This window comes from Molossus molossus, unplaced genomic scaffold (genome assembly GCF_014108415.1).
Source record: "Molossus molossus isolate mMolMol1 unplaced genomic scaffold, mMolMol1.p scaffold_m16_p_7, whole genome shotgun sequence".
In the NCBI taxonomy this organism is placed as follows: Eukaryota; Metazoa; Chordata; class Mammalia; order Chiroptera; family Molossidae; genus Molossus; species Molossus molossus.
In genome coordinates, this window is record NW_023425401.1 from 111,796,218 (window position 1) to 112,857,815 (window position 1,061,598).

Sequence of the window (1,061,598 nt, forward strand, 5' to 3'; positions counted from 1 at the left end):
CTGGCCGGTGTGGTTCAGCGGTTAGAGCAGCAGCCCTTGGACTGAAGGGTCTTGGGTTCCATTCAGGGTCAGGGGCACATGCCTGGCTGGGGTCACGTGGGAGGCAACCAACTGCTGTGTCTCTCTCACATTGATGTTTCTCTCCCCCCCTCCACTCTCTCTAAACATCCATGGGAAAATATCCTCAGGGATTAACCTAAAAAAAACCAAACAGACAAAAAAAAACCTAAGAAACAAGCAAAAGTTATCTTTGATTCTGTGAGAAGTATGTTCTAGACTCATGTATTTTGGATCCAGATGTCCTGCTAGAAACGACAAATTGGTAAAGCCGAAATTTAACTCACCTGTCTGCGTCCCCTTCCTTGATCCAGAATAATCGGGAATCACGATTCGTGTGACTGGGACAGTCACTGGTCGTCGCCAAACCGAACCCAGAAACAGCACACGACTGGCCAGGGGCCCTGGGCCTTCCCGTCCACACGGCCGGGAGGAGGCAGGTGACCGGAGGCCTAGGGGTCACCTGCTCACCGTCAGTGCTCCAGCCGGAGCTCGGAGTTCTCGACGGGACGGCATCCCCCCTTTTCCAAAGGGGATTATAGAGAAATCCCCACGGAGACAAAAGGGTGACTTTCCATTAGGAACCCACAGCCTGCTCCTTCTCACGCTGAACCGCTTCTAGTGAGCTTCGATCAAGCCTGGCAGGGCAGGAAAGTCCTCGCGCCTCACGGAAAACGTTCTCTCCGCTGCTACCCCCACCCCTGGTCTGTGACACCCCGAGTCCCCTTGGCCTCCTTCCCCGGGACCCGGCCCACTGCCCGTCCACGGAGAGTCGCGGGGCCCACCCCTTCCCTAAGCCCCTCCGCCTTCGGAGAGGCCTGCCCAGGTCCACTGCCCCCTTCCCAGGGACCCTGCGCCTGCCTGTGGCACAGCCTCATCACCGTGCAGTGCTGGCCCCGTGTGTCCCCTCACTGGCCCCTGGGCCGCTGTCATGGAACAACGTCCAGTTGTCCACCTGCGTGTCCTCCTCCTCCCTGTCCCCGTGATTCCCGAGAGCGGGCTCCCTGCTGATTCAACTTACCTGTCTCGGTAGGTTGCAGTGTGCTCCTGTCCTAAAACAGGCGTTTCATAAATGTCTGTGGACGGAATAAATGACTCACGCGTGGATTTAAAGACACGGCCGCCTGCTCTCCTGAACGGGTTGCGCCGAGAATAACACAGACATGGACCGCCACGAAAACGCACCTGAAACTAATACACAGTGATACCGAATGTCCACTGTAGGTGGGAAGAAATGTTGTAATGCACATGAAAACACTCCCAAACCAAGCCACGGAGAGGGTCATGACAAAACAGAACACCACTGGGAAAAGAGAACTGATTTGTGTGTGTGTGTGTGTGTTACGCCTTTATTTCCCCATTTCTTCTGTATCTGCACACCGCTTTCTGTTAGAGGGGAACCTCCGGCAAGTTCCAAGCGGGACATCTGCCCCAGCTTAGTGCCTGGTCCCCGGCGGAGTAAGCTCTCTGGGCGGGACAACACACTGTGGGGCCGTCACAATAGGAGGCAGTCACAGACGAGGCAGCTGGACACTTTCAGCTCATCCTCACGCACCGCGGTGTACACAGGGGTGATGACATCTTCCAAGAGGCACACACCTGCCGCGCCCCCAGGTCCCCCAAACTCCCTCGCTTTATGATTCACTTTGAGGGTAATAAAGAGACAGGGACAGTCATTAGAGGATTTAACATGCATGGAAAGTATAACCAACAGGCGAGACCGTTGCTACCGAAAGCTCCCAGGCTAAGGAAGGAAGCGAAGCAAGGAAAAGTGAACGGGGACTCGGTTCGGGGAACAGGAGGATTTAAGGAAAAGGCGAGAAGACTGTACCCATGACCCAGGACACAACATTGGCTCACAAAAAAGTGTATTCGGTGTTGTGAAAGGAAATACATCTGTGACCTGCAGAAAAGCAGCCGCACGATCTCGTTTTAAACATCTGATCTACGAATTAACGAATCCCGGGCTGGCGGATGACGATCTCATTTAAAAAGCCGTCCCGCTCTAGTACACTGCTGGTGGGAATGCAGACTGGTGCAGCTGCTATGGAAAACCAATCAGGAAGAATATATGTACCCCCATGTTCACAGCAGCACTATTTACAATAGCTAAGATCTGGAAACAGCCCAAGTGTCCACCAGTAGACGAATGGATAAAAAAGCTGTGGTACATATACACAATGGAGTACTATGCAGCTGTAAGAAAGAAAGATCTCTTATCCTTTGAGACGACATGGAGGGACCTGGAAAGTATTATCCTAAGTGAAAGAAGCCAAGCAGAACAAGACAAATACCACATGATCTCACTTATATACGGAATATAATGAACATAACAGTCTGAGGAATACAGTAGACCCAGAAACATGGAAGTAGGGTACAGACTGACATCCCTCAGAAGAGGGGGTGGGGGAGTGGGGGGGGGGGAGAGACAAACCACAGAACTTATATGCATGTATGCATGACCAATGGACATGGACAACTAAGCCGGGGACGGGGTGGAGGGGGGGTGGGGTGGGGGTGCCAATGGGGTAAAAAGGTAAAATATCTGTAACAAAAAAATAAATAAAAATTCATAAAAGAAAAAAAATAAAATAAAAATAAAAAGCCGTCCCGGTACGTTTCACGTGTGAGGACCACCGGACAGCCATCAAGCCCCTTGCTGTCTTATATCCAGCATCTCATGGGGCTGAACACAGCGCACGGTGTGGCCAAGCGCAGGGTCGAGGGGTGGGGCAGACTCAGAGCCGCAGGCAGAAACCGCCATCCGCCACTTCCCCCTGGACCCGTGCGTCGGCCTGGGCCATCTTGCAGGGCCTCCTCTTCCGAGGCTGGGCTCGGCCGCACGACTTGCTTTGACGAACGGCACGTTAACAGACGTGCAGGCGCGGGCTTGGAACAGGCTTGCACAGGGGGCCCGGCCCCCACCTTGCACTCGCTGTCACCACGAAGAACACGCCTGGGCCAGCCAGCTGGAGAAGGAACACTTATGCAGAACAGCCGCGTGGCCCGTGTGGCCCCGGCCAGCCACGGTGAGCCAGCAGCCTCCAGCTCCAGGTGCATGACCGCTCTTCCTGGTGTCTTCTTCTGTAAACGGCCTGTCCGTGCGGTCAGTGATGTCAGCGCCCGCTCCGCCCCGCCCAAGGTGCCCCCCGTAGACTTCCTCATACGTCAGGTGGATTCTGTTGACTGAAACCACGGAGTCTGGGGCACAGCGGGGATTGTACCACTGCATTCTTACGGTGACAGACAAGGGAGTGGACAGACGGATGGATGGAGGCCAGCAGAACTGTGACCACCGCCTCCGCAGCAACCGGCCCCGAATCACAGGCCCCCGGCTGACGACAGCAGCCTCTAGGTCTTACTCCAGCTTTGGGACTCGACAAGCAAGGGAAAGCCAAACGCCCGCCCCAGGCACAGGAGAGGTCCCGCTTCTACTCAGCCCCCATGCCCACAGCCTCCATCAGCACACCCGCGCCCCCTTCTCCACTGTGCAGCCCCCACCTGCTTCCCTCGGAGCCTCTGCTGAACCCGGCGCCGGTGGCCGGCTGCCTGGCTCTCACGAGCTCTCCGTGAGCAGCCTGTGTGCTCTCGTGGGCTGGGCTGCATCTCCGGCCCACGAAGGGAGCAGACAACTGTGGACCCCTCCAGAAGGAGGGGTCACAGGATGCGATGATGGTTACGTGAATAAATGGGGCCAGAGGAAAATCCAGTGGACCCTCCATTCACTCCAACGTTGACCCTGAAGGCACAGTCTTTTTACTCAAATGATCTGAAACCCTGTGGTGCGTCCCCAAGAGCGTCTCCTAACCCTCCAACTGGTAAACCTTGTCTTCCGAAGCTGCTTCCCGGCCGCTGTCCCTGTCCGTTCACCCTTCACCCCCGGACGAACTCTCCCAGGTCCCCCGTCAGCGGTTTTCCCGGAGAGGCCGCCGCGGCCCTTTTTTCAGCTACACTCAACACTGAGCCTTTCACAGGCCCGTCATGTCAGCTTGACCATCCTCCTGCCTTGAACTCTTAACAGTTCCCGGTGCCCTGGGTCTGCAGACTCCCAAAGACGCTGACGGCATGACAGTGAGCCGTGGGAAGAATTAAGGGGGTTTTCCGGTAGCTCCCACTAATACTGAGCCCGTCTAATCGGCCTGCCTAGGTTAGACGCCCACCCCAGTGAGGGCACTGTGGCCAGGGCACTGTGATGCTCTCTAGCTTGGGCTGGTCAGACGTCTCATCCCGGGACTGGAGAATGCCCTGAGCTATTTGCGGAGGAAGTAACAGGTGGCCGCGTTACCTACAAAGAACCCATCATGTAGAAAGATGGGGTGACTGGCTAATATTCAGACACACAGAAGGTCGGTCGAGGCTTGAACTCACGTCCGCCTGTCTGAATCCAAGCTCTCCCATTCCCCCCGCGCCACCCTCACCACAGGAAGTGGGCCATCACAGGCCGCAAACGTGTCTCCAGACCCACCCCCGCTAGAACGCAAACCAAGGTCACGATATGTGTCGGGAAACTCTGAACTGTGATGTGAAAGATTAATAGCTTAAAATTGACGTCATTGTGAATTTAATTCGGCTTATCAAAACGTTAGCTTGTTTCTAGTCTGTTTTTACGAACTTCCAAACAGGAGTGGCCAGGTTGGAAAACTTAATTCCGCAGAGAAAAGAAAAGCATCTCAAGTCATCTTCAAAGCACCTTGTTTCTCGCCTAGAATAATATCCTTTATGCCAAAGTTAGGTCAAACATTTTACCTTTTAGTTCTGTAACGATCAACGATCAAGTTCCAATCACCTTCGTGGGTGACTTCTTTCGGCCTCACTTTCAGGGAAGAAGAGAAGGATACTCACATTTTGGATGTTCTCTTCGGACGTTCAGCTGCAGTGTATTTCGTGTTTACCTGCGATGCGACGGGCGTGTGCCTATGAGGAGACGCCCTGCCACTGGGGATCGAACCACTGCCGGGACCAGAACACCTCGGAGCCCGACAGGCTGGGAACAGCCCCAGCTCCTGACTGACCGCCAGTGTGGAGGCTGCTAACACTTGGAGGGTTTCGCATAGGTCCTGGGAACAAAGTAGCCACAGGCTAAAGGCAACACTGTTTCCAGGTGACTACAGGTGTCCATACAAAGCTCAAAACCACTGAAATGATGCTTCTCAACCTTCCTAATGCCGCCACCCTTTAGTATATCCCTCATGTTGTACGTGGGCGGACCCGCCTGGAGACGGATAGAGGAGCAGTGTCTCGGTTCCTAAGACCATCAGAAATGTGTTTCCCGATAGTCTTAGGCGACCCCTATGAAAGGGTCATTCGACCCCCAGAAGGGTCACGACCCACAGGTTGAGAACCGCTGCACTAAAGGAACATGAAAAAGCCGACAACATAAAATTCACCTTGTCTGGCATCCAATCAAAAATGACCAGGCATGCCCGGCGGTGTGGCTCAGTGGTTGAGTGTCAACCCATTCCAAGAGGTCACTGGTTTGATTCCTGGTCAGGACACATGCCCAGGTATGGGCCCAATCTCCAGTGGGGGGCACGCAGGAGGCGGCCAGTCGATGTTCTCTCTCATCGATGTCTCTATCTCTCTCCCTCTCCCTTCTTCTCTCTCTAAAATCAACTTTAAAATGTGTATTAAAAAAACAACTGCAGCCCTGGCCGGTTTGGCTCAGCGGTTAGAGCATCCGCCTGCAGTCCGGAGAGACCCGGGTTCGGTTCCCGCTAAGGGCACGTACCTCGATTGCAGTTTGTCCCCGGCCCTGGTTGGTCGGGCGGGTGGCAGCCACTCGATGTGTCCCTTTCACATCGATGTTTCTCTCTCTCTCTCTTCCTCTCTCTCCCTCCCACTCTGTCTGTACAAAAAATGGAAAAATGTCCTCGGGTGAGGATAAAAAAAAAAAAAAACAACTGCAGGTGCCTGGTTCTGCCCAGTCCCACTAAACAGGAATATCTGGAGGTGGAGCCAGAGAATCTGTCTTTTTTTTTTTACTGACCAATGAAGCGGAAAATACAGCCCATAATGAGAAGAGAACGGAATCCACAGAAACAGACCCAGACCTGACAGGGATGTTTACACTAAAGACAAGTATCTAATGACGCGAGTATAAATACACTCCACGTTTTCGAGCAGCTGGAGGGGAGCATGTTAGGGACGTGTGGAAGACGTGACAGGGACGCGTGCTGAGCTTCCAGAGATGAAGAGCCAGAGACCTGGGGTGGCCTCAAATGCTGCAGAAGGAAAGATTTGCAAATTTGAAGACTTAGCAATAGAAATCGTCCAAAAATGAAAGGAAAAAAATTAAAATGAACGGGGTATCAGTGAGTATTTATACACACACACACACATATATATATACTCACACATATACACACACACACTCATATATACACATATATACACACATACATACACAGGCACACACATATACCATACATATATACACACATACACACACACACATGTATATACACACATACACATATATACACACACATACACATATATACACACATACACAAACATACACATGCACATATACACGCACATACACATACATCACACACACATATATACACACGCACTCATATATACACACATACATACACACAGGCACACACATATATACATACACGCATATACACACATACACACCGTGCACACACATGCACACATATACACATGCATACACACATATATACACATGCACATACACACATACATACACATATACACACATATACACATACATTCACACACATATACACATACACACATATACACACATACACATATGCACATACATATATACACATACACACATACATACATACACATATACATATATACACATACATTCACACATACACACATACACACATGCACATATACACACATATATACACATACATTCGCACACATATACACATGCACACATATTCACACACATATACACATACACACATACACACATACACATTCACACACATACACATATATACACATGCACACATATACACACATATATACACATGCATTCACACACATATATACACATGCACACATACACACACATATACACACATGCATTCACACACATACACACACGCTCCTTGACTAGGATGGCCCATCCTGACGAACCAGCGCAGTGGAGCCCTGGGGTGGACCGCGCAGGCGCGCATGCAGGGCGCTGGGGTGCGCCCTCTGGTGGAGCGGGGCGCGGAGCGGTGGCCTTGGCCGCTGCCCAGCATCAGACCGAATCTCACGGCACAGCCCTGGCCTGGGAAGAGCTCACATTGGAAATTAGTCGCAAGGCTTCTACCGAGAGCTTGGGCCTCCGCCCCGGAGCCAGGCGGAAGGGCACCCAGGGGCCGCCCTGCCCACAGACGGGGTCCGCTGCGAATGCACCGCAGCAGAGGGGCTGGAGGGGGCCGGAGAGGTGGGAGTGACTGGCTGCCGCCCACCCCGTGGGGCTCGGGGACTGAGCTTCGCCCTGTGCACCTAGAGGTCCCGGTTCGGTCCTGGGTCAGGGCACACGCCCGGGGTGCAGGCATCGTCACCAGCAGGGGGCGTGCAGGAGGCAGCCGATCTGTGTTTCTCTCTCTCCCTCCCTCTCTCTCTAAAATCAGTAAAAACATATTTTTAAAAACATAAAAATAAATGGCTAAAACTTTGTCCGATGTGCTGAACGCTGCAGATCCAAGAAGCTAGGGCACCCCAGCCCAAGGCTCGACAGACAACCCCAGGGCCCCGGATGCCCGGGTGTCAGGCGGCGCAATGCGACGGGCGCGGGCGGGGGCTCGGACCCGGCAGCAGGGCCCCAGCGCCCGCTGCAGGCCGGCCGGAGCATGCGCAGTGCGGCTCTGGCCTGGCGCGCCGGCGGGCATGCGCAGTGCGGCCGTGCCGGGGCGGTAGCGCGGGGGGCTGAACCTCCGGCCGCGTCCGGAACTTGTCACCGTGCGCAAAGCACGACTGGGCCGTTGGGCATGCGTGCTGGCGTGTGGCTGCGGAGGCGGCGGTTGCTAGGCAACGGCAGCGGTCCCAGAGGTCCCGGGCGCAGGCTGTGGTGGGTGCAGGCGGCCTGGGGTGGGTTCCCTGCGCCGGTGCCACCCGCGGAGGGGAGGGGGCGCCCTGGCTCGGGTCGGAGGGGGGCTGAGCCCTGGGTCCCCCCCATGCCCCGGCCGTGTGGGGGCCCCTGCCGCCGTAGGGCCTGCATAGTCAGCAGCTGGATGGGGGACCCCCGGAAGCCCCCCGCTCCTGGGAAGGGAGCGGCCCAAATGGTCGCTTCTGCAGCGAGCCCCGCGATCCGGGTCGCAGCTGCCTGGGTGCTGCGGGGACCCAGGGGCCTCCCGCCAAACATGTGCAAACTGATGCGTTGCCCCCACTGTGCCTTCAAACTGCGCGCGTGTCACCCCGTGTGTGTTTTTCTCTGGACCACAAGCTGACGCTCTAACCGCTGCGCCAAACTGGCCAGGGCACTGTGTGTGTTTAAGTCGCACAGCCTGCTAGCCGAGGGTCACAGGGACACGGTACCCCGGTACCCCGGGCACCACGGCGGCCCTCTGTCCCCAGCCCTACCTCTTCAACCCGTGGACGCGAGCCCTCAGAGGACGTGCCTGTTCCTTCCTGCTCCTAACGGGGGCAAGGTTAAGTTTCTAACCCACCAGGGCCACAAACCAGTTGCATACTCGTTATTGTTTTTTAATCCTCACCCGGGGATATTTTTTCCATTTTATCTTCAGATTGGGCGGGGTGGGAGGGGGAGAGAAACATTGATGTAAGAGAGAGACACCCACTGGCCGCCTCCCCCAGGACCCCAGGCAGGGCCGGGGGACTGAACCGAAACCAAGGTACATGCCCTTTACCGGAATCAAACCCGAGACTCTCTGGTCTGCGGAGGCACTAAGTGTTGAGCCGAACTGGCCAGGACATAGTGACATACCCCCGAAAGGCTCCGAGTCTCTGGCTGTTCCCTCCTGTCTGGGAAGCCCTCAGCTCAGATTGAAGGCTGCTATGTGGCAGGAGATTCCGGCTGTGGTCTCCCGCACTGTCCACGCCTCGGACCACTGCTCCAGCCCCTCACGGTGGGGTCTGGACAAAAACTTCCCTCCTGCAGCCCCTGGGGCCAGGACTGAAAGGAAACCAGTTTTCAGGGACAACCTCTGCCGGGCTGCCGAGGCCCCGGGCAGCCGCTGAGCCCTGGAGACTCAGGCCGAATCCAGTTTTCTCTGCATTCACTCCCTGCTGAGTTCATTCTACTGGACGCATCTAACGGAGGTGTTGATCCTTCGATCCTCATTTTGGATTCATTTCTAGTCCTACAGCCAGGCCCTCAGTACTACTTCCTAGACGGTCTCAGTAACTCCCTCTTTCTCCCCATTCCAGCCCATTTTTGGACTCTTCAGAAAATACAGCTTTGTCTAAAAGAGCCCATTCCAGATTCTTCCAGCAGCCTCGGGGAAGGTTGAGCAATCAAAACCATCTCCAGAGTGTCTTCGGTGTGAAAGGCCCGTGGAAGAAACTTTATAAAGACTGTCTCATCTCATCCTAACAAGAACCCCACAAGGTATGTATGTGTTGTTATACCTGTTTGAAGGTGAGGACACAGACTCGGATATGCAAAGTAATCTGACCGGCAAACAGGCAGAGCAAGACTCCACCCCCAGCTTGTCCCGTGTTCCGCGTGTGTGTGTGGTGGACACACTGAAGTAAGCCAGGGTTCCTCCTCTGTCCAGTGTCTCATCCTCTGTCCTTCAAACCCCAGTGTGCGTTCTCTGTGGAGGACAGGGCACTCGGAGACCCTGGCCTTTTGGGCTGAGGTTTTGACACATGTGTGTAACATTGTCTGTGAGCACTGGGCTGTTCTCATGTTCATGTGCAGCCTAACCCTGGCTCCCTATGGACTCTGTTTACAGTAGAAGAATAAAGGCGGCATGATGATGACATGATTTGATACAGCCGGGCAAGCGACAACACTCCCTGATTGAGCATGTTGAAAAATAAGGTACCCAATTATTTTCAGAAACATACACATGGCTTCAGTGATGAATATGGATTAAGTCAGCTATGTCCGAGTATAAAAACAGTTGGCAAACCTTGCTTGAATGGGGAGCTGTCACCTGAGTACACGCCACAAGCACCTCTTAGCTGCATGGCAATTGTATCTCGTGTAAGTTTCCACCCAAAACAGCATGTACGTGAATGCAGGATTCTCGTGAGTGGAACAGAAGCGAGATTCGCCTGCAGTCTAATTTAATTAGAGCGAAACAGAATGTGTTTGGGCACGCACTCTCTTCACAGGTCATAATGAATTAATTCGCAGTGTAATTAAGGCCTGGTGACTGCATGAAAAGATATTACTGTGTCATTACCATAAACGAGGGGCCTGGCTTTGCTCCCAGCCCGCAACAATGGGTCAACACTCTTCCTGTTCCCTTGGATCTCGTGTGCTTTCAAGGCTGAGTGTTAGAGCCTCGGTCTCCCCTCAGCGACAGTTACGTAACGCTGTGTCTACAGCTCTTTTCCTACCTCCCAGGGCCATCCGTCCAGACGAGATAACTTAGCCGTCACTGCTGTTGCTTTGCAAGATCACATTTTACACGACCTTCAGCTGCGGAATCTTTCAGTGGCTGATCCGTCCAAGACAAGGGCGCCGAAGGGGGAGAACACGTCCAGGTCTCTGAAAAGAAATACGAAAGCTGTAATAGATACAGGACTTCAAAAGACTCCACAAGGCCCCAAAGAGGAAGATCCGGAAAAAGAGTATGTCCTTGACCCAAAGCCGCCACCACTAACTTTAGGTAAGCCGACCTTGCCACTCATGCTTTGGCTTCTTCGCGCTAAACATTTGGTTGAGGTTAGCAGCACAGTTTTCTCTGTGCAGAAGTAACATGCAGTCTTGTAGAAGAAGCTGTGTGTGCTGACGTTGGAAAGTGAGCAGGTAGATAAAGACAGTGATGCCAAGCAGAGGCAGCAAAGGCAGTGGAATAAAATAAATATCCATTCGTCCGCACTGATGCAAACAGATAATGCTGTAAATAAGGGAAAGAAAAAGTGCGTTCTTGCAGTAGAATGACAACTGGTAAACCCAGTAGAGGGGCCAGGACTGGGAAGTCACCATTGGGCAAGCGACACAGTGATGGCACCCCTCCGTGGGGCTGTCACGCTGAGACACAGCCCACAGCACCTCCCCACATGCACGTGTTCCCTGCAGGGGCGGGACTGGAGCGTCACGGGGCACACGGGCAAACAGCACCTGACCAAGTGGTCAGAGCACCCATGCCCACAGCAACACATGCCCGCCAGTGCCTCCTAGCCCGCACTCTGGGGAGGGCACAGCGCCCCACCAAGCGCACACCCAGACTGAATCCCGGGGAGACACGAGACAAACCCGACTGAAGGCCACTCCACACAATTCTGGACAGTACTCTTCAAACGTATCAGGTCCAGAAAAGCAAATAAAGACTGAAGACTGTCCCCGGGCATAGGAGACGCCAAGGACAGGACCACTGAGTGCCATGTGGGTCCCGGTCAGGGACAGGATGAGCAAGACAAGCTCGGGGCCCAACACGGGGCGATGGACTATACCCGGATGCATCCATTTCCGGTGTGACCCTGGCTGGGGTTACAGAAAGGGCGATGGACTGTACCCGGTTGCATCCATCTCCGGTGTGACCCTGGCTGGGGTTACAGAAAGGGCGATGGACTGTACCCGGTTGCATCCATCTCCGGTGTGACCCTGGCTGGGGTTACAGAAAGGGCGATGGACTGTACCCGGTTGCATCCATCTCCGGTGTGACCCTGGCTGGGGTTACAGAAAGGGCGATGGACTGTACCCGGCTGCATCCATCTCCGGTGTGACCCTGGCTGGGGTTACAGAAAGGGCGACGGACCGTACCCGGTTGCATCCATCTCCGGTGTGACCCTGGCTGGGGCCCCGTCAGTGTGGCTCAGTGGATGGAGCGTCATCCCGTGGACTGAGAGGTCCCGGTTCGATTCTGGTCAGGGCACACGCCCGCGTTGTGGGCTCGATCCCCAGTAGGGGGCGTGCGGGGAGGCGTCTCTCTCACATTGATGTTTCTGTGTCTCTAAAAAATCCATTACAAAAAAATGTTAACTTGGGGAAGCTGGGTTCTTCAACTGCTTCTACCTTTTGCAAGTCAGAAATTACTTTCACTGGAAGTTGGGAGCAGAGATGTTAAAAGGACGCTGGGCGTGGACAGCAGTGTGGCTCTGCCCCAGAGCACTAGCGGCGGGGGGTGGGCACACGCGGAGGGGAGCCCGCTGCCCGCCCAGCGGACACCCCTGCCCGACTCTGAGCCGCCCACAGCACTGGCTGTGGCGGCAGCAGACGCCCTCAGTGCGGTGAGAGGGGGTGCGCCCCCGCGCACCCCAGCGCTTAACCCGCGCCCCGTGTGTTCGTCCGCAGCACAGAGGCTGGGCCTGTTCGAGCCTCCGCCGCCGCCCCTCTCGGCAGAGGAGTGGGGGAGCGTGAAGCAGAGGTCCGTCAGCCAGGGGGACTCCATGCAGCCCTGCCCCATCTGCAAGGAAGAGTTCCAGCTGCGCCCCCAGGTGTGTAGGCGGCGGCCGGGCCCTGCGGGGACGCCGAGCCGGCTCGGGAGCCCGTGTCCTTCCGCGCGCCCCGGCGTCGGGCCCGCAGCGCAGAGCCCAGCCCCAGCCCCGGCCCCTGCTCTCCCGTTTCTCCCCCGAGACCTCGGACACTGGGCTTCTCTTCGTTCACGAGCCGCACGCTCGCGAGGGCGGTTCTGTGCGTTTCCCGGCCTTCGTTCTCGTGCGCACCCCGTGCGCAGGGAGCCCCGCCCGGCCGGACGCCCCGCAGAGCCCGGGCACTGGCGCAGAGCAGCTCCCTGCGCCCGGAGGGAGCATGGAAGCCAACGGGGTTTTCACCCTGAACCGACCCAGGAGAGACTAGGCTCGGGTGCGTCTCAATAATGCGTGGAAGGCGCTTTCAAATCTTCCCATCTGTATGCGTGCCGCGTGCTCACGCTCTCGGTGACCCGCAGCCCACCTGCCTCACAGGTCTCCTTGCGCACAGTCCACCCGCCCGGTTCACTGTGGGCCGAGCCGGGGACGCGTCTTCCCGGTCCTTGTCTTCTCTCGGGCTGGCGGCCACCCCACAGCGATTCCGCGCGGGAGCCCCTCTGCGGGGCGGCCCGGCCCGGCCCGGCCGTCTGCTGGACACGCAGCCCACGCAGCCAGGAGCAGGCTTCCGACCCTGCACACCCACCTCCCCACCCCCGCCCCAGCCTGCTGCGCTTTCACAGGCCCTACTGCCAACCCGCTAGTTCACAGGCGGACGTCTGGTCCCTGCTCCCGGGAGTTACAGCCGCTCCCGGGACACTGTTCCGTCCTCCATCAGGGCCTAACCTCACGTCTGAGAGACTCGGGTGTTTCAAAAAGACTTTAACCCCTAGACCACAGGCCCCCCATCTGGGATAATGTAGCATTTTAGTGTCGCGAGAGAGTTAATGAAGCCACAAGGAGTCTTTCTGGCCCTAGCAACCTCTTTTTTTTTTTTTTTTTTTTTAATCATTTTTTATTTTTCAATTACAGCTGACATACAATATTGTATTGGTTTCAGGTGTACATCCCAGTGACTAGACATTATATAGCTTACTAAGTGATCATCTCGATAAATCTCGTACCCATGGGGCACCGTGCATAGTGCACAGTTACCACAATGTTACTGACTCTGTTCCCTGAGCTGGACTTCACATCCCAGGACTGTTCTGTGACGACCACTCTGTACCTCTCAGCCTCTCACCTTCCTCCCCAGCCCTCCCCCCCCCCCAATCTGGCCACTGTCTAAATGTTTTCTGTGTCTCTGAGTCTGCTTTTGTTCCACATGTTCGTTTACTTTGTTCTTTAGATTTAGTTGTTGATAGACATATTTTTATTGTTCATATTTTTTATCTTTTTTTCCTTCTTCACAAAGACCCTTTAACATTTCATGTAATACTGGTTTGGTGGTGATGAACTCCTTTAGCTTTTTCTTGTCTGGGAAGCTCTTTGTCTGTCCTTTGATTCTAAATGACAGCTTTGCTGGGTAGAGTAATCTTGGTTGTAGGTTCTTGCTTTTCATCACTTTGAATATTTCTTGCCACTCCCTTCTGGCCTGCAGAGTTTCTGTTGAGAGATCAGCTGACATTCTTATGGGAGCTCCCTTGTAGGTAACTAATTGCTTTCTTTTTTTTTTTTTCTTTTTATTGAATTTATTGGGGTGACACTGGTTAAAATTATACAGGTTTCAGGTGCACAGTTCTACAGCACATCATCTGTACACTGTATTGTGTGTTCATCACCCCACGTCAAGTCTCCTTCCATCACCATTTATCCCCACTAGACCCTCCTCCACCTCCCCCCACCACCTCCCCACACCCCCCTTCCCCAGGCAATCACCACCGTGTTGTCTGTGTCCATGAGTTGTTTATTCTTTTTTTTCTTTTTTTCCTCAATCCCTCCACCCCACCCACCTAGCCACCCAACTGTGCCCTCCCACAGCTGTCTGCCTGCGTCTCTCTGAGTCTGTCCTTATTTTGCTTATTAGTTCATTTTGTTCATTAGAGTCTACATATGAGGGAAATCATATTGTACTTGTCTTTCTCTGACTGGCTTATTTCACTTAGCACAATACTCTCCAGATCCATTCACAAAGAGTAAAAATGTCTCCTTTTTTACAGCCGAGTAGTATTCCATTGTGTAAATGTACCAAAGCTGTTTTATCCACTTATCCACTGGTGGATACCAGGGCTGCTACAGATCTTGGCTGTTGTAAATAATGCTGCAGTGAACATAGGGGTGCATACATTATTCTTCCAAATTAGTGTTTTGAGTTTCTTCAGATAAATTCCCAGAGGTGGGACCACTAAGTCATAAGGCAGTTCCATTTTTAATTTTTTGAGGTAACTCCATACAGCTTTCCACAGTGGCTGCACCAGTCTGCATTTCTGCCAACAGTGCACTAAGGTTCCCTTTTCCCACATCCTTGCCAGCACTTGTTACTTGTTGATTTATTTATGGTAACCCTTCTGACAGGGGTGAGGTGACATGTCATTGTGGTTTTAATTTGCATTGCTCTTGATTAGTGACCTTGAGTATCTTTTCATATGTCTGTTGGCATCTGTATGTCTTTTGTTTTTCTTGGTACGTGCCCCTAGTGGGAACCGAACCCAGGACTCTCTGGTCCACAGGCCGATGCTCCAACCACGGAACCAAACTGGCCAGGGTGGATGTCTTCTTTGGAGAAGTTTCTGTTCAAGGCTTTTGCCCATGTTTTAATTGGATTGTTGGGGTGGGGTGTTGACTTTTGTTTTTTTCTTTAAAAACCTTAGATAGTAACCCTTATCAGATGTATCAGTGAATATCTTCTCCCAGTCAGTGGGTTCCCTTTTCATCTAATTGATGGTCTCCTTTGCTGTGCAAAAGCTTTTTCGTTTGCTGTGGTCCCGCTTGTTTCTTTTTTCTTTTGTTGCCCTTGCCCAAGCAGATACGTCAGAAAATTATTGCTACAAGACATGTCCGAGACTTCGCTGCCTACATTTTCTTCTAGGACTTTTATGGTTTCAAGTCTGACATTTAAGTCTCTTATCCATTTTGAGTTTATTCTCGTGTACGGTGTAAGAAGGTGGTCTAGTTTCATTTTTTTGCACGTTATCTGTCCAGTTTTACCAACACTGTTTACTGAATAGATTGTCTTTACCCATTGCATGTTTTTGCCTCCTTACCCCGTAAACAGCCTGATCTGTCGTAAAGGGAGGGGTTAGCACACGTCACACTCACCATTTCTTCCATTGTTTATAAATTTCTCACTAAACTCTCTATTTTTGTTCAGTCATGCATGCACACGCTGGTGTTCATTTTGCACTTCTCGCTATTGTTCTCACACTGTGAAGTTTTCCTTGGTTATAAGCAACAGCTGGCATTTTCCTGCCGCGACCGCGGAGGGCTCACACTGCTCCCATGCCCCCGAGGCAGGCGCTGCACCTGCTCATCGTGAGCACCAGGCTGTCCGAGTGCCCTGGTCCGGCTGGGTCTCCTCCTCGCTTCCAGGACGCGGCCCATGCGCTTGCCACCGCCAAGTCAATTATCCGTGTCATCTCAGAGCGTGTTCGCAGTAACATATCCATGGACATTTAAAAGTATACTTTAAATATACAGAAATATGATGTTATTCAGTATAGGTCACCAATATGTTCTGACAGGACACTCTGAAAGATGATTCTATTAAGAATGAATATTGAGCCCTGGCCAGTTTTAGCTCAGTGGTTAGAGCGTCGGCCTGCGGTCCAGAGAGACCCGGGTTCAGTTCCCGCTAGGGGCGCGGACCTCGGTTGCAGTTCGTCCCTGGTCCTGGATGGGTCGTGCGGTGGCAGCCACGCAATGTGTCCCTTTCACATCGATGTTTCTCTCTCTCTCTCTCTTTCTCTCTCTCCCTCCCACTCTATCTGAACAAAAAATGTCCTCGGGTGAGGATTAAAAAAAAAAAAAAATGAATATTGAGTACACAAACTTGTTATTCAGTGAAATGGTGGTGATTTCACAGAACCCACATTACTGGGTTTTCCCAGTTCAGGCTTAGTGTTTCAAGGAGCAGTTTTGGTTTTCTGAGCTGTGTTTACTACAGCACTTCTTCCCATCTAAGAAGAAAAATGTAGACTGAATGGAGGTAGGGGGTGGGCACTTTAAAATGGAGGTAGGTGGCCCGGATGTCTGAGATACCCCCCAGGCTGTGAGAGAAACACCTCTGAGCGGGGAGGGGGGGGTGCTCACTCCCTCTGAGCACAGCCTGTGGGCTCAGCCCAGGGACTGGACCTGGCCTCACCCCTCGCCCTCCCTTCCGGAACCAACGATCATTTCTCTGTTAGGTCTAAGCTTCTACCTTTGGTCACACCCCAGAATGTCACTATTTGTGGGAGTTTGGGTCACAGAAAGGGGGCATTTTCTCATGACTACAATTTCCCTGGTTAAAAAACAAAAAGTGATTCATATGTATCTAGGACTTACTACCATTTAATTGTCAGAATGGTATCTCAGCGAAGCTGTGGTTTTACAATGTACTTGCAGAAAGCCCTGAAAAGGGCATCAGCTCACCTCTCCCTGCCCCCCCCACACACACACACAGGCCTAGGACCTGCCCAGGAAATGCTTCCCATCCCCTTCTTAATTGTTTCATTGTTAAATACACACGCTTTTATTTATTTACTTATTTATTTTTTCATCCCCAGTGCAAAAGAGACATGGATTGGCTGCCCCTAGCTCCACCCACCCAGGGCGGGGATGCCCCTAGCTCCACCCACCCAGGGCGGGGATGCCCCTAGCTCCACCCACCCAGGGCGGGGATGCCCCTAGCTCCGCCCACCCAGGGCGGGGATGCCCCTAGCTCCGCCCACCCAGGGCGGGGATGCCCCTAGCTCCGCCCAACCAGGGCGGGGATGCCCCTAGCTCCGCCCAACCAGGGCGGGGATGCCCCTAGCTCCGCCCAACCAGGGCGGGGATGCCCCTAGCTCCGCCCAACCAGGGCGGGGATGCCCCTAGCTCCGCCCAACCAGGGCGGGGATGCCCCTAGCTCCGCCCACCCAGGGCGGGGATGCCCCTAGCTCCACCCACCCAGGGTGGGGATGGAGCTGCTGCCGGAATGGCACCCCGGGGGACTCTGGTCTGCGGCCGACGCTCTAACCACTGAACAGACTGGCCAGGGCTAAGTACATGCTCCTTTGGTGGCTGCACAGCAAACTTCCAGTGTGTTTGCCGTTTAACTCAGCTCTTCTCGTTGAGATTATACACCTGCGCCTTGCTAAGCTCAAACACTAAACATCATGACTACTGAGATTATTGGTTTGCTTTTTTAATTTTTCAAAAAAACAAGTTCCCCTTCCAAGCGTTCAGAATTTCTTCTGACTAACGCGTGTGCACTGCTTCCCCTTTGAGCCGATCTGAAGCTCCGACGTCTCTGTCTCCCGCAAACAGGTGCTGCTGTCCTGCTCCCACGTGTTCCACAGGGTGAGTGACCTGCGACCCACCCGCCCTGAGCCTCGCGAGCCTGTGGTGTCAGGGGTGGGGCCCGTTGGTTGTACCCACAGTCACCATTTACAGCTAGAAATAGACCCGGGCGACAGTACAATCTGCCCTGTTTGCAAAACCGTGAGTTTTATGGGACAAGAACCCGCGAGGCCTGGGCCGCAGACAGTGGTCCCTGGTTGGGTGACGGCTCGCAGGGTCGCCCTGCCCCCCACGACCTGTTTTCAGACGTTCCGGTGCAGGCGCGTGTAAGCTCTCGGGAAACGTCACTTGGAACAAGTCAGTGAGGAGGGTGTTAACACCTGATGGAACTTCAGGGTCTACACTGGGCCGCGGCTCACAACTGAGAGACAAGAATGCTGTCATCACACCCGAAGTAAAAACGCTGCTTCTGAGCCGCGCTGGTGCGGTTCTCAGCGGCCGTCTCTCTCCAGGCATGCCTTCAGGCCTTCGAGAGGTTCGCGAGTAAAAAGACCTGCCCCCTCTGCAGGAAGAGCCAGTACCAGACCCGCGTGATTCACGACGCGGCCCGGCTGTTCAAGGCCACGTGCGCCACGCGGTGAGCAGGGCCCGCCACCGCTCCGGGCACGGGCTGGGGGTCCCGGCCGACAGCACCGCCCTGAGCCATCCCACCCGTGTCCAGGATCCAGGCCTGCTGGCGCGGACACGTGGTCAGGACGTGGTACCGCGACCTGCGGAGGACACGGCCGCCCACAGACCCCAAGCTCCGGAGAAGGTTCTTCGAAGAAAAGGTACATGCAGCCCTGGTCCCAGAAACCCGTCTCTACCTTCTCTGAGCCGCTTCTACCTTTACGTTCAGGGGCCGGGGGCTCGTCCAAGTGTTTTGTCAGTGACCCCGCACGAAGGGCAGGCCCGGCCGCTGGAGGGAGCCACGGAGCCTGGGTCAGCCCCCGGCGGCGCCCTGTCCCACGAAGTGACGGCGTGGCCCCCAGGGCTGCCCCTCCGCGCTGCTCCGCGGTTCCGGCCCGTGCTCCCCGGCAGGGGGGGCTCCTCCGGCCTCCTCCGCGGTTCCGACCCGTGCTCCCTGGCAGGGGTGCCCCTCCGGCCTCCTCCGCGGTTCCGACCCGTGCTCCCCGGCAGGGGTGCCCCTCCGGCCTCCTCCGCGATTCCGGCCCGGGCTCCCCGGCAGGGGTGCTCCTCCGGGCTCCCCGGCAGGGGTGCTCCTCCGGGCTCCTCTGCGGTTCCGGCCCGGGCTCCCCGGCAGGGGTGCTCCTCCGGGCTCCCCGGCAGGGGTGCCCCTCCGGCCTCCTCCGCGATTCCGGCCCGGGCTCCCCGGCAGGGGTGCTCCTCCGGGCTCCTCTGCGGTTCCGGCCCGGGCTCCCCGGCAGGGGTGCTCCTCCGGGCTCCTCTGCGGTTCCGGCCCGGGCTCCCCGGCAAGGGGGCTCCTCCGCGGTTCCTGCTCGTGCTCCCCGGGAGGGGGGCTCCTCCGGGCTCCCCACACGGCTGCCCCTCTGGTCCGGCCCGTGCTCCCGCACCGGCGTTCTGGCGGAGCCAGCTCAGGCCCGCAGGTGGGACCTTGGGGTCTCTCCCTGATCATCCTGCCAGGCTGGTCGGTCTGCGCAGGGATCGCTCCTTCCTGCCCCTGACGGTCCCGCCGCAGCGGCCCCACCTGCGCTCGGACGAGCAGGTGACGCTCACACACGCCCCCGTGTCCTCAGACGCCCAGCCAGACCTTCTCAGGCCCAGGTGCTGACCCAGAGCCGCACAGGAGCCCCAGGGGACGTGGCCCCGGGCTTCACGCTGGGCAGCTGCCAACAGGCTTCTCCCAGGTCCCTCGAGTCCCTCCGGCCCCCTCAGCGCGGGCCCCAGAACGTGCGGCAGGAAGCAGACTCCCAGCCGGCGGCGGGCAACGGGGAAGGCAGCGAGCCTGGCCCCAGTGCCCTCCCCGGACACACCGCGCGGACCAGGGGGAGATGAGTCCCTGCACGGGCGTCTGCACCAGCCGAGATGCCCCAGTGCCGCCCTGTCCCGGCTCGGGAATGGTCCCCTCTGCGGGGAGGGGTTGGCTCTGGCTGCAGGGACCTTGCCCTGGGAGGAGGGGGAGCCGCAGAGGCCGGGGACGGAGGGGCAGGTCCATCCACATTTTTCTACATTTCTGTGTCCAAGTCAGTCCTGCCCCTTATTTAGGGAAAGGGGCAGAGTCCCAGCAAAAGACCCGCCGGCCCTTTTCTCCAGCACCCGGCTCCTCGGGGGCCCAGCCGAGCTCCTGGTGGCGCCAGAGAAGCTGTCCTGCCACCGCCCCAGCCCCGCCGCCGCCCTCCACCTGCTCAGAGCCCACCGCGCACGCCCCGTCTGGTCTCAGCTCCTGCGCTTGATCCTCTTCTCTGAACCAGTCCTGTCCCTCGACCACAGCGACGCCTCGCCCTACCTGCCCTGCCGCCCGCAGGACAGCTGCTTTCTGGCCAGTGACGTTTCCTCAGCAACGTCGCTCCTCCCCCGGCAGAGCCTGGCCGCCGCGGCTCCTTCGTCCTGGGTCAGGACTGTCCATCCTTCCCTGACTGCTCCCCCGGCAGAGCCTGGCCGCCGCGGCTCCTTCGTCCCGGGTCAGGACTGTCCATCCTTCCCTGACTGCTCCCCCGGCAGAGCCTGGCCGCCGCGGCTCCTTCGTCCTGGGTCAGGACTGTCCATCCTTCCCTGACCCCTCCCTGGCTTCGCTCCGTCGTCGTCCTCGAGGTATCCAGTGATCCCAGGGCGACGGTCCGCTCTGCAGTCAGAAACGATTCCATGCTTTGTTACAAAATCCTAATTACCGCTTTGACAGTGCTTTACCTTACGTGTATAGATGTTTTCTCCATCGGCACACGCTGTCTTATGGCTTCTAAAAACGTAAGCCACACTTCACTCAGAAGCTGTAAGGAGACTCGACAGACGGTCCGTCTGTGGTCTGTGTGCAGCGCTGTGGTCTAGACCCTTCTTCCCAGAGCAGCGGTGAGGTCAGCTGGCTGCTCACACCGGCCTGTGCTGCATCCTGTTTTCTGCTGTTTGTAATGCGCTCCAGAACCCCCACACACACACTCCAGAACCCCCTGCTGGCTCCGGAACATACACACCCCCGCTCGCTCCGGAACCACCACCCCCGCTCGCTCCGGAACCACCACCCCCGTGCTCTCCAGAATCCGCCGCTGGCCCCTGGACCCACCGCTCACTCTGGAACCCCCTGCACGCCCCTGAACCCACCGCTCGCCCCAGAACCACCGCTCGCCCCGGAACCCCCCACCCCGCACGCTCTGGAACCCCCTGCTTGCTCGTTTCTTTCGTCTTCTCTGCAGTCTCAAGACTGCGCCGGTGTCGGACGGTGTGCTGGCGCAGGTGCCCTCTGCCTGGTGCCCAGTCGCCTGACACACTGACCGGCCTGGATGGGCGGCGCCCAGAGGCCGGCTTCAGGCAGAAGCCACTTCTCAGTCGTTACTGGAGCCCTCTTGCAGCTTCATGATTTTTCCTTCCTCGTCCAACTTGAAGGAACTCGCTTCATGGGCTAGGAAATAAAACCTATCACTTTAGCCTGCAACTTTTAAATGCCAGTGTTTTCATGGGACCTCAGAGGTTACTGAGCGAGGATACTGAACGTCGCCTCACTCAGGATCCTACAGATGCGTCAGACTTCATGGGTCGCAAGACGGCAGTTTAGGGGGCTCGTGTTAACAGCTTACTGCCACTGTGGGGGGCACTGCTGAGGAATGGGTGCCCACGCGGCCCCAGGTGCTGCCCGCAGGCCGCCTGGAATTCACAGAGAATGAGACGTCTGCACCTGGGGAAGGCCCAATGGACGTCTAGACGCAGCGAACATGATTGTCAGTGACTAGCAAACTGACGACGTGTGCCCTCGTGGGACAGGGGCTGGGGACAAAACGTGGTCAAAATTCTGCAAAACAGCTGGCTGTGATGATAAAACATCAGTGCCCTAAAAGAAACTTAAAAAGGCTGGGGAATGTTCTAGAATAAAAAAGTTTGGAACTACGAAACAGTCATAAAACAAGAAAATGGCACTAGTAAGCCCTTGCCTACCAGTGATTACTCGTAATGTGAACAGATCAAGTTCTCCCATCTCAAGTCGGAGACCGGCTGGAGGATAAACCCGGCTCCCAGCACGTGCAGCTGCGGGAGGCTGGTCGGTGGCGAGGACACGGGTTCCAGGGGAAGGAAGGGGAAGGCAGCGCACAGTGGGACCACAGGCACACCAGTAGCTACACTTCTATCAAGACAGATCGACCGAACGCAAAGCTGTAACAAGGGACAGCGATCGTTACATAATGATGAAGGGGTCAATTCATCAAAAGGATAGAACAAAAATTAACTCAAAATGGATTAAAAACTGAAAGTTAAGCCCTGAGACTATAAATTTCCAGGAAGAAAATATAGAGGAAAGTCTCCCTGACATTGGTCTTGGCAACGGTTTTTTGGATATAAGATGAAAAGCAAGAGCAAAAATAAATAACGTGGCCCCATCAGACTAAAAAGCTTCTGCAGAGCAAAGAAACAGTCAGTATGAGGAAAAGGGAACCTACTGAAGGGGAGAAAATGTCTGCAAATCATCTATCTGACAAGGGGTTAAGACAAGGAACTGATACAACTTAATGGTATAAAAACAAACAAACATCTGATTAACACTGCGTACCGCACAGAAATCTAAGACACACGCCAGGGACCGCACGTTTTCGGGCAAACTGCACGTTAGGGTCCGAGCTGCACTCATTTGAACCAGCAGATACCCGTTCCCCAGCTACTTCAAGAACATAGAACCGGGTGCTGTTTTTTGAACTTCAACCCTCAGGGCAGAGTCACAAATACAATAATCCTGTATTACCCTGAGTTTCAAAACCTGAAACAGCTGATGCAAGTGCAAACCCGAGTTAACTCGTGCGCGGTCCGCAGCATTTGGGCAGGAAAACCCGAGTTAACTCGTGAGCGGTCAAAAATGTGTTAAGAAATGGGCAGAGGACCTGATCAGACATGTTTGCAAAGAGAACACACAGATGGCCCACAGGTCCATGAAAATATGCTGGACATCACTAGTCACCAGGGACATGCAGATGGAAGCCGCAGGGAGCGAGCACTCCCCCCCCCCCCCGTCAGGATGACGGCCATCGGACAGGGGGTCAGCAGTGCTGGGGAGAAGGAACCTGGTGCTGCTGGAAACAGGAACAGTGTGGATGCTCCTCAGAAATTAAACACGGCACCACCACATGGCCCGGCAAGCCCACCTCTGGGTATTTACCCGAAGGACACGAAATCGAGGCTCCTCGGGGTGGGAGACTAGCTCCGTGACAGTGGGTGACACTCCTGCGGAGGCCTGCCTTCCCGAAGGCCTCTGACAGCTGTGTCCCCCAGGCCGTCACCCCGCCCCTCCCACCACCCGCGTGCACAGCACCACTAGAGAGCTGATGCTTCCAGCCTAGAAGCAGAGCCTGCAAGGGGAGCTGTGCCCCAACCACGAGTGTGGGTGTGGTGAGCCCTGGCTCCTGCGGAGCAGCTGCCGTCTCTGGCCTGGTGACGTGCACCAGGGGCCACATTCCTGAGCTGGAGCTCCGTTCTGGCCATCGGGGGACGGTAGATCCATGCAGACTCACTGTGTTTCACTTGTAGACACAGACTGCTCGCTCCTAGGAGAGCTACCTCACGCGACAGGTCCCAGAGTCAGCCGGTGTGGCGCAGGCTCCACCGCCTCCTCGCCGACAGCGCCGCAGCCCGCTGCCCCCAGACGGCCGGGCTGGAAACAGCTCCCGGGAGAAAGGCTGTCTCAACACCAGAAGAGCGGGAATACTCGGCCACACGCCACAGGTGGCTCCTTGGCAGAGGACATTTATCTGTGTGGTCTCAGTGCAGTGACGTTACTTTCTGCCCTGGCAAGTGGGTAGAAACGTCTTTGTGAACTTGGAACCACCGGGCTAGACCAACAGTAAGTTACCCTCAGGAAAAGAAAGGCCAAGAGAGGCCACCGGGGGTATTTTTAGGCACAGTAAATTAGGGGGGGCTCATTTCCTTTCAAGTTTGGAGAGCCGGAGAAGACAGATATGTTTTTAACACTGCAGATTAGATTAGTGCGGCCGCCCTATCTTTGTAAGTCGATCTGTCTTCTTGTGGAGGGACCGTGGCCTTGCACCTTCGCTCCTGTCGCAGGGGCCTCGCGAAGTCTCCTAACTTCCGTGTTCATGCAACACAGTCGTCTCCACACGGACTGGCCGTCCACACGCAGCTCTCCCCTCCCCCCACACACACTCCCTCGCGGAAGGGGTCACTGGCACACGGCCACCCGGACCACACCAAGCAAAGTGGCGCGTGATGCCTGGGGCGCGGGCCCAGCGGGTCAGGTGCTCATCTGCCCAAGGGCGCGTGGAGGACTGGCCTGCGTTGGGCAGCGCTTGGTCTGAGGGCACAGGGACCTGCGAGGACCGGCCTGGCACGGGGATCTGAGAGGACCGGCCTGGCGCGCGGGCTGCTGCGAGGACCGGCCTGGCGCGCGGGGACCTGCGAGGACCGGCCTGGCGCGCAGAGAGCAGAGCAGGGCCGCAGTCACTGCGCCCAGAGGCCGGGCGGGGCCTTTGATCCTCACCTGGAAACTGCTAGCAGATGTCATGTAACCGAGGCCTGGCCTTTTAGGGCTGCAATTAAACGTTTCAAATGCACGGTATCATCTCCACCCAAGCGGACAGTCCTGACCATTGTGTAGAAAGTTAGTGATTTGTCAGACCCGCGGCTGACTTCAGGGGCTGCCCGCTCCCACACCCTCCCGTGAGATTTCTCCTCCTTTTTCATTTACATCTCGCCAAACAGCGTGATGGTCTGAGAGTTTGTTTAGTCCTTTGAGTCCCTTTATCGCATAGAGATGGCAAACATTCTGTTGCTAACTTGAAATGGCTCCAAGCAGCAAGACCGCAGGGTATTAAACCGGTAAGAGCTTATCAACGGATTCACTGATATGCTGTAAATTCCAGGCTTTTTCATCTTGCTTTTGAGGGTGGCCCTGAGTCAACACATTAGTAAGCAATTTGCTGACATCAAGACGGATCGCTCAGAGAGGCCCCTGGGCAGACAGAGTTCACCTGGCGCTTTTGTGAGCCCACTGTTTTTAATGTTTAGCCAGCACGTTACTTGTAAATGACCAGTAATTGCTTTACATATCAATAACCTGAACTCTTAATTACTCACCAAATATCTGAAATATGAGGCTTGACAGGAGAAATATATGAAGACAGTCATTATTGAAGCTGAAAATTTTGTGCATTTTGTATGTATTTCTGTGGAATTAATCATAGTAACCATTCATTTACAAACTAACACGCAAGGGTCTTTTTCTTTTTTTTTTTTTTTTTTTTGCCAGTCCTGGCCCTTCACTTCCTGAGGCATCGACACCGGGGCAGACCGGTCAGTGGAGGAAAGGGACCCTGAGCCTGTGGGGGTTTGGCAGTTAAACAGTTCATAACAGCTCCAGTTAGGGCGCAGTGAATTGGCCACAGTAAGTAGTCAATAAATACAGGCTGATTTGACTTTCTTAAATAGTTCCCTTGCTGACTGTGATACTTGAAGCTATGAGAATAAAGACGGTCACACTCAGAAATTTGCCCTAAATATACACTGAAGGGTTTTCAGTACTTTCATCAACAAGTTAATGTCAATGTTATGATTATAAGCTAAACACCAATCTTCTATGGAATCTTGAAACTGGTGGTAACTTCAAAATCAGTCCACAGACGTTTTTAACCCCAAAAAGAAAACTGTTCACACCCTTCAGAACACGGACACTGGACATGTGTGTCCTCTTGTCTAACCCACTGCAAACTTCGAGTCAGAATTTTTATCGAGAACAAACTGAACTACCAGGCGAAACAGAGACGGCCTGGGGGAAGGGACGGATTGAGCAAGACGAGACCTCAGGGACGGCGTGTGGTGACCGCGGGGTGGGGTGTGCATGGAGGAGGGAGCGGGCACGGAATTAATGGTGATGGAGAAGAATTGCGTGCTAAGGGCCTTCCGAGCCGCAGGAGGTGCTTCCTCGAACGCAAGGAGCAAGCAGCACAGGAGAGGCCCACGGTCCGGCGGGCGCGTGTCAGAGGAAGGGCAGCGCTCGGTGCCCCGGGGCGGGAGCGGGAACCCACCTCCCGCCCCAGAGGAGGGACGCACAGGCCACGGGCAGACCGAGGCCAGACCCGAAGCTTCACGGAGGAGAGCAGTGGGGGTCGGCTGGCCTGGGGCCCCCGGACTCGGCCTCCAGAGTGTGCAGGGGGGAAGCTGGACCGAGTGAGAGGCTGGGGCGCCCCGCCTGCCCCTCCGCCTCTGGGCCTCCAGCCCCCCCCCCCTGCCTGCTGCGCAGTGGGGCCCCATCGCTGTCGGAGCAGGTGTGCTGGGCCGCACGGAGCTGATCCGGGGCAGGTCCGGGATCCCCTACCGCCGACACCACTGCCTTCGGATTGTCCCACAAGTCTGAAGACTCACCGTGCCACCTCCACGCGGTCAAGTCAGAATTATTCCGCCGAGACAGACCTAACTGCAATTTAATAGTCTGCAGCCGCCACCACCTATGAGGGGAATCGTTATTTTTCTCATTGACAAAATGTCATATAATTGAGAATTAAATGACAGTTTCAGCTAAAGAAGAAAACGTATGCTGTTGGCAAGTGTGAGAGCCGTGCCCGCGTTACGCCAGCTGCGTGGACACGCACGTGTACGTTAAATCTGACCGGCGGACGGGCTCCAGCCAGGTCCTCGCGGCCTGCACTTCGCAGACCTCGGTCCAGAGTGCGGCTCAGGGCGGAGGCGAGGAGTTTGCCCGCGGAGGGAAGGCATCAGACAGGCCCGCGTGGCCAGGCTGGGGGCACAGGCTTCTCCGTGTCAGGACCACGGGAGTTCTGAGCAGGAGATGCGGCCAGCGCCCCGGTGCCGCTGTGGAGGTGCTCACAGCAGGCCGAGACTGGCGGTGAATCGGGTTGAAGTCTGAGGAAAGGGGGGACCAGAGGTGTCTCCCGGGTTTGGGCTCACAGCCGGTGCAGTGACAGGACAGCACGGGCTCTGCTTCTCTCGGAGTCCCAGCTGCCGGGAGGCCTGGAGGAGGGGGCGCCCCCGCAGCGGCAGACAGGCCCGGCGGAGAGCAGGCCTGTGGCCGTGGGGGCGCACGACCTCGTGCAGTTCTGGGCATAGCCGGGGACGAGCCGGTGAGGTTCAGTCCCAGGCCTGGGAGTGGCTGCTGAGACCCGAGGAGGGTGGAGGACGCAGTGTCCCGGGAGAGGAAGTGACCCGTGTGACAGGCTGTGAGCAGCGGCGTGAACCCGGGGCCGGGCTGCCGGACGCCGCAGAGGCCCTCCCTGCACGGCGGGTCTGTGCACCAGGCAGGCTGCCTGGCCGGCCCCTCCGCTGGGCTCCCGCTGCGAGCACGCAGGGCCCTGTGCTCCGTGAGAGCCGGCTCAGAGCCTGCAGGGACACCCACGCGGACACTGGACGTGGGCTTCCTTTGGCAGCAGCCTCGGCGCCACGCTGCCCCGAGGTTTTCACCTGCAGCATCTCCCGTGTCCCTCTCCAGCGACCTCTCCGTCTGAGTGGCTACAGGGCGGGCTGTGCCCGGGCGGGGACAGGAGGCCCCACCGTGACCGGAACTCAGAAGGAAAACAGGACGTGGCACAGCAGCCACAGCTGGAAGCAGAAAGGCTGGAACTGTCCGGGTCAGAAGGAAGCGCAGAGCCGAGTCTCCCACGGACGGCGGCAGCCGAGAGGGGAGAAGGCGGGTCCGGACGCTGCCGGGCACCGGGCCCCAGCCCCAAAGCAGGAGCGCAGAGGGGGTGACGCCCCCTGGAGCAGCCATGACATCGCGGGGCCTTGGCAGGGACAGGACACCGTCCAGCACCGCACACGCAGGTGGAAACCCGGTCAGAAGGCACCGGGAGGCCGTTCCAAAGGGAGCTGGGGGGGGGGGGGTGCCCCGAAATGCCCCGTCGGAGGGAGCTGCAAAGGTGCCTTCCCCACGAGGAGACGCGCAGAGGGCGGCGCCGAGGCCGCGGGGAAGGTGGGCGAACCCCAGACACTGACCCTCAGCGAGGATGACAGCGCCCCGGGGTCCTCGCGGGAGGACGGACCCGGAGCTAATAACCGGAGGGTGTTTCTCGGGGTAACAGCTCAGAGAACAAAATGCAGCCGGGCCCTGGCCGGTGTGGCTCAGCGGTCGGAGCGTCGGCCTGCGGTCCGGAGAGACCCGGGTTCGGTTCCGCTAAGGCGCGGACCTCGGTGCAGTGTGTCCCCGGCCCACGAGCCCGCGGGCAGCCCCGCCCGAGCCCCGGCCCACGAGGCGCTCACCCACCTGCCTGGCGGCCCCGTCCCGGGCGCTGCGCTGTCCTGGCTCCCGCGGCTGTCCCGAGAGCGAACTCGCAGCGCCGACGTGACGTGACGTGACGTGACGTGACGTGACGTCCTCCGCCGGGGCGTGACGTGACGTGACGTGCTCCGCCGGGGCGTGACGTGACGTGACGTGCTCCGCCGGGGCGTGGCGTGCGGAGCCCTGGCGCGCCTGCGCCGCAGACCAGGTGTCCACGTGCCCGCGGCGCCCCGCCCCCCGTCCGCGCGTGAGGCCCGCAGAGCCCTCGCTCCCCGCGCCGGAGGCTGGGGTCGCTCGGCCCGCGCACGTCCCTGGGCCTCAGGCCGGGGCAGCGGCCGTGTCTCCCCGTGTCCCCCTCGCCCAGCCGGCCTGGACCGGCCGAGGGAAGGTGCCCCCGCGGAGAGCTCGGCCGACGGGCAGCGCGCGGTCGGTGGTCCGAGTCCCGAGACGGACGGGCTCGGCTGCCCGGCGTTAGCGGCTGTGTCTGTGCACGTTCCGCGTCCCCCACCCGGGAGCCGGGTCGCGGCAAATCCACGCGCGCCCGCGTGGGCTGCTTCGTGCCGGCCGTTCCGGCGCCGGCCAGCAGGGGGCGCGCGCCCGGCGCCACCCCGACCGCCGTCCAGGTCCGTCCAGGTCCGTCCAGGTCCGTCCAGGTCCGTCCAGGTCCGTCCAGGCACGTCGTCCGCAAGGTGCCCGGGCTGCTCCGAACCTTTCGTTCTTTCTTCCTCTGTTGTTTTTGTTTCCTGTTTTATTTTAATTTTTCTTTATTGATTTCAGAGAGGAAGAGAGACGGGGAGAGAGAGACAGGGACAGGCCGCCTCCTGCGCGACCCCGCCGGGGATCCGGCCCGAATCACACCGGTGACCTCTTGGTGCCGGGCCCGCGCTCAGCCGCTGAGCCACACCGGCCGGACTGAACCTCTTTCTTTACACAAAGAACAGAGCTTGGGGAATACTAGAGACTTTATTTGAGGACACTGCCTTCAAAGCAGACTTTCCTTTTATTAACCCTCACCTGGGGATATTTTTCCATTTATCTTCAGACAGTGGGAGGGAGAGGACATTGACTGGTTGCCTCCCGCACGACCTGGACCAGGGCCAGGGACCAAACGGCAACGGAGGTACAGGCCCTTGAACAGAATCGAACCCAAGACTCTGGTCCGCCCGCCGACGCTCTAAGCACTGAGCAAACCAGCCAGGGCCAAAGAAAACTCTAAGCATTTGAGATGAACTGGAACACGCCGCCCCCGTTTGTGTCGGCCGCGGAGAGAGCCCTGGTCCTGCAGCTGCGTCCTGCAGCCGTGTCCTGCAGCCGTGCACTGAGCAGCAGCCCTGCTGAGCCGTAAGGGCCTCGGGCAACAGGGCCCTCGGGTTCAGCTGCCCCTGCTGGGGGGGGGGGGCAGACCCAACGGCTCTTTCACAGGTGATCATCTTTCTCCTGGTCTCCTCCTTCATGGTCACGCGAAAGTGAGCATTCGTGGTCTGCAGCCACGGCGGGAAGCTGGCGGCCAGCGGAGACGCGGCCGGCTCCGGGCACCAGCTGTCCGCGGCAGCGCGAAGGGTCGGTGCGCTGCGCCGTGGCTGTCTCCTTAACTGAGAGCAGACGGTGCCGGGGCAGGATATGCACCTCAGTTCGTAAAATTCTAGCTCCTTTCTCCTGCCGGCTTTCCATTTCAAATGTATTCCTTGCCGACGACCAGCTGGCCCCCAGCTGACCTACTGGTGCTCTCGGCATAGGTTTCCTGGACGTGCAGTTATTAAGTAGACGGCCCCCAAGAGTTTTATTGGAAGGCAGACCCGAGGCGCGTTGGCGAGGAAAGTGGTTGGGACCCCAGAAGGTGCCCCCCGAATCGGGCTCCGCAGCGAGCTCGCTGCCCTGTCCTCAGTTCACAGCGATCAGCCAGCGCTTGCTGCGCTCCTACCACACGGACATAGACGAGCTCTTCGCAGAGATCGACCACTGCCTGGCCATCAACCGCAGCGTCCTGCAGCAGCTGGGCGGGCAGTGCGGCCGCCAGCTCACCGACGGCGACTGGCAGACGATCCAGGCGCAGGTGAGCCCTCCGGGGTGACGGGCCGGCGGCCACCAGGGTCTGCGGTGACCTTGGAGCGGAAACCGAGGGGCCCTCCCCGTCACCACTGGCCCCGGGGTGACTGCGAGGCCCTTGTGCTTGAAATTCTGCTTTGATGATGCCAGTTTGTGAGCAGGGGGCTACCAAGGGACAGGCTGCCTTCCTCCCTCGGGTCTCTGGGGTCACGGCAGAAAGGTGACTGGGGATCGTGGGGGAAAACTTACTCGAATGGGATAAAAACAGGAAAACTTCTAAAGGTGTTCAGTATCTACAGAGTTTGTTTTCTGAAAAAGACCACTGTTGCTTAGTTAGAAGGAAGTCTACATGATCAATGTTCGGCATTTTATAAAGGATTTTTGTTTTTAAATTTCTCACCGCGGGCGGATTACTATCCCCTTTCATTTTTCACAGGAGAATGTGTATATAGTTAATGTGTGTTCGGTGTAATGTCAACACGGATGAAACTTGTCCACACCGTTCTCACTGAACTCGAGGCCGAAACTAGAACCCGCAGGACAAGCCCCGTGTCTCTGTTGCAGGCCCTGCGCCGGGAGACCTCCGAGTGCTCTATCTGCCTCACGCCGCTGTCCCTGAGCAGCGGCCGCAGCCAGCGCCCCCGGGAGACGGCGCTCCTGTCCTGCTCACACGTGTTCCACCACGCGTGTCTGCGGGCCCTGGAGCAGTTCTCCTGGGGGGACAGCTCTCCCTTCCACGCCTGCCCCCTGTGCCGCTCCTGTTACCAGAAGAAAATCCTCGAGAGCTGACCTCGGCCAGGGGAGCCTGCGTCGTTCCGGGGCGAAGTCCGCCTCCCCTGGGGACCGGCGGTGGGAGCCGGGGGTTCAGGGCTCCAGCGTGATTTGTCCTTCGGCAAGGGAAACCCTTAGCAGTTATACACAGGAGGCCTAACGATGTTCTAAAAGCTGACAGCTTGTCCCTTGTACCCCTTAGTCTATAAAAAGAGCATTTTAAACCCGAGTCGACACAGTTGCAGTAAGCGAGGGACGCATGAGACCTGAGCTGCCGAGGCTCCGGAAGGGCTGGCGCTGGGCGTCCAGGGGACCCAGGGCAGTCTGTTCACCGGGCCATCTCCGCCCAGTGCTGGCTGGTGCCCGCGAGGTGAGGTTTCTGCCTGTGGCTGGTGTCTGACCCACGAGGTCTGGAGGCCCCTCTGCCATCCCCACACGGGCTTGGGACCTGCTCTGCTGTGTACTCAATCCCTCTTGAACGCGTGACAGTGACCACGTGGTGGTATTCGGCCTCCGAAGACGGTCAGTCACATCATCAAGACTCGGGGCCACACTCCAGACAGACAGCCGAGAGCCACACAGGGCTTCTCCCCACGCGCACCGGTGCTGTGGGCCGATCCAGGGCGACCAAGGCCACGGGGTCCCCAAGACCAGGTGTGCACACACCTTGGACACCTGGGGGTCAGAACGGCAGGAAGGGCCTCAGCCCAGCCCTCACCGAGGTACTGGGAGAACACTGGGCGCACGCACACCCGGCAGGTCTGGTTCACGGAGAAGGTGCAGTAAACACCTAAGCAAACATCAACCTAAGGAAACCTTCGAGAAGCATCACAAACGTTATCTAAGTCTTAGAACGTTGAAGTAATTTATTTAAATATGCAGAAGCAATTAATGATGGGAGTTGGCTGTCTCAAGAACCTGTCTCTCCTGTGCCTGATGCCCTCAGAGCAGACGCTGACGGGGGCGGGGGCAGTCGGGGCTCCGGGGGGCACTCCCTCCTGTCCCCCACCCGCAGGGACGAGGCGGCAGCTGCAGCTCCTTCAGAAGCCGGGAAGGGTGCCTGTCCTCACCAGCGCACCTGGTGGGTTCCTGCAGGAGCCCCCCGGACGCCCCTCAGTGTGGTCTCCGTGCCCGCTGTCTGCAGAGCCTTGTGCGGCTGCCCGTCCTGCGGGCACCGTGTGACCTGCCCGGTGCCCAGCTGCCCCCCCGTCCTGCGGGCACCGCGTGACCTGCCCGGTGCCCAGCTGCCCCCCCCCCCCCGGTCCTGCGGGCACCGCGTGTGACCTGCCCGGTGCCCAGCTGCCCCCCCCCGGTCCTACGGGCACCGTGTGACCTGCCCGGTGCCCAGCTGCCCTCCCGTCCTGCGGGCACCGTGTGACCTGCCCGGTGCCCAGCTGCCCTCCCGTCCTGCGGGCACCGCGTGTGACCTGCCCGGTGCCCAGCTGCCCTCCCGTCCTGCGGGCACCGTGTGACCTGCCCGGTGCCCAGCTGCCCTCCCGTCCTGCGGGCACTGCGTGTGACCCTGCCCGGTGCCCAGCTGCCCTCCCGTCCTGCGGGCACCGCGTGTGACCTGCCCGGTGCCCAGCTGCCCTCCTGTCCTGCGGGCACCGCGTGTGACCTGCCCGGTGCCCAGCAGCCCTCCCGGAAGACCAGCCAGGACCAGTGAGGAAGAGACAGTGCATGTCTCTGCCCCTGACCCAGACGGGGCTCAGTCCTCAGAGGGAAGCGGTCACTGAGCAGACCTGACACACTCTGGAAAGGTGAGTATTTCACTCAGACACTTTCAGGAGTCTCGCTAGCGCCAGCACTCGCCCCGTGTGCCCTGAGGTCGGCGTGACCAACGCGACTGTCTCACTGCAAGGACCACCCCCTCCCCGACCTGTCTGCTCCGTGAACACGACCGCCCACAGCTGGTGCTCCGACAGGGACAGAGACCCGTGAGGTCAGAAGGCAGCCGACGTTTATTCCTCCCCCGTTTGGGACCTTGCTGACAGTCAGCGACGCGAGAACACGAGGCTGACCGGAGCTGCCCACGGTCGTGAAGTGGTCTTTGTCCTAAGAGCACGCCGCACCCTCCGGAGGCTCCGGGAAGGCGGGTAAAACCGAAGGGCGGGGGCAGGCCGGGGCGCGTACAAATACAACATCAACTTCTTTTATTCGGCTCAAGTGGACATTTTTTTTACCTCCAATGTATGTGGCCTGGTTTTCATAATTTTCCCCCCCAAAAAAGCTTGCAATGCAACAATTTGAGAAAAAAGTTCTACAGACGTGTGAGGCTGAGCCAGACGGGCGGGCCGGTGGCCTCAGATCCACACGCACGGCCATCAGGACTCAGTCGGCCCCGAGCGGGCACCAGACCAGGACCCTCGGCCAGGCTGCTCCCGGTCGTGAGCGCCGACGCCGTGCGCTCGCTGTGGCCCTGGTCCCTTCCACGGGTCTGAGGTTTGACCTCCAAGGAGCCACAGCCTGAAGAGCGGGGGGAGAAGGGGTCTGCCGGGGCGCTGGGTCTGTCGGGGGCACAGGAGCCCCGGGAGCTGAGGGCTGTTTGGAAAGGGGCCTGGAAGACGAGTGTCCACGTAGCCAGTAAGGCAGAGTCTGTCACGAGTGCGTCCCGCACGGGCAGCCGAGCCGAGAGAGGTAAGACGGACCGACGGGCTCGGGACCGTGGTCAGCACACTGCCGCCCGCACTGGTCACTGCGCAGGGCCACCTAGGCCGGGCTCGCAGGATCCCTGCTTTCCCTTCACGCAAAGTCCCGGAACGTGAGTCACCACTGCGCTTGGTTCCTTCTCTAAGGACGGAAAATGCAGCCGCACCCACGGCGGACCTGGGCACTTCCACGGGCCTCCGGCTCACGTCGCCCCAGCCAAGTGCCTTCCGCAGGCCCGCCTTCTGCACGGAGCAGCGTGGTTTCTGAGAACCCTCAGAGCCCCGAGTTTCTCACGGGCTGTGCCACAGGCTGGCTGTCGACTCGAGCAGGTGCGAGCTTGTGGCTGGAAGCGCAGGGCCCGGCCGAGTAGCAGGAGACCCACGGCAGCCCCGGGATCGGCAGACGATCAGAAACTGTGCACGGCCACAGCCACGGCCACGCCATGACCTGTGACGGCGCCGCGTGGCCAGCAGGTCCGGTCCGGCTGCGAGCGAAGCTGTGTCTCACAGGACCTTCTGGTGCCCGTTGGCGGAAGGCTTGGCTGCGTCTGCCTCCCTGGAGGTGTTGGACAATTGCAGCTTATGGAGCCCTGCAGAGAGAAGGGGCAACGGTGACGCGGGTGCTGTGGCGGTGGGCCAGCGGGGGGCAGGACACCCACGAGGCAGGGTGCACACGGGGGCACCGGCCAGCCCCGTTCAGGGACGGCTCTCTCCCCCCTGGCGCCAGAGTCCTGCCTTCTGCTCGCTCCGTGGCCCTGGGGCCAGCCCTGCAGCACAGCATCCAGGGGGGCAGCCCCCCCCCCCCGCCCCTCGTGCTGACGCGCCTCCCCTGCAAACCGACTCCCGCCCACAGGGTGCTTCCCAAGGCGCCCAGCCCAGACAAGCATGATCCTTCTTTGTTTCAAAATATACACACGTGAAGCACACACAGGAAAACGCACGGACACAGCAAAATGTCTAGCGTGTGTTTACAGAGAAAGGCAGCCCTGGCCCGTGTGGCTCAGCAGTTAGAGTGTCACCCGCAGACCAGAGTCACAGGTTCGATTCCCAGTTCGGTGCTGAGGCAGCCAGTTGGTGTCTCTCTCTCCCTCCCCGCCCCCATCTGAAGATAAATGGATGAGGATTGAAAAATAAAAAGAAAGGCAGTGGAAAATATTACCCAGGAGAAAAAGAGAAAGAAATGGCAGAACAGCTGGTGGAACGTAGATAGCACTTCAGAGAATAAGAGGCGTGGGGGTGCGTTCGGCGCCCTCGCGGGGCCGGGGTTCTGAGGCGCGGACCAAGCACAGCCCGGGGAGGGTCTGTGGGAAGGATCCGTATCCGAGGTCCAGGCCTTCGCCGCCCCTCACACCAGCGAGGTGACGCTCCCCCGAGCCCGGGTGCTGTCTGTGACGGCACAGCACTGCCAGCTGCGCACCTCTGCCCCGCACACCTTGTGAGCGGAAGCTAGACCCGAGCCTGACCCAACAGAGGGGAGAAGTCAGTCCAACACTACACTTCTGGTCCCGGGGGGGTGACGGCTGACCAACAGTCTCCTGCTCATGCGGGCGTGGGGAGGGGGGCGGAGAAGCTGGCTGACCCAGCACCCTTCCTGGGGGCGTATTCAGTCAGTTCCCTCGGAAACGTGGGTGTCCCGTGGGCCGGGTTCTGAGGAGCTACAGCGTCTGCCCTGTGCAGAACCACTGACACCACCATCCGGAGGTGAACCCCAGTGTCCAGCGGGGGCAGCTGTCCCTGGAGGACGCCCAGGACACCGAGCTCAGAGGCCCTCCGGTGCAACCACCCCTTTCAGCGAGTGCGGGGCACTGAGCTGAGATCAGGGCTCGGTGGGCCTGCGGGCTGACTCTGGGCGCCGCCCGAGAGGACCGCCCGACACAGCGCCGCGCGGACAACGCCGCCACATCACACCACCCGCACGGAGTCCTCCTGCACACCATCCTCCTGCACGGAGTCCTCCTGCACACCATCCACCCGCACGGAGTCCTCCTGCACACCATCCTCCTGCACGGAGTCCTCCTGCACACCATCCGCCTGCACGGAGTCCTCCTGCACACCATCCGCCTGCACGGAGTCCTCCTGCACACAATCCTCCTGCACGGAGTCCTCCTGCACACAATCCTCCTGCACGGAGTCCTCCTGCACACAATCCTCCTGCACGGAGTCCTCCTGCACACCATCCACCCGCACGGAGTCCTCCTGCACACCATCCACCCGCACGGAGTCCTCCTGCACACCATCCGCCTGCACGGAGTCCTCCTGCACACCATCCACCCGCACGGAGTCCTCCTGCACACCATCCACCCGCACGGAGTCCACATGCACACCATCCACCCGCACGGAGTCCTCCTGCACACAATCCGCCTGCACGGAGTCCTCCTGCACACAATCCGCCTGCACGGAGTCCTCCTGCACACCATCCACCCGCACGGAGTCCTCCTGCACACCATCCACCCGCACGGAGTCCACATGCACACAATCCACCCGCACGGAGTCCTCCTGCACACAATCCTCCTGCACGGAGTCCTCCTGCACACAATCCTCCTGCACGGAGTCCTCCTGCACACAATCCTCCTGCACGGAGTCCTCCTGCACACAATCCTCCTGCACGGAGTCCTCCTGCACACAATCCTCCTGCACGGAGTCCTCCGCACAGCCACACCACCCGCACGGAGTCCTCCTGCCCACCATCCACCCGCACGGAGTCCTCCTGCACACCATCCACACCCACGGAGTCCTCCTGCACACCAGCCACTCCCTCACGGAGTCCTCCTGCACACCATCCACCCTCCGGAGTCCACATGCACACCATCCACCCGCACGGAGTCCTCCGGAGTCCTCCTGCACACCATCCACCCGCACGGAGTCCACATGCACACCATCCACCCGCACGGAGTCCACATGCACACCATCCACCCGCACGGACTCCTCCTGCCACCATCCACCCGCACGGAGTCCACATGCACACCCATCCACCCGCACGGAGTCCGCCTGCAAACCATCCACCTGCACGGAGTCCACATGCACACACATCCACCTGCACGGAGTCCACATGCACCAGCATCCACTGCACGGAGTCCTCCTGCACACCATCCACCCGCACGGAGTCCACATGCACACCATCCACCCGCACGGAGTCCAACATGCACACCATCCACACCCCACGGAGTCCTCCTGCACACCTCCACCTGCACGGAGTCCACATGCACCACCATCCACCTGCACGGAGTCCACATGCACACCATCCACCCGCACGGAGTCCACATGCACACCATCCACCCGCACGGAGTCCTCCTGCACACCATCCTCCTGCACGGAGTCCTCCTGCACACCATCCTCCTGCACGGAGTCCTCCTGCACACCATCCACCCGCACGGAGTCCTCCTGCACACCATCCTCCTGCACGGAGTCCTCCTGCACACCATCCACCCGCACGGAGTCCACATGCACACCATCCACCTGCACGGAGTCCTCCTGCACACCATCCACCTGCACGGAGTCCACATGCACACCATCCACCCGCACGGAGTCCACATGCACACCATCCACCCGCACGGAGTCCACATGCACACCATCCACCCGCACGGAGTCCTCCTGCACACCATCCACCTGCACGGAGTCCACATGCACACCATCCACCCGCACGGAGTCCACATGCACACCATCCACCCGCACGGAGTCCTCCTGCACACCATCCACCTGCACGGAGTCCACATGCACACCATCCACCTGCACACCATCCTCCTGCACACCATCCTCCTGCACGGAGTCCTCCTGCACACCATCCACCCGCACGGAGTCCACATGCACACCATCCACCTGCACGGAGTCCACATGCACACCATCCACCTGCACGGAGTCCTCCTGCACACCATCCACCCGCACGGAGTCCTCCTGCACACCATCCACCCGCACGGAGTCCTCCTGCACACCATCCACCCGCACGGAGTCCTCCTGCACACCATCCACCCGCACGGAGTCCTCCTGCACACCATCCACCTGCACGGAGTCCACATGCACACATCCCCACCTGCACTGAGTCCTCCCGCACACATCCATCCGCACGGAGTCTCCGCACACCATACCACCCGCACGTAGTCCTCCCGCACGACCATCCAGCCCGCTACGGAGTTCCTCCTGCAACACAATTCCTGCATGCACGGAGTCTCCTGCACACCATCCGCCTGCACGGAGTCTCCTGCAACACGCATCCACCCCGCACGGAGTCCTCCTGCCACCATCTCCACCCGCACGGAGTCCTCCTGCACACATCCACGACCCGCACGGAGGCCTCCTGCACACCATCACCCGCACAGTAGTCCTCCTGCACACCAATCCCTGCATTCAACATCCTCGCACGGAGTCCTCCTGCACACCATCCAGCCTCACTGAGTCTCCTGACACACCATCCACCCGCACGGAGTCCTCCTGCACACCATCCACACCGCACGGAGTCCTCCTGAAACACCAATCGCACCCGCACGGAGTCCTCCTGCACACCATCCACCCGCACGGAGTCCTCCTGCACACCATCCACCCGCACGGAGTCTCCTGCACACCATCCACCCGCACGGAGTCCTCCTGCACACCATCCACCCGCACGGAGTCCTCCTGCACACCATCCACCCGCACGGAGTCCTCCTGCACACCATCCACCCGCACGGAGTCCTCCTGCACACCATCCGCCTGCACGGAGTCCTCCTGCACACCATCCACCCGCACGGAGTCCTCCTGCACACCATCCACCCGCACGGAGTCCTCCTGCACACCATCCACCCGCACGGAGTCCTCCTGCACACCATCCACCCGCACGGAGTCCTCCTGCACACCATCCACCCGCACGGAGTCCTCCTGCACACCATCCACCCGCACGGAGTCCTCCTGCACAGAATCCGTCTATTTTCCGGCTTCTGCTGGAGTGAGGTGTAGCATCTCCCTTTTGGGCCGAATCTCACCAGCCACCTCCTCAGGGTGAATATAAAGCAAAATTCAACTGACTAGACCATCTGAAACCTTTTTTCCTTCCCAAAGGTCACCCTTCCCATCGGCTGGAAGGTGGGGGGAGCGAAGCTTTGCTGACACTCACGAGGCCCAGTGGCCGGCAAGCAGGACCTCAGCCGGTCCACCGTCACGCTGCCCCTGGCAAGAGCTACAATCCACAGGGGCGGCCACTCCAGGTACGTGGGCCAGCGTTGGGATCTCCGCCACAGGTCACGCCATTCCCTCCGTTACCACGGAGCCCGCGGCCCAAACCCTACGGGGCAGATGTCCGTGTCGTCCTGGGTTCCTCGAACCTACAGGCTGGGAGGTCTGAGGCTAGTGCTGAAGTGAGCATGACGGGCGCACGCCCAGGTCACGTGCTCACCGCACACCTGGCTACGCCGGGTTTTCGCACGGTCCCAGCGCGTGGGCCCTCGGACGCTCCGCTACGCAAGCCTGTCTCCTGCTCACGCTGAGGACACCAACCTTTTACCCTGAATTGCTCTTTATTTTCCTGAAGAGAATCATGGGTCGGCCAGACACTTGTCAAATCCAAGCCTCAAAAAAATCCTTAACCGGTGCTCGCTTTGGCAGCACACAGACTAACATTGGACGGTAGAGATTAGCATCGCCCCTGCGCAGATGACACGCAAATTCGTGAAGCATTCCCTATTTTTAGAGAACCCAGAAATGGACCCAAGGCAATATGCTCAATTAATATTTGACAAAGGTGGCAAGAGCATACAGTGGAGTAAAGACAGCCTCTTTAATAAATGGTGTTGGGAAAATTGGACAGCTACATGCAAAAAAATGAAACTAGACCACCAACTTACACCATACACAAGAATAAACTCAAAATGGATAAAAGACTTAAATGTGACTCATGAATCCATAAAAATCCTAGAAGAAAATGTAGGCAACAAAATTTCAGACATCATACGCAGCAGAGTTTTCACTGATATATCACCTAAGGCAACAGAAACAAAGGAGAAAATGAACACATGGGACTACATCAAACTCAAAAGCTTCTGCACAGCAAAAGAAACAACCATCAAAATGGAAAGGCAACCCAGTGTATGGGAGAGCATAATTGCCAATGATATATCAGATAAGGGATTAATTTCCAATGTATATAGAGTGCCCATACAACTCAACAAAAGGAAGACAAAGAACCCAATTAAAAAATGGGCAGAGGTGCTGAATAGACACCTCTCCAAACAGGACATACAAATGGCCAAGAGGCATATGAAGAAATGCTCATCATCACTAATCATCAGAGAGATGCAAAGTAAAACAACAATGAGGTCACCTCACACCTGTCAGAATGGCCGCCAACAACAAATCATCAAACAACAAGTGTTGGCGAGGGTGTGGAGAAAAGGGGACTCTAGTACACTGCTGGTGGGAATGCAGACTGGTGCAGCCACTATGGAAAACACTATGGTGTTACCTCAAAAAATTAAAAATTGAACTTCCATTTGACCCAGTGATCCCCCTTCTAGGAATATACCCTAAGAAGCCTGAAACACCCATCAGAAGGAATATATGTACCCCCACGTTAGTAGCAGCACTATTTACAATAGCTAAGATCTGGAAACAGCCCAAGTGTCCATCAGTAGATGAATGGATAAAAAAGCTGTGGTACATATACACAATGGAGTACTATGCAGCTGTAAAAAAAAGATCTCTTATCCTTTGAGACAACATGGAGGGACCTGGAAAGTATTATCCTAAGCGAAACAAGCCAAACAGAGAAAGACAAGTATCATATGATCTCACTTATTTGTAGAATATAATGAACATAACAGTCTGAGGAATGGGATAGTCCCAGAGACGTGGAGGTGGGGTACAGACTGACAATCCCAGAAGAGGGGATGGTGGGGAAGAGATAAACCACAGAACTTATATGCATGTATGCATGACAATGGACATGGACAACAAAGCTGGGGACCAGGCGGGGAGGGAGGGGGAGAGGGGAATCAGTGGGGGGAAAAGAAACATCTGTAACAAAAATTAATTAATTAACTTTTAAAAAATCCTTAACTGAAAACAGTTAAGAGGTGTCACTGCCAAAATATATGCCTTCAGCACGTCCCCATTCTCACCCCAGGGGCCTTCCATCACCCTAACAACCTAAGAGCTACTGCTTCCCCACTCCCACCAGGGCCAGGATGGCCTCAGGCCCTCGCAGTGGTGTCCACATGCTCCCAGCTGTCCTCACCGTCAGAGGACGGCACCGCTGCCCAGAGGAGGGAGGCCCGGCTTACAGAGGTGACTTCACCCGGCCGGTGTGGCTCAGTGGACTGAGCACCGTCCCATGGACTGAGAGGTCTCAGTTTGATTCCCAGTCAGAGCACATGCCCGGGTTGTGGGCTGGATCCCCAGTGAGGGGCGTGCAGGAGGCGGCCGATGGATGTTTCTCTCACATCCATGTTTCTCTCTCTCTAAAAAATCAATAAAAATGTATTTGTTTTCAAAGGAAGTGATTTCACACGCAGGTCAGGAACATGACCTTGATTCCCACATTTGGGAAAAGTAGTGGAGCCTGACGCGAACCCTGCGTGGCGCTGGCGTTAGCAGAGGGCGCGCCCAGCACGTGGCTCACCCAAAGCCTTGAGGAGCTCCTCGCGCACGGCGGAGGTGAACTTCCTGACCAGGCACAGCGTCGTCACCACGGCGAACAGCAGGTTGTAGGACAGCACGATGTAGAAGTTCCCCAGCCAGTTAAACCTCCCGAAGTCTCCCAGCAGGTCGAACCTCGTGATTCCTGTGAAAACAAACGGCCCTGGTCACGCTGGGTGCGACGTGTTAGTCGACACCACAAGACACGGCGTGCGTCAGACCAGGCTCCGTGGGCCTTCCCATCTCGCTCAGGGATGGCACCTGGGGACCAGTCCTGTCAGCCCTCCTGGCCCCTCACCCACCTTGCTGCTCGTGGGGGGCAGAGGACGGACCCAGGAAACAGTCCTGCTGCAAAAGACACCTGACGACCCCCTCCTGAAGGTCCCATCTCCCCGGTCCTCCACCCAAGTTCTGCTTCTTTCCTTTTTTTTCGTTAATCCTCACCCAAGGATATTTTTTTCCATTGCTTTTTAAAGAGAGGGAGGGAGGGAGAGAAACATTGATGTGACAGAGACACCTTGATTGGCTGCCTTCCTCAGGAGCCCAACTGGGCCAGGGATCGAACCTGAAACCCAGGTACATGCCCTTGACCGGCATTCAAACCCTTGACCTTTGGGTGCATGGCCGACATTCTAACCACTGAGCCACACAGGCCAGGGCAAGTGTTGGTACCTTTTTTTTAATCCTCACCCAAGGATACTTTGCCATTTATCTTCAAATAGAGAGGGAAGGAGAGAGAGAGAGAAACATTGATGTGAGAGAGACACATCGATTGGTTGCCTCCGCATGACCCCGACCAGAGCCGGGGACTGAACCGCAACCGAGGTACGTGCCCTTCACTGGAATCGAACCTGCAGCTCTTTGGTCTGCGGGCCGACGCTCCAACTGCTGAGCCAGACTGGTCAGGGGAAGTACTTTTAGTGACAGGTGCCCTTTACGGTTAACCGCTGCCATGACGCGTACAGAGGGGCCTGCCTGAGGCCCTCACTGTCCAGGCTCACGGCAGATTCTCAGAATGGAAGAGCTGCCTGTCATCCTTCAGCCAGTCAGTCACCATCAGTTCATTTACAAACACTGAATTAGAAACTAGTGCCTCGGTCTGATGTTTGCCTGTGCCTCGGGGGGCCTCGGGGGGCCTCGGGGGGCTGCAGCACCAGGCTCTGGACTCCTGTCTGCGGTCGGCCTGAGACATCGGGGGACCGAATGTCGCCTGAGAGGGTTGCTCTCTGACTGGAACTTCGTCTCAGGTCTCGACCCGACTCCCCAGGCACCAAGCTGAGCCCGTGAGACGCTCTGGTGGGAGCCCTGCCCATGGTGCAGAGCACCCTCCGCCCTCCGCAGACCACCTGCCCCGACTCCGCTCGCTCATCGCAGTGGGGCCCCAGCCTGGCGCTGGCCACGTTCGGGGTGGGTGGTGGCTGCGTGCTCGCAGGTGGACTCTGTGCCCCATGAATTCAGTCAGTCACATCGATGTCTCTCTCTCTCCCTTCCCCACACTCCCTTCCACTCTCTCTCAAAAAATCAGTGTAAAAAATATCCTTGGGTGAGGGTTAACAAAACAAAAACGTCGTGGTCAGGGGTATGCGCTCTGACTTATATTTCTGTTCTGCACTGAGAACTGGGGAGGGAAAGCAGGTGCAGGTGGAGAGTGGCGGATGAAACCCCAAACGGAAACCTCTCCAAAGAGGGACGGACGTTAGACAGGATCCCTTCATCACAGAACAAAGGAGAACAGTATCTCCGGCAAGATGACGGACTGCCCAGGACCTGACGAGATGTGTGCGCATCGTGCGCATCGGTCCGAGCTGACTTACAGGGCGAGCGCTTCCGTGTCCAGGGCACAAGCACGTGTCTCTGAACCTGCGTTTGGGCCCCGCATCACGAGCAGGTCACAGAGAGAACCTCAGAATGAGAAGAGGAAAATAACGAGAATAGTGTTTACACAGAAATGAGTGAAAGTACTGCAAGGTCTGAGAGTTGAGAAAAATTTTGCGGCGAAAGGGGATTACAACGCGAAAAAGAGCCGACCCCTCCACTGCCCCTGGTGAAGCACAATCGAGAACACGCCAGCAGCCACCAGAGAAACCTGTTCTTACAAAGTTCCCTGCTACCGTTAAATACTTGATCACAGAGAAGTCCGGGCACCCAGAGGCCATTTATTAGGCCTGGTCCTGTCCGAATTTCACCCGTTCCGCATGTCCTCTCATCACCATGAGAGTCTACTGTTTACTGAAAATATGGACATCGATCCCCAGGTGCCGAGTCTTCAGAACCAGCGTCACTGCCGGTGTGCTGGATGCGGGCCCCTGGCTGGCGCTCCCCACGGGTAAGGGCTTCACAGGGCTCGAGTGGACTTGTTGCGCACAGATGTTTGTTTCCTGTGAATAAGACACCATCACCTATGTCCACTACATTTGACTAAAAATACATGGTCAACATTTTTCTCTCCGACCTTTGTGGCAAGGGACACGCTTATAAAATCTACTTAGGGGTAACTTTTCAATCAGTGCAAGATCTTCCACATCCGAATATAAGAAGCCACCCCAAAGGAATTCCGTGGAAATGTGGGCTCTCCCACCCGCGAAGGCTAAACCCACGGCTGTGCCTGCCAGGCTGCAGCCGAATCACAGAGCCTCGCAGACGCCGAGTTATCTTTACGCGGGATTCAATATGTTTCCAATTTATGACAAGTTACAATCCTCACTTGAAAACTACTAAACTCAGAACGGCTGCCCGTGGAGGAGAAGGCGACGGGGCTGGCCACACACTGGCCCCCGCACTGACCACGGACTGGCTCTGCACGGGCCCCGCCCTGGCCCCGCCCTGGCTTTGCACTGGCCCCGCCCTGGCTCTGCACTGGCCCCGCCCTGGCCCCGCCCTGGCTCTGCACTGGTTCCGCCCTGGCTCTGCACTGGCCCCGCCCTGGCCCCGCCCTGGCTCTGCACTGGTTCCGCCCTGGCTCTGCACTGGCCCCGCCCTGGCCCCACCCTGGCTCTGCACTGGCCCCGCCCGGGCCCCACCCTGGCTCTGCACGGGCTCCGCCGGGGCGGTGGGCTGCGGCTCGCAGCTGCGGCCTCGCCAGCGCCGGGCTCTCGTCGGGGTGGCCAGCAGGCGTGAGGACGCCGCAGCCTGGCCGGCGGTTAAACGCAGCCCGTCCTGGTGTGAGGAGCTTCTCAGCTGGTCGGGCCAGGCCCGTCCACAGAGGGGTAACGGCCGTGACACTGCCCTGTACTTCATCCGAAAATCAAAGGCGCGCTTCTGAAGCCCGGGCAGGGGACCTGCCAAGTGACTGCCGAGTCCGCGTCCCCATGAGACGGAGATAAAGCTGATTCTTTTCGTCCAGAAAGTTACTTTGTCAACACTGCGAGCAGCCCGTGTGGGTCTGTCTGCCGCGTGTAGCCTCCGCACGTGTTCGGCGCCTCGGGCAGGGCGTGCTGAGCGGGGAAGAGAGCCGAGCGCGTGCAGGGCGCGGAGCGTGCGGGTGCGGGGAGCGTGCGGGTGCGGCAAGTATGTGCGGGTGCGCGGAGTGTGCGGGTGCGGGGAGCGCGTGCGAATGTGCAGAGCGCGCGGGTTGCGGGGAAGTAGTTCGTATTCTGAGCGCGCGGGTGCTGGGAGTATTCGGGTACTCTGTATGTGGAGGGTGCGGGAAGTATGTGCGGAGTGCGTGCAGGGCGCGGAGTGTGCGGGTGCGCTGAGCGTGCGGGTGCGGGGAGTGTGCGGGTGCAGGGCGCGGAGTGGGCGCTGGTGCGCGGAGCGTGCGGGTGCGGGGAGCGCGTGCGAATGTGCAGAGCGCGCGGGTGCGGGAAGTATGTGCGGGTGCGCGGAGTGCGTGCGGGGTGCAGGGTGCGTGCGGTGCCCAGGGCCTGTTTGGACACCTGGTGCAGGCGCTGGCTACCTGCCTTTTCATTGTTCCGTCTTCCCTTCTCTATTTACCTCTGTGGCAAACCACTGAGGAACTCCACGTGCTGATCTTCAAAATGCCAATTTTACCATGAATTTGTTTTCTTTGTATGAAAACTACTCAGCATGTAACTTTCTTCTGTAAACTCGGTGCATGTTGCCATCGAGGCTTTAATAGCAGAGCAGGGGGTTCCATACAGGACCAGGCCGGGAGGCTGAGCCGGCACAGCGATTACTTGTTGGGCTGTCATCATACATACGACAGCATTTAGCGCGAATCACGCTTCACAAGGGCGTGTTTCTGGCATTGTCAGGGTGAGCACACCAGCAGCAGCTGTCGGAACAACAAGCCCTCCAAGCAAGCACGAAAGAAGTAAGACATGAACGAGCTCTGCACCGTCTGGGAAGAGGGTCCAGTTCACGTGCACCCTGAGATGTCACTTGTTATTACAGCGTGAAATTCCTCGCGAGATCACGAGGACGAGGATCGAGGTGTCCTTTCTTGGCACAGCCGGCCTCCCTGCCGGCGGGGCGCCTTGAACAAACAGCGGTGCGATCTGAGAGCGGAAGCAGAAGCAGCTCGCGGTTACTAGTGATTTTTGCCACCAGCACGTTGCTGAGGGCGGAGGATGCGATTTTTCCTGGCGGTCGGTGACCACCCTCCAGTCCAGCCCCAAGTCCAGGAAACCCGACTGCCCTTGCGTACTGGCGGCCGCAGTAACATTTAGCCAAGAACGGTGTCCACAGCCACAACCCCCTCGCGGGCAGGGAGGAGGCCGGGGGGAGATTTCCCAGCTGTTCCTACAACGGAGTGGAAGCACTCTGCTTTGAAAGAGGATCAAAATTCTGTCGGTTGAAAAACTGAGAAAACCCCAAGAACGACAGGAGGGGACATCCTCACCCTGATGCCTTCGAACCGCCTGTGCTCACCCAGAGCTCACTGCCTGCCAGCCGGGTTCATGGACTCAGGCGGCGGGAAATAAGGCTGAGTTTCAAGTCTTTAAACCACCTAATTATAAGTTTTAAAGACATTTCATAGAAGAAAAATTCGTTGAATATTTTCTAAATATTAAACCTTTTTTTTTTCCTTAATAAAAATCAGTTTCCTTACTAGAGACACAAAAGCTTAAGTGGTCAGTGAACAGAAAAGTCCACTGTTTGGAGAAGACATTTTTTTTAGTATTTAAAAAAATGAATAGGCCCTGGCCGGGCTCAGCGGCTGGAGCCTCGGCCCGCAGACCAGAGAGTCCTGGGTTCAGGTCCCGCTAAGGGCACGTACCTCGGTTGCAGTGTGTCCCCTGCCCCAGGTGGAGTCATGTGGGTGGCGGCCACTCCATGTCTCTCTCACATGGATGTTTCTCTCTCTCTTCCCCCTCTCTCCCTCCTGCTCAATCTGAAGAAAAATGCAAAAGTGTCCTCGGGTGAGGATAAAAGAAACGAGTGGCCTTTATCTGAGAAGCACCTTCCGGTGCAGCCGACGTGCGGGTGAAGTCGGCAGGAGGTGATGGAGAGGTGCACCCTCCAGGGAGAGCTCCAGGGACAGGATGCGGGGGCGGAGCTGGCGCAGCGCCCCCGGGACTCACCCAGCGTCCTGGACATCACCGGCAGGGCGGAGCTCAGGACCAGGATGGACACGCAGTTCCCGATGATCTGCGGGGAGACGGGAAGAGCAACAGCGTGGTCAGTGCCCCCCGCACCTCTGGGAGTCACTGTACATTCCGGGTACCGACCGCACTTTGTGAACTTCTTAATCATATTTCCTCCAGAACTTGAAAGTAAGAATAAACTGCCTACGGACACTGGATGACCTGTCTGGTTCCAGAAAGCACGAGCCGGCACCAACGGAAGGTCACGGGACACGCCGTCGCCTCGGCCTCAGGCCCCGCTGCTCGTTCCTCTCCGAGGCCGCCGGCCAGTGACGAGGAACTAACACGTGTACTCTTTCTGACTACTTTTAAAGCCAGCTGCTGCTCACGACATATATGAGATCTACTTCTAGTATGTTTCACTAGTGTAAGATTTTAACACCAAAAAGCTAGAAATCCAACACACATAAATTCTAGCCAATGCATCCTATGCTTATTCTTTCATAAACACAAGAGCTGAACATACGAATACTTGTGATCCCTTAAACTAGACGCTCAGTATCTCAGGAACTCGTGGTGCTTTCGACAGCCACAGCGACGGACAGACACACAGATGAATAGGAAGTAAGCTCTCCCTGAAGCAGGGTGACAGCATGGACTCTCTAAAATCAAAGGTGCCGCAGCTCGGGCTCTTCATTGTCAGCCTGTGGGAACGTCCCAGAGCCGAGGCAGCCGGACCGTTCGAAGCCAAGGACACATTGTGGAAAGTCACACTGGCCTCAGAGGACGCCTGTGTCTGAATAGACCTCTTCCGTCTTGCTTTAATTATTCAGATCTGAACTACTTGGTCTCCGCTACTTGTTGCAACTCGGTGCTTCAGATTCCACCCAAGGCCCTGAAGTGCGGTCAGCAGAGCCTGAGGACTCATTAGCGGGGAAGCGTTTTCCCTGCAGGACGGGCGCCCTTTCAGACCTCTCGCCGGCTAACGAGCCCTGCGTCCCGGGCGTTCACAATGGGTGGACGCCGTCCAAATCCCACGGCAGCCTTTCCCGCCCCGGCGGCGGCTCGAAAACCTTCCCGCCGGTGTTTACGCGGCTGACAAACAAATGCCTGTCACCCGGAGGAAGCGTTCGGGACGGTCACTGAATGAAACCGCCGGTGCGGCTGGGAAGGCAGAAGGGCTACCTTACCTTTGTCATGGTCGTGTCGTCCTTCTTGGGAGTAAAGTCTCCAAAAAACCGGAGGCTATAGAAGCCGACGACAGAGGACACCATCAGATAGCTGTGAGAATCAAGGAAAACCCTCCGAGGAATGCGAGCTGGCCAAGTTCTCAGGAGTCTCCGAGAGTCTTAAGGCCCAAAGGAAACTCAAAACAAAACCAAAAGCCACTTGGAGTGCCTGGGGAAGAAAGGCTTGTTTTTTCTTCCCGGCAAGTGTCTTAGTAAATTACCACTGTCCCAGAAAACGAGGCAGAAAGCTTGTTAACAGACATTCAGAGGAAGAAAGGATACAAAATCAAAATGATTTCGAGTGCAGCTCCCACAAAACCAAAAGCAGAGAGGGAGGCGTCTCCTACCCCAGGCCCCTGGGGGGAAAAACACTGTTCAGAATTCAATGACACTATTATATTTGGTTTCCCTAAAACTGTTGTTTCACAAATACAGGACGGGAGAAATGAGGACTGTTTAATACCTGGAATAGCATCTAGACTTTAAAGGACAATAAAACGTGACATTAGACCGAGTTTGTCAACTAACTCAACCACCTGTTCACAGTTTTAACAAGCTCAAAACATTTCTGATGTGTCTCCAATTTAACTTATCAAAATAATATGATTATGCTTACTGTAAGATCCTGAACATTCTGGGAAGAAATCTTTTAAAAGTATAACAGTATAATATGAATAAAATATAGAATTACCCGAACCCTGAGGCAACATGACAACATTACACCAAGTTTGCCGGAAGTAAGCTAAGGACAGACAGGAAGGGAACGAGCAACCTCACCCTTGGAATTTCCTTCCCCAAATCTTCCTTGGAAATTCAGTTTTTAAATATTATAACTTAATGAACCCAGATTTTAAAAAATGTAATGCTTTAAAATTTTTCCTAAACATTATACCTGTTCTCAAAACCTATCTTTATGTAGGAGTTAACAACAAACAGAAAAGTAGTAGCATTTGTCAGTGAGGACAGACAGGCAGAGAATGATTTCCTCCTCAAGTAGGAACAGTATTTTCGCAACTACTAATTAAAGGAACAGTGTGAACAGGAACGACTTATTCTACCATCAGCTCCTATGACATCTAACAGAAATATCAGGGTCATTGAAAATGTATAGTCACACTAAGGAAAAAATAAACCAGTAAGTAATAAATATTTTACATGCATTCTGATTTGGGCATGAAGAGGTAAGATACCCGTGGAAGGGTCACACATGGTTACAGTCAGGGCAGACGGATGCATCACCCTGTCAGCCTTTTGACAGAGGGCTGAGTCATGCTGACAGACAGGACCCGGGGGGCTCAGGGAGGACGGCCCCAAAGGTGCCAGGGTGCACGTGGATTATTTCAAATTCATTACCTGAGAAATAGCCAGTGTGAGAACACTCTGACCCTGCTCTGCGCCCCTACACCCCAGAAACAAGCTCCCTGTGCCGGAGGGCGGGAGTTCGGGGCAGAGGTCGCTGTACAGACAAACCGTTGCTTCTCATTAAGTCTTTAACCCAAATACAAACCTTTGTTTCGTGCAATCTTCACAGATAACTGTTTCTTTGTCTACAAACGGTATATACACTGCCTGCTTTGATCATTTCTTGAGGTCTCATTTCTGTGGGGCCTCCTTAAATACATATGTAATTAATTTTTATTTTCTCCTGTTTTTCTGACCCCTGTCATTTTAATTCTTAGATCAGCCAAAAGAAACTAGAAGAGGAGCAGAAAACAATTTTCCTCCCCAACAACTGGGATGGAAAGGAAAACATTTTGGAAATATTTCCTGTCTTGAGAGGCCCTCAGGTAGGATTAAGGTGACCTGATTTATTTACACAGTTATGCAAGAAGCCTACCGGGTATACGTGCCTCTCAACTATGCACTGTGGGGGCGACGTCGGGCCCACGGGCCGTGTGAGGTCTGAGAAACCCACAGCAGCTCACGCACAGCCTCACCAATCAGCCTGACCAAATCGAGCAGACTCATGTTTAGGTGGATAACTCTGGCCCTGAATGCTGTTATACGTAGCCAAAGGGCCCCGGGCAGAGAAAAGGCTCCCCAGCCTGTTTCTCCCCATGTTCTAACGGGATGGCACAGAAATGCACCGTGGGCCCTGGCTGGCTGGACTCAGAGGTTAGAGCGTCAGCCTGCAGACCAGAGTCTCAGGTTTGAGTCCGGCCAAGGGCACGTACCTTGGCTGTGGTTTGGTCCCGGCCCTGCTTAGGGACGTGCAGAAGACAACCAATGGATGTGTCTCTCTCACGTCAATGTTTCTCTCTCTCTCCCCACCCTCCCTCCCACTCTGTCTGAAGATAAATGAAAAAATGTCCTTGGGCCCTGGCCGGTTTGGCTCAGCAGTTGGAGCGTTGGCCTGCGGTCTGGAGAGACCCGGGTTCGGTTCCCGCTAAGGGCACGTACCTCGGTTGCAGTTTGTCCCCGGCCCTGGTTGGTCGTGCGGGTGGCAGCCACTCGATGTGTCCCTTCACGTCGATGTTTCCCTCTCTCTCTCTCTTCCGCTCTCTCCCTCCCACTCTATCTGAACAAAAAATGGAAAAATGTCCTCGGGTGAGGATTAAAAAAAATAATAATAATAATAAATGTCCTTGGGTAGGGGTTTAAAAGTAAATAAATAAAAATGCTCCGTAGGTCATGGGTCTGACCTAGTGCTTGGTATATACGAATGGGTTAAACGGTGGATGAAGTCAGCACAGTAGGTGACCTTGTGCCCGTCAGTGGGCTTGGGTCTGAACAACCCAGAGCGGGCTGCAGAGACGGGGCCTGGAGCCCATTGGTGGGCTCGCCTGGTGGACACAGTGGCGGTAACAGACAGCACCAGGCCCGGAAAGGTGCGGAGGGATCTAAACGGGGAATATGGCTAGAAGAATTAGCTCTGGAAAGAACAGGGTCTCTTGTCATGGACCGGAGGGGAGGAATGGAGGCGAGCCATGGCCCTTCTCCACGAGAGCAAGGGCATCGCTGGTCCAGGGAGATGCGCGTCAAAGTCTAACAGCCTTGACGTCATTTCTATGGGATGAGAAGGCGGCCGACTTAGAAAGTATAATAAAATGTCAACACTTAAATGCTACTTTAAGTATCAAAAAGTATACAGAGATTCGGAAAAACTGTGCCAAATATGAATATTTACTGGTCACTACCTTCTTTATGGAGAATATATTCCAATTGGCTCTCTGACTGAATCATCCATTTTTCTTTTTTTTAATCCTCACCCGTGGACATTTTTCCATTTTTTGTTCAGATAGAGTGGGAGGGAGAAAGGGGAAAAGAGAGAGAGAGAGAGAGAGAAACACCGATGTGAAAGGGACACACCGAGTGGCTGCCACCCGCACGACCAACCAGGGCCGGGGACAAACTGCAACCGAGGCACATGCCCTTAGCGGGAACCGAACCCGGGTCTCTCTAGACCGCAGGCTGACGCTCTAACCACTGAAACAAACCAGCCAGGGCGAATCACCCATTTTTAAACAAGAGAGAAAACAGTCAATTCCTAAACAGATGCCCCTGTGACGCTCCCGCGGTAACCGGACATTCTCACTCGTGTCAGACCTGCGTGGTCCCTCTGGAGCGGGCTCCCTTGCCACCCTACGTTCGGTCCCGCGGGAACCCAGTGGATCCCTTTGCCAAACCCTCCGTATGGCGCTATTTCACGGAGCGCACACTTTCTTAAAGAATCGCAAGTCATGGACTTCAGTAAAACAAAGACAGGCTCTGGTGTGAACTGTATCTGATTCCTGAATAAAGGCCCAGCCAATCCACAGTAAGAAAACAGAAACAAAAAATCACGGCCCTGGCCAGTATGGCTCAGCGGTTGGAGCGTCGGCCCACGGACCAGAGAGACCCAGGTTCAGTTCCTGCTAAGGGCATGTACCTCGGTTGCGGTTTGTCCCCTCGGTTGGGGTCGTGTGGTTGGCAACCACTCGATGTGTCCCTTTCACATCGATGTCTCTCTCTCTCTCTCTCTTCCCCCCTCTCTCCCTCCCGCTCTATCTGAAGATACATGCAAAAATGCCCTTGGGTGAGGATAAAAAAAAAATATATATATATATATCATGGTTTGTAAATACATTTCGGAAGGCTCCTTGCACGAGACAGTCACACAGCATGCAGTCCGCGCGTGCAGGAAGGTGGCTGTCCGCGGAGGCCCCCTGGAGACAGTGCTCACGCAGGGTGCGTTGGGAAGACGGACGGGAACACCGGCCTTACCCTCGCTCCCTTGGGCATGGCCGTCTCGTCGACCAGCAGGCGGAGGATGTTGCAGGCCACCAGGAGGACCGAGATGGACTGCAACAGAAAGCCAGGCGTCAGGTCTTCGCTTCCGGGGCGTCTGTCCCCACACGTGTTCAGATCTAAGCGGCCAACCGACTGTCTGTCAGAGGGAGGCCCGGCCGTGCAGACCAACACCTGCACTTAAGCCCAGTCATCAGACTATCCACCAAACCCCAGAATAAGTCCTAAAAAATTCTGCAAATTATCATTGTTGCAAAGCTGGCGACAAACGCTAGGAATACAGACCTGTTTCCTAACTGATCCCACCAATTAGGAACCCAAAGCTGCACAGATTTTTTTAAAAAGGTGGAAACGCTGTCAGATGATTTCCGGGTGTGACTCTCACACGCTCTCCTGGTGTCTGCGGCACCTGCGCCTCCTTCGGCGCCAGTGAGACTGGAGCTCGAGGACCTTTAAGAAACGCCCACTGCTTTCTGCTCCGGCTTCATCAGTTCCCAGAGATGAAGGCACAGAAGGCTTGTACTCTTATTGCTAGAAAACCGGTCTACCTGGGACCACAGGCTGAGGGAGCTGCCACCATCCAAGGTCAAGTAAAGAGCAGGACTTGGCTCCCTACGGCCAGCAGGGCGCTCACCGTCTCAATGAGGAGCAGGACCATGACGGCGGGGTACACCAAGTTCCTTTCCCACGCTGACGCCTTCTTCCGCCGCTCTGGAGGGAAAACCACGCGACAGGAGACTCCCGTGACCCAAGTGTCCAGACTCACACTCCGGTCCTTAACCACACCAGCCAGCATGCGTGACTGTTATATCATTGGTTCTCTCTTAATTATTTTACATTTTCCTCCACAAACTGTAAAAACCAGAGTTTTAAAATCCATTCGCTACATGAACCAGCTCAACCCTGTGTCACTGTTACGTTTTAGCTCTTTGAAGACATCCCCATTGTTCATGAAATCAATTAATGCACAGCTTACTCTGAAAACACAGAGTGTTTGTATCTGACACAGATTCACATGTTGACACGGATCTGACTGGCTAAAGAGACAGGTGTGAAAGTCCCCTCCACTCTGGCGTCCCAAAGACAGACACTCTGCCCCCTGGGGGCCAGCTGCTGACTCTGGGGTCGCCCGACGTCACGCAGTCCTCACGCCATGAACACCTGGAGAAGATGGGCAGGTGGACTCTTGAAAATCGATATGAAGGTGTCCGAGAGTTACCATGACGACCAAAATGGAGGGGCCAGTGTTCTGAGAAATGAACTGGAAGGAGTGGGCACTGCCTCCCCCAACATTTTCCAGTAAGAATCCACATGGACCCACAAGGCAGAGAAATAAGCAGAAAGCAGGGGGTGAAAGGAACCCCACCTTGCTAAGGCAAAGCTTTCCGCAATCTCAGAGGAGCCAAGGAGACAGAAATCGGAGTCTGGGCGACGGAGGTGGCCGGGATCGCAGAGAGGAGCCGAGACAGAGCGCCTGCGCTGCCCAAGGCGTCAGCGGCCAGGCACCGACGGGAGCAGACAGGTGCCGCGCAGAGGCGGAGAGGCCCGGCGAGGCCCCGCCAGGCTCGTGTTTTTCAGAGGTAAAATCTATAGGTCAAGGTCCACAAAGAAGATGGCCTGACAGTCAACAACAAAACAACCAGGCTCTCAGCACCGGGGAAAGCTAGTCTAGGAGCGACGCCAAACAGGAAATACACCAGCCCTGGTAAAGACAAGGCCTGGTCTCAACTGTCTCAGATCCGACGGCCTGTCCCTGCGCTAACCGCCTACCGGGAGCACACGTAAGTCCTCTCAAAAAGAAGAAAATGTCAGCCAGGAGCTGCAGTTACGCATGAGAAATGTCTCGCGTCCAAACAGACATTACCCGGAGATAGGACAAAGGAAGAAGACAACAAACTCTCGGTTGATCCAGACATTGGACTGACCAGAAAGTGGCCTTAAAATACCGGATTAACGAGCTCAATGAGGTAAACGACGAGATGGCAAATGTCACCATTTGGATCGAGAAAAATAACCAAATGGAATCTCTAGAACAAAATAATACGGTAGCTAAAAGGAAGAGGCGATAGTGGGGATGGTGGTTGCACAGTGGAAAAGGCTGTCACGGAGACAGGTCAGGAGAAAGACAGACAAAGGGACACCCGACAGCCCCTCCAAAGGGGACACCCGACAGCCCCTCCAAAGGGCACGCCCGACCTCGAAGCCAACACAGGGGTTGCTGGAACGACATCTCCCGACGCTGAAACTACCCAATAACAACTCAGATTCCGTGTAAATGCCCCAGAGATGAGAAAGAAAGTAAAAACGTTTTCAGATAAAGAAAAACTGAGAGGATTCGTGGCAGCGAATCAGCACGAAATGAAATACGAATGTTTTTTTCAAGGAAACACAAATCAGGGTCATGCAGGCAGACACCAAGCCAGCCCTGGCCAGCTTGGCTCAGCAGCTCCAGTGCCGACCAGCAGATCGAAGGGCTGCGGGTCTGACTCCCAGTCAAGGGTACGTACCTGGGTGTAGGTTCGATCCCCTGCCCCCGTCGGGGGTCATGTGGGAGGCAACCAGATGATGTGTGTATGTCTCTCTCTCCCCATCCTTCCCTTCCACTCTCTCCAAACACCAATGGGAAATATCCTCGGGTGAGGATTAAAAAGAAAAAAAAAGAAACACCACACCAGGTGCACTCCACTGGTGAAAGTTATGAAGTCCAGCACGGCCGATAGTTGGCGAGGACGTGGGGCAACAGGGAGCCTTACTGTGCCCGGCAGGAATGCAAAGTAACACGACTACCCGGGACACAGTGTGACACGTCTGAAAGTAACACAACTGCCCGGGACACAGTGTGACACGTCTGAAAGTAACACAACTACCCGGGACACAGTGTGACACGTCTGAAAGTAACACAACTACCCGGGACACAGTGTGGCACGTCTGAAAGTAACACAACTACCCGGGACACAGTGTGGCGGCATCTGAAAGTAACACAACTACCAGAGAAACAGTGTGGCGGCGTCTGAAAGTAACACAACTACCAGGGAAACAGTGTGGCGGCGTCTGAAAGTAACACAACTACCAGAGAAACAGTGTGGCGGCGTCTGAAAGTAACACAACTACCAGGGAAACAGTGTGACACGTCTGAAAGTAACACAACTACCCGGGACACAGTGTGACACGTCTGAAAGTAACACAACTACCAGAGAAACAGTGTGGCGCCGTCTGAAAGTAACACAACTGCCCGGGACACAGTGTGACACGTCTGAAAGTAACGCAACTACCCGGGACACAGTGTGACATGTCTGAAAGTAACACAACTGCCCGGGACATAGTGTGACACGTCTGAAAGTAACACAACTGCCCGGGACACAGTGTGACACGTCTGAAAGTAACACAACTACCCGGGACACAGTGTGACACGTCTGAAAGTAACACAACTGTGACACGTCTGAAAGTAACACAACTGCCCGGGACACAGTGTGACACGTCTGAAAGTAACACAACTACCCGGGACACAGTGTGACACGTCTGAAAGTAACACAACTACCCGGGACACAGTGTGATACGTCTGAAAGTAACACAACTGCCCGGGACACAGTGTGGCGGCGTCTGAAGATGCTGCATCCGCTCATGCTCAGTCATCCTGTGCTTCCACCTCTACCAGACACAGAGAAGCACGTCCGTCCCAATACCAACCACCACAGCACAAGACTGAAGCTGCCAACGTCCACCGACAGCAGGATGAAGAAAGGAGCTTGCAGCACTATACTGACGTCTGCAAAAATGAAATGATTGAACAGCTTATATGATTCTCAACAACCCGACACTCAACTCGCACTTCTGAAGACAGAGGAACAAACAGGGACCAGAGCTGCGTATGTGAAACAACCATCTTCAAGGCCTTGGGCATCTGCTCGCTGAAGGATGACATCTCTGAAAGCAGGGACACAGACAGGCCAAGCCCTGGGTCTGCCCAGCTCCGTCTTGAGACAGCTTCTGGGCCAGGGTGCAGGCAGGAGGAACCCAGGCAGAGCCCAGCTCACCCCTTGAGCTGAGGACACAGTGGGAGTCTGGGGAGAATGGTCAGTGGGATGTTGCAGAGCCAAGTGCCGTAGAGGTGACTGCTGCACAGAGGAAGAACTCCAAGGCCTGGAGTAGGGTAACAATCAGCTCAGGTGTGTGAACAAACAGCCCATGGCTGATGAAAGAACCACCCAAAACAAGTCCCAGGAACAGTACCCAACAATCACCAAGGGTCGAGAACCATGCTGCTCCTCCGAGACACTGCGGCACGGGGCAGTGCTTAGAAAGTCTTGCCTCAGTAGCAGGGAACCGTTAGCCCTGGACGCAATGGTGGTGTCTTCAAGGCAAGACCTGATGGTATCAAACTGTTTCCAAGAAACTTCACTGCGTCCCAAAACAAAGTTCCTCACTTACAGGAACACAAAAATATCAGCACCAAGCCATGTAAGATTCAGGGTCGAGTAGCCAATCAAAAGTTGCCATGCATACAAAGCAAGCACGAAAATGCAGTAACTCAATTGATTGAAAACTTTTCAAGAACAAACACAGGTGTTAGAACTAGCAGACAAAAACATGAAAAGTATTATTATAATTGTATCCCATGTTTTGAAAAAGGTGAAGTGCACAAGTTGAAGGTGTTAATTAAAAACATATGGAAGATATAAAACAGGCCTAAACAGAACTTCTAGAGATAAAGATTGCAGTGTCCAAGAAAAAAAATACAGTAGGTGGGAATAGAGGCAGATTAGACACTCAGAAGAAAAATTAGTGAGCATGAACATATAGCAATACAAACTATTCAAAATGAAACACACAGAAAAAGAAGAACAAAACAAAACAAAACAAAATGTGAAATAGCATCCCTGAGCTAAGGGGCAACTTCACGGAAGCTCATGTAGATGGAATCAGAGTCCTTGAAAAGCAAAGCACAGATGGAAGAAGAAAAAACTATTTGGAAAAGTAATAACATTTTCCACATTAGATGAAAACTACAAATTGTCCGGTTTAAAAAAAAAAAAATCAATGAACCCAAAGGACAAGAAACAGAAGTAAAATTACTCAAAGGCACATCACAATAATATTGTGCTAAATCGATGATAAAGAGGAGATCTGAAAGACGATACAGGCACGGTGAGCGGTGAGGACGACAGATGACTACTTGTCAGGGATAATACCACCGAAAGGGCAATGGGGCACCACCTTTCAACATCACCGTGTTTTGAGGATTTGTTCTGTGCATGTACGAAACAAACAACGAAAGGAGTCAATACATGCCTATCCTCTCCCCAAGCTAACTCTGGCTGTGGGCAGACTGAAAACATGAACATAAACCAAGTTCATACTTTCATGAACATTTTAGACTACAGGAAAGTCTTTAATAAGAAACCAACACCAATACACAAGTCAAGGGGGAAAAAAATGTACCTAATTTTGTCTTGAGAGTCTTTACATTTTCAAGTTCTTGTTCCAACTCCATTACATTGTATTCCACTGTGGAAGATAGTCCTGTCGAAAACAAAAATATTTTAGCAGTATAACAACAGAACCCCTATGAGTATAGAACAGGTGGCCCTCACACTTAACTAAAATATAAAAATAGCACCTGATCATAGAGAATGAGAACAGATGGTGTGTGATTCACAGAAAAGGACATCCATTTTTTTTTATTTTTTCCTTTATTGATTTTAGAGAGAGAGGAAGGGAGAGGGGGAGAGAGAGAGAGAAACATCGTTGAGCGAGAACACCGACTGGCTGCCTCCTGCACGCCCCCACTGGGGGTCGGCCCACAACTTGGGCCTGTGCCCTGACCGGGAATCGAACCGGCGACCTCCTGGTGCAGGGTCGACGCTCAGTCACTGAACCGCACTGGCCGGGCAGACACCCATTTTTTTACCACTTCAAACTTCCAGGTTCTTGCTGATTAAACACTAGAAATTGTATTACTTTGGTAAAATTCTTACTTGATCTGTTATTCATTTTTTATAAAACTATTATGTGCTTATTATAAAGTAAAAGAAAGCCAAGCTCTCGTCTCCACCCACCTTCCCACGGCAACGACGGGCAGCAGCTCAGTGGGTTCTCCACACCTCCCTCCAGGTCCCGGTTCACTCAGTGGTTTCTCCACACCTCCCTCCAGATCCCGGTTCGTATTCGTATGTTCACATGCATCTCACATGTGGTTTTCATTCCATATTTTATAAGAATGGGTCAAATCGGACGCATTATTTTTTTTTTTTTTTATCCTCACCCAAGGACATTTTTTTCCAATTTTTGTTCAGATAGAGTGGGAGAGAGAGAGAGACAGAGAGAGAGAGAAACATCGACGTGAAAGGGACACATCGAGTGGTCACCACCCGCACGACCCAACCAGGGCTGGGGACAAACTGCAACCGAGGTACATGCCCCTAGCGGGAACCGAACCTGGGTCTCTCTGGTCCGCAGGCCGACGCTCTAACCGCTGAGCCAAACTGCCAGGGCCCGGACGCATTATTTCACCACTTGCTTTCCCAGCCAGCGATGTGTCCATACTGACGGGGACGAGCCCTCAACAACTACATGATATTCCAGCCCTGACCGGTTGGGTCAGCAGTTAGAGCATCGGCCCGTGGACCAATGAGTTGCGGGTTCGATTCCGGTCAAGGGCACATGCCTCGGTTGCGGTTCGTCCCCAGCCCTGGTCGGATCATGAGGGAGGCAACTGGTCGATGTGGCTCTCTCACATTGATGTTTCTGTCTGTCCCTTCCTCCCACTCCATCTGATAATAAGTAGGAAAATACCCTCGAATGGGGAATAAAAAAGAAGCATATTCCAGAGTGTGGACATACTTCAGTTTAGTGAACATTATTCCGACTCTGCCGCAGACCGCGCTGCAGCACACACCTCGACGTGCACACCCAGTGCCTGGCTCTACCGTTGCTGGAGGCCGATTCCCAGGACTCAGCCCTGCGGCACAGGGCGTGAACGCTGGCTGCTGCGGGCACTTCAAGGCTGCTGCCCCCAAATATTACGACTTACTGTGCTGGCTTAAACTGTCCCGTGATTCACGCTGGCACCGCAGCGTTCACAGCTCCTGGTTTCCGGTCTCTTCCCCGCCGCTGGGTGTCGTCACCCCGAAGCTTACAATCTGATTTGTAAACATCTCCTTACTGTTATCCCGACACACGCGTCCCTGACTGTGGTCGAGCACCTTTTCATGTTCACCCAGCGCACGGATCTCCCTGCCCGCGTCTCCTGCCTGCGTCTAGGGGTCCGTGTGGCTCCGCGTCCTCTCCGGATGCCGACGGGACACCGCGATCCCCACCCCGACTGTGCTGTCCCCACTTTCGGCTTTCAGGCCGTGTTTGCGTTGGTCTTCACTTCTTCCCTGGTCCCTTGAAGGCTGTACACTTCCTCACGAGTGGCGCCTCGTACCGGTGCGTAAGGACCCTCTTTGGGGTCCACGCTTTTCAACGTGAGGCTGCTTCGTGGCCCTCAAGTCCCGCTTCCTCTGCGTCCTCACCTGCCCGTGTGCTTACACAGAAGGAAGGATTCCAGTTACAGCCACTTCGAGGGTCAACCTTTACCCGCTGGAGTTCCCTGGTCAGGAGCCCTGGAACAGACTCTGGGGTGTGGAGACAGAAAAGGGGCTCCCGGGGGATGGAGCGCCTCCAGTGAGTGAGCCTCTCCTCGCCCACGGCCACTACTCCCTCACACTGGTCAGGTCACACGGGCCCAGACAGGGACAAACCATCGGGAGGGCCCAACAATTTCTGTTCTTGGGGACAGGGGACGGACTGGACAGAAACGCAGACTCGGGAGGACGGAGCCTCCGTGCTGTGGGGTCTCTCAAGGTGCTGCGGCTCCTTCCCAAAGGGGAGGCTGAAGACGGAGTCAGCCCCGCCCACCACGCAGGCAGCAGGCTCGAGCGCACTAGGGACTTGGGGTCTCTTTCTGGAGCCCACAGCCCGACCCAGGTCCCAGGAGAGCTGCGCACTGAGAGCCCACCCCTCCTGCTGGAGGACCTGAGGTCTTGAACGCCCTGGGGTGCTACACAGTATTCCCAGAACTCAGGAGTTTAATCACTTAACTTGTCAACACAGAACGCATAAGCAAAAGGGGGTGACGATAGTACCGAGATACTCGGGTAGGGTGTCCCAGAACGACTCCATCTGCTACAGATTTGGTTCAGAGTTTCTAGTACCGAAGCAAAGGGGAGAATTAAGTTACAAGGTTAATGGACGTTTCTGTGCAACAAGGAGGCTGACGGTGGCCACAGAGGGAGGGGCTTTTGAGTGTCCCTGAATACAGTAGTCCTGGGGCAGGTGCACCGTGCTTTTGATCCCAGCCTTCCTACATTACACGGTGTGTGTCTGCAGTCGATGCTCATTTAACATCTCCATCTGCGCCCGGCCGGTGTGGCTCAGTGGTTGAGCATCGACCCTGCACCAAGAGGTCGCCGGTTCGATTCCCGGTCAGGGCACATGCCCAGGTTATGGGCTGGATCCCCAGTAGGGGGCATGCAGGAGGTGGCCAGTCAATGTTCTTTCTCATCAATGTTTCTCTCTCTCTCTCTCTCTCTCCCCCTCTCCCTCTCACTAAAAAATAAAATAAAATAAAATAAACAAAATTGTTTAAAAGATGGGGAAATTTGTTCTTAAAAAATAAAGTGCAATAAAAACATCTCTGAGTAATCACAGACACATCCCCTCCCGACACTGGTGAAGAAGGGTCATCCCAGCAGCCAGTTCGGGGTTACAGAAAACCATCCGCTGAGTGTCCAGAATCCGGACGAGGGCCGGGCTTGCAGAACAGACTGCACTGCTGCTGCCCCTTTAAAATTAAGAAAAGAGACAAACTTCAGTTCTGATGCCAGACCACCCAATGCACTACGTTTCAGAGGGAAAGGACGAAAGCAGTGTTCCTGAAACGCTGTGAGCTTGTTTGGGGCAACACCTTCGAGGCACACAGTAGGTGGTTAATAAATACTGACTTGCATGTGAAAATCAAGAAAGCATTCTCACTGTGCTCAAAGAAACCCTGCTTTTACTAAACGGCTAGATTCATCTGGAGTAACACATTCGGATCCATTCCCACCTTGACTGTACACAGCTCACCTACGTGAGAACGGTGAGCCTCGTCTTAGGCAGAATGCACCACTGTGAGCGACAGAGGCTCCGATGGCCAGGGGGACGGGCCATGGCAACCGCAAAGGAGCCCTGGAATGTCACACGGGCTTGTCCTGCAGAACTGTATTATCACCACTTCATTTCAAAACGAATCCAAACGTTCACCGTCAGCATCGTCTAGTCAATAAGTCAAATTGGTAGACAAAACCTGTTTGGACTAGTCAGGAAAAATAAAAAGGGATTCTCCAAGACAACCACAGGCAGCTCACTTAAGGTCAATTTAACGGTATTATTCTGTTTTCCTTCCAGCCTCCACAGAAGGTCTCCCTACCTCAAAGGGAACTGTAAGAGTATCTATTTGCATTCCCCCAGGTGATTGGCAGTTCAACGCCAATTAGTTCAAAATTACACTGTTACCAGTGTGCAATAAAAACAATACCTTTCATCTTCCTTACATCGGTAGGGATGACTTCAGAGCCAATAACTTTGATCAAATAAGTATTTTTGATCCTGCCCCACCCGTCTCTTTGGATTCAGGAAAACTAATAGCTGTAGGCAACTTTTCCCAGCTTTACTCTTAAGCTGAAAAACCAGTGCGCTATTGAAAATGTTTTGATATTTTCCTTCCAAGATAACAGAATTTCCCAAAGTCCAGCACTTCTTTCATCACTGATCTGTCCTTACAGTTTTTCTTAATACAAAGACAGCCCCAACTGGCATTCATCTGTTCAAGGGCAGACACTGTTTAATTTAAAATATACAATGTTGCATTTCTTAAAACAAATACAAGCCTCCAATCTGCTATGTAGACGATTCAAAACCCTGAAACCGAAAGATCTCCCTAAACCACGCAGCACCCTAAACCACAAAGCACCCTAAACTTGTTTCATAATGAATACTATTTGGAACTAGACACCTTCAGTATAAACAAATTATTTTCTCATTTAACATTTTAGCAAATAACTCCCCCCCAAAAAAGTTGATTAGAAAACCTGTTATCTAAGTAATAACTCCTTGAAATTTTATGCTTAGCTTTAAACGGACCAAGGTGACCTCTATCGCCAATATGTGAGGTCCTTCAAGTCCTTGCAATCACTTGGCATTGCTCAGGCAAGCGATGCTGTTTAATCCCGAGACCACTAGTAGCCCACAGTGAAGTCCCTACTCCCGGGCAGCATCCAGACCTGCCCGGCGCAGAGCCCAGCGGAGGAGGCAGACCCCAGACAGCTTGCGGAACCGGAGCCCAGCCCACAAACCCACCTGTCAGCGGGACACACAGACACTGAGGAGACAGGGCTCACCGAGGAGACAGACAACCCATCCACTCAAAGCACGAGTTCTCGGTCTAATCCACGTGCGATGCTGACACTTGCGACAATAAGAGTTTCTATTCACTCCTGACACAGGCACAAACGTGGCTGAGTGCAGAGCCGAGGAGGGAAGCTTGCGATACCCAACACGATTCTGAAAACGCAGGTATACTTTCACTATAAATGACGACAAGCAAGATAGAAAACAGTCAACAGTCGACTTCAGGAGCACCCACAAGCCATGTGCCCTTCAAGTAGCAGTTTGGGCCCTGGCCGGTTTGGCTCAGCGGTTAGAGCGTCGACCTGCGGTCCCGAGAGACCCGGGTTCGGTTCCCGCTAAGGGCATGTACCTCGGTTGCAGTTTGTCCCCGGCCCTGGTTGGTCGTGCGGGTGGCAGCCACTCGATGTGTCCCTTTCACATCGATGTTTCTCTCTCTCTCTCTGTTCCTCTCTCTCCCTCCCACTCTACCTGAACAAAAAAATGGGAAAATGTCCTCGGGTGAGGATTAAAAAAAAAAAGTAGCAGTTTGGCATTTTTTTTCTACTTGAGTTATGTTACTGGTAGATCGGACCCCGGATTATGTTTCAAACTTTGGATACTGATACATGTTACTGTTGACAATACCACTGTCCAAACAGGCTGTGGTTGAGCGGTGGCTTGTGTGCATGAAAAGCATCTTCTGCTAAGACATTTGGACCAATTACCTAGAGCACACTGTCTCTAAATGTCAGAGACTAAATGATACATGACTCAAAATTATTTTATAGTTTGTTATTCCAAAGTGCTTTCCCTCTACTGATATTACACTTTAGTGAACATCTCTTCGGCCACATCGTCTCATCCTGCAACAAACCATCTGTTTGGGCCACATTTCATTGTCTAGAAAGTGACCATGTGACCCAAAAAGCTGAATGAATTGTAACTGTTTCAGACCCTTGGACCCAAATGTTGATATCTTATTAGAAAGAAACCACTTAATTGGTATTACCGGTAGAACTAATATTCTTTTCTGTTAGCTCAGGAAGTCGAGATATTACTAAATACTTTCTTCCAGCGTAGTGTTGCCAAAGAAGGGGTCCTTCACCGTCAACAATCCTTGCTGTGTGTTCTCGGTGAGGCTGACGCCAGCACCCTCCGCCTGTCTAAACCCAAACCTCGCTCGAGGTGGCCCGGAATCTGACACCCGTGATCGCGTCCACTCCGGTGGTACAACCACCAGCAGACAGCGTTAGGGTCACCACGGCCGGACTGCAGAAGAAATAACAGACAGCCCCGGGAAAGTGAGGCGGGGCCAGAAGATGAAATCCGACCTCAGTTTCTTCGTATCGCTCAGGGTGTCGGCCCAAAGACGTCAGCTGACGGCCGGATTAGCCAACGTCTTGTCCATGAAGACGGTGAGGCCCCCCAAAGCCTCGACGTCATCCTAGAACCGCCCGGCAAATCCGACTTCGCTGTGACCAGCAAGACGAGGACCGTGGGGACAGAATGCTCCGCAGCTCACCAAGTTCCCTGAAAGGTCGGCGTGTGGGTTTTTTTAAATCCTTTATTTTTCAGAATACAAAGGTGGCAGCCTGACACTGCGGAAACACACAGAAGCACCTTGTGCGCCCTGCAGGACAGAGAAGCGATCCAGTTCCGGGGAACAAGGCTTGAAGAGAAGATTCGGATCAAGCAGGAGGGTAATTGCTACCCAACGGGATACACTAACTTTTTATCGTGAAGGTAAAAATAGTACCTAACAAAACCGCATTGAATCCATCAGTTCAAAGCTGACAGTATTTTTAAATAAATTACATTAAAAGAACTGTGAAGGTTTTGAACTGAAACAACAAAAACTAATTCCTACTCATTATGGTACTTCTAAGTTAGCCCGCACCCCCATAGGCTACACACACGAGCTAATTATTTCCATTAATGCCTCTGCATTGCCGATGTTTAACATGCTAATGAAATGCGTCTTCTGGTCGGGGCAGGAAGTACAAAGAACTTCCCACCACAACCAATGTCCTGGGAGCTCCCTTGGGCTCCTCTCCAGGGTCTTGGAGGAGAAGGGATCTTGACTGCTCGTTTCTCGGCTTCACGACGGGAAAGTCCCCTTATTCTGCTTCCTGGGGAGCACCCCTTGAGCCCAGCTGTCCTCAGGGGCCTCTGCTGGGGGCGACCCGGACACTGTCCCCAGAGGCTTCCATGCTCTCTTCACACCTGCATCTTCCTCCTTCGCTTCCGTGTCAGACGACCACCCGCCACACGCCGTCACCTGCTCTGCCTGGCTGGTCGCAGGACGGGGGGCAGGGCGGGAACCTCTGCCTGTTCCAGGGCGAAGGTGGGTGTCGGCACAGAAAGCGGCGAGGACACGGCACTCAGGACACCCGCAGGGCGGCTGCGGGAGAGGCGGCCAGCGTGTGCGCAGGGCCCCTGGAAGGACGTGGTAGCTCGATGCTGAGCGACGCAGGCGGTGGGCCCACAGGAAGTGGGCTGGAGCAGCGGGCTGGCTGGAGCGGTGGGCGGGCTGCGGGGGGAGGAGCAGGGGCCCTGCCAGGAGGCAGCGAGCTCTGGGGACAGGTCCCCACGCTGCCATGACGATGGGGACACCAGGGAGGGCTGTCTCACCAGATGGCCGGGCCTCCTGTTCTGGGAACACGACTTCCCCGCGATGCCTTCCTAAAGGGCCTCCGCGCTGGATCGAGTCTCGCAGATCCTCACCCTTTTTCTCTCCTCTTCTGTCAACGAGCCCATGAGCTTGAGACAGTCTGAGTCCACCGGCACCGACCGGCTCAGAGCCAGACACGCAGTGACCAGAAAAAGTGGGGAGCGCGGAGTGGGCGGTAGCGGGCGGCTTCTTTGGGACGACGACTGACAAAGCGCACGCTCAGCTCTATCCCACTAACGCGTCCATGAAGTGAGGACACTATTGACAAGAACAGAACCCCTGGTACCAGCACGTGTCACAAAGGAACAATGGAGAGGCCGCCCCAGGCCAGCGAAGCCATGCAGACTGGAAAAGCCGCGTGAAATTCAACTCCAGTGATGTGACAACTCCCCAAACAAGCCACAGTATCTTCCAGGAAAATGCGGAGCTAGCCCTGCAGTGAAGCACGTGTTGATACTAAGTATCAAGTGTGTTCAGATCGCGGGAGAGCTGGGCTCAGAGCGAACCGCACAGACGTCCCGAGACGCCCACGAGGCTCAGGGCCATCGGCACGGCACCGCCCTGCACGCTAGGGGGGTGGCTGCTGTCATCTGCGTCATTTTTTTAGACATTTTTTACTCTGATCATACCACAGTTGTTTTTATAGCCCAGAGTAAAAAAGTTAAAACTTCAGTTTTTTAAAATGTAACTTATAACACATTCCACATAACACTCGATTACATAAAATCCACGGGGATGATTTCGTCACTGACCCTGTCGCTACATTCCCTCGTGACAGCGGACTGTAAAGGACTGCACGTCGGTGTTCTCGGCGCACGGACAGCACACTGAGGCTCCCAACGCCGTGTCCGTCGCCCCGTGTCCACTCTGCCCTGGGACCGTTCCCGTTACAGCCTGTTTCCACCCGGAACAGTCCGCCTGCAGCGAACAGCAAACACACCGCAGTGGCCCCGGCCGGTTTGGCTCAGAGGTTAGAGTGCAGCCCACAGACCAAAGGGTCACCGGTTCGATTCTGGTCAAGGGCGTGTACCTGGATTGCAGGTTCCGTCCCTGGCCCCAGTTGGGTCCTCCGGGAGGCAACCGAAGGGCAAAATGAGAAAAGACTACGGGTTTGGCTTGGTTGGGTTTTCACTACACCTGACTCAAATCCTTTCATCACGGAGCACTGCGTGCACCCTCCCGGGCGCTAGCCTCCGGCCGCAGGTTCGAATGGCGCAGACCTCAGACATCTGTTCCTTACATTCCGGCGGGGTCACTGCACGGCAGCCTGATTATCTAAGTAAGACGAACTCACCATCGTATTCGCCACTTTAACGAAATGTCATAAAGCTGACGGTACTGCTTGAAGTTATAATTCTGGAATTAAATAGGCTTAAATCTTAAAGTAGCTTCAATAGAGTTAGAAGGATAAAAGGTAAAAGCAGTTCCAGTCTGAAGTTATTGGTATGGAAATGTACAGTTACTGACAAGAGTTCTCCAGAAGAGACACGACCCGAAACGCTTTCGCCCGAGACAAAGCTCTGTGACACCAGCACCCGTAGGTGGGGACATGAACTCACTGCCGGCGGTTACGTGAAGCAGGTGTGTCTCTTCCTGGTCCTCAGTACTTCACACTTAAAGCAACCTTCCACTTTATACCTGCTCTTGGATTAAGATTCCGAAATCCGGTTAGTTATCCATAATCTGATCTTGGTGGCAGGTTTTCAATATTAAAAAATATTTTGCGGGAGGAAGCGCAGAGGGTGAAAACCGTCTAGTAAAATCAGAACAAACTATGTCCTTTCTACTCTGCCATTACTCTTTTCTCCATTGGCTCTTCATTTAAAGCCCAAAGTCATCAGCAATTAGAAACTGAATTTCAAGGCCTGTGCCGTGCCTACCCGGTTGTCCGCTGACAAGGAGCAGCCCCCCACAGCCCGCGGGGTCCCCAAGCACAGCTCAGTCACACTCAGCACCTCGTGTCCAAGAAGCACCCTCCTGTTACCCCGAAGGGCCCGCAGGAGAGAAACGACACGGGACGTGACCATCACTGGGCCCCGCTCTGCACCCGCAGCAGCTGGAGTCCCCACGCTCCCCACGCGAGGACGGGCTGTGGGCACAGCGCGGGGGCCAGGGCCTCGGAGCTGAGCTGACCTTGCTCAGTCACAGCTCATCAGGCAAGGAAACAGGAACTTGGCCAAAACGCCACCGGTCGTCAGCCAACCTTTCCTCGGCCGAAGCTCACGAGACTGAGCCTCGACCCCACGTGGCACGACAGGGTGCCAAGAAGCCGTGTCCCCCCAACCACCCGTCTTCCCTGAATACAGTACCACGTCCTCCGGCCTGGATGTGTAAGAACACGTACCGTTCAGCCGTCTGTGCAGCGCTTCCTCCTCCAGCGTGATCACGTAAATCTGCTCATCCAGGTCTTCGAGAATCTAAATCCAGAGATCAAGCTGTTGAATGAGGCAACACCCGGAGCGATCGCTTACGAGAACACGGAGGCTACCTGCCTCGTGGCTGACGCGTCCACGCAAATGACTAAGAACCTAACATTAAAATGCTCCAACAACTTGATTTAAATAGTAAGTTAAAACATCTCAGTATCTAACTAAGCACATCAACAGCTCATTACCACAAAATCTACACATGTTTGAATTAGATATTTTTTTAAGTGTAAAGGATTCAATGACTCCAGACGTGGAACACAAATGGGTCCATTCTGAACAGCCGGGAAGCTGGACACAGGGCAGCTCTTCATGCCCGGCTCATGTCGGACGTGGAGGGACGTCACCCAGCCCAGCAGCCGTTTCTCATCTTTATTTCTCCACATCAAGTTTAAAACAAGAACTCCACGGGCTGAGTCACCAGCAGTCGGCCCTCTCCCCTGACGCCCTCCTTACCCTCTAACGCCGTCCTTACCCTCTAACGCCGTCCCGCAAACACCCACCACCGGTGTCACTGGAGCCGCCCTGCGGACACAGACCCCGGAGAAGCGGCGGCTGACGTGTGCTCCGCTGTCATGCCACATGGCCGCGGAAGGGACAACAAGCGAAACCACTGATCAATAACCAGTCACGTGGGTGCTCCCGCACTGTCTCGGGAAGCCCGCCCGAACCGGTCTCTTGCAGCTGGGCTGACACGGCCTGGCGATGATCTAAGTGTGTCCCGGCGCTGGGAGACGCTCGGGAAACCCGGAGCGGCTGTCAGTGTTCTGTGTCACTCGAACCCGGCCACGCAAGACCGTGAGGAGCGCGGACGACACAGGGTGGAGGCGGCTGGCCTGCCCGCCCTGCCGAGTGCCCGACCACGCACCCGTCTGCGGGCTGTACAGGAGGCTGATGGACAGCGACCCAGTAATGCCCAGGCTCCCTGTGAACACTGACCCTCTCCCTCGGCCTGGGACTCGTGACAAACAGGAACAGATGGTGAGTGTCAGTAACTACGAAGATTCGCGTCCTGTGAGTGGGGGCGGCGCAGAAAGAGCCCCCCAGGCCGGGACAGGGTGACCCGGGACAGCCTCCGAGGCCCAGGGACCGGCCCTTCTGCCTCCTGTCTGGACCACGAGTGGCCGTCTGTACTTCTGGGAAGGCCTCGCGCTCGAAGGATCCCCTCGCACGGTGCGAGCTGCGGCTGGGGTGCTGGTGAGTGACAACGAGCAGCATCCGGGGGCGAGAGTGCGCTTCCAGGGGTGAGCTGGCGGAACCGAGGTCGTGGAGCCGCCGCAGCCTCGGACCTGCACGTGCTTCCCACACGGCCAGCGCCGGCCTGCGGGGCGCCCCGCATGGCGCTGCCGCCTGCACCGGCCCGATCCTGCCCCAGCTATCGCCCACCTCACACTCACCGAGAAACGGCGATCTGGCAGAGAGCAGTCATCTGCCTTCAGAGCCTACTCCTCACCCATTCTGAAGGGTGGGACCTAGCGCTGGGCCGGACATTGCCCCTGACCTCCCACGGCAGTGGCCCGGCGTCCAGGACAGGATCTGAGTAACCGTCGTAACAAAGGTCAGAGAAAGTGAGACCCCAGCTTCTAGTGGGGCAGGAAAGGTCTCGGCAGGTACGGCTGACGCTGCGTCACCGACCAGTCAGAGATGCCTCAGAAACTACCCCACGCCCAGCAGGGAGCAGGTGCTGAAGGGGGTGGATGGCCCTGGAGCTCCCCGCACACCCAGGAGGTCCAGAGCCCAGGCTCCCACCCGCCCCGCCCTGCCCCGCCCTGCCCCGCCTGTGACCTTCAACAAGGGTGGGAACGGGAGCGCGGGGTGGGCCCTCGGGAACGCAGTCACGCACAGTCGTCCCTGCCACCTCGCGCTTCGACTTCCACGCTTCACTCTATCGCCGTTTTCTCAACTATATTCATTAAAAAGTTGATCAAGACAGTGAAAACGATACAGTGCGCCTCGGTTGTCTGAGTCAATTATACACCCTGTGTTACAATAACAACTAAAATCACTGTCCGTATGGACGTGGGCCTGCGTATTCGAGCACCCGGGGGTCCTTCAGCGCCAGGTGCAACCGCTCGAGTCTGGAACGGATTAACCGCGGTGAACGAGGGACGGCTGTACTCATCGCAAGCACACAACACACCCTCAGTTACTCAGCAGAGACCATTCCCAGTGGAGACTAGGAACAAGGACAGGGACAAAGATCAGGACCATTTTCAGGTGCGGTCAGTCAGGCTGGGAGGACAGCTGGCTGAGCGAGGCAGGGAAGGAGGGTTCGGTGTTCTGTGCTGAGTTCGCACTGCGGGTCTCCAATCACACATGGCAAGTGTCCTGTAGTTTGCCCCCACAGAGGGGTGGGGACACGGCAGAGGTGGCCAGGAGGGCAGAGCATAGCCGCTGAGACCACGCGCAGAGCCTGACATCTCTGCCTCTATGCAGGGCCAGGACATAGAAATGGAGAAAGAGGCCGAAGGAATCAGCAGACCAGAGACCGGAAGGACCCGAGCGTGGGCATCACCACCTGCCCCAGGGGGCGTGGCATTCAGGGCGGACGCATGTGCCCGGCATGTGCCCGGCATGGAGGGGGCGTGCGTTTAGGGAGCACATATGAAGTCCGGTTTTATTTCAAAGGAGATACGAAGACACTGCCGTTTGCTTTTCAAAAGGCTTTCGGAGTCAAGCATTTACTGAAAGAATGTCTATTCCCTCCGTTCTCCCCGAAGGAGAACAAGCTACAGCCGTGAAGATGTGAGAACGACAGCTAGTGAAACACGAAGACGAGCAGGAGACGCGCTGAACAACGAGCGCAATTATTCAGCTTAAAGAAGTGAGGACGTGTTCAGGGCCGGGAGGAGGAGGCCGCGGAGACCAGGCCTTGAGGAGGCCGCCGGGTGGACAGGTGAGGGCCAGACAGCGGGACCCGCCCACCCTGAGCACAGCAGGTCGGCTGAGCCCAGGAGCAGAGGCAGCTGCGGGAGGGGGGGGGTGGGGACGCAGCTACAGGTGAACTCGGGTGCTGGCAGATTGGGGAAGGTCCTGTAACATGTTAGCAGTTTGGACTCGAGTTTGTAAGGGGTGAAGATCCATGAAAGTAAGTTGAGTCATAAATTTCCTAGATACAGCAAAGAACTGTTTTCATATTATGAAATATTTGACAAAATACCTAGAGGCCAAAGAAACTTAGGGACCAATCACTAGACTTACAGCTACTGAAAGTCATTTGCACACGGACAGCTGGCACTTCCGAGATTAAAGGGACAAGATCTAATATGCAGACGGATTTTCCGAAACGTAACTGCTGTATAAATCAAAGCGCTTGTGGTAAATTTTGCAACATGATACTTACTGTTTGATATAAGGTAGCCAACATCTAAAACACCTGTACATTTCTGTAAACCTTGTGTTAAAACCTGCTATAGAATTTTTACCTGAGTGCCTATAGTATTTTAAAAGCAAAAACCAATGTGGTTTCCGAAACTAAAAAAGATGAAAATAAAACCAACAACAACAGTTTGGGTCATCAACCCACAAAGATGCTCTTCAGTTTCTGAGTCCAGTTCACAGCCGAGAGCTGCGGCTGCCACACAGTCACTTCCTGCACAAGGCCCAGCCGTACTCACCGCTGCCACACAGCCCTTCCTGAACAAGGCCCAGCCGTACTCACCGCTGCCACACAGCCCTTCCTGAACAAGGCCCAGCCGTACTCACCGCTGCCACACAGCCCTTCCTGCACAAGGCCCAGCCGTACTCACCGCTGCCACACAGCCCTTCCTGAACAAGGCCCAGCCGTACTCACCGCCGGCTTCACCAGCAGCTGGCCCATGACGGTGAACATGCGGGACAGGCCGACCGGGGTGCACACTGCGGAGAGAGAGGGCGACAGACCACGTCACCTCAGAGTGCGCGCACGGGCACCGCCAGGCCGCGGAGCAGCTAGCTCGGACTCTAACTTTAGGGAGGTTCTGTCTCAGCTTCAGACGCCCTCGGTGTCGTCGGAGGGCCCCTCAGCCTCGTCAACAGGGGGCTGGAGGGGACGCCTTCCTGTGCTTCATGAAGGACAGCTGACAGCTAAAGGCTGGGGACACACAATCCTCCAGCAGCTGAAGGATGACAGTGTCTCCACTCAGACAAAGTTAAAGAAAACCAACTGAGGAAGAGATTGAATTTCAAGCACAAATGAAACCGAGAAGCAGACGAGAATATCTGAACGTGACAACTATAACCCTAAATCCTTCTGACAACATTTATGTGTATAATATCCCTGAGACATGTTGTCACATCTTAGGTAAAACTAGGCAAACTTTGAAATAAAGGCCACAAAGTCATCACACACAGTTCTATCATTACCATTCAAAAGTAGACTCTAGTGCTGTAATGGCAGGGCAGTGTGTGTGCATGTCTGTGTGCATGTGTGTCTGTGTGCATGTGTGTCTGTGTGTGTGTCTATGTGTGTGTCTGTGTGTGCATGTCTGTGTGTGCATGTCTGTGTGCATGTGTCTGTATGTGCATGTCTGTGTATATGTGTCTGTGTATGCATGTCTGTGTGTGCATGTCTGTGTGCATGTGTGTCTGTGTGTGTCTGTGTGTGCATGTCTGTGTGCATGTGTGTCTGTGTGTGCATGTCTGTGTGCATGTGTGTCTGTGTGTGCGTGTCTGTGTGCATGTGTCTGTGTGTGCATGTCGGTGTGCATGTGTGTCTGTATGTGTGTGTGTGCAGGTCTGTGTAAATGTGTGTATGTGTGTGTGTTCATGTGTGTCTGTGCGTGTATGTCTGCATGCATATGTGTGTCTGCATGTGTGTGCACCCCTGCATGCATCTCCTCCCTCCCCCCACACCTTGCCCCCCAGCCCCGTGGAGGAGGCTTTTCTTGGAGAACTACACAAGTGTCTTATTATCTCAAGGTTTCTGTTTATCAAAATTTATCTTGAACATAAAATGAAGTTAAGGAGCAACGTTTTAAAACTCTCCAAGCTGTGAAGGACTGTCATCAGGGAAATTCCCCGTGATTTTGTAGAACACCAAACAACTCTTTTCCACTCAATCTGAAGTCAGAAACATACTTACAGAGAAGTAACAAACATCCCATCAGTGATATACAGGAGTATAAGTAGGGCAGGTAGAACTCCCAGAGATCTATAGGAAACATAAATGTATTTCAGTAAATCCGAAACCCTGCACATTAAAACAAGGGCTGACTATCAACTAATGTACAGTAAACATCAAAATTCCCTGAATCTACCGAACCATATGATTTCTAAACAGTATAATAAAAAGATCTAAAATAGAAGAACAGGAAATAACCCCTTTGCAAAACTTGTTTGGAGGGAGAGGGGGGAAAAAATCCTGCATGGAATTTTCAGAACAGAAACCAATTAACAACAAAAAGAACCACTCTGAGAAGCGGCTCACGTGCCGGCACACACTCGCTTCTTCCCTAGACGCGTCTAAGCGTCTTAACTCCGCGCATCAACAGGCTCGAGGGAAGACCTGCTGGGGTCTGGAAGGTGAGCCTGGGACAGGGTTCCAGGGGGTGAGCGCGGCCGCCCAGCCACCTACCGTACAGAGACTCCGTGCTGGCCGCGTCCTGGTCGATGAGCGCTGAGGCGACCCACACCATCCCGAGCGTCAGCAGCGCCAGGAGCACGAGCATGACGAGCGTCTCTAGGATTCGGGCTCGGATCCCCTGAAACAGAGAGGGGTGACTTTCATGTCGTCCTGCACCTCCGGCCCAGAGAGGGGAAGCACGAGCCCTCGGGACGGGGCGGGAACGGACATTTCCCAGCAGGAAAGGGCGCGGCCGGCGTCCAGTCTGCGATGCCGAGGCTGGCGGCTCGAGCTCGTGTCCAACACCGTCAGCTCTGAAGAACGTACATGCCCAAAAAAGCCTCCGTAAAACATTTTGCAGAATCATCCTAAACAGTTGATGACTTTCCCAACACTTCCCACCAAGGAAGCGGTTAACCGGTCTTCATCCGCGATCCTAATCCGGGGAGCACAGGCCCACTGAGGCCCACAGCCCCAGGGAGCGCCGGCTGCAGGCAGGAGAGGCTGCAGCTCCCAGCCTCCAGCGCCCTCTAGTGCACAGCGAGGGCCCGGCCAGCAGGCAGGAGAGACCCAGAGGCCCGGCAAGGACAGAGGGGCACCCCTCGCCTCAGAGACCTCTCCGCACTCCACGAGGCTGGAGTATCAGAAAGAATCGTTATGCACTCTTTGTTTTAAATATAAAACAAGTCTGGCCTCGGGGCCAAACTAAAGGCAGATTATTTTTTTTAATTCCACACCGAAGGACATTTTTCCATCGATTTTCAGATAGAGTGGGAGGGAGGGAGGGAGGGAAAAGAGGAGGGAGAGGGAGAGAAACATCTGAGAAACACAGCTACTGGTTGCCTCCTGCACGACCAGGGCCAGGGATCAAACCAAAGCCGGGGTACCTGCCCTTGACAGGAATCAAACCCGCAACCCTGGCCGGTGGGGCCAATGCTCTAATCACTGAGCCACTGGCCAGGGCCAGAGGCCAGACTTTTACACTGAAACCAAAAACTTTTTACTAGGCAAAACCAAAAACTTCCTTGGGTTCCAGAAAAGCCACCAAGTGACCGAGTCTGTGGCTAAACTTAAACCCAGGGGCGCTGCGGTGTGTGGTCCGCAGCTCCGAGCGCAGTGCTCATCACAAGGGCGCCCACACTTCTGGTGAACCCTGCGGTCTGTCCACATCAGAACACACAGATGTGAGTTAGAAACAAAGATCCTAAGCACGCACTCACTCCACTCTCGGTATTCTCCGCGGTCTCTGGGTGGAAGGAGCAGGCTGCCGCGGATCACAGCACCCTCGGCCCCGAGACGCAGGGGAGCGCGGCCCTGGGCCTGAACGATGACACGGGGTTGAAGTGGCCTTTCCGACTGGCCCAGTCCCAGCCCACGGCGCAGGCAGGGCAGACGGTGGCTGGAGGGAGCACGTTGGTGCCCCGTGAGTGTCCGCAGCAGGGAGGCGCCGGGCGGAGGGGAGGAAGCCAGTGTCCGTGTGACAGCAGCAGTTCCCCAGAGACATGGAGTGAGCAGCCGCAGACCCCTCGGGGCCTGGACTTCCCAGCTCTCGGGCCGTCCAGGGCACCAAACTCGACCACCGTTAACGTGATCTCTTTCCTCTGGTTTGTTTGTTTGTTTTTCCTTTATTGATTTTAGAGAGAGAGATGGAAACATGGATGAGAGGGAACATCGACTGGCCGCCTCCTGCACGCCCCCCACTGGGGATCGGGCCCACACCCTGGGCATGTGCCCTGACCGGGAATCGAACCGGCGACCTCTTGGTGCAGGGTTGACGCTCAACCACTGAGCCACACCAGCCGGGCCCTTCATTCGTCTTCTATCACACGTGAACACCATGTGGAAAGACTACAGAGGAGACAGGTGGGCAAGTGGGTGCCCGCTGTGTGCTGTCCGCACACCCCCTGCTGACCACCAAGGAGTGTGAGGCTCCCGCAGGAGGACATGCATCGTTGGTGACAGTGTGGGCAGCTGTGAGCCAAGCGGGTCCCTGGAAGCAGCCCGAGGGCCACTGTCCGAACCAAGGGTTTTGAGCACATGTTATAATGATTCTATTAAACACAACACTACCGTGACCATAGGTATAGCGTCACTGTGAAGATGATGAGGATACATGTAGGGAATTAATCTCCATAAGATTTACACACTTCCTCTGATATTTTGTTAAGAAGTATTTCTTGCCCTGGCCAGTTTGGCTCAGCGGTTAGAGTGTCAGCCCGCAGACCAGAGAGTCCTGGGTTCGGTTCCCGCTAAGGGCATGGACCTCGGTTGCAGTTTGTCCTCGACCCCAGTTGGGGTCGTGTGGGTGGCAGCCACCCGATGTGTCTCTCTCACATCGATGTTTCTCTCTCTCTCTTCCTCCCTCTGTCCCTCCCGCTCTATCTCAAAATAAATACAAAAATGTCCTCGGGTGAGGATAAATTTAAAAAAAAAAAAAAAAGAAGTATTTCTTAGCATTGATGTTCGTTTTTCTCTAGTTTGTGTCTGTGCTGAGGGTGAGGTTCCACGGGTCTGTTGGAGGGGGTTTGTGGAGCGCGAGGCCTTGGAAGGTGGAGGCGGAGCCTCTCTGAAGCAGGGCAGGTCTCCACGCCCATCCCGAGAGGGGACGCCCCTGCAGAGCACCGGGGGTCTGTGCGCAGCCCACTTTAAGTAGCGCGGCCCCCACGCTCGGGGCTCCTCGGCTGGGACGGGCCCACTGTGGGAGCACCCCCTGGCCGCGTGCCCCGGGGCTGCAGGTCCGGGGAACTGCCAGGAGCGAGGTCACAGCTGCCGTGCCGAGTCGAAGGTCCTTGGCCTCGGGCAGCACCTGGTGGGCCCGCCTGTCAGCTCGCAGGTGCGGCCGTAACCACCAGAGCCTCTGCACTCTGGACGGCGGGGTGACGGGGTGGAGTGGACAGGTGCTGGAGAACACGCCAGGGCCCACGCAGGGGGGGCGAGGGCCACGAGGGCCCCGGGATCTGGTCGCGAACACTCTCAGCAGGAGAAGGGAGGGTCCCCAGCACCCGCTGACCCACGGGCCCTTGGAGGCAGCCCCCGCCCCCGGGTGAAGCAGGAAGGGGCGTCCGGGTGGTGGGGAGCAGTAGGCACAGCAAGGCCAACCAGGAGCACCCCGTCATGGGACGACAGCCACGAGGGCCTGCTCCTGGGGTGCTTCGTGCTTCTCTGCATCTCCCAGTTTCCGCGCGGATGTGTGACCCGAGGAATATGAGGACAAATTCATTTTTAATTTTCTATTTCTTTCCTAAAAGGATTAACTTCCAGGACGCCGCACCCGCAGAAGGACCTTCAGATACACCCCGTTCTGTTTACCCGACAGGCAGCGAGCTCCAGCAGCCGACAGCGAGGGCTGCTGCCCTGGCTGCACCGCCGACCACGCGCAGCTCTGGGCAGCGCCCACGTGAGGCGGTCAGCGGGCTGGGCGGGTGAGGATCGGGGTCCAGCCCGACCCCAGGATGCGTCAGCGCAAGGCGGCGCGGAGAGAGCAGCAGGGCGGGGTGGGGCCCACGCCGGGCTGGCCCGGCCTCGGGAGTTCACGGGCCACGTGTGTCCTGAGCTAGTTCACACCACCTTCGGACGCTGGCCGACACCCACGCGCATTTCTGTCGCCGGCCCAGCAGACCGTAGGAAACAACCCATCTTCCTACGATATGAGCGCCTGGCGGACAAGTCCTCTCACCACCCCCATCGTCACAGTGACAGACAAGCTCATCGCACTGCCTCCCTGTCCCGCCCCCGGGCCCAGCGACCCTCCAGGCCTTGCTTCCTCGCGGAGCCCAGGCGCACTGGGCTGCTCAGACGAGCCAGCATCAGCACCGCCTCGTGTTCCCCGTCCCTCTGGCGAACACCAGGCCCGCGAGGGCACCGCGGCTCCCTCCTTGACGTCCAGCTGATCGAGAGACGCAGCAAGTCGTGAGAAATGCTCGGACTCCATTCCAGCGTGGCCCTTACACGGGTCTCTGGCTGACCCCCAACTCCCCCGTGGCTTAAATGTTCTCCACCCTCCGTGATCCTAACCTCACCCCACTCTCTCACACGTGCAGCCGAGCTGCATCCTCCCGCACCCCACCTGCCTCCGCCCTCGGAGGCCTCTCAGGCCCTCTGACTCGATGCTGAGACCACGCTCGCCATGCACCCCTCTCCTGCCCCCCTTCAGGCGCACGTGCTCAGGAAACAGCAAACTGTCCACTCGGGGTTTTGCAAGGCACTCTGGGAACACGCCTGCCACCCCCTTCCTGCCGCAGCCGCCCTGCACACACCCAGTCCTTCAGCTCCTACTGAGCAATCTCAGCGCAGATCATCCACATCTCCTCCTCCTGCCACCACACGCCCGCCCAGTGGTCTCCTCGGTGTGACTGTGGTCCTGTCGACACCGATCGCGTCCCTCCGGGTCCCACCTCACACCGGGAAGCAGACGCATGGGTGCAACAACGCTCCGAAAACGTCCCACCTCGTGAGCGCCACTCCCGCCAGCAAGTCTCCGAGGCGGGACCCCTGCTGTTTCAGGGCGCACGACCACCGGGCCCAGAAAACCAGCGGCTCCTGATTGGACAGCGGGGAGCCCCACGCACGGGCCTCTGGGGCCAACACGGCTGCTCTGACCCCGTGTCAAGCACTCAAACCGGGGGGACCGGCGCTTAACTCTGTCTCAATCACTCCGGTGGGTGCGGTCACCATGCCTGACAGACCACGCTGGTCAGAGCCACAGAAGAGCCCGCTTCCCACGAACCACCATCCACACCTGCTCTCAGCACCTTCTGGTCCTTTTTCTGCCTTCAACCTTGATGTAAATTCTCTGAAAACACTTCAGTTAGAGCAATCACCTCATTAACAAGCTACAGCTCCACTCAGAATTTTAAGCAGAACTCATGTCAAAAGGAGGAAGTCTACATCCAAAAACTACGCCCTTGTGTTTATATAAAGAAAAAGTACATTCCCTCCTTGAGAAAATCTGATATTTAAATCAACCTACGGATAACCCTGCCTGAAAGTGATAGTAGGGTTAAATATCCACATGTCTGTCCACAGATATGTACAAACTCAGCCCCCCCCCAAAAAAAAAATCTTGTATGTGTTAAAAAAAAGTATATGTGAACAACAGACCTGCTAAGGAGAAACGAGCTACATGATCCGAGGGGGAACGTTTTCTGTTATAACGTGAATAACACCAAGAGGAGGTGTCTGGAATATATAGTCACATGCTGACGCGGTCAAATAAGAAACATTTAACAAGAAACAAAAAGACCCTCCACAGGCCAATCATATGAACGCTTCAGAAATCTACTTCACGGTGACTGCTGTTCCTTTTGCAAGACCGCAGATAATTCGCAGAAGGAAGCCTGTCTGTTTCCGGCCACCGATCTGAGTTTCAAGGGAGCAAACCAGCACCGACGTCTGCAGCGGCCGCTGCCCAGCGAGCCGCCCGCGGTCTCGGCTGTGGCTGTGCCGTTCGTGAGATACTGAAGACCAGGGTGCTGCGAGGAGAGACTGTAATTCTGACTGTAATTCTGACAATTACGCTTTCCTTTTGTCCGCTCTATTCTCTCTTTGTGATTAAACGAGACACAGTCAGCTCGACTTGACATCAATTAAGTGTCCCATGTGTGAGCGTTAGCTAAACGAAGAGAAAAATATAAACCATTCATTAACTGTAATTTGGCAAATTTTTACCTTCACCAATTTCAGGACAGAGGGAAGGGGCGGAGGAAACCGCAAATCACCAGAAACTCCGAGTGTTAATTCGGCGTCGGCGGGTTCGTTCAAGGACCCAACATATCGACCGTTATCAGTTCCTTTCTCAGAATCAGAAAAAGACCACAAAGCCGACAGAACACGGGCTCTGTGGCGTGCAGCGTGTGAGGTTTTTAAACTTTTGTGTGTGATTCTGTCCGCAAAGTCACGAAAAGCAATTGTGAGGGCTTTTATCACTGCCATTAATCACCAGCAGGGCAGCAGCTAAGCAAAAATATGCCTCCTGCTCATTTTTCCATTAAGAGTCAGAACCGGGAGCGAGGCGGCCCCAAGGGGAAGGTTCCCATCAACTCCCTCCTGACATGCGCTGAGCTAAAAGACGGCCAGATGTCAGAGCAACTTACTGAGACATCCTGCCAATAACAAAGTGGCTGAGCACCGTCGGACAGGAAGGAGGGTTCCCAGGTCCTTCTAAAGAGTGAGCCGCGTCCCCCGAACGTAAGGTCGCAGGACTGCGAGGACCTGCGTTCAAAGCCACAGCTGCGCTCCCTGCGCGGCCGGGGACGCCTCCCTGCGGCTCGTGTCTCTAGGCGTCCACGGACTTCCTAGCGATTTTACCCAGCGTGGATGCCCTCCCTGACCCCTCCCAAACCACCGTAAATCTAGGTCGCTGTAATGAAACTCCATCCCTTTTATTAGAACCACAGTGTAACAAGCACGGCTGTGCCAGTGAAAAGCACCATCGAAACAGAGTCCTTTCTGCCAGCGAAACAATGTATCGTTCTCGGGAGAAACGAGCTACCTTAGCTGCGGACCAGTGCGACTTTGGAAATGGCAACAAGCGCAGCACTAACTGTTTGGATGAGGCTGATGAGCTGGCGAAGGCTAAGTACATGCAGACGCGTACATTTCTCTTCAGATTTAAGTGAGAGCTGAAGGGGCAAAGGTAAAAACACTGACATCGTTAAAACTGGTTCTTGAGGTTGTTGTGCCGGTCCAGCCCGCACTGACCCGCTCCGCGCTGGACGTCGACCGGGCAGAAGTACAATGTCCCGACAAAGGCCCTGACGAGACGCCGATATGTTTCTATGGTGATGGACATTTAAACAAGATTTTGCCTGGACATCTTGACCTTTCGGGAGGTGTGTAAACACCACTTCATACACTGTGTCTCCACCCATCAGGGAAGCCTGGGAAAAGTCTCCACATTCACAGGACATTTAAAATAAATATCAAGCCATTGTTTCCACTTAACAAAAAGGGTCTCTTAGTAACATGAAGATGAGGCTTACTCAGCACGCCACACAGGCCGCACCGAGCACGCATGCGGTGGTCGGGGAAGACGGACCGAAGCGCCCGGGAGAAGGAGGACAAAGGAGGACCAGCTGTCTTCAAGCAGCAGAAGCTCCCACAAGCACCTCCGGCAGGTCCCCCCCCCTGCTCTCAGCGGGGCCGCACGAGCCGGCGCGCAGTGGGGTCCCGGGTCCGAGCAGAGAGCTCCGCAGACTGTGGGGTGCAATGCTCGTTCATGTCGCCGTCTTCCGCAGCTAACAAATACACACGCACTTGATGTGGTCCGTACAAGACACAAAAATTAAAACCAAGAGGCGCTCGAGCGCTCTGGGCCGAGTGAAGACGCCAGCACCGGCCAAAGGCAGGGCAGGAGCTCCTCGTGCGATCAGCAAACAGAAGGCCTCCGGGCGGCCAGCCCGCAATCGGCACGTTTCCGACACGGGAGGAAAGGCTGACGGCAGAGACCTGGGATTCTCAGAAACCTGCGACGTGCCTGAAAGTGGAAGAAAATCCCTCTCAGCACCCAGCATCGCGAGATGCCGTGCCAGCCACCAGAGGGGTCTTCCCCTCCTTCCGTTCTGACAGGGGACACGGGACTGATGTGGGGAGCCTGTGAGCTGCTCCCTACGTCCCCGAATCTTCACGGTCCATCGAAATGTACGTTTTATTAGAAATAAGGACACTCACACCGCAAAAGGCGACCAGCCTGCCCGGACACCCTGTTCAGTGGCAGCCGAACCCACTTTGCACGCGGGCCTGCCAGCTGGGAGCCTGAGCGTCCCCCCGCCCCCCACGGCAGACAGGTCACAAAAGACAAACTGACCTGCACACAGGGAGGACGGGGAAGGCTTGAAACACCCTTAAGACAAACCTACCATTTTAGGGAAGGAACCAAACAACACGCACAAAGGCTGCTTCTGCGAGAACATGAAGTTCCCGTCACCGTGAGATTGCCCTGGAGTCGCAGGCTCAGTCCGACGGGCACTCTGCATGCAGCAGAATGTGGCGCCACCACCTCACCACTGGCCGCGCACACAGGAGGGGTCACGGGTCAGCACTCATCATCCTGCGCCAGACAAGTGCACAAGGTCTCCGGGTGCAGAGCAGACAACAAGGCAAGGCGACACGGCAAGTCACAGAGTCATACTGCTCATGTGCAAAGAGGGCATGTGCACACAAAGCACTGGGACTTGCAAAATACCAGAGTGTGCGTGTACACACACACACAGACATGTGCACATACACACACAGAGAGAACATGCATGCACATGCACAGACGTAAACATATGCACACAAGAGACACATGCACGCACATGCACACACACAGACACAAATACACACACACACAGACACCTTGGGGCCCTCTTCCCTCACTCCACACCCAGCGCTCCAAGCCTGTGCTGGGCCCATCCCCCGCCACACTCCCTCCCATGCTCAGTAACAGCTATTTGGGTTGGGGAGGTGTGCACGCATATATGAGTATTCTATAGTTTTCCACTGAAGACCAGTAAATTGGCATTTTGGTTTTACCTGCCAGCCTGTTTGGGTAGTGTGAGCCCATCACCAGGAAATAAATCACCTTTTTTTCTTTGTACTTTTAAATAATGAAAGCACACTGGTTAGCCTTCTATGTCTGTAAAACACCTGAGGACACACGGGCCAACTTAAAGGAACATCACTCGACCTCGACCTGCGCACCAGCCTGCCCGCAGGCAACCACCAGTTGGAACTGCTGTGTTCATCATTTACATGCGTTTCCTACCGTTCCATCCAGGTGTGCGTGCACGGTCTGGGGCGTTCAGCACACCCACAGAGCTGGGCACCGTCACCATCACCTCCAGAACCTCTCACTGCCCAAACTGAAAGTGCGCCCGTCAGACACCCGCCCCCACCAGGACTCTGTGTCCAGGGACCTCGTGGGAGTGGAGTCATCCAGCGCCCGTCTTCCTGTCTGGCCTGCTTCACTCGCTGTAATGCGCTCGAGACTAGCAGTGCTGGGGCAGGCGCTACGCGGTCCTTCCTACTGGGCCGGATCGGATCCCACGGCACCTGCGGCCACACTGCTGGCCGGTTTGTTCACAACACAGCAACGGACGCCTGGGCTGCTCCCGCCTTCCGGCTGCTGTGAATCAGGCTCCATGAAAATGGGGTGAGAACACCTGTGGGTCCGTGCTTTCCATCCTTTCCGGCACGCGCCCACCAACGGTGCGCATGCCCCCAACAACGGTGCACATGCCCCCAACAACGGTGCGCACGCCCCTAACAATGGTGCACACAGGTTCCAACTTCTCGGCCCTGGCCAGGTGGCACAGTTGATTAGAGTGTCGTCCAGATACATCAAGGTTGCACATGTGATCCCCGGTCGGGGCACATATAAGAAGAAACCAAACAACGCATGAATAAGTGGAACATTAATCGACATTTCTCTCTTTCTCTCTCAAGTCAATAGATAAATAAATAAATTTTGTTTTTTTCACTGATTTTAGAGTAAAAGGAAGGAAGAGGGAGAGAGAGATAGAAACATGGATGAGAGAAAACACTGACTGGCCGCCTCCTGCACGCCCCCCACTGGGGATCGGGCCCACAACCTGGGCATGTGTCCTGACTGGGAATCGAACTGGCAAACTCTTGGTGCAGGGTCAACGCTCAACCACTGAGTAACACTGCCTGGGCAAATAAATAAATGTTTTTAAAAAGAGTTCTGGCCCTGGCAGGTTTGGCTCAGCGGTTAGAGAGTCCACCTGCGGTCCGGAGAGACCCCGGTTCAGTTCCCGCTAAGGGCATGTACCTCGGTTGCAGTTTGTCCCCGGCCCTGGTTGGTCGTGCGGGTGGCAGCCACTCGATGTGTCCCTTCCACATCGATGTTTTCCTCTCTCTCTCTCTCTCTCTCCCTCCCACTCTATCTGTACAAAAAAAAATGGAAAAATGTCCTCGGGTGAGGATTAAAAAAAAAAAAAAAATTAAAAAGAGTTCTGGCCCTGGCAGGTTTGGCTCAGCGGTTAGAGCATCAGCCTAATGACCAAAGAAAGAGTCATGGGTTCAATTTGGTCCCCAGTCCTGGGGCAACCAGTCACTGTGTCTCTCACACCTATGTTTCTCTCTCCCCCTCCCTCTCACTCTACCTGAAGATAAATGGAAAAATATCCTCGGGTGAGGATTTAAAAAAAAGGCTTCTGATTTCTCTACATCCTCACCAGTATCTATTATTTCGGTTGTTGTAGGACTTTGTCTGTCTGGTTTGCTAGCAGCCATTCTAATAACGCAAAGAAGAGTCTCGTGGTTTTGGTTTGCGTCTCCTGATGAGCGGTGACGTCGAGGTCTTTCGTGTGCTCGCCGGCCACACGCACGCCTCTGGGGAACGTCCTTGGCGCCGTTCTCACCACGGTGAGTCCCCTCGCCTGTCCCGTTCCCCACGACTGCTCGGGCCCTGCGCCCTCCGCTCCTCCCGGAGGTCCCGACTCTCTGCCCGTCCCTTCCGTGAGTAACCTCTTGAAACGTTTATTAGAACTGCTCTGACTCTAAAGAAATCATTGCAGAACTGATATTTTCACCATATAAAGAAATCCATAAACACGGAACCACCCACCCACGTACTTAGGTCTCCTTTCACGTCCTCCAGTAAGACTCTGGTTTCCACAGAGTGTTTCCATAAAGGCTTCCCCGGCATGTGTGGGGCTTATTTTAACACCCCTCAGGCTACTATAAAAGGTATTTTTAATTGGATGTTGCTGTTATATATTGATTTTCTATATTAATCCTGCACCCACCTGCTATGTTTTCTTATTCGAATCAACAATTTATCTTTACGTTCTATGGGATTTGTCGATTGGCAATATCACCCGTTAATAATCACTAACTCGTCCTCTTGTTCCGTCTCTTCTCTGACGTACTGGTGAGAAGCCCGCTGCAGCGGCATTTGTTATCAGAAATACAAACATGTGAGCTGGCCTCCCACTTCGAGTGAATACTCTCAAGTTTTCCAGTGGGGTGCCACAGCCCCTGTGGCTTGGGGTGGCACCCCCGCCAGCTGAGGGAACACCCCCAAGCTCTGCCCTTATTTCTCGACCGGGACTGGTGGCCCACGTCACGGAGGGGCCCTGTGCCTCTTCCAAGCTGCTCACCCGTCTTCACTCTCCTAATACAGATTCCCGGGTTTTCTGGCGTTAAGCCGACCTGCACACCTGAAGCACAGCCCACGGGGCTCCTGTCTCAGCGTCTCTGCTTTCAGTATCGAGGCGACAGGGGCCCCTAAAACACAGCTCGTCTCCAAGCCTCCGGGCTCATCCACGAGACTGGGGGCGTCCCTCCCGGAAGGTCTGGTGCAGAGCCCTGGACACTGTCTGCACCTGTCCTCCCCAGGAGGGGCAGAACCTCCATGTCTGGCGATATGGAGGCTGAGCGCGTCCTGACTCCTCCTGCCGGCCGGATGTCAACCCCGAATCCCGCGTGGGCCGACCGACTGACTCTGAGCCCACTACACCTGGTCCCCCTCGGCGCTGCCTCTTCCCGGACGTCTGGCCATCCCCACAGTCCCGCTCATCCTTATGTTTAAGAGCTTTGTCCTGCTTGTTCTGCTCACCAGCTCCCGCCTCTCGGGACAGTGGACCTGGTTCGGCGTGAGGTGTCTCCGTGGCACCCGCCCCGCTGGGCACGGGTGAGTACTGAGCTGTGCTCAAACACCAGGCTCCGCACCCGGCCGTTCCGGGGCTCACCTTCTCCGGCAGCACCGCCACGTGGTGTCCGCTCTCACTGAGACCACGTCAGAGGAGAAGCAGAAAGATGCAGATGCACTCAGACAACCAGAAATGCTGAAATCATTGTGCTAAGACACGCACAGCTGCACAAGACCCAAGGGGGCCACAGAGTGAAGTGCCCGGGGCAGCTCGCGGACACGCGGGGTCAGTCACTTCTCCAGTAGGCGGAGCTCGTCCGCAGGGCTCTGGGTCCCCCGCAAGCTGCTCGCGCCCCGAGGACACGTGAACCGGCCGGGTCAGCGGAACATCAGCCCGAGCTGCCGGGCTCCGCTGCACAGCCCAGGACCCCCGGCGGAGCACCCAGCCTCCCCCGGCTCCTTCCCAAGCCTTGGAGCATTCTCCTGCGCCGGAAGATTTATGTGCCTAGAATGAATTATTAAAGTGAGGGCATAAAACACACGTAACACTGATTACAATCACACAGGGGTCCAAGCACAGATGTCGACAGGTAACTCGGAATGATATGAAATACAGTGTGGGGTTAATTGGTTTTCCCTAAACTTGTTTCAATTAACATTAAACTGTTAATGAAACACTGACAGGAGTCAAGACACACGGGCACACCAGCATCCGGGCAGAGTGCTCCAGGTGGGCCCCGCCGGACGGGCAGCGCAACGCAGAGGGTCCCGGGGTGCAGACGCCGCTGGGCGGCCAGGGCGCGGGCAGAACGCACCTTGGAGTCCCGGGAACGGGCCCTGACACTCGCCTGGACGGGCGCTTCCAGGAGCAACGTGACGGCCACTCGGGGCCGGAGCAGAAGCCGAGAGAAGACGGACCGGTTCTTGTCAACGAGACCAGAGCTCCCTCAAGCAGGGACCACAAAACCCCCAGATCTGGGAAACAGGTCCAAAAAGGCCCCCAATTAACAAGTAACCCAGTGACTACTGTATCCAGTACAGGGTCAGTGAACTGGCGGGGGGACGAGCAACTGGGGAGCTGGTGCACGTGGCCGAACTGAACCGGGCCGGCCGGGCTTCAGCTGCGGGTCAGCAAGCACTTCATAGAGGTCAGAAGACGAACACTGTGACGCGCTGGACACATGAGCTTATGGACAAGTGGCCACGAGCCTTTAGGGTCCAGCGGCAGCCTCCCGGGTGAGCCCGTCCTGCGGGCCTGGGGTGCAGGTCATCATCGCGGGCCAAGTCTGGATTTGACTTCCAAATGAAGTTCTTTCGAGCCAAGGGAGGACAGCTTTCCATCCCCCAAGAGAGTTCTAGAAAAGAGACTCTAGTTAACAATGACGATTTCATTAAACTGCTCCACGGAACTTGGAAGGAGCGGGGCCAGTGTAATGAAAAGTACAATTACTTTAAAATCTAAACCCGGTGATTTTTTATTTCCTCCCTACCAAAACTTTTCCTCATTTAACAAAGAGCCCTGGACTCCGAGACATTTGTTAGTGATTTAATCATCATATAAAATAAAGTTTGAAGTTTAGTTACCTATTAAACATAATGCCTGTTTTTACAGCCCCTACTGGAGAAGACGAAGGCAAATCAAGGACGCGGACTCCGTCTACAACTCCCGTTTCTGACATCGTTTCGCTCCCATAAAAAGTAATCCCACGCAAATCTTCCTGGTGGTTCGCATCGGCCTCACACCTGAGCCGACACACCTGAGCACCCAGCGACCCAGCCGCCCCTCTGGCGGGGTGGGTGCTTTGCAAGCAGACCAGGTGGGGGGACTGCCCCTCCATGGCCTGACGCCCCGGTAAGAAACGCCAGCCCACTTCACGGGTGTGCCCCCCAAGAGACGCACCTAAAGTCCCAGGTCCGCAGGGACCAGAGTGTGGGTTTTGGTCCCGGTCTTCCAAGGTGCCCCCACCTTCCTGAAGGAAGAGCGCCCAGCCTTAGAGGAGGCTCCGCTTTCACACGCGCAGAGGGCAAAGGTGCCCGGAGTCCACCCACAGCGTCAGACCGTCGTCCGGCGCAGGGCCTGGGCGCTGTGAGGGGCACAGCCGGTCCAAGGAGGGTGACAAAGCCAGCGTCACCCCATGAAGGGAATGACGGCTGGACGGAAGTCTCTCCCAGCTCAAACACTTTCTGTGAAACCAGCACCCCCTCCCCGGACACACTTCCTGTCTCCCTCTGGGCTGCTCCGCACCAGGCCCCGTCGGAGACGCCCGCTCGTCCTCACCACCTCGCCTTCCACAGCGGGGTCACGATTCCAACAGGGGCCCGAGGACAACCCCGCCGCCCGGAACCGAACATTTCGAAAATGCTCGTTCTCGCTCAGTCATTTCTCTGCGCAGGGAGACCAGCCCCGGCCGGGGGAGGGCGGAGGAACTCCGCTGATACACTGCTGGATGATTTTTTTCCCTCGAAGGTGTTGGGAAAATCAAATTAACACATAACAATACTTAGTGAGATATGACTCCATTTTCTGTCATAAACACCAAGATCAAAACACGACCCCGGGGGAGTTCCCCTGGAAGGCGCCCCGCAGGGGTTTCCTTTCTGCGCGGACTTCCTCTCGCCAGCAGAGGCCAAACCAAATATGCTCTGTGCCACAAACACTAACCAGCGCTTCCTTAACCACTCATTTCCAACAATTTATGGATGATCAGTGGCAAAAACGAGCAAAAATAATGAAAGCACGCAATGAAAGCCCCCCGAGACCGCGCTGGACTTCCTCCTCGTTTCTGCGTCTCTTGAAGACGGAGATCTGATACAAATTAGCCACTGGGGGGGAAAGTCGTCTGGCCATAAAATACAGTACAAGGTCACTTTTATGTAAGTTTGCCAAAAGGGACATAAACCAGGACAATTTCAAACTGTGACACAGGGTAGAGACATATTAAAGCGACCTCTGGTCCTCGTGCGCGGGGCTGTCATGGTGCTTGGCTTTATAGACCTTCCTGCACCGGCACCCAGCTCCTCACCCCACCTGGTCAGCCTAATTAATTAAGGAAGGAAGTTACCCCAAATTCTGTACTTTTTGCTTTTATTATCAAGCACTCCGTTTGAAGTTACAGGAGTTAACCTCTTAATCCCGCAGACCGCGCGCCCTGCTCTGGACGCGGGGGGATGTCTGCCCGGCCTGGTAATTGGTCAGGATGTTGCCGTCACTTATGTTAAGTTTTATGCCATGACTTGCCGTCGGAGGTGGGCACCAAGGTGAGGCACCGTGCAAAGTCACTCCCAGAAACAGCTTTGGCTCTGAGTTCATCTGTCACGGAGGAGATTTTTTTTTTTTTTCACTTTCATGCGGTTGTTGAATTTTTTTCCGCGTAACATTTTAATTCGAAGTGAGATGTGAAAACACATTGTGGGACCAACACCTTCCTCATTCCCACTCAAACGCTGGACAGGAGCCGACCTTCGGGGCTCCTTGTGGATGGGCAAAGCCCTCGGGACGCCGCCCAGGTAACCCAGAGGCCCGGCGGAGGCGCAGTGGGCAGAGAAGCCCCACAGCTGCCTGCAGGGCAGCCGGGAAACGCACCCTCACACTGTCTGCCTGAGCGACCCAGACAAAAACTGCGGAGAAAGAGCCCCCCCAAACAGGCAAACACCACAGACCAGCCTTGTGTGGGCGCTGAGACGCGCAGGTGCGGGGTCAGCTCAGACACAGGAAGCCCGGCGCGGTGCGGTGCAGGGAGGTGGCGGGGAATCATCTGAAATTGATGAACATTCCACTTCTAACAGGAGTCAGTCCCGAGATGAAAGTTACCTTCGCGCTGAAAGAACCGCTTTATCGAAACCAGTTCCCGCGAGGAGATGGCTCCTAAAATAGAAACATACGCCAGACCCAGCACGGGAAGAAAGGCTACTTGAGGCCCTTGAAAGGCCATGGTCAGCCCCCAGGCCTAAAATGTCCTGTTTGAATTAACACAGTGGTTTAATTAAAAACGAAGTCGAGGATTCTGCTCGGTCTGATTCCAACCCGAGCCCTGCATCGCCCGTGGCGAGTGTCCAATTTCCGCATCTCGGCACCGTAGCATGGGGCCGTTTTAACGTCGGCCGCCCAGGGGGATCGATGGGAGGACGGTGGGGCCCTGTGCGCGCGGGGACTCCGCCAGACAGACGCAGGGAAGGGGCACCAGGAGGGTGGCCGGGGACACGGGCGACGTTAACTCGGCCGGATTACAACCGGTCATCACTCCAATCGCGCGCTGGGTCTGCCCATGACGGGTGTTTTCCAACCCGCTTCGGTCTCGCTGGGAGCCTCCGGCTCACACGTCGCCAGAGCAGAGCGTCAAGGGGACGCGGGGCAGCAGGTACTGCCGGCCAGCTGGGCGGAACCGGCGAGCGGGGAGCGAGGGGCCCGACTGCCCGCACCTGCCGCCCGCGCGGTGCGTCCCAGCCGGCGGTGCGCGTGGTCGGGGCCGGGCTGGGATCACAACTTCGTGCGACTGAGGTGAAACTGGAGAGGCGGAGGCTTTGAAAGAGCACGCGGTGGCCGCCTGGACTCAGCTCTGCGGTCATTCCCCGCGCGGCCCGCGCACCTGGTCTCCAGGCCGCTGCCGCAGCCTCCTCGGCCATTTCAAAACGGGATCCTGCTCCGCGTCTCAGAACCGCCAGAGCTGGGGAGACTCCGGAGCTGGCTGCTCGGCGGCTTTCGGGCGACCCCACACGAGCTGCCCTGCGGGGGACTCGCAGTCAGACGCGCCCAACCCTCGGGTAGGGGCTACAGCCCCTAACACTGACCAGCTGGGTCTTGGCTGTGGGCTCTGCCCTCCACGAACCCCCTCTAGTCCGACCCTCTAAATAATGAGCGAGGGGACGTCATCCTACACCCCGATGGCAGAAACCTGAGGCCGCGCAGTCCGGCTCTGCTCGCACGCTGGCTCTCCCTCCGCGGCCCTTCCCCCGCACGCACATCCACCCCGCACGACGCCCAGCCCGCAGCCCCCAGCACGCACATCCTCCACGCATGTCGTCCAGCCCGCAGCCCCGGCACGTACATCCCCCCCCCCGCATGCATGACATCCAGCCCCCAGCCCGCAGCCCCCGCACACACATCCCCCCCCCCCGCATGCATGACATCCAGCCCGCAGCCCCCGGCACGCACATCCTCCCCGCATGATATCCAGCCCGCAGCCCCCGCACACACATCCTCCCCGCACGATATCCAGCCCGCAGCCCCCGCACGCACATCCCCCCGCACGTCGTCCAGCCCGCAGCCCCCTCCGCCTACCAGCACCAAGGACCAGGCTCCTTCATTTGGCTTCTGCAGCCCCGTCCATTCCACACCTGCGCGTCAGGTCAGTGGTAACCATCCCGGGCAGCCTCACTATGGGACCAAGTGTGAGAAGAATGGACACGAGACTTCCGAGTGGTTTTCCGCACGTAGGCGGATGCACACGAGGCAGAGACCGGAAGAGAACATTCCGCCTATTCACAGGGACGCCAAAGACCGCACAGTCGCAGCAACACGTGCCGTGCGGGGGGCTGGATGACAGGGCCGGGCGGCGACAGGCATACACAGGGCGGCGCCTGCACACAGGACACCTCACCATCCCTCAGGGACACGTGTGCATTGATTTCCAAACGTCTTTAAATAAAACAGAAGATGCAAGATTCCTTTTCAGAAATCCTGTGCGCGCCCCCTGCCATCTCTGCATAAAATCCAAACCACCCGGCGGCCTGGACCGCGCGCCCTTCTCCGCACCGGCCATTCCCGCGGCGCAGCGGGACCCACGCCCCTGCTGGAGCCTGGAACCCACTTGGCAAGGCCTGCAGGCCGTCACGTCCCAGCTCCAGAGCAGGGGTCGCGATGCCACCGCCCAGGGAACCAGGACCTGCACTGGGGCCCTCGGGGCCTCCATGGCGACCTGCACCCCAGTCCTTCTCCCCTGGGGCTGCTCTCCTGCCTGATTTCTTCCTCTGACAACCTCCTGGCAGGAGCCTCCTTTCCTTTCTGCCCCCCGCAAGCTCCTGTAGTAGTGTGGTCCCAGTAAGGACTCAGCACATGCGTAGTAAGACTCTGTCAAGTGAATGACCGTCCATCAAAGGCCCCTACATCCTACAGAATCGGTTTCTCAATGTCGCCGACGACCTCCTTTCTCCTCCCTGTTCACTCTCCCTGGCCCCTCCAGAGCGCTGTGGTTGGCATGCCCGTCTGGCATCCCTGCGGGGTCCAGGAGGCCGCCCCGCCCGTCCTCACGCCGAGCTCAGCGTCGCCCCGGAGGCGGCCGCCACGGCCCTCGCCCCACTCATCCCCGGCCACCTCCCACCTGCGGCCCTCACTGCGCTCTGCACGGTGCTGACGCGCCAACACGGACACTGGGAGCTCAGAGGAACCCTGGTTTGTGCAGCCTGCAGCTGCACGTGTGGTTCATGGCCAGTGATGACAGTTAATATCGTTGGACCTCAGAGTTCTCCTGTAAAAGGGATCTGAACAAAATCCCTTTTAGCAACAACAGTTCCTATCATTCCTCCAAGAAAGTATCAGCAAAGAGCTTGTAAACTGGAACTATGTCACCTGGCTGGTGTGCTCAGTGGCTGAGCGTCGACCCTGCACCAAGAGGTCACCAAACAATTCCTGGTCAGGGCACATGCCCCGGTTGTGGGCCAAATCCCCAGTGGAAGCAAGTAGGAGGCGGCCAGTCGATGTTCTCTCTCATCGATGTTTCTATCTCTCTCCCTCTCCCTTCCTCTCTCTCTAAAATCAATAAAGGGGGGAAAAATTAATAAATAAACTGAAACAATGCCATTTTTCCCATCACATAGATGGCTCAGATAGTTTAGATAAATCGTCATCAAAAAAAAAAAATTTCCCAGGTATAAAAGCCAGTTTTCTCAACACTGGGCTTGACTGCCATCCAGAGCTCGGAGCATTTCCTGAACACGAGGCCAACTCCGAGCGTGAGCTGCAGACTGAAGTGTGGACTGAGAGCGGAACCCAGAGAGGCGAGGCCACGGACACCTCACCCTAACGCCACCCTCGGTGCCCCTTCCCGGGCCCCCCAGGGTGCACGGCCATCGCATGCTCGCCACGCAGCCCCACTCCGAAGAACCCACAGAGAAAGTACACAGAGGTCACCACGTCCAGGCCAGACTTACTTGCGTGACGTCCCAGTTCAACAAGACACAGACAGCTCACTTCACGTGTCACAGTGTGAGCAGAACTGGGCATTAGGAGGCGTGCTGTGTCTGTGAACAAACTGACACGGACCCTCACTTTGTCAACTGTGAAAGTCACCCAAGCCCTGCTTGGTTGGCCTGTCATCCCGCGCACCAGAAGGTCGCGGGTTTGATTCCTGGTCTGAGTTTATACAACCGATCGATGTCTCTCTCGACATCACAGTTTCTCTCTCTCTCTCTCTCTCTCTCTCTCTCTCTCTCTCCCTTCTTCTCTCTCGAAAGTCAATAAAAAATTAAAGTCGCCCTGGCTGGTTTGGCTCAGCGGTTGGAGCACCGGCCTGCAGACCAGAGAGGCCCGGGTTCGGTTCCCACTAAGGGCACGTACCTCGGTTGTAGTTTGTCTCTGGCCCTGGTTGGGGTTGTGTGGGTGGCAACCACTTGATGTGTCGCTTTCACATCGATGTTCCTCTCTCTCTCCCTCCCTCCCTCCTCTTTCTCTCAAGATAAATGCAAAAAAAAAAAAAAAAAAAATGTCCTCAGGTGAGGATAAAAAAATTTAAAAAAATAAAAGTCGCCCCAAAAGTACTAGCTACCTCAATCTTTGCATTATACCCCAAACGTGTATAGCAAAGAGCTCCACAAACTGTAAACAAAAATCCCGTTCCCTTCCCTTTGCAGGACAGGGGACGTGACCACCCACCGGAAAGTCTGACTGACGGAGATGCTCTCGCGAGGCCCCTGTGGGCCCCCCGCCAGCTCGCCCACGGCAGTCGCCCGGGGTCTGTCTGAGGGAGCATGCCGGATGCTGTGAAATGCCCCACCCTGAAACACCGCTGTGACTAACTCACATCCAGGCAGACTTGAGTTCAGAATCCCGTGCCACGCTTGAAACCAGAGGGCAGGAGCCAGCCAGGCGCCCCGTCCACACAGGGTGCTCCCCCAAGTTGGCACAGCCCACGGGAGCCTCCAAAGGTCAGAGACAACCTGGTCCCTGTGGACCGGCACAGTCACTCCACGGGCGATCGTACTGAGGTCACCGTTAACGCTAATGATGATTTTAACAAGACGCTGTTATCAGTTACACTCGTCACATTCCAGGCAAACGGCTGCCGAAGCCCGTCCCTTGGGCTCCGCGTGAAGGGAGGGATCTCCGTGCAGCGGACGTGGCTCCGACGTGGCCACTCACCTTCTTCAGGCCAGCGAAGCCTTCTGACTCCAGGAAGAAGAAGGCGAAGGGCATCAGGACGAACAGGCAGAGGTTGGAGAAGAGCGAGGCGAGGTTCCACAGACCTGCGGGCACAGAGACAGGCTTCAGCATGAGCGCAAACTCCCAGACAGTGGCTAACAAATGACCTCCCCGTAGGAGTCAGAAAGGAGTGCTCTGTTGGCCAACTTAGGAATGGATTCTTCCTCGTGCCCCGAAATAAATTCACGGAAGAGGTGACGTCTGCAGAGACCCAAGGACACAGACGCTTGAGACACATTGGCCCCTGAAGATGTAAACGAGAGTCACCAGCGTTCAGGGAGCACTCGGTAAATGCTGGGTACTCCACTAAACATTTTACATGCGTAATCTCATTTAATTTAAGCCTCATAAAAACCCTGAAAGTAATAATTAGCATTTATTGAGCCCTTATATGCCAAGCACTTTTCTAGTGATTTAAGATATGAAGCAACCTCATCTGCTCGTCACGGGGCCGCCCAACACGACAGCAGCACGGGCGGGTCACGCGGGGGCCTGGGCAGCGCTAACTCGCGGCAGTTTTAAAAAGTGCCACGTCCCAGACGTTCAGTGAGCACCTCCAAGGGGGAGAGAGAAGGGGAGAGGGTGGGCGACTCACACAGCCTCTCCCTCTCGCGCATACTCTGCCCTGGGAGAAAACCCCAGTGAAAAGCAACTAAGAGTAGATTTAGAAAGAGAACTTCGGGTGTGTCCTTGAGACAGCACTTGGCCTGACAGTGCCGACGTTTTAATGGTAAAACACTGACATTGAAAACTGATTTTCAAATTGTTGGCTATGATCTTTATAAAACTGATACGATCCAGAGTCAGACATAAAACGGCGGCATGATTAGAACTCAGTGCTTGGGCAGCGGGCAGGTGCGTTCTCTCCCGGCGGTCTCCCAGGTGCGGGCGGTCCCTGCTGTGGCGACGCAGCAGCCAGCGAGCGAGCAGAACGCAAGCCTCCGCGCTCAGCTCCAGGCACCCGGACGCGCACCGGGCGCTCGGGAACCGACATGGCGCTCACCAATCGACGCACGTCTCAGGCGGCCACTGCCCGTCCGGAACGGCGTGGAAAAACCGACCTCCTCCGGCAGGCAGGGCGACGGGATGAACAGAGTCAACGTGCAGTTTCTTTTTCCAAAATGTAGGCAGATTCAGTGACACGGACAACACACTTGTCTCAGCAGGAAAGGTGGTTTTACAAGCTCTTCTAGAAAACATCTTACATCTTTCCGTGGAAAAACTGTCATTGGAACTTTTTAAAATAAAAATTGTCCTGAAGTACTTTTCGTCTCTCCAGACCTTCAACATCTTGACTCTCTTCTCTGTCCGAAGGGGCTGTGATTACAGTGCGTCGCTTCACTGTGTTGACCGGAGGGGCTCCTGGGTGCTGATGGCACCACCCAGCGTCTCGGAGGCCCGGGGTCCAGCCCGTCTGCGCTCCATGCGGCTGAGCCCCGGCTTCCCTCCTGCACGGCAGGACTGAGACGTGAGTGAAAACACGCAGGGCCATCAGCACACCTGTCACACAGAAAAGCACCTAGTGACTCTGCTTTGGTGACGGCCACATCCACAGGGGGCAGCCACACACGAGGATTAGCTCCTGTACCGAACTTGGCGGGTCCCCGGGGGGTGCTGGGTACAGGCGCCATCAACACACCTGTGCTCAGGTCTGTGGGCCGCACCAAAGCGGTGCCTGCCCGTCAGGCTCACAGACTTCAGTGCCCGGTCTCTGGCCTCAACTTGGCTCAACGGCATCTTCCCTCCGTGAGGCTTCCAAGCAGGTTAGTTCCCGACGGCAGGTGCGACCAGAATCCGTGTGTCCGAGCCACTACACGGCACATCACCGTGCTTTCGAGCTGGAGAACCCTGGTTCTGCTGTGTGCTGCTCCGTCTGGATAAAGAACAGAGGCCGCAGTTTGAAGTCATGTGTGTGGAAAAGATGAAAGTTAGTGTGGTGATGTCCACAAGATAGTTTTATTCCAAAGACACATTTCACAACACTTCAGAAAAGGAAGGAAAACCATCATGCACCACTGACGCCCCTGATGTCCCAGGCACAGTCCAGATGCGTCAGGACACCACCCGGACCCTTCGTGACCAGGCGGCCCTCCAGTTTACAGAAACCGACTCTGGCCCCACAGCTGGGACACAGCAAGGCTGTCGTCCCGACAGGACGCCGTGCTCCAGACCAGGGCCCTGACTCCCGGCGCTTCTGGTCTGCTCTGCGGGTGCCCGCAGACTGAGTCAGACCCCTCGAGCTGAGCCCCACGAAGCTTCTGCAGCGCGGGCTGCAGGGCCGGAGGCCAGTCCGCGCCGCAGGAACAAACACGACCTTCTCAGTCACCAGACGTTAACAAGGAAACCCTCAGTGGACGCTCACGGGCCAAACCCAAGAAGCAGACTCAGCACTGACCGTTGGCCGTCAGGGCAAAAGGGAGGAGACCACGACACAGACAGCGTTAACTAAGCTACCAAGTCACAACTGACACAGACCACGCCAAGTGCAGCATCGCATGGGTTTTGACGCAGGCACCCCCGTGGCAGGGTCACCATAATCCAGGCAATGAACACGCCCACCCGCTTCCTCCTCCCGTTGCGTCATCACTGCCCTCCCCTCACGCTCCCCAGCCCTCCTCCTGTGTCTTTTTAGCAGGTGACTATGACAGATCATTTGTCGTTTTTTTTTCCCAAAAGTCACACGGTCTATTGTCCTTCTTACACACTGCCATGCTTGATCCACTGGAACTTCGCTTGGAAGGCGAGCAACACCGCCCCGGAGGGCCCGGCCGGTACCCCTGTGGGGTCGGGCTCTGGCATCAGGATGGCACCGGCCTCACGGAGTTGGGACGTGCCCCCCATTTTCGATTCTCTGAAGAAGTCTGTGGAATTGATACCGTTTCTTCCTTCGATGTTGAGTAGAACTGATGGTGCACCTCTCGGCCTCGAGTGTCATTTAGGGGGATGTGTGTGGCATTTCCACAATGTCTGAGGGGGCTGGGGAATTCCTGCCGTTCGGGGAGTTTCCCCCCCTCTAAATGGTTGGATTTACTGGGACAACGATGCTCATGATGCCCACCGACCGTCCTTCTGACGCTCTCGGGTGCGGCGATATCACCACCCTTCCCGACACTGACCGTGGCATCTTCTTGCTGCTTGTCCATTATGTGACCTTCTCACGGTTGTTTTTGTTTCCTGTCTCACAATGTCTCCTGTCACCTGTGACTTCCCGTCTTCTCACTCCGGGATCGACTGGCTCTCCTTTTTCTAGTTTCTTTTTTTTTTTTCCTTTATTGATTTTAGAGAGAGGGAGAGAGAAACATTGATGAGAGAGAACACCGACTGGCCGCCTCCTGCACGCCCCCACTGGGGATCAGGCACACAACCTGGGCATGTGCCCTGACTGGGAATCGAACCAGCGACTTCTTGGTGCAGGGTCGACGCTCAACCACTGAGCCACACCGACCAGACATTTTCTTTCTAGTTTCTTTTTTTGGTACGTGCCCCTAGCGGGAACCGAACCCGGGACTCTCTGGTCCGCAGGCCGACGCTCCAACCGCTGAGCCAAACCGGCCAGGGCTCTTTCTAGTTTCTTAAGGAGGAAACTGTGGGAACCAACTCAAGCCCTTTTTTATTTTCTAAAACACGCATTTTAGTGATACGAACATTTTGAAATGATTTTTTCCCATTTTCGTTCAGTTCAAAGTACTTCCCTTTCGCCTCCTCTTCGGCCTCACGGTGAAACGCAGTGCTCGGTTTCCGAGGGCTCGAGGGGTTTCCCAGATAGGCCTCGGTCACAGGTCCCCATTCAAGTGTCATTATCGGAGAGCGCATCTCGGGGGACCTGAGTCCTTCTGAAAGTGAGGAGACGTCCACAGGCCCTGGGCAGGCCCCGAGAAGAAGGTGTGTCCCGCGGTCGCTGGGCAGGTGTCCTAACACACGCGAATGAGGCCACATTGCCCGAGAGTGTCACTCAGCCCTTCCGGATCCGTCGTCTTCTCTCTTCTATGTGTTCTAGCAATTATTGAAACGGGGACACAGATCCCTCTGAATACACTTGTGATTCTGACTATCAGTCCTTCCACTTCTGTAAGTTTCCGCTCCCGTGTCCAAGGTATGCATTAGGCCGGCAGATGGTCCTCATCATGTTCCCGTGATGGGGGAGCCCTTCATCGAGGTGAAGCACCTCTGGCCGTGCCCGAGTCTGACAGTACCGGGCCGCTCTGGCCTCTCTGCTGGAGTCAGCACAGTGCGTCTCTTCCTCCTGCTGCTGTGCACCGAGCACCGTCCTTCTGGCTGGCACGAGCTCCTGGGCAGCGTGCGCTGTGTCTCCGCGCTCAACGGGACCCTCTGGCTCCTCACTGGGGCGTCCGGACCACTGGTGCTCACCGATGTGCTCGGGGGTAAGTCTGTCACCTTGCTGGGCTTTCTCTCCATCACTGCTCTGTCTTCCCGCACCCTTTCCTGCGCTCGGCCGCGTTCACGCTTTGCTGCGGTTCACTTGGCTTCCGCTACTTGCTCGCGGGCCACGCCTCCTCGCTGAGGGCCGCCGGGTCGTCACACCTGAGCCATCACAGGGTGCTTTCCACGGGCCCCTCCGTGGGCAGCACGAGCACCCACACCGCGTGCTCCCCTTCCGTTCCCCCGCGGTCACATGCTTCTCTCACGCGTGTTACGAAACTCACAGGGTCGCTGTTTTTTCTTTAAACAGCCAATCTCCTTTTACGAGGACCTACAGCAAAGGAAACCGTCTCTGTCTATCCCCAAAGGGCGCCGCCGGTGCAGGGAAACCGGGCTCCCCTCTCCTCCCTCCGCTGCCGCCGACAGGACTTGCTCCTCGAGGCGCAGTCTGCTGGAGATGGACCTCTGCCTTTTGTTTCTGACACGGTCTTTATTTCGCCTTTGTCTTGGGGAAATGTTCCCGCTGGATTTAGGACGGCACGTCTTTGTCATCTGGCTGCGTTTTCTTCCCGCAAGAAATCCACTGCGTGCTACCCCTGCTCCTCTGCTCTTACTCGTCTTTTCCTGAGTGCGGCTGAGCTTCTCTCCCTATCGCCCGGGCTGAGCAGCTTCAGGTGCCCGTGGTTTCTCGTACACAGGACTCTCGCCCATGGGGCTGGCTGAGCTTCTGGGATCAGCGGGTTTAGAGCGTCCACCTAATCTTGACATTTTCCTGCCATTAATTTTTTAAATACATTTCTTAACACCCCTTCCTTCCGGAGCATGATATCACCGATGCCTGCTCAGTTTGCCTGTCACTTTTTCCTCTAGGTGTTTCTCTTTCAGTTTCCTCTTGCTGTTTCTATATTGCTATCGCTACGTTTCTACACTGCTGTCGCTATGTTTCTACATTCCTATTGCTGTTTCTACACTGCTGTCGCTATGTTTCTATATTCCTACTGCTACGTTTCTATACTGCTGTCGCTATGTTTCTATATTCCTACTGCTACGTTTCTACACTGCTGTCGCTATGTTTCTATATTCCTATTGCTGTTTCTACATTCCTAGTGGTACGTTTCTACACTGCTATCGCTATGTTTCTATATTCCTATTGCTACGTTTCTACACTGCTGTCGCTATGTTTCTACATTCCTATTGCTACGTTTCTACACTGCTGTCGCTATGTTTCTATATTCCTATTGCTACGTTTCTACACTGCTGTCGCTATGTTTCTATATTCCTATTGCTACGTTTCTACACTGCTGTCGCTATGTTTCTACATTCCTATTGCTACGTTTCTACGCTGCTGTCGCTATGTTTCTATATTCTTATTGCTACGTTTCTACGCTGCTGTCGCTATGTTTCTATATTCCTATTGCTACGTTTCTACACTGCTGTCGCTATGTTTCTATATTCCTATTGCTACGTTTCTACACTGCTATCGCTATGTTTCTACATCCCTATTGCTACGTTTCTACACTGCTGTCGCTATGTTTCTACATTCCTATTGCTACGTTTCTATCCTATTGCTACGTTTCTACACTGCTGTCGCTATGTTTCTATATTCTAACTGCTATGTTTCTATGTCTGTCTGGCCTGGTGCGCACCCAGCTGCTCTGAGCACCTGGAAAGGGATTTCAACTCTGTGGTTGTTTCCTGCTGCATGAAACAGGACGCACCCCTAATTCATGGGTCTGGAGAAGAACACAGAGAAATGGGGTCCCCCAAGCTGTCGGTACCTCCACCGGCCAGCGAGGAGACCCGACCAAGAACACGTTGCCCAACCCTTCAGCTCCCAACCCTTTCCCTAGAGAAGTGTTATCACTAATTACACCAGAAAAGCCTGTGCCGCAGAAACCTGCACACACGGCATCAAACACGCATCGAAACAATGAGCAAACACAGGCGGGGAGAGTAAACTGCCAAGAAGCACCCCGCACGATGAACAGTGTGAACGCAGAAAGGTTCTCCATGATTTTCTATTCCTACTCTTCTGCATATTCTATTTTCTTGAAGGCACACAGGGACCCTTAAATGTCCTATGTTTAACTCAACCCCCTTGTGGGACTTAAGATTCTCCGCGCCCCTGCGCCACAGGGCAGAGGGCGGCAGAGCTGGGCGGGGCTGGACCGCCAGGCCCCTCGCCGCGCCCACGCAGGTCCCGCTCCCGCGGTGCACGGCTCAGGCTCCAGCCTCAGTGAGACCCGAGTGGCCAGGCGGGGGGGCTTCGGGGACGCTGCGAACCGACCCCCTGGAGGCTTCCCGTCCGCTGCACTCTTCATCGGGGCCGGGGTTCTTTTCTCAATTTGACACGATCCACTGTCATTCAGCACAAAGGGGCTTCCGTTGCTGTGATCTGCAAACATACCCACGTCCAGAGCTCACCTTTCCGATCGCGGACCCCTTTCTGCGGTGGAAACTAGGAACTGGACTCCTCCCTGGAAGTCCAGAGCGAAGACAACGCCGCCAAGGCAGCAGCTGGACACCGGTGACGCGCCCCCGTCCCGAGCGCCCCACGCCCCCGCCCCGCCCCGCCGCAGGATGGCACAGTGTGCGGCGCTGGGCGGCAGGGGACACTGAACGACTGCAGTGCCGCTTCAGGTACTCACTGTGCTCCTGTTGTTTTAGGGGTGCTCCCCGACATTTAAGTAAGAGTGCTGCGGACCAGAGGCCACGCGAAGCCCTGCAGCCTCACAGGCTCGTGTCTCCTGGACCTTCCTCCGCGTGCAGCCATCTCGCGCCGGGTCCCAGGGAGGGCGCACAGGCCGGTGACCCGGGGGTGTGAGTGGGGACACCCCACGACTTCGCACACCCGACATCGACCGACGTCGCGCTCTTCCGCACGTGTCCTTAAGCTGCGCGTGGCTGATCTACTTTTGCAAGAAACACTTAACACAAAGAAACTGAGAGTTGATGATTTTCTCCTACCTAATAGGAAAATCATCCGCACACAGCGTTTTTATTTCCCAAAGTCCAAACAATTAAATGCAAAAAGTTAAGTTCATTAACCAGAATAAATAAAGGTGAACGCTTCAGACTTAACTCATGCTAATTTATCACCTTTGCGACAGATAGGGAGTGAAAGCTACCGTGAGCACATCTAATATTCGGAAAAAGAGCAGGTCCCTCACACATTCCCAGGAAGCAATCATGTTCTCAGCCACTAAGACTTAGGAACTTTCTGGCATCTTACAAACATACGTCAGACTTATACACATAAGTGTCCCCACGAATATTCTGTGACTTTGATAAAACTCTCCTAAGTTAAAAACTAAGGCTCGTACACATGACATGCTGACACTGCCTGTACTTATTACATATGAACCTGTAAAATAGGAGAAGTATTAGTCGGATTTCTCCACTTCGGAGCGTTCAGATTACATGCTCCAGTACGGCAGAACCTTAAAAATCCAGTAGCCTTGTAGCTTGTCTAAATCAGCATCGATGACAACTTTTTGAAAGACAGCCAATGCCTCTCCCTGCAAGAAGTATCTGAATTTAAACAAAGATTATTTAATAATCCCCAAATGTTTAGTTTAAAACCAAACTAAACCACACCAGACAGAACGCCAGGTCCCCGCGGGATGCATTGAGCTCTAGCTCCATCTGCTGGCCTCACAGAACACAGCACACAGACGGCCAGCGGATGAGCCGCAGCCTTCCATCACGTGGACAGAAAACGCCACAAGTCTGGATACAAAAATCAACCCAAGTCCAGCATATGCAGTAATTTCCAAAACGACAAAACTAAGTTAAAAACCATGTCTCAGTGGAATTGAGGTTGTGATCTGTCAAAAAACGACTGAGATCATTTTGGAAATTATACTGCGGAAGCATAGGCCTCAGAAGATGTCATGTTTACTTCTGAATAGTCAGCGCCTGCTTATTTACTTAGAAGACTAAATAAATAAATAACAACTTTAGCAATGAGTTGTGAAGTACTGTACATTCATATGTTTTTTCTTATAACAAAAAAAGCAACACAGGCCCACTGTAGAACATTATACAATGTAAATACCAAAATAAATTGTATACTATCATCCTACCACCCAGAGGAAGAGAGGTTCTTCCGAGCCGTTCTGTACCGACGAGACTCGTCTACAGCATCATCTATCCTGGCCAAGAAAGCACTCCCCCATTGGGAGCTACCAAAATTGAATCAAGCAAGTCTCCCACTCTGAACGTTCAAATTGAGTTTTATTGTTATTCTTATAAACATAACCTCAGTAAGTACCCAGGCACCACAGTGATGAACATCCCAGTGATGAATGAACCACCAAGACCAATCAACTAGCAACAGTCAGCAACACGTAACCAACAAAGGTGCATTAAAAGTTACTAATGGCTGGTTTTTAATATTTACACACAAATATAAATAGTATCTAAAAGTGTGTTTAACCTGTGGGACTTGAAGATGGATAAACCGAAGGTGGATTTCACCTTGTTCCTTCATGATGACAAAACAGCATTACTCTCTGCGCCTGCAGAGACGCACAGAAAACGTACAGGTTGTATGTGAGGTCAGAACCGTACCTCGCAAAGACCGGTCACGTTCCCTGTGCTCTCTGGTAACAGACCAAGCCTCGAACCCACGTCGTAAACGTCGGCCTCTGCCGCCCACGGGTCAGTGTGGACCCCGCTGCGGGAAACCCTCCATAACTGCAGAATTATCTCCTGGCTCCAGGGCTGCAATTGCAATTCCATCCTCCTACCTTCCAACATGTGCCTGTTTGGGTTTCATTTCATGTTAAACTCACATCACGTACAGTTACCCCTTTACAGTGAACACCTCAGTGGCTTTCGTGCGCTGACGATGTGCGGCAGCCACCACCTTTATCCAGTCCCAGGCTTCCGTCGCCCCAAGAGGAAAACCCACGAGTAGTCGTATCGTCATTTTTCAGTGCACAGAACAGAGGGGTTTCTTATCTTTCTACTAATTTTTTAACATGCAAGATACAGAACATGAATACAAGTGAGTACTTTCTTTTTCTTCTGTGCATTTTTACTGTTCAATATTTATACCCCTAAAATGGGTAAAGTGTAAATAAATTATACTAGCAAATAGTAGGGACTATCAAACAACATTATTCTGTTCAATAGTACGTAAACAGTACTTTGTCATTTTTTTAAAATAAGATGTCTCTCATGTGTACTCAGAGAGGTGTCTAAAGCAAGTCAAACCCAGACTGAAGGAAAGCGCACACACGCACAGAAAACGCACAGGTTACGTAGGTGGCTTAGATGAGCCTGGTTTAGATGAGCCCGGTTGACAGGGGCAGACTTGTGATGGTTCATCTTATTGTCAATTTGACAGGGCTGCAGGGTACCCGGATCCTTGGTCAAAGGTGACTTCTGAGCCTGCCTGTGAGGGTGTTTCCAGGAGGTCAACATTTGAATCGGTACACTGAGTAAAACAGATTGCCCTCCCCTGTGGGTGGGCCTCGCCCGATCAGTTGAAGGCCTGCTTAGACAGAAAAGGCTGAGGAATAAGGAATTCATCCTCTCTGCCTTTGTTCAAGCTGCAATGCTGGTCTTCTCTAGCCTTTGGACTCAGACCAGGACTCACTCCGTCGGCTCCCCTGGTTGTCAGGTCTTTAAACTCGGAAGGGAACAGCCCCATTGGCTCTCCTCGGTCCGCTTTACAACAGTGTGGCCCCGTTAATGGTTATAATTTCCTAAAAACCGAGAAGCGTGCATGTCTAAGACCGACAATCTTCAACCACCAGACAACCCGGGGCACGGACAAGCACCCCTGTGGGTGTCGTTCACAAGGCCAAGGGGAGCTGTAGGTTCAGAAGACGAAGACGAGCAGGAAGCATCATGGAGCTCACTGCCCGCAGCGAGAACAGATCTGCCCGAGAAGCGGAAGTAGAGACAAGGCTGGGGTCGTAAAGGCCTCCGGAGCGAGTCCCAGGGCCGGCCTCCCAGGCCTCCTGAGACCTGGCCCTGAGAACACACTAAGCAATGACATCACTTAGAAGCTTCTTCCTCTAGCGCCCCGACTTTCGGCTCATGCTGTTTACTGCACGTGAAAGTCACTGTGTCTTCTGCAGTGTATTCGTTCGGCGTAGGCTGACTGGGCCACCGCGATGAGGGAAGCACTGCCCTGGGCCCCGGTTTATAAATGAAACAGCCAGCTGAGCTTACGCTCCTCCGTTACAATGAGACAGACAACACGCGAACAGGTGTGACTTCCGAGGACGCTCTCTGGCCCCAAGTACATGGACGTCATGAGCGGGCAGCGCCTCCAGTCCATGGACAAATGAGGAAGAATTCGCCCCAGCTGAGAGTATTTGAAGGTCATCAGTACAACATGCAATTTCTGTGCAGTAAAATGGGGGGAAGGCAAGCTCACTGGTCACACTGCGCGGTCCAGCCTCAGACACCTGCACCGCTGGGGAAACACCTGGAGCCCAGCGCGCAGAGAGTGAGCACCAGGGTGCCCACGGCCGTACAGAAAGCAGGGCCAGGAGAAGCAGGCCAGTCTCCTCCGGACACGTCAGACGGCAGACACAGGAACCGCCGTACGCTGCGTGTTGTCCGCGTATTTGCTCTTACGAAGAGCACTGTCACCTAGAGATAGCTCACGGGAGAAGGAAGGCCACAGCCTTCCAGAACAACAGGGGACTTTCCAGACTTAACTTCAGTGTCAACTTCAGTAAATACCTTCTTTCCTTACTGGTGTTTTTTCAATTGCTGACCAATTGAAAAATAATTCTTTCCTTCGCGTAATAATCAGTCTTAACTTCACTGACTCATGTGGTCACCACAGCATCAAAGACCCCATTCATTCCTGGCTTCATGCATGACAACCACCACAAGGCCAGATTAAGATACGCGGTTAGACTAAAATGTTGAAATTCTTATGTCAAAAAACAGCTTAAGCAATATTAAAGGACAACTGGGAGAAAAAATGTTTGCAATTAACCTGATAGACAGCTAATAACTTAAAAAACACTGCAAAAATGGGCAAAGAGAACACAGGTAGGCAGTTTACTAAAAAATACATTAAAAATGACCTATAGCCCTGGCCGGTTTGGCTCAGCGGTTAGAGCGTCGGCCTGCGGTCCTGAGAGACCCGGGTTCGGTTCACGCTAAGGGCGCGTACCTCGGTTGCAGTTTGTCCCCGGCCCTGGTCGGTTGTGCGGGTGGCAGCCACTCGATGTGTTCCTTTCACATCGATGTTTCTCTCTCTCTCTCTGTTCCTCTCTCTCCCTCCCACTCTACCTGAACAAAAAATGGAAAAATGTCCTCAGGTGAGAATAAAAAATAAAAAAAAATGACCTATAAACATGCTTTGTAAATGTCCACCTGCACTAGTAACTAAAGAAATGTAAATTTAAAGAGAAAAAATATTCATCTATTGAACTGGTAGGTTTTTATTAACTAACAACCAAAAGCGGTAAAGCTACACCCGTGAGCAGGGACTCTCGCACCCTTCCCAGGAAGGCGAGACTGCCTGAGAAATCCGTGCGGTTTTTCTGAGGAATATATTTTTAAAAACCTGGAACGTATGCGTACCTGGAAAGTACATTGCATAAATATATCCTAAGGACAAATATCTATTTATAAAGATGTAGCTTTCTAGATAAAAACTTGGGAACAATCCATGATTATAATGGCTCTAGGTAATACTGCAACAGTGTAGAAATTAGTGACCTCAGGGAAGCCCCCATCTGTGGAAGGCAAAGGACACAAAGTAACAGTGAGCACAATGGGGAGGACACAAAGTAACAGTGAGCACAATGGGGGGACACAAAGTAACAGTGAGCACAATGAGGGGACACAAAGTAACAGTGAGCACAACAGGGGGAGGACACAAAGTAACAGTGAGCACAATGGGGGGACACAAAGTAACAGTGAGCACAATGGAGGGACACAAAACTAACACAATGAAGGGACACAAAGTAACAGTGAGCACAACAGGGGAGGACACAAAGTAACAGTGAGCACAATGGGGGGACACAAAGTAACAGTGAGCACAATGGGAGGACACAAAGTAACAGTGAGCACAATGGTGAGAACACAAAGTTAACAGTAAGCACAACACGGGGAGGACACAAAGTAACAGTGAGCACAATGGGGGGACACAAAGTAACAGTGAGCACAATGGGGGGACACAAAGTAACAGTGAGCACAATGAGGGGACACAAAGTAACAGTGAGCACATTGGGGGGAACACAAAGTAACAGTGAGCAGACAGGGGGAGGACACAGTATTTAAAGTACTCTCCACATTATATAGGATTGTGAATAATAATAATTTTCTTCCCTATAAACTTTGTTTTCCAAATTTTCTGCAGTAAACATGTATTTCTTTACATACACACAAAGGGATAAGAGAAAGGGTATATGTATAAACTCCAGATGAATTAAATAGTTAAATGTAAATAAAACCATTTTTAAAATATTTTTTAAATCTTCCCCTGAAGACATATCTATTGATTTCAGAAAGAGAAACACTGATGCGAAAGAGAAACATTACCTCCTGTACACGCCCCAACCAGGAATCAAACCCGCAACCCTTTGGTGTATGGGACGGTGCTCCCACCAAATGAGCCACCCAGCTGGGGCAACAAAACCTCTTTTTTTATATAGAGGAAAAAAGGGAATATTTGCCATATCTTAGGAAGGAAAAGGATCTTCCAAACACAGAAACAACTAGAGAAAACAAAGGCAGAGAAAGACTGGACAACAGAAAAATGTAAAACTTCTGCCCTGGCTGGCTCAGCGGTTAGAGCGTCGTCCTACAGACCAAAGAGCTGTGGGTTCGATTCTTGGTCAAGGGCACATACCCAGGTTGCAAATTCGAATCCCAGCCCCAGTCAGGGTTGTGGGGGAGGCAACCAATTGATGTGTCTCTCTCATATTGATATTTCTCTCTCTCCCTCCCTCCCACTCTATCTAAAAATCAATGGAAAAATATCCTTAGGTGACACTTAACAAAAACAAAGTAAAACTTCTACAAATCAAAACAGCAGATAAAATTCAAAAGCAAAGTAACAACTAGAGAAACATATTTTTAAAGATCAGATAAAAAGCTGTGTTTGACACGTAAAGAGATCACATAATTCAATCAATATACAGAAAAGGGAGAGCAAGGGATAAGTTACAATTAAATAAAGATGCCCGACCTCACTGAAAATTTCTAGAAAACAACAGAGCTAAGAGTGGGATCCAGGTCTATTTGGCTTCAAAGCGCGATATCGTAAGGCAATTATATAATATGTCGGTCTTCATTTTTTTCTAAAGCCCACATCAATTTTAAAGTTTGTCCTGACAAGAGAGCCCCCCGCCTCTGTCATGCATTTGGCTACAGAAACTCACAGCAAATGAATGAAAGGAAACTAAGGCCCCTCTTCCAGGTCTTCAGTGGAGGTTGAGTTCAGACATGTTCAGACAAAACAAAACTCTCTTGCTCAGTATTGAAATGAAAACTTACCAGGATCGTGGTCAGGACAAAAACTGCCCCTTGACGCCGTAACACAGAGAAGCCTTTCGCCATTAACAAGGAGAAGGGCTGGTAAGTAAAGGCCGGTTTTCTGATATTATTAAGGACTCGGGGGGTTACTGGAGAAGATGGAAACCGTGGAGACGCTCGCAAAGGGGAGACCCCGCAACCCCGCGGCGCCGAAGGGAGCCCCCGGCTAGGGGCGATGCACTGACCGTGGATGAGGGAGCCGTTCAGCCACTGCATGTAGTAGTTGTGAGGGAAGGCCAGCAGGATCTCGTTGCTGACGATGGAGAAGGGCAGGAGCAGCACGGCGCCCGCGGACACGGCCAGCGTGAAGGTGCACAGGAACAGCCTGCAACAGAGCACGGGGTCACCGCTCGGACAGCAAGGCGCGGGGCCTTTCGCGAGTCAAAACTCTTCGATGTCCTTCTAAAAAACAAGGGTGGAAGACTTGCATGCACGCACGCAGCTGAAACACAAAGGACACATGTGTGATCCCGGACGTTAACCAGCTCAGCCCCAGGACCCCTCCTGCGCGAAGGTCAGTCCCTCTGACCCGGACGCCCGGAAGTCACGTGCAGACACTGCCCCGCACACTGCACGAAGAACGCACGGCCCACACGGCCATCCCTCCTGGCCGGGCGCTATTTCACATCGCCTGGGCCCTCCCTCCTGGCCGGGCGCTATTTCACATCGCCTGGGCCCTCCCTCCTGGCCGGGCGATATTTCACATCGCCTGGGCCCTCCCTCCTGGCTGGGCGCTATTTCACATCACACCGGCCCTCCCTCCTGGCTGGGCGCTATTTCACATCGCCTGGGCCCTCCCTCCTGGCCGGGCGCTATTTCACATCGCCTGGGCCCTCCCTCCTGGCCGGGCGCTATTTCACATCGCCTGGGCCCTCCCTCCTGGCCGGGCGCTATTTCACATCGCCTGGGCCCTCCCTCCTGGCCGGGCGCTATTTCACATCGCCTGGGCCCTCCCTCCTGGCCGGGCGCTATTTCACATCGCCTGGGCCCTCCCTCCTGGCCGGGCGCTATTTCACATCGCCTGGGCCCTCCCTCCTGGCTGGGCGCTATTTCACATCGCCTGGGCCCTCCCTCCTGGCCGGGGCTATATTTCACATCGCCTGGGCCCTCCCTCCTGGCCGGGCGATATTTCACATCGCCTGGGCCCTCCCTCCTGGCTGGGCGCTATTTCACATCGCCTGGCCCTCCCTCCTGGCTGGGAGCTATTTCACATCACACCGGCCCTCCCTCCTGGCCGGGTGCTATTTCACATCGCCTGAGCCCTCCCTCCTGGCTGGGCGCTATTTCACATCACACCGGCCCTCCCTCCTGGCTGGGCGCTATTTCACATCGCCTGGGCCCTCCCTCCTGGCCGGGCGATATTTCACATCGCCTGGGCCCTCCCTCCTGGCTGGGCGCTATTTCACATCGCCTGGGCCCTCCCTCCTGGCTGGGCGCTATTTCACATCACACCGGCCCTCCCTCCTGGCTGGGCGCTATTTCACATCGCACCGGCCCTCCCTCCTGGCTGGGCGCTATTTCACATCGCACAGGCCCTCCCTCCTGGCCGGGCGATATTTCACATCGCCTGGGCCCTCCCTCCTGGCTGGGCGCTATTTCACATCGCCTGGGCCCTCCCTCCTGGCTGGGCGCTATTTCACATCACACCGGCCCTCCCTCCTGGCCGGGCGCTATTTCACATCGCCTGGGCCCTCCCTCCTGGCTGGGCGCTATTTCACATCGCCTGGGCCCTCCCTCCTGCTGGCGCTATTTACATCGCTGGGCCCTCCCTCCTGGCTGGGCGCTATTTCACATCGCCTGGGCCCTCCCTCCTGGCTGGGCGCTATTTCACATCGCCTGGGCCCTCCCTCCTGGCTGGGTGCTATTTCACATCGCCTGGGCCCTCCCTCCTGGCTGGGCGCTATTTCACATCGCACCGGCCCTCCCTCCTGGCCGGGCGATATTTCACATCGCACCGGCCCTCCCTCCTGGCTGGGCGCTATTTCACATCGCACCGGCCCTCCCTCCTGGCTGGGCGCTATTTCACATCACTAGCGGCCCGCCCTCCTGGCGGGGCGCTATGTCACATCGCACCGGCCCTCCCTCCTGGCCGGGGCGCTATTCACATCGCCCGGCCCTCCTGCCTGTCCGGGCCGCTATGTCACATCAGCAACCCGGCCCTCCCTCCTGGCCGGGCCGATTTCACATCAGCCACCCGCCCTCCCTCCTGGCCTTGGGTGCTATTTCACATCACACAACCCCGGCCCTCCTCCTGGCCTGGGCGCTATGTCACATCCGCAACCGGCCCTCCCTCCTGGCCGGAGCGCTATTCAAATCAGCACCGGCCCTCCCTCCTGGCCTGGGCGTATATTTCCATCACCGCCCTCCCTCCTGGGCTAGGGGTGCGATTTCACATCACACAGGCCCAGGCCCTCCTCCTGGCCGGGCGCTATTTCACATCGCACCGGCCCTCCCTCCTGGCCGGGCGCTATTTCACATCACACCGGCCCTCCCTCCTGGCCGGGCGCTATTTCACATCACACGGGCCCTCCCTCCTGGCCGGGCGCTATTTTACATCGCCTGAGCCCTCCCTCCTGGCCAGGCGCTATTTCACATCGCCTGGGCCCTCCCTCCTGGCCGGGCGCTATTTCACATCGCCTGGGCCCTCCCTCCTGGCCGGGCGCTATTTCACATCGCCTGAGCCCTCCCTCCTGGCCGGGTGCTATTTCACATCGCCTGGGCCCTCCCTCCTGGCCAGGCGCTATTTCACATCGCCTGAGCCCTCCCGCCTGGCCAGGCGCTATTTCACATCGCCTGGGCCCTCCCTCCTGGCCAGGCGCTATTTCACATCGCCTGAGCCCTCCCCCCTGGCCAGGCGCTATTTCACATCGCCTGGGCCCTCCCTCCTGGCCGGGCGCTATTTCACATCGCCTGGGCCCTCCCTCCTGGCTGGGCGCTATTTCACATCGCCTGGGCCCTCCCTCCTGGCTGGGCGCTATTTCACAGTGCATTTCATTCGCAGCTTTGGCAGTCGATGCTGGAAGGAGGCAACGACTGTCTGAGGCGGGAACAAGCACTTGGGAAGCAGCATGAAAACCGCATTCCAGAGGAAAGCTTGCGGTCATGGTCTGCTACCCCGTAAAGCAGGTGACGTGTACATAAACTAGACCAGCAAACGCAAGGGACTAGTGAACAACACTATCCTGTTCAACGGTACAGAAAACACTGCTCCGTGCTTTTTTAAATGAGACGTCTCTGATATGTGCTAATTAGAAAGGCCTCTACAGCAAGTCAGACACAGACAAGGACAACACAGACGATGAAATGTTTTAATGTTTACATCCATTGTTCTAAGATTTTCTGGTAAGTGGCAGGGAAAATGGAGTCTCACCAACACTGCAGAGGGAAACAATTTAATATCCATCACATTAAAGTAAATATAGGAAGAATGTGAAAATGGAAGGTGGAAGGGGAAACAAAACCCTACTAAACTCTCAACATCCACATCCAAGGAGTGACTGTGGCGAGCGCCACCTTGTGGCCACCCTCCAAAGTGTTTTCCTACTTAAGCCCAAACCACCAGGAGACAGTCACTGGTGGGTTTTACATGAAGACCATGGGATGCTCACCGAAAACACATCCAGACCAGACACAGGAGACGTTGGTGAAGGCTCTGCTGACCACAAGTGTCTCCTGGTAAAAGCAGGAGCACACTCCTTGTCTGGGTCCGCCGCCCACCTCGGCAGTGACCACGGTGACCTCTTGTGAACGCCGTCAGTCTCATCCTCTCAGTCAAGTGAGGAAGTGTCCTGTGGGCTCCCATCACCTTTCGATGCTAGAGAGCCACACCATGGCCTTCCCACACCTCTCTGGCCCCACAGTCCTACCCGCCCCCCACCTCATTGGGCTCTATGGCTCCGTGCCCAGGCCACCGTCGGCTCTCTCCCTAGGGCTCCATGCACATCCTTCGCCCGTGAATTCCTCGGCACCTCCCTTCTCCCTCCTCTCAGCTCCCACAACACTGACCTCAACCCAGCGGTGACAGCCAACCATAGTTTCCAACCTGTAATCTGACAAAGTCGGAGGCTTCTGAGGACAAATAGAGTTTGAAATCACAAGTGACCCAGATAATCCTGAACCTACAGCCACCGTGACTGTAATGCTGGCTCTTACAGCAAGACTTTTAGCATCAATGGTGTTTTCAGCGTTGGGATTGGCCCTAGACACAAAAGGACAGGACCGTCCTCCCTAACGCCCTGGGGCAGCTGTGAGGACAGGTGCCCCCGGGAAGCTGCTGGCACGGGATCCCTGAGGCCCAGCCCTGGGTCGCCCAGGAAGGGCAGAGAGGTGGCTCCTCATCTAACTACAGAAAATGCCCTCGAGGCTGAAGACAGTTTCAGAAAAGCCACCTCTGGCTCAGAGCGGACTCAGCAGCACCCGCAGCTCTTCCTGCTGTGGAACGGGAGGGCGTCAGGGTGACCAGGTGTTCAGCCTGAGATGTGGATGGTCGAGTTGATGGAGGGTGATGGAGAAGGCGGCAGCTGGAGGGGAGCAAGGGACCCAGCTTTGACATGTGCAGGCCGCCACCTGGTGGGACGAATGTCCCAGAGCCATCGCTGTCCCTCACCGTAGGCTCCAGGGGTCCTTGACTTCCTGTCAGCCCCACACGGGCCATGCGCTCTCTGATCACTGGCCCAGGTGGTGTCCGCGGAGCCCAGCAACCCAGCGTCGCTCTTCCCTTTGTACACGTGGTGCAGGGGGCTGCGTCTGAAACCAGGGAGATCTCCTCCGTGTCCAAGGATCTACTCGTTCAGTGACGCCACCAGCATGGCCTCGGGCTCCCTGTCCCACTGGGTGCGGGACCCATGGCAACCATGACCGTGATGCTCAGGCGGCCCCTGGCTGGCAGGAGAGCCCTCAAAGGCCCAGGTCTTCTGACGCACCCCTTGTTCTTCAAGTGCTCCCTGGCACCACAAGGCAAACAAAATGACCCGGGAGGCTCCGAGCCCAGCCCTGCAGCCCGGTTTCCCGGAGTCGGGTCCTTTCCATGGGACACTGATTCAGAGGGAAGACCTGGGCGCCGATGACACTCGCTGCCCCTGGGTGTCAAGCTCCCGGGCGTCCAGTGGCGGAGGCGCAGGGGTGCGCATGCACGTTGTATGTACATGCGCACACCCACCCACATCTGCAGCGGGTCCGCTCCCGGTACACTGAGCCCCGTTCTATAAGGAGGATCTTGCTGCTCAGGGGACCCCATTTCCCACTGTCCTGCTCTGTGGACACCCACCAAGCTCACACACGGCCAGGCCAACCCTCTTGGGCTCTGCCATCCTGCACAGGCGCCCTCCCTATCCTGCGTGGGCTGACTCCATCACACAGCACCCCTAGGCCATGCGGGAGTCGCCCCCCGGGGTGATATCCCATGCCAGGGTTCCCCCTACAGGGGTACTTCCCCCCCTCTTCTCAAACCCTGAGGCCCACTCCAGGTTGCCCTAGGGGCTCCGACACTGTGCCAGGTCCTCTCCTGCACGGAGACTCTCCTGCTGGCTGGGGCTCACAGCCCTCTGCACAGGCACCCTACTTCACATCAGCACCTCCCTCGGGCCCCAGAACGAGCTGAGAGGGGCTGTCCCCAAGGGCACTGGCGGTTGGGAAGGGCAGGGGGAGTCTGTGGGGATGCAGGGAGACAGAGGGCAGAATGAAGGAGCAAAGGAGAACCTGGGGTGGGCTCTTCAGGGGCAGGGCCCAGAAGGGGTCTCCATGCAGGGGGGGAGTCGGCTCTGGAAGCCTCTCAGGTGCCGGGCGGTGTCGCGGCTCCTACGCTGTAGAACCCGTCTGACTCTCAGAGCCCTGACGACGCCGGGTCTCGTCCTCATTAAGCTCAGCCTCTCTTTCTGTGTCTCCCTCTCCAATGCCCGCCCAACTCCCTTCAGTGGGAGGAACGCAGGAAGAGTTGGAGCGCAAGGGGACGACCGAGACCACCTCACTAGGCAGACGCCAGCTGCCGTGCTGTGTTCTTTCGGCACACCCAGCAGGGGCAGATCCGGACTCAGTCTGCTGGGCTCAGGCTGATGCTGGGCTCAGAGCCCGGAGCCAGGTGCAGTTCTCACTGGTTCCACAGGGGGGAGCCCGGTGCAGTTCTCACTGGTTCCGCAGGGGGGAGCCCGGTGCAGTTCTCACTGGTTCCACAGGGGGAGCCCGGTGCAGTTCTCACTGGTTCCACAGGGGGAGCCCGGTGCAGTTCTCACTGGTTCCACAGGGGGAGCCTGGTGCAGTTCTCACTGGTTCCACAGGGCAAAGTCCAGTGCAGTTCTCACTGGTTCCACAGGGGGAAGTCCAGTGCAGTTCTCACTGGTTCCACAGGGGGAGCCCGGTGCAGTTCTCACTGGTTCCACAGGGGGGAGCCCGGTGCAGTTCTCACTGGTTCCACAGGGGGAGCCCGGTGCAGTTCTCACTGGTTCCACAGGGGGAGCCCGGTGCAGTTCTCACTGGTTCCACAGGGGGAAGTTCTCACTGGTTCCACAGGGGGAGCCCGGTGCAGTTCTCACTGGTTCCACAGGGGGAAGTCCCGGTGCAGTTCTCACTGGTTCCACAGGGGGAGCCCGGTGCAGTTCTCACTGGTTCCACAGGGGGAGCTCGGTGCAGTTCTCACTGGTTCCACAGGGAAAGTCCGAGTGCAGTTCTCATGGTTCCACAGGGGGAAGTCCGGTGCAGTTCTCACTGGTTCCACAGGGGAGCCCGGTGCAGTTCTCACTGGTTCCACAGGGGGGAGCCCGGTGCAGTTCTCACTGGTTCCACAGGGGGGAGCCCGGTGCAGTTCTCACTGGTTCCACAGGGGGAAGTCCGGTGCAGTTCTCACTGGTTCCACAGGGGGGAGCCCGGTGCAGTTCTCACTGGTTCCACAGGGGGAGCCCGGTGCAGTTCTCACTGGTTCCACAGGGGCAAAGTCCGGTGCAGTTCTCACTGGTTCCACAGGGGGAGCCCGGTGCAGTTCTCACTGGTTCCACAGGGGCATAGTCCGGTGCAGTTCTCACTGGTTCCACAGGGGGAGCCCGGTGCAGTTCTCACTGGTTCCACAGGGGGAAGTCCGGTGCAGTTCTCACTGGTTCCACTAGGGGAGACCGGTGCAGTTCTCAAGTTCCCGGGGGACCGTGCAGTTCTCACTGGTTCCACAGGGGGAAGTCCGGTGCAGTTCTCACTGGTTCCACAGGGGCAAAGTCCGGTGCAGTTCTCACTGGTTCCACAGGGGGAGCCCGGTGCAGTTCTCACTGGTTCCACAGGGGGAGCCCGGTGCAGGTCTCACTGGTTCCACAGCGGGGAGCCCGGTGCAGTTCTCACTGGTTCCACAGGGGGAGCCCGGTGCAGTTCTCACTGGTTCCACAGCGGGGAGCCCGGTGCAGTTCTCACTGGTTCCACAGGGGGGAGCCCGGTGCAGTTCTCACTGGTTCCACAGGGGGAGCCCGGTGCAGTTCTCACTGGTTCCACAGGGGAAGGCACTAAAGAGCAACGATGAGGACCCAGGGGCAGACTGCTGGCCTCCTCCTCCGTGCAGCCCTCCTGACGCGAGGGACAGCCATCTCCCTTCAGGAAGGTGCCGTCATCACATGATGCAGAGCATCTGGGGGCCGACCTCTCGGATGTGCCGGGGGCTGACGCAAGTGGAGGGCAGGGCTCCTGACCTCTCCAGGGGAAACAGTTCTGAAACATACTGCAAGGGTGACGGTGCTCTATTTATGAGGCAGCAGAAGCACCGCCGCGGGGCACAGACACGAACGCGGGGAAGGGGGAACCTCACACCGGCGCCTCACCTGGAGGGCTCCACCGGGAGCAGGGCCCGTCCGCCCTCGGTCGGCCTAGGGTCGCGACGCCGGCCCCACTGTGCTTTCAGCAGGCGGTCACTGAGTGTCCCAGACGTCACAGGCAGGGCCAGCGCGTGGGACCCAACCCCGTCCGGCTGAGCCATCAAGGGCGCAGCCTAAGCCACACAGGACGCCCAGCGCAGGGTGACGGCTGCTCTCCTAGGCCGATCGCATGGTTCAGACCCAGACCCAGACCCAGCACGGGGACCGCCCACACGCCTCTCTCTGGGCAAGTCGAACCACCTGTCCAAGTCATTTCTTAGCGGAAGCCCTGCTTTATCAAGGTGGCTTCACATCACGGTAGCCGCTCCGAAGGGAACGAGTCAGGGCATTTGGTGCCCAGGGTGTGCCACCTGAACACTCTCAACACCCCGAAGCGAGGTCCACGCCGTGAAGCACTGCGCCCCATTCAGCCCTCCCCTCGGCCGAGACCCGCCAGTCTGCTTTACTGAACTGCCGGCTCTGGATGTTTCTTGTGAAGGAACCAGACACCACATGACCTGTGGCGACTGGCCGCTCTCTCAGCATCATGCTTTCGGGGTTCATGCGTGTGGGAGCAGGTGCCACTGCTGTGCTGTCTTCAGGGCTGAGCAATGCTCCAGTGTGGGGCAAGTGTGTGTGCATGTGTGTGCATATGTGTGCGTATGAGTGTGTGCTCGTGGGGGGGGTGCACGTGTGTGCGCATGAGTGTGTGCGCGTGTGTGGGTGTGTGCGTGTGTGGGTGCATGTGCGTGCGTGTGTGGGTGTGTGCGTACATGTACGTGGGTGTGTGGGTGTATGCGTGTGCGGGCTCTCCCCTGCTCCCCTTCCTCTCTTCCCCAGCAGCACATCAGCAGAGGCTGTGACCGGGCCCTGATCAAGAAGGGATGAGAAAGCCATGTGCCCGGCCTGCGCCGCAGAAGTGCCCACCAGGTCAGGGAGTCAAGGAGACACTGAGCCACGGTTCAGCCTGCAGGCGGCTGGGGGGACATGGTGCTCCCTGCAGGGTGGGGCTCTGCACTGCACCCTTTTGTTAGCAGGGACACTGCAGGGAGACTAGTGAACTGGGGGGGGTAGCACAGCTGGTACTGTGTCAACACCAGCTTCGCCATTTTGATGGCTGTTTACAGGAATTAGATACAAAGTATCCTGTGGAAATGGAGCATCCGGTCAGCAACTTCCCCAGGGTTCAGTGAAAAGTCTTTGTGTTACATTTCTACCTTTCCTGTACATCTGGGACTATTTCCAAAAAACAGTAAAGCACCAACAACAAGCCTGTGCGCGGGGTGGGGGGACACAGGGGGGCGGTGCCGTGTCCAACTCCCATCAGGCCACACCGAACGGAAAGGAACTCGCTGCTTTCCATCCGGTCTGACTCCGCAAGGTGCCTGCAGCCTGTCCTGCACCGGCAGCGGACGTGAGCAGAGGAAGCGCCCCGGGGACCGGACAGGCCCACCGCCCCGCTCTCAGGAGGGAGGCTGAACAGAGCAGCTGTCCGCCCGCTCTTCCAAAACCTGCACAGTCTTCTCAGCACACCGTTCACACAGCCAGGGGCCTGCATTCCTGTGGCCCACGCCCCGCCGGCCTGCGGCCCACCCCCCCACCCCCAGCCTCCGGCCCACCCCCCCACCCCCAGCCTCCGGCCCACCCCCCCACCCCCGGCCTGCGGCCCACCACCCCCACCCCCAGCCTGCGGCCCACCACCCCCAGCCTGCGGCCCACCACCCCCGGCCTGCGGCCCATGCCCCCCTGGCCTCCAGCCCACCCCCACCCCCCACCCCGCCTGCGGCCCACCACCACCCCCGGCCTGCGGCCCACCACCACCCCAGGCCTGCGGCCCACCACCCCCCGGCCTGCGCCCCCCTCCTGGTTAGATCTGAAAGAGGAAGCTCCCAGCTCATAAGTAAGCTCGTTTAATAGGAGGCAGCCAACCTTCCACTACGCATGCGCATTTGCCTGTGTGCGCTCTGAGGATGGGATTAACACTGATGAAGGTGCTGCAACACTTTAGGTAAATGTCTTCCATCTTTCTGCCCAAAAGGTAGAGTTACATTTTGAGAATTTATGACTCCAGAATTAAAAATAAAACAATTAAACCTTAAAATACATATGAGCCCTGGCTGCTTTGGCTCAGCGGTTAGAGCGTCAGCCCGCGAACCAGAGAGACCCGGGTTCGGTTCCTGCTAAGGGCACGAACCTCGGTTGCAGTTTGTCCCCGGCCTTGGTTGGGGTCATGGGGGTGGCAGCCACTCAATGTGTCTCTTTCACATCGATGTTTCTTTCTCTCTCTCTTCCTCCCTCCCTCCCTCCCGCTCTATCTGAAGACAAATGCAAAAATGTCCTCGGGTGAGGATTAAGTAAATAAATAAACAAATAAAATACATACGAAATCCTGTTGACAACAGCATCTTCATCTTCTTGTTCATCTGCAAAAATATGTAAGGATTAATGTTATTCTACCTTCCAACAAAATGTTTCATTAATTTGTAAAAACAAATATATAAATTTTAAAAAGCAATTATTAAAATGGAACCAATTTTTTAAAAGCATTGTGTTCGCCCTGGCTAGTTTGGCTCAGTGGTTAGAGTGTCGGCCTGAGGACCAAAGAGTCCCTGGTTCGATTCCAGTCAAGGGCACGTACCTCGGTTGCGGTTTGTCCCCGGCCCTGGTCAGGTCGTGCGGGAGCCAACCAGTGGATGAGTCCCTCTCACATCAATGTTTCTCTCTCTCTCTCTCTCCCCGTGTCTCCCTCCCTCCTGCTCTATCTGAAGATAAATGTAAAAAATATCCTCAGGTGGGGATTAAAAGAAATGCACTGTGCTTATTTCAGCACAGACCCTCATTTAAATTTCATTCCGTCAGATAGGACAGGAGATGGTTAGAGAACAGTGCTTTAACTAACCAAAAATCCTTATGAACTCAATGACCACACGTAAATTAAAACGTCCCAAACAGTCAGTGCCCGGGAGAACAGAACTTAGTGGACCACTATCAAGTTTACGACCATACCATGCCAGTGAAATCGCTAATGGAAAAAATGCGCTAGTTGACAACAGCCAAAAATAAAATGTTTACTGTAACATTAAAGTTCAGACTCTTAGACCCCGTGGGCTTCTCGGTCATCTGAGCTTGTCATTGGTAGTGGTGATGAGGACTCTCTGGACCCCTAAACCACGCTGGGGACCTCGGCCATGACACTTCTCTGCCGCTGTCCAAGGTGCAGCCGGAATGTATCCGTTTGCTGGGGCTCTCTCAGCGCCACCCCCACAACTGTCTGCCACATCTCTGTCCTCCCACGAAAACTTACCAGCCAAAGAAACTCTGACCCAATTACAAGGACACCGCACAACACCCAACCCCCGCACCTACCTGGGCGTGTCCTCAAGGCTCTGCGACTCTCAGCCCCCCTGCTTCCCGGCCAACGGGCCCACAAGCGACCCCGGCACCAGCTCTCACACCGCAGAGCCCACTTCCAGCCAACCACAGACTTTCAAGAACGTCTTTTCAATTCTGTCTCAACACTCCGCCAACCAGGTCCAGAGTCCTCATCAGCCCCTCCCTGCGCGTACTCGACAAAACACTTCATGAGCCCTGGCCGGTTTGGCTCAGCGGTTGGAGCGTCGGACTGCGGTCCAGAGAGACCCGGGTTCGGTTCCCGCTAAGGGCATGTACCTCGGTTGCAGTTTGTCCCCGGCCCTGGTTGGTCGTGCGGGTGGCAGCCGCTCGATGTGTCCCTTCACATCGATGTTTCTCTCTCTCTCTCCCTTCCTCTCTCCCTCCCACTCTATCTGAACAAAAAATGGAAAAATGTCCTCGGGTGAGGATAAAAAAAAAAAAAACACTTCATGAATCTCCAATGTTCCTGCTCATCATCCCGACTTCCCCTAAAACAATGCCTCGTGAGCATTCATTCATTCCTGTCTCTCTCTCTCTCCACTTCTGTGTCCCTGATCTATGAAACCTGATGTCAAAACATGTCTTCAACTGGCTAAGAAGCTGTCTCGGATTGGGGTCTGCCAAACTCTGAGCTTACAGGACCCAAGGAGCTTCGGTGCAGTCACAGCGCCGGGTGCCGGCAGCGAGGCTGCTCCCAATGTCTGCAGGGCCACAGAGCACTTTTAAGAAACAAACAGCCCTGGCCGGTTTGGCTCAGCGGTCAGAGCGTCGGCCTGCGGTCCAGAGAGACCCGGGTTCGGTTCCCGCTAAGGGCATGTACCTCGGTTGCAGTTTGTCCCCGGCCCTGGTTGGTCGTGCGGGTGGCAGCCACTCGATGTGTCCCTTTCACGTCGATGTTTCTCTCCCTCCCTCCCTCCCGCTCTATCTGAACAAAACATGGGAAAATGTCCTCAAGTGAAGATAAGAAATAAATAATAATAACAGAATAAAGGTGTAGTGGTCCCTCTGGCAGGACAGGACGGGTGTGAACACTGAGAGGAGACGGGGTCAGGGAGACTGAACTCAGTGTCCCTTCAGAGAGAGGTAATCTGTAGTCAGAGCCAGGACGGGATGGGCTCAGTCAGAGCCGGTCACAAGGACCCAGATGTCCTCACAAGCTCAGGAGTTTCCCAGGTCCTGAGGAGCCCGCACTCTTCTTAGTTGGGCTGGGGTCCAAGAGGGTGACCCTGCAGCCAGGCCCCTGGGGGTATGTCTAGTGCCCTCAGGCCCAGGCAACCGCGCTCCGGCCCGAGCCCAGAGGGTCCACCCAGACATGCTGGGAGCCCACAGACCACCCAGAGCGCCCGGCGTGAGAATGACCGCGTGCATCGGCGCCTCTACTTGCCTGACTTCCTCTTGTATCTTGTGATGATGAAGTAGGAGACGAGGTAGAGAACAGCGAAAAGGAGGAAACAGATCTGAAACAGAACACAGTTTACACGTCACTCACACTTTCTGCGTCTTTTTTTAAAGAACAGAAGGTACAGCCTCGGTATTTATAGGGAAAAAATGGATTTAACCTAGTACGAAGTAAACATTTTAAATACTTTGCTAATATAAACTTTGGATAAAATATTAACTTATATGAACTGGTTTTAATACCATTTCAGAAGAAAGCCTAGTGGAGATTTTTCTTGGTTTGCAAAAGCATGCGGAAATGTACAGACCAGAACGTCGCGGAGGATTCTGGAGAACAATGGTGAGAGGCGACCGTCCCTACGGAAGGCGAAAACGAGCCACGAAGCCTCAGCGACAAAGGAATCACTCAGCAAACAGACCACACGTCAAAGCGAACAGCAGGGGAACAAGAGACGTGAACAATACGTTCTCGTGCGTGTCCATGCGGCACGCGAGGCAGAAAGCATGGGTCCGAACAGGCCTGGTTCCAGTCAGGGAGCAGGGCGCTGGCACGAGGCTCACTGGCGCTGGGGCCGGGACAATGCGCCAGGTGAAGGCACTGCGGCCGAGGACAGGGCCCAGGGAGCACCGTGTGGGTTTCTGAGGAAGGTCTGGTGCGCGTGACTGAGAACGCGGCGACCTGCGTGGCGGACACCACAGAACAGCACCACCTCGGATGACACACTCGGGAGGAGAGGACGACTGTGGGCCTCCTGTCAGCACTGTCCCCACACACGCCGGCCGGGGGCCAGGGACAGGACTGACTGATGGACAGGAGCAGTCTGGACAGCTGCTGGCAGCCCCTGAGGAACCCTGGCAGATAAGAGAAGGTCAACACCATTGCACCTCCTCCCAACACCCTCGAGGGTGGGAGATGGGTCAACAGGACAAGAGCTATCAGTGCAGGAATGTCACCCCACGAGTCAGGGCGCTGCTGACAGCAGACGGAAGTCCCAGAGGCTGGGGGAGCGGGGCAGGGAGCGGGGCAGGGAGCGGGGCAGGAGCGCCGTGAAGTGTCCAGGTCAGAGACCAGACACGTGAACATCCTCGCCGGCTGACAGAATCCATTCCTCCAGCAACAGGCCTGTGCGGGGGGGCCCTCTGCTGAGAACTGAGCGCCCCGCAAGGCACAGCCAGTTCCGGCCTCACGCGCTCCCACCCGAGTGAGAAGACCAGTAACCGACGCCTAGGTCCACGTGAGCGGGCAACCCGGCCGGGGGGCAGGGAGGACCAGCAGGGGAGGGGCACCCCTCGCCAACAAGGGGACCCCTGAGGGAAGTCCTGGGAGGGACGAGCAAGGCCAGCTCTCCAGAGAGGGGCAGGCAGAGTCCTGCCCAAAGCGGAGGAGCAGAGGGCTGGGAACCAAGAAGCAGCCGTCTCCCAGGAGGTCAGCGATGAGGGAAGCGGAGGAAATGGGAGGGTTCTTCAAGATGGGAGAAGTTACAATGGTTAGAGGAAAGGCCAGTCGAGAGAAATCACTGACGACGAGAGAAAACAGAATTGCTGAGGGAAGGGGGCCAAGGCGAGGGTGGGGTAGGAAACCCACCCACAAGGAAAAGGAGGAGGCAGACAGCGACGCCACTGCCTGGGCCAGCAGACTGGCGGCCACGACACCCTCTGAGTGGTTTCCACACCGTCAGCGCACGGACACAGGGTCACGGACAGCGGGAGAGTGGAGGCAGTGGAGAAACACGACGGACAGGAGCCGGGGGTGAGACAAGGCAGCCCATCGAGTCCAGGCCACCCCACCCCAGAACTGCGGGCAGCGAGAGAGGCCGGAGGGCGCCGCCCGGCAACAGGCCTGGTTCTCGGGTGCTGCGGCCCAGGCAGGCCGAGGCCTGGGTCTAACAGATGCCCTCCTCGCTCCTGCCCTTCACAACCTAGACCTTGGGACATCGCTCACCTCCCTCTGCCGACGCCCAACTCGACGTGCCCCGGCCGTGGGCCACAGCAGCCCCGCAGCCACGCTGCGCCCACCTGGCCTTACCAGCACCTCCCAGGCCCGCTGCGCCCCCTGCCAGCCTTGGACGTCGCCCTCCCCCGCCTCCTGGGCCGGGCACAGATCGGTGCCCACCCCACAGCTCTGCACAGGAACCTCACCTGCCCGGGATGTGACCACTGTCTGGGAGAGAGTGAACGGACTGCCACGGGTCCTGAGCACGTCGAGAGACGAGTGAACAAGGACGGGCCCCGGAGGTTCCTGGGAGCAGCCGCCACGCCGAAAGCCCTTGACCAAGAGAGCTGGACGGGTGGGAGGTGGAGCTCAAGGGCTGTTTGGGGAGTTTCTAGATTAGTATTTAGAGGTGGAGCACAGTGGCTTCAGGAATTCTGCGGAGTTCGTGCGGAAGTGGTGGGTGAGAAGGCATGAAAGCTAACGGAGGAAAGGAAATCAAGAAACCAAAATGGGCGGCATGGCCCAGCTGGTGTGGCTCAGAGGACGGAGCACCATCCCAGGGACTGAGAGGTCCGGGTTCGATTCCCAGTCAGGGCGCATGCCCGGGTGGTGGCTCGATCCCCAGTAGGGGGCGTGCAAGAGGCAGCGATCAGTGTTTCTCTCTCACATGGATGTTCCTATCTCTCTCCCTTACTCTTGCTCTAAAAAAATCAATAAAAAAATATTTTAAAAAATGGACAGCATGGCCCTGGCCGGTTTGGCTCAGCGGTTAGAGCGTCGGCCTGCGGTCCGGAGAGACCCGGGTTCGGTTCCCGCTAAGGGCACGTACCTCGGTTGCAGTTTGTCCCTGACCCTGGTTGGTCGTGCGGTGGCAGCCACTCGAGTGACCCTTTCACATCGATGTTTCTCTCTCTCTATCTCTTCCTCTCTCTCCCTCCCACTCTATCTGTACAAAAAATGGAAAAATGTCCTCGGGTGAGGATAAAAAAAAATAAATAAAAAATAAAAATAAAAAAAATAAATAAAAAATAAAAATAAAAAAAATGGACAGCATGGAATGAAAAGACTCCTGGAAAGGAACCCACCCAAGAGCAGAAGTAAGATGAGCCATGACAGAAGCAAATGTACTCCTCACTTGGAAATAAAAGCCACCCACTACAAAAACACAAACACAACTGGAACAGACTGGAACTGGAACAGAAGTCAGGCCCGGCTGGAGTGCTTTCCCAGTCCCCTACGGGAGTGTCTTTCGCAGAGAGACGGACCCACAGGATGAATGAAATGACAGCAAGCCATTAATAACACCTGTTCTCCTTATCTGGTGGGACAAGAGGAAATCCCTAACCGCAGACAGGAGAGAATCCTGCGAAGGGAGAGGAGGGGGAAAAATACATGGTTTAAAGCAAACATCCTTAAATACCAGGGGTAAGACTCGAATCTAAATTCAAACGAGCCAGCTTTCCATTTAAGGTCTCTGGGCGTCAGCAATTTAGGGTGACTGAAAGGACCACGGGACGTGAACATGGAGGGTGCACACGACTCCAGGGCTGCCCACCAACAGGGTCTGACGGGACCCTGAAGAGAAGACAGGCGACCCCTCCACCAAGACCCTGCCCCCTCGGCAGAGAGCCAGTCGGTACGGCTTGATTTTAACGTCGCTAACTCAGAAAGATAGAGATGGTGAATGTCCTTTAAAAGTTTAAGGTAATGCCCTGGCCGGTTTGGCTCAGCGGTCAGAGCATCAGCCTGCGGTCCAGAGAGACCCGGGTTCGGTTCCCGCTAAGGGCATGTACCTCGGTTGCGGTTTGTCCCCGGCCCTGGTTGGGTCGTGCGAGTGGCAACCACTTGATGTGTCCCTTTCACGTCGATGTTTCTCTCTCTCTCTCTCTCCCCCTCCCACTTTATCTGAACAAAAGACAAAAAAATGTCCTCAGGTGAGGATAAAAAAAAAAAGTATAAGCTAACCACTGAAACAACTAAAATTAAAATTATAATTCTTTCAACAAACTCAGAGAGAACAAACTAAGAGTAGCCAGAGGGGAGGTGGGTTGGGGGATGGGGGGAAAGGTGAGGGACTGAGAAGACAGACGGGCAGTCACAGAGCTGGCCTGGGGATGTGGGGTCCCGCACAGGAAACAGTCGATGATATTGCAGTAACTGTGGGTGGTGCCCGGGGGTACCAGGCTTACTGGGGTGAGCACTTCGAAAGGTGTATACCTACCTAACCACTATGCTATACGCCTGAACTAATATAATACTGCATTTGTCACCCGTAATTTTAAAATCAAATTTTTTAAAAAACTATTTAGTTATAATTCTTTCAAATTAGCCTAAGAACCAGGAAAATAAATATAAAAGAAAGAAAAATCTACACAGAGTAGTAAAAGAGAGGAAAACACGAAAACAATCACTGGAGATGGGAAATATTAGAATCATGACTGTGAGACAAGCCGGCGAAAGGCAGACGCGGAGCTAATGGGAGAAAGTTAACCTGTCTGTTCCCTTCTCTCGGGCTGAGCTCGGGCCAAAGGTGTGACGGAGACACAGGCAGACCCCTTGTGAGCAATGGTATAACCCACGGTGCAGAGAGGATCTTCACACACCAAAACATAGTATCAAAATACGTTTTTAAAAACTGAATATGTGCCGGCCAGTGTGGCTCAGTGGTTGAGCATCGACCCTGCACCAAGAGGTCGCTGGTTCGATTCCCGGTCAGGGCACATGCCCAGGTTGTGGGCCCATCCCCAGTGGGGGGCGTGCGGGAGGCGGCCAATCGATGTTCTCTCTCATCCATGTTTCTATCTCTCTCTTTCTCTCCCTTCCTCTCTCACTAAAATCAATTACGAAAAAAATTTTTTAACTGAATGTGCAAAGAAAAATAAAACACTGCTTTAGTTGCGAGACTTTAATTCACCATGAAGAAAAAACTAAACCCTATCCAAACGCATAATAATAATAGATGCATTTTTAAAAGTAACAAGAATGCGCTAGTAAATAAGTGTTTCTCGTGCCTAGTGCCCTAGGCCCATTTATCCCACACCCTGCCACCCCACTGCCCCAGCCCCCCAACAACCACTAATTTGCTTTCTGTTTCTATGGATTTGCCTGTTCTGCATACTTCACATGAATGACTGCTACAGTGTGGCTCTTGGTGTTCAGCTTCTTTCACTCAGCGTCATGGTTTCAAGGATCATCCACGAGGTGACATGTATCAGTATTTCACTGCTCCGTAGTTTTACAAGCCAAATAAACCCACATTTGATTTAAAACACATGGCAGCTGAAGGCATCTTCTTCAGATATAGTTGCATATCCCCACAAGTATGTATAAATAAAGAGGTCCTGTTGATGTGACGGATTACATGAAGAGATTTTCGAATGTTGAGCCCGCTTTGCGTGCCTGGGATACATGCCCCTGGCGTGGGGTGCAATTCCTTTTACACACTGCTGGATTCAGTTTGCCAGTATTTCCTCGCAGAATTGTGCATCTATGCTCACGCGAAGTATGGGTCTGTAGTTTTCCTCTGTTGCAATGTCTTTATCTGGTTCAAGTATCAGCTCTACTAGAAGCGACTCCCTTCAACTTTTGTTTGTCTCAGAAAGTTTGTATTTCCCCTTTCCATTTCAATGATCATTTTGCTAGATACAGAATTCTAGGCTGGTGGATTTGGTTTTTGTTTTTTTCTATTAACATTTCACTCCTCTCTTCTTGCATGGTCCCTAAAGAGAAATCTGATATCATTCTTATTCTTTTGTTTTGTTTTGTTTTGTTTTATCCTCACCCGAGGATATTTTTCCATTTTTTGTACAGATAGAGTGGAAGGGAGAGAGAGAGAGAGAAACATCGATGTGAAGAGACACATCGAGTGGCTGCTACCCGCACGACCAACCAGGGCCGGGGACAAACTGCAACCGAAGTACGTGCCCTTAGCGGGAACCGAACCCAGGTCTCTCCGGACCGCAGGCCGACGCTCTAACCGCTGAGCCAAACCGGACAGGGCTGATATCATTCTTATTCTTGATCCTCTATTTGTAAGGGGCTTTTATTGCCCTGGCTTCTTTTTTTTTTTTTAATTCCTCACCCGAGTATCTTTTTTCATTTATCATTAGATAGAGTGGGAGGGAGGAAGGAAGACAGAGACAGAAAGAAACATCAATGTCATAAAGCAACATTGACTGGCTGCCTCCTGCAGGACCTGACGACCAGGGCCAGAGATGAACCGCAATCGAAGTATGTGCCCTTGACCGGAATCAAACCCGCGATTCACTGATCTGCAGACCAATGCTCTAACTGCTGAGCCAAACTGGCCAGGGCTGCCCTGGCTTCGTTGTCTCTGATTTTCTACAGTCTAAAGATGATATGCCTAGCCCTGGCCGGTTTGGCTCAGCGGTTAGAACGTCGGTCTGCGGACCAGAGAGTCCCAGGTTTGGTTCCCATTAAGGGCACACACTTTGGTTGCAGTTTGTCCACCGCACCAGTTGAGGTCGTGTGGGTGGCAACCACTTGATGCGTCTCTCTCACATCGATGTTTCTCTCTCTCTCTCTTCCTCCCGCTCTATCTGAAGATAAATGCAAAAGTGTCCTCGGGTGAAGATAAAAAAAAATTAGCCCTGGCCAGTTTGGCTCAGCAGTTGGAGCACGGGCTTGCGGACCAGAGAGTCCAGGGTTCAGTTTGCGCTAGGGGCACGTACAAAATATAATAATTAAATCCTGAAGATGATTTGCCTAGATGTAGATTATTTTGGTATTTGTCCTACATCTGCCTTTTCCTAGTTTGTCTCATTTACAATTATGATTTTAATGTTTTCATCTCCAGTGATTATTTTTGTGTTTTCCTGTCTTTTACTACATAGGGTAGATTTTCCTTTCTTTTATATTTATTTTCCTGGTCCTTAAAGTAATTTAAAAGAATAATAACTAAAAATTTTTTTAATTTAACTTTAAAATTATGGGTGACATATGCAGTATTATATTAGTTCAGGTGTACAGCATAGTGGTTAGATATGTATATACCTTACAGAGTGCTCACCCCAATAAGTCTAGTACCCACTGGGCACCACCCATAGTTATTGCTTGTTGGATCTGCAGTTTGGTGTGTGTATTAATTTTGGGAAAATTCTCAGCCATGATTGCTTCAAATATTTCTCCTGTTCTTTCTTGCATTCCCAATACACGTGTGTTGTATCTTCTGTGACTGTCCTACAGTTCGTGGCTGCTCTGTTCCGTTTACTTTGCTTTTCAGTTTGGACCGTTTCTGTCAGAATATCTTACAGCTCACTCACTCCTCCCTTGGTCCCGTGGAGCTAACTGATAAGCCCGTCACAGGCATCCTTCGTTTCTATTACAATGCATGTGCCTTCTACTCTTCCTTCGGCGTTTCCATTTCTTTGCTTGTTGCACACGTCTGTTCTCGCATGCTGTGTGTCTTTTCCATTCGAGTGTTCCACATACTAATCAGTTTTTGTAAGTCCAGCTTTATAAGTCCCAACTCTTTCATACCTGAGTCTGGTTCAGATGCTCGCTTTGTCTACTTAGGCTGTGTGTGTTGCCTTTGCATATGCCTTGTGACACCTCTGTTGAAAGTCAGACATCATGCACAGGGCAAAAACAACTGAGGTACACACACCTGTGTGAGACTGTGGATCTGGCTGTGAGTTACACTGTATTTACTATTTGATGTCACTGTGGGTGTCAGAGGCTGGAATTTCTTCTAGCGTCCTTGGTTTTTTTTGTTGTTGTTGTTTTTTGTTTTTTTATTTGATTTTATTTTTTTTATTTTTTTTTAAGAACAAGAAAGGGAGAGATAGAAACATTGATGTGAGAGAGAAACTGATGGGCTGCCTCCTGCACGCCCCCTACTGTGGATTGTGCCCTGACCGGGAATCCAACCAGGACCTCTCCCTCCATGGAGCGACACTCAATCAATCCACTAAGGACACCAGCCCGGCTAGTGTCCTTGTTTTTGTCTCCCCCACCGCCTTTGGTTTTCTCTAGAGACTCCTTCTTGAACAGAGTCTGACTGTAATCCCTTGTTATTACACAGAAACCTGACCGATGTGGTCGTTAAGAGTGGCAGTGGACAAAGTAATAAAGCTCCTGCCTACTACACCATGAGATCTCAATCCAAATGACAGCTTACCTCATTAATTAAAAACAAAGCCAAAAACAAACAGACCGGTAGAACAGCAGAGTCCAAACGTAAACCCCACAAACATGCAGTCACCTGAGTAGTGACAAAAGTCACAGTGGTGTGTCACCAGTCAGACATCCACCTGAAGAAGCACATACAACTCCCACTTCACCGCACCCACGAGAAATAAACTGCAGGTAGACTAGGATCTCGGTGGGAAGAGCCAATCAATTAAGCATTTAGGGAGAGGCACAGGAGGTCTTCATAACTTTGGATCGAGCAAAGATGTCTTCAATGAGACATCAAACAAAAAGCACTGATCACAAAAGAAAAAAATTTGATAAAGGGAACTATATTAAAATTGAGAAAATATCATTGAGGAGTGAAAAGGCAGCCATACAATGGGATAAAAAGTTGTGTGTGTGTTTCTCTGAACAAAGTGTCATTTTTTTTTTTTTTTAATCCTCACCGGAGGATATTTTTCCATTTATTTTCAGAGGGAGTGGGAGGGAGTGCGAGGGAGGGGGAGAGGGGGAGAGAGAGAGAAAGGAAAAGAAACATTGATGTGAGGGAGACATATCAATTGGTTGCCTCCCGCACAACCCAGACCAGGGCCGAGGACCCAACTGCAACCAAGGCATGTGCCCTTGAGAGGACTCGAACCTGAGACTCTTTGGTCCATAGGCCGATGCGCTAACCTCTGACCCAAACTGGCCAGGGCCCAAGGCATCATATTTTGAATAAAGAACTCTTGCATATCAAGTAAAAAGATACACTAATTTAAAAATGGAGAAAAGTCTTGAAGACAGCTCACGGAAGATTTCCAAATGACCAATCAACATATGAAAAGGTGCTCAAATGCATTAATCATCACAAAAATGCAAGTAAAATATTTTGTGGAATAAATACTATGACACACTCTGGACGGTCCTGCTCAGTGGTTAGAGCGCCAGCCCTCGTACCAAAGGGTCGAGGGTTCAATTCCTGGTCGAGGGCATGTATCTGGGTTGTGGGTTCCATCGCCAGCCCTGGTTAGTGTCGCGCAGGAGGCGACCCATTGATGTGCGTCTCTCACATGGATGTTTTTCTCTCTCTCTCTTCCTCCCTCCCACTCTATCCAAAAATCAATGGAAAATTATCCTCGGGAGAGGGTTAAAAAAAAAAGGGTGCATACGATAAGGTTCCATTTACATTGAAGTGCACACCTGAACAAAACTAACCTATTAAGACGGGGACAGAAGTGACCCTCCAGGAGAGGAGCCAGAGCAACTGGAAGGGGGAAGGGATGGGCCTCTGAGATGCTAACCAGAGTCTCTCCCCTCCTGGGTTCCGGGTCACACTGGAAATGCTTCGTGTGCACACGATTGTACACGCCTCTCAGCACTTCCGCTTCAGTTTAAACGTTAAAATTAAACCCGGTCGGTTTGGCTCAGTGGACTGAGTGTCGGCCCATGGACTGAGAGGTCCCAGTTCAATTCCGGGTCAGGGCACATGCTCGGTTTGTGGGCTTGATTCCCAGTGGAGGGCGTTCAGGGGGCGGCTAATGGATGTTTCTGGAGGTTCCTCTCTCACATCCATGTGGCTCTCTCTAAAAACATAAAAATAAAAAAATCAGTAAAAAAATATATAAAAGTAAACTAGATGCTCTGTATCAAACCCCACCAGTTCAGACTTTGTATCTCCTCTTTAAATTCCAGGGCATGACTTGGCAAATGTTCAAGATCAAGAACTGCACACATTAGGCCATTGTAAACCACAATTTTTCACCTCAAACCAAGAGAGGCTGAATTTGAGAGAAGTTGGAAGGAGGGGGTCACCGCAAACGTCTTTTCCGCCGTTTTGCAAACACGCAGAAGCACCACTGCGCTGTGTTTCTGTGCGTCAGGAAGAAGTGAAGCACCTGAGCAGATTCCCGAGGGCCCGGCGCGGACCCCGAAGGGGGCGAGCACGGCGGACTTCCCGGAGGAGCTGCCTCCAGGGAGCAGCGGCCTCGACCCGGCAGCCGCCGGTCCTCCCACCCAGCAGCGGCTTCGGCGTTCAGGCCAGCGGGCTGGTGCGGGAGGCCGCGGGCTGGGGGCCGGAGCTGGGCTGCGCGCGCCCCCAGCACAGGCGGACCTGCACGCACACCTGCCTACCCGCGAGCCGTGGCCACTGGCCCAGGAGGCACAGAGCCCGCGCAGGTGGCGCCACCTCACTCCCCGTGGGACGACAGGTGACTCGACGGAACCGCGTGCAGGAAGGGTGGGCGTGCGGCGGGGGCGGAGCCGGGGCGGAAAGCGGCGCAGGTGGCCAGGGGGAGGCGGCCGCGGGGTCGAAGGGGCCGAGGGCGCGGAGACAGGCAGGGGGCGCACGGACAAGGTCGGGACGCACCGACAGGTCCGGGGGCGGAAGGGACGGGGACGGAGAGGCCGGGGGCGCAGGAACAGGGCCAGGGGCGCATACACAGGTCGGGAGGCACAGAGACAGGCCGAGGGCGCAGGGACAGGCCAGGGGGGCGGAGGGGCCGGGGGCGCAGTAACAGGTCGAGGGCTCAGGGTCAGGCCGGGGGCGCACGGACAGGTCGGGGGGCAGAGGGGGCGGAGGGGCCGGGGGCGCAGGGACAGGTCGAGGGTTCAGGGTCAGGCCGGGGGCGCACGGACAGGTGGGGGGGCGCAGGGGCCGGGGGCGCAGGGACAGGTCGAGGGCTCAGGATCATGCCGGGGGCGCACAGACAGGTCGAGGAGGCGCAGGGGCCGGGGGCGCAGGGACAGGTCGAGGGTTCAGGGTCAGGCCGGGGGCGCACGGACAGGTGGGGGGGCGCAGGGGCCGGGGGTGCAGGGACAGGCCGAGGGCTCAGGGTCAGGCCGGGGGCGCACGGACAGGTGGGGGGGCGCAGGGACAGGTCGAGGACTCAGGGTCAGGCCGGGGGCGCACGGACAGGTCGGGGGGCGGAGGGGGCGGAGGGGCCGATGGGCCGGGGCTCAGGGACAGGCCCTGGAGGGGGCCGCGGCCGCCCCCCTGCTCACCGTGGACTCCCGCACTTGGCTGTGGAAGTGCTGCTCCCGCGCCGACACCTCGTCCTGCGCTTCCATCCTCCCTCATGCCCGCGTCCGCGCGCCCCTCCGCACCATCACCCGCGCGCCCGAGGGGCTGGGCGGCCGCTGCGCTGACCCGGGACCACGGGGCGACCACCAGCCGGGCAGGGACCGCGACCGCGACCGCGACCGCCGCTTGAGCGCCGCCTCGGGAGGAGCCGCTCGGCAGGAGGGCGGTGCAGCGCGGCCGGGGCGGGGCCGGGGCGGGGCCGACGTCAAAGGACAGCGCCGCGCGTCAGAGGAGCGCGCCGCGGCGCCTGCCGGGCCGACAGCAGGAGGGGCGGGGACGGGGTGGGGCCGGCGGCGGGGGCGTGGTTTGTGGCCACGCCCCCAGGGCCGGGGTCGCGGGGGTCGCCGGGAGGTGCGATTGTGGCCGTTCGCTGTCCCTCCTGCAGGTGTAATGGGTGCGCCGGCGGGCGGTGTGCGCGCTCGGCTCCCACAGGACTTAACCATTTACGGCAGCACCTGTTAGTGCCTGGCGCCGGGCACCTGGCTCCCGGCTCTGTGCTTGGTGCTCAGCACCCAGCACCTGGCTCCCGGCTCTGTGCTTGGCGCTCGGCACCCGGCGCCCGGCTCCCGGCTCTGTGCTTGGCGCTCAGCACCCGGCTCCCGGCTCCCGGCTCTGTGCTTGGCGCTCAGCACCCGGCTCCCGGCTCCCGGCTCTGTGCTTGGCGCTCGGCACCCGGCGCCCGGCTCCCGGCTCTGTGCTCCCGGCTCTGTGCTTGGCGCTCAGCACCCGGCTCCCGGCTCCCGGCTCTGTGCTTGGCGCTCAGCACCCGGCTCCCGGCTCCCGGCTCTGTGCTTGGCGCTCAGCACCCGGCTCCCGCCCGGCTCGCGGCTCTGTGCTTGGCGCTCAGCACCCGGCACCCGGCTCCCGGCTCTGTGCTTGGCGCTCAGCACCCGGCACCCGGCTCCCGGCTCTGTGCTTGGCGCTCAGCACCCGGCACCCGGCTCGCGGCTCTGTGCTTGGCGCTCAGCACCCGGCACCCGGCTCCGGGCTCTGTGCTTGGCGCTCAGCACCCGCTCCCGGCTCTGTGCTTGGCGCTTAGCACCCGGCACACGGCTCCCGGCTCTGTGCTCCCGGCTCTGTGCTTGGCGCTCAGCACCCAACACCCGGCTCTCGGCTCTGTGCTTGGCGCTCAGCACCCGGCTCCCGGCTCCCGGCTCTGTGCTTGGCGCTCAGCACCCAGCACCCGGCTCCCGGCTCTGTGCTTGGCGCTCAGCACCCGGCTCCCGCCCGGCTCGCGGCTCTGTGCTTGGCGCTCAGCACCCGGCTCCCGCCCGGCTCGCGGCTCTGTGCTTGGCGCTCAGCACCCGGCACCCGGCTCCCGGCTCTGTGCTTGGCGCTCAGCACCCGGCACCCGGCTCCCGGCTCTGTGCTTGGCGCTCAGCACCCGGCACCCGGCTCGCGGCTCTGTGCTTGGCGCTCAGCACCCGGCTCCCGGCTCCCGGCTCTGTGCTTGGCGCTCAGCACCCAGCACCCGGCTCCCGGCTCTGTGCGTGGCGCTCAGCACCCGGCTCCCGCCCGGCTCGCGGCTCTGTGCTTGGCGCTCAGCACCCGGCTCCCGCCCGGCTCGCGGCTCTGTGCTTGGCGCTCAGCACCCGGCACCCGGCTCCCGGCTCTGTGCTTGGCGCTCAGCACCCGGCACCCGGCTCCCGGCTCTGTGCTTGGCGCTCAGCACCCGGCACCCGGCTCGCGGCTCTGTGCTTGGCGCTCAGCACCCGGCACCCGGCTCCCGGCTCTGTGCTTGGCGCTCAGCACCCGGCACCCGGCTCCCGGCTCTGTGCTTGGCGCTCAGCACCCGGCACCCGGCTCCCGGCTCTGTGCTTGGCGCTCAGCACCCGGCACCCGGCTCCGGGCTCTGTGCTTGGCGCTCAGCACCCGCTCCCGGCTCTGTGCTTGGCGCTTAGCACCCGGCACCCGGCTCCCGGCTCTGTGCTTGGCGCTCAGCAGCCAGCACCCGGCTCCCGGCTCTGTGCTTGGCGCTCAGCACCCGGCACCCGCTCCCGGCTCTGTGCTTGGCGCTCCGCACCCGCTCCCGGCTCTGTGCTTGGCGCTCAGCACCCGGCACCCGGCTCCCGGCTCTGTGCTTGGCGCTCAGCACCCAGCACCCGGCTCCCGGCTCTGTGCTTGGCGCTCAGCATCCAGCACCCGGCTCCCAGCTCAGCCTGCAGAGCACTGGGGCAGCCAGGCAGCTCTCCCACGGAAACGTTCACTCTGCCAAAGTAAGTAAAGGAAATGGGCTGATTGAGGACACGCCTTAGGAGGAAACCGGCTTCTCTGGGTCTGATAAGGGGCTTGGCTGCCCGAGGTCTGTCTTGGGCTTGCCCACCTGGGCAGCGTCGATAGCCTGAAAGTGAGGCCTTTGCCAAACCGAAGGGGAGCCCAGAGCTGTTTAATGACCCCCTGCAGACCCTCAGCAGCACGTTTATTTGGGGAACCGCCAAACATGCCCAACACAGTAATTCACCCCATTCTGCAATTAAGGATCTTTTATTGTTTTGTGTGGGGTTTTTTTGCTATAAAATTGCATTTGAGCCCTGGCCAGTTTGGCTCAGCGGTTAGAGCATCAGCCTGCGGTCCAGAGAGACCCGGGTTCGGTTCCCGCTAAGGGCGCGTACCTCGGTTACAGTTTGTCCCCGGCCCTGGTTGGTCATGCAGGTGGCAGCCACCCGATGTGTCCCTTTCACGTCGATGTTTCTCTCTCTCTCTTTCTCTCTTCCTCTCTCTCCCTCCCACTCTATCTGAACAAAAAGTGGGAAAATGTCCTCAGGTGAGGATTAAAAAAATAAATAAATAAAACTGCATTTGAAGGAATATTCATCATTTTACTTTTGGATTTATTTGACGATAAGGAAGTCATTTAAATTCCTGTTGGCTATGATTTTTTTTTTTATTGGCACCTCTCGAGAATTATTAGGAAGCGAGAAAATCTACAAACTGCTTTCAAACTATTTTATGGTCTATGTTCATTTAGATTTTGTAGTATCTTTTTGCGATATTGAGTTACATTCTTTCTCACAGCCCAACGATTGTAGGCCCCCAAATACTGTGCGTAGCTGTGACACCGTCTGTGGGAATACATCGGTAGAGGGCGGACCTAGAGAACCTGACGCTTGTGCTGAGTGACGGTTCCTGCTGCCATAAACTGATAAGAAGCCAGCAATGACTGTCAGCTGCTTGAGTTCAGTGTTCACCTTTATTTTTTAAATGTCCGGAGCCCGGAAGAACCAGGGAACGGTGGAGAGGCATCCGAGTCTGTGTTTTCTGGGCGCTGGGGTCTGAGAGCTGGGTAAACACCTGCCTGAATGAGCCGGGATGATTTCTGGGTTAATCTCTCCAAACCAGATCGAAGGCAGATTAGATTTTAAGATGGGTAGCATTCCGTTACCTCTTCCAGAAAGTGGATGCCTGCGCAGTTCTGGTTTTGCTAACCCAACATGCCAACCATCTAGACCTTTTTTTTTTTCTTTTTTTTTTTTATCCTCACCTGAGGACATTTTTCCTTTTTTTTTTTTGTACAGAGTAGATAGAGTGGGAGGGAGAGAGAGGAAGAGAGAGAGAGAGAGAGAGAGAGAGAGACATCGATGTGAAAGGGACACATCGAGTGGCTGCCACCCGCACGACCAACCAGGGCCGGGGACAAACTGCAACCGAGGTACGTGCCCTTAGCGGGAACCGAACCCGGGTCTCTCCGGACCGCAGGCCAACGCTCTAACCGCTGAGCCAAACTGGCCAGGGCCCTTTTTTTTTTTCTTTTATGAAGTTGTTTGCAGAGGTTTCCCCGCCTTGTTCCCCCGCCTAGTTCTCGCACCCTGTCTTGGGTACTTACCTCACTTAGCCCAGGATTTGGCCTAAAATGGCTGCAAGCTCACCCCTTTCGGTATACTCACCCCTTGGCCTAGGGCTTTGCCCTTCCTGGAAGAAGTAGAGTCTACAGCACCACCCCCCTCCCCACCACCCAGTCCCAGTGAGCGCTGAGACAGGGCGGCTGTTCTCACCCTTTCCCATCTCATGGGCCCCTAAACGAAGGACTAAGATTCTGCGGCACACCAAGAACATTATATGGTTCGCCAAGCTGACAAAAAATAGGTATGATTTTTATTCATTTACATCAGACAGCTATTGTTTGGCTGTTGTCTTTTTTTTTTTTTTTGACAATCTAAGGCAGTGATTCTCAACCTTCCTAATGCCACAAACCTTTAATACAGTTCCTCATGTTGTGGTGACCCCCAACCGTAAAATTATTTTCGTTGCTGCTTCATAACTGTAATTTTGCTACTGTCATGAATCGCCATCGGAAATATGTGTTTTCCGATGGTCTTAGGCGACCCCTGTGAAAGGGTCGTTCGACCCCCAAAGAGGCGGCGACGCACAGGTTGAGAACCGCTAGTCTAAGGGCAAAGCAGTCAGAGCTGCTGACTAAAAAGGCAGGAATCGCGTGTTTCAAACATCCTGCACACACCTGTTGACAGTCATTGACTTGGGATAGAGAACTTCCCCTAACTGTTCTTCACACGCACACATGCGCGTGTGCACACACACTTATTTTTAGAGAATAAAACAGACTCTACTCAAAACAGGCCGGGAGGAGGCAGGGCCCGGAGCAAGCCAGGGGAGGGTCTCACAAGGCAGGACAGAGGGTCACTGGGAGCAGGAACCTGTCTGGAACCTGCTTTTTGTTTACTTCCTGAGAAGGGGTGGTCAGGAGCTTTGTAGACAGTGGAATCCAGTGGTGGAAATGGCGAAGGCTCTTTTTAAGCTCATGACTGTCTGATATTCAACTAAGTTTTTGTATTTTTGCTATGAACACCCCCTTTGTGTCTCCACATCTTCAGTAAAGTCTGCCATGTACACATACACACACATACACGCATGCACACACGCACACACAAAGAATAGTCTCTTTCCCACCTCTTTTTTTTTTTTGTCCTCATCCGAGGACATTTTTTTTTCCATTTTTTGCACAGATAGAGTGGGAAGGAGAGAGAGAGAGAGAGAGAAACATCGACGTGAAAGGGACACATCGAGTGGCTGCCACCCGCACGACCAACCAGGGCCGGGGACAAACTGCAACCGAGGTACATGCCCTTAGCGGGAACCGAACCGGGGTCTCTCCGGACCGCAGGCCGATGCTCTAACCGCTGAGCCAAACCGGCCAGGGCTCTTTCCCACCTCTTGAATCTGGGCCTGGACATGTGACTTGATTTGGCCAAAGGGACACTGGAAAATAGGGAATGATGGAGAAGGTCTTGTGTGTTAGGCCTTTCTACAGACCCTGGGCACCTCCAAGTGCCACTGTGTAAATACGCCCCAACCAAGCGGGAGGTGGGTGGCCCGTCATCTCGGTCACCCCAGCGAACACCCTGTTTTCTGCCTTCCTCTAAAGCATGATTCACCCCCAAAATACAGTTTTCTCCTCCGCTCAAAGCACGCAATGCAGTTATCTCGTCAACTGTGGAATACAATCAGACCCTTCCACGTGGCATTCCAGACCTGGGCTTTGGGGCCCACCTGCCCTTCCAGACACTGTCCCCACTTCTTCCCCTCCAGAGCCCTCCCCTGCAGCCCGGCTCCCCCTGTCTCCACCCCCAGCGCCTTCCCCGTGCTGAGGCTCAGCAGCTCCTCCCATTCCACGGCCTCTTCCCTCCAGCTCAGATTCAGGGCCACCGTCCTCCTACACCGTCTCTCCTGACCATCCCAGTCTCTTTCTTCACGCATTCACTCAAAGCTGGGGACACGCCTGGGAGAGGACTGCTTCAGCTCTGCTCTCGTGGAGTCTGGTCCCGGCCGTTCGTTTGACACTTGGCACGTTGCCCTTGCATGTCGTGTACACGTGCGTGAGAGAGAGGGCCACAGCAACTGTCTCTGGGAGAATGACGACTACATGCCAGGTGTCTCCATACATTCCTCCACGTGACCCTCCCAATAACCCTGTGGAGTAGGTGGCGTCAGCTCCATGTTACCGGCGAATCTACCGAGGCTTGGACGGGTCGGTACCTGGCCCGGTTTACACAGCCCACGTGTGAGCCCAGATCTGTCTGACTCACTCACAACTGAGCAGGTGTTCAGACATTCCAGTGAGTGCTAACCCTTCTCTGCGCTTGAGGTCAGGAGTGGCGCATTAGTCAGGGCTCTTCGGAGAGAGAGGAGATAGACAGAGAGGAAATAGACAGATGTGGACAGGTCGATGATGAGATAGATGACAGATAGATAGATAGATAGATAGATAGATAGATAGATAGATGATAGATAAGAGATTAGATAGATAGATAATAGATAAATAGATGATAGATGGTAGATAGATAATAGATTAGATAGATAGATAGATAGTAGATAGATAATAGATTAGATAGATAGATAGATGATAGATAAATAGATGATAGATAGATAGATAGATAGATAGATAGATAGTAGATAGATAATAGATTAGATAGATAGAAGATAGATAAATAGATGATAGATAGATGACAGGATAGATAGATGGTAGATTGTAGATAGATAGATGATAGAGAGAGAGAGAGAGAGAGAGAGATGATAGGTAGGTAGATGGTAGATAGATAAATAGATGATAGATAGATAGATAGATAGATAGATAGATAGATAGATGCTAGAGAGATTGTAGATAGATGATAGATAGATAGATAGATAGATGATAGATAAGAGATTAGATAGATAGATAGATAGAATAGATAGATTAGATGAGATAGATAGATAAGATGATAGGATAGATAGATGGTAGATTGTAGATAGATGATAGATAGAGAGAGAGAGATGATAGGTAGGTAGATGGTAGATAGATAAATAGATAGATAGATAGACAGATGGTAGAGAGATTGTAGATAGATGATAGATAGATAGATAGATAGATAAGTAGATAGATGGTAGATAGATGGTAGATGATAGATAGTAGATAGATAAATAGATGATAGATAGGTAGATAGTAGATAGATTGTAGATAGATAGATAGATAGATAGTAGATAGATGATAGATAGATGATAGATAGCTAATGAGTTGGCTCACGTGGTTATGGAGGCTGACAAGTCCCACAGTCTGAAATCCAAAGGCTGATGGTGTAGTTGCACCTCAAGTTCAGGAAAAGACCAACGTCCCAGCTCAAAAACAGGGCACTCTGTTTTCTCAGTCTGCAGACTCAAATGTTAGTCTCATCTAGAGAAACACCGTCCCAGACACAACCATGCAGTTTCAGACCGAACGTCCGGGTGCCCGTGGCCCGGTCGCGTTGACACAGAATTAACCCTCACAGGCAGGGCCTGATGTCCCTGCTCCACGCGACACTAGGTCCAGGGAGAAATGGGCCTCTTGTGTTTAAGCACCACCCGATCTCCGAGAGCGCCCACCCCGCATCCTCACGTAGGGGCTATGGCACACCTTCCGGGCAATTATGCAAGGTACTGCGTGGGATCAGCGAACTAAGAGACAATTTAGCACAATTTCTAAAGGCGATATCATAAATACACATTAACTTACTACGGGCTGATTTCCATCATTTTTATTGGCTTATAATGAATTCCGTCTTGTACCATCTTTCTTGGCTTTAATTATCCACCTTAACTCTTTTTTTTTTTTCTTCCAACTTTGACACGCAGAATTTAGGAGGGAAATGAGTCAAAGCAGGGACAAGGAACAATCCGTCAAGGGGACCTCCTCCTGCTACTGAGGGAGCAAGGCTGTCTCGGGACCACCAGAAAAGTCACAGGTGTGCAATGCCAGGAGCCAGAATCCTCCTAGATGAACTGCAACCAGGGAAATGTAGGGACTTTTCTAAAGAGACACTGGTTTGGCTCAGCGGTTAGAGCGTCGGCCCGCGGACCAGAGAGTCCCGGGTTCGGTTCCCGCTAAGGCCACGTACCTCCGTTGCAGTTTGTCCCCGGCCCGGTTGGGGTCGTGTGGGTGGCAACCAGTCGAGGTGTCTCTCTCACATCGATGTTTCTCTCTTCTCCTCTCTCCCTCCTGCTCCATCTGAAGATAAATGCAAAAATGTCCTGGAGTGAGGATAAAAAATAAAATAAAAACAAAGAGACACAAGTTAGTGACCAGAAAAGCCAGGCTTGCTGACTCCCATCCAGCATTTTCCCCGGATCCCCATCCCCGCCTCCCCTGGCCCTGACCCTGACCCTGACCCTGACCCCTCCTTCAGCTGAGTCCCTTCTCATCCCGGCTGCACCTGCGCGGAGACACTTCCTAAGTGGCCCTTCCGGAGAGGCCGCCAACGCCCCTGGCCCCGTGGAAATGGCTGGAGCTACAACTTCTCTGCGTCGCGGGGCCTGAAGATGTGTCGGCTGCGTTCCTCAAACACCTCACACCCAGCTTCCCACCCTCCCTAAGACCTTCTTGCTTTCTGAACTTTCATTTGCTTAGTGAAAATAGGAAACAATCCTGAGTTTGCCAGGCACTGCCCTAGTAGCCGTGTATGTATTTCTGAGTTTCACGTTCGCCATCATTCTACTTAACAGGTGCTCACTGTGCCCACGCTACAGTTTAGAAAATAAAGCACAGAGAGGTTAGGAGTTTGCTCGAGGTCACACAGTAAGTCAATGGCAGAGAGCCAGAGTGGAAACTGAGGCAGGCCATTCCCACACTCCTAATCACGTTACACATCGCCTCTTAAAGGCGAATGTCCTCAGAGCAACCATCTGTTGAACCCATTTCCATTTGCCCCGAGAAGATTCACTGACGGGGCCCCCGGCTGCAGCATCTCCATGTCTGTTGCATTCGGAGTAGAGACAGGTTCTGCTTAGAAATAACTCCAAGAACAGCTTGTATGTTTTCTTTTCGCCTTGAAAACCAGCCAGCGTGGCTTCAGCCTCAAAGAGCATGTTTACGTAAAATTACATGAACCCTCGCGAGCTGCACTTTTTCCTTTTTTCTCAGTGGGAAAGGGGTGCAGGTAACCGCAACAGTGTGAGCTAACTCAACAGTGACCCTTCTTGGTATAGATAAAGCGTAACTACCTCCGAATTTTACCAAGGACCTGCGACAGCTTATAAAGAAAAGTAAAAGAAGATAGATAGCCTGGCTGGTGTGGCTCAGTGGTTGGGCATCTTCCCATGGACTGAGAGGTCTCGGTTCGATTCCCAGTCAGGGCACATGCCCGGGTTGCGGGCTCGATCCCCAGTAGGGGGCGTGCAGGAGGCAGCCGATGGATATTTCTCTCTCACATCCATGTTTCTCTCTCTCTCTCTCCCTTTCTCTTTCTCTTTCTCTGAAAAAGCAATAAAAACACATATTTTTTAAAAAGCTGATAGATAAATAGAGAGATGATAGAAAGATAAAGTAAAATTGTTTAACAAATGAGACCCCAGGAACATATGTATTAGAATAGTAAGTGATGGAAGAAATTAAACTTGGTTCAGCAGACTATAAAGCACCCAGTTGCTAGTTCTGAGTTAGAATATTTTTGAGCTTCCAAGCATCAGAAGTGAAAACGAGACTGTGATCCATGACCTCACCCCCACCCCCCCCGAGCTAGGGGAAGGGAGCCGGTCTGCTCCGTGGGAGAAACAGCTTTTCCTAGCACCTTGCTCTGGAAGAAATATTTTTAAATGTGGTAGAAAATATCCTCAAAAATATTTCTCCAGCAAATGAAGTAATAGTTTCATGAAACTGTTTAGTATAGTGTCGCTTGATTTATAAAAAGAAGAAGAAAAAAAAAAGAGTCAAGGTGATAACCCCAAAGCTCAAATTAGCAACAGCAATTCTATACGGGGCTTTATCCATCCGAGTTCTCGGTCGCCAGCAACAAAACTCAGCTCTGATCAGCTTAAGCAGAGAGATCTGTAAAAGAATTTCACGGATGGGATGGCAACAGCAAACATGGCAGAATAAGAACCTCCCCAAATCCGCCACGCACACGGTGAGAACTCAGACGACCGGAATCCACATCGGCAGCACCCCGCAAATTAGCCCGAAGCCACCAACAGTCCAGCAGCCGTGTTCAAGAAAAATGGCCGAGTCCTGGTGAGAACAGCGAGCTTTGTGGTGAAGAAGGAGGAAACATGACCTTGGGTCAGGCGATGGTTTCTTAAATGTCACCCCAGAGACACGTACAGGAACAAAGGTAAGTCAGATTTCATCTAACTGACTTCTGTTCACCAAAGGACGCTGTCAAGAAAGTGGAAAGACTGCCCAGTCGGTGGGACTCGAGTTGAGCCTCAACCCATGCACCAAGAGGTCGCCGGTTCGATTCCCGGTCAGGGCACATGCCTGGTTGTGGGCCTGATCCCCAGTGGGGGCCGTGCAGGAGGCAGCCAATCAATGTTCTCTCTCATCCATGTTTCTGTCTCTCTCTCTCTCCCTTCCTCTCTCTCTAAATCAATAAAGAGGAAAGAAAACTTTTAAGAAAAAGGAAAGTAGAAAGAGAACCCACAGAATGGGGAAAGACATTTGTAAATTATATCTCAGCAGGGTCTAGTGTCCAGAATATATAAAGGACTCCTACAGCTCAACAACAAATAGACAAACAGCCCAGTTTAAAAATGGGCAAAGGACTGCAATAGGTAGTTCCCCAAAGAAAGTATAGACGTGGCCAATGAGCACATAAAAAGACTGTGAACAGCCCTGGCCAGGTGGCTCAGTTTGGAGCATTGTCCTGTACACCAACAGGTTGTGAGTTTGATTTCCAGTCAGGACACATACCTAAGGTTTTGGGTTCAATCCCCGGTCAGGGTGCATATGGGAGGCAACCAATCAGTGTTTCTCTCTCACATTAATGTTTCTTTCTCTCTTCTCTCTTCTCTCTCTCGCTCTCTCTCTCACTCTCACTCTCTCTCTCGCTCTCTCAAAATCAATAAAAAGATATCCTCTGGTGAGGATTAAAAAAAAAAAAAGATGGTGAACAACACTAGACATTAGGGAAATGCAAGTCAGAAACAAGCGACATGCCCCTTCACACCCACTAGGCTGGCTAGAACTTTAAAATATATGTACAAAACAGAAAGTAACTGTTGGCAAGGATTTGGAGAAATTAGAACCCTATACATCGCTGCTGGAAATGTAAAATGGTGCGGCCACTGTGGAAAAGTTTGGCAACTTGACTAATAGTTAAACCGAGTTCCCAGATGACCCAACGATTCCGCTCCCATGTGTGTGCCCAAGAGAATGAAAACCTATGTCCCCTCAGGAAACAAGTATGTTCACAACAGCATTATTCATAATAGCCAGAAAGTGTAAACCAGCTAGCCATCCATCAGCTGATGAATGGAACACAATAGGCAGTGGGTCCATACAAGGGAATATTACTCAGCCATGAAAAGGAGTGAAGTACTGACCCATGCTGTAATGGGGATGGACCTTGAAAGCACGCTCGGTGAAAGAAGACAGGAGATGGGGCCAGTGCTTCTGGGCTCTGTCCATGCAAGTCTTGTGTGGGCTGTGGGGATCCGTGGGCCGTGGGGGTCAGCGGGCCAAAGCTGAGCTGACAGAAAATACTCTGATTGGAGAAGCAGTTTGTAAACTGCTCCAGGAAAGGGAGTGAAGACCTTTGGAAAGCAGGTGCTGAACTCCCCCCTTTAGCACTAGCGTTTTAATTATACTTTCTAAGGAGGAAAAAGATGGAAACGGTGGGAGGTATCAGTCTTCCTTCCCTCCCCTGCAGACCTGTTTTCTGGGAGCACCGAGGGGTAAGAGTTGCTAGCCACCTTTCCAGGATTTTCCGCACACAACCATGTTTACTACGCAACGGAGACTATTTTGCCGTTTGGTATTTTTACTTAATAGATGTTGGCCATCTCGCTGGACCCTGGACAGATCTCCGCCACACCTTCCACGGCCTCATTAGTAGCCCGTGGACTAGCACGTGCCACATTGTTCAGCTGTGTAGACGGACACTTGGGTCGTTTCTACTCGATCGCGTTCCTGTTAGACAGCACTGCGCCGGGCACTCCTGTTACCTGCACACGCCTCGGAGGCTGGTACCACGTGGCAGTTTGCTCCCGAGGAGACTGCAGGTGCCCAGATGCTCGGGGCCCAGCCCACCCCAGCACATGGTCCTGAGAGGGACCTGCAGGGGTGGAGCCAGAGCTGGCTGGGAAGAAGCAGGTCACCTGGTGGGGGAGACTGTGCCTATAGGAACCTCGGGGGTTCACCCCAGGGAAACACAAGACTTAGCTCGGCCTCCTGCTCCCCTAGGCTGCCAGGCTCAGATCCAAGCCCTGAAACAGGCTGATGGGGGAGGGGTGGGATAAAGTCAGCAACACCTGGGGGAGGGCAGTTAGGACTCTTCCCTGGCCACTGAGGGTTAACCCCTGAGGGCCCAGGCCACATGCTGAGAATGGCCCAGAGGAAGGAGGTGGAGGTGGGGTGGGGGGTGGGGGCAGAGGTTGGGGACAGGGGAACCCACTGACAGGGTCCCTTGTCCCCACTAGGGTTAGGGTTAGGATATCGTGGTCACCCTCAAATGTTCATGTTTCCGTTTGTCATTACCTCCCCACTCCCAGCATCCTCTTGGCCTCTGGCTGGAGCTGAGTCGGGGAGGCTTGGCATTTTTACCTCTGAGGCAAAAGGGACGTCTTCCCTCGTATCTGAGTGAACCCACATCATCTCATCAGCTCTCGCGTTGCGAGCCACGCCCGCGGACCCCACCCTTGAAGAGTTTCTCTGGAAACAGGGCTCCTCCCTCTCTAGTCTTCTCTGCCCAGCGAGGGGCAGGTCACGTCCAGGGTGGCAGCCTGGATTCCACGCAGTCAGGTCCAGCTGCCACGGAGCCGCGTGGAGAAGCAGCAGCCGCAGCTGTGGGCTGTGCCTCGGGCGTGGAGAGGTGCCTCCGCCCGCGGTCACTTAGCAGCTGGATCTCGGCAGCTTGTGAACCGGGGCAGAGAGATCTGGTCACCTTTCTGCTCCCTGAGCTGAGGCTCTGCAGACCTCCTGCTGCGAGTGTCCCTCTGTGAGCAGGTCTCACTGGGACGTGGAGAGCCACCCAGAAGTGTGGCCGAGAGGTGCTCACCTGCTGAGGCTGGGGCATGTCAGGTTTGGGGGACCGTGACCTGGGGGCACAAATACGTCAGGTTTGGGGGACTGTGACCTGGGCACACAGAACATCAGGTTTGGGGGACCATGACCTGGGGGCACAAATACGTCAGGTTTGGGGGACCGTGACCTGGGCGCACAGAAACGTCAAGTTCAGGGGACTCCGTGTGCACAGGGCTGGCTGACCTCTGCGAGCTTGCCTTCTGGGAAGGTTTCTATGACTGAAACGTCGAGACAAACACAGAAGGTGAACCAAACAGCCCGAGCCCCTCGCGCTGCTTTGTGCTGCCACGTGTGTCATTCGGTGCGTGCGACGTGTGTGGAAATCCAGGCTGCCGCTGTGGCAGAGAAGACCAGACGGGAGGAACCCTATGCCCGGAAAACCTCTTCAAGGATTTGGTCCTGCTCCTGGGAAAGGGAACGTCCGACGCTGCACGGTGAGCCTGGCCGAGCTAGGGGGCAGCAACGGTCCATGAAACGCCAGACACCCTCAGCACAGCACAGCGGGCAGGACCCACGGAGCTCAGGCGTGTTTCTTCCCGCTCCAGCCGCCGAGCAGTGAGTCCCTGCTCCGGCCGGGCCCCCCGAGATCCCAGCAGTCTGCCCCGAGTCAGAGTGTCGGCTCCTTTTGGACCAAAGGGGATACTATTTATGCTACGTACCCTCCCAGCTAATTCTCCCCTTCCTCGTGGACTTCGCCCCGGGGCGCAGAGCAATGTCTCTTCATGGGGGACGTTACAGAGAGGAAACAGGCTGAGCTGGGTGTGTGCTCAGCAGGTGTCCACCGCACAGCCCCCAGCCCCAGATTCTCCCCAAGAGCAAAGCGTCGCAAACAGCCATTCACTGAGCACGACCCTTCAAAGGAGCCTGGATCCTAACTGATTGCCGCCTCCCGAGCTGGACCTAAACCGGTTATCACTAACGGTGTTTCACCTTTCCGTGGTGTTTCACAGCCCGCAAAGCACATCACCTGTTCGTCAGGTTCACGATAACCCAATGAGGTAAACGGGCTATCATCCCCTTTTAGCGGACGAGCAAACTGAAACATAATGAGGTTAAAGACAGGCCCAGGGTCACACAGCCAATAAATGGTTGAGGCAATTCCAACGTTGAGATCTCTGCTCCGAGTCCAGAACTCTGCAGAGCCATGGGGGGTGGGGGGGCAGCTATAGTTGTAGCTATAGCTATAGAGGTGGAGACGGATGATAGAGAGAGAAACAGAGACAGAGCCCTCTGACCTGGCTGAATTAAAACTCATACGCAGCTAGAAATCCCCAGGTCTAACATCGCCCACTCTGCCCATTCCCTCTGGTCCGCACATGGCCTCCTTTCTGCAAGACGATGCCGCAGAGCAGCCCCTGCCACGCTGGAGAGAGTCCGTGCCTCCTAGTCTCCCTCCCCAAGGACCCAGAAAACACCTTTCTTTTCGTCAAAATCCGCCTTTTATACGCTCAGGAAGTTCCGAAGCTACCTGGGACGGAAGTTTTCAACCAGTCCTTCTTTGTTTCTCCCTGTCTGAGGATAAAAGGTGAAATTCAAAGGAAAGAAAATGAACAGTAAAAATATTTGTGGGGTGGTGGTGTTTTTTTTTACTGCTATAAAATTAAATTATAATTTAAGAGCTCCAATACATTCCTAACTGTGGCAGATTTTAAGGTAATTAAGTGTCTCTTCGGTAATATATTTGCTATCAACTTATTGCATAAAAAGGTTGCTCGTGGGTTCAAGATTATTTTTAGATTTATAGCCCTTTCAGGGGGAAAGGGGGTTTTTCAGGAGTACTTCCGATTTCCAGCGTCTGGCGAGTCTTCCATGTGCCATCAATAACGCCGCCGACAGAAGACACCCGCCGTGTAAATCCCGCCTGGCTGTCCTCACGCACGGCACAAGGCTCTCTGGGCCAGAGGTGCCGTCCACGGAGGACACCAGGGCAGCGTTCGGAGGACGGGCCTCGCGGCCCGTGAATCCCGATGCCCCAGAACATGTCCTGGTTTTCTAGAGACCTGGGTGTTTTCACACATGGGCTGTCTGATCAATGTGTGCCGTGGTCATGATGGAAACTGCTGATTTGAAACAACAGTTTCTGTAATCATTCTTCTGGTGTACCCCTCATGTTTTGTGTGCGTGTGTGTTTAGTTTGTGTTTGTTTTTTTTCTTTATTGATGTTAGAGAGAGAGGAAGGGAGAGGGTGAGAGAAGATGGAAACATCATGAGAGAGAACATCAATTGGCCGCCTCCTGCATGCCCCCCACTGGGGATCGGGCCCACACCCTGGGCATGTGCCCTGACCAGGAATCGAACCAACAACCTCTTGGTGCAGGGTCGACGCTCCACCACTGAGCCACACCGGCCAGGCTACCCCTCATGTTTTTTACATTATCAAAATCGTGTGGCTCGACCGCCCAGTCTCAGGTCAGTTTTGTTGTTGCTTTGTGTTTTTTCCCAGTGTAAAGACTGTCAGTGGTGTGGACTGAGACCTCGGAGCCTGGCTCCCCTGTGGCTGTGCTCGGGGCCCCATGTCACGGACCTGCCCGCTGCTGCCGGGGTTCACTGTCCGGGGAGTGTGGAAGGGACCTGGGAGGCAGCAGAGACGCGGTGGAAGAGGTTGTAGTATTCGAGGTGCCTCTCTGTTACGTCGTTACGTAGTGTCGCGCGTGCCTCCTGGCAGTACAGTGCACTGTGGTGTGCTACACTGTGACGCTGGGTTGGGTTACGCTGTGTTGTACTGTTACAGGCTGAGACTGTAGAGCTGCAGTCGCAATGCAGGCTGGGAATGATTGTGTCTGGACTGAGGATGGAGCGTTTGGGCCCATGGTGCTGCTGTCCCCGCCTCCCCGTCGCGGGCAGCAGCTCTCCTCTCACTTCCTTTCCCACGACTTTGTCACGAGATGTGCATTTTCATTTGTTCATTGGGTTGTTTTAGAAGTTAAAGGCTGAGACTGCAAAACTTACCCAGCCTCCTGCCTTCAGGTGTGTGTGCGTGTGTGTGTGTGCAAGTGTGTGTGCAAGTGTGTGTGTGAGTGTGCAAGAGTGTGTGTGAGTGTGAGAGTGTGTGTATGAGTGAGTATGTGTGTGGTTGTGTTTGAATGTATGAGAGAATGTGTGTGTGTACGTGAGTGAGTGTGTGTATCAGTGTGTGAATGTGTGGGAGTATGTGTGTGGGAGTGTATAAATGTATGAGAGAATGTGTGTGTGAGGGTGTGTATGAGTGCGTGTTGTGTGAGTGTGTATGAATGTGTGAGAGAATGTGTGTGTGAGTGTGTGTGGAGTGTATGGAATGTATGAGAGAATGTCGGGGGAGGGTGTGTATGAGTGCGTGTTGTGGGTGTGTGTATGAAGGTATGAGAGAATGTGTGTTGTGAGGGTGTGTATGGCGGTGTGAGAGAATGTGTGTGTGAGGTGTGTATGAGTGTGTTTGTGTGAGTGGTGTAAAATGGTATGAGAGAATGTGTGTGTGAGGGTGTGTATGAGTGTGTGTTGTGTGAGTGTGTATGAATGTGTGAGAGAATGTGTGTGTGAGGGTGTGTATGAGTGTGTGTTGTGTGAGTGTGTATGAATGTGTGAGAGAATGTGTGTGTGAGGGTGTGTATGAGTGTGTGTTGTGTGAGTGTGTATGAATGTATGAGAGAATGTGTGTGTGAGGGTGTGTATGAGTGTGTGTTGTGTGAGTGTGTATGAATGTGTGAGAGAATGTGTGTGTGAGGGTGAGTATGAGTGTGTTGTGTGAGTGTGTATGAATGTATGAGAGAATGTGTGTGTGAGGGTGTGTATGAGTGTGTGTTGTGTGAGTGTGTATGAATGTATGAGAGAATGTGTGTGTGAGGGTGTGTATGAGTGTGTGTTGTGTGAGTGTGTATGAATGTATGAGAGAATGTGTGTGTGAGGGTGTGTATGAGTGCGTGTTGTGTGTGTATGAATGTGTGAGAGAATGTGTGTATGAGTGTACATGAGTATGTGAGTGTGCATATGAATGTGTGAGTGTGTGTATGAGTGTGTCTGTGAGAGAATGTGTATGAATGTGTGGGAGAATTGTGTGAGTGTATATGAGTGTGAGTGTGTGTGTGAGAGTGTGTGTCCTTGAAGGTCTCAGGGTCCGGGGTTCTACTGTTCCATCTTAGCTCCCAGCTCTAACGTCTCACTCCGGAGTCATTGGCCTTGACTCACCAGCGTGGCAGCTGGCTACCCTCCGGTGGACCGTGATCCTTCCACAGCGATGTCGGCCTCGCTGAGCTCCTGGCCTGTGTCCGGGGTGAAATCCGACCTGTGATTTTAGTAGCGACTACAAGAAAAACACGCGTGGCACTAAGCGAGGGATGCGTTTCGGAAGTGCGTGGCGCCCTGTGCTTGTACTTCAGGAGGGGCACGTGGGATGAACGAGGATACTGGCTGTTGGAGTTGGAAGTTTCAGCTTCGTCTGAAAGGGGAGGCTGTCCGCTGAGCTGACAACCAGAAGCAGAGAGACTGCGGTGTGAGTGAGAGGCCGGGCCAATAGACCCGGGTGGCAGCGGACAGTGGACACGAGAGCCACCCCTGCCGGAGAGCGCTCAACGCTGTGCCCCACTCGGGAGCTGGCATTCTTGTGCCTGGGGTGCCACCCCCAGTTACAGCCATTTCCCCAAGAGCCAGCCTGTGAGGGGACCCTGAGAGGCTGAGTGGTCTCTCAAATGCTCCCGGCAAACGGAGAAATGCCAACCATTGTCCCGCGTGGCCAGAGAGGGGTGGTCCAGGCTCTCTGTGTCCCCTGGTGGGTCCCCGCAGTGTGAGCTGTGTTGCCCCAGGAGGACCTTGGCCCCTGCCAAGTGGAGGAAGGTTCCTGCCACCTGGACCTGGTGTCACACTGTGGACCTGAGCCCACCCGGAGGCCAAGAGCTGCCCTGACGGCCCCCTCCTCAGGACGGACCTCCTCTGCACCCAGGCCTCCCGCGGCGCTTCCCGCCAGCCCTGGTTCTCCCTCGCCAGGCACCTCAGCTTGCTGCCCACGGAGCCTGTCCTGGGACCTCTGGCTCAGCCTCAAGTAGCCGACAGTCTGTTTCCGTCATCACTCTCATGAGCATGGCTACTGCAGTCTGGGCACAGACGGAGCGGCTCCAGGTCTTCTGCTGAAATCGAGTCTCTGGACCTGTGACGCTCAGGGCAGGAGCCCCAACGGCGACACATGTGCCACGTTAATGAATCTGACCCCCGAGGCCCTCCCAGGGTGAGGCTCGCCCTGCCCTGAGCCTCCTGCTCCTGCAGCAGGCCCTGGCCACGTTCAGGGTGACGGGACCCAGCGGGGGGGACGCGAGAAGGACACGCGCTTGGGTTTCAGTGACCGCCCCTTGGATCATCCTCGAGACCTGGGAAACAGTGTCCTACGGAGCCTGGGCCCTGCCTGTCAGCTCACGACCGCCCGGAGCCCAACCCGCCGGCAGCGTGACCCGCGCTTTATTATTTCTTCTTTTCCTTTTCTTTGCTTTAAAGCACGTCGTTGCTCCCTATGACACGCTCCCCGGACCTGTTTGCTCGTGGAGGTGACACCACAAGTGAAGCACTAAAGGGGAGTGTTTCCGAGAGACGGAGCTGGAAGCTGGTTCTCGGAGCCTCTGAGCAGAGGAAGGGGCCCCGTGCCAGCGTCAGCGATCGGGTTGTGTTTCCACCACACTGTCAGGTCAGGTCCGTGTGGCATTGTGAGATGTGCATGAACGGAGGAATTATTATAATTCTATCATAATTTACCACTCGGCCCAGATAAACCAGTAAGATAGATAAAGACCGCCTCGTTTGCCCAGTTGACGAATAGGACCTGAATAGAAATAAAATATTGGATGAGCTGAAGAGGCCACGTGTAAACTGGATTAGCCCCAGAATCTCAGGGTGCTGTTTTGATATAATTAACGTGATGATTTAATGTGTTTTTAGCTCGGAATCGTCGTGAGAGGGTTGTTGTTTTTTTTTTGGTAATAACGTAGAAATGAACACGCACCCCGTCCAAGCTGTGGGGAACGAAAGGTTGTCATATTTTTGAGTCCTCTTGGCAGAGTTATCCATTCTCATCAATCTCGGGCTCCGCGGGGGGACGCGGGGTGTTTTTCTTCCCATCACTCACGGCCGTTATTTAATATGGGGGAGCAGCCACCGACTTCATTAATATATTAACCTATGGCTCAAAAGGGCTTGCAGTAAAACCAGCAGACGAAGACTCCTGACAGGTTTATGTCGTGGGGCCTGGAGATATTAACCACCGGCAATACCGACCTCGGGGACGGGCCTGGCGTTAATAACCGACAGGAAGGCCGGGCGACCGGCCGCGGGGAGGAAGTCGGGCGGCAGCTCGCAGACGCCGCGTCTACGCTGTCCAGCAGGGGCTGGTGGCGACACAGGTGCAGCCTCACCACCGACCGGTTCGGGAGAACGACAGGGTCTGTATGCTGCAGGGTGGAGCTAGGGATCGATAGGTTCCGGGAAACAGTGAACACGCGATAAGCTTCCTCGGCCCTGTGTTCTAGCACGTGGGGCTCCCCGGAGGAGTGGCTGGCTCCTGCCTGGCCCCCTGACAGCAAGCCCGCCCAGGCTCCCTGGCCACACGGCCGGTGTCGTGGCGGCCCGAGCGTGCGGTCCCGGGAAGGAAGTCACAGAGCCTCGGAGAAGGGCAGTCGGACTGCAGCACAGGAGCCTGCGGATGCGGTTTCTGCGTTTCCCCGGAACACGTCCTGCAAAGCCTGTCTCCTGTGAGCCCGTGGGCCTCCCAACCCGTTCACCCTGGGCGCAGCCTGGCCCGGAGGAGCCTTGGTGGGACGCTCAAGGTCCGCTCTCGGCCTGCCGTTGCCGCCTTCTTGGCTTGAAGGTCAGCGAAGAACAGCCAGGCGTTTGGGGAAGCCAGGAACATGAAGGGGAAAGAGCAGCGAGGCAGCCCTCGGTCCCTGCCGTCTCCTATCGGGCAGAAGTACGTGTTCTGGCGGCCACAGGAAGGAAGGGGACATCCGCCCCGCACCTCGTTGCTGCGTTCCCCACTTTCCCATCGCACAAGGGTACAGTGCTTCTGGGACGGTAAGAAATACCCGTTTTCCCGAGAGAGAAGCAAGCGGCAGTGATCTGACGTGGTGCGGGGACAGCACAGGACTTCAGACGAGGCTCCACATAGTGCCTGGGGGATCCAGGGAACCTACCTTTGTAAACCAGGAGCAGAGGGACAGCAAAAGGGGACAATGAGGACAAGACACTTTAAAAAGAATGCTGACATTGACAAAAAACAAACAAACCAAACAAAACCCCCAGGAGAGCTTCAGGATAGCGCCGAGGAAAAAGACAGAGCTGGGAAACATGACCGGCCGGTGTGGCTCAGTGGATGGAGCGTGTCCCAGGGACTGAGAGGTCCCGGTTCTATTCCCGGTCAGGGCACATGCCTGGGTGGTGGGCTCCATCCCCAGTAGGGGGCGTGCGGGAGGCAGCCGATCCATGTTCCTCTCTCACATCGATGTTGCTATCCCTCTCTCCCTAAAACAAATCCATAAAAACATATTTAAAAAAAAGTACATGGGAAACAGTAACAGAGTTAGAACACCAATACCTCCAAAATCCAACATCCAACCAGTAAGTGTCCCAGGAAGAGAGCATACAGACACGGAGGGGTGAGTATTAAAGCAATCATATAAGAAATAATCAGAACCAAGAGACACAAGTCTTCAGATTTAAAGTTCTCGGCACAGTTCCAGAACAGTCACGGGGCGGTCAATTACGGCACAGGGAATATAGTCAATAATATTGTAATAGCTACAGATGGTGTCCGGTGGGCACTTGAATTATCGGAGGGACCACTTGGTAACCTATTAGAATGCCCACCTGTACACCCAAAAGTAATACAAAACAGTGTTACAGGCAAACTGTAACCGAAAAGTACGATACAATAGGGAGAGAATAAAGTGCAAATGTTTACTTAGATGATCAGTGTATACATTGTACTTAACACTGAGAAGTGCAGTTTGAGGAAGACTTACTTGGAGTCAAAGATGCGTTTCTTAAGTACTGAGTGTCTGGCATTGCCAACGAGAGAGAATGCAAACAGGCTGTGCCGAAGAGCCCTCCACTGCGTGGTGTGTGCCAGGGTGCCTTGTGTTCTTTATATGTGGAGGAATCATCCGTACTAGTTATTGGCCATGTTTCTCTCTTCCACAGTGTGACACCAGGTCCGGGTGGCAGGAACCTTCCTCCACGTGGCAGGGGCCAAGGTCCTCCTGGGGCAACACAGCTCACACTGCGAGGACCCACCAGGGGACACAGAGAGCCTGGACCACCCCTCTCTGGCCACGCGGAACTTCTCAATGGTTGGCATTTCTCCTCCACCTGTGCAGCCAGGGCTTTGCCAAGGACAGATGGACACGCCCATGCCTCCCACGGGAGGACGAGGTCAGAGAGGCAGGGCCCCAACTATCCGGCAGCAGCCCCACCACCTCCTCACCCAGCTCCACACAGGGCCAGAGCCCCTTCAGGGACCATCTCCGCAGGGACTGGTCACCAGGGAACCTCAGGCAACCACAGACCCAGTGCTGTGCCAACACTCCACCCAGAGCCTGGCCAGCAAGGGCGACCGAAATTGGTCATCAGTGACATGGTTGGGGTTGGGGGGAAATATGTAAGTTTAAAACAAAAAAAATATCCTCGTCACCGTGACTGCTGAATAATCATTCTCTTCATCTCTACCTGGATGTTTCCGTGTCAGTGTAAGTTCAAATCCAGTGAAAATAGCAAAATAAGAATAACAATAATGTTCTCTCAGCACAATGAATGAAAAGGCCTACACCTCCTCCGAACACAGACAGGGACATGAATCAGATTCGCATCTGATTTTTCATCAACAACACTAGATGCTAGAAAATAACGAAGCAATGCCCAGCTGGTGTGGCTCCGTGGTTGAGCATCGACCCTGCACCAAGAGGTCGCCGGTTCGATTCCCAAGCAGAGCACATGCCCAGTTGTGGGCCCGATCCCCAGTGGGGGGCCTGCAGGAGGCGGCCAATCGCTGTTCTCTCTCACTGATGTTTCCATCTCTCTCCCTCTCCCTTCCTCTCTCTCTAAAATCAATAAAGAAAACATATTTGATAAATCCTAAATTTAAAAAAGAAAAGCGCGAAGCAACGCCTTCAACGTTCTGGGGGAGAACTATGCTGAACCTAGAGTTCTGCACCCCGCCACACCACCACCCCAGTCGGGGGTAGATGATCATCGTTCTCAGATCTGCTTACACGGAGTTTGCCTCCAATTTTTCTCCCTGCACCCCCTTCCTGGGATATTTTTCAAGGAGGTGAACCAGAGACCAGGGAGAGAGGGGCCAAGAGCCACATTTGCTGAGGCTCACCCTCAAGGAGCATCTGGTCAACCCACCTCGGGGCCGCCACAGCACACTCCGTGGCCACCTGCCCAGAAGCACCACGGTGAGCCACGGGCCTCCATCACGGAAATCTACATTCGTGCTGTTAAGTAGAAAGAGTTTGGGGGTGGGGGGAGCAGAGAAAGATGGTCTAAGTATGCAATTTCCTGAAAATAAGTTAATGAAGCTCAAAGGATGTAAAAACTAAATTAATTTTTTAAGCTATTCATCTCCAATAGCCATTGTCTAGTCTAAGCTTTTTTTTTTTTTTTTTTTTTTTCCTTAATGACTTTACCTTTTTAGAGTAGTTCTAGGTTTACCATAAAATTGAGAGGAAGGTACAGGTCCCATACGCGCGCCCCCCCCCCCCCCAATTATCAACATGATTCACACTGCAACCTTTTCAGGATGTTGGAGGATTGGAACAGGCCCTTTAAACATTATTTGTTGGGCTTGTACTAAATTCTTGTACTAACAATACTTAGCACCACGACCTTGAGTAGAGGTTAGTTTTTCTGTGTTAATCATAAGAGGGATCTGTAACATTGATTACGTGTTTGCCACGAGGGAGGCCGAGTTCTAAGTGTGTTGTAAACTATCAACGCATTGGGTGTCCCCCGAAATCCCAGGAGGCGGCAGCGGAAGGGGCGGGGTAGGGGCAGAGTTACAGAGGAGGCCCCCACTTTGCCGAGTGGGGGGACTCGTCTGCCAGGGGCTGAGAGGGAGAATTTGTTGCTCAATGGATGTCAACTTTCAGTTATGAAGATAAATAATTTCTAGACCTCTGCTGTCCCCCGCAGCGCCTGCAGCTAACAGTACAACCTTGTGTACGTAAACAATGGCTGCGTGTAGATCCCATGTTCGGGCACGGGGAAACTTTTGGAGGTGATGGATGAGTCTGTGTGACCTTGACTGTGGTGATGGTATCACAGTGTAAGCGTGTGTCCAAACTCATCAGTGTGTATATATTAAATGTGTGTGTGTTTATATATCAATTGTACTTCAATAAAGCCGTTTATAAAAGCAAAATTAATAAGGTGACTATAATGCACTTATTCCAAGTGATTTTTTAAAATGTTTTATGCATTGATTTGAGAGAGAGAGAAACATCAATTTGTCATTCCACTTTTTAAATTTTTTTTTTTTTATCCTCACCCGAGGACATTTTTTTATTTTTTGTTCAGGTAGAGTGGGAGGGAGAGAGAGGAACAGAGAGAGAGAGAGAGAAACATCGATGTGAAAGGAACACATTGAGTGGCTGCCACCTGCACAACCGACCAGGGCCGGGGACAAACTGCAACCGAGGTACGTGCCCTTAGCGGGAACCGAACCCGGGTCTCTCAGGACCGCAGGCCGACACTCTAACCGCTGAGCCAAACCGGCCAGGGCTAAAATTTTTTCTTTATTGATTTTAGAGAGAGAGGAAGGAAGAGGAAGAAAGAAATAAAAACATTGATGAGAGAGAACATCTGTTAACTGCCTCCTGTACGCCCCCTATTGGGGATTTGGCCCACAACCTGGGCATGTACCCTGATCGGGAATCGAACCAGCGACCTATTGTGCATGGGTTGATGCTCAATCACCGAGCTGGGCTGTCATTCCTCTTACTGATGCATTCATTGGCTGCTTCCTGTATGCGCCCAGGCTGGGGATCAAACTCAAAACCTTGGCGTATCGGGATGATGCTCTAACCAATTGAGCTACCTGGCCAGGGCCTCCAAGTTACTTTTGTAAAAGAGATTCATATGCTTTAGATATCAGCATACCAGGTATTGGTGTTTAGGTAGCACGGGTGAAGTTGTATCTTAAATGATTAGCACCCAAATTTACATTCCTGTCCTCAGGAAGTACAGCTCTGTCTCCCACCGGATAGGGGTGCAAAGGCACCAAAGACGATCGGAAGTATATTTATTTATATTTGTTTGTTTATTTTCATCCTCACCTGGGGACTCTTTTTTGCATTTATCTTCAGATAGAGCAGGAAGAAGAGAGAGAGAGAAACATGGACATGAGAGAGGCATATCGACTGGCTGTCACCCACACGACCTCAACCTGGGCCGGGGACAACGTGCAACCAAGGTACGTGACCTTAGCAGAACCAAACCCGGGTCTCTCTGGTCCATGGGCTGGCGCTCTAACCGCTGAGCCAAACCGGCCAGGGATTGGAAGTCTATTTAGATACCCAACAAGGACCAGGTATCCTTCCGCCCACGAGGAGAACACCAGCCGACGTTTGCTGAGCCCACAGGCTCCAGCCCAGCACTGGACCCTCTTAAGGCTCGATGAGGAATATTTTAAGGGCGTGAGAGAACTGATCGAGGCTTCTGGAAAGGTATACGGATGAGCCCACCCCATCACCAAATAAGTCAGTCCATTAAATACGCGTGCTCAGCGTCATTGAATCAGAGGCCAGCGGCAGCCTGATGACCCTCGACGCTGGAGTGACCGACACCTTCCTGCTGCTCCCGACACTGGTTGACCGGCGGGTTTCGTTGTTTCTCGAGGCCACTGCGAATTCTGCCTTCTCGGGATGGAGACGAACCCCCTGCTGACTTCATCTCAGGCCGTGGGCCCAGGTGGGCAAGAACTGCCCTAAAACCTTCCAGAGGAAGGGCTGTGTGCAACAGAGCCGTCCCCGCATCATTAAACACGGACCCGGGCGTCAGGAGGCCGTCCCTGCCCACTCTGGTTTCCTCAGCGACTTCATGATAAAGGCGAAAGGTGCGTTAAAAGCTTTGGATCTATATTGAGGTCGTAAAACCTCGCCCAGAGACAGTTCCTGTCTAGGGTTTCATGTGCCAGAAACGGATCAATAACCGCTGCGAGGGTCTTCTTGCAGTATTTCCAACAGCAGCTCTCCGAGGCCCAAGCGGGCTTGCTCACCGAGCACCTCGATTCCCGTCAGCCAGCACGGAAGACGCGGTGGACCCAAATACCGGCCTCTGCGCCCCGTGTATTCTCCTGGGGGAAGTAATCGAGAAACATTCGACTTGGGTTGTTTTCCAGGGTCGAGTCCTGAAAGCTACTTGCTGGTCCACACCAACCCCAGATAGATGCCCTTCCCCACACCCCGTGGATGCTGGAGACTTTGAGTTGTTAGGTTGAAACATGATGTCAGGACACCTCAGTGAGGGTCTGGAGTTTGTCATCAGAGAAATGCCTTTTTGTGGCAGAAGCCAGCTCTGGCCAGCTGGCCGGGAAGAAGACAAAGTAGGTAGCTGTGTCTTGGTAACAATGTTCACTCTCGAGAAGCTGCACGTTCACTCCGAGTGGCCGTCTGGTACAGGTTTCTGTGACACTCACGGGGGCGGCAAGCAGGTGGGTCAAACTAGCGCTGACATGTGTCTCCTAGCGAGGGGACTCTCAGATTCTCGCCCCATCTGTCTGCCAGGAAGGGTCACTTTTTTGGCAACGGGAAGATTAATTGCACATTTCACAAAGCAGACGCCAAGTTCGGTGACGTGAGACCTTGACTTACAATGGCCTCCCGGCTGGATGTGTATTTTTAAACCACATTATTTAAAACACAGCTCATTTAAAGCGAGTGTTTACGCGCCATCTGATCCTTGCTGAACGCTAATAAGGAAATCGTCTACGTTCTCCCGATAAGATTGCTTGTTAGGTGGAGAGACTGGTTTTCTTGTGGGGAGCTACTCTTCGTCTTTTTTCCGAATGTAGTTTACATGTTCAGAAGCAACATAAGAAAGGTGGTTTGTAACTGGATGAACACAAATGACAAGTATCTTTCCGGATTAAGCAAGAAAAAAGCTCAGAGACACAGATGACAGTATGGTGATCACCGGAGCGGGGGGGGGGGGGGGGTAGAAGAGGGGGAAGGGGCAATAAATGGTGATGGAAGGAGACATGACTTGAGGTGATGACTACACAATACAATATACAGAGGAGGCGTTTTAGAATTGTACACCTGAAACCTATGTAATTTTATTAACCAGCATCACCCCAATAGATTCAAAAATGTTGTGAAACATAAAATTCAATTTAAAAATAAAGGAGCCCTTTCTACCTGCAATGGCCCATTTAGGTCGTCAGGGAGCCAGCAAGGTAGATACGGCCGATACCCTCCTTTTGTGGGTGACAAACAGACTAGTCCCTCCACTCAGCAAAGTGGGGGCCTCCTCTACAACTCTGCCCCTACCCTACCCCTCCCATCGCTGCCTCCTGGGATTTCTGGGGACACCCAATACATTAATAGTTTACAAAAAACTTAGAACAGGGACTGACTCATAGCAAACACGTAATACATGTTACAGATCCCTCTTGTGATTAACACAGAAAAGCTAACTTCTAGCCAAGGTCACGGTGATCAGTATTGTTATCAAGACTTTAGTACAAGCCCGACAGATAATGTTTAAAGGGCCTGTTCCAACCCTCCAACATCCTGAGAAGGTTGCAGTGTGAGTCATTAAAATGACCGGAAGGATCTTCCAGGCAGCTTCCAGATCCCGTGGCGGGCCAGGGGTTCCCAGCCCTGCTGCCGAGAGACTTCCAGCATCTCCACTCCAAGCCACCAGTGAAGAGGCAGTTTCCAGACCTTCACGCCAGGCCCGGCGCGAACGCAACAGCGCCGGACGGCGGAGCCTTTCACAGAAACAACAGACACCGTCACGGGGGTCAGTGAGAAACCCCGCACACTTGGCATCACTTTTCCCAAGGAGGCAGAGTGGGCCCGTGTCAAAGATGTAACGGCCGACCCTTCCGTCACGGACATTTAGGTCACGTACCCTGCCCGAGGGGACCGCATCTCTGCATAATGGACGGGCACACTGGAAATGGGGGCAGAGAACAGGGAAGGGGTGAACATCAGTAAGGCAGCCGAGCCGGAGCCTGGGAGGGGACTGGCGTTGCTCGGACGCAGGCGAGCTGACCGGCGGGCCGCACCCCGGGACAAAGGTTCTGCAGGGACTTGGGTAATCGGGAAAGAAATTGATAGCCACAACGAAAGCCACGCCATTAATAATAATAAAAAAGAAAAAAGCAAATAAAAGAACGATGACATAGACAAATATATTTACAGATCATTGCCTCAACTTGGGGCCCACAGAGACCCAGACGTATCCCTGCTTTCAACCTTATTTATAGATCAGTGTCTTCATGTGATGAACAATTGGCTTGTAGACTAAAAATACAGAAAAATTGCAACATATAACTATGACTTTCTTTTTTTTTTTACTTGTCTCTACCGGGCAAGAGATGTCAGCACAGGTCTACGACCCGGCGACATCTCCTTAGTCATCTGGTGAACGGAGTCAATGGTGAGCTCCCCCTGCAGGTCCCATCTCATAAACAACAGGCCCCAGGCCCTGGTGACAAGCTCAGCGAAGGGCCAGGTTTCACGGGAAGTGTCTCCCGCAGAAACGTTCTCCGGGTCTCATCCGACAGGTCACTGCAGGTTAGAGCCGCCCTCGCTGTACCTGGTCCCTGCAGCTGGTGGCTCAGCTGCTCCACAGACACTCACATTCCAGAAGGAACAGACGGGGGACGCAGCTCCGAGTCCACCCCTGTCCTAACATGGTCTCAGTCACTCATCGGCTCATTCATTCATGCGCCCTGCAAACGCTTGAGTGCCTACTTCATGCCAGGAATTGGGCCCTGGGGGCAGAAACGCTCTGCAGGAAGCTGAGGAATAGAACTGAGCTCCTCCCTGGGCAGACACAGTTGGAATGGGAGACGGGAGCCCAGCTGGTGTGGCTCAGTGGTTGAGTGTCGACCCTGCACCAAGAGGTCACAGGTTCGATACCCGGGCAGGGCACATGCCCCGGTTGTGGGCCTGATCCCCAGTGGGGGGCATGCAGGAGGCGGCCAATCGATATTCTCTCTCATCAATGTCTTTCTCTCTCTCTCTCTTCCTCTAATATCAATAAAGAAAAAAAAAATTTTTTTTAATGGGAGACAAGTGATCACAGACTTTTAGGCTGACTGCTTCTGCGACACAGGGGAACTGTCTCTGAGCATAGTAGGGGTTGGGCAAGCTGAAGAGGGGACAGCGTTCCAGCAGGGGGGCAGACGAGAAGTCAGGAGGCATGAGCCCCATCTCTCCTGCCGCACCCAGGGTCGGTGGGGCGGGGGACAGACGATGAACGTGGAGGGTCTTTTGTCCCAGGCAAGGCTGTGCACTTGGCTCTGCAGGGGGTCGGTGAGGAGAGGGTTAGGTCGGAGTGAGCACCCTGACCGCAAGTGGGCCGGGGGGACCACTCAGAAGGATGAAAGAAGAGGGACTGGGCAGCACCCGGGTTTGACTGAATTCTCCATCAGAGCTGACTGGGTGGGAAGGCAGCTGGGTTGTGGCTTCTGGCTGGTGACGGAAGCTGAAGGGAGTGTGGGTGACCTTTCTACCCAGGGCTGACCTTTAACCTAGCAGCCAGGCAAAAACGAAAACCTGGACGAGTCCATGGGGGGCGGGGACAGGCACTCACTCCCGATTTGAGTACGAGCTGGCACAGAGGCGGGTTGGAAATTTGTAATGACCTGTTAATTAAAAATATATATTTATACACTTCCCCAAGCAATTTCTCGGATAACAGCCTGTGAAACGCTGACTCGGTTCTGCGCACACACACACACACACACATACACACACACACATACACACACACGGAAGCTGGTGATAGCATGTTTTTGTTTTTGCATTTATCTTCAGACAGAGCGGGAGGGAGAGAGCGGGGAAGACAGAGAGAGAAACATCGATGTGAGAGAGACACATTGACTGGTCGCCACCCACACGACCCCAAATGGGGCCGGTGACAAACTGCAACCAAGGTACGTGCCCTTAGCAGGAACCTAACCCGGGACTCTCTGGTCCGCGGGCCGATGCTCCAACCACTGAGCCAAACTGGCCAGGGTCAATAACATGTCTCTTTTTTTTTTTTTTTTTTTTATCCTCACCCGAGGACATTTTTCCATTTTTTGTACAGATAGAGTGGGAGGGAGAGAGAGAAAGAAACATCGACATGAAGGGACATATCGAGTGGCTGCCACCCGCACAACCAACCAGGGCCGGGGACAAACTGCAACCGAGGTACGTGCCCTTAGCGGGAACTGAACCCGGGTCTCTCCGGACCGCAGGCCGACGCTCTAACCGCTGAGCCAAACTGGCCAGGGCATGTCTTAATAACACAAAAAGCATATATGTTTTTAAAAGGAAACAAATATTCCCTATTAGCAGATTGGTTACATAAATTATGCCCATAAAGACACGGAGAAGAGTGAGGGTCAGAGCGGCGGTGCTCGGACGTCAACAAGCCCAAAGCCTTGGGGAGGCTGTTCCCCGAAGATCCTGACTCAGGGCCCGGGGAGGGCCCGGAATGCCGCCTTCCTCACAGGCCTCCAGCAAGGCTGCTGCAAGACCAGACTAGGATGTGGAACGAGACCTAAGCCCCTCCATCCACAGCAAAAGGGAAACTGCAAATAATGTATCCTATTGTGATAAAAAAAAAAAACAGTAATGAGATTGACCGCATTACATATCCCAGAAGGAAGAGTTTATGGAGGACTTCCGTTCTCTATGCTATACAGATTACCATAATTTTTTTTTATGAGAATTATTTTTGTATCAGAAAAAATTTTTAATAATCAATCAATTGATGCATTGAAACCAAGAAAGTTTGTAAACCCACGTGTTTAGGGCTGATTGCTTGTGCCCCCAAATTCATACACTGGATCTGAAACCCCAAGGTGAAAGCTCCCTCCCCCTTCCGCCACGTGAAGACAGGGCGAGAAGACCCTACTGGGATGAGGGTTCCCACCAGACACGGAATCTGCCGGGGCCTTGATCCCAGCGTTCAGCCTCCAGACAGTGAGAAATGAACGCCTTTGGTTTAAGCCACACAATGTGTAGCGTCTGTTACAGCAGCCGAAGACACTGAGTTAAAGGTTACACTGTAACTTGTATATTATATTACTCTTAATAGATCATTCATGCTATTATTTCTAAAGAGCCGTCAGGGCAAAAGCCCCAAACACTGTTTTTTCCAGGCTGGGGGACAAGCGTGTGATGCAAAAGCTGCGGTCTGCCCGTCAACGCTGACCCGCCTGGGTCAGTTTGCCTGCGACAGGGCGATCCTATCCAAATGCAGACTGATTTAGGTCACCGTCCCCACGCCCTTCCCCACTTGTCCACTTAAAACACTTCACAAGTTCCCAGTGCTTCCAGAATAAACACAGAACAGCCCTGGCCGGTTGCTCAGTGGTTAGAGCATTGGTTCGTGGACCAAGGAGTCATGGGTTCAATTCCGGTCAAGGGCACAGACCTCAGTGGCGGTTCATCCCCGGCCCTGGTCGGGGTCATGTGTGAGGCAACTAGTCTCTGTGTCTCTCTCACCTCGATGTTTCCCTCTCTCCTTCCCTTCCAATCTGAAGATAAATGGAAAAATATCCTCGGGTGAGAATTAAAAAAAAAAAAAAGAAGAAACACAGAACATAGCCCAGTCTCCAGACCTCCCCAGCCCGGCCCTACCCACCTCTCCAACCCAGACACACACACGCACACGCACACTCATGCGTACACACCAGCACTCTGGCCCTACCACTTGCCCTGTTGTACACGCATCAGCCCCTGTGCCGTTTGTTCGGGGACTGTTTTTATGTGTGCAAGCAGCCCTTTCACTGGAACCAAGGAAACAGAACTTCCTGGCCCTGAAGGCCAGGGGAGGGGCCTGGGGAGGGGCCTGGGGAGGGCCCTGGGGAGGGCCCTGGGGAGGGGCCTGGGGAGGGGCCTGGGGAGGGGCCCTGAGGACAGCACTGCCATTTACTGAGCAGCTACTGTGTGGGAATAAACGAATTTAATTCATGTGGCTCCTGTTAAATGGGGTGGCAGCAGGGGTGACTGACCCCCTCTTCCCAGTTAGCACCAGAGAAATCAGTGAATGAGCCAGAGGCGTGGGCTCCAGGGTGTAACCGCGGAAGCGAGACCCTGCAGAGACTTGGGTGTGGGTGGAGGGTGCTGAGTAATGCAGCAGCGCAGGAGGTGGGGACAGATGGGAGCTTTGTGACTCCCGCTCTTGCTGCCTCCTTGCACAGCCCTGCACACGTGTCCCCAGCCCCTCCGGGAGGAAATGAGCCATGGCCTCACCAGTCAGGGCATGGGATGGGGGTACCGAGCGAGGGAGGCAGGGGCGGGCCAGGGCCCCAGGTGCCCCTTCCTCCTGCTCCTCACCCCCAGACTGGGAGTCCCTTCCTCCCCTGTCACTTCTCTCCAGAAGCTTAGGAGACCATGGTCCAGGCCGGTGGGCAGCCACCAGGGCTCCCATCTCAGCCTGTGAAATACTCGATCCCAGAAGTCAAGGTGTGAGCAGGGTTGGTCCTTCTGGGGCTGCAAGAGAAAATCGGTCCAGAGCCTGGTGGTGGCCAGCTCTCCTTGGCTCCTCGCTTGGGATGCATTCCTGTGCCCAGCCCTGTGTCCCAGGTCACCTGGCCTCCCTCTGGGCCCACGTTCCCTCTTACAAGAACACCTGTCATTGCAGATGGGGCCCCGCCAATCCAAGACCTCCTCTGAACCTGACGACCTCTGCAAAGGCCCTATTCCCCAATAAGATGAACCTAGGCATGGACTTGGGGACAGGACCACCCCAGGAGAGGTTTGCACGCACACAGAAACTGAGACTGGAGGCTGAGCGGAAACGGAAGTCTCAGAACAGCAAGCTGAGGATGAAGATTCCCCCAAATACTCGTGTCTACACGCAGGAACAGCGGGACACATGCTCCCACCCAGGTAAATGCACCCACGTATGAAAAGACCCACGCCCTGCCGACAAGCACGGTTCCTGCGGGGGCAAGTCGTGCAGGGGCCTCCCCACGGTAACCCGTGTTCGTGTGTTGGGTGAGAACGTGTCTGCACCCACCGGTCGGTTCCAAACGCCCTGCGAGCGCGGACACGTGCGGAGGTGCGGCCCCTGCGCTGCCGCCCTCCGGCCGAGAGGGGGCGCCGCCGCGCCTCGCGTAGCACGCCGCCACCCGCCCGGAAGTCCCGCCCCTGCCGGAAGTCGGCGTCGCTGCGTCCGGAAGATGGCGGCGTCCACGGGCTCGGGAGCGCCGGGCCGGGGCGGCTGGCGGCGGCGCGGGCGGCGCGGAGGCGGGCGCGGGGCCGGCGGCGCGGGGGCCCTGAAGCGGCTGGCGCTGGCGGTGGAGGACTTCGTGCAGGCGCGCTGCGGGGGCCAGCCCTCCGGCGGCCGCGAGGGGCCCCGGGCGGAGCGGCGCGCGCGCCCCGGCGGCAGGAGGAGCCGCCGGGAAGCGAGGAAGGAGAAGCGGCAGCTGAGGAAGGCGCGCCGGCTGCAGAGGACAGCGGAGGGCGGGCCCCGGGCGGAGGGCGCCGAGAAGCGGGCCGCGCGGGCCCCGCCGCCGCCCCAGGCCCCGGCCAAGGCCGCCCCGGCCCGCGCCCCGCCCCGGGCCCCGGCCAAGGCCGCCCCGGCCCGCGCCCCGCCCCAGGCCCCGGCCAAGGCCGCCCCGGCCCGCGCCCCGCCCCAGGCCCCGGCCAAGGCCGCCCAGGCCCCGGCCAAGGCCGCCCCGGCCCGCGCCCCGCCCGGGCACGGCCCCGGGAGCCCCCGGCCCTCCGCCGCCGCCCGCGCCGCCCGCAAACGCGCGCTGCTGGCGGCCAACGAGGAGGAGGACCGGGAGATCCGCAAGCTGGAGCGCTGCCTGGGCTTGAACAAGCGCCGGAGGAAGGGCGATGCCAGCTCGGTGCCGCTCAGCTTCGCCCGCGACGGGCTCGACTACATCCTGGGGGCCCTGGGGCCGGGGGCCGGGGGCGGCGTGTGCGACAGCAGCAGCGAGGACGAGGAGGACGGACGGACAGCCCGCGAAAGCCACGCGGGGAGCGACGCCGAGGCCGGAAGCCACGCGGGGAGTGAGGCCGAGGCCGGGAGCCACGCGGGGAGTGATTCCGAGGCCGGAAGCCACGCGGGGAGTGAGGCCGAGGCCGGGAGCCACGCGGGGAGTGATTCCGAGGCCGGGAGCCACGCGGGGAGTGAGGCCGAGGCCGGGAGCCACGCGGGGAGTGATTCCGAGGCCGGGAGCCACGCGGGGAGTGACTCCGAGGCCGGGAGCCACGCGGGGAGTGATTCCGAGGCCCGGAGCCACGCGGGGAATGACTCCGAGGCTGGAAGCGGGAAGCAGGAGGCGGGAGCGCAGAGCGAACCCGAGCAGCAGGAGGATGTGCGGGTGGAAAAGCGGGGGAAAGAACACGCAGAAGGGAGAGCGAAAGAGAAAAGGGGGAAAAAGAGAGTCCGTTTTGCAGAGGATGAAGAAAGGAGCGAAAATGCCCCCGACGGTGTTGACGCAGGGTGTCAGGTATGGTGGGAACCATCTCGGCCCTGGGGGGCTCCCCTCAAAATGAGGCGGAGGACAGCGCTGGCGGGAGGGAGTGCTCAGCCGATGTATTCGTGTTTGCGCTGAGTGTGAATAAATAGCTTGCTCTGTCTGCTTTCATGTTTTTGAAGTCCCAAAATGAAGAGTAAGGAGGAAATCCTCTCTAGAGGCCTGTGGTCCCAGGCACATTCCCACCGGTCGTCCTTCAAGGTTTACTGCCTCACTCTCCAAACCTGGCTGTTCCCTGCCCTTCACTGTTCTGGATCCTTTCTTCCCTCCCCCAGGCCTTTTCTGTGCAGCTGCTCCTGGGGTGAGTCTTTCTGAAACACTCACTTGAATAACCTCACGTGGAAAATCAAGTTTCCAGTCCAGAGCACAGCAGTCCAGGCCTGCATGAGCTTTCCCTGTCCGCTAAACCAGCTTGACCCCTACGTGCAGCTTGAAGGCAGCCTGTGGAATTGCGTGTTTCCTTCCCACCACCGTGTTCCCCTCTGTCCACGGCTTTGCTTTCTGTGGATTGTTGCCTGCTGTCAACCATGGTCCAAAGATGATTAAATGAAACTCACAGAGAGAAACAATTCATAAGTTTTAAATAGCACGATGTTCTGAGAAGCGTAATGAAGTTAACGCTGTCCTGCCCGGTCCAGGAATTGTCTCTATCTGCTACCCACCCTTGAGTCACTGAGGAGCCCTGACGTTGAGTTTTCACATTGGTTGCCATAGCAGTGCAGTCCTTGTGTTCACACAACCTGTTTCCCTTCGTGATGGCCCCAAGCGTAAGCGTGGTCATGCCTGCACTTTGGATACGCTAAAAAGAAGCTGTAAAGCCCTGGCTGGTTTGGCTCAGCGGTTAGAGCGTTGGCCCGCGGTCCAGAGAGCCCCGGGTTCAGTTCCCGCTAAGGGCATGTACCTCGGTTGCAGTTTGTCCCCGGCCCTGGTTGGGTTGTGCGGGAGGAGCCACTCGATGTGTCCCTTTCACGTGATGTTTCTCTCTCTCTCTCTCGCTTCCTCTCTCCCTTCTGCTGTATCTAAACATAAAATGGAAAAATGTCCTCCGGTGAGAATAAAAAAAAAAGTAAATAATAATATTAATAAAAAGAAGCTGTAAAGTGCTTCCTTTAAGTGAAAAGGTCTGTATATAAAGTTTAGTACTGTCTGCAGTTTCAGGCATCTGTAGGGGGCTTGAAATGGATCGCCACCAATAAAGGGAACTCCTATAATTCATCATTCTGCCCCTAAATGTGTTACTCCTGCTCACGAGGTCTTTCCTCATTTCCAGGTTGTGGTGTTAGGTGCTGTCAGGCATCCCTGGGACTCCTCCAGTCTTAGGTATTGGAGCTGCCCCGCTTCTCCCCAGCAGTTCCTGAGTGCAGTAGTTCCTCTCTTAGAACATTGTTTTTAACTGTTGCTAGTTTTTCCCACAGCCTGTTCAGGTGTGATTGACATACAGGGTGAACTAAGGTGTCTCCAGAGTAACCGTTTCCATGTGCGTCCGTGCTTTCTCCAGCTGGTTTGAACTCCCTAACTGCAGGGATAGTCCTTACAGGTGCCCTGGAGGCTTGTCACTCAGGTGCACAGGGCGTGTTAGTGGTCAGATTCATAAGCAACTCTCAGATCGACAGTCTAGGAGATAGTGAGCAGTGGATAGGTTCGGAGTCCATGTAAGTTTACATATTGGTTTGCAGCAAGTTTGAAATTACTCTAGCACACTGTCCCTCTAAGCCAGTGGTACGTCTGGTGTTTGTGTGCCACGGTGCTGTGCCCCTGGAAATTAAAGCTGGGCAAAGTGTAGAATATCGGGCTCTGTTGGCAGATCCCGGAGCGGCACAGCCAGGTCAGAGAACTTTGGGGGAAACTGGACAGGAAAGGGATCAACATCGGCGCAGGTGGTGAACCCACAGGTTCTGAGAGGAGCGCTTCTCCAGCGCCCATCTGGGCACTCAGCGAGCTCCCGGTGTTTATTAAGCAGCCGTGGTTAGTAGTTCCAGCTCGGCCATCTCTGGAATGTAACATTTAACTGTGACTGTAGCAAGGGGGCAGTGCAATTTGTTCAGTGTAGACTTTTGTCATTTATTTCTGTCCTTTCCAGCAGAGTCTTTGTGAAAATGGGGGAAAGTACGTCCCCCCTCATGTGCGGCGAGCCGAGGAGACGGTGGACGCCCAGAAGAGGGAAGAGAGAGAAAGGCTAAAGAAGCATGTCCAAGGCCTAATCAACAGGTAACCTTGCAACACTGTTGCATTGTCACTTACAGACATTGTTTTCTAAAAACAGAGAACTACCTGGCCAAAGTGGCTCCGTTGGTTGAGCATAGTCCTGTGCACCAAATAGTTGCTGGTCGATTATCGGTCAGGGCACATACCTGGGTTGTGGATTTGACCACCAGTTGGGGAGGTTACAGAAGGCAAACAGTCAGTGTTTCTCTCTCATATTGATGTTTCTCTCTGTTCCTCTATCTAAGCATGTCGTCGGATCAGGATTAAGAAAATAATAATAAAAAAATAAAATTTAAAAACATAGAAACTATCCCAGGAATTAAAGCACAGTGAGGGGGCAGGGCTGTGGCCACTGGTTGACTCCTTTCTGTTCCCATCTTGATGCAGCCAAACCCAGACCTGGACAAGCAGGACGCCCACCTTTTCTCTTTGGCACACTGAGCCCTTCAGAGCTTGAGAACCACAGGTGCCCACGTGGTGGTTCTGAGGAGTCCCAGGAGCAGGGGCAGCAGGACTGGCCCTCCTCCCTGCAGAGGCAAGGTCATGGCCTAGAGTGGCCCTCCGGTCAGGAGTGTGTCCCTCTGTCCCACAGGTCCATCCCCTTGTCTGTGGGTGTGCAGCTCTGCAGAGCCACCCCACGCTCAAGACAGAACTGGCTGTGTCACCCAGCGCTCCTGTCACCCCTTGAGTCACACACCCCCATTGCTTTTTAAGCCTTTCTTTTCAATAAAAACAACAGTGTCCGTGGTGCAAACGGCACGTTCATGTTCGCTGTGAGCACAGGCGCAGCTCCCAGGGCACACCCTTCCTCCCCACCAGGGCACGGAAAGCTCCCCTGGGTGCTGAGCAGCTGAAGGTTCTTTGTTTTTCTTATCCTCAGCCGAGGGCATCTTTGCATTTATCTTCAGATAGGGCAGGAGGGAGAGAGGGAGGAAGAGAGAGAGAGAAACATCGAGTGGTTGCCACCCACACGACCCTAGCCAGGGCTGGGGACAAACCGCAACCGAGGTACGTGCCCCTAGCGGGAACCGAATCCGGGACTCTCTGGTCCGTGGGCCGATGCTCTAACCACTGAACAAAACCAGCCAGGGCTGAAGGTTCTTTTTTTTTTATCCTCACTCAAGGACATTTTTGCATTTATTTTTAGATAAAGCATGAGGGAGGGGGGAGAAACATCAATGTGAAAGGGACACATCAACTGGTTGCCACCCACACAGCCCCAGTTGGGGACAACCGAGGTACGTGCCCTTAGCAAGAACCAAACCCAGGACTCTCTGGTCCACAGGCCGGCACTCTAACCGCTGAGCCAAACCAGCCAGGGCTGAAGATTCTTGGTTTAATTCTCACCCAATGATATTTTTACATTGACTTTTTTTTCAGATAGAGGGGGGAGGAGGGAGGGAGAGAGGAGGGAAACATCGATGTGACAGAGACACATTGATTGGTTGCATCCCACATGATCCCTACAGGCCAGGGATCAAACCCGCGACTCTGGTTCGAGGGCCAACACTCCAACCACTGAGCCACACCAGCCAGGGCAGGAGCTAAAGATTTTGATGTCGGGAGAAAAGCAGGAAGTTGGAATTTCCCAACAGCGCATACGTGCAGGATGGTTCCCCGGGGCACTGGGCCAGGGCACCCGTGCAGCACACTCTGGTCTAAGGGGTCCTGTGTGCCCGTCACTGCAGCTGCCTGTCAGCTAGAAAGCCGGCGGCTACATTGTAGGGCTCAGGATTGTGTCCTACACAGTGCATGCTAGGTATTGGGCCAGGTAAGAATTGTTCACGAGGTGGTGTGCACATAAAATAGGGCGTGCGGTTGGTGGTATTGATACCTCCTTTTTTTTCATTGATTTGAAAAATAATTCCTAGTTCTAAACACCGCTCTGCTCTGTCTTGACAATGTCTGCAGGTTGAGTGAGCCGAACATGGCCTCCATAAGTGGGCAGTTGGAGGAGCTGTACATGGCCCACAGTAGGAAGGACATGAACGACACGCTCACCAGCGTCCTCATGAGCGCCTGTGCTCCAAGCTCGGCCATGCCCAGCAGGCTGGTGATGGAGCACGTCCTCCTGGTCAGCATTCTGCACCGCACGGTGGGGATCGAGGTAGGGCGGCCGGTGCCTCCGCGGCGCTGCTCCAGTGTCCAGCTGGAGGCAGCTTTGTGTTGTATTCTGACCCGCGGCCAGTGAATACTGACTTTGGTCAACGGTTGCCTTTGTGTGGGGTCAGCTCCAGCGTGTCTGTGTTCCGTGTCAGTGTATCTCCTCTGGCCGACGTCCCGACGTGCCCTCGTTTCCCCGGACGCTGATCCCAGGTGTGGGAGGAACAGTCCAGTTCCAGGGTGTGGACAGGGGAAGCGAGCAGATGGCGAGTCCGCAGTGGTGTTCACGTAGCAGATGGTCTTTCTGTTCGAGGAAGAGCTTGGGGTGCCTTTGGATCTCTACGCGGTGTGGAGCCTCAGTGGTGGGGTTTTGTTTCTTTGCCTTCTGATAGCCCCAGTCCCGAGAACGGGCCTGACCGCCAAGCACGCTGCAGGGCCGGCCCTGGTGTGGTCTGCAGACTCTACGTCCTCCCCACGGTGGTCCTCGTGGGCTTCCAGCCAGTAGGGCCGATGTTGCTTGAACCCCACTTTGCAAGTACAGCAAAGCCAGAGGGGCTGTGTGATGGTCCCCAGACACGGGCTGTGGAAGGCTCGGGAGCGTGTGTTCAGCTGGGCCAGCAGGCCTTCCGCTCCCTGGTCTCCGGCCGCTTCCTTGGTCCAGCCTCAGCTCTCAGCCCCAGTCAGGAGCATCACTGGGGCTTTTACAGAGTAGGGCTCTTTATGCACAAACTCACCAAAATGCATTCTCCTTCGTGGTGTTAGGGCCCCACGGGGACCGCAGTGTGGGGCAGACGCTGCCTGTGTCCAGGGCTCGGCTGGCGGCCTCTGCCGTTGGCCTGGTGAGTTTTACAGTAGCGAGCACCCTCGGGAGCCTGGGTAAGTGCTCCTCAGAGGTCAGTCAGTCAGCTTCTGCCCGAAAGGTGGGAAGTCCAGGACCTGCCGGGCACTGGGGTGGGCACAGAGGAAGGCGCAGGCTCCGGCTCCTCTGGGCCTGCTGGGCACTGGGGTGGGCACAGAGGAAGGCACAGGCTCCGGCTCCTCTGGGCCTGCTGGGCACTGGGGTGGGCACAGAGGAAGGCGCAGGCTCCGGCTCCTCTGGGCTTGCTGGCACTGGGGTGGGCACAGAGGAAGGTGCAGGCTCCGGCTCCTCTGGGCCTGCTGGGCACTGGGGTGGGCACAGAGGAAGGCACAGGCTCCGGCTCCTCTGGGCCTGCTGGGCACTGGGTTGGGCACAGAGGAAGGCGCAGGCTCCGGCTCCTCTGGGCTCTGGGCGTGCCAGCTGCTCAGGGAGTCAGTTCCCCTGAAGCGAGGGCGGTGTCTCCAGGAGCCGTGCTCGGCCTTGCATGGTGCCCATCCGCTCTTCGCTGCGGACTGTGATGAGCCGCCACACCGTTCCTTGTGCCCGGTGTTGCTGCAATTTGGCGCCGTTACAGGGCTTTCCTCGTGCCCCCGTGTCAGAGCCAGGCCCTCCATGACCAGGCGGTTCTGGCTGACGCAGAATTTCACGGAGTTCTAGTGGGAGCCGTGCACCCGACTGCCTACAGCTTGTCGGGAATTGCTGGGTCGGCAGCGCGAGGTGATCGGTCCACTTCTCGCCACCCTCACGGATGGTGTGACAGGCACTGGAGAGGGCTCGCCCCAGGGGAGCCGTACTTCAGCTGAGGCACCGAGACACGTCAGGGCCGTGAGCTCTGGGGGCTGCGCCCGTTGAACTGCAACTCTGGGGACACGAGTGTCCTGCGGAGTCCAGAGTGTTTCACGAGCCCATGGCGTCTGTCTCTGAAATGCCCACGTCACTTAGGATAAAAAACCAGGTCTCTGCAGGTTTGTGTTAAAATCCTGTCAGATTAACGTATGTGCTTAAATAACTTCAGCAACATAATGGTGCTGCCATTTCTAAATACTAAGCTAAGTTATATTTTATTTTGAAGACATTCAATAAATTTAAATTTTGGTAAAATTCCATAATTCCATTCATGTGTTGAAAACATATCTGAGTATATTTTATGTTTGAATTTTTCTTGCTGTCTGCAGAATTCTAATTTCTCTTTTTTAAGTTATAGTAGAATATACTGTAGTGGTCTTACTATACTTTGACCTTTAGTGAGGGGGCTCAGATGGGGAGTTTACACGTTAACTCACTAACCCTCCGTCTTTGGAAAGTAGAGAACACAGACCGTCGGAGCGGCCTGAGGAGCCGCTGCTCCCTCTTGCCCAGCCGTTGCCTTTCGCTGGAGTCCTCTAGCGTCTAGTTTTGTGTTTGGGCAGTGACACGTGTCTGTTACGTTCTGACCTGTCTGGGCGAGCTCACCTGCACCCACGGCTAACCAGCCCTGCTAACCTGCTCTTCGCCCCGGCTTCCTGTTCCCCAGTGTATCATCTTCCGCATCCAGTGGCTGAGTGACTGGTCACACCGGCTCTCTGTCTCTGGGTCGTCCTGGTTAGGTCCGTGGCTGCATTGGCGCAGGTCTCCCTTCCGCCAGCCCGTGGACACCTCTCCAGGCCCGTGTCAGCCTGCGCTTTGGAACGAGCGCTGCTGGGCAGTGCAGCGTTGCAGAGATGCGTCCGGGACGTTTCTGACAGTTTCTTTGCTCCAAGGAACCACATGGCTGCTGGCCAGAAAACACCGCCTTGTGGCGTTGAGACGCGAGGCTGTGTGCACAGGGAGGTTGGGCGCCGCGGCGTTGCTCTGTGCTGTCTGCCGGCGGGTTCTCACGGGCGGGCTCTGAGCACTCAGGCTTGCGTTGGAGGCGTTGCCCTATTGCGGCGTGTACCCTGCGCATGTATACCGATGCGTCAGTGATGGAAGTGCTGGCTCTCAGCATAAACATCCACGTTTGCTGGAGAGGAGGGGCCCCAGAGTGTTGCTGGCACGGCTGCCACGTTTGCGCTGACATCTGTCTGTTTCTCTGTGCAGGTCGGAGCCCACTTCCTGGAGGCCGTGGTGAGGAAGTTTGCTGACGTCCACGAGAAGGGAGGCGAAGGCAAGGAGTGCGACAACCTGTTCACCATCATTGCCCACTTGTACAACTTCCACGTGGTGCACTCGCTCCTCGTCTTCGACATTCTGAGGAAGCTCATTGGAACTTTCACAGAAAAAGATATCGAACTGATCCTGCTAATGTTGAGAAATGTGGGCTTTTCACTGAGGAAAGACGATGCTTTGTCCCTTAAAGAAATGATCGCAGAAACCCAGGCCAAAGCCAGTGGGGCCGGCGGCAGGTTCCAGGACCAGACCAGGGTACGGTGCTTCACTCGACACGCTTCCTAGGGGCCTAAATGCGCAGAAACTGACCAGCACTTAGAAATAAGTGTTTGGGGTAAATATTATGTTTCATTTCTAGTAATCTCGCATCTTCTCATGTGACTTGATGGTTTTCTCTTTAATGTATGAATGAACCTTGTTTCTTTACTAAGAACTAGGTATTTTGTGAGTTTAAGAATGGATTCGTCTGACACTTATCCATTCAGAACTGCTCACAGAGGAAGGCCTTGGGGCTGTGGGCTCAGGTGTCGGCCCCCTGGAGGCTCTGCGCTGGACAGCCATGGGCCCTGAGTCTTCCTGGCCTTGGTTTCCCTTCTAGAAACCAGGCTGATCAGGATAGAGTCGCGATTGGGGGGGCTCGGGAAGCCCCTGGGGCGGTGTGAGGAGCAGGACAGGGTTCGTGTGGGGCCCACGGGGAGCAGGGCAGCAGCCTTTGCCAGGACTTGGGCTTTTGCCCTGGAGACACCTGAAGGGTTCCGAGCAGGGAAGTGACGTAGGAAGCTTTCTAATGGTCACTCTGGCTACCGCATAGAGGTGCTCCGGCAGGGAGTCACCCTGTAGGGGTGGGGGTCGGTGGTGGGAGGATCGGCTCAGATACAGTGGACACGGGCGTGGGAGTTAGGGCTGACCGGTCCTGGTATGGGTGGGAGGGAAGGGTACCGTGGAGGAGGGAGGGACGGGTCAGCCCGTGTGCTCACTTGGGCCTTGCAGGAGATGGCTCCGAGGGAAGACCGGCTTGCATCTGAAATCCCGAGGACAGTCCCTGGTTCACTGGGAGCAGTGTGGTCTCAGCCCTCTGGGGTCCTGGGGCTGTAGGGTGGGGAGTTTCGGGTACGGATTTGGCTGCACGGTCGAGGGAAGGGCAGGGGAGCCAGGCCAGAGTGGTTCAAAGGCGATGTTGCCCAGAGGTCAGCAGAGACGGGGAGTAGCCAGCACTTGCTTGGGGGGTGGGGGGGCAGGGCGGGATTGGGCATGGCTCTCAGTGTGTCTGGAGCTCCCTTTTGGGGGGCAGTGGAGATCTTCTGAAACTGGAGGCAGCCCCGGACACGCTCAGTGCACATTTACGGACACCGGTCAGCACTGGGAGAAGTCTCAGGAAAGGCTGTCTAGGAAGTCTCTATACTGTTCTGGCAGCTTTTCTGTAAGTGTGGCACTATTTCCAATTTAAAAATTAAAGTAAAAAGGCCAGAGTGGGAAAGAGTGGTAACGGGGGAGTGGGTGCTGAGAGCACAGGGCCTGGAGGGAGGAGTTTGCGGGGAGGGGCGCAGAGAGGGAACAGATCTGTGAGCTGTGGTCCGGGTCCCGCCCGGGGTCGGGTGCCGGGTTCACCTTGACACGGTTCTGCACAAGTGCCGCGGCAGCCTGAGGGCGCCCTGCCTGAGACCGCTGGTCTGTCGGCATGATGGCCACATGCGTCGGACTGCTTGTCTCCTACTGAGTGGAAAAGTCAGTTGTTTAGACAGTTTGAAATGATGGTTTTTTCTGTCTTCTTTTTTAAAGATTCGGTTCATGCTGGAAACGATGTTGGCGTTGAAGAACAACGACATGCGGAAGATCCCGGGCTACGACCCTGAGCCTGTCGAGAAGCTGAGGAAACTGCAAAGGGCTCTGGTGAGTCACTTCTGCTTGCGCTGGTTTGAGCCTGTGTCGCCATGAACCCACCCTGCACCCCTGGCAGCGGTTGGAGCTGTGAGTCAGGTGCCTGGTTGCTGAGAGTTCCGAGGGATCGGATGGCAGCTGTTTCTGTGGTGAGACGCAGGAGTGGCTCGTGTGCAGGGGAGTCCCTGTAAGTTAAGTGTCCCCTATACTCAGCCTGTGGTGCTAAACTTAGCTGCACAGCAGAATCACAGTAGAACCTGCTGGTCACTTTGGAAGAGGCCCCACCTGGATGAGGCGTTGGCAGGGGAGGAGAGGGAGCTTGTCCGAGCTCCCAGGTATTTTTCACGTGGGGCCACAGCTGAGAGCCACTGCCCTCCCCAGTCAGGGCCAGTCCTCTGTCCTGTCTTCAGTCAGATCCAGAGTCACTGACGCAGTGGATCCCGGGCCCTCTTGGTTGCTTCCTGTGTGGCCTGGGAGCCGGAGCCTCTTGCCCCGCTGTGACAGCCTTCCACAGACAGCTGGTGGGGTCAGAGCCGCAGACCTCAGCCCAGGTTCCGGGAGCGGGCCTCTCACTCGGCGGCACTCTGAGCAGTGGCCTCTCAGACCGGCCCCACCGAAGCGTTTCACCAACTCCTTTCCTTCCGGCAGGTGCGAGGCGCGGGCTCGGGCACAGAGTCTCAGCTGCGCGTGTCCTGGGACAGCGTCCTGAATGCTGAGCAGACGGGGCGCTGGTGGATCGTGGGGTCCGCCTGGAGCGGGGCCCCGATGATCGACAGCAGTCAGCAGAAGGCCTCGCAGAAGCCGCTCGCAGGCACGGTAGGGGACCTGCTCACCACTACCATGGGCCTCACTGCTGTCCCCGGAGCGGCCACCTCACTCTGCTGGCTGCTACCGAGATGGGCAGATGCGGGCTCACTGAAGACCTTGTAGAACTTGCTACTGTTTTGCGATACAATTTAATTCCATTTCTGTTGTTACTTTTTAAGGGATTTGTTTCAAGTCCCAAAACATGAAAGAGTTACAGGTTGACCGGAAAGGGTGCAGAACATCAGGGCGCTGGCAGGCAGACCAGCTCTGAGACACAGGCATGCTGCCTCCTGGGAGAGGCGGCCGCTGGGCAGTAGCCCGGACCTCAGACTGGCAGAATTCTTTGCACCTCTTTGTATTTTGTTACTAACTGAAGCCCATATGGTATTCAGAGTTTCTTCTTTTCCCCTGACACCCTTTCTGTCCCAGGATCCCACGTCACACTTGGTTGCGCTGGTTCTTCCGGCTTTGACCACTGGCCTGTCTCGTTTCCTTGTTGCTCGGGCAGGCAGGCCGCACCGCCACGTCCAGCGGTGATCTCCGTCTGGGCTTGCTTGTTCCTTCCTGGGTTGTTCTCCTCCTGGGATGTTGCCTGAGAATAAAGATGTGGTGTTTACATACATGATGTTCCTACAACGTGCAGTTACACTTCGGTGACTTCACACAATCCTACATGTTGTTTTTTAGAAGCTTTAGTGACTACAACTAAACCAAAGTAACAGACCTTATTAAAACTTGTGTGACCCATGTCTCAATCACCCCTCTTTCCAGGTTAGCGCCAAGATCCTGGAACTCGCCCGGAAACAGAGGATGAACACTGACGTCAGGAGAAACATATTCTGTACAATTATGACTAGTGAGGATTTCCTGGATGCATTTGAGAAGCTTCTAAAGTGAGCATTTGTGCGAACGCTTGACCCAGTTGAACTGATGTCGAGAGTAAGCAGAGCTGAGGTTGCCCCTGGGGTCAGGCTGCTGGGCCGGCCTGCTCCTACCCTGGACCAGCGTCCGGCTCAGCAGCCTCGCCCCGCCCCCCGGCCGCGAGTACTTCCAGGTTTTTAGTCCATCTTCACTAGCTGGCTAGCTGGCTTTTCTCCAGGTTGTAGGTGTCTTTCTTATTTTAAATTTAAAACTGCTTGGTGTTTAGTTGCAATAAGATTTAAAAGGTACCTGCATACTACTTTGACAAGGTACTACTGAACATATCTGTAGTAGTTTCCTAACTTACTTCGAATTCGGAAAGAAAGACGGAGCTGTCCCAGGACTGGGTCCTGGTGCAGGCCCAGCCCACATGGATGGCGGTGCCAGGGCGGGAGCCTGACTCGGCCACCGTGGTACTGGCCCTGCTTCTGCCCCTCAGGAACCAGTTGCCTTCGTAGGTGGCACAGGACTCACAGATCAACGTCCCCTCCACAGTCACCTCAGTTCACCTCGGTTGGGAACACTGAGGCCAGAGAGGGTGGGGACAGGGACAGAGCCAGGCCTTTGGCTCCTGCCTTGTTACCCCACCTCCTCGGCTCAGCTCCCTTTTAACAGCTGCCAAACGGCGTGAGCCGCCGAAAGATGCCAGCCTTCAGCCCTTCGGGTCTGGAGGCTGAAGCGCTTGCGCTGTTGCAGGCTCGGACTGAAGGGCCAGCAGGAGCGGGAGGCCGTGCACGTCCTCGTGGACTGCTGCCTGCAGGAGGCGGCGTTCAACCCCTTCTACGCCTTCCTGGCCAGCAAGCTCTGTGGCTACGACAGGAGGTTCCAGGTAACTCGTCGGGAGGCCGCAGGTCTCCACGCTCCGCTGTGCTCTCAGCGTGTGGCCGGGCCCCCACCTGTGGTGAGTGTCCCGAGTCGTCCAGGGAGAGCAGCTGGGCACAGCCGTGTCCGCATGTCACCTTCCCGGTCGCGGGTGAGGGGCTGTCCAGCCCAGCCGCCGGCGGAGGCCTGGGGTCTGGCACTGCTGATCGAGGGCAGAGCGCAGCTGCCCGTGTCCCGGAGCCTGGGGGTCAGGCGCCACAGGCGGGCCGAGGAGCGAGTGCCTTCAGGGTCTGGTCTGCGCGGGGTCCAGTGACCCTGACTTCTCCTCCTCCCTCCCCGGCAGGTGACTTTCCAGTTCAGCATGTGGGACAAATTTCGAGAGTTAGAAAATTTGCCAGCCACTAATTTCTCCAATCTGGCTCATCTGGTAGCCCACCTGTTGAAGACAAAATCGCTTCCACTTTCTATCTTAAAGGTCTGTGCAGTCGGTGAAGTTGTTAAAGCAATGGAATGGGTGACACGACACTTATATTTGGTGCCTTAAAGTAGTACATTTCCTGAGATTCTGAAAAGTATGTTTGTTGTTGTATCCGCCACGGAAACCAGCCAGGTTCGCATGGATGTGGTTTCCCAGGCGAATCGAGGCCCAGCGACGGTTCTGCTCCTCGGAGGGAATGTGCCTGACCTCATGGCAGAGCCCGTGTTAGGAGGCCGCCGCTCCCTTAGGGGGGGGAGGGGAGGAGCGGTCTCGGGGCTGCTGCAGGGTGTTGCACAGATGGGACCCACGGTGCACCAGAGCCGGTGCATCGGCCACAGGGCCTGGGCAGTGGGACCGCTGGGCCTGGGTGTCCTGAGACGGGCTGTGAGGAAACTGAGGACAGACAGCAGGGCTGATAAGTTAGGTTCAGTGAGGGCGCAGCGGGCAGTGCTGCAGGCTGCTGTGGGCCTCCGGGCCCTGTGTTCGAGGGGGCCGTCTGCTGCAGGTCATCCTGGGTCAGGGAGCCGCGATGATACCAGTGGTTGGGGCATTTATTATTTCTGGACCTTGGTCAACGGCGGTTAACTGAAACCGTGGAAAGTGAACCCAAGGATGAGGAGGGACTGTTGCAGCACTTTCGGAAACTGGGAGTAACGTGAAACGGAGAGGAGTGCCTTCAGCCCCCTGATTCGGGGGGGGGGGTGCCAGCTGGACACCCGCCAGCAGAGCCGGAGACTTCCCGTGGCCTCGCAGACACGGGTCACTGTGTGAAACTGGACGTAGCCTTTTTTTTTTTTAATTGATTTTTAGAGAGAGAGAGAGGAAGGGAGAGGGAGAGATAGAAACATCGATTGGCCGCCTCCTGCACGCCCCCCACTGGGGATGTGCCCTGACTGGGAATCAAACCAGGACTTCTTGGTCCAGGGGACGACGCTCAGCCCACTGAGCCACACCGGCCGGGCTGGACCTAGCCTTATTTGAAGGGGCAGGTAGTTATTTAGAAATTGCTGGAAAGGTTGGCTACTCTACATAACTTTATTTTCCTTGCACCCTGTCAGGTGATCGAGTTCAGTGAGCTGGATAAGCCCAGAGTCCACTTTCTACGGAAAGTGTTGTACATGCTGCTGATGGAGACCGAAGTGGAAGACCTCGGGCTGCTCTTCACAAGGTGCGTGCAGCCTTCTCCGTGCACTGCGGGAGGCCGGGGAGGGCCGGCCTTGCCCTCGGCGTGCAGCTTGCTCGTCTGGCTTCAGGTGAAGCCAGGATGTTGTGCGTTAGATTCAGGAACAGGACACCTGCCTAAGTAGCAAGCTGATGATTTCTGGCAAATAGGGTGTGTGAACTTTTTCATTGAGAATTCTTTTATTTTGGTTTATTTTTATTTTTATTTATTTATTTTTTTTTATCCTCACCCGAGGACACTTTTTCATTCTTTGTTCAGATAGAGCAGGAGGGGGAGAGAGAGAGAGAGAGAGAGAGAGAGAAACATCGATGTGAAAGGGACACATCGAGTGGCTGCCACCCACACGACCAACCAGGGCCGGGGACAAACTGCAACCGAGGTACATGCCCTTAGCGGGAACCGAACCCGGGTTTCTCCGGACCTCAGGCCAACGCTCCAACCACTGAGCCAAACTGGCCAGGGCTATTTTGGTTTATTTTTAGAGGGGAAGGGAGGAGAGAGAAACATCTGTCAGTTGCTTTCTTCATGTGCCCCAACCAGGGATCGAACCCGCCACCTTTTGGTGTATGGGATGATGCTCCTGCCAGCTGAGCCACTCCGGCCAGGGCAGGAACTGTCTTTTTAAAGGAAATGAGGCTCTGTCTCCCTGTCCGAGGCCTGGAGTGGGACCTCGGTGGACGGCTCATGCCTGACGGTCTGATGGTTCCTCCCCAGGGTGTCCGACAACCCGAAGCTGGGCGTGCTATGCGAAGGCTTGAAGCTCTTCATCAGCCACTTCCTGCTCAAGAGCGCGCAGGCGCGCCACAGTGCTGAGGAGGCCGGACTGCTGCGGGAGAGAGCCGAGCTGGCCACCAAGGCCCTGCAAGGGAGGGCTGTGCTGAGAATGTAGGGCTCGGCTCCGGGCGCCCTTTTGAAACCCAAAGCCTGTCACTCTGCTGACTTAAAGCTGGGAGAGCCCATCATGGTCTGTCGTATTTAAGATACTATATTTTGTCATAATTTTTGATCCCAGGTTATATTGTGTTTGTGTTGTGAACTGTTTGTGCGTGGGCAGGAGGTGTGGGCATGCGTGGCAGGAGGCGTGGGCGTGCGTGGCAGGAGGCGTGGGCAGGAGGCGCGGGCGACTAGACAGTGTACTCTGAGTGCCAACCTGGGCGGTGCGTTCTCGTGTTTCCATGGACGAGATGGGCCACTAGAGGGCGTATGTATAGAAACGGCGCATCTACCTTTATCACATGTTGGTTCAAGTTCAGAAACCACCCGCTAGTTGTGGTGCCTGAACTGTCGTCGGTTATTGTGAGCACTTGCAAGTGTCCTGGGAAAGTCGGCAATGACCGTGAGCTGAGCAGACGTCATGCGACTGGTGTGCAGGGGTCGTGCACCTCAGGCCTCATGCGGCACGTCCTCCTGTGTCGGTAGCTCGCACCCATGGCTTCAGGTGGTGGTGCACTGTCCTAAACACTTGGAGGAGCTTCCCCAGGGGCCGGGCTGAGTCGGGATCTGGGGCAGGGAGCAGGGACCCAGTAGGACCACCCCCTTCCCGACACGCAGGTGCCTGAAACATCAAGCACCCTGTGCCTGCGTCTGCCATGGTGACATGTCGTTGTGTCAGCCCCGGATGTTCTTCACCCTCCTCCGTGCTGCAGACTCGCCCTGAATGTCACCTTCAGTTGTTGCAGTCACCACGACACGTGTGGGCTCATCTCCGCACACCACACACCCGTGACATGGCCGCCTCAGAAAGCTGCCCTGCCGAGAGAGGCCCCTCTCCTTTGTGACCCGCTGCCACTCGTGGGTAGAGATGCAACAGGGTCCTGAGTGTCTCCGTGTCTCTGAACTGAGGGGTGAAGTTTCGAAAGGTGCACGAGATGTGGAGAGTTCAATGCTGGGTTTACCACTTGGACAGCAGGCCGGCCGTGTGCCATGTGCCGACAGCCTGCATCTCGTCGGGGCCTCTCGCAGGAACGTGTGCTGGGCGGGGCAGCGCATCGCAGGGTGCCACAACACCCCACACGCCTTCCGCAGCAGGAAAGACTGTCAGCACCGGCTGTCTCTGGTGCAGGCCCCATCTCCTGCAGACAGAGGTCACCGGCACATGGGATGCTGGCCGCGGTCAGTTAGATGGTCAGAAGTGACCCCACGGGCCAAGAGATTTCCAGAGACGTGCCTGCTGGACGCTCGTCAGAAGGGGGCGCCTGTGAGTGGGCGGGTGGGGGCAAGCAGCTGGGAAGTTTCCGAGGACATGGTGCTTCTGTCCACGTCAGGGTCTGGCTCCGGAGCCTGCGGAGGCCGGGGTCGGGGCGCAGACCTGCCAGCTCCCAGTGTGACCTGGGGACCCTGGAGGAGGGTGAGTTATGTGAGGGGGGGGCAACTCCGACGACAACACAGCAGGGCCCACACGAGGGGCTGGGAACACGTGGACTTGGCTTTGGGGCACGTAGAGTCCACTCCGGGACACACCAGGCACCGCACGCTGGAACGGTGGAGGCAGGTTCCCACCGGGGGCCTCTCGAGGGCCTCATCTCTGACACAGGGTTCGGGGTTCCCGCACAGTGGGCGCGGGTGTCACGGACGCTGGTCCAACCGGGACTTTCTGGGACGTGACCGCGGCCTGGGAGCGGGAGCGTTGCCCTTCCTCACCCTGCCCTGCACCGTGTGCGGCACTCACAGGCCGGCGGGAGGGCCGCGTTCCCACGGTGACATGCACCTTGGAGCTGGACAGATGAGAAATGGGGTTTGCGTGATAAGGTGATGAAAGGGATGTGGGACCCGGAACACCGAGACCACGTGTTCCTAGGAAACAATGCCGGTGTGTCTGGGCTGCCGGAGCCAGGCTCGCTGACCTTGAGCATGTCCAAATGAGCATGTATGGGCCGCCGGCCCCCATGGTTACCAGGTCGACGCTTTCCCAGTCCCCCACGTGTGGAGGGAGGTATCTGAAGAAGACTGCCTGCCCCAGTGTGGTCTGTGCCTTCACTCCTGCTCCAGGGGCCAGCTTGAGACCCCTCTCCTTGCCCCGTGCTCCCGTCTGCCTGGCAGCCGCCTCGCCTAGACCTGCTGCCCCTCCGGCCCTGAGACCAGAGCGTGGGCCAGGGCGGCGTGGAATGCAGACCCAAGAAAGGATTCAGCTCTGGCCCGAGTAAAAGTAGTTGAAGGCGTTTTAAAAACTACTCTCTGTAGAAACATACAACAGACTGCTCATCTCTCGTTATTGCAGCCATTTCCAGAGAGAGGACAAGTTCTTCCTCTTACTTCTTCACGCCAGTTTTTAACACTTGTCACGTTTCTTCTCTGTGCATGCAGACGTGTCTCTGTACATGCAGGCATCTGTGTCTCTGCACACACATCTGTACACGCAGACATGTACATCTGTGCACATCTGTGCACACAGACACACGCGCACACCTGTGGACACGCCTCAGCAGAACTATCGGAAGGTCGTGCCACTCAGCTCTTAAGCCACCAGCCTGCCTCTCCTGAGACAGGACAGCCTCCTGTGCCTGTGGTGCCCTCCAAGCACCAGGCGCCCACACAGCCTCGCCTGGCAGACAGGCCGGAGTCAGTGCCGCCCGTGGTTCCTAAGTCAAGTTTCTAGAGATGCGTCTTCCTGAATAGAACGCTGCCGACTTTGGACCCGCCACTTCCTGTCTGTCTCTCCTTGGGACCAGCACCCCTGTTCCTGACGCTTCCCGTGCAGGTCTCAGGCGAGCTGGGCGGCCCCTGGAGCCCTGGGCTGGGCTGTGAGTGAGCGTCCAGAGGAGCTCGGGTCGCTGGCCAGGTGCTTCCTTCTGTCAGCGCCACCAGATTTGCTGTCCAGGTGTCTGTCTGTCTTTTTCTTGTTAACCCTCACCCGAGGGTTATTTTTCCATTGATTTCCAAATAGAGTAAGAGGGAGAGAGAGAAACATCGATGTGAGAGAAATACAGCGACCGGTTGCCTCCCACTCGCACCCTGACCGGGGCCGGGGATAGAACCTGCGACCCAGGTACGTGCCCTTGACCAGGAATTGAATCCATGACCCTTTAGTCCAAGGGCCAGTGCCCAAACTCTAAGCCAAACCGGTCAGGGCACCTTCGTCATTCTTAAGGGAAATTAATCACCAGAAGTTTGGGACGTTTTACAAGGAGAATAAACGAGGCAGAACACGGGCTTCCTGCTCACTGCATCCCACCTGCTGTTCAGGCAGCCTGGCGATCCCCCCAGACTTGGCCACGGCCTGGGGTCGCACGTGCTTCCTTCTGACCCTGCCATTTCTCCTCTGGGTTAGCTGCATTCTTTTCAAAAACGCCCTTCCTTAACCCCTGTCCACTGTTCCCAGAAAAGACCAAAAGAGCCATGTTTAGACCTCGGTGGCAGCGACGGAGCCGGAATCACGCCACCGGCGGTGGCCCGTGCAGGGCGTGTTCTCAGCAGGACACATCAGGCTGAGGGGGGAGGTCACACAAGCACCACCAGCTCAGCCGGCCAGGTCGGCCGCCCTTGTCCCCGTCGAGGGTACGGTCCTGCTTCCCCATCCTGGCACCTTACAAGCTTCCCTGACTCGGCTGCTCGCCCTGAACCCCACGGTGGTCACCCTGCGTGGCCCAGCGCCCAGCGTCAGGGCAGTTCTTACCATCCCATCAGGACGTCGTTACACTGTCCATGAGCCATTTCTTAGAAGATCAGAGCCTGGCCCTGGCCGGTGTGGCTCAGCGGTTAGAGCATTGGCCTGTGGACCAAAGAGTCGTGGGTTCGATTCTGGTCAAGGACATGGACCTCGGTTGTGGTTTGTCCCCGGCCTTGGTCGGGGTCGTGCGGGAGGCAGCCACTCGATGTGTCCCTTTCACGTCGATGTTTCTCCCTCTCTCCCTCCTGCTCTATGTGAAGATAAATGCAGAGTTGTCCTCAGGTGAGGATAAAAAAAATGAAAACAAAGGCTGGGCATTGCACCTCTGCAGCCGTGTTTCTGCTGGTGAGGAGGACCCCAGTCGGCACGCAGCTGGCCTGTCAGAAGGTGAAGGGGGACCACCCGACCTTCCACCAGCCCAGCTTGGCCGGCCCCTCACGGGCGCCAGCCCAAGCCTTTCGGAAACGCTGCCGGTGAAGTCAGTTCAGCGTCTGCGTCTCCCGTGCGGCGCAGGCTCCTGAGCACCAGGCGGCGGCAGCCTCTCCAGACTCGGCCGCAGTCACAGCGACGTTCAGTCGCGTCTCATTTCTTCACACTGGCCTTGACTTCTGTGCCTCCAAGGACAAGCAAGTGACCAGCTGACGTGGTTTGTCGGGGGGCTTCTCGGGAGGGAGGACTTCCAATGCTCAAACTGGGAATGTCCTAGGAAATGGATTGGTTGGACCCCTGGGAGGCTGCAGAGCCTCAAGGTGCCTGGCGAGCCCTCTGGGCTGGTCACTGCTCTCCTGGCCACGGGGCTGGACGGTCCTGCAGCCCCGCTCTGGCCCCAGCGCTTCTGCCCCCCGTGCTGCTGTCAGTAACTTGGCCAAAGACACGGAAGGGGTGCTGGTCAGCTCTGCTGTCAACCCGACACCGGCGGGAGCAGGGCACTTCGGAGTCTGAGTCCACGACCTCTGACCACTTCTGTGTCCTTCAAAGGACGGAGCACTGTGTTGTTAGTGACCAGGCAGGTTCCCTTCCAGATGTCGGAGAGCAGAGCCGGTCCCCCTCCCCAAAGAACAGGGGGAGGGTCTCCCGTGCCGGCTTCTTCCCCAGCCCGCCCCCCTAGCTGTGCCACTGCTGCAGGCCTGGGTCCACTGCAGGACTCTGGGGAGCTGGGGAGCCCTCTGGGGGGATCCTCAGTGACAGTAAAGCAAGACTTGCAAAATAGTTCAAAAGGAGGCCGGGCCCGTTCAGCCTCTCGGCCTCAGGGAGCCTGGTTCAAAGGGGCTGAGGTTAGGTCTGTTATCCTTAGTGCTTCACTTTGCCCAGACTGGCCAGAGCCCTGTTCTCCTGGAGTCCGCTCTGAGCAGGTGTGGCCGAGGGCGTCGTCTTCAGACGCGATGCAGAGGTAACGTGTTGCACGCAGGCCTCCCCGTAAGCGCTTATCCAGAGCCCACCGAGCGCCGAGAAGCCGGCTCATGTGTTTGGGGCATAAAACACACTTATTTCACTCGTCAAAAATACAATGTGATTATTTGAGATTTATTTGATCCTTGCCCTCCAACTTCTGATTGGCGGAGGAAGTGCATTTCGGGGCGGCCTGGCCGGCCTTCCTGGCTGTGCAGGGATCGTTAGCACCCTCGCGCTTTTTGACGCCAGCGGACCATCAGATCTGAAAGCCCTCTCTGTTTCCTTAATCAGGCTGGGCCGACCTCGTCTGCTTTTCCACTTTAGCAGCTGTGGGCTAATGAGCCGCCCAGGCCTCTCCAGGGACAGCAGGGCCGGCTGGGGAAGGCTGGGGGCGGCCGCCTGGCCTGGCCCCGCTGCCCTGCCTGGGACACGGCGCTCCCTGTGTGGCACCCAGCTCTCCAGGACTGGGAGGCCGGGGTCCTTCACGCAGGACCACTGGGAGCTGCCGGTGTGTGAGTGAGCCTCACCCTGCTGACAGCTCTCCAGGGCAGGAGTGTCCGCCGCCCAGACGAGTGTCCTGGCTGTGGGTCAGGGTGGGCAGAGGGTCCCACTCTGCCGGCCTGGCTCTCTGCGGTAGGCCTGCAGGAGTCTAGCCGCTCCCCCTCCAGGCCTGGGGGACGGGCACTTGCTCAGAGAGCAGTTCCAGCCCTCCAGTGCCCCCCCTTGCTGGCTGCCTGCCTGCACCCCTGAGAAACTCGGGGAGACAAGCCCCCGAGTGTGGGGCAGTGGACCTTGTAGGACAAACAGCAGAGAGCAGGCCGGCTGGGTCACCACGGGCCTCTGACTGTCCCCTGACGGTGGCCAGAGGGCCCATGTCACTGCAGCTCCCAGCAGCCAGACTGGGAAGCCAGGGCCGGGGGGCTGCGGGGCTGCTCCCTGCCCACCCTCCTCCTCAACCAGCCTGCAAGGCGCTGGGCTCTCGGGACCCAAGGGGACGCCTGGCAGGGAGCCCTGTTTTCCGCACCTGCCGCCCGCCCGAGAGTGTCAGCGCTGAGGACGCGCGTGGGAACGGCCCCGGGCCCTGCCCGCCTGGCGGGAATAAAGCCCCGTTGTTACCTGTGAGCGAGAGGCCCGATAACAGCAGAATATTATCAGAATATCAACAGAATATAACAGCCTCTGCGATTAGGAGGCAGCTGGGCCTGGAGCCCTGGTAACATTTATGAGTAAATATAATTTGTTTCTGTTTCTGATTGTGAAGGTCATGGTGGTTTAACCCTGTTAGGAAGGCCTCAGACACATTATCTGCGCAGGTAAGACTGGGAACGAGAACACCGGCACTCATTAAAAGCGAATTACTGTGTTTTATGAAGATAGGAGTGGGAGGCCAGCGGGGCGGGGTGGGGCTGGGTGGCTCCAGGGGCCCCAAGCAGGGGCTGGGACACACGGACCCGCAGCCCCCTGCAGACCGTGTGGGCCACTCTGAGAAATGCAAGAGCCTCTGCAGGGCCAGCAAGGTCCGTCCTCGTCGGACTCGTGATCACGAATCCACCTGCGGGTGGGCACTGGCAGGTCACCGGCTGCTGCCGACGGACTGTTGGCCACAAGATGGGGGTGGCCAGTTAGGAGCATGCTGGACCGTCAGGGGGGGCCCTGGCGGCTGGGGACAGTGGACGGTCCTGGGTGTGCTTGCGGCAGGCTCTGCACCCACCGGACATGAGGGCAGGACTGAGGTGCCGGGTCGTAGGCCTGGCACCTGGGCGGACGTGGTGCGTCTGCTGCAGCGGGGGAGCGGCCCTCTGGTCCTCTTCCTCTGCCCGTCTCTGTGCTGGGCCCCGGGCAGTTCAGGGAGAAGCCAAAGCAGGCTGGAACAGGGCATCGGGAGGTGGCCGGGACCGGGGCGCATCAGCGGACAGCGTGGGCGGGATGAGGCCGAGTGGTGGCGAAAGACAGGGTCGTGAGCATGTGACACCACTGACTGGCACGTGCGGAGGGTTCGGAGGCGCGGTCACGGGCCAGTGCGGGCTGGCGGTCTGTTGGCTCCCAGATCTATGCGGCCCTTCTCAGAACGGACCCCAGTCTTCAGTTATGCCTGTGGCCCCTGGAAACATCCCTTCCCACTGCCCAGTGACGCCTCTGCGGCCGTGGGGAGAGTCAGCTCACTGCGTGGACACGACAAGGTCGCTTCTGGACGGGGAAGGGTGCGCCCTTCTTTGCCTCTGTCCCCGTTAGCGGGATGTGGAGCCCGGCCGCCATCCTGAGCCATGGCGGAGTAGCCAGCCAGCGACCGTGGGGCCCCAGCCCAGCCCAGGGTGGCCTGGGTTTAGAGAGAATGAACCTCTGTCTGGGAAAGCCACTGTGGTCTGGGCTGCCCTGTCCTTGGAGCCATCCTAATCGATGGGCACAGCGCACACAGCCACAGGCACAAAGACTCCATGGCCACCCCCAGGGACCAGAGCTGCGAGACCTCTGCAGGGTGCTGCCCCTTTGGCCACCCTCCCAGGCAATCTGCCCGCAACCTGCCCAACTCGGTGCCTGGGACACAGAACAGGGCCCTGCGCTCCTCTGCCCAGCGCCGTGTCCGGCAGACCGCGTTCCTCAGTAGTCCTTGGCTCGGGAAGGCAGGACTCACTGAGGTTCTCCAGCGGGGAGGCTGAAAGAGGTGGGCCAAGGGGTGCACATGGGACCAGAGCTTTTCCTGTGCCACTCGTCACCCCGGATGCTGTGACCCATGGCAACACTCATTAGCTCCCCATTCTGGGGGCCGCAGGTCAGCTGGCCCATGGTCTCAGCATCCAGCCGGCCAGCCCACATTTCCACGTGACTGCTGCCCATTTTACAGGGCTCCACTCATCCTGCTGTTGAGGGTCCCACTGGTCAAACAGGACACGTGTCCACGTGAGGCACGGAGGGGACAGCAGCAGGCACCACACCCGGGCCAGGAGGCTGGTGCCCAGAGAGGAGACCACAGGTGTGGACACGGGAGCTGGCCTGTTCCATGACATGCACTGGGCAAAGGGCACCAGACTCCTGCGGGCCGCCGGAGGGGCTGCTGTGGGGTCCGTCCCTGTCCAGTGTCCTCGCCTCTCTGCAGCCAGCCCACAGGACAGGCGATGCTAGATGCCCTTGGCGGGGGGCCGTCCTGAGCCCCAGGGAGGCTGAGTCCCTTGCCAAGGCCTCCTCTGCCTCCTGGCTCCTGTCCTGGGAGTCCCAAAGGAATCTACAAAAATCACCCCCACCCACCCCATCTTCTTCCCAGTGCCTGCACCTGGCACATGACAAACATCCGTGTCTAACCCTCATGCACCTGTGAGCCGGTAACGGTGTCCTCATCTTACAGACGGGCCACTTGGGCACAGACAGGCCACGGAACCCTTCCCAGCCGCACACTCGGTGAGGCGGGTGCAGTCTCAGGCGGCCAGGCCCCGCCCGCCCCCTCCACACCCTGTGCTCTAGGCAGGGGGACCCCTGGGTGACAGGCTCGGCCCGCCCCCTCCACAGCCCTGTGCTCTAGGCAGGGGGACCCCTGGGTGACGGGCTCCGCCTGCCCCCTCCACACCCTGTGCTCTAGGCAGGGGGACCCCTGAATGACGGGCTCGGCCCACCCCCTCCACACCCTGTGCTCCAGGCAGGGGGACCCCTGGGTGACGGGCTTGTATCCATCTGGAAGGATGGATAGGACCAGGGAGAGGGGATGACAGATGCTTGGGTGCAGACACACAGCGGGGGACTCTGATGTCACTGGAAGGTCAGAAGTAAGCGCAGTCAGTGCCCTGTGCCGGTGGTGCCCAAGCCCCCTCTTCCGGAGGCCTCCCTGAGTCTAAAATGTACAGGGCATCTTTTGATGGGAAAATTTTGTTTTTCGTTTTTACTTTCCAGAGTGGTCTAGGGGTGTGTATTAATTATTAAAATTAAGAAATCATATACCTAAATACACAATGTTATATCTCAATGCAAAGGGAAAATAGCCCTGTCCAGCCGGTGTGGCTCAGTGGTTGAGCGTTGACCCTGCATCAAGAGGTCGCTGGTTCGATTCCTGGGCAGGGCACATGCCCAGGTTGTGGGCCCGACCCCCAGTGGGGAGCATGCAGGAGGCAGCCAGTCAATGTTCTCTCTCATCAATGTTTCCATCTCTCTCTCCCTCTCCCTTCCTCTCTCTCTCAAATCAATCAAGGGAAAAAACAATTTTTTAAAAAAGGGGAAATAGCCCTGGCTGGTATGGCTCAGCAGTTAGAGCGCTGGCCCAAAGACCAAAGAGTCTCGGGTTCAGTTCCGGTCAAGGGCACGTACCTCTGTTGCAGGTCGATCCCTGGCCCTGGTCAGGGTCATGTGGGAGTCAGCCAATCAATGTGTCTCTCTCGAATCGATCTCTCTCTCTCTCTCTCTCTCTCCCCCTCCCTCCCTCCCTCCTACTCTGAGAAGAATCAATGGAAAAATATACTTGGGTGAGGATTTGAAAGAAGGGGGTAGTAGAATAAATCATACGTGCAATCTACTTCTGTCTCAAAGTTCCCACTCCCACACCCAGACATGCCTGTCTATTCTTTCTTCCGAATGTTTTCCCACAACAATGCTTGGGAACATTTGAGTCAGTAAGTGCACGTTCACTCATTGGCACTCAGGATAAATACTCCCCACAATTCTTAAAGGTCCCCAATGCCTGCCCTGGCTGGGGGGCTCAGTGGGTTGGAGCATCGTCCCATGCACCAAAAGGTTGTGGGTTTGACCCCCAGTTGGAGTGTGTACAGGAGGCAACTGATGGATGTTTCTCTCTCCTCTCTCTAAAATCAATAAAAACATATCCTCTGGTGAGAAATTTTTGTTGATGTGTGGGGAAAAAAAGTCTCCAATTCCTCTCACCCAACCCCTTAAAGACAGGCCTGCGCCATCACCCAGTTCTCATGTCCCTGTCCCCCAGCACAGCGAGAGTCCTGCATGGTGGGGGTCGGCAGCGCTGAGGGCCCCGCCCCCTCTCCCCTCAGCCTTGCCTCACAGTGATGCAGGCAACCTCACCCACCAGGGAACTCAAGCGCTTACTGTTTGCTAGTCACACCTTCTCCTCCCGCTACAATGTAACCCCAGAGGGTGGAGATCCTTGTGTTTTACTCCCGATGTATCCTTGTGCTTAGAACAGTAGCAAGTATTCTGAAAAGACTGGCTGAATGGATGAGAGCTCGGATGGCCTCCTGGGTTAGCTGCTGTGACGGATTTTGTGGGTGGAAAGGCTGCAGGTGACCCTGGCCAGGTGGCTCAGACAGTCGGAGCATCGTCCCGTATACCAAAAAGCTGTGGGTTCAATTCCTGGTCAGGACTCTTACAAGAGGCACCCCACATCAATCTCTCTCTCTCTTTCTCTCCATATACCCTCAGGTGAAGATAAAAAAAAAAGTGGCAAAACCTTGAAAATGTTTAAAAGGTGAGAGGGTCATACAGGTCCCTAATCCCAGGGCAAATAGGAACCTTACAGCTCCCCTGTGGAAAAATTCATCACCAGGGTAAATCCAAGCTAAGAAGTAAGTGTTGCAGACACAGGAAAAAACACCATTGGCATTTATTTCCTTTACAGATTTATCTATTAAAAATGAACCTGCAGGGCCCTGGCCAGTTTGGCTCAGCGGTTAGAGCGTCGGCCTGCGGTCCGGAGAGACCTGGGTTCGGTTCCCGCTAAGGGCATGTACTTCGGTTGCAGTTTGTCCCCGGCCCTGGTTGGTCGTGCGGGTGGCAGCCACTCGATGTGTCCCTTTCACATCGATGTTTCTCTCTCTCTCTCCCTTCCTCTCTCTCCCTCCCACTCTATCTGTACAAAAAATGGAAAAATATCCTCGGGTGAGGATAAAAAAAAAAAAAAAAAAAAAATGAACCTGCAGGGACCTGTGGCAGTGCTGGTCTCTGAGCCTGGCTGGGGGCTTCTCGGGGACAGCCTGGGAGCCACTGTTTGCAGGAGGCAGCTCAGCACCCCCGCCTGCCAGCCTGGCCCCCCAGCCCCTGCCCCAGAACAACCCTTACTCTTCTGTTTTTCCTTCTTCTTCAGGGTGTTATTTCAGCACAGAGGTAGATATTTTATGTTTGGAAGAAAGGATATTATTCATAAGGTGAACTGGAGTATTAAAAAAACACCGAACGCAAAAATCAGAGGGTTAACAGCGACGGGGTAGCTTTGGCCATAACCTCAGGCGCCCTCCTGTGCGCGTGGGGTGCCCCGCACTCCTGGCCACCCCGAGATCCTCGCAGGCTTCGGGCTGGGAGGCGAGGCCCCGCGTGGCGAGGGGACGCGCCTGAGCCGTGGGGAGCTGACAGGTCGCCGCATCCGGGGGCCAGCGGAGGGGCCCCCGCGCAGCGCCCCCAGCCTGACCCCGCGCCCCGCCCGCGCCCAGATAAGGCGGCGGCCTCTGTTCCTCCCCCAGCTGGGTAAACCGCGCCCGCGCCCCTCGCGGCGGCGCCCTTTGTCCCGCCCGAGCCCGGACAATGGCCAGAGAAGCCGCTCGGAGTCGACACCTTGTTTGTGTGCACTTGGGGGGCGGGGCGGCCAGGTGCGCGGGCCGCGGAATGCAGGGTCGACGCGGGGCCGGACGGGGGGTGGGGGTCCCTGCCTTCTCCGGAGGGTGGCCCTGCCCCTCGGGGTGCCAGGGCACAGGGGTGGGGGTCGGCGTTTCCAGAGGTAAGGACCCACCTGGTCCGCCGCCCCCCCGCCCCCCCAAACCCCAGCCAGGGACCCCAGCCTCAGACCCAGGCCCCCCCCCCCCCCCGCTGGAGGGCGGCTCGAGGGGCTGGCGAGGGGCGGGGCTGTTCCCATCCGCTCCAGCCTGCGACACACCTGGCGGCAGCGCGGTGATTTACGAAGTGAAAGTGTTAAACGAGGCCACCAGCTGGAGGCCCGACCGGGCTTTATGGGTTTTATTAGGTGCCCTATTATGGAAAATAAACTTTAATCCGACCATAAAAACCAAATCTGAAAAACATATTTGCCCTTGTGGTCTGGAACACGCAGCATTCCTGGTGGAGGTCACGCCTCCGAGGGGATTAGTTTTATTGGGGAGACACCGTGCGCGCAGGACTTTGATTTGGGGTGGGGACCACGTCCTGTGGGGCACCCCCTCGACGCCAGCGCTCTGACGCCCCGAATGGTTTTCCTCCCCATGGGGCCTGCTGCCCCCACCCAGGGCCCCTCCCAGCACCCCCACCGCAAAGAGCAGTCCTGGCCTGGACTCAGAGCTGCACCCCCAGGGCAGGCGGTGTGGGGGCGCAGGGCAGGCCCCCAGGGTCAGTTAATCCGCAAACCTGGCAGATGCTCCAGGGAATCCCCTGCAGGCCCGGCTAGTGCCCGGGACCCTCGGCTGCCCAGGTCTGGTGGGGCCTGGGGGCCAGGTGCTCCTTCCCGAGCCTTCTCCACGACTGGCTTTCCCAGGCTGGTCTGCCCTACCTTTAGGAGGGAGGGGGAGGAAGGAGGAGGGGGAGGGAGAGAGTCGGGAGAGGAGGTGAGGAAGGGAGGAAGATCTGCCTTTGTTTCAACCATCATTACCATTTTGTCCGGTACAGTAGCGTTAATTAGATACGTTTCCTTGGGCAACAGATCCCTGGAATTGTTCCATCATGCAAAACCAAACTCTGCCCCCTTCAACAACTCCCTTCCCCTCCCTCCAGCCTCTGACAACCGTCTTCGACCTTCAACTGCTGGGAGTTTGACGATTTTAGACCCCACATATAAGTAGAATTATGCCATATTTTTGTGACTGGTTTGTTCTGCCTAGCATACGGTCCTGGAGGTTTATCCGTGTTGTAGCATATAAAAGGGTTCCTTCTTCTTTAAGGCTGAATAATATTCCATTTTCTGTATGAAGACCTCTTTTTTTTTTTTTATCCTTACCCGAGGACATTTTTTTAATTTTTTGTTCAGATAGAGTGGGAAGGAGACAGAAGAGAGACAGGGAGAAACATCGATGTGAAAGGGACACATCGAGTGGCTGCCTCCCGCATGACCCAACCAGGGCCCTTAGCGGGAACCGAACCCGGGTCTCTCTGGACCGCAGGCCGACGCTCTAACCGCTGAGCCAAACCGGCCAGGGCTGAAGCCCATTTTTTTTGGATCCATCCCTCTGTTGACAGACACCTGGCTGCGTCCACCGCTGGGCTGTCCAGGGTGCTGCTGCCGTGAGCACAGGTGAGCAGGGTGCTGCTGCCTTGACACAGGTGAGCACCTCTCTCCCCCGGACCGTGCTCGGCACTTTGGATCAAACCCAGAAGAATTGTTGTTTCCTAAGGTACTTCTGGTTTGCGTTTGGTTTATTTCAAAAACCTCCATCCTGTCTTCCGTAGTGGCTTATGTACTATTTTTAAAAACATGCTTTTATTGATTTGAGGTGGGGGGGAGGGAGAAAAAGAGAGAAACATCAATGTGAGAGAGAGCTTTTGACTGATTGCCTCCCATACGCACCTGGACAGGAAGCAGAACCCACACACTGGGCATGTGCCCTGATCAGGAATCAAACCCGAAACCTTTGGTTCACACTGATGCTGAACCAACAGAGCCACACGGGCCAGGGCTGCGTGTACTCTTTTACGTCCCTACCAACAGTGCACAGAGGTCCTGGCTTCTCTGCGCCCTACCAACACTGATCTTCTGTTTTGTTTTCCTAACTGCCTTCCAGCGGATGCCAGGAGGGTTGACTTGCGTTTCCCTGATGAACGGGGATGCCGAGCACCTTCAGGGCCAGTGGGTGACTTGTGCATCTTCTTAAGAGAGATGTCTACCGAAGTCCTTTGCCTATTTGTCGTTGGACTTTGCCGTTGTTGTTGAGTTGTGTGTGTTCTTTACATGGTGGGCGTCAGCTCCTTATCAGACAGGGTGTGCAGGCATTTTCTCCCATGGCTACGCGGCCTTTTCACTCTGTGGCCGGTCCCTGCTGCGCAGAAGTGTCTGTGTCTCCTGTGATCCGATTCCTCGATTCTTGCTCTTGTCGTCTGTGTGTTTGTTGTCATAGAAAGTGTCTCAAGCTGAGTTTGCCAGGTCACTTCCATCTGGGAGAAGGTGAGGAAAGCCCAGCACAGGAAGGATGGCCCATCGGTCTTAGTTCCGGCCCCTTGTGCACTTAGCAGACTCTGAGGGGCCCTGAACCCTGGGCCACAGCTGCTCCAGGACTGGACAGGAGACCGTAAGCTGGGGATGGGGGGTGTAGACTGCGTTCTTTGTCACCAACGGGCTTCCTTTCCATCTTTTCCCTTCTGCTGGGGACACTGGCACAGGCCGGACACCTGGTTCTGGAAACTGAGGAAAACATCCCTATTTTTTCCACAGGTTCCTGTCATTTAAACTAGGTTCGCCCTGAAAGGGGGAGCCTCCGTTTACAGAGAAGAGCACGCGCCGGAGGGGCTGGGCCAGGATTCCCAGAGGGCGGGCGCCTCTGGAGCGACCCTGGAGAGGGTCAAGCCGCGGGCCCAGGATCCAGGGCTCCAGGCCAGAGTCCCACTCGGTCGCATCCGGGAAGCCTCGGCTTGTCTGAAAACAACGTGTCCTCTCCCTCGGCGCTCCTCCGGCTGTGTGGACGTGGCTCAGGTCCCAGGGACAAGTCCTCGGGGCTACAAAGTCACCCAGCTTGGGGTCAGCGGGCAGAGCCGGGCGGGCTGCGCTCATTACGGGGAATGAATTGTTCGCCGTGCCCGGAGTGGGTGAGGACGAGCCAGTGATTATATTTAAATTTGCTATAATTGATTTGGGGAAGAGCAACTGTGACAAGAACGAATTGATCATTAAATTTATTAGCGAGATAAATTCCACCGCGATTAAGCAGCTGGCTGAAGCCGGTGGGGCCGCAGGCGGTCAGGCCTTCCCCGCGGCCAAGTGCCTGCGCCAAGCCCTGGCTGGTTCGGCTGGGGGTGGGGTGGGTGACAGGGGCCATAATAATTATGTCCCTCTGTGCCCCCTTCCTCCAGTCGCAGAGGAAGCGGGTCTGCCCCCTGGGCGAGGGGACGGAACCTCTCTGAGGCCTGGAGCGGATGCCCCACCCCCACTCCCGCAGGGCCAGGCGTCCCTGGCTGCCCGACGCTGGTGTGGAGGTGGGGGCGCCGACGCTGGGCCTGCGAGCAGGGGTGCGGAGAATAAACCCCAGATGTGGAGCCAGCCCGGGAACTGATCGCTTCAGGCTGAACTCACCAATGTGTTAGAAATTAAAACGAGATATACGCCGATTGCAGATTGCTTTTAACCCAAAGGCACGTCTTTTTCCTCTCCCTCTCCCTCTCCCTCTCCTACCCCTTCCTCGGGGCCCTCCGGCTTTCCCACCAGTTGCAAACCCAGTCCCGTCCCCCAAAGCACCTTTGGACCCCGAGGCGGCCAGGCCCGCGCCCAACAGCTGCTCCCGCCGGGCTCCTTCGGTCGCGCCCCCGGCCTTGGCTGGGGTTGGATTTTATGGAAGGAGCCCGGGGTGATAATGAGCTGCCAGAGAGGATATTAATCTCACCCGGGCCTCGAGGTGGAGGAGCGGCCGCGCTGGCCCGCGCCGTAATCACGCGAATGAAACGCCAGGCCCTTCTGAACTCATTTATCAGCTGGGGGGAGGGGAGAAGGGACAGGGGATCAGCCTGCGTCCAGGCGCCCGGGGAGAGCGGGAAGCGGGAGGAGGAAGGCCCGAAGGAGGGAGAAAGAGCAACGCCCTAGCACCGATTTGCTCCAGGCCCGAGAGGCCCAGCCCCGCGGCCGGGAAGGAGCCGGGCGCGCGCAGCCGGCATGTGTGCAGCACATGGCGCGGACCTCGCTGGCCCGCGGGTGATTGATGGCGCGCGCTGCCGAGGCTTATTAACCCAGAGCCAGGGCAGCCTGGGCGCGAAGCGTTCCTGCCGCCCTCGCTGTCCTCGCGGACATTCGCGCAGATCCGGGAAAACCGTTCCAGCCCCGCGCTCGGCGCTCGGGAGGCTCTGTGCCGGGGAAGGGGAAGCGCCGCGCTCTGCGAGGTGGGAGGGAGACGTGCTCAGGTGGCGCCGTGGCCACGGGGACCCGAAGTGCCAGCCAAGTGCAGCCCGTGGGAGAGACTTTTCTGGCACGTTCAGAGCGAGTTTTCATTTCTGGATCACCAGGGAAGCAAGAAGACCCTCGAGGACACAGGAAAATAAACACGCAGGTCCGGAGTCACTCTCCTGGGGGCGCGGCATCCGGGACAGATGTGAGCCCGGCGCCCGGACACGCGCGCACACCTGGCCTCAGGTGCTTTACCGACACTTCGCACCTGCGATTCCCCAGCCGCGGAACCCAGCTCCCCGCCCGCTCCGGGCTCGGCGGAGGAGGCGGCCCTCACACCCGCTTGCCAGGCGGAGATTCTCACTCTGACCTCCCGCTGTGAATTGCAGGGGGTGGAGGGGTCGCAGGGGAAGACCCTCCCCCCATCGTTTCAACAACAAGAGAGGTGCACGCTCCTCCAGTAAAAAACCAATTTATTTTACACCCCACCGTGGGTGATGGGAGAGGCTAAATAATAATTTAGCATGCATACGTAGACGTTTCTTTTTATATATAAATACAATGTACAAAAATAAAGACAGTACGGTTTTGAGATTCCTAGCAGTGTGAACGCTCATGACATAAATTTTCCCCCCGCTAAGATACATAAGCACACATTTTTTTTTTTTTTCTTTCTCAAGACTCAGCAGAATGGCGTTTCCAGGAAAGGTTTCAAGTTTCGAGGTCGGTTAACACTGTAGGTTTCCGCCTTCTCCAAACTGGAAGGGGGCGCTGGGAGGCCTCCTCTGATGGCGGTCGGCTCTTCTCACAAACACCGCCCCCAACACTACCCAAAACTACATGGATAAGAACAAGAGTTCAAGTGTGAACCCGCTGGGCCCCCCTCTGTCCCCTGAAGAGCAGACAGGAGCTGTGGCCCAAACCAACAGCCCCCAGGACCACGGTGGGACCTGGGGCCCGCGGTGGCTGCGGAGGGCGCGCAGGGCCGAGGCGTCCCTGTTGATGGCCGGAGGTCCTACTGGGGCAGGGGCTGGTGCCCGGGCCTCGGGGGCGGGGAGTCGTCCCCGGAGGAGCAGTCGGAGGAGGCGGCGTGCGTACTGGCGCCGTTGCTGTAGGGGAAATGGTCCTCATCGTCGTCCTCGTCCTCCTCCTCCTCGGGGTCACTGTCCCTCAAGTCCCGCAGGCGCCGTCCGCTGCCCTTGTCCCCGGGCGCGGGCGGCCCCAGCAGGTCCTCGTCGCCCTTGTCCTCAGAGGTGCCGCCTCTACCTGCGCCCCCGCCCCCCCTCTGCTTCTCCGCCTCCTGCGCCGCCTGCTCTTTGGCCTTCTTGCTGCGTTTCCACTTCATCCGCCGGTTCTGGAACCAGATCTTCACCTGAGGGCACCAGGTGGGGGTCAGACACGCCACCTCCATCCCCTCTGTCCCTCTGAGTCCCCGGGCTCCCGCATCTGCCCACCCGGAGTGGGGCTCAGATCGGAGGGCAAGCTCCAGGGGTTGCTGCGCCCCGACCGGAGCTGGGCGGAGGGCACCACGCAAGGGGGACCGGGAGCCCGAGCGCACGGGGCCGCGCCCTTTTCTACCCGCGCCCTGGGCCTGCAAGAAGAACTAGGGCGTCTGTGGGTCTCAACACGTTCCCTCCTCTTTCTGGAACAAAATTTCTCCAATGTGGCTTGGGGGGGTCACCTGCTTCAGAATAGGAGTGGTCGTTAAAATGCAGGTTCCCGGGCCTTACCCCAACCTACGGAATCAGACCGCTAGGCGGGTACAGGAACCCTGGTGGGGGCACGTGAACTGTCCTGCGCACCTAGGGCGACGGCCGAGATGCGTTGGGCTGGGAGGGTGTTGGGCCCGGGGGTGGGGGGGCAGCTCACCTGGGTCTCGGTGAGCATCAGCGAAGTGGCCACCTCGAAGCGCTTGGGCCGCGACAGGTACTTGTTGAGCTTGAACTGGTGCTCCAGCTCCAGCAGCTGCTGGCTGGTGAAGGCGGTGCGCGGCCGGCGGCACTTCCCCAGGAGGCTGGACTGCGCCTGGGCTGCGGGCGGCGGAGAGCGCGTGAGGCGGGCGCGTCCCTCCAACGCGGGGCCTGCAGCGTCGCTGCTCTGCCCTCGGCGTCAGCGACCCCTCCCCAGGAAACGGCCCTGGAGGCCAGGCGGAACCAGGCGGTTTGGGTTTATTGGGACCAAATCTTTTCATCTCAGAGGGGGTCTGGGGGTCTGGTTAGAGACAGCCTATCCCCGAGTGCGCCCTCTCCACCTGGGTGAGCACCGGCAGAGAGAGAGGTGACAAGGGCAGAGGCTGGAGGGACAAGCACCGCACCCCCACCCCCACCCCCACCCGCCTTCCCCAGCTCAGGCCCAGATCCAAACAGGTTCTTCTTCCCACCCAGCCAGGAGCTGTGCAGTCTCCTTAGGTACAAAGGGACAAGGAGAGAAGGAAGGAGGGAAAGGGGGAAGGAAGGAAAAGTGACCCAGTCCTGGGCCTACGCAGCAGTATTCAGCAGAGACCTTCCCCCATTGAACAGGTTTTCTTGACAACGCGCCGCCAGGGCACAGAGGGGCCGCCGGCCTGGGGAGACCGGCCAACTAAGCCTTTTCAGGACAATTCTCCGCACGCAAATGCAAGGCCTGGGCAGAGGGGACTTTGCTTTCTATGCATGCAAGGAGGTCTCTCACTCTATTTACATAATTTCACACGGTTACATCACAGAGAATTTTATGACCTCAAAACGAGACTTCCCTTGATTTCCCAGGAGCCTGACAAGTGTTAGACAATAAAAGAAAGGAAGGAGAAAAGGGACCAGCCCGGCCGGCCGGAGGAGCAGCTCCCCGGGGATGGGCAATTTGCTTTATGGGAGGCCCACGCCCCTTGCTTTAGTTAAACAAGGCCCCGAATTCCCAACTTGACAATACATTAGAACTTTAATTAAAAACCCTGGCTCCAAAGGGACCATTTGGGACATGGCATCTCACAGCAGAGATGACCAATTAAAGAAACCGAATAGGTTTTCCGGACCAGAGGAGGACTCGCATTCCACACCCCGGCCCGGCCCTTCACTGCTGCCCTTTGGGGATCCGCGTTCACAGTCCTTCCTGGACTTCCCGCTGGCTGCCTTTGAAGTCAGCTACCTCGGGGTCACGATTTGGAACCAGAGATGGGCAAAGGGTGTTGGCAAAGAAAAGTGGCTATAATCGGTTTTCTGAGCGACCTTGGGTTCCACCGAGGCCAGAGAAAGCCCCCGGGGGGCTGCAGAACCTGTGGAGGCCGGTGTGGAAACCATCCCCCGCAGTGGGGGCCCAGCACCCGGCTCTGGGAAAGGCAGGTCATAATGGGAATGAATCCATGGGAAGGGCTGTGCTGGGCACGGTGGCCAGGCCAGGAAGGGTGCCCTGGGTTCGCCTGACCCAGGATCGGCCATCTGTAGCGGCAGCCCCCCACCCCCAGCGGTGAGAGCAAGCTCTCCCTCTCCCTGTGGGGGTTCAGGGGGGAGTGACTCCCCCACGGAGAGAGATGGGTGCCCAACTGGGAGCTGAGCCGGGAAAGGCCGCGGTGGCTGCGGGCAAACAGAGCCCGAGCTGGGATTTTCTCACTGGGGTGTGACTCCGGCAGCCCTCCGGGGTCCTAGCCTTCTCTGTTTAGTCACAACCGTGGCTTCTAACAGAGGAATCTGAATTCTGCCAAGTGTTTATTTCTGTTTTCTTTTTGGCGTTTCTCTCTACCCTGCCTGCATCTCCTCAGTCTAAACAAATCCACGCAGACAGAAACAATGGGGTCTCTTTGTTTGGGTGTTGGGCGCTGGGAAGCATAAAGCCTTATGCGTCTTCTCTGAGAGGAGCCTGGTGGGGTCCGCGGAGGGAGACCCAGACCCCCCCCAGGGCAGCCGGGTGCCTCGCACTAGCAAAGCCAGGGCCGGCCCAGGCCTTGGGGAGTTGCCCCATCTGGGTGATGGCGAGAACGGTTCACATGGTCCACTGGCCCTCCCTCTCTCCTACCTAGAGGAGGGGGTTCACTTCTGTGTTGGGCACCCCCACTTCAAAAACGGGTACTTGCTGCTTAGAATCCCTGCGATGGGGTTCCTGGCCGAGGGTGCATCTCCCTGCCCACAGGTGCTGTGCGCCGCCACTCGGCTCAAGTCAGGCCATCTGCCTTCTGGGCTTCACACCCTGGACTTAGCGCCCTTCCAGAGGCAGGCAGAGCCGGGCGAGGGCCAGGAGGTGGCCCAGGACCTGGTCTTTCGGCCCTGGGCCATTTCTCTCTCGCTGCTCCTGGATCTCTCCCTCTCCTGAGACGGGCCAGGGGTCTCTCCAGAACCCAGAATGCGGGACAAAGTCAAGCCTGTTTCCCTGCATATGAGCGCGTGGTTCCTGATCCCCAGGCCGGCCTGTTCAGGGTGCTCCGGGCGCTCCTTCGCCCGCCACTCCCTTCTCCCCTAGCCTGCCGGGTTAATCATTAGATGTTAGCCTCACACCTCCGGCTGCCCCTAACCGTTGGAAGAGAAAGAAGGCAAGGCCCGCGCGTGGCCATTTTAACGATTCGCTGCGGACCCCACACCGCGCAGCCCGCACGAACCTTCGCAGGCCGGGGCGGAGCGGGGCGGCTTCGCGGTGCTTTCATGGCTGTCTCGGAACCGAGCGAGACGGAGCCAAGTGCCCGGTGGCGGCGGTTGGATGCGCGAGAGAACCGTCCGCCGGGAGTCCCCTACCCCACTCTCCCGTTCTTCCCCGGGCCCTAGGGCTGCGCCGTACTCACAGTTGAAGTCAGGCATCTTGGGCAGGATCATGCCCGCGGTGGACGCGCGCAACCACTGGTCCAGCTGGAAGGTGCCAGCGCCCAGCTTGATGGTGTCGACTGGGTGCGCGGGGTGCGCGCCCTGCACCTGCGGGTACGAGTAGGAGAGCGCCGGGTGCTGGCCGGCCAGTGCCGCCGCCGCCGCCGCCGCCGAGTAGCCGTAGACTGGGTGGCCGTAGAGCGCCGCCTGCGCCGGGAGCCCCGCGCCGCCCTGCGCGCCCCCGGGGTGCAGCCCCAGAGCCAGGCTTCCCGCGGCGGCGGCGGCGGCGGCAGCGGCGGCGGCGGCGGCGCCCGGGTGCGCGTGGTGGTGGGGACCACCGGGCCCGCTGCCCGCGCCGCTGCCCGCGCCGCCCGCGCCGCCCGCGCCCAGGAAGCCTGGCTTGGGCAGCAGCGCGCAATGCGCGGCCAGCAGGCGCGGCGGCGACGGGCTCTCGGCGCGCAGGCGGTCGGCAGGCGCCGCGGGCGGTTCCGAGGACGCGGGGCTGCAGCTGCCACTCGCCCCGCTGCTCGCCCCGCCGCCGCCCGGGCCAGAGGCTGCGGCCGCCAGCGACGTGACCAGGGCCAGAGGCGCGGTCTGCGCCGAGGCCGCCCGCGGGGGGTCCACAGCCAGCAGCGCGTCGATGCGGAAATTTTTGGATTTTTCCATCGGCTCGTTAGGGGCTGGCGATCAGGGCCTGGTGGTGAGTGGCGCGGCCGTGTGCAAGCTCGCGGAGTCTGTGCGTGGCGTGGCAAGCCCCACGGTTCGGTATTGTTATGGTGATTATTTGCCAATAATCAAAGTCGCCGCCGGAAACTCAGCCGAGAGTGACCATGTCCCGAGCCTCCTCCGCGCGGGCCCCGCCCCGGGCCGCGCTCACACGCGCTCGCACAAACTCCACGCGAGTGCTGGGGCGCCGGGCGGAGGCCGCTGGCGCCGTGGTGGGGACCCGCGCCTCGGCGCGCACTTGAAGCGCAGCGCGGCCGCCGATTGGCGCGCGCGGCGGGGGCCCGGGGAGGGGCGCCGGACAGGCCATTGGCCGTTGGGCGCACCTGTCACCGTCGCGGCTGCCCGCCGCCCCGCCCCTGCGCCGCGGGGTCCTAAACAGCCTGGGGTGCCAAGTCGCGGTGGCAGGGAGGGGACAGCGACAGGGGTTAGAAAGCTCCGTGGCGCAACCTCGGGTCCCTGCTCGCGCTCCTTGTGCTGAGCAGGGCGGCGGGCGCTGGCGACCCCGGGTCCCCGTGGGACCCACGCGACTGCCCGACACCAGCCCCTAAGACACGCTGTGCCGCTCGGGTTCTCGTCCCCCTGAGCCAGAAAAGCATGTGCTCTCTCGCCTCCTCGTCAGCGCTTCAGTGTGTCCACTTCTGCGTCGGGAGCCCACGCTGCTTCCAGAACCAACCGCTCGGCCTGGTGACCGCAGCACAGAGAAGACCGTTCGGGTCCTCAAGTCCCGCTCCTGGGTCCCCGTGGCCAACGCTCGGCAGGTGGAACCTTCTTCCTCCTCTGGGAAGTGCCGTGCGTTTCAGGAGTTGTGTGTGGGGTGCGTACTTGTGCATGTGTGCGTGAGTGTGCCTTCCACAAATGTCACCGCGAGCCCCCGCCCCGTCACGGCGCAGACGGCTGCGTCTGTGCCTTCGGCCTGCGAACCCCAGCTCGGCTTGGAGACCTGTCTGCCTGCCGTGGAGCAGGTCCTTGGTGACCGCTCTTTCTTCCTCTCTGCCTGGAGATCCCCACGGGCTTGCAGAAGACAGTACCCCCTTGGGGGGCAGTAGTTATCCTGAGGCTGGTCACTCTGACCCTGGCTAGCCGCCAGGCCCCAGGCAGTAAAACGCTGTCCACGTCTCCTCCTGCCTGCGGCCCCCTGGAAAGTCAGACCAAGGCTGAGCAGGGTAGTGGAATGAGAATCCAGACCCCCCCGCCCCCCCCCCCCACATGCCTTAAATATTTACAGTGAAAGCACTTTCAAAGGCTTTTTTAAGCAGAAAACATCAGCAGGAAGGTGGCCCCCTACACCAGGCTTTGTCAATAGCTCCCTTGGACGGAGTTATCTCCCGACAGGTGTGGGAATTCAGGAAGGAGTTTCAGGTTCTGGAGCCTGGCTCCCCCGCAGGTGAGGTGGATCAAGGGCAGAGGGGACAGTGGGAGGGGCAGAGCAGGACAAAATCAGGACCAGGGAAACCTTCACATTAGCAGGTCCGGCCGCTACACGGGGGATTTTATTTTTTTTTTTTTTAAGGTAAATACTGTGTCGGGACCGGGTTGTTTTTGCTCAAAGGCTTTTCACCTGTGTGAGAGCTGACGGCAGGGTTGTTTCTTTGTCATCACAATAGGGTAGTTCTGAGACGCCCAGAACGGGCTGGAGGCTGGCAGCAAACCGCAGTGACGGCCACAGAGCTTCGCAAAAACCAGCGTGAACCCGCAAACAGGGATGGCGGCGTCCCCGTGGTGTGTGTCTCTAGATGACGTCTCTTTTACAAAATGAAAATGCAGCCCTGCCTCTCAGTGGAGAGAGGGGACTCAACTCGATATGCCATGCGCGTTCTAGAATGATCTTCCTTAGTCTTCACTAGGACTCAAGAAGGATCCTGTCCCCTCCCTTTTACAGAGTACAGGCTCCCAGAAGGATCCTGTCCCCTCCTTTTACAGAGTACAGGCTCCCAGAAGGATCCTGTCCCCTCCTTTTACAGAGTACAGGCTCCCAGAGGTTGAGGCTTGTCCTCTGCAGGTAGCTGTTAAGCCTCAGAGTTGCTATCGGGACCAGGTCTGACTGCAAGGACGACATATTCTCACCTCTGCCCTCCCGTGTCCCCTTTGAGATTCTGAGCTACCTGTTCTGAGAGAGAGGAGAGGAGAGAGAGAGCGCCCTGGCCCCCACCTCTGACAAGGCTCAGCTCCAAGGCTGACCACGTTTCCCAGTCTCATCCCCTCCCCCTCCGTGCATCTGCTGAGACAGGTCAGCTGGTCCTGAGGGCAAGGGGTTCAGGAGGCTGGGGGTGGGGAGTGACTGCCAACTCAGTTCCCCCAAGATCGATCCTGGAGAGCTCTCTGCCCTGTCTCCTACCTGAAACTACCGCGGACCAGGGCTGGTTTCCTTGGGGAGGGTGTGCAGTCTCCACTCACCAAACACCCCCTCTTCCTCAACGAAGTCACGGTTTTTTATAACCCACAGGAATTCATTTCACCCTTTTCTGTTCCAGCGGGAGCTCTCGACCCCCTCAGTCCATCCAGCTGAGCCCTTCCTGGAGCCCAGGCGGAAAGCTGCGGCTCGGCTCACCTGGTTTAACGCCAGCCCGCCGCAGTGGGGCCCGGGGAGACGACGGAGCCTGCCCGCCACAGGCCCGGGTCCCAGCCACCCACCTCCTGCAGTGCGACCCGGGACGTCCAAGCTCCTCTGTTTCGGTGAATTTCTGATTCTGTGTCTGGAGAAGTCGGGCTCAGACCCAGTGGACTCTGTGGTGCCAAAGGGCTTTCAGATCACATCCCTGTGAATAGTGTTGGGGTTCTCGGAGCTTCTTTTTAGTAGAGAGAGGGAGTGGTCGGGCCGCTGGGGTTTCTGTTCCCCTGTCCCAGCTGGTTTTGAAGAAGGCCTGGGGAGCCAGGAGCAGGGCTTGGGTTTGGGGAAGGACCAGAGCAGGAGATCAAAGGTCTGGGCCAGCACCCAGCCACCCCCAGTCTCCAGGGACTCCTCTCGCACTTGGGGTGGGGTCAGCCTCCCGCGGAGGCAGCCCAGGCCTGGGGGGCCTCTCACAGGCTGGCTCCCATCGCGCCCTTCTCTTTCAGCTGGTCTCCCTCCAAGGTGCTGAATACTTCCTGCAGGGCCCCTTCTCCAGCAGTGGTGGTTTATACAGCCCCAGAAGAAACCCAGGCTGCCCTAACCCACGCCTGTTCCCGCCTGGAAATGTGTGTGTGTGTGTGTGTGTGTGTGTGTTAAAAGGCCGTGGGGTGCTGCCGAATGTAAATGTGTAAAAACCCAGCACCCTACGGCCTTCTGTTTGGGGACATTTTTTCGATACAGTTACATATATATACATAAGAAGTTGGGAACAAATCGTGTGCGTCGGGGAGCGCAGAGTCCTGGAGGCAGGCGTCCTCCCCACGGGTTGTGGCTGTTCCCTGCCGGCGGCGCAGAGGGGTAACAGGCAGGCCACCTGGAGGGCGCTGGCGCCCCGGCTCCGGGAAAAGGGTCGTTGCCGGCCGCCCCCTTTCCTTGGGCTGCGTTTTCCACAGCTGAAACCCAGGGGATCCCGGTCCTGCAGGAGGGGGGGTGTCATTCCGTTAAACTGCAGTTTAACCTCTCGGGGTTTGCTTGGGGAAACGGGGGGCACAGGGGTGTTCTGGGACCTGCCTGGGGCCAGGGCCCAAGCAAAGCGGTGGTGGGACTCGACCCCAGGCAGAGGGTTACCAGCGAAGACGCTGGCTGAGGGCCTGCGGTCGGAAGTAGCCCTGTCCCCGCGGAGGCCGAGCGCGGGGATCCGCGTGGAGGATGCTCCGCGCCCGAAGCAGGGACCCGCGCAGGGGCCAGGACGCGCGGGCAGGGCCTGAGCTGGGGTCACCGGAAGGCGACGGGGGGGGGGGCGGTGCAGACCCGCGCAGGTGTCCCCACCCCCAGCAGAGCCCCGAGGGCCAAAGGTATCACGTTGTTAACAATGTGCTTTGATCTGCTGACCTCCTCCCTGACCCGGGGCGCTTGGGCCTTTAAAGGGTTTGGGATGGACGGGACCGCGGACCCACCGCTCCAACCCGAGGACCCCTCCCCACTTCCTCCTACCCACGCCACAGGTCTGCTGGGTGCCTTTCTCTGGGCCCCTCCTTGTCTTGTCGGCCTCGCCCTTTACCCTGGGTTGGTGTCTCAGCGAACCCGGTGTCTGGGGCCTGTCCCTCTGTCCCCCGCCCAGCCCTAGCTGCAGATCACCCCAAACGGGGCGCCCTGCTGGGGCTTGTTAAAGGTCAGGGGGTGCTGCAGGATTTAAATGCATAGATCCAGCAACATGCGGGCCTTCTATTTTTTTTCTGGAAAATTCCTCCAGATACAAAGTTTCTGCTCTATGCGCAGACCCTGGGCAGCACGGGGAGCACAGGCCTGGAGGCCTCAGCGCCCCGGCGGGTGCAGGCAGCCCCCACCCGACCCCAGCCTCCTCCTGAGCCGGGAGACCCCAGCGCGTTCCTGGCCACAGATACAAGCCCCCCCCCGTTACAGAAAGAAACGAGTGCCCCAAGAATTTAGGGGGTGCGGGGAAGCGCACTGGGGGTGACTCCTCTCAACGGAGAGATGGAACTCGTGGGGAGATGACAGTCTTGCTGGAGGATTTGCACTGATTTTATGTTATTGCAGGATCAGACTTGTCAGGAACAAAGCTGATGACACCCCCCTGGGGGGGGGCCTCTTCCCCGGCTGCCACCTGTAGGCTCCTCGGGCTCCCTGCAAGCTGACCCACAGTCCCAGGTGAGTCCTGATGGGGGGGGGGGTCTCATCTTAAGACCAAGGATGCTGCTCCCTGACTGTTTGCTCACGGTGGGCTCCCTTTCTAAGGCTCCACCTTGTCGGTTGGGTCGCATTTGCCCCAGGCTGAGTGAACGTGCTTCCCTACCCCCTCAGCCCACACCCCTCACCCCCACGCCCCTCACCCCCACACTCTCACACCTCCTCACCCCAATACCCTTCTCACCCCACACCCCCTCACCCCAACACCCCTCACTCCCTCACCTCATACCCCACACCCTCCTTACCCCTTCACCCCCTCACCCCACACCCTCCTCACCCCTTCACCCCCACACCCCACACCCTCCTCACCCCACACCCCCTCACCCCACATCCTCCTCCCCCCCACACCCTCCTCATCCCTTCACCCCCTCACCCCACACCCTCCTCACCCCTTCACCCCCTCACTCCACACCCCACACCCCACACACTCCTCACCCCCTCACCCCTCACCCCCCACCCCACACCCTGCTCACCCCCACACCCTCCTCACCCCCTCACCCCTCACCCCCTCAACCCCTTACCCTCTCACCCCCTCACCCCTCACTCCTCACCCCTTCACCCCCTCACCCCACACCCCACACCCCAGAGGAGGAGGAGAGGCGCCTGGACCACAGCCCCTCAGCAGCAGGCCGGTGAGAACCCGAGAGAAACACAAACAACCACCACAGACAGGCTCAGACGTCCTAGGCTCAGTGCGTGAACTTTTTAGTGCCTTCTGACTCGAAATTACGGCTGAATAGTCGCACTAATGTGCGGCTCCGCGCGGTAATGGCAGGAAGTCGTTGCTAATTGGTCTATTTAGCAGTTGCTGAGGTTGCAGAAGCTGTGGCTGCTGCAGGGAGGGAGGTGGGGGAGAGGGAGGGAGCGGGGCGGGGAGAGGGAGCCTGAGCCCGGGTCTGGGCCCCAGAGGGCACCTGGTGCCTGAGGTCAAGTTCACCTTCGACCCACTCCTGCCTCTTCTCGCAGGTGCACAGGGAGGGCCTAGGGAGCCGTCTCAGGCTTGGGGTGGCCTGGGGGTTCCTCTATGCAAGTCTTGGCTGCTTTGCCCTGGCCCTCATTCCCGCTGGGGTTGGTGGGGAACGGGGTCTGGGGGGCCGAAGGGGGCAGGGCTGTCAGGAGCCCCCTGCGTGCCCCCATGCGGAATACTTCACCCGAGAGAATTCTGAGACCCTGGCCAACCAGCACACACAGTGAGTAAGTGTGTGTGTGTATGTGGGGGGGGAGCTGCCGGGCCAAGCGGCTGGTCACCTGGTCGGTATGTGTCTGTGGACCTTCCTGGGGGCACCATGCAGGAGTTAGAATTCCTGTGACACACAGGCTGTGTCCCCAGCCCAGAGGGTGACCAGGCTCTGACTTCCAGCTCCACCGCCACCCGTCCTGTCCTGTCCATGCCCTTGGACCCTGCCGGGTCCTTCCTGTGGAACCTCAGGCAGAATCAGGCGGCGGAACCCACTTGGTCTGGGCCCCCCCTCCTGACCCCAGCCAGCAGGGTCCTTTCTCCCTTTTCCCTGCACACAGGCCCCTCTCCGGGTGGCAGGAGGAGGGTGGAAGTGACAAGGTGGGGGTGTCGAAGACCTGGAACCCTCCTGCCCCTTCTCCTAGGGGCCCAGTGCTTCGGGCAAGATCATTTGGCTAATGAACTCGTTAACAGGCCCCTGGTGACCGCCCTGCCTCCCCTCAGCCCATCTGGGAAATCCCACTGAAAGCCCGAGTCAGAAGCCTCACCACCGGCTGTCGCTGCAGGAGGCTCAGACCTGGTGACTTGGGCCCCTTACATTAAACTAATTACCCAGTGGAACAGGTGGCCCACTCCGGGCGGCCGTGTGCATCTGGGCCACAGAACTCCAGCCGCCAGGGGCGGACAGTGGCCCGCCCAGGGGAGGGAAGGTCAGGCCCGCCACCCAGAGAGCCTGGAGAGCGGAGAAGCCTTCTGGTTGGAGGGCTGTCCCTGGGTGCCCAGGAGAGTCCTGAATGATGCTCAGTGAGACCAGGGCTGCGGCCCCGGAGCAGGGGAGCAGACCACACCCCACCACCTGGGCCTTGCCTAAGCTCCTGGGAGGGGGTGCAGGGGCAGAACCTCGAACTTCTACCCTGCCGGCTCTGAAGTTGGAGCAAATGCCGACATTGGGTTTCATGCCAGGTCCACGAGAGAGGGAACTGGGGCACTCGGATGTCACAGAGAGACAGTCCGTGCATGTGTGTTTGTGTGCCCACGTGTGTGTGTGTGGGGGGGTGGATCCCAGCTGTCCCTGCCCACCCAGGCAGAGTCCCCCTGCTCGGGTCCTCGCCCGCCCCGATTTCAAGACTGGGGATGGCAAAGGGGGCAAGGAAGCTCCCGCTGCGATGCTAAAAAGAGCCGCAGCCCAGGCGCCCGGCCAAGCCTATTGCCAAACACACATATTACGCTGCGACATTCTGTAAATGAGATAATGATACATAAACCCAGATGATAGATGTGACATGCCTGGGATGTCTTCTCTAAATTAGCTGCTCACATCGACTGCTAATAATGGTGAGTTTATGAAAGCAATTTCGGTGCGGAATGCGAGAGGGTCTTCTTACTCTAATCAGACTGCCGCGGTTAATGGATGAGGGGGTCAGGCTGAGAATTATTGACACGCCCGTGCCCTTAACCTGTTTCCCAATAAAGCTGATTAGTTTTTGTCAATTCATCAGCTAACCACTCTTGCTGGGACTGCATCAAAGCCTTGTTGGCTCAGGGGAAATCAACAAGTCACAGATCAGCTCCATTAAGGGGCTGCGGGGCCAGGACGTCCTGGGGCCCAGGGGTGCCTGGGGGACCTCGCTCATCCCCCCTCCCGCGCCCAGGCGCCCAGAGCAGCTGACAGCCCCCCCCCCAACTGCTACAGAAATGGACATGGCAGAGTTCCTGGGTCTGAGGACATCCTTCCTCTTTCTCTGAGGACGAGGAGGGGGCCTTGCAGCCCAGACTTGCAGGAGGTGGTCCTGGGCCCTGGTGGTCTCGGTTTGCCCTGGGTCACCTTCAAGGTGACATGGACTCCAGCAGCAGCGGAGTTGATGTGGCAGGGGGCAGGGAGCAGGGGGTTTGAGTGAGGAGTCTGGGGGTCCACCAAGTGTCTGTCTGAGGCGGCACGTCCTCCTGTGTGTCCCCACGAGGCCACAGGAGGGAGAAGAATGCAGGGCCCCTGATTCCCTGGGGCAACTCAGGCCTGTGTGGTGACAACAGAACTGCACCTGCAGCAGGGTGACCTGACCTTGCTTAGTGACCTCAGCGAGTGTGGAGGAGAGGGCACAGGGCCACCTGGAATGCACCTGGGTTGAGGCTCCCGAGTTGCTGCCTCTACTTGCTACAGCAAGGTCTCTGACTCCTGTGGGCAGGCTGGTGGAGGGACCTGGGCTCCCCGCTCTGCGCAGGGGAGGAAAACGAGTTCTGTCCCTTTAAGTCCAGGGCCACCACCACCACCCGGTCCCATCCCCCCTCAATTTAATTTCATTAAAACAGAGCATGAATATTTCTATTAAACCTAAAATGAAATATGGAGCCATTTAGACTCTGCCTGCACCAATCACCCAGATTTATGACTTTTATTCATCACATCAAGAGCTTGGAAAAATGAATTTTCTTCACCCAGGAAGGAAATAAAACCTCAGGCTTGGTCATTTCCAGAAAGCTGTTAATTTGACCATGTGGTAATTACTTTCACAATTAACTAAAATACAAATCAAGTTGACAAATCGGGCTAGTTTATATATTAATTAGCCCACTTAAATTTATTCATTATGAAAAGACAATTTAAGGAGACCTGTGGTGTCTGTTTTATTGCAATAAATTATTGTTAGGAAATGGGTCTAATAAAATATCTTAATATTTAAGGATATTGTATATGCGGAGGGGGGGGAAGCTTTATTGACAATTTCATTTTCCAATTAGTGATTTTGTGGTAATATATCTGTGAACTCGTGACTCCTGGGGCGGGGAGGGGCCGGGTCTGCGCGGCGGGCAGGCAGGGCGTCGGTCCGCGGGACCCTCGGCCCAGGCGCGGGTCAGCGGGTGGAGGAGAAAACCCGCCCCAGGGCCCGGCCAGGACGCCTCCTCCGCCCGGGGCGAGGGGGCTGATTTAATAGCATGTCGATAGAATCATGCGATGCCTTTTAGCTTGTGATCTTTATAAATGTCCCTCTATTAAATTAGAAAATGATTCTGTTCTCGTTTAATTGTATTCTTTCGTTTCTTATTTCCAATTAATTAGTTCTATCGACGTTGCCATATTTTAAGGGAGTCGAGTCCGTTTCCAGTTAGAATATATGGGTCATACCCGACAGAACTATATAATGTGGGTTCTGACGGCTCGTTCCCATCGGTCTTCGGCATCGGGGGACGCGGCTCCGCCGGGCCGCGCTGGCCGGGCGAGCCCCGCGGAGGGCTGTCCGCGTCCCTTCCGCTGCCCGGCCTGTGTTTAGACACATTCTTGCCCTTTAAAATCTGGGCCCCGCAGGGCGAGGAGACCCCGCTGAGGACTCCAGCCCCGGGCTGCCCGCAGAGACCAGGGGCGCGACCCCCATCCCAGCTCCGCCTTCCTGGCCCCCTTCAGGGGGGCGCAGGGGCGCAGGGCGCTGACGAGGCCAGGGCGCGGGGAGGGCCGTCCGCACCGTCTGACCCCTCCGCCTGCCTCCCTCCTCGCGAAGTCGCGTCTCAGTGTCCCGGAGGGGGGTTCCGCGCCCCTCCCCGAAGTGGCCTGTGTTTGGGGCGCCCTGGGGAGGAGCCTCCCTTGAGGACGTGGGCCCGAGAGTGCAGCTTAACTGGGCTGGACCCCTTCCCTCAACGAACTGACAAATTAACTAATTCCTCCCAGGAAGATTTATAGGGCGGCTGCTTTGTGCCGGCGCCCCACCCCCACCCCTGTGCAGGAGCCGCCCCCAGCCTGTGCCCCCTCTCACCCCGCCCCCAGCCGGCTCTGGTCCTGCCCCCGTCCCACCCCCATTCCCCCACCCCCTGCACTCCACAGAGCAACAGGTGGAGACAACAGACCCACCCAGGGGAGGGAAGAGGGGTGTGGGGCAGGGGGGTGGGGTGAGGGCGGGGGTGGGTCCACCCCGTCCCAGCTCCACGGGCCTGTGGGAATGGTGCTTATTTGCCCCCTGACTTGGCCCCCCTGGGAGATGGGGGGTGGTCAGAGCCTGACGGTGACTCACGTCTGACGCTTCCTGCGTTTGGAGGGGTGAGCAGAGACCCGCCTTGCGCCCCGCCGCGCCCCTCGGAAGACCCACCTGGCGCTCACACTCCCCAGGGGCTGCTTCTCTAAGAAGAAGCCGGCGGCCCCTTTCTTCTCTGCCGGAATCCCCAGCCCCCCTCTAAGGGATCGGAGTGATGAACCATTCCGTGTGTTTCCGAGGCACTGACCCTTCTCTCCCCACAGCTCCCGGGAGTGCGAAGATCTCCCCCAGATAGTCCCCTCCCCCAGGACAGCTCTGCCCAGGCCTGTGTCCTCTCCGTGGGGACAGGTGACGGACTGTGAGGCCCCGCCGCTCCACCTTCCACAGACACCCGTCGTCCCGACGGCCCAGATGGGTCGGGTCTTCAGGTCCCCTGGATGACGTGGGGGTGGGGCTGGCGTGGAGGAGGGGGAGACGCTTTGGCATTTTAAGTCTGGACCTTAGGAGCCATAGGAAGCTGGGCAGAGGGTTAGGGTCTGTCCCAGCGTCCTGGGCAGGTGGGGGGCCCGCTGGCCAGCTCCCAGGCAGTGCCCTCGTATAAACGGCCCCTGAGCAGGGAGCGCCTGCTGTGACGCCCCCGCCCCAGACGGCAGCTGGGAAGGCGGGTCTTTCATGCAGAGGCATCCCTCCAGGGGGGTGGGATCCAGGTCAGGAAGCAAGCAGCCCACTCCTTCCCCTGTGCCTGGGAGGGGAGGGAGCACCCTGCAACCCGGGTGACGCTGCCCCACTTCCAAAATTCTCTGACACCAGCCATAACTGCAGGCGACCTCTCCCCAGCAGACAAAATGGGCAGGTAGGCTTCTTACTCCCTCCAGCCCGTCTGCTGGGTGGAATTTAAGTTTGCTTCCCCCTCTCTCTGGTTATCACCTGGGACTGGCTGGTGGCCCTGTCTTGGGGATCCTCTGGCAAGGAGAGTGAGTGCACCCTGCCCGGCTCCCTCAGGCACCCTGTGGTCAGGGCGGGGGGCCGGGGGGAGATGGATATGGATGGGCTTTGTTTCCTTTAAAAAAATGTTTTTATTGATTTTTAGAGAGAGAGACATCAATCAGCTGCCTCCTGCACGCCCCCTACTGGGGATCGAGCCTACAACCCAGGCATGTGCCCTGACTGGGAATCAAACCCAGGACCTATCAGTCCATGGGACATATTCAACCCACTGGGCCACACCGGCCAGGGCTGGATGGACTTTCTTTTCATCTCTGCTGCTCAGTCTGAACATGGTCAGAACAATGGCCTAAGATAGACCGGCCGGGAGCCCATGGTCCCCCGCAGTGGGTCCTCTGCCAGGCTGAAGTGACAGCCCCTGAGACACTGTGTGGGAGCACAGCACCCTGTGGCCGGGGAGGATAATTCCGTGTCCTCTCCCAGCTCGGAGCGACACTCACATGCGTCTTCTGGTTTCTTGGTCCCAAATAGGCTGTTGAACAGGATCCAGCGAATCCTGACTACGCCACTTCGCACGGCCGGCTCAATCCTGAAGGGTCAGGGGGTAGCTTAGAGTCCCTCTTCTGTGCTCAAGGAACTTAATTCCTCTTGGAGGAGAGAAATAAAGAACATGCACACCTGAAGCAGAATACACCATCCCATCGTGTGCACAGGAACGAAGAAGAAAGGATACTTGAGGGGTCAGACTTGCAGCCCGTACTTGTGGTAAGTGGATGGGTCCCAGGTGTCTCTTCCCGATCCCGTCCGAAGGAAAAGCTCTCCGGACTCACAACACAGCATCAGGATCTTGTCTCTCTGACGCACAGCTGAGGATGGGCCCGTCCAGCCCTGTCCTCTTCACTGTCACCAGGCAATCTGATGGCTCTCCGTGGGTCTCCGTCTCATCTTTACCGAGTGATCCTCACGGAGTTATCACAAGGGTCAGAAGATAACCAAACACAAGGGCATTGTATTTTGTTTTTTTCAAGGGTTTTTTAAGAGGAAGGGAGAGGGAGGAGCGAGAAACATCATTGAGAAGGAACATTGACTGGCCGCCTCCTGCAAGCCCCCCACTGGGGATCAGGCCCACAACCTGGGCACGTGCCCTGACCGGGCATCAAACCGGCGACCTCTTGGTGCAGGGTCGATGCTCATCCATTGAGCCACACCGGATGGCCAGGGCATTGTTTTAATTTGTGAGTTTTTAGACGGTGGAAGCTCAGTGGAGAAGGTGTAATTTATTTATTTATTTATTTATTTATTTTTTATCCTCACCCGAGGATATTTTTCCATTTTTTTTTTGTACAGATAGAGTGGGAGGGAGAGAGAGAGAGAAACATCGACGTGAAGGGACACATCGAGTGGCTGCCACCCGCACGACCAACCAGGGCTGGGGACAAACTGCAACCGAGGTACGTGCCCTTAGCGGGAACCGAACTCGGGTCTCTCCAGACCGCAGGCCGACGCTCTAACCGCTGAGCCAAACTGGCCAGGGCATGGAGAAGGTGTAATTTAAACCGCTAGGGAACCGAGTACAGACCAGCTGCAGTCTGTGCCTATTGTACAGCAGAGGAAATAGACTCTTGGGGAGGTTGGTCAATTTGCCCACAAAGCACACATCCAGCAAGTGACAGTCAGGATTTGAACTCAGACCAGTGTGACCCTAGAGTCTCCTTGTCACCGTTCTTCCTGCCATACCCGTGCCTCTCAAGAGAAGTTAGACTTCTGTCCTGAGAACTCAAGGAGGACCACTGGCCATTCGGGCCATTCGGCCGGTCAGAGGGACAGTTTCATGTTTCCGATGAGACCCCAGCACCGCTGCTCCACCGGCCAGTGTCTGGGTCACTCGAGAGCTGCAGTTTGAGCACCGGGCATTCAGAGGCCCCTACCCAGCACCAAGCCCTGGGGGAGGGGGCTGAACACACACAGGGCCACTGATGCAAACCAGGGACAGAGAAACTCAGCCCGGTGCCAGGGCCGCGGGAGGTGCAGGAGGGGAGGACGCAGATGCACGTGGTGGCTGGAGAGGACACAGACAGAGGCCACGAGGAGGAGGATGGACACGTCTCCAAGCCACTCTGGAAACGGTTCCCAGCACCGGCGGACACCTGTGCGCCATATAGACAATTTCAGATAACCTTTAAAGCACCAACATAGCCTGGCTAGTGTGGCTCAGTGGTTGAGCATCGACCCTGCACCAAGAGGTCGCCGGTTCGATTCCCGGTCAGGGCACATGCCCAGGTTGTGGGCCCGATCCCCAGTGGGGGCCCTGCAGGAGGCGGCCAGTCAATGTTCTCTCTCGTCGATGTTTCTCTCTCTCTGTCCCTCTTCCTTCCTCTCTAACATCAGTAATAAAGAAAAAATGTTTTTTAAATAAATAAACAAAATAAAAAGCTGAAATAAAAACTATAGATACAGGGCCAGGAGAATTGCATAGCCAATGGGGGTGGGGGGAGAGAGATGGTGAGACTCTTGGAGTTCCTCCTCTGGCCATGTTTCATGGGGGACCGGGGGCAGGTGGCTGTGGGGTCCAGGCTCTCTATTCCCCACTCAGGGCATCCACCCCCCAGACAGGCCCCTGCAAGCTACGGGGAGGTTGTCCCCAGATGAGAGGGGTAGGCACCCAGGAACCGACTTAGGCAAGAGCGAGTGGAATCTGAGGGGGGCCCTGGTGTCCCGCAGCTGGGGAAAGGGATGGAGTCGGGGCCCAGGGAAGTGTGGAATTCTGCCCGAGGTGTGAGAGGAGCCCCGGTGTTTGTCTGGTGGACATGAACACGCCATGAATCATTGACAAGAAATCAAATAGTGCTGGGTCTTTATGGCAATCTGAGCCCAGATTGCTCCGAGTAAAATCAAATTAGAAGCCTTGCCCCAATTAGATTATGCAAACGCTTGCACAGAGCAGAGCGCGCAGATACGGCCCGGGCCGGGGCTGTGTCAACACCCCTCCCTAGATAATAAATACGCGCCGCGCCGCATTGCTTTTAATTGCATCGATAAACCGGGATTAGCCCCCAAGTCAGGCTTCACTATTGCAATTAAATGTCCTCAAATAAATTGTTTCCTCAATAAACAAATGGAAGGAGCTGTGTTTGCCCTGAATAATAACAGGTGTAATATTTTACTGGCTACAGTTAACTATTAAGGGGACTCACTCTCCGGCCCTGATTTATTCCCTGAGATCGGAAAGTCATTTTTCACCCGTCCTGTGCCGCTTCGAGACTGTATAAACAGCGAATAATGCACCAAGTCAACCTGGCATGACCTTGCGTCTCACCTGACGCACCAGGCCTCAGCCACCTGCTGTGCGGAGTGCTCCAGAGAGCCCGAGATTAGGAGCTACCCTGGCTGGAAGCTTTTAGGATTCAAAATTCAGAATTACGTGAAAGCCTACTGAGCCAGACCAGTCCAGCAGGCACGGATGGGTGCGCATTCTCCGTGGGCGTCTGCTGGTCTGAGAACACGCAGGAAGGTTTATCCTAAGGGAAGGTGATCCCCAGGCCAAAGGCCTTGGCGTCTGTGTGGGGGACCACCTACCACCACCTGGTCCCCTTCGTGGGTGAAACCTCGCAGGAAATTCTTCAAGCCGTTCTCTCTCCTCCACTGCGGGGTGCTCAGCTCCGTTCCCATGTGCTGGTGGACACAGGACAGAGTCTGAAGGCAGATTCAGTCTCTGCGCAGGCTGGGGATGGAATTGTATTGGTTCCGCTGGGTAGGAGCTAGTCTTCTGCAACAGAGTAACATTCTTTTTGTTTGTTAATCCTCAGCCAAGGATATTGTTTCCATTGATCCTTAGGGAGAGTGGAAGGGAGGAAGGGAGGGAGGGGGAGAGAGAGAGAAACATCCATGTGAGAGAGACACACACACCCCAACTCAGGCCAGGAATCGAACCTACAAGCCAGGTGCGTGTCCTTGACCAAGACATGCCAGCCAACACTCTAACCACTGAACCACACCAGCCAGGGCTAGAGTAATATTCTTAAAAAAAAAATTATTTGTATTACTATGGCCGGTTGGGCTCAGCAGTTAGAGCATCAGCCCATGGTCCAGAGACATCGGGTTCAGTTCCCGCTAAGGGCACGCACCTCGGTTGCAGTTTGTTCCCGGCCCCGGTTGGGGACAAACTCACATCTATGTTTCTCTCTCTCTCTCCCTCCCACTCTATCTGAACAAAATATGGAAAAATATCCTCGGATGAGGTTAAAAAAAAACAAACCCTTGGGTGAGGATAAAAAATATTTTATTTTTATTAATTTATTTTTGTTACAGATGTTTCTCTTTTTTCCCTCATTAACACCCTCCTCCCCATCCCCCAACCCCGCCCCGTCCCCAGGTTAGAGTAATATCCTTCTCTGTAATTGTCTATCAGGTGTTCCTCTAATTCGGTACCAGCCTATTGGGTGTGAGGCAGCGTTTTCTGAAAGGTGATTGTTAGAACAGGGACGACTCAAACAGACCAACTACCAGTTGCCAGTCTTTTTTTGTTTGTTTGTTTTGTTTTTATCCTCACCCAAGAACATTTTTCGATATTTGGTTCAGATAGAGTGGGAGGGAGAGAGAGAGAAACATCGACGTGAAAGGGACACATCGAGTGGCTGCCACCTGCACGACCAACTGGGGCCGGGGACAAACTGCAACCGAGGTACGTGCCCTTAGCGGGAACCGAACCCGGGTCTCTCCGGACCACAGGCCGACGGTCCAACCGCTGAGCCAAACTGGCCAGGGCCCGGTCGCCAGTCTTACCTGGTCCTTTTGAATGTGTTACTGCTGTGCCCTGGTTTCACTCCGAATGTCTACTGCTGAGACCCTGCCATCTGGGCCTTTCCGGGGTGCTCACTGGAACCTCCTTTTGTCGGTTTCTCTGTACATGACCTTCCTAGAATGTATCTAGTCTGTTGCTTCTTAAACTTTGCCACAGGAGTGCTCCTTCTCATTTCTCCCCCTAACCCTTATCCTTGCACACCAAACTGCATTTAAAACAACACACTGCCCGGCTGGTGTGGCTCAGTGGTTGAGCGTCGACCCTGCACCAAGAGGTTGCCAGTTCGATTCCCGGTCAGGGCACATGCCCAGGTTGTGGGCCCGATCCCCAGTGGGGGGCGGGCAGGAGGCGGCCAATGTTCTCTCTCATCTATGTTTCTATCTCTCTCTTCCTCTCACTTCCTCTCTCTCTAAAATCAATAAAGAGAAATAAAATAACACACTGCCTGGCCATTGTGGCTTAGCGGTTAGACCGTTGACCTGTGGACCAGAGTTGTGGGTTCAATTCCAGTCAAGGGCACGTACCTCGGTTGCGTTCCCGGCCCTGGTTGGGGTTGTACGGAAGGCAACCAATCAATGTGTCTCTCTCACATCGATGTTTCTCTCTCTCTCTCACACACACACACACACACACACACACACTCTATCTGAGGATAAATGGAAAAATCCTCGGGTGAGTATTAAAAAATAAAATAAAATAACGTCCTGCTTTTTATTCTAAGTCGTCAAGTACTGTGTTAGTTTCCAGTCCACAGGACAGTGATAATGAGCTGAGATCATGTCGGTTCCAGCCAGAGATTGGGAAACCTTTACTGAAGGCCTCAGCGTGGGGCGGAAATAACAGATGTCTGTTCAAGTCTCCCCGTATGGAAATGACCCGAAGACAAGTCCTCCCCGCCCCCGTGACTCCCTCCTGCAGACCTGGGGTTTCTAGGTTGGGATTTACTGGTTTCCTTCTAGAACCTCGCAGGGCTCATTGTGTTAGTGTCTTCATCGTCAGCATCACCATCACCCCAACCTTTTCAGCTCCCCCCCATCCTCCGAAATAATGCCCAAGCACACTCAGTTTTCGTCAGTGACTCCTTCACACTCCGTGAGCACAGAGAAAGTGCTTACCTGGGCCCCCACACGGACAAAACAAAGGCACAGGGGTTATGGCCTGAGATACATCTGAATAACCTTCCTCAGAACCGGGGCCCCATCGCGAAGACGGAAAGGGAGTCCGGCTGCCCCAAACTCTTATAATACCGACTAACTGACGGGGAGGCTGCGGGAATGTGTGTGTGTGTGTGTGAGAAGAAGAAGATGAAATCGTTAGCATTCAGGACCTCACTCCGCGCGTGAATATATCTACGGATAATTGGAAGCTCCTAGGAAGACTTGATGGGAAATATATTGATGATACAATTCTTCTTTTGAAAGGGGTTGTAATGATGGCAACTTTGGTTAAATAATTAAATTAATAAGAGCGATTTGATTCAAGCCCGAGCCTTGTAATGATATACAGAGTCGTAATCTCTGTCTTGCCAGCTAAAGAGGTTTTGAAAGACCGAATCGGGCCACCTGCCGGCCCTGTATTAATGCAGCATTAACCTTTAGATTAAGACGCATTTAAACATCAGCTCTGAAAATATTGGGCAAAAAAAAAACAAATATGAACTTGTTCACGGTGCTGTCCTTATTTTACTGCTGTAGATAACACATGTTATGGGATTGTCCATAAAACAGGGCTTTTTCAGTGTTAGGGAATCCATGGCAAAATAGAGGTACACATCCCAGATCTGTGTTAAAGCACTTTATTTTATTTTATTGATTTGAGAGAGAGAGAGAGAGGAAGGGAGAGGGGGAGAGAGAGAGAAACACCAATGAGAGAGAACATGGATTGGCCGCCTCCTGCACACCCCGCACTGGGGATCAGGCCCACAACCTGGGCATGTGCCCTGACTGGGAATCGAACCGGCGACCTCTTGGTGCAGGGTCGACGCTCGACCATGGAGCCACACCGGCCGGACTGTGGTAACGCATTTCAGAGCAGGTCTCAGCAGCCAGTGACATGGTCGTGTAGAAAGCAGGTAGACGTACTTCACATATGCGGGCGGTGGTTGGTGCCTGGGAGGTGGCGGTACGTGAAGGAGGCTGGCTGTGGGGCGCCCCCTGTGCTGTGTGTCCCAGTGAGCCTGGGGCGTCACTTCATCCTTCTCAGCCACAGTTTCCCTATTGGCAAAGGGGGGGACCATGACATCTGTCCACCGTGTCGGGGACATTAACACGTGACTCGCTCAGAACTTCCGCCACGGCAGAGGGTCACATACGCTGTCCACCGGGACGTGTGACACGATACTGACTAACTGACGAGGAGGCTGCGGGAATGTGTGTGTGTGTGTGTGTGTGTGTGTGTGCACCTGTCATGGACTGAATGATTGTGCCCCCCAGTTCATGTCGAAGCTCTAACCCCAGAGCAGTGATGCACGAAGGGGCCTTTCGGGAGGGGGGGGCTGAAGCCTCACATGGAGCATTCGTCAGAGGGTCGGGCTGACTTTGGAGACGGGGGTCCTTGGGGAGGTCCAGGGGAGTCCAGCTTTCAGAGGCTGAGCCTCCCTTTCCACGGTCTGGCCGCCCGGGTGTGACCGGAAGGGGGTCCTGAGTCGCCCTGCCATCGATCCCTTAGAGGTCTTTGCAGGGAAGCTGGACCTGGGGCAGCGTATCTTCAGGGAGCTGACTGCTCGTCATGACTTTTCGCCCTTTCCAAGGTCAGACAGTGACGGGCAACACCTTCTTCGGAGCGAGGGGCCTGCGGAGCCAGCTTGGCGAGGACACAGAGCTGGTGGGGGCAGAGGCAGGAGGAGGGGGGCGTGTAAGCAGCACCGTCTTCTGGGTGCTGGGCAGAAAGTGGGGTCCCCAGGGCGGCATGAGGAGCAAGAGCTGGACCAGGTGTCTGAGCCCAACCCGAAGGACAGCCGACACCCGGTGCCGCTGCACGAGCCGCTGGGAAGGGCTCGGTGACGGTCGGGCACCCACAGACACGGGGGAGTTGGCATCCTTCGTGTCCCTGCTTTTCGGAAGCACAAACCAAGAAGAGGAAGTTGCCCAGGTCACAGTTTGCAGGTGGCACAGCAGGATCCACACCCAGGGTGGCCCTTGCTGGTGGGCATCTGTGGGCCTGATCACAGCAGATCCAGGCTGGTGCCAGGGATGCGGGGAGGCCGTGCCCTCAGGACCCAGGGTCCAAGGGGGTGCTGGGTTTGGGACAGCAGGACTCATTCCAGATCCCACTGGCCAGAGTGGGACTTCAGATGTCCACGTGCCTGGCCATGTGCGTCAGAGGTTGAGCGCTGACCCGGCACCAAGAGGTCGCCGGTTAGATTCCTGGTCAGGGCACATGCCCAGGTTGTGGGCCTGATCCCCAGTGGGGGGCGTGCAGGAGGCGGCCCGTCAATGTTCTCTCTCCCTCTCCCTTCCTCTCTCTCTAAAATCAATAAAGATCAAAAAAAATATATATATATATATTTTTTTATCCTCACCCGAGGACATTTTTCCATTTTTTTTTGTTCAGGTAGAGTGGGAGGGAGAGAGAGGAAGAGAGAGAGAGAGAGAGAGAGAGAGAGAGAGAAACATCGACGTGAAAGGGACACATGAGTGGCTGCCACCCGCACGACCGACCAGGGCCGGGGACAAACTGCAACCGAGGTACATGCCCTTAGCGGGAACCGAACCCGGGTCTCTCAGGACCGCAGGCCGACGCTCTAACCGCTGAGCCAAACCGGCCAGGGCGAAAAAAAATTGTTTTAAATGTCCCCTCGGTGTCACACTGGCCTGGAGTGGACGGAAGCCTTGGTCTGACAGGCTCTCCACGTGTTAACAAAGAAGGGCCGCTGGGGGCTTTGAGCAGGTGACTCTCCTGCTCACCTGGGGGGTCTCACCCCTCACTCCGCCCCTGCCCACGGTGATCCCAGGTGAGGACAGCCAGTCCTCGGTGCAGTGGCCGTGGACAGCCGGGCAAGGGGGAGGGTTGACAGAGGCTAATGGAGTCAGGAGCTGGGACAGCCACGCTGGGGACAGCACGGGCCTAGTGGCCTGTAGGGTCCGGTTGCTTCTTCCCCATAGCTTCCTGTAACCTGGGCGGGGGCTGGGCGGTCAGGCGCGGTTGGAGCATTTTCTAGGTACCTGCCAAGACATTCGACCTCGACCTCGGGCTGGGATGGGAGAAGCCCTCAGGGTCGTCTGAAGTTGACAACATGTATGTTTTGAGATGGCCAGAGGAGGCTCACTCCAGGGTTAGCGTGGACTCAGGGTGGGGCGGGGGGAGGGCCTCACCGGCGGGCATGATGACCGTCTGTACGAACATGGTGTTGTAGGGCCCATCACCCTTAGAGGACTTTCTAAACACCAAATACAATTTATTTAAAAATGTTTTGCAAAATATTAATTTCCCAAGAGGTGTCTCTATTTTACCCTAATTGCTTTTCCGTGACTGGCTAATTTTTTAAATAGCATTTTTATGAAAAAAAGATCTAAACATCTCCGGACGAGAAGTGTCTCAGTGGGAATACAGAGAGGTTTGTAATCTTTCTCTCTGGCTTTATATATTACCCGTCCGTTGACACGACTTTTTGATTAATATTGTGTATAACATTCCTTAATGCATCGGCAGAATTAATTATGCAGAAACATTCAGGCGCACGGACGTTATATTGATGAAATGACGTTTTATTGACAAAATGACAGTTTAATACTGAGTTTTCCTGAAGCCGGGTAGCAATCGATGGCCTCAATTCTGTGAGTGAACCCGCCGGGGAAGGACCAGGTGCGTCTGTCCTGCCTTCCTCAAGCTCCCTGCGGAGGTCGGCGTGGGGCCGCGTCCTGCCCGGCGCCTTCCTGTGCAACGTGGGATCTGGCTAAGCTTCGCGTCGGCCGTACCCGTCTGTCCCTGGGGTGGAATTCATCTGGACTTTGTGTCTCTTTGATAAAAGTCTGCGCTGTGCACCTTGCAGTCTGTCCCATAGGCGTGCTCTGCTCTGTTCTGTGGTCTGCATTTGTCCCGATAACATGGACATGTTGGAATCCTAACCCCCAGGACCTCAGAGGGTGACTTGACTTGGGAAGCAAGACTTTACAGATGATCAAGTGACGATGAGTCCTGAGGGTACGTCCTGGTCCCGTGCGACTGGTGTCCTTGCAGAGAGAGGACATTGGGACACGGCCACGCGCCCGGGAGGACAGTGAAGGGGCCCCTGGACGCTGGGAGAGAGGCTGGGAGCGGGCTTCCGAGCGCACTGGGGGGCATCGCCCTGCTGACCCCCCGACCTCGGACTTCTGGCCTCGGAACTGTGGGACGATCGATGTTTGTTGTTGAAGCCACTCAGTCTGGGGGAGTTTGTGCAGCAGCCCTAGAAGACAAACATACCCAGTTTCGAAATTGTGAGATTTTGTTTCTCCGTTGGCTTACACCTGGGGCACAGTGTGGGGCTATGCAGAAGGCGTGGCCGTGGGGGCTTTGCTGTGGGTGGGTGTCCTAGGACCCGGGGGGCTCCCGCGTATGTGGGTTTAGGGGGTGGTTAAACGTGGGTGGGGAGGGGCCAGGAGTGAAGAGATATACCCCCCACAGCTCAAGAGACCCTGTCCCCCCATGTCACAGCGAGGCCTGAGGCCGATGAGGCCAGGCCCCTGGGCTCCCCGGAGGTGTCTGCTCCAGCCAGGCAGCACCCCCTTGCACACCTGTGACATGCGTGGGCTGCTCTTTATTTTGGAGGGAGGCTGGGGTGACTGCCCGGTGCCGAAATGCCTTCCCCAGAGCTGCCGTGGCCGGGCCGCGTGGACGCTAGTGGGCAGGCACCATGCAGCCCCGCCTGCCTCGTCTCGGGGATGGAGAGCCAGCGTCCCCAACGCCGCTCCTCTGGGTCAGAAGCAGGTCAGTCGCTGCTCCGCCAGCATCTGGCTGGACATGCTGGTTCCGGGCCGTGTCTCAGCCGACGGCCAAGCACCCGCTGCGAGCACTATGCTAATTGGCAATTTCGGCAGAGAGGTCTCGGAACGAGCGAGGACCGCTGGGGGCAACCATGGTGCCTGCTCGGTGCCACGAGCATTCATCAGAGGGGCCACGCGTGTATTTATCAGCATCAGGACGGCTGCCAACGCTGCCTCCGTCATTTCTCCGTCGGCCGGGTCGATGGCTGTGCTGGCAAGCCGTCCCTGCCGGTTCTCCTGGCCCTCCGGCCGGGCTCACTGCCTGGCACCTGCCTGGGCCGGGCAGGGGACGCGCCAGGAGGGCCCTCGCCGGCCACTGCGCCCCCGGCTCCCATTAGGTGGACACTGGACCCTCCGTGCAAACCAGATCTGCCCCGGGGTTAGTTCTGGTCCTTGAAAAGTCCCTCAGCTGAGCTGGGACCTGGATCAGTGCAACCAAAAACAGTGTCTGTGTCCACGCTGCGGGGAGATGCTGTTTTGGAGAATGTCGTTGCTGCGAGGGAACGTCCTGCTGTCCCTGCCGTCCTCACCGCCTCAGGGACAGGGGCAGAGAAGGTGCTAGAAGGTGGCAACCTTTGGTGACCTTGATGCCAGGCTTGCTTGAGCAAGGGGTACAAAGTCAGGCTGCTGTCCTGATGATTGTTGGGGTTCACGCCAAATGTCCTTGCTCTGTGTCCGGGATTCCCGACCCAACATGGGAGCTCCCAGAGGGTCAGTGACCGGCGGCCTCTCCCTCGCTCCAGGAGCAGCTCCTGGGATGAAGCCCAGCTCTGACCCAGCCAGGAAGGGGCAGCAGACGCTCAGGTCACATGACCCCGCGCCGGGCGCCTGGCGGGCAGTGATCCTCCGCTTGGCGGGCTGGGTGTGGGCTGGGCGTTTCCCACCACGGGGACGCCTGGAGCTCCCGCCTGGAGCTCCCTGGAAGGAGCGCATCAGCCCCTGCACCGGCCTCTGGGAGCCCACGCCGCCCCGACGGGACGGGCTCACGTCTTTGCCAACACGGAGAGACACAAGGAGTCCCTCATCATCTTCTCTTTCTCTAGTGACCAGAGATGCTGAACTTGAAAAAAATATGTACATCGCCCCGGCCAGGTGGCTCAGTTGGTTGAACATCATCCCGTACACCGAAAGGTCCCAGGTTCGATTCCCGGGCAGGGCACATGTCCAGGTTACCGGTGCAATTCCTGGTGGGGGGGGGGTGTATGACAGGCAACCGATCAATGCTTCTCTCTCACATCCTTGTTCCTTCCTCTCTCCCCCTCTCCCTTCCTCTCTCTCTAAAATCAACTGAAAAAATCCTATCCTTGCGAGGATTAACAAAGAATACATGTCCGTCATCAGCTGTTTGTATTTTCTCTTAGAGAATGCCCTGCCCCTCCTTCATCATAAGTGCACATCTTTAAAGTGTCCCATTTGAGCCTGGGCCGGTTTGGCTCAGCGGTTGGAGTGTCGGCCGGCACCGGAGAGTCCTGGGTTCGGTTCCCGCTAAGGGCACGTGCCTCAGTTGCAGTTTGTCCCCGACCCCACTCGGGGTCGCGTGGGTGGCAGCCACTCGATGTGTCTCTCTCATCGATGTTTCTCTCTCTCTCTTCCTCCCTCTCTCCCTCCTGCTCTGTCTGAAAGAAAGAAAAAATAATAATAAAGTGTCCAATTTGACTAGTTTTGACCTAAGTATACATATGCAGTGAAACCATGACCTCAAACAAGATAATGAACATAGATGCCACCCCAGAAGTGTCCTGTGCTCCCCTATGTGCCCCCGTCTCCCCACCTCCTCCCATTTTCAGATCATCACTCACCTGCTTTCTGGCACCGCAGATTCATCGGCATTTTCTGGACTTTGACTTCTTTACTCAGTGTAACTATTTTGAGATTCAACCATGTGTATCATGTATCAAGAATTCACTCTTTCTTAAAGATATTTTTTTATTGATTTTTTGCAGAAAGAGGAAGGGAGAGAGACAGAAACATCGATGTCAGAGAGAAACATCAACCAGCTGCCTCCCTGCACCCCCCCCGCACTGGGGATGGAGCCCGCAACCCCGGCATGTGCCCTGACTGGGAATTGAACTGGGACCTCTCAGTCCCTGGGGCGACACTCCATCCACTGAGCCACACCAACTGGGCGAGAATTCATTCTTTTTTTTTTTTTTTAATCCTCAACCGAGGACATTTTTCCATTTTTTGTACAGATAGAGTGGGAGGGAGAGAGAGGAAGGGAGAGAGAGCGAGAAACATCGACGTGAAGGGACACATCGAGTGGCTGCCACCCACACGACCAACCAGGGCCGGGGACAAACTGCAACCGAAGTACGTGCCCTTAGCGGGAACCGAACCCGGGTCTCTCCGGACCGCAGGCTGACGCTCTAACCGCTGAGCCAAACTGGCCAGGGCGAGAATTCATTCTTTAAAAAAAAAATTGGGGGTGTTTAAAGCATATTCTCAGGTAATATTTATTACTATTTTCCCCCATGGGGTGTTCAACAGTTTCTTATTGATTTGCAAAAAGCTCTTACAGCCCTGGCCAGTGTGGCTCAGCAGTTAGAGTGTCGGCCTGCGGACCAAAGTGTCGTGGGTTCGATTCCAGCCAAGGGCACGTACCTCAGTTGCTGTTCCCAGCCCTGGTTGGGGTCGTAAGGGAGGCAACCAGTCGATGCGTCCCTGTCACATCGATGTCTCTCTCTCTCCCTCCCTCCCACTCTATCTTAAGATAAATGGAAAAAAAATATTCTTAGGTAAGGATTTAAAATATTTTTTTTTTAGAAAAAGCTCTTTATATATGGAAGACCTTACCTTTTCACTATCACATTTGTTGCAAATGTTTTCCCCAGATTTTTATTTGCTGTTTAATTTTGTGATTTTCAAAACATGCATCAGTATTTTAAGAGGAGTCTTGCTGGTTCATTTGTTTACAGAGACTGGTACTCATAGAATTGGTTCAAAGAGAAATAGAACCGATTTTGGGGTCATCTAAGAAAGTCAGAGGGCGGCTGCTTGGGTGACTGATGGTGATGGTGAGCTGTTCTGTGGAAGCGAGAGAGTCCAGCCACGTGACGCACAGGTCAAGAATCCAACACAAGCCTGGCCAGTGTGGCTCAGTGGCTGAGCGCCGACCCTGCACCAAGAGGTTGTTGGTTCGATTCCCGGTCAGGGCACATGCCCCGGTTTCGGGCCTGATCCCCAGTGGGAGGCGTGCAGAAGGCGGTCAATTGATGTTCTCTCTCATCTATGTTTCTATCTCTCTTTCCTTCTCCTTTCCTCTCTCTCTAAAATCAATAAAGAAAAAAATTTTGTTTTTAAAGAACCAAACACAAGCCTTGGCCAGTGTGGTTCGGCAGTTAGAACGTCAGCCCACGGACCGAAGGATTTTGGGTTCGATTCCTGGTCAAGGGCAGGTTTGATCCCCAGCCCTAATTGGGTTGTGCGGGGGGCGACCGTCCGATGTGTCTCTCTCACGTTGATGTTTCTCTCTCTCTCTCTTTCCCTCTCCCTCCCTCCCACTCGGATCTGACATTGTCATTCTCTCTTCCTTCTGCAGGGGCACTTTTTCTTCTTCATTGATTTTAGAGAGAACGAGAGAGCAAGACGTCAATTTTGTTCCGCTTACTGAGGATCCATTGGTGGATTCCCGTGTGTGCTCTGACCGCGGATGGGGACGATGCTCTAACTGGCTGAGGCACCGGCCAGGAAAAGGGGAGCACTTTCTGACTGCAGGGGAGAAGCAGCTGGTGAGTCAGCAGAGGAGAAGCGGCGTGACTTCCGTGGCCGGTCCTCGACCCCCAGGGAAGGGGTCACTCAGGCCGACACGTCCCGTCCCCCAACCACCAACCGGGGCTGAGCCTCTGCAGCCGTGGGCAGTGTAACCGTGGCCTCTGCCTAGAGACCTGAGCACCTCTGGGAGCCGAGCCTGAGCCGAGGGAGGAGCGTGGTGAAGCGGGGGGAGCCGGTGACACTGTGTGTCTGTCCCCGGCCATGCTGGGCTCTCTCTACGCTAATGGAGATGTAACTGATGTAAAGCTGTGATTCTTGCAAAACTGGGAAGGCGGAGAGCTGGCTTGTCATACAGATAAGGGGAGGGAGCCCCAACATCCATCCGCCGCCCCTCTGGGTGAGATGCTGACTTACGGAGGTTCTCCCACCCCAGGTCACTGCACCCCCAGGTCTGGTTAGAATGCAGGTAAATAAATCCATGCCGCTCTCCCAGTGTGTGTGACCCAAGCGCCACTCGGGGTTATTGGTGGGGTGACCGGGGAAGGTCGCGAGGTTCCAGGTCCCTGAACAGAAGGGATGCCATGGATGCTGCCCACCGGTGTGGCAGCTGCAGTTCTGACCAGGTTCTCATCCCTCCCGAGTCTGCGGGGCGAGGGCTCCCCCCCTGGAAGCCAGCCAGGTCCTGACACCCGCTTCCCAGACTGTGCCCAGGCTGGTCCACGCGAGGTCCCCACGCGTGCTGAGCCTCAAAGAGGTGGCCCAGTGGTGAAGGACAGGTCAGGATTCATTCACAGAACAGCCTCCATGCTGGTGGCCAGCGAGCGGCCAGCCTGTCCCTGCCCCCGGCCTAGGCCTGGTCCTGCTGCCCCTTCAGCTTCCCGCCACGTTCTGCGCCCCTGCCGGAGCCCTTCTCCACCCACGAACCATCTGACGTGTTTCCAATACATTCCTGTTTTGCTTCATTAACCGAAGCTCCTGTTTCTTGTAGCCGGAACCCCCAAATCATCGGTATTTAGTGAAGGACCGCTGTGTAGGTGGCGGCTTCACGGTGGCCAGGGCCGGCAGGGAAGTGTGCGGGGGTTTCTAAGGAGCACCGTGACACCAGGTCCTTCGAGCCACGCACGTCCCTGGGCCCAGGCCGGCGGGGGCTCGGGGACCCTGGGGCCCTGGGGTGGTGGCAGCGTTGCTCGGGCCCACCTCATGAGCATAGGCGTCAGGTGCTCCGCAGTCTCTGCTTGGACCCTTGTCCACCTGTCTGATACCCTCGGTGATAAGGCTACATACGCTAAATATTTATCGGCATGTCTTTTTTTTTTAATCCTCACTCGAGGACGTGCTTAGAAAGAGAAAGAGAGAGAGAGACATCAGTGTAAGAGAGACACATCAATCAGTTGCCTTCCGTATGTGCCCTGACCAAGAATCAAACCCAGAACCCAGGTATGTGCCCTGGCCGGGATTTGAACCTGCAACCTCTCAGTACACAGGACAGAGCCACTCCAGCTGGGCTGAGGGCGTGTCTCATGCCAGAGATGAGAGGGGCCCTTGACCAAGACGCTACTAAAAACAGGGTCAGCACCGATAAAGGTGTCTTGGAGCATGTCTACAAGGATATTACAGAGGAGTTCTTGGATTAGAGGGTGTGTTCGTTTAAAACTAGGAGGGATAGCTCGGCCGGTGTGGCGCAGTGGTTGAGCATCGACCCTGCACCAAGAGGTCGCCGGTTCAATTCCCGGTCAGGGCACATGCCCAGGCTGTGGGCCGGATCCCCAGTGGGGGGCGTGCAGGAGGCAGCCAATCGATGTTCCCTCTCATCCATGTTTCTGCGTCTCTCGCCTTCTCACTTCCTCTCTCTCTAAAATCAGTAAAGGAAAAAAATTATTAAAAAAATTATGAGGGTTACACGGGCTGGTGCGGCTCAGTGGATTGAGTGTTGTCCCAGGGACTGAGAGGTCAGTTCCCGGTCAAAGCACAAGCCCAGGTTGCCGGCTCCATCCCCAGTGGAGGGCGCGCAGGAGGCAGCCGATAGATGTTTATCTCTTCCATCGATGTTTCTATCTCTCTCTCCCTTCCTCTTTCTTGAAAAAAAAAAAAAGATGATTAAATCAAAGGGTTGCTTCTGAATAAAGGGGACCGCGGTGCACAGAATCGGCCAGGTTGCTTCTCTCCAGGGGTGGTCAGAGCTGAGTCCTGACTCTCCTCTTCCTCCAGGTGGGCCTCCAGGGAAATTCAGGGGGTGCGCCCTGATTGGATGCAGGAAGACATGGGGGTCACTCCTGAGTGCACTCCCCCTGAGCTTCGCCTTCCTCTCCCGCGCTCTACGGAGGACAGAGCTCTGGGCCTCGCTTCCCTGTGGCTCTGGGCGGCCTGGGCAGCGGAAGGGTCATTAGCAATGTGTCCCGTCCCCAATAAAAGGCTTCCCAGCGTCCATCCGTGGTGTTTGCAGCGGCTCCCCGAAAGCCTTTGATCCAAGGTTGTTTACCTGCCCAGGGACACCAATAACTTCCCTGAACAATGGCACGGCTCCAGGGTGCTATCAGGGGCCGGACCTGCTCCCACCAAGGAACTGCTGCCCGTCTGAGAGACTGTGTACATTAAAACCGCCATAAATCACGGAGACGTACCTGCCAGCCTGCAGAGAAATTCATTACGCGCCCCATTCGCGGGGCTGTTTCTCCAGTGCTGGGCGTGCGCACCTTTGGGGGCGTCAAACCCAGGGGTCACACCCTGTCCACAGAGAACATTGCACATGCGGGGGTGGGGGCCAAGGGAAAGAACCCTAATCGACCCCCAACACCTAAGAGCTTATTGTTGTCAGATTTCTTGGGGCCAACGGTTCAGAAAGGAGAATTTATGAATGTATTTCAACCCTTGGCAGGATTTCAGCATAATTTGCTAGGGCTCCTTAGGTGCGGGGAAATGCACCCCAAGTCTCTGCAGAGTAATAAAAAAGGAAGGAGAGGCTGCTGGGGGCGCATATGAATTCACAGCACCCCTCCCCAAAGCGCTTCGGACTTTGCAACTTTGCAAACAGGGCCGGGGTGCTGGTGAAGCCGGTAGCTCCTGCTGCCCGCCGCCAGCCAGGTACCCAAGGTCAGCTGTCTCTCTGAAACCCTTTGGAAGGGAAAACGCTGATGTAGGGAAGCTGGGTGCTCATTTGATTTCCATTTGCAAATGAACAGGAATGATTCCCTGCACTTACCCTTGGTGATTAACCGCTGGCAGTCAGCACACACAAACAAATGAGCCTGTCCCAGTTTTCGGCTTCATAAATTGGCCGCTTCGGAAATGTCACATCTCGGGTTCCTGGGCCAGGAGGGACAAGACAGGTAGTTCACCTTGAGTCTGTCACGCGGCCGGCTCTGCCTGCTCTGGGTCCTGTCGGGTGGGCGATCCCGTGGACAGTGGCTTTCACCGGGAACACGCTGGCCGGCTGGCCCTGGGGGCAAGGAAGTCGCGGGGTTACGATGTCTGTGGCCTGATCAGGACACCCCCCAGGAGGGATGGGCCAGAAGGGTCAGACGGCGCCCACTGTTCGGGAATCTGCTCTCCCTGCTAACCTCAGAATTCCCAGAACAGTTGCCCGTGTTCCTGGTGGTCCCCAGACCCAGAGGCCCCTCTGACCTTCTCTCGCAGCGGGCCCCCCCACATCCAGAGCTTCCGCAGGCTCTGGCTGAGGACCCAGGACATCTGTCTGTGAAAGAGGAAAGTAAGGTCGCCGCCAGGTCCACGTATTCCACATATGAAGCGGATTTGACCTTGAGACATCCATTAGCAATACTCGGGCTGCAAGAAGCATTTCGTCCTCACCCTGGTCCCCCAAGGGGCAAGGAGAGGGCTTCAGGCAGAGGAGAGGTTAGAGGGAAGTCACCGATGACCTTTGATGGAAAAACCTAAGATCTGGAATTTAATTTAAAAAAAAAATTTTTTTTATTAACTTGAGAGAGAGCGGAAGGGAGAGGGAGAGATGGAAAATCAATGAGAGAGAACATCAACTGGCCGCCTCCTGCATGCCCCCCACTGGGGATTTGGCCCACAACTTGGGCATGTGCCCTGACCGGGAATTGAACCAGCGACCTCCTGGTGCAGGGTCGACGCTCAGCCACTGAGCCACGCCGGCCGGGCTAAGGTCTGAAATTTTTTCTTTTAATCCTCACCCAAAGATATTTTTCTATTTATCTTCAGATAGAGTGGGATGGAGGAAAAGAGAAAGGGAGAGAGAGAGAGAGAGAGAAACATCGATGTGACAGGGACACATCAAATGGTTGCCTCCCGCACAACCCAGATCGGGGCCGGGGACAAACCACAACCGAGATACGTGCCCTTGGCTGGAATCGAACCTGTGACTCATTGGTCCGCAGGCCGATGCTCCAACCGCTGAGCCAAACAGGCCAGGGCTAAGATCTGGGATTTTAAAAGGAGCTACTAAACTATTCCATAGTCGCTGTACGGGTGGGGTGGGGGTGGGGACAGCAGGTGTCGCAGAGGTGTGTGCTCATTGTCCAACCATCCGTGTGTGTGACAAAGAGGTGGCAAATGAGCACGTGGAAAACTGGTCAACACCTCAGCCACTGGAGACACGGAAATGAAAACCCCAGTGAGATTTCCCTGCACTCCTGTCAGAACAGCTGAGGTGAAAACGTACCATCCAGTCCAGGCTGGGCGGCTCAGTGATTAGAGCGTTGGCCCGAGCACCAGAGGGTCACAGGTTTGATTCGCGGTCAAGGGCATGTACCTAGGTTGCAGGTTCTATCCTGTTGCAGGCTCCTGTTGGGGCACCTGTGGGAGACAGACCCTCGATGTGTCTCTCTCACATTGATGTTTTTCTCTCTCTCTTTTCCCCTCCCTCCCTCTCTCCCTTCCACTCTCTCTAAAAATCAATGAAAAAAATATCCGCAGGTGAGGCTTAACAAAAAATGAACGTTGCCATCAGCTCAAATGTTGATGGGGACACTGAGAACCGGGCTCACTCAGACGCTCCTGCTGGGAGTGCTTTTGGGGAATGTGGCTCGGCGGTCCTGGCTGATACCGGACACGGAGCCCAGCACAGGCAAGTCCTCTGGGGAAATGAACGCTTGCTTGCATGTAGAAACTGGTACACAGATATTTATAGCGGCTTCGTTTGTAGTAGCCCCAAACTAGGGACTCCGGGGTGCCCTTCAGCAGGCAAATGGTTACACAACCTGGCCCCTGGGTACCGAGCAACAGGCTTTAGTAAGGAAGAGGAACAGTCATGGATACATTGATACGTCGGGTGGCTTGGACCAACCTCAGGAAATTATGTTGCGTGCAGGCTGCTCACTGTTTGTGAGATAACACATTGGACAGATTAGTGGTTTCCGGGGTTAGGGTGCAGGGAGCGGTGGGGGCAGGGGTGGCAGGAAGGGGTCTGTGGTGATGATCCAGCGAATTACCTTGATGATGGTGGTTACGTGAAGCTACAGGTGTGATAAAATCTCTCTCTCACACACACACACACACTGTCACACACATGCGAAGATGTGGTGTGAAATCTGAGCAAGCCCTGTGGGTTGTACCAACATCCATTTCCTGGTTTTAATATTGAGCTACAGTTACGTAAGGTGTTCACTTTGGGGGAGACTGGGGAAGGGATACACGGGACCCCCCCCGGACATCTCTTTGTGGTCAGTCTTCATGAGGTTGAGCTGCACAGACTCAGCGTTGTGGGCAGTGTGTTGTCACGGGCGGTGAGGGGCAGAGGGGCCGGAGGCCAGCAGACCCAGGGGAGGGAGCAGGAACTCCTTCCTGAGGTCACCGGCCAAGACTGGGCTCTTCTCTCCCCACCGTTAACCCCACCTATGACCTCATTATCATGGTACTAAATCTTTGCCCTGCGTTGGTTTTCCTTCCAAAATTATTCTTCTGTCTGGATGGAGACCCGGTGGCATACAGGGCGGAGATCAGGGGGCCCAGAAAAGCTGGTGAATGAGACCATTCAAGTGCCATCGGAAGGAGTTACTTTTGGGGAAGTCAGTCATTCAGTTTGGGACCTAGGGTATTACTGGGACACCCGAGTGAAAATGTCCACCAGACCCAGAGGTCAAGCCTGGAAAAGTCAGTTTAGAAGTATCCTCAGGTCCTCTCCCTCCACCTTCTTGTCCGTGTGGTCATGCAGCGCTGTCACATGTACCCCTGACAAGCCAGCAGGATCCCCAAACTCCCTCCATGGCCACCACCTGAGGACCAGCTCCGGCACCTCTGGTCCTCTCCACCCCCCAGCGTCAGGTGCACTGGAGCCGCTGCCCGACGGTCGGTGTCATGAGAAGGGGTCGTGTCGGAGCTGTGCCCAGATGGGGGCGTGTTAAGTTGCTGAAATTAGGAGTTGGCAGCATTTTTATACTTTTTTCCCAAACTGGTGGGAAGAGGAAGCTGATGGGTTACACGTGCCTCAGCGGCTGGAGCGTCTTGGCACCTGGAGCGTGCCCAGCTCACGGCGCCCTGCTGTCCACAGGGAGGCGAGGAGCACACGGGGAGACGAGCAGGAGTGGGGGTCATGCGGGGCTTTGACCGGGAGCATCGGCCAGTGTTTGGGGGCCTTGGCGCTATTCTGAGCAGCCACATCCATGTTCTGGGGCTGTCTTTCGGTCTATGGTGACACCCCATGCCCCTCCTCAACCTCCCCAGCTTCCCCACTCATTAACAGTGATCCGTGACCCTTAAATAGCTAGGTAATTGGCTTGGTGTCAAGGAAAGTCTTTGTGGAGTGAGGTACAGGCAGGAGGAGATGGAGGTTCAGAGACCGCAAGTCACATCTTCAGGGCCACACAGCGGGTTGGGGGCGATGTCGGGGAGGCCTCTGCGCTTCCGATCTTTAAGCAGTCGGTGCCCAGCGGCTCGGGGTGTCTGAGCCTCCCACTGCTGGGCTGTCCCGGAACGAATCCCGTCCGTCCCTCCTCAGTACCCCCTCCAGACAAGATTTACTGAAGTCGGTGAACCTTGGTTCAACCTTGTGCGCAGGTTCTAAGTGGTCGTTTCATTTAAGACATTTAACTAAAAGCCCTTTCCACAGAACCAACTCCCGCGGGCACGCCGCCAGCAATTAATGAAAGATGATAAAATAATAAAAGAAGTAATACATTAACTATATTATCCTTGCACACTTGGGCAGTCCTTGTCATTATATCCTCTTTATGGACACCCTCCAGCAGCATCCGAGGAGCTCCTTGATGGCCGTTCTGCCGCCGCGGGCGAGGTGCTGATGCCGCCCACCTCCGCTGGCCTGGCGGGCGCGGCTGCAGACGCCAGGGGCCGGGGCGGGGGCGCGTCCCTGCCTCTTTGCCTCTTTGCTCTGGGAGTGAGCTGAACGAGAACTTGGAATGACGGATTTCACTTTTGGACCCCGAGCCTCTGAAAGAGATTGGTTTGCTAATTAAGAGAAATGATGCAATTGGCCGCCATCGCTAGTTTGCTTAAGGAACAGTGTGATCTAGAAGCGAAACGTCCCCGGGGAGACTTATAATTTCCAGGTCACCGTCCGTCGTGGGCATGACTGAGATTTTTCGTGGGCTGAGCAACAGGCCTGAGGGGCCGGGCTGCCTGTCCTCTGTAATGGTCACCCCGCCTTCCTCACAAGCTTGAACCGGACTCTTCCCCACCAGTCGGATTCAAACACCTAACCCAGGTCCTTCCTTACAAAAGGAGCTTTGGTTCTGAAGGTGAGGAAGGGGGACCATCTGAAACAGCTGCTCTCCACCCGGCCGGTGTGGCTCAGTGGTTGAGCATCGACCCTGCATCAAGAGGTCGTCGGTTCCATTCCCGGTCAGGACACATGCCCAGGCTGTGGGCCTGATTCCCAGTAGGGGGCGTGCAGGAGGCGGCCAGTCGATGTTCTCTCTCATCGATGTTTCTCTCTCTCTCTCCCTCTCCCTTCCTCTCTCTCTAAAATCAATAAAGGAAAAAAAAAAGTTTTTAAACAGCAGCTCTCCAAAGCCCCTCCTGCAGCTGCGGTGGCCACAGGACTCAGTGCTGACCAGCGGGAGTGAGCAGAAGTATGGAGGAGACGCCTGGGAAAGTTCACGTGACCACATGACACCGTTCTGACCAATGAGATGCACGGAGAAGCATGGGTGTCTTTTCTGGGGAAGGTCGACCAGCCTGAAACAGAAAGCACTACCTTCTCCCTTCTCTCCCTTTCTTCTGTCCCCTCCCTCCTCCCTGGACAGGCCGCCTGCTCCGCGAAGCCACTGGGCGACGAGCCCGCGTCGGGACCGCCCCACGTTCGGGCGGAAGGGGCAGGGAGACAGGAGCCGGACTCTGGCAGCATCCTCGAACTGCTGCCTGCGCACGTCCCCGCTCTCGTACCCTGAGACAGAGTCCCAGGTGCTGGAGACTGTCGACTGCTTCTCCGATCAGCACGGGCAGTGACCACCTTGTGAGACTGGCTGGGACGCAGGACCGAGAGTCCGCCAGGAGCCACTGTGGTCTCGGCTTGATTCTCAGGGCCTCCGTGCCTCCTGCCCTGGTCCCTCTTGTCCCAGGCCTCCCTGGCAGTGGCCAACTCTTCTGCTGGGGGCCCCTCTCCTTCCCCAGCACCTCATCCCGTGGTCCTGCCTCAGCCTCCGCGTCCAGCCCTGGCGGGCTTGCTAAGGGCAGTGCAGCCCCCATCGCTGCCTTCCCCAGCAGCTGCCCGCCCGAGGCCAAGCTGGACCCAGAGAAGGAGCTGAAGGCCCGGAGAGCGGCCACCGGTGCCCGTAGTCCGTGCTGCACCCCCGACAGGAGCCCTGCTGCGCCCCCCTGTGGCTTCCCCCTCTCCAAGCCCTCAGTCTGGGAATGGGGCTCGCTTTGCTGAGCTCATCAAAGGAGAGGACCGAGCCCTAGAACACAGAGAGAGCCGTGGGGCAGGGAAGGGCTGCCGGACCCCACAGCCGTGGCGTCGTCCCCCGACGTCTCCATCGAGGCCGTGAGAATGGGAGGAAGGCCGGGCTAACCGAGCGCGCGTTCAAAAATATCTCTCTTCATTTTCTTTCCCTGCTATTTTTAACCAAGAACTTAATTTTCCCTGCAACGGAGTTACTCATCCCTGTGTCTCAGGGCACGTCGGGTTCTCGGAAGCGGAATGTCATTTCGGGGGCGGCTCAATGTGACAGCTTCCTGGGGCCTCGCGGATTTTCGCCCCTTTTCTCCCATCCTGTGCCCTCCCAGGGGTTGGCTGCTCCGGGGTGGCAGCTGTCGCGCCCGCCCACTGTTCTCTTCAGTTCTGGGCCTCGGTTCTTTCCGGTAAAGAGCAGAAGTGAGTCCGGGCTGGGGGTCCTGGGACAGATGATGTGGCCCAGGGGCTCCCAGCACATGTCAAGGTCAGGAGCTGAAGAGACCAGGTCAGCTCCGGAGCCAAGGGTGGCCGGGGACAGGAAGGGAGTCCAGGGGCCAGAGAGCAAAGGTCTTCTCCGAACTCCGGAAGCCCGCTGCAGACGTGTCACCCTCCCCCCAGAGGGAGGCGTGATCTTGTCGGGGCCACTAGAACGTGGTTGTCCTGACCTTGACCCTGCTGTGACTCCAGTAAACACCAAGACAGCTGATCCCGGGGGCTCAGCCGGCCCTGTGAGCCCCTGTGCAAAGCTTTGTTCGCAGAGCAGGGGCTTGTCCCCGAAGGATGGACCAGGACGAACACCGGTCGCAATAAGAATTCCTCGTTGCCACCCGGCTCGAGCCCACTTGCTCGGTGACATTGGTTCCCTTGCGGGTGAAGGGGTGACATGCATTCGTGCATTAAAATGTTGTGAACCGTGATTCCTCCGTCTCCTCTTTCATCCCTTTGTGTTTCGATCTGGGAAGACACCCCCGTCACCTTTCAAGTTGGAGATTTTATACGATTCACTATGGAAACCAAACAGCTTTGCCAGATGGGCACTGGAGTGTCAATTAATTGTCAATTCATCACACTGAGTAATTGATTAATTGGCACCATGTTAATCTCTAAATCAGTGGTAATAAATGACTTGGGTTTTAATCTTGACCTTCAGAGTGCTAAAACTCCTCAAATTGCCACTGTTCTTGCGGGAAAATGACTGATGAAACTACATTCCTCCCATAATTTCTGTTGCTCCTAAAATTTCCACCTCATTGAGAATCACGGGAGTGTGTCTGGAAGCCAGCCTCGCTCAGACAGCAGGTGGAGACACGGGGAACCTGGCTCGGGGCTGGAGCGAGGCCCACACCTCAGCCGCTGGTGTTTTTTGCCTTTGTTTTGTTTTTTGGGGGGTTGTCGCTGCAAACCTGATCGATTCATAGGTCCCCAACGTATCACAACGTGTACAGCTCCTGTTTCGCGGGTGACGGTCCTGCGTGGGTGGGGGCCGCTCGCCCGCCCCATGCCGCCCCTGGGAAGGGCCTACGTTGATTTCACCGGCCGGCATGGGGGCTGCCCTGCTGGTCCCAGAGAAAAGCGAGGCCACACCAGCACAGGACCGCATCCCAAGTCACGCGTGCGGACGACGGGCTCCTGCAAGCAAGGTGCCCCTGACGATGTTCACACCTTCCTTCGCCAGATGCACTCTGGGAGCAGAGAAGGATGGCCTGCCCGACCTCCAGTGTGCAGAGGTGACCCCACAGACGGTCTCGTTTTCTTCCGGGGACATCACGGAGCTGCTTAACACCAGACCCACTGCGCAGGTGGGGGCGGGAGGGGCGTGTCAGGAAGAAGATCGTGCCCGTCTCTGTGCACAGTCTGCGGAGTCTCAGCTCTCCCCTCCCCCTCCCAGAGCACCTCTGGACTGAACCGTTGACCTTGGCTTTAGAGGAGGTGTCCATCAAGGCCATGAACAAAAGCTCAGGGGATGACAAAGCACCTGTTTGTTTGCGAGGGAAAGGGCTTCGTGTCAATTTTGGGGGAGCAGAGGTGAGGGATAGGAACGAGGGAAGTCGCGGGGGAAGCTACAGCTGTAGGAACAGGGCAGGAAGCATTTAAAACGGAATCCCGCTCTTTACACCTAAAAATATAAAGCTGTCAGTGTTCATTAAGGACGGAGCAAATGAGATCTAGACAGTGCCAAATAATTAATGACTTTAATAACCCTAATAAATTTGGATTTCATCAAAACCATGTTGCCCATCACGGACGCTCCCCCGCCAGAACGGGGAGCCGCGGTGGGTGGGCTACCACCTGTGTGGAAGCGGACGCCGCTGTCGTCTCTCACAGGTACATCAATTATCATTAGAGAGCAATAAGAAGGCCGGAATGGACTTCCCCGGCCCTTGGGTACGAGGGCCTCGCCTTGGAAATTAAACCCATTAATTGTAACTGCTCTGCTTTTGTGATCCCACCAGTGATGCACCAAGGAATTCCTCACCCTGGCCTTCATGCCTGTCTGTTCATTAGGGGTCTGGATTTATTCGTGCCCCAAATCGCACCGAGAAAGGGTCCTGCGATCATGGTGCTGCAGACGACAGCTCAGAACCTGACTGTGAAATGTCTGTCTGGAGCCGGGACCAGGGCCGCGGGGTGTTCAACGGCGTCAGCACCCTGCCCCGCATGAGGATGGAGGCATGGTTCTCACCTGCTGCGTGGCGAACATTTATTTTTATTTTATTTTTTATTTTTTTTTAATCCTCATCCGAGGACATTTTTCCATTTTTTGTACAGACAGAGTGGGAGGGAGAGAGAGGAAGAGAGAGAGAGAGAGGGAAACATCGATGTGAAAGGGACACATTGAGTGGCTGCCACCCGCACGACCAACCAGGGCCGGGGACAAACTGCAACCGAGGTACATGCCCTTAGCGGGAACCGAACCCGGGTCTCTCCGGACTGCAGGCGGACGCTCTAACCGCTGAGCCAAACCAGCCAGGGCCGAACATTTATTTTTAAATAAAAGTTTCTTTAATGGCACCTGGCATTTTTTCTGACCATTCCGGGGGGCTGTCATTTGGACTCATTGGTGTTGACCTTGGCTTCCCTCCAGCCCACCGGGTCGGCTGGAGGAGCACAGCTGAGCAATAGTCAACAGGGTTGCTAGGGGAGCAGGCCCTCCGCCGGTGGGTGTGGGCGCGGGCAGCTGGTGCCGGCACCCCGAGACCCGAGGCCTGTGGGACATCCAGCGGGTGGGCAGCTGTGTCTGGAGCTCAGAGACCCCTGAGCTGGACTAGCAGGTGGGGGCTGCCCCGTGTGGAGGAGGGAGAGACAGTGTCCCAGGACATGAGGGGCAGGATCGATGGGGGGGCCCCGAGGGCCACATCTTCCCGCTATTTTTGCTTCTGCCGCCCCTTCCTGGCTGTCCCCCTGTCCAGTGCAGTTCCTGCTGGCCTCACCTCTCAGGCTGGCTGCTTTGTAGTTCTCCGTTGATAGTTCTTGGGGTACTGTGTGACCTTGCACCAGACAGGAAGCTTCCTTAGGACAAGGTGTTCAGATACTGCTCTGCTCGGTGACCTCACCTGCATGACACTGTTCCTGGTCGGAGACCCTGACAGTGTTGTTGGCTCAGCATGGCTGTGAAACATCCCACAGGGGTCTCGGGTGGGGTTAGGGACCTCCCAGTGACGCGACCTTGCACAGCACCACCAGGCATTGACTCTGCTCAGACGCGAATTCTGCCTGCAGAAACCCCTTCGGAAAACTTTCTCCTTCGTCAATATGACAGTCTCCCAAATACTTGAACTAAAAAATACACTTGCGGCAGGCAGACTAACCGCCCCCAAAGATGTCCACGTGACAATCCCCGGGACCTGTGACCACGCCACCCTGCAGGGAGAAGGGGGCTCTGCAGATGCGGTTGTGTTGGGGATGCTGACACGGGGAGATGGTGCGGGACTAGCTGGGTGGGCCGTTCTAACCCAGGGGTCCTTGTGAGAGGGGGCAGGAGGGTCAAGGTCAGAGAAGGAGCTGTGATGACCAAAGTGAGTGGAACTGATGGGACTCCCGAGGAGGCCACCAGGGAGGAGCCAGCCTCGGGAAGCTAGAAGAGGCAAGAGGACAGGTTCTCCCAGAAGGACCAGCCTGCTGACCGCTCACTGCGCCCAGGGAGACTGTGTTGGCAGGCCTTCGAGCTTCAGCGTGGCACCAGAACACCTTCGCGTTGTTTCAAGCCACTACATTTGTGGTCATCTTAGGAAACTGGTATAACACACATTCTCATCTGCAAATGGATGCTCAAGCCTTCCTTGCTCCACAGAGCAAAGTTTAACAGAATTAAGGGAGTGTGCCCAGCCCTGCCGCTGTGGCTCAGCAGTCGAACATCGTCCCATGGACTGAGCAGTCCCAGTTCAATTCCCAGTTGGGGCACATGCCCGGGCTGCAGGCTCGATGCCCAGTAGGGGGCATGCGGGAGGCAGCTGATGATGTTTCTCTCCACATAGATGTTCCTATCTCTCTCTCTCTCAAAAAATCAATAAAAACATATTTAAAAAAAAAAGAAGAGCCCTGGCCGGTTTGGCTCAGCGGTTAGAGCATCGGCCTGCAGTACAGAGAGACCCGGGTTCGGTTCCCGCTAAGGGCATGTATCTCGGTTGCAGTTTGTCCCTGGCCCTGGTTGGTCGTGCGGGTGGCAGCCACTCGATGTGTCCCTTTCACATCGATGTTTCTCTCTCTCTCGTCTCTCTCCCTCCCACTCTATCTGAACAAAAAATGGAAAAATGTTCTCGGGTGAGGATTAAAAAAAAAGAAGAAGAAGAAAGTGTGCCCAGAATTCCTGGGAAGTGGTGACCTCGCTACTCCGGCACCAGCCCCTGCAGGACAGATGGGGTGAGGACCTCGTAGAGGATCCCCACCCCCAACCTGCTCCTGCATGCCCCCCACTGGGGATGGAGCCCCCAACCCCAGGGAATTGAACCTGAGCACTTTTGGTACCTGGAACGACACTCAACCACCTCAGCCACACTGGACGGGGAACCTCTTGGGTTGTTTTTAAGCCACTTCACCAGACTCTGGCGTTGGAGGAAGCCCCTCACTGGCTTCTGTGGTTTATTCAATTGTTTTTCTAAGACTGAAGCAACTCTCGGAAATAACTGACCGCTTATTCAGATGGCGGAGCTGTCTGGGCTGTACCGATGGGACCTTCCCTGCTCTTGGGTTTTTGACATTGTCTATACTTTTTATTTTAAATTCCATATACCATGCCCTGGCTGGTTTGGCTCAGGGATTAGAGAGTCAGCCCGTGGACCAATGAGTCGCAGGTGTGATTTTGGTCAAGGGCATGTACCTCGGTTGCAATTCGTCCCTGGACCTGGTTGGGTTTGTGCGGGAGGCAACCAGTTGATGTGTCCCTCTCACATTGATGTCTCTCTCTCTCTCCTCCTTCCTCCCATTCTATCTGAAGATAACATAGAAAAATATCTTCGGGTGAGGATTAAAAAACAATAATAACAAATAAATAAATTCCATATACCTCTATGATATACTCAGGGTTCTCCCTCGGCCACACAATCTGATGTTCCTACTTTAACTCAAAGAGAGTTCCCATTTTTTGTCATCTTGAGCATTTTTCCAGCTCTTGTTTTCAGACTCTGCCATCCTCGGGATAGATCTGGGTTTCCCATGCTCAGGCCCGGACCCTGTCAGGCATGGATGTCCGGTCATGGTACAGGATGACCGTCACCACACGCCTGATGTATCGGCTGTCACTCACAGCCCCTCTGGACAGGAGAACAGCACCGTGCCGGGCTGGGCCACTCCTGATCAAGATAATGTGTGGACATCTCAAACATGGACTGTTAGAGGTAGGTCTGGGCAAACCCCTGGCATCGGGTACATAAGAGAAGACGGAAATTGCTTTGTAGTGGGACCCATCGTAGTCGTAGGGAGCAGGTGTGTCTCAGAGAGCAGGGACGGTTGAAAGGTGTCAGGGATGGCAATTTCTAGAACGGCGATTGGCAACCTGTGTGGCACAAGAGTTGTTAAAACATCGGTACTTGGCTATTTAGTCAGGGGCATTGACCTCTTTCCCCTTAGGTTGTCAAATAAAAAAATGACACCAGCCAACGCAACAATAGCTGTCCGGTGTGAATGAATCAAAATTATACCTATTTTTTGGTGAGATTGGCTATATATATACACACATATATATACATATGTGTGTATATATATATATATTTTTTTTGGTATGCTGCAGATCATAGTAATTCGTTTATGTGCCATGAGATGAAAAAGGTTGAAAATCACTGCCCTAAAACAAGAAACCAGGCACGGTTGTTATTGGGGTTTATGAATTGCTTGCCCAGAAGCCCAGAGCCCATCTGTGAAGATTACCAGTAACGGTAAAGATTAGGTTTGTCTTGATTTCATTTAATCTCACAGGCTGAGTATATTTTATGGGCTTTCGTGAAAGGCATGATTTATGCTTTGAAGCTCCTGGAAAAGCTCACGGGTTTTAAAAATGATTTCTGAAAATGAAATTCTTTTTAGGGTCAGTGGCTTTACCACATAGTTCAGGAAGACTCAGACCTGGCCCAAAACATGGTTTGAGATGTTTGCTTGTTCCTTCAAAATTCTCTTACTCTTCTGAAATCTTCTCAAAAGTATTTTTAAAAGTATGTTTTGTTGATTTTTTTAGAGAGAGAGCTAGAAACATCGATGTGAGAGAGAAACAGCGATCGGCTGCCTCCTGTACGCCCCTTACTGGGGGTCAAGCCTGAAACCAAGGCATGTGCCCTGACTGTGTTGTGGGTTCGATTCCAGTCAGGGTGCATAGGAGAGGCAACCAATCGATGTTTCTCTCTTACATCAGTGTCTCTCTCTCCCCCCCCCAATTTAAAAATCAATAATAAAAACAAAAACATTTTTATTTATTTATTTTATCCTCACCGCAGGACATTTTTGTATTAATCTTTAGATAGAGTGGGAGGGAGAGAGGGACGAAGAGAGAGAGAGAGAAACATCGACGTGAGAGAGACACATCGAGTGGCTGCCACCCACATGACCCCAACTGGGGCTGGGGACAAACTGCAACCGAGGTACGTGCCCTTAGTGGGAACCCAACCTGGGACTCTCCGGTCCGTGGGCTGACGCTCTAACAGCTGAGCCAAACCAGCCAGGGCTAAAAAAACATTTTAAGAAAAGAAAAAGAAAAAGGGGGGAAATGTCTTAAATCTAGGCAGTGTGTACACAGTATTATATGCCTGAGACCGATGTCTGCAATATTTCATAAGGAAAATGAGAGAGAGAGAGAAACCGCTTATCACCACGGCGCTACGTGCGTCTCCATCAGAATGTGCTCGGGTGGGCTCCGCCAAAACGCAGGCAGGAATCATCAGCGGAGCCTGGAGCACCTGTCATTGCAGGTGGACGACCCGCCGCGATGGCGGAAGTCGCCTCTGGTAGGCCTGGGAGCCCGGCCTCACGGCCTCCCAGTAGCCAAAGCTGGGAAATTTGGGCATCACTAAGAATAGTAATTACAACGGGCTAAAACGTATTCGTATTTGTCTGACAATGACAAGAAGACCTTCACGGGGACCCAATTAGACGCACTTGAGGCGAAGGTCACCACCGTCCTCCACAGGGCTGTCCTCACTTCAGCCACCAACTGGGATCCAGGAACTGGGGTGTAGGACAGGTGCCCTTGCAGGGCGGACTTAGCTGGCATTGCTGAAGCGAAGCAGACGCGGGTGGGGTGGGGAGGCCATGGGGCCTGGGTCGCTGGGCCAGGGCCGGGAGGTCCTGGGAACAGCGGGACCCTGTGAGGGAGGGAGCAGCTGGCGGCCTGGCTGGGCTTTGCTGTCGGTCCTCCTCGTCCCGGAACGGAAAGAAAAAGGCTCTCTCTGGAACATGATTGAGATAATTTTAGGATAATAAACAAGGCATCGTGATATTAATGTAAAAAATGAGAATTGGAAACGGCATCCACTTGGGTAATTTTTGTGACTTCTCCGAGTCCAATTTTGCAATCTGTGAAATGAGAGGTTGGACCGCATCCACGGCTATCCGTCTTGGTCCGCTCAATACTGAGCTATTTCATATCTGTATGTCAGTCTTTGCGGCTCAAAAGTACATAAAATATTCTCCAGTGAGCACGTTCCCGCCAGAAAATATGTAATCATAAACCTACTTACCAAATTTAATTTGAAAGGTGAGCCTCAGGTGGACGGCGGAGGCTCGCTTTCCAGTGTGGCATTCGACACTCAGACATTCATTTATGGCTCTGGATTCATTTATCATTAAACTATGTTTTTCTGGTAGACGTGCTGTGATATTCATCCTTTGTTACTCGGAATTTGCTTGCTTTGAAGTTAGATAATCTTGGCGGGGAGAAGTTAGGATGGAATCCCTTATGTTGAAGGAGGCTCTTGTCTACTAGTTGTCTACTAGCTGTCTGCTAGTTGAGAATGTGTTGTCTCCATTGACTAAGCTCCTGGTTTCACTTGTTAACCAGACAGTCGAGAGCATTTCTTCCACTTTTCAGGGTGCACAGAGGTGAGGAAGGCCCCATGCCCCTGAGGGACGGGACCCTGACAAGAGGAAGGGAGAACACCAAGTTCAGCATGGAGGGCCACGAACAGGCACAGGGCACTAGGGGGGCTGAACAGGCACAGGGCTCTAGGGAGGCTAACAGGAAGAACACAGGGTGGACGGGACCTCCTGGTGGTGGGCCTGCAAGGAGGTGCCACTGGAGCAGGGAAGACACCCCAGATCCCCAACAGCGGGGCCACACCTTCACAGCCCTAACACGTTGCTGCATGAGGTCCAAGGACAGGCAGGTGCCAGGTTTGAACGGTTCTCCGTGGCAGTATCTCCCCTGCAAAGCCACAGCGAGGTCTGTGAGAAACGTTCGTTCGTGGCTCTTGGCCTTGTCCCCGTAACCCGCGGAGACGGGGGAGAAGAAGGATGCTGCTTCTCCAGCAACCGGGAGCAGGTGACGCCCTGGTGGTGCTCTCCTTTCCTGCCTGAAGTCCAGAGGGCACCGGCTATGACGCTGCAGAGCGACGGTTGATCCTACAACTGGACAATGTCTTTTTTTTTTTCTTTATTGATTTGAGAGAGAGAGGAAGGGAGAGGGAGAGATAGATAGAAACATCGATGAGAGAGAACATGGATTGGCTACCTCCTGCATGCCCCCCACTGGGGATCAGGCCCACAACCTGGGCATGTGCCCTGACCGGGAACCAAACCAGTGACCTCTTGGTGCAGGGTCGACGCTCAACCACTGAGCCACACTGGCCGGGCATGAACAATATCTTAAGAGATAAGGCTGACCTCAAAATATGGTACCTATGGCCGTGTCTTAATTTCCAAAGCAAGCAAGACAGCGAAGGGAAGAGAGGAAAAGAGGAGACGGTCAGAGAAAACCTGAGACAGAAGACACCTGAGTGCACCTTAACAGGCCAAGCAGCCCGTGTGGCGTCCACACCCCTGTCACCTTCTCCATGAGCTCCCCCTTGGGCTACTACCCACCCAAAGGCCAGGCCCTCACAACAGGCAGCTCCTTGGCCCCAGAGTCTGATGACATTATTCAAACTAACCAATCCTATCACTCTGCCTGGCCTATTACTTCCTGCAGAAACCACAGTAAAGGGTTTTGCCTGTCTGCCCCACCCCACCTGGTGCTTCCCACGTGCCCCCCACGGTGTGGCTTGGACCCTCCTCTTTTTTTGTTTTTTGTTTTGGTTCATGCCCTTAGCGGGAACCGAACCCGGGACTCTCTGGTCTGCAGGCCAACGCTCCAACCACTGAGCCAAACCGGCCAGGGCCCTCCTCTTGAATCTGTGAGTAACACTGTCTTTTCAGGGACAGTGGTCTCCTGGTCTGTTGACCTCACCACACCAGAATAGTAAGAGCTGCTATGGTAGACCAGATGCCCAGCCTGGCTCTCGCCACCCTACCCATGAGCTGCAGATACTGGTAAGACATTGAGACACTGGCAAAGACACAGCTGAGGCCTCACTGCTTAGATCTTGTCCCCGTTGCGGTGACTGCCACGCGGCCTGGCCATGCCTGAAGAGCTCTGGGGAGCCCTCCACGTGTCTGGGTTTTCTTTCCTGCTGGAACCTTGTCTCTCAAGTGGACAACTTGTATCAGGGGAGATTTACCACCCTAACTATCTCTGTGCAATGAAAATGTTAAGGGTATTTTGGTGGTCTTCGCTGGTGTAATTTTATTGATTTTTAATTTTTTTTTTTTAGATAGAGAGGAAAAGAGAGAGAGAAACATTGATGTGAGAGAGAAACATCAATCAGCTGCCTCCTGCACGCCCCCTACTGGGGATGGAGCCTACAACCCAGGCATGTGCCCTGACCGGGAATTGAACCAGCAACCTCTTGGTCCATGGGACAGTGCTCAATCCACTGAGCCACACCAGCTGGGCTTCGCCAGTATAATTTTAAATAAAATGTCTCCATACTCTGGCAGCAGCCGCTGCCCCGCTGTTTAACTGTCTGGAAGTACTGCGGGTGGGGGGCTCACCCTCCAGCACTAAGTTACTATCAGGTGACTTTGAACAGAAGTGTTGAGCATGTCTTTCCAAAACTCAGTGTACTTGGAGACTGTGCTGGAGCCGAGCTTTGCGAGAGGGGCTGTCTGTCCTTCGTGGGGGGGGCAGCTCATCCGTCCCAGGGCACCTGCGACATTTGCAGTTTGGCCTCCTGCTTCCCACACGCTGGCTGGCAGCCAAACACACTCTTAATTGTTTAACCTTTTTAAATGATTAAAACCGTGATGATGATGATGATGACGCATAAAAATAGTGTCAGCAGAATGTTAGCAGCCTATTTTCAGTACTTGTTTTTTTTTCCATAGTGTTTATTGTTGAACTTTTTTGTGGCCTATGAACTTAGCAAATGCAGCGCTGACACCAACAGACTGAAACGAGCAGGCTTATTCCGATACCTTCGTACAAACGAATACAGTCAAGAGCCACAGGGACAGCCTAGGCCTTCAGCCCAGGGAGGCGTTTTGCCCATGTGGCAGATGGCGTCGAGGAAGTTAAATGACTTATCCACCTTCAGGTAGTTGGGCAGGGTTGGGGAACTTGGGGATGGATGGGGGACTCTGGTTATGGTCCGGGAAGGTCTTGGAGAGAGCTTCCCAGGTGCTGGCAACATTGCTTCTCAACCTGTGTGGTCTTTCCAGGGTGTGTGCTTTGGTGTTGTTCTTTAAAATGTAAACATGTTTGCCCTGGCCGGTTTGGCTCAGCGGTTAGAGCGTCGGCCTGCGGTCCACAGGGGCCCGGGTTCGGTTCCCGCTAAGGGCATGTACTTTGGTTGCAGTTGGTCCCTGGCCCTGGTAGGGTCGTAGGGGTGGCAGCCACTCGATGTGTCCCTTTCACGTCGATGTTTCTCTCTCTCTTCCTCTCTCTCCCTCCCGCTCTATCGGAATAAAAAAGTGGAAAAATGTCCTCGGGTAAGGATAACAAAAAATTGTGATTTACAAACAGTTCCTAATCCCATATGTAAAATACCTTAATAAAGTGATACAACTTTCCTTTAAAAAATAAATAAATAAAATGTAAACATGTTTAATGCACTTTCTGTGTGTATCATTTGAATGATAACTGCGAGGCTTATGAACAACAGACATTTATTTCCTGCAGTTCTAGAAGCTGGAAGATCAAGGTGCTGGCAGGTTCAGTGTCTGGTGAGGACCTACTTTCCAGGTCGTAGCTGGCACCTTCTGGCCATGTCCCCCATGTGGTGGACAGATGGCGGTTCTTCTTGGCCTTGGTCGGGGTCACTCGGGAGGCAACCAGTCTATGTGTCTTTCTCACATTGATGTCTCTTTCCCTCTCTCTTCCTCCCTCCCACTCTATCTGAAGATAAATAGAAAAATATCCTTGGGTGAGGATTAAAAAAATAATATATTGCATATTTTATGTTAGATTCATTTGGAGCAAAGGAATAGGAAGAATGGGTGAGGTATGCATTCCATAAAATTGGCCATTGAAGCTAGCTGATGGGTTTTGGGGACTGATTCCACTATTCTTTCTGAAATTTTCTGTAGGCTTGAAGTTTTCTGTAAAAGAGGTATTTTTGGAAATCTTTCCGTAGGAATCATGCTAGACAAATACATGCTTTTTGGATAAGCCAGTTTTCTCTGCAGCGTGAGGGCAGGTTATTAATTCTTCAGTGGGGTGAGTACCAAGTGAAACGGCATGGACTAAAAGTGCCGAATTAGCACAGGGATGCTCACACCACAGCTCGGGACCCAAGGCCAAATGAGGGGTCAGCACCGCGGGGATTTTCAGAGGCCCAGTAAACAGCACTCTCTTCCCTGCCCAAGTTCCTAGCCAGTTAGAAAATTTGAATACTACCCAGCAGATGGAGACAACACACCTTAATGACAAACCCTGCCAACTAGGAGAGCTGAGCTTGGGGGTTCAGTCAATGGGCTTCCCTGCACCTCACTCCTGGTCTAGACGGCGAAAGAGTTTAAGGCAAAATCTGAGACCTCTGAGCAGAATCAGTTACTGAGCGTACACAATGGACACTGCCAATATTTTTCATCTTTGCCCATCTGACAAGTTAAAAAAGTGTAATATTTTATTTACAAAATCTGTAAGATTTCAAAATTGGGAAGATTTGGACATTTTTTGATGATTCAAGGATTTCTTGACATATTGGTAGATGTGTATAGTCACTGGGAAACAGCACACGAATCCAGTGACTTTCAACGTTTTTTGATCCTGACGTAAAATATACACTATATTGTGACCTAATACTTATATGAATTGTGTGCATGTGTGGGGCAAAGTTTCTCTGAGATTGAAATTCATTCGTGAGTTGTGCAATGTATTCAGTGATTTGCAAGTAGCATTAAAAAAAAGACACCCGTGTATCCCACACAGTAATGCTAAATATTAGTTTTTATTTTATTTTTTTAGGTACGTGCCCCTAGCTGCTAGGGCCTAGCGGGAACTGAACCCGGGACTCTCTGGTCCGCAGGCCAACGCTCCAACTGCTGAGCCAAACCAGCCAGGGCAGTTTTTAACATTTTGGTTTCAGTCGTGTGTACATAATACATATGCATGTGTCTATGACATACATTTGTGTGCATGGATGTGACATCTATGTGTACAATATATTTATGTATATGTACGTTTCCATGAGACATTTTCCATGTGATATATTTAGGTACACATGTGCATGTGACATGTATATTTACGCATACGTGTGTACATAATATACCTTTCGGCATACGTGTATGTATGTAATATATGTGTGTGTGTCCATAAAGTACACAGGCGAACCAGGGCATCATGATGGGATATGTACGCGATCAGAGGCACTAAGTCTCGGATCCTTTTCTGCCCAGATCAGGCGTTTGGGATCATACCGAGACGTCCGGGCCCTCTTCCCAGAAAGGCGCGCACCGGCTCCCACGACCCAGGCCCCGCCCACGAGCCGCCAGGCCCCGCCCACAACCTACGCGCCGGGGCCCCAGACCCAGGTCACCGCGGCACGTTCCCACACTCCGACACGGCGTCGGCGGCGGGCGCGCGCACGCTGGCGGAGCGCCGGGAGGAGCGCCGCGGCGTCGATGGCGGGCACGCGCACGCTGGCGGAGCGCCGGGAGGAGCGCCGCGGCGTCGATGGCGGGCACGCGCACGGCGGCGGCGGCCGGCGGCCATCTTTCCTCCCGGCGGCTGCTCCCGGCGCAAGTGCGGGTCGGCTTCCCTGCGGCGCCCTCGGCCCCGGCCCCGGCCCGAGCAGCGGGGAGGCGTGGATGAGGGGCGAGGTGAGGAGGAGCCGCCCCCCAGTGTCGCCGCGCCCCCGCGCGAGGGCAGGCCCGGCGGGCAGAGCCCCCAGCTGGGCTCGAGGTCGCTCCCCGGCGCGGCCTCGTCCTCCCCGCCGGGACCCTCCCCCGGGCCGCCCCCGCCGCCCGCCCGCCGCTCCCAGGGCCCGGGCCCCTCCCCGATGGGATAGGCTGTCACGATGTTCAGCTTCGAAGGGGAGTTCAAGACGAGGCCCAAGGTGTCCCTCGGAGGCGCCAGCAGGAAGGTAAGGCGCCGGTGCCCGCGGCGTGCGGCCTCCGGGCGGGAGCGGGCGCGGGCGCGGGCGGGGACCGGCCCGGCCTGCGGTGCCACCTGCCGGGGCCGCGCAGGGGCGGCGGGGCCGCGGCGCCGCAGGGGGGCGGGGCCGCAGCGCGGTCTCCGCGGGCGCACGGCGGCTCCAGCGTTTCCCCGGCGCTCGGGCCGCGCTGCCCCGGGGCGCTCGCCGCCCCGCGGGTCCCCCTGTGGCCGGAAGTCCGCGGGGTGCGTGCGTCCGTCCGCCGCCTCTGCGGGCCGGGGCTCTGCACGTCCGTCCTTCTTGACCCGCCTCTGGAAGCCTCTCCGGAGAGAAGCGAGGACTTGCCCCTTCCTTCTGCTACTGCTTCGGTCGTCGTGGGGAAGAAGGGGGACAGACTGTAGTCCCCGGGCGCCTCGCAGGCCGGCGGCCCGGGCTCGCGTGGGGCCTGGTGACGCCCCACGGACAGGTGGGCCCCGCCCTCGCCAGGGGCTGACCCTGGCTTATCGCAGGTAACATCTCTGCTCCGGGCAAAGGAGCCCTGGCACTTGTGCAAACCATTGCCCTTTCCTGCTCCTTTTTACGCAGGCGCTGACCTGACGTCGCTCAGGGTCCCAACGTGCCCCTGCTTGTACAGGTGGACCAGGGGAGGGGCCTTCTCGGGTCTGCACTGAGAACTCTGGAGCGAAGCTGGCCTCCCCGAGGCGGCTCCTCTCGAGGGAGCGAAGGGGCTGGCATCTTGTACCCCATGTTCGTCTTTGGCAGCAGGCTACCCTCGCCCCCGGGGTCGGGGTGTCACCACTCACGCCTCTACTGGGGGCCAGTCTCCTGAGAAGGTAGCAGTGACCTGCATCGCCGGGGGACTAGTGTGCCGGCCCGTGGAGGAATCTGGATCGAGTGGGTTCAGCTCGAAGGGTTTTGCCTGTGGACACACCTGTGTGACCAGCATCCCAGCATTCCTAGGCTCCCCTTCACTGCCCTGCTTTTCCTCGGAGCTGTATCCCCACCGCTCGCCGCAGATTGGTCTTCCCTGCCGGACGTGTCAGTGGGGCCTCGCACAGTTGGTCCTTTTTTGGAGCCCGCGTCTTTGGCTCCCTCCGCTCCTGTCTGAGGCGGAGCCCACCCATCAGGTTTTGTTGTGCTGTGGGAACGCGGGCAGTTGATCCACTCTTCTTTGGGGGCATTTGTGTGTAGGTCTGTGAGTGGGCACACTGAGATGCTGGGCAGGCGCACCCTCCGCCCTCCCTGTGGGCCTGAGGGTGTCGGTGCCCTCACTTCCCGCCAGCACTTAGTACTGTCAGTCTTTCCATTTTGGCATTTCCGGTGGGATGCAGTTTCATTGTAGTTTTGGTTTTGCTTCCTGACAACTGTGCTCTTGAACACCTACACACGCTTATTCCCCTTAATTCTCTTTGGCTGGAGCTTAAGCCCTTCCCCTTATTTAAAAGACACACTTATCTTTTCCCCACGTCTGAAGTTATTTGAAATCTTCCCTTCTTTCTTGAGCTTAGCGGAACACTGAATAGTTGCCACCTTTTGAATCAATACATACTTTTTTTCCTCAGCCTGAATGAATATTTTTAGTGGTTATTTCTAAAGGCTCTGTAACATAAGGAAACATCTGTGCCCTCCTTATAATCTTGTTGGGGACATAAGACTTGTATGGGGATATAAACAGGTGATGGTGAAATTACAGTAGAGAGCGGTTACAACAGCTGGGTCTAGGGAAGGGGAGAGTTGGTTAGGGCTTAGTCTTGAAGGACAGGTGGAATTGGCATAGGTGAGGGACAGGAAGGGCATCCCAGGGATGGAAGGTGTGCACCAGGTTAGTATACACTGGATTCCATTGACTCGCTCACACGGTCCTCCACACTTGAACAGTCCCGAAATCAGGACACACTGTGGTGGCGTGACATAAACCATTGGCAGTCGTTTTTGTTTGTTTTTGTTTTTCCTGTTTTGATAATGTATAGAAGAATATCTCGGGAGTCATTTGATTACAAGTATAGAATCCACTGAAACGGGCTTTGCAGACAAAACAAAAGTGCATGGGAAGGACATGAGGGTATCTCACAGAATGGAAGGACAGAAACATCCAGACAGCAAGCCACCTGCACCAAGGCAGTTGCTCTTCCCCTCGGCCGTGTCCTCTCCTGCCTTCTCGGCTGTCTGCGGACTGGCTCTCTCCTCTCACCTGCGAGTGGTCTCGGCAAGCTTGATTTCCTAGTTAGGTGCCAGCTGAGACCGTTGGATCTCAATTCCAGTTCTTAGGAGAGGGGATCTGATTGGCCTGAGCAGGTTTCCATCTGACTAGGCTGGAAGTCGAGGTCTAAGGAAGGCTTTTGGTTTTTGGGAGAAACTTGAGAAAGTTTATAGGAGGGAGGGTTACAGCCTCTCAGGGTCCTGTTGGAGGCAGCAGTGGGAAGAATCTGGTGAACAGAAGAGGGAAATATTCTGAGATTTAAAGGCAAGAAATGGATGTGGATACAGAAGAGGTTATAGATAGGAAGGAACACTTCTCCAACTTTTTCATAGATAGTTGTTGAGATACAAGGGGTAATAGAATTAATGTTTCTTTAGTGTTTGTTGCTTTTTAATTTTTTGTTATTATTAATCCTCACCTAAGGATATTTTTTCCATTGATTTTTAGAGAGTGGAAAGGAGGGAGAGAGAAGGAACATCGATGTGAGAGAGAGACATCGATTGGTTGCCTCCCACACGAGCTCCAACTGGGGCTGGGGATTGAATCTGCAACCCAGGTACGTGCCCTTGACTGGGAATCGAACCTGAGACTCTTTGGTGTGCAGGCCAACTCTCCAACCACTGAGCCACACCGGCCAGGGCTTCCATTAATTTTTAAAGAAATTAATAGACTTCATTTTTTAGGTTTACAGAAAATCAAGCAGATGGTAACCAAATTCCTTATCCTCCCTTCCTCCACCTCTTGTTCTCCTGTTATTAGCATTTTGCATTAATGGGGTTCATTTGTTACCGTTGATGAACCACTATCGATACATTAAGGTTCACTCTTTGTGTTGTACTTTCTGTGGATTTTGATGAATGTGCAGGACGTGTATCCACTGCTACAGCATGATACAGAGTAGCTCATTGCCCTCAAGTCCTCTGCATCCCCTACATCCTTCCTCTTACCACTACTCCCATTTTCATTAATTCAAAGGGAAGTGTTTTACTCCAGTATTCTTTGAGTTGTGTAGAACGGTTAGTATCATGTCAGTACTTGAGAGTGGGAAATACTAACTTGAAATAGATATGAGACTGATCCTTCTGTTTGTGTTGGTAAGTGGAGTAAATTGCTAACGAAAATAACCCAAAGAGATGAAACTGTGGAAACCTCCACATTTTTGTTTTTGTTTTTTAATCAAGATATCAATAAACATGCTAAAGTTTTTGTTTTTTTTTATAAGAACTTATAAAGTGGTTAGCCATCAATTTGAGTATTTGATTTTATGGAAATTGTCATGTTATATAAATTTACTTTGACATATACTCATTTTTTAGCATATTTTTTTAGTCAGATGATTAATGAAATCTAATTTAAACTATATATGACTTTTTAAAAAATGTTTTGTCACCACTAACTTTATTTGCATGAAGAAAGTATTTTTTCCCATTTTAAAACATCTCTGTTAATGGTATTTGTGAAGTTTGATCGCATTTAATTTTTAGAGGAGATAAGATAATGTGCCTAAAGCTCAGAGATCAAGTACAGAAGTTTGCTGTCATTCGCTGTAGTTTGCGTACTGATGGGCTTAGAGCCAGGGCTGTGGAGGTGGGAGGTCAGCGTGGAAAAGGGCGTGGGCGTGGCGAGAGCAGCAGGTCTGGTTATCCCGGAACACTTGGTCGCGGTGCTTGAGAGGGTCTGCCTGCTGCCTGGAACCTCTGACTCTTCTAGGCTGTAGAATTTAAAAGGTGAGAGATGTTTTCAAGTGTGAACATAATAAACTGAAACCAAAACTGGTTAAGAATCGAATTTGATTGTGCTTTTTGCTGACACCTCATTGTCCTTTTCCTCCCAGCACTTCGTTATCAGCTTATTCTCGGTTACACTGAGATGTTTCTGAAGTTTACGTTTTCATACAGCTCATTAGTTTTTTTATTCAAAAAAAAGTGAGAAAGTATTACATGTCCATGGATGATAATTCAAGCAGTAGAAAATGAAGATTCAAGTGCAATAATAAGAGTCTCCCAGCCTTTCACCCCCACTCACACCCCATTCCCTGATCCTCGTTAGAGGATCTACAGGTCTCACCTGTCCTCGCAGGCTGTTTTCTGCAAACGGAATCACGGGGGGTGCACTCCTCTTGTTCAAACACACGATGGAGCACGCTGGACAGGCTGCTGTTCTGTTCGTCCCCGAACACAACCAGCTGGAGGTCATTCCCGAGCGTAACGTGCATCTGCCGCATTCTTGTAAAGAGCTGTGTGACACTCCATGTTAATGAATGTCCCCCAGCTTACTGAGCTGTCACGTCTTTGATGGCCATTTAGGCAGTGTCAGTGTTTTGCTAATGTAAACAACATTGCAGTGCACACCCTTGTCATGTGCCTGTAGTGTGTGTAGTTTGCGTTTCTGGAAGTGCTAGGTCAGCGCCTGCACATTCGAATGTTCCTAGATGTTTCCAGGCTGCCCTCCCAGGGGTTATGTCTGTGGGTGAAAGTAGCTGCTGTCCTCGGTCCTCACCTCACAGCCTGGCCTGAAAGGGCCGATTGGCCGACTAGATAGGTTACGAAGCCTGTTTTCATGGTGTGTTATGGCATCTGTCCCCTAAGGCGAGTAAAGGTAAAGTCAGCATGTTTAAAAGATACTCTCACTTACTTCACTATGCACTGTTTGTAACTTCCACTAGGTTTTCCATTTGGTTGTGAGTCTTTTAAAATTATTCCTGAGAACTTTTGTCAATGGTTGGTTTTGCAGTGTTACAGATATTTATGGCCACTTTGACACTTAATTTTAAACCTTGGTTATGATATTTTTCTGTGTAGGAAGTTTTAATTATTATGTGATCAAATTTGTCATTCTTAAGTAATTTAAGGGCTTAAATAATCTAATGACAAATAGTAACATAGACTTAATGTGTGATATCTTTCTTGGAAAGTCTTCCCCCTCGTTGAGGTTTACTTTATTCCCCATTGTCTTTGCCTGTGTGTGCAGGGGAGTCTCAGGCTTGTGAGGACCTACTTTGATGTGAAGACTAGGGATACAGTGTCATTTCTCTAGGCCACTCAGCTGTCCAGTACTGTTAATCGAGTAATACACTTTTCTCTGTAGATCCTGTTTCTAGCTGCATCTCCCTGGAGACCTCTGGCATTGCCTTGTCTATTCATGCTTTGGGCTCCTTAGTGTATGTAGGTCATTGTTTGTTCCAGAGTATTGTGTGTGATGGTTTAGGTAGTATATGAAGGAGTGTTTTAAAAATTTAGTAGTATTTATTTCAGTGTCAGTAGAAACGTAACTAGGGTATCATCTGTGATTTCCCTGAGATGCTTGTTCAAGTGAGGTTAGCAAGGGAGCTTCCTGGTGAGGCAGGCGTGCGGGGATGCGTGCATGCCTGGGTCCTGGGTGTAGCCCTGGTCTGCCTCACCAGTGCTGGCCAAGTGCGTGAAGGTTGTGGTGACTAGTGACAAAGCAGGTAGCGGGACTGGCAAGGTTCCTTTGGTAATTTAGTGCCTTGTCCATGTATAGCTAGGCCAGGTATATGGGCAGCTGTTCACCCCCAGGGAAGATGGGCCCACTGCAAACCGAGGAGCCTCCAATATTTTTAATTCGAATAATCCTGTGCTGTTTATCAGCAATGAGGTGAATAAACAGGTCCCTGAGAACGTGTTCTAACTCATAAACTAGAGGAAATCTTTTGAAATCTGTTGATGACTTTGTGACAAACAGTAACATGGACACACGAGGGGTGTCATTGGAGACAGATGGTTCAAAATGCCATGGTGTTCAATAAGGGGGTTTGATCCCGTGTGTTCCAGGACCAGAAATGTGACCTTCTGTGTCCAGAGGCAGCCCTGTAAATCTCACGAGTGCAAGAGTAGTTCAGAGCAGTGCCAGCCAGTGCCTCTGTGCCCCGTTAGAGGCAGCACTTCATCTTCCAGCTCTGAAGATGTGGGCAGGTCCCCCTTGCGGGAAGCTTTAAGGTCTCTTGACTATTATTTCAAGAGGATCATCAGATCTTTGTGGAGTAAACCTTTCACCTGGAGCCATGGGGTTCATACCTTGATTGTGGGGAAAAGGATTGTGAAACACTTGAAAAAAGTATGTGCATACCACGTTTACCAAGTTAAGAATAAGATCTGCATGAGTATGGTGAAGGGATAGACACAAACCCCACCTCCTTTTTTAAATCGCTGAGAATATTACTGAATCAAACGACACATTCAATTTTTTTTTTTTTTTTTTTTATCCTCACCCGAGGACATTTTTCCATTTTTTATTCAGACAGAGTGGGAAGGAGAGAAAGGAAGAGAGAGAGAAAGAGAAACATTGACGTGAAAGGGACACATCGAGTGGCTGCCACCCGCAGGACCCAACCAGGGCCAGGGACAAACTGCAACCGAGGTACGTGCCCTTAGCGGGAACCAAACCTGGGCCTCTCCGGACCACAGGCTGACGCCCTAACCGCTGAGCCAAACCGGCCAGGGCCAAAGGACACATTCAAAATGTCAGACCCTGGATACTTTCTGGAAACAAGTTTGTTGGACCAAAATCGCCCTGGCCGGTTTGCTCAGTGGTTAGAGCGTCGGCCTGCGGTCCAGAGAGACCCGGGTTCGGTTCCCGCTAAGGGCACGTACCTTGGTTGCGGTTTGTCCCCGGCCCTGGTTGGTTGTGTGGGTGGCAGCCACTTGATGTGTCCCTTTCACATCGATGTTTCTCTTTCTCTCTCCCCATCTTGCTCTATCTGAACAAAAAATGGAAAAATGTCCTCGGGTGAGGATAAAAAAAAAAAATTACACGTAGCGTTTTGGTTAGTGATTCATTTTCAGAATCCAGTTGTGTCAGAGAAGGACATTGAATATTATCTGCCTGAGCTCATGGTAACATGTATATTAGCATTCTCTGTTGTTTGATATCAAAAACTAAAAATTATAGCATTTTTCTCTTAAACTTTACATAGCACTTCCCAGTCCTTTGCTTTGAGGAGCTTAGTTTCAGATGGGGCTTTTCAGAAATAAATGTATTAGGTTTTTATTGTAATCAGTGTTTATTTTTAATTGAGTTAATTTGAAATGTAACAGTACACTTTTGTTTTTATTGTTTATTTTCAAGAGTATGCACCTTCTACTTTGTCCACGTTGCAGTTTTTCCGTTTAGTGTAGTGAGTGATACAGGGTTTCCTCTTGAGACAGATGTAAGTTGAAAAGGAGTCTTTTGTCAAGACTGACACCAGTTTGGTATCCTTTGCGTCTGTCTAGCGTCTGTCTAGCGGTGTGGCCTGATGACCTCGGGCCTCATTTCTGCTGAGACTTGGCTGGTGTCTGCTGGGTCCCTATTGTTTTTCCCTCGGTGGATGCTGTGTCTTGAGGGAGATTCTTGGAGACCAGGGAGCTCTTGTTTTTGCTCAGACTTTGGCCACTAGCTTTAGCCAAGGCAGCAGGTCGTGCTGCACGCTTATCTCTGTGCTGTTTGGTGGCTGTCAGCCTCTTTCCTCTGCACTCGGTAACTGAAGAAGTTCTGAGGAAGAGCTTTTCTCTCTTGTTTAAGTGTTTGATTATTTGTGTAACTGGAAGCATGAATGTCTATTTTGCTGTATGATTAAAATCCAGCACTATCATTATTGCATAACCTCTAATTGTGAGAGAGTATTGAAAACCCCCAAATCAAGGGACAGAGTCCAAGATGTGAAAGGCAAAGATGAAGGAACTGTTATGGATTGGTGTGAATTAAGAAGTAGTAATTAAGTCCAGTGAGGATTCTGGCTGTGATCCTAGAACAGGTGAAAGTCACAGCGGGAGACGGGAATTTCTGACAAACTGCAGCGTCGTCGTCACTGCACAGTGCAGTCTCCTGTTCTTGCTGCCTTTACTCCAGTGAGGGGTGGGGTGGGTGAAGGGCGCGGTGAGGGGACTCATGGGATCATCCTGCAACTTTCCTTTGTCTAAAATTCAAAATAAAAGTTTCTCAAGTCAGTTTAAAGAATAGTATTAACTAAATTGTGGTACCAGTGGTATAGGGTTGGTAGACCTTGTGGGGGTGGCAAAGGGACATCTGTGAGGCAGGGGTGTTGGTGGAGGAGCGGGGAGGTCTCCATGCCCGAGGGTCCCCTTCATTTGCTCCCCCTCCCTCCCCAGGCCATTCAGGTAGGTGGTCCTCCCAGAGCAGTCCTTGTAGTAGTCCTGCCACTGCCGAGCTTGGGGCGCTCTCCGTGTGGTCCCCGCTGCAGCTGGCTCTGGGCTTGCACAGGCCACTGGGCTTCACGCTCAAATGCCTGAGGAATGCTCGTATTCAGTTAGAGTCCAATTAAGCTTTTAGATACTTAGCACCTATTTTGATTTTTAAAACACTGCACCTGTTATGGCTACTCCTTCTATTAGATTGCCTTGTTTTACTTAAGGGAAGTGTTCGTTCACTCGCTGTGTGAATGATCATGGAGCGAGGACAGGGACCCAGGGCACAGCAGTGAGACGCGGGTGGGGCCCGGAGCCTGTCAGAGCAACGACGACTGAGCATCTGAGTATGAAGTGCATCCAGCGGGTGTTGGTCCATTTAATTTCAGACATTAAGTGTGTTTTTGTAGTTATGACAGTATGAACTATTTTAGAAAATCTGAGATCCTCAGTTATAACCAAATGATGGAAATATATCAAATCTGGATAAATGGAGATAGAAGGAAAATAAGTTATTGATATAAACATGCCAGTCAGTCTATTCATCAAAGATAAAGACCAGGAATGTGACATTTTTTTTTTTTTTATCCTCACCCGAGGACATTTTTCCATTTTTTTGTTCAGATAGAGTGGGGGGGGGGGGGAGAGAAACATCGATGTGAAAGGGACACATCGAGTGGCTGCCACCTGCACGACCAACCAGGGCCGGGGACAAACTGCAACCGAGGTGTGTGCCCTTAGCGGGAACCGAACCCGGGTCTCTGTACCGCAGGCCGACGCTCCAACCGCTGAGCCAAACCGGCCAGGGCAGAAATATGACAATTTTTATGTGCACGTTTTCCATAGCTCTGAACAGCATAATTATATTTTACTTTAGATTTTCCATTCTCCTCCTCCTTTTTGTTAAAGTTTAAAACAAAATATTTCCTGACTTTGGACATGTATGTGGTAGATGAAGACTTTTATCTGAAATTCAAGAAATGAACTTTTCTACAATGGTAAATATCTGGAGGATTTATTTCTTTGGCTTTAAATTTTGTCAGTGAGTGAGAAGCTTCTCTTCTCCACACTGTGTGTGCTCACATAGTCATGTATGATTTCAAGTTGGTAATTAACTTCCCAACAGTCTTCTTAAGGGGTGTATTTTTTTTAATTTTTATTATTTTTTGTTTTATTTTTATTTTATTTTTGTTACAGATGTTTCTCCTTTTTTACGCCATTGACACCCTCCTCCCCATCCCCCCACCCTGTCCCCGGCTTTGTTGTCCATGTCCATTGGTTATGCGTAGGGGTGTATGTTTTTGTTAAGTTTAAGTATATTAATTTTTGTAATGATTCATCTGTGATGGCTTGGACCTTTGATTTTATTTTGGATTAAATTTATAAGAATAAAATGTTCATACTCTGTATTCTGGAGTAGTTCTGGGGAGGGAAGGCTATTTTTATAAACTAAAATAAAATAAAACTAAATTTATTATTTAGTTTCTACTACGTACCAAGTAACTTTGTTCAAAATTTAGTGTTATTTATGAGGGGGGGGAATTTATTTTTATTATTTTAAGTTTGATAACATTAAATAAATTGCTTTTTCATTGAAATTTTTATTGAGATAGTTGTGGATCCTGTGCAGCTGTTAGAAATAACATAGAAAGCCCCCCATTGGCAACGCTCCCCTGGCGCTGCGCTCGGCGAAACCAGGGCTGTCGCCAGCAGCTTGGCACAGGCACCGTCTCGTTCCCGTCTCCTTTCCCCGGAACTCACTCTGCGCGTAAAGACATCGGTTTTATTCTTAGGAAACTGCTTGAAGTCGTGACTTTAATTAGTTCTATGACCTCCGAAAACCATGTAACCTCTTGTGCCTCAGATTTCTCACTGAGTCAGGTAGTCTGATTGGATGATCTTTAGAATCCTTTTTGGGTCAAAACATTCATTAATTTTTGTGTCTCTTTGTGTTTAGGAAGAAAAGGCTTCTCTTTTACACCGTACTCAGGAAGAAAGAAGAAAGAGAGAGGTAAAACCAGTTTTGTAATAGTTTATAGATAAGATTTTCCCATATCATTTAAGTCTGGGTTTTACTGTTTTGTACATAGATACGTGTGTGTTCAGTGTGGTGGAATACATGTATATTTGTGTGTATGCATTGAGCTGTAGAGACACTTCTGGGTTGTTGGCTTTACAGTAAGGCGTTTACTTGACACCGTGCAGAGCAGGTGTACAAGGGGCAGCCTGCAGGTTAGGCGGCGTCTGGGGAAGGCGTGAAGCAGCACCGCGGGGGGACGGAGTGCAGGCTGTCCTGTCACTCCTCGTCTGAATTCTGGCTCTGGCCACTTTTTGGCATTATTTCATCTTTATGGAAATCTTAGTTTCTGCATCTTTAGAACGCCTGATCCTCAGCCGGAGGGTCACTGTGCAGGTGGACGGGAAGGGTTTCTCAGGGCTGCACACGGCTGCTCTCAGACGTGGCGCCGCCTTGTGTCAGTGATGGTGGAGGAGACGGTTTTGCCAGGTCAGTCTCAAGTCAGTGGAAATTGGAGTTCTCTGCTTTGAAGCAAGGGTGTGACCTTTGTTTTATTGTTTATTTTTATTTTTTATTGATTTTAGAGAGAGAAGGGAGAGGGAGAGAGAGATGGAAACATTGATGAAAGAGAACATCGATTGGCTGCCTCCTGCATGCCCCCCACTGGGGATCGGGCCCACAACCTGGGCACGTGCCCTGACTGGGAATCGAACTGGCGAGCTCTTGGGGCATGGGTCCGCACTCAGCCACTGAGCCACGCTGGCCGGGCAGTGTATGACCTTTAAAATAGATGTTTGTGTTGTCTGCATTCTTGTAATACTCAAAATGAAAAATGTAAAGAACAGTCTTCCTGTGCTGCTGGGACTATAAAATAGTGGGGCCGTTTTGGAGCATAGTCTGGCAGTTCCTCACGTGTTCATTTCACTTCTGTGTTCACACACGAGACGTGAAAACTGGTTCATGAGTGTGGGCAGCGCGGTGCCCTCAGCCGAGAAGCGGGCAGGCACAGTGTGAGGCGCCATGGGTGGAGAGGCCAGCCATGAGAAGGGCTAAGCGCCCAGTGGGACACCGTGGTGAGTCTGGAAGACGGTGTGCCGAGCCTGGCCGGTTTGGCTCAGCAGTAGAGCGTTGGCCTACAGACCAATGTGTCCCAGGTTTGATTCCAGTCAAGTGCACGTACCTCGGTTGAGGTTCGTCCCCAGCCCTGGTCAGGTTTGTGCGGGAGGCAACCAATTGATGTGTCTCTCTCACCTCGATGTTTCTCTCTCCCTCCTTCCCACTCTGAAGATAAATAGAAAAATGTCCTCGGGTGAGGATTTAAAAAATAAAAAATGTCATGCCAAGTGAAAAAAGCCTGACACAAGAAGCCACATACTCTGGATCTGTTACATGAAGTGGCCAGATAGGCAGTTTCCTACAGATGGGTTCAGGTGGTCGGCAGGCACGGGCGTAGGCAGGGAGGGTGACTGCTGATGGGTGTGCAGGTTTGGGGGAGTTCGTGACGAAGTGTTCTAAAATTCGAGAGTGGCCCTAGCCGGTTTGGCTCAGCGGTTAGAGTGTCAGCCTGCGGTCTAGAGAGACCCGGGTTCGGTTCCCGCTAAGGGCATGTACCTCGGTTGCAGTTTGTCCCTGGCCTCGGTTGGGTCGTGTGGGTGGCAGCCACTCGATGTGTCCCTTTCACATCGATGTTTCTCTCTCTCTCCCCCCCTCCCACTCTGTCTGAACAAAAAATGGAAAAATGTCCTTGGGTGAGGACAAAAAAAATAAAAAATAAAAATAATAAAATTCGAGAGTGGCGATGGTTGCACAAGTTTGATGAATATATTAACAATTGGCCATGGTACACTTGAAAGAGTGAGTTCTGTGGTGTGTGAATTATATTGCTGTGATTCTTTCTAAGACATTAGTGATTAAATGTCATTTTCGTGGAGTCTGACTGGTTGTTTCCTCCCTCCCTCTTTTATTCAGGAAGAAAGGCGGAGACTGAAAAATGCAGTAATTATTCAGTCATTTATTCGAGGCTATCGAGACAGAAAACAGCAAGTAAGTCTGTTTATAAACTGAGAAAGAGTCAGAAAGGCAAGTGAAAGCTTATTTTAAATAATGACCCGGGATTCTTAGACATGAAATCCATTTTTGTATACCTGTGTAATGAAAGTTCATGTTAATAATAGTATTTCCCCCAATAGCTAATTTTATTAGTTTAGATTTACATAAAGATCTGTAGGTAAGTGAGGTTTTTGTTGTGTTTTGTTTTAATACTAAAATACAAACAGGCCAAACCACAGGTGAAGACCTAAAGAAGGAAGTGGTGGGAAAGTTAGTGGGCACGGAAGCACCGCGTTGCGTCCCAGGGGCTTGGGCTTGGCAGCCTGCTGCTGACAGCTGCCCGCCAGCTGCGGTGTGGCTGTGTCCCCAGCCTGTGAACGCACTGTGTGCCTTAGACCCTGGCAGTCATGCCTGTGTGCTGACCTGTGTGCTGTTTTGTTTTCAGTATTCCATCCAAAGAGCTGCGTTTGATCGCTGTGCGAACTTGTCCCAGTCTGGGGGCACCTTTTCCTTGGCTAGTGGCCCCAACCTCACCCTCTTAGTGAGGCAGCTTCTGTTCTTTTACAAACAGAATGAAGACTCAAGACGTTTGGTGAGTGTTGACCGTACTGTCACTTATCTGTGCTCACGTGGTCCCCAGCTTTTTAAAACGTGGTCGGATAACCCCTCCGGCATCTCAGCTTCGTGACCTTGTCCTCAGCCAGCTGGAATAGGTTATCTTTATAGTAATGTGTTTTACCTCTTAAAGATCGATTTAAATTTTCATTAGCTGTGTTCATTGTATTATTGTGGAAAACTTAAATATAAGAAAAAGTAGCCCCGGCTGGTTTGGCTCGGTGGTTAGAGCATTGGCCCGTGGACCAGAGAGACCTGGGTTCAGTTCCTGCTAAGGGCATGTACCTCGGTTGCAGTTTGTCCCCGGCCCCGGTTGGGGTCATGTGGGTGGCAGCCACTCAATGTGTCTCTCTCACATTGATATTTCTCTCTCTCTCCTGCTCTATCTGAAGATAAATGCAAAAAATGTCCTCAGGTGAAGATAAAAAAGAAAGAAAAGAAAAGAAAAAGTAGAATATGGTATATAAATAATGAATCCTACTTTGTGGAAATTCATTTATCGTGGTAGAGTCTGGAACTGATTAACTGCCATAAACCAAGGCCGATTGTAACGTGTTGTGCCATCCACGGCATGTGCCCACGGCAGTCATGGGCACCTGGTTTCCCACAGAACCTTCCACTCCTGTGCCTGTGATCACTGTGACGTGACTTGTAAATATCCAAGCCTATTCTCTGCAAACACTTCGGGATAAACCCCAAATTATAGAGTCTCTGTCTTAAAACATCCAAGATGTAATCAGGCTACCGAGGTTGAGTAGGCTTCCAGTGTTACGTGATGAGGAGCCGTGTGGGCTGATGGTGGGAATGACCAGACGCACAGAGGGACAGCCGGGCAGGGGACAAGGAGCCCGCCTGCCCCTCCGTCACTGGGCTCACCCAGAACTGCTGCCTGGGTTAGAGAGGCTGGGCCGCGGGAAGCCGCCCCAACGGGCTGGTCTGGAGAGGCGGTGCCTGTGGCTCCCACACGCTCTGGACCCCGTGTGCGGGCTCCTTCCAGGCTCCTGACGTTCAGCAGAAGCAGCACCAGCAAAGTGCTGCGGCAGGTAGTCTGCTTTCTTGCTGGAACAGTCCGTCCCCAGTTCCCTGTCGTCTGATCTTGTGATGGAAAGAGCTCCATGAGCACAGACAGGCGGGGTGTGGGCTGTCAGCCAGGCGTCTCCAGAGCGCCCTGCTGTTAGAGGACTGCCCCTGCCGTCTCCAGGTGCAAACAAGGTCGCTCGGCTCTCCCCTCGGGGTTCTCCAGGGTGCGGCTGCGCAGTCCTGCGCCCGTAGCCATGTCTGGAGAGCTGGTGGGAATGTGCATAAGGCAGATTCTCGTGTGCAGAGTCTGAAACCTTGAACAGAATTAAATGCCATCAAACCTGGTTAATACAGCCCGGCCGGTGTGGCTCAGTGGTTGAGCGTTGACCCTGAACCAAGAGGTCGCCAGTTCTATTCCCGGTCAGGGCACATGCCCAGGTTGTGGGCCCGATCCCCAATGAGGGGCCCATCAATGTTCTCGCTCATCGATGTTTCCAGCTCTCTCTCCCTCTCTCCTCTCTAAAATCAATAAAGAGAATAATTAAAACAAACCTGGTTAATGTAATGAAAGCAAACTTGAGTATTCGGTTTGCAAACAAAGATGGATGCGCAGGTCATCAGTCGCAGTGGAGGGCGTTCACCGCCCATCCTCAGGGCCCTGGTTTCCACTTGAGCGCGGTGCCACTTCCAGCAGCTTTTCTGAGGTGCTCTGCGCAGAGCTGAGCCTCTGGCTGCCCTGCCCTCTCCTCTCCCCTTTGTTTCCACTTGAGCGCGATGCCACTTCCAGCAGCTTTTCTGAGGTGCTCTGTGCAGAGCTGAGCCTCTGGCTGCCCTGCCCTCTCCTCTCCCCTTTGTTTATTCAGCGACTCTACATGCGACCTCTGCTAAAACACTGTACTGCGATTATATCTCGTTAGTGTACAGTTTTTAAAAAATTATCCTGGAGTTAATAATGGCCTTGCTCTGCCCTGGCTGGTTTGGCTCAGCGGTTAGAGCGTCGGCCTGCGGTCCAGTGAGACCCGGGTTCGGTTCCCGCTAAGGGCACGTACCTCGGTTGCAGTTTGTCCCCGGCCCTGGTTGGTCGTGCGGGTGGCAGCCACTCGATGTGTCCCTTTCACGTCGATGTTTCTCTCTCTCTCTCTCTCTCTCTCTCTCCCTCCCACTCTATCTGAACAAAAAATGGAAAAATGTCCTCGGGTGAGGATAAAAAAAAATAACAATAATGGCCTTGCTCTTACCTAGTTTTCTTGGGATCTCTTGTTAAGCTCTCCTTCCACCAGCACGGTGAAATGCTTCTCAGGACAGTTCCCAGGACTAGAGATGCCGGGTGGTCAGGCTCTGTTTTCCGGAGCTGTTCCCCCGCACCCTGACCTCCTGCACAGGTTGGAGGTTGCTCCTCAGCCCCGTTCTCCAGGGAAGGCCTCTTGCTTTGCCTGTGTCGGGCCCTCCTTCCTGTCTCCTGTCTCCTGCTGTCCTGGTTCACTCCCTGTTCAGTTGGCGCGTGCACTCCGGCGACTTCCTGAGGAGGGGTGAGGGAGGCGGAAGTCTTTAAAACAGACTCATCTACATTGAGGCGGTAACAGGGCTACGTCTGATGGTTAGTGCAGCGACACTGCAACTTTCTGGAGGGCACTGGTGCATTTGTCATGGCTGTATGCACCATCCACGTCCAGTCCAGAGAGCGCGCGAGGCAAGGGTCACCTTGCTGTGGGCTTCCTCTTGGTGTCCTGGACAGCTCAGAACACCACCACTTGACGAGTGTATTTATAACTTCATTCTTGTAGGTCCTGAATTTGTCCTTCAGACATTTACAGTATTTAGTTGTGGTGTGTCCTGTCTTTATTTGTTGATTCACTAGTACGTGTTTACATGTGCGTGCACGTTGGGCAGTGAGGCGCTGTGTGTACCCACTGGCTCCTAGGAGGGGCGAGCCGGGCAGCTGCAGGCTCCCGGGAAGGAATGGCGAGTGCAGGCAGGTGGCTGTTGGAGTGGGCCGCAGCTATCTCGCCCATGGAGGACATGCTTGTCAGTGATGCCAGCACTTTTCCAGTAGGTTTCACTTGTGTGATGACACTGTACGTCAGACAAGTGTTTCTGCCAGAGAAACTCCTTAAAGACAGCAAAGAAAGGTGATGGAGCACATGTACACGGAGCGCATGTACACAGAGCGAATGCACACAGAGCGCACGCACGTGGAGCACGTGCACACGGAGCACATGCACACAGGGCGCGTGCACATGGAGCGCATGCACATAGAACACATGTGCACACGGGGTGCATGTATACAGAGCCCATGCACACAAGCCGCAGTCATGGCTTGAGTTTTGCTGCTGCTGAGCGGTCCTGTGGGTGAGCAGACAGACGTGCCTCCTCGTCAGGCGGTGAGGGTTCAGAGCTGCTCGTGGCGCTGTGTCCACACAAATAGGCCTCCTGAGCGCGGGTCAGACGGAGGTGTGTGGTCTTCACCGAGCCCACTGAGGTGGTCCTGTCCGGGGAGTGGGGAGTCTGGTGGCCTGGACACATACCTGGCCTTTTCCCAACTGCACGAAGGTACAGCTGACAGGTAACATTGTGGGGCGATGACTCTGTGTACATAGACACTGAGCACGTTCTGTCTCCCTGTCAGGCAACACTGCCCTCACTTCAGTGTTGTGCACTTGTCCTTCTAGTCAAGAGCCCTGTGCCTGCCTTTTTTGCCAGCACTGCATGGAGTGTCCAGCAGGGAAGATGTGGGGTGCGGGGCAGGGGAGCATGCCCTTGTGGCCCGTGATCAGTATTGTGTTTCTCCGGTATTCTAGTATGGATTGCTCATTTTGTAAATTAATTATTTCTGTTTCACATTTACATGAATTTTAAGTGTACTTTGTTTTGATAATACATTTAGTAATTTAGCTTAATCCTGGAGTGAATGTGCGGCCACCACCGCTGTGTGAAACCCGAGCTGGAGGATCTGTTGCCCACTATGTCCGAGCAGTGGACCGGGCGCCAGGGCACTTCCGACAGAGATCTGGCTGCAGACTGGTGAGCCACCAGCTGTGTGGATGGAGGGGTAACCTGTGTGTTCTGTGTTTCAGATATGGATGTATCAGAACCTCATTAAGCACAGCTCCCTGTTTGTCCAGCAGTTGGATGGACCCAGCAGACTCACATGCTTATTTCAGATAAAGAGGCTGATGAGCCTCTGCTGCAGGTAAATCCCAGCGTAGTTGGTGCCATAAATGTGGTTTCATCTTCTGAGACGGTGGGGTGTTGTCCATTATAGATGCTGTGGAGTGTTCTATGGGTGATCATTTTTACCCCTGGTGAGTCTGGCCTGTAGAAAGTAACATGAGGTGTAAATACCATCCAGGTGATACTTCCTTCAGGTAGGCCCTGGATAAAGCAGAGGCCTGGTTCCTGGGGATGGTCCTGCTGGGAGCACAGTCCTCCCCCAGGGCCTCTGCCTTGGAGTGGCCCTTTGGCTGGGCTCTCCCTGGGACTCGCACAGGGGCCTGGGGCAGGCCACTCCGTGCCTTTGTGGTTCAGTCTATGGGGCTGCACATCTGGCGACATGAGCCGTTCCTCGTTCCTCAGCGGAGAGCGTTGCCGTCCCGCTGCTGTGTGATCGCTCGTGTCTGCGCAGCAGCGTGTTGGTGATGCTGAGCCCGGCGTAACTTCAGTCAGCTTTCAAGGAGTGCGCGCAGCGCCGTTTATCTGGGCCTGCTGTCGGGACTGGGCCTTGTCATCTGCTTTCCAAGATGTCTCGCTGGTCTAGAAAGTAGAGGCCCCACGACAAGGGAGCCAGAGGTCACACACCTCAGAGCTCCCGCTTCTTCCTGACCCTTTGTTTTTTGGAAAACTTTTACTTTGAAAAACAGTGTACACACCACACCCCAGAGCAGCGATTTCGGAGGGTGTGTACCTGACTGTTTAGCCAGGGCACTGACCTCTTCCCCTCAATGGTCAAGTAAAAACTGACAACCAGCACAGCCGTGCAGTGTGAATGAATCAATCATACCTGTTTATGGCAGACCAGCAAAAAGCATACTTTCTGGTGTGCCACAGAGTGACAGTCTGTGTGCCGTGAGGTGCACCCGCCTCTGACCCCTAGGGAGCACCTCCCCTTGGCCACGAAGCCTGGCCGTGGTGACCCTCGGGTTGCCATCTGCAGAGACCGAACGTGTTTTTGAAAGATGATCATTTAGCAAGTAATTTTAATAGATGATGTATCAAAATGTAATCCCCCCCCCCCCAACTTTTTCTTTTGAAAAATCCCTGACACCACGAACACGGCAAGAGCACCTCTGTGTCTGAGCATTTGAGAGGGGCCCGCAGCCATCAGGACGCTGCCCCCTGCACTCTCCCTGAGAAGAGCACGCTCTGCGTAGCCACACGCTCCTGCCCGTTCTCGGTGTCACCTCACACCCACCCTCAGTGGCCTCAGCATCTTTGCCGTGTGTGACACAGATGCCCTGGGCCCGGCGTGTACTTGCTCCTCCGGGAGCCCCACCTGGCTGCTAGGACGAAGGGGTCAGAGCAGCACCTGCCAGGACGAGGGGGTCAGAGCAGCACCTGCCAGGACGAGGGGGTCAGCAGTACCTGCCAGGACGAGGGGTCAGAGCAGCACCTGCCAGGACGAGGGGGTCAGAGCAGCACCTGCCAGGACGAGGGGGTCAGAGCAGCACCTGCCAGGACGAGGGGGTCAGAGCAGCACCTGCTTGGACGAGGGGTCAGAGCAGCACCTGCCAGGAGGCACACTTCCAGGGTGCAGTGTTGACGGGCACCGGCGCCGTGGCGGGCAGGATCTTGGCCTCAGGTGTTCCAGCAGATCCAGGTGTGTGCCTGCTTCTGCTTCCCAGGGCTTCCTGTCTCTGCAGGGACTTCGAGTGGCTTTGTAAGAGCCAGAGAGGCAGAGTTCTGTGTTTGAAAGATTATATACCTTGCCCGGCCAGTGTGGCTCAGTGGTCGAGCGTCGACCCTGCACCCAGGGGTCACTGGTTTGATTCCCGGTCAGGGCACATGCCCAGGTTGTGGGCCCGATCCCCAGTGGGGGGCATGCAGGAGGCAGTCCATCACTGTTCTCTTTCATCGATGTTTCTCTCTCTCGCTCCCTCTCTAAAATCAATAAAGGGGGAAAAAGTGAAAGGTTATATGCCTCACGATGTATAACACGCGTGAATTAACGGGCAGGTGGAGGTCGATGCTATGTGACTGTAGCACAAGTGGGCTTTGGGTGGGGCGGTGTTGAGGCGAAGGTCAGAAGACCAGGGCTCCAGCACTTTGGGGCTGCAGCTTAGGGGCCGGGTGTGAAGTACTGAGCTCGCAGCCCTTTCTTGTGGAGTGGAGAGTGGCGGATGGGACGGGTCCTTCCAGGCCCAGCAGTTCCAGGTTCTGCTGGCCGAGCCTCTGAGACGGTGGTTTCGTCACCTCGGCCATGAGTGTCTCTTGCTCACCTTGGACATGGCGTGTTCCGGCGTCCTCACGCTATCAGCACCTCTGCACTGCTGGGGCAGGTCAGCGTTGCACCAGCATGCTTCCTGGGCCAAAGCGCGCACCTACTTCCTGCTCACATTCATGTGGAAAATGAGGGTGGTGGTCTAGAAGCTAGTGAACGGCGACGTTCCTCGCGTGTCTGCGGTGAGTCTCCGTCAGGGAAACACGGGGTTGGCTCGGAGTTCCTCGTCTCTCGCAGGCTTCGTGGGCCGCTGCTGGGCCCGTCCTCGCCTGGGCTGGAGGCGGAGCAGGCGGCCTCTCCGGGAGCCGACAGGAGACGCACGCGTGAGGAGTGCTCGGGGGGAGGAAGGGACGGGGACAGTGAGCAGTGAGCTCTGCAGGGGCCGAGCTGGGGCCGCGAGCTGGGGCCGAGGGCTGCAGGGTCTGCGATCAGGAAAGTGACGTGTGCCCGTGGGAGCCGGAGCCCTGCCTCTGCAAGAGGGGCAGCCAGGCGCTGCGGGAGGTTCGGGGCTGGACAGGGGCAAGGACAGCTTGTTCCTGTTTTTAGGAAACAGCCCAGTGAAAATATTGGGTGAAAGATTTGAGCGCTTTTGAAAAGGAGACAGAATGACCAATAAACACTTGGGAAGATGTTCAACACCCTGAGCAGTGAGGGAGATACAGAGTCAGGTCTTACTGACGCACAGCCACATGTCAGAGCAGCTGCGTGTTCCATGTTAAGCCGAGGTGCAGCGCTGGGCTCGGGGACTGCTGTTTCGAGTTCCTTCTGGAGTTAAAGAGTAGCTGCTGGGACCCAGCCATCCCACACCAGGAGTTTGCTCGGGAACTTGAGACACGACCACACAAGGGCTGGTCCTGGCCTGTTCCCAGCAGCTCTGTCTACAGTAGCAGAGGCTGGATGGCCCGATGCCACCAGCATGAGCAGGGCTCCAGGTGCCGTCCGTGCGGTGGGCACTTGACAGATGAGTCTGAGGAAGGAGCTGGGCACGCGCGCTGCACGCACTCTGTGAAGCAGGGAGACGTGCAGCCAGGGCACAGCAGCCGGCGTGGGGCAGTGGAGAGGAAGGGGCGGAGGGGGGACAGCTCCAGGGCAGCCAGGCCCCCTCCACCTGGCAGCCTCAGTTCTCCGCAGTGGTCGCGGGCGACAGGGCAGAGTGCGTGCTGCCTTCTGCGGAGGGCGTGCTGCAGGGACGCAGTCTCGCGGACACCCTTGCAGGAGACCGCAGGCCCTCAGAGAGGAGTCCTCTGCCCGGTGCCAGGGCAGGCCCTGCACCCCAGCACTGGCTGCACTGTGCTCTGGGCCCATCTCTCCGCTGTGGGCGCCTCCGTCCAACAGCCAGGGCCAGCGTGCTGTTTGCGTGTGACAGGAACTCAGCGGCTCTTCTCCCGAGTCAGGCGCGTTTTCGGAGGTGCTCCAATCAGACAGAGTCCCCGCATACTCGCATGGAGGACGGCAGTGATTCGAGGACGTGTGGGTGGCATCTCCCTCCAGGAAGTATGTGAATGCTCCCTGTTTCCACAGGTTGCTGCAGAACTGTGAGGATGACAGTTTGAACGTCGCTCTTCCAATGCGGATGCTCGAGGTGTTTTCGTCTGAGAAGACGTACTCGCCTGTCTTAGAAGATGCTGGCAGTGCGGTGTCAGTGACTGAGCAAGTTTTGTTCTACATGGTTCAGAATGGTGAGTGGTGGGCGGTCCACTGGGCCGAGCTGGTCTGGCCGTGGGGGAGGCACGGCGCTGAGGAGGCTTCTCATTTCCCTGGGTGTCACGTGGGCCCTGGCAGGGAACGCGCGCGTGGCGGGAGCACCTGCTGACCCCTGTGCTCGCCTGCGCCCAGCCTGACACTTGGGAATGTGTTCAGTCTCTTCACTTGCTTCTTCCTATCGCTTGTGAGCGAAACGAGTTGGTGCGCTGCCAGCCGCCGTCCTGGGTGCTCTGGTGCCCCGTCTGCGGGGCAGCCCTCTGGGGCCGGGCAGCACCGGGCAGAGAGGCCGGGCTGGGGCCTGTCTTGCTGACCAGCCATCTGCAGTCACCACTGTAGCCACAGAGGGGAGGAGGACCCCGTGTGTGTCCTTCCCAGCCTTCTCAAAGCTTTTACACACCAGTGCTCTTCTGAAGATGACCACACTGAGGACACATCAGTGACACTGTTTTGGAGAAAGACTATAAAATACACGTGATTTTGAGAGTTTTATAATGAATTAAACAATATAAAATAAAATGAAAAATTTTTTTTTTTTTTTTTTTTTTTTTTTTTTTTTTTCAGGTAGAGTAGGAGGGGGAGAGAGGAACAGAGAGAGAGAGAAACATCGACGTGAAGGGACACATCGAGTGGCTGCCACCCGCACGACTGACCAGAGCCGGGGACAAACTGCAACCGAGGTACATGCCCTTAGCGGGAACCGAACCCGGGTCTCTCGGGACCGCAGGCCGACGCTCTAACCGCTGAGCCAAACCGGCCAGGGCTAAAATGAAAAATTTTTAATTCTGATTTCTAGCCCTGGCCAGTTTGGCCCAGCAGTTGGGGCATCAGCCCGTGGACTAAAGAGTCCTGGGTTCAATTCCAGTCAAGGGCACGTACCTCAGTTGCGGTTCCATCCCCAGCCCTGGTTGGGGCCGTGCAGGAGACAACCAGTCGATGTGTCGCTCTCACGTCGACATTTTTCTCTTTCCCTCTCTTACTCCCTTCCTCACACTATCTGAAGATCAGTGGAAAAGTATCCTCAGGTGAGGAATAAAAAAACACATGTCATGTCCTGGCTGGTTTGGCTCAGCAGTTAGAGTGTCCACCTGAGGGTCATGGGTTTGATTCCGTGTCAAGGGCACGTGCTTGGGTTGCAGGTTCGATCCCTGACCCCAATCATGCAGGAGGCAACCGATTGATGTCTCTCCCTCCTTCCCTTCCACTCTCTCTACGGACCAGTGCACAAGTGTCCTAGGGTGAGGATTTACAAAAAAAAAAAGGTATGTCATTAGTCACAAAGCCAGCTGTGGGCACTTGTGGAAACAGCGGCTGCTGATGAGAGCATAAGTAAGCTCGCTTTTGTTTGCTTAAAGTTACGGACTAATCTAGGCTAAAATCTAGCTAATTTAATCCTCACAGTCAAAACTAAAAATTAAATTAAAGTCTTATACACTGCAACCTTACTGTGGCTTAACTTTTTTTTTTTTTATCCTCACCCGAGGACATTTTTCCATTTTTTTGTTCAGATAGAATGGGAGGGAGGGAGGGAGAGAGAGAGAGAGGCATTGACATGAAAGGGACACATCGAGTGGCTGCCACCCGCACAACCAACCAGGACCAGGGACAAACTGCAACCGAGGTACGTGCCCTTAGTGGGAACTGAACCTGGGTCTCTGGTCCGTGGGCCGACACTCCAACCGCTGAGCCAAACCGGCCAGGGCTTAACTTTCTTCTAAAAAAAGAAACCCTACTTAGTTTGCTGAGATATTAAGGAATTAATTAAAAGTAACTTGAAATTCGTTGAACTTTTTTTTTTTAAACAAATTAGTAATTATTAGAAATGATCCATTGTATTCATTGATGCAGCAAGTATATTGATTTAAGGCTAAGCATTCAATTAGAATTTTTACTTTTTTCATTGTCTGAAAGTATGAAGACAAAACTAAAACGTGCTGGTTTGAACGAACGTATCCTGAAGCTGGAAATGCGTCCCCGTCCTGCCGTGAGCTGCTGCCTCCAGCTCATCTGCGCTGCGGCCGCTCTCGGCTGCCTTGTGAGCCACTTGCTGCGCATCTGTCTGCAGAGTGTTAGGTCCGTGTGTCACAGTTCACCTGTGTCCGCCCTCCGCTGTGCCCCCGAGCTCTGCACAGCTGCGGCGGACGACCCTGTGGCCGCGCTGCTGTGCGACCGCCTCCTGCCCACGTCCCTGTGGACGTCTCCTTGAGATCTGTGTTTTCTGTTCCACTGTGTTCGCATCTTAGAGTTGTAGAGACGAGCGTTCCAGCTCCCCACCCTGCCGGCTGCATCTCGCTGGTCAGCACAGTGTGAGGTTAGAGCTGGGGTCTGACGGTGGCTCTGTGGACATGGCTGGTCCTGGCTCCCACGCGCCATGCAGGGGCTGCAGTAACGAGGCCTTTGCACACTGCACCTGAGGAGTGTTCTCATTCCCTGTTAGAAGGGCAGCTCTTCCTAAGATTCTCTGATTTGGGGCATTGGTGATGCCACCAGCGGTTAGAAAAGACATGTTTCTGCTCACTTGGAAGTTGCCTTTGAAATGGTGAGATTCCTCAGTGCCCGTTTGTGATTCACAGAGATGCAGTTTCTGTCAGTGGAATGTAAGTCCTTGGAGAAAAGGCTGATTGTGGGTCCCGGTGAGGAGCTGAGAGAGTGAGACTGGACTTCGTGTCCCAGCAGCAGGCAGAAACGCTCCCAGTGACCACTGCCCAGGAGCCCCTGCAGCCCGCTGACCAGAGAGAGGGCAGGCTGAGGGTCAGGGAGGATGACCAGTGGGTGGAAGTGCAGCGGTCTGTGCAAGTCCGTGAGTCAGCGAGACGTGTTTTCAAACCACAGACCTACTGGGAGAGCGCTCAGACCACGCAGCACCTGGTGTGCGGCTTCGGGCCTGACGAGCAGACGCACCAGACAGCCCGCGGGAGGCACGTGCGGGCTCGAGCGCTGACGGCGCCTTGGATGCGGCGCCGCTGCTCACTCACTCTGGCTGAGCCGTGTGTGTGTGAGGAGGAGCCCTCATCCCCGGCAGCCAGTGGAGACGGCTTGGCTTCCGCACGCGGGGAGGCCAGGTGCAGTCGTCAGTCGTGCCCGGTGCCGGGGACGTACCTGCCGTTCCAGGAGGCGTGTTTTTACAAAGCTTTTTTTCATAAAAAGTTGAAGAATTCACTTAGGTTTGGACTGATAAGAGTTTTATAAAAGCATTTAAAAACTGACATGTTATTTTCCTCATAAGAAAAGGTACCAAATTTTAAATATATGTTTTCCCTTTCTTTTAGGGTATTATAGATCTCTCTATTTGTTAATCAACAGCAAGCTTCCATCGAGTATTGAGTATTGTGATCTACCTCGAGTCCCTACAGCGAAAGCACTGTTGGAGAACGCTCTGAGACCACTGCGCTGCACCTACACGTCCTGTCCGGATGGCGCAAGGTAAGCGCGGCCACTCTGTGTTCGCTCTCATGGGCCCTGTCCTGACAGTGACCGTGACACAGGTGATGGCGTAAATAACACTCGGAGTCCGATTTCTGCCTTATTGATGTGACTCAGCTTAAAGAAAGATGTGCTTCTCTGTCCGGCCTGTGCCCTAATATGAAGTTACCCTTCTGACAGCCTGGTCATCCCCTGCTCTCGGGTAGCTGTCAGACATGCCAGTCGTGACGGTGTTTTCTCCCAAGGGAAGAACCAGGCGGCGCTCATTGCAGGTGGTCTGGTTGATGCCGAGTGCTCAGCTCCGATCTGTTCGGGAGGCTCGTTCTAAATGATTCCGTGGTTACATCTAACCGTGGGTTTTACAGGTGGTTTGCTCCGATTTTATTAAAAGTGCGCGGTTTCCCTTCAGGCAGCGGGTGTTTGCGGCCTTCACGGAGGAATGCTTGGCGGCGCCCTTCACAGACCAGGTGTTCCACTTTGTCGTCCCGGCTCTGGCGGACGCCCAGACCGCCTTCCCTTTCGAGCCCTTTCTGGATGCGCTGCTGTCGGTGGACGGCAGGGGCTCGAGGGCCCGTGGGAGCGCACCGTGGCTCTTCTACTTCGTCTTAACCGTCGGCGAAAACTACCTGGGTATGAACAAGGTGCTCTCACCTGAGCTCACGTGTCCGCAGGGTGCGGGTGGGGCAAGAGAAGGCAGTACCGGGCGGTGGGACTTTCCTGGAAGGTGCATTGGCTGAAGGACTGTCCTGAACTGTGCCCCTGGGGAAAGTGCTGGGCACAGCCCTTGGTAGAAGCCCCCCAGGTTAGCAGGAGTGCTCGTGCTGAGTGGGAGAACGGTGTGTTCGTGGGATGTCTCCCCGTTCGTGCCAGACTTGCGGCGCTCCATCTAGACTGGTGCGTCTTCCTCTGACACATTTCACACACACTTCTGCGCACGAGCATCCGTTCTCCAGTGCGTGCTGGTCAGCAGTCCCTCTGCGAGTGGGAGGAAAGTGACACCAGTTTCTTTTGAGTGGCCTTCGTGAAACACGGTCGTTCCCACAGGGACGCTGTCTGAGGAGGGCCTGCTGCTGTACCTGCGAGTGCTGCAGACCTTCCTGTCCCAGCTGCCAGCCGCCCCTGCCAGCGCCAGCTGCCCAGACTCCGCCAGCGACTCTGAGGACGAGAGCGCCGAGGCCGACACGAGGAGGAGCACGCCGGTGAGCCGGCCCGCGCTCCTGGAGCGCCTCTGTCACTGCGCCCGTCTGCTTGGGGCACGGGGAAGCACGAGGGTGTTCTTGTTTCAAGCACTCAGACAGCGCACACAGCCTCACCTCCACGGCCTGCACACCCCTGAGATGCCGTCCGTGCGCCAGGGCTTATGGAGGGCAGAGCTCTGTGTTTGGTCTGCGTGCTAAGGAGGTCAGATTGTATATGATCAGCTATTGAAGAAGCGAGATGGTTGGGTGACGTTCTCAGGAGGTGCACTTCCTGTGTTTATAAGAAGAGTTCATAACAGCTGTTTTCAGACACACTCACCATAACATTCACCCTCTTCCGTGATGCACAGTTCAGAGGCTGGGGCCACTGGCTTCGCTCCCCCAGCCCAGCCCCTGAGAGTCAGCCTGTCCCATGAGCGTCAAGTTATGTCTCTTGGTCATTTTGCCAACTTCATAGATGATAAATGTTGGGATTTATTTTAGAGCAAACTCTAAGCGCATTGTCACACTCACCTCCCATTTCTCCCCCAGTGTCGTTCCCTGTGTGTTTCCAAGGGGTGGAAAGCTGTCTGCAACAGGCACACGTCATTTGTGTGTCATGCATGATGTCTGCCGCTGGCCTCTTTCCTCTCAGTCACACAGCGGAAATGGCTGCGGTCTGGCTGGGGTGGGTTTCACAGCTTTTTCTGTTAGGTTGACACAAAGTCCGGTCTCCGGAGGGCACGGGGAGAGTGGGTCAGGGGGAGAGTCTGCAGCGTGGGGACCGAGAGGGCATGGGCACTGTCCCTCTGCGCACAGACTGTGCTGACGGGGGCGGGGCCCAGGCCCGGGCATCTGTCCAGACTTGGAACTCTGCACCAAGACCTGAACTTCAGAGTGTGGTCAGAAAGAACTAGGATATTAGGGTCCTGTAGCGTGTAGATGGACGAAGGTAGAACTTCTGATTTTAGAAGACAGCTTTCAAATACTTAATGAAAGTTCTCCAATATTCTGTTTTGCTTAAGCTGGTCTCAAATAATTTAAAATGGCAATTCTGTCCATGTTAATATATTTTCACAGAAGTGTGCATAGTACAACATGACCTAACAGCATGAAGGGCATTTCTCAGAATGTAAATGCTAAAGAGACTGCCACACCAGTGGCCAGAACAGGGGCCTCACAGTGACCGGGTGTCTGGGGAGCTCAGCTCCCTCTGACCGGCACTGTAGACACTGGTGTGTCCATGGTGATGTAGACGGTTTTCGAATACAGTCGTCCCTCGCCACTTCGCACTTCGACTTCCGCGGCTTCGCTCTATCGCGGTTTTTCCGGGGAAAATGTGAAAAATGAAGCTTGAAGTGGCGAGGGAGGACGGTATAAATAAAGAATTCTACTTCGCGGAAACTCGTTCATCGCGGTCGAGCCTGAACTGATTAGCCGCGATGAACGAGGACGGACTGTGACGCCTGCCCTGTGCTGTGGCCGAAGGGAATCGAGACGCCCTGCTTCTCTGCAGGGCGCGGTGAGTTCTCACAGCACCTCTGACTCGGAGCGACTTCCTGGTGTGTTTCAGGTGAACGGCAGGCTGTCCTTACCGTACATCACGGAGGAGTGTCTCAAGAAGCTGGACACGAAGCAGCAGACCAACACACTGCTCAGCCTGGTGTGGAGGGACTCGGCGAGCGAGGAGGCCTTCACGCTGACGGCCTGCATCTGCCACACGCTCATGGTGCAGCAGCGGATGATGGTGCCCCGAGTCAGGCATGTGTGCCCCGCCTCGTGCCTGCCTGCCCCTGCTCCCTGTAGACACGGTGTAGGGCGTCCAGGTGCGGCAAGTCGGTGTCTCCCTACGTCAGCTCGCACTGTTTGAGTCCTTCCTGGCCTGGGCTCTGGGTCCCCTGGACACATGAGCTGATGAAATCCGCTAGTTTCTGTCTACGAAAGGGCAGTCGTCCTGGCCGCCATGGTGAACAGCTGGGCTCGTGTCCGCAGTTCCAGGCAGCGTGTGACACGCCCTCTCAGGCTCCCTGCGCACGCAGGTGTTCTCGGAGCAACGAGGAGCCGGTGTGGGCTGAGGGCGACTGCTGGACGCCTGTCCTGCTGGTCCTGGGCCATGTCGGGTGCCTCTGTCACTTCTGTGAACGGCTTCCCTGGGGAGGAAGCCGCTCTGAGGCGGGCTGCATGCAGGGCCGCGTCTGCAGGAAGGCCCGGGGGCACTGGGGTGGCCAGCTCCTCGGGAGCCGCCCCGGCTGACTGCTGTTTCTGGCGGGAGGGCGTCGGCTGCCTGGGAGGCTGATAGCACTGGGGCAGGATGCAGATCTGAGGGCACAGCCGCCCCGGGTTCTCACTGCACACAGAGCCCACCGAGGGGCAGTGGTCGCCTGCTCTGGGGGCTAGGGAGCCGCTTTACGAGGGGAGCACCTGTTGCCTCTAAGACACTGCTCGGGAGTCGTAGCTGTGGTTCAAGTATATTGCGTTTTGAGTATTTAGATGTTTTTATAGCTTGTGAAGGAGCAGATAGGCTCACCTTCATGGCTGTAAGATTCTTAACTACTTTCAACTTTTTTTAAACCCTCACCCGAGGATATGTTGATTGATTCTAGAGAGAAAGGAAGGGAGAGAGCGAGCGAGAAACGTCGATTGGTTGCCTCTCGTACGTGCCCCAACCAGGGACCAGACCCACAGTCCAGGCATGTGCCCTGACCAGGAACCGAACCCACGACTTTTCTGTGCACGGGACGATGCTCCAACCAGCTGAGCCACCTGGCCAGGGCTCCCCTTTTTTAAAGGGTGCTTAAAGTGGGGTCAGTAGGTTCCCCGCTGCATGCAGGGCCGCGTCTGCAGGAAGGCCCGGGGCTCTCGAGTCTCCCCAGGCTCGCGCCAGACCCCGTCTCACGGGTTGAGATTTGGATTCTGATTTCCGGTGAAGATCGATCGTCAGGCTGCACGAGAAACGGAGCAGTTTCCAAGGTGCCTGTCCAGGTGACACAGTGGAGCAGAGAGTATGAGCCGCAGCAGCTCCCGGCGTGAGGGAGATGTGGGGTGCTGGCCCGCACTGCTCACCGCTGCGTCCTCCAGTGCAGGCCGCCCACAGCCCCACACCAGCCACCCCGTTCTCCACAGGTCGTGTCTGTCAGTGCCCCATAGGCTGCTGCGTCTGCTCACTTTCTCTTCCCTGCTCAGTGGACCCTCCTCATACAAGTGCCTACGCCCCCTGGAGCTCCAGACCCCTCCAGCTGCTCCCAGGCCTGTGTTCAGACCTGGGCACCCCCACACTAGCTCCGCATCTCTCCCGAGGCGGTCGTGCCGGGCTGCCCTGCAGAGTCACTACGACTGTGGCTGCTGCACTCCGGTCACGGGTGAAGTTCCTCAGCCACACTCGCCACACGCCCAGAGCTCGGCGTGGCGGCGGCCGTGTCCTCACAGACGGGCCCGTGGGCTGAGTCCCACCGCCCTCACTGACCCTCGCGTGCGCCCAGGCTCAGGACGCGCAGCTCTGCGGCCTGCGCAGTGGTTCCCAGACGGAGCTGTCAGCTGGGCCCTGGTGCCGCACACTCTCACTTCAGCGCGGACCGTCGCCCCTGGGCCTCCTCGGCCACTGACGCGGGCCCTTCCTCACGGTCTGCCGCCTCTGACGGCTCCTGGCCACCAGACGCTTCCGCCTCAGCCAGGCGTGCGCTGCGTTCTCGTGGTCCCGTGGTCCCGTGGTCCCGTGCGCTGGCTCCTCTCCTTCCTCCCGCGCTGGTCCGTGCAGGCAGCGCCGTCCCCCTCTCGTCCCCCTCGGCCGAGTCACCTGTGGGTGTGTTCAGGCCGTCGTCCTGCGGGAACCTCCCTGGGTGTCTGGACGGAGGTCCCCTTGCCCTGCCCCAGGGCAGCTCTCAGGCAGCTGCTCCCTGAGCCGCTTCCAGGGCCGGGTGTGCACCTGCAGTGGGTGGATGGCGTGTTCTTTGGGGCTTGGCTCTTTCCTTCTGTGATCCAGAAACTTTGAAACAGAATTTTAAAGGTAGTATTTCAGGAATCAGAGGAGTTGGTGTAATTTGCCTGCAGATTTCTTGTAAATACATCAAATGTTAAGGCATCACAAATCACTTTATTACAACACGTGCTTGATTTCTCTACCAAAAATTAAGAGAACAGGCCAGCTAGCCTGTGCTGTCAGTCACGGTGGCAGATGGGGATGGCCTGGAGACACGTGGCTGCTTCCCGGTGGCTGCCCTGCACCAGGGGTTGGCGTGGAAACGGGCACCCTTCGTTCTCCATACACAAGTTCGTGTCTTCATTCTTTTGGGTTAGAATGATTAGGAAGATGACTTCAGTTCAGAAAAATACAGATTTGTGTTTCCTGTTCATGTTTTTGTAAACAAATTTTTATAATATTTTAGAAGAAGTATTGGAGGCTCTTCCATTGAGAAACAAAGTTGTTTTTTGCCTGTGATGTTGTTCTCTTTTATTATCAGTGACATTCTCAGTATAATTAGTCGATGTAACTGGGTCTCGAAGTCATACCAAGGCACTGGGTGTTAAAATTTGCATCGTGCTGTCAGGTTACAAGTAGAATTCCTGAGTTTCTAACGTTTGCACACACAGCGCTGTCACTGCTGAGCCTGGCGCGACATCACGCGATGGTGAGCCGGCAGGAGCTCCGCGCACCGCATTCTTAGCCGCTCAGAACCCCTGCGCTGCACACGCCATTGCTGTGCAGGAGACGCACACACACCTGGGAGAGGCCTCGTGAAGGCTGCTGGAGCGTTTTGTGTGTTTGTTTGAAAAATCACATGAAGACCGAGTAAGGGAGGATCTCAGGCCAGCACTGGGGCGGCGGGTGCTGCTCCCCTGGCTCACAGGCACCTGGGCAGAGAGAGAGGCCGCCCATCTGAAAGGGGAAGACACGGTTGTCAGGGGAACGGGAGCTGTCAGTCTGGACTGGGAGTGCAGTTAGCACTGGAATGTCCCTTTAACACAGCTGTGTGTCTGAAGCTTATCTTCTGGTCTAGTTCCTAGTTTGTCTGTAAAGGAAAAGGTTTTAGCAAGTTGCCTCTAACTGAAATGTGCCTTAAAGTTTTCCTTACAAGTAAGGTAAATTAGAATTTATGTTTGATCTTGCATGATGTCAGCAGTAAAACGCATTTGATGTTGCTTTTACCGACAAAGCACTCTTGTGGCAGGAGCGTGGCCAGGCTGCGCCTGTGGCTCCGGTGTGCAGGGTCCCTGGGTGACTGGCCATCCCGTTGCTGGGCCTGCGACAGCTTCGCTTGTGGGGGATCGGGATGGGATGCCTTGCCGCCCCACCTTGGCCCCCACGTGCTCCGAAGAGCTCCCCTGGCCCCGCAGACAGCAGCCCGTGCTGCGGCCAGGCTCTCAGTGTCGCCCTGTGCTTGGTGCTCATGGCTGGTCTCAGCCACAGAGCCCCAGGAAACTTTTAACACGCCCCAGGACGTGTGAAGAACCTTCAGAGATTCATATGCGTGTTTCATTGTCTAGTGAGGGCTTAATTCAGGAAATGTCATTGTTTCCAAGTTAAGGTGAAATATAACTTTGGAGATGTGTTCAGATCTGTGTGGAAGGATGTTCATTGTGACAGGATGTGTAGGGACCTGCTCTGTTTACGGGAGTGCAGAGAGGTCCCTGGGCAGCAGTCATACCAAGGCACTGACTCCGATTCCCCCGGGGAGGGTGGATGGAGCTTACTTCTTTGGCCATGTTGTGGTGTTGTTAAAAACAGCAAAGGAGCCCTGGCCTGTTTGGCTCAGTGTCTGAGTGGTTGGCCTGCGGACCAGAGAGTTCCGGGTTCGGTTCCCGCTGGGGGCATGTGCCTCAGTTGCAGTTTGTCCCTGGCCCTGGTTGGGGTTGTGTAGGTGGCAACCATTCGATGTGTCCCTCTCGTGTCGATGTTTCTCTCTCTCTCTCTTCCCCCCTCCCTCCCTCCTGCTCTATCTGAGGATGGGTGCAAAAATGTCGTCGGGTGAGGATTAAAAAAAAAAACAGCAAAGGAAGCACACCTATGGAATATGTGGTTTTTCAGATTTTTGAGGGGCTACATTTTAGTATTTATACTTAGCATAATTTTAAGACATCTCTATCAGTAAAATTACACTGCATAGTACATTTTCTAAAAGAAGCCAGTTTCTTGACTGAAGAGAAATAAGGCAAGGAGATAGGACTTTCTAGAATTCTCTTATGTTGAAAATTCATATTTTTCATGCATTTTTTTCTTATTCTATTTTCTGTGTAGTTGTTGGGTTACCTTCCAAGCATGTAAAATTCCATAAAGGCAGGAAAACAAAGTTGGAACACACTTTCCTTAGGTATTTGGTGTGGTGAGTGTTTTCGGTGTCTCGGAGATGGGGCGTGGTCTCCCCGACGTGGCGTGGGTGGGCAGCCAGACGACTGCAGCGCTCACGGGTCACGGCTTGGCTCACTGATCTCCTGGAGCTGACTGTGTTGTTTGTGATTTTTTTTTTTCATTATTCCAATGAATTAAAAAAAATTTAACCTAATTTTGAGGCTCGCCTGGTTGGCATCCCTGTGGGTTGTCGCACTCTGTCACACTGTGTGCTTGTGACAGACGCACACACTTCACGTAGAATCATCACGGGTCTGAGCTGGGAAGGGCTCAGAGCCGGAGAGGTTCTGCCTCTTTGTTATCTCAGGGAAACATTGCTCCGTGACATCTGAATGGGGTCAGTCAGCTGAGTGGCCCAGGATTTCATGCCGGATCCAGGACAACTGACGTCAGAGCCCATTCCGCTCAGACCACGTCCCCGGCCCTTCCTGCTGTGCTGTCCCGCGGGCTCCTGCCTCCTCAGCACCTGCCGGCCTCCTTCCGGCTGTGCCCTTTGTGCAGAGGACGCACCGCAGGGCTCGCTGAGAGGGGCCCGGGCTGCTCACCCTGAACGAGCTGCTGCTGTGCTGGGGCCTTCTAACCTGCACAATATCGTTTTAGATTTACATTATTTTTCGGGTATTAGTTGACATTAAACAATCATGTGCTGTTTTGAGAGTGGAGCATTAAAAGTCAGTTGCTAAATATTTAAAGTTTTTACAATGTATATTAGTAGTAGTAATAGTAACGCGTGACGCTGTAACATAGTGACATTGTGGCATGTCCTCTGAGGGGAGCACACTCAGCTGTTTGCTTAGGGCCTCTGGGCACAGCTCGGGGTCTCGCTCAGGAGAGCTGTCAGGGTGCCCCGTAGCCTGGTGTGGGTGCAGCATTTGAGCTGTTAGTACAGACGTATTCAGAGAGCACCGTGTCTTCAGCACAGTGTTTTGAAGAAGCACATTGAGCACATGCTGACTCTTGTTTCCCTCCCTTTCAGGCTCCTCTACAGCTTAGCCTTTAACGCCAGGTTCCTGCGGCACCTCTGGGTCCTCATATCTTCCATGACCACACGGATGATCACTGGGTACGTGTCCCTGGGCGGGTAGACTAAGATTAAGGACACAGGCGTCTGGCCGGTGTGCTCAGTGGCTGAGCGTCGACTGTGCACCAAGAGGTCATCGGTTCGATTCCCGGTCAGGGCACATGCCCAGGTTGTGGGCCTGATCCCCAGTGGGGGGCATGCGGGAGGCGGCCAGTCGATGTTCTCTCTCATCCATGTTCTCTCTCTCCCTCTCCCTTATTCTCTCTCCAAAATCAATACAGAAAAACAATTTTTTTTTTATGATTAAGGACCTGGGAAGTGGCAAACTAATAAAAATGTTGCAAGATTTTTAAAAAATCCTCACCCAAGGATATTTTTCCATTTATCTTCAAATAGAGTGGAGGGAGGGGGAGAGAGAGAGAGCAATTGGTTGCCTCCCGCACAACCCCAACGCTTATATCTAGTTTATTCCATATTAGAAGGTAAACTCTAAACGGTCTGAATTTTACACACAGAAAAAAATCAGTGCTAGTTTTACAGTTATCAAGAGTATGGTTTTACCTGAGGTTAATTTGTTTTAAAAATCCTAGTCACTTTTGGAAACGAGAGACTTGAAATTTCTTTGCTCCATATGATTTTCCTATGCTTTTGATGGTGAAAAATATAGATTTGAAGCAAATTTACTGCCATTGCAAACATTAAAAGATATCAACTATTGTAGAAGTTGGTTTTTTAAAAACTTTGTGTTGAAATAATTTGATTGTTCTTATCTGAATCATTGTGTAGCTTGAAGGCAAGAACCTTTACGCATTTTAATTGAATGAGTAATAGGCAGAGAATTGAGCATCCACGGAAACTGCCCTACCTGTTGCCGTGTCGAGTGTCCCCTCTGCCAGAGGTCTAAACTGGCCCCTCCTCACTGTCACAGGGAGAGGAGGCCGTGTGGCCCGGCCCTGGAGCCTGAACTGTGGCGCCCGCGCGGGAGAGCCTGCGCCTCGGGGGCCTTCGCGTGAGCCAGCCCGCGGGAGGGCGGTCAGGTCCCAGGCAGGACTTCGAAGAGTTTCTTTTTGTTTTGTTTTCTTTTTCTTTTGGGGTTTTTTTTTTTAAGGTGGAGAACAAGAAGTACAAAGAAGGACGATTTTGTGGGTGAGGGTGGGTGTCCCACACTCGGACGTTTAGTCGCCGGCAGTGTGGTTGGGGGTGTAGCGTGTCAGGTGGGGCTGGGGTCCGTGCTGTGGCTCTGAGCTCGCGCTTGTCAGTGTGGCTTGTTGAGGAAGGAGGACCCATCTCAGTGCCCAGCATCACGACCGTCGGCCTGAGTGAGAGGAGCTGTGTCCAGGCCTGTCCAGGCTGCTGGTGGTGAGGGTCTGTCTGTTCTCTAGTCCCACCCCTGCAGCCGAGGGGCTCCTAGAGGCGATTGTGCCAAATGACCGTCACAGAGACAGAGGAGGGAAACTAGTGATGTCCTTCCCCTTTCTTCATTTCACGTCGAACAGACGTCTAGGTGGGTTTGTTTTGCTTTGGGAGCATTTTAGCCGCTCATGACTGTGTGGCCTTGGCATTCGTGGTGACGGGTTTGTTTCAGCAGGAGGAGGTTGGGACAGGAAATCGCTGCCCTGTGTGTGTCTGCGCTCGCGCCAGAGGCCCTGCTCCAGCTCTGCCGGGGGCTGGCCGCCTGCTCACGCTGTCCCTGCCAAGAGGGCGTGGTGGGAAGGAGAGATGCAGTCCGCAGAGTGCGTTAGACTCAGCGCTGTTAAAAGGCCATTGTGAGAATTTGAGTTTCTTCTTACTTGTTTAACTTATCAAAATAAAGCCCCTCAAGAAACTTGAGTGTATTCATCCATCCTGATGTGTAGCTCATATTTACTGTTGGAATAAAATGTCTGATTTTTCTGAAAATGACGTTGAGTTGAACTCAAAACCAGTTTTACAGCAGGATGCTCACAGCCGGGTCTGCGGAGCTCAGTGACTGTGAGCTGTCCGGGGCGGTCTCACTGCTCATTGGTTTGTGCCACCCAAGGCTTGGGTTCGGGGCCTGGGTTAGAAGGCCAGGGGCCTGGGCCTCTGGGGTCCTTGGCGACTGGGATGCAGGTGAAGATGAAGGAACCAGGGCCGGCCTGTGTCTGCTCCCCTCAGACGTCCTTCAGCCAGACCGCCTGGCGGGACCACCCCGGAGCTGGTGGGCTCCTGGCGGCCTGACTCAGCAGGACTGCTCTCACCTGCGCTGCCCGCTCTTCTCACGCGTGCCCGCAGTGCGGGCTGGCAGCAGTCTCAGTGGTCGGTGCCCTTGAACTCTCTAGGCAGGAATGCGTTTAGTGGATGCTTCCCCTGGGTGCAAGAGAGGCTCTCTCAGTTGGGGGTGGGAGGGAGAGCCAGGGCCCAGCCTACAACCCCTCATTCAGAGGACATGAACAGAGGCCAGGGACTGTCTGAGGTCTCGTCGGCACTGATGGGCTAGTTACCAGTCCTGTCTGTCCATCACAATAAATTATGGACTTTTTATTTGCACGTAAGTCTTTCAGACTGACCTGTTTTCAGAGGAATATTTGAGTCAGTGTTTCTGGCAGGAAGAGCCATCAGAGAATTGAGAGACACATTCTAGTCATGCCCTCGCTGGACAGGAACCCAGGTGTGCCGGACCTTCTTGCTCATCACACCTCAGCCGTCAGAGTGAGGAGGTTTCTGCTGCCTGCTCCTTAGAACGTCACTGATGCTGGAGAGCTGCCCAGCCTCGTTCTAGGGACCACTGTGGGATGTATTCCTGCTGCAGATGTGCGGGTGACCACCCGGTGGTGGTGGTGGTGGTAGTGATGATGGTGATGGTGGTTATGATAATGGTGCTGGTGGTGGTAGAGATGATAGTGTTTATGGTTGTGGTGGTTGTGGTAGTGATGGTGGTGGTGGTGGTATTTATGGTGATGGTGGTGGTGTTTATGGTGGTGGTGTTTGTGGTGGTGGTAGTGATGGTGGTGTTTATGGTGGTGGTGGTGGTGGTGATTTTGAGTGCAAGGATTACCGACTGCAGCAACAGTGGAAGCTGGTGCACCACTTCTTTAGATTCAGGAAATACTTTCTTCACTTTGCTGTTGGTTAGCTCACCGTGTACCATGTTCCCCTAACTAGGGTTTGTTCTCTGACATCGTCTGTTATGTGTGTGGTTCTGCATGTAGTGGCAATGCAGTAAAAGGTGCAAACCAGCATTTTTACTGATATCAACAAAGCATAACATTGACTTTCTTTTCCCCATATGTCAGCAAAACATTACCGTGTGGATGGCCCAGTGGGCATGGTGGGGAGTAACTGGGGGACAGGACGCGCAGTTTACAGGAAGCTGCCGCTGTGGGTGAAGCACCCCTTTACCCTGCACATACTTGGTCTTTTCTGCCCCCGGCTTTGTCCGTGCAGTGGGAGGTGCGCTCCATCCCCTTCACCACCCTCACTGTTTCTGTTTCGGACCAGTCCCTGTGGTTCCCGGGTCCCTTTGGACTCGAGCTCAGAGCTCAGCTCAGCACTGCTGCACGTGGAGCGAGGCCGCCGAGGCGGGTGGGTGGCGAATGCTCCTTCTTTCCGGAGCAGCGTCCATGTGGTCCCTCGCCTGCCTGCCGCTCGCAGTGCTGTCCCCTGAGCTGTGTCCCGGGGGCCCTGCTGCTCCAGGGCTTCCGCCAAGCTCAGCGAAGCCCCCTGGGAATGACCCGCCTTCCACGGGACCCCATCCTTACTGTGCCCGCTCTGGTGGGGCAGGGGCCATGTTGGCTTCTGACTCCGGACCACCTCTTGCCTGATGTGGTTTTTTGGAAGTAGGTGTTCACGGTGCCCACAGCATCGACTGCCCAGGATGGTGGGACAGCTGTCAGGCCACGGGGCCTTCGAGTGTGGAAAGAGCTTAGGGTGAACCTGTGCTGGCAGAACCAGTAACAGGGGCTGCTCCTGACCGCAGAGACGCACTGGATCGAGGCAGGAAACAGGCTGGGACAGTGCCAGGCCAGGGTGGGGACAGGCCTTTGTCCTGGGCTCCTGGCCTGCTCAGGGTTCACCCGTCTGAATGTCCCTCAATGTTAGGTAGCTAGAGAATTTTCCATGGGACCAAAACGATCTCCTGAGTTGAGCAGAGGGCCAGGGGAGTGACCAGGTGGTTCCTGGGTTCTACTTTGTGAGGATTCGCCTGTGCTGTTGGAAGGGCTTCCGCTCCCTTAGGTGGACTCGTGGCCCGTGGCTGTGCCGTGTCCCCAGTGACACTTGCCTGGTGTCGTGTCTTCACTCCTGCCCACCCAGGTCTGTGGTGCCGTTGCTGCAGGTGATATCGAGGGGCTCTCCCATGTCCGTGGAGGACTCCAGTCGCATCATCCCACTCTTCTACCTGTTCAGCTCCCTGTTCAGCCACTCGCTGATCTCCATACACGACAACGAGTTCTTCGGTGACCCCATAGAAGGTGAGGCTGTGAGGAGCTAGTGTTCCTGTGGGAGAGACACCTTCATCCCTTCACGTCTGCAGCGTGTGGAGAGCTTCTCTGAAATCGTGATGGGAGTCGGGCTGTTTGTCAGTCGTAGGTCAGAGGCCATCGTCCCTGATGCCCTTCAGTCTGGAAGAGCTGGTGGCGCTGTCCCGGAGCCTCCGGGACGCCTGCCTGGGCATCATCAAGCTGGCCTACCCGGAGACGAAGCCGGAGGTCCGCGAGGAGTACCTGACAGCGTTCCAGAGCATCGGGGCGGCCGCCAGCACCGAGGAGCAGCCGTGCGTCCAGACGGGGCAGAAGCGGTGGATCCAGCTGTTCAAGGTGAGGGCCGGGGCGCTGCCCCGAGCAGCAGGTGGGCTCTTGGCACACCCAGCCAGCCGCCCATGCAGCCCTGCCTGGGGCTCGGTGCTTAGAGCGTCCGCCCACGGACAGACGGGCCAAGGGCTTGGTTCCCTGTCTAGGGCACGTGCCTGGGTTGCAGGTTCAATCCTCAGCCCTGGTCAGAGTTGTGCAGGAGGCAGCCAATCAGTGTGTCGCTCACATCGATGCTTCTCTCTCTCTCCCCACTCTCTCCCTCTCTCCCTCTCTCCCTCTGTCTCCCTCCCTACCATTCTAAAAATCCATGGAAAAATGTCCTTGGGTGAAGATATACAAAGGACAACAAAAAACAGTGTACATTTGCCTTGGGTTTGTTTCGTTTTTTCTTTTGCTCTTTTAAATGTTATTAAGTTTTTTTTTTAACCGTGTGTGTCACGGTGCATGGTTGGTGACAGCGTGCAGGTTTTGAGTGCACATCGGTGGTGTGTGATTTGTGTGTCCGTCGTGTGCTTGCCACCCAAGTTCAGGTCGCTGATCCTCCTCCTACCCCACCCCTGACGTCGGCCTCTTTCCAAATCCAGTCTGACACTGTCCATGCATCTGTTGTAAATCGACTGAGGGCTTCTGGTGACGAGGTCAAATACAGACAACGTTTTAATGTTTTTGCTTTTATTTTTTACTAAAAGATCTCTTACAGATTTCATTTTTTTTTAATCTTAAGAAATCGGTTAACACAGATGGAATAAGGTCATCAATTTAATGGAAATTGAATATGAGTTACCCTGAAACAGCCCGTCCCTGACCATGCAGAGGGAGCCGTGGGAGCTCCTGCGGCCGGGTGTTGGCAGGGAACCACCGCCTCTGCGAGCGACTGTGACTGTCGGGGAGAAAAAGAGAAAAGAAAAAGGCTTGACTCCCCGTGACATTTCTGCAGCAAACACATCTCGTCAGCTAAAATCGCTCATTAACGGAGCGAGAGCAGAAGAAACGCATTTTCCAAATTGAATGCTAGATTTACAGTCTGTTTCATACTGGCGACCTCTCGCGCTCTAATGCTCAGTCCGAGTCATCAGCTGTCCCTCCGGGTCTTTTATCACTGCTTTTGTCAAGCTATCTATTTAATTGAAAGAAGTTAATTGAATGAAAATGATCAACTAAGCTTGTATTAATATTGCTAATGGAACTTTCTTCTTGGCCATGTTTGGAGAGAGATGTCAAGCTAGACTTTAGGAAAGGCCCATTAATGCTTGCACTTAACCTGATGGCTAATTAAGGACTGCTTATTCATCCTACGAGTGCACCGCAGTCTCTATCCAGCCCATTCAGCCTGATTTTACAACACATTTCACTTATGAGCACGGGCATTAGTAGCAGAGAGAGTAACTGATAATGTTTTGATCGGGCTGAATACAGTGCTAATGCATCATTGAATTTATAATCTGCGCAGATTGATGGAACGTATGTTTGCACGATTTGTTTTAATTACCTATTTCTGTTCCAAAATAAATTCTAAAGGGCACGTGTTGAGCCCTCAACACATCCTTTCTTAAAGACTGACGATTTTGCAACTTTTCTAAGTTAAAAATAAGCTATCCATCCATTTAAACCCTATAATTCTTATGCAAACTTGCCCGGGATGTGCCTATTGCGGTGGCATGTGCGTCTCCTTTGACTACACCCTGGGGCCTTTGTGAACGAAGCTGCCCATCGGGCACCGGGCGTTGTGTGCAGCCTCCGATCGTCGCTCATCTCATGGCACCTCGAGAGCGTCACCGCTTCCGTGGGACAGGCTTGTCTCCGCCGGGCGTCCTGGCAGGGCTCACGCGGGCCGGGCCCTGCTCTGTGTTGTTTGGCAGTAAGTGAAAGTCGTCCTGAACCTCACGCCTCCGAGTGGCCGGCTCCACTCCGAGACGGTCCAAGGGTTCTGAGGACTGGGGACGGACGTTCATTTTGGGGGAAAGGATTGTTTTAGGTTTGAAATCGGGTTGTTACAAAGACCTTCTGAGTTTAGAACAGAATTGTTTGAAGGCAGTTTTTTAACAGGATTTCTGTTCTTTTTTGTTTGTTTTTTTAATCCTCACCCGAGGACATTTTTCCATTTTTCGTTCAGGTAGAGTGGGAGGGAGAGAGAGGAACAGAGAGAGAGAGAGAGGAACATCGACGTGAAAGGGACACATCGAGTGGCTGCCACCCGCACGACCAACCAGGGCCGGGGACAAACTGCAACCGAGGTACGTGCCCAAGGCAGAGGTTCGGTGGGAACCGAACCCGGGACTCTCTGGACTGCAGGCCAACGCTCTAACCGCTGAGCCAAACTGGCCAGGGCCAGGATTTCTGTTCTTTAGGGAAATTTATGCTGCCTGTGAATTGAACCAAGGCCTGAAAACAGGAAAAAAAAGGCCTAGGGCGTGGTCTTTGAGTAGCAAAGGATTCAGCTGCTGTGAGTTTTTCTTTACAGAGCAGGTGCTCTGTCGTGTGAAATGGGGAGAACCTCCCCCAGTGCTCATGTGTTCCAGACAGCGTTCTGAGAGCTCTGCGCGTAGGAGTCGATTAGCACGGAGCCTCTGAGGACGCCGAGGTACTCCCCCGTGTCACCACTGGGGTCATGCAGGTCGTGGCTGGAAAGGACCGGGGTAGACTGCCAGCGTTTATATGGCAGTGCCAGGTTCAAGGTGAAGAATCCAAGTAGAACCAACTGAGAAGGTACAAGCATTTTGCCAGGGGTTCTCCTGCCTTCCGTTGACCTGACTCCCTCCCTGGCCAGCCAGCCCCCTCTGCAGCCCCACGCCGGCCCTCTGGAACTAATTTCTGGGAGAGGCTGTTGGCTGGTGCAGAGATGACTCTAAGCGGAGACGGCCATCTTCCCTTGTCACCGTGGGAACAGGCCCATTCCGAGGCCGGCACTGACACCGCTCACACAGTCGAGGCCTTGGTATTCGTCCTGCGTAGACTCCTGCTGCGCGGGCTCTGTCCTCGCGGGCCTTGGCCCGGTGCTCCGGGCGTGTGCGCGTGGGCTCCCCACCAGAGGAGACGCGCTGGGGTGGGACGGAGAGGGCTCAGTGTGAGGGGTTGTCGCTGCTTTGGTGGTTGATTTCTTTTTTTTTTTTTTCAATTTCAAAAAGACTTTTTTCAAAGTTAAAACTGAAGACAGTAGCTGTAACTATAACATGCCGCTGTCAGCTGTCTGCCAACCAAGCGGTGCAGAGTAGTGGCCTCGGTCCTGGCAGGGCTGTGCCATGTCCTGCCTGTTTTCGAGGGTCTGCATGCTTTGTTTTTTCTTTATTAAAAAAAATTTTTTTTATTGATATATTAGAGAGGAAGGGAGAGGGAGAGAGAGATGGAAACATCGATAAGAAAAAACATCGATTGGCTGCCTCCTGCATGCCCCCCACTGGGGATTGGACCCACAACTTGGGTATGTGCCCTGACCGGGAATTGAACCGGCAACTTCTTGGCACATGGGTCAACACTCAACCACTGAGCCACACCGGCCGGGCATCTTTGTTTTTTCTATGAAGTAAAATGGAACTATGCTGGAGAATACTGTCGTCTTTAACACACCCAGCGCCAGGCAGCATGGCTCAGTGGATGGAGTGTTGTCCCGTGGACTGAGAGGTCCGGGTTCGATTCCCAGTCAGGGCACATGCCCGGGTTGCAGGTTTGATCCCCAGGAAGGGGTGTGCAGGAGGCAGCTGATCGATGTTTCTCTCTCACATCAGTGTTTCTATCTCTCTCTCCCGTTCTCTCTAAAATATCAATAAAAACATATTTAAATAAATGAAAATAAAAATGCACCTGCTGCAGCAAGTGGTCACTAAGGCCGAGTGAGCTTGCTCAGCCTCTGGGTCAGTCCACGTCCGCGGTGTCACTGCTGCCGTTCTCTGGACCCCAGGAACACCGAGTGGGCCCTGAGCTGGGTCCTCCCGAGGCCCTGGTCTTGAGTGTCATCCAGCTAATTACAGAGAGAGGATACAGCGCAGGAGACGGCCCTGGAGCTCACAGGAGGGGACGGCGTGGTCATTCCCTGGGTTTGATCCACTCCAGGACTCTGGCCCTCTGGCCTCCATAGTCCTGTTCGTGGGGTGGGGCTTTCCAGCTTTTCTCGTGTTTCATCATTATGCATATTTTGTTATGAAATCAACTTTTTTTTTAATTGATATTTTAGAGAGGGGGAAGGGAAAGGGAGAGAGAGAAACATCGATGAAAGAAATATTGATCAGCTGCCTCGTGCACGCCCCCTCCTGGGGATCTATCCCACAACTCCAGCATGTGTCCACACCAGCCGGGCATGAAATCAGTTCTTCAAAAAATGTTTATGTGTTGTATATTTACTATATTACACATATTTGCCACACCCAAGTACCCATAAATTACATGCTGTATCCTTTGCATTGAATTTTTTTCAAGAATTACCAACATTTGAACTTTACTTACCAAATTTACATACCAGATTTAAGGTAAAAAGAGGTTATTATTTCATGTTACAATGGAAATTAGACTTCCAGATGCCTTTAAAAATGTGGACTATGTGTTTTTTTGGTCACATCAGTATAACTAAGTATCAGTGATCTTCATCCAGAAATACACTTTCCCATCAGTAGTCTAAGTCCTGTGTAGACCCACACACGCAGTGCTGGAGAAGACCCCGGTCGGCAGGTGGGCAGTGTCGGTGAGCTTCCCAGGAGCAGCACCCACCCCCTCTCTAACGTGGGGGGCGGGGAGCCTGCTCCCAGGGCACCTAGGGTTGGTTCAGGTCCAGTTCAGGCCGTCAGTGGTGGGGAATGGGTAACAGCTGCACTTTTCCGCGTGCTGAGGCCCTCTCAGCCGCGCCAAGCACTGACTTAACCTGATGTGGAAGGCCGCGAGATGGGACGGGGCACGGGTGCGTGGGATCCTGCCGGGCGTGTGCCCCTGCTGGTCTGCAGAGCTCTGTGGACGGAGCGGGTGCGGCAGCCCTCTGGTGTGTGCCTGCCCTTCTGTTTCGCTCTGGGCCTCAGACCCTTCTCTCCGCCTGGCTGCCCTCGGCCTCCCGCAGCCGGCTGACAGCAGTTCTCCATGGCGTTCCTCGGGGGGGGCTGAAAGGGGGCTGTGGGGGCAGCTGAGTGGGCCTCCAGGGTCGAGGTCTTGCTCACCCCTGAACTCCATCTCCAGCTTGGTGGGTCTTCTGCAGGGGCTGCCTGGGCCAGAACACTTGTGAAAGTACGAGAGAACCGGCTCTGGCCTCAGCACTGGCTGTCTTTTGATCCCGTTTAAAATTGTTACTCCTGCCCTGGCCGGTGTGGCTCAGCGGTTAGAGCGTTGGCCTGCGGTCCAGAGAGACCCGGGTTCGGTTCCCGCTAAGGGCGCGGACCTCAGTTGCAGTTTGTCCCCGGCCCTGGTTGGTCATGTGGGAGGCAGCCACTCGAGTGTCTCTTTCACGTCGATGTTTCTCTCTCCCTCTCCTTCCCACTCTGAACAAAAAAATGGAAAAATGTCCTCGGGTGAGGATTAAAAAAAAAATTGTTACTGCAGTTTTTCTTCCTTCTTACAGTCTTTAGTTGATTCATGTAATTTTTAGTGGTTCTCTGCATAAACTTTGCTATTTTTGGTATCAGATGTGCGTAAAGCAGTTGAGTCTGCGATGCTGGGGATGAACGCACAGAGAAGGGCCGTGCTTGGAGGCGTCGGCAGCGTTAAGGGCCCAGTTAACTTCCATGGTTTCTTAAAATTTGTGCTTTTCTATAAACTTACAAGAAAAATAGTTTACATGAAGAAGGGAATGCTCTCCACTGAATTTATGATGAGGGATTTGACATCTCTACACAAATACTTTGGGCTGGGTCCAGATTTACAAATAAAACGTGCTCCACCTGGCTGAGTTAAATTTCAGATGGCACACGCCTTCCGGATGTCAGCATGTCCTGTGCAGTGCTTTGGCACACTCCTGCTGTGCATGAAGTGACATCTGTGACATACTTACACTAAAAGGGTCATCTGGTGTTTTCTGAAGATCGGACGTAACTCGGAGTGCCGCACACCGGGCCTGCGGTGGACTGGAGCTGCTGACGTGCACTTCTGCACGGGGACTTCTGTCTTGCGTCCCTTCTGGGCCCAGATCACTCTCATCTTCCTTCCTCTCCCCGTTCTCCCTGCTTCTCCTTCCTCTCTTTGGAAAGAGGGCTAGTAATCTGGGACATTTTATAAGTAAAATGGCATTAGTTCTTTTTTATGTTTACAGTGTGAAATATGAAAGGGAAGGCCCTATATTGAAACTTTTCAGTGTTTAATTTCATGACAATCGAGAAGAAAAATGTAAGTCATGGCATGAATTGCCTCACAGATAGTCTAACGATACTTGTGACCCAAGTAGGCTGAAGGCTGTTGTAGACATGATGTGGGTGGAGACGAGCGCGGAGGGGAGGACTTGTCCCCTGCATCAGGGAGCCCTGGTCCTGCCCTGCGTGCCCTTGGGCAGGTGGCCTGTCCTCAGAGATGCGGAGCGTCCTCAGCTGTGTGACGAGGGTGATCAGTTCACGAGGATGCCGGGGTCCAAGGGGATGTTATGTAGAAGCCCGAGCAGTGAATGGGCCAGTGCACAGAAACATTTCTCAGACAGCTTGTCTTTGCTCACAGCTGTGGGGGGTCGTGGGTGAGCTCCAGCACAGTGTTGAATCTGAATGTATAAAATGCCAGTGCGACTGGCTGGGCAGGTGGGAGGTGGGGAGGGAGGACTGTCCCACAGGAGGCCATGCTTTGCCTACACTGTGGGAAGGGCATGAGTTTTTGTGGCTCCTCTGGACTCGCCCCAGAGAAGGTACCTCATGCAGGGCAGCCCACTGAGATCCAGCCTTCTTGGGGGAGCGGAGGAGAGACCTCCACGAATATGTGTGTGGTCAGTGGTCAGACATGGTTCTGACCTAGACCCCCCTTGTCTCTTGGGCCACCTGCGAAAGCAGGGCTCACAAAGCCCTACATCTGTGTGACCTCACCCCTGAGCCACCCCAGCAGTCAGTCCACAGTGAGGGAGCCACCTGACGACCTACCTCAGCTCATTTCTGCTTGTTGAGAAGGGATGTGACCATGGTATGCTGGTAGGCTTTACTGTGCCACCAGTGGTCACAGCTTCACTGGTAGCAAATACCCACCAGTTACAAAGCTGCCTGATAGATCCTGAGAGGTTTCACTGACACAGGTGGGTCTGCGTGGCCAGAGGGGCAGGTGCTGCTCTTTCTGGTCCGCGGGCATGTATGTCATCCACGTGGCGTCCCCAGCATCAGTGGCCAGAGGTGTCCACATGGACCCTCTCTCTCGTCTTTCATGGGACACAGACTGTGGTGTCAGGACCTGCACGTGGTAGGAGGAGCATTTGTGTTTCTTTTGTGTGGATGTTGAACTGTGGGATTTTGAAGGGGAATCTCTGTTAACAACAGATGCAGTCTTGCTTGTCGGATGGGTACATTTGGAAATTTATCCCATTACCCTAATCTTACCATTTCTATCCAAATTATATTTTATCTTAATTCCTTACCCAAATTACCTTTTTTTTTTTTTTGGTGTAATAAGAGGCAGCCCGACTTTTTCAGAAAACACCTTCATACTCTTAACTTTGACTACATAATAGTTGTATGATCAGATCCTGCTGGTAAAGGTTTAAACATATGAATTTATAATTTTATCGTGCTTTATCTTTGTTTATTACAAAACACGTTTCTATTTAATATAGAGCTGCAGGTCTTTTTAAATAGACAGTGGCATTAGATCTTATTAATCAGATGCTATAAAACTTACAATTAATTATTTGTCCCAAGTCAGTCACCGAGCGCCTGCTGGGTCCCAGGGGTCAGTGGCCTGTTCATAGGAGCTGCTGGCAGGGGCGCTGAGCTCGGTGGGGACGGTGCTGGAGGAGAGGCTGGGCGGGGCTGCGGGGAGCGGGCCTCACTGCCCCGAGGGAGACCCCGCGCTGCCTCTCTGCAGTGTCTGCTGGCTCCCCTCTGTGCTGGCAGCCCCTGCGGCTCTGGACCTGAGCTCGCTCTCGTGGGCACAGACACCCTTTCTGCACGCTGACCTGGTGGCCTGGGCGCCGACGGGGCGGTGCCGGCGGGCGTGTGCCATGCGGCCTGTCTCCTTCTGCAGGTCATCACCAACCTAGTGAAGATGCTGAAGTCCAGAGACACGAGGAGGAACTTCTGCCCCCCGAATCACTGGCTGTCGGAGCAGGAGGACATCCGAGCCGATAAGGTACTGGGAGGCCTTTGCTGTCGTCCCTGCGCTGTTTGCAGCTGTGTCTCCGGGAGGAGGAGTCCTTTGCAGTTGCTCAGCCCGTTATCATGCAACTAAGTCCTGAGGGCGAGCTTCCCGTTCGTCTCTGACGCTCAGGTCGAGGGACAGCGCCGACAGCAGGTGTGCCGACTGGAAGGTGCCCCGGGTCCTTAGCTCCCGCTGCTCTCGGGCCGCGCAGTGCTGACCCTGCGGTTCTCGGGTCGGAGACGGCTCTGCTCTACTAGGATCGTCGGTGTAGATTTAGGACTTAAAAACATGGAGCTTTAGTTTTGATTTTTCTAAAGGAACAAATTTGACTGTTACTGACATTTAGCTCTGACGTTTAAAAAAATTAACATTAAAGAAAAAATATTTTTTTTAAAAATTAAGTAACATTGACAAAGGACATGAGATGTTTTTATTTTTGCCAGAAAAGGGCATGATTAGGCTTCTTTCAGAATCTCAGGGGGCAGAGAGGAGGGTATCGTAGGTACGAAGGTGTCCCCGAAACACTGGGGAAACTGCTTCGGGACAATTGTAGAAGCGTTGCTCTGTCCAGGTGACAGTCTGTGAGACGCGGCTCCCGGCCCTGCCCTCTGGCCAGGCCCGGGGTGGGGCTGCCGAACAGCATTCCCACCGAAAAGAGGCCATCGTTGGCGCGGCCATTGGTCTTAGGCCTGGGAGGACGGGGACAGGTGGGTGTGGAGCGTTTGGTCCCCGGAGGGCTAGGAAGTGGGGGTGGTGTGAGAGCCCGGGGCCAGCTGAGGGGCTCCAGCCGGGTGGAGGTGAACAGTGAGCCTCAGTCAGAACAGGTGCAGTGGACCAGACATCAGGTGCGCTTGGTCTGTGCGCTCATGAGCCTGAAGAGAAAGGGCTGCACTGACCGTTGTGGTTGATGCGAAGGCCCAGCCCCATCATTTAGAACACGGTTTGGAGAACTTGTCACGAGGTCAGCCTGCCTTTCCTTCAGGAGCTCGTCCTTGGGCTCCTTCTCCACGTCTCCCAGCCGTCCTCCATGAAGCCCTTTCTGGGCCGGGACCTGGCTGTCTGTGGGCGGTGGGGTGCAGCCCAGAGCTGGGTCTGGGGCCAGAGCACGCGCTGCGCTACCCTTGGCCCCACCCGACCTGCAGCCACCGCAAACCTGCCCGAGGTGCTCTTGCCAAGCCCCTCGCCCGCCTGGAAAAGTCCAGGTGTGACTGGTGTGCGGGAAGCACAGGCGGCACGTGCTCGGCGGGGCACCAGGGCGCACAGGCCGGGAGTCTGGGCAGACTTGGGGGCCGGGCACTGCGCAGCCTTGCTGGGACGCACGTAGTGCACCAAGTTCATTCTTTACCAAAAGACAAGAAAGTGCCTGTGGTCACAGCAGGACACTGATGAATCTGTGAGCGTAGTGTTTGCTCTGTGAGGCAGCCACGTCGGTGATGGTCGCCGTGTCTGGTGTCCCATCAGCGACGGGAAGGTGGCATTTCCCTGGTGTGCAAGGGCACCCCGAGTCGCCCCAGGGGCGTGAGGTCAGAGAGAGACCTAGCTGACTCCAGTAGGCGGAATGCGCACTGCTCGTGTGGGACAGGCGAGCGTGGGCCAGCTCGCAGGCGGCACTGAGCAGAGTGCTGGCCCGCAGGTCACCCAGCTGTACGTGCCGGCCGCCAGACACGTGTGGAGGTTCCGGCGGATGGGGAGGATCGGCCCCCTGCAGTCCACCCTGGACGGTGAGCTCTCCCTAACTCAGACCACGGAGCTCCTTTCCCGTGCCTGCTCTGTGGTTTGTGATGCACGCGCACCACAGACGGCCTGGGCGCCCTCGCAGCCCCCCGCCCCCGCAGCCCCGGCCTGTGGCGTCCCCATGTCTGCCTTTCTGCAGCGTTTGAGCTGCACCGCACAGTGCTTGTCCCTGGGAGTCTGGGAAGGAAGTGTGCCCTCGTCACGAAGGTTTGCAACTGTGTTGCAGTGGGTTTGGAGTCACCGCCACTGTCCGTGTCTGAGGAAAGACAGCTCGCCATCCTGACAGAACTGCCCTTCGTGGTTCCATTCGAGGAGCGGGTGAAGGTATGCCTGTCTTTCTCTGGGGGGCCTGCGGGTGTTACTGTTGCGTGTCATTTCAGCGTCAGAGATCAACACCAATAGAAAGATCTCTGAAGCTGCCTAGTGCCCAGCTACTTAGATCATCTGCATTTTGTTCATTGGATTATAATAGTGAACAGTGCTTTATAAACATGTGATCCAACCAGATACCTCTGTGTACAACCTTGAAATATGTTTTCTTTAGTTGTAACTACTTGAAAGGCCTATTATGCTACTGTTTTATGATGGGAGCCATAAGGTACTTTTCATCAAGTAATGTTGCATTATTTTTTTAAAAAGATACACTTCTGTACATTGTATTAAAGATATTTATACTTTATTAAAAAAAGATGGACGGGTATCTTGATTTCTTGCTGGTTGGTTTTTATCTAATGTGCAGAACTTGGTTTACATTTATCTGTTTCCAAATGTCATTTAAAATGTTTTCTCGCCCTGGCCAGTTTGGCTCAGCGGTTAGAGCGTCGGCCTGCGGTCCAGAGAGACCCGGGTTCGGTTCCCGCTAAGGGCATGTACTTCGGTTGCAGTTTGTCCCCGGCCCTGGTTGGTCGTGCGGGTGGCAGCCACTCGATGTGTCCCTTCACGTCGATGTTTTTCTCTCTCTCTCCCTTCCTCTCTCTCCCTCCCACTCTATCTGTACAAAAAAAAAAATGGAAAAATGTCCTCGGGTGAGGATAAAAAAAAAAAAAAAAAATGTTTTCTCTGTGTTCGCCAACTAGCAGCGGCTCCGGCCCGTCCATCCCTTCTAGAGGGCGAGACAGCGGGTGTTCCCGCAGAAGCTGTCCCCGCTTCTCGCTCAGACACGTGCGCGGCTCCCGGGCTCCCCTGCGGGGCTGCAGCATGGAGCTGTGCTTGCTCGAGCTCACGGCCAGCTGCACAGAGCTTTCCCTCCTCCCAGCCTCCGCCTGGGTCCCTTGGAGGGTCACTGCAGGAAACACCGGACTAGACTACAGGATGGATTTTTATTTTTATTTATTTATTTTTTTATCCTCACCCGAGGACATTTTTCCATTTTTTGTTCAGGTAGAGTGGGAGGGAGAGAGAGAAACAGAGAGAGAGAAACATCGACGTGAAAGGAACACATCGAGTGGCTGCCACCCGCACAACCGACCAGGGCCGGGGACAAACTGCAACCGAGGTACATGCCCTTAGCGGGAACCGAACCCGGGTCTCTCAGGACCACAGGCCGACGCTCTAACCGCTGAACCAAACCGGCCAGGGCCAGGATGGATTTTTAAATTGTTGCGAAGTGGAGAAAGGGAGCAGTGTTACGAGTATGTGATGTTACACATTATAGATGAGGCAGAGTCAGTGTTCGGTGCCTCGGCCTTCAGAATTGGTTTTAGAATTTATGGAGATATGGAAGTTAAGGCTTAGCAGTTTTTTCTCTGGTTGCTTATGTTTATGCAGAGTCTGTGTCGCGTAACTGATGGGTCCCATGTGTGTTGTGTCAGATCTTTCAGAGGCTGATCTATGCAGATAAGCAAGAAGTTCAAGGAGACGGCCCCTTTCTGGATGGAATCAATGTCACAATAAGAAGAAACTATATTTATGAAGATGCTTATGACAAGCTTTCCCCAGAAAATGGTATACATCATTCTCTTCATATGTATGCATGTGGCGGGGTGGGGGCAGGGAGGGAGTTGTTTTTAAAAAGGCAATCATCAAAAAATCAGTGTCCAGCCCTGGCCGGTTTGGCTCAGTGGTTAGAGCGTCGGCCTGTGGTCCTGAGAGACCCGGGTTCGGTTCCCGCTAAGGGCACGTACCTCGGTTGCAGTTTGTCCCCGGCCCTGGTCGGTTGTGCGGGTGGCAGCCACTCGATGTGTCCCTTCACGTCGATGTTTCTCTCTCTCTTTGTTCCTCTTTCTCCCTCCCACTCTACCTGAACAAAAAATGGAAAAATGTCCTCGGGTGAGGATTAAAAAAAATAATAAAAGATCAGTGTCCCTCATCTTGCCCTGTAAGGACTTTGTAGAACTGCGGTACAGCAGGTCAGATGTGGGAGGAGGCCGCGGCATCCAGTGAGATCGCAGGACTGGTGGGTGGTGGTCACAGCACAAGCTCACAGACACGGCGCCAGCCCCGCCCTGCAGCGCTGCCCAGGCCTGTCCCCAGAGCGGAGCCGACAGCGTGTGCCAGCACTGTGGGTGGGCGGCACTCCTGGGCTTCGGACCGGGGGCTCTGCTCTTCCATTGACGTCAGTGTTCTGGGTTGTGAGCTCAGGTAGATGCCCGGGACGGACACTGTTGCAGTCCACTTGCCTGCGGAAAGGCAGCGTTGGTGACGGTGCTGTTAGACAAAAGGAATTACATGGGAACGATCATTTGGGCAGCATCTAGAGGTTGGTGACACATTTTGTCTTAGGTTAGTGTTTGACACCCAGTGCTAAAAGTTTTAGGAGGGATTTATATATTATTAATTGTAGCTTCAGAATGTGGAGTCCGTGATGATGTTGCATTAAATCAGTGTGAAATCAATGCAGGAGATTAAAAAGGAAGCTCGGCGGGATCGGGGTCACAGGTGCAGGAGAGAGAGGCTGTCAGGTGGGAGAGCACAGAGGCCTTTCTTAGAGGAGCCGTTCAGCTTTCTCCCAGGAAGCAAAGTCTTGGATTGTTCTGTTGTTTTCCTGTGGGGACGGGAGGCGGACTCTGGTCCCGGCGCTGTGGGCAGAGTCTCTGCTTGTGCATCACTTTCTCCTTGAGCGGGGCTGCAGCCCCGAAGCTGATACCACAAACAGCGCTGTGAGCCCGCCCTGTGCCTGGGCACTCTCACCTGGGGTTCACGTTTTTAAGATGTTATGTGTGAATGGGGGATTCAGGAATTCTGACTCTTCGTTTAACATACTTTTGGGGGGAATCTCTTCCACCTTTGGGCTCCACGTCTGTCATGAGCCCCTCGTGGTGTGGTCGTGTGTGTGCAGCCCAGGCCTCCCTGTCCTTGGCTCGGCTCAGCTGTGCTCAGTGGTGATGGTTGGATTTGGTTGAGCCTGGGGAAAGCCGCTAGACACAAGGCAGTGATGAGCCCCCGCGACTGGCCTGCTGTCCAGAGCAGAGCTGAGTGTGGAGGGTGTTACGGGCTCTATGAAGAGGTGGGACTTGGCCAGGACTCAGGAGATGAGACCGTCTGCAGGTGAGGTGACAGCCAAGGCCGACAGCCGGGCCGGCCAAGTGCACGTGGTGGGCTTGTGAATTCTCTGGTTCTCATTAGTAAGAGTTTTAAACCATGTGTTAAAATTGTTTTGTATTTTCCCTGGCTGGTTTAGCTCATTGGTTAAAGCATCAGCCCTTGGACCAAAGAGTCACAGGTTTGATTCCAGTCAAGGGCATACCTTGGTTGTGGTTTGGCCCCAGCCCTGGTCAGGGTCATGCGGCAGACAACCAATCAATGTGTCTCTCTCACATCGATGTTTCTCTCTCCCTCTCTCCCTCTGTCTAAAAATAAATGGAAAAATATCCTCGGGTGAGAATTTTTTTAAAAAAATTGTTTTGTATTTTGCTGGGCAAATTAGTAAAGTTAAATACTATCTTACAATGTTTAATTTACTTTCGGGAATTAGTTTGATGTGCTCTGTTGACTGGTCATTTACATATAATCAATTAATGTGATTATTCCATATATCATCCAGTCATTAAAGTAGACCTGTCCTTCATGGATCCTGATTATCTCACACCATCTCAGAACAGTTTCTAAAGTGTGGGTGTCAACACTGTTATTAACGAGTCGCTGCGGGCAGCTCAGAGGGGCGGAGTGACTCCCTCAGAGCAGGGTGGGTGCTGAGCAAACCAACATCAGTCCTGGCCCCAGGGCCTTGTGCCCTTCCCACCGCTCCGAGCCTCACTGCAGCGCTTCTCACAGAGACGGCACGGTCTGGGCCTCGTCCCCGTGGAGACGGGAAGGGACGGCCTCACAGTGGGCCCTGACGCCTTCATTGTCAGGGTGACGGTGGCCGGAGCTGGGGTTGGCTGTGCCAAGGCTTCTCCCAAGAGTCTCCTTGGCCCTGCTGCAGTGTTGTTTCCTTTGTGGGACAGGATTTGTTACATTTTTTCCTGAAGAGCAGTGGTGACAGTGGGGTAAAATCAAAGTGATGGTTCATGGAAGTTTTTCTCCCTGCCACCTTCCCGTGTCTGCAGATGCTCTGCCTGTCCTTAGAAACAAGCAGTGGCCTGGTCGCGGGAAGGCGAGCCTCACTCTGAGCACACCCCCTGCACGCGGCCTGCAGTTCAGAGACACGTGCGGGACCAGGCGCAGTTCCAGCCTGGGGTCCCAGAGACAGCCCTCCTTGGAGACGCCTCGCAGCTGCAGTGCTGGTCCTGCAGGGCTGAGGATGGGCAGGGGCGGGACACTTCCCACGCACAGGATCGCCACACAGAACGTTCACAGACCTGCTGACTGCTGACAGTCGCCTTGGGAAACACTACCTATGAGGAGTGAATGGCTGCCGCTCACCCTTCGAGCTGGTGCCCAGGGGTGTGTGGAGGTGGGCGAGCCCCGGCATCTCTCCCACTCTTGCTCCGTGCCCTCGGCCGCTCCGCTGCCCCAGCTCAGACCGTTCTTCCCTCCTCCCCAGAGCCCGACCTGAGGAAGCGCATCCGCGTCCACCTGCTCAACGCGCACGGCCTGGACGAAGCCGGCATCGATGGCGGCGGCATCTTCAGGGAGTTCCTGAATGAGCTGCTGAAGTCGGGCTTCAACCCCAACCAGGGCTTCTTCAAGACGACGAATGAGGGGCTCCTGTACCCCAACCCAGCTGCGCAGATGCTCGTGGGGGACTCCTTCGCCAGACATTACTACTTCCTGGGCAGAATGCTTGGAAAGGTAGTGCCGCTCGTCTTCACATGCAGGCACATCACCTGCGAGTTACCGGGAGGGTGCGGGAAGCATGAGGAGTGCACGCACGCTGCTTATGGAAGTCCCCACGCGTGTCCATCAGCACAGGGGTCTCCTCACACGTGCTGTTGTCAGTGTGACAGTGGTTCTTGTAAGGTTTTTACCATGTCAGAGTGCTGTGGGGGACTGACTGGATGTGCAGTGTGCTCAGTGTTACATGTATGCAAATTCTCTGAACGCTGGCCACTTAAGACATGTATTGGTGCTCTGGTAGTCAGCATGCTGTACCTGTTGGCTGTCTATGCAAATGCCACTCCTTCATTATCGTCAATGGAGAAAAATTACATAGCCTAGTGGAAAGTTTCTGTTTAATGTTCAAATTCTTAAAACACTTTCTCCCGGTCGGCCCGTGCAGCTCAGTGGTTGAGCCTTGACCCTGCACCAAGAGGTCACCAGTTCGATTCCCGGTCCCGACCCCCAGTGGGGGCGTGCAGGAGGCGGCTAATCGGTGTTCTCTCGCATCGATGTTTCTCTCTCTCCCTCTTTCGTTCTTCTCTCTCTAAAATCAATATAGAAAAAAAAGAAAAACAGCAACAGTCCCTTCCATCAAAGGCGGAACAAGACCAGGATGCCCACTGATGCCGACCTCATCTCAGTGACCTCTGTGGAGGGCTGTTTGCCTGCAGCCGTCTGGGCTGCAGTGACAGTGCTGCAGACTAGGTGGCTCATAGGCAGCAGCGGCTGCTTCCCCAGCTCCAAAGGCTGGGCCTAGAGGAGGGTGTCTGGGGCCGCGTCCCGTGTGCTCACGTGATGGGAGGGGTGTCTGGGGCTGCGTCCTGTGTGCTCGTGTGGTGGGCGGCTCTCTGGGGCCGCGTCCTGTGTGCTCACGTGGTGGGAGGGGCATCTGGGGCCATGTCCTGTGTGCTCACGTGGTGGGGGGGCTCTCTGGGGCCGCATCCTGTGTGCTCACGTGGTGGGAGGGGCATCTGGGGCCATGTCCTGTGTGCTCACGTGGTGGGGGGCTCTCTGGGGCCGCGTCCTGTGTGCTCACGTGGTGGGAGGGGCGTCTGGGGCCATGTCCTGTGTGCTCACGTGGTGGGGGGGCTCTCTGGGTCCGTGTCCTGTGTGCTCATGTGGTGGGGGGGCTCTCTGGGGCCGTGTCCTGTGTGCTCACGTGGGGGGGGGGCTCTCTGGGGTCTCCTTCATTGGGGCACCAGTCCCGTTCCTGAGGCCCCACCTCATGACCTCATCACCTTCCAGAAGCCTCACCTCCTAACACCATCACCCTGGGGGTTCGGATTCAACATACGAATCTGGGGGAACGTCACTCAGACCGCAGCATAGCCTGCGGGTGGGCTGTAGGGGGGAACAGTAGGAGGGGAGGCGTCATTTTAACGGGTGTCTGGCTGCTTCCCACAGGTCCAGTCTAATCCAAAAGAGCAGTTTTGCATTTTTTAATTTTAACTGTTGACTGACATTTTAGTAATGGGAAACATTTACATGCAAACTTGCATTTATGGGTTATTTTGTTTGCTTTTTTGTACTTTAAATAAAGTTAGTGTTGATAATCGCTAATCCTAGCATAATGTGGCAAATACCCAGTAAAATCAGAAATTAGAAGTTCTGCCTAACCTGTTGTAAATGAGGCAGGAAGTCATCTAGGCTATTCCCATGGGGAATCAAATATTAGTGATTCTTGATTTTCTTTTGGATGATCACCCTGAGAGAGAGAGAGGGCGTGGTATGTTTGGGATGTGCGAGGATTCCCCAGGATTCAAGCTCTACTACCAAAAATTCACTATAATGACAGTGAAAACATGAGCCCCAAGTGCACTGTCAGAACCAGAAACCTGCTGTGCTGTCCTGCAGGTCGGGATGGAGCTGGGCAGCGTGTGGAGGCCAAGTCTGCTCCTGCCGCCTGGCCTGGCCCTCCTGGTCCCCGGGCTGTCCACGACTCCCAGCATCGGCCTCTGCCGGGCACCGGGCTGGTTCAGAAGACAGCTTCTCCTTTACTTTCATTACTGAGGAGGTTTCTTGCCATGTAGAGAACAGACGAAACTTACACGTAGATCCGTGAAGGAGCAGTGCATGGTACACACAACATGCTCACTGATGAGATTGCTGTTCAACAGGGTTCGTGTTCTGTGTCATCCAAGCATCCTTGGTGTTTTAGATCGTGGGGTTTTTCATGGTGTTGGGGGAATCTTAGGGTTCCTGGGTGGTCTGAGAAAGTATTTTCATTCCTCCTGTGTAAAATAGTGGGCTCGCAACGCCTGGTACTTAGTGTCTGTTGTCCAGCACATTTGAGAGACTGATGGATTGTGACAAGGGTTAATCAGCGTGGCCTCTGCAAGTCAGGGTGTGACCGAGGTGACAGACACTTGGGAACAGCAATCAGCAAGCTACAGCCACTGGCCAAGCCCACCCCCTAGTTTCCCTGGAGCCCAGCCAGGCCTGGCCAGCAAGACGGTCTGCGGCGGCTGCCCTCGTGTGGCTGAGTCGAGCAGTGCTCCGTGTGCAGCCGGCCCAGCCAGCCTCCCGGCCGTGCTCCACCGCAGAAGGTCGGGTCTCCATCCCACAGGTTGTGACTAAGGTGGCAGACTGAGCACGTTTTTAAGGAGATGGTGGTTCCCGTGGGTACAGACAGGTGTCCAGGTCCCTCATGCGGCCTCCTGGATGGAGACAGTCCTGCAGAGGCCACGTGAGGACCGAGCAGGACCAGGGACCCTGGTCAAGAGCAAGATTGTGTTTCCTTTTTTTATTTTATTTTATTTTTTTTCCTTTATTGATATTAGAGAGAGAGGGAGATAGAAACATGGATGAGAGAGAACATCGATTGGCCGCCTCCTGCATGCCCCTCACTGGGGAGTTGGCCCACAACCTGGGATGTGTCCTGACTGAGAATCGAACTAGCGACCTCCTAGTGCAGGGTTGATGCTCAACCACTGAGCCACACCAGCCGGCCCTGGTGTTTTTTCTTTTTTATCCTCACCCGAGGACATTTTTCCATTTTTTGTTCAGACAGAGCAGGAGGGAGAGAGAGAAACATCGTCGTGAAAGGGACACATCGAGTGGCTGCCACCCGCACAGCCAACCAGGGCCAGGGACAAACTGCAACCGAGGTACATGCCCTTAGCGGGAACCGAACCCGGGTCTCTCTGGACCGCAGGCCGACGCTCTAACCGCTGAGCAAACCGGCTAGGCCTGGTGTTTTCTTATCGCAGCTTTACTGAGACACAGTCCGCACGCCGTGCTGCTCACCCGTCCGTTCCCGGTGGGCACAGACACCCACATGCCACCCAGCCGGGCAGTCAGCCCTGGGCCAGCGCTCAGCCGCCATGTCTGTGGAGCGCACGCCGAGTCCTGCTGCCTGTGCCCTCTGGTGGCTGACTGACTGACTGACTCAGCGTGGTGGTGTCTGGGGCCATGCAGGTCATGTTCCAGTCTGAGACTCGCCGACCACCAGTGTGCATGGGGGTGTCCTTGGGGGGTCTCTAGGGGGCGCAGTGGTAAAAATGTGTTTCCCTTGACGGAGAAAGAGGACGGGAGGGGTAAGGATGGAGAGCAGGTTGGCCCTTCTGGAAGGTGTGGCTGTGGCGGGAGCAGGGGCATCCTAGGACAAGGACGAGTTCCGAGCGAACGGGCAGCTAGGTCGGGTTTCAAGGACGGGGCAGCTCTGAGCAGGTGACAGTTCACGGTGAGGACCAGGTCAGGTGCTGGGGGGATGGGACCCCCTGCGGTAGGGACAGGCCCAGGCTTGCTCTGCAGAGGTCGTCGTCTGGGTGTCGGCAGCCCCTGACCTGGTGGCTGCGGGTCGGCAGCTCTGAGGCACAGGTGGGGTCAGTCTCCAGTGCCAGGACGTGGAGGTGGCCCGCGGCCGGTCTGTGCAGAAGGGTGAGTGAGGAAGGTCGGAGGGTGGGCTGGTCGGCAGGGGTCCTAGCTGATGGCAGAGCTGTCCAGGGATCAGCCCTCAGCCTTTTGGTGGCCAGAAGACTTCAGGCAGTGGCCACATGGGGAGTGCGTCCAAGAAGATGGGGTCTTAGGGGAGGAGATGCACCAGGGCGTGGGGTGAGCGCTGTGATGATGGGCAGAGGGACACCCTGTGCCCACGGGTGACTGCACCCAGGTGGTGGTGGGGAGCCGGCTGTGTTCTAGGGCATGACCGACAAGAGGTCATGTTTGAGTGGTTAAGGAAGTCGTGTTGGTATTGCGGGGACTTTCCAGGAGAGTCACCCAGAACTGCAGTCATCTCGACTCGGACGCCATCCTCGGCCTGACGGCCGACGGCTCTGGGCTTGGTGCCTAGGTCAGACCTGCCGGGCTCCTGCGCAGCAGGTGCCCGGAGCTGCCCGCTTGAGAGACATCGGAATTAAGACTCAGATTATGCTCTTTGCGACTTCTTTTTATAAGTAACAGCTTTTTAAAAATATCTTTTTATTGATCTTTTAGAGAGGGAGAGGAAGAGAGAGAGACAAACATCAATAGGAGGCAGACACCCATCGGCTGCATCTCGCACACCCTCTGCTGGGGACGGAGCCTGAGACCCGGCAGGCGCCTGACTGGGAGTCGGACCAGGACCTCTGCGTCCATGGGATGACACGCCATACACTGAGCCACGCGGGCCGGGCAGTAACAGCTTTTTATTTTATTTTATTTTATTTTTTTATCCTCACCCGGGGATATTTTTCCATTTTTTGTACAGATAGAGTGGGAGGGAGAGAGAGGAAGGGAGAGGGAGAGAGAGAGAAACATCGACGTGAAGGGACACATCGAGTGGCTGCCACCCACACGACCAACCAGGGACGGGGACAAACTGCAACCGAAGTACGTACCCTTAGCGGGAACCGAACCCGGGTCTCTCCGGACCGCAGGCCGACGCTCTAACCGCTGAGCAAAACTGGCCAGGGCAATAACAGCTTTTTAAAAGTGTAGTCCACATTCTATAAAACAGCCTTTCCAAGTGTGTAGTTCAGTCGTTTTGATACAGTCGCTGAGGTGCGGCCACCACCTCTCATTTCAGAAGCCTCGTCACCCCAGAGGGACCCGCGCCCGGTAGCAGCCGCTCCTCCTTCTGCAGCTCCCCGGCCCGGGCAGCTCCGATCCGCTGTCTCCGTGGCTCTGGGCGACAGGCATAAATGGGCCAAACAACATGGGACCTTTGTGGACAGCTGCTGTGACTCAGCAGAGTGTGTTCCACGTCCCTGCTGTCGTGGCGTGGCAGCACGTCCTCCCACGGCTGGGGGCTCCCACGGGCCCCGCCTGCTGCTGCGAGCACTGTGTGCTCAGGTTCCGAGGGAGAGGGTCGCCTCGGAGGCCTGCTGGGCCCCACCTGCAGCCTCCTGTGCTCCCGGGGCTGCGGCGCTGACGGCTGCCTTTGCGCTGCAGCGTCCTAGTGGGCGCGGCTGTGTTCTGATTGGCATTTCCCCGATGACTGGTGATGTCGGACCGTATCTTTTTGTCAGCTTCCTGTTGTGTGGAGAAATGTCTATTCACGTCCATTGCCCATTTCTTTTTTCTTTCTTTATTGATTTGAGAGAGAGAGAAAAACATCAGAGAGAGAGAGAAAAGCATCAGTGAGAGAGAACACTGATTGGCCGCCTCCTGCATGCCCCCACTCGGCATCAGGCCTGGGCAGGTGCCCTGACTGGGAATCGAACCGGTGCCCTGTTGGTGCAGGGTTGACGCTCAACCACTGAGCCACACCGGCCGGGCCCGTTGCCCATGTCTTAAATTGAGTGGCTTGCCTTGAATTAAGTCCTTCCTATGTTCTAGTTTCAAGTCCCTTATCAGCTCTATGATTTACAGAAATTTACTCCCATTCTGTGGGGGTTGTTCCCCTTCTCGATGGTGTCCACAGGAGCACACGTCTTTAATTTTGATGAGTTCTGGTAATTTATTGTTGTGCCTGCGCTTTTGGCATCTCATCTAAGAAACGCTCGCCTGACCCAGGGTCACAGAGATCCACACCCGGGTGCTCCACGCACTTTGTAGTTGCAGCCCTTACACCGGGTCTGTGACCCAGTTTGAGTTCACGTCTGTAGATGGCGTGGGTCCCGCGATCCCTCTGCCGGCGGCACCGCCAGCCCAGCCGCGTTGAGGGGAAGACTGCCCCGTTTCTCCGGCCTTCGGTTCTGTCCGAGGGCTGGTGTCCGCGGCGCCTGCAGCACTCTGGTCACGGCAGGTGGGCGTGAGCCCCGCCCACAAAGCAAGAGGGGTTGTGGGAGGACGTCTGTGTGTCCTGTCTGTCTGTCTGGCTGTGGGCCCAGGGGCGGCAGATGGTCAGAGCCCAGGGTTGCTGTTCGCTGTGCGGGTTCCGTCGTCCTCCGGCTGTCGCAGTGGCTCCAGCTCGACAGCACCGCCGTCCCGCACGCTCCTGCGGGCTCCTGAGGGCCACCTGAGCACTAGAGACAGACGCAGGCGGCTGGGGCGGGCTCCTCAGCAGGAGCTCCCGGCAGGTCGCCCCTCACCGGCAGTCACTGGGCACCGGCACAGCTCTCCTGCTGGGAGAGCTCCCCTGCTGGGAGCTGTGCTGGCCGTGGGGTCTGCTCTCAGCAGGCCATCGCTGCCTGTCCCTCACGCTCACCGTCATCTGCTCCGCAGCTCAGGCGTGAGAACCTTTGAAGCTGGAAGTGCTGTAGCTCTACTGGCAAGGCCCCTGCCGCTGCCCCAGGCGGTGGCTGTCCTGGGCTGGGATGGCAGTGGGGTGTTTGCCCGAGTCTATCCTGTGGGGGTTGGATGTCATGGCCCTTCCTGAGCTTGTCTGTTCCGGTCCTGGCCCCTGTAGCGTCAAGGCAGTGGGATGGCTGCTGGAGACGCCCCGATGGCTGGCGGGCGGCTCGTGCCTGCAGCAGGGACAGGGTGCCGTCGACTGGGGGACAGTGGGTGCCTCTCCTCCCTTTAGGCCAGGTTCCAGGCAGGAGAATTTGGGGTCTCAGCCATTCTTCCAACAATGAAGTTCATATATAAGCTATTTAAAGTAAGACATTTGGACAAAACCAGTAACAAAACTAGAGACCTTCAGGGATGAGTTCACCTATGGCAGCTCCACATATTTGAAACATACGTGATTTTCTGCGTGGAAATCCCTGAGGGAGCACTGGCTTCGGACACGCGTCTGGTGGCCTGAGGGGTGTGACGGCAGCCCAGGTCTTCACGGGAGAAGCTGTGCTGATTGATGATGGTGTTTATTGGGTCATGATGTATTTAAATTTCCCTAATGCATGCGTTAGTGATTGCTCGCAGTGATGGAGAGCATGAGGGCCCGCGCGTCCTGCGGGGAGAGAGCTCCCTGGTGCGCTCCCTCCTCCATTAGCAGCTCCATTAGCTGAGCGGCCTGCCCGCGGGCGGGGCTGCGCTTCCCGCCTGTAAATCACCCAGTCAGGCCCGACGGGAATAAATAAACAGCTCAGCGATGCGGTCATATCACCTCAACTGTGTTCACAGACAGAAGCACCCAGGTCCATTTAAGTCAATTAAGTTCACAATATTTATTGAAGGAAATCTTTTATCATATTTGAATTCTACTCGAAAATGGCTTTTTTTTCCCTTGCTTTAGAATATTGATCTGATTGGAACAGCCTGCGAGTCAGATTGTGTGCAAAACCTCGGTTGTATATCTCAACTCTTCAATTAGCAGGTCATGACGCATCAGTGCAGCTTGGAATTCTGTGTGTTAGTAGAATTCAGTGTCCCTTAACAGTGTGCGGAGTAGTCAGCAGGTGATCCTGAGAGCTCTGAGTGGGGACAGTCTATTCATTGTCATTTGGGTCCTTTTATAAAACGCTCGCTGATTTGCTGAGGCTTCAGGACCGTGAACGAAGGTGGACGTCAGGATGTACGTCTCGGCCCCTCGGTGGCCCAGCTCCCTTCTCGTTCCGACTCAGACGCAGCACGTGTCGGGTGGCCACATGGGGAGCTGCGGTCTGAAGTCCACACCCTGCTCCTCGGTGCTTCGGACATGACATTCAGCAGAGGGTGATGGTCCCGTGCGAAGCACAGCCTTCCCAGCACTGCTGAGACTTGCTCCCTCCGACGTCAGCGGGTTTCACGAGCATGCTCTGATCGAAGCTCATTATTTACAAATGACGACTGTATTTGAATCCAACCCCTTTTGCACATTGTGCCTGGGTTGACAGCGTCCTGATAACTGCACTTGGTGTCCTTTTCCATTACGACACGTAGTCACAGGTCTAGAGGTTATTTTTGTCAGTCAAGGTCATAGTTGTTTTTTTGTAATCCTCACCCAAGGATATGTTTTTTTGTTGATTTTTAAACTGATTTTAGAGAGGAAGGGGTGGGGGGTGAAAAAACAGAGAGAGAGAGAGAGGCATTGATGGACTGCCTCCTGCACACACCCCGACCGGGGATCACACCCACAACTTCCAGTGCATGGGTCAGTGCTGGCCGCCGAGCCACGCCGGCCGGGGCCGACGAGTCTCATCGCTGGCCGTATTCTTGGCCGTGGTGGTGCCCACCTGGACTGGCGTCGTCCCCTGGGTGCCCGCAGAGCAGGGAGAGCTGGCCCTTCTGAGCCCAGCCCTGCTCTCGGGGTTCCTGGCAGACCCTTTGGTCGTGACCTCGTGGACAGGTTTACTGGGCGGGGGGAAGGAGCCAGAGACCATTTCTCCTCTGTGAGGCTCAGCTCTGGCCGGTGGACCGTGTTCTCATCCTGTGGGTCGCTCTCTGGATATGCCATGAGGAGACGGTGTGGCAGGTGTACTCCATCTCCCCAGCACCCCAGGGCTCAGCTCTGGCCGGTGGACCGTGTTCTCATCCTGTGGGTCGCTCTCTGGATATGCCATGAGGAGACGGTGTGACAGGTGTACTCCATCTCCCCCAGCACCCAGGGCTTCCGAACTGAGGGCGCGTTTCAGAAGAAGCTTCAGACCAGATGTGCAGATTTCAGTTGCATTGAACCAGGGAACATCTCGTCCCGGAAGTGCCCCTGCAGTGCTGGTGGTGGGCACGCTGGCAGCCCCTCCGCCCATCCTGTGCGCCTGTCTCAGAGGAGCGCACAGGCACCTCCAGGGGAGAGGAAGCTAGGGAGGGTGTGCCAGCGTCCTGGGGTGCCTCAGCGCCTCCAGTGGTGCCTTTCCCACAAACACCAGGACCCTGGATCCTGCTGTGTCCCCAGTGGACACTGCTGAGTCATGGTAGCAGTGTCTGCTCCGCTCTGTCAGTGTTAAGGAATCACTAGGGTGCCCGAGTGTGCTCAGTGCCTGGCTGAGTCAGGGGCAGAGGGTGTGGCCCAGGCTCTCTGGTCCTGGGGTGTGCACGTGGGCCGTGGAGACAATACTTCCCTGGCACAGGTCTTCCTGCAGAGCAATGCAACAGGTAGGCCATGCACGGAGTGAGCCATTGTGGGGTGTCTGCAGCCAGTGGCAAAGGCAATGAATTGGGACAGACAGGTGGTTTCCGTGACCTGAACTACCCCGCAGAGAACACATGTTTTCTTGCGAACGCAGAAGCCCAGGCTGTGAGGTGGTCCCCAGCACACAGGCGGCAGGCGGTGGTCAGGCACAGGTGCGTCTGCAGGCTCCCGTTAGAGATGGCACGTGTGTCCTGCCCTCTGGGAGCCTGCGGTCAGCCCAGGCGCCCGTCCGTTCCCTCGATCCCTGCGCCAGGCTGAGGTGGTCTGAAGTCAGGTTCACTGCTGCTCAGTTAGGGCCTTAGAAAAGACACCTCCAGTACAGTTCTCAGATTAAGTTATAAACATTCGCTTTGGAACTGCCTGAAGATTGATAAAGATGCATTTGAAAAGCATTATTTTTTTATTGATTCTTAATGTAGTAAATTACCGGCGTTGTTTGGCAGCAACAGAAACGACACGGTGAGGTCCGCATCAGTTCTGAGGGTGCCACCGTTTGCATTAATTGCACTCGGCTGCACTCACTTATATTAAAAGGCTTCTACGATAATTAATCCTTTTTATTTCAGATCATTTTGGCACAATTTCTAGCTATAAACACTCATAAAAGACAGACAGTTGAAAAATCCGTTACAGGTTTTTTCCATATACCTATGGCTACTTTCCGTGACAGGGGTTATTGATGCGCCTCGGGAACCAGCGTGGTCAGCTGGCTGTGATGGAGGCCAAGATGAAAAATGCTAAGTGGATTATTTTGCATAAAAAATAGGCAGTTTTTGAAGTTGTATAATTAACCTGTGTTTAGAAAATACCTTGATTTATGCTACATTTGTATCTCGGTTGCATACATTATGGAAATTTAATTTATAATCCATTTAGCCGATGCAGTCATAGTTTTCAGCACTATCATTTATTAGTGCTTGTATATTAAATGCTCTGAGGTTTAAAGCTGCCGTCTGTAAAAAATTGCACCTAAGCACTTACGTTTATGAGTCACCATGGGATCCTGTTTAAGATGCAGCTCGCTCGGCTCTGCTGTGCGGTTCACTGCTTGTGCACTGTCGCAGAAATGGCGAACATGGCTGTGCATCCTGGCCGCGTGACGGTCACACCTGCACCTCACTCCAGAACCCACGGCACAGGTGAGGCCCTCCGCAGCCCCCGGGGCCGATCTCGTCGTCCCTGCCGAGCCGCCCCTGGTCTGTTCGTGCAGGGGCAGCGGGCGCCTGGCTGCAGATTCCCGGTCTCCGCCCTCGTCGCCGAGCAGGCGGCTTCAACAGCCTCTGCACCGCCAGCGCCACATGACGACTCGGTCTCCCGCAAGGCAGCCCTGAGCCTCCAGGTCAGAAATGAGAGCACGGGACCTCGTCTCCCTGAGGCTCAGGGAGAGCTGTGTGGAGTCCACGTGGACAGAGGGGCATCGCGCAGCCTTTCTCTAGGGAGGTAGTTACCCGCCAGTTCTAGTTTCCTGGGCTCCTGTTCGTGGCGAGACTGTAGCGTGGGCCTCAGGGCATCTGTGAGCACCTCTGGGTGTTCGGGGGTAGGAGACACGCGTGAGTATGTCATTTGTCAACTGCCCCCATGGGACAGCTGCTTCCTGTGCCTGTGTGGGAGCCGCCGTGGAAATGGTTCCGAGACCACGGCGAGCGCAGGCGCTGGCAGACTGCTCCTCTGCCGGGGCTGGGGCCGCGCTGCAGCCTGGAGCTGAGCCCAGTGTCCGTCTCGCTGAGCTCGCCTCGCTGTGTGTGGAAGGAAGAGTGACTTACAATTCAGTCACTTTCGTGACTGGAGGGTGCCCCGGAGAAAGCGCTGGTTTCGTGTTTGGATGCCGTGAGCCACGCGAGAGCACTCATCTTAGAGCAGCAGCTGACGCAGCCACTTCATCACACCGCCTCCCACGGCAGGCCTCACACCTCTCCAGGGCAGGGCTGCTGCAGCCCTCTCCCCACTGTGCTGGGGTCGCCTCAGGCAAGGGTCACAGGCTGTCCCCCCCAGAGAGTTCATGATCACCTGAGCCAAGGCCGAGCCTCTAGCTCCTCCCCGCCTGGGAGGTGGAGCACGTTGGAGGGTGGGGAATTGTAGCAGCAGCAGGAGCTGGAAGAGGAAGGAAAAGCCTTCCTGGGTCTTCAGGGACCAGCCTGGCCCTGAGACACCTGCCTCTGGACCTGTGGCTCTCAGAGCTGGGAGGCAGTAAGTTCCTGTTGCCGAGTGGTGCTTTGTGAGGGCAGCCCTACGAAACCGATACGCCTGCAAAGCCCTCTGCAGAACGCGCCTGCCCGTTTCCTTTGCTGCATGCAGGGTTTGGCTCCTAAAAATCCCCGTTGGTACTAACATCATGACTTCAGCCCTCAGAGTCTCTGACAGTCTGTTTGGGGGTTTCTGACATGCTGGCTGCAGCAAAGGCTTAACGCAGGCCCGGCACGTGGTGGGTAGATGCTCACCACGTACCTGCAGCCCGCTCGAAGGCGCCGGCTGGGACATGCGCTTTCTTCTTGGAAACAAAGGATGCCTGCGAGAGGCTGACCGCTCCCCGTTCCTGTTTCAGGCTCTCTACGAGAACATGCTGGTGGAGCTGCCCTTCGCCGGCTTCTTCCTGTCCAAGCTGCTGGGCACCAGCGCCGACGTGGACATCCACCACCTGGCTTCCCTGGACCCCGAGGTGTACAGGAACCTGCTGTTCCTCAAGAGCTACGGGGGCGACGTGGAGGAGCTGGGGCTGAACTTCACCGTGGTGAACAACGACCTCGGGGAGGCTCAGGTGCGCCGCTTTATGTGGCTGCAACTAAGTTGCTTTTGTTTGGTTTTCTTCCACACCCAGAGCAGGGTTTCCAACAGTGTAACTGAGATGTGTTCTCAGGTGAGATTTGTGAGTCCTGAGATATTTGAACACGGTTTTGCTCCCCCTGGTGGCAACTTAAACAGGGCGTGAAGCTTGGGGCCGGGGGAGCCTTGCTGAAGGGAGTGGCTGTCGTCCCTCCTGGGGTGGGCGGAGCCTTGCTGATGGGAGTGGCTGCCGTCCCTCCTGGGGTGGGCGGAGCCTTGCTGAAGGGAGTGGCTGCCGTCCCTCCTGGGGTGGGCGGAGCCTTGCTGATGGGAGTGGCTGCCGTCCCTCCTGGGGTGGGCGGAGCCTTGCTGATGGGAGTGGCTGTCGTCCCTCCTGGGGTGGGCGGAGCCTTGCTGATGGGAGTGGCTGCCGTCCCTCCTGGGGTGGGCGGAGCCTTGCTGATGAGAGTGGCTGCCGTCCCTCCTGGGGTGGGCGGAGCCGTGAGCTGTCCAGTGTGTGCGAAGACCCCTGCTAGTGCGGCCTCCGCTGAAGGCAGGTGTGAGGCTGATGGTCCAGTCACTCTGGATATTGCCCAAGTACAGGTGGTGCTGCACAAGGATAATTACACTAAGGAGTCTGATTGGAAAACGTGAGGAAGTCACTGGGAAAGCCCCTCCTGGGGATCTCAGATCTCTGCAGCAGTAGGTATGGCCCACAGCCCTCCGAGGCCCAGGGCTGTGGGCTGCCACCACTGAAGGTCTGTGATGTGCTCCCACTCCATCGCGTGGCGGGTTCGGGGTCAGCCTTCCCTCTCAGGACAAGGGTTACTCTAGGTGTGTTTTCTCCAGTGTGATGAGTGTGGTCAGTGTGGCTGTGCGTCCACCTGCTAGTGTGCGCACACACCTCTCCGAGGAGCTGCTCGGGCTCAGGTGGGCCCAGGATGACCGTGCTCTGTGGAGAAGACGGACCTGAGTCGGGGCCACAGTGGGAGTCCTGCTGCTGCTGTGCTGAGTGACCTTGGGTCAGTGTGCAGCCCCTCCACAACCTCGGGGTGCAGCTGCTCCAGGGCGGGGAGAGCCCGTGAGGGTTGTGAGTGGGGGGGGGGGACTGGGCCTCTGAGCCACTTGAAATGCGGGCTCCCTGAGTGCTGTGTGGAGCTGCTCTGCCCGCACTCCAGACGCAGGTGCACCAGACTTCGCGACAGTCAGCTGTGTGAGCCCAGGTAGTTGTTCAGGTGTGTAGTCGAGAGGAGTTTCAGTGACCGAGTGTGGCCATGTTAGAGTCCTAGAAAAGTGTGTGCTGTCTGACGGGGTCTTTAATTGATGCCCAAAGGGTCCTTGGTCTTCTGGGTCACAGGCACATTGGCGGGGAGCACCCCCAGGAACATGCACCAGTGAGAGGCGGTGAGCCCCCAGAGTCTGACTAGGCCGGATCACTTTATTAGGCAGGACGCTCCTGTATCCATCGACTCGGGGTGGCTGTGTTCAGGGAGGCACCCCTGCAGGTTCCAGAGCAGCCCTTCTGTAACGCGGGGACCCGGGCAGAGCTGTCTCCCGAGGGGCTGGTGCTGTCTTGTTACTCGGTCATGGCTCCGGGAGCCCGCCCTGCAGTGTCCCTCCGCTGCTCCCCGAGTGGGGACGCTGGCGCTGCCCCCCCTCAGCGTGGACGGCATTGCTGAGACGCACCAGGAGCGCGTCTTCCGTCCGAGTGCACACAGACATGGTTTGAAAGCAGCTCTGGGGAGCGAGGCGTTGGTGCTCTCGTCCATGGTGTGTGTCAGTCGGCGTCATTCACACGAGCTCACGTGACCACAATCCAGGGCAGGCGGGCAGCGTCACCACTTCACGAACGACAAGGAGCTCGGGGGAGATCACTTGTGTGTGGCCCTGTGGCTGCCCCAGCCCCTTCTCACAGGGCTTCTGACCGGGGGCTGGGGCGCAGGCTCTGCGTGTTCACCGCGATGGACAGTTGTCCTTTCCAACTCTGTTCACATGCAGAGGTGGACAGGTCAGGCCTCTGACTGCTCCTGCTGCCCCTCCACCCACTCCGGCGCCACAGCAGCAACATTGGGGAGACAGAGCAGGGGGGTCGCTTCCCCACGGCCCGTGCTCCAGAGCTGTGCTCTCCCTAAAACGGGTCCCTCTGGCTTCTGTTGATCACTTCGTTCACGTCTTGGCCCAGTGTGACCCCTAATTTTTTGAACGAAAGAGCTGTGATCACTGCTGCCTGGTTCCTTGGTCTGTGGGGAGAGCAGGGTCCGTGGTGCTGACGTTGGCTGAGATGCCGAGCCCGGGAGCTGCCGTCTCAGTGCTGGGGTGCCCCCTCTGCTCGCCCCAGCCGCCCTCGTGCCCATGGACACGGCCCTCTGCTCCCTCTGCCCCGCGGCGGTGCCTCGTGGATTTAATGCCTTTGTCTCCACGTTCCCAGGTAGTTGAGCTCAAGTGTGGTGGGAAGGACATCCCCGTCACCAGCGCGAACCGCATCGCGTACATCCACCTGGTGGCCGACTACAGGCTGAACAGACAGATCCGCCAGCACTGCCTGGCCTTCCGCCAGGGCCTGGCCAACGTGCTCAACCTGGAGTGGCTGCGCATGTTCGACCAGCAGGAGATCCAGGTCCGCCGCCCGCCGGGCCTGGGACGTCGGGCGGGAGCCTTCCTGCCCACCTGCCTCCAGGCTTAGAGGTGCATTTTCTTCCAGGTGCTGATTTCTGGTGCGCAAGTTCCCATAAGTCTAGAGGACCTGAAGTCCTTCACGAACTACTCAGGTATGTCCTCACTGTGCCAAGTGTTCAGGAAAATGTCACCGGTGATCCTGTTTCCGCAGAATCTTCAGTGTAGGTGCAAATTTGACCACGTGGGTCTAGAGCCAGAGTGTAGTGAGGCCCACGGCGCCTCGCCTCCCCTGTGGCCCGTCTGCCCCACCCTGACCATGGCCCTGCTGTGCCTCTGCGTGTTCGTGCAGACAGGTTTCCTCCTCTCCCCACCCCCCTCCCGCACACGGCTCCTCCCCACACGCTCCCTCGGCTGTGTGCTCTGACGGCAGCACTACCCAACCACCTGCAAGAAAAGAGAGGCTAAGAATTGGACCTCACTGAAATCTTTACGTTTCGATTAAATTAAACTTAAGTGTTTCTACTTTTCAAGAAAGTGAAAAATCGAAAAAAAGACACACAGATACAATGAGCACGTAGAGAAACGCTCGTCAACCTTAGTCCTCAGAGAAGCAGCAAACACACTATGATGAGGTGGTTCACAGTGAGAGTCGGTGGCCTTTGGGCATTTGTAAAATTTTTAAAAAGTAGCCCTGGCCAGCCCTGGCCAGTTTGGCTCAGCGGTTAGAGCATCTGCCTGCGGTCCGGAGAGACCCGGGTTCGGTTCCCGCTAAGGGCACGAACTTCGGTTGCAGTTTGTCCCCAGCCCTGGTTGGGTCGTGCAGGTGGCAGCCACTCGGCGTGTCTCTCTCACATCGATGTTTCTCTCTTTCTCTTCCTCTCGCTCTATCTGAAGATGAATGCAAAAGTGTCCTCGGGTGAGGATTTAAGAAAAAAGTAACCTCATGATATACATTTGGGAATGGTGAAAAGAAAAAGAAAAATCATCCCTGAAAAAAACCAGTTTGGTATATTTTTTTAGTCATCTTTAATCATAGTCTATTCCAGTCAAATTCCTATGTAGCTTATGGTGTTTTACAATTTGTAGTATATGTTCTGTTTGGTTAGATCAGAAACAAAATATTCCCCAGCTGTTACTCTTGCAATTAATTTTTGAGATTGAATGAACACATATGATTTAACTTTCCACTATAATAAGCAACTTTGTTTATATTTCTGCCTATGTGTAAAGTCTATTTTTAAAAATATTTTTGCTGATTTTTAGAGAGAGAGGAAGTAAGAGGGAGAGAGAGAAACATTGATGTGAGAGCGGAACATCAACTGCCGCCTCCTGCACGCCCCGAACAGGACCAGGACAGGCCCACACCCGGGCACGTGCCCTGACTGGGAGTCAGACCCTCGACCTTTCTGTGCAGAGGGTGACACCGAACCCACTGAGCCACACCGGCCAGGGCAAGTCTGTTTTTTTTTAATGAGAGAAGCCCAGAAGTTGAATTACTTACTAAAGGATAGGAACAGTTTTGGGGTGAGTCAGCATGAATGTGCTCATTGGAAACAGACACATCCCTGCACATAGTTGAGGGTGCACTTTGCACTTGCAGGCTCTCTTCTCCCGCAGAGAACGGTGCAGAGCCTGCTGCGCTCATAGAGCTGCGCTTGCGAGCTGCCGGGCCGTCTGTGCCGTGCGCACGGACGTCTCAGAGTGTTTCACACCCAGACGCGCCTTCTGTGACCTGTGTCTGTGCCGGCGAAGCTGGATGAGACAGAGTGCGAACAGCTGTGCCTGAGATGCCGGCCCTGCGCCTCCTCAGAGCACTGCTTCCTTTCTCTGCTCTCCCCGTGTGCGCGCTGGGCCGTCTGTGCCGTGCGCACGGACGTCTCAGAGTGTTTCACACCCAGATGCGCCTTCTGTGACCTGTGTCTGTGCCGGCGAAGCTGGATGAGACAGAGTGCGAACAGCTGTGCCTGAGATGCCAGCCCTGCGCTTCCTCAGAGCACTGCTTCCTTTCTCTACTCTCCACGTGTGCGCGCTGGGCGTGATCTGCTTTTACAACCATGAAAACTTTAAATTCCTTTCAGTTTTAAAAAATGGTGCTGGTCATTTACAATTAATGAAATTACAGGTGATTTTTCTTTGTTGTACTTTTTCCTAAATATTTTGAAATGCATATTTTCTTTAGAATGATATTCGGGGCAGCCCAGCCGGTGTGGCTCCGTGGCTGAGCGTCGACCCTGCACCAAGAGGTCGCCAGTTCGATTCCCGGTCAGGGCACATGCCCAGGTTGTGGGCCCAATCCCCAGTGGGGGGCGTGCAGGAGGCGGCCAGTGTTTTCTCTCGTCGATGTTTTTATCTCTCTGTTCCTCTCCTTTCCTCTCTCTCTAAAATCAATGAAGAAATAATTTTTTTAAAAAAAGCATTTGCAGGGCATGAAAGCATACCCTGTGTGGGACGTGGAGCTGTGGCTGAGCGTGGAGGTGTCTCCCCTCAGCCAGTCCCAGCCTGGCACCCGAGGCAAACAAGTGACATAAAGATGGAGATGTGGACTCGAGGCCCTCAGGACACAGGTGCAGAATCCTCGGGCATTTGCAAGCTGAACCAGCAGCACACACGGTTCGGTCACCGAGCCTTTGTCCCGGCTCAGGCTCGTGTAACCTCGGAGCAGGACCAAGGCACCGGGCCAGGGAGGACGGAGCCATGCGATCGGCGCAGCAGACGCGAGCAGAGGGGGAGCCATTGCTGCTTCTCACCACCCAGCCCTCTGAGCGTGCAGCATAAAGGTTCTCAAGAAGGGAGGAACGGCCCTGGCCGGTTTGGCTCAGCGGTTAGAGCGTCGGCCTGCGGTCCAGAGAGACCCGGGTTCAGTTCCCGCTAGGGGCACGTACCTCGGTTGCAGTTTGTCCCCGGCCCTGGTTGGGTCGTGTGGGTGGCAACCACTCGATGTGTCGCTTTCACGTCAATGTTTCTCTCTCTCTCTCTCTCCCTCCCACTCTATCTGAACAAAATATCAAAAAAAAAAAAATGTCCTCAGGTGAGGATAAAAAAAAAAAAGAAAGGAGGAACGGAAGGGCTCTCCCTAACCCTGCTAGCGGACGTCGGGAGATCCCCAGCGGACAGGCCTGGGGTGCAGGCCGTGGCTGTGCCTGCACCACGTGGCGTCCAGCTGCTGCAGAGAGACGATGCCAGTCGGCAGGAGGTGGCGGACGAGAGTGAGGAGGAAGACACCCCTTGGAAAGCAGAAGGTGAAGGAAGTAGGACTTCTCACAGATGACGTGACTGAACACACCGGGCACTAGGGCTGACCAGTCTCACAGGCCGCAGCACGGGCCAGCGTGCAGAGACTGGTCCGCTTCTATACTCAGTAGGAATAGCGTCAGTTCAAACAACTTTATTCAAAGGAGCATCAAAACGAATAAAACGCAAATTTACAAAGTATGTGCGAGACTTGTACGCTGTTTAAATAAACGGAGGACAATCTGTTGTCAGGGATCAGAAGACTCAGTGTTATCGAAATGCGATTGATTCTCCCCAAATTAATCTACAAATGCAGTGCAGTGCCTGTCAAATCTCCGCAGTCCGATGGGGACTCTACAGGCTGGTTTTCAATGTCATATGGAAATGTCAAGAACGTGAAGTGGCTGGACCGTTGGCACCGCAGAGCTGAGGGCCTGGCGCTGGGCAGAGCTTCCACGGTGGCCGATGTCGCACAAGCCCTGCCGGGGACCAGGACTGGAGCCTGGCATTAGGCCCATCTGATGTCCGACTGTTCAGTGATGCAGACAGTGGGAAATCATGAGGCCTGCGGGCCTGTAGGTAAAACTGCTGAAATAACAGCTGGGAGAAGCTGTTCCTGAGCTGCGGGTGAGGCAGAGCTGAGCACCAAAACGTGACCCAAAAGAAAGATACTGATGGGAAATCGGATTTCTTCAAAGTTGAAGCCTTTGTGCTCCAAAAGCTGCGTTAGGGAGACAGGGCAGCCACACTCATGCGGGGAACAACGAGCGTCCGTGAGCACGTGGAGAACGAGCCCATTCATGGCTGCTGGGAGGGCTGGGGGGGGGGCGGTGCCCAGGGGTCTGGACACAGCTGCTGTGAACGCGAGTCCCACTCCCGGCCCCTCCAAAGGGGGGGGAGCAAGGGCCCAGCACTTGAAGAGGTCTGTGCCCACGTCACGGCAGGCAGAGGCCGGAAGTCCGTCAGCAGACAAGAGGACAGACAAACGTGGTCTGTGCTTAGAGTGAGATTACAAAGGCTCAAAGGAAGCTCAAATGCGTGTTCACAGTATGCTGAGTGAATGCGCCTCCCACACACACAAGGACGTGTCGTGGGGTCAGCTCATGGGGAATGTGTGGGACAGGCCACGCCCTGGGCCCTGGGGGCAGGGAGGTGGGGTCATGGTGGGCTGTGGGCGCGGGCTCCTGAAGGGGAGGGCAGGTGCCACGCTGGGCTGGGAAGGGAGGTGACCTGAGCACATTGTCCCCGTCGAGTCGCAGGTCAGAAGGGAGCCCAGCCCGCCTTCCCCGCCAGGTGTGGTCTCGGGCTGGGCGTTGCCGTCCATGCAGAGGCTCACTCGGGGTCGCGGCCACTCCCACAAACGGGGTTCCGTCATCACGTCCGTGTAGGTGCCAGTCTGCACTTAGACGCTGCGGTGCCATTTGCCGTGCGTGAGCGAGGAGGACGGTCGCGCAGTCGGCCGGTGTGCGTGAGCCCTGAGCAGACCAGGCCGAGAGCAGACGCGGACTCAGCACAGCGGGCAAGCTGGCTGCACGCCGGGCCCCCTGTCGGGTGGGCGAGGACGCCGCGGCAGGGCGGGCAGACCGGCTGTGTGATGCTGTCACTGAGGGTCTGCTCCTCAGCGGTCAGCGTGGACCCCAGCACAGCGCCTGAGGCTCAGACCCTTGGCCGCGTTTCAGCCACTGGGTCGCCTTGTGACCCCATGTTGGCCTTCGGCCCGCTGACCCCTCCAGAGGCTCTGTCCCCTCTGAACTTGCCCTCACCCGGAGGGACAGAGCCATCCGTCCTGTGCCTCTGCGCTGATGCCCCGCCCTCGTCCGCGGTCCCCAGGGCTCCGGGAGGGCGCCCTGTGCTCACGGCTCGTTCTGATGAACGTGTTCACTTTGCAGGAGGCTACTCCGCGGACCACCCCGTGATCAGGGTCTTCTGGCGAGTCGTGGAGGGGTTCTCGGACGAGGAGAAGCGCAAGCTGCTCAAGTTCGTCACCAGCTGCTCCCGCCCCCCTCTCCTGGGGTTCAAGGTACCACTTTGCGCACTTGCGACAGAGCCTCGCAGCTGAGAAAGGCAGCGGGACAGCGCGGCTCCTGCGGGGGGCGCTGTGCAGGGACCCGGCGCAGTGCTGGGCTGTGCCGGCCGCGCGGGCGCCGTGACGCCTCTGCCAGGTCCGTCCCCTGCTGCCTGTCTCCTGGTCTGCTCGTTCCCTGTCCTCCCGCGCTCACACGGCACTGTGGGCGGGCGGCGGGCGCTAGACAGCCTGCTGTGGCCCAGCCCACGAGCACCCCAGTCTGCTGCACTGTCAGGCCGACCTCCGCCCGTGCGTCTCTGTGAGGGGGGCAGCGTGTGTGGGGAGAAGGGTGCACAGGAGCATGTGCTTCCTGGCGGTTCCCTGTGGTGCACTCGGCACCTGGCCCGTGTGCCCTTCAGGTCTGCGGAAAGGTGCGGGGGGCGGGCGGAGACGCAGCTCCCTGCTTCTGCTGCGAGCTTCTGTCTCAGCCGTCCGGGTGAGCTGAGGGACCCTCTCTCCCTCCCTGGCTGCAGCGGGCTATCCAAGAGGAGGCGGGTCCTCGCCGTGCAGGGGAGCCCGGTCCGCCCAGAGCCCGCTCCCTGGCTGCTGGCTGTGTCGCTGCAGCTGTCTCCTCAGTTCCCCTGGGCGCAGGCAGGCTTGCTCGACGCTCCCGGAGCGCAAGGAGCGGGCCCCCGACAGCAGTGGGTGGAAGGCGGGATGCCGTGGCTCACAGGGCCACCTGTGGGTGCTCAGAGCGGCATTACGCACAAGAGCACCCACACAGACAGTGCACACACCCGGCACCCAGCGGCCCCCAGAAGCTAAGGGGTGCAGTGCTATTCTTGTCACAGCACCAGCGAGGGGTTGTCACCCCACGTGCACAGCGTGTCCTTGAAGGCCACCCACAGGGACGGCAGCTCGGGTTGCCTAGGGCGGAGGGGAGCCGGGCTTTGGGGCATGGCACCACCCCGAACCCGGACTGCGGGAACGGCGGCTCAGCTTTCTAGCTGTGGTCACGGTCGAGGTGCATGGGCACACGGGCACCTCACGATGCGAGAGCCACAGCACTGGGCAGTGGGAAGGGGGCAGCCGTCGGCACCGGTGGGTTCCGGGAGCAGCACTGTCCAGCGACGCTGGTAGAAGTAGACTCCCGTCCCTGCCCTGTCAGGGCAGGTCACTCGGCTCGAGCACACAGGCGGGTCACAGGGTGGACACATGGGGTCGGCTCAGTGCTGGCTGCAGAGTCAGCTGTCTGCTCCGGAGGCTGGACAAGCAACACCCAAGCCATAAGTCAGGGAGTCAGCGACGCTCCGCCTTGGTTCATGACCCCCATCGATGGGGACCCATGGATGGCTCTGCCTCACTGTCGTGGGGCACGCTCCTCAGGGGCGTGGGGTCTGGAGATGGCGCTGTGCAGGGGCCAGGGGCGCAGGGCAGAGCAGGTGAGATGCACACACAGGACCGTCACCACAGTGGAGTTCTCACCCCTGAGATCTCAGGACAGCAGGGCTTGTATCAGTGAGGTTTACTGGGGCAGACGAGGCTTCTAGTATCTTCCGGCCTCAAAACAACATCAGTACAAAAGTTAAGCAGAGTTTAGGTCTAGAGATTTCTACTGGCCCCTGGTCAGTCATTTAAAGCCAATGATCTTGTTTGGCCGGTGTGGCTCAGTAGTTGAGTGTTGGCCCATGGACGGAGAGGTCCCGGTTCGATTCCCAGTCAGGGCACATGCCCGGGTTGTGAGCTTGATCCCCAGTAGGGGGCGTGCAGGAGCCAGCTGATCCATGTTTCTCTTTCTCCCTTTCTCTCTAAAAATTCAGTAAAAACATTTATTTTAAAAAGAGGGACGGGCCCTGGCCAATTTGGCTCAGCGGTTAGAGCGCCGGCCCACGGTCCAGAAAGACCCTGGTTTGGTTCCCGCTAAGGGCACGTACCTCAGTTGCAGTTTGTCGCCGGCCCACCCAGGGCTTTGTGGGTGGCAGCCAGTCAGTGTGTCTCTCACATCAGTGTCTCTCTCGCCCCCTCGCTCCATCTGAAGATGATGCAGAGAAAAGAAAGAGGACGAGAGGGGCAGGAAAGGCAGGTCCTCGCTGTAGACTTGCAGGCTGGCCCTCCCTGAGCAGCCCCTGGTCCAGTCGATGACCCTGTACACTGACAATTGAGTGTCATATTATGAAAAATTCTGTTTTGGAAGCTATGAAATAATCTTCCTAGTTTAGATTCTTTTCAATGATCTAAAATAGATTAAATGTTTTCAAAGGTTTTTGCAGTTGTCATAAGTTAGACTTCAGTTTGGAAAAATCGCCATAATATGCATGCTTTCCTGTTAGCGGGGTGCCCTGGAGGGGGCGCCTGTCTCGCCGTGGAGCCTGTGAGTAGAGGCGGCTGCGTGATGCGAGCCGGAACTCCTCAGTGCCAGGCTATTGAAGAAGAATAACATCTGCTAAAGCTAATTAAAGTTTAATATGTTTAATGAATGTGATTGTTACAGACAAAAAAATCATTAAAGTGCTGTAGGAAATTGTTAAGTTGCCATCAGGCCACATAATGAATAGAAGACTCTCCTCGCTCTGGACTAATGCAAATCCCTCTGCACTCGCTCAGTTATGCACGAGGTGGGCCGTCCGTGCAGGGCTGCACTTTCAGGCTCCAAGTAGGAAACTCAATTAATACTGTGAAAGGAACACTTAAATGTGGCATTTAGCTGCAAACCACACTCAAGTCTCCTTCACCGGTCACATGGCCCGGGGCTCGCAGACCTGCCGTCACGGGTCCTTTTCTCAAAACCTGGTGCTTCCTTTCACGGGACGCGTCTGAGGGAAGGTCGCCCTGCGTGTCCTCAGACGCAGGCCGTGATGAAGGCAGAGGAGCCTGCTCTGTCTGTTTCCTGCTCTGCGTGTCTGTGAGACGCTCACAGCAGCGTGTAGATGACAGTCAGGGAGATGAGACGTAGTCTTTAGCCCGTGTCACATGCACAGATGTTGTTTAATGAAGTTGATGGAACAGTGGAGAAGCGGACAGAGGTCGACAGTAAGGAGCGTGGAAGTGTCTGTTAGTGTCTTGTGGGCCTTGCGCTTCCTGGATTTGCCGAGGCCCAGAGCAGGGCTGAGCTCCCCCTACGTGCAGCCTGGCAGGGCCTCGGTGCTGCTCGTGGGCCAGGCCCCATCCGAGCAGGGCCGTGGGCCAGGTGCTCTGGCTGCAGCCCTTGTCCGCCAGCGTGGGCCTGTCTGTGCCGACGCGCCCGCCCTCGTGCCGCCCGACCTGCATCCCGTCTCGTCTCGAAGCGCGCTGGCGGCCGTGCTCACGGTGCTGTCTTCCAGGAGCTGCACCCCGCCTTCTGCATCCACAACGGCGGCCCTGACCTGGAGCGGCTGCCCACAGCCAGCACCTGCATGAACCTGCTGAAGCTGCCCGAGTTCCAGGATGAGGCGCTGCTGCGGGGCAAGCTGCTCTACGCCATAGAGGGCGCCGCGGGCTTCGAGCTGAGCTGAGCGAGAGCTGGGACGCGCCCTCCGCAGCACAGGCCGCTGCCCCTCGTGAGTAGCTCCTCCCAGGCCGCCGACGCTCAGGCTGGACGCCCACAGCTCTCCCACACCCCTGTCTGTCACCCCTTGTTTCTACACGATTTCAGTTACGGTCACTCACTCAGAGGGACGTTGCTTTTCAAATAACTTACAATAACAAATGTCATGTGCCACGCGGCTCATTCAGTGATTTTGCCAAGAGCACAGTTTTAGGACTAGTGGCAACTCTGAAATTAACCAAAGATGCAGCTTTGGCTTTGCTGATGGGTTCCAGGCCTTGCTGAGCCGGGTGCCCCTGGGCTGGGCTCCCGGGCTGCTGCTGGGTCAGGCAGGCTCTGGTCTGGGGAGACACAGGGTCTGGGAGGTGGGGTGCTGACCCCAGGGGCACTGCTACTCGTGTGGTCGAACTGCTTACAAGCCTGTTGTTCAAACTGAAGGCATTTTTCCTGCTGCCTTTCCCGAAGTGGGGAGGTTCGGAGACACTGAGAGCGTTTGTCTGTGCTTTTGACGCTGCTTCTCCGAAGGGGCCTGGCCAGCGTCCTTGGTGCACCGGCGCCCACATCGTGGTGGCCTGGGCATCACTGTGTGTGAGGAGTGCGCTTCCTCCTCCCACCTGTCTCTGCTGGGAAAGCTCTCGGGGTCTCTGTCCAGCTCCCCCCACGTGGGCCCCAGTCAGGGACGACCTAGGAGGACGGACACTGACCTCCGTGGTCACCTGAACCAACGTGGCGGCTGCACCTTCACTGTGCGGCCCGGCCCTCGCCCCCGGGCCGGCCGCCCGCCCCTGGATGTCGGGGCAGCTCACCCTCTGCTCCCTCGATGGTGCTGCTCCGGAGGACGGGACGGCCCTCAACTCGTGTCGGGGGGGTGGTTCCCGAGCGATAGCACTTTATCAGGGCCTGACTTGCTGGGTGACTTTGGTCCCTGCAAACGCGTGTCCGCTGTGAGCGTGGGGCCACCACGCCTGCGCCGGCCGGGATCCGCCTGGACCTCGACCCGGACTCCGCCTCAGCGTCTGCAGTCAGGGCTGCGGCCGGCTGTCCCTGGACCAACCCGATGAGCAATACGCTTCTCCGTGCGGCCGATGACAGTTCTCGGACAAGGAACATCGTCGACGTGATCCTCCTTCTTGGAATAATAAATTAAGTGCTAAATGCTATTTGTAGTCTTGATACACAGAAATAAAATAATTAGGGTTTGTCCTTGGTTTTATTTTTATTTCATGTGGTTCTATGTTGAATGTTCTGTTTCTTCATCTGCTAGTTGACTTGTATTTTATTCTCAGTATTTTGGGAATATCCGGGACTGAAGAGAAGTGGGCAGTCACACTTACCTGGTTTTTATTTTTCCTCAGCTCTTCTGAGCTTATTTATTTATCTGTATGTTCTAATGGCTAAACATTTGCATTAAATGTTCCTTTTTTCCCAAGGCCGTGTTGGAGTCATACCCGAATCGTTGTGGTAGTTCTGCTCCGCCCTAGTGGACCTCAGCTTCCGAACCTTGACTGGGCTCATCACAGGTGCTCGCCTGTCACCCGACAGAGTCGGGTCCGTGGCGGTGACGCCTATGGTGTGGGCCTGCAGAGCACTGAGCAGGCTGCCCGTGCTCCAGGGCTGGCGGTCACCCCCTGACAGGCCCCCCGGGCTCGGCGGCGCAGACGATCACCCCAACAAGCCCCATGCTCTCAGCGAGGCCGACAGTCACCCCCTGACAGGCCCCCTGGGCTCGGCGGCGCAGATGATCACCCCGACAGGCCCCATGCTCTCAGCAAGGCCAACAGTCACCCCCTGACAGGCCCCCCGGGCTCGGCGGCGCAGACGATCACCCCAACAGGCCCCGTGCTCTCAGCAAGGCCGACAGTCAGCCCCTCACAGGCTCCCGGGCTCTCGGAGGGGGGCCTCGCAGAGTGAGAAACAGGCCGTGCGCCCTGGCCATTGTGGCTCAGCGGTCAGAGCGTCGGCCTGCGGTCCAGAGAGGCCCAGGCTCGGTTCCCGCTAGGGGCACGTACCGCGGTTGCAGTTTGTCCCCGGCCCTGGTTGGTCGTGCGGGAGGCAGCCACTTGATGTGTCCCCTTCACGTCGATATTTCTCTCTCCCTTCCTCTCTCTCCCTCCCACTCCATCTGAACAAAAAATGGAAAGATGTCCCCGGGGGAGGATAACAAATAGGAGAGGATGGGCCCTCTCGGTCTCCACTCCCTGCACTGCCGCTGAGTCCGTGCTCAGCCCGCGTGCGTGGAGGGAGGCTGCCCAGGTGCCCTCGCGGGCTGTTGTCTGCACGCAGACTTGCTGGGTGTCCTGGGAACGTCCATTCGGACGGCGTCACCTCGCCAGTGCCCGCGCAGCCACTGCCGAGACCAAGGACGGACGGACAGCTCAGGGCGTGTCGGGAGCGGTGCAGAGAGCAGAGCCCTGGGCCGAGGGCAGGCACCCGCGGAAACAGCTCTGAGACTCGTGCTCCGGGGCAGGCGGCATGTCCCTCTCTGGTTTGGGGAAGCGGTTCTCACCCAGCGCCGCAGGCCGGGTCCGGGCACCCGAGATGGCTCGAGCCCGGCCTGGGGGAGGACGGAGACAGCCTGACGGACACCGGCTGCTGGACGGTCGGTTCAGAGCCTCCTGAGGACTGGGCGCCTGTGAGGAGACACCTGTGAAGAGGGACATGCGCAGGAAACCGCTCCTGCTGGACCACAGCAGGGCTTGGCCGGGCTGCAGGCCAGGAGAGTCGGGAGCCCTCCGTGTCCCGGGCGAAGGAGTGCTGGGCCAGCCCCGGGTCAGGCCTGTGGCACACGACCAGTGGGGGCCTGGCCAGAGGGACAGGTGAGCACGCGGCGGCCCAGGTGGTGGGACCAGGCCCGGCCAGCACCCTCCGCTGCGGCTTCACGGGCAGGAGGAGGTGACACAGCTGATGTGGAGCCCGTAGAGACAGCAGGCAAGAACCACAACGTGGGGTGGTGTGGGGCGCTGCGGACAGCTTTCTGCCCAGGAGCTGGAGGGCTCAGAAGGGTGGGAGGTGGACCAGCCCCCGACTTCCAGGATGCAGCCCACACCTGCATCTCGTCCCAGCTGGGAGCCCCTGGGGGCACCCCATAGCTGGGCTCCATTCCAGGGGGTGCTGGCACCCCAGGCTCACCTGCCGAGCAGTCCAGGGAAGGAGGGTCCCCCAGAGGCAGGTGCCTGCAGAGACGGAGCGTGCCGGGCGGCGTTGTTACATGAGACCCCTGTGGACAGTGAAAGCCTGTAGCCCGGACATGCTGTCGCTGGCACGTGTTGCCCTGGGGCCTCCCAAACTGCCTGCACCTGAGACCCGGCCCCCGGCCCCCGGCCCCCGGCCCCCCTGCCCCTGCAGCTGCCTGTGGTCCCTGCAGCTGGCCCAGTGTGCCGCAGTCCCCGGTATGGCCAGCAGAGGGCGCCGGCGCTGCACCTGTGCCCACACCGGGGACTGAGGAGGGGGCGGAGCACACACTGCAGGGTCAGGAGTGAACTGCAGGGCGGCGGGTGCAGTGAGGGAGCCCCTGCCCAGACCTGCAGACCCGGACAGGCGGCAGGTGGAGGCTGGGGGAGGGTTTCATCCTTTGCCCCCAACACACATGGGGGACCAGGTGGGGGCTGTGACTGCAGAGAGTCTGTGGGAGAGACTCAGGTCCCTGGGAGCGCCCACCAGGGGCCCCGTGTGGGGAGAGACAGGACGGGACTCAGAACACGAGGACCCAAGGACCAGGAACGTCCCACGGTGGGGGCGGCAGGCCTTTGGGAGGGAGGTCAGGTCTGTCAGACACCACGGGAGCCCTCCGCCCGGTGCCCAGGGGCTGGCCAAGGGCCGCTGAGTGGGGGTGGATCACAACCCTGTCTACTGCCCGTCCACTGCCCGGAGCCCACAGCGGGGGAGGCAGGTGGGGTCGCGGCCGTGCAGCAGGGGTCCCCAGGCTGCCGCGTCCGAGCCTGGGCCCCACTTCCATGGTGCTGAGACCAGTGTCGAAGATGAGAGCGTCCTCTCTCCTGGAGACCAGAGCTCACCGTGGACGTGGGCTCACCGTGGACATGAGCCCTGCTCCCTCCGGGGGCTCCTGGGAGAATCCAGTCCTCTGCCCCCCCTCCCGGGTCTGCCTGTCCCCTCCGCTTTCTCTCGAAGGGACCCCTGTGCTTGTCTCATCTCCGAACCCTCGACTTCACGCCCGCAGAAGCCTCATAGAAAGTAGCGTCCACAGGTTCCAGGGACGGGGGCCACCCCTTCCAGGGCCGCCCTTCAGGTCACACACCCCTTCGGCCATCCTGGTACCGCTTACAACCCTCTCGGTGGTTTTCATCTCTAAGTCGTTTTTCCAGCACCTCAGGCCCAGCGGGCCTCAGTTTCCCTGACAAAGTGAATCTTTCCGCCGACACGTGGCTCGAAGGTGCTTCCCAAAGCGACCCACCGTTTCTTCTGCAGAGGAGGCCCTGGAGCCCCAAGAAGATGGACAGCTTACTCCCTGACCTGGAGCCAGGTCCCCACCTGGGGTCTCGCGCCCCACTGGGACCCCATGTCCAGGGCCCCTCGCTTCTCGGCGTGTGCGCTGAGCTGAGCAGACACCGGGGTTCAAGCCCACGGAGGGGACAGAAGGGGCAGCCCGGGCTCCTCGCGGGGTCCTGGGGCTGCTGGCTGAAGTCCGAAACCGGGGCGGCAGCCAGAGCTGAGAAGCAAGGACCGAGCTGTCCTGAGACAGGGCTGGGTGGTGCAGAGGTGGCTGGGGGTACTGGGGAGCCACCGAAGGCGTCAGAGGGGGGTGGGGGCTCCCAGGGCCAGATTTGGGTGTCCAGCAACAGGCTGGTGCCTGCCCTGGAGAGGCGGGTGGGGGGACCAGTTGGGAGGTGAGGACCCCACAGTGACGTCCCAGGGGCGTGGGACCCAGGTGCTGCCTTCACGGGGAGCTCGTGGTAACTCCAGGGCATGGGCCTGTCCAGGTCCGTGCGGACAGATGAGCAAACTGCAGCTGAGGTCACCCCGGAACTGGGGTCTGTTTAGTGACCACGCTCAGCAGAGCTCCTGGGCCGTGGGGGGCTGCCCCGCTCACTCAGGGACACCTGTGCTAGGCGGGCACCGGGCTGTGCCGCCTGCCGCGTTCCAGGGGCTGGAGGTGGTCTCCCAGGCGCAGCGGAGGGCTGGCCTGTCAGGACAGTGTCCCTCAGCTTGTTCCCGGTGGTTCTCAGAGGCACCCCGACGGGGCCTCCCCAGACCTCAGTCCCAGCAGCGTCTCCGCTGTCTCAGGCACTGAGCTCGCTGTCCACTCGCCCGTCTCCCTCCACACAGAGGTTCTGACGGGGTGGCCCCCCCGGGGACATCAGGCCCACTGGAGACGTTTTCGGTTGTCACCTTGGAGAGGGGCATAGCCCCCGGCATGCTGTGGGGGCAAGCGGGGTGCTGTCACCCGCGGGCGGGAGCTTTGCTCAGCCCCCTGGCTGCAGGACGGACGGAGGGATGAGGGACACCCGGATCTCCGGCCTCAGCGCCCCTCGCTCCACCCTCGACGCCCGGCGGAGGTGTCCCTCCAGGACGCCAGCAACATCCAGTCTTTATGAACGGGCGCCAAAGGCCCGGCCGTGGAGGGTTGTGAAACAGTTAATCCTCCTGGAAACGTAAGAGGTGGCTTCAGTTTCTACATCTCTAGCAAAGCCGTCGGCCACGCTAAGTAACGTGCCGCCTGGGCAGACAGTTTTGTGGACCAGCCCCGACGGGGCTCATTCTCTCCGCCACGGACTGGGCTCCGAGGGCCCGGCTGTGGGCCCGTGACTTTCTCCAAGGGGCACCGGCCACCGCGGTCGGTCAGGGCCACCCAGGCAGGTGCACAGGAGGGACACCCAGAGTCCCAGCTTGGAGCGTGTGGCCCATCCTGGGGACCAGCACGGGTGACGGCCCAGCTGGGTGGCAGCCGGGGTGACCGACCCCACTGCTGGCCTCTCAGGGCCACATGGTGGCTCGAGGTCCCCCTGTGGGTTTGCCGAGGCCCGGGGCCACAGAGATCGGCCCAACGCAGAGGACCCCGACCGCCAGGGTGGGCAGTCGGTGGCCCAGCCGTCCCCATGGTCCCTGCACAGGAGACACGGGCTGTACGATGTCCAGTCCTGTCCGCGGAGCCCCTTGCCTGGGCCACAGACCCCTCAGAGAGCTGCTGCCCCAGGCCCAAGCGCGGACACCACGGTGGGACACCACGGTGCGGGATGGCTCCTCGCGGAGCCCCAGGGACCCTGGGCTGGGGAGGGCAGTGCTGGGGCTGGACTCTCGTGTCTGAACCTGAGGGGCTGCCGGCTGCACGGGAAACGTTCAGTGAGGACCGACTGGTACACGGTCAAGGTGAGGGCAGGGATGGCCACCTGACGGGGACGCCCGGGACCCCAGGAACTGACCCCACACTGGAGCCCCAGCCCACCCCAGCAGGAGGCAGGAGGCCTTCCTGCAGGAGGGGGAGGACGTGATGGTCTGAGTCGGAGCCCGGGGGCCAGGGGAGCTCTGCTCCTTGAGAGGTCCCGGGCTCCCCCTCCCTGCGTCTGACACAGAGCCCAGCCCCCCGCCGCCCGGGACATCTGTGTTTGAAGGAGCTTGGAGGAGGCGGGGGCGCGTCCAATGGGGGCTGTAGGCCCTGCTCATCCAGACCCCGGGCCTGGTCCCAGCTGTGAGCTCGGCTTATGTGGAGGGTGACCTGCCGACCCTGGAGGACCCAGAACCCAGGAGGCCTGCGGGCAGCAGCTGGGCCAGCCCCGGGGCCCCGGGGGGCAGCCCTCTATGGTCGCGGGGAGCCCGGGGGACATAGGGCAGGGAAGGAAACACCCCTGGGAACAGTCACAGGCGCAGGAGAACGCAGACGTGTTCATTATCTGTGTCCCGGCTGAGGGTCCCTGAACACCCCGAGACCAAGGAGCAGGCCCCCATCTCATAATGGCAGCCACGTGACGCCCGGAGGAAGGACGAAGGAAGGGTGGAGACACCCTGGTAGGTTCTAGAACCTTCCAGGACATTTGTGCCCGGGCTGCTGTCAGAACCCTGTCGCCAGGGTGTGGGCCCCACTCGGGAGGACATGGGGGTGCTGCATTAGAGGTCAAAGGTTCAGCCTCGCCCGCAGTCCCCCCAGGATTGGGGTTCACACAGGGCCAGCAGGAGCACAGAGCCGAGGCCGCAGACTCGATGACCTCACGGTGTTCGCTTCCCGCCCTCTGCCAGCAGACCCGGGCCCCAGGGCTCAGACCCGGGGTCGTCCTTGGAGGCTGTTTGCCGCTGACGCTCCCTGACGGGTGTGGGCCTCTCCGTCCACCCAACCCAGTGTCCCTTCCTGCGCTCTGCACTGGCCCCGTGCCCACGACACCTTCTCTTCCAGGCTGGTGTCCTCGGGCATCTCTTCTGCAGCTCTTGGGGACCCACCTCCCGCTGCGGACACCCCATCCTCACTGCCATGCCTGAGGGAGGGCCCGCTGCCGCTCACCCCGCCCACATTGTCGGAGTTCAAGAAGCGTCTGTTGGATGAACAAGGCCCTGCTGTGGCCGGGGCGGGGCCCACCCCCGATGAGCTGGTGAGCGTGGGCATGTGGGCGGGCCTCCGGCCAGCTCCTGCCGGGAGCCCTCGGGATCCGCACGAGGCGTCAGGATTCCCGAGAGGGGTCGGATTCCTGAACTCGCAGGTCAGTGCGGTGTTCCCGTCCTGCGTGTGTTCAGGCCCTTGGCGTCACGGAACCACCGTCCTGTAACGGCCGCGCTGGCCGCTGGGCCTTCTCTGCTCCACAGAGACGAGAAAACAGACGCGCAGTTCACGGCGACTAAAACGGCTCATGCCGGCCGGTGTGCTCGTGGTTAGAGCGTCGGCCAGAGCACTGACGGGTCACGGGTTCGATTCCTGGTCAAAGCATGTTCCTGCGTTGCCGGTTTTGCCGGTTCCTCCCCGCCCCGGTCAAGGTGCGTGCAGGAGGCAGCCAAGTGATGTCTCTCTCTCACGTCGATGTTTCTCTCTGTCTCCCCCCCCTTCCACTCTGTCTGAAAATCAATGGGAAAATCCTCAGGTGAGGATTAACAACATAATAATACAAAGCAGCTCTGGGCGCAAGTTGTTTGATTTTGTTCATCTTTCTTTTTTTTGTAATCCTCACCCAGGGACATTTTTCCATTTATCTTCACACAGAGAGGGAGGGAGAGAGAGAAAAACATCAACGTGAGAGAGACACATCGACCAGCTGCCACCCACACGACCCCAACCCGGGCCATGGACGAACCGCAACCCGGGTACGTGCCCTTGACCGGGATCGGACCCGCAACTCACTGGTCTGCGGGCCGACGCGCTCACCGCGGAGCCACACCGGCCAGGGCTGGTCCATCTTTCTTAAAATACTCCCAACAGCCCTGGCCAGTGTGGCTCCGCGGTGAGAGCGTCGGCCTGCGGTCCAGAGAGACCCGGGTTCGGTTCCCGTAAGGGCATGTACCTCGGTTGCAGTTTGTCCCTGGCCCTGGTTGGTTGTGTGGGTGGCAGCCACTTGATGTGTCCCTTTCACGTCGATGTTTCTCTCTCTCTCTCTTCCTCTTCCTCCGTCCCACTCTATCTGTGCAAAAAATGGAAAAATGTCCTCGGGTGAGGATAAAAAAATAAAAATAAAAAATAAAATAATAAAATACTCCCAACATCCCTCGAACTCTGTGTTCATCACTGTGAATATCTAAAAAGTTGCTTCATAAGGGAAATTGAGTCTCACTGTGTTTACGAGGATCCTCAGCCCGGGGCGCACGCCTGAGCGTCCCCCGGGCCCCACTCTTGTAACAGGACCTCCACCGGCCAGCTCAGACCCCACCCGCTGACTTCCCCACAGTGTCATTGTGGGCACACCTGTCAGGACCTGCAGGTGCCGGGTGGGTGGCTGACGGCTGCTGGTTTTATGTGCAGAGATGACTCACCAGCCCTGGTAGACAGTCCGTCACCCACTCCCAGCTCCCAGTGAGGTGCCCAGACCCCTGCCAGCCGTCCAACTGCCCGGTTCCCCAAAACGCCCCTCCACCTTCCCCTTTTCTTCTCCAGCTTCCGATGGACATCTGTGGGGGCGTGACCTGGCCAGGGGTGTCTTTTCTCTCAATGATGACGTTCGAACTCTTGCAGGAGAATTATAGTCCTTTTTCCTGTTTTACAATTTCTCAACCCATCTTCCCTCAGGATTCAGGCCAACACACCGTTCTCCCGAGAACGGCTGGACTCATCGTGTCCAGGTGTTCCTCTGGGAAGTCAGGGAGCTCTGTGCCACACCCCATCCCGGCTCCTCTCGGGTCCAAGGATAAGCCTCTTGCCTGAATGGGTCCCTCTGTCTCAGGCAAAGCCGGCTTGTTCTTGCTAAGGTGTAAATGACTGACACCTCCCTCCCCTCCCGTCTGCTGGCCTTGGGGAGGGTTTCCTCCAGGGGCACTTGGGAGACATTTCTCCTGAAGTGGGCTTGGCCGGGGTGGCTGCCCCTCCCGCCCTGGCCAGTTGGAGGCAGGGCCCAGCCGCTCTGGTGTGTGACCCAGAGGGCAGGAACGGAGGGTGGGGCTGGACAGTGGGGTGAGTCAGGGCAGGACGCTGGCAGGTTTGCCTGCCCTGCAGAGGGCAGCGTGGGTACAGTGGGTGTGTCGCTCTGCAGGGCCTCCTGAAAGAGCTTCTGTCCCCAGCTATCGCCCCATCTTTGGGCTCTGGGCCCCGAATCCCCACGGTCAGGCACAGGGACTCCAGGGTTCAGAGGCCTCAGGCGAGATGCAAATGTGTTCTCAGAAGGAAGCACAAGCCAACCTGCCTGGCTGGTTTACCTGGGCCACCAGCAACAGGAGGTCAGGGGGGAGGTCACAGCCTGGCTGGAGGCAGACACGGGGCAGTGGGCACCAAAGCCCCTCTGGGTGAGGGGGCGGGGCAGGTGACAGGCTGGGGCCTGCACCACACGGGCTCACTGTGGGGTGGGGACCCCCCTGCACTTGTCCAGCCAAGGCCTCGACCCCGGGGACTCTGTTTTCTCACCGGAAGTTGCCGGCGCTGTGAGGAGCAGGGGTCATGGCCGCCGAGCCCACGGAGCAGCTGAGTGAGACTCACACGTGTCGTCATGCTCCCTGGCTGCGCTCGGCCAAGTCAGGGAGGGAGGCCGCTGCCCCAGCTGCAGGGTGGGTGTGGGGTGGGTGATGGAGGCAGGAGCCAGAGAAAGCAGGAGTCGGCACAGGATCCCCAGTGCCCTGCCGTGGCGGGGACAGCAGGTGCGAACTCAGTGACTTCAGCTCACAGAAGGACAAACAGTGTGCGCTTGGCTGTTGAGTGAGGTCCCAGAGTCCTCAGACCCAGAGAGACCGAATGTGCGGGGGGGGGGGGTACAGGGCCTGGGGAGCGAGGGAAGTGAGGGGTTCCTGGGGACAGTCTCAGTTTGGGACGGTGGCAAGTTCTGGAGAGGGTGGAGGGGGTGGCGGCACCACGTGATGTGCTCATGCCACGGAGCTGAGCATGTTGACCACGCGTGGTTCACGTGGTCATTGGCTGCGTGCTTGTGGGGCCCTGGGGTGCTGAGGGGGGCTCGTGCCACCTGAGTCGGGTCCCTGGGCCGGCCTGGCCGCAGCAGTCGGGGAAGCTCATGTTTAAGGGGGCAGCTTGGCATCATGGGAGCTAAAGTGCACACCTGCCTTCTCGATCCCCAAATCCCATTTCCAGCCATTTATGGGGCGGACGGCCTTGGGCGTTCGCCCCACGAGCAGGTCGGGCGCCCGGCGCTGACTCCACGGGCTGTGACAGGGCAGGACGGAGGGAGCACCAGTACCAGTTACCAGCGAGTCGGGGAAGCCCCGGTGACCCGAGCTGCGGGCGCCACCCTGCCATCGGCGAGCTCAGAATTCCCCGCTTGTCATTTCTGGGAAGCCGAACAACCCGGAAAAGCCGCGGACAGACCTCGGACGTCTTCCAGCAAAAACCCGCCCAGGCCCGGCTGCCAGCTGAGTCGTCTCTGCCCGGGAAGTTCTCCCCGGAAACTCCACCGCCCGTAGGCAGGGGCCCGCCAGCCGCCCTGTGGGCCAGGACGTGGACATCCTGGGGCAAGAGCCACGGCTCGTGGGCCCTGGCGTCGCCGTGGTCGCTGTCACGGTCTCGGCCCCTGGCCACCTTGCCACGGCGTTTACGGTGTCATGGGGTTACCTTCCTGACCCCGTCAGCCCGGCCTGCCCATGTTCTGGGAGAACCACGTTTAACACCTAAAATGGTCACAGCCCCCTGTAGTATAACCTGCTTATTTACTGACGGAGACCGTTCCAAGGGGCCCGGAAACCACCGTAACGTCAGCAGCGTTGCATCCTCACCCGAGGATGTGTTTTCTTTTTCTTTATTGATTTTAGAGAGAGGAAGGGAGAAGGAGAGAGAGATAGAAACACGGATGAGAGAGAATATCAACTGGCCGCCTCCTGCATGCCCCCCACTGGGGATCAGGCCCACCCCCTGGGCATGTGCCCTGACTGGGAATCGAACAGGCAACCTCCTGGTGCAGGGTCAACGCTCAACCACTGAGCCCCACGGGCCGGGCTGATTTTATTTTATTTATTTATTTTTTTTATCCTCACCCGAGGACATTTTTCCATTTTTTTGTTCAGGTAGAGTGGGGGTGAGAGAGAGGAACAGAGAGAGAGAGAAACATCGACGTGAAGGGACACATCGAGTGGCTGCCACCTGCACAACCGACCAGGGCCGGGGACAACCTGCAACCGAGGTACGTGCCCTTAGCGGGAACCGAACCCGGGTCTCTCAGGACCGCAGGCCGACGCTCTAACCGCTGAGCCAAACCGGCCAGGGCTGATTTTATTTTTAAAATTATTTATTTATTTATTTGTTCATCCTCACCCGAGGATATTTTTCCATTAATTTTTAGGTAGAATGGAAGGGAGCCGGGGTGGGGGGAGAGAAACATCCACGTGAGAGACACATTGCTTGCTTGCCTCCTGCATGACCCACCCTGGGGCCAGGGTCGCGTGGGGGGAATTGAACCTGCAGTCCAGGGACATGCCCCTGACCAGGAATCGAACCAAACCTGTGACCTTGGGTTGACACTCTGGCCGCTGAGCCAAACCAGCCAGGGCTAATGGGACCTTATTCAGAAATAACGTCTTTGCGATGCAATCAAGTTAAGAGGCTCGTACTGGGTTAAGGGGGGCCCTAAATCAGTGCCAGGCGGCCTAATGAGGAGAGGATCATTCAGCCTGGCTGGTTGCTCAGTGGTTAGAGCGTCAGCCCTCCGACCAAAGAGTCCCACGTTCAGTTCCAGCCAAGGGCACGTACCTCGGTTGCGGTTTGTCCCTGGCCCCGGTTGGAGTTGTGTGGGTGGCAACCAGTTGAAGTGTCTCACGTGGATGTCTTCCTCCCTCCCTCCCTCCCACTCTGTCTGAAGATAACTGTAAAAATATCCTGGGGTGAGGATTAAAAAAAAAAAGCGGAACATGTAGACACAGGAGCACACCGAGCGGGCCCGTGACGACGGAGGCAGAGGTTGGCGTGAGGTGGCCACGGATCACGGCCACCCCCAGAATCCAGGGGAGAGGCAGGAGACTTGAGGCAGCACCTTGAGTCTGGCCTCCAGGTCTCTGAGGGAGGAAAGTCCTGTCGTGGAGGACACCCTGGCCCGGGAATGTAGTACCAAGGTTTTGTGGGTTTGGCTTTTTTTACTGAAATAATGATAGGTTCACATGCAGTTGTGGACAGTCACAGAGTCCCTGTACCCTGTGCCCCCGAGTCCCCCAACGGCACGAAATTGTAGCAGTGTCTCCGCCTCCATCGTGTTGGGTCCCCAGCTCCTGTGCATGGGTGTCCCGTGATCACGGCCTATTCAGTGTCACCACCTGCAGGTCTGTGCCTCTGCCACCACAGAAGGTACCAGGCCGGTGCAGCGCCCGTCCCTATCCCTGCACCCCGGTCCTCGCTCCGCTCCCCAGGTGTCATTTCAGACGTGGTAAGTGAATGAGTGCACCGTGTGTAACCTTCGGAGATGGCTTTTTCACTCGCCCAAGTCCCTGAGACTCCCCCAGGTGTTTCTTGGGGCCGCCGAGCTGTCCGAGGCACGGACAGACCGGCCGATGTCTCCACCGCCTGCTGAAGGCTCCAGGCTGGTTCCGGGTTCCGGGCGCCGGCCAGGGGAGCTGCGGTGAGCACCGTGCGCAGGTTTCCCCGGGAACAGCATGTGCACGTCCCTCGGGTGGGTGCCCAGGGTGGTTCTGCCCTGCAGCTCGCCGGGCGAGCGCGGCGTTGGTGAGAGAAGTCAGAACGTGCTCGGGTGCCATCTCCCACACTCCGGTGGCGTCGGCTCCTCCCGCCGCCTTTTCGGTTTCTCTGCCTGGTGTGAGCACCACGGGGTTGGGTGGACACCCTGACCCACCGCTTCCTGCCAGGGGCGCCAGGCCTAGCACTGGGGCAGGACACAGACCACGCCGAGTGAAGAAGGAAGGAGGGCGGACATCTCCCAGCAGAATCGGTCTCTCCTTCGCTCATTTCGTCATTCGACCCTGAGTGCGGGTCCCCAAGACCCTCCAGCTTCGCTGACCGTCCGTGGACAGGACGTCCCACAGGGCCCCCAGCCCCCCACCCCACCGCCGCCACAGAGACAGGTGGGGAGGCGCCGGGACACTTCACACGGTCCCTGACCTCGTTCCTTCCAGGGGCCCGTTCCCTAAGGTGACCCCAGTTGCTCACGCCGTCCTGCAGAGATTAGAGGTCCACCAATCTTGCCCCCAGCAGGGGTGGGGGGGCTGCCAGCTCTGACCCTGGCCAAGTTCAGGACTAACGGATTCCACGTTTTCTCTAAAGGGTTTTACAACACCGACAAGCAAGGAGTGTGTACGACCGAGACCAGGTGTGGGTCCCAAGGGCCCAGACACCGCCTGGCCCTGGGCCGGAGGCCTGGAACCCCGGCCTGTGGTCAGCACCCGGGGCCGTTCCGCAGTCACGCGACGGGCACCCGGGTGGTTCTCGTGAACGTGTGAAATTCGCAAAGGGTGGGAGAGATTCTGAGACGGGGGAACGCCCACACCCGGGCACGTCAGCGAGGCAGAGATGGGCCTGAAGACAAAGACCTGATGGTTTTGGGGTGGCAGGCGGGGAGTTCACAAACCTGAGGGTGAGCAGGAGGAAACACGACCAGTCGCTGACTCACCTCCCTGTTGATTTACGAGCCCAGAGCCTGGCACAGGACCGAGCCGGGCACAGGACCGGGTGGGGGGCAGGTGTCCTGAGATTTCACAGCACCTGGGAGCTAAAAGCACTTTGCCAACCCAGGCAGGGCTGGTTCCCCCTGAGGCTGGGCGGAGAGAGGGGTTCCAGGCCCCTCCCAGGGCTTGTACATGGCCACACACACACACACACACACACACACCCTGTCTTCCCATCAGCTTCCCGGGGAGCCTCTGTGCCCTCATTTCTCACAAGGAAACCAGTGGGCCCAGGGTTTGGGCCACGCTGGAGGCCTAGTGACCCGCTGACTCATCTTGACCAGGTCATCTCTGTGGACCTGTCTCCAAATACAGTCACATCCCAGGTTCAAAGGCATCTAACACAGAACAGTTTGGGGAACAAAGGTCAGTCCCTAGCAGGGCCTCAGGGGGACCGGGAAGGAAAGCGGGGTGTCTCGGAGGCCTGAAGGGGAGTCGGGGAGCAGGCTGCTGAGCTGTCCTCACCCAGAGGCGCTGCTGGCCCCAGAGGAGGTGGGCTCCCTGCGGGGGCGGAAACCACGTCCTGGAGACAAAACCCTGCGGTTCTGAAACCAAACAAACTCACAGTGACAGTCAACAGAGCACAGGTCTGGCGGCCGGAGCGTCTCCCCGGCAACCGGGGCCCCGGGACCAGGACGTGGTGTCGCCCTGCCGGCTCCGGCCGCCCTGCACCCCAACGCCGGGCGCAGCTTCTAGATGAATCTCCATGTGGTTGGCCCTGTTCTTCCGCTTGTGGCCTTCAGTTCTTGGTGTTGGCTTTCAGTTTCTGTTCTCTCTTTCTTTTTTAAAAAATATTATTTAAAAAAATTTTTTTTCTGTATTGATGAGAGGGAGAGAGAGATGGAAACATGGATGAGAGAGAACATGGACTGGCCGTCTCCTGCATGCCCCCCACTGGGGATCAGCCCACAACCTGGGCATGTACCCTGACCGGGAATCGAACCTGCGACCTCTTGGTGCAGGGTCGACGCTCAACCACTGAGCCACACTGGCCTTTATTTTATTTTATTATGTTTTTTTAAATCCTCACCCGAAGATATTTTTCCATTTATCTTCAGATAGAGTGGGAGGGAGAAAGGGAGAGAGAGAGAACTATCGATGTGACAGAGACATATCGACTGGCTGCCTCCCACACGACCCCGCCAGGGCCAGGGACTGAGCTGCAACCAAAGTATGTGTGCCCTTGACTGGAACCGAACCCGAGACTCCTTGGTCCGTGGGCTGACACTCTAACCACCGAGCCACACCGGTCAGGGCTCTTTTTCATGTTTATTGATCACTTATTTCTTACTCTGTGATGAACTAGATCCTGTGAATCTATCAAGTGGGGCTCAGGCCGGGTACTGTGCCCCCGATGTCTTCCGGTCCATCCTACCAGCCCCGCAGAAGCCCCCTTCCTCGGGGGCTGAACCTAGCTTGTCCCAGGCCCTGGCAGACAGGTGGTCGGCTCGAGGATGTTCTCGGCCCCTAACCCTGGGTAGTGTGTCCTAGAACGAGTCTGAGCAGCTACGAGCCATTCCGGACGAGGACAGACCAGACTTCCACAGGATTCTGAGGTAGTGTTGACAGTGTCTTTCAGAAACACACATCATTTCGGTGACAAGATTTCTAGAAACTGTGACATGGATGTCAGAGCAGCACGGGCCGACCCTGAGGGGGGAGAGGGTGTGGCCGACGGGGAGACACCGACCGGGCGTGAATGTCCGCACCGTCCTCCTGGTCCTGGGGCTGTGCGAGGCCTTGCGGCGGACCTGTGTACTCAGGTGGGAAAGCCCGGAGCCAAGGGAGGGGGCAGGCTGCCTTTGTGGGCAGAGTAACCACAGCTACAGACTGAGCTCCAGGTACCTGGCAGAAAGAAGTCAGAGGTCAGCGGCCCTGGGAGCCACACCTCACCTCCACGCCTCAGGCTCGGCCCCCCCAGGCCCTCCTGGCCTCCTTCCCAGTCCAGGGCTGAGTGCTGGGCCTGGGACGCTGCTGGAAGCCAGGTGTGGACCCTCAGGTAGAGGGCGGGCCACGCGCCTGAAGAAGAAGGCCTCAGAGGTGGTCCAATGAGCCTCCATATGGGCGAGAATTCAGCCTCCGAGATCAGGCCCGAGGGCTCAGCCTGACTGCCAGGACCCCCACGCCCCGGCTCCAGGCGCCCCCAGCCTCCAGAAATGCCTGCGCCTCCCAAGTCTTCCACCCACTTTAGCCTCTAAACGGGGTTCAGATTTGGAGACCAGGGGTGACTCCCCGGTCAGCTGGTCCCAGCCACATTAACGGCTCCCTCTGAAGATGTTGCCGCCACCGCAGCGACCCTAGGTGGGAACCCCCTTTCCCGAACTGAGTTCCGGGTGTAGGTTCCTCTGGAGGGTTGTGATCTGACTGGTTGAGGTTCTCCCCAGCTCTGTGGTTTTAGACTGGAATTCACGACTATGAGGTCTGACTCCAGCCCTGGCCGGTTTGGCTCAGCGGTTAGAGCATCGGCCCGCGGTCCAGAGAGACCTGGGTTCGGTTCCCGCTAAGGGCATGTACCTCGGTTGCAGTTTGTCCCCGGCCCTGGTTGGTCGTGCAGGTGGCAGCCACTCGATGTGTCCCTTCACATGGATGTTTCTCTCTCTCCCTCCCACTCTATCTGAACAAAAAATGGAAAAATGTCCTCGGGTGAGGATAAAAAAAAAAAGAAGCAAAGTCTGACTCCAGCCTATAAGTTCAAGTTGGTCTTATTGAAGAAGAAAAAATTTTTCCCACCTGGCAGGTGTGGCTCAGTGGTTGAGTGTTGACCCTGCACCAAGAGGTCACTGATTCAATTCCCGGTCAGGGCACATGCCCAGGTTGTGGGCCAAGTCCCCAGTGGGGGGCACGCAGGAGGCGGACAATGGATGTTCTCTCATTGACGTTTCTGTCTCTCTCTAACATCAATAAAGGAAAACAAATAATTAAAAATTTTTTTCCTCTACCCTCTTAGGTTCCGTCTCTGAGACTCTGCAAATTAAACTGACAACGGACAGAGTAACAGGAGGAAAAGAAACACAGTTTATTACGTGTGTGGAAGAACTCGGTGATGATTCACTCAAAGGGCCGGTTAGAACTGGGGCTGGTATCATGGTGACGGGGACAAGAAAGGCACTTATCAGAAACACAACTTTTTTGTTTGTTTGTTTCTTTTTTTTTTGTTGTTCAGGTAGAGTGGGAGGGAGAGAGAGGAACAGAGAGAGAGAGAGAAACATCGATGTGAAAGGGACACATCGAGTGGGTGCCACCCGCACAACCGACCAGGGCCGGGGACAAACTGCAACTGAGGTACGCGCCCTTAGCGGGAACCGAACTCGGGTCTCTCAGGACCGTAGGCCGACGCTCTAACCGCTGAGCCAAACCGGCCAGGGCAACACAACTTTTTTTAAAAAACATTTTTATTGATATTTTTTAGAGAGGGAGGGAGGGAGGGAGAGAGAGAGAGAAACATCGATGAAAGAGAAGCATCAGTCAGCTGCCTCCTGCATGCCCCGTACTGGGGATCGAGCCTGAAACCCAGGCTTGTGCCCTGACTGGGAATCCTACTGGCGACCTTTTCGTGAAGAGCCACTGAGCCACACGGGCCAGGGCTCTTCTGGTTGGGTTTGCTCCTGTGTCTCCACTGCCCTGACCCGTCGATCCTGCCGATACTAAAAGGTCTGAGCCGGCGGGAGATGACATCACAACGCAAGGCCAGTGTAGAGCAAAATGGCTTTACTGCCTGCACCTGGGGCAGGCGGGCTGCGCCTCGAAGGGGTCAGCCTCGAAGCAGGGTTGGGGTGTCAATTATATACTCTTATTTTTAGCTTCCGGCAGTTCCTGCTGCCGTCCTCTCCCTGGCCCATTGTCCACTTTGCAGGTGGACTGGTTTGGTATCTCGTCCAGCATCTGCTGGGTGATCCATTGCCTTGCGGATGATCCAGATAAACCTTATCCGTCCTCAACAGAAGGCTGAGCGAAGGTCATGCAAGCAACACACTTTCCACAGTTTCCGCCTTTGGCAAACTTTTACCCTTTACCCTTTAAAACTGTAAACATTTGCCAAGTGAGCAGGGAGGGCGGCTGGGGAAGGTACGGCTCCTGGGAAGGCCGTTGAAGTAGGGAAGGAGAGGGATGGGGCCTGAGTCTGGCCAGCGGCCCCGGGGGGCGTCGGGGAGGGCCCGGCCTTGCCCATCAGGTAAGCGTGACGCTGACGGCCTGATCCAGACAGAAGGGCCCCTGTTGTTCCCTTTCCCTTAACAGGACAAGAACCACTCGGCCCCGGGGGCAGCACAACAATGAGGACATTATGATTTCATGTCTCACAAATGCACAATGTAATTGCCCTGCTTTTCCAGCTTTGAAACTATTTTTACTCTGAAGAAAGAAAATTACCTGATGAGGTGGACCGAGCCTCTCCCTGCTCCTGGTCTTGAAGTGCGGCCGTCCGTGTGGGACTTCCCGTCCGTCCAACCCTGTGGGTTTCCCCGGCAGCCAGTCCTGTGGGGTGTCTTCCTGCGCGGCCGGCCGGCCGTACCCTCAGGGAAAGCGGCTGCCAGGAACCAGAACCTGCCGAGACTCTCGCCCTGAGCTGCCGTGGGCCCTGGAGGACTTGTGGTTTCTCCCCATAGTGTGTCAGTCCTCCAGTGGTGGGCGCAGCGCAGAGGGCCTTCCGAGGGCGCCCCTGTCCGATGTCATTTTTTTTTAATCCTCACCCGAGGACATTTTTTGATATTTTGTTCAGATAGAGCGGGAGGGAGAGAGAGAGAGAAACATCGACATGAAAGGGACAAATCGCCCTGGCCGGTTTGGCTCAGCGGTTAGAGCGTCGGCCTGCGGTCCAGAGAGACCCGGGTTCGGTTCCCGCTAAGGGCGCGTACCTTGGTTGCAGTTTGTCCCCGGCCCTGGTCGGTCGTGCGGGTGGCAGCCACTCGATGTGTTCCTTTCACGTCGATGTTTCTCTCTCTCTCTCTCTGTTCCTCTCTCTCCCTCCCACTCTACCTGAACAAAAAAATGGAAAAATGTCCTCGGGTGAGGATAAAAATAAAAAAAAAAAAAAAAAAAAAAAAAAAAGAAAGGGACAAATCGAGTGGCTGCCACCCGCACAACCAACCAGGGCCGGGGACAAACTGCAACCGAGGTACGTGCCCTTAGCAGGAACCGAACCCAGGTCTCTCTGGACCTCAGGCCGACGCTCTAACCGCTGAGCCAAACTGTCCAGGGCTCCGACGTCACTTTGTGTCCTGCAGGTCCCAGCCCAGAGGCAGGCCTCTCTCCTTGCCGTGTGCAGGCCAACTGTTCTAGTGCCTCCTTTCGAAGTTAATTTGGAAACCGTCTCCCCTGATAATCTTTTCACGTCGCTGAAAACTCTAAATTGAGCAAAATCTCATGTTTACCCCTGTCCCCCCCAGCCCGGTCTGTATCCCCTCCCCCCAGCCCACCCCCAGAGTTCCTGGAGCAAACCCAATGTATTGTTACTTCGCCCCCGTGTTACACAAAAGGCAGCGTAAGCACACGGCCCACCTGGGCCCCCAGCAGTGTGCCCGAGGGTGTCTATGGTAGAGTGGTTTCCGAGAGGGTATGTGTGGGCGGGACCGGAACACAGTGCAAGTTTCTGCTTAATGGTTTGACTTATCAGGAATTAGCTGCTGGTTCTAATACGAGTGCTGGGGCAATCGGCTTGTTGGCTTTTAATTTTATTGTGTGATTTATTTATGTATGATTTTCCTTTATGAGTTTTACAGAGAGAGGAAGGGAGAGGGAGAGAGAGATAGAAACATCAATGAGAAAAACATTGATTGGCCGCCTCCTGCACGCCCCCCACTGGGGATGGGCCCACAACCTGGGCATGTGCCCTGACCGGGAACTGAACCGGTGACCTCTTGGTGCAGGGTCAATACTCAACCACTGAGCCACACCGGTCGGACTGTTTTTAATTTTATTTATTGTTTTGAGAGAGAGAGAGAGAGAGAGAGAGAGAAACATCGATTTGCCGTTCCATGTATTGATGCATTCATTGGGTGATTCTTTTTTTTTTTAATCCTCATCCGAGGACATTTTTCGATATTTTGTTCAGATAGAGTGGGAGGGGGAGAGAGAGAGAAACATCGATGTGAGAGGGACACATCGAATGGTTGCCACCCACACGACCCAATCAGGGCCGGGGACAAACTGCAACCGAGGTACGTGCCCTTAGCGGGAACCGAACCCGGGTCTCTCCGGACCACAGGCCAACGCTCTAACCGCTGAGCCAAACTGGCCAGGGCCATTGGCTGACTCTTGTATGTGGCTGATTCAGTTCCTGACTGGGAACTGAACCCGAAACCAGGGGATCTAAGACATAAACTGCTTGTAACGGTAGGGTCCTCAGGTTTCTGATTGACGTGTTCCTCTGAGACGCCGGGGCCAGTGTTTTCAGTGGAGAAACACCTTAGACATTTGTGAAATAGCCCATTTCTCATAGAATATGAGCTTTCACACCTCTATCTGGGGATCTCAAAGGACTAATGACTGTATAAGATGTAATAGCTGCCCGGCTGGTGTGCTCAGTGGGTGAGCGTTGACCCTGCACCACGAGGTCGCTGGTTCGATTCCCGGTCAGGGCCCCCGGTGGGGGGTGTGCAGGAGGCAGCCAGTCGATGTTCTCTCTCATCGATGTTTTAATTCTCTCTAAAATCAATAAAGAAAAAAAATTATTTAAACTCATAAATAAATAAAGAGTACCCCTGCACTGGCCGGTTTGGGCTCTGGTCGGGGTCGTGAAGGAGGCAACCAGTTGATGTGTCTCTCCCACATTGATGTTTCTCTCTCTCTTTTCCTCCCTTCTACTCTCTCTAAAAATGGATGGAAAAATATCCTCGGGTGAAGATCAACAACAACAACAAAATTAAAATAGTACCATTTATCTTTTTCTTTTCTTTTTTTGGGTTGTAGCCATTTTTGGAAATGTTTCCTTTGTCTGGAATTTTCTGCATTCCTGCCGAGCTTCAACTATTAACTCATTATTTTAAATGTTTTTTCTGTATTGGTTTTAGAGAGAGATGAAGGGAGAGGGAGAGAGTAACATTGATGAGGGAGAACATCGACTGGCCGCCTCCTGCACGCCCCTCACTGGGGATCGGGCCCACAACCTGGGCATGTGCCCTGACCGGGAATCGAACCGGTGACCTCTTGGTGCAGGGTCGACGCTCAGCCACTGAGCCACACTGGCTGGGCTTAACTCATTGGCCTCCTCTGGGAAGGTTTCCTTAATCTCTGCCCCCCTCCCATTCTGATTTGGATACACTCCTGTCTTCTCTTACCCGTGCCTGGAGTCCTGCAAGGTGCTGGTACACAGCAGGTGCTCAATACATGTTTAATAACCAGATCAAGGTAAATACACTCCCCATGTCTCAGCCTTGCCCTCATACCACACTGCTGCGAAGTCCTGCAGGGACTGTGTGGCATTCATGGTTCCGACTTTATGAAAGTGGTTTTACTGGCCTTGGAAACTAATAACAGAGAACACGAACATATTTGCTATGCCACGCGGCAGCATAAGAAACATTTGACCCTGCGGAGAACGTGAGTCTGTTTGAGCCCAACTGTCGACAATTGCTGAGAAGCAAGTTCTCAACGCGCTGAGATAACGCCCCGGAGAAGGGCTGTGTCGCACCTTATTTCCTACAGTTACAATCAAAAGAGCGGAGACGCAGGGGGGTTTCCGGAAATCCGCAGGGGACACAGCAGGGAAGCAGGAGAAAGCAAAGCGGTGGAAACCTCTGGGATTGGATAAAAAAAATGATAGCCACATCTTTTACACCGGTGGGTACAGGAGAGTTAGCAGTCAGCAATTAACATGATAAAACTAACAATGGGAGGATTTATGGTGTCGGCCCTGGTGCTTGGGTCGTGCCCTGAGGGTCCAGAAAAAGGAAAATTACCCTGACATTTCCAAAGGTCTGTTATCACACATGCAAAAGACAAAAGACCGGCTCAGTTAAGATAAAGATGGACTGTTGTCAGGGAAGATTAGAGCCTAGGACCCGACTACCTGCCTTATATTCCTTTTAGTTAAAACGTTCATTTCAGACCATCCTTTGAGGTTACTTATGGTCTCTGAGTTTGCAGGGCCACCACGCAGGCCTCCGCTGAGCTGGTCAGGTTAGTACGTGGCCCCCCCCTTTTTTTTTTTATCCTCATTCGAGGACATTTTTCCATTTTCTGTACAGACAGAGTGGGAGGGAGAGAGAGGAAGAGAGAGAGAGGGAAACATCGATGTGAAAGGGACACATCGAGTGGCTGCCACCCGCATGACCAACCAGGGCCGGGGACAAACTGCAACTGAGGTACATGCCCTTAGCAGGAACCGAACCTGGGTCTCTCCGGACCGCAGGTGGACGCTCTAACCGCTGAGCCAAAAGGGCACGTGGCCCCTTTTCATCCACAAACACAGAAGGTGCAAACAACACACAACATCAGGAGGAAGGAGCAGGAAGAACGTGGAACCTGTCTGGCTCTAAGCAACGTCGACCACTTACTGAATATGTCCTCAGCTTTGCGCACAGACGGCAGGCGGTGGAATACGCCTCTCTGGCCCAAGGGTTATTTTGTGTCAATTATTTTTGAGTTGGTGCCGCTCATGGGAAGCTCTGGAAACAGTTTAACCTTTGTGAGGGAAATCTCCATTCCTGAAGTGTCTCCCCCTGTGCTGGGGAGAGGAAAATGCTTCTGAATCCCCGGACACCCTTCTCCATGGAGGAGGCAGCCCGCTGAGACCCGCAGAACCACCTGGCGTTACAACCTGGCGTTGTTACCGGAAGGTCGGAAACGTCCAAACCTGTGCGTCCAAACGTCCAAACCTTAGTTTATTTGAGTCAAACCGGCCATGGCCAGCGAAGCAAAATCTCAAGGGATTGAGAAAATGCTCAGAGAAGGGCAGTTTTGCACCTTTTTTATATACGACGTTCACAGGAGGAGCCGGGAGGGGGGCACAGGGAATCCACAGGTGATAGAGGAGGGAAGTGGGAGCAAGCAACGTGGGGAACCTCTGGGATTGGATGAAAAGGAATAAACACACACATCTTTTATATGGGTGGGTACTGTGCTGGCATGTTTATAACCCCATAACTGATGATTGGTAAATTATTGTGCTGACTTGTTCATAGCTCCACAATTGATGATGGGGGAAGTCACTGTGTGCCCTCTGGCTGAACCTTTTTGTGAAGAAGAAATTGTTGGGAGCCGGCTACGTTTGACAGAGTCCACGGAGCCTGGAGGTCTTAGGTCAGACACTCCACCTCCCCCACAATCTCAAAGACTCAGGCTTGCATTGTGTTTGTGCCGCTCGCTCGGGGCTAAGCGTGACCCAATGTACCTTGAATGCCTAGGTGTGTCTGGGTGTGCCTGGGTGTTCCCGTTATCAGAAAGGCAAACTAATTCTATGCAGCATTGTTGTAGCCCTGGGCATTATGTCAAGAAGATCCTATTTTCTTATATCATTGAACTCTTGCTGTAAGGTATGAAAGGCATGTAATAAAGCATATCGAGGCTGATCTCTGAAGTCTCTGTCACAGGGGTGTTTGGAATCAGACACCGGCTGGCTAATAAATGGCTCTTATTTGGACTTCAATTCTCTGGTGGTCTTTCTTTGACTGTCCCGCCACAACAGTACAGGATAGTTAACAGTCAACAATTAACAGGGTAACAGTAACAATGAGGGGATTTGTGTTTTCTGTGTTGAGTGCATTGGCTGTGCCCTGAGGGGTTGGGGGGCGGGGAGGAAATTACCCTGACATTGCAAAGGTCTGTTATCCTGGATGTAAAATGACAATAGCCCAGTCAGTGTGGCTCCGTGGTTGAGCCTGGACCCATGCACCAAGGGGTTGCCAGTTCCATTCCTGGTCAGGGCACATGCCCAGGTTGTGGGCCCGATCGCCAGTGGTGGGCATGCAGGAGGCGGCCAGTCGATGTTCTCTCTCATCGATGTTTCTCTCTCTCTCTTCCTCTCCCTTCTTCTCTCCCTAAAATCAATAAAGAAAACATATTTAAAAGAAAAAAAAAAGACAATAGATAGGCTCAGTTAAGGTAAAGGTTGACCTTCGTCAGGGAATAAATACATGGGCCTAGGAAGTGACTACCTGCTATGACCTGGTCTTAGCTAGAAAGTTTTACTTTCAGAACATCCTGTGTGGTCACTTTCGGTCTCTAAGTTTGTGAAGCTGTCACGCAGGCCTCCTCTGAGCTTCTCAGGATTAGTACGTGGCCCCTTTTTTGTCCACATTTACCTTGCTTTTCCTGCTAACAGAACCTCCCCACCAGCATCTTTCTTTTGTCTGTCCTGGAAGATGCTATTTCAGGTGGTGGCGAGGGCTGCCTCATGGAGTTTACTGTTTTCCTGGGTGTCTCCTGTGCACAAGGTATTCATGCTAATACACTTGTATGTGATTTTTCTCTTCTATCTCTTTGATTTAGGGAGTCTCAGCCAAGGACTCGGGAGGGCAGAGGGAACATTATTTTCCTCCATTCCGTGTGTATGTGCGTTCCATACACACGTGTATATAATTACCTGCTGAAAGGGTTAGTAACGTTTCAAAGGGTAAAGGTAAAAACTTGCAAAAGGCAGAATCCGTGAGGAAGCATTGCTTGCAGGACCTTCGCTCAGCCTTCTGTTGAGTGAGGATTATCGGATTATTCGCAAGACCATGGATCACCCAGCAGATGCAGGACGAGATACCAGACCAGTCCACCTGCAAAGTGGACAACGGGCCAGGGAGAGGACGTCAGCAGGAACTGCCGGAAGCTATAAGTAGAGTATGTAACCTACACCCCAACTGTTATTCAAAGCTCACCCCTTTTCGGCTCAGCCCGCCTGCACCCAGGCGCATGCAATAACATCGTTTTGCCTATATTGGCCTTGCGGTATGAATGTGATCTCCCGCCAGCTCAGACCTTTTACTTACACACACACATAAGTGGATACAATTTTACAAAACTGGGCTTGGATACAGCTGATGTCAATAAATAGAACTACAACATTGTGCCCTGGCCGGTTTGGCTCAGCGGTTGGAGCGTCGGCCTGCGGTCCAGAGAGACCCGGGTTCGGTTCCTGCTAAGGGCATGTACCTCGGTTGCAGTTTGTCCCCGGCCCTGGTTGGTCGTGCGGGTGGCAGCCACTCGATGTGTCCCTTCACATCAATGTTTCTCTCTCTCTCTCTTCCTCTCTCTCCCTCCCGCTCTATCTGAACAAAAAATGAAAAAATGTCCTCGGGTGAGGATAAAACAAACAAACAAAAAAAAAGAACTACAACATTGTTATAGTCGTGGCCTGCATGATATTTCCTGGGGAGGAGGCACTGATTATCTGCAAAGTTGTGACTGATAACCTTTTAAGTATCTTTTATCGTTTTTTGTTTTTACTTCTGTATTCGTGCTGTGAAAAAGCAAAACTCCATGGAATAAATGCAAAGAAGAGCTAATGGGCTTTGTTTTAAGCAATTCATGAAGAGGGGCAGCATCCCATCTAGCCACTAGGAGGGTGTTCAGAGGGGTGAACAAAATGGAGAGTTTTTATAGGAAGAAGATGAGGGTGAGGGAGCAAATGAAAGGAAAGGTTTGTTTTTAGACCAGGACCTGTGGTTTGGGGAGAAAGAAATGGCCAGGGATTTAGCCATTTAGGGAGATTACCTTTTCTTTCTTTGGGGAGGTAGTGGGGACGGAGAGGGCCCAGAGGACAGATCGTCTCTTTGGGGTTGGCCAGGAAATTCCAGACTGCTTGATTATCTTTCAAGGAGAGGCTGAAACAGCACTCACGTAGGCCAGCCATTCAGTCTAGGTTTATCGTCACGGACTTTAGTGTGTGGGGCCATTATGGGCCTGTGGTTTTCTCCTTAACATTGTATGTATCATCACGGGGCAAATTTCCATAAACGTTATCCTTGGATCAAAGGCAAACGTCACAGTTTGATAGAAATTGTCAAGCTGTCCTTCAGAAAGAACCTTCACCTGAGGTTCCCAGACTCACGGACGGGCTTGCGTGGCAGGGTGTGTGCGTGTGCATGTGCGTGTGCGTGCACGTGCCTCCAGGTTCTTCAGATCACTTGCACATTTTATTGGAGAGAAGCCGGTACCTCCTCTGTTTCCCAAAGGGGCCTGGACACAGAAGAGCTAGTATTTACTGAGTCGATGTGCCAGGCGCCGAGTGAAGCATGTCATTCGCTTTCCCATCGAGCTTTCTCTCCACGTTTTACAGGAAGTCTCCCTACTGTCTACTGTCTGTCCCGCAGACCTCAGATGTGTCAATGCTTGGCTTCCCCTGCCCACCAGATGACAGGCGAAGTCCTTGGCGTCCACACAGGCCCAACCCCCGTCCACCTCTGTCTCTCTCATCATGGTTTGAAAACTGCCACTCCCATCAAACTGACCTGCTCACCTTCCCCATGCAGACTTGGACTGCGCTCCCTTTTTTTACTTTTTTTTATCCTCACCCGAGGATGTTTTTCTATTTATCTTCAGGTAGAGAGAGAGGGAGAAAAAGGGAGAGAGAGAGAAACATCGACGTGAGAGGGACACATGGACTGGTTGCCTCCCGCACCACACTGACCAGGGCCAGGGACGAACCGTAACCGAGGTACGTGCCCTTGGCTGGAATCGAACCCGGGACTCATTGGCCCGCGGGCTGATGCTCTACCGCTGAGCCAAACTGGCCAGGGCTCCCCTTTATTTATTTATTTATATTTTAAATTAATTTTTTTTATCCTCACCCGAGGACATTTTTCCATTTTTTGTTCAGGGAGAGTGGGAGGGAGATAGAGGAAGAGAGAGAGAGAGAGAAACAAAGATTTGAAAGAGACACATCGAGTGTCTGCCACCTGCATGACCAACCAGGGCCGGGGACAAACTGCAACCGAGGTATGCGCCCTTAGCGGACACTGAACCCGGGTCTCTCCGGACTGCAGGCCGACGCTCTAACCACTGAGCCAAACCGGCCAGGGCTCCCCTTTATTTATTAAAACCATTTTTTTCTTTATTGATTTTAGAGACAGAGGAAGGGAGAGTGAGAGGGAGAGAGAAACATAGATGAGAGAGAACATTGATTTGCCACCTCCCGCATGCCCCCCACTGGGGATCAGGCCCATAACCTGGGCATGTGCCCTGACTGGGAATCACCTAAGCGGCAACCCCTTGGTGCATGGGTCAAAGTTCAGTCACTGAGCCACACTGGCCGCCTGCCCTCCCCTTTAAATTCTGCTGTTTCATTTGAATTGATCGTCCCCTGAACTAGAGCTTCTAGTAGCATTCTCTGGGCTGACATGAATTTAGGAATAAATCCTTAATCTTATCTTGAAAGAGCTTGTTTGTTGAGTTCCTTAAATATTTCCCTGTTATTTTTCAGGATATTGGCTCCCCGGCTCTCCCAGGATAACAGGGGTGTTCATCATGGCTGGCGCCTCGGTCTGCCCTGGTTGTTTTCTCTCCTGGTACAGTTCCCTGTACTGACAGATGTTTTAATAAATCTTTTATTTTTTGGAGGGAGGAAGAAGTTATTTGTGGCTAGCCTGCCACTGACTATTTAAAATTCATGTGTCTGCATTTCAAGATTAGCTCACACTTGCCGCAGGGACTTGTTTCAATGCAAAGTGTCACATGATAGTACTGTCAACACTGGAAGGGAAATAAAACTCCATCAACCTGCCGCAGATATGGTTACAAGCGACCGTGCCAAACAGGGCATATATCTGAATGAAATTCCAGCCTCTGCCAGGATTATCTCTGGTTTTATCATGAGATGGCCATGCTAAAACCAGAGACTGTGTTATTCCTTCCTTTGGACGAGGCATTTATCAAACCTCAAAAAACAAAAACCAAACAAAACCCCACCCCCCCAAAAAAATAGAGAATTGATTCAGATTAAAAAAAAAAAGATTTATTTGTTAAGTGTCATCTGCTAAAAAGTAAGTAATACGAGAAGGGTTTGAGAAACATGGGAAGCAAATATACCCACTGTAAGGCAATCTTTTTAAAAATTTATTTTCCAATTACAGGGGACATCCAGTCTGTCAGTTCCAGGTGTGTCGTGAGCGACCTCGTGTTGAGAAGCAGGTGAGACTGGAACCGTGACGCAGGTGCCCTGGCTAGGGCCATGAAGGCTGCTGTCACCTCTGGTGCTGGGCGGAGGGTGAGCACCCACGGGCCCTGTTGGCAGAGGCTGTGGCTGTGAGTCCGGCACTGGCCTTGTCGGTGCCTGGGGTGCAGCGGGCTGGACGCACCAGCCTTTCGCTTCCCAAGGCACCTGGTTAGGCCGCACAAGGGTCTTGGCGTCAAGCAGGAGGTCCTTGGATGCCAGAGCCAGGAGCCTGGTCTGAGACCCTGCTCTGCACCAGGACCACCGCACTGGCTCCCCAGGGGTCAGGGTCACGCTGCCCGTTCCACGCCAGCTCCCCAGGGCCAGGGGTCCTTCTTTTTAAAAAAATTATCATTTTTTATTTTTATTCCTCACCTGAGGGTATTTTTCTACTTATTATCAACAGATTGGAAGGGAGGGAGAGAGAGACAGAAACACTGACATGACAGAGACACATGGAGTGTCTGCCTCCAGCACCACCCGACCGGGCCGGGGACAAACGCAACCAAGACACGTGCCCTTGACTGGAACCGAACCCCAGAGTCCCTGGTCCGCAGGCCGACACTCTACCTGCTGAGCCGAACTGGCCAGAGCTAGCATTGTTAATTTTAAATTTTATTTCCTTTTTGATTTTAGAGAGAGAGGGAGAGAGAGAGAGAAACATCGATGAGGGAGAACATGGACTGGCGTCTCCTGCAGGCCCCCCACTGGGGATCAGGCCCACAGCCTGGGCATGTGCCCCGACCGGGAATCGAACCGGCGACCTCTTGGTGCAGGGTCGACGCTCAACCTCTGAGCCACACCACTGGGCCAGGGGTCCTTCTTTTGTGGGAGCCCAGCTCCCCAGGCTCAGAGGTGACTCGTTAGTGGGACCCCAGGACCCAAGGGTCAGAGGTCATTTAGCCTGACCACAGCTCCCCTGGGTCAGGGATCATCCTTCAGCCTGGCCCCAGCTGCGCATGCTCAGCGCGGTCTCCAGCGAGGTGCGCGTGGTGAGCCTGGAGGCGCGGGGGCGGCGCGACACGCGCGTGGCGGCCCCCTAAAACCCGGCGCGGACCGCGGACCACGGGCCTGCAGCGCGAGCCCGGCCCCGGCGCCCCGGTGTCCCCGGAGCCGCCGCCAGGCCCCGCGGACGCCGCGCGGCCCAGCCGTCCAGAACGTTCGGGAAGGCCGGGGCGGTCAGGGCGCATGCGCGGCGGCCGCCGGCGGAAGTGGACGCGGCACGCCGCCGGCGCGTGACGCACTTCCTGTTTGTTGTTGGAGAAAGGAGAAAGGAAAGCGCGAGGAGCCGCCGCCGCCGTCACCAGCGCCGCCGCGCAGGAGCCGAGGAGCCCGGGCTGCCGCCGCTGCCTTCCCGCCGCCGGGCCCGCGTCCTGGTGAGGGCCGCGCCGGCGCCCGCGGCGGGGCGGGGGGCCGGGCCGGGGTGCGCTGCGGGGCGGTCGGGCGCCGGCCGGGGGCGCCGGCGGGGGGCGCGGCTCCGAGTCCAGGCCGGTCGCCTTCCCCGGGGACGCCGGCGGTTGGGGCGGGGCGGGCGGCGGCGGGACTGTCCTCGCCCCGCGCCCGGCTCCCGGAGTCAGGCTGCCCGAGGGGACGAGGAGGCGCCGGGCCGGCCGGACGCGGGGCGCTTCCACCGCCGTCCCCCGGCGGCCCCGGAGTTCGCGCCGAGCCGCGCGGCCCCACCTGCACGCCCGTGTCCGCCGGTGCGGCCGCCGAGTCGCGCTGCCCGGCGGGAGGGCGGGAGGCGGGCGCCCGCGCGGGGGCTCGGCGGCTCGGGGCCTCGGGCCCGGCGCGCTGCTCGCCGCCCGCAGGCGGAGGCGCCGCGGGAAGGTCACCCCTCCGCCGGGCCGCCCGCGAGGAGGCCGCACGGCGCGCCCCTTGCGGCCCGGCCCCGGGCGAGGAAACTCCGGGGGCCGCGAGGGCTGTGGGCGCGGGGACCGTGCGGACCTGCGGGGCCTTCACGGGTTTGAGGAGCCAAACTGCCCACAGCGTCCGCGAAGCGCGTCCTCCGCGGGCGGGAAGGGGAGGCCGGGACCGGGGCGGTTTCCCAAGAGGAGGCCCGGAGCCCGCCGGTGGGGCGAGGCTGGGGGCCCCCCCCCAGAAGGCGCAGCGGGGAAACCGGGTTCCCCCCAGCGGGGTGCGGGGAGCTCGATAACCATGACAATGGGGATTTGTGGCCTCTGCCCAGTGGGGCGCCGCAGTGAGGGCGGTGGGGGCGGGGAGGCAGTACTTGGTGCGCACAGAGGCTTGCTGTGCGGGGTCTGTTGTCCTAGGTGCGGAGCCCGCGCGGAAGCCTGACCTTTGTTAGGGAAGAGCACAGCCGAGGACGCGACTGCCGCCCGGACTGCTTTTCCTTGAACAGCTCTGACCTGACCTGGCCTGGCCGTCCCGCGTGGTCACCCCGCGTGGTTACCTCGGGCCCTGCGTTTGCGAGGCCCCCACCCCGGCCGCCCCGGCGTGTCCGGTTAGCGTGCGGCCCTTTTCCTCCGCCGGGGAAACACACATCCTTGGTTCGGACTTGTCAGATGATGGCTCTTCAGGTTTAATCACAGATTTTAAAAAAGAATCGTGAGTGTCAGAAGTGTGTAAGGAATTAGGTGTTTCTTTTCTCCCCACCTTCCCCAGGCCACCCCACCCCCTGGTTTTCTGGAAGTTGAATCCTGCTGCTCTTGTTTCCCATGAGAGATTGGGGCCCCGTGGGGTCAGGACACTGCCCCGATGAGCAGGTGAGTGCGCCCCTGTGCACACCACCTGAGGAGCCGGGAGTTTTTGGGTTATGCAGAACATGAATTTGGGGAGGTGTGTATGACTTGACAGGAAGTGGGAGGGGGAAGACATGGGCTTAGTGTGGAGCTGCAGATAGAACTCGGGGGAATTCAGAGTCTTTAAAAAAGAATGTCAGATGAGTTCGAAACTGGATTTGAAAGTGGTAGATTGGGGAGGTGTTTCTGGCTGTAGGACAGGACAGGGAGTGTTGAGTAATACTCTGAACTGGGTTTTGTCTGATGCTTGCAGCTGAGGTGCATACAAGAGCTTTCCTATTTAAGCAAACCCATTATTTTTAGTGGTAGAACCAAGAACATTTTCTCTTGTAACAACTGTTTTGGACAGTTTCAAACATACAATTGTGCCAGGTCACCATTGTCAACTTTTCTGCCTGGGAAACTAAAAATCCACGTTTACACTGGGGTGGCCGCTCTCTTTGTTTGAAAAACAATTTAAAAGGTTACTTTAAAATTTGGCAAATATATACATATTTTTTAAAACATATATTTGTTGTTCAGATAGAGTGGGAGGGAGATGGAGGAAGAGAGAGAGAAACATCGACGTGAAAGGGACACATCGAGTGGCTGCCTCCCGCACAACCAACCAGGGCCAGGGCCAGGGACAAACTGCAACCGAGGTACATGCCCTTAGTGGAACCGAACCCGGGCTCTCTGGACCGCAGGCCAATGCTCTAACCGCTGAGTGAAACTGGCCAGGGCTACACATATTTTTTATTATTTTTTCATTATTGATTTTAGAGCGAGGAAGGGAGAGGGAGAGATAGAAATACTGATAAGAGAGAACATCGACTGGCCCCCTCCTGCACGCACTCGACTGGGGATCAGGCCCACAACCTGGGCGTGTGCCCTGACCTGGAATCAAACCAGTGACCTCTTGGTGCATGAGTTGACGCTCAGCCACTGAGCCACACAGGCTGGACGGATTGATCATGTCACCATAGAGGTGGTGCCTGCTTCTTCCTGGGGGTGAAGGTCAGCTGCTGTGTTGGTCAGTGCTCAAGGGTGATGGTGCAGTGCCTCTGCTGTCTTTGCTGAGGATGTAGTGGACAGGGTCAGCCCTTGTTTTGTGAGTTGATATTTTAACAGGATTTTTAGAAGCTTTCTTTTTGCTTTTTCACTTCCTTGGAAATGAGGGGAGTTTAGGATGGTGGTGTGTTAAAAACCTGGTTGGGTTTAAATTTGTCCAGGACACCACCTCGTGGTGCAAGGCTGGTAACTGCAGGCTCCTTTGTGAACCAGGATGGGGTCAATGGCAAGATTCAACAAGTTCTGCAGTTTCTCTTTGAGTAGAATTTGGGAGAACTTCAAACTCGAAAAAAGGGAAAGAGGTAAATGAGAGCAGCAGAAGTAGCAAAGATAAGAACACTGGAAATGGTGATACAGACACGGAAAGACAATTTTAAAGCCTAATTGGGGAAATGACTTACTGGATAAGTCAGGTAGTAAAAACTTGATGATTTTTTATTATGTTTTTTATTATAAAGTATTCTTTCCAAACTTTGTGTTTTTAGGGGGACTTAAAAAAATCACAACTGACTTCTTTTGTTTTCGTAGCCTACGTAAGAAGTGAGTTTAAAGAATCCTTTTAGCCTGGTTGGTGTGGTTCAGTGGCTGAGCGTCAACCCTGCACCAAGAGGTTGCCGATTTGATTCCTGGGCAGGGCACATGCCCAGGTTGTGGGCCAAATCCTCAGTGGAGGGCGTGCCAATCGATGTTCTCTCTGATCCCTGTTTCTATCTCTCTCTTCCTTTCTCTATAAAGGCAATGAAAGAAAAAATCGTTTTAAAGTGGGGACATTAATTTCTGAAAAAGTAGTTAAATTTCTAAGGTTTACAGTATATGTCAGAACAGAAGTTTTTGTCTTTATATTATAGTTTTGCTCCCTTATTTCAAAAGCTTTATGTTATTTAGATATAGTTATTTAGACATAGTTCACAGTGGTAGCTGTTGTTTATGGCCGGGAGCAGAACTGTCCGTATATCCCAATACTCCAACTAGTAGGGTTCTTTATTTGTCCCCCACCCCTGCCCTCTGACAACCATCCTTTCCTTCTGTATGGGTCTGTTTCTTGTTGATTCATTCGTTTGTATTCAGGTTCTACATGTTGTATCTGTCTGACTTAGTACAATGCCCTCTAGGTCCTCCCGCGTCACAAATGGCAAGATTCCATTCTTTGTGGCTGACTGATAGTCCATTGCATACCTGTCCACTGCACACGTCCGTCCATGGGGGACACCTAGAATGCATCTGTATCTTCCCTAGTGGATTCATAGGCTCAGTTGCAAGTGTCAGTTGTCTTTGGGAGGGTGATTTTCTCAGGAAGAATGTGGTCTTGTGCCCTTTAAAATTCTGCCCCCCCCCCCCCCCCCCCCCGCATTTAGAATTTGTCTCATGTTTGTGTGGTGCTGGGCAACCTGTGCATTCCTCAGGGCAGGCCTTATTGTCCCAGCCAGAGTGCTCAGAAAATGCTGGTTGGATTGGCTCGTGCTACCTGCTTTGTCTGCTTTGATTTCCCTTCTGCAGTTAACAGTGGCCTTCAGAGTTCAGGATAGTTGAGTTCAGAAATACCAGAGACAGTACTTGCTGTCTGTTCTATTTTATTTTATTTTTTTTATCCGCACCCGAGGACATTTTTCCATTCTTTGTTCAGGTAAAGTGGGAGGGAGAGAGGGAGGGAGGGGGAGAGAGGGGAGAGAGGGAGGGGGAGGAGGAGGGAGGGAGGGGGAGAGAGAGAGAGAGAGAGAGAGAGAGAGAGAAATATCAACGTGAAAGGGACACATCAAGTGGCTGCCACCCACACGACCAACCAGGGCCGGGGACAAAACTGCAACCGAGGTACGTGCCCTTAGCGGGAACCGAACCCGGGTCTCTCTGGAACGCAGGCCGACGCTCTAACCGCTGAGCAAAACTGGCCAGGGTGTGTTCTATTTTATTTTAATGAGGGGAATCTAACAGGTGACAGTGGTCGCCATCCTGAGTCATAGAGGGAAAATTTTCCTTGTGTTTCAGGAGTGCTCTAGGGGATATTGGGTAAGAACAGAGTGTTCAGGTGCATGAGCTGGGACGGTGGGTGGCAGCGCTTGGCCATGCTTGCTCTCTGCTTGTGTGTGCTCTGGGCAGTTGCTAGGTGGTGAAAGGGCGCTTGGAAGCTGCTCCAGCTTGTCCTCGTCTTTTTTTGGTCGGTACCGCTAGCGGGAACCAAACCCCGGGACTCTCTGGTCCTCAGGCCGACGCTCCAACCGCTGAGCCAAACTGGCCAGGGCTCTTCTTCTTTTTAAATATGTTTTTATTGCCCTTTTTTTTTTTTTTTAAAGAGAGGGGGGATGGGGGAGAGGGATGGAAACATTGATGTAAAAGACATAGATTGGCTGCCTCCTGCACGCCCCCTACTGGGGATCGAGCCCGCAACCTTGGGCATGTGCCCTGACCCGGAATTGAACCGGGACCTCGCAGTCCATGGGATGACTCTCAGTCCACTGAACCACACCGGCCGGGCCAAGTTTGTCATTTCTTTTTAAACATTTTGCCTACTTTCATTCCAGTAGTATCGTGAGCAATTAGTTAAGATGCCATTATAGGAATTAAACACTGAAAAGATATTTTACTTGAAATGGCCTCTTTCTGGGTTAATAGAAGTGATACTTGTTTTATCAAGCTATTTTTTTTTTTTTTTATCCTCACCCGAGGATATTTTTCCATTTTTTGTACAGATAGAGTGGGAGGGAGAGAGAGGAAGGGAGAGAGAGAGAGAGAGAGAAACATCGATGTGAAGGGACACATCGAGTGGCTGCCACCCGCACGACCAACCAGGGCCGGGGACAAACTGCAACCGAAGTACGTGCCCTTAGTGGGAACCGAACCCGGGTCTCTCTGGACTGCAGACCGACGCTCTAACCGCTGAGCCAAACTGGTCAGGGCTTATCAAGCTATTTTTAAGATAAAGATAGGGAATGTCTTCAATGGGCTTGTGATTCTTTGAATTATGTTAAACTGTACAGTGAGGAAACATCTGTGGGTGGATAGTAGCGACAGGCTTTCCAGAAGAGGGAGCTTTGCCCCCGTTTCGCCTCCAGCCTACAGAGTGGAAAGAGCTAAGGAGTTAGTTTTTTCAAGTGGAGCAAGGTTCCTTTGATTCTAGATGGAGAGAGGTGTGAGAAAGGTCTTGTGGGCTGGAAAGGTGGTTACTTTTGTCCAGTAAGGTCATTTGTGTGAATGATCAAGATTTGTGATATAGAGTAGCAGAAGGCCTCAGAATATGGAGATGCCTCAGTCCCCACACCAAGCTTGGGGAATTTAGGGCTCTGCAAGGCCTTCGAGAGGGATGTATTGGTAACAGTCATGTTGGGCACATACTGGATTCTTTTAAGTTTCATTAAGAACATAGGGGAGCCCTGGCCAGTTTGGCTCAGTGGTTAGAGCGTCAGCCTGTGGTCTAGAGAGACCCGGGTTCGGTTCCCGCTAAGGGCATGTGCCTCGGTTGCGGTTTGTCCCCGGCCCCGGTTGGTCGTGTAGGTGGCGGCCGCTCGATGTGTCCCTTTCACGTCGATGTTTCCCTCTCTCTCTCTCTCTTCCTCTCTCTCCCTTCCACTCTATCTGTACAAAAAATGGAAAAATGTCCTCGGGTGAGGATAAAAAAAACAAACAAACAAACAAACAAACAAAAAAAAGAACATAGGGGAGCCCGGTTGGTTTGGCTCAGTGGTTAGAGTGTCGGCCCACAGACCAGAGTCACGGGTTCAATCCCTGGCCTAGGACACGTATCTCATTTGCAGTTCAACCCCTGGGCCTGGTCAGGGTCCTGCGGGAAGCAACCAATCGATGTGTCTCTCTCACATTGATGTTTCAACACCCCCCCCCCCCAATCTCTCTATCTCTCCCTCCCACTCTGTCTGAAAATAAATGGAAAAATATCCTTGGGTGAGGATTAAAAAAAGAACACGGGGCGTGAAGGTGACCAGGAGGTCTGGGGTCCTGTGCAGGGCTTGTCTAGTCCTTCAGTGATGCACAGATAGAAGTGAGTGTTGGTTTTGTTGGGAGATCTGGGCACTTTTCTTCTCAGATTAGACTGACTTTACCCAGAATTTTACCTTCAAGAACTAGTGATAAAACATTTAAATGCATGTAGTACTATTTCATTCACCCGTAGAGTAGTTGCAGGAGATGTGCTGGCTGATTGCACTCTGCCCCTTAGAGCCCGTGCCCCATGTTGATGGGTGTCCACACCTGTGACAGTGACCGGGCCCAGTGACGGTGCCAGCATCAGGAGTGGCGTGCGCCTGTGGGCTCCTGCCTTCCCCTCACAGACCAAGCATCTTGGGTACTGGGTGTGTGTACCCCGGTTCGTTTTGTATTTATGATTGTGAGACCTATTTAGGGAATGCAAGTGTTGGGTGGGCAGAGAGGGCGGTTGTTGACATGCAGATTGGGAAGAGAAAGTGCTTCCCACGGCTGCATCTGCTGTGAGGACAGACGTCTCTGCTCCAGCAGTGTCTCCAAACAGGAGCAGAGTGGAGTCCTGGCCCCTGCTGCCGAGCTCAGGTGCAACCAGCCCATGCTCACTGTGGGGCCAGTGAACGCTGCAAGCTTCTCCTGGGGGGAGGACTGGATCAGCTGTGTCGAGTCCAGCCGCTGTGGTGTGTGGTCACATTTTAGTACTTTGCTAATTTGGCGTGGTCACTCAGAATGCATCTTGTTAAGTGGATAAGAGGCTTTGGGTTTGCTTCTAGATAAATGTTTGCATTGGTCACCGGAGGTGCTTTGAAGCGCGGGTGCACAGGCTAACATGCTATGGGCGAAATAGCCTCTTTTGGAATGGGTCTAGGGACCCTCACTTGGACAGGTTCCATTTCTCATGCCTACTAATGGGTCGGCTGCCCTCTTGGTAGGTTGTGTTTGCATGAGCGCCTGTGTTCTCCGGAGCTCGCATGCCCACAGATCGGTGCCTGCTCTGCGCTGAGCCTGAGTCTTCAGGGTCCTGAGCTGCTCTCAGTCGTGTGCAGAAGTGTGAGTGGTGCAGAATGGGAGTTGGTGCAGTCTATGGATCACAGGCAGTGTTTTTGTTTTTAAAAAGATGTGTACGTTTTTTCAGAAGACCTAATTTTTTAAAATAATTTTTCTTTATTGATTTTAGAGAGAGGAAGGAAAAAGGAGAAAGAGAGAGAGACATCAGTGAGAGGGAACATCAGTCAGTTACCTCCTGCATGCCCCCCACTGGGGATTGGGCCCACACCCTAGGCATGTGCCCAGGCTGGGAATCAAACTGGTGACCACTTGGTGCATGGGTTAACACTCAACCACTGAGCCCCACTGGCCAGGCCAGAAGACTTTTTTTAAAATGGATTTTTAGAGGGAGGGAGAGGGAGAGAGAAACATTGATGTGAGAGACTATCCTGCACGCCTCCTACTGGGGATCAAGCCTGAAACCCAGGCACAGGATGACACCCAACCAACCCTGGCCAGCTAGGGTGATGTCTACATTATCTGATGCAGAAATTTCTACCCTTTACCTAGAGCGATGAAGAGGCAACTCTCACTGGAGCGCCTGTGTCTGTCTGCCTGAGGGCCTTGCTCCAACAGCAGTGTGTAACCTGAGACCAGATACCCCACTCCTGGGCTTCAGGGTTCCCATTTTCCCAGGGAAAGGAGGACAGACAGCGGTGTCCACCTGGTGTGCAGACTGCTGCTGGACACAGTAAGGGCTTAAGTATTAGCCATGCCGGGACACATAGTTACTATGCCCTCTGCTCCATGGTCATTTTTCATTTTAAAATGAAAAAATGTGAGCCCTGCCTGGTTTGCTTCAGTGGTTAGAGCGTCGGTCCACAGACTGGATAAGGGCACGTACTTGGGTTGCAGGTTCCATTCCTGACCCTGGTCTGGGTCATGTGGGAGGCAACCAGTGTGTCTCTCTCATTGATGTCTCTCTCGGGGGGGGGGGGGGTGTCTCTCCCTCTTTCCTTCCCTTCCACTCTACCTGAAAATCAGTGGAAAAATATCCAAAGGGGGTGCGGGGATTGTGGTCTGTCAGTAGTATTTTTTCTAAAATTGCCCTGCCGGTACCTGGACCATTGAAGTGCTTCTGCAGTGTCAGTTGGTGCACAGGCCTGGTGCCTGCTTTCCAGCCCCCAGTCCTCTCGTCTCCAGTCTCACTTTTTTTTCTGGTTCTTTGTGTGTGGGTGTTTTTTCCTCTTGATAACATACTCGTGCATCTTTTTAAAAAAATTTGTGTGTGCTCGATATACAGCATTGTGGATTGAAGGTGTACAGGGTGTTGGTTTGATGCGTTTATCACAACACGATTACTACAAAAGATCAGCTAATACCTTTATTACATTGCACAGTTATATTTTGTGTATTATGTCATATGTTTATTTGTCCAGTTCAACTCTGCCTGCTGTATGAGTTTAAACAGTAAGAGATACTAATTTTTTTAATTTACTTTTTAATAGTCACCTGAGGATATTTTTTCCATTGATTTTCAGATAGTGTGGGAGGGAGATAGAGAGAAACATTGATGTGAGAGAGACATTGATTGGCTGCCTCCCGCACTACCCCGGCTAGGGCTGGGGATCAACCCCAACCGAGGCACGTGTCCTTGACCAGAATTGAACCTGCGACTCTGTCCGTGGGCTGACACTCCAACCACTGAGCCATACAATACTGATAAGCTTTTCAATGGAAACGGAAGATCTGACTTCTATTTTTACATAACGTGTGGTGTGTGAGCCAACCTGTGCATGAGATGCCACGCTTCAGGGAGTGGCCGCGAGCTTCTGAGCATCACCTCCTTCCTGCTGTCCCTGCTCTGACGCAGACACAGGTCTCGTTTGGACATTTTATTACTGTTACTTCTCCCACGCAGTCGTAGCTTTCCTTCATGTAGAAGGCCACCTGCCTTGTCCTTAAGTGACCTTTTCAGGTGCACCTGTGCATCTATCTACACCACTGCCTGAAAACCCTTCTGCTTACGTGCTCAGATTCTTCTTGGATTGTCTCCTCTGCCTTGAGCCCCTGCAGGTCCGCTTCATACTGAAACCCTGCCGCCCTTCCCTCCCGTGGGCTTCTGCGTAGTTCTGTCTGCACACGCTGCTGCTGTCGCGTGATTTGCCTCATCTGTTCCTGGGAGTGTCTTGGTTTTCAGTCTTTGGGATCACACCAGTGATCTTTTAAACTATGTCTGTTTATGCCCTCTCTCCAACAGTACGTGTTTGTCTTAATTGTGTGTGACTAATTGGCTTACATGTTTGTTTTCTCTTAAACCTGGTGACTTATTTCCAAAGCTAGCATATGGTGGTTATAAAGAGGAAATTTGTATGATTGAATTCATTCAGCATAACATTATTGGTTCTGTTGAGAGTGTATATGTTGCTGGGAGAACTGGCATTAAGATTTTGATGGGTTGGAATAAGGGGCCAACATAACCAAGGGGAAGTTCTGGGGCAGGCTGGGAGGCCGCTCAGCCAGGCTCACGTTCATCGTCGGATCTGGTCTGTTTCCCCGGAGAGGTGACAGGGACTGGTTGAGTTCAGAAGGAGAGATACAGTCAGTCGTCTTACCTGTTGTTGGTGACCATTGGACTGTCCCCAGAGTGCCTCTGTTGGATTCTGGGCACTAAGAATCGCAGCCTTGGAGCTAGCTCAGGGCCAAGCAGGACAGGACCAGGCATTGTTCTTAGGAATGGCCGAGAGAGGTGAGGCGCCCGCTGAGAGTAGAAAGTCAGTGAAGGAGGAGAAACTCGCCTGCCTCGTGTGACTGGACAAGGACCAGGGGGAGAGGGTCCCAGGAGAGCCGCTGGCTGTGGCTGTTCACGTGTCTGGCTGCTCCGGGTGTGCAGCCCGAGAAGGTTGGGTGTGATGAATGTTCTTGCAGTGGGGCTGCTTCATGAAGCAGAGTGTGGGCTGGACTTACCGGCTTCATTTAATAGGGCTGCTCAGGCTGCTGTTCAAGTCTGCACTGTGGGAACCCAAGGTAATCTGTTCCAGCACTTCTGACCTGTCAGCAGGGCGTCTGACGGGAGCACTGGGTCAGGGCTGGTCGCAGGTGCAGTTCCTGCAGGAGGGCGGGGCGGGACCACGTCTCCCTGCTGGTCCGCACGCTCACATTCGCTCCTGCCCGGCAGCTCCGGCAGCTTTCTTCCTGTGGCCTTTTGGCATGACTGTACTTGTTTGATTTACATTAAAAAATATCATTTTAGCCTGGCCGGTTTGGCTCAGCGGTTAGAGCGTCGGCCTGCGGTCCAGAGAGCCCCAAGTTTGGTTCCTGCTAAGGGCATGTGCCTCGGTTGCAGTTTGTCCCCGGCCCTGGTGGTCGTGCGGGTGGCAGCCACTCGACCCTTTTATGTGTCCCTTTCATGTTGATGTTTCTCTCTCTCCCTCCCCACTCTGTCTGAACAAAAAATGGAAAAATGTCCTTGGGTGAGGATAAACACACACACACACACACACACACAATTTTAGACTTACAGAAGAGTTGTAAGGATGGTGCCGTGATCTACCCGTGTGCCTTTCACCCAGCTTTCCTGTTGACTACACCTCCATCTCTCTGGGTCTCTGTGCCCGACCCTTTCTGCTCCAGCAGCCTGGACGGCACTCAGCTGTCTCCCCTCAGTCCCTCCAGGCTGCTGTACTCCGCAGCACTCCTGTGTCTTCACCAGGCCTGTAGTCTTGCAGCTTCTCGCCTGACCCATGTCCTGGTTCATCCTGTACCCTAGACATAATGTGAGCAAGATGGTTGCTTTTACTCTACTTACTCTAACCCAGTAGAGGTGACAGCACGGAGGTGTGGGCTGTCCTGCAGTCCCCACACTTGAATCCGGCGCTCACTGCCGTTGGACTGAGTGTCCTTCACAGCTGGCTTGTCTGTGCTTTTGGTGATCTCTCCCCTAGGCTGGGGGGGGAGGTGCGCTCGAGCCAGCAGGCTCTGCAGGGTGTCAGGGTGGAGATGCAGGTGACATGGAAGACCATGGGGAAAGGGATGGGGTTTGAGATAGTTTGCTGGAGACGAGGCAGAACTGGATTACCTCACTTGGTACGTGGGAGTGGAGCGATGGTGGTGGTGGTGGAATTTGTAATCATGCAGCTTGGGAGCTCAAGGTAGAATTTACTGGAGAAAAACCAGGTAGGAGTGGGGAGGGTCAAGAGTTAGGTTTGTTCATGTCTATTTGGGATGTCTGTCAGGGGTCCAGATGGCTGCGTCAAGGAGCCATCTGTCTGTCCATGTGACGTGCCCAAGAGGGACCTAGGACTGAAGCTTCAGGCTGGGAATCGTTGCTAAATAAATGCTGTTGAGATAATGGGGATGCCTGAGCTTTCCCCGCAGGCCATGAGGGGCGCGAGCTGGCAGGAAGGCAACCAGGGACTGCCCAGCCAGAAAGCCCAGCGTGCTCAGGGCTTTGGGAGTCACACAGCACGAGCCCCCAAAATGTCTGCTGGATACTGATGGGGAAGGCTGGCTCTTGAACTTAAATTAGAGCCTGCTTCAGGTGTTGTGTGGGAGGTGGCCAGGTGGGACAAGGGAGTAGAGAAGGGGTCACATTGGCAAAGGGGCGGTGGGGTGTGATTTTGGACTCTTCCCCAGATGATCAGTTTTAATTCACTGGAATTTTCCTCGTGGGTGGTCTTTGTTGAGAAAGAAGTGAAGCGCCAGCCTTGGAGTGCTGCCTGTCCATTGACCATGTTCACAGGACGCCTTAGGGATAGACTAGTCTCCCAGGGATGTTGGATGGTGGAGCTGTGACGCACTCCCCTCCCGGCAGGTGTGTCTCCTGAGTTAGGCCGTCTCATGGCTGCAACAGCTGCTTGGGGGTTCTGGCTGCCGCATGGCCACCATCATTTGCACAGATGTGGCATGTTACTGCAAATACGAGACAGACTGTGGGGATTTCAGAGAACATGGGCTTGGGCTCTGAATTGGTAGCAGTGATGCCTAAGCGTGGCCTCTGACACACAGGATGACTTCTGGCCCTGTGTGGCCCAGCGGTGGTCCAGCTGTCAGGAAGTGTGAGCCTTGTGCAGAGAGCTCTCCCTTCTGTTGTAGCAGTGGGCTGGCTTCACCCCATTGGTCACTGCCGAGATGGCCCACAGGCCCGGGCAGCAGCCACAGAGCTCTCGAGTGAAAGCAGCCATGTGGCGTTCAATCCCTCTGAGCAGAACCAAAGGGATGCTTGTTGTCTGCTGCTTTCTGGCTGCTGTTGAAAGATGGTGCCGTGCTCTTAGTTCCTGAAGATTCCAGATCACTGTGCCTCTGAGGTCCCAGAACCAGCTGCCTGTCCTGTGGCAGCAGTTTCCAGGCGGAGCCCAGTGCTCCACTGCCGACCAGTGTGCTACCAGTGGGAACCCTTCTGTAACTGTTTGCTCATCCCATGTCTTTTAATTGATTGCATTTATTTAATTTATTTTTTAAATCCTCACTTGAGGATATTTTTACATTTATCTTCAGATAGAGTGATGGGGGGGTTGGAAAGAGAGACAGAGAGAAACATCCACGTGAGAGGGCACATCAGCTGGTTGCCTCCCGCATGACCCCTGACCAGGGCCGAGGATGAACCACAACTGAGGTACATGCTCTTGACCGGAATCGAACCCGTGACACATTGGCCTGCAGACCAACGCTCTAACCACTGAGCCTCACCAGCCGGGCTAACTGATTGCATTTAAAGCAGTCTCCCGAGTGCTTCATGCTGAACATGTTTAAACAATGGGAACACCTGCAGTGCACAGCCACCTGCCCAGGCCCCTCCACCGACTGCTGTGCCCTGTTTGGTGCTTCTCACAGCTGATGGGACCTGACTGTCACGTTGGGCGAGTTATAAGAAAAGAGTGGCCCTATCGTTTCTCCCCTGGTCTGTCATTGAAAGCCGTTCTGACGCTCTACTTGAGACATGCGTCTCGGTGTCTGGATGGCAGATTCGTAGTTCGTTCCGTCACTGAGTTTCCTAACCATCTGACATTTCCACTTCCTCCTAGTGTATTTGAGGCTGTACATTTCTTCTCTGGATTTCACTTTAGTCCGCTGTCAAACTGATAAATAATCCTTAGAGACGACCCTTCTTTTCCTCCCAGGATGTGGGAGGGCGAGGTGTGTGGTTCCATGGGGCGTTTGCTCTGGGCGGGACACTTCTTCTGGTGGCCCCGCCGTTGGTGCCTTGTGCAGGGACCCACTGAGGGAGCGAGGTGACATGGGTCTGAGCTGGCGAGGCAGGAGAGCAGGGTGTTCACCAGGGCCTGTCCGCTGCTGCACCTCTGCCGGAGTTACCTGTTAGTTTTATCTTTTTTTTTTGTCATCCTCATCTGAGGACATTTTTGCTTTATCTTCGGGGTGGGGGGAGAAAAGGAGGAAGAGAGAGGAGAGAGAAACATCGATGTGAGAGAGACACATCGAGTGGTTGCCACCCACATGACCCCAACCGGAGCCGGGGACAAACCAAAAACAAGGTACCTGCCCTTAGTGGGAATTGAACCCGGGACTGTGGTCCACTGGCTGATGCTCTAACCACTGAGCAACCGGCCAGGGTGCGTTTTATCTTTTTTAAGGGAGAGATTTTCCACCGGTGTGGGGTGAGAATTTTTAGAACATTCAATAACTATTTAGTCAGGGGCACTGACCTCTTTTTCCTTAGATTGTCAAATAGTAAAATGACAACAGCTAACACAATAGCCATCCAGTATGAATGAATCAAAGCTGCAACTTTTTTTTGGTCAGATTGGCAAAATACATTTTTTGGTGTGTGGCAGAATTTTAGTTTGTGTTCATTGAGATGGAGAAGGCTGAACATTACTGCTTTAGGTTATTAGCCTTTTCAGAGCTTTTTCCCCTGTATCAAAAAGGGTCTTACGGGCCATGAGTCTTGTATAATCAATTCAGACGAGGAGGTAGCCCAACTGGCTGGTGCTGAGGGGATGGCGCCTCCCCCCTCCGTGCTGCCCCCCCCCCCCCGAGACAACCTGCTGTGCTGTCACCGACCACCCCTCTCTACTTGCAGGACTGTCCCAGCAGCCTGTGAACCATGGTGGACTACTATGAGGTTCTGGGCGTGCAGAGGCACGCCTCCCCCGAGGACATCAAAAAGGCGTAAGTGATCGAGTTTCTGAAATAACCTGGGTGGTGGACACAGGTGATTGGGTAGTATGACTTTGTACTGCTTGTAAAAGTGCACTCAGGGTAGTATAGCAATCTCTGTCTGCATGCCCAGTTTAATTTTAATTTAATAGATTAGCTTTTGTTTTTTCAGACCTCGGCCTTGCCCTGGGTCACATGGCTTCCTCTGTCCCTTGTCTGGGGGCTGTGAATTCTGTATATACTGGAAGTCCATCAGAAACTTGTGAGGATGTGAGACAATCCCAGAGAGCCTGACATTGGGCTTTGGAGTGGAGTTGGCTTTAGCATTCGTGGGGTGAGAGAGGTGCCACAGGATCCTAGGTGGTCACCCACCATTGCTGGAGGGACCCCAGTTTGTACCTCTGATTAGGGCCCTGCCCAGGTGGCCTGGATTAGTTAATTTATTAGATGTTTTTGTTTGTTTAAAATAAATTTTTTTTTTTTTTACTGATTTTTAGACAGAAAGGGGGAGAGAGAGCAGGTGAGCGAGCCAAACATTGATATGATTGGTTGCCTTCTGCACATGCCCCAACTGGGTCTGGCTATTAAACCTGCAACCCAGGTTTGTGCCCTTGACTGGGAAGTGAACCTGTGACCTTTGGTCTCAGACTGGCACTCTAACCACTGAGCACACCGGCCAGGGCTTATACTGTTTTTTGTTTTGTTTTGTTTTGTTTTGTTTTTTAAATCCTCACCCGAGGATATTTTTCCATTTTTTGTACAGATAGAGTGGGAGGGAGAGAGAAGAAGGAGAGAGAGAGAGAGAAACATCGACGTGAAGGGACACATCGAGTGGCTGCCACCCGCACGACCAACCAGGGCCGGGGACAAACTGCAACCGAAGTATGTGCCCTTAGCAGGAACCGAACCTGGGTCTCTCCGGACCGCAGGCCGACGTTCTAACCACTGAGCCAAACTGGCCAGGGCGGCTTATACTGTTTTTGCATAAACATCGTGTGTGCAGCACATAGTGATGAAGGAGAACTTGCCTTCGTTCTGTCAGACTCAGCCAGTGGAGATTCTCGCTGTGAGAGAGTGTGGTCCAGCAGTGTCCCGGCCTGAGGTGCGAGGTCAGAGAGGCTGGTATCTGTGAAAGGGGCGAGGTCCCCGTTGTGTGCTGTGCAGGCGAATGAGTATGCACAGACTTGATGGAGCCTCGTTCACTTCATTTGTCTTTTTAATCCTCACCCGAGGAAATTTTCCATTTATTTTCAGATGGGGGGGCATTGATATGTGAGAGAGAAACCATTGGTTGCCTCCCACATGACCCTTGACTGGATCAGAACCCGAGACTCCTTGGTCCTCGGGCTGACGCTCTAACTGCTGAGGCAGTCTGGCCAGGGCGAAAAGCATGTGATTTTTACATCAATTGGCACCTTGGAACTGACTGACCTTGGTCATAGACTGTTGCATCTAGAATGGGGTGGATTTGAGAAAGACGCGGGACACTTGATGGCTGTGGCCGAGACAGCCCACCTTGGCCATACTGAGCGGGGAAGTCATAGCTGGCGAGGACACGAGGGCAGGGTCAATCCTGTGGGGGTGTCTTCCTGCTCAGTGCCCAGGGTGCCTCTCACACCCTCCTCTCAGCCTCATTGCCTGAGCTCACAACCTGCACACTTTGGTCCTCAGCCACTTAACACTTTCTACCTCTGGAGGTTGGTTTGTATTAAACGTTCTCTGGCTTTTAGAACTTGTCTTTGTTCTGGGGGAAAAGCAGAGTTTACGACTGAAAACATTTATCTCACCAGTTTGTAGCTTTAGAGCCATTGTCTCGCCTCCTTATGTTTCAGAGCCCATTGGATGTTTGGAACTTGGTTGTGATCAAGACTGTGTCACTCCTTTCTAGGTACCGGAAATTGGCTTTGAAGTGGCACCCAGACAAAAACCCCGAGAATAAAGAAGAAGCAGAGAGGAAATTCAAACAAGTAGCCGAGGCGTACGAGGTGCTGTCAGACGGTGAGTGACCGCGGGGCTGGGACCCTTGCCGGACAGTGAGTGTGGCCGTCCGAGAGGAAGCCTGCTGACTTTCCCACTGAGGGTTGACTCTTGTTCCTCGCCGTGAGTTCCAGGAGCACCCCGCTTCCTAGTGGCTTTGGTGGCTAACACACGACTGACACCCCCGTCTGAGGATGGACAGCAGAGGCTACAGGGTGTGGGGGCACTGCATGGTGTGGGGGCACCCTTTGTGGTGTAAGGACACCCATGCTCATGTCCACTGCCCTGCTGAAGGCTATGTGGCTTTTATCACTTAAGAGAACTCTTTTCGTTTGAGGACGTCAGGACTGAGTGTGCAGATGAAATGGGGACTTCTGGGTGTGTGTTTCCCACCCCCCGGGAAGAGCATAGGTACTGAGTGGTGATAAAAGTCAGATCCTTTAGCCTCATTTCCTGAGTCACGGAAAGCTTAGTGTTAGCCAGACCCAGCCCACAGCTCTTTGTGAAGGGGAGGCTGGTTTTGGGGTAGGGAGTGCTGCGTGGGGCTTTGTGACAAAGCTGGGAGACCCCTGGGTCCACCCTGCCGGGGAGCAGCACCTGCTGGCCTGGTGCGAGGAGGTGCGGGCACTGGTAAGGTCAGAGGCTGAGCCACCGGCCATGGGGCAGTTGCTTGCTCCGCGTGTCTGCATAGGTCAGGGTCACCACTGCGAGCGTTTCTGGTTGGAGCAGACTTCATTTGGTCACTCGTGTGGGCAGTCAGCACTGTCGTCGTGTCCATTAAGCACCTTCTGCATTTTAAAGGAAGGCCCAGGCATCTTATTCCACAAATAACTTCTGTTATTTGAAAGCACAGGAGCACAGGTGCCTTCACCTTGTTCCACTTGGGCAGTTAAGGTCTTAAAGTGATGCTGGAGCTTCTGAGCTGGACTAACGTGAACACAGGGGGCCCCAGTGTCCTGAGTGTGCTGACTCAGCACTCCCAGAGCTGTGCGCCCCGCAGACCAGGAACATTAGAGACGGAGGACTGAGCTCAGCCTTGCAATCACAGAAGGAGAAGCTCTAAACTCCATAAAACATTGTCGCCCTTTTTTTTTTTTTTTTATGGAGTGTGTGTTTTTCATTGTCTTTTATGTAGCCTTGGGTGCCAGCTGGGCTGCTTGGGTCATTTTCACAGATAGTTACGTTCTTCCCAGGACTCTGGCTCCCAGACCTGCCTGGGAGGGTTTGCTCCTGGCCCAGTTACCCACAGGCCCTGCGTTTTGCTGCACAGTCTGTGGAACAGGAGTGTGTGTGTGTGTGTGTGGGGGGGGCGGGATGGACGTGGTGCTGTATCAGGAGAACACACTGGTGTAAGCAGGGCTCGGCGGTAGCTCTGGATATTCGGCAGGTCATGAAGGCTCGGCCGGGCTGCTGCCCTGCCAGGGGCCTTGAGCCTGGGTTGGAGCTGGCTCTTTTTCTGGTGTTTAGTTCATGTATTTCCTACCCTCACTTCTAGGAAGGGCTTTGTGACTTGTGATGAGATTTACTGTAACACATGTGGACTCTGGGCAGTGGAGTGAACTATTTCATGTTTATAATCACGTCTCAGACTTCATGATACTTAAGTATTTTTCTGAGTATTTACGGGGAAATGTGCATAGAGCTTTCCCTCCCCCCCTCATTCACAGTGAGCTAGGCCAGCTCTTCACCGTGCTCGTGAGCACTGGGACTGCGTCCGTCTTTGACTTGAAACTTGGGAACACTTGACTGAGCTGGTACGGGAAAGGAACTTGGTCTTGATTGAGTTTTCTTTTTTGAATTTACAGCTAAAAAACGGGACGCCTATGACAAATACGGCAAAGAAGGGTTAAACGGTGGAGGTGGAGGTAGGTCCATGTGGACTTCTTTCTGCAGCAAAGGTCTTCAGAGGGTGGTGTGCCAGCTCTGTCGGACAGGGTGCTGCAGTGAGCACAGGTGCAGCCGAGGGCCTGGGCTGAGTTGGGAGCGGAAGGGCAGGTGTTTGCATAGCTCTTGGGAGTCTTCCGTGAGGCTAGATAGGAAGTAGTATTTATTACTTTGTGAGTTTGTATACCCAGATCAGTACCTGATGTTAGGACAAAGTATCCTTAGGGTTTAAACATAGATTTCACTGGAAAACTAAAATCAACGCCTCTGGTGGTAGTAAGACCTAGACAGGTGTATTTCTTTCTTTCTTTTTTTTTTTTTATCCTTACCAGAGAGAAAGAGAGGAACATCTACGTAGAGAAAATTGATTGGTTGCCTCCTGTATGGGCTCTGACCGGGGATCAACCCTGCCACCTTTTTGGTGTATGGGAGGCCTCTCCAAACAGCTGAGGCACTGGGCCAGGGCTGGACTGGACTGGTTTTGATGAAAGTCCCTGTGATGGTCTGTGGCCCTGCTAGCTCCCCGGTGCGCTTGGAATCGCTGCTCCAAACACCCCGGACAGGTTGTGAGTGTTGACACTCGTGGTTAACGGGCAGTTTCCTCATGAAAAGCAAACACGGTGCTGCTGACATGCTCAGGGTGGACGGAGGCCCAGCGGCTGCTGTGGCGCCCGGAGTGAGCCCAGTCCAGGCACTGCTGCTTCTAGACAGGGCAGGGCTGGGTTGTGGCTGTCAGAGCCTCGGGGTCTAAGTCCTTTTTTAAAAAAATATTTTTATCGAATTTTAGAGCGGGGGGTGGGGGGAGAGAAACATGGATTGGCCGCCTCCTGCACGCCTCCCACTGGGGGTCGGGCCCGCAACCTGGGCATGTGCCCTGTCTGGGAATCAAACCGGTGACCTCCTGGCGCATGGGTCAGTGCTCAACCACTGAGCCACACCGGCTGGGCTTTTCTTTTTTTTTAACTATATTTTCATTGATTTTTAGAGCGAGAGGAAGGGTGGGGGGAGAAAGATCAATGCAAAGTCCTTTTTTTAAGATCGCGATTTATATAATGTTCTCTAGACACACAGTTGCCCCTGGACACAAGAACCAATGAGCTGACATGTTCTGTCTTGTGCAGGTGGAAGTCACTTTGACAGCCCGTTTGAGTTCGGCTTCACATTCCGGAACCCAGATGACGTGTTCAGGGAATTTTTTGGTGGAAGGGACCCATTTTCATTCGACTTCTTTGGTAAGTTGATTGTCTGGGCTGCTGTCTACATGGTGTTTCCATGACTCCGGGCTGGCGAGGCCTATTCTGTTCAGTCGCTGTTGTGTCTTCTCATTCAACTTGGTGTTGAAGCAGCACAGGAGTTCTAAACTCTCTCTTCTCTTCTGCATACTTTTCTGACTTTACACCTCGCACATTACAGTAATGGAAGACCCCGTGTTCTCTCTCCATATGTGGTCCTCACTGACTGCCCTTCGCCACCTGAGCGAGGCAGAGGGTGTGCACGGGTGCTGGGCTTGGGAGTGGGAGCTGAGCTCTGATCCACCACATGGGTTCTGGCGGGAGCCCCACGCCTGTAGCACCCAGTGTGGGAGACTCTTGATCCCAGCCAGCTTGCTTTTTCATTTATTTATTTATTTTTTTAATCCTCACCCGAGGATATTTTTCCATTTTTTGTTCAGGTAGAGTGGGAGGGAGAGAGAGGAAGGGAGAGAGAGAGAGAAACATCGATGTGAAAGGGACACATCGAGTGGCTGCCACCCGCACGACCAACCGGGGCCGGGGACAAACTGCAACCGAGGCACATGCCCTTAGGGGGAACCGAACCCGGGTCTCTCCGGACCGCAGGCCGACGCTCTAACCGCTGAGCCAAACCGGCCAGGGCCAGTTTGCTTTTTTAAAGTGCGGAGTGGGGTGGTGTGTTGCCGTGTGAGCCGGGACTGCCGAATGCAGTTTGTAGAAAGAGCCAGGGCTGCCCAGGCCCTCGATCCATAAACACTTTCTAGAGGGGGCTGTGGTGTGGCCGCCGCTGCCCCACAGTGGCAGGCTGGCTCGTCTTGTCACCTTGGTCTCCGCCAGTGTCTCAGACGAGGTGGTGTTGGTGCCACTTGCCAGCCAGTGTGGCCGGAGCGTCTGTGTTGGGCGACCAGAGGTCAGGGCACCGTGCTGTCACTGTCATGTTTGTCCTGGCCCATCGCGGGGAGCACATCCTCTGTGAACCCGTCCTTCCTGGAGCGTGGCTGAAGGGACTGAACGGCACCTGCAAGCCCTCAGGCGGGACACAAGCAGAACATCCTGTCCGCAGAGCGCACGGGGACCAGTGGACCCTGTCCTCACGGCTCGAGGGACTGACTCTCGGCTGGTGGTGCTAGGTCTTCTCAGCGGTGCCGGCCTGGCTCTGAGCAGGCAGCTACAGAGGGCGGGGTTGGCATCTAATTAATGCTTGTGTATTAGCCTTTCTATGGAACAGTGAAAGCTAAGCAGAAGACTGTTCCCACGGCAGGTGGTCCTTTTGGAGATTCGCTGGGATTGCTGCTGCCCGCAGTGGAGCACACGGCTGACCTGTCCCAGCTGCACAGCCCCAGCACACTCCACTGGTGTGGTCGTGGGTAACGGCAGTGTTGGGCGACATCCTGAGTTAGGAGTAGGCTCGGGGTCTCAGGTATAAGGGGTAGAGACAGGGGAGAAGGAAGCTGAGACCTGTCCAACGTAATCTGTGTCTTTCGATTTATTGGTGTCTATTAAAGAAAAGAGCAGAGGAGGGGCTGCAGTGATCAGTGGGCCAGGTCGTTCTCCAGGGGAATCTGACAGCCCGTCCAGGCTTCTCTTTGACGTGATTTTCCCCGAGCAGCTGTCTGGAGCAGTGGTTCTCAGCCTTCCTGATCCCGTGACCCTTAATATAGCTCCTCATGTGGTGACCCCCAGCCATAAACTTCTTGCTACTTTATAACTGCAATTTTGCTACTGTTAATAATCGCCATCGGAAATACGTGTTTTCTGATGGTCTTAGGCGACCCCTGTGAAAGGTTCGTTTGACTCCCAAAGGGGTCCTGACCCCACAGGTTGAGAACCGCTGGTCTAGAGTAAGGGGTGTAGAAACTGCAAGTAGAGCTGTTGACAAACCTCCTTTCACACCTTCTGTATCGTGAGGAGTGTGTCAAGGTTTCTGGATGTGTCCGCGTGTCTCACTTAGAAGGACTGTAGGCTGTGGGCACTTGGCACATCCCGGCCGTCTCTTCTGTGGCCTCAGAGCCCACTGCCCTCGTGGACTTGGCCCGGGTCAGAGCGGCGATGCCCCTGTTGTCAGCAGGTGCCGCCGTGAGCTGTGAAGACGTGATACCTCCTCACCCGTCCCTGTAGGTGTCCTAGGCGACCTCCACCTTCAGGCCGTCAGGATTCGCACGCAGGAGGAGCTGTTCCACGGCTGTGGCGTGTACAGAGCGACGCTGCAGCCTGCTGGCGGTACGTGCGCCGAGCAGCGAGCCAGTGGTCGGCCGTCAGTGTCCGACTGCCGTGGACTCGGCCCTGCACTCGGCCCTGCCATGTGCCGCGCAGAGCAGCCTGTCGTCCCCACTCAGTGTCTCCACGATCAGCTGCAGTTCTCTCCTGGTGTGTCTGCTTCCAAAGACAGTTCAGAATCTGTCACCAGTCATTCTGAGCTGAAGTTGTTGTTTGTCAGGATGTAAACTCAGGTGTGACTGACACTCCCCAGATAGAACGGAGGGCGGAGCATGTTAGGCAGACTGAGCAGTTCTGTGCCCGAGGGCCAGGCTGTGGGAACCCTCACATCCTGACGGCAGCCTGGGCCTGGGGTCCTGCGACATTGAAGTCTCCTTGAGGGCAGGCGCCCCTGAGACCAGCATGGACGCCTGGAGGAGCCCGGCTGCCGAGGCTGCCGACGTGCAGGTCTACCCAGATGTAGGCACAGAGACGGGCCCTGGCAGGACGCTGAGGGCACGAGGAGCGGGGCTGCGTGGATCTGGAGGAGCACCTCCCTTGCCTGCTGCCCCGGGCACTCAGTGCAAGGACGTGCTCACAGGGAGCCGCAGGACGTGCTGTGCAGGAGAGCTGTCCCGTGTCGCCTGGCATTTCCCTCTCACACTGGGAAGCCAAGACCAAGCTGAAAACCCAGAACCGTTTTTCAGTCTGTTCACGTCAGCATGTTTTTCCTTCATGATGGCACCCATCTCTGAGCCGCGGTGAATGAAAAAGCTGATGGAGGAGTAACACTGCCTGTAAAGCAGACCCGGGAACGCAGCTCGGAGGAAGCTGGTGGTGCTGAGCCCGGGCCCGTGTGCTGTAGTGAGCGTCACTTTGCTCTCCAGGGTTCGAGGAGGTGGACAGTGAGGAGCTGGAGCCCGGGGAGGAGCTGGAGCAGCTTCGTGGGGCCGAGCCAGCGGAGGACGCCCTGAACGAGGGGCACAGTGACACCCTGGAGGTGATCTCCAGTGAGCTCGAGGGCCTCAGTGAGGAGGAGCCGAGCGAGGGCTGCAGCTGGGGCCCGGCCGAGCTCCTGAGCGAGGAGCTGGAGTTCATCTCCAGTGAGGACGAGGAGGCCACCAGTCCCGGGGACGTGGAGGAGCTCAGCGAGGACTGCGAGGAGGTGCTGAGCGAGGACAGCGGCCCAGAGCTCGAGGTGCTGCTGGCACACCTGGACTGGGACAGCTGGCTCCCAGGAGGGCGGCTGCAGGGGCGCATCTAGAATAAAGACTCTGCTCTGCTGCCTGGTGCAGCGCGTCCTTGGTCAGGCGGCTGGTGTGGCAGCAGCTGAAGACGTCCAAGGCCAGCAGGGGTCTGGAAGCAGCTGTTTCTCGGGGTCTTTTCCTGTGCAGGGTCCTGGGGCCAGCACCCCAGCGCCAGCAGCTAGAGGAGTCCAAGATGAGGGCCTGAGGGGTGGCTGTGAGGGAGAGTCCCCTGCAGGTCTCTGTGGCTCCTGGTGACTTCAGGGCCCTCGACATGTGGGTGTCTGTGCATCGTGTTCCCTGGGCTTGTCTCTGTCCAGACCCCTGAACAAGGACGCCAGAGAGAGTGGGTTAGAGCCCATCCTGATGTGCTCTTTCCAGGCACGGTGACCTCGTTGGTCCTGCAATCAGGAGCTGAGCAGCCCATCTGGGCCACAGCTCAGCCCAGAGCGTGGTCTTCCTAACAAAAGTCTGTTCAGCTCAAGAGCAGCGGATTGAAAAGGAGATGGAGGGGACCCTTTACAGCCAGACCTGCTGAGAGGAACCAGGATCCATGCAGAGCCACGTGTGCACTGGGGGGGAGCCAGGAGTGACCTGCGCCTGTGTGGTTTCATCTATGAGAAGGCGCCTGCGCGGGGGTGTGGAGGACAGCGGGGCGCCACTGCGATCCCAGGAGAGAGTGCTGTGCATCGCGGGCAGCCCAGCCTCTGCCCGAAACTGTGTCCTGCCAAGCCCGTGGCCACAAGTCAGGGAGGGGAGCAGTCTTTCCACTGGTGTCCCTGCCTGTTTCCCTGGCTGGTGGGGGAGGGCCAGTGCTCTGGTGAGACGTCCCACAGAACAGAGACGTGGCTGTGCACTGGGAGCGAGTGGCGCTGCCTTGAGAACAGCTCTTTTCATCGGAGATGATGTTGGCGGGTGAGGGTGGACGCTGTGTGGGTGGTGGTCAGCCGCTGCTCAGGTGTTGCCAGGGTAGAGGTAGCAGGGAGAGGGATGGGGTCTGGGAAGGTCATTCGTCCTGAGAATGCAGTGGTTCCTGGGCCTCCACCTGCAGCAGGGGAGCTGGCACTTGCCTCGGGCTGGTCCTTGTTCTTCACGTAGTCTGCAGGCGCCCCGTGGGTCAGAGTGTTCCTGAGTCCCTTGTGGGCTTTGCTCATCTCTGTCTTGTGGAATTCTGCCCCCTGTGGTTGGGGGAGCTGCTTTCTTCTGGACGGCGGCAGAGAAGGTGCCGGTGGCTGCAGGAGCAGAGTGAAGGCAGAGGAGGGGACAGAACGGATATCCACAGGATGAAATACACGGTTTTCCTTCTGGATCCTTCTGTGATGAGGTAATTTCTGTGGGGGTGAATTTATGGAACACGAAACGGGATCGTCGTGGTCCAGCGTGTGCACCTTGGTTCCTTGGAAAGGTGATCGCAAATCTCAGGAAGGACAGTGCTGCAGACAGACCGAGGCTGAGACTAGAAGTCATACTTTGTGACGGTGATTATGGGAAGTTGAAAGTGTGCCTGCTGTTGAGTGCCAGGCACCCCAAGCCCCTTGAGGGGGCTGGTCTCCAATGTAATGGCTACATTCTGAATTGGCTGCCACTTCTGGTTTCTCCCAAATAGGTTTTTTGCTTCTGAATATGTAAGAAATGCTATTTTTAAGATTTGCGTTACCGCCGAGTGTTGTGACGTTGACTTGTCCTGGGTTGGCTGTGCGATCTTGTCCAGGAATCGGGTGTTCTCTGTTCCGAGGGCTGCGGTGCAGCTGAGCTGCGAGACTGCTGTCCAGGCAGTGTCCCTGGGCCGCAGTGCTGCGCTTGTGTGTGTTGTCCTCGGCACCAGAGTCCCTGTGCTCTGGGAGGTCGCAGTGCGGGACTCTGGGCACCTGGGGCCTCGCCTGCAGCCCCTTGTTGTGGGGCCAGAGCTGGATGTAAGCTGGCTTCTCCCAGATACGGAATCTTGGTAAAGCTTAAGAAAATGTAGGTATGGGTTGAAACAGCTTTCACTGAGTGTTTTTGTTTTTTGTTTTTTAATCCCACCCGAGGATATTTTTATATTTATCCTCAGACAGAGTGGGGGAGGGAGGGGGGGAGAGAGAGAGAGAGAGAGAAACATCAGTGTGAGAGAGACACATTGACTGGTTGCCACTTGCATGACCCCAACTGGGGCCTGGGATGAACTGAAACTGAGGTATGTGCCCTTGGCTGCCATCAAACCCGGGACTCTGGTCCACAGGCCAACGTTCTAACCACTGAGCCAAACCGGCCAGGGTTCACTGAGCTATTTGTTTTAAGGCTTTGTGTGTGTGTGTGCTGTGCTTAGCTGTTTCACCACTCAGCTCAAAACATTATTTTTTGTCAGAAGTTTGACTTAGGCTGTCGATGAGTCTGGTGCAGTGACTGCCCCTCTTGTGTGCGGGGAGTGAGCGAGCCCCTCAGCGGTGCCTGAAGCCTGACAGCCCCAGACGAGCCCTGCGTGGGCTGTGCTCGTCCCCACACACGTCCTCGCTGTGCGTGTGGCTCCTTGATGAGTGAGGCGTGTAAGAGATTCATGGTAACTATAGCAGACAACTACAGTAGTGCACTGGGTGTGAGTGTTGGGGATGGTCTCAGTGTCCCGTGTGTTGCATGTGCAACAAAGGGATGATCCGCGTCCACCATGGGGTGAGCGAGATTTTGTTGTTTCTCTGAGTGGGCTTGGGATTTAAAACTTACGAGTTGTTTATTTCTGGGAATTTCCATGAGAATTTTTAGGCTGCAGTTGACTGCAGGAAACCGAAACCTCAAGTAAAGGGGAAATCTCTGTTCTTTGCTAATGTCACGGACCCTGGAATAACACTGCCACTGAGACTTGGGAAATGGTCAAGGAGACTCTTTCATGCTCTGGACTGAGGTTCTCCAGAGACACACCAGGGTCTGGATCTCGGTCTCCATCCTGTCTGTGCCCGAGGCATTCAGTGGACTGTACACGAGTTCAGAACCCGAAGTGCTGATGCCCAGCCCCAGGCCAGAGGCTGCCATGCAGTCTCCTTGGGGAGGGTCAGCCTCTGGTTCTGGGCAGCCGCCTCGGGGAGGGCAGTCTGCTCTGCTCAGTCCACTGACCTACGTGTGAATTTCCTTCAGAGACACACTGAGGCCCCTTCAACCTGATGTGTACAATTACCTCCACAGTCCACCCCTTGTCAGCTTGGCACCGTGCTCACCATTTCCTTAGACTGGACTCACCTCACTGTGAAGAAAGACAACTGTCCTGCCCGCGGCCGAGAACACACTGATATTTCCCCTGTGGGAGGCGTGGGCCCTGCTTCCCCATAGGGGCAGCTGTGACTCTGGGTCTGTGTCACGCCTCACATGGTACGGGGGGGGGGGGCAGGAGACAGATGTCTGCTCACTGTCTGCTGACAGGTTTGCACAGGCCACATTCCCGACACACAGGAGGGTGCTCGTGGCCGTGGCTCGCTCCCCGTGTCTGGGATGCTGCTGTGGGTGCGGCTGGTGTGAGAGTTGCCTCCTGCTTATCACCCACCCCCTTACCCTCTGTGGGTGGCTTGGTGGGCAGGGTGCCCTGTGCCCAGTTGGGGACAAAAGGACTTGTCATGCTTGCTTATTTTCATCTGTCTTATTCATGTTTATGTTTGAAACATCAGTGTATAATGTTTGTCCTTTTTAACCGTAAAAATAACATCAGAAGCGTACCAGTGTGAGAATTTGGGCCATGGCGGCCGGAAGGAGTTGGCCTTTGTCTCGCTCCGGTGCAAAGGCTGAGATGTGGCTCGGACCCCACGGCTGTGACGTGTGCGTTGTGTTCTCCTCCCTCCATCTGAGTTCAGTGCTCGGCCGTGTGAAACCTGCACCGAACACACTTTCTCTGTCTCCACTTTATTTTCAATATAAGCACCACTTTGAACTCTTTTAGTGCAGAGAGTTATATCCATGTTTGAGATAAGTTAGTTATTTTTTTAAGTAGAATTGCTGGGTTGAGGGTTTTTATTTTTCACTTGATTGGTTTTAGAGAGAAAGGGAGAGGGAGAGAGAAAACATTAATGTGAGAGAACATTGATTGGCCGCCTCCTGCACGCCCCCCACTGGACCAGGCCCACAACCTGGGCATGTGCCCTGACTGGGAGTTGAAGCGGCGACCTCTTGGTGCAGGGTTGATGCTCAATCGCTAAGCCACGCCAGCCAGGCTAAACCAACTTTTGAAGTAGTTTCTAAAGAAGGTGGTTTTATAATGATGCAAGTCTTAATTTAGCTGGCGTATCATGTTCCGTGGACACTGGTGTAAGTTGTCCCCCAAAGTGTCCCACACTGCTTAGGGATTTTGTTGCTGTGGGAACCTAAAGACATCATGACCAGCCTCTCTGGCAGTGGGGGCCCAGTGGCCGTGGCAGAGGGACTCCGACTGGGTCTCAGGGTGATGCACTGGGGTGCCTTTCGCTTCCAGGAGTGTTGTCGCGTCTGCAGTCGGACCACAGCAGGGCCCTGTTAGAGCCCAGCAGCCTGCCCGCCGTCATGTCCACTGAGGTCTGCTGTGCCTGGTCCTTTAAAGAGTATTTCTGAGCCTGGCCGGAGCGTTGGCCCAGGCACCAAGGGGTTGCCAGCTCAATTTCCCGTCAGGGCATGTGCCCAGGTTGTGGGCCTGATCCCCAGTGGGGGGCATGCAGGAGGCGGCCAGTCAGTGCTCTCTCTCATCCATGTTTTTCTCTCTCTCTCCCTCTAAAACAAAGAAAAAAATGAAGAAGTTTTCCTAGATGTCAAGTTTACAGAGAAATTGAGCGGAGTTCTTACATCTGAGACTCAGCGTTACCAGTCTCTCCCTATGTGTTGTAGATGAATGTTCGAATAATCCATTTTTGTTTGTATTTCTGACTTTGGGGAAGGCAACCCAGATGTTTTGGAGTGTGAGTGCCCGAGTCCCTGGGTGTGACCTGGTGCAGGGCGTGTCTCAGCCTCGTGGAGGCTGCACGAGGGCAGCACAGAGCCCGTGTCTGTCCCCAGGCCTGGCTCGGGGGGCAGGGACTCGCTGCTCTGTAGACGAGGTGCACGGCTGCTGCTCCCAAGCTTTCCAGTCCTCGTGGGCTAGTGTTTCGAAAGGCGTAACCCTTTTCCCTTTTGCAGCTGTCCCTGAATCTTGAACCAATATTTTTACAGCATCCTTTGTTTGTTTCCAGAAGAACCGTTTGATGGCTTCTTTGGGAATCGGCGGGGCCCCCGTGGGAGCAGGAACCGGGGCACGAACTCCTTCTTCTCAACCTTCACCGGGTTTCCGTCTTTCGGAGGAGGGTTTTCGCCGTTTGATACAGGTACTGAATCCTCAGGTTGATCTCTGGTGTCTGAACCGACAGTAGTGCTGCTGCAGTGAGACCTGGGTTCTCTGGGGAGCAGCCTTGTAGGTGCGACAGAGTTACCCGTGCCTGCAGGTCTCTGCTCGCCGACTCCGTGCTTCTGATCTTCCCAAGAACCTGAAAACCCATTTCTGCTCTTCCTAGTAGATAACGAAGTTCCTAGCTAAGAGGACCGGTGGGTTTGGGCAGTAGGAGTTTAGTGACGCACGTAGGCCGTCTCCCTGAGCCTCGTCTATCCACCTCGGCACTTAGCTCACGGGGGCAGTGCCCAGCAAGTGCACGGGTGAGCCCGGGGGGCGCTAGCACGGCCCGTGCCCGGTGCAGCCGCGGGACGTAGACGTCCAGCCGTGGGCACAGTGCTAGTGCTCGGAAGGGCGGGTCAGCACCACGCACTGCGGCCCTGAGAAGGAGAACCTGTCGTGGGCCTGCTGTCTGTTTGGGTGGCTTGTTTTTTGTTTTAAATGCGCTCTGGTAAGAAATTGTCAATGCTCTGTTAGTCTGCCTGCGTAGTGCAGCTCAGAGACACCCCCCCCCCCCCAAATTGCACCTCAGGGAGGGGCACAGTCCCCACGTGTTGCTCTGCAGCAGGTCCTCAGGTGCCAGCACTGTGTTGACATCAGCGCTGAGGCTCCAGGGAGAGGGCAGCAGAGCTGGTGGACGGCCACCGGGACACGGGACAGTCTGTCTGGGGCTCGTGAGGTGTCATGTGGCTCCAGGCTCCTCTACACCTGTACTGTCCTGGACGGTGGCCACAGCCACGGGAGCTGAGCTCACACCACAGCCCGTCCCCACCTGCACGAGCGCTCGGGCAGCTCTGTTGTGTCGCACACGGTCCTCTTGGGGATAATCTGGGTTAATAGTGTGAGAATCAATCCTGCCAGTTGCTTTATAATTTCTGGTGAGGCTGTCAGAAGATCTAAAATGACAGGTTTGGCTCGCGTTCTGTTTCTGGTGGACGGCCTGGTGCTGGACAGTGTGAGCCCAGATGGCTGAGTCCGGCGCAGGGACTGGGGGCTTCCGTGTGGACAGGAAGCAGCCTTGGGGTGGCCTGTGCGCACTGGGGCTCGATGCCCTGCGACTGAGACTGCTGTCCCCGAGCCACAGGCCTCACGGCTCAGGCTCCTGTGTAGACTTTGTTCTGAGGCTACTTTAGCTTTTTCTTATTCTCACCCGAGGGCATTTTTCCATTTATCTTCAGATAGATGGGGGGGGGGGGGAAGGGAGGGAGAAACATAGGCTGGTTGTCTCCCGCACAGCCTGACCAGTGCCAGGGACAAACTACACCGAGGTCGGTGCCCTTGACCAGAATCGAACCTATGACTCTTTGGTCCACGGGCCGACCCACCCTCTGCTGAGCCAAATGGGCCAGTACTACTTTAGCTGTTTAATAATTCAGGTATTTGTCGCCTGTAGTCACACTGCAGATCGGGGGTGGTAAGAGGGTTGGTGTGCCATCCTGTCTGCAGTGGTGAGGCCGCTCTGTCCTGTGAGGCCCGGATGTGTGCGGCCGTCCCAGGTCCTCCATGAAGCTTGATGCCTAGGGGGTCCCCAGGCCCAGCCAGTGGGTGTGAAGGGCAGGAGGGGAGGTGACAGAGCAGGAGCCGGCTGTCGTGGCCCTGGCCGTGCTGTGGGTCAGCGCCCTGCTCACTGAGGTCTGGTTCGGACACATGGGAGGTTCTGTAATAAATGCTGGTCATGTTAGTCTCTGATCTTGTTTATTTCTTTATTTCCTGTAGGATTTTCTTCGTTTGGGTCCATAGGTCCCGGGGGCCTCACTTCGTTCTCCTCCGCGGCATTCGGTGGTAGTGGGATGGGCAACTTCAAATCCGTGTCGACTTCTACCAAAATGATTAATGGAAGAAAAATCACTACCAAGAGGTACAGCTGTCTCCCGTATTTCATGTGTTTAATAAGGAGGTGCGATGGTGCATGGTGCCCCATTCCCTTCCCTCGCCCCAAGGGAGAGATGGGCCGGACTTGAAACCAGGCACCCGAGAGTCTCCATCTCCCCCCAGGCTTCTCTGGCTTCTGCTTGGTGTCAGGTCGCCAGCATCCTCACGCGGAGCCGTCCTCACGCAGAGCAGTGTGGGCGCGGGTGGGCTTGCAGCACAGCCAGGAGGGTGGAGACACCCTTGGGAGTGAAAGCTTTGCCATTTTATTTGTTGAGTTTTTATGAGTTTATCTGAGCCAGTCTGATGACAGCCGCCCGGGAGCAGGATCCAGGTGCGCCCTGGCCCCGCGCGCTGAGCACTAGTGTCGCAGGTGCGCGGGGCCTGTGCTGCAGGCTGCCCGCCGCTGGGCCGAGTCTGCTGACAGGTGATCACAGGGTGGCCGCAGCTGCATGTTCGCCTCGGTGGCGGCGTTTCGTGTGTGTGTGTGTGTGTGTGTGTGTGTGTGTGTGTAAGTGATGTTCAATATTCATTTATATTCACTCCTATTTACTGCAAACAAAGTGTTTAAAACTGCGTTTTTTCCTTCAGAATTGTCGAGAACGGTCAAGAAAGAGTAGAAGTTGAAGAAGACGGGCAGTTAAAGTCCTTGACGATAAATGGTAAGGAGCAGCTGCTGCGCTTGGATAACAAGTAATTCCACGCCGCGTGTAGCAGGAATGTTAACTGTAACAGCACCGTTTCAGGATTAACAGGAACCTTTTTTTGAAGATTTCAAACGAACTCGACTTTCAGTATAACTGTACCTAATCTAAAGTATTTATACACAGCTCACTGGAGCCTGTCTGTCCTAGACTGTTGAGTTTATTGTTGGGACCACATGATAGGACCATTTTATTTTTGGTCTTTAAAATTGTTGTAAATCTCTGTATGCACTTTGCTTTTTATTGAACGTGATCCAAGGCGGCCGTGCCTTCCGTGCACTAACACCAGCATGGCCTGCTCTCCACTGTGAGCGTGCCCGAGCAGTGCCCGCCTGCTGTGGCGCCAGCAGTGCCAGGACCGGCTTCCACAAGAGTCAGTGTCTGTCAGTGTTGAGTAGTGAAGATGTCAATGCATCCGTGGTAACACATTTCTGCTTAATATAAACTGAGGATGTTCTCTAGCTGTGCATGAGTGCTGGCAACGTAGTGAGTTTGGACAATTGTTTAAATATGTACTGTTAAGCTTAGGTTTAAAAAAGTAAACTGGGTCTTTGTTATTGCTTAAAAAAAAAAAAAAGAAAATAAATGCGATGTGTTTGGTGCATTCTTTCCCGAGTGGGGCCGCAGCCTCCTGTGTCTGTGTGGTTCGGGGCCGGGGCCTCTCGCTCCCTGTCTGCCCTGGGCGTCGAGGGGCGGGCGCCACCTTCGTTGGAAACTGGGTTTGTTTTCTTCAGGTATTTGGGGAGTGGATGCAGACTCCTGTTTCTGTTATATAACGATGAGCAATTTATTGAATGTTTCAATACGGCGACACTCCTATGGGGAGGGAAGAAGCAACCGTCCAGTTTTTGTTCAAAGTGTGTTGTGGTTTCCTGAGTTATGTCTGATGCCAGCTCAACCAAGACACTCGGCACAGTAACATCACGAACGATGTCGTGCGGTGAGATAAGGGCGCTGCACTGTTCTTCAGTCTGAGAGTTGTCCTGGTCACTGGTCGTCAACAGGGCTCAGCCAGAGGGCGCTGAGTCAGGCCTGCATTGGACTTAAACCACCCACGCGGCTTTGTTTCAGAAATAAACAGGATGAAAACTGTTGGAATAAGGGAGTTCCTAAGGGTTCCCATCAGACAGGCTTTGTGGGAGAGCACGTGGAAATTGCCCTTGGTTCCATCCAGCCTGTACAGAATCTGAACGTGCTGTTATTTAAAGCAAGCGGAAGTATTTTAAAATGTAGAAGCTATAGAAACAACGCATCACAGAATTTAATGTAAGTGTTCCAAGGCAATTGAACTCAGGAAAGCCATGGAAAATGCTGTGTGTGGTCTCGGCCCTGAGCACCTCGCACAGGGACATGTGTGCACGTCTCGTGTGGGACAGTCGCAGGGCTGGCTTCCGCACCAGAAAGCCCGCTTGTCACGGCGCTGCTGGAACACGCGGTCTCCGTTGCTAGGAACTCGAGCAAACGCTTGAACTCTCAGTTTTGTGTTTCCCACGCGTGGGTGGGATGAGCACTTAATGGGGAGGCTGGTCAGTCCCTGAGGGGACTTGGGGAAAGTGAAGTGCCGAGTGCCCCGTGTGGTTGGTTTCCCGGGAGGTTGCTGCTGGCCGCTCTGCATCTGAGAGCACCCTGGGGGTCCCCGGGACTGGGGTGCCGCCCAGCTGTGCGCAGACCTCATGGGTCCCAGGGGAAAGGTTTTCATCGCTGGGCACCGTACACACTTTCCCACATTTCTTGCTGTGTTTTCTTTCCTAGTCATTAGTACAGGTGTTAGACTTCTTGTTTCTGGCTTCCCAGGAGGCTGGTTTGCAATAATTCCCACTGAGGGGTTATGCTTTCGGCCGCTTCTGTTCCTTCCTGGAGAGAGAAGTCATCCATGGGGACCTCGTGCAGGCAGGTCAGGCCCGGTGCTCGGTGTGTGTGTTCATTTGGGAGCCTCGAGCTTCCCGCCCCCGTCACCTGGTCTGGGTGCTGCGTCCAGGTACGATGTCTCTGAAAACTGCCCATCAGGACTGACGTGTGGGTTTTTTCTTGGTCACGAGGTTCAGAAGATCTGTTTTCGCCGGAGGTGTGTGTACTGCTGGGACGGGAGGGTCTGGTCAGTCTGGGTGGACTTCGGTCTCGCTCCTGTCCTGTCGGGGCTTCCAGGCGCCTGCCTGTTCTGTGTGGTCCGTTTCCAGACTGCGGTGTCTGACTTCAACCCTGCTTCCCTTTCTTTGTTAACTGTGCTTCTGCAGAATATTTTCAGCCTTTTGTTCGCAAATGCGAATTTACAAAAACACTTCCGAGTTCAACTTACAAAATGGTCTTCATTTCTGCTTTCTAAGTTGTGCCTTTTATTTCCATTCCAAGCACGGCCCATGGAAATCTGTTGTCTGGGGTTCAGGGACCACAGTTTTCACCTCGTCCCTCGTGAAGCTTCCTTCTGCGAGGCCTTCCCGCGGTTAGAAGTGGCTGCTGCTCTATGGAACACCGCGCGGGCTGCGGTTTCTGCAGTTTCTGCGGTTTCTGAGCCAGGCAGCCAGTCATTTCTGTGTGGGCTTGCTCCCCCAAGGATACTTTGTTTCCACTGATTTTTTATTTTTTTTTTAAGAAAGGGGGGGAGCGAGAAACATCAGTGTGAGGAAGAGAGTGATTGGTTGCTTCCTGCACGCACCCTGATGGGCCAGGGATTGAACCTGTGACCCAGGCCTGTGCCCTGGACCGGAACTGAGCCTGAGACCCTTTGGTGCTCAGACCAAATGGTCTAACCACTGGGCCACACCGGCCAAGACTAGAGTCTGATTTTTTTCTTTGTTGATTTTAGAGAGGAAGAAAGGGGAAGGAGAAATGTTGATGAGAGAGGACACGAGTTGGCCGCCTCCTACAGGCTCCACTGGGGACCGGGCCCACAGCCTGGCACGTGCCCTGACGGGAGCCGGATCGGCGGCCTTTTTTTTTTTATTCTCCAGGACATTTTTTCATTTTTTGTTCAGACAGAGTGGGAGGGAGAGAGAAACAGCGACGTGAAGGGACACATCGAGTGGCTGCCACCCACACGACCAACCAGGGCCGGGGACAAGCTGCAACCGAGATACATGCCCTTAGCCGGAACCAAACCCGGGTCTCTCCGGACCGCAGGCCGACGCTCTGACCGCTGAGCCAAGCCCGCCAGGGCAGACCGGCGACCTCTTGGTGCAGGGTTGTCGCTCAACCACTGAGCCACATCGGCTGGGCTAGAGTCTAATTTTTATTCTCCAGTTTGGAAATATTTTGTCCTTGCCCCACTGAAATGTGGTAATTTGTGTACACTGTCAGCTTGCTCAGATTCTCTCTCAGGGAATGAATTAGTTAAGGGCTGACTTTTAAGACAGGGAAAGACGTTTGCCTTACCAGTCAGAGGAAGGTGTGTTCCTTCTGCACCTGAAGGTCTGATGTCAGCAACACAGGTGTGGGCTGTGTCCCCCTGCTACAGGGTGAAAATTGCTTCGTGAGCAGCTGGGGGGGGCAGGGGTGCATGTGAAAGAAGCCCCTCGGCCTAGGGCAGGGCATACAGCATTGCCGAGTGTGAGACCCTTGGTGGTTCATGTAATAGGAAGGTGGCATCTTTCAGGTTTTTTTAAATTTTTTTTATCCTCACCCGAGGACATTTTTCCATTTTTTGCACAGATAGAGCGGGAGGGAGAGAGAGGAAGAGAGAGAGAGGGAAACATCGATGTGAAAGGGACACATCGAGTGGCTGCCACCCGCACGACCAACCAGGGCCGGGGACAAACTGCAACCGAGGTACATGCCCTTAGCGGGAACCGAACCCGGGTCTCTCCGGACCGCAGGCCGACGCTCTAACCGCTGAGCCAAACCGGCCAGGGCGCGTCCTTCAGTTTTGAAGAGAATTTCACAGGAATGTTAGGTGAGTGGCCATTGCTCGAGGGGCTCCCCAGTGCCACTGCCTCTGCTCCTGTGGGCCCATGAGAACGACTACAAGTGTTCCTTGGCACATGTCTTGCTTAGCCAAAGAGGTTTTTAAAAAATGCATGTTTAACAGATGTTAACATTTCAAAGAAGACTGAAGAACTTCAGAAGAAACTAGAAGCACCCGTCATGAAATTGTATTCAGGTTCAGTTGTACGTCTTCAGAACAATCAGATTTTATGGATGTGCGACCCTGCAGAGGTTAGAGGTTCCTTCTGTTCTGAGTGAGACGTGTGTGCCATTTCAAGATGTACTTCGATTGCTTGTTTTGGCAGCCTCGGTCCATCTTGAGCTCGTACCTCATACGCAGTCCCGTCGCTGCAGGCGGCCCTGGACACCCAGCTGGGAGGCGGTGGGGCAGGTGGCTGCCCCGCACAGCAGGTGTGCCGGGGCTCTGGGGCCTGAATTGTGTTAGTTCCCGACGTCTGGGAACTGAGGCCTGCAACAGTCCTCCCCAGGTCCTGGTTGTTGAGAGCCTGAGGCTACAGGGAGGTCCCTGCAGGGAGAGGGTGTGGGTTCGATTCCCAGTGCGCTTCACTGCCCCTCTGCTGCCTGTCGGTGAGCAGGGCCCGCAGCTGGGGCTGCAGACGAAGACGTGGAGGCTGGTGTGGCCATGTGCCTCGATCCATGGTTTCCATGGTTTCCTCATACCTCACCGCCCTCGGGGGGTGGCGACGGCATGCCGGCCGGGCCCGGGGTGCAGCTGCCACCTCAGCTCTCGGGACAGGACAGGCTGCGGGCACAGGGCTGGGGACCCCCCCCCAGCATGTCTGCACCTCATCTCCGGACGGTGCTGCAGAGGAGTCCCCTCCAGCCCGTGTGTGAGCCGCTGCAGGTCGTTGCCAGGTGCCGTCTCGAAACCAACACCTGCCTTCCCAAGAAGGCCTATTGGCTGTCTGAACGCCTGTGACGTCCGGACAGACGGGCGCTGGGACGTGGACGTGGTCACACTGAGGCAGCAGATGCCTGCTGGGGGCCGAGGGAGCTGCCCTGGGTGCTCAGCGCAGTGGCCCTGCTTTATGTGAGCCACAGTAGTGACGGGGCAGCCGAGGCTGCCTCCGTGTGGCCCTTGGGGGCTCCACTGGGGTGTCGCACGTGCACAGGGGCTCGGCCAGGAGAGTTTCCTGTGCTGGTGAGCTCCTCCTCCGTGCTCCTCCCGGGCTGCTCCTGGCACCACCGCACTTCTCCAGGGCCCGGGCGCCGTCCCCACACGGTCTCCCCTTTGAGCCCTTTCCCAGCTGTTCGGGGAACTGGCCTTCCGTCTCCCCGTGAGCGGGTGCTGGTCCTGGTGGCAGGGTGATGGCTGCCTTCACGCCTGACCCTTGCTCTGCCTTCTCCGTCTCGCCTCTGCTCTCCACTTGCTAGAACCAAGTTGCTGTTGGTCATGTGCCTCTGTTGTCTCTTGTCCTGTTTCGTGTTGCTGTGCCCAGGCCTCGGCCCGGCCTGTGCTGGGCCCCTGGTGGCCGCATGCCGGCCTTCTCCCTCTATGACCTTCAGCTGCCGAGCCACAGCCAGCCCGTCTGCAGAGCCCACGGCCCGTGGCACGGCCGCCTCGTGTGGGCCCCGTTTGTGTGCAGTGCTGAGCCCCGGGAGAGCGCGTGTCCCTGGGGACCCGTGGGCCCGCAGTGCTCAAATGCTGCTTCTGATGGGCCCGGGACGCAGTTTTGGACACTTCGAGTAACCTCACGTTGTGTGGGTGGCATTCAGGATCTGAGTGTGGGGTGAACCCTCCTTCCCCCAGGAGAAGGAAGAACCGTCCACAGCCGAGGCCCTTGGACTGTACATATTTGGGAAAAGGGACTGTTTCTCCTCCGGAAGTTGGTGTTCACTTGTGTGTGATCAGCCAGGCCCGGCGTGCGCTCGGACTCCATTTGGGGAGAGAAGGAGCCGTTTGCCGGGCGGCCGAGCGCATGTGACTGCTGCCGGGACATTCCTCACATAGCTTCCCGGTGACTGCAGGCGCCCTGGCCCGGCCTCGGAGACCGTGTCTTTATTTTTAAACTTTATTTAGCTGGTGCACAGGGCAGGATGTTTTCTGGTATATTTAGTTTTCCAGACGAAAGGGCGTTGGCACTGCCGTGACCACTGTCAGCCTGACACGGTTTGGGGGCCGGTTCACGTGCAGAAAGGGGCCAGCAGAAGCTGCTGCAGACCAGGGGCCGGGGCAGGGCTGGTTGCCGGCGCACGGTGCAGAAGGCCGACTGGAGCCGGTCAGCTCACGGCACACTCCACAGAGGACCGACGTGCCGCCAGAGCAGCGTGGAGAGTCTGGAAGGGGCTGCTGAAGGAAGCCCGGCCTGCGGTTGGCTTCCAGAAACGGGTTGGGCGTGGCGGCCCTCAGTGGCTTCAGTTCGTGGGTTCACCTCCTTCAGAGGCTCTGTGGGTCGGGGTGCAGACGATGCCCGGCCGCCGGGCGCGGGTGCGGTGTCAGAACCCCCGCCCTGCCTCTCCTCTGGGCCTGCAGGGCTAGTGGAGGGGGTTTTGCCGGAACGTAGAACATGTCGGATGCATGACATGTGCTCAGAACGCCTGTGCCGCCCCAGGAGCTGGGCAGTGCTTCTGTGTTTCCGGGGACGCCTTCGTGTGGGGCACCGCCAGTGTGTTGGCTTTGATGAGGTTGGCGTCGTTCTTTTCCTTCCTTTGCGAGGCCTGGACCCCCTCCCCCACCCCCCTTGGGCACGCACTGGCCCTCGGATGTGTGTGCAGCATGGGGACCTGGTGCGGCCACACACCTGTGCTCGTCCTCGGGGTGCCCGGCGCCTCCTCAGGCTGGGACCTGTCCGAGGTGCTCTGTGCCGCACACAGGTCCCCACTGCCCGCTGAGCGCAAGGCTGGCGGTTGGCAGCTTCCAGGGAGACTCAGCCGGGCGCGCTGGGTCGGCTTGTCAAGGGTGGGGCTTCTCACAGGGCCCCTCGAAACCTCTCCTTGTGGCTGCAGACTGGCCGACGTGGCTGTCCCTGTCGGGCCTCTGCCCAGGGGCGTCGAGACCTGCGTGCTGGTCGGCCGTGGTGAAGCCTGGACACAACGGGATGTGTGCGTCAGACAGCGGCAGGGCCCCACCCATCGGGGACCTTTCAGGTCGGGGCGCAGAGGGGCGCAGAGTCTTCCTGGAGATGGCGCGGGGCAGGCCCCCTGTCCTGGTTCTCTGGGCGCTGTCCAGGGTCTGTCTGCAGCTCTTGACTGGGCTCTGGCCAGGGCCTGTCCTTGGGCTGTCCAGGGACTCTGTGCGGGCTGTGTTCTGTCCTTAGGAAGTTAGGATTGAGGTGCAGTGACCTCGGTTTCGGTCACCACGAGGCGCAGTGTTTGGAGCTGCCTCCCCAGCATGTCGAATGTGTGACCGAGACACCGCTGCTCGTGACCCCTCCTGTGTGACTCCCCGCCCATGAGTTTCATCACCAAGTCCTCCCTGTTCCCGGCTCGGCCCTCGGCTCTGGGGACGTTCAGATCACTGGACTGGTGTCACTTGTGGTTTGTGTAGTGGACGCCATGAGGGACCACACTGAGCAGAAGCGAAGTCTGTGTAGCGGTGATAGATGCAGATCCATCGTCCACCGGCCCAGGCCCTCCTCACGGGGACGAGCTGTGTGCTCACTGCCCACGGGGCGGGGGCTGTGAAGGGCCCGCAGGGTCACCAGCCTGCCTCTGGGAAGGACCGGTCTCAGGTTGCCGTGACACGAGCACGTCTTCTCCCGAGGGGACCTCCGTGCTCCAGGTGCTCTTCGGGCTCCGAGACGTGGAGCGTGCGCTGGGCTGGGCTCGGCTCTCCTGGGAGAGACGAGGGAGGGGCAGCCGTGGGCGCCGCGGACGGGCCTGGCTGGTCTGTCCCCTGTGGGCAGGACCTGCCCGGGAGACCCTCCTTGCTTACCTGCAGCTCCCAGTCACGGGGACCAACACCACGTGTCCGAGCAGGAACTGCAGTTGGACGTGGGCTTCTGTCCTTGGGCTGTGTGGGAGCCACAGCGGCTCACGCAGGGTGAGCTCCCCTCTCCTCGGAAACGGAGGAACCTGGTCCGGATGTCCTCACTGCCCTCCCGGTCCGGACCGCGGGTCCTTAGGGAACGGGGCCCTGGACCCAGGCCCAGCGTGCAGGGGAAAAGTACGGGGCTTTCTAAATGTGTGGGTGCTCTGCTGGGTGCTGGGGTCGTGGGCAGAAGAACACAAAGGGAGGTGTCAACTCAGGCTCCATTCTGGAAGCTTCCATCGCCACCTGCAGGGCTGGGACGAGCGCGTGGTTTCTCGTAGAGAGCGGATGGCCCCGCTGCCGGGGCCCCTCGTGGTTTCGGGGCATCCCTAGCACGAAAGGACAGGCCGTGTCCTTGGGGCTGCGGCAGACAGCTGTCCCAGCGGGGCAGTGTCGGTCCCCACGAGCCTGCGGGGCGGCGGGGGGCCAAGGACGGCAGTGGGGGGGCAGGCAGGGTTCCGCAGCAGACGCGGGCGGCTGGGAATTCTGCCCGAGGAGGTGGGGGAGGCCGGCGTCTGCTGTGTCCAGACCACTCCGCCGTCCCCGAGGCGTGGCCCTGAGCTGGGGGGTCCTGGCTGGGCGCAGGCTGTCGCTAGGCCCGGGCAGGGGCTTGTCACAGCCCCGGTGCAGTGTCCGCAGCCCCAGCGCCGCCCACGGTGGTCGGACAGGGAGCGGGCAGGGCTGAGCCCTGTGCGGACCCCTCGTGCGGGCGTCCGGCAGCAGCTGGGAGAGTCTGCCAGGCCGTGTCCTGGGCGAGGAGACCAGCCCCTCACGGTGACCCCGGCGCTGTGGGGCAGGCACAACCCCCTCCCCGCGTGCCCGCGTCGTTTTTCCGCGTGGAAGCTGGGAGGTGGGGGTGGCTGGTCCGCGGCTTTGGGCTCACGGTGAGGCCGGGCCCCCAGGCCAGGCTGCCACGGTGGGGGCGTGGCCCGCGGGCACCGGACATGGTGCGTTGTCAGGATGCTCCCCTGCACCCGTGTCACCCGCAGCCCTGTCTCCCTCCGAGGGTGGCGCCCTCCTTTCTGCACACCATCTGCACTCGGCCCCGCACCCGCTGGGCGACGGCGGGCTGGGCTCCCTGCAGAGTGCCCAGCGGGCTCTGGGTGAGGGAGAGGACCCAACCCTCCGTGCTCACTCCCTCCAGGGTTTTCCTGGGCTCGAGACCTTAGCGTTTCCCGGGGACCTTGTGGGGTAGCAGCCGGTTTGGCCGGGGAGGGGGGGTGTCTGGGGTGCGGAGAGGTCACTGTGTCCTCAAGGTTGATCATGCAGGTAAGTCTGTCAGGGCCACGCGGGAGGGGCCCTCCTCTGCTGCTTGGCTCGGGAGGAGTCCAGGCCCCCAGGCCCAGCCCAGGCCACGTGGGGGCTCTGGAAGGGGAGGCTGGGCTGGGTCGGGGCCCCTGGAGCCGCAGCCTCAGACTCTGGCGGCAGTTGGACTGGGAGAGACGGGGCTGCTCCGGGAGGGCTGACCACACCCCTGCCCTCCGCGCCCTGCCTTGGGCTCCCAGGCCTGGGCTCCCGGAGCAGTGCCCGTCGCTCTGGAGGCCGCACGTGGTCAGGGATTGGCCGCCTTGAGCGCTGAGCACACCCAGGCCCCAGAGGAGGGGGCGCGTCGGCGCCTGCGCCCCGTCTCAGGAGGAGGTGGTCTTTCTGGTGTGCTGGGGTGTTTGTCCTCAGAGCATCTAGCTGACCACTGCCCACCACAGTGACTGCTTCTAACACACACGAGTGCTCTGGAAGGATGTCCTGGGCCCGGGAGCAGGTGGCCGAGCAGGGGACACGTGATGCCACCGTGGGCCCCAGGCTGACCCGCGGAACAGCACCACAGAGCGGGCCGCCTGTCCCCGCGGCTCCTGCCCTGGGCGCCGGCCCCTGGGGACGCCGAGGCCCTGATGCCCTCATCCTGCTGCGACCTCACAGGCCGTGCCCAGGGCCTCGCAGACACGGCTCCTGGGAGCGGGTGTGGGAGGTGCCGCCCCTCCCTGGCCCGCGACCGCAGGGCCGTGGGCACGGCTGGGCCCCGCGCTCCCCTGAGGAGCAGCACCCTGCTGGCGAGGTAAGTGGGACCCAGGCCGGGCCCGGGATGGCTGCCATGTCCCGTCGCCGCCGGTGTGCAGCCAGGGCCGTGGCGTGGAGCCAGAGCCAGGTCCAGGACCCCGGTGGTGGTCAGTGCGCAACGGCACTGAGTTCTCTCCAGGGTCACCCTCCGGTGGGCAAGGGCACATGTGAAGGTGCGACTGTCTCAGCTCACCCAGGTGGCCGGCACCCTGCTGTCTGTCCCCCCAGGGTGGACGGGGCTGGATGGGCAACCTGGGTGAGTAGTGTCTGTTTCTCCCAGCGTCTGCCCCCCTTGGGCACCTGGTCGGCCCAGGCACAGGATGCAGCCAGGGCCCCGAGGCTCCAGGGCACCGCATCCCTCCCAGCGTCCCCGCCTTCCACCTCAGACGTGGCCTTGAAGTCGCTGCCCCAGAGGTTCTGGACATGCGCTTCCCTCTGCCCAGGAGCTCCGTGCGCCCTGGAGAGAGGCCTGGGCGGTGGTTGCTTGTTTGCCTCATCGGGCAGCCAGAGGGTTTGAGGTCGAGGACACCCCTGGTCCCGACTCCTGACAGGCGGCAGGTGGGTCCTCAAGGGGAGGGCAGTTGGATTTGGTTCTGAGAACCTGCGGTGGCCGTGGCTGGGGTCCTCGGGTCGGCACGAACCCTGCACGGGCTGTGACGTGTGACCTCTGAGCACGGGAGCAGCAGGCATCCCTCCCAGCTTCCAGTCCGCTGGGCGAGCGGCTCCCAGATAACGCGTTTTCTTCCTGTGCAGAGGTGGGGTGAGGCGGGGCGGGGGCGCCGAGGGCGTCCTCCTGCAGAGCCGGCCCAGGAGCACGGTGGTGGAGTCGGCCCGCCCGGTGCTGAGCAGGGCACGTAGCTGTCGGGAGCATCGCATTATTCAGGAAGGGACGGACCTCTGTGCCTGGCGTGGGTGGAGGAGGGCCCAGCAGGGCCCTTCTTAGCCACCCTTGGTCCCCAGAGGCCAAGACCTGCCTTGGCACCCCGAGGGCCAGGTCCTGAAGGGCTCGGGTGTGCTCACAGCGCAGGTGTGGTCCGAGGCGTGTGATGACGTGCCGCCCGCTCCCCGGGACGGCGCCACCATCCACCCCTTCCCAGCTCTGCCTGGAAGCTCCTCAGGTTCCGTTCGCCGCGGGGGCCTTTGCGGAAAGGCCGGGCCTGGGCTGTGCCGGGGGCGGAGCCTGTGGGCATCGCCGCAGGAGCTTGGAAGGAGCAGCCACTACTAGCTTCCCTCGCTGGCGCCTGGCATCCACCTGGAGCACAGAGCTGCCAGCTTTTTATTCTGTTTTATTATTTGAAATATATTTTTATACGTTTTTTTAGAGAGAGGAGCATCGATGAGAGAGAACATCAGTTGGCCGCCTCATGCACGCCCCCCACTGGGGGTCGATCCCACAGCCTGGGCATGTGCCCCGAGCAGGAGTCCAAGGGGCCTCTCAGGCCACGCAACGGCGCTCCCTCCACTGAGCCACGCGGCCGGGCCACGTTGCTAGCTTTTCAGACCAGTAGACACACGGCTGTGGCGTGACGAGGGCCGTCCGTGTGGGACGCACACCTGACCTGCAGACCTGAGCGTTCGGCGGACGGCCGTGCCCTAGAATCACAGTTGCCTGGGAACAACACCACAGGCGGGACCGCAGCCTCGTCCAGGGCTGTACCGCTTGGTCGGGGCCGAGCCCCCTCCGGAGGCCCGCCCGGGCTCCCTCCTGCTGCGGAACAGGCGGCAGCAGGCTCGTGCGCCCCCCGCGGTGCCCGCTCACACCTGTGTCTCTGCCCTTCCAGGTGTGGCCGATGAGGACGCCTTCCTGGAGGCCTGCAGGCTCCGCGGGCAGCAGGCCCTGCCCGAGCAGCCCGCCAGCACCAGCGCGCGCCCGCCGAGGCCGCCCAAGCCCAGCCCGCCGCCCAGACACGCGTCCCCCCCCTTCGGCGGCGAGGACGAGGACGAGCAGGAGCACGGCCGCCAGCGCCCGGCCAGCGCCTGGGACCCCGCGGCGCTCTCAGCAGGTGTGCAGAGGGAAACCAAGGCCGCGCATGCCCACGGGGCCGCGCCCGTCACACCCCAAGGCCAGCGAGGACAGAGATCACTGCTGTGCTGCTGTGTCCTGACCTGATGGGCGGGGCGGGGCGGGCGGGCTGGCCATGACCAGCCGGGTGGGAGAGGTGCCTCCCACGAGACCCCCCACAATTAAAGCGGGGTACCAGCCTCTCTGACGGTATGGAGTGTGTTGTCTCGGGCACAGGTGCCGGGTGCTGCTTTTTGTTGTCTGAGGATCCTTTTCCGTTGATTCCCAGAGAGAGTGGAAGGGAGGAGGGAGGGAGAGAGACCCAGAGAGAGAGAGACATCGACTGGCCGCTTCCTCAGTGACCCCACGTGGGGCCAGGGATTGAACCTGCTACCCAGGTACCAGCCCTCGACTGGGAACCGAACCCACGACCCTTGGGTCCGAGGGCTGACGCTCTGACCACGGAGCCGGTCCGAGCAGGGCCCACATGCTCCTTGCGACTTGGCGCTGCGGTCTCCTAACTCGGGACCGTGCCCTGGGCCACGCGCCATCCGGGCCAGCGGCCAAGGCTGTACTCCACCCTTCGTGCCGTCATCTGCATTGGTCACACAGACGCAGCGGCCGCCGGCGGGGCCCTCTGTGCGGTGGGGGTGCCAAGCCTGCTGCCCCATGGGCCTGGTGTTGCCCTCGCCCGGCCTCCAGGCGCGTGGTTTGTGACAGGGCCCGAGGTCTCACGCGAGCTCCCAACGGGCATGGCTGTGCTGGGGGGTCATCCTGGGCCCTGTGTCCGGGTGAGGTGAGGCGGACCCCGTGGACTTAGGGCGAAACGGTAGAGTCTCAGAAATAAGTTCACCGTAGAACTTTCTGCCGGAATCAGCCCGTTGAAGTCCCCTCTGGTCCTCTCAGATGAAGCACAGGCTCTGTTAGGACACAGGAAACAGCCGTCCCCCCGAGGGAGTCCCGGGTCTGCGGCCATGGCACAGCCCCACCCGGGACCCACGTGCTCGGCTGCAGACGGGCCGGCGGAGACCGAGCCTGTTCCGTGTCCCTGAGCGAAGAGCAGGGGGAGGCAGTGTGATTCTGGAAGAGTCGCCCGACCAGGACGTGCTGTCTGCTCCCGGCGCCCAGTGCCCTGGGCAGGCTGCTCGAGGGACCTGCCGTCCAGGGCGCGGCCGGGGGCGGCGCTGAGGCCGTTCCCCGAGCAGACGCTTGGACGGTGACTTAAAGGGCTTCATGGTCTGGTTGGAGGGACACCCTGAGCCTCCCAGGCCTGAGGACGTGGCCCGGCCTTCCCGCAGCATCTTGGCTGCGCACAGCGTCCCGCCAGCTGGCCAGGCCTGGAGCTGCCTGAGCCCGAGCGTGGCCCTGCCCCGGACGGAGCCTGTCGAGGGAGCGGCCCGTGCTCGCCCCGGGACCCCAGGAAGGGCAGGAAAAACAGGAAGCAGGTCCCTGCTCACTTCGGTCGGGACCGGGACCGAGTGGGGACAGTGGTTAGGACGCCGGCCGAGGCTGCGTGTTCCCGGGTCCTCGTCCGCGGCCATGGGGTTGGGGGACGCCGGAGCGCCGCTGGGAGCGTTTCTGGTCACCGTTGGAGTCGAGCCATTTTTCTGTTGTTTCCTTTCTTCCAAGCACCTCACAAGAAGACCGCGCAGGCGAAATTGCCCGGGGGTTAAGGATGAGATCCCCCCAAACGCAGGGGGCTGCTCGGAGGGAGACGGGGGGCGGGCAGCGAGGGAAGACGGCGGGAGGAAGAGCCGGGCTCCGCTCTGAGCGGTCGCTGGCAGCGGGTGGGGTGTGAGGCTGGGCCGGCGTCTGTCCTGCCAGCAGGCCGCCCTCCAAGCCACCTCCACCCTGCGTGTCCGCGCGGTCAGGCTCACCTCTGATGCTCCTGCTCCGGCCGGGGGTCTCTCCACTCAGGTGGCCCCGGCGGCCCCGGGGGCCGGGACCGCTCACCTGGTCATCTTCCTGCCACGTTCCGCGTCTCGCGTGACTTTCCTTCAGGAGAAGTGCGTGTGAGGAACAGGGTTACCCGGGAAGTCAGGTGTCTCCGCTCCTGCCCCTGCCAGGCACTGGACACTGCCCCTGGCGCCCAGTCACAGGTGCACGGGCAGCGGGACCGGCCCGGGGAGGGGTTGTTCTCGGCTGGAACTAGGGGACGCGCCCAGATCCTGCCGTCACCGCTGCTGAGCGCATGCGCGGCCGGGGGCTGGGGCTGTGGGGCCGTGTGGGCCCCGGCTCGAGGTTTGGGCCTCTCCGTCCCGCACAGGTGGCAGGTGAAGGGACGTGGGCATCAGTGCTGGCATTCGGTTCCCTAACACCTGTCGCCTTGGTTCTCACCCGTGAAACCCGCTCGCTTTGTTTCCGACGCCACAGGCACGTCTGTGTCCCTGCCGGTCAGAGGACGTGGGGGGAGGGGGCTGGCGCTTGACCTGCAGAGTCACACCTCCCTGCAGGTGACCGTGGGGCTGGAGGTCAGTCCACACGGAAGTTCAGGAATGAAGGATGCTGAGCCTTAAAAACATTTTTTAAAAAAAGGTTTTCTTCATTGATGTCAGAGGGGGGGAGGGAGAGACAGAAACATCGATGAGAGAGAACATCGACTGGCCGCCTCCTGCATGCCCCCCACTGGGGATCACCCCACAACCTGGGCATGTGCCCTGCCCGGGAATCGAACCAGTGACCTCTTGGTGCAGGGTCGACGCTCAGCCATGAGCCACACCGGCCGGGCTTAAAACATGTATTTTAAAGAAAACTTTTTAAAGAGAAAAACGCGAGAGAGCGAGCGGGAGAAACGTCACCCCGTCGCCTCCCACGTGTGCCCCGACTGGGTACCGAACCCGCAGCCCCTCGGGGTGTGGGATGATGTGATCCCCGGGGCCCAGCCAGGACCAGGCTCTCAGTGTGTTTCTGTTTTCACTTGAGACGGCACTTCAGGGTCAGGCCGGCCCTGCCTTCGCTCTGGGGACTGACGTCAGGCGGGTGGACGCTGGGGTGAGGCGGGGAGCTCCCAGGGAGACGCCCCCGCGGGTCTGCGCTGGTGCCGAGGGCCCCCGGCTGCTCTCTGCAGTCTCTGTGCCCCCCTCAGCCTGCTCCCCGGCCTCCGATGGGCTGGGCCACACGCCGGCCGAGGGGCAGAGCGTGTCCCTCACAGGGAGTTCAGGTCAGGACGGCCTACGTATTCTTTCTTTGTTATTATCATTATTTAAAAAAATTTTTTTTGGTATGTGCCCCTAGAGGGAACTGAACCTGGGACTCTGGTCCGCAGGCCGACGCTCCAACCGCTGAGCCAAACTGGCCAGGGCCGTGATTATTATTATTTAAACATCGACCATTTTGAGGAAATAGCACAGTGACTGTTCTACAATGGACCCCGGGTGCCCCTACGCCGTCCCCCGGCCGCCCCGACACGGGGCTCGCCTGCAGGGACAGGGTCTCTGGGGTCCTGCTCCCTGTGCCTCCGCCCTGTGTCTCCGCCGCTCCAGCCTCCGTCACATCCGATGGGACCTGTGCTCCCACAAGCACGTGTCCCTGTTTGGGGCCTTGGAGCAGCTTTGGGGGAAGGGGCGCAGGTCAGGCAGGCGGAGGTGGCCGGGCTCAGGGGGGTTGGTGGGGGCCTGAGCGGCCTCACCCTCGAACCCGAAGCCATCGCATCGGTCACTGCGGAGCCGGTGCTCAGTCAGCTCGCACCCAGACACCAGCTCCTCTCCCTGCGGCCCCTGGGCTTGGGACCTCGGGCAGAAGTGCAGTCGGGCTGGGGCTCGTTGGAACCAGACGGGCCAGACTGCGGCTCTGTCTGCTGCTGCCCCGCTGCCTGGGCTGTGCCGGGGCTCCGTGGTGCCCCAGGTGCAGGGGACGGGCACACCACCCGCCCCGCACCTCTCATCGAATCCTGTGAGGTCGTTTCCTGTGCTCCTAGAACTGGAAATGCCCGTTGAGTGGGCCACCCCCTTTCCCCTGCGTTCATGGGGCGTTGGTGCCCCCAGGAGGCCCCGGGCTCTGGCCTGCCCCTCACAGCCGACCCCGCCTGGTTTCCCGGTTTCTGCACAGAGGAGGGACCTGTGTGCCCGACTGGCCCACCTGCCGTCACCTCCCTGCCCCCTGCTACCTGGAAGGTCATCCCGGGTAGGACACCGCGGTTCCCACGTGACTCTGGTCCTGCTCTTTCCTGGGGGCCTTGTCTGACTGTCACGTCTTCAGCCGCAGCCCCGTCCCCTGGCGTCACCACAGGGCTGGTGCTGGGGGCAGGTCCTCCACCCTCAGCGTCTCGTGCTGTGGCGTCTGCCCCTTTCTCCTCCCACTCAGACTCGAGGGGCCTCCTGAACACGAGGCACAGAGGGCGAGACGTGGGCAGGCGAGACGTGGGCAGGCGAGACGTGGGCAGGCGAGACGTGGCAGGCGAGACGTGGGCAGGCGTGACGTGGGCAGGCGAGACGTGGGCAGGCGAGACGTGGGCAGGTGAGACGTGGGCAGGCGAGACGTGGCAGGCGAGACGTGGGCAGGCGAGTCGGCCTGCACGGTGGTAGTGGGAGGCGGGCCCTCCGAGCCCTTGGGAGCCGGTGTGGCCCGTCCTCTGAGGCGTGAGCGTGGGCGGCAGGGACGAGAGCCGGTCCCCGAGCCTTGCGTCCAGTGCGAGGGGCTCCCCTCGGCCGCTTCCCTGCAGCAGGTGGAGGCGAGCTGGAGCGGATGGTGAGGTCGGCCCGAGGTCACGCTGTGCGCCTCAGTCCTGAGGGGCGGTCAGGTGACCTTCAGGCAGCAGCCTCGGGGCCGCCGTGACCCTGGCCTGGTTCCGTGTCTGGTTCTGGTCCAGTCAGGCCCTTAGACTGAGTTTCTCACCCAAATTCAGCAGCCGCTGGTGTCCCGGCTCGAGCAGCCCTCCCCTGCGGGCCGGACCCGTCTGCCGAGGTGCGTGGGGACCTCCGTCTGTCTGTCCGCGGCCTCCGTCAGGCACCTGCCCGTTAGGTGGGCGGCTGGTCCTTACCGTGGCAGAGTGGACCCTGGTGGAGGCAGCCGGGGGACGGGGCTGTGCCCTCGCCAGGTGGGGCCTGGGCGGGCGCCCGAGGGGCAGGTGACGGCCCTGGTGCCCCGTGAGTCATGTTCTGTGAGCTGCAGGCACGGACCTGAGGGCGTGACGATGCGTGACCGTCTGTGTCGTGGGTTTCGTGGACGTGGGGACAGTGGAGCGTGGTTGGCTCGCGGTGGGGGCAGCTGCCGTGTGGCCCGTGTCTCAGCAGCCGTGTCTCCCTAGGACTCAAAGAAGGCGGCAAGAGGAAGAAGCCAAAGCACAGGGACGAGTCCAAGAAGAAGAAGGCGACCAAGGGCCACCACTAGAGCGCCGGGGCCGCGCCGGGTCGCGGTGGCGTGTGACCGGAGGTAGGGCGTGGCGCCCCGGCCGGAACGCACCTCTCGCGGCACCCTGGACGCCGGCACGGGCGGCGACGGCAGTGGCGTGAGCTTCCCCCGGCATAAGATGGCATTTCCTGCAGAGCAGGTCCGGCTCCCGCTCCTTCTTCGCGGCTTGGCTCTGCCCGCTCGGCACGGCCGGAGCTTTGGGTTGCGGCCCTGAGGCCAGGCCCCCGGGGTCACAGCGGGCACCCTCCTCGCGGCCGCGCGGCGTGGGAATCGGGCAGCCGAGTGCAGGGCCTCCCCGGTGACCGCGCACCTGGCCTCGCACCCGTGGCCTTGGGACCCCCTGAGGCCACCGCTCTTGTTTGTGGTTTGGATCTGACCCTCCCTAGAGCCCTGCTTGCCTCCCGGCCTCTGATTTCTGCTCATGCCCGCTTCCCTCCTGGGCCCCCCGCTCTCCTAGCGCACGGGGCTCCGGGCAACCCTCTGCCCTGAGCTCGGGTGGGACCGGCGGGCGCACACCAGCCGGCGCGGAGCCCGTCCCAGCCGCCTGGGCTCCTTGCCCCGGCCCTGCAGTGGCTGGACCCTCCCCTCCGCTGCCTGGCCTCGCCACCCGCCTCGCCCTCCCTCGAGGGCCCCGGGACGCTCCGGCCCGGCCAGGTGGGGTGTCGGTGGGGTCCCAGGGTGTGATGCTTGTTGTGGGAGCACAGTCGTGACGCCGACCTGAGCACCAGTGTGAATAAAGTGTGAGCGTCACCGTGGCTCTGGTGCCGTCTCCGCCCTCGGCGGTGGTGGGACGTCCGCAGCTCCGGCCTCACAGTCCCGGAGGCCGCCACACGGGCTGCGTTTGGGGGCTGGTGTCGGGCCCGCGTCTTCAGGCCACCACGGGGCAGGTGTCTCAGGACCCGGCAGGGCCAGCTCCTGGGTGAGCGGGAGAGGCCGGGCACGTGCTGGGACCCACCTCCCAGGTGAGCAGGCCGAGCCGCCCAGCAGAGGGCGGACCACACCTGCCCGGCTCAGGTGGGCACCAGGGGCATCTGCTCTGGGGTGGGGCTCGCTGGGCAGCAGGGGGGCTGGCGGGGCATCCCCACTGCTCCCTCTGCCCCAGGAAGCCCCCCGGGGACAGAGCTCGTTACTCCCGTGTCGGGGCTGAAGGGCTGAGACCTCTTCACACGCACGCACTCTGCTGTTGATCCTCACCGGGCGTCCCGTGACTTTCAGAGAGCGGGAGGGAGGGGGGGGGGGAGGGAGGAAAGGGCAGCGATGTTGAGTGACGGCCCCTGAAGGACCCGAGCAGGCCCGGGGCTGGGGCCTGCAGCACAGGTGCGAGCTCCTGACCGGAATCAAACCCGCAGCCCTTCGGTCAGTGGGCCGAGCCTGCCAGGCCAGGCACAGCCCCGGAGGGCTCCCACGTCACAGGGAACTGTCACCAGTCCCGAGACCCCAAGCGCCCTCCCCAGGACCCCCTTGGAACCAGGACACTGACAGGGTCCCCAGGGAACCCCTCGAACACTGCCCACAGCCTTGAGACGGGTCGTCACCTGGGTTCCTTTTTGCCGAAATGAGGTTTCCCTTGGAAAATGGTTTGCACGTGAGGACACCTCCCGGGATTGGATTGGAGCACAAATGATGCCGTCTCCACCCCTGACGGGGCGGGGTCACCCAGGGCCCTGGGGGCGTCCACACGTGTCCCCACACCCAGGCCCCTCACCCTCTCACCACCTGGGTGGGTACACGGTGCCCCGGGGACCGAGCTGTGGGTCACGGCCCACAGGTGACCAGTGGGCTCGGAGCACTGGCCCCCGGCTGATGGTCATCACAGGTCCGGCGAGCCTGAGGGGTGGCCTGGGGACCCAGAATGGACAAGACTGCCTACGGGGGGTCCGCCCCCTCCCTCCACCACCCGTGTGCCCTGGGCTGTCAGGACAGTGACGGTGCGACATCAGCCCAGACTGCGCCCCCACCTGGAAAAGTCCGTCTCTGTGCACAGGGCAGGGCCCCCCGTGTCCTGGGCCCGAGGCGGGGCCCCACAGTTGAGCAGACTCCAGGTCCCTGCCCTTTGGACACTGGCTGGCCTGGAGCCGAGGCCCGGGGCAGGTCAGTCTCCTCTCTGGACGTCCGCTGCCAGCCCCTGCCCGGAGGGCTTGCAAGGGGGCTCTTCCACACCTGCCCCCGTCCATAGGCACCGGGCTCCCTGGGGATGCTTCCCAGAGGAGGACACCCCTGGAAATGCAGGTGACCGGCTCGTGGGGTCACCCACCTGTTTGAGCTGGGAGGGGCCTCCCCCTGCTACCAGGTGGGGGTGACGGTGCCTGTGCCCACCCCCAGTAGGATGGCACCTCGCCATCCTGCTCGGCTCTGAAGACCAACGTGACCAGGACTGAGGGGCGGGCGTGTCGGGGAGGGGTGAGGGCAGGGGTGCCTGGAGGAGGGGCCTCGGGGGACGCTCACCCCCTCGTCCACCCTGTGCGGTCAGTGGTCAGGTGCACTAACCAAGTTCACATGTTCCTGTCATGTACACGCCAAGCGCATGAGCACGGCCCACCATCAGGCAGCCCGTCCGTCAGCACCACGTGTCCCGGATGTTCTCATCGGTGGAGACTGTGTCCCCAAGAAACACTTGTGCCCCCCCCCCCCCCGCCCCGCACTGTGGCCACTGTCCGGCTCTGAACTGCCGGCGGGGCCCTGCCCTCTGGTGCCTGCCTGTTTCCGTGATCTCCCTCCGTGGGGGGTGGGGGGTGGGGGGTGTGTCGTGTCTACTTGTCCCTTCGCCGTCAGCGGACACCTGGCCACCCCCAGACCCACGGCTACCACCCCGAGCAGTCCCGTCCTTGAGGCCCTGCCCCGGGAGCTGGTGCTGTTCCTGCTGCCGAGGTGTCGGGGACGAGAGCAGGAGTGGATGTGGGGGGTCCTCAGACACCAAGCAGGTCGCCCCAGGGTGCCCAGGGTCCCCCTGCCCATTTCGAAGGTGTCGGGGGTGCCAGGCAGGCCGGGAAGGTGCTCCAGCCCCGGCAGGTGGCTGTTGACGGGCGGCCCCAGGTGCCGGGCCCTTCCCCCGCGGCTCAGGTCGGCCCCTGGCTGTCCCTCCACTCTCACCAGGCCCCTGGCTGTCCCTCCACTCTCACCAGGCCCCTGGCTGTCCCTCCACTCTCACCAGGCCCCTGGCACTGCCACCTCGGGGCCCTTTCCTGCCCCTGCTCCGCTGTCCCCAGGCCCCACCAGCGTGTCCCAGCCGACATCGCTGTCCTGGGCAGTGTCTGCAGGACGGCCCCCGGCGCCGTGGTGTTGAGGCATCTGCTGGTGGTCGCCGGCCCGAGCTCACGGTGACCACCGTCACCCAGAGGACGGCCCAGCTCCTTGCTGCTGGACACGGTGGCTGCGCGAGCCAGTGACCAGCGTCCGAGAGAAATGCTAACGTTTAAATCACCGAGCCTTTGTCGGAATCTCCAGCGTCTGCCCGGAGTCAGGAAGCGATGTCCCCGAACGCCCCGCCCCGGGTAGGGGTGTCCCCGGGCACGGGCACCCTGCCTGGAAGCCATGTCCCGTTGTCTGCGTGGGCAGTGGGGACACTGACCAGTCCTGTCTGCCGAGGTCCTGCACCTGCTCTCTTGACATCTGCCGGGAGCTCCGGCCGGGCGGGGACTCTGCCTCTGTCCCCGAGGTGTTAGACGTTTTCACTTGATTGACCTTATTATCCTATAAACAAACAGAATTCATTTTTTTTTAAATCCTCACCTGAGGACATTTTTGCATTTATCTTCAGATAAAGCGGGAGGGAGAGAGGGAGAGAAACATCGACATGAAAGGGACACATCGAGTGGTTGTCACCCTCACGACCAACTGGGGTCGGGGACAAACTGCAACCGAGGTACGTGCCCTTAGCGGGAACCGAACCCGGGACTCTGGTCTGTGGGCCGACACCAACTGCTGAGCCAAACCGGCCAGGGCAGAATTCAGTTTTTATGGCATAAAAAGGATCATTTCTCTGACACTGTGGCGCAGGGTGGCCTCAGGTGCCCCGGGCCATGAACCTGTCCTTCCTGGGACAGTGAACGGGCCGAGGGCGCGGGCCTGGCGTCTGGGTCTGGACCGACGGGGCTGGGCTCTCCGGAGTCCCAGGTCCGGGAGGCCTCCGAGGTGGGCCCCAGACGGGGCGGCAGCGCTGAGCCCCTCGTCCACTGCCTGCTGCTGAGGCCGCTTGTGACCGCTCCCCTCAACCCAGAGACGGGGGGCGGGGTGCAGGCTGTGTGCCCGGGGTGCTGGGGCCTCTGGAGGCCGAGGAGCTGGGGGCAGTGCGACCACCGCTCTCTGTTCCCCGAGCCTGCTGTCCTCCCACCGTCGGGAACGGCCCGGGACCTCCCTGAACCTTGGAGCGAGGAGGGTCTGAGTCCTGGCCCGGCGACGGGAGGTTCTGCCCCACACGCTGGCCCTGCGGTCACTCGGCCACAGCTGGTGCCTACACGACGCTGGTGGGTTCTGCACGAACCCCACGTTTCAGGTGGGCAAGGGGATGGCACTGCCCCCCCCCCCCCATGTCATAGACCGTGGCGCAGCAGGTCCTGGAGCTTGGGCAGCAGGAACCAGGGAGCCCAGCGAGGTGACCGCCCTGCGCTGGCGGAGGAGATGCCACCGTGTCTTTCTATTTAAAAAAATATATTGTTGATTTTTTTTTTAGAGAAAGGAAGGGAGAGAGAGATGGAAGCATCGATGTGAGAGAGACATGGGTTGCCCCCTCCCGCACCGCACCCCGACGGACGCCCGTCCTCGGTGCCCCGGCAGGCCCTGCGGAGGGCCCGGCGCTGAGTGTTCTGCGGGCCGAGTAGCGGCTGCTGGGCACCTGCTCTCTGTGCTCCTGCTCCCACGTCCACGGCGTGTGGCGATTCACGACGGTGCCCCAGACGCCACACTGGATGCCACACCGTCTCGGCCTGCGGAACCTGCTCCCAGAAATCCGCTTTCTGTGCCTTCATCCTTCAGCGCCCCAACTTTTCAAACCCCAAGTCAAATGTTTCCTGGGAATTTTCTATGAAGCTGTCGTGGGATTTCTTTTACCCAAGGCCTCGCGGTAGAGACACAAACAGCAAAGCCCTCGGGGGGACCGCAGGCCAAGGTGCAGTCTTCCCTGCGGCCACAGGAGGGCGCCTCCGCAAAGGAAATCCGACTGTGGCCCGGAGACCCCGCCGCCCCGCCCCACACACGCATGTGCAATACATGTGTGCACACCCCACGCAGGCATGCACACAGACACACGTGCACACGCAGGCAGTAAAGGAAATGAGCCCATCTGTAATTAGCTCAAGTTAATCAAGGCTGGGGGGGCGGGGCCAGAGCATCTCCAAGGCGCCCCCAGAATAAAATGGTTTGTGTTGCTGGCAGTGTGTCTGTCCCCCGTTTGCCGTCCAGTCTCGCAGTCTCACCACCGAGGATTCACGAGAACACGACTCTCAGTAGTAAAATGGGGCCCTGCCGAGCGTTCAGAGTCTGCACGCAGGACATTCCACACCCTTCCTTCCCTGGTAACGTGGGACTCAGGGAGGGGGTGCTTCCAGAGCCAACAGAGAGAGAGGAGCTATTGTTCATCGCTCCGGCACCTCCCAGCTAAAGTAGTCCCATCACCTCGGAACCCTGCACGGCCCCCCTGAGCGTCATGGGGAGCCCTGTGAAGCCCACGGGCCGCGTTGCGGAGCGGGCACGAGTCAGGGGGCCCGCCGCCAGGATAGGGAAGCAGGTCGTCTGTCTGGTTTCTGAGCTTCTGGGAGCTCACGGCTGTTTCGTCCACCCGGACGTTGACGTTGAGCATGTTCTTGGGGGAGCCTTCCCCCCGACACTTCCACATCAGCGTGACCTCTGTGTCCTCCACTGTCCTTGGCTTCCACCAAGTGGCTGCAGAGCCCGAGGGGGGAAATCTCAAGGGGCGGGGGGAGTAGAATAAAGAACAAGCAAAGGTGAAACCCCAATCCGTCCTCACCCTCCGTGTCCCACTCATGTATTATTATTGTAAAATCCTCACCCAAGTATCCTTAGAGAGAAAGGAAGAGAGAGAGCGAGAAACATCAATGTGAGAGAGAAACACTGACCGGTTGCCTCCTGTACGATCCATGGCCGGGAATCAAACCTGCAACCTTTTTGGTGTTTGGGACGATGCCAGCCCACTGAGCACCCGGCCGGGCTCTGCGTCCTGTTTGTTCTGTTAATTCTCACTGGAGGATATTCCCCCCATTGCATTTTAGAGAGAGTGGAAGGGATGGAGGGACGTGGGGAGACACAGGGAGAGAGATCGATTGGTTGCCTCCTGCACGACCCCGACTGGGACTGGGGATCGAACCTGCAACCCAGGTACATGCCCTTGACCGGGAATCAAACCCGAGACTCTTCCGTCTGCAGGCCGATGCTCTAACCGCCGGGCCAAACCAGCCAGGCTCTTGTGTCCTATTTAAAGTGAGGGAGAGGCCCAGCCGGTGTGGCTCAGTGGTTGAGCGTCGACCCTGCACCAGGAGGTCGCCGGTTCGATTCCCGGTCAGGGCACAGGCCCAGGCTGTGGGCCTGATCCCCAGTGGGGGCCGTGCAGGAGGCGGCCAGTCGATGTTCTCTCATCGATGTTTCCATCTCTCTCTCCCTCTCCCCTCCTCTCCTTCTAAAATCAATAAAGAAAATAAATTGAAAAGAAAAAATAAAGCAGGGGAGAGGCCCGAAATGTGACGCCGGCTAGAGCCACTTTCTCTGAAGACAGAGTCTCTCATTCAGACTAGGACAGGCTCTCAGGACCCAGGGGACTCACCGTGGTTTCCAGGCAGGGACGTCCATCCTCCCAAGACTGGTTTGCATCCCGTGCAAGTCGACTGATCTCTGTGACTCGTTTGTTTACATCAGTCTCATACTTAAGGGTCGGCTATTGTAACGGAAAGTAGCCACCTGTGACGGTAACATAGTAACGGGGTGTGTGTGTGTGTGTGTGTGTGTGTTTAGGCTTCATTTGGGAAGACCTCCCCGACATTCCCGACCTCTGTGTCCTGACCAGGAATCAAACTGGGACCTCTCAGTCCCTGGGACGATGCTCCACCCATTGAACCACACCTGCTGGGCTATAAGTCTGTTTTTTAAAAATTAATTTATTTATTGACTTGAGAGAGAAACACTGACTTGCTGTCCCACGTTCTGAGGCAGTCATCGGTTGATTCTCGTGTGCGCCCTGACTGGGGATCAAACCCACAGTCTTTCATCCTGGGACGACGCTCTAGCCCCCTGAGCCAGGCGGCCAGGGCCTATTTGTTTTGCTTTTAGATGAATGGAGAAAGAAATGGTGCACATCTACAACGAAATATTACGCAGCCGTGCAAAGAAGGAAATCCTGCCATTTTCAACACCGTGGGTGACCGAGGGGGAATTGTGTTGACAGAGAAAGACAGATGCCATGTGGTGTCGCTGAGATGTGGGTTCTCGATACTCTTCTTTTACTCTTTAGCTGCATTGACCTGTGCTTGGCTAAAGGCCCGGCATCGTGGGCAAAGATGGGCACGAGCCAGCCCCGCGGCTGGGACACGTCATGAACGCCAGGCAGCCAGGTGCTGGGGCGGGCGTCTGGGGTCTCGTGCCCCGGTCTCTGTGGCTCACGTGGTTACGAACGCACCGTCCGCGGCCGGGTCGGAATAACAGTCCTGCGCTGTGGAGTTGCCAGAAGGGATCTCCTAATACAGGTCGCACGTTGTCACGGCCGGTGTGGGGCAGTGGGGATGCATCGGGGGCTGTCTCACCTGTCGGATCTTTAAACGAAACCGTGGAAAGTGAATTGTCGTCTTGGGCAAGTGTTTCATAAAACCAGGCCCTGGAATGAACCGGCGATGGCTCCGAAATCCGCACTCTTATGACCACATTTGGGGACACAGATGAACCACCTACGTTTTTCTATACGATACAACTAGCAGCGTATTGTAACTGCCACAGGAGACGTGGGAACTGATGTCTAAAATATCACCAAAGACGGCGGAGGAGTCAACTTCAGCAGTGATGTGCTGGCCGGCGTGGCTCAGCGGGTGGAGCGCAGTCCCACGGACTGAGAGGTCCCAGTTCGATTCCTGGTCGGGGTACAGGCCCGGGGTTGTGGGCTCCATCCCCAGTGGGGGGCGTGCAGGAGGCGGCCGATCCACGTCTCTCTCATCCACGTTTCTGTCTCTCCCTCTCTCTCTTTCTAAAACACCAATAAAGACATATTTAAAAAAAGAGCTAAGTGATCCAAACGGTGTGAGGTGACCTCGGGTTGTGACTTGGACCCCGGGCTTCGTGTTTCTCTCCCGCCATCTTCGGTGACTAACGAGGGAGACTCTTGCTGATCATCTCAGAAATGTCCCCAAACCGAGGACCTTGTCTCCTTGTCACACATTGTTCTGATGATACAGAAACAGTCTCTGCCTGGAGGTGCTCACGTTCCCCGCGTTGGACAGGAGCCCGTCTGGGGGCCCGCGGGGGCGCGTGCGGGGTGTCCCCCTCCCCACGCGTCCTCAGTTGAAAGCACTTCTTTGCGTGAGCAGGCGTGTGGAGTGGGCATCCACGTCGCAAGCCCGGAGCCGGAGCTCATCCGCCCCAGCGGTCAGGTGCGTAGCGTCTGCCAGGAGCCTCAGATAAGGCTGCAGGTGACCAGGGCCCGTTGAGAAAGCACCTCCTCGTCACAGAGCCGAGCTTCGTCCCCGGGGGACAGGCGCACAGACTCGTCGACAGGGTCCCACCCGCCTTGGGTCCCCCCTGAGGGCGGCCGACAGCCGGGGCCTCGCTCACCGTGTGTCCGGTGTCCTCAGCCTGGGGACGCGCACTGTGGACCACAGGCCGTCCTCATGGAACTCACTTCGGTCCAAGCCGCTGCGTCCAGGTTGAATTTGGGTCCCTGGGGGAGGTGTCTGCCCAGTGACGCAACCACTGGAAGGTCTTTGGATTAGTACCAGGCGGGCAGTGTGGTCTGGTGGGAGCGTTGACCTTTGAGAACCACCGGGAGCGATTTGGAGGCGAGGGCACCGCCCAGCATCCGGGTCTGGCCTGGCCGTGGGGTGCGGGTTGGTGAGCGCTCCGTGCTCCCAGAGCGTGAGTGGGATGAGCCCCAGGGGCCAGCGTGTGGCCAGCTGCCAGCTGAGGGTCTGCAGAGCTGGGTGCCCGCCCCCCGCAGCCAGTCAGGGCCTGGGAGGGGCTCACGGATGCTCTGGCCGCAGTGGACAAGAAACCATCTAGTTACTACCGCTCGTCCAAGGTGGGGTTGGTGTGATGCGCGAGGTCAGAGCCGCCCGAGCGGCCATCCAGGGAGACGGTGGCCCCAGGAAACCTGGGCGCAGGCGGCAGCGGGCGGCACCGGCCCCCCCAGAAGCTTTTCACCAGCAGGAGCCCCCCCACCCCCCACGACGTCAGTGGCTTTCAGTGGGTGTGAAGGGCGCTCACCTGGCCACACCCGTCAGCGTGACCAGGCGGCTGGTGGGCTCCCCGTCGTGGGGCCGGCACAGGGGGCCCATCGGGGACACTTCCCTGTGGCTCTGCACCAGGTGCAGAGGGAGGGTCCGAGTCCTATTACTACTGTTGTTAATTTTGTGAATCCTCACCTGAGGATGTTTTTCTTTCTTTTTAAAAAAATGTTTTCATTGATTTTTTTAGAGAGAGAGAAATGTTGATGTGAGAGCGAAACGTGGATCGGCTGCCTCCTGCACGCCCCCCACCGGCCATGTGCCCTGGTGGGGATGGGACCTCTCAGTCCACGGACGACGCTCCATCCACTGAGCCACGCCGGCGGGCTGAGGATGTGTATATATATATATTTTTTATATTGATTTTTAGAGAAAGTGGACGGTGGGTGGGCAGCACAGAAAGAGAAACCTCGATGAGAGAGACACAGGACTGGTGGCCTCCTGTGGGCACCCCGACGGGCTGGGGATCAAACCTGCAACCCAGGCACGTGCCCTTGGCAGGGAGTCGAACCCACAACCGTTCACCCTGCGGCCATCACAAGAGCTGCCTCCCTGCTCTAGAGAAGCCGGGGCTCCCCGATTCCAGCACCTGCCGGGCGTCCACCTGCAACACCCCGAGAAGGAGAAGCCGCAGACGTGTGGCCTGAGCCGCACTGGGTCCCTCCCGCGCGCCCCGATTGGCTGCTCCGTTGCCAGGACTCGGTTGCTAGGCCGGCGGCCGGCAGCTCCCTCCCGAGGGGCCGGCTCTGCGATGCAGAGGAGCCTGCGCCCCCCTTTCCTCGTGGCTTCGCGAGAAGCAGCCGCGAGCCTTCCCTCAGACCAGCCTTTCCGGAGCCTGTTGCCAGGACGTCACTTCTCAAGCGAAGCGCAGGCCAGGGGTCAGCACCTGTTATTTGTTCTGGAAAAGCCTGTGCAGTGTTCACAGGACCCTTCGGGGCAGCCGCTTTGTGTGCGAGCAGAGGCGGCCCTTCCTGAGCTGTGGGCGCTTCTGCCGGGGGCCGGGGGCTCGGGTCCCAGCAGTCGGGACCCTCCAGCTCCACTCAGCACCCTGCACCCTGCACCCTGCACCCAGCACCCTCCACCCTGCATCCTCCACCCTGCACCCTCCACCCTGCACCCTCCACCCTGCACCCTCCACCCTGCACCCTCCATCCTGCACCCTGCACCCTCCACCCTCCACCCTGCATCCTCCACCCTGCACCCTCCATCCTGCACCCTGCACCCTCCACCCTGCACCCTCCACCCTGCATCCTCCACCCTGCACCCAGCACCCTCCACCCTGCACCCTCCACCCTGCATCCTCCACCCTGCACCCTCCACCCTGCACCCTCCACCCTGCACCCTCCATCCTGCACCCAGCACCCTCCACCCTGCACCCTCCACCCTGCACCCTCCATCCTGCACCCTGCACCCTCCACCCTGCACCCTCCACCCTGCATCCTCCACCCTGCACCCTCCACCCTGCACCCTCCACCCAGCACCCTGCACCCTCCACCCTCCACCCAGCACCCTCCACCCAGCACCCTCCACCCTGCATCCTCCACCCTGCACCCTCCACCCTGCACCCTCCACCCAGCACCCTGCACCCAGCACCCTGCACCCTCCACCCTGCACCCTGCACCCTCCACCCTGCACCCAGAGGCTGAGGAACACTTGCCCCCCGTGGCCCAGCCAGAGTGCAGGCCGCAGGAGCCCTCGCTGGAGGGGCACGAGGCCATCCGCAGGGAACCAGGGCTCAGAGGGCCTCCCGCCCCTTCCACAGGTGGGGCTCCCCCCCCCAGCACCCGCGGGCACACGTCCACCACGGTGGGGGAGGGGCCTGTGCAGAGACCGTTGGTGGGTCTGCGAGCAGGGGGCGCAGGGGCGTCAGGGCCCCGTGAAGACAGAGGGCTGAGGATCGAGTCCCAGAGTGAAATGCAGGCGGCCTCGTCTGTCCGTCCGTCCATCCGGCCTCCAAGGTTTAAAACCCCACCCCCGCTCCTCTGTCTTAGTTCCTCCTGGACCTGGCGTGAGTCCTGTGGGCCAGGGACCAACCGTGAGCCAGGGGCCGCTCAGGTCAGCGCACGAGGACCGGCCCTGGCTCCCCCCTGAAAACCGCAGCCCCGGTTCCGCAAGGCGGCAGCCACGGAGGACGCCTGCGGGGAGCCGGCCAGTGGGCCTCTCACCCCCCGGAGAGACCGGGCTGAGACAGGAAGGAAGGGGCGGACAGGAACCTCATTTCCAAGACGCGGCGTGGGTGAGAATTGTGTGTCGCCCCCCAGCCGAGTGCTGATGGAGTGGTGGCCGGCAGACGAGGAAGCTCAGGCACAGGACCTGTCCTGACGCGCTGACGGAGGAATAACCTCCCACAGTCCTCCCCGCGCGGTGTGACCCCAGCGCCTGCCCCTCACTGAGGGGATGACACAGCTGCTCTGTCTTCAGGGTCTGGGGACTGTTCTGACGAAGAGCCCAGGGTCACCCGTCCTGCTCGGGGTCACAGTGATCGTCCTGGAGCTTAAAATACAGCAGGACGGCCACCTGGCTGACGTGGCTCAGTGGACGGAGCGCCGTCCCGTGGACTGAGAGGTCCGGGTTCAATTCCTGGTCGGGGCGCATGCCTGGGTTTCGGACTCGATCCCCAGTGGGGGGCGTGCAGGAGGCGGCCGATCGATGTTTCTATCTCTCTCTCCCTTCCTCTCTCTAAAACTCAATAAAAACATATTTTTAAAAATACAGCCAAATAGAAAGCCCAGAGGACCGGACTCCAGCTGTAGGGGGAGGGAAGGAGGCCGTATTGGCTGAAGCAGGAAAATCCTGATGAACTGAGGCAAAGGCAGCAGGCGATGTTCCCCTCGTCGCCCGAGTCCTCGGCCACCGTCCGCAGCAGCAGGCAGACGTGGCGCGATGGCCACGACCACGCACAGAGGTCACCGCGTGACGGGGAGACAGTGATTAGAGGAACGTGAGGTGCTCGGTTAGGACCGTCCAGCACGGACGTGGCTTGCAGGAAAGTGATGTTTGTTTCAACATGTTTTCTTTCTTTTTTAAATGTGTTTTTATTGATTTTTTGAGAGAGAGAAACATCGATCGACCGCCTCCTGCACGCCCCCCCCCCGGGGATGGAGCCTGCAACCTGGGCATGTGCCCTGACCGGGAACCGGTCCGGCGACCTCAGTCCAGGGGACTGTGCTTCATGCGCTGAGCCACACCGTCTGGGCTGGTTTGTGTTTTGATCATAAATTGTTAGTTTCTCCCAGAGGCCCCCGAACCTCCTTCGCAGTCGCCGTGGGCACCTGGGGGTGGGGGTGATGTCTGTGGTCAGCATCACAGCCTCCGGTGGCCGCTGCGCACCCACGTGTCTGGTTCTCGGCCTGAAATTGGGGGTGGGGTGGGCTGTAGCCCAGGGGACAGCGTGCAGCTGGGCAGCCTTCACTGGACGTAGTAACCCGGGAACCCCGAGGGGTATCCAGCGAGTGGCCCACATCGCGACGCGCCCCCGGACCACTGTCCCCAAGGAAAAGCTGTGGCTGCAGCACGACGTGGACGTGTGTCGTGGGAACTGGCCGCCGAGGGAGACGCTGGCGGGACCTGAGGGCTTCGTCCCAGCCCCGAGCGGACACGGCTCCCACGGACCCCGCGGCCGATGGAAAGTGCACAAGCTGCTCCCACGACGTGACTGTCAACTGCCCTTATCGTCCTTAATGACACGAAATGGGGTTTTTCTGAAGCGTGAAGAGTGACGCGATTTCATGTGCAAACAGCAACGTCTCCTGAGCATTCTGTCCGGGTCCACGCCTTGGGGTGCTGTGGACGTCCACCTTGGACTCGCCCCAGGGAGCTCTGGGCCCGGCCGCAGGGCCACCTGTCTGGACCCGCGAGGAAGCGGTGGCCCCACGTGGTGAGGTGGATGCCAGAGGGTGGGGTTGTGGAGACGCACCCCGAAACACCTCCAGCACATGCCAGGGCGGAAAAGGGGGAGACTCAGGCCGTGTCCCCACCCAGGGACGCAGGTGGGGAAGCAGATGCAGGCCCGTGGGGAGGGGCCGGCTCTCGAGTCTCCTCCGGGGAGAAGCAGAAGCCTCCTGGGTCTGGTGCTGGTCATGGGCAGGCTGGGGGGGGGTCTGCCTGCCTCGCTCGCTCTGGGTGTCCAGGGGGCCCCAGCGGCCTTCCCCCCTGAAGCGGGAGGGCGGCTCCCAGGCATTGGCTCGGACGTGGGGAGCAGTGTCCTTGTGAGGAGGAGACAGATCTGGGGACAGTGGTGGTGAGGCTGGGGTGACAAGGCCAAGGGCCAGGGCACATGCAGGGGAGCCGACCCCCAGAGGCCGGGCACAGAGGAAGGACCCTCGCGCTCTGCCCAAGCCTCCCACCTCCTCCCTGCGCCCCGACTGCCGTGCCCGGTGAGACCTCCTTCCCTGGACTCCTGTCCCTTTCGATAAATTTTTACGTCTTGATCCCCTGCCTCATTCTGTCTTGCTAACCCTCGTCCAGGGATCTTCATTCCCTGGACTTTTAGAGAGAGAGGGAGGGAGGGAGAGAGGACGGGGGAGAGACACCACCCCGCCAGGGCTGGGGATCAGACCTGCAACCCAGGTACGCGCCTTCGACTGGAATCAAACCCAAGACCCTTCCGTGCGCAGCCTGACGCCCTAACCATTGAGCAACACCGGCCAGGGCCCTGCCTCAGTTTTTTTTTTTTTAATCCTCACCCGAGGACACTTTCCCATTTTTTGTACAGATAGAGTGGGAGGGAGAGAGGAAGAGAGAGAGAAACATTGACGTGAAAGGGACACATCGAGTGGCTGCCACCCGCACGACCAACCAGGGCCGGGGACAAACCGCAACCGAGGTACATGCCCTTAGCGGGAACCGAACCCGGGTCTCTCTGGACCGCAGGCCGACGCTCTAACTGCTGAGCCAAACCGGCCAGGGCAGTTTTAAAAATGCTTTTGGGGCCCTGGATAGTATTGCTCAGTGGTTAGAGCATCGGTCCGTGAACCAGAGAGTCGCGGGTTCGATTCCTGTCAAGGGCATGTACCTCGGTTGCAGTTTGTCCCCGGCCCTGGTTGGTCGTGCGGGTGGCAGCCACTCGATGTGTCCCCTTCACGTCCGTGCTTCTCCCCCCCTTACTCTGTCTGAAGATCAACAGGAAAGTGTCCTAGAGGGAGGATCAATAAAATAAAACGAAACGCGAGTGGGTGACCCCCTTTCTGTCCTCTGCTGGGCCCTTCCGGAGAGCGCGCTGTGGGCTCCCTCCCCCGACTCTCATGGGCCCACGGGTGACAAGGACTCAGGAGAAAACCCTCCGTGGTCGGAAACTTCCCTCCGGAATGAGACCCGGTCTGACGTCCCAGCCGCTCTCGGGGGGCAGGTCCGCGGTCGTGGGCCGTGTGGCCAGAGAGGACGGTCCAGCCCGCCAGCCCTGCCACCCAGCGTGTCTGTGGCTTCGGGAGATTTGGGGGGTGGGGAGGAACCACAGAGGGAGGCCAGAGGGGCAGGGTTGGGCTGACGGCCCCGCCTTCCTCATGTGTGAGGGGACAGGGGCTTTGGGGGAAGGAGGGACAGACGGAGGTGTGGGGGGACGCCACGCAGCCTGGCACGTTGTGCCCATGTGTGGCAGGGCGGCCGGCAGGCTGGGAGCTCTCCCCGCTCGGGCGCAGCAGCAGCATCCGTCAGCTTCCCAGCGCCCTGCCCTCCCGCGGGCTGGAGCCTGGCACCGGGATGCCCTCGTCCACCGTCGAGGGTGGACACCTGCCCAGGCCCCGGGAGGCGTGGACACGCACCGTCTCCGTGGTCTGACGCCCACGTCCAGGACACAGCGGCTGGGCGGGGACACCTGGGGTCTCGTCCCCCAAATAAAGACCAGCGGCCTGTGAAAGCGGAACTTTAATCTGGCGCAATCACCTTCCCTCTCGCGCTGCGGGGTTGGCCTGGAGACAGGGGTGGGGAATCACACGCACGCACAGCGTCCTAGGTTCGGATGGGTTTCTACTGATTGTTTGGAAGGACCACGGGGGAGGGAACAGCGGTTCACACACGACGCGTCAGCGAGGAAGTGTTTTCATCGTTAAAGACACAGACAGAAGTTTGGCATCTTTCTCCCCACTCAGCAGGTCACTCTCTGCGCAGCGGTGTTGGGGTGTCACATGTATCCGGGAGGCAAGGACGTGTGCAGGGGGGAGGGGCCCGGGGCCCGGTCTGTACCCAACCCCCACGTGAAGCCTTCTTGGACGGGTCTGAGTTTAAGGGAACAGGTTCTTCTCCCTCCGGGGTGGGGGGACGCTCAGGTGTCCTAACCACCTCTCGCTGCGCCCTCTGCAGGATGTCCAGCCGGGGGCCGACCTCAGTGACCTGGGGCCTGGCCCCCGGAGGAGGCCCGGGGTCGTTCTTGCTCCCACTTCCCCCCGGTTGCTAAGATCTCACGTCGCTGAAGGAAAAAGGTGGCTGACCCCGTGGGAAAGCATCCACGGCCTTCTCTGGACGCCCGCAGGGCCCAGGGCACCCCGAGAGGGACGGCGGGCGCCTGAGGGGAGCGAGCTCTCTGGGCCCCTCACGGCACGTCCCGCGGGGAAGCGTCGTGTCTTCACAGTGTGCGGATCCATCTGTCTAAGAACCCGTCCCGAGGGTGGGCTCGCCTACAACCTGGCCAGGGTGACCCGTTGTTCCCCCCCGGGACACCCCTGCCCGTCCTTTGGGGGGGCTGGAGGGTGCCGGGCTGTGAGCAGCCCCCGGGGAGGTGTCAGCAGCCCCCTACGAGCAGAATGGAGCCGCTGTTCCGAGTTTCTCATTACTGGTCAGCCGTTCTGTCCGTCCGGCTCCTGGGTGAGCCGGTGGCTCCTCCCGGGGGTGAACGTCTTAAGCAAATGGCAGGTGTGTTTCTGTGCCCCGCGCCTCCTATGGGCCCTCGGGCCAGCGCCCCAGCCCCAGGGCGTTACCGGTGGCCGATGCCACGACCTCACAGGGGCGGGAGCCACACGCTCACACTGGGATCGCAAACTGAGGACGAGGGTTGAGCTTGAAGGAAAACGGAGTCATTCCCGGGACGGTGAAGACGGATGGACGGGCGGCCCCCAGAACCGGGCGTTCCCACACACCTCTATCGGTACTGGGTTGGACAGAAATACATGTTTGAACTGCTAAGCGGTAGTGACTACGGGGGTTTCAGGGCCCTAGGAGGAGGCAGTTGTGCTGAAGACACGTGGACAGCGCGGTCCCCAGCCGGGCGGCAGGCCGGGCGGCGCTCACTGGGGCAGGGCCTTGAGGATGGCGTTCACCTCCTCCGCCACGGCCGTCAGCGCGAACTCGAACTGCTCCTGCGGGGAGGGAGGGAGGGCGGGCGTGAGTGACCCCGGCCGGGACAGCACAGAGGGACAGGCGGGCGGCCGCATCCTGTGGCCAGGACAGGACGCAACTCCCAGAATTCCCGATGTCCTTTCGTCTCACGTTGGACACAGAGAAGCTGCGATAGAAATGGAGCCGCCGGTGCTGGCGAGGGGGGGTGTCTGGAGGGTGAGAGGAACGGGGAGCCTGGATGGACCGCCAGGGCTCACACGCTCAGACCGACAGGGTGGCGTTACACCTGCTCTGGAAATCAGCCCATTATCCAGCCCAACCCTTGACCCTGCCGGTGAGGACCTGGGCCGTCCCAGGCACGGGGTGCCCACTTCCTGTCCTGTGGGGACCTGGGCCGTCCCGGGCACGGGGTGCCCACTTCCTGTCCTGTGGGGACCTGGGCCGTCCCGGGCACGGGGTGCCCACTTCCTGTCCTGTGGGGACCTGGGCCGTCCCGGGCACGGGGTGCCCACTTCCTGTCCTGTGGGGACCTGGGCCGTCCCGGGCACGGGGTGCCCAGTTCCTGTCCTGTGGGGACCTGGGCCGTCCCGGGCACGGGGTGCCCACTTCCTGTCCTGTGGGGACCTGGGCCGTCCCGGGCACGGGGTGCCCACTTCCTGTCCTGTGGGACCTGGGCCGTCCCGGGCATGGGGTGCCCACTTCCTGTCCTGTGGGACCTGGGCCGTCCCGGACACGGGGTGCCCACTTCCTGTCCTGTGGGACCTGGGCCATCCCGGACACGGGGTGCCCACTTCCTGTCCTGTGGGGACCTGGGCCGTCCCGGGCATGGGGTGCCCACTTCCTGTCCTGTGGGGACCTGAGCCGTCCCGGACACGGGGTGCCCACTTCCTGTCCTGTGGGACCTGGGCCGTCCCGGGCATGGGGTGCCCACTTCCTGTCCTGTGGGACCTGGGCCGTCCCGGACACGGGGTGCCCACTTCCTGTCCTGTGGGACCTGGGCCATCCCGGACACGGGGTGCCCAGTTCCTGTCCTGTGGGGACCTGGGCCGTCCCGGGCACGGGGTGCCCACTTCCTGTCCCAGGGGAATGTTTGAAGGGCACTTGGAAATGATAGGTACTATTTCTGCAATTTTCTTGCAGGTGTGAAATAGTTTTAAAATAAAATTCGTAGCTCAAATAAAACACATGTTTTAAGAAGCACCGCGTGTGCCTTGAACCGCAGCACCTTGGACCATGTACGCTCCGTGAGGTGGGCAGCCTTGGGGCGGAGACAGAGCGGGAGGCGGAGGCGGACCTGCTCCCCTGCCCCCGCCCCCCGCGGGCAGCTGCCGCCCCTCGTCCCAGCCTGGGCCCCGGAGGATGACAGGTGGAGGCACCGCCAGCCGGGAAGGGGAGGTGGCGGCCGAGTCCGGCCAGCAGAGCCTGGGGTTCGGAACAGGGCTGTGCCCCAGGGAGCAGTCGGGGCCTCACATGGTCTGTCGGCGGGGGGCCCACGAGACCTTGGCAGTCAGACGCTCGGCCCCGTGAGTGGGGCTCGGGGGCTTCTCTCCCCTCGAGCTCGAACGCTGCGTCGGGCTGTCATTTCCCCTCAGTCAGTCGGGACGAGTGGGCGGAGAAACCACTCAGCTTGTGGGGGCAGGAGGAGCCCGGGAAGTGGGGGGCGTGCCTGGGGTCCGGGACTCGCCCGCCGGGCTCCCAGCACCACCCCGGCCATTTCGGCAGCTGCCTCAGGAGCACGTTTTATCACAAAGTCCCTGAGCACAAAGCGGTCATTTTGCAGGGGCCTCTAGTGAAGACCGGGTTCTCCGTGGGGCCCACAGCCCGAGGACAGGGCTGCAGCGAGGAAGTGGGGCCTCTGTGCTCCGAGGTGCTGGCGCGGGGCGGGGGCTGCCGCCCTTTTCCCAGCCGCCCTGAGGCCCCGGCGGTCACGGCTGTACCCCGATGTTGCGAACTTGGCCTGTTCATCAGTGTGCACGTGAGCTATTTGGGGGTGCTCAGGGACACCCTGGGGACCCTCCGGTGACCCGTCCTGACGGCCACACAGCAGGGCTCTGGTTGTGCGAGCTGGAAATACAGCAGAATCCAGAGCGTCCCCTGCAGGGTGCTGGGGCAGCGCTGACCCTTCGGTGACAGCCAGGGCCTGCCCCAAACCTGGGAACTGGACCGACCCGGCCCGTGGCCCGGCTGCTGGGCTGCTGTGCAGTGTCGGAACTGCAGGGGTCACCGACCCCCCCAGGCAGGCCGGCGGGGGTGGGGCTGCGCCAAGCCCCTCCTCCCTCCCCTGGAGGGGACAAGCCCAGGCCCTGGGGGTCCGGCCTACCTTCGTCTGGACCATGCCCGGCCTCTGGTCCCTCAGGTGCTCCAGGGTGGCCGCGATGTCAATCTCTTTGGCGCCTGCAACAAACAGATCGGCTGAGCTCAGACAGGTGGCCCAAGCCGCCTCTGTCCTGCGCGGCCCCTCGGGCCCAGAGGCTGGTTGGAAATGACTGTGCCCACCCCTCCGGCCTGGGAGGCAGCCGTGGCCCGGGGTTCACGCAGGAAAACGGCAAGAGGCCCCCGTGGCCAGGACCTGGCTGAACGTGGCATCAGACGCCCACGCACAACTCACCGGCGCCAACCACCACCGGCAACTCATGGTTCAGGCGTCCGAAGGAGCCGGTGTGTAGGATTTAGTTTTGACCGTATAGGGTTTTTAAAAACAAACATGTCTTTATTGAGTTTTGAGAGAGAGAGGAAGGAAGAGAGAGAAATGTCGATGTGAGTGTAAGATTTTTTCTTAAAGAAATGAAAAATTAGACTAGGCGTGCTCATCTTATTATGGGCTTTTTTTTTTTTTTTTGGAAATCCTCACCCGAGGATATTTTTCCATCTATTTCCAGACAGAGTGGAAGAGAGGGAGGGAGGGAGAGACACACACATCGACTGGCTGCCTCCAGCACGAACTGACCAGGGTTGGGGACCGAACTGCAGCTGACGTCCGTGCTCTTGACTGGAATCAAACCCGGCTCTTTGGTCCATGGGCCGGTGCTCTAACCACTGAGCTAAACCGACCAGGGCTTGGCTCTTTAAAAATTCATTTTATTAAAAAAATTTTTTTTTCTTTGTTGACTTTAGAGAGAGAGGGAGAGAGAGAGATGGAAACATCGATGAGAGAGAACACCAACTGGCCGCCTCCTGCAGGCCCCCCACTTGGGATCAGGCCCACAACCTGGGCATGTGCCCCGACCGGGAATGGAACCGGTGACCTCCTGGTGCAGGGTCGACACTCAACCACTGAGCCACACCGGCCGGGTCAGGGCTTGCCTTTATTTTTTATCCTCACCTGAGGACGTGTTTGCATTTAACTTTAGATAGAGCAGAAGGGAGAGAGGGAGGAAGAGAGAGAGAGAAACATCGACGTGAAAGGGACACATCGAGTGGCTGCCATCCACACGACCAACCAGGGCCGGGGACAAACTGCAACCGAGGTCCATGCCCTTAGCGGGAACCGAACCCGGGTCTCTCTGGACCGCAGGCTGATGCTCTAACTGCTGAGCCAAACCGGCCAGGGTGAAATAACACTTTTAAGCTTTATCCTCGTCATGAACTCAGCACCCCCTTTGCTGTCCGTTCGCTCCGTCCTCTGGGAGACCGAGCAGGATGGCTCCCACCCCCAGCGTCCTGCGGCTCAGAGGGGCCCGAAGGGCTGTCGGCAGGATGGCACAGCGGGCGCTGCAGCGGGCGACGCGGCTGCAGTGGGCACGGCCACGGACAAAGCCCCAGACAGTTCAGGTGCAGCGTTTCAGCTCACATCGTGTGAGAACGCGGCACAGCGGTCTCCCCCAGCCCCGCCACCTCGCTCTGGGCTCAGGGTTCAATGCTGAGTGAGAAACGCCACCCGGGAGACCGATGTGGGACCAGCTGCAGCTCACGTCAGGCGCAGCCTCAAGCTGGAGGCCAGTGCGGGGCTCCTTGCGGGGTGCAGTGAGGGTGCGGGGCTCCTTGCGGGGTGCAGTGAGGGCACAGGGCTCTTTGCGGGGCGCAGTGAGGGCGCGGGGGCCTGTTCCGCGATCTCCAGGGAACAGCAGATGCTCAGCTAACCGTCCGCAGAGTCCCCGGGAGGAGCTGGCAGCTGTGTCCTGCGCGTTGGGGACCTGAGTGGGGGCTGCTCAGCTGACCCAGAATATGAACTTCCGGGGAATCAGTGGGGGATAAATAGTCCGATTCAATGGAGAACACCCCAGTCCTTCCAAAGTGAAATACTGCGGGTTCATGTGGGGTACGGACTTAAAAACACACCCCCCCTTTTTAGGTTCCTTAGGGCACCCCTGGCCGGGGCGCTCAGTGGTTAGAGTGTTGGCCGAGGACCAAAGGGTCTCGGGTTCGAGTCCCAGTTGAGGACATGTACCGGGGCTGCAGGTTCGATCCCTGGTCCCGGTTGGGGCGCGTGTGGGAGGCAACCAACCAGCGTCTCTCACGTCGATGTTTCTCTTCCTCTCCCCCTTCCACGCTCTCTAAAAACTACCGCAAAGAAAAAGCACGTGTGCCGTTGGAGAACAACAACGTGTGTGGAGAAACCCGCCCAGACGGCGGGACAGGGACGGCCTTGGAGAAGCTTCCGGTGCTGTCAGCTGGCGGGGCGTCGGGACCACCCGGCCCGGAGACACGAGGTGGAGGGTCCCGGCGGGGTGGAGTCAGGGCCTCCCCTGGGCCCGGGGCTTCCTCCCCCTCCCCCTCCCCGGACGACCCAGCACCGTGCTGCCAGGGGGCCGGTTGGCACAGCCAGACGAGGCCGAGCGGAGGGAGGCTCCGGGCGCATTCGGGGCTCCGCTCCGTAAACACGAATCTTCTCCCCGTTACTTCCTCGCCCGCTCCGGGCCCAGGGTCCCCACGTTCACAGGGGTTAAGTGCCTGTGTGAGCCCACAGAGGCCTTTGGTTCTGGGCGAAACAGCATGAACCACTCGACACGACCCGGAGAAAAACTGTTTTCGTGAGAAAGGGTCCATCGAGGGGAAGGAGACGCCCCCTCATCGGGTCTGTGCCTCTTTCCCTTGGCATCCGCATCCGCGTGCTGGTCAGCACGTCGTGGGGTTCCCCTCACGCCGCGGGGCACCTCTGTCCGTGACCGTGGCCGAGCCCGCTGTCCAGAGCCACCCGGTCCCTCCTCACGCGAGTCAGATGTGACCTCGTAAACGCACACACGTCTGCGGCCGTTTCCGCCCGAGGGGCTCTGGGAGCTGCGGGGCCCAGGCAGCCTTCCCTCTCGTCGTGAACAGGACGGTCCGTGACCTGTGCCCAGGACGGGAAGGCCGGGACCCCGGGAAGAACGAGGCGATTCCCTGTGTGACCGGACAGAGGTGACGGCTGAGAATCCAGACGCAGGTGCGGACGGGCTACTGTCCCAGGGGGCAGCCCGGGCACTTGGCCTGGGACCCAGGCCCTGGTTTCAAACGTCCACGCATCTCGGCCGCCCCGGGCAGAGTGGCCCTGGAGCACCGGTGGGTTTAAACCCCAACAGGCCTCACGGGGTCTCTGAAGGAGGGCGTCCCGACACCGTGGACAGCAGAGGGGACTCGTGACGCACGGTGATGGCGGTTCCGCTCGGCGAGGCTGCGGAACCCGCTCTGCTCGGAGACCCTCGGCTCCCAAAGCTGGGCCCCTGCTCCTCTGGCCGGAGCGCGAGAGTTCACAGCAGGCCCAGGCCGGCTGGGCTCAGCGTTGGCGCGTCGGCGCACGAACCGAAGGGCTTCGTGTTCGATGCCCAGTCAAGGGCACGCATCGGGATTGCAGGTTCTATTCCTGGCCCCAATCGATGTGTCTCTCTCACACCGATGTTTCTCTCTCTCTCTCCCCCTCCCTTCCGTCCACTCTCTCTAAAAATCAACGGAAAAAACATCCTCAGGTGGAGATGAACAACATCAGAAAAGCTAACGTCTAAGAAAACATGAAGGCGATTCTCCCAACGCAGGGTCTGGCGAGCGTCTCAGAGACAATCCCGGGAGCACAGGCAACAGAAGGGAACACGTGTGCACTGGGCTCCGTCAAAACCCGGGCTGCTGTACATCAAAGGAACAGGCCCCGCGGGCGGGGGAAGGAGCCCCTATAACTCAACAACGACCGCAACAGCCCCACTGAAGAAACGCGCCGAGGGCATGAGCAGACACCTCTCCCCAGAAGGCGCCCCAAAGGCCAACAAGCTCGTGAGAAGATGCTCAGCATCACCGGTCCTCGGGAAATGCGAACAGAACACAACGAGATACAGCGTCACACTCCCTGGGATGGTTACTGTGGGGAAACAGAACCACCACCCAGAAGACAACAAACGTGGGAGAGTGGGGAGAAAACGGGGCCTTCGTGCACTTTGTGGGACACGACGCAGCTTCCTCAAAGCTTAAACGTGAGCCCTGGCCGGTCTGGCTCCGCGGTACAGCATCGGCACGCAGACCAGAGTCTCGGGTTCGATTCCGGTCAGGGGCATGCACCTCGCTTGCGGTTCATCCCCGTCCTGGTCAGGGTCGTGTGGGAGGCAACCGGTCAATGTGTCTCTCATGTCGATGCCCCCCCCCCCACTCTATCTGAAGATAAATGGAAAAATATCCTTGAGTGAGGACTTAAATAAATAAATAAACAAACAAATAAATAATAAAATAAAACCAATGTCCTTCTAGGGGGAGCTTATACTTCTAAAACAAACAAACAAACAAAAAACACCCACAAAAAACCTTAAACATGGAATTAGTACATGGCCCAGGAATTCCGCTTTGGGGTAGACGCTGAAAGGAAAATGAAGCAGAACCCTAAAGAGATGCCCGTGTAGCCATGGTCAGAGCAGCCGCAAGACCCAGTGTCTGTGGACAGGTGAATGGGTTCACAGAGCGAGGTCTGCCCCTGCCGTGGACTACGATTCAGCCCTGAAAAGGAACGATGTCCTGTCCCAGGCCTTGAGGACCCCCTCGCATGGGGACCCAGCGCTGTCAGACCCAGAGAGAAAGGGGACAGAGGTCCGCGCGTGTCATACACGGAGATGCTCACACCCCGGGCCGGGACAGGGCGGAGCAGGGCAGACGGCGGAGACGGACCAGGAGCTGGACGGAGCCCCAGCCGCTCACGACCCCCGAGCAGCGGCAGCCCCAGCAACCTGAGCTGAAAAGGCACTTTGGGGGACTCCCAGGTGATTCCTGGGGGCCTCACACTTTAAAGGGAAGCCCCCGCCCTGCCAACAAAAAACCCGCCACCCAAACACACTTGGGCTTTTGGCAACAACAGCGGCTGGGGGGCGGGGGGCGACCCACAAACGTGACCTTTGGGAAGCTCCACCGTCCATGCCTTTCGGACAAGACGAGGGACAGAGCAAAGCAAACCCTGCGTGTGGAGATCCACGGAGAGAGACTGACTGAGAAGCCTTGGGAACACGCCGTCTGCAGAGCCGGTCACCCTGGGCTGTCTGTCCGCGAGGGAGGGGCGTGCTGCCCACACGCTAATTCTGATGCAGAACCTGGGTGACAAGGCAGAGCCCCCTGTTCGCACAAGAAAAAGTCCGGAAGACTCGGGGGTTGAGTGGATTCCCCGCCGCACAGCCTGGGCCGACTGAGGTCTGTTTCCTCGGACTCCGGGCCACGCGGCCGTCGGCTGCTAATAAGGCAGATTTAAGTTATTCCTGGTTTACTTCTCAAAGGCCCTGGAGGAGCCCAAGGCCCTAATCCCCGGAGGCGTGTGAATGCGGCCGGCGGCCGGCCCAGCTGCGCGCTCTGCAGGCCGGGCTGCGGGCCCTGGCGGGCTGGGTGCAGGCAGGCTTTGCAAAGGCCTTTGGTCCTCGAGCGATTCATCCCTTTTAAGAAAAGGAAACGGGAAGAAAGGCTCCGCGTCCAGGCTTTGGGCCTTTGATCCCTGGACGAACGCGGGGTCCGCGGCCTCCTGCTTCTCAGGCCAGACAAAGGCGCCGGCCGCCGAGGCCAGCCCAGCCCGCCCCAGAACAAAACCCCCGGCGGCCGCGCAGTGTGGTGGCCTGGGAAGGGCCCCCTCGCCGCGGAGGGGCCGCCCTGCCCTTTGATCTCTCCCGAGACCACGGCTGCCGGGGGTCAGGGATCTGACACCGCAGGCCCTGGGCGGAGGGGAGCAGGTCAGGCACAGAAAGGGGTGAGGGCTTTCAGAAGAGGCCTGGGGTCTGCCCTCTTGAGGCCGTTCCGCACGGCTCAGCTGGCACTGCGGGGCGCCGGCCTGCACCCCCAGGGCACTGTGACACCGCAGGGCCTGAGCCAGCCAGCTGTGAGGACAGCGGTCAGCCCCACTCCGGGGCGCTGCTCTGTGCAGCAGACCGGAGCCTCCAAATCCCAGGCCCCATCCCACCCGCTGGGTAAACGCCAGGGCGGATGCACAGACACCGAGACTGCGCTGGCTGAGTCCCGCCCCCGGCTCCTTGCCTCCGACAAGCCAGGCTCCGTGGGACGCAGCCAAGGGCCCAGCAGGTCCCCGTGTCCCACATCTGACAAACAGGCCAGGCGACTGCCTCCTTTGGAAGCAGCTGGGCGGAGGGGGCGGGGGGTGGATGCTCGGGGGGGAGACCGTTCCATCGAGGGCTGGCTCCCGGTTCTGCCAGTTCCCAGTGAACAGGTGTGTTTGACGAGACACAGCAGCTTTAACCAACGGAGCGAATGAACTACCGGCTGCGAAAAACGTCAGGGTCGCGTCAGGGTCTAGACGGACACGCTGTCCGGAGCGGGGTCAGAACGCTTGCCCTGTGTGGGCTGTTGGTGTGCGTCGTCAGCGCTGTGCTAACGCAGGGGCTCGGGGTGACCTTCTCGAGCCCCCAGTCCTCGCGCTGCAAACCACAGGCCGGGTTTCATCGCCACACGTCTGTGTCTTTGGGCTCAGAGGTGTTCCGTTTGTTTGTTTGTTTGAACCGGAAAAGAACGGAGTAAGGAAAATGCCTGTGGTACAGGTGCTGTCTGACGAGGTGTAGAAACTCATTTCTGGAATCAGGGTCGGGACGAGGGGCGCAGAGCAGGACGTCTGGAAGGTGGGGGGCTCGACGGAGAAACGTGCGTGTGCTGAGGTAGAACGGCTCACTCACGAGTGGAGACCGCAGGGCACCGTTTCAGTGTCTCCTCCCCGAGCGTGTGGGACAGCGACGGGGGTCAGGAGGGGGCTGGTCACGAGACCAAATCTCCTAACGAAGGCAGGGCCCATCCGAGGGTGGTCCACTGGCACCCGCTCTCACCGTGATCGCGAGCGCCTGGTCCCTAAGCAGGCCCCCTGGGGGCGTCCAGGAGACCCCTGAGAGATGCCGGGCACCGCGCACACTGGGGGACCTGGGGTGCAGGGCGTCACAGGAGGTGCGGTGGCTTCTGTGCCACTCTGGACGGTTCTCAACCGGGGGGTTTGGAACCCCTGCGCTGCGGCAGCACCAGGACCCAGGCCGCCGGTGCCTCCCATGTTACGCGAGTTCCCGGGCCCCCTGCCACGCCCAGGGCCCCCTGCTACGCCCAGGGCCCGCACCCCCAGCGCCCAGCAAGGGCGGAAGCTCAGGCACCGCTGCAAACAGCCTGCGCACGACCCACCGGGAAGAGGGGCGACCGGGCTGATCTTCCCAAAGCCTCTGTGAGCATGGCTCCGGGTTGCCATAGCAACGTCACCACCCGAGCCACCGCCGAGCGGCAGGCGACTCACCTTTGGCCATCTTGTTGAGAACCATGTCGATCAGGATGTAGGTGCCGCTCCTGCCTGCACCGTCGCTGTCAACAGAAGGAGAAAAGTGAAAACGCCGCGGCCCTTCACCCCACGCCCGCCGGGCGACCACAGCGCACGTCTCCTGTCGGGGGTCAGGAGGGCAGGCTGTGGGTGGTGGGGGAGACTGGGGGCTCCGGGGCAAGGGGGGGTTGAGGGGGAGGGGGAGGAAGTGAGAAAGAGGAAAAGGAAGTGGAGGACGAAGAGGAAGAGGAAGAGGACGTGGGAGAGGCGGACGTGGAGGGAGAGGGGCGGGCAGGCCGGGACCCGCCCCAGCGCAGAGCGGAGTGGCCCTGTGCCTGCGCAGATTGTTCCTTTCTTCCTCTGTTCCCCTTCGACCAGGGATGTGGTAAAATGTGTCGCAGACGGAGTCAAGGAACGTGTGGCTGTGTCGGTCGACGGCATCGGCGCTCACAGCGTCTACACGTGCTCTGGGGACCCCTGACCCCAAGGCGGCCCCACCACATGCCTGGCACCCTGCACACCTGTCCCTCGCTCTGCCCCAGCATTTCCTGCATCTCCTCCCCACCCCCAGCTGCGGCCGGGACCAGAGGGTGGACAGGTCCTGAAGGCATCTCAGCAATACACACGGAGGGTCCTTTTCTGGGGGACACAGGCCCCAGCGCCCCCCTTTTCCATACGGACATGTGAGACCGTCAGTCCCCAAGGGGCGAGTCCCTGGGAGGGATTCTTTACTTGGTAGGGCTGTTCTCACCCGGAGGGCTTTACATTTACGCTCCTGGCAAAACCGATTGTGACTTTAAGGACAAAAATGTGTCCACGGGCAGACTTGAGGCGCCAGGCGACTGAGGACAAACCGTGTTTCCAGGTCGAGCTACAAGGGCCGTTGGCCCTGAGAGGTCCTGGAGCCTCGGGCGGCTCTCGTCACGCCCAATGCGTCTGGCTCGGGCGTCTTCTCAAACCAGGGGCTGCAGCTGGGAAGTGGACCCTGCGGCCGGGGCAGCGGAGCAGCCTGCCGCCAGCCCCCCCGGGCCGGGGCCCCCCTGTCACTGCGTCCACTCTCTCCTCCTCCGTGCGACTTCACGCAACCGTTTCACGATCGACCACAACACCTTGCGGCCCTTGTGGGTGAGAATGGTCCCTTCCCGTCTTTGAGGAGCCGAACCGTCTCTCTTCTCTTCTCATAGACAGACACACAGACACACACACACACACACACACACGGAAACACGCACACACACACACACACCTCCTGACTGCGCGGCAGGCCGGTGCTGGTGCTTGGGGACGGGCCCCAGCAGAAAGGAACACTCTACAGGACATTTCCAGGAAATGGATGTGGCTCTTCAGCAAACAGGTGCTCCCGGCCCCCCCGTCTGCTGGGGGGGCTCGTCTGACACGGGAGCAGGAGCCCAGGCTCTGTGCCCCAGGCCCCACCTCAGGCAGTGACCCGAGCGGTCACTCCCGGTGTGGCCACAGGCTCGTCCTGTTCACCGGCTCTGAGTGTCTCACCATCTGCACCGGGTTCAAACCGCAGCGGAGACAGCGCCCCAGATCAGAGGCGCCGTCACCCAGAGTTTGTGCGGTGGCCCCACGGGGGTCAGGGAAGCCAGGGGCAGACACGCACGCTGGGGCCAGACGGCCGAGCGAGCACAGACCATGGAGAAAACAGACCGCGTGCAGGCTCCGTGACGGGAACGCGCGGGGGCCAGGCGTGCGCCTTGGTCCCTCTGCAAGCGCCGGTGCGGGGTGATTACGAAGCCACTAGAAAGTTGTACTTGCCTGCAGTGAACAATTATTGGGCAAGAACGGCCTTTGTAGCACTTGTTTACTTTTCTGAAATGAAAAGAGACACAGAAATTACGGTCACGCACTGCAACGCCTCCGCCGTGTCACCCAAACCACGACTACAGCCTGGACACGCCCACGGCAGCCTGGACACGCTCACGGCAGCCTGGACACGCTTGCAGCAAGAAAGTCAAAACAACACACGTTTTCAAAGCTTTCTCTTTCTTTCCAGGACTACGTTATTAAACAGCTTGCGCCACGATCCTTGCGCCTTCATAACTCCCCTTCCCTTTCCAAGTGTGAACTCGGGGCCTGAGGTCCAGGGGCCAACAGATGCCCCCCTCTCGTGTCCCCACAGCTCACGTCACTTCCAAAAACTGCGATCTGAGCGTCCAGATCCCTCCTTGAACTTTTCCAGTTTTGCGATGTTTGCTCAACGTGCCTTACAATCTAGACGTCACCTTGGAACGTGACGTTAGTAGTGTCTCCAAACGGCACGTTGGGGAGACCCTTCCCGGCCTGTGGGGTTTGAAAGTGCATTTCACTGACGGAGACACCTGGACGGCGTCCCAGCCCAGTCTGGCCACGTTCATAAATTTGGGGGTGTTTGGAAACAACGTCACTGTGCAGGACTTACGTCAGACAATAAGCACAGATTAAGGTTTTCTAGCTACATTGAAACCGAGGCTGCGCTGAGCTTTGCTGTATAGACTCTGAATTTTGTAAAAGTCAGTGGAGCAAGTCAGCCTGCAAAGTCCATGGAGATTCTCAGTAAAATGGTTCTGGATGAAGACAGGAGAGACGGACGTGGGCACTGGGGGGAGGCGCGTGATGGGCGTGCTGCAAACGGGAGCCTGTGCCGGGGGCGTGAGGGAGCAGAGGACAAGCTGGGACCACGTCCCTCACCCGGAATGAGGAAGTGTCATGCTCGTCTGTCTGCTCGGTGAGCGTCGTCCGTGCACTGGGAGGTCCAGTTCGGCTGTGGGCTCATCCCCAGTGGGGGGCGTGCAGGAGGCGGCCCACTGATGTCTCTCTCATGGATGTTTCCATCTCTCTCTCCCTTCTTCTCTCTCCGAAAAAATCAATTAAAAAATTAACTGGCTGCTATGGTACAAACTTGACCAGCCAAGAGGACCGGGTTTGGGGGACAGGCAGGTGACTCGGGTCATGACATAAACTCAGCTGACATGGCGCAGCCTGAGCATCAGTGATGTGCTCCTGCTTCCTCTACAGGGTGGACAGAGTAGTCCTTGGGCTCTTCTCAGGGGAGGTCTACGGCCTTGAACGGATAAGAGGTGCCCACACGGGCCAAGTGCCCAGCCACCCGAAGACGGCTTAAAAGTGAGGACATGCAGGGACGTGGGCCAGCTAGCCGCCCAGGGGCCCACGGCCATGTCTGCTTCTTTCCTTGCTTTTGGAATGCGCTGCGATGTTACGTCCTGTGGGTGGGGGGAGGTCAAAGTGAAACGCGTTACCATCAGCGGCACACGTGAGCCAGGCAGGCGCCTCACAAGTTCTTGGCCCTTTGAGAGTGAAGCAGGTTGGAAAAGAGACCCACTCACTTCTCTTAAAACCTCTTATTTTTAACTCAAGAGATAAAGGCGATGTGAGTGTAACCCTTGATAGAACAGAGGCCAGACCTCGTACCCGAGTGTGGGCACACATGTGTGTTTGTGCATGTGTGCGTTCACCAGGCTTCTGGACATGTTTTTGCACATGTGTGTTTTTGCATGCACGTGCATTTGCACGTGTGTGTATTTGTGCATGTGTGTGCAGTTGTGCATGCAAGTTTGTGCATGTGTGTCTGTGCCTCGTGTGTATTTGTGCATGCATACACACATGTGCATGTGTCTGTGCCTCGTGTGTATTTGTGCATGTGTGTCTGTGCACACGTGTGTATTTGTGCATGCACACACACGTGCATGTGTGCATGCATGTGTTTGTGCCTGTGTGCGTGTTTGTGCCTGTGTGTGTATTCGTGCATGTGTGTATTTGTGCATGTGTGTGTATTCGTGCATGTGTGTGTGCGTGAAGAATCCAGCAAGCTCAATGCTCAGACCACATTATTTCTGCAGGTCTTTCTCTTTCAAACAGAAGATTTTACTGAAAATTTCTCAGTCGCGGGCTCTTTCCAACGTGACCCTGCTCAGCCTCGCGTGTTAGGACTAAACTCAACTTCCCCATGTTCAGGCACTGGTCAGTCAGCAGGTGTTGGCCATTTATCAGATGGGACCAAGCACAAATCTGAACATTAAAAACACTGCGTAGCCATAACCAGATGCCCTCCTGTAACCCGGTGGGCTCAGACAGCTGGGTGTGGGGAGTCTGCATGAGGTCCGTGCATCTTGCCAGCACACGGGCAAGAGCAGCCACACCTGCTCCCGGCCACCATGGCTCAGCCGGCGGCTCCGTTCCTGCCTTGCCCACCTTCGTTTGTGACAGACTTGAGACACTTTTCTCCGCACGTCCTGGCCAGCCGCCTCGGCAGCGCCTGGGAAGGTGTTGCTGAGGTTGTAACGCCCATGCCAGCCCCTGCCCGCGCCCACGCCGGTACAGACACGGGCTGCTGCGGCTTAGAATCTGATCGACAAAGGGTCCCGTGCGTGGCTCATGACGACGTCAAACCCCGCAACAGAAAAGCAACGGCATCCCGTAGTCACCAGACGCGTTCACCTGGCGGGCCCGGGAGAGTGGCAGATCATCCCCAGAGACGAGCAGGGCGGGGCTGCCGCCTTCTACGCTATCAGAGCAAACGGTCGGCAGAGACAGACACAGGAGGCCTTCACTGAGAAAGAAGGTTAGTGATACAAACCAGCCCACGGCCACTGAGCGGCAAGCAAGGTCAGAGGTCGTTAGAGGCTCAGAAAGGGGTCCCCACACTGTCCCCTGCAGTAAAGTCACAGTTTCCAATGATCACTTTTGTGACTATGCAACTGGGCTCATATTACTAGCTGCAACGTCACAAAAATGACACCGGCCACCGCTAATTAGCTGGTAAAGTAAGGGTTTGTCCGTTTTACAGCGTTAGTGAGCGGATCAGAGAGGCAGAGAGAGAGGTTTCTAGAGCGAGGCCCTCACAGGTGATGCTAACGATCTCTGAGCCGAGCAGGTTCTCTTTAGAGTGTGCGTGGGCCCCCCGGGGCTCCAGAGACGGCGGATGACATGCCGCGTGCCTGATGCCGGCGGGAGCGGCGCTACTGTTCACGGGCAGGTGTCGCCTCCGTGGGGTGAGAACCACCAGTGTCCCCAGAGGCAGCCGCGTCCCCGAGCGCTGGGGTTTGGGGGCTTCGCACTAGTCTACACAGAAAACCACACAGCCACGACCCACGTGGGCCTGCCACCCGAGAGTGTCCTGGCTCACACCGCTGTCCAGCTCCTACGGGAACGGCGCCCGCGGTGACCCACCGAGTGGGGACGATGGGCCGGCCAGGGGAGCGTCCCATTCTAACGAGACGTTAAAACGGTGTCTGGGGTTTGCGTTCCCGTCAACGTAACACAGTCCTTCCCAGCGACTCCTAAGACTGGAGGAGGGAACGCGGAGTCCACGCTGTTCCCGAGGACTCGCAGCTGCGGATGGAGAGCCGGTGTTGTTAAGTCCGTATGCGGACACGGATCCTGAACGGTGTCCATGCGCACATAGGAACAAACACGGGTGAGCACGCAGACCGGGTTGGGGTGAACCCCTCTACTTCCGTCTGCCAGCAGCGCCCACTGTCTGAGACCCCCAGGCAGCGCACTCTCAGGGTGCCTTAGGGGTGCGCCGTGTCCCCACCTCTTCCGGAGGGGGGGCGGGGCGGGTCCCTGGCTGCGTCTGTGGCTGTGACGCCCAACGCTTGTCTCTCATCCAGCTCTGGGACCCAGAGAGCTGTTCACAGGAAACAATGTGTCTGTTTTTCAAAGTGGATGAAAAGGCAAGAGAAACAGTATCATCAGAACCTCGGACTCTGTTAACATACAAACTGGGAAATCCTGATGTGTGGCCTCAGGACTGGAAACCGCTCAGACACTGGCCACGGTGGGCGTCCATCCCCGCCTCTGACTCCTGCTCCAAACAGATGTGTGACCCCTCCCAGGGCCGAGTCCACTCGGCCGAGTGTGAGAAGGTGTATAAAACGAGGTGAGCTCAGCCTATCCTGTTGTTGTTTGTTCATGTACCCCGTTAAGCACCCGGCACCCACAAATCCTTGCCACCAGCTTGAATGAACAAGGAAACTTTGTCTTAAACTTTGCTCTTTTTTTTTTTTGGCATCGTTGACATCTTCCTGTGAGTCGGAGGCTAGGATTCGCCCCAACAGGTCAGTAATGCTCTTTACAGCAAGGCGGCCCCCGGGGTGTCTAGAGCGTGAACCAAAGACCGGATGGTTTGAAACCGTCCGTTTGAAAAGGGTGCTGTACAAATACGTGCAGCCACGTGCTGACCAGACCAGGCTGTCGACCCAGATGGTCCATTTGGGGATCGGGGCCCACGCTGGTTCAATCTCAGCATCAAATCGACCAGACAAGGATCCGAACTAGACATCTGGGTTCCGCTGGCCAGCACCCTGTGAAACGCAGACTTCAAGATCCTCCCGCCCTTGGGGAGTCTCACGAAAACGAACGAACGTACCGTCCGGCACGGGGAACAGAGACAGTAACACCCATAACCACAAGGCGCCCGGTGGGCACTTCTTGGGAGGACGGCTTTATGACTTCGGTAATTTTCTGACCGCGATGCTGTACGCGTGAAACTGACACAGAGTAACACCGAATGTCCACTCAGTGAAAGAAGGAGAGTGACCTTTTCCCTACGATTCTAAGAGGCCGGTCCCCACTGAAGTTTCAACTCCTCTGAAACAAGAAAACCTCCTGCAATTAATGTAGTTAGTATAACCCCCTCCTCTCCTGTCCCCTCCCCTGTATAAAACGTACTTATCATCTATACACAGCACACAGCGGACAGCGTCCGAGGCCCCCGGAGACCTGCCCTCCCGTCTCCGTCCGTCTGGACGCGTGACCCCGAGAGCGCGCCCGTGGTCCTACCTGCGGAAGTCCAGCAGAGACCGCGTGGAGGACGGCACCCCCTGGTCATACCAGCTCAGGAAGTGGAACTGGGTCACCGTGCGCGTCTCGCTGGTCTGCAGGTTCTTCAGGTAGAAGCTCCGCACGAGGAAGTCCTCACACCAGATGTGCTCGGAGACCAGGTTGACCTGGGGGGCAGGGGTGGGGCAGACAGGTCGGCGCCTCGGAGGCGTCGGGTGTGCGTCTCGGACGGTGGGCCGCGGGCTCGACACCCACGCATGTCCCGATTCTCACGTGGTTGGTACGGAAGGTACCTTTGTGGGGCCATAACGGTCAGATGATGAGAAAAGTGTCTAACAACCCAGAACCACTTCCCAGGCCATAGGAACCTTCCAGAGAAATCGTCAGGGAAAAGCCACACTTTTGAACAGAAAGGCCAGTGGGTTCCACGCTAGCGTCCGTTCTGTCATAGGTGGCGGCCTGGAAGTGCAGAGGAGCCACGGGCCCCTCGCAGACATGTGCCACGACCCAGGCTCGACTGAAGCCCATTTGGTGGCCAAGAGCCATGACCGGGGACTTAGGAGCATCTGTGAGTGTCCTGACGTGGGGCGAGCGCTCTGACCACACTGAGTGCACAGCAGAGCCCGAGGGGGGTTCTTACGAGCGCCCACGTTTACTGGCTTCACTCTGGACGTGGGTAGGAGATCCAGCAAGAGAAATACGCTTGCCAGCAGGTACTCCTCAAATAAAAAGGTGGGCAGGGCGGTGGGGGACCCTGGCGCAGGCTGAGATCAGTAAGTGAGACCAACGGCAGGTTCTTCCTAGAAACGAACTGGGGACCTGGCTGCACAGACCACCCAGCGAGGGCTCTCTCTGCCCTTTCTGTCGGCCTGTGGATCCCCAAACTAAAACTAAAACCGAGAACCGTGCCGTGACGCCCGGGTCCGAGTCCCAGGGGTGCGGCCGTGGAGCTGGGCGTCACTGATCATGGGGACCCGGCCACGCGTGGGCTCAGGGGCCAGTACCTCGTAGACGTGGTAGAGGTTGGAGCCCTCGTCAGGCCAGTAGTGGCAGCACTGCCGGACGCCGCTCTCCGACACGGGGGTCAGCATGACGATGACCACGCAGCCGCTCTCCCACACCATCTGCGCGAGAGAAGGCCACGGCCACGTGTGACTGGCGGGTTGCCGTGCGGACACGTCCACGCGTGCCGCAGCCACAGGACACACTTCCGCCGGACGCTCACTCTGCACTGGGAGCCCTGCACGGCCCCTGGACTGTTGAATGAACCTGGTGCGTCCGCGCCTTTCGAAGCCTCCTCAGGTCCTGTTCAGCGCTGGACGCCCCAGTTTTGCTCTGTGAAGGAAACTTCCCACAAAGACACAGACAGACCCGCACCGTGTCCACGCCCTCTCCCTCCCCGCCCGCCAGCTCGGTCCCGCTCTCCAGGGTGCCGTTCTGTGTGACGGGGACGCTTCGCTGCGCTGCGTTTCGAAGAGTGTTCCGGAAAGCCACGTCTCGCCATGGGAATGCCACGGACACCCCAAAAGGCAGCAGTGCTGTTCCAACAAGAACACGCCCCAAACCGACGTAATAATTCATAACAGCCACATTCAAGACAACCCTGAGACCCGGCAAACAAATACCCGTGGCACGTGGCAAAAATGGCAAAGTCGTGAAAATCCTCCATCCAACGCTCAAGGCCGGGCTGGCAGCCCGAGCGCGACGCCTGCGCAGAAAGACCCTGGCTGTACGGGGTCCTCCGGGCACCCGACGGTCTGAGCGCCCAGCCCCAGCCAGGGGCCGCTGTTCCCACAGGCCCACGTCAGCTCCCAGAAACACTGGCAGGAAGCAGCACTTAGACGTCAACCGAGCACGACCGCGTCAGCGCCTGAACGCCCACGCGCGGCCCAATTAGGAGCTTGTTATTTAAAAATCCACATCTCAGATACTAAATGCTTTCTCTCTCTATTGCTCCTGCTCCTCCATCCCCCCCCCAAACCATACTTCAAAAATCAGACGCTGCACGACCAGCTTCTCTTTTAATATTGATTTATATTCCCACGCGATGGAGACCGTCCGCCCTCGCGGGCGCCTCGCCGCGCATCATTTGTACTGCAGTTTAATGGGACCCGCTGACATGTTTACGGAAAAGCCCACCAATAAACGTGAGTGATGCTCTCGCCCACACGCTCCTTCCCTGGTGCGGGTGCAGCCGCGGGATGAGAATCCGCAGCCTCGGTCCGACGCTCGTGTCCGGGCTTTGCCGGCGGCCCGCTGATGGGCCCGGTGGCACGCACCACATAATGGGGCCTTTGGAAGGTGGAGGAGCTCGTTGAAGCCATTACGAAAATGAGGAGGAACACAGATTTTATGAGCGTAATAAAAACACAATGATCGAGACCGTAAACTAATCAGCCGGCACTCTGCCGTGCCGCCCCGTGGGCATCGGGGAGCCTCCTCGGGTAGGGACGTGTCCGGGCGGGTGGCAGGCTCCCGTTCAGAGGGTCCCCGGCTCTCCGAAGATCTGGGTGAGATTAAATCCAGATGAAACTTAATTGAAGCCAACAGCCCAAAGGCACTCTCGGGGGTGACATTTCTTTGTAGGTCACTGCGTAAGCGCAGGAAGGGGAACTGACTACAGGAGACAAACAGGCAGCTGCCTGGGCCCCCACGTCAGCGCTGGCAGCGGCCAGAGTCAGGGCCACCGCCTGTCCTGCCCTTTCTGCCTCCACCCAGGGCCCACCGGCTGACCTGCAGACACTGGAGCGTGGATCTTGGCGGGAGCCCAGGACGCCCGTGGAGACCCCAGCTCACCAAGGTCCGTTTGTTTCTAACGGGCGCCGGTCGTGTGTGCCTGTGGCTCCGCAGGGGGGCACGGATCTCAGAGAAATCAGGTTCCTGTCCCAGGAGCTGAGGATCGACCCCGAGTCCCTGCCTGGCCACGTGGACTCCCCTGGGACAGGCGGGTTCCTACCCTCAGACCGGGAACGGCCATTTCTAGCATTTCTGTTTGGTTAGGGGTCAGAGGACAGGTGTCCGTGGCCACCTGCTGGGTCATCGGGCACTTTTTCGAGCTCCTTGTATGTCTGGAGGTGACTCAAGTCCGGCCGTGGGGTCCCGCCCACGGCTCCCTCCATGGGGTGTAAAGAGGGTGACTTTCCCCAACCGGATCAAAACAAAGGCCCCAGCCTGGCTGCTGTGGCTCAGCGGTTAGAGCGTCGGCTGAGGACCAGAGAGACCCGGGTTCGGTTCCCGCTAAGGGCATGTACCCCGGCTGCGGTTTCTCCCCGGCCCTGGTTGGGTCGTGCGGGTGGCAGCCACTCGATGTGTCCCTTTCACATCGATGTTTCTCTCTCTCTCTCTCCCTCCCGCTCTGTCTGAAGATAAATGAAAAAAATGTCCTCGGGTGAGGACTAAAAACAGAACAAAACAAAGCTGCCGGCACAGATTACAAAGGAGCCTTAGGGTGCGGGGTCCTGGCGGGGTCCCGACGTCGGGTGAGTGGGGCATCTGGGGGGCTCGGAGTCGCCCCGTCTGGCTCCTTTTCTAACGCCCAGGACGCCTCTGGGTGACTCCTCGGCTGCCGGAGCGAGGTGCCGCCCTCACGACCTCCTCAGTGGGCAGAACAAACGCCCACCACTGCCCCCGACGCCCGAGCCCTCCGCCGGTCGGTCACTCCGGGCAGCAGCCGACGCGGCTCCGAGGGATCAGCTGCCGGCAGTGGGGACGTGACCGCAAAGTGACTCAGGCCGGCACCCCAGTGACACGAGCACAGACCTTGGCTGCCATCTGGCCCAATGGGGCTGGTTTACTGATTGTAGGGAAAAGGCATGTTGTCTCCCGGAGGGACGGGAGGTGTTGTCTCCCAGAGGGACGGGAGGTGTCCCCTGGAGGGAGGGGGGTGTCGTCCCCTGGAGAGACGGGTTGTGGCCCTCACTGCCGGCACCTGTCACGGGACTGTCTGTGGACACAGAGTCCCTGCGGATGTGACCCAGTTAAAAGGCTGAGTGACATGGGTCCTGACGCGGTAGGACTGCGTCCTCATCGGAACAGGGGGACGGCCCGTGATTGACCAGGGCGCAGAGATGGGCCGCCTGGGCCACTGAGCACTAGAAGAGGGGCCTCCGCTGGCCAATCTCCGGCCCTTGGGCTCCGGCCTCCGCAGCTGGGCGACAAGACGTCTGCTGTTGCTGCTGCCCAGGACCTGGTCCCTGGTGACCAATGACCTGGGCTCCACCTCAAACCATCTGGGCCCTCGGAAACCTCACCTGCTTCCCACGAGGCTGATTAAAGCAGGTGGGGGGGACTGTGGGGTCTCTTCACCCGCAGTCTTGAAACCCCACTGAGCCCGGGGGGAGGAGAGATGGCCCCCCCCACGGACGCTGGGCGCCTCTTGCACAGCACGTGGCTCCCCGACCCGACCGCGATGCGTCCGACCCGCCTCCTGCCGCGTGTTCCTCCCCAGACTGTCCGCTCCTGGGAGTTGTGCTCGGCCGGCCGCTGTCTCCCACGTGGCTCCTGTGTGCTGACCGACCCTGGTGCTTGGTGGGAACCACCCTCGTGTCCCAAGAGGTCATTTGACTGTTTCAGTGAAGAGAGGTGACCCAGAGGAGACCCATCGAGGGCTTGCGGTCCTTCCGCACCTGCTTCCTGCCTGGAGCAGCGTGTCCGGGTCTCAGCTGCCAGACACCTGGTGGGCACCCGGGCGGTGGGCGCGGGGCGAGGGCCGTGGTCGCAGTGAGGCTGTGGCACCGCCACCGTCCAACTCCTTCCGGGGGCGCGACAGGGACAGACCTAAGCCTGACGACAAGGACGCTGAGCTGGACTGAGAAACGGGGGTAGTCACCTCGTCACCGCTGTGCGCTCACTGGTGTCCCTGCGGTCACCACGGGGTCCGAGACAGAAGACGGACAAGCCGCGGCGTCCGCACGCCTCCAGCCGGCGAGACCCGCCCGGCGTGACTGGGGCCCTGAGGACGATGCTGCCACGTTGTCAAGCTCTGTGTCGGTTTCCGTCCCCTGGTCACAGGCCGTGTGGGTCCGCGGGCTTCGAGCTGGTCCCCGACTCCGCGAGGGTGGGGCTCCGAGCTGGTCCCCGACTCCGCGAGGGCGGGGCTTCACCCCGACTGTGGCCCAAGCGCACCTGCCTGGAGCCCCTCAGCGGCCAGGTGCCAGCACGGCTCCTTCAGAGGGAGGGCGCGGAGGGCCGAGGAGGCTGGTTGGGTTCGGCGCCGGGAGCAGCAGAAAATGCTCAGACCAGACCTGAGCCAAACCCGTGCAGCAGCCGCGGCCGGATGTCGACAAGCAGCAGCCTCAGGAGGTTTCCCACCAGCGACAGCGCTTTTGCCCAAAGGGGAGGAAGCATCCAGACAAGACGCCCCGGCCGCTTCCCTGGGCTTGCGAGCTCCTTGGAATGAGAACTAGGTGTCGGGCAGACCCCTGTGCTGGAGTGAGCCCCGCGCCAGGGAGGGGTCCCCACGGCCGACCAGACAACAGTGAGGTGGTACCAGGTGGCGCGGGGCTGGGGGAGGAGGGTCAGGGGGCAGCCAGGTGGTTAGGGGGAGTGCTGGTGCTGGGGGGGGGCCACAGTGCCGTCTCGGGCGACCGTTACAGAACGGCACCCCTGAAACTTATAGGATGTCATCAACCAATGTTTCCCCATAAATGTGATTAAAAAAATCAACCAGTCTGTCAATTACCAGGGCTCCTAAGTGAATGTCCCCTTTATTCTGAGAATCTGTGACGTCTCAGTGCGTCCCCTCCGGCCACTTGCTACCCGGGGTGGACGGGACGAGCACCCGGACCTTCTCTGTGAGCATCAGAGGCGTCTGGGGCCTGGGGAGACCTGGGGAGACTGGGGGAGACCGTGCTGTCACACAGGGGGGCCTCGCAGGTACGCAGGGCCTGAGCCCTGGGCTGACGTGGGCTCAGGAGGAAGGGTCGCTGGGCCGGGTCTCCATGGAGACGGGGGCTGGGATGGCCAGAGCCTGTCACCTCCGGGTGCCCCAGGTGTGGCTCCTGGGGGCTCTGATGACGGTGGTCCCCAGGAAGCGGTCATCTGTTGGCTGCCTGCAGACGGGACTCAGGAGCACCCCATACCTGGGCTGCGTCCGCCCCTCACTGCGTCCCTGGGGTCTCCCTTGGTACTGGGGTCTTCTGACCCCCCCGAGAACGGTGACGGGTGAGTGTTCAAGAGGTGCGTCCGTGAAGTCCAACCGATCGCTTCCGGAGATAATGCGCCTTTCCCAGCTGACTCCACGGCAGACGCGTCCGGACAGCGGGGAACGGACGGGCGGGCGAATGTTTTCGGTCAAGTGTCAACAATTCGCAGGATGTGTTGACAGGCGGGGCTCCTACTGAGCCCTTCGCTCTGCCTTGCGGTCTGTGTCCCTGACCAGCCAGGTGACGCCCTCGGCCTCCAGTCCTGACCGAGCCTGTTCGTTGGGGCTCGAGATTAACCCCCCCTCCCGGAAGAAGCTGCACAGGGTGACGAGGGCACCGTCCCGGGACCCGGGGCCGAGCCCCTGGGCCCAGAGGTGCTCCCCTCATTGGCCCGGAAGCTTGTCCCAGAACCGGCCTAACACGCAGTCCGGTGGCTCTCACCACGGTGACAAGTTCGGTCAACAGAACACGGATGCAGTGGGTTTTATTTCTTCCGGGAGCCTGGAGACAACCAGGCAGAGCAGGGCCTCGAGCCCCGGCCGGGTCTGCTCCACACTCGCAGCTCGGCCATCACTCGCCCAGGGCGGACCCCACACCCTGTGTCAGTGCACAGACAGGGAAGGAGCCGGTGGGCCCACACCCGGGGTCCCTTCCCCTCCTCTGGGTGGACAGTCAGGGCCGCGGGAGAGGGGATGGACAGCAGGGAACAGAAAGAACGGGGTACAGTGAGCTTGTTGACGCGCAGCTGAGGGTCTGCGCCCTCCAGGGGCCCACGCTCCAGCTCTCATGGTCGGCTGCTCGCCGGCTACCCGCACCAGACCCCTCCGCGCCCCTCCACCCGCGCCACCCACCTGAGGGGCACCTCCCTCTCAGCTCCCGGTCCTCCCTGGAGGGGCACCGGTGCCCACACCTAGGGGACTGCTGTGGTCACCGGACCACCAGCCACAGGCACGGGGGAGCCTGACCCCCGGAGCCACCCTGCAAACTCCACCTGCTCGGCCACGCGGGTCGGGCGGGGAAGAGAGCGAGGGGGACGTTGCTGATGTCGGCCAGTGGGGGTTCTTGACGCCCGAGCCCGGCTGCTGTTCGGGGTTACCCCGGGCAAAAGGGGAGCAGCCCGGGTGGCTCAGCTGCTTAGAGCGGCGTCCCGACACACCAAGGCTGCGGGTTCGATCCCCGGTCAGGGCCCACACAGGAACTGACCAACGCATGCGTGAATAAGTGGAAAAACAAATCAGTGTTTCTCTCTCTCTCTCTTTCTAAAATCATGAAAAAATGCGTTTCGGAGAACCCACAGAGAAGAGAAACTATCATCTGGCTTCATATTTACCTTCAGAAGATTAAGCGACAGATAAGAGACACACTTTGATCAAATAAAACATCAATTTCATTTCTTCCAGTTTCAAAAGAATAGAAGTGTCAAGTGGCAAAGAACGTGTCTTTAGAGCATGCAATCTCTTGAGCGGATTTGTTTTTCATACTCAGATTCGGAAAAACAAATCGATCGTGAGATTAACGGCCTCCTGTAGATTCCGGGATCGTGTAACACCGGGTACAGCCTGTAAACACGTTTGCATCGGCCTCGTCCGACCCACGGCCTTGTTCACGATCGACGTAAGACCTTATTTTCAGAAAAACAGATGAGTTAAAAATCACTTGCCTGCCAGAAGTCGGCCACGGTGGCGGGGAGCGGTCCTTGGGTGGCGATGTACGCGGGGTTCCTGGGGTCGTGGTCCATCTGCAGAGACCAGATGCACATGGTGAGCTCAGGAAATGGTCAAAGGCGAGAAGTTAAACGTCTTTGAAGGGGGAGGGCACGCCCTGCTCCGACGCCGCGTGGACACGCCTCCAGACTGCCCCTCACCGCCTCAAACACGGGGCCCCGGAGCCCGGGCGTCATGGCCAAATGTCCTTCTTATACCCGACGTGCAGGTAGCAGGAGCGACATCAGACATGAAGACCAGTCGGCCCAAACCAGGTGCCGAGAAGTGAACCCGCTACCCAGGCAGGGCCAGCTTTCTGCAGACTGGACGGTCCCGGAGCAGGTGCACCCAGGGTGCGGGGCCTCCCCGCTGCCGCAGGCCGTGGGCAGACCCGATTCAAGGAAACGCCCAGCTGTTCGACCCGCGGGCGCTGGGCTGGCGGGAGGTGAGGGCACCGTGCACCGGGCTCCATCTCCCGGCGGGAAGCAGTCATGAACGGCTCCCTGGGCGCTTGTTTTGTCACCACGAAGGGCTCGGGCGCAGCTGAGTCACTCGGTGTCTGGAGCCCCGAGTGGCAGGCGTGTCCTGAGAGAGAAGCCGGCCCCCAGCAGCTGAGCCCAATCGGACGGGGGCTGGACACACAGAGGCGGGCAGCCTGGTTTCCCGGCCAGTCGGTCTGGCCGCCGCCTGCCAGCCTCCATGGGGAAGCTGTGCTCAAAGATCTTAATTATAACGTTTAACGGGAAGACCGACTAAGCGAAAAGAAGAACGTGGGAACAAAGAGGACTGGCACGTTCCCAGGGCTGGCGGGGGCCGAGGCTGCCCCCCAACGCCACGGCCTGGCCATCCAGAGGACAGGGCCACGCAGGCTGGTGTCGGCCGCTCACCCCCTCGCCGTCCTCTCCCAGCCCAGTGGGGCCGCAGAGACGCCCGGCACCGGCGGGGGCTCGGCTCCGTGCGGGCAGCGGTCACTCACCAGACCCACACCCTGCGTGCGGCTGCACCCACCATGGACACCAGGGCTCACTCGGCACCGAAGATGCTGATTTAAAAGGTCACGGTTACAAACACATTTCCCAACCCAGTGAGAGGTGAGAAAGACACCTGTGGACATCAGGTGGGCACCAGTGTCACCTCAGCACCCCGCTGTGCGTGCGGGCCCGGCGAGCCGGGGGGGACCAGGGGGACCACCGCCGCAAGCAGCGGTCTGGAGACCGTGCACAGCCCCCAGCACTGCCCCGTGGCGCTGTCGGCACAAAGCACACACCGAGCGCCTCATGACCGCGCCCCGAAGGGTGGGGACAGGAGGGCAGACGTGTCATTCCAGGGGAACCGCACGGTGGCGCTGGCTGGGGCTCGGGGCAGGAGGCCGCTTCCTGTGCGTGTGATTCGGAATCGACACGGGACCTCATTCTGAACTTCCCCACCGCACGCCCGTACGGGTACAGTCATGTTCCTCTCGCCGAGAGCCCCTTACGACGTGTCCGTGGAAATACGCCGAGCAGGAATGAGGGATGGTTTTCGAGGTGCGTCTGTGCCGGGGAGACAGAGGAGAGTCTGGGCGCCACACGCAAGCACGGCGAGCCCCCGAGTGTGTGCTGGTGGGGCTGACGGTTTCTCAGGGCGATGCTGTTCTTGCACCAGCAGCCTCGTCCACACCGGACTTCAACGGAAGTAGCTCAGGCTTCTGGAACTTGGAACCCGCAGAATAGGGACGAGGGGGGCTTGCCACACTGCCTCGGGGCTTTCAGACCTGGGGTGACTGCTGTGGCTCCCAGGCCCTGTCTCCTGGGCATCCCAGGGACAAGGAGCCGCACAAGGTGACTTGTGCCCAGGTGGGCTTGGTCCACGGTGCAGGGACTGGGTCCAGACCCCTACAGACCTGGCCTCCCGGACACGCTTTCCCCGTCGAGGGGGGACAGCCAGTCAGCGAGGCTTTGGCTTCATTGTTTGAATCAGGACCGAGAAGAAAAGACCACACGCCGTGGCAGTGTGCTGGAGAAAAGACCGAGCGGCTGCGGTGAGACCTCGGCTGGACGGACACAGGCAGGTCGTCCTCACACGGGACCGCAGACCAGCGGTCCGGGCTCAGCTGGGTGCAGACCAGGTACCCCCGGCCGTCCTCACTCTGCGCTGTGCTCGCGCCGGGTGCGTGAGAAGCGTCAGGAAGTGGGTTGTGGCCCCGGGCACGGGGAGCCTTAACTCGCTCTTTCTTATACGACAGGTCCTTTGAAATGAGTGGGACCAGCAAGGTGATCGGCCGCGGTCGTCACGGTCAGCCGTCAGCTGCTCGAACCCACGTGGCCCTGCTCTCGTGGACAGTTCACTGCCGAGGAGCCGTTAGACCCAGGGTGCCTCTCGTGGATCCAGAGACGACCCCGTCCCACCCCAACACCACCATCCACAGCCACTGCCTTGGACGCCCGGGCGGCCCAGCACCCACACCACTGTCCTCGACTGAATGTGAAGGAGGTTTCAGCAAGACGTCTGGATGCCTCCCGGACGCCGCCGTGGGGAAGTGTCTAAGCGCCGCCACGTCAGCCCCACCTCTCTGCTGCTGCTCCAAACGCCCAGAAACGCTCCAGTGCCCCCCCCCCCATGGGCAGTTACGCATCCCCCCCCTCCACAGCTGCAGACCCAGCCTGTCTGTCCCCACGGGGCCAGGAGAAGAGGACCCGAGGCCGTACACAGACAGGAAGACAGATGACACCAGGCAGCGTGGGCTGTGAGGAGCCCCCCGAGCTGGGACGGTGGGCTGGGGGCGGGACACTGAAACCCAGGGGTCGAGGGGCTGGGCTGCGCCCCCAGACACGGGGCACACTGCTCCCTGCCCGACCGGCCCCCACCTCCCTGGGGACAGCTCCCAGCACCCCGGAGAAGCTCAAGCACCAGCAGTCGTGTGGACAAGCCCCGGGTGCGCCTCTGTCTCCCCCCAAATAACAGGGACACAGGTGGGCCTAGAACTGGGCAACGCAACCAACTGTGGTTTTCCCTCAACACCATGGGTTCCGGTCAGTGAGCCTTCAGGTCTCGGTGCCAGTGCTCAGGACACAGCCGCCAGGCTCTCTGGGTAAGGCTGGTGCTGGTTGAGGCTAGTTACCTGGTTAAGGCTGGTGCTGAGGCTAGTTAACTGGTTGAGACTAGTAACCTAATAGACTAGTTACCTGGCTAAGTGTGGTTACTAGTTGAGGCTAGCTTTCTGGTTAAGGCTGGTGATGAGGCTAGTGACCTGGTTGAGACTAGTAACCTGGTACAAACTAGTTACCTGGTAGACACTAGTTATCTGGTTAAGGCTGGTTACTGGTTGAGACTAGTTACCCAGTTAAGGCTGTTTACTGGTTGAAGCTAATTACCTGGTTAAGGCTGGTGATGAGGCTAGTGACCTGGTTGAGACTAGTCACCTTGTTAAGGCTAGTTACTGGTGGAGACTAGTAATCTGGTGAAGGTTGGTTACTGGTGGAGACTAGTTATCTGGCGAAGGCTGGTTACTGGTGGAGGCTAGTTATCTGGCGAAGGCTGGTTACTGGTGGAGGCTAGTTATCTGGCGAAGGCTGGTTACTGGTGGAGACTAGTTACCCAGTTAAGGCTGTTTACTGGTTGAAGCTAATTACCTGGTTAAGGCTGGTGATGAGGCTAGTGACCTGGTTGAGACTAGTCACCTTGTTAAGGCTAGTTACTGGTGGAGACTAGTTATCTGGTGAAGGCTGGTTACTGGTGGAGACTAGTTACCAGCTATCCCCAGGAGCAGGGCAGGGTGTCCCCTGAAAGCCCAGGAGGCTCACCCGGTGCCCCGGGAAGGCAGGGCGGGCACTTACGATGGGGCTGGCGTTGATGTAGTCCGAGTTGCTGTGGCTGTTCTCCGCCTTCAGCAGGATCCTGGAGTGGTCGTCTGCAACAAGCAGAGCAGAGGGTTAGTGTGTGCGCAGCCCGCCCGAGGGGAGTGTGGAGCCACGGCTGTGAGCGCCACGCGGCTGCCCGCTGCCACGCGGCGTCCTCCGGAGCCTGCTCAGCCCTCCTGAGTGGCCTTTCTCCCGCCTTCGTTCCCACCCATCTCCACGGGGAGGGGACAGGCTGTGCGGGCACCTGGCACTCGGTTCACTCGGGACAACCTGGACAGACTCCTGCTTTGCTTTTTTTTATCCTCACTGGAGGACATTTTTCTGTTTATCATCAGACAGAGTGGAAGGGAGGGAGAAGGAGAGAGAGAGACACATCGACTGGCTGCCTCCCGCACGACCCGACCACAACCAGGGACAAACTGCAACTGAGGTACGTGCCTGTAATCGAACCCGTGACACATTGGTTCGTGGGCTGACACTCTACCGCTGAGCCAAACAGGCCAGGGCACAACTTTTTATATAAAGTTTTCCTTTCAATATATTTGGCAACACAGTAAGTAAATGTTTACACGCATATTGAACTACTAGGCCACCATCCAATATACCCAGTTTTGTCGTCTACCAACAGTTAAGCCCTCCAGGTTACAGGAATTTCATTTTAAAAGGCAACTCAGAAAAAAACAAAATGTACAGGGGCCCACGGACACACAAATGTGCCTTAAACAGGCAAAATACTGTGACTCGTGTTGAAACCAGGCACATCCAGGGGGACCAAGGACGTGCGTCTGTCAAATGTGTTGGATACGTGAGTTATTCTTCGTGTTGGCCCAGAGCAACCACCCGCTGCACGGTGACACCCCTCTGCCTGTTTTCAGGAACGTTCAACGTGGGGCCTTGTGGGGTTGGAGGACGGGACGGGGGAGCAGGGTCGCTCACCAGAGTCCTCCCACCCTGTCCTTCAGGCGCCCCTGGTTTGGCAGCCCGTCTGCAGGCGCAGTGGGGAGGGAGCCCCGGGCTCCGCGGGGCGCTGGGCTGCACCTTTGCTGCCCGGACTGCGTGCTGGAGGAGCACACCTGCCTCTTTCTCTGAGGGGGTGGCGGCCACCTGGCGGGAGCCTGGGAAGCCAGGGTTTCCGGTCAGTGAGTGTGTCGCCCCGTCGCCCCGGGTCCCGCTTCCCTGCACTTGAACGGGGTCTCCGCGCAGGAACGGCTGCTGGCCCTGAGATTCTCTGCGTGGGGGTGGGACGGCACCGACACTGCGTGGCCTGCACTTCCTTCCTCCCTCGGGGACAGGTCACTGGCGTGTAAACAATTCCGGAGCTTGGGACACTGGTGAGCCCTGTAACTGATGGAGCTTGGGAAGTGTGTCTGCCAGACCGGACGCCATCCCACGGGTCTTATCACCATCCCAACGTTGGCTCTTCCCGCTGGAGACAAGACAGAACCGTCCGGAGCTGGGGACAGAGCTCACGCACCGCCGGGTGTCACGGGCGCATCCGTGGCACACATGCTGCAGAGTCACGGTGGCGGCCGCCCGGTCACCCACAGCACGAATAACGGTGCAGAACCTGCAGACACGATGGCGTTGGGCTCTGCACACACTTTTTGTTGAGGGTGGAAACAGGCGGTGGCAGGAAATCGAAATAAAATTGACCAAAAAGCCGGTCAATGCTGACCCTACCATGTTATAAACACGACCTTCAAAGTTAAGTTCAAGCGGACTCATCAAGCCTGAGAGGGGACAGTGGCTCAGGGCAGGTGCCCTGGGCGCTGCTCCAGCTGCTCCCCGAGGGCCGCGGGGTCTCCCAGGAGCCCACTAGGGCTTCGACGCTTCCGCGTTCTGCTATCTTCCAGGCATAGGCTGGACTCCGTGGCAACACATTACTTTTATTTTGAATTTTTATTTTTTGGGGGGTGGGTCGTATAGTTTAATTTTTTAAAAATGATCATTTTTTATTGTTGAAAGTATTACAGATGTCCCCCCTTTCCCCATGGACCCCCTCCTTTCCGCTCCCACCTCCAGCCTCATTAGCGTCCACGTCGACTGGTTGTGCGTAAATGCAGACGAGTTCTACGGTTGGTCTCTTCCACCCCCTTCCCGCTGAGGTCTGTCAGTCTGCTCCCTACTTCCGTGATTCTGGGTCTCTTTTGGTCGACAGCTTATTCTGTTCATTATGTTCCACAAATAAGTGAGATCATGTGCTACTTGTCTTTCTCTGACTGGCTTGTTTCGCTTAAGATAATACTTTCCAGCAGTCCCTCCATGTCATCTCAAAGGATAAGAGATCTTTCTTTCTTACAGCTGCATAGTACTTCGTTGTGTACATGTACCACAGCTTTGTTATCCATCCGTCTACTGATGGACACTTGGGCTGTTTCCAGATCTTAGCTATTGTAAATAGTGCTGCTATGAATACAGGGGTACATATATTCTTTCTGATTGGTGTTTCAGGCTTCATAGGGTATATTCCTAGAAGTGAGGTCACTGGGTCAAATAGCAGTCTCATTTTTAATTTTTGAGGTAACACCATAGTGTTTTCCATAGTGGCTGCACCAGTCTGCATTCCCACCAGCAGTGCACTAGAGTCCCCTTTTCTCCACACCCTCGCCAACACTTGTTGTTTGAGGATTTGTTGATGGCGGCCATTCTGACAGGTGTGAGGTGACACCTCATAGTCATTTTAATTTGCATCTCTCTGATGATTAGAGTTGAGCTTTTTTTTTTTCTTTCATGTCTCTTGGCTTTTTGTATGTTCTATTTGGAAGAGTGTCTATTCAGGTCCTCTGCCCATTTTTTTAATTGGGTTGTTTGTCTTCTTTTTGTTGAGTTGTATGAGTATTCTATATATTTTAGACATTAATCCCTTATCCAGTGTGTCATTGGCAAATGTAGTAGGTTCCCATACAGTGGGTTCCCTTTCCATTTTGACACTGGTTTCTTTTGCTGTGCATAAACTTTTAATTTGATGTAGTCTCATGTATTAATTTTTTCCTTTGTTTCTCTTGCCCTAAGGCATTATATCAGTGAAAAATCTACTATGTATGATGTCTAAGATTTTTTTTATATCCTCACCCAAGAATATTTCCTCCATTTATTTTCAGACAGAGTGGGAGGGAGAGAGAGAGAGAGAGAGAGATATCAATGTGAGAGAGACACATCAACTGGTTGCCTCCTCTTGCATGACCCCGACCAGCGCCAGGGAATGAACCACAGCTGAGGTACATGCCCTTGACTGGAATCGAACCTGGGACTCTTTGGTCTGTGGGCTGATGTTCCAACTGCTGAGGCAAACCGGCCAGGGTAGTGTCTAAGATTTTTCTGCCTAAATTTTCTTCTAGGATTTTTATGGTTTCATGAACCTTTAAATCTTTTATCCATTTTGAGTTTATTCTTGTGTAGGGTGTAAGTTGGTGGTCTAGTTTCTTTTTTTGCATGTAGCTGTCCAATTTTCCCAACACCATTTATCGAAGGGATGGTATTTTCTCCATTGTATGCTCTGGCCTCCTTTGTCGAATATTAATTGTGCATATTGTCCTGGGTCAATATCTGAGTTGTCTGTCCTGTTCCATGGATCTATGTGCCTATTCTTGTGCCAGTACCAGGCTGTTTTGATTACAGCGTCTTTGTAGTATAACCTGATATATGGTATTGTGATCCCTCCTACTTTGTTCTTCTTTTTCAAGATTGCTGTGGCAATTTGGGGTATTTTATGGTTCCATATAATCTTTTGGAGTATTTGTTCTAGTTCTGTAAAATAGGCCATTGGTACTTTAATAGGGATTGCATTGAATCTGTAGATTGCTTTGGGTAGTATGGGCATTTTAATGATGTTGATTCTTCCAATCCATGAACATGGTATATGCTTCTACTTTTTATATCTTCCTCTATTTCTTTTTTCAATGTCCTGTAGTTTTCGGAGAACAGGTCTTTTACCTCCTTGGTTAAATTTACTCCTAGGTATTTTGTTGTTGCTGCAATGGTAAATGGGATTGTTTTTTAAATTTCCCTGTGTGTTCATTATTGGTGTATAAGAATGCTATTAATTTCTGGATGTTAGTTTTGTATCCTGCTACTTTGCCAAATTCATTTATTAAATCTAGTAGATTTCTGATGGAGTCTTCAGGGTTTTCTATGTACAGTATCATGTCATCTTTAAATAACGACAGTTTCACTTCCTCCTTTCCAATTTGGATCCCTTTTATTTTTTCTTCTTGTCTAATTGCTGTGGCTAAGACTTCCAGCACTATGTTAAATAAAAGGGGTGAAAGTGGGCATCCCTGTCTTGTTCTTGTTCTTGAGAGAAATTTTAGTTTTTGCCCATTGAGTATGACGTTGGTTGTAGGTTTTTCATATATGGCCTTTATTATGTTGAGATATGATTCCTCTATTCCCACATTGCTGAGCATTTTTAATGAAAATGGATGCTGGATTTTGTCGAATGCTTTTTCAGCATCTATTGATATGATCATTTGCTTTTTATCTTTCATTTTGTTTATGTGGTGTATCACATTTATTGATTGGCGAATATTGTACCAGCCTTGCATCTCTGCAATCAATCCCACTTGGTCATGGTGAATAATTTTTTAATGTATTGTTGGACCCAATTTGCTCATATTTTGTTAAGGATTTTTGCATCTATGTTCATCAGGGATATTGGCCTGTCATCTTTTTTTTTCTTTGTAGGCAACATGTTGATTTTAAAGTTAATAGTGATTTTATTTAGTTTTGATATCGGGCCACCTTGAACCTACCTTTGAAACGCCTGAGCCATGCAGAGTGACGCTGGTCAGGGCTCAGTGAAGGCCACGCAGCAGAGCCTGTCCATGGACGTGCCCCTCAGCCAGGCAGAGCTCCGAACTGTCCTGTGGTCCACTTTTCCTGGTCATCATTCCTGAGGAGAGGTCACGGGAGTCCGTGTGATGACACCGGGTCCGACTACAGCTGCCCTTGTCTCTGCGATGCAGGGGCAGGAGGGTGACTCACTCAGGGTCAACGAGTGAGCCTGAGATGAAGCAGGCTCGTCCTCAGTCTGTCCTGTGCTCCACTGACCGAAAACTGTTCCTTCATATTCCCGGTGCGAACACAAACCTTCTCTGGGAGCAAACACAACACCGGACCCCAACCACAGAGAAGAATTTCTCACCCCCTGGGCGTGGACGGCTCAGGCAGGAAGTGGGAGAGTTCTCCAGGGCTTCTCCAGTCCTCACGCAGAGGCTGAGAGGCGTGGGATTCAGGCAGTTCCTGGCCCTAGGACCGAGTTACGTTCCTCTAACGAGATGTCTTTGTAAAGAATGCTTTTATCTCCTTTAGCTCTTATGTCACAGCTGAGTGTTTAACACCCTGTTGGGAACAAGAGTCGCGACTTCCTGCTTCTGTCATTTTTCATTTTTCTGTCCTTTTGTGCTTTTGCTTCAGGGAGGAGTGCCCCTTCCAGCACGTCCTGTGATGCAGGTGAACGCCCTCGGCTTCTGTATGGGCAGGTCGTTAACCCATGTCACCCAGTAACTTCAGAGAGATCGGCCGTCGCCGGAGCTGTGACGGAGGAAAGAACCCCCATGCAGGAGACAGGTGCGTGAACTCCTGAAGCATGTTCACGCACCACCGCCTGGTCCAAAACAGATTTTCAATCTCTCGAGCATCCCGCGTGTTCTACATATAACCACACACGTCGCCTGCCTCCCTCCCACAGCGCGGCACCGTGGGCAGAACAGAAACGACTCTCCCGTTTTAGGTTGAAAAAAACGAAGTCTCAGAAAGACCAGCGAATGCATGCGGCCACAGCTAAGGGCCCGAGTTTCAGTCCCAATTCTCCACCTACTGGCCAGGTGACATCTGGCCAATTATTCAGGATGTTAAAGTGTAGAACCATGATCGCTAACTTCCAGGGCTGTCGTGATACGAAGCAGACACGGCAATGCCTGGCACTGAGCAAGGAATTTAGGGACGAGTTCAAGATTATAGATAAACACATACCTACCTGGTGAAAGTCAGCTGAACTGACAGAACTTAGTTATGTCACATGGTGCTGTCAGCGAACAGAAGATGATTTTCATAAACACCAACAGACACAGGCTGGATTGTTTCCGCGACAGCGCGTGTTCTCAATAAAACACCTAGGTTCTCTCTTTCGGGTAAGTGTGCGTGTGTCCCCGCCCCACCCGGGGGTGCCACCCTGGCTGACAGTCTGCTCTGTGCTGGGGCTGTGGCACCCAGTGTGGCTTCACCCTAAGGGACGTGGCCCAGAAGCTCCCCGGGTCTTCAGCATTCAGCACGACTTCCTCAGAGAACCCCATCATGCAGACGCAGAACGAAAAACTAGCTGTGCTCTCCGACCCGAGAAGCCATCAGCATCACGTCTGGCTAAGGCGGTCTCTGGGCCGAGAGGCAGCTTCACTTCCACCCCGAGACCAGCGGGCGGCCGTACTCCCCTTGCGGTTCTTCGCTTGGATCCGTTCCGAGCTTCATGGCTGAGCCAGCGGCGTGAGTGGATCCCGGGGGACGCAGCCGTAGCACACACCTTCCCGCCGTGTCCTCGTCCTCTGCACGAGGGTCCCGTGGCTGCTGGAACAAATTTCCCCAAACCTCGTGGCCCAAATAGCCCAGGTTTATCAGGCACAGTGATGCGCTTCAGCGTCTGAAACAGCTTTTACTTTGTATTTATTATTCCTTTGTATCTTTTTAAATGTATCTTTATCGTCGAAAGTATTACAGATGTTCCCTTTTTTGAAACAGTTCTTAACTCAGAGTTGGCGGAGCTGATTCTTCCTGGAGGCTCTGGGGTCAGGGGGGCCCCCTTTCCCGGCTTCAAGGTGCTGTCCAAGCTCCGGGGCCCCGTGGCCTCTCCTCTGCCTTCAGTGGTGAGTCGAGTCCTCACATCGTGTCTGTGTCCCTCTTGCACGGATCAGCTGGTGATAATCCAGGGCGCCTTCCCTGATGGAACTCCAGGTAACAACCCCGATTCTCAGGCTTGGGCTGTAGGTACCTGAAGGGCTGGTATTTTACTGTCACACAGAACAAAATGACAAGGTGCTGCCTGTCAGAGACTGAGGGTCTCACACAGGCAGACTGGGGCTCTATGACCCAGTTCCTGTTGCCCACGGCAGACCACGTGGCCGTGTGGGAGGCGCCTTCCTCATCCACAGTGACGAGGTCCGCTCCGAAGCGATGGGCGACCACCATCGACGTCTCTGGCAGCCACACTCTGCGGCAGACTTGCAGGGAGAGCATCAGAAAGTCCCGAGGGGTGGGTGGTGCCAGTGGACGGGGGTAGCAAGTGTCTTTGTCGTGTGTCTGTTTAACCAAAAGCTCTTACAGGTGTGAACCTCTGAGTATGACAGACGGAATCATTTCAACAGGGGACAGAGAAACAAGCCTTTCCGGTCCGTGGCTTTCACCTCCAGGACAGAGAAGAGGTGGGGGGTTGACAGACGGTGGGGGCAGTGATCACTGTCAAGGTTCTGGTCGCCGGCCAGGTGAACCGGCTGCCACAAGTCTTCCAGGTGCAGCCTGAAGCAGGCGGGGCAGGAAGTGCTGTGCGGATGCACCTGGTCCCCCCACAGTGTCCTTGGGCGTCTGTGCCCGCGAGCGTGACCCCGCAGTGGGAAATAGGTCAGGGAACCAGGCAGCTGAGCCTGCGTGGACCTGACAGGGCGGTCGGACCCCCAGCTGGTGGTCTGTGAGGTTTAGAGAGGGAATCGTGGTCACCGGGAGGCGGCCCCCCTCTGTCAGGCCACTTCAGAAGACAAGGCGGGGGGTCAAAAATAGATGAAAGAAACGTAAAATCCAAAATGCAGCTATGAACCGTGGCTGCGTCCTCTTAAAAAAACACCCAAAACTGTTGTAAGGGACATAGCTAGAATATCGGGGGGACTGAAACTGGATGGGATTAGGAATTATCGTTAACTTTCTTAGTGACAACAATGGGGTTGTCCCCATGCAGAAGGATGACATTTTTAGGAGACACAGGCTAACAGCGTGATGCCTGAAACGCACTTTGAGGAAGTTCAAGCAACCAATAAATAAAGTGCGTGCACATACACACACACTCACACACACTCACTGACACACTCACATAATCACACACACACTCATCACATGCACTCACATTCTCACAATCACACACACTCACACACACAACCACACACTCACACACACTCAGTGACACACTCACACTATGAGAAAATGGCTGAATGCCGAGCGCAGCTGCTGAGGCCAGGCCGTGGGCGTGTAGACACCATCACGTTATCATTTCAGCCCGAGTGTTGTTAAACGTCTACAGAGAAAAGCGTGGGCTGCGCCAAGCCAGCGACATCTCTTCTCCGCCCAGGGCTCCGGGAGGGGATGACACAGGGTCCCTGTGGTCAGGTCCGTGGAGGACAGTCTTCTGCAGGTCAGGAGCACGGCCTGGGTGAGCCACTCCCCTGTGAGCTCTAGGTGTGAGCTCCGTGTGTCCCACGCCTCTCAGAGTTGGGGGGGAGGGACACTCTCTATGGCATTTCCCTCCGTGTCCAGGTGGTCGTGTCTGGCGAGCACCACAGTGTCATTGGGGCCTCAAGGACGCCCTCTCCTGGGCTGTGCAGTCACACAAGGCCTCGCTCGGGGGCGGCCACCAGAATGTTCCTCCCGCTCTGTGTTGGCTGCCTGTATCCACCCTGTCGCACGCTTTCTCAATGACTGGAGGACACGCAAAGAGTTCACAGAATGTGCAGGTGGGACACCTGCGTGGGGAGGAACTGGGATCCAGGACGAACACCTCAGTAACAAGCCTGTACCCCTGAGCCCTGTGGAGGCCGGGCAGGGGCGGGGCAGGGGTCTGGGCCGCCTCGGACCCTACAGACACAAGACCCTGAGTTCACCAAGCCAACCTGTGACTCGCCCACAGCTGTGAACTCGCACTGGGTGGGTGAGAAGGCCCAGGAAACACCCGCCCTTGGAGGGCTGCCACCTTGCCTGGGTCTGTCCGGAGAGGCGGGGCCCAGCGGCTCCGCTGTCGCCAGGCCGGCCCTGTGCACACACTCGAAGGTTCTACAGGTCACGCTGGGGGACGCGCGGTGAGCAGGGCAGACGACCGTGGTGCATGAAGTCAGACATCCTGTGAGACTCGCGGTCCAGCTTCAGGAAGAACCTGAGATCCTGGCAGCCCCGCGGTGCAGACAGTGACGCGGCATCCACCCCTGCTCCGGCCGCCTCGTGTCTCAGGCGCGTCGGGCGGTCCCGGCGGCACCGTCACAGTTCACGGCACCGTGTGCAGGTTCTCTCTACGCCCAGATCCACGAGCGTGAGTCTGCCCCACGACGGCTTTTTCCTTCCGTCTCAGCCGTGCCGGCGGCTTGTCCGTGACGCAGCAGAGGGGAGTCCCCGGGGAGTCTGCTGGGTGTTCGCCACAGCAATAGGCCCGCTGCCACCCCGACCCTGCAGCAGACTCAGCGGAGGCCAGAAAAGGGGGTGGAAGCAGACACCCCAGGATCTGCCTTGATGTGCATCTCACTTGTGAGATTTGAAAGGACTTCCCAGGGGACGGTCTGTCAACATGAGCCAGGGCCCCTTGGAGGTGACTAAACCGGAGCTGTCCTGCATGGGGGTTCTGCTTAGAGTTTGGGAAAACTCTAAACCAAAGGTGGTTTGGAGAGAAAATCCGTTCCGAGTGTTTAGGCACAGTGTGTGTCTCAAATGTTCACCTGTGAGCGTTTGAAGTTTACGTCCACGTCCACCCAAAACCGTCTCAGGTGAGTCACAAGGCCAATGAGGCGGCACCCCGTCAGCACGGAGGACACGGGTGTAACTCCCTGTGTCCCCACCTGTCAGGGAGAGAGGTGACCCCCGGGGTAGAGGTGACGGGTCACCTAGGGGACGGCGTTGGCACAGGGTGCGCTCGGTGTGGGCGGTTGCCGGGTTCACACAGCCTGGTGCCCCCAGGTGCCCTGCGGTCCTGAGTCAGCCCTCACCTGGCCGGGGCCGCAGGGCCGGAAACTGAGCCCAGTCACGTGTCTGGGTCCTTCGCTTTCCAGTCAGTGTTTCTGTTATTGCTCCTGTGTCTCTATCTCTCTCTCTCTCATTATAAACAGAACCAAACATTTTTGTTTAGGGTGATTCACCATTTTCGAGTTCCCAGCAGCCGGCGGGTGAGCAGCCCTCCAGCCTCATCTGGAAGAGCCCAGGGTGGGGAGAGAGGCCTTCCGGAGGGTCTACTTGCCCCAAACAGCCTCCTCTGCCCTCCCTGCCCTCCCCCCGCATCGGGGGCCCTGTGGGCACAGAGGCCTTGCTCGGAGCACCGGTGTCTCTGTCGGGGTCCCTGGACGGTAGGTGCTTCATAACTCACGTTAGCGGGTTGACTGGACTTGCGTGTTGCTTCCCCTCCGGCAGCGCTGAGCTCACCGCAAGGCTGAAGCTGCCAACGTAGCGACCACCATGCACCCCGTGCCCACCGGGCGCTGGCCCCCACACTAACTCCCCCCACCTCACAGCTGGAGCGTTGCCAGGGCAACGGCGTGACTAACGACAGATGAAGAGGCTCAGAGAGGTTGAGAAACAAGCTTCAAGTCACACAGTGAAGCCTCCAGCAGAGCGAGGACAGAGCCCTGGACCCCAAAGGGAGACATGAACCCCGTGTTTTCAGACGGGGGGGGCGCCCAGGGTGATGTCCACACTGCGCTCAGAGTGGGGGCAGGTTGTGGCAGAGAGGGGCACGGTGCAGGGGGAGGCCCCAGCCCTGAGGACAGCAGCAGGGGACAGTGGGGACCGGAGGCGAACCGTCCACCCTCTCCCGGCTGAGCTCCCGGGGGTACGTACAGGTCAGCACGGCCGGGCAGCGGTTCTTGGGCAGGTTCTCCTCCCTCTGGGCCACGAGCGAGCTGTTGGGCTCCGCCTGATAGGCACACAGCGCCTCCCACTCCTTCTCCAACCGGTTCTTGTTCCTCAGGTGGTCCTCCATGTAGGCCTGCAAGGGAGACACGTCAGGGAGCCTCCCAACAGCGAGGCCCCGAGAGGGTCTGGACACAGGCGGCCGGGGAGGTGCAGCCCACATTTCACCTCGTGCGCCAGCTGGGGCGCCGGCCCCACCGGGCTGGCCAGACACCCAGCCACCCCGACTCGGGACATGCGGCAGAGGCTTTGCTCGTGCTCCATGGGTCAGAGGTGTTTGTGCCGTTGACCGCAGGGCCGAGCCTGGGCAGAGAGGACCTCAGGTCACGACATCACCTCCTCAGCTGAGACGTGACAGGAAGGACACGCGGGTGGTAGACCAGATGATTAACCACCAAGCACGGGCCGGAAAGTGCATCCGGCCAGGGGGACCCGGGGAGAAAGCAGGTTCACTAGGAAGGTGACGGGCTGACGCAGGTCAGGACCGGGACCGGCCCCTGAGCAGGTGTGTCTCCGAGGGAACAGTCCTCTCGAAGGACGTGAGGCTCTGAACGTCTGGCTGGGGTGTTGGAGAGGTTTCGGGGACAGAACGCTGCTCTGTGTTGGAGGATGACAGGGCTGCACAGTTCGTGCCACATGGGGGGACTCGGAGGTTGTGGGTAAGGACACGGGGGACACGGGGGCTGTGGGTAAGGACTCGGGGGGACACAAACCACTGACACACCTCCGCCCGGAAGGCGCCTCAGTAAATAATGTTCTGCATTGAAAGTCGTTTTCCTTTTCTGAGCGCGCTGGTCACGAACAGATACTACGTTGCAATTACTGTTTGAAGGTCCCACTGAAACTATGCCACACCAGCCTTTCCCGCTCCCCTTGAAGTCTGTGGAGGCGGTGGATTCAGAAAGCCCCTCAGACAGAGTGGGGCCGACGAGACCCCCAGCAGGGAAGGCCCGTCACCGTCACCTGTCACCTCGTGCAGACAGACGGCTGCTGTTTAACGGAGAGATGCTGTCTCCTCGGGTGCTAACGGCACACAAAGGAAGTGGGGAACACCGGCCCCGATGCTCACACCCACCGGTCCCCACGGACGGCATGTATTTTAACCCCGTGGCCGGGAGCGCCGACCGGTCTCGCTCCGTCTCGGTCGGCACGGAAGTCATTCCCTGCGACCGGCTGCTTTCCTGAGTCCCCCGGTGCGATGCAGCGAGGACCCGAGCCGCCCCGTGTGCACGAAACTGAATAGCTGCTGTGGTAACAGAACCAAGGCAGAACCAACAGACCCAACGCTCTGACCCCTGCCCTGCTGAGCCCTGATTTTTCAGGGCACGCAAAGCCCCCAGCAGCCAGGCGGCAACGGGGCTCGAGCCCGTGTCTGAAATGCCGGCTTCATCGTGTCTGTGTGGCCGGCACCCTGGGCACCTCCCTCGTTCCTTTGCAGGGTGGCCAGTCCCGGGTTCTGGTTCAAAATACCACCTACTCGGGACCACCCGGTGCTAGATGAGCCCTGGCCTTCACCCAGCCTGTGACCGGTCGCCAACCCTCCACCCAGGAAGACCCTCCCCGCCTGGGCCCCGCCCTCCCCCACCCCCACCCTCCCCCACCCCCGCCCTCCCCCACCCCACCCTCCCCCACCCCCACCCTCCCCGCCTGGGCCCGCCCTCCCCGCCTGGGGCGCACGAGCCCTCCTGCCCTGGTCTGTCCCGACCCCAAGTCAGCGCTGGCGCCTGCTCCTCCAACTCTGATCCCCTCCCCACAACCCCGCAGGCCCTCGAAGTCCAGCTCTGCCTCTGACATCAGTCACGTCTCCCCTGTGTGACAGCCGTGGGCGTCAGGGTCCCCCTCTCGGGGGTGCGAGGTCGCCTGTTTGCAGAGTGGGGCTCTGGGCACAGGGTCAATATTTTGGGTTGGCCGCAGCCCGGGAATTTTCGCAAGTAACCGGAATCCCAGACGCGAACGTCATACCCGTGATGGGCATGTGCCTTCGGGTCTACTGGGACTTAGAGGAGCTGCCGGGACAGGAACACGGGGCTCTGGGGTGATCCGTCGTTTCCCTGCTGCCCTGTTCCTTTCTGGGCGACGCAAGCAGCCCCTGGCGTCCTGTACCGGCGAGCAACTTTGGAGGACAGCAAAGTTCAGAGAGGTCCCCCCTCGGCCCCCTGCTTCTCCAAGCCTGAGCCCCCCGGGTCTGCGCTGTGGGCCCAGAAGTCTCAGTCGTCCTGGGAACCCGATGTCAGGAGCTGGGCGTTTCTAGACCCCTCGTCCCAACGGGCTGTGAGCTCCTGGTGCGTGGGGACCCGTCATCCCGATGTGTCTTGTTACGCAGTCCAGCTCCGGGAGCCTCACGGCACGGGCTGTTAACTGTGGGCGGAGCCAGCCCGTGCAGGGTGACCCCACACCTGGTGCACCCCGGAAATGCAAACCACGCAGAGTGGGTGCCCAGAGCAGCCGGGTCGATCTGAAGAGCTAAGTTCACTTGGACGCTGTGGCGGGCTCTTCCTTCACCTTCCCAAGTCGCTCTCCACACTTGGGGTGACGGGTGGGCTGCGGGGGCCCCGGCGCAGCCCGTGTGCATGCTGTTGAAGTCCAGCGGGTTCTGGACGAGTCCTGAGTGGGACGTGTCGAAGCCTTGAATTCTGCTCTTTCCAAGGACCTGGCCTCAGGGGCTTGCAGAAGGGACAACCGCAGCTCAGACGCTCTTGGGGGAAAGTCCTGAGGTTTCGGGAGGTGGGTTTTCCACGCCAGGAGCCCACACGCACCGTGGCCCTCAGACCCCGCGGCGTCAGCATCTACCACAGGCTAAGATGCTCTTGGATTTCTTTGAGCTTTTTTTCTTTTTGCCTGTTGAGAACAACATCAGCTTTCGTGAGCCCTGTTGTGAGCTATTAACCCAATTCCAGGACTTCCGCCTTCCAGCCCCCCCATCTCTCGTCGTCTTCTTCTTCTTCTTGGTTTTCTTTTCTGGACACCAGGACCAGGACCTACGATCACAGCTGCCCAAGTACCATAAAGTCACGCTTCTGAAGTCTCCTGGTGGCGATTCCGCACGCAGACCAACCAGGGTGACCGTGTGCCAGGCAGCAGCCTGTCCTCTCTTGTCCGGCCACACGACCGCCCTCTGCGCAGGAGGCTACGAACCGCCTCTGGGTGACAAGGACCCCGTGCCCCGGGGTCACCTTTCAGAGGACAGTGTCCGTGTCACACGGCACCCCAGGCCGCGGGGACAGACGCGCGGTCGCCACTGCACACGGAGACGTGCCCACGGCGAGTCGATCTGGCCCGAATCGTCCCTGTGCCGTCTCCCGATTGGACTGCTGACCCCCCGAAGACAGGAAAAGCAATTTCTAGGAAAATGGAGCGTCTGGGATGCTCCGGAACATAACAGCGTTTTGTTAATAACCACAAGAACGCGGCGAACCTTCCGGACGACGTGAGCATCCTTCACAGAGCTTTCACGGTGCCCGAGGGGGCTTTTCTGCACAGGGAGGCAACTGGAATACGGGGAGGAGGCGCGGGACTTGGTTCTGAAAGACCTGAGTGCAGTAAACAGAAGGGCTGGTCCCCACCCGGCGCTGCCTCTGCTGTGCCGGGGGTGACCCGCCCCGTCTCACCACCTGCTCACGCGCAGGGGTTGGGGCACGGCGAGTCGGTACAGGGTGTGCATGGCTGAGCGGGTCGCGGCTTTTCACCAGAAACAGAAGCCACCTTCTCAGTTCTCTTCCACGCCCCGAGGCCGAGCTGCATTTCTGGGGACGTTCACCCTCGAGGAGGAAACAGGGCACCTAAGTGCCCCCAGGCGCCCGCCACTGACTACAGCGTGAACGCAGAATTGAAGGGGCGGGAGCACCTTGTACCACGGCCAGACGCTGGCGCGGGACGGCGCCGTTCGTCCCCCGACAGACGAGAACCGGTGGCAGCCCCGGTGCCCAGTGCCCGCGCTGCTCCCTGTTCCGAGGGAGTCTCTCCCCGGCCAGTGTCCTCGTGTGGGAGGCCCGGGCGACCCCGCTGTCACGCGGAGTTGGCTGCCAGCCCCCCGAGGAGTCAGGGCAGGTTCCAGACTGTCCCCGCACCCGTTTCTTTTCTTTGTTACTGTTTGAGAGGCAGGTCTTTCGGGCCAGTCTCGGGCAGTCCTGGGAAGGCCGGTCTGACTCGACGTGAACGTGAGATCCCGACTTACGCCCGAGGTCGCGTCAGTAGCTGACTGTCAGGGGCACTGTTCACTGGTGTCCACACCGGAGGTCCGTCCGGGGTCACTAGGAAAATGACCCCACTGGTGTGTCCCACACACAACACCCTCCCGTCTCTGGACACTGAGTGACGCAGTGCGGACACCGGGAAGGGTCGTCTGAACCCCGCCCACGGAGCAGGTGCCCTTAGCTGCCGAGGTGCCCACGGAATCCATGTGAGCCGGCCAGAGCCTGGGGTGATGCTGCAGTTTTACCTTCATTAAAAGTCACAGAAATTCTGTCTCATTTTAGCATCTCGCCATAAGCCGCGGTGGGCTGAGATACGGGGTGTGTTGTTATCGAGGAGAATAATACACTCCTCATGAGACACGAACACTCAGAGGGACAGTGGCCATTTAAACAAGCAAAGCAGGGCCCTCTCGGCTGTCTCGTCACCCAGAACCCGCCCACGCCGGCGTCTCTGGGGACACCTCGGCTTCGTGGGTCTTCCTACACGAGACAAGCAGAAACGGCCCCAATAACACTTCCTTTCACAGGGACACTGCGGAAATACACTCCTGTCTGTGTGGAACGGCACAGCGACGAAAGTGGGGTTCCAGGAGACCCCGTCATTCCTGGGAAAGCTGTTGGACTCCTCCCTTTACCTCAGGGTCCCCCAACACAGGGCCCCCCAACCCCTGAAGGACACACCCAGCTGCACGTCGGCCTGTGAGGACCGGAGTTTGCGCTGGGAGCCGAGCCACCGGACGAAGGTTAGACGACGTCCCGTCTTCATGAAAACGCCTGTGTTACGTGTGTGTCCCCAAAGTAAGACGTTTGCGTTCCACGCGAGGAAATACGGAGGAGAAACCAGATGGGCTCGCTGTCTAGGCGGAGCACCTGCTGGGTGGGGCAAGCGGATTTACAGCTGCCGAGTGGAAAATAACACCGTTAACAAATAGTAGTGCCAGCCCTGGCGGGTTTGGCTCGGCGGTTCAGGGTGCCGGCCCACAGACCAAGGGTAGTGGGTTTGATTCCCGGTCAAGGGCATGTACCTGGGTTGCAGGTTGAATCCCTGGCCCCAGTCAGGGTCGTGCAGGAGGCAACCAATCGCTGTGTCTCTCGCATCGACGTTTCTCTCTTCCTTCCTCCCTCCCTCCCTTCTATTCTATCTAAAAATCAATGGAAAAATATTCCCTGGTGAGGATTAACAATAAATAAATAAATAAGTAAAATAACGAAAGAAATAATAATACAAGAAAATAAACCGTTTCGCACACCTACAGCATAAACTGACTTGGGCCCACCCGGCGTCCACAGAGCTGGGACAGCGAGCAGCATGATGTTGTCACGCGTGTCCTGCAGTGGGCGTGATCAGGGACTTGGCACACAAAGCTAGAGCTTCAGAGGTATGTGCTCAAATCCTGTGGAGGTGACCCACGGTCAGTGACCAGAGGATAGGTTTACGTAGGAAGGAGTCACTGGAACAGGAAATAAGAACCTCAACTGTATTTACGTTACCACCTGAGGCCAACGCAACATAACCGCTAAGTGACGCTCAGCCCGGAGTGAATCTGCCTATTCCGTGAACACCTGCCCACGGCTCATGCCCACGGCTCACTGTCCACGACTCACTGCCCACGGCTCATGTGCCCACGGCTCACCTGTCCACATCTCTCTGTCCACGACTCGCTGTCCACGGCTCATGTGCCCACGGCTCACCTGTCCACATCTCACTGCCCACGGCTCACCGCCCACGACTCACCGTCCACGGCTCACGTGCCCACGGCTCACCTGTCCACGGCTCACGTGCCCACGGCTCACTGCCCACGGCTCACCTGCCCACGGCTCGCTGCCCACGCCTCACCTGCCACAGGACAGCAGTCTCACTGGGTCACTAAACATATGTCACTTTGCTTGGTTCTTCAAACCAGGAACTTAAAATGCAGATAGACACACTATTTTCTTAAAAGGCAGAGCCCACCGGTGCAGACAAGGCTAACTACTTGTGCACACCTGTGATGTCAACACGGGTTTACTTGGGAAAAGTGAGTATAGTTTGGGAAAACTTAAAGAAATATGGGTAGGACCCTGGGGAACAGGGGGACAACCGAAGGCCAGTGGTCTTTTCATGGACCTTGCTGTGGAGGACGAGGCACGTTTTGCGGGGAGTGGCCGCCTCCCTCACCGAGTCTGGGCAGGTGGCAGAAATGCTGCCTCCTCCACCTTCTCCCTTGAAGCTGGTGTTCAAGCCGAGCGACAACGAGGACCAAGCGGGACGTTTGGAAGCCGGGACCCTGAACACTGCTCTCTGACTGTCTCCACCTGACTGAGAAACGATTTCCCCCAGTGCAGCCAGCTCGAGCACACACGTGGGACGCGAGCACTTCCGAACGACCAGCCTTCGCGGGGGTGTCCCCGCCTCACACCCAGTCTGGGCGGAGAAGGCGACAGAAACGAGGCGCAACGGGGGACGCGGCCGACGCCAGGCTGAGGCTGAGGCCGGGAACACGGGTCGTCTGTGTTATGCCAAGTCCTCTGTGTAGCTGAACAACACAACACACGCAAGGGCTGGGAGAACACAGACGCTCGCAGGCAAACGCTTTCGATCCCCACTGCTGCCTTCGGACGCGCAGGTGGCTCAGGAGGCCGAGAACCAGATGCCAAGGACGTGGAGCCTGCCTGGTCGGGAGCCTCAATGCAGGTGCTTCGGTCATGTGAGGGTCTGGCTCTCCCAGTGCAGTCGAGCAGGACTGCGCGCCACCGCGCTGTGGACGGACCCTGAGCCGGGGCCCGGCGGGCGGCGGCGCTGGCCCAGCCACGTGTCTCGCCGGGTGGACTGCGGAGAGGCTCAGCCCTGAGCTGCATGGGGCGCGAGCTCACGCAGCTCAGCCATTACCGGTGACCTTCACTTACCTCCCCTCTATTGACTTACAGAAAATCACAGTTTCATGGACTCACGCCGGGAACCCGGACGGGAAATGTTAATAAGGCACATTCTGTCCCGGAAACATGTTCATTAATAACTTGAAAAAGTGAGTGATGCCATCCTCGCCACTCTTCCTAAGCAGGACACCTGGTGTGACGTGCGCAGGGCGTGGGGATGGGGGCAGAGGTCTCCGCGGGAAGACGGAGAAACAGCTGCTATCACAGTGACGCTGACAACGGAGGCCCTTTTTCCTGTCTTTCTTTCTGTGAATATCACCCAAGGATATTTTCCCGCTGACTTTGAGAGAGAGAAACATTGATGTGAGAGAGACAATATTGATTAGTTGCCTCCCACCGACCCCAACCTGTGCTGGGGATCGAACCTGAGACTCTTCGGTTCGGGCCAACGCTCACCTGCTGAGCCGCACCGGCCACTCGGCACCTCGGTCTCAGCTGTCACTCCTGAAGAAGCCCAAGACTTCTAGACGAGCACATTTATGAATCTTATTATTGTACAAAACCTCTGAAAAATTAAGGTTAGCCCGGCCGGTGTGGCTCAGAGGACTGAGCCTCACCCACAGACTGAGAGGTCCTGGTGCGATTCCCGGTCAGGGCACGTGCCTGGGTTGTGGGCTCGATCCCCAGTGGGGGGCGTGTAGGAGGCAGCTGATCAATGTCTCTCTCATGATATTTCTATCTTCCTCTCTCTCAAAAAAAAAAATCAATAAAAAAATATTTTAAAAAAGGACAATATCAGACAGCATGATCGGGGAGAAACGCAGACAGGGATGGACAAGGGGGGGCGGCTGATTCCCGAGCTCGTCCGGAGAGATGGGGGTGCTGGTAACTGAAAGGACTTTGGGGGGGCTGCAGAGGGGGGCAGCAGGGGCAAAGACCCTGGGTGGGAAGGGACCCAGCACGTTCCGGAAACAGAGACAACCAGGCTGCTGGAGAAATGTGAAGTTAAAAAAGAAATTAAATGATTGGGGTGACCTTGGTTGAGAACATTACCTTCATTTCAGGTGCCCGGCTTATAGCACGGCATCTGTACCTTGTATTGTGTGCTCGCCTCCAAGCCTGGTCACCTTGGAGGTGACCTTTACTTCCGAGCCACGGGGGGCCAAGGAGAGCTTCCAGGCAAAGAGGCAAAGTGACCATCAGATGCCTTTCAAAGGTCACTGGCTCCAGGCGGGGTGGACGGCCAAGCTGGGACCATCCCCACAGACTCCTGTGGCTGAGGCTGAGGTTCAGGGACAGAGTGGAGGCGGAGGGGACAGGGGATATGGGCAGAGCCGCCGGGGTTGGCTCACAGAACAAATTAGAGGGTTTCCGTGTATTTAATAAGGATTCGGCTCCTTTCATGATCTCGTCTGCTCTTCTTTATTCTCCTAAAGTCCTGCAACCTGCCAGCTTGCAAAATACTCGGTGGCTGTCTCAGCTCTCTGTCCTGCACACACGCACAGTGAGGAGTTACAGTCACACCCGTGACTCACCTGAAGTCGGGAGTCTGTGCAAACCCCTGAAAACCTCCATCGACACCCACCAGCGCCGACGGGACAGAATGTCCGGGTATTTGGACACCGTCACCTTAGCCACCGCACAAATCCTCACGGAAGGCATGTGCTCCCAAAGTACCAGAGAAAACTGACAGCCGAGAGCTTAACTCCAAACAACCCCGTTAACCTGGGTCACGCGATACACTGTTGCCCAACGAGGCGCCCGGGAACAGAGGGGCTAGCCCGAGCGTCTGGTGCGCACACGGCCGTCGCGAGCACGGTGCAGGCGAGACCGGCAGGTGGGCGATGCCGTCAGCCCTGCAGACCTCCGGGGTCCAGTCACAAAGTCACCACCAAGGTCACGAATGGGGTCCCGGGTGCCAGAAGTTTCTGTGACAGGAGCGTACGGGGAGGAAGCCGGTGGGCTCCGTGCACCGATACGTCCACACGGAAACCAGCATGATACCGGGCTTGAGAGAAAAAGACCTTCTGAGGAGTGGAAAGTGCGTATCCGTGCTGCCCGTCGTCCCCGGGTGGCGAGGGGGCGCTCAGACCTTGGGACAGTCCCCCAGGAGAGCTCGAGGGCCCCGTGCGGCCTCCAGCCGGCCTCGGCCTGGCACAGACACGCTGGGTCCCCAGCAGGGCCCGCCCCTTCAGGTCGGGTTCCAGGGCTTCCAGAAGCCCAGACACGGCCCTTCTGTGCCCGTGACACGGGCTCTACCAGCTGCGGCTGTAAACTTAGATTCATCCACGGCTTTAACTCCGTGGGGAAAGTCAGGACACGACATGAAGGCAAGATGTGTTTTCAGGCACAGCCGAGGTGGTGAGCGAGTGAACCAAGGGTAGGGCCACCCCGGGACCCGCCTGGAGAATGGGCCACAGCTCTGTGGTCTCCATGTCGGACACGAGGGTTAGAGACACGTGGAGGAGACACCGAGCCACGGCGGTGACGCCACGGAATGTTGTTGGACAAATGGACATAGTACTTCATTTAACAGTTTTCTTTAACAATATCCACGGTCGCCCTGGCTGGTTTGGCTCAGCAGTTAGAGCGTCAGCCTGCGGTCCACAGAGACCCGGGTTCGGTTCCCGCTAAGGGCATGTACCTTGGCTGCAGTTTGTCCCCGGCCCCGGTTGGGTCGTGTGGGTGGCGGCCACTCGATGTGTCCCTTTCACATCGATGTTTCTCTCTCTTCCTCTCTCTCCTTCCTGCTCTGAGTAAAAAAAAAAAAACCCCATATCCACGGTCTACAGTCTATTTGTTTTATTTTTTGTTGATCCTCACCTGAGGATATTTTTCCATTGATTTTTAGAGAGAGTGGAAGGGAGGGAGAGAGAGAGAGAAACATCAACGTCAGAGAGACACATGGATGCGTTGCCTCCCACACGACCCCAACCAGGGCCGGGGACCGAACTGCGACCCAGGTACGTGACCTTGACCTGGAATTGAACCTGGGACCCTTCAGCCTGTGGGCTGGCGCTCTCACGGTTGAGCCAAACTGGCCAGGACTCCTGTCCACAGTCTTAGATGGAGGCTCAGAAGGGATGAGAGGCAGCCGTCTATGCCAATAAGCAGGTTCTCACCTCTTCTAGAATATTCTCAAGCGTTGCCATTTGTTCAGCGCGGGCTCTCAGACCCTCTCGCCTTCGCCGGGCTTTTGGGTTCTCGCACACTCCTGGGACGCGCGGGCGGCTCTGGCTCCATCAAATGTTCACTCACTTTCGGGAATATCTGTGCTCCGCCGACAGGCGCGGACAGATCCTCACGGAGCATCAGAAACGGCTGTTTCGCACCTTCTTCCACGAAACCTTTTCTCCAGCGCTGTTTTCATTAGGAAGACGAACAATTTCCACATTAGCGGCTAATCCCCTTTCATTTAAAAGTCTGCTGATAAAATTCTTCGCTTGTCATTCAAATGGCGAGGAATAATTACAGATCGGGGGTTTCCATCTCGGCTTCATTAAGGGTGAATTGCACGGACGTCGGAAGCATACGTCAGCTTCGATACATCTCAAAATGCAATTTCCATAGCTTCCCTGGGCCACGTACAATTAATTACACAGTTAATAAGGGGAATATGCTAATGAAGGGACCGGGCCACCTGCCTTTACCAGGGCGCTGTTTGTCGTCCTTCTGTGGTTCAGTCCGCGGACAATAACAACCCACCGTCACCGACAAGGGTGGCCGTCAGCATCAGCCTGCAGAGCAGGTCTGAAGAAGTCATTAGATTCCATGACATTTGTACTGATGCTGCCTCACCTACCGGCATCGCAAACTCCGGAGCTAGCCGTTTTCCAAACAAACGTTACGGGTAATGGTCTGGCTGGTGCGGCTCAGTGGTTAGAGGGCCGGCCCGTGCACCAAAGGGTTTTGGGTTCGATTCCTGGTCAAGGGCACGTACCTGGGTTGCAGGTTTGATCCCCGGCCCCGGTCGGGGTCATGCGGGAGGCCACCCGTCAATGTGTCTCTCTCATATGTGGAAAAATATCCTGGGGTGAGAATTAACAACAAAGATGGAGACCCCTGGAAACAAACAGCGTCACTGGCACGCGGGCACCGGGGGACCCGATGGTGCCACCCAGACAGGGACAAGCCATGTGACGAGGTTGGGGCTCCTCGTTAGCTCCGTCTACACGGGACTCCATGTCCAATGGCCACCCAGCTGGACAGTCCCTGGGGGGACTCCCCTCCAGCACCCACACCTTCACGGTCACCCACGGACAGGAGGGAGCCCCAAGAGACCATCTCAGCTCGGAGGACGACAGCCGTTGCAACGGGGGACCTTTCAGGACGAGGACGGCCCGGGGGCGGTTGCCTAGCGACGCAGACGGCTTCCCGCCCGGGGTAAACGTGATCTTTTCTTAGCAGCAGCCTTTTCTGCTCTGCACCAGCGAGGCGCTCATTACGATGTCCTGGTCAAGTTTTCAGGAGGAAGAGAGGGTTCCCGTGCGTGCAGGGGGTACCCGGGAGAGGGCGGGGACGGGGGTATCTCTCCCGCATCCAGAGGGGAGAGACACTGGGCTCCCCACGTTAGGAAATACCGGCAGACTTTCTCTTTTTTTTTTTTTATCCTCACCCGAGGACATTTTTCCATCTTTTGTTCAGGTAGAGTGGGAGGGAGAGAGAGGAACAGAGAGAGAGAAACATCGACGTGAAAGGGACACATCGAGTGGCTGCCACCCGCACAACCGACCAGGGCCGGGGACAAACTGCAACCGAGGCACGCGCCCTTAGCGGGAATCGAACCCGGGTCTCTCAGGACCGCAGGCCGACGCTCTAACCGCTGAGCCAAACCGGCCAGGGCCCCACAGACTTTCTAAATGTGCTCCATGGAATTAGAGTTATTTTCATTTTTAACTAATTAATTATTTATTATCATTACTTTTAACTCTCACCGAGGAGATGTTTACTGGTTTTAGAGAGGGAGGGACAGGGAGACACTGATTGGTTGCCTTCCACACGTGCCCTGACCGGGGATCGAACCCACAACCTTTCCGTGGATGGCAGGACACCCCAGCCCACTGAGCACCGGCCGGGGCAGAGGACTTTGGATTTTAATTTCCTGAAACCAACAGGCCGCATGCTCATGGGCAATGAGGCAAAGCGAGGAGGGGGCAGAAATGCCTCCAACGCCGGGAGCTCCCACGAGACTCAGCACGTACCTTCTCTTCACCACCTAAGTGGGACCGAAGCCCAGAGGTCTGAGCCCGTCCGCTGCGAAACAGCCAAAATGCCAGAGGAGAAAAAGGGAAGTCAGGGTTCGAGAGCCGGCGGCGAACACGCCTCCACCTGCTGCAGGGGGGGCCCGGGTGGATTCTCTCTCTTCAGCCGCGTCAGAGACAAGACCGACAGTCTTCACCTTGTTCAGCCCAGCTGTCGCTCACGTTGTGGACGGCCCCGGTCACACCCCGACGTGTTTTCGAGGTTTGCGGGTCAAGCAGGGGTGGACCGTGGATCGGAAGACGTCGTCCTCTGTTCGGCTCGCCCAGCACAAGCAGTGACGAAGCCTGGCGCCCACTCCTCCCCGCAGCTGCCTTCACCGTGGGCGTGACCTCTGTGCCAGCGGGGACTGCGCCCGGCCCCTCGCCTGCCCGCCTGTCAGTTCACACCTGCTGGCTCATGTTGACACACAGGAGCTTCCCGGAGCAAGGCCACCCTGGGGAGCCAGCTGGAGAGGGCGCTGTCCGGCCTTCTTCACTAACAGGCCGCCCGCAGGGCGTCTCGATGATGCAGGACGTCCCGCTGGTCCTCAGAGGCGAGTGTGGAGGTGACGTGGCAGCTCGTGGTCTCCACCGTGTTCTCTGTGCGACTGGCACTGACTCATGTTCCCGGAGACCCAAGAACGAGGCACCTGGAGAGGCTGGTCCAGGACGATCCTAGGAATCCGAAACGAGGAGGGACGTGGAGGCCAGAGTGGGAGCCACGTGGGACCCCACGGACTCAGGGCCCTCGGAAGACCACATGCTCGGCGACGGGGTTGGCTCGGGACACCGGGGGGCTTATCTGTCTCCGAATGGACTCCACGTGGGAAGGTGTTTGGGGCGGGGGCCTCATCTAGGACTGAGGCTCAAATTTACACCACAGGCGTGATCTGGGGGTCTCCGGGGAAGAACCGCATTTGTAACGATTGAAGATACTCACGTGGGATCAGAGGCAGGAGAGCCACACAGCAGGTGGATTGAAAAGAATAACTAGAAAGATTGCAAGTGAAAGACATGCCCCCTGCAGTGATCAATCGACGGGTGGACGGCACCCCAAGGCCATGGTCACTGTGGGGGTCAGGTCAGTCCCACTGCATGGACTCCCACAGTGTCGTGGCTCTTCAGTGGGATCCTGGGCCCACAGTGGCCACCCCCAGCCCCAGCGTCAGTGGTCCTCACACTTGCGACCCTGGTTCCACCACCACGTGCAAATGGACTGTGGTCTCAGAGCTTAAAAGATGCGTTGTTTTACGTGTGTGTAGAGGCTGAGAAGTTTTGTAAAAATGCTACACGGGGTTCAGGTTCTGCCACGTTTCCAGGCCTCTCAGATCCCGTGTGAGGGAAAACGCCCGCCGCAAAGACGACACGGGGTGGAGACGGCACCTGGACCGTCTGCAGAGTGGACAGAAGGACACACGTCAGGACTCCCCAGCGAGGACAGACCCTCGAGGCCCAGCCCTTGTGCAGGTCCACGTGGCTGCGTCCACAGAGCACACGCTCCCTCTTCATTGCCCACGGCCGGTGGATCGCATCTGCAAATCCCACTGAGCAGGGGCTCGGAAGAGACCCTCGAGGTTGCACTGCGCACACAGGGCGTCCAGGACATGGCCGAGTGCACACCTCAGGCCTGTGTCGCGGCCGGGGGTCGGAGGTGGTGGTGACCTCAGAAACATGTGCTCGGTGCTGGTGCCCAATTGCAGGGACATCTCCCATCAACGCCGTGGCCACGCGAGGCTCGGTCAGGGCCTGTGTTTGCACATTTCCCTGGAGCATCGACCACTGTGTTTGCTCCTAGGCCGTGGGTGCCAAACTGCGACTTTCTGTGGTGAGCACCACGTTTTCACGTCCCATCTGGACACGAGATGCCATCCCGCCGTCACTCACGTCTTAGGGTATAAAAACACTGGACACAACGGAGCTCTCTGCTCGAACCCCCCGGCCAGCGAGTCAGAGAAACACACTTGGCTCCGATGCAGAGTCTCATGAAAAATCTGACCTTTCGGTTGAGTTTGCTTTTCTAAAAGGGACAAATATTGTCCAAGACGATTCAGTGGATTCACCATCCAGCCACGCAGGGTGGGCCGCTGCGTCCCGGTGACCTCCCGTCCCGGGCGGCTCTGGGTGGGCGCGGAGCCAAGACGCTGTGTCCAGGGGAACTTCTCGGCCCGGCCTCACAGGTCCACCGCCAGCCAGCTGTGGTGCCGCCGTCTCCACGTCTGGGCCGAGCGAGTCTGGCTTCCTGCCCTGTGGCCTCGGGCACCCAGAGACGGATAGCACCCCGGGTGCACCACAGCCCCATCGGGGTCTTCGGGGTGTCTCAGGCTCCAGCTCCAGGCTCTGCAGCCAGATTTTCAGGTGAACATGGGGTTTGCTGGCTGCTACAGGCTGAATGTCTGTGTCCCCCCAAAGTCCTATGTTGAAGCCTAACCCCCAGTGAGGTGATGTCTGACGGTGAGGACTCAGGGGTTCGGTCCTGAGGGGGAGCCTCGTGACAGAATCAGTGCCCTGTGAGAGGGACCCAGAGACCCCCCAACCCTCCACCACGGGAGGCCAGACTCAGGAGGTGCCCTGGCCGGACCCTGGCTCTGCCGGCACCCCGACCCCGGATGTCCAGCCTCCGGAGCTGGGAGACAGACGTCTGTGGTCTTTTTGCAGCAGCCGAACCAAGCGAGCCCCTGGCTGTCTGCGGCTTCATTCCACCGCCTGTGTTATGAAGTACACGGGGCAGGAAAGTTTCCAGAGGGTAAACGCTGGACGGTAACGGACACCTGCAGCCCACCTCACACCGAGTCTGGGGAAATGAACTGTCCGGCGGAAACCCCCCCGGCCCAGAGGGCTGGTGACGTGTGTCCCGGCTTTTCACGCACCGAGCAGGAGGGAGCCTCAGCCTGAGACCCAGACAGCGGGGCCGAGGGCCGGGAGGCGGCGGCAGGGAGGAGGGCTGGGGTCCGAACACCTCTTAATAAACCTCAGCAATTACGCAGCCACAGCACACACGGCCCCCAGGAGGACGTGCGGGGAGGACCGGACGGGACGGGACGGGGGCAGGTCCACCCTGCTGAGCGGCCAGCTGGTGCGTCCTCCCCGCTGGACTCCTGCGCCGGCCCCCGGCCTTCTCCGGGGCCAGGTCTGCGACCTCCCCTGCTCCCGGGGCTTTTACTCACAAGCAGCCCCGAGAAACTTGTTTGCGCAGACGATGCTGAGCCGACTGGGGGAGGGGCGCGCGGCCTGTCCGTCGGAGGGTCAGGAGAGCCGCGCACACTGTAGGTGCTGGTCCACATCCTGCCCTGAGCACGGAGGACCGGGCAGAACCTCCCCGACCGGGGCAGAGCAGGGGGCCCGGGGTTCACACCAGCCGCTCACCCCGCCCAGCAGAGGCGTCTGGCGTCTGGCGTCTGGCTCACAGCCCGCCCCTCACGGCCACGGTCGCTGAGGTTACGGCTGCACAGCTGCGTGTGGGGCAGGGGCCGGCGGCTGGGGCGGCCTTACCAGGACCATGTGGCCGGTGGAGATGTCCATGTTGGGCAGCGCCGGCTCCTCGGACCAGGACGAGGTGCTGCTCCGTGCAGAAGGGCTCGGCATCGGCCCGTCGCTGAACTGTGAGGACACGCTGTTGACGCGGGACACGTGCGGGGCCTCCGGGCGGTCAGACGTGCGCACGGCCATGCGCTGGCGGCACAGTTCCTGCGGACACGGGAGACACGGGGTCAGTGCCCACCGGGGCCGCAGCCGGCACCTCCTCACCACCTGTCCTCAGAGCCATGGCTCGGGCGGGACATTCACCCTGTGACCTGACACCCCCCCCCCCACACCCCACAGACACACCCCGCCAACATACACACACCCCACAGACACATACAGACCAGGAGAAGGGGTCCCGGCCTGACTCTGTGGTCACACCCGAATACCCTCACAACTGTGCGTCCTGCAGACCGAGTTCAGGGCCTCCTTTCTCGTTAGAACACGGGCCGTGGGGTGGGGTTGGGGTTTTACACTGTGCACCGAAACACGGAGACGGGCACCACAGTCGAGTGTTCTGGGAACAAACCCTCTTTTTGATTCTTCCCTTTTCCCCTAAACAACAAACTGAGAACAGCCCGCACCAGAGTGATGGGAGCATGTGAGGGGAGGAAAGTCCATGGCTGACGGAAAGGTTTGCTTTTCCGATTCGAGGACCAGAAACATTTCCAGGTTTAAGGAGAAACCTCAGGGTGATGGCCTGATGAAGCGTCAGGTGACATGCTGAGGCCGGGAGGGCGTGGCAGGGAGGACGTGTCAGAGGAGCACGTGGTGGGGAGAACATGGCCCCGCACAGCACCAGCCTACAGTGCGCAGAGCCGAGGGCCACCTGCACCGACGGTCCCCTCGAGGTTTAGCTGATGCTGCCCAGCTCGTGTCCATAACAACAGCTCTCCGCAGTGTTCGAACAGCCGGTACGAATCCCGTTGGCCCAGGGAACACATCACAGCAACAAGGCCGTTCAAATAAAACTGCCGAGGAAAAGGTGACATGGGAACCGAAGCTCGAGAGGAGGGGGACACGGGAGAGGGAAGCGTCTGAGAGCCGCCCAGGGACGGCCACACCCTGCTGGGGGACCTGCGGGAGGTCTGTCAGCCAGCAGGGTGGCGGCTGAGGACCACGGACAGACCACGGACAGACGGTTTCCTCTCCCAGCTCCCACTTCCCTGGTGTTAAAGACCTCATGACGCCAGCTGATGCCACACAGAAAACATTCGACCGCTCGGTTCTCCTGGGACTCCTGGTGTGACCCCGAGCGTCCTTCTCCAGGGCCCGGTGGCCAGCCCTGCTCCTCTGGTGCTTCTAGCAGGAGCCTGTCTGGGGCCACCTCCTGTACTGACCCTCAGTGGGGGTCACCGGAGGTGTCCAGGGACACAGGTCGAATGGGTGACCTCAGCAGAGTGTCTCAGACAAAAGGGAAAACAGAGAAGAAGAAAGCACCCCTGTATCCCTCCCGCCTCCCAGCCCACCGCCCGCAGGGCTCGGGGCTCACAGATGGTCCGTCCACAAGGAGTCTGCACACAAGTTCACCCCAGGTGTCTTAGGACCTTAAAGACAAAGCAGGTCCAGACACCGTGGGTCCTTCTCATGAGGTGAGTGACCCCAGTCACCGCGCACGTTTCGCATCCATCTCCCCTTCACGACACGGACTGCGGCCCGGTGTTGGAAAAGGCACCCCAAAACACGTTTCTGCAGCTTCATACCGTTGGCCTAGGCGAAAACCATGGCCGCCCGGGGTGGACACACCCTGCTCGGGCCGAGGGCTCAGACCTGCGCCCCAGGCCTGGGGAGATCGCGGAGACGCCAGAGGCTCAGTGGTCACCTGAAACCCCCGGCGGTCCTGTCAGGGATGCAAGACAAGGGGGCGCGAGCTCCTGTCTCCCTGTGACCCCGGGGGCGCCCGGGCCTGTGCGCGGACCGTCCACGGAACGTGGCCAACTCGAGGTGAGCCGCGGGAAGATGGAGGGAGTCCGTGTGGGAAGGGCTCGGCCACAAAGTCCACAAAACCTCCCAGGCCTCCCGCAGGCGGCAGCTTCAGCCCCGGGACCCCACTCCCACCCGACGCCTCACAGAGAAGCTGGACGCGTCCGATGGACGGACGGAACCAGGTGCGCCGAGCTTCTCGGGATCCGCCCGCGAGGGTGTCTGGGCATCTGCGACGGGGACCAGACGGGAGTCTGTCCTCAGACACGCACCACGAGGCCCTCGCCCCGTGTCTGGATAGACCCCTGGGCCTGGGACACACGTGCTTCTCGGGGACCGAGCTGAGAGCCGTCAGCACCTAACCCGGGTCTTCCGCTGGCTCTCAGGGAGCTCGGCGCCCACCCGCAGCCCCGGACACGCAGCCCGTCTGGGCTCCTGGCTGTGAGCTTGGGCAAACCTCCCGCCCTCTCTGTGCAGCAGGTTCCTCGTCGGTGAAACGGTGACACCGGTCCTGACGGCACAGTTCTTGGGAGGGCCGGACACTGTGGTCTGCACCCTGGACGGCCGGATACTGTGGTCGGCACCCTGTGCGCCCGCTGCTGCTCGGCTGGGGCTCGGGGCCGAGTTCCCCGGGGCCACGGAGAGCAAGGTGCTGCCAGGTGACTTAGGGCGCCCACAGGCCGGGCTCTGAGCGCACCTGGGCGGGAACACACGGCGGCCCTGCTCCCTCTGCCGTCCCTGTGAGCCGGCTCCCCGGGCCTCGCGTCCTCCCCTGGGGCGGGGGATGGACAACGCCCGCCCGGCTCAGGTGCGGCCCGAGCATCACACAGACTCTGGGCCCAGTGGGGCCCACTCCCCGTGCTGGCTTCACAGTGATGGGCTGGAGGCGGCTGTGCCCAGGCCGGGCTGGAGCGGCGGCCCCACCTGGGGTGGCCCAGGACGAGAGGACAGAACTCGGATCCCGTGACATCGGAAGCCCCGCTGTGCGGAATGGCGTCGGTGATGGGACGTGGAACTTCCGTGTGTCTTTCCACCCGGCTCATTCTGTCAGCCGCAGACAGAGGCCCTCCACGCGGTTGTGCGGCCGCCGTGCCGGGGACCTGCCACGCTCCCTCATTGGGAAACTTCTCCTTCCCTTCCCCGGACCGTCAGGGCACCTCCGGGTCCCCAGGGGCGCAGGCAGGAGGCAGACAGCCGCACCCCGCGCTCTGCAGACATCTCCCCGTGGCGTCGCTCTGCAGCCTCCCGGCCGGTCCTCGGGCAGCTCTGGTTTGTGGGCTGGTAGCAGGAGGCCCGTGTTTTGCTCGCTCCCTGTACTGTTACTTGAAAGTTACGGCATCGAAGGGAAAGCCAACTTGTCTTCCAGACCGAGGGCACATGCAGGGCAGGACCGACGGTCGGCTGGTGCAGGAGACGGACGCACTGTGGGCTGAGATCCTGGGTTTAGTTCCGTGAAGACATTTCGTTCTGCCTTGTGCACCTCTGATCTCTGGCCGCAGACCGGAGGGAGCTTGTGCGACGGGCCCGCGCCCCGAGACGGGCCGCCGTCATTTCAAAGGGCCAACGCAGCCCCCAGGTGACCGTGCAGGCCGACCCCGCCCACCCCGCCGACCCCGAGCCACCAATGAGCGAGCGGCGGGCGCTCACTGAAGGTGGAAGTAAAGGTCACTACTCGGCCCGTCACCTGGGGGCTGACGGCGAGGAGACGACATGTCCCGCTTCCCGCACCCGGCGTCCGTCATCTGACGGACGTGAGGGCCCAGTGCTGCGCCGCTCGGGACAGGAAGCACACGGGGACATGCAGGGTCATTGCCAAGGCTTGGGGCCTGGGCATGAATCCTGTCGGGCGAGCAAAGGGACAGGGCGCCGGTCCCCGCGGGAGAGCGTCCCGCTGGTGGAAACTGCAGAGTAAGCTGCAGGCCAGAAACGCGGAGACGGGCCGACTGCGTCCAGATTTTCCCGGTTACCATCCTGGCCGCGGGAAGGGTGGAAACACCAGGGTCCTGGGTTCCGGTGCCGGAGACCCGAGAAGGAAACCGCAGGCCCAACTACGGCGCCATCGGACAAGGTGAGCTCAGCGCCCTGACGGCACCGCCCGCCAACAACTGACGCTTCCTCGGCCTCGAACCCTCACCACGGCCTGTCCGGCACGGGGGTGTCTCTGGCCGCTGTGCCCCACCCGCCGGACAGGGGGGTGCAGGGCCTTCCAGACCCTCTGTCTTGTGTGTGGGGTCCAGACGCACGGCGTGAAGTCGGGGCCACATGGGAGCTGAGGCAGGTCCGCGGAGATGAGATGGTGCCGAGCCTGCAGCACGGGGACCTCGAGGTCACACAGACGATGACGACATTCGTGGTACCACGCGTAGGACCCGACGCCGAGAGGGAGTCATTATGAAGCAAGAAGTGGGGATTCGGCCAAGTGACTCCGGTGACAGAGCCACATGGGGGGCCCCAGCCAGCCTGAGCCCTCCGGTGCCTGTGCCGGGCCGTCCTCGGTGCCCCGCGGACCAGACCGCCCCGGGCTGAGGGGTCCGGGCCTGGCCGAGCTGCCCTGGTCCCGAATCACTGCCACCAGCAGGCCGACCGGGTTCGTTTCCTTCTCCCGCCCAAGGCCGCTCCCCAGGGGAAGGAACAGGCCAGCGTGTGTGGATTAGAACACCTCCCCCAGGGCCAAGGGCAGAGCACCGATCTCCGGCCCACGGGGCTGCGTCCACCGCGGCCCTTCTGACGAGGCGGCCCCTCCCTGCACCCACTCTGTCCCTTTCAGGTGCTCGGAAGGTCAGGGTGGACACACGCACCCCAGACCAGGCGCCCGCCGGGAAGGACACGGGCCCCTGGAGCAGCCTCAGCGGCGGGACCCCTCCCGGAGGCAAGTGCTTGGAGCAGCAGCGTCTCCAGAAATGGAAACCCACCGTCCGTGGGGGAGGAAACCAGACAGACCCAGGCCCCCGCTGCCACCCCGCGCCGTGGCTTTGACTCAGTTTCGTGGTCTGTGGAGTGGGAACCGTGTACCTCGACAGCATGGAGGTGGGGTGTTGGGAGAGGGGGTGCGTGGGAAGAGCTGGGCACAGGGATGGGCACTGTGAGCCGGTCCTGGTGCCGGACCGAGGCCTCTGGTGTCTCCTTGTCTGCAGACGGGAGCGACCTGGAGAAGTGGGGACCCCAGGTGAGGTCCCGCCCTGCACACAGGCTCCGAGGCCCGGCTGATGCTCCTGGATCACCGACCTGCCCCCCAGCAGGGGGTGGGGTTTGTAAGAGGAGAGAGCAGCCTGTTCTCACAGCCCCTGGATTAAATGTCAGTCACAGAAGAATCCAGCACACGGAGCTTGTGCCTCATCATCTAAAAATATCCAATTGGCACATTGTTTGTCCAGAAAGGGGAGCCAGGAGGGCCGGCTCCAGGCACATACTCCCCACCAGCAAGCACACACACCCAGCTCTGCCCCACGTCTGCCTCGGGCGTGTGCAGGCCCAGCACGCATAGGCTCCTGCCGCAGCACGCGACCATGTGGGTGCTGCCCCCCGCCGGGCACGGCTCGTACCACCCCCTGCACCAGGCGGCTCCCCGCCGAGCACAGGGTTTGCTTAGGCCCAGACAGCTCACATCTTCAGGGCGAGGCCTTCGGGCCTGGGGATTCAGCCTGAGAAAACGGTCACCCCCCTCGCTGGGTCCCACAGCTGTCACTTCCCACGACACACCTGCCTCTCGGCGGCACCCAGAGCTGGGCCCCGGCCTCCCTCGTGGAACCCGAGTCCCCCATTCTTCTTGGGAAGGCGTCTTGCAGAATGCATTGAATAGGACTCTGGGGGCAGAAATCCATCCACACAAATAATGCAAATGTCTCCCTTCTCCAACCTCCGTCGGCGGGGAACGGTGCGGAGCGGGGCTCCCTCAGAGAAAAGACCAGCCCCCGTTCTGCCGGAGAAAGACCCGGGCCACAAAGGCTTCAGAAACCCTCCGCACCTTTCAAGGAACAATCGGAACGGAGCGGCGACCGCCCGGGTGTGCACACAAAGGGGGGGCCGGGCTGTTTGGGGACCGTAATTAGTGGTCACAGGGCCACACTGAGGACATGCACAAAGACCCGGAGAAAGAGAAATGGTTCATTAGGTGCCGGGAGGGGCGAAGGCCAATTACTGGGTAGACGGGAGGAGACGGGAGGCCCTGAAGAGGTCCGGCCTCTCTGGGGAGGGACCCCTCTCCAGCGGGCACCTCGGAAGCGAGCAAGCCAGCAGAGACCTGGCGCCCACGCTCCGGCAGCCCCGAGGACAGTGTGGCGCGGCTGCGGCACTGGAGAGCGTTGCCACAGGCGCTCGACTCTCAGAGGTAAACACCAGCAGAGCAGGTCTGAGAAGGCGTCAGGCCGACACAGAGGTGGTGCTGCTTTTTCGTGCAAGAGCAGGCGGTGTTTGTTTATTACTTTTTATTTTGCTCGTGTGTATTTTCTAAATGGAGCATGTATTGCTTTTGTGAAAAGAACCATCGATGCCGGGTATGTTTAAAATGGGTAAAAGTCTGCACTGAGCATGACTGAAACGGAGTGAGGTGTTTAGCAGGTAGGCTGGGGGAAAGGTGCCCGAGGTCGGCGTCTGGGGCTCGCCCCGCCTTGTCTGCGGGCTGATTTCCTCGTGAAGGCAGAGTCGAGAAGGAGCCGCTCACATTCTGGGCCTGCGCGGTGGCCGTGAGCAGAGCGGAACGCCCAGCGCGGTCTGGGGGAGCGATTCCACACGCACACCCGCACCGTGAAGTCTGTCTGGTTGGCACCGTCACGGGAGAGGCGAGGCCGAGCCGAGAGGCCCCTCCTGGTCTGGGCCCCGTGGGCATCCTCACCTGAGGCTGGGGGGCGGGCCATGGCCATCCCTGCTCAGGAAATGGGGATCCTCTGTCCTCTGCCCACAGAGCCGAAGCCACACCTGATCCATGGATGACCCTGTGCCTCACACGGGCCAGAGCAGCCCCTGTCCCTGGACGGGGGCTCTGGTCACAGCCCATCTCCTCTGAGCGTCCAGTCACTGCTGCTTCTCCCCCAACGGGCTTCGCAGTGGTGCCCAGGTGACGCCTGAATCTGACTGCAGGACAGCAGCACACACGGACACGCACACATGGACATGCACGCACACACACATGAACGCACATGGACACACATGCACAGACACACATGCACAGACATGCACACACGCAAATGCACACGGACACACACACAGAGACACATGCATGGACATGCACACAGAGACATGCATGCACAGACACACACATGAATGCACAAGAACACGTGCACATGAACACACACAGACACATGCACACGGACATGGATGCACACGGACAGGCACGCACACACAGAGAGACATGCACACACAGGTACACACAGGGACATGCACACACAGGGATATGTACACACATGGACACGCACACACAGATACGTTCACAGATACATACAAACACGCACATGGACATGCACACGCATCCACGTGGAGAAACATTTCCCAGAGTGACTCCTGAGCTGGTGGAAGACGTGTCCAGGACGGTCCCTCATTCTGACCTTTCCTGGAGGCCTGTGTGTGCCTCACCCCCCCCCGACACCCCAATAACCACCTTGGCTCCTGCCCCGGCGCCTCTGCACTCCCACCGTGGATCACGCAGCTGCTTTACGTCAGGTGCCGCGTCCACAACATTCAAAACCTCACTGACCGGCTCCGTGATCAACACTGTTTACCAGCAGTGGTGAGTCATTTTCCCGTTTGCAAGATGTTTTCTCAAAATAAAACGTAACGATATAGACATACGTTAGCTGAAGACGTGCACACAGTTTCCCACTCTTCTGCACCGAGAGCCCGCGGGGTGGGGAGAAGCTGCCTCCCTGCCCTGGCTGCACCGGCGTCCGTCCTGCGGGAGCCCCTCACCCGCCGGCTCTGCTGGTCCGGGCTGCGCCGTCCTGGCTGCGTCCACCTTGGCTGCGCCTCACCACCCGAACCTGGGACAGAGGTCATTTTCGTTTGTTCTCCATCTTCTTAGCGGCTCACTACGGTGCAGGTCAGCGGCAGCCCCGGGTGCCCCCACGCTGGGCAGCGACCACCAGGCCCCTGGCAGGCAGGACGTGCTGCTGGGGGAGCCGGAACCCGGTCCTGCTACCAAAGACTTGGCTTCCTCCTCCAACAGGTGAGGGCTGCTCCCCGCCACTTGGAACCCCCAAGGCGACAGTCTGAAGCGTCGTCATCCCACGCGGGTCTACGGAGCAGAAGCCTGGCACAGTCTCGCCCAATCTGCGGCTGGCATCTGACTCAAGCTGGGCCCGGAAGGAGCATTATTTAGCTCAGCCGCACCCAAAATGCACCCGATGGGCCTCAGCGGAACCCCAGGGACCCACTGGGGACCAAGGACACTCACTCTCTCCGTTCCCGCTGCTCCCCAAGAGCGTGGGGATGAAACTGGACGGAGCTGCTGACAGGAAGGAGCCGCAGCATCTCGATGACCCTCTAACCCACGGTCAACACGGGTCCCTGAGGACCAGGTGCCCGTGGAGGCCGGGTCTGGACGCACAGGGCTGGCTGGTCTGCAGCCCTGGGGAATTCCGGGTGTTCCCTGCAGGTGCCCCCGACTCTGAGACCCAAGTTCCGGGGCTCCTGTGGCTGCTGACTCAACCCCAAAATGAAGCCCCAGAGTTCCCACAAAGGCAGCGACGCTTTCGAAGTTCGGGGATCCGCTCGGTGTCCCCAGCCAGTGCTGCGCCCACGGCAAGCCTTCCTGCCCCGTGTCCCAGCTGCTGAGTCCTCGTCCCTCCTCAGAGGGGCCACGCCCGGCCCGGACCGTGACGAGCAGTTGTTTCTACAAGAACCTCCGTTCGCCTCTGCCTTCCTCACTGACGCGTCCTGTGGTCAACGTCCACAGCGCCCAGGTTCACCTCAGCCTCGGGGCGCCGGAGGCTATGGGCGTGGGAGGCGGATCCCAGAAGGCCCCCCTGCTGGGTGCCGTAACCCGATCTGGTCTTGCAGGGAACTGGGGCGGGGGGGGGCAGGGACAATCCAGGTCCGCCTGGGCCAGGGCTGATGAACAAGTGACTCCACACACGAAGGTGCTGAAGTGGCCCCAGGCTGGACAGGTAGGACAAGGCAGGACGAGGGCCCTGGGGTTTAGAGCTACAGGCCGCCCTGGCTGGCGGGGCACCGTGGAGGGTGTGAGGTCTGCTGGCTGGCGGACGGGGCGCCCAGTACCCAGGTGCGGACACCACGCAGCGTGGGAGGGTCCAGGCCGCCGGGGCCCAGCCAGCAGCGCGGCAGGTGCCCTCAGCTCTCCACCCGGCAGCCGGCGAGTCAAAGCCGGGGGCAGGGCTGGAGTGGGGGTGGCGGAGGTCTGGGCACGCTGGGCGGGGAGGTCCCCAAGCAGCTGCCTCTGTGTTTCCAGAAACTGCCCATCATTTTGGGGTCCAATTATCCCATCGGAAGTGGATCTGAACGGCGACTGAGGCCTGGAGGGTCTGGGGGCCTCGGGAGCCCGGCCGGGGGGACGCAAGCCAGTCCCTCCTCGTCTCTGTCTCTCTGCCGTGAGGCCCTGCAAGGCCGGTCAGTTTCTACCACCCGTCACCCACCACGGAGAAGGACTCGCGCTGAGCGTGGACGGGACTGCCCTGCGTTCTGGGAGCGAGGGCTGTGGCAGGTGGGCTCTGGGGCTGGGAGGGTGGGGTGAGGAGAGGGCCCCGAGGGACCAGAAGGTGGGACACCGCTCACCGGCTGGTGGGGGGCCACAGGACGGCTCCGCTTTGCTGCCTCGCGGAGAATCCGTCTCCTGAAGCTTGGGGGTGGGGTGGGGGGTGCAGGGTCCAGGGTCAGAAGAGAAACAGTTTGAAAGGAACCAACAGAGGTGCTCCCTGGTTCCCCTCCGATTTCGCATCCACACTGACCTGCCCCTGAATTCCCAGTACATTCGTATCCTCGCCCGATATACTTATTGATTGTAGACAGAGAGGAAGAGGGGGAGAGAGGGAAACATCGATTTCCTCCCGTCTGTGCCCCAGTGGGGGGTAGAACCTGAAACTAGGTGTGTGCCCGGACCGGCGGTCGAATCCACACCTTTCGGTGTTCGTGACACGATGACGTTCCAGCCAACAGTCCCCGGCCAGGACTGACCTCCCAGGATTCTCCTTCTCCGAGAATGTGCGGACCAAAGCGGGGGAGGGGAGAGGCGGCCGGAGAGGTTCAGGTTGTTACTGTGAGTTCGCGTCATGAACCTCTGGATTCCCTCCCACACAGGGCCTCCCGCTCCTGGGGGAGTCTGTGCTCCAGGGTCGGCGCAAGGTGTGATCCCCGGTCTGTTCGCTGCCGGCTGTGCGTCCACCTCTCTGTCTTACAGAAAACCAAAGTGACGAAATGCTTCCCTGTAGAGCACATCCGACCCTTTTACATATTATGGGATTTTTTTGTTGGTTGGTTAATCCTCACCCAAGGATATTTTTCTCATTGATTTTTGGAGAGAGGGAGAGGGAGGGCGGGGAGGGAGAAACATCGATGTGAGAGACACATCCACTGGTTGCCTCCTGCACCCGCCCCAACCAGGGCGGGGGATTGATTGAACCTGCAACCCAGGTACGTGCCCTTGGCCAGGAATCGAACCCGAGACCCTTTGGTGTGTGGGCTGACGCTCCAACCACTGAGCCACACCCGCCAGAGCTCAGGAGAGGATTTTCATCCGGCTACGTATTGATACTGACGACCTGTGTGCATGTTAACACTCCTAGAACTTACCCCATAAACTGTTCTCATTGATTTGCGATTAGACATGAAGTCAATCCGAGTGTGACCCTGGGTTTGGAGCCCACAGGCCTCAGACACCACTCAAAACCGAGCATTTCAGAGTAGGCAGCCTGGCTGGGTAATAGGATGGTTGTGAACCTCCCTTTTCCCAGTGACCAGCCTCACAGATGCACCCAGACTCCTCATTCTGCTGGTTGCATTACTGTCTACACTCAAAATCCTTGCGAGAATACTCTTCACACCCGACACCGTCCCAGGGAGAGGATTTGTCTGAATATCTTGCGTTTCTCATAGAGAAGACCAGCTAGGCGACCCTCCTCACCGATGGAGTTCTCCCAAAGCGGAGGCCCGGAGGCAGAGTTCGGTATTTTAGCATCAAAGTCTAAGAACTGTTAATTAGTGGGGAAGAGAAACCTTACCAGGTAGCATTTCTAATGTCACAAAAACGTCGCGACTGTTACGTTCCTGAAGGAGTGACGGTGATGCTCACAAGCCCAGGTGGGCGCAGACGGACCCACAACAGAAACAGCTCAGGCTAGCTCCCGGACTTGGGTGAAAACCCTCCGACCTGGGCTCAGTTTCCCCCGATGCTCCCGTCCTCCCCGGCGTGACCTCGGCTCCAAGACTGCTCTGTGCTTGGCGACACGCATGCTCCTGGCTCCACGCTCTCCTGCCTGACGCCCCCACCTCCGGTTCTTTCTCTTCCTCAGGGCCCTGCTCACCTCCTCCGAGAAGCCCTCCTGGACCACCTCGGGCCCCCTGTGGACCATCACAGGGCTGCTTGTCTCTATCACACACTTATCACAGTGTGAAGTCTCATGTAAAATAAAGTTCTTTCTGTCATTGGAAGAAATAAGCCTTCTGGACAGAGACTTGCTGGGCCGGTGCTGAGTTCGGCCACCAGGCTTCCCGAGGCTCTCCAAGGGGGACCCACACTCCACACAGGCCGACACAGGTACCGGCCCAGCAAGCACCGCGCTGGGGCCCCACACGTGCGCGTCCTCGGGCAGGACTCCACACCCAGAGCCGCGGCCCCGGGGTGGGAAGGGGGCAGCAGGTTTCGGGGCCCAGGGTCGCGGAGAACTCCACACCGATGGGACGTGGGCGTCAAGGTCAAGGGACGTCAGGGTCAGTTTCGTCCCTGGGCAGGAGGTTGGCCAGACCACGGGGCCACTCTGCACCCGGGGTCTCACGTGGGGTCTGCTGGTCCAGCCCCTCATCTTAACGCCCCTCGTCTGACTCCTGGGTCTGACTGTGAATTTGCTTTCTGAGCGGCTTTCGCTCCCTGTAACCGCCCGACGGCTGTGCCCCCCATGACGGAGCCATCACCCCTCATTCCACCCCCGTCGTTTCTCACCACCGTGCTGCCAGGGCGTGCTGTGCTGGGGGCGGCCCCTGTTTCTGACAGGCCCCCGCACGTCACTGCAGACAGCACCCCTGGGCGCGGAGCGCCCCTCAGTGCCCAGCGAGGGCCCGCACTGAAGTGGGCGGCCGGTGTCTTGGGCGCGGGAACCCGTGCACATTGTGGGAGGCTCAGCAGCAGGCTTGGGCCGTCCCTGGACTCCAGGCCCTGGTGCTCGCCCGCCCGCGGACACGGGCCTGCAGTGGCTGCGATGAGCCCCGGACCTGGGGGCCCGTCTCTGGGTCTGCTGCACTCAGAGGAGGCTCTCCCTCCCTCTGGGCCCCCTCAGCCCCAGTGACCTGCCCCCCTGAACCCCTCTCCTCCTACCCCCTCAGTCCGTGTTGAGTTCGCACCTGACACTCGCCCTGCTCTCCTGAGCACCTCCTCCCGGGGCCCTCGTCATTTCGAGCGGCTCAGGTCCCCCCACAGTTGGTCTCGGTCCAACTGCCCGGCACCCACTCCTGTCCCTCCTCCGCCCCGGCTTCGCCCTGTCGGACGTGACACCTGGGCAGGGCCGGGTGTGAGCGATCCTCCCCACAGGTGCCCTCGGCTTCAGCCCTCTGGCCCTCCCCACTGCGGGCACCGGTCCTCGGGGTGACTCATCTGACCTCGTCCCGGAGAGGTGGCCACACAGCCCGGCACACGGTCCCTCCTCCAACACCTGCCTCAGAGCGTCTGCGCTCCCAGGACAGCCGCGGTGTCCGCTCTCCCTGGAAGTCCGTGCCTGCTTTGCAGGTACTTGGTCCTAAGTCTGGTTTGGAATTGGGGCTCCCAGGAGAGAGCCCGTGTGAGGAAGGACGTGGAGAGGGGGGGACAGCAGGACCCACGCCGTCGGGGGAATACGTCTCCTCCGAGCACCCGCGACCACCCAGACACCAGGCCTCGGGTACAGTTTAGATCTGAGATGCCCAGACACCTCCATGACCTTGACTGACCTTCAGGCCTTTCCCTTCCACTTTGGGGGGGCACAAGGAGGAGCTTGGCCCACAACCGGGGCATGTGCCCTGACCGGGAATCGAACCCGGGACCTCTCAGTCCCTGGGCTGGCGCTCCGTCCACTGAGCCACTGGCCAGGAGAAAGGAATGTGAAGAGGGAAGAGCAGGAAGATGGACGACTGGGTGGGATGGGGGGCCCGACACTGGTCCCCACTGGGTTCCTACAGCGACACGGAGAGGGACCCGCCCTGGACCTCAGCCGGGCCTCAGGGCCACCTCCTGCCTCCAGTGTCCACTCTCGCAGCCTCACAGCTCTGGGGGCCCGTCCTCCTCCCACTGGGAGTGTCCTCCCCACGGCCCCCAACTGCGAGGGTCCGTCCTGTGTGAGTCCACGTGGCCTGACCCCCCGTGGGGTCCCACGGCCGCCTTACGATTCCCGCTGAGCTGGGGCCGCTCAGTCATGGGTGACAGTTGTTTCCCGGCCTCACCTGAGGATATTCTTTCCATTTCTCTTTAGACAGAGTTGGAGGGGGGAGAGAAACGTCCTTGTGAGAGACGCAGCAACTGGCTGCCTCCCGCCCGACCCCGACTGGGGCCAGGGACGAACCGCCACCGGGGTACACGACCTTGGCCGGAATCGGACCGGGACTCCCGGGTCCACAGGCCGACGCTCTAACCGCTGACCCACGTGGGCCAGGGCACGGCTGGCGCAGTTTTATGGCCAACGCCTCGCCTAGGAGATGCTATGAACTAAGCGGACACGTGGGACTGTCCTCAAGGCCACCCCAGCCCCTCTGGCCACGCAGAGAGAGACTGGGGGGCCCAGACCCGGGTCAGAGGAGGCTCTGCCCTGCCCGTGGGCGACCCGCCAGCCCAGGTCGGCTCTGTCACCCGCTGCGGCCGGCGCCCGGGGTCGCGGCTCAGGCCCCATCCTGCCTCCCAGACAGCTGGACGGTCTGATGGCCCACGGGGTCCGGCCTGTTCCCGTGCGACGGGGAGGCTGCTGTGCTCAGATCCTGCCGCCCCCTCTGGGAGATGTTCCCACGTCTCGGGAGCTGTCAGGTTGCATGGAAACCGGGGAACAGCCTGTGGCCACTGCTTTCGGAAACGGCACGTTTGAAAACGTAGGAGGCATGAGAAACACACACTACAAACGCACACCTTCCAGAACACTCTGGCTCCCAGCGGAGAGGCGTCCGGAAGACTCCGTGGAGGTCGCCCGGCCAAGCTGCTGGCCCCGAGGTCGGCCCTCTGAGCCCGACTGGGGGGACGCAGGCCCTGGGAATGCTGGGGCACACCTGGTCCCCTCCTCCATGGCGGCCCGGCTGCGGTTCACCCACAGCGACCTCCCCTCTCCGGATCTCGGGGCACAGGAAGACCAGCCAAGCCCCCGCCCTCGGAGCCCGGCTTCCAGTGGACGAAACGAGACGCAGACACTCGCAAAGCCCACTGGCCCTTGAACGTCCGGAGAGACTTCTACGTGCGGACACCCTGCCGTCAGCCGCGCCCACTCTCGGGCCGAGGAGATGTCCCCCCCGGAGGGAGGGGCGCCCCTCCGTTCTCCAAGGTGGAGCCGCTTATGGGATATCGGCCAAAGAAATGATTGGGACCTGAAAGTTTAGACACAAAGCAGCCCTGGCCGGTTTGGCTCAGCGGTTAGAGCGTCCGCCTGAGGACCAAAGAGTGGGGGGTTCGATTCCACCCAAGGGCACGTACCTGGGCTGCGGTTCGTCCCTGGCCCTGGCCGGGGTCGAGCAGGAGGCAACCAGTCGATGTGTCCCTCTCACGTCGATGTTTCTCTCTCCCCCCCCCCCCACTCTGTCTGAAGATAAATGGAAAAATATCCTCGGGTGAGGAATAAAAATAAACAAATCAATCAATACAAAGCCAAGAAAGGCCATTCCGAGATGGCCGCTGGCCAGAGGAGAGAGCGACGTCCCACCTCATGGTGGGGTCTCGAGAACCTCAGGAGACGCCTGTGCTTCCCACCTCAACCGGGGCGTCCATGCGCTCGCCCTCTCTGTCCTAGTGATCACACCAACCCCCGGGGAAGGAGGGTCCCTCCATTCAGGGCCCAGGGGAATAAGCCACTGGTGACCCGTCTGCAGGGCTCAGGGGCCTGGCCGGGAGGTAAGAGGCGGCTCCCAGGGCCCCAGGGGCACCGGCTGAGTCCGACCGCCCACAGGCAGCAGCCCCCATGCACGTCCGCATGACGTTGATGGCCACTCGCTAATGGGACCGGCACCCAGGGGCTGTTACAGGTGGCCCCTCCCCCACCTGCCTGTTTCCCTCTGGGTCCGGACCCACGTAACCAGTAGAGCTGTTGGAGACTCCACAGGTGTCAGTGCCCTGGTGTGGGTGGGGGCGGGGGTGGGGCGGGCTGGCGGGACACCAAACCCGCCACTGCGAGGTGATCAAAGCCACCAAACAGTTGATGCAGAGACTCGGAGAGAAGAAGGAGGAGGATGCCTTCCAGCCACCTGACCACGTCCACACCGTGGGCCCGACCGCGCCACAGCAATGGGACACTCACGCGTTCAAGGTCCCCAAGACCATCATCCCCCGGGGCCTGTGCACATCTCAGAGAGCATGTGTAGGTGGGCACACATGTGCACATGCACAGACAGCCGCCCTCATGCGTGTGTGCACAGACAGCCGACCCGTGAATGCCACGGTTTCCACGGCACATCCACGTCTACGTGGGTTTTTCCAACAAGTGCTGCAAATGCATCTTCTCTTCCTTACAATTTCCCCGACAGCGTCTGCTCTTTAGCTTACGTCATGGAAGGCTACATACGTGATACACGTAACGTACAAAATGTGTGTTATATCAACTGTTTCTGTTATTGGCGAGGCTTCTGGCCAGCGGCAGGCTGTTAGTAGTCAAGGTTTCTGGGAGTCAAAAGTGACAGAGACTTTCATCTACACAGGGTTGGGGAGGCTGCTTGTTCAAGGGTCAGCTGGACTTACAGCTTCGAAATGGCTTTAAGCAGAGGTTTCCTTGGGAACACGCCAAAGCCCCAAACCACACGGGTCTGCACACCTGCCTGTGCCCTCGGAGCAAAGGCTAGGAGATGGGTATTGTAAGGGTGGCACGAGGGCCTCCCCCCAGAAGTGTCTGCCATGTGCTCTTTGTGGGGGCACGTGAGCCCCCTCCCCCCCACCTTTGGCTTTCTAGAAAGAAGGGACCATTCACACGGAGGCCGCCGGTGCCTCTCCTGACCTTCCCTGTCCCTCAGGAGGCCCGCGCTCCTTGTCCCCCTGCAGAAGGGCACCTGGTCTTTCCTTTAAAGACTCGCTCCAGCCTGGCCGTTGTGGTTCAGTGGACTGAGCGTCGTCCATGGACTGAGGGGTCCTGGTTCGAGTCCCGGTCAGGGCACATGCCCCGGTGGGCTCGTCCCCAGTAGGGGGCGTGCAGGAGGCAGCCGATGGATGTTTCTCTCTCACATTGATGTTTCTCTCTTTCTCTCCCCTCCTCTCTCTGGGATCAATAAAAACATTTAAAAATAAAAAAGATTCACCCGTATTCTGATGGTAGCTGACCTACTGTCCTGCCGTTCCTAGGACACTCAGTTCCACCCTAACTCACGCCTTCCTTTTCTCTCTCAGAAACTTCGTGAAATGAGCTGAGTGACTCCACCACCCCATGACACGAAGCAGAGTGTTAAACTGGTCGATTCTCCCTGAACCCCAGTGATGAGGCAGGACAAGGTCTGTCCGTGATCTCATTCGTGTTACAGAATTAGAAAAGCTCAGAAATTCGAAGATTTAAAAACAAAGCGTTGAGGCGGTAAGATGCGTCTTCCTGAAATTATTGTTTTAGGTTTGCGGTATTTTAAAAAAAACTTCTCAGATACATTTTGAAACTTGAAAGGGGGGGGGGGGTCTCAAACAGCAGCGACAGAAACCCCTCACGGGATAGGAATTCTTTTTGTTGTTGTTAATCCTCACCCAAGGATATTTTTTTCCACTGATGTTTTTAGAGGGTGGAAGGGAGGAGAGGAACATTGATGTGAGAGACACATCGACTGTTTGCCTCCCGAATGCATCATGACCTGGGCCTGGGATTGAACCTGCAAACTAGGTAGGTGCCCTTGACCGGGAATCGAACCAAGACCCCCTGGTGCTCGGGCGGACACTCTAACCGCTCTAGCCAGGGCGAGCTATGGATCCTTGGTGAACACTTGCTTCATCTACAAATGCAAATGTCCTCTATTTGTAACGACAGCTGACCCTTGACTATCACGGTCTGAACTGTGCAGGTCACTTATATCCTTGAGGATTTGTACAGCGGACCTTCCTGTTCCCGGGTTTCAGATCCGCAGATAGAACCAACCACAGATGGAAACAGTATCTCTGTAAATCCTCACCCGGGATATGTTTTTATTAGTTGGGGGGGCATCCAACTAATGTGCCCTGACTGGGGATTAAACCCGAAATCTAGGTATGTGCCCTGACTGAGAATCGAACCCACAAACGTTTGGTGTACGGGACAATGCTCCAATCAACTGAGCCATCTGGCCAGGGAGGAAAACAGTATTAATTTTTTTTTCTTTATTGATAATATAGAGAGAGGAAGGGAGAGGGAGGGAGAGATGGAAACATCGATGAGAGAGAACCTCGACTGGCCGCCTCCTGCACGCCCCCCCCCTGGGGATCGGGCCCACAACCTGGGTACGTGCCCTGACCGGGAATCGAACCGGCAACCGCTGGGTGCCTGGGTCCTTGCTCAACCACTGAGCCACACTGGCCGGGTTAAAACATTTTTTATTTACTGATTTGCGCGCGAGAGAGAAAGGGGGAGGCCGGAGAGAAACATGGATGTGCTGCCCCACTTACACCTGTGTTCCCTGGTTGACGCTTGTATGTGCCCTGAGCAGGGATCGAACCGGCAACCTTGGCGAATCAGGACGCTGCTCTAACCCACTGAGCCACACAACCTGGGCCAAAACAGTGTTTCTGATTCGTGTGTGGGAAACCGTGGACGCCGAGGGCTGGCTGCCTGCATTGTCTTCGACCGTCTGAGCGTCTGTGGATACTGGTATTGGGGGCTCGCATCACTCCCCCGTGGATACTGAGGATGGCTGAAGTTTTGGGGAAGCCCAAAACTATGCGTGGAGTTTTGATTGGGTGGGCGTGGCTCAGGGTTGACGGCACACGTCTGTGGGTCCTTGATACATGACTCAGCTAAACTTAGAGCCAAAGGTCACGCCATCGCTGACCTCACCTTCCGACCCGCTCGGCTAAAACCAGTCAAAGGGCGCGGCACCGGCTTCTCCCCCCTGAACAGCCGTGACGGGCAGACCTCCCTTCGTCCAGAGCAGTCCCCGGAAAGGCCTTCTGTGGCGATGTCAGAACCAAGCCCGCCGGAGAAGCCTTTCCAATATTTTCATTTCTAAATTTTTCCTAGATCGTATTTCTTGGGGGGGAAAGTTTTTTTTTTTTCTTTCTTTTTATTAATCTAGATTGAAGAAAAGCACACATTTCATTTATTGTCGGGATTACAGGTTCTTATTAAACAAACCAGAGCTCATTATAAAATCAATATCAACTTAACCACCATGCCCCCAGAGGAACAGCACAAAGGTCACTGGGAGAAACTCAAACAATTTTCCGCTGGAAAGGCTGGATTTTAATTACAGATACTATTCATTAGAGCTGTCACCGGGATGATTTTTTTTTTTTTTCCTGGTTAATTATCACAAATTCAGTTCGTTCTAAGTATGCGTTTTCAACCTGCATGTCTGGCAGAATTAGCCATTTCTGCACACAAGCCCAGGCGTTCCGTCCTATCAATATTTTATATCTGAATTTCAAAGCGTATCAAAGGAAGCTGGGCTCTCTAAAACCGGCCCCTTCCCTCTTGCAGACGAGGGCCAGGTGATGATTTATTTATGTCCTCGCACAGACGTGGCCTGGAGGACCCAGCATCCTCCACGGATGGTCTCCCTCAATAGAATTTCTGGGTAAATTCGACATTCTTTTTTTCCCGGGCTGCTTCTTCAAACCTGATCTTTCTTTTGCTTTCAAGCCAAGCGACGAGACTGAAATGCCAGACCTTTGAAGCTGCCTTTTCTTTGTACGAAAGAGACCGCGGTGACCAGGCTTCTGACCCCCTCTGGAAAAGTAGGGGCTTTCTCCATTCACAGACCAGAGTCTTGAAGTGGGGGGGGGGGCTCTGTCCTAGCCTTTTAAGCGCAGAGGTTTTATAAGTTCATCTTGTTCCTTCTTGGGACGGGGCCAGGGCAGCTCGGAGGACCTCAGAGAGGACCTGCAAGGACCGTTGGGAGCATTTTCCCAAAAAAACTCGAGGGCCCACGCCCGATGTAACTCTGATGGTGGAATAACAGCAGCTAACATATAGAATGTGACCTGTTACCAGACATATTCCGTGTCAGGATCACGTGATTAGAGAAGACACAGGCTAGCCCAATGGGAGGTGACCTCTGACAAGTACCTCCGCTTTTTTGTGGTTAATTTTCATCCAAGGACACTTTTTCCATTGATTCTTTTCGAGGGACTGGAGGGGCGGGAGAGAGAGGGGAACGTCGGATGTGAGAGAGACACATGGGCTGGCTGCCTCCCGCATGGGCCCTGAACAGGGCCCGGAATCCAACCTACAACCCAGGTACGTGCCCTTGACCAGGAATCAAACTCGAGACTCTTTGGTGCTCGGGCCGACGTGCTAACCACTGAGCACACTGGCCAGGGCGGACAAGTATATCTTGATTAGACTTTGAAAACTATGATTCAGTAAATTACTTAACTTTCCCCAGTGGGGAATACACTTGGAGTAAAACGATATTTTATGTTGAAAGAAATCAGATGCCCTAACTTGTCCATGTTCCGGTTTCTTGCTGCTCCTCAAACTGAAGGCTTAGCTCATCACGGGACGTGATGAAACGTGGCCGTGGCCGTGGCCGTGGCGGTGAGGAGCTCTCAAAATGTCTGTGAATCCGTATCCAGTTTGGGCTGAACCCGCCTGCCTCCCTGCTGTTCCTGATGCTTCTGGATCCCCAGCTGCAGGGCCGTTCCCATGGAGACGGCTTCGGCTTAGTTTCCACTTCCAGCGTTAGATTCCGTTTTATCCAAACAGGAGCAGAGGGTGGTGACCGGCCAGGTCAGGGATCTTTCCGCACGAGACACCGAGGAAGCTGGGGATTTGAGGAACATCTTCACGCATCCACACAACCTGTGTATCTCGGACCTCGGACACTTGTCATGAATCGTCGCCCAGTGAAGAAAGGCAGGGGACAATCCTAACGCATCACGTTCCCCCTCGATTCTAATTAGCACCCCCCTTTCGGAGCTCACACGGACTGTCCGGGAACAGCCCTGACAACGCTGGTGGAGAGGTGTTTACGGGAATGCTAAGAAGCTTCAAACTGTGGTCAGAAACGCACGGGGACTGGGAGAATGGACGAGGCGGGGGATGGGAGCAGGCCGGCTACGAGCTACACAGTCGGTCTGTCCAGCTGGAAGCAGCATGTTAACAGAAACGTGTTTTACCTGGTAGTCGGCGGTGGCATCGGGGCCCGGGCCGCCCCCCAGGCCGGAGAGCTTCTCCTTGAGCCGGTGGTGGGAGTCGTGGCGCAGGCAGTAGACCACGGCTGAGGCCAGCAGGATGCCCACGATGGCGGCGATGGACAGCAGGGTGAGCACCATGAACTTGGTGGAGTCCTCCGGCTCGGCCTGCTGAGGCAGGAGCTTGAGTTTGCTTTTCTGCAGAATAGAAGAGAGGGGCCTGTTAGAACCTAACAAACCAGGGGCTCCTAAACACCACCCTTTCCTTTTCTAAAAATATTTTTTCTTTATTGATTTCAGAGAGAGAGGAAAGGAGAGAGAGAGACAGACAGACAGGCAGACATGGATGAGCGGGAACGCCGACTGGCTGCCTTCTGCACCCCCCTTGCGGATCAGGCCCACAGCCTGGGCCTGTGCCCTGACCAGGAATCGAACCTCTTGGTGCAGGGTCGAAGCTCAACCACTGAGCCACACCAGCCTTTTCAAACACAGCTTAAAATGTAACGCTCAACAGGAGACAACACCGTACAACACCGGGAGGGCGTGGGGAGCGGCACCCCTCAAAACAACCAGAAGTGATTTCAAAGCAGCCACAGACTGCAATGCTCTTCAGAAGCAAGTTAGCGGCATGGCGCCCCCCACAGCCCCCCACACGGTGGCCATTTCCACACTGAAAACGCGATCTTTGGTGCCTTAGTAAAGCCAGGCTCTGCTCCTTCTCTGAACAGGTGGGAGGGGAATGCGGCTCCTCCGCGTGGGCGGCACACCTGCTGGGGTGGAAGGACTGGATGGGGAGCCCACAGGCTGCGGGGTGGGGCGCCGTAAAAATCAGGGAAGTCCCAGCCGGCGGGAGGGAGAGTGGCCTGAAGTTCCCTGGGACGGTTCTGGCGTCACCGCTTGGGGGGACAGCCTGGCACTTGTTGGCTGGCCGTCCAAGGCCTCCTCCCTGGGGTCACCCCCAGACTCCACCGTCTGGGGCTCAGGCCCAGCACCAGGCCCCTCGGCACTTTCCCCTGAAGGGCTCATGTCTGTCCCGTGCACAGGGACGAAGGCCACTGAACTGTCCTTGTTTCTGGGGGGGGCGTGGGGTCCTTTCGGTGCATTTCACTGGTCTCCACGCGCCAAACCGGCGGGCGCGCCCTCAGCAGCTTCGCCGTGAAAAAGGCCCCCGGACGCCAGCCCCGCACCCGGTCCCGGTCCCGCCCGGTCCGGGGGCTGCGCCGGGGACTCCGCAGGGCACCTGGCCGGCCTCCCCTCCCCGGAGCGCGGCCGCCCGCTCCGCTCTCCCGAGCGATCCTGGTCCCGTCCCGAGCGCGGGCCTCTGAGGCCGGGTGGCCGTTTCATCTCGTCATCAGAAAGGCCACCAAGGCAATTACCGCCGGTCTGGACGGGGAAAGCTGGTCATTAATTAGCCTCCTTTTGCCTGCGCCGCCGCGGATTAGCCGGGGCCGGGGCTGAGTTAATGAAAACGCGGGTTAAACGAGGAAAGGCGCTGGGTCTTCCTGCCGGGATGCGGCCGGGAGGGCCCGGGGCTCCTGCGGGAGGGGCGGGGGCGGGGCGGGGGAGGGGGGAGAGGAGGGGAGGCGGGGGAGGGGGAGGGGGCGCAGGGGGAGGGGAGGGGAGGGGCGGGAGCGCGAGGCGCGCGGAGCTGAGCTGAGCGGCTGGGCCCGCGCGGAGGGCCCCCCCGGGAGCACGGAGACCCCTCCCCACCGCCCCTCCCTCCCCGCCGCACGGCGCTGGGAGCGGCCACTCGGGGACCCACACGGGAGGCAGCGGCGTTCCCCGCCCTCGCTGCCTCCGCTCCGGTCCCCACCCCGCGAGGCGCAGCTACCACCTCGCGAGTAACCGGACGCGGGGGGCCGCCTCGCCCTGCTTGGCGCGGGTCGTGCCCCTGGGGTGTCGGAAAGGTTCAAGGGGTGCGCCCCCTTCTCTCGAGTCTGGCCGCGCGGTGGGGAGTCGCCCGGCCCCCCCGAGGCTCAGGGCCCGGCGGGTGAGGACCGGCGCGGGGGTCGCGCGTGGACGGGGCGGCCCCGCAGCCCGGGACTGACCGCTGAGCGAGGGGCGAGCTCCAGGCCGAAGCCCGCGCCCCGCACCGCGCAGCGCGCAGCGCCCACGGAGCCTCCGCGGCGGGAGCCGAACGACAACAAAGGCGGCGGCAGCGGACGGAGGGCGCAGCCCTGCCCCGCGGAGGGACCGGCCTTGCCCCTCGTCCCGCGCAGGTGACCGCCGGGCCCTGCGCTCCCACCCGGGCGTCCGGCCCCGGCGTCGGGGGACCCGCGCGCCCACGTGGGCGGCCGTGCCCGGGAACGGGGCGTCCGAGCCCGCCTGCCCGGGACGCGAGGCGCACAGGCGCCGGGTGACCGCCCGGCTCCGAGGGCCGAGCAGGGCCGGGCGTGAGGCCGACGCATCGCGCACCTGACCGGGTCGCAGGCGCGGGAGACAAAGGCCGGGCACAGGGGCGCCTCGCTGTCCCCGCTCTGCTGGAGGCCGGGACCGCGCGGGGCAGCGACCGCCCTGGGCCGGGGCACGGAGGCCGCTTCAGGCGGCCGGTGCTCGTCGTGGGAAAGGGACGGTCACCCTGACCTGCGGGGCACTCGGCCCGCCCGCCGGGAGCTGAGCGGAGCCTGCCCGGCCCGGAGCGCTCGGGATTTACTCAAAGGTCAAAGCAAAATGTCAAGAAGAGAGGCCGCCCAAAGAGCCGGGGCCCTGGCGGGGCCTCCCCTCCCTCCAGCCGCCCATCCCCCGGGTCCGCGTCGCTCCCGCAGGAGAAGGGGGGGGGGGTGGGAAGAGGCCGGGACCTCATCCCATTGAGTCCCGTTTTCTATGGTCTCCCCAGCTCCCCGCTGCGGGGCCTGAGCTGCTCTCGCAGAGAATGGTCCACAATGGTCCCCAGGCTGGGGGGAGTCTCCCCAGGTTTACCTCCCCCCCCCCGCCACCCGTGAGGAGCCCCCTCCTGTAGCCAGGGGAGGGGTCTTCAGGCTGGAGACTTCAGACATTGGGTCTCCGGTGGGCAAGGTGGTCTGGACACTGGGGACAGCAGGGGCCAGTGGCAATGCTGAGGGACAGGAGGGCTCTGCCGGGCTCCTCCAGTCCTAGGCCCTGGCTGGGGACGCTGGAAACTTGCACTGGGTGGTCCAGGGACAACTCAGGGGGAACCCAAAAAGTCAGCCCTGGGGTCCCTCCAGTGGTTCCAATTGCTGCATAGAAGGTCAGGAGGGAGGCCGTGCTGGTGGCCAAAGGTCAAGTCCTAAGAATCCCAGAAGGAACAAAAATTTACAGAAATTCTTAATAATAATAATAATAATAATAATAGAGAGATTGAGGCCCTGGCCGGTTTGGCTCAGCATTAGAGAGGACCAAAGAGTTAATGGTTCGATTCTGGGTCAAGGGCAAGTGCCTGGGTCGTAGGTTCCATCCAGGGCCCTAGGGGTTGTGTGGGAGGCAACCAGTCAATGTTTCTCTCTCCCTCCCTCCCTCCCTCCCTCCCGCTCTACCTAAAAATCAATGGAAAAACATCCTAGGGTGAGGATTAAAAAAAAAATTAAAGAGAGTGAGCTCCCCTCCTTGGCATAGTGACTGAGTTTAAATAATTTTATGATTATTTTATTTCTTTTCATGGAAAAAACCAACCTTCCAGTTCCCACTAACCAGGAGCCTGAGGGGAAAGAAATGAGTCTGCTAATAGCTTAAAAGTGCGTTTGGTCGGCACTCCTGCCCAGGTGTGACGTGGGTGGGCCTCAGGCCCCGCCCCCAAGGGTCCCTGCTCCCCAAGGCTGAGCACCTTGAAATCTAGTCCTGGTGCAGAGCCCTGCAGTGCACTCGACTAATTAGAGGCATCTTGCCAGTCTTGACTTGAAATTGAAAGAAAATAATGTTTAAATATTTATGACTTTGACATTTACAGTCAGGTGTCTTTGAAAAGTGGGACACCTCCTGTACCTCGGAGCAAGGTAGGGGTGAGCAGGAAGAGGCAGTCTCAGGAGAAAAGCCCCACAGGGAGCACGGGGGTGGGACCCCAGGGTGTGGTGGGACCCCAGGAAAGAGGAGACACCCAGACAAGTACTTAACGCTAGATTCCCAGATTCAGGAGAAGCACCGTGTCTACAAGAATCAGGAATAATTAAGTCAACTTTGTCTCAGGTTAGATGTATCTCCAGAGTAAACGGAAGTACAGTTCGCTTCTTCCACTCACCATCTCCACCTGCAGCTTCTTACATTTAGAATGTGAAGTACTGCAAGAGCTGTGATTCAGATAAATGTGACCAGAGAGACAATTTGTGCTCTTGGAAATCAAAATCTACCGATATTGTCCTGACCTATTTAAACCGTTTTGATCTGTACTAAGAGGGAAGGTGCATGAGCTTCCCTTGCATGATCTCCTGCGCCAGTTAGGGCAAAATATCTCCAAAAAATAGTTTTAGCTGTCCATGTGGTAAGTTTCAAAGGAAAGAGCAGAGGCAGAAAAAGAACCTTCTATACACACAAATAGGAAACTATGGCAGCAAATATTTGTTGACAGGTAGCAAAGTGTAGCCTATTCCCAAGGCTGTGCACAGTTAACCAGAGCAATTCCTCAGCTAAGTAACTGGCTCCAATTTTGAAACACACTCCTATCAAAACGCTCACGGACACAGGCATTCAATTGCATTAATATTAAACTTCTAACAGCATCGAATGTTTCATTTGTGTAATTTCTGAGTAATCTGGTTTGCAAACCCAGCCCTATCCTGTGTTCCTCCACACTTTTACATTACCGGAGCTGCAGCGCCCATCTCCTCAGCAAAATTTAGAAATTAGTTTTAGAGACCAGTAATGAGTTGCTGTAACAAGTCTGTTTTTGGTTTCCTGGATGAATCATCCCAGAATTATTTGGGAATTTCATGCTAAATTTACTAAAATATAGTAACTATCACTTTCAAGCTGATCAAAAAAAAAAATTATTTTTTAACAGTTACCAGTCCATGGGGATGACCAACTTAAAAATAGGGAGGGGGGGGGTTGTCTTAAAATATTTTAAAAGTATTTTTAAAAGCTGTTAACTGAACTATTTTTAATTTGGAATTCGCCACAGAATTCTAATAAATGAGAGAAGTCAGGCGGAAATAATCGTGTATTAATTCTCTGCATTACAAAATCTTTTCAGAAGCTATTATCAGAGCAAGAGGCATTGCAGCCTGAATTCGGGGCGGGAGAAACCCTTTGTGGAACTGAAGCTATTGTTCCTCCGCAGATGAAATTGTACTTGCTAATCTGCCATTCAAGTAGTCCAAAAAAAAAAAAAGAAGGCCTATCTGGGCAAAGAAAAGAATCTCCAAGGAATAATTATTCTTAAATATAAACTTTAATGAAAATCGGTGGGATACACTGTTTTAACGTAGGCTATTTATGGAGGTTTTTCAGGCGTGGGCATAGAAGTAAACACACAGAGATAATGAGTGGTCTGTTTGCTCTCCAGACGCTCCTAGAGCATCGGTTTGGGGAACATAATCTTTTAAGGTATCAGGGCAGGGGTAAGATAGCGACGTTTAAAGGGGGGAAAACACCCTCGTGCGCACTAATTGTTAGTGGAGCTTAATAAATAAACAGCGAACTGTCTCGGGGAGAACAGCGCGCGGCCAGCTGGGAACCGCCGGGCCGAAGCCCCGAGAAGGCCCGGCCGCCCGCGGTCCCTCGGATTCACTCGGCGTCTTTGTGGCGCCCGGGCTCCAACGCGGCCGGTGCGCGCGCCCTCCCGACCGTCTGTGATCACCTCGGTGCCCGCGGCCTGCTGCCTCCGCGCACACGCGTCTCCTAGACCGCTCCTGGTCTCCAAGGGGGAGTTCTCCTAGCAACCAAAGGGTTGGGGTTTGCGACCCCCGGCCTCACGGAGCCTCCTGCCCGCTAGGCGGGTCGACCCGCCAGGGCGCTGCTGGGAGCGCGGGCCGGAGCGCAAGGCCCCTGGCGGCCTCCACCCCTCCCCCCGCCCGCGCCCCCGCCCCCAGGCCGCGGGCTCCTGGCCTCCCAGTCCCTGCCCGGGACTGACTTCTAAGATCCCACACAAGACTGAAGATCAGATCGAGGCGTCGGGCACAAAGGGTGGAAGGTTCCAAAGCGCCCGGTCCCCTTCCTCGCGGGGACAAAGCCACAGCCCGGCCTCCCCCGCCACAAAGCACGCCTGCCCGGCACGGATCAATGTCCCCAACGACGTCCTCGTGCCTCCAGGACACCCGGAGCTGCACAGGCCCAGCTGCGCCCACCTCTGCTGCACTGTCCCAGCACGGCAACCCCCTCTCCAGAGCCAAGTGGGGTGCACTGGGCTGGGTAGGGGCATTTCCTCCTGTGTGGATACACCCCTAGCTGCACGCAAACCTTCACCCCCTAGTACTTCGGCTCGAGTCTAAATTCAGGGAAGGTTGGCCGGCGAAGGCTGCTTGGATACGTAATGCCCTTGACCCCAGGCGGGGAGGTTCCCGGGTGAGTAGGGACCGCTGTCTTGGGACTTAGTAACTGGAACCCAAAGGGGACCAGAGAGGGAACAGGATGGTCCGCGCGGCGAGGGTGGGGCTCCTCCTTGCCCTCTGGGTGTGCGTGCGGGGGTGTGTTTCCTGGCGACTGTGACAGAGACCCCCCAGCCGTCAGGCATGGAGCGCCGCCAGCTCAGCGCACCGATGACACAAAAGGGCGGGAGGCTCTCTGGCTCTGAAAGCCGATGCTGCGGAGGGTTCGAGCGGAACTCTGAGGTCTGCCTGACGCCTCCAGCGAGGCTTCCTAAAACCTGAAGCAGGCCACAGTGAGAAACACACAGGTGGTCGCCGAGGGGAAGAAATGAAGTCCCTCCTTCCAACAGCTCCGCTACAGAAGTTTCTCTTTCTAGTAGCGCCAGGCCCCCTCACCTGGGGGGAGGTGGAGAGAAAGTGCAGTTGTTTGGGGGAGTGAAGAGGGCCTCCCCAAGGCATTTCTCCAGCAGGCTGGGGGGCTCAGAGGACCCAGCAATCTCACTCCAAGGCTCTTCGCTGCGGGTCCATCCAGTGTCCACCAACTGAGACACCCAGATGCACAGAGGAGCGCTCCCCACCGAGTCAGGAGGGCAAAGAGCACCCGAAACCGGCCTGGGAGGAAATTGCAGCTCGTTGGCTCCTTATCCCCGTTCTTGCTCCTTTCCCCCCAACTCCTCCCCACCTGCACGCCCCCGCCCCCTCTCCTGCCGGCCTGAAGTGCCCGAGTGGTAGCTACAGGACGCAAGGAGAAAAGCGCAAGAAAAGAGAAGTCGGAGAGGCAACATCCTCAACCTAACCCGGGCTCTCTCCTTAGGGTGCTGGGGCCTCGGGCAGCTGCCACCCCTCTCAATCTCTGCGCCCAGTAAGAGCTGCCACCAACCGGATCACCGGATCACCGTGGGATGCCCATCCAGACCTACTAGTGGAATGACCTCAGACGCAGACCTTCCCTTCCTGCCCACCAGAGCCACTGACAGGCAACTCGCTGCGAGTCAGAGTTAGCCCTGGACTGGGCTCTCTGACGCCAGGTGGCCCATCCAACCCTTGCTCCATGCGCACCCGCTAGCTTCCCAGGCTCCCCTTCTGCACCCTGCCACCTAAGCGCCTGGCAATGCCCTTGGAGGGTCCCTCTGGCCCCCACCCAGCCCTTCTCCCTTCTCTATAGCCCACTCATGCTCTGCACCCGGGCTGGGCGCCCCTGGTTACCTGAAGCGGGGCCGGTGCCGGGCGCCCAAGCCGGAGGAGGGTGGGGTGTGCTCCGGGCCAAGCGGCCTCGGAGCGCGGTGGCCGAGGGAGGCGGCAGCGCCATCACCACGGCCAGCTCGGTCCCTGCGCCGGAGCCAGACATGAGCGGGGCCATCCTGCCTCTGACCACAAACTTCTCGGGCGGCGGTGGAGACAAAGGTGCGGTGCGCCGAGGCTTCAGCAGCCGCGGTGGCGGCGGCGGCAGCACCGGCTCTGAGCCCGCGGGCGCCGGCAGCTCTGCGCGGCCCGTAGCTCTGCGCGCTCCGCCCCGGCCCGGCCCCGGGGCGAGGCACACGGGGCTGGGGCGCAGTAAGGACCGATGCAGGCTGGGCGCGGGACGGTCCCCACAGGGCCACCGGCCGCGCGCGCAGCTCCATCCAGAGCGGCCCGCCGCGCCCCGCCTTATATCCGGCCCGGCGCGCACCCGGCCGGCGGCGGCGCGGCTCGCGGCCCAGCCACCGGTTGCTATAGCGATATCCCCCCCTCCCCCGCCACATGTTGCTGACAGCAATTGGCTAAGGGGCCGTGGCTCTCGGTACACCCTCTCCCGCCCGAGACTATGAATGGACATGGGTTGTGTCAGTCATCTGCACAGCGCGGCAGCCCGGCCTTCGCCTTTCCTTTTTCCCAGCCTTTCTCCCTTTCGCCGTCCGAGCCGCACTTCACATGGGCAAGTTCAGGGCAGCACCGCGGGCGAGGGGCCAGGGCCAGAGACGTCGCCCCGCGCAGCGCCGAGGTTCCTCCGCAGTCGCAGGGGTGGGGGCGTCGCACCTCTTTGCAAGAAAGGACCCCGGGCCACACGGTTCTCGCGAGTTGGGTTTTCCACTTGCGCCGCGACGGCCTTTTGCTCCTTTTCCAAACCCGAGCAGCCAATTACGCCGGCAAATCAGCGAGTAGCCGGCCCCGCTCCCCCCGCCCCACGACTCCCGCTCGAGTTTTCAAGTCTCAGACGCGCGCACAAAGCTCCTGCCAGACGTGGGAACCACTGAGAACTTCGCCTCCGTGTGGCCCGGGCGAGCCGCGGGCCGCAGCCCCTCACGGCGGTCTGGGGCGGTGGTGAACACGGAGGAATCGAGCTGTCTGCGCCTCCACGGCTCCAAGGCCCGGCCCGGCCCGCCGCCCGTGGGCGGAGGAGCGGAGTGGGGCACGGGCCTCGCTCTCTGTCGCTCGCACCTCCCTGCGCCCCGAGCTGCCCCCGCCGGCCTGGGCCGCGAGGCAGGCAGGCGGCAAGCAAGGCCCAGCTGGAGTCTGAGGGGCTACCTGGCCCGGTCGGGCCCTGTGATTGGTTTCCCGCGGCCTCTTTGCCCTGCGCGGTCGCGCCCCCGGCCCTGTCCCCCCACTCTCCCTCCCCAAGCCCTGGACCCCGGGTTGCAGCCACAGGTTGGGGCACCCCTGGTGCGCGACCCCCGCGCCAAGCAGTGGAGAGGGAGAGCTGAAACCCAACATCTGTGCGTACAATGCGCCCTCCGAGGCCCACAGCTGCAGGAACAAGGGGAAGAAAGAAAGGAGGGGAGACCTTGTCACATGCAGACGACAGTCTGCACAGGGCTCTTTAGTTTCTCCTTTTCTGGAAACCTTGGCGCCCTCCTCCCAGCCCCCCTTCCCGCGCCTCCCCATTGTTCCTGCGCTCGGGACAGCTGGAGACGGCGGCCCCTCCCAACCTGACGCCCCTCTGGCCCCACACCCGGCAGCCCCGCGGCCGCTCGGCCCCTGCAGGGCAAACCCCACCCCCAACCACCCCGCCAGCAGCCGGACCGCCGGGCTTGCACCGCGCCTGCCGCTCCCATCTCCTCTGGCCGCTAGTCTCTGCCCCGACCTGCCCTGCACCTAGGTCTCCTGTGCGCTTCTCTTCCAGAGGCTGAGGCCCGGAAATCCGAGTCCAGGGCTCAGTGGAAGGGCGTCGACAGACGTGTGGGGGGCTTGCAAAGTGCTAGCCCGTGTCTCAAGTGTCCTAAGGATTTGCTTCCTCCTGCCCAAGACCTAGGCCAAGTTCTACTTTTAGCTGGTGTCATGGGGGTCAGGGCCTCCGAGGCCCAGCTGCTGGATGGGCCCGAGCAGGAGTCCTGCTGTCACTTTGCCGGGCTTAGAGAAGCCCGAGGGGAAATCCGAGTTTGGGGGAGACCCACGTGGGGGGCTGCGGCTTCTTTCCGGTCATCCATCCATAGAGCACGCCACCCCACACACCAGGTGGTGGGGAGAAAGGAAGGCACCGAGGCTCCCTGAGCCCTGAGCCAAGACAGGGCCTGTTGACCCCCTGCACACTTGCTGGGGCTTCTCGCTGCCCCCCCACCCCAGCCTGCAGGCTGGGCCTACCCGGAGGATCGGGGGCCACTCTCAGAGGAACCTCCTCAGGCAAAGACCCGAGTGGCAGTGATTCTTGTCCCTCCCTGCCGCTCTCTTGGGGCCCTGGAGTGTCCTGGGTGGGGAAACAGGAGAGGAGGGGTAGTGGTGCATGGGCAGGGGCGCAGAGGGGGAAGGACGCAGCCTGGGAGCCCCTGAGAGGCGAAGGGGGCAGACCGGCAGAGAGAGGAGGCAGGGAGGGGAGGGAGGCAGGGAGGGGAGGGAGGCCTGGAGGAGGGGACCTGCCGCCCTCAGCCTCTTTGGTAACCGGCCTCTCCATAGCAACGGCCTGCTTGCTAGCCTGTGTGCCTGTGTGCCTGTGTGTGTGTGTGTGTGTGTGTGTGTGTGTGTGTAGCGCACCAGCAGGGGGGGTCCCTGTACCTCCCCAGCCTTGGGCGGGGGTCGCAGAACCCTGAGGGCAGAGAACAGTGAGGCCCCCTCTAGGACGGGAGGGCCAGCCTCTGAGATGCTGGGGATACTGTGGGGTTCGGGGACACTGTGCTGGCATGAGGCAGTGGTGAGGGTGGGGGACACATCCGGTTCCCCCCCCCACCGCGCTGGGCCACTGGAGCACCAGGAGCCGGCCCTCGCCGGGCCCACCTGCAGTGGCCACAGGGCCCTGGGATGTCAGGGGAGTGGTTCTGGCGGGGCGCTTGGCGCAGCAGGGCAGACTTGGGCTGTGGCGGGTGCAGCCTCTCCATGTGCCCAGGCAGTGGCCAGAACTCCCCTGCCACCTTGGGGAGCGCCCCGCCTGGCCCACTCCTGTAAAGCTCCCAACCACAGCAACCGGCCGATGGGCCTGGGAGCCTGAAAGTGGCCAGGCCCGACCCCAGGAGGCGGCTGCGGGACCCGGGCAGCCTCTCTCCACACCGGCTTGGGCATGCTGCCCCCTTACTTCCTAGACTCCACGCCAGGAGTCACCTCCAGGTGTGAGCACCCGACTCAGCGGGGCAGGGCCAGGTCTGAGGGGTGCCGGGGTTGCCTGTGGCTGCCTGCTTGGCCAGCCTGGCTGTCCAGCCCCTCGGTCACCAAGGTGGCAGGGACCCCAGGAGCCACCCTGGTGGAAGAGGACCTTGACTGTGTAGTCCAGGGGTCCTGGGGCACCCCACAGAAAGCTGGAGCACAGAACAGGGTGTGCAGCTGCAGACGAAAAGACTTTCGCTTTCCTTACAAACATGACATAATAAACAAGTGAATAGAGAAAAAGATGACTTTCGTTTAGCTAATTTTTCAGTTGTTCCTACAGCTTTATCATCTCCAGCACCAAAGCCCCACATCCCGGATTTAATCTAAACCCCTTGACTGACCTGCCCTCGTCGTATGTTCAGGAAGGTGGATTGGGTCACTTTCTAAACAGACCAAGGGCCTTAAGCTCGGATGTGTAGGGAAAGTCCTATCTTGTTAGTAGGCCCGCGGTCACCACACAGTTCTCTGGGGGACGGTGTCTGGTCCCTGGCCCCTGCCCTGGTTTAGACCTGAGGTCTCAGGGTTTGTCCACAAAGACAGCCCAGGGAACCGTCACAAGAACACATTGGTAGGTGCTGATCCTTTTTTTTTAATCCTCACCCGAGGACATTTTTTCACTTTTTTGTTAAGATAGAGTGGGAGGTAGAAAGAGGAAGAGAGAGAGAGAAACATCGACGTGAAAGGGACACATCGGGTGGCTGCCACCCGTACGACCAACCAGGGCCGGGGACAAACTGCAACCAAGGTACGTGCCCTTAGCGGGAACCGAACCCGGGTCTCTCTGGACCGCAGGCCGAAGCTCTAACTGCTGAGCCAAACCGGCCAGGGCGGTGCTGATCCTTTTATTCTCCTGTTTCAGACACTGAGAAATCCAGTCATTAGACTTTCATTCTATTTTTATTTAAAATAATTTTTTATTGATTTTAGAGAAAGGAAGGGAGAGAGAGAGAAACGTCAATGGGTTGCCGCCCACAGGCATCGAAACCTGGGCATGTGCCCCGCACAGGACACGGACAGAACCGGCGAACTCTGTGCACAGGGGGCTCGGCCAGCCGACGGGCCAGGCCCACTTCCCTCAAACCCCTCTCCTATTTCCAGGACAATGTTCTCCACTTCTTTTATTCTTGAAAATACTTCAGAAAAGTATCCTGACAACAATGTAAAGATAGATTCAGCTAGTATCTTGAAGAATGATGTTAGGATTCTTTTTTTGTCACAAGAGCTTAGACGTCACTTAATACATCTCAGTTCATGATTTCAATGACATTTTCAGAGAAAACTTTTAAATGTGACCCAAGCTGCTTTAAAAATATATATGTGTGTGTGTGTGTATTAGAGAGAGAGGGAGATAAAAACATCATTGAGAAAGAACATCGACTGGCTGCCTCCTGCACGCCCCCCACTGGGGATCGGGCCCCCTGACCTGGAATCGAACCAGCGACCTCTTGGTGCAGGGTCGACGCTCAGCCACTGAGCCACACCTGCTGGGTCCAAACTGCTTTTGAGAGGCCTGTTGATAGACGTCATTTCCATGTGGTAAATCAGAATATTATTTATATAAAAGTTAGGGTCATTTGACTAATGAATGGGAAATATAGCATAAGTAAAATTCCCCCAAGATTGGGGGAGGGGGGAATCAATGGGGGAAAAAGGAGAAACATCTGTAACAAAAATAAATTAATTTAAAAAAAATGTTCCCAAGACCTATGAAATAGTGAAACAATATAAACTGTTGAAGATGATGTGATCTTGCTAATAGTTCTTTAAAAGCACAGTCCACATTTGTTTTGTGTAAAAGCTAATGTTCTGCGTTAAGGATCTCATTTCCAACTCAGGGACCACCAAACTGTTATAGATCGCATATTTAAGTGATTAGAATAAATTTCCAATGTACTAAATTATCAAAGAACATGTACCTTTTTTTGTTATTCCTCACCTGAGGATATTTTTTCCATTGGTTTTTAGAGAGAGGGAAAGAGAGAGAAAGAAACATCAGTATGAGACACACTGGTTGCCTCTCGAACGAACCCCAATAGGGGCAGGGCTTGAACCCGAAACCCAGGTACATGCCCTTCAATGGGAATCGAACCCACGACCCTTCAGCTCAAAAGCTGCCGCTCTAACCACGGAGCCACACCGGCCAGGGCAAAGACAATATATTGTTATACAAAATGGAGAAGACCGTCATGGAAACACGATTATTTTAAAGCAGAAGATTATTTCAGGAATTTTAAATGATATGGTAAGAGAAAATGATAACATCAGTTTAGGGATACTTGATTTTAGAAAACCTGAACCAATTGTGTCTTAAAAATAACAGAATCATTTATAATAAGGCACAGTATTAAAAATATTTTGACTAAAATACTTCTGATCAGTAAGCCCATTTAAATGATTTTCAATTCTAAACATAAAATTAGATCCTTTGAACGCTGTAAGCATGTGTATGTTGTATTTTCCTCCATCTATAATGTTCAAGAAAGTAACATTGTATATCAGTGGTGAATTTTGAGAAGCAAGATGTTTCGATTCCCAGCCTCCTTGTGCAACATAGTAACTGGCACCAGATAAATCTAAAAGGGAGACACCTGCCCAGGGCAGGAGACATGTTCTAAATTGAAATCCATCAATGGTCAATAAATAGCTACTTTTTCAAGGACACTATTTGGAAGGTCACTGGGCCCTAACTCCACCCTTATTCATCACTGGGGTTGTGTCTGAGTAGGCTCCTCAGCGGCCCTCAGTTGATCCTGCGGGAAGGGCCAAGGCACAGACTGAGGACCCTCGTTCGGATAAGGTTTGACTGCATTTCATGTTCTACCACCTTGAAGATGCTGCTATAAAATCATCACCTTCACTTTAACTTTTTTTTAGTCCTCACCTGAGGATATTTTTCTATTTATCATCAGACAGAGTGGGAGGGAGGGAGGGAGGGAGAGAGAGAAACATCAATGTGAGAGAAACACATCGACTGGTTGCTTCCCGCACGACCTGACCAGGGCCAGGGACGAACCTCAATTATGTCCATGCCTTTGACCAGAATCGAATCTACGCCTCATTGGCCCGCGGGCCGACGCTCTCACCGCTGAGCCAAGCCGGCCAGGGCATCCCCTTAAATGGCGAGGAATTGAGAAATGGTGAAATTATTGGTTCTATGATGAGACAGAGTGGGTGCCCGTCCAGTGGTAAACATGATCACACAAAACCCTTTTATTAACCACAAAAGATGTATTTCAGCCACAATTTATGCTTGAGGGGTCAGTGCCCATACAGGGAATTCTAGACTCCTCCCCAAACTCTGAAATTACAATCCCTGTAAGGAACAAAAGCCTCAGAGCCTCAGCACCATGACTGGCTGTCCGTCGGAAAACCTGCTGTTTCGGGGTCCCGCCGGCCTCCCCGCGGGGTGTTCTGCTTCGTGTTCTCCAGGTTCCAGAGCCTGAGAAGATGTGTTACTTTCAGTCCACCCCTTTGTAAAGATCTGACCTTTTATTATTTACCAGATAATGCCGTAAAAACACATAGTTAAAAGTTGATGTTCAGCATAGTGTTGACATTGTACGTCCTCGGCGAGACTTTCTTCTTCTTTACAGAACTGAGCTAAAAACCCCTCAGTGTCGATGTTTGTAAGAAAGGCTCATCACCACGTGAATAGATGCTAACTTTTCGGGAAATGGCCACATGATGCCGCTCTCTTCAGATGAAGGGACAATGCTTCTGGGCAAGAATGTTCCCCTGCTTTTCGGTTAAAAGCGCTTTCTTATGTTCTGTCACATAGGAGGGCTCCATTATCATTATTTGGGAATAGTTTTTTTCTCCTTAAATGGCTTTGGAATTAAAAACAACGGAATGTCAGCGTTTGCTGCACAACCATTTAATTCAGCTTCGCAGCGTTTACATGGACTTAAGAAAAGGGCTTGTATGAGGGGAACGGGCTCCGGTTGGATGACAGGGCGGCCAGGGCCCGACGAAGGCTCGTACCCGCAGCCACTGCAGAGGGGCACCATGGGGGCGAACACACGTCCCCATGCTTGGAGCCAAGGGGATGAAGGTGCTGCAGGCAGCCAGGGGTCCCTTGTTTGGCCCCACAGGGGTCCACTCTGTCTCTGAGAAAGTCCGTCCCGGACCTCAGAATTCTGCACAGACCCACGGTCGCTGCCGAACAGGAACGAGAAAGACCAGCAAGTCCGCTCTGCAGAGGTAGCGTGATGTGCTGGGATTTTAGCGACTGCGGTACAAAGTTAGCATATGATCTATCAATTATCGATTATTGATTATAGCCATAACGTATCGAGTGTGCTTTATCAATTCTTATACACCTATCCGCCCCATCCAGCCCGTTAGAGAGATAGGTCCTCTCTTCAGTCTCTCTCCGTTGTCTCCACAAATCCCCTGGAGGTAACCCTCAAACAAAACCAGGACTCGAACCATTTTCCAGTGTCTTTTTTTTTTTTTTTACTTCCGATCCCCCCAAAACCCTCTACTTAACCTGATCACCCCACGCCGCCATCCTCATCTCAAAGGCTCTGGAGCAGTTTAGGGACAAGGAGCTTGAAGAAAGAACCTGCTCACAGGCTTAGCGCCCCGGGCATGAGTCAGGCGGCTGGCGGGAGACGCAGAAGGACAAGCATCACCCGAGGTCCCGGCACGGTCAGAATAGAATCAGTTACTTTTCCTCCGCTGGGTTTCTCGGTTTCCATGGCAATGGCCTCTCTCCTGAATGTCCGTCTCTTGGGTGGGGCGCGAGGCTGTCCGTGACCAGGCCATCTGGTGGTCGGCCCTCCCTGCTGGTCCCCCTGCTCACGACGGCTCGCCTACAGCATCCCGGGACCTGTCCTCCGTGCAGTCCCTCCCCCCACGTCCCCGCCTCGATCCCCACCCCCACTCCATCCTTCCCTCTCCACCAGGTTACCCCGATCCATCCATCAAGGCCTGGAGCCCCTTCCTGCAGCCACAGTTGCGTCGGTGGTCCGGGGCCCCCTGCTTCCAGGCCCCACGGGGAGCTGGGTGTCGGCCCCTGGGGGCTCTGCCCTCATCCAGGCCCCTCGCCCCGGGGCTGCGCCCTGATCTCCAGGACAGCTGCATTCGGATCCGTGGTCCACGTGCACACAGCGTCGCACGCACGGACATGCTTTTGCACACGTGAGCAAGGAGAACCCGTTCCTGGGCACAGCTGCTCACTGTTGCTCTGGGCTCCGCCTCGCGGGCGTCGGGGGCCCAGCCAGGAAAACCCCGAGTGGACCGTCCGCAGCAGGCCGTGCGCTCACGCCAGCCGAGGCCTGCACGCGGCCACCGGGGCAGGAGGCCCCCGTGGGAGTGACCGGCCGTGTCTGCGCGGACCCAGCGGCCTGGGGGAGGCTGGCACTGCACACCCGTCACGGTGGTCTCCGCGCAGGCCGGCGTGACTGAGCCAGCGGCGGTCGGACGGCGTCCCCCCGGTGACCTGAGGGCCGGGCTGCTCTCCGGCGGGCTTCACTGCCGTCCTGTGTGTCGTCTTCCTCCGTTTCTGATGCTGCCCATGGAGAAACGTCTCCTGTTCCACTAACGTCACGGGCCCAGAGCCCCAGGGAGCCCTGGAGGAGAGATTCACACCGGCCCCTCCACTTGCGGACTCTGACCAGGGCGTGGCAAACGGTCCCGTCCCATGGCTCACGAAGGAACTGCGGGCAGCAGAGGCGCGGCGGAGCCCGGCGTCCACACCGGGCCGGCGGTCACTCGTCGTTCCTCCGCTGGGTGTTGTCCACCTTCACTTCCACGGGAGCGAATGGAAACTGTTTCCAGACAAACACGGTCATTGAAGACGATGCAACTCGGTCACAAAACTGTCCCCGTCTCAGGCACACAAGAGAGCTCGGCCAGGTGCTGCCGCCACAGCAGCCACCCCACAGCCGCCCGGACGCAGAGGCCGGATCCTGGGCGTCGCCGGCCTCGGGGGTCCAGGTGCAACACCGGGAACGGAATGTGGACCAGAGGAAGCACAGAACACGGAGACCCAGTAGTGACCAACAGGTGTGTCGTCCACGGATCGTTTGGGGGCATGGCCTTTGTCAAACACCAGTGTTTCCCGGACCCTGAATTTAAAGGGGAAGAGAGGGAAGTCGGCCCCGGGCCCGGATCCGTGTCGAGAGGTGCTCAGGCGCTGAGCCCCTGTCCCAGGACGGTGTCTGCCAGCCCAGGGCTTGGGGGGCTGGACACCAGCCAGAACCCCCCACCTTTGACTCTTCTGTGTTGGAACTTGGTCCCAGAGGGACTGGTGGGAGGAGGGTTTGAGGGCACCTTCCCCGGGGTGATCTCTACGCCCCCAGGACCCACGAGCGGAGACCGTGTGGCTGGACCGGGCACAGCCTGAGTGGGGACGGGCCTCGGCCAGGGCGGTGGTGGCAGCCGTCACCCTCAAATTCACACAGTTTTAACCAGGGCAGGGAGCCGAGCCTGGCCGCTCTGGGTTCTGGGTCTGCAGCCTCCGGAGGCCGGCCCTGTGTCCAGCGTCCCCGGCCCACGGCTGTGGCAGAGAGAATGTCACAGTGGGACAGCCTCAGCCTGGAACCCGGGGCCGGGGCTCAGGGACGCTGCTCTCCCGGGTCCCATATCCTTGGACGGCAGCTGGTGAGACTCGTCGGTGACCGAGCACAAATTCCTGGGACCTGCGATGACTCTTCCGGTTCGGGAAGGACAGAGCCCCCACGGACTACGTGGTAAAACTACGGGGTTACGATGAGCCCCAAGCCCCAGCCTGGGCCTGAAGGCCATGCGGCCGCTCCCTGCCCCCAGCACAGTGGGAACCCAGGGGACCCCCTCCTGCTCTCTGCCGGGTCCCCCACGGCGGCTCAGAACCCGTCCACCTGCTGACACAGGTGCGGGCCGCACACCAGGCGGTCAGGGGACCACTGTGGTCACAGGGACGCGCGGGACAATGAACGGAACGACTGCCTGTGACCTGCCTGGCAGGCAGAGTTGCCCTTCGAATTGCTGCTCCCTGGACGCCCCGGGACCGGCTCCCCACATCCCCTGGGGACACACGGCAGCGCCCACGAGGGTGAGGTGGGCATGGCCCCCGGCCACAGCCACTCCTGTGCCTGGCAGCCCGTCCCTTCCCCGGGAGGGTCCCCTCTCCCTTCCCCTCAGGGCTGGTCCGGATTCCCCCAGACGTCCACTGACCACCAGCGTCTCCTCCTAGCAGGTCACCCGGCTGGTGTCTTCCTCCCCCATCCACCCTGCCTGTGGTCAGGACCCCCCTTCTGTCCCCCGAGCCTGCCCTCCGCCCACGCCGCCTGCTCCCAGACCCACGCTCAGACTTCTGTTCCTGCGGCCCTGATGCTCCCCTCACACACGCACTGGGTATGGCAAACAAGTACAACAAGCCGCAGACCCCCAGGCAAACCTGTCTGGACGCAGCGTCCTCCTGAACATCTTTCTACGACGCGGTGTCAGAGTCGCACCTGCGGGAGGCTCCGCACACCTGGGGGCTCTCCCGCCCTCGGCCAGCTCACTGGGGGACCCGACGGCGCCCACATGGTCCCTCGGCTCAGGGAGACTCACACCCGTCCCCGCTGGACCTATGTCCACTCTGCTTCGCATCCTTCGGGCCTCGCTGCTCGGCGGCTGCAGGACAGCACGCGACCCCCCACCACGAAGATGCCGGCCCACCCGGCGGGTACCTGCACCTGCCGCCCTCCCCGCCCTCGGCCTGAGCCCCGCGCACCCCCTGCGAGTCCACGGCTCAGGTCAGCCCTTCTCTTCATTGGCTGATTCCATCCCTAACTGGCCCCTCATCCCCAGCTCTTCCCCCCTGAAGTTAGTCTCTGTTCCCCCCAAGATGCAAGTCTGTTCACCATTTTTTCCTCTTATTTTTTTCCCTTTATTGATTTTAGAGAGAGAGGAAGGGAGAGGGAGAGAGATAGAAACATGGATGAGAGAGAACATCGCCTGGCCGCCTCCTGCATGCCCCCCACTGGGGATCAGCCCACAACCTGGGCATGTGCCCTGACCGGGAATCCAACCGGCGACCTCCTGGTGCAGGGTCGAAGCTCAGCCACTGAGCCCCCCACCCCCCACCTTCCGCTTTGAGCTAAAACCGCTCTGTGGCTACGTCTCCGCCCTCGACGTGCCCAGGACCCCAGCCGTGAGTGGACCTTTGGGCTGGTCCAGCGCAGTCTCTCCTCTGCATCGGCCCCCCCTCCGAGCTCACCTCCTTTTGGAAGGACAGTGCTGTGGTCACCGGTGCCCTGGCGCAGCCCCGACGGGGCGGCCACCACTGCTGCGCTGACCCTGCCCGGGGCTCTGCCAACAAGGCGCAGCTGCCAGCTCGGTCCGTTCAGGGGCGCGCCCACCCCGCTCCTCTGGCGGCACCGGCCCCTCCCTGAGACCTGCCGCCAGGACGCACTGGGCAGCCCAGTGGGTTGGGGAACAACTGCGCCCGTGAGCGCCCCCTCCTGGGCAGACACTGCGCTGCCGCTCTCGGGGGGCCCTCAGCGGGTGGGAGGCCCCAGCAGCCGATCTGGGTCGATGGGGGGTGTGGGGGCCGAAGGTGCTCTCCAGAGACACACCCCAGGTTCCTGTCCACGGCAAAGGAGGAGGTGTCTCCTACTGAGCTGCCGTTTGATGCCGGTCACGCGGTCGGAATGGCCGGGGAAGTCTCGAGTGTGTCTGCTGGTGGACGGTGACGGAGCCGGGCCCAGGGTGGCCCTCGGGGACCTGGGCCCTGTGCCTCACTCTGAGCGGCCGGCAGAACCGCCCTGAGCTCACCTGCCCTGAGACGACCTCTCTCGGGGCTGCTGCTCGGGGCCCAGCACCCCCTGGCTGGGCGTGGGTGCCGGCGGCTCTGAGCCTCTGTCCAGGCTCCGGTGGTCCAGTGGCTCAGAGCGACCTGACTTCCCGGCGATCGGCACCTTCTCTGGGCTCTGGGTCATCAGGAGCTGTGGCCACAGGAGTGCAGAGTGAGTTGCTTTTGAAAACGAGGCTGCATCTGCCCCTGGGAATCAGGTGTTCAGATCAGAACGAGCTTCTCACAGGAGCAGCTGAGGCCGGAGCAGTTGGGAGCCCGTTTCCAGACACGTGACGGTCAAAGGACACGGACACTCGGAACCACAGGCCCGATTAGCTCCCGGGAGGACTCGGCTCCGCCGGGCACTCGGGTGCATCCGTCTGCCAACCTCAGTGCCTCGAACGTGGAAGATGCTCAGCAGGTGTTGGGGATGCAGGATGCCTGGGCTCATCTGTCCCAGAGTGAGTGCTGAGTGAACCCCCAAATGAGGGGACCACCACCCCGGCGACACGGGCCCAGGACGGTGTTGGTAACACCAGAGCACCACCCACCGTCTGAGAGACAGGATGGGGTGCAGGGCTGGAGTGAGGGGCTGAGTCTCCGGCCTTGACAGGCAGTTGGGACCCTGTGCCTTGGGGGGTGTTCTGGAGAAAGGGGTGATGTTCTGGGTTTGCTGGTCGGGGCCTGGTGCCTGAGCCCCCGCACGGAGGGTGACGGCCCCCTGAACTCTCAGAAGTCCCTCAGGCTGTGTGGTAAACGGCCTGATCCTGCTACAGTACGAAGTGACCGCGTGATCTCACTGAGTGGGAGGGCCCCGGGCCCCCCCTTTGCTGGAGGAAGGGGACCCTCAGCAGAGAGGCCTGCGTGTTCCCGGCTTGACCCTGACAGGTCCAGGCTTTCCATCTGGCCTTGCAGTTTTGGGGGGTATCATGAACCAACGTGTGGCCCTCAAACCTGCACGCGTGACTAACCGCCAAGGTGACTGTGTTTGGAGACAACGAAACCCAGTGTCCAAGGGGGAACCCGGACCGGCTGGGACTGATGTCCTCACTGGAAGAGGGAGACACAGGGACAGGACGGGGCCCCAGGCCTCAGGGGAGCCGCCCTGCTGCCCTGTGGTCTCCAGCCTCCAGTCCTCAGTCCCCGAGACGGCAGAAGCCTCCGAGGGTCAGGCGGGGCACAGGGGCGGGGGCTGGGGCTCCCCCATGCCAGTGGGGTGGGAGGTGACGTTTCCAAAGGGTAGGGTACATCGGCTGTGGCTTCAGCCGCCTTTTGCAGGGGTTGCGGGGGCTGCGGGGGCTCCCAGTGCAGCTCAACGGGAAGCACCCTCGGCAAGCGACACGCCGGCGTCTCGGACAGACACCAGCCCGCGGAGGCCCTGGTCCAGCTGCGTGTACACTGCTCACTCACCAGAAAGCTAATTTGACAGGTAATTTCTGAGTCTTAGCACATTTTATTATTTTATATTTTATTTTTTTATTTTATCTATTTTATTTTAGTACATGCCCCTAGCGGGAACCGAAACTGGGACTTTTTGGTCCGCAGGCTGACGCTCCAACTGCTGAGCCAAACCGGCCAGAGCAGTCTGAGCACATTTTAAATCTCTCTCTGATTTTATTTTATTTATTTATTTATTTTTTTAATCCTCACCCGAGGACATTTTTCCATATTTTGTTCAGATAGAGTAGGAGGGAGAGAGAGAGAGAAACATCGACGTGAAAGGGACACATCAAGTGGCTGCCACCCGCACGACCAACCAGGGCCGGGGACAAACTGCAACCGAGGTACATGCCCTTAGCGGGAACCAAACCCGGGGCTCTCTGGACCGCAGGCCGACGCTCTAACTGCTGAGCCAAACCGACCAGGGCTAAATTTGTCTCTGATTTTAGAAAAATCCTCACCTAAGATATGCTTTTATTGATGAGAGAGAGAGAAACAAACAAACATCGATTGGTTGCCTCGAATATGCACCCCAACCAGGGATTGAACCCTCACCCTAAGGTAGGTGCCCAGACTAAGAATCGAACCCGCAACCTTTTGGATCTGGGACGACGCTCCAACCAGCCGAGCCACATGGCCGAGGCTAAGTCTCTGCGATTCTTCTCTCTGTACCCCTTCACTACAGCCTGGTGAGATGACCCCCTCTGGAAGGGCTCGGAAGCCTGCATCACCCCGATGGTGGCCAGGCGGACCCCACTGCTGGTTACACCCATGGAGGGAAGGTGCCCCGGCAAGTCACAGGCCTCCTGACCCACCTTGGGCTTTGGGGTCCCTGCCCTCGTCCTGAGCTGCAGCGGTGCAGAAGGGACCCCACTTTTCCCCAAGGGCGGTCAGGTTGGCTGGAATGTCCTTGGCGTTACTTTCCAGGTACATTTAGGGTTTCCTGGTGTCCTGGCTGCCACACTGGGTGCCACGCAGCTGCCTGGGGAGGTTCGAACAGAACCTGCTCCGGAACCAAGGACGCTGAGTGTCGACGGACACACCTCCAAGTCCTCCAGAGCGCCTGTGGCTGGGGCCTCGGGCCAAAGCCTGGGGGACGGGGCTGGTGAGGATGCCCAGGTGAGGAAAGAAGGTCGTGCCACCTGCTCCCCCAGAATGCCGGCCTCACTGGGGACCCCGCCCTGCCATTCCCCGGGGAACGCTGGCGACTGGAGGGCGGCGGTCCTGCCTCGTTTGTCGGGAGTGCTCCCAGGGGTCCCCGTTCCTGTGGTGGTTGTAAAGTTTCCCACCACGAGCGCTTTGACCTTGGATCAGGAGGAAGCACCCTCGGCGCTGTGCTGTTCGACATGTGGGTTAGAACAGGGTTCACAGCTCACGCAGACCCGTCTGTGGGTGGTCCCACGTCAGCCACACGTGAACCACGGACACCGGGGTGGTCAATGTGCAGTCGTCACGTCCGAATTCTCCGCGCGCAGCGCTGGGGGACAGCGGAGGCAGCGAGGGTGGAGGTGGGGACAGGGCCCCTCCGCAGGGCAGAGGGCGGGCTTCTGTCTGTGGCTGACCAGGTGCCTGGGCTGAACTGCTCCCTGGGTATCGGTGGGGGAGCAGCAGCTCGAGGGGACTCGGTCTGGAGCCCGGGGCTGCCCACAGGGACGGGTGCGCCAGGGAGGCCCGTCGGCGTCTGGGGCTGCACGGCCCAGGGTGTCGTGGGCAAGTCTCACGTGGGGCTCAAGTCTCACGGAAGGTGACGGTCCAGGCACATCTGTGCATGGGGGCAGGCGGGGTGATGGGCACCCCAGTTCCGGGTGCTGGGGACAAGAGGTCGCAGCCCACGGAGGCAGAGCGCACAGCTCTGAGCCCCTGCGCCCCACAGGCCGGCTGCTGATTGTGGCCGTGTCCTGTGGTCAGGCCAGCTCGACAGACAGAACAGTGAGTTTGGGGAGCAGGAAGACCCCAGCTCCCCTGGTTAACTTGTTGGCTGGCCCTGGTCGCACCGTCCACTCCGGTCTGGGCATCTCCGTGGCCTGGGGCTGGCCACATGGGAGGCAGGTGCTGCTGAGGGCAGAGCCCTGGACAAGCCCGAGGCCCCGCCTTCAAGGACGCTGATGCTCCTGCCCCGCTGATGGGGCCCGAGCGCTGATGGGGCCCGAGCGCTGATGGGGCCCGAGCGCTGATGGGCCCGAGCGCTGATGGGGCCCGAGCGCTGATGGGGCCCGAGCGCTGATGGGGCCCGAGCGCTGATGGGCCCCGAGCGCTGATGGGCCCCGAGCGCTGATGGGGCCCGAGCGCTGATGGGCCCGAGCGCTGATGGGGCCCGAGCGCTGATGGGGCCCGAGCGCGGGGGGAGGTCACACCAGCGCCCACGGGCCAGGGCGTCTGCTCGCATCTGGGCGAGACACACTCCCCCTGAGCAGTCCCCCCACCCCGTGCTCTGGGCCCAGACATCCTTGGTGCCCCCAGCCCAGCCAGGGGATGGTGGGAGGCTGGGGAGCCCAGATGTCACCCTCCCCTTTGGCTAGAATGTACCCCATTTCACAGGGCAGTTATTGGGGTGTCTTTTTTTAAAAAAAATTCACCTGAGGATATTTTTCCACTTATCTTCAGAGACAGTGGAAGGGAAGGAGGGACAGAGAGAGAGAGAAACATCAATGTGAGAGAGAGACATCGATCGGTTGCCTCCTGCATGACACTGACTGGGACCAGGAATCGAACTCGCGACCCTTCCGTGAGCAGGCTGATGATCTAACCGTTGAGCCAGACCAGCCGGGCTATTTCCTCTGAACACGAGTTTTGGCAGCTAAAACAATGCTGACAATATGCAAGTCCAGCGCTGCCCCCCCACCCCGGGCCCCTGAGCGCTGCCCCGAGGGGACTGCCTGAGGCCCAGGTGTAGGAGCCTCAGTGCAGAAACAGCTGGAGCTCGAGGGGTCGACCAGCCTCTGCGAGACCAGACCAAACAGAATGCAATGCAGAGCCGCCCCTGTGTAGGCCGGGGGACTCGGGGTGGGGAGGCTCGGGGTGGGGGACTCAGGGTGGGGGCTCACCCTCAGGCAGAATGCTCTGGCCACGTCTGTGTCTGCAAGGGAAGGGGTTTGGACCAGGGGTTCCCTAAAGACATGACTGGCCAGTAATCACCCCGGCCCCTCTGGGCAGAATCATCGACCAGCCTAGGCTGCCCCTCCCGGTGCCCACACATGTCTGGGGCCACCTGCAGCAACGAGACTTTGATTTCTTTCTCGGTTACAAATTGCAGGTGGAGGCACCCTGACATGCAAAGGGGCCCCCGGGATGGGCGCTGGGGGGGGCTGTGGAGAGAGGCCGAACCCCGTCTGTGTGAGCTGCCTGAAGGGGGCAGGGAGCCAGGGAGGAGGGTCCCGCAGGAGCTGAGGGTGGCGGCGGGTTGTTTCTGAATGGAAGCACCGTGCATTTAAATTAAACGTCAGATACAATTTGGCATCCAGGCATCAGCGAGGAGGGGTGCAGGGGCTCCCGCCGGCCGAGGAGGAGGGCCTGTCAGGGAGGGTCTCCGTGAAGGTGACGACGGCGCAGTTGCTGAACAGATGAGATCCTGTTGGGAAGGTATTTTCCTCCTCTTCTCCCCAATGACTGTCTAATCGAGCGCCGGCGGCTCACACGGAGGGCAGCTCGCCCACTGGGGCGTCAGCAAAGGCGGGGCGCCTGCCTTTGTTTCCAGTCTCACTGCCCCCCCACACCCCTTCACGCCAGGGAGGCCTCGAGAGGAGGCGCCTGTGCCTGTGCCTGTGCGGGGACCCCTGGGGTTTGGGGCCCCTGGATACTCGGCAGTTTCCTGACCAAACAGGTTCAGACTCCAGCTTCCAGGCCACAGGCTGCTGGGTGCTCCCCACAGAGCTGGCTCCTCGGCTGGGGTCCCCCTGTCCCAACCCCCTGCCTGTCAGGGCAGAGACACCGAAGCAGAGGGGAGGCTGGGTGCCCCAGTGAGGCGAGGGACGATGCTGAGGGACCCCAGCTGCTGCTCCCGCAGAACGGCGACTCCCCGAACCTACCTCGCCTGCCTCCCCGGGGAGGAGCCCTGGACACATCTTTCAGGGCCAGAGAGGTGGCTTGTGAGCGGGGTGGGGTGCCCCAGCACCGTGGGGTGAATGTGGTGGTGGGGGCTCTCTGGAGGCGCGTCCCCGCGTGGCCACCGCCCCTCAGACCCTCCTGCGGTGACCACCTCCCCATTGGGGCCCTGGTGGCCCGACCTGCAGTGTCGGAGCCCAGTCCTCCCCAGGTCACTGGTCACCAGCCGGACGAGGCTCAGGGCTACAGGGCAAGGTGTGGAGGGCGGAGCCTTGTCCTGTCACACAGTGTGGCCTGGGTGGGACCAGCCTCTGTCCACCCCCCTTCCCAGCAGAGGAGCACCTATGACGAGCTGGGCACAGAGATCACGGCCGCAGCAGGTACCGGCCCCCAGGGGTTCAGGCTGGAGGTGGACAGTGGCCACTGCGCCCACGGCCCATAGCAGGTCTGGTGCAGGCCCCCCACCCCAAGGCCCCCACCCCAGGGCCCCCCACCCTAGGGGTGTCCGGTCCACCAGATGCCGGCGTTCACACCTGGTGACGGGCCAGGGCTCAGCACAGGGGTCTGAGTCCCTGCCCCGCCCCTGGCGGATGAGGGGCCCTGGGTCGGTGGCAACAGCGGGTTGCTCTGCCCGGGCCTGACCCACAGCAGCTGGCGAGCATCAGGCCACCGCACGGGCCACCCTCCAGCCACACCCAGCGTCGTGGTCCGACCTGCAGTCGAGTCTGCATCCTCAGGGACACTGCCCCATGCCCCCCGACCGCGTTTGCAGAGAGACCCCAGGGAAACCCTCCGCCCCTGACTGACGCCCCGTGGCAGGGACGGCCCTGAACCAGCGGCCCGGCGGGTCCTTCCGGCCAGACTGCCTTCCGCCCCGTTAGCCTCTGCGCAGCCGGTCCGGCTGTCGCCAGGCAGGGACGGAGCTCATGGGTCCCCGAGGTGCAGGTGCAGGGGTGGGGCTCCCCGGGGGCAGGGCTGGCCCCCAGGCTGAGCGGCAGCCTTGAGCCCGAGTCCGGCTGTGGGTTGTGCTCTGGTGGGACATGCAAGGGGCTCATTGGGGGGCACTGAGGACAGGAAGACGGGGCCACAGAAAGCGCGACCCCCAGCCCCTCGCTGCTGAAGCCCAGCACCAGACACACGCATGGCCGAGAGTCACGGGCTGGCGCGTCCTGAACCACCTTCAACCAGGAATGCAGGGGGACCCCTGAGGTGCCTTTGACCAGCCGGCACCCCGAGACTTCCTGACGAGCCCAGAACCTGTGTTTGCCCCTGAATTGTTGGAGCTTCAGGTCCGGACCTGGGAGGTGCCAGCCTAGGTCCAGGGGGTTCACTGCGGCAAATACACTGGCACAGCTCCCCCAAGGGGCTCGTTCCCATCGGTTTGTGCAGCATGAGCCCGAGGCCCATGCAGGACACGTGGGCTCCCAACTGGGCTCTTCTCGGGGCACAGTGACCCCACCACCGGGACAGAACGACGCTGGTCAGGACGCCCACCGTCCCTGTCCACACTGACCACACGCCCCACACGGAGACGGACGGGGGCCAACACACCATGAGGGGTGATCACCCCCCAAATGTCTCCGTCGAGGGAGAAAAGGCATTAAGAAATTCCCGTAGAAATGTCACCCACAAGAAAACATGATTTGGACGGGGAGCGACTTCATTAACAGTTACAGACACTTTCGCCGCCGTCCCCTCTCCGGGGGAAGGTTTCTGCTTTCACTGTGGCGTCTTGTGGTCCCCAAAGGAAGTGACCAGAGACGGGCTGGGGCACCCACGGCGGGTTCGGAGCAGAGCGTTGGGAGACACTGCCCTCAGCCCAGGCGACTCCCAGTCAGACGTTCCCAGGACCCCGCCCTGACCGCTAGCACATGATTACGCCGCTCGTGTGCCGCCGGGCGTGTGGGGCGTGTGCCAGCCAGCGCCCGGGAATGGCTGGGAGGTTGGCATCATTTTTCACGATCGTCTTCATTAACCAGAGCGAGGGGAAGAGTCTGCCCGCGCCTCGGCATCGCCATGACAACGCTTGGAGCGCCGGCTGCCCGCTGTCCACCCGAGAGGAGAGGCTGAATGTCCTCATTATTCCGCCCCGCGGGCCGCGCCCGTGCCAAGGGGGAGATGCGCACGGGCCGGTGATTTATCCCCCGAGATCCCTCTTGACAGCCTGGCATGGTGTCCAGGCGCTCGGCACTGGTCTGATTTCACAGTTTAATTACTGCTAATCTGAAGGGGGCAGAGCTAATGAGCTGCCAGCGACCCTGGAAACAAGGCCCCGCTGCCCCGTTAGCCCCCAGGGGCCCTTTCCTCCAGGCCCCCCACCCCACCCCCGCTCCGTCTGGTTTGAGGGTGTGGTGTGGAGTTTTGGGTGTCATGAGATGACTCAGCAAATGTGGAAACCGAAGGCTGGAGGACTTGCCGGCTGGATGATAAGTATTTGCCCACTGCAATTCCACCATTAGAGATGCATTCCTTTGGGTGTGCCCCTCCTGGAACGGAACGTCCCCGGAGGTTAAACACGTTTTGCTGTTGAGCATTCAGGCTGTGGTATGAAAGACCCTCTGACATTCATCTAAGCAGCGGCTGCACAAACGCCCCACAGAAAAGGCAGTCAGAGGTTCCTTTTGGAAGAGGGGGGACTGGGTGGAGAGAGGTCTCCAGAGTTCAGACACGGAACCTGCTTTTGCACCATCGGTCGACAATCACGGCTGCTCCAGGCTCTCGGTACCCGGGAAACCGCACGCTGCCCTGTATGACTCGCCACCTGCCAGCAATCAGCTCTCCTTTCTGGGGGTCCCGGAGCCTGGCCCCTCACCCCACTTCCCCACACCGGGTTCTCCCCACCCTTGGTCACTGCCCTCCACCAAGCACAGTGCAGCCCGACGCCCGGCTTCTCACACGGGGATGCTTGCAGACCTGGCGGCCTCGGGGTTCTCCCCACGCCGGACCCCCGGTGCCGTCATCCTTCTGCACAAAACTCCCTCTCGCTGAGCCCAGACATGTCCTACTGGACGCACGATACAAGTGTTGGTTTATTACTATAGCATCAAAGTTGACGAACAGCGAAACCCTCCTGACCGGCGTTTCACGAAAGTTCTTGGAATAACAGATGTGAACCCTCTGTATGTCCGTGTTCTGATGTCACCTCTCTTCCGGGGACCCTGTGACGTGAGCTTTTCTGTGTCTAGACCCAGCGCCCGCGGCTGCAGAGCTCGGCCGGGTCTTGGGGCCGTGGCCTCAGAGGTCAGGGTGGGCAGGAGCCCACGTCTCCGTGAAGCCCCAGCACCTCTTGTTTCCCCGTCTTGTTTCTCCCCGGTCATTTCTGACCCTCTGTTAAATCACACTTTTCATCGTCTTCCTCAAAGTCATCTGACTTCATGGTACTGAAAATATTCTGCGCGATTCCAGCCTCAACAACCTGGGCAGGTTCCTGGCCGGGCCTAGATCACATTCCTGGGGGGCACAATCCTGTGACATGTCCTCGTCTCAGCCTGGAGCTGGCTTCTCGGTGCCCACCTGGTGGCCTCGGTGTGGGCATGTGGACCTAGGGCAGCTGCTGCCTTTCAGCTGTTCTCCTCCAGGCCTGTCCCTGGTGGCCCCGGGGTCTGGGCGTGAACGGACACTGGCCAGTGTGTGCACCTCTCATTCACCCCACCGTCCACAGGGAACGCCTTGCTGGCCTCCCAGGGTGCAGGCGGATGTGCCCTGACTGTGGGGCGGTCACTGCTGCTGCAGAGCGTGGGGCAGGGCGGGCCTGGGCGCTGTGGACTGAGCACACTGACTGATTCGTGCAAGAATTAATCTCGTGTCCCCAGACCCCAGCATTCAGGAGTTAAAGGGGGGAGGGGCGGGGGGAGCCAGTTTCAGGAGGGGCCTGGGGTGAATTTGGCACAGAGCTGGACAAGAGGGAGAGGGTCAGCAGGAAGGGGGAAGAGCATCAACGTGCGTCTGACGTGGACCCGAATTTCACAGGGGGCCACCCACGAGGGCAGTCGGTCCGCCCGTGAAATCACACACCCAGGTTGTGTTGTCGACGACCCAACAGAGAGAGCAAGAATGATCTGAGAGAAGCAGTCCAACCACACACAGGATAATACCCTGACCGCTCCCGGGGGTCCCCCAAGGCAGGGACTCTGAGCCTGTCCGGAGAACAACCGCCCGGGAAACCATCACAGCGTCTCGTCTGCGTCCCTAACACAGGATGTCGGCTCGGAGGCTGGCACCAGCCCCGCCCGGGTGGCTCAGCTGTAACGTGCAATTATAACAATTCCGCTGCGAATCCTGGCCGGGGAGCGGTGCGTGAGGGTGAGCATGCTCGCGTGAGGGTGAGCATGCTCGTGTGAGGGTGAGCATGCTCGTGTGAGGGTGAGCATGCTCGTGTGAGGGTGAGTGTGCGCGGGGGGTGTGACTTGATACTTTGGTTCTAAAGCTCGTGTGGATTCAAGCCTGGGAATAAGGTTCAGGAGCCCAGGCAGTTTCCGGTGTGATTATAAAACAGCTGACTGGCCCTGGCCGGTTTGGCGCAGCGGTTAGAGCGTCGGCCTGCGGTCCGGAGAGACCCGGGTTCGGTTCCCGCTAAGGGTACGTACCTCGGTGGCAGTTTGTCCCCGGCCCCAGTCGGGGTCGTGTGGGTGGCAGCCACTCGATGTGTCTCTCTCACGTCAATGTTTCTCTCTCTCTCTCCCTCCCTCCCTCCCGCTCTGTCTGAAGATAAATGCAAAAATGTCCTTGGGTGAGGATAAAAAAAAAAAAGTAAAAAAAAATAAAAATAGCCAACGACGGTCACGGTGGCATCGTGAGGGCCAGCACACGCGGCATTCGGTGTGCCAGGGCCAGGCCAGTGGTGAGGACGGATGGACCAGTAATGGTGGCTGGGGAAGTGGGCACCTTTGTAAGGAAGTGAAGGGAGAAGCCCAGCAGACTCCACACAGAACCAGACGGATCCGACCTCCGCGTAGAAAACAGTGAACCCCAAACGACCAGAAGAAAACAGAAAACACCCGTTTGTCTCGTGACCAGATCATCACAAAACCTAAGCTATTTTTAAACCCAGAACTCTCCCACGGCGAGTGTTTCTGACACACTAATGGCTCCCACACACCAGGAAGGAAAACACAGAAGGAACATGAGCACAGACTCACGTCAGTCACCGGAGACACGCGCGTCGAAACGAGCCCGACTTGGCCACAATTAAAAATAAAAAACGAGACAATAGTTTGCCTGTCACACCGGCAGAAGTAAAAAAAAGCTTGATAATATCTTTTTTTTTTCATAGACGGCTATTACGTGCACAAATTGGTGAGACCCCTTTGGAGGGTAATTTGGTAATAAAAATGCACATATGCTAGGAGCAAAAATCCCCACGTTTTGTAATCTAATTTACAGAAATCATGGCATACATGCACACAGCCCGGCGGAAACAGGCTGTCACCGAGGGTGCTTCCGCGTTTGATGTCACCGAGGAGGAGGAGCGGCGTCCCGGCTGGGAAGGCACCGCACAGTATCACTTGTTGTGAAGTGCTCTTTGTTTTTACCTCAAATGAACAAAGTATTTATTATTATTACTTTTAAACTTTATTTCTATGGTTTAATGTTTTACACCAGCGATGTTCAGCCCCTTCCATCTCGAGGCCCATAAACTCATTACTACTGTTTGGCGGCACATCAAAAATTACATATTTTTTGCCAGTCTGGAAAAAAAAAAAAAAAGAAATGGTTTCAATTTATTCACACCAGACAGCAGGTGTGTTGTCCCTTTGTCACTTGACCTTAGAGTCAGGTGGTGCAAGTTTGGTTTTGTTTTAATCCTCACCGGAGGACGCTTTTGCTTTTATCTTCAGACAGAGCGGGAGGGAGGGAGGAACAGCGACGTGAGAGAGACACGTGGACTGGTCGCCACCCACACGACCCCACCCGGGGTGGAGACAAACTGCAGCTGAGGTACGTGCCCTTGGTGGGAACCGAACCCGGGACTCTCTGGTGCGTGGGCCGACGCTCCAGCCGCGGAGCTGAACCCGCCAGGGCGGTAGTGCAACTTCTAACAACTCTTGCGGCTCACTCGCTGAAAATGACCAGTTTTAAGCGAATCGCAGAACAACAGCCAACTCCCAGTTTCACGCTTGAAGAGACAGCAGAGCAAAGCCCAGCGGGGCCGATGACTGAAGAGACAGGGGTGTGGGAGCAGGTGCCCAGACACGCGGCTTCCGGGGGCGCGAGTGGGTGAGACCCTTGGCCCTTAGCACACGTCTCGGCGCGACCGGAGGTGGTGGAAGCCACGTCTCTGTTTCTGTTTGTGCTTTTCTGAGCTCGCTTGCTTGCCTGGGCCGGAGCAGGGTGGGCTGTGCACGGGATCCGGTGAGAGGAGGAGGGACTGTGGGGATACGGCCCGTCCTCCTGAGGGAGCTGGGGGCACCTGGCAGGGACGGAGGTGGGTGCAGGGCAGGAGGCTCCAGGCACCCGCCCACCAGGGCCCGGCCATGCTTCTGTGGGGGACCTCGGGGACCCACTGTCTCCTCCTCCCTCCACACTCGACTGCACCACTGACCCCAGGAACAGAGTCGAGGAGGATGGAAACCACGCCACGGGCTTTGCTCATTTCCCTAGAACCGTCCTTACACCAAGACTCTCCTCCGGGCTTTTGTGTTAATTCGGTAACACAGAGAGGCTTAGCTAGAACTTCGACAGAACTTCCACAGGTCTTGCTTTTGCCAAACACACAAGTTATTATTACAGGTGTTTCAGCTGCCACCTTTCGTCCTTCAGCAGAAGTGGGGTTTCCAGGGGCTGACGGGGGGGTCCGGCCAGGGCACGGCCCCCCTGCTCCCCATCACATCCAGGCTGCTGATCCGGCTCTGCTCTCCCCAACCTCCCCGCCTGGGCAGGACCTTGGACAGGGCCCGGGCTCCGAGGCGCCCACCCAGCGGCTTTCGAGATGCTGGGCGCGGCCCCGTGGGGTTGCGCTGTGGCCGCCGGGACTGTGGGAACCTCAGCGGCTCTGAGCGTGGGCACTTCTGATTCCCGAGCTTTACATTTTAAAGCTCCGCCGGTCACTTCACACGAGAGATCGATGAAGGCTCCCTTTTAACTTCAGAGTCGGCAGGGACGGATCGATTTCTCTGTCATGCTCACGTGGCCACGGGCGCAGTTTAAAAACCCGTCTCTTTTCTAAAGTAGAGGCTGGGGACCTTGGTTTGGGATTAATCAACAGCAATGAGCTTAAATAAATGAGATAAATTCTCTGTAGATTTCCTAGGGCTGCCCCCCCAAATTAACGGGGTCCTCTGTGGCTGGTGCTGGGTGGGTGCGCCGGGGCTGCCTCTGCACGGACAGTGAATGTCAGGGCTCGCGGAGAAGCTTAGCTGGTGTTCGGTGAGACTGCAGATGGCGATGCCCACATTGAGGACAAGGGTGGAGATGTTTTTTTGGGGAACACGGGCTCCCCACGGTGCCAGCCCCGCAGATGTGTCCGCAGGTGGAATTTCACTTGTGAGCCACCCAAATGGACGACAACCCCAGAAACACAGAATTTGGGGCAGGAAGGGATCCCAGGGGTCGCCAGTCCAACCCCTTTGTTTTGAGTCCCAGTTGGAGTGGGGTTCGGGGGGCTTGTCGCCGGTTCCACGTGAAGTTCTCGTGACCTCCCCTCCGGCGGGAAGAGCAGCAGGTCCCTGTTCCGTGAAACCGGACGGCGCCTCTGTGGCCCTGAAGCATCTGGTGAGCAGCCCGGGCTGGAGGACGCTCCCCAGAGGAGTCCTGGGTCCTGGTGTCGGGGCCCAGCAGCCTCCCCGTGGGGTCAGACCCGTGCTTGTGTCCACGTGGCTCCGTGCGCAGTGGCAGAGCCATCGAAGGTAAAGCCAGCAGCAGTGCCATGCGCGGTGGCCGTGCGACCCCTCGCTGGCAGGACTGTCACCCCCTTTCACGGGAACCTTTCCCAGCGGAGCCTCTTTGAAATCTCACAAACCCCGCATGTTGGCTCGGTGTCTGGCTGCAGCTCGTCACTGCCTCTGTCTCCCCACCAAGGACACCCAGGGTGTCCCCCTGTGTGGTGCGGTCACGCGACCCCACCTGCCCTCACACCGGGTCCCCCGGGTGGCCTGAGCCTCGGCAGCGACCCCGGGAAGGCCGGCTGAGGTGAGACCTTCACTGCTCACTTCTCCCTAAGCCCCGCGCTGCCCGTGCGTGGCCGGCGTCCACGGATCCCTCTGCGTGCAAGGCCTCTGCCCCTCCCCCGCACGCTCTGCATCTCGCCCAGACCGCGTGCCCGGGGCCGACCTCATGTTAGTTCAGGAAGCCTGGTGCTGCGAGCTGCTAACAGACCGATTCCTCCCCAACCAACACGAGGGGAGCTTGCAGAGGACGTGCCGTCGGGATCCCTACAGTGAGTTCCTGGGCCTGCGCGAGGGGTGCTGGGCTCACCGGGTGACACCTCGTGGTACCCACCGCCCGCCGGGCCCGTCTGTGGGCGTTCCCGGCCTCCCAGGGCAGGCGACACACAGTGGGACCAGCAGAGGTCACACACGTCCCCCGTGCCCGAGGCAGAGAGCCTTTCGGGGTGAACCGGGTCACAGGAAAGGAGGGAACTGTTCCCCCCAACTTCCGGGCGTGCATCCGGGATCCCGCTGTTCTCAGGCTCCTGGGGTCAACGTGCCCATCGTCCCCTGGGCCCTCAGGAGTCGGTGCCAAACCCCAGCAGGTGGGGATGTGGGTCATGCAGGGACAAGGACACAGGCTCTCGGCAGGGTCCTTGCTGATGCTCACACCCCTGGGAAGCAGCACAGGGCTTGGGGACAAAGGGTGGCCGCGGGGCCACGGGACAGAAGGACGCCACCCTTTGATTTCCTGAGCTAACGCCCTGAATGGAGAGCAGAAGGGACCGAGGGCAGCTCTTGGCAGGGGCTGAGGGGACGTGCCCAGCTGGCCTGGCGGGAGAAGTGGCCAGCACTGTGCCGGCAACGTGACTGTCCTGGAGGGGAGACAGACCCCACGAGAACCCAAGGGAGCGGCCACGTCCCACCGCCTTACCCGCAGACCCAGGACAGCACGCGCACCAGCCCACGGGCCTGAGGGGTCTGTGCCTTCCCTTCCCTGCGGAACTTTCCCCGATACTGACGCACACGAAGCAGATTGTTCCCCTGGCCACTAACGGCCCACGCATGTGACTAGGCCGGGGACCCCCCCCCCGGGGTGTTCCGGGTCCAGAGGTTCACTCGGTCATGAGCGCAGCTGCCTGTCCACAAGGGAGCACGGACAGGGAGCCGAGCCGACCGGGCACATCGAGAACCCTGCCCTGAAAGGAAAGCAGTCTGCCCGGCCGTGGTCGGGGAGGCTGAGCGACGGCCCAGCACCAGGAGGTCGCCGGTTCGATTCCGGGTCGGGGCACGTGCCCAGGTTGTGGGCCCGACCCCCAGTGGGGGGCGTGCAGGAGGCGGCCCGTCGATGTTCTCTCTCCCTCTCCCTTCCTCTCTCTCTAACATCAATGAAGGAAAAAGAAAGGAAAGCCGTCTAGTTGGAGGGAGGAAACACCTTCAAGCCCGAAGTACCCGAGGTGAGGGTGACGTGCAGACACAGGCCACGGACACCCCAGGAAAGGAGGCCTGTCCCGGGGGTGGGGCTGGAGCGCCCCAATCTCAGCCTTCAGTGCTGTTCACAGCCGCCCCCTTGAGGGTTTATAATGAAAAAAAAAAGAACAAAACCAAGCAAAGGAAGTCGACCCTCAGGTTAGCTGTGGGGTTGATCCCCGGCGGGCAGACTGGGGACCAAAGTGGCTCCTGGGAGCAGACAGGAGGGGGCGCGCCCACGGGTAAGCCCCGACCTGGAGGGCGGAGGCCCTCAGGCTTCAGTTCCGGTTCCTTGACTCACGTCCTGGCTCCGCGGTGGAAACACCTCCCTGCCTCAGTCCCTGGGCGCGCTGGTGGGGGGGGGGTGCCTTCTGTGTCCTCATCTGCCCGAGACGGAACTTAGACGCGCCCGTCCCGAGACGCGGCCACAGTCAAGGCCGAGCACTGAAACTCACACTGACCTGGACGCTGGCCGTTCAACCAGAACCTCAGCCGACTTCACTGTACCCACGACTTGTTTCCCTCAAGAATATAAAAACAAGATCTTGTGTCTTCCAGACACCCAGACGTCCTAGAAACCTGTCCACGATTCCAACCCGCAGCGGTGCCCACGCTCCTGGGAGCTCACCCGCCACTCAGAGCGTCTGCCCGACGGACCTGCCTCGCCCCAGGTCCTAGCTGTAGTCACCGACTCCTTCTTCCTCCGTGAAGTCGACGGCTCCCCGTCTCGTCCTTGGGCACAGACATTCCCTCCAGGTCTAAGAGGTCCTGCCCTGCAGACCGCCGCCGGCTGCTCGGGAGGGAGTGGCTCTGGCCAGGTGCCTTCACCTGCTGTGAGCGGCCACGTCTGTGACCTCTGCTCTGCCCTCTCTGTTCCTGGCAGAAGAAAACAGACAGAGAGGGGCCATTTCTCTGTGCATCTCACTCCCCAAAGAAGTACCTCCTGTCTTTATCTTGCTCTGACCACAACTCTGAAGCTTTCTGGGTCTTCGCACGGGTCTCTCCCAATTTGGGGTCCCACTCACATTTAGGAGGGGGACTGCTAACCATCCCCTCCCAGACCCAGACCCAGGAGGGTCCTTGGAAGGCGGAGAACAGCCTCTTTGGTGAGATAACGCACTGAAGTTATTCACCACAGCCGGCCGGGGGCTCTCTGCCGCTCCCCTTCCACCTCCGCGGGGCGTGATGCCTGCCGTCTCCAGCACAACCCTCCGGGGAACCAGAGGGTCCTGATACCCTGCCCCCTCCGGGTGGGCTGTCGGTGGCCGGACCAGAACCAGGGGGGCGTGCAGCACACCCCACTGCTCGCTCAGCCGTGCTCGGTTGTGCGACTGGGAGGTTTTGTCCAGCAATGACACCTCCCTAACTTCCACCACCGACGGGGTGGCCAAGGGCTGCACTGGACCAAGCTGGGTTATGGGTCCCTATTTGAAGTGTGTTAGGTCCCTGGCTTCTTCTTTTGGGCCCCACTTCTTCTGCCCCAGGACCCCTGTAGCTGTGCCTTCAGAACCATCCCTGAGACCTTCCCAAACCTTCAGAGCTGCCTCAGCCTCCAATCCTGAGAACGTGGGGTGTGCTTCCCTTTTCTGTGGTCCCGCTGTCTTCCCGCTTTGCTTTCAAGAGCGACCGTCCCCTCTCCCGGGATGTGACGTGCCTGCCACAAGCCGGGGGCTCTCAGCCCCGGAGATGCCGAGCGTGTGTCTCTGACCTGTCCCCCGGCCTGAGCGCCAACCGTCAGCACGTGGCTTCTCCTCGGCGCCAGCCCACACGTGCGGCTCTCGTCTGACTGCCGACTGAATGGTCCCCGCGGTGTCTCATCCGCAAACAGGCGGGCACACGCCTGTGCATGCACACAGAGCAGCACACACGCACACACGTGAACACAGGCACACACACAGGCACACACACGTGAACACAGGCAGACACACAGGAATGCAGACACACACGCACACACGTGAACACAGGCACACACACAGGCAGACACAGGCATGCACACGTGGACACATGTGAATGCAGGCACACACACATACACTCACACAGGCAGACACAGGCGCGCACACGTGCGCATGCACACACGTCCCCTCTCCCGGTCTGAGAACCCTGCCTCCTTTCAGTCCTCAAGGAGGTTTCTCGTAATCACACCCACTTCTCCTAACGACACTGAGGAGGTAGCTACACCTGTAATCAGAACGCCGTGTTTATCATTAATTACTCTTCCTGCCTGCGGATGTGAAGAGAATCCGAGGCTCGAGAGCTCTCAGACTCCCCTCCCGCCTGTCTGAGGGGAGCCCTCACGGGTGCCAGTGGGGTCGTCAGTGTGGGTGCACCTTCCTGCCGTTGGTGTCCTGGTCTCTGTCCATCCCACGAACGTAGCCACGGAGCAGAGGGCCCTCAACCCCGTCTCCGCGGCTGGGGCTTGGGTAAGTTTCCAAGTGAGTCCAGGAGGCGACCACACAGCCTGTGACCCCATTCCTTCAGGTCAGGCCCCCATGTGAGGCACCCTCACCCCTGCCAGGACGTCATCCAGGAGCCTGGTTAAGTGTCCACAGCACCCTTCGCCTCACAGGCCCAGTGGCTCGCGGTGGCCACAGACCAGCGATACCCGAGCCCACCTGTCGGCTCCTGGAGCAGCACCACCTCCACCTCAGGAGCAGTGAGGACCAGCCACGGCGGTGCATCTGGGGCTCCGATCCAGGCACCCCAAGTTCCTGCCCTTGGCCTGCAGTGGCATTGATGCACACAACTGTCATGTGTGAGACTCCCATGAAGCTGCACACGTGTCGGCAAGTGTGAGACCCCCAGGAGGTCCTGCACGGCTGGCGGAAGGTCCTGTGATCACATGGGGCATGCGCCAGGTCTGGCTCTGGGCTGGTGGTACTCGGGGGTGGTGGCCAGGAGGCAGGTGGGGCTCTGGGAGGTGGCGGGGGAGCCCGGCTGCCCACAGGTGCGCTCACCGAGCGAATGGGGCCTGTTCCTGCCCAGTAGGAGTGCGGAGGCCAGAGGCTGGGGCAGTGGGGACAGCAGTGCGGCCGTGCAGGGCGGCGGGAGAGGGCACCGCAGGAGGCTCCCCCTCTCTCCAGGGGGCCTGCCCCTCACCAGCCCCGCAGAGCAGCCTGGTCTAGGGGCTGGTGGGACGGTGCAGCCTGTGTGGGCGGTGGGGGCATCACCCTGAGGTGGGGAGGGGACGGCCCAGGGGCTGAGGGGTGCTGGCCCACCAATCCAGGTGGGGACCCTAGGAGCAGAGATGGGCCCACTTGTGCTGCTGGGAGAAGGGGCCCCGCTGGGAGGGCTGAGTTGCGATCACGTGTGCGGACAGAAGGGCCGGAGGCTGCGCTGCCCACGGGTCTCGGGAGCCAGTCCTAAGTTGAGAGGTCTCCAAACCCTCCTCGGGCTCGTCCCGCCGCCTGCTGGCCTGGAGTCTGACCTCCCTCGGCTCTAGGACCACTGGACGCACTTGAGCCCACCTGGACCTCTCGTCCTCGAGTCCTCCAGCCAAGTTCAAGTTTTCGTGCCTCTGGGCCTCCCCCCTGCCAGGGCCGCAATCCCAAGAGCTTCACTGCCCAGCGAGCCCCCGGCCCCTCCCAGCTGGTCCTCGGTCCTCAGCCACACCCAGGCTGGTGCCGACCTGGCCGCTGCATCTTCTCTGCTAGGTCTTTCCCAGGTGGGCTACTCTGATCCCTCCTGGTCTCCCCAGATCGCCTGTCTGAGGTCTCTGCCCCGCCTTTGTCACATCCGTTATATTTTCTTCACATCACGTGTCATCTAAAACTCCCGTCTACTTGCTCATTCAGACCCCAAGCTCCACCGCGAGGTGCCCACAGGTGTGCGCCCCACCTGGCCCCGCCCCTCAGCCGTGCACCTGGAGGCCGCTCGGCACAGCTCCGCAGGGGAGGAAGTATGTCTGGGTGTCCGGACCCCGCGCTGTGCCCACAGGAAGGCCCTGCAGGAGATGCTCTGTGGAAACAGACGGTGGCTTCTCCCCTCTTGTCCCTGGTCCCTCGGGGTTTGACCAACACCTTGCTGAAGAAAGAGAGTTTTTCTAAAAGAACTTAAAGAACATCCGATCGACAGCCTGCAGCGCACAGCGGTGCCCCGGGGCCTCACGATGCGGGCGCACATCTGACCGGACTCCCGGAGCAGGACCTGCGCTCGGGCGTGAGTGAGTGACGGTGCCTCCTGTCCCTTAGACATCCATCCCCTGGTTCTCCGCTCGGAGCGAGAGCTGAGCCTGAGTAAATGCCATCCGTGTTGACGGATGTTTCCCGTCTCCAGGAAGAACCGTGGTGTTTACTGCCGGGTCTCTGCACCTGGGGCGCCCAGGAGTCGCTGGTCTGTCCACTTGAAGGGGATGCTGTGCTCCCTGGGGGCAGAGGCTCGGACTTTTTAAATGTCGACTCCACAGAGAAACCGCGCCAGCCGCACTCTGCCCACCGGGCTGAGAACCCACAGCTCAGGTGCAGGGCTCTCGGGAGGAGGGAGGAGCCGGCGGGCCGGCGGGCGGGGTGTCTGCCGCCCTGCAGTGTGAGGACCCTGTGGACGCCCAGTGCAGGTGACCCGGCCTCACAGGGCCCAGGGGGCCAGGAGGGCAGACACAGTGTCGGCCCCCGGGGCTCCCTCCAGACACCGGACTTGGGGGAAACCAGCGTGACCGCTCCCCGTAGTCCTTCCTGTGCAGAGCTGCAGGGCAGCCCCGCACCCCCTGCCAGCCTTCGGAGCCGGTTCTGGGTTCGAGCTCCTCCTCCGTCTCCAAGCCCTGCCCCTCCTGCCCTATCAGGTGGCAGCAGGTGATGGCAGAGACCACAGCCCAGCATCTGGTCAGAACTGAGGACCTTCCAACTGCTCTGCTCGCAGGGGGCTCTGCAGGCCGCCGTGAGTCCCCTCCCCCAGCCCGCCCCACACAAGTCTCCTTTTCTCCCACCGTCCAGGGGAGGACTCCTTTTGTCCCCTCTGTGCTATTATTTTAAATTTATTGATTTTAGGGAGAGACAGGAGGGGAGGGTGAGGGGAGAGACCGACAGACAGGCAGAGAGAGAAGCATCCTCACTGATGGTTCACCGGCTGCCCCGACGGAGGAACCGGCAACCTTGGGGTACCGGACGGTGCTCTAACCAGCTGAGCTCCCTGTGGTCACTGCTCATCCCGCTTCCCGTCCTGAGCTGTCAGGGGACACGGGTCCTGCTGGGGGGACTGTCACCGAGGTGGGGCAGGGGGAGTGCTAAGCGCCCAGAAGGGTCCTCTCAGCTCCTGGAAAGAACCACCCAGACCGCAGGACAGAGCTGGTGCCACACCAACACCCGACCGCTGTCCACCGAGATCAGAAAACTGCAGATCCAAGAAGAATTAAGGGATGTCATTCCTTCGCTAATAATAATAATGATTAATTCTCTCTCCCTACCGTACTTTTTATATGATGCGTTCGAAACGTCCTTCTTAGACTTTGCTGTTTCTTTAAGAAGAAGAACAACGACAACCCCAAAACAAAACACGTTCCTCAGCAGGTCAACATTTAAGCACAGGGAAGGGGAGTCCGCTTACCGAGGGCGACGGCTCGTTCTCCCCCCTTCTAGTTAAAAGCTCAAAGCACATTTTCCTACAAATCAGGTGAGAGTAAAATTCGGGGTGATGGAAAAGGCAGAAATACATCTTCAAAACATGCAAAGAATTTACACAGAAGCGAGGAGCATGGGCCAAGCCTCAGACCCACACCCCCGGCATTTAACAAGTGCTCGGACCATTTCCTGCGGTCAAGGGGCGGGAGGGGCTGTGTGAACATTTAAGTAGCAGGGACGTTGATTCATTAGCTCAACGATGTAACTGCAGCTCCGCCACTGGTGGCTGAAGACCCAGGGTCAGGAGGGCCCGTCCGTCCGGCACCTGAACCAGGCAGGAGGCTGCTGGCCACGCGGTCAGAACACACTCTGCACGGGGACCCTGCTGGGGTCCTGGGGACGCCCGGCAGACCCTGCGCGGGATGGCCTGAATCCTAGATGAGCAGGACAAGGTGACCCCCTCACCCCCTCCTCCTCCCCCAGCAGAGCAGCCCACGGGCCCAACAGCAGGTGGGTGTTTCTGGAGTCCCAGCTTTTAAAAAAAATCCTCACCCAAGCATATTTTTCCACTGATTTTTAGAGAGAGTGGGAGGAGGGAAGGGAAGGAGAGAGAGAGAGAGACATGTTGATGGGTCGGTTGCCTACCCCACCACCCCAACTGGGGCCAGAGATTGAACTGCAACCAAGGTACGTGTCCTTGACTGGGACTCGAACCCGTGACCCTTCTGTCCATAGGCTGATGCTCTAACCCCTGAACCACACGGCCGGGCTGGAGCCCATCTTTCATCTTGAATCGGGCGTGGACTTTTGCAACCTGCTCTATGTGCCATAACCTGTGTTCACACTGATCTTTCTCCACTGTGACCGTGGGCACAGCCTCCTGACCTCGGGGCCGGACTTCCTCCTGGCCGGCGGCCGAGTCCCCGGGACCTCGGGCCATAATGGTGGGTGTCGAGGGTCAGCGGCGGCCGCCATGCAGGGCGCACCCTGAGGCCGAGGACGCCTGCCCGACGTGAGTGTCCTGAGCTGCGTCTGAACCAGCCACGGGCCCCAGAACGGGCACAGGCGCTCCGGGCTTCCAGCCGGGACCCCCCAGGACTGCTTCCCCAGTGCCCTTGGCAACGGGAAACTGCATCGCACAGCTCGGACGCCATCCACATCCTTGTTCCCCTCCTGCAGGAGGTGAGCTGCCTCCATTAACCCGAGTCAGCGCACCCAACGCCCGTCTGTGAGCCCGAGATGCCAGGCTGCAGGGGGCGCTGGGCAGGAATTTGGGTCACATCTGCTCTTCCGTCGTCAGCCCTCGCCTTCCACTCCCCGTGCCGACAGAGGCTGGACAGACGTGACGTTGGAGCTTTTCCACAGACCCGCGGAACCCCAGACACGTGCTCTCGGGGGAGCCCAGAGAACCGCCCTTAGTCAGTCATCGGCTCCACCAGGCACCGGTCATCCCAGGAAAGCCCCCCTCAAACCCGCCCCAGGCCCGCTGCCCCCCCGGCACAAACAAGCCTCGGGCCCAGGTCCACCAGCCTCAGATCCACCCCTCCAGCGCACCCCTCCTGCCTTCCTGGCTCCAGCCCCCCCCCCCCCCCCGTGCTCAACCAGCTCCCACATTCAGCCTGATGTGCCCACGGGCCCTCAGTCCCCCATCTCCCAAACCTTCCTGCTCTCACAGAGACCCCTCCGCCCTCCCCCGCTCCAGGCAGGTGCCCCGGCTGGTGGTCTGTCCTTGGCCTCCGTGCTGCCGAGAGCAGGGGGCCCCCGAAAGGAAAACACCCCCTCACCACAGACCGCCGACCTCCCCACGCTGCTTCCTGTCCTGAGAACCACCGACTCCCGCTTGGTGGGAGGACTCAGAAAGACGACCCACGTCGGGAGCTCAGCCTATGCCCACGCGTGTCGGTCACGGACATCACTGCACACACTGCGTGTGCTCAGGGTCTGAGCCAGAGGTTCGAAGAGCCTCACACGGCTGCTTAATCTCAGAGACACGGAGATGGAGACTCAGCAGGGTCAACGGCCTCGCTGGCCGCATTCGAACTAGTTTCCGAACCATCAACCAGACCGCGGAGTGTGTGCGTGGAGCAAATTCTACAGGTGACGAGATCAGACGAGGTCAGACGAGCTTGGACACGGGGGTCACTGTGGGCGTCTGGACGAGTCAGATGACCCGGCTATGACTTTCCTCTCCCCCCGTACGACAGCATTAGCAAAGCCCCACCCCGCCTGTCCGTCTGTCTGTCCTCGTCTTCCTCTGTTAATACTTTGTTCGGCTCCTACCAGGTGAGCCTCTCCCATGGAGTGGCAGACAGGACGGACCTGTCCTGAGGTGTGTGCAGTCTTGTGGGGGACACGGGTGTCGGGGTGAGTGTGACGCCAGGCAGTGAACGCCCCGCGTGTACCTGGGGCAGACGGTCACTCAGGCCTCAGGGGCTTCCCCAGACTGTTCTTCTGTGGGCACAGCCCTCCTTGCGACCCGGCTGGACGCCGCACAGGCTTAGACGGGGTCCTTCTTCGGGTACGATGCTGGGCTGTGCTTTAGTGAGCAACTCACGTCAGAGGCTGAGCAGGTTCACGGCCGGTGCGTGAGCGAGCCCTGACGGGAGACCACGCCCGCGGCCACCAGCTCTGCTCCCCTGCCTGGGGTCCACTGCGGCCCGTGCCCAGAGGACGGGTCCGGCAGCTCGTGGGGAGGGTCCGGCAGCTCGTGAGGACCTTGGGGGGGTTCTGCTCACGGCAGGTGAAAGGTACCTGCTCACGAGAAGGGAGACACAGCCGGGCAGACGCACATCCGTGGCCGAGGGCCGGCTTCCCGCGGAGCAGAGGGCACGTTTGGGGGACCTGCTGGGTCGCGGCTCCCGGCTGTGCCGGTTTCGGGAAAAAGGGGTCCAGCAGTAAAAGATGACGTCACAGTTTCTTCAGGTCCCATTTCTCCGCGTGTCCCACTTTGTATGACTCTCTATGGGCGTCGGCTCCGTCCTGTTACATTCAACAGTTTTCATCTCTGTGCACAGAGTGTTCCCCTCGGCGTCACGTTCGCGGACGGAGCCCAGCACAGGGACTCAGACAGCTTCCATCCTGAACCACGTGATACATTTTTAAGGCTACAATTGTTTCCCTTGACAATTTTTAAGGCTACAATTGTTTCCCTTGACACGTGTTTTAAAGAGTCGATAAGATGTTTCCTCTACAAAGAGAAGCTGTTTAAATTCAGGGACCGGATTCCAGGTGACGCAGGAAGCTGGTTGGCGGGTAGACGCCTCTAAACACGACAAACAGGCTTTTGCCTTGGACAGGTCACGATCTGGGGGCCCCTTTTCTGCGGTAATGGTTATCGGGGAGCGTGGACAGGGAGGTGTTAAGAAGGTGGAGTGTTTCTGAGCTGTGTTCACCTGGGCAGACGTCAGCCCCGCAAACATCTGGGCAGATGCTCTGATCCAGCTCCTCTGCCCCAAGGCCGAGAACAGTGACCGAGCGGTGTCCGGAGCCGCCCCCGAGGCTGGAGGGGCCGCCTGAGGCCAGTGTGGTCCCACCCTGGTCCTGCCCTGGCTCCATCACCCACATGCCCATGCTGGACACCCCCCCAAGAGGTCACCAGGTGATGCCCTTTTTGGGGAGGAGCTGAAACTGAGACCTGAGACACAGTGATGGTCAGAGGTGTCAGCCACCAGATCTGTCCACGGGAGGACAGCCCCCCAAGTTCAGGCAGCTGTGCCTGTGGGCAAACTGGGAGGAAAGGGATTCCCGGAGCATCTGCACAAACTGTGGGGGGCTGTGACCCCGACACGGCGGGATTGATGGTGCTCACGGAGCCTGGTGCCTCCGTTCAGTCTCGGGGATGGAAACGGCTCCGTGACCGTGCGGCACCCGGAGAGCCGAGGACCGAAGGGAGCAGCCCAGTGAGCCCTGCTGGGGGGGGGGGGCCTGGGGGCTGGGGCTGCGGCTCGTTCTGTTTAACCAACAGGAGGGGTATTTCAGATCGCTCGGGGCGACCACACTCTGCAAACTACCGTGAGGTGCGGCCTCACACCGCTGGGCTGGGGGCGCAGCAGCTCTGATCTACTCTGACTCTGGGGGCTGCGTCTTGTCCACGGAGACAGAATACTTTTGTTTTATTGTGAACACATCTGAGGCGTGGGTGGGAGGCGAGGGTCTCAGTGCATCTGGACGGTGCCAACGGATCAGCACACTGGCCGCCCCAAGCCCAGGCGTGTCTGGACAGCACATGGCTGCATTAAAGAGAGACGAGGAAATGCACCCCACGGAGGAGATGGGCGGCGTGGGGGGAGGGGAAGACACCACGGTCTGCCGGACGCGCAAGCCGTCTCAGGCAGCAGTCTGGGGTGACTCAGAGGCTGAACGGGTCTTATGTCCCTGGAGGGTTTGGGCCCAGAGATTTCTGTAAATGGACAAACACAGGATGTAGATAGAAACAGGGTGAGGCCCTGGCTGGGCCTGTGGTGGTGAGAGCACTGTCCCCACACCCCAAGGTCGCTTGGTCCCCACACCCCAAGGCTGTGGGTTCCCCGTCAGGCCGCACACGCACCAGGAGGTGGAACACAGTCGAGGTCTCTCTCTCCCTCCTCTCTCTCTCTGTTTCTCTCTCAGATCAATCAACACAATAGAATAGGGCGAAATCAAAACAAAGCAGTCACATAGCTACGAAGACAAAGAGCAGGGCTGGGGGACAGGGGCCGTGAGGACAGGGAGGCGGTTGAGCAGGGTCAGAGTTCACGGGGGGCAGCGAGCGGAGCCCACGGGGATGCCCACGACCCGCCAACTCCTCCAGGACCAGGGCAAAGCCCGGCAGCGACGGGCTCCTGGGGGAAGACACAGGAGCAACGTGGAAACAACACATGTTCACCTGAGAAGACACCCAGAATCTGAGAAGACACCCCGAATCTGAGAAGACGTCTCGAATCTGAGGAAACGCAGTTTGAAAATCACATCCAGATGAATGAAAAGATTAAGAGGAACAACAGGAGCCACAGAAAAACTACAAAGAAACCCCGGTTGCGGGCCTGGTCGCAGGATCATGGAGGCCCTTCCACGCGGCTGCGCAACCAGAGGGGACTTGGCGACACGTGGGCCCAGGGCTGAGGCGGGGACACCGCCCACGTGCGCAGAGCGCGGGCCGCAGGAAGGGGTGGCACCGCTCAGGGACAGGTCACTGCAGAAGTAAAACAGTAACGACCCAGCGCAACGCAGCTTTTCACGGGAAATCAAGACTGCGGACGAAATCAATGGGAAGTTGCCAAAAACCGAGCCGGTGCGATCATGCTCAGCGCGGGACGCGGGTCTGCACTCAGTGCGATGGGTCGGAAGCACCGGGGGTTGGAAGAATCTGCACCGCCTGACGCGGAAACTGCATTTTTAGGAATGCCTCCTGCTGGAAGAACGGGCCCCACAGACAGATTTAGCATCAAGGTAGTAACCGCAGCAAGACTTTAAAAAGTGAAATTCTGGAAACCACCTAAATGGACGAAAACAGCAACAACAGTGTGCAAACTTTGGCGAAACCACAGAGAGCGCGCTGTGTCCCTCAGAACAACATCTTACAGGCCGCTGGACAAGGTCAGACGCACGGAGTAAAAAGCAGTGTGGACTGTACCACGTTCTGAGAGAAACACCACCATCCATCTGTCTATTCATCTAACATCCATTGATCATCCAACTACCAACCCATCAATCATCATCCTTCTGTCCATCTACTAACCCATCCATCATCCATCCATCCATCCATCATCCATCCTCCATTCATCCATCCATCCATCCATCTATCCATCCATCATCCATCCATCCATCCATCATCCATCCATCCATCTATCCATCCATCATCCATCCATCCATCCTCCATCCATCCATCATCCATCCATCCATCCATCCTCCATCCATCCATCCATCCATCCATCATCCATCCATCCATCCATCCATCCATCATCCATCCATCCATCCTCCATCCATCCATCCATCCTCCATCCATCCATCCATCCATCCATCCATCATCCATCCATCCATCCATCCATCCATCATCCATCCATCCATCCCCCATCCATTCATCCACCCAAGTGTCCATCCACCCAGATGAACTTTTATTTGTGGGTACTACAGACTGGACCAGGTTTAAGGATGTACTACTGGGGCTTAGGGTTGGCTAAGAATAATGTGTGTCCTTGGGGGATGTAGAAACTGATGAGGGGGACAGCTGAGGCCAACTGAGATGGCTAAGCAGAGGGAGCTGCAGGAGCTCAGGGCCAGGTGCCAATTCTATGGAGGGTAGTCCACGCTCCCCCCCCCACATTCCATGCCAGACATATTCCCAACACCCACAAACCCTGAGTGAACCAGGGTTTACGCCTCTCTGCTTCTTGCACATCCTTCAGTGCCTGGCCTCATCGGAAAACTGCTACCAACCCCCGAGACCCAGCAGGGAGAGCTCCTGCTCGGGGAGTTGGGTCCCGCACACCGTACACCCCACTGCTGCACCCAAACACGTCGGCAGCTGTGATGTTGGCCCAGCCAGTGGTCACATTTGTCCTGCTGTTCCTGTCCCTCTCGGCTTCCAATGAGTTGCCGACTATGCCTCTCCCTCTGACGGCACCTTCTCCAGAAGCCAGCAGCTCATGCCAGGCCAGTGCCCAGTTGTCTCCGATGACTTAGTGCGTGACTCTGGGTCTGTGGGATGAGTGTGTGTTTGTGTGTGTAGTGGGGTCCACTCTGGGCACAGACTTGCTCTAGTTCAGGAGACAGTGGGTGTCTGCAAATACCCCCTCACCCAGGCAGGGTGGCGCGGATGGGAGGGGCCTTGGGAGACAAAGGGCGTTGGGGGTGGTCTCCAGGGCCTCAGGGGCAGTGCCCGAGTGTGAGGGCTGTTCCACCTGAGGAGGCCACACACGTGCAGACAGATTCCATGACCAGAAGCTGACACCCTGTCTGACCTGCCCTCCCACCCCGGGTCCCGGAGCTCACAAAGGAAGCCTGGCCCCCGGGGACCTCTGCTGGGTCAGCAGTGTGGCCTGGGCAGGGGGGGGGGGGGCATTAGAGCCCCACCCCGGAAGTCAGAAGCGTTTCCTGTCCCTGATGAGGTGAGGGCGTGGAAACCTCTGTTGGGGTGCTCTGCTCCAAGCAAGGCGAGGGGTTGTCCCCATGAAGACAAGGGAGACATGTTGGGGTGCAGCCAGGCTCAGTCTAGGTCTCCTCTCCACATCACTCTCTGTGGGCTCCTTGGGGGTGCTGCTGCTGCCCCCCCAGGGCCTCTTCGCTCCTCGTGCTGCCCGGCCAACTCTGGGGGCGCCACTCACCCCGCAAGGCAGGAAAGTCAGGGCCGACCACGGGAGACTCGCTTCCAGAGACTCTGTCCTCTCGCAGAGAAGCTGGCCCTCCGTTTGCTCCAGCAAACCAGACCAGACCCCAGGGCCCACCCCGCACAGACCCTCTGGGGCCGCTGAGGTGCAGACACCGCTGTGGGCAGGAGGACCAGGCCCCGCACACCCTGCCTTCAGGCGGCCCACAGGATGACCCTCTTTTTCCGACAGATTTCTTTTAACTTATAACATTGTCTTTGGTTTTAAATGACACTCGAGTGAGGGGGTCCTTCCCCACTCCCCACGATGGCTTTTAAATCTCCCCGAAATAAACCCTAAATTAGCCTTAAAAATAGACACGCACGCATCCGGGGTGGGAACAGTCATGACCGGAGGCTGCAGGGTGGGGGGCTCCCTTGGAGGCCGGAGACCCCAGCGCGGGCCCCAGCCTCCTGACGACGTTGGGCTCACACCTTACTCAGGAGCCCGTGGGACAATGAAGGTGAGAAAGAGAGGGAGAGCGTGGTCAGAAAGAGGGGCCGGAAAACTAAAGGCTACTCAAGAAACCCTGCTATTTTTCCTGCCATTTGTGAAAACACGGCGGCGTGGAGGGCACGGGGCGGTGCGGGGGGCGTCCCAGGCGCCTTCCACGCTGCTGCAGGTGCGGCGGCCGCGGGTGGCCCGTGCGGTGGACGAGCGCCTTCCCTTTCTCCCTCCCCCTTTCTCTGCACCATAATGCGCAGCTTTGTTGGCTAATACTCGAAGAATCAACATCAAAATGGGAACTTTCTCTTTCTATAGCTGCATCCAATTAGAAGTATCTTAGACCTCCCCAGGCTTCCCTCAGGCGGCGGCTGTCAGAGCCGGGAGGGTCCCCGGCCCAAACTTCATATTCTAAACGCGCCTTCCCGGCCCCTTTGTGTGCGGAGCTGGGAAATGACGCTCCTGAGTGGCCCCGGCCGCCGGCCCCCTCTTGTCGATTCCCGTTTACGGAGTCATTTGCGTGCCATCCAATTAGGCGTCCTGTCCACCTGACCGTGTGCTGATTACAGATCTATTGGCTCTTATTTTTCCTGGGGGAAGGGAGGAGGTTTCGGAACAAGCGTGGTCTGAGGCTGGAGTGCCGTTTACGGAGCAGCTGCAGGGGCTCGGCCACGGGCTTGCTTGCCCCACCTCACAAGCACACGGTTAGGGGGACCCCGTGAGGTCTGCCTGCTGGGACTCACTGTAAGAACCAGCCCCGGGTTTCACGGCAGAGGGCACAGGCCGCCCGTGGGCGCACCCCACTGCGCCGGGCGGTGAGGGTGTCAGACTCGCCGGGGAGAGGCCTGGCTGCGGCCTCTCCCCAAGCAGGGGTGTGCGGACTCCCGGGGGCCTGCCCTGGTCTCCGCACCTCTCAGGAACCATGCTCTGTGAACATCGTTTTGACAGTGAAAAAACAGGATTTTTCCCCTGCAAAATTAAATGTCACTCTTGATAGCATAATATCTGAAGCATCACCTTCCCGAGTCCACACCAACACTTGACACAGAAAATTGCACTCGCTCTGTTTATTGAGTGGAGAATGTCGCCTTCCGACGACGCGCGGGAGCCCCTGCTAGGTGAGAAATTAAAGACGCCGCGCCGTAAACTCTAATGGCACCTACGAACCACGGAAAGGTAACTTAATGGGTAATCAGAAGGAATCATAAAACTAATCATGCAATTAATGTCTTTGGGAGCGGGCGGAGGAGGTGAGTAATCGGCGGAGGCATCTCGGGGCTGGTTTGGAGCCTCAGGGTGTTCCTGTCCCCAGGGGCTGCAGTTTGGGCTCGGCCCCTGCCCCGTGGCTCTGCCTTCCTCCCCTGCGCCCCAGGCAGCAGCCACCCCCTTGGCAGGTGAGGGGTCACCTGTCGTCAGCCGCTTGAGGAGGGAGCCAGGACGAACCCAGATGCCGGAGGGCAGGTGTCCCAGGAACGCAGGTCCACTCACGCAAACACCTCGCCGCTCCCTGCACGCTGACAAACAGCCTTTGTCTCACACACACAGTTTAAAAAGAAACCTCTGATGGGCACCGGCTGTTTAGGGGCCGAGGTTTAATGCATAGGATGTTAGTTCGTGGACAAAGGGGAGGGGGGCGTGGGGGCAATTGTTGGCTTTGTGTGTCTCCGCATTATGGATTCTTTTGATCTGACGCTGTGTACGGCAGCTGCCGGGCTGAAGGCTCGGTGATCAGTCCCTGAGAGAGGCTGCAGAGCCAGGAGTCTGGACGTCCGGGGTGTAGGCACCGCACCGGCCTGCAGGCTCAGGACTGCGGCTCGGACTCGGGGGCTCTGGAGCAGGGACCTGGCCACGCAGAGATGGGGCGGGACAACCATACGGATTCTGCTGAGTCATCTGGTCTCCAAACCTAGCCTGTCACCACCCAGGGGGGCTCGGTGGTGTCTGGCCCAGGGAAGAGGGGACAGGGCAGGGGGGGTGGAGTACGGCAGGGACGAGGGACACATTTGGGTGGAGGTGTGGCCTGTGCAGAGGCCCCCTGGGCGGCAGGTGGGCAGCGAGGATGACTTCATCGGACGGGTGGACACGAGCCAGACCACAGGGTCCTGGGACCCTTCCGAAGCATTTGTAGTTTTCAGACTCCGGCTCCAACCTGCCGGGCCTGACTTCTGCTCAGGGAAAGGGGTGCAGTCTCACCCTCTCGTCCGTAATGACCCATGTTGAGTGATCCTCCCTCTCCTCACCGCGGGACAGGTTCTGGGGCCTCCCTTCTGTCTCCCCGCTCCTTGCGCCTCCCTGCACGCCCTGGTCGGGAGGCCTGCGGCTGATGGGGGAGAACGGAGGGCGGAGGGCCCTGCTCCCCCTCCAGCCTTCTGGGGGCTGACCACCCGGGCCTCTGCTGGTCCTCAGGAGCAATTACCACCCAGGAGGGGTTCCCGGAGGAGGGTCCCTTCATCAGCCCCTTAATGAGGCCAGTTGGGTTCCCCCTTCCAGGGTGTAGTTCATGCTTAATAAGCACACACGCTATTTAAATAATAAAACAAGTATCAGCTGAGAATTATCCCTTAACTTCTCAAAGTCATTATAACATGCATTTGAAAATCCACAATAATGCAGTTCACGGATGAAAATGCGCTTTGTTTTTTAAATACACATCTACGCGAACAGAAAGTCTCTGACACCCAGCCTGTGGGTCCCCTCCCGACTCCAGGCCGCTCTATGTCCGTCCACAAGGTCCCCCCTGCAGGACCTGCCTGGCCCAGTGTCCTGACTCTCTCTGTGGGGAGGTCTTGGTGGTGATTCCGGTCCTGAGGGGAGGGCCCAGGCCCCCCGCCCTCCAACTCAAGCAAGGATTATTTTTAATTTTGAAAATATTAAAATAAGTTATCTTGCCCTGGTTGGTGTGAGCAGTCAGTGGTTAGAGCATCGGTCTGTACGCCAGAGTCATGGGTTGGATTCCCAGTCAAGGGCACGTACCTGGGTTGCAGGTTTGGTCCCTGGCCCCGGTCGGGGTCGTGTGGGAGGCAGTCAGTGGATGTGTCTCTCGCACATCAATGTTTCTCTCTCTCTCCCTCCCTTCCACTCTAAAAATCAATGAAAAAAAAATATCCTCGGGTGAGGATTAACAAAAGAAAGAGTAATAAAAAATGAAATAAGTTTATGTTAAAAAGCACATTCTACCTGGTTATGGGTGAGGGGTTCAAAAAAGTTGGTTTAGATTTTTTTCTCCCGCTTCCTTAAAATATACGAGCAGCACGGATGGTTTTCAATGACGGACGAACCAGTCAACACGGTGCTTCAGGGCAGCTCACGCCCGTCAGCCGGCGTTGCAAGGCCGAGCACCCCGGCCTCTGGGCCCCTTCCCCACGGGGACACTGGGGGCTCCCTCCTTAAGTCACCCACAGCCCCGTCCTTCCACTCCAGCAAGTGGGGCGCCGAGTCTCTCCAGGTCACAGCCCCTGCTCGTCCCTGTGAGTAAATGACAAGCAACTAACTTCTGAATAACGCTGAAGTCACCCCGAACTTGCTCCTGGGGAGGGGGGAGCAGCTCCCCTCCTGGCTCTTCTGAGGGGCTGTTTGTCCATGAGGGACAAGGAAGATGCCGGCCTGGGTCAGGAGAGTCCCCAGTGCCGCCTGAAGGCTGCTGGTCAGGACCCCTCTGCAGAGAGAGGGCGGCGCGGCCGAGGCGAAGTCCTGGGGGGGCGCGTGCTTGTCTGCCTTCTTCTCCCCCGAACACCTTGACTCTGGGCGTGACCTCTGCTGAGCTGACGTGGGGGACCCTCTCGACCGGCCTGAGCCCGTCCTGGTGCCTGGCAGCCCGTCACAGTGCCCCAGGTGGGCAGGCAGAGGGGACGGGGCAAAGCCAGGACAGAATCGCCAGGAGATGCTTCCCGGAGAAATGGGTGTTTCCATCAATAACCACATGGGCACCTGGGCCACCGTCCAGCCCTGTCGTCGGGGGGAATCGGTGTCTAAGGGGCTGAACTGTGTCCCCAGATCCTGTGCTGAGCCCTGGCCCCGGGATCTCGGGATGTGGCTGCACTGGAGACAGGACTGCAGAGGGGCTCAGGCCACAGCGAGATCACAGGAGGCCCTGGTCCCACTGATGGAGGCCTTGGGGGGAGCCCACCGGCCACACCTGGGCTCCGATGTCCCGCCTCCAGACGGGAGAGAATGAACGTCTGTTGCTCAAGCTGCCCCTCAGCGGTGCTCTGTTAGGGCGGCCGACGGCTTTTCTCTCCCTTCACTGCTCTGCCCACCGAGTCCGGGGCCAGGGCCTGACCCTGTGCTGCCAGGCGACACACGTCCCAGCCTCCCCGCCCTCGGCCGGGCCCACATCCCAGGCAGGTGGGATCAGGTGGGAGCCGGGTGGGGGGGCTGCTCCCTTTCCCACTGGTTCTGGGACAAGCCCCTGTCCCAACCTGCCGGTGTCCGTGCTTCTACAGCTGTGCCATCGACGGTCACATCTGTTCAGGGCGTCCTGGGGCGGGAAGGGCAGCATCACCAGGAAACAGGACAGAGAGCAGGGTCGACTTCCTGCTGGTGCAAAAGTTAGAAAGTGTGTCCCCTTACATCTGCGACACCCTGCAGGTGGATGCGCCAGCTTCAGAAGGAAGAGGTGAGGTGACTGTGGGAGGGGGACTCCCCCCCCCCCGTTCTTAAGTGCCATTTGGGCCTGGCTCAGCTTCACACCACACAGCCGGGCTGCACAGTCAATCTACACACACACAGTCAATCTGCACACAATCTGCACACACACAGTCAATCTGCACACACAGTCAATCTGCACACAATCAGTCAATCTGCACACACACAATCTGCACACACAGTCAATCTGCACACAGTCAATCTGCACACAATCAATCAATCTGCACACACACAATCTGCACACACACAGTCGGGCTGCACATGGTCAAGTTGCACACCACTAGACACAGGAGGCTGCAGCCCTGCCCCCAACCCTCCTGCTCTCTCTCCATCATTTGCAAACAGAACCCCACATCCAGTGTACGGCCCAATACCCCCCGGAGATCCATAACACTGTGTTGTTTAATATAAAAGCAGGGCTTGTATTTTTGGACATATAACGACTTCATCTTTTCTCCTGTAGGGCTGCTTCCAAGCAGGGACCAGACCCTCCTCGGGAGTTCAGCGAATGCCTCTCTGGTTTGGAATTAGATGTCACTCTATGCAAATCTCATCAGTGCTTTGATGATGCCTTTAATATCGAGTCCTCCGCTTTTCCTCTCGCGCTCACTGAGCGTGTGGCGATAATGAGGTGACGGGCCAGACAACCGCCCGTGGGCAGACGGTTCTCACACGTACCTCCACGCGCGGGCTCCGGATGACACACGCCGGCTGCACCGTGGCCCACCCACGCCAGGCGGCGAGAGATCTTTGAATGGCACCGGCTGGTCGATTCCATCAGACGCTGGCTGGTTGGGCTCATTTTTATTTTTTCACGGAACTGACCAGCAATTCAGTCAATAGTTGTCAACACCGGGGTCCAGAACAGGCCCAGCTGGAGCGGCCCGGAGTTAATTACAAGTCAGGAGGAGGACAAATGAGACGGGCTCGTTGGGGAAGCAGCGGGAGGGAAGGGAACACGGGGCTCCTGGTCGTGAAAGGGGGGAGAGGAGCTGAGCGCAGGGAGCCGAGGGCTCTGGGAGGCGACGCGGAGCTCCCGCTCCCGCCTCCGGCCTGTGCTGGCTCCGGAAGGCTGTGCGGCTCCGGCTCCTTGTGACGTTGCCCTGTGAGGTCCAAGAGCAAACTCTCACGCTCCTCAAGTAAGTGGGCTTCGTAAGATGAGCCGTCTGTGGAAGCGTCGAGGGGGCCGGCCAGCAGCGCGATGGCTGACGAGGGCCCACGGTCCTCCCAGCCACCGGCTCTCAGTTCTGGTCGTCACAGGCTCCGCACCGGGTTCCCGGTTTGTAACGTGTGGGTTTCCGGCCTCCAGCCCTCGCTCTGGGCTCGGCTTCCCCGCCAGCCCAGGGAACTGCTTTCCCGCCATCTCTGCCCTCGCCCGGCCCAGCGCTCAGGCAGCCGAGGTCTCCTGGGGCTGCCCTTACGCGTCACCCCAGACCGGGCAGCTGTGACAACGCACACGGCCCTCTCGGAGTCTGCAGGCCCACGTCTGACATCGAGGTGTCGGCAGCGCTGTGCTCCCTCTGAAACCTTGGCTGGCGGTTCAGGTGGCGGAGTGTCACCCCACACACCAGAGGCTGTGGGTCGATCCTCGGTGTGGGGGTATGAGAGGCAACCAACTGATGTCTCTCCCCTCCCTCCTCTTTCTAAACATGCCTGTGGGTGAGGATCAAAGACGGAACAACCACGTTCCGTTCACCGTCTCATCTCCAGTGTCAAGCATAGTTCCCGAGGTTAACAAAATGCTATGAGATGAATGAATGAATGTTTAATAGTCACAAACGAGGGGGAAAAGCCCAGGGTCTCTCATTCAACATGAATTGCTTTTTAAAAATTCATCATTATCCACCTGTCTTTCACCCACTCATCCATCCATCATCCATCCATCATCCATCCATCATCCATCCATCCGTCCATCATCCATCCATCCATCATTCATCCATCCGTCCATCCATCAGTCTGTCCATCCATCCATCATCCATCCATCATCCATCCATCCGTCAGTCTGTCCATCCATCCATCATCCATCCATCCGTCCATCCATCATTCATCCATCCGTCCATCCATCAGTCTGTCCATCCATCCATCCATCCATCCTCCATCCATCCGTCCATCATCCATCCATCCATCATTCATCCATCCGTCCATCCATCAGTCTGTCCATCCATCCATCATCCATCCATCATCCATCCATCCGTCAGTCTGTCCATCCATCCATCATCCATCCATCCGTCCATCCATCATTCATCCATCCGTCCATCCATCAGTCTGTCCATCCATCCATCCATCCATCCTCCATCCATCCTCCATCCATCCATCCATCATCCATCCATCATCCATCCATCATCCATCCATCATCCATCCATCCATCCATCATCCATCCATCCATCATCCATCCATCCATCCATCCATCCATCCATCCATCCATCCATCATTCATCCATCCATCCATCATCCATCCATCATTCATCCATCCATCCATCCATCATCCATCAGTCATCATACATCCATTTTCCATCCATACATTGTTCCATCCACCCATTCATCAGCCCATCCATCCATCCGTCCGTCAGTGTGTCCGTCCATCCATCCATCCATCCAACGGAGATCAATGGAAACCATATTCTGAGCACACACTGTGCTGAATGCTTGAGACACAGAGCCGCCTGAGACAGTCCCCATGCAGGTGGAGTGCGGATGTCCCACCTGGAGGAGTTATTAAGGATCATCCACCCAGTGTTCCCATCTCAGACACGAGGAAACCGAGGCAAGCAGGAGCCAATGGCTAGTTAAAAACTCTCAGGGAGTCAGTGGTGAAGCCAGGCCTCCCAACAACTCACCCACCATTCTTGCCACAACACCGGTCATTTTCAGACTAGGCTCCATGTAAGATCAAGTTAAGATTCATAAAGGTCTTTGAGATCAGATCTCCCAACACCCCCTAGGCACCCGACTGTGTGCAACTAAATATTATAAGTATTGCCTGGTCAGTGTGGCTCAGAGGACTGAGTGTCCTCTCATGGACTAAGAGGTCCAGGATTGATTCCTGCTCAGGACACATGCCCGGGTTGTGAGCTTGATCCCCAGTGTGGGGCACGCAGGAGGTGGCCAATCTGTTTCTCTCTCGTATCAATGTTTGTATCTCTTTTCTCGTCCTCTCTAAGTCATCAATAAAAACATATTAAAATATTGTAAGTATTAAGTTTCAAACTGAGTGTAAGGAGGCCCAAGTCCTGATTTCCTCCTTCATGCCAAGAGGACTTTTAATGGAAATACCAAGTTGTTTTTACAAATGTTTCCTGGTGCCTCCAGTTTGCAGGCCCCCCAGTTAGCACCCAGTGTGTCCGTTGGGCCACCCAGCAGGGCCCTTGGGCAGGCAGGAGGTCGGCCCAGGGCCTCGGAGCGCTGCTGGAGGGCGGCCCTGGCCCATGGACGGCGTCTCTCATGTCCCTTTTCCTACAGAATCCTCTGAAGTACTTCCCGTGACAAGAGAGCCCACAGCTCTACGCTCAGTGTTAGAGCAAGTGCACGAAGTCCACGCTTTGCCTTAGTTGGGAGACGCACGTATCACAAACCTAGACTATGGCTCTGCGTGGGATAAACTCAGAACTGGAACACGGAGAGATGGGGGGGCGGAGACACACTGACGCCTTCCAGCTGGCCTCGCCCTGCCTGCCCGCCCTCCTCCGGTCCTCCGAGCGGCGCCCTCTGCCCACAGCAGAGCCTCTGCGGTGGGCACCTTCTCAGCACACCTCACGGCCGGTCTCTGGGAGGCCCTGCAGATGGACGGTTGTCGCTAATATGGGGACAGGCCACCTGGGCTCTGGGAGGCCCTGAACGTCCCACCTCAGGGCTCTTCTGTGCGAACGGGGGGACGGCACCCCCTGGTGCCACGGCACCCTTCCTGGATCCTCCCAAGTTACCTCTGAACCAGGTTCCAATTCCCTCCTCATCTCACCCAGAAGACCAGGTGCTCAGAGCAGCGATTCTCAAAGTGGGGCTTCTGGCCACAGCATCGCAGGACTGTTGGAAGAGCACATTCTGAGGCCCTGCCTCGGCCCCTCTGCATCGAAAACTCGGGTACTGGAATGGCCCACCGCTGTCTCTAGGCTTCTTCTGTCCCCTCCCTGCCATTCAAGCACATGGGCTCCCGCTCCCCACCCCCAGTTCTCATGACTCCTCCTGCTATGGACACAGCACAGCCCCCCCACAGCTTAGCTCATACACGTGCTCACAGACACACATGCTCACAGGTGCATATATGCTCACGCAAACACATGCTCACACACTCCAGGCTCAACGCGCACGTGCACGCACACACACACACACTCACTCACTCACTGAGGAGCCCTTGATGGTCGTCTCCCCATCGGCTGCAGGTATTCACGGTGGCACGTGGGAAAATGCATGGCCATTTCGGATAACCTTGCTCAAGGTCGCGGTCACCGTTCTGAAGTGGCTGCAGAGAATTCCAGCTCCAGTGTGAGGGACCTGAACCCTGGGCTGGGAGTGCGAGGCTGCAGTGCGGGTCACCCCCGAGACCAGTTGTCTGCTTCTCCATCTCCTCCTCACGTCTTTTCCCGCCCCCCTTTGAATCCTGGTCAATTCCTGCCAAGCCAGTCAGAGGAGACGCCCTGACTTGAGCATCCCGTCAGCTTTGGAGGAGATGTAAGTGTGACCCCTAGTGGCCGTAGCAGACACAGCGATCTCAGTCCTGTGTCCAGCTGCAGGTCAGGAGACCTTGTGGCAGGTTCCCCGGGAGGGGGCAGGGCTACTCCTCCAGCTGTCTAGCGGTCTGGTGTCTGGCTAGGGCGTAGAGCTTGGGTCCGGCTGGGGGCTCTAGTTGGGGGGGCGTCTCAAGGGGTAGGCAGTTGGAAGAAAAGCAACTTTAGGGGGTGTGATGGTTGATTCTGTGTGACCTTGACTGGCTCCGGTCCCCACTCAACTGACAAGCATTCTTTCCGGGTGTGTCTGTGCTGTGCTTCTGGAAGTGATTAGCATTTGAATTTGAGTCCACAGGCTAACGAGGGTCCCCTCGCCATGGTGGGCCTCACCCTCACCCAATGCGCCGAGGTCTGAACAGGCCAGAAAGGCGAGGAGGGAGGTCCGCTCTGCTCCAGCTGGGACACTGGTCTTCCACGTGGTCATCGGTGTGATGAGCTCCTGGTCTTCAGGCTGAGGCTGGGGCACCCTGGCTCCCTGGGTCCCAGGCCTTGGGTTTGAGCGTGAACTTGTACCCGTTTCCCCAGAGCTCCAGCCCACAGAGGGCAGACCTGGGAGTTTTCACCTCCAAGTCGTCATAATGAACCTCTTTCTACCCGTCTCTGGGCTCTGTTGGTTCTGTGTCTCTTGGGAGCCATGGCTGGGCCGGGGTCAGCTCCCTGTCCACCGACCATGCGGAGGGCAGCAGAGGCTGGGGTGAAGGGGGGTGCTGTGCACACGGCAGTTCTTCCCAGGTCTGTGTGCCGGGGCACAGGGCAGCGGCCCGGCCCCAGAGAGGACAGTGGCCAAGGGTCAGGGTCAGGAAACGACCCGTCTCCCATGTTCTTTCTGTCCCCTCTGCACGCGCCCCCCACGGCACATCGGGGATGATGTGTCTCCGGATGCAGCTCAAATGGGAGGGCTTGAGGGTTCAAAGAAGGTGGGCGGGAGGGTGTGGGCCCCGACTCTGGGAGGCCTCAGTGCCAGCCCACAGGGACACACGCCGAGTGTGAACCCCACACAAAAGGAAGGGACGCTGGCCCCAGTCCTCCCCTCCCCCTCCTCCGCTCCCATCACCTCACAAGGAGCCGGGAGAGAGGACTTCTGTCCAGAACCTTCGCCTTCAGAAAGCAAGCAGTCCATGTGCTTTTCCAAAATAACCCGCCATCCCATAGTGAGCCCTCCTGGTCAGGAGGTGGGAGGCACTGGGCAGCAAGGCCACGTTAGGGATGTGAGTCAGCACCTGCTCTCTGGCAAAGCGGCGCACGGAAGGAGTCTGTCTGCGGGCAGGAAGCGTCTCCGCCGCGCGAGGTCGCCGGCTGCTGCACTTGGTCCTTTGCAAAGGCCAGGACAAGCAAGTGTTGTTCTTGCTCTCGAGGAATTTGTAAGCGTAGCTGGCAGAGGTGCTGTGACCCTTGGTGGCCTGTGGTTTAGGGGAGGCCTCTGAGCACTGGGGATTCTCAGTGACCTGGAACTCCATCCACTGAGGACGGTGCTGTGATGGACCAGAGACACGCACCGTGTCTACTAACAAGGAGCTGTTGAACTCAGTGTTTGCAAATGCCTGTTGATCTGAAGGGAAAAGCAGCCTTCAAGAAGCTAGCAGGAACACACGTGCACACACACAGATGCACACACACGTGCACACACACAGATGCACACACACGTGCACACACACAGATGCACACACACAGGCACACATACAGATGCACAGAAGCACACAGATGCACACACGCACATACATACACACATGCAAATGCACACATGCACACACAGATGCATGCAGATGCACACACCCACATACACGCACATACCCACATGTACACACGCGCAAACAGGAACATCCTGCCGTAACCATATTTTTTTTAAAAAAAAATCATACATATTTCATTAAGCTTCATGCAGAGTGTCTTCTGATTTATGGTAATTGTCAACAAAACCAAAACACAGATTATTTTAACCCTGAAGAAGCTAGGAGTTAACTAGGAGCATAAAATTTTGATTTTTTTTTCCTTAAAAAAAAAAAGGAGGGTCTGAAACACTCCACTGGGTGGAATGCTCAGGACAGTGAGCCAAGTCGGGGGGCAGCTTCCTCACTTGGGGGCAGGTGACCTGCAGCCAGGGTGGCGTGTGCGGGGGACACCCCAACGCGCACTCGAGCACGCGGCCTGAGGGCCCGGGAGACTGATCTCCATCTCCAACCCAATTTAGATGAAACATCTTGGGTGAGGGAAAAAAAAAAAAAAGCCAGGGCATCAATAGCCCCTTGATTAGATTTTCATCTCCTGAGCAGACAAATATGAATATTTATCACCATGAAAGCAGACTCTCCTCTTCCCATCACTCTGATCTTGAATATTATCCACTGCTAATTTTTATGAAAATTTGGGCAACATAATGTTTTCACATAAACTGACAGTTCTTGAGATAATCCCGTTATTGTCTGGTTGAAAATGACAGCTTCCGCTTATTCATGTGTTAACGAGGGATTAAAAATATTGTTTTTCATCCCCATAATCTAAGACGAACTGGAAATTAAAAATCGAACATTGCCTATTAGCAGGGCCTGGAGGACCAGAATCTGTTTGCATTCACTTAGAGGAGCTCTGTGAATTAGCAGTTTATCGGTCCCTTTTATGTGGCTGGGGGCCGACGCTTCTCAAATAAATTTGTTCGTCTACCTGCTGCAGACCAAAATGAAAAGGCTTCCACCAGAAAATAAGCCACAAAGAAACAGACAACCCTTCGCCAAAGAGGTAAAACGGCAACGCTGTTTACGTTGTCATGTCAAGAGTTTTTCTGGGGCCACCAGGGTACCGGTCATCACATCCCATTGCCGGAGGACCAGCCCACCGTCCCTGCACAGATGCTCAAGGGGACCGGGCCAGCGGCCATGGCCCACCCTCCCTGCCCCTGGATGCCCGGGACTGTCTACCTGCACATCACCAGTAAGGGCCATGTGTAATTTTTACTTTATTGCAGATCAAACCATGAATGTGATGGGTTTGGGGACAAAACTGTCCCATTATGCTTCTAAAATGACACAGTAAATTTTATTTATTTTTATCTCTGGATGGCTTGGTAGGGTTTTTCGCTTCCCTGTTCATTATCCGACAGTGCAGGAGACAGCTCCGATGTGTTTCTGAGCAGGCAGCTGTCCACTCTGGAACCTGAGCTTAAGGGCACACTGACGGTGTCCCCCCAAATCCATCGGATGGAGTCCACGCCCCCGGAGCTCAGAATACAACTGTCTTTGGAGATGGGTCTTCAAAGAGGCGATTAAGGTAAAATGAGGCCACTGAGGTGGGCCTAGATCCCACAGGACTGGGGTCCTTACAGAGACAGGGGACCAGGACACAGAGGGACGATGACACATGGACACAGGGAGCAGGCGGCCGTCTGCACGCCCTGGAGAGAGGCCCCGGAGAGTCAGTCCTGCCCACACCTGGGCCTCAGACTCCAGCCTCCGGGACGGGTGAGGGTAAAGGTCAGCTGTTCGAGCCCCTGCCCATGGTCCTCACCGGGCTGTTCTCAGAAACAATGCAATTGGCACGGAAACAGCCCCTAGCCAGCGGAACCTCGAACTTAATTAGTTCCAGAGGCTGCCCGAGAAGTGCTTTGTTCGAAAACGGAAGCATTTTTTCCACTAGAAATAACGTAAATGGAGTGAATCCGTTCCAGAGCCCAAATGGTTCTCCGTTCGACTTCTTACATGGGGTACACGTCGAATGCGCTGCGTCATCTACAAATACTTTCAAAACAAAAGGACGTGGAATGTGAGTGAAAATTTAACAAGAAGGAAACACAGTGCACAGTATAAAATGAACATTCTGTCCATACTGGGACTCACTTCCATGCTGAAAGCTACTGATGACCACGTGGGGAGATGCGGGGGGGGGGGGGCCCTGTTCCTGTTTGCTCCCCCGGAACCTGCCGGCTGGCGGGGCCCCGTCTCACTGCGGACCTGTCCAAGGGTGTTTGCTTTGCCTGTATTTCCACACTGGCCTGGAGTGAGACGTGGCCTTGTCCCTGAACTAGCCTATCGTGCGGCTTGCTCCTTCTCTGTCCAGTGCCATTTCTCAGTAAACATCCACGGACCAGTTTCCTGAGATGTTGGCTCGCGGGTCAGCGGTGAACTGGCTCAGACTCACGCACGCCCCCCGGTCACCCGAGACGCGTGACTGAGCACACGGGCGTCCGCAAGACAAGGTTGTCGGGCTGAAGACCAAAGCTTTGTCCGACAACCAAGACCTTTTCTGGGAACCACTTGGTCAAGAACCAAACTGAGCGAGAACTGAGGTCTGACCATGTGCCAGACGCCTGAGGTCGATCCTTTTCTGTATCTCAGGGATGTGCCCACCGTGTGACAGAGGAAAAAATGGGTGTTTTCAGCGAAGCGTTAATTCTAAGGGCCTGTGAAGGGAAGAAAGTTGTTTTTTGAAAATATTCCTTTTGCTTTATGCTTTCAAGACAACTCGATCTGCAATTCAACAGAAGGTCCTCACACACAGAAGCCCAATTAGCCCTTGAACTGGGTCCGTTGTTCCAGACACAAAGGTGACGTCGCGTTTGCAAGCTGATGAGGACCTGCAGGGACTCGGCGTCTGGTGTTCTGCCCTGAGTACCAGGTGCCACCGCCCAGGCAAAGGGGGGCTCCCTGATCCGTGATTACAAAGCGTGTTCTGCAGTTTGGAGGTACAGTCCGGATGCTCTAGGACAGACCCCCTGGTGTGGGCTTGTCCGCGCGCTGTCTCCAGGGAGGTGAGGTCCAGAACACGGACCGGGTTCTCCTAGGGTCCACTGCCCCGCCCCGGGCTGCACTGGCCACGTGCACTCAGTCCAGTTGGGGTGGTTCACACGGGGAGCAGTGGCTTTTTGAGGTGCAGGCCACACTCCCTCGCTGATTTGCCATCACTGTACCGAGGGCAGGTCTGTTGTGATGTGAGATTATTTTAAATTTAGTGTTTGATTCTATTTTATGTTGTAACGATTTCATAGGTATAGACGGCCTTTAATAAAACACTCGTGGGCTACGCGAGAGGAGGCAGGTTCTCAAATGCATGACGTGGAGAAGCGGCCAGGATGTCAGTGGCCAGGGGAGGGTGGGCTGGGCTGTCTTTGGGCCACGTCCCAGAAGCAGGGCCCTGGAGCCGTGACCGGCGAGGACACAGTGTGCCGGGCTGAGCACGGGAGACACCAGCGTGACTAAGACACGCGTGGACTTCACTCTGGAGCTCGCGGGTTAAAAGGACGACAGACGTGGAATCACATGACCGGAGAGCTCGCCCACGGGCGCCCGGCAGAGACGGGACGGGCCCAGCGCCCTTCACTGTGGGGTGGAGGCGGGGAGGGCAGGGCACCCGAGCGGAACACGGGGGCTTCCGTGGGGACAGCGCCTCTCCACGCCCCCACCCTGGGATGAGCTAGGGGAAGAAGAGGGGTTTCTAACAGTCACGTTCTCGATGGGAGGGTGGGGCTGAACTGTGTCCCCAGAAAGATGCCCTGGAGTCCTCACTCCCAGCGCCACGTGTGACCTCGCTGGGCGAGGGGCCTCCACGGAGGCAAGGGAGTCACCATGAGGTTGTTGGGTGGCCCGCCCGACAGGAGTGGTCCTTGGACAGGGGACTGGACACAGGTACAGGGAGAGGGAAAGTGGAGTCTGCCGCCCGCACGCCGGCCCTCACAGCCCCGGAGGAACCAGCCTGCTCACGGCTGGGCCTCGACGTCAGGCCCCAGGACGGGAGGCGACACGTCCCCACGGTTCGAGCTGCTGGTGTGTGGTGCACATGCGCAGCCCCAGCAAAGACACGCGGCGCTGGCCCCGCCCTCGGTGACCTGGGCAGCAGCTGGGGCCCCGGCCAGCCGGGCTGGGGGGTCGTCCGGTGGATGTGGTCTGCCTGCCGGAGCCACCGACGCCACGCGTGGCGGAGCCGCTGGAAGGCAGAGCTCACGGCCTTCTCGATTTCGAAGTCCGTGTGGGCCAGTTTAGGGGCGAGGACAGGCCTCGAGCTGGGCCACCTGCAGGGGAGCCTGACGCCGCCTCATCACTCTGCTCTCTGGTCTGTTTCCCCCCTGGGGACTGCGTCTGCCTCACCGGCACGAGGTCGAGCGCCGCCCCGGCTGAGGGACCGGGGGAGACGCTGCCCCTCGTGCTGCTTCCAGGAAGCTGAGGGGCCGCACACTTCCCCGAACGTGTCTGCTCCTGGGCCGCTCCCTGTCTCCGGCCGGAGAACCGAGGGTTTCTGGGAGACCCTGCCTCGGAGGCTCTGGGCCCTGCTTCGGACACCTGGCCAGGGACAGGGCTGGCGCGGGGTTGAGGGGTCCTCCGTGTCTCACGGGGACGCCGTCGGGCCCCAGACAGACCCCGGTGGCCCGGGGAGGGAAGCCCGTCTGACGTGTGTCTACAAAGAGGCAGTAAGAGGGGGGTAAAGGGCGGGGTGGGGGTGCAGACTTTACTTATTTCACCTACGAGGCTGTTGACTCTGATGCTGACTGGAAAGGGAGTTTGTCGCTATAGCAACGGCCAAGGCCCACGGCGCCCGTCCTGCCCGCCAGTCGCGGAGAAGCCACCAGGGGCACGTGGGCCCCGGGGCGCTGTCCTTCGCAGAGGTCCAGGAGGAGGCTCGTTTCAGAACAAGCTCACCTTCGCCGACCTGTCGGGGGCTGTTCATTGTACCCACGGTTTTCTGTGCGATTTTCTTCACTTTGGCGAAAGGAAAACAGAATCACGCCTGTCCAGCGGTCAGAGGTGACCCTGAGGGGTGGCCCGAGGGCTGTCCAGTGGCCCCGACCTTCCCTCCCCAGTACTTCGGGGAGGCAGCAGGCGACGTGGGACCCCCGGGGCGGCTGCTGTGGATATTCCAACAGCTTCATGCAGAGTCGCCTCTTCAACAACCAGCCAGCGGCTCCCCTCACGGGCACTCTTTGCATTTAGGAGAAAAAAGTTCCATTTTTTTCTGTCAAGAAATGCAGACTAGAAGGAACAGGTGACCGGCACAGAGGACCGCGACGGGGCAGCGGGTCCGTCTGGCATGGCCACGCCCACTGCAGGTGCCACCCATTCCCCAAACTGCGGGCCATCGGGGTGCGTCTAACGCGCCTGCTCCCGCACAGTGGTCCTGTGGTTTCCCGGGGGAGCCAGGGGGCGGTGACGCTGGTGTCCTGGGGCTGCACCAGGGGTGGGACGTGAGGGCCTGGGTGCTGCCCGCTGAGGCGTCCGTCCTGAGCCCCTTTTCTAAAGGTCACTGATGACGTAACAACAGAGGTTTCAGTGAGCAGTGAGACCAGGTCCTGACTGGGGGCGGAAGGAGACGGGCGGGGGCACTGGACACGGGGACACAGACTCCGTTTTTTAAAAGTTTTGCCATGAGGGGAACGGAACTGCTGGGGGTGAGGGGACGATGGGCAGAGGCTGGGGCCTTCTTGCAGGAGGAGGACCAGGGCACAGCTGGATGCGGACAGGGGCAGACAGGTGCAGGAGGAGAAGGGCAGGGCAGGGGGAGACTGGACCCCTGGGGCACCGCCTCTGGCAGTGGGGACCACACCGGGCCCCCCGCACCGGGGAAGCAGAGCGAGGCTAAACCCAGGCCACGCCGTCTGCCCAGGTCCACCTCCTCCTGCCTGAACGGGGCAGAGGCTCCGATCACGAGATGGATCCATGGAGACATAGAGGGTCCAGGAGGCATCAGGGGAAACTGCTCAGAAATCCCCACAGAAACCCACACCTCACGGCAGCGCTCGGCGGTCGCAGGGCACACAGACCCACGAGAAGCAGCACCCCCACGAGGCGGTCGGCAGGTGGGAAAGAGGTGTCGCTTAGACCGGATATTAGGGGCAGGGACGAAGCCTGACGGGGCCCCGAACACGAGTAGTCGGAGGGGACTGAACAGGTAGAAGAAAGTGTCCAAACCGTAACGACTGTGCAGGGCAGAGGGTCGGACCTGCAGGTCGAGGAACCGAACTTCTGGAAGGGACAGAGCAACGGCCGGGTGGCGTGTGCGTTTCACAGCCCCTTGGACACAGCGCGGCAGGCGGTAAAGATGCGGCCCCGGCAGCAGGTGGGGAAGAGGGTCCATGCCAGCGAGTGGGAGGGTAACCACGGCAACAGTGACGGCAGCGAGCGTTGATCGAGAGCCTGCTGCACCGGGCGTTCGTCATCTCTTATCTCAAAAAACCTGCGCCAATGCCAGGTGGGCGCTGTGACTCCCCCTCTGACGACAGGGAAACCGAGTCGGGGTGAGGACGGAGTGGCTGGGAGAGAGGCCGTGCTCAGGGGACAGACAGCAACCTTGAGAACGAAAAGAGGGGTCGAGACAGCGGAGCCACCAGACCTGAACGAGGTTGATGACCGGACCCCTGACGGATGGGCAGCCGCTGGGGTCGCAGGTGCCAGAGGAGGGCCTGGGCGCGGGGCGGGGGACGGAGTGGGCACTTCTACCCAGAGCAGGACTGGTCGAGCCGCTGGGAGACGCAGGAGATGGCCCTGGTGTTTCTCTCGGGGGGTAGGGGGCTGCCCCAGGCTCAGGAGCTGAGCAGAGGGCCTGGGGTCCCTGTGGACGCCGTGCTGAGCACAGCTGGCCAGCGGGCTGGACTGCGGCGTCAGATCCTCCCTAGTGTCCCCGACAAGCCAGAGAGCACGTTCCCACCGGGCGAGGCCCCAGGTGCACGCGCCACACTGAGGCCCCTCACCCATCGCCAGTCCCGCCCCCTCCAGCGCGGCCTCATGTCCGCAGGACACTCCCCAGGCCCGGGGGCAGGAGGGCTCGCAGCCTCAGCTGTCTCTGGTCACACCCGTGGCTTCGACCACGACCACCGGACATCGACGACACCCGTCTGCAGAAACACCCTTCCACAGGTGCAGGTGGGCCACCGTCCGCGCCCTTGGCTGCTGGAGCGACCGCCTGTTAGGGCGGGGACAGCCCAGGATGGCCTCACCGCGGACGCTTCTGAATCCAGCCGAGCAGCTGGCGCCTCGCGGTGCCCCCAGCACCCCCCCAGGGCTGTCGGTCCTGCCGTCCCGCGTCCCAGGAACACGGGTGCACGCAGCCCTGTGCTTCCTGCGTGAGCCGCCCCCGCGCCTGCTCTGGGTGGGCACGGGGCCGCTGCCGGGAAGAGGGCCAGTCCCACAGGCTCGTGTCGAGAGCAGGTCTCGACTGCAGGAGAGATTCCCCCAAGAAGGCGGCGGATCTCTAGGTGGCGGCAGGGAGGACACCTCTGCCATCAGCAAGTCCTCCTCCCAGCGAGCCGCCAGACGGTCAATTACCTGCGATGGTGAGGGCCCTGGAGTCTGCAATCGCTGATGCGAGGGCACAGAGGGGGCTGGGCCTCGCCTACTCAGAGCTGGCACACCCCCCGAGGGCACACACCCTCCTGGTGACACACACCCTCCTGAGAGGCCACAGACGTGACGACACACCTTCCTGAGGGGACACACCGCCTGAGGCGCACTCATGATGACACACAAACTTCTGATGACACCCTCTCTTGAGACGCACTGTCCCAAGGGACATACCCTCCTGAGGACACACCCTCCTGAGAGGGCACACTCATGATGACACACCCTCCTGAGAGAGGCCGCCTGCTGCTCCACAAGCAGCCCCTCCAACTGCCCGGAGTGGGGCCGCCAGCTTCTGGGAGCTGAGTGCCCGCAGCTGTGATTGCCGACGGGCTGTCGGGTCAAGTGCCCCTCCTGACACCCACACCGCAATGCCTGGACTGACCGCTGTCGGACAGACTTAATCCCGTGGAGGAGCCTTCATTCCCTTCCATCGCCGTCCCCCCAGCACATCCACACCTCACTGAGAAGTACGCCCCCTGTGCCCCAGAGGGGAGGACCACTCCTCGGCTGCCCACGTCCAACACGTAACCACGAAACTGGAGACATCGCATCACCTGACGGCTGCACTGTCTTTCTCTTCCACGACCGCTTTTCCCGTGATTTCAAAGACAACCAAACACCAGGTCAACATGTCCAGGTGCCGGCATCGGCACTGCAACCATTGGTGACCAACCTGGCCTCGCCAGCTGGCCCCAAGTCACGGAGCAGTACTGGACCGCCCACACGGACAGACCCCGCCGGCCCAGCGGCCTCCGCGCACAGACCCCGCCGGCCCAGAGGGCCTCCACGGGCACAGACCCCGCCGGCCCAGCGGCCTCCGCGCACAGACCCCGCCGGCCCAGCGGCCTCCGCGCACAGACCCCGCCGGGCGACGTGTCTCTGAGAGCAGCCCCTCCTTACTCACCGACCCCACTCCGGCTTGGAGAATTTTCAGCCCGGATGCTCTCTGCAGGTCGTCCTTGTTGTCGACTGTTGAGAGAATTGAGAAAGCACAGGGTCAGCGTGGGGAGCGGAGGGGTCTCGACACCCTGGCGCCTTCCTCCCCTCAGAGCGCCAACGGAATCCCAGCTGCACAGCGGCGCTGTGAAGGAGCCAGGAGAGGAGACCCCAGGCCCGGCTGCTTCCTGCTGGGAGCTGAGGCAGATGCACCCCACCGGCAGGAGGTTCACAGAACTGTCGGGGAGACACTGCAGGCAGACGGCTGCGGGTCTCCCCGGAGAGCGAAAGGACGATGGTCAACCACGCACTCGTGGGAGATACGTCCATCACCTTCCCTCCCAGGAGGCAGGAGGGGTGCGTCTCCGTCCTGTTCGGCTGCCTGCCTTACTCCCTCGTGTCCCCACAGGAAATACTCTCATAATTTAGCTCCGAGGCAAACCGCGCCCTCGTTTGCTTCTGAGGGGTCAACCCCACCTTAGACTGAGGATGAGGAGCTCTGGACCACGGGCCCAGGTCCCCGAAGACCCCGCCACCCCGAGCTCACCCCGCAAACCCGCCGCCCACTTTGGGAGGAAGGTGTCCCCAGGCAATGGACCTTGGCCACAGATCTGAGGAACAGTCCTCGGGTGACGCTCCTGTCATTTTGGAATTGAAAACAGAAAACGCAGAATTTATTTCAGACCTGAACGAAGTCTCTGCACTGGTGGCCCATGCGGAAGGGGAGGGTGCAGCCACGCCCACCGTGGGCAATGCCGGGGCCTTGGGTGCGGAGGAGGAGGAGGGACCCCGCCCACCCCAGGGCCCCCCCACCCCCCGCGGGGCCTCCAGTCTTGGGAAGGTTTACCCCTCGGAAAGAATGGACGCATTTTTCACCTTTGGTTAGTGCCCGTCACTGAGAGGAGGAGGCCCACACAGCCCCTTTGGTTACAGCAGTGGAACCCCCAGACACCCGGCGCTTCGGAGTGGGGGGCCAGGGCCACGGTGGAGCCCCCGGAATGGAGAGAACGCTCCTCGTTCTGCGGCGAACACAGGCACTTTACCGAACAGCTGCCTTTGGAGGTTGAGAGCAAACTCCAGTGGGCGGAGGAACAGAAAGCACAGAAAAGTGGAATTTTAAAAACACTCCATCTACTGCTCCAGAGCAGCGACGGGTCTGTGGGCCCAGGGCTTGGGCGGCGGCCCGACACGAGGTCAGCAGACTCCTGTGCGGGGTGGGTAGAGGGTCGGCTTGCCCGCAGCGTGAGGACCTCAGGACGAAGCACAGGGGACAGCGAGTGACCGGGCTGTGTGTCTGCTGGGTGAGGCCCAGACTCCTCAGCAGTGCCCCCAAACGCATCCCCCGTGCCTCCCACAAACATGCCTGGCCTGGCCAGCCAGCCCCCACGGTCCAGGCTGGTCTCCTTGCCCCCCCAAAAGCATACCAACGACCTTCTCAGGTCGATGATCTGAGCAGGAGGGTGGCCCTGACCGGGGTCAGACTTTCTCCTGCAGCAGAGTCCGGTCTCGGTCAAGGCCCAGCTGCGGCGGAGCCTCCTCCTGCCGGCCTCTCCGGAGCCCCTTCACAGCGCCTCCCTGCAGGACTCGACAAACCGTGTCTCCTGGACCCTTCGAATCAGAACAAGGGTCTCCCTGCCGTCGCTCAGCGGCAGCTACTTTCTGGGAGAGCATCACCCCCTCCGTCCCTCCCTCCCCCCCTCAGTGCTCTGTGTGCCAGGCTGGGATGAGTGGTGGATGCCATGAGCCGGCTGAGCTGACGTCCAGCAGGGGGCTACGGAGGGGACATGGAGGGTGGACGTGGCTGGAGGGGTGTGTCCACGTCACTGCAGAGGCGGCGTAGCCAGCGTCAGCACAGAGGGACCACCGCCGCTCAGGGTCCAGGGAAGCCCTCCAGGGAGGCGCCTGTCCCGCAGGTGTGAGAGGCTGGACAGGGCAGGTGGTGGACATCACGGTGATCCATCCACCACGTCAGGTCTGTCCTTCCATCCAGAGTCTAGCCCAGAACGCAGGCTGCTAGCCACCCTCCACAGGCAGCCCCGTATCTCCTCCAGGTAACCACACACGCGCGCACAGCCAGGGCAGACCACCGAGCCCTCTGGTCCATCTACTCCCCGCACAGGGCTTTGCACAGGTTTCCACAAGGATGTCAGGAGCGGGCGGGCATTGGGCTGAGGCAGCCCCAGGCCTGGTCCCCCCGGCTCAGACGGGAGTGGGGACCATTTGCAAAGACGCTTACAGAGAGCCTTCCTGGGCCCGAGGGCACCTTCTGTTTCATAGAACTCATCCAGAAATGGGCCAGGCACCCACAACCAGCTCTGGGGGCACCTCGTCAGGTTAAAGAAACGGCTGCCACCCCGAAAGCCCCTGTGCCCAGGGAGGCCTCAGGGAGCGGGCTCCCCGAGAACCAGGTGCGGAGACCCTGTCTCCCGGCTCTTCCCCGAGGGTGTGCCCTGGAGAGGCCGGAGGGCTTCTGGGGCCATCAGCACCCCAGCAGCTGTGGGCTCAGACTGGCGGCTGCGCGGCCCCGTCCCAGCCTCAGCCCCCGCAGCGCGCTCTGGCCTCTGCCCGCGTAGACCTCCGCTTCCCGAAACGCCACACGGGCGGCAGAGGCAAAGGCAGGAGCGTGTGGAAGTCAGTTTACCCTGCGCACGGTGCCTCGTCGTCGGCAGACGTTGGTGACCTCGGCCCATCCGACGTCCTTCCCCAGGGGACTCAAGGTGGTTCTTACACATCCGCCCGCAGCGTTGCCTTTGAGAGCCCTCCCCAGCCACAGGGACTTGTTTCTGCAAACCCTCTGGTGGGTGGAATGGGACACCCACCTTCTCCCACAGACGTGTCCCCTGCGACGTGACCCTCCCTCGGGGGCGGGGACCCACCTCCTGGGCGCCTGCTCCCCGTGTCCCCTGCAGACACGCCTGCTGTCCCGAGAGGCGGGGCGGAGGCTCACATCGCCCCTGGGTGGCCCTGCAGTGACAGTGGCGGTCTCTGCCGAGGCCTTTCTGGAGAAAGGTGACCTCTGCCTCCACAGCCCTGGGGGCAAGGTCGGCTCAGAGTGATTGCCAGGGCCGAGCGCAGAGTCTGAGCTGGGGTGTGAGCTGGCCAGCCGGCGGGCGCGGAGGTGGGGACGCTGCTGGATGACAATGCGCGCGGCCCATTTCCATCTTCGCGGAGACAAAAGGGTTTCCGAACACTCACGAGAAGTCCTTTAGAGTAAATCCGCGAGATGAAGGATATGCAAATCACCCGGAGAAGCGTGGCCCTACCACGTCCTCAGAATTCTGCAACCGTCCATTTAATTAACGTTTTAATTTATCAGAATCCTTCTCTGCACTTGACAATCTATGCAGCCTTCCCTGCAATTAAGCACGTCGCTGTGGTGGAGTGACCCTGCCCTCTCTATCCCCGCCGTCCCCGGAAGTGCCTACGCGGCAGCGGGCACTGCTGAGGGCAGACGCAGGGGGCAGGAGGGGCCAGGAGGGGCACGCGGCTCCTTCCAGACCCGAGGGGAGGCAGAGCCCGGTGCTGGCGGAGCTGAAACCATCTGCTGGCGCAGATCAGATCCACACGTATTTCCACCACAAACACGCATCCTTTCTGCCCTGTCCTCACCCCTAGAGATGCCGGGGGGGATGCAGCGAGCTGTCTGATCACGAGAGGACCTCCAACGGCCCCATGGCCCCCTGCAAGGGGTCAGCCTCGCTGACCGGGGCACGGCCCCGTCTGGACGCCCAGCTCGCTGTGGGAGCCTGCCTCGTCGATGGGCCCTTCCTTCGCGGCTGATTTCTCTGTGGCCCACACGTGATGCTGTCTAACAGCACTTTACCCACCGGATCGTCTTTCAAAACTGGACTCCGTCCTGTCAAGGCCCGCTGACCTTCATCAGCGAAGTCCACGCGACATCCTGCGTCTCTGCTGTCATTTCTATAGTCTCACTGCACCTTGGCCGGGAGGAGATGCCATCTCAAGATACCCCTTTCTCTGCCCATCCCTGAGGCAGCCCCGTCGGGGAGAGAGCTCTCTCGGGCCCGCGGGTCAGTCCCCTTGAGCCCAGTTCTCCCGCTGTTCCCCCACCTGCAGTGACTCCGTCCACCAGTCCTGGCTCCCGTGGCATCCGCTAGGCCGGACACAAGCCCGTGCCTGCCGTTTTCTGCCCACTACTCCTGCATCTCCATCGTCCTTATGGGGCGATTTTCTTTGTGGCACATCTTTTAGAATCAACTTCCATGAGGATCTATTGGTGACAAGCTCATTTTGGGGAAAAGTATCTTTATTCAACTCTTTCTTGCTTTTTTGAGCCCTCAGTCCTTAAAGGCATTTTCTCTCGGGACAATTCTAGGTGCACGACTATCCCCCCTCAGTGATATGAAGACATTTCTCTCCAGTCTCTGGTTTCGTTTTGGCTGCTGGGGATCAGCCTCGAGTCACATTCTCATTCGTTCTGGGCGGCTTTCAGAGTCTCTGTCTGTGGGATGTTCGCAGTCCCTCTGCGGTGAATCTCTGTGCACAACTGTTTTCATTCCAGTAGATGCACCGCATCTGAGAACTGGTATCTTCCATCGGGGACACACACGTTTTAGCTGCTGTGTCTTCAAATATTGCTTTTCCCTCCTGGGACTCCTATTAAATGTGTATAAGACGGTCTTACCTTGTTCCCTAAGATTCCTTCCTTTTTAAACTCATACGTTTCTCTCTCTCTCTAGGCTGCGGTCTGGGTAATTTCTCCAGCTCCCTCTTTCAGTTCACTAATTCCTTCTTCAACTAGATCTAATCTGCCTTTACACTCAGAAAGCTTCAATTTTCTATTATAGCTTTCATTTTACAAATTCTACTGTGTTAAGTGTCTCGGTCATTTTCAAGGCTCTCAATCTTTGGGTGCTATTTTACCCCCTCCTGTGTCCCTTCAAACATACAAAATACCAGGTCTACTGGTCCTGCCACCGAGGTGTATTTTGTCCATTCTCCTGGCCACCCCGCTCGTAGCGCCTCGCTCCCCAGCACGTTCGGAGACAGTCTGCTGTAAATACCCTTTCCTGGGGCTTTAGCTGTGAGGATCCTTTGCAGACAGAGAAACCGGTGGCTTCCTTCAGGGAGAACGTGTGTTTCCTTCTTCACCCGCAACTCCTTGCTGGGAGTTTCAGGGGCCGTGGGGTGGTGCCCACTTGGACGGGAGGGCTGACTTGTGCTCAGGCCCCGAGGGCAAACGCCCCCTCCACCCCACACCCAGTGACAGCTCCCCAGCCCTGTAGGTGGCCATCCTCCGTCAGCCGCGCCCTGGGTCTGGCCTCCTCCCCACAGTCTGCAAGGTCGTAAACACTGATGTTCAAGTCACCCTGGTTTGGGAAATACCCTCACGAGAAGGTCGGTATCTGTGTCCGCGTAGGGGAAAGTGGGGTTCCTGCTTTCCCTCGGTCTGGGACCTCCGAGAACTTCAACACCTCCGAACAACTGATGTGTTTCAGTGGCACCTCTGCACCTTCACAGTCCGGCATTGTGGTGGTTTTCTAAGTGAGAGGCAGCCCCACCATGCACTTCTCCCAGCACAAGGGTGGGGACGGGGGACCCCAGCAGTCCGCCAAGAAGCTCCCCAGCGCCGACTGCTCTCTGCTTCAGGAGGACGGCAGCCAAACCTCACGTGTCAAACGATCGGGCAGCCGTGCGCCACACCGGGAGCAGAGCTGTGAACCAACGTGCGTGAAATTGGCAGATTGTCCGTGTTTTTTGGGCACCGTACTGTCGGACTCCTGTTTGCCGTGGAAGAGACAGGCCTGGAGGCCTTCCCTGAGCAGGCACCTCCTGGAGCGGGCACCCTGGTCTCCTTCTCCCAGGACCTCTTCTGCGGACTCGATGTGCGTCCAAAGCCGGCGGAGAAGTCGGACCTCGGACCTGGACACGGCCCTCGGGCAGAGCCCAGCCGCCTCCCCGAGGCCGTGCTGCTGGCGTGGCCGCGCCCAGGGCGGCTGCAGGAAGTCAAGCCAGGCCCTTCTGACCTTGAGCCACGTTCTGCGTCACGACGGCACAGATCATGGAGGAAACAGTTTCCTCGTGACAAACGCTCCCCTTTCAGTGCCTTTTATCCGTGAAGAGGCGGGAGGACCGTCTGCAGCACACGTGGGAGAGACCGGGAACATCGTGGCTGCCACATCGGCGTCCCGGGAGGGGTGTGGTGCTTCCCTTGCAGGCCCCGCGGTGCCACCCAGGCCGCAGCAGACAGCTCCCAGGACCCTCCGCCCTCACCACCTCCCACGGCAGAGGGGCCCGGGGCCCGGCGTCTGTCCGAGCTCACTGTCCCTGCTGCGGGAAGCATGGCGTTCCTCTCTGGTGCTGCAGACCTGACCCGTCTTCTCTCTGACCCGTGGGAAGGGGGGTGGGGAGCTCGAGCCCCAAACGGTCATGTCCAGGCGCAGAGGGTCTGAGAGGCTCTTCTGTCCTCGGAAGCAGAGAGGTCAGTTCGTCAGACCCACACCCTGGTCCCCAAGGAAGGCCCTTCCGTCCCGTTTTCCAGCCTTAACTGAGTAAATAAATGAGCCTTTTATCTGCCGGGTGTCCTGCAAAGTCCCGGGAGTGGGCAGAGCCTGGCGGGGACGACAGGCGGGAAGTGTCAGCTCGATTTCCAGGCCGTTTTCCAAACTATTTTAATTAGATATTGTTTCAATCTCACTTGCATTAATTTAATACCTGATATCAACACATTTCGGTTTCCAATTTGTGCAGATGATTTTTCCCAGCCCACCTGGTTGCCTGGAGTCATTTAAAACAAGTGTTTGTCTTTAGCCACCGTGGGCGGGGCCTGGCCGGCGGGGGCCTGGGAGGAGAGACTGCAGGGGCCCTGGCGCTTGGGGACACGGAGCCCCGTCTTCTTACCACACGTCTCTGGGCAGCAAGGATAAGGCAGGAGCTCATGACAGTAAGATCTGCCCCCAGCTTCACGATGTAATTGGGTTTCCCAATGCAAACTTCAGTGAGATCTGATGTTTTTTTTAAAAAATTAAAAGGCATCTGAGTAATAGCCATGCTCATCACCCAGACATTTTCTGACAGTTTCCAATGAGGAGGCGTTGAACCAGCCCTAAAGATCCTTCTCCCCACAACGCAGGTTAGGTTCTGCATCTTGTCAGGCTTTGTTTTTGTTTTTCAAATAGGTACAGATTCTGATAAACTCGTATCCTTTATGACGGCCAACATGAGCTTAAAGAGGCCTCCGCAGTGTCAGGGGTGGAACACGTTGGTCGGACACAGGATTTGGGCAGAGGGGTCCTCTGGGTGACAGCTACCTCGGTGGTGGGCACACACCATTCACCCACAGAAGGCACGACCAGGAGTGAAGCCCAAGGTGAAGCCCAGGCCTTGGTGAATAACCGGGTACCTACTGTCACATGTCAGGGGGGCATGTGGGGCGGGGAGGGGGCGGGATATGCCAGCTCCCTGCCTTCTGCTCCATTCTCTGTAAAACTGCTCTAAAAAGAACCCCTATAAAGAATGTAAACAGAAAAGGTTGGGAGTCCGTTGTGTCTGTCTGAGGTGACGGCCCTGGGTGGGTGTTCGGGTGCCGCAGGACTTGGGGTCCCGGGCTCCTACTGCACAGAGATCACTGCAGAAGATGCTCAGAACACTGAAGAGCTGCTCTTACTCCCGCTCCGCTGACTGCTGCTCCGTGTCTAACGTCGCAGTGGGATTTCTGACCCCTAGAAACCAGGAGTGGGGGCCAAGGAGGAGGGTGACCGGCACAGGGCTGCTGGCTCCTCCCCACGGCGCCGCGGGCACGGCACCGCACCCCGACACGTGGCGAAGACGAAATGACATTGGACCGCGGCCCTCGGTGCTGGGCCAGGGGTGGGCCATGCAGCCAACTCTGCAGAACTGGGTCACACAGAAGATCACGGTGGGACCCACGAAACCCGCACCCACGCGATGGCTGGTTTCCAGAGGGGGGCGCTGTCTTGGTCGGGGACGGGCTGGCGAGTGTGGTTCTGCTTCCCCGCCTGAGCCCCTCACTGGGTGGGCGGGGGTGGGGAGGCGGCAGTTGTGTGGAGACCGGGCTCTGCTCCCTCGTCTTGGCCGCTCACGGCAGGGACAACAGTACTGTCCGGCCTGCAATCGGCCTGTGCTGGGCAGACTTCCCGTCACTACACAAATACCACCGCTCGTCCGTAAGGTCACTCGCTACAGAAACCTGTTTGCTCTGCTTCACAGCAAAATGAAAATATACATGACAGGTGATGCCAACAGTGCTACGCCGGCCCCTGGCCGCCACCCCGGGTCCCCTCCACCCGGCGGCCACGCACCCCTCCCTCTCCCAAAAGGCCTTAGAATAAACACCCAGAGACTGTTTACCCAGGCGAACGTGTTTGTCTGTGGCCGGGGTTTCATGTGAAATTTAGCCTGAACTGTGTGTGTTTCAGTACAGGTCTGTACACGAAACATCAGCCTGGGGTTCTCGTCGTTACCCCAACATCACAGCGCACAGTAGGAGAGCACCCCTCAGGGATGTCCTGACCCCACTGTGCACATCAGGCAGGTCACCAGGAGCCTGCCCACCAGCGGGGGGGGGGGGGGCACCACATCTGTGATCATGGGAGGTGGGGGCCAGGTGTGGGGAGCCCTTGGGGGACCGTCCACTCCCTGGGTGGTCCCCACCTCCTGAGCCGCCTGCGGGGAAATCAGCTGCCACTTCTGCAGACGGCTCGGCAGGCAGCACTTCTGACCCAAGAGCCGAGAGGGATTCCTAAGGACAACATGGCATCTGCCTTGAGGGTCACGGGAGCCGTCGCTCTGCCGCGGGGACCCCTGACCTGCGAGGCCCTGGGTTTGGTCCCACGTCAGCACTGGTTGCCTGACGGCCAACAGTATTCATCACCGGTCCGTGCCGGCGATGCTCGCGCCCGAGCCCAAAGAGGACGGGAATGGGAAGTGGGGCTTACACGCCTGTGGAGAGGGCACCTCCACAGTCCTCGGCCGATGCGGGGACAAGCCCCACAGTGGGTCTAAGACACACTGCCTTCCGAGCTCCCCTCACCCCAGCTTCGCATCACGGAGACGCGCGATTCCCACTGTCCTTCGGTGAATGGGGGGCTGCTGAGGTGCCCAGGGCGCCCGCGTCAACCACCTTGCTTTCGGAGAGAACTCTCTCCCGCACCCTGAAGGTCTGACTCCGGCACTGGCTGTGCCCAGGTCGTTGCTGCCAGAGTGGCCGCTGGGCTCCCCCGCGGTGGCCAGAGTCACGCCCTGTCCTGGCCGCACCCCTCAGGCCGCGCGGGGGGCGCCAGGTTCCGGCTCAGGACTGTGACTCTGGGGGGCTGACACCCTCTTTCCAAACACTCCCCTGAAGCTGGGGGTGCTGGTCAAGAGCTGTAGCAGTGAGAAGCCAGCCCTTAGGTCTCAGGCCCTGGAACCACCAAGAGACAGGACAGGACAGTGGACAAGGGAAAGCGAAGGAAGAGGTGGGCCGCTACCCACGGCATTCTGCCGGAAACCACAGACCTCTCCTTTTCTGGGTGATTCTGAAACCTCTCCTCCCAGAAACGAGAGATCATTTCCTGACAAGTACATTTTGTGTGTGTGGTTTTTTTTTGGTAATTTGCAGAATGTTCTGTAGGGACGGTGCAGACTTTGTCCAGCACAGTGAGTGGATTTGGTCACATATATATGTTTGAGTTGTCTATGTGTCCATCACCTGTCCACCCACCCACCCGTCACAGTCCCAGCTGAAGAAGAAAACCAGCTCTCACGACTGCATGTAGGACTTTACAGCATCTCCTGTCCTGAGCCCCACGAGACGGTAGCTGCTCAACAGGACACTGAGCGAGCAGGAAGGGTCTCAGTGGTCACTGTCTCACACAGATTACAGGAGAGGGGAACGGGCCCGTGGCCAGTGGTCATTACACACACACACATACACACACACACACACACACACACACACACACACACCCTTACAGGAGAGGGGAACAGACCCGAGAGGGGAACAGGCCTGTGGCCAGTGGTCATTACACACACACACACACGCACGCGCACACACACACACACACACACACCAGGAGAGGGGAACGGGCCCGTGGCCAGTGGTCATTACACACACACACACACCAGGAAAGGGGAACGGGCCCGTGGCCACAGCTCCCAGTGGCAAAGTGGCGCGGAGCCAGACTCTGGGCACCCTGCAGTGCCCTTTGCTCCCCTAAAAACTGGGCGCCAGGCCTCCTAGCCAACCTGGCAGCCTACGGCTCCGTCCTGGGAGGGACACCTGGCTCACAGGAGTGGCCACGGTTCAAGGATGCCACGCCGTGTCCTCCAGGCTTCCGAGCCTGGTTCCCTGCTCTACCAGCGAGTCTGCGAGCCAGCCAACACCTTCCAACATGGATTCGCTGCTTACACCAGGCTTCTGTTGCGTGTCCATGTGAATTCTGGCTGACGCAGGTGCGTGGGGTGGGGTGAGGCCTCCAGAGGGCAGTGGTCACAACCAAGGCTCCTTCTGAGAAGCTGGGTCCCGGGGACAGCTCTGCGTTTGCTGAGAGGGGCATGCAAGTCGGGGCCCGAGCGGAACTGCCAGGGTAACAGGGGTCGGGCGATTCTCTGCTCCCCCAGCAGCACCCCGTCTTCCCCAGGTAAACATCAAACAGGTGCTTGAAGAAAGGTGGTTTAGTGGGAGCTGGATTGTTGGTCTTCCTCCCTCTCAGGAGGCCTTCGCATTCGCACGGGCTAAGACAACAATTCTTTTCTTTAAATGGAATGTGTTGGGGTGACAAGCCCATACAGGTGTCAAGTGTGCGGCTCAGCGAAGGGCTTGCACCCTGCAGCATGTGCCCAGCCCCAGCGCCTCACGGTCCGCTAACATCCGACAAAGGAGGCGAGCAGACAGCGGGGTGACGACGGTCTCTTCAGTGAATGGTGCGGGAAACTGGACAGCGACACGCGCACAAACGAAACGAGACCACCGACTTACACCACGCACAAGAATAAACTCCGAGTGGACAAAAGACTGAAATGTGAGCACGAAACCATGAAAGTCCTGGAAGAGAAGGGGGCAGTGACGTCTGAGACACCTCTCGGACAGTTTTGTCGCCGATGTATCTCCGCGGTCAAGGGAAACAAAGAAAAAAGTAAACAGATGGACGACATCAGACTATGACGCGGTCGCTCTTAAACCATACTCCCAGCGTGGGGTGGGGCACCGGAGAGGTGTCTCGGTGAGTCACAGATGAACAGAAATGGCAAGTTCTTCTGTAAGATCCTTATGGGCGATTCCACAGACTCTCATCTTCATATGTGGCCAAGGGCCGTCACAGTAAGCCGTTCAAACGTTTAGCTTTCATCGACTAAACTTGGTGACCAGCGCTGACTCGGGCTCTGGTCTGTGCTCTGTTTGTGCTGCTCACTGTGTCCTGTTGCTGAGACGGGACGGTTCCTGCTCATCTGAGCCCGCTTCTGCCGCCTCCAGTCTGAGGTGAGTAATTTTTTTCAATTGTTTTTTTCTTTAATCTTAGAGGGTTGGAGGGAGAAAGAGGGGACGAGAGAGAGAGAAACAACTGGTCGCCTCCCACGTGAGCCCGACAGGGTCAAACCTCCAACCGTCTGGTGTACGGACGATGCTCCAGCCCACTCAGCTGCTCAGGCCAGGACTGTTTAGTCCTTTGGACGGCACGCTGGACAGTTTGATGGGGACCTTGTAGGAATGTACTTATGTCTTATTGCTTTTTAAATTAGAAGTAACTGTGAGTTGTTAGTATGCACGTTTACTAGGATCTGATTTTCTCTCCTTAGAGCTGTCTAGTTACCTCGAGTGGGCGCCCACACGGCTTGGGCAGGGCAGCTCTGCGGCCCCACAGTGACCCTGCCTTGCACCTCTGGCTCAAGCAAAGACGACACATCTCCTGCTTACCTGTCAGCACAGTTCTGGGCCAGGGATGCTTAGCAGTCTTCACTGAATTTCACGGCAGCAACCACCCCGCGACGCTGTGAGTGTGACGTGGCCAGACAAGGTGTTTTGTCTCATCTCGTTTCTAAAGACCCTGACACGCACCGGCCGGGCTGTTTCCCTGAGGGACAGCACATGGGGCTCCAGGCCCTGTGAGCATTGCCCCCAGCCCTGTGACCGCCCTGCTGGACCTGCTGGGCCGCTTCCCTGCCTGCTCTGCACGCCCAGCACCCCCAAACCTGCTGAGCATCTCGCTCATGCTCTCCACTCCCCGCCCCCTCTCCTCCCAAGGGGAACGCTGTGACCTGGACCAGGACCCCGACTCCTCGCGACTCTCCCAACGTCCATCTTTCTCTGTTCCAACAGCCCTTCTCTGAAGCCAGGGTGAAGACCCTAAAATGCAGATCCGGTCGCGCGGCACCCATGGAGGACTCTCCAAAGGCCTCCCATTTCCTTCTGAGGATGTCCAAGTCCCAGCGAGAGGAAGAAGCCCGCTCTCGATCGCCTCCTCTCCGCTGCTCCCCGCCCCCCACTTCCTTACACACGTCCTAGTCTCTCTCACGCTCGTTCTTTCTCACTCCCGTCCCCGGCAGGATGTCTTCTCTCCCCTCACCCTCCCTCCACGGGCTGCTTCCTTTGCGCCTCCGGGGCTTATCCGGATGCCTCCTCCAGGAAGCCCCCCTGGTGCTCCGTGTACCCGAGGACAGAGGTTCAGGGCGGAGACACCTTGACGTTCCTCCATGTCTGCAGAGCTGGGTCCCTGGTGTCAGTACTGCAGGCCCCTGGCACGAGAGACTGGGTCTGGACCTAATCTCGGTCGCTGATTAAACCCTAAAAGGTGCCCTTGGGGGGACTGAGACTCTCACTGAAGAAAGGGAAGGCGACGAGAAGGTGCTAATTCTCGATTGTGCAGCTCGTGTGGCTACAATGAGGTCCCCGCTGCCCAGTGCAGAGCCTCACGGAGGGTTCGAGAGGGGAGTGAGACCTGCCACAGTGTAGCCCCTACTGGCTTCCGGTTCTGAATGACGCTCCAGAGTGACATGGGTTGGGGTGCGTCACACCGAGCTGGCCCGCCTTTTGCGGTGGGGGGGGGGCTGTTTAAGAAGCCAGAGAGGAGCTGGACTCATCCGCGCAAAGGTTTCGTCCCGACTGTCACCAGGTCTGTTCACGGCTGAGCAGGAGGCACCGCCCGAGTTTCCGTGCGAGCCGAGGCCGGGAGGGACCCACCCCCACTCACCCAGAGAACGGGCAGAGGCCAGGACCAGTGGGGACCAGGGAGAGCCGTCTGCCTGGGAACCGCGCCAGCTGAGCTCCGCCTCCGCCCTCCGCCCTCCGCCCCGAGGACAGCCCTGCGCAGCCTGAGCTCGCCGGGACCCGGGAACTGGACCACCACCCGACACACCCCTGTTCCGTCTCGTCTTGTTTTCCGCTGACATTGCCAAGCACAAATCTGGAAATAGTGTGACATACGCATCCTCTCAGATCGGAAGCGAACACCACCCGACACGTGTCTGCGCGTAGCTGGACCACAGCTGCTCGGAGCAAAGAGCCTCCTCCAGTGTGGAGACGGCGCAGCCTCCGCAGGGGGCACGTGTCCTTACGAAAGGCTTCCTTCGCTCTTTCAAAAAAACTGGGCCTCGTTGCCCTGGCTGGATTGGCTCAGCGGTTAGAGCGTCGGCCTGCGGTCCGGAGAGACCCGGGTTCGGTTCCCGCTAGGGGCACGTACCTCGGTTGCAGTTTGTCCCCGGCCCTGGTTGGTTGTGCGGGTGGCAGCCACTCGATGTGTCCCTTTCACGTTGATGTTTCTCTCTCTCTCTCTCCCACTCTATCTGAACAACAACAAAAAACAAACAAAAAACGGGGGCGCCCGCTGAGTTGAAAATCCCGCCTTAACCAGAAAATGGAAATGCCGGGGAGCAGGAGGCCAGGAGTCACTGAGCGGAACAGCGTCATCGGCGAGGTTCTGGGGCACCCGGCTCTGCCCAGGGGATGGCTCAGCCGTGTCAGCCCAGGAGCGGGGCAGACGGGAGGGCCCCACCCGATGTGAGCAGACCACCCAGCACGACGCCTCCCACGTGCCCCTCAGACCCTCCTCCCGCCTGTGGGCTGGAGAAGGGAGGCCAGGATTTCAACCCAAGTCTGTCGGGCACCAGGACATCCATTTGCAGTGTGAGCCCTCCCATATCAAGACATTAGATGTTAGAATTTTAAGTGTCGGGCAGAATTGTGGGTGACTTTTTTTCCTCAAAAGTTATATTTACTATCAAAGACACATCTGATTTCTGATGCATCGAGCGTGATCATTTTAAATGAAAATCACCCGTGTGGGGCGCAGCACCGATGCAGGGTGACCGAACTTCTAGCAGGGAGGTGGGGTTGTTAAACATGCGGAGAGACCGCGTGCTGGGTGTCAGGGCCAAGCGAGGCCAGGACAGCGCCCGCTGCAGGCCCCAGGAGCTCTGCAAAGCCTCATGGCCGCAGCCACAGGGATGCTGAGGGATCAAATCTCCTCAGACAGAAGGCACGTGCCTGAGCCACGCCGGCAACGCGCGAGGGCTCGGCGGCCCCACGTGGCCGTGGCTGTGGACTCGGGAGCCGAGAGTGGGGACGAGCCCGTCATCACGGAACATTCCGGGCAGGGCTGCCCTGGGACTCTCCTGGCCGCTGTGCCTGTGTCATGGGGGGCTCGTCGCGGGCCAGATCCCCCTGTGGCAGAATCGAATCGACAGGGAAGGTCACAGGCGGCGTGAACCTGTTACCTGGACCACGGCCCACACGCCACGCCCAGCGTCCCTACCCCTTGGAGGCAGAGGTGGACGCAGACTCTGACTCCTTGAAACCGGCCCCTAAGTCGTGTATGTGCACCTCGGACCTGTCTGGATGGCTACTGTCCAAAAACCCCAAACAGGACAGCAGTGGTGGCCAGGGCGTGGAGAAGCCAGAGTCCCTGAGCACTCCGGCGGGAATGCAGACTGGGGCCGCCACTCAGAAACAGAACGAAAGGTCCTCCCAAAAGTAAACAGAATGACCACGTGACCTGGCCACCCCACTGCCGGGGGGTCTGTCTCCAGGAGACCTGGGGGCTGGGTCTGGAGGGGTCGGCGGCAGCACCCACGCTCCTGCCGCGACGTCCACTGTGGCGGGACGGGCAGCCGCGTGTGCGCCGGCAGGGGGAGGGATGAGGGGATGTGGGCCGTGCCCACGGCGGGGAGTACCTCAGCCTCACCAGCAGGAGCCTCTGCCACAGGCGGCAACAGGACGGACCAGCGGGTCCGGAGCGTGCAGGCGCCTCGCTGTGCCCCAGAGGTTCCGCCTTCCTCTCGTCGTCCACCCTCCAAGGTCCCACAGCTGAGCCTTGGGGTTGATTTGCGGAGACCTGGGCGGGGCTCCAACGCCCACTCCTGGCCCCACCTGGGCCCGTCTGGAGACGGCTCTCTGCAGAGGGGATGCTCCTTGTGGGGGAGACGCCGTGCGAGACGCCACCTCGCTCCCGCCCTGCCTGCGCCCCTCCCCGCCAACACCCCGCTGGGCTGAGGGTCTCGAAGCTCCAGGGGGTCCACCTGCTCTTGGAGGCTCCTGTCGGGAGAAACCTCCCGAGACACACACGTCGGTGGAGCTGAGCCGAGCTGCCCGCTGCTGTGAGACCCCAGGGACCACCAGGCAGACGGCGCCCGGGGCCCCACAGCCGGGCGGGAGGGCAGCCGCGTGGCCCCTGCAGCGTGCGGCATCCACTCCCGCCCAGGGAGCCCGGCACGTCACGGGCCCTCCGCGGTGCAGGTCAGTTTGAAGAAAAGCACCAGCAAGCCCACCCCACCCTCAGCCTCACCGCCCACCCAGCCACACGCTGCGCCGGCTCCGCTTAGCCAAGGCTCAGGGCGGGACGTGCAGCCCCAGGGGGACAGGAGACACCGATCGGCCCTCCTGGCACCTGCGACCAGTGGCCTGGGAGCCCGAGCAGGGAGCCCGCGGGGAAGGTGGAGGACTCAGGCTGGGTGGAGACCCCCAACCTCCAAAACTCCTTCAGGGGGCCCGGGAGTCTCCTCCTCTGCTCTGGTGGACCAGCCAGAGCCCTAGGCCGTGGTTTCCGCTGCCGCGTGCCTCTCGGGAGTTTGTTTTTTATCCTCACCCGAGGACATTTTCCCATTTTTTGTTCAGATAGAGTGGGAGGGGGAGAGAGGAAGAGAGAGAGAGAGAGAAACATCGACGTGAAAGGGACACATCGAGTGGCTGCCACCCGCACGACCAACCAGGGCCGGGGACAAACTGCAACCGAGGTACATGCCCTTAGTGGGAACCGAACGCAGGTCTCTACGGACTGCAGGCCGACGCTGTAACCACTGACCCAAACTGGCCAGGGCGCCTCTCGGGAGTTTTTATAGATCCTTCTCCCCAGAAGATACTCGAGCGAAAAGGTGAGACCCAGCAGGTCCTCAGAGACGGTGTCTCCAGTCTGGGAAATCCAGCAGGAAAACACTGCTTCTTCCCCAGACGAGGTCACGGAAACACTGTCACTTCCCACACCGGTTCCCACGTGCCCACTTGTCCCGGGGTGAGCACCCAGCACCCGCCACTCTGTGCCGTCTGTGTACCAGTGAGACGCTTTTACTTTCCAACACGAAACCCAGAGGCCGACACCGGCAGCTGATGCTCCCGCCCTGAGGACCAGCCAGACCCCTCCCGGCTGCCCCAGGCGGTGGGTCCAGTACCTGCCGGCAGAGCCCTGCTGGCCAAGGGCACCCCAACCCCACAAGGCACAGGTGCCCGACGTCACCGCGCTGGGACCGATCGCTTTGCAGCAAAAAGGCAGAGGCCGCTGTCTCCACAAACAGACCACGAACCTTATAAGGATGTGGGTGCAAGTGATTCATCTGGGAGGCGATCCCAGGACACAGACGAGGGGTAGGCCCGTGGGGGCTTGCAGGACGTGCCCGGGGTCCTCCGAGGGGCGGGGAAGCGGTGTCTGCGCACCGACAGTCACCCCGACTTGGAGGGTGCTGAGCGGCCGTCGCCCAAGGTGGCCCTTGTCCTTGTTCAGCCAGCACAGCCAGGAGCCGCCCTGTGGAGGGACAGGTGGGCACAGGTGGGCGTGGGGCCGCGGCAGGGCACCTGGGGTCGGGCACAGACTCTCCCCGAGGGGCCGAAGGGCCTTCAGACTGTGGTGCCATGGAGACGACGGAGGTGACTCCTGGGACCTATGGTCTCCCCGAGGCAGCAGAGAGCCTCCTCGGAGCCCAGGAGCGACTCCCACACCCAGGGGTGCGTCCAGACGGAGGTGCATTTCGGTCAGAGTGTCCTGCTGTTCCCACTAACCCACCTGTCCTCCCGCCCCTGCTGGGCCGAGGGCCTGGGGGTGGCGGCATGTGCCCCCCACGGGTGCACCGTGACGACACCGCGCCCAGTGACAGCCCGGGCGCCAGAGGGCACATCCTGCGAGTCACTGGGGAGAGAGACCTGGACCTGCCACACCCACCGAGACGGGCAGCAGGCAGGAAAGGCATTCCGACGCCCGGTGCAGACTTCAGTCAGGACGCCGGCGCCAGGGAGGAGGCTCGGGTTCCACTGAACACAGCCCCGGCGGCCAGGAGCAGAGGGCGGGCGCAGCGCGACAGAAACCCGAGGTGCCAAGGGCAGGGGTTCTTGCTGAAGCAGCCGGGGGCCAGATGCCGAGGTGGGGGGCTAAGCAATCTGATCAGATGTCAAGGGCGGGGGACTCTCTCCAAACTGACTTTGCGGGATTCTTGCTACAACTGGACACAAGGGTGAGACGTGGGGACTGAGGATGAGGCGTCGACGACCTGAGCTCAGCAGACTGGGGTGCGGTGCAGGAGTCTCCGTCACCGCCCAGCGCCCTGAACGGGCTTCACGCCCCTGAGCCGTGCGCCTCAACGTGGTCCAAACAGCCAACTTTACGTGTGTATATTTTACCACCACAACAGAATCGTTGCAAAAGAAACTACGGTAAGTCTGCCACGGCCGGGGACTGTTTTAGACCACAAACCAGTAAACCTTTCTCACAAGAGTTCTTCTCGCATCAGGACGCTTTCGAGTGTGGATGGATTTGCCGCACGTGCCCGCAGTCCTGGGAGGAGCTCTGACCCCGTCTGATTCCGGGACGTCGGCTTTCACGCGGGGAGTCCAGGAATACACAGCGATGGTAGGTTTCAAGGTCAGTCATTAGCAGTTTGACGCTGAACAGTAGGTTTTGTCCTCTGAAATCAGAGGACACACCGATAAAGGCTGAACACCAGGGAGCTCACTCTACACTTCGGACGACACTGAATACGGGGATTTTCACCTGTGCTGAGTGTGCAGGCTCCCAAGGTCGGGGGCGTACCTTTCCCGGGTCTACCCTGCACCGCCCGCACTGGTCAGCTCTGCCCCCGGGGAGGGTCTGGGAGGTGACCCGGGCGTGTGCCTGCTCCTGATGCCCGTCCTCGCTGCGCACGGCGTGGGGAGGGAGCAACTGGCATAGTGCCAGCCCAGCCCAGAGGAGCACACCAAGAACTTAGCACCCAGCCTGGGCACCACGTTGTGTGGACTGTGGAGTCGGATAAACCACAGACCAGTCGTGGCCCCTTTGCTCACTGTTCGAAGGACCAGGGGGCAAATTCGTGTTTGGCCATTGAAACGGTGATAAACAGATGATTTAAATTGCTCATTGCACAGTTTTCCTCCCTCGAGTGGGATGATGTACCCATTTCATAGGACATTACGAGGATGAATGGTTAATGGATGCAAAGCATGATGTGGTGCTCAGCAGACAGTACGCTCTGTGAACAGCACCCTCGCCCCCCACAGCTTCTGCGACAGCAGGTGCGGCCGCGGGGCCCACAAAACGCCACGTCACTGTGGGGGTGACGACGAGAACAGGAAGCAGACACTCCCGTCACCTGGGAGCCGTAAGGTGCAGAATGTCGGAACTAATGACAGATACAAGGTTTCTGAGCGGTCTATGGATTTTATTTATTGGAAGCCTCCCCGTGTTCCAGGACTGAAATAATTAAGAATCGATTCCGTTTTACGATGTGTCTTTACGCACCGTGGCTGTGGCTGAGAGTCAGTTCTTAAAAAGAATTACACAGGTTACGTGTTATAGACATCAGTTCAGTGGCTAAATAGCCCATTAGCTCGGATTTAATTACTTCCCATTTTCTCCGGGAGAGTGTTCCGTGACGCAGGCTGCCCCCGGCACCCACCCAACCATGACGGAGACGGTTCCTACCTGGGGCAGGAGTCCCAACAAGCCAGCTCCTGGGTGAGGCCTCGGTCGTTCCCAGAGCCGGAGACGCAATTCCACAGAAATCCCTAATTCAGCACCACGTCCTCTGGGTCAGCCAAGTCCACGCTCCAAGTGCCACGTGGGTGTGAATTCCAGTCGCCAAGTGATCTCCACTCGCCGTTCCCAGGGAGCAGAAGTGGCCCCCCAGGGACGCAGTCTAATGTTTATTAGTAAATCCTGTTTACGTGACTTTGTCCTGGTCAAGTTCAAACGCTGTATTTTCTTTGATGAAGACTGTCCCCGTGGGTCTTACCCATCATCTGAGAGAGGCTGTTAAGGGAACTGTTCTTGTTCCCAAGAAGCCCCTCCCTGTGGGCTCATTTGCCCCAGCACACTTGGGGGACACCAGCATGAAAGAGTGTGAGCGCTAGCTGGGTCCCCACCACCATGCTCGAGCTCCCTGGCCCTCAGCGCCCTCATTCTGTAAGGACGCCAGGCCCTTCCATGCACAGTGGGGTCACGTGGGGTTTAGGGGTACAGAAGCTGGACCCCATGGCCGGGAGTCTGATTCATTGGTCTGGGTGAGCCCTGGACATGCAGCCTTTAATCACCTTCCCGGGAGACTCCTGGGACATCCTGGTGGATGGTCGGCCCGTGAGGTGCTGAGGGGGCTGCTGGCCCACAGCAGAAATTCCAAAAAGAATCTCTTGAATTCTTCCAGACAGTAAAACCCAGGGAGACTTCAGGTTTGAGAATGAATCGGTCTGGGTTTAAATTGGTCAGATGGGCAGCTTTCTACTCCAACAGTTTGTTCAGTAATGCTGTGCAGGCCACGCCACAGGCCACGGGTGCAGTGTGGCTCTGGGACACGTCACCGTCCAACCTGAGCTCGGTGGGAGCTGCAGAGAAAACGCCAGGCACCTCCCTGCCCGTGAGCAGAGCCAGCCCCTTCCTGCGTGTGCACGTGGAGGTTTGGACACAGGCTCCATCAGTCCGTCCCCCCAAGACCACACACGTGGAAGGGGGTCGGCAGCCTCAGTCCCGTTCGCACTTCCCCTCCCCCAGCCTCTCTCCGATCCTGCAGGGAAGCCCCGTGGGGCAGGTCAGGGTAGGATGGCTGACAGGCCAGCGTGGGGCTGTCTGGGCGTCATCTCCTCCAAGGAGACCTCCAGGGACCTGGTAACCTTGGAAACGAGGGGGCCTGACAGAGGCTCGGAAGGTGGTGGAGGCTCAGAAGGGGCTGACCCCGGGGCTCCGTGTGGACGGAAAGGCACCAGTGCAGGCTGGTGAGGCTGGTTCTGGGCAAACCAGGCCACAGACGGCAGGGAGGCATCCACACGATGGGCCTGGAGCCCGAGTGGGGAGGCCCTGTGCCCCAGGCGTGGGGGTGCAGGACCAGCGAGGGGGGAAGGGGAGCGGGGGGGGGCACACAGAAGCACAGGCCGGAGGAACCAGCAGGGGTGGGCTGGGCCAGGGGGTTCCGGAAGGCGCAGGCACCGCAGGGCCACCGAGGACGTGAGCAGAGCCAGGTCCGAGGCCGCAGAGGCAGGGCCAGGCCTGGGCTCGGACAGCGAAGCACAGGAAACACGAGCCCATACTTTCCGCGGGGTGAAGGCCCGGCCAGCTCAGCTCTTTAGACGACGTGGGGGCACAGCTGCTGGAGATCGGAATTTGAGGGTAACTTCAATACCTGTGCACCTTCGCCCCTGGCACCTCCAAGGGCTGAGCGCACCCCTGAGGGCCCCCGAGCACTTCACCAGCCCCTCTGCTCAGAGGAACCAGAGAGCCGAGTCCTGAGTCACAGTGTCGGCCGTCAGGGAGGTGCCGTAGTCCCAACTCCCGTCCAAGGACGCGGTGCCGAGAAAGCGCGAGAACCGTGGACGCCAGCCGTGGAGGACACCCAGGCCGACCTGAGTCGCCTCCTGTGCAGGCTCTCGGCACCTGGCGGAAAACCTCCCTCCACGCCGACGCTCCGCACGGAGGCTGCTCGCGACGGCTCTGCCCCCACCGTCCAGTCCGGGGAGCGGCCGCGACCACCTCCCTGCCCGCGCTGGTGTGGAGGTGGTGGCTGTGTGGTGCGTCTCTCGTGTCCATTTCTGGTTTTCCGCCCTGGTCCTGAGGACACTTAGCTCTTCATTCTTGGTGGCCATGCTGCCTCTGCAACGTGGGCATCTCCTCCGTTACACCTGTTTGCACTGTGTCCCCACACGCCTGTGTCCCCGTCACATCCAAGGCCATCTCTCTGGGCTCAGACACAGCTTCCAGGACAGACCTCCGCGGCTCAGCGCCTCCCCCTGGGCTCCCCCCGGCTCTCCAGGGACCGTGTATGTCCATCGGTCTCACCCTGAACGCCCCACACAGCCTGGCGTGTCCTGCATACTTCTGTTTGAACTTCATACTTTTTGGGATGAACAAATGAGTGTTCGAACCATTAACTCCACAACTAAAGATTATTTTTTTTAACCCATCATGAACCCAAATTTGAAGACTTCTGGAAGGAAAATGAATGGAAATGCAGATTCACCGGTGAGCGGGGGACCCAGTCCACTCAAGTTCAACACATCGGGACAGAGAAAGTAAAGTTGGGGATGTTTTCAAAGCTCTTGTAATGAGTGAAGATCTCCGAGGGTTTGGCACCACTCGGAGGAACAGCCTCATCATTACTAATTCCTTTGGTATTTCCTGAGATGACATTAATCACAGCAACCACTCGATGTAATTGGAAAGTCAGGAGGCCGCCTGCGCGTTCCCGGGCAATTCCGTGCTGATTAACGGGCCGTCCCGTGACAGCGCCACCCTGCCACCGGTGGAGTGCGCTTCTCACACCCGTTGATGAAGACACAACTCCAGAGCCAATGAAGAAAAAAACACCCAGACCTCACCGGACGCAGCGGGAGCTGGGAGCACTGGCCTGCGGGGCCAAGGTCCCCAGGGAAGGTGTGGGCTGCAACACCCTCCCTGTACGTGGTGTAGTAACTGCCCAGGGAAGATGGGCCCTCGACACTCTAGTGGAACAAGAGGTGAACTACGACGACGCACCCTCAGCGCTCGTGAGTGGGACACAGGAAGGCAGGAGTTACAGGCACACTCACTGCGAGGAACAGAAAACACCTTTTACCACTCAAGGCAAACGTCCAATTTCTAGCGGGTGAACTGCATGCCGGCGGCCCGAGCCCTCCGATGGTTGGCACTCGGATGCGGAGGTGGCAGGCAGGGAGGGCGCCGGGCAGCACGCAGGCGTGAGAGGCACTCATTAGAGCAGGTCCTCCAGCAAACAGCGATGCCCAGGTCTTGACAAAAACCATGTCAAAAGTCACGTCAATCACCACATCTTCTCTCTGCGGGCTCAGACGTGCGCTGTTCTGGGGATGAGGGACGCGTGCCGAGGCACCTGCGATGCAGGGCAGACGCCTCAGGTCTTAAGGATGGACCTGCACACGTGGTGACGTGGTCCAGTCCTGTGGGGCTTCCCCTTGACCCAGAGAGGAGTGTCCAACACTCCAAACAGGGGTCTGGTCCACCGTCAGTTCCCTCAGCGGCTGGAGGAGTGGCCCAAAGCGGGAGTCGAGGAACCTACTTTGAGAGGGGGACACGACGTCACAGTCGGGAGGGAGCCCTCACAGGGCCAGAGAGGCAGCGGTGCCCACGGCTCACTATCCCGACGCTCTTCCGTCCTTAGACAGTCCTGGTTTCGGCCCTAGAGATTTGGCTCATGGACGGGACCTCAGACCTTGGGAGGCATGGGGAGGGCAGAGCTCGAGGGAAGACCCACCAGGCAGGCAGGGCCTCTGGCACGCGGGGAACAGGGGAGTGCCTGACCGGGGTAGAGATGGGGTGTGGGGGTGAAGTTGGCAGATAAGCTGACCACAGAGTGGCACCTTGCAGTGTAGAAGCCTCCCCCATGTCATTCATTTCTGTTTCCTCACGTGCATGCAGCCTGATCATTGAGCGGTGGTGGTGGTGGTGATGGTGATTGTGGTGACGGTAGTGATGGTGATGATGGTGGTGATAATAGTGATGGTGGTGATAATGGTGATGGTGGTGATAATGGTGACGATGGTGATGATGGTGGTGGTGGTGACGGTGGTGATGATAGTGATGGCGATGGTGGTGGTGATGGTGATGGTGTTGGTGGTGATGGTGGTGACAATGGTGATGGTGACTGTGGTGACGGTAGTGGTGGTGATGATGGTGGTGATAATAGTGATGGTGGTGATAATGGTGATGGTGGTGATAATGGTGACGATGGTGATGATGGTGGTGGTGGTGACGGTGGTGATGATAGTGATGGCGATGGTGTTGGTGGTGATGGTGATGGTGGTGATAGTCATGGTGATGGTGACAGCAGTGATGACAATGATGATGTCATCTGAGATTGCTCTACATGAGATGAAACTTGAGGACACTGTGGTCAGGTTGTTCATTTTGTGTGGTGTGGACAAATGGGCGAGGTTGACGTTAAGGATTATCCAGTATGTCTGCCCCGGGATAGGACAATTCTTAAACCATTCACTCTTTATACCAACTTCCAGGGGAAAATATCCAAGTACCTTAGAAATGAAGACAAGCTTTCTGAAGGCCCAGATGCCTGTAGAGGAGGAAGAGGGAGTCCTGGGTCTGAGCAGCTCTCAGGGACCACGTGAGGGTGTCGGCTGAGCCCGCAGTACCTGGGAGACGGGCAGCCTCCCCTCCACCGGTGTGAAGGTCCAGGCCAACCGGCCAACATCCACTTCCCCAATGGGCCTGTCGAGCTTGGTGGTGGGGAGGGGCAGCTCCAGCTCCCACCCCACACCCCAGCCACGGCGCAGGACCGCACGCCACTGTGGTGCTCGTCCGGGGCACCGGGTTCAGATCAGCCTTGTGTAAAGATGTTCCCGGCACCAAGCCTGTGGTCGAACAGGCTGTTGCCCCAGAGCGACCTGAGCTGAAAGAACCCATCCCACTCAGTCTTTGTGCGTGAATTCGGAGCAGAGTCGCAGCCCGTGGCCTGAGGGCGCCCACCGAGACAATGACGTCTGATTAAGACGAGGGGGGGGCTTCCCCGCAGCACTCAGAATTCTGCCCAGTGCAGCTGAAACTCACTTCAGTAGAAGCAGCTGATAAATAAGTGTGACGACGTTCCAAAAAGTGACTGCATCGGAGATAGGAGGCTTTGAGAACAATGATTTATTTCCTGTTCCAAAAAGAACGTTTCCCTTTTCGTTTATTTAACCAGGCAGCTGCTCCCGTTTCTTTTTTTAATAACTCAGCTGACCAAATTAAAAAACATTCAGTGTGCCGAATGCTTTAATGATCCAAGTGTCACAATCCTATTGGCTCGGAACCGTCGGGACGGACGTCCGTGGCTTAAGCCCTGCGTAACACTGCCTTCGGGGAGGAGGAAGGGCCCACTTCCAAGTTAATTAATTAACACTTTCCGATGGCACAGACCTCAAATTAAAATAATTGTAGCTGCCCCATCAAATAAAACATTTTTTCAAGGGTTTCGTGAAGCAATGATTCTCTGAGTGTAGCCCCCAGACCAGGCATTGCCCGGGAATCATTAGAAAGGAAAATTGTGGGGTCCCACCCCAAACCTCCTGATTCGTGGAGGAGGGAGAGGGGGACTGGAATCCCTGGTGTAACAAACTCCGGGGTGAAACCACTATTTTGGAGCATGCGCCATTCATCATTCCGCTACCTTCCAAAGAGCCACGGGCCAGGCTCTGTCCCAGCAAGGAGGGGAGGGAGACAGCCAGCCTCACAGCTTGAGGATGTTCAGCTTGTGTGCATGTGTGTGTGAGCCCATGCATGTGCCCACACGTGTGTGCCTGAGGGCAGAACACAGGCTGATCACTGTGGCTGTCAGCCCCGGGATGGGCTGTGTGTGGGGTTGTGAACGGAAACTGGACATAACGAAGTTCATTAACTCAGTGCTGGTGTGGCCCTCGACGCAATAGCACAGACATTTGGACACAGGACAGTGTTCGGTGCCTCTCCTGCCTCACGGGGACATTGCTCATGAGGCACCAGCTTCTCCCCGGACTCGCAGTCGGGCCTCCGAGGTCAGAGGTGTGCGTGCAGCACTGTGCGTCCAGGGACACAGAGCCTGTGTCCCAGCTCGTCTTGTCTCACTGGGAGGGAGGTCTCCCCAGGGAGGGGACTCTGTCTAGAAGAGCAGCACCTGCCTCGGGTGCTGCTCACCTGAACCCCCTCCAGCACCCGACGCTGCACCCGGACCGGGACTCCCGTCCTGGTGTGAATCGGGGGCCTGGCTGGTGCAAAGCCCCGGGACCGTCCACAAGCGCCGTCACGGGTTCTCCTCCAGGGCGTGGCCCAGGGGACTGGCGTCCGGTCCCCTCCCTGGTGCCTGATTGCGCTCACCATGCGGGGCCCTCTCCGCCTGACTGTTCGGAAGACCAGACTGCCGGGCCCTGAGCAGCCGGACCCAGCACGCGCTGACTCCTCCACTGCCGCTCTGTGCCTGTCACCCCTTCTGAGGGCAGCCCCAGCGCTGGCACCAGCTTCCGGACCCACGGGGCCCTCACTGCCCTCCTGCCCCGCTGCCTCCCACACGGCTTCCGACTCCCCTCTGCGCCACGAACTTTGCTGCCAGCTGCCGGGCAGGGTCCTCTCCGCAACCCGACACATCGCACCTGCTCACGGACACTCCCTTTAGCAGGACGGCCAGGGTGAGCTGCCCACTGCCCCTGCACCGCCAGGAGCCTGAGCGGCCGCGTCCCCCTCGTGGGGGAGGGGAGGGGACTGGAGCTGGCACCAGAGGCTGTCTCGTTACCGGGTCTGCGGCCTGAGCTACAGGCCGCCATTCGTCTCCCGAGGGCTGGAGCAAGGCTGCCGCTCGACAGCCGCGTTCGCGGGGGAAGTTATTCCGAGCACGTGGGCCGCTTTCACAAATAATTTCTATGGAAAACAGCGGCCGGACAGGAACGCAGGCCCAAGGTGACCTCATTACGGCGTCTGTTCCGGCTGTCATCAGACATATCGCACCGTGTCACTCAGGGGGATGGGAACACTGACGCGGAGTGCGGTGATTAGGGCGGAAGAACCGGGTGGGATAAGCACGGGTTCAAGACGCAGCCGAGGCAGCCCCCGCTCCCCCGCTGTGGCCTCGGCCGGCCCTCCTGGTCCTGACTCCCTTCTGTGCGGCTCCGTGTGTCTTCCCTGTGCTGCAGCAGCTCAAGCCAAACCCAGAGCCCGGGCAGAGCTTGGCTGACAACGGAGCAGGGCCGCGAGCCAGACACCCCTCGGTGCACGGGACACTGCGGTCGACGTCCACCGACCTCCTCTGGAAAACGCCCCAAGACGAGGCCCCCACCGAGGGACGCGTGTGGCGGGAATGCGACGAGGGAAAGCCGAGAAGACAGACACGCTGCCCTGGGTGGGTGGTGGGGCCGGACAGGGGGACACGAACCACCTCTCTGCCTCTCTCTGATTCAGTAGCTGTGAGACGGCCACTCCGACCGGCAGGAGCAAAGTCATGGGACAGGCAGGGGCCCTGGTGACTCTGAGCGTCCGAGCCATCTGGATGGAAGACTCGCCGTCCAAGGCAGGACAGACTCTGCGGTGCCGCCTCATCCAGACAGAAGCGCTGGCGAAACCACACATGATGCGAGGTCCCTAATAGTGCGTTAAGATAATACAGGCAGCCCTGGCAGGTTTGGCTCAGCGGCTGGAGTGTCGGCCTGCGGACCAGTGAGTCCCGAGTTTGGTTCCCGCTAGGGGCACATCCCCCCACCCAGAAAGAAAAAGATAATACAGGCGGAAATGAACCATTATGCACAACTTTCCCCCGGGAGACCCCAGCTGGGCCGAGGGCAGAGGCAGCAGAGAGACCAGGCTGGAGCAGGGGCCCCCAGACCCCGGGCGGGTGCATCGGTCTGAGGGGCTCCCAGATGACGCCTAGATACCTCTGGGCACAGACTCCGTACTGCGAACACCCGACGTTAAGGACGGACACGGACTAGAAAGGTGCTCTGGGAAGCATGAGAACACACCTTCTGAAAGAAAATACCTTTGTATCATCCGCTCAGGTGCCCTTGAAAGGGGATAAATAGACCAGGAGACAGCAGTTCCTGGGGGGAGGGGGCGGGCGCTCCCCCGCGGAGCCCTATCTCGTTGGCGGGAGGGGGTCCGTCACAGGCAGCACCGGGGTCCGGCCGCCTCCCCCGCCGCCCGCCCAGCTCTGAGATCATCGCGGGCGGTTTGCTGCGCTGGGCCGTGGTCCGCGGCTCCCATTTCCCGACGCTCACATGCATCTCTCCACAAGAGAAGACGGGCTGCAGGGAAATTGTCTATCGACGTAAACAGGCTCACACTCCTCGGAAGAGGAGGGCGCCCATGTCGGTGTCAAGATCAAGTCCAAGGGCACAGATGGGAAACAGATTTTTCCCTAGGTGGTACGATTTGATGAATTAAAAAAAATAGCATCTAATCAGCACCCAGTACTGCACTCGGCCGGAGCTGACACCCTGTGAGCGCCAACACCCCTTTCCTTTCGGAAAAGCAATTTCCACTTCGTCCCCCAGGACCAGGGAGCGACGGGAGAGCGAGCACAGCAGGGGACCCCAAGGCCCCCGAGAGGCTCAGGGAGGAGCGCAGACACCGTGCATCTCTGCCGGGCTCACAGCGGTCACTGAGCAGGAAGGGCTGCCCTCTGAGTCCCCGGCCCTGCCCTCCCGCCAGGGCCCAGGCCCGGGGCCTGGTCGTTCTCGACGGGAAACAGTTCCGACGGCAGGAGAACTGAAGCGGAGGAGCGGCCGGGAGTCCTGACTGCCCGAGCCGGCCCTGGACCCGCCTCTCACTCTTCACGGGGACGTGCGGCTCCCACTGCGCAGTCCGGGCAGCGCCCCGAGTTCTGCCCTTTCGTCCGACTCTCCGCGGCCTGCCTGCCACTCGGGGCTGTGTCCCCAGTCCAGCCCCCTTTGGGAGACAGGGACGCCCATCTGCACCTGCCAGCCTCAATTTAATCTGCATTTATTAAATGTACCCCATCGTTTGGAACTGTCACCCTACATTCCTGTAGGGGAGCAGCTCCCAAGCTCAAGAACAACGTTTACTCTTCAGCTCCCAGTGTGGTGCTGGTGGTGGTTCCCGGCACGGGTGGGGACTCGGCCTGGGCCCACCCAGCACGCTCTGGGTCCCTCCCTGGCGCAAAGGGGGCTCTGCCTGCCCACCGCCCGACGCCTGTCGGTTCGATCGGGTCGCTTGGACAAGGTCACCTGGTACGCAGACCTTTGTGGAGGTTTGTGTTCTCCCAGAAAACACTCCCCACCCCACAAACTACATACGTCGTCCCCAAATACTGGGGCGTGTGGGTTGTGAGTTGCACACTAAGAAATGACCTTCGGGGCTCTTTCCCTCTGAATCAAGGTCGTGAGCTGTGGAGGGGCACACAGCAGACCCGTGGCCAACGTTTCTGGTCCCCGCCTTTTGGGGGGAATGCTGCAGACGTGGCCCCCCAGGGGCCAGGCTGCCCAGCCCACCGGAGCGGGTGCCCTTGGAGAGCTGCTCGGGTCGGTGCTGAACCGAAACCACCCCTGGGCACAGGCGCCTCGGGCAGAGGGAGCACTATCCTCGGGGAGACCCAGGGCGGGGCACTCGCTCATCTGTTCATTTATTCCTTCGTTTCTTCATTTATTCCTTCACTCGTCTGCTCACTCGTCCTCCGCTCCGGCAGCAGTTCCGGTGGACGGTGCAGGAGCCGGTGCTGGGCGGGGGTAGATCATTGTGCCTGGGTTCTCGCCCTGGCGAGGCGTAGAGGTGGTGAGGACAGACGCTGGACAGGGAGACAGCTCGGGGGACAGTCAGCGCCCTGACCTCCGGCGCGCAGGCGGCACCTGGCAGTGTGGTGGTGACAAGTGACTGAACCACCCGCCACGTGAGCGTGAAGCTCGGACCACGCACATTCGAACTGGGAGGATGGAGGGAAAGTGGGGTCCCCTCGCCCTGCCCCCTTCCGGAGCTCAAGTTCACGTGAGGAGCGAAGAGTCGTAGGGACGATGGGGGAGAGGTCTCTGGGAACTGCAGGTCTGCTCGGCTCACCCAGAGCGAGGGGAACGGTGGGCAGACGGAGACGTCCCCGGGACAGGCCCTCGGAGGCCGCGGCCTGTCAGCCCTCCCGGCTCGTCTCCGACGGGGTCAGCCCTCCCGACGGGGTCAGCGCCTCAGAGGCTCAGCCGTGGGCCACTGGTGCCGACCCTCCCGGCGCCCTGGGCAGCGGGCTGGGCCGGGCCGGGCCTGGCGGACGCCTGGTGGTCCAGAACCATGTCCGCTCCCGTGGACTTTCGGTCAAGGCAGGGCCGTGGAACCAGGCCAGCTCACGAGGAGAAAGGACAGGAGAGCAGGAGGGAACCTGGTCGTCACGGGCTGACGGCATCTACCCCTCCCCCACTACGTCAAAGTCCGACTCTCGGAACTCAGAACCTGACGGTGTTCACGTGGGTGATGGTCCAACGAGGTCCTGTGGACGAACCCGACCCAGCAGGAATCATCTCCTCGTGAGGGGAGGCGGTGAGGACGCAGACAGGAGACCCATCTGCGTGGCCACGGGCCCTCGGGGACGCCTGCCTGCTCCGCGACCTGGGACTTCCCGCCACCGGGACCCGGAGAGAGGAGCCTCTGTGCTCGGGCCCAGGGCCGTGCTGTCCGTGTGGCCACGCTGGGTGGACAGGAGGGAGGCTCCCCTGGTCCTCCGTGGGTCCTGGGGGAGGCCGCTCTCCTTGGCGACAACAGCTTCTAATTTGAGCTTATCAGCCCTCCCTTCCCAGCCCTTCCGAGGTCCCTGATCAAACGGAAGAAAGTCTCTTCTGCTCTCGTTTGTGTAAAGAACAGCGCGCTTGTCTAATTGCTTCGAGAGTATCTATTAATCTCATCACTGCTGCTGACTTCATCAGCCGACTCCATTTGCAAGTCTATGAACTGCAGAAACCAGGGCTCCTGCCACCTCCTTACAGGGGACGTGTCAGCGCCCGGCCGCCCGCTGGCCCGGAAAACCCACGGAGCCAGGGCCAACGGGGTCTGACTCCGCGCGTCTGCGCCGCGGCTCAGTCACCGTTCGTGAGGCCCAGGACTCGCAGCTGTGGAAGAACAAATTGTTCTGATAATGCTCCCAGGTTCCGATTTGGGGGTCAAGAATGGCTTTTATCACCCCCCAAAAGACCGTTGGTGAGTCTCTGGCCGAGAAAAGCAGGCAGGGCTTCCGTGGGCTCTGGGCTGGCTGAACGTCTCCTGGGGGGACACGTCCACGCTGCCCGTCCACCCTCAGGCCTCTGCCCCCTGTGCCCACGGCCTGGGGATGCTCTTCTCGGCAGCAGATGGAAAGTTAACCAACATCCACATTATCCACACCTGAGGACACGTTTATTGGTTTTAGAGGAACAGGAAGGGAGAGAGAGAGAGAGAAACGTGGATCGGTTGCTCCCCCCCACAGATGCTCCCCAACTGGGATTCGAACCTGCAGCCTTTCCGTGCACAGACTCACGCTCCAACCAACCGGGCCACCTGGCCAGGGCACCAGCACGTACATACTTTGAAAGGACTGCTCGCATCCCCGTGGGGAAGGATGCCTGTTTCACCAAAAGAAAAAAAAGAAAAGGGGATTTAAACATTAAACTTGGATTTCACTGAGGTTTGCTGCTGTATTTCTCTGAGATCATAGAAACAGGCGGATCGTGCGCTTTTCTGACAGTTTGATTTCCAGGATCTTAGAATACTCCCCCTCGCAGTCCGCTTTCCCCACGGTTGCTTCCGTTTCTAAAAGCTGACGACGGTATTTGACTCCTAGGTTCTCATACACCGCGTCCTTGAAGCGAACAAATGTAAATGTTGCTCCGGTGACTCGGAGTTCGTGTCCGAAGAACGGCTTTAGCAGGATTACCCTCCATGCTGCCAAGTCTCAGCTTTAAAACGCTTGTTTCTGTTCTTCCAGCGACAACGGCGATGTGCAGGGCGGGTGGAGGGCACAGATCATTAGCGGACAAAGGGAAGGCTCGGCCATGGACGCGGCTTCCTGTGGGACCGGCCGGCGTCCAGGCCCCTGCAGGGCTGGGGCCCAAGGCTGCCCAGGCTGCTCCTGAAGGTCAGCTCAGCTTATGGTAATGGGTGTGGAAAGGTTACTATTGTTGCCTTTTGTTGATTTCTCCTAAAAATGCAGAGAAGAGAAAGGTCACCGAGCAGCGCTTCTGCACTGGCTGGAACCCAGTCGCCCGAGGCTGTCTGATGGGAAGCAGGGGCGATGAAGCCCCTTCGGACAGGAAACAAGACCCCACGCGGTTCTCAGAGGTCAGAGCCGGGGAGCAGGACAGGAAGGGACAGGCCCGGGGAGGGGCCTCCGGGCCCAGAGGACGCCCAGCACGTGACGGGTGGGTCTGAGCGCACACAGGTATCGGGTACACTTGGTCCAAGATTCTCGTACGTGCAGGCGGCACCTGGCACGGCACACGGGGTGTCCCAGGCAGGTCCTCTTCAGCTCCAGGAAGATGAGGGGCAACCGTGCGCGGCTGAGTCCTCCTGGTGCTGGGCTGGAGCCTGAGCGACCGGCCCCCCTCCCCACAAAAGCACTTGCTCATCGTGGGGCAGGAGCCACTGCCCAGAGGGCTTTGGAGGGACCCACCCCGGGCTCCACTCCAGGTCCCACAGGAGCCTGGTGCCCCACAGCCCCTGCCTGGCAGGTCCCAGCCCCGAGCACCGCCCCCAACAGCAGACCCACCGAACTGGTCGGGCTCAGCTCTGGCGGACGTGACACCATCAACCATGTCGCTGTGGATTCACTGCACTCAGTCCCTTCTCCTCTTTGGGGGGGGGGTTCACGAGGAAAACCCCAAAGAGCTGAGCGGGTTTTACAAACTCCTGAGCAAAGCCAGGTCCCAGCCGTCCCGGCTCGGCTCTCGGCAGCACCTGCACCCAGACCTGACCGCACGGGCGTCCCCAGACGGCTAAGTCCCAGGGAGGCTCCGGGCAAAACACAGCGAAGGAAAAAGCTGCCTTTGATGGGACCGTTTCTGTCCTTCCTGCTCCTTTCTAGAATGTTCCTCCGACTCCGTAGGCCTGTGACCCGTAAGAGTCTTGGTTCTCTCTACAATTCTTCATTCGGCTGGCGTTGAGGCCGGGAGGCGGCCTGGGAGCCATGCTGTGGCCTCCGTGGTGCCCAGGGCACGTCACCAGCCTGTGAGGGCGTCTCCCATCCGCAGGGCTAGTCACTCGGGCCACGAGAGAACCTGGACACAGACTGGAGCCCGACCGGCTCTCCCAGGAGCAGACGCCAAGGTTCTCGTGCAGACAGGAAGCTGTCGCTCCGTCTCCGGTACACAGATCTTCCCGCGTCGCTGTCACGAGTGTTCACGGTTGAGCTGAGCGCCAGCGAAGGTGACGACGTCCGGTGTCCGGCGGGCTCTCCACAGGCGCTGAGACCGTGGCTCTTCCAGAGGTGAAGGCGTGGACTTTCTCCTTCCGCCTCGTTTTTGAGATCCTCCCACCGGGCCGTCCCTGGAAGCTGGATGTCACAGACCTCCCGGTGCGCGACGCGCTCTCACACAGCTCCCCACCGCCCCGCCCCAGGGCCTCGGGAGGGTGGCCCCAGCGGTCTCTGCGGAGTGTGCTCACACACAGCGCGGGGTTCAGGCATCCAATCGCTCTCCTCCCAGGCTGGACTTAAAACACCTTCATTTGTCACCAAAACTGTATCTGCCTAATATTTTGTTGTTGTTAACCCTCACCCAAGGATGTTTTTTCCACCGACTTGTTTGTAGAGTAGAGGGAGGGAGTGGGGGCAGGGGGAGAGAGCACCCTGTCGATGACATGCTTGTTACACGTGGGTGAGCCCTGGGCTTCCTGCCTCCCTTGATTATCTGTCCACAGATAAGCTCCCAGGACGCACAGGCCCTGCCCTGCCCCCTGCACCAGCTGGTCCTGCTGTCGAGTGACCCCCACCCGTCCTTCCCAGCTGCCCCTCGGGGAAGTTCCAGTTTTAGAGAAGACAGGGTAGCACCCCGTTAGCACCATCGAAGTTACTCCAAGTACATGTGTTTCCAGGGTGACCGCCGCGGGCCTACGCCAGCACCCACAGAGGGTTCGTTAAACTGCTGCTCATTTCTCTGCGGCCTCGAGCACAGTGAACGAACAGAAACGACTGCTCTTCACGACTCGTCCCCACGTCCACGCTAGCAAGGTGCTCCGCGGGGCCAGCAGGTCTGCCCTTCCATCCAAACGGGCAGGCACAGCCCACGTAACAACACCTCAGAGTCCCACTGGCTTCTGCACACAGACGGGACCACGGGACCCGGCCGTCCAGGTGCACCGGGGGGGTGAACGGAGATGCTCACTGTGGGGTCTCCGCAATGAGAAACCGCACAGCACAGGCTAGGAGATATCAGGGTGCCTGGGCTCAGGAGACGGAGGCAAAGAAAGGCAAGAGAGGGTACTGGGGCCAAAACGAAGGGGGAAGCTCACCCTGTAAACGGTCTGCCCTGTTGTCTACGGAAACTCGTTTCACCAAAGAGCGACCCTGACGCAGGGCCAGGCCAGGGTTTGAACTGACCGCCACCCTTCCCCCCCTTCTGTCCCCAACAAGTCCCACTGGACCCAAGAGAACAGGGAAGACGGCACAGGCAGGACCAAGGCTCGGTTCAGAGAGAGCCACAGTCACCTCATTTGTCTGCAGCTCCCTGAGCCAAGGGTGTGGAGACGGGAGCCCTCGAGCCCAGCAAGGGGGTGACATGGTGCGGCCACGCGGTGTGGAGCTTCCTGAAATAACTAAAAATAGAGCCGCCGGGTGACGCAGCAATTCCACTTCTGGGCGTTTAGCCTCAAGAAATGCAAAGGACACCTGCGCCCCCCCCCCCCTGCAGCAACGCCCACAACAGCTGAGACCTGGAGACCCTCGGAGTTGGTCCTGGGAGCAGGTGAGGAATGCAGACGCACCCGCCCTCCCACACCCGCCCGGGCGGCAGTGGGGCCTGAGGACAGGTGCGGAGCGAGGGCAAGGCTGTCACACGTCCAGCGGCTAGCTGGTCCCGGCAACGTCCTACCTGGGCACAGGTGCCCTCCCGGCCTGCCTCAGTCCACCACGGCACGGGCCCTCCCTCCCACCGCGCCGGGAAAGCGTGAAGGGAGAGGTCCACGCAGCCCGAGGAGGTCAGGCCCCGCCGGGGACGCAGGACAGAAGCTTCTCACTGCGTGTGGAGGACGTCAAGGTCACTGTGAAGATCACCTGACTTGTTCCCTCGATAACTGTCCCTTCCGGGACCTTCCCCAACAGGCTGCAGGCACGGCGGGGGGGGGGGGGGGGCACAGCTCACTCGCTCGTGTCTTTTCCTGTTTCGTGTTTAAGGTACACTTTCCACAGAACCAGGGTTCGAGACTACCCGCCAGGTGGGCGCGAGAACACAGGGAAGACGCGAGGACAGAAGGGCCTGGACGGTGGCAGACGGATGACGCGTCGCTGATTCTACACACGAAGGCCAAGCGCAGACACGAGCCAGCCGCACGATTCAGGCAGCAGGGGTTCGAGGGCAGAGACCGATGGTGTTGAGGGAAGCGCAGCAGAACATCTCGAAGGGGCGACAAGCCGCCGGGAGGAATCACAAAAGGCCCCCACCGCAGACAGACGCTAAGGTGTGTGCAGCACTGACTGGGGGGGGGTCCCATCGGCGCCCACTCCAAGCTCAGACATGCTGCGCGCTTTCTGGAAGTGCTGACTTTGGCCGCAGGGAACAGGAAAGACGCAGTTGGAACAGCTTCCCCACAGGGCAGATTCGTCTTCCGTGGGTGAGCCGGGAAGCGGGCAGCTCCCCCATCCCGTCCCCTCCCTGCGGCTGTGACTGGCCTCAGTTCCAGGCCACCTCGTGGACGACAGTCCAGCGTCACCTCTGCAGCAGAAGCAGGAACAAGGACGAGGTGTGAAGGGCACACGCAGGACATCCCAGCTGAATCGCACTGACCAGGACTCCGTCCAGTGCCCACGCTGGGGTGACAGGGAGGCTGGGACAACGGATTTACACATGGGGGTGCGTGTGCCCAACCACGGGTGCTGCTACAGGGAGAAGAGAACCGACGGGAGGCTGTGGGGGGGGCACACGGCTTTCTCAGTGTGCGGGGGGGAGGCCAGGAGACGGGGCAGAGAGGGACAGGCAAGCCTCGGGCAGCTCGGCGGCCGTGACAGAGTCCCGCAGACCGGGCGGCTCACGTCCAACCTTCTGGAGGCTGCAGGCCCAAGAGCAGGTGGCGGCAGGGCGGGCTCTCAGCGAAGGCCCTTCCTGCGCACCGCTGGCCGTCTGTTCACCGTACCCCGCACGGCGGAGGGAGGAAGGGCGCTCATCTCGTCGGGGGACTCCCCCCACACGACCCGATCACCTCCCAAGGCCACACCTCCTCACATGCAGCATCACGGACCGGGTGCCAGACATTCACCTACAGCCGTCAGTCAGGGCGGCCGGTGCCCGTCTGCTCCCCTGGGCGGCGTGGCGGACACGGCCACGCTCATCGTGCCACGTGGGACTCAGACACCTGAAGAGAAGGCCCAGCCGGTGCTCGCTGCTCTCAGCCCACCTGGTTTCCGACGCGTGGTCAGAGCACGACGCCATGGGCGGAGCTGGGCTCGGACAGGAGAGGTCGGGGGTGGTGGAAGCTGAGCCGCGGAGAAAAGGTCGTGTCACCACCCACGCCCCTGACGTCTGCTCCAGCTCGCCCAGGCTCCCGTCAGCTGGGCGGCACGCTCCTCGAAGAAAACTCTGTTCCCCGAACCCCTACGGCACAGTCACAGCCTGGTCCTTCTCTCCTCAGCCAGTCAGCTCCCTAGCAGGTTACACAAGTTTCCAGGACACCATTAGGCAGGGTTTGTAGGGGTGCTGGCTGCCGCTGAAGATCTCCAACCACCATCCTCCATCCTCCATCCTCCTCCATCCACCCATCATCTTCCATCCATCAATCCATCCTCCATCCATCATCCTCCATCCACCATCCTCCATCCATCCATCCTCCTCCATGCATCCATCATCTTCCATCCATTCATCATCCATCCATCCTCCATCCACCAACTTCCATCCATCCATCCTCCATCCACCATCCTCCATCCATCCATCCTCCTCCATCCATCCATCATCTTCCATCCATCCATCCTCCATCCATCCATCCTCCATCCACCCATCCTCCATCCACCCATCCTCCATCCACCATCCATCCATCCATCCTCCATCCACCATCCATCCATCCATCCTCCATCCACCATCCATTATCTTCCCTCCATCCATCCATCATCTTCCATCCATCCATCCATCCTCCATCCATCCTCCATCCATCCATCATCTTCCATCCATCATCCTCCATCCATCCATCATCTTCCATCCATCATCCTCCATCCATCCATCATCTTCCATCCATCCTCCATCCACCCATCCTCCATCCACCCATCCTCCATCCACCATCCATCCATCCATCCTCCATCCACCATCCATTATCTTCCATCCATCCATCCATCATCTTCCATCCATCCATCCATCCTACATCCATCCTCCATCCATCCATCATCTTCCATCCATCATCCTCCATCCATCCATCATCTTCCATCCATCCTCCATCCACCCATCCTCCATCCATCATCCTCCATCCACCCATCCTCCATCCATCCATCCTCCATCCACCATCCATCCATCCTCCATCCACCATCCATCCTCCATCCTTCCATCCTCCATCCATCCATCATCTTCCATCCATCACCCTCCATCCATCCATCCATCCTCCATCCATCATCCATCCATCCATCCTCCATCCACCATCCATCCATCCATCATCTTCCATCCATCCATCATCTTCCATCCATCCTCCATCTTCCATCCATCCTCCATCCATCCATCATCTTCCATCCATCATCCTCCATCCATCCATCATCTTCCATCCATCCATCCATCCTCCATCCATCCATCCATCATCTTCCATCCATCATCCTCCATCCATCCATCATCTTCCATCCATCATCCTCCATCCATCCATCATCTTCCATCCATCCTCCATCCACCCATCCTCCATCCATCATCCTCCATCCACCCATCCTCCATCCATCCATCCTCCATCCACCATCCATCCTCCATCCTCCATCCACCATCCATCCTCCATCCATCCATCATCTTCCATCCATCACCCTCCATCCATCCATCCATCCTCCATCCATCATCCATCCATCCATCCTCCATCCACCATCCATCCATCCATCATCTTCCATCCATCCATCATCTTCCATCCATCCTCCATCTTCCATCCATCCTCCATCCTTCCATCCTCCATCCATCCATCATCCTCCATCCATCCATCCATCCTCCATCCATCATCCATCCATCCATCCTCCATCCATCCATCCATCATCTTCCATCCATCCATCCATCATCTTCCATCCATCCATCCTCCATCTTCCATCCATCCTCCATCCATCCATCATCTTCCATCCATCATCCTCCATCCATCCATCCTCCATCCACCCATCCTCCATCCATCATCCTCCATCCATCCATCCTCCATCTTCCATCCATCCTCCATCCATCCATCATCTTCCATCCATCATCCTCCATCCATCCATCATCTTCCATCCATCATCCTCCATCCACCCATCCTCCATCCACCCATCCTCCATCCATCCACCATCCATCCTCCATCCATCCATCCTCCATCCACCATCCATCCATCATCTTCCATCCATCCTCCATCTTCCATCCATCCTCCATCCTTCCATCCTCCATCCATCCATCATCTTCCATCCATCATCCTCCATCCATCCATCATCTTCCATCCATCCTCCATCCACCCATCCTCCATCCACCCATCCTCCATCCATCCATCCTCCATCCACCATCCATCCTCCATCCATCCATCCACCATCCATCCATCATCTTCCATCCATCCTCCATCTTCCATCCATCCTCCATCCATCCACCCTCCATCCATTCATCATCTTCCATCATCCTCCATCCATCCATCCATCCATCCATCATCTTCCATCCATCCATCATCTTCCATCCATCCATCCATCATCCATCCATCATCCTCCATCCATCCATCCATCATCCATCCATCATCCTCCATCCATCCATCCTCCATCCATCCGCCATCCATCCATCATCTTCCATCCATCCTCCATCCATCCATCATCTTCCATCCATCCTCCATCCATCCATCATTTCATCTATCTACCTATTCATGTCCTCCCACCTATCTGTCCATCTGTCCGTCCATCCATCCATCATCCATTCACCCGTTCATCATCCATCATTTACCTCTATCCATCTATCTTTCTCTCCCCCCAAAACACTAAAAAGGATTGAAGGCTGTTGTTTTTCATGTGCCAAGTATTTTTTAAATTCAGAAGCTCACTTTCGTTTTCTAATTTTTCAGAGAACATGCATTTCTCTGGAATGTCTTTCTTCCCTTTCATTTGTTTCTGTTTTTTCTTCTCTTTTATCTTGCAATTGCCCTGGAGAAAGTCGATCACTGAAGGGAGGCTGGGCCGGCGCGGAGGTGACAGCACAGGCCCTCTCCTGGGGGGCAGGCTGAGGCCCACAGGGGCCGTCTGTCCCCCGAGCTGTGTCCAGTGTGGGGCTGCCCGTCAGCGTCTCGAAGCTGCGCCCTCCTCAGTCGCCTTTCCTCCTTTTGTTCTCATTGTCTTGTGTGTTCATTTTGTTTGGAACCTAAAATCCTAAAATAAAGTCCTGTCTCCTGACTGAAAACGGACTGAGGTGCGGGCAGCGGGAGCAGGGAGGGGTGAGGGCCGGGCAAGGCCGCAGCTCAGGCGTGACCTTGACCCCGACGCTCTGCTCAGAAGCCCTGTGCTTGGCTCGGAGCCCTGCCCGGACCCCGCGGTGCCCCCCACTGTCTGGCCCTCACCTGTGTCCCTGGCCCCAGCCCCCTCTACGTGTTTGGAATCCACTTTTGGAGGGAGCAGGGCCATTTCCTCTGCCAGCGGCTCGCTTTGTTCATTTTCACCTGAAAAGAGCTGTTTTGTTGCTACCGACGTAGAACACGTGAGGCCTTTCTTCCTTTTTTGGGCTATTTATAAGAGTCCAGAACAAATAAACACGTCTGAGTATTCGGTTGCTGACAGTCCCACGGGAAGCACCGTTGATTCCTCAGAGCCTGGCCGCTGGGCGGACACAGAACCTGGGACCCAGGGGGCGGAGGAGGGAGGAAGCGTCTGGCTCGAACCCCTCGGCCACGGGCCCAGTGAGCCTGGCTCTCCTCACAGGGCACACAGAAGGGCGGAAGGGATGAGCACGCCGCCCACCGGCCCGTCCGGCCGGGGCCCTGGTGGCAGACACTGTGCAGACCTGGCCCTCGCTGGACAAGGGCCCCCAGGGCTTCCTTTTCAGGCCAGCGCGCCCGCTGTGCTCGGAAACGCCATCCTGTCCTCGAGTCCCGGTGAGGAGGGAGGAGCCGAGGCGACGCCAGCACAGGGAACGGGGCCCACCCTTCACCAGCCACGGGGTTCTGCCACCGCCCGGGGGTCGCACACAGGCAGGCTGGGTCCACGTGCTGGGGGCCAGGTTTAAACGCAAAGGGGGTGCAGGACGCCCTTCCTCCAGGCCGCTGCTGACCAGGGCAGGAGTGTCTCCCAAGCCGAGTTCCTCCATGAAGGTCATTAGGACGAATCCCAATAAACACCCCCCCCCATCAGATTAGCAGACAAAACGGTTTCCATGGCAGCGGCCGGTCAAGAGAGTGGCTTCTATTCGGCGTTAATTTAGAATATTCCCTGTCTCCTCGGAGTTGGTTCTGTGAAGCAGGGCTCACAGGCTCTCTAATCTGCACGTCCTTTGAAATCCCATCCAGTGTGTGTTGAAGCCAATTAACGGGAAGAGAATTGGGTGGATCTCGGAGAAACTGGTGAGACTGTTTACCAATTAGTTTTTTTATGATGCAAATGCGGCACAGCTTGGTGCAGGAGTAAAAGCCAGCTACACTGAATATGAAACTGTTAATTGCGTTTTCGGAGACATAGCTACAAGGTGAAACTAATCATATAAATGATAAGGGAGCCTCACCTCCTACAGGGCCCGCCCGACGGCCACGATGGCACTGAAACAGGCCTGCGTCTTCGCGGGAAGGGCAGCAGCACCTCCCTGTCTCAGGTGGGGAAAGTGTGTCTTTGTGGGATGCAAGGTAAAGAGTAATTTTCACTTAAGTCAGATGGATAACGCTACACGCGCTCCGGCCAAGGGCAGGGTGAGCGCTTCCTGAAACACATTTTTATTTAGAGTTGTGGGAGGTGCGTGGGCGAGTGGACGCTGTCCGCTGGGAGGCGCGGCTCCTGCGGAAGGCGCTCCTTGGAGGAGAAGGGCCTGGTGATTGGCCACCGATGATTTTCCCCGACTAGAAACAACAACAGAACGCCGTCCTCCGTCAGGGGAGACCAGGGCTCCGGGCGGGACAGCGGGGACCACCCAGCGGGTCAGGACAAAGGTCCAGGACACGAGGGCTTCTGGCCCGACAGGCTATGCGGGGAGGAAGGGGTGTTGCTCAGTAGTTGAGTCTGGGAGCCCAGGGCTGAGCCCGCAGAGCAGTTTGGGAAGGGGTGGCCATGTGGGGGCAGGTTGGCTTTAAAGTCCCCTAAGCACTCAGCCTCTTTGTTTCTGCATGAGCTGCCCCAGTTCTGCTTGAGCTCATGTTGAAACACAGGCAGTGACGGGCAAGCCAGCAGCCGGGACAGGAGCTGGGTAAGGAGCACAGAGCCCTGCCGCTCAGCCAGGCCGCCGGTCCTGGCGGGAGCCCCTCTGGGGTCCAGGGCGATCCAGGCAGGACTGTCCCCGAGCACCTGTCACTCACCTGGCATTTCAGGTGGGTGGGCTACTCAAGCTGCGGGTGGTCAGTGAGAAGCACAGGGGCCATGCGGGCAGAGGGCGGCCTGGCAGACGGTGTGTGGTGGTGTCTGCACGGGGGTGCCTGACCCCTGCCCCTTGCGCGGACAGTGCCGGGCAGGTGGTGGGTTCCCCGTCCATCCCCTGCCGCCCAGATGGACTGAGGTGTAACTGAGGAATACAGTGTGCAGTGTGACGGCCGGATGCAAGCGACTGTCCAAGGACCCCGAGTCACACGACTAGCACATCCCCCACCCAAAGAGTCACCCCCTTCCCTTTCTCTCAGTGAGAACGGCTGCTCCCCTGGCCAGTCCCCAGGGCTCTGTGACACGCCAGTCCTCAGGGCGCACGGACGCTCGCTCTCGGGAAGGGGTGTGGAGACGGCCATGCGTGGAACTCCCTGGACCCCCGGGAGGGTCCCACAAGGACATGCTGCCCAGCCGAGGGACGGGGCTGCCTGTGGTCTGGGCCTGCAGTGGGGATGAGGCCAGCGGTCAGGGCTGGACCTGACCCCAGAACCACTCTGAAGGTAAAATCATCAGGGTGCGGGGACGGCGGGTGTGGCTCCTGGGGTCCCCACGGCCGCCCGGCCAGTGCTCTGAGGATTATGGCAGAAATCGGGACTTGACGGGAACATGGGACCGAGACAGCTGGAGCTGGACGTGGAAGCCAGGTTTGGGGGGGCCACCGAGGAGCGGAGCGTCGGTGAACACCGGCAGGGCAGAACCTCACCTCAAGCCCGAGGAGCCAGGACCATGGGGCTCCGCTCACGGTGGCAAGTCCCCTCCTCCTTCCCTCCCTGGGCCCAGGGTCACAGGAAGACCTCCTCTGGCCAGGCGGCTCCTGGGCCCAGGACCACCCCCCAGCCCTGGCAGCGCCTGTGCCCACCCATCACCGCTTTGCCAGGACGAACGCACTCGGCTCCTCACAGGGTCCTCACACTCACCCCAGCCTCCGGACCACTCTGGGCGTCCCCGAATGTCCCCCGGCCGCTGACACCCTCTGCGTCCCAGCTCTAAATGCCCGTGTGGGCTTAGCTGGAACACAGCGGGTCCCAGGGAAAGGTGGGATGTGATTCAAGCCACGGTGATTACGGAAATCAAGGTCAAGAGCCCTGAACGAGGACAGCAAGCGTGAGAAGAGAGGCGGTCGGGAGGACGGCAGCAGACAGGCCCCTCGCCGTCCAGGGCGAGACACCAGAGCCTGGGTCGAGGTGCGGGTGAGGGTGGGCACCAGAAAGAGGACGTCGGGACGTCCCGAGAGCAAACAGGAAGGTTCACATCGGAAACTGGCTCTGCCGTGCAGGGTCTCTGCGGTCTGGTGTCCGCACACCCTCAGACGTGGCCGTCGAGCGGCAGAGAGCGCACTGCCGTGTGGACTCAGCTGTCCTGCTCCGATGTGTCAGTGGGCTGTGGGCCAGGCTTGCTGGGCTGGTGGTGGTTGGTGGCTTCGGGGCTGTTCGCCCAGACGCTCTCCAGGGACCGAGCACCTGAGGACCGCCGGCGGGCACCCCCAAGGCTCTGGCAGGAGAAAGTAATGCCCGGGACTGTTTCGGGGAGGGCGTGACCTCTGGTGCAGCTGACTGACGAGAGGCAGAATCGCCCACCCTCCACGTGCTTGGACAAAGCCGTCAGCTGCGGTGAGGGCCTGGACACGTGGGAACAGTCATGCAATGCCCCTCACCTGCCCGGCTGGTTGACATCTAAAGACAGTTCAACATTTAAGAGATGCAGCAAGGACCCCAAAGCACCATGCACTCGGGTTGGCTTCTGCTCTCGGCTACCTCTCGAGAGAGCACCCCCCGGGCCAAGGCCCCTGCACCCGGACACGTCAGTGTCGGTGTCGCCTGTGGGCTGGGCAGTCGGCGGCCCTGCCGGAGCAGTGCTCACACGTGTCAGCGAGCCTCACTTAGGCTAAATGCAGACGCCTCTGGGAGGGAGACGCTCCTGTGTCTGCTGCCTGCTCAGCGGTCGGGAAGACTGAGGCAGAGTCGTAAGACACTGAGCAGACTGGAGCCCTCAGGAAGGAGCTCTGCCGTGAGCTCCAAGGCTGGTGCGGCCACCGACTCGCGGATCAGAGGACGACCCTCAGGCCAGGCCACAGAGCCAGGCACTCGGGCGGACCACCGGACACGTGAGACCCAGGGCAAGCTGCTCTCTCTCGTCTCTGGTCCGCTCCTCTTTCTGCCACCGCTCCCTCTGCCGTGCAGGTGTCAGCGTGTGGACAACACTCGTCCTCTAAGGCTGGGAGGCCAGCAGAGGGCGACTGGGAGGGTGGAGGAGGGTCAGTGGGTGCCCAGGCTCACGCACGGTCGACACTCCGCAGCTTCGTCCAGAGCAAGTGCCGGTTTAGGGCCAGTGACGGAATCCACATCCCAGATACTGGTGCATTTCCCCAAATGTTAGTCCGCAACTAAAATGCCAGGGATGCGGCACTTAGATGTGCACAGAATCCAAGCGGAGGGGCCGGGGCTGACCGAGCGCCCTCGGAAGGCTGTGCGGAGGGGCGGCAGTCAGCGGGGCTCACCGTGGACACGGGGAGCAGAGAGCTGCAGAGTCATGTCCACTCCGTTTGCAGACGTCACGTCTCAGTTGGTTTAAATTCCTAGTGCTCGTCGATGTGAACAGAGGAACCTCGGTTCTCGGGCTTAATTAGTTCCTGAAGGCTGTTTGAAACAGAGTCTTTTTTTCCTATTATGAATCGTGTAAATGGAATTAATCTGTTCCAGGCCCCCCCATGATTCAGCCTTAACCTTTCTGTACACAGTGCATGTCTAATGTACTGCTGAACCTATAAACACACCTTAACAACTTTTCTTTATTGATTTTAGACAGAGAGACGGAAACATCGATGAGAGAGAACACAGACTGGCCGCCTCCTGCACGCCCCCCACTGGGAACAGGCCCACAACCTGGGATGTGTCCTGACTGGGAATCGAACTGGTGATTTCGTGGTGCAGGGTCGATGCTCAACCACTGAGCCACACCGGCCGGGCTAAATAAACATTTTAAAAACAAAAAGGACATGAAACGTAACTAAAAATTTAACAGAAAGGAAATAAAATGTACAGCAAAAAGTGAAAATTTAATAGTAAGCAGCAACAGAAGAAAAAACCACGGACGGACCCACAGCCCAGTGTCCTCCGATGGTCTGTGCGGGAGGCTGAGCGGGACCCACACGCACTCCCCTGTCTGCCCCTGGGGACCTGTGACCCCCCACACGGCGTCCGCGTGGAGGACTGCTGGGTCGGGAGCGGGGAGCTGGGGCCGGGAGACGCCTGAGCGAGGTCTGACTGTGCTTGCGGAGATGTGGTGACGCAGCCTGGGACTGACGGCCGACAGACGGAAGCACGGATCTGCCAGGGGCACATGTGCCGAGGACTCGGTGGGCCGGTCGGAACAAGTCACAGGGAATGCGGTGCCTTTGCTTTAAAGCTGCCCTCCAGCCCGGCCGTGTGGCTCAGTGGCTGAGCGTCGACCCTGCACCAGGAGGTGGCTGGTTGGATTCCCGGTCGGGGCACATCCCAGGGTGTGGGCCCATCCCCAGTGGGGGGCGGGCAGGAGGCGGCCCATCGATGTTCTCTCTCATCGATGTTTCCATCTCTCTCTCCCTCTCCTTTCCTCTTGCTCTGAACAAATCAATAAAGAAAAAAATTAAAAAATAAAGCTGCCCTTATTCAGACTCTGCCAGAGGTTTCAGTCCACTGGACGCACTGCCCCCGAGGGGACGCAGGTGGGCTTCCCATGTGCTCGGAGCCGGCCTGACTCAGCAAAGTCTCCTCACAAACAGGCCCGAGAGCACAGCCGCTGCCCCGGGGCCTGGGATGTGGGGGAGCACAGATGATCAGGGGCGTGCGGGAGGCACTTCTCTGTGAGTGGGGGTTGGTCCCCAGCCCACATCAGCCAGCAACCAACATCTCCAATGACCACCAAGGTCCTTCCGCTCAATCCTTTTATCTTTTTCACTATTATTGATTTTAGAGAGGGAGGCAGGAGTGGGGAGGGAGAGACATCAGTTTGCTGTTCCACTTGGGGATGCATCATTGGTGGCCCTGGCCGGGGATCGGACCTGCAGCCTTGGCATATGGGGGACGATGCTCTAACCCACTGAGCTGCCCGGCAGACTCTCTGGACATGGGTATGGATGAAACCCACAGGACACCTGCCTTCCCAGGACTTCCCTGAGCTCTGGCCGGTCATGGCGACACCCTCTCTCGAATGAGGGGTGCCCGCAGCACCCACACCCTGTCGCAGCCCCGGGGGGGGGGAGCACAGGACCTGGGAAGAGTCCAGAGCAGCTTGAGCTCAGGGCACCGTGGGCCAGCAAGTCTCCTTCCCTGACACCCAGGGCGATGGCTGTCCGGAGAGCGGGACAGACGGCACAGGAGGCCGCGGAAGAACAGCGGACTCGGGAACAGGTGAGAGAGAAGTGAGCGACCGACAGCAACTGGAGAGACCGAAGTTCTGGGAGGAAAAAGCGGTTTTGAGCTGCAGCCCTAGGAGAAGGCCCTGAATTTCCAGAACGCCCATCATGCTCTTCCCGCTGCCTGCGGCCGGACGGGGCGGCTGGAGCCAGCCCAGGAGGACGTGCGGGGAGCACCATGCGGGGAGGAGCCCACAGCAGGAGGGGAGGGCGGCCCGGAGCACGGCAGGAGGCCGGGAGAGCCCAGCTCTGCAGGGAGGACTCGGATCGGCCGGCACAGAAAGCACCTGGCTAGACACTGACCGACCCGGACAGCAGCTGTCTTCACGCCCAGCCACGTGGGCTCCGGTCTCCTGGCCGGACGTCATCCATGAGGAACACTCAAAGATGCCCAGCATCGGGGTGGAAGAACCAGCCAGCCCCGGGACCAGCCAGCAGACAGGTCTGTCCTGTTGTGACAGCCGTCCCACCACCGCTCCGCAGGGCAAACTGTGGGTCCCTACGCCCGTGTCCTCGGGGCCTCCCTCCAACTGTGGGGGTGTCACGTGACCGTCCTCCTGGCCCAGCGCTGTGACCAGCCCTGTTCTGCATCCAGGCCTCCGTGGTCTGAAGGCGCCCCTTGCATCACAGACAGACCCTGGGGCTTTGCTCCCCCTTCCACATGAAGCCCTCACACCCTCCCATTGCCTGGGAGGTAAGGATGAGACAGGCATTTCTGTCCTAAAGGGGTGACTCTTGGTGGATGGGGTGCTCGGGGAAGGAGCCACACCCACGGGTCCTCCTCAGACTGTCACGTGGTCTCCGGGAAGTGTCTCCTCCTTCCACTCTGTGGATGTCACACTGGATCGACACCACCCAGCACTTTGTACCCACGCTGAGGAGGCAGACAGCGTGTCTCCCTCGACAGGCTGCGGTGGGAACATGCCTTCACCCTTTCCCCGGTCTGCCCTGTGCGCGAATTTAACACGGGAAGCAAACGCCTTTCTGGAGGACCTGACGCCCTGGCAGGCGGCGGCGGCGGCGAACCTGCCATGGGGACCGGCAGCGCCGAGGCCGGGACGCCACACGGCCACTGTCCCGAATCCTCCTCGCGCTCCTGCACCCCCGGGTCCCCGCGCCCGACACTGGGGCCTGTGGTGTTTTCGAGGAAGGACGGCTCTCACCTGGGGGCAGAGGAACAACCGAAAAGCCCCGGAAACGCCCGCCCCTGTGCAGGGACGACCCCAGAACGGGACGTGTGCACCAAGGCACGCGGAGATGCCACGGCGTCACGCAGACGGTGCGGAGAAGCCTTTGGAGCCACTTCGTATTTGTTCTCAAAATAAAAAACATAATAGTGATAATGTTCAGGAGCGTAAATTAACGTTTTCTCTGATTAGAAAGTAAATGAAGGACAGAGGGTGTACCCAGGAACCCCTTTCTCAGCGCTGTGAAAAGGTGTTCCCATCTTCCTTGCGTGTTGCTGTCCACTGGATGGACACGAGAGACCGGGAGAAAGGTTCGGAGCCGCTGAGAAGAGCGGCAGTCGGAAAACAACGTAGGCCGCGCAGGAGGGCGGGGAGGTGTTCGCGCCGCAGTTTTAGTGCATTAATTATCGTCAGAGCGACTACAAAAGGGAAGGGCTGCTTTGAAGCAGGAAGCTCTGCAGGCTTTGAAGTTTCCGTTCCCTTTGTTTCTCACTCCTGATGTGGGAGGCGCTGGGGTGGCCAAGCCTCCGCTTTCAAGGGGCCCCTGGCTGTTTTCTCCCGCGAGGAGCAGTGGGACGGCCCACCCTGGGGCCACGGACCCCAGCGGGAAGGCCCCAGGGGACGCGCATCAGTAGTGCCCACACGTCCACGCCCCAGGAGGCCAGCCCTCTGCCAGTTCACGGGAGGACCAGAGGGCCAGGAACTGACGCGGTGACACGTTTGCAGGGGGCGCGCACACTGCCGCTCACGGGAGGTGCGGTGCCCCCCCCCACACACACACCCCGAGCTCGGGCAGGAAGTTCGATTCTGTGTCACATTCATCAGGTCACATGACAGGTGACGGTCCTCAGCTCCCAACGGGGCGGATGAAAAACATAATCCACGTACTTATCTACACACGAAACAGCTGTCACTCCGCTGCCAACAGTCGTCTTACGTCTTCTAAAAAGGCCTCCACTGTCTGTGCTCTAAGACTTCACCAAACAGTCCTTTCTGAACTGCCGTTTGGACACAGAGCACGGCTCAGGGACCGCGGGGAGGCAGGGCCGGCCCGTCCCTCCAGACGGTGGCAAGCCTGCGGCCAAGTCTCCCGGGGTGTCTGGGTGCAGACAGAGCGCTGGAGCAACATCAAGTCCAGGTACGGGTCTCAGGAGCTCAGGTGGCCTCATGTTCACTGCAGAAGCCATGATCATTTCCAGAGGGGACAGTGAAGGGTGTTCAGAAAGTTTCAGTGTTGGGAGGTGCTGGGGAACAGTAGCCATCAGGCCACCGAGTCAGCGTAGCGAGTCTGCAGTGCATGTGTGCTGGGGGGGTGTGTGTGCGCGCTGGGGTGTGTGTGTGTGCACTGAGGGTATGTGTGTGTGCTGAGGGGTGTGCGTGTGCTGGTGTGTGTGTGTGCACTGAGGTGTGCGTGTGTGCGCTGGGGTGTGTGCGTGTGCTGGGGTGTGTGTGTGTGCACACTGGGGTGTGTGTGTGCACTGGGGTGTGTGTTTGTGTGCACGGGGGTGTGCGTGTGTGCGCTGGGGTGTGTGTGTGTGCGCTGGGGTGTGCGTGTGTGCGCTGGGGGTGTGTGCAAATGGGTGTGGGTGTGTGCATTGAGGTGTGCGTGTGCGCACTGGGGTGTGTGTGTGTGCACTGGGGTGTGTGCGCGCACTGGGGTGTGCGTGTGCGTGCACTGGGGTGTGTGTGCTGGGGGGGTGTGTGCACTGGGGTGTGTGTGTGCACTGAGGTGTGCGTGTGTGCACTGGGGTGTGCGTGTGTGCGCGCTGGGGTGTGTGTGCGAGAGTGTGTGTCCCAGAACTGAAATGAAGTCTGAGGACGGCCATGGCGAATCCAGTTAGAGGACGAGAGTCTGGAGAGATGAGGTACAGGACAGGCTGCGAAGGTTCTGAGCCAGGGGTGCAGGGCACCACCCGAGGTGCCCTGCCAACTTGCCACGTGTTGGCACAGAAGCGGACCCGGTGGAGGTCTGACAAGGTAGATGCAGGACAGACGGAGCTCGTCGATGCAAACAGCTTCTAAACATACTCTGACAGACTCCCGGGAACCAGGAGCTCACTCCGTCACTGAGGCTGACCCGTGGGGACTGACTGCCTCAGTGGTGATCGAGCAGAGCCCTGAGCCAGGGGACCAGGTGTCCAGCCTGGTGTGGGGGACAGTGATGACCCCTCCCTCCGAGCTCTTCAAGGAACTGAGCTCCTGCCCGAGGGAGGAAGATGTACGCTCATTCCTATAGGCTGCCGAGATTCCGATACAGCGCTGAACTTGGAGGGAAACCCCAGATGCAGAGACGACAAAGGTAGAGCTGTAGCTCGCACGGAGACGGACAGAGTGGAGACGTGGTGGGACCTGACACAGGTCAGGAGTCCTGACATGCACAGTGGTAGACGCAACAGCCACCGCACAACGCGTTCAGGACAGCCTGCCCACTGCAGGGCGGGGTCTCGGGGCTCACGGGAGAGAAACCCAGCAACTGCGTCACACGGTGTCACTTCAGTGTGATGCAGCCCCTCACTCACAGTCTCACTGGGGTCACCCCAAAACCATCTGGATGAGCATTCCCACAGTGAGGGCTCTTGGGATGCTGGACGATTCTCATAAGAAAGAGGTCACCACACCCCAAAACCTTGTGAACAACAGGAAACAGTCCATGACGAGGAAGTACCAGCAGAGGAGAGAAAGATGCCGAAAAAGAAATCAAGATAACTTGATAATTTCTGCAGTAGCGGAAAGACCACCACCAGAGCTCTGACAAAAACTCACCGGTTATTGGAGAGGTCCCGCAAAATAGGAAAACTCTATCAAGGTTGCCAAGAAAGAAAAGAAAGCAAAAATAAGTGAGGGATGAACAAGGGATGTACCAATGCAGAAAGGACACGCCCTGGCCGGTTTGGCTCAGCCGTTAGAGCGTCGGCCCGCAGACCAGTCTCGGGTTTGATTCTGGCCAAGGGCACGTCCCTCAGTTGCAGTTTGTCCCTGGCCCTGCTTAGGGTCGTGCAGGAGGCAACCACTCGATGTGTCTCTCACATTGATGTTTCTCTCTCCCTCCCTCCCACTCTATCTGAAAATCAATGGAAAAATATCCTCAGGTGAGGATTAGAAAAAAAAAAGCACAGACTTACAAAATCACAAGAGAACAATATGACCAAAATAATTGGAAAATATGATATTAATCAGTTTTAGAAAAAAATACAAAATGCCAAAGTTGAGTTGAAAGGACAGGCCCTGACCACACTCCCGACATTAAACAGTTAAGTCAGTTTGCACGGCCCAGACCCCCAGGGACACACTGGACATGGTCTCCCGGTGATGTGACCGTCCGGTGCAGATTTTCCCCTGGCCGAAGCCACACTGGCTTTGTGAGCGCAGTATCGCCTTGAAACTACAATGGACAGCGCACATACAAGAACAAAAATTAAATGACTCTCAATTCTCAAAAAAAATTAGCAAACTAAATCCAACATAGGAAAACCTACAAAGCTAACTCCGCAACCAGGAAGGGTCTAGCCCTGAAATGCGAAGTCTTCCGATTTCTCAACGCACATCCCTAAGAGGCTAGAGGGGGGAAAACCCAATAATCTCAGAGATTCAAGAATAAGCGTGTCACCCATTCAAAATGTTTTAAGTTTTAAGAAACTAGGAATGTAACTTCCTTGATCCGATAAAGACTTTCTACTGAAATCTTCAGCAAAGATCATCCTTCACCGAGATGAAGAACCGGAAACGTTCTCTTCAAGTCGGGAACAGAGCGGCACCTGCCGTCTCATTGGGACGATCCTAGGGAACTTAATATACAATCAGAAGACACGGGGTTCGAAAGGAAGAAAACATTTTGCAGGGACAGAGGATATGGTTTCCCACATATAAATATATAATCCAGAAAATATAAACTCAAGAATGCAAGACACACATCATTTTGTAAGTTTAAGGTGTACTGATGACTTGATATACACATATTGTGAAATGATTATCACACTCAGATTAGTTGGACACCCATCACCTCATGTAATCACTTGTGTGTGTGTGTTAAAAACACTTATGATCTATACTCTTACGGGCTTTTGAGAACATGGTCCGGACGTACTATAGTCACCAGGCTGTACGTTGGATCCCAGAACTTACATTTTGACCAACATCTCTCCATCTCCCTGACACCCCGCCGCTAGCAACCACCGGTACCCTATTTCTATGAGTTTGGTTTTCTCTCTCATTTCCACTAGCAGTGAGATCACAGTGTTTGTCTTTCTGTATCAGACTTAATTCACTTATCATAAGGCTCTCAAACGTCATTGATGTTGTTGCAAATAGCAGGATTTCTTTCCTTTTTGTGGTTGAGTAATATTCCAGTGTGTGTGTGCACGTGTGTGTACACACATGTGCGTGTGTGTACGTGTGTGCGTGTGTGCACACCTGCTTCTGTTTATTTGTTCACCTGTGGACGAACACCTAGGTTGTCCCCACGTCTTGGCTGTTGGAATGATGCCGTGGAAACAAAGAGATGTGGTATTTCCACGCCTGTGGTTTCATTTCTTTTGGATAAATACCCAGAAATTCTGGATCACATGGTAGTTCTATTTTTAATTTTTTGAGGAACCTCCATACCTTTTCCATAATGGCCAAACAATAAAGTTTTAGATAATTAGAAATTAATTTAAAAACAATTCATTCGCCTGTTAAGGTGCTTTGAAAACGTGAACAGAACTATCTCTAAAGCTTTACCCTGACTGTGAAACCTCACTGACTGGCTGAGTGGAGAGATGCCCAGGTGAAGGATGAGAAGATTCGACGTGTTTCACGGAATTCCAGTTCAAACTCTGGCCACGCTCCCCGTGAATTCGATACGCACGGTGTTGGAAAGGCTGACAAAGAACCAGTGAAATAAAACTAAGGAGCTAGAAGTACAACTGCATGTAGGAACCAGAGCAACACCAATGTGACCGGCAGACCGAAGGGATAGGGATGAACTGTTGAACCAGCGGGGCCAGGACAATGGCTACAGAAGCAGAAAGACACGAAACTATCTCCTTGGTGGGTTAAAGACTAAACTTCTGGAAGAGAACAGGGGCACATATTTTTATGACATTACTGTAGGGAAAGATACCATGACTGAGACCCCCCCCAAATCCAAACTGTAGCAGAAAATATAGATCAACTTGACAAAAGTTTTAGAAATTCTATGCAGTAATAGACACCATATAAAAACATACAAGGGAATCTTAACTTTTGTAACATATAGAATGTACTGAAAAAAATTAATATTCAGATACTTATAATACTTAATAAAATATCAGCTACATAGAACATGGTATTTATTAATAAATATATATATAAATACAAACAATTATATATATATCTATTTAATACTCACTTGAGGATATTTTTCCATTGATATTTTTAGATAGAGTGGGAAGAAGGGAGAGAGAGAAACATCGATGTGAGAGAGACACATTGATTGGTTGCCTCCTGCACGACCCCGACCAGGGCCAGGTATTAAACCCAAAACCAAGGTTCATGCCCTTGACCAGGAATCAAACCCAAGACTCTTTGGTCTGAAGGCAGCTGCTCTAAATGCTGAGCCACATCGGCCAGGGATCATGCTTATGTATTCACGTGAAGTGTCTGTATTTATACAATGTAGACAACAGAGTATTTGGCTACATTGTAAGTGCTACATACAGTCACCGAGCTCCAGCCCCTGAGCTCCAGCCCCTCTCGTTCCTGAGGGAGAAGAAAGCCGGTCACAGGCCCGGAGAAGCTGAGACTGACCGTGGGACCGAAGCGTCCCGCCCCAGCCCTCACCACCAGGTACCTGCACTTCTGTGTGACAGCAGGAAACCACAGGTGGACGTGGACAGGGCAGCAGACCCTATTTAGGAACAGTGTCTAGAAAAAAACCCCAAACCAGGAGCTGAACTGCACACACCAGAACACAGGCCCGGCACTCACAGTGACGTGACATGTGAACATGTGGACAGCCTACTCCCACGGGACAGGGCACCGCACACTGAGGGCACGTGGACAGCCTACTCCCACGGGACAGGGCACCGCACACTGAGGGCACGTGGACAGCCTACTCCCGCGGGACAGGGCACCGCACACTGAGGGCACGTGGACAGCCTACTCCCGCGGGACAGGGCACCGCACACTGAGGGCACGTGGACAGCCTACTCCCACGGGACAGGGCACCGCACACTGAGGGCACGTGGACAGTCTACTCCCATGGGACAGGGCACCGCACACTGAGGGCACGTGGACAGCCTACTCCTGCGGGACAGGGCACCGCACACTGAGGGCACGTGGACAGCCTACTCCCGCGGGACAGGGCACCACACACTGAGGGCACGTGGACAGTCTACTCCTACGGGACAGGGCACCGCACACTGAGGGCACGTGGACAGTCTACTCCCGCGGGACAGGGCACCGCACACTGAGGGCACGTGGACAGTCTACTCCTACGGGACAGGGCACCACACACTGAGGGCACGTGGACAGTCTACTCCCACGGGACAGGGCACCGCACACTGAGGGCCTTATGCACCACATCGGGTTTTCAACCAGAAATCACCGGCATACTAAAAGGCAAAAACAGACAGACAAAGGAGGCACCAGCTCCACACTCGGACCTGACAGACCTCGGAATCCTCAGCTGGGAATTTAGAACCACTGTGACCGACGCGCCAGCAGCGCCAGCAGGACCGTGGGTAACAGCAGCTGGGAGGTGTCGGCAGAGCAGGGAAACGCTAAGCATCAAAACAAACGCCGGGAATGAAGACCACCAGTGACAGGCTCATTGCTAGACGGGAAACGGCTCACCGAGAACCAGGGAGCATGAAGACACGGCCACAGAAATACCCAAACTGCATCGCAGAGAAGACAGGATGGAAACGAGGGGCTGGAAACGAGCCTAGGGGACCGGCTGCAGACAGAGACGGCAGAGAGAGGGACAAATGGCCGTCCATACACGTCCATCAAGCACGAATCCAAACAACACAGCGAACAAGCAGAACAGACACAGACTCGGAACATTCTGACGGTGGCCAGATGGGAGGAGGCTGGGGAGAAGGTGAGGGACTGAGAAGCACAGAGTGGTGGTCACAGAACAGTCCCAGGATGTGAAGTCCAGCTCAGGGAACAGAGTCAATAATATTATAGTAACTGTGCACGGTGCCCGGAGGGTACGAGATTTATCGGGGTGATCACTTAGTGAGCTACACAACGGCCGACCGCTGGTGAACACCTGAAACTAAAACGATATTGTATGTCCACTGTGATTGAAAAACAGAGCCCTGGCTGGTTTGGCTCAGCGGTTAGAGCGTCGGCCTGCGGTCCGTAAAGACCCGGGTTCGGTTCCCGCTAAGGGCACGTACCTCGGTTGCAGTTTGTCCCCGGCCCTGGTTGGTCGTGCGGGTGGCAGCCACTCGATGTGTCCCTTTCACATCGATGTTTCCCTCTCTCCCTCCTACTCTGTCTGTACAAAAAATGGAAAAATGTCCTCGGATGAGGATTAAAAAAAAAAAAAAAAAAAAGAAAAACAGAAAGAAAGAACAATGATGGCTGAAATCTTCCAAGACGCATACAGACACCAAACCACAGATCACATAGCTCAGAGCACCAAGCAGAATAAGTTCCCCCCGGATTTATACCCGGGAACATCGTAAACAAACTGCAGAAACCAGACAGAGACAGAACCTCAGCGCTCCGGAGGAAGAGCCCGACCGCACAGGCACAGGAAGGACGCGCGGGGACCTCGTTCCCGAAGCCTCGCAGGTGAGAAGGGAATGAAACAGATCCTTTAAAGTGTTCACACACACACACACACACACGCACGCACGCACGCACGCACGCCAACCCGGCAACTCCGCATCCAGCGGCGAAGGAGAAATGAGTATTTCAGGTAAACAGAAGGGAGGGGGTTGGTCAACAGCCGGCCTGCCTTGAAGGAAATGCTAGAAGCTCTTCACAGAAGGAAGGTGATGGGGACGGGGACCTGGGGCCTCAGGAGCTGTGCGTACCCCCGGAAACCGGCCTGGCTGCACAACAGCGGCGGCAAAGGCCCCGAGCACGGCTTGGGTGGAAAGTTTGGGGAACGGCAGGAGCCACTGATTACTAAAAGTTGAAAGTAAGAATAAACATACTTTATCTGTATAAAAAAATGTGACTGGTAGTTCTTGATACCATTAATATAAAGAAACAACCAAAAGGTACTGATTCTCTTGGAAACCCTATGGCCGAAGGGGTAACTGGGGACTCTCAGGTCCCCGCCCTCCCCAGGTCTGCCTCCATCCCCCGGGATTAAGGTGGTGTCCGAGCAGACAACCTCCAGCCACCACCCCCTTTCCTGCGTCTACTCTGCGACGCTCTTACTGATCAGCTGCACGGTTTGGGTTCTTTCTGCACAGATCCTGCCTGTTTTAACCCTTCCCCAAGATCAACGTCGAGGACGCGTGTATTAAAAGGCATCATTACAGACACCGGGAGAGCCCGAAGCTGGGTGCCCAGCGGTCCCTACGGGACAGGGTGAGGCTCTGTCCCATGAGGACACGTAATCAGGAGGCCACACGCTCAAACACCTGTGCTGTGGGTGGACCTCAGTCCAGACAAGAAGCCGCCGGGAGGAGAACTTGGACCAGGGTTCAGATCGCAGCTGTGTGCTCAGCTCCCGGTGGCGCCCTGGTTCCTCACACCTTCTAGTCAGAGGTGGGTCACCTCAAAGCACAGAACACGTCAGCACCCGACAGGCTCAGGTGAACCGATGCACGGCCAGGGTCTCTGCTGTTCTTTGTGGCATGTTGGGGGGTGGAGGGCGACACCCCTTCAAAGACGTGAGTCAGCGATTTGGGAAGAAGGGAGAGACCCGTGCACTGAAAAGCAACTGAGTGTAACTACTTCTAGGGACACCTGCTGCTGTTCGTCTGGTCACATCCCTCACCGCGGATGACACACGAGCTCACTTCTCGTAGCCGCTGCTCCCCCGTGAGAACCCCCGAGGACAGGGACCCGCAGGCTCGGCCAGCTCTTCACAAACACCGTGGTTAAGAGTGCCGACCGGAGGAGAAAGAACACACTTCTGGAGGTTGAGCACGTCACACACGGAGAACAGATGAATGACTGACTCAGATACAGCTGTTACACTGTTTGTCGTTACTGAGAGGGAAGTTGGACAGTTTCATCTCAGTTTTAGTTTCCAAACAAAACGAATGTACGAGGCGGAGACAGGATGTGGGCTGGTGGGGCAGGTGGGGGCAGACAGCCCTGTTCTGAGTGCCAGCGCCCGGGCCGACGTCCTCATCTTCTCTGATGACATCCCCGTCCAGTCTCGGGTCCTGGACACAAACACGGCCAGTCCCACATGGCCAGTGACGTGGGGCAGAGGACACAGCAGGACTCCCTGCGCCTGACATTAAAGAGCTGCCGCGATTCTCAGCGAAGGTGCCTCAGCAGACCATCCCCACCCATCCCCACGGCAGCAGACACCAGGGAGGACGGGAGGGTGTGACCTCGCCTCGGGCTGCCTGCAGGGGACGGCCGGGTTCAGAGCACAATGGGGTTCCCAGGGGTGACGCTGCCACCCACAAACTGTGCTAAAGCCCTGGGCACCCAGGAGTGGAGGCTGCCCGGCAACTGGGGGCAATGCCGAAAAGAGCTGCCGCTGCCTCAGAGGTCCCTCGCCGCGAGGCAGACACTGGGCCACCAGGAGGAACCAGGAAGTAACCGCGTCACTGCCCCAGGGTTTACATTCCCTAAACGCAGGAGATGGACACGGTCCCATTCCCTCGGAGCACCCGCGGAGCCTGGCCTCGGGACACTGCGGGGCAGGCGGGGAGGAGGGGGGGCTCCGCGGGCACAGCCACCCACAGAAGCCGCAGTTTCCGTCTCCGCTGGGGACCAGGTGGGGGGCGCTGCTGCCCAGCGTGCGGCAGGGATGGGGGACGCTCCCTTGTCTGCTGAGCTGCTGCAGGCAGGAGCCCCGTCGCACCCAGGTGTCCATTAGGCGAGCTCGTCAGGTGACGGCTGCGTCCCCTGCCCAGGAACGGTCCCGGCGCCCACGCCAGGGCGGTTCGCAGACTGTCCCGGAAGCAGCCAGCGGGGACGCCTCCTCCTACAGGCCCTTAGCCGGGCAGGTGCTGACGCCCCTCGCACCTCGCCCCTGCTCAGCTCTCACCGCAGCGGCCACCTCGGGCTGCTCTCGCTCGCTGCTGGCTCTCAGGAGAGACCCCGAGCGTGGGAATCAGATGAGAAGGTGCAGGAAGAGGGGCCCCCTTAGCTGCGTCCCTCTAAGAGCAGTGGCTACTGGGTTTGTGGGTGACCTGGAGGTGCTTAAAATAATGAAGTGACATGAAGTGGGTTCGGCCACCAGCCACCAGAAACAGAGTCTTGGGAAAGAGCTGAGTCTCTGTCCTCACGAGGTGGGCATCCCCACGTCTCTGCCCACTCGGGGACCCTAGGGGAGCCCCATCTCCGTGGACAGAACCTGCACAGGAGCCCGGGTGGCCGATGGCCCAGTGGCTGCCCCTTTGAGACCATGTTTTCCCGGCTGCAGAGCCACAGACGAAGGGTGTGGGGCCGGGAGCACCCCGTTCCCGCCCCGCCCGGGGCCCTGACCCCACACCCCGCCCGCTCCCTCTCCGCGTCCATCCCACCTCAGCTGTCCTGGCCCCCAGAGCAAACCTCCAGATGGGTCTGGAACCTTCATCGCCAAGGGGCCACTACAGGGAGCCCCCAGTGGGGCACAGGTCAGCTGACAGACGGGCTGCATGGAGGGGGAGGTGGAGGGGGAGGGGCCTCGAGCAGGCTGGACATCAGCTGGCAAAGCCCCTTTTGTTCCACTGACCCATCTGCATTTCACAGCTGCCCCCAGGGCGCTGCCCCCGAGCAGGACCTGCAGCACCGCCCTGAAGGGGTGCTGAGCGCACCGCACTGCACTTACAGCCTCGCTCACTTCTCCCCGCGCAGGGGCGCTAACAGTTTTAGCACAAAGTCAGCGTGTTTCTGTGGCTATCCACCCACACCCCGAGTCCTGGCCGAGGAGGGCGCTGGCCCCAGTTCCTGGCATCCTCTGTGTGCGTGCTGACCGCTGCCTGCATCTCAGTGGGCGCTGAGGCCGTGTAGGTCCTGGGCCCGGGCACCCCTGCACCTCTCTGGATCACACCAGAGCCCGGTGGACCTGCTTATGTGACGAGGCCGCAGACATCAGAGGGAGAAGTGTGCTGCTGGAGCCGACAGGACCCGACAGGACCCGACACCTGCTCACGGGGTCCTGAGACTGTTTCCTCCGTGAATGACTGTGACCCACAGGCCCCTTCGTACGGAAATGGACGCGGCACAGGCACCCTGGAGACCGCCCGCCGTCCGCACCTCGCCCCGAGGCCCATCACGTGTTCCCACATAGGTGACCCTGCAAATGGTGACGCACGAGTCACTTCGAAGCAGGGGTGCAGGATGGGCAGGCGAAGCCCGGGCTCTGGTTACAGGCCGAGGCGCGGGGGCCACCTCCAGCTGGGTGAGCAGCGCAGACCCCTCTGCTGACAGCCCCCAGCTCCACCCCTGCAACACTTGTCAAGACTGCAGCAGTCATTCCGGACTGTGCCCAGCAGTGGTGGGAGGCGGCACCCACCTTGCATCACCCCCCATCAAGCCTCTTCGAAGCCTGTTCTGGGGCCCCAACTACCTCCTCCTTGCTAACCTGCCCGGCCCTGAGGAGCCCCTGTGCCATCTCCCACCCAGCATCTGCAAGACGGGAGGGGTCTGGTCTGCCCCAGGGTTAGACCCTGACACCTACACCCGCCCGCATTTCTCCAGTGCCCCCCAAGTCCACACGGGGCCCCCGTGGGCTGTCCATGCAGCGCAGAGGGTGCTGCAGGTGCCGACGGGACTCTCCATTACCCTCTGGTCAGACCCTCTGGCTCCTGCTCCCTGAGGAAAAGAAGGGCCACGTCCTGCTGTGCCCAGCCCTCGGGGCAGCTCCTGGGAACGCGGGCCGGCCTGCGGCAAGGGGAGCACACTGTGCAGGGCGATTAACCACACCCCCTGAAGCAGAGGAACTGGAAATATACTTGCTGTTCCAGAATAATCGACCCGGGGAACAAAGTAAAGAGAGGACTTTTCTGTTCTGCCCAGTATGACTTGATGACCTGGCCATAAAGATTAAAAGTAGCTGCCCGGCTGGTGTGGCTCACAGGTTGAGCGTTGACCCTGCACCAAGAGGTGGCTGGTTTGGTTCCCGGTCAGGGCACATGCCCAGGCTGTGGGCCTGATCCCCAGTGGGGGGCGTGCAGGAGCCAGCCAAACGATGTTCTCTCTCATCCATGTTTCTTTCTCTCTCCCTCTCCCGTCCTCTCTCTAAAATCAATAAAGGAAAAAAAGGACCTGCCAGTTTTCTACGTGTGGACAAGCCAGTGAGCACCTCACAGCAGCACCCTCACTGCCACGTCCACCAACACTTCACGGTCGCGTCCAAGTCCGCAAGGAGGCGGGTTTGCAGAAAAGAACCCCCTCGAGAACAGAGACCCTGAGCCATGGGGACAGCCACCCCCCATCGCTCAGCATCTGCACCGTGACGTTCGATGGGATTAACAGCTGTGTGCCTATTCATGAAGTTTTGTATCATTTTGTATAAAATTAGCAAACTAAATGCCCCTATTAATTCCATCCGCGGGGTCGTGTCTCCCTCCGTTGGTAATCGCACGAGACACCCACAACGCAGCGTCGTTAAGCCGACGAGGAAACCGAGTGCGCACAGCCGCTGGGTTTGCAGGACACGAGACACTGGTTGCATTTCGGCGGGAGGCTCTGTCCGTCTGTGCGCTGGGGACACCGTGGCCCCCGCACAGCCCACCCACGTGGGTCGGCCCACAAGGCCCCCAGGCAGGCTTCGGTAGCACTGCTGAGATGGAACGTCATCTCCGAAAGTGCGAAACCACAGAGAACTTCCTGTGAGTTCAAAATTCTCCGTTGGCCCTGGCCGGTTTGGCTCAGCGGTCAGAGCGTCGGCCTGCGGTCCTGAGAGACCCGGGTTCGGTTCCCGCTAAGGGCATGTACCTCGGTTGCAGTTTGTCCCCGGCCCTGGTTGGTCGTGCGGGTGGCAGCCACTCGATGTGTCCCTTTCACATCGATGTTCCTCTCTCTCTCTGTTCCTCTCTCTCCCTCCCACTCTACCTGAACAAAAAATGGAAAAATGTCCTCGAGTGAGGATTAAAAAAAAACAAAAAACAAAATTCTCCCTTGTTGACTTGTGAGGACGTCAACGTCACGTGGACACTGCCCTGAGCAAGGTCACTTCTTTCTGTGGCCCCGGACACTCTCAGCAGGCAGGCGTGGTCCCGGTATTTCTACTGCTCCCAAATAAGATCTCTCCATCACACACTTATTTTGCACTGTCATTTCCTTAGACAGCATGACGTACTTCATAACATCTTTAAATTATTCCAGATATAAAAGGAATGCGTTTTTTCACTGTGTGTGTACGTCACCAGTGTTCAAGCGTACGGTGAATGTGTTGGTGTGATAAGCTAGTTCCGTAGCTGGAAGTCGCTGCGGTGACTCATTTTGTATCCATGTCACCCTGGAAGGGCTCTCGGTACACAGCAGGGACCAGCGACAACCAGAGGAACAGGTTTCGAACAACTGACCTCACTTTCCCCAGAAAGCAAAACAATGACGGGCCATCGTCAGTGATACACTGTCATGATTTAAAAAGGGAGGGACTTCTCCCTGGTCAGTGTGGCTCCGTGGTTGGAGCATCGCCCTGGACACCGAAGGGTCTCGGATTCCATCCCCGGTCTGGGGCACATGCGGGAGGCAGCCAGTCTCCCCCCCCCCCCTTCCATCCTCTAGATCAACGGACATGTCCTTGGGTGGGGATTGAAAAGGACGACACTTCCTTCTGTGTTCGTCCATCCACAGCGTCCTATGCAAACCTGACTCCGAGAGCCCTGTGCCCGGCACTGGGACAAACGGCCAACGTGGAGCCACCGTCAGTGCGTTTCCGCTACACCGATGCCTGCGTGGGCCGCGGATGTGCTCGGAGGCCGACCACTCACACCAGGGCCCAGAGGGACACTGGCCGCGGGCGGGGAAGGAGACAGCCTGCGGCCACCAGGGCGGGGCCCCGAACAGTCCCAGAAACAGGCGACCTGTGCCCGCCAGGGCCCCCGAGGGCACTCAGGGCGGGGTCGCCGCTTGGCGGCTTTCCCAGCTGCACCCCGAGCTGCGGGTTATGACCTTGAGAAGAAGGGGGGACAGTCCCTCCAATAAGCCAGGTTTTCTGAGTGAAGTCAACTTGGCCACAAATCCTTGTTTAACCTAAATGCTTGGCCCCCCAAATCCACACTTGCAGCAAATGAGTCGCCGAGGGCACCGCGATTGCCCACCAGCAGAATCCAGCCCCAGCCCCACACACCGGCGCGCAGTTCACCCCACTGACGGGACGAGCCCCCCTCACAGCCCCCCACTTTGGAACACACATACGTCTCAGTAAAGTGTCCGAGCGCTCAGCAGCAGGGGCGCGGCGGAGACGCGTCCCGTCCGCGGGGGCCGGGCCCAGGCCTCAGCCCCGCAGCAGATGGGCCGGGCCGGGCCGGGCCGGGCCGGGCCGCAGGACCAGGGCCCCGGACGCTGTGCGCCTGCGCTGTCCGCCGAGGCGGAAGGACCGCACCGGTCAGCGTTCCGGAGCCGAGCGAGACGGGGAGGGCAGCTCCAAGCGCCCCCAGCACCCTCCCCTGTGCCCCCGGCTTTTCACTCACGGACGGACCGGGTCTCCCCAGCTGTGGGAGGGGACCGGCTCGAGCTGGGCCCAACCACAGAACTGACCAGGTCACTGGTTCTGCTGAGCCTCCCGGGCAGGTCTGGGCTGCGGCGCAGGAAGGCGGTCACGCCCACGCCAGCCGCGCCGCGTCCACGGAGCCCCGCCACCTGACCCGCTGCACCTCCCTCTCCCCACAAGTGTCGGGGTGCCAGAGACGGGCCGTCCTTCCCGCCCCCGCCGGGGTGCGCGTGTCGTTGCGGGAAGAACTCTACCTGCTGCCTTCGCCACATCCACAGTCGTCACGTTCTGGTCGTTGGCTCCCACTCTGAAGGTCACGGCCGGTCCCAGGACACTGGAAGAGACCACACGGAAAGGCGTCAGGACCGCTCAGCACACCGCGCAGCCCGAGAGAGTGGACAGCGTGACACCCTCAGACCCGTGCCCAGGGCCACCGCTCCCCACGCGGGACCCCCACCAGGTCTCCGTGTCCTGCACGTGCCCAGGGCCACCGCTCCCCACGCGGGACCCCCACCAGGTCCCGTGTCCTCCACGTGCCCAGGGCCATCGCGTGGGACCCCCACCGGGTCCCGTGTCCTGCACGTGCCCAGGACCACCGCTCCCCACGCGGGACCCCCACCAGGTCTCCGTGTCCTCCCCACGCAGGACCCCCACCAGGTCCCGTGTCCTGCACATGCCCAGGGCCACCGGGTCCCGTGTCCTGCACGTGCCCAGGGCCACCGCTCCCCACGCGGGACCCCCACCAGGTCCCGTGTCCTCCCTACGCGGGACCCCCACCAGGTCTCCGTGTCTTGCACGTGCCCAGGGCCACTGCTCACCCACACGTGAGTGTGCTCCTGGCACTGTGACTCCTTGTTTCTGTTTTCGGGTGACTCCCTGGCAGGCTCTGCGTTTCTAAGACGCAGGGCGGTGCTCTTAGGAAAAATTCAACCCCAACAACCCAACAATAACAAGCAGATATTCTTGCAAAGGAAAAAATTGTTATGGAAACAGATTTTAGTACTTGGTTCCCAAGGGAGCAGAATGAATCAAAAGCAGAAAGGAAGAGACGAGCATTAAAAAAAAATTTTTTTGACAGCAACTGTTTAAAAAACATATCAAAGTCCTTAAGAAACATTCACTATAAAAATAACTGGCAGGGAGCTGGCTGACAGGAAGAATCCAGAATTTCCAAAGCTTTTAAACTCAATATTGAACGTGATTTTGAAAAACACGTCACTTTTTTCTTAACAATTTGATTCATCTGGAGACCTCGTGTCCCTTAGAAACGTGTATTACACGCTTAGCAATCTCAAAATACGGCAGGATTTCAGGGTCGTCTCAACAGGGTGACCCCACCCAGAGTGGAGAGCTCTTCAGACAACCACTCCTCAAATACCCCCCATGGCAGGAGTTCTCAGCCTCACCCCTTGATACAGCTCCTCATGTGGTGGTGGCCCCCCACCATAAAATTTTCGTTGCTGCTTCATAACTGCAATTTTATACTGTCATGAATCACCACCGGAAATGTGTTTTCCAATGGTCTTAGGCGACCCCCGTGAAAGGGTCGTTCGACCCCCAAAGGGGTCGTGACCCACAGGCTGAGAACCGCTGCTCCGTGGGAAAGTCCCTTGCAGACAGGTGACACAGAGAGGACCCCCTTGGGTGGGAGAAGGCAGCCGAGGGAAAGGACCCCCTCCAGAGAGCCTGCTCCCACTCACTCTCCTTAAACTCTGCCCGAGGCCCCACTCTCCTGCCAAGAAGTACAGGGAAGCGCCTCATTGTTCCTTCAAAGATCAGCTACAATGCTAAGCAGGAGCTGCCTGAGAAATCAGAAACAAACACGTCAGGAGTGGGGGGGGGGGTGCCCAGCCCCCTGCAGGGTCCAGGTGCTGCCCCTCTCTCCTGCGCTTTCCGGCTCCGACGGGACCACTTTAAAGACAAGGACGGACGACGGAGAGCCCACGGAATGATGAGAACACACGCAGCTGGGGTCACAACCCGCAAGAAGAGCCTCCCACCTCCCTCAGCCTATCCTCCCAGGCTCACTGGTCCGGAAACCAGCCCACTGCCGGGGTGCTCTCTGGCCTCAGACCTGCTATGTCCTGTGTACCCCGAAAGTCCTTGTGGGTTCAGATGGCCCCTCCTCGTGACTCTTGGTCTTGGCCTTGCATCTGCTCCTCCCGGAGGTCTGCTCTGGCCCCTGGTCGCCAGCCGCTGTGCAACCTCAGCAGTGGTAGCCGGCCCGTCCCCGTCCCCGCGCACACGGCACCTCGGGTCCTCCGCCCGTCCCCGCGCACACGGCACCACGGGTCCTCCGCCCATCCCCGTGCACAGCGGACTCCTCCGCCCATCCCCGCGCACACGGCACCACGGGTCCTCCGCCCATCCCCGCGCACACGGCACCACGGGTCCTCCGCCCATCCCCGTGCACACGGCACCACGGGTCCTCCGCCCATCCCCGCGCACACGGCACCACGGGTCCTCCGCCCATCCCCGTGCACAGCGGACTCCTCCGCCCATCCCCGCGCACACGGCACCACGGGTCCTCCGCCCATCCCCGTGCACACGGCACCACGGGTCCTCCGCCCATCCCCGTGCACACGGCACCACGGGTCCTCCGCCCATCCCCGTGCACACGGCACCACGGGCTCCTCTGCCATCCCCGTGCACAGCGGGCTCCTCCGCCCATCCCCGTGCACACGGCACCACGGGTCCTCCGCCCATCCCCGTGCACACGGCACCACGGGCTCCTCTGCCATCCCCGTGCACACGGCACAGCGGGCTCCTCCGCCCATCCCCGTGCACACGGCACCACGGGCTCCTCCGCCCATCCCCGTGCACACGGCACAGCGGACCATCCCCGCGCACACAGCACCGCGGGCTCCTCCGCCCATCCGCGTGCACACGGCACAGCGGACTCCTCCGCCCATCACGCACACGGCACAGCGGACTCCTCCGCCCATCCCCGCGCACACGGCACAATGGACTCCTCCACCCATCCCCGTGCACACGCCACCGCGGGCTCCTCCGCCCATCCCCGTGCACACGGCACAATGGACTCCTCCACCCATCCCCGTGCACACGCCACCGCGGGCTCCTCCACCCATCCCCGCGCACACGGCACCACGGACTCCTCCGCCCATCCCCGCGCACACGCCACCGCGGGCTCCTCCGCCCATCCCCGTGCACACGGCACAATGGACTCCTCCACCCATCCCCGCGCACACAGCACCGCGGGCTCCTCCGCCCATCCGCGTGCACACGGCACAGCGGACTCCTCCGCCCATCACGCACACGGCACAGCGGACTCCTCCGCCCATCACGCACACGGCACAGCGGACTCCTCCGCCCATCCCCGCGCACACGGCACAATGGACTCCTCCACCCATCCCCGTGCACACGCCACCGCGGGCTCCTCCGCCCATCCCCGTGCACACGGCACAATGGACTCCTCCACCCATCCCCGCGCACACGGCACAATGGACTCCTCCGCCCATCCCCGCGCACACGGCACAATGGACTCCTCCGCCCATCACGCACACGGCACCGCGGACTCCTCCGCCCATCCCCGCGCACACGCCACCGCGGGCTCCTCCGCCCATCCCCGTGCACACGGCACAGCGGGCTATTCCGCCCATCACGCACACGGCACAATGGGCTTCTCCACCCATCCCCGCGCACACGCCACCGCGGGCTCCTCCCGCGCACATGGCACCGGGGGCTCCTCCGCTCATCCCTGTGCGCACAGCGGACTCCTCTGCCCATCCCCGTGCACAGCCACCACGGGCTCCTCCGCCCATCCCCGCGCACAGCCACCACGGGCTCCTCCGCCCATCCCCGCGCACAGCCACCATGGACTGCTCCGGAGAAGCCTCAGCATCATTCCTGGTCAGTGAGACACCCTGGAGCCAGCTCCTGCCACAGTCTCCACGGCTCTGTTCAGCACAGATGGTCCAGCCTGTGGACAACCCCTTTGCCTTCTTTGCCAGACTGTCCCCAAGTTCTGCCGAGACTCCTTGAAAATGCCACTGGGTCGTTCCTTTCTTGTTCCTGCTGTGATGGTTCCAGCCCATCATGTCCTGGCAGGTCACCTCTGTCCTGCTCTCCTGACTGGAGCCTAGAGGCACTGTCCTCAGGAACCTCTGCTCCGCTGACCGTCCCCCCGACGCAGCCTGCTCCTCGCTCTGCTCACGTCAAGGTCATCCACCCTCCTTGCCCCTGCAGGACCCCGCATCTGAAGTGACCCAGCCAGACCCCGACCCTCCACTCCTACTGCACGCTCTCTGACTGGCGGCGGTCAGCTTCTCCTGGCCCAGGTGTCGTGTACTTCTGCCCTGTGTCCCCTCCCCCCATGGCATTACACCTGCCTGCCTCCCAGAACCCCCTCAGGCTGAGTCCCCACCAGCACTCTGATGAGGGCAGCTCCTCCATGTCTCCAAGATCTAAGCGCCTGATGTTTAGCATTTAAAGTGCAGGTTAATTATTTCACAGACCACTGGAAGTTTCTGGAGTGGGCGATGGGCTCAGAGGGCAGCTCAGTCCTCCCTCCAGGGCCTGACCCTCAGTGGCAGCCGAGTGCAGCACCTCCGGAGGAAGCCCTCACTGGGGAGCAGCCCTCGCCACCACAAGGGCACTGACACCCCAGCAGCAGGACCCGGGCCTCCATCTAGTTTCAGGGCACTTCCCATCCAGACTCCGTCCCCTCAGCTCGACTCCCTCAGGTGCTGGCATCTCTCGGAAGACATGCAGACACCCACCTCGCACACTTGTGTCCTGCAGATGGCCGCTGCCTGCCTGCCAACCCCCCCCCCATGGGACCAGAAGACAGACACACACTGCGGCCTTTCGTGTCAGTGGTTCTCAACCTTCCTGATGCCACAACCCTTTAACACGACCCTGATGACAGTTCCTCATGTTGTGGTGACTCCCAACTGTAAAATTATTTTCATTGCTACTTCATAACTATAATTTTGCTACTGTTATGGCTCGCTATTGGAAATGTGTGTTTTCCAATGGTCTTAGGCGACCCCTGTGAAAGGGTTGTTCGACTCACAAAGGGGCCACGACCCACAGGTTGAGAACCTCTGGCTTAGAGACGCTGGGACAGCCCAGGGAGCCCCTGCTGCAGGGAGTCCTCAGTGTGTCAGGACACCCGCCCTGGGGATGTGCCAGGCGTGGGCACATGCGCTGTTTCTCCGGTCTAGGAGAGGGCAGCACAGGCTCAACCCCCATAACCATGGACATGCTGGCTCCCCATCCCTGCTGCTCCTGCTCCCAGGGGCAACGTTGGGAAAATCTCCACACAGAGGTCTGGACTGCAAGTCTGCAGGCGGCTCACCACGCAGCCTCAGCCCCTGCGCGGTGAGAGGGGAGGGCGGGCTCTCCGCGGACGTGTGAGTTCCCTGCCTGGTGGTGATGCAGACAGGAGGGGAGCGCAGGTGTGCGGAGGCTGAGCAGAAGCCAGAGTCCCAGAAAGGTCGCCCACCTGTCCACCAGCTCTGCGGTCTCAGCACCAATGCACGAGTGTCCTCTCCAGCGTCCACAGGGAGGCACTCCAGGTGGGAACCGTCCAGCCCGTAGGCCCCCGGGAGCTGCAGTGCGTGGACCCACAGGCCCCAAGTGCCAATGCCCAGACTGTAGGAGGCTGAACAACACGCATGAGAGTGCTCAGGGGGGTCTTAGCCCACGGCCACGGAAGCACCTGGCAAGGGTCCGCAGCCCTGCAGCAAGGCAGCTCCGTCCACCGCTGGGCAGCTCCGGCCGCTGGGCATCCGGTGGTTGGTCTTCTTCCCTGGTCCTTGTGGCCTTCGGAGCTAATTCACATGGGGTCCGTGTGTCTTTCTATCGCAATGAACACGGGAGCTTCTGAGCACTGGGTTGTCTGTGCCGAACCCAGCAGGGGCCTCCTGAGAGTCCACAGCTGGTGCCGTGGCCTGACCCCTGCGTCTCACAGGTGGGAACAAGCTCAGGAAGTCTGTGCCCCGATTCCCGCCCTAAGTGGTCGTGTCATCTCTCCACGCAGAGGCTTGGTCACTACTTTAGATACTGACGTCGCTGAGCAAGCACAGGGATTGACGGAGAGCGAGAGGTGGCATCTTTCAGCAAACAGAACTGTTACTTGTGACTGCAGGATGGGGCCTGTCGGCTACCTCATCTCAGTCTGAAGACAGGACTGAGGCAGGGGCCACCCTGACACACAGTGTCTCAAGGACAGTGTGGGCGGGCCTCGTGGTCTGGCAGTGAGCACATGGGCATAGCCAGTGTTCCTACTCCAGGAACAAGGGCCTTCCTTCTCCACCCTGGAGGTGCTGCTGAGCACGCCCTGAAGCAGGTGCAGCCAGGTGGCAGAGCCTGGGGCAGCAGTGTGTTAAGCAGGGCGCCAGTTCCATCCACCATGCCCTCCTGGAGGCTCTTGACTGTGAGCGATGTTCGTGCACCCTGAGCATGATCTCTGCCGCTGTTATTTGCACTGCCCTGGCATGCACCCCAACTTATCTAGGGCTTTGTAATCACTTAGGCTACGGAGCAAGCCACAGGGGTCCACCCAGGCGGCCAAAGGCCAGTCTGAGCCTTCCTCCTGCTTCTGATTCATTTGTCTTCTCAAACCAGGCAACCAGATGAGGAGGCAGATGATCACAATTCTGCCCCGAGAAACCAAGGCGCACTCTCTGGAAGCCTCCAAGCTCCCAGAGATTGTCCTACTTGTGGGGGAGGTGTGGGGTGGGTGAGGGTGTGGGACAGTGGAGGGGGAGATGCAGAGGCACCTCAGCAGCCTGGAGACAGTTTCCAGGTGGAGATCAGAGCGGCAGCCCCGCCCTGTGCCCAGAACTAACCAGGTGCCAGGGCCGAGAATTCCCACCGCTGTCCGGGGAAACACAACATTGTATCTTCATCAACTCGGAAAACCACACAGGTGGAAACTAAACCATCAGAGAGCACGGAAGACTGATAGCAGAAGGAGGATGTCTGAGCCGGCCTCAGTGGAGCCTGGCTGCAGGGCCAATCCGGGGTGCTGGGGGTCCCCACCTCGCTCTGGAGCGGCTGGTCACACCCCCACCCGTGGAGCACTCAGAGCAGCCCCGCATCCATCAGCCATGCGGACAGCCGTGATTAGATTATAAAGTCATAACTGTGGTCGCCGTGCGTCTGCTGGTATAATTACATCAGCATGCTAATGCCGTTTTAATGGTCTCTAATGATGTAATAAGAAATAATGGAATTTACTTGACAGCTACATAACCATGAACAAAGCATATTAGGCATAACTAGTACTTCCATAAAAACACAGACGATCTCTCAAAGTGCCGCGTGGGGGCCTCTCCCTCTGCACAGAGACACGCTCCTCGGAGAGCCACGTGGGGCCTCGTGCGCCCTCCCTGGGACGCCCTGCCCATCCGTGCGCCGTCAGCGCCGGTCCTGGGCGACGCGGGACCTGCAGGGACGGCCAGGAGCGGCGAAGCTGACCCCACACACATGCATGCACATGCACACGCGTGTGTGCTCACGGGCAACAATGAAAGACTCCGGGGTACAGTACAGACGTTAACTGGACAGGACAGGGTGGCGGGGGCTTCAGAGAAGACTTCGGCTCCAAGAGCCCGGCCTTCAGCCCTGAAACACGAACCCAGCTAAGAGCAGGGGGGCTGGGGACACCCCGGCCCGGAGGCCCCCGGGGAAGGACCCTCCCAAGTGTCTGCTCGCAGAAGAGCTGTGGACCAGATTCCCGGGCCTTCAAGAGAGGGTGGTGACGTCAGGTTTGGCTCTGTGGGAAGTAGGAGATACCATGGTCCTGAGCAGGGAAGGGGCTGGTGAGTGAGCTTCACAGAAGCTCTGGTGAGGCCACCGCGCAGCTGGCAAGCTTGGGCTCTCCTGGGGTGGCCCTTCTGCCTGGCTCCGGAGACCGGAGCAAGGAGCTAACCTGAGGAAGTGGCCGGAGGGAGGAGTGCCCGCCAGCTGGGCACTGGAATTAGCCCTAAATTAGTGTGTACCTGGAGCCCCTCCCACCAGAACCCCTCCCATAGGAAGCCCCACCGGCCCACACCCCTCCCAGTGCCCTGGTGGCTGATGGTCCTGCCACTTTTCTGAGTCTCTAAAAGGCTGAGACTTGTCTAGTGGAGATTCGGGCAAAAGCAGCAGTCCTTTCGTGAACCTCAGTCCCGCCGCCCAGGAAGGAGAGGGAGGAAGGCTGCAGGGACACTAGAGAGACGCCTCACGGGCAATGACGCCCGCACACCCGCCTGGGCAGTACTGAGTCTGCTCTGTCCCCAGATGCTTAACGTGCACCTGACTCTGCCTCGTGCCCCGGTCACAGCTTCTCAGGAGGGTGCAGCTGGCACAGACCCTCAGGGTCCCCAGGTCAACACCCTGCCGTACAGCAACACAGCGAGACCCTGAAGGGAAAGTCACTCCCCTGGCCACCTACATGGCACCCAAACCAGGTTCCCTGACCTGGGTCGGTCCCAGCAGCGTGGGAACAGACGAGCTGAGATGCTGGAAGCATCGGAACACGTTTGGGTCTTGGAAGTGAGGGTCACTGCCAACTCTGTGCACAGCCCCGACAGGAAACACTGCGTCCCTGGGGACCCAAAGCAGCGACCACTGCAGCTTCATCTGAGCACGCATGTGAGGAGAGACACCCCCTCTCCTCTCCATTCCCACCACAAACGGGCTCTGCTGCCCACGGCGTTAGGGGTACACACCTCATCATCCACACCCACCCTGGCCACCTGGACAGAGCCTCCTGGAAGTCCTCCTGGGTCCATGCAATCGGAACCCGTCAGGATGCTCCCAGCCGTCTCCCCTCCTAAGTCCCTGGCTCCCTGACGCACCCCGCACGCCCAGCCCCCAGCCAGAGCAAGAGGCCACCCAGGGTTAAAGGAGCATTTCTCTGCTGGGACCGCTGTCCCCATTCCCATTGTCCTCTCGGCCCAGACCTGAGAGGGGAGTGCCTGGCAGCCCGGGGCTCGGGGCTGCTGGCTGGGATCACCCCACCTCTGTTCTCACTGTGGAGGAGGAGCCTGTGGGCAGGTCACTGCAGGCTGTGACTCAGTCCTGCCCTCCCCTGTGCCCTGCATCCAGGCAGCGCCCCCCACATGCCCACTGCAGCCACCTCGCGTCAGGTCCCCGTCCCCGTCACACCTGGATTCTTGCAAACCTCCTCCCTCCGCTCCTGTCCTGCCCGAACCTCGTCACCAGTCTGACCCAGTCCCTCTCCTGGGGTCCCGCCGAGTGTGCACAGTCTGCCTTCCTTCCCTGGCTCAGCACTCCTCACCTGCACAGCCCACACGTGCACAGGTGTGCGCCCAGGTGAGGTGCACACAGGCAGCTCCCCGGCTCACTGTGGCTCTGGGCCCAGCTGTGGATTCTTCTTGCAGAATGCTCCCTGCATGGGCCCCAGCTCCGAGCCGGGCGCGGGATGCGGAGCACAGGGCACGGGGCGGGGTGCACTGTCTGCTGCCTGTCCTTCAGCTTCCTTCCGCAAGCTTCCAGCCCCGGGCTGGGCGAGGTGCTTCCCCATTCATGTCTGCCTTTCCCAGAAAGTGGTGAGGCATTTGTGCAGGGCAGTGCTGCTCCCCAGGACCCCCAGCTCCTAGCACAAGGCCAGGTCACAGCAGGTGCTCAACAAACACCTGCCCTGGGTCCCACAGGGACGCCACGACGGATGCTGTGTCCACGTGCCCGTTGACGGGAGCTCGCTCGGCTCTACTTCTAGTCCTCAGTGCCACTTGCCACCATCAGTTAGCACGGCCCACGCACAGGCCCGCGGGGCCTTGGGGCTGGGCCTGCACTTGGTGACTCCCACTCGCACGCTCCTCCAGGGCTGGGGACCTTTTCTCTGCCCAGGGTCATTTGAATATTCATCACGTCACTCGTGGGCCATACAAAAGTACCCACTTAACAATTAGCCTGCTCTATTTGGTCAGGCCGATTTGGGGAGGCGTGTGATGTGGGCCTTGTATGGCCTGGGGGCCAGAAGTTCCCACCCCTGGGATGCGGGGCTCATCCTCAACGCTCCACACACAGCAGCAGGACGTGGCAGCCCTCATGAGCATGGGCCGCGGCCCCGCCCACCCTTCTTCCCTCATGGAGACATGGCAGGACCTGCACCAGCAGACCCAGCAGGTGCTGACTGAGGCTTTGCCCGTGAGAGCCACCCCTAGGGCAGTGGGGCGGGGTAAGGGCAGCGGAACATTCCAGAGCCTCCCGCTGACTCTAGGAGCCGCGGGGCTGGGAACTATTGCCCGGTGGGCCCCGCGCTTGCTGATTATAATTCTTATAATTACACTCAGGTTACAGCTGTGCTTAAATAACTCCCAACCCCACTGGATTTCCCTTCCAACTCTTCCTGAGACAGTCGCTCGCTGGGTAATTAGCAGTATCCACGGGCATACTGCAAACCGCTTATGGAGGGGCCCTGGCGTGGCCAAGAATACAGCCCCAGCCCTGCGCCCACACTCACTCGGTGTCTGTGACGGCAACTGCTGGCACCTCAAGCAGGCGAGCGATGTCCTTCAGCAGCTCCTTCCCCTGCTCCAGGCTCAGGCGGCTGTAGGAGGACCAGAGAGGGGCAGTCACACAGGGAACTAACCTGTCAATGCCCGAGGAGCCGAGGGCCCCTTGCCTTCCCACCCGGCCTGGGGCTCTGACAGCCGCCCCCTGTGTTCCTGCCACAGGGACCGGCTCTCCGGGCCACTGGCCCCAGGAGCTTCTCAGCCCTTTCCATGCAGAGGGGCCCCGGTGGGAGACGCCTGCCCCACAGCGCAGGGCAGAGACCCCGGCTGCAGGGCTCTGGGGGGCTGGTGCTGACCCCGGGTTGGAAATCGGGTGCAGAGGTGGAGACCAGCGGTGTGTGCACATGGCTCCTGCTCACCGCCCGCACCCTCACATCTCCCCTGAACCTCTGCATGGCCCACGGGCCACCCCACCTCCCGAGAGGTCCCCCGTCCCGCAGTCCTCAGATGGAGATGGAGGGGTCGGGGCCACCGCAGGACAAGACCTGCCGCTCGTGTGACTCCTGGTGCCTCTGCCGCAGGTGCAGGCGGGCCCAGCTCAGGGCCTGGTCAGAACCAGGATGTGCCGGCCCCACCTGCGATCCCGAGACTGAACTGAAGACAGGAACACGCACGTATGTCAAGGTGTGATGACAGGAACACGTGTGTGGCCAGGTGTGATGACAGGAACATGGGCAGGGACTTCCAAGGTGTTACTGGCCTCCCTCGTGGCCTCCCTGCCAACCCTGTGCTCTGGCAGCAGAACCACAGCTGGAGTCCTGGCCCCGCCGGAGGAGGAACAAGGGAAGTTGTTCACACGCCTAGGGAGGGAGGCGTCGGATAGACACCACAGGCTCCCCAGGTGGCACACACCCGCAGGCTCTCTAAGAGGGACTTGCATGTGGGCAGGGGCGTGTACATGTGACAGAGCGGCATGCACACACGTGCACACATGCCATCATGCTCACCAGGATGCGCGCTGGCCCTAAAACCAGTGGTAGTCATGGCGACGACATCCGTTCTTGAATTGGCACAACCTGGACCACCCACTTCCCAGTCTCAGGGACACCTCGGTTTAGCCCTCCCACAGGCCCACAGGCCGAGTTCTGTTCACAGTCCTGACCCTACCTGTCTGGATCTTCCGCCCTAAATCCAGGCCACCCACCAGGCCCCACCCTTCTACCCACAGGGGCCTGCGAGGCTCCCTCCTTTGCCTAATCTCTCACACCTGGATTCAAGACCACTCAGCTCACCACTTATTTTAAATGTCTGTAGTTATTTCATGGGCTTCCATCCTGTCTCCCTCACAGACTGCAGACCGATGAGGACATGAACCATGTCTTACCGTCGTCCCTCCAAAGCCCACAGCCCCACACTGAGCACCTAGCAACTTCCAACCCGGCTTGTCACCAGAGTCCACGAAGTCCGTTCTCTAGTGTGTTGTGAACCCGCAGGGGGAATCCACTGAGCTGGGCATCGAAGGCTCTCTCCTGAGCCCCAGCCACCGTCAGCCCCTGAACATCTCCTACCCGCATTCCTTCACCCACAACACAGAAATGTGACATTCCGCTCCTGACGCGATTACTGAAGGCAGCCTGGAGGAGCATGATGAGGTTCAGCAGCTCAGAACGTTGTTATGCACCTGGCTGCCTCGCAGGGGAAACACCGGTTACACCTGGGCCACAGGGCATGCCTGGCCCCCCCACCGCACCGCTGGGCTGTCAGGGCTCCAGGCAGAAAGCCAGACAAATAGATGGTGCTCCTGGCGCTGAAAATGAGCATGCAGTTATTTCCATTTTATTTCTAAAACACATGGCCATCATCTGTCATTTTGTGGCCTGAACTTCCCGAGGAAGTGGCTGGAGTTAATCTCAAAATCAGCGGACGGATACAGCGCCTGCCTTCACCAGTCTGACTGCAGTGCTGTCACCCGGTCAGCTGGATGCCCAACACTCGTGGAAGGGAGACTGGAGAACTCCGCAGCGGGGTCAGAGCGGGGGAGGGGGCACCTCACGCCGCCGGCGTCACTGGCAGGATTTCCAGAGGCTGGGCCGTCTCCTCTCCGTGCACCTCCGTCCTGAAGCACAGCCTCACGTGAATCCCACTGTTGACTCGCTGTGAACAGGACGCTTCGAGGGGTCTGCCGGCTGAGCAGGACGGAAACTACAAAGGACGCTGGTCGTCGGACGGAAGGCTCACACGCAAGTGGCAGCGGCCGTGTTCCGTGGGAGCTGCCGCAGCCCCAGGCGGCACCAGGCCTCCTCGGGCCCTGAGGCATCGCTGAGTGGGAAATGGGGGACCATGAGGGACAGTGAGCATGTTCGGTGATGAAGGAGCGGTGGAATGCCACCCTTAAAACAGACAAGTGGGAATACTGCGGGATCAGAAATACCGAGTAGCCAGCACCCCTGCAGGTTCCCTTGAGATTCCCGTCACGCTGAGACTCTGCACGTGGTCTCGCTTCATGCTCACGGCGCTCCTGTGAGGAAGGTGGGCTGTGGACCTCATTTCACAGGACGGAAACAGACTGGAGAAATTAAAGTCTCTGCTTGAGGTCATGTGGCTAGTAAAGTCCCTCAAAAACCTCAAAGCTGAATGTCCCCATTAGGTGACCGCCGCGACTGGGCTTTCAGGACTGTGGGGAGCCCGGCAGCTGCTGTGTGCGTGCCTAGACCCAACCTTGACGAGATGGAAGGGCGTCTGAGCCCTGATTTCAGACGTCAAAGGCGTTTCTTCTTTGCTGAGAGGTCAACGGCTGTTCGCTTCAAATTCGCCTCCCAGCCCATGATCCTTTCCCGTCCACTTCACCGGAAATAATTTCTAAATCGTCCTTGGAGATGGGGGGTGGCTGTCCTGTCCTTCATCCCGTCCCGGGTAACCCGTCTGGCTGGTGAAGAGGATGAAGGGCGAACGGTGGAGACCGAAGTGCACCATCCCTCAGAAAGGGAGAGGGGGTGCAGCAGAGCTGAGCCACACGGCCCGCCCCTCTGCACAGCGACGAGCGCATGCGGGGCGAGGACAAGATAACCCTGAGTCGGCAGTCACGTCCCTTCTCCTTCCACGGGACAACCATATACACAAAAGCCTTTTTTTTTTTTAAAGAATAGAATGAGATTCTTGTGAATTAATAGCTGATCTATGAAGACTTAAGCTGAGACCTGGTGCATCTCGCCCCAAAGAATCCCAGATAACCAATGAATCTGATACAGAGTCAGAAGCTGCCATCCCCATCTCTGTCGATGGGGGGAGGAGGCAGGAACTCTCATGTTTGTGCCTGGTGACAGATGGTGAGCATTATGGGTGGAGCTGAGCTACCTGCACCATGTACATTTTCCCTCCAGAAGCAGCAGAGAAGGGTGGGACCAGCCAGGCTACGAGAATGACTTTTTGCTTTAACTCATGCTCAGAGTGCTGTGTTCAAGTCCCGAGGTGATGCCCAGGGTGCACCACAGGAAAATAGACTGAATGCAGAGAAAAGCCCTCCCTCGTAAAGGTGCTTCTCTGCGGGGAGCCGGCCAGGCAGGAGGAGAGCGGCCTAGAGGGGTCTCTGCAGCACAGCACTGGTGCCCACTGAGCTGCCACCTCCCTGCAGCGAAGCAAGGCCCTGGTGCCCACTTCCGCACTAAGGGCGCTGACCAGCCACAGTGGTGTCTCCCTGCCAGAAGTCACCTCATGCCTTGAACCTGCCCTGGGTGTCAGGACAGGAGGGCACAGACCTCCTGGTGGGATGAGAGTTTCCCAGAGCAGCTGTGCAGTAGAGTCTCATCAGTGATCACAAACAACACACACAGTACACACAAACACACACCATGCCCATGCACACGCGTGCACATAGCACACACACATGTGACATGTGCATACGGTACAATAAACACACACCACACATGCACGCAGCGTGACCGTAGCACACACTACACACAAACACGCATGACACATGCACACACATGACAAACACACATGACACATACGGTACACATAAACACACAGCACACATGCGTGCACACTGCACACACGGCACATGAGATATAAATACATGTGTCACACATAGCACATATTATACATAAACACACCACACACATGCACACACAAATTTGCACCGTATGCACAAACACACGGCATATATACACATGGCACACATAAACACAGTACACATCAACACATACTACACATGTACACACAACGCACAGCCATGGCACATGCTGCAGGGATGCACACACACTGCTCGGCAGTGTCTCCTGGGGCAGAGGGAGCCCACACAGGGGGTTCGGCAGTTCAGAGGAAGGACTGGGCTGTGAGAAGGTCCTGCCTCACGTGGCCCCGTGGCTCTCACAGGGCACAGCCCTGCCCTCGGCGGGGACCCCTCAGGTTCCCATTTGCCTGTCTCTGGGTAGCGGGATCTGAAGCCCCCCAGGAAAGGAGAGGAGCACAGAGAGGCCCCATGGAGAGGCCGGCCAGGGGGAGTGGGGGGGAAGGGCCGGCACAACTGAGCAGTCTCCTGGAGGACACACACTGCTCTGGGCCAGCTCGAGCTGTCAGCCGCTGAGGAGCCCCTGGAACAGGGGGAATGTTGTGGACAGCTGGACAGTCCTGGACTCTGACTCACCCTGTGGTCGGTGCTCACAGCTACACCAATTCTCACTGATGAAACCTGCTCTCCCAGCAGCAGCCACTGGGTTTGGAGGGGAGCTATTAGCCCAGGAGAGCTGGCAGGATCAGAGGGAGCCCCATGCCGGGGCAGCCCCCCCACTAAGAACGATCCTGAAACATGACCAGCCCCAACCAGATGCAGAAACACCTGGACGGGTGGACAGCAGGAGGCAAGGTGAGGTTTTATACATGGACACACACCTGCACACGTGCTCACACCTGCACACACCTGCACACGTGCACACACACCTGCACACGTGCTCACACCTGCACACACCTGCATGTACACCTACACGCACATGTGCACACACCTGCACACACATACACACATACACACATCTTCATATGCAGCCACACAGATATTTTTCTCTCTGAAACACCTGTCATCACTTGAAGAAACAACCTGTTTACAAAGCTTAGCGTCATGTGTCAGGTTGATCACTGAGATGACCGGAAAAGGGGCTGACACTGTCGTTAGCTGGGTGCACGGTGCCTGAACGTGGGGCCTTGTGAAGCTCTGGTCAGAATGAGCGCAGGAGAAACCTGACCTGCCTGGAAGGAGGGTTGTGTCTTGGTACCCGGACGACTTTGGTGGGAAGAGGAAATGAGTTGGGCCTTCTAACAGGCACGCAGTCAGCACCCAAGGCAGACCCTGCTCGCCACTCCTGGGCACCTCCCACAGCCCAGGCCTCCTTCTCCCAGGGCCCCCGCCAGCCCCACCCAAAGACAGTGCCCCCAACAGGCCCCTGGCCTAACCAGCAGGTGACAAGGCCAAGGCTGCGGAGAGTCGCCCTCGAGCTTGGGTTTCCCGGGCCGCAGGTCGGCTGCCCTCCATGCCTGAGGCTTCCCCACGCGGCGAGGCGCCAGGACCATGGGCCCCAGGGGCAGACCAGGGCTCCTACTCACTCATTTTCTGTCACGATGTAGCCGTACTCCTCCTCAGGAGACTTGACTTCCAGTCGCAGACCGTTGACGGGGTGTCCCTCAGCTCCTGTTCCCAGGCGCAGGTCCTCCTGCTGCGGTCTGGGGACCCAGTGTGGGAGCTCCCCGAACCCGTCGACCCTGGGCTCCACGTGTGGCGGCCTTGTCAACAGCTCTTTGGAGTAGGTCTGACTCTTCACGTTCTCCACCCCGGCAGTGTCCTCCTCCGAGGACAAGGAGGCCTCGGGGTCCCCCGACTTCTTGCTCTCCACAGGAGGTGGGCCTGCAGCTGGGAGTCGAGACCCAGGATCCTGAAGGGCATCCCCAAGTTGGAGGCTCACAGGGCTGAGCTGGTGGAAAGGAAACGCACATGAGAGGACATGGAGGAGAGACTGTCGACTCACAGCAAAGGGACATTTGTGACGAGGCCACGAGGGTGACCACAGGCCACTAAAGGAGGAGCTGGCGAAGGCATGGCTTTTATTTTTCATTTATTTATTTTTAATCCTCACCTGAGGACATTTTTTGTTCAGACAGAGTGGGAGGGAGAGAGAGAGAGAAACATCGACGTGAGAGGGGCACATTGACTTGTTGCCTCCCGCATGACCCCGATCAGGGCCGGGGACAAGCCGCAACCAAGATACGTGCCCTTGACTGGAATTGAACCCGCCACTCTTTGGTCTGCGGACCAATGCTCTAACCGCTGAGCCAAACCAGCCAGGGTGTGCTTTTATTGATTTTAGAGGGAGAGGAAGGAGGAGAGAGAGAGAGAGATCGATCAGTGTGAGAGAGAAACATCCATCGGTTGTCTCCTGTACACTCCCTGACTGGAGATCAAACCCAAAACCTGGGTATGCGCCCTGACCAGGAATCAAACCCACAGCCTTTTGGCGTATGAGACAATGCTCCAACCAACTGAGCCACCAGGCCGGGGCTCGCCATTTCTGATGGACATTTAAAAGAATGGCTGATTCTACCTGCTAACAGGCATCGAATCAAAACCACCCAAACTGGCCGGAGAAGCACTAGCCACGGTTTCCCACGCTGCAGTTGTTTCGTGAAGCCACGCGAGGTCACTGTCATCGATTAAGAACACACTTTCTGTGCCCTTAAGACGGGTGCTAATGAGCAGAGGCCCTTAGGAAAACCAGCAGCTGCTCAGTGAGCAGGTGTTGTCTGTGGGAGCCTTCCTCAGACGGCCTTCTCGCCCGGCCTGCCCACGCAGCCTCTCATGACAGGGATGCCCTGTGTCTGAGCCACGCAGCCCAACGTCACTCAGGGCCACTTGCAATGTGGTGAGCACAGCTGAGAAATGGAATTTATTTGTTTAGTTTCAATGAGCTTAAGTTCCCGCAGCCACATGTGGCTCGTGGCTCGTGGCTGCCACGCAGAGTGGTACCGATGTCATGATCAGAGCCTGTCAACCTCCCTGTTAAACAAACCTCTGAGACCAGCGCACGGGACCGTCTCACGTAGGATACGGTGGTATCGTGTTATCATCCACAGCCCTGGCTAAGGAAACTAGGGAATGTTAATTTTCCTCTTTGTGGTGACCATTTTTTCATATTTCTACAATCGACCAATATTACTATAAAATCTGAAAATAGATATTAGTACGTATCTAAATATACACAATTTTGGCTGTGCTGTTTACACGTTTCTCAATATTAAGATTGTGAGGGTTTTTCCATCCTTTCTAGAAAAAAAAAAAACCCAGCTAATTTCACGAACATTCCCAGCCATGGACAAAACGCAGACAGCACAGTCCCAGGCTGAGCGCGAGCCGCCGGCAGAGACGCACACTTACCTCGCCGAGCCCTGGAGCACCGCCGTCCCGCAGGCTGCTCCCTGTGGAAGACAGGAGCGTGGTCAGGCCTTGTGGAGAAGGTCGCTGCGAGGTGTGGTCAGGTCGGCGGTACCCAGTGCCCTTGTCTACACGATGCCACAAAGTCCCCTGTCCTGCTCACACCCTTACACTGCACGGAAGAGGGGGCTCCGGCTACATGGCAAACATGACGTTAGTCGTCAAGCACACGCCGGTCCATGGCACTGCGTGTTCTCTGAGCACCAGCTCACAGGAAGCAGCCGCCGTGCCAGGGAAGCCAGTGGGTGTGAAACAGGAAAGTTAAGCATCTGACCCGACAGTCTCACGTTAAGGTGTCTCCTCAAGGCATTGACAGGCTGTGTCTTTGCTGTGGACACTTCTCTAAACCGGCCTCCTTCCCATGATGCCCTAGACTCACAAGGCCCACACCCTCCTGAAACCACAGTGACCCAACCCAGGCACCTTCCGGGGCTGGGGACCTTGCTTCTGCTCAGGGCCATTTGGATATTTAGGACACTGTTTGGGGCCATACGGAATTATCCACTTAAACGTTAGCCTGCTGTTTGGTGAGGCTGTGATGGGGCCTGGTGTGGATTTCATGGGCTTCATGTGGCCCGCGGGCCAGACGCTCCCACCCCTGAAGAGCCTCTCAGCCCTCAGTGTGGGTGTCGATCGCCGGCTGCCTCGCCCACGCCTTGTCCTGCTGGAGTTCCGGTGCCTTTTCGATCTTTCAGCCGAGCCACGTGCCTGCTTCCGGGCCAGCCCGCCCAGCGGCACAAGCTCGTGCGCCTGCTGTGCCAGCACCAAGCTACATGCCTCAGTGCAGCTCCGACGCCTCTGAGGAGCAACCAGGCTCAGAGGAGGCCAGTCCTTGGGGAGCCCACGCCCACCCAAGGGTCCGGCAGCCATGTGTGTGTGTGTGCATGTCTGTGTGTGCATGTCACTATGTGTGCATGCACGTGAAGGTGCACTATGTGCATGTGTGTTGGTGCATGTGCGTGTATGTATGTGTGCATGTGTTGGGGGAGCCAGGGGACCTCTGTTGTCTCCCTGGAGCAGCCTCGCAGGGTGGATGTGAACCTCAGGCAGACATTCAAATGAACCCCTTTCCCTTAGTTAGTCAAGCATTTGACTGTGTTCCCTCCCACACAGAATCCAGACAGACAGCTGCTACCCGTCCTGCTCTCCTCGGACTCTGACCCTCAGCGCAGGACTCAGACAGCAGCTTCATCCAACACGCGTGAGGACCAGCCCCGTCTTCCCTGCAGGAAGGCTGCACCACCGCTTGGGAGGCCGGCCCACTGCTCTGCGCCTGGTCTCGCCCCATCCAGCAGTGTGGACGGCCGGGACCTGGGCGGCTCACCTTGCACACTGTCCCTGCCCACGTCCCCATCCTGGAGGAGCGCTGCTTCCGAGCTGTCTGCCGGCTCCACGGGCTCTCCTCCGGCTCCTCCCCAGGGTCCCCGTTCCTTCTCTGTGCCCACACTGTGCACGGCGTCAGCGATCACCCGGGCCACCTCGTCGAGGTCCGGGGGGCTCCGTGTCTCCATGTCCATCTGGTGCTGTCTCGGGTCCTTCAGGAGATTTGCGGTAAGTGCTCCTAGAGGACACACACAAAGGCAAACGGACTGTGCGGTGTGTCCAGAGCCTCACGTGGCAGCCCTCTCCCCACCAACAGGCACGGGCAGTGCTCACGCTTGTTATGTTTGCTGAAGCTGAATCACACGTGACCCTCTGGCCACAACTATGGCTCAGTGTCTTTACAAAGTGGAGATGGACATGAGGCCAGTAGAGGAACTCTGACCAAACTCATGGACCCGATTAAGAGGATGGAGAGTAGGACCTCAGAGAAAACACCATCATTGTCATCACCATCAAGACCACTACCATCGTTACCGTCACCATCCTCACCATCATCCTCACCATCACCACCACCCTCCTCACCATCACCACCATCATCACCATCACCATCACCACCCTCCTCACCATCACCACCCTCCTCACCATCACCACCATCCTCACCATCATCACCTTCATCATCACCACCATCCTCACCATCACCTTCACCATTATCACCATCTCCATTATCATCACCATCATCTTCATCACCACTGTCATCATCATCACCACCATCACCGTTAACACCACTTCCATCATCATCATCACCTTCATCTTCATCATCATCGCCACCCCCTCCATCACCATCACCATCACCAGGACTTCACTGTGCTCCTTTGTTTAGAGAGCATATAGTTCACTTAATTTCTGGAGACCAACTCTCAGGCATTTGCAAACGATTCAGATAAATTCACGAGGAGCTTATTATTTGAGTCTGTCCTCATCTGGGCCTCTAACCAGGAGATACAGGCATAATCCTATGTCAGCTTCCAGTCTGTTTTCACTGAAAACAACACAAGCACAGAAAAATGTGTTCTCCTTCCAAACTCGAGGGGCTGGGGCCTGACAGCTCAGTGGGGTGCTCCGCTCACTGGCTAAATGAGAGGTGCCGCACGGCCTCCTGGGCGGCGCGGCGCTGCTCCAGCGGCTGCCTGCCTTGTGCTTGGAGAGTTCTGCCCTCCGTCCAGCTCTCCCTCCATCACGCACAACGGTCAGGCTAAGAACAAAAGGTATCAAATCAGTGCTGGCAGCAGTGAGGTGGCAGGCTGGTGGCAGGCAGGTGGCAGGCGTGGCACTCGTCGCGTGGCACTCGTCGCTCTCGGAAGGATGCCCGTGAGGTTTGTGCGACGTGGGCCTGCAGGCTCCAGTGTCTGAGAATGACAAGGGAGCAGCCCAGATGCGTGCTGGGGGCACATGCCAGACGAGCACAGACCGTCTGGGGATGGTCAGCCAGGCAGTGGCGACGTCCGTCCACGTTAACCAAGGGACTGAACCAGCAGGGCCTCTGGACCCGACGCACAGAAACAGCCTCAGCACAGTGAGAGTGGTCGGACAGTGGGCACGGTTCACACACCTGCAGCTAGGAGCTCAATTTATGATCAGGGCCAAACCGTGTGCGTTTTACCCGTTTAAACATTTAGATAGAAAACGTGGGCATAGGACTTTTTGTTACCTAAGAGTGGCCACGTTTGTGGGACTGGTCTGCGTGGTGACCGGCACTGGAGGAGGAACTGGCCCCGCAAGCCCACTGAAGGGACAGGACAGGGGAGGGCCAGCAGCTGATGGCTGCCCCCCATCAGCCCTGCTCGGCCGGAGGCTCCACCGCAGAGAACCCCAGGGACAGGACCCACGCCAGCACTGGTGGTACTCATCTCGGGCGACTGTCTTCTTCTGTCTTCATGTCTAGTGTTCGGGTTTTGCATGGTGACCGTTCATTATGTTTATAACTGGTGAGAAGGACAATGAGTGATGGTTCACAGACTCTAACTCCCACGGCGAGCGGGTCAAATGACAGAATAACCGTCTAGCGGGGAGCGCTCCCCTGGGCAGCCCAGGACGACATCTGGAGCTGGGAGCTGGCAGCTGGACATGACAATGTCTCGGTCGGGCTCTGCCACACCGCATGGTGGCCTCTGATCTCTGCTCGGCCCTCCTTCCCCTGAGCCTCTGGGTTTTGTGCTGCTTTACTCGCAGGGGTGGGGAACCGTCTCCCTGCCCAGGGCCATCTGGACATTTATCACATCATTCAGGGGCCAGACAACACTACCCACTTGAACACGGCCTGCTCTGTGTGGTCAGGCCAGTGTGGGGGCTGTGCTGGGAGCCGGTGCGGATTTCGTGAGCCTTAAGGCTTTGAAAGGCGACAGGGTGCAGGCGATGAAGAAAGGGGGGAAGACAGTCTCTTTTCCATCCTGAGCTTTTACCGAAAGAGCACTCGCCACACGCAGTGAGCCGGGGCCTGCGTGTTGGTTACATCTGGAGCACACAGGGGTGGGTGCTCCTGGAGTCCCGTCTGACGCCGAGCTCTGAAGGTTACGGCTCGTGCACGTCACATGGCGGTTTTCACTGGCTCCTCCCTTCCCGCCCTGGCGGGCAGCCCGTGGGGCATCTAGGATGCCCGGCTCTCCAGGGCCTCGCCACCCCGAGAAGTCAGGACCCACCTGCCCTCCGGCCCGCCCTTCTGGCTCCCCGCCACCTCCCTCGCAGCTACTTTAAAGGGGACAGTGGGTTCCGGGGAGAGGGCTGCCGTGCCCTGTGCCTTCACGGGGGTCTGTGCTGGGGCCCGGCGACTCTGTCTGCACTTCTCACGAGGGCCGGGGCCATGCCGATGCATGAGCACTTCCCAGGGAGCGGTGTGGAATGGAAAAGACCTGGGAGTCTGCTGTTGTGGAGCAGCCATTAAATCCCAGCAGCAAAAGGAGCCAGAGAGGTCATCTTGGGAAGCCCCTGGACTGCAGTTAGGGAGACGTTGGTCTGTTCTTGTCCATTTTCATTAACCATGTCAGGGAGACATATTTACCCCTCCTGCCTGGCTCAGCCCCTGCCCCAGCGATCTTATCTGCGCCTCTGCTCCCCCGACAGGCTCCACGTAAACTTTGCGTACAATGAATAGTTAGAGGAAGCTAGAATTTGGAGCTGAATGGCAATTTAAGACATTCGTGTCCAGGACCAATTACTGAATTGTGTTTGAATCTATACTTTGGACAGTTGGCTCTTAAAAACTGCAACTCGGCCTTGAGTGATCTAACTTTGGGGCCGCCATTCTCTCGTCAGGAAAATGAGGGGAAACAGCACTGGTTTTTAAAAAAAAATGTTTTCATTGATTTTTTTTAGAGAAAGGGGAAGGGAGAAAGAGACAGAAACATCGAAGTGAGAAACGTCGATTGACCGCCTCCTGCACGCCCCCTACTGGGGATCGAGCCCGAAATCCAGGTATGTGCCCTGACTGGGAATCGAACTGGGGCCTCTCAGTTCATGGGTGACGCTCCATCCACTGAGCCATGGCAGCCGGCAACAGCACCGTCTTTTAAGGTTGGTGTGAAGCCAACGGGGCCCTTTATGTGGAAGAACCTCGCTCACTCCCTCCGCACAGGCTGGCCTGGGGACACGAAGGACGAGAGACAGTGGCTGGCTCCCTAAGGCTCCCAGCCACGGGGTCGGGCACTGATCACCGCCAGGCAAGTGAGCCTCTGAGACTGTTGGGCCTGTTCTGGGAAGCACAGGTGCAGCTCACCTTGCTGGGGGACCGAGCGCCTTCCCCGCCGTCAAGGTGAAGTCTGACCAGCAGGCCGAGTGGCCCGCACGGTTGGCACGGTAACATGGGACACGGAGGAAAGCGTCCCCCTCACAGAAGGACATTGCCGTCTCTGAAGCCTTCTCGCTAAACACTGACCGCAGTCGGCCAAGCTTCTGGACGAGACCCTGGTTCTCAGTGAATACGAGCTGCATGTTTTCCCAGGAGGCAGTCGGCAAAATGCAGCGCAAGACTGACAGCCGTGAACTAGTTTCTACGATAAATAAATTAATAACTGCAAGGACGAGCAAAGAAACCATCCGTAGATCAAAGGCAAGGCCTGGCCGGGTGGCTCAGGGGGTTGGAGCGTCGTCCCGATACACCAAGGCTGCGGGTTCGATCCTCAGTCAGGGCACATAGAAGAAGCAACCAATGAGTGTGTCAATCAATGAAACCACAAATCTCTCAAAACAATAAATACAAATTTTAAACAATAAAAATAAAAAAATAGAAGGGGCTTAACAGATATATCTGCCCAAGCAATGGACCTCCTTGTATCCCAATTCAAAAAAAGCAGTTGCGAAGAAAATTATGACAACTGAGAAATCCGAACACTGACTAGCTATTTGGTGCTATGAAGACATCGCTGCTGGTTTGAATTGGGAGGCAGTACTGGGTGCGGCTCAGGCACGAGGCCTTATCTTCCAGGCCGGCCATACCGCAGCGCTGACAGGTGAGATCACCTGACGACGGGGACGGCGGGGACCAGGGGGCACACAGAAGCAGCGAGAGGCCAGGGGCATGTGCGGGCTCATTGCAGTCCCTCCATTTATCTTGTGATGGACGTCTTACGTGACCCCTCTTAGAGCCCACGGGGCAGCTGGGGAGACGCCCCCTATACACGGATAGCCAACTTTGCAACTCTGCCCAGGAAAAAAATGCCAACCAAGTTGTGCAGTTCAGAGGGGTCGTGGGACGTGGGGAGAACACACCCAAAGATGACGCAAAGAGGGCAGGAAGGTGCCAGGTGCTGGGGTGGGGTTCTGGGCAGCGCAGCAGGGGCAGAGGCATGCAGAGCAGGTCATCTCGACCTGACACCAGGTGGACAGCAGCATTGACCTCCTCCAGTAATGAGGATGGGGGACGGCTGAGGAGGAGAAGGGTGGTTCAAGCCAGGACGACCGGCATCACCAGACGTGCAGAAGAAAGGAGCGGGAGGGGTGGTCAGCACCATGGACAGGGCCCGGGTTCCTCCCGGAGGCCTCGGCGTCTGTGGTGAAGGTGACCTTCAGCAGCGTGTTTATGGCAGGCCAGGCGGGAGCTGCGCTGGGGAAGACCAGAACGCCCGAGGGCCCAGGAAGGCCTGCCGAGCAGGTGAAGGCAGCGATGAATGAGGAGGCAGGAGGGGTCCCAGAGCAGCACGTGGTTTAAAACGGAGAAAACTGCCCCCAAAGGGAAAAATGCTGGCGGGACGGTGCTCCTCCCGGGAGTGGCCCCGTGGACATGCCAACCCCTGACAGAGCACGTCCGTGCCGACAGCCCTAGTCAGGTGCGCGACACACACCTCCCCCTGCAGGACATGCACAGGAGAAAGCACCAGCGATGGCCTCCCTCCTTCCCTCATTACAGCCTCATTCCCTCCGCCTGGAGGCACCGGCGCGGCTGCGAGGGAGAGGGAAGGGCAGAGCGCCTCGCGGGGACGCAGCGGCGGGCAGAGCATGGAGACAGTGCTGTGTGGATGCAACCCAGCCCGTGTGCTTACACCTGTTACCCGCTTGATTTTACTGTTTGCATGTCCTCAGAGGAGAAGCTGAGTCACAGACTTTCACTTTGTAAGTCACGGTCTCAGAAAAGCCTGCGAGAGAAAGCTCAGCACCGTCTGCACCTCACAGGAGTGGGGGCCAGTCACCCCCTCCTCTCTCGGACAGAGCTGAGTCAGCCACAAGCGTGCGCGTCGCGTGTGAGCGGCACTCGGCTCAGACTGGGTGCTTCTGGGGACAGGAGAAGCATGAGTCTGTGGTCACAGTCGTGGGGAGGCGTGTGACAAGGCGAACACACTCGAGTCCCCCGTCCAGAGCACCGTGCAGCCCACAGTCCGGGGCCAGGTCTGGCCAGGGCCCCACCCTCTGCATCATCGTCAGTAAAGCCAAGAGACGGTTAGCTGTGCAGAAGGGGTTCAAGCATCACTGGGGCGCGACCCCTCCTCCCCGTCCCAGCTGCTGAGTGCCTCTGGCAGAGACACGACCACCTCCCTGTCTGCGGCTGCAGATCACGCACCTGGAAGGTGCTGTTCTCGCAGTAGCTGGCGTCTGCCCTCCAGAGCCAGTGCTGGGGGGACAGACACAGTTGGAGCCCGCCGCGGAATCTCCAGAGGGGTAGTGAGGCTGACTCACCATCGCCCGGGCCCGGGAGGTCGTTGGCATCTTCTGAGGGTGAGAGCCGTTTCCGTGAGATTCTCCAAGGCATGCGCATGAGCTCGTAGGGCGTGAGGGGCCCGGCCTTGGTGGGGGAGGCAGGCATCATGGCCAAGTAGGCGATCAGCTTCCCGATCAGAGTGCGCTTCTGCACCCTGCCGTCCCCCTTCGGGCCGAGCTCCTGGGGCTGGATCTGGCTGAGGGTCTGCGGGGGGTGGCCCTCGGGGTGCTCGGCCCGGGCGGCGGTGGCGTAGGTCAGCATGCTGTCGGCCTGTGGGTCCTCACCCTGCAAGGGGGAGAAGAAACAGCAGCAGGTGAGCCTCCGGCCACTCACGCGCAGAATGGCACTTGGTCTGGATTTTCAGGGCACTAACCAGCACCAGGTATCTGGGACGTGCACCTGTCATAGGCACCAGGCACGACCGTGGTCCGAATTCCAGTCTACGTTCACGGTTGCTCTGGCCCCCAACAACAGCTTTATTGAGATAATTCACATGCCCTGAAATGGACCCAGTTCAGTTGTTCTTAGTGCAGCCAGAGTTGTGCCAACACCACACACCATTCCACCACCACACGGATCCCAGAACACTGGAATCACCCCAAACAGAAACCTTGGCGCCTCCCCCCATCCCCCCACCCCACCGCCAGCCCTGGGCAACTGCCAATCTACTTTCATCCACGGATCTGCCTGCTTGGTACAGCCCACGAAGTGGAACCCTAAACAGGGGGCCTGTGTGCCTGGCTTCGCTCACGTACACAGTTCTCAGGTGCATCATGTCGTGTCAGGGCTGAGAAACCCCTGTGTGAAGGACACAGCGCATTTTGCTTGTCCACTTGTCAGCAGTTGGACATTTGCGTTGTTTCCACGTTGGGGCCAGTAAGAATAAGGCTGCTATGGACAAGTCTTTTTGCTCATCTTCACCCGAGGGTATTTTTTTCCATTGATTTTTTCAGAGAGAGTGGGAGGGAGTGAGGAAGGGAGAGAGAGAGAGAGAGAGAGAGAGACATCGATGTGAGAGAGACACATCCATTGTTTGCCTCCCGCACTTGCCCCAACCAGGGCCGGGGATGGAACCTGCAACCCACGTCTGTGCCCTTGACTGGATATTGAATCCACAACCCTTCTGTGCACAGGCCAACACTCTAACCTCTGAGCCACACCGGCCAGGGCTCATGGACAAGTTTTTATGTGGACATGTGTTTCCAGTTCTCTGGGGTGGACCCGAGGTTGCAACTGCTGGGTTAACTCACCGAGGAGCTGCCGGCATGTCCCCAGCACGGCCGCACCTTTCACGTCCCACCAGCAACGCGTGCCGGTTCCGATCGTTCCACCCCTCGGCTGCACCTGCCACTTGGCCATCCTCTTACTGCAGCCGTCCGGCCGCTAGGCAGTGGCTTTACTGATGACGCAGACCCCCTTCCGATACTACTCTTCACAGCGATGTTCTGCCCCAGGGACACGGCTTGTGTCTGGTTTCATGATGAAACATGATGTCGCATCCGTGACTGGCCGACACAGCCTCTCTCCGCCTCCCCCCCGTCTCCTCCTCACACACGCCATCGTTTCCCGGGGGCCGGTTCTCACGGGGGAAACCAAGGCTGAGTTGTTCTCACCTCTGGGACAGACACAGAAACAAGATATCTTGGCCTCATACCTCTGACGAAGCCCCATCCAAACTGCACGGACAGATGGTCATTTTGATCGTGAGACTCAGAGAAGGAGCAGCGGCCGCCTCAGGGGCACCCTCAGAGCTGCCTTCTCACTGGGCGCAGGTCCGTGGCCACGCGCTAGAGCCTTGCCCACTGGTGTTCCCCACACTGCCTCCCCGGGGCGCGCGGTCACTGTGGAGTCAACAGGGCCGGAGCCGTGGGATCCGCTCAGCAGCCGTCAGTCGTGGAGACAGGTGTCTCGGTCTGTCTGGCTGTTGTCAAACACATCCGGGTCCAGCCTCCCAGGACAGCTTCTGGTGCAGCCAGCTGGAGGCCGGGAAATGGGGTTGATGTGGGTTCCAGCTTCCATTCTCACACTTGACCCTTTTGAGTCTCAATCTTCTTCTGTCAAAGGAGGAGACTGGACACTATCGTAGGCTTGTCTCATTTCTGAAATGATGCGGTGTTAGCTGTCACCCAAGTGGTTTATTTTGTCTAAGTGCTGAGGTCACTGCTTTTCCTTTGGAGAAGAGAAACTGAGGTTCACGAGAGAGAAATATGAAATGTTTCCTCCACAAACATCCCCTCAAGCGTTCCCACAAATTGGGTGCAGGTGTCAATCTCCGGCTCAGCCTCAACGCCGGTTTAGAAAGGCTGTCTCGGAACGCCTGGTCAGGTCACACGCAGGGCTGGGAGCCGTGTCCAGGCCCCTCATTAACGGGCCCACGGCGACTCTGCCCTTTTCCACAAACCAGGCCCCCAGCAGCTTCTACTCAAGGGCCTGTACTGGAGCCACCTGGAGCTCCGGGCGCGGACAAGCAGGCTGGACGCAGCACCCACACCACGGCAGGACGCAGTCCGTGTGGAGGACAGGGGCAGACTATCTGTTTGGGGCTCATGCTCCGAGCCACATGGAGGTAAAGAGGGGAAAAGAGCCTTTTGGCAGGTGGTACAAACAACAGAGACTTGGAACGAAAGGACACAGCAGTTCCCGCCGGTCACACCTGGCCCTCTGCAAACCGTGCCTGCATGCGGCTTCCTCGAGGAGCTCACGGCAGCCTTTGGGGTGAGCGTGGCCCCCTGACCAAGAGGCCTGGGAGCTGGGAAGGTGAGCGGTGAGGAGAGGGTTCCCATGGCTGCTTCCCCTGTGCGGCTCCCATCTTGAAGGAGAACAGAGAGGATTCTGGGGCAGGGCTGCTGGTGTGAACCCCACCTCGGATGCTGCAAGGCCGGTGCCTGTGCTTTGGGGTGTTTGACGTCCAAGGCCCTGTGAAGTGGGGGTGTTATCTCAGAAGTGCTGGTGGCTACTCCTCCTATTGTAGGTGTTGATCTTTTTACTCCTCATCCGAGGACGTGCTCAGGGAGTGAGAGGAAGAGGGAGAAACATCGGTCAGCTGCCCTCTGTCCATGTCCCAGCCAGGGAACAAACCCGCACCCGGGCATGTGCCTGACCGGGAGTCACACTGGCGACCTCTCGGTGCCTGGATGGCGCTCTGACTGCTGAGCCCCCCGGCCGGGCGTCGCTTCGTTTTCATTCCACCTGCTCACCTCACCCCCTTCGAGCAGCAGGGCGCACAGCCCACCGAGGGCGGCATCCGCTGCGCTTTGACTCCGCTTTCAGTTTGAAATGCGCTGACTCATTTTCAACCCCCCTATTTTGAAAACGGTTTAAAGCCTCAATTCGACAAATCTATGATGTCGGGTTTCCCAAGGTGATGGTGACTAATTGTTACGACAGTAGTGGCCCAAATATGGAAATTAGCAAACCAGACGCATGAAAATTGGCTAATTGCCCGCACGCTTCCGGTACATTAATTCTTCACACTGTGTGTCAGAGGAATCCAGGCGGGCACCGTGGCGTGGTCCGGTGCGTGGGTGCATGGGGATGGCTGCCAAATCTTCCCACTGACACGGAACTGCTCTGGGTACATTCCGCGCCGGCCTGACTCACACAAGACGGGCAGCGTCTGCTCACGCACACGTGCCCTGTTAGCCGAATGAAGGTGTCAGCGAGGGGAAAGGCTTGTTTGGAGATGGCCGATCCCGTCCGCTCAGCTCTGTGTGACCTACACAGCTGGGGCCGCTACTCACCTCTGAGATTCACTTTTACCGCCTGCAAAACTTAGAGAATATTTTTTTTTCTTAAAGCAGTTGTGAGGATTAGGGAGAATATAGATTAAAATGCCCAGTTTAGCACGGGCTCAGAGCAGGTGTTCATCACCTCCGCCAGCATCACCTTCATCACCACCATCATCACATCAGCACCACCACCACCACCACCACCACCACCACCACCTCAGTGGCATCACAACCACTACTGCTGCTGTGTGCCAAGCTCTGGACTATATTCTATGGGGAAAGAACAACTCAAACATGGACCTGTCCTCAAACAGCTTGCAGACGGAAATGCATGTTAAGTCATCAGTAACTGTGATGGGAAGACATGATTAAGGGTCAGGGATGTGGAGTTTGGAAGGAAGTGACCAGACTCAGCTGGGGAATCCAGGCAGCTCCCCAAGGCCAGATGGCACATGTCCCAGAGCTACAACCTGTGCTGGCACCCCTACCCTCCAACAGTGAGACACTCATTGATGTGGGCCCCTGCTCCCAGCTTCGCCAGGGCCAGGGTCCCAGGGCTAAACGTTAGGCCTCCTTCCTCTCCTGGAAACCCACCCTCCCAGTCCCAGGTGCACAAGGACGGATTCAGACAGCCAGGAAGGCCCGGAGGCCCTCGCTGTCCCCATGCCAGCCACCACTGAGTGGATGAGACCTGTCTGCGCGCTGGTCACTCATGCTCATCAGATATTCTTTGGTGCCCAGGATCCAAAACAAATGAGGAGCCCAAACCGGGCCATCTTTCGACCACACAGCAAACATTCTCGTTTGTCTCGCAGCCGGAAGGCAGCGCTGACAAGCACCTTGATCGAGGTGTGCTCGCTGCCGCGTGACATGGCATGTAGCCGTGGGCTGTCTGCGGGCTCCTAATGAGACGGCCGTGATGCCACTGGACGCAGCGAGATCTGGGAGCTGCTGGGGGAGGTCAGAAACCCCCCTCCAGCTCATTACTGCAGAGCCCGGTTACTTCACTGTGCCTCCCTGTGCTCAGCCATAGGGGGCGACGGTGGCAACTTGCTCTCTCTCTCTCTCTCTCTCTCTCTGACTTTCTCTCCCCCTCCACCCACTTCTCTCCCTCTCAACGCAGTGAAAGGTTGTCAGTGCTGAGCAGGGTTCGGGCTCTCAGAGGCCCACCCATGTGCAGGGGAGAAGGCTGGAGGCGTCGTTCTTACTGACAGCGCTGTCACCAGGACAGAGAAACGCATTCAGAGGAGCCTCGCGCTGGTCTATCTTTGTCACCGAGGTGCAGATCTTTAGTTAGAAAAGAGCCCCAGACTGTTTTGTACAGAGTGCACGAAATCTATGAGGCTGCAGAGGTGTTAAGTTCTGAACCACTGGATCGATGAATTTTGCAGAAAGCCGGCCGTCGGACGAGGTGCGATGTTAGATCATGGCCTTCTGCCCAGGACGCTCCATTCCGCAGGCCAGGAATTACTGCAAGATCACTGATGACCCGGAGGGGCTGGTCCTTCTCCTCCCCTCCCTCTCTGCACTCCCTTCCTCCTCACCTGCGCCTCCTGGTTTGTGCCCCGCCCTCTCCGGGAGCTACACCTAGAGCCTCGTCCCACATGTAAGCCAGGGGGAGGGGCCGAAGCAGAGAGCTGCCTCCACCTGTTTGTGCGCCTCGGGAAGCAGGGGCCAGTCCAGCAGCGGTCACAGCGTGGGCCAGGCCTACGGCCGCTGGGCTGGGCTGGGCTGGGCTGGGCTGTGGCCCTGTGTGTTCTCATCCTTGTTGACCCTGAGAACAACCCCACACTGTGGACACACGACCTGGACGAGGTGACAAGATGTCCCTCGAGGAAGGAGCAGAGCTGGACTTGCCCCTGGCGTCTGCCTGGGCTGTGCCACAGGAGCCTTGGACTCTGCTGACATCTGTGACGGAAAACGACACAACTCGGGCTCAGCTGAGTTCCCAGGAGGGTCCTTGGTGACTTGGTGTGGGGCTGAAAACAATAAACATGAAAAAGCTGACCGAGAATTTCTGGGTCCTGCCATTTCTGTAGCCCCGGTCTTCCTGAGACAGGTTGTGTTTCGCCTCCACTTCTGAATGTAGAATTCGAAACTGACGAGCTTTTCCTGAGAACCTAAAGCTGTTCAAGCTGCTGGTCTTCTAACGAGAGCCCACGCTTCCGGCTTCTCCCCAGGAAGTGCGTGTCCCCCTCGCCCCCGGGACGCCGCTCAGCCTTCTCTTTAGCTTTGGTTTTCCCCGGTGAGAGCATCATCTGCCTGAGTTTGGTTTCCTCTGAGTTTATCCCGCTTGACATTTATTAAGCTCCTTAGACCTTTGTGTTGATGACTTTTATCCACGTGGGGAAAAGCTCGGCCAGTATTTCTCCAAATATCTCCTCTGCCCGTCTCCTCTCTCCCTGTAGGACTCCAGCTGCGCACCTGAGGGACTGTTTGATGTCGTCCATAGATCTGTTTTACATTTTCACCACCTCCAGGGTCTCGGTGTTTAATTTTCATCATGTCTACTGACCGACTGAGCATTCACTGATTCTCTTCTCTGCTGTGTCCAGTGCACCACTGAACGCACAGATGACGTCTCTGTTTCTGATCTTATTGCTCCCGTGTCTAGTCTTCCCTTCTGGTTCTCTGTCATTGCTCCCGTGTCCAGCCTTCCCTCCTGGTTCTCTGTCATTGCTCCCGTGTCCAGCCTTCCCTCCTGGTTCTCTGTCATTGCTCCCGTGTGCAGCCTTCCCGCCTGGTTCTCTGTCATTGCTCCCGTGTGCAGCCTTCCCGCCTGGTTCTCTGTCATTGCTCCCATGTGCAGTCTTCCCTTCTGGTTCTCTGTCATTGCTCCCGTGTGCAGCCTTCCCGCCTGGTTCTCTGTCATTGCTCCCGTGTCCAGTCTTCCCTCCTGGTTCTCTGTCATTGCTCCCGTGTCCAGTCTTCCCTCCTGGTTCTCTGTCATTGCTCCCGTGTCCAGTCTTCCCTCCTGGTTCTCTGTCATTGCTCCCGTGTCCAGTCTTCCCGCCTGGTTCTCTGTCATTGCTCCCGTGTGCAGTCTTCCCTCCTGGTTCTCTGTCATTGCTCCCGTGTGCAGCCTTCCCTCCTGGTTCTCTGTCATTGCTCCGTGTCCAGTCTTCCTTCCTGGTTCTCTGTCATTGCTCCCGTGTGCAGCCTTCCCTCCTGGTTCTCTGTCATTGCTCCCATGTCCAGCCTTCCCTTCTGGTCCTCTGTCATTGCTCCCGTGTCCAGTCTTCCCTCCTGGTTCTCTGTCATTGCTCCCGTGTGCAGCCTTCCCTCCTGGTTCTCTGTCATTGCTCCCGTGTCCAGCCTTCCCGCCTGGTTCTCTGTCATTGCTCCCGTGTGCAGTCTTCCCGCCTGGTTCTCTGTCATTGCTCCCGTGTCCAGCCTTCCCGCCTGGTTCTCTGTCATTGCTCCCGTGTCCAGTCTTCCCTCCTGGTTCTCTGTCATTGCTCCCGTGTGCAGCCTTCCCTCCTGGTTCTCTGTCATTGCTCCCGTGTCCAGTCTTCCCTCCTGGTTCTCTGTCATTGCTCCCGTGTGCAGCCTTCCCGCCTGGTTCTCTGTCATTGCTCCCGTGTCCAGTCTTCCCTCCTGGTTCTCTGTCATTGCTCCCGTGTGCAGTCTTCCCTCCTGGTTCTCTGTCATTGCTCCGTGTCCAGTCTTCCCTCCTGGTTCTCTGTCATTGCTCCCGTGTGCAGTCTTCCCGCCTGGTTCTCTGTCATTGCTCCCGTGTCCAGTCTTCCCGCCTGGTTCTCTGTCATTGCTCCCGTCTTCCCACCTCCCTCACTCGGTCCTCTGATCTGTTTGCCTTAGTCCCTGAGATGGCCTTTTCTGCTCATTGTAACCACCGAGCTGCACCTGGGTCTCCTGCTGTTGCCTCCTTCCTTCCCTGACCACGTGTAGCACCTTCTTCTCCTTCTCGTGGCCTCCAATTGTCACCTGCACGTGGGGACTCTGTGTAAAAGTACGATACAGAGCGAAGCAAATCCACTCACCCTGCGGCACTGCGTCCCGCTCTGCCAGTGGCTGAGTGGGCGCCGCCACGCAACTCGGCTGAAGCGATGCTGGTCTTGTTGCCAGGCGGTCAGAGCAGGCACTGCTGGCCACGGGCTGAGGGCAGGCGCAGGGCCTCTTCCTCGGCGGGGCGGGGCCTCGGCTCTGAGGCCCACGGCGCTGTGCAGACCGCTGTTGTCTTCTGACCCACGGGCGCTCTCTCTGACTCAGATGAAACCCAACATGTCCACCTTTCTGCACCCTCACGACAGACCTTTCTGCCCCCCGCCGCCCTGTCCCTTCAGAGGGTCACTGAGGTCGTTCAGAAAGCCCTGCAGTTCCTCGGGAGAACTTCTCTGTGCCCGCCCCTTCTCACACCCTCCCGAGGACTGTCTCGTGGACTCTGCCCCTCGCGTCAGTCTCCACGCGCTGTCAGCAGCTCCTGAGCTGAGGCTGCGCCCCTCCTGTCCGCCCCTCCGTGTGAGAGCAGCCGCGCTCTCCCAGCTCATCGCTGTCTGCATGGCGTTCATCCAGGCTCTTCGTATCCTCAGCTCTGAGCGTGTTTTGTTCCGGCTGTGATCCAGGGACTCACCTGGATTATTCATGTTGTTAGGGTGGCACTGGGTTGTCCCTTGATCATCTGACTTTTAAGTCCCTCTGCACATCTTCACGGGTGACTGCCAGCTGTGTCTGCAGCGCCTCCTGTGAGAGCCCTCGGCGACCCCCACCTCCCTGCAGCCCTGCTCTGCTTTAGCCCCTTGTGTCGCCTGCCTCCCGCCCCCAGGGCAGCGACTAACTTCCATCTTTCTGATCCCGGCACCTGGCACAGGCCCTGCATGTTGAAATGCTGAAAACAGCGTTTCCGAAAGAAATCCGTTCATTCATGGCCAAAGCAGGGGTTTCGGTTCAGCCCTGCTCAGCACTGTGGAGCGAGTGGGGGCTCAGTGTTCTCTCTCACCCCACTGACCCGGCCCCGCGGTGGTCGGCACAAGCAGGGGGCGACCGCACCGACGAGTGGTCGGGGAGCTTGGTGAATGCGGGTGCAGGAGGGGACTGCGTGCGCCCCCTCTCGGTCTGTCCTGATGTGGGTGGTCTGAGAGCCTCCAGACGACATAGTCAGAGCCCTTCTCTGCCTCTGCGAGAGTCAGACTTCTGATGACAGATACACAGAGAAAAGGGATGGATGAAACGATGCGTCAGAAATGGGTGGCCCCTCAGCAGTGCACAGAGCTTAAATTTCCGAGGAAAACAGGTCGTCCAGGAGGTGGGGTCAGAAAGCACAGCCCCCATGCTGCTGGCCGAGGTGGGCAGGGGCCTCATGGCGGCCGCGGTCACATCTGGTGCTACACGTGGTCTGGTCTTCGTGTCTCCAATAGACGGCTGAGAGCGTTCTCTTCACTCGAACACTGGACACGGGACAGATGGGTTCTAGGTTTTCATGCACTTTGCAGTGTTGAGAAGCCTCCCTCCTACACAGAGGAAAACCCCCTAAGCCAAAACGCCGCCACGGGCTCACTCTCTGAACAGCCCTGTGAGCCCCGCGATGAAATGGCCGTGGTTGCTGGAGTGACCGGAGAATCGGCTACTCCAACCGGGACACTTCTGACAGGGACAGGGCGGCTCCTCAGTAACTGTGGGAGGGCAGGTACAAACCACCTGTACCGGGGACGCTGCGCGGCCAGCGCTCCAGGTGCGGGCGTCCGACACCACCGAAGCCAGGCCTGGGAGGAGGTGGCAGGTGGCTGCTGATGGGACCAGCGCCAGCCCCCCTCCCACTCCCTTTCTTGAACTGGAGAGCAGGTCGGGCTGTGGGCAGGGATGGGGCGCTGTTCCCCCAGACGTATCCCAGGGACCCTGGGTGTGTCAGGGCTGTGGACTCGCACCCACGAGCTCAGCCCTTTCAACACCCCAGTCGTAAGCTCCTGAAGGGGTAAAAGGTCCCCGCGGACACCAGTCACACATTTGACATGGCGGGCAGGATCCCAGCGCTGGTGATGTCCGAGGGTCAAACTAGACTCTGCAGGGGGGAGGAGAGAACTCAACCCCCCCCCCCCCAACAGGCACTTGGCAGATGAGACTGTAGCAGAAACACTCACGGGCCTGAGGTTCTCCTCGTGAGAAGCAGCACTCTGTCTCCCAGGGAGCTGCTCACAGCCGCTCACCCGAGACCCACAGCACCGCTCCCGCCCCCACTTGCTTTGAGTGCAAACGGTAGGACACGTGGCAGAGAACCGAGGGCCCCACTCAGTACCCTCCAGGTGAATTTCATGCCATTTCTTGTCCGGGAGCAACTTCTACTCTACATCTGACGTTTTCCTTCGAATATGAGGGTGAAGTTCGAACGATAACCAGACTGAAGAGACGCGTGATGGTGGGTTCAGGGCACGTCCCTGTTTCCGGCCCAGGAAGCCAGCACGACAAGTCGGGTCTGTCGCCGTCCAGTGCAGAAAGGTGCTCAGCTGCCCCACAGAGAAATGTCAGCTCACTTCCTTTTGCTCCTACTGCTGAGTCTAGAACTTTTAACAACTCTCCCCTCCCATCCTTGGTCACCAAAACTGTCCACCAAAGATGGACCGCACACGGGCCGTCTTACCAGTTATTCCTGCCCAGCGCCTGGGGACACGATGCGTCTCCATCACAGGAAAAGGCACAGCAGGAGCTGAGGCCCAGCCTGACGCTTCCTGTCCCTCCTGAGGGAGACACACCAGGGGTGGGGTGGGGGGAGGACGTCTCCTGTCTGTCTGCACCCAAGACGCCAGCGTGCACAGGACCTGCAGGGTGTCGCTTCTCCTCCACGTGCACCATGGGCTGAACAAATGGAGCCTGCCCTGCGCGGCGGCCTGCGCGGCAGCCTGGGTGGCAGCGGTGCATCAGATCAGACCGATGAGTCTGCTCCGTGAGCACACGTGCTCTCCTCGGATTCTCCTGTAGGGTGGAGAACCCCACTAAGGGTGCAGCTGCCGGTTTTCAGGCTCTTGACCTAATTCCCATCTTGTCTTTGAAAGACATCTTGTGAATGACAATGACAATAACGACTGCTAACGACCAACCTCCTGGGGCTCCCCGTGTTTTCTGGCTGGGTCCTCGCAAAGGCTTACTGGCCATTGTCATCCCATTTTGCAACAATGGCCCGATGACCCGGAGGACAGAGAGGCTGAGCAGGGTCCTGGAGCCACACAGCCAGTGGGGAGCTGGTTCTGTGCCCACCCCGGGGTGTACGGCTCCTCTCCCAGGACACGCCCACTGTCCGCCCCACAGCACCGGGGCGGCTGGCTCACAGGAAGTGCTTGGGTGATGTCAGTGAGCACCATTTAGGGCCCCGCCGAGCTACCTCCCGCAGTCCACACAAAAGGCTCTGAAATGCATTTCGGTCTGGCCAACAATCCAGGTTTTGGTGACCTTGACCCTTCCTGCCCGACCTGCGGTCCCCCTTCAGGACCCCAGACCCTGTGCCTGCACGTCTGTGAGGACGGAAGACCCCACCTCCACAGCAGGCTGGATTCTGAGAACCAGGCACAACTCAGGACGCCCAGATGCTCCAGGGAATCCTGTGGCCACTGTCCCTCTCAGTGGGACACGGAGGAGCTAGCGCTGGCCATGCTGCCGGCCGCCTGTCCCGTGTGAGCCGGGGTGAGCTCAGGGGTGCGTTCAGGCCTCGTTATGGAGCCCCTCCATTCACACGGGGCTGATGGACTAGGGGCTCCAGGAGGCAGCGGGACAACAGATGTCTCTTCCCTGGTGCTGCCCCCGAGGTGCGGAAGTGACCCAGCTTCTCACCTCCGCCCACACCTCCCCTGGCGCCACCTGGTGGGGTGCAGCTCTCTGTGGACACGCCGCTGGCCCTGGTGTGTCGCGGGGCTCACTCAGACCCCACATCACGCTGAGGCCTCATCCGCGGTGTGGGCTCTACCAGGAGCCCATGTGGCCCAAACATACCAGCCCAGCACTGGTTTAAATGGTTTCAGCATCTCATAACAGGTGCGTAATTGTAAAGGTGGCCCAGGTGGCTTCCCACGTGTTTCCAAGAGCCACGGCTGTCTGACGGGGCTCCGGGGGAGCCTGAGGGCAAGTGGGACACGGCCAGACGCACCCCCCCCAACAGTCACTCCTGCCGGCCTGACAGAACTGACGTCCAGAAAGGACGTGTAAGCCGCGCTGTCAAGTCCCCCACCACCACCCTCAGGGTGCGGACGGTCCTCTGCCCGAGGACCATGCCCAGCACCCAGCCCTCACCCAGGCAGCTCAATCCGGGGCCCCAGTGAGACGAGCTGTTGCAAAAACCACACTTTCCCACAGGAAGTCCGTTGGGCTGATTCTCTGTGTTCTTGAATGTGCTTCCACCCAGAAACGGCTCTAGAGCAGGTCGGCGCCGACATAAGGGAACCTCCACCGGGGCCGGCACAGGCGGTGCCCGGGCCTGGCGCCCACGCAGATGCCACAAGGGCCAGGCGGCCAGGAGGAGCGGCTTCTGGGACAGGGGCAGCCGGGCACCTAATCCCAGCACAGCAGGGTCTCTGTCATCCTCCCTGGCAGCTGAGGGCCCACTGCTGTCCCAGGTCCCTCCCCAAAGTGGGCCCAACACCCTGCCGCCTCCAGGCGTCTTGTCTGCACAGCGCATGGTGGGCTTTCTGGAGCTCCGGGGCCTGTCCAGTGGAGGAGACCCGAGGACCCCCGCCCGATGGCAGCGGGGAGCACGGAGGGGCTCAGGTGGGTGGGCAGCCCCTGCTGGACCTGGGGACGCCGCTCTGCACATGGCCCACCCCTCACTCTACGGCCCACCAGCCTGGACGGAACACGAGGAACACTGAGGTTCCACTGAAGATACAGGAAACACCCCGCGTGCACCCAGAGTCCCGGTGGACTGGGTGGTGGGCACATGACGCAGTATACAGATCACGTTTCTGAGAAATGTACACTCAGACCCTGCATGATCCGATTACCTAATGTCACCTCAATAAATTTTTTAAAAATCTCAATAAAAAAGAATCCCACGGGTGACACCCAACCCAGACCCCAGAGAGCTGCGAAGGTCACCTGAGCGGCTCGTCTGTCCTGCTTCATCCTGGGGAGCTCATCCGGGGCCGCGGCCTGGGACAGGGCCTCCAGGTACGGCAGGTAGTGCTCAAGGGCCTTGGCCAGCGCGAGGTCGCTCTCCGGACTGTACCCCCTTTCGTCACCGGCACTTGGCTTTGAGCCCCTGAAAGAAAAGAGCCATGAACCAGCCGCGAGGCGTCCGTCAGCTGCCACCCCCGCTGGGCCCGCTGCTGGACCGTGAGAAATGCAGGTGGGGCGGCTTCAGCGGCCCCACGAGGACCGGGCATTGGCCAGGCAGCTCGCCCTGGCTGGGGTTCGAGTGTCTCGCGTGCCCACATCTGTGAGTGGCAGCACCACGTGGTCGATGGGCTGCTGAGCCACAGACCTGTGGACTCGAGGCTGAATCACCACCTCCTGCTGCTCTCGGCCCTTTGCCTGCACATCAGCGCAGCCCCCAGCTTGACCTGAAAGTGTGCCCACTGCACCCGCCCCGGGGTGGACAGTCCCTGCTGCTCCGACCCCACCCACTGGGATCCTTGGAAAAGGTAAACAGAGGGATTGCTAGAAAGGCCAACCATAGGCTAGTTCCCTGTCACTCATGTCTTAGCTGCCTCCCCCGACCACCCAGTCACTGCCCATTAGATGCTCTTAGTTTATTATTTTTAGCGTTTATGACTAGCTGAAATTCCCTCCTTTACGTAAATATGCACTTTTTATTGACAGATACCCTCTGCTGGCATGTAGGCTGCCTGGGAGGAGGAACCACACTTTTCCATAGCTCCCCTATTTGCGGCTCCGACCCCAGAATTCACAGTAGGGCCTGACACCGTAGATGCAGAGAAAGTAGGTGCTGGTGGAATAAACGAACCGAAGTCATCCATGAACTTCTGGGTTCATGGCGTTAGCTCCAAACACTCACATCGGGGACCTGGTAAGGAACACTTATTCTAGCACCAGGGACTGTGCCTCTGATACTGAAAACAGTATCACAGAAAGTGAACTTAGGACAACAGAACTGATCACTGTGGTGTAATGAGAGTGATGCAAATTACGGGCGTATTTGAAAGAAAAGGTCGTATTTCTTTCTTTTAAGGAAATACATTTTTTAAATGATGTGAAAACATAACAGTCTCTGTTCTCTCCGACAACCACAAATGCTGCTTGTGTGGGAAGAACTGGACACATTTCCCCGTCAACCGCACCTAACCTCACGTTGCTCTCGCTAGACCAGGTGTCCAGTGCTGCAGCGATTTTAGAATAATTAATGATAATAATTGCTCCCTGACATTGGCACAGCCCTGCCTGTAGGGGGCGCTGCACACTGAACGCACGGATCTTCACTTCAGCAAATGCTGGGTTTTAAAGTTCGTATTGTTGGTGTCTTCTCCCAGAAGTACCCTGGGTGTCAGACAAGAACATCCGGTGGCCAGAAGGAGGGTACAGGTCAACACGAGGCTCAAGAAAAGGGGTGCGAGCGAAGGACCAGGCGCCTTCACCATCTTCTTCATTTCATTCCATCCTTTCTCTGCTGGTTTGGTATTGAGAAAGAGCTGGTTGATTTTCACTTTTATTTACAACAAAATAATACCAAGCATGACCAAGTTTTATGATAGCTTCAGAAAATGAGGTGTTTTGATGCAGAAATGTTAGTCCTCCAGCTCTCCGCGCACAGGAGGGACTTGGAAAGAGCATGAACTCGAGGAAAGGGGCAGCCAGCCCACTGAGAAGGCGGTGGGACCTCCAAGGTCACGGCCGGCAGCTGGTCTGTCTGGACAGCGCCTGCGTGGGCGCTGCGGGTCCCCTCCGCACATGGCGCTCTGGTCCTCTGTGCGGGTCTTCACCGTGAGGCGGGCTCTCGCGGTGACTCATCGTGGATTTCCCACTTCGGGTCATGGAGAGCAGGCTCCCCGCTGTGTTCACGCGGAGGCTGAGTCTCCAGAGGAGCAGATCGCTGGTGTGAGGTGCGCGGTCTGTACGCATTTCCTGAAAGCTGGGACTCAGAAAAATCTTCATGTTTGTGTTTATTGTCTCCATGGACAGAATTGTTCTGTTTCTTTTTCTCATGACTTTTTAAGTGACCCTGGCTCCCTCTCCATAGGCACATACACAACCAGGAGCCTAGTTCTTCACATCTCAAATGCGACCCTTTCCCTATTTTTTTTTTTTTTTTTAATCCTCACCTGAGGACATTTTTCCATTTTTTGTTCAGATAGAGTGGGAGGGAGAGAAAGAGAGAAAAACATCGACGTGAAAGGGACACATCGAGTGGCTGCCACCCATACAACCCAACCAGGGCTGGGGACAAACTGCAACCAAGATACATGCCCTTAGCGGGAACCGAACCCTGGTTTCTCTGGACCGCAGGCCGACATTCTAACCACTGAGCCAAACCGGCCAGGGCTCCCTATTTTTTTAATGGATAAAATTTCATGTCTTGTGTTGTTTGTCTAATTTAACCAAAGTCAATTTACTCCTCTATTACTGTGTCCATTTTTCTTACTAATTGCTAATGAATGCAGACAGAACCATCCCATAAACCTGCCTTTAAATAGTCTTATTCATCTTCCTGTGCTGGCTGCTTGTTTGTGACACACTGTCCATCACTGTTGAGCTACATTGTAGCAGTTAACTTGCAGGCTGACTTTGCCCTTATTTGTGACACATTGTCCATCACCGTGTTGAGCTACACTGGAGCAGTTAACTTGCAGGCTGACTTGGCCCTGTCATTTGGCAGGAAGTACATCAAACTTTGTAAGTACACATTTTCTACTTCAGTGGCTCCACGTAGGTCTCCACTACTCTTTCCACGTGTGTGCCCTGACCTGCAGGCTCCAGATAATAGGAGATGCTTTAAGCTGTCACCCAAATTGCTGGAGAAAGAAAAAATTCAAATTGTAAACAGAATCTTGGCAAAGCAGACACAGGGAACCTGTTCTCATCCCTTTCTCGGCCACTCTAACCTCACATAGGAATCACTGGGGGCCGGGATTTGCTTGTGGTCCCCGTTCTCCGTGACATTTCTGGTTCGTCATGCCCTGTGGCCTCCAGGTCCTCTCCTCCAGGTCTCAGGAGCTCGCAGGGTCCTGGGTCCTCCGCTCCTTCCACAAGCAGAGCTTTGCCGAGTGTCCACACGGTGCCTCCACCAGTCAGCCTGAAGACTGTTCCAGCTCGCCCCCCAAATGGGTCCCTGCTTTGGGCTTCATCTCCTAACCAGCAGCAGTCTTGTAAGAACAACGCCGAGGACTGTCGCCCTGGCTGGTTGTGGACAATTACAAATGTACTGAGTCCAGGGCGCCCTGGAAATGCCCTGTGGAAGGGAGACGTCGGCTGGACTCCAGTGGGCGTAGCTACTCATCCATATTCAGCCGTGAGAGTGATTACTTGCCTTCCCTCCTCCTTCCCTAACAGACACTGGCCTGGAGAAAGTCACACGCAAGGCGGCAGGGTGACTTCATCACGCTGACTACCTTCCTAAGCACATCAGGAGCTGCTCCTCACTCGGTCTCCCCGATTCTCCTACCCTCTGTTCTTCGACCTTCCGGAGCCACCCAGCCCACCCCTCCCCTGGGTGGTGCTCAAGGCTGCTGGGAGGGTGCACGACCCTCAGGTGAATCCTCATGGAGCGGGAAGAAGTGGCTGGTGCTTCAGCGCCTGGTGCCGTTTACAGACTGGTGTGGAGAGTCTGAGCTCATTCAAGACAGCTTGACTTAGGTTTTGGTGTGTGTGCTTTTAACAGCACCGTCTTACGTACGCTCACAGACTGCAACGGCACACTGTTGTGATGAAGGAGGCCGCTGGGGAGACGTTCTGGGCACAGGAGACACACAGACAAAGCTCCTGCCCTCAGCTCAGTCTGGCCAGCGAGGTCTGGCACGGTGAACGTGTCTTCCGTGAGCACACGCCCTTCACGTGCCACGGGACTTGGAAATAACATCTGGTGGCTCAGGGTACTTCATCGGTCAGACGGACATGAGCACCCATTTTTCTGTTCCTGAGACTTTTCTAACAAAAGGCTGTGGATTTAGAATAATCCCTCGGGGGGAAAATACACTTTCCAAACTCAGTGTTTAGAGAAAGTCCTTTCCCCTCGTTATAAACACGAAGGACACAGCACAGTGGCCCAGCACTGAGGCCGTCCCGGCTGGCCCACCGAGGTCTGTGTCTGCACTCAGCTTTCGACCTCCCTGTGTCTCGACTTCCGCACCCCCCGCAGTGAGCGGTGGGGAGGGAAGGAGATGGTGCAGAATAAAATATTCAGCTCAGTATCAGCTGCTGCATTTGGGAACAGGAAGATTTTATGATTAAATTCTGCTTTTTGTACTAAACTGAACACAATTCTCATGGGAAACGAGAATTCTTGACTTCTCTGCTTTCAACCAAGGTTCCGGAGTCTCAGGACTTTTCCAAGGACCTCGGGGGAGAGGAGGGAGGACCCTTGGTGTGTCCATGGGCGAGAAGGGCATCTCGAAGGAGGGTCACCTGTGCATCCTTCTCCCATGGGCTCGGACACAATGGGGAAAGGAAGCACCCCTCTTCCTCACAGACACCCCAACTTTCTGGAACCTCCACACCAGGAAGACGGTGGTGCTCTGTGTTACATTAGAAGAGAAACAGGTTTGGTGGATGCTGGTTGTGCCGTCAGCAAGGAGACACGACCCAGTCCACGTACCTGGCTTGGTGGGCAGCAAGGAGACACGACCCAGTCCACGTACCTGGCTTGGTGGGCAGCCTCAGGAGGCCGCAGGTGGGTTCTGGGGAGGTGCGGCCGTTCCTGGGCCAGCAGGTGCTGGGCGGGGTCATCCTGCCACGTGAAACCTGTGGGGAAATCGCCAAAACCACGTGTGACTTGGAAGTGAGCCAAAGCTTGTGAGGTGTCACGGGGACCCCCGCCCCCAGCACTGTGGGCGAGCCCGCCCGGGCCCTGCGGCTGACTGACGAGTTGTCTCCCCACAGAAGCTCCGGTTTGCAGAGGCTCGGACCAGGAGTGCAGTGGCGCTCCACTGCATGAGAACCATCAGGCTCAGTATCCCGGTGAGAGGAGAGATTCTGTCCCTGCGAGGGACGTGAACCTTTTTCCCTGGGACGGTTCTGGTCGTGGCAAAGACGGTCTCACCGAGCGCACAACTGCCCCCTCGCCACCACCCTGTGACTTGTTCCCCGCCCCAGCCCACTTCAGAGCCCCACGCTTGGAGTGAAATAAGAGGTATTGTCACTATGAACGCAATTATCATGGGGCTTAATGTACTGTATCTGGGAGCCAATTACATTGTATTTATACTCAAATGTTATGACAAAGAGCCTTATTTATAACAAGGGCGAAGTGGTTATGAAGGCAAAATCCGTGTGATTATGTATTAATTACACGCACTGCAGATCACATGATAATTATGCTCGGAATTACCAAATAACTCCCCAGAATAATTATTATGCAATTTGTACATTTTAGATCTTATGGTAACACTTTAGCACTTAGAACTACCCCATGCAATTATCCATAATTATCTAATCACTAAATATCATGTAATTACAGAGATATATTTTTATGCCCTGTACAGAAACACATTACCAAAATCTCCAACTCAGGACGGCCCGCGCTTGTGCGTGTGAGCGTGTGCGTGCAAGGAGGCCTGGACCTGCTGAGCACCCGCATGCTCGGCAGGACAGAAACCGCGGCTCAGGAGACACAAGGTCCTTCCTGAACACACTTGAATACTTGTTTCAAATGCAAATTTAACATTTTTAAAAACATGTACAAATGGCAATATTCAAACAGCGGGTGCAGTTCTAACCCTGAGAAGGCTCAACGGCATTACCCAAAGTGGGAGCTGCTGGGAAATGTCCCCCTCAGCCGGCCTCCCCAGAAACCTGTTCTGGGCGCTGTTTGGAACACAACATTTAGAGAACCGGCCGCTGCAGGGGGACCCGGCCCCGTGGTCACTGTTATGCCTCTTTCAGGATTAAACGTTCTTAATAATACCCAAGTTGGTTCCATTTGCTAAAAGCAACTAAAAACCACCCGCAGACTCTGTGTGCGTCTGTGGCTCTCACGGTCCCTGCCGAGCGCTGTGGGTTCACAGTGCTCCAGCTTCACCAGCGTCCCCGAGGGACGGCCTGAGCAGCAACATCTACCTGGAAACAGACAATCAACAGCCAAACGGAATGTCCCATGATAAAAAAAAAAAATTTAATTTAAATAAGAGAATTTCAATCTTAGTTTTTTATCTCAGGAGCACAGGAATCTGAGGTGTGTCAGTTCTGGGGACAGTGAGGAGGGCTCGGTCCTTCTAGCACCACCGCTGGCCAAGGATAAAGGGTTCTGTGAGGGCGGTAAGGGACCCTGAAGCCCGGCCCGGACCGCTGCGCTGTCCTGGGAGCAGGCAGGAGCTGGGCCTTGGGATAAAACAACAAACACGCAGACCCAGGGGCTGAGATGTCCCCGCGTACTTCTCTCCACTGAACGTGGAGGAGACGCAGCCCTGGAAGACAGCATCCGCTTCCAGAAATTTGGAGAAGACACACTTCTTCCTGTTCTTTCCACTAAGCACAACTAATGACCCTGGAGGTTATACAAGCAGAAGGCTCTGAAGGGTGGAAAGAAGAGGGAAGCCCAGTCGGAACCTTGGGCCCGAGGAACGGAACGTGCGGGGCTGTCTGACTTGATGCTGAATCAGCCAGCAACCAGGAACAGCCAGGTGCAGGGGAAGCCCACCAAACGGTGTCTCTTGTTGAGGGCCAGGAAGGAGCAACGGGGCAGACTCTACACACAACAGCTCTACTCCCGCCAACCACCACGGGAAACCGCAGACTTGCCTACACATGCCCACCAAGGGCAAGAGGGCACCTGCTAGACTCTTGCCCTTGGTGGGCATGTGGTCTGCTAGACTTTCATCCCTGCTGGGGGAACTACCCACCATCACCATGTTAGTAGAGACCTTGTGCAGAGCTGGGCCCCCATGCACCCCTGCCGAGCAGCAAGGACGAGGACCCTGCCCTCAGGTGTCAGCAGAGGTGAGGGACCCGGACATCTGCCTCCACCTATCAGTAACAGAGTGGCACCCCCAGCCTAGCAGAGCAGTGCCAGGAATAGCCAGTTAAAACACAAGGTTTAATGAGATCCACAGTCTCATAATATAATACAAGAATGCCCAGGTTTCAACCAAAGATCACTTGTCATCCCAAGAACCAGAGAGATCTCAAACTGAATGAAGAAAAACCACAGCAGACACCAACCCTGAGATGACAAGATGTTAGTACTGCCTGAAAAAGACTGCAAAGCAGCTGGACAAAAATCCTTCGATGAACAAGTACAAACTCACCTGTGACGAGTGAAATCAGCAGCCTCAGCAAGTGCGCCTAAACATTTGCCGAGGAAATATATATATATAAACACACACACACACACACACACACACACACACACACACACACATTATCCTCACGTGAGGACATTTTTGCATTTATCTTCAGATAGAGCGGGAGGGAGAAAGGGAAGAAGAGAGAGAGAAACATCGACGTGAGAGAGACACATCAAGTGGCTGCACCCACACGACCCCAACCAGGGCCTGGGACAAACTGCAACCGAGGTACATGCCCTTAGCAGGAACCGAACTCTCTGGTCCACGGGCTGACGCTCCAACCGCTGAGCCAACCTGGCCAGGGCCGAGGAAGTATTTAAATAATTATAATAAATACTGGGGACTGTCACAGAGGGAGGTAAGTATCCTGTATGCACTCGAACGGGTAAAATGACACCACTAGTAAACTGATGTATATTTAATGTAATATCTAGACGGAGCACTAAAAACACTAGCAAGAGAGTCACTCGAAAACACTATACATAGATCAAAATAGATTACTGAAAAGATCAACGTGACCTAAAGGAATGTGGGGGGAGGCAGAGAAAAAACAGGACAACTAGAAAACAAAAAGTAAAATGTGAAATGTAAGCCTCAAGATATAGAAAAACCACCTTAAATGTAAATAGGCGAAATATACCAAGGAAGACAGACATCGACTGAGTGGATTAAAAGTGCTCAACTGTGTGCTGTTTATAGAAAGTTCACTTCAAATACAGCACCATGGCAGGTGGAGGGCAAAAGGGTGGGAACTGCATCAAGAAGGCAGCGTTGCCCGGCCGGTGTGGCTCCGTGGTGGAGCGTCGACCCTGCACAGAGGTCGCCAATTCCATTCGCGGTCAGGGCACAGGCCCAGGTTGTGGGCGTGATTCCCCAGTCGGGGGGCGTGCAGGAGGGGGCCAATCGATGTTCTCTCTCACCGATGTTTCCATCTCTCTCTCCCTCTCCCTTCCTCTCTCTAAAATCAATAAAGAGAAACTATCAAAAGAAAGAAGGCAACGCTGGCGGATAAATCAGTCTCCAGAGGGAACAAAATCACCAAGGACAAAAAGGTCAAACCCCTTCATAACATGCGCCCGGAAGGACACAAGGGCAGGTGTGTGACATTCACCCACAGAGCTCAAGGGGAGTGGCCACACCCACACTTCTGGTCGGGTCTGCAACACCACCTTAACTAACCCTTAACAACTGAACAGTATCATGAGAAAATACGCAGAACTAGAGACAAGTCCAACAGTGTTGTCCATCCACAGTTCTCGCCAGTGTTCACAGGACACTCCATCCAGCAGGGCAGGGCACACGCTCCCGTCAAGGCTCAAGGACGGGGACTCAGGGGACCCTGTCCTGGGCCATCAAACCAACCTGGGCCCAATGAAAAGGATCAAAATCATTCCGAGAACTTGATCTAAGCACAGTGGAGTCCAACTAGAAACTAATAGCATAAATACAACGAGAAAATCTCCCAACTGGAAATCAAACGACACACTTCTGAATAATCCAGGGGTCAGAGGAAATCCAGGGATAAGGTACGTTCAACTGAGTGACAAAGAAAACGCAACAGATCAGATTTGCGGGAACCGTTAAAGCCGCATGGAGTGAAATTTCTACTGCCAAATGCTCACATGGGAAAAGGCTCACATTGATCATCTAAAACCCACGTGAGGAAGCTGGGGAAAGAGCTGGGTAAATCCAGAGCAAGGGGAGGAAGCCAATGATAAAGAGCCGACGTCGATAAAATTGAAATCAGAAGGACAAAAAACAAAGAAAGTCAGTGAAAACGATCGCTGGTTCTCTGAAAAGATTACTACCATCGACACGTCTCTAGCAAGACTGACAAAGAAAAAGAGAGAACAGTCACCAATGACCGATACCAGCAATAAAACAGGGAGATCAATACCGACCCTGCAGACCCATAAGGAACAAACACAAGAACACGGCAGCTCAGGAAAAGGGACCCGTCACCAGAAACGCAAACTGCGGCCACCCACCAGCACGAAGCAGGTCTTCTGATGGCCCCGGACCTATGAGGAATTGAGTTCACAGTTAAAAGCATCCCCCGGAAAGCTCTCTGGTGCTTCACTGTGAGGGCGAAGACCATTCCCAACAACCTGACTGTGGACATCCCGGAAAATGCTGCCATCACTGAAGGACCCCGTTCCTGGGAAGGGTCCCAGACATGCCCCAGAGGGACATCAGCCACATCAACGCTGACCTTAGTCTCCTTGGAAAGGAGAAGACAAGGTGACAAGGGGGCAGCAGAAAGGCCTGGCCCCCGTCTGCACCACCTGCCGTCAGGCGCAGAATGTCATCAAGGGTGTGACGCCGGCTTCCCGCACAAGGCGAGGTCTGTGTACCCTCACCTCCCCACCCACGCCGGCATTCCGGAGAGTGGTTCTCTTGTCGAGATCACAAATTTCTTGGGTGAAAAATATGCCCACAGGGTTGGGATGAGGTCAGGTGTTGCTGGTTCGGTGTCTCAAGCCTAGAAATGAGTTCTTCTCGAAGGAAACGGCCTTGAACGTGTATCACAGTCAGCTGCTCTGACTCAGCGAGCCACAGCAGGGAGAAACACGGGCAGAGACAGTCTGGGGATGGGCTCCAGGTTTCTGAAAAGGAGCCACTCAGCAGGCAGATGGGGAAGATCCTTGTTATCCAGCTGTGGAGACAGCAGGAGCTGAGTGGTTCCTCAGACTTATTTGCGATATTTAAAAGAGGCAATAAAAGCCATGTATTAAAGAAAAAAGCACAACACTCCCCAAAACAAATCTCCAGACCCATATGATGTCACTGGAGAATTCTACCAGACATTTAAGGGAGAATTACCGCGAATTGTGCACACCCCCTTCCAGGAAATAGAAAAGGAAATCCTTTCCAATTAATATTAAGTAGCTAATATTAACCTGATACCAAAAGCAGATAAAAACAGACGCTACCAAAAAAAGAAACCCACAGACCAATATCCCTCTAAAGACAGACATAAAATTCCTCAAGAAAAAATGTGCACATAAAAGCAAGCAATGTGTGAAAATAATTACACGTCATGGGATTTATTCCAAGGATGGAGGACTGGTTCAATATTCTAAAATAAACCGGTGTCGTCCACTGTATTGATAGGCTAAAGAAGGAAAAAATCTCATGATCAGATCAATGCAGGAAAAGTATATGAAAAAATTCGACACCCTTTCACGACGGGAACTCGCAGACACAGGGATTGAGCGGAACTCTGGGGCTTGATAACCAGCATCCACAACGCCCCACAGCTAAGACTCGGTGAGAAACCACTTGAGATCTGGACAAGCCAAGGAGGCCCCCAGAGCCGAAAGCCGTCGCCAGCATCACGGGGAGGCCCAGGAAGTAAAGGGCATGCGGGTGAGAAAGGAGGACCTGAGAAGGCACCTCTTTCCAGCCCTGGCCCCCACAGCCCAAGACTCTCAAAGACGGTGCCACTGTCAGATACCGTCCTCTTTAAAAAATGTTTTCAAAGACAGTTTATAAACCACCCAAGAAGCCAGTCTTCTTAGTACATGTTCACACTTCATTTTCACTTTGAAAACAGCGTGATAAACAACGTGTTTATTGACTGGGTTGTAAATCGCGTATTTATTCCACCTGGTAGCAAACCGCTTGGCACGCTTTCCCACCAACCCGCCCTCCAGGAGCTGCCGCCACCACTCCTGGGACGTTTGGACCTGCTCGTCAGTCGAGGGAGACCTCCCGGAGGAGTTTACATGCTCTTCCCAAGGTGAGCACTTGGAAAAGAAGGTGTTGGTGCTGACTCAGCCCGTGTGCTGAGACCCTTGTTCTGAAACGCCCGGGTGCCCAGCAGCTGTAACATGCGCTTTGCGAGAGCAGGCAGGTGTGGTCGTCCGAAAACCGACCCAGCGTCACACGGAGAGTGAGGTGGACGCGCTCTGGCCTTCCTGGGGGACACTGATCACACACCACCTGCAACTTCGACCATCAGCGAAATAAAGCAGGAACCCACGGAGCCCTCAGAGGGGGCGCCACTCGAGTATCTTCATCTGCGCTGTTTAGTTTGGAGGTGGGAGAACACAAAGGGGGCATAAGATTCACACGGACATCCTGGCGGCTGAGCCAATTCCGCCGTATCGGTCGGTGCTGAGACACACGCCTTATTTAGAAAGGAGACACTGAGACAGCACAGGGCGAGTGCACTCGGCTCCCACCTGGGTGTGGGCAATGCCACACTTTGTACCACGGGGCTCCTCTGCCCCAGAGATGCCCGCGCACCTGCCCTGCGAGTTTCTACGGATGGAAAAGCGTCTGTGGCTGGTCTGACGTCCTTAACTCTGGAGCTGGCTGCTCAGCCTCCTGGACATGCAGACACAGCACTTTACACGTGGTTGGAACTTGCTAAACACTTGAAACAGATGGATCAAGTAGAGGGAATGACAACCACCAGGCTTTCGGGGTTCTGATGGGGGAAGACCTGACTGAAGACAGATCTGGCTTCGCTCTCATCCCAGGGGGCAGACTCGTGAAACTGACACACTATTAAACAAAGAGCAACGAAGCCAGGGTCCAGTGACAAGGGGCCGCAGGACAAGGCTGGCCAGTCAGCCCTGGTCCCCCGGGGCTGCGTTGGGGAGCAGGGGCAGGGAGCCAGGCAGGCTGACACCTGAGCCTCGGTCTGCCTGGCTGACGGGCGATGCCACAGGCCTGACCCCCTTCTCCGAGGTGGGTCACGAAGCAGGTGTTCCTTCCGGGCTCGCCCAACCAGCAGGGTGGTGCAGAGACCTCACAAGGGAAGCGGCTCCCTGAACTGCTGTCCGGACCAGAGGGATGAGCTCGGCAGAGCCGCACAGACTGGGCACTGCGGCGCTCGGGCCTGGATCCAGTCACAGCCCGGAGCTGCGGCCCGGGGCACCCACGCTGCTCTTTCCCTGCCGCCCGACGCTGTGTGTCAGCCTGAGAGCCCCTCGTGCGCTGGCTGCACATTTCCCCGCCCCCCCAGCTGTCAGGATGTGCTGGGGGACGTGATCGCTTTCTTCCCCATTTTCACAGCTGCAGGGTGGACACGGACGTGCTGTCTCCCGGCGCTGCTCACACTCTCCTGCCGCCATGCTCGTTCTCGGCTCAGATCCCGTTTCCAGAGCTCAGGATGGTCGTCTTGGCGCCTGGGCGGTTGCAGCAAGTGAGATCCCTGCTCCCCGCTGCAGGGCCCACCCCTGGGTGCTGCCGAGATAAGGTGCCTGGCGTTTCCTGGTGGGAGGACAGCAGCCCTGGCGTCTCCACGCCCTCGGGATGACGCTGCCAATGACCAGTGGTCCCCGAGGAGGCGTGTGACGGGCATGGTATTCCGTGACAGTGAGGTGCCAGCGCCCAGACGGAGCATCTGTCCAGCTGTGCAGGTCCCTGCAGCTCAAGCGACAGTGGACACAGGGCCCCACGGCCTGAACCTCCGCTTCAACGCGAGACAGGAAACCACCAGCTGAGCAGTCCAGGCTCCGCCGCGAGGCGCTTGGTTCACGCGCACCTTTGGTGGAACTAACAGTGCTGGTTTCTCGAGACACCTTTTCTGTCTGGCGGGTGCGAGGAAGCTGGCTTGGGCGGCTTAGTCTCTCCTGCCTATTCCTAGGCCACAGTAAAGAGACAAGATCCACACAGAACAGGGTGGGGTCACAAGAGCATAACTGCAGCACACCAGTCTCGCAGATCCGTGTGAGGAGGGCGGGAGAGGGGAGAGTGGCATCGATATTATTAAATAAAGACCCAAGGTGTGGCCAGGATGGCCGACGCATCGGGTCAGCGTGACTGAGGCCGAATGTGCGTCTCCATCTCCACTTGCCAGGTTTTATTTTATTTTATTTTTTTATCCTCACCCAAGGATATTTTTCCATTTATCTTCAGACAGAGTAAGAGAAAAGGAGGGGGGGAGAGAGAGAGAGAGAGAGAGAGAGAGAGAAACATCGATGTGAAAGGGACACATCGACTCATTGCCTCCAGCATGAACCTGACCAGGGCCGGGGACGAACTGCAACCGAGGTACGTGCCCTTGACCGGAATTGAACCCGAGGCTCATTGGTCTGCAGGCCGATGTTCTAACCACTGAGCCACCAGTCAGGGCTCCACCCACCAGGCCTTAGCACCTGCTGCACGACTCAGGGGAGGCACCGTTTTCTAACTGCACGGAAGGAAAAGCCATGAAGGGACCGAGATCAGAACCGCCGTGACAGCTGCGGACCTGCAGGCTGCGGCTGGGTGTCACGCGCGGGGTGGTGTGAGTCCCTGTGTCACAGGCAGGCACCCTCGGGCCCAGGGCCCGGAGCAGGGCCTCCATGCAGACAACCAGCTCCCCCAGGGAAGACGTCGGCTCCTCACCAGGCTGACTCTCCCTCCCTGGTTTCGGAGGTTTCCTTTTACAACAGATTTCTTAACAGTCTCCACCTTTGGAGCAAAATCTCCCACATTCCCGACAGACATCAATGAATAAAGCGTCGCACCCAACCTGGCTGCAGCGTTCTGTTTCCTGGCGTTTGACTCACTAGCGTCTGGTGCCCAGGAGGGAGAGAAAACCCCGCAATCCTCTCTTCCTTCCCGGATCTGGAGATCGAGTTAAAATTAGGTGCCAGGGCTCAGGTTCCCCGATGGGACGTCAGAGCTTGTGTCCTCCCCACCCCCACCCAGTGCCCCATTGCTCACCGAGTGAGAAAGTATTTGGGAACATTCTTTTCTTTACGTCCAGGAAACGATACAAAGGCTTCAGCATCCTGGAACCGCAAGGCCACCTGAGGGGAGAGGGGCGTGGCCTGGTGGCAGCGCTAAACCCCGACAGTGTGGTCCCCCAACAGCCCACTGCTGTTGTCGGAGCTCATCTGCTCCCTTCTGTTTGCTTCCAGTCTCGACAGAATCTGACGGCTCCCGACCACCCGGTGTGGACCAGGGAGGCCCAGTCTGGGCACAGTCTCCCTCCCCTGCGTCTCTGGCCCCTCTCCTCCATCCGCCTGCACAGACCCCGCCTCCCTTCAAGGCCCCCAGCTTGGAGGGTGTACACCTTGATGGCGGCCAAACGGAGATTCAGAAAGGACGACTCTCGTGTAAGATTAAAATCCCCAAAGGAGGGTGAAAACCCACCACCTGCCACTCCTTCTAGAGAGCAAAGCAGGGGACCCGGAAAGCTGGTGCCAGACCCCCAGCCACGCGGCGTAGACGTCTTCAATCAGACCACAGCCTCTGGCGGAGCAGAACACGTCAGGGATGTTCGGGGTTTTACATCCAGACCAGAGCTGAGACACAGCAAATAAAGTCCCCTGTTGCTCAGGGCCGGTCCGAAGCGGGAAGAGCACACCCTCCCCCGCTCACAGGGCTGCGTCTCGGTGTGAGGGCCTCCCTGTGAGCGAGGCTGCTGGCTGTCTGGCCTGAGGGGTCCGTCACTGCCGTGGCTGGAGAAGGGTCTGCGCTCGTCTGCCTGGCTTCCTGAGAAGACACACTCAGCTGAGAAATGGTTTCTGGTGTCTTCTAGCCTGTTCTATGGGCACAGAACACGGGCACTGACACACTCTGCCAGGGGCCCAGGGGGCTCTAGGAGGCCGAGCCAGGGGCCACGGACATCCCTCCACACAGGAGCAGGACCCACTTCATTCCAGGACTAAGAGCTGACCATCTCCTAAGGAGCAGCCTCTGCGCTGGGCTAAGGTCACTGAGAACTGAGTTCCTCAAAAGTACTTCAAAGCAAAGCAGTAAATGGAGAGAGAAAGTGGCCCAGGCCGTGGGCTCGGCTGGATGGTGTCGTCCGTGCACTGAAAGTTGCCGGCTCGATTCCTGGTCAGGACACACGCCCGGGCTGTGGGCTGATCCCCGGAGGGGCGTCACCGATGTTTCTCTCTCCCTCTCCTTCTTCTCTCTTTAAAAATCAGTAAATATTCTTTTTTAAAAAATAAGCGCCTGTCATGCTCCCTGGAGCTGAGACCCCTCCCCTGTTCCCGAGGTATCCATGGAGACTAGTGTGTGACGGGAAGTCTGACTGCTTCAAAAGAGCAAGAACAAGTCCGTGGTCCCAGCCACCGTCTCGTGTCCCAGGGCCACGTGCTCGGGCTGTGCGCTGTGGGAACAGCTCGGTGGACGGATGAAGCCATTCATCTGACCAGGAGCACGTGGCCGGGGGTCCCTGATTCGTTTAGGAGGCGTCCTCCTCCAAAGAGAGCATGTGCCCCCGAGTCAAAGCAGAGAAACTTCCATGCGAGCAGATCTTGAGATGGAAATGCATCTCCTGGTAAAGCACAGGACCCGCCCACCTTGTCAGTGAACTGCATCTCCTGGTAAAGCACGGGACCCGCCCACCTTGTCAGTGAACTGCATCTCCTGGTAAAGCACAGGACCCGCCCACCTTGTCAGTGAGCTGCATCTCCTGGTAAAGCACGGGACCCGCCCACCTCGTCAGTGAGCTGGGCTGAGTGAGTTTTCAGCCTGAATTTACTTGGTGGCTGCGAGTGGAACTTTACACAGCCAGGTTCATGATGGCCAGAACTCCGCTAACCCGAGAATTAGGCAGACTGCCACGTGGCTGCTGGGGCGCCGGGCAGCACGAACACGGAACAGCAGCGCCAGGTCACACACACTGGGTCCCCAACGCAGTCACGGTTGTCATCCACCTGCAGCCATGAGCACTAGGCACCCGCCCGGCCCCCCTGTGAAAGGACTTTATTGGAAGCAGTTTCTAATTCACACAATTTCCCGTTACGTCCAAGCACAGCAGGGCACGGTTGGCGACAGTAAGAGGTTCCCAGATGCCACCTCCGCCTGAGACTGTAGATTCTGTGTGACGCTCCCTCCAGTCATGACACAGGGTCTTGGGACATCGAGAACCTCACAAATGGATATTCTGGGCTGGGCTGCATCTGCAGGTTGATTGATTGATTTTTTTTTTTTTTATCCTCACCCGAGGACATTTTTCCATTTTTTGTTCAGGTAGAGTGGGAGGGAGAGAGAGGAACAGAGAGAGCGAAACATCGATGTGAAAGGGACACATCGAGTGGCTGCCACCCGCACGACCTACCAGGGCCAGGGACAAACTGCAACTGAGGTACATGCCCTTAGTGGGAACTGAACCCGGGTCTCTCGGGACCGAAGGCCGACGCTCTAACCGCTGAGCCAAACCGGCCAGGGCTGATTGATTTTTTTAAGACTTATTGAAAGTCTACATTTCCCTGAAGCCCCTGGGCACATGTAGCAAAGTATAAACACAGCACAAAATGACATGGAAGTCAGATCTGGAGGAAAGGGGAGGGCACTGGGGGACTGACAGTGGGGCGCGTGGGGGCTCCTGGTGACCTGCAGGCAGATTCTCCTCGGTGAGAGATGGAGAGACAGCCAGAGGAGGACTCTGTCCCCCAAATCTACAAGTTGGAGGGCTAGCTGCCGGTGGGACGGTGTCAGAGGAGGGGACTTTCAGAGGCAGGGAGGGTCGGCTGAGGCCGGGAGGTGGACCCCAGGATAGGCCCACGAGAGCTCCCTCTCTCCTCCCTGTGCGCACCCTTCAGAGTCCGGTTCTCCACCTGGAAACGAGGAAGCCGGCCACGCTCGCCCAGCTCTGGCTCGTGTGTCGCCCAGAGGAAGGAGGAGCCTCCACCGGGAGGGAGGACCTCTGACCTGCCAGCAGCCGCAGGTGCGTGGATGTCAGAGTGGGATTTGGACGTGCTGTCATTTCACAACTCGCTTTGGGTCGTGATGTCCTTATTCACCTGACTTTTCAAAGAAACACATCTATATTCTAAAAAATTGTTTTTTTCCTTTTGACTTTTTGAAGGACTTACATGGAGACTCATGGCAACCGGAACGGTATGGCTTTATCGGTCGTCAGCCCCCCAGTCACAGGAGGGCGGCTACTATGGACCATGAGAAGGTCGAGCACCGAAGTTCCAGACACACCTGCTCCCAGGGGCCACCGCCTGGGCCGGGACATGGGTGACACCGGGTAAGGAGCTGTTGGAACAAGTGCCTTGGGGTCCACTTCTGGACCTCATCACTGTGGCCCGAGCATCATTCCTGCCTTTCACTGTACAGGACCCCTGGCTGGCCAGCGGCGCATGGAGAGACACACTCTCGGGCAGATGCCAGGGGGGCCGAGCAGCCTCAGAGACCAGTGCTGGGCCTCGTCGGGGCTGAGGTGGGACGGTCGTGCCCAATTCATGGCAAAGCTTTTTGGGGGGGCTATGGATGAGGGCAGGAGGGGGGCAGAGGAGGGAACCCAAGGCCACTGGAAACACCGCTAAGAAAATACAGAAGACGTGCCAGAGGGGTCCGTGGGAAGAGCTGGCCAACTGCTCAGGACACGGACTCCGTCTGACGCGGTCCCACCACACCAGAGCCCACACTTGGCTCAGACCCCCCCATCAGGCATCACCCCCCACACCTCCCAGGGATGAGCAGGGACTGTCCAGATGGGAAACTAGAAGAGACAGTGAGCGACTCGCTGAGAGGTAACCGCTGGTGGCCAGCAGAGGTGGGCCGTGTCCCAAGACGCAGGGTCCCATGTTCTGTCCTTACTACATGCTGCCCAAGGTGCCGAGCTGAGAGGGTGAGCAGGGAAAAGGGCGAGGACTATTTTTATCACCACGATTACTATTATTAGGGAAATAAAAACCCACCTAATAAATTGCAACTCATTATTTCAAAGGGTAGAGAGTCAAGGCTTCCATCGAAAACGTGGGGGGAAGTGATGCCGTAACGTGCTTTTCAGATAAAGTCCTGAACGAGAGCTCAACTCAGCGCCGGCAGAGCCCGCGGGTCCAGGGGAAGTGTGAGCAGGACGCTCTGCTGCCCGGACGAACGTGCTCGATCTGCGTCCAAACTGGACAACTGCTCTTCTACACCCGCCCTCCACTTTCGTCTCGGAACTCACGGCCACACTGCCGGAAGCAGAGTTGAGAGTGTGGTCCAGTCCCCTGCCAGCTGTCCTCTGAGAAGGGACAGTGCACTAGCTCCCTGGCAGCTGGGCACTGACACACACGCCTCCGAGACGCAAGCAGCAGGGAGCGGTGGGGACCGCAGCCTACAGGACACGCCTTCCCGTGGAGGAGCGCAGGCTCAGGGACCAGGCTCCTCGCTCTCCCCAGGGAACCAGATGGGCTTCTATTTGATCCTAATTTTAAATGTTCGCAGTGAAAACACTGTGTAAGACCCAACAAAATAAAACATGCATGTACACCTACATAGTCACGCACGTGTGTTTGCATGGGTGGACACACAGGTGTGTCCATGCATGCACACACAGTCACACATGTGCACACCCTTGTATGTTCACTTGCATGTGTGCATTCAAGTGCACAGGCATGTTTGCATGCACATGTGCAGGTGTTACATACAAACACATTCACACACATGCACTCATGCACCACACAGATAAAGAACAATAGAAAGAGTTGTATAGAAAAAAACAATAATGTTTAAGATAATTTTATTTCTTATGATGAACCCCAAACTAAAGTCTTGGGATTTTTTCCCTCTTGTCTGTTTTTAGATGGGACACAAAACACTTTCTGAGCCACATTCCTAGTGTTTTCTGTTACATTGTATCAACTGGTGTTGAGCACATTGCTTAGCGTTATTTTATGTCATTTTTCAACCAGTTGTAAATTTGTCTCCTCAACTGTGTTGCTACGAAAGACAATTTCAGTTACTTTGCTCTCTAGCAGGAAAAATACTCGCAATTCACTTGTTCTTAAAGTGCTTGTGGGACATTTTTCTAAGAGAAAAAAAGCAAAACCACTGATTGTGACTTAAATACATTTTGACGTGACTAGAACAGGTCAGAGATTGAAGTGCTACTGAAAGGTTGGTGGGAACAGGGAGAAGACAGAGTTAGGGGACAATCCACCTCTGGGCTCGAACGGAAGCTCTAGTGCAGGACAGGGAGTGAGGCAGGTGGGTGTGCTGTGGGGGCCACACCTGTGGGCAGAAACCACGGGCAGCTGGGTGCTGGGCCTCAATCCGCATGTGCGCCTGGGCCTGTGGGCAGCAATGAGCTGGGCAAGCGCTGCCACCTCCCAACATCACCTCCATGTGCAATCAGACACGCGTGAACCCGAGCAGACACGTGTGAATGCTGAGCAGACACACGTGAGCCCGAGCAGACATGTGTGAACACCAAGCAGACATGCGTGAACACCAAGCAGACACGCGTGAACCCGAGCAGACACACGTAAACGCTGAGCAGACATGTGTGAATGCCAAGTAGACACATGTGAACACCAAGCAGACACACGTGAACCTGAGCAGACATGCATTAATGCCAAGCAAACACACATGAACATCGAGCAGACACGCGTGAACCCGGGCAGGCTCAGCACGCAGAGCAAATGGATGGGTGACTCCTGGAATTGGCGCTGCAGCGGGGACCCAGACTTGCTGTTCCTTGTTCGGGCTGCACGCCCAGGACCCCATAACCACCGGTACAGAGTGAGCACCCAGGGGAAGAGTGAGGCGTGAGCCACCCGCAGGAATCACAGTGGCACTGTCCAGGCCACATCGCACCCAACACCTTTCTTGGGCCAGCAGTCTGGCCTTCTGTCCCCTCCCACGACTCTTGTTTCACTAAAAATAAAAGCTTGGTGGGAAGTGAAGGTCTCTGTCATGTGCCGGAGCAGCCTGCCTCTCTGGTTGCCATGGCAACCCAGCATTCCCAGCTCTGGGTGTGGGTGGGAAGCCGTGGCGGAGCCCTCGTGGCCTGACAGCCCCTCAGCTCTGCTGCAGAGTCGGAGCCGGAACTGGGCTCTGTGCTGAGCCACGTGGGCAGGTCTCCTGGTGCCAATTACTTGGAGGAGAAACAAAACCCTCCCAGTGCCCCTGGGTGGTGAGCGGCACACGGGCTGGACAGCTCGGAGACAAGTGGAAACAGGTCTCTGTAGGCAGACCTGAACACACTGCGGGCACCCCCAAAGCCCGGAGCTGCGTTTCCCTCTGCTCCCCACCCTCACGTCTGACCTGGTTATGATAGGCAAACAGGAAACACGTCCCCCAGTGATCTTGGACAGCAAGCCCCCAGGCCGCCGGTCTCCAGGTGCATGGCTGCACAGAAAACACAGGTCTGCCGGTGGGCAGTGCAGCCCAGGACTGGACAGTGAACACAGATAAACCGAGTATTGGATGCAGCACAGCACAGCTGGTTCCCCAAGGAGAAGGGACGCAGTTAACAAGAAAGGACAGGATCGGTCCCTCCTCCCAACGACCCCAGCACCGTCTGGGTGTCCATCGGATGATGGCACAGATTAAAATGCTAGAAAGCAAACCCCATGCCCTTGCCCAGAAGGCATCCTTTTCTTTAGGGAGACCTGCCTATTCTCCCCAAACTTGGCTTGGCTGCGTACGAGTCCATTAAAGCCACAAACGCTTACCATCTTGTGGACCCAGGAACCAGAGATAAAGCAGGTTTCCTGGGACGGAGCTCAACCGCCCAGACCAAACCAGTGCAGAATTGCTCTCTCCCTTGGCACTGTGCGCGGTGTTGCGCGCTCACTGGGAGGGTCAAGGTGAATGTGCACCTTCACGTCCAGTGAATAGCCGGTCACCCAGATCTATCTCCAGCTCATTTTCTAGGTGACTGGGACCCAGACGAGCATCGGAAGCCGCCCCAGACAGAACCCCGGAGCAGACAGGGGCCCAGCCATGACATGCAGCCAGCTGGTTGGTTGGTGAGTTGGTTAGTTTTTAACCTGTTCCTTTCACAGGACAGTAAAACCACAGGGCTCTTATTTAGGCTGAATTTCCTGGAAAGGAGAGAAGGGAGAGGCTGTTCCCATTCATGGCAGGTCCCCGTGGTTACGGTCATGTGTGCGGTGTTCACCAAGGACCCCGCACAAAACCAAGTATCACCCGAGCCTGGGCACATGGGTGAGGCGCCCCTGGTTTCTGGAGCACCCGGTGGACCGCACCCCAGTGAGCACTGGCAGCTGGCCCTGCTCAGTCTGCACCCTCACTGGCGCTGTGGCTGGAGGGTGACCTGCAAAGGGGCAGACAGGTGGGGCGGGATCCGGCTTCACTGGCAACAAGGTGTCCAGTGTGAAAATACTCCCGAGAGCAGGAGGACACTGGAAGAAACGAGCCCCTCTCGTCCTGCGTAGCGTCTGCTGGGCCGTCAGAATCCTGGGGAATGAGCATGTGATTGGGACAGAGGGTGTGGCCATGGGGATAGGGCCTTGGCTTGGGGCAGAGGGTGTGGCCATGGGGATAGGGCCTTGGCTTGGGGCAGAGGGTGTGGCCACGGCGGGGTTAGGGCCTTGGCTTGGGGCAGAGGGTGTGGCCACGGGGTTAGGGCCTTGGCTTGGGGCAGAGGGTGTGGCCACGGGGTTAAGGCCTTGGTTTGGGCAGAGGGTGTGGCCATGTTGCTCCAGGGATCCTGCCACCACTTCCTCAGGCACAGCATTCATTCAGAGAAGAGGTGATCTGGGCTGCTAACCCCACAAGGGTCCAGCCTCTGTCCTCTCCTGGGACACCCCGCTCAGCAGAGGAGCCCTGTGTCTTAGGTTGGGGCATGTATTCAGGACCAATCAATATGCCTCCATCCGCATCCACCTCCCCACCCCCTCCAGCAGCACCATCACATCACCATCATCTCTCCGCTTTTGCTAACCTGGAAAATAGCCCTTTCTCCCTGGACTTGCTCCTAGTGAAGCCCTACTTCCATAGGAGGCCCGGGTCTCTGTTACGTTGTCGTCACAGTTCCAGTTCTGGGAGCCCGTCACAACCCCGGAGAACACAGCCACGGCGTCTCTGGGCCTGCCTCTACCATGTGACCGCACAGACGGCACAGCCTGCCGCCCCGCTTCAAGTGAGGGTCCCCGAGGCGGCTGCTCTCTAGTGTGAACAGAGCACTTGCTCTGACTCCGACACACTGGGTGCGTGCGTGCTGCCTTCCTCCAAGAGGGAGGGACGGCCGCGCACTGTGCCGCAGACCCGTGACTGACTGAACCAGAAGTGCTGTTACAGCGCAAGGGAAAGTATCGACCTCACTCCTGAGAAAGTAGCTCTGGATCAATGACACGGCCACGAAAACCGTTTTTCTCAGCACAGACTTTCCAAACGCAGGACAGCTGTAAGCGATTCCTGAGTGCGGTCGATGTGCATGATTGCGGGGACACCTTCCTCAGGGAGCAGGCACCCAGGGGTTCGGGTCGTGCTAACTGACCTGTGACACCTGCCCTGACAGCATTCCCAGGAAACACCGTTCCTCCCTGGGCACGAAGGCTTGGGCTCCGTTACATAAACCGTTATCCTCACGTGAGAACCCACACGGAGATCTGTCCTGGAGTTGAATGCGGAGAGAAGCGTGTCTGCTGAGGATCTGGCGCATCCCTGCCTCTCAGACGGTGCTCCCTTATCTGATGCTGGTGACCGGCAACCAAACTGGGGGCTGACACCTCCGTCCACTCCTCACTGTTCCATGTTGGCGGTGGGCGGTTCTGTTGCCTCTCCTGGCTTCATGCATGTGGCTGTGGTCAGCCGATGGCTCACGGGGCCAGTGGACCCTCCCCATCACACCTGGTGACCATCTGCCAATGTCGGCTCACGCAGCCACAGGCCGACCCTTCCTCCAAATACAGTCAGTGCCCAGGTCAGGAAGGCTCCAGCTGAGCCACAGAACCACAGAACCACGAGTTAAATCCACTCCTGTTTGAGCCAGGGGTTTGGAGTTTCTGCTGTGTGGCGAGATGCTCTCAGGGGCCGGGCCCTCTTCTACAGGACCACTCACTGAAAATCATGCCTCTGGCCCGCTTCTCAAGCCCAGTGCCCTCCCCTCACCCTCCCACCTCACGTATGATGGTGCCCATGACAAGGACGATGTTGTGGAGCCAGAGCCTGGGGCTCACACCCCTGGTCAGCAGAGGCCTGCCCTCGGCCCTCTACTCAGCATCCCATCTCATCACTGGTAGAAACCTATGCGGGTGTGTGTGTGTGTGTGTGTACCTGTGTGTGCATGTATCTGTGAATGCAGCCACACGTGCATGTGTATGCACCTGTGTGCATGCATGTGCACCTCTGTGTGTATATGTGTGCATGTATCTGTGAATGCAGCCACACGTGCATGTGTGTGCATCTCTGTGTGTGTGTGTGTGCATGTATCTGTGAATGCAGCCACACGTGCCATGTGTGTGCATCTCTGTGTGTGTGTGTGTGTGTGCATGTATCTGTGCATGCGGCCACACATGCATATGTGTACATCCGTGTGTGTGTATCTGTGTGCATCTATGTGTTCATGTCTCTGTGTGTGCATGTGTGTGTATCTGTTCATGTATGCGCATCTGTGTGTGCAGTGTGTGGGGATTCTAGGCTGAACGTGAGAAGCTGGATACCTACATGCCTAACAGATGAGATGCCTGTGTCCGTCTGTGGGGCTTGGAGGTGCACATCAGCACAGGCACCAGACATTCTAAAAGCCAGCAAAGCAAAGCAAAGCAAATGATCAGTGCTGAGCACTCCCGAGCCAGGGAGCTGCCACGGGCTGCCCTCCCGTATCTGCTGCGGGCTTGACAAAGGGTTTCATATCAGTGCCTGCAAGATTGCCTTCTCAGCACACAGCTCAAATTTTATTAAATAATTCCACAGGGAAATAAGATTTTATACATAAAACTTTGCTTTATAAATAATTTGCAGGTAATGTATAGTAATGGGTACATTCATAAATCATGGTTAAGGAAGGCATGATTCAAGCTGGGTGTGACTTTTTCTGAGGCCTAAAGAGTCTCTGAATAGAGCCCAGCAGGGCCATAAAATGCAGCCTGTTTGCCCCACAAGTCCCAAAATAAACAACCATGACACTGTTTCCTATGGACATTCAGATCGCTACAATTAGGTAAAAATCCTTGCAGACACAACACATGCAAATACAAAGTATCTGTTTCTACAGCTTTGCAGCTTGAGGCCAGCTGACCCAGCCAGGCTGCCCCAGAAGCTGTGTAGGCAGATGCGGGTTCTTTCTCCTAAACCTTGAAGCGGAGCAGCACCGTCTGAACTCCATGCTGCCCAGGTTTGGGGCCCCGGTATCTTCCAGTAACTTCTACTGGGTGATTCCTCTACAATGTGGCCTTCTTGGCCAGACCAGTGTCCTGCTCATGTTAAGATCTACTCTGGGCATGTCCCTCAAAATACTGAGAGGTGTTTCTAGGCCCCAAACTCTGCCTCCCTCCATCTCCCTCCATGTGCACAACCCTCTCCTCCGCCTGCTCACCTGCTGGGCAGAGAAGACACAGCCTCCCCCACAGCACCCCTGAAAACCTCGGGCCCCCCGTCTGCACCCACCAGTGTAAGCCCACAAACACCCCTTTAGGGCCCCTCTTCAGTCTGCTCTAACTAGGATGCCCGCCCCCCACCGGGGAGCCACTTCCTGAGAGCAGGGGCTGTTGGTGCCCCTCAGCTCTGGGCGACGCCTCACACACGAGTGAGCAGGGGCTCCGATCACCTCCTGTCACACCCGCACTCAGCCTGCTCTGCCCTGGCAGGTGCCTGAGCCCACGTCTGCCCCTCCCAGGCCCCTGCCCCTCCTCCACGAGCGCCCCTGCACACACTTCTGCACACCTGACGGAGGCGTCCCACCCTCCCGAAATTTCTTGTCCTGACGGCGGGGAGAGTGGCCCTGGCTGCTCCCCCCATGGCCCTGGGAGCAGGCACCCGGCAGCAGAGGTCATGTGAACTCCGCCAAGATCAGCAGAATTAAGTGGTCCAGACACACATCTCCCAGAGGCCTTGGCCACAGGCGCCCAGCTCTCTACAACCAGGTGCTCCAGCCAGGGCCTTTCACCGAGGCCCTGACGCACCCCATGAACCACGGAGCAGGGGTCCTCACTGCGGGGCTGCGTCCCCCCACCCTCTCTCTCCAGCACGCTTGGGACCACACAGCGCCGGGCTGAGGCTCGCTGGCAGTGCCTGTGTGAGCGCAGCTCCCCGTCCGACACGCCAACCACACCCACTCACGACGGAGGGCAGTGCGGCTGTTCTGCCCTTGGGCCGGGCACCACGTAAACACCCCAGGGGCTCCTGCCTGCAGCAGTCCCCACCTCAGAGAAAAGGACAGCAGGCCAGACTCTGGGGCAGGCTCAAACAAGGCAAGAGGAAACAGGAGAAAGCCAGACATTCATCAGGTCAAGTCACCCTCAGAGGACGGCAGGGCACAGAGCCAGCTTGCCCGGGGACTCGGGACAGCACCCATCACCGGTGACATCTGGCACAAGGAAAGCGTGAGTAGCGGGACTACAGGCAGTGCCGAGCTCAGGGAGGCAGGCTGAGGGGGACCCCACAGACTGGGTCCTGGGAGCGGACACCGTCCACTTTCCATCAGTGCGCGGGTGAAGGACTGAATTCATCGTTTCACAACTCAGTGTCCATTGTCTGTCACCGCCGAAGCTGGAGCTCAGGTATGCCCGACTGAAAAGGTGATTCATTGGCTGAGCCGTTAGGAAGAGCGGCGGCATCATTGAAAGGTTGGTGTTAATCACGGTGCTGACGCACAGCGGCCGGAACAGCCACCCTCAGACTGAGGTCAGGCCCCACGCCCACTCCCTCCACCCTCCGAGGCCTGGGCTTCCCATTGGCTTTGCTGCTGAGGGGCAGGGAAGTGAGCGTCCTGCGAACCGCACTTTCAAGCCCTGTTTGTGATGATTTATACATCACACACCTGCGGTAGCTCCCGCCCGCACTCGGAAGCTCTCTAATTGAAGAGGCTTGGAAACGCTTACACCTTGCTGTGTGTTTCAAAGGCGGCTAATCAGGGAGGAGCCGCAGAGAGTGGGGTAGTCCCTGGTGTCCAGCGGAGCTCCCTCGGGGTGGCCATTGTAACGAGCCCCCGGAAGCGAACAGCAGCCTGGTAGGAACATGACTGGTCCTGACACAGGCTGAGCACCAATGTTCTCTCCAAAGAGCGGCCCACTGGTCCGGAGCAAACCTCAGTGTCCCATTGGGCCTCTCCAACAGGGCTGGGAAGTGGGAAGCCCCCTGCACCTGCACCCCGAGCGGAGCCCAGTGCGGCACTGTGGTGTTGGCAAACACCAGCGGGAACAGGACACCGCTGTCCTGTCAGCACCGGTGGAGCCGCTCAGAGCCGTGAGCCCGTCCCAAGGATCTGCAACCGCCTCTTTCCTTCCTTTCGGTTCAGAGTGGAGTCTCCTTGATCTCTGCACTTCACCTTCGCTCTCTGGTTAAATGTGTGGGAAGGGAGCTCCCTGCCCTTTGCTCCCCTCCCCCTAACCTTGGCCTGGAGAGATGTTGGCAGGAACAATCGCTGTCTCCTCTCAGGAAGACCACATCAGCACAGCCGAGAAGGTCAGAGGTGCTCCTGGGCTGCCGCTCAGAACGCCCCTTAACAACGGATCGGGAACGGAGCGCTACACCGCGGCTTCTCCGGGGACGCAGGACCTCCGCCGTCGTCACGTACCAAACACACTTGCTTTTCAGAACGCCCCTTAACAACCGATCGGGAACGGAGCGCTACACCGCGGCTTCTCCGGGGTCGCAGGACCCCCGCCGTCGTCACGTACCAAACACACTTGCTCCGGAAAAGCAGCCACAGGGTCCTGGCCCTCGGGCATCAGGGCTGCTGCCAAGAAGAAGAACAGTCAGCGGAGCAGGGCCCAGGACACTCGCTCCCACGAGAGGGCCCCGCAGCAGACGCCGGAGGACTGGTCTGTGTGGTCTGGTCCCCCTGTCCCTTGTTGACTGGGCAGCTGCTGTAGCTCAGACAGGGCGCAGGCTCAGGCCCCGGCCCCAGGGCAGACACACAGTTCGCACCAGGTTTTGCTGTTCTCTGAGCCGGGCACCTCCTCCGGTCCTGGCAGTGCCCCGCAGGGCGCACATCCAGAGGATGTCACTGTGTCGTCACTCACTCTTCTCCCAACTATCCCTTCTACCACCGCATTCCACTCACTTCTAACATCCTCGTGTGCTGCTGACCTATGATGTATTGAGTTCATTTCAGGGGAGCAAAGGGCATTACAAAACGTGTTCTGAAAAGGGCCTGGTTGGGCAAGGTTGAGACTGGCAGCAACGTTCTGAAGTGTCTGTGGACAGGGCCCCGAGGACTCAGGCAGCGGGGCTGGGACAAGCATCTGGAGGCTGAGCGGCAGGAGAAGGCACAGAGCAGGACGGCGCTGAGCACACGTGGGACCCTGTGGATGACGTCGGTACACTGCCCGGCTGGCGGCCTTGCACCAACGGCCCCGGGACGGCGCTTCCGGGACCCGTCTACCAGACTGAACGTACGCCGTCTCGGAGGTGGGGAGTCACTCTGGTCCCTCTTTGCCTTTTGCCTTTCATGTCTGTGTCTTTGGCTGCTGGTATACACCCTTTCCCACAAAAATAAATATGGAAAGGCAGTTACCACACTGAAGTTTCAATTATGACCCTGGGCGGTGGTAAGAAGCCGCGCATAGTTAAAACGACTAATTTGCAAGGGGAATAAAGCACATTCCCAGATAAACCCAAGTCATTTCATTTCTGAAGAATTTAGGCAGAATATTTATTTGCTACTTGACAAAGGAGATGACAGATTTCATCAGGGATAAGATGCCCTCCTCGGGTAGACAAAGACAGGCTCCGGCTGCTTTTCATATGCAAATCCACTGTGATTAGGTTAACTCTCCACGCAGGAGTGCCTCCAGGTCCTCTCTGCCTCCAGCCCTCCCCCAGGGCCCTACCCACTGAGCGGGGGTTTTCGGAAGGGAAGGAAATAGGGGAGTCAGGACAACCAGAGACCCTTCCCCAGCCCTGTCCCCCACAAGGACCAGTGTCCTGTGACCCAGTGCAGCAGGTGGGAGCAGACATGTCCCCTGGAGTTCTTCACACATTGAGCTCCTTTAAGTGACTAAGCAAACGGAAGAAGGTGACTCATCGGGAAGCCGGTGCCCACAGGCAGGGATACAGTCCTTCCACCCATCTCCTGTCTCCAGTAACAGACCCTCTGCCCGCCTGGACCACTCTGTTTTCACTGCACTTCCAAGAGTTCTGTTATTTTGTTCTCCCCAAATAGCCTGCCTGGCAAATTTTACCGAACAAAGTGCCTGGAAAAAGCACCCAACAATACAACCGGGAGGCGCCCCCTGAATAAAGGCATCGCCCAGAAAATGCACTAAATTAGGATTTAATTGCTAGAAATTACTTTCAATTACTAAAAATTACGACAAATTACTTGTTGAATAGACACATTCTTTCACCACCATTAATAATTTAAAATCGCTAATTGTGTGTAATTGTCAGTAATCTTTGTTCTTCGGTGAGCAGCAAGGTGCTGCGTTACCCAGGCGGCTTTGCCAGCCGTGCCCCACCCCTGCGCCCCTCTGAGCTGCAGGCCTGACCTCCCAGGAGAGGAAAGAGCCGTGGGCCCAGGTGAGGGGGTGAGGTGGCGGACCCATCCCCCTCGGCCACGCCAAGGACAGGGAGACCTTTCCGAAGGACAAGGTTCAGGGGCACCAGTCACCTGCTGTTCTGAGAAAAGTGAGTCTCTGTTTTCAATTAAAAGCAGATTTCTCAGAAAGCATCACCTTGATGGTCAGCGTCTCCATCACCTTAAATTCCTAGAACCAGCCTTCTGGTCCTGTTGCCTTCCAGCTGTAAGAATTAGAGCAGCCCTAACCTGACTCTGCAACAGCAGGCCCTTCCTCTGGGCTCATCCTTTCTCACACACACGCGTGGACACACACGCACACATGTGTACTCACATGCACACGCACATGTGTGCACAGGGACACACTCTCATGCGGACCTCTGCAGCCGCGGGATGATGGGGAAGTGCACCCTCACCTCCCGTGTCTGCTTTAAGAGCTAGGTCTGAGCAGGTGTGGCTTTGCTTTAGAAAGTGCCCCACAGACCTGCTTGATGCCCAGTCAGTTCCTGGAACCACAGCTGAGGAATGACCTGGAGGTGGGAGGGGTCAGCGTCCCTGGTCACTGCCAGCCCCTCGTGAGCCCTGAGTGCACCTGGCCTGTGCCGGGCACTGGCCTCACTGGGCGGGCCTGCACACGCAGGAGCGCACCTCTGGAGCACTCTGGGTGCTCCTGCTGAGGGTGGCCGTCAGCTCTGCGCTCATGGGGCCTCAGTGAACTCTTACTGTGCTGCCCTATTCCAGCGCCCCCAAGGTCACCAATGTCCTCTCTCCGAACTGAGTTGGGGAAGAGAAAAACATCATGTTGTCTCCCCACATCGGGCCCTTGGTGGGCCCTGGGCTCCCAGCGGCACCCACATGTCCTCTCCCTGCTGACCCACCCTCGGGGAAAGGGAAGGGGGGGCTGTGCACCCAGTGCACCCAGGGGCCACGGGGGAGGAGCTGCCACAGCGCAAAGGCTGGCCCGCGGTCAGCTCTCCAGGGCAGGCCAGCGGGGCACAGGAGCCTCCTCTGTCCTGTATCACTGTGCGGAAAGGCTCTCAGCAGCATGAGCCCACACCTCTCAAGGACAATCACCGGTGTGAGGAGCAGGCTTTGCTCCTGGGCCTCCCTAAATGTTCAGCAACATGAAAGGAAGGTTAACTCTTCACCTGGCGTTTCCCAGAGAGACACCTGTCAGGGTCAGAGGCATCACTCTCCCCACGCACCTGGGCGGCTCACGCCTGCTCTTCCAGCTCCCCGTGGATGCCTCCACAAAGACACGGAACCATCTTGCACCCTGCGACTTCTCACGGACGTAGTGGGGACTGAGTGTGGAAACCACCTGTTTCACCCACGGGACCTCCCACCACCCAGAGAGAGGTGTCAAAGTTCAACCCCACCAGTGCTGAACAATCGATGTGCTCAATAACACCCCCATTGCGGACTGGAACTGAGATGTGACTTGACCCTGAGTGCACCTGAAACACAAACCTTGGTGTGACCAGCCTGGTCCACGGCAACTCCTGAGCTGCCCCAAACTCTAAAACAATGTGCTCTCAAGTAGTTAACTTGTTTGAGGCTGTGATTTGTCTTCCAGTCCTTTATCCACAGAATATAAATGCACACCACTCCACAGCTGGACTGTCACAGACCCTAAATCCACAGCCCCCATACTTGGTTGTCCCCCTTGTTACCATCAAGGGGCCCCCACAAGCTGGGGCTCTTTCTACATGGACACCCAAGCTCAGAGTGGTGGTACTCTCAGGGGGAGCTGCAGGGGGAACTGCAGGGGGAGTTGGAGAAGCTAGAGGAGCTGCAGGAAGGAGCTGCAGGAGGAGGTGCAAAAGGAGGTGCAGAAGGAGCTGCAGAGGGAGCTGGAGGAGCTGCAGAGAGAACTGAAGGAGCTGCAGGGGGAGCTGCAGGAAGAAGCTGCAGGGGGAGCTGCAAGGGGAGCTGCAGGGGGGCCTGCAGGAAGAAGCTATAGAGGGAGCTGGAGGAGCTGCAGGAGCTGCAGGAAGGAGGTGCAGGGGGAGCTGCAGGAAGAAGCTGCAGGGGGAGCTGCAAGGGGAGCTGCAGGGGGAGCTGCAGAGGGGCCTGCAGGAAGAAGCTATAGAGGGAGCTGGAGGAGCTGCAGGAGCTGCAGGAAGGAGGTGCAGGGGGAGCTGGAGGAGCTGCAGGGAAAACTGCAGGGGGAGCTGGAGGAGCCGCAGAGGGAGCTGCAGGGGGGCTGCAGGAAGGAGCTCCAGTGGAGCTGCAGGGGGAGTTACAGGGAGATCTGCAGGTGCCTCCCAGCTTCTGCTCCCCACCTGGACTGGCAAGATAATCTCTGGCCCTGAAGTCTCCAATCTTCACACACAAACTGTCTTTATGTATTTAATTGGCCCTCTCTGGGGCTTGTGTTTTGAAACTAGGTCTTTAAAGACCCCTCATTATAGTATTGAGAGAAAGGCAGAAAGAACAGGGGTTTACAGAGAGAAAAGCACAGATGAAAAGAGAAGCAGGAGATGAAAGGGGTGCTGGATGACAGAAGGGGGGACAGCAGGCAAAGGGCACATGGGCCCAGATACAGCCTTTGGGTCCTCCCATCCCACAGGAGACAAGGCACAAACCTCTCTTTCGGATGATGGGATTATCAATTTTTAGATTTCCCCTAACGTTGAACCACGGAAGTGTTTTCTGCAGAGTTTAAATGCTGAGTGGAAATCAGAGAAAGGAAGGCCCCCTGGGGGTGGAATGAAGACAGGTGGGAGGAGTGGGTGGGCCTGGGACCCTAGGTGGCCGGGGCCTGTGGGAGCTCTCAGAGCTGCATGCACCTCGGGCACCTTGGAGCAGAAACTGGCCCAGGCGAGAGCACCAGACACAGCTGAGGGCTGGGTCTCCCTCTTCGTTTCCTCATTTACATGTTCCTGTGGCTGGAAGCACCTGGCATCAGACGGTGCCCGCATCCCCAAGTAACAAGCCCTGGAGGGCCCTGGGCCCATGCCTGACGGCCCTTCACTGACAGCGGGTCACCTGCAGACAGGCTGGGCGGAGCCACGGCCCGGGAAGCACAACCTACAAAGGACCAGCTCCGACCTCCCAGCAGCCCTGCAGGCTTAACACCGGATCTCTGACTAGACGGACGGGGGGACAGATCCAGGCTGGGTCACAGGGAGTGACCTCAAGCCAGCTCCTCTGTCACGAGAGGGCTGGCTCTTCCTTCCACCACCTGCCACTGGAGGACACAGAGCCAAAATGAGCATCGTTGTCCTGGCCACGTCCTGAGGGGCGGCCTCCCCAGTCCTTGATCCACAGAAGCTGGGAATCAATCTCAGATAAAACCAGAGTAAATCCTGCCAGTTTTCTTGATACATAATGGTCTCAGATGCCCTGACCTCGAAAACTCATTTTTGTCGGCAGAAGTGGGATTTACATTTTAAAGGGGGAAAAGGCTCGTGTCTGCACTGAGGCTCCACTCAAAACCCAGTCTTTGCCCCCTCCCCCGCCCCCCGACTTTGTGGCCAGGTGGAAATTCACTTTTTAAGAAAGCTGGACACTTGTCCAGGGTCAGGGTTTTCTCCCTGTGACCGGGTAAGGGGAGCTGCACTCAGGGGGTTCTGGCCTCTGAATAGTGAGGGTTCTCCTTGGAAGGGCCTCCATGTAGGTCCCGCTGGCCCTGGTCGAATCCTGTTATAATAACCCGATCATCTTCAGGATGGAGCAGAAAAAATCAGACATCTGCCGAGGAAAGCTTCCAAGTACCTTTTCTGCTACGTGTGAAGAAACCCTTACCCAGCACAATACACACACAGCACTAAAACAACAGAGCGACAGCCTTGTCCTGTTGTCTTGGGAAAGTGACGTTCCCAATGGGAGAGAAAACAGGTGTTTTGTGTTTGAACTCGGAGGTGAAGCCGATGTTTTGGGGACTGTGACACGGGGCTTCAGAGTGGGTGTAGCAGCGCTTGTCCCTGGGCTGTGGGTGGAGTGTGGGCGGACACGCTGATGGGGAACCTGGTCTGGGCAAGTTCTCAGGCAGCTGTGGAGACGCCCAAGGCTCCCCGGTCGGAGTTGTGAAGCTGGGATCACCCTCCTTCTGTGGGTATGCTGACTGTTACATGAGAAGGCACTGCGGGGACGGGCCCAGCCACTGGAACATAGCTCGCCACCTCCTGTCCCCTTCCCAACCCTCAGGCCTTCAGCCCCTGGGAAGGGCGGAGAGAAGGGGACAGAGAAGGACGCGTAGCCAGGCAGGAGGTGCATTCGACTCTGCACCACAGAAATGGTGCTGGCATGTCGTTGACGGTTTCATGTTCATCAAGGAAGAAACCGCGCATCTCGGCCAATCAGCAGCGGCAGGCAGGGAAAGCACTTCCTACTGAGGGTGATGAAGTCATCTCAGGTCAGCCACCAGACCCAGAGGAGGCGAGAACTGGGCGAGTGGGAAGGTGCCGTCTGCTGTCCACTGTCTTCAATCAGGGCCTCCCTGCCTGTCCAGGGCACCCACAGGCAGGCCAGGGGAGCAAAGCGGGAGGAGAGCGAGCAGCGAGGACACGGGGGCCACGCCCCAGCTGGCAATGGTGGGGTCGGGAGGGCAGGAGGTGAGCTGAGGGCTGGCCTGTCGGTGGGTCAACACGTCCATAAACCCTGGAAGGTCTGTGTTCTGCCCTCAGACCCAGGGCTGGTTGACTAGCTTGCACCCCCTCTTTTCCTGGCACAATACAGCTTGCCCTGGAGGAGGGGGAGTCTGCTGAGCCTGAGCAGGAGGATCTCCAAGATGGGCATCCCCGGAGGTGGGCGCCAGAACCAGGTGACAGGAAGACGGGCTGGCACCCCTCTAGCCGCTCCCGTTCCGGGGCATCGCCAGCTCCCTGCAGGCTCACCGTGCTCACCGTCGGACCCCGCGCCTTCCTTCTGGGTGGACCCAGCTGCCACTCGGCTTATTTAGGATGTCTGATCGGCTTCACGCCGGAAGATTCCAGACACACTCCAGGCGCAGAACTGCCCGCGCAGATCTGAGAGGTACTGAGGCTGTTGCCCATCGTGGTGTTTGTCGCATTTTGTTTCCCACCCGAAGGTCTAAGTGCCTCCCCGTTTGGGTGAATAAACCGGATTTTGGCTCTGATGCTGTACGAAGGGCGTGTCTCTGTCTCCTTGTTGTCTGCAAACTTGGGGTTCGCTGAGTTAAGGAAAGTCTGTGCCGGGCACGTAACCCAAGAGCAGCCACAGAGCCTGGGCAGCACTGGACTTCTGGGACCCGGCTGCCGGCGTCTGGTCTGTAGGATTAATTCTTTAGAGGCTGAACAAGGTGTTTAAAAAATTCTCTTTGTGATTCAGTTCCTGGCTTCAAATAAAGGGGCTTCTTCAGGCAGCTTTTCCATTCACTTCTAGTGCCAGCCAGCGCCCCAGAACCCAACAAGCCAGCAAGAAGGTTTACTGCAGGAAGAGGGAGGTGGAGGAGAGCAGGGGTCACCGCCACCCCCACAGGGAGAGGTCCAGGAGTCAGTGTGTAATTATCTGGCTGCCCGCGTCCAAAAGCTTTTATTTGATAATGCAAGTACCAGACACACCGTAATGTGGATTATTTCAGAGAATAAAAGGCGGATTGTCTCTATGACCGCCGTAGCTTTTAGTGAGGTTTAAGACAAAATTACATCCCGTACAGCCCGTCAGTGGTCCCCGCTCCCCACCTCCCTGCTTCTCCCAGGAAGGCAGGGTTGCCGTGCCATCTGGGAGGCTCCCAGGTTTCTCTAGGTCTCAATTTCCTCCTCTGTTGATATGTCCGATTCTCCGTCGTGTCTGAAATGAGGTCTCTGTGAAACAAAGACGCCCCTGCCCCAAGACGCCCGAAGCAGACGCCCACCCACCTCCCCACGAGGCCGTTCCATTGACGCTAGGAGCACCCCCCATCTAGCTGTCAGCTGCGTTCTGACAGGGATGAAGCCTCCTGACCTCATCCTTCACAACTGAAATCCAAATCTGTCGTTTGCCCCAGGAGGAAAAAAATGCAAGCTTTTAAAGCAGACCAGGCAGGAAACCCAGTTTTAATCGTAAGGGCAGGATGTAGCTTACGAGTATTTCTGGAACCTGCAAAGGTATCTGGGCATGTTCTGAGGGACGAAGTGATCCTCAAACACATAAATAAGGCAGACGTGGGCTTGTCCCCACAGAGCGGGACTGCGTGGGGAGCCCCGGTTTGCATTGCTCGTTCCCCAATTGACGTCGTTCCTGCACACAAGAGGCTGGCTCTGGTGTCGGCTGACTGCATCCAGCTTGGGAGACAGTCTGTTTCCTGCCCTGCTGGGCTTTGAGAGCAAGTCAGGCACTGCCAGCCACTTGCTCCTGAAAGACCCGATGCCACACCAGAAGTGTGTCCACGGAGCCTCTGCCATTCGGATGAACCCCAGGAGGCGCGAGACAAGACAGGACCATGGAGGCGGCAGAGCCAGCAGATGGGAACCCGGGAAGAAGGGCTGGCCGAGGACATCCAGGGAGGGGACCGAGCAGGGAAAGCTGGAGGGACCCCGCGTGGCTACTTCCACGCCCACCCATGCGGCCTGCTCAGCTGCCGGGGACGCAGGATGAGTGGATCTCCTAGAACCTGCCTCGTCAGCGTGCTCACTTCACGATGACCCGTTTGTCCAGGCTTTCACTCCTCACGTGGGCAACATTCTTCGCCACGTTGTCAGACGCCGTGTTTGAGGCCGTGAGACAGTTAGGTGACCAGGAAGGTACATTTCTGTTACTGAGCCAGCCCTCTGGCCATCCTCGTAGGGCACTGTCTTTGGGAGGCTGCAGACACAGCGAAGGGTGTGTTGTGGGCACCAGGGCCCGGCCCCGTAGGGCTCCCTGTGGGAACCTCGGCGCCAGCATGGGGGCCAGCGCTCCAGAAGTCCTTGACATCTCAGAAAACATGAGACCTTTACATCCACAGACATCACTCTTCCTCCTTAAGAGATAGCGTGAGACCTCACTGGACAAGGTGAGACTGGTTTTCTCAGGGCGCTTGGCCCTGGGCCACCCAATCACCACATGGCTCCACCTCGCTGTTGGGAAGGAGGCGCTGCAGGGCCCCAGACATCCTGCAGCCGATACATGTCTCCTCTGCCCACTTGCTCTGATCCCTGCACCTGCCAGTAGCCAGCCCTCCGCCCAGGGCTGCCCTCAGCTGCTCCAGCTCCCCGGGGGGGCCAGCTTCTGCCCCAGGAACAGGCACGAGTCCCCACCCCCTGGTCCTTGACGCCCCACCTCACTCCATCCTGCCTCCCCCACTGCCTGCCCTGCAGACCTCAGGCCCCAGGCGCACAGACCGCAGCCTGGTGGTGACGCTCAGCCGGCTCCCACGCCTGCGGACGGCCAAACCCCACTACAGCTCATGGACATGGTCCTCTAGTGGGTTCGCTTCTGCTGCCCGGCCGCTCAGCACTCCCGGGGCCTCGACAGCCAGCACACACTTGACACCAGAGGCAGGAGCAGAGCCCATTGTTTCCCGCTCACTGGACCACAGATGTTCTCTTCATAGCAGCTCACAGCCCTGTGGGGCCTGTGACCCAGAGAGAACCTGGGGTCCTGGCTGTGCGGTCTCTCACCTCCAGGCCTGGCCCCCGGGCAGGTCCTTCTATGTCCTGACCACGACACGAGGTTCCACCCACGCCGTGTTTGCAGCACGCCTGTCGCCAGGCTCTGAGGGCACAAGGCAAGGGGACTTTATCTCCATAACAGGAGAGGCCACACCCACACTCCCATGAAAAAGTATGCACGTAGGTAAATTATACAGAGTAGTTATGCCCTGGCTGGTTCGGCACAGTGGTTAGAGTGTCAGCCCGTAGACCGAAGGGTCGCAGGTTTGATTCTTGGTCCAGGGCACACACCTGGGTTGCAGGTTTGATCCCAGGCCCTGGTTGGGGCCATGCGGGAGGCGACCAATCGATGTGTCTCTCTCACATCGATGTTTCTCTCTCTCTCTTTCCCCCTCCCTTCCTTCCACTCTCTCTGAAAATTAATGGAAAGATATCCTCAGGTGAAGATTAGGAGAAAAAAATAGTTATAGGTAATAATTTTTGAGCACCCCATGAAGCAAACTGTTGCCAGGACTTTCCTGTGAAAACCTATACAACCGTTTGCATAGCAGAGGTAGGGAGGGGGGACTGATATTCTGGAGATGGATGGGCAGTGGGCCAGATGTGGGTGGCCCGGGGAACACCGCCTGCCTGCCAGAGCGAGCTCTGGGCGCCCGCACACCCTCATAGGCGCTGACGGATGCTTGTGGTTCTGGTGCACACAGCACCCCCTGACCACCTCGCACCCCCAGGGAGGTCCTGCCTGGGGCCTGCGTGGCCAGAGCCGCCCGCTCCCAGACCGCTGCTCTCCACCGCCCAGAGCTGGTTGAGTCCGAGCCTACTTCCCGCTCCCTAGGAGCTTTGGGGTTTGTCAGAAGCAGAGCACTGGCTGAGCACTTGCAGAACAGCGGCCACCAGAACGCCCCCTGGGCACCGGCCGCCACCTACCTCTGTGGGACAGCTCCTGCAAGGTGGCCCTCAGGCGCTGCTGGGCCCCCGGCAGCCCTTCATGGCGGTAGATGTCTGCTATGGGGACCTTCTGGCACCTCCCGAACACTCCGTCTGTGAGAGAAGGGAGGCAGAGAAGGAAAAGGGGTCATTTTCAGAGAGGAGGAAGGTGTCACGCCCACCCTTGCTCTGTGCCTAACCGTGCACCGTGGCGAGGCTTTGGAAACGGCCTCGGAGAGCCTCAGGGAGCCTCAGGGAGCTGTCAGAATCCTGGGGCGCGGGGACTGCCGCGGCCCACTTCAATAAGGGCAGAGTGCCGTGAACACAAAGGCCACGCTGGAGAGGAGAGACTCGGGAACCCAGTGCCATTTGGATGCTTTATTCTGCATTCCCATCCCTTCCTCCTCGGGCCCTCCCCACCCCTCACTTTGTAATTTCCAGGCCGTGACTTTCACATTTTTGACAAAAAGTTAGTAACATCCAGGGCCGGTTTTCCAGACGAGAAGCAGAACACCCAGGAAGATGATGATAACTCGCAGAAGCCTCGAGGACCGTGGAACGTCTCCCACATGGTGGCACGTGGGAGGCGCTGGCATGAGGTGGCTGCGCCCGCCGGCCAGGCGGGTCCGAGGGGCTTCTGAGAGCGCAGCACAGGGGAGGTGCTGGCGGAACAGGGCGCACAAACCGGACAATTCATGCAGCTCCCTCATCTGTCTGAAATGACAGACCCTGCTCATCAGCGTCTTTCCAAACCACACCTTCCAATTAATTTAGGCTGCAGTGAGTCTTTCTTTGTGAATTGCTCACTTTGAGACAAGCTTCCTGTGGGGCTTCACGCATTCAAATGACCGCCTTTCCTGCACACAAAGGCCTAATTCAGGGACCCAGGCTTCACACACAGGCGGCCATCTGCAGCGTCAGGCCTGGGTGGAGGGAGCCGGCTTCCATTGTTCACAACAGTTTCATGGCCCAATGTAGCTGAAGGAAGCCATTCAAATGCAACATGTTTAATTAGCAGATGCGCCTTGGCCCAGTGCAGGCTGGTGTGGTAATTGCCGGTCTGATATGACGCATGTGCTTGGACGGGTGGTGCCGTGATTAGCAGAAAATCATCTGAAGTGTCCCAAGCATCTCGCGAATTTCTATGGGACTTTGTAAGCCCCCGACTCTGGGAGGGCAAGCTGCCAGCTGCTGGGTGCAGGCCACAGAGGCCACCGAGGAGGCCACCAAGGAGGCCACGTGGGCTGTCAGCACTGCCCCGCCCAAGCGGCCTCACCAAAATCCATGCAGCGACCACCTACACCCAGAGGGATTCGGTGACAGTTTTCTGACAGGGAGGGCGTGTCCCCACCCCACCACCCAGCACCACGAGCTGTCTGTGGGGAGTCCCTAGACAATAAGTGTCCCTGTTCTTTGATTTGGTTTTGTGCCAAGAACTCCCTGCCAGCGGGTGGTGTGTTCGTGTGCGGCACGGAACAGGGAGGGAGAAAGGGGGCCAAGGGAGAGAATGAAGAACTCTTTAGAATGTGCCTGAAACTCCTATTACTTTTCAAATGGAAATATCTCGAAAGTAGAATCGTAGTGCGGGGACTAGAAGGAGCCTTAAGAGAGTCCTACCCACATGTCACAGAGGAGGAAACAGAGGCCGGAGCAGGGGGACCGAGGCCACAGAGGGTCAGCAGCCGAATGGGCGGAAGGAAGAGAAGTCAGGTTCCTGGACTCCCCTCACCTCCGTGGTAACCAGGCTGCCAGAGACGGACCCAAGATCCACCCCCTTCAGCCAACGCCCCGGATCACTCAGGTTCTTGGAGAGAAAGATGGCCAGAGACATTTCCTATCTACTTTGGAAGGTTTCCACTAAATTATTTCGCTTCTGAAGTATAATGGCATCATTCCCTACATTTGGTTTGTGGTGCACCATGTGAGAAAGATGTCCTCAGAAAACGTCAGCGCGACGGGGCAGTGGGCGCCTGCCCCTCCAGCCCGGCGAGACGCTGTCACCGTGGAGGAAGCGCCTGTGCACCAGCTGCACCCAGGGGCCTGGCAGCCCCGAGTCCGAGACCGTCAGGTCCTCAGGTGCGCCTGCGCCTGGGCTGTCAAGAAGCCAGGGGTCTGCAACCATGTCTGCAGGGTCCCCAACAGGCCAACGGACCTCCCCGCCCCGCCACCTGCTGGGGCAAGCTCAGGCGCTGGCCAGCCTGTGCTGCGCGGGCCGAGAGTGGGACGGAGGCTCCTCACTGCCCGGCTGCCTGGTGTCTCCCAGTGAGATCAGCCCAGAGGCCAAGCCCATGAACAGTCAGAGAGTGTGACCGATGGTGCCGAGTGTCTGGAGAGAGACCTGTGAGGAACCCTGGATCGTGAGAAACTGACAATCGAGGCAAAGTATCAAGGCAAACATGATTTTTCTCGAAAAGCAAACCATTTAAAAGCAAGTCCCCTGTGCGCGGTTGTGGGGGGATGTAGAATGGTGCAGCCGCCGTGGAGAACAGTCTGGCGGTTCTTCCAAAAACAACACCGAGTTCCCACCTGATCCAGCGATTCCACTTCTGCACTTTCTCCCGACGGAATCGAGAGCAGGGTCTTGAACAGATACTGCATACCCGTGTTCACACAGCATCACCACTCACGACGGACGAGAGGAAGGAGCAACCTACGTGTCCCCCAACAGGCGAGGGGATGAGAAACGGGAGAATATCATGCAGCCTCAGAAAGGAGGGAATGCTGACGCCGGCCGCAATGGGATGCCCCTGGAGGACATGACGCCAAATAAAATAATAGTGCACGACCCCACACTGGATGTGTTCCCTGGGGTCGGCAGACGACAGAGTAGGCGGTGGGGCCAGGGGCTGGGGGAGGGGAGTTGGTGTTTTAACAGGCCTAGAGTTTTGGTTTTGGAAGACGAGAAAGTCCAGAGGGGATGGCCACACAACAGGATAAATGCACGAATGCCACTGAAACCCACCTTTAAAAAGGGTTAACCTGGTACATTTTAAATTATACATGTTTTACCATACTTTAAAAACTGGAAAATACGCAACTCAAAGAAAATGAAAGAATGTGACAAAGCAGGACACTGCTGGAGAGAGAGCAAGGAGGCGTGTGGACAAGAGATGTTCAAGTTTCCGGGGCCGGCTGGGACCGCGAGGCGGGGCCGGGTGTCGCTGCCGCAGCCACTACCACAGCGAGTGGGCGACAGGCTCTCACCGAGGCGTCTGTGTATCTGCAGTAGTGAGGAGTTCAGATCCAGTTCCGTCCGAAGCGGTGAGCACACATGTGGTGCCTGCTTTGTCCACAAGCTACAGCCCAGTAGTCCATGCCTGGGGACACACCACCCCTCACACCTGCACTGGACCCCCGTGGGCATCACGACGTCACCAGGAACAGTGCCTCGGCCGAGGCGGGGGCAGGCCTGGCTCGCTGGAGAGAGGCTGGGCTGATCGAGGAAGGCCTTCTGGAGGAGGTGGGCCCCGTGTGGACCTTGGCCGAGCAGCCGTGGATGGCGAAGCGGCCCCTGCCCCCAGGGTGGAGAGTGACCCGTGCACCGGGGGGCCCGGCTGTCCTTGCACACCATCCTGAGGGCACGCGCAGACCGACTCAGCGACTGGACGTGCAGCTGCCGCACTTACACAGGTGCATTCGCACAAGGACTCCCGGGCCAGGGGCGTCGCTCCCACTGCAGCAGAAGCAGGACTTTCCCATTTGCCCCAACAAGAGGCGTCTCCTCCATCGACGCGGCTGCACGTGCGTTGTCATATGAATCTTGCAACACTTTGCATCTGGGTTTTTTATTAATTTGAGAGAGAGAGAGGTCGATTTGTTCCACCTACTGATGCCTTCATTGGTTGATTCCTGCATGTGCCCTGACCGGGGATCAAACCCCAAACCCTGGTGCAGTGGGACGACGCTCTGACCAGCTGAGCTCGCAGCCAGGACCTGCATCTGGGCTGTAGTGCTGACCACACTCCCTGGAATTTAATTCAAGAGAAGCGCTGCAGCTTGGCTGAAAAGCCAGGTGGGAATGCAGAGCTGCATACTAACGAGGGGAAGCAGGTTCTGCAGCTCTGAGGACTGAAAGTGAGAATCAAAGAGGCCCTGGAAGGAGAATAGGGGGGTTGCACTGCCAGAGGTGATGCTTCCCTGTTAGTTCAACCTGAACCCCCACGGCAAGCTGAGGGCACAGGATTGGGAAGGCGGGAAAAGAGGTGAGCAGCATTCGTGCATGTTTGAGAGACGGAGCCCCGAGGGATCAGAGAACCGCCACGCCCACTTCACGCACCACTGTCACTGGAAATCGTCCTCCCTGGAACCCCCTCTAGTGCACACGTGTCTTTCACGGGATCACGCAGAGTGAGGTGGGAGCCCCCGGCGGAAAGAAGTCCCCACCCCGGTTGGTTCATGCAGCAGGGAGCTCAGGGCTCAGGCCGGCTCTGCGGCCCCCACTCTCGTCCATTTCTCACAGGTCAGAGGGTCAAGGGCATTTGGTGAAGTGCACTGACCTCCCACACCTCCTCGAACGCCTTCCCACTGAGGGCTCCAGCAGTGCATGGTCTGCAGGACGGCAGGAGGTGTGGACAGAGGATGACTGGGCTGCTGACCTCGTGCTGCTCGAGCCAGCCAGACAGAGGCAGTGTTTCCAAAAACGTCTGCGTGGCCATTAGAGCAGCTCCTTCCCCTTCTCATAACAGCCGAAACCCGAAGCCGGATTAGGTCCGTGCAACACGGCCACTCATCCCTGCTGCATCTGGACGTCCACAGGCTCCGGACCCCTGGAGACGGGTCTGGCAGCTCCAGTGTTGGGAGCGCCCAGAGCTTCCCGGGCGGCCACGGTGGGGGGGCTGGCGCTGGCAGTCCTGAGCTCGACATTGATTGGCAAAAACGAATCACACCTGAGCCTCAAAGCACTTAGCCCTTCCTGCAAGAAAACGAGCCTCTCGATATTATCAACCGGGGCTCTCAATCCCTTGAATCTAAATGTTTTAGGTGAGAGCAGTAATAGATTTTCAAATGGAGACGTTAACCTCTCTGAACTGCTTTTCTCCGACTCAGGCAGGGGGGTTCTGACTGTCCCTCTCTATTCCTGAAACGGGCGCATCCTGGCGCGACCACCAGCCGGACATGCGCTGTGCAGACAGCAGGTCAGCAGGTCACACACCCTGTGATTTTTAGAAGAGTGGGTTTTCACGGAGAGCTGGAGACAAAGCAGCCTGCAGACTCCGGCCCTTTCGTGCCACCAAGGAGAAGGCTGAGGTCCTGCGGGACTGAGCGCCCCCACCCTGTGGCCCCAGCTGCAGAGACAGTCTCCCCTCCCCCTCTCCTCCTGCAGTCACCGTCCTGGCTCTAGGCCCAGCTAGGACACTAGCATCCTTGCTTTTCCTTCGAAAGAAAACAATGGAATGAAATGTAAACACATCGCTTTGGGCGCAGCAGTCCTGACGAGACCCTGGCCCCAGCCCCCTCGCTTTGCTCAGTGTGGTGTCCGTAGCTCCACAGCGACTTTATGATGAAAGGACCGCACTGACCACACAGCGAATCAGCTGTTGTCCTCCGAGCTCTACTGAAGGGCGGGGAGAAAACACTGCCAAACGGGCCCAGAGAGACCAGGTTCTGGCCCCAGCTTGGCCATGAGCCTGCCGTGCAGCCCAGAGCAGGTCCCTCCTCCACGCTGAGCTTCCGTGTCCTAAACCCGACAGCTGAATTAGGTATGTTCTAAGATCCGATCCAGTCCAAACGCTCTGGGTTTGTGTGAAAATGCCCAGGCACAATTGTGGCCGGCTCCATACCAGTTTCTCCGAGCTTGAGGACAGCCCACCTTGCTCCACCACGGCTGCCACTGGGCTGGCACCCGCACGGCCCTCGGGCAGAGAAACCGGGCTCGGGCTTCTCCTGGAACCACAGGTGGTCCCTAAAGTGGCAGGTTCTGCAGAGATGCTGGGCACACCCAGGACCCAGCGTCTGCCACCTGAGGCCAGCAGGGCTGCCCGTCCTCCTAGGCCAGCGTGGAGGGGGGCCCAGAGAACGCCAGGCAGCGGGGAGAGCCACGCCTGCGGCCACCTGAAGAGTGGAGGAGAAGCGGGCTCAGAGGACTTCCCAGACTGGCCCCAGGCTGCCCAGGGACCTGCCCCCCAGTCCACCCCCGCAGGGCAGGCTGCGGGCACAGCCATCGAGCCCGAGGCCAACCTTACTCTTTGTTATGGGGAACTCCGCTCCTTCACGTCATGTAGACCAACGCTAATGTCTTTTTGGCTGTGCCTGTGCGGCCTGTGAGCAGATTGTGGGAGTCCTCCCTGTGAGGAGTGGACGGCGAACACAGAAGACGGTCACTTGTGAGCATCAGGACACTAAGGCTGGTTGTCGCTGTCAATAAAGCTCTCCCCAGGGTCTGAGACAGCCAGCCCTGGCTTCCCTTTGTCCAGCCTCACGTGTGGGCTGTTACTCATGCAACAATGTATGAATCCTATAGGCTGACTTGGCCGTCCCCCCCTTCTCCTGCAGCCGGGACGCGGGGCAGTTTGGAGACTCTGTTCCCGCAGTTCGGCCACAGTGGGGGCAAACACGCTGCTCCTTTCTCCTCTTCCAGGATTTCCATTTCAACTTCGAATGTATCAAGTTCACACTACAGCGTTGTTGCTCCCTGAACTTTTTCCTGGAAGAGTCACGCAAACATGATTGAAACAGTAACGGTAAATGCCCAACCCAGTTGCTGCCAGCGCCCCAGCGCACAGCACAGTGCTGGCGGACGCAGGAGGCTCACCCCTGAACCCAGACGCACAGGAGGACTCTGCGTGTGCACACCTTCCAGACGTGTGCCGAGCGCCGGGCACGGAAGGAGATGCAGAGCCCGAAGGGTCGCAGCTCATGTCTGCTAGGGGCTCATATTTTGTTTGAGGAGCCCGATGTGTGGACGACTGATACAATAAGAGCTAAAGAAAGCACAATCTCCAATAACCGAATCTGTCTCAGCATTTGCGGGGAGCCAGACGAGTTGGCCCCAGAGAGAGTGTCCCTGGACCGGCCAAACCCATCCTGGGGCAGAGCACCTTCGCCCGGCAGGAGGGCCGGCTCGGCGGTGTGGCTTCCACCCGCGGCTGAGCCTCTGCTCTCCAGGCCCTCGATGTTTGTCTCCGATAATAACAGTAGAACCAAGTGATCTGAACATCTCTTCAATTCTAAACTCGACTCCACGGGCCTTCACGCACAACCAAACACTGTCGCTCAGGGTTCCAGGGCAGGAGAGGCGAGTGAGGGGGACCCGGGCTCCTCTCCAGGGCAGCAGGCTCCCCAAAGGCAGCGGGCAGGGAGACTGCACCCTCACAAGGAGGTTTACTGGGAGAGAACCTGAACGAAAGGACGAAAGACCACGAAGCAGCCCAGGGTGCGCCCAGGGGGCCGTCGTTGGCCCTTGTCTGCATGGGACGGACACACGTGGCACATCTCAGTAATTTCAGCTGTTTTCTTTCTCCTCCGGAAGGTGACAGGAGCAGCCTCTGTCGCTGATACACAAGCGGGCTCCTTGCCCCTCTCAGGACCCGGTATGGCCAACCCTGACCTCCAGGTCCGGACACTGGAACACCCTGGGAAGCCAGGCTGGTCCATGCCCAGGACACGGGACAGGGACTCGACCAAGGCCAGCTCCAGGGCACTCTGCGAACTTCGTCTGCGGGAGCTCAGACCCCACCCCGTCTCCACGGGTGTCTGGTGCGGGCTGCTGTGGGCCCGGAGATAAGCAGCAGGGAAGGAGGAAGGCGGGTTATCTCCGGCCGCCAATCTCCTCATCAGCAGCCCTCTGCTCCAGCCCGTTGCCAAGTAACCGAGGCCGCTGCTCTTATCAGCCCCAAGCGCTCCATTGACGGCTCAGAGGAGAATAGAAAGGGGCTCTGAGGCCCTGAGCAGCACTGAGCGGAGTGGGCGAGGGAAGAGGGGATCTGTGTGCCTCATCTTATCTGCACGGTGACAGTGACTCAGAAACAGCCGTCCATCACGGCTCTGCGCCCATTCTTATTCCACCGACTGCAGAGCACGCGCCCACCTTCCCGAGACAGAGGGAGGGGGGGAGGGAGAGGAGCCAGACACGGAGGAGGGGCCTTGTTCATAAGCAGGTTTGGGAGGGATCCTGCTCCTCCCCTCCCTCTTTCTCTCCCTGTCTCCCTCTCCCCGCCCAGCCTCCACACTCAGACTTAAGGTGGCTCCTCAGAATGGAAGGCCCCACCTTCTATTACCCAGACCAGGCCTTCCAGCCGGGCAGACACAGCTGAGTCCCCAGCAGGCTGGGTGCACCCACAGCCCTGAGGCCACAGTCTGCAAGAACCTCAGCAGACCCGTCCCCAACCGAGGCCTCTCGCCACCTTGTCTGCAGCTCTGTTCTCAAGCTGGTGGGGGAAGAAACCAGGATGAGCGTGGGCTGGGGGCACAAGGAGAGGCCCTGAGCTGGGGGCGTAAAGGCTCCTTGGACAGGAGCTGGCCTGGTGACAGCCCTGTGAGGGCAGCCCCCAGGCCGGAGCCTTGCTCAGGGTCCGCCCCCACCCACAGGGACCCCAGCCCTCTGCAGGTGGCCTCCTGAGCCCGCCTCTCTCCGGGAGCAGCCAGCCACATGTTCTTGGAGAATGGCACTGGGTCCTGCTGCCACCCAGGAAATGCAGCCCACCAAATCCGGAGGTGCTGCCCTTGCACTGGAGCTCGGGGGTCTGGGAGCCCATGGCCGCTTGCCTGCTTCCTCAGCCCACTGCGAGCCCACCGTGTGCAGGGTGGTGATGGAAGGATGGAAGGCCCACTCCTGACCGCCCCGTCCCCCGCCACACCCTGGGGGCTGCAGGGGATGCTGAAGCAAACCCACACCTTCCTCTCCTGAGACCCACCTCCTGTCCCCTCTGACTGGCTGGTGCCCCTGAGCCCAGCATTCTGGAAGCACCCCTCTGCCCATCTGCCCCCTTCTGGTGGGGAAGGGTAAATCCCACTTCCTGCAACACTTGGCCCATGGAAATAACTAAGACGGTACCAACATCGAAAGCAGGGACTCAAAGGGATGTGTGTACACTCAGGTTCATGCAGCGTCATTCACAGGAGCCAGGAAGCAACCCCAGTGTCCAACGATGGACGGCTGGACAAGCAAAATGTGGTCCCTCCACACACTGGAGTCTGACTGAGCCTTAACAAGAAGGGCCTCTGACACCTGCTGCCACGTGGACAAGCCTGAGGCCACGAGCCTCCGTGCACGGGTCACAAAAGGACTACTCCTGCATCTTCTGCTCATACGGGGTCCCTAGGAGTCATCACAAGGACAGAGCAGAACAAAGGCTGTGGGCTGAGGGGCGGACATCACTGTTGACCAGGCAGAGGCTGTTTGGGAAGATGAGGAAGTTCCGGGATGGATGGAGATGGTGGGCTACTGTGAGCGTACGTATTGCCACCGGACCACACACTTGAACGTGAGCAAGATGGTGAACTTGATGTTATGTGTATTTCACCACAACGGTTCAGGAGCAGTGGGAAATTTAGTGGGCGAATGAGAAATGGAGGGCGCGACAGCTTAGCTCCCAGGTGTGCTATGGGAAGAGCCCTGTGGCCTCTGGGCTGCCGCAGCAGGTGCGGGCCGCTCTCTCGGGCACCGACATGCCTGTGTTCCCTCCCAGTCCAAAGCGACCCATGCCGAAGCTGAAATGCATTACTGATACCCCAGATTGCACGAGAAACGGGCAAATCTAGCGAAAAGCTCACCACTTAACTTTGAAAATGTGTTGGTTCCTAATTTAGATAAGGTCAGCTCTGGGAGAGGGGGGAGTCGTGTTTTTTAAAGAGTTTTTTTTACAGCCCAGGCCGGTTTGGTTCAGTGGTTGGACGTTAGCTGGCAGACCCGAGTGGAGGGTTCGATTCTAGTCAAGGGCACGTACCTCAGCTGCAGTTCAATCCCCGGCCCTGGTCGGGGTCGTGCGGGAGGCAGCCAATCGATGTATCTCTCTCACATCAACGATTCTCTCTTTCTCTCTCTCTCCCTCCCTCCCTTCCACTCTATCTGAAAATCAATGGGAAAATATCCTAGGGTGATGATTTTTAAAAAAGAGTGTTTTTACAAAACCGACTGAATTTGGGTGTGTGCTGGTGAGGCTTTGGTGAGGCTGGCAGTGACCGAGAAGCCTCCAGCCCCTGCCAACCTCAGGCGACCTCTGAGAGAGGACGAGGGGAATCAGGGAGGCCTCCTCCCGGTCGGAGTCAAGGACGGCTGCGGTCCTCAGATGGCCTCGGGTGTTTCCATCAAAAGGACCAATTTCAGCAGCTCTCTAGGTGGTTTCTCAAAGACTAGACAATAATAATCCTGTGAACCAACACGGATCGCCCTTAGTCACCACGCTGCGGCACAGCTGTCTAAACGCCGGCCTCAGTGGAGCGCCGAGGAGCAGTAATGAGCAGAAGGCACACGCAGCCCTGAGAACGGAGTATAATGAAAGCCATTTATTTCGAAATTAAAATGTGATGAAGACTGGCAGCCTGTGCCAGAGCCCGGATGCCGCTGGAAAGCACCTCGGTACACGGCTCTCTTACCCGAGCAGCCGGCGACGTTGCTCTCTTCTCCCCGACAGGTTTGAACACAAAGCAGACTCACTACTAGATGCTCCGTCCTCTCAGACCCCAGGGCTCCAGAGACATTTCCACGTAGACCGTCAAGGGCAGCCCCATCCAGGTGTGGGTCTCATGGACATGACCTCAGCAGAGCATCCATCTGACGGGGGCCATGGACACTGTGTTCACCCACAGCCAGGACGATGGGGACACGGAGAAGTACGGTTAGCCCGGTGGTCTGGGGATGGACTGAATATAATTTAGAAGAGGTGATCTGTCCAAACTGGTTAGTTGAAGAAAAATAGCAATAAAACATTTTTTTTCAATCCTCACCCGAGGATGTTTTTCCATTTATTTTCAGATAGAGTGGGAGGGAGGAGGAGAGAGAGAAACATCGAGATGAGAGAGACACATCGACTGGTTGCCTCCTTCACGACCCGACCAGGGCCGGGGACCGAACCGCAACTGAGGTACGTGCCCTTGACTGGACTCGAACCCCTGACTCTTGGTCCGCAGGCCGGCGCTCTAATCACTGAGAAACCAGCCAGGACAGAAATAAAGCACTGTGTTATGACTTGTGAGTGAGAGGCCTGTGGGGGAGCAAAAGGCTTCCCACCTGCCCTTCCGGCTCAGAGCATCTCGGAGAAGCCGGAAGTCCTGGTTTCCCAGGGGAGACCGCGGAGGGCAGCAGGTGTTTCTTCTCGGGCGCACTGGTGCCCCTGCCCTGACCGAATGGGCAGTTGCCGCTGAGAGCAGGCTCTGCTTACTTTGCATATTGCTTGATAAGTTAACATCATCTTCCTGGCAAATAAACAAAATGAAACATTCAAGCCCATGAGCCCAGCAGTTCCCTTCTAGGAATATGTCCTGAGGAAATACCTGGACGTGGGCAAAAACAGGAAGCTGGCTTCACAGTGTGGAGACGGGGAGCCTGCACTGGCCTGTTCAGTTTCCGTGTTTCCTGGGCAGGAACAGAGACACTGGGTGGGGCTTCCACAGATGCCACTTGAGAGCTCAGGGAAAGGGTGCTGCCACCACGGGGCCCTGAGTGTTAGATGGTCTCTGATGAGACCAGGGAGGGCAACACCCTGCATACACACACACACGCATGCACGCATGCACACACAGACACACAGATGTACACACATACACACAGACACAGGCACACACGTGCATACAGAGACACACACATGCACACACACAGATATGCACACATGCATGCACACAGGCACATGCAGGCACAGACATGCACACACAGACACACACGCACATGTACACACAGACACACAGATGCACACACAGACACACAGACACAGGCACACACGTGCACACAGACACACACATGCACACACACACACACACGTACACACAGACACACAGGCACACATGCACACACACGCAGATATGCACACACAGAGATATGCACGCACATGCACACACACAGGCATGCACACACATGCAGATATGCACACACAGAGACATGCACGCACATACACACACGCAGACATGCACGCATATGCACACACACAGGCACACACACGCACATGCACACACACACACACACACCTTCCTCTCCAGAATGCACTTTCTGTCTGACACGAAGTCCTTCATCCTTGCGAGCACACTGAAAGCTGGAAGTTAACCTGGGCAGTGATATTCTGGTCAATGGGACTTAAAGAGGTGCGTTAGGGAATTAAAGCCAAGAAAAACCTGCTTCCTTAACCATTTCAAGCAATCATGAATCTACCTGCTAAGTGTGAGCGGTTTTTCTTCAATCTCCAACCTTGACTTTATATTCAGTTCAGTCTCAGCTAGAATGTTTCTTTTTCTGGTTTATAATAGCAAATGAATTTTTAAATATGGCCCAAGATCTGAGCCCAGAAGTGAAGAGGCAGAGATTCACATGTAAGTTTAACAGTGATGCTCACATGGAGGCCGGATGAGTGTTCAACTTAACATCAAACTCCACACACTGCAATCTCGCCAGGCAGAATTCTCTGCTCACATGGACCACGGAGCTTGGCTCTCAGCACTGTCGCGCACACCCCTGATGTGTGGGGGCCACAACGCACACGGGATCACCTTTAAACGCACGCCTGCCTGGGGCTCTTGTCTGAGGACTCACAGCTGGGCCCCCGCCAAGGGAAGACACCACAGTCACCACTGCAGCAGACAGACACCTGGGATTTGTGGGGTTCGTGTTTTCCTCGCCACACAACAACGCTCATAAGTAGGTCAATGGTTCACCCTTCACCGGCAGACGTAATCTGCAAAAACCCAGACTCCGAGGCCCAGGGCAGAAACTGCGCAGAATGAGGGCAGCCCCTGGTGCTGCCCTGTGAACCACTCTCAGAACGAAGTCTCCGCTCGTGAGTGCGGTCACCGGAATTGTCCAGAGCGCCCCCAGTCAGAGAGCGGCAAGTACAGGTCATTGGCACTTCTGAAACCGGCGACATTTTAAATTCATTGCAATCAGCAGGGATGGTTTCCCTTCCCTCCCCTCCCTCCCCTCCCTCCCCTCCCACAAGAGGAACCATGTGACAGCTGTCCCCTGATACTCAGATCTCTGAGCCGTCAACCCGAGTGGCAGAGACACGTCTGCTCCAACAGGAAATGGCGACACTCGGGTGGTGCTCGCATAATGCTGAGGACCTGTCTCTGGCGCTGAGCAGAATCACGGCAGTGAATGTCACTGTGTGGGGCCCTGTGCACACACACCTGTGCACACACGCACGTGCACACAGTCATTATTGGAAGCAGCAGCAGGATAAACAAACTGTCAACACCCAGCACAAAGCTCTCTCTGCTCCTTGGCGATAATGAGGAATTACCATGGCAACCCCTGAACAAGCACCCACACCTCTGTTTGTCTGCACACGGTGCCGTAGCAGCATCTCCACTGGCTGGCACCCGCTGTGTGAGCGACAGGCCGTCGTCCCGGTGGTCCTCCTGGCACTTCTGGTGGACACGGCTCAAGGACACTTCCCTTAGAAAGCCGACTGCCATTTGCAGTCGGGTCCTTGATCCCAGATTTTCCTCTTTGCCTCAGGTCACCTGACATCAAACGCTGCTGCCGTCTCGTGGGTTTCTGTGTCCAGGGTGTTACGCGTGGAAACAGAGCAAAGCGATTCCCTCCCTGGTCTCCAGTGGGTCAGTGGGTGTGTCCGCCGCAGAAGCCCATCCCTGCTGGGGAGGTCTCTTCCTTTCACGTTAGCAGCTCAGGGGGAGCTGGCTCTGTTGTCAGAGAGCCCTGGGTCAGCTACCAGGAAGGCGAGTCCATCTGGAAGGGCGATAGACTCATGCTCTGGCCACGGAGGAGCCTGCAGGACTGGTGCTCTGAAGCCAGGGACGCAGCACCAGCAGCTGAACCAGGACACACCGTGCCAGGCAAGGTGCTGGAAGGCCGGCTCTGGTCCAAGCTCAGGCATCGACTTCCTGGGGCCTCAGACTCTTCAATTGTGGCTTCTTCCTCTGGAAAGTGAGGGGGCTGAACTAGATCCTGTTCTCGGTCCTTCTGACGCTGGACTTCAAGTGCACCAGGGTCAGAATGAAGAAGACCACCTGGGCTTTCAGGGCGACAGAGGCTGGAGCTGCCGGCAAACCAGGACAAGGTGGTGTGGGTCTGAACACTTGCTCTGCCGCGCTCTCAGCGCGCAGGAAAGCACCCCCTGAACTCACCGAGTTCGTCATGAGTGGAGGGGAGACACCAGTCTGTGAACGAGCCTAGGTTCTCCCTCCTATGGACACAGCACCAAGAGGTATGAGATCAGCTCCCCCAAGGCTTTTCCCAGAAAATGAAAAGCGACCTCACAGACATGCTCACAGGCATCAGAACAGGAAGAACAGGGGTTAGATCTCCATCACCCGAAGCCCCGAGAGGCTCTAATGCCCCAAGTTCGTTTTCCAAGGCTCAAGTCCATGCTGATTTCTGCAGCACCTGTTCCTGCAGCAACCATGGTAGCAATGTGGCAAGTGCCCGCCCCCCTGGACCTGGTGACCCTCCCACCTGAGCTCTATGACCTCTCTGGACGTTCCCCAGAGCACCAGCACTATGAAATTGAGCTAAACATGAACAACACTTGGCCAACACCAGACGCCGATGGTGAGCATTATAATACAAACTGTATTGACGAGGCTACTGTATGAAGACTGTTTGCTAAGTCACGTAATTTACCGTATGATGCCGTAATGTTAACAGAACGGGTTTCTACAGCACGTGTTGATTCAAGAGGCCAGGTCCTGTGAGGACTTCCCGATATTCAGAGACACACTTAACAGGACCCTCCCCGTCTCTTGCTGAGACACACCATGGTCTCTGTATTGCTGAGGCAGCTTCCTGAGGGTGGCACCCTCTGGTGTCGGCTTGAAATAAGCAGATTTTGGTTTTTCTTGGAATTACTTATACGTAGCTGTTATTTTATCCCAAGCCTTGAAAAACGTTTTCTACCTGCCAGTGTCGATGCCTGGGCTAGTGATGACCTATCAGCAGGCCCGCGGCAGGAGCAGGTTTCTGTGCGGGGCGTCGGACAGCAGGCGCCTCCCAGAAAGCTCCACACAAGAAAGAAGGGGTCAGCTCCTGACCCACCCTCCCAGGAGACACCACCAGGGACGAGCTTCACAGGGGAGGGGAGAAGAGAGCCCAGCCCCCGCCCTCGGGCCGGCTTAACCCCCACTCTGAGTGACCGCCTGTGTTCACACGAGGACTATAATTTAAGGACAGAAACTCTGGGGACAGAGGAGACCAGAGGAGCATGGCTGGAGCCTCGCGTACGTGTCGATGGCATGGGGATAGCTGTGCTCTGACCCCGAGTGTCCAAACTCAGCCTGCAGTGCTCCGTCTGCAGGCCAGGTGGAAGAAGTAGGTCGGCCCAACTCAGCATGGCCAACACTGGGCACTGGACTTGGCCACGCGTGACACCTCACCTGAGAGGGAGTCCTCTCCTCCCCCTGGGCCAGGGAGAACCCGCTCGTCCTGCTCCTGATCAGTGCCTGGCTTGGATACTTTCCCTCACGAGAGGATTAAAGAAACAGCTACAAAGAACCACACGCAGCCCTGGTCGGTTTGGCTCAGTGGTAGAGCACTGGCCCGCAGACCGAAGAGTCGCGGGTTCGATTTCAGTCAAGAGCACGTACCTCGGTTGCGGTTCATCCCTGGCCCTGGTCGGGTCGTGCAGGAGGCAAACAGTCGATGCGTCTCTCTCACGTCGATGTTTCTCCCTCTCCCCCCTCTCTCTTTCCCTTCTTCCCACTCTATCTGAAGATAAATAGAAAAATGTCCTTGAGTGAGGATTAAAAAAAAAAAAAATAACCACAGACAAACTCAGACCCAAAGCCCAGAAGCAACAGGAGACTACACAAAGCTTCTGTGACAACATAGGACGATGAGCAAAAACACTTCTAACTCCGTGTCATTCTAAAAAACATCTGATTTGTGTTTTCAGCAAAGAGGAACTACAAAAACGAGACAGCAGCACCACAGACGTAAAGAGGGTTCAGAGAGAGACAGAAGCACCAAGGACCACGAATGCACCAGAACAAATCTGTCCCCCTGGAAAATTGTGTCAATATTGTGGAAACAAACTAAAAAAACAAAACAAATCCCACAACCACCTCAACAAGCAGACACAGTGGTGGGAACTAGAGAGGACGCAGAGAGGGCCTGGGCCTGGGCCTGGGCCTGGGCGACTGGCTGCCTGCAGGAGGAGGACACAGCAGAGGCAGCGGGAAGGAAGCAAACACCAGAGGCAGAGCACAGGCATCGTGGGGACTACAGATTCCACTCTGAAGAGTCAGAGTTCACTAAATACCTCCAAAGTGAACAATGCTTAAAATGCAAGTTTGTTTTTAATTGTAAAGAATCAAAAGTAATTTGTATGTCCTGTTTGGAGAGGTGTCTATTTAGTTCCTCGGCCCATTTTTTTTAATTGGGTTCTTTGTCTTCCTTTTGTTGAGTTGTATGAATACTCTATATATTTTGGAAATGAATCCCTTATCTGATATATCATTGGCAATTATGCTCTCCCATACAGTGGGTTGCCTTTCCATTTTGATGATTATATCTTTTGCTGTGCAGAAGCTTTTTAGTTTGATGTAGTCCCAAAATAGCTAAGAGACATATGAAGAAATGCTGAACATCACTAATCATCAGAGAGATGCAAAGTAAAACAACAATGAGGTATCACCTCACACCTGTCAGAATGGCCGCCATCAACAAATCATCAAACAACAAGTGTTGGCGAGGGTGTGGGGAAAAGGGGACTCTAATACATTGCTGGTGGGAATGGAGACTGGTGCTGCCACTATGGAAAACAATATGGTGTTACTTCAGAAAATTAAAAATTGAACTGCCATTTGACCCAGTGATCCCACTTCTAGGAATATACCCTAAGAAGCCTGAAACACCCATCAGAAGGAATATATGTACCCCCACGTTAGTAGCAGCACTATTTACAATAGCTAAGATCTGGAAACAGCCCAAATGTCCATTGGTAGACAAATGGATAAAAAAGCTGTGGTACGTGTACACAATGGAGTACTATGCAGCTGTAAGAAAGAAAGATCTCTTATCCTTTGAGACTACATGGAAGGACCTGGAAAGTATTATCTTAAGCGAAACAAGCCAAACAGAGAAAGACAAGTATCATATGATCTCACTTATTTGTGGAATATAACGAACATAACAGTCTGAGGAATGGGGTAGTCCCAGAGACGTGGAAGTGGGGTACAGACTGGCAACCCCCAGAAGATGGGGTGGTGGGGGAGAGATAAACCACAGAACTTATATGCATGTATGCATGAACAATGGACATGGACAACAAAGCTGGGGACAGGGCGGGAATGAAGGCGGAGGGGAAATCAGTGGGGGGAAAAGGAGAAACATCTATAACAAAAATAAATTAATTAATTAAAAAAATAAAAAAAATATTTATATTTAAAAAAAAGAATCAAAAATAAAAAGGTCACAGCAATGCCCATTTAGAAAATGTAACAGGGAACAATAATCTCATTCACAAAAGTAACAAAAGAAATGTTAAATGCCTAGGAATAACCTGGGTAAGAAATGTGACCACCACCCAGAAAGGAAGTGGGGGCCACAGGGGGAATGAGCTCTCAGCTTACCCCGAGAGCAAAACAGACGACTAGCAGCTTAAGTGGATTAAAATACAGCCTTAAAAAAAAATTAGGTGAAGAGTTAAGAGATCTTCGGATAAGGAAACATGTCTAAACAAAAATGAAGACTTCAATTTAAATTCATAAACACTTAACCTATATTTTTTAAAAATGAAACAATGTAACTGATATACAGGATTACATATTTGTAACAACTTTTCACCAATAAAATTCATAGAACAAATAATATACAATATAAGAAACAAACACTGAAACAAGAAGCCTGTTTTTCTGCGCGATGGATATTCCGATGACAAAAGCCCACGGCAGCGAGCACGGACGGAGGAGGCCTCCCTCAGCCGGTGGCCAGATGTGCAGCCTCTGGAGGAAGAGCTGGCGCCTCTCAGGGGTACGCACCTGACGGCTGCTCAGGGCAGGGCCCTCGGAGGGGTCCTCTGGCCCCAGAGTCTGAGCCCCACTCCACCCCTTTCCCTCCACCTGACCCCAGGTGCCGCTCCTGGGGAGCCCGAGTTCAGCACCCTCTCCAATCGCTCTCTCACTGTCTTCCTGAGGAGTCCCGCCGGCTAGCTCTTGTTTTTGATATACAGTTTGTATTATTATTTTTTTTGTTGTTGTTAATCCTCACCTGAGGTTATTTTTTCCAGTTTTTTTTTTTTTTAAGGGAGAGTGGAAGGAAAGGAGGGAGGGGGAGGGGAGAGGGAGAGAGAGACACACACATTGACTGGTTGCCTCTGAAACACACCCTGAGCAGGGATTGAACCTGCAACCCAGGCACGTGCCCTTGACCAGAACTCGAACCCGTGACCCTTTGGTACACAGGCTGATGCTCTAACCACCAAACTACACCAGCCAGGGCCAGTTTATATTATTTTTAAGTGCAGACAAAACATTAAACAAAGAAACCCAGAGAACATGCCCATAGGCAGCGTGCGTGCTCTAACCTGTGCCTCTGAACATCCCTCACCCCGATTCCCTGCTCCTGCTGGCTGCTGAGCGCCCAGGGGTGGTGGGCACACGTGGAGCCCGTCTGGCAGCCCTGTTGGAAATCAAAGCAGAGCTGGGCCAGGGCCACCTACAGGTGCCTGTCGGCCAGTGCCCAGCAGAGGTGGAGCTGCAGAGTGCGGCCCAGGGCCCTGAATCAAGGGGACTCCTGCTGTGGGAGCCGCAGGCGGCTGTCTGTGAGGGGCATGCGTGGCCATCACACAGTGACAGGGCCGCCAACAAGGGCCACCATCAGGCGCGCACGGAGGACGGCATATGGAAACAGTCCCAAACGAAGGCGGCTCTGAGTGAAAGTGCTGCTATGATTCGCTCTGGCTCCTGGAACAGGTTGAAGGCACTTCTGTTCCAGCAGAGGACGAACAACACGGATGATCCAGCATTACCTGGCATGTTCGCAAACACGTTTATCTTCAGCAAGTAACACCATGTTGTTTAAAGGAAAGCAGGCTCTTTTGCGTCAACCGGTGGGCCCGAAGGCGGAGACCCCACTCTGCAGCACTCAGTAGTTCCTACGGGTGCTTCCACTTACTGTCCTCAGAGGAGAAACAACCAGTGACCACGGGGTCAAACAGAGTCCTTCCTGGCAAAGACACGCGCTGTTCTCTGTGGAGCTAACGCGACTCACCCGCCTTGAGGAGAATCACACTGCAGTGCAGCCAGTCCCAGCACATGAGAGCTGAAGAAGGAGCAACACTCGGGAACATTCAGACAAACAGCAACCGTGTTTCAGACCAGTCACCTGAGGTGTAGGGCCGCCTGGCCACAAAGAGAGGAGCGCACTCTTCACCTGGGCAAGCGCCAGGCCCCCGAATCCAGAGCCTGCGCCCCACTGCGACAGCACCGCCACACGCCAGCATTTGGACAGCTCCACCGCCAGCAGGCCGGGCGTGGACTGGAGGGACCAAGCAGGGCAGGTCAGCCAGAGGCTGGTGTAGGGGCAGGAGGTCAGCCTGCTCTGCTCCGGCAGAGCTTCACTGGATGTGGGCGAGGCCGAGCTTGGTTCAGGGACAGGAGCCAGGACAGGGCTCAGCAAACAGTATGTGCTCAGTGAATGTCGGATGGAAGCAGCCAAGGGGGGGAAGGAAAGAAGAGGCAGCGAAGGGGAACAGGGAAGAGAAGAGAACGGCCCTGATTACTGCAGAAGATAAGCCAGGTCCAAACCCCACAGTGCCTGCCGTCAGCAGTGCTGAGATGCCGCAGGTAGATAGTGCTTGTGGCTCCAAAGACAGGTTTGACGGGACCATGACTGACAGGGCCACTGCGGGCTCTCGACCAGCGTTAGGTAGATGCCAGCTGCATCCCTCCCCAGAGGTCCCTGGAGCCACGTCCCACGAGGAAAGACGGCAAGCTGGGCCCAATGTCTGGCCTCTCGGGGTGCACGCATTTGTGGGTGGCTGGTCGTGGCCTCGGGGACTCGGAGGTCCCCCTAGAGCAGCCAGAGGCGTCAGGATGTGGGGGAGGCAAGAGCCCAGGGCCACTGAGCCCTGGAGCTGTGACCTGGACAAGCCACACAACCTCCCCAAGCCTTGAACATAAAGTAGGTGAAACTGTGTGGACTTGTCCCCTGTAGACTCCTCCTTCCTCCACAGCCCCCCGCCTCAGGAATTCACCACATACGAGAAGAAAAGAAGAAAGACACTCATCTCCTTCCGGGGGAAAGATGTTTCCTCTCAGTCAGTTCTCACAGCACCTTCATGAATGATACATGCTCCTTCCACTGCTCGGAGTGTATTCACGCTGATCATCCCTCGCTACCCAGAGAGTAGTGATGAGTATGTTAATAGATCGGGTGTCCTTGAAGACACACCTTCTGCATTGAACATCTGATGAGAGTTCAAAAGACAGACCTAATGTAAAATTCTTATTAAACCGCTTTGAAGAATTATTTTTATAACCCATTTGGGGCAAAAAGTGATCAGAGGCGAAAGTGGCAGATGGATACAGGCATTTCTTCACCTGAACGCAGCTGTTTGACATGATCCACAAAACCAACATTTGCTCAGAACACAGCGAGGATGTAAATAGGATCACTCTGATCAACAAAGCAGGAATAACGGGCACTTAAAACTGCGAAGAGTGGTCTGAAGAAGAACTCAGTCTCAGTCCTGAAGGTGCCAATTTAAGTTGTAGAGTTTTGCCAACGAGCATGCTCTTTCTTCTTAATTACATGGAAGCAAAACATTCAATAGCCTACAGAGGATCCAAGAAGCAATTTTCAAAGTTAACTCGCTGGAGTGTCAGGAATTTAATTTGAAGTTCAAAAGCCAAGGTAGTGCTCTAAGTAGAGCCGTTAAACAGAGGGCAAAGGAAGAACTTTAAATGGCAGGAAAGACAGCATCGATCTGTGCTCAAGTGCCTGAGACTGTGATTTACAGAAATGCCCACGAAAGATGAGGGCTGTGGGACGGGGCACGCGGCCGTGCTCTCTGGGGCGAGTCACCGTCTTGCTCACCACGTGTCTGTCTCAGGAAGAGACGCATATTCTCAGCGGTCATGAACACTGTTTGAATCCTTTGACGCATGAGAACTGTTACCCAGAAAGTCCGAGCAGACCAAATCCTTGGTCTGAAAAGCTCCCTGGTTTGGATTTTACGTTCTGTTAAGAACTGTGACTCTGAGCACTTTCAGAGCAAAGGAGAGTAAACGATTTCACAGTAGCAACATTAAATTCTGTTGGGATCGCTCTAAATGTCCGTCTCCACCACTATCGCCACACACGCCCTACATACATGATCCATGCCTGCCGATGGACTCAAACGTGGCCTTCCTCATTCAACAGTACACGGCACGGATGTGTCCACTGCGATCATACACGGAGCAGCCTTCACAGGTCATCAGGTAAGAGAAAGACCGGCGAGGGTCTGCACCGTCACACGTGTGCAAGCAGAGGAGGCCACTAGTGCTGACTCAGGGCGGTGTGGAGACTGAGAAGGTCCTCTCGTCCAGTCCTACCGTGTCCCCCCAGGGCACAAGCTTACGAGACAGAGAACACCAGGGCATGTTCACGTGTCCGAGCCCGCTGGGCGCAGGCCCTCACTGGCGTGTGGCTGTGCAGTGAAGGGTCTGCTGCCCACAGCACGGCCGGCGCTTCGGCCCCGCAGCGGAGCTCTGTGGAGCGCTTCCATGTGGGCTCCACTGCCACGCGGGGCTTCCACTCCCCACTTGCCAGGGCCCTCCGAACACTGATGGTGCCGATGAGACTCCCTGCACTCTTCCCAGAACACAGAGAGACCCTGAACCCCGGGGAGCCGGCAGGCTGAGCCCCACAGAAACCAAGCTGCTGTGGCAGCTCCAGACATCGGAGTCCCAGCCCATCTGTGTCGTCCGTTTCAACAAAGACAAGGTGTACAGAGAATTTTGTTACTTGCGCCCATGAAAATCTGCTCTGTGGAACTCCAACTTTGAAGGCATTTGAAGAAACACCAAAGGTAAACACAAAACAAGCAGAGCCGAATTGCCTTCTATTTTGATTTCCATGAAAACACCTTATCGCATAGCAACCAAAGACAGCTATTTGGAGGTGATCAAACGGAAAATCACAGATCTGCCAGGGCAAACGAAAAGTCCTAGTCACATAAAAATCAGAGCCACCACCATCGAGACCACGTATTCTTCTCAGTGACTGAGATGCCAAATCGTTTCATCATTAATTTTCAAGTTTCAGAAAATGTTCTTTTCCAAAATGACTGGCCCCGCCATGCAGCAGCGATGTTGGCTCTTGCTTGGGCACGTCTGGGTGTCCCCAACCCCCCAGGCGGTCCCAGACACGCCATCAGAGGTGACTGTCCCCATTCCCTCATGCATGCACCCGAGGCAGGGAGGGGAGGGGAGTCACTGGGAAATGAAGAGAAAATTGAGGCCATGCTCCTGAACACTCATATCTATTTTCTAACAAAAATCTGTTCCCAGAGTTCATCGTGCTTTCAAGTTCTGCCCCAAAGTTGGTAGACGAAGTCCCACCACTTCGCTTGCCTGTACTTGCTGGGCTGAGCTGGGCTGGGTTGGGCTAGGCTGGGGTGGAATGGGGGAGCGGGGTCCTGCTCCACCTGGGTATGGCGACCCAGCAACTTCCTGAAGGCAATGGTGAAATTAATTCTACCCACTTTTGTAGGACTCCCGGGTCGGTAGGAGGGTTGCGATACCAAAAGTGGACACAAGATGGCACCAAAGAGAGGCCTTTGCCCCAAACAGGTAGACGTGCGTGTGGCCCGTAGGTACCCATGGGTCCAGGTGAACCTGCCCCTCAGTCCCCCTTGTCCAGGTGGGAGGAAAGCAGTGAGTGTGGGACACCAAGGGGCTGCTTCCCCCAGGGCCTGGCCACAGGACTACAGGTAGAGGAATTCAGCTCCTGCCTCCGGCCTTTCACAGAGGTGCAGACAGGTCCCCATCACAGACTCACCCTGAGGCAGACCCCCTGGTGATGGGCCCAGGAGGGGACAGTTTCAAGCTGCTCAGATGCTTTCAAGGAGTCCAAGGTGAACACTAAGGGTGGGCAGTTCCCTCCCAGACACCCTTTGCCCTCAGGCTGGCCGTGGCCTCCTGCACCAGGACAGAGCTGCCCAGGTTCTCAGGCAGAAGAGGAGGCCACAGGCTGCCCCTTGACAGCCTAGGGACAGCCTGGGTACCCCCAGGACACTGCTCGGGCCGTGTGCAGGTCACTGGGGCCACAGGGCTGAGAGACGCTGTTCTCTACCAGGGCTAGTTCTCACCATCAGCATCAAAGGTCTTCTGGGCGTTTTCACCACCAAGGAGTTGTCTGGACTGAACAGAAGTCTCCTAACAGTCACTGCATGTATCCCTTCCACCATGCAGAACGGACCTGGACGCAGTCCTTTAGGAATGTCCACGAAGGGTTCCGCACGAGTTGACCGGTGGCTTGAGTGTGCTCCAGAGGCCAGAGACAACCCCAAGCTGCTCAGGGCAGTTCCCCAAACAGCACGTCAGAGTCCCCCAAACGGCCCCAATGAGCTGAGACCCCCGAGAAGAGGGAGAGTAAGGCGGGCGAGAGGCCCCGGGGAAGACAGGGTTCGTGTTCGGGAACCCTCACAGCCCTGCAGGCCCCCAGTCCTCGCCCAGGATCCGGAAAGCCTGTGCCAGGCCTGTACTCTCCAGACACAAACCTTGGCCTCTCCTCCCTCCCTGCGTACTTCTCCCCCCTCCCTGCGTACTTCTCAAGCCCAACGAGATCTAGAATCTCGCTGACTGAGTCCTGGGCCAGAGACACCCCTCAACCTCCAGAGGGAGGGCCTGCCATCAGGACTCAACCCGGCCCTGCGGGGACACCTCGACCTGCCAGTCCTGCTAACAGACGCTGCTGGGCGCCCCTCCACATGTCTGGGAAATGGGCCAGGTGCTCACTAGTGACCCCATGATGTCAGCAGGGCCATCAGCAGGACCCCGCCCCACTGTGCTCCCCCCAACCTGACCTCGGAGGACATGGGAAGTCACTGTGGGGGTCTAGAGCTCAACCCCATGGGAAATGGGCACCACAACTACCACGCACCTCACAGCCACCTGCACAGGGGTGGCTGGCCGGGGTATTCACATGCCATGGTTGGGGCTCCTGTGGGAGAGGGTGGGAGGAGGCTCATCAGTCCCTGGCACTCCCCATCTCACCAGGCAGAGCCAGAGGACCGCAGGGCGAGGTGTCCTGGGGGGTCGGCCCAGGGAGCCACCCGACAACATCCCTGGGTGCTTGGGCAGTGACCTGCATAGTCAAGGCCTCCCACTCAAACCATGTCTTCCTGGAACCTGTCCTGCCCTTCCTGCCAGGGCTTACGTAGAGCAAGGAAGTAGCTCTCTTGTGTGTTAGACGCTTCTATAGAAACAACCCAGGAAACAAAGGGACAAACAGGAGAAAGTTCCCCAAAAACTGCTCTGTCTCATAGCCTGAGACATTGCCTTGCGGCATTCTGCTTAATAATTTAATGGACGAATGTCACCCAAAGAAAAGGCACAGCCGATCCGTATTTCCTTAGAAGCCAACATCTAGATCCCCTTTGGACCGAGCCAGTCACGTGGTTAACAGGCACAGGGACCCATGTGCTAATTGACAGGGACAGAGAGGACGCCTACAAAATAAATCCATGCTTTCTGTTCTCTCCACCGGGGGTCCGTGCAGATGTTTTGGTTTTGCTGTTGTTTTGAATTATTGCTGTACTTTCATCAGACACACGGCTCCTCAAACACCCGAGACACAGGAGAGTCTCTGCATCACAACAAAATAAAGCCATAAAAGTCAGGGGGTCACTGTGATCCATTCAAGTCCACGCGAATCTAATAGAAACAGTGGAGCTGTGTGAACCTCTGGCCTCTGGTTTCCATTAAGACCGAAGTAAAGAGCAGCCGGGAGCTGTGGGCAGCATCTCTCCAGCAGCCAAGACCATGCCTCGAACCATTCGTGAATGCGGACGGGATGCGTTTCCTCATTGCCCCTGAGCGTGTCTCAGAGTTGGGCTCGCACCTCGAAGAGTCCTGCCCACCCTGGACATAGGGCCCACTCCGGCTCTGGAAGCTCCTCAGACACCAACCAATAACGCCCATCCCCCCTTGCGCTCTCCTGCACCCTGGATCTTGGATACTCTGTCTTTCTGAGTAACAGCTGAGCAGGGGTAAACCCGGATCTCCGAACTGCGCTTGGGTCCGAAGGCCCATCACGTAAGGGATTGAGAAGTGGCGCCCCTTCCCACACGCAACGGGCGTGCAAGGCCCCAGGAGACCCGGCGGTGCAGCTCTGAGGAGGGTGGGGATGAGTGTGGGACGCACTTGGCGGCTGTCCAACCCCGTGCTGCCCAGGCCAGCGCAGGAGTTACAGCCGGACTCGCTCCGGCTCCCGTCTTCCATCTAGGGGCCGGGTCTCCCTTCCACTCCCTCACACAGAGGGCCCGCTGCTGCGGTGTGGCAGGCTGCACACAAGGCTCCTCACTGTGAATGTTCACGGAGTCCCATTTCCCACCGAGAAAAGATGGAGGGCTGTTGTCTAAGTGACTTGTCCACCGTCTGATATATATATATTTTAAATTACACACGTTAATGATACACAACTAATGACATCAGTGAGAACATCTCCTAGGACGAGTAAGAAACAGACACATTAACTGGTTTACACAACAAGGCAGTTCCTGGCTCTCGCGGCGATAAGTTCAGGGGAGGGGATCCTTCATGGGGTCCTAAGCACACAGACCCTGAGCGCTTCCCGGCGACAAGAGTCACCAGTACCTGACGACCCTGAGTGGGGCCTGCTCCCCTGAGAGCTGTGGATGGCGTGTAACTGCACAACGGTTCTGTCGGGAAGGAGAGAGGGGAAGGCGAATGCTGGGCCAGCTTCCTACTTCCATGACCGAACTAAAGGCTGGGCCCCTTCCCAGTGGGCCTCCAGACACTCAACATGGTCCTTCCATGCTCGCTCGCTCAATCTGAAAAGCTCACTAAAAAGAAGACACAGCTACGCCCGCCTTTGGGGAGAGGGACGCAGGGGAGTTTAGCTTGCTTCTGAAGCAGGAGTTTGAGAAGCCAGACATGAGACGCTCCAGCAGGGGCGGAGGACATCGGTGTGGGCTGCAGGGACTGTGTGTGCTCGGGTGCACGGCTGGGCATGGCATGTGTGCGTGCACGGGTCAGCAGGCGTTGTGTGTGCAAGTGACGGGTTGTGTGTGCACATAGGCACCTTCCCTTTGTCCTCGAAGATCACTGGAGTCTGGGCCTGTGACCCGGCGCATCAGCTCCATTTACCGACAAGCAGGCTGGCTCTGCTCCGTGGAGCCTCCAATCACCCTACACAAGTCACCAGGAGCTCAGAGCGCACATGTGTGCAGGGCATGCACCTGGTGGTCCCGGGCTCCTTGCCGCAGCCTCCAGGTGGACTGCTGCCGGCACCAGCGCTGAGCCGACCCTCTCGCTCCTGCTCCCGTCTGTCCGTATATCTTTGCCCGTGATGACAGGCCGCTCAAGACTATTAAAGACCATTTCAGCCATGATTCTTGTATCAGTTAAGGGAATAAATCAATTCCTCCCTAATGACTTTGTTGCCTTTGCAATTCATCAAAATCTGTTCTCAAAACCTGAACATCTCAGTACCTGACAGTGCACCACTAATGCTGTTTTTATTGTGTTAAAATATACATGACATAGAGCGGACCATCTTAACCGCTTTCCAGGGCATAGCTCCGTGGTGTGAGACACAGCCACACCACTGGAACTCTGTACTTATTCAACACTAACTTCCCCTCCCTCTCCCCCAGTGCCTGGCCACCACCATCTATTTTCTGTGTCTACAATTTCCACAACTCTAAGTGCCTCATATAAGAGGAATCACAGTATTTTTTTTTGTGTGTGTGACAGGTTTATTGTACTGAGTATAATGTCCTCAAATTTCATCCATGTTGCAGCACATTGTAGAATGTCCCTCCTTTTGAAGGCTGAGTGATATTCCACTGTGTGGATGGGCCACATTCTGCTCACCCACTCATCTCTCTGGGACACCTGGGCGGCTTCCCCACCGTGGCCGCTGTAAACAATGCTGCCATGCACACGGGGGTGCGCACATCTTTTTGAGTTAGCGTGTTCACTTTCTTCAGATACATGCCTAGAAGTGGAATTGCTGGGTCAGATAACAGTTCTATTTCTGATGCTTTGAAGACCCACCGTACTGATTTCCACAGCGGCTGCACCACCTCACACCCCAGCCCACAGTGCACAGGGCCCACTGTCTTCACACCGTCACCAGCACTTGTGCTGTGGTTTCTGGATGGAATGTGAGTTCTCCTCCTGCTTGTGTCTCTGGGTCTCTGTGTCTCCGGTTCAGGGGCAAGGAGGCCGAGAGCTGAGGGTGAGGAAAGGGGTGAGCGTGAGGGCAGAGGTCGGGAGGCCGCTGGGAAGACGTGCGGACTCTGCAGAAGCAAGAAGGTGGAACCGCGTCCCAAACAGACCGGGCAGAGCCCAGCCAGGAGGCAGGGCCTGTTCGGGTTTCTGGTGCTGCCATAACAAGGCCCCTCTCCCCGGCGCTCAGGCAATAGAAACGTACCTGTCCCAGCGCTGGGGGCCAGGAGCAGGGGTGGGCGGGGCTGGCTGTCCCTGAGGCCCCCGTGGCCAGTAGACATTGTTCTTCCTGTGCCCTCACGTGGTGGGCCCTGTGTCTCTCCAAAGTCCTGCTTTTGTCAGGACAGCAGGCACCCCGGACGAGGGCCCACCCTAATGACCTCGTCTTAGCCGATTACATCTGCAACAACCCTATCTGCAAATAAGGTCGTGTTCTTTTTATTTATTTATTTTTATTGACTTTAGAGAGAGAGGAAGCAAGAGGGAGAGAGAGATAGAAACATTGATGAGAGAGAATATCGACTGGCCGCCTCCTGCACGCCCCCCGCTGGGGACTGGGCCCACAACCTGGGCATGTGCACCAACCGGGAATCAAACCGGCGACCTCTTGGTGCAGGGTTGACGCTCAACCCCGAGCCACACCAGCCGGGCAAAGGTCACGTTCTTGACTCCAACGTGTGGCTTTGGGAGGAGGCACATTTGGCCCATAGCAGATGTAGCCCAGAAACTGAAACGGAGCCATGGCTGCTCGTGAGGCTCATGTGTTCTTTGTGTCCTTCTGACTCCAGGCTTCTCAGTCAAACACGTGGGACCCTTTAGATTTCCTGCTGCTCTGCTCCCCACGTCCCAGAATGTCCCACACAGCCCCTTTCCCGCCCCCCAGGCGTCAGGGTGGGCGTCCTGCCCTTTCCAGTAAGGCCATCTGGAGGTAGCTCGAGGTTTTGGTAAAATCTCCCGTTTCCGCGTTGTGATGCCTTCATGATTGTGCACGCGGCTGGCAAGCCAGGCACAATGCACATGCAACTCACAACAGGGCAGACCTGGCCCAGCCTAGGCACCTGGCCCAGCCAAGGCACAGACAGAATCCTTGCTGACGGAAGCCAAGTGAAGCAGCCCCTTAAGCTAAAGAAGAAAATGACTTAGAAACAAGTGTTAGGGAATCTCCCTTTCTGGGCAACTTTTATAACAATTGTTCCAGGGTGGGACCAGAGCAGTACCTCTCCGTCCCGGGCTGGACGTGAGAACAGACTGAGGATGTTACAGGACGTGCAGACCAATTAGACCAGACTGGGAGGGCCCAGGCTGCCATGGTCCTGGGCAGCAGGCCCGGAATCCAGGGGCCTAGAAAGCGCAGGTTTGGCCCAAACTCCGGAGAGTGGGTATTTCGTCACCACAGAGTCACTTAAATGACAGGGATTAATTGGGGTGAGGACAGTGTGGACAGGTCGGGAGCCAGGTGAGACGTCCTCACGTCCTGAAGTCCTGATTCTAGGATAGCACCCTTTGGAAAGACCAACAGGGATCGCAGGCAGGAATGGATAGGTGCTCTACCGATGAGGCTGACGTAGAAATTCACAAACCAAGGCAACAAATTTCACATGCAGGTTAGCATCACCAAGTTCCCCGTGATTTCACTTCTAGGGCCTGTCGTGCACCGAGGACAAGGAATGCCGCAGGCACACACAGGGCAGCGGTGAGACGCTGGGCGGCCAGGTCACAGCGGCCTGTATCTTCTTGTTAATCACTTTGTCCTCTAACCTTCATATAAGGTATGGCTGAGACAAGAAAAACTAATTTTATGAAAATCACTCAATCAGGGTGAACCATCCCCCAGGAATTTTCAGTGTCGCTTGTTCTGGCTCCAGGCGTGCCGCCGGGGAGCCGAGGCAGCAGCACAGCTGAGGAGAGAACGGGTCTCACCGGCAGTCTGGGACTAAGGGTGGGGGGCCGAGACTGAGCAGCGCCGTGGAGGAGAAGGGTTTCATCTCGGATTAAGGGTCCGTGAGCCTCTGGGAAGGAAGCTGTGAGCTCAGCGGTGCAGACAGAAGTCACCACCGGGAGATAGTTTAGCCCGTTAGGATGATGACGGCCCCACAGCAGGCCTGAGAACGAAGCACAGTTCATGACCTTCTGTTCACGTGTGCAGTTCAAAAGGAGGAACAACCCCTCTCTCGTCTGCAGGAATGTGGCCGTCTTTGCCGGTTGTCTCTGGATCAGGAGACGGCTCTGTGGCTACGCAGTGATGGAGCTCTCAGGGGACTCTAGGCTCAAGGTGCTTGGAATCAAGATTTCCGCTAGAGTACATGGTGACAGCCCACTTCTGAGAGGCCTGTCTCAAGACCCCTGCCCTGCACTCACCACCCTGAAGATGGCGCCTCGAGCCCCCACAGTGAGGGCACACATGTCCCGTTCTCCAGGACTCCTGGGCCCCGGCCATGTGGACGCCAGGAGCTGGGGCAGGACGCAGCCCTGGAGGCCCTGCTGGCTACAGGACACCCTCCCTAACATCTTCTGTTTGTCTGCAAACCAGAAGGTCCAGAAGGACCGAGGCTTCCTAATCAAAACCTCGGAGAAGCTCGCCTCTCCAGCACAGGCCTGGAGGAGGGGAACGAGCAATCAGGTTGGAGGGCTTTCCTAATAAATGGTGTTTTGCCTACACCGCCCCTCTGCTGCAGAAGGTGAGCTGCAAGTTCGGTGTGTCCAGTGCTCCCTGGGTGTGTCAGGGTGCGGCTTCTGAGTTTGGCCCCTTGTGGTCTTCCCACGTATAATAGGGGCTGTGTCTGACCATGGAGCCTCTCCAGCAGCAAAGTGAGAGGCAGATGCCAGGAGGGGAAGGCCAGGACTCCGGAGAGACCTGGCTGACACTGGCGTGTGACCCATGAAGGAAGAGGCAGGTGTCCCTGGAGTGCACCAAGGGGCCATTACTGCATCGCCACAGTGACCGCCACAGCGACCGGTAGCAGCTCCCGCTGGACTCCCGCGCAGCTACCGCTGTGTCACTGAGTTATCTGAATGTCTGAGTCTGGGCTCCCGCTCCCAGCACCTGCCCTGTCCATCGCCTTTAAGTGGTCACTTTCTCACCCACGGTCCTGCTGAGCAATCAGCCAGCTGCTTCTGAAGCTCCGTCTTCATGATTTCCTTCCATACTCAAAAAACGCTCCTGAGTTTTGATTTTTGCTTCAGGTCTGCATTATAGCTGGTTTCGTTTCTCTCACCTGATAGCAAACAGAGCCTGGACAACCAGGCTACAGAATCAGATAGAACGGCGACTTTCCTCAACTGTGGCACGGGGGCAATGTCACCACGTGGAATGAACACGGTACAGACCACACACAGGGCCTCGCCCATGGCCAACTCAGCTCCGGCCCCGAGAAGAAAGCACGCTGGGCTGTGAGCACAGGGCCCAGAGTGACAGGAAGAAACCCATCCCGCACCCATGGTCAGACTTCAGACAAGCTCAGCGCTCTGGGTCCTGGGCCCAAAACTCAGACAAAAGACCCCGAGAGTGCAGACAGCACCGCCGCCTGACCTGGGGCCGCCCCTGGGGCTCAGGGAACCACGACAGGGAAGCGTCATACGGCCAGTGCAACAGAGTGTGGATCAGCCAGATGCTTATTTGGAAATCTTCCAGGGAATGAAAGCAAGAGGTTTCCCACACTATTTCACAACTCATGCCTCTGGGGGCACGTCCCCCTGGTTCGGGAGTACGAGCAGGGAAGAAGCAGGTCACTGCAGATCCTGCAACCAAGGCACCCACAAGGCCTGTAGGTCTTATTCGCTGAGTTACACTGACATCTGGTGGTCTTTTGTGTTGGTTCTGCGAGCATGTATTTCATCAAAACACATCTTCACACTTTCTTTGGGATTAAAAGCAAACATGACCAGAGGCAGTATAAAATGCCAATGAAATAATGAAGAAATTGATGAAAACAGACCCCCCCCCCAAATGCATGCCCACTCAGAACCTCAGAATGTGACCTGACTTGGAAGCGAGGCCTTTGCCAATGTGACTGGTTGGGGATCTGGAGATGAAATCATGCTGGGAGGACCCAAAGCCTGGTTTCCTCAGAGCAAGAGACAGCGCCCAGAGAAGGGTGTGACCACCCAGAGTCACTTGGTCCCACCGCACTGGACGTGGAGTGCGAGTGAGGAGCCACCCGGTGTCCTGGGCTGTGCTGACCAAACAGGGCCTTCTTCCCTTTGGGCAGAGTCTCCCCAAGATGGGAACCCCACTTTTCTCCTATTTCCCCAGCACAGCCCTCTCGTGGAGCAGACAGTCAATGACTATCTGGGGAGCTGAAGGTAAATAGCCTCAGAGCGTCCAACCTCTGCAGCCCTCTGCCTGACCGTGGGGTCCCCTGATCTAGTCTTCGGGACTATGTTCCACAGAGAGCCCAGGCTGCTGTGGCGGTGGGGCTCCCCTGAGGACCCAACGGACAGCACCTTCGCTCAGCCTGAAGGGCACCGGGCCCCTTTCTAAAGCACAAAACCATCCTGAGTTGTGTCAGGATCTCTGGCTCCCGAGATGCACCTCAGCTCCTGCTGGGCGGTGCTCTTCCCGGGCAGGACACTTACATGTTCTTCTACTGGGGTTGGCACTCTATTACAAATGAGACAGGTCTCTCACTCAATTTTCTTTTCTTAACTTGCTTATTGAATTAGTGATCATTCTTAAACAGACCACGTCTGTCTCTGAAACTCACCTGAGGAACCAATGGCAATGAGGATCTGCAGCCTTCTGGCTGGCAGGTGCACCTGTGAATGAGACCTGCCTCACACCTTGGTCCAAGCCCCTGGGAGGTTGGGACCCCCGTCCCGACTCCTGAAGTCAGGCTGAGCTCCTGGCAGGTGTGGGAGGAGCAAGGGCTCTGTGCACCCTGGACAGACCGTCTGTCTGACCCTGGGGAAGGCAGTGACCAGCCCCTTGGGCTCAGTCTGGGACCCGGGAGAACCATGTCTGGATCTTGTGAGGGTGCTGCAGGGGCAACATGAGCTCACGTGCGTTCAGACCTGGCGGAGGACCCTGTCAGCACCCACCAGGCCTTTCCCTACAGGGCGAGGACGAGTCTGCTCTCTAACTCCAATCCGACACAGCAAGCAAGCTGGTTGAAGATCGATGAGAAAATCTACAGCATGACACGCTTTAGACTAAAGGTTAGTTCAGGATCAAAACTAACCCTTCGTGTCTTGTTTGTAACACACTGAATGTGGGTGCGAGAAACAAAGATAATTCCATTCCTAGTGTGTGTTCCATTTCCTGTGCAGCCCCTTTGGTGTCTGGACCAAACTCAGACACACACAAAGCCAAGTGCTATCTTTAAACACACAGTGCGACTACACCTGGCATACATCTGGTCTGGTGATTCTCTGCCTGTGCCCCTCTGGACCTACAGCTAATAGACCTCTCCAACCCCCTCCCCAGACCACAGCGCTCTCCAGGCCGTCTCAGCGGCAGGAGAATCCGTCCCGAGAGAAGCGCTATGCATGGGGCGTGCTCCAGGCACCTCCTTGAGCCGGAGGGAGAGGGCTGCCTGTCAGTGCAGGCGAGTTTGCCTGCCCCACAGGCTCAGCACAGTGCTGGTGCCCAAGGACACAGCCAGTGCTGCTCGGCCGGCTACACCTCAGTGTGAAGCCAGGGCCCCACCCTGGGGATTCCGGTCAGGTCAGGCAGGGGGCTTTCCAGTGGATGGAATCAGCTGCTCAGTCCTGAGACCCTGGAGCAGGCCTGCACCGAGGGCCTGCGTGGCGTGAGCGTCCTGGCACACCCTGAATGAGGAGGTTGGCAGTGAACCACAGGGTTAAGACGAAGGAGCTGCAGGACCTGCCCACCTGGGAGAAATTGAAGATCAAATTAAAGGGCTGGAGCAGTAAGCCCAACAGGACAGACCTGGGAGGTAGCGGGGTGTTAACAAAGGCTCTTCACTCCTCCGGAAGGAGAGAAGAAATAACCTTAAAATAGAATCTCATCACATCCTCCTGGACCAAATTTCACTACAGTAATTGCTTCTGTGAGAAAGAGAACTGCAAAAGAAATTAGGCGTTCTCAGGGCTCAGCTGTAAGTAATATATCAGCCACCCACTGAGAATTCCCATTAAGAATAAGCTGGCTCCGGGCTGTGGACGGCCTGGAGGCAGCCCCCCTTAATGGCCCAGAAAACCTTCGCCCAGGTCCTAAATCCAGTACCGTTGTCTACTCGGCACCGCTGACCTGCCCGGTCCATACCACCTGGCTAATTCTTCCAGGTTCCCATTAGCACCCAGAGGCGTGGATGAGGGGGAGGCGGGGAGGGAGGAGAGGAGGGGAAGGCGGGCACCCACGATGCTGGCTGTTCAGTGCAGTCTCCGTCCTCCCAAATCCATCACACTAATTGAACGGCCAGCATGTTGAAAGGAAAACGTTCCTAGTCAGCCCCATTCAAGGGGCGAGAAAGAGACTGTCAGCTGCTGGGGGAGCACGCCCTGAAATTAATGGGGCTGGTCCTGGCGTCATTCTGTTGAATGGATGCCGAGCAGCTCCGTTTACTTTCCCGACCCGTCCCACGGCCGTAAAGCGCACCTTCCGCTGCATGTTTCCAAATCCATTTCCCCCTCCAGTGACCATCCAGTGCTTTGGCAAATAGCTGGAAACCCAATGGATAAAAGCCAGCCAGACAGCCCTCCGGCAGATCATGGCAGGACACGCACCTCCGCTGCCCCAGAGCCACCTGGGACCTTCGCATTCCGGTGCCGGGCCTGCCTGAGAGGTTCTGATGCCATCAGTCTGCGGACAGCTGGGCCTGGGCTTAATTAAAGCCTCCCCAGGTGACTGAGTGGAGAGGGTCGAGAACCCTACTCCTGTTCTGTGGACACAAATGACATGCCATAACTCCCCCACCCCAGAACTACTTCCGATGACTCATTCCCGCCACGCTACAATGACTCGTCACCATCCCCCACTCGAGGCGGAGACCCCTCATCAAAGACCTCAGCAGGGCTCCTTGGCCAAGCACTCATCATCCTTGCTGCATCGTAAGGAGAAAGTTGATTAAGAAAAATAAAGAAGCCCTGGCTGGTTTGGCTCAGCGGTTGGAGCGTCGGCCTGCAATCCCGAGAGACCCAGGTTCGGTTGCCGCTAAGGGCACGTACCTCAGTTGCAGTTTGTCCCCCGGCCCTGGTTGGGTCGTGTGGGTGGCAGCCACGTGATGTGTCCCTTTCTCTCTCTCTCTCTCTTCCTCCCACTCGATCTGAACAAAAAAATGGAAAAATGTCCTCGGGTGAGGATAAAAAAAGAAAAGAAAAAGAAAGCAGATGAGGGTGCTTTGGACCAGACTTCGTCGTGGAGGTGACGGCGAAGCAGTTTCTAGAATGGTCTCCGCCTTGGCTGGCCCTCAGGACCCTGCAGCCGGGAGGCCTGTGTTCCCATGCCTGCCCCTGGTCCCACACGCTGAGCAGCCTTCCTGTGGTTTCCATCTCGGTGGTCGCTCTGGGACCAGCCCCAGCACAGAGCCCCGCTGCCTCCTCCTCCACGTCTGGCTGTGGTCATGGTTTCATGAATCCTACACTCAGCACCTCCCAAGCCTGACCACAGAGTCATCCTGAGACGGTTCACACACGCACACACACGCACCACGCGCACACACACACACACACACTCCCAAACTTAGAAAGGGGGGCGACCTCTCGCCCAGCCGTGGAAGATGCCCGCTCCTGCCTTCAGGAGTGACGTGAGGACAGGGGCAGCGCTGTTCTAACTGCGCTCGGATGCTCCATGGAGCTGGAATGCTCCATGTGGCCAAAGTGTTACGTTGCAGCGTGTCGTCAGTGTCCTTGTTACTGTGTTTTATCTCCCTATACACTTACAACCAGCACGAAGAGAGTTTTTAATGTTTTTACAAACATTTTAAAGGTCCCGAAACCACTGAGATGGTCCCTACAGGTTGTCATGACAGCTGCCCTCTGGAGTCCCACATCCTGGAACCGACCTTCCTGTGATGGGCACCCCAGGGACGTCTCGAGCAGAGTGGGGACACCTGGGGCGGGCTCTGGGATAACTCTGTCCTCCTCCATCTGTGAGGCGTGCGGAGCGCTTCAGCAGCACCCGATGCCGAGTGTCGAGGGAGAGACAGCCCGCACGGCAGCGTGCGCCTTGGGCAGCCTGGTCCCTGTGACCGCCCGCAATGAGCGTGTCCGTGCACAGCCACCGCTCTGAACTACTCCCGGGGAAACAGCACAAGCCTGGTCAATTTTTTTTTTTTTAACATAAAGCACATTTGGCCAAGAAGGCCGGTTTAGGAAACGGCTCTTTAGCAAACACCACACATGCTGTAACAAGCCAGACCCCTTCGCTGCTCTAATTACTAATCACAGACTCAGGAATTCCACAGGAAGTCCATAGCAGGCTTTGGTGGGGGGCGGCCCTTAAGACTCACAAAAATGCACAGCTTCACAAAAACACTGTTTTGTGGAAACTCGGAGAGCATCAGCGCTTTCCTTCCCAATCATTATCCCTAAAGGATAGATACGATCCGCAGACCTTCCTGTTCTGCTTCAGGCCAAGAGGCCAGTCAGCAATGTGCTGCCAACCAGAATTAAAATGATGTATTTGCCCTGAGCACTCGGAGTGAACAGTCCAATTAACAAGCCCACTATTACTTTATTTTGCCAATACTTACCACCAAGAGATTCCTAAGATTGCAAATAACGTTTTCCTGTACCCAGAAGCTTAGCGTTTCATTATTTTACTATCTCCGAATCCAGAAGCAGGTAGGAATCTTTATTTCAAGACCACTCTTGAAAGAGGAGGCCTTTACAGCGCTGCTTTGGAGACAGAAAAGCTCCCTTGCGTAGCCGCTGGCACTGAACTGTACCAGATTTTCAGTATTGCTATAATTTATGCAACAAACATTTTCTGGAAGTCCAATATATTGGTAATTGTTACGCTTTTGTGCACAGGACTTCCTCCATAATGTCTCCGAAACTATGTGGGAATAAGCTGTATATATGGTGATGGTTTCTGCCACGTTTGTGTCTAAGCACTTTGGTAAATGAGCAAAGAACAGAAAAAGCATTTTCTCTCCCAGAACAGGTACTATTTGTTTTCTTCCCAAAGCAGGAAACAAGGAGTTCATCTCAGGGAAGACGGCCTTACCCGGGGCTCAGAACGCAGCCATCAGAGGTAGAGAAGACAAGAGGCTGCCACCCTGGAAGAATGACTGACCAAAAACAGCCCTCCACGCAGTGGTCCTGCCCCTAAGGGCTCCCTTCGAGCTTCCCATCTTTGGCAGTCTTGGGGTTCTTTTCAGAACAGAAGTCTTGAGTCTCTCTTTTTGGAGGCGGGGGCACAGGACTGCACAGCAGAGGGGTCAGCATGTCTTCCCCCCTCTTCCTCACAGCAGATGTCTGCGAGGCTAGCTTCCCTCTTCACAAAAGGGCATTTCCTACAAGGGCAGGTGTCACAACGCTATCCTACTCAGTTCACACGTGCAGACGTTATTTCTGAGTCCTTTCCTTCTCAAAGGCACGGGCCGTCATGAATGTGAGTCAGGAAAATGATGTCTGCACTCTGACCCAATCGGGCTTCCAGAGAACACACCTCGGGCCTCTGGCTTTCACCACCCTTCCCTGCACCCCCATCTGGGAAGCATGCAACACGACGGCCTCTTTCTCGACCACGGACGGTGGGACCCTTCGAGTCACAGTGTCCTCCCGGTCCCGGTTCGTGAGATGTGTCCACGTCCCCAGCATGACCAAGGCACAGGGACCGCAGCCCTCAGGCTGAAGCACCCCAGGCCCCAACAGCGCCACACAGAGCAACACCACCGTGGTCTCCCTGTATTCCCAAGCTGACCCTTCAGAAAGCGAGCACACGCCCAAGCCTGCCGACGTCATCCAATGATAGAATCAGCATTTGAATTCAAGTTCATTTCTGGAGTGACGGGTCTCCTGCCTCGGCTAGCCTGTGTGGCTCAGGTTTTTAATCTCAGGCTTCAGAATAAAAACGATCAGCTGTGCCATTTACCAGTCACCTGACCGGTAACAGTGCGTTAGTTAAGTCTCAAGTCTTCTAATAAGAATCACACTGGGAGGGAGGGATCTGACCTGTTGCATATGACTAACACCCACCTCATGGAGAAATACTGAACATAAGATGTGTTTCTCGGAGTCTTCAAATTTATTTTTTAAATTGGGGAAATAAGCTCTGGGTTTTTAACCCTAAGTGGAGTACTGCTTTTAATTATTTATGCAAAATGCATACACGAAACAGCACCTAAAGTTTCTGACACGCTCTCCTCTGCGGCTTCTCAAGTGTGAGACACCAAGAAGTGGCTCTCCTGCCGATGCCCAGAGCTGCACGGAGGGGAAGGGCGGGGCAGAGGGCGCGGTCACCTCTGAGCAGTGAGGAGCTCTGAGGACAGCTGGCGGATGTACTCTCTGCTCGAAAACATGTTTGATCTGGAACGAAAAACAATCTCGGGTGTCCATGGAAGTGGAAGGAAAGTGAAGCTGAACAGGAGCAATTGCTCATTTTCTCTCCGACCCGCTCTGTGCTGCCCCCACAGCCGGATGTCCTGTTTGATGTCAATGGGATGCGCTGACATTTCAATGTTTTTACACTTGGAAGGAGTGATCAGCCCTGGCCGGGTGGCTCAGTTGGTTGAAACGCCATCCCCGATGCCCCAAGGTTGTGAATTTGATCCCCGGTCAGGGCACATACAAGAATCAACCAATGAATGCATCAGTAAGTGGAAAAATACATCGATGTTTCTCTCTCTAAAATTCAGTAATTAAAAAATTTAATTAAAATAATAAAAACAAAAGTAGTGATCAAATTCTGATGCCACATATTCATCAGTATTTCTGGGAAAAATAAAGGATTACTATCAGCCCTGAGATATGGGGTAAAAAAAATAAAGTTTGCCTTAACCCTAAACCGTCAGACCCTCAGACCCGTGAATGTGACTCTCAAACAGGGCTTGGTCATTAGCCCTCTATCAAGGTGCATCACAGAAGCACTTCAAAAACATTCACTCGTCAAAGAACCCCACAGAAGCACGTCAGCAAAATGCACTTTGCATTTCTCCACTGACCGTCTTGCCTCAGAGACGGGCCCTGTGGCAGAGCTGGAACGGAACCAGCTGCAACCAGGAGGCACTGACAACATGAAAAATGCAGACGAGGATGCCAGCCGCAGGGGCTCGAGCTGCAAAGACAGCCCCTGTCGTCTGGGAAAGCAGACTCGGCTGGGCCTCTGGCTCTCTTGGTTGGGAGACTTGGAACATGTGCAGTGGGAGAGACGGCAGGCCCATCAATGGCAGCCCCCAAACACCATCTGATTTCCTGAATCACCAGTCTGGACGTGGCCGTGCGCCGAGAACTCTGCATCTGCCAGAGCCTCTCGCCACAGGCATGCCGGTTCTCAGGCGTCTCGCAGAAGGAAGCTCAAAGGGAAGTATGGATAAGGGGGAGGAGACCCTGCTGTCCACCCACCCACAGCAGCAAGCGCCACTCAAACACGGCCTCCTCGCACACGGAACGCAGGCCTGAGATGGGAACGCCGGCTCCGGTGACGTCCAGTCAGACCGGTGGCACGGCCGCCCCTGAGTCCACTAGCCAGGAGCAGCTCGGGTCCCCGTGCATCTGAGTCTCCTCAGACACAGGAGCCTTGACCGCTGTCCAGGACAAGTGAGGAGGGGCGAGGCATGCGTGGGAGAAAACCAGTTTCCTGGGGAACCACGTCCACCGAACCGCAGACCCCAGAGCTGCTTTCTCGGTAGCCCGCACAAAACAAGGAAACCCGAGGTGAAGGCCCTGAAAGTGCAAAGTAAGCCCTGGCTGGGTGCTCAGCTGACTGGAGCACTGTCCAGCACACCGAAGAGGTGGCGGGTTCAATCCCTGGTCAGGGCACACACCTAGGTTTCAGGTTCACTCCCCGGTCGGGGTGCGTACAGGAGGAACCGATAAATGTTTCTCTCACGTCCATCTCTCTCTCTCTCTCTCTCTCTCCCCCTTCTTCTTTCTCTAAAAAGCAATAAGCATATCCTCAGGTGAGGATTAAAAAAAATTTTAATGCAAATTTATCTCAAATACTGTCACTTTTTAAAAATATATTTTTATTTATTTTTTTCTAGTGAGGAAGGGAGAGGGGGAGAGAGGTAGAAACATTGATAGGCTGCCTCCTGCACGCCCCCTACTGGGGATCGAGCCTGAAACCTGGGCGTGTGCCCTGACCAGAAATCAAACCCACGACCTCTCAGTGCATGGGACAATGCTCAATCCACTGAGCCACACCTGTCGGGCTCAAATAGTCACATTTTAAGATAACAAAGGAGTGGTCCTGACCGGGTAGCTCAGTTGATTAGAGCATCATCCCAGTACACCACTCAGGGCTCATACAAGAATCAACTAATAATAAAGGGAAAGTCTGCACCGAAAGGGAAGCTTTGGGGATCCTGGAGATGGCGGCTGGCTCCCTGCTCTCCTAGGTGAGGCAAAGACCTGATGGGACTACGAGGACCAGAGAATCAGGGTGAAGCTGGAACTGAACCGTAAGCGTAGCTGCCATGCGCTGAGCTCTGTGCTCCGGAGTCGGCCGCTCCAGTTCATGCTCACACTTCCCTCACTTGCCCTAGGTGGGGAGAGGACCTGGGGCTCACAGCCGCCCTGCTCAGCTTTCCTGCCCCACGATGCCCGGTGTTCACGTGCGGAGACACACACTTACACGTGTCCCAGGGGCGCCCTATGACGCAGAGGCCCGGGGCAGCAGCGTGAGGGGCATCGTCCGTTCTTCTCCCTGGGCAGCCCGTCTCTGCTTGGTTTTATTAAGCAGCTGCCGAAGCGGAAAGAAAGCTGATAAAACAAGACGACGATTGATTCCTCTCAGCTGCAGGGGGATTCAGTCAACGGGCAAAGTGTGGCACCATTTCAGAGACTGTTCCTGAAGTCCATCACCGGAACCTGTTGGCCCCGAAGCGGAGAGGTGGCTTTGACTGCTGGGGATGAAGCTTAATTAAGCAGCGACCCTCTGTAACTCCGGCTTAATTTAAACAATGGTAAGCACACAGAGAATAGACCTGCACACACATCAGCCACCGCAACGCCCCCTGTCAGGATACACTTGTCTAACAGGAGGGCTGATGCACCTGCCAAGATCATTGTCACAGTGGTGTGGACGCGGCCGAGGACACTGGACCCAGCCAGGCTCCCACAGGCTGCATTTACATCACCTGTAAGCGGAATCCCTGGGGCAGCTGGAGGGGCTCACCGGCTGGACCTCTAAGAGTCAGTTTGACTCTGCTTGCCTAGGCTGTGCCCCCATCTCTGTGAACAAACAGCAATCTGGGTGCGGCTGAGAAGGTGTTCTGTAGAGCCATCACCACCTGAACCAGTGGACTGCAAGTAGGGGATATTAGTCATCCAATCTGGTGAGGGTCTGAAGAGCAAAGACAGGTTTCCAGAGAAGAAGGAATTCCCTAACTCGTGAAACTATCAACAGATTCCTCACACCAGGATCTCCGAGAGCAGATTTCAAACCTGCTTTGTGAAAATGGAGTGTGTGTGTCTTCGGGCCCTGTTGAAAGGTGGGTGTGACCTGGAGTAGGGCGCTGGGCCTGACTGTGCCCACCTCTTGCTGGTGAGGGTGATGGTCCCCAAATGCTTGAACCCTCCTCCCACAAAGCTCTTCTGTGTCAGCTAAGACAATCTATCTTAAGGCTTCTAGAATACATTTAAAGTGTTAGGAGAACAAACCACAGTTACAGAAATATTATTTATATCAATGTTTTCTTAAAATATCACATGCATTCCACAAAGGGGAAATTTACAGCCTGATGAATTTTTACAGAATGGACACACTCCTCTGACACAGACCCAAAACCCAGAGGCACTCCCTGCCCCAGTCACTATCCGACGAGGCTCCCCCTGTTCCGTCAGCGGAATCGCCCTGCGTATTCTCCTCCATCAGCTCCGTGCTCGATACAGTGAGATGCGCGACGTGGTTTCTGTAACAACAGTTGTTTTTTCTCTGCAGTATTTCATTGTACGAACATGCCACGATCATACATTTCTTTGTGACAGACGTGTAAGTTATTTCCTGTTTGGGGCTGCTTGCGATAATGCCGCTAGAAAAATTCTTATGCGTGTTTTTTGTATGCTCAAGTATGCATTTCTGTTGGGTATATTATTGGAGTGGCATCACTGGACCATAAGAAATGAATTTGTTCGGCTTCCACAGATGTGAATCACGTTTCTGGGAACATTCTTGTATTTCTAAGTACGCACTTCTGAGTGAAACCGCTGAATCATAAGGAAAAAGTCTATGTACCTGGGTTTGCCACTTCATCTGAACTTGTAAGAAAAAGTTGTCCATAATATTCCTTGACTGCCTTATTGATATCTGTAGGTTCGGTCAATAGTGATGCCTTTTATGCCTGGTGTGGGTGATTTGGTCCTTCCCGCTTTTATTCTTGTTCAGTTTTGCCAGAAATGTGCATTAACATCTTTCTAAGGAACTGATGATGGGCTCTGTTCGTCCTCTCTGCTGACCAGTTGGTTTCTGCTACAGTATTGTTTGCTCTTCATTATTTCCTTCCTTCTCTTTGAGTTCAATTTCCTGTTCTTTTTCTAAATTCTTGAGATGGACACTTGAATTGTTTATTTTCAACTCTTCTTCTTTTCTAAGAAAGCACTGAAGGTCATAATTTCCTTCCAACCGTAGCATTAGCTGTATCTCACAAACTCCATGAGGTCGTATTTTCATGATCACTTACTCAAGGTATTTTCTAATTTTTACTGGGATCTCTTCTTTGACATATGGAGAATTTAGGAGAGCAATTTCCAAAATTCAGAGATTCCTTAGTTTTCTTGCCTTTATTGGTTTCTACCCTAATTCCTTAAGTCACAGAAATACTGTGAATGACTTCAACCTTTAGAAATCATCAATTTGGACAAACAGTCCATTTACATTTGAAGAGTGTGTGATTGGATGCCCACAGTGTTCTGTGTGTCTGTCAGGCAGAGAGTGCTCATCCTGTTCTCCAGATCTTCTGGGCGTTTACTGGTTTGTTTTGGGGTGTTTTGAGGGCGGGGTCTATTTTTCTGTCAATTACTGAGGAAGACATGCTGCATCTTCCACTATGACGGTGGATCGTCCCTGTCTTCCCTTTGGTTCCCTCCGTGCTGCATATACTCCGAGGTTGTATCTCCAGGGGAGTCGGATTTACAAATACTGTGTGTTCCTAGTAGACTGACCTTACGTTTTACTATGATTCTTTTTTTTTATCCTCACCCGAGGACATTTTTCCATTTTTTGCTCAGGTAGAGTGGGAGGGAGAGAGAGGAACAGAGAGAGAGAGAGAAACATCGATGTGAAAAGGACACATCGAGTGGCTGCCACCCGCACAACCGACCAGGGCTGGGGACAAACTGCAACCGAGGTACATGCCCTTAGCAGGAACCGAACCCGGGTCTCTCAGGACCGCAGGCCGACGCTCCAACCGCTGAGCCAAACCGGCCAGGGCTTACTATGATTCTTTTTACCTCTAAACATGCTCCCGCCTTAAACCTACTTATATTGAGGAGTTATGCCAGCTCTCCTTAGGTTCGTTTGGCCACAGCATGCCCTTTGGTCTCTTGTAAGCAACATATAATAGGGTTGTGCTTTTTAATAACAATCTTAATTTTCAATTGGAATGTTTTTCACATTTCTTTTTTTATTGTCGACAGTATTACAGATGTTCCCCACTAACTGCCCCTTGCCTCCTCCACCCTGCCCCAGGCCGTCCCCACACTCTTGTCTGCGTCCATGGGCTGGGCCTATGCCCAGAAGTTCTTTGGTTCACCTCTGCGCTCCCCTCGGAGATCGGAGAGTCTGCTCCCTGTGACCCCTGGTGCACTGGTGTGCGCCTGCCCTCACACGTCGGTTTCTCTTTGTCCTGCCCGCTTTATGTCTACTTTCTTCTCTCCCTTATTGCCTTCTTCTGGAGTATTTTAGTGATTTTTTTCCTTCGTTACCTTGCTAGAGATTGTAACATGACCCCTGACTGCTGACAGTGTGACAGTCGCTGCAGCCCAGGTGACGACCTGAGAGCACGTGCACTCCGCCAGCCTCATCTCTGCTCCTCCCGGCTCTTCCTTCCTTCCCACATCTCCCTGCTTCCACGTGGGTGGTTGTCCATCTGCCAGAAGAGCTCCCTCTCTTCTGTGTATTTCAGTGACACTCTTCTCTTGACAAGAGTCTTGCAAGTTTTGTGTCTGGACCTGTCTTTGTTTCACTTCGTCTTCGAGCAGTCTTCTCAGTGATGTTCCCAGCCTGGCGGTCATCCTCTCGCCACACCAGCAGTGCTTCCCACGGCCTCTGCTCTCCAGTTCCTGTTGAGACAGTGTTCCTGCTGAGCGCAACGCTGCGTTCCAGATTCGCTCTTCAGCTTCGGTTTTACTGTGATGCTCAGAGGTGTGGTTCTTTTCATTCCATTTGTGAACCACACAAAACTGCCAGCATTCAACCTTTCCTACCTACGTAACGGCTATTATTTTTTTAACATCCAGTGATGGGTATCTTGAGTTGTGGAAAGAAATCTCAGACATTGTCTGTTTCTGCACCATTCCCTCCCCGTTCTGGGACCACAGTTACTAGACCTTCCCGCGCATCCCGCAGGCCTCCTACAATCTTCCTACAGTGTTGCCAGCTTTGCTGTTCATCTGCCTGGTTATTTCCTACTGACCTACTTCCAGTTCACGAACCCTCTCTTCTGCCATGTCCAATCTTCTGCTACATCCATCAATAAGTTCCTCAGTTCAGTGCTATTACTTTCATTGGGTTATTTTAATCACAGTCCATTTCTCTATCTTGTCATGTATTTTCTTGGACCTATTAATCACAGTTCTTTTAAAATTTAAGTGTGATGAGTCCAATGACTGTCTGCAGATATACTTTTGTTAGTGACTTTTGTGTCGTGGTCTTGGACGTTCATTCGCAACAGAACGTTGGACATCATGTGTGAAAGTGCAGAAGTTCTGGGGAGTTCTACCTTCTTAGCTTCCTCCTCGGTCAGGTAGACGGACTGGGGGCAGACCGCTGAATCCAATCCAGGCCTGACCCTACGTATTCTCGTGAGGGTCATTCTACCTTGGGTTTACCAACATACCTAGGATACAGCTCATCAGGGATCTCAGTTGAGACCAGGGGGGTGTGCGCTGACCCCTCCTTCTTGGAAGTTCTTGAACTCCAGCTTTGTCCCTTCGGCATCATCAGACTGCCAGAAGTCTCCTCTGCCTTCCCGCACCTTCCTGGTCAGCATCGAGCATGCAACTCAAGAGTTAGGCAAATGCCTCAGGGTCGAAAGCCCCAGGGCTGCGCTCTCTGTACCCATTTCTCTTTGGAATCCAGAGAACGTCCTATTTGTGTGGCCCACTGTATCTCACGTGGTTTCAGTTTCACACTGGGATTTAATCGTTAGTTGAGCACCACCTTAGATACTTCTCAGTCGTTTGGATTTCTTCCTGATACATTTCTGTTAAAATGTTTTGCCATTTTTTTTTCTTGGTTGTCTTTTTCTTAACAATTTGTTGGGATTCTTGATATATTTTGACTATGAGACCTTCTCTAGTTATATGTGTTTAAAATATCTTCTCCCATTCTGTCGCTTGTCTTTTAACTTTCTCCTTAGTGTCCTTTTTATTGAGATGTTTTTTATTTTAACCACAATCTTTTCCTTTGTGGTTAGTGCTTTTAATGTCCTGTTTCAAAATCTTTGTCCACTCTGAGGTCATGAAAAAGTTGTGTTCCCATCTAAAAATCTTTATAGTTTTGCTTTTCTTTTTTTTAATGTTTAGTTACTGATTTGAGAGAGAGAGAAACATTGATTTGATGTTCCACTTATTTATGCATTCATTGGTTGATTCTTGTATGTGCCCTGACCAGGGATTGAACCCACAACCATCAGGACAACACTCTAACCAACTGAGCTACCAACTGAGCGGCCAGGGCTACAGTTTTGCCTTTCAAACATATAGAGGTTGCTGCTTCTGAAGGAAATTAGGTCCAATTTCATTTTCTTCTAACATGGATCCCAGCTGTTCTTCATCTTCATTTTTTCATCTAAAATGTCTCGAGATACTTCTCCATCAGCACATACACAGTTCCATCTTGAGGAAGAACCATAATTTAAAGAATATTTAGAATGTTCATTTTTTTTCTATTGTAATGTGTCAAAGAATCATTTTTCATTTGATTCTTTACACATATACTTAAGCGTATTCGCCATGTAATTGCACAGAAGTGGACCTGGCAAGTTAAAAGTATGTACATTTTACATTTTCTTAGATATTGGGTTTTCCGTCTTGCTTAAAAACATTAATTCCTTCTCAAAATTATTAAAAATTCCCCCCAAGTTTTTCTAGTACTTATAAAATCCATTATACTTTTAAGTTTTTGAGCCATCTGGATTTTATTTTGGGGTAAGGAGTCTGGGAGGGATCCAGCTATATATTTTCCAAATGTCTGGCCAGTTGTCCCCAAATCATTATTGAATAATACATTTTCCCCCACTGATTTAAAATGTCATCATTATCATGTACTAAAAACCCATATGCATTTGGATCTATTTCTAGGCTTTCTATTCTTTCCTTCAATCTGTCTATCTAGTTACGATCACAACCATTTGGGTTTAAATACTCCGTCATCACAAAGCTCCGCAGCCCAGGATGGTCAGGCCACACCCCGCACACAGCTTCTCCAGTCATAACCTTTCTGTTTAGCCTTGTGTTTATTTCTCAGCATAGACTTTAAAGCTAGTTTGTTTAATTTCAAAACAATGTTCATTAATGTTTTGTTGTGATGGTTTCAACACAAAGGTTAATGCAGAGGAGACTGACACTGTTACACTATTAAACCCTCCTACCAGGAACACTCTCTTCCCAATTATTCAGCTTCCCTGTGTCTGTCCTGGGGCCCGGGCTTGCCTGTGTGCTTTCCTTTTCCACTCTCTTCAAGGCCTCTCCGCTGTTTCCATCGACGGTCACAGACGTTCTTCCTTGTAGCATTCGTTTAGTCAGGGCAGTGAGCATAAATTCTCTCATTTTTGATTGCCTGAAAATGTCGTCATTTCCATTTCTGTTTAGAAAGATAATTCCTCTGGGTATAGAATGTTAGGTTGGCAGTTACTTTCTTTCAATTCTTTAAATTTTTTTTTTCTTTATTGATTTTAGAAAGAGGAAGGGAGAGGGAGAGATAGGAACATCGATGAGAGAGAACACCGACTGACCGCCTCCTGCATGCCCCGCACTGGGGATCAGGCCCACAACCTGGGCATGTGCCCTGACTGGGAATCGAACCAGTGACTTCTTGGTGCAGGGTCGACACTCAACTCAACCACTGAGCCACACTGGCCCGGCTCTTTCAGTTCTTTAAAAATGAAATTCCACGATCTTCTACCTGCCCCAAACTCTGTCAGACTCATCTGTCAGCTGCATAAAGAACCACCAGCACCCATGGGTTTAAACTTGTCTCTGAGCAGGCTGGCTCTCCGTGACTCTCCTCTTCCTGCGGGGCCAGGGGGCTGACACCCATCTTCATGACCATGTCAGAGGAGCAGGAGAGGTCCCTAGTGTCGGGACCAGCACCTCTGTCACGCCATCCTCATCCAACTGCCAAGCTAAGTCAGCAGCGGATCGCAGGTAGGCACGGGGAAGCAGCTCACCTATAACAGCTGCGCTGCAGGGGGCCTGGGCGTGGGTTGAGAGAAATGGGGTGGGACATGTAGCCTTCCCTGCAGGCTTATTGCCACCTTTGCTCTCAACCCTTGCAGGCTTTTTTAAAATTTGTATTTTCAACAATTTCACTGTACTGTTCCCAAGTCCCAGGTGTCGGTGTGTTCTTCGTGGGACCCATGGTGCACCCTGAGTTTTGCTTGATTTCTTTCACACATTTGGAAAGTCTTCAACGTTGCTTCTGCCAACCTCTCTCCACCTTGTGGACTTCAGTCAGTGTGCTGTCCCCTGCCGCGCCCACGTGTCCCTCCCTCTCGACTTGTTTCCACCCTTTTTTCTCCCGGAGATGATCTTCTGGTCTATTCTGTCCCCAGGAGTCCCCACATCCACTGGTCTGATCTGCTGTAAACCCACCAGCTGCATTCCTAAACTAGTCTGTGCATTTTCAGTACTAAGATTTCCACGTGGCTCTTTCCTACAGAGTGTACTTCTCGGAATTCTCACGTCCCAGACATTGTTCTGAGGATCCTGATCACCATTCTCAATGTCAGTCTGTTGACTTCAGTGCCTGTACCCTTCAGTGTGTCTCTTATCTGCCTGTTCTGGTTCTGCCACCCACCCTGTTTCTCCAGCAAGATCACCAGCAGCCAGGCTAGGACACAAACAGAATTTTCTGGCTCTGGTGAAATAAAGCAAATGAGCTCTCCCATATATTGTGAAACTCCACAGGTCTCAGCAGTCATCTGTAGCATTTTTATAGTCTTCCTGTGTCTTGGGCTAATACCCTTAATAATGGAGCACGGAGTGCTGTCACTCAATTAGATGAGAGTGATTTACCTGAGACAATTTTGCAGTGCAATCTGCGATTCCTTAAATGGCAAATTAGTCATCTGCACTGATTTGCACCTGCACAGAGAAACATCGTTTGTGCTAATGATGCTCTTGCTGACAGACTGTGGGAGTGGTCACGAGAGGCCGAATCCCCTCCACACCTCTGGCTGCACAGAGCACAGCCGCCTTTCAGAGCAGACGGCGTGGGATTTTCAGGTTGGGAGGCTATTGGAGATCATCTGGTGCTCAACAGCGAGGGCATGCCAGAGTCACTTCAAGGAGCTTTAAAAAAGAAGAAAGGAAGAAAGAGAGAGAAAGCTGGTGCCTAGTTCCCCATCCCCCACCCCGAGATTCTAATTCAAATCAGCCAGGCAGCCCCTGGACACAGACATTTCCAATGGGCAGCCACGATTGGTAACATGGGTGTGGCCACACTCCTCACTTTACAGGTGAGGAACCAGGCACCTTCAATGGAAGGTGACTTCAACAGAAGATTAAGAACACAGTTGCTTCCCATACTGGCCCCCAGTTTCCTGACTCCCAAACCAATATGTTTGTCTGTCACCACAGTGTGTGTATGGAGGTCCACATGCATGCACACACATGTGCACACACATGCATACATGCACACATGCTCACACACACTCACATCCTCCAGATGAACCAATGACATCAGGCTTTCAGATTAATAAAATGAAAACATTAGTCCACAATGAACAGACCAAGAAACTGTTTTGGTCTAGTTGCTCTGTTCATGATTCTTTTAAAGAGCAAAGAACCCAAACATGCGAGTTAATACACCTTCGTTTGTGACGGGAGGGGCCTGCCAGCCCTGCTGAGCAGTGGGCATGAGCAGCTCCTGACCCCCGACCCCGACCCAGTAGGAGACACGTGACTCAGTGGTAAACATCGAAAGGCCAGTCCGAGCTGATCAGATTAACAGATAGAGTCGTGGTCAGGCACTAGACGCTGGAGCCTGGCAATGGCCCTGCCCACCCACCACCTGCAGTTCCCTGGAACACGTAAGAATGAAACCCACCCAGATCATCGGCTGCCAGAGAGCATCTGTCCCTGCCACGCGGCCAGGGAGAGACAAAACCCACCAGGACTGGGGGTGTCTCCCTCCGCCACCAGAGCAGGGTCTGCCGGGCTGGCAATCACAGTTACTGACTGACAGCTGAACCAGGGAGTGGGGATCCCAGCAGCTTCGGCAAGGACCGTGTGGCAGTGACAGGGAGGAGCTGGGGGTCAGAGGACTCAGAACCTCCCTGAGCAGAAGTGCAAGGCCTGCCCCGAGGGAGGGCACACCAGGCTCTAAACCCACGTGACTGCTCGTCAAGGTCTGTGTTCCTCCTGGTTTATTCAGAAGAATGACACACTCGCGTCATCGCTCCAGCATGGGTCATCACAAAGCCACACCGGAAATGTCCAAATCAGGGTGGTGTCGATGATGCCGACGTGGCCCAGAGCACCAAAATGTCCTACACCTGAGAAGGCGCAAAAGTAGTCCTCAGCCTCTTAATCCATCGACAAGGGCCAGCCAGAGGCAGGAAGAGTCAGCCTGTGTCTCCGTGAAAATGCAGGGCCCAGAATGTGCAGAGAGGTGTGTGCCACGTGAAGGGCGAGCCAGGCTGCCTCCGCATGGGGCTCCAGCAAGCCTGGCTCCTGACTTGGTGGGCCCACTGCCCTGTCTGCCTGGGACGCTGCCACCCCCGGGGCTGTGAGAAGTGCAACGTGTGCTCTGACACAGCAGAGCCTAGGAGGCAAGTAAGAGGAGCCAAGGACACGCCAAGCCCAGTGCAGCTGCAGTCAGGCTCACGCGTGTGTGCATGTGCGTGTGCACAAATGGAGCTGAATCATTGTAGCTCGTCTCTACTCACTGACGTGGAGGCTCACTGCCGCATTTCTTTCCCTGTTAAAATGCCAAATTAACTCTGCTTCACACCACTTAACTCAGAAATTAATTTCCCTCCCCTCTTAGGTCTGATTCATTGGAATCTGGAGTGGAACGGCCTCCTTGTCATGCCGAGTGACATAACCCTCATCTCTGGGCTTGGGGTTCGCGGCGAGGTGCCCACTGCCCCTCTGTGAGGACAAGGGGGCCGCCCCGCCCGCAGAGCAGCCTTGGACAACACAGATTGTTCCTGTAATTCATCGCCAAGGATGATGCCAAGGAGGCGAGCCCGTTTAGCGTGCTGCTGGCTCGATCTTTCCATGAACTGGGTATCACAAGGCCAGGCCTGCCAGGCCTCGGTGTGAATGGACGTGAAAACCCGGGTGCAGGGCACACACCACTGCTGCCGCCAGTCCCTCTGGCAGGGGTGCGACCTGCTGGAGTGGAGGGACATGCAGGAGATGTGCCACGTTTTATCTGTGCATTTCCACACTGCTCGTTTTTAATGAGAATCTGTCCATATAGTGTTTGTATAATTCATTCTCGAAGTAAAACATGATAAACCTAAAGAGTGATGAACATTTTCCCTTCTTACAAAATCACCTGCGTTCAGGTCCATTCCCACAGGAGGGGCCACACCATCAGCCAGCCCCTTCTCCCAGGAAAGGGTGGGATGTCGTCAAGAACAAGGTCACGGTTCAGTGAGGTAAGACCTGAATGACAGGACACCACGGGAGAGCCCCGCTTCCTCAGAAAATCTGCTCTGACCGTGGCCAGCGGTTGCACACTGAGCTCAGTGAGGCCCTGAGTGAGAACTGTTTGTTGAGTGAATGAATAAAAGAATGGATGAACGTGCCCTTCCTCATTTCCACAACACAGAATCTTCATGGGAAACTCACCCATGAACATTGTATGCTAACTCCCTAGAGCTGCTCCAGGAACTGCCCAAAAAAGTGGCCTGCATCATTGGTGAAGGTGCGACCACAGATCCAGCTTCTCTGTCCTGCTGATAAAATGTCCCTTGAAGGCCCTGCTGCTCCACATCCTTACCCAGGGCTTCTGTGCCACGAACTTGTGATGTCAGACAAAACTTACCAGACTCTCCCTCATTGGAGCCTAGAGACCTGTCAGATTTGTAGCAGGTAACCAATGCCATGGTGCTTCTTTGTCACCAGAACAGCAGCATCATCCTCCCAAAAAATGGTGAAAATGGTTATCGTAAAGCTGATTTTTTACAGCCTTTGCATAGAAACCCATTGTCAGGTTCCCGGCCGTAAGAGCTGGAGGGTCCAGAAGTCCGAGCCCCTCCTCCCAGGGAAGCCAGGGCCCTCCCCACGAAGCCAGCGCAGCCGCGTCTCAGGGCCACACGCAGCCTCAGAGCAACGCCTCTCGAGCTCTCCGAGTGCTCATGGCTCATACAGCGTAGATTTTATTGCTGCTGCCTAATCTCCTTTTCAAACCAACTGTACTTTTTCCTAGTCTCCCACTTGTCAAATTAAAGCTTCTTATTATTCTATTCTTTCCAGGGCAATAACACAGAATGGCCCTGTTTATCAAATTTGCTGCAGCATGCTGGGTGCCCCAGCAGGTAACACCAGCAGCTGACAGACCCAGCTTGTGATTGCTAAACACAAAAGTGAAAAAAACAACAAAAAAATGTTCTGAGAATTTCCAATAAAAATATTAATTTGGTTTGCTTCATTTAGACCTTAAGAAAGCTTTAATAAAAAAGAAAGGAGAGCGGGGAAGGGAAGGAGAGAGGGAGGGTGGGAGGGGAGAAGGGAAGGAAATCCCCTCACAGGCTGGGGGCGTAGGGTGTGTCCTAGCTGAGGACCCAGAGACACATCACCACTTCCTCCTGAAGGGCCAACAGAGGAGAGGGCAGGACACGGCGGGAGACCTGATCCCCCCTGACTCCCAGACGTGGCATCAGCACCCTCTACACCCAGCCTGGTGGGGCTTGGGCTCCATGACGGTGCTGTCCACTGGGGAAGGAGCAGCATTCTGGAGGGACAGGCTGCCCTCCCCTCCCTCACCCCTGGCACTCCCTTCCCCCATCCGGGCCCCCAGGAGTGTCCGTGGCTGGACCTTCTGAGCTGTGTTGTGCCCAGGCTTTGTCCAGTCACCCGTCCAGCACTAACCCCACCCCGCAGACCACTCTCCAGGTACCATCTGTCCACCTGCCCACCCACTTCAGATGCCCCAGACATTTCCACTGCAAATCTTCCATCTGCGGCTAGAACAGGGGTCTCGTGCCCTCCCCCACAGGGTTGCCCCCTGCATGAGGCCTGGGGGCTTGGCTGGAGCTCTGGCCCATATAGGTCAGGGCCCGAGGCAGCAGGCGCTAACCAGACCTGCCTGTCAGAATCAGCTCAGCAGACTCTCAAGAGTCTTTATCAGATGATTTTTATTACAAAGTAGCACAGGATTGCTTTAAATAAATACTGTAATGCCCAGATGTGTGAACATAAGGTGATAATGCCCCTATATACCCTCCAGATGGCCCCCAAAGATGCTGGTGGTCCTTCTCACATTCTTCTCCCTGGTCATACAGGGAGGGGAAATGTACACACATGTGTGGGCTTCCCCAGAAAACAGAACCACATGGATCCCACTGCCCTGCAACACACTTATCCCACTCACCACGTAACAACCTTCTTCTGGTCAGGAATTAGACATCTAAGTCATTTTTACGTCGCTGCATAATATTCCACACTACAGACCCACCGTGATTTGTGAGCCGTTCTCTGATCGGTGGGCTCCAGGCGTTGTTACAGTTCTTTGCCACCTTGGCTGCTGTACGTGTGAATCCCCAGAATAAATCCAACCATCAGTGTATTTTCCAGTTAATCAGTGTTGCAGATCACATTCCTGAAGACTGTCACCAGCTCTCGTTCTTGCCGGAAAGCACATGTCACTGCCCTGAGCTCTCATCAGCAATGCATGTTAAACACATTTTCATATAATATGTGGCCATTTCCATGTCCTTGTCTCTAAATCACCACTCACGTCTTTGCCCATCTTCCTACAGAATTCTTCACCTTCTTCTTATAACGTGTAGGAGCCTTTTGTAATTAAGAATGAGAACCCTTGGTCTGCCAACATGTTGCTAATGGTTTTTCCAGTTTGTTGATCTTTTGAAAATTGTCGTAGAATATATATAACATAGAATGTGCCATCGTAACCATTCCTGGGTGTACAGGTCGGCGGCAGTGAGCATCTCCACACAGTGTGCGACCGTCACCACCATCATCCCAGAGTCTTCTCCTTCCCAACTGGCCTCGGTCCCCATTAGACATTCAGTCCTCCCCCACCCACTCCCCCAGGCCCTGCCGCCTACTTTCGCTCCACGAATCTGACTACGGGCATACGTGCCTCGGCGACACTGTGGGTTCGAACCAGACCACCATAATGGAGCAAACATCGCCACAGAGCAAGTCGCACACGGTTCCTGGTCTCCCGGTGCATATGGAAGTCACGTTCACACCACACGGAAGCCTACTGAGCATGAAACAGCATTATGTCTGAGAAATGTGCACACCACCCTGGCCTGGTGGCTCAGTTGTTTGGAGCGTCGTCCCGTACACCAAAAGGTTGCAGGTTCGATTCCCAGTCAGGTCATAAACTGAGGTTGCTGGTTTGATCCCTGGTCAGACACATATAGGAGGCAACCAAAAGATGTTTCTCTCTCTTTTTCAAATCAATAAAAACATACCCTCGGGTGAGGATTAAAAAAATGTATGCACCTTAATTAAAAATACTTTATTGCTAAAAAATGCTACCCATCCTCTGAGCCTTTGGCGAGTTGCAACCCTTTTGCGGGTGGCAGGTCTTCCCTTGGGGTTGATGAAAACGTGGCATCTGCAAAGCGCAATCAAGCGAGGGCGGCGTACTCTCTTGGGCTGCATGTAAGTGAAGTCACTCGGTATGTGCCCTCCGTGACAGGCTTGTTTTGCTGATGGCCTTCCTTCGTGAGCCCAGGTGACACCCCGCCGCACGGACAGACCACAGCCTGATGCTTTCGCCTGCCGGTGGACACTGGGCTGCCCGTGTTTCGTGACTGAGAGTGGCGCTGCTATGGATATGGGTGTACAGGCATCTCCGCGTCCCTGATTCCCATTCATCTGAGTGCATACTCAGGATCGCCGCATCTTATGGAAACCTCACGTCTAGTCTTCTGAGAAATTGTCCAACTGCTTTCCACAGTGGCTGCACCACTCTCCATGCCACCCGCAGTGCACAGGGGTCCCCACTACACGCCCTCCACAGTTGTCTCTTCTCTTCTCCTTTGCTATGGTGGCCACCCTCATGGGTGTGCAGTGGTGTGTCTGTCTTTCACTTTTCCTTATTAAGTACAGGTGCCCCTTAAATAACATGGTTTGAACTGCGCGGGTCAACGTATTCTCAACTTTTTTCAATACACAGTCGGCCCTCTGTATCGCTGGGTTTCATATCTGAGTGGTTAACCAGCTGGGGAGCAATCGGGAACAGTATTTTCCTCCTTTGGTTGGGATGCTGGGAGCCTGGGACGCAGAGAGCCGGCTGTATGCTCCACCCCACTTCATGTCAGGGCCTGGAGCATCCTGAGATTTTGGTGTCCACAGGGGTCCTGGAACCAATCCCCTGCAGATACTGAAGAAAAACTATACCTTATCCCACACAACCACTGAATAAGATCTGTTTGGCTTTTGAAAACATATATAAGGTTAACAGAATTATGTATTTCTACCTATATTCCAAGAAAAGGAAGGACAAGGGAAGGGGGAGGGAGAGAGAGAAAGAGACCCTGTGTCTGCCCACAGAACATCCTGGACTGCGCAGTGGCCGGGCCACACCTCTCTGCCTGCCCGCGACAGGCTGAGTCATGCTGTCACCAGTGGCAACCGTAAATCCAGGACAGCACTTTGTTTTCATGCCCCATGAGCTACACACACCGCACATGGTGCTGAGACGGGACGGTGCCTGCTGTCTAGCCCAGCCGGCCCTTGACCGTCCTAGAGAAAATAAACGCTGCCTTTCTCCATGAATCCAGTCCTGTGTGTTTGTATTGACATGTAAATTCCTGTCCTTTTCCCGGGAACCCAAAGCTGTTCCCTGACGTAATGTCAATGCGATTCCAGGGCAGGTGCGGGAAGAAAGCTCAGAGCCTGGCTGTGGCCGCAGGCCTGCTTCCAGTCCAGGACGCGGGGGCCGGCGGGGGGTGGGGGGGAGCAGAGCTGTGGCATCTGTGCTGCCACCATGTCTGCAATCAAATCAAACACACACACCGTTTCCTTCGCAATCACACGTCACTGAGGGCAGATGAGCTATTTTTAAACAAAGTTGTTCTTTCCAAGCTGCTGCCTGTAAGAGCTGCAGGCGCCAGAGCGGAGCCGAGTGAGCGGCCGCCCCTGCGAGAGGGCAGCCTGCCGGAGCCCAGGTGGGCCGGGCCTCCGCGCGGTGAGAGGCCCTGCGGTCACCACTTTCCTGCAGCCTGGTCACTACTGCGCTCACTCTGAACAGAAGTCCCCCCACAGAGGGAGACGCAGAACTGTCCAGCACGGTCAGCCGTTTGAACCCAGGGCCTGCGAGCTGCCAGACAGTCTCGGACCCAGGACTGTTCTCACTGCGAGCTGCTCGGGGCACCTGGTTCTCCTTTCAAACCCTCAAAGGGTCTCAGTTCAGGGGGCTTCCCCGGGACTTGACGAAAGGGTCCCAGCGGCCAAATGTCCTCCGAGAATCAGGCTGTACCCACAGGCACCCAGGTTTCACCGAGAACCAGGATGGGAGTGAGGGCCGCCCGTGCAGGCTGCAAACGCCATGGGCAGGTCCAGGCAGTGACGAAGTCCACCCTCCCCAGACAAGCACCGTACACTGAGGACAGAGGTGGGCAGTGAGTGAGAAGAGAACCCACACTCCCGCTGTCCCCCAGTGCCCCCGGGGTCCCGTGTGCAGACCCAGTTTGACCTTCAGAAAAGCCACCCAGACGGGTGTCCTTTGTGGGTGTCCATGCCCTCCCCTTAGTGTCCGAAGGGCCGCTCTGAAAGCGCAGGCTGCCCCATCCTGGCTAACACACTGTCTTCTTCTTCCAAGAGGCAGCCCTCTGAGCACATCCTTTCTGAGACTCGCAGGGTGGCAGCCTGCTCACCCGCCCACCCAGAGCCCGCTGCTGGGAGGATGCCCTGCTCCGGTGTGTTAGGTCCTGCCTTGCGGACTTTGCCCTCTGCCTGAAAACACGAAGCACCCAACATTTCTTCTTCACCTGCGAGGAGAGGAACACGGAAGCCTGAAGGATGAGACGCTCGCCTACTGGCAGAGAGCAGACCGAGTGGAGTGTGAGGACGTGAGGAGAGCACCTGGGGTCAGAGGGCGGAGGCTCCACGCCAGGGGGTGGATGGTGGGCCACCAGCTCGGCACTGTCAGAGCTCCAGACCCACCACCAGTGTCAAGAAGCTTCTGGTGAAGCCTTAAAACACTGGGACACACACGCATGTAAAGGCAGGTTCCCTCCCCTTCTCAGTAACATCCAACGACGCTCAGGCTATCACATGAAATCACCCTGACCCAGGCCTTCACTCTGCATGGTGGCCTGTCCCTGAAGTTGCCGGGGGGGTGGCCACCTGCTGGCCGAGAGCCTACTCACCATCGACACAGGTCTCGGAGGGTCTGCAAAGGCGATCTTCCAGTAAGCACCCTAGAGGGAGATAGAAAACAGCTGAGTCAGAGCCGCCGAGGAGGGCCCGTCTGCTGGAGGCCGGGCCCCTGCCAACCCCCTGCCAGCCCCCTGCCACACAGGCTCTCTGAGTTCGCTCTTTGAGGTGAACTGGGTCAAGTGGAAGCCAGAACCTGCCCCTGGCTCGAGTCGGTGAGAGGACCGGCTTCTCCATTGGGAGGACACCCACACACATCCTGCCCTCGAACCGTCTGCCTGAGGGACCTTCCAGGTGAGCAGCTGAGGGGCGAGGCGGGCCACCGCCACAGACACCTCCTTGGCGCTGCCAGGGGCCAGACCAGGGGTTCTGTCCGCATCGCCGCCAGGACAGGCCCCGCTGAGCCCACCCCCACTCTGTGACGCCCGGCGTGGACGGCCTGCTCTTGTTACAGAGTAGGAAGGGGATGCAGAACGAGCGCACGGTGAGCATACTGACCCCGTGGAGGCCGGCCGTCAGAGGAGGCAGACACTCTGCTCTGCGTTCTAGTCCACCTTTTTCCCATCAGCGCTCAGCCCCACTATACCCTCTTCCACTTCCACCCACAAGCACCACACTGTTGTCCGTGTCCATGACTTCCTTCTCTTTTTTCTTTCTTGCTCAATCCCACTACCTACCCTCAACATCGCCCCCCAACCACAGCTGCCAGCCAACTTGCATCTACAAGTCTGTCTCTATTTCGCTTGTTAGTTCATTTTGATCATTTGAGTCCACATATAAGTGAAATCATATGGTACTTGTCTTTCTCTGACTGGCTTATTTCACTTAGCATGATAATCTCCAGGTCCATCCATGCTGTCGCAAAGGGTAAAATTTTCTTCTTTTTTATGGCCGAGTAGTATTCCATGGTGTAATGTACCACAGCTTTTTTTATCCACTCGTCTACTGATGGACACTCGGGCTGCGTCCAGATCTTGGCTATTGTAAATAACACTGCAATGAACATAGAGGTGCATATATTCTTTCGAATTGGTGTTTTGGGTTTCTTTGGATAAATTCTCAGAAGTGGAATTGCTGGGTCACAAGGCAGTTCCATTTCTAATTTTTTGAGGAACCTCCATACTGCCTTCCACCGTGTGCACTGAATACAGAGAAAGGACAGAGCACATCCACCCTCGGGAGGGCCAGCCAGCCAGGCAAGTGTGAACTACAGGAGTGCCAGCAACGTTCAGATGAGGGCACTGACCCTGGGCACACCCACCCCAGTGAGGGCTATGAGCCCTCAAAAGCCAGATGTTTCCTGAACACACCTTTAGCAACACCAAGAACCTCCTGCCAAAGCATACTGTTTTCATTCCTGTTTCTCCAACCGACAAACTCCTATTCATCCATGAAGACCCAACTCAAAAGACCCTATGAAATCTCCCCACAAGTCAAAGTGAAGGTTCCATTTTCCTGAAACAACATGCTCTCATGGGAAATAGCATTTCCTCTTTTCATATCCCTTCAACAGCTCAACCTGTCACCCATGTGCACAGCTAAGCATCAGCTCCCTGTCTCTAGGCTCAGCCCACCTCCTCCCCCACATGGTTATTTCTCACTGGAGGACAGAGCCCGACTGGTGATGAAGAGCAGGGCAAACAGCCTGAAGGAAAGCTGTATGGAGGACAGGTGGGGAGACCAACATCCATCTGGTTCCCCCAAAGCAGTAACCTCAAGAAAGTCACTTGCTGGCCTAGTCTCAGCATCAGCATTGAGGGCAGGAGAGTCAGGGTCAAGTTAGCTGACCTCGGAAACTCTACTGAGCCACCCAGGAGACCGCATCTCAGACGACCAGAAGCAAACCCCCAAAGGTCTCCCGCAGGAGCCTGGGGCTCCTGCTGCCACTCCCACGTGCCAGGCTCCCCTCTCAGAGCCCATCATCCCCTCAGAGCGTCTCCATTGCACCAAAGCCCTGGAGGCAGCAAGACGCAGGGACAGGGGCAGCCCCACCGCCCAGGCTGGAGCCTCGCTCACATTCAGAATTCTGTTTGTCACGTGGAAATGGCAGGTGACAGACTCTGCTAGAAAAGGCAGCAGGAAAAAGCCTTTATTCGCTTCCCGGCCTGCTCCAATCGAGGCTGACAATTAGACTCGATGGGAACGAGACTTGCATCGCAATTAACTCTTGAATTCCAACCTTGGAACAACAACCTGTCATCAGCGCACACCCGAAGTCGGTCCACTCCAGAGACCTGGTGAAACTGCATCAGGAAGATCTCCGCCCACGGCTGCCATTTATTTATCACCAGAGCAGCAGGTGCATATTGTCACCCAGCCAGGCATGCACTAATAGCCTGCTACTTTGTGTTGTTATTTGCTCTAAAATTAAGAAAAGGCCATATTTCATCTTCTACATTGGCCACCTACGAATAGTCATTATGACTATAAATCAAAGAGAAAGAAAAAGACATTATGACACTTGGCTCCGCCCCATGCTTGACTCAGACATACTTCCTTTTCCAAGCTGGTACCTCCCTGCCTCCCTGCAGACCAGCTTCAGAACATGCGTGTGCACTCACAGACACATGCAGACGCTCACAGACACATGCAGACACTCACAGACACATGCAGACGCTCACAGACACATGCAGACACTCACAGACACATGCAGACGCTCACAGACACATGCAGACACATGTAGGCACTCACAGACACATGCAGACGCTCACAGACACATGCAGACACTCACAGACACATGTAGTCACTCACAGACACATGCAGACACACCATACACGTTCAGAGACACACACAAACACACTACATACTCAGACACAGGCAGACACACAGACACACGATGCACACTCACAGACACACAATACACACTCACAGACACATGATACACACTCACAGACACACAATACACATTCTCAGACACAGGCAAACACACTATACAAATTCACAGACACACAATACATATTTACAGACACAGGCAGACACACTATACACACTTACAGACACCATACACACACACAGACATAGGCAGAAACATGATACACACTCACAGACACACAATACACACTCACAGACACAGGCAGACACACTATACAGACTCACAGACACAGGATACACACAGAAATACAATACACATTCACAGACACACTATACACACTCACAGACACATGCAGACACATGATACACATTCTCAGACACAGGCAAACACACTATACACATTCACAGACACACAATACATATTCACAGACACAGGCAGACACACTATACACACAGGCACCATACACACACACACATAGGCAGAAACATGATACACATTCACCGACACACAATACACACTCACAGACACATGATACACACTCACAGACATAGGCAGACACATGATACACACTCACAGACATAGGTAGACACATGATACACACTCACAGACACACGATACACACTCACAGACACAGGCAGACACATGATACACACTCACAGACACGGCACATACTCACAGACACAGGCAGACACACGACACACACTCACAGACACAGGCAGACACACGACACACTCACAGACACACGACACACACTCACAGACACAGGCAGACACACGATACACACTTGCAGACACAGGCAGACACAAGATACACACTCACAGACACAGGCAGACACAAGATACACACTCACAGACACAGGCAGACACACACTCACAGACACAGGCAGACACACTGTATTCCCCTTTATTTTCTCTGCACACTGAGCAGCACTCGTCTCCGTCTGGGTGTCTCTCTTCTCATCCTATCTGAATGAAAATGGACCCAGCTCCTCTGTGAGCAGCCAGCCAGCTCTGCTTCTCACTCCCCATCACTCCCCAGGGGCACGTAGAAAGGGTTTTGTACTTTGTGGTGGAAACAGGCAACGTGAGCAGAATCCTTTCTGCCCTGGCTGACTGGTAGCTGCGGGCCCACACCTGTCGTGGACCCTGCCCCAGGACCTTCCATTCCCAGGGTGTCCCCTCCAGGGCGTGATACTGTGCAGAGGCAAAGGTGGCCTGAACATCGAGGGACCCAGCCCACCCAGCCCCCAATCACCAGTTTCCTGCCCAACCACAGGTGAGACAATTACCTTCCGGTCTGGTCTGCTCACCTGGGGAAGGGACTGAATAACTCCCTCCTCAACCCCAGGGTTTTTGCAGAAGTGCTGAGATGGATGCACACACTCACTAACATAATAGAGAGGTTTTGTGCCGGCTTGTGCAGGGAAAAGATCAATGTCAAAGGACTCCTCGCACAGACAGACAGCAGGTCTGTCTCAGACGGACCACTGAGCAGGTGCAGCGACTGCATCTACTACAGAGCAACGGAAAGCTTAGAAACAGGAGGACTGTCACCCAACAGAGCCTCAAAACAGAGTTGATGACACGTCCAAGCCAAGAACAGTTCAGTGTGGTAGCCAAATAAAACTACACAAGCCCACCAGCATGTGGATTGTACCACACACGTTAACAACAGGCATGTTACCATTCTCATGATGGAGACCTTCCATGAAAACCAAAGTCTCTCCGCTTGGATTCACTGTGACTTTACCGTTTTTCTTTGTATGTTCCCCAGAGCAATGACTACCAGCACATGTAATGAATCCCAGTACCTTGCACAGTTTTACTCCCACACTTACACTGAAGCACCATTTGTTGACTGGTGACCATGCACCTTTCATGGGTTAGCTTGAGTCCAACAAACATTCCTGCAAAGCACCCACTGCCATCTTACAGAGGAGGCAATGGGCTCAAAAAGGTTAATGATATGCCCAGAGCCCGCTCAAAGCCTGGTCTGTCTCTTATGTTTCTCCCCAAAACGACCTCCAGCCCACTGTCCCAGGCTGTCCACACAGGGCTCACCTGGGCACAGAGGCGGGGGCCAACCATGAGCAGTTCTTGATGGGGCTGAGAGTCCAGACCCTCAGCCTGTGCTCTCCACCCTTCCTTCCCACCTGCACCTGCAACCCTTCCTCTTCTAGGGGCGTGGCACAGACCTGGGGCGAGGACAGGCCAGCATTCTCACCTGCATGCGCCCTGCAGGTCTCTGCCACCTGGAAGGAGGGAGAGTCACTCCTGTCCTCAGGGAGCCCCTCTGCCTGCACGCTCCTCCTCCTTCTGCACGAGTCTCATTCTCACTACGGCAGACACCCCTGGGCTCCGCCTGCCCGCCTGGCCTCAGCTGCGAGGAGCAGCTTCCAGTCCAGCAGGGAGACAGGAGGCCATGCCTGGACTCAGGCATCTACACCCCTGCAGATGAAGGGAATTATGGGACAGCCGCCTGTCCTGAGGCCCGTCCTACACATGCACCACAAGGAGCACCGCCCCAGGTGCAGCCAACCTGAGGCATGTCCAGAGCACACATGGGGGCCCACGCAGCATCGATGGGAACAGCCCAGGAGCAGGGCCCTGCCTGCTGTGCCTCAGGGAGCCCAGGGTGAGCGGATGTCTTTTTTTTTTTAATCCTTACGCGAGGATATGTTTATTGATTTCAGAGGGAGGGAGAGAGCGAGAGAGAAACATCGATGTGAGAGAGAAACATCAATTGGTTGCTGCTGGCACATTCCACAGCTGAAGACCAAACCCCAAACCTAAGCATGTGTCCTTCGGTGCGCCGGATGGTGCTCCAGCCACACCAGCCAGGGTTGTCTATTGTGATTGGTTTGGTTTTTGGTCGTGGGTCTTGCTTTGGCGCCCAGTCTGTTCTGCACCAACCTGGACCACTGTGCTCTGGGAGCTGCTTCTTGGCTCTCAGGCGTGTGGACAGCTGTGCTGGAGAAGCTGCAGATGGTGCAAGCAGGCACGTTTCATACGAAGGCGCCTGCCTGAACCAGCTGTGACAATGAACAGACTGTCTAACCCAGGGAAGGCCTTCTGCTGAGGCCCCCATGGTGCTCATGGCCATGTGTGGTGACCTGGAGCCAGCTAGCTTCCTGACAGTGCTCACTGCCCCTACCCCCACTGACCCTCACCCCCACCGCCACTTACTGCTCATGCTTTTGTGTGTCTGTTCTGTCTCCTCTAAATTCAGAAACAAGCAGCTGAGCCTGGACTCCAGGAGCCCCAGTCGCTGTGCCCAGAGCAGTCCTTCACCACGACACTGACCCACCAGACTGTTCCATGTCAACCTGGACTCGGTGCCAGAGGTTGCCCGAACAGGGCTGCTCACCAAAGCACTTTGTCTCTCTCCCTGGTGGGAAGAAACATCGAGGCCACAAAGCTGAGGCCTTGGCAAAGCCGCTCAGTCTGCCCAGCTGTGAGCTGTGAGGATGGAGCACCCAGCAGTGCCTGGTGCATGGCATGTTCACGGTGCTCTTACATGGCTGCCGTGAGCTCGGACCCACACTAATGCAAGTCCTGCACCCACTGCCGAGGCCCTGAATGTGTCCATCAGATCAAACACACAGGGCAGGGGTCCAGGCAGAGCAGAAGACCACTTCCACGTGAGAACCCCTTCTCTTGGAAGGAGACGGAACAGCAAATAGGAGGTGAAAGCCCCTCAGCCCAGAGGTGGGGCAGCCTCTAGGGGGCATGTGCTTCGTAGGAGCAGGAGCAACCCCAGGCTGGTGCTCAGACACCCTTCTCTAGAGCAACCGGTGCTGTGGGCAGAACACCCTGTTTCCTTCGCCCGAGATCTCAGATTAAAGCTGCCATTACAACTCCAAGGACAAAAGGAAAAGAGTGGGGAGAGAAAGAGGGTGGGGAGGAGAGAGGGGGAGCCTGCTCGCTCCACCCCAGGCCCTGCCCAGGAGGAGAGGGAGCCTACCACAGATCCCTGTCCACCCCTTTGAGCCGAGGCTGTCACAGCAGGGGAACTCGCAAGAAGAGCTGAGGGAGACCGGCAGGCAGCACACCCCCTGCGTGTGTCCATTTGCACTTCTCACCATGAAAGGGACTGTGCAGAGGCCGAGGTGTGAGCAAACCCTTCTCTGGGTGTGAGAGGGATTCTAATTAAGTGGCAGCCGGCAGCCTGCAGCCCGAGTGACGTCAAACCCTGTCCTACGACACTTGCCCCTCCTCTTCCCTGGTTATTAAATAAGGGGCTCTGTGAGGTACACACAGCCCCTCCACCCCTACTTGCCTGGGACAGCTGTGCTCAGACACCATGGTGTGACTCGGGGACAGCACCTGGCCGAGAAAACCCTAGCCCAGCAACCCTCGCCCTCAAACACTGGACCCTCAAGGCACTTGGGAGGAAAACAGGCTATCACCACCTTCCTGTGTCACTCTGTGTGGATGATCAAGTCCACTCTCGAGTTGGGCAGAGAAAAGAATCATGCAGGTTCCAGGGGGGAGACTGGTCGCAAGGACCACGGAGCCACTCACGCTGGCCACCTGTCACAGAGGGACCTCTGTCTGAGGGTCCCTGTTTCTGACGAGTCACCGACCAGTCGCCATCTGGACGCAGCCCACGCCCTGTGGTTTGACGCTGTGTTCTGGCCGCATCCAGGAGCCGGTGCTCTCCTGGGGGAGCATCACGGCCTCAGACCCAGGGCACGGGGACTAACCCAGGCCGAGGTGAGGAAGGGACTCACACTGGTCGTGAAGAGAGACATGAGCGTGTGGACAACGAAGCAGTAACAATGCAGCAGTAGGGGTGGGCTGGAGAGGGGTCACCTAGGTGACCTGGACTGATTCGATGGGATGCCAGGTCCAGGCCGTGGGTATGAAGCCTGGATCACTGAGAGGAGAAAGATGGCCCTGCAGCCGAGGACCACCCAGCCGCTGAGATCTGAACCCAAACAGTTCCGACCAGAGGTGGGGCTCGTCGTGCGTGTATCCCCTAGGACACCCCTGCCGTCCGTCCACTGCCTGGGATGACTGGGAGCTGACCTCACAGCAAACAGACGTCAGTCTGTTCCACCACGGGCTTCACAGGCTCCGCCCACAGCACACTTCGGGCAAACGCTGTCACTGCGTTCCCTGTGGCGGGCTGCCCCAGGCTCAGTGCCCCTCTGTGCCTTGACTGATTTCCTAACACAGATGTGGCGGAATGCCCACGAACACAAACAAGCCGGTGCCAGGCAAGTCACCAGGTGGTGAGACTGGCCTCCCCTGCCCCCTCCCTGCATCCTGGCTGGGTTGGCTCTGTCCCACTTGGGTGACATTTGTGTGATATTTAAGTTCAGTGGTGAGCCAGTCAGCTTCTCACACGCAGACCTGGGGAGGTGGACCCACCAACCATCAAGTTCTGCAATGTTTTCCTAAAATAAAGAAAAACTAAACTCTCGATTTGAGTTCTAACTGGATGTATTCAACCTCTTAAGAAGAAGAACTGTTCCAGATTCTGGGATCCACCACAATGCTGTGTTTTGTGGTCAAGGCACACAAACTGGTTTTGGGGTCCCCTTGCTCCACCCATTTTGTTGACCTGATCCAGGTGCATCCTGGGTGTCATTTTAATCGGCTCTTTGTTTTTTGTGCTCGATTTCCTGAAATAGAACAGTATCTTCAAAAGAAGGATATTTTCTGAATTATTCTTTTGGATTAAGACAGGATTTCTAGCCTGGCTGGTGTGGTTCAGTGGATTGAATATCATCCTACAGACTGAGCAGTCCTGGTTCGATTCCTGATCAGGGCACATGCCTGGGTTTCAGGCTCGATCCCCAGGGTGGGGCGTGCAGGAGGCAGCCGGTTGATGTTTCTCTCTCACATCAATGTTTCTATCTCTTTTGCCCTTCCTCTCTCTCTCAAGAATCAATAAAAACATTAAAAAAATAAAATAAAACATTTCTAAGCTTGTTTCCATAGATACAAAGTTAAAGAAAATCCTTGGGGAAAATATGTAGGAGAAACCTTGAATGTCACATACCAAGGGTACAAACAGCAGTTATGAGAAAGAAATGGAACCTCTAAGAACCCCTCACTGGTGACCTGCGCTGGACTACAATACAGTACACCCAGGGAGGACAGTGTGCACAGCGAGAAGAGAGCGAAGGAAACTGGCAACAATGAGGACGGCTGAGATATGGGCTGAGATGTGCATCACGAGGCATAAGCTTCTACAAGCACGTACACTTTCTGCAAAGCTGTTAGATACTAAGACTGTCGGCAGTGCTGGGCTGTGCCAACCTCATCTCCCTGATTGCAACACGCCGCGCTGTCGACACCAGTCCTAAGACGCGGTGCACATTTCAGAAGTGACCAGAGAGCTTCAAGAGTGACCCGACCACTGGGTGGGTAGGTCTCTCCTCTCTCTCTCCCAACTCCCTTCTCCTGTCCAAGCTTGAGGCCATCAAGCTGCCTGGGGTCAGAGAGAGGAGCCAATTCCAGCAGCGTCTGGCACAAGAAGGGTTGGCTTTCTCAGGGGCAGTCAAGCCATGGCCACATGTTTTGCAAATAAAGTGTTATTGGAACACAGCTCACCTACCTTTTTACAACTCATCTATGACACTTCTGTCCTGCAAGCCAAGTTCACTAGTGATGGGACCGTGGATATGAAAAGTCTCAATTACTTACAGAAAAACCTACTGACCCCAGTTTCTCGGAGAGCAGGTTGCTCATAGGACCAGAAGGAGGTTAGGAATTTGCTGGGGAAACGGGCAGGAGCCAGGTGGACGGCCTGCATCCCCAGCACGGCTCTCACAGGGGCAGCCTCGCACGCTGAGACCTGGACTCCACTGCCGGGGAGCCGCGGGCCTCTCCAGGGACCCAGCATGCTGTGGACTCTCCCTTCAGGTTAGAACACAGCTGTTTTCTTTTCAGAGTCCCCGCCGAGCCCCCGGCCCCCAACCCGGACCATCCGGCACTGCTCACACCTCTCAGTTCCGAGAACGAGACTGTCATCCAGTGAAAGTTCACACTCACATTTGCTCGCTGCTCAGACCAAATCTCGATCTTACCTGTGCAATTCTCTGCCCTCCCAGGGGTGCGTCCCGTGCACACTTGATAAACGGACCCTTCCTGCCGGCGTCTGGGCCACGGACACTCCCCTCGGGGGCCCTTAGCGGAAGCAGGACAGCAGGGTGCAGAGCTGCCCCTCCCACAGGCTGGCCTTTCCCCAGAAGGAACCATCTCTTCCTTGCGTGTCTCTGAAGATGAGCGAGCTGGGCGCCACGGCGATGAGGAAACGTAGACATAATAGCACCACATACCAAAGACTCTCCCTGGAGTACTGGACAGAGCTCTTGCTCAGGAGTAGAAGGTTCTAGATATTAGTCATGTGACTGTGCACACACTACATCTTCTGTCTGCACTTGTTTGTTGGGGTTTTTCATATTTAAAAGCCTAGAAAATTAATAAAATGTAGAAAATCACAAGGAATAAAAACAATACCAGTTATCTCATCACCCAGAGATAACACCCCTATTAATATTTTGGTTTTCAGTCATTTTTCTTTGCGTATTTAGAAGAACTGGAATCACACGATACATGTTTTTACGCCTGTACTTCTTATTTATAATATTTTGCAAACGACTCCGTTCTTCATATTTCTCGTCACCATGAGCTTGCATCACTGCACGGTAACCCATTCTCATGTGCACAGAATCTACCTAACCAGCTCCCTGCGGACGTCACTTCACACTGTTTCCAGTTTTCCCCGTGAAAAATAACACTGGAATCAGCAATTTTGATTATAAGTCCTCAGGGCTATCTTTGGTTTTTTCCTCTTGGGATACATTCCTACGAAAGACTTTCAGGGTTTGTTTGTTTTTCAATTGAATTTATTAGGGTGACACTGGTTAATACAACTACACAGGTTTCAGGTGTACACTTCTATACTACGTCATCTGCATATTGAACTGTGTGTTCACGTTCAGGTTTGAAAGGGGCATATGTAAGACTTGAGAAGCACGCTCCCCGCTGCCTCTCAGCAACATGGAGTGCCTCGCAGCTCAGCTTCTTGGTTTGATAAAGAAAGAAACATCGCCCCTCCTTGCTCTACAGTTGCCGGGAGAACCCAAGGCCACGGCGGAGAGTCTCAGTGTCATGTCACTCAGGGACACCTTCTCCATCCTTCCCCAGTGTCACTGGGGCACACGTCTGAGCCATCAGGAGTCAAAAACCATAAATAAATAAAATGCAATAAGCCCTTCAGGCACTTCTGGCAGGATAAAGCCTGGACAAGGCCAGGTTTTTGGATCTTTAATGCAATTTTACACTCATCCTGAACCGCCAAGATAGATTAAAAGCTTTGCGTTCATGCGCCACGCAGAATTATCTCCGGCCAGTTCTCGAGCTGCTCTTTCTCTAGAAGTGTGACATCTAATTATGTGCCACGGACACTCAGTGATGTCCACGTCACCCACAGTCTCCTGAAGTTACAAAGACAATAAGAACTAAAAGCAGAAGCCCTAAGCTGAGAAACGAGAGCACATTCAGTAGGAATGTTCTGCCTCTGCACAGAGGACCTCATTTCCGAGCAGGGCGGCGAGACGAGGAACAGGGAGAGCCAGAGAGCGGAGCTGCAAGCAGGGAGCAGGGAGGAGGAAGGGAGCCCTGGTGACCTGGAAGCCTCCCTCAACTCCGGCCTGAAGGACCTCACCTGCAAATGTGCACAGAGTATCTCCGGTGTTGGTGAGGTCCCGAGCGGCCCTGGCAGCCAGGGGGCATGTGATAAACGAGAACCACTGTTCTCAGTGACAGGCCACCGCCTGTGCATCCTCCATGTGTCCAACACTGCACTAGCACAACAGAGAAACAAGGCAGATGCTCAGAGGGATTTTCAGGACTAAACTAAGCACAGCAGGAGCTCCAGAAGAGGTGGGATGAGGGCTGGGTTTTGGAAGTAAGAACTGGTGCTGGGTGGGGGAGCAATTCTCTAAAGACAAGGGGAGGAGAGGAGGGAGCCGCCCAGAAGAGGCTCACAGGCAGCTCTCCCCAGCAGGGCCGAGCGGATGGCCAGGAGAACATGTCTCCTCTCTGTGGCCACGTCCAGGGCTGCTGACAATGTCCTTGGTAAGACACTGCAGGAAGTTCCCCCTAGGAGCCTTCTTTCCTTGGTCACAGCTCTTCATTACAGCTGTTTGCTCCTGGGGTGCAGGCCCAGGTGACCCATGCAGGGCATCCATCGACATGCACATCCTAAGTGTCCCTGAGCACACCCCCCACCCACGGGAGGTGCAGTGGCATCAAGGGAATGAACTCCAGGATGCGGTTCAGGCCCGTCTCCTTTCTGTAACCAGGGTTAAAAGATCACGGCACCACAGACCCAGAGTCCAGTATAGTTGCAGAAAGAGGGATCAGAACAGCACACAAGTGGGGAAATCAACTCCAAATCTCCTCTCCTTTCTTTCTGGTCTCCACAGCCTCGTTTACATCTATATCATGGGTTCTGCTGACAACACACAGTGTCCAGCAGGCAGAGCCCACCCCACAGGCAGCATGCAACGAGGAGGAGGTGATCAGCCCTGTCCTTTGTCTGGGGTTGGCAGGTTGGCCTGAGGCCCAGGGTGGCCACATGTGGCACAGAACGAAGGTGACCTGAGCAGATTTGTCTGCAGGTCTGAGAAAGAGCGGGGGGTGCACGTTCTTCTGCTCCATGCCTGGTGGAGGGCCGTGAGCAATTAGGCGCGTCTTACATTGAAGTCCCAGTCAGCGAGCATTTATTCTAGCTCTTTTACAAGCCTTACTTGAAAGAACAAAGGACAAACACAAGTGAAATACAGAATTCTATTCCCCAGAAGCCTCTACGGTGAGAGCACTTGCAACTCCAGTTGTGGTGAAAACTGGCAAGTGATAGTTCAGGGCCTCCGTTTGCTGAAGTTTGAGAACATGCTGGTAAAGTCGTTCTGTTTGGTGCCCAGGGGCATCTCTCTGGGCCCGACTCTCTGAGGAGCCATATAAAGCTTCTCCCTCTGGAGGAAGTCAACAGGGAAGTGGGGACCCCAGGACGAAATGCAGATTGTGACAGAGCCCCGTGTCACACATGGGGAAGCCACCTCGTGAAGGGGTGGGCAGAGGCTGACCTAGGAACCCTGGAAATGAGGAGGGCCTGTGACAGCAGAGCAACAGGAACTGCACACAGCCCTGTCCTCCAGTTTAGTGTCCCTGGAGCTCGGACCCACAGCTCTGGCTGCGCATGACACTGAAGTGGAACGAGTAGGCAAATGGACGGGAAGTGGGGGAGCCGAGCGCGCACTGTTGGAGGAGGCAAGGAGAGAGCGCAGCTGAGCTCAGCACAGGTGCAGGTGCTCACTGCAGCGACACCTGCAATGTGCACAGTCGCATGTTAGCACCTGCAAGGTGCGCAGCCGCATGTTAGCACCTGCAGGCGCGCAGCCGCATGTTGGCATGAACACTGTCTCCTTGCCCTGGCAGCTGAGGTCTCGGAGCAATGACGCCCCACAGCAAGGAGCACACCTGAGGCTCAGATATTGGTGCCTACTCCCATTCTCAAATCAAAGGAGCTAGGGCTCCTTGGAGAAATGGCAGGAAATACATTGAGCACAGAGCATCTTTCAGCCTCAGAAAGTAAGGAACTGCTCAGAAAAAAAGCCCACGAGGATGGGAGAGTTCAGAGACACACACACTCCCTGGAAGAGCCCTGGCAGGTTTGGCTCAGCAGTTCGAGTGTTGGCCCCTTGATTCCGGTCAAGGGCACGTACCTCGGTTACAGTTCGGTCCCTGGCCCTGGTTGGGTCGGGTGGGAGGCAGCCAGTTGATGTGTCTTTCTCACATTGATGTTTCTCTCTCTCTCCCTCCCACTCTATCTGAAGATGAATGGAAAAATATCTTCGGGTGAAGATTTAAAAAAAAAATTGAGTATTGGATTATAACCCAAAGTATAAAAGAAATTATTGAATAAACAAATGAAGAAAAGAGACATCTCCTGTGCAGAAGAATTCCAACTAATTTGTAGAGATGCCCTCCCCAAGGTGGTGAAGCATGCTACCCACCTCTACACGTGGGCTCTGCATAGGGACCTCCCTCCTAAGAGCAGCATGGAAAGGGGGGAAGAGTAGCTCTGCAGTAGAGGAAGCTGGCAGACAACATCAAAGTTAAAATAAAAAACATCTGAAATCGCCTTTCAGATTTGCTAAAAATCTTCACCGGGGCTCAGGGTGCAGACAGGGCTGGGTGAGCAGAGGCATGAAAGATGCAGGGGGAGGTTTTAGATGTGAGGGTTTCATTGGGGTCATGACGTTGGTGTCATTTTCAAGAAAAAGAGCAAACAATAAGACACTAGCCCTGGCCGGGTGGCTCAGCTGGTTGGAGCATTGTCCTGTACACCAAAATGTTGTGGGCTCAATTCCCACTCAGGGCACATACCTAGGTTGCGGGTTCAGTCCCCAGTTTGGGGGTCATGTGGGAAGCAATCCATCGACGTTTCTCTCTCACATTGATGTGCTCTCTCCCCTCCCCTCTCTCTAAAAATCAATGAAAATGCCTCCGTGAGGATGAAAAGAAAAGAAGAAGCTAAGTAAGCAAGCTGCTTGGGTGGCCTCCACTCTGCCCCAGGTTCGTGTCAGACCAAACTGCACAGTCACCTCGTGATAGACCTCCAGCTCCACCATCACCGCAGACGGAAACTTGAGGCAGAACTGAACAGAAGTCCCACCATCCAGAGATGCAGCGGAGCAGACGGTGCTCTGGGCAGCATGTTTGTGTCTCTGAAAATTCATATGTTGAACCTTGTCCCCGGGTGATGGTGTTAGGAGATGGAGCCTTTGGGAGCTGATTAGCTCATGGGAAAAGCCCACGTGGTGGGATTAGTGCCCTTCCTGGTAAGAGACACAAGAGTGTGCTTCCTCTCTCTCTACACCACCGGAGGGCAGTGCGAGAAGGCGGCTGTGTGCAAGCTGGGAAGGGGGACCACAAGCCGGACATGTGTGGAGGGTATAGGGAACCATGGGGTCTGTACAGAAGCTCCAGGTTGGCAGCAATGGGGCTGCAAGCAATAAAGGCCCCAGAAGATGACCTGGAGCCAAAGACATGGCCAGCTGGAGAGGTCACCCCAGAAAGGAGCCACGGGAAGAAACCCTAGAGGTCCTTCCTCCTCCTCAATGCCTGTGGGAGTCCCATTGCCAGTGGGCCAGGGGCCAGATAACAGGACGCACAGACCAGCCTCGGCATGAGCAGGCTGGAGGAAGGACAGAGAATACCGGGCTACATCCCACCAGCAGAGCAGCCAGCTGCTCAGGGCTCCTCTGCCACACTGTTGCTTGCGTAGAAATCTGAGTGTCAGACTGTATCACCCTACACTGCTGGTCCACCTTGTCAGCACGCTCAGCTCAGCTCTCATTTAGCTCTGATAGGTGAGTGTTCCTTTCCTTGGAATATTTGCTAGTTCCACCGTAATCGCGAAGATTTAATTAGTTTTTTCAGATGCTGGCAGAACTGCTTTTAAAAATGCCGAGAAGCCGTCATTTTATAGCTGGTGAGAGAAAATATTCGTCTTGCTCATAATTTATTTGCCGTGGCTTTGGAAGCAAACTCTGGCTCTCCAAACGCTGCAGTGAGTGAGCACCTCGGGACCACACGCCCGCCCTGGGGTGCTGGAGGGGCTGGACACACGGCACAGGCAGTTCTAGCGCCCGTGTCGATGTCCTGGGGAGCCCCGGCAAGCTGCTTCCTGTGCTGCTTCACAAAGACGCAGCCAGGCCTGTGAGCGGCATCTCATTCTGAAACTATTTCTGAGACTCTTCTTCTGTTTACCAAATAATGGAGAGCACAGTGATAAACATTTATTTCCAGTGGTTTCCCTCCTAGCAACCTGTCCCAGTGCTGGGCTCCGTCAGTCTGTGGAAACCATGCATGGACAGCCTCACATCTGTGTCTGACTGTTCCGTGTGTTTGCGTAACCAGTGAGGGCATAACCACGCATTTCCCGGGAGCAAGCACAGTGTTCCATGTTTTACGGTTCCAGTGTCTTCCAGGTGTCTAGCACAATTCAGTTAACAGATGTGGTTGGTGTTACAGCAGCTTCTGCCATGCTTTGCAGGGTCCTAGAATTCCACAGGAGACAAATCTCACCGTCCCCCACGCTGTGAGGCCAGAGCTGCTGCCCTGCTGTAGCAGCTGGGTTGAGCCCTCTGCTGTTCTGAACCTCTTCCCCACAAGTCCACGGCACGGTCCAAAATGGACGACACAGGGTGGACATTTGTGGACACCAACTATGTGCCTGGCCCTGAGTTCAATGCTTCACATCATCTCATAATCCAAACAATTACGTGAACTGGGCATGTTATTCCCATTTTACAGATGAGCAGACATGAGGCACACCCCGTCCCCTAATCCATTCCCTCCCTCCCCCAGCTTGCTGGGCTGGGGCAGGACTCTCAGGTCTCACAGCTAAACCTGAGCCTGTGACTTGCTGGGAGGGGGGAGGGGGGAGGGAGCTCAGCTTCGACCCCTGCAGGTCAGTCTCTGCAAACACAGCTTGGGGACCAGCACATTTCTCCCTCTCAAAGCTGGGAAGGAGCTAAAATTCAGATTCAAAGTGTTCCAGGAAAATAATGCTCTGGGTGTTAGCTGTCATTCCCCACAGCGAGGCACTGCAAAGACCTATACCAGTCACCAATAAGTGGATTGGAACATTTCCCCATAAACTGCTTCTCCCAATTTCATCTAAAAATATGACAATGAAGTCAAATGAGCCTGAGAATCTTTTGAAATTTATATTCAAATGCACTAAGGTATGGATTTACTACTTATCTTATTCACGTTTAAGATAAGCAACAAGTAATAGTGATATTGGTTGTACACATTTAATTAACATAGATGTACCCCCAAATTGGCAAGGTGACGGCTGCTTGCCTTTCAGTATCCTTGGAGCTGCTCCTTTAAAAGCACAAGTGTTTTTTTCCACAGAGAACTGAATGTGAGCAGCTCATCTCCTGTGTGAGGACACTGACCCCGGCCCAGGCCCCCACCCATCTGCCACATGGTCTCAACAGCAGGCTCTAGGGTGAGTCCCAGAGAGCTCGTCTCCCACTGAGAGTCCAGGTGTGGACTCGGCTCCAACCTGTAGGACAAGCAGAAGGCATCTGCAGGGGCGCCCTAGAAGGAAGAGGGTTTCACTGGATGAGAACGCTCCTTCCGTTCCAGGTGCAGGGCACAGCCATCTCCATCAGTCTGACCCAGCAGAGCCCATCTGTCTGTCTGAGCACCTGGAAAAGCTCATTGCTGAGCCACCAGCTGGGTAAGATACAGACTTGAGCTCGGTGTGGTTGGGACCAGGCCCAGGTGCAGCTGCTGCGCCACAGCCACTTGTGTCCTCCGTGGTCTGGGAATGCTCACGGGCCAGGCGTCTGCCTGCTGTCTGCTTCCTCACTGGTTCTTCACGTTGTAGCACACGGCTCAGTGTCGCCTGCAGTCTCCCTGCGGAGGCCCCTCTATGCCCAAGTCACCGACACCCCCCTCACACCGAACACCTCGGTCCAGGCTTCTGAGCGGAGGAGCTGCTGCAAGCCGATGTGCCGGCACTGAGACGCCGCGGTCCCCCTGCTCCCAGAGCTGGTTGCAGAGTGAGCTTGGCGGGCAGTAGGAGCCTGGCCTGTGTGTCCCTCCTTCATCCAGGGAGCAGAGGGGCTTGTGCCATGACAAGGCTGGATTTCTGAGGAGGGTTCCCCGACACCCAGACCCTCAGGAGGGCTGCCAACCAAAGCACTCAGGGACACCTGGCACATCATCATCCCCCACCCAGGACAGAGTGGCCTCTGAGCTCTGGGACCTTGAGGCAGTGACATGTCACCCCAGGCCCCTCTTCCCAGGCACACTAAGGGTGCACACGCCTGCCTGTCACAGACGCCGCATCCACCCTTACATCCCACGAGCTTTCCCTTCAGCGTGTGCTGGGTCCACATCTACCCGAGGTGCTGCACCTCCAGGTTTGGTCCCCTGACATTTGGTGACAACGTGTTCAATTTATCAGCACTCGCTGAGTTCCAACCACAGGTGCTTTCCATAAGTGACCTCATTTAAGCCTTGCAAGATAGAAATCCCCATCTTACAGATGAGGCAACTGGGACTCAGAGAGGTTAAGTGACCTGTCTGAGGCTGCACAGCCATAATTGGTGTGGGATTCGAATCCAGGTCCGATCCTAATCCTGTGGCCAGGGAATACCTGCACAGGTTTAGTTAGGTACCATATAAATCGGTTTCTCTAGCTTTCCTTTTGAAGATAGAGTGTGAATTTTTTATTATAAATGTCACAGCGAAGTTTCCTGGCCTAGCTGGTGTCATCACCATCCTGAGAACTCAGCTGCCGTGGCAGATGGCCACTGGGTCCGACCTGCCCAGAGCCTGTAACTGGTTTTCTGAAATTCAAGTCCGAAGGCCAGCACAGCAACAGTTATTCCACTGAATACCTGCCCAGTCCTGCCCCAGACATTGCCGCCAGAGGGTGGGAGCGCCCCTCCTCTTGGCGCCCCTCTGTCCTGGGCACCCGCATCACTGACGCAGACGGGAGGGCACGCACGTGGAACACAGTCAGAACAGAAAACCTGCTTCAGTTCCCAGGAGTAAATACTCGGAGTCCACAGCCATCTGGCTGCCATTTTACAAGCTCTGTGCAAAATCAGGCTATAATTCTACCAAGTCATGAGCGTTAGTTAATTCTTTTAAGGTTTAGTTAGGTGGACTGAAGAAAATCAAAATACTTGCTAAAGCTTGCCATAGCCGAGAATCAGAAGAGGGCTGCAGTGCTCAGGGAAGGGGAGGGGAAGGGCAGCCAACTTCCCGGAACACAGGCAGACAGCAAAGCCCACTCATGAGCAGGGGCGCAGCGTAACTGAGAACAGGGGTGAGCTGGGCTCCTTTAATTAGTTCACGAAGCAAACCTGGCTCACCTGCTTGAGACCACAAATACGCTTGTTTACAAGTGTTCATCTACTAACCACCAGTTTACATGCTGATTACTATTATTTACATATAGTTATCAAATAGATCCCTAAGGAAGAATCGGAGACAAAAATGTGTCTGTCTATCTTCAGTTACATTCTTAAAAAAGTAAAACTGGATGTTTTCTAGATTTTTCATCCATTCCAAGAAACCAGTGCCCTCTTCTCTGTATTTCTTATTGATGTCTCACTCTCATGTGGGGCATCAGAAAGCATGCACACTGGCGGGGCAGGTCTCCTGCTCTGTAATGACTCATTACAGGTGAGGACAAACCGAAACATAAAGACAGGACCAACCCACAGCACTTCCTAACGTGGTGACCAGGAACGGCAGCTGTCAGCCCTCCTGTCTTCCAGTCTGATGCTCAACCCAATGATCTCAATCTGTCAGAAATCCTGCAAACCTTTCTTTCTTCTTCTAATGTTATTTTTTCCTCTGATTGTCAAGTATTAAGGATGAAAATCTTTTAAATCATGTTGTATGCAATGCTTACACATGTTGGTAACCCCTTGGCTGGTTATCAGCCGAGAGAGAACAGCCGCGCGCAGGGAGGCCGAAGCTCCCACGGCCCCTCTCCGTGTGCAGACCCAGCACCCTCACGGCCCGCGGAGGCCACGAGGGAAGGGGGTGAAGAAGCAGGCTCCGCTCTCATTGGTGGTTTCATTTCACAAACCCTCGAAGAGGTCTGCATGCACCAAAGCTCAGGTTCGTTTTTTTGTGTGTGTGTGTGGTTTTTTTTTTTCCCATGGTAACTAAAAACTCCTGGTATGTGAGAAAAGACAGGAGTGAGGGTAAATGCATTATCTAAAAAAAAAATTTTTTTTTAATTGTTAACACCGTGGCTGGTTTGGTTCAGCAGTGGCAGTGTGAGGCCCTTGGACCGGGGGGGGGGGGGGGGCTCGGGTTTGATTCCCGGCCAAGGGCAGTACCTGGGTTGCAGCTGGCCCTGCTCGGGATCATGCGGGAGGCAACCAATCAAGGTGTTTCTCTCTCTCTTCCTCCCTCCCTTCCACTCTGAAAATCAATGGAAAAATATTCTCAGAAGAGGACTGACAAAAAAAAATGTAACTCCTGTCAAGATGGCAGAATGTTAAAAATTACAAGTTTTGCACTTTGGGACTTGCAGACGTGAACGAGATCTCTCTGCATTACCCAAAGCCACAGCCTGTCTGTGCGCCATGCCCCTTTCACAGCCGTCTGCACCAGGCCCGGGCAGCCACGGGTGCTGAATCTGTGAGTGACTCCGGCGGGCTCGGCAGGAGAAGCATTTGGAAACCCTCCAGGGCAGGGCTCTGGTGTCCTTCACCTGATCCTCAACTTGAACAGCCAATCTCACTTCCTCACTAACAGCTTCCCAGTCCTGTGCCAAGAGCACAGTCAGATGTGCGGCTGAACCCCTGTTTATCCAGACCCCTCTCTGCCAGAAGCACAGCTTTCCCCCCCACACGGGCACTCGTCACCCGCACCACAGCCCCGCTCATCGCACTCCACGCTCCTTCCCCAGTGCAGCCTCGACTCCTGAGGCCTGCGAGAGGCACCTGCCAGCCAGGGCTGGCGTTTTCTTCAGGTAGAAACAAAAGGAAGACGGGGGCCGCTGTGAGCCTGGCGCTTAAAGGGTGGGGCTGTGCAGAGATGGAACCTGGAGCTCCCTCTGCCCACAAACCTGCCCCACTTCCTCCACTGGCCCCCCAAAGGGGCAGAGCACCCCATGTCCTCAGCCCCTGTCTGCCTGCTGGAGAGAGGAGCCTTTCTCATTATCCACTCAGCTGTTTGGAGAATCCTACCCGCCCGCCCCCCCCCCTTTATAAGCTTTTACTTAATTTTTTATTTATCTTACCATCCTTCCTTTAATAAATAGAAACAGTCAATTAAAAGGAAAACATTTTAAGGCCCTGGAAGGGCAGCTCAGTTGGTTGGAGCATCGCTCAGATCCGCCAAGGTTGCGGGTTTGATACCTGCTCAGGGCACGTACAAGAATCAGTCAACGAGCGCATCAGTAAGTGGGATAGCACATCACGCGCTCTCTCTCAAATCAATAAATTGGCCCTGGCCGGTTTGGCTCAGCAGTTAGAGCATTGGCCTGCAGTCCTGACAGACCCGGGTTCAGTTCCCACTAAGGGCACGAGTACCTCGGTTGCACTTTGTCCCCGGCACTGGTTGGGCCGTGTGGGTGGCAACCACTCAATGTGTCCCTCTCACATTGATGTTTCTCTCTCTCTCCCTCTCCCTCCCACTCTATCTGAACAAAAAATGGAAAAAATGTCCTCGGGTGAGGATAAAAAAAAAATCAATAAATTGTTTTTTTACAACTGGAATAGTTGAGCTCCCCAAATTTCTGTACTTAACCCTCTGTGCATCTGAGCAACATCAAGGGGCAGTTAGACAAGCAAACGTGAATGAACACCATCCTGCCTCCTGCCGGGATCTCGTCCCATTGCAGGGCCTTGCTGAGAGGGCCTTCCAGAAGCTGGGGGCAGGTGCTGCGTGCGGTTCCATTTGACCTCTCGGGCTCCTACCAGCACATGGAGCCACAGTGGTCCAGGGAGGGGGCAGTGCACACACAATCCATGAAGCCCTCTCATTCCCCACGTAAACCCCACTCCCAAGTAAAATGTCATGGTGTCACTTCTTTCTTTTTTCTACACCTTTCCCAGGATCACCTTTCTACCCCAGGGAGACATCTGTGAGGCCTAGGATTAGTGCCATCTCAAAACAGCACCCACGGGACTGCTTACTGACCCTCCGACCAGTTCACAGAGGTGTGGGCGGCGAGTGAGACCCTGGGAATGGCCAGCGAAGCCCTGCTGCTCCAAACTGCTGTCAGCCCAGCATCTGGTCAGGTCCCTTTTCCATTAACACTCCCAAAGTCTACAAGATGTCACGTGGCAGTAATTTCTAGCAAAGGCTGCAGACCAGATGTGGGGCAGACTCCCACACACACCTGAGCCAGGTGAGTGGGGACCACTGGTTGAAGGAGCAAGACCCTGAGGCTGGACCTCGCCCTCCCTGGTGCAGGTGGGCACACCTACCCACACAGGCCTGGCCTGGCCTGAGGCCAGTTTAGTGGATTGTTTATCACATGCCCAGCACCTTGGCCCCAGTACAAAGGCCTGTCCAGATTCTTTGCAATGCTTCCTTTCCGTGTAAACTGACTTTTTCTTTTTGCTTTGGCTGCCAGGAAGCTCAGAGCTATTAAGACAGAGCCTCTGTTAGGGAAGCACATACATTTTAACTGGAACATCTGCCCTCCAGCAGTCTTTGCCAAAATGTTTGACCTTGAGGAGCTGACTAGTGAGCTGAGCACTAAGGCAGTGGTGCCTGGGCCCACTCAGGGCCCCCAGTATGTGATATGTGTGCCTACTCTTCCCAGCCTGTGGGTAGGCACCGCGTTCTCCATTTTACATCTGAGGAAACAGACTCAAAAACGTAGACTTAAAAGGGGGTATGTTAGCCACTCACTCCTATAGGAACCCCAGGTCCTCTCCTTATGTCCAGCAGATCTCGAGAGAGATACCCCAGAGCCCCTCTCCCCGCCCCATGAGAGTCCCTCCAACAAACCGGACAGCAGAGCGGCCAGAGACTCACCTCACGCCTGCTTCATGTTTTAAGACTTGCAGACATCAAAGGAGCACAGTGACAAGAAATCATAGATTTGGAAGCTGGTGGCCAGGGGAGAAAAAGCAACAGGCGTCTCGGTCATTTAATTCACCCTCCTGGGTGAAAGGTACAGGGGAGTCGGCTTCAATTCAACATGAAGAGATCATTCAGCACCCTGAGGTTTACACCTACCCTGAAGATGGGAGGTCCCTGCAGCAGGAGCTTTGACCTTTCGATAAGTCACTGCGGCAACATGTAAATGCCTCTGGAGATGCGTCCAGCTGCCGCCCTCCCTGTGTCACCGTCTGAAAACAGGCGAGCTGTCTCTTTGGTGCTCACAGGGCCCCCAGGGAGGAGGAGACTGGCTGGAGGACCTTGGATAGAAGCCCCGGCAGCTACCCACCCAGAGGCGGTGCCCCAGTGCCAGCGGCCCGGAGGGCGGAGGGCTTGAGAAGGGCTCACATGTGTCTCCTGAGGCCGGGGCCACCATCACCACACTACACTCGCCAGGGTGTGCCCGCAGTGGGTGTGGGTCCTCGCCCAGATGAGGCCACAGCTGCCAGAATTGAGAGCAAGCACAGCGGTCACACAGATGAGCAGCCCGGGAATTTGTGGTGTTGCCATTATACCTGCTCCCTGTCCCCAAGGGCCTCTTCACCCCCTCGCCACACACCTGCACAGGGAGTCCACCCACGGCACTCACTTTTTACAGGAAAGGTCAACCCTTCTTGGCATTGATTTCTTTCCTCTTACTTTTCTGGGAGACCTGAGTCCCTCAGAGTCACTTCCATGAACATCAAATGGGTCCCTCACACTGGCCATGGATCTGTCCTGTTACACCATCTGAGTGGTCAGCCAGACCCCGTGCTCAGCTTGCATAGAGTGAAGGAGGGGCGCGGTGCCAACCTGAGGCTGCACGAGTGTGACCTGTGCTTCAGCAGCACGCGCACGACAGAGACCAAGAGCACCCAGGACACCCAGGCCTCCCTGACAAAGAGCTCCTAGAGTGGGCATTCTCCTTTGTGCATAAGAATCTAGTTTAGAATCACGCGTGCGCTTGGAAGGCAGAGACGCAAAGCGAAACACTTGTTCCTCCTCCCCCAGGAGGTTTCTCTCTGTGGATCCATTTCCTCCGTAAATAATGCAAGGGCGGTAGATTCACAGAGGCCAACAGATCTATAGACTCCAAGCGCAGGAAACCCAGAGGGCACCAAACAGGAGCCAGTATCAGTTACCACTGCACACGGAGCCAAATCCAAGACCGGGAGTGGCCAGGCAGCCACTTCCCTCCTGTCCCCGCAGACAAGCCACTCAGGGCTTGCTGTGCAGGCCAGGAGGGAGGCCCTCTGCCCTTCCTCCAGTCAACGTGGAACCAACCCATAGGCTGTCCAGATTCCAACGAGAACATGGCCACACGGTGGTGATTAACAATGAACAAAATTAAGTGCCTGTTCATGGTCTCTGGCTGCAGGACGCTGTCCTCATTATACCCTAGACTTGGACCACTCCCAACTTCAGCTCCTGTAGACCCCAGGGACCCCCATGAGGTCCCTCTGGCACCAGGTGACCCAGACTGCAGAGCCCACTCCATCCAGCTGGGCCACTGAGGCTCCAATGTCATCCAAGGAGGCTGTACCGCCCCTGGAAAATGCCACTGTGACCCCACACCCTCCATGGAAACTCCTGAAGACGCAGCAGGTGGGCCGAGAGAGCAGCTCTGTCTCCATGGCAATCCAGACAAACCCTCCTGTCCACCTCCTTGTGGACACTGCTACTCTCACTCACATAGAGGGAGGCAGGAAGGAGGACACAGAACCCCCAATATGGGCTGCTTCTGAGCCTGAACCGGAGCACATCCTTACTAAACAAACACCCCTCTGCCCACAGGAAATGAAATCCCAAATAATCCACAAACGGGCTGCTGGGTGAGAAGAGGGTCAGATTCAGCCAGAGGACACGCCTCCATCATGCTGAGCCCCTGGGCACAAGTCAGAATCGGGAGTCATTGCAAGTGGCCCCTTTATTCAGAGCCACTGAGACCAGCAGAAGGGCACCAGCCGGGAGGCCCTGTGAACTGAGGCAGCCCCTGAGCTGGGGAGGGGTGAATGCAGGACAGACGAGGTGCAGGACAGTGAGACCCAGCGGCTTGGCAACACGGGCTCCTGCTAGCTTTGACATCTAGACACCCAGGTGTGCTCAGAATGCGGAAGGGAAGCCTTACATGTGGGGTTTCAGAGACATTTCCTTTCTAAAACCTATGAGGGGTGAGACTGTGGTCTTCTGTCCGCTGAGAATCGGAGCTCAGCCCTGCTTCTCCCTCCCCATGCTCTGCTCCAGCCCCACCAAGCACGGCTGCAGCATGGAGGGTATCCCACTGGGCAGGCAGCTCCGAAAGCCAGGCCGGCCCTGGGCACACACCAGACCTGCTGAAGTTGCTCTGGCGGGCCCTGGGATTGATGCAGCATTCCTGTAAGGACAGCATCTTTCTTTCTGGTCAGCTGCTCTGGCCCAGGCAGGCTGCCGGAAGTGGCCAGCTGGCCCAGGGTGACAGCCTGAACCCCAGCATGTATGGCCACACCTCTGGGTCCTGGGCTTCCAGCAGGTGCCATACCTGCTCTGGGCTTTGTTCCTGGGAAGCCGTCCTTCTGGTCAAGGAAATGCTAAGTGAAACGGCGGATTCTCTGAAGCTCTGTAACAGGTGTGGTCTTGGAGCAGGAAAAACAAAACCACAGATGCCCCTAGCCGGTTTGGCTCAGCAGTTAGAACGTCGACCTGCGGTCCGGAGAGACCCGGGTTCGGTTCCCGATAAGGGCACCTACCACGGTTGCAGTTTGTCCCCGGCCCTGGTTGGGTCGTGCGGGTGGCAACCACTCGATGTGTCCCTTTCATGTCGATGTTTCTCTCTCTCTCTCTCTCTCTCTCTCTCTCTCTCTCTCTCTCTCTCCCTCCCTCACACTCTATCTGAACAAAAAATGGAAAAATGTCCTCGGGTGAGGATAAAAAAAAAAAGAAAGAAAGAAAAACAAAACCACGGAACCGTCCCTGAAATGAGCTGCTTGCCCATCACCAATCTGTTGGCAAAGTGGCCCGTTTCTTTCACGTTTTAGCTCTCTGTCCTCGCAGCTTCGAAGGGACTCCTGTGGTCTGAGAGAACGCCCTCCTTCCCAAGGGAAGCCACCGCACCCATCTGAGTGGCATGGAGTGGGCGCTGTGGGGACCTGCACCCTCCGAGGCACAGGCCAGCCCCCTCAGGCCTGGCAAAATCACTAACGGCACCTCTTTTGCTCCCACAAGCATCCAGATTAGGAAGACAAATTGCATGGTGACCCCACCAGCCAGGCGTCAGAACTGCTTCTGTTCCTGGTTGGCTTTGGGACCTGGTCGCTCTTGCTCATCCCTAAACGAAGGCGTCGTACAGCTTTCAGGGACACCAGAGGCATCGAACAGACAGAAACAGCTGCGGTGAGGAGCACGCAGCCCAGCTGCCTCTGTCCCACCAGCAACCCCGAGGCAGCCTGCAGGGCTCCTCGGGCACAGTTCACCCTCCGCCTGCAGGAACAGCGGTAACATTCCCCTGTGCGTTGGTATCGAAGGCTATACAAGAAGAAGCCTAAAAAGTCTCCACCTTGTTGATGGAGAACAGGACTTAGAGGGAAGCTCAGAGGACCAGTCAGCCAGGGCAGCACCTGCCGTGGGAGGGGGTCTGCCTGTGCAGGGTCTCCCAGGGTCCCTCTGCACCCTGCCCCCATCGCACAGGTGGACACCAGCTCATCAATGGTGGGCAAACAGGTGGTAGAGATTCAAGTAGCAAGACACAGGTCGTGTGAAAGTAATGTGCAGGTGCCCTGAGCCCCACCTGGCTACCCTTGCCGAACTGCAAAGCCCTCTCTGGGCCTATTAGTTCACTTGTGGAAATAGGCACTGAGGGTACTCGCCAACTAGGACAGGCCTCATCGTCATGGTGACCACGGATGCGGGTGTAGCGCTCTTGGGATGATATTCCATCTAATCCTGAGAGTGACCTAGGCTGCAGGGATGTCCGCTCCTCACTTCCGGATGAGGAGGCCTACTATGTGCCCCGACAGAGGACACAGCCCTCCACAGAAAGCCCTCTGAGAACAGAAACCGACTGGCACAGACTGTGACGTCAGAGTCAAAAATAAACTGATTCGCCAAAATGTGAATGGCAAGCTTCACCTGAATCTCCTTCGGAGAAGTCAGCTCCCTAACTTGTGCACCCTCCCGGAGGGCGGGCGACTACCACAGGGCCCCAAACCCACACACAGGGCCCCCAACCTGCAGCTGCTCGGGCATGTGTTCGGAACTCCGTGTCTGTGGCTCGCCGATCCGCGTCGGTAAACTGCACCCAGGCAGCACTGGTAAACGAGAGCTAGTCTGCTGGTGAAGGCCAGGTCTGGGCGCCCTGGGCTCTCATGTTACTGAACTCCCCACCCTCGCAAACTTGACCAAGTAAATAAATCTCAAAAATTCAGAAAGGTTAAGTGGATCAGGGCATTTGTTAAACTATTCTCAGTTTCTGGAAGTCAGAACTTTCCAGTAGTTCTGGAAGTAACAGCTCTAATAATCCTGATGAACATTTAGGATATTTCTCTAAATTTCCTAGTTCAACACCTATTGCTATAGAAAAGCACACAGACTCAGGTCTGCCCCACAACAGTTCTCTAGGGAGAGGCCCAAGCAAAGCCCTTCTCTTGTAACACAGGAAAACGCCTGCTTCGTGGACGACAGGCAACCTCCACTATCTGTACATTTTCTTTGAATACAAGAGAAGTTAAAGAAAAGACTAAATAGTCTCACACATGCACCAGCAGGTTACTTCATTTTCTCTTTTAACGAAGCCAGAACTGCTCCTCACCCCCAGAACTGCTCCTGACCCTCAGAGCTGTTCCTGACCCCCAGAACTGTTCCTGACCCCCAGAATTGTTCCTGACCCCCAACAGGGTTTGCTGCTTCGTCTCTCAGCACCTGTGGATTCAGAACCTGCTGTTGAGTGTGGCCCCAGAAGTACAGAGCCGAGGGTCCGGACCTGACTCTCAAACTGCGTGTTAGCACACACCCGCCACCCCGACTCGGTCACATCTCTACCCCTGTGCAAGACAAGAGCTCCTCGTGGGCAGGCAGCCCTGGGCAGGCAGCCATCCCTGAGATCATGTCGCAGTCCCGCTGCCAACGCTCGGCTGGAATGCCACAGGTTGGGTGAGCGTGGTCACTGAGAAAGGAGCTCAGAGACGGAAGTCCCTTTAGACATTTCAACAGCGGGGAGACCCTCGGCTGAAGATCACCCCCCGCCCGGTGCCGAGTGGCTCAGCACGGAGGCCGATGAACAAGCGTTCCTCGCGCTCTCATGACCTCCAGCACAAGTCTTCTGAGTTGGGCAGAGGGGCTGAGAGCCCCACCTCTGTCTTCCCTTGCCTGAGACGTGGTCATGAAATCAACAGCAACAACCATAGCAAATACGTCACGTCAGTGCAGGGATGCCCAGAGCCTGTCTGTGTTAAGACTCGCTGCTCCGCCTCCCACAAATAAAGTCAGCGTTAAGTTAAAGTTCCCTATTATTAATAGTCCATTTAGCACTTAAAAGCGCACCAATGATCCTCACACGGACGCCCCGCGCACTTGCTCGGGAGGCCCAAAGAAGAAGAATGTGCTGAGTAATATACCGTGAGAGTGAAGCTCTTCAATTACCACCGGCCTTAATAATTCATGAGGCGCGTCCTCTGTTGTACGACCAGCCCACAGTTACAGAGCTGGGAGGCCTGCAGCAGGCCGTTCAGGATCGATGTGACGGATGCTGCTGGGGCCTGTGCCAGAACATAATGGACCTAGCTCAGCCGCTCACATGTGCACAGAAGTGCATTAACTAAATACCAAACTGAAGACGTATAAAGACTTCTTTACACCGAGGACAGGTCCTTCGAAGACACGGCCTGTGTCCTGGTCCACCCCACCATCGGCGGTGGCTGGTAGCTCAGTACTTCCCACAGTAAATGTTCCCTGGGATCGAGTGTCCATCTGGCTGCATGGCATTGTCCACTGTGGCCAAACCACCATGCACAGAGAGCCCCGCTGCCTCCTGCACAGGGCGGCCTGAGAGCAGAAACACCTGCCACCAACGCAAGACAGCAGACTCGCAGCTGAAGACCTAGGGATGGGAGGGGGCTGAATTGCGACTGCGTTAACTATCCAGTTAATTGTCCAGCGTTCACTGTCCACCAAAGGCCTTTGATTGAAGCTCGATGCAGGAAGGACAAACCGAAACATCAGAAAGAACCGAAAGTGTAACAAATGCAAGTCTTACCCACACAGCCGTTTGCAAACTGTCTTCGACGTTTCACAACCTGAAGTTCGGGTGCGGCTGTGCCAGCACCCAGACGGCATGAGCTGGGGAAACTGGCCTCTAAGCCTTGGAAACACGTGTGCTTCATGACAACCGCACTTCTCCCAGATGGAGCTAGTCACTCAGCACTCAGCGCTCCCAGCCGCTCAGACAGGCATCGGATGTGCACTCCTGCCCCCACACTGAGGAGGCGGCAGCTCAGACCCACCCCCTCTGCAAACCATGGCCGAGGCAAGGCCAAGGGCAGCCTGATTCGGGGACAAAAGGGGTCCAAGACGCCCCAGGGGACCCTAGGCCCAGTCGCACCTTCCTTCCTCTTATCCTTTAATAAACTTTGAAAAGATTCCGACTTTCTAATAAATGCTGTTTTCTATTCACAGAACATATGTATATGTTTTAATAACCGGCCAGTAGGGTTGTTCTTTACACGTGCGTGTTTATTACAGTGGTTAAGAGCTTGGGTCCCGACACCACAGGGACATGCTGAGGACTAACAGACCATGTGAATAAGGCCCAGAGAAGTGCCAGGCAGGCGGCTGGCTCTCTGTGCTGTGAATGGGTCTGGGGTTTGTTCCACCTTGTTGTGTAACAGCTGCCAGATCCTACGATATGAACAGAGTGTACAAACAAATACGTTGTTTCTAGTGCTCCGACAAAATAATGCAATAGTGAAGGTTCTTATTTGCACCCGGTGCAAGGTTGTAGGCAAATTCCTAGAAGTAGAATTTCAGGTCTTGGAGTTGTGCATTTTGTGATGGACACAGCCAATCGCCCTGTAAGAGAAGAAGGTGACTCCACCGCCACCAAGAGGGCATGGGAGTGGGGCCACCCCACACCCTCATCAGCCCTCTCAGTGCCCTCGCTGGTCACCCCAGGACTCTGGGAGGCTTGGAGACCAAACATGAACATGAGTGGCACGCAGCCCCTGGGAGGTACATTGGCAGGGAGCCAGGCTCCTGCCCCAGCCCCGTGCCAGCAGTCTTCCTGAGTGCCCCGGGAGCACCTGACCCCTCCTCCACTGCAACCCGTCTCCGTTTAGACCTGTTTGCTTTTGCTTCGCATGGCACATGTTTGTTTACAGGGCAGGTAAGGCCCAGAGAGACTGGCTCGTCCAGCAGGCCATCAACCCTTCAGCCCACAAAAGGCTCCGTGGCCTCAATTAGCCAGGAACATGGAGAAGAATGAAGGCCTTGCTGGAGCGAACCCAGGAGAACCAGGCCCTGGGACAAGCAGGGCCCACACAGTCCCTTTCTTCCTGGGGTCTGCTTTCTGGAGAAACGACAGGGAGGCCCTGTCCCTGGTGCTGCTTTCCTACGGTTCTGCCTGGCCCAGGAACCGAGGCAGCTTGGAAACCACATTATGGGGAAGAGGCACGGGGAAAACAAGCAAGCGTGAGGCTCCGCCTTCACCAGCCACGTGGTTCCCAGGATGGAAAGCACCCCCTGCGTGCAGGTCTGAGGGCGGGTCCAACTCTGCCCTGGAGGTTCGCTTTCAGAGCACGACACAGATCGTCAGAAGAGAGCTAAAGGCAACTTCCAAAGACAGCCATGCAGAAGCAGAGCTTGGGGGGGAGACAGAGCCCCTGCCCCACCCAGCCATCTCCACCCCACTCGGAATCCACCTAGTCTGGAACTAAGTGGCGGTGTCCACAGAAGTGAAGCTTCCCTTGAACCCAGTGCACTGAGGACCCCAAACTCAGATCCCTCTCCTAAGGGACCTGCAGCCTCGGGGCCAGACGCATGGGCGCTGGGGACCAGGATGTCCCTCCACGAGGTCACGACTCCACACAATAAACAGAAGCAATTTGACAGACCTCACCACAACCGCCCGGTCACAGACATGGCAGTGACTTCCCTGTCACGGGGTGAAGCCCCTCATCAACTGCAGGGCCAACTTCAAAGCACCACTGTCCCCTTGGGAGCACCATCCTGCCCCGAGAAACCTCTCCCTGAGATCACGAACAGCTGCGAGGACTTTGACGGTCAACCGAGTTACGTCTGTCCACAGATGTCAGACGGTCCATTAGCTCCAAGAAGGGAGCCTCAGACAGAGGCCAACAGTGACACTCCCCACCTTCCCCACGACCTTCAAAGGGGAGGGGCCCTGGACCAGCAAAACTGGATCCTTTCTGGGCTTCTGGGCTTCCCTTCCTCCTTTAAATGTCTCCAAAGCAGAAAAGGATTTTTCTCCGTCATTTTCTTCTGGTGGGGAAGAAGGTGAAACAGCTCTACATCCTTCTCATTTTAGCTCCTGGTATCACAGGTTACCTGACACCTCTGTTTTTGTGGTGGGCCTGTTAGCAAACAGTAAAACCACGGGAGTGATCAAAAATTAAAGGAACTAAACGGCTTTCATCCCACTGAATGAATGACTGTATCTCACCCTGCACTTCCTCGGGTATTTATGGTGTTTACTCAGATCTTTTCTAGGCCAGAAAATTCCTGAGCTGACGACAGGCTGTCCTGTCACCATGACAAACAGGCGGAGGCTGGGTGATTGCGTTCTCCACCCTCCACACAGAATACATTAGACATCGCGCAGGCAGCATTTATTTTAGGGAGGCTTTTCATTATGGCGACGTGAAATGTCAAGGCTGAGCCGGGCGGCTCTCTGCAGACCTGCAGGCCCACTCATTATCTGATCCACGCACAGGCTCCTGCCCAGCCCCCAGAGCAGGAGCCCAACCTCCAAGTTAATTAACCGATCGGAAGCGCAGGAGGAAGGGAGACCAGCAGGGACGCAGCCCTCCAGGACGGAGGCGAGAGGGGCATCATGCCGGAGGCAGGCAGTGAGAAGCAGGGAAACCAGGGGAGGGGAGACCCTGGAAGAGCCACAGCCCAGGCCTCGGCTGCTGCGCCCACCACCCCGAACACAGAAATGACCGGCGTGCTGCCACTAACGTGCATAAAAGGAGGTGACTTTCATTTATTAAAAACATGTTCATTATGGGGGACAAGGGGTGGGTGGAAGTGGAAGAAGTTCTGGGGGATACATGGTGGTGGGAAAAATTAAAATATAGAAAAGAAACACGTTCATAAACTACATACCTATGAATATGTGTACTTTTTTTATATGGGGGAACTGGGGTCCAGAGAAGTCGATAATTTGGTCCCTCATAATATAATACACCCCTTACTCTTCCCCTGTTACTCCCAGAGATGGCAGGAACATTAAATGATTCCCTCTGGGGTCCTTGCTTTGGGAGAGAAAAACAGCCTTTAGACTAGATTTCCTTTCTCCAACTTTCGGAGGAAACCTGCAGAGGAAGAAGGTCTTCAAACACTGGTGTCGGTCATGCCCAATTTACACTGCACAGGACGGTGAGGTCTCCCAGAGGCCTCCAAACCAGTGCTCCTGGGCAGCCCCCTCATCTGCCAAGCTTCATGGAAATACGCCTCTGCCATGTGGGATACTTGCAAGTTGCCAAGAAAGTTCTCATCACAAGGAAAAAATGTCTCTCTTTTTTGTATCTATATGAGATGATGGATGTTAACTTATGTGGTAATGATTTCCAATATATGTAAGTCAAGTCATTATGTTAATCATATCTCAATAAAACAAAGAAAGAAGAAACATTTCTTAAAATAGTGGTTTCTATTTCTTTTTTTTTTTTTTAATTTCATGGACTAGTAACCTTTTTTTTTTTAACTTGAGGGAACTTATACAAGGTTGCCAAATGTTTGTTTCCAATTAAAAAGCCTTAAAGAAAAAAGAACCTACCACCTGCTATCGTAATCACTCCTTAAAAGAAAAAAAATCACTAACATCAAAAAAATATATATATAATCTCAGAATATAAAAAATGGAAGGATTCAGGAAAAAAAAGAGAGAGAGAGAGAAAGAACTCATGGATATGGACAACAGTGTGGTGACGGTGGAGAGGGGAGCCAAATGAGGGTATGGGGGGGGTAAATGGTGATAAAAAAATAAATGAAATGAAGAAAGAAAAAAACGAATATTGAAAAGTCTTTCCAAGTGAATAAATCTGGCCTGATGAAAAAAGGTCACTTGCCGTCCCTTCTGCGTGGAGGACACCATGTCTGCTCTGCCCTCACCAGCTGACCAGACTCGACAAATGGACCACATGGTCCCTGCCTGGGTGCATGTCCCCTAAGGTGCCTCACGATCTCTGTGAGGAAGTGTGGGCTGACTCCCCAGAACCAGACCATCACTGAGCAATGTGGAAAGAAATCACGCTTGGGCCTCCTCGGAGCTGGGGGCCAGTGCACCTACTCTGCTCCCCTGGATCTGAGGATGTCATGTGACGCTCCTGGCTGCCAGTGGGCACAGCCAGACACAGGGAGGATGAGTGAGCCTGGGCACCTGTGTGTCCACCTAACGTTGCTGCCCACAGGACTGATGCCTGGCCCCCCCTATGAAAGGAGAAGCATCACCATCTGTCCAGAGGAGGAATGGGCAAGGCCATGGGACACAAATGTATCTCCCATTTCCTGCTGGAAGAGTGGCCACCTCACCTTCAAAACCCAACAGGACACAGTGGCCTCAACTCTCTGAAACCACTCTGTTCTCCCCACTCACCAACAGCGGGGCCATCCTACCACCACTGCCTGTATGCTCCCCCTTTGCTCCCGAGCTTCTGAGCTCACTCGCAAGCAAGAACACAGTCAGCCTGACACCCCCCCGCCATCTGCATCAGCAACACAGAGCACCAGGCCAAGACTGGGTCGGGGTTGTGGAGTGAGCCCTGAGGAAGAGGTCAAGCAGCACCTGCTCAGAGTGATGTGTTCTTCCTCCTTCGGGTTAGAAGGTGTGTAGTGGCCCATCTCCAGGGCCTTTGCTCCTCATAAACCAGGTGGCCTGTTTCCTTGACCTACCTCCCCTCTACCCTCACCCATGTCCTGTGTCAGGCTTAAGTCAGGGGCTCTGCCCCTGCCTGGAATCTCATATCAGAAACACCCCTTGAGGCAGTGGACACAGCATGCTCTGAGTGAAAACCGAGTTGCCAAGGAGAGGAGACTCTCAGCTCCAGTCCTCAAATCCAGTGAAGAACCACGTGCTGCCCCTGCAGAGGGACCTCGCTCAGCCTGGCCCGTGGGCCCTGGAGGACTCAGCTCTGTGCAGTCGAGACAAGACAGCTGAAGGCTCACGCCTGCCCACACTGCCCTGAGCCCCAGATGCAGACATGAGCCCTTCCTTCTCACCCTTGTTTCCATTTCCTTTCCACAAACACTTCACTTTCTGTTTTCCCTGGTTGGTAATTTATGACACAACCCCAAGAAACAGATAATGACCTCACAGGCCCTGAACTTGCCTGTCGGCAAGGGTTCCTAAAGATGGTGGGTCACCTGTTAGCTGAGCACTTTATAAATTGGCAGATCGAGGTCAGCTGTAGTTTGCAGCAAAGGAGACAATCCTGAGATGCTGTTCTATCTTTTTAGGGATTTACGGAGGCGCTTTCTTCCTTTACCAAGTAGCTTCCCGAGACAGCAAAGTCACAGCCACCATGGAGGAGGAGGGGGAGTGGAGGAAGGCCCCAGAGAGCAAAGTCACAGCCACTGTGGAGGAGGAGGAGGAGGGGAGGAAGGCCAGACAAGCCCCTGACTTCCCAGCTGCTACCACCAGGGCCCCCATGCACACAGACGATTTGTGTGGTGCGTTTTCAAGCTGGACCGAGCATTCTAGTTCCCTATTTCATTCTGTTTCATTCTATCTGTGGCAGGGTTTGGAATCTTTTTAACAAGGCCCATGTTTGTCAGCACATCTAATGAAAAGCATCTATTTCTTAAGGGTCCCAAAGGTAAGAGCCGAGTTCACAGGCGCAGCTTCCATTTCCTGGCTAGAATTAGAAAACACAACAAAATAAATACCCATGGAATAAGAAATGCAGTACTTACTCACCAAAGTCTTCTCGTGCAGAGACATTGGAGAGCTTCCCGAACCAAGAACAGTACATGTGGCGTGGAAAATAGTTCTCTAGAGTCATTAAGTGAATTAACTTAATACAATTCCATTATAGGCCCCAGCCAGTGTGGCTCAGCGGTTAGCACATTGGCCTGCAGAACGAACGGTTGTGTGTTTGATTCCAGAGCAAGGCCACGTACCTGGGTTGCAGGTTTGGTCCTCAGCCCAGGTCGGGGTTGCACAGATGACAACCCATTGATGTGTCTCTCTCAAATCAATGTTTCTCTCTCTTTTCCTTCCACTCTATCTAAAATTCAATGGAAAAATATCCTCGGGTATGGATTAACAAATAATAATGATGATAATAAATAAATAAACAAACAAAATTCCATTATAGGAAGAGCACTAGGAACACAGGAAAAAGAAAGGCAGGGAAGGTTCTGGAAAGCAGGAAAGGTTCCAGAGACTGGGAAGGTTCTGGAGGACAGAGAAGGTTCTGGAAGGTAGGGAGGTTCCAGAGGCTGGGAAGGTTCTGGAGGACAGGGAAGGTTCTGGAAGGCAGGAAAGGTTCTGGAAGGCAGGGAGGTTCCAGAGGCTGGGAAGGTTCTGGAAGGCAGGAAAAGTTCTGGAAGGCAGGGAGGTTCCAGAGGCTGGGAAGGTTCTGGAAGGCAGGAAAAGTTCTGGAAGGCAGGGAGGTTCCAGAGGCTGGAAAGGTTCTGGAAGGCAGGAAAAGTTCTGGAAGGCAGGGAGGTTCCAGAGGCTGGAAAGGTTCTGGAGGACAGAGAAGGTTCTGGAAGGCAGGGAGGTTCCAGAGGCTGGGAAGGTTCTGGAAGGCAGGAAAGGTTCTGGAAGGCAGGGAGGTTCCAGAGGCTGGGAAGGTTCTGGAAGGCAGGAAAGGTTCTGGAAGGCAGGGAGGTTCCAGAGGCTGGAAAGGTTCTGGAAGGCAGGAAAAGTTCTGGAAGGCAGGGAGGTTCCAGAGGCTGGAAAGGTTCTGGAGGACAGAGAAGGTTCTGGAAGGTAGGGAGGTTCCAGAGGCTGGGAAGGTTCTGGAGGACAGGGAAGGTTCTGGAAGGCAGGGAGGTTCCAGAGGCTGGGAAGGTTCTGGAAGGCAGGAAAGGTTCTGGAAGGCAGGGAGGTTCCAGAGGCTGGGAAGGTTCTGGAGGACAGGGAGGCTCCAGAGTCAGGGACCCTGTCTTATTTGTGTTTGCATGTCCAGTGCCTGGCGCAGAGCCTGGTGCACAACAGGTGCTCAGTCCCTTGTCCTGACCAGAGCTCTCACCTGGCTAGTTGCATGGGTCAGTGTAAACACTTTGTTCACAGTGAGAACAGGGAGAGCTGACAAAGGGTGAATACCTGAATTTCCCTCATAATGTCATTTTGTTTGGTCCTGGTCAGCGATGTGAACTGCGAAGCCACTTGGTGCTATAACGATGGTGCCCTTCTCCAGGAGACAGCGCTTGCTCCTGTCTGGTGTCCAAGGGCCCAGTGACCCCGCCAGCCTTGTGCAAACAGGATGAGACTGCTCACAGCTGAGCCTCTGTTCCCATGGGATGTCCTGTCTCTGCTGGACCATTTCTCTCACATCTGCTGATATGGAGGAACCAGACTAACATCTGGAATGTGGTGACCACACACCCACACCCGAGCAGACTCTTTCAGAATGAGGCTTTGATTTGGGGATTGGTATCCATTTAATATACAGTCTTTGTGAGATGCTATTTTATGTAAGATCAGCTCGAAAGGTCTCGAACATTCTTTTTTCCACAGCACTTTACTTATTTATTTATTTTTTTAATCCTCACCCGAGGACATTTTTGCATTTATCTTCAGACAGAGCAGGAGGGAGAGAGGAAGAGAGAGAGAGAAACATTGACATGAGACATCGAGTGGCTGCCACCCACACGACCCCAACCAGGGCCGGGAACAAACTGCAACCAAGGTACATGCCCTTAGCAGGAACCGAACCCAGGACTCTCTGTTCCATGAGCTGACGCTCTAACCACTGAGCAAAACCAGGCAGGTCACAGCACTTTACTTTAAATTTACCCTAGATATCTACCGTTGTTTCAGATTTCCTAAGGAAAACATTTAACCATTAAACAAATGCTATATATTCTTTAGCAGTATCAATTTAGACTGAACATATCACTTCTCACATTACTAATAGACTTCTTAATTAATGTACTGATATGTCAATAATGTAGTTTACAACTGCCCAAAAGTGGATCTGACATCTACATCACTACCTCAGAATCTCTGGAGAATAAGAACAGGCATATCTACATAAACATCCAAATTCTCAGCGCGACTGCACATTTTTATCTTCCCAGAATAGCACTAAATCAAGATGTTCTTTGAGAATTACATCTTACTTCCCAAAGATACAGCATAGAAATAATCAAGCAGAATCTAATTTCATTACTAAAGATTGATATTCTTTTTGTCCCTTCACACCTACCATATATTTTACTAACACATTTTTCATTCCCAAACTGTCATTTTGATATTGCCTTGGTCGTACCAGCAAAGTAATTTAACATTTCTAGTTATTTGATCTGTATGTATGTACCCACATCCTCTATGATGAGGATAAATTAAAATCTGAGTTCATTATATGTTAGGAATAGACAACTATTGGAGGTTGTCATAAAAATGAGAAAATAAGTTGATCTTGCTTCTTAGGGGACTAAACTAAGAATCTAATCTGTATTCTGAAAAATATTTTTTCCATTTATAAAATGCTTTCTCCTGCTTAGACTCCCCGCGATGAAAGACCCCTGTAAAACAGAATTCTCTGGGCTTCCACCATCCTCACTTGATGTGCCCCTTAAAGTACTTGCTTCTTGCCCCAAACAATGCAAAAGCAAACAGGAGCCCCAAGGCCTGGTGTGGTCACTGAAACGGAGACGTGTGCACAGTAACTCATGCAAATCACCAGCAGGCCGGGTATGGCCTGGGCATGGGGCCACCCTGCACAGGGACCCTGCAAGGCTCTTGCCAGAAGAGGAATTTCAGTCCAAAGCGGTTTCTGCAAGAAATGAGTGTCTGCGAAGTTTTGCTTCTGACATCAGTTTCTCTGTTTTACTCAACTCTGACACAAGCCTTTGTTTAGGGCTGGGAATGTGGAGTCCTCGCTGGGCAAGCCCCAGAGCATGCTCCTCACAGCACAAGAGCTTCACGTGGGGACCCCCAATGCCCCTACTCCTCCTTCACAGACACCCTGTAGGGTTTTCTGAGGAGTGACCTGCTGCGTGAGTCATGCTTCACACCAACAGCAGCAGAACGGGGACCCGGGACGTAACAGCTAGTGGTCATGGCAACAAGGCAGTGCACACATCTCAGCTCCTAACCCTCCCCACTTTCCACAAATGGTAAGGGGTTCTCCAGGAACCTCACAAAAGCCAGGAGGGAGCAAGCTGAGTGCTTCTCCTTGTCTTTCTGCCTTTCTCTGAGAGAAAGGCTGTTGGGAAGAAGCAGGTGACCTACAGGAGTAAACACAGAAATTGGCATCGACTCCAAGCCCACAGCTGCCCCCTTAGGAACCTGACACAGCCCCAAGGAGGCCAAGGAACACCCAGGATACTCATGGACCCGGACTTGCCTTCCCCACACTGGCCCACAAGAACCATCTTCACATTGCAGTTCGGAGGGCTCGAGTTGGGAGTACAGTGAGGCCCCCAGCGCTGTGCAGACAAGCAGGAAGGGACAGACTGTAGTGACATCTGGACACCAGTGAGGTGTGGCCTGGAGGTCAGAGCCCTCCCCTGCAGAGGGGGGCTGGGTCCTGTTGGGCCCACACACCCTGAGCCCCAGATCAGAGAGTGTGAGCCCAGGGTCCACACTGAGAGATGCTGCAGGAGTCACTCAGACCTTTGGGGACAGCAAGACGCAGCATCAGCAGCACAGTCGACTTTTCTAAAAGAGCATGGTGGCATGTGGCATGCAGTGTCCTACACCTCAGGTCCCCAGGGAAGAGGAACAGAAAGTGGTAGGTGTAGGAGCCCTGTGTGCGGGTGGGTGGTTCCCTGGCTCTGCAGGGCTTGGGGTGGAGGGTGCTGTCTGTGTGGCAGCCTCGCAGCGAGGGGAGCTGTGATTGGTGCAGTGGGGCCCCAATGTTTCCACACTAGTGTTCAAGTCCTTCAGTCTCCATCACCAAATGTTTTCCATGCTTTGGTGACAAAGCAAAAATCCAGACACTTCAACACTGTGCAACCCAGACATGTCAGATGTCCTTAGAAGCATGCTCTGGCTTCTGTATTCGTCAAATATTACATATTTTAAAAGAAAGTGATTAATGTGTCTGAAAAAGGGTATACACTATCCTCTTTTTATTACACTTTCCACTCAAACATGTAAGAATCTGTAGGACTATTTCTTCTTTTTTTTTTTTAAATCGTCACCCAAGGATATTTTTTCATTGATTTTTTTTTAGACAGAGAGGAAAGGAGAGAGAGACAAATCATTGGGAGAGAGAAACATTCATCGGTTGCCTCCCACACATGCCCTAACTGGGGACTGAAGCCACAGCCTGGGTTTGTGCCCTGAAAGGAATTCCAACCTGGAACCTTTTGGTGTAGGGAGCGATGCTCCAGCCAACTGAGCCACCCAGCCAGGGATAAGCCCTATTTTTTTATTCAATGGTTTTTATCTCTTCAGAAGGGTGATATGAAATAAATTTAACAGTGTCATCACCATTAATTATTCTCATTATTACAATATGATCTGCCTGCATCATAGTTGAGTGTGACTATTTTTCAAATATGCTTATTGAAAGCATAAATCAGCCCTGGCCGGTGTGGCTTAGTTGGTTGGAGCATCATCCCATACACCAAAAGGTGGCAGGTTTGATCCCCAGACGGGTGCATGCAGGAGGCAACCAGTCGATGTTTCTCCCCCACATGATGTTTCTTTCTCTCTCTCTAAAAAAATAAATTATCTCTTACTGGTTTGGTTCAGCATTTAGAGTGTTGGTCGGAGGACCAAAGGGTTTCAGGTTCAATTTCTGGTCAAGGGCATGTACCTGGGTTGCAGGTTTGATCCCCGGCCTGGTCAGGGTCGAGTGGGAGGCCACCAACCAATGTGTTTCTCTCTCACATTGATGTTTCTCTCTCTCTCTCCCTCCCTCCCTTCCATTCTATCTAAAAATAAATAGAAAAATATCCTCAGTGAGGATTAACCAAAAAAAAAAAAAAATCAATTAAAAAAAGTAAATGAATTACTATTTAAAATCTAATGGTATTACTTTTGCAAAAATCTCAATAGTCAATTCAGCCAAGACTTGAAGCCACCGAAGTAGTATTATTTGCAATAATAACAGTGTTCCACCCTGTCTGGCCATCAACCTCCAACATTAAATGCAGAAACTTGGAGCTTCTGGGAATAATAATTAGGACTCTCTCGCCATCTCACATGATCAATCCTCCCCAAACCTCCAAGATCTTGGCTCTCTGCTCTGGGGTAAACTTAGAGAGATGACAGGTGAAGCCTTTTCATTTCTCTTGACTTCTAATGAGCGAACTGTAAAGATGACTGAACTGGAAGGAACAGGCAACCTCCCAAACTGTCAACAAGCGCAAACGGCAGCTTTGTCATTTACTTTCTGTGCCGGACCCACAGCCACTCATTCCCACCACGTTTTTGGAAATCGCCTGCAGTTTCCGGCTATGCCCGAATCCTCTTTTTGTCTGTTGACAATTTCATAGAATCTAGGACCAGAATACCCTGGCGAAGCAGACAGGTACAAGGCCACTGGAAGGCCAGGTCCCAAGGATGGGCGCACGCCCTCGGAGCTGAGCCCCATGTTCCCATGGGGCTTTAATCACATCTGCATCTGCTCATGCAACAGTTGCATCCAGCGGAAGCTTGTGGATCACAGCCTCCCGTCTCCAGGTGGAAGCAGAGGAAGAGGCTGAAGAAGCCCTGCAGTGCATTTTGGCCAAAGCAGACGGGCCTCTGAAGGGCAGAGGGGCCTTGCAGTGGGAAGACAGGTAGAGGGCGACTCTCACTGCTTCTTCACCAGGCTCCACTGCCCGCCAGCCACCAAGAAGCCGCACTTTCCCTGGTCGGCCTCGTCTGGTGCACGGCAACACCAGCTACTTCAGAGAACATGCACATCGCTGAACTGTCTTCAAGCTGTACCACAGGTTAATTACTGCTTTCAGCTGGATTAAAGCCACAGCCCTAAATGGAAAAAGCCTTGGCCTCCAAAGCCAGTTTTATTGGCTGCTCTGTCCATTTGCAAGTTGACTATATTTTGCTGTTGGAGTCAGACTTGATTTGCACCATTAATATAAAGTCCTTTTCCCTTTGGAAACCAGGTCAGCCTTTCTCCTGAAAATTTCTTTCATCAAACAAACCATTTCCAAACGCATCCTTTATACTGTATGTAGGACACTGCATCCGAAGCTGGAATGGGCTTTCAGAACCACATGGTGACGAGAATGCCCATTTCATAGGACAGTTCCATTCTCTCCCCGCCTGGCATGCATCATGAAAGGACGAGTGACTGAAATGAGCCATCCTTGGCCTATTTGCCACTACTCTTTTTTTTTTTTTTTTTAATTCTTTTTTCTTTATTGATTTTAGAGAGAGAAGAAGGGAGAGGGAGAGAGAGATAGAAACATTGATGAGAGAGAACATTGACTGGCCGCCTCCTGCACGCCCCCCACTGGGGATCAGGCCCACAACCTGGGCATGTGCCCTGACTGGGAATCGAACCGGCCACCTCTTGGTGCAGGGTCGACACTCAACCACTGAGCCACACCAGCCAGTATTTGCCACTACTCTTAAAATTTTCTTATGAAAGTCATCCCTCCTTCATCCCTTACCTTTTTTTTTTGTTGTTTTTTAATTCTCACCTGAGGACGTTTAGAGAGAGAGGGGGGAATCGAACTGGCAAACTTTTTGCGCACAGGATAATGCTCAACCAACTAAGCCACTCACACTGGGCCTTCATCCCTTACTCTGAAGTGTGCTTTTTGTTCTGACAAGTCTGAAATGATTGGTATTAATGCATTTTAAAAATCTGATGCAAATAAACAAGTGGGGCTACTTCAAACTAAAACGTTTTTACACAGTGAAGGAAACAATCAACAAAACAAAAAGACAATCTCCTTAATGGAGAATCCATTCACGAATGATACATTTGATAAGGGGTTAATATCCAAAATATTTAAGGAACTCATACAACTTAAAACCAAAAAACCAAATAATCCAATTTAAGAATGGGCGGAGGACATATATGCGTATCCCATGGACACAAGCAACAGTGCGGTGAAAGCCAGGGGAGGGGTGTCGGGGGCTGGGTGGAGGTGGGCAAAGAGTGAGGAACAACCTGTAATAGTGTCAACAGTAAAAAAGTATACAACATAAATACATAATAAAAATGGGCAAAAGACACACAGATGGCCAACAGACATCAGAAAAGATGCTCAACATCACTAATCATCAGAGAAGTTCAAATTAAAGCCACAGTGAGACATCACTGCATACCTGTCAGAGTGGTTGTCATCAATAAATCAGCAAACAACAAGTGCTGCCGAGGACGTGGGGAAAGGGAGTCTCATGCACTGTTGGTGGGATTGTACATTATTTCAGCCACTGTGGAAGACAGTATGGGAATTCCTCGCAAAAGTAAAAACAGAGCGGCCATACAACCCAGTAATTGCACTCCTGGGTATTTACCCCCCACCCCCAAAAAAACAAAAACATGAATTAAAAAAGACATATACACTGCTGTGTTTATTGCAGCATTATTTATAATAGCCAAGATGTGGAAGCAACCCAGGTGCCCATCATTAGATGAATGGATAAAGATGTGGTACATCTATACAAGGGAGTATTAGTTAGCCATAAAAAAAAAACTACATCTTACCATTTGCAACAACATAGATGGACCTAGCGGGTATTATGCTCAGTGAAATAAATCAGACAGAGAAAGACAAACACCATATGATTTCACTTATATGTGGAATGTAAAATACAAAATAAATGAATAAACACAGCAAAACAGAAAGAGACCCATAGAGAATGGATGGGGGGGGAGGGGGCAAATGCACAGAAGCCCAGCAGCCTCTGAGCGGAGAGGGTGGGGCACGTCGAGCACAGGCTTCTACAGCAGCACCTGTGTTCCTGCCCCAGGTAGGCTCAAGGTGCCCCAAACAAGTCATCCTTTTCCAAACATCAAAATTCCCTCAGAGAGGCAAACCAAATAATTGAATCTGACACCCAGAACAAGCCCAAGTCGGGGAAATCACCCTCCTCTACCCGGTCAAAGAGCATTTTAAAATTTTCTTAAAATAGGTCCAAAGAGCCTAGAGGTTCTTAGAAGTTCTGAATCTCCGTAGAGAAAGGCAGTTTGACAAGTGGAAATAGCTTCTGTCCATATAAGAGCAAGAGTCAGACAGCCCTGCTCCTGTGCAGAACCTTCTGCTGAGACCGGTATCTTACAGAGCCAACCCTTCCCGATTCTGGGGTCACCCACCGGAAAAGGAAGGAAGACTCTGAAGGCAGGAGACCTAGGGCCCAATCCCAGCCCTGGGGTCCTGCCATGTATTTCTGAGCCGTTCCGAGCTTCAGTCTCTCCATACTCTGGGAGGATGTGGAACCATAGGTAGAAGCTCCCGGGGTGGCCAGGGCTCAGGCAACAGGGAAGAGGAAGAGTATGAGCTGTGCTGGGTGATGGGACTTCTGCCCTGTCACCAGAATCCATACGTGGATCAGCACACACACACAAAATCATTTCACTGCATGATAATTTTAATTCAACTAAAAAAAGGAAGCTCCCCAATCTGTTTTATAGTATCAGCTCGCCCCCTCCCTTCGGGTGCCCTGAACCCCCCTCCCAGGACCCACAGGCTGACAGCATGTATCCCTTCGTTTTCTGAATCACAATCAATATGATTGGAGGGAAGAGATAAACACAAAATACATCAAACACCTCTTATCCACCTCCACACACAGAGAGTCAACACCAAGTGATCATCGAAAACCCGGAACAGCTTACTTATCTGCCCACATCACACGCAGGTTTGAGAGACAGATGGACCTTGAGCATCGCACATCTGCACCTCAGTCCAAAGTCCACTTCTTTAGGCTAGGTTTGGAGTCACCCACGAGTCCACACAGAAGCAGACTAACAAACAAAGAACTCACTCACTATGTGAACATAAGTGTTTCTAGGAGGACCACACCCCTTCTTGTTTGCTGCCCTGGATATTTAAATAGTGGTTGTGGCAGAGCTGCGAGAGACAGCACAAATTAAAAGAAGAAATTTCCTTCTGCTTTCAACTAACTCTGTTTCCAGGTAGCAGCAAAATGCATTGACTATTTTCTGCTTCCCCGGTTTTCTGGCCTCCTATCAACCAAGATTAAAAAAAATAAGTCCAGCTGGGTCTACATTTATAAAGGTCAATTTAGACTAGTGTGAAAACAGCTGCCAGGTGCTTTTGTGTGGCACAGAGGGTATCTGCCCTGAATTCAGCTGTTTGCTTTCTCAGGAAATGGAACATCTTGTCAGAAGAGATAAGATAGGTTCTTAGTTAGCTGAGCCTCACTGGGCCGTCCAGGATACATCTGAATAAAAACCCTTTCTGCCCATTTCTTAAGCCCCCCCCCCTTTTCCACACACAAACAATCTTTAAACAAGCAATATTTGCACATATCCAGGCATACCTTAAATACCCGCCACCCAAGCTCAAAGGGTTATTTTTAGTTTGGGCCACATTTAGTTACAAACACTTTTTCATAAGGGAGTTTAAAATTCTAATGTAATGCTCCAAGAGGTCACATTAATGGAAACCGTGCTCAATAAGACCGTGTGTAATGACAGCTCGACGGGCTCCCATCTCTCCTGCATATTTCACCCCACACTCCTAGCTTCAAAAATCCACAGAAAAGTGGGTGAATAACTACATTCACAAACTGGGAGATACTGCGTGTAAAAAGCACTACAAAATAAACAGAATGTAGAAATCATCACAAAAAACGATCAGCGGTTGCCACAGAGCTCACCAAAACACATGCCCTGGGGTGACAAGCCTGGAGTTGCCCTTCTCAGTCCAAACTAAAGGTTTACCTGCTGCTGCCCTTCTTCACCAGGACCCAACAGATCCTGACATTTCACAGCCCACAGGAGTTCCTAGAGCATGTGCCGAGGTGGTGGGGCCCAACACCCCCACAGAGGAAAGTAGAAGGCACCCTCCCCACATCTGCTGGTGGACACTGAGGGTGATCTTGGTGACCAGGAGTAAAACAGATGGGCCTTTAGAAGAAGAACTGCCAGATGCTGAGCCTCAGCTGAGCTTGACAGAGACAGGAAACCCTCTGGAAGCCTGTCTTCTTCCCCACACATTCCTCCTGAGTCTGACACATTTAACTGCCATCTTTGGACACAGGAGATGGTCACGCTAGTTCCATCCAATGCATCTGGTTTTGTGAGTGAGCCCACTGTCCGGCCCCTCCCTTTCCTGAAAGCACAGGGTTTCCCATGTTTCCCAATCCTTCCGCACAGGAACATCGGCACCTGGGTGAAGGAGCCGAGCAGGAGGAGACAACAGGCAGAGGAAGGGTCGGGCTTCTGGAAGGCAGCAGGGCCCTCGCTCTGGGGGAGGGGCAGGCTTCTTACTCCTTACAACCAACGAGAAAGATCAAGGGCTCAGCATCCCAAGAAGCGAAGATGGATCTGTGCTTCGGTGGCAGGAGGAAGGATGCTCTGACTTAAAAATAAACATCACGCCATCTAGTTCACAAAGGAAGCCGACTCCTGCTCCTCCTCTCTCCTTCTTAGCTCTGTGTGGGCTTGCTGGTGAATGAAAAATATGTGTGGGCAAATCGGGAGGCAAAAAACAAAGACAGAAAATAAACACTGGGTCGTCTTCAAAGACAGGTGCATGAGTGAGGTTTGACTTCAGATTCTCTAAGCAAAATATGCGAGAAAGGTTGACTATGACCTTTGGCAAAGGAAAATCGTCTCTCTAGCAAAAGGAGGGGGGTCTTTTATGTGACTGTGGGGTTGCCTGAGCAGGCTCACAAACTGGCCTCCCTGTAACCAAAGACTGGCTTAAAGACAAAGGGCTGACACGCAAGTCAGATTTATGAAAAAAGTACTGAGCGCCAAACAAAAGGATGTCCTGAAATCATAGAGAAGGACAGAGGGAGGGGGCAAAGGAAAACCCAGAGAGGGGAGTAAATGAAGAGAAGAGAAAACAGTGTCACAGATAACGGTACACTAGGTGCCCTGAGGGAGGCTTCTGCACCAGGAAAACAGGGGCCCATGGTGGTGCAAAGGCAGGAAGCTGACGTGATTACAGGGGAAAGGGCACCCTTGAAGAAAGGGAGAAAGTGGGGTGCCCACTGGCCCTGAGATCAAGAAAGGAGCACAGACGTGGGCCTCTGAGGGCTGGTGTGTTCCGCAGGCCTCCACCTGAGGCTGAGAGTTGACAGCTACATAAACAGGCTACAGGTGACGTAGCTGAGGCTGCATCTAAGGGGCACCTTTTGTCTGCATGGTTATTTGGATCATGAAGCTGGTGACCGCGATCAGACAAGATCCAGATGGCAGGGAGAGAGAAATGGAAGCACATGCCTTTCGTGGGTGACCATGGTTCCTGCACTTTCTGGAGTCCGTGTATGTGAATTCTGAGGACATGGCAGCAGCACCCTGGGTGAGGAGGGTGCAGGGGAGAGGTCGGGGTGGGCAGGTGCAGGGAGCTTGCATTAGGTAGGCCAGGCTACCCCAGGTTGGGTCCCAAAATGGGAGGACCACTCTTACATCCTGCTGTCTGCATCTACTGTCAGGCATTTCCGATCTGGGCGCCTGGCACTGACCCCACAAAGGTTGTGTCCAGGAGGCTCCCCGGGGCACACGGCGAGGGAACAGGGCACCCATTCCGGGGCTGATTCCACCGCGGCACCCAGCACAGCACCGGTGTCCTCTTCACATCCTCCAGCTCCAGCTCCGTTGCTGCCCCCCTCTCCCCTTCTCCGAGACTTCGGCCAAGGCCAGGGGCGCGCAGTGACCGGGATGGAGCCCCCGGGAGCGGCTCCCCTCACCCGCGGGAGGCCCTCCCTGCAACACCCAGGGCTGACGTCAGCGCCCCTGCTTCTCCCTGACCTGTGTGTACGTGGAGGGTGGCGTCCGGCCAGCTGAACAAACAGCTCCCGCAGGAGGTGGCACGAGCCGGAGGAAGGAGGGAACTGGGCGCAGGGGCTGGTGCACAGCGGGCCGGCCGGGGCCCAGGAGCCCAGGTGGGGGCTGAGCGGGGAGCCCCCGCCCCAGCAGGCCCCTGGGCGGTGGGCGGGCGGCCTCGACCCCGGGCACGCGGCGACTCTGCCGGCACCGGGGTGTGGGCACAGGACACGCCGCGCACCCCGGGCCCGCACCCCGGGGGGGCCCTCGGCGCCCTGCCTCCGTCTCGCCGAGCCACGTGGCCACCAGGGAGAACCGGGAAACGCCCGAGCCGGCGGCCGCGCTGGCCGGTCCCCTTCGCCCCGGAGCGGGCGGCGGGGGTGAGCCTCCGCCAGGGGCCCCGCGGGAGGGGCGTGGGCGCGGCCCGGCGCCGCGCAGGGCCGGGGACCCAGGCCCCCTCCCCCCGCACGCGGCACGGACACGCGGGGCGCACCCACGCCAGCCAACAGGGCAGAGCACGGGGCGGACCCAGGGGGACTGAGGCGGACATGCTGGGACTCGCCACCACCTCGCGCCTGCGGGAGCCCCGTCCGCGCACTCACCCGGCGCACGGCGCACCCCCTCATCTCCTCAGGCGCCCCTCCCCCAACCCCCACTCCTCAGACCCCCTCGTCCTCCCGCAGGGGGCGCTTCTCCCCCAAAACCCCCATTTCCTCAGGTGCCCCTCCCCCAACCCCCACTCCCTCAGACCCCCTCGCCCTCACGCAGGGGCGCTCCTCCCCCAACACCTCATCTCCTTAGGCGCCCTTCCCCCAAGCCCCTCATTCAGAGACACCGCATCCCCGCCCCTCTTTCCCTCAGGCCCCCTCCGCACCCCGCCCACCCCCACTCACCGAGGAGCCCCGGGTGCGGCCGGGCGAGGGGCGCGGGCGCGGCTGGCGGGCGCGGCGGCAGAAGCAGCAGCAGCAGCAGCAGCGCGAGCGGCGGCCCCATGTCGGCGGCGCTCAGTCCATGGCGGCCTCTCCTCTCTGCGCTCCGCGCCGCCGCGGCTTCAGCACCGGACAGCGCTGCCGGCCCCGCCCCGAGCCCGCCCCCGACACGCCCCTGCTGCTCCAGGGCACGCCTCTGCCGCGCGGCCCCCCGCAGGCCCCGCCCCGGCCCCGCCCCCGACTCGCCCCTGATGCTAGAGGGCTCGCCTCTACCGCGCGTCTGCCCGCAGGCCCCGCCCCTGTGCCGCCCCCATGCCGCCCCACCCTCCAGGGCAGCCTGCCGCGCGTCAGCCCGCAGGCCCCGCCCCCAGCACGCCCCAACGCGCGTCCGCCCGCAGGCCCCGCCCCCAGCACGCCCCAAGCGGCCAGGAGGTCGTCGCGAGCACTGCTCTCAGTCCCCTCCAGGCCCGCGGCCCTTCCGGCCCATGACCCCGGCTCCCCCCGCGCCCCCGGCTCCCTTCCACCTGCGGACACTCAGCCTCCCTCGCGGTACCTCCTTCATTCCCTGAGCCCCCAGCCCTTCCTCCTACCTCTACCCCTGCCTCTCCTGCCCCGCCGAATTCTCCAGACCTTCGCGCAACCCCGTCACCCTCCGTGGACCCCATTCCCACCCACACGCCCCAGTGGACCCCTGTGGAACCCCAGGGGTCCAGTTTGGGGGTGGAAGTCACTGCCTGCCCTGGTTGCGCCCAAAGCTCGGCGGGAGTCAGCGGCACCTTTGTGCTGGGATGGGAAGTGGAACCTCTGCCCCGACGGACCCTCCACCGGCACTACCCTCGCGGAGCCAGCCGGGGCTGGTGGGCAGAGGTGGGGCTGGTGCTGCAGGAACACCGAACTCCTGCTCACTTTTATTCCGATGTGCTGGCCACAGACCTGGGTCGGAACCACACCTGAAGCAGGAGCTCCAGCTGTGCAGGGTCAGAGTGTGTGTGTGGCTGCCGCGGGCGGGAGTGGGGGGTCCTCAACCTGGAAAGGAGAGCTAGAGAGTGGAAGACCCTCCTGAGCTCTCAACTTGTCAGGGGGCAGGATTCCCAGTGAGGGTGGGCTCAGAGGTGGGGTCTGCCTGGAGTCCTCCCCTCCTCCAGGTAGCCTGGCCCTACGTTGACCACTGTCCCAGGGTCAGTGAGGGCACTAAGGCTGAGGACCTGTGAACCCCCCAGGAGACTACTTCCTAAAGGCCTGGGTGCAACTGTGGGGGTATGTGTGCAAGTGCCACAGAGAGCAAGTGTGAATGGGTGTGTTGAGAGAACACACCTAGCTGGGCTCTGCAAGAGGAAGACAAGGCAGCAAGCTTAGGAACTCCTGCCAGGAAGGCACAGGAAGTCTGGAGAGCCATGTGAGCAGGAAAGGTCGGAGGAAGGCGCAGAATCCCTAACAGGGTTGCTGGTTACTAACCGATCCTGGGATTTCTAGGACCAAACTAGACAATTAGCCTATGAAATTCTTACTTGGCTTATTTAACCTAGGTCTGGTAAACAGACCAACCTCCATGTGAGGTTATGGCCTCTCACAATCCACTTCAGGGGTTCGGGCAGTCAGCACGTGTCCCATTAACTATCCTTTCCTCTCCTGAAGGGCTTACCCATCACCGGTCCCAGTCCTGGGCCTGGAAAGGCAGGTGTTGACACGTCAGGGACTGCAGAACAGTGACGTGGCTGGTTGTAACCCAGGATGCCACCTGGTCTACCAAGGTGGGCCCCCAAACCCGCCCACACCACTTACCTAGTTTGTGTGTGTACGACTACAGATTAGTACCCACGGAACAAGAAAACTGCTGAAAAGAGTGTCTGAGGTCCCTTCCCTACAGAAATATTAAAACAATCAATGCCATGAAGGAGCATAAACTTGACATGTCAACAAACAGGAAGCAAGAACTACAAGCCTGCAGTTGTGAGAAGCCAGAGACATGTCACCAGGTCCAAGGACAGGTGTCACTATCCTGTGGTGATGGACATGTTCTGATCTCAATTGGAGTGTGGGGTATGTGATTGGATATATTTAACCCATCAAACCCTTCACTTAAGCTCAGTGGTTTTCACTGCAGAGAAAGTATTAATTTTGTTTTTAAAATACCTGTTTCTCTGGAACTTCAGAGATCTGTACTTTGTCAGAGATTTGAACAATACCAGGCAGGGATTCCCATCATGACTCTACCCCAACTTGGCATGTAGAGGGCAGAGGGTCTTGGCATGCGTGAATGTCCTCACCTGCACAGGAGACTCAGCTTGCACTCAGCAGCCTCACACCCACCTTAAGCCAAGGCCAGAGCACATCACACGGCCAACCGACACCAGCCAGTGAGACTCCGAAGTGGCAAGGCCTCCATGTCGCTTGGTGGGGCATGTGGACATATGGAAGCTGGCCCGCCCACCTGAAGACGAGCAATCCCCAGGAACCCTTGGGACTTGAAGGTGTGCCACTGACCACTTCCTGGGTGGATCTAAAACCTGCCAATTTTGTGAGGCCCAAATCCAAAGGAGCTTTCCCACCTATAGGACAAACTGGTTTGTCATTTGCCTTAAACCAGTGGTTCTCAACCTTCCTAATGCCACGACCCTATAATACAGTTCCTCATGTTGTGGTGACCCCCAACCATAAAATTATTTTCGTTGCTACTTCATAACTGTAATTTTGCTACTGTTATGAATCACCATTAGAAATATATGTTTTCCGATGGTCTTAGGCGACCCGTGAAAGGGTCGTTTGACCCCTCAAAGGGGCCGCGACTCACAGGTTGACAACTGCTGCAAGCATGTCCAAGGTGTCTGTGCAGACCGCCGCAGCCTGTGGACGATGGCATGGATCAAGTACAAGCTCGAAGCGTGAGCAGGCACTTTGCAGCATGTGATTCTTTTCTTCTGCAAAGACGTCTTGGCTTGCTATGGACACTCATGAATGAACATTTGGGTTACCCCGGCAGTCACTGGGTCAAGCCTGGCCCTAAAGCCCTAACTGCAGTGAGCAGTCCATTCCTATGCATCTTAGGGAAACAAAGGCCCTGAAACCTGGCATTTCTTTACTCTTTTGCCAGGGGGCTGAGGACAGAATGGGCATGTGACTGAGGAACTCCCTTCCCACCTGTCAAGGTGGAGGACGTCCATGTCCCAGGGTGCTGACCGGCCACAACTTAGGGCCATGCCAACAGGGATCAGCAATGAATGTGGAGACTTCCTGGTAACCAGGGTGGGCGCGATGGAGTCAAGAACGATGTAGCCAGGAAGACAGGGAACCAGTTGTCCATGGGCTCTCGTGAAAAAAAGATAAAATAACAGTTCAGCCTCAGACTGAATGACTCTCATTTACAACCGCAGGGCCCATCTCAACCTCAGGGAGGCAGCTCCATGCCCCTTCATGTGGCCATCCCTTGCATGGCCATAGCCTCCACTGCAGTGCCTTCTCCTGGTGGCAGACAGACTCCCCCAGAACTCAACACCTGTCCTTAGGGGGAGAACTCAGACTAGTATTTTAAAGTATACAGACCCATATGCTGGTTTCTCTTCAGATCGCATAAATCTTTCACCTTTTAAAGTATACAGACCAATGTCTTCATTGCTTTATTACAGTTTGCAATATTATACATACATACATATATATAGAGATATATAAATAAGTCATTTTTAAAACCACGTTTGCAAGAAATGTCTTTTTCTTTGCCCCATGGGTTTCTGGAGTCCTTTACATTAAATATATTATTTTGCAGGCACCGGGCAAACATTTAAGAACCTTTAAGCTTCCTACTCACACTTTCCCCAAATAAATCCCACCTGCTCTATTATCTGGGGTGTTAACATTAAAAACACTAGAATACAGACTCATTTCATTTTCTCTAAGTCCCTTTTCTCTATTTTTACATAACCAAAGATGTTGGCTTGGTTATGAATTCAAAAATGCTCCCAAAGTTCTCGATGATGATTCATAGAGAAATCTGAAACACAAAGAAAAAATAACTTATTAGCTACAGAAATAACTGACCAAATTACCTGAATGTACATTTTCACAAAGTAAATCTAAAAATGGTTTGTAACCAAATACACTTGAAACAACCAGTCACTGTCTCACCAACTAGCCACCCCACTGTCTCAGCGGATACACAGCACATGGACAAGCTGTCGGTAAATGCAGCGGTCATCACTGTCCCTACGCATCAGCTCAGGGGTCCCCCAAGGAACCCTCCACAGATCAAATACTGCTATCCAGCAGCAGGTGCTCACTGCCACGGTTACGACAGGTGGGCCTTCTCACAGACAGTGCTCTCCGTCAGGAGGCTCTGAGCCAGGATGTGTGCATATACCCCTCCAGCACCCACACCAGGAGCTTCTCCCTTCCACATGGAACACAGGCAGGAGGATGCGCTATTACCATGACACTCAGCCACTGGCTCAATCACCTGAGACCTTCAGACAAACCTTACTTTTCCACCCCTATCCTGCACGCCTGTCCCCCAGGTAACACGCCTCTCCTCTGCCTGCCCCGCTGAGCCAGGTATGGGCAGGCCCACTGAGTTTTCCTTTCTAGGACCTCATCCTAACTCCGTGGAGGAGTCTACTCCACATCAAGAGCCTCACTGGGCAAGCGGGTGCATCTCCCTCCTTGAGACTTAAAGACATATTTACATGCTCAGGTCCACCCTACTCCTGTTCTTCTAATCGCCCAAAACTCCGAAAGGGTCCCCAGCACTCCCTGCAAAGGGTACACAGGCCAGCTAAGCTCTCAATTCCTGTCTAGACACAAACACCAATTTTTACCCTAAATGACATCTCCTCAGCCAGTGCCCCTACATCCTGCTCCCCGTGGAGATGGCCCAACCACGGCCCACAGCAGCCCTGTCTAGTTTCAGCACAAGCACACATGTAACTGTGCTTTCTACAGTAGATCAAAAGAATCAGGTGAAATTCAACTTAATATTTTTTATTTAGCCCAGTATACCCAAAATACAGCGACCTGTAATCAATACAAAAGCACAGCTGACAAGCTCCATAATCATTTCTTGCTGTCTCCAGAACCTGGTTTTCAGGCCATGCTCTGGCCGCAGCCCATGCACTCATATCCACAGAGGGTGAGCGGCCAGCGCAGGGGCTGGCACAGATCTAGAAACATTTTAAAATGTTCTCTTTATCCCTGGAATTCAGAGATTTTACTGACACTCAGGTGTGATTTCTCCCTATCAATCCATCCAAAATTTAATGAAAGAAACAACAACAAAATCTTTAAAATCACACATTTCTTCAGCTCTGGGAAATTTTCTCGTTATTAAGTCAATGCCTGTCTCGGGTCTGTTTTTCTGGTCTTTGTCCCCATCCCTTCTCTCCATCAGCATCTGTTCTGAGAATGTTCCTCGGACTCGGCCCTTCAGACCACCTGGAATCTCTCTCCACAGTGACAGCTCCTGCATGGGGCTGACATTTCCATTCAAGGGGTTTAGTGGACCACACTTTGGGCTACAAGTGATTTCTTCTTTTGACTCATCATCAACCATCCGCTGGTCCCACTGCACCTTCATTACGGTTGTCCTGACTGCTCCTCTCTAACTGCTGGGTCACCCTGTGTGTGGCTGTTCTGGTCTGTGCCCAGTAGACACTCAGGTGGAAGCAGAGGTGGTGGACAGTGAGGGGTACAAGTCCCATGGAAGCTGCTGCCACATCAGCAAGCAAGGCCTCTGAACCCTGAGGAAACTCCAACACTCCCCATGCTCCCAAAGCGTTCGAGGACCCCAGCCACAGTGACAGAGAAGACATTGCCCGCCTGGGCCCGCCGTTTAGGGACTAGAGAGACCAGAATGGTCACGAGGGCCAGTGTGAGCCAGACTCGAGCTCCCTGGTGGCCAGAGAGAAGAAAACACCCTCTGTCACACCCAGGAGCTGAGACAGGGACACAGGACACACCAAGTCACCAACACCCCAGTTACTCAACTTAAAATACTTAAGAGGAAAATATTTAGGTTACCTTGGCTAAAGTGCTTATTAACTCTCGAGTAATCAGCCACTCAAGTTGATCTCAGTCTGGACTAGTAAAGACATAGCTATCGTCCCTCTGGACCAAGCACAGAGCCAGCACACACGGGCCTCTGGGGATCACACATGCTCCTTTCATAAGCAAAGTATCCGGGCCGACTTGCCCGAGACCAAACCAGTGTTAAGAGTTTGGTCTGAACCAGGGCTATCTATCTTCTGATTACTCTAAGAGCCTTGGACTAAGAACACTGGGGGAAAGGGTGACATACATTATTTAGACCAAAGAAATAATTATTATTAAAGGACAAAAAGAATGAAATGTGGAACTGTAGAGCTGGAGGAAACAGCAACCAATTCAGACAAACCTGACACAGGCTTCTACTTCTGTGTGAGACATTTGAACTTGGCGACGTGCTCATCCACCTGAGTCTGAGGGTCTCTAGGCTCACACCAGAGCCAGCCCTCACAGCCGCCCCTGCACACGCCCTGGGCTGTGTCCACGTGCGGAGGGCACTGCCACAGCCAGCGGGAGGCAGGCACTCAATTCTTTGAGAAAACAACATCAGATGAGCAATGTGTGTCTTTGTTAAAGATTGTCTTATTTACGCAGTTTTCATTCATCCACATTATTGGTGATGACAGAAGCAAGCTTTAACAGCTGAAAACCAATTAATGTCATCCATCCCATCAATAGGCTAAAGAAGAAAGATCACACTTCTGGTCAAGATGGCGGCATAGGTAAATGTGGTATCGTGTCCTCCCACAACCACATCAAAGTTACAACTAACTACAGAACCAACGTTCAGAACCGCCTGACATCGAGCTGAATGGAAGTCCTACAACTACGGAATTAAAGAAGCAGCCACATCGAGACTGGTAGGAGGGGCGGACGGGCTGCTCCCACACCCATGTGTGGCGGATAAAAATCAGGAGGACACCTCGGCTGGGAAGGTCCTCCCTAAGGACTGAGGGGTCCTAGTCCCACACCAGGTGGCCCGCTCAGGGTTCCAGTGCCAGGAAGAAAAGTCCCCATAACTTCTGGATGGAAAAACCAGCAGGAACTGAGGCTCAGGGAGGCTGAGGCACCTGGAGCCCCAGGCAGCTCCTCTTAAAGGGCCCGCGCATGGACTTATTGGACTCTTTCCCTCTAAGCTCAGAGGGGAGGCAGCTCGAGGGGCGCCAGAGACATAAGGGAAGAACTGAGCTGTTTGGCACTGGAGCAAGGGCTGGAGAGGGGGCCTTCTCCAGGACAGATGAGCTGTCGGAGGCCTTTGGGACTCCAGCACCTGGCTCACACTGTTTTCTCTGCCCTGGTAATTCCCTGAGGCCCCGTCCCACCGGACTTTCAAGCCCACCCAAGCTGTTGCCAGTTGCTTTACCATAGGATTGGCCTATCTTGATCCTGCTTCAGGTTTTCCTAAATTCTTTCAAACAAGCAGCATCTGGTTTCAGCTAGCCCCATACAGCGTGTAAAGTAACACATAAAAAGAAACACAGGGAGGCAGACAAAATGAGGAGACAAAGAAACAGGTCTCAAATGAAAGAACAGAACAAAACCCCAGGAAAAGAACTAAATAAAATGGAGATAAGCAACCTAACAGATGCTGAGTTCAAAATACGGCTTATAAGGATGCTCAATGGACTTAATGAGAACCTCAGTAAACTTAGTGAGGGCCTCAAGAGCATAAAATTGGACCAGTCAGAAATGAAGGAGGCACTAACTGAAATAAAGAATAATTTACACAGATTCAATAGTAAAGTAGGTAAAGCCAATAAGCAAACCATCGATTTGGAATATAAGGAAGCAAAAACACCCAGACAGAACAGCAAAAAGAAAAAAGAATCCCCAAAAATGAGGGTAGTGTAAGGAGCCTCTGCGACAACTTCAAGCGTGCCAATACTCGCATCTTGGGGGTGCCAGAAGGAGAAGAGAAAGAACAAGAAATCGAAAACCTATTTGAAACAATAATGGCAGAAAACTTCCCTAACTTGGTGAAGAAAACAGACATACAAGTCCAGGAAGCACAGAGAGTCCCAAACAAGATGAACACCAAGAGACCCACACCAAGACACATCATCATCAAAACATAAAAGATTAAAGACAAAGAGAGAAAAGCAGCAAGAGAAAAGCAGTTAGTTACCTACAAGGGAGTTCCCATAAGCTGTCAGCTGACTTCTCAAAAGAAACTTTGCAGGTCAGAAGGGAGTGGCAAGAAATATTCAGAATGATGAAATGCAAGAACCTACAACCAAGATTACTCTATCCTGCAAAGCTGTCATTTAGAATCGATGGACAGATGAAGAGTTTCCCAGACAAGGAAAAGCTAAAAAAGTTCATCACCACCAAACCATTATTATATGAAATGTTGAAGGGTCTTCTTGAAGAAAAAGATAAATATGAACAAACAAAATGGCAATGAATATATATCTATCGACAATTGAATCTACAAACAAAATGAACAAGCAGAACAGAAACATTCTCACAGATACAGAGAACATTTTGTTGGCTGCCAGATGGGAGGGGGGTTGGGGGAATGGGTGAAAAAGGTGAAGGGATTAAGAAGTAGAAATTGGTTGCTAGACTGACAAACCTCAAAGGGAAGGGAGGCTGGGGGTGGGAAGAAATAAACCAAAGAACTTATATGCATATATGCACAACCAATGGACACAGACAACAGTGTGAGGAAAGGCAGGAGGGGGACGGGAGTAGGGTGGAGGGGGTCAATGGGGGAAAAATGAGGAACATGTGTAATACTTTCAACAATCAAGATAAAAATAAATAAATAAATAAAAACTACCAAAAAAAAAAAAAAGATCTTAGTATAAAAAATGTTTAACAGAAATCAGTAATACTAATAGCAGTGGTAGAAGTGGAAGTATTAGCTCACTTGGTTTTAATTGTCCTCTTACTACCAGATTAAAGTTTCCTTACTAAATTGTAATTTTTCTTCAAGAAGTTTAAATCATATATGAACATTCAAATGCATACATTTTAAAAAATCTGGTAACTGCCTTATATCTACTTCCCACCTTAGGAGCTACAGATATGAGGATTTTTTAAAAAATTGACTTTAGAGCCCGCCCAGTGTGGCTCAGTGGTTGAGTGTCAACCCATGCACCAAGAGGTCACTGGTTTGATGCCTGCCCGGTCAGGGCACATGCTCAAGTTGTGGATCAAATACCCAGTGTGGGGCATGCAGGAGGTGGCCAATCGATGTTCTCTCTCATTGATGTTTCTATCTCTCCCTAAAATAAAAAATAAATAAAAAAAAAAGATCACATCAATAGATGCAAAACAAGCTACTGATAAAATCCAGCAGCCATCATCCATAACAAAAACTGATGAACTTGGGATGAACTGAAACTCATCAACTTGATGAGAACATGCACACAATCTCCCACCACACCAAGAACAAGGCCGTGCCCTCTCGCCACCCTCTTCAGCATTGTACTGGAGTCCTAGTGATGTAATAGGCAGGAAAGGGAAGAAAAGGTATAGACTGCTAAGGAAGAAAAAAATACTGCCTTCGTTCATTAGTTAGCAATTTAGGATTCTGAAAGCCTTTCTCCAAAGGAGAAAGTGGCTAGTCTCCTAGGAATGTATAAAACTGATTACCTAGAGCTCTGTAAACTTAAGTTGACAAAACAGTAGGAAAAAACACTTTCTGTGGCTGATCGAAGAGTCAAACACAACTGTGAGCATCTGCAGGACACTGCACAGCAGCAAACAGAGGCTGCAGAGGGAGCCCAGTGAACACGCCCCATGGCAGCAGGCCCCATGGCAGCAACGGGCCACCCGACAGGAGAAATGATCTGTATTCCTGCAGTCCCTGGAGGGACTTCCCATCCCCAGTGTGAACGCCTGTGGAAGGGCTCGTGGTTTCAAAAACATCACAAACCATGAAAAATAACTTAAAAAGTAAGTTCATATGCCCTTACTTTTCTAGATAATATTTTACAAACATAAGTTTTGTTTTTGTATTTGAAGACAGACATAGAAGTAAATTAAACATATGTCCAAGGCCCTGGCCAGTTTTGCTCAGTGGTTAGAGTGTCAGCCTGCGTTCCAGAGAGACCTGGGTTTGGTTCCTGCTACGGGCCCTGGTCAGGTCATGCGGGTGGCAGCCACTTGATGTGTCCCTTTCACGTCAATGTTTCTCCTCTCCCTCTCTCTCCTTCCCACTCTATCTGAACAAAAAATGGAAAAGTGTCCTTGGGTGAGGATAAAAAAACAAACAAAAACATATGTCCAAGGGGTGTTGCCAACACACGTTTCCATCCTTACTATCCTCAGTGTTCTAACTACCTGGCCGCAAGGAGAAGTGAGCACGTGGTGTGAGAGCCCCCTAAGAATACCTGGGACCTTTCAGACAATTACCCCTGCAGTGTGACCAGCGCTTTACCTTTCCATGCTGTCCTCTTCCAGAGTGATCTCCATGAACGTCTTTAGTTTTCTGTGAACAGCGGCTGCAACATCCTTCACTTTTGAACTTTTATGTTTACCTGTAAGTGTAATAAAGACAGAAAAAAGACTTGAACACGACCATAGGAGACAGACATCTCTGCCATCAATGCAGACACAATTTCAACGCGACTGAACACCCCCAGTCCCTTTGAGCTAACCCACTTATTGACCACAACAGCAGTTGCCACCCCCCTGGGAAGTGAGGGTGGAATGTCAATGAAGCTCCTGGCAGCTGAGGCAGACAGTGCCCAGACGAAGAGGCCAGCAGCCTACTCAGAGTGCACGCTCACCTGTGCCCGTCAGAATGACAACTAGCACATTTCAGAGTCCCCCCATTTACGAGGCGTTCATCAGCAACCCAACCTCCACTTTCACACCCTCCACATGGAGAAGGTCCCCTCACCGGCAGATCTCTACTTGGGATACTCCCTTAGGGGAGCTTTTCTGATAGCTGGCCTGGGGCAAACCAATTACAAAGTATTATACGACTGCAAACGTACACACAGTCACAGTCAGGCTTATGGGGGGAGCTCATTTCCATAGGTGCCCTCTCTAAGTGTAACATATTAGCTCAGAAAATAATTTCAACATTATGGAAACTAAAGTCAGCGGCAATCTATCTGCAGGAAGTCCCTGCATGTGCACTGAAGGAAGCAGGCTACGGGCTCTCCAGATGCTGTCCCAGTGCTATTTCAGTAGCTGGGAAAGTCATAACAGGCAAGGTTAATCAAGGCTTAAGCAAATCAGAAGACACATTATACATTAACACCAAAACACACCATCGTTAGCAAAAACATATTCGGATTTTTAAGCACAGGTAATAAATGACAAATCCATAGAAATTCCATTCTGAGGCACAGGCGGGATACGGAATGGGCCCAGTAGAGAAAGGTGATGGGGACAGAAACTGCATTAATACGCTCAGGCTGCCTTGGCTGGTTTGGCTCAGTGGCTAGAGCGTCAGCCTGCAGACCGAAGGGTTGCAGCTTCGATCCCCAGTCATGTACCTGGGTTGTAGGGTTGATCCCCAGCCCTGGTTGGGGTCGTGTGGGAGGCAACCAATCAATGCGTCTCTTTCACATCGATGTTTCGCCCCCCACCCTCCCTCCCTACCATTCTATCTAAAAATCAATGGAAAAATATCCTCGGGTGAGGAAAAACAAACAAAAAAAAGCTCAGGCTATGGGGCTGTGGCAGGCGCAGGCTCAGAGAGTGGAGGGAGCCAGGCAGACAGGTGTCAGAGCAGCAGGTCACTGAACATGGGAGCTGAGTCCCCAGACGCTCCACAGCAGTTCTGACTAAAGCAGAGCCAGCAATAGCCCACACATGAGAGCAATTTAACCAACCTTTGTTAATAACCAAAATAATATGCATAACAGCCGTGAGACACACAATTCCTTCAATATCGTCAGAAGTAACACACGCCTTTAACTCATCTAAAAATGACCTGCAAAAAAACGAACATCTGAAATTACTCAATAGTACACAGCCTAACACTTGACAGATAAACATAGGGAAGATTCATTAACCCCTGTGAATTCCAGTTTCCACACTTTGCAGTATCTGCAAAACTGCTCTTTCTTTAACCCACCGTCCTGTATGTGCCACAGTCCAGGACCGTGGGCAGGTGGCATGAGTGAGAACTTCGTGGAGAGCGTGTGCAGAATGCCATGGCGGTGTCTCCCCGAGGCAAGTTGTGGGAGCACACACAGTACCAAGGCTTTTATACGTGGACATTTTGAAAGTTTCCCTACAGTTGCCCCTCGCCACTTCACACTTCGACTTTTCGCGGCTTCACTCTATCGCGGTCTTTTCAAATAAATTAATTAAAAAGTTGATCGAGACAGTGTGCACTCGGTTGTCTGAGTCAATTATACACCCGTGTATTACAATTAAAATTAAAACTACTGTACATATGAACTGTAGGCCTATGTATTTGAGCACCCCAGGAATCCTTCAACACCAGGTGCAACTGTAGAGTCTGAAATGGATTAACCGCGATAAACAAGGGACAACTGTAGTTGAATTTCAGTTATAAGAAGCAAACGAGACTATTTGGTGAATGTATTTTACCGAAAGTTAGAGTAACTCCACTTTGTATCCACTTACACAGCCCCAGGAAGGCTCTACAAGTAGAACAGCTGTTGCATGTGATGTTTACAATGTATTAGCATACTGTGGCATACAGTAAAATGTAGGTATTTCACATTATAAGTACACGTCTAGAATAATGTGAATATTTTAAATCACTGATAAAAGGAGGAAATTCTATGGAATGTCTTTGTCAGAGCAGGCGGCCGCGCTGCAGCCACAGTACAAGTATCAGGACAGCGACAATAATTACCTGACCACACTTGGAGACTTCATGATTATTCCTATTAAACACCTTGAAAACGGGGGCAGATCTGAAAGGCCCTCTGGGGGGCCAAGCTCTTCTACATCAGAAACCTAAAAAAAAACTTCAAGTCAGTGATTTATCAGCTGAGACTAACATAGAACTTATACTACATGGCTTTGGGTTTCCTTCAACACTTGAGCAAGGCTTTCCAGAAACTCAGAAGAATGACTTTATTAACTGTTGAAGTTTCTACAGTAACTTTGATTTGTTATCATATAGAAGGTAGGTAGTTAGAGCAAAGGAAAAAGATGTCACTCAACAAGCCCTTTGTCAGACGTCTAATTTGAAATCACTTTCTGTAAATAATGTTTTATACTAAGCAAACTTAACTCGTGTTTTTATTCGTCCAGATCCAGTTTGTTCCATTTCAAAATCAGACATTTTGGACCAGAGAATTCCTTGTGGGTGCACACTGTACCCCACAGAATCGTGGAGTAGCACCCCGGCCTCTACCAGGCAGCTCCCTCCTTGGCTGTGAATGAAAATGGTGCAGAGATGGCCAATGTCCTCTGGGGGAGCAGTGAGGACCACTGGTATAGATCCACAAAGGGGCCCGGCCGGGACCTCTGTCCTCTATCGCCACCTTAGGTTGTCCATTACCAGGGATGTACTCCATGTGCATGCGGTCCCGTGAAAGTGTTAGCCAGAGCCCCTACGGTGGAGGTATAACATGCTGGCCCACCCTCCTGCTGCTCACTACTGCCTTCTGCCTGTTTCGTGGCTGCCTCAGGCACGTTCCCTCGGGCACAACCAGACAGCAGTCCTGATAAGACTGCCATGTTCCTTTGTGGGACTCTTACATATAACATAGCACTGTTTCCCATGAAACTGCTTTATATCTGGACTGTTGTAAACACATTTCTGCTGCAATGACAGAGATGACCCTGACAGTTAACACAGACATGGTCTGGGGGTTCTGAGCACATGCCGAAGTGCGAGGACTAGCCGGTCGAAGGACACCGCGGAGGCACTGGGACAGCACTCTGCAGGGGACTGAGTAGCTACACTCTCATAGTGACTTCCAGAGAAACTACAGTCACACAAACCCAGTGTAAACTCAGCAGAGGAGGCAGACCTGCACAAATTCTCATCAAAAAATAGAAGAAAAAGAGGAAACATAGGGGGACTAATAAACATCAAAATGGTCAACTTAAACCCAAGCCTATCAATAATTCCATTAAAATCAATGAATTAAGCACCCCAATGTAAAGGCAGAGATTCTAAGACTGGATAAGAAAGACTTCCAGGTGGTGTTTACTGTGCAGGATGAGAAAAGCCAGGGAACAGACAGGGTGATGCTGCGCTACAGAAACAGAGATGAACCCCCAAGCCTCAGGGTGCAGGTGCCTCAAGACAGAGCTCCCAGTGCACAGAGGGAATTCCCCAGTGCTGAGCAGCACTGGGAAAGGCAGATGGACGAAATCGGTGCGGATGCCGCAGGGCAGAGGTCTGCAACTTCTTCTCTAAAGTAGCAGGTGCACAGTCAATATTCTCAGCTTTGCGGGCAAAACAATTTTCACACCTACTCACCTCTGCCCTAGTGGCACCAAGCAGCCACAAAAAATACATGGAATGGAGTGGCTATTCTCCAAAATAACTTCATTAACAAAAGCAGAGGCCCACAGGCCATTCAGATTCATCACTGTCAGCTATTTAATATTGGAGGAAATAGGATCTAGTTCTTATTCTATGTATAATCTAGTAATTACTTTCTTTTTTAATTCTCACTGGAGGATACTCTTCCAGAGAGAAATATCAATGTGAGAGACACATCGATTGGTTGCCTCCCACACGACTCCAACCAGGGCCAGGGATTGAAATGCAACTGAGGCACCGGTCCCTTGACTGGACTTGAACCCACGACTCTTTGGTCCACAGGCCGACACTCTAACCATTGAGCCAACCCAGCCAGGGCTAGTACTTTCTTAAACAAAATGAACTCCCTTCAAGTTTCATGGAGGGCCTTAATTTTTATTGTTTTTAAACTTAGTTAACTTTTTAAAATTCATGATCTTATAACTCAGAATTCATATTAACACAGACCTACATTGATAGACTTCAATGATGTTCTCTGTCAGGTCCTGTTGTCTGTTGGTGAGAAAACCTATCTTCTCAACTCCCTGCTCTGTGCCCTCCCTCACACCACTGATTCCATGTGGAAAACGGAACTTTTTGTTCTGAGTGACATTATCACCGCACCTGTGTCCCTCTCTCAGCACACAGGGTAACTGTGTAAAATAGGCTACTGCGAGGCAAGCGTCCGTGCCCTGAAGTAGGGATGAACATGGGGTGTGTTCAGGCTGCTGCCAGAGCTGGCATTTGCTGTGCTTAGGCAAGAAGAGTCAGCCTTGTGCCCCCAGAGGCCGAGGCACACATGCACCGCTCCAACACTGTGCCAGGCATCCTGCATCCGCTTATCACAGACTGTGACTTTTGCCTCATCAGCAGAAAGGAATCTTAAGAAATGTATCAGCGCATTTAAATCTCTAAAATATGGCAAAAAGAAATGTTCACAGAAGAAGGACCAGTTTGGTTTTAATCAAGAATGAAAACATCCTTCGCCTGTTTTCCCATAGTTACATGACTCTAAAATACAGACTACCTGTGAGGTCCAGTGGCTGGAAAAGCAAACCCCCCACTAAACTGAGTTCTTACAAATACTTATTAAAACAGAAAACGCGCCCTGGCCGGTTTGGCTCAGTGGTTAGAGCGTCGGCCTATGGACCAGGAGTCCCAGGTTCGATTCCGGCCAAGGGCATGTACCTCGGTTGCGGTTTGCCCCGGCTCCGGTTGGTTGGGGTCATGCGGGTGGCAACCAGTCGATGTGTCTCTCTCACATCGACGTTTCTCTCTCTCTCTCTCCCCCCACCACTCTGGCTGAAGATAAATGTAAAAAAATCCTCGGGTGAGGATTAAAAAATAATAATAATAAATATAAATAAAACATAAAAAATATGCTGCTGGCAGAAAAGAGCACCCGATAGAGTCAAAAAGAAACAGAAATCTCAGAACCATGAACTTCACCTTTCGCAGTCGGTGACTTATCTCGACGACAGAGGCCGCTATCAGAGTGGAGAGCACGCTGCGGTGAACGGGTGTGTCCACATGCCAAGACTGCACGGCCGTTATAAACTCCTGCAGAGGGGTCTGGACTGAGTACAGGAGCTACGAGAAAGCACATCAGCCATCAGTGGTGAGAAAATAGCCCTTTGAAGTGAGTGAGCCTGACGAGCTCCCGTCTGCCCTTGGTTGACGCCCGCCTCTCCTTCCTGCTGCTGCCCAAAGATGACAGGCGGGCAGAAGCCCACCTGAAACTGCCTGACTGCCACTGTTTCCCCAAAGGCAGAGAAGAAACCCCACAAACAAGAGTATCAATGATACCAACAGAGAGGAAGAGGCAGAAGCAGCAGCGACACTGAAACACCACCAGCACCACGCTCTGACCCGCGGCTCAGCCAGCGGGAACAGACTTGGAGACAGTGAAGGTCTTGGCACAAATTACATGACAGATACTCACACTCGACCCAACTCATCAAAAACACATCTCACATTAATTCAAATATAACTAGGCTAGAGAAAAGATGGCCAACTTTCAACTACCTGTCAGCTAGGAACAGAGCAAAGTTGAGTTTTCAACATTTCATAAACACCCTCCCATGTAAGCATTTAAAAAAATCTTCATTGACCTACACTTTTCATTTAGATTCTTGCAACTGTATTATATGTAATAGTATCACTTTTTCTACATTTTGGTCAAATAAATTTTTACATAAACTTAAAAAAAAATCTTAATTGAAAAGCAGCCAATTCCTGTTTTTAACCACTACTTAGAAAAACAGTAACACTCTCCAATGACAACATGGTTCTAGGAGTAAAGCAAATCGAGCAACGGTCACTCCACATCCAACCAGCAAAGGGAACACGGGCTGCCCGCGCTGTTCCTCTCACTTACAACCTGTGGAGCTCGGCATGTGAATAGAGGGTAAGCCAGAATGGACATGACCTTTTCATTAGGGAGTCTTGTCATCCACACATCATCAAACTAGCATTCTCAAAAATATATTTCATGTGGAAAATTCTAACAGCAATTGAGCACTGAGGATCCTACTGCAATGAGTTCTCTACTTCTTGTCCGCTTGCAGGTGAGCCTCACTGCTGGTCTGTGACCTCAACGCATGAACACTTGTTCCCAGGCTGACAGTCAAACCCGGACTCCCCTCCCGCCCAGGTGTGGCTATTACTGTCTTGCACACCAAGTGTGCCCCACCATGCTATGAAGGCTGGTGAGCACAGCTGAAGGATGGCCCGTGCAGTGCTAACAATCAGCACGCGGGCAGACACACTGCACGTGCCCCGCCCGTCTGATGTCTGACCCCACCCTGGGAAGACAGGAGTACCCGCAGGCCTTCATCCGGGTGCTTCTTAAAGCTCCAAGCCATACACTCCAGCATTTTCTGAAAGACTTTCTGGACCATATCAAACAGAGCTGCGATTTCTTCATCTGAATCTGTTTTCTGCTTCATGGAACTTCCAGTTACCTCTTTCAGAATGCCAAGGAGTAATGAAACATAGAAGAATCCCTTCACTAGAAAGAAAATTGGAAAAATCAGTTATCTAATCACATAATTCAGTTGAAATTATTACATATTTTCAGTTAACACATGTGTTTTATGGTAACTTCACAGAGGTTAGAGGTTATACTCGTAAGCCTACAGCAAGTTGATCAGATTAACATAAATTATAACATAAATAAAATCTGTTCCTTTAAATATAAAGCCAATCCCTTCATCAACAGCATCCCTGACTCAGGCCCTGAAAACCACGCCCCAGATGATGGCCCATGAGCTTTCAGACCACAACGAGCGCTCCCACTAGTGATGGTCGGGCTCCAACACTGCCCTGTGCTCTCTCTCTTCGGAATGCCCACCTTCCCTGCGTTGTTAATTTGGGAAAATGTTCTCCAAGTGTGAGCCTGATCTTACAGCTCATCCTAGAGATCTGGAATTCATCTCTGTTTCAGGTACTGTGAGCTCTACCTGAGATAGGGAAGAAGCTCACCCCAAACCCAAGTTTATCTGCTAACGTCAATAAAATAAGCAGTGGTGTTCCAGTGGTTTACCCTTCAAGTCTGGCACTACCAGAACCAACAAAGTGGCTGATACCTTTTATTTAAAGGAAGGCAAGGACACACCCTCTGCACAGAGGCGTCACTTCAGTGGGGCAGGGGAGGGAGCACTGCGCCCGAGGAAGCACAAGCAGCTCAGAGCAGCCGATGTGCGAGATGACAGGCCCTGAAGACAGGAGGTCATCCTTGCAGCCACCGCAGGCGTGGGAGACAGCCACACCCTTAACTCATACCTCCAATTACTGACAAAACTGAAAAGTTACATTTTTCATTCAAAGTGATTTCATTATATTCAAGTAGTATGTGCCTCAGAACCAAACACATACAGACAGCGGTTCAGGAACATAAACAAGTTCCTGGAGCCATGTCAAAAGTCACCACTGCGGAAACAAGACGGACAAAGTCCTGCTTCTCGGGAGGCACTGCTCACAGGCAGCCACTGAGGCTCCCCGGTCCTCCTGGAGTGGCCATGCTCACCATCGAGACACAGTCATGTACCTGCCGTAACCTTTATCAGAAAGGTAACCTTCCTTTCCAACTGTGCTATTCTTGCGAGGACTGTCCTTTCTCGGAGCTATCACACAGCCCGCTAGCCAGTCAGCCCAGGTTGCCTGCCGCACAGCCCATCCCTGCTTCTGAACACACATACTGTGTTGCCGCAGCAAGTCCCACAGTCCTGTGAGCTCAGATGTCTGTAGTTATGTGTGTCCAAGGACATCTCTTCTGGAGCACACACTCCAGCCTGGAGAAGGCTGTGCTTAATTATTAATGATATATGGGAGATTGGTGTTTTAATTAAGATGTTTCATTAGTCCACTGAACAGCAGACTCTGGGTCTACCTGGCTGAACTGCTCAGCACAACCCCATCTGACAGGACTGCAAGAATGACCACTCAGTCGATTCTCTCCTGGGAAGACCTAATAAATACAAACCTTTGCACAAGCACAAATAGTTCATTTTGCTCAGAGATCCCATCTGTAGCTTAGGGCAGTGATTTTCGACCTTTTTTATCTCATGGCTCGCACACACTAATTACTAAAATTCTGCCACCAAAAAACGGTATTGACACACAAAAAAGGAGTAATTTTGATTCATTCACACTAGGCGGCTATTGTGTTGGCTGCTGTCATTGTTTTATTTAACAATATAAGGGGAAAGAGGTCAATGCCCGAGTCGGTAGTCAGGTATTGCATGTTCTAAAAATTCTTGCAGCACACCAGCTGAAAATTGCTAAACTAGGTTCTTGTTTGGGGGAACAGACACCTCTACGTAGTGAAAGTGGCAACACTGAGGATCTAAAATTCTAGTTAGCACCTCAATAAAGTAAATTTTATAAATACTAAAAAAGATTCAGTGCTTGGGGAAAATAATTCCTAAGTGAAAAATAAAGTTGAAAAAAATGCAAATCATTTTTAGTGTTTCAACAATTAAGCTTAAGATTCTGTTTTCACAATATAAAGTAAGAGTTAAAAAGGGTTAAACAAAGAAAAGAAAAACCCAAACTTCAAAAGCAATATTTGGCCCTGGCCAGGTGGCTCAATTGGTTGGAGTAGTGTCCCCTCACACCAAAAGCAGACAGGTCTGATTCCAGTCAGGGTACTGGCCCAGACTGCCAGTTCGATCCTGGGAGAAGTGCAGGTGGCAGCCAATCGACGTTTCTTCCTCACGTTGATGTTTCTCTCTCTCTCCCCCCACCCCCCGCCCCCTCTAAAATCAATAAAAGAACTTTTTAAATTTAACAGCAATATTTTTTCTATTTAACATTTAGTCTTGAACTGTGGATATGTTAAATAAACAACGTGTAACCTGTAGTTGAGGTGAATTTCAGGAAACACACTCTGAACAGCAGAGTGGCCATGCAGCCCGAGTGTCGACCTCGGGGGCAGAGGAACGAACACAAAGGCCCTGCAGGACAGGGTCCACGGAGGGGTCCGCATGCTGGGAGCAGGGCCACACGTGCTAACCTCAGCAGTGCTGGACTCCCGGAACCTATTTTCCAAAGCTCGGCGCTGGCTTGCTCCACGATGACCTCTCCTCCACCCTGGGAGGACCGGGCGAGCACCAGCACAGGGAACAGCTCAGCCCCTCCACACAACACGTGCCCCCAGGGCGGGGGCACAGCCGGCAGCACTCCCTGAACCTGACTGTGACCACAGCCCCACTCCTCCTGTTACCAGGTGATGGGCCGTGAGAATGCAGACCAATGATCCAGACCATCGCTGGGCCCAGGTGGCTGGCCCCCCCTCACTCACTGAACACATTTCACTGAGCACCAGTGCACAGCCGGCGTGGAAGGAGGGTATTTGTTCTTAGGTGACCCTGTCCTTGGGGTAATGGCAACTTCCTTCCCAGTGGTTTTGGGGGCATGAAACAACCCAACTCACAGCCCCTGTGGCTGGGCAGACAAGGAGCACCCTCTGTGACCCTTGCCCTTGAGAGCAGGGAGGAGCCACACCTGGCAAAGCAAATGAGGAGCAAACACAGTGGGAAGACCCTGAGGCCTCGCCAGGAACTGTGGACTTACTGATGTCTGATGCCAGACACACCTTTGATCTTCCAGGCTGCATCAGCCTGTAAATCCCTTTTTTGGTATGAGCTAGTTTGTGTTCCATTATCTGTCACTAAAGCGACAGTCATGACCAGCTGTGAGGAGGGAGGGAGGGACTAGTTTTGATTGTCAACTGCCCTAACCTGTCCTTTAAGGAATGGCGCGTACCCGTGTGCATGATCTCAAGACTCCAGTGTAAAAGCTGTATCTGAAACTTGCAATCGCCAAGGCCGACCATAACCACGTCCTTGCCCACAGTCAGGTACGTCTGTAAGAAAGACAAGTGCAGATGTGACGCACCAGCAAGGGCCAGAGGACAAGAAAGGGAGGGAGTCTAGCTGGTAATGCTTCTAACAGCTTGATGGACCGACTATCTGTTAGCCCATGCAGTAGGTATGCACAAAGATGTTCTGAAAAAAAATTCCATAAAGATACTTTAATTCTCATTTTGTTTCCATAAGAAATCTATTACGTTTTTATGTAATTCCATAAACATTACTGAATACCTATCACAATGCAATGTATAAAAATCACATTAAAAATATGCAAAGTTGCCCTGGCCGGTTTGGCTCAGCGGTTAGAGCGTCGGCCTGCGGTCCTGAGAGACCCGGGTTCGGTTCCCGCTAAGGGCACGTACCTCGGTTGCAGTTTGTCCCCGGCCCTGGTTGGTTGTGCGGGTGGCGACCACTCAATGTGTCCCTTCACGTCGATGTTTCCCTCTCTCTCTCTCTGTTCCTCTCTCTCCCTCCCACTCTACCTGAACAAAAAATGGAAAAATGTCCTCGGGTGAGGATAAAAAAAAAAAAAATATGCAAAGTTTATGCTTTAGAAAGAATAAATTCTAGATATTCAAATGCCACTGTAAGTATTCAGGAGAGCAACACTGCTGTCTAAAGCCACAACTTTAAAACAGAAAGCGGTCTTGAAACACCCGACAGACCCCATAAGGAAGGTCACTGTGGTAAGAATTCTCACCTGGATAATCTGCTGATAAACAACCCTATGCCGCTTTAGATACTCTTCCTCTTGATCTTGAATAAGAGATAAAACTTTGCTTTCCAACCAAAACCCGGTGTCTTCCAAAATGGACAGGTAAACTTTTCCTTCTGAGCAGAACTGTGCAACGACAGAAAGACAACTCAGTGATGGAACTGGCTTTGGCAGGTGCTTCTTTCCCTGGTACCAGGCAGAGGGACCCACCTTGTGCTGCAAGTGGATGCCCAGCCGACAGTGCAGGCTGAAGGCTCGCAGGGCTGTCGCTTCACTAAAGTGCTCAGCTTTCCCACCCGGTGACTGCAGGACTGATTCCAGGTCCACCTGTAACGAAACACCCGTGGCCATGGCCCCACTGACACACGGCGAGGACAATGGGCGCACCTGACACAGCTGCACCAGGGCAAGTGATTCCATCACACAGCCAAGCTCAAGACATGCACCATCTTCCCTTCCTTTGCCCCTGCAGACTCTCCCACTAACGGACAAGAAATCACTTTTAAGTTCTGCTTCAGGAGGCTGAGGAGCAAGCATGTTAAAGCCTTTGCCCCTGGGGTAAATTCTGACCTGCCCTCAGGGACGGGCAAAGACAGCCGTCAGGATAGGAGAGAGGCAGCTCCTGGGAACAGGTCTCTCCTCATACAGCCTGGCTCCCTGACTGCACGCCTAACAGGAGCAGTGCCATGTCTGGCTGTGGGAACGCAGAGGGAGGGTCGTCCCTCCTGCATGTCACAGGAGGCAGGGCCAGGGGACACCGTCCCCTTCCTAGAGCCCACAGGCAGCCCTACTTCCTACACCTTTCAGTCACTTGAATCTCATGTCCTCGTCTGAAAATTGAGGAAGGGGACTAGACAGCTCTCCACTCCTTTCCAGCTGGGAAAACTTTCACGATAAATGTCAACAATTCAGACCTTACTTTGTCACTGCTACTATTACATGGTGTCGCTAACTCTCACCATGTCTGCATCTGCTCTATGAAGTTACCTTGGACATTTCAAGTGCTTTCAAAAGGTGGTTCAGTTTCTTCCGGGGAGCAGAGAGCAGGCATTCCCGGTTCTTCGGATGGGTCAGCAGATACTCTATGTAAACCAACGCCAACTCCGGCTTCGCGGGGCGAGGGTCATGGATCTGCACTTTCCGCTTAGATGCCGAGTTGGTCTGAGAAGAAGAGCAGCCAATGACACACGGGCCCGGGAGAGCGCGCCCTGACAGTCACCCTGCCGGCAGACACAGAAATGCGACGCAAGCACACCTTTCTCTGGGGCGGCTCCTCTGGCAGCCAGTCACAGACGAGCTCCAGAATGTGTCCCACCTGTCCCCAAGAACAGAGACAGTCCAACAGCGTGCAGTAGCTCCTGTCCACAGCTCCCTCCTCTTGGTTTCTCAATGTGGAAATCACACTGCAGCTGAATATGCAAACACAAGGTCAGACCAAACATTTCAGCAGCGATTCCCATTGTTCGAGAAGGCGAGGAAGACGGAGGAGCTAAGAACTAAGGGCACACAGTCCTTCCTGTCACAGGACCCTCTCCATGGCCAGAAAAAATGTCAATAACATTCTCATTTAACCCAATCTACCCACAAGATAATTTCTGTAAGTGAAGTAAACCACCGAGGAGACGTCTTACATTCTCCCTGCCATGCCAAGCCCCCCGAGTCCATGTGCACGCTGCGCTCACAGCCCTCTCCACCCCGACGGCCATGCTCTACGTGTCATGGCCACATGGCCAATGCACCATGGTGGACAGCGGCACAGCCCTAGTGTCTCAGTGTGTCGGGCTTGAGCTTAATGTTCATGGAGCTCTAGCCCCATGCACGCAGTGCCCATGGGGTTCCAGGGCAGCTCCAGAGCCCAGGGAAATCGCACCCTGCTCTCCCCTGCATAGCGAGAGGGAGGGAGGCGCAGGAAGGAGCAGCTGAGAAGTCAAAGCTACAGCGGGACAGTCTGCTGAGAGTCGGAGCGACAAGTACAACTGTGGCAGGGCTCCCGCTTTACTGCTGCCGGAAGAGCACCTGAACGCAGGCACGGCGGCAGGCGGCATGAATGACATCAGCATGAATAAAGGGGTCTTGCAGCGGTCATCCTGAAAGAAGACAAAACGAGAGTGTTTCAACACTATGACATTCTGAACGCCTCCCCATATAGCTTCCTGCTTTCAGAGTGGCTCAGCAGGGGCTGCGGTGAGTAACCCTGGCCATGCTCAATGGAGAACTGACACCTACTGGAGAGCCTCACATTTGACAGCTCCTCTCAGTCCACAATAACACTGCTCTGTGTGATGTATTAACTTGTGCAGGTATTTATTAAGTACCTACTGTGTACCAGGCACCAATCAAGAGCCTGGGGCTACATTAGTAACCAGAATACACGAGATTTCTTATTGTCGAGGCTCTGACATTTTATTGTAAAAACAATACTGACAAAAGGGAAAAAACTTGGTGCACTTGGTATCCTGAACATAAAGCTCAGGAGAATGAAGCTTGTCAGAGCAAAATTTTTCAGTAAAGTAACCCAAGTATCTTTAGGCAGATGGGACAGTTTGATGGGAAACGTGAAAGATGGTCTGTGGCGCTGCGTCCAGTCAGACTCCACAAGCGCATGGGCTGGAACAGTTCCCTCCTCCGCCCAGTGGGAAAGGCCGTGGGAAGAACTGTGCGCACCGAGCACAGCAGACCTGGCAGCACAGCACACCTGGTGCTCAATGAACTGTAGCTACACTACTGATCTTTGCGTTACAGCAGCAGAACACAAGTATCCTTGGTAGGTTGGGAGAATGAGGAACTGTGGATCCCAAATAAAAAAAAACCCACTTTCCTAAAAATACACTTGAAATAGCAACATCAAAATATGATCTGTAATAATCTACAGTCCGTTACATGAACTCACCCCTTCCCCAATAAAGAAAGGAGATACTTTCTCAATGTTACAAAAGTGAACCGATCACTACTGCTGGTCCCACTCAGAGGCAGGAGTCCACTCCATAAACTGTTCGTTCCCTTACAGGTGGCCACGTGGCTCTCTGAGCTCCCGCAGGTAGAGAAGCTCCCTTGCCAGAATCATTTGGAATTAAGGGAATTAATTAACTGCTTCTCCCTTGGGTTCCCAGATACTCCCAGCCACACTGCTCTGTCACCTCACCCAGTGCCCCATGGGCGTCAACGTTTATCTTCTGAGATCCTTGAGATAGTGCTGGTTTCTCAGTGCAACGGAATCATGAGAGCGTTTACATGTGCTAGTGGCTTCGGTGGCCCAGGTCACTGACTCCGTGGACAGGCAGTGTGCACCTCAGAGGCGGAGTACAGCTCAGAGGCGTGTCAGTCACAAAAACACAGCTCACAGAACCGAGAGTAAATTTTCTAAGGGAAGGGGTTCCTAGGTCCTATATCTTTCCTTAGTCACACCATTCTCTCCTTATAATTGGGAGTAATTTGCATTTTAAACTCTTAGTCTAGTTCTCATTTGTTTTTGAAATACAAACTTCCTTCAGAAGTAAAGTAAAAAAGTCGAGGAGGGAGAAGGCTCCTCCGTCCAAAGAGAAACAGCTGCACACGGTTCTCTGCCTGGGTAACAGACAGCTTTAACCCTCAGAAACACTCGCTCGCAGTGTGACATCCATACTGCGACTGCCCACAGACCTCCCGTTCTCGATTCCCAGCAAAGCCACTGGATTCTGAAACAGTGTCACAGAGCACCAGAGACAAAAAACACCGAGTGCTTGCCCTTGACGTTCCCCTGGGTGCTGGGGACATGGAGGGGACATGGCCTGTGCCCTCGAGAAGCCCAGAGGCCAGCCTCCCTGTCAGTCTCACCTGGAACACCTTCAGGTATTCGGGAAGCACAGAGGCAAACTTGTCAATGGTATAGAGTCTGGCCTCTTTGTTCTTCTCCATACTCCTGTGAATGCTCTTCCAGAGAATCACGACGATCTCTAACAAACCTGCCATGGATGCAACATCACTGATGGACAGGGTTTTGTCCAGAACCTAAGATGCAAATGACTTTATTGAGAAAGAATCAAATCATAACAACTACTAAGATAACAGCACTATCTTTAAAAGCACTTCTCAGAATTCTAGACCTGAAGCAGAAATGTAGACTATCAAGCTTATTTTCACATCAGAGGTCTACTCTGTATTTGAGAATTTCTAAGAGGTAAATCTGTTTTTAAAAGCCCACCCAAGAAATAACACATTCTAAATTAACCTTATATCCTTTCAACAAACAATTAAAAATCCTCTAAACATCAAAATGCATCAACTGTTACCATCTGGGGTTATGATACACTAGTAGAAAGCACGCTTCTTCTTTCATTATGCCTTCTGACTGGTCAAAGGATGTCCCCTCTCACCACACACCTCGATGTGAACACTGATTCGCTCACGGTGATCACTACGGCAAGACACCCATTCCACGGGCTGGGAAGCACGACACCAGACCCTGCTGTAGTGACTGGTGACAACCAACCCACTCACCATGGGCTTCCTGGGCTTGTTTCTAAATTCTATCCATTCACGCTTCCCAACGTATGCTGAGCAAGCAACATCACTGCTGTTTATCACCTGAATGTTTGGCCTGAACCACTAAGGCACTCGTACAACCCTCTTCTGCCATCACTGAAAGCTGCACAGGTACGTGCCCCGCCCCCACCCAGACACACTGCCAAAGCCCGTGGTGACTACAGCAGACAGTTTGAGAACCTGCAAGTAGCTGACACCATGTCCTGACAGGGCATCGGCTGGAGATGCACAGGATAACTCATTTCAGGCGCATCTGCTCAAATGTAACAGTAAGCCTCACTAACGAGGGTACACAGGAGGAGCAAAAGCAGTTTCTATATAGTTGTATTTTTCAACAGGCACTTAATATTCTGAATGCGGTTTGGCCAAATATAAAGCAATGAACCTAACAAAGTCTTACTGTAAGACGATAAAAATAACAGATTAACAAGATTTCATTTTATATTTCGTTCTCCCTTTTACTGCTCCAATATTCAGCATAGCAGCCTTGTCATGAAAGTCTCATAGAAGCCATCACTTTGTACAAAAATGTGCTAAGTTCCTAAGTGAGATCTCATTAAAGAGGAAGCCAACTTTGTATTTTAGCAGAAACAGATTTAATTTTTCAGATAGCAATGAGAAAAAGTAAAAGAACACTTCAAAAACTTTTCCTTTTAGCCTTATAGTCTTAGAATATCTATATGACAAACTGTATTTCTTTTCTAGCATAGTTTACAACAAAACTACATAATTCTAAACCCATGTGTTTTCTAATGGTACAGAAAATTACCTAGTATGTTATAAAATGCAAACTTTCTCATTAGCGTCTAGATTTTTAATAATGAGACTGGAGGATTCCTTCAATATTTAAGAAACATAACAGTCTCAATTATTATTACTGAATAACATATGCTTTTGCTCTTTGGCAAAACCATTCCCACCATCAGCACATGTCTGCAAGGCCCAGACAGGCTCTGCTCGCTCTGCCGTCACCATGCCCACAGCCACACTGCAGCCCCTCGCACTGTGGATGGGGGTGTCACCATGCTGGCATCTTCAGCTGAAGTTTCTGAAGATGTATTAGCAATGGGGTCACTTCCCTGAGGCATCCTGCCCCCTCAATCCATATATGGAGGGAAATGCCCTGAATAGAGGAACTCAAATCCCACCGGAATGGAAAGCAGGACCAGCTCAAATGCTCTAGCTAAGGTTTCCCCATCCAGGCTGAAGAAGCCTGTGAGCTGATGCACCACTGCTGAGGGCAACTGCTCAGAGAAAGTGCAGACCCACTCTTTTTATGCTCTCTTCTCTCTCTGTCCAAAATCTGTAGCCCCTGACTGCACAGAGAAAAGGCCGGTGGGAGGTGGCCACAGAAGATGTGAGTCCAAGGGCACACGTGTGAGCAGCACTTTCCTCCTGACATGCAGCCATGCAGGAAGAAAGGGGATACTACCTGAGACCAATGAACAAGCAAAGCCACACTGGAGCCCTGAGCAACCTGTCAGCCTGTCAGAGGTGGTGGACACAGGGCAGGAGCGGGGTGGGACAGATCTGTGCCAGGGCTCGCCTGGGCCGAGGCGCACACCATGTTCCAGCAGTGTAAGCTGCCTGGGGGCCTTTCTTCTCCAGGCCAGTTCCTAACCTAGGTGAGCACCACAGAACTAGCCCAAGAGCCTGCTGTCAGTGTAAGCAAGCACGTAGCTGGAACACAAGACTGAGACAGTGCTAACAAATAACACGTGTGTGTAAGCCCTGAACACGCTCTTCTTATGCTCTGACTTTGGATTCTGAAGAAATAGCAGCCAAACAATCCCTTTGACAAATTGCTTTTTAAAAGAGAATTCTGAATAGAAGTCAGTCCTAGAAATTCAATCCCAGGATATTTCTAGTAGAATCTCACCCCAGTGGTTACCCCACCACCTAACTAAAATGCAGTAATGTCCCAAATCCAATCCAGGCGTGGCACCCCCAGACAGAAGTAAACTATACAGGGGAGCTTAAGGCAAAAAAAATTTGGGGTAGGGTGTTATCAATCATATATCTCCTCTGTATAACTCCTACCCAAACTCTATAGTGAACTATTAAAGATATAAAAAATTCTTTCACTAAATTACTTATGATTCTCCAAAATAATTAGTTGAAGTGTCAGTATTAAAAGAATAAATTTTAAAAATGCCCGAGGTTGGGGTGGGAAGAACCCCCACCTCCGTACTAGCTGACACGTGAGCACGGCGGAGCCCGCGAGGAGAGCAGCAGTTTCCACCCCATGCCAGCAGATCTGCAGAGAACTGACAGGACAGACACTTAGGTCTGGGTGCTAATTAGTAAGAAAACAAACACGTTTGGACTTGGGTGGTAAACTGATAAAGGGTAATATGGTTTGTTTATAAAGGCTTTTAGCCCTGGGTTCCTTAACTCTAGCCATGTGGGATCTTTTGAGGCAGCCTGCCCTGTGCCCCAACATTCACACCACAGTCTGTGGGAGCGATGGGTAACGTGGCCCAGGGCTTGAGCCCCGTGTCCTACTCACACTCACATTCTCCTTCTCCCTCTCCGCGTCCTCCGGGCTCCCTTCCTGGTACTCTCGTATGGCCTTCCGGACGCAGGCATTTAAGCACTGGCGAATCACATGAATCAGCTTTGCTAAAATGGTTAAGATAATCAATAGTTAAGTTACATGTTTCTTCAAAAAAACTACCTGTTAATAATAAAATTACATTTCCAACTAATTACAAGTCTCATGTCGGGGAATCATGAAGCGATGCATTAAAGCACGAACTTGAGAACGACCCACACTGAGCAGGTGGACACGAGCCAGGCTTCACAGAGAACACAGCTGGGTGGCCGGTGTGCAGTACCTATGTTGGTGCAGGCGGTGTGCTCGTGGGCGTGCTGGTAGAACCTCCGGGCAGCGGCGTGGTTCATCTGCAGCAGCGTGACACAGCGCTCACACCACACCTCCTCCGGCAGGTTCACAGGCAGGAAAGAGTTAAAGATGAGGCTCACCAGGCGCCGACACACAGGCCTGGAATCTGATTCCAGCCGGACCAAGATATGCTCCATGGGGCAAATTTTCCAAAACTGTGTAAAACATGCGGAAGGAGCCTATCAATTGTTCCTGTGATCTCCAAATCACTTTAACAAAATTTCCAGGGCATAATAAAAAAGAAATTAACTTGTACATTCAAGAAAATTCACTACAAAATACTGTCGGGGATGTAAAATATAGGGAATATAATCAATAATATTGTAATATCAACGTATGGTGCCAGGTGGGCACTGGACTTATGGGGGTGATTGCTTTCTAGGCTTGTGACTCTCCAACCACGGTGCTGTACACCTCATATAATACATACAATTGGAAATAAAATTTTTAAATTGAGCTGTATAATCTTGAAGAAATAGAAAATTTCAAATGACTATAGGATCTGTGACACTCTTTGGAGTACTTCAATTAATAAGTCCATATTTTATAAAGCACTGATGTATAAGGTACCTGAGTATAAGGCTGTTGGGAGGGTTAATTATAATTAATTAGCACCATGCTTGAGGCATAGTAAACTTAAATGATAGCTGTGCTTATCAATCTAATCACTTCAAATAACCTAAAATACGGTAACCTTTGGCCCATTAAGGTGAAAACTAAATTTAAAAATGTACAACAGGCTGCCCTGGCCAGTTTGGCTCAGTGGTTCGAGCATCTGCCTGTAGATCAATGAGTCACAAGTTTGATTCCGATCAAGGGCACGTACATCAGTTGCAGTTCATCCCAGGCCCTGGTCAGGTCATGCAGGAGGCAACCAGTTGATGAGTCTCTCGCATCAGTGTTTCTCTCTCTCTCCCTCCCTCCCACTCTATCTGAAGATAAATAGAAAAATATCCTTGAACCCAGCCAGTGTGGCTCAGCAGTTGAGCATCGACCCATGCACCAACAGGTCACCAGTTCAATTCCCAGTCAAGGCACATTCCCATGTTGTGGGCCAAATCACCAGAGAGGGGCATGCAGGAGGTAGCCAATTGATGTTGTCTCTTATCGATATTCCTATCTTTCTCTCCCTCTCCCATCATCTCTCTCTAAAATCAATGAAGAAAAAAAATTAAAAAAAAGGAAAATATCCTCAAGTGAGGATTAAAAAAAAAGAACTACAACAGGCCCAGCTGGTGTGGCTCAGCAGACTGAGTATCATCCCATGGACTGAGAGGTCCCAGTTCAATTCCCAGCTGAGGCACATGCCCAGGTTGCAGGCTCAGTCCCCAGTGGGGGACATGTGGGAGGCAGCCAACTGACATTTCTCTCTCGTCAATGTTTCTATCTCTCTCTCTCTCTAAAAATATTAATAAAAACATATTTTTACAAAAATGTACAACAGTTTTGACATAAAAAGCTTAAGTGGAAACTTAAGAAAGAAATAGCCAGGGCTGCTGGAACATCTACATGGTTTGTGAGGCCCCTCTCACATGGCACCCCCCCCCAACCCGCCCCAGCTTGCCCAGGGAACCACAGCTGCACATATCAGAAATGACCTAACTGCCGTCTGCTCACAAGTACCAAACCTGCCACTGCCCACAGAGAAGGGCCAGACTTCTAAGCAAGAAATTCAAGGCAAGAGGAAAATATCACAGAACAGAAGGAAAATGGATTTCAATGGTGAAATATTCAAATCCTATTTCCGGTACTTATCAGTTGGTAATCCTGTGCCAACACGCAGAAACAGTTTCTCATCTGCATACCAGGAATGCCATCACAGACAGACAAGCTCCTTTCTCAAGGACCTGGCTCCAAGGACCACTCCTTCTTTCCAGAATTTACAAAAACCCTGAATTCCCTGCCCCCTTCCAGGCCCACCTCCACTCGCGAGCCTTTCATTCTCCACCATGGTCAGTCCTTCTCTCCAGGGCTTGGAGAGTAAGACGAGGCTCTGATCTCTCTGCGCTCAGCCCTGTGTCTCACAATGGAAGTAAAGAGAAAGGGGAACTCTCAATCCTCCAATGCTGGATGCAGGAGACCCTCACTGTGTGGATACGTCCACAAGCGCTGCAAGCATGACTGGGTGTCGGATGGCAGCAGGCTGCCCACATTCCAACCTGGTGACAATCAGCCACCCATTCCTGCTAGCTGCCTCTCCACAGGCCCATCAACCTCTGATCTTGACTTTCAAGAAAAACCTCTGCAGAGACCTCACCCGCAGACCACTCTGCCTTGCCTCTGCAGAGCTGAGATCGAGATGAAAAAAGTACCTCATTAAGACAAAACCCAAACCCAAACTGTCTGTGTCACAGTTCCTTCTGTCTCACCAGTCTCTCCCACTCTCTTGGGCAGACCCACTAATGAAGTGAAAACAACTGCCCTCTCCATTTCCTCATCAGCCATCACCTCCATAATCCTTTCAGACAGAGTTACAGTTCAAAGGGAACAACACTAAGCCAAGCACCTCCCTTTGAGACTCAGAATCTAGTTTTTAATAGGCTGTTAGAACAAATTCAATCACAATTACAGCCAGCTTTGCTGTTGAAACGGACATGCTGATTCTAAAATTTATATGGGAATACAAAGGACCCAAGCAGCAAAGAACTCTGGAGGCGGGGCTGGGGATGTACACACCAGACTCAGGAGCTGCAGCGCCCAGGTGCAGGGGTGCAGCCCTGGCCCCGGATGGACAACAGGTGAGCCAGACAGAACAAGTCCAGAAACAGACTGCGCCATCCACTGATTTGCAACAAAAGTACCAAAGTAGTGAGATTGGTGAAGATATGGGTATTCTTACTCTGCAGGTCACACAAAATACACTTTTTTAAAAAAACATTCAGTTTGAAATTCGAAAAGCATAAAGCAATATACACCCTCTGCAGTGATAAGGCTGCCCCAGAATCCCATCCCTAGACATCCCATCCCCACACTCAGGGGTGTCTGGTGCACATCCGAGTGAACTCCATCTTGGAGGTGCTGCCATGTGCCGTGACAAAATCATTTGTTGAAAGTCAATTTCAGAGAACCATTTTGTGGAGGGGAAAAACTCACAGATAACAGCACATGATAATGGAATTAAGACCCTTATAAGTAACACTTAGCCAAAGTGGAACAGTGTGGAGCTGAAGAACAATGCATGTACATTATAATAAAACCAGTCTCTTCCCTTCCTTCTGTCAAGTGTGGGGGGAGGGAAATCTTATCCCAGCATTTTCCCAAGTAATGTTGAAGTGCTTACTATGTGCCAAGTATTTCAACAAAAACTTTCATGTACGTGATAAAAATATAATTTAGGGTACGGGCTGCTTACATGGATGTTTTTAAACAAGAAAACACACTGATAATATTTCTAAAATCTTCAATAAAAATCACAAGACAAATAAAATTTTATAATTAACAATTGGTAGACCATACCAGACATCAATTAGTTTAAAATGTAATTACTAAAATTTTGAAATTAAATCTGCTTTTCCTTCTTGTGGATGAAACAAATGTACTTGTGTCACGTCTGAGGCGAGAAACCTATTCACGCACCTTGGCAGCCCTCACGGCTTTAACTTTCAGCAGCATCTCCACAAAAGCCACTCGCACTTTCTCCGAACTGTCATGGAGACTGTACTTTAGTGCTGGCAAAAGCTGCTCTAGTAACGGGTGGCTCAATCTGTTATCCAAAATCATCGGCAGGCACTGCAAGAAGGGGGAGGTAAGACTAAGATCAGAGTGCAAACTAGCACGGTTCAGGCAAGAAAACATCCGGGTTCACATTTACTAGAACTGCTGGTGAAGTGAGCAAGACCTGCAGAAAGTAACACTCTTCTAAAATGATTGCACATGAACACACTTTCAATGAATTAGTACGGTTTCAATGGCTGACAATCACTCATCCACTGTTTCACTCAAAGAAGACTAGAGCAGCTATAAAATAATTTCTAGAGTGGAAAGAAACAGAACCACCGCTGGTGGAGCGGCTCCAAAGCCAGTTGTGGCCAAAGCTTAGGCCCACGGTCCTTTATATCCATGGCAACAGTCCTTTTCCACACGTTCTCTGCATCTCCTGACTCCATCCTGTATGAAACCCAGAGGGCAGGCCTGTCTGCTGGACTCGCACCCCCGGGCGTGCCTGCGATCCCCAGATAGACAGTTGAGTGACCTGCCCAAGCTCAGTCCAGGCACCAACTTGTCGGAAGACTGATACGCCCTGTCCCTTCTCTTTCCAGGTATTAGGAAAAAGGTCTTTTAATTTTAAAAGACACCTGTATTTTAAAGATCATACATAACTATTTGCAGATGAGATGATATAATGTCTGGGGCTATAGATGAAACAAGATGAGACATGTCCTGATAACCACTGAGACTGGATGCTGGGAGGAAGGATATTTTTGTAGGTTCTTATGAAAAGTACTGATAGTATATCAAAAACGTACATATGGTATATTTTAACATATACTAACTTAAACATTTTTAAGTACATACAGCTCCTATTCTAAAATGCTGTCCCCCTGCCCGCCCCATACCCATTCACCCACTGAAGACTATTTCAAGTAGATAATTTTTGTAAAAACAAATCCGCCCAGCCGGTATGGCTCAGTGGTTGAGCATCGACCCATGCACCAAGAGGTTACTGGTTTAATTACCAGTCACGGCACATGCCCAGGTTGTGGGCCCAATCCCCAGTAGGGGGCGTGCAGGAGGCGGCCAATTGATGTTTCTCTCTTATCGATGTTTCTAGCTCTCCTTCTCCCTTCCTCTCTCTTTAAAATCAAAAAAGAAAAAGAATTTTAAAAAAACAACACTTAATTTGGTTGATAATAACTTACTTTGGAGGACATACAACAGAAATGTCAATAGTGCTATATCTATGTAGGATTATGGGTGATTTTTAAGTTTTTCTTTTTCTGTATTTTCTAATAATTCTACAACAAATAAACAATGCTTATATAACTTGAAATTTCACCTTAAAGACAGAACAGCGCACATCAGCCGAGCTGGTATCAAACGCCAGCTCCCCAGTCACTTTCTTGAGGAGATCAACAAGGATGGTTGGAGGCATCATCTCCCAGTATTTGGAAGTTATTTTACAAACACCAAGTATCCCTGCAGAACGAACCATCGGATAAGGATCTTCTAAAAGGCTCTGTAAGGAGGAGGGGAAAGACACTTAAAACTCTTAAATCAGTTCCCTTTATATCAACATTTGCTTTACACATAAGCACTTTGGACACGCACAACTCATCAGATATTTCAGGTTACAGAAATACAGGTCATGCAGACCCGTGATCTCTGATCACCTGTCATTCCACAGCTGAGGACTGAAAGAAGACCTCCAGACCTGCATGGAGCCCCGTTTGCCAGTCCCACCCACAGGACTGGCCCCAGCGTTCGAGGCTGTGCAGAGATGCTGGTGCTGTCCGGGCAGACCATCCCGTGAGACCAACTGCTCCAGCTCCCCAAGTGCTGGAACACACGGAGCCCAGAATCAAGTCGCTCTGCTCCTGATGCTTCAGCCCAGGCAATGGTCGCGTGCGCCCCGATGGGAGCAACGACAGCACCCGGAGCATCGGACACAACAAACAAAACCCCACAAAAACACGAGTCTCATCAACTTGACTGCCGATTCACAGGAAAGACAAAGGGCAGAGGAACAAATCGATGACTCTGTTGGGAAAAGGTCTGTAAAACCTGGACTGTGGGAAACCAAAGGATAATTTGGCTTCAACAACAGAAATTGCAAAGAAAAGGAGAGAGAAAAGGACAGATTGCTGGAGAGGGACATCATACTATAATTTCAACTTTTTGCACGTCTGAGACTTTCCATAATCAGTCAGAAAACAAACAGCGTGGACATCTAAGTGTGGCAGCCATCGCTACCAGGCACGCAGACGCGGGCAGAGGGCGGCACTCCCCAGCACGCTGAGGCAGACCCACAACACCCTAGGAAACCAGTGTTCACCCTAACATCCCAAATCTCATCTGAAAAAACAGCTGCAACAGGTATTATTTGTGCACTTGCCTGGAACGTGCCCAGTGTGTCCCACTTCATACGACCCACGACTTCACAGCAGACGGTATCAACATCCCCAATTCACAGGTGAAGAGACAGGGAAGTGACTTGCCCCAAGTTACACAGCTATTAAGTGAGAGGCGGAGTCAAACCTAGGGGTGTTTTAACCCGTTATACTACCTCTCTGCTGGAGAGACAAGAATACACTTAAAACGTTTTAAAACTACACCCTGGCTGGCTTGGCTCAGCAATTAGAGTGTCTTACTCCTAGTCCAGGGCATGTATCTGGGTTGCAGGTTTGATCCCTGGCCCTGGCTGGGGTCATACAGGAGGCAACCAATCAATGTATCTCTCACATCATGTCCTACCCCAACCCCTTCCTTCCACTCTCTCTAAAAATCAATGGAAAAAATATCCTCGGGTGAGGATTTAAAAAAACTCTATGAAGCTATAATTAGATGTTTCAAAGGAGGTGAAGAAGAGAAGGACACTCTGGGCTCATGCTGTCACAGAAGGCACCAGGGAGAGGACAGATCTTGAAGAATGTCAGCATAAGGAAAGCCTGCACCTGAGGGGCAGGGCACACGCAGATGCAGGGGGACAGCCAGGACGCACACCAGGGAAGACAGTGTTGAAGTTACAAAGAGTTCGACTACATGAATACGTACATAAAGTTCTTCAAACTGTTTCTGAATCTCGCTATCCATGTCAACAGCATTGAAGTTTGGATCCCTAATAGGAAATGCCTCGACAAACAGCAGTGCAGCATTTGAGCGAACTTCAGAGTTCCTGGCCTGGAATAATGAAGGGGAGTGAGTCAGGATCCAAGGAGACGGCATCCAAACAACAGCCTATACTTTAAGTGAACTTGAATCAACTTCACCCTGAAAGAACTAGTCAGTGTAGAGCTCCTAGAGTGAAGCTCCCAGTATCTCAACATAGACTTCCTTATGAATTAAAGACAATGGCGACACTGAACAGACACACTGTGACTTTCCTTAGGTTCAGCTCAGTTCAACTCAGTGTCAACAGACATAGACGTTTCCTTGTTCAAAGCCCACCTTGTGTCATTAAGACACACTGATCACCACATCTCACCCTGACACCAGTCACCTGTGTTGAATCCTCCTGTGTTGACTTGAACACTCCTTAGTGTTTTATCCTGGCTCCCAGTCACAGCAGGGGGTCTTGAGGGACTAGGAAACACAGCCCAGCTCTGCAGAACCCCCCCATCTCAGCTGGTTTACTGAGGACGACTACTCCCCTTCCAACTGTCTAGTCGCACTGAACCAACTCAGACTCCCAGTTTGACGAGTCTGAGAAATGCTTTTAATATAAGAATAAAGCATTCATCCCAAAATGTCACAAAACCCCCAGCCTCCAGCCCTGTGCCGCCCACTACAATTCTGGACCAGTGCTGTCCAAACAGGACGGCTGCCTACACGGGCACCTTTAATCCTCTCCAGAGGATGGGCTGGTACAGTCTGTAGAGCATCTCCTCCACACCCTGCCGGACTCTCTTCTGATGGTGAAAGTAACTCAGCACCTAGAGCCAAGAGAAGAAAACAAAGGTAAAAACAAGCATCTAAGATCCTATTTGGAACCAACATAGACGGAGGGTTCCCTCCACCAGGATAGGCAGCTGTGCCTCATAAGCCTGACGACTCAGACAGTGTAGACTCACTGACTGAACCAACACGACCTATGGTGCAAGTAAAGATCAAGGCCCCACCAACAGCCACGTAACCTCATAACCTTCAGTGTAAAATGGAAAAGGAGTCAGGCGAAGTGGTCTCCACAGCCTGTTCTGGCTCTAAAACGAGCTGGCTACACCTGTTTGAGTCTAAGAGCCTGTGATGGACATCTGGAAAAGGCACACACTATCTCAAAATGAGTGTCACTGCTCAGTGGTCCTTCACCATATAAGCTTAACTTAGACACCAGGTACTTTACAGGCCGTCTGGAAACAGACTACCCTCTGCGCTCTGACTCCTTTGTTCTTTTTTCCTTTCTTTCTTTCCAGCCAGAATCTTCCTGCCACTCTTTTCTTTTTAAAACCTCACCCGAGGACATGTTTATTGATTTTAGAGAGAGGGAGAGAGAGAGAGAAACATCGATTAGTTGCCTCCCGTATGTGACCTGATGGGGCGAGGATCGAACCCCCAGCCTAGGTATGTGACCTGAGGGGGGAATCAAACCTGCCACCTTTTGGTGGTGGGATGATGCTCCGACCGAGCCACTGGCCAGGGCGTCCTGCCACTAAGAAGCAAGCCTACCTCAACTTCTTTAAGGCACAGCTCTAGGGGCTAAGATTATACAAGTAGAAAGTGGAAAATAAAATGAACAGGCTATAAAACAACAGTCTATACTTTAAGTGAACTTGAATCAACTGTACCCTGAAAGAATTATTGTCTAAGATTTTTTTCCTGACTGTTCATCTTTATTTAGGAGTTTTTATTGATGTGATAAGTGGTATGAGTCTATAGTTTGTTTTTTGTGTACAATATCAAGTTTTGGTATCAATGTATATATATTGTATGTTTATCCAAAAGTGTTTGAAGAAGAAACTGTGCTATAAGCAGTAAGAACAATTGTTTAGAGTCCAGTGATGCTTTCATTTGAAAAGTAAAATCCAGTATTCTTCCTTTTAATTCTTTCTGTGCATTTTCCCATAAATTTACCAAACAATGATATCTACACTTATGTCTTAATTACTCAGAGACCACAGCAGAGAAAACAGACATGAAGTCTTCAGTCATTTGGTACCAAGAGCGAAGCACCCGTCAGAACTCTACAGTTCTGCAGGATGCACTCCTGTGACCGCACACAGTCCGAGACACCACACCACATGTGGCCACAGATGAATGAACCACACTGGTTTGGGCATGGGAGGGGAGTATCTCTGGGCTCTTTATCTTCAGATAACTCAAACTAAATTATCAGTAAAGAAATGGCCTCTTATCCATTCAAACATTATATATAATTAGTGTATTTACATTCTACAAATAATTGCAATTTCATTATTCAAAAAAAGGAAAGGGGGTCAGTATGGGGCCAGTGGCTGGAGTGTCAGCCTGCACACCAAAGAGTCCTGGGTTCAATTCCGGTCAAGGGCACGTACCTAGGTTGCAAGTTCACACCCAGCCCTGGTTGGGGTTGTGCAGGAGGCAACCAATCAATAGGTGTCTCTCTCTCTCCCTTTCACTCTCTCTAAAAATCAATGGAAAAAATATCCTCAGGTGAGGATTAACGAAAAAAAAGGGGGAAAAGTAGCCTTTGTCCACTTAGCTTCTTGCCACTCAGCTGCCAAAAGGAATAGCTGATCAGCATAACCAAGAGGACTTGTCCACCCCCTGCCAGTCCTCACCATGACCAGACTCCGGCCAGGGGGACAAGGGCACTGACAACAGAGCCTTTAGTCAGACCATCTACAATGCAACGGTGAAGTCCAGATCTAAACTCTGAGACAACCTTTTAAAAAACCTTACCGAGAGCAACTAACAAAACATTATCCTAGTTGGTTGCAGATTCCAAAATGAAAACGTAATGTGTAAAAGTAATAATAATAATCTCAGCTATCGCCCTTTTTTCAGAAAAGCAGCAGTGGAAGTTAGAAAGTGATGATTCTGGATATTTTTATGTCAAAGAATTTAATTAAGGTGGTTTAATTAAGTTCTGATGTTGTAACAGTATTCCTTTGCTTCCCTAATTAGAGGTTTGGCGGCAGGACACCACTGCCAGACAGCGATATCGATTCTGGAAAACCCCCAGCACCGATGCACATGACGGCTTAACTGCACTTTTAAATTTAACAGAACAGTTATCTGAAAACGAGAAAGAGGAGACACGGTGTGAAGGCTCACCTCACGCACACGGCTGTGCACCGGAGACCGCCGTGGAAGGTGGATGCCGTGGTACATGAAGTCCTGGATGCAATCGCTTTCAATCGTCTGGAACAACAAGCGCAATAAACACTTGGAGGGTGTGCTCCCCAGACTCACAGGACAGGCGAAGGGTGTGCTCCCCAGACTCATACGACAGGTGGAGGGTGTGCTCCCCAGACACACAGGACAGGTGGAGGGTATGCGCTCCCCAGACTCCAGGACAGACTCACAAGACAAACTCTCAGGACAGACACACAACAACGGGACAAATTCACAGGACAGACACACAGGACACACAGCACAGGCGGAGCAGCAATGTGAGCACAAGGGGTCTCATCTGTTCTTCTACCGCACGAGAAAGAAACCCGTCTCCTTACATCTGTGTGTGTTCCAAGTGTACACCTCTAATTTTTACCAAAGAGAACGCTTAGCGTCCTCTATCTTATTTGGTAAGACACTCATTTTTGATAAATGCTGGTTTAGGCCAGCAGGGCTCAGAGACTGAGTGAGTCTGGGAGCCCTCGTCAATGTCGCCACGATAGCCTCAGGGGACTGGGTCTTTTCCAAGAGACCTCCCCAGAACTACACTGACCTACCTGTAAGGTGTGGGCAGGAGTCCAAACCGATTGAAACAAGGACTTTCAGGGCTGCCAGAGGGGTGGGCAGGGTGGGCGTGGGAATCATGGGTAAGTCAGGGCACTACGGTCCTCCAGTGGGGAGACAGGCAGGGCCAGTTGCAGCCCAAACCCCCAAGGGACTATCTAGTCTGTACATCCAGATGCCATGGATTTAGGAAAGATATAAGAAAGTTTTCCTACTAAGATTAACTTCTCCATTATCTTTGAAACTTATCTCCTCACCTGAAGCCACTGATAAATGTCAGCATCACCACCGTGGGGAACACACACTGCTGACATGTGGAGTAGGGGACTCACGGCTCTCCCTCTCAGGATCTGAGCACGAGCTGAGCCTTTGGAGCAGCAACCAGAACATGACCTGGTTTATTCAATGCACCAATGACACAGGTTTGAAAGATGAGGGAGGGAAGGAGACCGCTCTGAGAGAAGCGACACACGCAAATGCCACTGGGAGACTTGCTGGGAAGAAAAAAACTGTATAGATATTTTTGGGCCGTGGTTGGGTTGCTCAGTGGGTTGGGGGGCATCCTGTACACCAGAAGGTCTCGGGTTCGATTCCCAGTCAGGGCATGTGCTTGGGCTGCAGGTCTGAGCCTCACTGGGGCACATGTGGGAGACAACCAACTGATGTTTCTCTCTCACGTCAATGTTTTTCTCTCACTCCGTCCCCCCCTTCTTCTCTAAAATAAACAATAAAAAATATATATATAGTTTTAAAACAGGACATTTTTTTAAACAAAGCTGAGAAATTTAAATATGGCTTAATTATTTTTTAAACTGCCCAAGAGTTATTCCCCTTGTTGCGTGCGACAATGGCACAAGACAGCGGTCTAGAGGGCAACTGAAGTGCAGACACGTGACGGGATGTCTAGAATCTGCTGCAGAAACTTGGAGGGAGAGGGAAGAAAGAAATCGGAGAACTGCAGTTGCTGGCACTAACTTGGCACAGACCCAGTCAAACATTAGGTTATTAATTATATGTCTCTATGTTTTAAGTCACTAGTGGAGAAAAGGGGGACACACATTCCTTCCTGTGAACAGGTTTCATAGAGTAATAAAACAACGCAAAAAAATGCATAATAATGCCCTGGTTTTGCCCTTTCTCCCCAAAAAGTATGCACTATAAAACTACTCTAGACGTTGATAATCTTTTGTTCTAGAAGCAGAAGTCAGTGATGAGCATGGTCACATAAACCGAGCTTCTGCAGCAGGAGAGCAGAGTGGAAAGAGACCAACTCCAGGGATCAGGCGCCCCTTCCTTCCCCCTGCAAATCAGCCCCAGCCACTAGCTCAGGGTCCACTCCTCAAAAGGAAAGACCTCTTCTTGACTTAAAATAAAAATTTTACTCTCAGAGGAAAAAAAATACATTTGAGAACCTAGTATGAGAAAAACGTACAGGATATCAAAGATCATTTATTTTTGAGTATTTAATTGACTAAAATATATGGCTACATCTCCTTAGTACAGACACTGTACAGTCACTAAAGGTCTGCCGTGTCACAGCTCCGAATTCCCAAAAGTCATGTGATGAAAGGAGCGGCCTAAGCCCCACACAGCACTGTCCCATAGACAGGTGAGCCACACGTACAAGTTTGTTCTCCAGTGGTTGCATTGAAAACAGAAACAGGCAAATCAAGCCAATGGTCTGTGTGGCCCCGATACTCCACCCCGTCAATGTGGACAGGGCCCAGCACAAGTCCTGAAGCACTCTTCCATGACTACTCGGGAGAACATAATAAGTGTTAATGCTTCACTTATTTTAAAGTGGAAATACCTCCAATATTTTCCCAGAAGCCTTTCTCCAAGCTCTGAAATAAACTTCTGCGATGTGTACCATCAATGATCTAGGGGGAAAAAAAAAAGATTTAAAAAAATTTAATGCAAAGAGCCCTGGCTGGTTTAGTTCAGCGGTTAGAGCGTCGACCTGTGGACCAAAGAGTCCCAGGTTTGGTTCCCGCTAAGGGCATGGACCTCGGTTGCAGTTTGTTCCCGGCCCCGGTTGGGGTCATGTGGGTGGCAACCAGTTGATGTGTCTTTCTCACATCGATGTCTCCCTCTCTCTCTCTCTCTCCCCCGCCTCCCGCTCTGTCTGAAGATAAATGCAAAAATGTCCTTGAATGAGGATTAAAAAAAAAATTAATGCAAAGAATCACACTTTCAGCATGCACCAGTCAGGCCAGGGAAGAAGACCTCACTGCACAGTAACTGTAGAGACTGCTAGTTCCCGAACATCAGCAGAAAAAGGAGAAAGCTGTGAGAAGGGAACTGCAACATCAAACCATTTTCTTCCTTTTCAGTCATGGCTTCTCCAGAACTTTATTATTTTTTGTGAAATTATGAGAACATAAGCCTAAACCAAATTCTTAAGTAAAAATCATTTAAATCTAAATAAAATTTTCAAAACTTTGCAAGCTAGCAATTCCCTAAAATACCACAGTTGACTTTAGAATAATAGTTAGAATAATTTTGGTTCAACCCAAACTTCTGCACATGCTGACAGAATGTGCCCTGTGAATTGCCCCGTTGTAACTGGAGACTCAGGATGATCCCCACTCGGCACCCGCACAGCTGCCAGGAAGGAGACACGGCACCAAGCCCACCTCCAGAGCGTGAGGCTTCCATCCTGAAGGGCAGCCTAAGCCCAGCCCCAGAGCAGACCCAGCACTGCCCTGCAGTGGGTGGACAAGCCCTCGCCATGGGCCCACACTCCAGGTGGGTCCTGGGCTGGGTATGTGTCTGCAATGTCCCTGCAGGATGCCATCCATGCCACACGGCTCAGTGCTGGGCAGCGGGGAGCAGCTGTGCCAGAGCGACAGGCTTTGCTGTGGCAGAGGCTAAGATGTAATTGGTGACTAAGGTGACTAAAGAACGACCACAACTTGACATCTCAGTTTTAATGTTGCTACTGAAAAAGAATGATTTCTTACACATGGGAAACAATATCCAGTTACAAAACAGACCGTAACAAATAACATAAGAGGTCATTTCTAAAGCTTCCAAAAGATTAATATAACTTTTTTATTTTTATAATCCTCACCTGAGAACATTTTCTATTTATCTTCAGATAGAATGGGAGGGAGGCAGAGAGAGAGAGAGAGAGAGAGAGAGAGAGAAAGAGAGGGAGAAACATCGATGTAAGAAAGACACATCGACTGGTTGCCTCCCGCACAACCTCGACCAGGGCCGGGGACAAACTGCAACTGAGGTACATGCCCTTGACTGGAATTGAACCTGCGACTCTTTGGTCCATAGGCCGACATTCTAACTGCTGAGCCAAACTGGCCAGTGCAGATTAATATAACTTTCAAAAGTTGGGTCAGTCCAGCCAGTGCGGCTCAGTGGTTGAGCATTGACCCATGCACCAAGAGGTCGCTGGTTCAATTCCCAGTTAGGGCACATGCCTAGGTTGTGGGCCCAATCCCCAGTGAGGGGTATGCAGAAGGCGGCCAATCGGTGTTCTCTCTCATTGATATTCCTATCTCTCTCTTCCTCTCCCGTCCCTTCTCTCTAAAATCAAGAAATAAAAAATATTAAAAATAAATAAATAAAAGTTGGGTCAAATAGAATCTTTCCAAACCAGATTAGGACAGCACAAAATATTGCCTTTAATACTTACTTCTGTAATCCTTGTAACTGGTTTTTAATGGTCCCATGGATCATTTTAATAAAATTTGTATTCCAATTGAAGAGAGAACTAAGAAATCTTCTTCCCTAAAAATTAAGAAAATAGGATATAATAAAATTAAAATCAAATAAAAAGTTCCCAATAAGTGAAAAGCAAACGATTCTTTGAGTGCTTGGTAACACTAAAGTTTGCCCTTTCCCACAAGGAAAGGACATATGATCACAACTTGGCATCTAGACTGAAGCTGTGCTGGGGAGCCCTGCAGCAGCAGCAGCGGGTCAGCAGGACAGGGGGTGGCAGCAGGCCCCATGGAGCCCTTCTTGTTCAACTACAGGGTCACAGACAGGCAGTAACCACACAACCTAAAATGAGAATGCTTTAAATCTCACATTACAGGGTGGGAATGGAATTGAACATTAGTTCATTTCATCTTTAATAAAGGAGAAAACTGAAGACTTAGAAATTGAAGAGGCGAAGTAGTTGCCAAGCTATAATTTTTAAATACATACATTCCCCAAGTTACCAATGGCATGCACATACCATGTAGTAATTTATATTCATGCTACTCGATTACACATATGAACCTAAGAAGCGAGAACATTTACCCCTGTAGAGTACATGAAGTATACCAAGAATCTCCCCGGGAACAGCACCTCCTCACTGCTCCCAGCACTGTCTACAGAACACCATGGAGATGCAATGCACTCTCACGGAAACAGCAGGGGAATGGGCTAGTTCTGAAAAAAGGGTCTACTGGAAATCACTTGTCAGTTGAGATATTTTTGTTTACCCAGAATGACTGAAAACTGACCTAACCAAAATGATGATTGATTAGGAAACTAAGTTGAGATATCTTAAATTCAAAAGCGCACGTCAGTAAAACAAGGTTGTGACACTCACTGGTGTACACTGTGTCTGGGCCACACCTGCACCTGGTACACATAAGGAGGACAAGTGCAAGCCATCAGCTGTTACGTGTGAGCCAATGGGAAGCAGCGCTAATGTGTCTGAATCCACTCTCCCCCAAACTTCCTAACAATCCCGGGGATGAAGGCCCAGGCCACGTGCACGGAGCCCTTTCCGAGGAGGACGCTGTGATAGCAGCATAAGCACAATCGGAGCATTTCATGCAAGCGCGGCACCTGCCGGGTGCTGTGCCAAGGGCTCTAAATCATCCCCTCCTGTGCTCCTCACAGCTGCTATTACTACTTTACAGAAGGAAATACAGAGATGGAAAGCAGCCTGATCTGCCCGGCTGGTGTGGCTCAGTGGCTGAGCATCAACCCTGCACCAAGAGGTCACTGGTTCAGTTCTCAGTCAGGGCACATGCCCAGGTTGTGGGCCTGATCCCCAGTGAGGGGTGTGCAGGAGGCAGCCAATCTATGTTATCTCTCATCGATGTTTCTCTCTCTCTCTCTCTCCCTCCCTCACTTCCTCTCTCTATATAATAAAGGGGAAAAAAATTTAAAAAGCAAGCAAGCAGTCTGATCAAGGCCTGCCCTCATGAAGTGCACGAGCAAGGTTCTGAACATAGCCCTCTGACCCTGGAAGCCAGTCTTGGTCAGTGTGGCAGCAATCACGCACGGCCCTTGCACTTGGCTGGGACGGCGCACTGAAGTGGGGTGCAGACCGGGTCAAACCCTGTCTCTACCACCGACTGGCTGCGAGGCCTCGAGCAGATTCTCCATGTAGGAGCTTCCAACTGGAAGCCTGGGGACTCCTCCCCCAGAGGTCTGTCACCACCTCACTCAGGGAGGAGTGACAGCTTCCTCCTTTGCCTCAAATATATGCCTGCCGGCCACAAGCAATCAAACAAAAAGGCTGCATTCTAAAGACCAGCAAGTCTTCTTTGCACCCCAGTATGGGAACACAGTCAAAGCTCAATAAACAAAGACAGACCCCGAGACAGCAGCACCATCCCACAGAACTATGCAGGCCGCTCTGTAATTTTAAGTCTCTAGTAACTACCTCAATAAAAGTGAAAATGGCCCTGGCCGGTTTGGCTCAGCGGTTAGAGCATCGGCCAGCAGACCAGAGTCCTGGGTTCGGTGTCCACTAAGGGCATGTGCCTCGGTTGCAGTTTGTCCCTGGCCCTGGTTGGGGTCGTGTAGGTGGCAACCAGTCGATGTGTCTCTCTCACACTGATGTTTCTCTCTCTCTGTTCCTCCTTCTCTCCCTCCTGCTTTATCTGAAGATAAATGCAAAAATGTCCTTGGATGAGGATTAAAAAAAAAAAAAAAAAGGGGAAATGAATAAATTAATTTTAATATATTTATGTATGCCAATATAGCCAAAATATTATCATTCAAATATAATAAGTAAAATTATTAGTGAAACAGTTTACATTTTTTATACTGTTTTTTTTTTTTTTAAGATTGAGCAATTTGTGAATGTCACCTTGCAGCTCCCTTGTTTCCTCTAACAGTGGTTCTCAACCTTCCTAATGCCGCAACCCTTTAATATAGCTCCTCATGTTGTGGTGACCCCCAACCATAAAATTATTTTCGTCGCTACTTCATAACTAATTTTCCTACTGTTATGAATCTCCATCGGAAATATGTGTGTTCCAATGGCCTTAGGCGACCCCTGTGAAAGGGTCATTCAACCACCAAAGGGGTCGCAACCCACAGGTTGAGAACCGCTGTTCTAACTGAAACCCGCACCTACAGAGACAATGATCTCAGAGCCACCTTTCTGCCCCCCATCCTTCCCATGTCTCTGTCTGTGTCCAACAGTGCGGTCAGCGCAAGTGACTCCGCCAGCCCAGGAGGGACGAGGGACAGCACCAAATAGAAGCACCAGCAGGCCCTTCCCCTCCCTGCTTCCTCCTGCTCGAGGTTCAGGCTGGAGCATGAGAGCCACAGTGAACGGAGCGTGGGCAGGGAGAGCAGATGGGCCCACAAGGCCACACAGCTGTGGCCCTCCATTCAGGAGCCCAAAGGGCAGGAAGAGCCAGCATGTCACAGTGCTTTCAATCAAAGCTTTCCACGAGATCACCATTCACAGAAGCCAAGTCAGTCCCAACCCCACCCCTTAAAAACTCCATTCAAAATGATGTCTGGGATTTGCTTCAGAACAATCCCAGAGTGGGGTGGGGTGGCAGAAATACAGAAAAAACAAGATGGGGCATGTATTGGTATAATTCATACAAGTTTTGAATCTGTGTGTATTTTAGCTTTAAGGCTACAATGAGCCACGTTTCACATGTGCAGTAGCCACATGAGGGTGTGACCACCAGAATGGACAATGCAACTCAGGGCCGGAACCTCTCTTTGTATTTGCTGGATGGGCAGAAAAAAGAAATAAAAAATATTGTGATGACAGTTCTGAGTATATGCCAATTAGGAATTAAGTCAGAGGGTCAGACCTAATCCACGGGGAAGTGCGTTCTCAAGCTTATTTTTAATCATTCTTAATTTTAAAAGCAATCACAGTTTCTCCAGGATCTGTACAGCCTCCCCCGCCCACCATCTGATTTAATGAGATAAGCAATGACTTGTGAAATGTTTGCCTAGTACTGCCATGCAGTAAAAACATGGTGCAATAAATAGCTCTCGATGGCTAAGACACTCATCACAACACTGAGCACAGTGCTAACAGCAACCACGCGAACTTAGAGAAAACATTCATTGAAAAGCAGTTCACAAATATACCAAAAAAGAAAAACCTATTTACCTCTTCTTTCTTGATATAATTAATGCTTATGAAGCACTCAAGTAGCATATTTTTAATTTCTCTACTTTCTTCCAAATCATAATCGAAGCAATATAAAGCTTGATGAACATGCCAAAGTCGCCTTATGTCTGCACCCTGGGAATGACAAAAAAGAGAAATGTTCAAGTTTTCCAATATATAGTAAGGTCATATTTCAAATTAACTACAAGGAAATTTATATCACAAATAATTACAATTCTAGATTATTTATCAAAAAGGAGAACGATGCTCTGGTCGATATGCTTAGTGGTTAGAGATCCAGCCTGCACACCAGAGTCTCTGGTTCGATTCTCAGTTGAGGGCACATACCTGGGTTACAGGTTTGATCACCGACCCCAGGCAGGGTCCTGCAGGAGGCAACTGATCAAAGTGTCTCTCTCACATCAATGTTTCTCTCTCTGTCTCTCCCCCTCCTTCCCTTCCGTTCTCTCTAAAAATCAAAGGAAAAACACCCTCGGGTGAGGATTAACAACTAGAACAAAGGAAGAATGACAAGAGAAAACAGACTTAAAACTTTGCAAATATCACTTGCGAGTCGAGAGAACACTTTTTTTAACTCTCACCCAAAGATATGTTTTTATTTATTTATTTTTTAGAGAAAGAGGAAGGGGAGAGAGAAACGGTTAGTTGCCTTCTGTACATGCCCTGACTGGGGATTGAAAAGACAGTCTTTTTGGTGCATGGGACGACACTCTGACCAACTGAGCCACCCATCCAGGGAGAGAGAACACTTTTTTTTTTTTATCCTCACCCAAGGATATTTTTCCATTTTTTGTACAGATAGAATGGGAGGGAAAGAGAGGAAGGGAGAGAGAGTGAGAAACATCGACGTGAAGGGACACATCGAGTGGCTGCCACCCGCACGACCAACCAGGGCCGGGGACAAACTGCAACCGAAGTACGTGCCCTTAGCAGGAACCGAACCCGGGTCTCTCCAGACCGCAGGCCGACGCTCTAACCGCTGAGCCAAACTGGCCAGGGCGAGAGAACACTTTTTTTAAATGGGCAAAGCAAGCAGAGACCAAGATACCCAGTGCTGTCCAGCAGTTTCCTGCAAATGTCTGCGTGTGGCAGTCATTAGTCCATCAGGCTATGGAGCAACTGAAAGGTAACAGGTCCACCTGAAGCACCGGTTTCCCTTTGCTTCACTTTAAATTAAATTTGAAGGTAAACAGCTCCACGTGACAACGGGTCGGCTGAGGACCACACGTGCACAGGCAGCTACCCAGCCTGCTGTCTCAGGACGGTGGCCTCTCTGCTCCGTTCTCCTGTCTGACCTCGCATGAGAAGGTAGAACTGTAGTTACCTTGTGACCAGGAACTGACACGAAGGAGGACAGGGCCACACATACGAGGAAGATGGAGAAGCCACTGTGTTCAGGCCACTCACGAGGAAACACATTTCCTAACTGGTATAAACACGCTCACTTTTTAAGTCAAGTACATATTTAACAAGCAAACGTACTGTTTTCGTCTGGAGACTCTTCCTCAGCAACAAGGTGAAAGCAGTCTTCCCCATATCCTCCTTGGCAGGCAGACCTTTCTCCCACCATGTCACACACAGACCCTGGATGGAGCTCTGCAGCTTCCGCTCAGACTCAGGTAGTGCGTACAAGATGCCTGAGAAAGAGCCCAGAAACGGTTCCATTGGTAATGAGAATCAGCATCGATTCAGACTCGCTAGTACCGGGCAGCAATTTTCAACATTTCCATTGCACAACACACACAAACTACTGCAATTCTGTGGCACCGAAAAATGTATTATATTTTTTTGCCAATCGGACAAAAATAAGTAGGTATAATTTTGATTCATTCACACCGAATAGCTTTTGTATTGGCTGTTATTTATTATTATTTTTTGACAGTCTAAGGGAAAAGAGGTCAGTGCCCCTGACTAAGTAGTCAGGTACTGCAGGTTTTTATTTTTGTGGCACACCGCATGGAAATCACTGGATGACTTATAAAGATTTGCTAAGCAAATATTAGTTTGTGTTTGACTTGCCAAAGGCTTATTATATACAGTATTTATAGGATACAAATTATGTCAATTAAAAAACTGTTTTACTACTCTTATAAAAGCAGAGCCACTAGAAAAGAGAATTTCAGAACAGGAAGACTCAGAGAGGTCACGCTACCTAAACCCCTAACCTAAGAGGCAGGCAGACACTGAGGCCATCCAGGTCGAAGTGCGACAGCACCACGTTACACTTCACCCAGAGCAGGCCAGGCTCCGCTCCGACACCCTTCAGTGGGCTGGCCTCCAATTCTGGCTCATTGGTAAAAAATACTAGAAGCAACTATTATAATGAATATAAAAAGTACAGTGCTTTTATCAACAGAAAAGCTCGATAATTAAAATACTAATAATGCACCCCTAATTATAACCCACAAACATCTGAATGCCATCATACTAATGTAAAATTCCTGAATTCATGCAAAGTTGAGAGAAACTACAATATCAGCACCAATCACTTTATAAAACAGTTATTTGGAGACAGTGCAAATAAGCAAACTGGTGGTAGTGTTCACAAAGCACTTGGGGGCTGCTTTTATCTTGATTTGGGATGATTTATTTATTTTTTTTAAATGTGTTTTTATTAATTTTTTAGAGAGAGAGGAAGGAAGAGATAGAAACATCAACATGAGAGAGAACATGGATTGGCTGCCTCTTGCATGCCCCCTACTGTGGATTGCACCCACAACCCGAGCATGTGCCCTGACAGGGAATTGAACCGGGACCTGTCAGTCTAAGGGACGCTCGGTCCACTGAGCCACACTGGCCAGGCAGGATGACTTCTTAATAAGACACAGTGGCAATGCAAGAACTCTGCCTACAGCGGGGCACTCCCGATGTAGGACTCCCTGGTGCCGGGAAGGAAGAGCTGGTCGAGAGAAGGCAGCACCTGGAGCTCTTAGTCTGAGTGGGGGCAAGGGCGCATGGGAAAGTTTTCTTAAACATCGTTACTTAAAATGACATATCTATAAAATAATGTTATATAATATTTTATAATCACATCATCTCATTAATGCAGCCTAGTGTTCCCCCTAAACTAATAACTACAGTTTTACAGTTTAGCTAAAACTTGAAAAGTGCCACAACATAAACGTTAGTGCAGGAATACGCCAAGCATCCACGATTATTCCTGCGGTCATAATGTATTTAAAGAAGACAGTCCAGCGTCACTGTGCTTGGAGATGTAAACTGTCTGGCAGTGCTCCCGGCCGAGAAGCTCAGAATCAGATCTTCCCCCTAACGAGCTCTTATTGGTCCCGCAGGCCCCGGGGGACACTCCTGAAAGACCTGCACATGGCGGTCAGCTGCTCAGGGGTGTGTGTCTTCGCCATTTGAAACGTTCACATGCGGCTTAAATTCAAGCGACTCCCAGGGCAGCCCTTGAAGAACACCCTGCTCCTTTCCTGGCTGCAGAGAAAGAGCCTGATCGCAGCGCTGTCAGTGCCACTTCCCACCGACAGCACCGGGGCCCTGGCAGGGAGGTCTAGACCCGCTCCTGAGCGTGCGGCATGTGGACTCACCGTTCAGCATCACAGCACACTCCAGCAGGGCCTCATAGTTCTCACTCTCGTTTAGCACAGACACAGAAGCAAGGATCACAGATGTCACTGCGTGGATTATCTCTAGGGATTTTTTCTATAAAGATGACAAAAAACAAGTCAATCAAAATCAATGTAAAATTCCATTTTTAAAAGAAATGTAAAAGTCACTAAACTTACAAAAATCAGGCTACACTTCTAGCTTATTCTAAAAAGTGAACGAAGTTGAACACAAACAAGTCGGTTGTCCAGAAAGCATAGCGACGCTGACGACTAGATTGGGGTACAGCTACAGTAAACAGACTTCTAACACTCTTGGCGTCTAAGTTTTAATTTAAAATTCTACTATTCACAATAAACAACTATCTTTTAGCAAAGAAAAGGGGCAATATTTTGTTTTGAAAGACCAGCACTACCATTTTTGGACCGTGGTCTGTTTCCATGCTGTCTCCGCCCTGGGCGTGCACAGCTAGCCAGCCCTCCACTGGGCTCTCCAGCAACACATCTGTGAGTAACTTCTTGAGCCTCTGCCATAGCTCTTCCTTCTGTTTCCTTGATAATTCATCTAGTAATTCATGTAGGTTGAAAGGGTCAGAAGTATCTTCCTATAAAATAAACAGCAAGTGTTATATTTCAAACACAAAATATTAGCTCTATCCTTTGCATAACGGCATCAAAGGAAAAGTCTAAGGCTTAGTTACAAGAAGTTCCAGAGTGTGGTTCAGTTCTCAGAGCCCACCCCACAGCAGGAGTCCAGGCTACCGGACAGAAAGCAGATTCCCCCTCCACCTAACCTGCTCCAGCACCCCAATCTCTGGAGTTTAAAATTTCACCCACTTAGCAAAATCCTCCCGAAAACCAACCCGTCCAGATGTCCACCTTCTCCAGGTCTGCAGTAGGTTACAGAAGTGTGCTGGAGCTACAGTGATAGCACAGCCGGGACGACTGAGTGCGCTTTAAGTTTCTGGTCTCCACCCCAGCTTTAGCCCTCAACACCCACCTTCTTATCGTCTGTAAACATCATTCTCTCCCATTAGCCAATGAGACTGTTTCAGAGCCTCTCAACTAACCCTTAAAACCAGGGATCCGATCCAGCCAGCGTGGCTCAGTGGCTGAGCGCTGACCCAGCACCAAGAGGTCGCCAGTTCAATTCCTGTTCAGGGCACATGCCCAGGTTATGGGCCCGATCCCCAGTGGGGGAAGCATGCAGGAGGCGGCTAATTGATGTTCTTTCTCATCGATGTCTCTCTCTCTCCCTTCCTTTCTCTAAAGTCAATAAAGAAAAAAAAAGTGACAGCAAAATGAAAAAAAAAACAGCGATCCAACCACTACTTCCTCTCACTCTGAGCAGATGACCTCACCTCCTCTTTGACATAGCAAATACAGGCCATTATCAGAGGGCAGCGAATCCAGCTTAGAGGGAATCCCTATGGCCACACCCTGACCACCAAAATGGTGACAGAAGTGTTACAGCCCCGCAGAGTAAGAGTCAACGGGTACACCGATAATGCACACCTACAAATAACCAGCAGCACTGGCACTCTGCAGAATGCCAGTGGATAAATAAAGCAGGAACATGGGGTTGGAAAATCACCATTTTAGAGCCATTACAGTAACAAATGACTCACGAAAGAATCGTCAATGGATACTAGAACCAGTGTGTGCAAGTAAGATGAGGAGAAGGGTGGTTACCTAGTCTCAACTTACTTCCCCACAGGTTACTCATTATGAAGCTTCTGTGGAGAAATCTGGTAGACACCCACTCTAAGCAACAATAAAAATTACAGCACCAACAATGGGGCCTCCACAGCATGTTCCTGCCAAAACGCATACAATGAATTTAATCAGATCATCAAGCAAGTGGACTGAAGGCCAGGCCACCAAGCACCCTGGCGCTCTCCAGGCTCTCCGCACCTCTGAGGATGCTTCATCATCATGGCACCAGGGTGCCTGTGCCGACCAGCTACTCACATGTGGCCTTCAGATTTTAAATTAATATGGAGTTAGCTTCATCATCACAATTTAGTTTGTGATTTTATTTAACACTATGGAACTGTTTGTGGCAACAATTTTGGACTTAAAACCACTCACATACTGCACGTCTCAAAGCACCTACACTCCTGCTAATCCAGACACCTAGCATCTGCATATCTGCCGTCATCGACACCTCCGTGGTGATGAGCTGCCTCCAGTTTCTGACGGTTATTTTTAAGTTTATAGGATACCATTTTATAGCACAAAATCATATTTCTCTCATAAAGGAAAATGATTTCACACATGTTGCTAGCAACAACGTTATCAGCGTCCTCTCTAATTCCGAGCTGTCACTAACTTGACTTCCAGTGTATGACCGCAACGAGCCAAGCTGCCTCTTCTGCCCAAGACCACAGTATTTGTAGTCAGTGCCTTAAATGCTGGGGCTCCTCGGAGTCCTGTGCTCGACTCCTTCTTATTCCACTGCAGACAGCCCTACCCACTCCCGTGACTAAGCTTCCACTGGAGCCAATGAAACCTGAATTTGTCTCTAGCCCAGACCTTTCCTTGGCTGCAGACCCATCTGCCTACAGGACACGTCCTGGGCACGCCCCCTGGCAGTCATTCCACACGTCTATCATTGAGCCATCTTCTCCCCCAAACCTGTCTCTGCCCACATTCATGACCTCACTGAATGGCTCTCCAAGTCAAAAAACAGGAACCCTTCCAGGCCCTCTCCCGGCCCGTGCCCAGTCAATCCATAGTGCCGGCACCCACCCCAACAGCTCACGGGACACTCATACCTTCCTCTTCCTGTCCCAACTCAGCCACCTTTAGGAAAGGCACAGCCTCCTCACTGCTCTCCGGCCCCCTAGTCCTCTCTCCCTTCTGTTCTCCTGCACCCAGGTCACTCTTGGCACCAGGCCCCCATGCCTCTCAGGACCAAGTCTCAACTCCTTCACATGGCAAAGACAGACGGCTCAGCTCCTGCCCTCCCTCTCATGCTGGATTTCTGCACTTTTTTTTTTTTACATTGTAAAATAGTTTATTTTCTATTATGTGAATTGTACCTCAACAGAAAGGAAAAAATGGACAGGGAATGACGTACAGGTCCCCCAGAGAGGAAGGCGTTGTCTGTCCTGTGTTTCTAGCCCAAGGGCTTCTCTGTTTTCCTCACCAAAGATCTCGCTGAGTGGCTACAGCTGTGTGGGGTACATGGAAGCTGAGAAACTCTGTGTCACTGGCTTCCAGGCAGCTGCACCCTGAGACTTGCACTCTCCCTTCACATCTGATGACAGCTTCTGCCCTCAGCTGCTCTTCTCAGGGAGGCTTAGCCATTACCCATGAGCTGGTGTTGGTGAGGCCCCTGGGGTGCTGCCTTTATATGAGGACCACAGACTCATCCAGTTTGCCTCGGCAACTTCCAAGAGATCAGGAAGTTATAGGTCGAGGAGGATTTTAATGTGTCCTTCTTGTTGCCAGAACCTTCTGATTTATAAACAGGTGGTTTTGCAAAAACAAGAAAGCACTTACATGTTTAAGGTAATGAAAATTAGATTGTTGTCCTAGTTTGAATATCCTGGGAGACAGAGCCTGAGACAAATGTATGTACACGCAGGGAGTTTATCTGGAAACTAATACCAGTGGATTTCTGCACTTTACTGCTACTAACCCTTCAAGCTCAAACACCATGTGTCTTGACCGGCTAACTTCTTCGTACCTTCCAGAGCTGAGCTTCCACAGCCTTCACGCCAGGATGGGAAGCTGCCCACAGTGGGATCACCCTCCCCCTCCCTGCCCTTACTTCGTGTGAACGCCTGGGTCCACAGCACCAGCACTGGACTAACATGAGAACAAAGAAGCATCTTGTCTTCCTCACCATGCACGGAGAAAAGAGCGATAGATAGTTAAGTGAGTAACAGAGCACAGCGCAGTATTACCTCTCTTAGCACCCTTCAGCACCCTTCTCTTAAAAGAAAGCAGGAAATGCAATTTGTGAGTAGCTGTCCATCGACAGGTATTAGTACACTTGGCTTTTATTTTTTTAAATAAACCTTGGTCCCTAAGGATTCACTGAGATGACTATTTCATTTATGGATATAATTTTAGAAAAATGTTTTACATTAACAGTCAAAATCACAATAAAGCTTAACATAAAACTTACGTCAAGTTGAATGAACTGCAAAAATTCTCCAATCAGCTCCTTAGACACCGCTTGAACAAATATTTCTCGTTTTTCCATGACACATGAAACTGCGTCTCATCCGGCATTTACTATGCAACCCTAGTGGGAAACATAAGCACACGGAAACTTGCACTTGCAAATGTATCTCCTCCTACAAGATGTAACTTGGTACTAACATCCCAAAGTGCAAGGAAGCCCCTCTACCTTTCCAAAGGGCATCAATGAAATCCCGGTCACAGCTGCTTGTTTTTCAGCACGGCACAGGGTCACCTGGGAGCTAGTTAGTGTGAGCATCAGGTGTGCTCAAGCCCAGCACGTGCTTGCTTCCAACCCCTGGGGAACCAAAGGTCAGGGGACTGGGGCTGTGCTAGCTCCTTCCCAACCTGTGTCCCCTAATAAACCCATTTTCCACCGACATCCCCTGAACTAGATGGGCCCTGTCTGAAAGACACCAACCAAAGATGAAGTGGTACAGGAATGGGCAAAAGTAGGTTTACAGTTGTTTGTATGGGACAGACAGGCAGGTTATGCTTACAATCACTTGATTAACTCACAGGAATTTCACAATGGCACAGCAAACCTACTTTTCCTCACCCCTTATATGAACAGGACCCCTCACTTTAAAAATAAATGAAAAGTGCCCCCATGGGTGTGACTCAGTGGATTGGGCACCAGCCCATGACTGAGAGGTCCGGGTTTGATTTCGATTCCGGGTCAGGGCACATGCCGGGATTCCGGGCTTGGTCCCCAGTCGGGGGAGTGCAGGAGGCAGCAGATGGATGTTTCTCTCTCTCTCCCTTCCTCTCTCTAAAAATTAAATAAAATAAAAAATAAATGAAAATTTGCACCCTTATATAAACAATATGAAAAATTAATGGTACCAACGGCAACAATTATGGGGACAAAGAGCCAAGTTACACAGAGGATCCCACATCTGAGGGTCTAAAGTAAACCAACAAAAGTAGGAAACAACTTCCCCACTAAGTAGCCACCGCCTTCAACTCCGGACAGCTGTGAGCTGGGCCCGGCAGGGCCGCAGCTGGACGACCCATGAAGGCTGGTACCAACTTTAAAAATAAGCGACGTTCCGAAAAAGTGTAACCCGAGCGGGAACCACGTCGTCCACGGGCGGTCTGGGCAACGGCGGCCGTAGCTGCGACCCCGTCGCTCCTGCCTGCAGTGCGCGCGGCCCCCTCCCACCGCCGCGCAGCCGGCGAGGTCCCGATGGAGGGGGACCCGCCGGCCAGCCGCTCCCGGCCCCGCACGAGCCTGGCTCTGGCGGTCGGCGGCGCTCGGCCCTCCCAGGAACAGAGCCCTCACCCGGGGCAAACCCTTCCTCTAGGCCAGGAGCTGCTCCCTAGCAGGCCCCCCGCGCACAGGCCGGGCTGGGGGTGCCCGGTGGGGTCGGGGCCGGGCTGGGGGTGCCCGGTGGGGTCAGTCCCGGGGCCCGGGCTGGGGGTGCCCGGTGGGGTCAGTCCCGGGGCCCGGCTGGGGGTGCCCGGTGGGGTCGGGGCCCGGGCTGGGGGTGCCCGGTGGGGTCAGTCCCCGGCCCGGGCTGGGGGTGCCCGGTGGGGTCAGTCCCGGGGCCCGGGCGGGGGGTGCCCGGTGGGGTCAGTCCCGGGGCCCGGACTGGGGGTGCCCGGTGGGGTCAGTCCCGGGGCCCGGCTGGGGGTGCCCGGTGGGGTCGGGGCCCGGGCTGGGGGTGCCCGGTGGGGTCAGTCCCGGGGCCCGGGCTGGGGGTGCCCGGTGGGGTCGGGCCCGGGGCCCGGCTGGGGGTGCCCGGTGGGGTCAGTCCCCGGCCAGGGCTGGGGGTGCCCGGTGGGGTCGGGCCCGGGGCCCGGCTGGGGGTGCCCGGTGGGGTCGGGGCCGGGCTGGGGGGGCCCGGTGGGGTCAATACCCGGCCAGGGCTGGGGGTGCCCGGTGGGGTCAGTCCCCGGGCTGGGGGTGCCCGGTGGGGTCAGTCCGGGGGCCAGGGCTGGGGGTGCCCGGTGGGGTCAGTCCCCGGCCAGGGCTGGGGGTGCCCGGTGGGGTCAGTCCCGGGGCCCGGCTGGGGGTGCCCGGTGGGGTCAGTCCCGGGGCCCGGGCTGGGGGTGCCCGGTGGGGCCGTCCCCGGCCCGGGGGTGCCCGGTGGGGTCCGTCCCGGGGCCCGGGCTGGGGGTGCCCGGTGGGGTCAGTCCCGGGGCCCGGCTGGGGGTGCCCGGTGGGGTCCGTCTGGGAGGGAGGCCCGGGCCCCGGTGCCCGCCTCTGACGCGCCTCCTCAGAGACGCCGGCCGGGCGGTGGGTTCGGACGCGGCCCACGCGGAGGATGCGGTGCTGGGGGCTCACCCGCTCGACCCCCGCGGTTTCCCGGCCCCTTGCCCCGAGCCCTTGGAGGTCGGGCACTCCCGGCGCTCACCTCGTCCTCGGGAACCGCCGTTTCCCGCGCTCGGACCAGATTCAAAACCGCCCGCCCGCGCCCCCGACGCGATCTTCCCGCCCGCGCGTCACCACGCGTCGCTCTCGCGAGAGCTGGGCGCACCTGGGTGGGGCCCTGGAGGGCGTGCCCCTGCCGCCCGCGCCCCGGGCCCCGCCCACACGCCCGCCCGCCCGCCACGTTCCGGCCCCGCCTTTTCCACGCGAGCTCGGATCCTGGCATTTTCCAGTCTGAGATAAAGTTAGTTTTCCCGCTGAGCTGAACGGACGCCGTCTTTGGTATAATTATAAAGGTGGACGCTCCAAAGACACCGTGACGTCTGTATGTTTGGATGGCATCGGGGACTCGCAGGGGGCGGCGGTCCCCCTCTGAACGCACTCCTCGTGCAGCGTCCGCTCCCCGTGCAGTCTCAGCCACGTCGCCAACGACCTTGTTACACATGCTGTGGGCATGACGCTCTGGAGTGTACGACTTCCACGTGTGAGGGATAAAAACATCGAAACCACACAACTAAAATTTAAGTATTGATCAGATTTGAAACTCAAATTTTGTGGAAACCCAACTGTTATTTATTTATTTAATCCTCACCTCAGGATATTTTCCCATTTTGTTGTTCAGATAGAGTGGGAGGGAGGGAGAGAGAGAAACATCGACGTGAAAGGGACACATTGAGCGAGTGACTGCCACCCGCACGACCCAACCAGGGCCGGGGACAAACTGCAACCGAGGTACGTGCCCTTAGCGGAACCGAACCCGGGTCCCTCCAGACCGCAGGCCGTCGCTCTAACCGCTGAGCAAACCGGCCAGGGTGGAAACAACTTTGAATGCTATGCTTAAGGCTATTTTTTAACTCCATTTATGTTTCCAAGGATGAATATTCTATTCTGATTTTTCGTGTTTGTAGGTGTAAACACTGAAAAACTTGTTCACATAAATAAGGGCATAATATGAAAAATTAATAGCAATGTCACACAATTCCGTGAGTATACTTGCCGCATCCTCTTCCAACCATATTGTCTGACAAAGTCAGGATATGGAGAAGAAAGCTTCAAGGATGCATCTTCTAGGAGGAGGACGTTGCATGGGGGTGGGATTAATCGGTATTATGGGAGTTATAATATTGGGAATTATTATTCCTCTATATGACTAACCTGGGAATAAAGAAGATATCTGAAATCATGCCTCTTCAAATAAATTCTGAAGAAACTCCAGCTTCCCCTGAAACACTCACCACTGCATGTCCAGACTGTCTTAATAATTTACTAATTCAATTAGGTAAAAATTTTTCCCCGAAAGTCCCTAATAAACAATTCATGGATGAATTGCAACAGGTAGAACTAATGGAGGCACCTTATACTCCTGTGCCTCCTCCCCAGACAGAGAGTCTTTCAAGAGAATAAAAGAAAATTGTATCGACCCCTACCCACTGGCTCAAGAGTTTCCTTATATAGCTTATTGAATAAAAGGAAAACTGTGGTACCCACCTAGAGGGGCTAGAAGTATACAAAGGATTCCTGACCCTCCCTTGCCCTTTGCAGGAGCATATAATAAAGATAGAATAAGAATAGTTAACAAAGACGGACTCCATGGTCCTTATGGGAGCTTGCCTTCATGGAAGGATTGGAACGCCAAGGTCCCCCTTGGTGCTTACGCACAAGGGAACAAAAGAAATGTCAATCATTGCAATTGAATAGGTTTTATAAGAAATGCTGTCCTGAGTTAGTTAGGGAGGTAAATCAAAAACTAGCTGATCTAAAAACCCAGAACTAGATCAACTATTAATCTCAGACAAGGAGCCTATAGAAAACTCTGTCTCACCTTACAGGTTGCTCTACTCCCTTCTTTGTATCTATAAACACAAAAAGTTATAAATTAATTCTGACAAAAATGAAACTAACATCCTGGTACTATGGAATGTAACTCCCTGCTTCTTTAACCTCAAAAGTTAAATTTATGCCCAAAAGGAAAGTGTATAAGCACATAGAAACTTGTAATAAATCGGAACAGTGTCACACTGCCTCTGAGTCGTGTAGTCATCTGTCTCCCAGCGCCGACGCCTCACCACCTTCGGGACCCCCTGGACCCTGCTGCAGCTGGACTGCGGCAATACTTTAGTTAAATCCCAAAACCACACACTGATTATCATCAATTTGTTAATTCAGTTTGCATCACCTAATAACTTGACTGGGCTTTCCTTCAGTTTTTGTTGAAAGCGAAAACTTGGCCCTGGCCGGTTTGGCTCAGCGGTTAGAGTGTCGGCCTGCGGTCCACAGAGACCCGGGTTCGGTTCCCGCTAAGGGCATGTATCTTGGCTGCAGTTTGTCCCCGGCCCTGGTTGGGTTGTGCTGGTGGCGGCCGCTCGATGTGCCCCTTTCACATTGATGTTTCTCTCTCTTCCTCTCTCTCCTTCCCACTCTATCTGAGTAGAAAATGGAAAAGTGTCTTCGGGTGAGGATTAAAAAAAAAAAAAAAAAAGAAAGCGAAAACTTGGAAACAACCTGAATTTCTAAAATACTTTTTATCCAGTCACTTGAAATCATTTACTTTGTCAGATTCTAGGAAGTTTACCAAAAAACCTTTACCCAGATACATTAAATTACTATTAACCATATCGGTTATACTTCCATTTCAAGGCACTTTTGTCAACACAACTTACTTTTTTTTAAATAAAAGTTTTTATTGTTTGCTTTACATACGTTTTACCCACACCTTGGAGAGCTGCAGATTTAAATCAGTTTACAGAGAATGTCTTCCAAATAGTTCAGGCCTCACTGTCAACCAGTCAACCAAAGCAGAACTAACTGCAGGAAAAGTGTGGAAGAGTATTATCAACTACAGAGAAACAGAGTGGCCTCCAGATCTGCTCTGACCCTCAGGGGGACCAAGGCTGCCTGTCCTTCCCCTAGTCCTCCTTCCTGCAGCTGAATCAGGACCTGGAAGGGTCCAGGACTGTCACCAGGGGTCCAGCATGACTGGTCTGGGCTAAGACCCCCATCTCATGAGGCTTTCTCTCTCCTCGTGAAAGGGGAGGGGAGCCCCAGAAACCCAAGTCCCAGGTCTGTCTGGACCCTCCCTGTCCTCCCTGCCCTGTTCAAGTTGGTCACCACACGAAGCCCATATTCCCAGGCCACCCTTATCTCCCCACATGCTCTACCACACCCCTTCTCCACTCACCCCAAAGCCTGAAAACCTCAGTGTCCATTAACAGCAAAGTCCTGTGTGCTCAACCTGTTACCTGCACACACCCCACCTCCATACCTCAACAGCCGTTCTGAGGTCAGGCCCCCCACCCCACCCCGTGGCCAAATGTTTCATTCTTGGAACGCCCAGTGTGGACTCTGTCCCTGACTGAGCCCAAACCAGGGGGAGGTCCCAGGAGGTTGGTAGGCGACAAGGCTGTCCAGTGGAAATACAGTGGGAGTCACAGATGCATTGTGGACCTCTAATAACCACACAGAAAAGTGAAAACACTTAATCATGTCCCCTATTAAACCAAATAGATAAAAATTGTCATTTCAACAATACAAAGTCACAGCCTTTGGGGTGGAGGCACCGGTCTGTTAGAAGTCTCTCCCACTGAGGCAAGCAGGGGAGCCACAAAGAGCATGGGGGCCCCAACCCTGTCACAGGCGGAGTGCAGCCCCTTACCCACTTCACACCGCTCCCTCCGCCTTCTCTCCTCTGCCCTCGCTGCGCAGCACCCCTTTCCCTGCACCCCTGAATGCTGATGGCCCCAGTCCGACCCACTCTCCACTCCGGACTCTTCCTTGAGTGCTGTCCCCCCAACCTAGGTGTCTGCTCCCACTTTCAGTCGCCCCTCTGGCCTGCTCAATCCTGCCCCTTCCACTCTTCTTTCTATCTCACCTCACTCAGTTCTCTCTCCCCGCTGTCTGCTCCTAAGAAGCTGATTAAACAAGGTGGGTTCTGAAGCCACACTGCTTGAGCAACCCGGCTGCCCTGCAACCTTACACAGGCCCCTCGGTGACTCTGAACCTCACCTCCCTCAAAGCGTAAAATGAAGAGCTTGGAAGTTGCTGCAGGTCCCCAAACGCACCTGTCTTTCCCAGCCTCCTCCAACCCCCTCACCACCACCCTCCCAGGAGCATTTCCAACCCTGGGCCTCACGCAGTCCTTTCTTCAGCCGAACTGTGGCTGATGGAACATGAACGAGGTATGAGACAAGCTCTTCTTAAACCTTGCGATGTGGTCATGAGAAACAGTTTATAGAATAAAAGTGGACTCCATGGCAAGGCAACATAAAATAAGGCTGAAGCTCTTTGCAACATGTAGTCTGAAGGGGCTAAAATAATATCTTTGATAATGGACCAAGTGTAAAATTGGTTTGTAAAAATTCAGTTTATTTTGTATTGGGCAAATAACATAGTCACATGGCTCAAATGAAAAGGACGCCCAGACGGTGTGGCTCAGTGGTTGAGTGTCACCCCATGCACCAAGAGGTCGCCGGTTCAATTCCCAGTCAGGGCGCATACCAGGTTGTGGGCCCGATCCCGTGGGGAGCATGCAGGAGGCGGCCAATCGAGGTTCTCTCTCATCGATGTTTCTCTCTCTCCCTCCCTTCCTCTCTCTCTCAAATCAATAAAGAAAAAAAAATTAAAAGGAAAAGGAAACCAGTTGTCTGTTCCCTGCATATCAAATTTGTCATCTAATTACAATAGTAACCAGGAAAGTGACTAAAATCACTGGCTAGGAACTTTAAAACCTAACATAGGGCTGATTAGAAAGAGTATTTCTCAGGCATTCTGGGGAAAATGCACAGGGTGGGGCAGTGAAGGCAGGCGGGCCCCCAGCGCTCACAGAGCTGCCAGGGCTTGAGTCACAGGTTCCGAGAAGGGAGAGGCTCCAGGACAATCAGGCGGCAGCTGTAGAGACACTTCCTTTCTGTGGTTTCACACTGTGTTGTCTCTCAATTTGAACTTGGGACATGCGGACATATGTGATCAATTAAAGAAAAAGCAGAAGTAACTGGAAGCTCGAGGCCACACCTGCTCCCTACCCCTGGGAACGGGCCATGCAGAAACCCTGGTGCCGCAGACGGCGACTCCTGCAGGGAAACACTGAGGGTGCGAGGGTGAAAGCTGGGCGTCCTCTGTAGGCGCACCTGCTCAGATGAACAGACACGGGGAGGGTGAAATGACAGGTGAACTGGGTCACAGAGCAAAGCCCTTCGAAGTTGAACCTTTGCCCTCCTGCGTGTATTTCCTTAACACCATTCCCAGCCTTTCCTGACAGGGATCTGCGTGCATCTCCTGACATGATGACCTTGAAAAGACAGAAGGGGGACAGTGAGCTATCCACCTCGCTTTTCCTCCCGGGTCCTTGGGAGGGGCTGCACCTTCTGGGGAGACCACCAAAGAGCAGGGTAACACAAGGAGAGAGACAGGTGATGGGGGCAACGCATTTTCAACCATGGCCCAATAGAGCTTGAGCTGCTTATAAGAACAGAAGCCTAGACCTTTTCCAGGCCAATTAGGTCAGACGGCTGAGGGACAGCCGGGAGTCGGTATTTTCTAATTAGTAGTAGGCTGTCCATGTGGCCCATGTAAAGGTCAAAAGAAAATCTCGGAAATAAAGGAGGAGGAGACTTAGTGGCACGCGAAACTGATGAGCCCTGGTCATGCTGAACCAGCGACTGAGCACTGAGCTGCAGGGTAAGGAGCCTGGCCAGCATTCTTCTGAGCCAACACCCAACACAGGATATGGTCGCTGTCCTCCAAAAGGTGGACACAACCCAATGTCCACCAACAGACAGATGACAAACATGAGGAGGTCCTTCCATACCCTGGAGTATTACTCAGCCGTGAAAAGGAACAAGGCTCAGACTCACACTACATAGATGGTGGGGAAGGAGCCCAGGGCAGGACTGCAGCACCCACTCCAGCTGAAACCCACAGAAAACCCTAAAAGACTAGGTAGACTAGAATGTAGCTTTTAGTTAAAATGACCCTTCTTAGCTGTACTGGAATGTAGTCGTGTCCTGGAGCCTAGAGGCCGGCCAGTAGAACAAGCCTCAGGGAAAATACAAAGGCACACGTGGCTTAACGTACCACTGTGACCTGTAAGCATGAGCCGTGTAGCTCTGCTTTTCCTGCTGTGATAACAGCACTTACCATTCCAAGATGTCCTGCAGAACTCTGTAAGGAGGAAGACCACCTGGCCAGTCACAAGACCCTGGACAGAATGACGCCCAGAGCTAAATAAGTCAGAGGGAGCTATTGAAGCTGGACAGGAACGGACCAATCAGCAGAGCCCAAGACCCTGAGCCCCTTACTTATGGATCTTAGCTTTCAGAACTCCCAAGAAAAGACATTTGGGAGTCTGGGTGTTTTAGACGATGAATTCCGTTTTCCTCGTGTGGCGCCTGTGACAAAGGGACTCGAGTTCCTCCACTGCAGTTCTCAGGGCTCAGGAAGGGCTCCACTGAGGGCTGGGCAGACAGAGGTGACAGCCCCCCAACCTCAACCGCAGACACCAGCGTTTCCCTCCGTTCTTCAGAGCAGCCTTCGTCTCATGATTTGTAAGCGCTCTGGTTATAAAGCACATTGAAAGACTGTATTTTTACTCAATTATCTTTCAGAAGAGTGATTTTCTTTTTTTTAACCAACCTTTTATCAAATAAGGCTAATCCTCTTTCTTTTTTCTCTTTATTGATTTTAGAGAGAGGAAGGGAAAGGAGAAACATCTGTGAGCAAGAACACAGACTGGCCGCCTCCTGCATGCCCTCCACTAGGGATCAGGCCCACAACCTGGGCATGTGCCCTGACTGGGAATCAAACCAGCCACCTCTCGGTGCAGGGTCAATGCTCAACCACTGAGCCACACCAGCCGGGCAGAGGAAGAGTGGTTTTCAAAACCCATAGTCTGAAGTGGGCAGATGAGGGTCCAATTAGGATGGAAAAAGAGAAGTAACACCAGCGATTGAATGCAGTATTTCTGAAAATGGAAGAGCTCACAAAGAGCAAATATAAACAGTCCTACATTTACTTTTCGGATCATCTGGTCCCACACTGGGACTTTCAAAGACAAAGAACCAACCACAGTGAGCTCATGTAGAAGTTTTATTGGATGAATACATGCAGTGTCGTGTAACCTTAGCTGAACACAAGGGCCTTCCCTGTAACACCCTCTGCAGTCTCCCATTCGCTGTGGTGAGCCGCTGGAAGTGGACTCAGGGTGACAGCCGCAGTTTGAACGCAGACACTGATCTACACTTGGCTGAGGTTCTTGGAAAAGCAGGGCCAAGCTCCGGAGGAAGAGTATTTGGAGGAGGAGTTCTCGCAGTGCCGAATGTCGATTCTACAAGGCTTCTGTTTTCATCTGAAGCTTGCAAACAACCTTTACACCCGTATTTTAAGGCAGAGGACAAGCAACCCACATATACAGACTGTCAGAATTCAACTTCAGTTATTAAGCGAACTTCTCCCCTCTGGTTTGGCTCACTGTAGAAAAGCTCAAGTTTCCCTTTCCTAGATGAGTTGATTGTAAAGAACTAGAAATGAAAATTTTGGGGACTCTGTGTCCTCCACTGCCAGGACCCTGGGGGGCTAAGCCTGGCCTCAAGGGTGATTCTTATGCTTTCCCACAGAATGAGAGCTTCCCTCTGAATACAAGGTCGCCGCAAGCAGTCAGAATCGCACCTGGGAGGTGCTGCAGTGTCCCTGGAACCTGCAGGTGGGTTGCTGCATCATGAGGGCATCGTGCGGCCAACGGGCTCTGCACAGCCTTTTGGCTTTCCATTGTAGTTACTTTGCCTAATTGCTTAAACAAAGTGTTTCATCAAGTAAAACAAACATCGAATAGGTAAAGCACATGGCTGCAAAAGCCGAAAGTTTAGGACGTTGGTGGAAATGACTGGCGTGCTAAATTTCAGCAAGTGCGTCTTCTCTGTTGTAGATGATGCCAGAAGCCCCTCAACGGACTTCATTTAAAAATATACTGAATTAATCTAATATCGCGGGCAGGCAACTAGATTTAGTTGCAATCCTGTCTTTCTCACGCTACTAAGATGCCACAGTTGTGTCCTGCGACCCTCCTTACCTGTGCACGTGTTCACCATCAGAGTCCTGCACTTCCAGCAGTCAGGGGACAGCAGACCAGGCCAGCAGGATGCCGGGACGTGGCGGGAGGCTGCCGGCTGCATCCTGGAGAATGCCCTGGTCAGCGTGCGGTCTGCATGGGCGTGACCGTCAGCCTCTACCACAGGCACTTCGGTGTTGGGGCACGAGGGCCATCCAGAGCCCGTAGAACTTCACGGTGAGGTCCCCCATTTCAACCACAAAGCGCTATCCTCGACATCTTCATGCTTAGTTCTCAAAGGCTCTCGTGGCTGAGGAAGCCCCGCCTGCGCCAGCACACGGCGTTCACTCGGCCCGTCCGCATCCTTCGTGGGCAGCACAGCTCAGGACACTCTTTGGGCTATAAAACATGCTTCCAATATTCCAAGAAGAAAAATACCTTCCAAAAACAACTGTGCAATATTGAGGTCGGTCATGGCATGAAGTAAGGAGACCCAGGAAAGGTGGTTCGCACCCAGACGCCGCTGTGCAGATGCCCTGGGCGTGGTGGCCTCTGCGTACAGCAGAATGGTGCCAGGGCCAGCTCCGGCCATCTGTCCTGTCCATGGCCCGCTGACGAGGGGCTGAGTCAGCAATCGATTTTCACCACAACTCCCGACCTCCTTTCCCCGTGCACCCCACGACCTCTGTGGTGACCACACGCGCTCGTCTCTCACACTTGATCTCAGCCAAAAAGCCGAGAAGCGACCGCGCTTGTCTTTCCTCACAGGCTGGAAAACACGCAAAATCAACAGAGCTCAGGTCAGCTGCTCCGCAACAGCCTGACTGCTGATGCTGAAACGTGTGTTACATTTTAGAAAAAGTGTCACTGTGTGTCTGCACTATTTCATGAATAAGTTATAACAAGCAACTCAAAAGAACTGACATTTTCATTTTATGTAAGACATTTCAAATTAGTACAATGTGACTTATGAACCATGATAATTCTCTTAATGTTCTATGAACTTAGCTATATAACCTTTTTCCTTATAAGCACTTCAGTCAACTTCTCAATAATACATCTTTATAGTTATAAAAGTGTTAATATTTTGAATACTTCTTTCATTGATAATGGGCAGAGATATACTAATATTTAATAATCTTTCACCTTTTCTTTTTAAAAAGAAACAGCGTAAAATATCACTGAGAACTTTTTCCTGCAAAGACAAAAATGATTACTTGTCATAAGAATTTAATAAGTTTTAGAAGAAAAATATATATATTTCCTTAAACCATTTTCTTCTGAATTCCAACCGGCATGTAGAGATTATAAAAAATAGAGTCTATTTACATGGCACGGTGTGCCTCAGTGATATTCAAAATAAGGCAACAACAAGCACAGACACATACCTGCCTCCCGACAGCGCGGCACAGCAGTGCCTCTGCCCTGCTGTGCACGGTCCTGACGGTGCACACAGAGGCAGTCAAACACACAACACTCACAATAACATCGGCCAAATACGCCTAAAATGTCCACGTTTTATAAAACCATTAAGGTATGTCTAGGGAAGAACATGGAGTATAAAAATAGCCTTGGTACAGGGGGCAGGGCGTCTTGTGAGCTCGCGGAGCAGGGTAGACACAGGAGCCCTCAGGCCAGCTCGTCCTATGTCACCACGTGTGGTCTCGTCCCATCTTCTGTGAGGTCGTACCTGAGCACAGGAAGGGGATGGCAGGGTCAGTGTGGACAGTGGCAGTAAATGAACACGTGGGTCTGTCATCTGCGGAGGACACTCACCACTGGGTCCAGCCTTTGGCGAGTTCTTCAGATGCCAGAGCAACCAGCACCTGCGGGTGGAGAGTGTGTGAGGGTGAGGCCTCCCTGGCCCTCACCTCTGCTCTCTGCTCTCCCCTGTCTCGGTCTGCACTGTGGCCTCTCCTTTACTGTGAGTCTCCCACTTGTCAACGTGTTCTACCCTGGGACCCGCTGAGGAGCGACATGGCTGGTCCACCAGTCTGAAAGCCGGGCTACTATGAACCCTCGTGGGGATGGCCTGTAGGGACAGTGACTTGGGCTGATGGCAGCAGGTGTGTGGAGGCAGGTCCACAGAGGCACCCACAATCCAGACCCCCTCTTCCCTGACTTAACTTTTGTAGACGCTGCTAAGAACGCGCATCCTTATGCAAAAGCTAAATGTGGACACAGACAAAGACTAAAAGAAATTCAGAGAAATGAAGCCAATGGCTTGTTAGGAAAAAAAAAAAAAGTTGGTTAGTTGAGAAAGAATTATAAGAGAATATGTTCCCTTTGGGTTTTCTTTCATTGTGACACTCAAATAAATATTTTATTTAAAAATAACCTTTTCTTCAACTATAAGTTCATGGACTCATGGTATTAGTAGGACTAATATGCCAATAACACAAATATGGAAAAACAATGAAATGACTTAAACCGTCTTCACAGTGTGTGGGTGCTGTGGCTGATACAGTCCATGAACCACAGAGTGAGTCCTCCCCTTTCTATGCTGTGGAAATGGTCTACAGCACAAACTTGGGGCACTTGTGGTAGGTAGGTGCTGAATTTCTTTTTTTAATGTTTTTTCTTTTCCCTTTATTGATTTGAGAGAGAGAGGAAGTGAAAGGAAGAGATAAAAACATCGATGAGAGAGAACATCGACTGGTCGCCTCCTGCATGCCCCCCACTGGGGATCAGGCCCACAACCTATGCATGTGTCCTGACCAGGAATTGAACCGGCGACCACTTGGTGCAGGGTCGACGCTCAACCACTGAGCCACACCAGCTGGACTCTTAATGTTTCGGACTCTTAAAGTTTTTTTATTGATTTTTTAGAGAGAGAGAGAGAGAGAGAGAGAAACATTGATTCTGCCTTCTGCACACCCCCATTGGGGATCAAGCCCACAACCTGGCATGTAACCTGATCGGGAATCGAACTGGGACCTATCAGTCCACGGACACGCTCCATCCACTGAGCCACACCGGCCGGGCATTTATTAGGATCCTTTCACACTTACTTTTCCAAGAAGCCCTTTGTCTTTGGACAGGAAGCCACCACTGTTCTTCACGGCGACGTCCAGCGTTCTCCTCTGCACTTCTGGTAACGAGACGCTGAAATCAAAGCTGAGAGAGGGGACCTTCCCTAAATTTCTCCATCATCTTGCTGTAGTTTATCATAACTAAACGTGACATTTCTGCCTATGAGACCACTCCAAATGTTATGTTTGCTACTGTAAATGGGGTTCCTGTGCTAGATGTTTGGGGCTGGCATTTCATAAAGATGCAAACTCAAAGTATTTTGCAGTGTTTTCAAAAGTAAGAGAAGACTCTGGCGTGTGCCACCGCCCACGTATGGGGTGGGGCAGCTAGAATGTGGGATTGTGGATGTTACACATGACTCAACAGGCAAGTCCAGACTGGCTCCCTCACCCTGAAGGCTAAAGCAGAGCAATGTCACCGCCTGGGTGAGGGAGCTGGTAAGAAGTGTCCTGTGATCTGGCATTACGAAGGAACACCGTCTGCACCGCACTTTTTAGTGGCTAAAGCCAGATGCCACAAACTAAATGCCTTCGGGGAAGCAAGTCCTCGAAGCTGGCTGGTGTGTGGTTCCCATGAGACACGGCCTCTGCAAACCAGAGGACAGAGGGCCTGCGGCCTGGGAAGGACGAGGCTGGGAGGTGGCCAGCCCTCTGATGGAGCTGGGGCACCTGAGATCGGCACGTGGGGCCCAAACCCTTCAGTGCTGCACTGAGCAAGAACACTAACGCCAAGACTTGGTGGACACAGCTAGGACCATTAAAGACAAAGTATAAGCTGAGTTAGTGCATACTGATATCATGCAACTTTTATTTCCCAAAATGCTGGTGGCTTTTGAACTACAGAGGACTGCAAGTGAGACATCGCATCTACACACACTGAGGCTCAGATGTGTGGCCTGAGCACCTCTCAGGAGGCTGTCACCTCCGACCGACTGCAGAAGCAGTTGGAGCCTCTATTAAGCCAGACCATTACAGAGACTTGCAAAAATCTAAAACAATGACCACATTCTTTTCACTAAGTTTTAAAATTGTTTTGGAAACCAGCTGTGTTCATAAGAATGTCGTATTTTCAGATGTTATAGGTTTATTATTTTAAAAAAATATATGTATTTTAACATTCTCAGTTTTGATTTATAACCCAGTTCTTCAGGGTCATCAAGCATTTGGTCTTTATCTAGTCACACTGGTCTCACCGTCCATGTTTACATGTCACCTCTGTGTGAAATCCAAAGTGCTCACTTATCTTACAGGCTCACTGCCATTTGGAGGTTTTCACCTGACGTCTCCGTACTGTGCTGGCTTCAATGCTTTAGCCACTGGCCGGCACTGGCCGGCTCCTGACGTGACCCAGCAGTCTGGCCCAGCTGAGCCAAGTCCATACCTCTGATCAAACACGGGGTTCAGTGTTTTCTTCGACACGTGTGTTTTTCTCCTTCCTGACCTCCTCTTGTCTGGTAACAGATACATGCGGACGTAGGGGTCGGAGCCGTCCTCAGAGAAGGCAATGAGATTTCTTCAACACAAAGCAGAGAACAGCAGTTATGAGAATCTAAAAAATGGCACTCAGCATCACATTCAAATTTACCACAGGAGGTCCTCGAGAAATGTCGTTTTGGTATACTGTTCATGAGAAAAAAAAGGTCGAAGTTAGCATGTTCTCCCGTGTCTTACAGCTTTTCGCAGGGGTCTCGGTTCCCCTCACATCCCAGACGGGCACGCGAGAACGGCGGCTAAACTGTCCGAGTGACTGCGGGTGCAGGCCCGAGTGGCCCCAGAGGGAAGGATGTCCCGTCCAGGGCTGTTCCCACCTTGTGCCCTGAGCTGCCAGGAGGACATCTGGTCACTTGTGATCTGAAACCGGAATCACCGGGTTGGAAAATTAACAATCACACTTGTTTTTATTCATCTTTCTTAAATGTATGGAGAGCTCACATTTATCCCAATGTTCTTTATTAGAAGTGTTTTGGGTCTTTGTTTAGAAGTCTGGTGGTGTCTTTAAGTCCAGCAATGTGCCCTAGAAACTCACCTGTTGTTTAAGTCAACTATATGTGACCACTTACTGGCCGAACCGAGACCCGTCAGAGACTGTTTGGCTGGAGCCCCTGAGCAGCTTCCACTCCTGTGTCTCCCACAAGACGGTTCAGCACCAGGAACACAGGTGCTCAGCGCACTGCACTGCCCTCTGCCCTCATGGCTCCGTCTCTAACGTCACTGCACTGCCCTCTGCCCTCATGGCTCCGTCTCTAACGTCACTGCACTGCCCTCTGCCCTCATGGCTCCGTCTCTAATGTCACTGCACTGCCCTCTGCCCTCATGGCTCCGTCTCTAACGTCACTGCACTGCCCCCTGCCCTCATGGCTCCGTCTCTAACGTCACTGCACTGCCCTCTGCCCTCATGGCTCCGTCTCTAACGTCACTGCACTGCCCTCTGCCCTCATGGCTCCGTCTCTAACGTCACTGCACTGCCCTCTGCCCTCATGGCTCCGTCTCTAACGTCACTGCACTGCCCTCTGCCCTCATGGCTCCGTCTCTAACGTCACTGCACTGCCCTCTGCCCTCATGGCTCCGTCTCTAACGTCACTGCACTGCCCTCTGCCCTCATGGCTCCGTCTCTAACGTCACTGCACTGCCCCCTGCCCTCATGGCTCTGTCTCTAACGTCACTCATTTTACTTTCTGTCACCAACAGCTTTCAAGAGCCAAGTACCTATATGAATGCACACATCACAACTGCTGCGGAGACAGACAGTCACGTAAAGAAAGGCAGCTCCACAGACCGTCACTGTTCATCACGCCCATGGAAGCACACTGCCACCTCACGCACACTCGCTGGATCAAGACAGATGCCAGGACTGACCCTCCCTCCCTGACGACGGGGACAGGCAAGCCCGGCCCCTCGGTGCTGACGTCAACTGAACACTTGCTTCGTTAAAGACTACAGCAAGCCTATCGTGACTCATCAACTTCTGGATCCTCTCAATTTATATAAATTTACTCCTAGAAAGGTAATCGCCCAAACACTTCATTCAATAAAAGGAAGCATGTCCACTGTCGAGTTACATTAACAGCCTCTGGAAATCCCCAGCAGGAACTGGTACCTGAACCACAGTTCAGGGGAGTGTGGCGGAGCACCAGATGGTTACAGGTGCTTAGAAACAACGCTGAGAACGAAGGAGGGGCACAGACCGAAGACGAGCACTGCAGTGGATCCAACTGCTTGGCTCTGTAAAGACGAAACCGAGGGACCCGCCTGCAGAGGCAGAGCCGCGGGGAGCCCTCACCTGCAGGCGTGCACGACCACCACCAGCTTGTTCCTCTGCGAGCTGTGCCGGATCGTCAGCTGGATCTGCCCCAGGGGCGACTGTCCCAGCGTCGTCCCACTGAGGAAACAAGCAGAAAGTCAGTCTCCCAGGCCTTTCGCAGGCCCGTCACCGGAAGGTCGCCCCCTTCATGTGGACAAGGAGTCCAATGGCCCAGGAACTAGGACACAGCCAGACCTCTGAGCACAAACCGCCAGCCCAATACCCATTTCAGTGGAAGGTTCATGTAACTTCATTTTTCAAAACTGACAGTTTTGTCATTTGGGGCCCAAAGTAAAAGGAGACACAGCGGTCTCCTAGTTAGAAACCTCAACCCTGTGAGACTTTGGGCCTGTAATTGCCTGAATCTACGTACCCTTTCTCAAACCCCACACCAGCCCTGGCTATGATGTTCACCAACAGGGCCTGTGATAACATCGCGACACCCCCCACGATTTCTGTGTCTCTAAGTCAAAAACTCTAAGACAACCAACAACTGCCAGGCTCAGTCTCCCCAAGACCCTCTCGGCTGCTCCCCAAAGTTTTCTCCTGAGAAAAAGTGGTTTCTTGTTTAAAATTCTATTTCCTTAAGAGCAAGAAGGGAGGGGAGAGCTGATTTCTTTTTTCCAAAATGGTGGACGTGAGAGGGTGCAGAGGAGACTGCCCGGAGTGTGGTGACGAGAGGACCACTCATGTGCCTGCGTCCCGGCGCCAGGAACACACGTTTCGGCTCTGCCCCACGGCACTGCTCACAGCTCTTAGAGCCCAGAGGAAGGACTGTCTCAAAAGCAACTCTTTTCCTTCCACTGAGAGGAAAAGTTACCATCTGAAGCTGGTAGAGCCTGAAGACTGCTTTTTCCTCCTTATCTAGGAATCACTGGGCTTAAGAAATCAACAAAAACATCCAGAGACAGACAAAAAGCGACTGGGGACCCGCAGTGGGGTGCTGAACAAACAAGAGGAACAGGCCCCAGTCCTGCACAGCAGACTCCAGGCCCCACAGGCGGGTGCGGCAGCTCGGCCAAGGACTCGGCCTTCACGGGCTGAGGGCAGGCACACGGAAGCACCGGAGCCTCTGCTGCGCGTGTGACCTGTTACCCACCGTGTTCTAACCCTCAAAGAGCGAATGTCAGGCCCTAGAAAACGGCAGGCTTCACTGTGACAGGGAGCCTCCCCAGGTCCCTTCACTACCACAGACTGCACCCCCAGTACGTGGGGAGCGCGCTGTTCGGCAAGAGCAAAAACACGTCTAGTTACTTCTCCAGCTGCCGCAGCCTCTGCCGAAGCTCCTGCGTGGCGATGGGCAGCGATATGTCCGAGGCTATGCTGGGGGTGGGCTCCTTGACGAAGATGTGGCTGGGGGAGTAGGTGGCACCGGTCTGGAGGCTGGAGGAGCTTCTGCCCAGATCTCGAGGCCCCTGAGGACTGGCCTCTCCGGGCTGGGCTCTCTCTTCCACACCAGGCTTCGCACCGCCCCCAGTGACTGGGGTGGATGGGGCTGGGCTGCTGTCACCAGCGCCTGGAGAAGCGGACATCTGAGACTTCACAGACACTTTTCTCCCTCCTTTGGAAACGGAGGGTCGCTTTACTTGTGCTGAGTGTTGGTGGTCTGGAGATCTTTCCTGCTTTTCGAGGTGAAGTACCTAGAGGTGGAAACAAACACAAAGTTGGAAGCGATGGCACTGGGAATAGTCTGGTGCATGAAGCTTTAATCTACACACTTGCAAATGTTTCTCTAAAGCTTGGCTTCAAACATTATAAACCATCAGGTCTATCTGTTCATCTGTTCTATTATTTAAGTAATACAATGTTACAGAAAGTTTTAGATAAGGAAAGTTTAAATAGAAAGTACTAGGTAAGGAAAGTTTAAGTAACCAAAGAATCACTACTATGATGTAGATGTCACTTCCGTGTATTCTCTTCAGCCTCTTCCATTTCCATGGATTTCAGTGCAGTTGTGGGAACTGTTACTCCCAGAAGAACCTGAGCTGCTGCCCTGCACAAGCCTAGTCGCTCCTCCCACCCAGGTGGACTAGTCCCTCATCCTTCACAGGTGGTCTAGTTCCTCATCCTTCACAGGTGGTCTGGTCCCTCATCCTTCACAGGTGGTCTGGTCCTTCCTCCCACCCTTGTCCTGAGCCCTGTGGCTGCCCCATGACCACCACCCACTGTGTCCCTGCCGTCTACCACTGTGGAGCAGCCTGCGACCTTTGCTACTGCAGCTGCGCCTGTCCACCCTGTGCGTCCCGTGGGAGACTACAGTACCCGCAGGGCGATCTTCATCTTCAGAGTGCTGTTTGGACCTGAATTACTGAGTTGGAATCGTTGGTTCACAGTCATGTCATCACTACTGAGCAGCCGACTGAGAGGGATCTTCAGACTTCCCAGGGAACACTGATGCTGTTCATCTTTGACCTGCAAGACACACCACAGAACACACTGAGCTCCAAGGATAAAGACAGAAAATGCTGAAAGGTCCAAATCCAGTCCTTAAAAAGCATACTTCCGCCATCTCTTTCTAGGCAGTATTCCCTTAAATGATTAACACAGAAGGAAGCCTCCTTGGAAAAACACAGAACATCATAAGGAGTGAAGCTACAGTGGACCCATGTCACGTGTAGCTGTCATTTCCTTGTTACACTGTTATGAGCACAGAAAGAACACCATGGCTATGAATCCATTAGGAGAGCCCTGAGTTAAGAGGCAACAGTCTATACAAACCTGAAGAATAGAAAGAAACATCTTAACCCACAGAAAATGATGATAATGCTCATTCCTAGTGACATGACAGTTTCTACTGGTGATACTTGTTCATGGAGAAAAAAATTTTTAAGTGTCGTTTAAGCCTTCTCTATTCAAAATCTACATGGTTATTTAAAAACTTTACAGTGGCATGACAATTCCTGTCTCCTGAACAATATCCTGCGGCATTACTTATGTAATCGGCATCGTTCTTGTTGGATTGTTGTAACACAAAATAGTTTATAACCAGAGTTAGACCAGTCGTACGAAAATGGCCAAAGATACCTACACATGAAATCCTAAGAGCCTGACTGCTAATTTCTTTATAAACTGCAATCCAAAAGCATTGTTATTTTCATTTCTTAAAATGACTTTATTGACTTTTTTTTAGAAAGAGAGGGAAGGAAAGGGAGAGAGAGAAACACTAACCATTTGCCTCCCCAACACATACCCCGACCAAGGATTGAACCCAAAACCTGGGTCTGTTCCCTGACCAGAAATTGAACTGGCAATCTTCCAGTGCATGGGACGACACTCAACCAACTGAGCAATGCTGGCCAAAGCTAAAAGCATTTTTAAAAGAAATAACTGCAACAATGTTTACTGAACTTTGAAAGCTGCTTTTTAAAATTCAAGATCCAGTAAGTATAGATTATTTTAAAAATAGTGCAACTTATGAAAGAAAAATTAATTAAACAAATACAAAAATTTAGCGAGACAGATACATTTTGTATAAAAAAGAATGTGAAAATATAAAACAAGCAGAGAACGATGGACCGGCTGCCATGACCGACATTGGCCCAGTGCTCTGAGCAGACCTGAGCCCTCCACAGCAGGACCTCCCCTCAGGACCTCAAGGGCTGAGCAACCAAGTCAGAGCTGTACAGCTAAAGAGCAGAGGCCCTTTAACTTCTCAGACTGACAGGAGGCGATGCAGAAAACAAATACGGGTACTAGAATATTTAGACTGGCATGTGTCATATGCCCGCCCCTGGGATGACCGTGAAAACTGTGCGATCCACTTGGAACAGCCCCATCCTTGAGCTAAGATGACATGAGAGGAGGACAGAACACACAGCCCCTGGGACTGTAGGCGTACATCCAAGAAGCGCCTCCAACTCCTTCTGAGGATGTAATTCACATGTAGTGTACATGTCAAAACATGCAAACACAGGATTTTTGCTTTTGGCCATGATGAAGTATTAGGAACAGAATTTAACATCTCACCTTCACTTAAAAACAAGTGAGGTGAGCCCAGCCAGTGTGGCTCAGTGGATGAGCATTGACCCTGCACCAAGAGGTCGCTGGTTCAATTCCTGGTCAGGGCACATGCCCAGGTTGTAGGCCTGATCCCCAGTGGGGGGCATGCAGGAGGGAGCTAATCAATGTTCTCTCTCACCGATGTTTCTATCTCTCTCTCCCTCTCCCTTCTTCTCTCTCTAAAAATCAATAAAGAAACAAAAAATTTAAAAAACAAAAAACAAAAAAAAACCCAGAAACAAGTGAGGTGAGCCTGACAACTGATCTGGTCACTGCCTTGAGTATCCAGGCCATGGTGCTGGGATGAGGACCCCAGACAGAGGCTAGGGGTCCCCCTGCATTGATGACACAGGGTAAAGAAATCAAGGAGCAGAAAGTGACAGAGAAGAGGGAGCTCCACAGAGAGCTGGAAGCCCCGAGGACCCGTCTTCAGTTGATCAGCACATGCGAGGGAATGAACCACACAAGGACCCATGCCCAGGAGGAGCAGGGAGACAATTACCAGAGCACAAAGGGCTACAGGAAATCTGGTAACATGTGGGGCATCTGACGAGGGCCACATGGTCCTAAGACCAGAGGCTATCGGGCTGCTTAACAAAGCTTAAATCAAGCAGCGAAAGGCTCAAACTTACCTGGGTAAGTTGCCCAGGTAACTTACCTCTAAATGAGAACAAAGCTCCAAAATACTTAAAGAAATACAAACCCAGCACTCAATACTGTAAAATTCACAATGGAAAATTACCAGGCAACCAAAGAAGTAGAAATATATAATCCACAATGAAGGTAAAAATCACTGGTAGAAGCAGATCCAGCAACTATACAAACAACAGAATTGGTAACAGCATAAGCAGCTATCATGCACAGACTGCATACACACAGGAAGGCAAAGAAAAGACATGGAAGACAAAAGATCCAAACTCAAATTCTAAGATGAAAAAAGAGAACATCCAAGATACAAATACACAGGCTGGGATCAATAGCAGATTAGACACTTGAGGCGGGAAAAAATGGAGGAAGTAATGGTCATAACAGCAGACTTCTCATCAGAAACAATGCAAGAGGGAAGAAAGTGAAAGAAAAAAAACCAGTTAGCCAAAATTTTATATCTTGTGAAAATATCTTTCAAACATGAAGGTGAAACAGACTTTTCAGACACACGTGGGTTGGAAGAATTCATCGCCAGCAGATGAGCCCTGCAGGAATGTTCAAGGAGGCCTTTGGGCAGAAGGAAATTTGCTTCTGCTAGAAATGGAGTGAAGAATACCAGAGTGGTAAGTATGCAGTTAAATAGGAAAAACTACTTTCCCTATTTTTTAAAAAGCTCTTTAAAATATAATTGACTGTTTAGAGCAAAAATAATAAAATATATTGTGGGAGAGAGGAAACAGAAACATGCCACAGAAGGTTCTTGTACCTCTGGTGACCACATAGGGGGAGATCAGTGTGCGTAACAGAGGATACCATAAACCCTAGTGCAACAGTCAACATAAAACAAGGAGCTATAGTTAACAAGCCAGAAGAGAAATTAAAATGCAATTATACAAAATGCTCAATCCAAAAGAAGTCACATTAAAAAAGAGACGGAGAGAGAGAGAGAGAGAAAGAACAAAGAAAAAATGGGGCAAATAGCACAGTGGCAGATTTAAACCCAACCACATCAACAATCACACTAAATACAAATGGCCTAAATGCCCAAATTAAAAGAAAGATTGGATAAAAACACAAGATTCAACTGTATATTGTCTAGAAGAAGTCAACTTTAAATATAAACTTACAAATAGGTTAAAAAAAAGGATGAAAAAAAATTAAACCACGCTAACTTCAATAAAAAGAAAGATATGACAATTATATTAATATCAGTCAATTACAGAATAAAGAATATCATTTAAATGTAATTGTAAAAGGAATTTTTACAATGATAAAGGAATTGACTAATCAGGTGGGCAAGCATTACAATTCTATACAGACTCTTGGAAAAATGAAGAGAAGAGAAAAATTCCCCTCATTCTACAAGGCTAACGTCACCCTGATAAACAAGTTGTAGAAAAATTGTGGGTCAGTGTCCTTTGGGAATCAGATATAAACATTCAACAAAATTTTGGCAAATTAAATTGAATACATAAGAAGGATACATCATGACCAAGTGTGCTTATCCCCTAATGAAGATTTGCTTGTGAGGTTCTCTAATGTCAAATCTTGAAAACCACATACAGGTTTGTAATGTTCAACACCTAAAAATCAAAAATGTGTTCCACTATATTTACAAACTCAGGAAAACCAGATGATCGTCTCAACAGTTGCAGAAAAGCCTGTGATAAAATCCCACATCCACTGATGACAAAACTCTCAGCAAACTAGTAGCAGGAGAAGGAGAAAATGTCCTCAAACTTCAGGCTGAAGGGCGATGCCCTAAGGCTCCCCTCCAAGACCCGAGGAAGCAAGGTTTACTCCACGTGGAGGCCCGAAGCTGGGCAGGGTGCACGGCGAGATGAGGAAGTCAGGCACCAGGTTGCAAACACGGAAGCAGCAGTGCTTTATGATTAGCAGACAACACGACTGCCTGTGTGGAAGACAATCCTGAAATAGCCTAAAAAATGCTACCAGAACCAATAAGTAAGTTCAGCAGGGTTGACAATATGATGCCAACATACAAAATCAACTCCATTTCTAGATATCAGTAACATTCAATCAAAAGTTTAAAATTAAAAAACAAAACAAAACACATTTACTGTATCATAGAGTCTGAAACGTCTAGGGATAAGATTGACAAAAGTACTGATTATGGTGATAGGTCTGTGAGAAGTCTGTTCAAATACGTGCAGCTCGTTCGTTGTACGTTGATTATATTTCATAAATATATTAAGAATGCAAATAAAATACCTCGACTTCAAGGTCCTGTTGCTTGGGATTGTGAATGAAGAAAGTGAAGTTTTCCTCCCACACAGGTTCATTGGTTTTGTACCGAATCTGAAAGAAATACCCGAAAATCAGCCCCGTGGATACTTACTTTCTGTGTTTATTCATTCACGGGTTTGGAAGCTTAGGGTGACTTTCATTAAATTCCAAGACATACTTTTACTGAGCATGTACCATTATGTACTAATTGTGGAAAGTGTACAAAAGACAGGGTCCAAAGCTTCTGGAGTGTGCCAGGGAGCTGTTACAGAATCCCAGCCTGCGTGCCCATCCCGGGGACTGAGGTTTCATCTGCTCAGCGTGGCCTTCCTCGGTACCTCCCCATGACCCACACAGGGCTGCATTCAGGAGGCTTCTCACACTAACTGTGAGAAAGTGAACAAAGGCCTGTGACTTTTTTTCCTTTATTGATTTCAGAGACAGAGGAAGGGAGAGGGAGAGAAAGAAACTTTGATGAGAGAGAACATCGACTGGCCATCTCCTGCATGACCCTGCTGGGGATCGGGCCCACAACCTGGGCATCTGCCCTGACCAGGAATCGAACTGGTGTCCTCTTGGTGCATGGGTCGACACTCAGCCACTGAGCCAGTCACACTGGCCGGACAAGGTCTGTAACTTTAAACAATTCCTGAAATCCTTGCTCTCAAATCAGGAAAGGAGAATGAATACACTGTAGCAATGGCAATGTTCTCTCTCAATTCCTGACAAAACTGCATTTGTTGAATTTTAAGCATCATTGGTTATCTTTTAAACAAAATATTTACAGAGCAGTCAAAGAAAACTTCCATCTACCCATGAAATCAAGCAAAAGCACATTCATGTTATTGTTCAATGTTATTTTAAGAAAGCTGTGGAAATCAGTGGTCTCGAGGCTACACCATTCCCTGACTGACAGGCCCTACCTGACTGGCGAGAGTAACAGTGTTGCCATCGGAAACTGGCATGTGGCCTTACCTTGCTCTCCTGGGCCTTGTGCCCAACTGACATCCGCACAAGAGGGTTGGGGTTGCTGTTTATTTTCTTCCCGGACTACCCAAAAACAAAAAACAGACAAAATAAACAAACATCCTGAGATGGGCTTGTTAAAAATGAAATTGTTGACTATATTAAAAGTCATTTCTATTTACTTCTGAGACTGCAGTTACAGGGACTATCTGGGAACAATTTAATTGGGGAAGGACTGCTAAGCACACCCCAAACCATAATTGTAGCTACCAAGAAAGACACTTGGAAAACTTCTATTTACACAATTTTTAAATGTTGAGTTCTTTTATTTTTAGAGCAAGCTACTTTGGAAAAAAGAAATCTTCTGAATATCTTTAATGTTAATTCCAGCTCTAAAAACATATTTTACCAGGGTAACAAAATAAATAAAGTGCAATGAATGAACAGAAAGACATGAGCAAGGACAAATAAAGAGTATATGATTCAGAACAGCCCTCTGGTTGGAATAATAAAAATACTACAAAGAGTCAGAAATGTTTTTACATTTTTAACTTAGTATCTTCTGTTCAAACATGTAGCTATCAGATATCAAATCTTGCTGGCCAGCGGCTAAGTAATTTTGACTGGAAGAATGAACATTAGTCTAGAATTGCATTACATTAAGCAGACAGATATAATTTTTAAAATGGTAAGAAGCATACTTTAGCACAGAGAGCTGATAGAAGAAAACAGTAAAACACAACATATTGAGACATGAGGTTTATTTATAACTTAGCCCCACAGAAGATGCAATTAAGTATGTCTGTTAGTGGAAATTAATTAGATCACAAAAATGTTTTTTAGTTAAACAATTTTAAAGTCAATCCATACTTCAGCAATGACAAAAATAAGCATCAAATTCATGATTATTGGAATAAAATATTACTAGCCCAAACCTACTGCGATAATCTATTTTCTGGTTCATCTTTTTGATGTGAATGAATTCTGCAAAATGAAATAAATACTGTTAAAAAATTCAAAGGCTACAGACTACTGTGGCAGAAAATACTACTTCCCCCCTAAGTCCACTTTCTCCTTCTTCCCTGACCATTAGAACCCTGGAGTGTTAGCTGAGCCAAGTCCTCTGTAAATAAAGTTTCTATTTCTGACCCTTCCTTGTAGTTGGGTGTGGCCAGGTGACAGTTTGGCCTTAAAAGGAGAGGTGTTCATCCTGCTCCTTCCTGGTGACCCCTTTTGGAGGAAGGCAGTGAGCAGAGCAGGGCAGAGCCCTGAGCCACAATCTGTGCCACTCGAGGGGGTTAACTTCTGTCTGGCTGGAGCTACAACTACTTCTGAATCTGATTCAGAAGCTGAGTGTGTATTTTAACTAATATACTTCTCATGTCTGAAAAAGTAGCCGTTCATTCCTAGAAACTTACTATATTTGTCAACTTTAAGACACGATTTTTTTGTTAAGCTTGAACTCTGAAAACAAAGAGACTCAGTTGCTGACCTGCCGCGTCTGCTCCCGAGAAGGTGCAGCAGTGAGATGAGCTCTGCTCCTTCTCCCACCACTGTGCTCACACTGACTTCTGTGTGCACGTGAGACACAGTGAACCTGCCGTCCTAAGTCTGAAATCCTTCCAGAAAGTATGGAATAAACACTATCACCCTGACACATTTTCTTTCTTCGTGGTACATAAAATAATGATGTACCTTAAAATAGATGATGTTTCAGATTCCAAACCACTGAGTTTTCTACCATTTGTCCACATTCAAATCACATGAGCACAACCAGAGACACAAGGTCTCATGAAAACGAGTCATCACTGTCCAGACTTGTATCTCAGCTCCTTACACTAGACTAAGGCCCCTCAGCCGAGCTAGCTGAGCCTCAGTTTTCATGTCTATAAAATGAGATGGTACCATTTCCAGAACCCGGTTGTTAGGTTACAGGAGGCTGAAATGAACACACTGTACTGGCTGCATGGAGCACTTCCCATGTACGATCTTGTTCAATTCCCTCACTACTACAGTCCAGAAGACACTGCCACTTCCGTTCCATAAATGCCGAGGATTAACTCTGCACAGGCCTCCTGAGGAGTGGTCACGCTGGAGCTGTGACCCGGGTATTCTCGGCCACAGCCTGCTCTGGGCATGACATGGACATGGGGAGGGAAGCCTGTGGGTACAGTTCCTTCCAGAGTTTCAGTGGGAACAGCTATTTCAAGACTTAGCCACACCTCGTCTCCTCGGTGCAGGGAGCAGGGAGGGCTCTACTAGTCTTCCTCACTTTTGACATGTAACATCATTCTAGAAGAAACAGATTTAAAAACATTCCTGATTCCTTTCTATGGAATTTTCTTAAAATAATTACATTTAAATCTTCCCCTCAAATATTTAAGCCTAGAATGTTCGAAGAAACCATAATAAAACATTGTAAGTCTCAGAAAACTTTAACAATTTAGCCAGAAAATACATGCTCATGGTGTTTTAGAGAGTGGAGCTTAGTTTTCAATACACCTCACTGAACGGAACTGAAGCTTCTCGACAGATCTGCTCCCGCACCCAGCAGCGCCGGCAGCTCTGAGCTCGCCTGAGCAGAGACGGCCTGGCTCGGCATATTGGAAGAGGTGATGTTTAAACAGACAGTCATGGTGTGCAAGGTGTGCCTTCCAAACGGAATCTGAAGACTGGTTAAGACTCTAAAGAGAACCTCCAGTTCACAATTTTTACAAAAGCAAATCCAATTAAAACACAGATGATTTAAAACCACCTTAGATACTGCTGCCTAAGGTCAACAGGGCAGACTAATTTATTACATTGGGACTTGATAAAATGTATCTTCAAAGTTGACTTAAATTCTGTAACTACTAGTTCTTGGGTAACAAAAGCAGGCTCTCTTCAATGACAACTACTACTAATCAATAATAAACCCATGTGGATTAAAGCATCATCTCTTTCAATATGTCTTAACGAACTCTGCGAAGGGAAAACCGTTGGTTTACCTTTAAGGCTTTCTGAACCGCGGTCTTCTTCAAGACATCGGGGTTAAATTCTAATGGGTTACTCTTTCAAGTCAGAAGAAAACGAATACACCAAGGGTTAATAAAACATGCAATGAGGAGTTGATGTAAGGTTAATGACATGAACATTTATGCAAAAATCTTTAAATAAAAAACTTTTAAATAAAAACCACCAACACGAATTACACAAAACAGTAAAAAAAATCATTTGTAAAATTTTTCTTTACACTCACAATTTTATCTTAGAAGGAACCTTTAATTTATAAATATCAAAACACAAGTCCTTCTCTGTGGTTACTATTCCTCTTATTTTCAGAATTTGAAAAATCCAATAGTGATAATTGAAGAAGGGATTCTATTTACTATCCTTTGCTTAAATAAACCTCTAAAACACCTATAATTACACTAAAGGTTCCATCTGCAGTCATCGAAGGGGCCAAGATGCCCAAATGACTCTCAAAGCCACATTACATCCTGTAATCGCAGACGTCACTTTTCTTCCTTCAGAAATTCACTCTTCGTGCAAAACCGCAGCAGAACTGGGCCTTGTCTACTTTGTCTCCCATTCTTTCCCAAGAACAAACAGGTTGAAGCTGATGAACTCAAGTTTCTCTGGCTTTAAGGTTCTATTATTATGGGTCATATGTCCTACTTCTATTGAATCTGTAAGTTCACTACTTTCTGGCCCTCAAAAGGGCAAGACCAAGTTTTTTGCAAGCTCCTTCAAAGACCAACATGTAAGATTAAAGATTTTATCATTTTCAAATTGAATTCTATTATATATTTTTTTACAAACAACAGATTTTATCATGAAGAAAGGGGGACTGTGGCAGGCTGGGCCAGAAGAGGGGATGTAGCGTCTGGCCAAGAGGAACAAATGGGATGTGAGAGCAGGCTCAGCCCAGGCTGCTGCACCCACCTGCTCAGCTCTAGAGCACCAGGCCCACTGGGTGCATCTCTGGGGGAAGCCTGGACAGGTGAGGCTGGGAACCGCTGCCTGAGGTGTGAGGACTGATAAACCTTTCGGAAGCCTCTCTGAACAGGTGGGCTGTGTGCTAAATGCATCAGTGACAGAAAAGCAGGGCCAGAGGCAGTGGCGGGGCGGGGGGGGGGAGGGGTGAGAGTGCAGGGGGGCCATGTGAGGTTGTGAAAGCTGCACAGGCCTGGAGGTGACACAGACCAGATCATCCAGGTGCACTAGGGAAGGGCCCAGTGCAAGGCCTCCACCTTCCACCTGGGCCACTCTCCATAAATGAGCAGCAATGCCACTGCACCTTGTAGTGAGAAAGCGCTCACCAGGGTCTCCACACTACCCAGCTGCCTTTTCCTACAAGGGGACATGAGTGTGAACACCGCCCACCTCGCATAAATCCCCTCCACAGCATCAGAAACGTTAATAGTAACAGAGTCATTTCATACTGGGATGGAGTGGACAGGGAGGGTCAAAACTGTGGACTCTGGGTCAATGCTGAGCTCAAACCGCAGCTCTGCAACTCACTAGCGATGACCCTGGGTCTCTCCTCCCAGTGCCTTGTGCTTCCTGTCATCTCCCTATCTGAGAAGTGATCATGAATGCCTGGGACTACGTGAGCTGTACGCGTAACACCCCTAGACAGTGCTCTACAAATACAAGTTATCATGGAAGGCAAAGGTCCAAGCTGGCCCGAGTCAGAGGGCACCGCCAGCATCCCTCCGGAATTCCAGCCCAGGATTTGGTCACAGGGAGGAGAACCGCACTGTAAAGGGGCACTTCCAGCTTAGGGTAAAGTTGCGGTGCACTCGTCCCCGCACTGGGACCTGTCTGAAGCCTTCCCTAGAGACAGGAAAAGGCTCAGGCTGGGGGTGAGAAGGCACAGATCTGATGCCGTGTGAAAACCAGCGGGCTTAAAGGAGCAGCCCCTCTGTTCACATTTAGTTTACAGAACATTCTGTGGATGCCAATATTCGAATCACAAAGCAGAGCATGTGACGTTGATGATCGAGGAGGAAGGGCAGATCTGATAAACAAGCAATGTCACAGAAGAACATTACACAGCAGGGAACAGAGCCCTGACACAGGTTAGAAGTGTTCAGAGTGGAAAGATGTGACTAGGAGGACACTGGCAGAGGAGGACGCTGCCGTAGCAGCTGGCCATGCAACTGTCCATCAGAAACACCACAACAGAAAACCATTTTATTTATATTATTACTTAAGTAGGTTTTTATTGAGTTTTTATAGAGAGAGAGAGGAAGGGAGAGAGACAGAAACATCAATTGGCTGCCTCTTGCACACTCCCTACTGGGGATTAAGCCTGCAACCCAGGCATGTGCCCTGACCGGGAATTGAACTGGAACCTCTTAGTCCATGGGATGACACTTAGTTATCTGAGCCACACCAGCCAGACAAAAATTATTTTATTAAAAAGTGGTGCAGGCCCTGGCCAGTTTGGCTCAGTAGTTAGAGCGTCGGCTGAGCACCACAGGGTCAAGGGTTCGATTCCAAGTCAAGGGCATGTACGTGGGTTGCAGGTTCCATCCCCAGCCCCAATCAGGGCATATGCAGGAAGAAACCAATATGCATATGCAAGAAAACATCACGTTGATGTTTTGCTCTCTACCCGCTCTCCCTCCCTCCCTTCCACTCTCTAAAAATAATGGAAAAAATATCTTCAGGTGAAGATTAAGAAAAAAAGTGGTGCAAAATAGATGCCAACATGCACCACTGGGGGTCATACAGGTGCGAGGGGGGGGGCTGTTGACTGCTGGGGTGACCAAACACCTCGTCCAACCCTTAGGTCCTGACTCTCCTCTTCTATAAACTGGGACAATACACCTACTATTGATGCTTTGCCTGCCCACCTTGTCCATGTGGAAACAGAAATGAGAGCTCTTCACAAATGCAAAGCCCCGCCTCTGTTAGAGTCAAGGACCAATGAACTGGAAGACCCTCACTAGTTACTGAGTTAAATCAGTAATTAGTCAAGAAAGGGCGACCCTCTGAACTAATGACTAAAAGCCATTGGTGGCTTCCTTCCCTCCCAAAGTAAGAGAACTGCTTGGTAAAGGGACCAAGAACAGGGCCAGGAGTCCGGTGCCACAGCCAGATCCTGGGAAACAGGTATGACGAGACCAGAGGCTTCCCCAGCAAGGTCAGAGATGCAGTTATGCCCTCCAGGGAAATCTTTAAGTTCCTCAAACGAACCTGATTCACAAACTGTCATTTTTGCTCCCTTGGGGACTCTGGTTAAACAGTGAGGGAGAAGCCACGAGCACAGGGTAAGGACTGATCTCTGTCTTCACTGGCCCTCCCCTGGGCACAGCGGGACTTCTCAGGAAAGCCTAGTTCTAACACTTCTGTTTGGTCAGGAGGAGAAAGCAGATTTGAGGGAGGTTTCTGAAAGCCTGCAAAGAAATATTTACATCCCACACTGAGATGAACCAGGAGGAAATCAAGTGCATCACTGTGGCATCGCTTTTTCCACGGAAGGATCTTGTGTGTGGGCTTCCTCATGACTCACCAGTTTGTCATCTCCTCATCAGATGTGGTCCCCATGTTAGTTACAACAGTGGTGCATTTCACAAAACAGCACAAAACAAGCACACAGGGTAACTGAAACCATGCAGAGAAGTGAAGGGCATGCCACGTCATTCCACCACGGAGCAGACGCATCAGAAGCTCCAGTCCACATTCTCGCAGACTCCATTACACACAAGGCAGAAAACACTGGAGAACTCACAAATAGTGCTCTATAGACTGAGGCAGTGTTTTCACAAAACACTAGTCCCGACGCTCGCCTCTCTTTTAAGTAGCCACACCCAAAGTTTCCCTCGTAGATACTCTTAAGAAAGTGGAAATGGGAGGAGAAAGCAAAGAATGGTGGATTGTGGTCAATGCACACAGGAAGCACAGTGAACAGTGCGAAGGGCAGTCAAAGAACCCACAGCACTCGAGGGCTGGCAGCAAATGCTCCGTGTGCAGTAACACCCAGCAGGCAGCGGTGCTGCGGAGGGCCTCTGCCTCGGGTGGGCAGAGCACACGTCATGCGCAAAGTGCCCTTTAACAAAAGGTTGATAAATTCACTTTTTTTTGTTTATGTGACGTCATTCAAATGTCAATTTAATGTGATACAACACAGGGTTCGAAGAGCTGCCTAGTCCCTTCTGGCCAACTCACCAATACTATTCTGTACATCCTCAAACACACCAGGTCCGTGTCCATCAAGCATGATAAGAGACTTGATGACAAATGTTATTACGGTCAAAGACAGTAAGTTCTACTATACAAATAAGTTCTACTGTAGAAAGGTTAAATAACAATGGGACAACTTCCCCCAAATTGAAACGATAACAGATAAAGCCACAGACTTCTCACTAGAAGATGGGCCAAAAGGTGAAGGTAACACTCTAAGGGAAAGAAGGTGAGTCAGTGAAGAAACTGTGACCAAGGAGTACAGGCAGCCGAACCTTGAGCAGCATGTGTTCCGTGGCCCCGCAAAGCTCACCTGTGTTGTTCAGGGGCAGCTGTATTTCTGATCAGGGCTGGGAATCCCGTAAACAGAGGATTAGGCTATATGTGGATGTCTGACCGGGGCTGGCAGCCCTAACCCACACGTTGTTTAAGGGCCAACTACACATACAATTACATACAAAGAGTTCAATTATACATTCCCAGTAGGAAAATAAATAGATGATCGATCAGATTTTAATTGTTAAAAAGTTTAAATACATGCCCTGGCCAGTTTTGCTCAGTGGTTAGAGCGTCGGCCCTTGGACTGGGAGTCCAGGGTTCGGTTCCCGCTAAGGGCACGTATCTTGGTTGCAGTTTGTCCCCGGCCCCAGTTGGGTTGTGCAGGTGGCAACCAATCAATGTGTTTCTCTCACGTTGATGTTTCTCTCTCTCTCTCTCTCTCTTCTTCCCTCTCTCCTTCCCGCTATATCTGAAGATAAATGCAAAAAAAATATCCTCTGGTGAAGACAAAAAAATAAAAAAATGAATAAATAAATACAGTGTGCCGATATACAAAGTGTATGCACACTACGCTGTTGAGCAAAGCCCAAGTGATGCACACCTTGAAAGGGGCGGAGATAAGGTGTGTATTTCATGAAATAAAGGAGACACCACCCAGCCACAGTGAGGTGAGACCAGAATGGAGGCCCTGGGAACGCTGAGGTGGCCACGAAGGGCTGAGCTAGGCTCTACTTCCCTGTGCATCTATCTCCACGGGGAGAAGGGACTCTGGGGACAAGCACACGACTGGATAACCGAACATTTATATCACCTCAGGAGCAAACATCGCACCTAGGAGCGGTCATCTTTCCATTGTGTCTTTGACACAATGAAATAAAACAAGAATGACCACCTGCTGAACAGTGGGTGCTCAAAAATTATCAAAATAACAGAACATTTATAAAGAATGGGGTTAAAATATGGTGGTGGGGAATCAGAGGCCTCCCACAATGGAAAATGTCTGATGTTTCTTCTCCAAGTTACCATCGGTACCTATAAAAACTGCCCTTTGTGGGTTTTTTTCTAGGAACAAAACAATTCTGATGCAAATGAGGGGCACCGCTCTGGGCTGCAGGGGCCATAGGTGTCTGCTGGCCACGCAGTAGGTCCGCACACCCAAGGCTCCGCTCAGCACCCCAGCCCCACCTGCCCTCCGGCTGGGCTGCAGCCAGGGTGAGCTCTGGGTTTGTCATCAGAGCTGCTTCCTTTATTCTCATGCCAAGTAGAGAACAAAATGTTAATATTCAGTGACTTTCCACAGAATATCTTTTTCCCGAACAGCTGGGGGACTGTAAGAATCCCCTCTGCACTGGAGATGTCCTCATGAAACACTGCGGAGTGAAGAGACCCTGAACATCCTGGAGGACAACCGATCTGACACAGGGACGCCAGCCCACTCCCCTGGGGCTCTCGGCTAAAACAAAGAGAATGCCCAGCAGCTCCCGCAGCACCACCTACCGGGAGGTTCCTCGCTGAATCCAAATACAAGATCAGCAAGGAGGAGGACAGGCCATCGTTGGCTTGGTCTTTGTCAGCTCTGATGTCTGTTAGCACCTACGAGGAAGGAAAAAGCCTCAGCAAGCGTGTTTCCACACGGTGTTAGCCTCTTGCTACCCAATCATGCCTGTGATACTCAAGAAAATAGGAAAGTGGAAAAATAAGCCCCCCAGTTCACACAAGCAGAGAGGAAACAGACAACCCGCCCAGTACGCACAAGCAGAGAGGAAACAGACAACCCGCCCAGTACGCACAAGCAGAGAGGAAACAGACAACCCGCCCAGTACGCACAAGCAGAGAGGAAACAGACAACCCGCCCAGTACGCACAAGCAGAGTGGAAAGAGGAAAGGCTCTCTGGAACTCAAAGGAAGGACGAGTGACCAGTGGCCCTCCAAAACCCCTGGCCGGTATCAAGTACGAGATCTGAACACCTCATAGAAGAGGTGTGAATGAACTGCAAATCTCTTTTTAAAAATCCCGTTATCTTTCATTTATCTGAGGCACCGCAGTGCCTTGTAGCTCAACGACAGCAACACCACTGGAAGGAACTGATCTCAGCTGTCAGGAAAGTACGTCACGCACCTGGTCCAGGTGGGCCGCGTGTGGCATCAGTGTGAGCCACTCCAGTTTCAGGTGCAGCTTCCCTCTGGGGACCTCGTCCAGGGTGAACCACTGAAGACAAAATGTGCAGGTTCAGCAGTTCTCCTGAATCAACATTCACACTAAACAGTCTGCATAATATCAAGGTTGCTCACTACCTGTGACGCCGACACTGCGCATGGACTCCAAGGATGTGACCCCAACCAGCCCTGAGTGCTCTCAGTGAGCACATGGTCCATGCCAATGAGTGCAAACATCCCTGCCTGCTGTTGGGGCCATCGTAACGCTCCCCAAACGCTAACTCGTCTCACCCCTAAATTACACATATGGATTCAAATGTCTCCCTGCTCCTCAGCTTCTATGTATGGCCAAGAGATAATATAATATGGAGCCCAAATGATAATTTCAGTATCAAACATGTTAACGTGTTTGGTTTTATTCATCACTACATACTAATAACAGAAGAGTACAGTTATTTCACCTTAAAAATCACAAAGCAATTGGTCAGACAGTCCCAAACCCTGTGTGAGGACGACTGACCGTGACCAGGACCTGCGACAACAGGCTCGTGCTCACTGGGTGGGCGCTGACGGTCACGGGGGCACGGCTACTCTGACAACAGCTGACCACATGCTGGCTTGGTTCACTGTGCTCTACTTGTCACATCTTATACATCTTTTGCCAGCCCACAGACTTGCCCTTTTCTGTACTTTCACTCTGAGAGCAATACCCTGCTGGAAGTGGTGTCTGCTTGCCGCTAGCCCCTGCCGTTCACAGGTAACAGTCCATGTGACAATGCCGCCTGCTGTGCACCCAGCATCCTGACAGGGCTCACTCATCAGACAGCCCCTCACAGGCCGCCCCGCCTCCCGCCCCGCCCAAAACAGTGGGCCTGTGTCTTCACAAAAACGTCGAGCATGTGGTAGGTGCCCAACACACATGCTACGATTTGGCTCTTATATTCTTCACTTTGTTATTCCTGAAAGGCCAGAGCACTCCGTATCTGGGAGACAGATGTTAAGGTTTAAGGACACTGGTGTTGGGGGGCAGTAAAAAGTCAGCGCTCAGCACACAGAACACGACTGTCAGAAAACTCACTTCGTCTAGGAGGCGCTCCTTTTCCACTTCGGTCAGGTCGATCATGAGACTAGAGAAACAACACAACAACTTCAGGGCGCAGAAACACACTTCTCACAGCTGCAAGTCGGGCGTTTGCTGTGAAAAGGCTCCAGAAAAGCCGCAGAATGGTCCAGTTCAACAAGAAACAGACTTCCTCCAAGAGCATGCTACAGCACACAGCAGGTCTGCAGAGGTCCGGGAGGGATCAGGCAGCGTCCCCAGGAGCCCAACACACTCAGCGGGCGGAGCTGAGGTTAGAGCTGCACAGGAGCTGGCCTTCCCTGCAGCGCAGCCATGTACCTCGTGCTCCAGACACTCAAGAACACCAACCCTTTCAACGTGCTCCCTGTGGCTCACTTACTGGGACCTGAACCAGCCCTCGGCCCCTTCCCCACCTCACTCCTCTCTCCAGACCACCGTGCATCTGGAGCTGCACAGAGGTCTTGCTCAGCTCGTCTAGACAGCCTGTTCCATGTTCGAGGAATAACCCAGCTCCACCGCAAAGACTGGAGCCCCCGCCCCACCCGGAGCAACTGTGACTCGGATGGGTGGTCCTGCGCGGTTTCCTGCTCTCTGCCCTGACATAGTCTCAGCTAAGGCCTCGAGTCTCTCTCCTGGCCTGTTGTAAGTCTCCGAGCAGGCTGACACTCTGCACTCTCAATCATGACAATCCGATCTACGCAGTGGTTTTACTAAAATGCAAACCGAATCTGCTCATGCTCTGCTTAAAACCCTTCGGCAGCTCCTTGTTAAACCGTTTCATGAGCGAATTCTGAAGTCTCAGCATGACACACGAGGCCATTCTTGGTAAGGCCGAACCTCTTTCATGTCCTCTATTTTTCTGTGTCTTCTTTCAGCTGTACTGATTACTTCAGTTGAACAAATAAACCAGTATTAATGTTTTCAGTGTAAATTACTACACCCCCCCCAACAAAACTCAACAAATCGATACTATTTAAAAACCCCTTTCTACAAGCCAGAGCGAGGCTGCCTGCATGTGCCGAGGCTGGGAGCTGCCCTGGCCTGCGGAGCCACAAGCCACGCTGGCTGCCGAGCACCCGGAACGGGGCTGGGAGCTCGCCTTCCCCCCCTCACCGTGCAACGTGTTCGGAATGAAATGTGTTAGGAAGCCTAAAGGGAGACAATTGTTATATGACAGCCACTTAAAAACACATATAACATGTACATACATCTATTTTAAAGTTCTAGTTTTGAGAGATTATTAAAAACAAAGAGTAATCCCAGGCTCTGCTCTGTTCGGTCACGAAGGATTTACCTTCCTAGAAAGTCGTCCTTGTCTGGATCTTCATCAAAGAGCTCAATCTCTAATTCCTGTCCAGGATGTTCATACACCAAGGCCTAAAAAATTAATGACCAGTGTTAGTGTACATTTCTACTGATAGCGTCATCTACTGGGCATGAAGATCAGCCAGTGTCACCATGTGTCGTCCTCCAGCGGCGAGTCCTCCGCGGCACTCACCTTCCCCGGTGTTGATCGCACACCTCACCTGGAAACATCTGCTGTGTGTGTTTCATGGGGTTAGGTCTCAGGAGCCGAGCTCAGTGCTCCAGAATAGGACAGGCCCACAGCCTGGTGCAGGCTCTGCTCAGATGCTGTCCTTGAGTAACCACTGCCACAAACACCCCGCAGAGACTAGGGAACGTGGCCACAGACGAGATGGGGCTGAGTAGCTGTTGGGGCGTAACCTGCACTCATTCTGGGGGACGCTCTGCCTTCAAGGTAACTTTTGGGGCAGCAACTCCACACTGCGGAGCTTTATCTGGGGACAGGCTGTCCACGTAAAGAAAACCCATTCACCTCACACCTGCACAGTGCCGGTTAGTCATCATGCTGAACCGACAGCGAGCTTTTGGGTGAAGAAAGGATGGTATCTGTTCAGCGAATGCCTACTATAAATCAGCTCCGCCTGATTCACTGACAGGCATGATGCCCAGGTGTGTCAAACGGTAATTCATAAGACAGTACATCATCTCATACTTGCACGTTTATGTGTGTTAATCACAACATAAAACATTTACATTATGAAAAACTTTTGCCGATCACTGATAGCTTCATGTAATTAAGTCTGAAACGGTGTGTTGGCAGGACAAGAATGGTGTGAGGCAGGCAGACAGAGCGCAACACTCCTGAAAGCAGGAGAGTTAAAGCAGAGAGAATTCAAACTGCCACCTCATGAACCACAGGCTGGGAGACAGGAGTGCAGGGTGATGGGATGAAGCAGGTGGCAGCTGAGAGGCGCCTACCTCGTACACCTCGTTCCACCTGGGACTCAGGTTCTCTTTGATGACCTTGCTTTGGAAGATCTGGTTGCCAACTCGAATTACTCCATAGGGGTCTGACTTCCCCTTGACAAGTCCCTTAAGGTAAGTGTCCTTCCCTTGGAGGTCCTGGGCTTCAATAAAGTGTATCCTGAGAACACCCTGAAAAAGACAAGAGCGTCGACTGCTCACTGATTCGTCTGACGGACAGGAACACTGCAGGATGCTGTCCATCCGTCCTAGGAGTGAGGTGTGGAGGGAATAGATGTGTGAAACATCAGGAAAACCAGAGCAGGGCAGGAGGCAGGGTCCGCGAGGGTCTGTTCAGACAGGAGGCCAGAGACGGGAGGGGTGGGTGAGTGGCGGGCAGAGGTCCCAGAGCGACACTGCTCTGGCAGCAGGAGCAGTCGGATCGGACAGGCCTCCCGGGTCACAGACCCGTCCTGCTTGGGTCTACAGTAAGGGACAGAAACACTGCTGGGAGCGCTGCCCTGCCCGGGGTCTGCACCAATTACTTTGCTCAATTTTTAGAAAAATCCCATGAAATACTGTCATTAAACCTATTTTATAGGTAGGAAACTGAAACTGAGAAATACATACTACTCACAGACTCTAAACATAGCTCTCTCTGCCTAAAATGTCTAATTGATAAAAAAAAAATATATATATATATATATTTTCACTCATTTCTTTCAAGGCAAACAAGGATGGTAAGGTTACTGCTTGGTAGGGTACTCTTCTCCCTGACAAACCCTGTGTTAAAAACTCCAGGGTAATGTTCTTGACCAGTCAGCACAGGAAGGTATGCATTTTTATATTCTACCACGCTGCTCATTAAACTCTCATGCCAAGAGAGTGCCCGTCGCTGAGACAAAGCTGTTGGGATTCGGAAGCACGAACAGTATGGCTTCCTGAGGTTAACTAGGCTCTCACAGCTTCTGGCTGATGTCCAGACGCACACCAGCCGCCTCCCACGGCGTGTGGCGGACACACGACTGCTGCACCACGAGCATGTGTGGGGCTGCTGGAGGCAAACAGGAAGTCATAGAAAGCTACACCACCAGGGCTGTGAGCCCTCCCTCGTCTACGTGTAAGTGTAACAGGCCAGGACATGCTTACCTTTGGTATCGGAAACCGCAACTGGGCTATTTGAACATCGCTGACGAGAGGAACAGTGATTCGATTGGGAAGCACCAGATAGTTTGATATCATATCCGAAATGATAGTATCTGATAAACCACTGTTAGGTGTGAAGAAAAAAAGAGCAAAGCGTGATCAGACACATCCAGGCTCACTATCGCCTTCAACAGCACACTATCCACAACATGCCACAACGACCCATTTACAGGGTGGGAGTGGGTGCTCCCCGACCCGAGCTAAAGCCGCAGGTGATGCTGCCACAGTGCCTGCTACATAGGACCTATGCTGAGAACATTCCACAACGTCCCAGATCACATTTCCTCATTCCTAACTTTATCATTGCTTCAATACTGAGTAACTAATGTATGTTTCATACAATTTCTTTTGCTAACATAAAATATTTCAAACATCCATGAAAGTTCAGGGAATACTATAACACCCATTTCCTCATCCCATGTTTGTTACATTAAGTTTCTCTCTTGTTTCTCTCTAAGTTTCTCCCAGGGAAGTAAAGGAAGTTACGGTTACTCACACTGCACTAAGCACTGTGACACACCACCGCAGAGGCTCAGGGGTGTGAACAAAACTGGCGGGAGTAAGTCAGGTGCCGTGCGTGCATACCCGGGACAGCTGCGTGCATGCAGTGTGCTTGCTGCAGAAGAGTGCCCTGCATGCTCAGTCCCCAAGGAACCCACTTCTCTGGTGTGAAGCAACTACGTATAAGAGTTCCAGGAGAGAGTGAAAGGCACTGTCACTCAGTGGGTAATAGCCCAGCACTCACTGCAGGCGGGGGTCCAGGTGCAAGGATGAGACCTGGGCCTCATCTCAGGACCATATGTAACTTTAACCAACAAATACTGCATTTTTAACCTTCAAATGGTGTCCCCCGATAGTAAAACCAGCAAAAGCAGGCTTGAGGCTGTGATCTCAGAACATCCCGCTTGGCAGAGACTGAAAGGTTGGCTGCAGTCGCCTTCCACCAGGTAGGAAGGATGGACTGTGACACAGCCAGGAAGTTGTCACTCCTCTCCCAGGAGGAATGCGAGACTGACGGACTCACTGCTCACATAGAAAACCTTGAGGTTAAGACACTGGGTTGCTAGAGACCAGCGAAGGGACTCGGCTGGTGCAGGACTCTGGGCTTCTCCCCTTCGGGTCCCAGGTCCAGGACTGACATCCACCCTGCATGGAGGAGTGGCTACAGCTCGGAAAGAACCTTAAAGGGCTAGTTTTGAACCATGTTAGCTTTGTACATTTTCTTCATTTTTCTGGGAAAATGAAAACCAAATTTAAAAATTAATGTGTAGGACAATAAAAGGCTGCCACTATTCTGAAACAGCTATCCCGAACGCTGCTTTGTGATGGACAGAAAGTAAAGGGGGAGTAACTCCGTCTGAAGCCCTGAAACACTCTGCCCAGCAGTCCCAGGAGGACAGAGCCCAGCTGTCGCGAAGGCACGGAGTCTGCCTGGAAGAGACGGGCACATTACACCACCACCAAGCTAACCATAGCTCACGACGTCATACTTACTTCAATCCAGGGACATCAAGGAGATTAGTCAGTCCTGTCCAGTTGATTTCTAAAAGCTGTTTTTAAAATTTAAAAAAAGGGTAAAAATATTATCCAAGTTACTTCCAATTATCAAATCAAATCACACAGATTTCTTTTCAACAGAACACTGTCCTACACCTTGTGTCTCACTGTGAGACCCATAGCCATCGTCCCCGTGGGTGCAGAGAGCTGCCTGCCGCTCTGCTTTCTGATGATGTCACGGTTTCCTCCAGTAAGATCATATAATAATTCATACACCCATCCTCCTATCTCGGGCACTTAGAATATTCATAACTTCTCTTTTGTTAAGTCAAGATTCAGTGACTACCTTTCTACATGCATGATCTGGTGTGTGCGTGCAAACTGGCATTCAGAAATAGACGCTCCGGTTGGATACATGTCCATCATTACGTTTACAGTGCTACGTAGTAATTACTGTACAAAGTACTGTACCGATTTATATTCCACCAAAAGTGTATGAAAATGTCCCTTCTTTATACCTTCACTAAAGAGAGATATTTTAAAAAACCAGTCCATTTGGCAGTTAAAAAAAATGGTACTTCATCACTGCTTCAATTTGCATTTTCCTGATATTAGTGGAACACATTCCATCCATTCATTCAACATTTGGGAGTTTTGCTCATTTTTCTAGTGGGTATTTACCTTACAGTAATTCCCACACAGCTGGCTATGATCCATTAAGTGGACGTGAATGGGTAAAAACTGATTAGAAACCCTGCCTTTCCTATCGAAACTGACACTGCACATAATAAACTGACTAGTGCTGTGCACTGTGGAAGAAACTCTAAGTGACACTGCATGGCCTCGTCACCCTTATAGCTGGGTTAACAGTCCGGCTCAAATCCCTTTGGGAAGCGGTTGCTTATAAATAAGCATGGATTAGAGGAGTCCGGGTTCTCTTGGAAAGATCAAAACTTACAAGCAACCAGTCTTAAAAGTCCCGAAAGACACATTTTCAGCAAAGAGAATGAGGTGTGCACTGGCATGGCTGTAGCAGCCAGGGCCCTGCCTCCCCTCCCCCGCTTTAACACAGCAGGCCCAGAAGCAAGACAGCCCAGGGCAACCCCCCTTCCCAGTCATCTCCACACTCCTTCCCCACTGAGTACAGCAGACTCCAGCTGGGGCAGGCTGCAGACTCAGGAAGCCTGAGGCAACTTTCCAGGACGAAGGAGAGGCTCTGTCAAAGGCCAGGTCACCAGAAAGGCTGTAACTCATCAGGCCACAGAGGGCCTGGCTCACATGACCCTTGTCAAAATGATGAGATACGTGTGTTTCAATGTTACCCAAGTTCAGAGAAACTAAATGCCAAAGAGGCGAGTACAGGGTTCATGGAAGAACAGGACTCAGCTGAGTTTGAGAAGAGAAATTTGAATGCAAAACAGAAGGCCCCATGTCCAAGGCCTCACAGAGGGAGCTGACATGTCTGAGCACAGGGGAAGCTGGGGGACAGGAGGCACCCAGAGTGGATAAAGGAGGGAGTGAGTGAGGATGACTGAGTGTATGAGAACCAGTGTGAGTGAGCGAGACTGCGTGTGTGAGAGCAGTTTGAAAACTGAGTCTGGAAATTCCACACAGGGACACAGGGAGGAGCCCATGAGGAGGGACAAGCAACTAAAATTAGTGTCCCCGTCCCCCCTGCGTCTGGATGACTCAGATCTGTTTCTGGAAACTGAAGAGCCAGGGAGTCGAGTTTCCAAAGGCAGGAAACCGCCTGGGCTGCTGTGGCCCTTCTGCGAGAAGCAGAACAAGCAGCCAGCAGGTCACGTTCACCTGGAACAAGACAACCCTGCGTACATTTCACGCAGCGCAGACACGCCTCTCCTCTCTGCTCTTCCATGACACTGCCTGACGGACGTTGTCGCGTTTACCGTTGGACAACAGCAAATGTCTGTCTCGGTTCTCACTACACCCCAGGAGTCCTAAGTGTGTTAACTCGGCTGCACAGAAGGCCAATCACCTGGGAAGTCCGTTAAAAATACAGGCCAGTGGCTCCATCCTTCTCCAGTGTTTCTGAATTGATCAATTTGTGCTGGTGGTAAAGGTCAAGAATATTTTTCTTATGTTTTAAAGCTCCTGGGACTTCCAGCTTCCACCTGGGATGCAGAAAACTGGAAAGAGCATGGCTCTTGCATGCACAGGAGAGCTCAGGTGACAGGGCCACCAGCCAGCTGACACTGTTCCTTAGAGGCAGCTCTGAGGGGAGCATGAGGTCCCACAGGGCAGGTGACACGACTCCAGTTAGATCCCTGTTGCTAAAGGCAAAGTGTGGGTAAGCCAGTATAAACCCTCTGAAACCCACAGATACAGGGCATGTGCAACCCACTTGGTGGGCTGGCAGAGGGTGCTGGCTGCAAAGCCTGGGGACCGGGGAGAATACTTCCTGTAGGGCTAAGGTGGGGAGGGAGAAGCTGCTATGGAAACACACAAAACTGGCTTTCCACGTAAGGAATGGAAGACACTGGGGAAGGGACACACAGGTAGAGGCCCCCGGCAGCTGGGGGACAGAGAAAGACAAGACGCCTGTATGCCTCGGGGAGGTAGGACCCCATCCCAGGCCTGACCATCAAAGACTCCGTGCTGCTGGATCAGTATGTGAACCCACCGGGCACAAGACCCACCACAGACACAAAGAGGGGCGGAGTCACTAAAGAACACCAGCCCTGAGGGCCAGCATGGGCCAGGACAACGTGGGGCTCCCTTCTCCCCTCCACTGGGATGGGGTAAGATTGTCCAAACTAATGAAAGCGATCAAGCCACAGATCCAAGAAACTGAGAGAACAGCTGGCAGAATGAACATGCCCATGCTCCTGGTGACTCATGGGAGGGTGCGGTGGGGCCCTCCTGGCCAGTGCACTCCGTGGGCCTGTCTCTCCACCTCACTGCTGCCTCCTCAGAGGGCTGCGGGATTGGCTTCTGGGAGCCTTATTCCAACACTACAACCCTCCTACTCCCGCAGGCCAGGGCCCATGTCTGACCCACTGGACAGGGAAGGAAGGCGGGAGCACTGGCAGCCGTCACTCTGACGCGTGAATGGGGACCAGAGGAAGCTGGCCTCAGCGGGAAGACAGCCCCACGGCTGTCAGGACCCCACCAGAATGCACACCTACATGCAGAACACTTAGTCTCTTAGGAATCAAGGATGTGTGCGTGCCAGCACCACATTGTGTTTCACAACCCAACATTTATTTAATCTTCCCGTGTAATCTTGTGAGGTGGGCATCACTATGCCCTGTCACAGACGGGAAAACCGAGGCTTAGAGGAAGGAAATGAGTGTTCAAAGCACAGAGTGGGCAGAGAACAGGAGGGGAGAGCCAGGGAAGCACGCCCGGCTCCATGACCAGCAGCACACAGCTCCGCCCGGTCTGTGGAACAAGCAGCTCACCGCCAGTACTAATCCACGAAGTCCACAAGTAGGGGCTGTGCGCAGCTCCGCAAGGGCCTCGGACACCACGCTCCCAAATCAACTGGACGATCAAAGAATCCCAAGTCTCTCCAGCTGTGCTTTTCACTGGGGTGAGAAGGACTGCTTGGCAGCCAGCAGTGAATTCTGTTCCCATATTTTTCAGTTGAAAGAAACTGAAAAAACTCCCTCCTCTCTGTAGCACACGTGTGGTGCACTCACCATGTAAGGAAATGAGTGAGCCGGACCTTCCAGCCTCACCCTTCCTGAGCACCGAAACCTCGCCTGGAAGGTAGTATCATGGTTATTTTTAAGGTAAATACGCCTAGAGGATCCATACTAAGGAAAGAGTATCACTCAGTTTTGAGGAAGATGTAAAGATGTGGATTCTGAACTAAAAAAACAAAAGGAGGCCTTCCATTAAATTGTTGAAATTTTCTTGTAAATTGTAAATACTCAACAACTTGCTGAAGATTGTTTTTTTACACTTATGAAAGAAGTTTCTTAAATATACTGACTTTTATACAACTTGTATGTGAAAAACCCATGGATTTAAAATTCTTATGGATCTCTTCATTTCTCAAAATTTTTAAAAGTTAAAATTTAACACAAAGGTTCCTTAATAGCGTTGGTGGTATAGTGGTGAGCATAGCTGCCTTCCAAAGGTTCCTTAATAAATTTTGAATTTTACCATGTTCTGTGTATAGCAGTCCCCCTAATCTGAGGGGAGTATGTTCCAAAACCCCCAGTAGATGCCTAAAAGTACAGAGAGCATAGAGCCCTGTCTATACTGTTTTCCTGTGGGTAAACACCCACAAGCCCGCCAGGTGGCTCAGCTGGTTGGAGCATCGTCCATGCACTGAAAGGTCGCGGGTTCGATTCCCAGTCAGGGCACATACCTGGTCTTCGGGCTCAATTCCCAGTCGGGGAGGCAACCAAACAATGTTTCTCTCTCACGCTGATGTCTCTCTCTCTTCCTCCCTTCCTTTCTCTAAGCATGTCCTCAGGCGAGGAGGAGCCCAGACAGGGATGATCTTTTTGTTGTCTTATTTTTGTGCACAGTATTGACTACTTATAACAAAAAATGGGATCAATATGCATATCTAACCATGTGAAATGATGACATTTTACTCTCGTCCATCCAAGTGTCAGAACAGAATCCAGCAGCAAGAACGTGACTACTCTGGAGAGCCCAGTGCACCCTCGCTGCTGTTCACAAGCACGCAGTCAAAGCGGGCAGCGCAGGGGACGGTGGCACCTCTGTCTGGGGGCAGGAGCAGGACGCGGTGAGGACAGCAGCCCTGTTGGACGCGGCTGGGCTGGGTGCCTGCTCCCAGACTTACTGGTTTTGTGACTTGGAAAGATTAGACTCTCAATTCCTGGTCAGTAAAGGAGACCTATGCAGGTATTTCACTACAAAGTATGCACATTCAATGAGCAAACATCTATAAATCATACTCAGCGACGTGCCAAGTGTTCATTACAAACCTACACTGAAAAAAAGTCTATGTGTTCACATTTCACATAGTCAGGAAACAAAGCTGTGTATTGGGAGAGATGAAGCCTCACTACGGTACAAAGAGGTTAACTCACAGGATCCCTGCATCAGAGGCAAGTGAGCTACGGAGAGGGTGTTTCTCCCCTTGAGACAGAGCTTGAGGTGTCCTTGGCAGTGAGCGGGAAGACAGACGAAATAAACATTGACTTACTGGCTTCCTGAGGAAGAAAATGGACAGGGCTCCCACCAAGGGCATGTCTCCAATCAGTGGTTCCAGGATCACCCGCATGGTGCCATGAATCTAAGTGCAAACGGAAACCGAAACGTGTCACAGCGAGCGAGCGTGTCCACCGCCCACTGCCGACGAAGACAGACGCCTGTCCCAGCGACACCGCAGGCAGAACCTACAAAGAAACTCACTTCACAGAATTCCTCGCTTAATCCCAAAGTCACCATTTTCTTGTTGAAGAGAGCACATGGAAGTTAAGAATACCATGAAAACAATAAAATAAAAAAACCTTACCTGTATACTTTGCACACCGGCTCTACAAAAATATCGCTTGATCTCCAAATCAATCTCACAATTTCCTACAAAACTAGCAAAGAAAAGTTCTGTATTACATTCTCTGCATCACCAAAGACTTACAAGGCACATAATCTGGATAATAATAAACAGTAAAGCAACCCACACAGGCTGTAGGCAGAGTCACCCACGGCCGCATCACTGCCCAGGATGCCCTGTCCCTGCTCCGACCCGACAGTGAGGCCTGCCTGTTATAGATGTCACTTCCCACGGTGCGGCCCGGAACTCTGCCTTGATGGATGTAGCGTTCACGCGTTTTGTAAAGAACTATGTTTGCTTAAACAATAAAGTTTACATTACATTTCTCCACAAGCGGAAGTGATGCCCAGACACCCCAGTCCTGAGAAAACTAGCAGAGCTCAAGGGCTCTGGTGTCACGGTCAGAAACAGTGTCTGAGGCATCATTTTACTCAGTGGTCAAGTCACTTTGATCATTAATATGAAACAAACAGGAACAAGTGTGATGTGCAGTGTAAACCTGGCATTTGTGTTTAATACAAACATGAAACGTCAATGACCTTATGGGTGAAATCTGTGTGACTTGAGCCCCATTCCCGACTCCAGACACAGGACATCACGCTCCTGCCTGAGAATGGAACACTGGGTAGAGGGTCTGGGATGAAATCCTTCAATATGTGTTGTCCTGGTGCTAAACCAGTGCCTACAGATTCTTCTCACTGAGCGTGATTCTCCAGTTGGTAAAATCTCCAGCAACCTGTTCCCAAACCATCTTGAAACTTTCCTCTTCTTCACCCTAAGACTTGATCATTTTATTTCCAAATACCTCTCAACATTCCTTCCCCATCGCTGCTGCCAATAATCTAGTTAGGGTCCTTGTCTGGAATACACAGAAAACAGAAGGCAAGTGCTTTAGACATGAGCATCTGAGCACATTGTTTGCATGTTGTCATGACTGCTCAACCAAGCAAGTCAGACGGCAATGTCAAGTTGGCTCCAAGAGGTGGCCCATTCAAATGTTCATTTAATGAGTCCGCAGGAAGTCCTGCTTTGGTGCTGAAAGGAGAGCAGGTTTCCATCCTCAGGAAGCTCACACCAACCTAGTGGACAGTCCCTCCAGGGACAGCCGAACTGAAGAAGCTCCTACTCTGTCCCACTGACCACAACAGCGTTTGCAAATGTGCCAGGTATTTTAACAACACAGACTTTCCACATTAGATTGAAGACCTTCTATTGTCCTTTCTAAAATAAAGGGAATTAGCACCAGTTCTGTACATTTACTAAGTTAATATACTTTAGAAACTCAAAGATGGTGTTATAAAATAAAATGATCCTCAGTGAAGGATCAAAAAAAGGGAACAAAACTGTGCCATGTCCACCAGTCCACACGCTTCAGCAGTGGCCCGAGGCACACAACGGTGCTGCTAGGCTTCCTGAGATGCAGGAAGCCAGGAGCAAGTTCACGAAGAATGAGGACAGGAACCAAAGAAGACCACCTTCATTGTGTCAGGTGTGGTGTTCAGCAGACCCTCAGTTTACTTTTTCCCAATTATTTTTTGTGATAAAATATACATGACACAAAATTTACCAATTTAGCCACTGTTGTGTGTACAGTGTGCTCTTCAAGCACATCCGCACGTTGTATGTACAGCGTGCTCATCAAGCACGTCCGCACGTTGTGTGTACAGCGTGCTCATCAAGCACGTCCACACCATTGTGTGTACAGCGTGCTCATCAAGCACGTCCGCACGTTGTGTGTACAGCGTGCTCATCAAGCACGTCCGCACCATTGTGTGTACAGCGTGCTCATCAAGCACGTCCGCACGTTGTGTGTACAGTGTCCTCATCAAGCACATCCACACATTGTGTGTACAGTGTCCTCATCAAGCACGTCCGCACGTTGTGTGTACAGCGTGCTCATCAAGCACATCCACACGTTGTGTGTACAGAGTGCTCATCAAGCACGTCCGCACCATTGTGTGTACAGCGTGCTCATCAAGCACGCCTGCACGTTGTGTGTACAGTGTCCTCATCAAGCACATCCACACGTTGTGTGTATAGTGTCCTCATCAAGCACGCCCGCACGTTGTGTGTACAGTGTCCTCATCAAGCACGTCCACACGTTGTATGTACAGTGTCCTCATCAAGCACATTCACACTGTTGTGTGACCATCACCACCACCATCTCCAGAGCCTTTGTCTTCCAAACCGAAACCCAGTCCCCATGAAACACTCACTCCCACTCCTCTCGTCCCAGCCCGTGGCACCTGCTGTTTTCTGCTTTGTTTTTCTTATAGTAACCATGGTAATGGGTGTGAGGTGGTGTTTCATCATAGTTTTGATTTGCAGTTCCCAGATTTTTAGTAAGGTTGGGCATCTTTTCAGATGTCTATTATCTATTTGTATATCGCCTCTGGAGAAAGGTCTATTCAAGTCCTTAGACATTTCAGAATCAGGTTGTTTTGTTGCTGAGCTGCAGTTCTCTGTCCTTCTGGAGATCAGCCCCTCACCAGGTCTATGATTACACAGACTGTACTGGTTCTATAGGTTGCTTTCAGTGCTGACATTTAACAGCATTAACTCTTCCAAACCATGAACACGAACATGGGATATCCTTCCACTGCATTTTATTCCTTTTGATTCTATTGTAAAGAAAATTGCTTTCCTCATTTCCTTTTTGGATTGTTCATTGTTAGTGTCTAAAATGTAGCTCAGTTTTGTGTGTGTTGATTTTGTATCCTGCTACTCTGCTTAATTTGTTTATTAGTTTTAAGAGTTTTTGTGGAACCTTTATAGTTTTCTACATAGATCATATCATCCATGAACACAGGCAATTTTACTTCTTCCTTTCCAAGCTGAATGCCTTTTCTTTCTTTTTTCTTGCCTGACTGCCTTCCAGTGCTGTGTTACACAGGAGTGGTGAGGGTGGGCATCCTTGTCTTGTTCCTGCTCTTAGAGGACAATATTTCAGTCTTTCACCATTGAGGAGGATGTCGCTGTCTCATTTATGCCTTTTATTGTGCTGAAGTAACTTTATCTTCCCTAGTTTGTTAAGTGCTTTTATTGTGAAACAGTGGGTTTTGTCAAATGTTTTTCTGCATCAACAGAGATGATCATGTGGTTTTCTTCCTTCAAACTGTTAATACATCACACTGATTGATTTTCATATGTCACACCATCCTTGCATCCCAGGAGTAAGTCCCACTTGGTCATGGTGTGTGATCCTTTTAATATGTTGCTGAATTGAGTATGCTAGTCTTTTGTTAAGGATTTTGTCATCAGTGATCACAAGGAATATGACCTGTAGCTTTTCTGTAGTGCCTCTAATTTCTTTTATGTAACATGTTTTATGAATGGCAATTATCTAGGCTATTAGGTAGGAACTGAGACCCAGAAAGTAAATAAAGTTGGGTCTTCATCAAGAATTCAATCAAATCCCACCAAACATCAGGTAAAAAGTGTGCTCACTGTATCCTCCACCTTATGGGTATAGCTAACAGACATTAGTCATTAACTAGGATACAAAAGAACACAAGTAAAAACTCACCTGATCTGAAGGTCCAAAATAATCTGCCTTTTGTCCACATTTTCAGTGTACACCTTGACACCATTGATCCTGAGGGGCTGGGGAACAGGAAGAAGCTTGTTTTAAATGCAGGGACGGTAACAACACAAAAACAACAATGAAGCAACCAAACCTCGAGATACGGCATAGAGCCGCAGAGCAGACGACACAGTAAAACCACAGGACACGAGGAGCATGAGGCGCATGGTGCTGCCAGCTGGTGGGGTTGTCAGCCACGGGTTCTGCTCCTCTCCAAGCCCCTCAGCCCCGTCTCTTCCGATGTACTTGCCCTCTACTCTATCCTGTCTACACTGTTTCAAACTTCATTTTTTTTTATGTCCTGTAATTTTTCAAGGGCCCAGTTATAATATAATTTCAAATTGAGATCCCTTCTGAGAAAGTTCTCAGCACCACATCTGAGCACTAAACCTTCAAGCTGAAGAAACACCTTACCTTTCGAGTAGAACTGCTTACTCGGATGGGTGTCCTGAGATCTTAGCCCTCAGCGAGCTCTAGCTTTAAGCTCTAAATCTTCACTGAGAGTCCACATTCCCTCCTACCCTAGGTTCCTGGGCCTTCCCCTGAGGACACCAGCTCAGACATATACAGACTGACAAATCACAAAGAACACAGTCGATGCACTGTGTGGACAAGTGAAAATGGGCATAGGACTTACTACCTTTGGTTTAAATGTTTGCCTTGGATAATGCATCCTTCCACCACTTAAATTACAGATTAAAAGCAGGGAGGCCAAACCCACTCCAGATGACTGAGCATTAGCTAAGGAAGGACAGATACCTGCAGGCCCTCAAGGACTTAGCTTGGACATCTAGTGCGGATAAAGCGCCCTGCTCGGGGCTCTGCACGTCCTTTTCTGCCTTCATCGGATGGCGCAGTCACCTCACTTGCAAGAAGCCAGTGCTTCAACAATGCTGTCTTTACTGAACCGCACTGCTCTTAATATCCCGACTCTTCTCCAGTGATGATCTCATTCAGTTAGAGCACAGGCCATGCCACATGAGCACGATTCTTCCTAAACAGATCCGGCTGCAGTCAGAATTCTGCACCTCCACACAGTGTACCTCACGTTAGGGAAGAGCTACAGTCTGCAGGCTAACGTTGGCCTTCGGGGAAGAACGGTTCTTATATTTTTAAAGGGTTGTAAAACAAGGCGGGGGCAGGAAAAGAATATGCCTCAAAGACGTCGTGTGTCTGTCACAAATTGAAACAGTGCCCTGGCTGGTTTTGCTCAGTGGTTAGAGCATCAGCCTACGGTCCAGAGAGACCCAGGTTCGGTTCCTGCTAAGGGCACGTATCTTGGTTGCAGTTTGTCCCCGGCCCTGGTTGGTCGTGCAGACACAACCACTCGATGTGTCCCTTTCACGTCGATGTTTCTCTTTCTTCCTCCCTCCCACTCTATCTGAACAAAAAAATGGAAAAATGTCCTCAGGTGAGGATATAAATAAATAAATAAATAAATACCTGACAGGTTGGAGCAAAGATATGAGAACCACAGTGTGTCATCTGGCTCTGCTGTATGTGAATGTGTGTAAACTGCATGGGTGAGTGTGTTTAACAGGACTACTGAATTCTGAATATTTAAGTTACATAAAACAATGTTGCCTGGAAATGAATATAATGTCATATGTCAATTACACCTCAATTAAAAAAGTTATCTTACAATGTTGCTAATTACTATAAATAGTGACAAAAAAGTGAATGAGGAAGCTTGCCATGATTAACTAATTTTGATGCAGTCTTGAGACTCTCAGTAGAAGTAATATTAGGAATCAGCAGATTTCATTTGTACATAAAGCTACACCTCAGAGACACTGCGGGTTCGATTCCAGGCCACTCAGTAAGGCAATGTCGCAGTGAAGTGAGCCACGTAAAATTTCTGGTGTCCCAGTGCACAGAAACATTATGTTTACACTATGTTGTAGTCCATGAAGTGTGCAATAGCATTTGTCTAAAAAAAACAATGTACATACCTTAATTTAAAAATACTTTATTGTTGCCCTGGCCGGTTTGGCTCAGCAGTTAGAGCATCGGCCTTCGGTCCCGAGAGACCCGGGTTCGGTTCCCGCTAAGGGCATGTACCTCAGTTGCAGTTTGTCCCCGGTCCTGGTTGGGTCGTGCGGGTGGCAGCTATTCAATGTGTCCCTTTCACATCGATGTTTTTCTCTCTCTTCCTCTCTTTCCCTCCCACTCTATCTGAACAACAACAACAGAAAAAAATGGAAAAATGTCCTTGGGTGAGGATAAAAAAAAAAAGTAATTAAAAAAAAATACTTTGTTTAAAAAATGCTGTCATCTAAGCCTGTTTGAAAAATGGCGCTGACTTGCTCAATTCAGAACTGACACTATCCGCAAAGCGCAATGAAACGAAGAGCAATGTAGTGAGGTACGCCTGCGATATTATTCCAACCTGGCCTCACTTATGAGACGAAGGCAAAGCCCGTGGGACCGCCCCTGGAGTCCTCACTCATTGCTTCAAACGACCTGAGGGTTAACACCTTATACATGTTCTCAATGACCACGGCTTTGAGTTCATACATCAAACTCCTTTCCAACAGAACCGCCTGCTGAAAACTGTGCAAAGGCAATTCTGACAGAGAGTGTGGGGTAGAAGGATGCTGGAACTAAGGGGAATCCCCTCCAATGGACCTGAACTGGCCGAAAGACTAGTGGACAGATGAGGGCAGGTGAGGACCCCCACTGACCAGCTGGGGCTCTGCATACGGGCAGAACCTGGAGAAGCTGCACACACCCCGCCACACCTGCCCAGGGAGCAGTGTTCTCTAGAAAATAATATGCCACAGTTTAACGATTTTTTTTTAGATTTCACAGCAATCTTACCATGGACACAAGTAAGGACGTGTAAGAAGAAACTGACCTGCTGACCCATGTCGACTCTTGTGAAACTAAAGGTGCTAAGGTGGGTGTTTGCTCCCCGCACAGCTGGCTCTATGGTTTCTCGAAACAACTTCTCTATAAATTGGCAAATAAAAGGCCACATGTGTTTTACAGTCTGAAAAGGAAAAGGAACTCATGTAAAACAAAACATTTTAATACACAGTGTATTTACTTCATGAGGGAAAATGATGCCCCCTATAGTTTACCAGAATTTCTGAAAATTAAAGAGAGGGCCTTTCTGTTATACAAAAATCAACACGATTTTAACTTTTAAAATGTATCACAACAACAAACTACTGAGTAACCACATGTTGCAGGAATTAGTTATTCTGGTTTAAGGATTCTATTTAAGCAACACATGTAATGATTGCTAAAAAAAAAAATCCTGTGTGGTTTCAAATCATTGCTAAAAACCTTGTAAAACTATAGAGATTTTAATAAACATAAATGAGTTTTCTTTGATGACGGACTAACTTCAACTATCACATTACTTTTTACTCCACAGCTCTAAGAGCATAGAAAACATGGAGATACCAGAGATCCACTGCAAACTACACTGATCTAAAGAGAGAAGCTTTTAAAAAAATTACATAATTATCTACTACTAGGATTCTTGGGAGTTATTTCCCTCTTCCAATGTTTTCAAAATTTTTGCTGTGACTATTATAAAATAGATCTGAGCAGTAGATGATCAGAAAAGAAGACAGAAGGAAAAGGTACAATTATGACTGTCTCATTTTTCTCACGTCAAGGACAGTTTTCCCTGTTTAGAAATGGAAAGTAACGTATCATTTATGACTGAGCTCTTTCGGAAGCAGAAGCCAAGTCCACATGACTTCACACAGTGTCTCTATCCCAACTCCCAAATATGGAAGGATGGCATCTCATCCCCTAATTCCCACGGGGAATGGTATTTGGGATACTGTTCTTTTACCTTATTTAGCCATTCTGCTCTTTCTGTGTCTGGAAAGTGAACCTAGGAGGAAAACACACACATGTGACTGATGGACTCCATCACGCAGGCCACCCATGTGCTCATCGCAGGTCTACTGTTTACACAGAGCTTCTCTAAACACCCTGCCCTGAAGCGTGTGTGGAAAATGCTGAGGAGAACCTAAACCTGGGACACTTTGGCTTCAGTCTAAGAACACTCTGCAGCGCAGGAGTCGAATGTCAACAATGCCTGTGCCTTCTTGACATCCCTGCTGTCCAGAGGAATGTGCACTGGTATCTGGACCATCCTAACAAGGGTTTCAAATGGATCCGTTTCTCAGGGAACCGCTTTCCCATGGGTCCTAGCACTGCCCCGTATTCCAGAGATCTAGATGCAAAGCCTTCAAAATCCCCATTCTCCCCCAGCATCCCTCTTTGGCCCAACCCAGCCACAGACGCTTTTCCATCTCCCACGCTCTCCCGAACAACCACTGCATTCGAGTTCTCCATGGGTCCAGCCTGTGTGCTGGAAAAGATAGGTGTTTGCAGAGGCAGAAATAAACCTGCTTAGAAAAGAGGTGAAACAGTTTTCATTGCTGTTAAAATATAACCCCTTGCAGAGGAAGGCTGAGGCTGTCTGGTGGGGAGCTCCCCTGAGAAATACCATGTCCTCCTCACTCCATGGTTCTGAAAGCACATTTCTGGTTCAGAAGCATGAGGGATCCCAGCAGCTCTGTACTGGTGACCGTTCTGCACACTTTCCTAGTAGCACATGGACCACAGCCAGGGAACAGTATCGTGGGGGAGACCTCCAGGAGGATGGTTCTTTGAGAACCAAGCCCACCTCTCACACTCTCACACTGGGCCTGGAAGCAGCCAGTACCTGGTCAGAGACAGGCCACCACCATCACGTCTATACAGCCATGTGGCCCCATGGGGAGACCACCTGCTCCCCTGTACCCATGCCTGAGCAGGCCTACATCTTTACCCCACAGGACATGCCACCTTTAATTTGCTTGAGCCATGAGGGTGGGCTAGAGTGAACTGAAATATGTTTTTCTAAATTGAGTTAGCTGGAATCTATCTGGGGACAAGACCAAAGGAATGGCAACCTACCAGAATTAAGAAAAAGGCTCAGGAACTTTTAAGGGAAAGATAATGCTCCAGAAGGCAGATCAGGAAGAAACAGCAGGCCAAGGCCCTTCCATCCGGAGGGTCTGCCGCCGTGGAGGCCTGTTTTGACCCGAGTGGAACTGGAGCACTACAAGGACCTCACATTCCCCAACAACAGGTGACATCTGGGCTCGGGACAGGGTGAGTGGGAGGGCTTCAAATGAGGTCACCACATAAGCACTGCAGGCTGTATTCTGCCTTCTTCACATTGTAACAAAGCAGTTCAACTCCAAAAGTCAGAGCTGGGGTTCGTAAGCCGTAGTGCAGGTGTTAAGCTGTGGCCTGTGTAGCAATTTACTGTGAGGTCGTCTCTCCTCCTGCCCTGTACTCTGAATCCAACCAGCCACGGGCAGTGACAGAAAGGACCCAGGGCAGACATGGCGCACCTTCTAATTGGGGCAGGCCGGAACTCCTTCACTGTGGATTGTTCCTCCATTTATAATTTCACAGCAAACAGCAGAGCCAAGGATTCTCTGCAGGCTTCTCCCTGAGCACCTGCACACGCCTGGCCTCCCTGGTGATGCTGTGACTAGCAACACCTGCTTCCCAGCTACACTAAATCCCTCCCTTCAGTACCTCATCAAGACCAAAACGCCTGTGTGTCTCTCACGTGGCTCCACCTCCTCATCCAGATCAGAGGACCTGCACAGACTCTTGCACTCTCCTCTCCTCCCGTGCGCCTTTCCTGCTTCCCCTCTCGCCGCTTCTCCTCAGTCAGCTCCACGCAGTGCTGGGCCTCCCCAACACACTACCATCCACCATCACTGCACCCAGCGCCCTGCGCTCAGGCGCTCTTCCACACCACGCCATCACTGGGGATGCTCCTCAGCTGCTCTGTGCCCAGGTGCCCCCTCGCCCCACGCACTCACAGCTGTAGGAGAATGAGTCACCTTGCAGAGCTGCTGTAAGATCCTGCTCAGAGCTGACGGCATGCTCCACACTCAGCCTAACAATGCTCCTCCTGACTCTTTGCATGTCCTCTGCTTTTCTAAAGCTGGCATTTGTGACCATGTTTCAATCGTTCATGTAGAGTATTACTACAACCACTGTAAGTGTTTAGGTACTGGTGTACGTTGTCCCCAGTCTACAACCTCCGTGCAGCGTCTGAGTTAGTTTGAATGCTGCGTCTCTGCACATTGAGCCGACAGTGAGAACAGTGACATTAGATGAGAGGGACCGAAAGGCGTCCGACATCAGGTCTACAGAACATAAGCTGCTACTCTGGGATAATGAAATATTCCAAGTGTCAAGTGTCCTTTGATAAAATTACAAGATGAGTTTAATCTGCCTCTTAAACCTTCCTTTTACCTGTTTTCAGATCCTTTCTTCTCTGCAAATATTATGAAACAACAGGATGTGTCCATTTCTACTTTATCCCCAGTAAACAAATGAAAAACCATGTGCAAAAATAATTACTATTCTCGGTCTGTGACACAGCACAGAGGAAGCAGACCTCCAGGGCCCCCTGAGAACACAACTGGCTCTCGGGCTGCACCAGCACCTCTGCGAGGGACATCCCTACCCCCCCAGCACCCAAGCATCCAGACCATCTCAGATCCTGCCAGACAGGCTGCATCTCTGTCCAGTGAGCAGGGGGAAGTGGTGGGAAGGTCTATGAATCCCATGTACCTCAGGAAAACTGTTTCTCTGCATAAGAATTTCCTTCTTCTACAGAGGGCAATATGTGTTTGTAGTGGTTTTCTTTTTTAAGATTCTTTGGTTGGTTAGTTTTTATTAAATACCAGTTTATTGATTTTTAGAGAGAAATGGAAGGAGGGAGAGAGAGAGAGAAACATCAATGGGCTGCCTACTGCACAGCCCCTACCAGGGATTTAGCCTACAACCTGGGCATGTGTCCTGACTGGGAATTGAATGGTGACTTTCTGGTGCAAGGGACGATGCCCAACAGAGCCACACCGGGCAGGGATTTTGTCTGTTTGTTTTTATGTTATGTTATGGTCAGGAAGCATTTTATTGCTCCTCTAAGGGAAAACCTCCTGCACAACCTTGCTTGGCTGCCTGGTTTTTGCAGACATAACATTTCTCTCCTCCCATGACTGACGGATCCATCTTAACTTCCAACCTCAATAGCTGACTTTTATTCAGGAAGCTCTTCAGGACCACTTTAAATTCAGAATGAGTGGCTTCTTCCTCCAGAGATGCAATGGTCACTGGGCCCGGTACTGTTCCGGGAGACTCATCATGGTAGAAGAGGCAGAAATGGCTTCAGGGGTATTGGTCAGCGATCTTTTTCAGCCAGCAAACTGATCAGGTTGGACAGGAGGGGTGCAGTCATGTCACTCCCTGCAATAGGACACTTTACATAGGGACTCATACTGGAGCAGCCGGTTTCGGTTCTTTCGAAACTGTGTTCCTCTCACCAATTCCTCTTCTACTTGCTGCAGTTTATGCTGTTTGATGCAGCAGAATCAAGAGCAGTGGCACAGTGCCCTTTGATACCACATGTCTGAACAGGTGGCCTCACGAGCCTGGCAAGTGGCCTGACCACAGATGTGCTGAAGCATCACGCCTGCCAGGGGAGTCTGGACACTGCCAGGGAAGCCCAGATACTGCCAGAGGGCCATCTCCTCCCAGTGGTGTAGGTCACACCCAAGATGGAAGGGAGGCCTTGGTTTTTCTGAAGAACGGAGCTCTTGTTCAGCTCTGAAAGACTGTTACCAGGTATCAGACAGAGAAAGCTTTGACTAATGCAGATTTCCTACCCATTTCGAATCTAAGGGAGGCGCAAAGGCAAGGGTCTTGTCTGAGAATCCACACGCAGGAAACTGGGTGCGCAAACCTGCTTGGAGACCCTCATTAGATTTTTCAACAGGGTCCAGAAACCATAAAGGTTAAGATCGTGGAATATGGTGGTCAATAAGGCTAAGCTCTCTTCAAAGCCTCCCATGTGAAAGGTGCAGGAGAAGTGAGGGAAGCCGGCACTGAAGACCTGGTGCTCACATGGACAGGGACAGATAACAAATCTCCCAGACCAGGTTCTGTAAGACTAGTGAAGGCAACGAGTCTCCAAACCCAACACTACTTTTCTGAAACAACGAAAATAACGACACTACCGAGCACACACTGCACGTACGTGCTGGACTGTTCACATGCACTGAGTTCATTCTCGCAACATCTACTAAGAGGAACTAATAGTGTCCCAAATTTACAGGACACCGACTAAGTGGCATAACGGGGATGAAGACCAGACTCGTCTGCCCATACTCTTGGCCACCTTGTCACTGAGGGACGTGGCAAGTTCTGGGAGACAGACAATGCACAGAGCCCACCAAGTCTTCGGCAGGGCACACACCGACTGAGAAGTGAAGCCTGAGACTCAGACGACAAGCCTTAAAGTGTACAAGGTGCTGCTATCAGCCAGAAGTGGGAAATTTTGTTTAAGTGTTCTACTTATGTAGACTCTAGCAGTGGTTCTCGTTCTTCCTAATGCCATGGCCAACCCTTTAACACAGTTCCTCATGTTGTGGTGACCCCCAACCACACAATTATTTTTGTTGCTATTTCATAACTGTAATTTTGCTGGTTATGTCTTAGGCAACCCCCATGAAAGGGTCGTTCCACCCCCAAAGGGGTTGCGACCCACAGGTTGAGAACCACTGCTCTACAGGTTAAGTATAGCAGAAGTCTGGGAACAACTGATCAAGTCCAGCAAACATGATAGCAATTCACACTAACACACTGTTATCAGACCCAGTATTTCACCTGAGACTACCTGAGACTAAGAGGAGGAGGCCTTAAAGACCGGTTTCACTTAATATTCACTTCTTCACACGAAAGGGCTGTGATAATTAGGTAGTGATATCAAAATTTCTTATGCATTCACCTTGTGACCCAAAAATCTCACTTCTAAGAAGCTATCCTAAAAAAAAAGACTGTCAAAAATATGAAATGACATGTGTGCAGCACCATCTATAATAGCAAAGACCAGAAACAACCCGACAGCCACCTCCAGTGGACCAGCTGAATGGCTACCACGTGCACACGATGAGGTACTATGCAGCAATGAAGGGACTGAGGCTGAGCTCCTCAGTACTGACTTCTGGACTCACTGGGACAATACTATGGAATAATTTCCAGGGTCTGTTTTAAAATGAAAAAAGATGGAGAAAATCATGTACAGTTGGCTACTACCATTCATCTCAAAAGAGAGGAGAGGGGGTGCGTGTGTATATTAATATATGCTTGACATTTTTTAAAAATTAATTTTGTTTTTTCTTTTTTGACTTTAGACAGAGAGAAAGGGAAAAGGAGAGAGTGAGAGAGAAACATCGATGAGAAAGAACATCGACTGGCCGTCTCCTGCATGCCTCCCACTGGGGATCGGGCCCACAACCTGGGCATGTGCCCTGACCGGGAATTGAACCAGCAGCCTCTTGGTGCATGGGTCGATGCTCAACCACTGAGCCACACGGGCCGGGCTTGACATTTTTTTTTTTTTTAAATAAAAAATTAACACTGTTTAAGTTTTAGAGAATGAAATCCAGTCGATCCTCCGCTCACATGGTTTCAAAGTGCCAAAGAAAAAGAGTATGGCAAACTGAAGCGAGTCAATCTGTTACCAACTTTTATTCTGACCACTAAATTTAAAATCTGCTTCTCACTAATACATATTCATAAACACTTGCTTCTGTTCCACAAACCAGAATTTAAAGTAGCAAAAACATCATAGAGAAAGACTGGGATATACAGGAAAACAGAAAATCTGTTTCTAGATCATATAGAAATCATGAACACATGTGATTTGGTTTCAGATCTTAATCTTTCAACTAAAAAAACAAACAACCCCCTCCCCACTAAATCTCCTTTGTAAGTCCAATTATAACATAAGTTTTCATATTTATTTATATTGTCTCCGCACACTGGAAATACTCATTGTATGATTGTTCAGGTTTTGATTATATTTAAGAGCTGACACTACCTAAGAAATCTTTTTAATCTTTAAAAAGAACAAAGGCATACTTGGGATTCTAGTATGTTGATATCACCAAAGTTGATTTGTTTAGAAAACCATTAAAGTAAACACAAAGACAGAACATAACTGTGTGCCAGGAACTCTACACACATCTTTATCCTCACAACAACCCTTTTTACCCTTAATGGCCACCTCATACATAATGAACTCGGTTTGCTCAGGCCCCAGGGGAAGTGAGTGGACTAGACCTCTGGGACTAGTGTGAGGCTCTCCCTGGTAAGCCTTGCTGAAGTACAAAGGATGGGACAAATTTACACAGAGCTAAAATTTCCTTTTAAAAAAAATTAAAAAATAAAATTTTTAGAGAGGGAGAAAGGGAGAGGGAGAAAAAGATAGAAACATTGATGAGAGAGAACATCGACTGGCCGCCTCCTGCATGCTCCCCACTGGGGGTCTGGCCCACAACCTGGGCATGTGCCCTGACCAGGAATCGAACCGGCGACCTCTTGGTGCATGGGTTGATGCTCAACCACTGAGCCACAACGGCCAGGCCCCAGAGCTAAAATTTTCTAATTAAATCATGTTTCCCATTTCTGAATATTAAAAAATAACATGGGCCCAGCCAGTGTGGCTCAGTGGTTGAACGTCGACCCATGCACCAAGAGGTTGCCGGTACGATTCCCGGTCAGGACACATGCGCAGGTTGTGGGCCAAATCCCCAGTGGGGGGCATGCAGGAGGCGGCCAATCGATGTTCTTTCTCATCGATGTTTCTCTCTCTCTCTCCCCCCTCTCTCTAAATCAATCAATAAAAAAGTTTACAAATAAATAAATAACACGGGATGACATTTAAAATTAAAGAAAGGACCTGTCTTTCCTCACACAGGACCCCTGGAAGACCGAGTAGCAGCACTTGTGTGGGACTTGAACCGAGCCCCTGCAACCGCACCAAGACAAGCAGGGCAGTACCAGGGGGTGCGGGAGCCTCTGAAGTCCACGAGGTCTGGCAGCACTGAAACCTGCAATACAATTACTGCTGTCCACACAGTCCCTTTCCAACAACATCCAGAATAAGCTGATCAATGTGCGGGAAAATAACTAGGTTTCTGTTTCAAGTCTACATAAAATAGGCAATCAATTCACACAGTAAATAAGGCAATGAATCTTCAAAATCCACAGTTATCATTTCCTCAACGGTGTGTGTCAGCCTCCTGTGAACTCTGATTACTGTGTAATTGTGACTCAACACAGCACCAAGGACAAGGGAAGACGAAGATGTTCAATATGACAGTGCTGCAAAATCCACCTGTATAAGGTGTGCTCCTAACAGGAGACACACTCACATCTCTTTCCCGGGTGCTTTTTATGTGAGAAAAAATAAGAAAGTTCACGAGGGAATCTGAAGGAGCACTAATATCCCCAAGACCACAGGTAGTGACCACGATCCCTTCCTCACCTGTCTGGATTATCTGAAAAGCAATGATTATTTGTAGTTCTCTAAAAGGATGTAGTCTTCTAAGGGACTTTACTGAGGCCTTCTGTCATTTCATATACTCTGCCCCCTAGGTTGGATGTACCTGCACCCATCCATGTATTTCTCAAGAAAGGAGGAGAGTGAGTTTAAGCCAGGACCAACATTCAATGGCACAGTACGCACAGGGACACATCCTAACTTCACCCAAGAGGACAACCAGACATCCCTTTATCACAGTACTAGTGTCAAGAGATTTACTACCTTACGAAAGATGCGTGTCTACAGGTATTTTTCAAAGACCTGAAGCATATTTTTAAAAATTTTAAAGTCCTGAAGACATTCTTTGGCTGCTAAAAGAAAGAAAAATCATACAATTATTTGACAATCTTGATTTAAAGTTGAGGTTCTGGCAAGAGTTCCATCAATCTCACAAACTAAACTGAGTCCAAGAATAGGAAACCTGTCTTCTGGTCTCCTTCACTAAAACACTTAAGTCAATCTGGTTGTTTTTAATTTTAAATCCAAATCAAATGATACTATTCACAAATTGACATGATTATGTTTTAACTGGAATGGACCAGGGCAGCAATCTTTTAACCTCTGACACACATAAGTTAATTACTACAATTCTGTAGCACACCAAAATATCTATTTTCTGCCAATCTGTCAAAAAAAAAAAAAAGTAGGTATACTTTGATTGGTTTACAAAATAATAGTAATTACCTACCCTTTTTGCTCCAAAAAAATCAGGTGCCTCTGCCCGGCCAGTGTGGCTCAGTGGTTGAGCATCTACCCAGGCACCAAGAGGTCGCCGGTTTGATTCCCAATCAGGACACTTGCCCAGGTTGTGGGCCAGATCCCCAGTGGGGGACGTGCAGGAGGTGTTCTCTCTCATCAATGTTTCTATCTCTTTCTCCCTCTCCCTTCCTCTCTCACTAAAATCAAGAAAGAAAAAAAATATATCAGGTTCCTTAACTTGTATAAGGATTTCTGGTACCAAGAATTAACCAATCTGGTACAACTTTATTACGTGACGTGACCAATAAGATGCAACTCTATTATATGACCTATATATTTATGGTTCAAGACAGGGCATTCACAACGAATGGCCATAATTGTGTTGGCTGTTGTCACTTTTTTATTTGACACAACCTAAGGGAAAAGGGTTAGTATCCCAGACTAAATAGTCAGGTAAGCATGTTTTAAAAATTCTTGCAGCACACGGGTTGGAAGTCGCTGGACTAGATGATAGATGTGTAATTGTAGTGCTGAAGTAATTAGACACTTCGTATATTGTGTGAAATCAATCCAGCTTTGTTCTGCTATAAAGAAAAGAAACTACAGAAGATTGGGAAGTCAGAGTTAAAATCCCCTAGAATTACAGAACCAAGATAAATACCAAACACCTACAAGGGATTCAGAAGTCACATGTGAGATTTTACTGTGAATTTTTTATTTTCAAGAAATCAGTTTATATATTTCTAAGAGTTTAATATTTATTCTCCCACACAGATAATAAATATCTCAAGAATTATAAGAATTAAGTCAGAGAAATTTGCCAATTTAAAATATACTTTTTTCTCCTTTTATTTGTATACGATGAAGAACAGCAGGTAACCAGGCACTTGAAAACATTAGGACTTTTTCCTGAATATAATCATCTATCTTTGCTGGATTTTGAAAACAAGATTTTGGTACATGCCCCTTTATGTTGGTTTGTCATTAACTGTGATCATACAAGACATCATAGCCTGGAGACCACCCTCATCCACCTGCCTGTCATCTAGTCTCTCAAGGTCTGTCATACATCTCTATCTTCTACTGATCACACAAGCAGTCCAAGTCACAAAGACCACACATCCTCTGCCTCGTTTATATGGCACTTCCAGAACAGTGAAGTCTATGAAACAGAAAGTGAATCAGTGGTCGCCCAGGGCTGTTGTGAGAACTGTGGAGCAGATGAAAGAGTGAGTGTAGCAGGGATGGATGCAGTCTTCATTTGAGGATAAAAACGTCCTGAAATTAGATTCTGGTAATAATTACTGTGGCATGAATATACTGAAAACAATGAGCACAACCCTGCAGACCCCTTGGCTTAGCCCATGGCAGCTGCTTTCAGACTTCTGGCCTCCAGAGCTGTAGCAGGTGAATGTGTGTTGTTTCAAGTACCAGGCTTGTGGTATTTTGTGCAGTGGTCCTAGCGCAGGCAGCAAGCCAAGACAGGTTGTAACCTTCCCCTCGCTCCACTCACTGTGAAATTACAATCTACAGATCCTTCCGCTTAAAACCATCCTTCGCACACACAGCAACGTCCACCCCTTTCTTTTCCCCAATACAAAACCAAAATCTGAGGTCAACTGGTTGGAGCGTTGTCCCACACACAAAAAAGGTTGCGGGTTTGATTCCCGATCAGGGCACACATGGGAGGCGCTGATGGATGTTTCCCTCTCATGATGTTTTTTTTCTTTCTCTAAAATCAATAAACATCCTCAGGTGAGGATTAAAAGTAATTAATTTTTTAAAAAAGCTGACTCAACTATTAAGTAACAATCAACACTTTCTATTAGCTACTGGATAGATTTCAAAATCTTTATGTATGTGAAAAGTAACTAGAAATGGGTTTGTCATTTTTGTTTCAGATTATACTTGGGTTTCTGGTTTTATAACCCAGTGCTCAGACTAGGCATTTCAACCTGAACAGCACCAATGTGACTTCAGGAAGCAGTTCACTTCAAATGTGTGTAATAACAGCAACAGGGACAGAGGCGGTGAGGCAGAGAGCAGCAGCACCCGGGCAGCAGGAAGCTGGCAGCGACACCGGGAAACGGTGGGAGCACCAGCCGCGCAAGCACTACCCAAGGCACCACTCCCACAGCTGCTGCCCAGCAGCGGCATGTCCCTTGCCTTTCCCCATTCCAGCCTCATAAGCTCACCTGGGCAGGCTCTTTTCCATGCCTGTCTAATGAGGAGGAAACCAAGGGTCTAACCAGTGTGACTGACTGACACACATACATGGGGCCAGGGAGGGGCTCTCGACAGGAACCTACACCTACCAGGTGCAGGGCCTGCTTCCCCAGTGTGCGCCTGTGCAGCGGAGCCCTCAGCCCCAGTGAGGCTGGTACCACAAGGGTAGCCCCTTCATGTGCCAGTGGCTCCAATACTAGCCACATGGCCGGTGACTCTCTTCTAGGGGCATCTCCAAAGTAGTCTTCAGGACACTGTGCTCCTTCAGTTTACAGCATTTTTCCTGTTGATAAACCTCAGTATCCCAGCTCAGCACAGAGGAAGAAAAGCTATTAAAGCAGCGAATCCCCTGGGAGGAATGCTGTTCCTCTAAAGGTGATTTACGGAACAGGAGGGCTGGATAAATCTACCCTGCATTTCAACAGCAGACCATTCAAAAGCAAACTGCCCTCCAAATGCTGTCCTACATCCTGGACAGACCTGAAAACCAGCTCAAACAAAAAATCTTTCATAACTTGGGAAGAGCAGAATATTAAACATCTCAAACTCTATAGTTTCACCTTTTCTCAGTATGTGACATCTAACAATCTCGTTCTTGGAATTTGTCCATCAGACATCATTTAAATAAAGCATGGTCTCCCATAAGGTGGATAACATTGCAACGGCCAAAGTCACATTTCTGAAGCATAACAATGTTCACAACGTAACACTTAATGAAGGGGGATATAACACATACACGAATATCCATATACCTGAAAGAGTCAGAAAGTCACCAAGATGTTAGTAATGGTTATCACTAATTAGTAGGATTGCAGGTGACTTTTCCCCTCTATTCTTCTCCTAAGTTTGAAACATTCTACAATGAGCATACATTCTTTTCATACCAGAACAAATTATGTTTTTAAACCTGTCTAGCGCCCAGCTGGTGTGGCTCAGTGGTTGAGCATCGACCCTGCACCAAGAGGTCGCTGGTTCGATTCCCGGTCAGGGCAAATGCCCAGGTTGTGGGCCTGATCCCCAGTAGGGGGCATGCAAGAGGCAGCCAATCGATGTTCTCTCTCATTGATGTTTCTATCTCTCTCTCCCTCTCTCTAAAACCAATAAAGAAAAAACAATTTTAAATAAGTAATATCTGTCTAGCTATAACATAAGAAATAAAGAAAAACCCTACTGCACATCCGTTAAAAACAGAAAGATACGGGGACCTTCACTAAGGGACTGAACAGACCAGACCTTAGATTCTATGACAACTTTACAATAACCAGAGAAAGCACAAAAAACTGTCAGTATTTCCACGTCTGCCCTCTGAGTGGCTATCACGCGGACTGTGGTCCCAGCACAAACATGAGCGCTTTTAAAAAGGAAATGACCGTTGCTGGCACACAGGGTGCACTTAGGACATGCTGCTATCAGACATCCTGCTGTGTGATTCACTCAAAACACACCCGACAGGGAACCTGGGTTTGAGCTGCCCGCAGGAGCGGTCATAAAACTGTCTTTCACAAGGCTGGCAAAGACGGCAGAGCATGAAACAACTTTTATGCATACCTAGATCTACAAGCCCTAGAAAAGTTTTAATCCTCATCAATGAAATCTTTTTTTTTTTTTTTAAATCCTCACCCAAGGACATTTTTCCATTTCTTGTTCAGATAGAGTGGGAGGGGAAGAAAGAGAGAGAGAGAAACATCGACGTGAAAGAGAAACATCGAGTGGCTGCCTCCTGCACGCATGACCCAACCAGGGCAGGGGACAAACTGCGACCGAGGTACATGCCCTTAGCAGGAACTGTACCCGGGTCTCTCGGGAACGCAGGCTGACGCTCCAACCGCTGAGCCAAACCGGCCAGGGCGAAATCTTTTTTTAAAATAGATTGATTTAAAGAGTTGGGCTATTACGTTTGTAAGTGTACAAAATGCTCTAAATGTCACAAATTGTTTTTCAAATGAACATACCACTACATCAACAGAAAGGCCTAAGAAAGGTCTACCTTTTCTGTTTCCATATGTAGTTAAGAGTCTAGAAAACTTTTAAATCTTAAGCCACATGGTCCTGAACAAATGATCTTCCTGGATTTTTAAAAAAAGTATTATTTTCATTTTTTTTTTAACTATCAATGTATATACTATTACTAAAATGAGTACTATACATAGGTTTGTGCTATTACTGACTAGTAAATTCTTGAGTTTAACATCTTGTCTTACTCATGTTTGTGTCTCTAGCACCTATCACGATACCTGGAACATAGCAAGTGTCTAAAAAGTATTGGCTGAGTGAAAGATGAATCAATAAAGGCTAATTTCTAATCCCACACATAAACTGGGCTTGTTTCTCAAACATGTGATTTACTCTAGGAAACATTCACCAAATTAAGTGGTTATCTTTTAAAAATTACAGGATTTCTGTATCAGTTAAGAAAAATAAATGAAGAAAAAAAAATCAGTGACAGAGAGAAAACCTGTAAATAAAGCATATTAAGTGGAAAGATATTTCCATCAAAAAGACAACTACTCACATTATTTATGTATGCCCCACCCAATTCCAAAAGAATAGGAGGTGACTCAGTGTTTAAGGCACAATAAGATCACTAAGGGTCAAAGAGAACAGTGTGTTGGCAGGAAGGTAGATGGTCCTTCCAACTGCCTCTATGGTAGACAGCCCAGCAATCCAGCAACAACCTTGGCAGCACAGATTTTGGCAACTGAAGCAAGATGAGAACGAGACTGCATTGCACAGGAGTTTCCACTTTGAGTTCACAAGCTTAGCTCTGAATACGTCACTCTCTCCCTCCTCCAGTGCCCAGACACTGCACAACACAAGAGTAGTCTCTGTACTGGTGCCCAGGACAGGCTCCCTGTGAACTGGGAGGGCTGCCCTGAGCCCCCGTCTGAGCAAGTCTCCTCCTCACCCTGGGTCTGGAGTAAGTATCAAACATCCTGTAACCTTCCATCACCCTCCTTACAGCTCCCTCCAAGTGGGACGCTGCCGCCCTACTGGGACATGCCCCTGATCTCCCCGTCCTAGGCCTTTACCTGCTGCTCCCACCAACTATAACGTCATACCCTTCTAGTCTTTAATGTCCGAAAATGTGTCTCTATACACTCCTCACACCGACCACCTCCCACCCTCTCTCTGATCCACCAGGATGCGCTTTGGGAGCGCAGTGATCACACCCTGCCTCCGTCCACCTGGAAGAGTACACCTGTGAGGGCAGGATGACCTCTTATACTTCCTCAGACCACTTTTTAAAAAAATCCTTACCCGAGGATACTTTTCCATTTATCTTCAGATAGTGTGGGAGGGAGAGAGGGAGAGAGAGAGACATCAATTGGTTGCCTCCTGCACAACCCTAACCAGAACCGACCAGGACAGGGACAGAACCACAACCGAGGTACATGCCCTTGACCGGAACCAAACCCGAGACTCTTTGGTCCTCAGGCCTATGCTTACACCACTGAGCCAACCCAACCAGGGCTCTTCCTCAGATCTTTAACTGCAGGAAGAAAATTAATCTGAGGCAGCAAAGTTGTGGAAACTAAGAAAACATAACAATTTAACAAAACCTAATACAACGCAAAAGACCACAAACAGTGCATTCTAAAATCATGCCATATTATAATGTATCTAATATAAAAAAACTAATCTACAAGCTAAATTTCTCAGATATTAAGTATGTACTGATAAGCGTGAATTAAAGGTAAGAGTTTAGAATAAATCATTTAGGCTATTCATATCTATGAAGCATGATTTCTATTGTTATTCAATTAGAATTTGTTTGTTTAGCCAACATAATATCAATGCTTAAAGTAACGTTGGGTGTAAAGTAAAAATATTTCCTTATTTATTTATTAATTGTTCTCATTAAATATTCTCTAAAATGTAAATGTCTCCAAATTTAAGTTGGAGCAATATTTTTTTTTTTTTTTTACTTTTTAGAGAGAGAGAGAGAAACATGGATTTGTTGTTCCACTTATTGATACAGTCATTGGTTGATTCTTATATGTGCCCTGACCAGGGATTGAACCTGCAACCTTGGTGTATTGGAACAATGTTCTAACCAACGGAACTACCCGGCCAGGGCTGAACAATAATTTTTTAATGTTTCGACGGTTTTAGCTGAAATTCTACAAGAAGGTTTGTATGACTTACTTTGAACTAGAGCTGGTCACTCTTTCCTCTTTATTTTTAAAAGAACTCTGATGTTTATAGTATTTTTAACAGTGCTACTGAGATACAATTCAAATACCATACAATTCACTCGTTTAAAGTATACAATTCAGCCTGGCTGGTGTGGCTCAGAGGTTGAGTGTGGACCCATGCACCAAGAGGTTGCCAGTTCGATTCCTGGTCAGGGCACATGCCCAGGTTGTGGGCCTAATCCCCAGTGGGGGGCCTGCAGGATATAGCCAATCAATGTTCTCTTTCATCAATGTTTCTATTTCTCCCTCTCCCTTCCACTCTCTAAAAATCAATAAAAAGAAAAAATAAATAAATAAATAAAATTAAAATCTTCTAAAAAAAATAAAGTATACAGTTCAATAGCTTTTAGTGTATTCACAATGTCTGTGATATTATTTAAGGTTTAGTGTTGCCACCAACGTAGAAATCATGAAAACTTACACAAACATTAAATTACTATCAGCTTTTCATTTTGGTTCTTCACAGGATTGATATCTATATTTTGTAAATATATAATTAGTAATAACACGCTAATTGAATATAATTATATATATTTTCAATTCATATATTTATTTGAGTTATTTATATTTTAGTCCTAGCTCTATATTCTCCCATATTGTAAAGTGAGGCTAATATTCAAATGAAACAGAAGCATTACTAAAACCAGAGTATACAAGCTGATGGATACATACATCCTCAATTTAAACCCATTTTTTTAAGTTTAAACCAAAAAAAAAAAAAAAAAAGAACAGATATTTATGCTTTGTCTAGAAACCGTGTGACATTGTTTTCTAACTTAGTGAAGCATTTAGACCACATAACACAAGCAACGCACCACTCACATTCATTCCCTCCCATGTGTATCAACAAGAAACCCCAACAACAGCAGCAGCATTCCCTTCTCAGCCATGAGGACTCCAACCTTTACTCAAAGCACATTGTTGCTCAGGATCTAAGTGGTGAAGTTGTGACCACAGTTTAAAATAGCTAAACTGTTGCTCCTGATTTAGCTACACCAACTATTTTGTTACAAGTCTTCGTAAAATTTCCATAAAGTGTAAGTCAAAGATTAACACCGAGAATAAAAGCAAATATTTGCTCTTCGTTTACATGAACCCAAAGTGTTCTGAAGGGCCAGACTTCACCCCACCAAGGTCTAATTTTCAATGGAAGTTTGTTCTTATGTATCTCTATAAAAACTCTTCAAGGATATTTTTCACCCATAGCGTTAATTTTACAGGGCCCAGTTAACACAGGGTGGACACTGGTACAACAAAAAAGGCCAGTCATCAACCCATCAACCCAAACCTGCCAGGCCTTGTTCATTTGTGAAGGAAGAAAAAGTGAAGAATGAATAACAAGGCAGTTTACATTAAAGCTGTAGGACCAAAGTCTTACAGAATTATTATGGTGAGAGGTATTTTTCATATCCTAATAGCCTTAATTAAAAACAATACATATTTTTTTCTCAAAGTATTAGTATCCTTTAATTATCTCATTTTTCATATTCAGTGTAGATTTTTACTTAACTAAATAAACAGAAGAAAAACTGTAAGTGAACATACCCCAAAGCAGGGTTGGAAGTGGGTGTCACATCAGTTCACATTTTCCTCTGCTCCCAACCATACTATGGATCATAACTGTGAATGACATACTATGAAAATGTTTACAACTGTATCTCATTCAAAGCCCAAAGTGCAGAACCCCAAGAACCTAAGTATGTACTGTAAAAATCAAAATACCACGAACACAGAAACCTTAACATTTCTTACAGATAGGTTCTTCTATTGTTGATTTGCAGTCTATAGCAAAATAGCAGACACCCTTCTAGACACTGTAATCCACTGGTTTTATTATAACACCTGGGTATTATAATAAAAAAGATATAAAAATTGTACATCCACTAGAATTAAAAATAAAAAATTTAAAAAGTTATTAAAAAAAAATCTTTCTCAAACTCTACATTCCTAATGCTTTTTTTGGATATGATCACTGTCCAGTTGCATATGAATCCTTCCAGGAGTTTTCTAAGCAATGCAGACATGTTTAAGTGTGTGCGTGCGTGCGTGCGTGTGTGTGTGTGTGTGTGTGTATGATATGAGTGCGAATACAAATTTGGAACAAACAAGTAAAAAATTTTGGAGAAAATATAAATTCCTTACTCTACAAGACAAACACCACAGTTCAATTTAAGCCACACACAGGAAAAAGCCAAGGAAAGAATCTTTGGCTAATCACCCTTTTATTGTTTTTTTTTTGTTTGTTTGGTTTTGTCCTGCCTCCAGCATAGTACCAACTGTATTTGCTAATTCAGTATGTAAAAATAGTGTGCATTTCATAAGTAAACTGGTATTAGTCAACAGCTCAATGACCAAATGCCTGTGAAATAACCAACGGTTCCAGTGAACTTCAGCCTGGATTAGGCCGGCCGGCTGTTGTGACTGACCTCCTCTGTCTTTAGCTGCTTTCTGGCATCATTTAACTGGGTGTGACACAGACACGAGATGCCACCTGAAAGCCCTTCTGCATTTCCAAAGTGCACCTATGCTCTGGGCTTTTCCCACCCTGGTTATGCTGGCTTCCTGTTTTATGTACCTGCCTCCTTCCTGCTTCTAGTGACTTGATTCTCCAAAATACTGGGCCACATGCCCACCTCCTACTGGCAGTTTTCGACCTGGAGGGCCCTGACTGTTGGATTCTTCCTGCAGTTCTGGTCTGTCATCACCAGGTAGCACGGGTTAGGTGCATCTCAGCCCTGGACACTGTTGCTTCCGGACCTTTCTCTGCCTCTTGCTCACTCTCGTGTCTCCAAGCCCCTTCTCCTTCCTCCAAGAGGAAACGACCCTTCTGAAACTCACTGGCTGGCCATTTTGACCCGAAGTTTACACCAAGCCTGATGTAAGCATTAGGTATCTTAAAATAATGCTATTTCTGGTAAGTCTGAAACTGTGATGCCTACTCATGGTTAGGAAAGCCTTGGGGAGCAGGAGAAAAGGAAGCCAACCCCATTAGTTTCCATTCTGCATGAACAGATTACTCAGAGAACCGCCTGAGGTAAACATTAAAGGATCAATACCTTGACCCTTCCATTAGATCAACTCTCCTGAAACTTTCCACCCCCATCACACTGGATTCAGTTCATCCTACATAAAAGTGCGGTCTGACGTTACTTCCAAAAGAACTAAACTGTCCATCTGAACATCAGCAACTTATGGGAGGGGACACTCACTGCTCCTCAGTTGTGTCAGAAACAACCAAGAAATGAGTCTCCTGGGGAAGGAGAAAAATCGACTTCTCCTGCGCCACCGGCGGCCACTCCCTTTCCTCTCGGCGGCTTCCAGGCCCCGCGGCGGAGGTGTGGCCCGCGCAGCCACCTGGCGTCCCCGCCACCCCGGGAGGGCCTCCTTCCCCCGAGTCGAGGGCAGCAGCCGTGGTCCTGCGACATGGCGGGGGCAGGAGGAAGGAGTGAGGGAAGGCGACAGCGGGGTCACCGGGCCCGGCGGGCCCGCGCCACCCAGGAGAGGACTCGGGCTGAGACAAGCGGGGTGCGCTGACAGCGATCCGGATCGACGCCACCCCCAGGCGGACTGGGGTCTGGGAGGCTGGCGGCGGTAAGGACAACCCGGTGTGGGCGGGGGAGGGTGACAGCACCCGACCTGGACAGGTAGGCAGGGAGGGGCAGGGAGATGCGCACACTGAGCCTGGCGAGGTAGGGTCGTGGCGGGGCTGCACACCTGACCGCACAGGTAAGCACGGCGGGGCAGGGCGCTGCGCACAAGGGCCCAGCAGGTAAGCCGGGTCTAGAGGTGGGTTAGGGGCGGGGCCCGCGTCCCGCGCTCACCCTGGCCCGCAGGTCGCAGGAGCGCACCTCTGACCGTGCAGGAAGGGCGTGGGAGCAGGGTCGGGGTCCGGGGCGGTGACGGCGGTGGGAGCAGGGAGGCGTTTCGGGAGGGGGAGTGGGGGCGGGGCGGGGCAGGTTGGCGGGGTCTCGGGCGGGGCGGGGGCCCGCACTCACCCAGGCCGGCAGGTCGCTGGCGCGCACCCCCAGGCGCACCGTGCGCTCCTCGTCCTCCAGCAGCGCCAGCGCGCGGCACAGGCGGGTGGCCTTGAGGCCGCGGCTCCGCCGGCACCACAGGAGCAGCGCGAGCGCCACCAGCACCCAGCTGAAGCTCAGACCCAGGTAGCCGAGCGCGTACACCGGCAGCAGCAGCGCGAAGCTGCGAGCCAGCTGCGCCAGCAGCCCCACCACGTCCACGCTCAGCGCCGCGCCGGCCGGCTCGGCCCGCGCAGTGCCGGCCTCCGGGCCCGGGACCCCGGCGTCGCTCATCGCCAGCCGCCCAGCCGCGCTGCGAGCGCGTCCCGTCCCGTCCCGGCCGAGGCGCCTCCACCGCGCGCCAGCGCCCCTCTGAGGGGAGGGCGCTGCCGCTGCAGCTCGCCCGCGCTTCCGCCCGCGGGCGGCGTGCTACGTCCGTGCGCAGAACGCTCAGTGCGTCGGGCGGGCGCGGCGGCGCCGCGGGCGGGAGGGGTCCGGGCGCAGCCAGGGCTAGGGGCGCGTCACTCCTCGGGGTGGGCGGGGCTTGTGTGACGTCGTTGGGCGGGGCGGTGGTGATGTCATCGCGCGGGCGCGGCCCTGGGCTTGAGGCTGGTCCTCCCGCTGGGCAGGCGGGGCTGACCGGCTCTGTCGTCACGGTGGGTGGGCCACCCTCCGGGAGTGGGCGGAGCCTAGCACGGGACAGCGCCACGCGCGGGGCGAGGCCGGGTAGGGCGTGGCGGCGGCCTCTTCGGCCTGGCTGCGGAGCGCCGCGGGGCTTGGGGCGGCTCTGTCGCACGCCTGTGGGCGTCGGGGCGAAGGGTGGGTCCGGCAGAGGCGCGGCTCCCGGAGGGCCGGTGGGACGAGAAGCGCGCGCTCCTGCGTGTTCCTTCCACCTCCGGGGCTGGGAAGTGGCTGTCTCGTGCGCTTTCAACTTGTTAAACTCACACGCTCCTGAGTGGCTGACAGCGCGGCGCCAGAGGGCGGCGCCCTTACCGTCCGGTCGTGCGGACGCCCAGGTGTGTTGAGTGTTGGGAAGCGCGCCGTCTCACACGTGGGAAAAACACCGACGAGTCCCGTTTACGGGTACGTGAAATGCTGGGGTTTCGGCCGGGCGAACGTGGCCGAGGCGACGCGGGCAGGAAACGGGGGACTCGGACCCTGGGCAGCACGCTGCTCAGCTTCTCGGAAAGGCGCTCGCGTCCGGCCGACTCGGTGCTGCAAGTACCGGGCCTCGACTTGCACGTGGTTTCTGAGAAGCACGACCGCCCTTGATCACTTCATTTTCCGGAAAATTCCAAGTTCACTGTTTTTTAGCATATTCGGTGACTTCCAAGGAAATTTTAGTTAAATGTATGTCGATAGGGCTAGTTCCACCCCATCCCCCTTCCTCTTCGAACCTCGTTACTGGTAGCCTTGGATTACCACCTTTGGGCAGGGACTATCGGAGAGAAATACAGCACACTTACATGTTTTTAAGTTCTTGGCTGACATGTGCTCTTCCCTGCCATGTTGCAGGGTTTCAGGAATGACAACTTGATACCTACGCATTAGCTACAGGGACAAAGCCTGGCGTCGTCAGGACAGAGCAGTGACAGCCCACAGACCACTTTGCTGACTCAGCTGCAGTCGGCCCTGTTAGACTGGAGGAATCACACTTCCTGACGTGGACTTTGGGGTGGGGGAAGCACTGACATGCATTGGTAACTTTGCCAAAGTCTCATTAGTACTTCCACTAGGTTTTCAGTTCCTTGAGGGCAAGAATCATTTTTATTACGTTTATCAGCATATCCTCAGGCTGGATGAATAAACATAACCTCCCTCCTTCCCTCATCTGTGAGTCTATGTAATTATGTATGCATATATGTGTGTTGATAGACATAAATACCTATCTCATAACAACCTGGCTTTGGGCAGCGGTTCTCAACCTGTGGGTCGTGACCCCTTTGGGGGTCGAATGACCCTTTCACAGGGATCGATAAGACCATCGGAAAACATATTTCCGATGTTCTTAGGAACCGACACCGCTCCTCTTATCTGTCTCCAGGGAGGTCCGCCCACATGAAGTTAGGCCCACATACAACATGAGGAACTGTACTAAAGGGTCGAGGCATTAGGAAGGTTGAGAACCACTGCTCTAGGGTGTAGAACACTCAACTTGGGTAGAGCTCACTAAATATCAGACAAAGGAAGTGGTTTTACCTTTCTTCACCAAATTACATTATGTAAACTGCAAATACAGGTTGCGGGGGTGGGGGGGGCAAAAGTAGATTTGCAGTTGTGAGTATGCGAAACAGAGTTTATTCTTGTACTATTTATTAATTATTGTATTATTGTCCATATTAACTACTATAAACCTACTTTTGCCCACTGCTGTAATATAAAATGGTGAGTCAAAACCCTCTTCCTATGCAGCAGCTTAATGTTCAAATGCCACCCTCCACTCATGACTAAGTTACTACCTCATGACTAAGTTACTACCTCACAACAAGTAATTGCTTTGATAACCCAGGAAGGAAAATGAGCCTTTCCTCTAAGAAGTTGTAGAATCACATCCTACAGATAAAGACTTGTATGAGCACAAGCCACAAGAAATCCTGCATGTCTGTGATAAAGTATTTGACCTGGACATTGAAGAGAAGTGTCCATGTTGTACACCAATCAGCCTCTGGCCTCAGCTGCCATTGTGAGCCCACTTCCCTGTATTTGGTCATACCAGCAAGGTAGAACATCTCTCTGCACCAAGTCTAACAACAGGCCCAGTTCTGTTCTTAGGTTCTTACTAGTATTTTATTCTTTATACCCCTCAATGTCCTGTGACCGCTTCATATTACCTCTTTCCTTCCCTTCTGTGCAGACAGTTCTCCAATGAAAGGCTCTGCTTTCTCAGAGGAAAAGAAGAGCGTCATTGTGCGTGTTCTAGAATAACACTGAAGTTTCAGCCTCTGCTCTCATCCTTTCTGATTTCAGAGAAAAGTGCTGCCTCCTCTTTCAGTTTATTCCTTTCTGCTTTGTTTTAGATCCCCTCCTACCTAGGTCTGGGCCTTAACTGTCCTGTCCACCCATTCCATCTCTCCCTGTCCCAGCTGCATCCCCAACACTGCTTCAGAGGTTTCATTGTAGAGGCGGAAGCCACGCTGACTCTCATTTAGATTATTTAATAGTTGTCTGCATATTTCTTTCTCCTAGCAATTATGAGCTACTGGAGGTCCAGACTGTATTAGCTTTCCATCTCTAGCACTCTACAGTGTCCATGTCATCAAATGAACTCTGTAAGCCATGTGTTGAATGAAGATAACAGAGTATTACAAGATAAAATGTAATTGCATGTCAATGAGTTATTTAGAAAATAATTTTTAAGAAGTCTGAGGGCCCTGTCAGTTTTCCTCAGTGGTTAGAGTGTCGGCCCGTGAACCAAAGAGTCACAAGTTTGATTCCCCTCAAGGGCACCTACCTCAGTTGTGGTTCGGTCCCTGCCCTGGTCGGGGTCATGCAGGAGGCAACCAGTCGATGTGTCCCTCTCACATCAATGTTTCTCTCTCCTTCCCCCCCACTCTATCTGAAGATAATAGAAAAATATCCTCGGGTGAGGATTAAAAAGAAAAAAGTCCAAGGAAAGATTATTTTAGCTTCCTCTATAGCCATTTGTTTGGCATATATGGGGGAGACAGTGAGTAAGAGGGAATAGCATTTGCAAAGCCTGTGATCATGATTGGACAACACAAACACAACCTGCTTGGTGGTGAAAGAGATGGAAGCAGGGAGTGACATGAGATTCATGTGCTAGATGATTGGCTACAATGCAGGATGGATTGGTAGGGCTGGTATGAAAGAATAGAGTCAAGACAGAATTATCTTGACAGGAATTAGTGATTGCTCTCTGGGCAAGGGAGAAGGGTCATTCATGCAGTATGCCTGTGGGTGACTGTTTTCTCAGTTAACAGAAGAATGATACAGAGGTTAAGAGAATACTTGGCATCAGATCATCCACCACCCTGCTGTGTGACCGCAGGCAAGCAAATTAATCTTTCTGGTCCCCAGTCTCCTCATCTGAAGAACTGTAACATGCCTACCTCATTCGGGATGCTATGAGAATTAAATGAATTACCAAATTCATTTTGAAAAACCAAATGCAGTTTTAGTTTGGTGCTTCATTTAGAGCAGTCCCTAAATAAAACATAGCTATCACTGATGTTTCCTTTCCTAACTTCCTTTTATGTTTTTCATAAGTGCTCATAAGTGGAAATGAAAAAGGTAGGAGTGATATGTTCAAAACCAGAGTATAATTAAATATAAAAGGCGTACTGGATCTGTTAATTCCATGGACAAGGAGCTGAGTAAATGGCCTTTGTCTCTGGAACATATAGATGGATCCATAAAACTGTAAACTGGTTCATAGTAGCATGTGACTCAAAAATACAATGTCTGAAAAATAAATTTTGTATCTACAGAAAAACTGACATCAAAAGTACAGACTATTAGTGATATGCTCACTGATGTATTGCTTAACTCTGTGTGTGAAAACAGTGTGATCTTTTCTAAGCATTATTTGCATACTAAACAAATGCAAAACAGCTGAGTGTGAGTTACAGGGTGCCTCACTGGAAAGGGACCTGCACCACTCCGTTCTGCACGTGCTAAAATACACCTGAGACGCACAACATTTGTCTTACTGATTCATCTCTGGTCTGTTGTGTCACCTGGAAAGCCATCCTTTCAACGGCCGCCTTTTCAAATGCATTGATTCCGACTGTCTCATAGGTGTGTTTTATCAAATGACAACAAACGGGGAAATGATCTGTAACGTGCAAAGCCTTATACAGACGAAAAAGCCGTTCCTTCCCTGATGGCAAATCTGCGAAGTCGGACGCTGTTTCAGGACTTGATATGTACACCGCCTTTCCAAGGGCCAGGTCGGAGCCTCTGCGGGTCCAGGTGCCATCAGGCTAAGTGGAGCCGGTTACGCGGCAGCGGACGCGGCAGCCAAGCCTCATTTTTTTCTTTTTGCCCCGCTTCTGCCGGCCCCACAGAGGAGTCAGCCCAGCTTCGTTCCCGCACCAAGAGCTGCACCGCCCAACACCCGACAAGGCGGGAGACCACAGGCTTCGCCAGCCTCTCCCGGCGCCACCTGCCTTTGAGCGCAGGTAAGTCCCAGGCCAGCGATCGCTCGGCCCTCTGCTGCTCATGCCTGTCGGTTGCTAGGAGTCGGAACGCGCAGACGCGTTGTTGGTGGCCGCGGGGCATGCTGGGCCCGAGATAGCGGGGCTCTCAGCTGCTCTCGCTTCCTGGTTGCTAGGCGTCGAGCACACGCAGGCGTGCTAGGGGAGGCCGCGGAGCAGGTCGGGCCAATGGTAGCTCGGCTCTCCGCTGCTTAGGCCTGCCGGTTGCTAGGAGTCGGCGACGCCGGCTGGGCGGAGGATACAGCGTAGCTGCGCGGCCTCCTTGGCCTGCGAGCGGCATGGAGCCCGGCAAGGTGAGTGCGCACGGGCTGCGCGTCGTGCCGGGTGAACCGCGGAGTCTCTGGGAAGTTTTTAAACTTGGGGAATTGGTTCAGTCGCCCCACCAGTCACCGGGCGGTCCTAGGCCCGGGCCGGACTCCGGTCCGTGACGCAACGAGGTCAGAGGTCGCGACCTCGCGTTACCGCTCAGCTTCTGGACGCGGGCCGTGTGTGCGGTTTTCAAGGCCGTGCGCGGTTTACCGCTCCGCCGCCGCCGCACGGAACGTCCGCAGACCCGACCCTGTCTTCTATCCCTGCCCCTCCGGCTTTCATAGGTTGTCGCGTAGCGTAAGTGCCCAGTGATTTGTTAGCGGGTGTGTTTGTGAAGTGAAAACCGGACTCTGGGAGGGCTGCCGAGCCTGCTCCCCGCGCCGGGCGGGGCGGTCGCGCCGGGAGCGGCCTGGTGCGGGGCATTAGATCGTCGCGTTCAGAACGAAAACTCGAGGTTCCTTCCCTTCGAGGAAGAGTGTGTGACTGTGTGTGTCTGTCTGTTGTGTGTGTGTCTCTCTGTGTCTGCCACTCTGCTCTCTCCATCCTCTCTTTCTGGAACTCGGATTCAGTCTCTCATTAGATGTCCTGGAGGCTTGTATTTTCCATCTCTTTGCCTTTTTTTTTCTTATTATTTTTTTTTTTTTGTATGCATATATATTCTGGGAGATTTCTCCAACTTTACTGTTAGCTTTGTCTACTTAAATGTTTTACTTTGTTTAAGTTAATATTAACAACTTTTGGTCTCACAGTGCCCGTTTTTATAGCATATGTTTTAACTTGTGCCTATAATTTTTTTTTTAATCTTCCTGAGGTTGTAACTTTTATGCCTTTTTTAAATAAAATAAATATTTTTCTACTTTGGGGGGTCATTTTCTCTATTTGTTTATCTTGATTCTTCTCTCTTTTATTTTTTTATTTTTTTATCATCCTCACCCGAGGACATTTTTCCATTTTTTGTTTAGGTAGAGTGGGAGGGAGAGAGAGGAAGAGAGAAAGAGAAACATCGATGTGAAAGGGACACATCGAGTGGTCGCCACCCGCACAACCAACCAGGGCCGGGGACAAACTGCAACCGAGGTACATGCCCTTAGCGGGAACTGAACCCTGGTCTCTCCGGACTCCAGGCCAATGCTCTAACCGCTGAGCCAAACCGGCCAGGGCTTCTCTCTTTTTTTTTAAACACCCTTGCCTGAGGATAGTTTTCCATTTATCTTCAGATAGAGTGGGAGGGAGAGAGAGAGAGACACATTGATTGGTTGCCTCCCTCACGACTCCGACTCCGACCAGAGCTGGGGACCAAACCACAACCGAGATACGGATACGTGCCCTTGATCAGAATCGAACCACTGAGCAAAACTGGCCAGGGCTCTCTCTTCTTTTTCATCCTCACCTGAGGATATGCTTTTATTGACTTTTGAGAGAGAGGAAGGGAGAAGGAGAACATTGATGTGAGAAACATCGGTCTGTTGCCATGTCCAGACTGGGGAATCAAACCCGAAACCTAGGTATGTGCCCTGACCAGGAATTGAACTGGAAACCTTTTGGTGTACTGGATGGTGCTCCAACCAAACAAGCCACCCCACCAGGGCGATTCTTTTCTTTCTTCTGTTGGTTTTTCTCAAACACCTGATGGACATTTCATATTTATGAATGAAGCCCTGGATTAATTAAAGTAAGTTTCTGAGTGTCAAGGGACTGGCGCTCACAGGCCGCAGAGTGACATGGAAAAGGTGAGGACTGCGTGGTACCTACGCTCGGCCCAAGCCTTGAAGCAACACGGACATTGCATTATAAAGTAGCCGAAGGAACATATTTTGTAATAATTTATAGGTAATTCTAGACTAGTGAATAATTTTTAAGAATTTGTATTTCTGTTAACTTTTATTCTGATAGAGTCAGAAAATTCTTGCGTATTAAGGACTAATTGTCACTGTCTAAAATGGCCAAAATTTTAAACTTGGAAAATTATAAGTTTCTACTTTCCTTTTTAGAAAAGAACCAAAGATGATACATGGAAAGCAGATGACCTCAGAAAACACCTTGGGGTAAAGTATTTAAAAGATTTGAGCTGGGGTCCGATTGGACAGTTTTTCCTGGTGTGGCTCATTGCAGGGGTGTTTTTGACTCAGAGGCAAAGGCATGTGGTTAGTAGCTCTGGGTCTGTGGCGGGAAAGGGTTTCCTAGCCCAGGCTGCATCTCACCAGCTCTGTCGGGTTTCTGTCATGTTCAGAACCCAGGTGTGTGTGGACGTGTGTGGTACGCATGTGTGTATGTGGATGGAGGCTTGGAGGTTGAGATAGAGACCCCCTGAGTGCTGTGTAACCCTGGTGGCCCCTGTCTCGGAGACTATGACACTGCTGCAGTATCCCGTTCTTTTTCTTCCTGATCCATGTAGTGTTTTAGATTTGACTTGACGGCAAACGCAAATGTGTGTCTGTCTCATAAGTGGACACTGGTCTTCAGTCATAGAAATGCTAAGTGTGACACCACCTACGTGGTTGTGGAGATTTCTCCTGACCTTCCTGGGTGGAGGGATGGGACACAGGGGCAGCCAGTGTGTTTTCAGGCCTTTCACTGAGTGTAGCTGTCATGTCAGAAACCCCTTCCTCCTTCTTGCTCTAGGCTGCACATTTGGGTACTCCCAGGGAAGATAAGAAACACAAGGAAAAGAAGCTACATAAGGACTTGGAAACTGACCTCCCAGAGTCCAAGGAGCGGAAGCCCAGAGACCCAGACCGGGACACCAAGCACAGAGAGAGGGTGGTGGACAGAGATGACCACAGCTCCAGGGAGCGTCCTCGTGAGGACAGAGACAAGGAGAGGCCACGGGAGAGGAGAAGGGATGCCCGGGACCCTGATGGAGAGAAATTGAGGGACAAGGCCCGAGAGCGCGACACAGAGAAGCACCAGAGCAGAGTCAAGGACCCTGAAAGGGACTGCCGAGAGCACCGTGTGCGGAGGGAGGAGCCCAAGCCCGCCGCTGCGCACCACAATCTGCCTGAGCACAGGGCGCGGTCAGGTGTGTGTGCTGGGCTGTGGTTTCTGTGCTGGGCCTGTCCTGGGGGGTGAGTGCCTCTGAAACGCTCCTTCCCATGTCACCCTCTCTCTTGGTTTCAGATGGTTCAGCCTTGCGTTTGGCTGTGTCCTGCTGAACTGTGCACTTTGCAAGGTGGTTTCCTTTTGGTATTTTAAAACTCATTTCAGTGAATGAAAGGAATAACAATTGGTGGGGGGGGTGGATGGCAGCAATGGGCTGCAAATGGTGCCTTCATCTGTCACAGGGGCCTCTTGCCTCCGCAGAGCCCTCAGGAGTGAAGTCCCCCGGTCACCCCAAGGTGGCATTGACTCCTTTGCAGCTGAGTACTTGGCGGAAATGTCTGCCCCACGGGGCCCTTTTTTTCTGGGCCGGCTGTGGTGCCCTGAGCACCTCTGTCGGAAACACAGGACCCTGGAGGGACCTCTGAGTTTCCAGCAGTGAGTCTTACATTTGCCCAGTTGCCCCGGCAGCAGTTGCCACCGTCACCTCCTGTATTCCACTTTTAGTTTGGATTCTAGGACTCTCCATTCTTGAGACTGTAGAATGTGTTCTAATCGAAGAATATGGTTTCATGTGCTAATACATAATTTTGTAATGCAGTGTGTACAGTAAAGATTGCAGCAAGATGTAAGGAGACCTTCTTGATATCTGAAGTTCGGGAATGTTAAAAATAAGTTTTCTTTTTGTAGTAAGTAAAGTAAGAACTGAAGAGAAGGAGAGGAGAGATAAGGACTCTGAAAGAAGAGATGAAGAGAGAGAAAGAAGGTACCGAGAAAGGAAGGTACGCAGACCAGACCCCAAAACACTGCAGGTAGATGATACACTATTAGAGGCATTGTGGGAAACCCTGTAACAGACTTCAAGGCCTGAGAAGATATTGGGGTAAGCTGCGTTTAGTTATAAGTTATGAAGTGTTGAGGCGTAGAGCCCCTTCACCACACAACATTACACAAGTAGTCACCTGTGCTGTGTTCTGGGTGGTCCTCATTTTTTTTTAGCATTTAAATCTTTAAGCCCCATAGAAATTATTCTGGTGGTGGGTGTGCAGTCAATGAAACTGAGTTTTGTCTGAGGCTTGTTGGCATTTCTTGGAACGTGTCCTACAGAGATGAGCAGGGTGGGGGCATGGAAACTCTTAGGGGCCACCGGAACAGAGAAGCATGGGGGACGGACATGAGGAGCATGCGGTCAGAACCCTGACCGTGGAGCAGTGACCAGGGAGTGCTGATCTGTGTGAATAGAGGCTTAGTTCTGGGTTCCGTGGGGACATGAAGCTCCCAGAGCTGGTAGTCTGAGCACAAGCATCACACACCAACTGCCTGGCCTGCACACCAGCACCCACCACCAGTGATGGGCGTCATGTTATCACTGAGCATCCACAGTGGTCTGGGGTACAGTGATGACTCATCCACAGTGCCCGGTCCTCAGCGTGTCCCTGTGCAGGGAAGGCAGGTGTGTGAACTGCCACAGAGAAGCCTGTGGGGCAGCCCATGCATAGAGGGGTCACAGAAGTGCTTGTGTGTTGTGCAGCTGGGGATGTGTCGGAGTTGGGGGGAGGGTGACAAGTGTGACAAGGACGGGCTGTGGAGGAGACCTGGACTCTACAGGGATTTGGCCATGGTTCCCACATCAGGGTGAGGACACTGAGCTGCAGGGTCTCGTCCCCTGGGTGGGTGGGGCAGGGGCTTTCCTTTCTGGAGGGGTCATCAGAGCGGATGTGTGGGAAGGCCCCTGGCGCAGGATGGAGGGCTGGAGGGCAGTGGTGGTTCGGCCTTCCTTGCTTTTGTGGTAACCAAGACAGCGAGCTCGTCTCCACACGCTGCGTTTCACTGTCCCTTCGTAGTTGCAGTATGGTGACAGCAAGGACAACCCCCTGAAATACTGGCTGTACAAAGAGGAGGGAGAAAGAAGACACCGGAGGCCCAAAGAGCCCGATCGAGGAAAGAAGGTTCTAGAGAAAAGCAACACAAGAGAACGAAGAGAGAAGTATTCAAAGGAGAAAAGCAGTTCACTCTCTGAAAATGACAGGGACAAGAGACTCAGAGAAAAACAACACAAAGGTGCTCGCATGGAGGAGGAGAGGCACCGAGGCAGCATGGGCAGAAAAGAGAGGTCTTCGAAAGAGGAGCACAGGAAACGGGAGCCCAAGGTTTGTGTTCTGGTGCCGGTTGCCCTGGGACCGCCCCAGGAGGCACCCCTACAGCTGGAGCCACCTCTGAGTGCAGCCAGGGCTGAGACCTGTGGGCTAAGAGGCATCGCCTTGTAAGACGTGATTCATGTCTGTTGTGTGGTCAGTACATAGAGATTCCTGACCTGGGACATAGGAAGCACTTTTAACACATATTCAGAAAACTATCATAACATTTTGAAATTTAATAAGCTGATGTTTTTAAAAGTGAAAATTAAGTGAATAACTTAGCAACATGTTTCAACCAGACTTGATAGTCTGTCTGCAAACAAAACAGAACACACAAAAAACTGTTGATCGTAAGGGTCCAGTCTTCCTCCTGTGTATGTTAAGACGATTACTGTAGTTGCTTAACGTTTTCCTGCATTCCCTTTAGCATCTTTTGTTTTCACGTATACGCTTTTGCTGCGTGGCTCCCAGACTCTGAGGCGAATGTGACTTCATGTGTTTCTTGGTGGTGATCCCTCCAAGAGGATGCAGCGGGTTAGTCTGGTTGTGGTGAATCCCAGGCCTGTGCTCTCCTGAGCCCTGAGGACACCGCGGCCTCTGGGTCACCATCCGGCAGTGCTTTCTACCAGCATCCTCACCCTTTCTCAACAGCCCACCTATATGTCCATTTCTTCACTGGAATATTTTTAAAATTGTACTAATGTAAGAAGATTGTTTAAATGTTTCTCTACAGGTACCTAGGTCTGTGAAAAGCCACATTTGAAAGTTTAATTTTAAGCTCTGAAGAGAATATGAAATTGCTCAGTATAACTTTCTCTTACTGAGCTAATACATAGTCACCTTTTAGTACATCTACCTTTATTCATCCCCTTGCACAATTACCTAACTGACTAAAAATACTGGTAACAACAGCTATCTTATGAGATACCTGTTGTTAAATTTTGAGTCCCTGTTTGTTTACAGAGTTTATTTTATTTTACTTTATTTTTTTAAATCTTTACTCAAGGATACTTTTCCGTTTATTTTCAGGTAGAGTGGGAGGAAGAGAAGGGGAGAGAGAGAGAAACATTAACATGAGAGGGACACATCGAGTGGTTGCCTCCACACAACCCCGACCAGGGCCATGGACCGAACCACAACCGAGCTACGTGCCTTTGACCAGACCTGAACCCGCAACTCTTTGATCTGTAGGCCAACACTCTAACCACTGAGCCAAACCAGCCAGGGCTTTTTTTTTTTTAATATATTTTTTTATTGATTTGTATTTTAGAAAGATGTGAAGGGAGAGAGCGATAGAATTATCGATTGAGACAAACCCGATCAGCTGCCTCCTGCAGGCCCCCCACTAGGGATCGAGCCGGCAACCCGGACACGTTCCCTGACTGAGAATCAAACTGGGACCTCTCAGTCCATGGGACGATGCTCAGTCCACTGAGCCAGTGGCCGGGCTTACAGTTTATTTATTATGCTTAACTGTTATGATTTACTGGCTGATGGCTTGGCATTTGTTTTCTTTTATAGAATGGTGAACACAGAAACCGAGGTGGAAGTTCAAAGAGAGACGGGACTGGTGGCCAGTAAGGAATACGCGTCCTTTGGTCGATTGTTATGTATAACACACAGAATGCTTTGAACTGGATTGTTCTTATTGGGCCTAGTTATAGCCAGTAAATGGCAATAAACCATGGATGTACTTCACTTACCCCTGCAAATTATATCTCAGGGGCACTAGAGGAATTTGGAAACTTCTTGCCAATTATTGATCCAATTATGCCTTTTTTATATGTGCTTATACAAAATTAGAAAATCAGAACTCACTTTGGGGGAGTAACTCGTTTGGAAGATGGCCCCTCCACGTAGGACTGTCCAGCCTGGGAGGGCAGAGTGTCTGCAGGGGGCTGTTGGTCCACATCCAATAGACATTTGACACACCCATTTTGTATATAAACTCTACATTTTAGTGTATTTGGTGGCCATGTGCTTCTTTTTCAGAGATGAGGAAAACACAGGCTAAATGCCTTGCCCGGATTCTTACAAGTGTGAGTGAGCTAGCACTTACCCTGGGGGCAAATTCCTAATCTTTGTCCTGCCAGCCTGCTGGGGTGCCCAGAGGAGCTGTGCTCAGCTCCCGCCTCCCAGCCCACATGCACATTGAACTGGTATGAATGGACATTCCAAAAATTGAGAATCAATTTGAAATTTTGAAAGCCTTAATTTTAGGTCCCAACTAACATAGAGCATATGATTAAAAAATAGGACATTCAAGATAAATCTTTGGAATCCTAATATTATATTTAACATAAAATAACATTTGGGATTGACTAATAAAATTACAGGAATTTTCTAGAACTTGTATAAGGATGTAGATTCATACACAAGTTTGTTAAAACAGTTTCTTCATTGAAGATACTTTGTGTCTCGGATCACTGTTGAAACAGTAGAAGTGCTAGGAAGACTTTCGAACTTACAGCTCTAATAAAGCACACTTTGGGAAGTTGCCAACTTACAGCAGTTCTTAATCTTTTCAAATATTGAGAAGAGCCTTTGCTGACATACAAAATGTTTTATTTTTAAATTATTTTGGTTTTGACCATATTTTCTTTCTAGGCATCCAGAGACTGTAGTGAGGAACAATGAAAAAGATAAAGACTCGAGAAGGAAGGTAAGAACCTCACGTTGATCTTACTGTGCAGTAAGGTCAACTGGCACCTCCGTCTGCCTTATGGCTCATTGGAGTGGAGATTCCTGGAGGCAGATAGGAGACACTTGGACAGAGGACTCAGATTGAAGGTGAAAAGATGGACCAGAAACCATCCAACAACAACTGTCGCAGAGCAGGGGCACCATCAGCTGTTCCCATGCTGGGCAGAGTCACTGTGCCCCCTCTCTCATTGGTACTAGGCAGGAGGTGCCATAATCTCCCCATTTCTGAGAGGAGAGACTGAGGCACAGAGAGTCACCCCATCGGTACAGTTCAGAGCTGGGACCCGATTCCCTAACTCCTGATGGCAGCACCTATAGGGAGGAGGGGTGGGCGGTCTGTGGGTGTCCTGGAGACCCTCTCTCGACTGCTGACCTGGCCGTGCTCTGTCCCCCAGCACAGCCTCGACGAGGGCCCTGCCACATGGACACTGTCTCCCAGGCTGGAAAGTGAAGATACTGGGGTAAGGGGTGTCCTGCGATGTGTAGGCAGGGGGCGGGGGTGCGTCCTGTGCAGACACAAGCCTCTCTCATGATGGCTTGCTCCCATAGCACCTTGGACTGGGGGGCAAGTACTCCTGGACCACAGAGAAAAGGAAGGGGAAGAGGTTTTAATGTGACGTTTGTGTTCACACTGGTTTGACAGTCTTCCATCGTGTCACAGGCTGTCTCGGTTCAGGGCTGCAGGGGGACTGGCTGCCCAGGCCCGGTACCTCCCTCCATGTGGATGAGGTTGGAAGACTGTGCACTGCATTTTGCAGGGAACAGGCTCAGGTCGAGTGAGCAGCCAGCCTTCTCCTCCGTGCTATGCATTTACATTCAATAGTTTGGGGAGAATTGAAGAAACTGAATAGAGATGTTGCAAAAGACGAGGCTCAGGCTGTTGTCAGTGAGAGCTGTTGCAGTCACAGATCATTTTTGGAAATGTGTGCTGCTCAGAGAGGAAGGCAGTGACAGGTTCTCTTATGAGCGAGGACCGCTGATGACTGAGGAGCTCTTTCCCAACCGGACGGGGAAGCACAGGACGCTCTGCTCGCTGCCGCCACAGAAGGTGGCTGAGCTGGGATGGCGTCGTCCTGTCACTGTCCTCACTGGGCTCTGGATGTGCAGAGACAGGAGAGGTCACCTGCCCTCCCTGGCGGAGAGCCTGGCACTCTGCGGGGTGCTGTGCGTGTTTGCCGAGGGGACGACTGTCGGATGTTTTGCGGTCACGGGTGGCAGTGAGCTGGAGCACAGGTCAGTGGGGCGGTGCTGTGACTGGTTTAAACCCCTGCACTACATTTGCTCTGGTTTCTCTTACCAGTCAACAGGTTGTGCCATAAAGGCTGTGTGTGTCATCACCATACCCTGGTGACTTTATATGATGATGTGCCAAGAGCGCCTCTTCCTGGGGCAGTTTTCCTATAAAGTTTTATTTGCTCAAAATAGTTCTCCCCCTGCCCTGGCCGGTTTGGCTCAGTGGTTGGAGTGTCGGTCTGCGGACCAGAGAGTCCTGGGTTCGGTTTCCACTAGGGGCATGTACCAAAAAAAAAAAAAAAAAAAATAGCTCTCCCCAAACCTCAGGCAATGAAGGATTCCTGGCAACCCTTACTCATCCTTAAGACCCAGACCAGGTGGCCTTATGGTGACCTGTGCAATGTCCCCAGGCCTCCAGAACATGACTGAGCACACCTGCTACCACAGGACTCTGGACCCTCTATGTATCCCCAGATTGCAGGGGGTGAAGTTGGTACTGAGGGGCAGCCTGTCTCCCCCTGACGGAACGGATGGGGAGGTGCTGAGTACGAGCTCCACACCTGAGACCTCATCACTGATATTTAAGTCACTGGAGCACCTGACAGTTCTGACAGGTGGGGGGGGGGGGGGCGTGCGTGTGTGTGTTCCTGACTATGCAGACGTAGGGATGTATTCACGGACAGGACACAGACCAGGGAGAGGCAGTGGTTAAGTTTGGAATTTATTTGTATAACACTTTTTTTTCTTTAGCCACCAGAATTACTGAAGTTTCTCAAAAAGGATGTGTTTATTAACTGTTTTCTCTTTTTGGTCATACTAATAAGTTAGCAAATTCCTAAAGACTTTGAAGGTAGGTTGTTAGATTTATAAATATCAACACTTTTAAGTTAGCAACTTCAAACGAATCTCAGAAAACATGTATTTTCCCAACCTATTTGCAAGATTCAAATTTATAATTGAGTACTTTTGTTATGTGTTTGGTTTTTACCTCTAGGAAATTGAAAAGGATGACATCAACTTAGAAAATGTTGGCGCTGATGACTACACAGCCAGTTTTGAAGATGATTTTGAAGTATGTGTAAACATTAAAGTTTTTCTCGGCTTAAAATAACGTGTTCCTAACTTACAGTCATTTACAGCTTTTCTCTTTTACTACTCTTAAGGACATATCTGTTTGGTTTAGGTCTGTTATCTATAAAACGTTTGCTATACCACTACCAATGCTTACCAGTTGATGTAATGATAGTATAATATAATCCATTGTTAAATGAGCTGCAAATACAGATATGTGTGTACACAGAGCATGTACAACACACCCACAGTCTCAGCACAGCGACAGCTGCACATCACTCATAAGAGTGCTTCATGTGTGTAGTTCTGTAGGGTTGGTCCATTCATCAAGAAGCAAATGCAATATTTCATACCAATTTGTGATTCAGCGACTGAAGTTGGTGACCTCCCAACATCTTTCCTAGCCACAAGGAGGACTGTCTATTTATATTACTATTTTAAAACAACTTTTAGATTGAATTTTTTGAGGTGATACTGGGTAGTAACACTGTACGAATTTCAGGAGTGGAAGAGGATAATCTGACCTCTGAGTTTCCAGTGTGTGCTCGTGTCGTCTCCTGCCACCGTGTATTCAAGACCCCTTGACCCAGTTCACCCTCCCCATTTGCAGGAGGGCCATCTTCTACCCCGTCACTAGCGCCCATGTTGTCTTTGGAGCTGAGAGCGGTCTTACAGGCAGCACAGCTGGGTCTTGTTTTCAGTCCGTGAGTGGAGCCATTTACCTTTAGGGCGATTTCTGAGAGATGAGGACTCACTGTTTCCTGCACTCTGTCTCCATTGTTTCTTTCCTCTGTAGTTTGTCTGCTGTTTCAGTGCAATGGTTTTCTGTGATGTTTTTCTTCATTTTCTCTTTTTTAATGTTTTGGTCCCTGCTCTGGATTGTTTTTTGGTTCGTGAGGTTTGTCTCACGGATACAGTTGTCCTTTTCCCTCTGACAGTGCCTTCCTTCACTGATACAAGTTCAGCCCTTTTCCCCCCGTCCTGTTTGTTTTGTTGTCACAAACTATCCTTTTTATGTGTTATGTTCAGTAACAAATGGCAGTGGTTTAGTAATTTTTAGTGCTTCTTTTTGTTACCTTCATGTTACAATTGTTTGATAACCTGTCCTGAAGTAGAGTCAACTCCGGCCTCTGCCTGTCCGTCGTCTCACTCGGCTCTGTGCACCTGTCTGTGCTCAGTGCAGGGCCCCCCCCCCCCCCCCCCGCACTCGCCACACAGGCCCCCGCTGGTGAGCACCCTCAGCTTCCTTTGTCTGGGAGCCTTCATTTCCCCATCGCATCGACAAGGTGACTGTTGCTGGACTTATTATTCTTGGCCAGTGGCTTCTCTCTCTCTGTGTTTTTTGAGTCCGTCATTTCACTCTCTTCCAGCCTGTAGATCTCTGTTGAGAAATAAGACGATAATCTGATGGGGTTTTCTTTGCTGATTTATCTTTTTTCCCTGGCTGCCTTGAGAATTCTTTATCATTGACTTTTGACAGTTTTTTTCTTTTATCTTGATTGTTGAAAGTATTACTCCCCTTTTTCTCCCATTGACCCTCTCTTCCCCACTCTACCCCCTCCTGCCTTTCCCACACTATTGTTTGTGTCCATTGGTTATACATAAATGCATATAAATTCTTTGTTTTATCTCTTCCCTCCCCCCGCCTTCCCTCCGAGGTTTGTCAATCTGTTTCCTATTTCCATGTCACTGGATCTATTTTGATCATCAGCCAGTTTTGTTTATTATAGTCCATAAATAAGTGAGACCATGTGGTACTTGTCTTTCTCTGACTGGCTTATTTCACTTAGTATGATACTCTCCAGGTCCCTCCATGTCATCTCAAAGGATAAGAGATCTTTCTTTCTTACAGCTGTGTAGTATTTCATTGTGTACATGTACCACAGCTTTTTTATCCATGCATCTACTGATGGACACTTGGGCTGTTTCCAGATTTTGGCAGTTGTAAATAGTGCTGCTATGAACATAGGAGTACATCTGATTAGTGTTTCATGCTTCTTAGGATATATTCCTAGTAGTGGGATCACTGAGTCAAATGGTAGATCAATTTTTAACTTTTTGAGGAAACACCACAGTGTTTTTTACAGAGGCTGCACCAGTCTGCATTCCCACCAGCAGTGTACCAGAGTCCCCTTTTCTCCACACCCTTGCCAGCACTTGTTTACTTTTGACAGTTTTAACATAAAATGTTTTTGCATTGAGATAACTAGATATTCTGATAATTCTTGTACTGGGATATCCCTTTCCTTCCCTAGGTTTTGGAAGTCCTTATCAGTTATTTCTTTGAATAGGCTCCCTGTTCCCTCTTCTCTCTCCTGGGATACTCATCATCCTTATGTTCTTTCAAATGGTGTCAGATATTTCTTGTAGAGTTCTTTATTTTTTATATCATAGTTCTCGCTCTTCCTCCACCTGAATCTTTTCTAGATTTCTGTCTTTGATCTCACTACCTCTCTTCCATAGAGTCTGCTCCATTTCCAGTGCACTCTGATCATTCTGTCTCATTTTTTGAGTTTTTAAGCTGCAGAATTTGTTTGGTTCTTTTTTATATTTTCAGTCTCTTTGGTAAGTACTCCTTTTGCTCATTAATTTTTATTTCTGAGCTCATTGAGCTTCCTTTCTGAGTTTCTTGCACCTCATTGAGTTTCTCCATGGCAGCAACCTGGAATTCTCTGTCATCTACAGCACAGTCTTCCGTGGCTTTGAGTTGGGTTGGGAGACGTGTCCTATTTCTCTGTGTTGCTGCCTTTGTTGTCCCTGGTTGTCTGGTGGTCCGTGGGCTGTTCCTCTGCTGGTGCCAGTGAAGTCTGAGCCGCTCCTGCAGGTGTGAGTCTGAGGATTGAGCAGCTTGACGATTGCGGCATGGTTCTCCAGTAGATGGTGCTGTCGTGCAAGTTGTGGTTTTCTCTTCTGGGCTAAGTAGACAAACCTCAGGGTTGGGGAGGGTCACTGTGGCCATAAAAATGACCACCTGGGTGACCAGGTTGGTGGGTGCCCTTGCTGTATCCTGATTGCTTCTGTCTTGGGTGCTACCACTGTGGTAGGGGGATGTGGTGGTGGGGGATAGCTGGGTTCACAAGCCTGCTGCATTGCTCCCTTGTTCCTTATGGCCACTGACATCACGAACTGAGTCCAGGAGGCCTCAGGTGTATCTCCACTGCTGTGAGGGGGAGACAGCCGGATTCTTGAGCAACAAGGCTGCTTCTGCCCCTCTTAGCCTCTGCTAGACCATAGTGTGGAGGCCGCTGCAGCATTAGCTGGGGCCACGGTGGCCACTGAACTGCGTCTGCAGAGATCATCCTTGTTCTTCTCTGTCCCACCCGCCCTGTGCATTCCAATGTGCCCACCTGCAGAGGTTCTGATGCGTGAATCTCTCGGGTGCATTTGTGAGTGGAGCAGAGGAGCCTTGGTTGGAGGACAGGTGTCCGACTTACACATTTAAGGGGAGTTGCATAGGGTCTTCTTACTCCATCATGATGCCGATGTCGACTTAAATGATCAGTTGTATGTTTTGCTTTGTAGAAGTGTTCTTCAAAGTCTGTTTGTCTTAGTTTCCAAAAACATTATCATTGTTTGTAGGACTATGAAGATGACTTTGAGGTCTGTGATGGAGATGATGATAATAGCACTAATGAACCGGAGTCCAGAGAGAAAACTGAAGAACTTTCTCCAGCCAGGAAAAAGGAGATACAAGAAATTCAAAATGCCATTAATGCAGAAAATGAGAGGATTGGCAAGTTGTCTTCGAAGCTGTTTCAGAAGCAAGGCCGAATGGAGCATGAGAAGGACCCAGGGACAGGTGCGTGTGAAAGCCATGTTTGCGCTCACAGGAGACTGGGCCCCAGTCCCTCCTGCTGCAACCAGGCGGCAGGCACGCTGGCACCTCACGCCCTGCTGGGCTCTGGGAGACATCACTACCTGGTGTGCTGAGGATCATCCCCAGAGGGAGCGCAGGTCGCCTCTGTGCCCTAGCCTGTGATGGGGGGGCGGGGGGGGGGGCTGTGCCCTGGCCTGCAGCGGGAGGGGGCATAGGGTGGCTGTGGGCACTGTCGGTGCAGGGGCGCTCGCGGGCCACACCTGCTTGTCTCCCCTCTGCTGTCCGCCTGCCAGCTACAGCACATGCTCTTGTTTGTTCGTTCTTTCTCTCTCTCTCTCTCTCTCTCGTTCTTTTGATACCACTGTTCCTGAGTTTCCGGAAAGGCCTCTCAGAAGCATCAGCAGAACCCAGGGCCATCATGGTGGGGAAGATGCAGGAACATGGCCCACCAGTCATGTTTCAAGGGGTTGTCTTTATGAAAATAGAGATGTTTGGCTCAAATTTTTGGCATCTTGTTAGAATAGGAGAGGATGTTTTTAAATCACTTAAAGGGAAAAACTATGACATTTTGATTTTAAAAATTAGCTCTAAAATAGCACAGAAGGTCAACTAGGACAATATTAAAATTATTATTGGATAATATGCTACTTTAAATTGTCTATGAAATAAGTCGTAAGGAATACAGTTAAGTATGTCTAGTACTTTATACGCTGTGATAATCTAGTGAAGGTCAGGCAGAACGGCTATGACTGTCATATTTGTGCCTTTTGTAGAGGGAGAAAAACTGAGCTGGAGTGTGCCCATTTAGACAACAGTCTCTAAATGTATAGCCAGGAGTAGCTGTCCTGGTGGCGGTGGTGTCCAGCAGGGTCCCCTTCGTGACCTATCACTGTGGAGCAGCAGGTACTAGAGTGGGGGCAAGGGGGTGTGAGACGGCCTTCACTGCCTGCCTGCCGTGCCATGGCTGAGAAGTTGCAAGATCTCATCCTCAAGTTAATGGTTTTCTGAACAGATCTACATTGTTCTGGGTATTGTGGCCTTGGTTAGCTTGATCTATAAAAATTGAGAACCCACTTTAAGGCATTATTTTTTGTTATATTTTTTATTTGAAAGAAGCACTCACTCTGATCACACTGCTCTCCAGACCAAGTTGGAGCTGCCTTCCAGGCTCCACTTAACGCTGAGTGGGCCTGACCGAGCAGAGCCTGGTCCTCCTGCTGCAGGAGCAGCAGCATGGCCTCGGTAGCACCGACTCTGCCATTTTCTGGCTGTGTGACCATGGGCAGGCACTGAGCCTCTCTGTGCTTCAATTTCCTTTCTGTAAAACAAGGGCAAGGCATTCTTTACGGCTGTGAGGATTAATTAATAAGCTAATACATATAAAGTGCTTAAAAGAGTATCAGGCACGTCTCAGCACAGTTACTGTCAGTGGCATTGCTGTTCCGTTACTGGGGCTGCGAGCATTTGTCTGTGTCTGCTGTCCAGCCCCAGCTGCCACAGCACCATTTTCACGCAGTGCCCGCTGCACCCTGTGCTGACTGTCCATGTGCTCATAGACTGCACACCTGACCCTTTTTCAGGGCCATAGGAAACCATTTGATAAATTACTGTCCAGGGCACTGAGGTATTTGAAGGAGTCTGCACACCTCCAAAGGTAAGCTGTTTACTTGGTTGGCGAGCAAGTATTTCCTGAGTGTTGGCATTTACGTTTGCAAGCTGAGCGAGGGGCATCTTTATTCCAGTCTTCATCTGAGTCTTAGTCCTGTGACTTTAAACGTAGTCCCCTCCTTTTTTAAAAAAAGTTTTTCTTGCTCTGGCTGATTAGGTTCAGCGGTTAGAGTGTCAGCCCGCAGACCGGGGAGTCCCGGGTTCGGTTCTCGCTAAGGGCACGTACCTCAGTTGCAGTTTGTCCCTGGCCCCGGTTGGGGTCATGTGGGTGGCAACCATTTAATGTGTCTCTCTCACGTCGATGTTTCTCTCTCTCCCTCCTGCTCTATCTGAAGATAAATGCACAAATGTCCTTGGGTGAGGATTAAAAAAAATTAAAAAACAATTTTTTTTTTTATTGATTTAAAGAGAGAGGAAGGGAGAGGGAGGAAACTTCAATGAGCGAGAACATCGACTGGCTGCCTCCCGCATGCCCCACACGGGGAACGGGCCCACAACCTGGGCATGTGCCCTGACTAGGAATTGAACCAGCCACTCTTGGTACAGGGGTCGACGCTCAACCACTGAGCCACACTGGCCAGGCTCAGTCCCTTCCTTTTTGAGGCTGGGATAATATTGAATAGCTGTCTTGTAGTGACCATGTGGTGCACACAGCTGAGAGCTCCCCTCATCGCCACGGCCTGCTCCCCTCCTTGTGCCAGTGCTGCCCTGTGGTCCATTTGCTGACATGTGAGAAGTGGACATGAGCAACCTGCTCACAGTCACATAGCAGGTGGTGACTGAGCTGCCAGCTTGGGTCCCACGCCTTAGCTGTCCACTGGCCTTGGGTTTGATAAAACGGCAAGAGGTCATGAGAAAGAAGTGAAATAAACGTAAATAAACGTGTGAGGGGAATCCATACAGGAAACCCTAGAAATCCTTGGAGGGCAGAGGCAAATGAGGCTCTTCCTGTGCACAGGAGGGCAGTGGGCAGAGCCGTCCACCATGACTGGAGCCATTGAGCCCCTGCAGTCACTAGTTTGTCTGAGCACTGACACCTGCACCTGTGGAGGAGCAGCAGTGACTTGCGTCTGTCTCCGTGTCTCAGCTGTTTGTGTCTGCATGTCCAGCTCCCTCACTGGAGCTTTCACTTTGGGGAACGGGGAGAGAGGTGGGAGTGTAGGGCAGCACCGCACAGGGACTCAATCTCTCCGAGTGACAGGTGCATGCACAACAAATTCTGCTCTGCTGCCTGAGAGCTGTGAATGGAAATGGCAGAGGCCTCTTAAATGCTTGAGGACGATGTTTATCATTGTTATTGTCCATCGTGGACTGGAATTATTAAATATGCTTCTAGCCCTGGCTAGTTTGCTCAACGGTTGGAGTGTTGGCCCGCGGACCAGAGAGACCCAGATTTGGTTCCCGCTAAGGGCATGTACTTTGGTTGCAGTTTGTCCCCAGTTGGGGTCATGTGGGTGGCAGCCACTCGATGTGTCTCTCTCACATCGATGTTTCTCTCTCTCTCCTCCTCCCTCTCTTCCTCCTGCTCTATCTGAAGATAAGTACAAAAATGTCTTCGGATGAGGATAAAAAAATAAAATATGCTTCAGTTGTTTTACTCGCAACTGTTTTTGCTTGAAATATTTCACAAAAATAGTTACTGGGTTTTTTTTCTCTTTCTATACAGATGCAACCAATTCACCTTCCAGAGCCCATGTTTGTGGAATTTTTGTGGATTTTGCAACTGCCTCTCACCGTCAAAAGAATCGGACGCTGACCCTCAAGCAAAAGTAGGTATGCCGGGAAACAGGCAGGAGGGATCGTGGGGTGTCTGTGTACCCCTCTCCAGCAGGCTTTGCAGCGTGGGGCTTTTCGTTTTGTCTCATTGCTGACTGCAGCCTTTGGTTGGCACCGCATCGCTCTGCGTCCGCTGTCACGGGAGAGCAGGTGTGTGCCGCATGCAGATGCTTGGTACCGGTGCCACCAGATTCTTGACTTATCTGGTAGGCTCCTGTGATGGCTGCGACAGAATCCGCTCACGCCCTCGCGGAGCTGGCCGTGGGAAACCACACCGGCAGCAAGTGAACCGGGCCCTCCGGCCTCAGCGCCACTCCTGCCTGAGACACAGGGAAGGCCACATGGTGCTGGGGTGGCCGCGTGCTCCCCACTGGGTGCAGCCGAGGAGGTTGCGGGGTATAGTGCCCCAGTGCTGTGACCCACGTGTGAGCTATTTCATTGGGTCCTCGCGGCCCACCTTATGGATGGAAGAGGCTGAAGGCCACCTCTGGCGTAGCTGAGTTCTGAGTCCAGGACTCCCAGATGTCCAAGTCTAATCCAGGCTCCTAATGACTAAGCCTGGAGAGTTGTAAGATGTATATATTTAGGAAACTCAGAGTATGTATGTAGTCTCAAGTCAAAGTCCCACGGCATTAAACTGACGTATGATGTAGGAGTAAGTGTAAAAATTAAATCTGTTTTAAGTGGGTTTAAAATCCTTTCTGTCATCCAGCTCAGTGCCTGGCCTTAGTCAGTGCTTAGTACATTTTGCTAAATGGGCAGATAAATCATCAATCATAAAATTAATAAGTTTCCACCACATTTTTGTTGTCCTTAATTTTGGGCCTCTTATCAAGGTAATGAGACCAATTTCTACCTTTATGGCTGGGTTTTCTTTTGTTTATTTGTTTTTTTACTCAGTTCAAGTCTTGGAAACTAAATTTAGTTTAACACAATTTTTACAAACTCAAACAATCAGGATGATGGTGTGTTGTTTAGGCATATATAAATACGAGATAAGCCCTGGCCGGTTTGGCTCAGCGGTTGGAGCGTCGACCTGCGGTCCAGAGAGACCCCGGTTTGGTTCCCACTAAGGGCACGTATCTTGGTTGCAGTTTGTCCCCGGCCCTGGTTGATTGTGTGGGTGGCAGCCACTCGATGTTTCACGTCAATGTTTCTCTCTCTTTCTCTTCCTCTCTCTCCTTCTCACTTTATCTGAACAAAAAATGGAAAAATGTCCTCGGGTGAGAGAAAAAAAAAAGATAAAATTGTATCTAAAAGGCAGAAAAACGACAGCCACCACATTCCATGCAGCGATCACTGTGGGCTCAGGCCATCAGAACTTGGTTCTGTGTTGGGCCTTCGGTCCTAGGATGTCAATTGTGTTGTGATATATAATGTGTAAGCATATCACATGGATTATTTTGGATCAGAAATTAAAGACCTAGAAAAATTTTAAAAACCAACGGCTGAAATGCAAATGGGTTGATGATAATAATTTTAAAATTGAGGAAAATATAGGGATATGTATAGGTATATGGACGGGTTCTGGTTTTGTGTCTGTGTTGTGAGGAAATAAAGGAACAGAGGAGAAAAATATAAACCACAGAGCACTGATACCAGATGTAAATTCAGTCTGACCCAAGGGAAAAAGAGCGAAAGCCAGATACGAAACTTCAGGAGCAAGGATGAAAAGGTCGTCACAGACATCCACATGGAAGTGGTGGGCTCATGTCGGGTGCCGTGTGGCTGAGGACTTGGAGATGACAGACTGGAGTTGTAAGGTGGAGGACGGGTGTTGGCCAGAGAGGAAGGTCATGGGCAGGTGGCAGCTCTGGGTGAGGCCCCGAGGGAGTGGGGAGGGCCCCTGTCCATAGAGCACCAGTGGTGTGGAAGTAGAGCTGTGTTGCAGTGAGCTGACCTGAGCCTCGGCACACCAGCCCTGGGGCACCTAGAAGAAAAGGGTCCAGCTCGGGTGCCTGGACAGGAGTCTGCGAGCAGAGGAAACCAAGTGTGCGTGGGGTCGGGGAGCTTGTGAGGAGGATTTGTTTGTCGGATGCACTGTCAAGTCCTGTGAGTCTCTGGTCTGCGCCTCAGGGCAGTGGGTGGCATGCACCTCAGGCCACAGCACAGGCGACATCCCAGAACGGGAAGCTGACCCAGGCACATCAGGTCGTGAAGTGCAAGTCTAGGAACTTATTCCCTGAGGTGTCGTGTTGACTCGGGAGCCCTGAGTCAGAGCAGCTGGAGATGTGCTTCCTGGTGTTCCCTCAGCACCGGTCCACCTAGGCCGCTGATTACCTGGGACAGACTGGTGAGGGCGGTCCTGACCCAGCTCCATTCGCCCCGAAGCGCTGCGCACTCTCCCACGCTCCCCTGCTCATCACTCAGTTTAACTTTTGTCTCATCTCCAATTTATTTTCAAGGACGCGCAGCACCAAGCTGCTTCGGCTTATAGACCTGGACTTTTCACTCACATTCTCACTCCTGGATCTGCCACCAGTGAATGAATATGACATGTACATCAGAAACTTCGGGAAGAAAAATACCAAGCAGGTTAGTGCAAGAGGTATTGACCAAGTGACAAAAAGGGAGTAAAGCGCAAGGAAGGTTTGTGCTGTCCTGTGTCTTGTTCTGGACTGTGAGGGCTTGGGAATGTGCACAGGACATGGACGTGAGGGAGAGGGCCCTCGTCACACCATCTCGTGAGCCTGGACAGTATGTGCAGGTGTCCACAGAGGCCCACGCACAGCAGGCTGCTCCCACACTCTGACTGCAGTGGCGTGGCGACAGAGGTCACCTGGATCCCTAGCTTGGGGTCCCAGTGAGGATGTGACTGTCACCATGCAGAGTCTAAAGTGCAGGGCACTGAGTGATTCCAAAGCTCACTGGTATGATTCACCCTCGTCCCATCATTTCTGTTCTATTGCACCTCTCCCTGTGTGTCTAGCCCTGTCACCTACCTGTGGATTTTCTGTCCCCGTGCCCGGCCCCCGCCACCTACCTGTGCATTCCCTGTTCCCGTGCCCGGCCCCCGCCACCTACCTGTGCATTCCCTGTTCCTGTGCCCGGCCCCCGCCACCTACCTGTGCATTCCCTGTCCCTGTGCCCGGCCCCCGCCACCTACCTGTGCATTCCCTGTCCCCGTGCCCAGCCCCCGCCATCTACCTGTGCATATTCTGTGCCCAGGGCCTGTCTTGAGGTGAATCCTTCCCTCATGACTTACACTGAATTCTCTTATTTCAGAGTTGCTACAGCCCATCCCTCACAGTTTTGGACTCCCCTGCAGTGCTTCTAGTCATTAATTTTGTGATAGGTCAACTTCTCGAAGTGGGAAGCCAGGGGTCATCTCTCACATTTTCGTGTATCCCCGTTATTGCCATTAGACACATGCTCGTGGGTCCATTTGGTCCGTAACAGTCTTTCAGCAGGATGGAGGTCACAGGATAGACCCAGAGAATCTGCTGGGTTCACCCTGCGGACTCACTCTCACCTCGAGTGGTCTGCCTCACTCCTCTTCTCGTTCTCCTCACCTCAAGGTGTCAGTGACAGAACCTTTTCACTGAAGCATGCACGTCTTTGAAATCAAAGATTGCCTTTGGTTTTGCAAAGTCAGTATGTTCTTTAAAAAAAGCTGTTGGTGGGCCACCTGGTAGTTTTTTAAAACCAAGCTGCAGTGTTTGATGTGACTTTTCAAAGCACACTTAGAAGGCCAGGCCTGTCACATCGAGCAGACGTCGAAGACACAGCAGTCTTTGCTTGACGGTCGTTCATGCCGTGACCCTTGTTTGACAAAAGCAAGAAGACGACCATTAATCACTTTAAAAATTTTAATTTTTCTCTTTAGTAAGAGACATTGCTTTGAAGTTGAGACCCAGTGTAACTCCAGCACCTTTGTTTTTAAGGCATATGTTCAGTGTAATGACGACGATGTGGAACGAGACATTCAGACGGAGGAGATAGAGACCAGGGATGTCTGGACCCAGCACCCAGGGGAAGGCCCGGCAGTTTCTGGAGGTAAATAGCTCTGTGCTCCTGACCCCCGAGAGCCAGGTTTCTTTACGTTATTTTTGGTGTTGTGTTCATTTCATGTATTGTTCTTTCTTCTTCTTTCTTTTGGGAGTGAGTGTTAGTACCTGACCGTAGAAATACCAAGCATTCTCTGTAGAGCAAACCAGGCTTGTGAACCACTGGTCTGAGCACTGAGCTTGGGGCCATTCTGGGCCCGGACCGGGGTTCATCTCCCTGACACTGGGACTGGGGTTTGTTGTCCTGATGCTGGGACCGGGGTTCATCACTCTGACGTTGGGACCAGGGTTTATCGCCCTGACACTGGGACCGGGGTTCGTCTCTCTGACTCCTTGACAGCGGAAAGAGTCCGTGTCCCACACACAGCTTCACAATGGCTTCCGAACACTCTTTGCCTTTAACTGAGGCATAGTCTATTCTCATTAATAGCGATTTTCATACACGAAGTGCAGTTGCCAGATACGCTGCATCCGTGCGGACAGCAGGTCCCAGACAACGTCTGTGAGCACGGGCTCTCTCCAGCCGCGTGCATGTCGATGTCTCATGCACGTCGCAGCTGACGCTGAGGAATGTCTGTGTTGCTCTCCGTGGAGGAGCCTCACCGTGAGAAATCACAGAGACAAGCACGTACAAGACAGCTGGTGCCTTAAACTGCAGGGGCAGAGTAGGCTCACAGTTGCGAGTGTGCAGAACAGAGTTTATTCTCGGATTGTTGACTAACTTGTAGCATTTGTATCATGACTGTAAACCTACTTTTGCCTTCATGTCTTTAAGTGGGATTCTTGTCACAGACTTTATACAAAACAAGATGTATTGGTGTGGGTGACATGGGTTCACGAGATGACAGGAATTTCACGTGCGCAGAGCGAGGGTGCGCACACCTGGGTGCTTGCTGCCCCCACCTGCTGCTGCCGGGACGCCATTGCTCTGAGGAAACGGAGATCCAGAGATGAATGCGGGAGCTTGGGTGTGGGGTGAGCGGCTGTTCAGAGCCCACCTGTTGGCTCTTTGTGACTTTCCCAGGGAGCAAGAGCAGAGACTCCTGTGATGCTGCGGTTGTACCCAAGGTGGACACCCCGAGACTGTCCAGCTTCCTCCGGGCGGCCTGCCAGGTAGGCGCTGCGCTGTTCTTAGTTCTTGCAGTTGGTGATGTTCTAAAGGAAGCAGACTGGGGACACAGGAGAGGCTGGCAGGGCACACACACGTCTGGGCATTGCGAGCTAAATTCATGGCTTTAAACTGGCCACGGGAATTTCAGACAGCACGCGGAGATAAGGGGACAGACTTCGTGTGCTTCCGCAGTTATCAGGTCCTGGCCAACTGTCTCAGTTGAACCCCCACCAGCCCACCACCCACCCCTCAGTCACGTGAAATAAGTGGCAGTCCTCGTGCCGTCCCCGTGAATATTCCGGGCGAATCTCTGGATAGCGCCCAGTGGACTGGGTGTTTGTGATCCCACAGGGCTCTCGGTTTGTGTAAAACAGCTGACATGTGGGTCAGTCTGGACAGGCCGCCCTGTGCTTCTCCCCTGCCACGGTGAAACCCCCCGTTCACACCCTTTCAGTGAATTACTTCTCCATGTAAGCTCCAGGGGGCGAAGGGGCAGCTCACAGGTGCAGGGGAGGGTCAGGCAGACGCCGGGATGAAAGGTGGGGAGGACAGGGCCTGACCCCACTGGTCCATCAGTGCTGCAGGGCGTTGCCTGGGTCCAGTGTCCTCAGCCGTCCTGCCGAGCGGGACCCTGTCCGAGCAGGGACTGGTCCGCTGCTCTTCCTGGGTTGTCAGCAGCACAGTAAGAACAGCAGCGGTAGCCTATGCTCGGCATTTGTCTACACCCCATGTTTTGTCAAGAAAAGGCTGGATGGTCAGCTGGTTTCCTCCTGTTACTGTAGCAGAGACTTTAGCATAAAAAATGGCCTGTGGCCCTGGCTGGTTTGGCTCAGCGGTTAGAGCGTTGACCTGTGGTCCAGAGAGACGCGGGTTCGGTTCCCGCTAGGGGTGTGTACCTCGGTTGCAGTTTGTCCCTGGCCCTGGTTGGTTGTGCGGGTGGCAGCCACTCGATGTGTCCCTTTCACATTGATGTTTCTCTCCCCCCCGCCACTAAAAAAAAAAAAAAATGGCATGTGCCATTCAATGCTGGCTCTCCTGAAGAGCTTGTTGTAAAAGAGTGTCACTGTCCGTTTCTGCTGCTATGGCAGGACAGTGTGACTCCATTCCATCGCTGCCGTGGTGGCTTGGAGTTACCAGCTTTTCAAGACATGGATGAAGTGGCTGGGTAATGATTTGGGTCTGTTTTCCTGTGGAGTGTTGATCACGAGCTGCTCACTGTCTTTGAAAGGTGGTGGCGGTTCTGCTGGAAGAGGATCGCGTGGCAGCTGCACCCAGCTGGGACCCCGGGGCGCAGGACAGCACCCTGCCCCTCAGCGACAGCTCCTCTCAGCTGAACACCAGCCTGCCCTTCCTTCAGCGTAAGAGCCGTCCTGCATGTGCTCAGTGTGATACCAAATGTGACCTGAGGTCGTGTTCTCTGCTTCTGCCCCACGTGACGTGAGGTTCAGCCTGTGCAGAGTCTGATGGCCGCTCAGCTCCTTGAGTGTGCATGTTGGGGTGTCGGGGTGCCCCTGGGAGGACTGGGGGGCTGCCATGTGCAATGAGGTGGTGCATGTTTGCTCTGACCCACTCCCTTCGCAGGCCAGTTCCACAGGGGGCAGGTGGGTGCCGAGAGGAGCTGAGCTGTGGACTTGGCTCAGTCTGAGCAGCTCAGCATTGCCCTTAGGTCTTCTGCTTGGACCCAGAGTTAGCCTGTGCCCTCAGGACATAGAGTGCCACGTTGTCAGACACGAAGCTGGTCACATGTAATCTTCAGATAGGTTCAGACAGCCAGTGCTTGCATGGCCCAACCCAGTCTCGGGATGGTCGCCACTCTGCTTTAAAAGGGTGGCTCCAGCCCTGGTCGGTTTGGCTCAGCGGTTAGAGCGTCAACCCATGGACCAAAGAGTCTCAGGTTCAGTTCCAGTCAAGGGCGTTACCTCGGTTGCAGTTCGGTCCCCAGCCCTGGTCGGGGTTGTGCAGGAGGCAACCACTTGATGCATCTCTTTCATGTTCAGGTTTCTCTCTCTCTCTCCTTCCCTCCCTCTCCCCCTCCTCCTCCCACTCTGTCTGAAGATAAATGGAAAAATAGCCTCAGGTGAGGATTTAAAAATAAATTAAAAAATAAAAATGGTGGCTGTGAGGTCCTGGCTTGTGAAGGAGGGGCCGCGGTGAGGCCGTCCTGGAGGTTTCGTCTGTCCAGCTCTGGACATTTAACATGAACTAAAATGGCATTGTTAGTTTAAAAAGGCTTGCGTTTCTTTGGAGTGTTTTTATCTTTGAAAGACAAGAGTTATCCTCTTAGGAGAAGAGTGAATCACTCGTCTGTAGACTCCGAAGCACCACACCCACCTCTTCTCCCAGCTGCCCAGTGACAGAGCCTGGCAGGCCTGCAGGTGCTGGAACAGGGGACACAGGCTCCACAAGACCCTCGCAAGGGGCCAGTCACGTCCTCACAGGACTGGCCTCTGGGACGTGTGAGGTCCGCAGGGGAATGGGAGAGTTTCCTTGTTTACATTTGTGTTTGGGTAAAATTAACTCTGAGGTGACAGAAGGCAGTGAGATCGGATGATGGGTCTGATGGAGCCATGCGTCTTGCCTGTGAATGAGGCCTTGGCAGGAGTGAGGCTCCTGCCACATGCTCACGCCCACGCAGAGGGCCGAGTAGGCCCGCCCCTGATCTGGCAGACAGCGCGTGTCCCCGCTGTCCCAGGCGGTGTTGGGGTTCAGCAGTGGACAGACAAATCCTTGTGTCACACAGACTGGACGTGCCAAACGAGGGCAGTGTGCCCTAGACTGAATAGGGCAAGTTCTCAGGAGCAAAACAAAGTGGGCAGGGTCCTTGGTGGAGAAGCTTCGTGGCGTGAAAACCTCAGGAAACTGAAGGGCTCCAGACTGTGTTGTACCGAGTTTGAAGGATCACTTTTTAGCAAAACCATGAGACAATTTGGACAGTTTTCTGGTCAGGCTAAGGCCATTTGTGAGTCCAGACTTTAGGTGCGTGGCTCTTCGAAAGCACCAGGTCTATTTCTTCATTAAGCTGAAATTTCTTTACATATTTTTAAGTGTTTTAAAAATATTACATATTTTTAAGTGTTTTAACGTGGGTTCTGGCAGATCACTAAAATGCAGGAAGATTTTTCTAATTTTATTCCCAGATCGGAGAGTGTCCTGCTTGCACGCCTCTCAGGCCCAGAGGGAGACGGTGGTGTCTGTTCATGGTCTGCCTGGAAAGGCCGCTGTGCCCCCGCTGGACAGCAGATGCCTGCTCTGTGTGTGGGACATCCGCCAGCCCTCCGGACCTCAGAAGGTCCTGGTCTGTGAGTCACAGGTACACCTCAGGAGAGCCGTGCGCTACAGGAGGAAGGGAGGCGGTGTGGGGCGCGATGTGGGGCGTGAGGACCAGGGGGTGGAACCTAGAAGCTCCTTTCTCTCTCCTCCCAGCTCCCCTCAGCTCTCTGTGCGACTGTGACAGGACACACAAACTTGTCTGTTTTGACTCTAGAATAATTATTCGTTCAAAGGACCGACTCACACTGTGAAGCCTGGTTCGCACAGCCTCTTAGGTCCCCTGGGAGCTGGGTGTCAGCTGGCTCCCCACTGCGTGGGTACACTGGCCGCTGGGCGGGGCTCTGGGCCCAGAAGTGTGCTTGTTGCCTGCACTTTTTGGGTCCCAGACAAGCTAGAGGTTTCTTAGTTGCTTGGGATTTAAGCTCGTAGTCCCATGTGTTTCCTGGCCCCTGGTTCACAGGCCGTGGTCTGGTGACCATGCCAGTCACCCTATGTATATGCTCCTTGACCTCAAATGATTGATTTCCACCCAAACTGTAGAACACGATTTCCTTTACAGGTGTCTGTTTTCAGAGCTTGAAAATAAGTTTTGGCGATCCAGGTTATAAATAGAGAGACAGGGTGGCTTTGCTGATGGGCCGAATGGAGGTTGTGGTCCACACTGTGTGCCCGGCTCTGTGTTAGTCGCCAGCTGCGGGGCCAGCCCATCGCCCCGCTTTCCTCCCGAGAGAGCTGACAGACGAGGCCCGCTCAGTGTGTCCTCAGCTTCTGGTGGGAGTGTCGGGTACCGTGGGAACAGCTTTCTGCGTGTCTCTAGGCCACGTGCTGCTGCTTGAGCCCCTTCAAGGCCTTCCTGCTGTTCGCTGGCACTGTGCACGGCTCGGTCGTCGTGTGGGACCTAAGAGAAGACTCACGGATACATCGCTACGTGACACTGAGCGACTGCTTTTGGACGTTCAGGACAGCGACGTTTTCCACTGGTCAGTGAGATCCACCTGCCCGTCGGGCGTCTTTAGACAAGCGTCGCAGATTTGAGGAATATCTGAAATTTTTTGGCATTTATTGTTCAGGGTGCCCCAGATGATGGGGTCCGGCCTATGAGCAAAAGAGGTGCCTGGGAAATAGAAAAACAAAAATACATCCAGGTTACACTTAGCCAGTAGCTAGCAGATTGCAGTGTCCTTTCTTGTTAAATTTGTGGATCCCAAATCCTCTGTGGAATGATGTTTACTTTTAAATTAGCTTAAGGTGTGTCCGTATATGTGCTCCCGGCTCAGCTAACTCCACCCAAGCAAGCAAGAGAGACCAGAAAAACTGGACTGTCAGGGCCCTGATTGGACCATGAATGCTTCATGCCAGGCAGTTGTAGCCGCGACCACAACCACAGGCATAGGCATGACCAACCACAAGCAGACAACCACAACCAAACAGCCACAATCAACCGCCACAGCCACACCCAATTACAACCAGACAGCAACAACCAACCATCCACAGACACAACCAGACACAACCACAACCAAACCAAATCACAACCAGCAGCCACACCCCCACCACTTGTAGGTGCTCATATTCTGGGGCTTTTGTCAGTGCTTCCTAGACATCGTTTGTTCAGTGCCCATCTCGCCCTCCAACCCTGCTGCTCAGGGACATGATGGGCTTGTCCAGTCACACTGACCTCCCCCAGTGGTCTTCATCCCGTCTTTCTCTCTCCCCACCAACAGCTGGTTCTGTGTCTTCCCATTCCCACCACCCCTGGTTGGTTTTCTGTTTCTGTGTCTCACTTTTTCTGTCAGGTACAGGGACTCATAGGGACCCAGACCGTCAAGTCTGCCCTCCTCCCTCGTGTAGCCATCTGTGGCTCACCTGCGCTCTGGCACGTTCACAGTTCGCTCCTCTCTGTGGAGCGGTCTTTCCGTTCAGAAGACACCCAAGGGGCTTAGTTCCTGCTGCTGGGCTGTGGGCTGTGTCCACGTGCTGCACCGTCTGTGTTCCCCGCGAGGCGCTCTGGGTGTCTGCACAGGGTCACATCGGCATTGTAGCTGTTCTGACGGGCGTGTGGTGGTATCACGTGTGGTTCTCATCCGTGGTTCCCTGGTGACAGGTGTGGTGCGTGCACCCCTGGTGCTTGTTTGCTTTCTGTGTGTCTTCTGGGTGGCTTGTCTGTTCAGGCCTTCTGTGTGTTTTTAAGTGGATTCATCGCTTTCTTGTTGAGCTTGAGGGTTCTCGGTGCGGTTTGGCAGCAGCCTTCAGATGTGTCTACAAGTGCGTCCTCTCACCCGGGCGCGCCCTGTCACTCTCTCGGCCTTCCTTTCCTGGCCAGCATCCAGGAGTGTCCCTACCTCCCATACGTGTGTGGCGTAGCTGCATGTCTGTGTGCACGTGTTTTATCCATAGAAGAGCCAGTGGTTTTTTTGCCTCCCAGCAACCAGTCTTTGCCCTGTTTGGGATGATATTGCCATGAGTTAGAATGTGAGTCCATGGGAACCTCATGGGTTTGATGCTGCTGGAAAACATACCTTTTCCAGTGTGCTGCCCGTGCTCCTGAGGAGCCTTTGGCTCACCACCACGCCGTCCCTCAGACCTGCCAGGTGTCCGTGGGCTCCCAGGAGTGAGGGAACCACGGGGCTTCAGGCGCAGCTGACCCCACCCCGAGCACCGCCTCCGCCGGGCCCATAGCGCCAAAGCCGCGTGCACTTCATTCCTGAGCAGGTTCCCTCTCCTCCCTGTGTCTTTCCTGAGTTCAACCCCAACTCTCACTTTATTTCTTGCTGGGTTTTTTCCCCCCTAATTTCTGTTCTGAGTCTGATTCCAGGCGTCTCGCTGTGTTTGCTTCGCGTGCACTCAGTGCTCTTCGCGGAGGAGAGGCGCAGGATGGCAGCGGAGCTCGTTTCCGCTCGCGCCTGTGTTTAGGGGAGAATGTTGAGGCTGAAGTGTGTGGTCTGCATTTCGACAGGAGCTGCTGAGCCTTGTCTGGTTGCTTCTACAGCCCTTGGCCCTGCATGTCTTTGCAGCCCCGTCATCGTGTGGCTGCCAAGACGCCCCAGGGACCTGCCCTGGGAGTTAGATGGTCCCTGCAGTCTCGGAGTCCTCCCGCCCTCCCACCGCAGGTGGTTTGGGGTCTGTGGTCTCCGCTTGGCGGTGATGCTGAGAGCGATGGGCACACGGTCCACACTGGGGAGCGTGTCCCCCAGAAGCACCATGGTCATTCCTACGGAACAGCGCTGTGTTTCTGTGGCTACTGCTCACCGTGCGGCTGTGCCTTCCCCAGATGGCGTCCTCACCTCCGTGAGCCACCGCAGCCCTCTGAGAGCCGTGGAGCCTGTCTCTGCGTCCGGCTGCAAGAAGCAGAGCTCTGTCCTCTCACCCTTTTCCACTCAGGAAGGTGCGTGGCCTTCATGCCGTGAACCCTGAACTCAGGCTGCGAGACGTGTGCTCTGTCTCACCAGCGTTCTTCTCTCTCTTCCTGTTTTTGTTAGAAATGTCGGGCTTGTCATTCCACATTGCCTCCTTGGACGAGAGTGGGGTTCTGAACGTGTGGGTGAGTGGGACACGTGGCTGCAGCGCCCCCTGCAGTCGTGGGCTCCGGGAGTGGCACGCATGGCCGTGCGGCAGGGACAGTGCGGCAGGGTGTGTGACAGCACGTCGGGGTGGCGTGGGTGTCCCAGAGCATGCAGGTCCTGTGGGACGGGCGGGAGTGGCCCAGACAGGGGTGCACGGGGCGAGGCGCAGGGCACAGATGCTCCGAGGCGCTGACCGCCGACCCCTCCCTGAAGACGGGGGAGGAGAGAGGCGCCGGCCGCCTGTGAGGGTTCCTTCAGAACTTGGAAATCATTCTGTGCTGGAGCAGCCTGATTCTGGCTCCGGAGCAGACTGCTGTCTTAACTAGACCACTGCTGTGCTCAGGCTGTCTCCCGACCGTACAGTGTGCTCATTCCACGCTCCATTTCCAGGTGGTTGTCGAGTTACCGAAAGCAGATGCTGCAGGCTCAGTAAGTGACTTAGGTAATTATTCAGTGAGAAAACCAACTTCCGTCAACGTTTGCTGAAACGAATAGATTAAAGGTACCATTAGCCACTTTGAGAAATAATAGTTAGAACGTCAAGGTTTGTATTTTCTGTTACCGGCCACTGAATGAATGAGCACCTCAGCTACGAGACTAGATGGTGTTCCGGCCGAGTGTCCTCTGAGGCCTCCTCAGCTCTGTTGTGTCTGTGTGTCACTGTGTCCCCTCGGCTGTGCTCCGGGGATGCCTGGGTGGTCCCAGCTCTGCTGCACGTGCATTTGACCAGTGGCTGGTCGGAGAGCCCACACTGAGTCCGAACCGGTCACTCCCTGATGAGTTCTCTGCGCAGCCTGGTCCCACCCCGGGTACCAGGAGACCAGGGTGCATGCACGGGGGGTGCCCTGCGTGGACATGGCCTCACGGGGTCGGCAGGCACACGCTCAGCAGTGCACTTCTGTGAGGGTGTAGGTGTGCTAGACACTGATGTTTCTCCTTGGTGTGCTGCCCTTATTTTATTTCATCAAATCTAAAATGTAAGGCTTTCTTGTCCTCGGTTCCACCAGCCCTTTCCCAGAGGTTCCGAATGGCAGATTCTTGTTCCTCACACTGAGCACTGAGGGTTTCAGCAGTTGCACCTGCACTGGGGGGCCCCCTGCCTTCTGATTTAGATGCACCCCCAGCACAGACGTCAGAGCAGTTACCCTGATTCCAGGCGCTGCAACTGGCCTTGGGCTGGGCTTGTGCTAAGAGGAGCGTTTGCTTCTCGTTTCCCCATTTCAGGGCTGATACCCGGAGGGAGGATAAAACTGGTGCACAGCTCTGTGACTCGGCTGAGTGACAGGTAAGTGCGCCCCAGGTGGAGGCGGCCCCCCCAGCCACGGAACCTGTGTCCCGCACACGGAGGTGACGTGGTGGTGGACAGTTGATCATACATGAGTTAGTGTGAAACCACGTCGCAGGTGGAGAGCCCATCACTTTTCTTTGGCTAAGATCATGTCCATCATATGACTGGTGCTACGGACTGTTTTTCATGCGGTTTAGTACAACCACGGAGTTGAGTAGAACCAGAAACACGGACATGGACGCTTAGTTGAGAAGTTAGATTTCCGCTGTTACTCTGTAACTTAACGTGACACAGACGTTCCTACTGAAGATGCAGATGTCTTCTGTGGTGTTTATGTTGCATGTTGACCTATGTTTGGAAGAAATCTTTTCTCCATTGACTGCTGTCAGGGTCACCAGACAGCACGGGGTTCACCCTTCAGGGGTGCCGATGTTGGCCTGAGCCCTGGTCACCAGGCAGCACACCCGTGGCCGCAGGGCCGCCCAGGCTCCAGAGTGTCAGTGCAGTGGGGGCATCGGTCAGGGTTAAGAACGTCCTCAATGTGTTAAGAGCCACCCACAGGTGACCCGGGGTTCGTGGCAGACTCTGTCCTTCGTGCACACAGGTGACCCTGGGCGAGTAGGGACCCCGGCTCCTGAGGGATGCAGACAGTGCAGGAGGAGGGGCTCGGTGGGAGGGCTCTTCCTGGCGGTCCCTGGGGACCCGTGCCTGCAAAGGGGGCAGGCACAGACATGGCCGTGAGGAGGACGTGGCTGCACAAGGCCCCCGAGCCCTGGGAGGTCCAGAGTGTCCTCGCCAGGCCTGTGCTGTCTCCCATCCGGCACTGAGCTCGGGAGTCAGGAGGGAAGCACCCTGGGTGGGGGTCTCCTCGTCCTCCCTGGTAAGGCACACGTGTGAATCGCTCTGTTAGGACATGTGACGGCGTGTAGGAGCGCAGAGGGGTGACAGGTGGGGGATGGAGTGCATATGACTTCTTGGGGAGGGGCTCAGACCAGGACCTAGGGCACAGAAACAGGTGGGAGCAGTGGGTGAGAGTCACAGGACGTGTGAAATGGCCATGACAGATGCCGCGTCGTCCTCACGCTCAGCCTGAGCACTCGGTCTGTCCTTCTCTGTGTTCCAGCCTGTCCCACAGCGGTGATGAGCACTGGGGAGCCCCACAGACGCTGAATGTTAAGTTTCTGCCTTCAGACCCCAATCACTTCGTCGTCGGCACCAGCATGGTGAGGGACATTCTGAACTCCGTTCAGGAGCTCGTTCCTCTTCCCGAGAGCGGGCTGGACAAGCGCCGGCTGGGAGACGGGCCCGCTGTCTGCGTCCACGTGGTTTCCAGAGCGCGAGCTGTGTGCAGCCTGTACCCAGTCCTTCATGCTGACTCTTCATTACAGGGTCTCGTCAGCCACGGCACCAGGCAGGACCTGCGAGTCTGTCCCAGAGCCTTCAGACCCCAGCAGCCCGGCGCAAGGCCGGTGCAGGTGAATGTGCTCGACTGCTCGCCCTTCGGAGAACCACTGTTCTTGGTGAGGAGGTGTCTTCAGTGCACCAGCTCTGTGTGGGCAGCCAAGCCCTTGGGGGGACGAGTGGGCTGTCGCCGGCCCTCCTTTACCAGGGCCAGCGCCACATGGTGACTGCAGGTCCCAGCTCTGCAGGTCATTCCGTGGCTGTTGCAGACATTCTTAAAACGTTTTATTTTGACCACCCTGGCCGGTTGCCTCAGCAGTTAGAGCGTTGGCCTGCGGACCTAAGAGTCTCAGGTTCGATTCTGGTCAAGGGCACGTACCTCGGTTGTGATTCAATCCCCACCCTGGTTGGGTCGTGCAGGAGACAGCCAGTCCATATGTCTCTCTCACATCGGTCTTCCTCCCTCCCTCCCTCCCTCCACTCTATCTAAGAATCAATGGAAGAATATCCTCAGGCGAGGATTTAAAAAAAAACTTATTTTGAACTAATTTCTCCTACTGGAGGAGTTACAGGAACACGGAGGGTCCCTGCCTGCCCCTCACGTAGGTGCCCCACACGTCACACAGGAGCCCTCTCGGCCCTGCCCTCCCCTGCGTGTGGCCTTTGTGACTGTCTGAGGTTGCAGGCAGCCCCCCCGTAGCTGTGAGGAGGTTTCTCCTGTAGCCCAGTGTCTCCATAGTCATCAGGAAGCCAGTGCAGGTGCAGCCCCTCGCCTGACCTGGAGGTGTGGCTGAAATGTCTGTCATCCCAGTGATGTCCTTATAAGCAAAGTAACCTCCCGGGTCATGCGTCTCATCAGTTATTATGTCTCTTCAATCTCAAACAGTTCCTCAGTTTCTCATGACCTTGACATCTGTGAAGGGCGTAGAGTGCTCCTCAGTTTGAGTGTGTGACGCTTCCTCCTGGTCAGATTCAGGTTTTGCATCCTCACCTCTCTGACAGCTCTCTGGGTAGGGTAGAAAGCAACACAGGAGTCACCGTCTTTCCTTTCTGATTAATGACTTCCTGTGGGGGGGACAGGTGGATGCTTCACTCATCACATCCTGACCTGCGCCCTCTCCTCACCTGCGATCCCTTGTCCTCACCTCTTGTCCTCACCTGCGTCCATCACCTGCATCCATTTGTGATCCTTGCTGTCATCTGCTGTCGGTGCTGCAGATGGTGGCTTTGCATCAATTCCATCTTTACTAGTTGGCTGTCTGTCTTCTCCCCCGTGTAGGAGTGTATGCAGGTGTGTGTGTGAGGTGCGTATGTAGACGTGCGTGTAGGCATGTTTGCAGCATGTATGTGCTGTCAGTGTTGACGCTGCTCCCTGCTCCCCTCGGTGCCTACAACCATTTGCTGCCTCTGGTCTGCTGCTCAGATTGTCCCAGTGACATCATTCTGTGAGCCTCTTTTGCTTTTTGGTGTAATAAACCCCGGAATCAGCCATTTCTCCAAGGAGTCCTGGCTCCGGTTAGGGAAAAACTCGTGGAAACCAAGATCTAGGCAGTAAGACGTGCCCACCATGCAGGACACAGTGACCAGAGGCCGGCGTTCGGTCATGTCTAGTTCTGGCCCTGGAGGGGCCTGGCTCTGTTCCCAGGATGTTCATTCGTCCGTCATCTCTCGAGGACGCAGGGCCTTTCGTGACGACTGGCTTGTGCCTCTGCCTCGTTGGGTATGTGACGGACTATGAGTGTAGAGCAAACAGGCTCCTCTTTGTAGCTAAAAACTTGGTCTTTTACTAAGTTTTGTTCTATGCAAATTTCCACCCAAGCAGCTATATAACTATATCATTAGCGCAAGTGTAAGTTGTTTTTTTTTTTAAGGAGGCTTATGTATTGTCATGGAGGCAGTCTTAATGCCCTATGCTTGGATCATCGAGATTCAACTTTGCTAAAAATAACTTTGCTGTTCATACATTCACTGAGCCCACTGACTACCAGCCATTTGGGAAGGGGAAGGGGTGCACAGTGTACCAGACTCTCCGAGGAGAATGCTCGTCTGCAGGGTTTGTCAGGGCAGCTTTAATGTTACATTTGTTTCAAAAACAAAACATAAATACAATTATTGTGCTTTTCAAACTCAAAAAGCTAATGCTTTGAAAAGTTTCCCTGGCCGCTGAGATGGGTGAGAGGAAGCAGAGCGTGACCTCCTGTCCCCCGCCAGGCCGGCTGCAGTGACGGGAGCATCAGGCTGCACCAGCTGGCGTCCGAGCAGCCCCTCCTGCAGTGGGACCAGAGCACCGAGGGTCGCGCCGTCACCGGCCTGCAGTGGTCCCCGGCCAGGCCTGCTGTGTTCTTCGTCCAGGACGAGGCTTCCTGCATTCACATCTGGGACCTGCTGGAGAGCGATCTGGGCCCCGTCGCCAAACAGCTCGTCTCCCCAGACAGGTGGGTCCCACGGGCCCCGCGCCGGCCTGTCACAGGTCGTCCCCGCGGAAGCGTCCGGTGGCTTTCACCTACGCACAAGGCTGCGACCTTAAAACCTGGCTACTTCTATTTACATTTAACTGTTATTTTTATATTTACAAATTTAAGTAATATTTTAAAAAACCACTTAGTGTGTTTATTTCAGCCTAGTCCAGAGCAGTCTGTGGGTGAAGGAATTCACGCAATGCTGTGTCCCGTCCTTGTACCCTGACAAGGTGAAGAAGAAACTGAGCCCCTTCGTGGTGCTCACTTGCTGGTCACGGGTTCAGTGTACACCTGAGTCTAGTTTCCGAACCAGGCTGCTACATGGGGCTCAGAAGTCACTTGATTGCACATCGGTGCGCCCCTCTGCCCAGAGTGAGGTCACAGTCATGCCTCCGCGTGGCCTCTGCGTGGATTCAGTGAATGTGGGGTGTGGGAAGGGCCACTGGGACGCTTCTGACCTTCCCTGTCTTGCTTTATTCATTGAAGCTTGAACTATTTATAAAGCTTTACTGTGACGGCTTCTCTCCCGATCCCCTTTGTCTGTTCACCTGTCTTTTCCTGAGCTGATCTATTTTGTGTCAGTGACCCCCCTGCTGCGAGGGCTCCAGCAGCCTGGGGAGGATGGGCCATTAGCTGGGCAGGTGGTCAAACAAGTTGTCTGACAGAGTGTCAGGGACATGCTGACAAGATGTGAAAAGAAATGAGAAGTATGTTTATTTAGGTCACATACTAGGCATATACGTTATTCTGATTATCAGCCCTGGCCGGTGGTTCAGTGGTTACAGCGTTGGGCTGCGGACCAAAGAGTCGCAGATTCGATTCCAGTCAAGGGCATGTACCTCGGTTGCGGTTCATTCCACAGCCCTGGTCCGGGTCGTGCAGGAGGCAACCAATCAACATGTTTCTCTCACATCAATGTTTCTCTGTCTGTCTGTCTGTCTCTCTCCCTCCCACTCTAGTTGAAGATAAATGGAAAAATATCCTCAGGTGAGGATTAAAAAAAAAAGTCATCAAAACACAGACTGTGATTGACATATAAACACATAACATACATGCAGTTTATTCCAAAAGAGTCTGTCCATTCCTTAACACGACAGATATTTACTGAGCACCTGCTATGTGCCTGGTGCGGCTCCAGGCCCCAGGATGGGCTCTCGTCCTTGTGGGGTGAGATGGGTGAGAAACACGTAAAGAAAATCTGTGGGTTCCACAGGGTGATGGGGGAAACAAGGAGGGCGGGGTCCCAAGTGTGGGCCCCAGCGAGTCAGGACTTTCCGTGGGCAGAGAAGGAGGTTCTGGCTGTGTTGGGGCAGAGGCTTGGGAGGTGGGGTCTGGGGACCGGCAGGTCCAGCAGTGCTGAGGAGACTGCCGCGTGGGGGCTGTGTCTGCCCCCCACACACCGTGGTCGGTCAGTGGTCAGTGCTGGGATCTCAGGAGAGGCAGCAGGCCTCAGCCGCACAGCAGGGAGCAGACAGAAGGCAGCCGTGGTCCGGAACCTCCTCTCAGACCTCCTGCGGCAGCATCTCAGCTGAAGCAGCAGCTGCTCAGGTTGTGCTCAGGCACTTTCTTCAGCTGGGACAGAGGCTCAAAGGCAGGAGTGCAGGTCGAAGGAGGAACTTGCTCCTTTAGAGTTAAATTGAGCCCTGGCCAGTTTGGCTCAGCGGTTAGAGCGTCGGCCTGCGGTCCGGAGAGACCCGGGTTCGGTTCCCGCTAAGGGCACGTACTTCGGTTGCAGTTTGTCCCCGGCCCTGGTTGGTCGTGCGGGTGGCAGCCACTCGATGTGTTCCTTTCACATCGTTGTTTCTCTCTCTCTCTCCCTTCCTCTCTCTCCCTCCCACTCTATCTGTACAAAAAATGGAAAAATATCCTCGGGTGAGGATAAAAAAAAAAAAAAAAAAAAAAAAGGAGTTAAATTGAAATGATGACAACCTGCTCCCTGTGGCCTGGGGGGCGCGGGCAGCAGACCAGTGTCAGACCGACATTGTTTTGTTTTGTATTCTGCCCTCTTTGCTTGGATTCTGTTCATATCGCAAATCTGAAGCACATTTTAAATTGGCCCTGATAGTACTGACTGGTGTTTCTGCACCAATTTTAATGCTTTTTAAACCTGCAGTTTAGGGAGGAGCTAGCTCTGTTTTCGGGCTTTTCTCAGTTGGTCCCCTTTTCTTCCCTTCCTGCTGCTGCAGCTGGAGTTCCTGGTTTGTGGTGATGCCTGGGACCAGTGGTGGTCAAGTGTTCCGTGGGTTTTAAAATTCTCACAGCTTGTAATTTTTAAAAATATTTTTCTTTATTGATTTCAGAGAGGAAGGGAGAGGGAGAGAGACAGAGATAATTGATGAGAGAGAAGATTGATTGGCCGCCTCGTGCATGTCCCCCACTGGGGGTCGGGCCCACAACCTGGGCGTGTGCCCGGACCGGGAATCAAACTCGTGACCGCTTGGTGCACGGTCAGTACTCAACCATGGAGCCACACCAACCAGGCTCACAGCTAGTAATTTTTCAAGTTTTGCCCTTTTGTGGTCTCACTAGGGTTGAACTCTCTCCTGCCCCTCCCCCCAGTGATGCTGTGGGTTCCCAAAGCCAGGGCCCAGGAGGTGGGACCAGATGCATCAGAGGGGCCTAGAGAGAGAGGTGGGGACATGCGGGCACGGGGCCCGATCGGGCTGTTGGGATGGCTGCAGGTCTCGATGGGCAGGCCTGGTCCTCAGGGCACTTGGCCTGCAAGACCCAGGTTGGCGAGTTTGCCTTCGTCCTTACCAGTGACAGGCACAAGCAGTCGGTCCAGTAGACCTCTAGTTCAGAGACAGGTTTTCTAAGTGGTTTTCATAGACTTTTTGTGTTTATTTCTGTTCTAACCTTTGGTCATACTGAAATGTTTAGACTTTCCCTTCCTGTCCACCCCCCTTGCATGTGAGAGACTTGCAGTCACACACACGTGCTTCTCGCTTTCAGGCTGGTGACCATGACAGTCGTGGGCGAACCAGAGAAAACCAGTGGCGGCTTCCTGGCCCTGGTGCTGGCCAGAGCCTCGGGCCGAGTGGACGTCCAGCACTTGAAGAGGGCGTGGGCGGCTCCAGTGGCCGAGGAGCAGAGGAGACTGTGGCAGCTTCTGCAGGGAGCGCTTTAGGCAGGATGGACAGCTGGTTATTCTGGGGGGGGCGCTGTGGGGGGGCAGTGCTATGGCGGGGACCTGGCTATGAGGGCTGCCACCCGAGGGGGGCCTGTCCCCCCATTGCATGTATATTATGTAGCTAGAACACATATATTCTGTACATACTCTATTTTACAGAATGTCACATCAATATTCCCAGTAAATAAATGACTATTTATTTTTAATGGAAATAACATTTTTTGTGTGTCCTGAATTTCAAAGGAAACAGTCATGTCTAGCACACTCTTTTCTGAGGACATTTCTACTTATATTTAGAGCAGCCTTAAAACACTGTCCCATTTACTACTAGATTTAAAACACGCGTGTTTGCACCTAGAAAACACAGCTTAGGAGATCCGTTTTGAATTGGGCTGTGGGTTCTGTTGCTGGGTTGTGGGAGTTCCTCGTGTATTACTGAGGCTTATTCTTGTGGGCCCATAATCTACCGCGCGGGCACTGAGGAGCTGGTCCTAGTCACTGGCAGGGTAAACGTCCCCACGTCTGGGCTTCGCCACCTTTCTCGGTTCATTAACTTGGATTCATCTTTTTAAATGACAGAACATTTATTTTGCTCTTTACAACAGAAGGTCAAAGACCCAGTGGCACGTCTGGCCCTGTGTTTCCGGTTGCAGAACTGAAAGCTGAGGGCCTGCGGGTGCCGGGCAGCTCCCAGGCCTGTCGTCTCGGTGACAAGGCCCCAGGCAGCCGCCGGGAGCCAGGGAGTGCCGCCCTGAGGACAAGATGCATCAACAGCGCGCCCTCGGGTCGTGGCTGACAGGGCAGGAGGGACCCGGCACAAGCTGCCCTGAGACCCACCGAGGCCCGAGCGCCTCCAGTAGGGGTCCCACATCCGAGGAAGGAGGGCCAGTCAAGGTTCATGCTCACATCCCGTCAGAGGGCCTTTCCCTTGTCACAAAGCTTCCGTGGACAGTTTCCCTTGGGGTTCCCAGGCGGGCAGCGGGAATCCACTCTCCCTTCTGCCGCCTCGGCGCCCTCCACTCCTCCTCCAGGTGTGCTGTGCACCTGCACCAGCGCCCTGACCGTCAGGCACACCGGGCTCCATGCCCCAGTCCCAGAACCACCACCGCCGCCTCCCGGAAGGACCCAGACAGGCTGCACCGAGGGGCAGGGGTCCTCGCAGGCTGACGTCCCTCGACGGGCAGCTGGGTTCCTTACTCAGCTTGTCTCTTAGGCAAGCCGGGGCCACACGCCTGACCTGTGCCCACCTCAGCCCATGGGGCCCAGTGAGCTGCAGGGGTCAGACCACCAAATCTTCCCAGGGATTTAAGGTGTTGAAACATAGACTGTGCCTTCAGCTGTCATCCCTGCACCCCCCGTCATCCCTGCACCCCCACTGCAATCCCTGCACCCCCACTGTCATCCCTGCACCCCCGCTGTCACCCCTGCACCCCCTGCTGTCATCCCTGCACCCCCTGTCATCCCTGCACCCCCTTGTCATCCCTCAACACACTGCCATCCCTGCACCCCCACTGTCATCCCTGCACCCCCGTCACCCCTGCACCCCCACTGCAATCCCTGCACCCCCCCTGTCATCCCTGCACCCCCTTGTCATCCCTCAACACACTGCCATCCCTGCACCCCCACTGTCATCCCTGCACCCCCGTCATCCCTGCACCCCCACTGCAATCCCTGCACCCCCACTGTCATCCCTGCACCCTCGCTGTCACCCCTGCACCCCCTGCTGTCATCCCTGCACCCCCTGTCATCCCTGCACCCCCTTGTCATCCCTCAACACACTGCCATCCCTGCACCCCCACTGTCATCCCTGCACCCCCGTCACCCCTGCACCCCCCGCTGTCACCCCTGTGCCCCCACTGTCATCCCTGCGCCCCCACTGTCACCCCTGCACCCCCACTGTCACCCCTGCACCCCCGCTGTCATCCCTGCACCCCCCCTGTCATCCCTGCACCCCCGCTGTCATCCCTGCACCCCCTGCTGTCATCCCTGTGCCCCCACTGTCACCCCTGCACCCCCTGTCATCCCTGCACCCCCGCTGTCACCCCTGCACCCCCACTGTCATCCCTGCACCCCCACTGTCATCCCTGCACCCCCCTGTCATCCCTGTACCCCCACTGTCATCCCTGCACCCCCACTGTCATCCCTGGACCCCCACTGTCACCCCTGCACCCCCACTGTCACCCCTGCAACCCCCACTGTCATCCCTGCACCCCCCGCTGTCATCCCTGTGCCCCCCCGCCCCAGGAAGTCACTGGCTCACTGGTCAGCAGGACAGCATTTCCCCTCACCTGCCCTGGATGCTGGGCATCCCTCTGTGACACGTTCCCTCCCTGATGGCAGCTCTAATTCCGTGTCATCGAGATGCGGATACAGCAGGAAGAGGCAGGAGCGTGGACAGCCCCTGACAGAAGCTGGGTTTGTTCAGAAAACTGGGAAGGGCCAGCCCCACCGGAGCAGCTCCCAGGTCCAAGGCAGGGAGCAGCTCTTGCCAGACACAGGAAGGTCCCTGGTCCCTGGAAGCAGGCACGGTCTCAGGGTCGTCCTGACCTGTCCTGTTCATCGGGCAGCTCTCAGATTCATGGGTCCTGGAAAATGAAACCTGAATTTTAGTTGCTCAGGAAATATGTCCACACTATGCCCAGGCAGCCGAAGCGTCAATGTGCTCCTCTAATTAAAAATTAACGTGGGCCCTGGCCAGTTCGGCAGCTAGAGCGTCAGCCCGAAGACCCTTGAGTCTCGGGTCCAATTCCAGTCAAGGGCATGTACCTCGGTCGCAGTTCAACCCCTGGTCCTAGTTGGGGTCGTGGAGGAGGCAACCAATTGATGTCTCTCTTCCTCTCTCTGTCTCTCTCTCTCTCTCTCTCTCCCGTTCGCGCTCTCTCTCTCTCTCTCTCTCTCTCTCTCTCCCCCGCTTTCTCTCTCTCTCTCTCTCTCTTCCTCCCACTCTATCGGAAGATAAATAGAAAAATATCCTCAGGTGAGGATTATAAAAACAACCAACTGATGTTGTGAGTTTAATGACAGGTTCACAATGAACGCACCCTTAGGGGTGCCCACTGTGACTCCGGCTTTCCCTCCGGGAGCCGGGAGGCGGGTCACTGGGGGTTCAGGGCCCCGTCTGGCATTTTTCCAGGGGTCCAGGAGCGGCATCCTGCTATTTATTCGACAAGTATGTGCTGAGTTTTCTCAAGAATAAATATAATTGCAATTGGGCGATGATCTCTGTCGAGTGTGACGAGGCTCAAACCCCGCAGATGGTGGTCAAGAGGCTGTGATGTTCCGAGCTGTGTGGACTGTGCCGGGACGCGACCTCGCCTGGAGTACAGGCGGCTTGGAGTGTGCACAGCTCCCTGGAGTCTGACTCGTCCACTCCGAGCAGGGCCAGAGCCAGAGGGCGAGGACTTGGACATGAGTTCAAACAGAATCCTTGAGTTCGGGGTCCCCGCCCCTGCTCTCCACCCTCCAGTCACCAGTTCCTCCCACTCAGGAAGACGCCCAGGGAGAGCCCGGGATCAGAGGCTGCAGGTCTGCCCTGCCCCCGCTCGTGTCTGTAATGTCTAACACCGGAACCCCTCTGCCCCACAGGCCTTAGGGCTTCGGTGAAGCCCTCCCTGAGGCCTCTGCCCTGAAGATTGTTCCGTGTTCCTGCCCAAGGGAAGATGCTGTGCCCTGCGCTTTCTCACGTTCCAGTGGAAGACGTGAGCCCTGACCCTTGGCTTTCTGCCAAGAACAGAGCGAGTCCGCGGGGATTTCGAGGGGATTTTGAGGGGTTTCCAGGATTGTCGTCTGAAATGGATGGTCTCACATACAAGCAAGAGCAAGTAGGGATGGCTGCGGGGTGAAGGCTGTCCTCTGCCCGCGGCCGCCCACGCGGAGCACCCACAAGCGTTGGGGGTGTCCGTGCACCGTGCTGCGTGTGTAGCGTCCTGAGGTGAAAGTCTGCCCCCAGGAGTTTGCAGTCTGTTTCCAGGTAGACATGTGACCTCCATCTCTGTTTCTAGGCCAAGCACCGCAGTGGGTGCTCATCGACATGGAAACCACTGTGGAATTGAACATCTGGCCACCCTGGTGCAGCATGCTTGGGCTTTTTTTTATCCTCACCCGAGGACATTTTTGCGCTTATTTTCAGACAGAGCGGGAGAGAGAGAGAGAGAGAAACATCGACGTGAGAGACGCATCGAGTGGCTGCCACCCACACAACCCCAACTGGGCCAGGGACAAACTGCAACCAAGGTGCGTGCCCTTAGCGGGAACTGAACCTGGGACTTTCTGGTTTGCAGGCTGATGCTCTAACTGCTGAGCCAAACCGGCCAGGGCCATGCTTGGGCTTTTATAACAAATGTAGGCTGGGGTATTGGAACCAACAGAAATGTGTTGCTCACAGTTCTGTCAGCAGGGAGGCTGAGATTGGGGTGCCGCGTGGTCAGGTTCCGGTTGCGGACTTCAGGCTTCTTGCTGTGTCCTCACGTGGTGGAAAGAGTCCGGTGGCCCCCAGGGTCCCTCTCACAGGGCACTGATCTCATTTGTGGGGGCTCCACCCTCACGACCTCATCACCTCCCTAACGCCCACCTCCAAATACCATCACCTTGGGGGTTACAGTTTCAACACAAGAATTCTGAGGGGCACACGTATCACCCTGATTCTGGGTTCCAGGACTGAAAGCTTGCATTTCGCTGCCTCTGAGCCTTTGGTGATGGTTCCAAGACACAGCTGGCCCAGGTGCGACCCACCAGGGGCTGTCCGGGGCTTCTGCAGAGTCTTGTGATTTGAATTTTTTAAAAAATGTTTTTGTTGAATTTTTAGAGAGAGAGGAAGGGGGAGAGAGAGAGAAACATCGATGTGAGAGAGAAATATAGATCGGCTGCCTCCTGCACGCCCCCTACTGGGGATCGAGCCCACAACCCGGGCATGTGCCCTGACCGGGAATGGAACCGGGACCTCTCAGTCCATGGGCAACACTCAACCACTGAGCCTCACCAGCCAGGCTTGTGATTTGAATTTAAACTTGGGCCTACATCCCTACATATATCAAAATAGAGTCAATGTTGACCACAGGTCCCAGTACAAACGGCGAGAAATAATTAGTAGAAGAACACAGTTTCCTGTGTGTGGTGAATCATTTCGAATGATGGCAGAAGCCCTGAGCTCTTGGAAGAGAAGATGAACTCACTGGTGAAAACAGACAACTTTGCACAACAAAAATGCCACAAATAACATCACCAGACAAAGCATAAGATGAGAAATAGTCGCAACGTGTGAGTTAGAAATTGTACTTTTCTTCAATGTGAAGAGTATATCCAAGTCTATGAGAAAAGATGAGCAAGCTACTCTGAAATCTGCAAAGACGCAGGCAAGAGGCCAGGAGGAGAAACACCGGTTAGAACTCAGGAATGTTTGTCAGAGGGATAGCCGGGCACCTTCATCCCTCTGATCCAAGAGGCTGGAGCGCACGACATGGACTGTGGGAAACACGTTGCTTATTTTATAGCCAGGGTGAGTGTTAGACATTTGGGTTGATATATATATATATTTTATCCTCACTCGAGGACATTTTTTGTTCAGATAGAGTAGGAGGGGGAGAGAGAGAGAAACATCAACATGAAAGGGACACATTGAGTGGCTGCCACCCGCATGACCCAACCAGGGCCAGGGACAAACTGCAACCGAGGTACATGCCCTTAGTGGGAACCGAACCTGGGTCTCTCTGGACCGCAGGCCAACGCTTTAACCACTAAGCCAAATCAGCCAGGGCTATTTATTTATTTATTGATATTAGAGAGAGAGGAAGGGAGATAGAGACATCGATGAGAGAGAACATAGATTGGCCGCCTCCTGCACGCCCCCCACTGGGGATCAGGCCCACAACCTGGGCCTGTGCCCTGACTGGGAATCGAACTGGTGACCTCCCAGTGCAGGGTCAACACTCAACTACTGAGCCACACTGGCCGGGCAAGTTTATGGGTGTTTCGCTAGGTTAGTTCTCCGAGCTCCTGCTCTTTCCATGTGGCTGACTTCCTTGAGCCGTGGAGCCTGCTCCTGGGGGGAGAAGACGTGTCCCCAGAAGGCATGTGGGCCTCGGGGGAGGAGTCATCGATCTGGCTGAGCCTTCCCTCGTCTGCTCTCGGAGAGACCATCTTACACAGGAAGTGCCGTAGCACCCCGTAGGGTGCACGAAGAGTCGGCCAGGGCAGCAAGCCGCAAAGCGTCCGCATGCGCTGGTGTCCTGGACTCCTTAGGTCTTTCATCAGCCTCGCAGCCGCTGACGCATCCTGGGGACGGTTTTGGTTTGATTGGAAGGGCTTTGCAGTTCCAAGTTGCTGGCCCAGAATTCACTTCTGCTGAGTATGGAATTGCCCTTTTGATTTAATTACAGATGGCTTGCCTCTTAGAAAATTAAGAACACTGCTCATCCAAATGGTCTGACAAGGCTGGCGAGGCCCCTGCAGAGGGTCATCCAAGTGCACTGGGCAGAGGGCCACTGACACCACCTCTCGGGGACAGGGGCTGAGGCCCGACACCAGACCAGGGTGGCCCTGGGCGCGGGCGCCGCCGAACCACAAGTCCTGTAGGAAAGTCCTTCATCTGTTCTCACTCTGATGAGACGACTCAGAAGACGTCTGCCGCTCCCCTTCGGCTGGGGGTCCCCGGAGTCTGCGGGGCCTGCTGGCTGTGCTTTAGAAGTCACCGCCCTGGGCCCTGCCTGAGCCGCCGGAGGGTGGTCATCGCTCTGGCCAGGAAGTGTCTGTTGCTCTGAGTGGGCCGAGTGCACCCTAAGTACGAAGACCAGATGGGGTATCACCGGCAACCCAGAAACACAGATGAGAAGTGACAGCCCTGGACTCGTAAGAAATGGGCCGTCTCACCAAAACCTCTGTCCTCTGCAACAGTGAGGCCCCACCTGGCTCAGAGGGCAGCACCCCTGAACCCTGTCTTCCAGGACGGAGCCCGAGGGCCAGGCAGGTGAGGAGACAGGTGTGGCACTGGGTCAGGGGTATCCCTACCTCAAAGCAAAGCCCTTTGACCCGGTACCTGCTTCTCAGGCGAAGCCGAATTCTCTTTCTCAGCTCAGTTCACCCTCTCAGCCACGGGAGGTGCCTGTGGGTTCAGTTTCTGCGGAAGTGCGCTGGCTGGGCCCTTGCGGACGTGTGGCTGACCCTCTGCGGCCGTGATTACTTGGTAAAACAGGCCTAACGAAAGCACCCTCCGCACTGCTGTGGGTGACTGGAGCAGGGACCGTGTTCCTGTGTTTCCTGGTACGTAGACGCTGCTGTCACCAACGCTGGGTATCCTGGAGCAACTGCTGGTGGACGGTGGGCACGGAGCCAGTGGTCCCTCAGGCATCAGGCTGTACAGGGCCAGTGAGGGAACAAGTCTGTATCTGTTCACTTGCCTGCTCAGCAAACCCTGGACAGAGGGTCTGCTGTTTGCAAGGCTCCCCGGGCTGGATTTCGGGGAGCGGGGCAGCTCAGGCAGCCACCCCGTATTCATACATTCGATGTGTCCCCCTTGGCCCAGAGCAGAGGTCCCGGGCAGCCCACCTCAGGCCCAGAATTCAGAGAACAATGCAGCCCTGGGCCACCCTCCATTTCTCCGAGCCGTTCATGATTTCTCCCAAGAAGATGCAGGCATTTCTTTAGATGGTCACAGCTCTGTGCTCTCTCGGCAAGAATCCCAGCACAAGACAAGTCCTTCTGTAGTTGCTGTTTCCTCCTGACGCACGGTCTGGGCCCGCAGGGTACCACAGGCCCCCTTGACGAGCAAACCCTGGCTCTCGGCTACTGTAAACAGCAGTCAGAATCCGCGGGGCAGCCGCCGCCCTGGTTCCTGAGTCCAGCAACCGCACAGGCCTCTCCGAAGGAGCTTGACTGGGGGGACACACAGGCTACACCGGAGGGCAGGTCACGGAGGCTAAGAGATGCAGCCACAGACAGGGCAGGGAAGGCTGGCTGGAGGGGAGGGAGGCCGAGATGGCTGAGCAAAGCCACAGCCGCTGGGGGTCCCGAGCGCCCCTCACACGCTGCACGTACCAGGAGCCACACCGGGGCCCCCAAACATCCTGGCTGGTGGCTGTTGAGGTTACTGCCCTTCATCTCCCTGTCGGGTCAGTAACCCTTGACGAGGCCTGAGTGGTCTCTGTCCTCACCCATGAGACAGTGCCCACCTGAGAAATGGGCGGAATCTTCTCAGGCTGCCTGCCCTGCCCCCGGCCTCCTGACAAACCCCGGCACCAGGTGTCTGACTCGGGCTGGGCTCTAAAGACACATGAGGTCAGAGACCCAGGCCAGCGACAGGCTGCAACCCAACCGGAGGAACAAAACCCAGGCCCACAGCAGCCTCAGTGCGAATCCCCTCCCCAGCAATCACTCCTCCAGCGTGAAATTGCAAACAGCGGAATTGTTTGCTTCAAACACCTCCTGAAAATCCATTTACCTGAACAATGGCTCCCTGGGCTAATCCTATTACAGTAAACACCCTTCTCAGAACAACAGCCAGCCAGGCAGGGGAGAGTCTGAGGAGGTCGCCTGGGCTCACCTGCCAGCCCACCGCTCTGGCCCACGTGAGGCCCTTCGTTACAGCGCTTCAGTGTATTTTTTATAAAACATTTTTTTTTCTTTATTGATTTTAGAGAGAGAAGAAGGGAGAAGGAGAGAGAGATAGAAACATCGATGAGAAAGAACATCAACTGGCGGCCTCCTGCACGCCCCCCACTGGGGATCAGCCCACAACCTGGGCATGTGCCCTGACCGGGAATCGAACCAGGGTCGACGCTCACCCACTGAGCCACACCAGCCCGGCTAGTGTATGTTGTTTTTTGGCTGAGAGGATTGTAATGACGTTATTTGAAAATCACAACCTTGTATATTCTAGATTCACAATTGTAATTATTTAAACCACGAAAGCTTGCGTTGGTGTGCTATTTTCTTAGACGTAATCACCTGAGCCTGCGGCCCACGAGCTGAACCCCCTAAATCTCAACAAGGGAGGCTGGCCTACTTGGTCTCACAATGTCTGACGACATTGCAGCAGCTTATTTTCCCTGTTGTCGCTCCAGTTCCCAGTGTTGAATGTAAGTCTGGAAATGAGCCCGATAATTGCCTGGGTGTCCACGCTGAGGCCTGCTGTGCCGGCTCTGGGTCCCTGTTTTCATGAGCCGGGCGACCACCCCCACCACCTCTACCCACGCACTGTCCCCACTAAACCTTCAGAGAAGATAAAGGAAGCGAGCGTCCTTTCTGTTCCTCTTCCAAAGGACATTTCTCCGTATAAAAGGTGCCCTAAATCCTTTGTAACGTCCGCTCTATGAGTGCGGCGAGGCCTCCCGACGGGCCGGGTGGTCGATGAGGACGTGCATGGCGACGGTTTCTGCTGAGCCGTGTCCCCGTTTCCCGGGGGGAGAGAAGCTAATTTTTAAAATTGCACAGAACCTGCGTCCAGGTGGGGCTCACTCTAAACCAGAACTGGAGAAACAGCCTCCGTGGGGAGCTCGCCGGCCCTCAGATGTGCAGGCAGGCGGACTGTGCGGGGGCAGGGACGTGGTGTCAGAGGGCGAGGTGCCCCCTGCAGCCTTTGGGGTGGCCGCACCTGCCAGGGGCTCAGCATTGGTGCCCAGCTGACGTGCCCACCTCTGGGGTTTGCTCTGTGGAAACACCTGCCAACGCAAAGTGTAGAACCACCTGGCACTTCGTCAGCGGGGGTGGGGCGGACGGGACGCACTACCCACAGCCTGTGCAGGACCCACACTGTCCGTCCGCACGGAGAAGCACGTTGCAGAAACTTCTCTGCAGGACGACCCAACCTCCATGAAGATAAAAGAGAGAGTGGGCCAGAGAGAGAGCTCTGCAGACACAGGGGAAAACGCTGGGAACAGCACCGGTCACTCACGGTGTCCACCTCCAGAGAGGAGCCGGGCAGCCAGGCTGCAATGCAGTTTCCCACGTTCTCCGTAACAGCTGAGGTTGGGGAACTGCTCTGTGTGACATCAGCCACCTGGAAACGGAGCCACCGAGCTGCCGACCTGGACGGGAAGGGATGTGCAGCGCCTCTGCCCGCCCGCCAGGTGCGTCTCCCTCGAGGCGTCTGCAGCGAGCTCCCCCGGCCGACAGTGCTGCCCAAGGGCCGCAGGAGGCTGGATCCAGCCGTCTCCTTGCTTCTGCCTGCTTTGCTCTTAGGAAATTCGCCACAGTCTGCCCGTCCTCTCATTTCTGACTTCGTCATCTTGAGTTTACATTTCAGGCGTGGGCTCTACTCTTGAAACGACGCAGTGAGGGTGAGCATGGGGTTTATGATAAGTGGATTTCACCTGCTTGTGGCATAAATGAGGTTGGGGCCACTCCGAGGTGCACACACAACATGCACACACAGACGTGTTCGCCCGCCTCCGGTGAGCAGGTCCTCAGGGCCTACGGAGCTGGGGTGGCCGCAGGCAGACCCCGCGCTGGGACTGGGGGAGCGTGGCCGCTGCCCACCACCGCTCTCAGGAGGATGTCCCCCGGCCAGGCGCCTGGGAGGGTGGCTGTCTCCCTCCTCATCCCAGCGCTGACCATGAGGGCACTCGGCTCAGCAGCATGAGCCGTCCTCAGTGTGGGACCCCAGCCTCCAGTGACTGCTGACACAGTGCAGGGTACGAAATCAGGTTTATTGACGTGTTCGCACGTGGCCGCGGACACTTTTACGACATGTTAAAAGGACACGTGGACTCTGGTCACCTGCTCCGGTGGGCAGTGATATTCACTTTCCAGCTCCCTCTCGGGTCCTGGGCAGGTGCCCGGTGCCGGCTCCTTGGGCTGGGCGACTGCTTGCGGAGGGAGACAGCACCCCCGGCACAGGACGCCAGGCGCAGGCAGGGCGCCAGGTGAACGCGGTCTGGCTGTCCAGCTGGGTTCACCAGGCCCTCTGAGGGGGCCCCAGCTCCGGGGTGTCTGGACACAGCCGAGGTGCTGGCCCACATCCCCCTTTGCCCAGACAGGACGGCCCGCTGTCCCGGATCTGCTCCGGCCACCATCCCAGTCACCAGCACCGTGCCCAGGGACTGACGTCACAGGAAGAAGACTATCGCCTCCACTTTAAGGGGGACCAGTGTGGTAAATGGGGTGAAGAAGCGGGTGCAGCAGGTGAGGCACTTGGGCTGAGTGTGGGCCGAGAGTATGTCGGTGCCACCAGGGCCTGGACACGTGTGGGCGCTTCGTCCTCTGTCCGCCCTCCGCCCCGCTGTGGCCGCAGCCACCCAGACCTGCCCCAAGTCTGCCAGGACCGCTGTCTGCCAACACTGGACCGAAGAGCTCAGGACATTTTTAGGGTGTTAATTCTCCACTTAGGCAACCAGTCGATGTTTCTCCCTTCCCCCTCCCTCCCTCCCTCCCTCCCTCCCACTCCCTCTAAACACTCAATGGGAAAAATACCCTCAAATGAGGATTAACAACAGCAACAAAAAAATTCTCCGTTTCAACAGAAATGACTTTACAATTATTTTCATTAAAAAGGGAATCGGGCCGGCCAGTGTGGCTCAGCGGTTGGAGCGTTGGCCTGAGGACCAGAGAGTCGCAGGTTCTATTCTGGTCAAGGGCACGTCCCTGTGCTGGAGGCAACCAATCGATGTTTCTCTCTCTGTCTCGCTCCCTTCCACTCTGAGAATCAACAGACAGACATCCTCAGGCAAGGGTTGGAGAAGAAGAGAGAACAGGTTTGTTCCCACCAGATAAAATGCCGTTTCCGGCGTTGCCCTGACGACCAGGGGCCTATTGGGTAAAGGGGCCTGAAGTGACCCCCTGGGGTGTTGCTCAGTGGTAGAGGCCCCCCCGAAGCACAGATCCCTCAGTGGGGACATGCTGCTCCCAGCTGCTGTGGCCTTGGAAGCGGGGAGAAGGAGGCCCAGGATGGGGAACCCGCCTCGCTCGCGGGACGACGTTGCAGAGTGGGCTTCTCTGTCCCGCAGACCAGCGTCCGCCCTGTGGGCCCCAGGCGGGGGCCGTGAAGGGGCCATGCACCGGGGACCCGGCTCCCCGCCAAGGACAGGCATCCAGGTTAGAAAGGCATCGTTTTCCTTCCGCAGCGGCTGGACTCAGGTCTGGGCCAGTGCATCTCGTCTCGGGGGTCACTCGGTGTCCCCTATTCTCTTCGGGACAGGCCCATCCACACAGCCCAACATCATGAACAAAATCGCCTACGTGTGTAAATGTAGCGATAACCAGATCCGGGTCCTCGTCGCGTTACGAGGCCCAGCTCCATGGAAAGGTCAGGGGAGACCGGAGTGCTGAGCTGGCGTGGACCCCCGGCACTCGGGCCCACGCCCCACTTCGGCTCCAGCACGCGGGCGGGCTGGGCAGGCGCTAGATGATCGAGGTCTCCGTCTGCAGGAAGGACGGGGCGCGGGAGCCGCGGTGGAAATGCAGGGTGCTGTCCGAGCCGTTCCTGGAGATGGACAGGCTCTGGAGCCTGTCGCCCCGGCTGGAGGGCTGGCTCGGGCACAGGACTCCCCACTTTCTCCGCAGCTCACTCTGCACCTGGGCCGGGGAAGCAAGCGGAGTGGGGTCAGGCGGGTGCTCGGGCTGTGCCCTCGGGCCTGGGCAGACAACTGCTCCCTTCTGCCTCCTGCTGCCCCCTCCTGTCCCGTCAGACCGGCAGCCGGGAATGGGCCTGGGCGGAGGCAGGACAGGGGAGGGACGCAGATGAGGCCGAACAAAGCGTCCGGGCTGTGGAACCCGAGGCCAGGAGCTGGTTTGGGCCCCTTCAGTCCGCAGGACAGCGGTGGACACACCAGAGCCCAGGAGACAGTGGGGAGAATGAGGACAGGCAGATGGAGGAGCGGCTGAGGCCAGCGTGGGGGCTCGGGCCGAGCAGGCCGATGCTGTGTGGGGACCGTCCATGCCCAGCAGGAGAAAGCGGGGAGCAGGATGGGCTGGGCGAGGGAAGACAGAGCGGCTGGGACCAGCACCCCGGGCTGTGAGTGCTGCCTGTGCGTGTCCTCCCCGCCCCCCCCCCCCCCCGCCCCTGCCCACAGCCCCTGCTCTCAGCCTGGGGCTCTGCTCTTCGTGGGACACGAGCCCAGAGGGGCCACAGCAGCAGCCAGCGGGGGTGAGGGGCAGATTCAGGAGCAGGACCTGGGGACGGCCTGGCCTGACACCCCGTCACCCCTCCTGCTGAGGCCAGGCGGGGCAGGACTTGAGGCTTCGCAGAAAGAGGCGGAAAAGCACTGGGGGGGGAGGGGAGGAGCCCAGGCAGGACGTGCACGAAGGGCAGTCAGGGGGCAGGGCCCTGGGGGGCTGCCAAGGTGACTGCAGCCCAGGTGTCAGGATGGCCTACAGGAAGCGGACGCCAGAGGGCAGGGCCAGCAGGGGGCGCTCTGCACACGCTCCCGACATGCGCCAGGTGGGCGCTCAGGGAGCAAGGTTCCTATGGGTGTGTCTGCCCCCTGCCACTCTGGGCTCACATCTGGGGTCAAAGAGCAAGAGAGCGACTGTGGACAGAGGCAGGGTCCCCCGACCTCCCTGAGCGGGCCTGCCCGGCACTGGGCCACGGCGACGCGAGGTGCGGAGGGGCTTGGCGGCCACAGCTGGCGCGTCACAGAGGGGCCCCGGGGGTGCGGGAGGGAGTGTGGCCCTGGCTGTTGGCGCCTCGAGACCACAGGCTGCAGGTGGGACCTTCGGTGCGTGGGTCTGGGTCCGGTCGGGAGCACTTTGGGAAGTCCCTCAGGACCCACCTACCTGTCGGGAGGACTCACCTCACTGTTGAGGAAGCAGTAGAGCACGGCCACCGCCAGGCCCTGCGGGCGAGAAGGGCGTCAGCAGCGGGCTCACTGCGGCCCGGGCGCCAGCCCCCCATACGCACCTGGAAGGATCCCATGCACAACTCGAACAGGATCTGGTATTTGGAGGAGATGCCCATGGGAAACACAGCGAACACCATGTAGTGGACGCCGAAGAGCGGGATGAGCAGCAGGGTGGACTTGGTCAGCCTCCTGCAGAGAGAAGGACCCTGAGCCGGGCGACAGGGTGCACGCGCGACCCCTGGCTGTCTGACTGAGCCGACAGAGAGGGGCTCCTCGGCTTCTGTCCAGCCGGTCGTGTACAGTCGTCCCTCGTTCACCGCGGTTAATCCGTTCCGGACTCGAGCGGTTGCACCTGGTGCTGAAGGACTCCCGGGTGCTCGAATACACAGGCCCACGTCCATACGTGCAGTAACTTTAGTTGTTATTGTAACACAGGGTGTGTAATTGACTCAGACAACTGAGCGCACACCGTTATCTTTTCCACTGTCTGGATGAACTTCATAATGAATGTGTTTGAAAACACGTGATAGAGCGAAGCGGCAGGGACCACTCTGCTCACCACAGCACTTGCCAGCGCACGGCCCTGAATGTCTTTGTGACACTGACTCGATGGTCCACACACCTAGTGAGGGTCAGTGTGATCACCACCACCTCACTGATGAGGACACGGAGGTGCAGCCGCTCCCCAGGCCTCCCGCTGGTGTGCGCCCCGCCTCTGACTCCCGACCCCCAAGACGCTCGGCTGTCTCCTCAGGTGGGGAGGACACGGGTGAGTGGGCCACCACGGGCCGTCAGGCGCCTGCCCTGGCTCCCACCCTGGTCTGTCTGAGCCCGCAGCTCTGGCGCCGGACCAACCCCCGCACGCTGCACGTGTGGTTACTCCGTGCACCCGGTGTGGGCTTTATTTCTCCTTGCACATTCCTCATTATTAAGTACAAGGCCCGACACAGTGTGGTCTGAGGAGAAGGAAGAATCACACATAGACTACAAATAAGATGTGACCAAGCGGCAACGGCAGATGACAAAGCAGGACAGAGGGCAAGACGCCCTGATGCACAGGCTCCCGGAGGAGTCCACGCTGAGATGCGGTGGGGCTCACCTGGCGCAGGTCCCCGGGCCCCTGCAACCAGCCACTGAAGGGGGCCTCGGGCCAGTCGTCAGTGCCCTGGGGCTGGTGCCCCGGGGCCCGCACACCTGCTCTGTCCCCTGGTGCTCGGTTTCCAGGCTGAGCCCCTGAGGGCAGCTCGGCCGGACAGACACAACACTCACTTATACTGTGACTGCTCTCTGCCTCCAACATCTGGGGACGTCAGCTTCTGTAGTAAAATTCGTAAGATGCTCACGAAAAGGATAAAATTGACCTGCACAAAAGAGACAAACATTTGTTCCTGATTCCCTGCAAGGGAGGCCAGCGTGGCCTGGGCGTCTGAGAGAGCCCACTGGGCCCCTTCTCACTGGGGTGGGGCCTGGGCTGCATTTACAAAGGGCCGGAGCCCTGCCCAGCCTGGAGGGGCCCCTGGTTGAGCTGGACATTGTCTGCCCGTGCACCACAAATGACGGCCCAGCTGCGGTGACGTGCGTGAATTAATGTCGAGACTTGAGAAGGACAAGCTGAAATGCGGCTCCACTCAGACATGTCCTCCTTGGTCAGCCTCACGGTGAATCCCCAGAGGTCCCTCCCCACCGGGAAGACACCTGAGCTTTCTCTCTGCTCTGCCCCCGCTCTGAGACCTCCTCCTGAGGATGCAGAGTCCATTCCTCGAGGGGTGCGCCCCCCGTGACGGCCAGGGCCATGCATGTGTCACGCAGGACACAGCCCCTCTCTGCCCACGTGTGTGCCCCGACGGTGACCCCTGTCTCCCTGTAGAAGAAACTACTTACTACGATAGAGATTAAAATCGGTGCTCGTATGACCCACCAGGGACCACTGTGCTCGTTGGTATCCCAGCAGCTGTAGGGAGGAGAGACGGAGAACCGTCACCACGATTCTGTGGGGCGGCGGTGAGGACAGGTGGGCATCAGTGAGGACAGGTGGGCGGTGGTGAGGACAGGTGGGCATCGGTGAGGACAGGTGGGCGGCGGTGAGGACAGGTGGGCATCAGTGAGGACAGGTGGGCATCAGTGAGGACAGGTGGGCATCGGTGAGGACAGGTGGGCGGCGGTGAGGACAGGTGGGCATCAGTGAGGACAGGTGGGCATCGGTGAGGACAGGTGGGCGGCGGTGAGGACAGGTGGGCATCGGTGAGGACAGGTGGGCGGCGGTGAGGACAGGTGAGCGGCGTGAGGACAGGTGGGCAGCCTGTGGACTCAGCTTCCCCAGGTCCTGCCCCTGAAGACGCCACCTCCCTGGCCTGTGCTAGGTCCCTCCTGGCGCCCACACGCCCACTCGAAAGGCACATGTGTGTTCAGAGAACCCGACGGGACCCGCCCCTTGGCAGTGATTTTGTTTTTTTTAACACGATGGTCCGCTGATGGGGAGGTGACAGCAGCGTGGAACCCCGAAGCCTGGAGAGGGGCAGGTCAAGTCCAGTGGACCCGCAGCGTGTGGGTCTAGCGGGGGTGGGCGCTCCCTGTCCAGCAGCATCACAAGGTGGCGGAACCAGGAGCAGTCAGTGTGACTGCTGCTCACACGAGGGCCCGGCACTCACCCCGTGTCTTCCAGAGAGAGCCTGGCCGCGGTCCACGCGCCCGTGCACACGGTGGGGATGCCTGCAGAGACACACCGGTCACCCACAAGCCCACGCTCGCTGGCCGGGAGCAGCGCCGGAGCCAGGGCCGCCAAGGACCCGGCTTTCTGACGAGAGGAGGCGGAAGCTGTTCGCACACTCGGGCCTGTGCTCCTGCCTCGTAAACTGTGTCGGGAACTGAGCGTGTCTGCGAGCCGACCTGCAGGGGCCCGACCCTCAGGACTGTGCTCGGTGAGTGTTGTTGCTGAAGTGTGGAAGGGGTGTGCCCCCGACTGGTGGAGGGTGCCCCTCGCTGAGTGGGTGTCCCACAGCGCTGCCCCTGTCCGAGTCTGGGACCTCCTGCCCCTCCTCCCGGCCTCTGTCTCCCTGCCCCCATTGGGTCGCTCCTGCAGAGGGCCGAGGGGTGGTTGGGCCACGTGCTGGCTGCAGGGGTCTCCGGTTGCCCTGGACAAGCTCTTCCTCTAATGACCCGAAGTGCACCCCACGGGGCAGCCAGGTGTCCCCGAGGGGGCAGGAGCAGGAGGGCCCCCAGGGTGGGGGCAGGCGGGCGTCCTTACCCCAGCCGATCAGGAGGTAGGCCTGGAGGCGGCGGGGGGAGGAGACGGCCACCAGCAGGGTGTGCAGGTGGAGCCCCTCGACCAGCAGCCAGTAGAAGTTGGCCATGATGCAGTACTGGAAGAACACCAGGCTCAGCTTGCAGCCCACCTGGAGGTCACAGAGCGAGAGAACGTGTGCCGTTCGGGCACAGACGCTGCGGTCACAGTGCACCCCCGTTAGTGTGAGGAACCAGGACACCCCACCTAGAGGTGCTGACGGCAGGTGTGCGTGTTAGAGACCCCGGCATCGACGGCGCCACATGTACGGCTTTGCTGGAAGACGAACACGCACACGGCAGGTGTGCACCCCGCAGCCCCCTGCAGCGCGCTCATCGCTGTGACCCTGAGCTGGGCACACGTGGCTCCTCGCCTGACCTCTCGCCCCGTCCTCATCCCCCAAGCCCTCCCTTCCCTCTCTGCCCCTTCTCCACTACCTCTCTTAACAACAGAGGAGAAAGAGAACAAGAGAAACCAGCAGGTGGGTCAGATCCCGGGACCCTGAAGGCCACCTCCCCGCGGCGGAGGCCCCGCAGCCGGCACAGCCTTACCCAGGAGGACAGCTGGTCGGGGCAGTGCAGGGTGCCCGAGCTAGAGTACAGGACGTCGTCCTTGACCAGCACCGAGACCGCCCTCAGGATGAAGGACAGAAACAGGTTCAGGTGGATGTAGTTCCGGGTGCAGTGCAGCCGCCTGTGTGGGGGAGGGGGAGGCACAGAGACCCAAAGACCCGTTTTGTGAATTTGCAGAGTGATTGTAGACTGCCCGATGGTTTTAGCAAGGTTGCTGGATATACAGAATATAACATGCAGAAACCAACTCTTTCCTAGAAACAATTAGAAATGGAATTTAACAAAATATGTAAAATACCATAAACAAATACCTAGAAATGACTATCAAATATGTGCAAGATACGACCAAACCGTGCAACATGACCGAGAGAAATGAAAGGAAAGGAAAGAAATGAAACAACAAGAGGATCTATCATCACAGGCGGAACGATTCAGTTATGAGGACACGAGTCTATCCGAATGAAAGGCTGCAACGTTTTTGAAACGGCACCGAGAAACCGGTTTTCAGAAATCCACACGCAAGTGCAAATGGCCAAACGCTTCCTGGTGAAAACGAAAGCTGACAGGCTCACGCTGGTGGAGATCACCACAGTGTCCAGGGGGCAAAGTGAGCCCAGCCGGCGAGGCTCAGGGGCTGAGCGCCGTCCTAGGGACAGAGAGGTCCGGGTTCGATTCCCCGTCAGGGCACACGCCCGGGTCGTGGGCTCCATCCCCAGTAGGGGGCGTGCAGGAGGCAGCCGATGGGTGTTTCTCACATCAATGTTTCTATCTCTCTCTCCCTTCCTCTCTCTCTAAAAAAAATAAAAACATATTCTTAAAAAAACGACAGTGACAGACAGAGGCAAACGGAACGGAGTGTCTTGTCCCAGCCGTATAGCAGCATGTGGTGAAGACCATCTTTCAGTCAAGACACACTCGGAAAAAGATGAACGAACTGAACCCCACCTCTTGCCGTACACAAAACTACAGGGCAAATGGATTGCAAACCTAACCATGGAAAGTTAAAATAATAAAATATCTCGATGACAAAAGACTGTGCCGACGAGTTCTTAAACAGAGCTCGGGAAACGCCAACCACAAGAAACAAATGATAAATGCATTTCATTAAAAACAACAAATTTTCTTGATCAAAAGACCCATTAAGAGACTGGAAAGTCAAACCACGGGACTGGAGGTAAAATGTCTAATACTTAAATCTGACAAGGTCCTTCCTACTCGATGACTCCTAAAAATCAGTGTCTAAAAAGACACACAACAGAAAAGAAAAATGAGCAAACACTTGAAGGGGTCATTAAAAAAAAAGATTTCCAAACGTATGATCTCATTATCTACCAGGGAAATGCAAATTAAAAAACAGAATTTTCTATTATTATTATAAACCCAACTGGATGGCTACCTTTTAAAAACTGACAATAATAAACGGGGACGAGGATGCAGAGGGAATAGAAGCCTCATACCCACTGGGGGCTTGGCTGAGGCCACCACTTTGGAAAATTAGCCGGCGGCATCTAGAAAGACTGAACCTGCGCAGAGCCTATGACCAGTACATGTAGCATAAACAGGAAGTGAGCATCGCTGTAATTGTGTACACGAAGCGTATACGTATGTGCAAGAGATGACGTGTAAGAATATCCACGGCTTCACGGTTACAGCTCCACAGAGGAGTCACCCTGTCTCCACGAGCGGTTGAACCATGACAGGTGGTGTTCGAGTCACACAGCCGTGAGGACAGGTAACCGCACGCACAACGTGGTGGACTCCCTGCAGCACACTGAGGGGAAAAGCCTGCAGACGGAGGAGTTTCCGTCCTGTGAGTCTAAGACAGCCTGTTCAGAAAGAGGCAAAAGACCTCTGCAGTGACAGACACTCAGATCATGGCGACCTTGACCTTCTGGGGCAGGCGGCTGTGACACGGTGGCCATGAGGGTGGCTCCCAGTGAAACTTGTGTCCTGCTCTCGACCTGGGCCTATGCCCATTTGCCGACCCATCAAGCTGCCCCTGGAAGCCGCTCCGTGGAACGTGCTTGAAGCTGCCGCGGAGCACAGCCAGGGGAGAACCAGGCACAGGGGTTTCTTGGTGTCTAGGAGTGACTCTGAGGTTGCGGTGACTCCTACACTGTGGGGTCAACGCTGTGGGGCACCTGGGCTCCCGGAGTGTGGGCGCTGCTCCCCCTTCAGAAGCCAAGTCCCTAGGCTGATGCGGCTGTTTCCCGAGACTTCTCTCCAAACCGCCTCTTCCATCTGGTCCCCTTCTATCTTCTCTCCTTCCCGCGTTCCGCCCGTGTCTTCCTGTGGAGCCGGTCTGGGGCTCATCGCTGTCAGAGAGACGTGTGCTGAGCCACATGGACACGTCATGTTCCTCGAGCTTCACGCTTTGTCTCTCATCGCTCATCTGAAACCTTCCCTTCCGAGTGCAGATGTACCAGTGGATGCCAAGCGCAGCTCCAAGTGTGGATGCCAGACACAGGAGGCCGCAGCGGGCTCCTCGCAACGCCGCATGGACGCAGCAGCCACCCCAGCCCCTGAAGGCTGTGCACACCCAGGCTCAGCACCCGGGACACGGGCCTCCTCCTCTAACGTGCGGGCGAAGCCAGGCACCAGGAGCCCTCCGCTGTGGAGGAGCCATGACAACTAACTTATAAACACTTGTAAAACCTGGGGCCTAGCTGTGTCAGCAGTTACTGCTGCACCCCGGGCCCTGAGGGGGTCAGAGCTGCGTGCCAAGTGCCTGGGCCACCGGCAGCCCTCAGGATGGCAGCTGCCATGACCACCCGACGCCCCGGCTGCGTGCTTGTCATCCAAGCCCCCACCGCACTCCGGGACCTGGATAAACCACCCCCTTTTTCTGTGCATAACATAAGGACATGGTAGCTTAATGCTTTCGTAGCTTATGGGGAAATGACGGAGGAAAGATGTTGGGAGACTGCAAAGCATTCCTTCCCTGGGTGCGACTGCGGGGACAATGGAGCTTCTAAGAGGACTTTAGAATCCACCACTCACACAGCGTCCGGGACGGGGCATCGGACGCAGAAGCATGTGTGGCAGACGGAGGCAGGAAGGGGACAGTCCCAGCCCTGCGGCTGTGTCTGTGACCGCGGAACATTGAGGCACCCCAGGCAGACGATGTCCACGTGTAGGAGCTGCGTGCGATACTCCTAAAACCACTTAGATTCGCTTGAAGGATGACGGCTGTAGCTTCGACAGATTCCAAAATGCCACTAGGTTGGTTAATTGAGTAAGTCACATAGGACAAATCCAAGGAAACCCTCGATGACAAGAACATAGATGGTTCAGCTCTCCGAAAACAAATGGAAATATTTCTTTCGAGTTTAAGTTACTCTCCTGAATGTTCCCTTTTTTATCCTGAAAAACTTGAAGATTTAAAAATATATAGTGAAGCACAGAAAATAGTATAACAAACACTAATGTGGTACCAGCTATTTTAAAAAACTGCAATATGATAGATGTTGCCCACATTTTTCAGTGTTTATATTTCCTGAGAATTACCAGCCACCTGATATAGGTGTAATTTAATTACCTTTGCTGGATTTCTCAGGTATATTCTTCACCAGTCTTTAAAAAATTTTTTTTTCTTTATTGATTTTAGAGAGAGAGGAAGGGAGAGGGAGAGAGGGATGGAAACATTGATGAGACAGAACATGACTGGCCGCCTCCTGCACGCCCCCCACTGGGAATTTAGCCCACTACCTGGGCATGTGCCCTGACCGGGAATCGAACCGGAGACCTCTCGGTGCAGGGTCAACGCTCAACCACTGAGCCGCACTGGCCGGGCTTCCTTACCCCTCTTGACTCTCTTATTTTACTTTCAAATATGGATCTGCTGTGGGCTTTTAGGTTCTAATGACGTTCCATCTGTTATGTCACTGATTTTATCTCACTCTTGGTCAACACTGCAATCATATCTTAGCAAAGAGAAATCAGATATGTGGTGAGCAAGAACCTGTTAAAGTGAATCGCATGTCATTTATTTTACTTAGTGCCAGTGATGCCTGAGACATGGATTCAACCCCAATCACGCTCATCAGCGTGTCTTAGAGGCGTCTGCTTTGGGAAAAGGTCTCCACCCTCCAACCGGACAAACATGTTGTTAGTTACCAAAGGGGGTTCCAGGTGGGCGGCGGGGTCGCTGACCTAACTACCACGGGATAAACAGGCAGAGTGCAGTGTTCACCGTATTCCACGTGGGTTCCACTAGCATCCACACTTTACAGATGCACAGAGAGGTTAAGCAGTTTGTCCAAGTCACACAGCTGCAAAGACACTGGCCCAGGACCTGAACCCAGGCAGTCTGACTCCCACGTTCAGAGTAAACACATTACAGTGTCTCTCAGCCAAGCATCAATGGCCCAAACAGCATGTGTGTTTCTGTATTTTCACATTTGCATAATGGCTGTATTTGGTAAATAATGGTTGAACTGGATTCCTATCCAAGGGCAGTATTCTCTCTTTATAGAAGGAGTGCAGAATGTTTCAATAAAAATGTAAATAGGGCACCCCATTTCACACTGCATCCCCAGGGGCGCTGGGTCAGCTTAGCACAGAGAGGGCTCGAGGCTGGGACTTTTCTTTCCTCCTCTGCTGGGCTCGGTGGAGTAAATGGATAATCCCCCATCTCATATTTCTTGCAGAATTGCTTATTTGCGCCACTTACCTGAAGAGGCAAAGAATTATGCTTCCGGTTGTAAGGGAGATCAGAGAGACACTGTATCCCAGGGTGTAAATGGCCTTCACCAGATCATAAAACGTGATCTGTAAAGAAAGAAAGTCGCATCTGTGAGCAGCTGGTGGCCAGCGTGGGATCAGGGGACAGTTTCCGGGCCCAAGGATGCCGCTCCCTTCAGGACCTGCTCTCGCGGCTGGTGTCCTGGGACCCGAGACAGCCCCTTCCACAGCTGCACATCCGTCCGCACCCCAGTCACCCCCCCTTCAGACACCCACCTGTCCCTTGTTGCACTGTGTGTGCCCTGGGTACAGGTCTGCCTGGGGGGACAGCAAAGGGTGTGGAGGACATTCCGGAGGCCGTCCCTGCCGCTTCCCGGAGACGGTCCCCATGCTGGGACCAGCAGCACCCTGTCCCCACCAGGAGCAGGCTGGGCTTGGAGCAGGGCCCGCCGCCCTTCCCATGTGTCTTCCACAAGGGAGCACTCAGCTCCGTCTGGGCGATTTCTGTCTCGAGAACGTCTGTGCGCTCTGATGACCACAGGATTCTGGGAACACCACGGTCACACCAAACAGAGGAGAACCCAGCAGTGAAAAGATGGGGAGGCGGGGGGCACGGCTGAACCCCATGTTCTTCCCAAGCCCCCGGCCGACGGAGCCAACTCATTTCCAACTTCCAATGTAGGTTTCGTACGGGAAGAAAGTGTTCCTACTTCTGTGTTCTGTAGTGTGGGTGTGTGGGTGAGCGAGAGTGTGTGTGAGAGTGTGTGTACGTGTGTTGGGGTGTGTGTGAGTGTGTGTTCGCTCCTCTCCCTTCCTTCTCGCAGCGGCTTGGGTCTCACATCAGGCAGTCTGGACCAGGGAGGGGAGCCCTCCCCTTGGAGGGTGATGTCCTTCTCAGGTGGACAAGTTGGGGACGTGGGAAGTTACGTCATTCTTTTTGTCTTCAAGGTTGCAGATTCACGTTTGTCTCAGAAAAATGTGGAAGACAAGCTAGGGTTTAGAAAATGTCCTCAAAAACTCTACTTTTAGGTTTTTGTCCATTTTATATTTTCTTTTCTGACTTGGGGGTCATGACTTTCCATCATTTCACCTTGTGATGCGAGTTCAGCTGTAATGAAATATGTCAATCTGTTTCAAAGCACGGAACACGGATAACACACACGACAGCTCACAGGGCCCAAACCTCACCGTGAGGCGCCGGGTCCCCCCTCCCGAGGCGCCATCGACCCCTGACCTGCGCACTGAGGTGCTGGGTCCCCCCTCCCGAGGCGCCATCGACCCCTGACCTGCGCACTGAGGTGCCGGGTCCCCCCTCCCGAGGCGCCATCGACCCCTGACCTGCGCACTGAGGTGCTGGGTCCCCCCTCCCGAGGCGCCATCGACCCCTGACCTGCGCACTGAGGTGCTGGGTCCCCTCTCCCGAGGCGCCATCGACCCCTGACCTGCGCACTGAGGCGCCGGGTCCCCCCTCCCAAGGCGCCATCGACCCCTGACCTGCGCACTGAGGTGCTGGGTCCCCCCTCCCGAGGCGCCATCGACCCCTGACCTGCGCACTGAGGCGCCGGGTCCCCCCTCCCGAGGCGCCATCGACCCCTGACCTGCGCACTGAGGCGCCGGGTCCCCCCTCCCAAGGCGCCATCGACCCCTGACCTGCGCACTCCCCCTCGTGTTCAGCGCACACACCGTCTTCGTCGGGTGGAGCTTCGTGCCAGGTCCCGTGCAGACTGGCGGCACCTCCCTCAGAGCCTCTGGGGGGAAGGGGGGTCTTTGTGAGCGTCTCTGCCCATGGGAAGGGGACCGAGCTTCAGGGCCTCAGAGAGATGAGGGTCTGGGCCCCGAGTCTCCATCCTTATCTGTGAAACAGAGACCACAGGAGCGCGATGCCCCTCTGCTTGATGCTGACCAGGAACCTGGACCCCAGAAGCCCTGAGAGGTCTGAAGAGTCTGGGATCACGTTGGGTGAAGAGCGAGAACTCAGGAGAACAGCGAGGGGTGAGCACGAGCCAAATCTCTGCACAGGGGGCCACGCCCTCCTTCCCTGACGGAGCCGCTGTCCCCTTGCCTGGGGGACAGTGAGGGTCCCTATGCCGTGTTCCGATTCCCCCACGTTGTCCAGATTCTCCTAAGTCAAACGCGGGGTCCGGCTAGTGCGGCTGCTCCCCGAAGACGTCCATGGTCACGGTGGGAGCGGGGAAGTCAGGTGGTGCTTCAGCTTCTGCATGAACAGCTTCTCTTCCAAGGAGACGCCTCTGAATTATTGAGGCCCTGTCGTCCCAACACAGGGTGAAGCCGAAAAACCCAGCCAGGCGGGTGATGTGGCCACAGCGGGCCTGTTGCACGACCTGACCCACTTCAGTTTCTCCTCCATGAACGGAGGGAATGCACTTCCTTTTCTTAAACTGTGACCCAACGTGCAACCCAAATTCTGGAGGCAAAGTGATTTGGGCGAAACAGCAGCCCAGACGCAGAGCAAGAACCAGGAGCCGGGCCTGACGCAGCCGGGCCTCGCCTGGATGGGCTGTTGGAAGTGCCGACTCTGGGCCCCTGGCTCGCGGCCCCGGGGCAGCCGGGAGGTCTGTGACCAGGAGGCATTTCTACGTCGACAGTCTCAGGGGACGAGGACCTCGGTGCTGATGCTCCAGGAACTGGCGATTCATTTGCCACCTGAGCAAACGTTTGCGTTTAGACTCAGTTCTGTATTTTTAAGCTCTTTTCCTGACGCCCAGGCCTCCCTGTAGCTGCAGGCCCCACAGGCTGCCCGGGGCAGGAGGTGAACACGAGAAGCCGCCACGTCTCCTACACGGAAGGGGCCGAGCACACGGCACGGGGCCCGCGGCACCACCACTGAGTGGGTTTCAGGCAGGAGTGGTCGCCGTGTGGTGCTGGCAGACAGGTGCTTCGAAACAGGGCCGCGTGTTTGAGTCACAGTTTGAGTCCTTGATTCAAACGCCATCACCATGACCTCAGATCAGGCAGGAGGCCAGGTGGTCCAGGGACGCTTCCCGCTCTCAGCACATCGGTCAGCCGAGGGGCAGGGGGTGGGGTGGCTCCCAGCACCGCAAACTGCCTTCAGCTTCCCCAGGACGGCCACTCCTGTGACAGCCACCAAAGGGCCTGCGTCGGGGGACCAGATCCCCCAGAACTCAGTTCTGGGCTGAGACTTGCCTGGTCCGCTCAACCCTCAGCAGGGCTGCAGCCCCCTCCCCCCACCCCATGGACACACCTCGTCCTCATCATCTCCTTCCGACTCATGGAGTCTGGACACCCCTGGGCAGGGCCCTGGGTCCCAGCGGGCGACTTGTGGCTCCTCCCTCACGGGCGGGTCCTTCCCTGACAGAGTTTTCATCACGTTGGCTTAGACCCACCTGTACGATGTCAGGTGGGCGTCCCCCCAGCACACACGCCTGTGAGCCTCCTGCCTGACCCCCGGCTTCTGTGTCTTCACTTCCCTCAGCATCTGCCACCTGATGCCCCCACCCGCGGCAGTGGGTTCATGGAGGTTCCCCTCCCCCCCTTTTCTCCAAGGCCTTGGAAACGCAATTTCTTTGTTGGGCAAGTACTGAGCACCTGTGTTGCAGGTGCCATTGGATCAGACCGAAGGAGCTAACAGCGGGGTCGGACTGCATTTCTGCACGTGGCGGCCAGACTTCCACGGGGCCTGAGGGGCTGTTTCCACGGCGGCCGTGGGCAGCGCGGTCGATGCGGATGCTCTGGTGCCACCTCCTCCCACCCAGCCCGTCACCTGCGCGATCTCGCCCGTCTGCCTCCCTGTCCCGCTCCGGGGGTCACCTTACTGCTTGATGAGCTGTCATGAGGACGACACTCACGTGTCCCTTAGACCACGGTGGGCATTTCCTCCTGCCGTTCAACGTGCAGCGAGGCCGAGACGCTGTCCGTGAGCTTGTCCTGAAGTGATCAGGTCGCAACCGTCCCAGAAGCAATGTGGGGCGTCCACTCCCTGGAGACACACCCTTCGCCACCCTCAGGGCCCGGCCCCACCTCCCGCTCGGGCTGCCCCTCGGGGACGCGGCACAGGGTGCCAGGGTGGCGCCATCTCCGACGTCAGGTGGGGACTTGCCGAGGGGACAGTAGCGGTCAGTGGGAAAGAGCCAAGGTGCTGTTCTGAACACCGAGAGGCCGGAGCAGACATATTTTTAGGAATATGGCATATTATGGAAGAAATGAGTCCGTTTGATGCCTTGGACGGCTGAAATGCCAAGCAGTTGTCTTGGCTAAATTTAGCAGAAGTGTTCTCTATTTAAGAGCTGTGTCAGCTGATCCATAGCACAGGAGGCTCCGGAGCAGGCTGCTGGCGGGCATCACAGAGGGGCTGTGCGTGGTGGGCCAGGGCCAGGGGCGTGGCGCGGGCAGTCAGCAAGGTGGGTACAGCTCTGCTTCTTACAGATTCTTCTGGGAGGTTCCCGACACTCAGGAGGAAGGATTACGGAGACTATACTATCCTGCGGCTAAATACCTAGTTGTGTCCATTTTCACCAGCTCTCAGCGTCCCCGGGAGACCACAGATGGGGACAGTGGGCAGCAGGCGGGAACCAGGCCGGGTCCCGGCCCGAGGGAGTCAAGACAGCCTTTGGTGCAGGAAGGAAGCCGGACAGGAGAGGCGTCTGAGCGTCCTGTGGGCTTCCGCCCTGTGTTCCTGGCCAGGGGCGTCCCCTCCTGCCTCCCTGTTGTCTGTGGAGTCCCTCGGCCGATGTAGCCGACCCTGAGGCTTTTGTGGAGGTGACTGTGTTTTCCCTCGAATTTAATCAATTTCAAAACCAACACAGATCGCACATGAACCACCCAGGGCAGAGCTCGGCTCTGTGAGGGCAGGAAAAGCAACGAAAGTCACGGAACTGGAAGAAGCGAGCGGGGAACGAGATGGGAACTGACTTGGGGAGCGTAAGCCCCAGGGGCCGCAGAGCCGGCTCCCATCACGGCCCCTGCCCCGCGCGAGGGACCCGCGGGCACTGGGACGGCACCTCTCCTGCCCTGGGGCCCGTCCTGGCCTCGCAGATTTCATCTTCGAAATGTTGTTCATCTTGTTCCCTAAACAACCAAGTATTCAAAGTATTCATGGAAACTGCCATCAGGAAGAAAAATTACATTAAAATGTTTTGACTTTCTAATCCGTTCGCAGGGACTATGCATTCGTGACATTTGCCGAATCTATGAAATGTTTAACTAAGAAGAAAAATAGCTCTGCAGGCTGAACGGAAAAGCATCAGATTGCAGATGCTCTGGGCTTCACGCAGGCTGCAGAATGAACCCAGACGCTTCGCAAACGGTCGCTGAGAATGTCACCCGCAGGCGCCCGGGGGGCCCACAGGGCAGAGGGAAACCGCAACTGCAGAGGCTGCAGGACGAGACCCGAAGAGCCAGGTCCCCGGACGGGCTGCGGAGGCGGCACACGGGCCCGGGGCAGAGCCAAGTCGTACGTGACCTGAACCTCCTGCAGGAGGCTCGCTGCTCACCTCTCCTCACCTCCCTGGACTGTGCGGCCAGCACGGAGCCCCCAACACACCGGGGACAGGTCACCCCCTAAGCCACAGGGCAGCACAGACTCCGCCCTCGGTTTGCAGAGGTCGTCCAGAGCTGGGCCGTCTCCACCGCTGGCTCAGGGCTAAGAAACTGTGTGACTTCTCGCCAGCCCAGATCCCAGGGGATGCGAAGGGGACAGAGAGACCCAGGGCAGAGAGGGCCCTCGAGCGGGCGGAGCTCAGGGCTGCAGGCGAAGGGAACCCGCCTCTCGCGCCTCCAGCTCACAGACCCCGAAACGGGCGACATTGCGACTTGGCTGGATCTGGCTGCGAGGGCAGGAGGCAGAGCCGAGCACTTCTGGTGGGCGGGAGCGTGTCTGCTGCCCTTCCGGAGGGTGGACTGGAGACTCGAGGACCTCAGGGCCCTTACCTTGCTCCCCTTCTCGGGGTCACTGTAGCCGCACACGTCCATGAAATCCGGGAATGTCTCCGACCACCCATCACTAGTGCAGTTCTTGCTTATGTTTCCTGGAAAATAAAGCCCAGACGTCTGAGCGAGCTGGTCCCAGGGACGAGGAAAAGCCTTTCTCTCCTGGGTCTCCTTTTCCTCCACCCGATGTCCGGCACAACACGCTCAGAATCCTCGTTCTCACGTTTTACCCTTCCCACCGGCCCAGGGTGAAGGGATCTCCACAGCCCTCCTGGCCCCAGGTGTGTCCCTTCCCGTGTTCCAGACAGAGCTCGTCATGTCCTGAACATCTGGGCCGTTCACAGGAAAACCAACCACCTCCTGGGGAAGCAGCCCAGGAACTTTGCAGCGAGTGAACCGGGCAGAGGACCCCAGCTCCCCTCAGCACCCTGTGATCTTCCAGAAACACAGCAGGTGTTCAGGTCACAGGACCCCACTCAGAACGTGGAGCTGAGGACTGAGGAGCCAGCCCAGTGCAGACCCAGGCGGGAGCCTGGCCGCTGTCCCCTCCCATGTCCCCATCCCCCCGGCTCGTGGCTCCAGGGAACCTCACTTCCCTCAAGCCCCTGGCAGACTGTCTAAAGGTTCATGGCTGGGTTTATATGTGTGCTGGGTGCCTCCGTGCCGAACCCAGGGCTCCCTGTCTGCGTTGCCCCCCACGCCCACTTTGGTGCTCAGGCCCCTCGACTGCACATCTGGCTCACGCACAGAGGTGTCACTTGGCTGCGTCTCCCTGCGGCTGGCCAAGGTGGACGGCCCAGCAGGAAGCTTGACGCCCTTCCACTCCCTAAAACCAGCCAGGCGCACGAGGTGCAGGGGTTCCCGGACTGGCAGTAAAGGATGGATGCCCGCTCTTGCCGCCTCGCGGAGAGGCCGACCCCCAAGGGGGACCTGCCCTGGGGGCTCAGAAGCACACAGACGAGGTACCTGGTTTGCTGTGAAGGCTGTTGAACACCTTGAACACCGTTGGGCAGGGCACCGTGACGGTCTCACCCAGGTCTGCGGGACGCCAGCACGTGAGGTTGTCCCAGACGCCGCTGCAGGCTGCAAGGGGGCAGAAGGAAGGCCGGAAGGACAGTGTCACAGTCGCCGCGGGGAGGGCCAGGTTCACGGGACTGGGTCTGTTTAAACGCTTTGCAGACAGAGAGTCTGTTCGCTAGAGAATTATGTTGCAAATTATTTTTCTGTGAAATAAACGTGCACTGATGTTCCTGAGAATATACTTACTGATGTTCACTGTCATCAGCCCTGAAAAATAACCAAATCTGTGGTAGAAAGCGTGGGAGTAATTCAACCTGCACGGTGCACTTCTGAGTTGTTGTTTTGTTTTTTGTTTTTTTTTTAATCCTCACCCTAAGACTTTTTGTTCAGATAGAGTGGGAGGGAGACAGAGAGAGAGAGAAACATCGACCTGAAAGGGACACATCGAGTGGCTGCCACCCGCATGACCCCAACCAGGGCCGGGGATGAATCACAACCGAAGTATGTTCCCTTGACCAGAATCGAACCCGCAACTCATTGGTCCACAGACCAACACTCTAACCGCTGAGCCAAACCGGCCAGGGTGCACTTTTGAGGTTTAATAGATTTATTCAATTTTTCCTGTTGATGGGGTCAAATGGGCACCTCTGTGTTTAGTTTGGGGGGTTTGGTGTCTCCGGAACCTCTGTTTGTGTCACTGAGGTGTCCGGCCAGGTGACAGCCAACATCATCCCTTCCTCCATGTTTAAGAACAAATGTCACCCTCCGTTCACAAGCTCACACTGAAAGCCACAGAGCAAAGCTTCCGGGGAGCCAAACGGTGCTGCGGTCTCTGCGGGGCAGCCAGCCTCCCGGGGCCCCCCAGCCAGCCTCCTGGGGCCCCCCAGCCAGCCTCCCGGGGCCCCCAGCCAGCCTCCCGGGGCTCCCCAGCCACCTTCCTGGGGCTCCCCAGCCAGCCTCCCGGGGCCCCCCAGCCAGCCTCCCGGGGCTCCCCAGCCAGCCTCCCGGGGCTCCCGATTGCCGACAGCAGGCAGACAAGGAGCCTTCCTCTCCCCGCGCAGGACCTTGTACCTGGCTGTTCCCCGGCGGGAAAACCCCTCTGCAGCCCCCAGACCCCCTGCCTCAATGACAAGGGCCAGAATCCTGAAGGAAGCCAGGTGTCCAGTCCCCCAAGAGGAGCCCCCGCTGCGCAGTTGTGCTAAACAGCACGAGCATCCCCAGGTCTCTGTCCAAACAGCCCTTTCAGGCCGCCCTCACCCCAGGGGCAGAGGCTGTGGGGGAGCAATCCTGCCACTCGGGTCCCACACAGGGAGCCTGGTCCCCACTTTGGGAGGGGACTTGCCTTTGGGGCCACACGCCATCCTCTGGCATGACTCACACAGAGTCTCATGAACTCTTTTCACCAAGTGGGGACACTGCATGCGGCAGCTTCCGAGCTTCCCCACTGAGCGCACCACTACTGTACTCTCACGTTGCGCACCATCGTGTCTAACAGCTCCCGAATGTTCCGCAGTACGGATGCAACACAGTGAAACCCCCCACGTCTAAACCCTCCATATGCATTATATTGTGACACAGACTAGCAGAGATGACATACTTATTTGGTTGGAAATCTAGCTATTAAGGACTTAACAGGGGCCCCCCAAATGCTTGAACTTTTATCCTGTCCTTCGACCCTGCTCTCCCCTTGACGAGGGAAGGTCTTCATGGAGAACCACTGGTGATGTGCAAGGAATGGTTGAATCATCAAGTAAAATTCAGGCACAGTTCATCCACAGGGAGTAAAAATTGAACCAGAACTTTGCACGGTGCCAGCAGCCCCCAGACTCCCCGCCAATTGCAAAGGGAAAATAAGAACTCAGTGGTCACTCTGGTGTCCCCAGAGGAGTCCCCAGCTTTAAGGGGCACCAGGGCCCCTAGGGCCACCAGCGTTGTGTGTGGAGGGAAGCAGTAGTGTGGACACCTTTCCTACGGAGTCACATCCACACTGGGCCAAGGTCACACGCAAAGGGCACAGGAGAGCGAGGTGGGTTCCCCTGGAGACGGTGAGGCGGGGCCAGCTCGGGCTCCATGCGGTCCCTCTCTTCTGCTTCACGAGCTCACTCACGGCTGCTCCCCGAGGACAGGACTCGGCTTCCGCTCTGCGTTCTTGTAGGAAAACACGGAACCAGATGAAGACGGACAGGGCAGCGGAGCAGAGGGCAGCTGTTCTCGCCACGCCTTCTGCCACCGGGGTGCGGAGGGCTGGCTGTGATCTGCGTCCCTCCCATTGCGGTGAAATCCGGGGAGCCCTGTGCAGGCTCGGCCTTGCAGTCCCCCCCCCAAGGGACTGTGCCGAGTGAGGAGATGCCTACAGTCCTCTGAGCTCGAGAATTCTTACCCAACAATCTTTAAAAAACGAATGATCTTTGTGATGGTCAAACCTTTGACCTGTCTTCTGTTCCAGTCCCCTCCGGCCTGTCGTCAATACAAAGGCTTCAGAGCCGAATGGAACGACTCACCAATGGAAAATTCTTTTAAAAAATTGCTTGTGCTTCTCTGTGAATGTGGCTATTTGCTGGAACCTGGATTCCAGAAGCAGACGCCCACCAGCGGCCTCACGGGGCCACCCCGAGGGCCGGGCGGCAGGCAGCTCCCGGAGGAGACGTTGTCTTTGCTGCCTGCTCAGGTGGTCGATGACAGCACCCCGTAATGCCGAGTCCCAGGGGATCCCAGTGATCGGAGCATTCACCGCGACGACAGAATGCCTCTACCTGGAGTTCCCTTCTTTCCGTCATGCTAAGGATGCACTTTGCAGCATTTGTTCTGAAAATACTGGCTAGTGGGGTTCGGAACGTGTATCCACACGTGTGCCAAGCCGGGCACGTGCCAGGTGCCCTTTGGAGAGGCTGCCATCCGGTAATGATGGCTCCTGGCAGGCGCAGAGAGCGGAGTGGTGTCTGGAGGGGAGACGCCCAGAGCCACGGCTGTTGGGTGGATCAGGCCTCTGGTGCGAAGTGTCTCTCCCCAGAGACAGCCGGCGACAGTGAACAGAGACCACAGGCGGAAGAGGTTGTTACAACCGGCAGTGACGGTCTAACATAACAGGGCAGGGTGTGACGTGACCATAACCTAAGTGCCCCTGGACACAGACAGGGGTAAATACACAGTCCAACCAGTGACCTGCACTTTCTCGAGCCCACATAGAGCCTAGGTGGGCAGTAGCCACGTCCTCCTGACATGTGCAGTGACAAGTATTCACTGATCCACCAGTGTTACCGAGCGTCCCGAGTGGCCCAGGCCGACCCCGAGGGCCGGCAGCTAGACTCGCTGCCCATGGGGCATCCGTGTGGGCACAGCTCGTCGAAACTCCGCTGCACGCAGGCGAGGGCACAGGCTGAGCCTCAGGCCCCGGAAAACCAGCGGCAGAGCCTGGGCGGAGCCCCAGGACACGGGGATGGGACACCCACAGCACAGCTGGGACTCCACAGCATTTGTGCCATGCTACAGGGACCGTGCTGCAGGGACCTGCCCTCACACACCTCCAGAGCACCCCGGTATCTGTCTGAGTAGGTCACAGAGACGCCCCGCCCTCACCCACCAGACAGGAACGACAAGGTGTGGCCAGGACACCATGTGCTGGGACCGTGCCCCCGGATGTGCTTTGAAATCAATCACTTCAGGCCTTCAGTCTGGACGTAGCAAGGTTGTATTTTGGGGGTGACGGTTTAGGGGGATTTCATAAATGGGGAACATATTTTGGGACCTGTACTAATATTAAACCAAGACTCAAAACCCAGAACTGACCAAAGCTGTTCCCGAACAAAAGGATTTTTCACAGAAGCTCAGTCTGACCTGTATGTTTGAAACATATGCGGAATGCAATGAACCCCAAACATCAACCGTGCCTAGCTGAGCATACCGCGCCCCAGGACGGGGTGGCACAGCCGCTCCCACCTCGAACAGCCGCACAGCACGCGCCCCTGGAGCCCGTGAGCGGCCAGGAGAGCGGAGAGGGTGCTGCACGCGGAGCTGAGCCTGTGGCCCACTGAGGCGTCCCTGCTGTCCCTCCTGCGAACAGCCCAGTGTCCTAACAGTGCGTTGAAATTCCCAGAACTGTCCCTCCAAGGGCTGCTGACTCGGGCTGGGTTGGTGCCCCGCAAACTCTGGCAGGCTCCCTGGGGACGCTTCCCGGAGGCCTGATGAGGCTGGGACTCGGGGGCATCCTCCACGTTATCCCCAGGATAATCTTCCATGGATTTACGCTCAGGACTTGGGTGACATCCCAGGATCTGTCCACGACATCCATCTCCCAGTGTTACGACGGGCGTGACACAGTGCACGGCACCCAGAGCACAGCCGGGTGTCACCCCGAGTGTCCGGACAGCCCAGTGCACAGACGCCTGGTCCTGCTCCTCCGGACATGGGCAGTCACAGTTCTCGAGACCCGCCTCCTGTGGGCGACCCTCTGCAAGACAAGGCACCAGTGTGGCCAGCTGCCCGAGGCCCCAGGAATCACAGTTCCAGTGACCTCACAGCCCCCCAGCCCAGGGCGACCCTCCCCTGGACCCCTGTGCCCCGCACTGGCCGTCTGCATCCTCACCCTGCCTCTCACACTGCCCCCTCCTCGGGGGCCAAACCTTTGCATCTGCCCTTGGCTCCTCCTCCTGCTTCCCCGACCTTTCGCCAAAAATGGTCCCAGTGCTGGCGACCCCCCACGACCTCCTCTGTCCTCCTGCCTGGAGCATGCTCCCGCCTCGGCCTGCCGTCCCCTCTCTGTCGCCTCTGGAGGAGCAGCCCCCCCTCCACCCAGGGACCCGCTCTGCCACTGGCACCTGCCCCCCACCCTGCCGCACGCTGGGGCCTGGCCCCGCGCTGTGCACATGGGCCTGGGCGATGAGTCAGTATGAACCCACACAGCTCTGACTGCCGCCTCAGCTTTTCTTTCCTTACAAACGACCTCGCTGGAACAGCAGACAAGTGTTTTCTTGCTTCTGGTGACTTTCACACCAGTTCCTCAATCCTGCGGAATTCAGACTGAGGTCCCGAGACCCTGATGCCTCATCTCAGTCAGAGCGCCAGAAAGGGATGCGCAGCACCCATGGGGCCGCCGTCCGGCAGGGAGCCCGCTCCCACGCGGCCCCCGGCCTCAGCTCCTCTCCGGAGCGGGACAGACGGAGCCGTGACCCTGGAAGTCGTGAGGAGACAGGCGCTCAGAGCCCGAGCTGTCCTGGGCTGCCTCAGAGGCGGCTCTGTCCTGAGGGCAGCTGGCCTGGGAGGGAGCCCTTCTCCGGGCAGGTGCTGGAAGTAATTCAGTCCCGCCTCTGCCACAGACCCAACGGAGCCATCCGAGTCTCCACCACAAGGAAATGTCCCAGGGCCGATCTCGTCACTGCAAGAACACCGAGCGCCGTCTCCCCCCACTGCAAACACGGGAGATGCTCCACAGCCTCTTTCTGAAGCCGCCCTGTTCTTTCTGCCCCGGGGAAGCCCGGTGGACTTGGTGGCTTTCACGGGCTCTGCCCCGGCACTGGCCTCTCGCGAGTCTGAGGTGGGCCACCCTCAGCCCAGCGCCGAGGGAGCCGGGCCCAAGGCAGGGGCTCAGGAGGAGGGTGTGAGCCTCTGTGCCCCGCACAGCCAGCATCTGCCACACAGGAGGTCTGCTTGCCCCCTGCAGAGCTTTCTAAGTGCCACTTGCCAACTTTTAAGAAATTGGAATATTTTGTGTAGAGGCTGCATCTCTAATGTTCTCTGAAAATGGGAAGCTGGGCAGTCTGGCGGCTGCATTGCCTCAGGAAACACGTGAGGGCTGTGAGGAGCCCCTTCCTACAGCCAGGTCCTCACCTTCTGCCACCCTCTCCACCCTGCACATCCTCACTGCCCCCATCTCCTCACCGCCAGGCCGTGGCCCACAGCTCACACTCATGCACACTCGTGAACGGCTGGCCAGGGACCGGGGCTCACACCTGTGCCTTCCCGGCAGAGTCACACGAGAGAACACTGTTCGGAAGGTGTAGACGCCACAATCCCACCTGCGCGAGCCAACCAGAGGGTCTTTTACGTGAAATCCCAGTTGTGCATCTAATGGGGGGGTGGGTTGCTGGAACAAACTTACAGATGGTCCTTCCACCATCCTCTGTCCACAGTCCAGTCCACCCTGACCCACTGTGAGGGGCTGTCCTCAAGGGACAGTCATGGGCAAGGTCCCTGCTGCCCACGGCCACTTTCTGCATTTTTTTTTATCTTCAGATAGAGTAGGAGGAAGAGAGAGAGAGAAACATCGATGTGAGAGCGACACATTGACTGGTTGCCACCCACATGACCCTAACCAGGGCCGGGGAGAAACTGCAACCGAGGTACGTGCCCTTAGCGGGAACCGAACCCGGGCCTCTCTGGTCCGCAAGTTGATGCTGCAACCGCTGAGCCAGACCAGCCAGGGCGATGCCACTTTCTATTGTTTACAAAACGGTCCTGTCTAATGTCGGGAATCCAACAAGGAGAGAAACGCTAAGAGTATCTCAGGAGCTTCTCCCTGACACACCAGTTATGAGAGGGGCGTGGGCAGAGGTCCACTGTGTGCTGAGAACTTTTCAACCGTGGGCCCGCAGTGTCACTGGGGAGATGTTCCTCCCTCTCCCGTTCCAGGAGTGTCTGTGCCCGGAGCTGTGGCCGGGACCTGGGAGGGGTCCTGGAATTGGAGTATCTGGCCTGGGACGAGAAGGCAGAGCCTACAAATGCTCTTTAACGGTTGGAAGATGCACTGGCACGAGTCCAGCTGTGCCAGGGGGCACATTAATGCCTCTGTGGGCAGCCCCAGACCCATCTGCAGCTGGACGACCATGCAGTGATGGTGAGAGGGGGAGAATCCCATCTCCGGGGGCTTCACGCAGGCCTGGGGGTCACCGACTGAGGACTCTGTGGACCCACTGCTGCCCCCTGCTCCTGGAATGTGTGGACAGGCTCTGGGATCACAGCCACTAACTAGATGACCCTGATGGCCTTGACTCTGCCTAAGTCTCCTGATTCTCACCGAAGGGAATGGACCCCAGTGGCCATGGCAACTGCTTTGTTGGGAGGCCCTGGTTGGCAGGACCCAAGTCTCATCTATCCTTGTAGCGGGCAGCGGGCAGCATACGGCTTTGCACAGGACACTCAGTCTCTGTCTGCTGTGGAGCTGAGCTCCGTCAGCAGCCTTTCTCTGGACACAGTGTGACCAGACCACGAGGAAGACGCGGCAGCCAGGGCCAGGTGCCAAACCACAGTGCTTCACGCTGGAAGGGACCCTGGAGCCAGAGGCCCCTCGTCAGCGAAGGGAGGGACAGGAGGGACGCTCAGGGCAGCAGTGTCCAGCACACCAGACTGTTTTAGCACAGAATCTTAATTTGACTTTAATTTTTCCTTGAAGAGGATGAACTAATGACAGAATAGAGAAACAGAAAGCTGAAGCTCAAAAGATTTTCCTACTGTTTACAATCTAGGTGCCACTCCAGAGCTGCTGAGCTTATAAAGTGTGCGTGTGCCCCGGTCGAGGGACGTGGGCCAGCACTTCTCTGACCTGAAGCAAATGAAACCAGCAAGTTCACGGTGCTCACAATAGCTCTGCCTTCAGGAGAACAAAAACCTAATTTTCCCGTTGATTTCTGATGAGTTTCCGTAGTTCTTAAGTGGACCAGAAATTCTCAGTGATGTTACTAAGAATTTAAAATGCAAGGAATCAGATAAATACTCATGGAAAACGGAGTTGCTTTTGCAAAGCATGACAACGCCCATGGAATTATTTTAGTAACAGTTGCTATTATCTCAAACCATGGAAACTGTTTCTGTTAAGGATTAACACTTTCTTTTTAAAGGTTTATGTGAAGGACCTTCTCCTCTATATGCATTTTACCAGAAGTTTATTAAAAAGCAGTGGAAACAAACTTTTTTTTTTTAAGATGCAGGTAACCTTAAAACACTTGTTTGCAGAGCGAGGCCTGAGCTGTTTGCTTGTCAGGTTATTGGTCCGGGGGACAGTCTCCCTGGCAAAGCCCTTGCCTTACCTTTGTATGTCTCTGTCTGCGCCCTTAGAAGCTCTGCACATTTGGTTTCTTCCTCCTGTATTTCCAGATGAATTCGGCATTCTGGGTGAATGCTGTTCACCTGGTTAAGGTTAAAAAAATAAAATAAAAACAACTAAGAATTCTACCCTAAGAGGACACTCAAGTAAATGTTCTACAAAAAATACCCCCAAAAAACCCAAACCGCAGAGTTTAAAACTGCTTCCAGACTAGCACTCATCTGAAAGCAATCACCTTCATATTTCTGGCATTGTTATTGTTTTTCCCAATATCGCTATTTACTTTGGGAAGGAATTATAAGGCAAATAGAAACCTAGCGGAATTGTGTCCCGAGCAGGAACACAGGCTGACAACAGAGCACATGCTGCACAACTGAGCTCTTGAACTAGCAACCTTCCCACATTGGAGTCCTCCGGGCCATAGCCTTGATTCCATGACAGTGAAGGCGTGTTTACTCCAGAGGCCAGCATGTTGCAGCTACGGACGGCCTCCCGGTCCCTGGAAGAGCCCGGGCAGGGTCACTGTATTCTTAGGGGCTGCAGGTCACACTCGAAACTCAGCTTAAGGCTCTGGAGTGAAGGAGCTTTTCAAAGAGATTAAAAGGGAGCTGGGAAGAGGGAGTATGGGGACATCACATCAGTGCCATGAAGGAAGATGTGTCACGGGGCTGGCATGTGACACAGGTATTGTCTGTTCACGTGCGTAGGACAAGCCCACAGGTCTCCGTCCTAGAAGATCATATTCTGTTCTCTCTTTACAAAGGCCCAACACTCTTTTTTATTACTACCTGTCCCCCACTGAGCACTCACAGTGTTGGCTGCAGCTCGGCCCCTCCCATGTCTGAACCAAATTCTGCCTTTACTAAAGAAAGCCATGCTCCTGAGCATGTTCCAGCCGCCTCATTTCACTGTCCTACTATTAACAATGATGCTGAGAGAGGCCAGTTATGATTCTAACAAGGACAGTTTCCTGAGAGAATTCAGAAAAGAAACTTAATGCTAGACACTTTTACTACACTTACCCTCTTCTTAGAAAAAAGACGTAAAACTTGTACCCCACCCCAAGCTCACTACTGGACAACCACCAACTGGAGAAGCTCCCGGCTGCCAGCATTTTTCGTACATGAACAGTCGACGGATTAAATGTCAGGGTTGGGGACATCCTAGTGACTTAAAAAGAGAAATACCTTTTTATTAAGGTATCACAAGGCACTATAATGCCCGACACTCCTGTGATGTGATAACTTATTCTGGGATCTAGCAGAAGTTAAAGCAGCATTACCCATAATAATTCTGGCTGCTTTTAACCAGCTACCTTTCACCCTATTTTCATTAAATTTGTTGGAGTGACACTGGTTAACAGACTTACACGGGTTCAGGTGCAGAATTAGACAACGGCATCTGGGCCCTGCGCCGTGTAGCTCACCACCCCAAGCCCACTGGCTTTTCCGAGATGTTGAAATGGGCAGCATCCTTGGGGGGTGGGGAGTCTCAGCTGTCCTGACAGCACAGCAGGGATGGTGGGTTCACACCCCGAAAGCCCCAAATGTCTTGTCACTTACAGCGTCCCCGACTAACTCCGCCCTTGGCTTCACAGCTTTGAGGGACCCTGAAGCTTTGGAGCCTGATCCTGGTGCGACACACGGAACAGTGTGGTCGCCACCTTTTTTTTAAGGTCCTCAAAGAAAAGGAAGAAGTCTTGATAAAGAATCTAATGTAGTAACACACCTCTGTTCAGTGTATCATTTCCTCCGGTGCTCTTACATAATTCTATTTAAAAAAAATCAAAGCAGAACATTTCCGAAAGGAAAGTTTATCGGGCCACATGGCGACTGGCTCTGACACGGAAACAAACCAGCCGGCAGCGGGCCGGTGACTCTCCGGTTCCCCTGGAAGGCGAAGCCCGCGCAGGTGCCCGCAGCCCGTCCCCACGCAGGGCCGAGGGACGCGCCCGGGAGACCCAGCTCGTCCTGGAGGAGCGTCTCCGAGACACGGGGTCCGGTTTCCAGCAAGTCCAGGAGGGCGGCAGGGAGGAGGGCAAACGCGGCCTCGCAGCCCGGATCTGGGGCTCGGTTCCTCGCGGCCCTGGGGAGGGTCCCCCAGCCCGGACTCGGGAGGGGCGCAGCGGCGCGTGGAGCGTCCTCCGGGGCCGGCGAGGGTCGGGGACGGGCCGCGCGCACTCACCGGGCCGAGCAGCCAGCCGCAGCAGGTCAGCAGCGCGGGCGGCAGCAGCGCGGGCGCCCTCATCCCGGTTCCGCGGCATCGACATGGGGCGCACAGCTCGCGGCTCCCGGGACCGCACTCCAGGCTCCGGGCGCCCAGCAGCTGCCGCCGGGCGGCCGGAGCGCCTGGTCCCCGCCCGCCCGCCTGTCCGTCCCTCTGCACCCCGCGCCCTCGCTCCGCCCCGGCCCCCCAACTCCGCCCCGCGCTCCCCCTCCCCCGAGTTTCCACCACCGGCACCGCCGCCACCACCTTCAACCGCTGGAAGAACAGGTGAAGGGTGCGCACAGGTGGACCAAGGACGAGCAGGCCCGCCCAACTCCAGGTGGAGACTTCGGGGAGTGACCCCCCCCCGCCCCCGGGGAGCCGGGGCTCCAGGCCTGACCTCGACAGGTCTGTGCTTCCTTGTTAAATAGTAACCTAGACTCACAAGAAAGGGGCCGGGAAACCCGTTAGGGTGGGTGGGCTGCCTTCAAGCCAGTGGGGTTGAGAATTTGGGTGCCTCTTGGTGGGGGGCAGACAGAGCATGGTGGCAGACCTTCAGTCCAGCCTGTGTACACCCGGGGAAGGTCACTTTCTCCCCTTGACCTGCAGCCCCAGAGGTGGGGGTGAGGGTGGGGGTGGGGGGACCTGCTGCATAGGCACTGCTCCTGGAGGCCCCTTTTGTCTTTTTTCTTTTTCAAATCCTCACCCAGGATGTTTTTCTGTTTATCATCAGATGGGAGGAGAGTGGAGAGAGAGAGAGAGGGAGAGAGAGATCCATTGGTTGCCTACTGCAGACCTGACCAGGGCCAGGGACTATCTAACCCAGGTACGTGCCCTTGACCAGAGTTGAACCCGCGACTCATTGGTCCGAGGGCTGACTCTAACCGCGGAGCCAAACCGGCCAGGGCGGCTCTGGCACCTTTGAACATCGGAAGGATTAGTGCAGCTTAAGACCTAATTATTATCCAGCAAATGGAAAAGTACCAGAAATGAAAAACAGAACAGGTAGTTTTTGTTGTGGTTTTAACTTATTTGAAAATATTTCCAACTTACACAAAAGTTAGGGTAAGATGAGCACAAAGAACCTTTATTTAGGTTTGCCTATTAAAGCTGACCTCATTGCTTTAGCATTTGTGTTCTCTGTGACCACCTTCACCCCCAACTACCCGTCAGTATCTTTCTGTCATCTGTCTACCTGTCTGTCTGTCTGTCTGTCTATCTGGTGGGGAACAGCATTCAGGGCCAAGACTGGACTCCAGGTGTGCAGCTTGGGGCCTGGATGCTTATTGACTCTGGGTTCAACTGGACAGACATTTCTTTTATACACGATTTCACCCTCCACAAGCCACCGAACCCCCTCGGAGCTATTTGTTCATCTGTGAGTGAGATGCCCTCCCTGCTCTGACCTCAGGGTGAGATCCGGGTGCCTGACAGGACTGCTTCTCTGAGGGCACTGACCATCCGGAGACGCAGGTCCCTCCGCGCAGCAGCCTGGGGTCCAGTGGGTCCCCAGTGGGGTGGGGGGCACTTGTGGGGCTCGGGAAGAACAGTTAAGAGAGAGGTCGAGGCTGGCGTGAGAGTGTCCGTCGGAGGGAACACTGGACAGGACCTCCCAGAACAGGAAAGAGCTGAGGGCCCCGAGAAGGCAGGAAATCTTGCCGGCTTCAGAGGCCTGAGCATGGAAGGGTAACCTTGAGCTAACGAGAGCACTGGGCGCTGCACAAGCGTCAGCGGGCAGCACGCCGCAGGTCCGAGGGCACCACGGAAGGCCTGAGTCCGGCTGTCCTGGCCTTGCTCCAGTCCCGCTGATGCTGGGGCGGGTGGTACTCACGTCTGTCAGTTAAAGGGTGCTCTGGCCCTGGCCAGTTTGGCTCAGCGGTTGAGCGTTGGCCTGTGGACCAGAGAGTCCCAGGTTTGGTTCCTGCTAGGGGCACGTACCACCAAACAAACAAACAAACAAACAAACAAACAAACAAACAAGGGGTGCTCTGTTTCTTTGGGGTGAATGACCATTCTTCCAGGACTTCCCCCACTTTCCCTGGCAGGGGAGCCTGTGTCCTCGGCTCCAATGAAGAGGCTCCTGGGGGAGGGGGTGCTCGTGTGGCCCGGGCCCCAGGGAGTTGTGGTGGCCCTGGCTGTGCCGGGGCCCTCAGAAGCCTGCGTCTGTGGCCCGGCTCTGGTCTCAAGGGCCCCACCTAGGCCCCCAGCTCCCTGTGCTGCTTCTGACCACACCCTGGACACCTGTGGCTGCCTGTTCTGAGGCACCAGGAGGGGGCGCTCACACAGCACGAGTGCCCTGGCGTCCCCACACCTGCGGCTGAGCTCCCAGAGAATTAAGCCTCTGATGGTGTGAGGAACAGTCCCGTGCTGTCTCGCAAACCAGAAGCTCGGGTGCCCATGAATCCAGCGAGGGGAGCCTCCGGGCTCATGGCTAGAAGACAGGGAAGTCGCCTCAGAAAGATGCTGTCACCTTGAACTTGTCAGAAGTAACACGTGACTCTGAGGCCCTTCTGGCACCCGTGTCCCATCTAGATGAATATTTCCGGGGATGTGCTCACACCGCACGAGGCCATTTAGCAGTGGTACCTATGATTAAACCCACCATCTGCCTGTGTCGTTCTTTTTGTGTTTTTTAAAAGGCTGGATGCTAGACTTCAATACAAAGTTGACCTCCTCCTCCCCATGAAAAGCCTGGGGTGCTGGAGAGGACAGTGCTTGGAGTTCTTTGCCCACTCACAGCTGTGACAGTGGGGGAGGTCAGCATGTGACCAAGGGAATGCCTCTTGGAGCCTGACCCCCCCCCCCACGCCCCGTGGTTTCCGGGAAGCAAACCTAGAGCATGTCTTCTCAGTTCCTATAGGCACAGCCCCCTGGCCTCTTAGCACCCCACACTGTCGGGGTGCGCTGTGGCACACAACCAAAGATCAGCGCATGCTTGTCACCTCACCACTATGGATCCCTCGGCTGTGGAGTCTGTAACACAGGCTTGGTCTACTGGACAGGATGACCCTGCAGATAAAACCAAATGCCAGCATGGGAAGCCTTCAGGAACGTTTTCTAAAGTGTCCAGGTGTGAAGTGTGGCCGGGGGACGTGCTCTTCCACGCTGCCTGGTGGACACAGACACTGCCCGCACCCTGGCCTCAGCAGGTCAGCCACATCCAGGCTGCGTGGCTGGCCCGTGGCTTCCAGACCCTCCCATTTTCAACCTTACAGGACGCAAACTGCACCTGGGCAGGCCCCCACAGCCCTGCGACCTTTCCGGGCAGTGATCTCTCTTCCAGCATCATGGGTCAGCAAAGCTCTCGACTTCCCTTGAATTAAAAGATTCTTTTGCCAGCCCAGACCTGCACTGGGCCCGGAACCTGGTTAGGAGCTGGGCCCCGTGGTGGGTGTGGGGTCTGCAGCTCCCACAGGTCCCCTCCTGCAGGAACCCTTCTTGTCTCGATGGTCCTCTTGGGAGAAACACTCTCAGCTGGAGCCAACATCTGTGTAAAGAGAATAAACCCCCCTTTGCTTTGCCCAGCAGGGTGGCCGGCTGCTGGGAGCTCAGCTCCTCTCCAGACTCTGCAGTCGGGCAGCCAGCAGCCTCGGGGCCACTGCAGCTTCCTGGGGGAGCCAGCGCCTGTCCTGCCTTCCTAGGGGCACACAGGCCAAGACCCCAAACCGTCTGGTGGTGCTGCCCTTGGTCTGAGAGGGGACACGGGCACAGTGAGCACCGCATGCCAGGGCCTCCCCTGCTGGCCCTGCCCTGCCCTGTTGTGTTGGTGGACACGTCCAGCACAGCGTTGAACAGAAGCTGTGAGACGGGGTGTCCTGCCGTGTTCCTGATCTCAGCCTCTAGTGTGTGACCCTTAAGTATACAGTATCAGGAATCGTAACATTCTAGAATACTCTGTTACATTCTTAATTTGTTTTTCCTGTTGCCGGCATTTGGAAGTTTCCATGGACCTTTCTGTAAGCTCACTGATACTTTCCTCGGCATGTTGAGTGCAGGGATGAGCCCCTCGAAGGTGTTCACTTCTGTTCATAGTGCTGAGGTCCTAGCATTTCCTTTCGGTTCCTTCTTAGAATGTCCAGGCTCGGCTGCATCACCCACTGTTCTCCTCAGAGTCCTCAACACATTAATCATCGTTGTTTTATTTCTGGGTCTGATCATTCCCACACCTCTGCCACATCTGAGTCTATTTCTGGTGTTTGCTTCGCCTCTTCAAACTGTGATTTGTCTTTTAGTATGCCTGTAATTTTCTGATGAAAACTGGACACAAGGAACTGAAATGATGGGCCTTTAGAATTAGTTTTTGTGTTTATGGGGCCACAACATTCACTGTGAGAACTTGGTCCTTCCTGGAGGTAAGACTCACAAAATTGGGACCCCTTAGCACTGCGTCCCCTTTGGAGGTTTTAACTCTCAAATTTGTCCTTCATGAGCCTCCATCAGTGAATCAGTTACAGCCCAGGGTTCCTTTCAACACCAGGAAACAGCTCTTCAGTACACAGAACTGCCCTGCGGAGAGTGGGGTGAGGACGTGCATGTCGGGGGGGGGCAGGTAGGGCCAGTGTAACCTGTGAGGATGCCATAGACCTGACAGGCCACTGGACTCAGTGTTCTGAGTAGAAAAAACACCACATTCTCGCTGGCTATTGTAGAGAAATACGTGTCCGTCTGTGAAGTTTTTGAAGGAAAAGCCAGGGGAGGGGCACTGGGAGATGCTGGTTCAGCGTGGAGGAAACTCTGTCCTTTGAAAGTGACCCCAGAGCTCTGGCCGGTTTGGCTCAGTGATTAGAGTGTCAGCTTGTGGACCGAAGGGTCCCGGGTTTGATTCCCGGTCGAGGGCACGTACCTGGATTGCAAGTTTGATCCCCGGCCCCTGTGGGGTCATGTTGGAGGCAACCAATCAATATGTGTTCTTCACATCGATGTTTCTATCTCTCTCTCCTTCTCTCCCTCCCTCCCTTTCACTCTGTCTAAAAAATCAATGGAAAAATAGCCTCGGGTGAGGAGTAACCAAAAAAAGAAAGTGACCGGAGAGGCAGGAGCAGGAAAGGGTACGACGAGTTGGGGCGTGTGGAGCCCCGAGCCTCTGCGGGACCCCGAGCGGCAGCTGCCCTGGAGCGGTAGCTGAGCCACTTAGGGATGATTTACATCAGCGACGAGAGGAACGCAGCCCAAGATCGCAGAGCGTGGGCTCTGGAGCCAAAGAGAGTTGGAGTGTGGAAAGGTCTGGTCTTGGCTGGAGATGGTGCAGGCTGCACGGTCCGTGGACTGCAGACCACGAGCAGTTCGTGGAGCAGATGTGAAAGGCATTCGGTCAAGGTCACTATGCTCTCCAAACTGAAAACAGAGAGGCTCTGAGAGTCCATTTGTCAGCGTCAGAATGTTATTGCGACTCTGCTCCCCGCCGAGCTAGATTTCGTGATAGCCAGTCTTGTGCACTAAAGGACAAAGAGTTCTAATCTGGTCTTTTACATTTTTTTTCTTTTATTTTTTGTAAGTTTCCAAATAATTACTTTTTAAAAAATAAGAGTCATTTTTAAAGTACTTAATGGAACAATATATACTTATGGAAATGCACTCTTGGGTTAAACTTTTTGCCTGTAGTTTCTACTTATATTTAGTTTAACAAATATTTACACATTTGTTAGTACATCCGTAGAGCCAGGTACGAAGAAGTAAATAGCCGGAGGCCTCTCCCTCCCTCTGGGTGTGTTTGGGAGAGACACACACGCACACACACTTTTCGCTGAAGACAGACGAGGTTACGCCCCACTTTTACACTGAGATTCACTAAGACTGTGGGATGTCTCCTTTCTGGTGGACACGTAATCTCCAGGCTCACCCTGGAAACGGCAGGAACGGGAACACTTTCCCTGAAAGAGGGTCAACATCCATCAGGGACAAAACTCATCTTCCAAATAGTTAATTCCTCCATGGGCGACAACTCTGGCATTGAAAATACGGGATGGAAAATGTCGTCCACAGTAGATGCCGGGAGAAGACATGCGAAGTCAGAAGAGGCACCTTCGAGAATCATCTGCCTACATGTCCAGGGTGTTGTGTGCGAGAAATACCTATTTCCAGATTCGACTAAATGGTGTTCCTGGCCATATTGTAAAAATACCCTGTTCCTCTTTAGTATTAAAAATTGAGGCGTAAGTTACACAGAGCCAAGGGCACAGTGCGAAGTGTCCAGCCAATGAGCCGCACGGTTGGGGCTCCATGGGCCCCTCCCACCGCATTCCCATCGCTCTGCCCAGTGTCGCTGTGTCAAAGCTACAAGCAGCAGCTCTGAGTGACCGTCCAGTGCAGGCACGGTGGCTGGAGCCTGTGCTCCGCATGTCGGCATTTAATCACGAGCCGATCTGCGTAGCTGTTCTGTGTTTTATGTGTCGCCTCTCGGCTGAGTGGCAGACTCGTCAAGTCTGGGACCCACATCCCTTGGGCTGCTGGGGTGCAGCCTTCAACATGGCAGTATCAGCTTCGTGTTAATTCAAACACCCCAGCCCTCACCAGCCTGTCTTCAGATGGTCAGGCCGGATAGAAAACCTAATGTCCAACTGAACATTCACCAAGTAGCAGTATTTATTAGCACCCAGTATGTGCAAAGCCCCGTGGTTGACATCTGAGAAGACAACATCCCAGAGAACCAGCGGCAGTCCACAGGGACGGACAGACACCCACAGTCACAGGACAGACCGTGGCGTGACTTTCTAGTAAACTTAACTAGCCGGTTGTATAGAATTTAATTGGATTGATCAATCATAAATAAAGTAAATATTGAACTTAATTGAAATGCTAAAGACATCAGCTTGGATACATTGTAACTACGGAAAACAAAGAGCCTCCAAACCCGCCTCTCTCCTGAGGGATGTTCCTCACTGTAACTGAGAGCACTTTAGCTGATTGCTTTAAAATGCTTCATTTCTCAAACAGGTCACATCCTGTTTTAATGTTCTCTATGCAGTGTTCTCTCCTTCCAGCTTCTAAAATATGTTTTTGAGTGAGGATTAAAAATAGAATGTGGGAAATTGGAAGAGGAAACTGGAAAATCAAAATGCTAATCAAATAATTAAATTACCCCAGCCCGATGTGTGGCCCACAGGAGGCAGGTTTTTAGAAAGGTCATTTGTTTTGTCGCCTAGTGGCAGTGTGCGTGTGTGTGTGTGTGTGTGCGTGTGTGTGTGCGTGTGTGTGCATGTGTGCATGTGTGTGTGTGTGCGTGTAACTGGAAGAAATGTGACTGCCCACTTCACGTTGTCACCTGTCCCAGGGGTGCCCCAGCACTTCCAGGGGGACACAAGCAGCAGCCAATGTTCACTCAGCACCAGCAGGGTATTTGAATCCCCAGGGGTGCGAGTGACCGTCACACCGCAGGCAGGTCTGGCTGCGAGCCTGCTGAAGGGCACGGTGCAGAGACCCTTGGAATATTTAATTTCTTTTTCTATTCTTGCAGCCAAAGCTCAGTTCAGCCTCCAAACACTTGCAGCAGGTCTTCCTGCTGTGCGCGTGGCCCAAGTCTAAGACGTGCGAGCCCCTGCTCTATTACACCTTTTGGGCCCACATCCAGATGTGTGGGTGGCCAGATTGTGGGTGCTGGTCCTGAGAGAGTTATTGCTCCCGGTTCCCAAAATGACATTTCACATCCTGGGATAACGGTTTGAGGGAACCTATAAAGGTTTATTCTGTCTGTTGAGTGAAGCCAAGGATCTGATGCTGAGCCTGGACCTTGGGAATTTTCTAGGAGTGTGAACGGGTTTGCACTATGCCTCCCCCCGTCTGACGACACTGATGTAACCTGATGTGTCACTGAGTCGTTTGTAAAGACTTTTCTCTGGAGAAAGTAGTCTGCGGAGCTGGCGGCAGGAAGACTAAGTGTCTGCACGGCTCCGTCTGTGGCACAGTGACTCCTGCGCACGCCACCCCCCCTGCCCTGTGGCCCCCTTGCTCACACTCCTGACCTTTAGGAGGCAGAAGAGTTCCTCCCCACACCGTGACGACAATAACATAGACACAGGCTACTGTGCAGATGAAACGAGACAAAATACAGGTGATTTAGACCAGCATCGGGCAACGGGCAAGCAATCAACAGGTGTTAGCTGCTCTCGACTGAGGTGTGTCCCCACCTGCTTTCTCTCCACCTGCCGAGGTCTTCTCTGTGGTCGGCCTACTCTGGGCCTTTCCCCAACCTCGTGCCCGGAGAACTCGACCTCTCCCTGGCCTCTTCCCAAACCTTCCTCTGAGGGCTGTAGCCCGTCACACTGTTACCCATTAAGCTGTTAATGTTTGGTCACGATTCAGTGTGAGAAGCCACTTGGGTGACCTTCTCCCTTTGACTTTTTACATCAGCTGCCAAGGATTTAACCCAAATGAGTGAGTAAAAAAGGAACAAAAGTAAAGTTAGTGCAGGAAAGCACTTGGGGGCAGGAGACGCCGGCCGCATTAACGGGTGAAACTTCAAAATGCGCACGTTGGCCTTGGGACACCCCTTAGCCAGCCCACCTGTGTTCCGACAGCTTCTGCTCAACAGCCAAGGTCCTGTCAGGCCCAGTGACCTCACACTGTTCCCGCTGGGGTACCATCTTCTCCATCTCCTGTTTCACAGGTGGAGGGACCAGACGGGCCGGAGCAGGCCTGGTAATAAAGCCGGGGCCTGGGCCTTGTATTCTTCCTCTTGTTGGGGCTCCCTGAAAAGCACTGTTTTCCTGAAACCCTTATCCTAGCCAGAAGCTCCTTACACACCAAACCAAAAATATGCTTCAGAGTGCCTGTGGGCGAGCTGACCAGCCCGGCCAGGATTTATGATTTTATTTTCCAGACAAAAGAATTTCTAGTCTTTTACCCTTTGCAGGATTCTGGTCCAAGAATGCAGGGAAACCTGGATTTATTGCAGTTGGCTGTGGGCACAGCTCGGACAGCGTGACCCTGGGCCTCCCGTCCTTGCGGGACCCCGTGCACACCTCCCTGCTGGGGTCTCACGCAGGGAGGCCCGGGAGCACTTCCCACACTTCTCAGTTGTGGGCTCTACCCGCCTTGTGTGTTTCCTTAGGAAACTGTGACCAGCTTGCTAAACCTCTGCAGTCACTGTTAAAATGATCATTTTTGATGGAGCCTCCATTCACATTGGCCAAAATATTTAAAAGCTCCCCCTTTTTCTTTTCACTACGTTAATATGAAGGCAATGATCACAGATGTGAGGTTCCAGGGGAAAGCAGTATTGGACAAGCTGTGGCTCTTTCAAATTGCTCCCATTATGAATTGGGGGGTCTATGCCCCCCTTTCATCTGAGCAGGCTCATTACTTTTCTAACCAGTAGGAATGAGTTGAGTGACAGCCACGGGTGGGTCATGAAGGGCCCTTCTGCCAGGCTCTCGCTGTCGGGGCCCAGCTGCCCTGAGAGCCCCAGGTCACACGGCCCTGTCCAGGCGAGTGGCCGCAGTGTGGGGATGAAGAAGCTGGTTCCTCCCCCCAGACTGTCCAGTGGGCCCGGTGGTTTGAGTTCCCCAGCTGAGCCCACAGTCTAGAGCCAAAGTGCTCGTGGTTCACAGGACAGCGTTGGGGCTAGTTTGTCCCTCAGCAAAAGGTAACTGCGGCGTGGGCCACGCTGTCCTCGACCTCGACCCTGGGTCCAGTGTTACATGTCCCAGGGGACGTCCATCTGTCAGTTCTCAGGGAGCCTTCGGTTCCCAGGGCCCAGGACACACCAGCTTCTGAAGTGAATCATGGAGCCAGTGTCCTGACCCTTGGAAAGCTTCTGTTAGAGCAGCTCCGGTATCTCTGGATGACGAGCTCTGTGTACACACATCTCGTCACGCAGGGGCTTGTGGACTGAGGACTTCCCACCCACGCTGCGCCCAGTGACTCGTGGCTGCCGCGCTGAGGAGGCCTGGGGACTGTCCACACCGAGGTATGTGCAGGCCGGAGCTGCACAGACGCTCCCTGCATTTGTGTGTTTCTTGTTTAATTTTTATGTAACGTTGTATCAACACGTATGTCCATGTTTAGACACAAAATACATTGTAAATAGTGATAAAATAGCAACAAGCACTTTAAAAATTAATTCTTTTTTACTTTACACACAGTGCAAACTTACTTTGCTCTCACTCAATAAGTTTGTTGACAACAATGTGACCAAATCTGCTTTATTATTTTTAAAAGCCTGGCTCATAACTGACACCTCAGTTCATAGGCACGATTCTGAACAGAGTTCAGTGCTTAACAACTGCCTAGCTATCGAGGCAGCCAACAGACAAACCCAGGGTGAGGCATGCTCACCGTGAGACATGCACCAGGTGCCCATTTATCGAATTATATGAGGGTGAATTTCCAGAACGGCCTGGGAATTCTGGAAGGAGAGTGTAGGAGCCGGAGGACCCTCTCCTTAGCGAAACAACAATGTCACTGGGGAAGATCATGAAGACATAAGCCCTTTACAATCTCTAGAAATTGTGCATAGGCCACAAAGGAAATGGAGAATCGTGCATTCGGGAAAATCTACCGAACTCTGGCTAGAGAGCGAATCTAAGACATTGGAGCCACGGTGGCTCAGTTACTCCCAAGCTCACCGTGGCAGAAACTCCAGCCTGGGCCCGTGCGGACGGGAACGTGGGAACGCTGTCTCCCAGCTCGTCTGCGGCTGTGCTTTCGCCCTACGGAGGGCAAGCAGCTGCCTGTCCATCCTCCCCCCACTGTCCAGCCGAGAGGACCACATCCCTGTGCCCTCCTCCCACTAGCAGGAGGAGCACTCGGCTGCAGTTGACCCTGCTGGTGCCCTGTTATCTGCCCCCCAAGAGTCCATGCTTGGGGGGCAAGTCGAGGGAGATCAGGGCTGTCGCCTCCCCAGCCCCTCACCCTCTCATCAGCCGGGGCCACTGCAGCCATGGGGCCAAGCAGGTGTTCTTCCAGGGAGGAAAGAGGGGCATAGCGTGAAGACTCCTGCAGTCTGCGGAGCAGACTGTACTTGGAACAGGATGGGGGAGAACTCCCTGTTGAAGGTCACTGTCGAAAATAGTGGCGGTCATGGTAGAGAGAAATGGGGGTGAGGGCTGGCGGCACCGTGGCTGAGCGGCCTGAGTCTAAGGGGGGGGAGCAGGAGGGGCGGCGGGAGCTGTGCGGAGGAGTCAGCTCTGGGTGTCGGCCCCGCTACGTACACCGGCCTGAAAAAGTGACTTCCTGAAAAAGTGACAGAGGAAACACCTAAATTTACAGCCGTGTGACCCATGAGCCCACTTTGGGACTGTCAGCACCATCACCACAGGTATTTTTGTGATGATGCCGATAAAACTTGCGTTGTAACAGCCTTGTTTGTGTGTCTCTGAGATGAGATGTCAGGGCAGCGGGACCCCTCTGGCCCAGCACACAGCAGGTGGGAGGTTGCAGGACAAACCTGCCTCCCGTCCACACGCCGCCTCTGGCCCTCCGCGGCTTCCCAGAGGGAGGGAGGCTGGGACACAGGTTCTCGCACCGCCCCCGCCTCTCGGACCTGACATGACCAGTGGTGACTACATGTACTGCTTATAGTAGAAAACGTGACTCTGTTGGATGAGGGAAGGGACAAGGAAACTGAGCAAGGTGAGGAGGGAAATACGTTGATGACTGGAAAAATGTGGCATTAGGAGTGGAACAGAATTTCCCAACACCAACTTGGAGAAGTACCAGAGGAAAGCAAACGTTTCTGCTTCGGCCATCAGGCACCGCGTTTGATGACATAGTCTCCCAGAGAAATCTCCTTAGAACGTGCCCGGGAAGTACCCAGTGCGCACAGGGAGGAGTGAGCACTGTCGAATAATAACACAGAAGTGATGGCTGTGTCTACTGAGCACTTTCTCTGTGCTGGATACTCCGCCAGAACCCTTCCCGCGTGACCTGCCTCATTTCCTTCCGAGAGGTTATTATCCCCACCTTACAGAGGAGAAAGTCAGTGGCATTTCTGGAACTCAGACCCGGCCTTCCTGACTGCGAAGCTTGTGGCTGTCTCCCTCCTCTGTGCTTCTCCGTGTGCGGAGGCCGGGAGCCGGGAGCCGGGACGGCGCCGGGCTGTGCTGCGCAGGTGCACGTCCTGGAGCAGTCCTCCTGGGGGTCTGGCAGAAAGGCGAGTGTTTGAGCTCTGAAAAAGTTTCAGGAAACAAACTGCAAACAAAATCACAAAAAAGCTTGACTTACATGCTGTTCAATCACATGTCATGTGGTGAAGACGAACGACTTACGTGCAGCAACCGTGACGTTGGCTGCTTGCTCCTCAGCCCGTCCAGAGGCAGCTGTGCCAAGACAGGCTCCCAGAGTGAGCAGGCTGGCCACGGGGTCCGTCCACCGGGACGCACGAGCAGACACTGAACCCTTGGCAAGTCCGACCAGGACCAGTGCCTGTTCTATGGGAGCACTGAGTTTACCCTCTTGCAGACGAGTGGGATTTTTGCTTCTGTTAAACATTGGCGCCTCACTAGAACATATTCTCCCTGCGAACAAGAATTTTGCCTGTTTTGTCTCATCATTCTGTCCTCAGAACGGTTCCCAGCATGTGACACAGCTAACCCTTGAATGGACGGGATAAACCGACATTGAACAGATGCTGACAACTCAGCTTCCTGCCAGCTGTCTCCACCCAGCGCCTCGCTCATAAGCAAAGGCTGCGCCAGCTCTCAGGTCTCTCTGGAGGGAGTTTCCTGATCACACAAGGCTAGAAGTGGTGGGGTGGGAGCCCGACTGTCCTTCTCCAAGTACCTTTCATAGCTGAACTTTTAAGCAGACAAAGTCGAACACTGCTGGGAGGCAGGACGTTGGACTGTGACGCCGAAGCTGATGAACGTGTACAGCAGAATGAGAGACGCTCGGAAGAACCAGCAGCCCAGGGAGAGACATGCACAGCGACAGGTAGCTGCTGAGATGTGACATGATTCCGTCAACTTCCCACAACGAACCTGACAGCCCTCCAACCCTGGTCACGGCCGTCGCTAAGGAAGTGAGCAGCAGCACATCTGAAACGCGTGTGACATCAACAGAGGAGAAGGGTGAACTTACTATTTTTAAAACATTAGTTTTTTTAACCAGAGAGCCAGGACTCTTCAGTTGGAAAGGGACTGTTTTCAACCAACGGTGTTGGGAAGACTTGACATCCAACTGCAGAATACTGAAGTTGGATCTCAATACACTATGAAAAAGTAACTCAGACAATGCAATATGCAGATGATGGATTATAGAACTGTACACCTGAGACCTATATAATTTTATCAGCAGGTAAACAAAGTCTTCTCGGTAAATAGAGCTGGAATCCTGGAGACACCACCTTCCTCAAGGCTGCGGAGCTGTGGCGGTCTCTCCCGGGCGCCCTGTGCTCAGCCTGGTCCCCGCTGCGGCCTGCGCAGACTTCGTCCTCCACACGGGCAGCCTGTCAGCCCGTCTGGCGCTGCGGGGCTTCCCCAGGGCGGCTGCCAGGACAGAGGCATCAGCAGCGTCACTGGAACGTGCTAGGAATGGTGCTCTCCAGCCCCAGACCCTCAGAATCAGAAACTCAGAGTGTTTCCTTATTGCCACGGGCTTGCAGGTGACTGCGAGGATGTCGGAGAAGCCCCTGGCCCTGGGCGGTGGTTACTGGTTCTGGAACGTTGTGAGGGACCCAGGCCTCAGGGACGCAAGTGCTCACCTGGGTGGAGAGGAATCAGCTGCGGCTACTTGTTCTCCCTGCAGGGGCTGGCGGTGCAGGTGAGTGAGGCCGGAGCGGGCCGGTGCTCTGCTCTCTGCAGTTCTGTGCTAATCCTGCATTTCCGACCCTCCTTGGGGGCACCCGTTTGGGCTTATTTCCATCTTCACCCTGTTGTCCTCCTGAAACATCTCCTTGTGGAGTGTGCCGTGTGCCGTACATCCACCCGGCCTCCGGTTTGGCCCGATGGGTTTCAGCAGGCGGCGTGGTTCTGCCTCCGCTGTCTGAGGAGTCCTATTTGCTGCCCCCTCCCCCCGAGCTCCTGGAGATGGCACCCTCCCCCCATTCCACTCTTCAACTAAGTGGTAAACTCCTTTAACATGGCCTCGCCTGTTCTAATTAGCCGAAAATATTCGGTTATGCTGCCTGCGCACTAGCAGGAGACTTAGAGAGTCTCCTAGGAGCACATGAGAGAGTGGAGACTCGGGCGCCACCTGATGTCCGACCCTGAGCACCGTGGCCTCTCAGGACAGAGAGCAGAGCATCCTGACAGCAGTGCACTTCCCGAGCTGAAGGCTGCACTCTGCACGCGTCCGCAGCACTTGACCGGCGACCTCAGAGGGGTCTGGGACGCAGGCTGACCCTGGCCCCGGGGAACCGAAGGGACTCGAGCTCATCCTTACATGACTCAGCTGCGCCCAGCGATCCTCACGACGGTCTTGGTCAGGCCTCGCCCGTGGTGGCAGCCTTGCTCCTCAGACAAAACCTTCCCTCCGTCCAAGCCGGGTCTCTGCCTTGACCTGGGTCCTGGGTCTCATCATGAGGATCTCTGGCGTCTGCCAGAAGGTCCCATCCTGCCTCATCTCAGTGACTGACCTCCTGCCTTGGCTACTGGGGACACTCCAAGGCCATCTGCCAACCGTTGTCTTTACTCTCCGTCCCTGTTGAAACACCTGGGCTGCCGCTCAGCTGTTCCCATCACTGCCGACAGCACCTCCCGCCTCCCTCCCAGGGTGTCCTGACTCCCGTTCCCTCACCCTTTGTACTTGCCTGCAGTTCAGGAGTTTACAAGACAAAATCGACTCCACATTTTCTGTGAGACCTGCAAAGAGTTCAGCTTCACCAGACACTGGACTTTCTGTGGTTACCATGCACCTCTTCCCCAGCTGGGGCAGGGCAGCCAGAGGACAATGGGCTGGGCGCTTAGAACACAGGTGCCCTGGCTGGTTCGGCTCAGCAGTTAGGGCGTCGGCCTGTGGACCAATGGGTCTCGGGTTCGATTCGGGTCAGGGGCGCTTACCTTGGCTGGGGTTCATGCCCAGCCCTGGTCAGGGTTGTGTGGGAGGCAACCTCTCAGGTCAGTGTGTCCCTCTCATGTCAGTGTTTCTCTCTCTCTCCCTCCCAGTCTATCTGAAGATAAATAGAAAAATATCCTCGGGTGAGGATTAAAAAGAAAAGAGAACCCAGTGACCTCCATGGGGCTGACGGTGTCAACCGGATGCCGCTGTGGCCGTGGGAGTGGCCCCCCGAGGAGAGGCACACGGATTCGGAGCCTCCGGCAAGGCTGCCACAGCCAAGGGCACGCGAACTGCGACGTGGAGACGCTGGAGTCACCGACCTGCTGCTCGGGCCCTTCTGAGCGAAGCAGGCCCGGCCCGAGCTGAGTGTGAGAACTGAGCTCGAGGTGGGGGCGGCGCAGCCTGCCCACGACCCGGGATGTTTGACCGGCTCCTTGGAGAAGGTCCTTGGGGCCCGGGCTTGGCTGGACCCCGCTGCCTCCTTGGGCGCACGCCAGCCTCTGAATTCGGCCTCTGAGTGTGATTTGTTTGACCAACCAAATGTTTCCAAAATGTGTCCATCTGTTCCAAAAATAGACGAATGTTGACTCAGACAAAATACCAAATACACAAACCGCTGGATGTCAGTGGACGGTTTGCTCCTGGAATTCCTGCTGGTGGCAATGAGGACAACGGGGCGTTTGCATCTGGGCGTTTGTGCCTGAGGCTCAGTCTTCCTGGTCGTGCTGCATCGTGGACGGAGCCCCTGAGGTCCCCCCTCCCGGTGGCACCACTTCTTCAGTAGCTTTTCTCTGCTTCCTTCAGGCTGTGAGCTCTTGAACAGGTGTCCTGGCTTCTCGTGTGCGTTTCTCACCCACGGCCTGGCGCCCTCAAAGACTCAGCAAACGTGAGTCCGTTAATGAAGAGATGGTGAACCGGTCCCGTGGCCGCCACACCGCAGTGCCGGGAAAAGCATGCTTGAGGAACATACGGGCACATGGACGCACACACCGTGGTCACGAGGGGGGAGAGTTAACATCATTGCCGTGTCCACGCTGCACAGAGCAATCTATAGGTTCAGCGCAATTCCTATCAAGATACCAATGGTGTAGTTCACAGAACTAGAACAGATATTTCAGAAGAGTCTATGGAACCACAACAGTCTTGAGAAAGAAAAACAAAGTTGCAGTGACCATAATACCAGATATCAAACTATATTACTAGGCCGTAGTAATCAAAACAGCCTGGTACTGGCATAAAAGCAGAGATATAGCCCCGGCCAGTGTGGCTCAGTTGGTTGGGCGCCGTCCTGTGCACCAAAAGGTTGCCAGTTCGATTCTCGGTCAGGCACAGGTCAGGGTTGCAGGCTTGATCCCTGGTAGGGGGCGTGCAGGAGGAGGCTGGGTGCTGTTCTGCTCCCAAATCCATGTTCCTTTCTCTATGTCCTTCTCCCTTCTCTCTCTCAAAATCAATAATAAAAAAAAAAACCAACTTAAAAAACCCCAGAGAGATAGATCAGTGGAACAAAATAGGGAGCCCAGAAATAAGCCCACATTGTTATTGTCAGTTAATATTTGACAAAGGAGGTAGTAACATAAAATTGTGTAAAGACAGTCTATTCAATAAATGGTGTTGGAAAATTGGACCCATACTTGAAAAAAAAAACAACCCCAAAACGAAGCTAGACTACCTCCTTACCCCACACACAAGAATAAACTAAAAGTGGATTAAAGACTTAAATGTTTGATTTAAAAATATAAAAATCCTAGAAGAAACATAGGCAGTAAAATCTTAGACATTTCTTGTAGCAATATTTTTTCTGATCTATCTCCTCAGGCAAGGGAAACAAAAGGAGAAACAAACAAGTGGGTGTTCATGAAACTGAGAATTTTTTGCACATCGAAGGAAACCATCAACAAAATAAAAAACAATGCCCTAAATGGGTGAACTTGTTTACCAGTGATTGGGGTTACTACCCAAAATTAATAGAGAACTCATAAAACTCAATACCAGGAAGACAATGCAATTGAGAATGGGCAAAGGATCTGAATAGACATTTTTCCAAAGAGGACTTACAGATGGCCAATAGACATATGAGAAGATGCTCAGTGTCACTAATCATCAGAGAGACGCAAATTAAAACCTCACACTTGTCAAATGGCTAGGATCAATAAAACAACAAACAGCAATGTTGGCGAGGGTGTGGAGAAAGGGGACCCTCGTGCACTGTTGGTGGAAATGCAGACTGGTACAGCCACTGTGGAAAGCAGTATGGAGTCTCCTCAAAAAATTAAAAAGGGAACTGCCTTATCACCCAGTGATCACAATTCTGGGGATTTATCTAAAGAAACCCAAAATACTAATTCAAAAAAGTATTTGCAGCCCTGTGTTCATTGCAGTATTATTTACATTAGCCAAGATTTGGAAACAGCCCGAGTGTCCATCAGTAGATGAGTGTGTAAAAAAGTTGTGGTACATGTACACCATGGAATACTATTTGGCCATGAAAAGGATGAAATCTTACCTTTTGGGACAGCATGGATGGACCTGGAGAGCATGATACGAAGTGAAATAAGCCAATCAGAGAAAGACAAATAGCATATGATTTCATTTATATGTGGGATTGAATTAACAAAATAAATAAACAAATAGAAACAGACTCATAGATACAGAGACAGACTGACAATTGTCAGAGGGGAAGGGATGGGGTGGGGAGGAAGAAGAGGGGACAGGGGGTAAACGGTGATGGAAGGAGAGGTGACTTGTGAACACAACACACACATAGTGTACTACAGAACTGTACCACGGGAACCTGTATAATTTATCAACCAATGTCACCCCAATAAATTCATTAAAAATAAATTAAAATAAAATAAATTTAATTAATTAATTAAAAAAAAAAAGAATGTGCTGTCTAGCCGGTGTGGTCAGTGGCGTGGACCCTGCACCAAGAGGTCACCAGTTTGAGTCCTGGTCAGGGCACATGCCCAGGTTGTGGGCCTGATCCCCAGTGGGGAGCATGCAGGAGGCGGCCAGTCGATGTTCTCTCTCATCGATGTTCCCACCTCTCTCCCTCTCCTTTACTCTCTTTCTAAAATCAATAAAGAAAAAAGAAAGAATGTGCTGGAGACTTTTCTGAGTTTTCTCTCTGCAGAGTATGTTGCGAGGGTCTGTCCAGATCCCATGACCCCACGGCAGGGTGATAATCGTTGAGAAGAGCTGACCACCTCTGGCTGAGCAGCCCAAGTTCAGCTGGCCCTGTTCCTCAGGCTGCGACAGTGAATTTTTACAGATTACAATCTAATTTGGAAAGATGCTAATTGTAGTGAAACAAATCTACTTCTTCAGCAACTGGAGCTCCGGCTGCGGAGGCTGTCCTGGTCCCATGTCTGTTCCGCTCGGACGTCGGGATTCTGGCTCAGTGCTTTGGTGGCGAGACCTGAGCGCTGGAGACAGAGCTGCACCCGTCTCAGCAGCGTCCCTTTGTTTCACTGCATCGCAGGTTCATTCTGACCCTTTCCACACGTCCGCGGAGACCTGGGCCCGGGCGACGAGACCTTCCTAATAAGATATTAACGGAAAGAGTCACTTCACAAAGTCCCACAAATGTTGACAAACAGCCACACGTGTGGTCACCCGGAGGAACGCCGCAGCTCCTTGGGCCAGGACCTGGGTTCTCCCCCAGAACCTCCCTGTGGTCCCGACAGGCCCCGAGCGCGGCTGCGGCTGACATGGGCAGACACAGCATTGCCGACATCTTCTCTCCGCTTTCAAGTTCTCCAAATAATCACCAATCACATCACGTCTCGCTACGTTCCCACAAGCTTCACATCTTATTAGACTGCCGCATCTGTTTCACATTAATATTTTTTAAAACCACTGACTGATGGTGTTTTTAAAATTTTTCTGTTCCATAAAGACCACATCCTCCCACTGCCATGGACTCCCCTCCACGGGGACAGAGAAAGGTGTGCTCTGAGGGTCAGGGGTCTGAGCTCTGCTCCTGGCCTCTGGTCCCCGTGAACCCCAGCACCGGCCTTCTCCCGTTCGACTTCACCAAGGACGTTCGTGCACATCCATGTAGCCCATGTAACGTGTACGACCAGCCTCTGGTCCCCGTGAACCCCAGCACCGGCCTTCTCACGTTCGACTTCACCAAGGACGTTCGTGCACATCCATGTAGCCCATGTAACGTGTACGACCAGCCTCTGGTCCCCGTGAACCCCAGCACCGGCCTTCTCACGGTCGACTTCACCAAGGACGTTCGTGCACATCCATGTAGCCCATGTAACGTGTACGACCAGCCGCTTTTAACGAGTGGAGACACTTGCTCATGGCTAAGGGGCTCCTGAATGACCGGCGAGGGACCACTGCGGGCTCCTGGCGTCAAGCTCCGTGGTCCTCGTGGTCGTCGTCGGTGTCATCCCTGGTGGGGAGAACTCATGACGCCCGTCCCGAGGTGGTGGTTACAGGAATCGACGTATGAGCCAAACTGACTTGGATGTACATACAAGTTGTACCGAGGTCCATTTTTCTGGTTTTGATGTTTAACTATAGGACACAGGACTTTTCACTATGTTTGCAACATGCTATGAATCTGTATTTATTTCAACCTTTAGAAGAAATCAACAAGTCAGAAAAATTTAGAAAGAAGAATAAATAGGAAACAATTTTTAAGAAATACCTAGACTTTCTGTAACCACTGAGATCTCAGAAAACTGCACACATCATTCTTAGTTTTGCTGAAATGTATTGAATGTTAAAGCATTTCCATTCAAGTGAAAACACCAGTTGATGACGGTTGTATTTAAGATGGTCGACTTATTTATATATTTATTTTAAAAAAATTTTTAAATTGATTTTAGAGAGAGAGGAAGGGAGAGGGAGACAGAGATGGAAACATGGATGAGAGAGAACATTCATTGGCTGCCTCCTGCACGCCCCCCACTGGGGATCGGGCCCACAACCTGGGCATGTGCCCTGACCGGGAATCGAACCGGCGACGCTCAACCACTGAGCCACATCGGCCAGGCAAGACGGTTGACTTATCTAGAAAATAATTTCAGATATATGTATCTGCCTTTTATCTGTTTAAACTCAACTTGCTTGTTCCAGGCTGGGCAGAGAGCAGCTTGAATCCATCCTCCCGACGATGCCAAGAGGTAGGTAACCTTCTCCGCACCAGGTTGCAGACAGGGAACCAGGGACTCCACCGTAGTCTGGAGTTGGATGCTAGCGATTTCAGTGTAACTTCATCCAAAGCACGTAATGTCTTTTAGGGAAGCAATCTGGAGAATTCTGATCCTGGAGACTCAGAGGAACAGGCTTATTTTGGGTTTGCATTCTCCTGGCCTCTGCGTGTGTTGACTACGGGCCCATCGAGTTTATTCGGGGTGATCAGTACTGCTGCTCTTCCTTCCCAAGGGAAGGCCGGCGTCGCACTCGACCAAGTAGACAGACAGACGTTAGGTGGCCTTAGATCATTCTGTTCAACAAATTCCAGGAATCACGGACCTTCTGGCTGCCAGACAGAGATAAATCAGAAAGTTGCACATAATCCTATAATTCAGTCAACTTCTCAGAGAATAGAAATGGAAAACTTTTGGGCAGCCAACTCAAAGATTCTGAGATGCTTCTGTTGGATCTCAAAGCCTCGTCTGTTCTTTGTTCCTGTTCCACGAGAGGGCAGTTGGCCCACACAGGGAGGTTCTCACAGAGGTCACCCCGAGCCCGAGGCCAGACCCGTTTCCCCAGAGCCCGCGTGTGCTCGTGCCCTGTGTGTGCTCGACAAGATACGCTACCCCAGGGAAGTTCACGTCCTGCATCTTCCTGAATCATCTAGACAACAAATCCGAAGAAACACTCGAGTGGGGGGCTTGGTGCGCCCTCTACAGCCACTTATGTAAGAAAAGTCAAAGCCAGCTACTGTTGTCCATGAAGAACCATGGGAAAGATGTTTTAACGGTCAACTTACAAATGTCTTAATTGCAGTCTTGTCGTTTGATACAAAGAATTAGTACTTATATTTTAGCGGAGCTTCGCTCCTGGTCTAAAAACCAGATTTGGGAAACGCAAATTGTACTTTAATTTGCCAAAGATGGAGTTTTCGTTAAACTGATGATTGGGTTTGGCGATAGAATGTAAAGTCAAAAATGATTCATTCTCTAGCTTTAGCGGACTGTCACCGACACTGATTCCGGCACGTGAGGACTGACGGGCAGGGAGGGAAGGAGAGCCAGCAAAGCTGTGGGACAGTCAGACCCGGACGTGGACTGTTTCCTCTGTGGACGCGGCTTCATGCGGATGCTCCGGCACCACGAGCCGATGAGCGTTCAGACCAGAACCAGGAACCGCTCCGGAGAAGCAACAGCTCTCTGGAGGACCCTGAACTCCGCAGAGGGCGCCAGGCAAGACGGACGCGTCTCTGGACAGTCAGGGAGCCCTGACCGCCTGGTCTGAGTTAGTCTGTTTCGTTCCGCGGAGCTCGGAGCACACCGTTCCCAAGGAGCCCCGGAGGCCTTGGCAGTATGAAGTACAACTCTGTTCTGGTCAACAGCAGGGATTAAGTCCTGGGGCGCCCTCGGTCTCTTGGCCCTAAGTGTCCATCACTGCCACAAGGAAGGTGAGGTGATGAGTGCATTCCTGCCCTTGAAAATAGTATCGGGAACAATGATGGCTACCAGAACTTTTCCAAGAAAATCAACTTGAACCTTATTGACCACATTCAATTTATTTTCTCTCCGTGTCTTCAGGGTTTGGAAATTGACTCCTCATGGAATGTTTTTGTTCTTCCCATGTCGTCCTGGCCACAGCGACTATAATTCGTGTGAGTGCTACGTGGACCGTGACAGTAATGGGCTTAGAGACGGATGATGAACTGATCCGTGGGCAACACATGATCCGTGGACATGTGTTTTGTCCACACAGACATAAATCTTTATCACCAGCATATTTCTGTAACTTCAACTTTCTTTTTAAACATTAAATAGTAAAAACAGAAGTGAATCGAAATGTTCCAAAGTTCAAATGATCCTTCTACCAAACCTTTCTACCACCCGGCCAAACCTTTCTCTCGCCATCGGGGGCCCTGGAGACTCAGCCGTCACCATGTCTTCCTGTTGTCTGTGGTGCCCAGTGATTTACCATCTTTTTCACGGGTTTTACTTCTTGCTCTTCACGGCAGTTTGTCCACCTTGCTCCTCACCGTTTGGTATCCCCACCCGGCCTCTACCCTCCTGTGGCCCCGTGATCGCGGCTGATACTGGAAATGCAGTTCCACAGTCCACCCCCTGGTGTGGGCCCCCAAGTTAGGCATTCAAGGGTGCCGGTGCCCCCCATCAGGAGACTTGTCAACACCATCACCGAAGGGGTGTTCTCCAGGTCTCAGACCGGTAGACCGTGGACCTGCTGGTCCGTCTGGAGCTCTGGACTGGATGGGACTCCTGGTGAAGGGAGGGTCCCCACACCCTTCTCTACTCCCCAGCCCACACACCTCCTGTCCCACAGAGATTTGTGATCGGGACAGATTAGCACAGACTTTGGTCCTGGGCATGCACACGGCTTCTTTCTCAAAGCAACCAAATCAACTTGGTGAGCCCGAGGGGCCGGAGCAGTTTCTGTTAATCATGTGGCACCGCCGGCCTGACAGTGAGGAAGATCGGAGGACGGCCAGGGCTGTTCCTGGAGGTCAGGCCCCGGGGAGCAGCCGGCGGAGCAGACGTCCTCCGCGTGCAGACACTGCCCTGCTGTCCATCTCGAGCCGCACGGTCGCTGCCCTTCCTGAGTCACGCCCACAGGGGGCCGAACGAGAAGACAGCCTGAAAGGGAACTGGGACGACCATGGGGGGGAGGAAGGCAGGGCCCCCGAGATGTTGTGATTGTGTTGTGTTCCTGTTCATGGTGTTGCTGGCTCTTCTGATGTGAACACTCTTACTGCCCACCACGAGCAGTTTGTAACGTTTCCCCGGTGGTGCTGTCGCTACCTGCTGGAAATCGCGGCAACAATCTTCCTGCGTGCGAGAGACAGACTCATGCAAACTCCCCAGCTGTCTGACGCTAGAAATACATGCTGAGAACCCCCTGGACGCCTCTTCTCGGGAGCACGGGGCACGCTCAGATCACGATGCATCATTCGGAATGCAATCTCCACGCGGTCAAAGTGAACAGACTGTGCTGCTTCGTGTTAGGGCGTGGCCAGAACCAATGCGATCTGTCCGAAGGCTCAGGGCTGCTGGTTAGGAAAGGTACACGCAAGCATCGTGTAAACAGGTGCTGTCCCTTGATTCAAACAAAGAAAGGCTTCCAAATATGAAAACGAAGTCAAGAAAGTGAGATTGGCCTCTTCCTGAAAAAAGGGTGAGTGTGATTTTAAATATAAAACAGTGCTCAAAGATAAAGTAATGAAGACTTTCAAATGTCTCCTATCTTCTGCATGATAAACCTAGACTTAAATGTAGCCCCTTGTAATGCTGAAAATTACATAAAGGAAGGGCCTTCATAAGAGGAATCAAATCATGAAAATATTCCAAATAAACGGTTGAAATGACAGCTGTGTTTAGGCTGTTTTATTTGTCGTAGAAAATCTCTCCCTTTGGAAGGAAACACTCTGCTGGGGCTGGAAAGCTCTGCGAACTGCCCTGTGGGGGTAATTCCATCCGAGGGAAAGGGCAGTTCAGGGGGCTCCCACGTTCTCTAAACACCGAGAGCTGGGTGGGGGGACCTCTGCCCACCCATCGTCCTAACCGTCCACAGGGTCAGCATGTCAGGTGCATATGCATTTCAGACATTCTTACAGACACCAAACCCCACACAGGACATTGCAGAGGACGGCGCCCCTGGGCCCTGGGCTTTCCCGAGTCAGCCTTGTGGGGAAAGACAGTGGTTCGCAGGCAAAGGGATCCATGTGCTGGGACGTGGCCATGTGGGGTTCTGTCCGGGTGGTTCAGTTGGCTGGAGCGTCATCCAGTCCACCAAAAAGGTTATGGGTCCGATTCCCGGTCGGGTACGTAGCTAGGTTTGGGTTTGATCCTTGGGGTGACTGATCAGCCTCTGTTACATCAGTGTTTCTCTTTCTCTCTCCCTTCAACTCTCCATAAAAATTAATTAAAAGAGCACCCCAGACAACAGCGAATGGGTGGGTATAACTGTTCTAATTGCTCTTTATTTACATTCCGGGTCATGTTTTCAGCAGGGTCTGCATTCTCTGAGGAAGGAGCCACATTTCAGATTTCTTCATCTTCCTCAAGCCAAAACCCAGCGGGGCCCATGACTTTGTTTCACAAATACTTCGAATGCCAGAGAAGAAAGGACGTCCAGGTCACTTTTGAGTCGCTGCAGGAGTTTGGGCTGAGAAAATGCTGTGTGATGGGAAATTGTACATTAACATTGTTAAGGTACGAGATCTTCCAAGTTTCTTAAAAACCTAGGAACGAGAATCCCCAAGGACTAATTTTGTGCTTTAGGTTTGAACCAATTAAATGACAAGAGGGAAGAGTAGGCATTAAAATATATTACAAAGGTTTCTTATTTCAAGGTTGTGAACACGTGTTCAAATATCCACCTCCAGTTCCTTGGAGTTTTGGTTCTAGGAGCTGTCTTGGTTTCTGCCCAGGCCTCCAATGATTACACTTCAAATCACACATCCATTACCATTCTTACGACTGAAATGCTTTTAGGACTACTTTACATGTGTGAAGAATGTCAGTGCCTCTTTCCTTAGATAAATTCGGTGATTAAGAACAAAGAAAGCACTGAAAGGCGTTGGGAATAAAAACTGAACAAGAAAAGATACAGGTCGTGATGCTTCAAAGTGTAAGAGCATTAAAATCCCGTGTTTGGAAATGGGACCAGAGAAAGTGGGGGAAATTGCTCCCTCCTTGAATCAAGAAAACATTTCTAAGACTTAAAAGCACTGAGTTTGGCTTGGTCTTTGAAATGTTTATCTAAATACAAATAGCGATAATGCATGGGAAGTTCTAGAATTAACATGAACCATTTTTTTCTTGTCATGTTAGTGATGAGCTAGAGACTGGCTTAAAATCCACTTCCAAGGGCCTGAATTCTTGCTGTTTGCCTTCATTTGTTTTTACTTGGTTATACTATTTCTCCTTTGTAGTTTAAAATAAAGCTATTGAGAGTGTCCGCAGTAATGTCATTTTAAAAAATGGTTGTTTCTTGGGCTATGGAAATGGAAAATATTTGGGAATAAAGTCATACCAGCATTGGTCAGAATGAGTAAACTCCAACACACAGTGCAAGTCTTTCTGCAGAGCAGTGTTAATGCAGAGGAGAAGCCTTGGAAAGAAAGGACAGACTCTTTAACCCAGAATTATGATTTCTAGGCATATCATAACAATTGAGGAAATTTAGTTTAAATAAAGGACTGCACACCCATAAACTTGATGCTGTGGAAAAAAGGGGCGTTCCCTCAGCTGCCTGAACCCTGCACGTCCCAATTGCTGTGAGGGTCCAGGGCCTGACGGTGACGGTGACGGATGGCGGTGACGGTGACGGTGACGGTGACAGCAGGAAGCACCTACTGAGCGTCTACTAGGTGCTCAACATACTGGGCCCCTTGTGCACATTAAGTAACTCATTGACTTCAGTCATCACAGACACTTATTATTCTCCTAGTTTACGGACAAGGACACGAGGTGTTAAGAAGGGCGACTTGTCTGACCTTAATTACCAGTGAATGAGTTGGGTCCCAGGACTGTCTCTAAAGCTTAATGATCTTACACACTGAGCATCAGGAAAAATCGAAATAGTTGACGATCAGAGATCTTTTCCACTGTTTTTCTTCTGGCTTAACGAGGTGCTTCACTCTGTTATGATTGAAATATTAAGATTATCTTGACCTCCTTGCAAATTCCCAACTGGATAACAGGTCACATACCAGAAGGTCCCAGGTCCCTCTGACTCTGTCATATTGTGAATTGCTCTAAATAACAACCTTCCATGTCTTTTGTCAAAAGGAAAAAATGTCTTCATATTACGTTCAAATCACTGACTCCCGATATTTGAACATTTGCAAACTCTCCAGTCTATCTTATATACTAGGAACTAGGTTATTTCTTTTACCCAGGACCTATGTAAAGCCCTGAATCACATCCAAAGTTCTCTGGACCCTGGGCCTTTGCCCCTGTGTATATCTTTTACAAGCACTAGGCCGTGTGTTTGAGAGGTGCATTTAAAAAAGAATTCAGGCCCAGCTGGTGTGGCTCAGTGGTTGAACGTCAACCTATACACCAGGAGGTCGCCAGTTCGATTCCTAGTCAGGACACATGCCCAGGTTGTGGGCCTGATCCCCAGTGGGGGCCTGCAGGAGGCGGCCAATTGATGTTCTCTCTCATCCATGTTTCTATCTTTCTTTCCTTCTTCTTTCTTCTCTCTCTAAAATTAATAAAGACAAAATATTAAAAAATAAATTTAAAAAATTCAGGTGACAGATGTGTTTCTGAGAATTCACAAGCAACGAGAATTTTAGAGTTAAATTTTATGTCGAATGCACTAGCAGTGGGCTCATTTCTTGGGCCTTTGAGGCCCACCCTCTGGGATGAACTGAGGCAGTGGGTCAGGACCTTTCTTCGGTCTCAGCACAGCCTCTCTCCGCTCTGTAGGCTCAGCTACCAGGACCTCAGCCACTGAACGTGGCCTTGCCCCCCCCCCCATACATTATTCTGTGTTTTTGTGACACTTGCTTTTCCCCTTTGCAGCAACAGGGTTGCTATTTCCCAGAATATCACTGGGTTTTGTTTGGAACCCATTCAGTGATTCCAAGTTTCCCAGGGTCCACACCAGGAGGACAGATTTTCGTTTCTTATTGTTGGATCTGCCAGCTCGGCCCACTAATTTGATTAAGTCCCTGACATCATCGCTTCTCTTTTGACTGGCTCTCCCCAGAGGCGGAGCCCTCCAAGTCCCTGTGCCCCAGGGCTCCGTGTTCAGAGCGCACTTGGCCATGACCCAGGCCCCAGTTGAGCCAAAGATGGTGCTCGTGGAAACGATGCCTTTTCAGGGGGCTCCAAGAGAAGCATTTCGGGAGCCCCATGAACGGGCGGCTGTGGCTTAGAGGTGGGGCTCACTGAAGTGGGAGAAGGGACTCAGCTCCCTGGCTCAGCTCCATCTTGCAGCAAAGTCCAGCCTTGTCTTCATCAGGCCCCGCAATGGAGCCAGTGTCCAAAAATTCTGTGCCATTGGTGCAGTCCAGGTCAGTGCCCTGCCAGCCCCACGCAGCAGGCGCAGTCTGTGCTCCTGGCTCTGGCGGCTGCCGTGGCCTGGCAGCTGCTGGGCCCCCGTGGCTGCCGGGGACAGAGGGCCCAGGCACAGGTGCTTCAGCAAAGCAACCAATCAACGTCCCCCTCTTTCCCGGGCTGGCATTGGGTCCTCCCCCTAACCAATCCGTTTCCTGGGTCTTCTGGGGTTCGGTGTCCCTTACCCAGTCTGATCCTTCCCCAGGCTCTGCCCCTCGTGGGTGCCCTCTCTGTTCCTCCTGCGCATGCCTCACAGTAGCAGCACCTGTTCCTGCGTCATCTTGGCTTCTCCTGTGTGTCCCAGCAAAGGGATCCCCTTCATTGTTCTCGCCTGTTCTCGGTGGTCTTTGAGGAAAGGACTCCCGGCTCCCTGGGGAGGGGGTGAAGCTGTGGCTTCCTAGTGGACCAGGCTTCCTAAGGTCCACTTCCCTTCGCTCCCTTCGTCTTCCGCCGGTGCCCAGCGGCCTACACCACAGAGGCAGGTGCAGGTCCTGCGCTGCTTTGCCACCTGCGGCGACCTCAGCACAGGTGCCAGGCATGGGGGCCAATCCGGGGGGAAGGGGGCAGTGTCTGTGTGAGGCACAGAAAAGAAAGGGGTCCTAGGATACACACCCAGAGCCAAGGACCCTAGTGAGATATTCCCCTGGGAAGCCCTGCCCCGCCCCGAGCCTGGGAGGGTCGTTGGGGTCGGAGTGAGTCCTCCCTCTGGGCAAGGAAACTGGGTTTTTGTTCCAGCCCCCCCCCCCCCCGCAGTACGTGGGTTGGAGTTGAGGTGGGCATCCATCCCCCCATGGTTTTCTTCTTTGGGGTGAGGTGTCTGCACCCCAGGGTCAACGCAGCTCCAGCAGGGGGAACAGGTGGGACCTGAGGGTTTGGGGAGGGGAGTGTTCAAAAGAAACAGCAGACCCCAAATACAGTCATTGTGCTGAGTTCCACCAAGCTTTAGTATCTGACCTGAGCCCAGCTCAGCCTTTCTGGAATTTCCAAATCTGCCAGGTAAGTCTCCCTGCCGTCCCCTAAGGGGATGTGAGCTTGCCCGAGACAATCCACTTTTTCTATTTATTTTTATTGAATTAAGTTGGGTGACATGGGTTGATAGAATTTTAAAGGTTTCAGGTGTACAAGTCTGTGTATTGTATTGTGTTCAGCAGCCCAGGTGAGAGAATTCTCTCCCAACATCCTTGCTCTACCCTTTCTCGGCCCAGGAAACCAAGCTGTGCTGCCCAGCCTCGCCCAGGGCCGGTGGTTGTTGGATGGGGATGGTCAGGTCATAAGTCACCAGCAAAGCCAACTAGATCTTCATGTGTCCTCGGCTGAATGTGCTCTGTAACAGGCTGAATTTCTATTTAGAATTTGCCTTGGCCCTTCCCGCTGGAGTGGCCCCAGGAAATCTTGGGAGCACACCCGCCCCCGGTCCCAGCACAGGCCGTTGGTCCATGACCAGACCAGCTCTGGCTACACTGATGGCCAGGAGAGCGGAGTGGAGCTGCCCGGGAGCAACAAAGGCAAACGCTGTGAAAAGTCTCCATTTCTCTCTCCTCGTCCACGCGGCAAGGACATCAAGAGCCGCTCCAGCCAGCAGTCAGATGGGAACTCAGGGCAGCCTTGGCCGACAGCCAGCAAGAAATTGGTCCTGAGACCAACCGTCCTGAAGGACTAAGTTCTCCCCACACCCCTGAGCCACAGACCACGCTCTTCTCCAGACTTTCAGATGAGACCCTGGCTGACACCCACTGCTGCTCAGAAACAAACAAAAAATCACCTTTAAATAATAAATTGCCCAATAATGGACAATATAATTCCATGCATAGCATACCTATGTTTGCATTGCTTTTCAAAGACATGCTATTGCTTCATGAATGGCAATTTTATGTTTAAAGAAGCTTCTGTTATACTCTAGCAATAAGTAATATCAGAAGAGAAGTGAACTGATTTTTGCTGAAGTCCCATTTATCTCATTAATGGAGGCAATTTAATTAAAAAACTCCAGTTTGAGAATTATGTTTTGATCAATTGTGTACTAATAAGAATTATGACCATAACTCAATCTTTAATACTTAGAATTTTATGGTACCAGAACATTTTTGGAAAAATATTAATTTCAATTAGTATACAGTAATTGATCCAAAAAAGACTATACAGCATAAAATGTCACATTAGGATACAACTCTGTGGAACTGTAAATAGGAATTGAAAAGGAATGAGGCTCCATGTAAACTTTCCATCTGTTAAAGTAGGACTTGTTTCTGTGTTTTTAAATAGATATGCCGGGTATCAAACTGCTAGAGTATTTAGATTCCATTGTAACATTAAAAAGAATGGTGTAACAGTGTCAACCTTTAGAACATGCCAGAAATGACATCCTTTGTAGGTACTTATAATAAATTTTAGCTATCAGATTAAAAGTATTCAAGAGAGTGCATAGCATTATGAATTTTTCTTCTTGTATAAACAAGCAAATGTTTGAAGCTCACTAGTCTCATGCGTGATTTAAAATGTGCTGTTCTAATAAACATCCAGAAGTGACATCAGTGGAGATGGTGGGGGAAAGAGCCTCCGAAATCCTTTTCTCCACAAGAGCAAGCGCTGTCACGGAAGGTCGGCGTCAACAGCGGGGCTGGGGAAGAGCAGAAATCTGGGGAACTGTCCTGGGAGAAGAATGGCCGATGCTCCTGGAGAATAAGTAGCTTCGAGATGTTTTACTTTTATTTTATGGTTTTTCAATTTTCATGAATTTATTTATTTTCTTTTTTAAAATTTATTTATTTTTTTAAATCTTTATTGTTGGATGTAAAATGTATTACAGATGTTCCACATTTTTCTCCCATTGACCCCCTCCCCCCCACTCCCGCCCCCCTCCCGCCTTTTCCCACACTATTATCTGTGTCCATTGGTTATGCATATAAGTTCTTTGGTTTATTTCTCCCCCCCCCCAACCCCTTTCCCTTTGAGGTTTGTCAGTCTAGCAATGAATTTGTACTTCTTAATCCCTTCACCTTTTTCACCCATTCCCCCAACCCCCTCCCATCTGGCAACCAACACAATGTTCTCTGTATCTATGAGAATGTTTCTGTTCTTCCTGTTCATTTTGTTTGTAGATTCCATTGTCGATAGCTATGTATTCATTACCATTTTGTTTGTTCATACATTTTATCTTTTTCTTCAAAAAGACCCTTCATCATTTCATATAATAACGGTTTGGTGGTGATGAACTCCTTTAACTTTTTCTTGTCTGGGAAAGTCTTGATATGTCCATCGATTCTAAATGACAGCTTTGCAGGATAGAGTAATCTTGGTTGTAGGTTCTTGCTTTTCATCACTGTGAATATCTCTTGCCACTCCCTTCTGTCCTGCAAAGTTTCTTTTGAGAAATCAGCTGACAGTCTCATGGGAACTCCCTTGTAGGTAACTAGCTGCCTTTCTCTTGCTGCTTTTAAGATTCTCTCTTTGTCTTGAACCTTTTGCATTTTGGTGATGATGTGTCTTGGTGTGGGCCTCTTGGGGTTCATCTTGTTTGGGGCACTCTGTGCTTCCTTGTCTGTTTCCTTCACCAAGTTAGGAAAGTGTTCTGCCATTATTGTTTCAAACAGGTTTTCGATTTCTTGTTCTCACTCTTCTCCTTCTGGCACCCCCAAGATGCGAATGTTGGCACGCTTAAAGTTGTCCCAGAGGCTCCTTACAATCCTCATTTTTTTTGGATTGTTTTTTCTTTTTGCTGTTCTGATTGGGCATTTTTTGCTTCCTTATATTCCAAATCAATGGTTTGCTCCTTGGATTTACGTACTCTATTATTGAAGCTGTGTAAATTATTCTTTATTTCAGTTAATGCCTCCTTCAATTCTAACTGTGTATCCATGATTTCTAACTGGTCCTTTTTTATGCTCTTGAGGCCCTCACCAAGTTCAATGAGGTTCTCACTAAGTTCATTGGGCATCCTTATAAGCAGTATTTTGAACTCAGCATCTGTTAGGTTGCTTATCTCCATTTCGCTTAGTTCTTTTCTTGGGGTTTTGTTCTGTTCTTTCATTTGGATCCTGTTTCTTTGTCTCCTCATTTTGGCTGCCTCCCTGTGTTTGTTTCTGTGTATTACTTAATGAGAGGTATGGGGCTCGTTGAGACCAGATGCTGCTCATTTGAAAGAATTTAGGAAAAACCTGAAGCAGGATCCAAGACCGGCCAATCCTATGGTTAAGTATGTGGTAACAGCTTGGGTGGGCCTGAAAGTTGGGTGGGGTGGGGCGGGGCCTCAGGGAGTCAGCAGGGCGGGGCTACCAGTGTGAGCCAGGTTGCTGGAGTCCCAGATATGGCGACTGTCTGCCGCCCCAGGAAAGGGCTCACCAAAGGAACAAAGGCCTCTGACAGCACGTTTGTCCCTGAGAAAGCCCCCTCTCCAGCCTTCGCTCCAGTGCCAAACAGCTCAGTTCTTCCCTTTATGTCTCTGGTGCCCCTCGAGCTGCCTCCCCTCCAAGCTTAGAGGGAGAGAGTCCGATAAGTCCGTGCGTGGGCCCTTTAGGGAGCTGCCTGGGGCTCCAGCCGCCTCAGCCTCCCTGAGCCTCAGTTCCTGCTGGTTTTTCCAGCCAGAAGTGATGGGGATTCTCTTCCTGGCACTGGAACCCTGAGCGGGGCACCTGGTGTGGGACGGGGACCCCTCAGTCCTCAGGAAGGATCTTCCCAGCCCCGGGAGCCTCTTGATTTTTATCCGCCACACGTGGGTGTGGGACCAGCCCGTCCGCCTCCGTCCCTCCTACCAGTCTCGATATGGCTGCTGCTTTAATTTCGTAGTTGTAGGACTTCCATTCAGCTTGATTTCAGGCGGTTTGGAATGATGGTTGTTCTGTAGTTTAGTTGTAACTTTGATGTGGTTGTGGGAGGACGCGATACTGCGTTTACGTACGCCGCCATCTTGACCGGAAGGTCCATGAATTTATTTTTGTTACAGATGTTTCTCCTCCCCCCCAGACCCCCTCCTCCCCATCCTTCCCCCCACGCCCCTGGCATTCTTGTCTATGTCCATTGGTGATGTGAACATGCGTGTAAGGTCTTTGGTTGTACTTCTAGCCCCATCTTCACTCTCCAGCTACACGGTAGCTGAAGACACTAGCAGCCCGTGTTCACAGTGAGGCCAGTGCCCTGGAAACCACTGAAACGCGAGAAGGGAGCTTCAGCTCTGTCACAGCCTTGTTCCCGGAGACCTGCCATTGTTTGATCTGCGTGGAGGTTCCCTGCAAGACCCCTGCTTACAAAACTGTCTGTATGTGACCTGGCTGGGAGCGTGGCCAGTGTGACTGGCCTTTTCCTCAGGGGCACTTGTTGAACCACTTACAGTCCATTTATAATGTCACAGTGGCCGGAGGCACCGGATGACAGCCGCAGAGCAGTGGGCTGCTGACCAGAAGGAGGAGAAGGAAACGCTGGGCACCCAGGTGCCCACGGGGCTTTGCGAAACCCTGACGGTCCTGGAAATCTGGAAGCCACACATGTGCCCAGGACACGTGCGGGGAAGACAGGAGACCCAACACTCTCACCTCTGGCTGACCTTGAGGCTCTGCGCAAGCAGGAAGTGAAGGCTAAGGTGGAGTTGTTGACGGTGGTCATTGCTGAGGCTGGACCCCAGCGCTGAGGCCCCTCAGCAAAGCCCGGAACAGTGACTGTTTCCAGGGCTTTGAGGACGTCTGTGCACTGAGCTATGGAGTAGATGCTTCAGTGGACACTCGACAGAGAAAGTAGATCGTACAGAATTCATTTAGAAAAGTCACTAGGAAAACAAATCCTCATCTAAAAAAGCACTAGGAAAAGAACCCTGGGAGGCTGTACATCTGACCCTCCATGTTTTCATTTTATATTATTTAAAGTGTCCATTTTTAAGAAAATAAATGACAAGAAATGCAAAGAAACAGGGTGCATGTCTGGACCACACACAAGGGAAAAGCGCGATCAGCTGAAATCCCCAAGGAGCCACACGACGGACTTTCCCGCCCAGCACTTCCAGCCAGGTGCTCTGACAGGTGCAAAGGGAGAAGGAAAACGTGCTCAGAACCAAGGAGAGTGTGAGGACAGTGTCTCCCCAAACAAAGAACATTGGTGAAGATTCAGGTCACGATGCGTGTTGCAAGCCCCCAGTGGAAGCTGGGGGCCAGAACGTGCAGCGACGGAGATGGAGACTCAGAAGCAGCGTAGAACCCTCCTGACTGCTGCTGCTCTGCCTCCGCTCCAGGTCCAAGTCCACTGATGGGGACACGGTCACTTTCCAGGGGTGAGGATTCTCAGGAGACGAAGCTGCCCACCAGTCCTGCCCCTGTGCCCGAGGCGACCAGCGCCGCTGCACAGGGTCCCCTGGGGGCTCACAGGAGAGTGAGGGCGGCAGAGCAGCGCGGGTGTGGGGACACCCTGCACCAAGGACTCTCGGGTCTGAAATTCTAGCCGCAGCTCGCACCGCACGCCTCACCAGGGGTGGAAGGCAGGGAATGAAAACCTACAGACAGCACCACATGAGCAGCAGAGTGCGAAGTCACCACAGGGACTTACCCCTGAGCCTGGTGGAGAGGAGCAAGTCTGACAGAAACCTGTGCGATTCGATCCTAGGAGCTCAGAGTTCACTCTGTAGTGTGCACACGAGGAGAACAAACATTCATACTCGTCTTCTTTCTCAAACATGAGATGAAACAAATATTTAAAGTTCCCAGTGGGCTGTGCTGTACATAGCCCGGGAAAGGGGGGCTGGGGTCGGAGGTCCAGGAGGACCCCCTCTCCTTCCTCCCCGTTCCTTGGAGCATCTGAGCATCACAGACCGAGAGCAGAAGGGATCAGCCCAGGGTTTTCATGGAGAAAGGTCAAAGGTAAGCCCCGAGAGCAGCTTAGCCGAGCATCACAGGCGAAAACTCGTTTCATGTGACGCCCCGTTGCTGAGAGACAGAGCGTGGAGGTAAACGCTCGGTCCCACTTGTCCACTTGGTTGCTGTGGGAGCAGGCAGACGACGTCATGTTTCTGGGACTGTTTCCCACCTGGAAAGTAGAAATAGTAACACCTGCCTCCTCAGGTTCTTGTGAAAGAAGCACGTCAGTGGTGTGTCCTGTAAAGAGAGCTGAACCAGACTCCCACCTACAGTGTAATCAGGGATCGTTGCCATGTCACGTTGTTAAATGACGTGTCCATCAGCTCACCCGAGTGCCACACAGGAGAGCTATTGTTCTGGCCTGAAGCATTTGTCCCAAGTATTTATCTTTTAAAGTGTTAATTAGCAACACCTTGTCATTTGTCAACAGTCAGAAATTTGATCTCCAATTATTTAGCCAAAAAATGAGCTCTGGGAAGATTTAAAGTTGGTACAGAAAGTGATATAAGAAACAGTCTGATGAGCAGGAGACCATTAACATAATAAACTCATTGTACATCAAATAAGCTCATGTTATGAAAATGTATTGCTCGATCTTATTTAGCACAAAAATGCTGAATTTGGAGTCTCCCCCACCACCCACCCCAAGCATAAAGCTCTTCTTCAGCCCCAAAGGAAGTTTTCCTGTAAGGATTCAGGAGGCTCCTTTGGTCCTGTGTCCCAAGCGTGGTGCACTCTCTCCAGGCGAACTTCTCCCTCAGGAGAGAGGCTGCTTCGTGTTCAGTTGGCGGTAGTGATCGCTTCAGTTTTTTGGGTCAGCCTTGCATGTTCTTTTAAGTTGGCCTGATGCATCCTGAGGCCATAGAATCTTTCCAAACATAACAGTGTAAATGCAGGAGGAGGGAAAATGTGGAGAGAAGGGGAGGGTCTGGCTGGGCTCCTCAGCAGTTGCCTCCAGCTGTGGGTAGACCCTTGGCTAACTCCCCGGAATTTTCACTTGGATGCTGGAAATGAAAGTGGTTGTATAAATAGTGTATGATCAGAATCAATTCGGAATTGTTTTTCAAAATAAATATCAATCCTCAGCAAGACCCTTCGTGAAACCTTTACATGTTCTCATTTTATCCTTCTATCACAGTCACCTGCAGTGGGCTTCCTCTTACTCTGGCTGAAAGTCTAGTCATCTAAAAGCAAAAAGTCTACACAGTCAAATTTCCTATGTCACCAATAAGTTACAACATGACATACAGAAACGTCTCTCTAAATATTGCTGGCGTGGGCAATGATCCTTCCAACCTCTGAACTGATTTCTGCTCCTGAGTTGAGACACCATCTTGGCTTGTGTTTTGAGGCTCTTTTGCATATTCTGTAAAATAATCTGCAAACTTCTGCATGTGACCAGGCCAACAAGGTACCTCATGGGGCGACGGTAAGCAGGCAGCCCCGCACACAGCAGGGCAGGACGGCACAATGCCTGCTGCTGCCCTGCAGACTTCCGGGGACAGGAAGCCAGGCTGTGGCGAGGCTCCGCCCTGCACCCTATGGTCTTGTGTCTGCCTGGTCCTTGTCCCCCTCTCCGAGTGACTGCACCCTGGGGCCCTCGTGGCTACGGGTTTTCCTACCAGCAGAGACGAGACGAGACCAGGGCCCCCCACTGTCAGAAGACTTGAAGATCTGCTGAGAAAGTTATTAAAACCCAGAACACAAGAGATCAAGAAAATAATCAGTTGAGAAGCTGATTTAAAAAAAAAAAAAGGCCCTATCACAGTTGTGGACTCAAATTGAGAACCCATTTTTGATTCTCTATTGTATTTACTATTTTTGTGAGGAGTTCACCTTCACCCTCAGGGCGTAGAGAGTTTGTGTTATACAGTGATTGGAGTCAGCCTGTCTTCTGGGAAAGAAACTGCTCTTTCTGTGACATCCGCACTGCGGGACCCAGCGGTGTCGGAGGGACAGCGTTCTGAAGGGGCTGCTCACCCCTCCTGTCCATGTCAAACCGGTGCCCTTCCTGTCGGCCGTACCTGAGCTGCACGGCACAGAATCCGTGGGTTTGGGAGACCTGTGGTCCTGTCAGACAGTCTAACTTTTATACTGAAAAGCCTCAGTCTTCAGGTTTTTTTTACCCCCCCCCAAGGGTATTCCTAGAAGATAAATAATAAAGAAGCCACGATCCCTTCTGTTTTCAGTGATTTCAGACTCCATTTTAAAGTTTAGAATCTGCCTTTAGCCAAATTGCAGGGCTCAGAGCTGTTTGGTTCAGTTTCCTGGTGCTGCCCGGTGCTCGGCTGTCAGGACACAGGACCCTCCTCCCAGTCTGGGGGCTGGGCAGTCTGATCAGGATGCCGACGAGCACCCTCGCCCTGGCTCCTGGCCTTCTCGCATGTCCACACAGCTTTTGAGGGGGTTGTGGGGGGTTCTTGGGGTAACTGGTCAGGAAAGACCTTGAGCAGAATTCTGTAAGCCAGCTCTAGCCGGCTTGTACGGTCAAAGCGGTTGCCTGGCAGAAGGAGAAAGATCTGGAGCTGATTTCTTCATCCCTCTCTAGCCAGGATGTGACGAGCAGGAGGATACGAGGACACGAGGAAAGAGGCCAGGGGCCAGGAGGGGCCAGGAGAGGCCTCCAGGCGAACTGGTCATCCTGACTCCAGCCCAGCACCTAACGGGCGCCTGTGGACGCAGGTGGGGCGGGATGTGGACCATTTTTCTCGTCCTGGCTCCACCAGGTGTGTGATGGGCGGAGGGTGTGCTGAGGTCAGGGGCAAGGAGAGACCTGGATGTGATTTCTCCCTGTGCGAGGCTGTGGGGTTCCCTGGGGTTAGAGGTGAGTTCCAGGAAGTGTTTGAGGAACAGAGGGGTGCCTGGGGTACGGGGTGCACTGCAGCCAGCTAGAGTTCCGTGCGCACTTTGTCCATGCTATTTTCAAGTCAGCGCTGCCTCAGGATTTGTTTTCCTGATCACCCCCGCCCCCAGACAGGACTCAGGACTCCACTTCTTCCCTTAGACAAATAAATGAAACAACAGAAGGTGTGGTAATAGACCACATCCATGTCTCCCCAGGTCCCTAGAGAGAGTGCACATTCTATAGCAAATGGAGCTCAGACGTGAGGCAGGAGCAGGTCACAGACAGAAGTCCAGCAGCAGGGCCCTGTCCTGAGTCGAGAGGCGGGGCCAGTGGGAACAGAGGGGCGGGGCTTGAGGGGGGGTTGTCAAGTGAGGGCCCTGGCTGTGCACCTGAGGTAGAGCCGGAGCATGACGCCCGTGATGGAGGGAATTGAGGTGAGAGGCGGGTCCAACCTGAGGGGTACAGAGGTGTGGAAATGAGGAGAGGAAGGGAGCCCCCTTGAGCCTAGATGGGTGTTTCGGATGTGAGGCAGGCGGCTGGCAGGCATGAGGGGAGTGGTGGCCTGGGAGCAGGTGGCCGGGTCCTGAGGTGTGAGGCGAGTCGGGTGTGAGGTGTGGGGCAGGATGAGGGGCTGGGGCCACAGTGAGACCAGCCCCGATCAGCTCGTTTCTGTAACTGTGACTTATTTGTCTGTGAGTCAAAGCTGCTCTTCTAGCTCCCTCCTGTTGCTTCTACCCTACGTTCATTTTTGTTTTATTCTCCTTGCTTTAATGAATGTCCTAAAAAAAAAAGATAATATGTTTTAGCTGTAAAATGTATATAGAGCCTGGCTGGTGTGGCTCAGTGGACTGAGTGTCGCCCATGGACTGAGAGGTCCCAGTTGGATTCCGGGTCAGGGCACATGCCCGGGTTGTGGCTCCATCCCCAGCAGGGGGCGGGCAGGAGGCAGCCGATCAGTTTCTCACGTCGATGTTTCTACCTCTTTCTCACTTTCTCTCTCTTAAAGAAATCAATAAAAACGAATTTTTAAAAAAGTAAAATATGCCCTGGCCGGTTTGGCTCAGCGGTTAGAGCGTCGGCCTGCGGTCCTGAGAGACCCGAGTTTGGTTCCCGCTAAGGGCACGTACCTCAGTTGCAGTTTGTCCCCGGCCCTGGTCGGTCGTGCGGGTGGCAGCCACTCGATGTGTCCCTTTCACATCGATGTTTCTCTCTCTCTCTCTGTTCCTCTCTCTCCCTCCCACTCTACCTGAACAAAAAATGGAAAAATGTCCTCGGGTGAGGATAAAAAATAAATAAATAAATAAATAAAATAAAATAAAAAATAAAAAAGTAAAATAAAAGGTGTACATAGCCCTGCCATGTGTTTCAGCTTCACGCACATTAAGGAGGCAGCGTGTCTGGCCCACACTGATCTCTCATCAGTGTTTCTGTTTCTCTGCCTCTCCCCGAAGTCAATAAAAACATTACCAAGAGTGCAAATTAGAAAAGTAGCCACTTTGAGCTAAACAATTAGAAAGAGTTTTTATTCTCTTCAGACTGACAAGGGACCAGGCTTGGTGAGCAAAGTGCTCTAGTGTTGTCACCCATTTATTATATTTAAATTAGCTCATGTTTTTCTCTATTACTTTTTTCCTAAAATAAAAATGGCTTGTTTTTTTGCAGCTTACTTAAACAATACATAAAAAGGAAAATTTATTCAAAACTCTACCCACAAGAAGAAGAAAAAGCAGCGATGATTTTAGGAATATACCTTTCCAGATATGTGTACAGGCACATCTCCTCACTTCTACTTATTTTATATTTAATTTACTGTTATAGGTTCTTAATACTGAAGCAAAAACTTGTGAATTTTTACCTTTTCTAAACATGTGCATTTAAGGGTGCACATGTTTTCATAAGTTTTGGTATGTAGTATTTTTTTAATGTTTATATTGAATTTTATTGAGAGAAGAAGGGAGAGGGAGAGAGATAGAAACATCCATCAGCCGCCTCCTGCGCGCCCCCCACTGGGGATCGGGCCCACAACCTGCGCATGTGTCCTGACTGGGAATCCAACCGGCGACCTCTTGGTGCAGGGTCAAGGCTCAACCACTGAGCCACACCGGCCGGGTTCTAGTTACCTTTTATTCATGGGTTATAGGTTAACTACAACGACAGCAAGAAACATACTTGATATAATTCCAATCCTTTGAATTTTGTTGAAACTTGCTTCTTAATACAATGTGGTCACTTAAAATGTCCCAAGTGTGTCCCCTGCTGCCCTCTCGTGGGCACCCTGGGAATGGCACCTTAGTGCGTTTCTGCAGGAAAAGTTGTGGGATCCAATTTGCTGCTCATGTAAAGTTCTTGTGTCGTTAGTGATATTTTTGTTGGACTCTATTGTTTATGAAAGAGATGTGGTTCGTCCCTGAAGGAGAGGTGTGTTGAATCTATGATTATAAATGTGTACATTTTACCTGGTAGGTCTGTTCTGATATAATTTTATTTTATGTTACAAAGTGCATACAGATTTGAACTTCCTGGTGAAGTAAACTTATACATATGATGTGCTCTTCATTTTTACTAATACTTTTTGCCTTCAAGTCTACTGAATGTTATTCTATGATTTGCACTAGGTTTATGTTTGCATAAGAAAAGGTGCGTCGGGAGCTCTAATGTTTGGTTGACAGTTAGACTTTCTCATTTGCTTAGTATGGGATCCTCAGTCCACTCCTGGCCCAAGGGACAGGCGAGAGAAGGATTGGTTGCCTCGTGCACGACGAACCAGGGCTGTGGATCGAATCTGCACCCCAGGTATGCGTCCCTGACTGGGAATAAGATCTGCGATCCTTAGGTGTGAGGGTCTGTGCTCTAACTCCTGAGCCAAACCGGCCAGGGTCATCGTTGATTCAATTAATAATTCACTAATGATGTGTTATTTTTTTTTTGCAAGTTTACTATGTCTTGTCCACATAAGAAACATCCAAATCTGTAGAGAATTTTCACGAGTGAATTTGAGCCAAAGTGGTCACAGACACTTGGGCATGAAGGTCAGAAGTGATCCAGAGAATATCGGTTTTGCAGTTTTTTAAATGAATTTGGAACTAAGGAGAAAACCTGAGGAGGATGACATGAGGGTGGGAGCAAGACCGGGATTGGATGACAGACTAGTTAAGAATATGCGCAGTCACAGTTTAGGAGGAAACTTCCAGGGGGTATTTCAAGGGCAGGTCCATGTAGATGCACAGAAGCAATGGACTGAGCTTGCTTAAGGCAAAGATAAAATAGTCATGTGCCCAGTGGAGGGGTGGGGAGGGGGGACTGTCCACTTTGAGTTGTTCTATGAGAAATTTATGATCATATCACCAAGAGGTTATTTCTCTTTTTGTCCACACTGTATATCCTCCTTGGCCAGGTGTTTGAGATCTTTATCCATTTTTTTTTTTTTTATCCTCACACGAGGACACTTTTTCATTCTTTGTTCAGATAGAGCAGGAGGGAGAGAGAGAGAGAAACATCGATGTGAAAGGGGCACATCGAGTGGCTGCCACCCGCACGACCAACCAGGGCCGGGGACAAACTGCAACCGAGGTACGTGCCCTTAGCGGGAACCAAACCTGGGTCTCTCCGCTCTTTATCCATTTTTATTGAGGTGTTTGTTTTATAGTCCTTTGTGTATTTGAGTGAAATCGTGTATCAGAAATACATTTTGCAAAGATGTTCTCCCAGGGTGTGGCTTGTCTTTTTATTCTTTAAAAAAGTCATTTTACAGAGCAGTTTTTAAGTTCATAAAGTCTACATGATTAATTTATTTCTTCATTAAACTTTCCATACAAAAATATAACTGTTGGCTTCCGGTCAAGATGGCGGGTAGGTAAACGCAGTATCACGTCCTCCCACAACCACATCAAAGTTACAACTAAACTACAGAACAACCATCATTCAGAACCGCCTGAAATCAAGCTGAATGGAAGTCCTACAACTACGGAATTAAAGCAGCAGCCACATCGAGACTGGTAGGAGGGATGGAGGCTGGTCCCACACCCACGTGTGGCAGATAAAAATCAAGAGGACACCTCGGGTGGGAAGGTCCTCCCTGAGGACTGAGGGGTCCCTGTCCCACACCAGGTGCCCCACTCAGGGTTCCAGTGCCAGGAAGAGAATCCCCATCACTTCTGGCTGGAAAAACCAGCAGGAACTGAGGCTCAGGGAAGCTGAAGCAGCTGGAGCCCCAGGCAGCTCCCTAAAGGGCCCGCACATGGACTTATCAGACTCTCTCCCTCTAAGCTTGGAGGGGAGGCAGCTCGAGGGGCGCCAGAGACATACAGGGAAGAACTGAGCTGTTTGGCACTGGAGCGAGGGCTGGAGAGGGGGCTTTCTCGGGAACAAACGTGCTGTCAGAGGCCTTTGTTCCTTTGGTGAGCCCTTCCCTGGGGCGGCAGACAGCCCCCATATCTGCGACTCCAGCAACCTGGCTCACACTGGTAGCCCCGCCCTGGTGATCTCGTGAGGCCCTGCCCCACCCAACTTTCAGGCCCACCCAAGCTGTTGCCAGTTGCTTAACCATAGGATTGGCCTGTCTTGGATCCTGCTTCAGGTTTTTCCTAAATTCTTTCAAACGAGCAGCATCTGGTCTCAGCTAGCCCCATACCGCTCGTTAAGTAACACACAGAAACAAACACAGGGAGGCAGCCAAAATGAGGAGACAAACAGGTCCCAAATGAAAGAACAGAACAAAACCCCAAGAAAAAAACTAAGCAAAATGGACATAAGCAACCTAACAGATGCTGAGTTCAAAATCCTGCTTATAAGGATACTCAATGAACTTAGTGAGAACCTCAGTGAACTTAGTGAGGGCCTCAAGAGCATGAAAAAGGACCAGTCAGAAATCATGGATACACAGTTAGAATTGAAGGAGGCATTAACTGAAATAAAAAAAAATTTACACAGATTCAGTAGTAGAGTACGTAAATCCAAGAAGCAAACCATTGATTTGGAATATAAGGAAGCAAAAAATGCCCAATCAGAACAGCAAAAATAAAAAAGAATCCAAAAAAATGAGGATAGTAAGGAGCCTCTGCGACAACTTTAAGCGTGCCAACATTCACATCACAGGGGTGCCAGAAGGAGAAGAGCGAGAACAAGAAATCGAAAACCTGTTTGAAACAATAATGGCAGAACACTTTCCTAACTTGGTGAAGGAAACAGACATACAAATCCAGGAAGCACAGAGAGTCCCAAACAAGATGAACCCCAAGAGGCCCACACCAAGACACATCATCATCAAAATGCAAAAGGTTCAAGACAAAGAGAGAATCTTAAAAGCAGCAAGAGAAAGGCAGCTAGTTACCTACAAGGGAGTTCCCATTAGGCTGTCAGCTGATTTCTCAAAAGAAACTTTGCAGGCCAGAAGGGAGTGGCAAGAAATATTCAGAGTGATGAAACGCAAGAACCTACGACCAAGATTACTCTATCCTGCAAAGCTGTCATTTAGAATCGATGGCCATATGAAGACTTTCCCAGACAAGAAAAAGTTAAAGGAGTTCATCACCACCAAACTGTTATTATATGAAATGATGAAGGGTCTTTTTGAAGAAAAAGATAAAATATATGAACAAACAAAATGGCAATGAATACATATCTATCGACAATGGAATCTACAAACAAAATGAACAGGCAGAACAGAAACATTCTCATAGATACAAAGAACATTTTGTTGGTTGCCAGTTGGGAGGGGGGTTGGGGAAATGGGTGAAAAAGGTGAAGGGATTAAGAAGCACAAATTCATTGCTAGACTGACAAACCTCAAAGGGAAAGGGGTTGGGGGGGGGTGGGAAGAAATAAACCAAAGAACTTATATGCATAACCAATGGACACAGATAATAGTGTGGGAAAAGGCGGGAGGGGGGCGGGAGTGGGGAGGAAGGGGTCAATGGGAGAAAAATGAGGAACATCTGTAATACATTTTACATCCAACACTAAAGATTTAAAAAAAAAATTAAAACAAAACAAAAAAATAATAAACAAAAATATAACTGACTCTTTTCATTTAAATGGACAAGTAAAAGGTAAAGTAATGCATGAGAGGTGGATTAGGTGTTGAGGCCTGAGGGGGGACTTGGGTGGAGCTGAGAGGCAGGGCCGGGACAGTGGTGTGAGCTGGGTCTGGATTTGAGGCAAAAAGCAGCCCGTACCTGAGGTGAGAAGCTGGGTTGCATCAACTGCTCGGTCTACACAGTAGATGAGCAACGAAGCTGGTGTAAGTTGAAGTGTGTCCTTGCAAGCGTGGACCTGGTTATGAGGCCTGGGGTGAGGTGAGCAATGGGGCCCAGAGCAAATTAGATGAGCTGTTGGGGGGGCCTTGAGGTGAGCGGGGTCAGGGAGCAGGTATAGGCAGTCTGTGATGTGAGGACCAGAAAAGGGTGTCCAGTCTCTTTTGGGGGTACAGTCTCAGGTGCCGATTTAAGTGAGCAATTACTCTGGGACCACCTTTGCTCAGCAGACCCATTAGACTGGACAACGGATTTAGGGGTACACAACTTCTGGTCCCAGGTTACTTGAGCATAACGAGGTCCAAACTGACAGGTTCTCAGTGACAGAGCCGTCTTTAAGCAATGAATGTTGTAGGCTATGAAAATGAGAGATTTACTAGAAACAAAACGAAGACCCTGCTGGTGAACGGCAGACTCAAGCTTAGGAGTTTCCCCTGTCAGAACAGTGGCCATCACACCAGAAGAACTGCCGGTCAGAGAAGGAGCAAAACTGGGCTCAAAGTTTTGAGAAAGTTTACCCCCGAGAGTCAAGAGGCCGCACTGGGAGAGCAAAGAGCCCTCAGCCCAGGTTATCACAGCTGTGTGACAGCCCATGTTTTCCTCTTAGCTTTATAAAAAAAATAAAATTAAAATGGCTTTGTTTGTTGTAGCTTAAAGAATACAGAAAAGGAAAATTAAATCAGAATTTCACTCCAAGAGGTAAAAACTGATTTTATTTTAAGTTCGTAGCAAATTTCCTTGGACTTTCTGTGGATTAAATGTACTTCTATGTTCTTAAGATAGGTGTAAAACTTGTAACTTTTCAGCTTTTCTCTTTTCCTAATATGTGCACTGAAGGCTGCACATTTTTCTGTAAGTTTTGGTATGTGGTATTATTCAGTTGTAATTATATTACTCCAGTTTTGATTTATTTGGGGGGTTAGTGTCTTTCATAACTTTTAAAGACAAGGATTTTCTAGTTAAGTTTTGTTACAGATTTCTAGGCTAAAGTCAATAAGAGCAAGAAACATACTTTATATAAATTCAATCCTTTGAAGTTTGTAGAAAGTTGCATTTCTTAGTACAATCAGGTTATGTTAAAAAATGTTTTGAGTGTGATCACATGCCGCCATCTCGTGTGCATGTTGGGAATAACACCTTAGGGCAGGTCAGGAAAAGTGGGTGGGGGCAGAGTGAATATTATGAATGTTGAATTAAATTCGCTGGTCAAGTTTAAGTTTTTAATATTGTTACTGATCTTTTGTTGGTATCTATTTGTTCTAAAAGCGGTAGGCTCGGGACTTCCGGTCAAGATGGTGTGTAGGTAAATGTGGTCTCGCCTCCTCCCACTACCACATCAAAATGACAACTAAACTACAACACAACCATCATTCAGAACTGCCTGAAATCAAACTGAATGGAAGCCCTACAACTACAACATTAAAGAATCAGCCACATTGAGACAGGTAGGCAGGGCGGAGGCGGTCGGGCTGGTCCCACACCCACCTGTGGTGGATAGAAGTCAGGAGGAAACCTCGACTCGGAAGGTCCTCCCTGAAGAGTGAGGGGTCCCCCTCCCACACCAGGCACCCAGTTCAGGGTCCCAGTGGCAAAAAAAGAAATCCCATAACTTCTGGCTGTAAAACCAGCGGGAACTGAAGCTGAGGGAGGCTGAGGGATCCCCAGGCAGCTTCTCTTAAAGGGCCCTCACACAGACTTACTCTGACTTGTTCTTTCTGAGCTCGGAGGGGAGGCAGCTTGAGGGGCACCAGAGACTTACAGGGAAGAACGGAGCCATTTGGCCTCGGAAGGAGAGCTGGAGAGGTGGCTTTCTCCTGGACAGATGTGCTGGCGGAGGCTGATGTTGCTTTGGTGAGCCCTTCCCTGGGGCAGCAGACAGCCCCCATATCTAGGACTCCAGCAGCCTGGCTCACACTGTTTGCCCCACCCTGGTGATTCCCTGAGGCCCTGCCCCACCTGACTCTAAGGCCCACTCAAACTGTTTTCAAAGACTTTACCATAGGATTGTCCTGTCTTGGATCCTGCTTCATTTTCCTAAAATCTCTCAAACAAGCAGCATCTGGTCTCAAGGAGCCCCTTACCTTTTGTTAAGTGGCTGCAGGCCTGGCACTAGAAGCAGCCAGCTTTGGTTCACAACTTGGCTTTTCTAGGGCACCTCCAAGCCCAGCACAAGAAGCAGCCGTCTGCATATCACTTTGTAGCTTATGCCTGGTGGCCCTGGATAGAACACAGGCAGTGGCTGACCTTGCCCCAGAGCCAGCACACCCAGTGGACAGCTTCAGACCATGTTGAAACACCACCACTCAACCACCTCCACAAATGACACACTCAATGCGCAGACTCAGTGGGTACCAGAGCCCTGATGAAGTAAGTCTTGCTCTGTGTGGTGGGCCCCTGCACAGCTGATCCTCCAAGGGAGTCAGATGCCAGTGGTCAGTGGGCACAGCCAGACCTTGCAGCAGATCAGCCTGAGTAAATTCCTCCCATTAATAGGCCAACAGCAATCAAGACTCAATTACAATAGAAGGGTGTAGAGTCCACACTAGGGGTGCACCTTGAGGGCCCAGCTGGGGTGATCAGGGAGGCTGTGCCACTGGATCCTACAGGACACCTGCTAAAATAGGCCACCCTATGAAGCCTAGGAGACATAGCAACTGTACATAATACATAGAAACAATCACAGGGAAGCAGCTAAAATGAGGAGACAAAAAAATACGTCCCAAATGAAAGAAAAGAACAAAGCTCCAGGAAAAGAACTAAACAAAATGGAGATAAACAATCAATCAGCTGCAGAGTTCAATACACAGGTTATAAGGCTGCTCAAGGAACTTGGTGAGCCCTTCAAGGAACTTAAGGAGACCTCCAAGGAACTTATTAAGAACATCAACAACTTCAAAAAGGACCAGTCAGAAATGAAGGATGCACTAACTGAAATAAATAATAATTTACAGGGAATCAATAGCAGAGTAGGTAAAGCCAAGAAGCAAACCATCGACTTGGAATCTAAGGAAGCAAAAAACACCCAATCAGAACAGCAAAAAGAAAAAAGTATCCAAAAAAATGAGGATAGTGTAAGGAGCCTCTGGGACAACTTCAAGCGTGTCAACATTCGCATCACAGGGGTGCCAGAAGGAGAAGAGCGAGAGCAAGAAATTGAAAACCTATTTGAAATAATAATGACAGAAAACTTTCCTAACTTGGTGAAGGAAATAGACATACAAGTCCGGATGAACCCAAAGAGGTCCACACCAAGACACATCATCATCAAAATGCAAAAGGTTAAAGACAAAGAGAGAATTTTAAAAGCAGCAAGAGAAAAGCAGTTTGTTACCTACAAAGGAGTTCCCATAAGACTGTCAGCTGATTTCTCAAAAGAAACTTTGCAGGCCAGAAGGGATTGGCAAGAGATATTCACAGTGATGAAAAGCAACAACTTATAACCAAGACTACTCTATCCTGCAAAGCTAACATTTAGAGTCGATGGACATATCTAGAGTTTCTCAGACAAGAAAAAGCTAAAGGAGTTCATCACCACCAAACCAGTATTATATGAAATGTTGAAGGGTCTTCTTGAAGGCAAAGAAGAACAAAAATATGAACAATAAAATGGCAATAAATACATATCTATCAACAATCGAATCTACAAACAAAATGAGCAAGCAGCACAGAAACAGACTCATAGATAATGAGAACTTTTTGTTGGTTGCCTGGTGTGTGGGGCTGGGGGGGTGGGTGGGTGAAAAAGATGAAGGAATTAAGAAATACAAAATGGTTGTTAGACTGATGAACCTCAAAGGGAAGGAGGGGAGGGAGGGCAGGATGAGATAAGCCAAAGAAGTTCTATTCATATGTGCACAACCAACGGACACCGACAATAGTGTGGAGAAGGCTGGGGGGGGGGTCAATGGTGAAAAAAGGGGGGACATCTGTAATACATTCAACAACAAAGATGAGTCAAATCTGGCACACAAAAAAAGTGAAGTAAAAATAGTAATTAACCTTAGTCTTCCAGTGACATCTAGTGGTCACAGATGGTAATACTAGCTAATTCCAATTAAGTGTAAAAATAGAAAATTGCTGCCTTGAAAACCAGAGGTTATTTCAGTGCGTATCTCCCATGTCTGTGCAAGTGCACGACAAGACTTCCCCTCACTCAGCCTCTACCACTCTGTGTGTTCTGTAGGGAACTCAAACTGTGTTTATCACCCGATTACTGACTTGTTTCTCTTGCCTGCCCAGGACGGAAAATACAAGATCAGGCCTGCTCTTTATGTATTCAGGTTCTTGATCCATCCCTTATGTTATGGATACACACACGGGTGATTCAAATCAAAACAAAACAACAAAACCAAATAAAACAAAACAGAACAAATCCATTGAGAGGACTCTGACTTGGTCATATCTTTACACATAATTTCAGAAAACTGGCAAATAACCTGAATTTAACAAAGAATGGATTATGGGACTAAAGTAAAAATAACTATGTTTGGTAAAATCTAACTTTTAAAAGTTAAAAATTATTTTTGATTAAATTGAGTAAATAAATGTAATTGACTTGATTAATTTTAGATGCATGAAACTGAATAGGTTGACGATACTGATTAGGTTGGCGACACTGGTAAAGTCAATGACACTGATTTTTTTCAATGACACATATCAATGAAATTGTTTTATTAAATTAATTTATAAAATAATTGAAAAAATCTTTTTCTTCAAATATAGGAAAAACTAAAAGTGGACATTGCACATTTCTCTGAAGGGTTCATTAACTAGGTAATGGGGACTGATAAAGTAATAGTGTTCATTTCAGCATGTGCTCTTGTGAGACCAGGTCACTGACCACGGCCTACAGTAGGAGATTTTTGAACATTAGAGAAAAATTTAAGACTTTGTCCAACTGTTTCATAAAGAACATTATCAGGTTCTTTTTAAAAAATATTTAATCACAATCTTGTTTATTTATTTTTTTATTAATTTATTTTTGTTACAGATGTTTTTCCTTTTTCCCCATTGACACCCTCCTCCCTATCCCCCCCACCCTGTCCCCAGTTTTGTTGACTGTGTCCATCGGCTATGCGTTCATGCATATAAGTTCTGTGTTTTATCTCTTCCTCCCCCCACCCCCTCTTCTGAGGGTTGTCAGTCTGTACCCTACTTCCACGTCTCTGGGTCTACCCTGTTTCTCAGACTATTATGTTCATTATATTCCACAAATAATTGAGATCATGTGATATTTGTCTTTCTCTGCTTGGCTTGTTTCACTTAGGATAATACTCTCCAGGTCCCTCCATGTCGTCTCAAAGGATAAGAGATCTTTCTTTCTTACAGCTGCATAGTACTCCATTGTGTGTATGTACCACAGCCTTTTTATCCACTTGTCCATTGATGGACACTTGAGCTGTTTCCAGATCTTAGTTATTGGAAATAGTGATGCTATGAACATAGGGGTACATATATTCTTTCTGATTGGTGTTTC

General features: G+C 55.0%; 12 protein-coding genes, 1 long non-coding RNA gene and 2 pseudogenes across 27 annotated transcripts; 6 read left to right on the top strand and 9 right to left on the bottom strand.

Annotated features, from left to right (window-relative positions):
• The first annotated feature begins 10,036 nt into the window (after window positions 1–10,036).
• RNF32 (ring finger protein 32) lies at window positions 10,037–31,237 on the top strand. The gene is made up of 8 exons (XM_036246178.1): window positions 10,037–10,051; window positions 10,583–10,847; window positions 12,476–12,618; window positions 18,034–18,066; window positions 18,519–18,643; window positions 18,728–18,836; window positions 30,288–30,455; window positions 31,013–31,237. Exons 1-8 carry the CDS (start codon window positions 10,037–10,039, stop codon window positions 31,235–31,237), a joined length of 1,083 nt encoding a protein of 360 aa, XP_036102071.1.
• A 2,180-nt stretch (window positions 31,238–33,417) lies between these two features.
• Window positions 33,418–131,122, bottom strand: LMBR1 (limb development membrane protein 1). 3 transcript variants are annotated; one of them, XM_036246175.1, is made up of 17 exons: window positions 131,042–131,122; window positions 119,960–120,032; window positions 117,566–117,605; window positions 107,548–107,687; window positions 93,404–93,507; window positions 73,470–73,596; window positions 72,978–73,046; window positions 71,709–71,773; window positions 67,834–67,906; window positions 57,848–57,928; window positions 53,043–53,119; window positions 52,385–52,462; window positions 48,464–48,537; window positions 48,143–48,233; window positions 46,950–47,016; window positions 41,450–41,611; window positions 33,418–34,457 (listed from the first exon to the last, which is right to left on the bottom strand). In XM_036246175.1, exons 1-17 carry the CDS (start codon window positions 131,105–131,107, stop codon window positions 34,372–34,374), a joined length of 1,473 nt encoding a protein of 490 aa, XP_036102068.1. In that variant the 5' UTR covers window positions 131,108–131,122; the 3' UTR covers window positions 33,418–34,371. The 3 variants fall into 3 exon arrangements, with proteins under 3 accessions (XP_036102068.1, XP_036102069.1, XP_036102070.1); XM_036246176.1 differs by lacking the exons at window positions 33,418–34,457; window positions 41,450–41,611 and adding an exon at window positions 43,678–43,844; XM_036246177.1 differs by lacking the exons at window positions 33,418–34,457; window positions 41,450–41,611; window positions 48,143–48,233; window positions 48,464–48,537 and adding an exon at window positions 43,678–43,844.
• On the top strand, window positions 39,423–39,521 carry LOC118620567 (annotated as a pseudogene).
• Window positions 96,161–97,474, bottom strand: LOC118619558. The gene is made up of 3 exons (XR_004957291.1): window positions 97,109–97,474; window positions 96,580–96,730; window positions 96,161–96,324 (listed from the first exon to the last, which is right to left on the bottom strand). It is a non-coding gene; the product is annotated as an uncharacterized LOC118619558 (long non-coding RNA).
• Window positions 131,123–163,462: 32,340 nt separating the features above from the next.
• Window positions 163,463–179,042, top strand: NOM1 (nucleolar protein with MIF4G domain 1). The gene is made up of 11 exons (XM_036246372.1): window positions 163,463–164,743; window positions 166,851–166,978; window positions 168,887–169,082; window positions 171,996–172,319; window positions 173,844–173,954; window positions 174,591–174,758; window positions 175,521–175,642; window positions 176,367–176,499; window positions 176,836–176,967; window positions 178,029–178,138; window positions 178,868–179,042. Exons 1-11 carry the CDS (start codon window positions 163,463–163,465, stop codon window positions 179,040–179,042), a joined length of 2,880 nt encoding a protein of 959 aa, XP_036102265.1.
• A 17,072-nt stretch (window positions 179,043–196,114) lies between these two features.
• On the bottom strand, window positions 196,115–200,528 carry MNX1 (motor neuron and pancreas homeobox 1). The gene is made up of 3 exons (XM_036246179.1): window positions 199,844–200,528; window positions 196,969–197,129; window positions 196,115–196,471 (listed from the first exon to the last, which is right to left on the bottom strand). Exons 1-3 carry the CDS (start codon window positions 200,526–200,528, stop codon window positions 196,115–196,117), a joined length of 1,203 nt encoding a protein of 400 aa, XP_036102072.1.
• Window positions 200,529–248,670: 48,142 nt separating this feature from the next.
• On the top strand, window positions 248,671–326,189 carry UBE3C (ubiquitin protein ligase E3C). Of its 4 annotated transcripts, none has more exons than XM_036246375.1 (23): window positions 248,671–248,766; window positions 259,076–259,129; window positions 261,104–261,178; window positions 261,630–261,776; window positions 265,894–266,009; window positions 269,775–269,932; window positions 273,224–273,377; window positions 273,787–274,007; window positions 274,422–274,576; window positions 276,129–276,316; window positions 281,875–281,961; window positions 286,192–286,349; window positions 286,462–286,694; window positions 294,804–294,908; window positions 296,551–296,638; window positions 296,878–296,975; window positions 298,463–298,595; window positions 301,576–301,823; window positions 313,748–313,960; window positions 316,394–316,582; window positions 316,667–316,733; window positions 321,702–321,832; window positions 325,138–325,323. In XM_036246375.1, exons 1-23 carry the CDS (start codon window positions 248,701–248,703, stop codon window positions 325,306–325,308), a joined length of 3,255 nt encoding a protein of 1,084 aa, XP_036102268.1. In that variant the 5' UTR covers window positions 248,671–248,700; the 3' UTR covers window positions 325,309–325,323. The 4 variants fall into 4 exon arrangements, with proteins under 4 accessions (XP_036102268.1, XP_036102271.1, XP_036102269.1 ...); XM_036246376.1 differs by lacking the exon at window positions 248,671–248,766 and adding an exon at window positions 258,037–258,116; XM_036246378.1 differs by lacking the exons at window positions 273,787–274,007; window positions 274,422–274,576; window positions 276,129–276,316 and having other exon boundaries at window positions 248,672–248,766.
• Window positions 326,190–354,536: 28,347 nt separating this feature from the next.
• On the bottom strand, window positions 354,537–364,856 carry LOC118619746 (proline-rich protein 2-like). Its single transcript, XM_036246373.1, has 2 exons — window positions 364,851–364,856; window positions 354,537–355,517 (listed from the first exon to the last, which is right to left on the bottom strand). The coding sequence occupies exons 1-2, from the start codon at window positions 364,854–364,856 to the stop codon at window positions 354,537–354,539; spliced, it is 987 nt and encodes a 328-aa protein (XP_036102266.1).
• DNAJB6 (DnaJ heat shock protein family (Hsp40) member B6) lies at window positions 354,950–403,199 on the top strand. Of its 2 annotated transcripts, none has more exons than XM_036246717.1 (10): window positions 354,950–354,974; window positions 369,361–369,449; window positions 371,326–371,435; window positions 373,220–373,279; window positions 374,420–374,530; window positions 383,124–383,255; window positions 385,034–385,175; window positions 385,778–385,848; window positions 397,636–397,857; window positions 403,102–403,199. In XM_036246717.1, the coding sequence occupies exons 2-10, from the start codon at window positions 369,385–369,387 to the stop codon at window positions 403,182–403,184; spliced, it is 996 nt and encodes a 331-aa protein (XP_036102610.1). In that variant the 5' UTR covers window positions 354,950–354,974; window positions 369,361–369,384; the 3' UTR covers window positions 403,185–403,199. The 2 variants fall into 2 exon arrangements, with proteins under 2 accessions (XP_036102610.1, XP_036102609.1); XM_036246716.1 differs by lacking the exon at window positions 354,950–354,974 and adding an exon at window positions 356,297–356,321.
• Window positions 403,200–418,502: 15,303 nt separating this feature from the next.
• PTPRN2 (protein tyrosine phosphatase receptor type N2) lies at window positions 418,503–803,949 on the bottom strand. The gene is made up of 23 exons (XM_036246374.1): window positions 803,850–803,949; window positions 756,214–756,264; window positions 699,683–699,796; window positions 667,250–667,352; window positions 662,538–662,700; window positions 649,755–650,061; window positions 643,594–643,830; window positions 642,213–642,253; window positions 640,391–640,755; window positions 634,807–634,893; window positions 624,620–624,699; window positions 563,004–563,068; window positions 495,245–495,457; window positions 474,700–474,894; window positions 458,850–458,997; window positions 448,038–448,111; window positions 444,180–444,257; window positions 437,381–437,500; window positions 436,377–436,543; window positions 431,352–431,405; window positions 429,552–429,616; window positions 422,226–422,299; window positions 418,503–419,925 (listed from the first exon to the last, which is right to left on the bottom strand). The coding sequence occupies exons 1-23, from the start codon at window positions 803,947–803,949 to the stop codon at window positions 419,854–419,856; spliced, it is 2,973 nt and encodes a 990-aa protein (XP_036102267.1). The 3' UTR covers window positions 418,503–419,853.
• A 3,657-nt stretch (window positions 803,950–807,606) lies between these two features.
• On the bottom strand, window positions 807,607–873,517 carry NCAPG2 (non-SMC condensin II complex subunit G2). Of its 4 annotated transcripts, none has more exons than XM_036247493.1 (29): window positions 873,507–873,517; window positions 872,421–872,423; window positions 858,444–858,563; window positions 854,722–854,910; window positions 854,288–854,402; window positions 852,219–852,373; window positions 850,716–850,850; window positions 847,032–847,126; window positions 845,190–845,259; window positions 842,756–842,842; window positions 840,343–840,438; window positions 839,561–839,686; window positions 837,846–838,025; window positions 836,426–836,578; window positions 832,782–833,004; window positions 832,460–832,566; window positions 829,237–829,410; window positions 827,440–827,510; window positions 826,679–826,832; window positions 826,411–826,584; window positions 825,634–825,750; window positions 825,409–825,549; window positions 824,602–824,701; window positions 821,157–821,344; window positions 819,784–819,924; window positions 816,706–816,809; window positions 815,708–815,808; window positions 814,300–814,399; window positions 807,607–807,870 (listed from the first exon to the last, which is right to left on the bottom strand). In XM_036247493.1, the coding sequence occupies exons 3-29, from the start codon at window positions 858,519–858,521 to the stop codon at window positions 807,819–807,821; spliced, it is 3,426 nt and encodes a 1,141-aa protein (XP_036103386.1). In that variant the 5' UTR covers window positions 858,522–858,563; window positions 872,421–872,423; window positions 873,507–873,517; the 3' UTR covers window positions 807,607–807,818. The 4 variants fall into 4 exon arrangements, with proteins under 4 accessions (XP_036103386.1, XP_036103387.1, XP_036103385.1 ...); XM_036247494.1 differs by having other exon boundaries at window positions 821,298–821,344; window positions 832,454–832,566; XM_036247492.1 differs by having other exon boundaries at window positions 832,454–832,566.
• On the bottom strand, window positions 869,822–930,471 carry ESYT2 (extended synaptotagmin 2). Of its 5 annotated transcripts, none has more exons than XM_036247500.1 (23): window positions 930,393–930,471; window positions 911,660–911,701; window positions 910,706–910,840; window positions 907,792–907,868; window positions 904,227–904,299; window positions 903,915–904,004; window positions 898,763–898,818; window positions 897,212–897,332; window positions 896,078–896,254; window positions 895,089–895,171; window positions 893,792–893,840; window positions 892,676–892,765; window positions 892,054–892,149; window positions 886,092–886,154; window positions 883,114–883,188; window positions 882,124–882,210; window positions 877,507–877,656; window positions 876,499–876,884; window positions 875,224–875,322; window positions 873,325–873,456; window positions 871,923–872,028; window positions 870,688–870,737; window positions 869,822–870,601 (listed from the first exon to the last, which is right to left on the bottom strand). In XM_036247500.1, exons 3-23 carry the CDS (start codon window positions 910,826–910,828, stop codon window positions 870,556–870,558), a joined length of 2,229 nt encoding a protein of 742 aa, XP_036103393.1. In that variant the 5' UTR covers window positions 910,829–910,840; window positions 911,660–911,701; window positions 930,393–930,471; the 3' UTR covers window positions 869,822–870,555. The 5 variants fall into 5 exon arrangements, with proteins under 5 accessions (XP_036103393.1, XP_036103389.1, XP_036103391.1 ...); XM_036247496.1 differs by lacking the exon at window positions 930,393–930,471 and adding an exon at window positions 919,499–919,719; XM_036247498.1 differs by lacking the exons at window positions 911,660–911,701; window positions 930,393–930,471 and adding an exon at window positions 908,608–908,842 and having other exon boundaries at window positions 904,227–904,291; window positions 910,706–910,803.
• On the bottom strand, window positions 914,803–930,704 carry LOC118619748 (annotated as a pseudogene).
• Window positions 930,705–935,832: 5,128 nt separating this feature from the next.
• On the top strand, window positions 935,833–973,565 carry DYNC2I1 (dynein 2 intermediate chain 1). Of its 2 annotated transcripts, XM_036247535.1 has the most exons (25): window positions 935,833–935,880; window positions 937,888–937,941; window positions 938,519–938,915; window positions 939,623–939,714; window positions 940,777–941,082; window positions 942,592–942,647; window positions 943,678–943,732; window positions 944,169–944,234; window positions 946,001–946,078; window positions 949,657–949,876; window positions 953,229–953,331; window positions 955,744–955,873; window positions 957,223–957,334; window positions 958,370–958,458; window positions 959,685–959,814; window positions 961,594–961,766; window positions 962,544–962,706; window positions 964,995–965,108; window positions 965,203–965,264; window positions 965,677–965,728; window positions 966,511–966,571; window positions 967,698–967,797; window positions 967,963–968,094; window positions 970,187–970,410; window positions 973,387–973,565. In XM_036247535.1, the coding sequence occupies exons 1-25, from the start codon at window positions 935,866–935,868 to the stop codon at window positions 973,559–973,561; spliced, it is 3,159 nt and encodes a 1,052-aa protein (XP_036103428.1). In that variant the 5' UTR covers window positions 935,833–935,865; the 3' UTR covers window positions 973,562–973,565. The 2 variants fall into 2 exon arrangements, with proteins under 2 accessions (XP_036103428.1, XP_036103429.1); XM_036247536.1 differs by lacking the exon at window positions 944,169–944,234.
• Window positions 973,566–985,283: 11,718 nt separating this feature from the next.
• On the bottom strand, window positions 985,284–1,013,074 carry VIPR2 (vasoactive intestinal peptide receptor 2). The gene is made up of 13 exons (XM_036247100.1): window positions 1,013,012–1,013,074; window positions 1,010,811–1,010,910; window positions 1,002,739–1,002,855; window positions 1,001,773–1,001,870; window positions 995,855–995,952; window positions 991,162–991,303; window positions 990,575–990,722; window positions 989,979–990,039; window positions 989,212–989,281; window positions 988,600–988,691; window positions 987,390–987,519; window positions 987,283–987,324; window positions 985,284–986,065 (listed from the first exon to the last, which is right to left on the bottom strand). The coding sequence occupies exons 1-13, from the start codon at window positions 1,013,072–1,013,074 to the stop codon at window positions 985,892–985,894; spliced, it is 1,335 nt and encodes a 444-aa protein (XP_036102993.1). The 3' UTR covers window positions 985,284–985,891.
• Window positions 1,013,075–1,061,598: the final 48,524 nt, after the last annotated feature.

Coding starts and splice junctions, on each gene's coding strand:
- PTPRN2 (XM_036246374.1), bottom strand. CDS start 803,949: ATGGGGCCGCCGCTCGCGCTGCTGCTGCTGCTGCTGCTTCTGCCGCCG. Junction 699,797..756,213: donor CTCCGAGACCTGTGTCGATG/GTGAGTAGGCTC, acceptor CTTCTCTCACAG/ACGGAGTGTTCGGGAGGTGC. Junction 662,701..667,249: donor GAGGCTGCCCACCAAGCCAG/GTACGTGGACTG, acceptor CTTTTCTTTCAG/GGGCTCAAAGCCAAGTGCCG.
- NCAPG2 (XM_036247492.1), bottom strand. CDS start 858,521: ATGGAAAAACGAGAAATATTTGTTCAAGCGGTGTCTAAGGAGCTGATT. Junction 814,400..815,707: donor TATTTTGGTTATTAACAAAG/GTTGGTTAAATT, acceptor TTACACTTACAG/GTAAACATAAAAGTTCAAAA. Junction 807,871..814,299: donor GAAGAGGACAGCATGGAAAG/GTAAAGCGCTGG, acceptor TTTGTGTTTCAG/ATTTCTCTATGAATCATCAT.
- NOM1 (XM_036246372.1), top strand. CDS start 163,463: ATGGCGGCGTCCACGGGCTCGGGAGCGCCGGGCCGGGGCGGCTGGCGG. Junction 172,320..173,843: donor GGTTCCAGGACCAGACCAGG/GTACGGTGCTTC, acceptor TCTTTTTTAAAG/ATTCGGTTCATGCTGGAAAC. Junction 178,139..178,867: donor CTCGGGCTGCTCTTCACAAG/GTGCGTGCAGCC, acceptor GTTCCTCCCCAG/GGTGTCCGACAACCCGAAGC.
- MNX1 (XM_036246179.1), bottom strand. CDS start 200,528: ATGGAAAAATCCAAAAATTTCCGCATCGACGCGCTGCTGGCTGTGGAC. Junction 197,130..199,843: donor CAAGATGCCTGACTTCAACT/GTGAGTACGGCG, acceptor CGCCGCCCGCAG/CCCAGGCGCAGTCCAGCCTC. Junction 196,472..196,968: donor TGATGCTCACCGAGACCCAG/GTGAGCTGCCCC, acceptor TGGTGCCCTCAG/GTGAAGATCTGGTTCCAGAA.
- RNF32 (XM_036246178.1), top strand. Junction 18,644..18,727: donor AAGGCCACGTGCGCCACGCG/GTGAGCAGGGCC, acceptor ACCCGTGTCCAG/GATCCAGGCCTGCTGGCGCG. Junction 30,456..31,012: donor GGCAGACGATCCAGGCGCAG/GTGAGCCCTCCG, acceptor TCTCTGTTGCAG/GCCCTGCGCCGGGAGACCTC.
- UBE3C (XM_036246375.1), top strand. CDS start 248,701: ATGTTCAGCTTCGAAGGGGAGTTCAAGACGAGGCCCAAGGTGTCCCTC. Junction 248,767..259,075: donor TCGGAGGCGCCAGCAGGAAG/GTAAGGCGCCGG, acceptor CTTTGTGTTTAG/GAAGAAAAGGCTTCTCTTTT. Junction 313,961..316,393: donor ACGACCTCGGGGAGGCTCAG/GTGCGCCGCTTT, acceptor CCACGTTCCCAG/GTAGTTGAGCTCAAGTGTGG.
- LMBR1 (XM_036246175.1), bottom strand. CDS start 131,107: ATGGAAGCGCAGGACGAGGTGTCGGCGCGGGAGCAGCACTTCCACAGC. Junction 47,017..48,142: donor ACGACACGACCATGACAAAG/GTAAGGTAGCCC, acceptor GTCTCCCCGCAG/ATCATCGGGAACTGCGTGTC. Junction 41,612..46,949: donor GGTGATGTCCAGGACGCTGG/GTGAGTCCCGGG, acceptor TTGTTTTCACAG/GAATCACGAGGTTCGACCTG.
- DYNC2I1 (XM_036247535.1), top strand. Junction 953,332..955,743: donor ACGCTGACCCTCAAGCAAAA/GTAGGTATGCCG, acceptor TTTATTTTCAAG/GACGCGCAGCACCAAGCTGC. Junction 968,095..970,186: donor TCGGAGAACCACTGTTCTTG/GTGAGGAGGTGT, acceptor GTCCCCCGCCAG/GCCGGCTGCAGTGACGGGAG.
- DNAJB6 (XM_036246717.1), top strand. CDS start 369,385: ATGGTGGACTACTATGAGGTTCTGGGCGTGCAGAGGCACGCCTCCCCC. Junction 374,531..383,123: donor ATTTTCATTCGACTTCTTTG/GTAAGTTGATTG, acceptor GTTTGTTTCCAG/AAGAACCGTTTGATGGCTTC. Junction 397,858..403,101: donor CCCCGCGGCGCTCTCAGCAG/GTGTGCAGAGGG, acceptor GTGTCTCCCTAG/GACTCAAAGAAGGCGGCAAG.
- ESYT2 (XM_036247500.1), bottom strand. CDS start 910,828: ATGTGGCCTTTTATTTGCCAATTTATAGAGAAGTTGTTTCGAGAAACC. Junction 892,150..892,675: donor ACGCGGCCCACCTGGACCAG/GTGCGTGACGTA, acceptor CCTTCCTCGTAG/GTGCTAACAGACATCAGAGC. Junction 877,657..882,123: donor AACAGGACCTTGAAGTCGAG/GTATTTTATTTG, acceptor TGTGTCTTGCAG/GTCAAAGATGAACAGCATCA.
- VIPR2 (XM_036247100.1), bottom strand. CDS start 1,013,074: ATGAGGGCGCCCGCGCTGCTGCCGCCCGCGCTGCTGACCTGCTGCGGC. Junction 989,282..989,978: donor CTCTCTCTGGAAGACACGGG/GTGAGTGCCGGG, acceptor TCCTCCCTACAG/CTGCTGGGATACCAACGAGC. Junction 988,692..989,211: donor CGATTTTAATCTCTATCGTA/GTAAGTAGTTTC, acceptor TCTTTTGTGCAG/GTCAATTTTATCCTTTTCGT.